The sequence below is a fragment of the Globicephala melas genome, chromosome 2, assembly GCF_963455315.2.
Source record: "Globicephala melas chromosome 2, mGloMel1.2, whole genome shotgun sequence".
Classification (NCBI taxonomy): Eukaryota; Metazoa; Chordata; class Mammalia; order Artiodactyla; family Delphinidae; genus Globicephala; species Globicephala melas.
Genome location: NC_083315.2, coordinates 85,692,665 through 86,788,877, shown reverse-complemented (window position 1 = coordinate 86,788,877; position 1,096,213 = coordinate 85,692,665). Strand labels below are relative to the sequence as shown.

Here is a 1,096,213-nt window from a genome sequence, read left to right as displayed (position 1 = left end):
GTGGCCTCTCCCGTTGCGGAGCACAGGCCCTGGACGCGCAGGCCCAGCGGCCATGGCTCACGGGCCCAGCCGCTCCGCGGCACGTGGGATCTTACCGGACCGGGGCACGAACCCGTGTCCCCTGCATCGGCAGGCGGACTCTCAACCACTGCACCACCAGGGAAGTTCATATCACACAATTTAAAGAAGAAATTGGAAATGATCTGTTGACCAGTGGGAGGGGCTGCACCACCTCACCCCTGGTCCAGGGAAGCTAGAGGGCAGCACCTAAAGGCGGTATTTCCAAGACCACGTGATTGGGAGAAGGGGAAAAAAATGCACCTTCTGCCATTCTATCTGGCACAGAGTCAGAATGCCACAATACTTTCATAAGCGCCAGTGGAGACACATTCCATGTTCAGCACATCAGTCGGTTTGTACTACAGAGCCCATTTGTGGTTTGGTGTTATAGATCAGAGGCAGCGATCACAGCTCTCCTGTCTCAGGGTTCAGAGGGGGCACATGCATTTTGTATCCTAGGCAACGCCAGAGCTATAGGAAAAATTTAGAAGTGTGAATTGGGAATTCTGTTACTTTCGGTAAAGAGCCTTTTTCGACCCAGGCACCAAACTCAGAATCAATAAAAGCTAATGACTTAGACGGGCCTTAGAAATGGTCGATGTTGTAGCCCATCCCTTCATTTATAGATGAGGAAGCTGAAGCCAGAGCAGGTGCGGCCTCTTGGCTGCTAGAGTAGAATCTAGATTGCTCAGTCCCCTGTTATCGCTAGGTGTGTTTGATATGTTTGACGTCTGGGGTGAAATTAGCATCCCCATAAGGAGAGGCGAGAATAAACGTAGATAAGGGTAGTATAACCTTTGAGGCATAATTATCTCCAGCAATAGCATGGAGCACGCAGCCCTTCCTCAAGGTGGTGCCGCCGTCAGCCTTGCACTGGCTTCCTGGCACTCACCTGATCACAGAACATGATCACAGGAGCTCAGGGATTGCTCTTTAGGTAACTGACTCAGGCCTCACGGCACCTCTCTGAGAGGAGCTGCTAGTTATCCCCACTTCACGGGGAACTGAAGTACAGAGCAGAGCGGTTAAGCAGCTTGCCTGAAGCTGCTTCAGGGACCAAGCTTGGTCTCCTCCCTAGGCCTTCTGGCTGCAGAGTTCATGTTCGCAATCATGGTACAGCACTGCTCAGCACTCACTTGGGCTCCACCCCAGAGGAGGAAGGGCCCAACTTTTCTCATCCCCGCTCGGTGTTGAATAGATTCAGTAAAACTCAGCAGTTGGCATCGATTTACCTAGACTCCCATTTTGCCTCTGTGGACCCAGAGGTTTCAAAAGCTCATAGATATGATACATAACGGAGCCCAGACAAAGGGCAACAGGTGAGTCACAGGTGAGCTGACTCAGGCCCAGGCTGGGCCCTCACAGAGCTTTTTCTGGCCATAAAAATTCACTTGGGCCAATTTATTAGTCCAGGTCTGCTGGCTGAACCCTCACCAGGGGACCTCATTTCCATCAGTAGAACAACATGACCTTTTTATAAGTTGTTTCGAAATGGTTGTAAACTAACAGGAAGTTGCAACAATAGTAGGGTCCCATGTACTCTTCACCCAGGAAGTGGATTTTTAAAAACAAGTCAGAACTGAATTCTCTAATGGAATGCGGATAATGGTGGGGCTTTATCGGAGATCCTTCTGAACAGTTACTAATCATTCTCCACATTTGCCATAGACGAGCAGCTGTTACTGTGTTTTCAAATACAGAGGGCAAATACAAAGGCCCTGGAAACCATAGTGCTTGGACGAGGAGTTTTTGGCTTTACACATTTTTTTAAAGCCTACTTTGCTTTCTCTGGGTTGTTAAATTTAACCCTTCTGTAAACCCTTCAGCAGTTATTTGAAATCATGACATCACCTGGGAACCTCTGGTGAGGTGATTTGCAGAAGATGAAACAGGAAAACATTAGCTTCTTCATGTAGAGCAAATTCCTGTCATGGGCAGGGATGAGAAACATACATCAACAGACTCTCATGACGTCTGGCTTCTGCACCAGCTTTACCACTCTTGGACCTCGAGTCCCTTAATTTATCTCCTCATTCTCTCCTAGCAGCAGCCCATCCTCAGTCCTCCCTTGCCTGGGTATTGTTCATGTTCTTTGAAAACCTAAAACGGGCACCATACGGGATATTGAAAGCTATGGCTCCACAGTGGTGGCATCAGACAAGTCAGTAGAAACAGAATAAGCTTGCTCTACTTCTGTCATCCAAGCCCAGAGGGCAGAACCAGGCATGGGCCCAGGCCCTATTAGCCTGAACAGAATGTCTGCGCAGGCCATATGGCAGCTCCAGCAGGTGATCTAGTAGAATAAGCCAATGTTCCAAAGACAGGCTGAGTCCTTTGGCATCTCAATCATCCCTTGGAACCAGGAGCCCTTCCTTTGTCTAGAACGGTTCCTTTCCTGGAGGCCAAAGGAGAGCAGCCAAGCCTGGCGGGGAGCACGCGTGCGGAGGAGATAACACAGGAGAAGCCTTTTAATGTCTCTTGTCACTAGTTAGCCTTGAAAGCCCTGCAGTCCTCCCTGGAAAAAGGACACCATTGTATTCATTTCTGCCACAGCAACCTTCTGCTTTCTCTCTCTCTCTCTTTTTTTTTTCAATTGCAAAATATAAAATATATTTTATGTTTTCGCAAAGCTAGTGCTCATCTTGATCTCTTAAGAGGTTGATGTGTTTTGTCATCTGCCCGGGTAGCAGATTCTCTCTGCTTAGATATGGGGCTCATCCTCTCATTAGTTTCGTTTGTTATTTTCACTTTAAATGAAGATTGTTTCTAGGTCAGTTTAGCTTTAAAATGTTACCCGACATGAGTCAGGATGGACAGGCAAAATCTGGTAGGCAAGGTGTCACTAGAATTATGCTCCCTAGAGCCATGGTTCCGATCAGAGGTGGAATTCTGGGGTTCCTGTTCAGATTTGCTTAGAACTTCGCAGAGACAGGTTAGATCCTGTTTTCTGTCCCTTCCTGCTCAGTTCCTTTTCAGTGCAGCTCCTTTCTGAATTATTAATATTTGACCAGAAGCATTACTGATGGACATATTGGTGTGCTTTGCTTTAAGAACACCTAGACTTAAAATGAAAACCTGACATGAGAGCTGCTTTAATTTTCAGAAAACTTCTTTAAATAGCCAGCTTTCCTTATGCACGTAAAATATAATTAAAATAAACAAAACTGACCCAACCTTTAGGAAGACATTGATTATAAAAGCAAGGCATTAATAAAGAACACAACAGGCTTCCATACCCTGCAGTGTGCCCTTTTCTGCCTTCCATGGTGTCTACTGCCACCTTTCTTTCTTTTCTCTTCTATCAGAATCTAGCCCCAAGGAAAGATCTTACAAATGTATTCATACTGAGTTCTGGCTTATGTTACGCTCCAGCACTACATACTTTTATAACTGGAAAAAAAGTCCGTCAGCCAAAGAAAAGAATTTCCCATTGCAGAATCTCCAGCAGCAGTCAGCCATTAGGCAGTTTGGTTTTTATTTTATTTTTCCTTGTTGGGTAGTGGGGAGTCAACAGACTTCCTTCTCTGTCAGTTCCATATACCCCACTCTTTAATTTCAGGAACAGCTCAGTTTTCCTTGTTCTGGGAAAGCTGCAGAATGAGGCGGAATTTCAGTGGGGGGTGACGGAAATCACTTACTCTTTTGGCCTGTGTTGCCCACGCCTCCGATCAAAGAGCAGTTTGTTAATGATGGGAGGGTGTGAAAGGAGGCATCTGTTGCCATTTGCAAGAACCTCTTAGATTTGGAGCCCCTGGAAACGCCTGGGGCTGATGAGGGTTGTGTGCTACTGCTATTGCAGGGAACTGGTAGACCCAAGACTCCAGGTGTTTGGGGCGACGGTGACGAGGTGTTCAAGCCGTGGCACCTGTGCCACCACAGCTGCGTCAGCCACGTGTACAGCCTCCATCTACTTCTTTTTTTCTCTGTCCTTTACATAATGACTGAGGACCTCCTACATTCCAGGCCCCGTGCCTCATGCAAAGGATGAAGAGGACAAATACAACGTACTCTCTATCTGGAGCAGAGCCCAGTTTAGTAGGGAAATTGTGAAAATAAGTAACATTATGATGAGGTGGTGAGTTCTGTAATAGAAGTTTTACACAGTGTCATAGTACGATTAGTCATCCTGAGGGGAACAGAGCGCCCAGGGGAGCAGGATTTGGGGTAGTTGGAAGAATGGGAAAGGGGCAAAGGCCAGGGACATTTTGATCTGATAAATAGACAATTTCCAGGAAGGGCTTTTGAGAGAGAATAGTATGTGTAGAAGACACTGCTTTGGGATGAATATTGGGACGCATTAGTAGCTGAAACAGAGAAGCTGGCAAGAATCAAATTGTGGAGGACCTTGTAAATCCTGGAAATAAATTTGGACCTTATCATAGAGGCCTTCGGGAACCATAAAATTGTTTTTAGACAAGGAAGTAACATGATGCTATTTGTGCTTTGAAAAGATTATTCTGGTGGCTTTGTGGAGAATAAACTAAAAGTCTAAGACGGCAGAAACCAGTTCAGGGTAGATTCTAGAACAATTAAAAGAGAAATCAACAGGATGTACTGACAGGTTGGAAACAGGATGATGGACGGGGAGAGATCTAGGGTGACTCCCAGGTTTAAGTCTTCAGTGACTGAGTAGGATCTTAAAAATATTACTAACAACAATAATAATAATAATTGTAACTGTTGGATCCTTACCAGGTGCAAAGGGTTTGGCTACGTGCTTTACACAGATTATTTCATTAAATCATTGTAATATTAGTGCTTAAATTATCTTCATTTTTTGCGTGAAAACTTGAGACTTTGAGAGGTGAAGTGACAGGCCCAGGGTCACATGGCTGGTAAGTGATAGTGCATGAATTGGAACCCAAGCACTTGGAGCTCAGAGCCTGCCCTCTGTAGGGAATTTAGCAGGAGTACAAGTCAAGACAGAGTATCTGAAGTTCAGATTTGCACCTTCCAAATTTAAGTTGCCTGTATTTTATGAGCCGAAATAGCTAGCAAGAGAGTTGCAAGCTGGATCTGGAGCAGAGACGTATGATCTCTGCTGGGCATGTGGAGTGAGGATTCATCAATTAATCAGTGGTAGTGAAGAAAGTGTGTGTAATGTGGGTGAATCTTCAAAGAGCCTGAACAGAACCATGAAGGACCACATCTAAGGGTGGGCATGTTCGGACAAGTTTGGGAAGGTTGCTGACAAGGAGTAGCTGGAGAGGTGAGGAGATAACTCTGAAAGCCAAAAGTAGAGCTTCAAGATCTGAAGGAGGGACCACCATGACTGAATACTTCAGGGAGATGAAAGAAGACTTAAAATGAGGATTGAGGGAATTCCCTGGCCGTCCAGTGGTTAGGACGCCACACTTCCACTGCACGGGGGCATGGGTTCGATCCCTGGTCGGGGAATTAAGATCCCGCGTGCTGCTGCGAGGCGCGGCCAAAAAAAAAAAAAGAGGATTGAGTTGGATTTGACCGTAAGGTGATTGACGGGCAAGAGTTGAAGTTAGACTGAAGTGAGTTAAAAATTGAATAAAATGTGAGAAAATGGAGACAGTAGGCTGAGACTTCTCTTCAAAGCAGTTTGGCTGGGGAAGGGGTGAGAGACAGGGAGATAAAGGAGGCAGCCTCAGAATCAGGGAGATACTGTTTGTGATGAGAGCCACTTGAGATGCTGGTAATGTGGAGGGGAAAGAACGTGGGAGTGGTGGGTATTACACCAGGATGTTTATCTGAGCAGGCAGGGAAGTTGGATTCTGCCCTCCAGCCCTCAGAAGGAGCTCATGGACTCTGAGAAAAAGTGCTCCTACACTTTCAATTTATCTCCCTTTTATTTTATTTTTTTAATAGACTTTATTTCTTTTTTTTTTTTACATCTTTATTGGAGTATAGTTGCTTTACAATGGTGTGTTAGTTTCTGCTTTATAACAAAGTGAATCAGTTATACATATATATATGTTCCCATATCTCTTCCCTCTTGCGTCTCCCTCCCTCCCACCCTCCCTATCCCACCCCTCTAGGTGGTCACAAAGCACCAAGCTGATCTCCCTGTGCTATGCGGCTGCTTCCCACTAGCTATCTATTTTACGTTTGGTAGTGTATATATGTCCATGCCTCTCTCTCGCTTTGTCACAGCTTACCCTTCCCCCTCCCCATATCCTCAAGTCCATTCTCTAGTAGGTCTGTGTCTTTATTCCTGTTTTACCCCTAGGTTCTTCATGACATTTTTTTTTCCTTAAATTCCATATATATGTGTTAGCATACGGTATTTGTCTTTCTCTTTCTGACTTACTTCACTGTGTATGACAGACTCTAGGTCCATCCACCTCATTACAAATAGCTCAATTTCGTTTCTTATTATGGCTGAGTAATATTCCATTGTATATATGTACCACATCTTCCTTTTATCTCCCTTTTATTACATGAAGAAACTCAAGCCCAAAATGTGAGGTTTCCTGTCCATGGTCACATAGAAAGTCCATGACCCCAGATCTACTGGTGCGTGGTCCCTTCCTCTCCTGCTGCCGGTGTCAGTGGGAGAAGCAGCCCTGACATTCCTTATGCTTCCAAGTTCCCAATCCTCCAGACTGACTGTTCCCTGCTCCATCAGAATGTACATCCTTACAGATTCTGCTGTGTCAGCAGGGCTTCAGCTGTGTTGGGGGCGGGGGGTGAGTCAGAGAGCTGCTTTGTCATTTCCTCAACATGCCAGAGGGCAATGTTTTAAGTTGTTAAAGTGTCATTAACAGAACAGTGCAGGAAGCCTCTTCCTCTCACCTGGGCACCCAAGTTCCCAGAGGGAGGAGGGGTCTCAAAGTCGAGGGCCTTTCAGAAACCTCTTCCTGGCCCAGGGTCAGGGAGGATATATTTGTTCATACATGGTGCCCCAAGCCCTTGTGCAGGAGAGGATCGGGCCAAGGGGGGGACGGTGGCAGTGGGGGTGACGGTAGAGCTTCCTTAAATGAGAGAGCTGATGCTCTCCCAAGAGACTCCATCAGTCAAGAATCACTCGGTGAGCCTGGATGTAAGTAGCTACCCACACTGCTGAGAAGGGCCCAGAGTACCCTGCCCCAACTCTGCTAAGAGGTCTTCTGGAACCTGTATCATCATCTCTTCTTCTCACATTCTTATGCTCCGGAGGTTATGCTGTCAGCCTGGTTGTCACACCATTCTCATTAAACACTGATGTTGAGCACAGATTGAAATCCATAGCCCTACACAGAACGCACTGCCTAGTATCTAGAAACGTGAATGCTCTATAAACATAAACTTCTCTTTTGTAGTTGACCTTCAATGACAACCCTCCGTGTGTTGGTAAGGTTCCCAGGAATAGCAATTAACTTCCTTCTCTTTGTTCTTTTTCAATCCACTTAAACCCATTGCTCCATTTCCGTTTTGTCATGTGGGGCTGTCAGGCCGTAGACCTATAACTCCTGTAACTCCATGGGCCGTCCTTCTCATGCACTGCAGTGTAAACAGTGCCCCCTGGAATTTCATAGACTGTGGAGTGAATGGTGCCCTTTGCTGCAGCTCCAGGCCCACCCCGCTTCTCTCCTGTAGTTCATAGCACACTCAAATAAAAGAATGAATGCTATTTGGGAGCAGAACCTAGGGTGCTCATCCTCCCTGGGTCTGCTGCTCTCTGTTGTTATTGTTGTTGTTTTGTTTAACAGTAGTAAGTAAAGCTGAATCAGACAGGAATCCAAAATGCTAATCTTGCCCTGAGAGATTTAGCAGAGCTGGTAGTTTTCAGGACACATGACTAGTTCTTTTGTTTCTTCCTTCATTTACAGTTTATTCACAGTTGTATCAAGTATTGACAGCTGTGAGACCTGCTTGTCCCAAGGGACTGACTCTTCTTGGGGCTCTGAAGAACTACAGGAGGACTTAACTAGGCCAAGGATGGGAGGCAAGAAGGGTCATCCAGAGGGAAAGGAGGAGCAAAGGCTTGGTGGAAGTAGATAGCATATGACACATTCCAAGGCCAGAACCATAGCCAGGGTGGTAGAAGCATGAATAAAGAGGGAGAGAGACTCAAGATAAGGCTGGAGAGGGAGCCAGGACTCAGAACAGGAACTGCCTTAAAGCCTCATTGCAAAGATCTGGACTTTCTCCTAAGAGTAATAGGAAGTTCCTGGAGGATTATGAGATTCTATGATGGGGTTTATATTCTGAAAAGCTCATTCTTGTTGCATCTACAGAATGAACGGGAGACAAACAAGGGGCAGACAGAAAAGTAGGGAAAAGGTCAGAAGAATGTGGTAAAAGGCAAGCAAGGCTTTAAAAAGCTGTGGACAGTCAACTGCGTCTAAAGCTACTGAGGGATTACATGAGATGGGACTGGAAAGTATCCATTGCATTGAGCTACCTGGAGGTCATCAGTGTTTTTACTAAAAGATGTTATTGAGAGAGGAGCTACAACAGAGGCAGTAGAAGACTGAGTGGGAGGTGAGGAGATGACAACAGTGAGAATGAAAAACTTTTTGTCAGTGTCTGCGAATGGAAAGAAAGAGATAGGCGGTGACTAGAGGAGGATCTGGGGTGACAGGAGCTTTTTCACCTTTTTTGTTTTTGAGATGAGAGGGATGTGGGCAAATTTAAGTGCTGATGGATAATATTTAAGCAATAAAAATTTATAGAACGTGCCGGAAGAGCAGAATATAATCCATGTTTTTTTCTGTTCCAGGAAAAACAGAAGGGGTTGGGTTTAAAGCACATGGAGGGGAGTTGGGGAGTGAAATCCTCTTAAAACAGGAGAGAGGGAGGAAAAACTTCATGACGAAGCATATAGGTTGATGTTCTTGGTAATGGGAAGGGGGAAGGATTGAGGCAGTTCCTAACTTATGGCTTTATTTTCTATGTGAAGTAGCTGTGAGGAGGGAGAAGAGATGAGGGCCTTGAGGTGAATGGGGAAAGTTTAAACTTACTGATTTGGGATGTGGGCAAATCTAGTAGAGAAACATAGGATCCCCACAGTTTTATAGTGTGAGTTGTAGTTGGTGGTCAAGAATTCTGTGACATTAATACATACCAAATTGCCGCAGACTGTGGTTGTCTTCCCTACAGCAGCTCAGCTGCTCTGGGGAAGGAAGGTGCAGAAGGCTGTGTTCATCCTAGCTAGAAACTTTGCAAGAAAGTCTGACACATGGACCAGGACTGCTAAAGTCTTTGAAATGTTTTTCTTAGAGAAAGTGACTGGGAAGTTATCAGCTAAAAGGAAGGAGGAGGGGCAGAACCTCAAGTAAGCACAGGATTTTATTGTAAAAGGATGGAGGCCCAAAGTCTAGAAGAAATACTGGGAAACTGGGCAGAAGCAGCTCCACTGTCAGATCCTGAGGTGTAGGGAGAGTATGAGAGTCTAAACAGCTCCTCTTTGAGAAGTAGCATTTCCAGAAGAGAGCCAGGGATTTAAAATCAGCATGGTTCTTTCTGGGTTCTTTGGACTGGGGAGAAAATTAAGTAGGCATACTGCATTTCTGAATTCTCATTTCCTTTGAACTAATATAGCTTTAAGAGAGACAGACTATAGATCAATTTCTCTATCTGGGATTCATTAATTTCAAATTTGGCCACTATTCTGTAACCATAAAAAGAACTTGTATTAACCAACCCTATAAATTCTCTTGCTTAAAGAACTTCCTTTCAGTATTTCTTTTAGTTTGGGCCTGCTAACAATAAATCTCTCAATTTTTTCTTATCTTAAACATCTTATCTTGCTTCATTTTTGAAGAATATTTTCACTGATTATAGAATTCTAGGCTTGAAATGTAATTTCTTTCAGCACTTTAAAAATGTCATTCTGTGGTCTACTGAATTCCATCATTTCTATTGATAAGTCGTCCATCAGTATTCTTGCTTCTTTGAAGGTAACCTATCTTAGCTTTTAACATTTAAAAAATTTTTATTTTTAGCATCTTTACTATGATATATTTAAGTGTGTTTTCTCTTTGTATTTAGAAGTTCTTAGAGCTCCTTTAATGAGTGCCTTATGGTCCTTCATCAGTTTTGCAGCCATTATCTTGTCAGTTATTGTTTCTGTCCATTTTTCTCTCTCCTCACTCTCAGGAACTCCCATATGTGACATCTTTTCACGAGATCCTGTGTGTCTCTTACTCTCTGGTCTGTTTTTTCCAACCTCTTTGCTGTCCATGTTTCTGTGTGGTATTTTCTATTAACCTATCTTTCAGTTCACTAATCTTTTCTTCAGCTGTAAGAAATACGTTGCTAAACACATCTATTAAGAAGCTTTAGTTCTGTGCTTTTTAGATGTAGAATTTATATTTAATTCTTTTTTAATAGATTCTAGGTATCTGGTGAAATTCTCCATCTTGTCATCCTTTTTTCTTGGACAAAATAAACACAGTTACTTTTTTAAACTATATCTGAGAATTCTAATACCTGGGTTACCTGTGGTCCTATTTTCTATTGTCTTTTTTCTCTCTTAATCTTAGTTCTTGGAATGTCTAGTAATTGCCGCTTGAATGTTGAGCATTTTGTGTAAAAAATTTTAGTCTCTGTCACTCAAGCCCTGGCTGTCTCGGCAGCTCTGAACTCCTTTTAAGAGCTATCTTCATTATATTTAGGTTGAAAATCAAGAATGTAAGGGGGAAGCCCATACAAAAAAAAAATCCAAAATATACTTACTCAGATTCCCTGCTCTCTCACTGAAAGGAATAACCTCATATAGGTATGTTCTTTACTATAAGCTTACACGTAAGGAAGGTGGTTCCCTCCTCCTTCTTGGAGGCATCAATGTCTATGAAGCTGTACCTTATCCTCTAAGAATACCTCTATTATTGTTATGATGATGTACATAAACAGTTGTAAATAAATAGCTATACAAAATAAAAGAGTAAACATATTTCTTTTTTTTTTTTGGCCCTTTTGCACAATAAGATCTAACAATAATAGTCATGATAATATTCAGTAAGATTTACTAGAGATTTATTATAGGCCAGGTTCTGTGTTAGACGTTTTGTATAGATTATCTCATTTAATCCCCAGAAGAACCTATGAGGCAGTAAAGGTAATTATTCCTATTTTACACATGAGAAAACTGAGGTTTAAAGGGTTAATTCACCTTAAACAAGGTTCCAGAGCCAGGAAGTAAATGGCACAAGCAAGTCTGTACTCAGATCTTTCTAACCTCAAGGTCTAGGTTCTTTTCCAACATTTTGTCCTGCCTCATGTCTTGCCTTCATTCCACATAACTGGTTTGATGATTTCACCGAGCCCTGGAATCCTGGGATACTTCCTTAAATAAGGTGAGAACGAAGTAGTCTGAGGGGTTTACATGCAAATAAATCTCCTTTCTGGTACATTCTTCTTGGGTATTTCCAGATTCTTACCTCCCCTACTCAGCTTCGCTTTGATATATGTTTTTACATTAAATGCTTCCATTTATAAGTTCTGTGGCAAATCTGAAAGTAATTTTTTAAATAAAGCTTTATGCAGGGACAGGAAGTAATTAGTGGTGGGGTTTTATTTTTGGAGGATGAGATTGGTGAGGGGTGGGGTATAGGGAGAAATTGCTTTCTGCAGTGTCAGATGAATGAGTTACAGGAAATGATGGCTCAGCCAGCAGCTTGGTGCTTGCCAGTGAGTCAGCAGTGATTCCATCCTCAGTCTCAATGCTGGAATCACAGCTGTGAAAGACACTCTTCCTGGTGAGGGCCCCTCCCTGCCTTGCTGTCGGGGGCATGGAAGCTCTGCCCACATAATGTGAGCCATTCAGTTACCTGTCCTAGTGGAGAAAGATTCACAGAACTACCTTCTTGGGTTCATGCAGATATTTCTGTGTTTCTTTAGGATTCATTGGTGTTTCTGGTTTTTTCCTCTGATACCCAGCAGAAACATCCAGTTTGGGATTGATGTAATAGCAGAATTTAATTCCTAGGGCAACATGTCATATTTTTACACTGCTTCAATGTCTAGGGTCTTTTTTTATTATTATTATTGAAGTATAGTTGATTTACAAATATTGTGTTAGTTTCGGGTGAACAGCAAAGTGATTCACTTATACATACATATATATTCCTTTTCAGATTCTTTTCCTTTATAGATTATTACAAAATATTGAGTATACTTCCCTCTGCTATATGGTAGGTCCTTGTTGTTTATTTATATATAGTAGCGTGTATATGTTAATCCCAAACTCCTAATTTACCCCCCCCTTCCCGTTTGGTAACCATAAATTTGTTTTCTATGTCTGTGGGTCTATTTCTGTTTTGTAAATAAGTTCATTTGTATCTTTTTTTTATAGCTTTCGCATATAAGCAATATCATATGATATTTGTTTTTCTCTGTCTGACTTAATGATAATCTCTAGGTCCATCCATGTTGCTGCAAATGGCATTATTTCATTCTTTTTTATGGCTGAGTAATATTCCATTGTATACATATATATGTGGTATATGTATATATACCACATCTTCTTTAGGGTCTTTATAAATGGGAAAACACTGTGGAAAAGCAAGACAGGAAGGTGCTGCTTCAGGAAAAATGGTAGATTGAAAGAGGTCATTTTGTCATGATTGAAAATATGTGTGTGTGGCAAGAAGATTAGAACGAAATCATTACGGTTGTTGGGTTGAGATGGTAGGATTGTTGGTGATTGCTTTTTACTTTTTTTCTAGGTTTGATAAATAGGCTCACGTTGTAAAATTTATTCTAAGAACAGTTGTTTCGTATTTTAAACTAACTATCCACTTGTGGGAAAAAAAACTGGCCAAATAGCTTTAATATTTTAGGATATCTTTTTCCAGACTTTGCTCCTATTGTTAAGGTCAACTTGGTCATATCCATGGTGTCCTGTAGGAAGTGGGCAAGGAAGATTAACTTTGCTCAGAAGCTGTAGGTGCCAAACTTTTAGTTCTTTTAGAAATTAATGCTAAGAGAGATCGAAGAACCTTTCCCAGGTCGATTAGCTGGTAAATGGTGGAGTTCCATTCAAGCCCCAGTCCCATTGCCACCAAAGTCCACACTCTTTCAACTAGAGTATAGAATGATGCTGCCGCAGGGCCCAGTCCTCCAGGCTTTTCTGCAGGGCATTTTTATTTTTATTTTTTAATTAATTTTTATTGGAGTATAGTTGATTTACAATGTTGTGTTAGTTTCTGCTGTACAGCAAGGTGAATCAGTTATACATATACAAACATATAGCCACTCTTTTTTAGATTCTATTCCCATGTAAGTCATTAGAGTACTGAGTAGAGTTCCCTGTCCTATACAGTAGGTTCTTTTTTTTTTTTTAACATCTTTATTGGAGTATAATTGCTTTACAATGGTGTGTTAGTTTCTGCTTTATAACAAAGTGAATCAGTTATACATATACATATGTTCCCATATGTCTTCCCTACAGTAGGTTCTTATTAGTTACCTATTTTATATATAGTAGTGTGAATATGTCAATCCCAATCTCCCAGTTTAGTCCCCCTTCCCCCTTGGTAACCATAAGTTTGTTTTCTATATCTGTGACTCTATTTCTGTTTTGTAAATAGGTTCATTTGTACCATTTTTTTAGATTCCACATATAAGCGATATAGTATTTTAAGTGTGTTAACTTACCGCTGGCTTAGTTGTCCATTGAGAAAAATCGTATTGCAATATTTTTCTCTCTTCTTGAAAAACTAGGATTCTAAATTCCACGTATACATACTTGGCTTCTACTCTAGTTAGAAAGACAAATACTGAGAGTGTTGTATAGAATGCATGTGTGTGCATCTGTGTTTTTGACATTAAGATGAAAGAGGCATGGGAAGTACTTAGCTGAGTGGTTGTACTCCCCCAGAATTTGAAGTGATTCTCATGATCACACCTAAAGTTCTTAGATATATGAGATTGAGGCTAAAGCTAAATGTTTTACTGTTCAGTATAGTAGCTCTAAGTGACAGTTTCTGTTGAAGAAGGAGTGATACTGTTGCGAAGCAGAAATTTTACAGTTTCACAAAAATACCCATCGGCCCGGTAGGGCCTTAATTTATTTTTCTAATAAATTAATAACACTTAAAGATTTTTGCAGCTAATATTGTACAATTAACACTATAAGCTTTGTTGAGATACTGACATACAATATATCTGCACATATGTAATTGTACAACTTGTTAAAATTTAACATATGCCTACACCTATGAAACATCCCTTCAGTAAAGATAATGAGTGTATTCATTACCCCCCCCCAAAGATTTTTTTGGAGTGCTATATTTTCTAAGAAAAAAAAAAAAACCAGCCATTTAATTTCATTATCTAATTTGATGAAAAAGGCCTGGATGGGGACTCAGGTGATGTGAGTCTGGACTCTGATCTTGCCCTAAATAGCTCCATGAAATTCAGCCAGTCCCTTAATTTTTCCAGGTCTTAGTTTTCTTATCTAAAAAATGAGGGGGTTGAACTAGATGGTCCCTAAGGCCCTGTATGGCTCTAAAGCTTAATAAAGCTAAGAGGACAGGCATACTTAGGGTATTGGTTTGTGTCCAAATGGTTTTATGTAAAAATATAGGCTTCCCCAGTAATCTGGGGTCAGCTGTGTTGCTGCTTCCCGGCCCCTCTCTGATTGATTGATCATGAACTCATTTCATTTCTTTTAATTCTCTTTCACGCTGATTCAAGGTCATTCATGTCATTACTTTCATGTTGTTCTTTCTAAGCTTAGGGAACTGTTCTACTTAAGAATTTAGGGGTAGGGCTTAAATAATGCTGGGAATTTGGCAGGCCTCAAGGGGCTGTGAGGGGCAACAGGACTGATAGCTCCTTGGATACTCTCGAGGCAGCTTGGGCATCTTAGCGGGGAGGGGGCAGAGACGAGCTGTACTGGATTTATTTCAGGGATGGGGGAAGGGAAGCAGATTGGAGTTTAATTAAAATTCTAATCCCAACTTTGCCCATCTTCTTATCAGCCACCAACATTTCTGTTTGTGGTTCTGGTGATTTTGCTGTGATAACATATGTAGTTACCTCAAAAACTCTTGCAAATTGGCCTCAAATTTCAATATGCTCACCAGATGCTTTCATCAGACTTGGCATGGTTCCATCTTTGGCCTGTGCTTTCAGAGATACCTCCTCCACCACTGCCATCTTTCTGATGGGAGGGGGGGCATTGGAGAGCTGGTGGTGAAAATTGAGCTGATTGCAAATGACAAAACAGTTTCATCGCAGCAGAGAGATCTTTCCAAACTATTTCTGTTTTCCCGTAGCTAAGTGGGATTTCTGAGGAGGGGCTGCTCTGATTTCATCTTGGCCCACCATGAGGTTCTTCCTGCTTTGTGCCTACATGCTGCTTCTGATGATTTCCCAGCTGAGAGCAGTCAGCTTTCCTGAAGACGATGAACCCCTTAATACTGTTGACTACCACTGTAAGTAATCTAAGGAACATTCTCCTTTTCTAAGAAGGAAGCTTTTTTGGTTTTGATTTTCTAAGCATATTCATCTTTAGAAAGAGAGAGAGAGTTTTATGTCTTTATAATGTTTTACATACTAATTTATCCATAATCATTTCCTAGCGTCTGGAGAAAATGGGACAGTTTAGTTAGGTGCTTTTCTAAAGCAGCCCATATATAGGTTATATGTTTTCAGTTAAAAGAAAAAGACCATTTGCTGACATTCACTGTCCTTTATTCATTCATATTCAAGACCTTAAGAGGGGAATTTAGTTAAAACCCTTTTACAACTAGTATATACAGCTAATCAATGCTGTATATCAATTCTTCAGCTCCGTAATCCTGACTGATGGTTTAGCCCATTTTTACTTGCAGATTCAAGGCAATATCCGGTTTTTAGAGGACGCCCTTCAGGCAATGAATCACAGCATAGGCTGGACTTTCAGCTGATGTTGAAAATTCGAGACACACTTTATATTGCTGGCAGGTAATTTTCCTCTCGTTGGTTTATTAGATTAAAATTCTTTTCTCTTGTGGTGCTTGCATTAATGTGTCTAGTTCATGAAAAACTAATATGTATTGTGATCAAAAATTGCAAGTAGCCAAAAATATTCACCCGGAAGAGTCAGTGTTGTGTACCAGGAACAAAATATAGCAAAAACCTTTCGCAGTCTTATTTTATTACTGCCATCAAGAAATCATGCACCATTCTTTATTCCTAAAGCAGCAGGAGAAAAAAATCATTCTTTATTCTTTTTTTAACTTGGAATTATTCAAGCAAATATTAGAAGTATGTCTGTGCTAATACCAAGTAGCAGTTTGACCCATGCCTGAAGAGCTTTCTTTGCTCCCTAACCACAGTGATATATAAAAGCGACTCACTAATGAAAAAGCACTCTTTGTTGACTTTGTTGGAGACAGAGAAAATCCAAATGATCTCCAAAACACCATAAAAGCAGATCTGTAAAAATAAAATAAGAATCAGCTTAACGTTTTTATGTATTCACATGATATGACTTACTGCCTTGTTTCCAACAGGGATCAAGTTTATACGGTAAACTTAAATGAAATCCCCAAAACAGAAGTAATACCAAACAAGGTGAGCAAGTGGAGTTGGAAAATTTATTTGCACTCTCTCAGAACTTGGTTAATGTCCCTCTCCCCTCGATATTTAAAATATTGAACTTTGGTTTGCTTGATTGATACAGAAACTGACATGGCGGTCAAGACAACAGGATCGAGAAAACTGTGCTATGAAAGGCAAGCATAAAGTAAGTGAAACAAACAAGTGCCTACTAGACTGAGTCTCTGTGGGGGCTTGAGCCCACAGTGTAAGCATATGGAATGTCTAATGTTAATGTAATTGTTACTTTCTTTAGGATGAATGCCACAACTTTATTAAAGTGTTTGTTCCGAGAAACGACGAGATGGTTTTTGTTTGTGGCACCAATGCTTTTAATCCCATGTGTAGATACTATAGGGTAAGTATATTTTATACAATGTGCTTTTTTTAAATCAACTTTTCTTCCTTTACGGGAATGTCGTTAGCGTCAAATCCTTTCTCCTATAGACCCAGTAATTTGTTTTATCTCTAATGCTATGGAGGAATAAAGACAGAATTCTTCCCGTAGAATTTCAGTGCAAATAAAGCAGTATTGCCTTCAAACATGTACATTGAACAGATGTGACACTAGCTATTTATTTTTCTTTTGTAGTTGAATACCTTAGAGTATGATGGGGAAGAAATTAGTGGCTTGGCAAGGTGCCCATTTGATGCCAGACAAACCAATGTTGCCCTTTTTGCCGGTAAGATTCTTTAGTGTAATGAATATAAATGATTAATGACATTGAAGGGGCAAAAGGAATTTAAAGGAAGAAAAAAACTCATAACTAGGATAGCTACCTCGACACAGGTGTTTCAAAGACTAAAAGCTGGGCTTCCCTGGTGGCGCAGTGGTTGGGAGTCCGCCTGCCGATGCAGGGGACACGGGTTCGTGCCCCGGTCCACATGCCGTGGAGCGGCTGGGCCCGTGAGCCATGGCCGCTGAACCTGCACGTCCGGAGCCTGTGCTCCGCAATGGGAGAGGCCACAACAGTGAGAGGCCCGCATACCGCCAAAAAAAAAAAAAAAAAAGACTAAAAGCTATGAACAAGTTTTCAAAAAAGAGGAATTAAAAGTGAGCATAAGTATTCTGACACTTGGCTCTGTTGTTAACTAGGCCAGTGACCCTGAATAAGTCACTTAACTTTCTGGTGCTTCAATCCCTCATCCGTAAACTTAGATAATACTGTGGGTCAACCTGTCACAGGTTGATTCTGAGCATCAGGTTTAGATTTATTTGTATATGTAGCAATGATGTAGGTGAAATCACTCCAGAGGATATAATACACTATATAAGATAACACACTTAGGATAATTATGGCTGTTTTATCTAATTTATAACTTTGGTTTCAGATGGGAAGCTGTATTCTGCCACAGTGGCTGACTTCCTGGCCAGTGATGCCGTTATTTACCGAAGCATGGGCGATGGATCTGCCCTTCGTACTATAAAATATGATTCCAAATGGATCAAAGGTATCTTTGAAGAACGGCTTTGGGAGATCACCAAGGGAAGTACCATGGCCGAGTGGGAACAGGAGACCTGGGCATCAGGAAATTCAGTGCATGACTTTATATTGTTTAGTTAGAGCCAAGTACAAGCTGCCTTGGTTGTGAACGGAGCATTAATGGGGGATGAGGAGACCAGTAGCCACGTCAGGAAAGTAGATTTTTATCCTAAGTGACCTCAGAAAAAAGATCTCAATTCTGTGTGCCATTTGCCTAACTCTAAATGCATGTAATAATCCTTGCCCGCTTCCATCTACCTACCCTGGAAAGTGAACCCTGGGAATCAGTAGTTCGTATCTGCAGAGTTATTTTGATCTTTGGAGTCTAGAAATCAAGATGTTTTATTTTCAGCGTAAGAAGTTTCCTTCCCTAGTTAACTCCAAGTTAATGAATAAATCTGTTGAAACAAAGACCTTTGTTGTAGTTCATTTCCCTGTAGGCTTTTTCTAGTCCATTAGCTAACATTAAAGACTCCGGGTTCCCTGAAGCTTCAGCACACCCATACTGGGATCCACAGACTCGCTGGCATATCAGAGTTCTCCTTGGCTTGAATGTAGCAATGTGACATCTGTCAGTCATGCCTGGCAGTCAGGGTCTGATACTAATTGAATTATCCTTTAGGAACCAGTTGGTTTTCAATTTCTCTTTCAGAGCCACACTTTCTTCATGCCATAGAATATGGAAACTATGTCTATTTCTTCTTCCGAGAAATTGCTGTCGAACATAATAATTTAGGCAAGGCAAGTATATGATTGTGCACTCATACTGCATGGAATTGAGCCCACTTTGGTAAAGTCTTTGCATATTTTCCAGCACTCAAAGCATTTAGGGCCAAGTGCAGAGAGGTGAGTTGCTTATCCTGAGAATAATTGCTGTGGAATGCCTGCACAATGGCCAGAGTGGGAACAGCAGCCTTGGGCCTTGAGATTTCTTTTTTTTCTTTTTCTGTTACTACAGAGAATGTTCTGCAGGCTCCCTTGAGCTACAGATGCTTCTTTAACTCTTTAGAATCTATCGATAGCTATTCTTTCTCAGCGTCAGAAGGCAGGATGGAAAGTAAGGGCCCCTGTTCACTGTTGAATACTTCAGGACAAGCCCATATGATTCTAAAATATTGCGGCCCCTTCTATGCCAGGTTTAAGAATGGTGCATTTTGTTAACAATATGAGAACAGAGCATGGGAATGGTTTCCATTCAGCCGGGCCGTTCGATAGCTCACTTCTTATGGAGCTTGTTTGGCAGAGCAGGCAAATGGCCCTTTTTTCTCACAGATAAATCTAGTTGACATTCTTACTATACAGATCCCTAGGGAGGAGGCTGCCGGAGTCTTTTGAACCACATGTATCTTTAGCATGTTTCATCCCTCCCTCATCTGGCAGCTTTTTCTTCCCGTTCTTCCAACGTGCTCATAACCCCGTTGCTTTGCTTTTGTCCCGTGGGCAGGCTGTATATTCCCGTGTGGCCCGCATATGTAAAAACGACATGGGTGGCTCCCAGCGGGTCCTGGAGAAACACTGGACTTCATTTCTGAAGGCTCGTCTTAACTGTTCTGTCCCCGGAGATTCCTTTTTCTACTTTGATGTTCTGCAGTCTGTCACAGACATAATACAAATCAATGGCGTCCCCACTGTGGTCGGGGTGTTTACCACACAGCTCAACAGGTGAGAACAGATCCCCGGCGCTTCAAAAGGCCGAGAACAGGCCCATTGTCTCCTGACACCCTTCCTCTTTTTCAGCATTCCTGGTTCTGCTGTCTGTGCATTTAGCATGGATGACATTGAAAAAGTATTCAGAGGACGGTTTAAAGAACAGAAAACTCCAGATTCTGTTTGGACAGCAGTCCCTGAAGACAAAGTACCGAAGCCAAGGTAAGAAAAAAAAAAAAACGGAGAGGATTTTTGTCTTTGACAAAACCCTCCGGTCGTGGGAAGCATCCGTCCTCAGAGAGCAGCTGGGCCAACCTCCCACTCCAGGAAGGGTCCCTGTGCAGCGCTACAGACAGAAAGTCAGTGAATATGACTCTGAGAGCATGAATATGGAGAGCGCCCAGAGTTCAGGGAAATAGCATCGCTCCTCTGGTTTGGTTCACTCTCCTTTCTCTCTTGACCTCGTCTTCCACGACGGACACTTAATCCCTAGATACAGATTGTGAGGGGGGACCAAACACACTATGTTCCTTTCAGGCCCGGCTGTTGTGCAAAGCACGGGCTTGCTGAAGCTTATAAAACCTCCATCGATTTCCCGGATGAAACCCTGTCGTTCATTAAATCCCACCCCCTGATGGACTCTGCCGTCCCACCCATTGCCGACGAGCCCTGGTTCACAAAGACTCGGATCAGGTAAGACTGTGCAGAAACACGGGCCCTCTCCCATCCAGTGGCTTCCCTTCCTGTTGGCCGCCCCCCTGACCTGGCTCCCCTCCTCCGGCAGGTACAGACTGACGGCCATCGCCGTCGACCATTCTGCGGGACCCCACCAAAACTACACAGTCATCTTTGTTGGCTCGGAAGCTGGCATGGTACTTAAAGTTTTGGCAAAAACCAGTCCTTTCTCTTTGAATGACAGCGTGTTACTGGAAGAGATTGAAGCGTACAACCATGCAAAGTAGGTATATTATACGAGAACACTTTCTAGTACTTCCAGTGTGTGTTTCATCTAGTCATTTCCTTCCAGCCCTCTAAATTAGCAGTGGTTTGGCATATCAGTGTTTTGTTTTGTTTTTTTCCTCACTGAAATAAAACCCAGGTTTGTTGTTTTCCTGAGTCCGCTAGGGCTTGGAGGGTAGACAGTGATGAGTTTAAAAATAATTCAGCCCTTGTTTGTCACCTATGGAAAATGAGAATATTTTATCACCACCCTCTTACCTTGAAGATATATTTCAGGATGCTACGTGGAGCAGACAGCTGATTGCAAACACACACACACAGTACACCATAATTCTTCTAACCACTGATATAAAAAATTATGTGGACCATTAAAACAAACAAGAAATAGATGAGAGAAATGGAGCAAAGAAGACTAAGGAGAGATCCAGAAATATCTAGCACAGGAAGATTTAAATGCATTAAAACATTATCCTTTTTCTTCCCTATAGTCTAACATGCTGTTCACAAATGCAATTCCCTTCGATCATCAGAACGGGAAGCCAATCTTTAAAAAACCCTTTGTCCAGCTTGAAATTAAACCAGCCATGCAGAGCAGTAGAAGATGAATCACATCATTATTACTTCCTAAACTACGTGCTTGCCTGGTTTGCTACTGAGAATATTCCTTAACGCCTCCCCGGCTCTCAATAATTGCAAAAACCAAAGCTCACTTGCCTCATGTAGTTCCTGTAGCTTTTGACTTACTAAACGTCTATCTTCAAAATGTCTCCCACAATATAGGTGCAATGCTGAGAATGAGGAGGACAGAAGGGTCATCTCACTCCAGTTGGATAAAGTTCATCATGCTTTATACGTGGCGTTCTCTAGCTGTGTTATCCGCATCCCCCTCAGTCGCTGTGAGCGTTACGCATCATGTAAAAAGTAGGCTGATGTTTCTTTCCTTATCCCGGGTCTTACAGCATCATTACCTTTGATGATGAGAAAATTCAAGTTACGTTCTGTTTGGTTTTATACAGGTCTTGTATTGCATCTCGAGACCCGTACTGTGGCTGGTTAAGCCCAGGGGCCTGTGGTCAAGTGACCCCAGGGATGCTGTAAGTATACTTTGTCACATTAGCTGAGATCTTCTCCAGATGTGCTTCTATCTCTAAAGCTAGAAATTTTAGAAAACTTCCAATAGCACTACTTTTCTTTTTTGCTTTACTTTTCTTTCTTTCTTTCCTTTTTTCTGTTTTTTGTTTTTTGTTTGTTTGTTTTGTATGGGAGAAGGAAAAAAAGAAAATCTGGAGCTGTGAGAGGGAAAGGAGATTGTAGACAGTGAAATACCTACGGGAAATGGATGGAGAGAAAGAACCAATTCTCTTCTGCTCTCTTAAACATTCTAGTTGCCAAATGTTTACTAGAAATACTCATTTTAGCAAGCTATGTTGAAATGTCCTGTCTGCTCATTCTTACTAATCCATCTGTGTTCTTGGTTCTGCTCTGGTTGTCACTTGTGTTCCTATGAAGGCTGTTAACTGAAGACTTCTTTGCTTTCCATAACCACAGCGCTGGAGGATTTGAACAGGACACGGAATATGGCAACACAGCCCATCTAGGGGACTGCCATGGTAAGACCGAATCTTCCTTTCCCTCCTGGTGCTTCTTTTTGACCACATTTGCACGTGAACATTATTTTACAATCAGCCTTTTATAATGACTCAGGACACATGCCACCTAGCATTTAACTTAAACGTCACAAAAGCTGAGCTGTTTGGTCATGGGGATACATTAGAGAAGAATCTTACTTTTTTTTTTTCCTTCACCATTTACAATCTTGTAGGAAATCTAGAGAAAGGTAGTCTAAGCAGTAGGTTACTCTTTTAATTTATAGTCCTTTCTTTTGACTTTTTGAGTTAATTGGAATTCGTAAATTTTTGCTTTCTTTTGGTTACTTTTTACTGATTACTTGTTCCTTTAATTCTTTTAGAAATTTTGCCTACTTCAACTACACCAGATTACAAAATATTTGGCGGTCCAACATCTGGTTAGTTTTTTTTCATTTTTTTGAATTAACAACCTTTTCTTTCCTTCAGTTCAGCATTTTCAGCCCCTTCTCCCTTCCTTTTGCACAGTTTGGCAGCCCTTCATTTTTCTGCTTTGACTCATAACCCCCCTGATGGTCCGAAAGACTTTTTCTTATTCAGCACTTCACCCTGTGTAGCATGTTAACAGCCCATCATTGACCAAGGCACATCCTTTAAGAAAAATCCAATGGATTAACATAGGCTGCATTCCAGCTGCACGCCCGTCCACCCAAGCTTCCTTCTCTCTCACCCCTGTGCATTGTGAATGTTCCCTCTGGTCATCTATATTCAATGGATGGCAGAATTTCATTATTTACCCCTTCTCTCCTCACCTGTCCTAAGACCTAGTAAACAAATACACATTTCCCCAAAATGTGTATTTATAAATTTGAGAGATCTTTTCTGAATGGTTTGTGGTGATCCTAGAAACCTTTGAATGTTGTGGTCTCAGTGGTGTGAAAAAGGTTCCCATCGAATGAAGCTGGTTTCTGATGTGTTAAGATGGTCGCTGGGCTCCCTGTGCCCCTCTTGTCTGCATCCGTTTTGGAGTCTTCATCTGTGACCGTTGCACCAGTCTGAATTGGGGTCTCCAGGGGTTTAACCCAAGATCATATGCTTACATTTTGAGGGAAAATCTGCTTGGCAGAAATCAGTAATAGACACACAAAGAGGTTAAGTTACTCCCGATCCTGTTGCTGTTTCTAAACCTTACCAGCAGTTTCATTCCTCAGAGGGGAGAAAAGGATGGAAGATCTTGTGTATCAGAACATCCTTATTCAGCTTGTGAATGCCATTTCTTTTGCATGAGTTGCTGCTAACTCTTTGGAAGAAACTCCCCGGGCATTTTGGAAGGCACGGACAAGGTTCATCCCTGCTTCAGTGCTTTACCGTGGATGGCGAGCCCTCAGTGCAGTCAGTAATCTACAGATAGACAAGATGTCTGTGGTAAAGCAGGACAGCCTCTTTGTCAGTTCTAAAATCAAGTGTTTATGCAGACCTAATCAGGTGTTTTCTGATGACGTTACACTGTAGGTTCCCCAGTGAAGGCAATACAGTTTCCAACCATCTATGAAAATGCTTTAAATAAATATACACAAAAGAAGTGATGTTGTCTCACAAAAGGATGAGAAGCTAGCAATTAGTCTTTGGGATTCATCGTACCTTTTCCATGAGTGTCATTAATCACCGCAGAGGCTTCGTAGAGGAGTATTTTCAGTGTCTTCAAGTTCGAAATCTGCTTAATATGTCTTTATTGTTCATTTTTAGCTTATATTTTTCCCTTGCAAGAAAAGGATTTGGTATAATCTCCTTGGATGTGTTTTTATGAAATCCTAGAACAGGCTTTCTCATAAAATTTGCTTAAACTTTACTTGAAAATACAACAGACCAGTCAGAAGCCATCCGCTGTCACTACCCATGTTAATAAAAATCTGTTTGCCACCACAGACATGGAGGTATCTTCATCTTCTGTTACCACAATGGCAAGTATCCCAGAAATTACACCTAAAGTGATTGATACCTGGAGACCTAAACTGACCAGCTCCCGGAAATTTGTAGTTCAAGATGACCCAAACACTTCTGATTTTACTGATCCTTTATCAGGTATCCCAAAGGGTAAGGCCTCACCAGGGAACTCATCTCTCACTGAGTGGAAACCTGATTCCTAATATCTCTGAGGAACGTGTGGAGGTGAAGCCGGACGGAGCTGCCTCTGTTGTTACCATCGCCGCCGCTGGCCACACTCACACCGGTTTTCTGTGGTTACGTGGAGTGTGCATTCCTTAGCCGATGAAAGAGGTGGAAAGCTGTTGAAGAAGGAGTTGGTTAAACAGCCACTCAGACAATCGAATCCGTGTCGGCTTCTGTCTGAAAAAGATACACTCTGCTGGGTATCAGAGAATTCCGAGGGTCACCCCAGCGATATCCAAAAGCAAAACTCATTAATTGCAAATATCCTGATATCGGATGTTTTGTGGAGGAGCCTTTCCCAGACTTTTGTTTAGCTGCAATTTACAATGCAATCTGAAAAGTACGGGAGGCGCGAAGTTGTTTGAATGCCACAAGCACTGAAACCTAACAGAGTGCTCGTCCGTAACTATCATTTTCAGCCCATAATAGAAGCATTTATCAGAGAGCTGTCTGCTGAGTTACCTTGTTAGACAGATCACTATGGGAAAAAATCTATTCTTTAGTGCTTCCCAAACTGTGGTATCAGGTTTCCAATCAGTTTTTATAGCAGTGCATTGTCATTTATGATTTACATCTATTGATTTTGGTTTTATTTGTTTTCATTGTAAACAATTTTATAATCATTCTTCCTCTTTTATTTTCTTTAGTAATTCCATTTCTCTCTACGTTTCTTTCTTTGTCTTTCACAATACCACTGAATTCCATAGCCCTCGACATTGGTGAAAAACAACTAATGTTCAAAGGCCTTAGTACTAACCTAAAGCAACAGCATCTTCAAATCACTCTGACTTACCTTACTCTGGGATAGCTGTGCTTGTAGCATGTAACAGACTTGGATACCTCTTAAACTAACATGTCTAGATGTCTGTGGTTGCATTAAAAATCCCAATAATTATAAACTAATTCACTCTTCTATTTCTAGTCTAATTTAGATATTTCTTAAATATCTTAAGATAATTGGATAATATTACTTAACATAGTATATTTCCTTAGACTGTCTGGATTTCTTTCATAGCAGGCAATTCAAGAGTGCTTCACTCCAAGATGGAATGAAAAAAAAAAAAATCAAAGTAAACATGAGAGGCTATATTTGTAGCTAACAGTGACCAAGCAGATGCTTTTAGTTGGTGAACGAACTATATACTTTCATTCTAATTAAGATGACATAATTGCATTAGCATAATTATTTTAGCAAAATATATATTTATACCCATCATACATTTCCCTAATCCCAGTAGCTGCCCTTTAATCCTGATTTATGAATTAAGAGAAAATCATGAGAAAAAAACATTTTATGAGTTTAAAATGGGCCACTTAGAAAATATATACCTTCTAGCTCTAATTTTTAGGTAGAAACCCTTAAAATTTTGAATGTTATGTAACAACTATTTAAGAGGGATTGGAGGGGAAAAGACAAATACAGATCAGTGGAAGATTAACGTTGTCCTGGTATTTGTAGCGATCATAAATGTCTCTGGGGATCCTATTGGGATTAAAGGAAAAAATATGGAATTTTGGAGTCCACCTCACCCTCCAAGCTAAGCATACGGACCATGTGAAGGTAGTGTTGGTTCAGTGGAAGCCACTTGCTGGCTAATATTGTTTTAAAGAAGCTCCTCACTCAGACTCTTCTCCTGTGTGTCTGTTGCAGGTGTACGATGGGAAGTCCAGTCTGGAGAGTCCAACCAGATGGTCCACATGAATGTCCTCATCACCTGTGTCTTTGCGGCTTTTGTCTTGGGTGCATTCATTGCAGGTGTGGCAGTGTACTGCTATCGTGACATGTTTGTTCGGAGAAACAGAAAGATCCATAAAGATGCAGAATCTGCCCAGTCGTGCACGGACTCCAGTGGAAGTTTTGCCAAGCTGAATGGTCTCTTTGACAGCCCAGTCAAGGAATATCAACAGAATATAGATTCTCCCAAATTGTATAGTAACCTGCTGACCAGTCGGAAAGAGCTGCCACCCAGTGGAGATACGAAATCCATGGTCATGGACCAGCGAGGCCAACCTCCCGAGCTGGCTGCTCTCCCGACACCTGAGTCTACACCTGTGCTTCACCAGAAGACCCTGCAGGCCATGAAGAGCCACTCAGACAAGGCCCACGGCCATGGGGCTTCAAGGAAGGAAACGCCCCAGTTTTTTCCTTCTAGTCCTCCACCGCATTCCCCACTAAGTCATGGACATATCCCCAGTGCCATTGTCCTTCCTAATGCTACCCATGACTACAACACATCTTTCTCAAACTCCAACGCTCACAAAGCTGAAAAGAAACTTCAGAACATTGACCACCCTCTTACAAAGTCATCCAGTAAAAGGGATCACCGGCGTTCTGTGGATTCCAGAAACACCCTCAACGATCTCCTGAAGCATCTAAATGACCCAAATAGTAACCCCAAAGCCATCATGGGAGACATCCAAATGGCCCACCAGACCCTAATGCTGGATCCCGTGGGACCTATGTCTGAGGTCCCGCCCAAGGTCCCTAACCGCGAGGCATCACTCTACTCTCCTCCCTCGACTCTCCCCAGAAATAGCCCAACCAAGCGAGTGGACGTCCCCACCACTCCTGGCGTCCCAATGACTTCTCTGGAAAGACAAAGGGGTTATCATAAAAATTCCTCCCAGAGGCACTCTATATCTGCTATGCCTAAAAACTTAAGTTCACCAAATGGTGTTTTGTTATCTAGACAGCCTAGTATGAACCGTGGAGGCTACATGCCCACCCCCGCAGGGGCGAAGGTGGACTATATTCAGGGAACGCCGGTGAGTGTTCATCTGCAGCCTTCCCTCTCCAGACAGAGCAGCTACACCAGTAATGGCACCCTTCCCAGGACGGGACTAAAGAGGACACCGTCATTAAAACCTGATGTACCACCAAAGCCTTCATTTGTTCCCCAAACCCCATCTGTCAGACCACTGAACAAATATACTTACTAGGCCTCAAGTGTGCTCTTCCCCATGTGGCTTTATCCTGTCCATGTTGTTGAGAGGATGATGTTGTAAGGGTACATTAAGACAAGAGACTCGCTTGTATTTTAAGAGAACCAAGTGGCCAAAGAAACGCTTCCTAACTTTGGCAACATCAGAACTTGCCATACGTAGCTACTGCAGCAAGGCTTCTGTGTACTTGCCTGAAAACAAAGGAAGGTGCTGGTCATTCCATTTCTTTTGTTTGAAACTAAAGAGAAATGTGGCTCCGAGGGGCTACCTGTAACCAGTATAAAGAGCTGATACAGTGCTCAGAAGAATCTGTCTGTGAGCAAATACTTGAAAATGGGTTCAACTTAGACTGCCATTCTGTGTGGTCTTCCCATTAAATGTGAACATTTTAATGTATGCATTCACCTTGCCTCTTGCACAAATGTCAAAAAACAATGGTAATGTCTCAAAGAAAAGAAGTTGTAGATTACCAAACAATTTGCTAAAAATTCAGTCTTTGACCCAAACTGTAGCATTTTTTTACGTGTGGCATTTTTTTTCATGCCACCAAGGAACTGTGTTGCGTGTGCATGTGTGTGTGCGTGTGTGTGTGTGTGTGTGTGTGTGTTCTGTCCCCACTAGGATTTGTTTAGGTGCCCATTGCATCTTTTAGTGCTATGGAGTTATTTACATCGCACATTACTGAACAAGAGACAGTAACTTCTTCCCACAGCAGTCCATTGGGTTCAGCTTTGAGAAAGAAAGAAAACCGAGGCTGATTTTGACGGTCAAAATGATTAACTTGACTGACGTGTTACCCAGTGCCAGAATGTAAGAGTTCTAAGTAATTTTGTGCTGCTATTCACTAAAACTTCTATAACAGTCTTGCCAGCTTAAGGAGATGGAGATGATAAGAGGTATCCTTGATTCATCCACCAGTATTCAGTAGTAAAATTCACCTGTCCACTGAGAATCCGAGCCGGAATCACTCTCCTCAACCTTGGACACACTAACGAGGTTTTATTTTGATGGTGTTTGGTTTCTCCCATGTAGTAAAATTCCTCTTCTTTTAATTCCCCCTAACCCCAAGGTAAAACAAACACACACACACACACAAAACAGAAGACAAAAGAAGGGGATGTGAGAGGGTTGTAATTGGCTTAGCAGAAACAGTCTGTGAAAACCTAACAGTGGTGCAATCATGTTGTCTATGTTGTGTGATGTGAGAATTTTCTCCTAAGTCATGCAGGTAATGACAGTATACTGTACATATTACATGTGAGTTTACCTAAATCTGTGCATTTTGTGCCTTATTCATGAGAATGATAGAAGTACTCAAATATGTCAAGTGTTTTCAGTATAGCACGTCATTTACTGAGTGCCAGTTGTAAATGTTTTTCAACCAGCACCTGAAAAGACTTTTAAAAAATCCTAACAATCTAGAACAGTTAATTGTAAAACAATCTATCCAAATAGCTGCATTACATCCTTTGCCACGATAAACATTCCACTCCTACTTTCTTAAGGATGAAACAGTGATAATGTGAAGTCAAATGAGGTTTCCTGGGTAATGTGACACCTGCGGAAACCGTACAGTCATTTATTTGTAGTTTTGCAGAAGCCACTTAGAGTTGATTATGTGCAACCCTGATGACGATTTCGGTTCATATGCTGCACACCACGGTTTATTGAACCTCATCTAGAAAGTATCAAGGCAGAGGAATGCTCCTGACTTAGTCAGACAAATAAGTTCAACTGTTTTCCTGTGATGCTATCTATTACTTGGGGGAGATGGGTTGCAGAAGACCAGAGCATTTTGATGCAGAATGTAGAATACGGATGCAGTCATTCTTTTCCTTTGAGAATATTGTTTAATAAAGAACACAATTCCCTGAGGTCTCTGGAAGCTCAAAAGCTAAAACTTCTGTTCTTGAAACACTTCAGCTTTGAAACTAAAGTATTACAGATTGATAATAAATTAAACCAACCAACGATAAACACTACTCAGTCCATCGCTGACAAACCTGTTTGAATTCACCTTACCAATATTAATCCCAGCGTGCGGAAAGTGGAACAGTAACTCTATGTGAACCCGGATAACATTTTGTAACATTGTGCTGCCTTGTAGTTTGTAATGTGAGTTCTATCAGTATTTATGTTGAAATTCCTAACATAAAATCTAGTCTGTATCCTGTTAATTTAATTTTAAAATGCTTTATCCATTTGTGCAAAGGTAAACACAGATTGTATCTTTTTTAATGGTACGGCATAAAAAGTAACCCTAAAGTGAAGTGGCTCTATACTGTTTTATAGAGTACTTTAACATGTATAGATATCTTGTAAACTTGTATTGTGGATGTGTAAATAATATGTACTTTGGGTTTTTAACACCGCATGTAAAGTCAAAATAAAATATACAAATCATTATATCCTGCCTCTTGATGTTGAAGAGGTCTGGAAGGTATCGTGTTTTTAAACTATTTTTAAGTCAGTCAACATCCTTGAGAGCTTCTTTTAAAATATACCAAAATATTCTTACCTGGAATACTTGCCGTCAGGTCGTGGTTACACCACCATTCTCATCTTGGAAGGCTGGGCAGAGCCCCTGAAAAACGTATAATTCAGAAAACCAGATGAACTGTACTACAGCAACAGTCAAATGCTTCAGGCCAACATCCCAGTGGCTCACCTTGTCCACGTATCGCTAGTTCAACAGGCATTTTTAAAATTCATGATATGTGTTCTCGTGTGAAATTTTTAATAGTTTAAAATTATAGCTGGTAAATCAGGTTCCTGTGAACATCTCTTGCTATTTGGTATAGGGCATTTCTCAATTCCATTGTTTCAATTGAATCAGAATGTAGTAAGAGATAACGTTCCTCAAATATGGAAATGGGAGGTAAAGTAATGATTCCACTTAGTTCTTTCCTTAGCATGGCATGAGTTAGTGGCTGCTGTCATTGGGCTTAGACAGATGAATGAAGGAAGAGACAATTCAGGGAAATGTATCTTCAGCCTTGCTTCTCCCTGGGTTTCTTGAGCATTGTATTCTCTTTCATTTCTATGGTCTCTTTCTATTAAGTTGCTGTTTATTATACCTTCTGGCCATTTTACAAATTTTCCTGGGTTCAGTGATTTTCTTTTTCTTCTAAAAAGCGCATCTTTCTCTTCTTCCTTTATAGCAAATTTTAGCCTTTTTCAATCATGGACATCTTTGATAATTTAATGAATGGTACGGACTGAGAGCTGAATTTCATTTTCCATTTTCAGGGGATTTACAGACCCCTAAAACCACATCTACAAATCCTCGAGATAAATGCTTAGATGCCATTTGAGAGAAATGGAGTTAGAGAACTTGGAGCTTTTCATAAGGAAAGCATTGTAAAGAAAATGAATTAACCAAGACACACCACCCATACTCTGGTTCCAGAGATCCCATTGGTTGGCATTTAGGTTACTCTGGGAAATGGCAACACAAGAGATGCTGGTTCAGGCTAAGAAGAAAGGGTGTCTCACATGCAAAGTAGTGGGCCTTGTGTGGCCTAGGTGCTGGCCAGGTACCAGGAGGACTCGCCTTTCTGCCATCTGAGAGAAGCCAACTTTCTCCCTTCTCCTCCCCTCCCAGCTCATCTCCTTCATCCTCCTTATCAGAGGAGGGCAAAGAACAAGGGGTCCAAAATAGCCCTGCGTCCAGGTCTGGGACCTGGGTTCACATCCCGACTCCACTACCCATCAAGTAACTGCAGCACTATACCTCTCTTTTTTTTTTAACTTTTATTTCATATTGGAGTATAGTTGATTAACAATGTTGCATTAGTTTCAGATGTACAGCAAAGGGATTCAGTTACACATATACATGTATTCTTTTTCAAATTCTTGTCCCATTTAAGTTGTTACATAATACTGAGCAGAGTTCCCTGTACTATACAGTAGGTCCTTGTTGTTTATCCATTTAAAATATAGCAATGTGTACATCAATTGGGTACATCAATCCCAAACTGCTTAACTATCCCTCCCCCCCAACCCTTCTCTCCCCACTGTAACCAAAAGTTCATTCTCTAAGTCTGTGAATCTGTTTCTGTTTTGTAAATAAGTTCATTTGTATCATTTCTTTTTAGAATATCATGTGATATTTCTCTTTCTCTTTCTGACTTACTTCATTCAGTATGATGATCTCTAGGTCCATCCATGTTGCCACAAATGGCATTATTTCATTCTTTTTAACGGCTGAGTAATACTCCATTGTGTATATGTACCACACCTTCTTTACTAATTCCTCTGTTGATGAACATTTAGGTTGCTTCCATGTCTTGGCTTTTATGAACATTGGGGTGCATGTATCCTTTTGGACCATGTTTTTCTCTAGATATATGTCCAGTAGTGGGATTGCAGGATCATATGGTACCTTTATTTTTAGTTTTTTAAGGAACCTCCATACTGTTCTCCACAGTGGCTGTATCAATTTACATTCCCACCAACAGTGTAAGAGGGTTCCCTCTCTTGATTTCAGTTTTCTCATTTTTGAAAGGAGATGGTTCAACATCCATTTCTCTGACACTTCTATGGTATCTGTCAACTCTATAGCACCATTAGCTATTTTATGAATGCTATGCTTAAATGTTACTCTTTCAATAGCTTGGTCTGTAAGCTTTTTATGGATGTGTGAGCCCTGTTCCCTGTTAGATGTGAGGTATATATGAGATTGGCAATAAGATAAGGCATGAAAACAATGCATTTTAAGCCATTTAGCTTGTGTCTATATTTGATGTTTACCCTTTTTGCATATATAGCATGCAAAACACTTAAATCTCTGCTAACGTTGCCTTCTTTATCAAATAGATGTGATACCATAAACAAGGAGGAAATGGACGGATAATAAAATCAATCTTTAATTCACAGAGGAATCGGGGGGTGAGAGGTTGGGGGAGGGCAGTCAAACCCTGGATATTCAGACCATGAATCAACTGGGACTCACATATTAAGGAAAATAGACTATTTCTAGACCCTGTCCCGTGATATAATTCTTTTTAGAATTAGGTATTGATTATTGGTTGATAAATCTCTGTGTAGCATACACTTTGGCTTATCTTAGCCTCTTGTGCTGGGTTCGGGTGAAGGAAAGTATGAAAATATGGCATTTGTTTCATATGCACTGTTAATTCAGACTGTTGTTCATTTGTGTGAGATGGACTCACCTGAAGCTACTGTAAAGATTGACTTAGGGCCAGTTGGAGAAGTTGTGAGAGGGAAGATTTGTCAGTGTCAGACAGCCCTGTCCAGTGGAAGTTTCTATGCTGGTGGAGACTCTGTGCTGTCCAATATGGTAGCCACTAGCATATATGGCTTCTGAGCAGTTAGAATGTAGCCAATGTACTTCAGTAGCCAATGCCACTGAAGTACTATATTGGACAGCACTGATCTGGAAAGCCACCACTGCTGCTGCCACAACCGTCAGAGGTCAAACTGCTGCTCTGAATGTAACAACTCCAAGGGACACTTGATCTGCCTTGTACATTTTGTATATCTACCCTTGTGTCTCATAAACACTGAGCTCACAGTTGATCAACCGATCAATCACAGTTCTAGTCTGAGGGTCTTTGGGTTTTTTTCTTTCTTGTTTAGAAACAATGATGGGCACATCCATTGGGACCTGAGAGAGGGTCAGCACTTGGCTTTGGTGAACGGTTTCCTCTTACATTTTCCTGGTGCTTTTGAGCTCTGTGAGTTAATTCTCAACATGCTTTTTGTTGGAAAGGAATAACATTTGTCATTCCCATTTTCCAGGTGCAGAAATTGAGATCAGCGGGGCTGTGACAGCTATGGAAATATAGATGACAGCCAATTCACAAATCAGGGCTAATTCACATATTCTCACACTCAGGCCCTGTGCAGAAACCAACCCTCTCCATGAAAGGGCTGAAAGAGAATATCAGTGTTCAATCAGAAAGGATGGCCTCTCTCCAGTGTTTCACGTATAACGAGGAGAGACAAAAAGGGTAGAATAATTACAGTATCCAGGGGTATGTGCCAAATACCAAGTGAAAAATGAAACATTTAGTGAATCCGTCACATGCTTGGCTATCATAAAGAACATGCCAAATCAATTATTCGGAAAAACAAAAAATCCCTGGATGGAGCTGATGCAGTACTGTAGGCTGAAAGCAACCAGAGAGGATGAATTTAGAGATGTTAAAAGAAACTAACCTGATGTGTCCAAATTGTACCCATCTAAGTTTCTGGGCATTCTGCCAGATCTACATCTGTGGCCTGTCAGAGTCTTTGGGGGCGAATTCACTTTATTTCTTATTTTGGAATTTCTTCATGTTGAGCTGGGGTTGTATATGGGGAGTTAAACACGGTTATAATTTTTCCACTTTTCCCTATGGTTGGGAGACCTATAGGAATCACACTTTATCTTCACGGAAGATGTTTTCTGATGATCTGAGCTGCCTAGCCTTCTGTGAGGTTTGGAATAAGAACATAGAAAATGTCTGTTGAAGGAGCAAATGTGATCACTGCCTCAGGGTTTTATTCTAAGTCAAGTGGCAGAGACTGACCAGACAATTGCAAACGTTAATGCTGCTAAACATAGCAGAAGCATATACCACTTAGCATTTGCAAATCAGGTTCCCAAATAAGAGGATTAGAGAATTCTTTAACATTCTGAATGGAGCATGCCATAGGTTTGGGAGAGCTTTAGAAAGTGTAAGAAGGAAATGGAAACGGGGTACTTTTGCAAACTTGAAAGCCTCAGGCGTTAGTGTGCATTTGGAATTTGAGTTAGGCTTCAAAATTCAAGGACATCTCAGGTTGAGAGACAGGACCATTAGCTGATCTAAGCAATCTGGATTGTTTGTTGGTCAGTTACATACCTACAGCAACTCATAAAATTGAAGTCAAACCTTAAGATTCAACCTGACTTGATGACAGCCTCTCAGACTGACCAAGTGAAGGCTGCCCCCTAAATAAGCCCATCTGAATTCTGGGACTTATTAAGCTATTATTTCCAATTACCTATGCAACCCATCTCCAGAGAGGTAGAAACAGTTGAACTCTTGAAGCTGGCATAATTTACATAAATATTTACCATAAATTTATTTAATGAAAATGGTAAAAAATTTAACTGAAGAAAACAATGGAATTCAAATTATTTTAAATGTAAGTATACATGTAGAAGGGAGTCTGGAAAGAAACACACAAAATCCTAAAAACTGGCTGTAACCATTAAAACTAACATTTTGAAATGTGCCCCATTCAAACATATATTTTGGAGAAATGTCTTTAATTTAGATTCTTCTAAATTTGTTTTAAAAAAGGAGAAAAAAAACCTCCTGGAGACAGCCCCTGACTTTGATTAGTTTTCTAGTCTCAAGAAAAGGTGACATCGGTCCACCACTGGAAACAAACTCCGGGAAGGTTTGATTTAGCTGGGAGAGAGATGTCCCAGTGGTTATTGACCTTGGTGTCCTTTGGTTTCCAAGGTGTTTAAACAGTGTATTTCATTTTCAGCTGGAGATCCTAGGACTGACGTGGTGAAATATGAAAATTGTGAAAATCCCAAAAGGCAGAAAAGAGGTTTCCGAGGAAAGAACTAAGACTCAGGCAGAGCGGCCTGGGCAGCAGCTGAGCAGGGCATGAGTAGATGCTAAGTCCAGAGCAGGACCTCAGAATGGAGAAGCTGCGTCAGCCTTGGTCTTATTCTCAAAGGGCACAGACACAGAAACCTGTAAAGACCCATTTTCTCCTTTGTCTTCTCTTCCCTGGATTCCAGAATAACAGAAAGCTAGGAAGCGCGTGAATAGAGAACAGGTAGCTCTGGGGACAATGAGATTGTTACGGCAATGACAAGTCGTGAAAACACAAAATAATTAGTAGAGCAAAATCCTCTCCTCTGTGACAGCATGCCAATTAAGGCTGTCAGAAAAGCCACACCCCTTTCCAAAATTCCCTGTGGTTCCTCCCCTCGCCCCTCCCACTGACCCCCTCCCTTTTTTTAAAGTGAATTTTCTGAATTGAACAAGTTCTCCCTTTGAAGAAGTGACTTTGTCCCCTCCTCTCTATTGTAGCATGGACCACCTTAAAGGGATTAAAGAAGTTTTTTGGGTAATCTTAACCAGTGTAGCCAGACTAAAATGGAATTCAATCTCTAACATGGCATTTAAGGTCTTAGCTGTATGTCATATTTTTTATTGGCATTTCTGCTGTTCTAACTTATATAGAGTATCGATAGCCAAGACAATTCAGTGGGAAGTTCTTTTTCTCTGATAATAAGCTTACAATGCAAAAGGGAGAATGAAACCACTAAAGAGAAAATTACCCCCATTGTTGAAAAAATGTAAATTAATCATATAACTGGACTTGCGTCTTTTGGTTTTAGATTGGTCACCTAATGCCAGGCGATGAAAAGCTATTTGTAAAGGAAGAGTACTTTCCTCATCTTTACATATGAAATCACCTCAATTGAATCATTTTAATTTCTAAATCTAAAATGGGTGGCCTGGGCACACTGAAAACACATTGGTTACAACGTTTTGAAACCCTGGCTGCTCTAGGCGTTATTCACATTTTATTAGACTCTGATCAGGCCCTGGTCTGACAAAGTTGTTGCCCTGTGCCTGAATTGAAGGTGACCAGGAGTCACAATTCTGTTGTAATCTTTTTTGAATGGTTTTGTGTCTTTTCCGATGATCAGATCTTTTGCTTCTTTTCTTCTCTCCTTTACTCAGACATCAGTATATTTAGGGAGTTGTTTAGACAGAAAGGACTCAGGTTTACTATGTATATAAATTTGTTTAACAACGCTTTGGTTTTGTTCACATCTAATTAAAAGATAACTTTCCCTGGTGGCGCAGTGGTTGAGAATCTGCCTGCTAATGCAGGGGACACGGGTTTGAGCCCTGGTCTGGGAGGATCCCACATGCTGCAGAGCAACTAGGCCCGTGAGCCACAACTACTGAGCCTGCGCGTCTGGAGCCTGTGCTCCACAACAAGAGAGGCCGCGACAGTGAGAGGCCCGTGCACCACGATGAAGAGTGACCCCCGCTCGCCGCAACTAGAGAAAGCCCTCGCACAGAAACGAAGACCCAACACAGCAAAAATAAATTAATTAATTAATAATAATTTTAAAAAGATAACAGAAAAGGCCATACCTACTAAAAACAACCAACAACATAACAAAGCAAAACAAAACTCTTTGGCAGAATGGTTGTATTTTAGAGCTTTGTGAAGAAACTCCTTTCCATGTTGCAGTAGACATGGGAAAAGAAGAGAGTCTGGAAAGAATGAATTCCTCTCTGTCCTGCATTAGGGAACTTCTACCATTTGGGTAGCAAAAGTCATGGGGAAATATGGCATCTTTGGAAATGCAAAACATCATCCCAAGGTCTTACATTCCCCTAGGAGAGAATGCATCTTCCAGCAGCTTAGGAGGGACAAAATTAATTACTGGCTTTCATTGGGAAAGTAGAAAGAGAATAAAGGATCTTAAAAGCTACATGGGAATATCAGGAGACCCAGAAAACTTTTCTTTCTTTTTTTAAATATATATACTTTTAATTGGGGTATAGTTGTTTTACAATGCTGTGTTAATTTCTACTGTACAGTGGAGTTCCCTGTGCTATACAGCAGGTTCTTATTAGTTCTTATCCATTTTATACACATCAGTGTATACATGTCAATCCCAATCTCCCAATTCATCCCACCAACACCCTGCCATTTTCCCCCCTTGGTGTCCATACATTTGTTCTCTACATCTGTGTCTCTATTTCTGCCTTGCAAACTGGTTCATCTGTACCATTTTTCTAGACTCCACATATATGTATTAATACACATTATTTGTTTTTCTCTTTCTGACTTACTTCACTCTGTATGACAGTCTCTAGGTCCATCCACGTCTCTGCAAATGACCCAATTTCATTCCTTTTTATGGCTGAGTAATATCCCATTGTATATATGTACCACATATATACACAACTTCTTTATCCATTCATCTGTTGATGGGCATTTAGGTTGCTTCCATGACCTGGCTATTGTAAATAGTGCTGCAATGAACATTGGGGTGCATGTGTCTTTTTGAATTATGGTTTTATCTGGATATATGGCCAGTAGTGGGATTGCTGGGTCAATTACCAAATATGATAATTCTATTTTTAGTTTTTTAAGGAACCTCCATACTGTTCTCTATAGTGGCTGTATCAGTTTACATTCCCACCAACAGTGCAAGAGGGTTCCCTTTTCTCCACACCCTCTCCAGCATTTTCTGATGATGCCTGTTCTAACCAGTGTGAGGTGATACCTCATTGTAATTTTGATTTGCATTTCTCTAATAATTAGTGATGTTGAGCAGCTTTTCATGTGCTTCTTGGCCATCTGTATGTGTTCTTTGGAGAAATGCCTATTTAGGTCTTCTGCCCATTTTTTGATTGGGTTTTTTGGTTTTTTTGATATTGAGCTGCATGAACTGTTTATATATTTTGGAGATTAATCCTTTGTCCATTGATTCGTTTGCAAATATCCAGAAAACTTTTCTAAGTGCAAGCGACTAGTTGAAAGATAGAGGAGTAGTTAGAAAATATTTTGCTTCATAACTATGTTGCCCTCACATCCCAAACAACAAAGTATGAGGTAAGCTACTTTGTACTGTTTTAATTGGACTCTGGTAAAAGTTGAAGGAGTGGAAAGGAGAGATGAATGAGAGGGAAAACTGAGAAAAGTTGGGCAGTAATAGATAATATTTAGAGATTAGTAAGAAAAATACCTGTGTTTTGCATGTATTTGGCTTGAAAGAACTGCTGTAATATACAATATGATCCTCTTTTGGTAAATAAACCATGACACCCCCTCTCCACCACATAAGTATATGCATTTTCTTAAAATTTACTTTATTTTTTATTTAGTTATTTTTGGCTGTGTTGGGTCTTCGTTGCTGTGCACAGGCCTTCTCTAGTTGCAGTGAGCAGGGGCTACTCTTCGTTGCGGTGCGCGGGCTTCCCATTGCGGTGGCTTCTCTTGTTGTGGAGCACGGGCTCTAGGCTCACAGGCTTCAGTAGTTGTGGCACGCAGGCTTCAGTAGTTGCGGCTCGTGGGCTCTAGAGCACAGGCTCAGTAGTTGTGGTGCATAGGCTCTAGAGTGCACGTTTAGTAGCTGTGGCACGTGGGCTTAGTTGCTCCGCAGCATGTGGAATCTTCCGGGACCAGGGATCGAACCTGTGTCCTCTGCACTGGCAGGTGGACTATTAACCACTGCGCCACCAGGGAAGTCCTAGTATATGCATTTTTGATGATTTATGTATGCATTGAGAACATTACTAAAGGATAAACACCAGGTGTGAACATTTGTTATTGGATTAAAACAGAATAAGTTAAAACTATTATAATAACAATACTAGAATGTGAGAGGGAGAATGACCACAGTAAAGACGATCTATGATGTAATTCTATTCATGTGTGTACATGTATATAGAGATACATAAACATGTATCTTTATATGAGCATAAGGGTGTGCATGAAAGAATCAAGGTGGTTGGTAGTCTACCCAGTAACCTTCCACCCTTCTTCTCCTGCTGCGAACTTGCTAGGAGAGCCCACCTCCCACTACAGAGGCTTAACATGCCAAGTACTTCTTTTCCAGTCTCTTTGACAGTGAGGACATGGAAATGTAACCCATTTCTGGCCAGCAGAAGTCTGGGAAGGCTTTGAGAAAGTTTTCCTTCCCTAATAGAAGGGAATACATGAGGAGAAGCTCCCCTCCTTTGGATGGTGGCAAGTGATATATGGTGCATGAATCAGCAGGTACCTTCTTGGTACCGTGAAGTAAACTGGGAGAAAAGCCCACATGCTGAAGGAGGCAGAGGAAAGATGGTTATATAGAGCTTCTGAACTCACCAACTTTGAAGCCCCTCATACCTGAATTTCCTATGAAGGGAGAGATTAATATTCTTGTTGTCCCATGGCTGATGGGATATTGTTTCTTCCAGTTGAAAGCACCCTAACTGATAGAGTCACCAACAGGCTGAAGGCAGTTATCTCACAGTGGAGGGGTGATGAGGTGGAAATCTCTCTCATTTATCTATTTGCCCATACAGAATTTGTTTTCTATCAGTGGTTTTCAATTTTGGCTGCATATTAGAATCACCTGGGGAGCTTTTCAAACCTACCAATGCTTGGGCCACATTCCAGAACAATTAAATCAATTAAGTCAGCATCTCTGGGGTAGGCCCAGGCATTGGTATGTTCAAAGTGCTCTCCACAAGATTTTGATGTGCAGCCAGAATTAAAATTCACTGCTCTATGTTATGTCTTTCTTGTGTGTCATGAAAATGTTAGTATGCGTATCCGTCATCTGAAATAAATTACTTGTATTAATTTTCTATTGCTGCAGAACAAATTAGCACAAACTAGATGCTTATTAGCACATGATTCTATAGGTCAGTGTTGTGGGTATGCTGGACTGGGTTCTCTGCTCAGGGTCTCACGAGGCTGTAAGAAGTTCTCGGCTGAGTTGGGCACTTACCTGGAGGCTCTAAGAAAGAATCTGCTTCCAACTCTTTCAGACCGTTGGCAGAATTCAGTTTTGGTTATACAACTGAGGCCCCAGCTCCCTTGCTGGCTGGAGCCACTCTTCGAAATGCTGTCAGTAATTCCTTGTCAGGAAAGAAAGAAAACCTTTAAGAAAAACTAAAGAAAACTCGCTGCTTTTAAAGTGCTCGCTTCAGCACTTTAAATGATTGCATCAGGACCCTATCACAATGTCAGCTACTTGGGGCTTTAATTATATTTGAAAAATCCCTTCACAGCAGTACCTATATTAGTATTTGATTAAATAAGAAGGGAATGAGAATCTTGGCGGGGCAGGGGGCCCTCTTTAAAATTCTGTCTACCACAACATCCCAAATTTAATGGCTGACAACAATGATTATTTTCCACAATTCTATAGGTTGGCAATTTGGGGAGGGCTCAGTTGGGACAGCTCACCTCTGCTCCACATGGTGTTGGCTGGGGTTTCTCATGCACCTGCAATCCATCAGCTGGTAGAGCTGTCCGTGAGGCTGGCTGGTCTTTGATGGCCTCACATACCTTGGGCCTCAGTTGGGACGTCTGGGATGACTGGACCTCTACTGTAACAGAATCTCTGTCTTTCTCCCTGTCTCTCCCTCAAAGAGGCTATCTTAGGCTAGCTTCAAGGTGTAGAGTCCCAAGAATGTGAGAGTGGAAGCTCCAAGGCCGCTTCAAGCAGAGGCGTGGAAATCACACAGAATCATGTCTGTCACATCCTTTGGTCAGAGCAAGTCAAAGGGCCAGCCCAGATCCAGCAGGGAGGGGAGAAAAGACCTCCACTGCTTGATGGAAGGAGCTGTAAAAATTTCACAGCCATATATTGTCATAGTGAGCAATCAATATTTATGATGCTATGTAACAAAGAGGTGTTTGTATGTTTTAGAGGTGCAAAAAGCACAGGTTGATGGACCTGAAGTAGCCTCAGCTATAGGCCAACACATTTCAGCTAACTCTGATGGAGAAAATCCCAAGTGGTTGACTGAAACTGTATGTTAAGTTGTGACCATCAGGGGCCCACAACGCAGACGGCAGAAAGAAACAAAACAATCTGCTTCTGTAAGTCCAACCCTTCGAATCTTAGAGTGGCTACAAAATCAAGCAATTGGATGTCCAACACTTTAAAGGACCGTAGGAATCAAAGAACTCTCTTTCCCAAAGTGATGTTAAAAACTCAGAAGGGGAGCATTTCTTATTCTTTTTTTGTTTGTTTGTTTTTGTTTTTGTTTTTTTTTTTTTGCGGTACGCGGGCCTCTCACTGTTGTGGCCTCTCCCGTTGCGGAGCACAGGCTCCGGACGCGCAGGCTCAGCGGCCATGGCTCACGGACCCAGCCGCTCCGCAGCATGTGGGATCTTCCCGGACCGGGGCACGAACCCGTGTCCCCTGCATCAGCAGGCAGACTCTCAACCACTGCGCCACCCAGGAAGCCCACATTTCTTACTCTTAGTCTCAGGATACTCTTGGTGGCCATTAAGGATCTAGAAGTTCCTTGTTACTTTATATTTACTGAAATGATAGATAATTGAATACATTAAATGTGTTTACACTAATTTCATAGGGACTTGTCTTCTAAAACTATACAGCACTCTTAGACTGTGTAAGGTCGGTAAAGTTAATACAAAAAAGAGTTAAGGCAGCCACATCTATGTCTGGTCTGAAAAGCCCTTTGGTCATTAAAGTTTTCATTATCACTTTTTGAAAGCAACAAAAGCTTAGGTGCATGTCTGTCTTTTCACCCCCCAACTGATCTTCTATGTGACCATCAGCGTGATTTTCTAAAACAGCTTTTGGTTACTAAATTACTCCCTGATTGCTTAAAAAGCTTCAGTCATTTCCTATAACAAAAAGAATAAGTAATAAATCCCAACTTCCTTATTTGTATACCAGGCCCTTCCCAACATGGCTTCAGTGATGGGTCCTCATTATCTCCTATCATTTCCCTAAGTCATACTTAGAAGCCAATACTGTTCATTCAGTAATCTAGTTATTCATTCATTCAAATAAGAATTCATTGAGGGCCTATTACGGACCATATACAGTCTTCCAGTTGTTGGAGATTCAAATAGGAACGAAGTATTTTCCCCCCTCCCCCACTTCCCACCATTGGATTCAAGGCTTACTTAGGGCCAGGAATAAAAATTAAAATGGCAATTAGAGGACTTCCCTGGTGGCGCAGTGATTAAGAATCCACTTGCCAATGCAGGGGACGTGGGTTCAATCCCTGCTCCAGGAAGATCTCACATGCTGCGGAGCAGCTAAGCCCATGTGCCACAACTACTGAGCCCGCATGCCACAACTACTGAGGCCCGCGTGCCTAGAGCCTGTGCTCTGCAACAAGAGAAGCCACTGCAATGAGAAGCCCACACACCACAACCAGAGAAAGCCCGCATGCAGCAACAAAGAACCAATGCAGGCAAAAATAAATAAATAAATAAACAAATAATGGCAATTAGAGTGCACACATTGTAATAATTATGATAGTTCTCTAACCCAGGTACCCTTTTGCAAACATGCATTCATTCATTCAATGGACATTTAGTGAGTGTCTACTGCTGAGCAGTATGGAAACACCTAGAGAAACTGGTGGGAATGCACTGAGCTTAAATTTCCCAATTTAAGTGGGGTTCCATAGTGTTCCTGTAGTGTTGCTTTCTTTCCACAGAAAAGAAGTTATTGTTCTGTTAGAAGTCTCTGTAATTTTTTTTTTTTTGGTACGCGGGCCTCTCACTGTTGCAGCCTCTCCTGTTGCGGAGCACAGGCTCCGGACGCGCAGGCTCAGCGGCCATGGCTCACGGGCCCAGCCGCTCCGCGGCATGTGGGATCTTCCCGGACCGGGGCACGAACCCGTGTCCCCTGCATCGGCAGGCGGACTCCCAACCACTGTGCCACCAGGGAAGCCCAAAGTCTCCGTAATTTTGCTGCCATGTTCACTGGGTAGATATGAGGACGCTTTGCTCCTTACAAACTGTTCCTGAGTGAATGCAAAAGGAGTCTTAAAGCAAGCCCCTAGAATCAGCATGGACAAGCATAGATGACTGGAGGAAAATATCAGAGACTAAAATGAGAAGAATGCTGCACAGATGACAACGTGGGTCAGGAACAGGCCTGAGCACTCCCATTTCTGGCCATTTATAACTGGAGCAATGACACCAATCACCACTGAGATGGACCACGGGAAAAGAAGAAAACCTGCACCTATATATAAGGCGCTGCTTCAGCAAACCTAGCTAATTTATATAAAGTGTTGTTATTCTTGTCAGATAGGTTTTCTTGTGTGTGTGTGTGTATGTGTGTGTGTGTGTGTCTAAAATCCTTGTAAATTCCATAGAGACATTTTCCTAGCAGAAATCCTTGCAATCGCTGTGGTGTCTCCTGAACACACTATCATTTTTGGAGAAGAAAATCCATGCAGCGTATGTCCCAGAGCTGAACCCTGATGTGATAACTGCCCATCACCATGACTATGAGGACACAAACTGAGAAGGACCACATCCTGCTGAGGTTAACTTGACTTTCAGTGAGTCTCTGGGCTTAGCACACGTGTGTCTGCAGCTCTGTGGCCAAGCCAGTTCTCCAAGGGTGGTTTTCAATGGCACAGTTTCACATAATCTGCATAGAAATTGTAAACTATCAGTGATCTGCAATTCCCTGAATCAACCTCACATCCCTGTTTGGACTAATACAATTTAAATTTCTTCCTTAAGAAAAATAAACACTGTGGTATGTTTTGGGCTGTCCTCTTATACATTCTTCCAAACAAATTCTATCATCACCTTGAGATAAATGAGTTTGAAAACCCAGTTGCTGATCCAAACAACAATTACAGAAAGGGAGGCAGGAAGGAGTGTTAAATAGAACATCTAACTCAAGGGGTTTTGTTGTTGTTTTGGTTTCGTAACTATTTTGTTGTTTTTAAACAATGCAGCATAGTTTAGGTCAGAGTGCACAAGATTGGAGGTCAGGAACTAGACCCTTCTCTGCTGTGTAAGGCTGAACCCTCAATTTCCTGAGTAACAAGAGGTTGCATCAACTAAGCTCTAACATTCATTTCACGTCTTGCTTTTGTGAGTTTATGCAGTGGAACCAGTTGACCTGGGGTTGCTTCACAATCTCTGCCATTTATTAGCCTATAAGCTGTGCAAATTTGTCCTTCTCAAAAAAATAAATTATCCTCTGTCTCCTCATTTGTCAAATGGGTACAATAACAGTATATATCCCTCTTAGGGAGTTTGTGGAGATTAAATGAGTTTCTATATGTAAAGTGTTTAGGCAGCTCTGGCACTAGGAAGTACTCTATGCATATTAGCTATTGGTATTTACATTTTTATTATTATTCAGTCTTCATTGAGGAAAGCTAAACCAACATTTCTCACTGTAAGGGGAAAATGCAAGCTGAAGACTGGGTGAAGATTCATGTAGGCATGGGCTTGAGTAGCAAGGTTTGGGGGAGGGGCTTAAGTTTTATGATACTTGAATGATGGAGAAATGAATGCCCTTGAAACTCTGCAAAAGCTTTTGCCCCTTGACCCTCTTCCCAGTGAAGTCACTTCTTTCTGGATAAACAAGTCAGGTTCCATCCAGGGGAAGCACTCCAAGTGAAGCCTCCTTCTTTGTGTGTGACAGGAGTCTGAAATAAGCATTTCAATTAGATTCATTAAGACAGTTATTACTTGGTAATTGAATAGCGACAGATTGTAAAGGAACACTTATTGAGGTCTAATAAGTATGTAGGAGAGAAACCTTCCATAATTCCATCAGCTATTAACCAGTGTAATTAGATTCTTACTAACACATTCAAATTGAAGGGAATGTTGAGGCATATAATTGGCACTTAGGAAGACACCTGCATTATGTTAGGGTGCTTCCATATACATACTTATTAAGTGTTAGTTTAAGTTGTTAAATAATTGAGAATAGTGGACAGTAGTAGGTCAAGTGGTTAAGTAAGAATTAAATTCTTAAATGTATAAATTAGGACCAGATCTATTTTAAAATATAAAATGCAACTTTACTGTGTCCATAAGTTTGCATCAATACACATAATATTGCAATGCTTCTCATTAAAATATTCAGGACTATGAATTGATTTTCTGAAGTATGACAGATTCATTCATTTGCAATCATTTTTTGAGCAACTACTGTTTGTAAAAAAGTATGTTTTTTTGATAATGGAGAGTTTGATAATGGAGATAAGGTAAGTACTATATATGAAAAATCCATAGTTTGTGACACAAGCAAAGCATGTTGGGAGAACCAAAAAGGAAGAAAAAAAATTCTTTTCATAGTCTCTCCTTTTCGTGGAACACAATCCTCTTTGGGATTTCAATTTTCTACCAATTACATGACTAGATAGTTCTATTTACAAATCAAAGTACACACTTCAGAGGCAAGTCCTTATTCTTTATTATTTTTGATGTAAAATCATGACCAGATGCTAGTGTATAGCAAGTTAAATTAAGTACTTAAAAAAACCTCAGATAATTTCTTGTAATGAAAATGTATTTAATTTTTTGAGAAATTACATTTAATGCAATTATATTAATAACCAAAATTCGGATAACCTAGTTTATCTTTCACTGAAACCATTCATAAGAAAGACTCATATCCCAGAAAATCTATAGGGAAACAAAATCTAAAATGACTGCACATGCGTGAACAATTCAGACCGTATTTATAAGGCAGGAGGCTCGCTTGACTGTTGACTGGTGCAAAAATGTATCACTTTTTTTACCAAAGTCACTGAGAAGCAAAGAAAAGCCACCAACCCCAGAGGACCTTCAATATGGCGGAGGAGTAAGACGTGGAGATCACCTTCCTCCCCACAAATATGTCAAAAATACATCTGCATGTGGAACAACTCCTACAGAACACATACTGAACGCTGGCAGAAGACCTCAGATCTCCCAAAAGGCAAGAAACTCCCCACGTACCTGGGTAGAGCAAAAGAAAAGAGACAAACGAATAGGAATGGGACCTGCACCTCTGGGAGGGAGCCATGAAGGAAGAAAAGTTTCCACACACCAGGAAGCCCCTTCACTAGCAGAGGGAGGAAAACTCCCAAACTCATTCTACGAGGCCACCATCACCCTGATACCAAAACCAGACAAAGATGTCACAGAGAAAGAAAACTACAGACCAATATCACTGATGAACATAGATGCAAAAATCCTCAAGAGAATACTAGCAAACAGAATCCAACAGCACATTAAAAGGATCATACACCATGATCGAGTGGGGTTTATCCCAGGAATGCAAGTATTCTTCAATATATGCAAATCAATCAATGTGATATACCATATTAACCAAATGAACAATAAAAACCATATGATAATCTCAATAGATGCAGAAGAAGCTTTCAACACCCATGTATGATAAATACCCTCCAGAAAGTAGGCATAGAGGGAACTTACCTCAACATAAAAAAGGTCATAGATGACAAACCCACAGCCAACATCATTCTCAATGGTGAAAAATTGAAACCATTTCCACTAAGATCAGGAACAAGACAAGGTTGCTTACTCTTGCCACTATTATTCAACATAGTTTTGGAGAGTTTTAGCCACAGCAATCAGAGAAGAAAACAAAATAAAAGGAATCCAGATTGGAAAAGAAGAAGTAAAACTGTCAGTGTTTGCAGATGACATGCTGCATAGAGAATCCTAAAGATGCTTCCAGGAAACTACTAGAGCCAATCAATGATTTGGATAAAGTAGCAGGATACAAAATTAATGCACAGAAATCTCTTGCATTCCTATACAGTAATGATGAAAAATCTGAAAGAGAAATGAAGGAAACACTCCCATTTACCACTACAACAAAAAGATAAAATACCTAGGAATAAACCTATCTAAGGTGACAAAAGACCTGCATGCAGAAAACTGTAAGACACTGATGAAATATATTAAAGATGATACAGACAGATGGAGAGAAATACCACGTTCTTGGACTGGAAGAATCAACATTGTCAAAATGACTATATTACCCCAAGCAATCTACAGATTCAATGCAATCCCTATCAAACCACCAATGGCATTTTTCACAGAACTAGAACAAAAAATTTCACAATATGTATGGAAATACCAAAGACCCCGAATAGCCAAAGCAAGCTTGAGAGAGAAAAATGGAACTGGAGGAATCAGGCTCCTGGACTTCAGACTATACTACAAAGCTACAGTAGTCAAGACAGTATGGTACTGGCACGAAAACAGAAATATAGATCAATGGAACAGGACAGAAATCTCAGAGATAAACCCACACACATATGGTCACCTTATCTTTGATAAAGGAGGCAAGAATATACAATGGGGAAAAGACAACCTCTTCAATAAGTAGTGCTGGGAAAACAGGATAGGTACATGTAAAACTACATGGAAAACTCCTTAACACCATACACAAAAATAAACTCAAAATGGATTAAAGACCTAAATGTAAGGCCAGAAACTGTAAAACTCTTAGAGGAAAACATAGGCAGAACACTGTATGACATAAATCACAGCAAGGTCCTTTTTGACCCACCTCCTAGAGAAAGGGAAATAAAAACAAAAACAAATGGGACCTAATGAAACTTAAAAGCTTTTGCACAACAAAGGAAACCATAAACAAGACGAAAAGACAACCCTCAGAATGAGAGAAAATATTTGCAAACGAAGCAACTGACAAAGGATTTATCTCCAAAGTATACAAGCAGCTCATGCAGCTCAACATCAAAAAAACAAACAATCCAATCCAAAAATGGGCAGAAGACCTAAATACATTTCTCCAAAGAAGATATACAGATTGCCAACAAACACATGAAAGAATGCTCAATATTACAAATCATGAGAGAAATGCAAATCAAAACTACAATGAAATATCACCACATACTGGTCAGAATGGCCATCATCAAAAAGTCTACAAACAATAAATGCTGGAGAGGGTGTGGAGAAAAGGGAATGCTCTTGCACTGTTGCTGGGAATGTAAATTGATAGAGCCACTATTGAGAACAGTATGGAGGTTCCTTAAAAAACTACAGTATCGCCCAGCAATGCCACTACTAGTCATATACCCGGAGAAAACCATAATTCAAAAAGAGTCATGTGCCACAATGTTCACTGCAGCACTATTTACAATAGCCAGGACATGGAAACCACCTATGTGTCCATCGACAGAAGAATGTATAAAGAAGATGTAGCACATATATACAATGGAATATTAGCCATAAAAAGAAATGAAATTGAGTTATTTGTAGTGAGGTGGATGGACCTAGAGTCTGTCATACAGAGTGAAGAAAGTCAGAAAGAGAAAAATAATACCATATATTAACACATATATATGAATTTTAAAAAAATGGTTGTGAAGTACCTAGGGGCAGGACAGTAATAAATACGCAGATATAGAGAATGGACTTGAGGACACGGGGAGGGGGAAGGGTAAGCTGGGACGAAGTGAGAGAGTGGCATGGACATATATACACTACCAAATGTAAAATAGATAGCTAGGGGGAAGCAGCTGCATAGCACAGGGAGATCAGCTCGGTGCTTTGTGACCCCCTAGGTGGGTGGGATAGGGAGGGTGGGAGGGAGACACAAGAGGGAGGAGATATGTGGTATATGTATACTTATAGCTGATTCACTTTGTTATATAGCAGAAACTAACACACAATTTTAAAGCAATTTTACTCCAATAAAGATGTTAAAAATATATATACTGTGATAAACCATAATGGAAAATAATATGGAAAAGTATATATATATATATGTATAACTGAGTCATTTTGCTGTCCAGCAGAAATTAACATACCATTTTAAATCAACTGTACTTCAATAAAATTTTTAAAAAATAAATTAAAAAAATGAAAAGCCACCAATCCCCCCTCCACTCCCCCTATGCCAAAAAGTAGGATTTGACAATATCCATTTTTGATGATTCCTAATTTATAAACCTTGCCAGGATGTGTACAGATTGCTAAAAGTTCTCACTGTTGACAACATTTTCCCTTCTCCTCTCTGTTTTAACTACCTATTTATCTAGCAAGGGACAGAAAGGAAAAAAAAATGTCTTCTTTACTATTCTGGCACCATTTTGTTTTTACTCTCAAAGCCTTTGTAATACCACAATCTTTTATTTATAAATCCAACTCCTTATCTAGCAGACCAACCTCTCCCTGTTCCCTCTTTGTCACAGATACCATTGTCTCCCTCATCTTTCATGCTCACCATTACAGGCCTGCTTCTGACACTATCCTTTTCTCCCTGTCACTAAAAAATGGATGTCACTAAGCCTTGTCACTTTTCTCTACAACATCTCTTAACTTCATCTTAGCTCTCCATGTCTGTTAAATCTTTACCCAAGTTTTATCCTGTGTAAAGACGTAAAACGGGCTTATGTGACAACCGGAAGGATTTATCTTGAATATAAGGGAGAATTTCTTGACCATGAATCATTGTAAAAGGCTTTTATAAGAGTCTATTGTAATGTTTAAGGATGACAGACTCACCTTGGATGGGAACCAGTTAAAATTTTCTGAAACCCGACTTTATTCCTCTGCTTATTTGTGGTCCTGCTTCCCTCTCCCATATGCAGCCCTCACTCTGCTACTTCCTCTGGCTCCTATTGCTGCCTTTATTATTTCTTCCTCGGCCAACTGAATGGATTTCTCTATTGCTGATGCCTTAGGATTTCTTTACAAATTCCCATGAACATTCCTCTGAAGTCACTTAAATGACCTTTACAATAGACGCTAACCTTTATTAAGCACTTACTGTGTGCCAGACAAGGTCGTAAGCACTTTGGTTATATTATCTTATTTAACCCCATAACAACCATAGAAGTCAGATACTATTATTAGCTTATTTTCCAAGTTGGGAAAATGAGATTTAAGTAAAACAACTTGTCCAAGATCACACAGGTAGTAAGTGGTAAAACCTGGGTTTACACCTGGGAACTCTCCCTCTTAACTACCCACAGCCTAAAATTATTAAATTTTAGGTTTGTTTCCAATAGGGCTGACGTTTACTGCTATATTCCAGTATGCCTCCCCTCTCCTTTCTTCATACCCCCCAGATTTTAATGAAAAACAAAAAAGCCACTCATCCCCAAAGGACCCCAGTATTTGTGAGAAACTGACCCACTCACAGTTCCAAATGGTGGACCCTTGTTGATGAAAACCAATCAAGGCATTCCATTTCCTGAGCCATGTCATTTGTCAGCAGTGGGCACGTGACCTAAGTGTCTGAACCTCAAAATCCTTGCTTGTAAGGCCGGGATAGAAGTGCTCTCCCCGTTGCCAGATGTGAAAGCAGCAGCGTGGAGCTCCATTTCCTCCTGGCGCCCGCCCTATGACCACAGAAGAACCAGCCTTAGGATAAAGCTATCATCTAGAAGGCAGAGTGGACACATTAGAAGAAACTGGATGGACAGCTTCAAAGCCTACCTGACCTCTGGAGTTCTTGTTTTGCGGGCCAGATTGCTCAAGACAACTTCGATTGGGGTATTTTAAGGGTGGGAAGGTGACCCGTTTGCCCAGGACAGTCCTGGTTTATACCCGTTGCCCTGGACTAATTATTGGCAGTGCCTCCTTTCGCTCTCAAAGTGTCCTCGTTTGGATAATAAATCATATGGTCACCCTAGTTTTTCTATAACTTGAAACAACAAGTCCTAACTAGCCCATTCGGTTCTCCCTCAGACTGGATTTCTTTCTACACGTTTCACAAATACTCCAAAACTTGATGTGAGAGGATCAGAAAATAAAGATCCCCTGATAAATGGGACATGGTAATTTTGACACGTTAAATTCCTGAACCCTCCTTGCTTCTAGCCAGCTAAGAAAAGGCCTCTTCAGGCCCAAATCTAATGAAAAGGCCATTTGGGGATCCAGTAAGTTACTGCTGCTCTAAGCTGCACCCAAACTCAGCTGATCACTGATCCTGAGGTCAGTGACATGAATCTAGAAGCACCTCCCCCCCATTCATTTGTCAGCAGGTAAAGATTAGGCTGTGTCTTGCTGCTCTATAAACAGTCAAACGTAGCCTCTTAGAATAGAAAGAACTATGCATCTCTGTGCATCACACTGATGCCCTGGCATAGCACATCAATGCCAACACCCTGGGAACCAGATTGCAAAGGTGTTCTTGGCACGTGACTCAGAGCTAGAGCAACATACTGAGTGAGCTACGGATTCCAGCTACGAATGCTAATTTTAGCATTTTCTCTTTAGTGAAAGAGAAAATGAGGAGAAAATCGCTCTAACGGAGAATAATAATTGGGAACATTTGGATTTATATCATGAAATGCAGTGCAGGCCTCAGGACCTGAGGTTTGGTGAAGAGAAAACATAATGATTACAAAGTAAAAATAAGGAAGGATTCAAGCACCCTAATTATTCATGCACTTGACACCCTTGAACATTTTCTTTCCTCTCAAATACTAAGAAGAAAAATTTTGAAAATATTTACTTTTTTTCTCGTTTCATGTCCACCTCGGACAGAGGATGGGTCTCCAATTCTTTGAGGATCTCTCTTTGCATATAGTAGTTGTAACTAGTAGAAGAAAAGGCGAAACTCTTCTAATGACCCTGGTTGGTCCCATTATGTCTATGTATCTGAGGGTCCCAGAGGGTCTGCAGCCAGTGGAAAGGAGTCTAGTGAGGAGGGACAGACAAGGGACAGGGCCAAGGTCTTGAAAGGTAATGGAGTTCTGAACACAGCTCAGATGCTCCTATAGAATTTGTCCTTATCCAGGGATCCAGGAATCTATTGCTGCATAACAGAACATTCCCCATCTTAAAAACAATCACCAGGGGCTTCCCTGGTGGCACAGTGGTTAAGAATCTGTCTGCCAATGCAGGGGACACGGGTTTGATCTGGTCCAGGAAGATCCCACATGCCGCGGAGCAGCTAAGCCCGTGCGCCACAACTACTGAGCCCGTGTGCCACAACTACTGAAGCCTGCGCTCCTAGAGCCCGAGCTCTGCAACAAGAGAAGCCACCGCAGTGAGAAGCCCGTACATCACAACGAAGAGTAGCCCCCGCTCGCCGCAACTAGAGAAAGCCCACGCGCAGGAACGAAGACCCAAGGCAGCCATAAATAAATAAATTTCTAAAAATAAACAATGACCATTTTTATATAGGTCAGGAACTGGTCAGTTCCTCTGCCATGTGTCGAGTTGACTGGGGTCACTTCATGGCATTCAGCTGGTGACTGGCTTCCCCTGGAGGGGCCAGAGGCTTCGGCTGCATGCCTGGGGCCTTGGCCGGCATGGCTGGAAGGCTGGACTCGGCTGGACCCTTTCCCTTTCCGTGGAGTCTTAGGGCCTCTGCACATAGTTTCTCAAGCAAGGTAGTCAGATTTCTTATACGCTGGGGCCAGGTTCCAAGAGGTCAAGGCAGAGGCTGCCAGCCCTCGTAAAAGCCAGGGGCAGATCCAGCGTAGATTCACTTCCATGGTACTCATTCTCCTAGTCACACATGGGCCAGCCAGAGTCACGGGGACGGGTGGGGAGAGAACAGATAGGTCCCACTTCTCCTTGGGAAGCCTGTCAAAGAATTTGCCCCCATCTCAATTTAGTCATATCCAGTTACACTAGCAGTGTGTGTGTGTGTGTGTGTGTGTGTGTGTGTGTGTGTGTGTGTTTATACTTTGAAAGAGTATATCCCTAAGTCCTTGAGGGCTGCTCGTGTAATCTCCTCTGGGAACCTTACTCCCTTTCAAACGGAAAATGAAGTCATTTTCTACCTTTGACTTCAAAAGTAAGCACGTCTGGCACCCACTTCAACCTCAGACAGGTGAAGGCAATACTCACTGCTGTAGGGATGCAGGCAGATTTCCACCTTCAGAGCCGTGTCTCTGAGGAATGGCTAGCCTGGGGGGCTCCTGATCTAGGCTCACACCCACCAGGCTGGGAGGAGGAAAGAGCTGGATCACTAATTGCTGTGATATTTTGAGGCTCCAGCTGAAGTTCTGCAGGAAATCCTGTCTTCCACCCTCAACTTTCCCAGCCCCACCCTCAGCTTCTGACTTTGCAGGAGCAGTGATAAGGATCTCTGGCACCCGGTCAGGAGTTCCACCTTCCCTGACATGGAGAACAGTTGATTTTCAATTCCTGCAGGATTCAGGCAATAGCAACAGAGACAGCAGCTGTATTCTAGAATCAGAATGGTCCCTCCCCAGAAACAAGGCAGGGTTGCAGAGTGTCCATGCAACAGAGTAGAAGTTTAGAAAGCAGCAGTGATGAGCCATAACAAGACCAATTACCTTGGGGGTAGAGTGGCTTGGGGTGTGCCGTTAAATATGAAAGGGGCTTGGAGCCATTACGATTCGTGTATTAAAACTCAATTCGTGCTTATTGGCTGGTGAAGCCTGAGATGGGCACATTATATAGCTAGGATTTTTCTTTTTTAATGAAGAAACAGTTAAAATAAAACATCGGTTAGCTACTGACAGCCGACTTAGCAAAAGGAAAGGTGAAAACAATGGAAGAGTGATGCAGAATAATCTTCTTTATTCTGCTCCATCTACCTTACTTCTGCACTTACAGAGTTTGTATTTCAGTCCCAGTGGGAAGAGGTGAGTAGTACGTACTCTCGAGCTCCAGTTACAGGCTTTTGTAGAGGTCCTCAAGGCATCCACAAAATAGTCCTGTTTCAGTCTGGAAGCTGAGACTGAGCATCCCCATCTTTTTTCCCTTTGGGTTATAAGTGCTTAAACTGTAAACCGGAATCTTGAGAGGCATGGACATCCTTAGTGGAAGCATCATTTGTAATCATCTTGTACAAGTTCCTTCCTTCAACTTATTTCTCAGCAATGTGAATACCGCATTTCACCATAAATGGTACTATTAAGAAGGGAAGAAATTATTAAAGCAAAAGAAGCTATTCGATGATCTTACTTAAACTCCAGTTTGAATTGTAGTGTAACTCAGCATCCCTTAATGAGGTGAAAACTTTTAATAATAGTCATAGATTCCAGTGTGTTTAAAGCAATGCTATGTTTAATTTTTTCTTTTCTTTCCTTTCTACTTTTCAAAATGATTTTTTTCATACATGTAAAAATAATCTGTAATATTTAGATCTACTATTTAAGGACAACAACTATAGCACTGAGAAGAGAATAAATTGTTTAAATTAAAAGTGATCTTAAAAAAATGATATTATTGATTAAATGTTCCACGGTAAGAAAGGACACGTTGAGAAACTGCAAGTATGTGTTGCTGTGTGTATCTGTATACAATGTGTGTGTAAATATATGTATCTATATTTTATATGTGAAAGAAAAATATTAATAATCAATTTAACCACTTCTTTTATGAGACTAAATCTCTCAGATAACATGATGAAAAGTTAAACCATCTTTTGGAAAGAAAGTAAAAACTAAGGAAAATAAAAGACCATGAGTCATTGTGTAGATAGAAGTTGAACATACAGACCATCCCTAAATCAGTAAATAAATTTACCACCTTTACCAGATATAATTGACATACAACATTGTGTAAGTTTAAGGTTTACAATGTGATGATTTGATACACGTATATATTGTGAAATGATTACCACATTAAGGTTAGTTAACACATCCATCACCTCACATAATTACCATTTTTGTGTGTGTGTGGTGAGAACATTCTACAAAACCTTCCATAAAATATGCCATATCCACCTGATGTGGCTTTAGAACCATCCATCCTCCTGAATGACATGAGATCCACCGGAGCTGGAGCTTATCCCAGCCACGGGTACAGCGAGACACCGAGACCAGCTTCATAGGTAAGTTCTTCCACCGCCACGTGCAGGTGGGCTGAGGGACTCCCACTGTGAAACAGTGCACCCCTTTTGCAGCTGTAAACCCCAGGTAACTCTCTGCAGGGCTGCTGCCTGGAGGGACTTAATGAACCTCCCCTGCGCTCCCCCTGGGCTCAAGTGCAGGGCGTTGGCAGGAGAAGTGGGGAGTGGGTGTAAGGTCATAGGATAGAAATCAGTGTCATCTACCCGGCCACAGCACTGAGACTGGAGGCTGGGAGAGTGCTGGAATGAGAAGTGGGAAAGACACGTGTGTTAGGACCCAGCCACGGAAGCAGAGTCCACAGACCAGAGGGTTTGGCATCACCTGGGAGTTGGTTCAGAGCTGCAGACTGAGGACAAATCACCTGGGGGTCTGGTTCAAAATGAGCTCTGATTGGGTAGGTGTGGGGTGAGCCCTGAGATACTGCACTTCTCCTGGAGACACTACTAATACTGCTGCTCCTTCAACAAGAGTGGTTCTGGGGCACCTGGTAATTTCAGTGCAGTTCCTCTCTGTTTTCAAGCAAGTGCTTTTAAAATTGGAAAATATATGGGCTTCCCTGGTGACACAGTGGTTGAGAGTCCGCCTGCTGATGCAGGGGACACGGGTTCGTGCCCCGGTCCGGGAAGATCCCACGTGCCGCGGAGTAGCTGGGCCCGTGAGCCATGGACGCGGAACCTGCGCGTCCGGAGCCTGTGCTCCGCAACGGGAGAGGCCACAACAGTGAGAGGCCTGCTTACCGCAAAAATAAATAAATAAATAAATTTTAAAAATTGGAAAATATGATTAGGTATTCCCATGAAATCGATCTTGTTATTCTAGGGACTAAAAATATTGGAATCAATGAGGGGAGGGGGCTGATAGTCGAGCGAGCGGTAGGTGGAGAGGAGAGACTTAGAAACAGTTACTCTAGATCCAGCAGTTTGTACATAAATATTTGGGCACCTGTTTCTAGTCGCCAAGTCTATGCATCTCTCAGGTGCTCTTTGTGTTTATATTGTTCTTATTATTTATTATCATTATTATAGCAGCACAGTAATTAAGAGAATGTGGAGGGTAGTTTAGAAAGATGACTCCCCTGTTTGCTATTTGCATGACCTTGGACAACTCTCTTACCCTCTCTGAGCTTCAGTTTTTTCATCCGTAAAATGGCAATAATAATTATGCCTCTCTCACTGACTTGTGAGAATGAACTGGAGTTAAAGACATTATGAGTTAAAGAATAATGACCTATTCAAATGTTAATTGTCGATACTGCTCTTATCAGCGATTACACTGCATGGACCCAGTTGTCCTGGAGTGTGCTTAGGTGCCTTTTCCTTGGGCAACAATGGGAAATTAAATCCCTTCTGTTAAAATATGAATGCTACAAACCAGTCAGAACAGGGGAATTATTGGAATAAACTAAGCAATTTGCCTGAGTCAAAGAGGGAACTACTTCTAAGGACTCAGAGTGCTTCTGAGAATAAATATCTATGCCCTTGGGGCTCTGTGGAAGGGTCTGCCTGGGTTTGAGTGATGGCCATGCTTTTTGTCCCTCATCAACCAATGAGGCCACAGGCAGACTCTCCTTCATTGGCCTAATAGCTGGAGCCCAGTTCATGAAACTTGCCTGATGGTGAAGTCCCATGCTGTGTTGCTGGTTCAGGTGAAAATAAATGATGCAGTCAGAAGAGGATAGGAAAGAATATTTAGGAACTGGTGAGAAAGTGAAGACTCCCAGCTCAGAGAGATTTCATCACTTTTTCCTATTGCTCATTAAACTTTGGAATGGAAGGGAGGAAGGGCAGGGAACTCAGATCTGAATAAAAGTATTCTATGAGTCAGTTCTAGATGTTGTTAGCCTGTTTAATTTTCACAACATTATGGGTTAGATAAAATTTCCACTGTTTCAGAGTTGAGTAGACTAAAGCTCAGAGAGGTTAAACTGCATGTTTGTCTAAGCTCACACAGCTCACAAAGGATGGAGTTGAGACACAAACCCAGGTCTGGCCAGACTCCAAAGCCCATAGTTTTTCCATCCGATCTCGCTACTTCTTGAAAAAGACAATTTGGGAGATGTTAATGTTACTGCACAAATGGTGTCAACACAGTTTGTCTAAAGGATTTCTTTACTTAAGACAATTGTTCTCAAACTTTAGCAGGCATCAGAATCTCCTACAGATCTTATTAAAACACAAGTTGCTGGGCTCACCCCCAGTTTCTGCATCAGTCTGACGGAGGTGAGGCCAGAGAGTTTGCCTTTCTAACAAGCTCCCAAGGGATCCCGATGCTGCTGGTCTGAGGACCACGCTTTGAGAACTGCTGACTTACGGCAGTGGTTCTCAAACTTAGCTGCACATCAAAATCACCTAGGGGGTTTAAGAATCCCAGTGCCCAACCTGCACCCCATACCAACTACATCAGAATTTCGGGCATGGGGGGTTGGGACCAAGGCATCAGTGTTTTTAAAAAAACCCTCCAGGTGATTCAAATGCCCAGGCAAGTTTGAGAGCTTGTATCTAAAGGTACTGATATTATGAGCCAGTCAGGGATGTGGCTGTGGCATGGGCAGCCCTGAGCATTTGTGGAATGCCAGTGGGTTGCTGTTCTTACAGTTACAGGATAGGGAGGGGAAGAGGAACTGGATTGTTGGTTTTTTGTTCTGTTTTGTTTTTTCCCAGCGTTGGTGGGGAACTCCTTGGTGGAGAAACCCACTGAACATCCACAAATGGGAAGGTCAATAAGGAAAGTTTCCACTCTTGTCATGTTTTCTGTTTTCTATTCCATGTCAGAGAAGACCAGTAGCCTGCTTATTCTCTCCAGCCTCTGTGAGTTCCTTCTTTGCTCTCCTGCTTTCAGGACTAGAGCCTGTGATTTAGAAGAAACAGAATGCAAATCAAACCTAACTACGGGCTACAACTCTTAAAATAAAAGTAAGCTAATCTGATTATGCTGATGCCACGCAGTGCAGTGTGACAACACCCTGAACCTTGTGGTATATTTAGAATCATAAATGTATGGGGTTTTTTTTCCTAGTCCCCCAAGCATTCATGGCTACACTGTTTCCCTGCTTTTTTTTTTTTTTTTTTTGCGGTACGCAGGCCTCTCACTGTTGTGGCCTCTCCCATTGCGGAGCACAGGCTCCAGACGTGCAGGCTCAGCGGCCATAGCTCACAGGCCTAGCCGCTTCGCGGCATGTGGGATCTTCCCGGACCAGGGCATGAACCTGTGTCCCCTGCCTTGGCAGGCGGACTCTCAACCACTGCGCCACCAGGGAAGCCCCTATCTCCCCTGCTTTTTGACCCTTGTATTAGAAGCTTATGGGTTCTTAATTTTGAATAAATGAGATATTGATTTGTTTTGCAAAATACTCTAGCAGGTAAACCTTAATTGACTGTTCCTAAAGACGCAGGTTATAAAAAAGCCATCAGACTCCACAATTACACTCTGATTTTTTTTCCTTCTAACTTCAGGAGACATTAAAAAGCATTCCTGCCAACATGGCCTCCTTCAGAATTGTTCAGAATCCTGAAGAACAGAAGCAGGTGCAAACTTTTGTATATAAGATGGATAAACAACAAGGTCCTACTGTATAGCACAGGGAACTATATTCAATATCCCATGATAAACCATACTGGAAAAGAATATGACAAAGAATATATATATATATATATATATATATATATATATAAAACTGTACAGCAGAAATTTACACAATACTGTAAACCAACTATACTTCAATAAAATAAATTAAAAAGAAAAAAAGAACAGAAGTTTCCCTTACTCTCAGAGGAGCTGTCCCATGGAACTCTGACCTCTGGAATCCTGTCATCTACAGAGTGAATCTTCATCTCAGGCATTCAGCTTGGCTTGGGGGTCTCAGGTCTGTTCAGGAGCACACATCGGGGAAGGGGGAAAAGCAGCAATTTTCTAGGGAATGTAGGAGTCAAGTGCTTCCTGCTGATCAAGGAAAAGGTGAGGTTTCTGAATGTAAAGGGATTACTAGTGTCTTGGGGCCAGCCCACTTGAGCAGGATGTCTATGAGATAACTAATCACATCCTTGCTGTGCAGCTGACTGAACTGGCTTGCTGGTTGACAGCACAGAAGGGAGATGGAGGAGGGGGCAGGGTCGGAAGGTAGGAAGAATCATCTGAACATTATATTCCAGAGTGTGCAACTGTATCTTTCTGCCAGATAATTAAACATTAACCTGTGTCACTAAAATTTAAACATGTGACTAATAAACTAATGCATGAGGCCAACAGGCTAAACAGAAAAGCCAATTCGTAGTTGCATCCTTCATCCTGGGGCTATACTTTCGGGTTTTGAGGCATGGACCGAAATGTTCATTTTTCAAAATACGGCAAAACTCAGGACTTAATGCCACCAATAAGGACTAAACAGATTATGAGTAAGAACCTTCAGGAGGTCTCACATTCACACTGCAGTAATGTTCTAAGTGGCCCTCAAGCCATTCCCAACCAAGTGCTCTCTAGATATCCTGAACAGATAAGTGCCGGCATTTGGTGGTGGGGTAAACCTAATTGTATAATTACTGCTTCCTTAATTTGATTACAGTTTTCCCCCAGTTTGGCCTACCTGCTGTAATAGTGGTTTTCCTGTCAAAAGGAATTATTTCATACCGTGCAAAGATTCAGTCTGAGCAGCATATGGTGCTATATGCAAATCAGCAAGGATGTTGCACATCACCTCAAGCAGAATCTAAATGAGGTGACATAGGCTGATCTCATCAAGCCAGCGGACCCCAATTCAACAAATCACCAAGTAATTACCGTGCCATGGTAGGCAAAGCTAATCTGATTGTCTTTGTTTTCTCTAAACACATATATACACATGCCGTTTTATTTATTTATTTTGGGGGAAAATGATAGCTGCTGGTGGGGAAAAGAAAAAGCAAGCATACAGTGTACAAAGAGCTAAGTAAGAAATAGCCTCTAACAGAGGCAGCAGGGAATTTTAGGGACCATAACTCCAGAGATTCACATACAGATAGAAGGAGGTTGGGAGACAAGTTTCACAAAAATGAAATTACTATACTATAATATATATGTATTAAATGTTTTAAGTTTAATTTTTATAAATGTTAGCAGAATAGAACCAAATATAATACAACAAAACATTGATCTTTAGATAAAATTTTTTAACATTTAAAAAATGTTAAATTTTTTTAACATTTAACATAAGATAAAATTTTAACATTTAAAATTTTTTTTAATTTTTTAACATTTTTGTTAACATTTAACAAAAAAATTTGTTAACATTTTAACATCTAAAAGATGCCTAAAATTTGAAAGTGAAGATTATGGATAACATGAAGAGACAAAATCATTTAAAAGGGAAAAAAAACTCCCTTAACTTTAAACAGTGTTTATTGATGTTTTATTATAAATTATAAGGAAATTAGCATCCTACTCTTTCTCTCCATCTCATGATTATTATTATTATGTTATTCAGTTTGGTGAGGTCTGTGGCGACAGTAAAACAAAAACTCACTTACCCTGTGCCTAAATATTTGTTATAAATGCTAACTGTTAAATGAAATTCTTTTTATCTTCCTACCCTGATAAATATACCTTCATAATACCAAACTGAAAAGTATGTAAAACTATAGTTTTTTTATATGGCTAAAAGTTGGGAACTATCACAGACAAGTGAATATAATTATTTTTGCTCCTACTGATGTGTTTTGATGTATAAATGAGTAATAAGAGACATACGTAACTTACAAAGTATTATGTATTTATTTTTTGTACTTAAGCCAAATCACATTATATTTATATAGTTGAGATTTTCATATAAGTTGTATTATATTGACTGTAGTGAGACAAAGAATTAAACATAAAATATAGTTTCATATAATGTGTGAATATGTTTGGACCAAAAGTGTAAATTAAGGTAAACATAAACATAAAATAATCAAAATTATTTTTCATGTGGATTTTTCACATGAGTGCTCAACTGTAGTTTATCATTAAATGTTGTTATGGAGAAGTTTAAGGTCACTTAGATTTTTTTTTTCTTGTGATTATGATTTGCTTGGATGCCACAAGATTCTTTTTTTAAAGTTTGTCACTAGTTAGTTTGATGTAGATCACTTTCTATCAGTTTTTCTGCTGACACAGTGTGCTATTTTGTACAGCCTGACACACAGTAAATGCCGTCTTTTACTATTACTGCTAACATTTCAATAAAATTTTTTAAATTATATCTCTGAATATTTTAAGACTCCATTTGTTTTGTATCACATATGAGAGGCTGTATAGCATAGCAGTTGAGAACATTTGAGACTTCAGGTGTCAAATCTCAGCTCTGCTGCCTACCTTCTAAGTGACCTTGGATAAGTTACTGAACCTCTTTGGGCCTTGTCGTCCTCACCTATTGTGTTAGTCTGTTTGGGCTGCCATAACAAAAACCATAGACTAGGCGGCTTGGACAACAGAAATTCACAGTTCTGGAGACTGCAAGTCTGAGATCAGAGTGCCAGCGAGGTTGGGTTCTCATCAGCATCTTCTTTCTGGCTTTCAGATGGCTGTCTTCTCACTGTGTACTCACATGGTGGAGAGAGAGAGAGAGCTCTCTGGGTCTCTCCTTAATGGATAGTAATCCATTAAGGGCCTCAGCCTCATGACCTCATTTAACCTGAATTAATCCCTTACAGGCTTCATCTCCAAATACAGCCACACTAGGTGCAGGTGGGGGTAGGCTTTCAACATGTAAATTTGGTGAGGGGGGCACAGGTGTTCAGTCCATAACACCCATGAACTGGAGACCTACTTTATACAGCTTTTATAAAGATTAAATGAGGTAATAAAAGCCTTAGAAAATGCCTGGCGTTTAGTAAGTACTATATAAATATTAGCTATTATTATTATTCAGGAACACCAGCCATATATATTAATATATATAATAAACAGCTATCTTATACATATGCATGTATATCTATATACATATATATGATTACCTTTTGTTTGCATTTCGTATTTTTCATTTTATTGATAACACTTTGTCTTTTTAAACTATATTGTGATTCTAAAGTGATAATTCCCTCAGGCTTGTTATCCATGCCTCTGACAATGTTTGCATTCAATTTCCTTTCGCTGTTTGTATTTTCTTTATGTGACTTTCTTCTTTGCAATAGTTTGACTTTCTCTTCCATTTCTTTTCTGCGCTCGGCCAGGTCACTTTTCAACTTTTCAGCTGTCTTACCATCTTTTCTTTGATCTTCCTTTTTTTTTGCAGGTTTTCTTTTTCTTCCAGAAGAACTATGCCATCTTATATTTCTCTAAGACTCTAAGAGACTATCTTGTGAACTCCTCTGTTTCCTGTAGTAATGAATTGATTTGTACTTACTGGTTGCAAATGATAGACACTCAACTCAAACTAGCTTAGTGTAAAAATGGATTTATTTGTTCATATCACTGAAAAGTCCAAAGGCAATGCAGTTTTAGGATCATCTAGGATCTCACCTGGTGTCTTCAAGTCTCCATCTATTGGTTAAGCTCTCTACAAGTGATTGCCCTGACAGCTGCTGTCAACTCAAGACATATTCTACTGTTTAGCAACACAGCTAAGAAAAGAGCTTTTTTTTTCCCGAGCACTGGCAAAGAAGTTCCAGGAAAGACTGATTGGCCCAGATTCAACCACATGCCCATCCTTGAAGCTATCAGTCCTGTCTCATAAATATTTATTCTGACTGGCCAGGTTTGGATCACATATCTCTGGCAGGAAAAGTGAGAGAGAATGATTGGTAATCACACCAGAGCACATGAAAAGGGTATTCTGATTAAATTTAGAAGGAATGTTGACCATCTGCCTTTGTTTGTGTTCCTCCCTCCCTTTCGCACCATGAGAATCAACGCATGAGATCTATGCTCTTTCTCTTCTAAGGATACTCTAAATGGAGCTGTCTCTATTGCGGTCAGCTGGAATATTACCTAGAGGGGCAGGAGGAGTGAATTAGCCAAATTCATGGTTTTAGTTAGGGTGAGGGTGTGCTATCTTTTTTTTTTTTTTTTTTTCCCCTCGGTACGCAGGCCTCTCACTGTCGTGGCCCCTCCCGCCACGGAGCACAGGCTCCGGACGCGCAGGCTCAGCGGCCAAGGCTCACGGGCCCAGCCGCTCCGCGGCATGTGGGATCCTCCCGGACCGGGGCACGAACTTGTATCCCCCGCGTCGGCAGGCGGACCCTCAACCACTGCGCCACCAGGGAAGCCCCAAGGGTGTGCTCTCTTAATCATGCTCTCACTAAATCTGCTACATCTCCCTAGGAGTAATTCACCCCCCAGCTTTCATTTCATTTCCCATTTTCGGGGAAAGCAAGAAGTCAGGTTCACAGCAATACCACTTAAGTCCCTAGATTCTCCACGGGACTATTGCTTCCCTTCATTTTTCATCTGAGTGTAACTCCAATAGTTTTCCTTGCATATCAGACCTACAGTGCCTGTCTGAACAGGTTTGCCTTTATATCTACCTGTCATTTTGATGAGGAATAAATCTACAGGACATTCCCCTGTTATTTTGCTGGCCCATCCAGGCCACTAGATCATTGGATAGACCTTTTAGGAATGGGACAAACTTAAAGAAATCCATATCCTTCCTATAGTCTAAAGTAATATGTATTGGTTCTCAGGGTCCTCCTACGTTTTATCCCAACTTTCATTGTATTAGGCAATACATTAGATGTCTGCTGCTGTGTAACAAATTACCCCCAAACTTTGAGGCTTAAAACAATAAACATTTATCATCCATAGTATTTTGGGGTCAGGAATTTGAGAGTGGCTGAGGGTGTCTCGTGAGGTGGCAGTCAAGATATCTGCTGGGAGTGCAGTCATTTGAAGGCCTGATGGAGCCAGAGGATACACTACCAAGATGATTTACTCACATGGGCGTTGGCAGGAGATGTTAGGTCTTAACCACACTGGTCTAGCCTAGGCTGCCTGAATCCTTGTGATACAACAGCTGGCTTCCCACAGTGCCAGTGATCCAAGAACACACGCTGGAAACCACACTGTCTTTTATGACCCAGCCTCAGAAATCACACTCCATCCTTTCTGCAGTATCCTAATGGTGACATAGGTCAGCCCTATTCTTTGTGGGAGGGGTCCCTAACACAGACATGAATACTGGTGCCATCTTGGGGTTGGCTACTACTGGTAGATATTACTCATGGTTTAATAACAGAAATGGCTTCAGGGCTTTGCTCTGCCACTTAATAGTCATGTGACATTCTCGTTACTATCGAATGGGCAGACAATATCATCCAAATTTGGAGATAAGTGCAATTGCATATCATGGAGATGACTGAAGCAAGTTTAATGTCGATGCTGTACCAGTTTGCAGATTCCCAACAGAGTCTAAGAATATCCAAATTTGGAGTTACATTCATCACGTTTCCCTGTAAGCAGAAGGGAAACTAGAGTCTTACGTGAGCCAGCATTCCCTCTTTCCTCCTGCAAACCAAATCAGGTGGGCGTATTGAGAAGCTGCACTCTCATTCCCTAAGCCACTGGCTGAAGGGACACATTCCTGTCTACACGGGTTACTTCCCCTTCAGAACTGGGGTTTTGGGCACCACCCGTCAGTCTCAAGTTCAGATAAAGTTCACTTTGTCCCCATATCTGGCCTGCATATACCATTCTCAGGAAGGGTCAGCCACAGGCACAATTTTGAATCCTCCTTTCTCAGCACCTTCTCCTCTCTCATCACCCAACTCCCTCCCAGCATGTGCCTCTTCTGTTTTCTTTCCTCCAGGTCTTGTTTTCAGCTAGCTGTCATTTAGTTGTCAACAAATTTCTGGAGGTATTACCTGACGGATTATTCTTATCTCGTTCGGGGGCATGACATTTTAATAGGGCTTACTTAAGGCAAAGACATCTTCAATACCCAAAGGAATACATCCTAACAGTGACTTTTAAGCACGGTGACTAAAAAGGGTGCTGGATAGGATCAGAGAGAGATTTTGTGGTTAAGAGGTCCTAATATTGGCTCTTCAAATCACTGCTCATAGGGCAAGTGTGCTTTGGGAGTTTAGTCTTCATTCCCTTCTCTCCTACCTCACCTTCTGGGCTTAATTTCTACACCTGGGGCCCCCACACCATTTCTTGCCTGGAGTCCCTTCCAGCGCTCCCATGCAGCTACTCAGATTCACTTGTGCCTTCAGCTGAAAAGTGCCATTCCTTCCCCTCTCTCTGCCTTCATTCAGGCTGTGCATATGGTGGGGGATGTCTTCTTTACCCTTCTTTGTTGTCCCTTTCATGAATTTCAAAATCTGACTCAGCCTCTAAGTTCCAACATAAATATCCCCTCCTCTGAAAAGACTTCCCCTAAATTCCCCAGGTTGATCTTATGGTATCTGATTCCCAGGATCCCCCTGGAACCTCTGTGTACTTCAAATGGAGCACATGCTGTAAAGTGCTTAGTGCATTGTGCCTTCCTGGAGGGAACAACTGAGTCCTAGTCAACTTGGTATGTTTGGCTCCCAGCACAAGCTTTGGCATTTTGGTGCCCAATAGAAGCCTCACTGGTTTGTCGTCGCTGTTGTCTGTTTGTTTTTTTAAATGCTGCTTACAGTTTCTGCCATGAACTAACCCTGTGCTTTTGGTTAAATCATTTCCATTTCTCTGGGCCTCAGTTTCCTCCACTTTAAAATGAAGAAGCTGGGCAAGAATTACCCTAAAGCTTTTCCCATCAATAAAACATTATACCACCGCATCATGGCTCAAGCTCTCCAAAACAAAGAATTAATATTTTCTTCACAGTATGATAAGAATGTGTTTGTTTTTTAGAGACCTTCTGACAAATAAATTTTAGAGACCTTTGTGCAAATAAATGAACACTGCCATCTCATTTGTCCTGGAACCACAAGTTCACATACCAAAGAGAACGGAGATGGGGCACGAGAAAAACACCTCCAATTTATCAAAGTAGGAGTGTACCACTCCCCATGTTTATTCCATGAGTACTAGCCATTGTTGTCCTGTCACTCTGCAGAATGGGAAAGTTCTGGATGGCTTCTCTGAGGAGCATGAGGGTCAAGGATGGCTGCCAAGGCATCAAGAGATATCATCACACCTGTCCTTCTTCTTGTTGACTTTGCTTAGATCATTACAATCGAAATGCAGGAGAAAGCCTAAAGGAAACGTGAAGCTGAGAGGGACCTAGCTCTCTGACCATGACCACAGAAAGAAACAAAGAAAAACACATTCCTCTGATAGTTTCACTTGATTGCCTCTTCTGTCCAGCCTTGAAGGGTCTGAGCAAACGCCCATGTCCAAGGGAATGACAATAGACCAGACTTTTTCTCTCTGCCCTGTTAAACCTTCTCTCTCCCGCATCCACACTCTGCTCCTGCAGTAGATGCTATGGGGTGGGAGTGGGGGGCAGGGGCCTGGGCCCAGATCCCCTTAACCAGCTGGTGCCCCGATCCCACTTACTGTGCTAATGACCCATAGCTTCCCTCTTCTCCAGAAAACCACCCTCAGAGGACAGGAGCTGCATTGCCCAGGAAGATACGCACCCTCCCTAGAGGCCCACTGCCGGTGCCTGATATACACGGGCATAGAGAAAGCCGACCTCCTTGCCTAAAAGGGGACAATTGTTCTGTGCGCATGTGCTCCAGAACCTTTCTCCCATAGATCAGACCAAGGCAGGGCCTTACCAAACCACACCCTCGCTAAGCTTCTCTGCCTGCCCTACCCTGTGTCAGGCTCCGCTTCTAAGGAACCCAGCATGATTCGGCCCATCTCTCCTAGGACTTTCCACATAAGTCTCTTCTAGAAAAGCCAGTTTAAATGGTAGGTAGACTGCTTTGCTGCATGGCTGCTCTTTGGAGGTTTTATGCAATCCTAGCAAATGTGTCCTGTGGTTCATTTATATTTAAACGCTAGTGGGTCTCCAGTAGTCATGTTTCCAGATCACTGGGGAGGAAGAAATGAGGCTTGTGGTGTCATGGTGTCGTGGCAGAGGACTGGCTTGGGATGAGGGGAACTGTCCAGCTCCGCCCCGCAACCGTCATCTTGACCGGGATTGGCTGGTGTAGTTCTTGGGTCTCAATTTACTGTTCTGTCAAGCGGAGAGAGGAAAAGATGAGCCCCAGATTTCCTTCCTGTTCTGCCATTCTAGGGTTTATGATTCACACTCTCTTCTTTCCATTTCTACCCAGAAGGAACATACAGGAAGATATGCATATGCAGGAAGAGATATGTGATGGGGTGGACCCTGAACTCAATTATTCATTTCCTAGCTCCAAAGCAGGGAATCCACACACGTATTTTGGTGATATTTATTCAGCACTTAGTGCCTTCAAAGAACTGGTTTTGGATAATATGGTCTAAGCACCTACATTTTTGGGGGGAAGCTGGCAGCGGGCCTTCCTCATTTCACTCTGGCAACCACTCAACATCTGCTCTTCTTGGCTCTGCACTCAGCTCTGTGAGAGCCTGTTGGCAAAGGCCAAATCTGCTCAGATCAGCACAGGAGTCATTTGTAAAAAAAGGAGGGTTCTTACTGAATCCATCGTGGAGAACAACGTTCAGGAGTAGAGCGTTCCCTTGTTTTCTCTTTCCTTTCGATTTTCCAAAACACAACCATTCCTTCATCTGGTCTCCCTGCTGACCTTGTAACATCCTGCCTTGTTACTACATATTACCTTGTAACATACCTCTATTTGAAAAGCAAGGAAACTGAGGAAGGGTGTGGTTATGTGACTCGATTTTCTTGTCACAGTGCATTAATGTCAAAAGCAGTCCTAGGGCACAGTTCTCAGGCTCTCAGCCACCTGAATTGCTACCAAACCACACTGCCTTTCTTAAAAGAGTTTTAAAAAGTGTTCTCCAAGGATTTCAAGTTTCTTGGAAGGTGGATAATTGTTAACGCAAAAAGGAGTGGCGTGTGATGAAATAAGTATAGGAAAGGCTAGGTTACACAGGCTGCTTTACCGTAAGACATCCTGGAGCCTTCACGCTACTTAAGTGTTCCAAGACAAGGCAATGCACGTAGCAGTTCCAAACGTACTTGACCGTACAGACCTTTACTCCCAGATCATCTTGCATCTTGGAAAGCACTCTAAGAAGTCATACTCATTGCTGTATATGATACCCACAGTTTGGATATTTGGAAGATTTCTGGTATCAAGTAGGCATAACCTACTACTCAAGTTATTTCAGTGCCCAGTAACCTAATGCCTTGGTTTTGTGTGTTTATTTGAGTGTGTGCATGCGTGTGTGCTAGCAAGCCCCACTTGGTTGTAGTATGATGAGTGCCCTCTCTGGCCCTCTGTCTTTGAAAAGTTTGCCACCGGGGACTTAGTGACCACTCTTGCAGAACTGACTCGGATCTCACCTTCTCAAAGTTTCCAGTAGCCTAACTGGGCCTCATGATTTCCAGCAATCCGGACATTCGAGGTATACTAGTTCTGACACAGCTTGTAATACCTTAATCTTAAACCTTATCCAAGCTGCTTTCTGCTGAGAAGGTCCACAGCCCTCCAAAACAAGTTGACAATCACCTATAATTACAAGGATTCAACGGCCCACATATAAGAAAATTTCAAGGACTCTAATCATGGTCTCCACATAGACATATACTTCTTTTACTTAGATACGAAGTACCACTGATGGACTCAGTTTATTCATCTCCCCAGTTCGAATAAATGTCCCCAGGTCTTGGATTTTGCTCAGTGGAGAGCCCTGGCTGCTGCCGCCCTCTTTCCTATCACCACTGGCAGCAGCTCAGGCCCTATACAGACCTTGTTAGAGGCATAAAGGCTCAGGTCCTCCCCATTCTGGGGCACTAACGAAACTCCAGGGCACGAGGCTAGGAATTGGCCCTCTCCCAGAAGGGCTGAGTGACACAGCCTGGCAGTGTGTATTTGGGGGGTGAGGGATGGGGTGATACCCAGAGAGACCACACCTGACCAGTAAGTGGCAGAGGAGGCAGAAAGAAACCACCAGGAAAACACTACTCCTGTTCTCCCCTCAACAGAACGTTCTGAGGTCCAGGGGCTCCTCACAGCACCTCCAGAGCCCTTGGAACAACCAACTGTGCTTTCTCATGAAGCTGTGGCTGCCTCAGAAACCACTGTCTTTGTCTTTGACTGGCTTTGTCTGCTCCCCTTGCCTTACTCTCTGTGCCCTGGAATTGTATACCCCCAGTGAAGCCTTAGCATTTAAACCCTGCCTTAAGCTCTGCTCTAGGAAACTCAGGCTGACAATTCCGTGAATATCCAAGGGTTTTGCCTATTTTTAAAGCAATCATATCTTGTATACGGAACCTCATTATACAGACTCCACACACACTGTACTTCCTACCTCTCATTGGATGAGAATAAAATTGTGATAGGCCACTTCCTGCAACACTTTGTTTAGTCTTAAGGGTCCTAAAGTAGATCTTTTCCAAAGTATTTCCTGCAGAGGACAGATGTAAGAGTTCATTAAGAACATAATTATGCTCTAGACAAGAGTGCTGCCAGGTTTCATCATTGTTGAAGCAATGATCTTCCAACCCAATCCTGTTCAAGGGATAAAATACATTCAGATAAAAAGCGGGAATAGCATATGTATATATATTATAGGGGTTATAGGTTGCCCACAGGCCTAGGAAGAAAGGCAGATCAGTTTCATCATAAACTTTAATAAAGCACTGGAAAACATTGGTTAATTCTCTATTCTCCCACAATAAAATCATATATAGCTAAAGTTTTATGGAAACTTGGTTCTTTCCTACGTCCTCGATAATATATATTTCCCTGGACTGGAAGTGAGAAGGACTTTTTCAAACCCTCATCTAGAGAGGTGTTTCTATAAGCTATGAACACAGATTGTTTCCAGCTAGAAGCTCCCCTCTTCCCAGAAGGGATCGTGAGAGTCCAGCAGAACAGCGCAGGCTGTGCTGCATTAACAAGCAAGGCAATTATCTTAGTAGCTTATGACAGTAAACGCTTGCTTCTCACTCCCCTTATATGTCCATCAACGGCCGACAGGGGCTCTGCTCCAAGTCATCTCCATTTTCGAAGCCACCATCACCTGACCATTGCCAGTCACCTTGTCAGGTAAATAGGAGGTGCTGAATTAGGTAGTAACTCTTAAAGCTTCAACAGGAGATGGTACAATTATTTCCATTTCCATTTCCAAGTCAGAGGGCCACAGCTTGCTTCCAAGTGGGTGGGGCAAAAGAGTTCTACTAAATGCCCTAAAGAAGCAAGTGAATATCTGCTTTCAGCCCTAAGGACTATGGCTCTTCAGCCCTAATTACTGTGCTTCTACGCACCATCACCAAAAGAAGAAATTACATCCTGGGAAAGGAAAGTCAACAAAGCATTTTGTTCCAAGTACAGCCGGATTTTTCTGAGGTCGTAGATATCCAGGAGTTCTCAGATATTTGAAAGTGGTGTTACTATACGGGCACAACATACTACCACACACACACACACACACACACACACACCCCTCCCCAGACTGCCTAGTGTAAATGTTTACTTAAACCTCCCACATTAGAGAAGGGAGAATTGGACTCCCCCTGTGTCGAGCAGCTGGGTAGGGGGTAGGGGGAGTAGAATTTTGCCAGCCCCATTCTGGAGCAGAATGAGATTCAGAAATCACCCTACCCCAACTGTCCTCCACAGTGCCGAGGGCTTCCTTCTCCTCTTTCTGCAGACTTAGCCTTGGCAATTGAATGGAGTCCCTAATGATCTGACAGCCGGTGTACATTGCATCCAGATGCAACAGTCTGCTCTGGAGAGCTTTGCAAATGCAATCCCCAAGTTCTCTGCAGACGGCATCCTGTCAACCTGGGAGCTAGCTTGTTTTCTGTGGTGCTGTCTTAGCATAAAGCCATTTTCCGGAGGGTTCCTTTGAATGGTTCCTATAAACCAGAGTTGAAAGACATCACGGCCAGAAGCCTTTTAAAGAAATTTCTGTTCTTTCTTCTCCAGCCTTTTAAAAGACCACATTTTCAGAAGCCATTTTCTTTATCTATCCGGGGCTAAGTAGAGAATTCTATAGATCAGAGACAGAAGAAGAATTTTCTTTATTTAAAAAAAAAAAAAGAAAGAAAGGAAAGAACAAATCATAAAGAGTTTTTAGGTACACGGACCTAGAAACTTTGATACTGGGTGTATTTTTATCACTCGATAAAAATGTCTTTGTTTCTTCTTCTACCTCATTAAAGGGGACAAAGGAGAAAAGCACATTTCTCGTTTTCCCCTCTGAGGTTATTCCCCTTTACGCGGCCCATGTGCCCAGAGCTTAGCACATTAGCATCACCAAGCCCCACAAAGGTCTCGCCTCTCTGCTCACCACCTCTCAGATCCTCTCTGGCTGCTTGGCAAGCAAGCAGCAGTTTAATGAGACAAGTCCCCCTTGGAGACTCCTCTTCCCTCTAGGAATTCGGTAAGTGCTTTACATAAAACAGTAATAGGATGGTTCAGCCAGACTCTCTGGCTCACATACACTAACTGGTATTCCCGTTGGGAAGGAAGAGCAGGTAGCCGAGTGATAAGGCCATTACGACTGACTGCACTGTGTGAGCTGCTGGTCCCTGGAGTCACTTTGCTTGCCTGTTGTAAGTATGAAAGGAAGTCAGTGAATGGCTGATCAGGACAGATTTCCTGGTGGGATGTGAAGATGTCCATGGGCAGAGTCTGGATAATAATGGGCAAAGAGTGATGTGGTACCATGATTATTCCTCAACAGAGGCTGGAAGCATTGCCCCCAGGAAGCTCAGAGGAGCTGCAGAAGGAGAGATGAGTGAGAAAGCAGATACGCTGACCCCACAGAGGTTGCCTGCTCTTGTCATTAGAAGGAACGAAGGGAATCCTCTGGGAGGCCTTAGCGAAGCCTCGCAGAACACTAGGAGACATCAGGTAAGAGAAGATCACAAACGTGGGAGAACTGGAGAATTTCTCTCCTTACGTATCACATTACCTTGTCCTCTGAATTCATAGATTTTCAGCTCTCCAATGACTCTAGGCATCAAGGGTACCTGGTGCTCTGCCTATGCTGGGCCCTTTTTCCTAAGAAGTTAAGAATGTTGTAATATCTCAACGATTGTAAGATCAACAGTTGGAGTTAGGGAGAAGTTAGTTAAAGCCGTGAGCAATGTCAGAATGGCTTAAGGGATGGGGATGGGGTTTCAGATGGAAGTGAATGGCAGGATAAAGAGTGACAGGAATAGAGTTATGCTTTTCTTTTTTTTTCTTCCTTTTCTTCTTCATTTTAATGCATGGTGTTTGTTGATATCTCCCTAACAACTGCACAAATTAGAAATTCTACTCAACCAGTGAAGTGATTTTAAGAGAAGTCCACAAATTCTTTGCTACTCCACCCTTTTAGAAATGGAGACTAATTCCCCTTAGGTGTGGCCTGGACTCTGCTATTTGTTTCCAACAAATAAAATAAAGCACATAGTCTGTGACTTCGGAGACTAGACTGTAGAGTCTGTGGCTTCATGCTTGTTCTCTTTCCCTCTCTCACTTGAAGCTTTCATTCCGGGGGGAGCCAGCTGCCATGGCATGAGGACTCTCAGGCAGCCTGTGGAGAATTCCACAGGGTAAGGAACCGAGGCCTCCTGCCAGCAACCACGTGAGTGCGCCATCTTGGAAGAAAATCTCCAGCCCAAGTCAAACCTTCACTCCCTGCAGCTACAGTCAACATCCTGACTGCCACCTCACAAGAGATCCTGAGCCAGACCACCCAGCTAAGCCACTCCCAAATTCCTGACCAGCAGAAATTGTGAGATAACGGGTTTGTTGTTTTAAGCCACTGCATTTTGGGGTGATGTTATGCAGCGGTAGATAACTATGACAACTGGGATTATAGTCACCGTGATAATGACAGTGGTCCAAAGTAACAGATCACTAACACAAAGTCTGCACCGCTGTTCCTCTACTCAGTGCCACCGTTCATTAGCACCTCAAAAATCTGGGGAGGAAGAAAAAGAAAATAAGCTAAAAGCTTTCCATTCAGTGCTTGTCCCGGCAAAATGAATTCGTTATTTTAAAGCATCCCAAGCTTTGTTCCTGTGAACCTTTCCTTGGTCCAAGTGAACAAGACCTCAAGCGGAAGCTACGTTCAAAGTTGTGGTTATGTATTCATGTGATCATCCTTTTGGAGTCATTTAGAGAATACATTTTCCTATTCTAGGTTTAGACATCCTTAGACTGGAAAAATTAGAGCAGAAATGAAGGCGAGAAGGAGGAAAAGAAAAGGAGAGGAGAAATGAGTAAAAGTGAGATCGACAGTTTATATTAGCTCGTCTGGAAGCATCAAAAATAAGGACATTTCATATCTGAGCAGCTAGAGAAACTCCTGCAGTTCGAGTTTTTATGAATTTTGTCCCTAAGCTTTTCATACCTATCTTGATTTATTAGCCTTTCTCAGCATTATATCTTGTAGACCTGCCAGAAGAACACAGTAGAATGAAACATCTGTCAAATTTTCCCAGATCTTATTATGAAATATCTTCAATTTTCAATTCAGTGAAAAGTAAACAAGTCATTGTCTCCCCCAGAAGTGAGTGATTCACTTTGCTGTCAGAACCCATGGGTTGTAGGGGATGGAGGTTCCTGAGTCCTTCCTCGGGCTGATGGGCGCATGGAGCCCTGTCTTTGGCGGTCTGGGTCAGCTGGAAGGGTCACAGGACTCTCGGATACTTCACCTAAGTAAATACATCTGCTTGCTCAGTGAGGTGGTGATGTTTTAATTTCCAAGTGATGTGCTTTGATGCTATTAAGGGGTCACTTATAAATTGACATTATATCAGTGAATAGTAATTGCTTAATTTCTGCAGAAATGTCTAGTTTCATTTCCATTCCAACTTTCCAACCCATCCCCCCCACACACACACTTAAAAGAGACAACATGAATACCATGGCCATCTACAGCTGCTTGTAGTATCACATAGCCAGATTCCTTTTCAAAGGGAAGAATTCTAGCAGATCTTTCTGACGTCAGTCTGCTCTGAACTTGAATTAAAATGCACACTATTTCTTAAAGCTTTGTATTCATTCAACGTAAAACAAAGCCAAATAACTGGAAGAGACTGACTACTATGCTGGTGAGTATACCCAGGGATTTTTTTTTTCAACATGGCATCTTTAGAGATATAACATATAGAGATACTAAGCAGATACCCTGGACTGACAGACAGGGAGTCCTGAACCAGAAGGACTTGAAACAAGCACGTACTAGCTTTCAACTGCCCTGGGCCTCTGCCAAGAGAGTCTGAGTGACTTAGAACCAGATGATTCTATAACAACACATACGGAGACACGGAGCTCGAATGTGGGAAACAAATTTGCTTAGCGTTCTACGTAAGTGATGCCAGTGTGGTGTAAACAATTCAGATGTAGGATGTCGGGGAAGAAAAGGCAAAGATAAACAACTCCAAAATTAGACAGGGTCAACTGGATTCTAAAATCATTGCTACCCCATTGCAGAGACTCAGAAATGACCCACAACAGGACCTTTTAACTGTTGGTAGGGTCCGATGCATGTGAATCGTCCCAGACTGTCTCAGCAGTCCAGAAAGTGGAAAGCCTTCTTTGACAAGGAGCTCTGGTTCATCTTTACAGAGATTAAGTTATAAAGACGTTAAGTGCAGAATCTATGATTGTCTATTTTTTTAAATTTTTAGTGAAATATAGTTGATTTACAAACGGTCTGTTAGCTTCAGGTGTACAGCAAAGTGATTCAGTTTTATTTATATATATATATATATATATATATGTTCTTTTTTTAGATTCTTTTCCATTATAGGTTATTACAAGATATTGAGTATAGTTCCCCAGGCTATACAGTAGGTCCCTGTTGATTATCTATTGTATATATAGTAGTGTATACATTTCAATCCCAAACTCCTACTTTATCCCTCACCCCTCCTTTCCCCTTTGGTAACCATAAGTTTGTCTTCTATGTCTGTAAGTCTATTTCTGTTTTGTAAATAAGTCCATTTGTATCATTATTTCTTTAGATTCCACATATAAATGATACCATATGATAGTTTCCTTCTCTGTCTGACTTACTTCACTTCGTATAATAATCTCTATATCTATCCATGTTGCTGCGAATGGCATTATTTCATTCTTTTTTATGGCTGAGTAATATTCCATTGATTAAGTCTTTAATGGTTCCCATTTCAAGCATGGTGCTGGGTATGTAATAAGCATTCAATAAATGCTTGTTGAATCCCACTACTGGGCATATACCCAGAGAAAACCATAATTCAAAAAGACACATGCACCCCAATGTTCATTGCAGTGCTATTTACAATAGCCAGGTCATGGAAGCAACCTAAATGCCCATCGACAGACGAATGGATAAAGAAGATGTGGTACATATATACAATGGAATATTACTCAGCCATAAAAAGGAATGAAATTGGGTCATTTGTAGAGATGTGGATGGATCTAGAGATCCATCTGTCACACAGACAGAAGTAAGTCAGAAAGAGAAAAACACATATCATATATTAACACATATATGTGGAACCTAGAAAAATGGTACAGATGAACCGGTTTGCAGGGCAGAAATAGAGACACAGATGTAGAGAACAAACGTATGGACACCAAGGGGGGAAAGTGGCAGGGGGGTGGTGGTGGTGGTGTGATGAACTGGGAGATTGGAATTGACATGTATACACTAAGATGTATAAAATGGATAACTAATAAGAATATGCTGTCTAAAAAAATAAATAAAATAAAATTCAAAAAAATAAGTAAAATAAATGCTTGTTGAAGTGAAAAATGGAACAGTTTCCATCATTTTGGATCACACCTTCTACATTTCTTGCTTTTCTTCTTCCTTTTAAAGCTGAATGAAGGTAGAAAGGGGCTCCAGCACTCCTTAAATTTCCTTCTTGAAATAAATGAGCCAGCTGGAAACTCTCAAACTTTGAGTTTCTAGTAATCTTGTTCAGGCAGTTCCTCTGTCTTTCTCTCTTTTTGATTTCACCTTAATAAGCTCTAAGCCTATTAACGCTTCCACCCAGGGCCCCAAGCAAGGGAGAGAAGAGGGAACAGCGCCTGCATTTTACCTTTCCTTTTCTCAGGGAGCCAAATTATGTTATTTTTGTGAAAGCATCTTCCTCTATTCCTATCATCTGTTCCAGTCATATCTTGCATCTGACTGTGGAGCGTCTCAGCACGGGGCCTGCTTATCTTGGTGGGGATCTGGTGGTAGGCTTTAAAAGTTGCCTTAAGCTGAGCTAGATGTCTGCAATTCTCAGCCCTATTTACTTGGGGGGAAAAAAAGTGGGGGAAAAGTCATCGCTGATGCGCTGGTGTAGAAAATGTTAGCGAACATTTTTATTTTCAGCTCCAGTTTCTTAATTCCTTACAGTGGAAGAAAGAAAGACAGTAGGCTAGTAAACTTGGAAATTCACAGGCCCGTGCTCATGCCTGGCATTTTTGTAACCATTGTACTAAGGCTCAGGAATGAAAGACAAAGACATGGGAGAATGGCTAAAGGCAAAATGCTCCAATCAGTACTATTTTCTTCTATCACAAACATTTATTCTTTTCGCTAAGCCTGTTTGAAACCGCTAATCCAGGTTTGCTTATGGTTGGCCTCAGCCTGTAAGCTTGCAGGCTGGCCAAGCCAGACAGCCACGAGGAAGCCCATTCCCATTTCCTGTCCCAGCTTCACCTACGCGTCACAAGCCTCGTGGAGGATGAATATACCGCAGTGTCAACAAGGGCGGTTGAAGCTGGAGTGAAGAGAAACCGGCCTCGACGTTTTCCTATTTTACATGAAAAAAATTGGCAAAGCTTATTCCAAACCTGCTTTGGGAAACCAGGGTTCAGAAAACAGTGGACAGGAAGCGTTTGATGAGTTAAGGAAAATCTTGATTCCTCCACCGGGACCCTCACCTTGGATGGGACAGGAGAGCTGGTGTGAAAACGATAGACCAGCTGAAAAGCATTTAATACAAATGGGTGGGCCGCTCGTGGGCTGCTGAGTGGTGGCATCTCAGCGGCCCAGAGCTGATGCCCCTCTGCTTGGTTCGTATGCATGGGCCCCGCTGGCCTGGAGGAAAGGCCCTGAGTGCCAGAAGCAGACACTAGCTCATCTACTGTCAGCGTCCATAAAATAGAGAAATTAAAGTCAGGCCTGAAAAATAAGAAGGCAAAGAATGGCTCCAGAACCAGGCAAGAGGACACGCAGGCAGCGCACGAATTAGCTGTATCCTCTCCTACCAGTTCATTTAACCCGGGTTACACTGTGTTCCAGTGTAACCCAGGCCCAGAGAAGGCTGGGCTTCCACAAATATCTAGCCCAAATGGCACCAGGAAAATCAACTCAAAGTGTATAATAAATGAATTAAAGAGAAGAAAATAATGCTATTTTATGAAACTGAAGGCTGCTTTTCACTCTAACGGGTAGGGGCGATTATTTGTGCAGAAGTCATGAGTGAGGACAGGCCGGTGCCGCTCTTTTGTTTAAAGGGGTATCGGTTAGGGAGGCAAGAACGTGGTCTGGAATGGGGTTGTCAAGACAAAGGGACTTAACGTACTGTACACAGTAAGGCAATTCTGAGACTGAGAGCTTGTTCTCATGTGAAATGAGGTTTTCATTTCCTCTGTGGCAGCCTCTGTCACAGAGAGAGGAGAGCAGAGGCGGGGCAGGGATTCAATAAGGTAAACATAGGTCCCAGGGATAAGATGAGGAAGCCAGGTCTGAGGAAAGGGCTCCATGATGATGGGGAGGCCAACGCCAGGTGTTCAGCGACTCTGCTGTTCCACAGCCAGTGTGGTTCTGTGTCCAGGATGTGCTACAATCCCTCTCCGTGCTTCCCCACCTTCAAGACAGCTTGATGAACCATTTAGTTTAGGGTGCACCTGGTGACAACCCTGCTTTGGGTGGGCTGTGCCCACATTGCAGGTCCCAGGACCCCAGATGCCAGAGGGCACTGAGAAGGTGAGCCAGGTTTGGAGAGGGTGCTCACAGGTAACTCAAGGACACATGGGGACCATCCAGGCATTTTCAGACATGTCCAGGAAGGTACTAGGGGTGTGACAGTCAAAATGAGGGATGGGCTGGAGCTTTCTTCTTTTTTTTTTTTATTTTCACTGAACAGAGTTTATTCAACTACATCCTCAAGGAAAAGGTTGAGTAATACTTATTTCAGGCAACTCCATTTCGGAGCAGGCAACTATCCCCTTGTGTGCACCTGTTCAAGTAGGAGGTCTGAGCCTAAAAAACGAGACTGGGTTTGAAGGGAGAGACAAGCCTCAGCTCTGAGTGGGTCAGAAGCCTGCATGATGCTGGGATGTGGGTGGGATCAGAACGAGGCAGCGGCTATAGGTGGTTTCTGAAGCGAGAGTCCAGAACCAGGCAGACTGCAGCCAAGAGCCCGGAGCTATCTTACTTGAATAGTAAAATCAAAGCTAACCCAGAAGTCTAGGGCTGGAGGATACCACGTCCCATGACCACTAAATCCTGCTTCTGCTGATGGGGGCACGGCAGGGAGGACTAACCACATCTAGTTTAAGCAATGCTGATTTAGCTGCCTCTGCCATCCCTGTGATTCCTAGGCAGACTTCCTCAACTCCCTGGCTCCTCTCCTCTCTTCTCTTCAAAGCTACTTGGGTTGTGCAGCAATTAGCAGGCCTGGTGGTGTAGGGCTTGCCAAGCCTGGTGGCTACACCGTCGGTCAACAGCCTAATGGCAGCCAAGGAGCGTGGGAGGCTGCGATGATTGATTAGATTTATTATTTCCACCAACAGGAGTAAACAGGCCAAACTGCTTTTCTTTTCTTTTCTTTTTTTAAGGCCAGGAATTAAACTACTACTCCTGAGTTACCATTAAGCTGAAATAAAATGATTGGTGGAAAGCTTTAGTGTACCATCATGCTAAACGTGTAATGGTATAAGGTTAAATTGCTTTCTGTTCTCTGTTCTTTTTGTCTTAAGGTCTGACGCTCTGTGTGATATCATCTGATGATATGTATTTTCCATCACTAAACCAGGTAAAATGTTACTTCTTCATTGTCCTGAGACTTGATGAGATTGCTTCATTTTGGTTGCCTTCTTTGAGTTACTATTTGGGGAGAGGGTTTTTTTCTGTTCTTTTTATATCTTGTTATTGAGTTGATTTACACACAGATAATGAGTTTTTATAAATGTATACACCTGTGTAATCACTTCCCTAAACAAGACATAGACCACCTCCATTATTCCAGAAAGTTGCCTTCTGTCCTCTTCCAGTGACTCCCAACTACCTCTATCCCCTGAAAGGTAACCACTGTTCTTCTTTCAAAGGGTAGCTTTGTCTGTTCTTGAACTTCATATAAATAGAAGCATACTGTACATATCCTTTTGGTGTCTGATTCTCTTGCTCAACAAGTCACTGTGTGCACAAATGACTTGTTCATTTTTATTGCTGAGTCGTATTCCATTATATAAACGTATTTGTGTACCCTTTCTCCTGTTGATGGACATTTGAGTAGTTTCCAGTTGGGGCTATTGCGAATAAAGCTGCTATAAAAGTTCTTGTGTAGGCCTTTTTGAGGGTATGTTATCATTTCTCTTGCATAGCAGTAGAATGGCATGATCAAAAGGTAGATGTATGTTTAACATTATATAGAACTGCCAACTAGTTTTCCAAAGTGGTTACAACATTTTTCATTTCCACCAACAGAGTATGAGAGCTCTGGTTGTTCCACATCCTGGACACATTCTTTGATTTCAGCTATTCTAGTAAATGTGAAATGGCATTTCATTGTGGTTTTAATTTTCATTTCCCTGATGATAATGATGTCGAGCCTTTCTTCATGTGATTATTGGCCATTTGCAGATCTTTTATTGAGAAATGTCTATTCCAATATTTTCCCCATTTCATTATTGAATTGCTTGTCTTTTTAAATTCATTTATTTGTAGAAGCTTTTATATATTCTAGATAATATGTTCTGTAGTCTGTGGCATATCTTTTCATTTTCTTAACAGTATTTTTTAATAAGAAGTTTTAAATTTTGGTAGTTTAGTTTATCAACTCTTTCCCTTTACGTTTAGCATTTTTTGTTTCCTCTAGAAAATCTTTACGTGTTTGGGTGACTTTTTGACTGAAACTTTTAAAGAACATTTTCTAAGTGTTCTCAAGAATAAAAATTTCCTGATTATCCATGTTCACAAAAATACTTCTTTATTTTCATTATTTTCATTTTAATTACCCAAATGCAGTGTTGTGCTGGTAAACTGGCTTTCTGGGAGGCGAGGGAAGCCCTGGTTTATAGTATTTGCCAATCTCCATGGTATAAATGCTCCCACCATGACTAATTTCAAGCTGCAACTAGTTTAACAACTAGATGACAAAATTCCTGAATATTTAACAATCAACTCTCACTAGCTATTATGATTCTGTCTAGTACACGATTGCAAATGCCATATGAAAGCAAGTGGCAAGAGGTAAACCCTTGGGGAAGGCTGATCCCAGGGACATTATAAAGATGCCATGTTTTTTTTTTTTTTTGCGGTACGTGGGCCTCTCACTGCTGTGGCCTCTCCCGTTGCGGAGCACAGGCTCCGGACGCGCAGGCCCAGCAGCCATGGCTCGCGGGCCCAGCCACTCCGCGGCATGTGGGATCCTCCCGGACCGGGGCACGAACCCGCGTCTCCTGCGTTGGCAGGCGGACTCTCAACCACTGCGCCACCAGGGAAGCCCAAGATGCCATGTTTTGAGGGACACTTGGAGACCCAAATTGAAGAGTCAGGGACCATGACTGAGAACAGAGCCTGACCTGACTTCCTACTGTGGCTAACATTAACAGAAGTGCAGAGATGAGTGATGAGAGAGTTAAAAAATAAACACTTAAAATGGGAAACCCACTGTTCTGACAAGTTAGTGTAAAAGCAGAGGTTCTGTGATATTCCAGTTATTGGTGAGATCAAGAGGCAACTGCCTCCTGAAAATACAAAAGGGGACTGGATGGGAGGCTGGATGACCTTGTAGGGCTGGGGGGTGGACATTTAGATTATAAACAAAGGGAGCAGAATAGAAACCAAGATGAAGTGATCATGGAGAGACCCAGGACACATCTTGCCTAGTGAGTTCACTTGGAATAGGAATTATTAAACAGCAAAAGCCTAGTGATATGGTAAATGAACATATTTCATCCACAGCTGCTATGACCAAGTGGTGTGCGTGACGATTTGGTCCAGCAAATGATCATGGAACCAAGACCTTCAAGGCATAAGAAAGAGTCTCACAGACGACTCTCTATTTTTTTTCCTTTTTTTGGCCGCGCTGCGCGGCTTGCGGGATGTAGTCCCCAGCTGGGGATTGAACCTGCGCCCTTGACAGTGAAGGCGCAGAGTCCTAACCACTGGACCTCCAGGGAAGGAGGTTGACTTTCTTTGACTTTCTTTTCATCAAAAGGTAAGAAAATTTATAGTAACCTCCTACCACAGCAGTAAGCAGAAGGAGGCATTTCATAGCAATCATTCTACAAAGAATTTGCATATTAGAGTAGAAAAAACCTGGAGATTTGCAACTGTGTATGGTTTTCTGTAGCAGCAATAACAGAAATAGAACAAGGGAAATACATTTTAAAATCGTTATTCTTTCAAAACTAAGCTTTGGCCAGTTATGAACTGAGATTTAGAAGTATTTCCAGTTTATACCTACATAATTTTATTTACTTCATTAAACATATCATACATGCAAATAAACATACCTATTTAATTTAGTTTAAATAATAGTAATAAAATGAATGCACTTATACTCACCACCAAGCTTATGTAATAAAAGATCACCAATGCCCATATCTATACATCTCTTGAGCCATTTCCCTCACTCCTCCCATTCATAGAGGAATTTTTTTCTTCATTTCATATCCCAGTGGTTTTCCTAACTTTACTGCCGGCTCAGCCATGAACTAAAAAGATGTTGTTGTTGTTTTATAATTTATCCTGCAGTTTTAGGTGTCCTGTGTTAGGAGACGTTTCTCTGTAGCACTGATACGCCACATCACCAGAAACAGAAAGTCCATGTGGCTTTTAGGATCACTAAGTAATAGGCTTGAGGACATGCTAGTCAAGGGGCCAGCCCCTCTCATGGCCTTTCTCAGAGAATCGGTGCTCCCCTAACCCCAGCTGAGTAAGCAGCAGAGCGTGTGACCTTGTCCACACCCCACTCCTGCTAACAGATGATTGCATGAGGTTTCGGCACCTGAAACAAGCAAGGCTTGATAATAAGAAATGGAGAAACAGAGATCTACTTAGCTCATGTTGACCACTGGGTTGGGGAAGATGGGTAGAACTGGGGCTGTGGGTACCACTTCCTCTGAGGTACTCTGTTTATTCTGTTCTGTGGTGTCTGTTTACTCTGTTCTGCAGAGAGAAAAGATGAAGGAGGGCAGTTTTGAATTGTACTTCCTTGTGATTCCCGGCTGTAATTCTTGCTTATGGGTAATGTGTGCTTCTCGTTTGTTCTTCCAATGGCTGCCTCTTTTATGTGCGTTTGTTTGAACTAGTTTTAATAGGTTTGTTTCTTGAGTTTAAATAGTCCATAATCACAAGCTGGGATTGGGCAGAAGGAAAATGTGACGGTAACTGTAATGTCCCAGTGTGGGAATAAATGAAAGTCTAGACAGGATAACACCAACCTCTTCAAGTATTTCCAATACAGAGAATTTAATGCTGGAATCCGTGATGCAAGCTCCAATCTGGAGATGCTGTGGTAACCCAGAGATTAGCAACAGCAGGAAGCCACTGTCATACCTGGGCAAGAGAGACAGGAGGAGGAGGGTGTTACTGGAGCCAAGGGCTTGCATCATGTAGAGGGAGCCTGTCTGGTGAGAGGGGAGCTGAGGAAAAGGCGTGGCTGCTGCTGAGAAAGCACCCAAGGGAGAGTGGAAAGAGAGAAACAGCTGGGCTTTTTCCTTCCCCGGTCCTGCAATCTCCTGTTAGTAGTGCCTTCACTAGGTGAATTCAGCCAGCAGCCAACTGACCCTGAGACCTGTAATACGGAGCAAAACAGAGGAAGAATGAGGAGTGAATTTGAGGCCCAGGACTGGTATAGTGAAAGCAAGGAATTCTCTCCTCTTCAGCAGAGTTAAATAACCACGAATATTGTGAATGTGAAAACCACCTAAATGCCCAGGCATAGATAAATGTTTAATTAATTAGAAAACAGTAAGTGGGCTTTGAAAAAACATATTAAAAAGAATTTATAACTATATGAAAATATTTAAAGGTTAAGGTTAAGTAAACATATAGGAAAATATTGAGCATCTGTTACTTTTATAATAAAAAAAAAAAGAATGTTCTCATCATCCCCTGAAATATAGAATCCACTGAGTTACACAGCTCCCAGGGAGATTATCTGCCATTTGTGGACATTACTATTAGAAATGGTAGTTTTGATGCTCTCATGCATTCTTATAGTATTGTATTTTGTAAAGGGCTTTTATTATTTTTTTTATAATAACCACATGAGCTAGGTTTTTCTGCCCTGCAGATAAAGAAATGGAAACAACACAAGATCAGGCTGGTAGCAAAAGGCAAAGCCAAAGTCGGAGCACTGGCCTTGATGTCCCTTGTCAAACGACACTGTGGGGGACAATCCAACTGCTTCATATGTTCCTCTTTCAAGACACGTGGTAGCGATGCCTTCTCCAGCTCCTGGAAGCATGGTCATGTGATTTTCTATGGCTAAAGAAAAATGAGCAGAAATGATGTGTTTAACTTCCCGGTAGAAACTTTCAAAGCAGGGTGCAGTTAGTCATTGTCTTTTCCAGAGAATGGGAAATCTACCGAAATCCTGGGAATCCATTTAAAAATGAAGCCTCGGGCTTCCCTGATGGCGCAGTGGTTGAGAGTCCGCCTGCCGATGCAGGGGACACGGGTTCGTGCCCCAGTCCAGGAAGATCCCACATGCCGCGGAGCGGCTGAGCCCGTGAGCCATGGCCGCTGAGCCTGCGCGTCCAGAGCCTGTGCTCCACAAAGAGAGAGGCCGCGATAGTGAGAGGCCCGCGCACCGCGATGAAGAGTGGCCCCCGCTTGCCACAACTAGGGAAAGCCCTCACACAGAAACGAAGACCCAACGCAGCAAAAATAAATAAATTAATTAATAAACTCCTACCCCCAACATCTTAAAAAAAAAAAAAGCCATTAAGGTGGACCCAAATATGCAGGTGATCTGAAGGAGGCAGGCCCAAGCAAGGGTAACCAGGGGGGTAGTGCCAGGTGAGGAGAATGGAGATGCTGGGATCCAGGTTTCTCACATTCAGAGACAGGAAGTACACATATAGGACGGGAGAAGGTGGAATGAACCTGTAATGCTGGAGTGGAATTGGAAGTATCAGTGAGCACTCATGGTTTTCTATCTAGTTAGAAAGATAGAGAATAAACAAATAAATATATATATAAATTATTGATTCCCCAGGACTGGGTCAAACAAAAAACAAGATGAGTCTAGAACACCTTTTTGTGACAGTAAGTAAAGAAATGGTCAAAGAATGATGGGGACATGCCAAAAGTTCACATACATAGGGGCTCCCATTGGCTGAACTTGGACAATGTGAGCATCAAAATAAATAATAATCTGAGAATGAATTACAACACGTTGAATAACATAGGAAGCCATGAGACCACACTGATATAAATAAATGAATAAATAAATTAATGAATGGAAAGAGAAAGTTCTTTCCGAGGATAGGAAACCAACTAATAAATGTAGAAGGAACCAAGATATTGGAAAAAACACCATTTCCATCATAGTAGTGAGTAATTCAGGCAAGAAATGTGCTGAAGTGTGCTAAAACTTGTGGGTAAAAACTGGATGAGGAATAAGATTTTACATAGCCTCAAAATGTCACCCACAGTATATTGATTAATTAGAAAGAAAAAAAAAGTTACCTTGCAATAGAGAAACCTGGCAGACACCATCTCAATCACATTATCAAAATTCACACCAGTTACAAGACAAATAGACATCATGTGCCACTGGATAGGAAGTATTGGAAAGAACTCCAGCATCTGTGATATTCCCTCCACAAAATACATAACTGGGGCCTAATCATGAGGAAACACTGGAAACCCCAGACTGAGGAACATTCCACAAAATGACTGGTTGACAATCTTCAAAAATGTCAAGGTCACGGAGGTTAGAGAAGACTAAGGAACTAGCTGGTTGAAAGAACAGAGAGGCTGACAACAGGCTTAATGGTTGATCCTGTGTAGACCTTCTGCTATAAGGGATGTTGCAGAGACATTGAGCAAAATTTGAATGGGGTTCTGGGTCAAGATTCTATAGGAGGTTTTTCTACTATTCTTATGACTTTTCTGTAAGGTTGGAAGTATCAAAATAAAATATTACACGAATCTCTTTGCATGGCACAATAGTTTCCCAGGAGCTAAAAAAGAGAAGGTGGGGAGCAGGGAATGGAGAGGAAACACTGAGCCTGGCAGAGGCCAGAGGCATCACAAATATTTCTCAGTCCTGTCCAGCAAATCAGCCCTTCCAGTGCTTCACTGCAATGAGGGGGTCACAGGGACAGATGATGGGGTGGGGCAGGTAAAGAGGCTTTCCAGCTTCTGGAAATTCTGCTTTGCACAGTCAGGTCGGGGAAGAGTACTTTGGGGAGCACAGGCAAGAGGGGGAGGAGGGGGAGGGCCCAGAGGTAGAACAAGCCCCGGAGGAGATGGGACCCAGGCAGTTAGGCAGATAGCAGACCCTGGTGACAAAGTCAGGAGCCGTGAGCCATGAACATGAGCCTGGGGGTGGAAGAGCCTCTGCAAAGGAACAGAAGGGGAAGGTGTGGGTCTGAGAAGTCAAAAGTAGGTGGCCAGGGTACAACGCTGGTCAAAAGGAAGCCAGGCCAGAGAAATGAAGCAAAGATATGTTAAAAACTAAAGACAAAAAATAAAAATACGTCAAGTTGATAAGTAGCAAAGGTCAGCAGGGCCTCACAGAGATAGGTGGATTTTTTATTGGTGTTAGAAGGCGAGATTACAGAAAATTGAAATAAATTCTGAGAGTTCATGGGAAAGGCTGGCAGACGGGGAACAGAAAATCTAAATTTCAAGAGGGGAGAAAGCACAGTCAGAAAAAGTAAGGGAGCATACATAGGTGATGGTATAAAGATTATACTACCTGGATCGTGTTAAAGCATAAAGTTGGGAATGACCACAGCCTAGTATTCAAAAGTGGCAGGGGAAAAAACAGTGATACTTCTCTTTAAAATCATCTCCTCGTAGCAAGAAAGGAACCTGTTCAATATCTTATTCAGTAACTAGATGAACGTCTAGTGCTCAAAACACCATTGTGCCATCAGAGGGGGCAGAAGAAAAGTGGGAAAGGCTCACCCAGCATTCCTAGTCAGGACCCCCAGGCTTCTGATGGGAGCGACAGGAAGACACACAAATGTTCCTTGCACAACCTGAGGGCATTCATCTTTGGATCCTCAGTACCAGTCGCCTAGCAGTTGCTCAATGAATGTTGTTTTAACTGTCTGAAGAATAAAGCTTTCTCTCAAATGATAAGGACAAGTAGAGAAGAACAGAGAGGTCTGTGTAATTTGGTAAAATCTCTGGGAAATTATTAGGAATAAATAATTATAGATAAAATTTTACATTAAGTCTACCTTTCATTTCATTTCCAAACATTCTGAAACAAACCCTTGTAAAGATGTTAGCCGGTAATGTATCACTCTAAATAGTGGGTTTAGTAACCATGTCCGCCGGTCTTAAAAGTACTATATAAAATTTCACATAGACTCTGACTACGGAAAAGCAAAGAAAAGAAATGATTTGGAGAGGGAGAAATGTTTTCCTATTTTAAAAGGCAACGTGGAAAACTGTCCTCTTCTGATAGGAAAGACTAAATTTCAGGGAAAACTCAAATTCAGGAAAGATAGAATCTTGAAAGTCATAGAGAATAGTAGACCATCCTGAAAAGTAAGAAGGCAGGCAGGGCTATGGATTTAATTATTTGTGTTGACCGCTGCTGATGCAGAAGTGCTGACAGTTGAGAATAAGTAGCCAGAAGGGACCAGACAGCAGCAATGGTGCAAGACCTAATCTGATGACAGAAGACCAGTGCGCAGCTCAAGCAGTCAGACAGCGAGAGAGAGTGAAAGAGAGGAGAGAATTCTCCCTTCTTTCACTTTTTTGTTCTGTTCAGGCCCTCCAAGGGTTGGGTGAGGTCTACACTGACCGTGATAATCTAGTTTACTCAGTCTACAGATCCAATGCTAATCTCATCTGGAAACACTCTCACAGACACACCTAGAAATAATTCTTAGCCAAATATCTGGGCATCCAATGGTCCAGCCAAATTGACACATAAAATTAACCATTGCAGGGGCTAATTTAAAAAAATAATTCCGGGAGAATCTGTGTTGTACACTGAGACTAAAAACGTATTAACCTATGACTAACAGTAAAGGGCACAGAATCATAGATTAAAAAAGCCTTCTCTAAAACTGTTCTTTGGGCGAAAGGAAAAACAGTCTCCCCTTTCTCAGTGATATGACTGGGGAATTAAACCAAACCAGGAGAACCACGAGGACATATACTGATTATAAAAGACCTTCTTTACTACTGAGTTCCACAAACCTAGAGCTCAAATAAATGGCAACAGGAAGAGTCATATGAGAAGAAGTTTCATTAAAAACCTGAAATATTAATTGAATTCCATTCTGGAGAGTGAAGAGCTTTGGAGAAGGACGAAAAATCAATATCATATGCTAACACATATATGTGGAATCTAAAAAAAAAAGTTCTGAAGAAACTAGGGGCAGGACAGGAATAAAGACACAGACGTAGAGAATGGACTTGAGGACATGTGGAGGGGGAAGGGTAAGCTGGGACGAAGTGAGAGAGTGGCATGGACATATGTACACTACCGAATGTAAAATAGCTAGCTAGTGGGAAGCAGCCACATAGCACAGGGAGATCAGCTTGGGGCTTTGTGACCACCTAGAGGGGCGGGATAGGGAGGGTGGGGGGAGACGCAAGAGGGAGGAGATATGGGGATATATGTATACATATAGCTGATTTACTTTGTTATAAAGTAGAAAAAACGCACCATTGTAAAACAATTATACTCCAATAAATATGTTAAAAGAAAAGGATGAATCAATAGAGAATCTATCTTCTCCTTCTCTTCAGAGCAGAACTCACTCCTCTCCCCTCTTCTCCCACTAGATTGGCTTTATCTTCCTAAAATACAACTCTGGACAAAAACTTGAGTGGAAGATGCTGAGTGGATGGGAACTCAATTTCCACTGACCATCTGAGGTGGTCTGACTTCCTCGGGAGCAATGTTTCAGGAAGGAAGACAAGAAAGACATCAGAGAAGCCAGAAAACGCTCAATTCGCTAGGACCAGGAGACACTCAGGTGGAAGGAATCTCCTACATCTATGTGTTCAACAAGCAGAACTGAGCACCTACTATGTGCGGAGCACTGTTCTTGGCACTCGGGCGCTGTTCCCTACTGGGGATGCTAAGCAAAAGTCATTGTCACCAATGGAAAGGTGTGGTTGAATCACAGTGAGAAGAGGAAGGTAGACAGTGGAGGCTAAGGTGAAAATGGGAAGTGGCTGTTCTCTGTCTGCTAAGAAATTGGAAGATTAAAGCTGGAGTGTCAGGGTGCATGGACGGTGCATTATTTGCAACAGGCATTCATTGCGGGAGGAACTTCTCTGCATTTTGAGACAATTGTGTTATTGGCTTTCCATTTAGAGCAGCTTACACTCTACTACAGGACAGGATGACGGAGTTAACTTTTGAGGTCAGTCCACATTTTAAATTCTGGGTGCTTATGCTTTCTATCTCGCCTTATTTGTACACTGTTTCTATTCTTAAACATGCCTAATGCTTTAAAGGGGCAAGTCACTGAATTAAGCAACTTGAGACCTAAAGAATAAAGGAGACATGGCCTCTGACTTTAAGGGACTCATAAAAGGTGATAAAGCAGGTGCCCAAATTATATTCTGTTTTTAAATTTCTATCAAAACAGTAAAATTAAACCACAAGCAAAACCACTTCAAACCAGGCAATCAAAAATGTTGTGGTCGACGGACTGCAAAAATTTCCCAAACCCTTCATTCCTCCTAAGCACGCCCGATAAAATGTGATTTTGCAGTTCCTTCAGTAAGGGGTTGAGTCTAGTTCCCCACTCTTGAAACCAAGTTGTCCTTGTGATGTTCTTTGGCCAGTAGAAAGGAGCAGAAGGGATAGCACGCCAGTTCTAAGCCCAGGCCTCAAACGGCCTTGCACACTGCCTCTTTCTCTCAGAACCCTGTCACCACCATGAGACCAAGCCCAAGCTAACCTGCTGGAGGATGAGAGACCATGTGGAGGAAAGCACAGTTGTCTCGCCTAAGGCCATCCTAGACTACCTCACAGCCAGCCACCCCCCTTACACGTGAGAGCCCAGCCAAGAAGAGCAGAACTTTCTGCCATCACAGAGCGGTCTGCGGATACGTGGGTGAACCCAGCTGAGACCTGTAGACTTGTGAGGACAAATAAATGTTTACTGCACTTTGCTATCACAGTTTGGATATTTGTTACTCAGCTTCATTGTGACAATTCATAACTGATACCAAAGGCTTCACGAGGTAGTCATCTTTCAACAAAGCCATGAAGAACGAGGAGAATTGTGACAGGCAGTATAAACATGGAGGATTTCAGGCCAAAGGAATAGCATGAATAAAACCATGGAGTCAGAAAGCCCAAGATACGTTCACAGGATGGCAATAACTCAGTTCAATAAAAAAAGGCTCAGAGTTTCAAAATGACCCCTATCATGATATCAGCAACAAGAATGGATTTGGAAGGGTGGTTGTTCTCTAGACAAGCAGCCCTCTTGAAAGAGGGTTCATTCTGATACAAGCCTCCTTAGACATTGGGGCTGTGGAATACAGTTTGCACTCCTCACTGGGCTGAGACAAAGAGGTGCAAGACATGGAAAGAGTCAAACCTTGTAGTTTCACCTGTTTTAACACATGCATCTGAGCAGGGCAAGGAAGCAAATACTTTCTTGAAATAAAGACAGCATGACTGGATGGTGGAACGGGGAGCTGGAACAAGTGAATACAGACATTGTTGCTGAGACACATTTTTTATTTCACTGGAACTCAGAAGCACTCAGGTTAGACATTTGTATTGGCTTGTTGTTGTTATTTTGCCGAGAAACTCAATTTAGGAGCACGCGGGTGTTACTGAGATGCTATCACATTGGACTGCCTCAAAAATCTTTGGGGAAGTAGGTGGCATATGAATAATCAATAAATAACTAATCCCTTTCTAGAGAAACTGGAAGAAAAACAGAAACGCAGTGTTGACTTCCTCATATTGATGGTTTGCTTTTACTTTACTTTCCCCCCTCCCACTTCCTGAAATTGCCAGGATGCTAGGTGACCTTTGTGTGTTTAATTACCCAAAAGAAGCATGCAAGAAATGAATGCCAGAGGAAGAGGGAGGTCCCTATTCCTGAGTGTCTTGTCAAAATAACCACCTTCAAGCTCTTTTCTCTTTCTGCGGGGAATGCGATGCTTCTTCGAAATGAACAGAAAATTAAATGGATGAAGCATATGGCTGTGAGGCCAGAGAAGGTAGCATCGGGTGGGGAATAGCTAAATAAAAACATGTCTCTGCAAGGAAGCGTCTCAGTGTCATTCTTGGGAATCCGTGGCTCCTAAATTTCCCATTCTTGGGAACTCTTCAAACAGAGTTGTCAACTCAGACACTTCTATCGTGGAGCTTTCCGTCATTAGATCCAGTTATCTTGCCCGACCTGATCATTTCCAACCTGGCTATTGAATAGACAGAGCCTCTCGCGTAAACAGTGCTGAAGAGAATAAGGAAGATGTTTCAGAGATATTGCTACTCAGTCAAGGGTCACACGCCACTTTCTCCAACGAGCACAGAGAAAATAATATTAATTTCCTCTCTCATCACTGTATTTGCATCTGATGCCTTAGGTGCCTAATAAAAGCTACTTTACTGCCCTGGATTATTTCCTGACTTAGTGACTCTTTTATTTCACTATTATGGGGCTTAATAAGAGGTGCAGGGAGTAACACAGGAGAACTTCAATTTGAATTGTAAGATTTCTAATTTGCAGTTTGGGCACTGAGACAGAACGGCTCAACTCCATTTCACAGACTCCAGCCAGAGTCCACACTGGCAGGGAAGCAACTCAGAGTCCTTGAGCACGTGCTTGTCAGGGGGTATTTTTTAGGTCTATAGAGAGACAACTTGGAAGTTAAGTATCTTTAGTGAGAGTTAAGAGAACAAGGTAGTGCGGGGAGGAGGTAAAGGGGACAAAGGAAGGAATCATGTCCGTGTTAAGAAGTCCAGTGCTTGTTTGTTCAGGCTGGAGACTATGGCTTTGCTCAGTATCTACTCAATGAGCGCCAGAGCTAGATGTGTGTCAGGGATTATAACCTCCAAACTACTCATTCCATCAAGAGGAAACTGAGATCAATAAAAAAAAAAAAAAAGATGTTTGCCACACATAGATCCCCACCTCCCCATTCTGGGTACTACTACACCATGAGCTTATCTGGAGTCATACGTGCTGCAGCCTAAGGACCTGCTGCCCTTCACACCCACCCCCATATACACACAGAAGGACTTCTGAGCACTGAGATAGTCATCTCTATCATGCTGTCCCCACAGACAACAGCAACTCAGAAGGGCACACATCAGTATGTGGGCTTGATGTGTCTCAGGGATGAATCCAGATGGATGAGCCCCACCAAACGGATGCCCGTCATGGTCTGGCTTCCCAGACAACACTGTTAAACTCAGACCCAAAGACCATGTTGACCTACTTCAGATTACCTTCCCTTTATCTCAGCAGATTGTCTGTTGATAAAAAGGGAATGAACATCCCCATCCTTCCTGAACTGGACCCCTTTTTAGGCTACCAGCTACTGCAGGAATGATGGCAATGGAGTTTCTCCAGGAGACTAATCATCCCAGCTGTCCGATCACAAGACCTGAAGGTCTAGTCCTCAGGAGCTCGCCTGAAAAGGAACGACTGCCAAGACTGACTGTGAAATGTGACTTCTTCTCTTGCCCGCAGAAAGGTATGGAAAAGCTGGTAAACAAATGGATTTAAAGGGCTGAGATAGCGATTCTTCACCTGTGCCAAGGGAGCAACTACTTTGCCCCAGATCCTTTTTCTGTAAGTAATCATATTACTTTGCCTATGAATGACAGATTCATCAGCATACTAGCACCATCTTTAGACACCTAGAAGCAGCATTGGGAATACACTTCATAGAGTCTACCTTCTCATCATTGCCTCTTCAACAAATGCCTCTTCATCTCCAGTTCCCATGTGCAAGAATATTGGTTTTCATGTTTCAGCTTGAGATCCTGGATTTAAATACTGGATTTGTTTTTTACTCACCTCCCAGGGTCGGTGTGGGAGAGTTCAGACATGTTTTCACATGCACTGAGATGTCAGAGAAATTAAAGAAGAGGAAGAATTTTCGTATCAGTCAAAGACTAATTATAACTGTGCTTTCCAGCAAACCAGTGATTGTAGGCTAATTTTCAGTTATGAAACAGAAACTGAGGTTAATGAGGCTAATTGTGTTTACCAGCATTTTCAAAAAAAAAAAAAAGGAGAGAAGAAGCCAACTCAATTTTGAAGAGAGTTCTTTGTCAAGAACAAATTGGGAAAAATTGCTACAGTTGTATCAGCATTTCCTAAAACTGCTCAGTGCCATTCTCAGGAAATGAATATCCTTGAATACAAGCTAGCAGTCCAGAAAATCAAGTCCTTAGACAGTGAGGCTTTCCTGATCCAAAGGGCATTGCTGCATGACATAACAGCTGAATCTTGGAGCCAATGAGGAGACGTTGCAGTGGCCAGCCCTCAATTCTGGCCCATTGTGCAAGGCGAGTAGCAGAAAGAATCATCATATACTGATATCTAATAAACCAAGATCTGGCTCTGCTGACTTCTAAAGACTGAGAGAGGCAAGGAGCCTCCTGAGAAGAAAACTTCATGTAGCTGGAGATTAATACGGCCTTGGCACTCCAGTGTGAGGTGACTACAGTACTGACATCCTCCTGCCTGAGATTGCCCGTGAATGGTTCATCCATCCTTTCCAACAATTTCATCAAGCTAGAAGATTGGCTATAACAACTCCTAGGAAAAATCATCAGTCAAGAGGCCAGAGTTTCCTGAGGCCACAAACAGCTTACCACGTAACAGAACAAGCATCGACTGAATACCAAGTACCTAGAATAGAGAAAAATGCTTCTGTGATCATGTACAGCCTCAGTCTGGAATTAGAGGTAACAGGGACTGCTCGTAGATCCCACGTGGGCTCTGCCCATTTGCTATAAAAGATCCTCCCCTTTGATTACACGAGACCACAGGGCAGAGTTAGCTGGGCTCTGAAAGAGGTTGATTTAAGGCCACCAACATCAGGTTACTCTGGTTCTAGATTTAGGTTCCAAGATCTCAATGTCTCTAAAGAGGCTTCTGCAGAGAGTCCTCTGGGGGCATTAGGCAGACTCTAGTGGTTCAATAGCTTTAAAGAGAACCGGTAGTATCTTGAAATGCACCACATTATCTATTATGATTCTCAACGACACTCCCTATTTTAAAGGAAGTCTTGGGTTCTTCCACTTGAGATTGTTTGAAGGAACCAAATCTGTTGATACTCATGATGATGATGATGATGATAATGTACCCGTGACCCAACCAGGGTTAATTGAGCACATGCTGTGTACCTGAGGAATACAAGAGAAAAAGATGACAGGGCTTGCACTAAAGGAGTTTATTCTCTGCCAGGGAGACCAGACTTCCCCCCCGCCCCCCACTCTACCATGGCTGGCAAAATTGGGCATGAAACAAATCATACATTTTGAAAGACTGTCACATTGTATTTAATTAAATGCTGCCATGCAAGAATAACAAGTGCTGAAAACCATCAGAAATGAAATATCATTCACATTCACCAAGGCTTGATTCAAAGGCAAACTCTTCAGTCTCTCTCATCTCTCTAGTCACTGTCAGCCCCATTTTCCTTAGGGTCCCAAAAAACAGGGTTTCAACTTTGATTCAGCACTTATTTCACCGTGCCTTATTGGTATACTTGTCTATTTCACTAACTTCTTTAAATTATACATTCTTTAGGACAGGGGTCCCAACCTACCTTTATATTCTTCACAACGCATAATGCTGACATAAAGTAGGCTCTTGATAAATATTTGAAAAAATGAAAATGAAAGAGAAGAGGAGTTATTTGTATTTTCTAGAAATTGTTAGGGAAAGAGTTCTAGATAATATGAAAAAGAAGCCAAAGCCACAAGAGCTAGAGGGATAAGGATTTAGGTAAGAGAAGAAGAGTTTGACATTTTAAGAAAGGGAGAGCAGACTGGGCAAATAGAAAGTAACAAACTTTGTGGGTGACTGGTGGGGGCAGGGTAGGGATCAAAAATAGGAGATCTGATATAGATCATAGGTGGAGAAAAGCTGAGACAGATTGGGAGATTTTGAAGAAATTAGTTTTAAGTGTAAGAAGCTTAAGTTTGCCAAAACTCAATTCATTGACCTCTTACATCCCTTTCTGAAATGCATGAAGGTGAGTCCTGGATGGGCTTATGTGAGCTCAGAAAAATGTTTATGGCTGTGAGCTTGCAAAAGTCCGGATGCCTGCTACCCTGGTCTTTTAAAAGCTGGAGGAGTGGGCTTCCCTGGTGGCGCAGTTGTTGAGAGTCCGCCTGCCGATGCAGGGGACACGGGTTCGTGCCCCGGTCCGGGAAGATCCCACATGCCACGGAGCGGCTGGGCCCGTGAGCCATGGCCGCTGAGCCTGTGCGTCCGGAGCCTGTGCTCCGTAACGGGAGAGGCCACAACAGTGAGAGGCCCACATACCGCAAAAAAAAAAAAAAAAAAAAAAAAAAGCTGGAGGAGTAAGGTGCTTAGGTTGGCAACAAAGTTTCAGAATAAACCCTATGTACAAGGCAGTGATTCACCAAAACTCAGGCCCAGAGTCTACTTATTGTGGGGATCCAGACTGTGTCGGGATGCGTGACATAGCTTGGCCACTCTGATTAGTCTAGCCTGACTGGCGTACTAATGTGGTCTTGGCACTTAAGACCTGAGTGCCAGCTCCTCAGGGTCAACAGGATTCATCGGTCATTTTCCATTGCGGTGGCTTTTCAGATATCGCAACCGGTGCAGGGCACAGATATCACGTTAGATTTTCCTACTTTCCCATGGGATCATAGCCTCAGTTCAGGAGAAAACAGGCCCAAGACCATGCTAGTTTGCAAAGACTCCATAATCATCTAAGGTTGGTGGGTCAGCTCCTTTTCCTGTGGTCACAGGCCTGAGTGTGAACCTCCCCATTCATGCCAAGGGACACTTTGTCACAATAGGGCTTTGAGGTCACTTGAATTCTGACATTCTACTCAGCAATCTCCAGAGCTCTCTATGGCAGAGCTGGACCATGGGTGGTTCCCAGTGGGCACAGAGGCTCAGCTCATTAACATTTTATGCCTATGAGATAACGGCATTTTGTTTTTGAATAGAAAACTAGTACAGAGTGGCACCCGAATTTCCCCATGTCTAGGCCTTCTATGCACTCTTGTTGGCAAAATTATTACAAAAAGATGCTTTCTTGCTATTTTGTAGGGAAAAGAGGAGGAAGAGGAGGGAGAGGGGCAGGAGGAGGAGGAAGGAGAATAATCTCCACCAAGGCCACTGCCACCAAAATGTGACCTGATTATTTCTCATATTTTCCAATCCAGCATTCTAGAAGACTCTCTAGTCTCCATTGTCAGACTTCGAATTTTAAAACATTCTGGAGGTCAAGGGAGAAGAATGAAAGTTCCCAGGGCAGATCCAGCGCCTATGCTCTTCAGAACCTGCCCACTCTTGGCTTTTGCAGCCTTGACTCCAATGATCCAGTCACTTCACGCCACCCGTCGCTCCCTGCGTATGCCCTGTGTTTTCTCGATCTGTCCACCCTGCCCAGGCTGCAGGCTCCCACCCGCTGCCACGTGCCAGAAGTGCACAGCATTCTTGCAAGCCTGGTTCACATCCCACCTCTTCAGAGAGGCGGGCGGAGCGTGTCACTCCCTCCCCAGCAGCCCCATGACACGAAACTTTGCACACTTGCCCGTTCTGTGATCTGTGATGTTGTAGTAAATGTAGTATGTTGATGAAAGTGTCCCCTGCTTACTTGCAATCTAAGTAAGGGTATGGAATGGGTTTGCTCTCCTCATGCAGTAGTTGGCATGAAGTAGGTGTTCAGAAATAATGTTTACTAAGTGAACGACTGAATGAGTGAATGAATAGATAGGTGAGTTAAACAGTAAACTTAAAGGAGGAAAGAGCTCTCCATTTTTACCTGAGTGAAGTACTTTCTAAACAGGACAAGGATACCATCTAGCACTCTGTAGATTTTTCTGCAGCCTAAACTACTCTTGGAGCATAGAACTAAAGGCTTTGAACTTTGTCTTAGGGAATCTGGTAACTGACAGGACACAAAGAGGCTGGGAGGAAATTAAGAGAACCAAAGGCACAGTTATCTCTCCTGGGAGCATAGAGGGCAAATGGGCTGCCTTAACAGAGTGAACTCCTCTGCTGCTCTGTGTGTGTGTGTGTGTGTGTGTGTGTGTGTGCGCGCGCGCATAAGGCCACACTTGCATGTGTGAGGGCACTGTGAGTGTCTGGGGGAGGAGGGGGAGGCAGGGATGGGGGTGTGGACCACACGGACACTGGATTTGAGTAGAGTTAATAACAAACCATCCACAAACACAGAAAGCACTTTCACGTTGGAAATAACCATGATGAAAATACCGAAATTAAAGAAAAATTGCAGATTTCCAGAAACAATCCAAACCTTAGTCATTTAAAAAAACAAATAAAAATGAACATTTGTTATTGCAAAATACACTGTATCATTTTTCTCTATATTATCAATTTTATTTCTTTATATTCTTCCATTGAAAAAAGTTAATTTTTTATTTTGTCTTCCAGGTTAAAAGCAGGGAGAATCCCTACCAGTCTGGGCTGAGTTCTGTCTTCCCAGCATTAGGGAGGCCGGTGCTCGACACTGACCTGACCCAGGCGTCACTAAGGCTATTCCTGGCAACCCTCAGGAAGCATGATGTATTGATCTAAATTTTGAGAGAAGTGACTAAAATCAGTCAGCATTTCCCAGGCCTACTGAGTTCCATAGTTTAGAAAATCTGTCTATTTGTAAATATTATTTAATTTCACATACAAATATGTAGTTAGAATTTCACTTATAAAACGGGCTGCCATCACTAACATACAACATTCAGTCAAATTAGATTGTGGATGAGTCCAACATGCTGTGTAGGGTAAAACTTCATTTAGGCCTAATTTATACTAATAAAACTGGTCAATAAATAAGGGTTAAAGTGATTATCTCTTCTTTACCCCTCCAAAAAGCTTTTCATAATTTTTTCCCTAAAATTATTCAAGTAGTTGCCTAAATTCTCATATTCTCTTTGTATGTGTAGCTATAGATGATAACTTGTTTTCTCTAAAAATAAAATGCTTTCAAAAGCATTTTCTAATGGCTAAATGAAAGCCAAAAGAAAGACAAAAATAATACTATGTTTTGTTGGAAGAATGTTTCAAGTTTAATTCAATTACAGAATCTCATGATTCAAAGGAACTTGAGAGATCATCTGATAGGCGCCTTCACTGAATTATTGAATCCTAGCCCAAGTGGGCATCAGCCTCTACTTGTCTCTTCTAATCACAAGAAGTACAAGACAGGGCATCTCATTTGTTTCCTGAAAGTTCTCATTGTTTAAAGTTCTGAATACAATCTGCCTCCTTGAAATTCAGTTCCAGTTCTGTATACTGGAGCTACACAAAAGCTTCCTCTTTGACATGTCAGCTTTACCCACCAACTTCAGCCTTGAGTGGAATTACAGTTGTCAGGAGTGTGTCACTCAAAGAGTCGCATCCTACTTGAGTGATCATATCCCATTGTGAGAAAGTTAGGACGAGTTCATGGTCAGCACCGATAAGCCTTTAGGAACCTATAAGGCTCGCTCGTCCAGTATGCTAACCATTAGCCATATGTGATTACTGAGTGCTAGAAATACGGCTGGTCTGAACTGAGATATGTTCTGTGTGTAAAGTACACAGCAGAGTTTGGAGACTTGTAAGAATGTAAAGAAATCTCACTAATTTTCTATACTGATCGCAGGTTGAAAAGTAATATTTTAGATATACTGGATAAATAAAAACATTTTTATTAAAATTAATTTCACCATTTGAACCTTTTTAAATATAGTTACTAGAAATTCTAAAATCATAGATCCTCCAGTCATACTATTTTCACCATAGAATTGATCACAACTTGTACCAATGTTATTTTATGTGCACATGTGTGTCAGGGGAGGAGATGTGTGTGTGTGTGTGTGTGTGTGCGCGTGTGTGTGTATTTGCCTAATACCTGTCTCTCTAGTCAAGTATGAGCTCCAGGCAGGAGGACATTTCACCTCACTCACTTTCTATTCCCAGTACTTAGCACAGTATCTAGCATGTAGTAGCTCTACAAATTTTTGTTGAATGTTTGAATGAATGGAGCTTACTATATCAAGGACCAATTTCTGCATCATTAGAGAGTCCTCAAACATGAGGTTCTGAGCGCTGCATATTCAAATGAGGAGTCATATAAAAGTTGGCAATTTGGCCGGACATTAGTGAGGACAGGGCCAAGACATTCTACAAAATGCAGAAGGCAAGGGACATGGGCCGGTAGATTTGGGGAAAGGCAGAAATAGGCAAAGATAAAGCATGGGCTAGGCTAGCCTTGCATTTGTCACATCTGTAAGTACCTACTTACCCTTAGAGCAATGCTGTCCTATAAAAATACAGTGTTAGCCACATATGTGTTTATAGAGAGTTGTAGACAGCGTCTTTAAGGAAGTGATATTGAAGGAAAGATCCGGAAGGTAGAAGACAGTCATCCAGGTGAAGACTGGAAGAAAGAACTTTTCAGCTGTGTGAAAGCCTCAAGGTGAGAAAGAGCTTGGCCACATTCAACTAAATGAAAAAAGGCCAATGTAATCGAATTGTGGGAAGCAGGAAGAGAATGGGCCAAGATGAGGTTGGAGAAGGAGTCAGGGGTCACTCGTCTTAAGAAATCTGGACTTTAAGTATACTGACCACCACCAGTGACATGATGAAATCTATTGGTTTTGGTTTTTTTAAGATCATTCTAACAGCCATGTGTGAAAAGGGACTGCCAAGGACCAAGAAAGGAAGCAGGAAGACTAGTGAGACTATTGTTGTCCAGGAAAGAGATATGAATGTTTAAACTTGAGGGAATGGGAATGGAGACAGTAGACGAATTCAAAACAAAATCTGTAGAACTTGGACTAGATTGGATAGAGTGCATGGTGAAGAAACTAGGGATTGAGGAGTGCTCATGGTTTCTGGCTTCAGCACTTGGAAGGAGGAACATTTGCTCACCGAGTGGAAGAAGGCAGATGAAAGAGCAGTGGAGAGAAAGTCAAGAACTACATTCAGCAAGTGTTTGGCAAGTTGCACCCACTATGATGAAAAAGTGTTGAGGATGGGGTAGAGGTCAAGGGAATGTGAGGAGTAGCTAGTAACCATCATGACCCTCTGCACAGATGAGAATGAACAGTCTTCTGCACCAATCCTGCAATTCCGAGGAGGTCTGCCTACCTTTATGACCAAGGGAATGTGTGCTCACCTGTGTGCAACAGGATTCAATCTGGAGGCTCTGAGACCATCCAGCAAGCTTTGAATTTGCCTGCAGAGCTTCTTCTCGACTGTTTATAAAAAAGGTTAAGAATTTTGAACGTAATATTGAAGAGGAAACATTAGGTAAAAGTGAGAATACTAGAATGCATCTTACTCGTAAGTGTGAACCTCCTGGGAAGCTTCTAAAAACTGGGTTATTTCGTGCTTTCTAGCTGGTAAGAAGAGTAAATCCCTCCCCAGACAGACTTAGAGTCCTTCCTAAATCTCTCACACTGTGGTACATAAAGGAGGTTCCATGTAAATAGAACTCGCCTGCTGACTTGCCAGGAAATAAAATACCTAAGCCTGCTGTGTCTTTCTCAGAGCCACAAAGAATGTTCCGCGGGAAGAAGGAAGCAGCGCAAGAACCCAATCCGATGGCGTTCCACAGAGGACCTTTGATGATTAAAAAGGCAAGTTCACCCAGCATGCATAAGGAGGCCCCCTTTGTGAGCCTATTACATTGCCTGCCACGTCGGAAGTTCTTATTGCAAAGGTGCCCCAACACATCACTTTGGTTCCTCTCTGCTTTTGTCCTTCATCAAATTCTTAAGTGAGATACTAACCCCAAACCCTGATTTTCATGTCTTCTGGAGACAGAACGCTGCTCCACCCCATACTTTCAGCAGACCTGCCCTCCTTTCCACACCCTCCTCCTGCCAACTACCTCATATTCTGGCGGTAGGTATTATTCCAAAATCTCAGAATATTTAAGGTGTTGTGTTTCCTGCACTGTCTTAACACTTCAGGTTAATGATGCTATCCATGCTCTGCACATTCACATCTCTTAAGTAAATATTTTTTTATACATTAAGATTCTAAATTGCCTATGAACAATTTACAAAACGTGTCAAGACACAATAAGGACTAGTCAAGTACGAAATAGTACCGAGGAAAAGTGTTTCAAAGCAGACAAACTGACCTAAATTCACAGTCAATTGTTCTGTATCTTTAGGATTTCACTAATGATTGTATTTGTTCCCTCTTGTCTAGGTTGATCTGCCATTTATGCAACCCATTGAGTTACAGACGAGAATTAATTGCAGAACTCAACAACTTCTGTCAAAGTAAGGGACTTAGTTTGAAAATATAGTTTTCTGTTGCAGATCTTTGCTGTTGATTATTTCTAAAATTGAAATTCAGGAGGTAACAACACCAAAAAAAGAAAAAGAAAATAGCTCTATGGAATCGAGACTTGCCAAAAGGAATTTGAAAACCTGTTGTATATTCTACATTGAGCTCACATATAATACACATTTCAAACGTTTCTTAAACATCTTTATTGGAATAATTTCCAGGAAAATTAAAATAAATCATTGCTTTATAGTTGTATACATGACAAAAATAAAGACGGGAAATGTAACACACTAATTTTTTTTTTAACATCTTTATTGGAGTATAACTGCTTTACAACGGTGTGTTAGTTTCTGCTTTATAACAAAGTGAATCAGTTATACATATACGTATGTTCCCATATCTCTTCCCTCTTGCATCTCCCTCCCTCCCACACTCCCTATCCCACCTCTCTAGGTGGTCACAAAGCACTGAGCTGATCTCCCTGTGCTATGTGGCTGCTTCCCACTAGCTATCTATTTTACATTTGGTAGTGTATATATGGCCATGCCACTCTCTCACTGTGTCCCAGCTTACCCTTCCCCCTCCCGTATCCTCAGGTCCATTCTCTAGTAGGTCTGTGTCTTTGTTCCCATCTTGCCCCTAGTTTCTTCATGAGCTTTTTTTTTTTTCTTAGATTTCATATATATGTGTTAGCATACGGTATTTGTTTTTCTCTTTCTGACTTACTTCACTCTGTATGACAGACTCTAGGTCCATCCACCTCACACAAATAACTCAATTTCATTCATTTTTGTGGCTGAGTAATATTCCATTGTATATATGTGTCACACCTTTTTTATCCATTCAACTGTTGATGGACACTTAGGTGGCTTCCATGTCCTGGCTATTGTAAATAGAGCTGCAATGAACATTGTGGTACATGACTCTTTTTGAATTATGGTTTTCTCAGGGTATATGTCCAGTAGTGGTATTGCTGGGTCGTATGGTAGTTCCATTTTTAGTTTTGTAAGGAACCTCCATACTGTTCTCCATAGTGGTTGTATCAATTTACATTTCCACCAACAGTGCAAGAGGGTTCCCTTTTCTCCACACCCTCTCCAGCATTTATTGTTTGTAGATTTTTTGATGATGGCCATTCTGACCGGTGTGAGATGATATCTCATTGTAGTTTTGATTTGCATTTCTCTAATGATTAATGTTGTTGAACATCCTTTCATCTGTAACAAACTAATTTTTTTTTTTTTTTTTTTTGCAGTACGCAGGCCTCTCACCGCTGCGGCCTCTCCCGCCACGGAGCACAGGCTCCGGACGCGCAGGCCCAGCGGCCATGGCTCACGGGCCCAGCCGCTCCATGGCATGTGGGATCCCCCCAGACCGGGGCACGAACCCGCGTCCCCTGCATCAGCAGGCAGACTCTCAACCACTGCGCCACCAGGGAAGCCCACAAACTAATTTTTAAATAATCCTGGCTCCTAATCTGTTTTTAATTTCACAAGTCCACTTTTTCTTCTATTCATACAAGAAAGGAAATAAATAAGTACATTTTGGTTATTTTTCAATCAAAGATGCTTGTTTACTTTTAATTTAATGTTTATCGAAGTTATATATATGCATAATAACAACTCAAGAGATAAGCATGAAAATCTTTCATCCCTTTACTCTATTCCCACTCCTCAAAAGCAATCTCAACGCTAGTCAGTTTTCAGTTGTTCTGAAGTTATCGCTATGCCTCTTCAGAGATGCTTGTAACACCATGTCTTGATTTCTTTAATTTAGAAGATTTTCTACTGACTTTCAAAAATGAAAGATGAAGATCTGGGTCACTTACACTACCCCCCTTCTCCTCTTCTGCTCCCAGCATTTGATACGTAAATGTCTAATGTTTCTCTTTGCAGCTGTATAGAAAGTCCCATTGACTTTCAATATATTTCTTGATACCCTATTTGTAAAATAAAGATATTAGTGTCCTACTTTTTCCTCTGCTTTTGCTCCTCTTCCCTACATCCCCCCTTCCGTCTCCTCCACGTTGGCATTGCCAGTGTGTTTTGCATTTACATTCATTCCAGCAACCACAAGCAAATGCACTTAGTTCACAGATTGATAGTAAACATCTAATAAAACAACAAAACCTGTTTACATTATTAGGACTGTGTAAATTGTGTTCATTGCTCTATTGAACAGCATGCCAGGACTGTGTTTCTTTCTTTGCAGGTCTAGCCTCATGATCCCTCAGTCATTGGTAGGAAAATTTCTAGCATCAGAGTTTAAAAACCCTTTATACCATTATACTCAATCAATTACATAAAATCAAACAATATCTTACTCTGCTTCTTAGTGGGGCCATTCTGCTCCTTTTCTTTTGTTTATTTTTCTTGGAGTTTCTAATTTTATTTTTCATTTTAGTTTGCATTTTGGCCTTTATGATATCGCCAAGTATGCCCAAGTTATCTTATGAAGACATTTGAAAATTTTTCTCCTCAGAATCTAAACTCTCTTTTTCTGTGTGGGGAATTTTGGGTCAAAGCCCAAGTTCCTCTACTGGAATCTACAATCCTCTTTCCTAATCTCTTTTGCATCCATGGCCATGAACAAGTTACGTAGGGTTTGCCCATCAGATTTCCCTACTCAGGACTTTGAGTTGAGAACTAGTGACTCAAAGAAACAAGGACCATAGAGTATTTGCTCTGGTTGGGATGGTGGTGTTGGTGGCATCAGCCAGGGTGTTGAGTTTCTGTGACCCCAAGACAGTGGTGTGAGGGTCCAGTGTCCAGGGCCAGCTTCAGCAGTGAAACAGGGTATGCAGTCAGTATTCTATGGAAGTGGGAATGGTTAACTCAGTTGTGACCTAATTTTGGCAACTCTCTGGTTGCTGTTCAGCCATGCCTTCTCTCCCATGTTCTCAAACTGATGCTTCAACCTTGCCAGTCATGAGATGTACATTTTCTGAGTCTCTGATATCTAAAAAGGTTTCTATTCTGACCTCCCACTTGAGTGAGCAAAAATTCTAGGTTGAACTTTATTTTCCTCACAACTTTAAAATTGCTTGCTCTGTTGTCTTCTAGCATCGTAAGTTGCTTTTGAGAAGATTGATGTCAGTTGTATTCTTTTTGCAAATTTAAATTTGCAAGGCTTTCCTACTTGCTGGCTATGAGAAGCCTCTAAAACGACCATTTATGTGTGATCGAAGTGAGATGCTCTCTGGACAAATCTTTTTCATAAGAAACTCAACACCGAATGGTGATATGAAGCCTATTGTAAAGTCAGAACACAGGCACAAAACCAGAATACATTCCATCTGGGCCAGGCACCAGGCCCACGGTTATAATGTTCATACTTCCGAAAGGTTGAGAATCACCTTCTCTTACTCTTGACAGATCTTCCCTTAGCTTCTCTCTCTAGTTACAATTGACCTTTAACGTCTATCGGTCACCTATCAGCTACCAGAGTTAAGGAAACTTTGTCTAGATCGGCGGTTTTTAACATGCTCTAGGTTACTGGCTGCTTTGGGAATCTGGTAAAGAATAACAGCTCTTTCCCTGAGAAGAAAGGTACATATTCAAAATTGCTTGCGTATAATTATAAGGATTTCAACCCATTCATAGACCTTGTGACCCAGAATTAAACACCCTTTTCTATGGTCCTGTAAAGTCCAAGTTTTATAAACTGGAAGACTAAGCAACAAGCAATACAAATATTTAACTATGTCAGAAAGGGTACTGTTACCAGCATTACTCTGAGAAAAGTGTGTAAAGAATTCTGATAATAGCACTCTGTCAAAAGATCTTCTGCTGACAACTTGACTTTAAAAACAAACCAAAGGCCTAGGGCACAAGAGTTAGGAATTCCAGACCCCTCCCTGACAAGTAAATCTAAGCTACGTGAAAATGTGCTTCAAAATTAGTTTCCAGGGCTTCCCTGGTGGCGCAGTGGTTGAGAGTCCGCCTGCCGATGCAGGGGACACGGGTTCGTGTCCCGGTCCGGGAAGATCCCACGTGCCGCGGAGCGGCTGGGCCCGTGAGCTGTGGCCGCTGAGCCTGCGCGTGCGGAGCCTGTGCTCCGGAACGGGAGAGGCCACAACAGTAAGAGGCCCGCATACCGCAAAAAAAAAAAAAAAAAAAAAAAAAATTAGTTTCCAGCCTCTGGAAACTTGTGCTTCTGGCTTGAGAATAAACCGGTTATCCCGTCCAGTGACACAAAGGACATCTCTCTGGAATTGGGTGAATACAGGGCTGGATCTGGCTCATAGAAGAAGCCATGCAGTGGGAAGCCTATTCCACAGAATCGCTGTGGGCCTGACCCTGCTTACTGTTCTCTCTGAACTCTTCTCCCTTGTCTTGTCCGTCCGAGGAGAATGTTTAGCCTGGTCTGTCTTCTACTCCTTGGGTGCAGGGAGATGGAATCCTACAGTCCACAAAGATGGAGCTTCATGACAGGGAATTGCATCTAGGTCCAGAGTCATTATTATCCTTACAGTAATGTCAGGAGATATAATTTCTCTTATTGGAGTTTGTGTCAAGGCAGCAAGATGAAAAATAGGAACTTGATACAGAACGTCTTTACCCACTTTCCCTTCTACTGGAGGAATGAGTTCTCTAACAGCTACCTAACATTGTCCTACTATACCTTAACTTTTGCATGGAGAAATACATGACCCTCAGAACTGATTCATTTAAGAGTAACCACTAACTAGCTATGGAAACCCATTTTGAATTGTTAATGAAAAAGCCCACACAACTTACTTATATTAAGACGTAAGTGTTAATTTTCCAGCCCACACCTTGCATATCAGAGCTACTTAACCACTATGTTCCAAAGGTGTCTGACAGTCTCAAGTCACGGCTGCATGTCGGAGACAAAGAGCCTCCATGGGGTTATTTGACTGTTTTACCACCTAGCTCAGAACTTGCTTGTGCCAGAACCAGGAGATACTGACCTTTTATAATTGAAGCAATCTCCTCAAAGGTCAACCCCGACAGAAAACGCTGTGATTGGTGCAGCTGGAATTGCTGAATCCCTGGGCTATGACAACTCAGCGGAGTGTCTGCTGTTTCCTTTCACTGCTCTCCAGACAGCAGCCCAACTCAGGCCACATGGACGTTTTTTTGGTTTTTGTTTTGGTTTTTTTTGCGGTACGCGGGCCTCTCACTGTTGTGACCTCTCCCGCTGCGGAGCACAGGCTCGGGACGTGCAGGCTCAGCGGCCATGGTTCACGGGCCCAGCTGCTCTGTGGCATGTGGGATCTTCCCAGACCAGGGTACAAACCCGTGTTCCCTGCATCGGCAGGCGGACTCCCAACCACTGCGCCACCAGGGAAGCCCCAGATGGGGTTTTTATGTCACCAACTGGGGGGAAGAAATCAAGCAAACACAACCATCACCACTCCCCGAGGGCAGGGATTTTGTCCTTTTCCATCATGGTGTCTGTAGTATTTAGCCCCGTGCCCAAAGTTTACTAAATGCTAGCATTTTCCTGGAGTTTCCTAAAGGGATACACCCAATTTTACCGTATCCTAGAAACACCAAGGGCTCCAAGTTACATGTACTCGAGCAAAACAGAGAGAGAAAGATTCCCATGGTCTTACGCCGAGCTCCCCTCTAAGTGGGCGAGTGTGTGGTATGATCTTTGTGTCTCATAACCACCCCTCTGAAATCCATGTCGTGATTTTTATTTTACGGAAGGGGAAACTGAGATTTAGAAAGATGAGAGAACTTTCCAAGATCGTCTGGATAAGTACATGGGGATCTGGGATTGAAATTCCAGTCTGTCAGAACATGATATCTAAAGATATCTCCATCCCACAGCACTGAGGTAGCTTTGAGTGGTTCTTCTGGTCACCAAATGCCTCTAACTTTATCTGAAGCTCGCATCACCTACAAAGAGGAGAATAAGGCCTCCCTTAAGCTCCAGTTCAGATGCAGCACAACACTGATTGAAATGTGGGCCTGTAGCCCTTTACTGCTAGCTTTTCCTTTTTTTTAATATATATTTTTTATTGGAGTATAATTGCTTTACAATGTTGTGTGAGTTTCTGCTGTACAACAAAGTGAATCAGCTATACATACACGTATATCCCCATATCCCCTCCCTCTTGCATCTCCCTCCCTCCCACCCTCCCTATCCCACCCCTCTAGGTGGTCACAAAGCACTGAGCTGATCTCCCTGTGCTATGCAGCAACTTCCCACTTTTTACATTGAGTCAAATTTCAGTTAGGATGAACTGAAGTCTGACATGCTCTGATTAGCACTAAGGCTGAGGGTGTAGAGTATGAAATAAATGCCTGAACTCCTGGACAGCTTCTTCGGTATATGACTCTGCACAGAATCTCCCATGGCCAGGGGACAGTGGGAGACCTCAGTCTAGTGCATTTTCCATGGCCCAATCCTAAATGTATCCGATATTCTTCAGAGGGAGAGGTCCTGGGTAATGGCGAACACTCCTGACCCTACCTACAGAATTCCACAAACACCCTTGGAGAAGGTCAGCAGCTAGGATCATCAAGACGCCAAGGAGTGAGTACTGGACCCAGCTGCTCACCCAGGAGCCTGCATAGCTCCAAGGGAAGTGGCACCCCCAGGTCAGCTGGGGGTGCTGAAGGCTGCTGAGTGGCCCAGAGACTCAGCGCACTGTCTTGCTTCTGAGGTGTGGGTTCAGATGTCTCACTCAGAGGGAACTCTTATCTCCCCACCCCGCATTCTGCAAGGTATAACAGGAAGTCAGGTGCTTCCGGGAATATGACTCATTAGCTCTCATCCCACCAGACAGGGATGATTTGGTCTGGTTCTTGTTCTACCCAAATGCACTTCAACAAACAGTGTTTTTTTCCCTGAAGGTTGCCTACTCCTGTCTTTTACCTCCTTCGCACGTGGCAAGGAGAAATAAGATAATATATGTGCAATGTTTTGAGCTCCTTGGGAAAGCAGAACTCTCTAAGTGCATGAGATTAATAACAGCAATATTTCTGTTACCATGAAGACAGGCTGAGTCCGTCTTTCTCGTGTCCTTTTAAGTCATCTTCCCTGCGGCTGCCTCCTCTGGTGAAATGGTTCTGAGCGAGCCACACATCTCTAGTTTTAAAACACTCATTGAGGAAGACACTAGTTGGTCTCCATATTACTTAGAAGGTGAATATTCCGATGTTTGTTTCTTGAAATGATGGTGCTTTGGTAGGTCAAGAATGGGAGAGCAATCTTCAGGTGACAGAGCTGTGAAAGAGGCAATTGGTATGCAAAATGGAAATCCATGGAAGCCCTGCCTGCCATGTTCAGAATTCTGGACCTGCTCCCTGAAGAGCAATGTGGCTGAAGGACAAGAAACTCCTTTCTTGGGAGTCATGAAACACAAGTATTCTTGCCTTAAGAAAACAGACCAATACTGGGGCGGGCGGGGGGGGGGGGGGGGGGGCGGGGACGATGGATAAATTGGGAGTTTGGGATTGACATGTACACACTGCTATACTTAAAATAGATAACCAACAAGGACCTACTGTTAAATAAACAAACAAACAAACATACAAACAAACAAAAAAGGAAACAGACCAAGGTTCCTGCAGTCAGGCAGCCAAGAGCCTCCCTTGATTAGAAACAGACCATACTGATAATACCATACCCAACACTGGCAAAATACCATGATGATGATGATGTTGATGACGATGAGAACCACCGTTTCTCAAAAGCCTGTCCCATCCAGAGACCAAGCTAAAGTCTTCATATTCCTTGTCTCGTTTTATTTGATCCTCTAAACAAACCTAGCTGTTGATACTATTATTTTTAAAACTCAGGGATATTTAGCATTTTGCCCAATGTCACACAGCAACAATTGAAAATTTGAGGTTCCAGCTGAAAATAATACGCTGTGGCTACTTAAAAACAAGTGGGGCCTGCTCCTTGGCTGTGATCCCCCATCTCCCCCGTCACCTCCTCTCCATCCATTCCAACGCATTTGGTGTTTTTTGTGTCTGAGTTAGACACTGTTAGGTTCTGGGAATACAGTGATGGATAAATAAATGTTTCCATCCTGGAAGAGCAGAAACACACTCCAAGTGGTAATGTGGGGACTCCAGCAGAGGAGTGAGGTCTATTTCCTTGTTTGCTGCTGGGACAATCACCCGATGGGCAGGCTGTGAGCCTGTGGTTTCCATGCCTTTAGCCTCTGTGCCTGGGTTCCCTCTCTCTCCTTAGGAGGGCGCAAACATGTCATAAATAAAACCAAAACAGGGTGGAGCCTTGGGCAGTAAAGAGCACAGACTTCAGTGTAAATTAAAGCTGGGTTTTATTTCTGGATTTCCCACCTACTTGCTGCGTGACCAGGAACAAGTCACAACCTCTCCTTCAGAGCCTCAGTTGCTCATATTTTATTTATTTATTTATTTACTTTTGCGGTACGCGGGCCTCTCACTGTTGTGGCCTCTCCCCGCTGTGGAGCACAGGCTCCGGACGCGCAAGCTCAGCGGCCATGGCTCACGGGCCCAGCCGCTCCGCGGCATGTGGGATCTTCGCGGACCGGGGCACGAATCCGTGTCCCCTTCATCGGCAGGCGGACTCTCAACCACCGCGCCACCAGGGAAGCCCATTTGCTCATATTTTAAATGGAGCTAACACCACACATTGTGAAGGGCGGTTGAGAGTATGAAATGAGCTATTGCATTTAAAGGGCCCGCTATAGGGCTTGGCGGCTATATGACCCTGAATTGTGGTAAACGCTCTTTCTGTCGTAAAATCCAAGAAGAATGCTCCAAAACAGCCAGGCTTGAGGAGTAAAATCTACTGGAGACCGGTGAAGTGCCACCACGGCCATTCTGAAGCCTGTGAAATCTGTAATATAACCTCCTTCCAGCACCCACACGTGTCCAAAACTCCTCTGCCTGGGAAGATTGCTAATAAAATGGGAACAAAAGAAATCGTGCAGGAACCATCCATTCGGTAATCAAATAATGCCAGTGCAAAACCAGCCACTGCCCCCTTAGCGCAACAGACTGGCTGGCCACAAGGCAGGGGACCCAGGGCGGCTGGAGAGCCCCCTTAGTACATGGAGCTCGGAAGAGAGGGTCGCCATTCGCTGGCTGCAGCCCCCTGGACGCTAAGGATTGTCCGCCCTTTCCTAACAAACACTGGTGTCGTCAATAGAGGATTGACACAGCCCTGGGCGTAATTAACTGCCTTCTAATTCATTCCCCTGCTGGTCCTTGTTCTTAGGAGACTGAGAATGAACTTGGCATTTTGCCTTAATGAAGGAAAACAAGCCTATGTGTAAAGAAACCTCCAGCTTTCTTGTGCGACTGGCAAGGGTATCTGGCTTTTCTCTTTCACACCAGCCACACACTCTATTTTTCTTTCCTTGCTGAAGACTGTCATTGTGAGACAGGCCGAATATGACAATTTAAATGTGTACCCCACGGCTTAAGTCCCACAGTGCCAGAAATTCTAGTGATCCTGGTTGATACAGACCATCTGACCTCCAGCTGCAGTCCTTGGAAAAGCAAGCTGTGCTGCCCAAACACAAAACAAATAAGACCATTTTTTATATAAAGGATTCTGTCCAGTGTCTTTTTTATTTATTTTGCCTTTTGTCACACTCAGTCAGAAGTCTGTATATGAAAATTCTTTCTTGCTGTTCTCGGTCCTCATCTTACTAAAAATTTTCTTCACTTCATTTGTAAAAACAAGTACGTATAAACAAATACAGTTAATTATTTTAAGGTAGAGCTTTAAAATAACAACTAATTCAAAAGAAATGGAGCACACAGACATAAATACTGGCATAAAGATTAGCAATCTTAGGAAGTCCCACAAATACATCAAAGATGCTATAGCTAATCCCTGGGTGTCAGTGACCTTTCTTCCTTGCTGCCAAGGCCCTGATTGGGTTTTAGCATTCACTCCTTCCCGTTATGAGTCACAGATACATCCTGAATTGCCCAGGCCAGTGACGGAGATACCATTTTTCCTGGTTTAGAGGTGGGCATGGACACTAGTCCTTGTCAATGAAATGTGAGGGAAGGCCCACTGGGAGTTTTCACGGAACGGTTTTAAAAAGAACCAACAAGCCCAAGAGCTATGCTACTTTGTAACATTTCGTTATGTAAGGTAATATTTTTTTCCCTTATTCTTTAAGCCTGTGGAGTTGAAGATTTCTTACTTGTCACTGAAAACATTCAAACTGATAAATGATAACTGCTCGACTCATTTTGTAATCTCCTTGATGGAAAATGCTGTCAGAATCAATTTAACACCATCACAAGGAAATCTGTGTAGCAGTCAACTGTTGCTACTGCCCAGCATCCGTTCTCCTTTCTTAGTAGAGCAGTCAGTGCTCCTCAGACTCGAATGTGCAGATGAACCATCTGGGGGGCCTTGTGCAAACACAGATTTCGATTCTGTAGGTGTAGGGTGGGACCTGACACTCTGTCTGACCTGTATTTCTCCTTGGTGGTACAGAGCTTGCTGTTCCATGGACCACTCCTTACTTAGCAAGGGTCTATATTTCCACTGGCATAACCAAATGCTCTCCCATTTGCTATAATGTTTAGGTGAAATTAGCTTGAGATAGCAAGAGAAGTCTATTCCTGGACTACAGTTATTGGTTCATTGATGGGCATGTCACCCAATATGAGCCAATGAGATGTGAGATATTTGCTGGGAGCTGTTCATAAAGAAGCTTTCTCACTCTCCAAGAAAGCTACTGGAACAGTTTTCTTTGGATGGTGTGGTACAAGGATATGATGATTGGAATCGTGCATTTCTGCTGCAACGAGTGGAGCCACTTGGGAACGAAGCCCACCCACTGAAAAGTCAGAGCTGAGAGAAGCACAGAGATATAGAGTCCCTGGGGATGAAGTTGCAAACCTCTGCATCAACAGAGGTTTAGAGATTAGAGACATTAGAGATTTTCTGACATTAGAGATTTTCCTGGAGTTTCCAATGATATGATCCAGTAAAGTCCTTTTTTCCTTTGCTTAAAGCACTTTTGTCTAGGTTTTCTATTACTTGTAATTAAAATAGTCTTAAGTAATGCAGTTAGAATCAATGCTTTAGGTTAGAGCAGGGGTTGGCAAACTATAGTCAGAAATCTGTTTTTGTATGGCTCTGCAGCAAAAAATGGTGTTTACCTTTTTAACGAATTGTAAAAGGAAGGATGAATGGAAAGAAGGAAAAGAAAGAAAGAAGGAAGGAAGAAAAGGAACAACGGCCATGCGGATAGTATGTGGCTCCAAAGAAGGGATTTGTAAGACTTTTCTGCAAACAACCAGATAGTAAATATCCTAGGCTCTAAAGGCCATACAGTTACTGTTGCAACTACTCACCTCTGCTGTACTAGCTGAAAGCAGCCATAGATAATATGTAAATGAATGAGCTTGGCTGTGTACCAATAAAACTTTATTTGTAAAAGCAAGCAGCTGGTCATATTTGGCCCATGGGCCACAGTTTTCCTACCCCTGCTTTAAAGCCACACTTCCTTTTGACAAAAAAGAAAAAAAGAAAAAGAATCTGATCAAATGCTTTATTCAGTAAACTTGTTTTGAAACAGTTTTGGATGTTTTAAAATAAATCAATTCCTCTCTTAAGGAGTGATAAACATTTGTGATCAATGGAGATATTATAAAGGATGAGCCAAAGATCTTGAAGACGCTCCCAAGAAGGAGTGACCAAAGTGTTAAGCTGTGGCTGCATCTGGGTCATCAGCAGTCTTGCAGATGTCTACTTTGAGCCGTCTCCATAGACACATGAGCTCTGGCATGTTTGTATAACCCACCTTCCCAGGCCCACCAGTCACCAGATGTGAATGGCTGACAGGAACTCAACCCAGGATTCTTCTGGCTCGACCTCATATCACACTTACTCTGTGGGAAATCTGTCCCCCTTCAAATCCTCAAATGGTTCTTATAGCTATAATCTTTGTCAGCTGTGAATATTGTCCTCGTGCTACATTTCCAAAAGTTCTTGTCTTTTCTGCTCCAGATTTCTTTGGTAATAACAAAGGCAAGAGCTAGAGCAAGCCAAAGGACCACCACAAAGGCACATGATTCTACTACTGTCCTCTCAGCTCAGGTAATGAGTCCAAGGCCAAGGGCACTGATATTTGAGCCAATAGTGCTTATATTGTGGGCGTCAGTGGCTCCAATGAATGACCCTGAGGGCCCACTAGTGCTTCTGTTCTGCCTTTGCTCCTGGTCACTTATGGTAGTCTGTGGCCATCTAGACTTGGATGAAGTAGATTTTTTCAGTGTACTTTCCCCTTGACAGTCTTATCACAGCTTCCTTAACCTCAGGTTTAGGCATGCACTCTTTCAGAGGGGCCTCATTGTAGGTCAAATAATGACCTCCCCCCCATCCAAGATAACCCCAGACCCTAATTCCTGGATCCTGTGAAGTTACCATGTGTGGCAAAAGAGACTTTCAGGTATGATTAAGTTAAGGATTTGAGATGGGGAAATTATTCTGGATTATTTTCGCAGACCCTAAATGTAATCACAAGTGTCCTTGTAAGATTGGGTTGGAGGGGGAGATGGCGTGGGGCAGAGGGAGATTTGACGTCAAGAGAGCATAAGGTGATGTGACCATGGAAGCAGACATTGGAGGGATGTAGCCACAAACCAAGGAATGCTGGCAGCCACCAGAAGCTGGAAGAGGCAAAAAATGAATTTTCCCTGGAATCTCTGGAAGGAAACAGCCCTATCTACATCTTGATTTTAGCCACATAAGACTAATTTCAGATTTCTGGCCTCCAGAACAGTTTGTGGCAATTTGCTACCACAGCAAAAAAAGAACAAAAACAAGCAAACAAAAACAAACAAACAATAAAAACCAAACAAAAACCAATACAAGCCTAGAGATGATCATCCTTATCTTCAGAATCTTCCATTCCTTCTGAAGTTCTTGAGTCACCTACATTTCCTTAGGTACCTCTTATTAAGATACCCTTGGCACACATACCCTACCAGTCCTCTGAACATAACCAAATATGCCTAAATCCAAGCTTAGGCTAAAGCAAGAAATCCTGATACTTATTTCTTCATAACCTAGTCATTCACTTTTGTAAATGACCCTGGAATGGCAGGGAATTGATTTATTTTAAATCTTGAAATTTTCCTGTCACTACTTTTCTCTTCACTTCATTCACTCCCAGGTTAAATTGTATTAGTTATAATAGGGAGAGAGATGATCTATCCAGCTTCTGAAGTTCTTTCCAGGTCAATGTTGCTATGGTTTTATCTTGTAAAGAGAACTCAAAACAGTGAATATAACTCTTCCCAAGGATGAACACCATGAATATCACTACCATGCAATGCAGAGTGGTCTTCTAGGAGGAGGCACTGTGGTGCTAGAGAGGAGGAATCCTAGCCAATTTAGCAGAAGGTATCAAAAGACTTTAATAAACACATATACATTTTCACCCAAAAATGTACTCCTAGGACTGAACGCCTATAAATTTAAAATTTATAATCAAATTAACCCAGATGTGCATGAAGATATATCTGCAAGGATGTTTATCACAATTTAGTTTATAGCTGTAAAAGGGAAAAATGAAAAGAAATAGACAAAGGATAACAGGAGATCTATTAAATAAATCATGGTACCTCTTTATGATTGCATGATATGCAACCATTAAGTGGTGTTATAAAAAATTAATGACATGGGAAATCTCATGAAATTATGTAGAAGAAAAAACAGGCTATAAAACAATGTTTATTTTAGGTTACCATGCGTATATACACAAAGATAAAAGATTGAAAAGAGCTACATCAAAATGTTAACAATGGTTATTCCTTGGTCATGGAATTAAAGATGATCTTTATTTTCTTGTACATGTCTGTATTTTTTAGATTTTCTACAGTGAGTGTGCTATTCATGTGATATAAATGAAAAATGTTAATTTTAAAAGTAGGATAGCCCTAATCTGAGAGTCAGAATCCAGGGTCCCATTCTCACCTCCATCAAAAACCGGTTGGGTGGCTTTGGGTAAATCATTTCAAATCTCTGGGACTCAATGTCCTCCTCATCAAAAAGATCCCCAGGGCTGCACACAGGTGCCCAATGAATGAGTAGACACATGAACCCCCTACCCCTGCTTCAGTCAAATCAGCTATGCTTTTTTTTTTTTTTTTTTTGCGGTACGCGGGCCTCTCACTGTTGTGGCCTCTCCCGTTGCAGAGCACAGGCTCCGGACGCGCAGCCTCAGCGGCCATGGCCCACGGGCCCAGCCGCTCCACGGCATGTGGGATCTTCCCGGACCGGGGCATGAACCTGTGTCCCCTGCATCGGCAGGCGGACTCTCAACCACTGCGCCACCAGGGGAGCCCCAGCTATGCTTTTATCTGCTCTGAACATGGGGCTTGAACCTTATGTTGTGTTTGAAAAAATGTTTTGTTTTTAATTATTAAAAATTACTGATTTAGATAGTTTCCAAAATTCCTTCCAGCAATAACATACTTTGATCTAGTGGCTCTAATTTCATATCCATTCTCATAACAATTTCTAAAGCATTCAGACCATTTCCTGCTTGAATCGGAGGCTGCTACCAAGTAGACCTGAGAAAAGATGGGAACCCCAGAAGGGAAACAAGAAAGTTCATCTGTCAGGTTTTGGTACAAGGATGCAGCATGTCAAAGCCATTTGGAGTCTGGATTCAATCATCCATCCTCCTAGCCTGCCCTCTCTTTGGTGCTTTCCATGAACGAGGTCCTTAGCTCCCTCTTGGTCCACTCTGCCATCAGTCTACGTGTCCTACAGATGGATGATCATCTGGGTCTCTTTTGTCCTCTTTTAGGACAGCCAGATCTGTGAGTGAAGGCACTTCCGGATGATTTCAGCCCCCAGCATAGAGTCACCATCAACCTTTGACTCTTCCCAGCTGAGGCCCCAGACATAATGGAACAGGGGCAAGCTGTCTCTGCTGCACCCTCCCTGAATTCCTGACCCACGGAATATATAAGAAAAATAAATCGCTCGTTTTATGTCCCTAAGTTTTAGGATAATGTGTTACCCAGCAAAAGTAACTAGTGTGACCCCAGGCCTCAACGGCTACAGATTCGAAAGAAATCGAATTAACTTTAATAAACCAGTTGTGTTCCCCTTACACCCACCTGTTCACACAGCCACTCTAACACCTGTCAAATTGTCTTGGAGGCTCCAGAAGAGTCTCAGGTGCCTTTCGCTGAGCTCTCCCCCAACCCCCCGGCCTCTGCTGATGACCAATCTTGTCCACTGGGCATTCACAGGGCCTGATAAGTACCCCATCTCCTCCAGGGTTCCTGCCGCCGCTGCTCCCTCATCAGATGAATGCTGCCCTGTCCTGGGTGCTCTCTTATCATCTGCATAAGAACTAAGAAGCTACTCCTGGAACGAAGAGTTCCAGAGGGGGTTATAACAGCTGGGCAGATGAGAAGGCCATGAACTGGTATGGGTCAACAGCAATAGCAATTAGGGGATAGGGCACTGCCTGCTAAAGGGAATCTGGGTGGGGCACCAAAAGCCTCTGCTTCAGAGAGAGAAGGAGAAAGAGAGAAGAGGGAATGTAATTAAGGACATGGACTTTAGAATCAAAATGCCTGGGTTCACATCACAGCTCCCGTACTTACTTGCTGTATCACCTTGGGGAGTTACTGAACTTTTTTGTGCCACAGTTTCTTCATTTGTCAAAAGGGGATGCTAGTAATACCTGCCTAATGAGAAAATATATATCAAGCACATAGGCCAGTGCTTGCCACTTAGAACAGCGCTGTATCCCTGCAGTAGGGAAAGGCAGACCCTAAGACAGCTGGTTCCCAGGACTCTGGTGAACTCATAACAGGCCTCGGAGCCTGCCCTTCTCCTCCTATACATGGGAAGTGAGGAAAGAAGTAAACAACAAAAATATCCAGGAGTCTCATGCATTACTGGGGCTTAACATTACCAGAAACAAGTGTCCCTAGAGAGGAGCTTTTCCAATGACACTTAGCGGGGATGGGGGTGGGGAATGGGGAGAAGAAAGCTGAATTGCTCATTGGGCATTCCCTTAAGTGATTTCTGAAGGTTCATTTCTAAAGGCAAATACAGTAAACTGTCCCCCTAAGGAGTGACCCAGTGTACCAGAGGCTCCGAAAATATGCAGATGGAATTTCTGGGATTCGCAATGTTGCAATCAGTTGTTTTCCCTTTTTTTCAAGAGGCAGCCCCGAGGGAGCTAGCAGCAAAGCTCTTCTCAATGCCATAGATAAGCAAAGAGCAACTGAAAGAGACTCTCTTGCAGTCCCCAAGGTACAGACAGGCAGGGGCTGCAGCAGAGCTCACAAAGGGACGCAATTGGCATTTACGCTAAGATGATGTGCAGCTCTAATCCTGTGCCCTTTGCCCCGCACTATATTCCAATAGGTCAGAGCATCCTTGCTTGGTTTGCCTAATGCATATTTTCCTCTCTGGTCAATAAAACTCCCCTCTGTCTCCACACTGACAATAGATGTGAAGGTCAGCTCGCCCCCTCCAGCTGCAACAGTGTCTGAGCTGTCAGTGGGAATTTAAATTAAGGATATAGGTAATCATTTCATTGCTTTTAGGCAAAAATGGGAGAGTCTGTTGCTTTGGCTGCAATCAGATTCTCGGAAGAGAAGTGAAAAGATCTCTGGGCTCCCAGAGGAAAATATTTTAAAGTGCCTGAGAGGGCCTAAAGCACATACACACTGCCTTAAGTGGTTCATTTCCTAAGAGAGAGACTCTCTCTGTTACATTTTTCCTGGTGCAAGCTACCTTCTTTCTCAGCTTTCATTGCCAACAATGTCACCTCCAGCAGAGCAATCGCGATTAGAGTGAAATGAATTCTGTACTGAAGAGGTGACAAGAAAAGGAAGACAAGAGGAAATGAAGAGATCGGTAGAGACCTAGGTGGGAGGGAAACTGCATATGGATTTGTGGGCCTGAGCCCTGGGCCGGCTCTGCTACTGACCCGTCGGTCGTGTGATCTTGTGTAGATCCATTAACCTCCCTGGGACTCAGTGTCCTTATCAGCAAAATGATTTGATTGAGGTTAAAAGTTCTCGAAGATACTTTCAGGTGGGTTCCAGTATTTCCTGAGCTTAAAAGTCATTTCAGCTTAGAGTAGTTTAGTGTGCACTAGTCTCATTTTAGAAAAACTGGATGAGAGTGGTGTTTTGCCCTCGATCCTCAAATTCTATAAAGTTGAGCTGGAACAGAGCTCCACAGATTATCCTGTCCAACCTGCTCATTTAGAAGATGGAGAAACTAAAGTGGCTTTTCTACTTGGCTTTTTCAACCACAATTTCCCCCTCGATCTCCCTTTTTTTTCTTCCCTCTCTTTCTAGCTCTCTTTTCCTGATCTCTGTTGATGGAAGATCTTCTAATGCAGTTCAGATTTTCTGAAGAAGTCAGTGAGAAATAGAACAGAGTCAGAGAGAGAAGGAAATTGGTTCATACTTCTTTAAAAAGAACCAGACTCCTATTGCACACTGTATACACAAATAATTATGGAATGATTAAAGATTTAATTGCAAAAATCCAAACAACAAAGTACTAGATAAAAATACAGAAAAATATATATATTTGACCTTGCTATGTGTGAGAATTTCTGAACATGATCCTAAAGGCGGAAACCAAAAATGAATAGATCAATATATTGTAGTGGCATAAAAACTAAAAGAATTGCACACCCAAAATACCTACACACAATTGAATGTCAAAAGAAGGTCCTGGAAGAAATGGGCAATTCATGTGGCTCATAGAGTTAGTCTTCTCAATATATAAAGGTTTCTTTCAATTTAAAAAGAAAAATATGAGCAGATAGTAAAAGGGAAAAAAGGTGTGAATTGCAAGTCCCAGAAATATGAATGCTCATTAAAACATATAAAAATACCCTACCTCGGGCTTCCCTGGTGGCGCAGTGGTTGAGAGTCCGCCTGCCGATGCAGGGGACACGGGTTCGTGCCCCGGTCCGGGAAGATCCCACATGCCGTGGAGCGGCTGGGCCCGTGAGCCATGACCCCTGGGCCTGCGTGTCCGGGGCCTCTGCTCTGCAACGGGAGAGGCCACAACAGTGAGAGGCCCACATACCGCAAAAAAAAAACCTTACCTCAATAATTATTTCCAAATAAATACAAATTGTAAAATCTATCAGATGTGCTTTGCTTATGAAGTTAAAAAACTTTGCTTTACTTTTGTTTTTTATAGTAACAACAGCCAGCATTGGTAAATGAATATTTTTAAAAACTCTTAGTAGAAGTGTAAATGTATAGCTGGTAATCGGACAACACATAACAATCTTTAAAACTGAATATGCTCTTCTGTGCTCTAGAGCCCACGAGCCACAACGACTGAGCCCACGTGCCACAACGACTGAAGCCCACATGCCTAGAGCCGGTGCTCCCAACAAGAGAAGCCACTGCAATGAGAAGCCCGCACTCGCCACAACTAGACCCGTGCACAGTAACGAAGACCCAACACAGACAAAACTAAATTAATTAATTTATAAAAAAAACCCCATACATTTCCCAAGAGTCCTTAATGATACTGGCATTTAGAGTTTTAGAACTAAGCCTCAACTATATATGTGTGTGTGTATATATATATGTATATACACATGTATACATATAATATATGGATGCATTATTAGAGCCCCTTTTGGCACCTACTGCAGGGGGAAGTCACGTCTGAGCGGGGATAAATGGGTTCTCGCCTATGCAAAACCACAGGGGTCCCCAGGATAGGCAAGAAAAACAAGCATTTTTTTTTTCTTCATCTCCTTACTGTAACCTCCCTAAGAATATCATTGAAGAGAGACCCCCTGTATGAGTCTGCTCGGGCTGCCATGACAAAATACTATAGACCGAATGACTTAAACAACAAAAATTTATATTCTCATAGTTCTAGAGGCTGGAAGTCCAAGATCAAGGTGCCAGAGTTGGTCTCTGGTGAAAGCTTTCTTCCTAGATTGCAGCGGGCAACCTTCTTACCATGTCCTCCCATGAAATTTCCTCTGTGTGTGAGTGCAAAGAGAGAGGAGAGAGATCTCTAGCTTTCCTCTTCTTAGAAGGACACTAGTCGTATCAGATTAGGAACCCACCTTTATGACCTCGCTTAACTTTACACCCTTGAAGACCCAATCATGTTGGGGGTTAAGGCTTCAATGTATGAATTTGGGGAGGACAAAATTCAGTCTATGACACCCCCAAGTGAACCAGTTTATTGGTTCATCTGGTTGTTCATTTAACCGATATTTACCAAACAACTACAATTGCCCATCAGTGTGCTGCATCTGGGATGTGTGGTTATTATGCTTGCTTTTCTTCCTTGACTTATGGAGTACATGAATTTGGGCTAAGGTGGTATCTAACCCAAATTCTCAAAGTCTCATACTAAAAAATAGGAAGGCAGAAAATTGTGTCGACACAAAAACCTGCACACAAATGTTTATAGCAATTTGTTCATAATGGTCCAAAATTGGAAGCAACCCAGAGGTCCTTTACTAGGTGAATGGATAAACAAACTGGAAAATTCATGCAGTGGAATATTATTTAGCAATAGAAAGAAATGAGCTATCAAACTATGAAAAGACATGGAGGAACCTTAAATGCATGTTATTAAATGAAAGAACTGATCTGAATAGGCTACATTCTATGATTTCAAGTATAACACATTCTGGAAAGGCAAAACTATGGAGACAGTGAAAAGATCAGTGGTTGCCAGGACTTGGGGGTTGGAAGGGGTGAATAGACATAGTGTAGGAAATTTTTAGGGCAGTGGAACTATTCTGTGTGATACTATGGTGATGGATACAAGTTGTTGTACCTTTGTCCAAACCCAAAGAATGCATATCTCCAAGAGTAAACCCTAAAGTCAACTATGGACTTTCATGCATAATTATGCATCAGTATTGGCTCATTAATTGTAACAAATACACTACACTAATGCGAGATGTTAATAATAGAGAAAAATGGGGGGAGAAAGTGAGGGCATATATGGGAACTCTTCATTCTTTCCATTATTTTTCTGTAAATCTAAAACACATCTAAGAAACTAAACTCTATTCATGTATTTTTTAAACAGGGAAAAAATAGAAAGGCAGAAAGCATTCTTCTCCACTCCCTCCCCTCCCCTCCCTACACACATACACCCTCAGTCAGTGTTCACTGAAAGGGCTGCTGAGAAGCTGACAATCTGATTAATGTAATATTTGGGACCCTGTCCCAAGCTGCCCCTCTGGGATTATTCTTCCTTCTATTCTGTCCAGCACTGCTTAGACTCAGCGTGCTTGCCATGATAACACTTGTCAAACACGTGGGACAGTTTCAGCCACAGCTACCAGGTTTACTGCTATCGAAGTTCAGTACGGGACTGATAAAAAGACTCCATGAGACCCCTGTTAGCCCAGGAAACACCTTTGAAAAAGATGACCCACCTCCCTACTGTTATCTTTTGATTATTCTTGAAATCACTTACAGGCAGGAGAGTTCTGTCAAGTCACAGTGGACTTAAGCTTGGAGGTTAGTGGTAAAAAGGGGAAAAAAATTGAAAAGGAAATTGTTGAGGATTTCAGGTTAGCTGATCTTGGGGTTTTCTTGTGCAACTCATGTTATAGAGGCCTGTTGTCTTTAAGAATAGTGAAATCTGAGTCTTAACTTTGATGCTCTATGAATGGGGTCAGGAATCTGTTACATAATACAAATTAAAATTTCAAAGAATCTTCTATTCATTTCCAACGTCAGCCTCTCTGCCTGGTCACCAGACCTTCCCATGGATATTTCAATGCATGATTCATTCTTCATGTCCAGTTGGCAGCAGTGGGCACTGGGCTGACCCTGGCTGTTACCTACCCCATCTCCCATGCTCTATGGATGGTCCTCTAGACACTGTGCAAGGAAACTATTAGTCTGATCTGAAAAGACACAGGACAAGGGACACAGTCCCACTTCTACATCTCTCTTCCTCAGACAGATTAAGGGTATTTGATTGCCAATGCAATTCTGGTCTTAAAGGGAAAGAAAGAGACCCATTGACAAGCAAACATAACAAGTGATGCTTTCAGATACTATGTCCAAACTGTTTTGGGGGTATTAGAAATTTACTGTCAGTATTTGGGCCTTTAAAAAATACTATAAAAGGGACTTCCCTGGTGGCGCAGTGGTTAAGAATCCGCCTGCCAACACAGGGAACACGGGTTTGATCCCTGGTATGGGAAGATCCCACATTACCACAGAGCAACTAAGCCCGTGCACCACAACTACTGAGCTTGTGCTCTAGAGCCCACCAGCCACAACTACTGAAGCCCACGTGCCTAGAGCCCATGCTCCGCAACAAGAGAAGCCACCGCAATGAGAAGCCTGTGCACTGCAACGAAGAGTAGTCCCCGCTCGTCACAACTAGAGAAAGCCGGCACACAGCAAAGAAAACCCAACGCGGTCAAAAAAAGGAAAAGAAAAATAAATACTATAAGAGACCAACTTTATGTCTTAGCTAAGTTCAAGTCCCCCTCCCCTGCCCTATAACTGATAAAAATATACGGGTCCACTCTCCTCAGAAATAGCATGACTGATGGTGGTTAGGAGGAGGTCAGAGGTCAAGCCAAAGTGGCATTTCTCCATCTCTTACAGAAATGGCCATTTTGCTCCCTTGCAAAGGTAAGAGTGCATTGCTGTAGCAATAATGCAGTAAATGGTATTCTAATTGACCTTAAATAGATACTAGAGCTCTCTAAGCACCTAACTTTCTACTGAGGAGGGATTCAGACACATGGAATAATGGGGGTTTTGCTTATTAGCTGTACCACACAAGCTTCAGATAACCAAAGAGAGCTCGCTTTTTAGCCCCATAATAACCTCACTGCAAATTGGAATGCATCGAGCATCTCCATCTGTAAACTAGTCAAAACTGAAGCTGTGTCTAATCAGATGGAACGAAAAGACCATGGAGCAGTAGAACGCGTCACTGTGGATCACCACGGCCTGTCTCCTAAGTCCGGATGGATGTGCCACGTGTGCCCTGACCCCTCGGAGAGTGCTGCCCTATTAAGATGGCATGGCAGCTGGCTCAGTGATGCGTCAGGCTGGTCATTTTATTGCGTAGAGGCACGACCTGAATCAAGTCATTCATTCTTCATGTCTGGCAAACAGTGTTCCAAGATTTAAGTATTTGAGTTTTTAAACCGATGGCTCTTTTCCCGTCTATATTATATCCCAAGAAAAAAAGAATTATGTCTGAAAAATAACGTTCATCTGTCCCAAGCGCTGCTAAGTTAATGCCTTTATGTGAAGGTTTGCTTAGGGTAGAGAAAGGGAAGTGCTTTGGGTCCATTCCACAGACTCATACAGCCCTGCTGAAGAAACTGGCCCTAAATGACCCCCTCCAGAGCCATGACCTTTTTTTCCCCCAAGTCTCCATTATCCATTGTCCATTTGTCCAGTTGTGCTAGTGGGTGACAGACTGGAAGGAGAGTGAGGTTTTTCAGGGACTGGAAGCCTTACGTTCTGCTCAGTGTCCTGGTTTTACTGGTTTGCGTCTTGTGCCAGTTGATTTTATTGACAAAATTGTTTGTCCCAGTTTCAGTATATAATTGGCTAATTTTTTATCTGTGACTGTGAGTCTCTTATTTCTCTTTGATGTTAATTGTATGGAAAGCAGTTGAAAGGAGAGTTCTATGTTTCTCCTCTAATAGGAAGCATGGTTGAAAGTCAGAATACAGGAAAATGAGAGAAGCTGATTAGTCAAATTCCTTCGGGAAGATAAATGGCAGTCATTGATTGTGTTAGGAGATTCGATTTCCAAATAATCCCCACTACTCAGAAGTGCAGCACAGCACTAACTCCATTCAGCGTCACAGTTCGGATCAGCCATTGATCAGCTTTCGAGCAAAAACAAACTCTAGAGTCTAATCAGAATATTTGCAGAAAAGGTGACTCAAATTACGTCCTCCTTTAACCAAACACTAGCTCTTATTTTGTGTTCACTGAAGTCTGTTCTGATTTGGGAACTAGCCAGATGAGGAATGCCAAGTGTACAGAACATGTGGCATTTTCCACTTTACATTCAGATGAGCTGGTGTCACTGAAAACCAGTGTTTCAGAAACGAAATGGAAAGGCCTAGAGGAACTTGCAGTTAACAGTGCTTGAAAGACACTTGTCTTTGTTAATATGTTTGCCTTAAAAATTTTTTCAGAGTCAAGAGAATACAACTCTTCAACTTTTAAATATTTGCTATAATTCCTTGCTTCTCAATTATATAGTATATCTTTCCCTGCAGTCTGCCTCCCAATACCCTAAGAGGAATCCTGCAAAGGATTCTCTGCAACCACGTCAGGAAATTTTCAGCAGAAAAGTTGTGATTGGAAATTGAAACCAGTAAGACTATGTTTTTTTTTTTAAATCTAAACCCAACTCAGAGTATTTTTGATGGCTCAGATGTAGAATTCAATGTGAATTCAAGCATGTATTAATGCTTTAGAGGGAATCTTAAAGCAATGGAATAATTATTAGTACAGTACACGAGGATGCAGAGGGTCACACAAAACCACAAAACTGATAGAAGCCTATGTTCATTTTCATGTAATGATCACACTCTCACCTAATTATCACATCTAGCCTATTTTTGTTAGAGCTCACACAGTATACTGAGTGCTCGATTGACTAATCACTTACACTATACACTTGCTAAAGATCATGATAGTAGCAATTTAGAAGCATATCAGTGCAATTTGTTTGTTGTGCTGAGTCAATCAAAATATTGTTCCCAGTTTCCCTTTAATGGTTTTACTGAAGCAATTTAAATATTCTGTCCTTACCATCCATCTTTGACACTTTCCTTTTTGAAACTATGAAAGAATTCTAAATTTAGGGTGTGGGTAGAGATGTATGGAGCCACACACATAGAAATCTGTTCTTATTTTCAATTAAAGCATTTCTATTGACTTTGTTCTATAGACAATTTATAGACAGTATTGCTTTGAAATGGGAAGTGACTTGATGAAGTATACCAGGGTGTTTAGCTAGGCTGGACTTAGGACTCAGATATTTCTGATCAATAACTTGGTAAATAACAATTTTACCCCCTAAAATGTACATATTATATTTACTTCCTGAATTATACAGGGGCTAGGGAGACTCCTAGGGGAATGATGAGCAAAAACACAGTGTGGAAACACATTAATCAAAGTCACAAAAATGAATTTATTACGAACTATAATTAATGCCATTACAGAGAGAACACACTAAAGGGGGTCAAGAAAGACTTTCTGGGTAGTGATGTTTGTGTTGACATCTAAAGAAGTTGGTTGGCTTGCAGAGTCCTGGGAGGGTATTTATGACTGGGGTAAAAGAAGTGAGGAGAAGCCAGCGCAGGCACAGCCTTTTCAAGGATGCTGGTCCTTAAGAGCAATGGGAAGGCACTAAAAGGGTCCTTTAAGCATGCTCACATTTGCATCTGGACTTTTCTGGTTCAACATAGGAATGAACTGGAGGAAGCCAGTTAACAAACTGTCTTAAGTTGTCCAGGTGATAAATAATGGTAACTGAGACCAGTAGGGGATGACATAGATGGAAACAAGTAGTCAGATTCAAGGCATTTGGGATGCAGAATGTCCAAGTTTGGTGATGGTTATTTATTTTGTGGGGAGGTGAGTGAGGCAGATGATTTCCAGTTTTTTCACTTGCTCAACTGAATGGCTGTAATATTTACTAGGTAGATAACCCTGGAAGAGGACCAATCTTGGTGGGAGATATGCATTTGTAAAAATTAAACTTGAGATACCCTTGAGACATCCAAGTAAAGATGTCATGTAGACAATGACTTACATGGTCTAGAACACAAAGAAAAAATATGGACTATAAATATATATTTTGATATCACTGGCCTATGAGTAGCAGTTAAAGTTGAGGACAAGAATATGTTTCTTAGGAAGAACATATAGAAGAAGAAGAAAAGAAGACCAGGACTCAGCCTTGAAGAACTCAAATATTAATGATCGGGTGGAGAGAAATATGCAAGGGAAAGCTTTGGACAGAGAGAAGCCAGGTAGGCAGTAGGAATATATGAAGAGTGTGGTATCACATTGACTAAAGAATAAGAGAACTTCAGGCAAAAGGGAGCATGGTAAATAGTGCAAGGATTGCCAAGAGACTGGATACAAAGAGCACTGAAAAAATATCCATTGCATTTGGTGACCTGGAAGGATTATCTGAACTGTTCTCTAGCACAATGGGATCAGATACCAGCCTGGAGCAGGTCAAGGAGAAAGTGGGACATGGGGAAATAGAGATCTCGGGTAGAAAAAGCCTTGTCAACTTGTAGCCCCTGGGTGGATTCCTAGAACTCATTAAGGAGGGAGACTGTACAAGCGTCACGCTGGTAGAGCCTCAGACCAATGAAAACTAGGCATTAATGTATATATTAGTTTTATTTGTACTGGCTTCAGGTTGAAGTTTACTTAGTATTAAGGCCATTAAGCCTTAAACAATTAACCGATATATGATCAGATCACATTTTTCCACCTTAAGTTAGATCATAGAGCACAGCAAACCAATTGATTACTTGGCAGTTGGCCTATAAATGATCGATCCAGGCAAACATAGCGTCTTTGGTTCTGAACAGCCTCCACCATAAGCACAGTCATGCATCCATCAACGGAGGCAGCTAGTTCTGACTAATGTCAAAGGAGATAAGGGAATGGTGTCTCTGTGAGAAGGGTGTCCACAGAGGACAGGCAGATAATATAAATGATCAAGTGATTGAAATGCAACTGCAGAAAACTAGAGGAAGTATACCCCCTTTAAAGGGGCAGCTGCCACTTCGTTCAAGCTGATTATAGCCGTGGGAAATGCCAGACATCCAAAGTTTTATGTGAAATCTGCCAATAGGCCATTACGTCAAAATTTAAAGATGTTTCTAGCCTATGACCTGCCAGTTTGTGACTTCTGTTGTAGGACTACAAACTTTAATTTAGGGGATGTTTCATGAGCACTTGCTATCTGTAAACTGTGATAGAAGCTTATGGGTAAGCACAGATGACATGGCCCCTGCTCCCTGAAAGGCCATTAACTAGTGAGGAGACGTGAAACAGCTATCATGTAAGGCAGAGGGACGAAATGCTAAAAAGAGGTACAATTACGAAGTTCCAAAATGCAGAGGAAGGAGCTGTTAATTTTGGTTGGAGAGAGGGCCATCAGAAGACTTTATAAAGGTGACATTTGCACTGGATTTGAAGGATGGCAATGGGGAAGAAGTAAATGGGAGGAATTCAATACTTCTCAGCAGTACCTAAAATCTTTAGAATATGAAATGTAACTTTCAGAATCAAAACAAATGCAAACAAACAAGTACAAAGTATAACTTTTCTGGGTTAAAAAAGCTTTGTTTTGACATGCTAAGAGTTCCTCCAACGAAAGAGATGATTAATTAGCAAATGACATCACCTTGTAATTTGCTGATTTCTGTTAATGATAAGAGTAACAACTAACACATGTACTGCTTTATAGTTTTCCTATAGCTTTCACTCACTTTTTCTCAGTGAAGGCTGCCATCTAGCCAAGACTGTCCCAAGCCAGGACGGCTACCTCAGAACTTACCAGAGTTGTCTGTGGCCAGAGTACTTGGTCCTCTGGTTATGCTCCAGGGAAGGGTGCAGGTTGCAGTGCCAGACAAGGGCTCATCTCCTTGTAAACAGTCGCCGGTGCTAGTTCGGTTCTGTTCTTTGGGCGCTCTCCAGGTCCTTTTCCATGGGAGGGCTCAGGCATTTTTTTTTTACCTATTGAACATAATCATTCTCTGTTCAAGTAAAATATAGTGTGAAAGTAGGGATGGAGTGGGGAGGGCTGACCCACATTCAGGTTCTTAGAAAAAACGTATTCTTATTGGCCACGAATCTCTGAGCTTCCATGTCACTCCTGGGGAAGGATTTTAGTCTATGGATTCTCTGACTTGAGCAGGAGGTAGAGTGTGCAGGGTAGGGCCACTATGGGATGGTAAAGTACTACCTGGCCAACCCTCCTTCACCTCCCTGGTGGACTCTTGCCCCAGGGTAATGGGTGAGGCATGGTAGTACATAGGAATTTTTCATGGTTCTCTAGAACCTCCATGGTGCTGTCTGCAAGACCACACTAGTAAGAATACTGCAGGAGCTCCTTGAGCCCAGGGTGCTTGTGTTTCATCACAAGAACAGAACTAGGTTGGTAAAAAAAAAAAAATGGATTTTAAGACTGGCCAGCTCAAACTATTCCCAGTGGTTCCCAATCCACTGGAGTGATTTAGGTGGCCCCAATGATAGGAGGTAAGCAAAAAAAATAGGGCTGCCATAAGGTGTCACTTCCATCCAGAATGTGAGCAGAGTAGTGTTTCTGGGTTGCAACTTTAGTCTCATCTAAAATCAGGCTTTATTACCTTCAATCCCCATAGCTTAGTGGTTCTCAAACATTTCTGCCCTCCCAGACCACCTAAGCATTGTAATAAATGCAAATTCCTAAGATTCACCCCAAAATACTGACTCAAAAGTTTCAGAGTGGGGACCAAGAATGTAAATTTCTAATGGAAAGCCCAGATGATTCTGAAGCAGGTGACAGTCCATGGACTTGCCTTTGAAAACCAATGGTAAGAATCACTTATTTCCTCAAATCACTTCCCACTCCCATAACTTACTTACCATCATGAACGAGGAGAATGAAGTAAGTGATGGCCTATCAAGAGTGTGAAAGGCGCAAAGGTCCTGTGGTCAGGGTCTCCCATTCAATTACTGCCTAAATTTTAGATTTCTGACATTATATCCAAATAATGTTATTAATATATTTAATTACCAAAGTGAACCAACAGGATTGGAAGAAGATGATGTTCATCAAATAATTTTAAACTTTGTCCCATTACCAGATTATAGGTGATACTATAGGTGATACTTATAGGTGATATAATTTAAATTTTAAAATAAATCCTCCAATTACATTTTGAATGGCAAAATTTTATTAAATTGTACTTTCTGAATTGAAGGTAAAAATATCTTTTTTTTTTTTTTTGGCTGCGTTGGGTCTTCATTGCTGCGCGTGGGCATTTTCTCTAGTTGCAGCGAGCAGGGGTTATTCTTCGTTGTGGTGTGCGTGCTTCTTATTGTGGTGGTTTCCCTTGCTGTGGAGCACAGGTTCCAGGCCCTCAGGCTTCAGTAGTTGCAGCGTGGGGACTCAGTAGTTGTGGCTCGCGGGCTCTAGAGTACAGGCTCAGTAGTTGTGGCGCACGGGCTTAGTTGCTCTGCGGCATGTGGGATCTTCCCGGACCAGGGATCGAACCCATGTTCGCTGCACTGGCAGGCGATTCTTAACCACTGTACCAACAGGAAAGTCCCAAGTAAGAGTATCTTAAATGCAAATATTGAACTTGTATAAGCTTCTGTAATTTTTATTTTGGCACTTGTTTTTATTTTATAGTGTACAAAGGGCCCCACCCCATCTCACTCCAACCCTACTCCCAAATACAGAAGTGACCTGGACCTCTCTCAATGTCTGTAGAGAAGGCACCTTAGGAGAGCAGAAAATAAAAGATAAACTTTCAGAAATGTTGCTTGTGGGCTTCCCTGGTGGCGCAGTGGTTGAGAGTCCGCCTGCCGATGCAGGGGACACGGCTTTGTGGCCCCGTCCGGTTAGATCCCACATGTCGCGGAGCAGCTGGGCCCGTGAGCCATGGCCGCTGAGCCCGCGCATCCGGAGCCTGTGCTCCGCAACGGGAGAGGCCACAGCAGTGAGAGGCCTGCGAACCGCAAAAAAAAAAAAAAAAAGTGTTGCTTGCTAGGATTTTAAATATGCACCACTAAACTAGGGTCTCAGGCTTTGCATGGCTGAATTCCTTTCCAATTGTACCATAGTACAATAGGAAGTTATCTACATTAAGATGAAGAAAATGACTTTTCACTCCCAAAAACTGAACCAGAAGAAAGGCCTTTCAGATGAAGAAAATAACTTTTCACTTCCAAAAACTGAACCAGAAAAAAAACCTTTCTCTAGCCGTTACTAAGCTGAGCTATCCCTGGACAGATTGTAATAAAACATTCATTCACAGTTAGAAGATCCAGAACATTTACTGCATGTTTACCATCTATTTATGCCCTCTCTTTCTCTCTCTCTCCCCCTCAATCACAAGCGTGCAAACACACACACACACACACACACGCACGCGCGCGCACACACACACACACACACACCCCACACACCCAAACATGACAACCAGTACTTCAACTGATGACAGTACATCAGTGGTATAAGCCATTTCCTGCTACTTCTTTCATGATTTCCAGATGTCTGGTAGGAAACTCACTCCATTCTCTGTTTCCTTAGCAAATTCCACAGAGGGATGCTCCTGGTGGATTTTTAGCAGAGCTGTATACTTAATGGGCTGCTGGGCAATTTTGTCAAACTAGTTGTTTTCTGGTGACTTATCTATAATACTGAGGGAGCTACACAATGTTATCTGTTTGTAAATAATTGTAAATCCTTCCTGAGCTTGCAGGGAGAAATGCTTTATGGCTAAATGGAGTTGATTCCCCTGGTAGTTTAAGTTTCTTACATGAATCTCCTTCGTGACCTCAAAACAATACCTACATTTTTTCATCCTTTTTTCTCCCTGGAGAAGGAAAAAGAAATAAACAAAACCAGACTTGTTAGAATATAATAGTTTGTTAAGAGCGAGCTAGATTAGTTGGTGATTAGTGTTGTTTTAATTAAATAGGAAACAAAGATGGAGCCCATGGGAGGTTATTTACCTTTGGTGGAAATAAATTTAGGGATTCTAAATTCTAAATTCTACAATGGGAGCACGTTTTGTTTTGCAGTTTGGTGATCGCTGTTTTTCAAGATTTCACTCAATCTGAAGACCAAGGACATTTAGACAATTGTTAAACATATAATTCCTCAGGGCCAATTAAATAACAATACATTTGTGCTGGGTTTTCCAATTTATAGGATGCCTGAGATAGTTAAATTTTTTTCTCTTTACTCTGTCTTAAAGCATCAAACTGGGTGGCCTTTTTCCCATCCATAGCAATTACATCAAATAATAGTCCCTAGTTGAAACCTTAAAGTTCTTTGAAATGAGTTTCAACAGAGAATGGTAATCTTGAAAAATATTAAAAATTTTTAAAATGCTTTCTTTATTTTAGTGTACACTTTCCGTTATGCGATTTTTAAAAAAATCTGCCACCTGAAAACTATATCTGGCTATGTTCCGGGCACAACCCAGTGGGGATAGAAATAAAGCCAGCCTTTTCAGAAGTCCTCTACTTCCAATCGCAGGCAGTTGGAAACTGTGGGGACATGGATAATTTTCAGTCAGAAATAAGCGGATTGGTACTAGAAAATGCATCCGTTAAACATCAAATGGACTCCACTCACAGTGTTAAATAACAGCTAGAAAGAGGAACCTCCTGCAATGGCCCCAGACTGCCAAAGGGCTAATCCATGTGTGTCATGGTGACAGAGCTGTCTTCCTGATGGAGGCCATTGGAGGATTCCAGCGTCCCATGCTGTCACGTCAGGGAGTGAAGTAGCTCAGAGGCCCACTGGCTTCTCCTGCCTTGAAGAAAGCCTAGGAACCCAATCAAGAGTTTGTCTTCCATAAAGGAGATTATTTCAGAGAAAAATGAAAATTAATGAAAGACTTTTCAAAAATTCAAAATAGCCCAGAAGAAGCAAATACACTAGGACTGGAGTCACAGAAGAAGAAACCAGACTTAGAAATAGTGCATTTTGCTGAGGTCACCCAGGAAGTAAATACTCTTCCCTTGGAGAAAATTAACTTGAAAATCACAATATCAAGAACTCATCAGAATCCATTTCCCAGTGCCCTCCTCCCATGTTTCTCTGCCTCATCCTGCTACCAGAGGTTGGCAGTCAACCCAAGGCCAGCAGTCACAGTTGTAGACACATTCCAGATGGAAAGATCATTTTGTTTCTAGACACCGTAACAAAGGACTTGGCAGTTGGTGCGTAACCCTCCTGCCGGGAGCAGGTGTCTTCACTTTGACAAGATTGTATTTTACACCGAATGACTCGAAATGGACTGTAACTTGTAGTAGGTCAAACAAGTTGGGGTTTTCGAAAAGAGTTGGCTAACCAGCTTGAGGTGAGGAACAATGACATGGGAAATGAATTACCTGTTTACTAATGTCACAGTCATCTAGCCATTCATTTTGACTGCAGCAGGCTCCTTAGCGCAGCCTGAGGTTCTAGCCTCTGAAAGGCTCAATGGAAACTGCTGGTTGGGAAGACAGTAAGTTAAAATGTACACACACATGCAGAGAAAAACAAACTAGATTTTGGAAAATAATTCCGTAGTGTGAGCTAGTATTTTCCTTTAGTGGAATATACCACTCTTTTAAAGGTGAATGTATTGCCTTTGAGACAATGTTTTCTACAAACAATTCAACACAATAAAAAATCTTTACGATAAATACCTAAACACCCAACAAGAGTCGATTGGTTAAGTAAGCTGTAATATAGTTGCACCGTGGATGAACAATTAGAAATACATGCAACAATACGGATGATTCCCACAAACACAAGACTAAGCAAAAGAAATCACACCCCAAAAAGTACATACTACATCATTCCATTTATAAGTACAAAACAGGAGATACTAGCATGTGGTTAGAAAGCAGCAGCGTGATTACTGGGGGGGGGTTTGTTAGTGACTGACAGAGGGCCAGAGGGCATACTAGTAATGTGCTGTTTCCTGATCTAGGTGTTGCTTATGTGAATGTGTTCAGTCTGTGATGATTCAGCAAAAGAAACACTTATATGCACTGTTCTGCATGTAGATTTTACCTTAATTCAAAATGAAAACATTAAATTCCCCTAGCACATAGATGTTCTTAAAAGAAGCCCTGATTTATACATTTTTTAAACTGGGAAGACAATCTACTGAACTGCTGTAGAAAAATAAATTAGGCTTCAGATTTTATTCTTGATGAGTGATGGCTATGTCTATGGTTTAGAGAGCTGGATCATGAATGGACTTGAGACATGAGGCGTCTGAAATAAGCAGTGAGTGTCTTCTAGGTTACTTCAAACACATGTTTTCCATTCCCTTCCCAATAAAATTCTACCCATGACCTACCTTGGATTAACCTTCGATTGGAAACGCACCCTACTTCCGTCTCATGTTGAATGTAAAATTGTACCTGGTATATAAAAATAAATTATTTGAGAAAAGTATATTGTGAGCTTGGGGAACAAAGTTAGACTGAACTTTTTTCCCCCTAGATTCTTCTCCTTCCTCTTGCATGGATATTTATCCACCAAACCTTTTTCCCATTCAGTGGATTGGAAGTTGCTACTATAACTTGATTTTTATTTAAGTGGTGAATTGTATCACTGGGCATGGGGTGGTAATGAACTCAAATAAGTATTGAGAATGTTGACATCTAATCTCAGGTTTTCCTCTCTCTCACACTGGAATCTTAGCTAAGTCACTTCCTCTCTCAGACAGCTCAGTTTCTTCTTCTGTAGAATGAACCAGTTGACTTGGGCCACCTCTGAAAGAGTCGAGAAGCAACACAAATATATAGACAAAAGTCTGACAAAGTTAGATATACCACAGTATGAATATCCCACCAGAAGTGCTTCTCAGCTTCTTGCACTGGGTGATTTTTAGCAGGTGAGGGGAAGAAAAAACCCCTAAGATTGACTGGATTACGGCAGAGTTTTCTCACCTGTCCTAGAATAGAAATTATATTTCAGATTGCATTAAGATGGTGGTAGAAGGTTCAGAAGTTATGATTAGGTTTTTCTTTGACCTCAGTTCTACCTTTATCCTTGGTCATTACTCATTGTTGTCCTCATTTAAAACACGACAGTTCTGGGCTTCCCTGGTCGCGCAGTGGTTGAGAGTTCGCCTGCCGATGCAGGGGACACGGGTTCGCGCCCGGGTCCAAGAGGATCCCACATACTGCGGAGCGGCTGGGCCCATGAGCCATGGCTGCTGAGCTAGCGCGTCCGCAGCCTGTGCTCCGCAACGGGAGAGGCTGCAGCAGTGAGAGGCCCGTGTACCGTAAAACACCGCAGTTCTAATAGAGAAGAAAATGCCCCCCCCCCCAGAATGGAATATGTCAAACCAGAGTGACCTTTGTCCTTTAAATTTATTTATTTAGGGCTGTGTTGGGTCTTCATTTCTGTGCGAGGGCGGCGAGCGGGGGCCACTCTTCATCGCGTTACTCGGGTCTCTCACTGTCGCAGTCTCTCTTGTTGCGGAGCACAGGCTCCAGACGCGCAGGCTCAGTAGTTGTGGCTCATGGGCCCAGTTGCTCCGCGGCATGTGGGATCTTCCCAGACCAGGGCTCGAACCCGTGTCCGCTGCATTGGCAGGCAGATTCTCAACCACTGCGCCACCAGGGAAGCCCCCTTTGTCCTTTACAGTCAAGGAAGTAAGTCTTAACCTGAAGCTCAGGAATCCACCCCATTGGCTTGTAACTGGGATTAGAGTATTGAGCTGGGCCGTACTTCCATCCTCTAGAGGAGAAGTGGTTTACGAAGGACTGGCACGTTTGAGGTTAAGGGAATGCTCTCAACCTGAGTAGGTATCAAACTGAGGGATACTGTTGTCACAAAGGGACCATTTTCAACACTGTAAGTTTTCCTTATTTCTTCTAAAACTCAGAGTTGATATAAGCTACAAGGCTATCAGAGAAGAGGACTTAAATTCTCCTGGGCATATAATTCAGGCACAACATGGAAAATGTAAAGACTTGGGAGGTGAGAAGAGCTGCCACATCAGATGTGTTCAATCCTGTCTCCCCCCCACCCCCCCGCCGCCCCGCAACTTTGACAATCGGCAGATGCTGGTCCCCTATTCATGGAGAACTGGAGACAAACAAAACCAGACTTTCCAAATTAAATGCCCCAAGCTTGGGACCATTTTAATAAGAGAAAAATGGAGTTTTCACACTTTCATCACGCTGGAGTTTGATCCTCCAAGGCAATTTCAAGGTATGCCATTAGGCCTGTTTATTACAGTTTTTTTTAAAAAAAGAGAGGGTGAGGCTCTGAAGCTTCTCCAGGTGATAGCACATCCAAGAGATTTGCCTCCTTCCTTCCTTAAAGCTGTCTTCTCTGAATTAGAAATAATTCCAGAAGAATTGCCTCTGAGACCCTGGGAACTAACCCAGAATCCTGCCTGCTTCAGGACCTTGCAGAATCTCCTTAATGCATCTTTTCTGATAGGTGAAGGGGAAGCAACTGAAAACCACTTTGACTGCCCTGGATGGTTGTGACGGTTGTTTTTTAACTCTTGAACTGCCTACTAGTGAAACTTACAAGGCATAAAAAGGAGGTGTTTTACCTTGTCCAGGTTACAATAGCAAACTCAGAATTTGGTGGGGGAGGGGAAAGGCTGTTTTTGGCTTATATTTGATGAAGTCAGTCAATTCCTCCACTAGTATAATACGGACCTTGTGTGTGAAAGATGATTACAACATTGGACTTGAAATCACAATTTGTTTTCAATGGGTGTTACTCCTAAAACAGTTTTTCTCTTAGAGTGTGTTATTTGCATTCAGTAACATATTTAAGTCAGCACACGTGTTTAAAGTACTGGGTGGTAATTTTAGCTTTACACCAGTATATGCCTTCTTCATTCTTTCAAGGCTTGCTAATCTCATTAAATGAAGTCTTTTTATAAATGAGTTCTAAATATATTTGACTCTTTCCTAATTTCACTTGGGCTCAACTTAGCTAGAACTACTGCATTGTTAACCAGACCTGTACCTTTTAAATGCAAAAGGAGATGCCGTCTGGTCCTCAGAACATAGTTTTCCCTTATAATAATCATCTTAGGAAATGAGTTATACATGTGAACTTTGCTATCTGAACTAATCTCATATGAACTAACATATGAACTAATTTTGGATACAGAGTCCAAAATTACACATGTAGATATTGTTTGATTCTGAAATAAATTGTTCATTACCAATTGTTCATTACTGGTTACTGAAACAGGAGAATGCATGTGTTGGAGGGAAGGTGGTATAACCGGTGCCTTTATTTTTGCCTAAAGGAAAAGGGACTTTCAATCAAGGAGAACTAAGCTGCATTTGAGTCCTGTAAGTGTGCATACGTGTTCAGAGGGCTGTACGTGCCGCTGGGGACGGCCCATAATTAAAATATCAAAATACTTCCTCCTTACCAATTGGAAAACAGCCTCTCCCTCCAGCCCTAAAACGGCTACACCAGCACTTCCCTGAGGATCCTGGAACTTCCCCAGGATCCAGCAATCAAAGAAATGTAACCAGCAGAGCAAGGGGCCTCTAGGACCCAGTGGAGCATTATTCACCTTCATCAGCCTCCCTGACTGAATCGGGGATCCCCAATAAGCCTTGGCCAGCATGCATGTTTGAATGAGCTGTCAATTAATAGCATGGGCCCTACGCCAGCATTCTGGCTCCTCCAAGGTTACTGGGTGACCTTGGGCAAGTAGCTTAACCTTGCTGTGCCTAACTTCCTTATCTGTAAAATGAGGATAATGGTAGTGTTTATGTCGGGTGTTTGGTACATAATGGTGAAAACTAACCTGATCATATCCTCTCTCCTGGGAATTATGATTACTGATTTGCACTGAGACAATTCCTTCTTTGAGTCTGAGCAATATTCCAAACAGTGGGCATTCTTATTCTCCATGAGGGCAAGTGATATACCACAGGGATTGCAATAAACTCCCGTTATTAAAGTTATTCTAGGCTTAGGTCCTTCATGTTGCCTGAGAGACCATCATGGTACAACTAGATGAAGGAAACTTTTGACCCATGAATCATATATGTATGCAAAATATTCATTATTGGAATCTTTCAAGAGAACATCAATTCCTAGAGCAGTGGTTCTTGCCCTTAAGAAGAATGTCTGCTGGTTCCCTAGAGTTTTCCAGACGACTGCAGACCAGTATACAGTGTGGCACTTTTGGTCTGGGTGAATCCATGGCCAGTTTAAGGTTGGAAAAAGAAGAGCAAAGAATAAATTTTAAAACTGTGACCCAAAAAAGAGGAAAAGAAAAGAAGAGAGAACGTTTTGTGCTTAGAGCAACTTTTCCCAATAGAGCATGAGTGCTCAGGATGGATTCAAAGTGATGTTGTCCCTATTATCACTCGTTTAAATGGAAAGTACACCATCTTTAGAGATTAATGCAAAGGAATACTGTCCTTGGATAGCTGTAAGGAGAATGAGAAATTGTCGGTGAAAGAAAGTATATCTGATCGGCCGGCCTGGGCTCCTCCCCTGCATCCCACTTTCTCTCTCAGTGTACTTCCTGAGGGCACAAAAACAAAGTCACAGGGCATGACCTCAATAACCATGATTGGAGTGGATCAGAGGGCACTACCCTTGGGATTGAAGATGACTGAAGAAACCGCCTGCCTGGTGACTGTGTCTATGGCTTCAGTCCATTTCCCCTACTGTGACAAGCAGGTTCACAAAAGAATGCAGGAGCTTTGTCCCAAAGAAGTTCACGTAGTCCAAAAACTGAAGAAGGACCATTCTAGAACATCCAGTGCATTTCATGGCTCTGTGCCATCACAGAGAGCCAGACAGGGGAAAAAAGACAACACGTGAGTGTCATTCAGACATTCTACCTGCATTGCGTTCCCTTCTCTAGTCATATTCTTCATATGCAGTAAGATTATATCTGAAAAATGGAAAACAGTGGTCTCAATGCACTCAGAATATTAATAGCATCTTTGGGCCTCTTTCTGCACAAGCGTTCTTCACCAAATTGTCAGGGAGCACGGGACTCTGTCATCTATCTTGCTAATGTTTTTTAAGATTTCTTAACCTACAGCCCTACAAGGAGAAAATAACTTTATTTTTGGTGTGAACAAGAATTATATTTACTAAATTGTCTAAAAGTACAAGTTCAAATGGGGAAAAAAATGCAGGTGCACTGGGGGAATTCCGATCAAGAGAATCTTGCTGCGGCACACAGCTTCCCTCATTTATCAGAGCCGAGCGAGAAAGCCATTTTCTTATTTTCCTAAATCCCCAAATATGTCAAGGACAGGGAACCCACCTTACCTCTGATCTGCGCAGAAAATGCTGACAGGAACGGAGCAGTATGTGTGGGGAAGGAAATACAGTTAGCAATTTTTTTCCAATTCAATATGCACCCCTGAGCACCCTGAACAGACTATTGACTCTTGGCCACCAAGCTCGGAGCTCTGAAAAGCTGCAGTACTGAGGGATCCTTACCCCTGAATGCTTTGTCCACCGTAGTGTTTTTGCTTCATCAAGGGGGAATGAGGCAAAGCTGTCAAGAGGACATAAAGACTACCCCCAACTGCTGACAGCAGATGGTGGCTAATGGCAAGTGTTTTTAACAGAGCTTTATTGTTCCAGGTTGAGGCATTAACATGTCTCTGTGGGGGTTTTCTGGCTTTATTTATTTATTTGCTATTTTAAAAAGTCACTTTGGAAAATGACAGTGTGACACGCATTGTAATTTTTGCCTACACTGGGCTCCCATGGCATATCTGTCTTCTCATTTTCCTGATGTGAGGGTGGCATTTGGGATCCAACCAAAAGCAAGTTTGTATTATTTTGAGCCTTGACAGTTAACAGGGAAAGCATCAGTTCTTCTAAATCAGAGCAAGGAGTTGTTGCCCCATTTTCTGAGCGATTGCAAGAACTTTAAAATCAAAGTAAATACAGCCTGTTTCCACATGCAAGGTGGGTTTCACATCACTCAATGCAAACAGCCCCAAACCTGTTTGTGCCAGCTACAACTGTTCAGTAGCCTTAGAAGAAAAAGCTTCTTACCACTTTTATTTCCTTAACAAAGCAACTTTAGTCACTGCAGATTTAAATCTGATTTCTGGGTGATTCTCCTTTTGTTTGATTTCTAAATCCCAAGTATTTCTCTGGACTGCAGCAAGCTGTGACTAAAGCATCGGGCAGTTGATTAACGCAGACACAAAGGAAAGCTGGAAACAGGAAGAGTCCAAGACCCTTTTTTACACTTTCCTCCCCATCAGAGTCCATCTCAATTATCGACAGAGGAAAATCATAACAGGTGAGAAGCTAGCCTCCCTCTCACCTGCCTTGCTCTAGTCCAGGGACCCAGGGAGTCTTGGAGACGCGGAAGCCTAGCTGCAGACGTGAACACCAGAGGAAAGTGAGAGACAGCAGGGCTAGGAAGAGAGCACTGCATTTTCTGAATCTCCTTTAATAATTCCTGGGCACAGTCTGAAACATATTGCTAGGAGCTAGAATATTTCTTCCCCACTACCCTTCCCCTCCCCCCAAAATTAAGACATGTCTTCATGTCTCTGTAAAGCTAGCTGCAGTAGAGTGGTGATAACAGTGCACATCAGGATCCAACTTGCCATCAGCCTTCCGTGGTTGGATGGAGTGGGGAGCAGGGTGCAGGGATGGGTATCTGTTGCTCTGGGTATTTTCCTAGTTTGGCAGGACCTTGCAGAGCATGGCCTTCCTAGGAATGAAATTCTGGAGCAAGTCCTTCTGTCTGTCTTGGGTAGACATCTCCCCTCCTGCACTGGAATTCATGGCAGCCCCAAGACCTACCTCAGTGTGTCCAGCACAGCCTCGCAGTTGGAAGCCTCAGAGCCTTCCTTAGCCACCAGCTCTTTCCAATGTTAAGAGAAACTAACAAATAAGCAAACAAAACAAAACAAAAGATCAGGTTCTTTTGTTCTTTGGCAGTTATCAGCTGCTTGGGACTGTTGTATTCACTCAGGAAAAGCTGTAGAAAGTCTCCCACCCTTTTTAAATTGCAAAACAAGCAGCTCAACCTCTGAGACTCCAATATTGCTGCAGGGTGGGTGGTGCTGTGTCACGCATCTTGGACAGTGTTTGTACCTCAGGAGAAAAGAAAAAACAGTGAATTTTGTACTTTTGATGCAGGAAAGAGCCCCATTGCTAATTAAACCACAGTAGCCGGAACCTGGAATCATCAGCCAGTAGGCACCTCCAGCAGTGTTAGAAGGTTCTCTTGAAATGGGTAATGGCGATTTTGCACCTCAGATAGATTTCTAGAAATAGCCTTGATGTCACACCTCACGGCCTCCTCGTTTCACATTTATCATCCCTCCTCCCACTAGGCTGTTTGGGAAGTTGAATTTCTCAAATCCTTTCTGCCCCCGGCCTCCAAATCTTACAAGGGCCAGTTGAGTGGTTTTAAGCCAAGACCCTTAAAGATTGCTATTGTATCAAGTAGGATGACTTGGGCTGTAAATAACAGAAAAGGCTACCTCACCTTGCATAAACAGTAAGGGCAATTACAACTTACGTAACAATATTTCCTGGCATAGGTTGGCTCTAGCGTGGCTCAATGACACAGCTCAAGGGCATCAGGACCTTGGTTTATTCTTCATTCCACTATGCCAACCTCAGCATGTTGGCCTTGTTCTTATCAAGCTCCCCTCAAATTCGTGAGATGATTTCCCAAACTGCAAACATCATTGGCAAATGTAGATGTGCAGTCAAATAAGAGACAAATTGCTTATCATTTGTCTTTTTTAAAGAAGAATTTCTTTGCTAGAAAATGCCCACCAGATCTCCTCTTAATTCTCATTGGTTCTCATGCCCACCCCCATACCCAATTATAGGCTAGAAAATTGGAACTCCGGTGATTGACTAAGATGAATCAGGAGTTACACCAGAGCCAAAGGGGGAAACCCCAGTGAAATCAGGATTTGTGAGCAAAGAAGAATAAATGGTTGTTGGGTACGAAACCAACATACCTGGCCCAGTTTCAAAAGCCAAATAACCTCCTGAATGCCATTTATCCAATATTCAATGAAATCTTTCAGGAGTAAAGCCCCCTCTGCCAGCAGTAGGGATAAAAGTAAGAAACGCTTACTTATTCACATTTTCTGGTGCTATAGTGCTCAGAAGTTCAAGATACAAGAATATGTAGGATCATTAAGACTAGAACAAAAATATATACATAGTATTTACTTCTCTAGGTTAATTTTTTTTATGTTGAAAGCTTGGGGTTTCAGAGACATTATTTTAGTGAGCTTATCTTATTTTCAAGATTTTGTTTGTCCTTTCTACAAAATTTCTAGAAAAGTAATATGCTCTTTTTTCACTGAATAACTCTAGTTACTGTGTGGATGGGAGCCTCCAACTTAATCTCCCCTAGGATGTGTGGATCTGGCCCAGCAGAGGGGCTTTTCTACACCATTACGGTTCACAGATTTCACATCCACCTTTTCTTCTAGGGGGTCACCTTCTCCTGAACCAACAATTCAGGAAGGGGCACAGCATTGGCACTGCCACAGCCAGTTCTCACAGAGATGGAGACGAAATAGATTCGGTACTGGAGAGCTGATCGATATCAGGGTTTTTAAAAAACAAATCCCCATTTGTTTATCTACCCCATGTCAAACTGTTGGGAATTTTTTTTTCTACAGATGCCATAAAGAAGAATTTCTTGTGTCTGTTTCACTAAACCATAATTATATTTTCTACTGCACAGCACAGTTTTAGAAATAATTTATAGAAAGAGTGAATCACATTATGATGGTTAATTTTTTGTGTCAACTTGACTGGGCTAAGGGTTGCCCAGATAACTGGTAAAACATTATTTCTGGGTGTGTCTGTGGGGGTGTTTCCAGAAGAGATTAGCTTTTGACTTGGTAGACTGAGTTTAAAAGATTGCCCTCACCAATGTGGCTAGGCAGCATCCAATCTCTTGAGGGCCTGCATAGAACAAAAAGGCAGAGAAAGGGTACGTTTGCTCTCTTTGCTTGAGCTGGGCCATCTATCTTCTCCTGCTCAGACAGGTTCTTGGGTCTTTGGACTCTAACCAGCACTTACACCATTGGTCCCTGATTCTCAGGCCTTTGGACTTGGACTGAATTACACCATGGGCTTTCCTGGATCTCCAGCTCACAGACATCAGATCATGGGACTTATTGGCCTCCATAATTGTGTGAGCCAATTCCTATAATAAATCTCCTCTTGAATATATCTCTGTATGTCCTATTGGTTCTGCTTCTCTGGTGAACCCTCACTAATACACAAAAATTATCCAGTGTCTGTTGTTTGGCAAACCCATGTGTTCTATCAACTGGAATCATTTAAAACTTGCTGTATTTTATGGATTTTATAGGCTATGTTGCTGCGGGGCCAGGCAGGCTGGTAAAAATTTGTTATGGGAAGAGCTCTGCTCTTGGCAAGATGGCAGATGAGATAACATGACAATCCTCTAGCTATGAAGACTTAGAAAATGCTGCAAAAATAAAATAAAATGTTTAAATGCACAATGAACTCACAAGCAAGAAGAGGAACACCCAGTTGCCTGAGACAAAGGTGGAATTAAAACAAGTTGAAAGCACATGAGCTAATGGATAAGGAGTCTCAGAGTGGGGCTGGCATAGGGGCATCCTAATACTCTGTGCGGGTACCGGAGACAGGACCTTTGAACCGAGTGAGAGGGGAGTAGGAACCAAGATTCTGGAATAAAGCGAGGAGCTCCCAAGGGTGGCAGCCTCATTGGCTGAAAGTATTATCCTTGTCAGGGACATGATATAGAAGCTTGTCCATCTCTGCCTGAGATTTGCGTGGGAAAACAATTCTTCTCTGAGTGAAAGTAATTGAAAGTAGGCCTGTACTTAAGGCGATCAGTGGTCAGAGTTTGCCCAAGACTGTCCTGGTTTTAAATCTGAGAGTCCTGGATCCTGGGAACCCCCTCAGGCTTAGGCAAATGAGGACAGCTGGTCACCCTATCTGCACCTTGTGTAGTGCAGGCATCCAAATTCACACTAGCCTACCTTTAGGAACTCCCACACCAAAGAGTGAACCAATTATGGCCTCAAAACTGGTGAGGAGGGCTCCCCTGGTGGTGCAGTGGTTGAGAGTCCGCCTGCCGATGCAGGGGACACAGGTTCGTGCGCCGGTCTGGGAAGATCCCACATGCCACGGAGCAGCTGGACCCGTGAGCCATGGCCGCTGAGCCTGTGCATCCGGAACCTGTGCTCCGCAACGGGAGAGGCCACAACAGTGAGAGGCCCACGTACCGCAAAACAAAAACAAAAACAAAAATGAAAACAAACAAACAAAAACTGGTGAGGTAATTGGCAGAAGCAAATGCAAATCCTCTCAGTTCTCACAGCCCTGGGATGGGTTAAGAGCCGGGGAGAAGTGTTTATTTAAAATGAGCCTACAATGAAAATGATCATAAATACATGAGGAGTCAATCCACCAGGTGCAAGGGTCAGCAGAGAAAGAGGGATTAAAGCTCCAGAACCTGGAAAAACAGGACAGGAACATGGATGATACAGTGAGAATGTTAAAAAAAAATACTACATATATATATGGACCTGTGCGTGCATACCCTAAGAAAATCACTAGGCACTAAGTAAAAGCACAGGCAGATTTGAAAAGGAAAAATACGGTTGTCTGTCATTTTCTCCTTGTAATTCTGTCAATTTCTTTTGTATATTTGGATGCCACCTTGAGGTTACAAGTTGGTTACACGTAACATATATATTACTCCTGGTAAATATTTCCTTTTGTCATTAAATTATGATTTTCCTTATTCTTAGTAAGGCATTATACCTTGCAGTCTTTTGCTAATATTAATATAGCTATAACAGGTCGGGGTTTTTTCATTCAATTTTTTAATTTTTGCTTTGGGGGGTGGGTAATGTACAAATCTAGGCCCCCCAGTGCCTCCAAGATGGCATTAAACATGCAAGAAATTCATTTTTGTCAGAGAAAATGTTGAAGGAGCTGGGAGAGGCTGAGAGAGCCATCAGACTGCACTGCAAGCCTGGCCCTGAGTGAAGGAGAGAGGAAGGAAGGAAGGAAGGAAGGAAGGAAGGAAGGAAGGAAGGAAGGAAGGAAGGAAGGAAGGGAGGGAGGGAGGGAGGGAGGGAAGGAAGGGAGGGAGGGAGGGAGGGAGGGAGGGAAGGAAGGTTGGGTGGAAGCATCTTAGATTGCAGTCCAGCCTAAAAGAAGTTCAACGAGGTCATTAGAGAGTCCTCAAGCCAGAGTCATCTGTCAGAGGAGTCCTAAGTCTCCCAGGAACCTGCACACCTGCCACATGGAGCCAGTGGCTGGGAATAGCCCTGGGGAAGCTTGGATCCAGGGCACAGTGGCTTGCTTTCTTGGTCATCTATGCTCCCTTCATCAGAGATCTGAGAGGTGTGTTCTCATGACTGCCACAGTTAGTATCAGACTAGTATTTTTTATATCATCCCTTTACTTTTATTTTTTCATATAATTTGGAATGTATCAGTTGTAAACAGTTTGTAGCTGGACTTTCAAACGTCCAGCCTGAGGGTATACATTTTGTAACTGGTGAGTTTAGTTCATTGATAATAATTACGGTTACTGATATAATTGACTTTGTTTCTCTTATAACATTTGTTCTTCTAATTTACCATATTTTTCTTTGCCTCTTTTTTTCTCATTAACTGCATTCTAATGATGATTTGTAGGGTCTGTAAAATGAAGGTGCTAGTAAAACAGTAAACACAATGACACGTAAAAAGACAGTATATGACAAAGATGTCAATTTACTAGACCATTTTTTATTTCCTTTTTTCTTTGTACTGATTTGGAAGTTATATATTCCATTTCTATTTTTTAATGGTTACTCTTTGAATTTTAGATTGTATACTTATCTCAGCGGAGTCTAAACTTAATCAACTTTTTCCAAATTAATTTAAATTCAACACAGTTACAAGAAAAACACCAGCAGGTTTTTTTTTTTGGAACTTAGCAAGTGTGCATTAACAATTGTGATATGATTCTAAAATATATATGGAACAGCAAAAGATCATGAATAGCCTAGATAATTTTGAAGATGAAGAAGAAAGAGGAGGGGGAAGAGGAAGGATTCACCTTCTCAGATAACAAGACTTTCTATAGAGCTAAAGTAAATTAAGGGGAATTAGCACCATGATAGACAAACACAGCAGAATAGAGAGCCCAGAAATAACCTCTCCCTTCCCTCCTTCCTTTCTTTTTCTCTCCCTCCCTCTCCTTTCCCCTACTTGCTCATTCTTTCATGTTCTCTCTCTCTTTCTCTCTCTCTCTCTCTCTCTCTCTCACACACACACACACACACACACACACACACACATACACACACACACACATAATATGGGTGTATAACAAAAGTGGCATCTCAAGACAATGAAGAAAGGATAGTCTGTTTAATAAAAGATCTTAAGACAATTAGATATCTAAAGGAGACTATTAGAGAATTTTAGAGAGAAAGGAGAAATTAGATTTTCCATTCATTCCATGAAAACACACACACAGAATTCCGAATGAATTACAGACTTAAATTTGAAAAAAGCAAAACCTAGCATTTCAGAAAAAAGTAGAGAGAACATAAGATTATGATAAGAGAGAATTTTAAAACTAGAACACAAAATTCATAGGTTATAAAGGAAAACACTGATAAATTTGATATTAAAAACTAAAACCAACGTATGATTAAAAAGCATTCTAAAACTTGGGAAACACTTGCAACAAAATGATGGACCTTGAGGGCATTATGGTAAATAAAATAAGTCAGACAGAAAAAGGCAAATATTGTATTCTATCCCTTGTATGTGAGAACCTAAAAAGCTTAACTCATAGAAACAGAGATGAATGGTGGTTATCAGGGGTTGGGGGTTGCAGGAAGTGGAGAGACGTCAGTCAGAGGATACAAACTTCCAGTTATAAGATGAATAAGTTCTGGGGATCTAATGTACAGCATGGTGATTAGAGTTAAATTGTATAATATACTTGAAAGTTGCCAAGAGAGTAGATCTTAAATGTTCTCACCACAAAAAAAGAGAAAGAAAATTATGTGAGGTGATTGATGTATTAACTAACTAACCCTGTTGTGGTAATTATTTTGTGATGTATTAGTGTATCAGATCAGCATATTGTACACCTTAAACTTACACAACGTTATACGTCAATTATATCTCAATAAAGCTGGAAAAAATTTTTAATTTTTTTGAATTTGGGGAAAACACTTTAGACCAGAAGATGACCTTGCATCTTTGCAATCTCTTTTTAATAGACATAAAATGAATATCTAAAAGGCATCTTACAAATTAATAAGAGAAAAACTATATAACCCAATGGAAAACAGACAAAAATTAAGAAAGAAATTAACTGCAGAGGAAATGAAAATGATCAATAAAGATGAGAATTTGCTCAACTTCACTATTAAACAGAGAAATGAATATAAAAGTGAACTAATGAAACACCAAGTCAGAGCCATCACACTGGCAAAAAAAATAGTTGTCAGATAACACTGAGTTTTGGGAAAATGTAGAGAAATAAGAATGTTTATACCTTGATGCTAAATGTGAACATGTTTGCAGCAATGTTGGCAAGAAGTTTGGCAAAAAGTAGAAAGTTCCAGATGTGCTCACCCTCCATTTGTGAAGGTCATCTTTTGGAAAGTCCCTGTTTACACATAAGGAGGTACATATAAGGACATCACTGCAGCACTGTGAGCAGAAGACAAAAAAACAAACCAACTTGTCCGTTAGCAGGAGAGAGAAATAAAACGAGGCTTATTAACACAATGCAGTATCATACGGCAGTTACAATGAATTAAATCTATGTGTATCAAAAACCAACGCTGTGTCCTGGGAATTTACTCAAGAGAAATGAAAACATCTGTCCACACAACAACATGTACACGAATGTTTATAGCAGCATTGTTCACAATAGCCGAAAGGTGGAAACAACCCATATGTCTGTCAACTGATGAACAGATAAACAAATTGTTGTATGTCCATATAATGGAATATTACAACATGGACAAACCTTGAAAACATTACGCTAAGTGAAAGTAGCCATTCACAAAAGACCACATATGATATGCTTCCATTAATATAAAATGTCTAGGATAGGCAATCTACAGAGACAGAAAGTAGATTAGTGGCTGCTTACAACAGGGGTTGGGGGAGGATTGACAGAAGAATGGGGGATGATAGCTAAAGATACAGGATTTCTTTTTGAGGTGATTAAAATGTTATAAAACTCACTGTGATGATGGTTGCCAATATCTATGAATATAATAAAAACCATTAAATTGTACACTTTAAATCAGCAGTGACCAACCTCCTTGGCACCAGGGACCAGCTTCATGGAAGACAATTTTTCCATGGACAGGGTTGGGGGGAATGGTTTCGGGATGATTCAAGAGAAATATATTTATTGTGCCCTTTATTTCTATATTTTTACATTGTAATATATAATGAGATAATTGTACAGCTCACCATAATGCAGAATCAGTGGGAGTCCTGAGTTTGTTTTCCTGCAACTGGATGGTCCCATCTGGGGGTGATGGGAAACAGTGACACCCGAAGTGTGTTGCTTATGTCCCTGGTGCAAACTTCTATTCTATAATCTCGTTTTGGTCACTGTCCCTACAGAAAACCCTGCTTCACAAAGATAGGATGTTGGAAACGGAAGCAGGCTTTCAGTGCTTTTGTGGCAATCTCAGGATACTCCGCCTTGACTTTCGTCCAGACATATGGAGGTTTGAAGTTGTCTCAAACATACTTTTAAGGCCACCGTCATTTGCGATCTCAAGCAGTTGATCCTCTTCTAGCAAGGACAAAATCAATTCACCTGGCTTATTCACAAATGGGTCACAGATCCATTCCTTCCCGGTTCAGGGGCCTTTTGTGGTTGGGAAGTAATGCTCAAACTCTTTTGAAAGCTGAGATAGGTGATCATGCCCCAGCTGGGAGAAAGAAGGCCCTGACTCAGTCTCTTTCAAAATCTCTGCTAATGTTTGAAACGTGTCAGAAATCCCAATGTTCACTCGTCGCCCCCATAATTCCAGTTTGGCTTTGAATGCGACCACTTTATCTGCTGACTTGAACACAGTTATTGTTCTCCCCTGAAGTGACAGATCGAGTTCATTGAGCAGGTTGAATATGTCACACAAGTAAGCAAGTTTTGAGACCCATTCTGTGTCACTGAAATATGCTGCCAGTGGTGACTGTTTTTCTAAAAGAAATCTCTGGAGTGGCTCTCACAACTCAAAAACCCTGGCCAGTGATCTACCTTTAGAAAGCCATCTCACTTCTGTGTATAAGAGAAGACGTGTGCTCTGTGTCCATCACCTCACAGAGCTGCGCAAACATACGTGAGTTAAGGGCATGTACTTTAATGTGATTGATAATTTTAATCACATCCTGCAAAACGCTGTTAAGTTCAGGTGACATTTTTCAGCTAGCCAGCATTTCTCTATTGATGACACAGGGCATAGACTCACATTCAGAAGTGACCTCTTTGACCTGAGTAGTGAAACCAGAAAGCTGTCCAGTCAGGGCAGCCACTGTGTCCGTGCATATACCGACAGAAAATGACCACATGAGTCTGCAAGCAATTGATTTATTATGGTCTCTGTGCAGTCAGACCTCTCTGCTAATGATAATCTGTATTTGCAGCCGCTCCCCAGCACTAGCATCACCACCTCAGCTCCACCTCAGATCATCAGGCATTAGATTCTCATAAGGAGCATGCAACCTAGATCCTTCACACACATGGTTCACAGTAGGGTTCGCGGTCCTGTGAGAATCTAGTGCCGCCGCTGATCTGACAGAAGGCGGAGATCAGGCGGTAATGCGAGTGATGGGGAGCGTCTGTAAATACAGATGAAGCTTCACTCACTCACCCACTGCTCACCTCCTGCTGCACAGCCCCATTACCTAACAGGCCATGAACTCGTACCAGTCCGTGGCCCGAGGGTGGCAGACCCTTGCTTTAAATGGATGAATTGCATGTTATGTGAACTGTATCTCAATAAATTTGTTTGAAAAAAAATGTAGACTAATACAACATTTAGGTAAGTAAGAAAACAAAAGTAGATTTTGTTTGGGGACATGTATACATACATGTGTCAAGTGTCAAAATAGGCATTGCAGTGATGCACACTGAATTCAAGAAAGAGATTGCTGTTGTAGAGGGAAGAAGGGGGACAAATGGGAGAACACTTGAGTGTACTATAACATAGTATCTCTTTTAAAAAGGCATATCCGAAGAAATATAGAAAAATGTTAACATAAGTTTACTCTTCATAATTCATGCACAGATACTGTTGTATTATTTCCTGGGTTTGAAATCTTCCAAAATTATTTTTTTAATTTTAAACAAAAAATTCTTATAGTCTGTTAAATTCATAGAAATGAAAATTTAACCTTCAAGGGAGGAAATAAAAATTTTTTCCCTTGCTCCGATCTTGTAGACAATAAAGCCATCCTCTCTTTCTCCCTTTGACTGTGTTTTACAATTACTGAGGATGGTCTCAGGTGATAGGTATTTGAGTCCATAAAGTGTGTTTTGCATGAATCACACACGTTTCAAATGAATGTGGTATAATTCCAGCAACAGAGAACTACAAAGTGGTGCTCTTTGTCAGTTTAGGACGGATTTTTAAAACAATTTTTTCTAAGAACAAAGATATTCACTAATTTATTTTCAGTATAATTATCAAAATCAGGAGATATAACAGTAATATGATTCACTATTCTAGGTACAGCACATTCAGCCCCTCTGGTCCAAGATTCAAACTAGAACAGATTTTTGTTATCCCTTCAGGAAGGATATGAATTAAATCACTCTTCCGCCATGATAACATGTTAGCATATTTTAGCCTCAGTTTCTAAATGGATCACATCGTTGTTCCAAAATGAAGATTAGATGGCAATGGTGGTGGTAAGAGAAAAGTCAGGAATTTGGACATTTTTGAGAACAGAAAAAGAGCTGGGGGTCTCTTTACAGTCAGACTGTCAAAATGGGAACTTGCTGGTTGTGAAAAATGTAAATATTTTGTAGTTCAACTAAATCCAAGTTTGAAATATGAAAGGCACATAAAAATCAGTATTGTGCTCTCATCTCAGAAAGGACCTCTTTTATTGCAAATTGTAAAATAGATTCAGCTACTCTAGTCCTTCTGAAATGGCATATTAAACTGATACCTACAATGTTCTAAGGATATCACGAGCACAGCAAAGTAAATGACATAAATCTGTGCTGTACAATAAAAGAAAACTAATTGCAAAATGTACACCATCCTGGGATTATTTTTGTCAGAAAATAGTAGGAGTCACTGGGTAGATCTTGTTTGGGGAGGTATTTATGGCCAGTCCCTGGTGTGTCTGACATCACAGATCTAAGATGCTGGCAAAATCCACTATGCTTACTGGCTTAGCTGACCATCACACCCAAGAGGAAAGATTTTCATGGAGAAAAGTCTTTTAAATATGTGGCTGACTGCTAATAGATGGAACCAATTACCCAAGAAATAAAACGAATAAATGGTTCGTCATCACTGCTTAGACTACTGTAATAACCTGGTTGTGATTAGGACTTCTTTCTGTACAATGACATCCCCTTGGAGAACGAATACCCAAGTTCTAAAGATCATTGATAACTCATTATTTCTTTCACCAGAATTTACCCTTGGTGGACGCTTGTACACCTCTGTAACCCACCAAAGTGGTGGTTTATAATGAACTTTAGCATATTCTGTATATGTCCCTTGAATCAAACAGTATGAAGTCGATTCTTGTTTCCTGGACCATTTTCAAAAGGAGTTTTGAGCAATCTGTTTGGCCATTAAATCAATCTGATGTGTTCTTAAAACAGCCTAAAACATCGGATTGAGTAGATTTGGAGCTAATGTTTAAATGACATAAACATTCCCCTGCTCAGTGAATTAATAGAGCAGTCCCAAAGGCCTGAATAATTCGTTTCAGATGCAGTACATGAAGGTATTGGACTCATTCGTGCTTTTATGATCGACATCAAATTCATATTATGTCCATAAAAATCCTGAGAGAAATGGAATTTTTAATGCCTACAGGAAGTTTCTGGCAATGTGCTCCAGGTTGGCAACTTGATAAGTGGAATCCAATATCCTTTCAAAAGGGTTTCAAAATAACTATTAGTTAAAATTTAGATATTATTTGGACCATTGTTTCTTAAAATGTGTTCAATCTCATACAGGTCCCGGGAAACGTTACTAAAGTGGGGGTAGGGTTGAAGGAGAGGGGTCCTGTGATCAAAGTTTTTCTGGAAACAGTATATTCTAGCCTGTTTTTGGAGAGTCCCAGTGTATATTAGCATAAGGACACTGAGAAGTCCGACGACAAAGAAAACTAACCCTAACTCAGCATTATCCCTATTCATTTGATCAATAAATCCTATTTTTGCCCAACACTTATTCTACACGATGCACATGGGAAAACACTGACAGACACTAATCTCTTATGAATAATGACCTAGAAAGTTTAAACTATTTACCCAAGATCACACAAGCACTTAGTTAAAGAGTCACAAATCCTGGCTCCCTACCAGGCCTACTTCCTGGGATGATCCAATTAAGGGTAAGGTGGTCTAAATGATACTCTCAAATTATAAGAATTCTTAAAATAATAAAAAATGGAGTAATTTAGGAATTATCAAGAAACCTTTAGGCACTGCTCTTCTCTCTGGTTTAGAAGTAGCTGGATACGGGTAGGACAAATCAGGTAGAGATCCTCCACTCTACAACAGGTAATATAATCTCACTCCAAAGCCCCTCCCTGCTTTTCTTCACTTTCTCGCTATCCATATTAATACTGCAGCTCCAAGCCCGGCTCTCCACTGGAAAAAATATCTTTTTAAATAAAAGAGTGGGCTCAGATCACAGAAACAGTGGTGGGACCAAGACCTTGATAACCCAGAGGCCAAGAATGTCTCGAGGTCTCTTCCTTACATCATGCTTCCAGTTATACATCAGTTCTTGTAGGGAGACCCTCAGGAAAATCCCCATCTGTGCCTGAGAGCCTCTGACTTCACCATGTAACCATTTTTCCTTCCCGTCAGAAGCAGATGGAATTAATAAACTGTGACAATTGTCTATTGTTCTAAGCAAGTTGCTCCATGATCTGTACGCCTCTTTCCCAGAAGATGGACAGCAGAGCGCAATAAGGAATGAGAATGTGTAATGTCTGTGACTCTCTTGTTAAAAGTCCCTCTTTGTTTGGAAGTCATGCTAGCTTGACTTTCTGTGTTCTACTAGATAATATAAGAATCTTGATCCTCAGTGTCTCTGATGAAATTAAACTCATGATCGGGGGTCACCAGGGTCTCGAGGTTTTCTGTCTTGAGGAAGCATAAAACAGGGGTCAGAATGTCTCTTCCTTTGGAAAGGAAGTTCTTCAGGCCTGCAGGACCCTCCCCCCTCCCCCCCACTAGAGAGCCAGGCACCCACCTGTCACCTTTCCACCCACCACAGAGACAGCCAAGTCAGCCGGGACTCAGACTCATTCTGATGAAGAACCCACCTTCAGGCAGAGGCTAGGAGCTGTGTGGTGATATCTGACTTTTCTTACTTTAGTCTTTGATAGCATAATCTTTGATGGGGAATAAAGACTGGTGAGGCCTTTGCCTTTGGGTTTCTCTGAAATCTTGATCTTACTTTAGGTGGCTTGGACTCAAAAGGATGTCACCCTGCAATTCGTATAGTTTCTAAGTCGGTATGATTGCACTTTTTCACAGCAATTAATTGTATAGTTCACTTCTATTTCAATAACTAGTGCATTTATTAATGGGCAAATGTCTGGTTTGTGGATACCTGTTGATATCAATTATTAATGCTTGTTTACCCCTTGCACTTACAAAAGTTGCCTGCCTAGAGCTCCATAGAGAATCTAGGAAGATGGAATGAACTAAACTAATATTTATTTGGCATCTACTGTGTGTCAGGCACTGTGCTAGGTCTTCCATATATTACTATTAAATTTAATTTTCAACCTGACCTTGGAAAAGTAGCCTTCATTGTCATCTCTATTACAGATGATAAAACTAAGAATCAGAAAGGATCATTCAGTCTATCCAAGCAGCATTTATTACCTATTAACTTTAAGGAGGAGGAGAAATTAAAGAAGCAGAGAGGCTAAGTGAGTTTGCATCCTTGCTCCTCAGAGCGTGGCACACACGGATATCACATAGACCCTTGTTAGAAATGCAGATTCTTGGACCACTCCTGAGCTACGTGTCAGAATCTGTTAAACAAGAGCCCAGGTGTACTTTAAAGTCTGAGAGGCAGTGTCTACCCAGTTAAAAGCTGACCCAGAAGGAAGGGAAGAGAGAGGAAAAAGAAAGTCTCTATGGGTAAGACTGAAAGACGGGGTTGTGAGAAATGTGAGAACAAAGATGTTTAAGACCTTGGGTTGTGTCTAGGGAGACCTAGAGGGCAGTCGGGGAAGAAGCATTTTAACGTTTCCTTTTATACGTGGCTTTTAAATTATTTCCCCCTTTAACGTTTTTCAGGAGAATACAGTACAACTTCGAATTTCATGTTCAATTATTCTTCATTTCTGGTCTGACCCTGGCCTTTCTCTGCACCATGAAGCTGCTGGGCTTTCAAATAAGTTGGTTCTTAATCAAGCTTGTTGAGCTTCACTGAATTGAAAAGTCAGATGTGGTTCCCTGATTCTCCAGGAGGAGAACCGGGCTTGTGGTGCTCCTGTCTTCCCCTCTCTCCCCTCAGGTTATTAGGGGTGGGATATTTGGTCCTAACAAGCTTGCTTTCACCTAGGAGTCAAATTTGGGGCAGCGAATTGGGGTCCATGAGATGCTCAGACTCTATAGGGAGCCACGTCACCGAGCACGTCCTGTTGCCGCCACAGAGTCCGGGAGAGCCTTGTTACTCAATGTGTGAGTCAACTGACAGGCAGTACTGGCAGCACCGAGGAACCTGTTAGAAGCGCAGCCTCAAAGCCTCTTTCTTAGACCTACTAAATCAGAATCAGACACTCGAGCAATTCACGTGCAGTTCAGAGTCTGACAACAGTCCCGTGGCAGTATTCACATTATTTTTTATAACTTCTTCCCTCAAATTGACACCCCCTCCTGTCTGAGTCTGCTCAGGCAGGATACTATCACAAAATACCATAGACTGGGTGGCTCATAAAAAAACAGACATTTATTTCTCACAATTCTGGAGGCTGGAAATCTAAGTCAGGTGCTGCAGGGTTGGCTGAGGGCCCTGGTCTAGGTCACAGACCTCCTTGTATCCCCACGTGGTGAAAGAGGGGCCAGACAGCTTTCTAGAGCATCTTTTATGAGAACACTAATTCCATTCATGAGGGCTCTGTCTTCACAATCTAGTCACCTCCCAAGGGCCCCACCTACTAATACCGCCACCTGAGTACATTTCAACACATGAATAGGGGGTAGAGATACACTTAGACCACAGCATCTCCCAAAACTCTCCCTCCCAAATCTGTCCTAGGTACACACACAGAGAGGCGGCTAATTTTTGGCCCGTTTTTCTACAAATATGTCCCAGGCCAGACCTCCCAAAGTGCCTCCGGAGAGAGTGTGATGCTCAACAGATGCCAAATGCAATTTTTGGCAGAAGTAGAGCAAAAATCCTGGATTATCTACTCTGTGCTGGAGGGCAGAGGGATGTTAACCTTTTCTGGGTCTTGTTTACTTAATTAGAGAGCCATTGATGCCATGGCTGTTTCAGCAAATCTGACCCCAAGTTTTGAACCCACATATAAAAGATTTCACTACTATCTAATCTGGAGCCTTAGGGATTTTCATATTCAATATCTAGTTTGGTTTTAGTGATGCTGAGAGCAGGGTCTTCTTTTTTGTAGGTATGTAGAAAAACGACTGGCTTTACCATATGACCCCTCAATTCCACTCCTAGGTATATATCCAAGACAAATGAAAACACAGAGCCACACAAAACCTCGTGCTTGAATGTTCATAGTGGCGTTATTCATAATAGCCCCCAAACGAACACAACCCAAATGTCCATCAACTGGTGAATGGATAAATAAATGAGGTACGTCCGTACAATGGAATGTTATTTAGCCATAAAAAGAAATGAAGTCCTGATGCATACTATGAAGTGGATGACCCTTAAAAACATTATGCTAAGTAAAATAAGCCAGACACTAAAGGACAAATATTGTATGGTTCCATCTATGTGAAATACCTGTAATAGACAAACTCATAGAGACAGAAGGTATATCAGTAGTTGCCAGGGGCTGAGTGAGGGGTGGGGGAGGAGCGGAGAATGACTGCTGATGGGTATGGGATTTCCCGCAGGCGTGTTGAAAAAGTGACTATGGTGATGATCGCCCAACTCTGTGAATATACTGAAAAAAAAAAGCACTGAATTGTAGACATTAGATGTTACAGTATATGAATTATATCGTAATAAAGTTGTTTTAGGAAATGACTGACTCCGAAACAAGAGCAGCTCCACGTTTGAGGTGAAAGTTGGCTGAAGGAGGGTGTGCAGCCCCCGCTCAGGACAAGAGACACAGAGAAGCTCAGCCCCCAGGGGGATCAGCTTTCATCTTACAGCATGGGCAGCTGAGCATGGGAGACGCTTCTTAGTATCCAAGATCCTAGAAATGGGGGTGATCTCAGTATTAACTCCCTCCTCCCTGGTTGGGGCAGATATTTCCGACACTCATCAGTTGTTTTTTTCCCCCACTAACCTCACTTAGTTTTTCACCAAGTCACTTTGCCAGGATATGTGTCTGATGTGGTAATAGTAAAGGAAATAATCTTTACTGGAAATATGCTCTTAATTCTCCTCTGTTCTAAGTTTAGCTTAACCCCCTGTGGGGAGTTACTAGTCCCTGAGAAGTTGCTCCCCAAGTGAATCAACTCTACCTTGTAAGGAGGTGCCATTACAGACTGATGATTGGTGCTGCGTAATTTGTAGGGCAAATTTCTAGTGCATAGTGAAAAATGCACACACCCTGGTTCATAAATTATTAAGAATTTCAAAACAGTGACTGCAGAGCGAGCACGGAGATTTTCCAAGTGTGAGACCCTGTGTGGTTGTACAAGTCCATCATGAAGCTGGGTAGATATATAGACCAGAGAGAGAGAGAGGGAGAAGTTCCCATTCTTATGTACTTGAAAATAATTTCATGTCCTTTATTGGACATGCTATTTCTTGTTAATAAAAGCTACTTCAAAATGGTATATTTTTAGGGAGTGTATAGGGGTAATAGTATAAAATATAATCTGATTTTCAAGGAACTCTCTGAGTGTTTCATTCAAATAGTCTATTTCAAGGGCTTTACTTTGCAAATTATTTTATCTTACCTCCCAACATTATTGTGATGCTGAAAGAGACAAAATTTTAGCATCCATTTTACATATAGAGAAATTGTCAAGTAATGCATTTTAAAGGAACATCCAAAGACAAGGGAGCACAGTGGGAGAAGCACCATTTTACATACATTTCTCCTGTTTCTTTTCATAGTAAGCTACGGTGTCTATGACAGTAGTATAGAGACTGCATATTAATTCATAATATTGACATATGCATTATTAATGTAATAATTACAAAATAACATTATCAAATGTTTACAATATACCAGGCACTGTGATAATCCCTTCATATATCTTATGTTTCATTTTTACTCTAAAACTCTTGCCCAAGTTGACAATTTGCACACTGAGAGGTAAGTACTTGTCTGTGTCAGATTGTGTGTATGTATTTGTGTTGGCAGAGTGCAAGCCTAAATTAGCTTTAGTTAGCAGTAATTCTCTTTTAGCAGAAATATTTTATGTAAGCAGTTCCAAAAGTATCCCAAAAGTTGACCACTGATTATATTGTGAACCTAAAGTGGCCTCCTGCTTCAGAGAGGTAGCATGGCATGATGGTGAAGCATGCAGGCACAGGGGTCAGGATGTCTGGGATTCAATCTCAGTCATACTGCTCACCAGCTGTGTAAACTTGAGCAAGTCAATTACCCTCTTTGTGACTTGGCTTCCCTTCTTATAAAATGGAGATTACAGGAGTACTCGCCATGGGATTATTGTGAGGACCAAATGAGTATATATCTAAAGTATTGTATTATACTAGTGTTAACTGTTGTTACTGTTATTATTATTACATAAAAAATCAGATCTTAACATCACAGGCCATCAGTTGAGGTTGTCCACTAGTGTCGTTCCTATGTACACAGCATGTCTTTTTTTTTTTTTTAACACTGATGCTCAAGCCCGACCCCTAGAAACTCGGATTTAATTAGACTGGACTGGAGCTTGGGCAGGGGCAGTTTTATTTATTTATTTATTTGTTTATTTATTTATTTTTGGCTGCATCGGGTCTTCATTGCTGCTCACGGGGTTTCTCTAGTTGCAGCTAGCAGGGGATACTCTGTTGTGGTGCGCGGGCTTCTCACTGCAGTGGCTTCTCTTGTTGTGGAGAAGGGGCTCTAGGCGCACAGGCTTCAGTAGCTGTGGCACGTGAGCTCAGTAATTGTGGCTCACGGGCTCTTGAGCACAGGCTCAGTAGTTGTGGCGCACGGGCTTAGTTGCTCCGTGGCATGCGGGATCTTCCTGGACCAGGGCTCGAACCCATGTTCCCTGTATTGGCAGGCGGATTCTTAACCACTGCGCCACCAGGGAAGTCCCCAGCATGTCTTGATAATAGATTAAACTGTATTTAAGTACAATGCACGGTGTTTTTCCAAGAAGCAGGATAACAAGCTACCAGGTCCTAATAAGTGGTGGGAAAATAATGGGGATGCAGAGGCTGACTCCTGGACCAGGAAGAACAGGTAAAGAACAGTGCTAAGCTCTTTTAAACAGTGTTTAAATCAACATCAATCTTAGTCATGATTCAGATGACAGTTGGCTGCCAACTGGGGCTCCCAATCAGGCCAGCAAGGGACATTGGCCCAAACTCCAGAAAGCAGAGCATGAGGGAGACAGATAATCATCTTGAAAAGCTCTTCCTGGGGAAGCAAAATCCCAACAACTGGGCTGGGGTCAGAGGTAAAACTTCCCATCCCACATAGGAGAAAAGGTCATCAAGAATAAGGCAGAGCCAGAAAGCCCCAAGCCCTGGGGCCTGGAAATAGCAGGACTCTAGACCTAGGAGGGCTGGGAGCTGGCAGGAAGTAACCTGTCATCTGGGGAAATCTGATTCCAGGCATCACTCCAGGGGCACCAATTTGTCTGCATCTGATTAGTGGATGAAGAGCAATGCTGGCAGTCCTGCAGGTGTGGCTGGGCCAGGTCTGTAATGGTGACGTAAGTCGGAGTGTGCAACTCCTGGTAGAGAAACAGGGTATGGCTGTGGACACCCTTTCAGTCTCCATGAGGACTGGCAGAGAACAGGACCAAGATGGAGACTACAAGTGGGGGAATCAGTGGTTCAGCTGTGAGAAAATAGGGACCCAGAGGCAGAGAAAACAAGATGGCGGCAGCCCCACTAGCCCAGCTTCCTTTGTCACCTGCGCCCACCTGACCTCTAGTCTCCACTCACACACTTGTGACCCTGTGAGTCCCGTGTGTTGTGATCCCTCTGGACAAGAATGGCCTCTCCATTCCTCTCCACTAAGATGAACTTCACTTGCTTTCAAGGCCAACCTGAGACTCCACACACATTATGTTCTGACCTTCCTTGCTCTGCCCCTTCTTTGGGGGAGTACTGCTGAGTACCTGGCAGTGACTTAGAGAGGGTACAGGTGAGGGAAGAGGTGGAGCTGATGCCAAATACTCTTGAGTTTTATCGGTCCTCCTGGAACCTCCCTTCCATTGCTCCCCATAAAACCTAAAGCAACATGTTGAGTGACCTGAGTCTGTCCTGCCCCATTGTCACACTTGCTTTGAGTCTGTAGGTTGTCTCTATGCAACTCTTTTTACATTTCAAGCTTGAAATTAATTTTAGCCTAATATTGCTTAAATAAAATTTTTGGAAGAAAAACACAAATTATATTGTGTTTGGAAGAAAACACAATATAATTTGCCTTGGACCTGAATCTCTGAAATGGCCTTAGCTAGATCTTTGTACATCAGTCACAGAGTAGGAAAAAGAATTCTTGTTAATATTCTGAGTTTGTTGTGGGCTGTCTAGTGTCTAAGGGCTCTGTTGAACAAGAGAAGAATCAGTGTATTAGGGTAATACATTTACATAATGAGGTTTAAAAAATGTTTAGTACATCTTTGAGCAGAAATCATCACCTTTTTCTTGGATGCTGTTTCATTGTGCCCATGCACCAATCTCAGCCTAAAGGAGGAGGCAGAGGGGAGAAGATTGAAGGCCCTGATCTAGGATGGAATCAGGGGAATGGGAGCCCTTGGGAAAGGCCCATCCGCGGTATATAAATGTATAGTTTTAATTCCCCAAATTGCTTAGACAGTTTGCCCACATGTATCATGCTAGCTTAAAGTTCACGGCCCACACCACAGGGGGCAGACAATGCTGAGCACATCCACTAACTTCACAGGGACAAAAATGAAAAGCGACAGCAGCTTCCTGAGAGCTCTGAGAGCTGACACATTAAAACCTGCCTACTGGCAACAGCTGAAGTGGTGGAGTGGCGATAAGCACTCCGAGTGTGATGTTTTGCGAGCAACAGTTTTAGCAGCCTGCTTCTCAGAAGTGGAATGTGCTAAAAACGCCCAGGCCTGAGGTTTACCTCAAAGAGCCAAACTTGAGGTCATGAAGAATAACTTTCAGAAAAGTTAGATAACTTCTGCAATACCAGCAATTTAACCTTTTAGCCTCAGAATTAGCAATGAACATGTGGGGTTCAATAAATTGATGACATAAAGAAAAACACACGTATTGTTTTTAATGAACTATGGTCAGCCTGGGGTGGATATCCGTCAGTCAATAGGTCAGAAATGATATTGGCTCCCTCTCTCCAAGGGAAAGATTTGAGAATTTTATGAGATGCGGAGAAGACGCTATTTGATGTATAATGAACCCAGATGGAAATTAAACAGGTATGAGTTGAAATCTACTGTTAAAGTCCAGCTGGATCTCTCTTTTGCTGACGCCCATAATTATGGTCCTAATGGTTTCTGTTTTCTTTTCATCTCCTAAAGTACAGTTTTGTTGACGTGTTCCATTACTGTCAGAGGTGAGGGCTTTGAGTTAGCCAATATCATCACCCTCCATGCATGCTGCTAAGATATTAGGAATTACACAGAAATGAACTATTCACGATTTCCCCCTAAGTCTTTTTTTTTTTTTTTTTTTTTTTTTGCGGTACGCGGGCCTCTCACTGCCGTGGCCTCTCCTGTTGCGGAGCACAGGCTCCGGACGCGCAGGCCCAGAGGCCATGGCTCACGGGCCCAGCCGCTCTGTGGCACGTGGGATCCTCCCGGACCGCGGCACGAACCCGTGTCCCCTGCATCGGCAGGCAGACTCTCAACCACTGCGCCACCAGGGAAGCCCTCCCCCTAAGTCTTTTGATGTATGTAATTTAGTGTGATTTTCCAGGGATAATAGTTAAGAATCATTTTTGTGTTCCAGAAGGGTAAAGGTGTAACTTAATGAATGACTCCAATGTCTCCCATGAAACTATTATATCATTGACAATGGAGATGTTTTTGCCTAAGAATATACAATGTGTTAATTAATCTAGTCAATAAATATCTAGTCATTAAGAGAGGCATAATGAAATCCCCAAGTTTTAAATCCCTAGACACATCTGTGCAAAACCAGAATATATAAACATCATCTTAAATGCTCACCAGCAAACACCGAACACCCACATGTGTGAAGGCAAGGTGAACAGAGCTCTATCAGTGAACAAAAAGTCTATAAAAACTGTAGAAGTAGAGTAGATATGCCAAAGAATAGCCCAGTTTCCCTGATCAAGGCAATTCCAGGTGGATTCACCTCGACTTTTGCTGGGAAAATCCCAGCTAATACCAGCAGTCACATTTTCATCATCTTTTTTTTTTGCAGGGGGGTGATACGCAGGCCTCTCACTGTTGTGGCCTCTCCCGTTGCGGAGCACAGGCTCCGGACGTGCAGGCTCAGCAGCCATGGCTCACGGGCCCAGCCACTCCGCGGCACGTGGGATCTTCCCGGACCGGGGCACGAACCCGTGTCCCCTGCATCGGCAGGCTGACTCCCAACCACTGCACCACCAGGGAAGCCCCATCATCTTTTTTTGCAGCAGCACTGGTCATGCTTGCTAGTCAATGACATCAGCCTTGGCCAGATCTGCTGGCATGGAAATCCCTCTTTTATACAATACACAGCAAGCACTCACAAGCCTTGTAACATAATTTGAAGAAGACAACTGGTCTACTACTCTCTTGTTACGCTTCAACCTTACAACCTTGATTCTCTCTCCAGACGTTCAAAATGAATCAGGATGTTCCCATATGCAAGTGTACACTAAGGCTTAGAGTTTCACAATCCCCTGGTAGTTTTATAAAAAAGAAGCAGACCCAAGTGAATTTTCTAGGCTAACAGTACTTTGACCCTTCTCTTCTGGAGGTATTCCACATCTGGATCACTTGTAGCTGGACCTGGGTGGCCAGCTGTGGATGGAAGAGGCTTAGAAATTCACTCTAGAACTACTTTCCTGTGGGTGTACATTCATGTCATCTAATACCTTAGCCAGGGACCCTTTCATTGCACCAAACAGAACTCCACTCAGGATAGGCTAAACCAAGTAGGCAATTTCATTTACAGTAGCCGCTCTCAGGGATGAAAAGGTGTAGGTTAAGAACTGAGGCTGCTTGTTTGTCTCTAAGTGGACCCCATGGACTTTGACTTCTCTACTCTTCTCTTTGCAGACTGAGAAGTTTCTCTGCTTCCCCAGACTTTCGGCTTGCGTGAGATTTTGATTGGCCCCAAATCTGCATGACTTCAGTCCATATTTCTTCCATTACATAACTCCATTACATAACTCCTCAGATTGTGCCCATAGACCAGTCCTGCTTCCTTCATCCTCTATTCACAAATGTTGACCCTGAATAAATATCTTGTAACCCAAACTCTGCCTCCAGCGACTCAAACCCTCACTGTGCCATTTTAGCCTGACATATATGTAAGTCCAAAGCAAGGGAACTAACCCAAATGTGAACCAGGGCTGCTCAGAAAAGACTCTCCGGAAAGGAATGACATTTCAGTTGAATCTGGGAGAATGCATATAAAATTGAGGCAGGAAGCAGAGTAAGGTAAGCACATTTCCTCCAGGTGCAGGCAATGGATTGTGCAAAAAGAAGGAGGCAGGTTCTGGGCATAGTGAGCGCTTGTCATCTGGGTCTCAGTTCAACCATCTCCTCCTCCAGAAGACCTCTTGGACCTTCTAATTTAGAGTAGCCACCTCTATGCTTGCCCAAGTCACTCTCACATCCCTTGGAAATGTTAAGAAATGCAGCTGGAAATGTAGATGGGGAATAGACCAGAAAGGGCTGAGTAGTCCGGGCTTAATTCTGAAAGCCACAGGAAGGCTTGGGGAGGTTGGATGTGCACTTCCTGTATCGTTGGAGTTGTGCCTTGGCAGCTGCATGAAGGCACTAATGAAGTGGGGTAAGAGCGGTGACAGGAGGATCTGTTTAGCGTCCTTTGCCCTGATACAGATTTAAAAGATAATGACCAAAGGGAGATGCGAAACACTGTGTAAAGCAATGGTTTTCAAATGTTAAAGTGCATTTGAATCACCTGGGAATCTCATTAAAATGCACATTCTGATGCAGGAGGTCTGAGATGGGGTTCAAGACTGCATTTCCAACAAGCCTCCCAATGATGAGAGAACTGCTAGTCTCCTGGGACATCAAGAACCTCTTTGGGAAGCTATTAACCAGCAGGTGATGTGTACTGACCTAATATGAGAGGGCTACAGGTGTTCATAATTCTGTAAGGCATAGCCACACTAGGATAGCAAATGACTGGGATAGATATGCATAAGTCTTTGATGCATAGATAGTTGGAGACATGCCAGTCACAGAGATGGCTATCTCATCTCAAATGACCATAAACCTCTCCAAGTACGATATTAGGGTACGTGGTTCATTTAACGATGGCTTCATGTCGCCTGCTATTGACCAGGAACTAGATAATTTAACTACAGATGGATTGAGTAGCTTTGGGCTTCTGCTAGAGCTCTAGATTCATCACAATTTCAGCTGTTGTTAGTTCATCCAAAACGTGGTTTTCACAGGAAAAAATCCACAGCTAGCCAAATTCTTCTCTCGGTTACTATTATGCAAACTTATTATTAAAGCCAATTATCAAATATACCTTCAACTGGCAAATATGGATGGGCACATCTGAGCACTTAATTATCCCACTGAAGTCAGCTATAAAACACACTTTTATTAGGGTCACACATGAGAACATGTACACCAGCCTTAAGCAGCATTGCTCACTTTCAGCCTAGGTGGTTGCTGTCTTTTTCTCTCCCCCTCCTTTACTTCCTCTCACTTCCCTCTCAGACATTAGACATTTGTTACATAGCAGAATATGGAATTCCTGGCACCTGACATTGAACCTTAAATGTTTGGAAACTGAGGTTTTTTTCTTCTGTGCCTTTAAATCTGGTCGGAGAAAACTTGGAAAAGCTACAAATTGTTAGTAAATTTTATCCTCGTATTAGGTCTTCACGCATATTGATATACTGCTGTCAAACAAAATGGACATTACCTTGCACACTGATCTACAAAATTTCCTGGTGCTTTAAAACTCCATTCTACACCCACTAGTGTGTTCCCATGCACAGGTATTGCTATACTAGAATTCGGGTTCACACACATCAACATATTTTAACTTTAAAAATACGGTTCTTTAAACTAGGGACTTTGCGGGGGAGGATCCATATATTTACATACAATTATACAGTAAGAGTTTGGCTTTTAGTTTTTAATTGTCTCTTCAGGAAAAATGAAAAGCGTGGTCTTGCTATTCTCGGTTCACATTTGGTAACATACACTCTGTAAAGAATAAATACTTGCAAATACTGTGAAATGCCACGGGGACAGACAATCTCACACAGGGAGGGAGGACAGGAAATATTAATTATAAGGTTGTGATTCCATTTGGAAGACTCTAAGGGTAGCGTCTACATTTAGAGTGAATGTGCCGTAGGGTGTTAGTAATCTGCCCCTCACTGCTAGTCACTTCCGCTTGGATCCTGAACTTGGTTTAATTAAGATTGAACCTTGCGAACTGAACAACATATAACGTTGCTAAAAGAGCAAAATGAAAGGATCGCAGGGTTTCAGAATGAAATTAGAAATTCTATAGAAGGCTGATAGCCATTTCTGAGGCAAAAAAATACCGCAAGTGGGTTAATATATGTGAAACTGCATTGGAAATATAAAGTATTATAAATGTAGGGGATTATTACTATTATTATTTAAAAGAATGCTGCAAGAGGGAGAGAGGCCTCTTGGTGGGAGAGTCATAAATCTTCAGGATGGGAAAATAAGATAAGTGCGTATCTCTGGCAGAGGAAACAATACAAATGTGGAGAGCAAACAGGAGCCAAGTAAAACCTGTTCACCTGTCCGTCGCTGGAGTGTTTTCATGTGCACCAGTGGTATGTTAGAGGCCACTGGAGCTCAGCCGCGCTGTGGTTCACCGGGGGATTTTTTTCATTCCCACAAAATGTTTCCAGAAGACCCAGAACAAGGGCACAGAGTGTTATCATAACATTATTGCACAGTCGTCTGGGATTTGCATACTGTAATTAGTGGTAGGTTTAATACGGGGTTAAGAAAGCTGAAACTTCAAGGCTCCCGTGAATGCGGGGAGTTGCGGGAATTGCAGGGTGTTACAGGTGGTGAGTGGAAGGCAGGTGGCACTAGGAACCATTTCTGTGTAAGGCTTTCTGGCAAATTGCCCGAAGAGATCACAGAAGAACGGGTCCTGAATTGCCAGGGCTTCAGGCAATTGTTGTGATTTTTCTTTTCACTTGAAATAAATATGTACCTCCATACCTATTTTCGTGTTTGAAACAAAGATAAGACTGGATTTCTTTCCTTTGATTCATCTATTTTCATACAACATGAAGTTTACTAAAATTTGACCTGTCAGCCTTTCAGTAGAAACTAAAATGCCCACAATTCGAATTTACCAATCAGTCATCAAATCCTTAGACAGCAAATACATTAGTCAATAGACCACTTAGAATGGTCTAGATGCGTTGCTCACAGCACCTGGTGCAATACCCTGGGGGGTGGGGGGGCATCACCCTGACATCACTGCAGGGCTTGGTTCTCGGGTCACATACTCAGTCAAGGCTTATTCGTTTTCCCTCCATTTCTCCTCACACATCCAACATCTACCTATTTGCCAGCCCTGCTATCAGTGTTTTTTAGATACACTTTCACGACAACCCTAAAAGATAGGTATTAATATCACTGCCATGTTAGCGAGCCCAGGAGCAACCACATAGCTGGTGTTTGGTCTTGATGTAAAGCAGGCGGTCTGCCTCCTGAAGCAGACATCTGAAACCACTGGCTGCACCACCTCAGTGAACTGAAACTCTAGTAACCTCCTACTGGCTTCCTTTCTCCAGGGCGCCTTGGTTCCAATCCATGCATTAAACCAGTGGTTCTCAACTAGGGGTGATTTTTTACCCCAGCGGATATTTGGCAAGGTTGGAGACATTTTTGAGAGTCAAGACTGGGGAGGTGCTATTGCATCTAATGGATAGAGGCCAGGGATGCAGCTAAACAGCCTACAGTGCACTAGGCAGCCCTCGCAATAAAGAATTATCCAGTCCCAGGTAGCAGTAATAACAGTTGAGAAACCCTGTGTTAAATCAATGCCATAAACCATCTCAAATACATCATCCCTCTGTAGTGACTCCTTATTCATTGCTAGATCAAATTGACAAGCTTTGGACTTGAATTCTCTGCCTCCTTTAAGAGGGCCTTTTCTATTTTTCCACTTTTATTTTTTAAATTCTGCCACCACCATCTCCACCCCAATACAGCCTGTAGTCTGTACACTGACCCAAGAGACTAAAAACCTGGGCTTTGCTCCTGGCTCTGTCACCACCGGTACATCAAGTAGCCTCTCTAGGCTGCGGCTTCTCATCTGTGAAATGATGGAATTGGGCTAAAGGATCTCTTGGACCCCTTCCAGCAGAGATACTTGCTCTGGTTTCCCTCAACGGGAAGAGGCATTCAAAGAGGAAGGCCAATCTCTTTGCCTAGCATGTGACTGATAACCAGGTTTGTTCCTAGAGCAATCAGGACCAGAAATACAGCAAAGACAGAGACTAAGGCTGCAGGCAGGAGTGGCAAGAGGTCCAGAGCCACAGGGATGAGGCAGAATGTGAACCAGAACAAGACAAAAAATTTTGCAGTGAAGGTCATAAGCAAAGAAAGAATGAGTCAAGTAAGAATGATGGAGGCTCCTTCTGAGCAGGTGTTAGACCTGCATTGCCCACCATGAGTCAAGGTTGAAGGTGGCCTCTGTGGGGTCTGCACTGCACGTGGCACTGCCAAGGTGACAAGGATGGGGGAGCTCTTCTCAGAGGTACTGGGATGTGATGAGTGGTGACAACAGGACCTTGGTTTAGTGATTAAAACACTCGCTGACGCCCCCACCAGAGTCAGACTCAGTGGGTCTAACCAGCAGTAAATCCTAGCCCCACGCACTGTCCAGTTCTGTGCTGTATTATCCTTTCAGAGACCCCTACTGAGGCCCCCTGAATGGAGGCCTCCATGTTGGCTTCTGGCCACTTCACTGCCATTACCCAAGGATGAAGAAATTCTTCTCTTTATTTCTCTGTGCCTCCGTGACCCTGTGCCTTCCTTGGTACCTTTCCTTCTTTGAGAGTCTAGATCACGATACTCTAAACAACTGGGGTTTGTTTGTTTGTTTATTTTTGTGTACGTGTGAAACAACCTCGGATGTTCAGAAAAAGTTCAAGAACAGCACAAGAATGGTTTTTTCTGAACCACTGAAGAGTAACTTGTTAACATGATGCCCCATCACTCCTGAATGCTTTAGGATCTAATTCTTACAAATAAGGACCTTCTCCTATGTGACTCGATACAACCATCAAAACCAGGAAAGTAAAAAAAAAAGGAAAGTAACATTGATACCTAGCACCATCTTATTCTCAGATCCATTCCAGTCTCACCTGCTGTCACAGTAATGTCCTTTATAGCAAAATAAACCAGCCTGAAATCACAAGTTGCATTTAGTTATCATGTGTCATTAGTGTTCTTTAATTTGAAACATCTGTTCAGTCTTTTATAACTTGGACATTTAAAATTACAGACCAGTTATTTTGTAGACCGGCCCTCAATTTGGGGTTGTTAGAGGATTCTGTATGATTAGATTCCGATTATGCATCTTTGGTTTTGACAGGAATGACAACACAGTGATGCTAGGTTCTTTTCACTGCATCCTATTAGGTGGCACATGATTTCAATTAGGGAGCAACATGATTTAACATCACATTACTGATGGTCAAGTGATAATCAGCTGATCAGTTGTCTGCCAGTTCCAGTGTCTGCCAGCTTCTCCACTGCAAATTTACCTTTTTCCTTTGTATTTAGTAAGTATTTTGTAGGAAGTTACTTTGAGCCTTGATTTCTACTCTTCATCAAACTTTCAACCTGTTCATTGGCTTACTGATATCAGCATGGACTCACAGATGCCTCTTCTATTCAGCGGTTTATATTCCATTATAATCATAATTTATTGAGATGCTCAAATTGTCCTAGCTTTGTTCAATGGGAGTCCCTCAGGCTATGTTCTGTGTCCTTTGACATGTCCCCATCATTCATCGGGCACATCAGTACTTTCTGGCACAATGCAGTGTTCCAGGATTACTTATACTTTCTCTGTCCCATTTCTGGGGCTTCTTCAGGGATCCTTTTGAGTGGAGAATGGCATTTAGTTTCCAAGATCTAGACATCTGCTGTGTTTATTGCTATTGGGCTGCTCTCAGACTCTCTTTGTGACTAGAGCTAGAGAATATCTGCATGTCACACCTTTACATCCAATTTGTATATATATCTATCAAAAACTATGATTTCACATCAATATCTCCAATTCCAATCTAACACCATCGGGTTCATTCTAATTTTTTTCTCTTTTCGTATTTGCAACTACCTTCTCTGACAATGAGAAATCTTGCTCCTATCATCTTTAAAACATTTAGTTATTTGCTCAATCCCCCTGTCTGTATCTAACATCCTGTTGCTGCTGGATTAACTCCCCTCTGCTGCGTGGATGCCTTCTTTATCCCATTCAGGCTCTGACTCCACGTGCTGGGCTGTACCCGCCTCTTCCCCCTCACACACCCCTCACTCACACAGATGTCCTCCTCCTGTCTCAGGCTCCAACAACCCCGTATCAGGCCACCGCTGATGCTGCCGCCCTGCAGATGCTCTTCTCACTCTGTCCAACCACCAGTACTGGCTCGTCCTGTCCCAGCCATGCACACACATAGACAGTGTCCTTACTCTTTTCAGGCTCTGACATCCGGCACCACACACACCCAAAAGCATGACTTCCTCACCTCACTGAGTCTCTGATACCTCTGCACAGGAAACTCCCTATCCTGCTGTGGCTTTGATGGCCTACACCACCGCTTCCGCCACCCTCCCATTGGATGCCCTCCTCACCCTAAATGGGCTACAATGCCACACTAGGACTCCTCCTACCCTGTGGGATGCTTATAATGGCTTTTGGATTGAAGTGTTTAGAAAGAGAAGGGATGTGAAGGGAGGGGGCAGAGAGGAAAGAGGAAGAGAATCACTGCTCCTTTTATTATTTAAAAATGGCACAGGGCGGGGCTGGGGCGTTGTGTGCACTCCCGGGTCAGCCAGCGCTCAGTGTATAAAGCAAACCACTCCAGGTATTTTAAACAGTGGGTATTTAGGTAATTGGATACTTACAGGTTCGTTGGAGGATGCAGCAGCAGATTCTAGCCTGAGCCTTTGGGAATGATTTCTGGAGACATGCAGGACTGGGGCTGCTGTGGGATCGCGCTGCTTGGAGCCCAGAGCTGCCACCCTTTCCACAGCAGTGTCTAGGCACCTTGAAACCTTGAAAGGACACCTAAAAACGTTATCCACATATCAGGGAGTCAAAACAAGAGAGTTGCTGCTACCACCACTGTTTCTCAACAGCCAGGAAGCTGGAGAATAAATTCCAGAAATTGCCACAGATAGACCACAATCTTCCTAACCGATGGCAACAACCTGAAGCTGATCCTGTGTTTCTTACTTCTGTTTTCTAAGTCACACAAGTGCATCTCTTGGGCAGAAACTCATTCATCCAGGGCTCTAGCTTGAAAAGTTTTGGTAGATGTTTTTGGTTCATGTAAATGTGTTTTGTTTTGTTCCTTAGAGTTTGTTTGCTTTTTAGATTTCCAATCTATTCAAATAGAAGGAGGGTGAAATGGAGATTGAGTGGCCAATCCCAGGAAATTCCCTCTCTCTTATTATATCCAGTTATTTATCATGTTAGTGGATCTATGTTTTGCATAAACCTAATGAAATATTAACATTTTAATACACAAAATATTCAAATCTTTTTGTGAATGTTCCAAATATATACATTATTTAATTTCTTAAGTCAATATCTATATTTTCTTTTCAAGTCAAACAGAAAATATTACCAAGAAACTCCAAACCCTGCTGTGGCCACCGGGATATAGCCTGTGTCCACTCCTTATTTGGCTCCCTTTCCAGGTTTGCTTTTGGCCACCCAGCCTCCTAATTCATTTCCCAATCAGTGGCCTTCAGATCCCACTTCTCTTTTTACCATCAGTTTTCTTTTTTCTTTCACATTTTCCCTCCATCCTCTTAGACTCTTCTTCCACTGGGTTTCTTTTTTCAAGTTACCCACCCACTCATCAAGCAACACACACAAACAGGAACAAGATTTTACTTTACTGTTTCTTCTCCACATTTTATGGCTCACCATTGGCAGGAAAACATAGGTCCATTTAGGTTTAACAAACTGTAATTGACTTTGCCTAAGGCAGTCAAGTAAGTTATTCTCCATAACAGTATTTAGTCCCAGGATGCCCGGGGTTGAAGATGCTATCCTGTGTTCCTCCCTGATACCCTCAAATCCCTCTTACCATTTTGTGCACCACTGCCTTCCCGTGTGTTTTCACTTCCAGTAGCCAGCATCTCTTTGCTGCATCTCTTTGACAGAGGGCTGCCCTCAGGCTGCTGGAACCCACACTGCCTAAAGGCATGGAGGGTGGAGAGTCAGTAGTGCCTGGAAAAGTCTATGTTCTTTCCCTGAGCACCTTCAACAACGACTGAGAATGGGGAGGAATAAATAAATACTCCAGCTCCTTAGGCCCCTGATTGGGTGGCTGTGAGGTATGGCTGCAGAGCAAGCCCATCTATACTATAGTTACCTTCCATTCGACTTTGCTTGATATCTCGCATCTGTTTGGCCTCTTTTCTGTCCCAGGCCCACTTCCCTGTTGCCTTGTTGTCTTTTATTGGAAATACTTCTTAATAAATCATTTTCACATGAACCCTCAGGGGCTGATTCTGAAGAATCCAATCTAAGACACTTGGAGAGACTGAATCCAGTCTTTTAGTTCCCTTCCAAAACAGGGTGTTGTGTAAGCATACATACTGCTAATGGCTCTACTTCTATCAGCATGGGCTTATTTAACAGTTACCATTTCTATTTGGAGGACCTTTGTATCATCCATTGAAACTATTATCAACACTTGCAAAACAATAAGAGAGGTTAACAAGAGTCTCAATTTGCACATGATTTTCTTTTTTAAAAAAATCTTATTTTCTAATGAGCTTATAAAAATGAAAAACCTTCAACTTCTCTAGAAATAAAGTAATACAAAGTATAGCCAAGAAAGAATGCTATTTCTTACTTATCCAATTAACAAAGATTTTGAAAATTATCTTATTCTGGCAAAGGTGAGGTGAGATACAGTCATACGCTCCTGGTGGGAGTGTAAATTGATACCACCTCCCGGAAAAGCAATTTGTCAAAATATGTCAAGAGTCTTACAGATGTTCCAGCACTCTGGCTCAATTTATTCACCTTCAGGAATCTATCCTAAAAAAAAACAAGTTTGAAATTTTGGATAAAGATTTATGCACAAAGATGCTAGCTTTCTTTCTTAATTTCTTTCTCCTTTCTTTCTTTCTCCTTTCTTTCTTTCTTTCTTTCTTTTCTTTCTTTCTTTCTTTCTTTCTTTCTTTCTTTTCTTTCTTTCTTTCCTTCCTTCCTTCCTTCCTTCCTTCCCTCCCTCCTTCCTTCCTTCCTTCCTTCCTTCTTTCTTTCTTTCTTTCGTCTCAACATTCTCTACAATAACCATGTATTAGTTTTCTCATGAAAAAACATATGCTTTAAATCATCACAAGTTGTCTACTCCTTGAACATTTCCAGGACACACACTCTTGAACCATGCTTGGTTTTATCTTTTTTTTTTTTCTTTATCCTCATAACACCAATTTTAAGGTCTACTTCAAGAGGAAGCTTTCCTATAAACAATTCATTGAAAGGCAGGTGATATTCTATATTAAGCTCTAAGGAAATGTCTTAGATACCCTCTGGGTACACAGTCCTCTTTGTGTATGAGTCTCTCTATTGCTCTTTCTTCATTATACATTTATATGGAAAGAAAATTTGTGGAATTTTTAAAGTGTTCCCCCATTCTGAGTGCCTATCCTGTCACAAAAACCATAGGAGATATCATGTAAGTCACACAATCCACCCAGAATGTTCTCTCAACCTTCACATCTGCCAAGAAGAAAGCAAGGGAGGAGAGACAATGAACCAGGAAACACAAAACTTGAGTTAAAAAAAAAAACAGTAATGAAACAATAAATACGGTAAAAAATAACACATAAAAAATAAAATCAAAACCCTATTCCATTATGGGGTTCATCAAATTTTCTTATGGAGTATGAACATTGTAAGGAAATCTATGTTTTGTTCCTATTTAACACTTAATAATCATCAATTAAATAATATCTGTATATGATGGAAAACAGATTTTTCTATACTATAATTCTCAGGCTTCTAGTCTAAGTAAGCTCCCTGGTTCCACACCCTCCTACGCCATCTCAGAAAAGGATCAAATAGTACAATATAAACCTTAAAAAATAATAAAAGATTATAATGAAAATTGCCTTCTTTTCCAATTCAATATTCATTGCATACGTACTCTGATTCTCTGGGTAGATAGAAACAGTTGACTATAACGTTTTAGACATGATTATTAATAGATACAATGTGTCATCAATGATTGAGACAAGAGGACAATAAGAGAGGAAATAGCAATGTCAGGTAGTGAGTCCCTGAAGTGGGAGAGATGCTTAAAAGAAAGGATCAGGGAACAGGATGAGATAAATGCAGGAAAATGAGCTACAGCGGGTGGCCAGGAAGTCAGCAGCTGATGTTTAAGTGTGGCCAAGAGAGGGGAGAGGAGAGAAAGTACTGAAGGGGGACTTGAGAGATCGAGAGGGCCTAGGGAGAAAACTGTGTTCAAAACGTCCTGGGAAGTAATCCAAGGAACTGTACACTAGTTTAACAAGGTCCCAGTGGTTGCTAAGAGCGGGGATTTGGCCGGAGTTGAGGGTTGAGCTTGGAACCCTATAGAAAAGAACAAATAATCTCAGTAAAGGCCAGTGCTAAGATTCAATTGTCTGACCCAGAGGAGAGACAGGGAGAAAAGAGAGAGAGAGAGAGAAAGAGAGAGAAGAGAGGTTGCTCACAAGTTTAACCTGAATCAGTCTAAAGGCTGGGTCCGTGTGATTTGCCTTTTCTCTAGGAGCCTTTGGTGGCCAATATCAATATTTCTTTGGCCTCTTTGGTTTGGGGGCATCTATGAAAAATAGGCGATGCATGATGAAAAGTAGAAGTGACAGTGAAGTTTTCTGGAACTCTGAAACCCAACATCACAGGGAGAGTGATGAGTTTTCTTGTGCAATGCCCTGGGATGGTGCCCAGAAACTGTATAAATGATCACTTTCAGCCAGCGGTGTGTTAGCAGGGCAGGAAGGGGCCTTGAGAGAACGGGTGTGTGATGATGCTCAGAGCCGCCTGGGTTGCCTTTCCCAGGCCACTCAAGGGGCCTCATCTATAAGCTGGAAACAATTTTTTCCTGATGGGAGCGTTGAAGCCAAGACTTTTTGTTCTTCTGGTTATAATTAGAAATGAAGAAAATGCTCTATGCCCTTGAGCAATGCCTGTTTGAGAGGGCCTTACCAACTCTCCTTTCACAGTCTTACATCCCAGGAAAAGGAAGCAGAACTTAAGAGCTGCGAGCAGAAATGTACCCACTTTCAGCTCTCAACTGGCTTTGCTGTCAGCATATTTAAATGAACATTTAGAGCTGGTCCTCTATCTCCTTGACCAGGCCCCTCAGTAATCTCCCTGCTTTCTCCATCAATCAAAGGGAATTAGAACATTTGCCCTAGAGACAGGGAGTGCAAAGAAATTCATTCAAGCCTTTGCAAGTACGGTGTTGTAACTCCAGTGGAGTTTGATGCTAAGGCCTAGCAGTGGTTTGCCAAACGGAGGTGTCAAGCTGTGTAAAGATGAAAAGAGATAGGCCCTAGGAGATCTGTGAAGAGAGTGAGAAAACACAGAAGTTGAGATTCTTCTATTTTTACCTGGCAGTCAGGTGGCTCATCCTGGGGCAAGCTCCCAGGCAGGCAGAGGCCCAGGTCTCTCGCCAGGAATCCCATTTGTAGCTTCCTGGTATCATTATCTATTACAGAGGCAGCTATTGAGGGTGCCTTGCTGAGAAGACCTGCTGTGGGATTAACTTTGCATGGGGAGTCACAAAAGGGAGAGAGCGGTTTCGACATTTTCTCTCTGAATTTGTGCTTGGCTTCTTCCACAAATTTCAAGGCAAGTTTGCCATCAGTATTTTCCTAATTTCTCCTTTCTTCTCCCCGTCCGGTCCTGCCCATGCCACCTGGAACTCCCATGCTGGCTTGGCTGCCCAGGAACTCTTCATGCATTGTCCCCTCATTTGTCATTCACACATGTGTTGAATACTCAATGGAATCCAAGCTTTGTGGCCAATCACTAGACATATGGAGCTGAATAAGAAGCAACCCATGCCACTTGGGAGCTCAGAGTCTTGTGGAGAGACAAACATAGAGAAAAAAAAGTGTGCCAGGCTGTAAATTGAAGAATAAAGGTATAGGTATGCTGTGGGTACCACATGGAAGGGGAACCAAAGTTTGAGAGTTAAAGCTTAGGGTTGGGAGGTGTATAGAGTCCAGGTGGGTCTTTTCAAATGAGATGACATTTCCATCAGGGAAGGAACAGACCCAGGGAACAGAATGAGCAAAGGTCTAGGGTTAGGACAGGGTAGAAGGCACTCCGGGAAGACAGAAGGCAGCCAAGAAGGTTAAAGTGTAGGGTAAATGAGACTGGGAGGGGGCAGAGGGGCCAGGAGGAAGCCGAATTGGGAGGTTTGAGTGTTCTGAAGGCCATATTAAAAAGTATGGCCTCTCTAGACAGTGGCGGGTCTCTGAATACTTTAAAGCAGGACAATGTTGTTTTTAAGAAAGAGCACTATGACAGCAGGATGGAAAACAGGAGGAGGAGAAATCTGGATATGTGGTTAGTTCAATAGATTGGGCATGGGATGACGAGAATCTGAAGTAGGGAAGTGGCAGTGAAGGGAAGAGAGTAAAGGGGCTGCTTGGAGAGATGGTTCAGGAAGAATTAACAGGATTGGTTGATCATGAAATAAGAGTGCCGAGAGAGATTGGAATGCAAGATAACTCTGAGTTTTCTGACTTGGGCAGTGGCTAGAGTGATATGTCCACGGACTGAGAAAGGTTTGGTGGCAATGCACACGGGAACTGATGAGCTCAGACAGATGGGGACCTGTGTAGGTGCCTATAAGATGGCCAGATGCGTTGAAGTCCAAAGCTTAGGAGAGGGCCAGGCCTGCAGACATCAGTTGGAGAGTCATGCGTACGTTGTTGAGAGATGAGTGAAGGAAACAGAGAAAATCAACCACAGAGGGCCTTTAAGTCTTACTTTGGGTGATACCTTATATTTCAAAATGACTTCTATCTCCCCTATGAATTAAAACTTTCAATCACTTTCAATCCTTCCATGCCATGATCTCAACATACTCTTAAGAAAGCAGATGTCTATGTTATTTTTAACTAAAGGGTAAATGATGGATTGCTAGCTTGTTGAGGAGGACTTGACTTTGAGGTCAAATCTAAAATCCTATGGATAAGGGTGAAAAAAGGTGCAGAAAGAGAAACAGTGTGCATGCTACCGGAACTGACGTCACCACCCTGGGAGGCAGATGGAACCGATATTATTAGCTTTGTTACATAGATGAGTAATCTGAGGTTTAATAAGTTAATGCCTTAATCTAAGGTTTCACATAATTTAATCACTTGATTGAGTTGATATATAACTGAGTTGGGATTTGGACACTATTTTCCTAAATCCTACTCTAGTGGTTTTCTCCCTTATACTAGTCTGCTTTTCAAAGGCAATAGGTAGAAAGGCTAGTATTTTTTTTTTAAGTTGGGGTATAGCTGCTTTACAATGTTGTGTTAGTTTCTGCTGTACAACGAAGTGAATCAGTTATACGTATACATATATCCCCATATCTCCTCCCTCTTGCGTCTCCCTCCCTCCTACCCCCTCATTCCCACCCATCTAGGTCACTGTTGGGAATTAAGAAGCACCTTTCGTCCTTAGTGTGAAGGAAGAAGGAGGGCAGTGGAAAGTTTATGATGGAAAAATGCCCAAGAAGCCACATTTTGGTAGTATTTCTCCAGATCTGCTTTCTCATAGGATTTCAAAGGTAGATGTTTATTTGCCCAAAGGCATGCATTTCTATTGTTGGCTTGAGTGGGACCCCTCAGGTCACAATACCCAGGTGCCCATTTTGTAGCTTTCTCTCTAAAATCTGCCCTTTCAATTTGCAAATGAACTGCAATATATCTATGCATATTTTCAACCCAAATCACTCAGATATCAATGCTGAAAAGAAAGACTAGCACTTTTAGAGTTATGTGTGTTGTCAATATTTCATAGCTTTCAATCCCAGAGTAAAGAGCATAATCTTAATAGTTTTTCATTCTAATGCCCTGCTATTTACCCAACATGATTGGAAAAAAAGAGAAAGACCTTGACCTTTTGTAGACTTTTAAAATGCATTTTATAGTCTGCATAACAAGGCAGTGGTTGCTTAGGCTATATTTTGCCCTGTAACTGATGTTAGAGGTAGCTTCACCAGAGACTTGTAATGGGATTTTTATTTGATTTACATTTTTACATTTACAATGCAATTTTCTCTGGCATGTTATTTTTCTTGTAAGTTGCACTAAAACATGATGTAAATAAGTAGATTACACTGCTAAATAAAGAACAGAAAGAGCATAATTTAAAAAACTAGAATCAGAAAAATTAATTTTTTTAAAGATTGCATCAATCTACACACTTGATTATGTTCAGAAACTAGAAAAGTTAAAAAGATAAAATACTAAGAATTCTGAAATGGCTTTTTAAACTGGCAAGACACAATTATAGGAAGTGTACACCAGTTTCACCCCAATTTCATTGGTGTTTGTACAGTCAAGAGATTAATATCTGTTAATACTAAGTTAAAAACACTGAGCTGAGTATTTGGGATAAGGTAGTCAATCACACAAAATAGTTTTATCCCTCGTAGAACTTTTAACCTAACAGAGCAGAAAGAAAGAGAGAGAGAGAGAGAGAGAGAGAGAGAGAGAGAGAGAGAGAAAGGACATACATGTGTATATACATGCTTATATTTATACAGGTACATCATATATACATGTATGTACATAGTTACACCTATATTCTACTAATTTAGTATTTTAACGGGGAGATTACATCATTACAATTTTAACTGACATTTCATTTCTAGCAAGCTTGAATAATCTTTTACGATTTTTGCCAGTTATATTTCTTCTTTAAAAATTGGCTATCATATGTGTTACTTAGTTTTGGCTTAGCGACTTTCTTATTAATTTGAATGATGTATTTATATAATCATGTCACATTTACTGAAAGTGCTTCACAGCTTCATATACGTATATATGAAACTTCTATCTATATGAACATAAAGAAGCTATTATATAATCAACCAAATCAATCTTGTTTTTTCTGATCTGTGTTCTTATTTCTGAACTTAGAAAGTCTCACCCAGCACCCCTACTTCTCCTCCTTCCACCAGTCTGAGTCCAATAGGGAAGAAGCAAGGAAATAATACCACGTTTTGAGACCACTACTTCTCTGTGGACTGATTCATTTGTATATGCTATTTAATATGTATTATTTCATAAACAATAAAAATGGGATAATAATATACCTACTATCTTATAACCTGGGATTTTTTTTACCTTTCTTGAAATAACACATTTTTCCATGTCAGTAACTACTTATCTAATCGTGTTTTTGAGTATATATATAAATATATATAATTTATATACCCTCCAATTAATGAATATTTAGATTTGTTTCAAATTAAAATTTCTATGTTAAGATTCAAATTAAAATTGTCTTTGCATATATTTTTCCTCAGATTCTCCCCTTAAGATATATTTTTATAAATAGAATCTTATAAATAAAATGTATTAAAAATTTTTCAAAAAATATTTTTAGTTCTCTTTATATATGTTGCCAAAATGCTCTCCAAAAAGGTTATGTGTCTGGTAAGAGATGAGGGTCTAACAACATACAAAACTGGGAGAATATGAGGTCATGGACTCTGAGATGGAGCAAGTTGGCAGGTGGTGGCTGAAGGTGAGTCAAGTGACAGCCATGGAGTTCAAGAGACCCAGGCAAAGCCAGGAATGGGCCAGCTAGATGTATATTGAATTCACCCAGGAGGATTCAATTATTCACTCATTTGTTTCTTTGTTAAACAAATATAGGAGGGCTTACCATGAGCTAGGTACTGTTTTAAAGAAACAAAACAGACAAAAATAAGGTAAAAGTTGTACTATGTCAGATGGAAGAAGAGCTTTGAATAAACACAAAGCAGTGCTTATTGAGAGGCTTATATTTTAAAAAGGATGTCATGGAAAGCCTCACTGAGAAGATGAAAATTACCTGGCAGCCATGTGGAAATCTGGGTGGAGAGTGATTCAGGAAAAGGGAATAGCATAAGCAAAGGTCCTGAGGCAGTTATTCCAGTGTATTGGGAAATAAGCAAGATGATCCCTCAAAGGAGAGTTTGGTGCCAGTGAAGGAGGTTGAGAGAGCTGGAGGAGGGTAGAAAGTAATACAGAGAGTGGTGAGGCCAGACAGAAGGAACTTCAAAGGAAGCTCCTTCCATTTTACCTATGAATGGAAAAGCAGTGGTTTGAAAGCAGCAAACACAAAGTGAAAGAATGCTAGTTATTCCCTCCCCATCCTGAAGTACACAGGGTGTAGAAAAAGAGCTACAAATATATTTATATATTCAGAGGAGAGCCAGATTTAAGTTAGGGCTGAAAGAAAAAGGAGTCTTCTGTGACAACACTGAAAGTGAATCTCTGAAAAAAAAAACAATAGGAAAGGCCATTACTGAAGTCACAAAGTGACTTGCTGGCTGACGGTGGGAAAAATGCAGTGGAGGAGGGTTAAGAACAATCAGGGAATAATAGTTTGAAAGTTATGATGCGATGGTGGGAGAGGGAAAATGGAAACTGAAGAGGAACTGGCCAGTGAGCTAACTAGTTAAGTAGGATGAAAACCTACCTCAGTGGTTTCCAAGAACAAAGTCTGGTATTCAGGAAGCCAAGAGGCGGGGGAAAAAGCACTTTAAGAAAGAGTAATCAGCTATGGCAAATGAGGTTGAGAGGTTGAGTAATTCACTGCTGAGAACTGACCATTGGATTTGGCAAGATGTAAGTTGTTAGTGGTCTTGACAGAGTAGTTTTTTCGTGGTATGTTGGGATTGAAAGTCTGAAGAGGTAAGAGGAGGTAAGGACAAGTTGACAGAGAGTTAGAGCAAATTTCTTGGGGTGTTTGGCTTTTTTTTTTTTTTTTTTTAATTTTTGGCTGCGTTGGGTCTTCATGGCTGCATTGCAGGCTTTCTCTAGCTGCGAGCGGGGGCTACTCTTCATTGTGGTGTGTGGGCTACTCATTTCAGTGGCTTTTCTTGTTGCTGAGCACAGGCTCTAGGCATGCGGGCTTCAGTAGTTGTGGCATGTGGGGTCAGTAGTTGTGGCTCACAGGCTCTAGAGCGCAGGCTCTAGAGCACAGGCTCAGTAGTTGTGGCACACAGGCTTAGTTGCTCTGCGGCATGTGGGATCTTCCCAGACCAGGGATCGAATCCGTGTCCCCTGGATTGGCAGGCAGATTCTTAACCACCGTGCCACCAGGGAAGTCCTGGGGTGCTTGGCTTTAATGGAGGGCATTTCTAATAATCAGGTGAGAGATGGAGAAAGACAAGCTCTAGGGAATATTTTATAAGATGGGAGATGTTGGAGTTTCAGAGAACCCAAAAGAAAACATCCCTTTCATATCTGCCCAAATTCTGAATCTATGAAATATAGGAAACAGGCAGTCAAAGATAAGAATACTACTTTCATTACTGACAAAACTGTTAGGGCACGTGGATTAAGTCAATCAGCCAAATGCAATTGATAATATTTTACACAAAATTAGGCAGAATTACCTGCCCAGTTCCTGGCAGCACTGAACAACTGTAGACCTTCCCCACTGGAGTCTGCCCTTGTAAAACATAACTTTAAGGAAAGGAATAAAATGTGGGCTTTCTTTAGGCAGGTGGAGCCTAAAGAGGAAAGAGAGAAGAAGGAGCTGAGCTGAGCTCCTCTATTCACCAATCAGATAATTGCCTCATTCCCTGGAGGATGAATGAGGGGTTCTTTTCTAACAAGAGATTTCCCACCATGTCTGCTTACTGATAGAAAAGGGGAAACTGAAGATTCAGGAGATAAGTAGAAGACCGGAGTTCTTGAGTAGGTTACAGGAGATGAGATCCAGTACAAAAACATTGATAGGAACTAGGGAAGTTTATCCCATTTACCAGGAGAAGAGCATTTTTCTCTTCTAATTGTTCTTATTTCTCAGTGAAATAGGAAGTGAGATCATCAGTTATGAGTGAAAAGAGAACAGGTTCAAAGAGACAGAAGGTGTGAAATAATCTTCTCAAAGAGTGGGAAAGAAAATTGACTAGAGAGATGAAGATTGGCTGAGCAGTGCTAAGGGTCCACTTGAGTTTTGTGGTTGTAAATTTAGGGTGAGTTCTTGCAGTAATAGATTTTCCCTACCCTGGCCACAGGAAAAGAGGAGGCAGAGAGCTGTATTTGACCTGGGCTGTGGTTTTGCCAGGTGACTCTTAGAAAGGGGAAAGGGTGTTTAGGTTGTATGCAAGGGAGTGATGAAGCATGGAACTTAGTCTAGTTAAAGAGAATATAAAGGATGAGAGGTACAATATAAAAGCAAAAGGGCAACGGCAATGAACTGAAGTTCCCAGTGGGGTCAAAGAAATGTTGTGGTTAGAGTATTGGGATAACTATGCTGGAAAGCCAGGAGTGATTGTTAAAGAATAGAGCACTTGAAAATGAGATTTGAAGATGTTAAAGGCAATGACAAGGTCTAGAGTTTAACTCTGAGAGTAAGTGGCTGAGGTGGGTTGGTTGAAGACATCATTCTAAGTAAAGAGGTCAAGGCTGTGAGAGGACAGGTTGTGGAATGGACCATCTACATAATTGTTGAAGTCACCAAGACAATGACAGAAATAGTGACAGAGAGAAAACTATGAGCCAAGTGCTAAAAGCTTCAATGAGTCGTAGGACTGAAAGATCAGAGAATGATTGCAGGAAGGGGGCGTGGAAAGTAGTTTTGTCTACTTTTGGGTTTTGGGAGAAGATAGAAGAGAAAAAATATCTGGGAAAACAATGGCAAATAAGGAGGGCACCAATCACCTCTTGGGTCCGGAGACTGGGTGAGAAAAAGCAGGTAACACCTGTGAGGGCTTCAACTACTTTCCTTGACTTTTTTTAGATAGATCATAAGATAAAGGGAGGAGTCAGGTTTTAGATAGATCATAAGATAAAGAGATGAAGATTCAGAGGAGAGACCAGGGATGTGGAAGATGATGCCAAAAAAAGAACATAAGTGACAGAAAAGCAGAGTGGAAGGATTTAGATTATTAGGGGATGCAGATCCTTATATGTGGTGATATTTCTGTGTGTTCTTTGATGACCTGGGTTCTTGGACTTCTGGAAGAGATAGAGGTAAATGAGGCATAATGGCATTAGTCCTGATGGTTTCTCAGGAGAAGGGCAGGCCACTGATTCCATTTGCAGCCTTTTTCTTGGGTATAATAGCAGAGAAGTGCGCTGTCATGGTGAGAGTGCTGGTCTTACCTTGGGCTTATAGAAATCTGGAAAGTTCCTTAAATCCGGCTGAGGGTAGCATTATAATATATTGAGCTACCCACTATTCTGTCCAGAATTTTCTTTGATAGTCTGGTCTGTTTATTCTATTGCATGTAATGTAATATTATACTGCAAAATTTCCAAAAAAAAAAAAATCCCTCTGGGTTTTTGATGTCGATTAATTCTTAAGATCGATTTGGAGCTTAGTAGAAAAATATCAGAATCTTCCTCTTCCTTCCACTCAGAAATAAATTCTCTCCCTCCTCTGAAATTCCCACAACCCTTTACTTGAATCTCTCTTGTAACATTTTATCACAATTATTTTTGTGAATGTCTTACATCTATGATATATACAACTTTCTATCACACTACAGTGCCCCAAACTGTACCTTAAATGTAGTGGTTCTTAAATAAATATATGTGGAATGTATGAATAAAAAAGCAATGAACAAGCTGGGAATCAGAAAGTCTGCATTTGAGAATCATTCTGCCTCTCCTTATGTATGTAACCTTGAGCAAGTTATTTAACTTCTCATATTTGCATCTGAAAGGTGGGAATAATAATGGTCCTATCTACCTACAGGCTGCGGAAGTAAGTGTGAGAACTAGATGCAGCACTTGAAAATGCCTTGAAAACTCATTCAAAAGAAGCTATTTCAAAAATGACATTCAAAAAAATATTATCATTCATTACAAGACAATTTGATAATTTGCAGGAAGCACTTCATTATATGTCCAACAATTATTTTTTGGCTCAGACATATCTGGAAGGAAAAAACCTGGCTAGGACTCAGATGATAATTAGGCCCTTTCATTCTGCCATCTTTAGCACAGAAATACTGCTGAAGGTGGCAGCTGTGAGCTGCTTTCAACTCCAACTCAACAAAAATGTTCCATTGCTTCATACCATACTGAAACCCCAACATTACTAATTTATTCCCTGGAGTTAAACATTGTCTTTATTCTTTAAGTTCTATTTCAAAGAAAATAGAGGAATAGTTTAGTACAGTGGCTTGGATTTGAATCCCAGTTTTGTGACTTAGTGGCTCTATAACTTTAACAGAGTTTCCTAATATGTAAGACATATGACAGTATCTTCCTCCTAAAGTTATCCTGAGGACAAAATATGATAATGTTTAAGATATGTATGTGAGTATTTTGATATGGTACCTGGCCAATGTCAACTGCTCAAAAAATGTTAGGCATTTTAAAATTCATCATAAAATCTCTAATAACATACTGAGGATGATAGATGAAATAGAAAACGAAGATCTAATACAGAGAATCAACAAATCCAAAAGACTGTTCTTGGAAAAAGATTAATAGAATAACCAAACCTAGGCAGAAATTGAACAAGAAAGAAATAGAGCAAAAATGCTAGAAATGAAACAGGAATATAACTGCAGATACAGCATAGGTTAAAATTTAATAAGACAATATTGTTAATACTTAATGCCTATAAATTTGAAAACTTAGACAAAATAGATACATTTTCTAGAAAAAAATTATAAATTACCAAGCTTGGGAAGAAACAGAAAGTTAGACTATTCCTACAACCCTTAAAGAAATTGAATTAGTAGTTTCAAACCTTCTCATACAGGTCCAGATAATTTTATAAATGAGTTATACCAAAGTTTTAGGGAGCAGATAACACTCATCTTATTCAATCTAGAGAATAGAGAAAGAGGTAATGCACCTCCAACTCATGTTGCAAGATAAGTATAACTCTGGTGGCAGAACCAGCAAGAAGAATATGAGAAACTAAAATTGCAGGTTAATCTAATAAACATAGATTCAGTGTCCTACCTAAACCAGAACTTAGAAAACAAAGTCCATCAAAATATTATATGTAGGAATATGTATAAAATATATATTTATCCAAGAAATAAAACGTTAGAACATTATGAATCTACTGATAAAATGTTCGCAATTAGGGCTTCCCTGGTGGCGCAGTGGTTGAGGGTCCGCCTGCCGATGCAGGGGACACGGGTTCATGACCTGGTCCGGGAAGATCCCACATGCCGCGGAGCAGCTGGGCCCATGAGCCATGGCCGCTGAGCCTGTGCGTCCGGAGCCTGTGCTCCGCAACGGGAGAGGCCACAACAGTGAGAGGCCCGCGTAACGCAAAAAAAAAAAAAAGTTCACAATTAATATTTAAAGAAGAAAAATCATATAGTCATCTTAATAGATGCAGATAAGGCAGTTGATAAAATTCAACAACCTTAGCAAAAAAAAAAGAATTGAAGGCATTTTCCTTAACTTGTTAACGTGTCTACCAAAAATACATAGCAAGCATTGTGATAATGGTGAAAAATTAGAATCATTCCATTTAAATTCAGGAATACAGTGAGGATACCCACTATTACTACTTTGATTCAACAACATACTAGAGACCTAGCTGTAAGGCAAGATAAAAGAAGATATAAATATAAGGAAAGGAAGTGTATTAGCCTGCTTGGGCTGCTATAACAACATATTATAAATTGGGTGGCTTAAACAACAGACCAAGGTTCTGGCCAATTCGATTCCTGCTGTGGCCTTGTTTCCTGGCTTGCAAAGGGCCAGCTTCTTGCTGTGTCCTCACATGGCAAGCACAAGAACAAACTCCTGATGTCTTCTTGTAAGGCTACTAATCCCATCATGAGGTCCCCATCCTCATAACCTAATCTAAACCTACTTACCTCTCAAAGGCCCCATCTTCAAATACCATCACATTGGGAGTTAGGGCTTCAACATAAGAATTTGGGGGTGTGAGGGCAACAATTCCATCTGTAACAAGAAGATATCAAAACATCGCAATGATTGATTTTCTGCATAGGAAACTAGAATGGATCTACGGAAAATATTGTTAATAACTGTGATTAGCAAAATGACTGAAATGGGATCAATATACAAAAATCAGTCACATTTTTGCCACCAGGAACAAATTGGCAATAAATATTTTGAAATATAAAATTTACAATAGCAATTAAAAAACCATAAAATACCTAAGAAAAATCTTAGAAAGAATGTGTAAGTATTCATAGAGAAAATTAGAAAACTTTATTAAAAAACATTAAGGAAGATCCAAATAAATGGAGAGAAGAAAAATGGACCAACTATACAGAGAGCCCAGTATATAAGAAAACTTTACATATACTGTATGACAAAGTGGCACCATAAATTAATGGGGAAAGAATATATAACTTAGTAGATGGTGTTGGGAAAACTGACTTACTTTAGGAAAAAAATAAATGTGGACCTCTCTATAACACTGCTTACAAAAGTGAACTAAATGAATGAATTAAAAATCTAACTGTGAGAAGCAAAGGAAACCATCCACAAAAAGAAAAGGCAGCTTATGGAAGGCAAGAAAATATTGCAAACAACATATCTGATAAACGGTTTATAGCCAAAATAGACCAAGAACTCTCACAACACAATCTTTAAAAAACAAACAACCAAATTAAAAATGGGCAGGAGACCTGAAAAGGCATTTTTCTAAAAATACATACAGATGACCAACAGACACAAGAAAAGATGCCCAACATCACTTATTATCAGGGAAATGCCATCAAAACCACAATGAGATTATCATCCCACACCTGACAGAAAGACTGTCATCCAAAAGACAACAAATAATAAGAATTGGCCAGGATGTGGAAAACAGTACAGAGGTTGCTCAAAAAATTAAAAATAGAACTAACATATGAAAAAAAATCTAACTGTGAGAGTTACATTATAAAATTCTTAAAAAGAAACACAGGAAAATAATTTTGTAACTTAGTATATTGGTTTCCTATTGGTGCTAAAAAAAAATTACCACAAACTTAGTGGCTTAAACAATACAAATTTATTGTCAGAAGTTTTAAAAATAAGCTTCCTGTAAAGTTGTGTTCCTTCTGGATGCTCTAGGGAAGAATCCCTTTTCTTATCTTTCCCAGCTTTTAGAGGCCACCTACATTCCTTGGGCTGTGTTCCCTTCTTCCATCAAAAAAGCCAAGAGCACAGCATCTTCAAATCTCTGTCTCTTTCTGACCTCTGCTTCTTTCACTCTCCTGCTTCCTGCCTTCCTTATAAGTACCCTCATGATTATATTGGGCCCTCCCAGATAATCAAGGATAATCTTCCCATCTCAAGATCCTTAACTTAATCATACCTATAAAGTCTCTTTTTCTATGTAAGGTTATATATTCATATGTTCCAGGGATTAGGGTACAGATGTCTTTGGGGGCCATTATTCTGTCTACTATACTTAGGAACAGGAAAGGACATCCTGGGAAATATTTCAAAAAGTCAAACCATAAGAAAAAAAAAAAAAGATTGATTGAATTACGTCAAGATAAAGAACTTCTGAAAGTAACCACAGAAGACACAAATAAGTGGAAAGATATTCCATGCTCATGGATTGGAAGAATTAATATTGTTAAAATATCCATACTACCCAAAGTGATCTATAGATTCAATAAAGTCCATATCAAAATTCTGATGGCATTTTTCACAGAAATAGAACAAATAGTCTTGAAATTTGTATGAAACACAACTCAAAAGACTCCAAATAGCTACAGCAATCTTGAGAAAGAAGAACAAAGCTAGAGGTTTCACACTTCCTGATTGCAAACTATATTACAAAACTATAGTAATCGAAACAGTATGGTGTTCATATAAGACAGACACTTAGACCAATAGAACAGAATAAACCCACACATATATAGTCAATTAGTTTTTTACATGGGAGCCAAGAATATACAATGGAGAGAGAATAGTCTCTTTAATAAATGTTGTTGGGAAAACTGGATAGCCACATGCAAAAGAATGAAATTGGACCACTATTTTACATCATATACAAAAATCAACTCAAAATGAATTAAAGGCTTGAACTTAAGACCTGAAATCATAAGACTCCTAAAAGAAAACATAGGAGGTAAGCTCCTGTCAAGGATTTTTTGGATTTGACATCGAATGTAAAGTCAACAAAAGCAAAAATAAACAAGTGGGACTATATCAGACTAGTAACTTCTGTACAGCAAAGGAAACAATCAACAAAATTAAAAGACAATCCATGTAATGGGAACAAATATTTTCAAATTCTGTATCTGGTGAGCTGTCAAAAGTTCAAAAATGACAGAAGTAAAACCAATTAATTGCTGAGGTAGTAATCAGTAAAAGTTTATTATGCACACACTAAAAATACAGTTTGCAAACCAGGAACACTCAAACCAAAACATGGAATGAGGTTTGGGGGTATATTGATATAAAGCAGTTATTTGCAGTGTCTAAAACAGACAAGGGATTAATATCTAGAATATATAAGAATGTCTCTTAAATCAGTAAGAAAAAACGCAGCAGTCCTAATAGGAAAATGTTCATTCCATCACATCACAGGAAAATGACAGAAAAGGAAATCCAAAAGGCAAAAAAGCATGTCAAGAGACTCTCAAAGTCAGGAAAATAAACGTTAAATAAAGTTATAGTCCCTTATACCTATAAGATTAGAGAGTTAGATAATGCAGCAGGAAGGCAGGGACTGGGAAATACACACTGCAGCCATTCTGGAGAGAAATCTGTCAAGACGTAGTCATGTTTAGTGTATGCATCCTCCATGACACAGCATTTTTCTAGCCCCAAAGAAATTTACCTACACACACCTATACCAGGTTGTTCATGGAACTATTATTTGTGTGTATGTAAGAAGGGCGGGATGAGTTGGAGTTAATCTGGGTGCCCATAACTGGGGGAGTGGACAGGTAAAATAAGGTAGCTTCACGTGTAGGCATACTATGCAGCCGTTAGCAAGAACTATCTAAATAGGGATATAAGCGCTTAAATGTATCTGAAAAACAGGACTGAGAAAAAAAGAGAAATAAATGATATTACACAATAGCATTTACAGAAATTAAAATACACACAAAAGCATATCTTACAAAAATGCAGACCGTAAGATTCACATAAAACAAATTAGAATGTTTGCCTATGATGGGGGAGGGAGGGAGGGGAGGGGGGGACGGGAGGAAGGAAGGGAGGAAGTGAGGAAAAGAGAGAGGAAGGGAGGGACAGAGGAATGAAGGATGTTCAAGTATCTAAATATTGAATATTGTAAATACATCTATTCTCTCCAAACTGATTTATAAATTCAATAAAATTCTAATATAAATTCCTATAGGGTTCTAAGTGAAATCTGACAAGTTGATTCTAAAATTTATGTAGAAGAACAAAAGGTTAAGAATGGTTACTATACTCCTCAGGAAGAATAACAAGACAAGGAGACTACAAAAATCAAGACTTATTGCAAAGCTTTAAGAGTAAAGAACATGATCTTGGCAAGTGCAGCAGACAGACCCATGGAATATAATATAGAACCCCACATATATGGAAAGCTGATAGATGATAGGAGGATGGTATATAGACTATGCAATAAACAGTAACGTGGTGAGGCACTTGGTTATCCATTTGAAAGAAGAAAATGGATTCTTTCCCATGCCAAGTATAAAAACCAGTTACATGTATTAAAGACAAGTGTGAAAACAAAACTTGAAGATATTCTATTTAGGGACAAAACAGAATATCTTTATGATCTTGATGTCAGACATGATTCCTTAAAGAAGATGAAAAAGGTAACTATAACAAAATATTGGTAATTTTGACTGTGTTAAAATTTAGAACTCCTGTTTATCAAAGGGCTTCATAAAGAAAGTAAAAGGGCATTTATCACATGTAAAAACAAAGTGTTAGTATCTGGAATATAGGGTTTTTTTTTTTAAAGTATTATATTTCAACAAGACCAAAAAAAAAAAAAAAACCAGAAGAAAAATAGCCAAAAAGACATGAATTCAAAATAGGAGTATGAATGACCGATAAACATATGAAAAGGTGTTCAGGCTCCTTAGTATTCAGAGAAGCCCAAATTAAAATTCTAATGATGTACCAATTCATACACATCAGACTGGCACATATTCCAAAGTCTGACAACACCGAACATTGGCGAGGATGTAGGACAGCCTGAGCTTTCATATTTGGCTGGTGGGAATGTACATTTGTACAAAGCCAGAGCAATCTGGCATTAGGCAGTAAAATTGATGGTGAACCTACCCCGTGACCTTGTTCTTTTACACATATTTTGTGCCCTAGAGAAACTTTTGCATGTGTATACCAGGAGTCAGGCAGGAGAATGTTCCCAGAAGTGCTGCTCCTGTTAGCAAAATGAACCAGAAAGAGCACGATGCCCATAGTGAGCAGCATGGGTCATATATTGGGATTTAGTCATAACATAAAATTCCCTACAGTGCCTAGAATGAATGAACAACATTCATTCATTCATATTGCATTCAACTGCACTCACAACACATACTACATAGATTACCATGGATGAAGCTCAAAATTCAGATTGAGTGGAAAAAGCAAGTTGTAGACAACCACATTATATATCCTACTCAGGTAAATTCTGAAACCATAAATGTAATAATTCTTGTTTGGCGATACTTACATATGTAATAAAGTCCAACAAAATGAAAGAGAATTATAAACAGTAGAAAGAAAGGAGAAGAATTCAATTGGGGCCATGTCAATAGAGAACCTTTTCCTTTTTTTCTTTTATTTATTAAGATACGTGCTGTGTATTTTTCTTTTTGCTATATATTATATACATATGGACACACATATATATAGACACACATACATATTATATATGTATATATATCTGTTATGTTCATTCACATATTTATATTCATTATATATTCTTTTGTACGTAATATTTCATAGTAAAACTGCGAACAACGAAAGAAAAAAGTGAAGCTTCCAGTTAGCATATAAAAGGTTTCCAATATAAGCTATGACCTTTGATGCTCAGGCTCTATTTCTTCCCCAAGCCTAGAATTCATCCTACCCTGTGGCTTTATGCAAAAGTAATTCCATAAAGCCTGTGGCTGGGAACACACACAACTTACATAGGTCCACAGACACACACACACACACAGATTGCAGCCACAGTTGTCACACTTCTTTCCCCTTCTCTAGCTCCAGTGCTGACATTGGCAAATTAGCAGCCCTCTATCATGGATGGAAGAGGGGACCGCGGTGAACAAAGCCAGCCAAAATGCTGACCATCTGTATTTCCTTCTAGACCTGAAGGAGGAGAGGGCTCAGGCACTGGGAGGGGAAACCTGGCAGAGCCTAGAGGGTTTTCATGCAGGAGGGAGCTATTTGAAGAGCTCTGGGGAATGCTGGTCTGTGGGAAGGGCATGCGTGGAGTTGACCTTCTGAGAGCAGTATTAGGCATATCGAATGTACTCACCGTCCAGAGATTCCTTCTTCCCTTTGACATTGCTAAAAATGGAATCAGCTGCAAACAGTATGTGACTGTGTATGGTAATTTGGGTAAAGCTTGTCAAGTGTAACATTTAGCCAGAAACATGGTATGGTCTGGGATCAAAATAATTTTTTTTTTTTTTTTTTTGGTACGCGGGCCTCTCACTGTTGCGGTCTCTCCCGCAGCGGAGCACAGGCGCCGGACACGGCCCACAGGCCCAGCCACTCCGCGGCACGTGGGATCCTCCCGGACCGGGGCACGAACCCGTGCCCCCCGCATCGGCAGGCAGACTCCCAACCACTGCACCACCAGGGAAGCCCCGAAAATAATATTTTTAAGGTGACGTTAGTTCTCAAACTTCCTCTGGAACCTCCCGGGTGTAATCTGAAACGCAGCCCCCAACCAGTAGGTGGAGGGCAGGGTGAGATTTAAGAAAGAGGCAGATTACTCCAGATTGGTAGGTGGAAGGTTTAAGAAGCAAGGGAACTTAACTTTAGAGTCTTGTCTTTTGTGGCCGCAAGACAAGTAGATTTCCACGCCTGCCTGCCAGAACCTTAAAAATCTATACAGAAGCCTTAACTGGGTTCAGTCCAGATAGTCTCATCACCACCACATTATTCACTCAAGGCTGTGTCCTTGGGAAGCTTCTGGGAGCAAAGAGCAGGGAAGGCAAGCGAAGGCACATTGCAAAAACAGGGCAAGGGGTGAGGAGCCTTCCAGTGCCCCGGTCCAGCTTTTGGGTCAAACCAGGGGGTAGTCAGGGCGGTCAGATGACCTCCCTTCACAGATGAAATGGTATAGCTTTCTTGGCAGCCAGGAAAGACTGCAATCTCAGAAGACTACTCAACCCTTTTAAAACGTTGCTTTCTCCCCAAATACCTCTCCAAACGCTCACAGTAGTTAAGCAGCCCTTTCCAGTAGCTTGCCACGCTGGAGGGAAAAATCATCACTCACTCAGCTGTAGGCAACCCAGGGGACTACCTCTTACTAACAAAACCATGTCAGGCCTGAAGCAGAGTCCCGTGATATCCGGGAGAACTGGGTAGATTTTTAGAGTGATTACAGCTTGTGAAAGCACGATGTTCTTTCTATAACATTTTTTTTGTGTGTGTGAATTGAGACCACACGGCAAGTTACACCTAGGCCTTTTACTAAAACATAATTTTTGACGTGATTTTTCTGCCTTTGGCTCACCGTTAAGCCTACCTCTGCTAACAAACACACTGTAGATGGTCTGAATTACAGGAACTGTAAAACCGAGGAGTCCCGCACACCAGCTATAATAAATTGGTATTAATTCTAGGAACTGGGAAGCTTTTAAAGAAAGAAGAGCTCTTTGGTTTTCTCTGAGCTATTCATGTGTGTCACCGGATGTAATAAAATCATACCACAACGTGTTTTATTTTGTCACAATGAATGCTGACCTGGAGGGACACAGCATGATGTGCCTAAGTAATGGAATTAACTTGAATAGACTGTTTTTAATGCAAACCCGGTAAATGGTTAGAATGGCCTGGATCTCAAGTTGGCTTGATGTCCTAGTCCATTCAGGCTACTATTAAACAATACCACAAACTGGGTAGCTTAGAAACGACATAAATTTATTTCTCATACTTCTGAAGGCTAGAAGTTCAAGATCAGGGTGCCAGCATGGTTGGGTGAGAGCCCTCTTCTGGGTTGCAGACTTCTTATGCGCCATATCCTTACGTGGGGGAAGAGGGGTAACCTAGCTCTCTGGAGCCTCTTTTGTAAGAACACTAATCCCACTCATGAGGGCTCTACTCTCATGACCTAATCACTTCCCCAAAGGTGCCACCTCCTAACCCCATTACTTTGGGCATTAGGTTTTCAACATATGAACTTTGGGGGAGGGACACAAACATGCAGATCATAGCACTTGGGTTATGCCCCCAACTTCTTAGTTGCTTCCCCTGGATACATAATACAAATTAGGGAATCCTTCAAAAGTAAGGAAAGAGAGAAAGGAAAAAAATGGAATAGAAAAAGGAAGGAAGGAAAAAGAAGAGAAGGAAAAAAGAGAAGGCAAAGATGAAATGAAGAAAGGAAAGTCTGAAAGAGGGAAAAAAGGAGACGAGAGACGCAGGAGAGGAGAACAGGAAGTGAAGCATCCATTTAACACCCTGAACTGAGCAAGTTCCCGCAAGGCTCAAGGAGGCTCCGTGTGACACTGCCTCTTCCCTTCCGTAGAAGCATCAGGTCGAGGGTTTCACTGCACATTATGTTTACTTTTTCCCTAAGAGAAAACACTCTATTAGATTAACTAGTAATTGGAGCTTGGGGCCTTCCTGGACTAGTCTAATTAAGATCTAGTTCCCAACAAGTAAGGCGAAGGGTGCTCTGTATCCTGAGCCCATCTGCTCCTGTTTGACCCTTGACCTGTTCAGCAACTCTCAGAACAGCACCAAGTGGACAGCTCACAACCCAGGTTTGCAGAAACAGAATTTAATCTGGAAGGTGTATATTTTTTGCCCACTGAGTTTTATTTAATTTAACCACACGCACGTGTGTCCATGCACACGCGCACACACACACATACATACACACACACCAAATGCTTGGATTTAAGGCTTTTCAAATAATTAAGCAGAGGCTTGTTACACATCATTGTGTCTTTCTGTAGCACAATAACATACCAGTGTTTTCAGGCCGGTGGTGACATCTGCTCAATGATTTCTGTAACAGGACCAACCCTCCACATAATCAATGGCTGGTTGGCTTTTGTGCCCCTTCCTTTCTTTGTGTTGGCAGCCCTGAATGACAATGTCACTCTTGGCATCCCTGAAGGACAATGTCACTCTTTCTTACGGTTCTGAGGACACTCCGGGAGTTTGTTATTTATTGGCTTAACAAAAAGAAGAGTCCATTTCAAAAGCACACAGTGAAGAGGCGCTGGGCTGTACCAGCGAAATCTTACTTTTGTATTTGATGAGCTTTATTGAGGATTTGCATACTCAGTAAGGAAAACTGACAGACACTCAGTCTGCTCCATGTTATTATTTCACATCCTATCACTGCCTCTCTTTTGTCCAGTTTGAACCTCTGGAATATTCCTCTTAATTTTTAAAGTTTTGTCATTCCTACAAGGATACAACCCTAGCACTATGTTGCCAGAACGAAATGGTGAGAGACAGATGATGTCCTTTGCAAATGACATTGGAAAGAAGAAAAAAATTCATAGTTCCACGGCTAGTAATCTAACATTTTCTTACTATTAGATTATTGGAACATTGTTAGAGTGTTATTCAAAGGAGAAGAATATAGAATGTAGCACAGTGTCTCTCACACTTACATTGTGCCAGTCACATTACTACACATCTTTATACATTGTCTCTTTTAGTCTTCACCACAAACCCAACAGGCAAATATTGTTATCCCCATTTTACAGATGAATAGACTGAAGCTTAACAAAGTGAAGTGACTTGCCGAGGTCATTGGCTAGTAAGCGGAAGAGCAGGGATTCCAACCTTGTCGGATGGACTTCTCTGCCTAACCCATGTCCTGGATTAGACTGTCTGGTTCAAATCCTGGCTCAGCTATGCTGTGTGTATATATTACTGATGTATGACTACGAGCTGGTCACTAAATCTCTTTGTACTCAGTTCCTTACCATAAACTGCAAATAATACCAAGAGCTACCATCATAGAGTTGTGAGAATTAAATGAAATGACACAAGTGCTAAAACAGTGCACTTAACCACATGCATGATACGCTTCCATAAATGTAGCTATTATCTAAAATGTTTGTAATTAATAGATATAATCACCCTTCATTCTACGGCACTTGTTCCTTTATCTTGGTTCTAACAGACCTATTGCACTTGTGTCTTTTATTGAAAGCTTACTCAAATCTGTTTTGGAAGCAAAATGGGTATAAGGAACAAATGCTTGAATTAATTTCAGATTTTGCTCCACTGAAGGACCTATTGCAGAAATGTTTCCCCTGTCCCCTTTCAGAGGACCTAAGCAGCAACTGTCCATCTACATGATGACACCATCTGGTGACACTGAAATGGTGCCCTCACTGCATTTCATCACTGGGAAGGCAGGCAACACATGATCAGTGAAAATAAAATTTTAGTTGGAAACTATTTGGGAATGGTTCTACTCTCACATATGGATGCAGCCTGACTGGAACTGGGGAGATCTTTCCTGTCTGGTTTCTTTTCAAGGTCTTAAGAGGAGCTCTGAAAAACATCTCTGGCTATCTGGCCTATTTTTTCATATTTGTGACTCCTACAAGTAAACGTGGTCATATGCGGAAACTTCCAGGTATCTTCCTTAAAAGACAGCAGGGACTTGCCCTGCGCACCTTTTGGCTCCATCCTCCTTCATTGTCTGGCTGTGCTCTGAACAAGAGGCAGATGGCCATACCTTAGGGACAACTAGAAGAAACCCCAAAATGCCAAGGCCAGGATTCAAGCAGATACCAGTTTGAATCTAAGTCCAAAGCTCTTTCCACAGAGCCATTTTATCAAGGCCTTATACACAAAAGTTTAAAGTAAAAGACATAAGACAAGTGTAGAAAGAGCAGAATGAAGTCTGAGCCAGGTCAGCACTGACTCTGTGAATTTGGAGTGAAAAGCTCCCCTATGCTGTAAATGTAACCACTGGCAAGTAAATAAACCTTTCTGAGCCGCAGTTGCCACATCTATAAAGTGAATAATGATATTGCAAAGATTTAATGAAATAGTCAATGTAAAGTACCTAGCACAGTCCCTGTCACAAAAATTGTAGCTACCCTCCTCCCTCATCTCCTTCCTCTTCCTCCAAGTTAGAATAAGTACCAGAAGAAAAGCACTAAGTATTTTAAAGAGAGATGTTCGTTTGAGCTGGATCTTAAGATATTTCACTTTTTTGAGATAATCAGTTCCTATCCCTAGAAATCTGGGGCTAGGTCTAGAAATCTGCATTTTATTTTTTATTTATTTATTTTTTTTGGTACGTGGGCCTCTCACTGCTGCGGCCTCTCCCGTTGCGGAGCACAGGCTCCGGACGCACAGGCCCAGCGGCCATGGCTCACGGGCCCTGCCGCTCCGCGGCATGTGGGATCTTCCCGGACCGGGGCACGAACCCGTGTCCCCTGCATCGGCAGGCGGACTCTCAACCACTGCGCCACCAGGGAAGCCCAGAAATCTGCATTTTAAAACGTACCTTTGTTGATTCCTTTTCAGGTGAACCATGGACCACATTTTGAGAAATACTTGGTTAGGAGATAACATTGGAGAAACAGGGGGAAGGAAGGAAGGACAAAGAAAGAGGGAAAAACACAGGCTATGAAGGCGAATATTGGAAAACCCTAAATGCTGAGCTACAAAATCTGAAATCAATAGTGAAGCCATTTCATGTTGTTCAATAGAATTTTTAATCCAACCTTTGATTTAGCAAGAGTAATTTGGTAATTGTATGTTGGAAGATTTGAAGGAAGATAATTGAATTAGGCACCTCATGTGTGTGCTATTGCAAGTCGAGGTAACAGAAAGAACTAATAAAAATTGGAAAGATTTAAAAACTGCTGTGTGGGAGGTGAATGATGATGAACTTGGACTTGAACATGTCTTATTGAACATGCCGTCAGGACACACAGCAGCCGGTGAAACGGCAGATCCATAGTTGTTAAAGAAGTCAGTGAAATCTATGTCATTTCCCGAGTTTGGGAACTTTTTTCTTTTATAAATATTAACAACCAGCGCCACCAACAATAACAGTTTGCGCAGAAAGTGACTATGGTTATTTCTACGTAGCACATTCAACCATGTTGGGGTCATATGGTTGGTTTGAACTGTCATCACTGTCAGTTAGCAAGTAACTGAGCTGCCTTCCAGCAGCTGAAGAGCAGAATGAAGTGGACTGTGTGTAACCCAACGCCACCAGTGGCGCCAACCCACAGAGCGCATACAGTTGCCTGGAGCTGAGGCTACATGCCGAAGCCTGTAACTCAATAATCTCGTCAAAGTAATTGGCCACAGGTGGGCCACACAGCTGGGTGAACAGCTGAGCCTGTTCACTATTTTTGAAGCTGTCTTAACAAGTTGCTTGAAGTTGGGTGTGTTGATCTCTCTACTCCAACTGGTTCTCACCCTGGAGTGACTTTTGCCCATCAGGCAATGTTTGGCAGTATCTGAACACATTTTTTATTGCCATTACTTGGGGAGGTGTTGCTGCTGGCATCTAGAGGGTAGAGGCTGGGAACGCTGCTAAATATCCTATAATGCTCAGGACAGCCCCCACAGAACAAATAATTACTCAGCCCAAAATGTCAATAGAACGAAATTGGAGAAATCAGGCTCTATTAAAACACAGACCTGGGCTCCTCCTCTAGTAATTTATTTTGTTTAGCAGAACACAACGGCTGGGTGATGATCAGGAACCAAAATGAAGAAGACTTATCCCTGAACTTTCCAAGAGCCCCGAACTTGGAAAAGGTATTAATGGGTCCTGAACTTTGCAATGGAAAAATGTGTTTAATCTCATCTCTGTGTGTGTGTGTGTGTGTGTGTGTGTGTGTGTGTGTGTGTGTGACAGAGAGAGAGAGAGAGAGAGAGAGAGAGAAGAGGAGGGGGAGGGAAAGGATGGGAGGGGTGGGGAGGGGAGGGGAAGAGGAGAGGAGAGAAGGGAGGGAAGGGGAGGGGAGAGGAGGAGAGGGGAGGGGAGGGGAAGAAAGGGGAGGGGAAGAGAGGGGAGGGGAGAGGAGGATAGTGGAGGAGAGGGGAGGGGAGAGGAGGAGAGGGGATGGGAGGGGAAGGGAGGGGAGGGGAGAGGAGGAGAGGGGAGGAGAGGGGAGGAGGGGAGGGGAGGGGAAGAGAGGGAAGGGGAGGGGAGGGGAGGAGAGGGGAGGGGAGAGGAGGAGAGGGGAGGGGAGGGGAGGGGAGGGGAGAGGAGGAGAGGAAAGGAGAGGGAGGGAGGGGAGGGGACGGGAGGGGAAGAGAAGGGAGGGGAGGGGATTCTTGGTGAAAAATAATTTGCAAGCAGAGACAGCAATCCAAATCTGAACAAAGAAAATTGTTTAATGCTAAGCCCCGACAGCACATGCATAGCAATGCCAGGATAGTGAGTGCGTGGGATGAATCTAACTCAGTACCCTCCAATAAAATGCATACAAATTGCTTATAAAAGTCAGAATCCCTCCACCCACAACAACAAACAACAAAAAACAAGTTATGCAAATTCAGTCCTTCACAAAACTTTATCCTGTAATTTTCTACAGATTGGCAGTGATCGCAGGGGTGGCATAAGAATATTGAAAGGGCAGGGAAGAAATGGCATTCCCACAGACAATCAGTGTTGGCCGCACTTCACCTCCAAGATGGGCATTGGGGATTTCCTGTTGGGTTGTAGAGGATCTGCCCAGCAGGTGGTCCTGGACAGTGGCGAAACAGGGAGCGCTCAGTGGGACACGAAATGATAACAGGAACAGTAGTGTGTAGCACAACTCTTGTTCTGGCCTAACCCCCATGAAGTCTGTAGGTATGAAAGGTCTGGTTTGGAAAGAGCAGGAAGATAAGCAAGTTTGGAGGCAATGTGACTGGGTTACGTAGGGAAACAATTGTCCTTCCCCACTTTAAGTGGTTCCCTACCCACAATCTTACCCCTTAAATCAGTGTCAAGAAAATGACAGCCCCTTTAAAAAAGGAAAGGGTATATAAGCAATCAGCTCTAGAATCGGTCACCTTAGGATTGATGACTACGAGTGAAGAAAATTTTCTTAAGAAATTCAAATAGGAGTTGCTGGTGAACTTTCCTTTTCAGAAGAAACATTGGCTTTTCCTAGGACATTTTCTGTTCCTCTTATTGCTGTGATTTTGGGGTGCCTTCCTGTCCCACTGCCTTGGTATCTGTATTAGTTTCCTATGGCTGCCATAATATATTGCTACAAACTTAGTGGCTCAAAATAACACAAATGTATTATCTTGCAGTTCTGGAGGTCAGAAGTCCAGCATGGATCTCACTGGGCTAAAATCAAGGTGTCAGGAGAACTGTAGTCCTTGTAGAGGATCTATGGGAGAATCTGTTTCTTTGCCTTTTCCGGGTTCTAGAGGTCACTTGTATTTTTTTTTTTTGCAGTACGCGGACCTCTCACTGTTGTGGCCTCTCCCGTTGTGGAGCACAGGCTCCGGACGCACAGGCTCAGCGGCCATGGCTCACGGGACCAGCCGCTCCGCGGCATGTGGACGAACCCGTGTCCCCTGCATCGGCAGGCGGACTTTCAACCACTGCGCCACCAGGGAAGCCCCTCTTGTATTCTTTGGCTCATGCCCTCTTCCATCTTCAAAGCCAGCAGCGGAAAGTTGAGTCTTTCTCATTTGGCATCACTCTGACATTGGCTCTTCTGCCTCACTTTTCCATCTTTTAGGAAGCGTGATGATTACCTTGAGCCCACACAGATAATCCAGGATAATATGCCTATTTTAAGATCACCTGATCAGCAACCTAAGTTCCATTTGCAGATCGTAATCTCCCCCTTGCCATGCAACATAACATATATATGTAGGTTCTGGGGAGTAAGATGTAGGTAGCTTTGGAGGGGCCATTATTCTATCTACCCCAGTTTCCCTATTTGATCACCCCATTGCAGCTTTGGGTTAGCAGCTCACTGAGGGCACGTGCAGTGCCAACAAGTGTCTATATATGTGCCAAATGAATGAATTCAGCTTCCTGACTTAACTATAAATCCTAAAAATAAATGTAATTACTAGAGAATCTCACCTCTCACCCACATGACTGATAAAAACCCTTCAGAGACCAGGCACTCCATACAGCTCAGCCATACTTCCAGCTTCACTTATGACTTTGGTGACTCTCCCTCTTGGCCTTTTCAGGATTTAGTAGTTCAAGACCAGAATAGCAAGATTTCTTTCCCATCTCCCCCCCTCCACGTAATCAAGATACTCGATTATGCAAAACTTGTCCTCTCTCAGTTCTACCCTTTATCCGTTTGGTGTTGTTTTAATCACCTCGATTCAAGGTGTTTCCTTAAAAAAAAAAAAAAAAAAACCCATGAATTTTTTTCCAACTAATTAACCTCTTTCCCATTCACTCTAGAGTTGGGCTCGGGAGGTCTGACTTGAATGAGGTCAGTCAGTCACTGTGAAGTTTTTATTTACTGGACTCCTCTGGAAAGTATTGAGTCAGTCTGGACTCAAGATTTATTTTCCTGTTAGGTTGTGTGAAATTCTGACAGCTGCAAAAATAATTATGATGCTAAAATAGAACATAGATACATGTGTAGAGCAAAAACATTTTATTCTTTCTCAATTAAAAGAAATGATTTGCCCTTTTATACTACAGGCTAATAAAGACACATTTAACTCTCTCTGCTCTGCAGGGGAGGATTTAATTGACGAAGGTTTTGCTGGAAACATGCACTCCTATGCCGGGTTCGCTCTGCCAGTCACTGTGTCCAAAAACTGCCTCATTTAGATTACTGGTTTACGGATGTGAATTTTTAATATTAGCCTCATCAAAATACATTCCCAAAATACTGTACTTAATTTGCCTAATTCTATCATTTAACCCTTTTCCTCTGATATGTTTGCTTTAAAACAGAGGGAATTATGTAAACATCTGGCTACCAGCTGTGACAGTCATTAATCATAATATGTTTTGCACCCCCATTCATTAAAGAATAGCATTTGGTCCAAAGTTATCCAACAATCAGTGACAAAGTTAATGGGAAGCTACATCTTCCTGCAACCTCCTTCCTCAGTCTCTGACAATTACGTTTACCAGCATCCACGTACTCCCATCAGTGACACTGACTGTGGGTAGTAAAAGCTACCATTGATTGAGCTTGAGTCCTTTCTGGAGATCAAGCCCTCTGTGATACACTGAGTACATTTTCATGTTATTTCTTACTCTCATAGGAGGTATATATTATTGTCCCCATTTTATAGATAAGGAAATTAGAGTTTAGAGATAGGCATTAAGTAATTTGCCCAAAGTCATACCACTAAAAAGTGGCAGAGCTAGAAACTTAATTTTTTAGAGCTCAGTAATTCCCGAAGCCCAGAGTCTTAACCTTTTATCTAACTCTTAAAGATATGTTTACTATTCTAAATTGAAAAAAGGAAGATAATAAAGATACATTAGGGATTTTTGTTCATAATGGAATGGGAATATATATTTATGGGATAAAATTTGTAAAATTATTTAAAATGTCCTTCGGATAATTCCTTGCTTTGTATTATCTATAGTCGTTTTGCTGTTAGAATGGCTGGTTAGGATATGCTCCGTGTGATTCGCCTTCATCTTGGAACTCTCAACTCAATGCCCTCACTTCACAGGGTTGCTCTGTGCTGACTAGACCTAAACTTTCATTATTGGGGGACAGGGGCTCCCCTCTACATTTTTCAGTGGTCTTCATCTATCATGGTGGCGTCATCAGTTCTGGCTCTCTGCCCCACGCCCCACTTCCCAGGTATGCCCTGCTTCTTGCTCACCTGTTCCCCATCTGCAGCTTCCTTTGCCACTCCTATCTCTCCTACCTTAGTAGTCAAGTCTCTGCCAGCTGTGACCCTCTACTCTCTCCTGTTTTAATTCAGCAAGTGTCCATTAACTCTTAAGTTCCACACATTCTAATCTTTCTTCTTCTTCTTCTTCTTTTTTTACTTTTCTGTCATTGCATCATTCTTTTCTATCATGCTCCAATAAGTAGCAAGTGGGGGTGAGGGGCCAGGCCTATGTGTGTATGTATGTGTACGTGTGGGAGGGGAGGTCACAGGAATTGTGGTCCATGACTGCTTAGGCATTTGCATGACTTGTGGGTTACTCGAGGGCCCTCTCCATCCCTCTGTTCTTTCTCCCTCAAGTTCATAGTATATTTCTCGGAAAAGGGCCCCGGATTATTGCCAATGCCTTTTAGCTCCACCCAAGACACCAACCCACAGTAATGTTCTCACAGACCACATCATCACTTAGAGTCAAAGATGTTAATATCCGCAGGAAGTTTAAAGATAAAGTGGGCAGTAATTTTTTTCCCTCAAACAAGAAAATCCACAGTATCTCATAAGGTAGACAAATCTTACGTAATTCTATGCAGACCTTTCTTTCGCAAACTTCAAGAGTACCTGTCCATAACTTGTTCAGAGATTGTGTTATGTCATAGAAGAACTGCAATTTTTGAATATTGCTCTTTCATAAAAACATAATGGTTCTAAAACAAGATGATCTATCAATTCATTAATCTGTCCAACAGATACTTACGCTCTTTTTATGTACAAGACAAGGTGTTAGGCATTATGGGTAAGACAGGAAGTATAGTCTACCTTGCTCCTGCCCTAAAAGACTTTACAGCAGCGGGGACAGGGAAATAAATACACAAAGCAAAGACACATGTCGCAACTCAGGCATTCTGATGCAGACCGGATGTTGACAAGGGTTGCCCCCCCAGTGTAGTATTTTTAAACTGGTTTATCTGAACATGCAAGTGGCCACAGTCATTTCTGGGGTTCCTCAAAGAGGATGGTCAAGTGTAGGTATGTAGGTTGGGTTCTTGTGTCACTTCAGGCCTCATGTCAATGTGACACTTGACAAGGACAAGGCCTTCTCCCTGTGGCTACAGACAGCTTTGAATGGGGACCGGGCACCAGGGCGTCTCCAGGCCTCACTGACTGTTCTGAGGGAGGTCCCTTCTGGTTCCATTAGGTTTATTCTGTTATCCAAGTGCTGGGAACGATGGCATCCTCTACCAAGGGCCTAGATACTGAGGAGAGGATTAAAAAGGAGAAGTAAATATTCTCTAGCAAGGCTGCCCAAGTGAGCGGGACCAAGAAAACCATATACTGAAAGGAGGAACACCCTACCTCCTCTTTGTGCCCACGCCGGGTACCAAGTCTAATTAGGACTTCTTTTCCAGGAGCCCAGAGCTGCCCTTGACCCTTTTCTTGCTTGGAATTATGGCCAGGCTGACATACTGAAGACAGGAACCTCATCCTTCCCTTCCTTCTGCAAGATTTTGATTTCTATTAAAATGCAAGGTACCCCACGAAGTTTTCTCTTGAGGTTGTGATAATAATTTACATGTGAATTTTCTGTGAGAAAAATTATTCTGTGACAGAGCTGCTAAGGCAAGGGGTACTTACGTGGTAGGTGGAAGAAAGCCCCTTAGTGGGGGAAACACCCAGATAGGAGACCACAGAAGGAAGTAGGAAGTCACCTACTTCCCTGTTTTGCTTAGAAGCAGTTTTACCTGTAAAACCCACTAAGAGGTAGATAATCTAAGTGTTTGCCCAATATTACTGTAGATATTCCATTTTGTTACTGGCTGGTCCTTTCTTCTTCACATTTACCTTTGGTTCAGAGTAATCTAAGCGGCCATCTATTACTTGAGAGTGACTCCACTCCCATAAAGTGACTTTTTCCCTAAAGTAGGGGTAGCAACTAATACAAACATTCCCCGCAACCTCACAAAACTGACCCATAAAATAAATGAAGGCCAACTGAGCTGGATGGAGCTCTTGAGGGTGTTCTCCAGGATAAGAGCAGGAACCATTTCAGAAAGTCAAAAGGGTGCTAACAATGTAGGAAGAAGAGGCCTTTGTGAGACTAAATGGAGGTGGAAAAGGATAGAATACAGCTACTCCACAAATCATGTGGAAGCCTCCTTTCTTTGGTGAATGGCCCACTCAGGGAACCCTTGAGCTTGTAACAAACCACAGGCAGGAACCTACTGACTCCAAACCTCTCTGCTCCCAGGGGCCAAGACTTCTGGGAAGAGATAAAAAGCCCTTCTTCTCATACCTTCAGCTTCTTCATTGGCAAGTATCATTGTCATAGCAATTCTGAAAGCCAAAACCAGCTCTCTTCTCCCCTCCGCTCAAGCACAGCCCCCTGTTCCTTGGTCTCTACTCTGCCCTGATTTTTCTTTTTCCTGAGCCGCTTCAGCATTCATAATCCACTACTCACTAATAAACAATTAAAAATGGCCTTATTCATCATCTCAAATCCTTTTGGGGAATAATTCAGGGTATTATTTAATGTTTCATATTGTCCTTTGTTTCATATGTGATAATCTCATTTGTCCAGATTAGTAACTCTGCAAAGGCGGGACAAATACCCTACAAGTCACAAAAGCTGGTGGGAATCTTATTTCCTAAATTAAAATTCAGCTCATATGGGTCTGCAAGTACAAGTTCATGTCTGAGAATAATAGGACAGAATAGTCTAAATTTAGGATGTCTCTGAACATCCATGTGGTCACCATGCTCATGTTTCCTGGGGTCATATTCTCACACTGGAGCCGGCACACTGTCGGGGCCTATAATGGCCTGCTGGCAGGATGCAAAGTATGTAAAAAAATATCTCCATGAATTTCTAGTTCCAGTTCCACACATAAGGAGCTTAGAAGTCACCAATCTATTCTAACAACAAGTAACAGCATGAACAGACCGAAAAATGAACAACTCCTGTTGAATCTGTAGCAGAGAGGAGGACATAGGGTAAACCACTGCCCCCAAGATTGGAGTGACAGACAGGCAAATACAAGGAGCCAAAGTTTACCAGAGCAGTGACTTGTGAGCAGAAACAACCACAGGAGCCAGGGCTGGGGTGGGAAAATCTGAACTGTAATTGACCAATAGCTGGACGCTCAGTGTGAACAACACTGAGAGTTAAAAACTCCAAAGGGACCCAGTCTTTTGTGGGTTTTATGGCCAGGAGCCCAAGCAATTTCTCACAATAAATATTGGAGAAAAACTCCCTCATGTTTCAGGAAGGGCGAGAGGAAAAGGAATGATTTTGAAATACGCTAGAGCACACTGTTCTTAACAGGGCCTGCCCTCAGGAGAGACTAGTTAACTAGAGCCTAACTTGCTGGAGTGTTATCAGAGCTTGACTGACCTGGCGGGAGGAAAGTACCTAACTCCAGTGAGCTAGTTTTCCATGTGAGAGAAGTGAAATAATCAACCGTGGTCCACTCTAGCCATCCTGTCCCACCTAAGGGAGGAGAAGAAAAAACTGAGAAATGCTCTGTGAAGTTCACAGTCCAGAGGCTCACTAAAAGAATTAGACCTGGGCTTCCCTGGTGGCACAGTGGTTGAGAGTCCGCGTGCCGATGCAGGGGACGCGGGTTCGTGCCCTGGTCTGGGAAGATCCCACATGCCGCAGAGCGGCTGGGCCCGTGAGCCATGGCCGCTGAGCCTGCGTGTCCGGAGCCTGTGCTCCGCAACAGGAGAGGCCACAACAGTGAGAAGCCCGCGCACAGCAAAAAAAAAAAAAAAAAAAAGAATTAGACCTAATCATAGACAATAGAACTTTTCCCTCTCTTCTCCCACTGACCACCACATTATTGAAGGTCTGTGTACAGCAGCTCCTTTTATGGGTACATCATGTCTGGCTAACAATAAGAAATTACAAGGCATACTAAAAGGCAATAAACACAGTTTGAAGAGACAGAGGCAAACACAGAACCAGACATGGCAGGGATGTTGGAATTATCAAATTGGGACTATAAACAACTGTAATTAATATGCTAAGGGCTGTGAATGGCTAAAGCAGACAGTATGCAAGAACAGATGGGCAATATAGGTGGAGAGGTGGAAATCCTAAGAAAGAACCAAAAAGAAATGCTAGAGATCAAAAACATTGTACCACAAATGAAGAATGCCTTTGATGGGCTTATAGTAGACTAGACACAGCTGCAGAAAGAATCTCTTACCTCGAGGATATATCAATAGAAACCTCCAAAACTGAAAAGCAAAAAGAACAAGGAGTGAAAAAAAAAAAAAGCAGAACAGAATATCCAAGGACTGTGGGACAACTACAAAAGGTGTAACATGTTTAATGGGAACATTAGAAGGAGATGAAAGAGAGAAAGGAACAAAAGAAATATCTGAAACAATAATGACTGAGAATTTCCCCAAATTAATGTCAGACACAAATCACCAGACCCAGGAACCTCAAAGGACACTAAGCAGGATAAATACTCCCCCTAAAATTACACCTAGGCATATCATTTTCAAACTACAGAAAACAACTTGTCCTTAGAAATCATGCAAGCAAGAAGATAGTGGAGTGAAATATTTAAGGTATTGAGAGAAAAAACCCTGCCAACACAGAATTCTGTACCTTATTAAATTATTCTTCAGAAGTGAAGGAAAAATAAGAACCTTCTCAGACAAACAAAACTTGAAGAAGATTTTTGCCAGTAGACTTGTCTTGCAAGAAATGTTGAAAAGTTTAACATTTAGAGAGAAGGAAAATGGTATAAGGTCAGAAACTTGGATCTACATAAAGAAAGGAAAAGTATCAAGAATGAATAAGGAAAGGTAAAATAGAAACGTTTATTTTTCTTATTCTTAATCTAACAGATAAGAGTTTGTCAAAGTAATAATAGCAACAGTGTATTTGATTATGTGTGCCTATATATGTATATACCTATGTATGCTTATATATAAGTGAACTGCATGACAGCAATGATACAAGGGATGGGAGGAATTAGGATTATTTGGTTATTAGAAGGTACTCACACTCCATATAAAGTGGTATAGTGTTATTTGACAGTGGACATGGATTAGCTGTAAATGGGTATTGCAAATTCTAACTACTTAAAAAAGTAAAAACAAAACAAAACAAAAACTATAAGTAATATGCTAAGGGGGAAACTGGAATCATATAAAATTAAATCAAGCCACAATTAAAACCACAAAAGGCAGAAAAACAGTGGAAGACAAAAATAGGAATAAAGAACAAGGGTAACAAGTAGAAAACAGTAACAAATATGGTAGATATAATCCAACTATATCAATAATCATTGTGAATTGTCAATGGTCTAAACGCACCAATGAAAAGACAGAGTTTGTCAGGGTGGATCAAAAAGCAAGATCCAACTGTATGTTGTCTACAGGAAACCCAGTTTAAAGTGGCATGGACATATATACACTACCAAATGTAAAAGAGATAGCTAGTGGGAAGCAGCCACATAGCACAGGGAGATCAGCTCTGTGTTTTATGACCACCTAGAGGGGTGGGATAGGGAGGGTGGGAGGGAGATGAATGAGGTAGGAGCTATGGGGATATATGTATATGTATAGCTGATTCACTTTGTTATAAAGCAGAAACTAACACACCATTGTAAGGCAATTATATTCCAATAAAGATGTTAAAAAAATAAAAAATAAATGTATAGAGAAAAATATACCATGCTAACTTGTTAATCAAAAGAAAGTGAGAGGGGGCTTCCCTGGTGGCGCAGTGGTTGAGAGTCCGCCTGCCGATGCAGGGGACACGGGTTCGTGCCCGGGTCTGGGAAGATGCCACATACCGCGGAGCGGCTGGGCCCGTGAGCCATGGCCGCTGAGCCTGCGCGTCCGGAGCCTGTGCTCCGCAACGGGAGGGGCCACAGCAGTGAGAGGCCCGCGTACCGCGAAAAAAAAAAAAGAAGAAGAAAGTGGGAGTAGGTACATTCATCTCAGACACAGCAGACATCAAAGCAAAGAAAGTTATGAGGGATAAAGAAGGGCATTACATAATCATAAAGGGGTCAATTCTCTAAGAAGACATAACAATCCTAAACATGTATGTACCTAACAACAGAGCATCAAACTATATGAGGCAAAAACTGCTAAAACTGCAAGAAGAAATGGACAAATCCACTATCGTGGTTGGAGACTTCAACACCCCTCTATCGGAAATGGATAAATCCAGCAGGCAGAAAATCAGTAAGCATATAGTTGAACTGAACAACAGTATTAATCAACTGATATAATCATTTTCTTATGTACCAGAAATGAACAAGTAAAATTTGGAATTCAAACCACAATACCATTTACATTGGTAACCCCAAATTAAATACTTAGGTATAAATCTAATATGATATGTAGAAGATGTATATGAGGGAAGCTACAAAACTTTGATGAACAAAATTAAAGGAGAACTAAATAAATGGAGAGATATTTCATCTTCATGGATAAGAAGACAATATTGTCACAATGTCAGTTCTTTCCAGCTTGATCTATAGATTCAGTGCAATCCCGATCAAAATCTCAGCAAGTTATTTTGAGGATATTGACGAAGTGATTCTAAAGTTTATGTGGAAAGGCAACAGACCTCGAATAACCAACACAATATTCAAGAGAGAAGAACAAAATTGGAGGGCTGACACTACTTGATGTTAAGACTCACTATAAAGCTATAATAATCAAGACAGTATGGTATTGGTGAAAAAATAGATCAGTGAAAGTGAATAGAGAACTCAGAAATAGACTTACATAAATATAATCAATTAACTGATCTTTGGCAAAGGCAACAAATGAAGCAAAGATAGTCTTTTTAACAAGTGCTGTTGGAATAATTGGACATCCATATGCAAAAAAATGAATCTAGACACAGACAAAATTAACTCTTCACAAAAATTAACTCAAAATGTATCATAAACCTAAATGTAAAATGCAAAACTATAAACCTCTCAGAAGATAATAACACAGGAGAAAACCTAGATAACCTTGGTTATGGCAATGACATTTTAGATATAACACCAAAGAGATAATCCATGAAAGAAACAATTGATTAGCTGTACTTCATTAAAATTAAAAACATCTGCTCTGCAAAAGGCACTGTGAAGAAAATGAGAAGACAAGCCACAGACTGGTAGAAAATATTTGCAAAACATATATCTGAGAAAGGACTGTTATCCAAAATACACAAAAAACCTTAAAAACGCAACAATAAGAAAACAAACAACCCAAATAAAAAATGGGCCAAAGACCTTAACAAACACCACATCTTAACAGATTATTTAAAGATGATAAATAATCATATAAAAAGATGCTTTACATCCTATTTGATCAGGGAAATGCAAATTAAAACAGCAAAAAGATACCATTGGGCTTCCCTGGTAGCGCAGTGGTTGAGAGTCCGCCTGCCGATGCAGGGGACACGGGTTCGTGCCCCAGACCGGGAAGATCCCACGGGAGAGGCCACAACAATGAGAGGCCCACGTACCGCAAAAAAAAAAAAAAAAAAAAAGATACCGTTACTCATCAAAATCTGGAACACTGATAATACCAAATGCTAGCCAGGATGTGAAGCAACAGGAATTTTCATTCATTGCTGGTGGGAATGCAAAATGGTACAGCCACTTTGGAAGACAGTTTGGCACTTTCTTACAAAACATATCATTATACATTTGTCCACACCCATAGAATGACCAAGAGTGAGCCCTAAGGTAAACTCTAGACTTTGGGTGATGATGTTGTGTCAATGCAGATTCATGAATTGTAACAAATGTGAGGGAGGCTCTGCAGGTGTGGGAACAGGAGTATATGAGAAACCTTATCTTCCTCTTCATTTTGCTGGGAAGGTAAACTCTTTGAAATAAGTACATAGAAAAAAAATCTTCTAGGAGCATTGGTTTTATTCCACGGTAAATAATCTAAACATTATTTATACATGAACACAAACACATATTTTTAAAAGTAGAGTGGGAAATTTACACTATTCTCTAAGATCAAACTTGATTTGAATGAAATTTCATCTTCACAGCAGGCCTGTCAGGTTATGCCAACTCCCGCTCCCTCCCCCAAGCTTGCACCAAACTCTTCCTGGAGTCTAAGTCCACACTCCTCTGCTTTTACGGTCCTTGTGTTCATGTTTGAGAAGCTCTGCTCTTACACTCCCATGACAGGATGGAAGAAAGTAAACATTTGATAAATATTTATTGACAAACTGATTCATTGTTTCTTCAAAATTCAGAGCAGCTACAGGGAGTTGAAACCAACTTTTAGGAGGAAGTGGAAAGGACAATAATGGCCTTTTTGGCACTGGAGAAGCATCCTGCTAGAGAAGTGTTCTAGCTGGCTACCGTATGATGGTTCCCTCATCAATGAAATGGTGATGAGACTGAGAACACTGTTCAGGGAAGAAGAAACTTTGGAGAGGTGGAACAGGAGGCATGGCGAGACATGTGTGACAGAAAAGAAATGGGCAGAGCAGAGCTCAGAGCTCAGAGACACAAGTCTCAGGAGAGGCAAATGCACTCAAGCAAAGCAACGGGCAAGTCTTGTTTTCCCTCCAAACTCAAATCTTCAAGAAATAAACAGTTGGTTTTTGTTTACTTGGGGCTTTCGTTTTGTTTTGCTTTTGTGCCTTGGAAAGGACTACCAACATACAGTGGCTCAGGTGAAACCTTTTATGTCAGCAGGAAAGACAAAACCCAGATTCACCACCGTGGTGGTGTTTCCCTCAGCTGCTCTCAACCACAGAGCAAGCACCCTCTCTTGTTTCGAGAAACCCCAGCCAAAACCAAAATTGCTTAGCCAACTTTGCCAAGTGGAACTTAACACAATTTTTCTAAACCTCCTAATGTGATAATTTGCAAGTTACCACGACTTCATTTGGGCCCGGTGACTAAAAGTCTTCGCTTCACTTGCTGTATGAAGAAAGACTTGTTGTTGAACACCTGTTTGTGCAACACAAGCCCTTGGCTCCCTACATCGTCTCTATGCAGGATTATAATGTCTCGGGAAAGGGGTGTATCCTAGCCAGGTTCTCTATATTCGCTGCCAAGCTTGCCCAGTGGAGCCCTCTCCTCAGATCTGGCATCCTGGGTGTGTTAGTATTTCTGATGGCTATGGAATTCCCTCAGCTTGTCAACTGCCTGGCAGAAATTGGTTGCCAGGCCTTGGTTTTATTTTATTTTATTATTATTTTTTTTTTGCGTTATGTGGGCCTCTCACTGTCGTGGCCTCTCTCGTTGCGGAGCACAGGCTCCGGACATGCTGGCTCAGCGGCCATGGCTTATGGGCCCAGCCGCTCTGCGGCATGTGGGATCTTCCCGGACCAGGGCACGAACCCGTGTCCCCTGCATCGGCAGGCGGACTCCCAACCACTGCGCCACCAGGGAAGCCCAGGCCTTGGTTTTAGAGAGATGTGGCAGAGGGCTATGGGTAGTGGTCTGAGAATCATGAGGGTGGGATGGAGTGAGGGTGAGTGCAGTGAGGCAGCAGCCGTTCCTATGTGCACTCTGCTTGCATGCTAGGGTATTTAACAGTCACACCCTGGGAAGGTCTCAGGGATCATCTAGCACCTGATTCATTATATAGAAGTGAAAGCTGAGTCTCCAAGAGGTTGAATGATACACTGAAGGTTAAACAGCAACCTACTTGTGGGGAGGAGGGTAGAAATTTACACTACTTTTGCTTTGGGAGGGGAATACTCTCAAAATGCCAGGCATTTGTCTAGATGCTTTGCATAATCTACCTTTTTTAACTTCACAAACGTGTATGGCAGAGAAGCTCACCTCTTTATGGCCCTATTTTATAAAGAAGGATAGGGGTTCTGAGAAGTCAGTTAAGTTTGAATCCACATCTGTCCACTAAGCCCATGCCTTTTCCTCTGTGCACCTGATGCCCATCCCCTACTCGGCAGAATCCATAACACTCTCCCCAGAACCTAACCCAGGATCTGAGGACTGGGCTCCTGCTGTCCCGTAGAGGATGGTGAATGGGGGAGAATGGCTATTCCTAGGGTTGTAAGTGGCACCTAAGAACATATTCATGCACAGAAATGATGATATAAATTGATGTTTAGGTTTGCACTGTGATGACTAGAACCATCATGTGTTGAATAACCTTTTCAACCCTGTTGTTTGGGTGTAAGGACATGCTCTGAGTTCCTAGTAAATGATTTTCTTTAATGTGTCTACTGGGGATGTTATTAAAAGACGGATTTCATTTCAGTAGATCTGAGTGGGGTCAGAGATTCTGCATTTCTACAAGCTCCCAGGTGATACCGATTGGACCCGGCCATGGACCATACTTTGAGTAGCAAAGTTTTGGACCAAACTCAATTCATGAATTGGAGACTCACTCCAGATCAAAACTAGCTAATTAAGTTGGAGTGGCTTGTTTGTTTGTTTGTTTAATGGGGCTGACCCCTAAGTCAGCCATGGTTTCCTAACCATTTGTTTGGAAAATCTTCCCATTTCCCATGCAGTAAACCACTGCTCACACCTAGTATTTCACCTTCTCCAACACACATCCAGGCTCTGCTAAAAATTATCTTCTAAAGTTCTACAAGGAAATGCCGTTCCTGTGTTCTCAGGCACACACACATGTACCAGCTGGCAGCAACTCTGCTGCTCTTTCCAACAAGCAAACCAAAGGTTAACAAGTTCCATCATCAAAGTCTCTGGATGAGCAGTGCATCCCCTTCTGGAAGCTGCCCCGTTCTCCTCCCACACTAGGAGGGCCTTTCAGCCCTATCTCCTCAAGGAACCCTTCAGTTGAACATTTCAAAGCCACCACCCTCCTTCCAATTGGTGTGTGCCTTACACATTCGGCCTATAAGATCCTTTTACCGAGTCATCTTTTTTGGTTTGCGTGTCTTGTCTTCTTAACCAAATCTTCAGCTCTTTGAAGGCAGAAGCTCCATCTATTGTCTCATTGCATCTTCCCATAATGCTTAGCCCAACGTTTTGCTCTAATTATAGGATAAATAATTCTCTCTTAATTTCCTGAAAGCTTTTTTTCCTATTGTGTGAGAATAAAAGCTCCTATTGGGCCTGCAAAGAGTGTCTGTGAAGATCACAGGATGGAATCTTCAAATATTACTAGGATGGAATCTTCAAATATTACTAAGTCAATAAATTAACTTCTTACCTACGGCAGGGATGGAATTGTATAAATTCATGCCAGAATTCACATCAATAGTGTACAAGAATCATATGAGATAATGCATGGGAAAACATTTGATAAAGTATAAAGCCCTCTGTAAATGTAAGATATTACCTTGTTATTATTATTTAATACATATGTTTCCACCAGAAGTGAACAACCACGAGCTCACCAAGAAATGAGACAGGCTTTAACTCTGCCCTAAACCCACTCCATCTGAAAAGGGACTTTTTTTTCATTCATTCATCCTTGAATTATAAGTCAATAAACTAAGACTCTCTCCTGGGCCAGGAAATGGAGGAAAGAGGAAAACATTAGGATGGATCTGCAAACCTAATGCTAGTATCACATGGCAGCTCCCATGTCCTGAAGCTCAGGGGTAGCCAGGTACAATTTAATATGACCAGGGGAGCTATTTCATGGGCTGCAAGAGGCAGTGAGAATGAATGTCGTTCACAGTAGGACAGCATAATAACATCCATGTGTTTGTCTGCATGTACAGAGGCACTCCATATGGCCTACTCTTTCATCTTATTGGATAAGTCGTGCTACCTCTCACTTTCCTCCTGCCTGTCCAGACTTTCTTCCACCCTGCCCCTACTTTCCTTCTCACTACAGTTTCTTCATTATCAATGCCTTGGAGTGGTCCTGGACCCTGTATCCTAGGCACCACTCTCCTGGAACTACAGCAGCTTCTTCCAGCTTCTCTCCCTTTGAAGACCCATGTATACTTCCAGATGTACTTCCTTTCTGGTTCCATCTGGCTGTTATGACAAACATTCCACCCTGGATTTACCAGTTCCCTTAAACTCAACACACCTTAAACAGAACCATATTTTCTGCCAGGCCTTCTCCACGCCTAGCATTTTCCATCTCAGAGAATGGTACCACCAGCCACCCAGAGAACTAGAGTGACCGAGACAGACCAACACCGATGGCCCTCCAAAGAAGCATTTGTTAAATATGGATCTGACATGTTTACAGGAGTCCGTATGAGCTGCCTGTGGGAAGACTGAGCCCCACTGGTGGCTGTGCTCACTGCTCTCTCCTGTCCTAAGTAACTCAGCTCTGGCCTCACACCTACAAGCTGCAGTTAAGCAGACCCACTCCCTTAGGATGACCAATTCATCCCAATTTACCCAGTAATTCCTTGACTTTACCATTGAAAATCCCATTCTTTGGAACCCCCTGGTCCTGAGCAAATCTGGACAGTTGGTTGCTCTCTCTCTCTCTCTCTCTCTCTCTCTCTCTCCCCTTAGAAGGCAGTTTAGAGACCACCTGTGGTTACTTGCTGCACTAGCTTCCTTGGGCAGCTGTAACAAAGCATCAACTGGGTGGCTTCTACAACAGAAATTTATTGTTTTATAGTTCCGGGGACTGAGAGTCCGAAGTCAAGACGTTGGCAGGTTCGGTTCCTTCTGGGGGCTGTGAGAAAGAATCTGCTCCGTATCTCTCCCATAGCTTCTGGTGGTTTGCTGCAATCTTTGGAATTCTTCAGCTTGTAGAGACAACACCCTGATCCCTGGCTTCATCTTCACGTGGCTTTGTCCCTGTGCATGCGTCTGTGTCCCAATTTTCCCTTTATAGAAGGACACCACTCATACTGGAATAAAAGCCCACCCTACTCCAGTATGACCTCATCCTAACTTAAGTAATTACATCTGCAATGACCCTATTTCCAAATTAGGTCACATTCTGAAGTACTGGGGATTAGGACTTCAACAAATGAATTTTAGGGGGACACAAGTCAACCCACAACACTTGGTGTTGGTTACTTGGGAATCTCAACCTCCCAGGCCCACTTCAACTACCTCATGTAGTATATGGAGATCATGAACCATCAGCTACAGTCAGGAGTCTCCCTAAGTTAAACTGGGCAATATCATTTTTACTACCTCATTTCATTTTCTGGGTTGTTTTACTGACCTTTCTAGATTGGATCCCAGGCAGCTGACAAGCCAGGCCCCAGGCTTTGCCCAGGAGTCTCCTAGACTCTCCTATGCACTCCTACCATTCTTTGATTTTATCCCTTAAATATCTCTCAAATCAATCTCCACCTCCAGTGTTTTAACTCAGGCTCTCATCACAACAATAGCCTAACTCACTTTCCTCTTTGCTCTGGTCCAGGGGGCCCCCCTTCTAGCTTTCCCTGCACCTTACTTTCTACAATGCACATCCCCACACTTAAAAGCCCCCAATGGCTCTTCACAGAGCAGGTAGAGTTCGAATGCCTTTCCTTCACACCCAGGGGCCTAGGTGACCTGACTCCTGCCTGACTTCTCAGCCTCATTCTCTGCTGCCTTGTCCTCATGCACAGCAAATCCCAGTGACACTCAACTCTGTGGTTCACCAGATCGTGCTACTGTCTCTGGTTCCTGCCTTGGCACATGCTCTTCCCTCTACCCTTGATGCACTTCTCCCCACTGCTGTTGTCTGTGCTCCTGTTTATCCTTTAAACTCTGCTCAAGTATGACTTCTTCTGGGAAGCTTTCCCTGATCCTGCAGAACGATATATGCTGTTCCCACAGAACTTCTCACTGCACTTACCACAAATCAGTACACTTTTTTTTTTTTTTTTTTTGCGGTACGCATGCCTCTCACTGTTGTGGCCTCTCCTGTTGTGGAGCACAGGCTCCGGACGCGCAGGCTCAGCAGCCATGGCTCACGGGCCCAGCCGCTCCGCGGCATGTGGGATCTTCCCGGACCAGGGCACAAACCCGTGTCCCTTGCATCAGCAGGCGGACTCTCAACCACTGCGCCACCAGGGAAGCCCTCAGTACACTTTTTATCTGTCTCTTCCTCTTGGTCAGAGGACAAGAAGTTCATGAACCATCTAAAACTGTATCAAAAATGCACTTTGTACCTCATCTCCCCTCACTATTAGATGTGTACCTTGGGGCAAATTATTTAACCATTTTAAGCCAAGAGGTTCTCCACTAAAATATACAGATAATGAAAGTATCCACTCATGACGTTGGGGTTAGTACTAGATGAGATAAAGTAGAGAGCTTGACACATTGCCTGGTGCATGGCACTGATTCTCAAAAACTGTTGCTGTTGTCATCATGTTTGTTGTTCTTCTTGTGGTTGATTTCAGTAACACAGCAGTCTCAGATGCGGCACATGGACTCTAGATTTGCACTGCCTGGGAGTAAATTCTGGTGCTCACCACTTATTAGCTGTGTGTCCTTGTGCTTGCATCTCTATTTTATCATCTGTATGTGCAGATAATAATAACTACTTCATAGATATTTGAAGATTAAAATATGCTACTTTTGAAGCATTTGGAACAGAACCTGGCATGTAGTAAGTGCTCAATAAATAATAGCCTCTAATATAATGGGCTTTTATCAGATTCCCAAAGGGTTCCAAGACTGCAGAAGAGATGGAGAATCAATTTTCTAGTCTGTGAACACCTTGAGGGAGGCACTGTGTATTAATCTTTGTATTCCAACCATATACTACAGCACTGCACACACAGTAGATGCTCGATGATTTTTTCAATGAATGGATGAATTGTAAATTGAGCAATAAATGCCAAGTTAAATAACGTCACTTTTCAAGATGTCACAAACAGAGCAGCCTCATCCCTTGAGAACATGGCTGAGAATCAGGAAGTGGGAAAAGTATACGTTCCAAAAACGGTGCATAAAAGCTCCCATACTTTATTCAGAGGAATCATAAAATGTTAGAGCTGGACTGGACTTTAGCAATGATCTATTACAGCTCCCTCATTTCGTAGATGAGGAAAATGAGCTGACTCTCAGATTCGATTTCCTCTCCCTTTATATATAATTCTAAGGTTCGTTATCTGGCTTCCTGGCCAAGGCACATTAAGGAGAGCAAATCTGGAGAGGAAAAAGCAGTGAGAGCTATGTATATCCACGATAAGTATCAAGAAGTGAAAGCTGGGCTGGGGATAGGGATGCTATATAAAAAGCAGAAAGAAAAACTGAAAAATCACCACAGCCTGCAACACTGGCAGGCGGGTAAAAGTGTTCCCTTCTCAACACACACTCAGGACCTTGACTGTGAGCCAGTCCCAGCCATGGAGAAGATTGCCTGATGCTTCACAAAAGCAAGGTTTGCAAGAAATTTAACGTTCTTTAGTTCACACTCATTTCTATTGAGAGCCCCTATCCCACGGAGTGGTTTAGGAATTCAAACTTCAAGGTTTCATAGCACCTTCACTCCTAGCCTCCATAACTCTGAGGTTATGTCAAAGGTTCCAAGAGATTCCAATAATGTTGAAACACTGGTGAGCTGGGCACTGGGTCCCTGAGTCACCTGCACACACAGGTGAGCTCACTGTTGCCCTCAGCACTCTTATTCCTCACCCAGCCTGGGCTCACTGCTGCTTCTCATCCAGTCCTGGAGAGTAAAGATCTTCCTGCAAAGCTCTGCCTGGCTCTTCTTCCTGGAGTCACCACTCAGGCAGTCCTGTCTAGGCTCTGGAGGTCTGCATCTCTGTCTCTCTACCTCTCCCCTCTCCTGCCACTCCCCCCATTCTCTCCAACCCCTCCCCTTCTCTGTGGTTCTTCCCTTCTCCTCCTTCTGCCCCGGGGTGCATTTATTTTTAGTCTGGAGGATTATCCTTCTTCATGCATGTTTCCACACCCCAAGTCCTCTCTCTTTCACCCCCTCTGCGAATCCACTGAATTGTTCTAAGAACCTGGGCCTTTGAAACATAAAAGCCAGACAGATGTACAGTCTGCTTCTACCTTCTGCTCCATCATACTCCTTCTCTGAGACAATGAACCAAAGATAGCTGACCCTGCTTGGATGGCGGAAAGGAAAAAAGAGAAAGGCAGAGAGGGAAAAACATAGGGAATATCTCAAAACGTTATCCCATCACGTATGTAATATGTTCCAGAAATACTGCTGCCCAAATGATATTCAAAACAGAGTTAACAGCCATGAAGGAGAATGAAATTTTGCCATTTGCAGCAACGTGGATGGACTTGGATGGCATTATGCTTAGTGAAATAAGTCAGACAGAGAAACCAAATACTGTATGATCTCACTTGTATGAGAAATCTTAAAAATACAACAAACTAGTGAATATAACAAAAAAGAAGCAGACTCACAGATATAGAGAACAAAACAGTGGTTACCAGTAGGGAGAGGGAAGGGGGGAGGGACGAGGAAGGGGGAGGGGCTTAAGAGGTACAAACTATTAGGTAGAAAATAAGCTACAAAGATATATTGTACCACATGGGGAATATAGCCAATATTTTATAGTAACTATAAATGGAGTATAACCTTTAAAAATTGTGAATCACTCTATTGTACACCTGTAACATATATTATACAGCAACTATACCTCAGTTTAAAAAGGGGAGGATTTAAAAAAGAAAAACAAAACAAACAAAAAAAGAGAGTTGATCTTCAGTTCTCCAGAAAATTCATAGCTGGTCAATATCTCGTTCTCGTGAACGCTAAGTAAATAAATGTCCTGTTACTGGATGCCCATAAGAGCAGTGAGCAGCATTTCCTAAAACCTTTTGGAAAGATCTGGCTGATATTTTGTACTGATGACCAGTTCAAGGTGAAGAAAGGCAGAACTTTTCCACGATGTGTGTGCTGAGGACAGAGATGGGATTGGGTAAGTCACTGCTTACAGGGAGGGAAAAAACCAGCAACAACCCCTAGAGCAGGGAGCCTTTATTTTCACCCTCAGCCTGAAGGGTTTTGTAGCCCAAGGCTGAACCTGCCAAAGCTGTCAGGTCCACTGTTCAGTGAGTGACACGGGGAATGCTGAGCACAGAGCTCCAGGGTCAGTGCATGGGCCCCTGGCTTCACGCTGCCCTCTCCCCACCCAGGATGATAACTATTTAGATCTTCAAAGCCATTAAGCACACACCCATTTGGATGCACAAGAAATCAAGAGACAAAGAATTATTTGAGACGTTGGTGTCTCTGGCATTATTTCCAAACAGAACAAGCTGTTACTTGAATTACATCATCTTCTCCTTGTACAGGGAGGAAAAGGCTCAAGCTAGACAAGAAATGGCAGAATTGTTTTCTGAAAAATTGGAAGGCACAGAAACTATGTAATAATAGGTCAAGAAAGGTGCTAAAAGACTCTGGCTGCTAAAACAGTGAGCTCATCAGAAAGGCACGGATTCAGGAATTTCCTGACTCACATTCTGTATACTTGTAAAGTAGTTTCAGTTCGAGAAAGAGTGTTTGGACGTCTCAGAAGTGTTATCATTTTGCTAGACACTATTGGGATCTTAAAATGTAAAATTAAAACTTTTTCATCTATCATAGAAGACTCTTTACAATATAGCCACTGTCTAAGGAGCTTCGAACCACATCTCCAGGTGTCCCTCCGTATAGCCTACATTCCAGGCTTAGAAGTATTTTTGCAGCTCTTTTTTTCTTTTTTTTTTTTTTTTTTTTTGGCTTCGTTGGGTTTTCGTTGCTGCCTGAGGGCTTTCTCTAGTTGCGGGGAGCAGGGACTACTCTTCGTTGAAAGGCGTGGGCTTCTTTTTGCAGTGGCTTCTCTTGTTGCGGAGCATGGGCCCTAGAGCGCGTGGGCTTCAGTAGTTGTGGTGCACAGGCTTAGTTGCTCCGCAGCATGTTGGATCTTCCCAGACCAGGGATCGAACCCGTGTCCCCTGCATTGGCAGGTGGATTCTTAACCACTGCACCACCAGGAAAGTCCTGTATTTTTGCAGTTCTTAATCTAATCATTTTTATTTTCACTGTTTTATGTCCTGCTGTTTCTGCTCACCCTCCAGTCCACTGGACAAATGTCTATTTCTCCTCCAAGCCACAGATCAAGTGTTAGCATCATTGCAAAGCCTTTGCAAAACAGCTCTCACCTCCCAGAGATTTGGTTCCTCTGCCTCTGGGTTCCCATTTCTTCTTAGAGAGATGTCTGCAGTAGCTAGCATAGCAGAATTAAAAGGGAAAATGGACTTGGAGTTCCTGTTCTTGCATTTAGCTGTATAATCTTCAGGGAGTTACCTAACCTCTCTCTATGCTTCAGTTGCCTCATCTTTAAATTGTGAATAATGGCTCCTTCGTTTAAATGATATAAGAATGGGTTTTGCACAGTGCCTATTACACATGGGTGTTCCACCAAAATATTACTTACTATGTTACAATTAGTGGGTTTCTACTTTTCATCTATGCAAGTCTCAGTTTCCAGGGCTGCCATATTTGTTTTGTATTCTTTTTTTTTTTTTTTTTTTTTTTTGTGGTACGTGGGCCTCTCACTGCTGTGGCCTCTCCCATTGCAGAGCAAAGGCTCTGGACGCGCAGGCTCAGCAGCCATGGCTCATGGGCCTAGCCGCTCCACGGCATGTGGGATCTTCCCGGACCGGGGCACGAACCCGTGTCCCCTGCATCGGCAGGCGGACTCTCAACCACTGCACCACCAGGGAATCCCTGTTTTGTATTCTTAATTCACAGTGCTGACACACAGTAGACACTCAATAAACAACTTTAATGAAACCATTTATTAGCTAATTAATCGATGGAGAGATGAATGGGCTCTGTTTCTAAGGGGCCATAATCTCTAGAAGATGAGGCAGGAATAAGTAATCAGCATGCTGAGACAGTAGGTCCTGAATGCCAATAGGACTGAGTTCAGCACATGGGCCATGGGAGCCCAGAGTCAGGAAATGCAAGACAAGCTATGGAGCTCAGAGACGGCACCTGAGGAGGTCCCAATGGCACCCGAAGAAAGGACACAATTTTAAGTAGACAAGCAGGTAAAGCCTTCTAGGCCCACTATACAGGAGGGCTCAGAGCTCTCTCAGGATGAGGGAGACCAGAGCATATTTGAAGGCTTTGGAAGGAAAGATGTACTGGGGAGGAGGATTTGAAGATCTTGGCAATAAGCTGTGAATGGAGGAGAGCAAAACCTGAGAGAAAAGAACCTCTTAGAAAGAGGTGGGGGGGGAGGGACTTCCCTGGTGGTGCAGTGGTTAAGAATCCGCCTGCCAATGCAGGGGACACAGGTTCAATCCCTGGTCCGGGAAGTCCAGGAAGATCCCACATGCCATGGAACAACTAAGCCTGTGTGCCACAACTACTAAGCCTGCACTCTAGAGCCCATGCACTGTAATTACTGAGCCCACATGCCACACCTACTGAAGCCTGCACACTCTATGGCCCATGTGCTACAACTACTGAGCCCACATGCTGCAACTACTGAAGCCCAGAACCCGTGCTCTGCAACAAAAGAAGCCACCGCAATGAGAAGCCTGCATGCCACAACGAAGTGTAGTCCCTGCTTGCCTCAACTAAAGAAAACCCATGCGCAGCAACGAAGACCCAAGGCAGCCAAAAGAATAAATAAATAAATAAATAATTTAAAACAACAACAACAACAAAAAAGAAAGAGGTGGGGCCAAGAACACTGCAGGGGGGCCTGCCTCCTCTGATAGGTAAATACTATTTTCTGAGTCTGAAATAAGGGGGAGAGAATGGCTTTGGAGACCCCAAAAAACATAATATGCACAACTGAATACCAAGTGTTATGGACTGAATGTGCCTCCCCAAAATTCATATGTTGAAGCTCTAACCCCCAAAGAGATAGTATTTGGAAACAAGGTCTTCGGGAGGTAATTACGATTAGATGAGGTCATGAGGGTGGGGCCCTGGTCTGATAGGATTAGTACCCTTCTAAGAATAGACTACAGAGAGCTTGCCCCCTCTCCCTATGCATGCACAAAAAATAGGTCATGTGAGCACACAGTGAGAAGACGGCCATCTGCAAGCCAGAAAAAGAGTCCTCACCAGAATCCAACTATGCCAAGACTCTTACCTCAGACTTCTCACCTCCAGATCTGTGAGGAAATTAATTTCTATTGTTTAAACAAACAAACAAACAAAAAACATAATATAAAAGGAGAAAATGTGGACTTTCTCAGTGATGTAGGAAGCAAAATTGTCTCCTGAGAGAGAGGGGATGGGAATATAAAGAAGTGATCCAGCAAAGTGGTCAAGAAAAAGACTCTAGACCACCCATTGTCAAATTCTGGCACCATCACTGACCCCCTGGATGGTCCTAGGAAAGTTCCTTAAACTCCTTGTGCCTCAGTTTTCTCATCTGTAAAATGGGAAATATAATAATACCTACCTCTTTTATAGAGTTACTAGGAGTATTCAATGACTTAATAATTGTTAAACACTTATAGAATAGCCCGAAATAGAATAAGTACTATAGTAGTATTTGCTGTTACTATTGTTTTTATTATTGTTACTGTTGATGTTGTTATTATTATTATCAGAGAAGGAGGAACTTTGTGGATTTTCGAACACATTTCGACCAGCCATTACAGGAAGTGGTCAGGAAAATCAACAGGATATTGATATTGTGTAGCACATGAGTTGCAGTGGGCATAGCCAGTGTGGTCCTGTGTCCTTCTTCAGCAAGCAGGGAATAGAAGCAAGGAGCAGAGAAAGTAGGAATTTACCCCTGAAGGTGGGAGGCAAAGCAAACTGACAGAATAGAAAGTTAAGATGACAAGATTCTAGATTAGTGATGAGGACAAGATTAAAGATGTCAAATATGGAGGCCCAGCCAGGCAAGGAATCAAGGGAAGCTAGGCAGGGGCTAATGGACAAATTATGGGCCCAGAGAGTAACCTTTATCCACTTATTAAGGCTAGAGTTAATGGCTTTCAAGCTATAGTATAAGTCATTCTCTACTGAGTGTCTATTAAATTTGGCAGTGAGAACCAAAAGGTTATTTGGCCTGCAGTAGGTGTGAGATAGTCTGAGTAAAAGAACATCTCTAGAAATATGACATAGTTATTCCAGACTTCCTTCTCATCTGCGCTCTGTCCCCTCCTTCTCAGCACTACCCTGGACACAGATAAACACTGAAAGAAAGACAAGAGCATTCAGGGGAGTGGAAAACCCAGAAATGCAGAAGGACAAATTCAGTCCCTGAGGGGGCAGAGAGAGGAGCCAATCAGGAGCCTCTGTTGGGAGGGAGGGGACATCAGGTTGGAGGTTTCACTCACTGTCACCTCAGTTCCATTTGGCTGTTTTTTTTGAAGTATCTTTTTTTTAAGATTTATTATTTATTTATTTATATTTGCCTGCAACACGTGGGATCTTAGTTCCCTGACCAGGGATCGAACCCGCGTCCCCTGCATTGTAAGGCAGATTCTTTATCACTGGACCACCAGGGAAGTCCCCATTCGGCTGTTTTTTTTAATTGTCAATTTCTTACATGAAAATAGTATTTTCTTATCATTTTATTTTGCATTTCTTTGATCGCTAGTGAAATTGAATATTTGTTCATATGTGCATTATCTTCATTTTTAATCATTTTCAAACGGAGGTCTTAGAGATCTTTATATTGATTTGGAAAAGCTCTTTATACATTTATGATATCAGACTCTTGCCATATTTATTATAACTTCCCCCAATTTGACATTTATCATTAATAGTGTTTATAATCGGTTCTGACAAACTGAATTCTTAAATTATTATGTAATCAAATCTACTTTTTTTCCTTCATATTTTCTTCCATTGCTTTAGAGGCCTTTCTGGCCTGGAATAAGTAAACATTTATTTATATCCTTCTTGCATTTTAAGGATTTGTGTTTTTTTCTTTTTACATTTAAGTATTACACTAAAGTGGGAATTATTTTGGTTTTTGGTTTATGGAGTTACTAAGGGAGAATTATATTATTTTCCAAATATCTAAATAATTCTGAATAATCCTTTTTTTTTTTTGTCTTGTGTATGTGACACTACCTTTTAACTAAAGACTTCAGGAAACAAGATATCTTTGAGATACCTTCAAAAGACCTAACATGCAATTTCAGGTTCTGAAATTGTGGTGGGTGAAATAGTGGTGGGTTAGATTTCATGTTTTGAAGGGTATGGAAGGAAGGATCAGGGAAAATTTCTCAGCGTCTCTCAGATCATCCCAGGGAAGCTCTAAATAAGGTTCCTGAGGTTGGACAATCACTTCATCATTATTGCATTTAAGATCAAGCAACATGAAGGAGAATGAGGCATGAGCTGTGATATCTTAAAGTAAGAACTCTATAGAGAGGGTCTAGAGGATGCTGGTTTAGGAAAGCACGTGTGGATCCTGAATAAATACATAATAAATAGACAAATATATCCTGCGTCCATAAGAGTGTAAGCTCTCCAAAGAAAGAAATTTCCTCTTCTATTTCCACCCTCCAGCTCCTCTTACCTAGTCCTCTATCCCCCCGGTTTGCCCTCTTGACTAGTGGAGGGATCAGAGAACTGGTATCCAAACCTGAACACTACTCCTTGGCTCCAGACCCAACTGCCTCAATCTCTTGTTTCAATTCCTTACACTTTCTTTGTTCCTTTGAGTCCAGTTCCCGATACCCTCCCTCCATCTGGAAGAAGGAGGTGCATTTACGAGTGTTTTTCTTTCGAGGAATAGCCTCCAAGGCTCAGATGAGAGAGTGGGCAGAGGAAAGAACAGCTAAGCCCATGGGTCAAGTAGCCAGGATGTGGCTGCAGGATGAAAGCCCAGCTCTGACCTCATCGGGGCAAGATGGCCACTGCTGGTCTTGTGGCTGCCAGCAGAGAACAAAGCAGAGGGAAAGCTGGCTTCTCCCCAGTCATTTCCCTGGGTGGCAGTTGTGATTTCTCAGACATCAGTGCTCTGAGGTAGCTGTTGAAAGCATTGCCTTTCACAGTGATGTAACTAGGCTTGGGGTATGATAGAAAGGTTTGGGGTGGAAGGAAGGAAAAAGGAATGACCCAAAGCCAGAGCTGGACCCCTGAAGCGGAAGTCCTTACTTGCTGCCTAGGAGGGAGCCCATGTATGCAGAAACTTGGCTGCATCTCCAAGCCAGGAGCCTGCCCTGCCCTACCTCACCCCCACAGAGTGATTGGTACTCACTCTCTCAGGGAAACAGAGAACCAGGCACGTCTGACCAGAGTTGCCATCCAGACCAGGATCAGCAAAGAAGGGTGGGAGACAGAGCCCCACATCGCGTTCTGTCACAGGCCAGAAGATTCTGAAGACGGAGGCTGGGTGTGCGTGATGGACGCACCACAGACAGAAGAGCACCTCTTCCAGCGCCTATGCAGGGTTTTCACCTGTGCTTTCAGGTGCACTTTATTTCCCAGCTTCAGCATGTGTTTCTCCTTGGAGTGATACCACACTCTTACTTGGGTGGAGAACAGGACTGAAATGAGGCCAGCCAAGGAGCCATAAGAAATGTCCTCCCCTCCATCCTCTCTTATTTGGCAGCTTGAAAGTGGGGCTGCAACTGAGGGCAGAGTTCCCATGGCAACAAGTTCCCATGGCAACAGGTCCAGTCCAACAGAAGGGGCAGGCTCCAGAGCTTTGGAGTACATTTGGGAGGGAATCAGAAAGACTTCCATTGATCCTATCCAGGTTTTTTTAAGTTATGTTTCTCTTCAGTTAAGCCAATAGAATGGCCTTCTATATTCACTATGATCATCCTGAAAATTTTAGAATTAGTTCATCAAATAAAAAGAACTTTAAAAAAAACATTTTACTTGTGTGAGACTCTCTGTATAATATACAAAAATATGTAAGATTCAAACTCTAAATTCAAGGAGTTTTTGTAGCAGAGGAACCAGGATGTTAAGTTTTAAAGAGCTGAATATAAGTTCTAAATGATGATGGAAGACAGCAATAGAAAAACGGTAATAAAGCAGCAAATGATTAATTGTCGATGCATAGTAGAAACAACAATCTACTGAGGGATTCGTGTTAGCGAAGTTTTGGAAGGCTTTACAAAGTCTGCAGGATTTGAGCTGAGCTCAAGATGGGTAGGACTTGCCTGGCTAGAAAGAATGGAAGAGAAGGGGCAGTCCAGGAGAGAGCTAATGCATAGAGCAGAAAGTAGAAGTGGTCAGGGAACAATGAATAAACGCCTCTGGCTGAAGTCTGGGGTACACGTAGGGCCTATGTGGGAGATGAGTTTATTGTAATAGCTCCATTCTGAAGGGACAGATGCAGAATGAAACCCATTTGATAGCAGGAAGGGGTGTGAGCATGGAAACTAGAGTGAGGGTGATCAGGACCATTAGGGAGAAGCATATGGGCACTGAGTCCCCAAGGGATGGGGCACCAAATGAGTCAGTGAGCGCTGAAGATAAACGTATGCAATTTTGTAGCTTTGCTGCAGACCACTCCTGGGGATGAGAATCCAGTAACTCATTCATTCCAGAGCAGTTAAGGAATTGCTTAACTGTCTTGGAAGCCTAATTGGTTCTTAGTGAAGCCTAAATGCTGCCTTTAATGATACTACAAACACAAAACATGTGACTTGTCTACAAAGAAGCACAGAAAATATCCTGGCTGGTAATAAGATCATATGTAAGAGGGCATGTGCACATACATGTTCCATGGATGCAGGAGCGATCTCAACTTCCAAATGTATGTGCATACATAATACTGAGCTCCAACAGCAACTTAAAACCACTGTTTGTTGGTTAAGCACCTTCATACATTTTTTTCAGAAGCCGTTTCAAGCATCTTAAAATGCATGAATCCACAGAAGTTTCAAAACTCAAACCACTTTTTTTCTCCAGTGAGAGATGTGGCATGCCTGAGCCTGCTTTGTCTCCTTACCAACAGTAGAAAGGAATATCAAGGTGAATCCTGTCCATCTTTCATGGCCACGAAAACTTCTCCCATGCTCTGGCCCACAATGATCTTTCCAATTTTCCATATATTTGGATACTTAATGATATCTAGTTTTTCCTGATCTCTGCCTCTAATATGTATGACTTTTCTGTAAGGATCTTGTCACCCGTAGCATCAGCATCACTTAGGGGGGTATTAGAAATGCACAATGTCTTCCTTGGAAAGGTCTTTGTGTACTTTTGCCCAAGATTCATTTCCTCTTCCTGTTCCACTGCTCCAGTGCTCTGATCTGCCCACTGCAGTGTTCCAGCCTTAACTCTCCTCCATACCCATGGACGCTCCAGTTCCTAACCTATGCCCTATATTCCCCTCTGGCTTTCAATGGCCCTGTTCCCCTGACCAAACTCCAAATGACCACATTTTCATGGTGCTCCTGGTTGGTAGTGGACTTGAATCCTCTTGATTCCAAGTGTTCTGATGGTTTACCAAGTCTGGATTTCTGTAGGTAACCTAATTAACAGAGGTGGTGTGTTTTTCCTCCTCAAAGACCTGGATATCTAATTAATGACAACTCCAAACAGAGAAGTAATTTCAATAAACAAGTGCTATAATGCTAAATTAAAAGAAAAGCAGAATCCCAGGCTTCACCCCAGACAAACTGAATCAGAAATTGTCATTTAACAACACCCTGGGAGATCTGTGTGCACATTAATGTTTGAGAGGCATTTCTCTAGGAGACAGGGACCTTATTCTGTATTTCATTTGTATTCCCATCCCTCCATAATTACATGGAATCATGGCAGCCATGAAATAGATTGAACATATTCTTATTGAATTTAGTTGAAACAGTCCTCAGTGGCCAACCACTCTTACAAAGGAAAAGGTGCCCTCACCAATCTATCTGATTCAAACAACCACCCACGGAGACAGGCAAAACAATTTTTCATTCCTTTTTATAAATAAGGAAATGGAGGCTAAGAAGGGCTTCAGAATTTCTTAAGGTCAAACAACTGAAATTTAGGAAATACCAAGGACTTTCAAAGGAAACTGAGTAAAGTTTAATCTTAATTTCAAATTTTTAATCTCCTTTGCATGATACTCACACTCAAAAGAATGCTGAAGAGATGGTGTGGAATCGCCTAATACACCTTTCGTAGACAAACTCCTGGGCCCTGGACTAGGCACACAAACACTCATGGCATATCCAAATTATTTTTGGTCAAGCATGGACTCGAAAAACTTATAAACTTTGTTGGTGTTTCTAACTGCCTTGCCCCAGAATAACCTTACCTAAAAAGTAAAACATCTTTTGTTCAAGACATTGTTTAGGAAGGAAAAGGAAAACCTAATATTTTTCTCATTTTATTTTTTTCCAGGATGAATGGAGACTATTTTCAAAACAAGGATGTCTTTTTTTTAACCTACTTTTTAAAACATAGCACTAGAAATGCTGGTGATATTTGAGAAAAATACAATAAATTTTCTCAAAATGTTGATAATAATTTTTTGGAAAAAATAAACATAACAATGAAATATATTCTTTTAGGCCCATTACAAACAGCTAGAAACAAAATAAAAAAAGATTATATTACAACCGAAACCATTAAATGCATCTTTATTTAATTCAAGACATAAATGATTTAATTATTCAAATAAAAATTAAAACTCACAGTGGGAGAAATAAAAGATGAGAGGAATAATTGGAGATATATATACTGTTCCTTACTGGAAAGACCAAATACAGTAGTAATAACAATTAAGTCCTAAGCAAATATTTATAGATTTTATGCAAAACTAAGATCCCAAATGAATACTTTATAAACTCTGACAAACTCACAGTGTAATTCATCTAGCAGAATAAACTATCAAGAATATTGAAGTGTTCTTTTAAAAAGAATAATTACAATGGCTTGCTATACCAGATTTTAAAACATGATTTATAGCAACAATTATCAAAACAATCAGTTATTGGCTTAAAAATAAGAAAAGCTAACCAGTGTTTAGAATCTCAGAACAGTGATTCTAAACTAAGTACTTAATATCCAAATAACCAAAGCAACAGCCATACTACACTAATAACTTATATTGAATTTATTGTCAACTAAGACTTCAAATCTTTTGCACATATTGTATTATCTACCCAAGTTTTTTCCCATTCTCTATTTTGTTAAAGAATAACTTTCAGAATAAGATAAAATCATGATTCTCATATAAATATAAAATGAACACATGTTAAAGATTTTATTTAACTCATTATCTAATGAGGGAACCAAGCAGATGTCACTTTTCATTCAAAGGAGAATCCAAAGAACAGACACATTTATAGATTAGAAATATTGAAATTAAAAAATTTGCAAATAGATACAAAACTGGCAAATCCACAGTGTCAACTGAAATTCTACTAGACGAAATTTATTTGTAAGTCTATAGACAAGAATTATTTCAAACTGCTATAGGTTATCTACAATCCACATAACTAAAATAGCTCAAAGGCAATGAAAGATGCAGAATCTGCATAGAATCAGAATTCCATAATTCTGAATACTGCGTCCTAAATAATGCACAGTTTGCCATTGAAGCACAATTTTTTTCTCTACCATTTGCAGTTGTTTCTTTTCTGTACCCAGCTTAACCGTTTTGCATTTATGTTTATTAGATCCCGCATGGATAGATTCAGCCAATCATAATCCCCATCCCTCCAAGCTTTACGTGTGGGCGTCTTTGATCAGGATGTTATCAATACTATTGTCCAAGCCATTGATTTTTTTTGTAAACAAGTTGAACATAACATAAAATCAAAGCACAGATATCTCAACCATAGAGATGACAAATTTTTCTTTAAACTGAAAAAGTAGAGGTGATTATCTGAGATAATGTAGAGAAGCATCATCTTTTCAAACAGCAAAAACAGATAACAAACAGAGAACAGAAAGAAGCAGGCTGAGTAAAATAAATGTGCTATTTCATCTATGTAACAAGTGCTTTTTTTGAGGACGACTGGGTGCTAGGCACTGTGCTAGGTGCTGAGGGCACCACAACAGATGAAGACAAACCCCTGTACCATGGAGATTACAGTCTGGGGTGGAGTGGGGGAAACAGACATTAAACAAACAATTTACACTTTGGAATAATGGTAAGTGCTGTGTTTAATGTGGTAAGTGAAATCAAGAACTATAGGCTGTTAAGTGTAATAGTACATATGAACGTATTAATCATCATCGTTTGTTTCAATCTCGCAGATACTAGGTCTCTATCTTTTATTTTCTCTGTCTTTGGGAGAATGTAAGGATGTTGAAGTGGACACAAAAAAAGTCAAGAGTTGAGAGAGAACTGCTACTCACCAGTGGCTTGCTTGATCTTCTCCTCTTTCAGGACAATAAATAGTACCAAGCGTTTCCTTTAGGTAGGACGGACATGCATGATGAAGACAAAGCCTTAGCCATTCAGATTCTATTATAACCAAATATGTAAAACACTGTTACTACAAGCCAGATATTAGGATATAAAACAGCTTTATTATACTGCAATGGAAATTTACTTTTTCTATGCAAATAGAGCTAACTCTGCATATGCATGTAACAAATGGTGAAAATATTACCATAATTTTATGGAGAAGTTAAAGTTTAACTTACAACTAGTAGAAGACACTTGCCACACATTATAATTGACAAAGGATTGGATACTGGATATTTAAATACTCTACAAAATTAACAAACAATCCCATAAAAATTGGGTATTTCATGAAAGAAAAAAGACTTATGGCCAGAAAGCATATGAAAATATGTTCAACCTCATTGAAAGGGAGAATATAAATTAAAACCACAAGTATTTTGCTCCCACCAGACTGGCAAAAATGTAGAAGTCTGGCAATAGCAAGTGTTGAAGAGAATATATATAGAACAACCAGAATTCCTATATACTGCTGGCTGAGAGTAAACCACACTGGTAGGAAAACAATTTTTCATTACCTAATCAAGTAGAAGTTGTGTGTTTCCTACTACATCACTATTTGGATCTTGGGAGACACTTGCACATGCGCTCCAGAAAACATGGACAAGAATGTAAGCATTCTTACATGTAAGCATTTGGGGGAACTGTAATACCTAGAAAGAGCCTAAATGTCCATTGACAAAAATCTGGATAAATAAACTGTGGTGTATTCTTACAAGAGATGCCACACAGCAGTAAAACAGAATTCTCAAAGCACAAAGATGAGAGGGGGGAAAGTTCCAGAAGAATATACACGGCATTATCTTCCACTTGTATAAAGTTTAAAAGTAAACAATTTAGGGATATAAATTTGGTAAACACTAAAGAAAAACAAGAGAATAAGAAAAATAATTCTAACTCTAGGAGGTAGGCCGAGGGATCAGAGCAGGGTAAACACACAGGGGCCTTAGATGTATCTTAAGCTTGTTGGTGAGTCCATTTCATTATTACTCTTTAAACTTTACACATAAATTTTAATTAATACATATATATATATAATTTTGCATTGTTATGTTTAATAAAAATAAATGGGAATATATATATATAATATGTATTATATATATATAAAATACACAAATATTTGTCAGTGCAGTTACCAATGCTTTGAGGTCAGCCTTCAAAGAAAGTGGGGTTTATTTATTTGTTTGTTTGTTTTTAATGTGTTTCTCTTGCTCTAGGTATTTTGGTTACTATTTGCTACTTCATAGATATGCAAAGCTGAAATTCTCTAGGTTTATTTTACTCCAACGTGAAAATGTTTCTGCAAAATAACTGCTCTAAAATGCCTTCTCTTCTGCCTTGCTATGGTGGGAAGGTGTTATAAATTATCTTAACTTGTGGATGGAAAGAAAATAATTTCTCACATGAGTGCTATCTGGAAAGTTCTTCCTGCACACTCTGAAGTTCTTTTTTTAAATTTATTTATTTTTGGCTGTGTTGGGTCTTCATTTCTGTGCGAGGGCTTTCTCTAGTTGCGGCAAGCAGGGACCACTCTTCATCGCGGTGCGTGGGCCTCTCACTATCGCGGCCCGTTGCGGAGCACAGGCTCCAGACACGCAGGCTCAGTAGTTGTGGCTCACGGGCCTAGTTGCTCCGCGGCATGTGGGATCTTCCCAGACCAGGGCTCAAACCCGTGTCCCCTGCATTAGCAGGCAGATTCTCAACCACTGCGCCACCAGGGAAGCCCTGAAGTTCTTTATAGTGATTTCTTGTGTAACACTATTAAATATACCACCTGGCTGCAGCATCTGTGGATAAAATCTGTCCACTTGCTTTCTCACAGGGCTTGTGCTATTTAATATTTTAATTCCTACTCCAAATGGATCTTACTGGGAAAAGTCATGTGCGTGGGTCCAGGGTCTCTCCTTGAATCACTGTTGAGATCTCCTCCTGCCCTCTCTCTCTAGTCGGAGGGCTCATCTTCCAGCCTAACAAGTCCTGCAGGCTGCCTTGTGGGGTTCGCTGCTCCCTTATAATCTCCATCTGGAAATTTTAGGAGGAATTAATCTCCTGATTTCCCAAACAAGTGGAATCTCTGCTTGCCTGCTAAATGCCAGAGCAATGGGCTCCTTCTTTAAAGATAATCTTCTGCTTCTACACTACTTATTTCTATGTGCCCAGGTGCACTAACCACAGTGAGAGGCCATGTCAGGCTCTGCCAGTCATTGTCACTGACTCTCTAAATTGGGTCACCAATCCTCACCCATATTTGACAGCTTTCCAGCTTTCCTAACATGGAGCTGGACAGCCCTTTTCTAAAGGACTGCCTCCTGTTTCCTCCAGTTTTCTCCCATTTTGTCCCCATTATCACGGAAAACACAAGGACATGTCACTGGGTATTATCAAGGATGTGCTTCTGGAGATCGTAAGAGATTTTCCAGCATAATCTCAGGTCTACATGTTTTCAGCCCCATGTTCTGCCCTGTTTGCGTTACATAATGAAAGAATTGACCACTCTTACAGATTGATGCCAAATGTATAAGCAGAGCCAAATTTCTCACATTAAAACATAGGGCATGTTCAAAAAGTTCACTTTTAGGTCAGTTGCTGAAATGTGACATTCATTTTCTTCTAAAAAACAATGTTTGCAGTGTTGGTGCTGACCACACACTTGGCCCCAATACTCTATCTAAAAAAGTATCACAAAAAGCATACTATTGCAGTGAAAATAAGCAGAACACAACATTGTTTCACAACTGATAATAAAATATAATGCCCAACAGTTGCAAATAAATCATTTTTATTTATTTGAATTCAGGTGATTAAGGAAAGGTTAATTCATCTAGCAGAAAAAAAGGTAGATGAAAACTTCTGTGAATATTCTGAAGGGGGATTCAGGCAACTTTCAAAGATTTGCAGATACTAACGAGGCTGCTTTTTAGTAGCAGTAGTAGTAGTGGAAGAAGAAGAAGGAGGAGAAGAAGAAGAAGAAGAAGGAGAAGAAGAAGGAGAAGAAGGAGAAGGAGAAGGAGGAGAAGAAGAAGGAGGAGAAGAAGGAGAAGGAGAAGGAGGAGAAGGAGGAGGAGGAGAAGGAGAAGGAGAAGGAGAAGAAGAAGAAGAAAAGAAGAAGATGAAGAAGAAGAAGGAGGAGGAGGAGGAGGAGGAGGAGAAAAAGAGGGAGGGGGAGGAAGACAAGAACTGTCATCATTACGCAAGCTTTTCACTGCAACATTTCTGTCTTTTCATTGATACAACCCTACCACTTGTAGAACTCAAGTTATTGGTTGGTTCGCAATGAAATAATAGAGAATTGAAAGGCAAAAGGTTGAAACTGAGAAAAGAGGGGCTTTCCTGAGTAAACAAAAGAAAGAAGCATCTTGAATAGGATTCATTGATTAAAAACCCACATATGTTTATTCAGCATCCACTATCTGCCCAGCTCTATGCTAGGTCTTAGGGATATAACAAAGAAGAATAAGACAGTTGCTACCATTTCGGCACCAACCTATTGCAGTGGGTGGTAGAATAAAATAAGGCAGGGGGCCTAGGAGTAAGAACTGACACATAAACATATAAATTACACCATAATGTGCTAAAAGCTGTTTTAAAAGAGGATCTAGCTGCTGTTTGTGGGAGTCTGGAAACACTTCCCCTAAATGACAGTTAATCTTCAAAAATGAATACGAATTTTTTAGAAGGAACAGAATGTACAAAAGCACAGGCATAAAATCATTTTGGAAATGATGTGATGTTCAGAGTAAGTGCAGGGAGGAGAATAGGACATAGAGAGAGATGAAGCTGAAGAATTAAGGTGGAAACTAACCCTACATCCTTGAACGCAAAGAGAGTTTAAACTCAATTCCGTAGGTAACTTGGAGACAATAGCTTCAACTGGTAATAAGATGTTGGAACAACCAATGAAATTAACTGAGATGGAATTAATTGATCTTTGCATGACTTAAAAGAGAGAAGACAGCATCAGGAAATCATAGCTCTCTCTGTGGAGAGAGAAGGGAGGGAATGGTCAAAAGGCATAAGATCAGAACTTTTCTCTGCCCTGGTGGCTGCTGAGACAGTTCAGTGGCTTTTCGAGGGGAAGTGAAATTGGGAAAGGGAACGAGCCTTGGGGTCTTTGGGAGGCAGAGTGAACAAGTATGTATCAGTGCTGGATGTTTGCAAGCGCACCCCTCAGCCTTTTACAATACCATTTCATCTTAAGATTGAACGTAGAGTGAATTTTGTCAGTGACTGCTGAAGAAATGGAAATGGAAATCATGCATCTTCAAGTCCTGGGTCATATGTAAATGGAGAATTCATATTTAATCATTGACAGGAGCTAATGAACACTCACTTACTTGTTTGAACCTCCCTTTGGCATTTCTGCAATGTGGTTCCTAGAATCATACTTTTCTTTTTCTTCCTTTCTGCCCCGGACTTTCACCAGTGAAAGAGTGCTTTGGCAGTGATAAACCTCTCCAGTGAAGAATGCTCTCTTACAGTAAATTCATGGCATTTTAATAGGTCCACTTTGCTATGTCTCTGGTTTCTGGCTTTTCACAAGTCTTAAGTTTTAGAACCTTGGGCAAGAATAAGAATGTAACTAGTTAAACAAGAAAATGATAAGATTAAAACATTAGAAATTAATAAAACCTCACACGTTAATCAGGGACAGTTCAGGTCTCAGAATGCTAAACCCTGCTATCTGATTCTGCCGTCCCTGGCAGAGCTGTCCTGGGCCGGGCCGGGGTAGATGGCCTCATCTCTAATACCGTATACACTGTAGCCTTCCCAGCTCCTCAGAAAATGAACCGGCTCAGGCCTCTAGCTGCATCTAGAGAAGGAAGGCACTGCCACCTACAGGTTGTAAAATCAGGGACATAATAAATTAATATTTAATTTGTAGAAAAAAAGTTATTTTATTAATGTAACATTTTCATAGACCCAAAAGCCTCAAAGTTAGCTGGTTCATCCTCCTGCCTTTCGGAAGATCTGTCCCTAAATATACACAAATTTTCACTGAGATTAAAGAAGCTCAGCTCTCAGACAATTAAAATCTAAGTCAGACTTGCCCTGTAGGAATTGGGAATTAGGCTGGACTTGGCACGGGGTGAGTAGTGAAGGGGTAGTGGGTAATTGCCTTCTTAAGCACTCTTTAAACTCAGAGCTTTCTGGGCCCCAGTTTCTTCATTTGTAAACTGAGATAATGGATTAAATTGGGGGTTTTCAAAGTGTGGTCCCTGGACCAGCATCACCAACCTCACTGGGGATTTGTTAAATATGAAAGTTTCTCTGGCCCTGTCCCAGACCCCAGACTTATTGAACTGAAAACCCTGCGGGTAGGACCCAGCAATCTGGGATTTAACAAGCCCTCCAAGTGATTGTAATATACATAAAAATGAGAGAATCACTGGGTTAGATGATCTAGAAATATCCAGTAAATATGCTATTCCACATCACAAGAGTGATATCGCCTGCAGTTCAAACACCCGTCCGTGGAGGAGCTGAATCCCTGGGAAAATTGACCCTGGGGGAGGAGAGGGCAATTGAGGGAAAGCTGGAACTGAAGAAGCAGGTTCACCACTCTACTAAGCGGACATGTGGCCATCGATGCACCATCTCAATGGTCAACTGGAAGTCTAAAAACTAAAAAGTTTTTCGCCCTAGTTCATCAACACAAAAATGTACCAGGCATCCCTCTGCTCTGTCTGACTTTGTCTAAATTAATACCTCTCCCCTGGCTGAACTCCAACTATCAAATATAATCCTTCAAGACCCAGGTTTTCTTTCCTCCTTCACAAAGCCTTCTGTGAACAGCAATACATCCGTATTTTTCAATTACCCTGAATGCCTTTGACCCCTGAAGTCTGTAGCAGAAACTTTAGTACTTAACGACCTACCATCCTGGAGTATTCTCAAATTGTTTCTCGTGATTACCTCATCTCGCTGCCCAGATCTCCCCAAGGATTTTTGCTTAGATGGCTCATATACTTATCCCTATGCTTCTGGCAAGTTCCCAGCATAGCTCTGGCACAAACTGGTGTTTAACAAATTGCTGGTAATGGGTTTTATATGGTTCTCTGAAAATACAGATTTGAGTCTGTGAATAGATTTTAAGCCATCACAAGTTTCCCCCTCCTTCCTTCATTGTGCTCATGAAGAATTCTGCAAAAGGGTCATGTTGACTTCAAAAATAGCTAAAACACACCCAAAGTAGCTGAAATTAAAGGGTGAGGGTTTCTAGGCATTGCCTTAGACCCACATGTATAGATCAAGGGAATAAACACAACTCAAAACTTCCTCTGTTACGGGGCATTTACTTGGGCAGTTAGAAAAATAAAATCTAAACCATACTCAATAAAAATTTAAATCAACCGTTTGAAGAGAACTTAATGAAAGTTGTGCTTAGATTTAATTAGCCCTTGAAAAGAAACCCAAATACCAGTAATAATTTCTGGTATTGTGACTATAAGGTCATTTATGCAAATAATTACTAAAAACCTCCATGAATTTGTTCTGGGTTTCCTTTCAATAGTAAGAAGGAAACTGAGGGCAAGATGAGATGGCCTTTGGCTGTTAGAGCTGTTCTAGTTGGGTGCTCTGCTAAGAGAGGCCCATATGTCGTGAAGAAAAAAGAGTCAGGGGTCTGAAATTACCCCCAAGCCCTTTCCTTTTATGCAGGGTATGTGAACGTCTGAATGTGCTTGACACTGAGGCCAGAAACTGTCCAATTCACGTTCGCCTCCCAGCTCCTAACCCAGCTCTGTCACATAACAGACCCTTTGTTACATTGAGTTAGGCAAAAACAGACTAATATATCCATAGTTATTTGGGGACAAGACCAAATAAAGTTTATTCTACCACTCTCAAATTTTATTCATACAACTTCCATTTTAAGAGGCCTAATTGTTTAGAGTAAAGAGGCCACTTCGAATGGGACAAAAATGGACAGGGTCAAAGTTTGGATCTTCATTGCAAAGCAAACCAACATCATTCTGATAGAGTCAGTCTAGTTTTCTTAGGATTGGTTGGGAGACTGGTTTGGGTTTGCTGTGTGCATTTTACGAAAATCCAGATTTTCTCTCCATAACTTGCACGCCGCGGTGCTATCCTCCTGAACTCTCATCAGCGTATGACATTCTAAATGACCTGGAATTGAGAGGTGTTTTCTGCTCAGCCCAGAACAGCTATCTGGCAGCTGCACAGTGGAGGTGGTGGCATTTCAACAGGGCCAGTTAGTGAAAGACCCTTTATTGTCTTGTGGCAGAGGACCAGGCTGTGAAGTGTATTGTGTGCTTGGGAATGCTTTGAGATAAAAGGTGCAGAAGAAGTAGAATGGACTCTATTCAGCTTCGTGGAGGGCAGAACAGAGACTGTCTTCATGGGTTTGGATTCTATGCTTTGCGCAGAAGAGCGCACTGGCAGCAGAGTCTCGTGGGCGCAGAGGGGTGAGGCACCCTCTCATGGCTCCTCTGGGTGACTCTGAGTCCAGGCGTACAAAAGCATTGCTAAAGAATCACTGCCCTGTTGCGAGAAGCTTATGTGGTCCCCCTTAAAGACATTCTCTGTGCTCCCATGTGGGAGGGGAGCAGTAGACTTCTCCCCGAGGGGACAAGCAGTGGGGACCACACAGTTGGAGGGATCATGCGGAATGCCCAGCCTCCACCTTTGCACAGCACTTTCCAGGTTACAGGCTACTTTCAGAGGGAGACCTCATGTAAGTCTTGCAACACCTCCAGGAAACATGCAGGGCAGGTATTAATACTCCCATTTAATAGATGAGGAGAATGAAGTCCAAGAGCTTCAGTGACTTGCCCAAACTTATGTGGCAAATGAATCAGGAGATCTAGGACCAGAAACCTTTATCTTTGCATCCTAGTTAAAGATTCATCCTCCACCACGAGGCAGCTTCTCAGAGCCTGCCTCTCAGATATAACCCAGAACCAGAAGCCACATGGTCCCACAGTCTGGTGAGGGTGGCCGCACCTTCCTGCCCACTCTCAGTCGTGCCTGCTCTCCACTCCTGGTCAAATATGCACTTATCACAGGACGCTCTCAGGGCTCTGGAAATGGGGGCAGGACATTAACTTGGCAGGATACTGGGCTACTGGTCTGGACTACCATGGCAGTAGCCAAGACACTCTAATGTCCTCAAAGGGCTGGTAGCTCTCCTCTTAAAGTAGAGCTCCCAGCCCCGAACCCCAAACCCCAGTGGCTTGTGGAGCCTCTCAAATTTCAATCAAAGGCAAATGAGAAGGCAGATTCAGGGTGCTGAACCCCTTTCTTTGGAAGGAACTGGAGATGCACTAGCTCTACTGAGCCATGTTAAAAAGGAACTTTACAAATAAAGCAAAAACTAGTCAAAGATTTCCCACACCTTCAGTCATTCCAAAGGGCCTCCAAAAAGACCACAGAACTTCAGATGGCATGAGAGAAAATAGCCTCATTGATGGGGAGGTATCTCTTCCTTGAGGAGACTTTACAGAATTTCTGCATTGAATGTTTCCTGAAAACACAAAACCCAAATAGACCTGGCTCCTGGGAATCAAACATCTGACTGGTTGGGGACAGTTTCCTTGTCTGTTAAGACAGAGAATGGGGGTTGGACAGCTGCCCTATCTGCTTCACAAAGAGGGGTGTGTGTGTGTGTGTGTGTGTGTGTGTGTGTGTGTGTGTGTGTGTGTGTGTGTGTGTGTGTGTGTGTGTGTGTGTGTGTGTGTGTGTGTACAGGGAACACTACTTGCAAAAGTCCTTTTTAAAAGCACTTGACTTTTTTTTCCTTAGTGGCCATAGTACAGAAATACAATGGCCGTCCAAGAAGAAAATCGACATTTCTATCCCCTAGAAAGCTGGCCAAAGGAGATTTGTTTCATTTCCATTTAAGTTTTTTAAAAGACATAGGGCATTGAGTCTCAAATTTAGCTGGCATCAGAAACTCCTGGGGGCTTGTTTCTGATCGCTGGGCCCCACCCCCATAGTTTCTGATTCAGTAGGTCTGGGGTGGGACCTGAGAAATTTACATTTCTAACAAGTTCCCAGATACTGAGGCTACTGGTCTGGGCATCACGCTTTGAGAACCACTAACATAGGGAATTAAAAAAAAAACAACTGGGGCTTCCCTGGTGGCGCAGTGGTTGAGAGTCCACCTGCCGATGCAGAGGACACGGGTTCGTGCCCCGGTCTGGGAAGATCCCACATGTCGCAGAGTGGCTGGGCCCGTGAGCCATGGCCGCTGATCCTGCGCGTCCTGAGCCTGTGCTCCGCAACGGGAGAGGCCACAACAGTGAGAGGCCCGCGTACCGGAAAAAAAATACTGAAGAAGAGGACTTATTTAGAAAGTTACTCTATGAGGGCCTGAAAGTCCAACCAGAGTGGCCTGGGGTTGTTAGAGTCCACTTTCACTGTGGGTGACTTTGGAGATGGAACAAGACGGTTGCCACCTTCTCAATGACACTGCCTACAGCGCTTCAATCTGTTTCCAATTTAAAGGAAGAGGACAAGTGCTCTGCACACGCTGAGCTCAATAAACCTGTCGTCGACAGGCAGCTCTGCACCTGGAGCTGAGCTGACATGACACTTATGGGCTTCAGAGAACTTTGTGAAGACTGTTACTGCTGCCTCTACCTTGCAAGGGATTCTGTCATGAGTCACTTTCTCAACACCACTCAAAAGCCAGCTTTAGGTAAAATTATGTTAGGCCTTCATTCTTCTTCCACCTTCTCAGTGCCTCAGCTTTCTCCCGCCCATAAAACTGATCTCCGGCTCTCTCTCTCTCCCTCTCCTGCCTTCAGCCAGTACTTCTCAAAATGTAATGCTCACCCAAATTACCTGGGGATCTTATTAAAATGCAGATTCTGATTTAGGAGGTCTGGGTTAGTGAAGCCCGATACTCTGCATTTCTACCAAGCTCCCAAGGGATGCTGATACTTCTGGTTTCCAGACTATGCTCTTGGCAGCAAGGCATGAAATAAGTTGAGGCTTATTATCTATAAATCTCATCTTTCATTCCCTAGTTACCCTTCTGCTACGGGAGACTAGAGGCTAATGGAAAATTATATCTACTACTGTTAGCATGTGAACTTAACATCTACTTCCTCTCCCGGTAATAACGTGCTAGAATGTGTAGGATTTCGGAAGTCCCCTCAGGGAATGACACAGTAGGGACTTCCAGCCCAGGGACTGGCCACTGAGGTGAAATTTTGGAGTTAGGGCCAGTTCTCATCTTTCTCCTTGTACGGCTCTGACCTCCATTTGCTGAGCAAAGAGTCAATCCCTAAGGTGGATGAGCTGACCTGATTATTTATTTATTTGCAATTTATATCCTATCTCCTTCTAAAATAGATTTAAAGCAAGGAGATGTGATTAAGGATCAGGCTATCTGACCAGTAAGGTCAGTGTAAAATTGTCCCCTATGTTTTCAGTTGTCCTCTTTTTATAAAGAAGGAGTGCAGGGTGTGTGTGTGTGTGTGTGTGTGTGTGTGTGTGCTGAATTTTTCCCCGGCTTCCCTGTGTACATGCTCTCAGCCATTCTTTTGCTTCTCGGAAAATTCATTGTATCAGATCAAATTCTCAATTCTTCTCTTTCTGTTATTTTATCTGAAAAAATGCCGGCTCAAACCAAAATAACCCAATGCCAAGAACCAAGTGAGAAAGGTGATTTATCAATAATTTATGGAGTCTTCTTTGACCCTTCATTCTCCCGTCCCCTTTACCCTTCATATCTGTCACAATGTCCTGTCGTCCTGCCTTTCACATCTTTCTCAAATTCACTCTCCCTCCCTCACTTCCATGCCTACCAAACAGCCCAGCCCTCATGACCCCATGTCAGAATATCACTATTAATTCCTAGCATTTAGTGGCGACCTGATTTGGAGAGCACTCTGCTGAGAGTTTCTTATGCATTAACTCACTGTATACTATGGGTGTTATCATTTCCCCCTTTTTACAGGTGACTAGTTTGACACTTAGAGGTGAATTAACCTACCAAGCTTCCATACTTAGCAAGTAATCTAGTAGTAAAATGCAAGCACACTCTTCCACAACTAGACAATACCACCTCCTGTGCTCTGGATGCATCTGTCTGTCTGTGCATCTGTCCATGTGCCTATTGGTCTACCTATCTCAGCTTATTCTTCTCCCCAAATGGGGGTGCTTAGAAATTATTTTCTATATTAGAATTCTCTTCCTTTCATGAGACACGATAAGGTAATCAGATCTACTGCTCTAAGCATGTGAGATCAGCATAGTATTTCTACACCACTCACCAGGGGTTGCCTATGGTTTAAGTCTCTCTCATAAAATCTATCCTTAAACTGCCAAACCAACTTCCCTAAAACACGTCTTTGTCAGTTCAGGCAAGATGCCACAGACTGGGTGGTTTAAACAACAGACATTTATTTCTCACATAGAGGCTGGGAAATACAAGACCAAGGTGTGGCAGATTCAGTTTTTGGTGAGGGCTCGCTTGCTGGCTTGCAGATTGCTGTCTTCTGCTTGTGTCCTCATATGGAGAGCAGAGAGAGAAGAAAACTCTCATGTCTCTTCTTATAAGGGCACTAATCCCATTGTGAGGGCTTCACCCTTATGGCCTAATCACCTCAAAAAGGCCTCATCTCCAAATACCATCGTATTGGGGACAAGAGTTTCAATATATGAATTTGGGGTAGGACACAAACATGTAGTTCATAGCATACTGTTTTCCTCACATTTTTCCCTTGTTCTAAGAATGGACAAAGCCTCAGAAGAGGATCCTTATCATTTACTTTACTGCTCAGTATCTGAACTCCATTTCCATGCTTGGGGAATCCTCTCCCTTAATAAGCAGAGCCCACCATTGAAAGTTGCATCACTAGCCTTCCTTGCAGCTAGGGCCTTGGTGTATAACCTAGGACCCACCCTCAGACAACAGCACCCCAAATTTTAAATTGGAAAAAGCCTGGGCCTTGGAGAGCTCATTCTGTCAGAGGCTAGTGGTAGCTCTGCCTGCTTTCCAGAAGCAAGAGTGGCTGCAGTTTTAGCAGCAGAGTCCAGGACTGTGGTGCCACGGAGCAAGCTGAGCCCGGATGCCCAGCAACAGTAAGAGAGGGGTCTTCAATGACCAAGCAGGTTTTACCTGGTGGCACAGCTTCCAAACCCCCCGGGAGAATCTCAGAAGTTCCTGAGACTGTCTGTTCATACCTTTTTCTGCACTCGATCAGCCAGAGTTGGGTTTTGGCTTTGCGACAAAGCGTACTACCTGCTTTAAACTCCTCGCCTCATCAACGGGAGGGGCAGCCACTGCTTCCTACAGCACTCACACCTCAGAAGTGGAACAACAGAGGGAGGCCCGTGAGAGACAAACCTTGGCTTCTCTTTTGCTTTGTCATTTTCAGTGAGATGCTCATTTACACTGAGTTGTCATGCCCTGACCTAGAACAGGCTACCCTTGTGGACTCTGGCACGGGCATATGATACGACTACCGCAGGATGGGCAGGAAGATGCCAGGGCCTCCCATGATCACCACCTCCAGTACCGGGACGCCCAGAGGCCCCACACTCGCACCCAGCAGAGAGCCTGGGGAAACTAATGAGTGCAAGAACCTGGAGAAATGTGCCACTCAGAAGCTTGCTCTGCCACAGCCCCTGCAAACCACACGGGCCCGAGACCCCTCACCTCTCCCAGAGGGGCCACAGCTGTGATTCGGAGGCACTGAGTCACCAGTGGCCCACACTTTTATTGTGCTGATGGCATCTTGGGTGTTTGCATATGCCCAAACTCATCACACTGTCTCCATTAACTATGGGTAAATTCTTCGTGTATCCATTATACCTCACTGAAGCTGTTTTTTGTTTTTTTAATGAAAATGACATGGTACAAAATAAAATGAGTTGGTGGAGTCAGAGTTTTCTCTTTCGGGAGCTGAAGTTGGAAAAAATAAATAAAACAGATATAAGCGGGCAATTTGCAATAAAAAAACAAAGCCATATTGAAAGACAGGAGCAGGGGCCATTATGGGCCACAGGGATGCCAAATCATGAGGAGGCAGGAACCCTGAGCGTGCAAAGCCTTAGGGCTGACGGGGCACAAGGTGGAGAGAGGAGCAAGGAAGCACTTGGGAGGCCGAGGGGGCCCGCTGACGGGGGCAGCTAGAGTGAGCACCCCAGAACTGCAGTGGGGCCTGTGGCCACCTTACGCTGGAGGCCTCCCCATCCTGCTCCTCCTCCACCAGGCTGCTTGCTCTCCTGCGGTCCCCAGAGCCCGGCATCGGACCACACAGCACCCAGGACGTGAGGTCGCTTGAAGTCAGCTATGTTCTTTTGACCAGAACAGCCTCCCTGAACATATGGACACACATTTCTGCCAACAGAAGGCTCTGCTTCTTAAGCACCCTGACTTCAAGGATGCCTTCTTCCCCTCAAAGCACAGAAAGCACCCAGAGGCTGGTCTTTCTGAATGTAGTTCAGGCACCTGGAAGCATAAACATGGCAGTGTGAAATTAAGAGATGCTCGCTCCTAGGAAAACGGTAATGGTAAGAAAAAAAAGTTAGCACAGTAGAAAAATAGCATAGAATTGCATTCTCCTCACATCTATAGTTACATTTTGCTTTTTTCTAATTACTTCTCTTTTACTTCCTTTCCATGACCCTGTACGATGGTCTGGTGACTGTACCCTCAGCTTTCCTGTGTAAACTAACTGTTGGGACATTGAAGTACAGCAATGACCTGTGACTAAATGGAGGTTGGGTCCATGCCTTTGACACTGTTACTCATCCCTGGGCTTCCTGAGTCAAGTCTAACCTCTTCTGCTGCTTTTCAAAGTCCTTCCTAGCCAGGACCCACCCTCCTTATCCAACTAGATTTCCCTTGCCAATAATAACCCATTAACTCCATTTTTTATAAAAGGGTCCATGTAGCTTTGCCACAAGCAGCTAATTTGTCATAACGGCACATTATATCCCCGGGACAAGGCTGGAAAAATAACGTCTGGGCCCTTGAAGATATGTCTTTGCCTTGCTGTTGTCACAGCTAAATGGAGTGATTCATTAGCCCTTGTGAGAAATGTCTGACTGTCATTCTTAGAAGATATTACAGTTACTATGCAGTAGCAAGTCAATAGTCAAAGAAAATTGAAATCTCTCCCTTCTCTGAACTCCCTCAGTACTTTGGGGTTACAATTCTCACAGCCCGTATCAGGCAGAGCTCTGTGCTGTGGCACACACACAGCACACACACAGCTCAGTCCCCTACCAGACCCCACTCTGATAGCTGGGACAGGTGTAGCTCCCTGTCTCTAACTGGGCTTGGAACTATGAAGGTAATCTGTAATTGTTTTTACTGAAATGAAACCACTCCTGAAACATAATTTTTCTTTCTCCTTTTTAAAGAAACTATATTTACTGACCACCTTCCTTGTTCCAGACAAGGAACTAAAATGATTTATGTTGATTTATCCTGTTGAATTACCTCCCTGAACCCCTGGAAGAAGCTTATGAGGTAAGCATCCCTCCTGTGTCTGTGATCTTGGTTAGCATGAGCACTTCTTTGCTGGTAAACTCACCTCCTGCTCGTCTGTTCTTCTGATGGCTAAGAAAGTAGCCTTTAAAAGGCCTTTAAAATGAGAGCAAAACACAATTTAAACAGCAAGCAATCTAAATTAATGCCTTCAGCTGGCCTTCAAGTGTTTCTCCATGTGTGGCCCTCAGGAAGTAGCAGATTCACAGATATATTGAACTAGAATGTGGGTGATTTAATATACAATTAAAACGCAGATTCCTGGGCCCCGCCTCTGATCTACATGATCGGAAACTTTGGGATGAGTTGTAAAGCACTTAAGGTGGTTTTGACACACACATAAGACTGAATCTATGTATCAGTCAAAATGCGCTAGTCACGCTGCAAATCATACCACAATTTCACTGACTTAATGCAAGCACAATGCAAGAAAAGTTAAAATCTCACTCACACCAACTGCTGTGGGAATGAGTAACTCTCCAGGGGGTAGTTCCATGTCGTGGCTCAGTGATCCACGAGGTACTGATCTTGAGGCACCTTCCTTTCAACATAAGGCTTGAAGAAGGATTCACTGTGTTGGAAGAAGGGAACTTGCCTACAGAGGGAGTCATAAAACAATATTCCATGTTCATAATTTTCAGAAAGGAGAGAACTGGAAATGCTAGTGATCACCGGTAAAATGTACCTTAGGTAAGGTTGTCTTTACATCCCCGTGAGCACACGCCACCCTTCCAGGACTCCCTAATTTATTCTCTAGTTTAATGACATCCTAGAGAGGCAGGAGAGAAGGCTGTGTAAATTAACATTTTCCTCTTCCAGCTCAATTCCAGGAGCACTTCAGACCTCAGGAGAGGAGAGCCAGAGCAGAAGGCAATGGTCTTTTGCCTCACTGTCTTCCCTTCTTTGTGTTTGTATGTGAAGAAAAGGAACTAGGGGTAGAATTTTCCTCAGGGAATGTTCACAATGAGGGAAAGAAGCTAGTGTTGCTAAGAAACACCAAAGGAAGCCTCCTGATGCTGCGTACTTACTGGGAACCACGTCTAGACCCTGGAGATGACTCAAGGATGGTTCCCTTGCAGGACTCGGGGATTGGACCAACCATTCACCCACATCCTTTGCTCTTTTCCCTCCCCACCTCAGAGTTTTCACACTCTTTGGTTTACCAGGGAACAAGCAACTCTACACAGTTTTTCTGTCTCTCCCACCTTTCTGAAGAAAGCACATAAGCCCTCTTGTCAGATGGTTACAAAAGGGAAATAGCCACAGGTCAAAAAAATAATGAGGAGAGAAAGTGTAAGAAAAGTTCTGCCTCAGGAGAAAGCCCAGTAAAATGGAGGTCACATAAAGGCATATGTTGATTTGCCTGAATTGTCTTCTCTCTCCTCCAGGAGGAAGGGACCACATGCCCTTTGGCTAAGCAGAGGCTGGATGGAGGAGAGGATCAGTGAACAGAAGACAGAGGCCAACTGTGTTTCCAATTACATCTCAAGAGGAAGCCAGAGACTCCAGAAGAGTGACTACAAGAACCTTGAAAGGACCTCTGTAAGTTTGCTCTTTTCTCTCCTCTCCAGATAAGAAATGGCCTCCCATGCTTCAGCCAGACTTGGAGGTATCAACACTATGTGTGTATGGAGGTATGTACATACTAGAACATTCTATGAGAAAGGAAGGAGGGTGCTGGGAACCAGTGTGGTCTGAAAAGGTGGCCTGGTTGTAACCCTGAGACAGGCTCCGTGGCAGTTCCAATAGGAAGTGACAAAGCCATAGAATTTTTTTTTTTTAATTTCAAAAACTTTCTGCAATAACCACCCAAAGTCTAAATTTCAATATAACTGATGCTAGACTTGACCTTAACAGTGCTTTTTTTCCTTCCCTGAAGGGCCCTGAATTTGTCTTTAGGGCATCAGTGTTGCCCAGGCCCTCTGTAAGCACCAGGTATGAGGGCTGTAACGGACCTTAGAGACTGAGACCAGAAGCCTCATTTTGCAGACAAGGAAACTGAGACGCAGAGCTGTGACACAGCCGGACGTGAGATGAGAAGAAGCCAGATCCTTCAGCCCAGGGCTCTTTCCCAACAAATCACTGCCGTTCAATCCCGGGGAGGCTGTCAAACAAGATGGAATTTTAACAAACTCTCCCCTCCGTTCTGAGGATGGGGTTTTTTCTCTTCATTGCGCATATCTTATCCTTTTCCCTGTGATGTAGTAGAAAGTAAGGTTTGATGGTGGACAGTTAGCTTGGTCCCAGACTCAGGTGTTCATGGACTATCTTTCAGGGTCTGGCAGGAAAGCCATCTTCATTGAGTCACCAACAAGGAAGCACAGTGGGAGGCCAGGCACAGGGTCTACATTTACCTTCTCGAGACCTCCCCACCAGCCTTTCTCCAGTCCTTTTAATGCTGCACCAGCCAGTGTAAGCCTGAGCACATGGGGGAAATTAGGTAAAAACAGTCTCCTCTCCCTGTGGTTCCTCCTCTTCACAAGACATAATGGCATTCAATTCCATCCTTTTAAGAAAAAGCCTAGGCAGATAACCACCTGCCTCCCTGTTTCCAGGTTGTCAAGGTGAAGCAGGCTTACCATGCCTTCAGAGTCTCTTAAACCTTTTGTCTCACCCATAGGAGCCCATGGTACCTTCAGCTTCATGCATCCAGCGGGCCTGCTCCTTGTGATCAGAGCAGACCTGCACATGAGTCAGCCTGGAAACAGGGAGAGACTTCTCTGAAAATGGATACTTTGTTCATGGAAACCATTGCCACTATTTGTGGACTTCCTGAGTTTGCTGCTCAGCTACTGGAAAAACTTGCTTCTCACCCCAAATAGTTTAATATGTTGAAACTGATGCTGGTAGAGAAAATTATGCAGGAATGAAACAAATATAATATTCTTGGGATATTTTTTAGCACTAGAGTATTTAATCACTCTTTACCCCAAACCTGACACCAGATCACACCTAAGATTTCATTCCACCTTTACTGACATGTAGCTTAATGTCTATCATCAGATACGTTCCAAATTCCTTCATGCAGAAGCAAGGCTATTGTCAGTCCTGGGTTCTGCCCTGTCTATATCTGCTAAGGAAAGCTGAGCAACTCAGCTTTTGGTGGGAGGAAGTTCACCACATACTAGTTGTGTGAACCTCTAAGACTTAGTTTCTTCATCTGTAAGCTGAAGGCAATCCTAGAACAAACTCATGGGTTGATTAAATGCATGTGAATGTGAATTAAATGAACATTGATTAAATAAAAGTGATGATTAAATGAAATGATATATGAGAAATGCTCAAAAAAGTGCTGAATAACCTTAGCTACTGTGATTATATTATCATGTGATACTGCTCCTTCCCCAAGGCATAGCCAATCAAACCAGTAGTGTGTACCTCAGTCTAGAACAGCAATTCAAATCATATATTGGATAGCAATCCAGTCTATGATGCTATGGTCCATCAGAAAACATCTTTTGGTCCATTCAGCTCATCCTGAGAATCTGAAATCAGACATGCTGAGAGAAGGAGGTGGGTAGAAATAGAAGCAGAAGTTAAAAGAGAAGATAGAGGGCTTCCCTGGTGGCGCAGTGGTTGAGAGTCCGCCTGCCGATGCAGGGGACACGGGTTCATGCCCCGGTCTGGGAAGATCCCACATGCTACAGAGTGGCTGGGCCCGTGAGCCATGGCCGCTGAGCCTGCGCGTCCGGAGCCTGTGCTCCGCAACAGGAGAGGCCACAACAGTGAGAGGCCCACGTACCACAAAAAAAAAAAAAAAAAAACCGTAAAAGAGAAGATAGAGAAAAGCTTGGGTTATAGAAAAGGCCATGACAGCTAAGGCAAGTTAGAAAAACAAGGAGGTAGAAACATGAGTTAGCAGAAACCAAGACAGGAAAAAAGGTATATAGTGTGCATCAGTGTTGGGAGTAGGGTAGATTAGAGCAGCACATGAAGCCATGGCTTTGACTGAGCACCAGGGCAAAAATCCCTGCTTGTTCTGGAGTTCTAGTTTCTTGAGATCTGCTCTTCCTGGGGCCAGGCCTTTCCTAGGTTCCTGAGCACAGGTATCCTTACAATAAGCCAGTTTTAATTTGAAATACCCCAAGTGGATCTCTTTTTCCCACAACCAGTTTTTTTTAAGTTCATAATCTGACTCCAGCCCACCTTTCTGAGCTTATCTTTCAGCTTCTTACTTCTTACCAGATATAAGGCAATACAGCCACACCACCTTCTCATCTCTAAACACATCCTATGTCATCATGCTTCAGGGTCTTTGCTCAGGTTATAATTTATGCCAGCAATGACCTTCCTACCTACTTCAAATCATCCTCATAGATCTCAGGTGGAGTGGACACTGCTGGTGCTTTACCTAGATTCCTATTATTTTTCTATACACCTGACCTCAGACTTCTGTGTACTTTTGTTTCTAATGACCCGCACCTTCAACAACCTTCAGAGGCCCACCCTCTGACTACCGGAGTCTTAGGACCAAAAGTCCAAAAGTCGACTCTGGGGGTCAACATATTTTCCCAGCCCCACCCATCATGACCCTTAGCCACTGACCAACTAATGTGAGACTATGAAGGCCCAGTTCCTTTGTCTGGAAGCCAAGAGCAAACTCAGAGGAGCACATTATTTCCCAGAGTCCTCCCACAGGACGCGGCTAACCTACTTTCCATGGGACCTGACCAGTAATCTCATCCTTGCTTTTGTCTTCTCCTGACCCTCTCTTCCTGTCTATACTCCCTCTCTAGGTTTTCCCAGGAGAACTTCCTTAATGAATCACTTGCCCAGTCACCTCAGTGTCTCCTTCTGAGGAACCCAAGCTAAGACAGAGTGTAAACACCATCTCTTTTCAATGCTTCCCTCGGCAGTTCTCTTCTGCCTCTATAATCCCCCCACAGCATGAGTATGACTAATAGCACACCTACTGGTTTCCATATCTGTCTAGACTGAGTTCCTCAAAGGCAGGAGGAGGGCGGAGATGGAGCAGGGGTGGGGGTGGGAATTATCTTGTTAATGTTTATTTCCCCAGCGCTTAGCTCAGTCCTTGAAAAATACATTTTAAAAATGTATTTGTTGTACATCTATCTACAATAGCCCTAGAGCTATAGAAGGGAGAAGTTATATAAAGTCACCGACTTCAAAGAGCTTCTGGGCTTCAGTTTCCTCATATTTGAGAAGAAAGTGGTTATCTCTAAGTTCCTCCCAATCCGTGCTCTTATATTCGAGCAGGATGAAGACAATTTCTCATCATCAGCCCTGCCAGTTACTGTCCCATATGCAAGAAAGGCTTGAAAGTCCGACAAGTTATCTTTTACCTCTGAATCAAGAGATCTGATTATCCAGGAACAACTTATAAATTCTCGATTTTATAAATGTCTATAAATGACTCAGAGGGGTGCAAAAACATTTTGAAAACCCAGACTCACAAATTCATTCATTAATTTGTTATCCAACAAATGCTGATTGAATGAGTACTCTGCCCAAGGCACTGTGAGCAACAGGGTGAAAAAACAGGCTTGGGTATACAGCCATTTAAATACGCCTAACGATTTACAGTCATGCTTTCATACACATTAACTCAACTCATAATAAACTGTGAGGTGATGAAAATGATTCCCATTTCATCTACGCCCCACAGCCAGGTAAAGTGGCTCCCCCAAGATCATACAGTCAGTAAATGGAGAGCTTGAGCCTGCTAGGTCCCTGGCTTCCAACCTCCTGTCACTTCCACTCTACCACTCTGCCTTCCTTTGCAAAACATCCACAAATAGCAGCGCTTTACCACATTTTCTCATTTGTTTTGGCTCTAGGGCTACAGGTGACCTTGAAATGTCTCAGAACATTGTCCTTGAACATGGGACTTTTTAATGATAAATGTTGAAAGTATCTAGTTAAGGTAAATACTGCTTATACTCATTTAAGCTCTACTAAGGCTTTACAAATAATGTGATTTTATTCCTAAGGAAAAATAACACATTCTTTGTTGGGCACAAGTACCAACTGAATAGAAATATAGAAGCTTAATAGATCTCACCTGTAAATAAAGGTATATCTTTATAGATGAATTCCGTTACAATAATAAGTAATAATCATAAGGATACATTTAGTTATAGAAATCTAAACATATGTTTAGATCAGATGCCAACATATTTCTAGATAATGGCACCTGGCAAGAGTACAAGAAGCTTTAAAGCACTTGTTATTTATTCCCAGGAAAACAGGATCAGGTTCAGAGCATTCAAAGAGTAAGGTGGAGAAAAATGGCATAAAACACAAGAAACACAAAAAACACCAACACAGTAAAAATACCGGTAAAATTGCTAAACTAGCGTCAAACAATATACAATGGGAATTAGCTCTGTCAGCCCCCATGAAGCAGATCCAAGCTTCAATCTATGCAGAATAAAACTGAACGAACCAACCCCACACTTGGAAGACGGGGTGGAGAGTGGGGTGGGGTATGGAGGAAGACGGCCAGCTTTGTAAAGGAGGAGGCCAAAATTTTTAAAGGAATAAGGACTAAGGCATTTGCAATTAGAAGGTCATCAAATTCAAATATTAAGTTTGCAGTGATGTCTCAATAGCAATCAAGTTGCTTGCTTGATAATGAAGAAAGACCCAGTTTAATCCAATACCACAGCTTAATGCTTTCTAAAGTGAGGTGCTTTACCACTGAATGGATGGTCCGTGTGCAGGGGTAGTGCTGATGTATCACAGGCTTCTACTGGAAAATGCCCAAAATATCCAAATATTTAGGCCTTTTCTCTTAGTTTCACTCGAGAAAAATTTTTCAATCTCCTACCTGGGGTGCTGGGCAGAGGCTTGGCTTCCAGAAATCCAGGAGCCAATCAGAAGAATGGGGTTGGTGGAATCTCATTCAGTGTGCAAACTTTAATTGAAGCCCCTGATTCCACTAGTGTCTCTCCCCAGGCTCTGACTCTACCTGGCATGTCTGAATCCAGAGCGCTACAGAGTATACTGTACTCAGTTTGCTGAGGTCAGAGAGGAGAGGTCATACAGCTGAGCTGGGAGGTAGAAAGGATCTAGGTGGTCTCACATCTTCCTCTGCCATCCCTGCACCCCACTCTACTCCCACCCCACCCTACCCCACCCCCAGACGTTTGGGTCTCAGATTTCTCTGGTATGCCAGGACATTTATTGTCCATCCATCTAGTTTCCATCTTCCAAATTCTGGTTGAGATCCTCACTCTCCTTTTCTTTGTCCTTGTAGATTTATCCTTCTTTATTCCTCTGCTTTTGTTTTTTTAAAGAGAAATAAATATGTTTGTGCAATTTGCCATGTTAAGTCAGAAGTACAATGATTTAAGGCAGCTCAGCTGCAGATATGTAAGGAGAGATTTGCAAAAACATAATCAAGTCAATCACGGCAAGATCTTAAGCACCAGCCACAAAAGCAGCAGGAATTTGAGTTCAAGGATAGTTTTCATCATGACAATGCCAACTCACAGGGACTTTTTAAAACGGGAGTTGGGGGTAGAAGGCTTTCCCATTCTGCTAGTGACAGGACATACAGGGGGCATAGCAGGTATGGACAGATTCTGCCCCCAGCACAGGCTCCCAACTAGATTTGTGATGGCCTAGTCGCTGACCCCTTCAGTTGCTTCTTTGGAAAAACAGATGTGATTGCCCCTCCCTCGTTGGGTTATGAAGATTAAAGGAGATCATGCGTGTGAAAGAGCCCAGCACAGGGCCAGGCACACGGGCAGGTAGTCAATGGCAGCCCAGGCTGATTCTCCCACAGCCCTTGAAATCAAGTGTGGGCTCAGAGGGCAACCATTTGTCTCTGCTTACAGTTCTTTGCCCCATTGGAAAGGGGGTTATAGGGAAAGAAAAATACAGCAATAAATCATACATGCTGTAACCTTCAAAGTCTAAAGAACACTGCCCCAGGCAACTGGTGCACCATGCAGGGAAACGTGCTGGTCCTCCCGTCTCACCCACCTCACACCCCAGAAGCCTGCCCGGCTCTGCCTGCCGAAGAGGGGGACTTAGGGGGGAAAGGATGTTTTCTAAACCTCTCAAGCATGATCCTACCCCCGAGGATATGGGTCAAATGACCTCTGAGGAGAGGAGAAAGGGAAGGGAAAGGCATTCCATATTCATGTGACTCTTGACCCACTTAAAGGTCACTCCCCAAGCTGCATCACCCCTTCCTAGGAACACTTAGCACCTGACTCCTGAAGGAGTGGTTGGCCTCTTCCTTGTGATTTAATTAGTTACCCAGAGGGTGGTTGGCCGAAAGCCCACATTCCATACAATGTTGTAACTGGAAGGAAACTTCAAGATCACCCATTCGGAGCTTCCATCTCCTCTACAACATCCTCAACAAGTGGCCGTTTGCCTTGTTTGGACTCACCCAGTGATAGGAAATTAAATAAACTTGGGGGGAAACTATGCTGTGGACAGCTGTGAGAGCTGCAAAGTTCTTGTTTAGATCATTCATCTCTTCACTCATTTTTTATAACTGAAAAATGAGGACCAGCAAAGAACATCAGAATCCACCCCTGCCATCAGGGAGCGGACCGAGGAGGAGACAGATGTCAGACAAGCATGGAGAACTCTGGAGGTGTGAGCAATGTGATGGGTGCTACAAGAGTGAAAGTACAGGGTGCTGTGGGCACACTGGCCTAGAGTGCTGGCTCTCAACTGGATTGGGGGAGGAGAGGGTGATTTTAACCCCCGAGGGACAACGGGCAATATCTGGAGACATTTTTGATTGTCTCAACTGAAAGGATACTACCAGCATCCAGTGGGTAGAGGCCAGGGATGCTGCTAAACATCCTAACAAGGCACAGGGCAGGCCCCACAACAGAGAGTTATCCCGCCCCAAAAGGGTCACTTAGAGAAACCTGATCTAGAGGATTTAAGAGAGGCCCCTTGCTCTGGGGAGATGAAGTTGAAGCTGTTTCCCAAAGGAGGAGTCAAGGTTATCCAGGGAGATTGTTGCACCAAAGGGAACTGCATGCATGTAGAACCAGAGGCCATTTAGCATGGCCAGAGCCTAGACAAGGAAGGTGATTTAGGGATTGGATGTATGACTCAGCCAGCCTGGTTCTACCCATCAGGATCTCAAAGGGCAAGCTCAGTCCTCCTTCCTCAGGAAGATCCTCCAAGAGTCTAAGGACAGCTGTGTTGGCCTTGCTGATTTTCTCTTCTCTAAATCCTTCAGTGTTTCTCCAGCAGAGAGCTTTGTGACTCTCCCAATCTCAAATACATCTTGTTTGCCTATCCTCCAGATTCAGGGCCATGCTGAAAGCCAGGCATCCCACTAAGTGTGAGATGATGGACAGGGAGACGTGTGGGCCCATCACCACTTCCGGAGGTGCAGACAAGATCACGAGGCTATTCCCTATGGCTGCTTTTCTGGGTGGAAGGAATCAGCTCTGTAGGTACATAAAGTTTGTCATGCTTGTATGGAAGATGAACCCTGGCTAGAGTTGACCTTGAGTGTTCCTGGCCCTGGTCTGAAAAACTTGGCTAGAAAAGCTATGCAGGAAGAGTTAGCCAGCCAGATGCAGGTCTTCAAACTTGACTCTGGAGGCAGGAAGGAGGAGGGAGAGACAAAAGAGAGAAGGGAGGGCTCTCTCCTAACACCAGACCTGACCTTCAGCCTTTCCAAGCCAGGGTGCACACCCACCTAGACCAACCACCTCCGGGCCGCATTTCTGCCAAATACTTTGTCAACCCCTTTCCTGTCCAGGGCCAGCCTCTGCAGGCTCCAGGACAAGATAGAAGGACGAGAAGGGGCCGGGTAGGGGAGGAGACCATCAAGAATAGGTTTTTCCTCCTGATGGGGAGGAGGCTGGGCCAAGGTCAGCCCTAGGGTACAGGGAGAGTAGCATGCAGGGCTGCCTTAGCAGTAACAAGGTGGCTGTGTGGCACAATAAGTGATCCCCAGATAACTCTAACATTTCATTACATCCGCGATCCGAGTTAGCTTACCAGTGGCCAAGGCGGATTCATCATTGAAACCAGCAATTATTCTCCAAGTATTCTGAGTTAAATGTGTTTTGCTTTTCTTTTTTAAAAAATTGTTTTAAACTGTCAAAGTATAGAAGTTGGTGGTGGGGATATGTGTTCTAAGTTTGAACTGATACATTCATTAATTACTTTTGAGTAGACTCAGAAGTAGTTACAGTTCAGTAAGTCAATTTAACTCAACCAACAAATACTGGTCACCTCCACTGTGCCAGGTTCTGTGTTGGCTGCTAGGAGCGACAAAGATGAACAGAGAATCAATCCTCAAGGCAGAAATATGCCCTTGTATACAATGGCTAAGTAAAAACCATAGAGGTACAAAGTGCTGAAGGGCATAGAGGAAGGAGAGAGTCCCTTTGAGAGGGGAAATCAAAGATGTCAGGGGAAAGGTTGCAGGTGAGCTGGGCCTTGAAGGATGAGTAGGGTTTTGATGGAGGAAGGGAATTTTGAGTATGGATAAGGAAGCGAGGGAGCAATGAAGAGGAGAAAAGTAGGAGAGAAAGACCCAGTGTGGGCAAAGGGGGTAGGCTTTCTTTTTCCAGCCTGTTATGCTGACCTGGCTTAAGCCAGGAGAGTTTCATCCAGGACACACTGGTATGTTTCCTTAGAGCAGAGACGGTGCCTGCCTCTATATGGGCTCTGAGGCACTCCTGCTGACACCTGTACCTCTACAAATCTCCAGGCTGATTGGGTTCCAATGCTGGGTCTCCTAGTTCTACTTCACCTGTGTGTGTGTGTGTGTGTGTGTGTGTGTGTGCGCGCACGCAATCCGGGGTGAGATAAAAGCCTAGTTCTCTGGCTTACACTCTGACTGGTCATCTGATTCACCTCAAAAACTTTTGAAAAGGTACATGCTGAGGCATATCCCAGACTTAGGAAAACCCCAGGCTGGGGCCCAGGCAACTGTGCCTTTAAATGAGCTTCCCAGATGTTTCTGATACCTATCAAGACTTCAGAAGCACTGCTGTGGCTGGAAGGCTGAGGTGCATCGAAGACACCTGTTCACTCACGGCTGTTCTATCCGTCCCCAGAGGGCCCAATCGTAGTTGGCACATTAAAATAGTTCTTGAATGAACACATCTGGGCATAACTGAACGTGGGGAGCAGACAGGTTAGCACAGGAGGTAGCTCACCTATATTCTAGTCCTGTTTCTCACTTTTCTCTACGAGTCTGGGCAAACCCCTAAGTTCTCTCTCCCTCGGTTTTCTCATCTGACAAATGGAGTGAGTTTGCCATACATTGTGTGAAAGGGGGATGGAATGGTTTGAAATAAGTGCATTGAAAAGCAAAGGTATTCCACACACATTTTGTTATAGGGCATTACTATTAACTCACCTGATTCTAGCTCTCAGCGGGCAGGAGGCACCCTCTCATTCTTCGAGAAGGACCCATCCAGTAGGGTTCCGCACACAGTAGGCCACAGTGGGCGCTGCAACAAAAGAGAATCCACTGAGCTGAGGAAATCCTCTGCCAGGACACTAAAATATCCCCTTCGTCAGAGGGTAAGAACTGCAGTTACTATTTAATTAAGAAAGGCTTCTAAGGAAGAGCAATCAATTTGCAAATTACATTGGAAAAAGCAGATAAGGAATTGCTTAGCCATCCTGGTAGTCGATGCGTACTAAGTGAGGGGAGAGTTGTAGCACACAGGCCTGCCTGCCCCCTCTCTGCCTTTGCAGATTTACAGTTTCCAGAGTTCATCCCAGCTGTTAGCTCAGCGAATTCTGATGCATCAGTATATTTCTTAGGTCAGGGGCCAAACCCACTGGGTAGAACACTGTCCCGTTATCAGTGGGATAAATGATCAGTCTGAAAAAGAATATATAATTCATGACCAAACAGAGCAAAGCATTAAATCAGGAAGCCGACACCAGCCCAATTTATGACAGTGCTTTACTAAGTGTATTCCCCACTGTGTCATCCAATAGCCCATCTTGATCTAGAAACACCTGCTCTGGAGAATGGGTCTCTCTTCGGCACTGGGGGAGAAAGAAAATTGCTTCAACCTGCAGCCATTTCTGTTGATGGAAAACCTTGTGGCCCTAAGCCAGCCACATGTAAAAGTAAATAAAAATTGAAGTGCAGGTCTGAAAGAAACAGCGACACGGTATGGCTACATTAAAATATTTATGTCCTCAGACTTTTTAGACATCCATTATCTTCAGCATGTTAATAGGAACGCTAAACTGACCTTGGCTGGGACACAAAAGTTCCAGAGCCCTGCAAAACAACTCTGGCCTCCCACATGCCTTCAGTTATGGAGAAATACTCAAGGGAGAAAGGAACAGAGAGACCCTGACGTAGGTCAAAACTCCCAGCCTGGGCTGGTGGGGCAGCTCGTGACTGGGGAGCAGAAGGACTGTGTTTGACCCAGTTCTGCCAATAATTAGCGGGTGACATTGGGGAAATGGCTTCACCTCTCTAGGCCTCCATCTCTTCCCTGTGCCCCATGATAGGATCGCAGAAGATCAGCCCGTCTCAAACCTGGCTAAGTGCTTTCAGATCTGAAATGAAATATTTGCACATACAGATGGCCAGGCCACACCCCAGACCTGATCAGAATTAGAAGTGGGTGGGCTGCCCCACACCCACCCCATGTCTCAGGTGGTTGGAGAGAGAGGGGAATCCTGGGATCCATGCCCTCTGAACCGCCCTCCCCTCTAAGAGTCCATGCACAGCTGAGTCCTGCTCCGTGATATTCCTAGGTCAGCAACCCACCTGAGGAAAACTTAAGATACTTCCCCTTGCCTATGGAATCAACGGCTCTGGATTTGGTTCAGACTCTTGGTGTGACATTCAGCGTCCTTTTCAATCTACTCTCCTAGCTCCTTCCTTCTCGACAAACTGTGCTCTTGCAATTTATTCCCTAAATGAGTCGTTTTATTTCAGATCTCCGCACACTTGCATAAGCAACTCTCATTTCCTAGAATGCATGCCCCACCCCTCAAAATACATAATCCTTTCTTCAAGACAATGTTTTAATGGTTTTAATGCCTGCTTCCATGATTGCCTCTCTTCTCCATTGTACTGTCATCATTTGTATGTGTGACAGCGGACATGGAGCTCTCTCACTCATCTTTCTTGTGATACTGTGGTCTCGGGGTGCACAGGTATATGTCAAGGGGCTTGGGACAGGCAGGATGCACAAAACTGGGGCAACAGTTTTCTTTTTAGGTTGGGAGACATTTTTAATATTAAACACACATGGATACATTATAGAACCAAATGCAAAATGTGCACAAAATTTCAAACTAAAACTAAAGCCCTCAAACAAATTTCAAGGGAGATTATGGCAAGACGATTCAGGTTATGCTGTCCCAACCACCAGCAGCAGTGTCCCAATCCAAGACTGATGTCTCTATTCTCCTGCAGTCTCCTTGACCATTGGAATACTTCAAGGAAAAGCTTGAGAAGCACTGCCGGGACTGACTGTATTCATCACAAACATTCCCCCATTTCTCATCACTACTTCTGGCACTGCAGAAATGGCCCAATACATTTGTATTTGTTGGTTAACTGGATAGACAAATGGACATACAAGTTAGGAGCAGAGAAGTTTATTTTAAAAAAAGCAAGTTTCTTCATACCAAATGTCGAGATATCTTTATCCCTCTAATACCAACCTCTCTGTAATACAAGAAGAGTAATAGGTACTGTCATTGTAGGCAACTTGGCACTAAATGACAATCTGAAACTTCCTGGGATGGGGGTGGGACGCCGTTACACATCAGCTGGATTAAGAAAAAAAAAAAAAAGAAAGCTGCCTTCGGTCCATTCCCCACCCTCACAATCCCTGAAGCACCTGCAGGGTCAGGTGAGACCATTCAGCCAGGAACACTGCCTGAGGGGAGAATGACCACTGAGCTGAAAACAAGAACCAGAAAAGCTTTAAGCAAACTCAGGCTAACTAAACTTGCTCGGTCATCAGTGAAAGTTAGCGAGGAGAAAGGGGGGATGGGGGGTGGAGACTGCATAGGGCCAGGAAAGCCACATTCCAGAAGCGGGGGGAGGTGGGGACTCAGAGCTGAAGGACCAAATATCCATGTCCCCTCTCACGCCCCGACTCACACTCATAAACATGCAGACCTGATAAACAAACCGAAAACTGAACCCAGGACTTGAATGACCCCTCACAGTTAACCTCCAGAGCAAAATTGCTTAAAGCTGAAACCAAATTGGACACATAAGGCTTACAGCAGCGTTGATAAGCAGAAGGAAGAAAACTAACCAGAAGCCTTCCTGCCACTCTCTCCCTGCCACCTCCCAACTCTGCTTCCCCAACCCTGACTCTTGCTTTCATTTCTGGCCTTCCTGGCCCACCTGAGCACCCCTCTGCTTGATGACTTGCCTCCTCTCTCTCTCCCCTCGTGAGCAAACCTTTTCCAAGGCCTTGACCCCTCAATGTCTCTCAGTACCTCCACCTCCCAGCCTCCATGGCCACCACCCTAGTCCAAGGCTGCTACCCGCTCTCTCCTAGATGAAGACAACAGCCCACCTGGAGTCCCTGCACCTAATCTCAGGTCCCCCTGCAATCCTTCACCAACAAGCAGCAAGAGTAGGCTTCAACAAAATGCAAATCTGGGCTTCCCTGGTGGCGCAGTGGTTGAGAGTCCACCTGTCGATGCAGGGGACGCAGGTTCGTGCCCCGGTCCGGGAAGATCCCACATGCTGCGGAGTGGCTGGGCCCGTGAGCCATGGCCGCTGAGCCTGCGCGTCCAGAGCCTGTGCTCCGCAACGGGAGAGGCTGCAACAGTGAGAGGCCCCTGTACCGCAAAAAAAAAAAAAAAAAAAAAAAAGCAAATCTGACCCTGTCATCTGCTTGTCCAAAACCCTTTTGTCTTTTCCTCGCTGACAGGTTTAACATCTAAAACCCTGACCCTACCTACAAAGGGCCCTTCCTTCCCTCCTTAATCATATCTCACCTTTGCTTCTCTTCACTCTCAGTATTCCAGACACTGGCTGCTTTCACATCTCCAGAGAGGGGGGCCATGACGTGTAGTATTCCCTCTGCTCGGAAAGCTCTCCCAGGCCCGTTTTGCTTGTTTTCCTCCACTCCTCCTTTAGCTCTTCCCTGATCTCTCCTTCTAGGACTAGTTCCTCTCCTTCATAGCACTTATCACAGGTGTACATGCTCACTGTAGGGATAACTTTCATCCACGTATTTCTTTCACAAACTGTAAACTCCATGAAAATAAAGATGTGCGGTTTTGCTCACCATTTTGCCACCAGTATTTTGAACAGTCCCATAGTAGACATTCAATAAACATTTATTGAATGAATGAATGAGTGAATGATTGAATGAGCAAGCTGAAAGCATCCACGGGCCCATGGCAATAGCAGCTATTACTACAGCCTCATCGGGAGCTGAGCCTGACGTTTCCATAAATGGTGGTGTCAGAGGCCATGATGGAGAGGAGTCCCCAGTCTGCAAGCAGCTGTTGAGGCCAGAACTCATGACTGCATAGACTTTCACACAAGAATGATCACTGATCCCAAAACTGTCCTGCTTTCCACCAATTGTCCCCAAGCCAATGAACCCAGTACATGTTATCATTTGTCCTGAATGTACCAACTACAGATCTCAATCCTTTGTAGGTCCAGCCTTTGGGTAGCCAGACCTGCTTCCTGGTGGGTCAGAGGCTAGAAGCAGAGGAACTCTGTCTTGAAGGAGCTCATAGACACAATCCCCTTCCAGTGTAGGCTTAAACGGGATACCGATTTAGACAGAGATAGATGTAGATAACAGAGAGGCAGCACCAAAGACTGGACTAACAAGATTGCTGACTCCTGAGGACACAAATGCACGAGTTCTATAATGTTTGTATCTTGCATAGCACCTGGGCTTCTACTTCTCTCAGTATCTGTTCAGCTAGATTGACACAAAAGGCCTAAGGAGAGGATGGAATGATCCTCAGTCAACTGAAACCACCAAGCAAGTGTTATCTGTCAAGCCCTTGGCACGGTGTCATCTGTTTCCTAACTGTTCTCTCTGTGATGTGAATGAGCAGGACAGTGTCTGAGTTCCATGAGTTTCTTAGACTTATTCCAATTGTTAGTGCTAGAATATGATCATAACAAGATGTGAGGATTGGAGGGATTTTAGAAAGGCTTTATCCAGCTGAGTGTAAATTTCTTCCTCAAGGAACACTTCTCTTCCTCCTCTTCCTTATCAAACAATGGCACCATTGAAAAAGTTGGTGTGAAGCACTGATAATTTGCACCATCCTCTGAAATTACAAGAGCAGGGATCATATGAAATCTATTGGCCAAACCCAAGAAAATCAAAATGGACCTTCCGCAAGAGGGAAGAGATATGGGAACATATGTATATGTGTAACTGATTCACTTTGTTATAAAGCAGAAACTAACACACCATTGTAAAGCAATTATACTCCAATAAAATTGTAAAATAAATAAAATAAAATAAAATAAATTATCAAATGAACTAAAAAAAAAAAAGAAAGAAATACCTGAGTACAGGAGATGAAGGTTGACTGTATGGTTCAGTGCTTTCTGGTGAACCAACTCTTTTCTTTAAATGAGTCATTGGTTGTCAGTAAGTCTACTTTGGTATTAATACACCATTTGTTATATTTCTATTTCAGTATTTGTATTAGCAAAGTATAATATTAAAACCCTTGTTTTTCCAAGAAAAATAAAAAAATAAAAAAAATTTAAAAATGTACCTTCCAACTCCCAGCAGTTATAAGGATAAAGATTCAGTGATGATAATCTTCCACTTACGTATCACTCTATAATCATGTGTATTAGCACATTTGAAATCTCAACAATCTTTATTATCCCCCCCTTCACAAAGAAAGAAATTAAGACTTACAAAGGTTCAGTGTTTTACCCAAGGTCATCTAGCTAATTAGTAGAATAGCCAGGATTCAAGCTCAGATCTTCTCATTCCAGAACTGGGGCTCTTACTACAACACTGTTTCTCAGCAGGAGAGAATCATGTTCATCTCGTTAATATTATGAAATTAAGACCTGATTTGTAACCAACACCCTAAAATTTTAGTATTAAGAAAAATAACATCCATGTGCCTCACACAGTAGCTACTCTCCTGCAAAGCAAAAATATGAGTTATGTCCCACCTGCTGCAATGTTTGCCGGCTGGCACTACCCAAAAGAGAAGAAAACATGTCGGCAATGCATCATAAGTATTGGAAGAGGTCAGTGTTCCCCAGGTGAGTGAAAACTCCTGGCCATATAAGGACAGATTTTCTCCAGATAGCGAGACACCACACTAAATGCCAACTCCATCTCACTTAAAATGCTGGTCAAATACAGCCTGCACCTGCCTTGTGTACTTGAACTAATAATGGACCACGTTGGGTCCTAAGGAAGAAGCAGAGGGAGAAGAAGCGTATCTTGTGACTGGCTAACAGAAGCTGCATTTCAAAGCAGACGTGAAAGGAATTTAGGCCAGCCTGGAGAAAAGCTCACACTTTAAAGAAAACAAATGTTTTTGTTCGGGTTCAGGGGACTTTTAAACTACAGTATTTAGGCTCAAAAGATGACACTCATGCTACTGTGGCCGTGAAGAAAATTGACTACCAGGTGGGATGAAGGAAAAGTGCCCTGAAAATCTTTATGAGTAATCTGAAATGAAATGCTTTAAATCAACTCACTTCTCAACCATAGCCCTGCAGACGCTACACAGATGACATCTTTCTCATCATAAAAATGATGGAAAGCGCACAATGGAGGTATTCAAAACCAAAGATAACAAGGGATCACCTTCATGAGAAGTACAGTATAGACCTTGGGCTCCATCATGGGATATCACACTTCTTGTCTCTTCACGGTCACTTGGTCTAAAAAGCCATTGCAGATTTGAAAGTTTATGACTATTGAATCAGCAAGCAGAACTCAGGAGGGGGTTGTACGCATATAACCTAGATGCAGAGCTGTGCAGAAAGACCAGTCAGACTTCCCCTGAGGGACAGGTGTGGACAGCAGGAGAGAAAATAGGTAGCTCACACGCTTTATACTCAGACAGGAACATCCATTCAGCACTCTCAGCTCCATTGTCATGCATTCTGTCTTCCCCACATCCTGGGCAGTGGTGAGGTGGAGACTTTCCAACAAATAGACAGTGACAGAGTCAGGACTTGGGCTCAGCTCTTCTTACTTAAGATTCCTTTTGTTTCGACTACCACAAGCGGCCTCTGTGAACTACAATAATACGGCACGCATAGCACTTGTCTTTAGCACTTTATAATTCACAAGCCCTTTTCATTGCACTACCTCATTTATTACCTTCTCAAAGCCACAGAGTACAGAAGTGTATCTCCACCTGCATGACCTCCAGTCTCCAAAAAAAGGATGACTAAGAGTGAAACCAATTTTTCCAGGTAGAGTGAATTGGTAGGGTGGTAACTAGGACTCCATCCTGAATGGTTACCAGAATATTCATACCTCTACCCTGTGCAGACCATGGACTAGGTTAGGAAGCATCATAAGAATTTATAAAGCAGGAAGATTTGCATTTTTTTAAACTAAGCCCTCCAATATCTACCACCACATCACAACAGGAGACCCCAAGGTCTTCCACTAAGCCAGCTTGTTGACGTAGTCCAAGATACTATGAAGTGGGAAGTCATTAACGTGCACTCCTTTAACGACACTGTGGTTGCCGACCAGCCTCTGGTCTGCTCCATGTGAATAATGAGAGTCAGTGGTATGCAATATCTTACATCAGATAGTGCTTACAGTTTACAAAGTGCTTTCACATGCACATCTCCTTTGATCCCTGCAATAATATCATTGCTGGATATTATTATTAGTGAATGCTTATACTTGAGGCAATTGCAGTTCAAGGATGCTACACGACTTGCCCATGTTTACATAACTAGGAAATATCAGAGCAAGAAGCAGGATTAGACCCTGAGCCCAGGATTCCTTCCAGCTGCCTCCTGAGCAGTATCCATGAAGTCAACCATGGATTAAACTTCTCACCCCTCTCCTTCGGTCTGTCATTGACCAAATCTATAGGTGCCTGACCTATCCTAACTCTCTTGCACCACTCTTTCTGCTTCCTTTTTCAGTTACACACATTACTTTTCTTTAATAGTTTTAAATCCCTTTAGTCCTCAATCCATGCTATATACTTCCACCTTGTATGCCCTCCATACGTCCTTCCTCACCTTCTCAAGAAACTTTTCCAAACCCTAACTCTCCTTTCCAATGGCCTCTCTGATGCAGAAGCAGCAAGATGTTTGCCTGAACACAAGCACCTACAGACACGGGAAACAACTGAAAACAGAAACAGTGAGCAAAAGGGACCCTTGACAGGTTTTCAGCGTCCGACCAAAGGCATTGCCTGTGATCTTGTCTGTTGGAGTCAGTGTCTCGAAGCCTTGCTGAGTATAATTCCCCTCCAGTGTGTTCTTCCTCATTAGTGCTCTCTTGTCCTTGTCCTCAAGGCCCAAGGACTCTGCGAGCAAAGTGAGCCAGCCTGGAGGAGCAAGGGAGGAGCCCACACTGCCAGGAGAGCACCTCCCACTGCCAACAGCTGCGTGACTTTTCAGAGGACACACTGTGCCCTAAGCGATGGAGCCCCGTGGTGAGCGGGGAGAGCAGAGGCTGGAAGGCTACACAGGGAATTCTCTCACATCTCCACCCTGTGTGTTCACACACTCTCTGGAAGTCTACTACACGGCACCTTTTCCCTTACCTTTTTGAAAACCATATATATATTTTTTAATTTTATTTATTTATTTTTGGCTGTGTTGGGTCTTCGTTGCTGCACGTGGGCTTTTCTCTAGTTGCGGCGAGCTGGGGCTACTCTCTGTTGTGGTGTGCGGGCTTCTCATTGCAGTGGCTTCTCTTGTTGCAGAGCACAGGCTCTAGGTGCCCAGGCTTCAGTAGTTGTGGCTCGCGGGCTCTAGAGCGCAGGCTCAGTAGTTGTGGTGCACGGGCTTAGTTGCTCCAAGGCATATGGGATCTTTCTGGACCAGGGCTCGAACCCGTGTCCCCTGCATTGGCAGGCCGATTCGAGCCTGTAAAGACCCTTCACTAATCTCTTGCCCCCGATGGTGCAGCAGGCTCACCAAGAAACAGAACGAGCTCCACCGAGCTGCGGTCTGAGCCTTCCTATTTCTGAGCCTTTACTCATTTCATTCTTTCTACCCAAAGTATTCTTCCCCTGCATATCTGCACGTTCAAAACCACCTGGTCTTTACAACCCCACTGTCACGCAACTGGCACCACGAGACATTTCCCAATTCGCTCTCATACCCCAAGTCCACTCAGACTATGAAATCCTGTGGGAATTTTAAGAGAAGTGTTAGAACACCACCCCTGCCCTTAGGAAGTCTACAATCTACCCGGAGAGACAATAAACTAACAAAGAAGAGGACAAGCCCATTTGGGATTCAATGCCAGGAAGAACTGTGGAGGTCGTAGTTATTGCTGTTTATTGAGCACTCCCCGTGTGCCAGGTTCTATGCCAAGAGCTGTCTGCAGGTTACCTTAGTTAATCCGCACCACAGCTCTAGCAGATATTAATCCCACCCTATATGCGAGGAAGCAGAAGCTCAGAGATGTTAAAACTTTATCTAAGATGCAGAGCTGGTAAGTCAGAGCCTGAGCTCTTAGAAACCTATGACATTGCCATCTCACTCTCTCATTTTCACAAAAACTCATTTAAAAATACATGGAGTTTGAATAACAACGTTTTAAATGTAGAAGACTCTGAATAAACATTTCTCCAAGGAATATAAACAGATGGCCAATAAGCACTTTGTAAATATGCCCAACATCATCAGTCACCGGGGAAATGCAAATCAAAACCACTATGAAATCCAACTTCACACCACTGGGATGGCGATAATCAAAAAAGACACACAATAGCAACTGCTGAAAAGGATGTGGAGAAATGGGGACCCTCACTCCTTGCTGGTGGGAATGTAAAATCATGCAGCTGCTTTCTGAAACAGTGTGGCAGTTCCTCAAAATTTGAAACGGAGTTTCCATGTGACCCAGCAATTCCATGCCTAGGTGTATACACAAGAGAAATGAAAACATGATTTCACACAAAAACTTGTGCACGATGGCTCATAGCAATATTATTCCTTATAGCCCCAATTGGAGACAACCTAAATATCCATCAGTAAATGAGTGGATAAGTAAGTGTGGTATATTCATACGATGGACTATTCCCCAGCCGCAGGAATGAAGTGCTGATGTATGCTACAACGCGGATGAACCTCGAAAACGTTACACTAAGTGAAAGAATCCAGACATAAAAGACCACATATTATATGACACCCTTATATGAAACGTCCAGAATAGGCAAATCCGTAGAGACAGAAAATAGACTAGGGGTTTCCTTAGAGTAAGAGGGGTGTGAGGATGGAGGTATGGGGAGTGACAGTTAACGGGTATAAGGTTTCTTCTTGGGGTAATAAAAATGTTCCCAAATTAGACTGCAGTGGTTGCAGAAGTCTGTGAACTATTGAATGGTACACTTTAAATGGATGAACTGTATGGTATATGAATTATATTTCAATAAAGTTGTCAAAATATATTGAGTTTTAGGGAAAAAAATGTGTTACAACAGATCTTTTTTAAACTGCCTTTAGAAGTCTCATTCTCTACTGGGGAATCTGTGGAAAATGCTCTCAAGGGGCTCGAGAGCTCTTCGAGAATGTATTTTAAGTTGGTATCCTCATTTGATGAAATGCTAAACAAAATTTAAAGCCCACAGTGAATCAGGCAGTTGCCCATAACTAAGTACTGCCCCATAATTTAAGTACCTGCATCTGTGGCATAATGATGTCTCCTCATGCTGCAGAAACAAAGCTTTCACAGCAAGGCGACAAAGAGGAAGGAGAGCTGTCAGCCGTCACAAGGCACATGGTGGTACAAGCACACCCAACCCAAAGTGCCTGCTCAGAGCTGCACACACTGTTCACACTGGTAAAGTGCACACCCTTGTCTTGGCTGTGTAATACTTTGGGAGCCATTAATGGAGTAAACCATAAAATGTAGGTGATAAGTTTTTTTGGTAAAAGGTGTATTTTTTATTTTATTTTATTTTGAGGTGCACTATTAAATTGATTGGTCCATCAAACACATGAATAAAATTCAGTCATTGTTAAAAATTATCATGATCGTGACTCAAATATCCTCATCCTCAAAATCAAGGTCAATTCAAGAAATATTAGATACACATTTCATCTTTTATTATTATTATTTTTTTTTGCGGTACGCGAGCCTCTCACTGCTGTGGCCTCTCCCGTTGCGGAGCACAGGCTCCGGACGCGCAGGCTCAGCGGCCATGGCTCACGGGCCCAGCCGCTCCGCGGTATGTGGGATCTTCCTGGACCGGGGCACGAACCCGTGTCCCCTGCATCGGACCCGTGTCCCCTGCATTGGCAGGCAGACTCTCAACCACTGCGCCACCAGGGAAGCCCCATCATCTTTTTTATCATAGTAAAACATTTTATTCATATTAAATTATGTTCATGTGAATGTGGTGGATTTTATAGATTCGTTTGAATTCAATTTGTAAATTATTTTTGATTTCACAGCTATAAAAAAGGTATGGAGGCACAAGGATTTGTACTTAACTTTATGTTGAAACATAATAATTTATGTTCATAATACTAGGAACACTGGAAATTCTTTTCCTTTTGCACAAGGTTGAGAAATGTTACACTAGAATATTTCCTATTTTCCTTTCATGTCCATAAAAAGTAGAAAAGCATCCCTGTATACACCCCTAGATTCTCAGGCACCAAAGGGTGATATTCTCAGTTTACTCCTAGGTTTTCCACACATCTGATTTTAAATCAGCTGAAAAGTAAAATTATTCCCCAGTAGCCAAGAACTCTGCTGACTCTAAGACTTTCCTTCACTGCTTTGAAAGTGGTGTGGGAGAACTGGGTACAGAGGACCACAGAGCAGGCCATGCCCGCCACTCCCAAAGCCACTTTGCCCAGACTGGCACCAACTCCTCCAGGGCTCTGAGGCCCTGAGCATTTAATCCACGACTCCCTCTGGCTGCAGAACAGGAAGACCTTCCCCACAACCTCTCCTCACTGTCAGGATCCAAAGCTCTTCCCCTGACACACCCTGAGCTCCTCAGAAACAAGGGGAGCACGTTGCAAATCCCATCCAGTCTAACATTCTGTCACGTTCAGCCAGCTTATTTACTACAGGAAGGGGTTTATTGCATTCAAATAAATTGGTGTTATGGTGAAGTGCTGTGCACATCTTTCTAGTATTTCCTATAACCATCTTCGACTGGAACTATCTTCTAAATAAGTGTAGTAATTTGCCATTAAGTGGGATTATTACAATGGAATTAGGATAATTCAAATAAAATCTGAAATTCACTTTAAAAAAGGAAATAAATCTTGTTATGGGCTGAAATGTTGAAATTGTAACCCTCGGTACTTCAGAATGTGACTGTATTTGGAGATAGGGACTTTAAAGAGGTAATTAAGGTTAAATGAGGTCATTAGGATGAGCCCCAATCCTTTGTGATTGGCATCCTTATAAGAAGGGGAGATGAGGACACAGACAGACACAGAGGGAAGACCATGTGAAGACACTTGAAGAAGACAGCCATCTACGAGCCAAGAAGAGGGGCATCAGAAGAAACCAACCCTGTTAACACCTTGACCTTGGGCTTTCAGCCTCCAGATCATGAGGAAATAAATTTCTGTTGTTTGTCCATGGTATATGTTACGGTAGGCCTACAAAATGAATACAAGGCTATATCAAATGAATCCCTGAATTTATGAACTGCTTCTTAGTTACAAAGAAATTCCAACTACTTTACCTTGTTCAATCCTAACAACTACCCACATTTTCCCATTTTTTTTCTGATGAGAAAACAGACTCAGATTTGCCCAAATTCATAGAGTAAATCAGTGCCAAAGCTAAGATTCAAAGCCAGATCTCTTTATCTCTACATCAGTGCACTTACTATGGGGCCTTTAGGACTTTGGGCTATGAATCTGAAGTAACAAGTTGGCAAATAATATTTTAAATATGAAAGACATCAAACTATTTTAAAGGTACCCACAGAAATGACAGATTTTGTCAGTACACCCCTTAGGCTGAGGCAAAGAGGCCTGTGCTCTACTTTATAGAGGGCCCCGTATGGATTAGAGAACGTGCAAATGATAGTAATAATAGTAATATGTTGAAGCATACGTGGGCACCCTTGTCACTCAAGATCTGGCTCTTAGCACTGACACAGCCTGATCTAGAACTTTAAACATCTGCCCTGGTAACTAACACTGTTCAGGTCCCAGACCAACACCGCTTTGCATCTCTTGCCCTAAGTCCTCAAAACAAAGGGCAACTGAATGATAACTAGACTTACTGTGGTGATCATTTTGCAACATCAATGTGCAAATATCAAATCATTATGTTGCACACTTGAAATTAATGTTAGATGCCAATTATACATGTCAAATATATAGAAACACAAAAACAGAAGGCAACTGTACCTGAATGCCATGAAGGTTTGAGAATTTTGCCACTTGTCCAACACAGATTCTGGGGGTGTAAGGGTTTGTGCTTAGGTAAGAGAAAAGACTAACATGTCAAATCCTCTCTCTAAGGTGGCATGAATTCAGTGGAATGTGCATAATGAAGGACTATTTCCCAGTAGAACCGAGAGTCCTCTTTGCTGCTTTTCCTTGTATTCCTGTTTGTAGTTCTACATGGACTTGTGAATTACCAAGGTATTCACAACAGGTGCATGTGACAATTAAGGAATATTCTGCAATATTAAATAATTCATATTGCACTTAAATATATATATATCATGCATGAAGTATGATACTGAGCTTTTACATTAGCACTTGGATATTGAATGCTAGAAATGCAAATCGTTTTATTTTACAAAACACCTAATAAGGTTTATTTATCTTTTCAAAAATTAAATTTTAGGGCTTCCCTGGTGGCGCAGTGGTTGAGAGTCCGCCTGCCGATGCAGGGGACACGGGTTCGTGCCCCGGTCCGGGAAGATCTCACATGCCGCGTAGCGGCTGGGCTCGTGAGCCATGGCCGCTGAGCCTGCGCGTCCGGAGCCTGTGCTCCGCAACGGGGGAGGCCACAACAGTGAGAGGCCCGCGTACTGCAAAAAAAAAAAAAAAAAAAAAAAAAAATTAAATTAAATTTTAAAATGTTAGCTTTATTTAAGTGATATTATTTTAAATTTTTGAAAATATATGTGAAAAATAATTTTATATTTTGACTTTGGAGTTAATTTATCTTTTTATGAAAATATATTTAAACTTTGTATATCTTGAATACAATTACAATTTTCATCCTTTAGATGATCACTATGAATAGAACACAAATTATGTGAAAATCACATAATTAGTGATTTTTGCTGAAGTTAAGGGAAGAGAAAAAATTTAATGGAATAAATATATGGTACTTTATGAATTATGTATGTCTTCATTTTATTCTCATGCAAATGTCACCAACTCATCAAGAGAGCTCTCAGACATGTGCATTAATAATTAAATTCAGTCATCTTTGGTATTTTGCTGACTTTCAGTCATTAAAAACACAGAGCTTTACATGTATTTGGTATTGTCGTGATGAGGGAATATTTATTAAGGTAGGAAGAGGTTTTTAAGCAAGGGAATAAAAATAATATACTTGAACTGAGAAAAGAATACACTAGAAGTTCTGTGAAAAATAGATTGTGCAGAGGAGAGGTTGGAATCAGGAAGACCAACGAGGAGGTTTGGACAGTAATCCAAGGAAGAGAGGAGGGGCCCAGGCATAGGGCAGCAGTGGAGACAGACTGAACTGACAGGCTTTGACAGACACTTTATCTTTCCAAGTTTCATTTGTAATCAAAGTACAATTTCTTAAATATGTGTGTGTGTGTGTGTGTGTGCACGCACATGCGTGTGCCTGGCCAAGTTGTTCACTTGATTCAGAAATCCTCCCTACAGCATCCCAAATGGCCTGGCATTCAGGTGCAGTTTAAAGGCCTGTAGTATAAGATGATAAAACTATTTCCAGAGGTCAGCCATCCTACCATCAGACCACTCTGGTTTCTAGAAAGTGATCTTCTATGATGAGTAGAAACCTACCTCTATAAAATTTTACATGTTGGTCTAGTTCTATCTTTTGTCATAACAGAATTCTAGCCACTAGAAATTAGAATTATGCCTTTTGTATAATTCAGGTAGCTATTGTAGCTCCTCTTCATAGTCTATTTCCAGGCTAACCCCTTCCAGTCCCTTATTTCTCTCAAATTATTTTTAGGGACCTCCAGCCCACGCTAAGCACACCCTCTTCCCACCGCGAGCAGCGGCACTTTGCCAGCAGCCTGGTCACACAACCTCAGATACATTCTGGTTTAACAGTGTCTCTCTTAACATTCAGCACCTAGAAATATTTTGTAATTCATATCTTTCCCTATTCACACTGTCCTTTCTCATCATTAATATAGATGGCTGAGGTCTGAATGCAATTTTTCAACTCCAGGGCACATTTTTATGAGATTTACCACAAAGGTTTCATTTCTCTATTCAGAATATAGGAAGATTTTAAATTTATGCCACCAACAGGGGATAGAAAGGGTGTCTCCTTTGTCATAGATCTAGGATTACAATTTACACGGAGCTCCCTAAAGGAAGTTAGTTGCCAACAATGAAGTAGTTGCCGACAATCTTCAGAAACCATGAGTCTTGCTAATTGCCTTCTCTTTCCTTGCACTAAAGCTTCCATTAAATTGTTTCAAAATGTCCCAAGGTGGAATTGCTTCCCTTGCTTCATTTTTTTCCTTTTCTAGGGTTCCAGTGTGTAGGCTCTGCCTGGGTTCTTAGCCTGGCTCCATCACTCACCAGCTATGGGACCCTGGGAAAGTCTTTTCACCTCTTTGAGTCTCAGCTTCTTACCTAAAACTACAAAGGACATTAGCCCTTGTTTGATAGGAGTTTTGTGCAGTTTAAATGAGATTATACATGGAAATGCTTAGCCTTTTGCCTGGAACATGGTTGGGATTGCCATATAAAATACAGGGCACCCAGTTATATTTGAATTTCTGATGAACAATGAATAACTTTTTAGTGTAAGTATGTCCCGAATATGACATCATTGTCATTTTCCTCTTCTCCTCCTCCTCCTTTGTCATCCTCTCCTCTCCTTGTTTTCCTTCTCTTCCTCTTCCTTTTCCTTTCTTTATTCTTTCTTCTTCCCCATCACCTAGCTCTAATCTTAAAAACATGTCAGTAGTAACATGATTCCTCTACATTCTAAGTTTTCTTTTTTCAGAACAACTATCATCCGTTATTAGTGGTGTGTATGGTCCAGCAGCCTCAGAGGAAGCCACGGAGATGTAAGATGGTGCTTGGCTGTATACGTGGCACGTGGGCTGGAGGGTTGTTTCCACCTTCTCCTCTTTTTTGGAAAGTCTTACTTCGTAACTGAAAATTCAAGTTTGCCCACCTGAGCAGATCACCCCTGCCTGCTCAAGTCTTAACCAGAAATGGAGACTTTTGTCTCTATCATCAGCACACTTTAAAAAATCAAGGTATTATGAAATATCTTTTTGTTTTTCCTGCCTTCCCTCATCCTTTTAGTTTGCTTCTTCATTCAATCCCCAAACAAAGGCTATGAGGAATACTCATAAGCACAAAAGTCATGCCTAACTCACCCCCCACACACTACATTCTCCTGCTCTGACCAAGAATAACTAAGTCTAATCACTCCAAACTCAGAGGGATCTGGTATATTCATAGGAACCCCCAAGGATGATGATATGATAATTTTACAACTCTTTTTTCCAGACTTTAAATACACCTACATGCATAAAATATCATGGGCTTCCTGATATATAATCAAGAGTATTTGTCCATATTCTAACGAAACACAAACACACATGCACACACGGAGAGAGATGCTTTTCCTCTTGTCCTCTTTCAAACAGAAGGAAAGGGTCACCCAGGTTTTCACTTTTATGAAAACATCAAGACTTTCTTCCATTCCCAGGATTCCCACTTTTTTATCTGAGCATCCCATGACCAAAAGGGGATTCTCTACATGCAGGTATATGGCAAACCGCAAAACGCCAGCTGCCAGGAGGACCACGCATCCCTATATTGATTCTCCTTCCATTACTCAAGAGACCTACAACACTCTCCTTGAAGGGAGAAAAAACATTAAAATGCTTCATTTCTTTCCCAGGATATACAAATTAGTATCGTTATTCTCTCAGAATAAAAACGTGTTTAGATGGATTCAGGATACTCCATTTAAAATATCCGTTACCCTCAAATCAAATTTTCACTGCCATTGAGTGGCAAGGGGCAATGGCCCGGGATCAGTGAGCTGCTAAGACTCCTTCTACTGGAGTGTTTAATTTCATTTTACTTTCCACAAATAAGCATGCTTGGAGCCGCTGCCTTTCCTTCCTCTGGAGTAATCGAAAAATTTAATTCACATTAAGCCAGAAAGGATGGTGTTTTTCCCTAAGTTCACCCAAGGCAAACATTTTAAACCTCTAACAGCTCATCAGTCAGAGATGCATGTCTCATCCTTTCCTGATGAGGTGCCTCCTAGAACCAAACAAAGCCTTCCGCCCAGCCTCACTCCATCCTCCACCCACCACACTCAGCCCCTGAGCAAAAGATCACCCAGAGAAGCCGGTGGGTGCATCTCCAGATGCCCACTGTGATTCTTAAGATGCCTGCAGTATACATGCCAGGAACCCCCTCCATGTGGAGATGTATGAGTTTCTAGGCATCACTTCTGCTTAAAAGATTAATGTGTGGGGGGACCAAATGCCTCTTTGCTACTGCAATTTGAACTGCAAGCAGCTTACCTGAGATTGAGTATTTCACTAGGGCTAGGTTATGCTTCAAATCTTATCATGCCTTCCCTAAAAACTAATAACATTTTGCACTTATATGGTGCCTTTCATCAGCCCCAGGTAATATACGACACAATGCTGAACTCAGATATGAGTAAATCATTAATTGTTCGTAATGCCTCACATAAGCACTTTCAGATCGTCATGCATAAGGATTCAATCAAGCACAATGACATCCATGCATATTTCTCTTTTATTCAGGTATAAAATGTGTGCAGTGACTTATAAATGACAAATTTCTCATGAACACAATCAAAAGCATATCATCACCAAGATGACCTGGTACTACAAAGGTGGTAGATATTCTGCTCACAGATCACAGGACTTTTTATCAGAAAGACCAAGGAGTTCCAAGGAAGAAGAAAAGAATAAGAAGCATCTAAATATTCGTATTTAGAAAAACACCTAAAACGCTAGATTTTCCCCTTCTGTCAGTCTAGCATAGCGTTTCTCAGGCACTTCTGCTTGCAAAGATAATACATTTCTTTCTTTCTTTTTTTTTTTTTTTTGCGGTACACGGTCCTCTCACTGTCGTGGCCTCTCCCGTTGTGGAGCACAGGCTCCGGACGCGCAGGCTCAGAGGCCATGGCTCACGAGCCCAGCCGCTCCGCGGCATGTGGGATCTTCCAGGACCGGGGCACGAACCCGTGTCCCCTGAATCAGCAGGCTGACTCTCAACCACTGCGCCACCAAGGAAGCCCCATTTCTTTTTTTTTAAAGAAGGAAAGTAATGTAGTAAAACAGAGTGGCATCTTGTAAGAAGTCCACCTCATTCGGTTCCTGGATTTTTGTTTACTTCAATTATAGAGTTAGAATTCATGCAGCAGAGAAGTATGTGGCCACAGGGGCTGACTCAGAGAGTATCGAGGTGACTTGGCCTGGAAGGAGCGTGGAGGGACATTTAGAAAGGACAGGGGTGTGTCTGTTTCAGCGTGGGCCATAGTTATTTTCCTTGGTCTCATGCCTCTGGCTTCGGTAGAGAGAAGCTACAAGCAGAAAGACAATGCTCTACATTCAAAAAGCCATCTCGGCCAAATTTGAGTCTGGTAAGTTAGTTGGCTTTGCTAGTTATCCTCCCTTTGAGCCCAGATTCATTCCTGCCCTTCCCAGCTTGGGTAAGGTTCATTGCTTCACACCACATTAGCCCTGGAAGTGCTGTAGCATCTCAACAACAGTACCATCATAGCACATCCTCCACAGGCCCTCCCACAGATCAAAGAAACCCCAAATCCCTCCCTGCAGGTTTCTCATAGGGTATGGCCCTCCTGGGGCCCACCGTCTCCCCCACGGTTCCAACTGTGGGCTCCCGGGCAGCATCGGCTACTGCTCCACTGCTACTCCGGGCCTCCTGCCCATCGCCACCCCCTCTTCCATTCTGCTGCAGCAGGCACTGTGGAGGGAGCAGTGGGTGAGCTTTCCTCCCTCCACCCATGGGGAATTCCATTATTGGACTGTAAATACCACTACCCTGCATCCTCAGTTTTTCAGGATTTGATAGAGACTCTACAGGGATGCAGTTGTTTTCCTTGGCTTCTTGTTTATTACAGCCATCCTCCCGCCACACCTCCTCCCCTACCGATTCAGGGCTGTCCTCTAACCTGGGGCTGAGCCTTAAACGCTCCAAACTAAGACCGCTTATTCTGCCAATGACAGAAATCCACTTAATTAATTTAAACAAAAATAGAAATTTGCCATATTGTATTTCATTGTTCATACATGGTCTCACTGAACCCCAGGGCAGGGACACAGCAGAGCCTCAGGAATAGACCAAAACTTGTAACTGGAATGCCTTTGTGGCTGCTTCTCTTTCCTCTCCGTGCTTTTAAATATGTCCACATCACTCTTTCTCACTACCGGCCAGCTTTCTCAGCTTCCCAGGTCACCTACAGCTCCTGCTAAGGCTGGAAGCTCTGAGTCCCAATTCCAAATTTTCAGAGAAGGAACCATGACCAACCCAGGTTGTCTAAGGGGCCCAACCCTGGACTAATCAGCTGTGACCAGCAGATCAAGACCACTTTATATAACCTGGTTATATGGGAGCCAGCAGAGTAGAGAGATAGTTTCTAGAAAGAATCTGAAAAAGAACATACATATATATGTGTATATATATACACACATAAACTGAATCACTTTGCTGTACACCCGAAACTAAGACAACATTGTAAGTGAATTATATTTCAATTTTTAAAAATGGTTTAAAAAAAAGACAGCTTGCCACAGAAGTGGGTGCAGCATCTTTTAATACCTACTTAAAAAAAAAAAAAAAAAAGCAGAAACTAAGCAAACAGCTCTATCAGTGTGTAAAACTAGGTTGGCCTCCAACCAACTTTCGTATTTCAACTTTTCCTCCCTGCAGATAGAGCTCCTTCCCCACGTTATACTTACAATGGCATAGAGGCCATTGCGACCAGCGGACGCAGGAGGCTTGATCCAGGAGAGGAAGACTTCAGCCCCAGTCCAGTCACTACCGTTCCATCAAGGTACCCTTGCCCCCGTCCCCAATTCTGTCAGCTGCCTGCATGCTTAGAGTACAGTTATTCCTTGACAGGCTCACACCCTGCTACACACAGCCCTTTGTAGACAGCCTGTGCTGCACAGCACTTTGAGGTCAGGCCAATCTGCTGCTGCTTCTTCTTTTTTTTTAATTGCCTTTTATTTTAGAATTATCTTATGCTTACAGAAGAGTTACACACATAGTATAGAGAGTTCTGGTATACCCGATACCCACTTTCCCCTACTATTAACATTTGCACATTTGTCACAATTATGAACCAATATTGATGTATTACCATTAACTAAAATCCATACTTTATTTGTATTTCCTTATTTTTTTTAAGATTTTTTTGATGTGGACCATTTTTAAAGTCTTGATTGAATCTGTTACAATATCACCTCTGTTTTATGTTTTGGTTTTTTTTTTTTTTTTTTTGGCTGCGAGGCATGTGGAATCTTAGCTCCCCAACCAGGGATCAAACCCATACCTCCTGAATTGGAAGGCAAAGTCTTAACCACTGGACCGCCAGGGAAGTCCCCAGTCTGCTTCTGACATTGGTTTCATCACTTACCAGCTGAGGGTCATCATGATTTCGGACGCACACAGCAGTGATAGGTAGCTTGCAGTAAGCAGCAGCCGTGAACAGTAGCTGGAAGCAAGACCTTTATCCCCTGACCAGGAGTCCTAACTGCTAGACCACAGAGACCAGTGGCTAGGGCCTAAATCCCCAGTCCTTGCCTGCCTGACAAGAAAGAATTCTGACAAGGAGGCGGAAGGTAAAGAGAAAAGTAAAACATTTACTGGAAAAGCAGAGTACATGGGGAAAGACAGACGGGCGAACTCTGCGAGAGAGTCTTGAGAGTCGTGCCTTTGGGAAGTTTAAATCCTTTATAAGGGGGCAGTGTTCCGGGTCTTTGTCTTCCCTCTGGCCAATCATCTTTTGTCCCCCTGGCTAATCTGTCTCAGTACCCTCCCCTAGGTGCACATGCACCCCTCAGCCAAGGTGGATTTCAAAGCAAAGGCGTCTGGGAGGAAAGAAGCAACACTTACTATGGCCTGGCGTCCCCTGACTTTTGACCCCCAGGGAGCCTTTCTGTGTCTGTGTAGTGTCTCCCTTGCCCCAAGAGGGGGGATATGTGATCTCTTGATCCTTTACTCAAACAAGGTTTAGCCCCTCTTCATTCCTGCCATGACTGTTATTTTAAGGTGTCCACAAGAGACAAAGCCTGGCTACTTACCCTGTTTCTGTTGTTACTTCCATTCTGGAAAACAAACAGGAGGCTGATTGTAAATGCCTAACCTGGAGCCCACCTATCTCCTGTCTCAGGAAATGCAAACAGTAGGCTAGTTGTAAGGGTCAGGCCTGAAGCCCACTTTTTCTCACCCCAGGAAACGTAAACAGGAGGCCAGTTGTAAATGCCTGGCCTGGAGCCCATCTATCTCCTGCCTCAGTCAAGCCAGCTTATCTATCCTCTCTAAACCTCAGTTTCCTCATCTACAAATGGACACAAAAATGTCCATCTCAAAGGGTTGAATTGAACTAACCTGTGCCATGCAGTCAAAACAGTGCCTGGTGAACTTTAGGTGCTCAACAGAACGTTCCTCTTGTTATTTATTATTGTTCTTGTTAATATTAACCTTTATAATAAAACATACAAATGTCATTTTAAATAGGCAAACCATCTTCAGGTTGATTTCATAACTACAGACCCTATGCCATGTTCCAAAATCATTGGATAGCACATTCTAATAAAGGAAATGGCTAAAAAACAAAACAAAAGCACGTGGTAAATTTAAGGCCTTTTTGTTTTGTTTTTTGTTTGTATTTTCTGACACCTGTAGAAATCTCTTACTCAGAATTGTAAGAATGAAATAATAAAAAGCACATAAAGCACTAAGCACCGCACCTAGATGTAGAACGTATTCAACAAGTGATGATTGTTGTTTTTATTACCATACCTAGTATGATTTTGATTACTATCATTATTATTAGTCCTAAGGGGAAAAGTGCTTAAACGTTCACTGACAAATCCTTTAAAGTGATCATTTCATTGAATACTATGCAAAGCTATGAAACCTCCTTTCCTAGTTAAGTTTGAAACTTAATGTATATGTGTGACATTAGATTTCAATCAATATGGAAAGCTCAAAGTAATTTTTTTTTCTTTCTTTATTTATTTAGGGCTGTGTTGGGTCTTCGTTTCTGTGCGAGGGCTTTCTCTAGTTGTGGCAAGCGGGGGCCACTCTTCATCACGTGCGCGGGCCTCTCACTATCGCGGCCTCTCTTGTTGCGGAGCACAGGCTCCAGACACGCAGGCTCGGTAGTTGTGGCTCACAGGCCCAGTTGCTCCGCGGCATGTGGGATCTTCCCAGACCAGGGCACGAACCCGTGTCCCCTGCATTAGCAGGCAGATTCTCAACCACTGCGCCACCAGGGAAGCCCCTCAAAGTAATTTTTAAAAAATTTTTGAATGGAAGGGGAATCACTGATTGACACAGCAAAGAGAAGAGTAGTTTCCCGGGGAAGCAGCAGCTTTTTTGGTGGTTATTGCTCGCTGTAGCTCCTGCTAACTTTCACACTGCTTTCTTGCTCAGAGAACTTTCTAAGCTTCTGTTAGAAATAAGTGCCTTAAAACCTCAAGACAAAATATATCACTTCCCACCACACCTTGAGCAGCCTATCTTGGGTGTCTGTGACCTAGATTCACCATAACATGAGAGCCAAGAGGGAATGTTGGCTTTTAAAACATGGGACGCCTGCCCCCACTCTGGGCTTCAACCTGGATCTCTAGGCTGATTTGGAATGAGTTCTAAGGTGATCCACTGGGAAGGGGTTCTGGTTCAAGAAAAAGGTGGGAGCATGGCAAGAAGGGAGGAGGAAAGAGGGAGTACCTAGTATGGACCCTACTGCAAAAATAATCCCCTCTGCACAGAAAATCCACAAGCTGGTGGCAGTCATTACAGTTCTCGGCCAGAGCCTGCAAGAGATATCTTCTTTAGTCAGGCATGAGGGAAACACTGCCTCTTGGGTTCTGCTAGATTTGTTCTCTGGGTTAGATATTGATTTTTCCTTCAGCGGAATAGCAAAGGCATGAGAGCATGAAGGATTAGAGGTGGGTTCCCTTCCCCCATCCAGGGCTCAGAGTGATGAGTCAAAGCAACCATGAGCCACTCCTTATCTTTCACATGCAAGGAGACACTGAGCCCTGGACTCAGCGCTGGTTAGAGATAGCTGTGCGAATGAGTGTGCTATGAGGCTCTCAGAGAAATAGGCTTTTCCCCTTCTCTTATCATTCTGTCCCCAGTCACATACTGTCTATTTAGGGTGTTGATAACCATATTAAAATCATCCCCATACAATTTCAATATAGATGAAAGCACAGCTATATTTGGATGCGATTTTCCTTCCCAAGCAGAAAATTGTTGTCTTCTTCATTTCCTTAAGTTTCTCAAGAATTCTGTAAATTGTTAAGCATATTTATTAAAAGTTTTTTTTCCTATCAGAGAGACTCATCTATACAAAGCAAAGGTTTGGGCTGGGCAATCCAGTGATTTGGCCTCTTCGATGGGGAGAAATTGCTTCTGTGTAAGAGCTAATAGCCACCTGGTTTCAAACCTCAGATTTTTACAGTAGTTTGAAACAAGTGTGGTTATTGGTCGGTGTGATAAGCAATAAAAGTAAACATTGCAAAATGAAACAGTGAAGAACCTTCATAAACCTCTACATTTGTCTTTTTTAATGAAAAATATTCATACCAAAAGTAAGATGTAAACATCCATGCAAGAAAAATGAATCTGGACACAGACCTTACATCATTCACAAAAATTAACTCAAAACAGACCACAGACCTAAATGTAAAATGCAAAACTGTAAAACTCCTAGAAGACATAGGAAAAAGTCTAGACAGCCTTGGGTATGGCAATGACTTTTTAGATACAACACCAAAAGCACAGCCCATGAAAGAAATAATTGATAAGCTGGACTTCATTAAAATTAAAAACTTCTGCTCTGCACCAGACACTGTCAAGAGGATGAGAAGACAAGCCACAGACTGGGAGAAAATATCTGCAAAAGATACATCTGATAAAGGACTGTTATCTAAAAAATAAAAAGAACTCTTAAAACTGAACAATAAGAAAACAAACAATCCAATTTAAAAATAGGCAAAAGTCCTGAACAGACACCTCCCCAAAGAAGATATACAGATGGCAAATAAGCATATGAAAAGATGTTCCATATCATATGTCATCAGGGAAATGCAAATTAAAACAGCAACAGGATGCCACTACACACCAAAATCCAGAACACCGACGGCACTAAATACTGGCAAGGGTGTGGAGCAACAGGAACCCTCATTCATTGCTTATGGGAAGGCAAAATGGTACAGCCACTGTGGAAGACAGCTTGGCAATTTCATACAAAACTAAGCATATTTTTACCATATGATACAGCAATTGTGCTTCTTGGTATTTACCTAAATGAGTTGAAAGCTTATGCGCACACAAAAACCTACACACAATTGTTTATAGCAGCTTTATTTATAACTGCCAAAATTTGGAAGCAACCAAGAGGTCCTTCAAGCGGATAAACTGTGGTGGTACATCCAGACAATGGGATATGATTCAGCGCTAAAAAGAAATGAGCTATCAAAACACAAAAAGACATGGAGGAACCTTAAATGCATATTACTAAGTGAAAGAAGCCAATCTGAAAGGGTTACATACTGTATGATTCTAACTATATAACTTTCTGGAAAGGCAAAACTACAGAAACTATAAAAAAGATCAGTGGTTTCCAGGGGTTAGGGTGAAAGGAGGGATGAATAGACAGAGCACAGAAGAGTATTAGGGCAGTGAAACTACTCTGCATGATTCTATAAAAGTGGATACATGCCATCATATTTGGGCATCATATACCCAAACCCCTAGAATGCAAAATACTGAGAGTGAACCCTAGGATAAACTATGGACTCTGGATGATAATGATGTTGTCAATGTAGGTATATCTGTTGTTACAAATGTACCACTCTGTGTGGGATGCCAATAGCAGGGGAGGCTGGGTGTACTGCGCCAGCCCCACTTCGGTACCCACAGTTCTGCTTCAGGTCCAAGAGCCATGTGCAGGACGTACCTTCTCTCTCTCAGGTCCTCCTTTACAATAAAGAAACAATAATTCCCACCCCATCCACTGTCCGCCTTCCCTTTACAGGCATTTTAAAAAGATAAGTTATGGAATACAATCGGTTACATTGTATATTATAAAAGTTAAGCGCATTAACGTAAACCCATCTGTGAAATACTGTTCCATAAGAACTTAGCCTTATATTCCAAATCAAGTTGCTTTGGGTGAAGCTCATTCTTTAATGCCCTTTTCTTGCTAATAGTACATAATCGCAGGTTTTTATCTCCCAAACTGCCTTCTCATGTGTGCCTCCATGGCCAATACTTCAGGCTGCTGATGTTGTTATTGTTGTTATAAATTGGTAAAAAATTATTGAGCACTTGTTACCTGGCAAGCAGTGTGCGACACAGTTATATACATTATCTCGTTAGTTCTTACAACACCATCACAATGTTCAATGTTGCAGAGACTGAACCTCCAAACTGTTAATTAAAAGACCTAAGGTCCCAAGTGCTGAGTAAATGCAGCAGCCAGAATTTACACCAGTTTGTCTGAATTCCCTAATCATTAGGCTGTACTTGAATCAAATGGGGAATCGCTGACTTCCAAACTGCCCAAGGAGAACGTCACTTCATTGGCTAAGACCTAAAAGGCTGTGGTAGGTTTTCCTTTTTCCTACAGTTGCCTAAAGTCTCTGCTTAGAAATAGATAGAACACAGAGGCAGAGAGGCAACATGTTTCAAAGAGCCCTCAGACATGCTGTGCGTCTTTTAGATGGTGCAATTTCTGTTTTTAAGGACACCTTCATCTAAAACTTCCTCCAGTGCTCGGATTTCTCTCTGTGTGTGTTTATGCGTGCACACACACAGTGAAATACTATTCCCAAAATTTTATCTGCAAAGAGCTGCCGTGTAATGCAAGCTGACAGGCGAGGGAAGGAGGCATAATCATCAGCTATCTATGCATTTTTTTAACCATCCAAATAGGGCTATCATAAGAACTGAGATTAATCCTGGCATCCAAATCTACAGAGGGAACTTTCTTTCCTCAGGAGATACCTTAAACTCAGGGCACTGTCCAACGTCAGAAGGAAATCTCCCCCAGAATATTAGAAAACCATTGCAGTGTGGAGCCTCAGTTTGATCAAATGTAGTGCCCCTCTATTCCCAGCTCCCCTTTTGAAAAGTGGCATTTGTCTGATTTTCTTTCCCCTTCAATTTGTTTTCCTGTCAAAGGGATCACTCTCCGCTCCCCTACTCCACAGCACCACCTGATTGAATTCCACTCAGGGCTCCTGGTGGTCCTGTTCTCCAAGCCAACTTGAGGGATCCCTTTTGCCTGTTTCATACCATTCATCTCTCTGGGCAACTGAAATTGTGCTGCAAAACGTAGCGCTACTTCTTGGGACCTCATTAACACCAGCTCCAAGGGAACAGGCTTCAACAGAGGAGACATTAAGCATCTAAATAGCACACTGAGACAGCAAAGACTTCAAAAGCATGGCAGACAAGTGATAGAAATCAAGTAACTGATCTAAAAAGCCAGGCAGTACACAAAGAGCCAAGGGAAGCTTTTCAATTTATATTTCATGTTGATATTACGTTTGTTTCCACATAGCAAGGAAAGGCCCCCAAAATAGAGAGATGGCAGAGAGTTTGTGTGCCCCCTGGGGTCCCTAGATTCAGCTGAACTGAAGCCAGAAATAATATCATAAAACTAATTTAGCCATCACACCAATAGGGCTCCTGAGCCATGAGACAGACTAGATAATTGTATGTTTCCTACAATTTCTGACACGCGCCAGACTTTGGAATCCAAGGTTCAGCCTTGCTTTTATCTTAGCCACATCAGCTGTTCTGCCAAATGAGAACTCTTGGTTTCACTGTTGTTTGTAATGTGTGTGAATAGATGTGTGATCCGAAATTTATTTCGGAAGACACTTGAGAAAATTGGGTATCTCTCCATAAGGACTCAGGGGAGCCAATGGACAGACAGCATAAGAGGTTGGGGAAATCTTTCTGCCTTAACGACAGACGAGAGAGAAACACAAACAATTGGATGGGATGGGGTAAGGCTAACACAGCATCAGTGACTACACAAGGCAGAACTGCAGAGGATCTTTAGTCCAACCTCCTCACTTACAGGTAAAGTCCCAGGGTAAAGCAATTGCCCTGAGATGGTACCACTGGCATAGACTGTAAGAACCTGTGGCTTGATCACTTTGTATCCTTGATCACCAAGAACATTTGACTTTGGGGTCCATTAATTAATTTAGATTGTTCTGATAAAATGACTTAGGTTTTCTATCTCCACAATTAACTTTCTGCTCAGTTTCTTTTGCTTGAAGAAAAAATGAGGTAGACAGGTAGCTGTGACAAAGCAATGTGTATTGAGAAGTGCCACTTGCTGAAACTTAGGATCTTAGTACCACAATGTTTATTTTGCTTATGAGTCTGCGATAGGGGCAGGACTTGGCAGGGTCAGCTTATCTCTGCTCCATTAGGCATAAGCTGGGATGATGGCTTGAGGCTGGGGGCTAGAATCATTAGAAGGCTTGGCAATTGGTGCTGGTTGTCAGCTGGGACCTTAGCCAAAGCTATTTGCTGGAACATCTACATATGGCCTCTCCATGTGGCCTGAGCTTTCTCACAACGTGACAGCTGGGTTCCGATGGTAACTATTCCTAAAGAGAGAGAAAGAGCTAGACAGAAAAATGTCACCTTGCGTGGGCCGAACCTAAGAAGTCATGCGGCATCATTTCTACAACATTCTACGTGTTGAGGCAATCACAAAGGCTTAAAAATTTAAAGGGGAGAGAAAATGGACTTTTCTGGATTGGGGAGTGGCAAGATTCTGGACAGGCCATTTCTAGACAAGGAAATACTGCTGTAGCCATAGTCTGAAACTACAATCTGCCGTACTTGGTTAGGTTACTCGACTCTTTTGAGCCTCAGTTTCTTTACCTGCAGACTCAGGATAATAACACTTCACAGAGTTCTCAGAAAGGTTAGAGGTAGCATATGCTGTGTGCGTACATGCAGTAGATGCTCAATACCAGTGCTCAGTCCAGGTTAGGGGTCAGATGTAGAGAAGCAGAAATGGTCTATTGCTCCTTCAGTGATTGCTGACACACCTGCACCTGGACAAGGAATGATGCTTGTTATAACTAGGATAAGCTAAAGGCCAAATCGACCATCCTTCAGGCTCTTCCCACTTATCCTGAGAAGATTTCAAGAGCATCTCATCTTGAGAAGGTATCAGCTCAGTTCTGGAATGAAGACAGTTAATTTCTCCCACGTTACTGCATCTGTGTTAGACCTTTTAGACTGAGTGTAAACAAGTAACTAAAAATGATGAGTTAAATGCTGCGGCTTAGAAGGAATCTTAATCGCATTTTCAAATGTTTACTTATGTGAGGAAAAAAAGCTCTTTACAAAAGCTCTGACAGAAGGGCTGGCTGCTGGGATTATTCCCAGAATCCAACATGCTCTCTAAATAAGTTTGAGCCTGGGGTATTGTTGTGGTTCACAGGAAACCAGTTTAAAACATTTAAAACACAAAAATCTGATGCAATAAACCTAATGCAGATTCACAAATATCACATAAGAAAATCCATAGATTTTAAAGACAAGTCCATAATCTTTGGGGGGGGTCACATGAGTCACCTATAAGGTGCGAATGAAATCTGAACAGATGAGGTCTTCTGAATAAGACAACGGGTGTGACAAACCTGCCCTTCAGGGAAATCACCTCATTTCTAACCCAACTTAGTGGTGCAGTTTCATGGGAGGCTCCCTCAGCTGCAGCAGGAGTTTTCTCTCAGAGTCCAACTCCCCACTCCTTCCATAAGGAATGAGAAAGAAAAGCGAGACAAATGGGTGAAAATGCACTCTATCTCACGATAGTACTCATGAGGAGACCCCCCACAAAGAAGCTCTTCAAAAGGGAGAGATGAAAGGGGGTCCAGCTTTACGCTAGCATTTGAGCTGGCATTTGCAGCATTGCCGTGTGACTCGGAGCAGGGCATGAGAAGCCCTTTGATTGCCAAAGAACAGTTGCACCTCTGTTGGAGCGGTCCTCATGACTCACGTGGCTTAGCAGCAAAGGAGGGATAAGAACAGATGTGAGGGGGAAGATCACAGCAGAGGGAAAGTTACTTGACTATGAACCAAAAAGAGAAAAAAAAGAACACAAAAGGAGGGGGAGCATGAGGAAAAAGGAGAAGAAAAAAGTGTTTGGTATACTCTGGCAGAGCACCTGTTGTCTTTACAGGCAATAGCACATCCAGGAGGGAATGAATCATTCCTTCTTAATCATGAAACTGAACAACGTTGCCCAGAAAATGTCTCAATGGCAGCAAATGCCTTCCTTCTCTGCCAGCTTCATGCAGTGGAAGTTTGATCTATATTGGAGAGTGTGGGAAACTTATGTATTTCTCTTTAAAACATGAACACTTTAGGGCTTCCCTGGTGGCGCAGTGGTTGAGAGTCCGCCTGCTGATGCAGGGGACGCGGGTTCGTGCTCTGGTCCAGGAAGATCCCACATGCCACGGAGCAACTAGGCCCGTGAGCCATGGCCGCTGAGCCTGCGTGTCCGGAGCCTGTGCTCTGCAACAGGAGAGGCCACAACAGTGAGAGGCCCACGTACCGCAAAAGCAAAACAAAACAAAACAAAACATGAACACTTTAATAGCAATTACAGTGTACCAGGTATTCTGCTAACTCCTTTACAAACATTAACTCACTTAATCCTCCACAGTCTAAGAGGCCGATAAGGAAACTGACATCCCTGTTTCTTTCAGTTAACCATCATGGTTGTCATCATCTCCATCCATCACCACCACATTAACAACTATTATCTTTTTAGCCCTTGCTGTGTGTCAGGTGCTTCTTACATAATCTTACATACCTCATCATTTCAGTCCTTTCAACAACACTGTACTAGGGGCACTATTTTTATTCCCGTTTTTCAATGAAACGAAAATATTAAGATTTTACGATGTCTTAGAACTGTTCACATACATAGAGTGATAAGGCTAATGGGCAGCAGGTCTGAGGAAAGAACCCAGTTCAGCCTATCCTCAAAGCCAGTGCCCAAACCACCATGGCTCTCAGCCCGGAACCCACGAAGCAATAAACACCCCTTGCCATTTCTCACACGTTAGGTGCTGTGAGGCACTCTGGTCTCAAGTAATTCAGTCAGAGCCATAAAGTTCCTGCTATTTCCACTCTCTGGTGGGTGGGTTACCAGAAACCAGACATTGAGTCATAAAACATTAGAGCGTCCCCTCTCCACTCCACCCGTATTATACCCACACAGAAACTGAGGTCCACGGCATTAAAATCAGAATCAAAATTCAAATCTTGTGACTTCAATCTACCACCGCCTTTCAAGAAACTCAGAAAACTGGAACTATACTTATCGAGTCAATTTTTTGCCAGATCTTTTCATTTTAACCAGATGAAGAAGCACAGGACATAGGTCTGGAACATGAATTTATCTGTACTTTCATTGCTAACATGACTAGGGACCTTCTTCTGTCCCATTTTCTGAATGGTATGGAAAGAGAGTCTTAGTCTATCCTCTTTGGATAAAACCCACATGCTGAAATGCCTTCGGTAAACTCCAGAAGTGTACTTAATGTCATTAAAATTAATTCAGAATTATAAGAAAAGTCTGCTTGAAAAGGTTTGTCAATTATTTTGTTTTCAGATAACAGATAACCGCAAAGCAAATCCAAGAAGTATGTTGAAATTTTTTAGTAGCAATCCCAAATCTGGCCACAATCAATTCACTAGTTCCTCTGCAGTTTTATTCATTTGTTTATTAAAAAGAAAACAAAACACTTACTTTGTACTACTGATACCCTGTGTAGTGACAGGCAGTGAGAGACACACAAGGACAAGACAGATTTCTAGCCTATAGGAGCTCTCCATATCACAGAGGGAACAGACATGTCTACAAAGAAAATTCAACAGAGCACCCTTACAGCAAGTTAATCAAAGACCTTTATACACAGAAACCCTAAGAACAGGGATGTAAACAAAGATGGAGTTCAAAGATTTCTTTATCATTCCATCAGTTGGATAATAATCAAATGACCATTTACCAAAATGATTTGAAATTGCAGAATCCCCTGATCTGCCTTCAGAATTAATGCTCAGATAATGAATGCTCAGTTCCTTCAGATGTTTAATTACTGAGGGGCCTTACTTTCCAAAAGAGAGCCTATACAAACTTGGGAAGTGACATGGAATATTAATGAGATGTGATCTTGAGAGGTCATATAATTCAGACTCCGTCCTCAGGCAAGACTCTTATATTTAAAAACCTCAGGGAGAGAAGCTTGACAATCTTCTTTATTGACAGTTTTGACAACCCTCAGATAGGTCTGCAGTGGTAGCTCTTAAAGCATGTCCCCCCATCATGGCCTCTAGGGTCCCTCGTGGAAACTTGATCAGAGAAAGGCCTGTATTTATCCTTCATCTGGGACTGAGGTTCTTGGTCCCCTCAGGTCCAGAGGATTATCTGACTGCAACTGGAAGGCCTGGAGACTGTGAGGCCAAAACCAGGTCTAAGGAAACATCGTATGTGTTCCATGGGGGAGGGGAGATGGAGCTGGGTCCCTGGGGCCGGTGACAGGAGATGAATCGTAACATTCAGTAACAACTAACATCTGGATAAAGCTTACACATTTACAAATTTCTTTGACATACACCATCATCTGGTTTCCAAAGGAAGGTGCAATAACAGTCATGTCACGTGGATTACCATCCCATTTTACTGAATGGAAAATGAGACTCAGAGGATTTAGGTTACCAAGAGGTAGATATGAGAATATTATTACTACTCTACTGCTATTCCTGATGATAGTAATAATGCTGACAATACTAATAAACATGTATATGTTCCAGCCACTTTGCCTGAAACATTTCATCTAATCTTCATAATGGCCCAGCAAAGTAGATAGTACAGAAGTGAAACTGGGATTTTAAAAGATTAAGTGATTTGCCTGTGGTGAAATGAAATTCAAACCCAGGTAATTTGACACCTAAGCCCATGTTTCTGCTACATTCATGAGCATTTTAGAAAATAACCACCATTTCTACCAGAAGAGGGATTCAAAACCCTAATAAATCCCTCCTGCCCAAGAATTCCTGACTTGTGTTTTAACCCACTCTGACAGTGATAAAACCCACATCTCCCTGTGTCTGGGACATTGCCATCTCTACTCACCCATCTTTCCCTCCCCTCTGAGAATCCCAGCATTGCCCTTACCTCCTCATGCATTAACAGTGAGCTGCGCTGATATTACCCCTTCCCACCAGCAGGACACAAAGAATTGAGCTGAGAGAGTGGCTGCAATTCTCTTGCCTTGAGCAGCAGGCAAGACCCTCAATGAATAATACAAGTCCATTGGTAATTTTCCTTACAAAACACTTCCTCATCTAGGATTCTTTTACATTTTGAGTTTTATAGAGGAGATGTCTGATGAGATATAGACATGAAGAGGCTAAACACTTGCCCAGAGTCACAAAGAAGAACAGGGACTTAAACTTAGGTCTCTTGGGTTTAACTGGCGAACAAGTTTATTCAATAAGTATTCATGGAAGGGCCACTATGACCCAGGCCTTGCATTCAGTTCCCTAAAGCTCACAAGGAGATTCATTCATTTATTTAAAAAAAACCTTTCTGAGTAGCTAGAAGATGCTAGGGCCACTGAAGATATAACAGGAGACAAAACAGGGCTGCTGCTTTCCTGAAGTTAACATGCTAATGGGGGAAGTAAGACAACAAACATATAAACAATGAAATAAATGCATGTCATATGCCCATAAGCACAGGGAGGAAAGCAAAGCACGGTAGTGTGGATAGGGAGTATGAGGGGGATGGGGGAACTGACTGCCTCATGCAGGGTAATGGCCTAAATACAGGCAGGACCTGAGAGAAAGGAGGCTATGAGCTATGCAGGGATCTGCAGGAGGGGTGTCCCAGGCAGAGGGAAGATTGAGTGCAAAGGCCTAGAGGCGAGTGTGTGTCGGCCTTTCCAAGAAAGAGCACAAAGGCTACTCTGATGGGAGTGGAGTGAGAAAGGAGAATATCTGTAGAAGATGAAGTCAGGTGTGGAGGCCAGACTAGGAGGAACCTTGTAGGCTCTTGCAAGGACTCTGGCTTTCCTCTCAATAACCAGAGTAGCCAAAGGAAGGTGGAGCAGAGAAGGCACGTGGCCTAATTTACATCCTAAGTTCTGGACGCACAGAGTCAAGGGTGGCTGATGGCCTGCCACTCCCTTTCTCCTCTCCCCGTCCCTTTCTCCTCTCATCCAAACTTCTCATTGCCCAGAGCACAGGATAGCCTGGATTCCCTAATCAAGACCAAGCCCCAGGACATGATGGAGAAAGAAAAGGATCATTTCTAGTCCTAGCCTGAACAACTCTGACTCTTCATCATAAGGGCCAACACAGAAGGTGATATTCTAGTCAAGGTTTAACCATGCTTTAGAATTTCTAGATATACCCAGTATCATGCTAGCATTTTTTGACAAAGAGATTTGGTCAGATTACATTCCATGCCTTTTGTCCATTAATTATCTTTAGCTCTTTTTTTTTTTTTAATGTAGTCACAATGGAGTGACCCATCTTGTATTTATAGCCTGTCCCTATTAAATTTTATTGTTCATTTATGGCCACTTGTACAACTAGCCAAGGTCTTGGTCTAAGCTGACTGATTTCAAAAATTGCATCTGAAACTCCTAGCCTGAAGTCATCTGTGCAGTCAATGGGCGTATAGGCCTTATAAATCAGCATAAAAATTCCCATGGATTTTTTTAATCTATGGTGGATGAAAGATGACCACAAATTTTTCCCTGCTCCTCTCAATGAAAGGTGAGCCTACTTCTCTCTCCTTGAACCTGCACTGGCCCTGTGTCTTGCTCTGACAGTAGAATGCATGGAATGAGGGCTTCCCTGGTGGCACAGTGGTTGAGAGTCCAGCTACTGATGCAGGGGACGCAGGTTCGTGCCCCGGTCCGGGAAGATCCCACATGCCGCGGGAAGTCAGCTGCAAAAGTGGTAAAGAGGCCTGGGCTAGATTACTGAATCATGAGAGAGCATGTGGAGAGGGACTCTCAGAGGATGACACACCATCCTGGACATTATGGCCTCAGTGGAGCTCCCAGCTAAATGCTGCCCCCTGAGTCACCTCAGCTACACCCTGTGGAACAGAAGAACCACCCAGCTGATCTCAATCAACCCACAGAATTGTGAAAAATAAGAAATTGTTGTTGTTGTAAGGCACTAAGTTTGGGGGGCAGCTTGTTACACAGCAACAGGAAACCAAAAAGCCATTCTTGACTTGGATGCTCACAGGAGGAGAAATGGTAGGAAGGAGAGGATAGAGGAAGAACTGGCTGGCCTGACAATTACACTGCAATTCAGTTCTTAATTTTTTTTTTCTTTCTTGAAAAATGAAATGAACTCTTACTAGTGGTTTCCTAACTTTGGTCCTCAAGCCAGTGCTAACAGAACAGAATTATCTGGGAAAGTTGGTTAAAACACCAATTTCTGAAACTTTCCCTTGGGAAGTTAGATTCAGAAGGTCTGAGATGGGGCTCAGAAGTCCATATTCTTCCAAAAGTCTTCAAGTGATTTTGAGCATACAGATTCGGGAATCTTGGCTCTAGACTGTGCACTACTTGAGGGCTGGAAGTAGGCTTATCCATCTACCCCATTGGCCTGGTAGAGTGTCTGACATATATAGGAACTACATTCATGTTTAGGGAATGGATGAATAAATGAAAGAAAGAATGAATGAATGAATCAGAAGAGAACAGGAATATCTATAGGTATCTTGACATCCCAACAGAACATAGATATTCTTTTGCACCCCGTGTTCATGACGGCACTACTGCCTGTATCTCATTCTTCCCTCCTCTTTGTTATGACCGCTACCTAATTAGGAATCTTGTCAGAATGAGAAGAGTGTGTAGCCAGTTTGGCAGTGGGGTGGTAGGTGACTGATGTAAAAGAGATATGGCATTAGGGCAGTGCATGTATGCACAAAAACAAAACAAAGCACCACACACACACACACACACACACACACACACACACACTTGCCACAGGCCTTGAGCTATCTGTCCCACTAAAAATGCCCCTGAAAACTGGAAAATAAATTCTCATTTTCTCTCCTTACTTCCCTAGGCAATTCTACTTTCTTTGGGAAGATGTCCAAATTCAAGGACACTGGCAGTTTAGGGAGCTTGGAGGAAAAAGAAGTAGAGAAAAGGCAGAGGGGTGTTTGACAGAGAAGAGCACAGAAAACCCAGGACACTTGGGGAGATGGAGGGACCACAGGGATAATATCTCGGCCAACGTGATTTGCTTGCTTTTTCTACCAAATTCTGTTCCTGTCATGCTGAGGAAACTCAATCTCAGGCCTTCGGGACCTGCATTTAAAAAAACCTGAGAACCTGAAAGCCTTCCTCTCCCACTTAGGCTTTCAATCTTCTCTGAATACAAAAGACTAAAAAAAAAAAAGTAAGGATCTTGAAAAACAGTCCCAAACAATGTCCTGTAGCCTAATTCATTCTGATCCACACCTACTCAAATTACATTGGTAACTTTGTTCTCTGACTGCTTTACTTATCAAATGAAAGGGCAAGTTTTCTAGGTACAGGGAGCAAACAAACACAAAGGACCCATGCAAAAAATGATCCACCTTGAAATTTTTTAAATGAACCAAACTGAAACCAAAAAAATGAAGCAAGTTGAAACACATTTTATAGAATTTTAAATGTCCAGCAAGGAATGTGACTGCTGTTTTCTATTTTCAAGACTTTGGATTTAAGAAAATCTACTCAAAACTTTGACATCAAGTAACAAAATTTATATTACACAAGATATACACATTTATAGTAGAAAAATAAGAATATAAAGATAAGCAAACAGAGAAAAACTTCCATGATCCTACCACCTAAAAATAAGTATTGCTAACATTCTAGATTTATCTAGATATTTATTATATCTATAGCTATATTTACAAAAATGTGACACTATACTTACCTTTTTTCAGTCAACAAAAAACCTTAACAACTTTCTAGGCTAATTTAGATATGCATTATCATCATTAATGACAGTATAGTATAGTAGTTGAAATATATATATATATATATATGTATGTATTTTTATAAACTCTTATTTATACTTACAGCACCAGAGTAAAAAAGTATATATATCATATATATTTTTTCATGTTTTCTAAAGATAAATTGCTATCAATAGCATTATTGGGCCAAAGCTTTTGATAAATATTGCCAAATAGCGCCTTGAAAAATTTGTGCTTCTCAACCCTCTCACTAGCTATATGACAGTGGCCATGTCCTCACTCTCACCATTCCAGGACAGCAGCCTTCTTATTCTTGGCTTAAGGGTCAAAAGAAAAATGTTTTCTCCTTGTTTGAATTCTTTGTTTTTTCCTCACTTGTGAGATTGTGAAGTTGAAGCTCTTCTCATATGTTTATTAGTCATCCTTCTTCATCTTTACCTTGGACTCTTGAATGTTCCATTGGAGTATTCACATATTCAATATTGATTCATAACAAACCTTTTTAAAGTAGGGATAGTCACCTTTTGCCTTTGATGACACAGATGTTTTTCCTAGGTTGTCATTGTTTTTTACATTTGTTTCTAGCACAGCGAGTTTGAACACACTGGGTTGGGTTCAAATCTTGGCTTTTCTGTGTCCTCATTTTGTGAACTTGGGTACATTTCTTGACTTTTCTAGTTCTCAGTTTCCTCATCTATAAGACAGGGGACATAATAGTGCCCTATGATAGGGCTAGATGGCAATTCGTATCAAGTCCCGATAACAGTAACTGGTACATAATAAGCTTTCAGTCAATACTAGATTTGTGAATTATAGTAGGTTTATTACCATGAAATGTTAATCTTACTTGGAGTTCATATTTTTCTTTTATAGATTCTGCCTTTGAGATCATGCTTAGAAAGTCCTTCTCCACCTTCACTGTTACATTTTTTTCTAGTACTATTAAGTTTTCTTTTTCACATTGAGATGGACTTGAATCCATTTAACATTAACTTTAGTGTAAGGTATGAGTTAGGGAATCTAACTTCATTTTTGTCCCAATACCATTTACTGAGTAATCATTCATTCCTAATAGAGCGAGAAGCCACATTTTATGAACAAAAGGTCTGGTTCTGGTCCTGTATTTTTGCTCCACTGACTAATCTATCTATGCCTACGCTGATAATTTGCTCTTTTCACAATTGTAGGTTGCGTTGTAGTACTGTGTACTGTATCTTATGGGGCAAGACTTCCCACATAACTCTTCTTTGTTAAAATTGTATGAAGTCTTCTATCACATTTATTATTTCAGATAAACTTTACAGACAGGAGTTTTGTCCAATTTCCTCCATGTGGTGGATGCTGTAACGAGCCACTCAGATCCTCCTTCAGAAATACTTATTCTTCCAGCTTCTGGGAGGGCTGCCAGAAGATGGCCCTCAGCTGTGAGCCCTGAGCTGAAGAAAACTGTCACATCTTTGATGAGGCCTCCTTCCAGAAGTAGCATGCACTTGATGACTGACTGACTGGGGGTGAGGAGTGCACTATAAATGCCAGCCACCTAGTCCCAACTTGGTATAACTGAGGATTCAAGCTAGTGCCAGGGCTCCCCATGGCGACAGGGGAAACCTTCTTTGGGACTGCTCTGCAGACCAACTTCTCCCCCTGTCCAGCCCTGCTTCTCCGCCCCCCCATCTTTTCAGAGTCCACAAGCACCCCCAAACAAATGCCCTGCATGCTAACCTCAGGCTCAGTCAGCTTCCTGGAAAGCCCCATCTGCAAAACATCCCCTGTGAAATGTAAAATTACTGGGGTTTGAATGAGAATGATATTACATCTCATGATTAATTTGACAGAATTAACATTTTTACAATATTGTCTTCTCATTGTATACTTCTCCATTTGTTTCCATTTTTCTTATATTCTCAAAAAATGGTTTGAAGGTTTCTTCACACAGGTCTTGGAATCTCTTTTGAAGTTTATTCCTATGGTTTTTTTGTATTTGCCATTGATATTAGTGAGACTTAGTATTTTTTTCTTCTTTGTAGTAGGAAATGAATTTGCAATCGCAGACACTCTTATAGAAGAAATTACATTTATTTTGTATGACTTCAAAGGCCAGAACAATTGGATTTTGACCTATCCCTCACACCTTATACAAAAATAACTCAAAATGGATCAAAGATACAAATGTAAAACTATATAGCCTTTAGAAGGAAACACAGGAAAAAATCTTTAGGCAAAAAATTCATGGCTATGACTCCAAAAGCACTATCCATTAGGAAAAAAAGATAAATTGGGCTTTATCAAAATTGTAAAATTTTGCTCTACAAAAGACACTGTTAAGATAATGGAAAGACAAGTTGTAGACTGGAGGAAATATTTGTAATATATAACATCAAAGGACTTGTACCCAGAATGAATAAAAAACTCTCAAAACTCAACAGTAATAATATAAACAACACAGTTTTAAAATGGGCAGGGCTTCCCTGGTGGCACAGTGGTTAAGAATCTGCCTGCCAATGCAGGAGACACGGGTTCAAGCCCCGGTCCAGAAAGATCCCACATGCCACAGAGCAACTAAGCCCCTGTGCCACAACTATTGAGCCTGCGTTCTCGAGCCTGCGTTCTCGGGCCCGTGCTCTGCAACAAGAGAAGCCACTGCAATGAGAAGCCCACACACGGCAACGAAGAGTAGCCCCACCTCACCACAACTAGAGAAAGCCCGCATGCAGCAGGGAAGACCCATCGCAGCCAAAAAATAAGATAAATAAATTTATTTGAAAAAAAAAAATGGGCAAAAGAACTGAATAGACACTTCAACAAAGAGAACATATGGAAAACAAATAAGCAATATGAAAACATGTTCAATATCATTAACCATTAGGGAAAAACAAATTAAAACCATATGAGATACCATTACACATCTATTAAAATAATTCCAAAAAAATACTGACAATATCAAGTGTTGGAAAAGATTCACAGGAAACTAAACTTCTGATGTATTACTGTGGGAAAGTAAAATGATATGGTACTTTGGAAAATAATTTGCTGTTCTTTATAAAGTTAAACATATATATACCATATAATGCAGAAATACCACTCTAAGGTATTTGGCCTACAGAAATGAAAACTTCTGCTCACCCAAAAACCTGTTTAGATGAATTTTTACCACAGTTCTATTCATAATCACTGAAAAGTAGTTTTATGTTGGTTTGCAAACTGGCATTATACAAAGAGGGCAGGTATAGACGGAAGAAAGAGGCAGATCACTCCAAATTGGTAGATGACAGGCCTAATAATCAAGGAAACTCAAATACAAGGCTTGTCTTGGGTGGCCACAAGACAAGCAGATCTCCACACCCACCTGCCAGCATCTTAAAAGTTTATAGAGAGGCCTTAATTGGATTCAGTCACACCTACTGTCCAGATGGTCTCAGCAGCTCCCACTGTGGGAACGGTTGGCAAAACATACATTCCAAGGACAGGAGAGGGGGTGAGGAGCTGCTGATTACCCAGGTCCAGCTCTTGGGTTAACTAGTGGTCACATCCTCTCGATTACCTCCTCCAGCAAATTAACCCAGTGCCTTCCAATGGGTGAATGGATAAACAAACAGGGGTATATCCATATAATAGAATACTACTCAGCAATAAAATGTCATCAACTATTGAAATACACAGCAATTCTGATGAATCTTAAAGGCATCATACTGAGCAAAAGAAATCAGTCTCAAAAGGCCACATACTGTACCATCCCACTTATATGACATCAGGAAAAGGCAAAACTGTAGGGACAGAGACTAGATTGGTGGTTGCCAGGGTTTGGGGGTGGAAGAAGGGCTAGCACAAAGAAATACGATGGGATGGTGAAACTGTTTGGGATCCTGATTGTGATGATAGTTACATGAATGTATACACTTACCATATATTCATATAAAAATTAATTTTTAATGTATTCAATTTATTCAGGAAATATTTAAATGCCTTCTCCCTTTCAGACACTAATTTGGATTCCAGCCCTCAAGGTGCTGAAAAACAACAGACAAGAGACTGGAACATAAATAATTCCAATACACTGTGTTCATTTGGATGACAGGAGGCTGAGGGAACGTGTGGCAGAAGACTGTAACTCCACACTGAGCATGATTTGGGCAAGGAATGTACCCTGGAAAAAAATGAGTGGAAAATTAATTACGAGTTTTCTAGTTTGGAAAAGCAAGTGGGTGAAATATATTAGAGGACATTCCAAACGAAGTAAGCAAGATAATGAAACTGAGGCTTGGAGAGGATGAGTACCCCGCCCAAATTTCTGTAAATCCGGAACTATTCTAAAATTAAAAGTTTATTTAAAAAAAAGGAAAAAAAAAAAAGGAAGGATGACTCAAAAAAAAAGGAACCTAAAAGCCCAGACAGCAGACCTGAGACCCATGGAGAGTTATTCCCAGGCCTTTATACTGAATCAAGGAATAGCTGACATATGACCAGCTGGATTCCAGAATTGCTATTTATGAAATACAAGTGACTTTCTGTGCCATCCAATTCCCCCTCTTTTGGGCAGGAACGTCCATAGCAGTCACCCTATGCCTTTCTCCCCATTGTATGTTGGCTGCGGGAAGCAGACAAGTTGTTTCCTTAGTTTCATAAGCGAAGAGGAACTGAACTTCAGTTGAGGCTTTAGTTGTGGCATGCTGGATCTTTTAGTTGCAGCATGCAGGCTGTAAAGATCCCGCATGATGCAACTAAAGATCCCACGTGCCACAACTAAAACCCGGCGCAGTCAAATAAACAAATGAATGGAAAAAAAAAAGAGGAAGGAGAGCTTCAAGATGGCGGAAGAGTAAGACTCGGGGATCACCTTCCTCACCACAAATACATCAGAAATACATCTACAGGGGAGAAAGAACCAAGATGGTGGACTAGAAGGACATCCTCTCACTCCCTCTTGCGAGAACACCAGAATCACAACTAGCTGCTGGACAATCATCAACAGGAAGACACTGGAACTCACCAAAAAAGATACCCCACATCCAAAGAAAAAGGAGAAGCCACAATGAGATGGTAGGAGGGGCGCAATCACAGTAAAATCAAATCCCATAACTGCTGGGTGGGTGACTCACAGACTGGTGAACACTTATACTACAGAAGTTCACCCACTGGAGTGAAGGTTCTGAGCCCCTTGTCAGGCTTCCCAACCTGGGGGTCTGGCAACGGGAGGAGGAATTCCTAGAGAATCAGACTATGAAGGATAGTGGGAATTGATTGCAGGACTTTGACAGGACTGTGGGAAAGAGAGACCCCACTTTTGGAGGGAACACATAAAGTATTGTGTGCATCCGGAGTCAGGGGAAGGAGCAGTGACCCCAGGGGAGACTGAACCAGACCTACCTGCTAGTGTTGGAGGGTCTCCTACAGAGGCAGGGCGTGGCTCTGTTTCACCATGGGGACAAGGACACTGGCAGCAGAAGTTCTGGGAAGTACTCCTTGGCGTGAGTCCTCCCAGGGTCTGTCATTAGCTCCACCAAAGAGCCCAGGTAGGCTCAGGCCAAACAACCAACAGGGAGGGAACCCAGCCCCACCCATTAACAGTCAAGTGGATTAAAGTTTTACTGAGTTCTGCCCACCAGAGCAACAGTCAGCTCTACCCACCACCAGTCCCTCCCATCAAGCCTCTTAGATAGCCTCATCCACCAGAGGGCAGACAGCAGAAACAAGAAGAACTACAATCCTGCAGCCTGTGGAACAAAAGCCACATTCACAGAAAGATAGACACAATGAAAAGGCAGAGAGCTATATACCATATGAAGGAACAAGATAAAAGCCCAGAAAAACAACTAAATGAAGTGGAGATAGACAACCTTCCAGAAAAAGCATTCAGAATAATGATAGTGAAGATGATCCAGGACCTTGGAAAAAGAATGGAGGCAAAGATCGAGAAGATGCAAGAAATGTTTAACAAAAACCTAGAAGAATTAAAGAACAAACAAACAGAGATGAACAATACAAAAACCGAAATGAAAACTACACTACAAGGAATGAATAGCAGAATAACTGAGGCAGAAGAACGGATAAGTGACCTGGAAGACAGAATGGTGGAATTCACTGCTGCGGAACAGACTAAAGAAAAAAGACTGAAAAGAATTGAAGACAGCCTAAGAGACCTCTGGGACAACATTAAACACAACAACATTTGAATTATAGGGGTCCCAGAAGGACAAGAGAGAGAGAAAGGACCAGAAAAATATTTGAAGAGATTATAGTCGAAAAGTTCCCTAACATGGGAAAGGAAATAGCCACCCAAGTCCAGGAAGCGCAGCGAGTCCCATACAGCATAAACCCAAGAAGAAACATGCCGAGATACATAGTAATCAAATTGGCAAAAATTAAAGACAAAGAAAAATTATTGAAAGCAGAAAGGGAAAAATGACAAATAACATACAAGGGAACTCCATGAGGTTAACATCTGATGTCTCACCAGAAACTCTACAAGCCACAAGGGAGTGGCATGATATACTTAAAGTGATGAAAGGGAAGAACCTACAACCAAGATTACTCTACCCGGCAAGGATCTCATTCAGATTCGATGGAGAAATCAAAAGCTCTACAGACAAGCAAAAGCTAACAGAATTCAGCACCACCAAACCAGCTCTACGACAAATGCTAAAGGAATTTCTCTAAGTGGGAAACACAAGAGAAGAAAAGGACCTACAAAAACAAACCCAAAACAATTTAAAAAATGGTCATAGGAACATACATATCGATAATTACCTTAAACGTGAATGGATTAAATGCTCCAACCAAAAGACACAGGCTCGCTGAATTGATACAAAAACAAGACCCATATATATGCTGCCTACAAGAGACCCACTTCAGACCTAGGGACACATACAGACTGAAAGTGAGGGGATGGAAAAAGATATTCCATGCAAATGGAAATAAAAAGAAAGCTGGAGTAGCTATACTCATATCAGATAAAATAGACTTTAAAATAAAGACTGTTACAAGAGACAAGGAAGGACACTACATAATGATCAAGGGATCAATCCAAGAAGATGATATAACAATTTTAAATATATATGCACCCAACATAGCACCTCATTACATAAGGCAACTGCTAACAGCTATAAAAGAGGAAATCAACAGTAACACAATAATAGTGGGGGACTTCAAAACCTCACTTACACCAATGGACAGATCATCCAAACAGAAAATTAATAAGGAAACAGAAGCTTTAAATGACACAATAGACCAGATAGATTTAACTGATATTTATAGGACATTCCATCCAAAAACAGCAGATTACACTTTCTTCTCAAGTGCACATGGAACATTCTCCAGGATAGATCACATCTTGGGTCACAAATCAAGCCTCAGTAACTTTAAGAAAATTCAAATCATACCAAGCATCTTTTCTGACCACAACGCTATGAGATTAGAAATGAATTACAGGGGAAAAAAACATAAAAAGCACAAACACATGGAGGCTAAACAATACGTTACTAAATAACCAAGAGATCAGTGAAGAAATCAAAGAGGAAATCAAAAAATACCTGGAGACAAATGACAATGAAAACATGACGATCCAAAACCTATGGGATGCAGCAAAAGCAGTTCTAAGAGGGAAGTTTATAGCTATACAAGCCTACCTCAAGAAATAAGAAAAATCTCAAGTAAACAATCTAACCTTACACCTAAAGGAACTAGAGAAAGAAGAACAAACAAAACCCAAAGTTGAAGAAGGAAAGAAATCATAAAGATCAGATCAGAAATAAATGAAATAGAAACAAAGAAAACAATAGCAAAGATCAATAAAACTAAAAGCTGGTTCTTTGAGAAGACAAACAAAATTGATAAACCATTAGCCAGACTCATCAAGAAAAAGAGGGAGAGGACTCAAATCAATAAAATTAGAAGTGAAAAAGGAAAAGTTACAACAGACACCGCAGAAATACAAAGCATCCTAAGAGACTACTATAAGCAACTCTATGCCAATAAAATGGACGACTTGGAAGAAATGGACAAATTCTTAGAAAGCTATAACCTTCCAAGACTGAACCAGGAAGAAACAGAAAATATGTACAGACCAATCACAAGTAATGAAATTGGAACTGTGATTAAAAATCTTCCAACAAACAAAAGTCCAAGACCAGATGGCTTCACAGGTGAATTCTATCGAACATTTAGAAGAGCTAACACCCATCCTTCTCAAACTCTTCCAAAAAATTGCAGAGAAAGGAACATTCCCAAACTCATTCTATGAGGCCACCATCACCCTGATACCAAAACCAGACAAAGATACTACAAAAAAAGAAAATTACAGACCAATATCACTGATGAATATAGATGCAAAAATCCTCAACAAAATACTAGCAAACAGAATCCAGCAAAACATTAAAAGGATCATACACCACGATCAAGTGGGATTTATCCCAGGGATGCAAGGATTCTTCAATATATGCAAATCAATCTATGTGATACACCATATTAACAAACTGAAGAATAAAAATCATATGATCATCTCAATAGATGCAGAAAAAGCTTTTGACAAAATTCAACACCCAATCATGATAAAAACTCTCCAGAAAGTGGGCAGAGGGAACCTACCTCAACATAATAAAGGCCATATACGACAAACCCACAGCAAACATCATTCTCAATGGTGAAAAACTGAAAGCATTTCCTCTAAGATCAGGAACAAGACAAGGACCACCACTCTTACCTCTATTATTCAAGATAGCTTTGGAAGTCCTAGCCATGGCAATCAGAGAAGAAAAAGAAAGAAAAGGAATACAAAGTGGAAAAGAAGAAGTAAAACTGTCACTGTTTGCAGATGACATGATACTATACATAGAGAATCCTAAAGATCCCACCAGGAAACTACTAGAGCTAATCAACGAATTTGGTAAAGTCGCAGGATACATAATTCACGCACAGAAATCTCTTGCATTCCTATACACTAATGATGAAAAATCTGAAAGAGAAATTATGGAAACACTCCCATTTACTATTGCAACAAAAAGAATAAAATATCTAGGAATAAACCTATCTACAGAGACAAAAGACCTGTATGCAGAAAACTATAAGACACTGATGAAAGAAATTAAAGATGATACCAACAGATGGAGAGATATACCATGATCTTGGATTGGAAGAATCAATATTGTGAAAATGACTATACTACCCAAAGCAATCTACAGATTCAGTGCAATCACTATCACATTACCAATGGCATTTTTTAGGGAACTAGAACAAATCATCTTAAAATTTGTATGGAGACACAAAAGACCCCGAATAGCCAAAGCAGTCTTGAGGGAATAAAATGGAGCTGGAGGAATCAGACTCCCTGACTTCAGACTATACTACAAAGCTACAGTAATAAAGACAATATGGCCCTGGCACAAAAACAGAAACATAGATCAATGGAACAAGATAGAAAGCCCAGAGAGAAACCCACGCACCTATGGTCAACTAATCTATGACAAAGGAGGCAAAGATATACAATGAAGAAAAGACAGTCTCTTCAATAAGTGGTGCTGGGAAAACTGGAGAGCTACATGTAAAGGAATGAAATTAGAACACTCCCTAACGCCATACACAAAAATAAACTCAAAATGGATTCGAGACCTAAATGTAAGACCGGACACTATAAAACTCTTAGAGGAAAACATAGGAAGAACACTCTTTGACATAAATCACAGCAAGATCTTTTTTGATCCACCTCCTAGAGTAATGGAAATAAAAACAAAAATAAACAAATGGGGCCTAATGAAACTTCAAAGCTTTTGCACAGAAAAGGAAACCATAAATAAGACCAAAAGACAATCCTCAGAATGGGAGAAAATATTTGCAAACGAATCAACAGACAAAGGATTAATCTCCAAAATATATAAACAGCTCATGCAGCTCAGTATTAAAGAAACAAACACCCCAATCCAAAAATGGGCAGAAGACCTAAATAGACATTTCTCCAAAGAAGATATACAGATTGCCAACAAACACATGAAAGAATACTCAACATCATTAATCATTAGAGAAATGCCAATCAAAACTACAAAGAGATATCATCTCACACCGGTCAGAATGGCCATCATCAAAAAAATCTAGAAACAATAAATGCTGGAGAGGGTGTGGAGAAAAGGGATCACTCTTGCACTGTTGGTGGGAATATAAATTGATACAGGCACTATGGAGAACAGTATGGAGGTTCCTTACAAAAGTACAAATAGAACCACCATACGACCCAGCAATCCCACTGCTGGGCATATACCTTGAGAAAAGCATAATTCAAAAAGAGTCATGTACCAAAATGTTCGTTGCAGCTCTATTTACAATAGCCAGGACATGGAAGCAACCTAAGTGTCCATCAACAGATGAATGGATAAAGAAGATGTGGCACATATATACAATGGCATATTACTCAGCCATAAAAAGGAACGAAACTGAGTTATCTGTAGTGAGATGGATGGACCTAGAGATTGTCATACAGAGTGAAGTAAGTCAGAAAGAGAAAAACAAATACCACATGCTAACACATATATATGGAATCTAAAAGAAAAAAAATGGTCATGAAGAACCTAGGGGCAAAATGGGAATAAAGATGTAGACCTACTAGAGAATGGACTTGAGCATACGGGGAGGGGGAAGGGTAAGCTGGGACAAAATGAGAGAGAGGCATGGACACATATACACTACCAAATGTAAAATAGATAGCTAGTGGGGAGCAGCCGCATAACACAGGGAGATCAGCTCGGTGCTTTGTGACCGCCTGGAGGGGTGGGATAGGGAGGGTGGGAGGGAGGGAGATGCAAGAGGGAGGAGATATGGGGACATATGTATACGTATAACTGATTCACTTTGTTATACAGCAGAAACTAACACACCACTGTAAAGCAATTATACTCCAATAAAGATGTTAAAAAAAAAAAAAAGAGGAACTGAACTTGAGGAGTTGCATTTAAGGAACTACACCTGAAGAGACTCTTCTTCTCCTGGACCTGATTTCAATGACAAGATTTTGGATTTCAAGCTGGTGCTTTAAAGAGATACTTGGGGGGAACTTGTGCAGGAATGAATGTATTCATGGGAGAATCATGTGCATCATTAGGGGCCAGAGGTTCAGAATATGGTGGTCAACCTCCCCACGTTCTGCTATTAAGACTCTTGTGTAGGGGCTTCCCTGGTGGCGCAGTGGTTGAGAATCTGCCTGCTAATGCAGGGGACATGGGTTCGAGCCCTGGTCTGGGAGGATCCCACATGCCGCGGAGCGGCTAGGCCTGTGAGTCACAACTACTGAGCCTGCGCATCTGGAGCCTGTGCTCCACAACAAGAGAGGCCGCGATAGTGAGAGGCCCACGCACCGCGATGAAGAGTGGACCCCGCTTGCCACAACTAGAGAAAGCCCTCACACAGAAACGAAGACCCAACACAGCAAAAATAAATAAATTAATTAATAAACTCCTACCCCCAACATCTTCTTAAAAAAAAAAAAAAAAAGTAACAGTCTCCCCAGCTGTAAACCAGGGACAATAGCGCCTACCTCATAAAGTCACTGCACTCAATAAAAACTAAAACAAAAGAAGACTCTTGTGTAGACCCCTCCTATATTATATCAGTGTTGATCTGTATGTCCAGTGTTACACAGAAAACAATTAATATGCCACCTCCAATATTAGGTTATAAAAGCTGTGGCTTCTACCTGCGGCATTCTTTTGCTCATTCACGTGGCTCACTTCCTCTGGAGGAAGCCAGTTTCTATCCTGTATGAGCAGCTTTGTGGAGAGGACAACATGGCAAAGAACTGAAGCCCCCAGCCAGTAGCCACATTCATGATCTTGGAAGCAGATCCTCCAACCCAGTCAAGTGTTGGCTGACACCTTGACTGCAGCATCATGAGTGATCCTGAGCCATAAAACCGAACCAAGCCACTCCTAGCTTCCTGGCCCACTGAAACTGTGAGATAATAAATGTTTGTTGTTTCAAGCTACTAAGTTTGGAGGTAATTTCTTACATAGAAATAGATAACTAAAACACTCACTCATCCTCTGTTACAATCTTAAATCAGCCCTTGGCAAGCATCTCTGAAACTCAGAGATGAGCAGCTAAGTGCAAGGAAAGGGAGGAAGCTGACTCAGCAGAAAACTAGTTGGGAACAGATAAGGAGCCTAGTAAGGATACAATTAAAGCAAGACACCCAGGAAATTGTGGGTAAGGATCACCCGCCTAAAGGATCATAACACGTACCCTGAATAAATCAGGAGCCAGAGATTCCAAACTCTGCTTTCCAGAGCAAAACGTTCAGGCAGAAGATACCAGGTAGTTAAATGTAAATAAATGGATACCTGTCCAGTTCTCAAGCTCTAGGCTAATTTAAAGCAGCAATAAATTTTTGAGAATGGGATCTTCATCACTGTCAGAACAAGAATAGAATTCAATTCGGTCCAGCAAATATGTACTGGTCACCTTCTCTGCTGCGAAGGAAAGGACTGATGCTTTAAAACCGAAAACGGGTCATCAATGGTATTGCTCTAGAGTATTTAATCACTCCACTGGGCTCCCCCTCACATGGATAATAAAAGTTAGTGCCTGGGCATATATGCTAGGTTGCTATAGTCAGGATTAACAAGACTGAAGTAAGACAAAAAGAGAATCGACAATGGAAGAGGTCAGAATCCAGGGGGAGGACCTTAGGAGAAAAAAGAGAGCAACAGAAAGAGACAAAGCTTCCCCCTGTGAAGATACAGTTGCAGGAAACATTTCGACAGCCATAATAGTGTTAAGGGTTAACTCTGAATGGGAATCTCCAAGAGAGTAAAGTAATAGGAATTATCATCATCATCATCGTCGTCATCATCGTGGCAAGTGTTAAGGACTCACCCATGTGCCAGGCACTGTTCTAAACGGTTTTCATGGATGAGTTTATTTAATCCTCACTAATCCTGGGAGATGGCTGTTATTAGTTTCCTCATTTAGAAAGCACTGAAGCATAGAAGCTAAGTGAATTTCTCAAAGCCACAAAGCTGCCGAACGGCAGAGCTAGGATTCAAATCCAGGTATCCGAACCCCACCACCAGTGCCACGTTGCCCCTCAGTACAAGGCAGTGTGGACCACTGGCCTGTGTGCTTGACCACCGGCCATTAGATCATGAGCTTCTACTGTCCCTGGAGGAAGCCAAAAGGGAGAGAGTCAAATGGGAATCAAAAGCCCCAGATCTTCTTTTTTTCTCCTCTGCTCTCCTGGGACAGGTATGGATGAGGTCCTATTTAAAAATGCCTCTGAGGCAGCCATGCTAACCGCCACGGTTGGTATACCCCTGTCCTGCTAGCTTGAAGGTTCACCCCTCCCCATCCTAGGAAGACCAATCCATTCTAAAGGCGTCACTCAGAGGGCACCCCTGTCTCAGGCCGAACCGGGAGACGTGCCATTTGAACTTTGTGCAGAGAACCAGCCCTGCCAAGCTGCTCCAGGCCACTGCTTTCAGACTACTTAAAAATTAAAGAATCTTTATTTTTTAAACTCCATTCTATACAGCATCTCTTGAACAAATAATGTTTTAATAATACATATAAGACAACTGGTAATAAAGCAAAATTTATACCTGTGTGTATAAACTGGTATTAAGACAAAGCTGAAATATTGTTACTACTAATAATAAAATAAGTAAAGAAAAGAATAGTTAAGCTGGAAATATAATACTTTTTTTGGTTGTTATTCCTTTGGCTCCTTAAGTACCAGAAAACAAACAAATCTAAAATTCTCTTTGATTGGGTATACATTTGTTCTAGTGACCTTAAAGAAACTGAAAACTGTGCCTCTTTCTAATCCCCTCCTCGGGACTCTGAGTATCCTTGGATACATCTTTACCTCCATACTCTCCCCTAAGTCATGCACTTTTGTCTGTGCAACGCCCTCTTGTCAGATCAGGGGTGGGTAAATATTTCAGGCTTCATGGCTCCTAAGGTCTCTGTGGCAAGTTCTCGACTCTGCCGTTGTAGCAGGAAACCAGCCACAGACGATACGTGAACAAGCGAGCATGACTGTGTTCCAGTAACACTTCATATACATTGAAATTGGAATTCTTATAGTTTTCATGTGTCAGGAATATTACTCTTTTGATTTTTTTTTCCTGACAAAAATGTAAATCCATTGTTAGTTTGCAGGCTATACAAAAAGGAAGTTCACTGGATTTGTCCCAAGAGCCATACTTTTCTGACTCTTGTCTTAGACTCTAAGCTGCTTAAAGGCAAGGGAAGGACTCATCCTTAACTCCCCATCACCTACTGCAGAGTCTGCCTCAGAGGAGAGCTCAGTATCCATATCTTGAATGGCAGAATAAATGTAAGTAATAATTTCCCCTTGTGAAGATCCAAGTGTAGTTCATTAAGATTTTGCTAATTTAATTTAATCGTAAGTGCAAATTCCCATGTTTCTAATCATTGCACCCTAATTTCAACCTCGATTCTGGGTATGGGGCTCATACCTAAATGTGTTTATTGCCTTAGTAATTGATTCCTGGTTCATCTTCCTAACTGTTTATTTCCATAGAACACTAGCTTTTCTACCATGAACTTTGTGGTATTCAGTTTTGGCCTTGTGGCTCTATTCCTTAAATCCACCTGCCCAAGATTTTTTCCAGCCATCTTGTTTTCAAAGATGCATGTGAGTGTAACAGGATGTCTTGGCCTGGTGGGGTCCATGAGTGGAGGAGGTACCTCCAATGCTCCTTAGAGACACTAACATCCTAGATTTACATGGGGCTGAGGAAATGGGTACAGACGTGTCAGGTGGGATGCAAGATTGCAGTGGAGTCTCTGCTTGGGAAAGATCATTGAAAGAACTGCCTGGCTAAACACGGCAGCAATGCGGGCTGCAAGCAACCTGAGCTCAGTGTGCTGGAGAGGAGCACATTCACAGTCATGACAAGATCACCGGGGCACATGGCTCTCTTCCAGGGGTACCAACATCACACCCAGATTTCCAGCTCTACCACCACTGAGGCTACAGACGTGAAGGCGGCCACATAAATGGGAGTAACATTTCGGCTCACGACAGCTACTCTGTTCATTGAGGCCCAAGTCCACGGAGCTCTAGCTTGGCTAGTAGGCAATGGTCAAGAGTACCCAGCCGACGCACAGGAGTCACCTAGGTACTCCCAGGAATTCTTAGGGTCAGAGAATCGGTAGCACTTCATTTCCCAAGTATATATGATCACAAATGTATATGATTGTGAACTGACAGAATAGAAGCCGTAGCACATGCCTGGCATGCAGCAGCCACTCAATAAACGTTTGTGGACAGAATGACAGAATACAGTATTTTGTCTGTTTAGTCTACATCATATCCAGCACCTAAAACTGTGCCCAGCATACAAATGGCACTCAATAAGTATCTGTTGAATGAATAAAAGTTGAGTGTGTGCCTTTTCAGTTTATTTTATTGTTTTCTATAAATGAAATTTATTACTGAGAATACCTTTTAAAGATGTAAATAAATTAACAAATCAGGGAAAAGTCTTTGGTCCTATGTCCCGATTTATGTGTTAAAATAAGCTATCACTCTGCCTTATATCATTCCTATGATTCACTTTCCTTTGAACCTGCAGCTACCATTATCCCCTTGTACAGGAGATAAATTATAAATTAGGCCAGCCCGCTGTGGCTAACAGTGCTGATGATATTTGAATATCCATTTAGTAGCAACTACTGCTGGCGTTTTCTTAATGTGGTTTCTCTTGTAATTCTGACAGCTTTATGAATGCTCCAGTAACTTTCAGCTAAATCATCACAGAGTTTCAATTTCCATCTTTAAGCCCTGCAGATAGATCTTATCCATATTATGCTAATAAATAACTGCATCTCAGGTGGATGGTGGGAAATGATCTAAAGGAACATACAAGGCAATATTGGTGGTCCTTGGGCTTAAGCTAGCCCTCATTCACTTATTCCCCTTCAGTGATCAAAGGCACATTAACCAATTAAAAATTAAATTGGTAAATGTTGCTGACGTGATTTCATTCTTGCTGTTTACTTTAGAAAGGAGAATCTTTCCAGTGAGTCAGTGCTCTCCCAGCAATTTTCCAGTACCATCGCAAAGCACTGGGGGACAGTGGCAGGCATATGTACGTGGCTATGTTTCTCAGCTAGTAGAAGAGAAAAGGAACTTTGCAGTTATTGTTTAGGGAGCTGACTTTGCATTTATGGCCCTGGCTTCTCTACATCTTAGTACATCCATACGAAAAACAAGGAACTCTGATCCTTATGGGGTATCATTAATTACACTTGAAAATTTCTTAGATGTGTACAATTACTGGGCTGTCTTCCATTTATTTAAGGGAGACTTTCTTTAAAATGTACTTTTTTATTCCATAACATTTCAGTGCTTTAGAGCTCTCAGAGTTTCAGATGTCCAACTGGATGAACTCAAAGTTTTCTATTTTTAAAAGAGAAGAAAAATATCAAGAAACAACAAAATATCTTCTGAATGACAAAATGTACCGTGTAAATGACTTTCTTTGGAAGATCTCTAATTCTCAGCCTTGGAGTCTATCAGAAAAGTTGGTATGGTTCCAGAATACACTCCGGTTAGTAAAATGAATTTGTAATATCTGTCCATAGGTAAATCACATGACTCCTTTTGTTCCAAGTGCAGTTTACTCAGACTGGCTACAACTTCAATTCTTCTTGCACTGAATCCAGTCCAACCCTGCTCGGCTGTCCTAACCATGGCCATCAACAAGGATTTGTTGAACATCTAGGGGCACATTCTTGTGCCAGCAGAGAATGCATTTTCAGTGTCATAGGATGAATGATGGCCCCCAAAGAGATATGTCTATTTCTTAATCCCTGGAACCTGTGAATGTGGCCTTATTTGGGAAATGGTCTTTGCAGGTGGAATTAAGCTAAGGATCTCAGAGATCATCCTAGACTTAGGGTGGGCCCTAAATCCAATGATAGATGGCCTTATAAGATAAACACAGAGTGAGATTTCAGACATAGAGACATACAGAGAAGAAAGCCATGTGAAGCTGGAGGCAGAGATTAGAGTTTGCAGCATCGAGCTATGCAACACCTGGAGCCACCAGAAGCTGGAAGAGGCAAGGAAGGGCTCTCCCTGAGAGACTTCAGAGGGAATGCAGCCCTGGAAACACCCTGATTTCAAACTTTTGGTCTCCAAAACTGTGAGAATATTAATTTCTGTTGTTTTGGGTACATCAAAACATTGTATTGCTTTCCATTGCCCTAGGAAAGCAATACAATCAGGTACCAGGTTCAATTTTTCATGCTTGAAGACATGTCTAGGATTTGGTTCTAATGGATTTATTAGAATCCTTTCTGTTTTGGCAAGCAACTCCCCAACTCCAAACACCATCCCCCTACCAGGCCCTGCCAAAAAGACAAAAAATCTACTCTTGTGTTTACTTTAGTCATACCAGCACATAATGTTACCAAAAGAACATAGTTAAGAATTATTGACAATTTGTTGCTGATTATTAAGTTGGTTAATTATGCCTCTTACCCTTGGGTGGTCCTTCTTGTCCTCTTACTTAGAATGAGAAAGATACCGCTGTCATAATATTTCTAGTTGCTCTTTGATGAATCAACAACTCTGAGACAGAAGGAAGATCCAGAATGATGAAATAAGAGCGTATTAAAGACCAATTTCAGCCTGGTCCTGGCCTTGAGCATTTCAGTTTCCCTGAATATGTTTATGCAACTTGGTGATTTCCATATATGTCCTGTTACCCACACTAAACAGACTTGAAAGCAGCATGATTTCCACCCCTTGGATAGTGAGTAATCAGAGTCTCCTTCTCAAAGATACATTAATTCCAAAAATAAAAGCTCCACAGAAATACCTTCGGGCTGGAATGGAGAAATCACCGAATCAAAGAACTCTTGACAGCTGGCTAACAAACAAGGATGTCTTCTAGGGCAGCAAGAAGCCCAGCACGTTGTATAACTGGAAACAACTAAACCACAACTTCTAAACCACTTAACTGGATTTCCAACTGTTATTCTTGATGTCATTATCAGAACAAAACAAAACAAAATCCTAGTATAAACAAAGCTATGCTCAGCCTATAAGCTTTTTGAACAAGACAATATAACATTCCCCAAACATGCCCCATGTTGTCTGTTTCCTTGCCCTTGTTCTCCATGAGTCTCTCACCAGGAAAACCACTCTCACTTCCCCTATGTCTGCCTATTGAATTCCCACGCCATCCTAAGTCTGGCTTAAATGTCATTTCTCCCACAAAGATTCCCCCCAGCTCCTTTCCCTAACGGAGGCATAAGACCTGCCTTTCAATCTCATACTAATCGCTTGTGTCTTCTTCCTCACTCCAGCCCTGTAGTTCTGTGTGTGCTCCTCTGATCATCCTCCAAAACTAGGAGACCCTAGGGGAGTTCTCAACATTGTGACTCAACACATATCCCATGTTAGAGTCAAAGGAAAGAGCTACTGAATGAAACAAAGCCAAACAAAATCACTGAACTATATAGGAAAGTAGTGGACCTGGATCCCTTTTCCCTCATCCACACTTCACAGAAGATACTAAAGAAAACATTCAATCATCTCTGACTCTTTCCAAAGAGAACAGTACAGGCTGACCTGGCCTGTTCTCTAAGTCCTCTTTCCAGTTGGAGTAAGGACTATGCTTTGTTCACCTTCATTGTTCCTATATTGCTTATTCTCACACAAGACACATGGTAAGCGCTAGAAAATGTTTGTGAATATTGATCTCAGAAGCTTTCTGGCCAACTGGAATCCATATAGAAGCACATGGTTTCCTGGTCCCTCAGCTCTCTTTGATCCCCCCCAAATCTTGCTCAGTCTCCCTTAGGACCACTCTCAGTATCTCTTTTCCTTTCTATTCACATTGCCATCACCCTTTTCCTCCCAAGCTGTTTTGCTGATGGTCTTCCTGGTCTAGAAGGCAAGATTTGGCTTCTTAAAGCCTTATTTGTTGTCACTGTCAATCATTTATCTATGAGAGAACAGCCTATGTTGCCATTGTCGTTCATTTATCTCTGAGAGAATATCTGACCAAATCAAGTCAGAATCCCTAGTCTTGGCTCTAAGGTCTTCCATAGGCTTGATCTGGTCAACTTTTCTAGACTTTTCACTCACTATTTCCCTTAAGAAACCCGAGGTTTTTTGCCAAGCTAAACATTATTCACTTCCCAAGCATACCAGAACCTTTCAATCTCCATATATCTCCTCAGGCTGATTCCTCCACCTGGGGTGCTCACCTCACCTGTCTGGTTACACACACCCACTGTCTTTCAAGTCCAATCCAAGTGCTACTTCTAACTTGACACCTCCCCCAGACACTGCAGCTGAGAAAGATCTTCTGACCCTTTCATATTTTATTCATAGCACCTTCATCAGGGTTGCCTGATTCCATCTAAGCGCCATTCTCTGAGGCTACTCAACCCCAGGTACTGTGTCAGCCACAGGCTTGTCTCACCTACTGCACAAGCCTTCTTCCCACACCTCTACCCCAAGGACCCAGGCAGTGAGTTATCAGTGAAGATCTGCTGAATGAAAGAATAAATTAAAGGGTAAGTCATGTATCTGTTCTTGCAAACAGTCAGCTTTGATTATTGGAGAAGGAATAGAATCTGTACAAAAAGGAGTTAATAAATAGTCCTGGAGGGCTTCCCTGGTGGTGCAGTGGTTGAGAGTCCGCCTGCTGATGCAGGGGACACAGGTCGTGCCCCGGTCCAGGAAGATCCCACATGCCGAGGAGCGGCTGGGCCCGTGAGCCATGGCTGCTGAGCCTGCACATCCGGAGCCTGTGCTCCGCAATGGGAGAGGCCACAACAGTGAGAGGCCCGCGTACCGCAAAAAAAAAAAAAAAGTCCTGGGCCATAGCACCACCACTCGCACCTTCTCACTGCCCTCAGAGAAATGACAATGTGGGAAGATAGAGAACGTTTCGCAGCTGCAGCTCCAAGCCTTGAGGGCTTCCCTGCACCGTGATGGGGTACTGAAGATCACACCCCAAAGTGCATCTCTCCCCACCCCACTGCCAGGTTCTCCACTCTCACCCCCTTTGTGGCAGAGGACAGAGTAAAGGGAGGGCTGGGAGGAGGGGAACAGGATCTGATAACAAAGCAGGTCAAACCACAGACCTAAAAGAGCACGTGGTAAGCCCCAGAGAGTGGCACAGGCAGCGGCTGAAACACCAGGACTGCCTGCCCCTCGGCTGCCCCTTGGCTAGCTCCTGTATCTCCAGGGAGGTCTGCCATTTGGGGCTGGGCTGCAGTCCCAAGCCTCCTCTCTGACCTCCTTATCATGGTGGGCATCACAATCCAGGACCCAGAATTCTCTCCCACTGGCAGCGAGGCCACAGTGCCTGGAAAGGAGGGCTGCACTCAGCTGTCCAGGTCAGGGCAGGCCAGACCGAGGTGGTGTACATTGGGCTGTTTCAAACCCTGAGCAAGGGCAGTGGGGAGGGCACCCACATACTCTGTGGGCAGTGATGGTGGACAATGTGGCAACAGAGCAGTTCTGGGAAACTGGGCCAAACACAAGGAAAAGGGCTTAAACAGGGTGTGGAGGGACCAAGGGTTTGCCATGTGATGCAGGCCCAGTACCAGCGAGTGTAAGAATAAGTGCAGGATCTGACTCCTGAGAGAAGAAGGTAATCTCACCTGCACCCCACCATCACTGGGTGAAGAGCCAGCAGCTGGTAACACAGGATCACGGCTCCTTAGCTTCTCATGATCCAATTTCCAGCGTACAAGGGATTGTAGATGAGCTGGGAGACAGGTCTCTGGAGGAGACAACCACCGCTGGCTCTGCTGCATGAGGACTTCTGCTGGACCAGGGGAAGAGGCAGAGAAGAAAAAATGCTTAAAGTGACATCCTACACTGGGAAGTGACAACTGGGGAAGGCTTGGCAACAGGAGTGGCAATGGGAGTTTTTCAGGCAGTGGGGATAGCTGAGCACAGCCAGGATGCAGGAACGTCCATGTGTACCTGAAGGAGAAGAGCAATTCCTCACACGAGGATGAGAGAATAGAACGCTTCATGGTCCCAGAGGAAGACAGCCAGTGGGCAGAGTAGCTGAGGAGAGGCAAGGTGGGCCTAAGTGATGGAAGCTTGATCCGAAATTGGTTCCAGGGCCCAGATGAGGAATTTGCTCAGCAGACCAGTATTTTCCAGACTTGCCTGGGACATTGGTTAAAATACAGATTCCTAGTCTCCTACCACTGAGATTCTGATTCTGTAGATTGGCAGTTGGGTCCAGGAACCATAAACAGCGAGGAGCTATTGAAACGGAAGAGTCTGGATAAATGAAATCTGGTTGGAGGCTGTCACAGAAAATATAGCAGTAGCTGTAATCATAATAATAGCTATAACACTTACTGTGTGCCAAGCACTGCTGTAAACAAAGGTTACTCATTTGATCACGTGCACATCAGCTTTATTATTCCCATTTTACAGGAAAGGAAACCGAGGCACAGAGAGGTTAAGGCCCTTGCCCAAGTTAGAGCAGCACCATCAGATGTGACCCCAGAAAATCTGTCTCAGATGCCTGTGCTCTGAAGCACTCTGTTATTCTGCTCCTTGAGGGTGAAGATGAGTCCCCTGACCTATAAGGAAGTTATGCCCTCCCCTTGCAGTGCCTTCTGGGTTCATGGTGCTCTCACTCTCTTCACCTCAGTTCACCTCCTCCTTCCTCTCACCCAACCCAGTGGGGAGAGGTGAGTGGACCCAGGCTCCGGAAGTCAGAGGGATCTGTCCAGTTAGGTGGAATGTGGTGGAACCCTCAGGCGTTTCCTCTTTGTCCTACCTTCCCTGCCTGTCAGCTAAGAAAAACTGACACTTCCACCAGAGAATGTGCTATTTTTTTCTTTCCGACGTTCATCTAAACAGGTCCCCTATCTCCGTAGGCCAATTAATTGTGCAGACCTGACAGCAAACAGTCTGGGAATTAATCAACCAGAATCTAGAGATCAAACCAAACCTTACATATCAGGGTCAGACACGTCTCCAGTTTTCTCGGCGGCAAGTTGTGTGGTTCTCCCCCACTGGAGTGTCTTTAGGATCCCTTCCCATTCAAGCGCATTCTGCTGAAATCCTTGGTTTTCCCTCATGTTTCTTCCCCGTGTCTCTAATCTGAATGTTCTCTTCTGTTGGCCTTCCTTCCCACATGACTGTAAGGAATTTAAATGTGGACGAAATTCCCTTGGGAATTCATAATGCTCCTCAGTTTATTTTTAGAGCAGCTTTGGCATGAGGCGAACAACACTGAACTTGGGAACAAAAGCCCAGTGTTCAGAGCCTGTAAAGTGGAAAAGTCACTTCTGGATTCCTCAGGGGCAAAACGGGAACACTACTGTGAAGGTTGAATAACGCAGTGAGTATATCCCTTCTTTATAAGCAGCAAAGACCATCATTTCCTATAGTCCAGTAGATCCTCTCTAAGGCCAGGTCAGTTTGTCTAAAAATCAAACTCTCCTGGCTCTGGGTGTGGTATGTACATTATCTCACCACCTTGCACCTGCAAAAAGCAGGTCACTGGAGTCCAGACTTAAAGACCTCAGCAGGGCTTGGCTGTGAGTCAGAGGCCAGAAGACTCTCAAGCACCTTTCTTCAGGGTTAGCCTGTCCTTGATCAGTCAGGGGAGGCTGGGAGAAGTGTCATTCTGACCACAAATATGGAAAGCCAGAATACATATATTACTAGGAAGATCCTGGAGACCCTGTACCCTCCAACAAAGAGGCAGGACAAATCAGCCCATCTCATTCCAGCAGCATGTGGGATGCGAAACCAGAGCACCAGTTATGATGCTGCTTAGAGCTCTGGCCCACTAAACATCAGTACAGGCGGCAACTGGAGAACACCCGTGCCTGATGTGGATGATGTTTTGAATGTTTATTAGGCTGGTCTGAGGCTGTTGTTTGTTTCCTAGAAGCAAAATTATCTCATGAAATTCTCTGTCATTGTGTATATGAGTTTGGAATATGAATATTAATGAAATAAAATGATACACCTTCCACTGAAACTTTATTTGTAGATTTTATTTTCTGCTTACAGGAACATTGATGTTAGTGCTTAGGTCTTTGCTGCATTTAAAGTGCCTCTGTAAAATCTCATTTGGAGTGAATATTCCATTAATATTTTGTAGTTTGGGGCATTGTTCCTTTTGTGTTTTGGTTGTTTGCTTCCCCACTTCAAGGGAGGGGTGGGAAAATGGAAAGAGGAAGGCAGAATTCAAGCTACTGAGAAGGAGCTGTGTACATCATCAGGCAACAGAACAGGGTGACATGGACAGAGCCCTACAAGGTCAATTCTTGTTACAGCGAAGGCACGTCTTGTGGAAATTTTTCATTCTCTCCATGGTTCCCTACCACCAACCACCAGTTCTTTATTTTGATTATTTTCTGTATTTATAACCTCACCTTGTTCAAGAATGGATTTAGGTAGCTTCAAGAAGTTCCTGTGGTTAATTTATTTTAACAATTGAGGAAACAATCCCGAATCTTTGAACAAATGACTCAAGCTCCCTGGGAATAGATAGGATACGGAGCTACCTTCCCAAACTAGCTCTGATGACCAGGTCAGAACTGTTCAAGGACTCCCAAAAATGAAACTGACAACTTGGCTGGAGTCATCCCAGGGTTTGGGTGAAATACTCCATCACACAGACCCCTGAGGGAAACCCAAACACTGACGTGTCAGCTCCTATCATCAGAGCTTTTTGGAGGGTTGGGTAGTATCTCACTATACACATTCCTACAGCCCAAGAAGGCAAGGAGCCTTGGTGGCGGGGCCGGGCTGTGCCCCACCTTCCCCACAAGCTCTTTGCAGGAACCCAAGGCAGGGGTGGCAAGAGCTCACTGCTCCATGAGGCCGAGCATCCTCACAGAGCTCCTGGAGCAGAGTAAAGCCTTGCTCTACCATGACTCTAGAAGGAGTCCTTAAGAGTCCCAAGTGCACAGCTGAGACCTGGAGCTTAACAGGTTTTATACTACTCGGCTCCACAGAGAGAAGAAAAGGTTCACACCAGAGCAGTTTGAGGACAAGATAGCAAATGCTGTCTCTTAGTCTCAACCCAAATAGTTTCAATGAATATCAGACTCAACTTATGCTGCACAGCTCCTACCAAGAGACAGGGAAAAGGTGCAAGGGCGGTGCAGGCACAGGCTGGGAGGCAGTCATGGCTGGGAGCAGTTCCTTCTACCCTACAGGGCCACCTGCACCTGCAGCCCAGTCCTCTGGCTAATCAGAATGTAAAGAATCCTAAAGACCATATAAAAACAAGGTGAACTAGCCTAAATTTGATGAGAGTGAGGTTGTTGATGTCACCTCTGCTACTTACCCGAAGTCAGCAGACATGCTCCTGTTCCCTTTCCTACTGCAAAACCTGCCCTGGGATGGGATGGCAGGTGAAGCCCAGTCACGGCAGAGCCCACTTCACTGGGGCCCTTCTCCCAGTCACTAACATTCAAGATCCCTAAGAAGAGGCACTAGTCTGTAATGTTCAGGGCTGGATCTTCAGTAATAGCAGTGGGCCTGGCATCTGGTAAGTCATCAATAATATCTACTGAATAAATGAGTGAATGGAGTTTATCCTCAAGAGAAACCTAAAAAACTTCTTCAGTGTACTTTCTGTGGATTTATTTATGTTTTGGAAAGGAAAACTCCAAGGACTGGATCATAGAAATCAAGTGATGCTGGAGTTTCCAGGGGCTGAAATGAACGTCCTGAGAGAGCCCAGCCAGGCTACAGAGGAGGGTGGCAATGAGCAAGGTGGTGTCACGAGAAGAACCCTGATGAGTCCACATATTCTAGAATCTTGGCAATGCCATCTTCTCCAACCTCCTTCTCAGTAAAAGGACTCCTTTTCTATAGGATCCTTCCAAGCAGGGTAAGAACCCACAGTCGTTGATCAGGGCAGTTTTTAGGTTGCAAATAGATGGTAAATGAGTATCTTCCCTGTCCCCACCCCACATCCAAATCTTTGCATATAATCAGACGGAGTAATATCAGAAAAGTATTATCTGTAGACTATTTGACTCATTTGTTCAACAAATGTTTAAGAAGTCTAGGCCCTCTGAGGATATAACAGTGGTCCAGATCCAAGGTACTACAGGACCTTATAAGGTACCACCTGCCTTTGTAATGCCTATCACAGTTTACAAAGAACTGTTAGTTGATTGTATGGCCGCATTAGAACTGCTGGCAAAACTGCTTTGGGGTCCAGTCTGTTGAATAAACTTCTTCTTGGTGGAGGTGGGGAGAGAGTAGCCTCCACCTGGGATCCTAAAACTTAATCACCCATCATGCCTCGAAGTTTCCAGCCAAAGGGCAAAAATCATTAGTCATAGCCTATCCCCAAGTTCCCCTTCTTCCCATTTAGCCTTCAAATCAATAAGATAATTACTGCTGTAGTCTGAAGGTTTTACATTTTCTATTATTCTTGTTGACTGCCATTCAATTTTTAAAGTTTATTTTTAACTTAATGATTTTTGTGGAGAGATTTTCTGGTTCATTGGAGGTTTTTGGTTTTATGGTAGAATTAAAGAAACATAAGAATATAATTTAGTCTGATTTTCTTTTCTGGCCTAAATCTGAATTTGACAATGTTTTCCAAGGCTGAGTTTTTGTGTGTGTCTGTTCCAGTGACCACTATTTCTGTGGAGGTATTAGAGTTAGCTACGAGGAACAGAATGCTGTTTTGTGAAATGACAATTGGGGAGTCTGAGGAAATGAGAACAACTTCAGGAGTGAGTGTGGAGAAGGACTTAATTGGGGGGAATAAGGTAGAGTAGGAAAAACACAGTCTGGTTTGACCCCCAGCTCTATGACCTTGGGCAGGCCACTTACCTTTCCTGAACTCTGAACTTCTCATCTGCTAAATAAGAAAATGACTCTGGGTAGTGTGTGCTAACATTGATAGCAGTGGCCATGACAAAGGGGCATTCTGTGGCGTGTAGGGCCGACACACAGGGTTGGCGCATCAGGCCCCGAAGTCTGGAGACTGGCTTTCCGTGCAGAGTGACTGGGGCGCCTCTGTTGGGATGACATTAATACGGACAAGACTCCGGCACTTCGTGAAGACCGGACTGAGGGTATTAAGTAAAGGGGAGTGAGGGTGAGGTCTGCCTCAGTCTCAGAGAACTGAAAAGAGGCTTCAAAACCAAGGGGCCCATTCAGTAAACAAGACCAGCTGCCTGTGGAAGGGCTATAGCCACCATCTAACTCATCCATCCAACCCAGTGTGTTTTCACTCCGTGACAGAACTCCTTGCATCTTTCCCCTTGTCTTCCTCAGCTTCGAAACCAGGTGGTAAAACAGGATTCCTGTCCAGCTCCACATCCTTCTCAGATAATTTAAGCCCCACGTGGGCCCTCAGATCACACAGCTCACGCGAAAACCTCCTTAGCACATGTTGGGAGAGTCCAGGGTGCAGGCTCTGGACTGACAGCCACACAGGGGTTTCACCAAGTCCCACATCGTGCTTGGCTCAGCCAGGTGTGGAGGTCAGTTTGTAGAGCGACCCTACTTCGCTGGCTGCTCCTTGTGTCCCACGTGACTAAAGCAATGCTTTTCTGGCCAAGCTCTGAGTACAGACAATGTTCCTTCCCACTCCCACATCAAAAACCTCATCTCCATGGTATTCTCACTCTAAGGTACCCATCTGCTGCCCTGGATTCTCCAAACAGAATCTCTCCCACTTTTCCCAGGTCCTACACATCTGAATGTATTTGGGGAAGCAGTTTATTTTCTTTCTTTCTTTCTTTTTTACTTTGCCCCCAACCTTCTCTTTGGACATCCAGGAACGCAGTTACTCCCCTTTTGAAGACGCCTAAGTCAGTCTAGGACTCACCCATCTCTTTGCAGCCTCACTCTCTGCTGTCACTTAAAAAAAAATTTTTTTTTCATGTTTCCTGCCCTAGCCTTGCAGCCCATAATCCATCTCACCCTCTAAGACAAAGCAGGTCTAGGGTATTCCAAGTAGAAGGTCTTTCTTATTTTGAACACCACCTTGGGCCTTCCACGTTCCCCATCACTTCTCTTCAGCATCTCTCCACCCTGGGACCTTGCAGTACAACCTGAGGCCAGACAGTCAGGCTCAGTGAGGCACAAAGCAAATCCACTTTACTACAGGGGGTAGACTCTCTAAAGGGCAAACTCTACTCAACTACATAAAAGTAGATAAATCACAGCTATCCAGGACCTAAAAGCACAGGCTTGGAGCCTGTTTCATTCTCGTGTGCTACTATTATCCCCACCCTCTTTCCACCTGTTCCCTGTCCCCAGCCCCAGAGCCTGGCCCTCCACTCCACCCCAGCCAAAACATAACATCTGTCATCACTGTGTGGCTGGTGGGATGCACCACCCTCCCTGTCTGGCTTCTCTGCGACTTATCATTGCATTGAGGACAGGCTGTGCTCCAAGTCACCCTGACGTTCAGAGAAGGGCTCCTCCCCAGCCTCCTGAAGACTTCTCCCTGGATTCCTCTCCCCACTAGACTCTCAGCCTCCTCTCTACTCTCCTAGACTGTATTGCCTACTGCAGACTTCTCCTGTCTTTTGGGCACTCGTGACCATTCTGCAAGCATAGGCACATCACGGGGCTTTCAGGTCCCAGTCTCTCAAAGATGTCTCCCTTTTTCTTCATCTCTGCCCCAATTCCAGGAGGGCCTTTGTTCAGGCCCATTACCAAGGCCTCAGCAATTCACCCTCTCTGGGCAGGCAGAGTCTTGGCAAGGGGAGCAGAGACTGGATTTTAAACCCAACTTGTCCCCAGAATGGGCTTCTAACTGTGAGTTTAGCGCACTGAACTCACATTTATATTAACAGAGGTTTCTGCCTCAGTCAGATTCAAGTACACTTAGCAGCAGAAGTTGGGGGGAGGTGAAATTTCCAAGATTCCCATTTACGAATTACATCTACCATAGCGCTGATTCCAGCCTACCTGAGCCCTGTGGAATAATTAAGAGGAGGAACGTTTTACTGTATTGGAGGAAGAGAGGAAAATGAAGAAAGAAAAGGGGAAATGGAGGAGTAGAAAAAACTAGATTTTCATTTATCTGCCTTTTTTGGTTAATTTCGATGTAAATATAGAAGGTCTTTCGATTTATTTTAACACAATTAAGTACCTACTTGCTGTTAGGAAAACAAATTTCTAAACTGTCATCCCCTTATGCTCTTTTCCTAAGTCACAACATCTGTCTTTGTTTTGGGGCTTGGATTTTTCTTCCTTTTCTTCCTATTTTTACAGTCCTCAAGACAGCTACCCCAACGCCACAGTGTCATTAACACAGTTGCAGCTTTGATTCTGCTGGCTCTTTACCGTGGTTCCCGCAGCCGTCGCTAGCCCATTGTCCTACCCTGCAGAGAGGTCAGCAGACGCTGTAACTCATGGGCTGAGGCATTCGAAGAGATATCAGGGAGCCATCATCTGGGCATCAAAATAAGCAAGAAATCTAAGTGCTGAGAACTTTGATGCAGCAAAGAATCAGGAAAAGCGAGGCTCCTGCTGTCCCTGCTGCTCAAGGCATCCCCCTCCAATGGCCTGAGAGAAGGTGAAGCCTCAGGTGTCCTGACAGCTGGAAGCAGCCTTAGCTTCTCCTAAGACGAACAACAGGGGCACCTACTAGGTGCCCAGTACTGTACTGGTTGCTCTACCCACATTATCTTTCATTATTTTCCTTATATTTTCCAGATGAGAAAACTGAGGCTAAGAGAGACACAATGACTTTTCTAGAGGTCACATTATCACCAAGAGATCAGTTCATATAAGGGGAACTTGCTCTAGGTAAATTAAGGATGAGCAGGGCTCAGGAAGCAGGGTGAAGCCATTAGAAATTAAAGAGGGGAGGAAAAGAGGGGCACTGACCCCACTCATCATTAGGCCAGAATTTAGGTGCCAGGACACAAGCCTTCTAATAACTTGAACGGGACCCCACCTTGTGCCCTGGTGCTCAGTTGATATTCAAACGTTCCAGGGCTCCACTCCTAACCCAACTCTGAGTGAGGCAGCAGGTGATGTGAAGCTAAACAGCTACGTTCCCAGCCACCTCTAATCTCATTTGCTCACCTGGGTGCACATGGCTTGCTCCTTAGGACTAAGATTGTTTACACCTACTTTGTCCAGTGTTGCTCTAGCCTCTCAACTCCTCTCTTCTCTCTCTTCAGGGAAGAGAGAAAACGTCCCATTTGGGGGCTGTTGGCTTCTAGCCCAAAAGCTTTATTCCAGATGGATCTGCCTCTGGCTGGCCACCCAGAATAGACAGGTGATATCCATATTCTCAGCTCATCCAGACCATCTGTTCGTTTTTCCATAACACTGTCCTCTGGGTCCATGCTAACGGCCCATTTAAGAAAATGCTGCTCCAGTAACTAAGCCCTTTGGTGGGAATTTAAGATGGAGCCTTATTATAATTTACTTCAACTGGTAGCCCGTAAAATTATGGTGGGTTTCCAATAGAGTCCTAATGTTCTCCATAAAATGAAAACAAGGAAGAATTAGAAAAGTAAATAGTCTTTATTACCTCCTAGAAGTCACTGCATAAATCCACTATCAGAGCAGCAATGTGGCCCAATTCATTGATTCCCACAAGCACTGACTGACTCTCTGTCATGCCCAAAGTTTTCTGATTAAAAAAAAAAAAATCAAGGGACACAGTTGTGATAAGATGAACCCTAAGTTTGAAGAAAAATACGTGGTGCTTATTAGGCTAACTTGGAGAGCTTTATTTTGCTGACTAGACTTTTTTTTTTTTACGGTACGCAGGCCTCTCACTGTTGTGGCCTCTCCCGTTGCGGAGCACAGGCTCCAGACCCGCAGGCTCAGCGGCCACGGCTCACAGGCCCAGCCTTTCCGCGGCATGTGGGATCTTCCCGGACCGGGGCACAAACCCGCGTCCCCTGCATCGGCAAGCGGACTCTCAACCACTGCGCCACCAGGGAAGCCCAACGGACTAGACTTTTTACTCTCACTAGAGAGAAGTTGTAGAGCAAGGGGAGAGAAATGCTGCCTGGTGTAGAAATTTGATTGTCCTGCTGTATGATTTATCATGGACTCTTACTTCCAATAAATGCCTCACAAAACTGTTGAGAAAAACCTACATTTTCATCAATGTGTTTCGAGTTTCTGTTTTCTTCATGGAAGTAGATGCACTAAAATGCTATGTTGGCAGAGTCCGCTGAGGAGGGCCCAGTCACAGATGTATTACACAAAATGAGACAAACGTGGTTCCTGCCCTCAAGGAACTCATGATCTGGTAGGATTGGTAAGACAATTACAGAATAGCATTGACACGGGTGAGGCTTTGGTCAGGACCCAAGTTAGGTGCAACAAAGAAATTCAGAGCAGAGCAAGACATTATGACATCTTCATTTTGACACTGCTGATTTTATATCATAAGTGCCACCTAAGTACTGATTTTTATTGCCCATCTAGTGAAATTGAGGCTGGAGAGAATAAGGAATAGGGTTAGGATGTACGTTTTGCATCTTATTTGATATAACTTGACAATGTATGGTTGACAGAAGATAACTCACAGAAATAGTTCTATCTGTTGGGATGGAGGGACTTTTAAGCATTATACCAAAGGCAGAAATAATAAAGGAAAAGATTGATTTGACTGTGATTTCACACATAAACAGACATATACACAAACACACAAACCAAGTTAAAAAAAACTGGAAAAATATTTGCAACATATATCACAGACTGTCATCTTCTTTCTTTTAAGTTGGTTTAAGTTTGCCTTGATTATGCACTTAGATTCTTACCAAGCTCTGCCCTGCATCAGTGTAACAATGGTTTATTCAAATGATTAATAAAAATATACACCTGAGAAACTGTCACTGACCAGAGGAAACAAGGGGGAAATGATAACTAAGTGCAATGTGGGATCCTGGACTGGATCCTGGAACCGAAGAAGAAAATGGACAAAAGTATATGTTCAGATAACTCAAAAGAAGAAATGAATAAAAATGAATATGGCCAATGAAAAAGGAAAAGAAGTCCAACCTTACTTTCCAATCAAAGGAAAATTATATACATAATCCATATTATAAATTGTATCTACAATCCATATTATATATAATTTATACTCTACACACACCCCTTGGATTGGCAAAGACAAAAATGATCAATGATATTCAGTCTAATAGTGGTATTAACTGGTAAAAATCATAAAAGCATCCATTTTCCTGTATTTCTGCCTTGATTTCTTATTATTATCTATACTTCAAACTAGTTTAAGGTGTTATCACCTGTCACTTGGACAACCATAATAGCCCCCTAACTTGTCAACCTCTGTTCATTCTTGCCTCTGTTCATCAGTTCTTTCTATTCAGCCAAAGTTATCTTTTTAAAACACAGAGAATCCCCAGTCATTGCTTTTATCTCTCCTTGCTGTTGGAATAACAATAAAATCTTTAACAAGACCTGTGAAGCCACCTGTGGCATGCTCCCTACCCATTTTTCCAGCCTCATTTTGCCCGGTGATTCCCCTCTCTTTCCACTTCAGCCAAACAAGCCTTCTTCAACTCCCCCAGCAGCCACATTTGCACAGGCTGAGGCCAAAACGCTCTTATCTCCCCTATTAGTCTAGTTATCTCCTACTTAAGCTTCAGGCCTTATCTGAAATGTCACTTCCCCCAGGAAGTCATCCTTGAACTCTCCAACTAGAAGGAATTCACGTGACTGTACTTTCTAACAGTATAAGTGTCTTCTCCTAGTAATACTTACACAGAGTCCACAAGGGCAGGGACCACACTTGGTGGGGACCACACCTGGTGTTGCTCACCGTTGTACCCTAAATAGTACACAGTACTTGGCACACACTAGGATCTCAATAAATGTTGAATGAATCATGAATCTTTCTGGAGATCAGTTTGGCAACACATGTTAACATTTTAAACGTGTATATTCTTTGACTCAGTAATTTATTTCGGGAAATTTATTTTTCTTTTATTCCATTATACACATACACAGAGCACAGCACACACACACGGGAGTGAGTCCTAAGGTTTTCCACATTTCTAAGTACAGTTGACCCTTGAACAATTTGGGGGGTTAAGGGTGCCGACCCGCTGCGCAGAGAACCCAGTAGGGCACTCTGCCTATGTGGCTCCGCCATTATCCGGGGTTCCTCTCTATGCCTGGTTCCGAATTCTCAGATTCAACTAACTGCAACTCCTGTGGTACTGTAGTAGTTGCTACTGAAAAAGAAATCCATGTATAAGTGGACCACGCAGTTCAAACCCACGTTGTTCAAGGGTCAACTGTACGTGCATGTTATATAATCAGAAACAGAAGATACTTTCATTTGGGGGGAGGATGTACATTAATTGTCTTCCATAGGTTGTATCAACATATCCCCAGATTAAAACAGTCGCATCAAAGGGAGGACATCAAAATATCACTGTCATTCCAGTTCCAGAGCCGGTCCCAACTTGCTGTGACAAAAGGGTCACATGTCAAAAGTCAGAGCAGGGGAGCACCCAGGGGCGCAGAGGAGGAAGGCGGCCCCTCCCCCCAGCCGCTGCCGCCCAGCTCGCCCCAGGTGCTGCTGCTGGGGGAGCCGGTGGAGGGCTTCGGATGACCCTGGTGGACAAGGGTGACCTGAAATGGGAGGCGGCCATCTTCGGGCCCCCCAACACCTACTCCGAGGGCAGCTACTTGAAGGCATGTCTCAAGATAGCCATCGACTACCCTTACTTCCCGCCGGCCTTTCTGTTCCTGACCAAGATGCAGGGCCCCAACGTCTACGAGGCTGCGGACGTATGCATCTCCACCCTCCATCCCCCGCTCGACTACCTCCTACCCCCTGAGCGGGGAGCTGCCCTCAGAGCGGCAGAACCCACCCAGAACACAGTACCATCTCCTGAGCATCACCTCCCTCCTCAGCGAACCCAACACTGTTTCCACCTGCCAACGTGGACGCTTCCGTGATGCACACGAAGCCGGAAGAGAGCGAAGGCAGAACCGGGAGCACGCGGACGTGAACCGGAGGCAGGTCCTGGGGACCAAGGCGGACGCGGAGCGGGACGGCGGGAAGGTCCCACCGCGCTGGCCCAGTGCTGCGGGAAGACCCAGGCCCGGTGCCCGACCAGGGCTCGGACCTCTTCTACCAGCACGACTACAGGGCGGCGAGGCCCAGGCCGAGGCCCGCAGCTGGGGCGGGGACGACGAGGACGACTCGGGCCACGAGGAGTCCCGACAGCGCATCCCCACCCACAAGCTTACAAATTTTACCTCAGCCGGCCGGACCGTACGGACTCTCGGCCGCCTCTGCCGCCTCGACTACCTCGGGTAGGCGTGCGCTGCCGGCCCCCAGGTCCCGCCCTGGGTTTCCTCTGCTTTGGAGCGAGGCCCCGCCCCGCCCGCTGTCGCATCCTGCGGGCGGCTAGCGTGCTGAGCGCAGGCGCGGCGTGGAGGCGGTGCCTGGGGGCCACGGACCCCGGCCCCGTCTGCACCTCCAGCTGGCTGGAGCTGGAGACTTGGGGACCCAGCTCGCGAGTGGACGGATTAACTTGGGGTCACCTCTTCTCTCTGCTTTGGTTTGTTTGGAATCTAAAGCGATTTTATGAGAAGCCAAATAAATTAAAAAGTCAGAGCAGGTAGAAATTTTCAACTAAGGATAGGGCATTGTAGAGGATCCAAGGTCCAAGGACATCTTCAGGAAAAGGTAGCACGTGAGTGAGGTTATAAAGGATAATTAGGATTCACATAGATGAGGAAGATAGGAGAGGCTGGGAACTGCATGTCAGGCAACAGAAAACAGGATCAGCCCAAAGAGAGGTACGGAGATGGGAGTGTGCAGGGCAAACAACGTGCTTGCTCATTTGGCCCAGTGTAAGGGGTGTAGAGAGAAGCAAGAGACAAGAGAGCACAGGTAGGCTGGAGCCAGATCACAAGAATCTCAATAGCTGATGGAAAACAATGACGGGATTAAAGTAGACGGTAAACATGGCAGGCTCCATGCTTTACTATTTTTTCTTCTTTTTTGAGATGGTAAAATACGCTATTATGCTCAGTGCTGCAGTGAATATACTTATATATTTCCCCAGCCACAAGCTTAAATGTAATTGTAGGAGAAATTCCTAAACATGGAGTTGATGTGTGCAAGGATATGCACATTTTAAATGTTGATAAATATTCTGAGATTGCCCTCTTTAGAGGTTGTATCAATTTACATACCTCAAAAATGTACAGATGTCTGTTTTCCTACAACCTTGTCAAAAATAGGTTGTCAAAAATACATTTTAAGGAACTTTGGATATTAAGTGAAAAATATAGTTTTTGCTTATATTTGTTTATTGTGTGGGAACCTAGGTATCTTTTCAACTATCTTAGCACCATTTGTATTTCCTTTTGTGATAGATTTGTTCATGTTGTTTGCCAGTTTTTTTTATTAGAGTGTTGATCTTTTTCTTATAGATTTGTAGGAGTTCATATTTTAACAAATTTAGCCCTTCTTCTGACAAGTTTGTTACAAATATTTTTCCCTGTTTATAACTTGTATTTTGACTTGATTTGTAGAGTTTCCTACCTTGCAGAAATGTTTGATCTTTAGAGTCAAACTTATCAATATTTTTTTATGTCTCCTGAATTTTATCATGCTTAGTTCTTCTCTATTCCAAGATTATTAATTTTTTTTTCCATTTTTCCCTAGAACCTTGGTAGTTTAATTTTCATGTTGGTAGTACATCTGGCACTTATTTTGGTATAAAACTTGGGAGAAATACAGATTTATTATTTGCCAGATGGCTACCCAATTGTCCCAACACCATTTATTTAATTGTAAATTTTCCCCACTGATTAAAATATGCAACTTGATCAAATCCTAAATTCTTATAAAAGCATTTGGGTCAATTTCTGATTCTATTCTGTATATTCTGTTATTTCCACTATTTTATCTTCCAGGTCACTTATCCATTCTTCTGCCTCAGTTATTCTGCTATTCTAGAGAATTTTTAATTTCATTTATTGTGCTTTCATCATTATTTGTTTGCTCTTTAGTTCTTCTAGGTCCTTGTTAAACGTTTCTTGTATTTTCTCCATTCCATTTCCAAGATTTTGGATCATCTTTACTATCATTACTCTGAATTCTTTTCCAGGTAGACTGCCTATTTCCTCTTCATGTGTTTGGTCTGGTGGGTTTTTATCTTGCTCCTTCATCTGCTATGTGTTTCTCTGTCTTCTCATTTTGCTTCACTTACTGTGTTTGGGGTCTCCTTTTTGCAGGCTGCAGGGGCGTAGTTCCCGTTGTTTTTGGTGTCTGCTCCCAGTGGGTAAGGTTGATTTAGTGGGTTGTGTAGGCTTCCTGGTGGAGGGGACTAGTGCCTGTGTTCTGGTGGATGAGGCTGGACCTTGTCTTTCTGGTGGGCAGGACCGCACCCAGTGGTATGTTTTGGGGTACCTGTGACCTTATTATGATTTTAGGCAGCCTCTCTGCTGATGGGTGGGGTTGTGTTCTGTCTTGCTAGTTGTCTGGCATAGGGTGTCCAGTACTGTAGCTTGCTGGTCGTTGAGTGGAGCTGGGTCTTAGTGTTGAGATGGAGATCTCTGGGAGATTTTCGCCATTTGATATTACATGGAGCTGGGAGGTCTCTGGTGGACCAATGTCCTGAACTCAGCTCTCCCACCTCAGAGGCTCAGGCCTGACACCCGGCCAGAGCACCAAGACCCTTCAGCCACATGGCTCAGAAGAAAAGGGGGAGAGAGAGAGAGAGAGAGAGAGGGAGGGAGGGGGAGGGAGGGAGGAAGGGAGGGAGGGAAAGAAAAGGAAAGAAAGGAAGAAAGGAAAGAAAGGAAAATAAGGAAAGAAAGGAAAATAAGGAAAGAAAGGAAAATAAAGTTATTAAAATAAATATTATTAAAAATTAAAAAGTAATAAAAAAAGAAAGAAGAGAGCAACCAAACCAAAAAATAAATCCACCAATGATCCAATGATAACAAGCACTAAAACTATACTAAAACAAACAAACAAAAAATATGGACAGACAGAACCCTAGGACAAATGGTAAGAGCAAAGCTATACAGACAAAATCACACAAAGAAGCATACACGTACACACTCACAAAAAGAGAAAAAGGAAAAAAAAAGTATGTATCTTTTGGGAGGTCTGAGGTCTTCTGCCAGCGTTCAGTAGGTGTTCTGTAGGAGTAGTTCCACGTGTAGATGTATTTCTGATGTATCTGTGGGAAGGAAGGTGATCTCCACGTCTTACTCCTCCACCATCTTGAAGGTCTCTCTACACCTATGTTTTAGGGTCAGCTCTCCAAGATCTCTGCATTACCAGGTTGAGAAAGGAAGGTAAAATTTTACATTGTCCTTTTCTTTCCAAATCCAGACTCTTGTGAATATGGTTTTGAGGTGCCCATGAGTTGTCATGCTCCTTCTCCCAAGGACAACTATTTCCTTCTTTATGAAGTCTTTTTATGTGTGTGTGTCTCTCATTAGCATTTGAAAGTTTCCCTCACATAGGTCTTTTGGGTGTCATACTATAGGAAGATCATTTGTCAGATAGTTAGCTAGTTAGGAGAGGAACAAAACTGGAAGTGGGATGGTCAGGTGAAAGAGCACTCCTCAGGCAAGATTTAATGCAGGACTGAGTTTTATGAAGGCAGTCGAAGTAAAAACAGCAGACTTTTTTCCTTATTAGAAACTGGACGCCAGGGAGAAAAAAAAGAATCAAAGACTTCTCTAAGGTTTTGAGCTTAAGGAATGATGAGGTTGGGGATAGTATTCTCAGAAAAGGATAAGAAGGAGAAGAATCAGATTGTGAACAGAAAGATTATATATATGGTTTGGGAAATACTGGCCCTTGGGGTCCAGCAAGATGTCCAGGTGGAAACGTCCATCAAGCAAGTGGAAATAAATGTCTGGAAGGTGAACCCATAGGGTGAGAGTCAAAACTCTTCTGGGAAGTGGGATTAGCTAGAGAGAGGAAGATGAGGGCAGGACCTTGGAGACAATCTTGTTTGAGGAGAAGAAGAAAGAAGAGCCAGCAAAGGAATCGGGAAATGAGGAGCAGCTAGAGTGAAAGAAATAGTCCAGAGAGTCGGAGAGAAGAGAAGACAGTGGTGAAGGAAAGCACTGCTGTACCTGCCTTCACAAAGTGCTCTCATAAGCTTGTATTAGAGGCTAGTCATCTGAGGTTCAAATCTTGACTCCATCACCTAGGAGTTATATGGCTTGAGGCAAGTCAGTTAAGCTCTCTGAGCCTCAATTTCCTTATCTGTGAAATGGAGATAATATTATAATAGTGCCTACCTCATAATGCCATTGTAATGATTAAAGAAAGATACTTCTTTTAAAAGATAGCCAGCACTCAGAAATACTAGCTGCCTCCTTCTTTCCTCTGTGTATCTGCTGAGGTTCATAAAGGTTGAGTGGCATTCCCATGCACACAAATCTAAGGAGTGGCAGAATCTCTGCTTCAACTACACTGGAGTTACTTCGTTCTGGAAGAGTGGGCAGTGACATCAAGGAGGTTGAGAGTTTGGCATTTAGGACATTATAGGGGAGTCAGTAAGGAAAATGTCCTTCAGAACAGTGGATACAAAAGCCAGATTCCAAGAGATTAAGAAGTGAGTGGCTGCTGGTTATATATACCCAGAAGAAATGAAAACAGGATTTCAAAGAGATATATGCACTTTCATGTCTATTGCAACATTTTTCACGATAGCCAAGATATGGAAACAACCGAAATGCTTATCAATGGATGGATGGATAAAAAAGATGTGAGATATATATAAAATGGAATATTATTAAGCCACGAGAGAGGAGGATATCCTGCCATTTCGACCCTGAGCACATTATGCTACGTGAGGTGAGTTAGAGAAAGACAAGTACTGTACGGTATAGCTTAGATGCAGAATCTAATAGTCAAACTCATGAAAAATAGAGAGTAAAGTGGTGGTTACTGGAGAGTAGGGGGATAAGATTGATGTTGCTTAAGGGTACAAACTTGCAAGGAGTAGTAGATAAGCCATAGTTATCTAATGTACTGTAGAATGAATACAGACAACAATAGTGTCCTATAATTATGTATTGTGATAACTATCGATACAATGACAACCATATTACAATATATTAATGTATCAAAGCAACATTTTGTACACTTTAAAGTTACACAATGTTATATGTCAAATATATTCAATTAAAATAAATAAATGAGTGAGTGGTTTATTCCCTCCTATGAGCTCTGTTCTCGCTCTCCCAGTAGCCTACTTTCTCATGTATTCTTCTAAACTTTCTTTACGCATATACAAATATTACATGGATTAAAATGCAGTTCACTTTGTACACTGTATTCTGTATCTGACTTTTCCTAGCAAGCGTCCTGGAGTTCTTTCCATCTCTGTATGTACAGAGTATCTTCGTTCTTTTATACAGCTGCATTCCAGTGTGTGGATATATTATAATTTAATCTGTTCACCAGTTATGAACATTTGGGTTGTTTCCAATCTCCCACTTCCATAAATAATGCTAGGATGGTTAACCATGTACACATGTTGTTTCACACAGCGGTTCTTTCTGTAGAATAAATTCCCCAAAGTGAAGTTCCTACAGGACAACGTCTTAATCAGACGTAAAAAGAGAATCAACCTATAAACACAGAAATCAAGGCTATAATTCTTCTGTTAGGTGTCCAGTTTAGCACAGGAACAGATAACTAAAAATCCCTATAGGAAAGCTATTTCTTACTTCCTCTCTCTGTAAAAGTAGAAAACAAATCCAAACACCCATGATGAATGTGCATTTTACTCCCCATTTAATGTGCTTTGCTCCAGATGTTATAGAAATCATTGAGTTTGATGTAGTCTGTTATAATTTTTATTCACAGTGCTATTCAAAGTCTCTCAAATAACATTAGGGAGGTGGCTGAGTTTTGCAGGAATTAATATAGAGACCTGAGTTGGAGTTCATTAGAGTGACAACTATAGAGCCATTTTATGGTCGTACAGCTTCAGCAATCTTATGTTCCTAAATGGAGTTATTGGGTTAGTGGGTGGCAGTCATGGAAGTTTAAATTGGTATTGTTCTCCCACTCCTTTCCTGTCAGTTTCCAGCACCCTGACCCCACAAACAACTGTATAACCCTCAACTTAAAACAAGGAGCCTCTTCTTCCGTGAGGCTTCAAGCACTAAGCCAGCTTGGCATGTCCACGGCTGGCAGTAGAGACTTGGCACTTCCACTGCATGGGGTAGAAGACCCAGAGAGGTGGCCTGTTCTCCTTATTCCTGCTATCCATCATTTCCTTCTAGATGATTCTGACAGTAAGAGAGCTGAATTTTTGCAGAGAAGCTCCATCCCCGGTCATGTCCTCATAAATCAGAACGAGCTGCCCTCCCACAGTCTACTCCAAGGACTAGCCCTGCAGCCTCAGCGGATGACCAGCCTAGGCACTCCAAAAGAGAACGCGATGGGCCCTGTAACCAGAGGGACTTGAGAAAAGAAGAGAAACGGCCAAGCAGGCAGAAGTATAAAAATACTTGAGTCTTGTAGCATTTTCTTAGGAAATTAAAAAAATAATCATCATCACAAAAAAGTCAGAAAACTGCCCGCAAGGAAGGAAGAGCAGTGGGATACACCAGCTAAGCTGGATGCAGCCAACAGCATAGCTCCGAAGGTGGTGCTACCTGGTGAAGATTCAGAGCGCTCGCGCAGGGTTAAGGAAAGTAGCTCAAGAAACTCCAGTGAGCTGGGGAAGCCTGGAGGAAAGGCATCAGAAATCAAAGTGCAGCTGCTCTTTCTGCTGTTTAAATCATTATATATTAGCTGCAAATTTAGTTTGTTGGCCAACACTCAGAAGTGACATATGGCCAATAAAAGGTTCGGTGGAGTTTTCCATCTGCTGTTCAACTTTACCGTGGCTTCCCTGCGGGCTGCTCCGTGTCAGAGCAGGCTGCACTTCGGAATCTGCAGTTCATGAACTGCACGCAGGCCATTAAATGGGCACGGTTCTATGCCAGAGTATGCCACCAACCCAGCAGAACATCTGACAAGTTGATGTGCATGGTCCCTGGAATTTGTTCCACACTCAGATCTAACAGTCTTCCAGGAGCCACTGAACGAAAAGCGTCTGAGTGGACACGCTCTCTGGAATGTTGCAGGTGGGGACGCCGTAGGTTTTACAAGGGGAGTTCTCCTGAGGCATCGTCTGGATACCCTGCATAAAGCTTGTGAGAGACAACTACACTCTGGTGCCCATTAAAACCCCTGCCAAACGCAAAGGAATTGGCAAGGGCCAGTGGCTCAGGTTCGGAAACCGTATTCACTGGTTTTAAGATACAAAGAGAAGAGATTTATTTTCCTGGCTCTAGGTTGTTCATTTCACCCACCTTGGAACTAGAATTGCCTGCAATTGAGTAAACTGTGTCCACTCTGTGCTGTGTTCACAGCGATCAGCTGGTGTGCTCCTTCTAAAAGCGGTCCCGCTACCCTCTGTGGCTAATATTCAGGGACACCTCGATGGACTTCCCGCCCTGTCACTTCTGTAGCCACCCTACAGTAGGGGATACATTGTTACCCCAAACCTTGGAATGGAAGGAATATAGTCAGTCAAAATCATTCTGATCCTTTTCTAATTTTTGTGTTCTTAAACGTGGAATTGGGGGATGAATGATGTCCACAGTGACTCCTTTGTTTCAGTAAAAGAACAAAAATTGTCCCAATAGGTGATTTCATGGTAACCCAAAGGGACACCAGCAGAAAATATGATGATGCACAGTACTGTGTTCGCTTGCATTCTGCATGATGCTGTCATTTCTCTTGCCTGCTGTGCACCTGTCAGAAATATACGGCCAAAGGCAAAGTGAGATTCGGGGTTAGACTCAAAGAAAGCCCTGTCGTGAACTCCTGTTTTGAATCTGCTGGCAGAGAGATGGTGGAGGCACAAGAGGGAGGCAGGGGAGAAAAAGGGACTTGTTGAAATACTACACAGGAATTGATGTAAAAAATGAAAAGTCCCGGGCTTCCCTGGTGGCGCAGTGGCTGAGAGTCTGCCTGCCGATGCAGGGGACACGGGTTCATGCCCCGGTCTGGGACGATCCCACATGCCGCGGAGTGGCTGGGCTCGTGAACCATGGCTGCTGAGCCTGTGCGTCCGGAGCCTGTGCTCCGCAACGGGAGAGGCCACGACAGTGAGAGGCCCGCGTACGGTAAAAAAAAAAAAAGAAAAAGAAAAAAAAAAAAGAAAAGTCCCTGAGTCTGTGAAGAGGTGGCACAAGTTATAACAATGAATCATTTGCACAGAAATGGGCTCTCGGTTGTGACAGACAGTGAGGATTTAGGAAGATGAACTCCTCCTGGGTTCAGCACGTAGCTAAGGCAAGGAGGCCAGTGGCGCTTGGGGTTTGCAGAGAGTCACAAACTCTTTCCTGAATGTGCTGACTTGGCAAAAGCTCAGTCCTCAAGGAGCCAGCCTCTCTGGAGACTATAATTTTTTTTAACCCCTGTGTATTTGAGGGGAAAGTTAATCTCTCTGCCTCTGACTTATTTACACTTAAATCATCAAAAAAGTTGTTTTGTTTTGTGCTATTTGCTGGCCAGTAAGTTAGAGTCTAATTTAGAAACAGCCTCTGGTCTTGGAAAAGGAACCAAACCCAGACACAAGACTCAGACCAGCTTCTGCTTTGATTGCAAAGAGTGAGAGGTTATTTCTTTGGGTAACACTGTGGGGAAGGCGGTCTCTACATTTTAACCCCCAGCTCCCACGCTCCCACCACCCAATGTGCGCACGCACGCACACACACACACACACTCACACACTCAACTAAGGAACTGAGTCTGGTAGGAGGTCAATGGAACAGGATACCTGAATGGCTCTGTCCCCTAAAATTAAATTGGGTAAACCTGCAAAAAGTAATGGTTAAGACGCATCATCCTTAACCATTAACAGGGACAGGCTCTGGAGGCAGATTGCCTCGGCTTTCAGTCCTGCCTTTGCCCTTTTCTCGCTGAGTTACCTTAGGCACTTTACTTCATCCTGCTGAGCTTGTTCTCTCATTCGTAAAATGTGGGCAACGATAACGGGGCCTGCTTCCCAACGGTGAGCCTTAAGTGCACGACCCTCAGGCAGTGCTCAGTGCGGTCTCTACACACAGTAAATACCCAGGGCCTGCTTCAAATCAATGAACTGTAACCCACCTTGCCAGATGGCACGTGCCCATTGGACACCTGTTGCTCCACCTCAGATCCTCTTGGCCTCCCCTGACTCCCGCCCCAGCTGTCACTGCAGCTGGAGCACTCGCCCAGGTGCAGTAGAGCAGCCCCGGCCGCGTGCCCATGTCCCGGGCCTCTCACCTCCTTGAGCGCCTCTCTGTGGTCTTCTGCTGGGTTCTCCTAGAAGCCGACTCTTAGATAAGGACACAGAGATGCTCCTTGGAACACTGAAAGGGGAGTCAGGGAGTGAGATGGGAGGAGAAGAAAGCCAATAAAGGGTGTGGTAATGAGCAGGTGATTGCAGTGGTAATTGAGGCTCGACCACTGGAAGCCTCTGGAATAACATGCAGCACAGCCTTCATCATGGGTTCACACAAGGACAAGGATGCTAGCGTATTTAGCCACCAGCGACTCTCAGGCTCTCTGGGACGTTAACTCCCTGGTGTGTGGGCGGGGCCTGCTCCTCAACCCAAGAAAGCAGAGAGCTACAGGTGGTGCTCGCCTAGAAAGCCAGGGTGTGCAGGGAAATCGGGGGCACTAAGGGGCATGGCAGGGCCTGACCAAGTGGCTACGCCCATGACCAGGAGCCCTGGGACTTCTCAGGGCCCTACTCAGGACCCACGCATGCAGCCAGGATGCACAGGGGCATTAAGAACCCATGGAGTGGGCTTCCCTGGTGGCGCAGTGGTTGGGAATCTGCCTGCCAACGCAGGGGACACGGATTCGAGCCCTGGTCTGGGAAGATCCCACGTGCCGCGGAGCAACTAAGCCTGTGAGCCACAACTACTGAGCCTGCGCGTCCGGAGCCTGTGCTCCACAACGGAAGAGGCCACAACAGTGAGAGGCCCGCGCACCGCCCGCGCGCCGCAACTGGAGAAAGCCCACGCACAGAAACGAAGACCCAACACAGCCAAAAATAAATAAATAAATAAATAATAATAAAAAAAGAACTCATGGAGTAAACCTTTTAGGCAGGCACTGGTGGGGAAGACAGAAGCTGGCGGATCAATTCTTTGCTCTCTCTCGCCTCAGGGTCAACTGTTCCGAGATCCAATTTATACCTCTTCTTAGAAAATGACCTCATGAGATGAAGCGACTTAGGGGAGGCTGGCTCTACAGTCCATCCCCACCTCACCCCTCCTGCCTCACTGCCCTCTGCCCTCACTCCTGCTCCCTGGAATTATGTTGTTCCAGTAAGCCTGGGCTTCTGGGGAAGCCAGGCTAAGACAATAGGGTACATTTCATATTAATTCCAATCTCCATCACTCTACGAACCTCACAGAGACTATATCTTACTGAGTGCTGAGAGGCACGATGGAGAATATCTAATCATGTGTGACCTGTTAAGAAGGTAAGACCTTCTAAGTTATCCAGGAGAAAGTATTAGGTCCAGGTACATGGGTATCCCTAGAATGGGAAATACAGCTCCTGGAGACAATGGTCCACAAATGCAAAAACCCCACTTCCATGGAGGCAACCTAAGTGTCCATCGACAGATGAATGGATAAAGAAGATGTGACACATATATACAATGGAATATTACTCAGCCATAAAAAGAAATGAAATTGAATTATTTGTAGTGAGGTGGATGGACCTAGAGTCTGTCCTACAGAGTGAAGTCAGTCAGAAAGAGAAAAACAAATACCGTATGCTAACACATATATATGGAATCTAAAAAAAAAAAAAAAAAAAAAGGTTCTGAAGAACCTAGGGGTAGGACAGGAATAAAGACACAGACATAGAGAATGACTTGAGGACACGGGGATGGGGAAGGGTAAGCTGGGACGAAGTGAGAGAGTGGCATGGACACATATACAACCACCAAATGTAAAATAGATGGCTAGTGGGAAGCAGCTGCATAGCACGGGGAGATCAGCTCCGTGCTTTGTGACCACCTAGAGGGGTGGGATAGGGAGGGTGGGAGGGAGACGCAAGAGGGAAGAGATATGGGGATATATGTATATGTATAGCTGATTCACTTTGTTATGAAGCAGAAACTAACACACCATTGTAAAGCAATTACACTCCAATAAAGATGTTAAAAAAAAAAACCAATTCCCCAAATTAAAGAAATTAGAATTCATGGAGAAACTGGGAGATTGAATTTAATGGCTTCCTGGACTGGAGCTAGAAGCAGTATCTGTGCAGCCTGGCCATTTGATACTGTCTACAACAACTCCGGGCCACCCTTGCCGCTAACCAGTGGAAAACAAGGATTGCATGATGGAAAGTGGTCCTTAAAAAGTATATATATATATATATAAGGAAGCAGACAAGCCATTAACTTGAAGTGTTTCAAGACTAATTTCAGTTTTTGAGATTTTAAACACAATCTGAAAGAGAAAATAACTGTCTTCTTTTATCTGGTAAGGCAGCAGCTATCAGGACACATAACTGTCCTGTATCTGTGGCGCTGAGGCATCAATCCCGTAGTCCAGCTCACTGGTCCTGGCACTGAGATGACGCTCCTGATCTCAGTCTGCTTCCACCCCAGCTGGGGCTTTCCTGCTGCTTGCTCTCCAGGAAACACTCTCTAAAGAATGAATAATACATCATTTTGTTTCTGTGAGGACGCTTGTCACTCTTTCACTTGCTAAAGTACAGATGAATATTCAGTGAGGATTGTGGCCTCTAATGCCTGTCACGAATGGGCAGGGGCAGCAGTGACCCATGTGAATGTGATTTCAGAATACTCCTCCTGCCCCGAATTCACCAGAGGAAGACACCAGAAACCTGCGGAAGAGGAAATTGCCATTTATAAAACGTCTATGCACCATGCTCTGCAGGTAGAGCCTTCCCATAGTGTCCCTGGGGTGGGCAAAGTTTCTCTAGAAGGCCCAGAGAGCAAATATTTTAGGCTGTCCTAATACCCTAACCTTGCCACTGTAGCGCCAAAGCAGCCACAGATACTAAATACACGAAGGGGCGCAGCTGTGTTCCCATAAAACTTTATTTACCAAAACAGGATCTGGCCAGCAGGCTGTGGGTTCTGTCCCCTGGGCTAGCTTACATCATTGCTTAGTTTCATAAGCACTCACGGATGGTAAGCACTGTCCTCCTGGTGGAGTTTCTCTTCAAGTGCAATCACTCTTGATAGAAATTACTCAGCAAATCTCAAATGTCTTAGCATGATTTAATTTATCATCCACTCTTCTGGAGATAAGTGGGTGGAGGAGAAACAGCTCTCCAGAATAAATGCAAGTACCAGGAGGGGGAAAAAGAAAGAGGGAGAAGAAAGGGCAAGGTGACAAATCGTGAGACCTATGGTGAGGTGGGAAGGAGGGGAGAGAAGGAATTTAAGGACAAATTGTTACAGGGTTCCATCATCCCAACTTTGCAGGACACCTGTAGGCAGTATCACACCATGGTTAAAAGCATGGTCTGGAATTCAACTGCTTTGACATAACTGGCTCTGCTTCTGAGAGGTGGTGGGACCTTGGGTAAATTATTAATCCTGGGCATTAGATTTCTCATCTGTCAAGGGGGGATTCATAAGATTGAAGGGAGGATTAAATGAGATAATTCATGGAAAGGGCTTGGCAAAGTCCCTGGCGTGATGTAAGCACTCAAAAAAGGCCGGCTGTTACCATCATTAATTACCTAGAAGGAGTCCAAGGAAGTAATGGCTATCAGAACAGAACGGCACTGTAAGTTCACAAATGCTCTTAGTGAATATTCCATACAGCGCCTGTCTCAGAAACTTATCAGAGAGTCCACTGGAGTGTCTGGACTAATAATAATCATCAGTATTGGCATACACTCAGACATAAGTTCCTGCATAAGCCAGGAATCCATCAAACCTTGCCCCAAAGAAGTCTCCCTTCCCCAATTTTGCACACTTAAACGTGTTATGTCTTAGCAGTTGATTGCTAACACTATACGGAGTGCGTCTGTGATCCAACCTAAATGCTGAGGCTTGTTTTTCCAGTCATTTATTATAAGCATGCTTTCTTGAGGGCTTACTGAGGCTTGAGCAGAAATACAAGAGAGTACAAATTAGATAAAATATAGTGTTTAAGGTACACAAGACTAATTGCTTTTTAATGCCATTTGCGTGAAACCCAGTGAGACCCTGTTCACAGCTCTCAAACCTAAGGGGTCAACACGTGACAAGAGCATTTAAGATGGGAAATCAAGTTTCTAAGCAAAAGTGTAGCCACCACCAGAAAAACAGAAAAATGAGAATTGGAAATCGAATGTTTCCTGGGCTTGAAATGCTCATTTATAGTGGAGCCCCGCTGGCCTCATCAACCCCTCCCAGCCTTTAAGAATCCATACATGTTCCACCTTCTCAGGGAAGTTTGTACCCACAACTCCAGTCTGTACTGGTTTCTGGCTCCTCTCACTGCCCACAGGACAAATAGCAATGGTTCTCCAACCTGGACGCACATGAGAATAATCCAGGGAGCTTTTAAAGAATACTAACGCCCAGGCCCTCCTCTAAGGAATCTGATTTAATCAGTCTAGGTAGGCTCGGCATAGCTTTTAACATTTTATTGATATAAAATATTACATACAGAAAGTGCACATGAGTGTTTAGCTTGATACATATTCACAGTGGAACACGCCCATGTAACCAACACACGGATCAAGACACAGAACGTTACCACCACCCCAATGTCCCCTCGTGTACCCTTCCAGACACACTCTTCCTAGGGTAAGCACTTTCCTGACTTCTAATAGCTTAGGCGGAATTTTGTTTGTCTTTGGCATTAACAGAACCACAGAGTATGACTTTTATATTTAAATAAACTTCTAAATTTCGGAACAGTTCCGATTTGCAAAAAAAAAAAAAAAAAAAAAGAAGCGTAGACAGTACAGTGTTCGAGTGTACCCCACACCTAGTTTCTTCTATTGTTAGCAACTTACATTGCAATGGTCCACTTAACCGTGACACTTTTTTATCTGGTTGCTTTCACTCAACATTATACTAAAGAGATTTATCCACATTGTTGCATGTAGTTGTCGATCTTTCATTCTCATTGCTAAGCAGTACTCTATTACTCGAATAATCCATATTTATTTATCCATACTGCTGATATGCATTTGGAGAGTCTCCAGTTTGGAGCTCTTACAAGCAGTGCTGCTATGAACATTCCAGTAGGCAACTGTATTTTTAAAAAGCTCTCCAGGGATTCTAATGTGCGGCCAGAACTGGAAACAACTCACATAATCTAGGCCAAAGAATTCATTCCTCCTGGGGTTTGTTGTCCTGTTATTTCTTATCCCTCAGTCTTTTCTCCTCCGTGGTGGGGTGGGGGGTTGGGGCAAAGCGTGGTATTCTCGTGCTCCCCACAAGACACAGGACAGTGCTGGAGCCAAACAGGTTTTCAACAAATGCTTGTGTGTTGATCCATCAATTGATGATGCTTTCCTATTTCACAACACCCTTTGCTCCAGGTTTGCAACCATTTCTGTGCTGCAGCGTCTCTCCTGCTGATGCAGCAAGCTGTGCAGTGCCCACCTTTACTTCATCTGGCCTGAAATAAGCCTTCTCTCTGGTCTTCACGAGCCGGGTCCTGAACGTGCATCTTTGGGACACACTTGAAAGAGCAAATCTTGAGTACCAGTTTAAGAGGAGGCAGGATGTACAATGAGCCCAGGTCATCCAGGTGGTGATACATTAGTCATTTGCCATTTTTCCTTTGTATATTGATTGTTTCTCAACTTTCCTGACTTTTCTAAAGGGTATTTATCTTTTCCTCATTGATTTTTTGATAGCAGCTTTTCATATAAGGAAATCAACCCTTATTTTCCTACCATATATGTTGCACTTATTTTCAATGTGCTGTTTGCCATTGAATTCTGTATGTGGTGTCCCCTTGGAAGCCTCACATCGAAGGCTTTTTTCCCCTTCTCTGGCCCTCCACAGGGCCCATGCATGCAAAGCTGTTATGTGCCTGGCATCGCGAACATTCCAACCTTTTCTCAGTGGGATATCAGACCCTGATTTCTACTGGGAAATGAGGCTGTGCCACTGCTGAGTTTATCTATAGATTAGTTTCCTGTGGTAACAAATTACCATAAAGTAGGTGCTCAAAACAACAGAAATTTATTGTCTCAAAGTTCAGGAGGCCAGAAGTCCCAAGTCAAGGTGTTGGTGGAAGCTCTGAGGGAGAAACCATCTCATGTATCCACCACCTCTTCTGTTTCCCCCTAAGATGGAGAGATGCTTGAGGGCAGAAAGCATATCTTACTCTCCCCCATCTCTGCCTTGTGTACCGAGCACACAGTGGGTCATCCGGAGATGTTTGTGGTTAGTTTGATGGGCCACACTGAGTGCTGCGAGCTGGCTTACTGTGCTCTTATAGCTTCTCGCTCATCATCTTTTATTTGTGTTGCTCCTCTTGAAATTCTTCTGGAGCATATGTTCTCCTAGCATTTCTCCTCATCACTCCATATCACCCACCTGTACTCACCATTAAGGAACCACTCAGACATGTCCATGGCCCACCGTCCTCACACGCCCTGCTGGGTGGGGCTGGGTCACACGAGCACAGCTCTGAAGGAGTGAGTCAGCTATGCTGCAAAGCTCCAACACTGGAAATCTCACCTTGGTCCTTGCCATTGCTGTTGTGCCTACATTATTGCACAAGCATGTTTCCCGCCTATTTGGGACATGGTACATCTACCTGAAAACTGACAATCTTGACCTGCCCAATCACAGAGATGAACTTAAGTTCTTAACTCAGGGATCTAAAAAAACATAAACAACTGAGACATGATGGAGAAGGCCAAAGTATCCCAGTTCCAACCCCCAAACAGATGGTAATGAAACCAGCTAGTGTCCAAAGAGTGAGCCAGATGGCTGGATACACTTCTCGCAAAGCCTGATATATAAGATGACAATTGGCTTTCAGATTCCTCATGTCTCTGGTGAGATATGATGAAGGATTTGCTTTAAGCATATTCCTGCATTCTTGGTACAGTAGCATTTAGGACTGCTAGCCAGTATGCATGGTAAAAACTGACAACTCTGGTTTCTCTCTCCAAGCCACCCTCCCTGCTGTGACCAAAGAGGTCATTCTGAACTGTGACCATTCTGTGAATTCAAATGGCCCAAGGCTCCTCATGTCATACAAGGCCGTGCAGAATGCAGCCCAAGCTTCCTCTAGAGAAATGAGTCACTCTGTGCTCCTCACCCACACTCTAGCCACAGCCTCCACTGCCCATCACCCAAACACAGGGGCTGTCACTGCTCCATGCCTTGGTTCATGCTATCCCCTACCTATATTCCACCTTCTCTTAGCCTGCTGGAAAATGCAACGAGCTATATATATATATACATATATATGTGTGTATATGTATATATATACACACACATATTCACACACATAGGTTAGGGCTAGGGTTAAAGTTATGGTTACGGTTATATATATATAAAAATATATATATTTATTTCCTCTATGCTACATTGTAATGAATCAGAACTAGAAGTGATGGTAAACTGTTTTGGGGTGTTTTTTTTTTGGATGGGGAGGATAAGAGCAAGTGTTACAAAAATATTCATAGCCTGTGGGCATGGAAGAGCTTCAGGGAATTCTGGGAACACATCCGACCACAGCCTCCTACCTCCCCCGTTCATGCTGCTTAAAGTGTGGGTGCAGCCCGAGCCCACTGGTGACAGAGGCTGGGACGAGTATAACACCTGCCTACTCACCATCAGGGCTACGTCACGAACTCCTGTTGTGTTAACTAACCAAATATCCCAAAATCAGGCTCCAAGCTCACCTGAGGGCTGTCACTAAAGCTTTACTTACCTAAAGTACAACATTATGAACCAGCCGATGTGAGTTTTAAAAGGTGAATTTTAAAAGTTAATCTGCACCACACACAGTCCGGGTTCTTACTCCATCTCTCATCCTACCTGGATTTGACTCCCCATCGCCCTTGCCCCTCCCTGAGCCTCACAGTATCCCTTACGCCCTCCTTTGCCCTTATCTCACCCTTCATGGGGTGAGCAGTAGAGTTGTGGTAAAGAAAGAACTGGTTTTAAGGGAGGAGGCGAGGAGTGCAATGATGCTTTGTGCATGACTATTATTTGGTAGTTTCTTTAAAGATAGAAGTTTAATTGTTTTTCAATCAAGTCAAACTATTCTCATATCAAATTATCTGAATCAAGATGTCATGTGACACGAGAAAGGAAAACAGTAATTTCTGTGGCCAGGGGATGGGGCTGGGGGACGCTTAATTTTCAAGCTACATGATTAACACCTTTTGTATTTTGTGCTGGGTGCATGCGTTACCTTTTCACCAAAACATAAATAAGGGTTTTTTTGTTTTGTTTTGTTTTTTTAAGGTTATATATGCCCTTAACAGATCCACTACACCCAGGTCCTAGAAAATAGTGTATGCCAACTCCAGGAGGGCATAAGGTTAAATATCCAATTAATTCCAATGTATTTGTGCCACAACTTCTTTTTTTTTTTTTTTTTTCGGTACGCGGGCCTCTCACTGCTGCGGCCCCTGCTGTTGCGGAGCACAGGCTCCGGACGCGCAGGCTCAGTGGCCATGGCTCACAGGCCCAGCTGCTCTGTGGCATGTGGGATCTTCCAGGACCGGGGCACGAACCCGTGTCCCCTGCATCAGCAGGCGGACTCTCAACCACTGTGCCACCAGGGAAGCCCTGTGCCACAACTTTGTTGGAGATGCAAATTTGAAAGTTCTCTTAGAAATGTGTCCTCTTTTCTAGTATTAGAGGTAGAGTCTAGAACTGGTTGTGAACTTGTAAATAACAATTGAACGTAAGAGGTAGGTTCAACATCACTTCCTACAGGAAGCCAAGAAATTATACAAATATGTGTCTGAGAAGCAAAGCCATGTTTAGGAATGCAAACTCACATTTCCTGATTGGTGAATAATTATTACAGTCCTGTAACTCGACATACACAGCCAGCAATCTTCAATAGTAGAGTTTATTGGCTTATTTATTTTTCAGAAACGAAACGAGCAAAATATAACATGCTGCAAATTTGTTTCATTTGCTCTCTTCAATCAACTCCAGATGAGCTGTTAAGAGTGTTGCTCTTTTATAGGCTATCAATAGTTTTTCCATCAAAAAGCTATTTTAATTCATTATTGACGCTTTTCAAAAACGCCACTATCTAGCCACCACCCGATCGATGGCAGAGGATAAAAGAGAAAACATCTGAGGAAATGGGAGACATGAAGTCTGTGAGTACAACCATTGCTTTTGTTTTAATAAGGTCCGTTAAATGATCTCTGATGATGCAAGTAAAGTCAGCAACACCTCTACTACCCATCAGCACACTGGGATCACCAGCAGAAATTCTCTCTACACACACCGTCTTTGCTCTCCTGAAACCAGACAGTCAATGTGGCTAAGAATTATGCTTTAAGGCTCAAGAGCCAGACTGAAATGCTCCACTCGCTCCTAGCTAATCACCTTAGCCAACTGTCTTAACTTTTCTGCCTCAGTTTCCTCATCTGTAAAATGGGAAGAACAGTTGTATCTCTCTTATGGGATAGTTATGTGGGGTAAATGGGACAATGCATGTCAAGAGCTTGGCAGCAAGTGAGCGCTCAGTAAATATTACCTATTATAATTATATTGCAATACAACAACTGGACTTGGCACTATTATATCTGAAAACTTTCCTATCTAGGTGCTTCTCCATTTCGCCACGGCCTCATCGATGATCCGATCTGTGCGTGGAAAGCACATTTCTGTTGATCCCTGTTCCCCACGTTTCGCTGGCTCATTCTGCCTCAGGTCTTTCCCATGTTTGGTATCCAGAAATTTACATCTGAACAACCTGGAGACATGGACTCTTTAATATCTCCTCCTCTGCTCTACTCCGATACTGCTCTTAAGCACAGGCAGAATAGCGAGGGCCAGGGCGGGCTAAAGGAGGTCCCAAACCTCCCCTCGTCCCTAGTCATCCCTCATCTCTGGAGAATGCCTGAATGGACACCATTGGCTCCGTTAAATCTTCAGTTAAAAGGAGAGAAAAGGAAAAAGGAAGTGGAATTAAAGCTCTCCTAAAAGGAAATGAAACATGATTTTACCTTGTTCCTTCCAATCTACCCCAAACTCAAGTTTAAGACATGGTTGAAAAATATGGCATATGGCGGATTGTGTAGCCTGTGACTTAAGAACCAAATCCACAGAGTTTACTTGCAATACTTCACCAAAAACAGACATACGAATTACCTTTTCCCTTCTGCCTACACAAATCCTACACATCATTCAAAACTGTTCTACAAATACTTCATCCAGGAACAAACGCTCCCTTCTTTTTTAAATGCCCATAATGCCTTGTAACTTGATTCTGGCCTTTCTTAATTCCTGCCTTGTTTTAGGTTATTTGTGTGTTACAGGTCTTGGTGACTATGCTCTAACTTTTCCACTGGGCTGTCAGAAACCTGAGGTCAGGGCTGCCGCCTCTATTGCTCGTCCGCAGCTCGTCATCCATGTTCATTTTCATGTTGTGTCATCCTTATTGCTCCAGCCTGCATCAACAGTGACTTTATATCAGCACAGCCTCAGAAACCATGACACAAACCAAGAAATAATCAATGGCATAGTTTTGAATAGTGCAACTAAAATGGATTACCCGCTCCTAAGCACAGAGAAACAATTACAGCTGGAGCTGCTATGCAGGAGAGGGCTGATGTTCAATAAGGTGAAATAGGAAATCTCATGAAGCTACAGAAATTGGTTATCTATTCTTAGCTCCAACCTGGAAGTGACTTTTTCACACAAAGGGATGCAAACCTCATTACTAACCACAGTCCTTAGAAATTCAGCTTCTGGCCCCCAAGCTGCTCCTCCTTACAAAGGGAATGCAGCAGTCTAATCCATCTCTTCTTAGAGCCACAAAACTCAGAAATCTTATGACCCATAGGCAGCATGTTGGAGAAATATCGAAGGGAAACAAGGTCTTCTAAAAAGTACATCTGATGGACTCAGAGCCAGTGACAGCACAGCCAGAAAGAGCATTTTCTTCTCATCAGCTTAAGTATACCTCAAAGCACATGTCATTCAGGGCTGTAGAGACAATGTCTCTCAGACTTTATTCCAGCTTCTTTCCCCTGCAGTATTTGGAAGATTTACAAGGGACCCAGAAAGTAGGGGCAAGTCCTTATTTCTCTAATGACTTCCTCTGTCATATTTAAGATTTATGTCCACCTGATCCCTTGAAGTCTGACTGCTCAAAGCAGAGAGCCCATGCCCATCCTGCTCAGGTGCTCCAGTGACCTTTACCTCAGAAGTCTTGCCCGTCCCAGAGCTCTGCTGGGAGCAGGGCATGGGTCCCAACTGCTCTCCAGATTAAACAGCCTCCAGACCTTCTTAATAATTGGGATGTCCCTGCTCTCACCTTGTCCTTGAGACGCTCCCTCTGCATCTCTCTTCTCCAGAACACCCAACACCACTTCTGTGACGAGCTCAAGATTTTAAAACACGTTTGAAGAGTTTTGGACCTCAAGCAGCTTCTTCTCTCCGCCTATGCAAAAGTTTCCAAGGTAAAGAAATAAGAACAACCTTGTTTCCCGTCTGAAACAGGGAAGGAGGAGAAAAAATTGGAAAACTCACACCAGTTGATACATCAGTCCTTTATTCTGCCATAAATAAAGACTGTAATAAAGGCAAGAGCAAGATGCAGATATCCCAGGGCAGGTGGGAGCTTTTCAGATAAGAGCAACATGAGACAGGCGGAAAAGAAACCAGCTTGGACCAGAGCTAGTCTAGTAAAAAGTTATCTCCAAGTTCCTTAGGGAGGAGGGAAAAGAGAAAAGGGCAGAATCTGCTATATATCTTTCCTTTGCAGCTTGCAGTCTATACATAAGAACAATGAGCGGTGGTTCAATTCATTCTCCACAATACATTTACCATCTTCATAAAACCCAAGGTACAGAATCCTTTCTAAAAGTGTTAGAAACAGACATAGATTTGGACGATGCACACTTGAACACCAGAGTCCAAATAAGTGGACAAAACCAAATAAGCAATGCCCCCTAAGAGGACTGGCTTAACCCCAGATTATTTCCATCTCTATGTGCAGAATATGAAAAATCACAGTTTTTGAAAGGGGATCCAGGTGACCGGGTGAGACTTTTGCATGGCATAGACAATTTGAAAAATATCAGATGCATTTATCCAATTTATCACGCTACTCAGTTACTAAGGAAATGGATTCTGGAAGTCGGCCAGCCGTGCTTAACCTAAAGATTTGTGCTTTCCAAAAAGGAGTGAAGATAAACCTAGTTTATCTTTCCCATCTCAGACACAACCTACACAGGCAGAAGTTTTCGAGCCATAATATACTGTCCCCAAGCTTCTTTTTCATTTTCCCTAACTGTTGGGCAAACGGTCCTGGATGAAACAACCAAAGAATCTTAAACAGGTGTGGTAAACAGGCAAACAGTCTGCACACACGTGGGGAAATAATGTATAACTTTTTATTATGCAAGTAATCATGTAATGCTTGTTTGTTGTTAAACCAAAAAACCTAGAAGTTATATGGGTAAGCCAATAGTAGAAATTAAGAATTGCCTATTATCCTACCACCCAGTAATAACCACTATTAACATCTTGGTATAAATTTTTCCAGACTTTTTTTCATATGTACACATAAGTAGACTATATATCTAATTTTTACAAGATTAGGGTCATTGTACATGCTATTCTGTAACCTATTTTTTCATTTAGGAGTATACTTTTATGTAAACAAGTTTCTATTTAATCATTTTAATACTGACGGAGCACTCCATTGTACCATAATTTATTAGAAAATGTAGGTTACCTCCAGTTTTTTGACATTATAAACAATGCTACAATGAATGAATATACTCTAGACGCATTTCTGGCCAGTCCCTTCGGAGAAATTCTTTAAAAAGGAATTTGAGGTCATGCTGTTCAGATTTCATAGTTGTTTTGATGTACAAAACTGCGCTTCAGAAGAGCTGTTCCAATTTATACTCCCACCTGCATGGTGTGGGTGAGTGTCCAAAGCATTAATCTTAATGCTGTGCAGTAAATGCACTGACAGACCCAACTTCTTACGGCTGTCAGGATCTGAAGCCCTAACAACACATTGTCCATCATTTGCAAAGGAGCATACCTGAGAAACAAAATATGATGATAAGTAATATACATGTGTTCAATCAAAACAAAAATCTTCAGGAGATTCTCATTTGGAAATGAACTCTTAAATCACATTCTATTTTTAAGTACGTAGTTTAATCTAGTCACCGTGTGAGTCTCAGTTTCTTTATCAACTAGATGTTCTCTAAGGTCCCTTCTGTTCCAAAATACACGGTTCCATGCCACAACGGGAGAGAAAAAGGCCCCGGACCCCTGGCTGGGAACCAAAGGCCCTTCATGTGGCCCAGCTTCCTCTCTAGCCATCCCTCCACCGGTTCCTGCAGGAGCATCTTCCTGCCCGCTTGCTGTTTCCCAAGGGAGCCAGGTCACTTCTGAATTCCGTGTCTTTGGACACGCTATCCCCTCTACCTTAGAATATCACCCTCCTTTTCTATCTCCTGTGGCAAATTCTTCCGTCCTTCAAGGTCCAACCCCAATAGCACTTTCTCTGTGAATCTTTTTTGGGATCCCCCCACCAAAGTCAGTCTTTGTTTTTCCTACGTCACCCCGTTTCTGCCTGTCTTACACCATCATGCGACGATCTTCTTATGTCTGTCCCTCCCATGAGACTGTGTGCTCTCTGTATTTCCTGGATTAAGAACTGTGATGTGCATATCCAATGTGCTTTTAATAAGTACTTGATAAATGTGCAAATGAGCGCACAGGTTACAATTCTTCTGAGTCCATCTGTGACATCGCCAAAAACTTCAGAGATTTACTCAAATCTACATCAACTTGAAGACTGTTATTTTGCACATCTAGGTGTCAGGGTTTCTTCCGGGATTTATCCCAGATCCAGGCTCCTCTCAAGAGTATGCTCTTCCGTCCTTCTTAAGAACAAGCACCTACTACTAGCTCCCATTCTTGGACTGGGAAAGAGAGGGATTAAACCCAGCCCATACACACAGTGCCATAGGACCAGCCAGGGACTCTCTGCCATCCACGCAGAGGGTTCCAGGGAGAAAAGGGAGGTTTGCAGCGATTCTAGTTGAGCAAAGCTGGTCTGGTAAGTGTAATGGGACGGAGTCTTTGCACGCCCTTCCAGCAGCGACTATAGCATGACAGGGAAAATAAATGAGAGGGGATTAAAGGGGGAAATGTATTTCTACTCCTATCAACTGTATCTCACAGGACTCAGGCAAGGGCCCAATGTGAATTGCCCTCAAGCCGTGTGAACATCTGCAGGTACATCAGGTAACGCTTTAGAAGTGCTAACACTGCACACGCAGTTCCCAAGGACACTCCCCTCCTGCTAATTTTCACACAGCAAAACTATGTGAAAATTAGATTCCCAGCTGTTCTTCGATAGATTTTAATCAAAGATCTGTTTCTCTTTTTGCCATGAAACTGTAGCCTCACCAAACGGCTGTGGCCAGAGCGGGGCTGCCACTGAGCCTCGGGGAGCGGCAAACCCTGATGTGGGAAGCTGGCCTTCCAGGAGTTGAGATCCTACCTTCAAAACTGCCCTCGAGGCCTGCAGTGAGATTAGCCCAGAACTCTGAGGCATGAGGTATGACGGTTGAAGGCGAAGCTTCCAGTGTTTGATACCCCAGGCTTGAAATCAGCTCAGCCATTTTCTGTGTGACCTTTGACAAGTTACTTAGCCTTTTTTGAGTTTTTGATACCTCTTTTATAAAATGACTCACTCTCTCACTGTATACAAGTCTCTTCTCAAATATCTGCTCCTGAGAGAAGCCCTTCTAGACCACTCAAAAATGGTACTTCCTGCCACTCTCCATCCCCTCGGCTAGCTTTAGATGCCTCCTGGCATTTGTTACTCTCTATATTCTGTTAGTATTTGTTCATTGTCCTCCATTAGTAGGGAAGCTCCAAGAAAACAAGGTCTTTGTCTCACTCTAGAAAAGTTGCCGGCACATATTAGGAACTCAGTAAATACTTGCTGAATGCCTGAATGGGAATAGTGATTGTACCCATCATCAGATTGCTATGGGGATTAAACGCACAAAAATTGTTTAGCATAAGGGCTTCCCTGGTGACGCAGTGGTTGAGAGTCCTCCTGCCGATGCAGGGGATATGGGCTTGTGCCCCGGTCCGGGAAGATCCCACATGCCGCGGAGCGGCTGGGCCCGTGAGCCATGGCCGCTGAGCCTGCGCTCCGCAACGGGAGAGGCCACAGCAGGGAGAGGCCCGCGTACCGCAAAAAAAAAAAAAAGAAAAAAAATTGTTTAGCATATCGCTTAGCATATTAGAAGCTCACAGTGTATGATAACTCTAAGTTTTAATAACACTAATAATAAACATTCCATCCCTAGAGTCATTTTTTAAAATCAGTAGTGGCAATATGACTTCATGTAGTCCTGTTGTATATTCTTTAATGAATAACCCAGCTTCTCCAAAAAAAAGGATTTTAGGTAGTTTACAAAAATATGTAAAACTAGCTGTACCAACATAAGTTACATTATTCTGGAATATTTTTACAGTTGTCAATACATTTTTAATGTGTTTTACTTGCTTACTCATATATTTCACGGCAAACACAATTAACAATCTCATTCTTCTCATACACAACACTTAATGAGACTAGCGATCAAACTTTAGAGAAAGAAGCATTCAGCTGTCCCCAACAAATTGGTCTCTTGCCCCACTGTGTGAGCACCCTTGCTGAGCTGGGCTCATTCTCTGTCCTGCCAGCTTCGCATCTCCATCTGAGGAAAGCAGCTCTTATAAAATACAATAGGTGTCAACGAGTGTTCTGGAATACAGTTTCCCACAATGACAGTATTTAATGGGCTTAATGTATTTAATGACTCTCCACTATGGTGTACTGCAAAGCTCACAGCTGTAACCTGTTTCCTGTTTTTCCCTTTCATTCCCTTTACAGTGTGTAGATCTTTGTGTTCAGTGTTCCCATGTGGTTAGTTCTATAGAGTTTCACTCGTCTTCTCATTTCCATTTATTCTTCTCATCCCACAGTGGCCTCTGTCCATATGTGTCATCTTGATCTCTGCTTTACTACCACATTTGCCTTTCTTATCAGGCTCCCAGAGTCTTTAGATGCGATTTAGTTCTTTTTTACACTTCTTAAATTATTAGATTAAGCAAATATATGTCAAAAATTCATAAAATTCCTTAATTAAATTAATAAAGGCTCAGATAGGAACCTTTGATTTAACTGATAAATCTTCAGAAATGTGTTTACTTTTTTGTAAACAATTTTGTACCTGGTATTGTCCAAGACAGATGACACGTTGAATATTATATATTGTAGAAATTCTAAGCTTAACTCAAATTAGCTCAATAAAGCCTCAGAAATGCGTATTGTTTATAAATGGACCTAATCTGAATCTTCACTATGATAGTTTATAACAGGCTTGCTTTCTACATGATCACCAGAAGTTTGCACCAGTTGAAGTGGTCAAGAGAAAACTTCATCTGGCTGAACCTTGGGAAAACACTCTAGCATTAAATATTCAAGAAAGATTCCAGAATAGAAACAAAAACACGAGAAGAAATCACCAAGATGAGGAAATCAGGAAAAGCTAATCAGATAAAGCAAAGGGTAACATAATTCATAACAAACAGATACCGTATTTTTCTGCGTACTTGCTAAAGTCGAGCCTCAGCCACACATCTGGCTGTAATGGGCAGAGCAAAAAGGAAAACATATTTGCTTATGAGACTCACAAACTGTTCACTCAGGAGAGTCACAGGTCTTCCTAGCAATGAAATCTTAGAAAAAATTTCCCTTGTGGGTCTTAATGGAGGGGATAATGTGTAAGGGAGTGAATTACTTCCTCAGCAAGCCCCTATACTAAATACCATGGAGAATTAAACAGGAGTGCTTCTCACAGCATCCACAGCAGCAGTAAATGTCATTACCCACAAGGCCGCTCACAAAAAGTGGTCCATGAGGAGTCGAGACAGTGGTGTCCCAGGATGCACCTCTCAATTCAGGAATAACTTTTAGAATTTTTTAAAATAATAGACTTATTTGTTCATTCAGTAAATATTTATTGAGTATTTTATGGGTCAGGTACCATGCTGGGCATTAGGGAGGAAGTACTGACAAGACAAACATCGTCCCTTCCTTCAGAGAATAACATACTTGTTGGAAAGATAGACCAACAACTACAAAACGTTGAGATGTGTGCAAGATGAGAGGACATCCAAACTCTGGATTTTCAGCTCCTTGACCTTCTCATCTCCAGTTGCTTTTTCCTCCACTTTACTACAGCCGATCTAGTCTTATTACCACACACTACCTGGTTATTACTGCATTGAGCACCACCTCCAAATCTGCTTCTGAAAACCCGATCTCTAACTCACAACTCCTCATGATTTTTTAATCTAACTGACATCCCCAAACCATCAGCCATGTTCTCATTACCCACCAGTCAGTCCCCTCTTTTTATTTTCTTTCTTATTCATTTAGATCACATAGTCTATAATTTATAATCACCTCCTTGAAAATTTCCTCTCCTCCTTTATACCTCTCTCGTCTGTCAACACTTGCTTGGAACAAAACATGCCTGATGGAGTCCAGTTTATCCACACCTGCATTTTAAAACTAGAATATTACTGGAGGATAAACACACACACAAAATATAGGTGACCAGTTTCACTTTAAATTCATGATCAAAAACCCAAATAAAACACTCAACACTCCTCTTATGTTTGCCTGGTAAATTAGCTTTTCCAATATCATGAAGATTATTTCATATCATCTATCGTTTGTCTTCTCAAACCTTCCTCAAATATGAATTAAACATGATTTTTAAAATGTTCTTTATGACTAAAAAATAGAAACCATCAGATAAGAATTTATGTATCCTCTTCCCCACCTCATCTGTGAATCTATATCCATCTTCTCCATTTCTCTTGTTTCAACGGAGGAAGCAGAGCTTCTCCAACAAAAGCCCTTCTACCCTCTGGAGCTCTGGAACCCTAACCCCAGCACCTTCTCAAGGGTTCCCTTCTTTTTGTTGCATTTTCAATTCGTGCTTGTTTTTGGATCATCCCCATCAATGCACAAACATGCTAAAGAATGTCCCATGGTAAAAACAGACAAACAAAACCCCAATTCCCTCATCCAATATTCCCGTCCAGCTCCTCAATTTCTCTTTCACACACAGTAAAACAAACAAACAAAAACCCTGGGCTTTTTTCCTTCTCATGGTTTATTCCAGCTTTACTTCTACCCATAGGACTCCAGGGAAACTTCCCTCTTAAAATCACCCATGATCTCTCTGCTCTGTGTTTTGTATTTCACCTTAACCTCTAACCAGTCCTCAATGAAAACTGCCCATCTTCTGCTCTGGGAATACCACATTCCTTTGGTTTTCCCTCTTGCCTCAGTGACCCTCTTTCTGAAACTCACCTGCTGGCTCCTCTTCCTCTGCCAGGCTGCACCTCTGAGCTATGCACTCCTATATTCAACTGCCCACTTGACACACAGGTGTTGGAAGGACAGCTGGTGGCGAGAGAGATGATACCCTTGTCAGGAGGCTACTTATAGAAGTCTGGGCAACAGATGATGGTAGCAATGGATATGGAAAGGAGTGTGTTGACCCAAGAGATGTTCAGGAGAAAGAGTTATCTGGACTTGGTGATTGATAGAGGCGGCAGGGGATGGGAGAAGTAGGAATCATGGATGACAACCAGGGCAGTATCTTTCACTAAGATTAAGTTGGAAGGAAAATGGGCTGCATACAATGCAACCTTTAGAAATTTTCCAAAAACCTGCCCATGGTATCAGTGGCATTCATTGCTTCAAGAAAAGGGTACACACAGTCTAAAACAAAGGAGTTATTCCTTTACTTTGAGTTTCAAATTCAACCTGTTTTTTTCTTACCCACAGACGACGACATTTTTGAAAGCCAAGATACGTTGAAGGAGAAAGGCATTTTCTCAAATCTAAAACTCACTGTTCACATATCAAGGGTAAAGTTTGGAGTTCTGAGCATAAAACTCTACCAAGCTATCAGGAAAGCTAGGGCCTGTCACAGGTAGGGTTCTTTGAAGCTGTCATTTAGATGGAGTTTGGGGTATAAGACATTTACTGGGGCTCAGCACCCGTGAGAGGAAAGGGAGGAAGCAGGATTTGGAAGTTATAGAAGTTGAACTTCAAGGCAGGTCCAATGAAGCCTTGGTCCAACCAGTGGGGAGCTCTGAAATGAGCACTGCCTGTCAGAGTGGTCTGCTTGGGACTCAAATGGCTGGGCTTCTACACCCCTGCCTTACTTAGACGTGGGCTGCCCTGGGAACGGTGTGATCTCAGGTGAGGAGACTCTGCAGCTCAGGCAGTCCCTGAAGGGACTAAGCTGGAGGCCATTTGCTGACAGCACCCCCCATGCTGGGGCAACAAGTCCTCCCTTGAGGGGTATCTGGGAGGTACACATCCATGTCTCCTACAGGGAACTTCCGGTTTGGGGAAGAACGGGAAAAAGCGGGAGAGAAGGGCAAGAGGTGAAATATGTGTGCCCTTAGGTTCTAGAAAAAAGTAACATAGTTCTAGTTCTTTGGGAATATCCAGCCAAAGACACAGCAGACTGAGTAGCCCCGCAGTCTGGAGAGCAAGCGTCCTTTTCACAGAGACTTATGCCAACCATGCCTGCAGGTCTTAACAAAGAATGACCACAGTCACAGTACCAACAACAACCCTGGCCTGCATGGGCATGGAGTACAAGCTACTCGTATGACAGTGGTCAATCCTCTTGGTCAACTCCCCTGCTTCTCCTCTAGCTCCACACCCTCCACGACAACAACAGTGGCAGAGCTGTGACCACTTCCACCTCTACTTGCTAAGGAAGGACTTTGACGCACACGAGGTGATGTGTATAGCCTATCCCAGTATGGAGAGAAATACAGAGCACTCACTGGAGTTCCCTCTTTAAGACCAGATTCTCTTATGTTCCGTCCTTATGAGCTCTAGGGCTCTTGAGTTCCAAGCCTAGGGGAGAAACTCTAAGCCCAGCAAATTGGGAAGAATCCCTGATGAATGCCTTTAAACCAATTATTTAGAGTAAAGGAGGCATCCATCTCCCTACATAGGGGTGGCAGCCTTCACAGAGCAGACTAAGGAAAAATGATGATGCTAGCTCAAACCCTGAGGGGGTTTATTATATTAAAGTGAAGAAACTAAAGCTCCTCACTCCAGCACGTTTGAGTCAGGGTCCCCCCTCCTCTTGTCTCACTTGCCACCCCCTCAGAACACCCCAATGAAATAGAGCTAGAAGAGAAAACGACAAAGCCGGGCTGAGGCAGGCCCTTTTCCAGATCACTCATTAAACCACCAAGTACTGAAACACTTCGGAAGGCTTTTCTATCTAAACTCTGAGAACAAAGACAGAGTAAGGCTAGCACAAATGAAGTGGGTGGAACAAGGATCAAAATGCAGGCTAAAAGCAAAATTCCATTTTTTGGTAAATATAGCTAATGAAAATCCCCTATCTATTTATTTTTTCCGCAGCTCATGGCCTGCCCAGTGCATTCAATTTCACTGGGCACTAAACACTCTGCCAAGTTCTGGTGACATAGAACGTGCTCTCATGGAGTTACAGTGCAAAGGGAAAGGGGATGAATATTTATGTCCTATGTCTGTAATCCCACAGCCTAAAAAGCATGTGGTATCATCCCCATTTATTGAGTTTCAAAAAGAATGGAGGAGGGAGCTTTAACCCAGGTTTAGCTAATTCTAAAATTATTTCCACTCTAAAACGTTTTTTATTTTAAATCATATTTGATCTGCAAAACGCGAACCCCCCCATTAGTATTCAAAGAATTGGAATACGCCCTCCAGGAAAAGAAAAAAAAATACAATTTTTGAGAAAACTTTGAAGGCCTTCTAGGAATTCAAAATGTTTTAAATAACTTTCACCGAGTTGGACCCACACAGCAGTGAATAAGACCAATCTGAACTGGGTTGGAAACTGGAAATGTTCAGTCATACTCTCAGCCAGTGCTTGACCCTGGGCTTTTGCTGATAAACCCACTAAGGATGAGGATGTGAGAAAACTGGCAGGTACCTTTGGAATATGTGAACCACTGAGCAGACTGCTGCTCACTCACAGCCATGGCTATGGCCCCAGCTAGCAACTTCTATGATGGTTAGAGATAAAAAATGAGGGAGCTCAGTAGGCTGAGCTGAAAGCTCCTTGTCATGAGGATTCCCAGGCTACTCTCTTAGGAAAGCAGCCTGAGGGAGAGCCACTCATGGGCCAGCAGCAACTGAGACACAGAGGGCTCCCTATGACCATGCGCTTACAGGCAACACTCACTGCACCCCAGCTCTCTCAGGCTGTGCTCAACATGGTGACAATCAATCACTCATCTCATTAAGGGGTGCCCATGGGGCTTGACTCTGCCTGTTTAAATAGGAAAAAGCAACGGCAAAGTATGTGCCCTCTTCTGTAGGTATATTATATATTTTAACAAAAAGTTAAAAAATAAAAAGGTAATAATGACAAGCTGGAGTCAGAGCCTGGGACCAGCCTTAGCCACCTGCTTCCTTTCCCTTCCTCTGTCTTCACAGTAGTTGGGGCAGCCTACAAAAACCTTCATTTCAGGGTTGGGGTGCGGATAATAAAAGGCAGGGGCTGACCACCATTCCTAGCTCTCATTCCATGAAGGAAAGTTGAAATCTCTTTTCAACTGACTGATTTCACAGAGTTCCTCATTGTAGATTTTCCATATTCCCTCCAAGAGGAAGTTGGAAAGCTCAAACGTGTTTGGAGCACCAGCAGGTGGAGCTGGAGAGAGGACTGAGCCCCCTTGGTTAGGGGACACTTTAGACAAATGCTTGGGGAACTGAGCAGACAGCACTTGGATGGGACAAAAGGATCAACTTATAGAAGATGCTGTGTATTCTTATCCTGTGGACGTTGTCACGGAAAAATCATTGTGGAATTACTTATTTCATTCATTCATTCATTCATTCATTCATTCATTCATTCAACAATAGTTAGTAGATGCCCATCACATGCCCAACACTGTGTTGAACACTGGAAATGCAGGACGAAATTAGATAGGCACAGTTTCGCCCTCACGGAAATTACATTCTGAAGAACTGGCTTAGCTTAGCAGGTAAGGACATTCCTGCACCTGAGCATTAGACAGACCTTTGTCTGCATGCTGGCTCTGACATTTAGTTGGAACTATGTAACCTCAGATCTTAGGCAATTGACTCAATCTATCATCCATAAAACAGGGGTAGAAATATCCATCCCAGTAGTTCTCAACAATCCTAGAATCACCTGGGAAATTTTTTAAAATATCCCTGCCTAAGCCACTCCCTAGATTTTGATTCAATTGATCTGGGTAAGCATCAAATCATCAATAATTTTAAAAGCCACAGATGCTTCTACTGAGCAGCCAGTGAAAACTACTCCTCTATCCTTTAGGGTTAGTGGGAGAGTTACACTGAATAGTGCACATGAATACCTCATGCTTAGTAAACATAACTTTACTGTTAGCTTTGATTCCAAACATAAAAGATGCCAACTCAGCAGAGGTCCACGTATCTGGGAGAAGACTGTGAAGGTGAAGCTGGTCAGTGAGCAAGGAAGAGCTGAAGAAGATGATTTTGACGGTTTTACTCCTCAGAAGAAAAAAACGACTACCAGTCTATACCTTGACCTCAACTCAATAACCATCTCCACACTGATTTTAACAGGTTAGCTTACTTGGCTATTTCAACAGATGGCTTGTTCTGGGCTTCTTTGTTTATTTATTTTAATTGTCGTTGTGAGTACAAACCACAGTTCAGAGTTTAATAATGTTATCAACATGAAAGAACTCAGGGAATATTGTTCCCATGAACCCTTCCAAAGAATCTACTAGAATATAAGATTTGGGCATCAAAATATCTAGAGAAACATCAACCTAAGAATGCTGGCAAGCATTAAAAATGTAGTTACTTGTAGTACCAAGACTAGATGAGGGTTAAAGGGAGAAAGAATATATTTAATGACTATATGCTCAGGCAATGCAGATAGGCTATAGCTCTTAGAATAGAAAGCGAATGGAAAGAGCATAAGCAAAATCTTAAAACTCTTTTCAGCAATTATATGAGTAGTGGTGGTATCAATACCATTATTTTGAGACTCATATATGTAAATAGCACCAGTAAATGAGTAATTATGAAGCACTGGATATTCTATTGTCCCCTAAGTACTGGGACCCTTGAGAACTGGGACCCTTGAATGAGAAGTACCAGTATGAACTCATGATGTATTCTATCAAGAGGTGTGTGTGTGTACGTGTGTGTGTGTGTGTGTCTGTGAGACAGACAGAGAGAGACAATGAGCATGCCTAGCAACCCAGATTCTTAGGTCATGGTCTTGATGTACTTTGCATTTAAAAAAATAAAGAGGCATTTTGGAGAAATGGTTGGTTTGAGGTATAAGATGAGCCTAGAACATCTTTTTATATCAGGTAGTAAGAAAGCTACCAAAACTATTAAGATCATGTCAAAGGCTCTCAGAAGTCAATTTGAAGAGGCTCCCACTGGCTAAAGATGAAACAATTTGAACTTCAGAAAGGATAATAATTACAATTGGAACCCATCAAATGTAGTTAAATACCCTAATTCATAATAATTGTTTAAATAGAATTGGTTATTTGGGAAGGAAAAGAGAGCGCCAAACATCTTGAGAAGTGATAAATAAAGAAGAGTCAAGCATATACATTGTCATTGCTACCTAAACTGAGTACCCCTGGGTACCCGCAAAGTGGATGATAGAAATCACCTTCTTTTTTTTTTTTTGAAATCACCTTCTTGTAAAATATTCCAAGTAATAAATGAAGAAGAAATTGTAGAATAAGAATGTCATTCTTTTGCAAGCTCTAAAGAATTAACAGATTTAGGTAATGAGCATGAATGGCTGCTAAAATCACCACAAAAGAGAGAAGCAGATACTGTGTGCTTTATGAGGGAAAGACCTCACCACCACCTTAGTGGTGCCAAAGGGTAGCCCAGTAGCAGAGCAGATTCTGAGCATGCAGAGCTAGTCTTGCCAAAGGGGCAGTACTGAGTCTGAACAACTTCTGCATCCAGCTGTCCATCAACAAAAATATAGAAAACGGAGGAACACATTGAGCTATATCATAGGACGCAATCAATAAATCAGGACTGTGGGAAACTCTACAGATCAAATGTCCTGGGGTTTTCCAACAGATAAATTATAGGGAAAAGAAAAAGAAGTAGGGGAAACCTATAAACTAAAAGAGACTTAAACGACTTCTTTTACGGCTAAGCTATAGTATCCTTAGCATGCCCCCAATTAGGGATGAGCGATAAACTATTAGAAATATACACACAAGGAGGTGACTGCTATAGAAGCCAGGAGCCTGGTTACTCCCAGAGAAAAGGATAAGTTGGGATTGGAGCACGTGAAAGGATTTCTGGGATGGCTGGCAAACTTTTATTTCTTGACTTGGGGAGTTTATAAGGAAGTCCATCTTATAAAAATAAATAACAACAATAGTAATATAATAACTATACATTTATTTTATGTGGCTTTTTTAATGTTTTATTTTACAATAAAGCTTTTTCAGATTCTTTTGCAAAATGAAGAATAAATGTATAAAGCAAATCTAATTAGCCTCCTAAATTCTCTTTTCTTGGTAAACCTATATTTTATTGGATAGTTTGTTCAGAACAAGTATACTGTGTGTCCTGGGAATGTGTTTTCAAGAATCATTACAGTCTAATCAACCAATGTTTATTAAGTACCTACTATGAGCAAGATTCCACTGGAATTGTTTCACTGTAATTGGCTTATATATTCAGATACTTGCTCTGTTTCCTGGATTAACAACATATATCATATAAGTATTCACTTTCACTGTGGGTTTGAGTTTTCCTGTCATTTTGTTTGTTTATAATGTTTAGTTCTATTAATTGATTGAACTGCTGCAGTTTGGAGAGGAAAGTTTCACGAGACACTTCCACTTACACAAAGGTAAGTGGACTCTTCCCTGGGGCTTAGCACTGCTGGCATTGAGGCCAAAGGCCAGTGGTCCAGGGCACCACCTCCTGCAGGTGTCAGCAGCCAGAACTCTGCTTGCTGGGAATCTGCTCTGTTACTGGGCTACACTTTGGTGACTCATCATCCCAGCCTCACAACCACACCACGTATCTGGATAGTCAGTTCCTGGAAATGACGGTTTCAGAGAGGCTTATAATGGGTAGCAATTCCCAGCAAAGCAAAAGAGTGTTTGAGAATTTTTACCAACTCAACATCACAAACTGACTCCTTTCCACCAGAAAAACGCAGTTTCTAAATTTAAAACTTAGCAAGCACATCAATTTTTATGTTTTTTCTGCAAAGGAACCATGAGAGTTGCAAAACTAAAAAATTCCTCTATGGCCAAGAAGCTTCTATCTTAATCAAAAGTAATACATTAATAATAATAATATAGATGATAGACAGCAGATAGATAACATTGACCATGGGGCAGAGGCTGTTTTAAGCAGATTGCATGCATTCATTTATGTAATCTTCACACAACCCAAATAGAGGGCACTAAAACCTTCCCATTTTACAGAGAGTGAAACAGAGGAGCAGAGAGGTTAAATAACGTGCCCAAGGTCATATAGGTACTAAACAGCAATGCTAGGACTCAAGCCACGTGGTCTGGCTACAGAGCCTGTGCTATTCGCCACATGTTTCTATACTGCCAGAAGTTCTTAACATCTTGGCAAGCCCAGTAAATGCTAGGGTAGGGAGGATAGTAGTTTATACTTGAACACTCCCTGGCTTCTCCAATTTGCATTTTAGAACCTCTGGCAGAGAGCACAGCTAAGCAATGATCAAATAGCCTCCATCCACTACGACTCTTACTAGTTCTTGAAGCTGCCCACTTCTCTCCATCCCCATTGCCACTGCTCCGGTTCAAGCCACCATTTCTCCACTAGATTATTGCAGGAGTCTCCTAATTGGAGAGAGGACGAGAGGCCAAAACAGAAATATAAAAGGGTGACAGCCTAGCCAAAGAATGCACATACACGAGCTCCAGCAAATTCTAGAAGCAAGGGCTGGAGAGAGAGGTGGAAGCAGTTATAAACTCAGGTCCTTAAAAATCTAGAGAGAGTCAAAAGCAGAGCCAGTATGAAGACAATAAATAAAATCACTCTGTAAAGAGCAAGCCGCCTGGATCTGCCCTCGGGGACTGTGGGCCACAGGACTGTCTGCTTCCTCCCTACCTCCTCCAGCCTCTCTGGGGCTTAGGGCTCCTGATCAGAGTAGCTTGGCTGGCTCCAATCACCCTCCCTTGTCCACTGGCCTTGCTTTGATGTGCCCTGGGCAGGGCACTGGGCAGGAAGGAGACTCCTCACATGATCCAGCTTAATCCTCCTCTTCTCCCTTCCCAAGGCTGCACGTTGCAGAAAGACCGCTGCAGCAATGCAGACCAAAGGGGGCCCACGGTGGGCAAGAAGGGCCCTGCTCCTCGGCATCCTCTGGGCTACTGCACACTTGCCTCCCCCAGGTGCCTCCCTGCCCCAACGTCTTCCAAGGGCTACAGGTAGGTGGACGCTGGGTTCAGCTACCCCTGCTGCTGCTGCCACATATGGATAAACAGACAAAGAGAGGGAAATTCTTACTTGACTCACTTTTGCTTATGCTTCCTGCTGTATTTGCTCTGAGTTTTAGCATTTGGTAGGCTATCAAACACTTCTGATCCTTCGAATAAGTTCTCAAAGATAGCTCTGAAATCATTCACAGACGTCATGAAGCAGGAGAGTCTTCAGTTTTTATTGCTGGAGACTTCATCATGGAAAAAGAAACCTTTCATCCTAGCAATTCTCTCTGCAACAGTGGATGATTCTTTGTGGGCCTTGGGCTTTGCGGACAACTTGGGCTCTGAAATGGGAAAATGAAATTGTACAGATATTAGGAATCTTTATCTTCAAAAAACAGTTTCTAATTGAGGAGGAAAAGGGGCTCAGAATTCCCTTTTATTAATGAAGCAGACAAGGAAGACTGATTTCGTTATTTCCTCTTTTTAATTCACCTGCTATCATTATCTTATTTCATTTAAAGCACCTCTTTCAGGTCCCAAAGACTAATTTTTTTTTTAAGGATCTACAATTACATCATATTCAAAAGTGATTTAATCCCACACTTCCTGTTTTTTTAAGGAATTTCTCTTTGTGGGCTTGGAATGTGTGACTCGAACATCCTTCAAATTTTCACCTCCTTTTCCTTACCAGGAAATAGCACCCAATGTGTTATGTCCCCATCTTCGGAGTTTCCTGAAGGGTTTTTCACAAAACAGGAGCGTGCAGATGGAGGCATCATAATCTACTTCCTAATTATCCTTTACATGTTCATGGCCATGTCTATTGTCTGTGATGAGTACTTCCTACCCTCCTTGGAAATCATCAGTGAATGTAAGTAGCTGGAAATCTTCTCTACAACTTTCCAGAACAGTAGTGCCACACACATATACAGCTGTCTTTGGAGTAGCTCTGCAGCAATCCTGTCCACCTCAACTGGCTGCAGAACACTGACTCCTGTGTCGTGGTGTCCTGTACCTTGAGGGACTGGCGTGAGTATGGTTTTTCTTGGTAGTTCATGTGCAGCAGAACATCTTTAAATGAGTACAGAGCAACTATTGTTATACTGCCTATCTCCAGAAACTTGCAGTTTGTCTATCGTACTGCCTAGCTGTTTGTTAGTAAGCTGTTCCACGTTTCATACACATGCACTTGGTACATACTCCTAATGCACTGGACTTCTAATACTTGCCATCAAATACTTCAAAAATTTTTTTCATTTTTACTCTAAAATCTCTGTAACTTTTTTAAAAGTAGATGATAAACAAATACCTTTAAGGACCGCCCTCCTCCCTCTTCCTTTCCCAGCCTCCTACCAGTAAGGAAACTAATTCATGTTTATGAACCAATAAATAAATAAATAAGTCCTGCATTTTCTGTAAAGTGCCCTTCGGCATCAGGTAATTAAACATTAAGCTCAGTTACTGGTTTCTGGAAATAAGATCTGCCAAGCCCCTCAGTTCTACCCCTTCAATCACGTATATCGCCCAGAATTCTGAGCACAGACCTTACATTAGCACACTGGTCCCTAAAATCAGGATATCAGTGATGTTTTATGCCAAATAAGCGAAAGTGCCAGCGTTTCCAGTCTCTGTCTCCTGCTTAATTAGTTTAATTGGTTGAGCATGCTCACTTCAGGGAAGGTCAAAGTTAAGGGTTAGATTTCCCACTGCGTACTCCGAGGACTGCACAGAAATAGCATCCCCCCGCCACACACACACACACACACACACACACACACACACACACACACACACACACACACACACACACACACACACACACACACACACACACACACACACACACACACACACACACACACACACACACACACACACACACACACCTAGCATTTCTTCACAGGGAAAGAGCATGAATGTAAACTCTCCCTTCCTCCCTTTTCTCATGGTCCCATCCCCCACCCCTGCTGAAATACAAGTCATTTTCTCTCTTGTTCAGTGCAGTACAGCAGTATCCTTAGGACTTAAAACAGGATCTGGCAATAGCAGAGGCACTCAACACCTATTTCTCTAATGAAAAATAATTATAGAACAGGTCAGTGTAAGTTTATTATAATTATTATTTAACTTATACATATAGTTTCACATTGATACATTTGACATTGACATTGATAGTTTTCCTTAACAGAAATTAAATTACTTTAACATAATACTTTTACTTAGACTGATGAAATGCAAGCAGAATAGAAGAAAAAACAAATTCCTCTACATTTCTATCACCCAGAGACCCCCACAGTTATCATTTGGTGTATTTCCTTTCAGTCTTTTAGATCTTGCTACATATACAATTTGAGGTCGTTTCCTTTTCCTAAGATAATATTTGATCATGTACATTTCCCTATATTATTGAATACCCTTCAAAAACATGACTTTTCATGGCAGCACAATAGTTCCTGATTCTGGAAACGATTTGAGCACCTAACACTGGCTTTTATACATAATAAGCACCCAGTAGAAATTTATCACAATTTTTAAAATTATTAATCTTATTAGACATTTGAGTTTTAATTTTTTGTTCTAAATGATGTTATGCCCATACTTGTACCAAATCTTTGCAAACTTCTCTGATCATTTCCTGGTAAAGATACAGAGCTATGCATATTTTAAGCTTTATATTATACATTTCCAAAAGCATTTCACAGAGGGTGTGCCAACGAAAACCTCCACAATGTGTGGTAGCTTCCATTCCAGAAAACCATGAATAATACCTTTTTTAAAAATAATTCTTATTGGGATCATTTTAAATGTCTTTGTTAATTGCTTTCAAATGGAAGTTATTTTATAAAATTTGTATTTATCTTACTATTTGTAAGGTTGAAAATTTTATATGTGTATTAAAATTTCTGGTTTTTGCTTTTGTGTTTTTTGCCCATGTTCTAATACGGGAGTATTTGTCTTTTACTTACTGATTTCCAAGATTTTTTTTAACATAAGGGTATTAACTCTTTCTAATATAATTTTTATATGATATACTTTTTATGGTTTGTTTGGTTTTGTATTTTATGTGTTTATCACATTGAAGTGTACTTTTTAATTTTTTTTGAAGTGTACATATTTTTAAGTAAATTTACAAATATTTTCCTTATGACTCCCCTTTTGGTTTTATACCTTTTTATCCCTAGGTCAGAAAAATTGTCATCTTTTCTTCTACTTATAGTTTCTTTTTTTTTTTACATTTATTTATTTATTTATATTTAATATTTTTATTTCTTCCACTAAGAATTTGTTTTGCTATAGGATACAATGCTATTTTTTCCAAAAGTTGATCCATTTTCTATACTCTCAACTCTATACTCTATTCTAATGATCTATTTGTTCATGTTTGTGCCAGTACCACACTTCTCATTAGAAAAACTAAATCATATTAATTATATAAAATTAAGAAATTAAAAATTCAAGGTACCATATCCCCACTTAGAATCCTTCTCTTCCTGGAAAACAAACAAACAAAAAAATCACTTTTTTTTTGCTTGTTTTTCGTTTTCACATTTCCAAACAATGACTTGACTGAAAGAATAAATCCATCAAGAATTTTTAAAATAAAAACCTGTCTTGGGAGTGGTAAATAAACAGATAACTTTCTAGCCCTGCAGAAGAAACTACTGCATTAAAATTTAGATTGCTACTTCAAAATAATCTTCATTAAGCAACTTCATAAAATATCTATAATAATGATTTCCACCATGCCATTTGTGGAATTACTTTGGAACATCATCAGCAAACATTCATTTCTCAAGTGAATAGCTCTTTGCTCTGAAGTGTAACACAGTAGCTATTATGGATGTGTGATTGATGGATGCCCACATCACTGCCAAATCTTCAGCTGCTAAGAATTGACCCCGGTCTTCAGCATTGAAAATGCTGGCAACGAAATGAAATGGAAATAGTGCTAGCTGGATTCATTTTTTAAATGCTCTAAATTAATTCTGTCGTTTCTCTTTCCAAGGTCTTAGTATGGTCTTGTCCAAATTAGGACATCAACAATAAAAAACAATTTCTCTGGAATTTCTTTACATCCACAGAAACTAACTTCAGAAAGCCTGCAAATGCTTTACATTTCCCCATAGTTCTTTGACAAGCTATAATAGTCCCACCCAACTAATAAGTATTAATATAATCCTCTAAACAATTTACAGAGCATTCTACAATGTACTGGAATGCTATTAACTATTTATATACTTATTATAGTTATTTATCATAAAACAATTATAGAAGACCAAGCATGGTTCTAAATTAAACATATATGATTATATTTAGTCTTCACAGAAACCCTATAAAGTAGGGACTATTAGATTGGTTTTACTAATGAAAAAACCGAGGCTGAGAGAATATATAATTTCTCAAGACTACACAGCCAGTACACAGGAGAGCCCTGGTTTCTCTAATGCCAAAACCCAAGAATGTTTTCAATTGCTGTGTGATATAATTTTACACGTCCTTGTTTGAGATTAGCTGCCGTAATATGGTTGTTTCAGAAGAACTGTTCTTTCTGAACAATTTTAAAAGGTATTTTTCCTCCCAAGGGCACTGGAAATTTTGACCACAAAAATACATCAAATACTCATTGTAACTACAGATAATGAGAATCCACCAAGTCACTTAAAAAAATCAGTTAAGAATTTTAGCAACCTACTGGGGGCTGTAAATTAATGTTATAAATGGTAACCTGCAATAATGAGACTCTGAGAACTGAGCATTTTGTCTATGATGTACATGAAATCATAGTGCAGTACTGTGGAACCAAACCATCATGTATAACGCAATGACTTTCTATGGAGTACATGTCTGAGTCCCAACCTAGGATACAATGGTTGAATTGGCACACCCCCGGCCCACCCCATCACCCCAGGAACCCCTCCTCCAATCACTAACAGTGGTTCATTTGGTTAGCACAAGGGTCCTCAGCAAGGTGAAGACTAGAAAAGGCTCAGGACTGGAGTCTCCATGCAGGGGATAAGTTGGAAGTGGTGGAGGGCAGAGCCTCTTGCTGACGCCCTGGCCAGGGCCAATTCAGCCAAGTGTAGCTGTCTCTGTCTGTAGCTATATATGCTGGTCTGTCAATTACCATTAGAACCACCACCACTTGAGGCTTTCAACAAGGATCCTTCCCTTTCTTGCTCAACTCATGACCATCAAAGTCACACAACTCTCCTCCCCACCACAAAACTGGAAAAGCAAGCACATACCCTGAGACATTTTGCTGTCATCTTAACTATGTAGAACCAATACAAGAAAATGTTGTTGCTATACCCCCTTCCTCTAATCCTATTTTCTCTTTTATCCATTTAAGTTCTAAAGGAAAAGAGACTAAAGATGATTCTTTGAACACATTTATATATAATATAAACTATATTAACTTGCAGCCCAAATAGTAGGACTATTACCTCGCATCTTTATAAGCAGTTCATTTTTAGAAACACAAAAGTTCAGTATAAAGTCAAAACAAATCCTTTTTATGTATTGTTTTAACATGTAATGGGGATCTCCTAGAGTTATTTAACCACTGTTTAAATCACCTTTCTTTAACTTTTCCTAAGCTAACTAGAGAGAAGCATGAGAACCCCTAGTGACTGGTCACTTGATATAGCCCAAAGTCCACAATGAGCTAGTTATGAAACTTTTCTTTTTAAATGTTACAGTAATACGCTATTCAGTTAGTAGTTCTAATCCCTCCACCATGTTGATCCTTTGAAGTATAACATGTCTTAAGTGAAAATGATCTTAGTAAGGTTTTCAGAAACATACTTAAATAAAATATTTACTTTTTTATTAAAAATTTATTCTTATTCACTCTGCTTTGAGCTAATATTTGCCCATGTTCTACTTTGTGTTTCAGAAATAGACAGTAAGAAAGAAAGGAAAGTTTTAATTCCAGGTAGAATTAATTCTAAATTGATAAAATTGAAAGGGAGTGGAATAATTCTGTGAGTATGGCATTTGGATAGCCGACAGTTTCAGGGGATTGTTTGATTCTTAATCCTTATGAAATTTACAGAGGCAAAGCCTTTCCAAAGAACAAAGAATCTAAGAATAGCACTTCCTCCCGCCACACAGGCACTCATTCTCCTCTTAAGAGCATTTTCATCCTCTCTGTTTTTCTTCTCCCTCTGATCTAAACTAATCTAAATTTAAAATATAAATAAATACATTGTGGTCACCTTGGATTGCATCTAAATCTACCCCAGGTATATGGATCTAAATAAGTGCTAAGTGGTCTGGATATTACCAAGATGCTATTCAGGAACAGGCAATGATGATGATGATGATAATAATAAAGCTATGTATTAATCTCTTCACTTACATGGGTAACAGAAAGAGCAGCTTTTTAAATTCAAAAAGGTCTAGCTGCGCATCCCATCTCTGCAACTACTACCTATGTGACTTTGGGCAAGTTATGGAGACAAAACTCAGGTAATTGTGAGCTTTGGAGATAAAATGTCTTACATATGCTTTATATGATAGACTTAGGGCAAGTGGAAATTAATTAATGTTAAAGCTGTTAGATTAGGCCATGGGGGAGTCTTTCTTTTTCAGTGGAATCAGGCCTTTCAAAACATTATACAGAGTTTCAGAATTTATTCCGTTATAGCTCAGACAAAATATGAGATGATAACTCTAAAGTACTTCAAATGTTTTTATTTCCTGTTAAAAGCACCACAGAGATATACATGCAGTTGTACATTGAGGGGCTAGGCATTTATTTCAATGATGCTGACTTCACTCAAAACATTTCTAGAATATATTTGGAATTAGTATCAGAACCAATTTTGCAAATCATAAAAGACATTGGTTTGCTGTCATACTTCATTTTGAATAGAATTACTCAGCATGCCTACCCACCCTAGTCACTAGAGTTGGGTCTGAATGACTTTTAATTGCTTCCAAAATTCAAATCCATTCACAAGGCATGAAAATTTGCTATCACTGAGGACTTTACAAAATTGTGCCAGAAGACACCAAATTGCTTATAGCCTTCTCTTGTAACTCTATTAAACGCACATTGTGAAAAGAACTGGAAATACATAAAGAACGGTAGCGGTGGTTAAAATACAATGTTAAAATTATAAATGATCCTCCCCATTGTTTTCTCCTCCATTTTCTAAATTTTCAGCAACAAAGGGGATTTTTATTTATAAAAGGAATTGATTTAACAGTAAGAAGCAGTACAGAGGCTTAAGGCATAGAATTTATATTTTTTGTAAAAATTGATAATATTAGAAGATACCTAAATATTGTGTAGTCCAACCCTCCATTTTACAGATGGCAAAATACAAGACTTGTCTGAATGACTTATCTAAAGTCTCACATCAAGGTAGTGGCAAGGCCAGAAGCCAGGTCTCTATTTTAGTTTAAAACTCTTTCTACTGTATTTCCAGAAGAGGATTTTCAAAAACCGTTACAAACTTTCCAACATGGTACCAGAGAAGAGAACATGCTTAAGAAAAAGTCTGATGAGTTCCAGTAATCAGTTCATTATCATAAAGTTGCACTTTATATAAACAATGTAATATCTAAACCTATAAAGAAAACTCACCTTGAACATTTCTACTATATCCTGAAGGAAATATGATTATTCCTTTAGAGTAATAGAGAGGGAAAAAAGTAATAGCTCTTGGGAGAGGGGGGAAACCAGAACAATTTATCTTTAATAATAAACTATAGCAGAGAGAAATGCTACCCAAGGGTCAGTGAAGACAAAGCCAGTCGATTCTAAAGTTCAAAGGTATAAACCATTTTATAAAATATGCTCAGAACCTTAAGATATAACTTGTTAAAATATCTTTGAAGTTTTTACACATCCATCTGTACAGAACCTTTCTTTTCATAACTCAAATAGAGCCCAGTGAATAGCAACAAGCTTTATTGTTACTGCCTTTTGAGAGTGAAAGTGCTCAAAAGGGCCACCTATTTTCCTACCTTGCAACAGCCGGATGGATCACCCTTTCTCTCTCAAGACTGAATTTTTCTAATGAAGCATTCTTCAGCCAGCATTAAATGAAGATTGGCCATTCACACTTCAGCTGCCCTGAGTTTAGACAGTTACTTCAAGATGAAGCACTCTGTTCTTTTTCAATTTCCTCCACATATTATCGAGCCCTGGTTTGATTTGAGAAGAGAATTCATGGTAATATCACTAAATTTATACATTCTCTGGAATATGCTGGAAAACGTCCAAATTATTCCTGACTCCCATTAGCTATTTTCCCCCTAGCAAGGAATGGAACAGTGGTAGTTATGTACCAGTGCCGTGAGGCAGGAAAGAAAATGACTCAATTGTCCCCCATAATTGGCCTAAGTGCCATTCTTATATTATATTGAGTTTCTGTGATGAAACAGAAATAGCACTGGGTTTAGAAGCAACAGACTTGTGGTTTATGCCCTAATTCCTCACATTTAAGATCCTTGCTCTCCATGTAACTTTTAGTTACTTAACCTTCTGGACCGGTTTCTTTATCTGTAAAATGGAAATACCACCACTCACATCTGAGGATAGCTGAGATGATTAAATTATGTACATGATCGTGAACTGTATACCATGAATGTAAGATATTATTTACTTCATACATAAAATGAAAAAGTTAAGAACAAAACAACATGCTTCATCTTGTTCTATTTTAAGTTTCATGGCCAATTGGTCCTACTACATATCAGAGTTGTAGTAAGAGTATAAATACAATATACTATATATATACTACATATTTATATGTAAAATTACTCTAACCAGTAAAAGAAATGCTATGAAATGTCACTTACATAAATGATTACTTCTCTCCCTTCATTAGTCACCACAAGTAGATGTTCATCAAGCAAGGTGACCAAAGGAAAATAGTAAGGAATAGGATAGAGAGCCTGGATTAGATAATTCCGACTATCCTGAGAGGATTTTTCACAATGGAGGCTTAACAGGTGGCCCAACAAGCTGGTTGGGCCTCTGAGACCAGATAATCTCATGGGGATAAAAAAGATGACTGTGGCTGGTATTACCAGCAAGCAACGCTGTGGATGTCTTTCCAAGCACTTCCCATACTCTTCACAATAAAAGCCCAAGTCCTTGCTAGGATCCACAAGGCCTTACATGATCTAGCCACCTATTACCTTTGACCTCATCATCTACAGCTCTCCTTCACGCACTTTATTCCAGACACTCCAGTCTTTTTCTGTTTCTTGAACACACAGGCTAGCTTCTACCTCAAATCCTTTGCACTCACTCCATCTGCCTAGAACACTCCTGGGTCTATGTGAGGTTAGCTCCCTCACTTTGAAGTCTTTGTTAAGTTACCATCTCAGTGAAGTCCTTTCTGGTTACCCAATCTAAAATTACAATCTTTCCTCCATGACATTTTATATCCCCCCACCCTGCTTTTGCTCCTAACATGATGCATAGTTTTCTTATCCTGTCTGTTCTCACTATAATTAAATTCCAGAAGATGAGAAACATCTGTTTTGTTGCTGCCACATTCCTAGCACATAAAAAAAGCATCTGGCATACTAGGTAGTCAATAGATAAATAACAAATAAATGAACAATAGTCAGGTGTTCCACTTATCTACGGCTGCTTAACAAATCACCCCAAAACTATTAGCTTAAAAGAACAATCATTTCATACCTCTCACAGCTTTGGGGGTTTACTGGCCTCAGCTGAGTGGTTCTTGCTTGAGGTCTCTCATGCAGTTATAGTAAGAAGAGAGGACTAGAATTATCTGAAAATTCCCTCCTTCACATGTCTGGTGCCTGGGATGGGAAGATTCAAAACTGGGGGGCTGCACCAGCCGGGGTTCCTCAGGGATCTCTATTTCTATGTGGGCTCTTCACAAGGTCTTTCCAGTATGGTAGCCAGGGTTTTTATGCGATCACTTAGGGCTCTGAAGCAAATGTTCCTAGAGAGAGAAAACCATGAGAAAGTTTTGTCACCTTTTATGCCCTAGCTTCAGAAATATTACGGCTCTGCCATACTGTTAGTCAAAGCAGTCACAAAGGCTCATCTAGGCTCAGATGATGTAAACATAAACTCCACCTTGTTTTTTGTTTTGGTTTGGTTTTTTGATAGGGAATGGAGAAGTTCTGGAAAATCATGTGGGCAGAAATATCGTAGCTATTTTTGTTTTGTTGTCACACCGCCAACAACAAAAGGAATCAGTAATGTCAAAGGTAGATGTCTCAGCAGAGAAGTAGAACCTGATGTGGACCTGAGAGTGAGCGACAGGTAACGGTCCCCACAGGCAAGAATAAGGAAATACTGACCACAGGTGAACGGGACTCAACAAAGCACACCAGAGTTTGAGAGTCTGGAAAGACTGAGTGTCAAATATCAGTAGAGATAGCAAACAATAAACATCAACAAAGGATTGCTATCAAAGCCTTGGAAACCTGAGTTTTAGTTCTAACTTTGACACTAACTTTCTGACCTAGGGTAAATAATGCCTAGCACGCTGCCTCTATTGGCTATTTTCCAGCTAAAGTTAATATTAGTGATTTTCTGTGAAGGTGTAGCTTTGATATATATATATCTATTTAGTTATAAAGACATACTTTCATTTGTCACTTTACCAGGCATAACATAATCTCATTTGTCTTCAGCCTTTGGATTGTCCCAGAATGTTGCAGGTGCAACTTTTATGGCAGCCGGTAGTTCAGCTCCTGAATTGGTTACTGCTTTCCTAGGTAAATATTGCTCCTTATATTTTTTCTTACTCCATGTGATTTGATCTTCTCCAAGTCAATACTAACTGAGCTACTATCTTGCTTATAGGTGTATTTATCACAGAGGGCGATATTGGCATCAGCACCATTCTTGGATCTGCAATTTATAATCTCCTTGGCATCTGTGCAGCCTGTGGCTTACTATCTAACGTGGTATGTAAAACAACTTTATTCAACAAAATTTATTGCCTTGACAAATTATAAGAACCGTTCACAGTCTAGAACAAACAAGGCACTAGTAATGCGTTCAATTAAATTTATTAATCGGTAGAAAAACAACATGTATTCAATTTTAAGTTAACCCACAAATACCTCTTGGTCAAATTTATGAAAATCAGACTAGGTTTAGAAACACAATTTTTCTTAAAATTCCTTTCTCTATGCAATATGCAAAAGGCAACAATATTTAGCTACAAATATACAAACAATTTTATTATTGCACTAAGCAAGTACTTGAAGAAGTTACAGTGTAATGGAAAACATTAATTATTTTATAGGTTTCAACGCTATCATGTTGGCCCCTATTCAGAGACTGTGCAGCATACATGATTAGTGTAGCAGCAGTTCTTGCCATAATATTTGACAACCAAGTTTACTGGTAAGCTTGAATAATCATTATTCTTAATGTAAAACAGTTACAGAGAGGATTTTTATAAAATTCTGATGGTTTAGTAACATTTCTTTTTTTTTCAAAAATGTTATTTCAATCACTTCTCAATTATCCGCCACTTCCGTACATTTTCCCTGTAGGTCTCTGAGCTAACCCCCTCACAACCATTGCTAGTTGGGTTCTTCTCCCTTCTTTGCAATTCTTTAGTCAAGTCAGTCTTTTTTCTATCTAACCACTGGATCTTACCACCCTTCTTTCTCTCCACTGACTTTCTGTTGAGAAGATTTCCCAACTTTTGTTGTCCGTTAAAGCCCTAACAGGTGGCTTCTTCATCTATTGGGTGGTTTACCTTGCTTCCGTTAAAAGTGACCATGGTCACAAGATTGGAGAAGATGACAAAGGAAGTAAAAGAAGTTCCTTTAAATTCCTCCAACTTTCTCCCTGATGTTCATTTAGTAAGAGGAACTATAGCCTTCTTCCTCTAAAAATCAAAAACGTTTAGGTTTCAATATTAAAACCTGTTTGCTTTATAATCTCCCCATGCCTTGCTGTCCCAAGAAAATGAAAACGGGGGTGACTTAGTGAACAGATAGTAATCGTTTCAGCTAACGAGTAGGTGTTTATCACTACACTAGGAATCTTAACGGATAAAGAAATGTGAAACACAGCCATACGGATTGTACATTGCCCAATGCCAGAGATCACCAGAAAAATAGAAAACACTGTAAACGGCACCCCTCTGGAATACTACAATTTGGCAGTGCTGCATCAATACCTGCTATCAAAACACTTTAAACCTCGCAGGGAGCAAATTTTTTAAATGAATCATCCTGAAATCTAGCCTGTCTCCCAAGGAAAGACTGTTGGTTACAATGGGGATGCTTCTGGGACTTAGCAGTTGTCTGTAAGGGGACAATGACTGTGAGAGCATCCAAGCTAATGCTCCCCCCCATTAGGGAAATCAAGAACTCCGTGCTTTCAAGCTGTAGCAGAGACTCAATGGCTATAAAATAAAAGGTAAATGCAAGGTTCAAATGTGATGGTGTTAGCTAATGAAAATCCTTTAAACAGCAAACCAGAGTACAGGAAAACGGTTCTCAGTGCCTTAGGTATAATTTTATTTTTGAGAACATCCTTGCTTTCTTGTGAATGCAAGCCAAACTCATTTACATTAAAATCTTCGAAAAATCTCTGTATAGCAAACTGAAAGGCTCCAGCCAAAGTCTAATATATTCTGAATATTTTACACAAAATTCCTATACAATTGAAATGAACAGATACTATATGTTCTTATAATTATTATATTCTTCCAATGACCTGAGGTGGAGAATGCCCATCACTATTCATTAGTTTCACTTTTATTTTGAAAGTCTATAATTACTATTATGTTTAAAGAACTTTTTATGCCTGCCATTAGGAAGGATTCTACAAATTAAGACAATGAATTTATAATCTTTGTTTTTGAAATACAGAAAGGACAGTGTCAAGCTTTCAATACATTTTTATTAATGCTGTAACCAAAGGTGGACACATCTGCAAAACCAAAATATATGTAGAACATTTCTGTTCTATTGCTGCATTAGAAAATTAAGCAGATACTGCCCCAAAGCTACTAACTCTAAAATAACTTTCACATTTTTAATTGAAAAACACACAAATTTCTCTAATTTATAGGTATGAAGGAACTTCACTGCTTCTGATATACGGATTGTATGTTTTGGTGCTGTGTTTTGACATTAAAATTAACCAATATATTATAAAGAAATGCAGTCCTTGCTGCACCTGCCTTGCCAAAGCAATGGAAGAGAGAAGTGAACAACAGCCACTGATGGGATGGGAAGATGAGGATCAACCATTCATTCGTAGGCAATCAAGAACTGACAGTGGAGTATTTCATGAAGATTCTGGCTACTCCCAGCTTTCCATAAGTTTACATGGTCTTAGTCAGGTTTCTGAAGGTAATAACCACATCCTGGCCACTATTAAGTCTATTCACTAGCAAAACTTAATTTCATTTCAATTCATTAAGTACTATATACTATGTAAAAAACACTACGGGGATTAAGGGATGATCAAGAGGCAGACCTATCCCTAAAGAAGCTTCCAATACTACAGGGGGGAAAAAAAAAACCCAAATAGCTAAAATGTGAACATTTAAGTACTGTAAAGAGAAACAAATAATGCATAACTGTGGTTCCTAAACGGGACAGATGGTATAAAATTTGATGAAGATGGTTAGATAGGAAAGATTATCACGGAGAAGGGAGCATTAAAACTAAGCCTTGTAGAATAGTAAGATTTTAACTAACAACCTGATTTCTGAATAATAAGTAACAGCTATTGAAGTCTAGACTTCAATAGCTGTTACTTATTAGTCATAAGTAAATGATGCAGAGATAAGAGTAAAGAGTATTCCATGGACTGACAAGGAAATAACATGAGCAAAAGGCCTGCTCAAGTACTAACATAACTGGAGCACTGCATGTGCAGAATGGAAGCAGAAGAAAGGTGGATAGAAAGGAAGAGGATAGAGTCTTAAATGCTAAATTAAGAGTGTTTGCAGGTTTGTGAGCAGAGAAATTATCAGAACTGAAATATGGGATAAAAGACATGGAGGTCTTTAAGAGGCTACAAAACCAACTGATGTGTTTAACAGATGTCTAGACAAAGTGAAGGCAGGGGGGATACAAGAGAACAGATGTGAGACATTGCAAAGGGAGCATCACCAAGACCAGGCCACTGAAGGGCTACTTGGGAGCAGAGATAATTCTGAGGCTTTTGATCATGACTGATTAAGAAGATGAGAACACCACTTACAAAAACTAGGAATTAAGGAAGAAAAGCTGGTGTGGGAAAAAAGAAAGCAGGAAGGAAACAGTTGAATTTTAAACATGTCATTTGAAGCAGTAGCAAAACACTTAAGTAAATATATTTAGTAGGAAGTCGAATTCAGCTATGGCCAGAAATACAAATTTGGTGGTTATTTTTATTATAAAGTGGTTGTAAGAAACAGTTTCTAAATTTTATTTAGTAGACAGGGAACTTATTCTAATTTATTACCTTAAAAAGTTAAAGTATGACTTTTACCCTTCTTACAAAAATTATAGTTTCTAGTCTTTCAGGCGCAAGAGGTACACACGTCTAAGTTAAATTTTGTAACAAGAAACTCAAAAGAACCAGTCCAAACATTTTTTATCACACTAAAATTATATCTGTTACTTTCTGGCCCATTGGCTGAGGCTTGGCAAAAAATTTTTTATGAGTTATTTTACTAGCATTCGTTGTAATGTGACCTAATATGGGTATAGTATTTTATAAATGCCATACAAATTTTAAACAATTTTAAAGTGAATTCCCCTTTTTATCGAATATATTATTGTCTTCCACTAAGTATTAATTTAAAAAACATACTCAAGTCTTATAAGTTACATTGTAGATTCTATACTAGTGCCTATTTTCTTAAGGTTCTTTCTAAGAATTGTGGTCAATTCTGTGTTTGGTAAATTAATCAAAGAAAATAATGAAACAAGTCCCCTAAAGACACTTACAATGAGAATTAGAAATATTCAACTTAATAAAAAGATTATGCTATAATTATCTTATACTCCCTAAGTATACATTATGTGATACATAGGGCAGGCTGGAGGTACCATCAATACTGGGAAATGGAAACAACGGGGATAGCTAAGGTAAGACAGCCAGTTAATCCCATAAGCAAAAGTTACTAAAGACCATCCACACTGTAGAAAACCAAGAGATGTTGAACTGACACTTCATAAACATTATGTCTCTAACATACTTAGTGAATGATCCAAGACATTTTGATGGATTTAAGGCCCCAAATCAAGAAACGCTGAGTATCACATTTTACACCGTCAGCCCTGAAGTCTCAATTAGTTTCTTTGCCAGCAATATCAGTAATGAGGTATTCGAATGTTTTAAATAGCCTCTTAAAAACTGATACAGCTAATTTATTTCAATACAGCTCTCTAAATGAACATTTCTAACTTAATTGGCCACTTGAGAAAACTCAAAATCGTTTAATTTTTCCTTAACAGATCCACCAAGTGTTTTCAACATGCCTGAAGCAGACTTGAAAAGAATTTTTTGGGTACTATCCCTTCCCATTATTATACTACTTTTTCTAACCACACCAGATTGTAGAAGAAAGTTTTGGAAAAATTACTTTGTGATAACCTTTTTCATGTCAGCACTGTGGATATCTGCATTTACATATATCCTGGTTTGGATGGTCACAATAACTGGTATGTATCTTAAGCATAAGAGCACAATTTAAAAATAAAATAATCAGTTTTATATAAGAACAAAGCATATATTCACTAAGTGTAGTCTAGTTAAAGAGCAAAATTTTTTTCAGTAAAGACTAAAGATTAGTGCTATTTACAGAAAGATTAAATATTAATACACCAACAAGCTCATTCAGGTTTTGTGAGTTGTATATCACATGTCAACTATATTCTCACTGTTATATACAGCCCAGGGGTACAAGTCAAAGGAATGTACATGTTATAAATGAAATCAAATTCACAGAATGTCTTTCTATTATGCTAATAATTAAATCACATTGCATGGGTGCACAATATAGTCTTTATATTGAATTCCATTCCATAATAAAAAATATAGCAAGGTGCCAGTGTTTTGAGAAAACGATGGGTACTCACTGTTTAACTGGATTACATTTTATTTTGCTTTTTAATATGGGAATATAAACGTAGTATGAAATGAATAAAAAGGGTACAAAATAAAGTTTCATTTTAGGTTTCTACTACCTTCATGATTAAGATTTAACTATTACTGCTTGGTCATAAGTAGCTCTAGTCCCACAGAACTCCTAGTCCAGAAGGAAAAACTGAATATAAACAATGAACAAAAAAATCAGGAATTTCTCCCAGAAAGGTTAAGCTGAATGGACTTATATCATAGGTGAGCAAACCACCACCTGTGTGCCCAAATCACTGAGTCTCCTTTTGAGAGTTAAGTTTTACTGGACACAGTCATGCCCATCAATTTATATATTATCTATGGATGCTTTCACATTACACTGGCAGAGCTGAATAACTGCAACAGAGATCATATAGCCTGCAAAGCCTAAAATAATTACTATCTCACCCTTTCGAAAAAAATTTGCTGACCTCTGACTTTTCTCAAATTAATATATGACTTAGAATAGTATGCTATTCTATTTCTTTTTCTTTTACTTTTTTTTAAGAGTAAGATGAAAAAGTCCAATAGCTTGCATATTAAAACTCTAAATTTTCTCAGACAGATCACATTTGACATTAGGAAAGCAAGAAAAGAACAAAATGAAGTACTAGATCATAGAACAGTCCCCAAGATGATAAATATTAGCGTTATTTATGTACATATGAACTCTGGCAAACCAGTAACAAAATTAACAACCAATTACAATTCCAGTATCAATATATAAGCATGCAATAAATATGCTACTTGAAGTTCTTCTAATTAACATTTTAAGAAAAAAAAATTCTAAAGTAAGTTTTCAATTACAATATTAAGAGCAGTTACAATTACTTTTTTTTTTAAAACTTCCCTCTAGTTCTGTTTCCCAAAATGAATACATTTATGAAAAATGTTGAACTGACATCAGACTTAACACAAGTATTAAACTGGGACCATAAAGTTAGAAAGACTCAAGCCGAATCCTATTCTGTTTTCCTCAGATTTATGATTTCCCAAAGAAAACACTAAACTAAGGTCTGTCACTAAAGTAGGAATTTAAAAACGCATACCGTGTTAACACATGTACAGCTTAAAAACAGCCACAAATAATTTGCTTAAATCTGACCTCTTTAGCAAATGTTTTTAAAAGGGAAAAGAGAAAATGACCAATCTCGTTAGCATATTTTAAGCAACAGCCTTGACAACAGTGGACAGCCAAAACTTCTGTAAGCATACCAGGCAAGGAAATTACTCCTTGGTAGAATTTTGTGTATTAAATATCGATATCTGTCATTAAAAATCTGTGCTACCTGGGTTACCAATTCACCAATATTATTCAAATATTTTGGTAGCTAAAATCTAAGTAAATACATATTGGTTCTGAAATCTAAATATGCCTATTTTCTTTTTCAGGAAAGAAATATCTGAAATATCTGCAGAGAACAGTTAGCGAATCTATAAGATTTGTAACTTGTAATATCTATGTTTATTTCAGGGGAAACATTAGAAATTCCAGATACAGTAATGGGCCTTACTTTATTAGCAGCAGGAACAAGCATACCAGACACGATTGCAAGTGTGTTGGTTGCAAGAAAAGGTAAGAAGTAGGTCCCTCAAGCTGCAGTGCCCTTCTTAAAAGCCTGGCTGAAATACACTGAGCAAAGGTAACTTTAAAATATTTATTTCCTCAGTAACATACTTTGAAGAAAAAAAAAGGAGTGACTCAGAGGAAGGATTTACTATTTAATAGCAGATTAATTTCACTAAATCTAATCGCCCAAGTAATATTCATCTGAAATGTGCATTAAATCATAACCATGTTAGAATGAAAAGCAACAAGTAATCTACATACCTTATTGAAAAATGGTTTAATAAATAAAGATAATTATTATTAGATAAATAAATGTTAAGACTTTAAATACTAACCCCCCAAAATTTAAAAATACAAATTCATTAAGACTTTTCCTCTAATACAACAATTTTCCAAAACAAACAGAGAAAGTATCCAGTGTTTTTTCTTATGAAGCTTATTAATAAAATACAGTATTGGTGTGCATATTTTAACAACATGCTTTTTTTTTTTTACAGGCAAAGGAGATATGGCTATGTCTAACATCGTGGGATCCAATGTGTTCGATATGTTGTGCCTAGGAGTTCCATGGTTTATTAAAACTGCATTTATAAATGCATCTGCTCCTGTAGAAGTGAACAGTAGAGGACTAACTTACATAACCATCTTTCTCAACATTTCAATTATTTTTCTTCTCTTAGCAGTTCACCTTAATGGCTGGAAACTAGACAGAAAGTTGGGACTAGTCTGCCTATTATTATACTTGGGGCTTGCAACATTATCAGTTCTGTATGAACTTGGAATTATTGGAAATAATAAAATAAGGGGCTGTGGTGGTTAATGTTATGTGGAAAATGTGAATGATGGGGAAGGGCAGAGAAGGAAAACTCCATTTCTCCATTTAAGTCAAATAAAAAATATTCTGAACTTTAGAATCTAAAACTTACTTACAGTAATTCTTTATCACCAAGAAAAATTTAAAACCAACCAAAATCATATCCTAATTTGTCTGAGCCCTTTCTTTTCAAGGACAATTACATGTATTAAACAGAAGTTTTGAAAAAACCATCTATGTTTTACCTTACAATAAGTTGATAAAAGCTGGGGACACTTGAACAAACAAATCCCACTATGCAGAACTGAAAATAACAAGAAAATGGCTTATTTCATTAAAAATAGTATAACCATTCATTTAAACTGAATGACCAGACTTGCTGTCTTTAAAAATCCAAACTTGAGATTAACAAAAATCACAGTATATTAACACTATACTGTTAAAAGCTGGTGGGAGTTTTAAAAGTTCATCTTTACAACTTTTGTAAGCATACAGTATTACTTAAAAAAATGACTTTTACTAGGAGATTCAGCAAAACAGATGTAAGAATGTTCCAACCGTGGTTTCAAATTATGCATTACGATCCAAGCGAACATCAATTTCTCTGCCACTGATTTTTATGCCATTCATTATTCTGCAGGCTTTTTCAGCTGATTCTGGGGAGTCAAATCTGACCGTTCCACAGCCTTTTGACTTTCCATTCTCCATTTTTATTTCTGCAAACATTACATGACCTATAAAATAAAAATTATAGAATTACTAGTCTGTTTAAACAGGTTCCATTTCACTACACAGGTTTGAAATTTCTCGTAGCCAATGAAATGATAACTTGGCTAAAAACATCAATGATTTTAAAACAGCGCATCATATAAGCATTATTCTCATCATTTTATATTCTGAATATAATGCAATTCATATAAAGTAATGAATATATACAGGTTATAATATACAAAATTGAAATCAAAATAAATTTGCTTAGGTTTAATATTTTATTAAAATAAAAATTTTTAATGTTAAATCCTTACTTCTAAAGTGAATTTTATAGCAAGATAAGGTAAGCTAGCACAAAATGACACCAAGTCACCATGCCTAATAACAAATTTACAAATTCAAACAAAATTATTTTTAGAAAAACAATTGCTCTTTTATGCCCAGTCCCCTAATCTCTCTTCCCTCCCTTTTATCCTCCATTTCACTCTTTTATCCCTGAAAACAGTAGCAACTGCCCAGAAATTTAATTTTTACCAGGCCACAAAGAGCTCCGCTAATTCTGCTTTTCAACCACAGTGCCAAAGTCATTTATTCAATATGACAATTTGAACTCCACATGTAAGAGTGGCACCAAGTATATTACAGAAACAGGCATGGACGAGATACTGTAGATTTAAATCAATAAAAGTAGAAAACAGTGATGATAAGAGCACAAAGAAGAACCTCAGAGAAACTTCCAGGAGGAGGAAAACCAGACAATGGTTCTGTTTATAGTTAATATCATTACTGACTCTATACAGACTGGTATTTGAAATAAATGAATATCATTTATCAAAACACGTAGCCATAAAAATCCATCATCCAAACCAGAAACTTCAGAGAGTAAAAGAGAGAGTTAATAATAATTACACACAAATAACAGATGTAAACATTGAGACTATCCCCAGGCATCCAAGGATGTATGATAACCCAGTTCACACAGATCTAGATGTGAGGTGACTACTTGCCATGTTTCCCTCCCGTTGAATATTATAGTTGCCAGATCACTAATGGGCTAATTTTAGTCTGGCAATAAAATCAAACAGTCAGACATATTTAGTTCTATAAAGGGACAAAAAAAGGAAAAGGGGGGAAGGTAAAAGAAAAGGGCTTGGGCTTCCCTGGTGGCGCAGTGGTTAAGAACCCACCTGCTAATACAGGGGACACAGGTTCGAGCCCTGGTCTAGGAAGATCCCACAGTCCGCGGAGCAACTAAGCCCGTGCACCACAACTACTGAGCCTGCACTCTAGAGACCGCGAGCCACAACTACTAAGCCCACGTGCCACAACTACTGAAGCCCGCACGCCTAGAGCCTGTGCTCTGCAACAAGAGAAGCCACTGCAATGAGAAGCCTGCGCACTGCAACGAAGAGTAGCCCCCGCTCGCCGCAACTAGAGAAAGCCCACGCGCAAAGACCCAATGCAACCCAAAATAATAAATAAATTAATTAATTTAAAAAAGGGCTTATCAAAAAATTGCATAAGCCCTTTCCAGGCGATGGGATGAACTTTTAATCCCAATGCATGAGTAAGATTTTTTTTTCCTGTTTAAATTTTGATCTGAATGATTTCTACAACATCCTAGGCTACTTTTCTTCTTTCGTTTATTCATCCATCCCTGCCCTGCCCCATTACTGCGCTTTTTAAAAACCAACTGATAGGTAATCACTCACCCACTCAATACTAATTAAATGGTTCAAGTTAATAAATATCACACTGAACCAAAACCATGATCTGTAACCCAAGCCAGGCAGTCTTTAACTGTGTTCTAAAAGTTATAAAACAGACTAATTCCCAGAGAAATTATTATAATGGTTAAAGTAGATCCAAAAACTTTTTAACCTACAACAGGTAAAAAACCAAACACACCCCTGTGCACCATTAGTGGGAATGTAAACTGGTGTTGCCACTACAGAAAACTGTATGGCAATTCCTCAAGAAATTAAAAATAGAACTACCATAAGATCCAGCAATTCCCCTCCTGGGTACTTATCCGAAGAAAATAAAAACACTAATTAAAAAAAGATACATGCACCCCTATGTTCACTGCAGCGCTATTTACAACAGCCAAGATATGGAAGCCACCCAAGCATGCACTACTCAGCCATAAAAAAGAATGAAATCTTGCCATTTGCAACAACATGGATGAACCCAGAGGGTATTATATGCTAAGTAAATAAGTCACAGAAAGATAAATACTGTATAATTTCACTTATATGTGGACTCTAAAAACCAAAAGAAATGAACGTAACAAAACAGAAACAGTTATACAGAGAACAAACAGGTGGCTGTCTGAGTGGAGGGGGCTGGAGAGAAGGAAGAAATAGTAAAGGAAGATTAAGAGGTACAAACTTCCAATTGCAAAATAAATGAGTCACGGGTATGGAAAGTACAATGTGAAGAATATAGTCAGTAACTATGTAATATCTTTTTATGGTGATATATTGTAACTGGACTTATCGTGACGATCATTTGAAAAGTACGGAAATGTCGAATCACTATATTGTGTAACAGGAACTAACATAGGGTTGTAGGTCAATTATACTTCAAAAGCAAAGAAACAAACTCATAGAAAAAAAAAAGAGATCATTTTGTAGTTACCAGAGGTGGCAGGTGGAGTGGAGAGGGGAAACTGGAGGAAGGGAGTCAAAAGGTACAAACTTCGAGTTATAAGATAAATAAGTACTAGGGATGTAATGTACAACATGATAAGTGCTGAGTGTTACATATTAAAGTTGTTAAGAGAGTAAATCCTAAGAGCTCTCATCACAAGGAAAATCTTTTTTTCTATCTCTTTAATTTTGTATCTATGGGATGATGGACGTTCACTGAACTCTTGTGATAACCATTTTATATGTGTAAGTCAAATCATTATGCTGTACACCTTAAAATTATACAGTGCTATATGTCAATTCTATCTCAAGGAAACTGGAAGAAAAAAATTTAAAAAAAATACAGAAATCACATTTTCTAACAAACATCATAAAATGAAACTGGAGACTATATATATATTTTTTTAAAGCTTTAAAGACAAATGCAGAGCAATTTCCAGAGTCACAGTCCTCTTAGTATCTCAAATGCTGGGACCTGAAAAAAAAGGAAGTTTAATTAAAGAAGCATACCTTGGTAAATGGGAGCACTTTACAGTGATTTTGAAGAGGACTGTGGAGAAAAGCTCTTTTCAAGAGCTTTTAAGGTTAAATGTTCTTCATTATCCTAAATTTATCGGTTTTTCTTAACATAAGTATCCCACCATAGGTTTATTAGCAATACTAAGGTTCACTCAAGCAAGAAATCTTCAAAACTTCAAAGGAAAATATGTAATAATCTCTTGCAAAATCCGTTAATCTCCCAGGACAAGTTTCTCTTTTTTTCTCTTAAATTTCCTCTCTTTTTAGGAATCATGACTCAAACCCCCAAATTCCTGACCTCACAGTGATCTCAAGGCTTTTCTAGCTGACAAGGTCTATCAGCTAAGATACTTGAACCTTCTTACAGTTTGGACACTCAGGTTTATAGAGAAAGTAACTTATAGATACTTGTTTCACGGTTAGATTGCCCCAAAAAACCCCTAGGTATAGAACTAGAAAGTTCTGTTTTCTAACTTTCTTCTTAATCCCATAAAAACACCAACTGAGATATATGCTTTTCTAAAGATAAATAATTGAGGAGAAAAAAATTTAGTTTTAATTAATTAAAATCAGACTTCTCTGGTTTTGTACATGCTCCGAGGACTCTTAAATGACTGAAGTATCTACTGATCTTGTGTGATTCCAAGAAAACAAAATAGGGCTGCTATTTTAGCAACAGTATAAAAGAGTATGCAATGAGAAATCAGTATTACAGTAATCAAAAATACTGCTGTTACATATACTAACTACAAAAAATGACTCTCCTGCAATAAAAGAAACCTTTCTGCTTTATTTAACTCAGCCTATTAAGTAATCTTGTGGGGTATACTCTGGAAAATGATGATGTAAAAGCATATCTAAAAACTGACCAAATTAAAGCATAAATAAATAAATAAATGGTTTAATAAAACCTACTTCCAAAGTACAGCTGTAACATAACCACAGGACAAGAAAGCAAAATCAGATATTCTACAAGAAACTATAATTATGATATGGGGGACAAAAAACAAAGTTTGAGTGTTTCTTTACAAACAAAAGAAAGTGACTATCTATGAATATTCTTCATATATTGTTTTTACTCTTACTGCATTATTTTTACTGTTATTTTAATCTAGAGTCCACTAGCCATGCTTGAAGCACCATGTGTTTTAGTAAATAAAATCCACCACAAGTCTCCATTCTCCATGCAGGTAACAGGTAGCATACTGATGTAAAAAATGAAAATAATGGAAACCTGTGGAACAACGTTATATTTGGTATGGTTTATAGCAGGAATAATTAAGAATGGGCTTTCCTTGCTCTGCAGTTCTAAAACACACTAAGCCAGAGTATAGTTAAAGTGTACAGACAATATGGAAGTTTGAAAAACTACACCTATTTGACTTCATTAACACAACCTTCATTAACACAACATTAACTAATGCGGGGTCCAACTCTGAATGGGTTAGTTATTTATACTCAGTCTTCTTAAAAATGTGTATTGAGGAATTACATATAGCAAAATAAAAGAAGATCTACTTTACTATACTCACTTCCTTCTCATCTTGTTATATTTGGGGATATATGAATACATTTTTTCCTGAATTATACCTGCTAAGGAAATGTTGTATAGAGGGTTATTTAACTCATACTCCAACATTTTCTTGATCTTTGTAATTGCCCCACCAAGGACAATTAACCACTCTAGACATCTAATAATCAGAGGGCTTGCTGATGGGCCATTTACTAGCAGTTACTGTCTAGAGGAGAGCATGGAGTACCACTAGACTCCTACTAAGAAGTAATCAAGAGAATATACTTACTCACCTTGGGCTCAGGGGGTTAAAAAAATAGCAAAAAACTGACTTCTACTGTGAAAAGGGGCACTACTGGCTTGGAGCAGGTTAAAAAGAAACTTTCCATTCTAAGAAAGAAAAGCTAAGATTTGAAAATAAATAAAGTGATATGTGGCAGAAAAACAGATGGTTCAGTTCATACAAGCCAGATAATTTCCATAGTTGTCAATAGCTGGACACTTAATTCTATAAATTATTACTGTAACTTATCTTCCTTTCCATCAATGTAAGTTCAAGGTTAAAAACAGGAAGATGGTAGGAAATTATTTACTATGGTATTACCTTAATATAAATCTGAAAGTCAAAAGCTTTTACAATTAGAATTGAGAAAACAAAACCAAAAAGCATTACTCTCATGATATAATACAGACTGATCAAAAAGGGACATAAAAATAGAGCTAAAATAACAGAGTTAAGCACTTTATTTTATTGGCTAAAATGTTGTACAGATTTTTTAAATGTAGATTTGGGGACTAGTTTTTCCTTTTAAAAAATGTTTTTGAATTTTTGATGTCCTTCTGTCAAAACAATGCCAGCAACAAGCATAGAAGCCCACCAAAAGACCTCAAATTTGCTGCAAGCCTTGCTCATATCTAATCTTGAAAGGAAATCTGCCTACGTACAAGGAAACAGTCAACTCAGTTTTGGTCACATTTCCACTAATGTCATTTGTTTGCCCCACTTTGTTCTTTATCTTGTTTCATTTCTACTTTTTAAAATAAAGTCATATGTCATCTGGAGATTCTTCTTCACTGAAACTACAACAGCAGGGATTATCTATACTTGCTGCCACCGCTCCTCATTTGATGGATCTCACTAAGGCCGTAATATGCTCATTTCCCCTGTAGCCTATGGGATTCACGGGTAGATGCTGCTTACTCATCCTGGTAGATCTCCTTACTCCTACAAAGACTACCAACACCTCAAAACAACTTGATAATTCTGCTTTCTCTTAGTAGCAACTATTTACTAGTTGACTTGTTTACAACAACTTTTTTATCAATAAAAATTATCTTTCTCTTCTTTGAATAAAATGTAAATAAATATAAATTAAAAGATGATCAACAAAAAGGAGCCACTAGAACACTGTAGACAGATCCACACTGTATGTTCTTTGAGGGCAGGGGTAATATCTTACTTTCTTCCCTTTCTAATCCTAATGATGAGCAGACTACCAAAAATACAATATTTGTAGATTTACTTAATAAATAACCAAATAAATGAATGAAGATCTTTTCAGAATGCTTAACTCATTCATAACATTTAATAAACTCCTACTATACGTGCAGAGGCAACGAAATGTGCTAGAATAAATAGATGATGGTTCTTGCCCTCAAGAGCCTCCATCTGGGAGGGAAGAAAACGTGTGAACAGATTACCACAAGAAATGTTAGGTATAAAGTACTATGAGAACACATTAGAGAACAGTTTCCAGAAGGATCACTTTGATCCCCTGTGACAGTGGCTACAAAGGTTACTTTTGTGGGAGAACACTAAACTTATCCCCTTCATGATCTCCAGAAATTAAAGATATATTCCAAATACTCTTAACTTTCCATTAACTCTCAAAGGTTGAATATACCACTTTTACTTAGCTATTTTTCATCATTATATCCCACCGACATAGTTGTACTATTAATACTCTCTGGGTTACCATGCAATAGCAAAAAAAAACGAGCAGGAAATCTGTTACTTTGTTCTACTCACACTAAATCTCTCATCATTACAAAAAAAAGGCCCTCTTTTAAAATTAATAAACCACCTTTTAAAAGTAATAAACCGCCAGAATGTACCTGTCTAAGGCATTCTAGGCAGTGGGTTCTACGCTATCAGCTAAGTTTCCTTTATTGTATAGATGACAGAGTGCGCAGAACGGGTCTCATCTATTAACTCCATATCACTTGGATGTCAGCATTTCATTGGGTCATGTTGGCAAAGCACTGTACTACATTATAAACAAAGAAATACATATACCATTCATTAGTATTTCCCACATAAAAAACATCCTTTTAAATTCAAGCAATGATGATATAGTAACCATTTAAAAATCAGGTAATAAAATAAGCCCTTTCTTTATCCACAGGAGACAATGACAGACTGTACTCTAAATCTTGTTATTTAGTAGTAATTTGCACTGCTGTACGTCAGAGGATAGCAAAATAATTCATTTCTTTGAAGTGGAATTAAACCTGTCATACTACCCAGGAATAAGCATCTGGGCAGGTAAAGGTCTAAGCAGTATTTAAAAGTTTAAAATCAATTTTTCCTCCATAATCAATATCAATATATCTACAGTCATTGGCATACTTACCACACTGACTGAATTTCTCTTTTAGTTTCTGCCAAGTCAAGTCAAAAGGCAGCTAGAATGAAAAAAGGTATTAGTAACAGATATACAAGGAAAAAAATAATTTTAAGTGTATTTTACATTTAGTTGCTTACATTTCTGACAAATATCTGGTTGCCTTTGGAGCCTATTCTGTCTCTCATTCCGCTTCCCATAGGACCTGATAAAAATCCTCGATCCATATCGATGCTCCTTTCCAGTATAGCTCCTATACCTGGTCCCATTCTATCAAAGCTGGAACTCATCCGATCCAGTCCCATCCCCATTCCTCCAGTCACACTGTTCATGCCACCCATTCCACCACCTGGATTTTCAAGAAGGGAAGGGAGGATTTGGGAGTTTGGTGTTTTTGTTTTAAGAACAGAAGGAAAAGGAGAAGGAAGAGGAAGAAGGAGAGAAAGAGGAGGGAGAGAATCATTTTTGAGAAAGAAAGAGAGAAAAATTAATTCATTTATGTAATTAGACAATATATAAATAAAATTATTTTTATACACACAATATAACAATCTTCCAAGGAACAGATTTTAATTTTGTATATATTCAGTTAGTTGAATGTTAATGGCTAACTGAATCTGTTCATACTATTATACATATACATTTCTAAAAAATTATATCCTGATCATAAAACATAAGTTATATAAATTTTCTATCAATGACTTTATTCATTAATGTTATAGTAGTTTGTATCCTCACTTTTATCTTTTAATAATACCAAGCTTAGTAATTGTTAGAACGAAGACATATGGGGTAAATTCAAATAATTACAACTACAACATATCAACTGTTGCTCTCATACTGTCCTACATAATATTCTTTTCCTAGCTTACCTTTCACCTCAGTATCTTGTTTTGTATACAATTGCTCTTTTCATATCAATTCAATTTTCAATAACCACAGAAAAAGCTAACTTTTAGTCTCTATGTTATACAGAACTTGTGGAGATAACAACAAAAACTGGAATCACAGTCTTTTAGCCAGAGCTTAAAAATCTAGCTTGTAGCTCGTACCCACTTGATTCTTATACATTGAGTCCCCTTTAACTATTCCAATCCTACTCTTTCTCAATCGTATCCTTTTTTCTCGTACCTAATATCCCCACTCTAAAAATTAACATCACCCTCAAATTGGCTTTCTGTGAATAACATATATAAAATTAGGGGAACAGAAGTATAAACACTGAGGTGAAAAAGGAAGGTAAGGAAGTTATGATTAACAGGAAAATGGCCAAGGCCGAAAAGATGATGAAAAGAAGGAATAAAATGAGAAGCAAGGTACAATGGAAGTATCTTCAACTGACAAGATTTTTTTAACTCACTCTTAGAAGAGTTCAAGTAGACTTTGTTTCCTATTTGTGAGATTTCAATCAATTAAAGGAAGTCGGTAACTATGGAGAGCTCACATAGACATGGTTCAGTAAGCAACATGGGTCAAAACTAAGCCTTGTGTTAAGGGTTAATATAAGGCCTAAAATGTACTAGTGGAAACAGAGGGAAGAAATTTGGCATTCCCCAGTTTTGCAACAATAGTACTCTTGGTTCTATCAAAGAAAAGGTTTAAGAAGCAAGGAAATAAGCATTTCTTTTAACCTTGCCCTCAACCTCAGGAGGTCTCCAGAAGTGTTAGATCTGAGGCGATTCACCCGCGTTTACCAAAAGACACAATATTTTTTCACAAATGAAATAAGCTAGTCTCCAACAGCAGTTATAGAGAATAAGCAAAGAAACAGAGTTGGTGCTAAAGCTAATGTTGTTCGTGACATATGATCAGAAAAAGCCCCAGATTCTTTAGTTGGAATAAAGGTTCTTGAATTGGGTGACAGTTAACACATATTCTGGTGTTAGTTTAGAAATGTCAAAGAAGTAAAATTCAAAGTTAGTTAAGAAATTTCCAACAGCAATAAAACAGTAAAGCTCAATAAATATCAAAGTTTCTCTAAATTATGACAAGTCATATCAACATATAAGAACAAAGTATTACAATACTACAGTAACTACTCTTGCAAAGTTTTTTGCAAGTATTCAAATATTACTGTAAAATTCTAGTAAAATTTAAACCTACTTATTCCAGATCCTACTGGACCCATGTTAGAAGCTCCTATTCTTCCTGCAAACCCTCCAATCATTGCACTGCCTAAACAAGGATGGAAAGATAATATACTAATTAATTTAAATAATCATACTTTAAAATTCCCAAGGTATTATGCTCTCAGAAGATGTACAATAACTGAAAAGTATAAAGTCTTCTACAAATAGGGTTCAAATATGTAAGACACTGAAAAAGAGAGCTAGTACATTAAAACCTCTGAAGTATTTTTCTTCAAGTAATAAATTGCACAAAACATTATAAATTTCTAATTTTTCATACAAAAAAAGACAGCCAAACTTTGAAAAAATACAACCTGCAAAAAGAAAAGAAGTAAACAGCCAGCCCTACCAAGTCTACCAAAGGAATCTCCAAAGCCTCGATTTATTCCAATATCACCACGTCCAAAATCTCTCTCCATGCTACTAGTCATCGCACCACGGTATAGCTCTGAAAAGATTATGCAACAAATTAACCCTTTTTCAAGTATTATCAATAAACAGTAATCCATTTAGGAACTTATTGAAACTAAACTGTAATGACAGCAAAAGCCACAATACAAGAAGTCCATGATTTACCCAACCTACTTCACATGCCACAGATATCCCAGTTCCGCTCTGCCTGTCCCTACCCCTGGTGCCCATACATCCTCTGAAAACATCTACAGTATCCATTCCTAAGTAAAGGGGGGACATTTTTAATAATGGAGAAAATGAAATGTAGTATACACATCCCACTATATACATTTACCTACCTCCCATTCGACCAACTCCTCCAAATCCTCCCATGCTACTCATTGCTTCCAGACCACCAAACCCAATTCCTATGGAATAAAGGTTAAGTTTGAGATCTGTCAGTTATATAGCTGAAAGGTATATTTTGTAAATATTAAGTCTCATCAGTAAGCTCTTCATCCACCCTACCTTGTGCAACTGCTTCTTAACACATCACCTTCCATATCCCTTAAGTATGTACCAGGCTCAATTTCTGCTAGCAGCCTTTAGGATGTGAGCCAACAATAAACCATGACTTTTGTTTCCCTTGGAATTCTCAACATAGTTTCTAACTTACTAAACATGGTGATGGGTACATACAAGAAAACAAATGCTTATACATACCTCCTCCAATTCTATTCATTCCTCCAAAACCTGGACCATCCATTCCCATACCTCAAATAAAATACACAGTATGTACTTTCAGTAAATCTTATTTTAATGACTAAAGAATGACATAATGCAACACAGCAAAATAGATACCAATGGTCTAGTCACAGTGGAATACTAGAGAAGCAGCAGGGCACAGATGGGACGGTTTAAAGTGCTATGCCACAGCAGGTGTCTAATCACGAGTCTTCAAAAAGGCCTCTTTGAATATTTATTAGACAAGAAAACAAAATTCACTGGTCATACTCACATTCAGTTAGAGAATATCTAGGACTAGGTAATCGTTCATTTTTTTTTTCAGCTCAGACACACAAATATCACTACAGCAGATTGAGAGATCAGGTCAGAAAGTAAGGACTCCTTTAAACATGGCAGCTAAGGGAGCAGTAAAAAATGAAAGAATAAAAATAGTATGTGTTTAGGAGGGTAGAGGGCCTAAGAGTAAGGGAGAAGATTTCCATCTGTTTAGACCATAATGATTACCATAACTACCCTCACAATTTAAAATGTAACTATAGCATCTCAACAAAAATAGAAACCAGATAGCATTAATTAGTCCATCAATTAAAACAGCAATTCTCAAAATATGGTCTAAGGACCTTTGAGGGTTCAATAGGTCAAAACTCCTTCATTATCCAAATAACACTAAGATATTGACTGTTTTACTCTCATTTTCTCATGAGTATAAGGTGGAATTTTCCAGAAACTACATGATAGATGACACTGTAACAAACTGAATGCAAAAGCAGATACAAGAGCATGACTGTCTTGCATTAAGCCAAACATTAAAGAGATGTACAAAAAGGTGAAATAATATCACTCTTCTCACTAATTTTTGTATTGGAAAATACAATTTATTTTCTTAAAAATTACATTTAACACATAATGTGTTTATCATTGTTATCTTAAATAAATATGTAAATTTTTTTAAATTTCTAAGTTTTAATTTCAAATACAGTAAATATTGACAAATATAACCACATAAGCAAAAGCACTTTGGGGTCCTCAACAAATTTTAAGAGTATAAAAGGGTTCTGAAATCAAAAAGTTTAAAAATCAATCTTCAAACATAAACTGTAGGTTAGTCTACGTGAATAGCCAAACAGCTATCTGAAAAGCTACCCTCCCAACTAGATATTCAAATTTAAATTGCTTATATGGTAGTATTTCAGCCATTCCACAAATACTGTATATCCATGATACACAAGGCATAGACTATGTTGAATATTCTCCTTCTACCTTAAAGACAATTCAAAATCTAAAAGGCTAAAGGCTAGCTAAAAGTGCTAAAAGGCTAGCTGTAACGTGGCTGCCCTCAGAGGAACCCTCCTGACCTTCTGTTCAACCTCTTTTCACGTTCTCTGCTCTCAAAGGTTTCATTCCTTTTTCAGACTAAAGTAACATCTTAAATATTCAACTATAAACTACAGTCCTTTAAATATTATTACAAACTAGTAAATATAAGCTTTACAATGTAGCAAATGTATCATTTAAAAAGAAACAATAAAGTTAGAATACTCACCACTTGGACCTAAATTCCCCATTACACCACCTATGTTCAACTGGCTGGCACTAATAGGCTGTCCACCTGGACCAAGTCCCATTCCAATGCCTCCAAGACCACCTAAAACACAAATAAGAATATTACCAACTCTTATATGATCAACTAACTGGCACTGAAAAAATTTTTAAAGCTATATGCCTGTAGTAGTATTTCTAAAATTTCGCAAATTTGTAAATAAGAGCACCACAGTTCTTGTTTTCATTGGAATGCAGCACATTGAAGCCTCACTATAATATCATTTACTAATGAGAAGTGTTTTATGAAGCAGATCCATCTTATATCCCAGTTAAAGGCATACTGAAAAAGAGTAATGAAATACCAAGACGATTTTGAACCACCTTATAAATGACATACATATCTGAAAATAAGAATCTTGCTTGAATCTGTAGACCCTCTTAAAACCTAGGAATTACTTTTCAGATGGTTCAAATCAAACTAAAAAGTCAACAAACATGAAAACATTGAATAAAGCAAACATTATATTACCTAGTTTTATCACTGAAATATTTATATAAACAAATATATTTATTTATATTTATATGGTATTTTAATTTATTTATATACTATGGTATACAGTGTTTTCACATCTATTATCCACAGATGAGGTAATTTTTGAGACCGTTAAGTTACTTGTACAATGCCATTTAACTACGTGATTAAGCTAAGACTAGAATTCAAGTTTTTCTGTCTCTAAATCCAGTATTCTTTTTACTTTCTCTGTTAAACTAAGTTCACTGAAAAGAGACTGTAAGAAGACAATCTGATGACTTAAAGACAGTAGGAACTGTTTTATTCTACTAAATCTGAGTTTGACTTAAAAGTTCTTGCTAGTCAATGTAGCAATTAGTAAGTGGTAAGGGCTGAGAAAACCATATACTATATATATATTTTTAAAAAGAGTACAGAAGCATGTCGTGTTAAATTGGAGAAAGATCAATGTGACCTGGTAAAAGAAATATCTTTTTTAGCTCAGTCCCTAAAAATGGTTCAAAGCAATAGCACACTTCACTATCAACAATGCTCATGTCTACACCTAAAACTCTTATTTTCTTCTCTGATATCATTCTTCACTAAAAGGAACCAGGCCTCTTTGAAAGTAGGCCAATCTCATGTCTTTGAACAAGAAAAATCTTCATGGATCTGGGAAATCCCATTCTCACCAGAAAGTAATAGCAGAGGCATAGAAAATGAGAGGTCCCCTATTGCCAAGTTATAATAATTTGAGAAAAAGAAGTGGGGGGGTTGGGGAGAAAGGCAAAAAATAGGGAGGTTAATAATAATTAACTTAACTAAAACAACAAACTGATTCTGTTAAAGTCTATGAGTTCATATTACATCTCAATAGAAAAGAGTACATAAAACCATAAATCTTTAAAAGAACAGATATAAAAGTATGAATGTAATTTTTAAATCTAAATAAATTGAAAAGTACTAACAGTGGACAATAAATCGAAAGCCCCTACTTTATAAAACCAGGATATTAAAAGATGACACCCAGAGTGATAAGGAAGGGCAGGAAAGGACTGCCCTACAAAGGGAGAACAGGTAATATTCAAAGACATGTAAGCTGAGAATTTATTTTAAAAAACTGAATTCTCAATTGTGAAAGCCCAATAAACAGTAATCCACATCCACACTGTAGTAAAACTGCATGCCAAAGATAAAGATCTTAAAATCAGCTACATGAAGAGCACAGCTTATCTATAAAGAAAGGACAGTTCAACTGATAGCTGACTCGATAGCAAATATAGAAGCCAGTAGACTGGAATATTTTTAAAGTGTTGAGAGAAAATAAGTACCTTAAACTATATAACCAGTGAAACTATCTTTGAAGACATTTATAGACAAACCAAAATTAAGAGAATTTACTAACAACAGATACTCACTGAAAGAGCTTTTAAAATATATGCTTCAGGGGGAAAAAATAGTGCCAGGGTCTGTGAAAGCAGATGATAAGTAATAATAATGCCTAATTTGTGGGATTGGAAGCAAAGCAATATATAACTAAAACATTGAGCAATAATAGCATATAATTCGGTAGGAAAGTGATTAGAATTAGAGCATTCAAAGGTCATTCTACTATTGAGAATAACTATATTAACTTCAGACTTTATATAGGCATATTAAAATATCCAGGATAACCACCAAAAGAGAAAGATAGGAAAAAAATAAATATAAACATTTGTAAAACACAGAAAAATAAAACACATAATAAGATAATGGGAATTAATCCAAATAAATCTACAAATGTGAATAAACAAAACAAAGCTGTTGTATCTCCATTACTATTAGACAAATGACTTAAAGGTAGTTACTAAGTATGAAATCACTCTATAATGATAAAATCTTGATTCACTAAGAAAATATATCAGTTTTAAACCTGCATGCACCTACTGAATTAGTTTCAAAATAGTTCAAGTAAAAACAAGAAAAAATATGCAAATTCACCATTATAGCAGGGGATTTTACCATAAACTTATCTCAGTAATTGATAGCACAAGCAGACAAAATTACTAGCAGAGATATAATTTAAATGATCAACAAACTTGATTTAATGGACATATACAGAACAGTATACTGCACACCTGAAGTATTTATTAAAATGTATCACATATTAGGCCACAATGCAAAGTCCAAATTAATTGATTGATTCCAAGGAATCACAGAGACCATCTTCTATGACCACACTGTTAAGTTAGAAGTTAGTAAGAAAAAAGTATACATTTGGAAATTCAAAAATATATGACTTAGGAAGAAATCATAATGGCAATTTAATAAAAATTAAATCACAATAAAGACACTCTATAGCAAAACTTGTATATAGTGGCCAAATTTATAGTCATAACTACTTGTATTAAAAAAAAGGCTGCAAATTAGTGAAGTACACATTCAACTTAAGGAGTTAGGACAAAAATAAGAGACTAAACCCATAGAAATAGAGAAGGAAATAAAACTAAGAGAATAAATTAAAATATAAAAAATGGAATTCACTTCTTTGAAAGCACTAATAAAACTGACAAATCTCTAAGAAAACTGACTAAGGGGGCTTCCCTGGTGGCACAGTGGTTAAGAATCCGCCTGCCAATGTAGGGGACACGCCCTCGAGCCCTGGTCCAGGAAGATCCCACGTGCTGCGGAGCAACGAAGTCCATGCACCACAACTACTGGGCCTGTGCTCTAGAGCCCGCGAGCCACAACTACTGAGCCCACGCACCACGACTACTGAAGTCTGCGCGCCTATAGCCTGTGCTCTGCAACAAGAGAAGACACGGCAATGAGAAGCCCACGCACCGCAATGAAGAGTAGCCCCCCCGCTCACCGCAACTAGAGAAAGCCCATGCGCAGCAGTGAAGACCCAACGCAGCAAAAAAAAAATAAATTTAAAAAAAAAAGAAAAAAAGAGAAATTGCAAACCACTGGAATTTAAAAAAGAACTATGGATGTGGCAAAAATTTAGAGACTATTTTATGCCAATAAATCTGAAGATGAGGAAAAACGGTAAAATTCTCAGAAAAGTAGAAATTACAATTGAGTCAAGAAGCAATAGGAAATATGAACAATAAATAGTTAAAAATCTTCCCACAAACAATAAAACAAGGCCAGACAGTTTTACAAATAATTTCTAGCAAACATTGAGAACGTATTATTCTAAGAGAAAAAGAACAAAACACTCCTCAACTTAGTATTGTTTCTAATAACAGAAAATTAGAATAACCTAAAAAATATATATGTAAAATGTGGTATTAGCAGTTAAAATAAAGGAACTAGAGCTACAATCTATCAAACATAAATGAATCTCAGAAACAATGTTAAACCAAAACCAGCAAGTTGCAGAATAATAGGCACAATATAATTTCACTCACACCAAATTTTAAATCCAGCAAAACAATTTCATATAATGTTTATGGATGTATAAATGTGTGATCAAATTATTAAAACCTAAATGATAAACACTGTATTCATAAGTTGTTTCCTCTAGGTAAGGTATCTAGTGGGAGGTGGTAGGGGAGAAGAATCTTTATCTGTAAAATTTTATTTTAAAGAAAAATCACCTAAAACAAATATGGTCTACACAGCTACACGAGTGATTTTATATTTGTATATTTTAAATATTTTATGGAAAAAAAACTTTAATAATAACCAGAGAAAATACAACAAAAAGTAAGAACACGAGGTAGTATTTACTGAGTGCTTACATTATGCCAGAACTGTTCTAAGTGCTTTACATATACTATATATTAATTCATGTAATGCTCATGCCAACCCCATGAAGTAGGTACTATCAAGCATCCTCATTTTGAACATGGGGTATTGAGACACAGATGTTAAGTACATCATATTGCTGTTTTATAATCCTCTGGAAAACAATTTGATAATACTGATCAATAAGCATACCTGAAAACCTGTAAATCTACATCAAGATATCTATCTTAAGGAAATAACCAAAAACATACCAAAGATTTGTATACAAAAAGAAAGAAAAAGAAAAAACTCTATTGGTGATTAAAGGGAAAATGTTAAAATACCTACAATATACATAACAGTGAAATAGTTACGGAGCATCCATATGATAGATTATCAACAGCCAATAAATTTTGGAAAGAATTTTTAACATAGAATAATGTTTTTGTTAAACAAAAAAATAGAAAATTATTTATATGGTAGTTCTCAACTGTGTAAAAAAATACACCTAGAAGGAAAGACCGGAAGGAAATGCACAAAAATGTTATAATGGAGGTTACTTATGGGTGGTAAAATCACAACGGTTTTTTTTCCCCCTCACATATGAGCTTAACAAATTTTTTAGTATATATTGCTTTTATAATCAGGAAAAACTACAAAAAGAAAGAAAAGTGTCTGTCACATAGAATCAATTATGTCAAACTAGCTCCATAACTCCAAACACCAAACTGTGGGCAACTTGGGAAGCAGGCACAAAAATAAAGTTTTGCTTAGCATATCATGAAATTGAAAAAGAATAGTCTGTATTACTTCTAATAATAGCTTTTACTTACGTGGTAATTGTGGTGTTTTACTATCATGTGAACGGAAGTCTTCATGAGGGACAGACTTGTCATCCTAATTGCAAAAAAGTTTATTATATGGTTAATATATAATTAAAAAGATCTGTAACATAGAAGAGAGCAGATAAAACATTTGAAGAGGTTGGAGAGTTGAAGTGATATACAGGAACTCACCATTTTCACATGCATAGGTCTATCAAACAAAAACTGCCCATTGAACATAGCTGTTGGTTCAGTCAAGGAAAGCCAGTTAGGCAACTATGAAATTATACTTGAACACAAACACATTTTTAATAATCATATTTAGCATCAGACTATCTCTAATATTTTAAAAAACACCCTTAGTATTTTACTTATTTGTATTAGTCTCTTCCGCATACTCAAAAATCTTCAGTTCTTTGCTTTATAGTTTTATTTTATAAATATCTTTAATTCAACCACTGCAAAAAGAAAATTAACAAGGCTTCATTTAAAGCAACTGTATTAACGTACAATGAATTACATTACTGTCAACAGCATGTACACAATTAGTTGTGGTAGGAAGAGAAAGTAGAAAAAAGTTCATACCAGGCCTATACAATATGGCTAATTCAAGTTTTAAGAGTGACTTTAGTACTTGGACATAGTAAAGGTTTTATGTGCTGGAGACCAAATTCTAATACATATTTCTAAGCCAGGCAACCTTAAATTCCATAATCCCCACAAAACGGTATCAAACTTCTTCAACCTTATTAAATAATGCTAAAGTGTAAATCAGGATACAAATTGCTTGAACTGCTTCAATTGCTTGTTCAAAAGTGACTGTGCCCATTCCTCTGCTCTTGCCATCTTTGTCTTCTTTAATATCTGCCCGCTTTACAGTTCCAGCTATGCTGAACACTTCCTTTAGCTTCTTCCAACCAACTTTGAAGTCAAGCTTAATATAAAATTATATAAAGTTACACACCTATTAACTCCTCTCCCCACTTATAAATAATACAAGTCTTTTCTAAACTCTCAAAAAGATAAAGAACTATAATTCTTGTTAAACAGTATATCAATAGTATTCACGTAGAAACATCTTAAATTATTAAAGATCGGTTAAGCTACATCTACATTGTTCCTTACCCTTATTTTTTTTAATTCCCAAAACAGTCTCTCAGAGCTGCTCAATCCTGTTTTGTACATTTGAAACTTTCATATCTATTTTTACTGACAGAAATTCAGATTTTGGAAAGTATGGTTGATATCACTGACTTCCAAAAGCTTAGAACAAATGACAAACCAACTACAACATGTACATTCACAAATATCAAGTATCAAAGCTAAAGAAAGAAATCCATTTACCAATATGAACAAAAATCACACATAATGTAAGTACATAATTTCAAGAACTGCTTAAGTGTTTATAAATTCCACAGTTCCGTTTTAAAAAATCCTAAATACTTGTATTTACACTCTGACCTTATATTTATGGACTTAAATTGGGTTTGAGTTTACAATAATTACTGTTTTGCTTAGTCAAAAACAAGCAAAATGTTCTATAAACCTATGACCCATTCATCTAATTAAATAATCTCATGATTAGAACTAAATATCTGAATGGCAAATTTTTAGAGTAAAGCTTAAACTTACATTAGCAACAAAAATTGTGGAACCAAGTCTACCAGCCTGCAAATTACTGATAACCTCAGGAGGAATGTTTGGATTATTGAGAATGGAAGGTGGTAAATTCATCAATCCCGATCCCATGTCGGGTACATGTCCTCCTGGAAATGATCCTCCTGTTCGTTGCAGTGCCCTACGAGCATTTTCTCCATCAGGATCCTATAACACACAGTGAATGTTAAATGCCACCAGATACATCAGTAAGTCTATATCACTAAAATAACAACTTCAAATTCTACAGCAGCTATCCCAACTGGCTCAAATTAGTGGCCCTCTTGAAGAGTGAGCTTTTTTCTCATCCAGAGAATTCAGTCCCATAAAAACCTGTGGATAGACAAGAGATTTCAGTCTCCAGGGATGTCAATTAAATATCTCTTTCCAATCACTAAAGTCACTTAAGAACTTGAAATTAGTTTAATTTTGCCCTCATACAGGTATACAAGTATATGGCACACACACATAAATCCACATAACTCAAAGAGGAACAAAATACTTACTGTGACTCTTATTCCCACCACTATATGCCCAATGTAATGACAAATTCATACTAACTCAAAGCTTTCAACAGAAGAACAGCCTGTTATAAAACCCAGGAATACTGGGGTAGAGGGGAACTGTTATAATGTGGAAATTTCATTCCCGAACAAAATACAATTATCCACTTTCCAACCTCTTTCCATCCTCAACAATGATTATGATCTGAGATGGAAGGAGAAGGGACATAAAGAAAGGCATGAAGAATGGTACTAAACATTGTTTGGTTTTTGTTTTCTTAAGTTCGTTCACTTTTAAGAGAAATATGCTGCCTTTAAACAAAGCAAAAAAGGCAAGCTTAAACATACTTCTCACTCATCTCAGTAAGTAGAGTACAAAAAACAAACAAAAACCAAATAAACACACAGATAGACTATCATCTGCAATACCAAATGATTATGATATATGTAACCATCAACTCTACTCTGCTGGCCTCCATCTGGGAATACTAATAAAAAGAAAGTTGGATGACTTTAATAAATTTTCTAGGAAGGCTGGAAAATAGAAGGTGAAGTGAATGTAAGAATAAAGGTATTCTGGCATCCAATGTATTCCATCACCATGAAGAAATAAAAAGAAATACAAAAGCAAAGAAATTAATGTTTTGAAGAATGCTATAAAACTCTTTTAAGTTAACAAATAAATGCTTCAGGTCTAAGGTTTCAAAATCTTGCACAAATACAAAACTTAGAATAGTGGTTACCTATGGGGGAAGGAGGAGGACATAGCAGGGAAGATGCTTCATGAACCATTACGATAGTCAGATTGTTTGTCCTTCACATCTTAACATTAATAAAACATTGTTATATTTTGATTTTTTAGGTATGATATATATATAAACATATATACACACAAAAATATGAACACACATGTAAAACATATATAAAATACAAATTATGTAAAACCACCTACTATGTAGCATGATTTTCATTCCTCTTTTCTCCTTAGATGTCAGCCTGCCAGTCACTGCCTGCTACTGCTATGAGAGGGCCTCTAATAAGTTTACAACTGCTACTAAACCTCACTTAATTAAATTTAAAAATGCAATTCTAATATCTGTTAATGAATATCGGAAATATACTTTTCCCTAGACTCGAACTAGTATTTCTCAGCACTGACCCCAGCCCCCCACGTGAAAATCAGATAATTCCAAGAAAGGGACCTTTAGAGATACTAATCCGAAAAAGTTAACTGAATAAAGAACACCTCATCATTTAGCCAGGCCAAACTCAACCATTTTTCTCTTTAGGAAGTAAAAACTGGGAGTATCCTATATCAACTTGGATCACATAACTCTATTATAGGGTCTCTGAAATATTACTGAGGATCTACAATGTGTTAAAACTTAAAAGAACACAAACAATACGGGCTTGGCCTTTAGCATCCAATAAACTTTGTTTCCAGTTAAAAAAAGACACAGAATCTATAATACTTGTCTTTTTTTTTTTTTTTTTGGCCACACTGTGAGCCTCGTGGGATCTTAGTTCCCCGACTAGGAACTGAACCCCAGCCCTCGGCAGTGAGACCATGGAGTCCTAACCACTGGACTGCCAGGAAATTCCATATAACACTGGTCATTTGAAGAGGAATAGGAAACATCATAAAAAAGCAAGTGATAATTCTCAAAATAATAATTTCCCAAATGATGGCTATTCTACAAATGTCACCCTTATGGGAAATTATTAGGGTATCAGCACATTTCTGGAAAACTGGTCCTGGCTTATGCATAAAAATTACCAAATAAATGGCTGGCACAGATTACAACAGTCTAAACTTTCTCTACCAATTTTCTACATCTCAGTCAAAATATTTAAAAAGAAAGGAAAGAATAAGCCCCTAGGCTCAAATAGAATTAGAGAAATTCAGAAGCTGACTCCAATAAAGGGATATGGGATACCTGTATTTGTTGGCAGCATGGCCTTTAATTTTCAGCTATTATCATCTCATATCCAGGAACAAGAGACCAAGGACCAGTAACACTCCCACCTTGGGCAGGAATAACAACAATCAAAATTATTATTACAGGGACTTCCCTGGTGGCACAGTGATTAAGAATCCATCTGCTAATGCAGGGGACACAGGTTTGAGCCCTGGTCCAGGAAGATCCCACATGCCGCAGAGCAACTAAGCCGTTGCGCCACAACTACTGAGCCTGTGCACTAGAGCCCGCGAGCCACAACTACTGAGCCCAAGTGCCACAACAACTGAAGCCCGTGCACCTAGAGCCTGTGCTCCACAAGAGAAGCCTCTGCAATAAGAAGCCCGTGCACTGCAATGAAGAGAACCCCCCACTAGCCGCAACTAGAGAAAGCCCACGCAAAGCAACAAAAACCCAATGCAGCCAAAATAAATTAATTTTTTTAAGTTAAAAAAAATTATTATTACAGCTAACATTTATTATGTAGTTACAATATTTTCAGCACTGTGCTAAGTGCTTTATATAATTATAACAAATATGTAACATTTATTGTTTTATATATATTAACTCTTTGAGTCCTCATAACACTATCAGATAGATTCTAGTATCATACCCATTTTAGTGATAAGAAAACAGAGGAGTTAAGTAATTTGCCCTGGGTCAGATTCTCTGATGCCAGAGCCTGAGTTTTTTTAATCCTCATAAATGTATCTCCATTTAATCCTCATAAAAACCCTAACTAGGTAAGTATTATCTGTATACTATTATAATTACTAAGGTTTAGACAATAACTCAACTAAGTACACAGCTAGAAAGTGATAGATCTGGGACTCAAACCAATACCATACTAAATTAAATTGTGACTGACAGTACTGCTCTACAATGATTTGCATCCATGTTGGTGGAAACTCTTCAGGGACCCAAAGTTACATCCTCTATCATTTTTTACTATAGACTTTAGCAAGGATATATACCTATGTGGTCTGTGATCAACTATTCAGTAAGATCAACAATATGAACTAAAGAAAGACATGAAAATGACTTCTATTCAAGTTAATCATTTCCAAGGTAAATTACACCTAACTGTAAACAGGTTTTCATGTATCGTCCAATCATTCTTTTTGTCAACATATTTATACACTGTTTCATACAACGGGAACATCTCCACTTTAAAGGTTTCCAAGTTCCAGTTATAAATTTCACTAACCGATTTATAACTTTTCTTAAATTTTAATCTGGGATAGTTTCAGGTTAATTTTATTAAAAGTGAGTATCAATTTTATTCAAATCCATAAGGTATTTGCATTATTAAGCAAACTTTAATTATCAACTAGAATATCTACAATATTTCTTAAATCTAATAATACAGTCTAAAAACTGAAAATGTTTATACCAAGTATAAACTTGGTATAAAAAAGTCAGCACCTTAAGTTTGTCATCTTTAAATTTCTGTGTCCTGTAATTTTTTAAAATCATACACCCCTGCTTATAATAACTTGGAACAAATCATATACATAGGATACTGCTTAAGGGCAAATAGGAAAATCATGTACAAGCAAAACTATCATCAATTATATAATGCTTTAGTAAGCATCTACTCTTTAAAAAAAATGCTGTAATCAGATAAATAACCTTACTAGATGAAAATCCAAACAAGACATGTCCTTATAATTCAAATGTTTAAATTATTCCAAATATAAGAAATCTTACCTCTTTGATATTCAAGGGTCTTCCGCTAAGATCATATTTGTTCATAGTTTCTAGTGCTTTCTTGACAAATTCTTCATCTTTGAATTCAACCACACTTAATGGGGAAAAAATTTATAGGAAATGTTTATGTACTAAGATTTTTTTCCAATCATAAGTTTAAATTTGACTTAAGATACATAAAAAAAGAAAATTCTTACCCACAACCCTATATCCAGGTAGATTTGTCAATATATGCAAAAGAAAAAAAGTTCTGGATCAGTAGACGAAGTTAATGGCAGATTCTAACATTTAAATCATTAAAAATCAATAATACAATCATTCTTTGTCTTTTAGACCTCCAGAATATAACAGGCACGTGACCACAAATTTTCTGTAAATTTTCAGATCTATCTATTTAAGATTGTAGAATCTAGCATCTAACAAGTTTGGAGCACATTTTTACTTTTAGATGATTCTTCTTTAAAACTAATGTCATCCCACAAATTCAATCAAAAGTAACTCAAGGAAGTAACTGAAGGCTCTCAAATACCTATCTTTACATTGTTATGAATATTTTTGAAAGATATATGGTACACAAATAATTTTTAATGTAAAATTTTCAATTTTATTAAAATCAAAATAGGAAATATTAATCTAATGTTAAAGTTCTCAAAACTGGCTGCACACAATTTAATAGCATCCAGTTGTAAGTATATTAAAAAAAGAACTATGCTAAAGAAACAAATTAGTAGAATCATTTTTTATATAATTCCTTGTCAATATTACTGTTCAAAGTGCCATTTGAATGTGATGACAAAGTTTTTATTTCTCATGCACCCAACTGGTTTTTGCTAGTATAATTAAACATTGTTAAAAAGCTTTCCATTATATTCCTCAATATATTGCTTTCTTGCTAAAATTCAAAATCTACTATCAACCAATTCCTTCTATGTCAATTTAATCATCAATGTTATTCATACCAATTGGTCAGAGCACTGCCTTTTATGTAGTCCTGCAGGCTACCAAATTAGGCTCTTCAGTGCAAGTTTCAAATGTACATTCTGAATTAACACCTTTAAGCTATAGGCCTCTCATAGAACTCTTAGGAAATATTATCAATTCAGTGATTTTTAAAATATCCTTAAAGACATCAAAACACAACAAAAAATATCCTATATTAAAATCTATTGGCTAAGAAGCATTACCTTAGAGCATTAGAAAAGTGAACGCCCTTTATGAGCATTTACAAAACCCATCCCTTCAAGGCAGCTAGTTTGGTTTGTATAAGTGTCAGACTTGCTAGTATAAAGCCTCAAATCTTTCATAATAAAGTAAAGCAAAATGAAACTTAAGTTTCCAAAAACTGGTACAAGTATTATACAAAAAGTAAACTGCTGAGGAACTTTTAAACCTCAAGCAGATGATTGCCCACAGCACTTACCCTTGATTTTCCTTCCGCATCCTTAAAGAGCTCCACGTATGTAACCTCACCAACTACATAAGACATACAAAAGGAAGATACCAAGAAACAATACATTTAAACACCAATATCTTGCTTTACTGCACACCTGTGCACAACTCTACAGAAAAGCACCTATTATTCACCAACAATCAAAACCAGACCAACATACCTCCTGTCAATGGCTATGTAAATTTAACTAATTTTCAGAAATGTACATCATCCACATTCTCTAAAAAAGCTAACAACCATATTAACCTAATTCATGCTACAGATCATATTTTGGCCAGCATGATATAGTTGGTGAACAAATGCACATATACATACAAATGGTCCCTTAGCCTATCATATTAAAAACATCAACATTAGCACTTTTCAAATAACTTTGGTCGCCTACACACAACAGCTGTTTTAAGGTGACTTTCTACCTGAATGTCTTCAATCTTGTTTGCCGTCAGTAAACTAAATTTACAAGTCATGCTTCACAGCAAGCCACACACTTTCTAAATAAAGTCAATGAATAAAACCAATCAAATAGTTGTCACCTTACAACAGATACACCAATGCAAAATTTTTTTTATTTATTAGAAGAGATCAGCCTCAAAACCAAGTAAGTAGTTTGCAGGACTGTTGAAACTCAATTTTTCAAGAGATAACAAAACTAACTTTTACAAGATCAAGTATTAAAAATATTTTTCCCCAAAATCAACCGTGTATATAAAATGAAGGTTTTCAGGTTATTCTGAAAACAAAACTGCAACAGCAGTAACACAATTTTAATATAGAACTGCAGAGACAGCATCATGGCATTCATGACAATGCAAACAAAATGAATTCCACAGCCAGATTCCAGACTCCACCAAGATAATAACAAAACAGCTTTTGGAAAAAAAAATAATCAGACCTTATTATTCATACGTTAACACGCTAAATATATTGCTTACCTAATGCAATAGGCCTTTAAAAATCTATAAAAACTTCAACTAGACAAAGCAATCACTTTAACAAAATTCTTGGTGGCATGCATATGCTGGTTCGCTACTACCCCACTAAAATGGCAAAAAAAAAAAAAAACTTCATTTATCCGTACTACCTTGTAATGAAATTGTGTCAAGTGAAAGAAGAGGAAAAGATTAATTTATGTGTCAAAAAAATCAATTTTTTGAGTCTGTGTGGCTAAGAGGAATAAAAAAAAGTTTGCTTAGCTCCCTCTCATTCTATATGAAAATTATCCAACAATGGGTTTCTCAAAAATAGTTACCTTTTTCTCTCATTAGATCTTTAATGGCTTGCCATTTCATGTCATATGGGATGTTGCTAATAAAAACTCTGTTACGATTTGGACCCTTCTTTTCTCCAGTGCCTGAGTTCTTATCTTTTGAATAAGGATGAAATCTGTTGGCTTTCTTATTTCCTGTAGATTTTTCTTTTAATTCAGATTTCTCTTCTTTGACCGATTCATCATTCTCCCTGTGAATTAAAAATAAAACAAAAAACAGAACAACAAAAAGAAAACCTCAGCAGGGCTTCCATAATGTAAGTCTACGTTAAATAAATATTTCATATTTATCACTTCACTTCACAAAATTCTCCCCTAAGTTAGACCTCAGCAAAGCAGCTGGAGAGTCAGCCTACTGGCTTTGAAATTACTCAATGTCTTTTCAAAGCAATGATTTGGGCATATTACCAAAGTTCTCATTTAACAACCCTCCTTTTATTCTGTATTAAATAGCTGCAGCATTCAAACAAACCTAGTTTTTCCCATCTTACTACTTAATAAACGTTGTTAGAACCTGACAAGAGGGTAAAATGGGTGATTTTATTCCTAGAGTATATTAAAACTTCCACCTTTAATGGAGAATTAACTTTCTGGGCCTCATTCAGAACTCTACAAAAATTAATTTGCAAAATGAGACCCAGAAAAAGTTTCTCTCTTAAAGGTTAATGGTTTCCTCCCAAAACTTTCCTCTTCCACTGCTTTAAGAACATAATTAAAACATAATTTTATCTATATACTCCCATACGACTCTCATAATTTTTGTCTCTTCCCAAATTGGTCAACATAGAAAAATGATAAGGTATCCTATTTTCATGCCCAATATTTTCTGTGTTTTAATCTATAAACTAGGATAGCATACTTCATAGAATCATGCCATTTTTATTAGTAGTATCACCTAAAATGGTGGGATGGGATGGAGAAGGGAAGCAGTACTTAAATGCAACATGAACCAGAATTTTATAAATCTACTTTTTTTTTTTTTTTTTTTTTTGTGGTACGCGGGCCTCTCACTGTTGTGGCCTCTCCCGTTGTGGAGCACAGGCTCCGGACGCACAGGCCCAGCGGCCATGGCTCAGGGGCCCAGCCGCTCCGCGGCATGTGGGATCTTCCCGGACCGGGGCACAAACCCGTGTCCCCTGAATCGGCAGGAGGACTCTCAACCACTGCGCCACCAGGCAAGCCCTACAAATCTACTTCTTAATGAGGTCCTAACTGGAAAAATATTTAATTTATAAGATTGCAATCACATTACAACTATATGATGCTATCCACCAAGCACCTATAACATGTTAAGTATACACTTAAAGCAAACCCTAAAGATAAAAATCTGGAGATACATTTTAAAAATGCAATTTACTTCTCAAAAGTAATTTTTTTTTTACAGAAGAAATATATTTCTTTTAAGGCACTAATTACCCTAGTGAATTTAAAACTATTTAATTAAAACTTCGATTTTAAAGCAATTTTTCACAAACATATACTAAGAAAAATCTCTGCGAATGACATCCAGGAATCTAAATCTTTTAAAGCTTTCTGGATTATTCTGACAACCAATCAGGTTTCATAATCCAGGCTCTATATTATCTTCTAAGCCAAGCGACTGTGGGAATCTATACATTGCAGTGCTCCACACACACCTCTTACTGTAGTCATTTGTTCCACAATATAGTGAAGTTTTCAGACACTGTTTTTCTGAGCAGGTAACAACGCAGCCATAAATATAGTATGTAAAACTCTACGAGAACAAAAACTATCTGCATTGGTGTCAGCAGCATCTAGCGTGGTAACATGTGTTTGATAAATATTAATTTTTGAATGAATAGTCAATTAAGAACCCATAGATGATGCTACTGTCTGCCAGAAAAACTGCTAAAATCAAGGAAGACACATTAGGGCCAAACATGCTTTGCTACCTCTTTAGACCTTGACAGGGACACCTTCACTATCAAACATCTTCCCTCATCAGAAACAGCATGCCTGGAAGCAGTCTTCTCAACTGTCCAACTCTAGCAAGTACCTACCTGTCTGAACAGAGTGGCACTCCTATAAATGGCAGCAAGCAGTCAAAAAGCCACAGAGCACTTTTCTCTGGTTTCTGAGTACAGTGGATACAAGAACAAACCCTTCTTTTTAATCCCCCAAAGAACCTATTTACATAACAGGCTGAATTCAATGAAGGTTTTTTAAAATAAACTAAGTCTCTGTTCAGGTGAGCAGACATCTATACAGTCCCTATCCAAATACACCTTCCCCTGCCTATTTTATTCCTAGATGAAACCAACTGTGAAAACTGAACAAAGTTCTGAATCACTCGCTATGTTCTTTTATTCTTACATGGATGTTGTAAGCTTACAACAATCTAACAATTTCATTAAGAGGTAAAGTTATTATATAGGATATGTTCTTTATTACTCAAGGGATGACCAGAGGGAGAGATTTCTTCAAGCTTTCCCCAATTAGTGGCATCTTAAAGATACTGTTAAACTGCTCATCTACAATGCATAAATTAAGATTACTATGGAAGGTAGATCAGTTTAGTTGCTAGAGGTGTAGTCTGATTATTAAGAAAGTGAACTGTAATTACTCAATTTCTGAACTCATTTCTAAGTCATAAATACACTATGGGAAAGACAGTAAAGATATATGTGAAAACTCGTAGGAAAATGATACTACATAATATCAAAATATTGGCACTATATCCAGAATTCCATGTAATAATTCCAGAACTATTCATCTAAGCAATCTCCCTTGTAATGTACTTGAAATAAAGACTGTGATGATTCTAAGTCACAAAAACATTATCTACTCTTAAGACTAAATTATGTCTACCCGAATTAACATCAATTTCTGAAAAATCAGTATCCAACATCAAATGAGGACACACAGTTTCAATATGTGACTTAAAAAGCATAATGCTATGAGATCCAAAATCAAGCCCGGTTCCATTCTTTACTCCTAATATAATAAAAAATACTACTCTACTTCAAACACTACACCTTGCACCAATACTTAATATTTTATACAACCACTGTAATGTAACTCTGAATCTCCATATGCTCCAAGGTGTTACTTAGTCACACATGAATAATAAAGAGTTATAACAATACTGCTATTTTTCTCTCTATTCACTTAAGGAGAGCTAGTATACCATTTTGGCATAAAGAAAAAGACGAGACCTACGGAAACATCTTTAATTTCTTGTCAAAAGATGTGAACATGCCAAATAAATCCTCTGTACATGAGTTTCATGATCATATAAGTTCACTTCTGCATTTCTTAAATGTTTATTGCACCTTTTTAAATATAAGGACTTGGGAAATACAAACAGGAGTAAGACATAGCTGTCTCTGACATAGCTGCCTCCATCCTTAATTACTATGAATTAACCTCAGTAAAAATCATTTCAGTCTTGATGACAAACAGCATTCTGTCCACTTCTAAGCAACATATATTTTAAGGCAATATTTGGTAATTTTTAATCACCTCTATGAATTCTTATCATTAAAAATATATGGTGAATCAACTCAAGGTTTATGTGTTGGGTTGTAAACTACTCCAGTTGGTGCCCAGAGTCGAAACAAAAAAAGGCTGTTAGACTGATGCAGGTAAATGTCCCTAGTTATTCAGTGTGAGTGACCCATGATAGACCATTATATGTTCTTAAGGAATAAGCAGTACAAGAAACCTCTGACAGTAAATTGGCTTCTTTACTCAACTGGGAAAAGAGGGAGAGAGATGAATTATAAGCAATATGAAAAGAATCTGCATTTGTATTTACTGGTAACATTGCTTCACCTTATGTTTTCCTCTTCCTCAATCAGAAGTGAAAGGGATTCTTTTCCCACCTCTGTCCTCTTCTGTCTAGCTAAACCCCAGTGAGACTTTAAAAGGGATTAGAGCCTTTTAGATCTAATGGAGGTTTAGATACCAACTTTATCTGTACCAAGACTATTAAACTAATCATACCCAAGTATAGCACGGCTTCTCTCCATAATTCAAGGCTGTACTTTTTGTTCAGGAGGTGGCAGGCCCATATTTAGGTATAAACAAAATGCTTTTATCATTCTACTAGTTTTCATTTGTATTTATGATGCCAAATTCCTGAAAGCCCACATTTTGGCAGGCAGGGTAGAAAGTGCTTCATTCACTTTCTGGGTCTTCAGTTACTAAGTGCACCAGGTTCCACCTCTATTTTGCCTGGAAGATACTGCCTATCCTATTCAAATCCAGTTGAGAGCAAGAGTACATAACAGAGCTGGGAAACCTACCTTATCTATCTGCAGTCAACCCTTAAACAGACTGGTCCAGGTCTGTTCTTATACAAAAGAAAAGTAAGAACATTTACCTTTCCTATTTTTGTGTGAACCTTATGTTCACTTTCACTTTCTACTAAATTTAGTGTTTTCACTAAATTATTAACATACTTTCAACTTCAGGTTTAAAGAGCTGGGCATGTGCAAATCAAATGCCTGACTTCATATTCCCCCTATATAACAAGAACAAAGGGGAGCACAGCATTATTATGGATTCGAATCGACTACATTCTTTATCGGTACTGATGACAGCTGCAATCTTAAAAAAGTAGTGGGGTTTTTTCAACTAAAAAAGATCTTATTTTACCATTTTACCAAAATTAATATCCTACCATCCCGCACTGAGTTTTTTTTTAAAATAGCCTGCGTGGCTGACAAACAGGGGGAGGGAGTTGAGGGGGGGCGGAGCAAGGCACCACGCACAGTTCCCTTTTTAAAGTACCTCTTACCAATTCAAGGGTAACAATGGATTCAGTCTCACAGCATATTACTAAACTTCCTTTTGCTATATATCAGTTAAGAAATGAATACATACTTTAGAAAACAACAGTGAACTTATAAAGCTCAGAATGAGGACGGGGAGATGGGGGGATATTCCTTTTACAAACGTCTTCGGTGGTTAAGAGAAAATGTCCGATGATGTCATCCCTAGTTACTCCCTAGTGATGAACACTAACTACTGGCCTTTAAAAGGGGGACCATTTTTCTGCAAACTGTGGCGGCCGCCGACCTCTGCTGAAAGGTTTTCCAGCCGAAGTCAGGGAAGAAGGGGTGACTCACGGTCTTGGGCCAGAAGCAGGGAAGGAGCGCCAGACCCCAGGCCCACACCCGGGATCCCCCGCTTCGGGGCGGACGGGGAGGGCCGGCTGCACCTGCACCTCCCGCCGCCCACGGCCCAAGGCTCAGCCCTGCGTGGGGCCCCCCGGTCGACTTCCCGCCCCCCCCCCACCTCGTCCCAGTCCCCGGAGGAAAAGACAATACATTTTAACGCCATTGGAGCTGCTGCTGTGCTGCGGCGGTTGCTTCTCCTGCTCGGGCGGGTGAGGTTCTCGCCGGGGCTCGCCGGGCGGCTCCGCGGGCTGCCGATGCGGGCTGTCGTTGCCAGCTGCCCTAAGCACCTCGGGCTTGTCGGCGTCGGCCATCCCGCCGCCACGGCCTCCGCCTGCGCCGCCTGCGTTGAGGGGCTCCGAGCGCCACAATGGCGGCGGCTGGGAAAGCGGTAACGGATCCCGATTTGAAAAGGCCCCGAGCGCTCAGTTGCCCGGATCTCGCGAGAACCGGTCGGGGCTTGGAGACTGGGAGATGGTGTGAGCTGATGGGGGGGAGGGGAGGGGAGGGGAGGGGAGGGATGGGATGGGATGGCGTGGCGGGCCATGACCGACGCGGCAGCAATCGGCCCTGCTTCAGCCCGGGGAGGGCTTGATTTGTCCAGAAGCCCCTGGTGGGGCCGTGTTCTCACCACCAGCCCCATCTGTCGTTTGGCACCCAATGGGGTCTTCGCTTAAAAAAGTCGGCTCTGGGTGTTTGAAATCCCTAGAGTTCTCAAACCCAGACTATTCTAACCATTCCGTGTAGGGGCAGTTTAAATTAGAGTAGCACACACAGCTTTGCATCTTTAAAAACGTCTTCAAATCTTCGGACTTCCCTTAGAAATCCTTTGAATCATGCAAATAAATCACTTGCCACTTCAATGCCTATGCACCCTGTGGACATTCAATAAATAGTTATTGATGACAGGTTGCAATTCACCAAATGAATGGCTTTGAATTTCTTTGAGTTCAGGTTGTTCTTGAGAATGACGCCATGAGCTTACAAAAAGACTAAAGTTTTTAATTCTCCAAGTAGCAATCAATGAGGAGAAACTATACTTTTCATAAGAAATCTTCTACTAGATTGGCCAATAATGGACATTTTGGTTTTGGGTTGTGTTTATTATATACTGATGGAAATTATATTTGAAGCAGTTATAGGTTCTCAAACAAATTTAATTACCGTATGGAATTTTAAAATATAGTCAGAGAGTTTTTCCTCTAAGTATGAAAAAGAAACCCATTAAACTTAATTCCTAACTTGGGAGTACTATAATAATATTTCATGTTGAAATAAACGTTTGCAGCTGAAAAGTTCAAAGACTTTACCAAATCTTTCTTTTCATAAAGAGACAAACATGTATGATTTACATGCTTTGCAGAATATCATGCACACATTAGCAGTAAAGCTGTATTAGAAACTAACACTCAGGTAATACATAATTTCTTCACTTTCCCCCATTCTTTGACATTTCAATGTGTAGGTTTTTTCCCTGGACTAAAAAATGCCATAAAACATCCAACACTATGCCAGAAGAGTTGAGCTACTTCATCAAACACACACACGTAAGAATCAGGACAATTTTAATCATGATGAGTACAACTGGTAAAATACTGCTGTTTAGGGTGCTACTGACATTGTTTCATACATACAACACAGGCTATTATAGTTGCTGAATGAATTGTTTCTCCTCAGTCAATCCCCTAAGATTTAGCTTTCCGAGTACAGAAAGGGCATTGGATTTTGACACAAAAAACCTGGGTTAGAACCCCAGCTCTGACACTTTTTGCCTGTAACTCCTTGGGCAAATCACTTAACTTCTCAATCTTTCCATAATAAATAAGGATAATAATACCTACTTAGCAAGATTAAGATGAGGATTAAAAGAAAACACTTTATGTAGGGCAGAGTGCTATATGAATATAAAGTAGTATTACAATTCCCTTTCTCCAGGCTGAGCAGGGTTTTAGTCAAAGAGAAGTCAGGTGATATTCATAGAACTGAATTGTAGGTACTTTGAAAACATTCATCACTCGTTATTCTTTGGCTATTGTTGAATTGAGATAAAAACTTAACCCTGCAGTCTCTAATATAGTATATTCTTGCAAAATCCTTCAGTAGATTCAATTTAATATTTTTAGGAGGTCTTTATGCTTAAAATAGAGTAGTAGGCACATGAGGAATACAAAAATGAGTACAGCCTATTCTGTTGGGAGAGAACATTTATAAAAAGCACTGTTTGAGTGCTGTAATAGAGATAAATGTGAAGTGTAATTAAAAATTTATTTAGAAAAAGAGGAAACTGGCTTGCATGCTGTAGTGTGGTAATTAAAATATTTCATTAAAATATTTATCTTGATTACTGAGCTTTCTGGCACCCCTTAAATGGTGTGCCTAAGACAAACACCTCCCTCACTGTACTTTAGCCCTACTCCTGATAAATGCATAAACAGCAGAGGTTAATTTCTATAGGCGGGCTGTGAGAACTTCATAGAAGAGCTGAATCTCAAAAGATGGAGAGAATTGGGGCAGCTTCTGAAGAGAAAATGATTAATACCTACTATTCCGTCTGAGGGCTCTGTAGATTGATCTCGCCTCCCTCGCTTGCTATTAATATTGTACTTTCCTTAAACCTGAAAAAAAGAAAAAAAGAAAAAATTTACTAACATCCTATCGCTACATTCCATTTCTATATTTTCCTTCCTTCCTTATTTACTTTTTTTTAGTCCATATACACATACTGAAAAATCCTCGAGTTAATGCTTTTAGCTTTTATCTTCTCACAATTCCTACTGCAAAATCTTTCCTCTGCAATTGCACAAAATGTATTACCGATACAACCTCACATAGTTTTATCTCACAAATTGAAATGTGTGTGTTTACAGTTGTTTGTAATAGAGTAGCAGAAGGAAGACGGAAAGGAGAGAGAGGGAGAACCATTATACATATCTGGAAACTTAACCCTAAAATTCCAAAATATTTTCAAATAATACTTTAATATGTGTATCATTTAGGAATTGTGTTCACCTGCTGGTAACAGAGCCTAGAAATAACAGTGTCTTAAACAAGATAGAACTTATTACCCTTTTAAGTAAAAACAGTGCAGAGGGAGGCATTCCAGAGCAGATACAGTAGCTCCACAATGACCATGAACTCAGGTTTCTACTATCTTAACCTTTCACCATCCTAGTGTGTGGCTAACATTTTTAAGGTCACCCTATGGCCCAAGATGGCTACAGGAGATCTAGGCATCTTGTCACATTGGAGACCAGAAGCAGTTCAGAAAGGAAGAATTCTATCCAGAAATCTCACCCAACACTTCGACTCACGGGTTAGAACTTGGTGACACGACACACCCAGCTGTAAGGGAGGTGGGCAAATAATTTTTCAGCTGGGCTCACTGCCTAGGGTTCTGCTACCAAAGAAGAGAATAGAGTAGCAACTAGCATCCTTTTAATTTGCCTTAAAGAACTGAAGGCAAAGATCAATAATATGAAGTCAAAGAAAAAGTATGCTAAGATTTTTAAGTCAGTTTACTTGGCTTTACAAAATGAAAAGGCTGGATTTGAAGCCACTGTTTCCAAACTTTAGAGAATTGGAACTTAGAAAGGAATTTATAACTTTAAAAAATACAACAGGTTATACTGAAATCCATATATAATTTACCTTTTCACCATAGAATTCTATGGTGAAAAAGTGGATGTTGGTTATTGTCACTGGAAAGAACAGGTCTATTCTGACAATTAACTACTTATTGTCTCTCTCTTCCTTTCTCTCCCTTTCTCTCTCTCTCGTTCTATTACTCTGCTTAACTTAGGAGTCTATTTTTTAGCATTTACCATTCGAAAATTACATACTGAAGAACGTTCTCTACTAGCCAAGAGAAGTTTAGAATTAAGCAATTATCTGAATAATCCAGGCAGAAATTCCACTTTCACCTCAATTATTCAAATAATTCAGATAATACCAAGAGTTTTGCTTGAATTCCTTAGATAATTGTTTCATTTTTCCACTTTACAATGCTATGGTCATTGCCCATTAACAGATTTTCTATTGATTTTTGTAAGCAATATTGGGACAGTTTTTTTCTTTGGAGACTAAAGACTGCTGTAATTCCTGGTAACTTACTTGAGTCTCAATTTTTATTCACGTTCTAATTTCTTAACTTAAATCACCCTGCCTTTTCCTCAATCTCACCCCAGTAACTCCATTAAAAGGAAGATCAGAAGAGCAAATTTCCAACAGCTCTGCCCTACCTCCCTTCCTATAGGCATAGTTACTCCCTCCTCTTGAGTAATTCCATGAATTAGGCTTCATTTGCCCAAAGCCATGGATATTGTACGGTAATATTTTTAACTATTCCAAATTTGGTAACCTAACTCAAAGAGTATTAATGAAAATGGTTACTTTATAGCAAATATTGTTTTTAACTTAAATAATTGCCCCATTTAGCAATATCATTCTCAATTTTCAATGACAACATTTAGAAGGGAAAATACATTTCTTGGAGTGTTGAATAATAAAGTTCAATCCACACACTGTCCTGCATATTTGAATATAATCCTATAAATGGTGACGATAGACTTCATAACTAACATAATCCAATTCCTCTTTTTATTTGATAATAGAAATTTATTTTAGATGACTGTGAATACTGCCAAAAGTCCACATTTCCTAGCCTCACTTGCCACTGTGCATGGCCACGTGACTATGTTCTGGCCATTAAGGTATGAGCAGAAACGTTGTGAGGACTGAGTAGGAGGTTCCTTAGAAGGAACTGACTTAACTGGAAGAATGGCCTTTTTGTCCTCTCTTGCTTCCTTCTGCTGCTGGCTTGGAATGGAGAAATGATGTCTGCACCAATAGCAACCGTGATGGACCATGAAGTGACCTTATGACTGAAAGCTAAGTACTGAGGATGGCAGAACAGGAAAATAGAATTAGGGTCTCCAATGACACCATGAAGCCACAGTAGCAACGCTCACATTCCTACCTCAAACTTGTTTCCAACAGGAGGAAAATTTCTATCCTGATTAATTTGCTACTATTTGGAGTCTTTCTATTATGCACAGTTGAACTTAATCCTGATGGTCATAATTTTTTATTGTAATAACCAATTTGCTTGAATAGTTTCCTCTACAGTGTGGTCACACAAATACTGCTTTAAACTTATTTTCTCTGAGGACATCATTTACATTTGTTTTTATTTGTTCCTTTCCTGTATGCTGTAGAACACTACAAGTTTCCTGCCTGATATCCATTCTCCCTTTTTTTTCTTACTGACAGAATCACAATTTTGTCTAGTAGCAATATGCCCAGCTAAAATACTGGGAGTGGCCATAGGACACAACTCTATCTAAGAAGTTGTAAGGATAAATACACTTGGATTCTAGAAGGATCTTTCCTAATAAGTTCTTTGCATTCCTTGTTTCCTGTGAGGCTAGAGGGTGAAGTATCCCTCTGAATCCATGAGGTAACAGGTTTGAGGACAAGAGCCACAAGCTAAGGATGACAAATTAGAAAAATAGGAGTCTGAAACACTGATGACCTCACAGAGCCATTGTGTAAGCCCTAGACTGCCTATATCCAAACTTCTTGTTTGGGGAGAGAAAGAACCTCCATTGCCTTTAGGCATTGCATTTGATTTCTGTTACCTGTTTCATGAAACTGAACAGAATCCAAAAATTCTACCCTTTTGCAACCGTTTAAAACAAGGGTTACACCATTCCTGATGGCTGCGTATGAGCCTACTTTGTTGGAAACAATATTTTTTCAGTAGTATACAAATGTGATATATTTTTTTCATGGTGTACTGTAGAATGGTAGGCTGAAGTGATTTCATGTCATTATATTTCAATTCACAAACTGTTTAAACATGCTAAAAATATATACGTATATACACACAACTATAAACATACAGATGTTTATAAACAAAGTTGACTAGGTATATTTTCATGATTTTCATTTCTTGCTTTGTTCGGTAGTCAGTCAGGAAAAGAATTAAAGCTTTCGATCCAGCCGTAGATATTTCATGTAGGAGCTAATGCACAAAGACAGAGGTTTACACAATAATTAGTAGGATTGATGGAGCAAAGGTCTAGGAGCTATTGCTAGGGTTTGAAAAATTAGGAAAGGAAGGAATCATGGGAACCATCACCAATTATCTTTGTTTCATGTGGCAGCAGATAAGTTTCAGAACTTCCTTATGCCCAGAAGCTGCTGGCATAAATCTCATCTGCCATTTGCTGATGCGTACAAGGTTGCTTCTGCTGAGATTGGTGGTTTCTCCTCTCCCTCCCCTTAAATTTTATACCAGTGCCTCTCATTAGTAGAATTTAGGTTGGAATACCGCTGGCAACAGAGTCTGAGAAATGTCATACAAGGGAGAGATTAGAAGCGTGAGGATGAGGCTGAGTATCAGTAAGTAATATTTGGTACAGTGTTTAAGCCATTTGGTATATATTCTGAGGGAGGTATCCCAAAACAAAGGAGAGAATAACTATATTTATTTGTTCATCCATCCATTCATTTATGGTGTCTGTTAGACGCAGGAATCCCTGCATCTCTAAATAAGGTTAAATATGTAAAAACATTTGTAATTTATATTATTCTTTTGAGTCCATTAACAAATCTCAATTGTGAATTTCCCAAAGTATCCTTCAGATTATGCATGGTATTTCTGTCTGACAGTCCCAAGGTCATTAAGGAAATATAGGCTTGCATAAGTGTCCATTTACTTCAACCTTGATTTCTGCATCTGGACTCCTAGTATTTCTGGAAACTAGTGCCAAAAACATTTCTGAAAAATCATATCTTACTCTTCCCAACTGTTTATTGCTTTGAGCATCACCTAAAGTCTTAGGGGCAGTCATATAAGAATTACTGTGTATACAGAATACTATGTAAAAAATATTGAAATTAATCAGTCCCCAAAATATCAGGTTTATAATCTGTCCTTAAAATCTTCATAGTTTTAAGTACTGTTTTATACAATAGCCACTAGCTTCAACTTATTTTATACCAACTTTTATGTAGTATTGAGATAAGGTCCCTTTGTAGACTCTTTCCAATCTCACTAAAAACTCACTCATCTTAGCTTTGCTTATGAGAGGTGTGAGCTCAGTTTAGCTGGTTTAGTTTTAGAAATCTGATATCAAGTATACAAGTGTTTCTTCTTTAACAATGCATGCATTTCTGAAAACAAAAACAACTCATGTCCTACAAAACCATTCCCTAAAAATATCTGGCAACTTAAGAAAATGAATAGACAAACTCAGACTGGGATAAAATCTTTGCAAAACATGTATCTGATAAAGGCCATATTTGCAAACTATACAAAGAACTCTTAAAACTCAACGATAAGAAAACAAGCCACGCAATTAAAAAGTGGGAAACCATCTGAACAGACACCTCATCAGAGAAGATATACAGATGAAAAATCAGCATGAGATATTCAACATCTTTTGCCATGAGAGAATCGAAAATGAAAATGGCAGTTAGATACCACTGCATACCTATTAAAATGGCTAAAATCTGAAACACTGACAACACCAAATGCTGATGAGGAATGTGAAGCAACAGGAACTCTAATTTATTGCTGGTGGTAATACAAAATGGTACAGCTACTTTGAAAGTTAGCATGGTAGCTTCTTACAAAGACAAATATACCCTTACTTATTTACCAAAATGAGTTGAAAACTTATGTTCATACAAAAACCTGCATGTGATGTTTATAACCTCTTTATTTTTAATTCCCCCAAATTCAAAGCAACTAAGATGTCCTTCAATAGGTGAATGGCTAAACGAACTATGGTATATCCATGCAATGGAATGTTATTAAGTGATAAAAAGAAATGAGCTATCAAGCCATGAAACATCATGGAGGAAACTTAAATGCTTATTGTTAAATGAAGAAAAGCCAGTCTGAAAAAGGTAAGAGTCTGTATGACTCCATACATACATTCTGGAAAAGACAAATAATAGAGACAATGGCTTCCAGGGGTTAACATGGTGGGTTAGGGGGAAGAGGAGGAATGAGTAAGTGGAGCACAAGGAATACTTAGAGAAGTGAAACTATACTATAATGCTGGATACATGACATGCATTTGGCAAAACATATAGAACTGTAAAACACAAAGAGTTAACCCTAATGTAAACTATGGACCTTAGTTAGTAATAATATATCAATATTGGTTCATCAATTGTAACAAATGTACCGCACTAATGCAAGATGTTAATAATAGATGAAACTGTTGGGTAAGGGGGAAAGAGATACATGGGAACTTTCTATACTTTTTTTTTTTACTTATGATATGTCAGGTGATTTTTTTAACTTATTTTTTTATTGGAGTATAGTTAGTTGCTTTACAATGCTGTGTTCGTTTCTGCTGTACAGCAAAGTAATCAGTTATATATATACATATATCCACTATTTTTTAGATTTCCTTCCCATTTAGGCCACCACAGAGCACTGAGTAGAGTTCTCTGTGCTATACAGTAGGTTCTCATTAGTTATCTATTTTATATATAGTATATATATGTCAATCCCAATCTCCCAATTCCGCCTCCCACCTCCTGGTAACCATAAGTTTGTTTTCTAATCTGTGACTCTACTTTTGCTTTGCAAATAAGTTCATCTGAACAATTTTTCTAGATCCCACATATAAGCAATATTATATGATATTTGTCTTTCTCTTTCTGACTTACTTCACTCTGTATGACAATCTCCAGGTCCATCCATCTCACTGCAAATGGCATTATTTCATTCCTTTTTATGGCTGAGTAATATTCCATTGTATATATGTACTACATCTTCTTTATCCATTCCTTTGTTGATGGACATTTAGGTTGTTTCCATGTCCTGGCTATTGTAAATAGTGCTGCAGTGAACATTGGTGTACATGCATCCTTTCGAATTATGGTTTTCTCTGGATCTATGCCCAGGGGTGGGATTGCTGGGTCATATGGTAGCTCTATTTTTAGTTTTTTAAGGAACCTCCATATTGTTCTCCATAGTGGCTGTACCAATTTACATTCCCACCAATGGTGAAGGAAAGTTACCGGACTTTCTGTACTTTCTGCTTGATTTTTATATAATCCTGAAACTATCTAAAAAATAAAGTTCATTCAATTTAAAAAACAACTGGCAATATTTAGGGAAAAATTCATGTTGGGGAAAAACCAATGTAAAACCCATGAAACTTCACAAAAACACTACAAAAACATTTATAAACCTAATGAAAATACAAGTTAAAATATACATTACAATATATCTAGAACTCCACAAAATTTTTTTAAATTAAGAATGATGAAAAAGTGTAAGTAAAGGGTGAATTATGAAAACAAGGGCAAATGCACAAAGATCAGGAATAATTACTCAATATGCATTTTCAAGACAGAGCATATGGCCAAATTGAGCCAAGAGGAAGAAGGAGGAGTGAACGAGCAGTGTGTATAGGACTGCTTTCCTCCACAACTTGCTGCATTCAGCTTTGTTAGTGGACTTAGAGTTAAACTGCTTTTATTTGGTAGTCAAAACACTAATGTATTGGGGAAAGTCGTGTATAAACCAACCAATTTTCTCATTCTTTTGACATCCCCATTCTTTTGTCAATTACATATTAACTGATTCATATTACAGAAACATACACTGTAGCAGAATAAACTGATTCTATTTCTCTGTTTCTTTAACCCAGCAAAATAACTTACGCCAATTAAATATTATACTGTGGTTATGGCTCACACATTCATGGAGATTGTGCCCACGGTACCCTATCATACTCATTATACTCAACAGTAAATATAGAGAGGACTTGAAGTACAGTCTAAATGAAAGGCTTATGGGCAGTAAAATTAAAATCAATTAAATGAAACTTCATTTAAATAGTTCATTCTGAACTGACACATTTAGTGCATTTTTCTTTGCAGAAAAGTTTACCACCAAAACATAACATCTCATTTTCAATGGGACTCATCAAATAGACTTGCATTAGATCATTATCTACACTGAAGTGTCATATGCTCAATTCACTTATGAGTCCACTTAGATAATTTCTTCACTGTTGACAAAAATCCCACCGTTATTTCATAATCAAATTTAATCATCTTATTACAGTACTCTCTAATCCTATTTCAGCATATTCAGCATTGGCTACTCTCTAGAGATGGTAAAATAACCTAGAGGAAGAACTCCAAAGAAAGAAAAAAGAAAACTAATAGGGTGGTTTAAAAAATACAGGACTTTCTTCCAATCCAAGAATCAACATTGTGAAAATGACTATACTACCCGAAGCAATCTACAGATTCAATGCAATCCCAATCAAACTACCACTGGCATTTTTTACAGAACAAGAACAAAAAATTTCACAATTTGTATGGAAACACAAAGACCCCAAATAGCCAAAGCAATCTTGAGAACGAAAAATGGAGCTGGAGGAATCAGGCTCCTTGACTTCAGACTATACTACAAAGCTACAGTAATCAAGACAGTATGGTACTGGCACAAAAACAGAAATATAGATCAATGGAACAGGATAGAAAGCCCAGAGATAAACCCACGCACATATGGTCACCTTATCTTTGATAAAGGAGGCAACAATATACAGTGGAGAAAAGACAGCCTCTTCAATAAGTAGTGGTGGGAAAACTGGACAGGTACACGTAAAAGTATGAAATTAGAACACTCCCTAACACCACACACAAAAATAAACTCAAAATGGATTAAAGACCTAAATGTAAGGCCAGACACTATAAAACTCTTAGAGGAAAACATAGGCAGAACACTCTATGACATAAATCACAGCAAGATCCTTTTTGACCCACCTCCTACAGAAATGGAAATAAAAACAAAAATAAACAAATGGGACCTAGTGAAACTTCAAAGCTTTTGCACAGCAAAGGAAACCATAAACAAGACCAAAAGACAACCCTCAGAATGGGAGAAAATATTTGCAAATGAAGCAACTGACAGAGGATTAATCTCCAAAATTTACAAGCAGCTCATGCAGCTCAATAACAAAAAAACAAACAATCCCATCCAATAATGGGTAGAAGACATAAATAGACATTTCTCCAAAGAAGATATACAGATTGCCAACAAACACATGAAAGAATGCTCAACATCATTAATCATTAGAGAAATGCAAATCAAAACTACAATGAGATATCATCTCACACTGGTCAGAATGGCCACCATCAAAAAATCTAGAAACAATAAATGCTGGAGAGGGTGTGGAGAAAAGGGAACACTCTTGCACTGCTGGTGGGAATGTGAATTGGTACAGCCACTATGGAGAACAGTATGGAGGTTCCTTAAAAAACTACAAATAGAACTACCATACGACCCAGCAATCCCACTACTGGGCATATACCCTGAGAAAACCATAATTCATAAAGAGTCATGTACCAAAATGTTCATTGCAGCTCTATTTACAATAGCCCGAAGATGGAAAAAACCTAAGTGTCCATAATCAGATGAATGGATAAAGAAGATGTGGCACATATATACAATGGAATATTACTGAGCCATAAAAAGAAACGAAATTGAGCTATTTGTAATGAGGTGGATAGAGCTAGATTCTGTCATACAGAGTGAAGTAAGTCAGAAAGAGAAAGACAAATACTGTATGCTAACACATATATATGGAATTTAAGAAAAAAAAATGTCATGAAGAACCTAGGGGTAAGACAGGAATAAAGACACAGACCTACTAGAGAATGGACTTGAGGATATGGGGAGGGGGAAGGGTAAGATGTGACAAAGCGAGAGAGAGGCATGGACACATATACACTACCAAATGTAAGGTAGATAGCTAGTGGGAAGCAGCTGCATAGCACAGGGAGATCAGCTTGGTGCTTTGTGACCACCTGGAGGGGTGGGATAGGGAGGGTGAGAGGGAGGGAGATGCAAGAGGGAAGAGATATGGGAACATATGTATATGTATAACTGATTCACTTTGTTATACAGCAGAAACTAACACACCATTGTAAAGCAATTATACTCTAATAAAGATGTAAAAAAAAAAAAAAGTCATGTACCAAAATGTTTATTGCAGCTCTGTTTACAATAGCCAGGACATGGAAGCAACCTAAGTGTCCATCAACAGAAAAATGGATAAAGATGTGGCACATATATACAATGGAATATTACTCAGCCATAAAAAGAAACAAAATTGAGTTATTTGTAGTGAGGTGGATGGACCTTGCGTCTGTCATACAGAGTGAAGTAAGTCAGAAAGAGAAAAACAAATACCGTATGCTAACACATATATATGGAATCTAAAAAAAAAAAAATGTCATGAAGAGCCTAGGGGTAGGACGGGAATAAAGACACAGACCTACTAGAGAATGGACTTGAGGATATGGGGAGGGGGAAGGGTAAGCTGTGACAAAGTGAGAGAGTGGCATGGACATATATACACTACGAAACGTAGGGTGGATAGCTAGTGGGAAGCAGCCGCATAGCACAGGGAGATCAGCTCGGTGCTTTGTGACCACCTAGAGGGGTGGGATAGGGAGGGTGGGAGGGAGGGAGATGCAAGAGGGAAGAGATATGGAAACATATGTATATGTATAACTGATTCACTTTGTTGTAAAGCAGAAACTAACACAGCATTGTAAAGCAATTATACTCCAATAAAGATGTTAAAAAAAAATACAGGACTTTAAGACAGTCAATACTTAGTTGCGAAACTGAGAATGAGACCATGGACCATTCATTTATAGCAGAAATTTTTAAAGCATTCCTTGGATTACTCTGGGATTACAAAAATGGACATCCAAGTGGCCATGAATGCTCTGAATTGTGAGTGAAATTATCTGCATGTGTATATTTTTAGGGAAAGGGCATATATTTCCTATTGAAATTTCAAAATCATTCTTAATCCTCCAAAATGATTAAAACCATTTATGTAGAAAATAAGGCATAAGTACCTAGAAATTCCAAAACAGGAATGTATTTTTAGAAAGCAAACAGGTGACTTTTGGACATAGCTAATTATCTAATACCACTTAAAGCTAAATAAGCATTGGATTAATTTTTTAATGTTTATAACAAAAGTAATTCAAATTTGTCTTTAATATATTTTTTAAGTTGTGCATTTGTAAGTTGTAGTAGCCAATATTTGAGTAAATAACAATATTTTTCAAATAGAAAAGCAGAGCTACTCTCAAACATTTTAGCTCAGAAAGAATAAACAAACTTAAGCCAGACAAGATATAGATTTCCATGAAAAGCTGGAGGTAACATGTTGGCCTAATAAGTTCAAGAGAGGATCCCACTATAGAAAACTTGAGAGCAAGAAGTCAGCTGGAATCAAGGTGAGTAGAATTCATAGCAAGGAAAATTTTCCTCTGAAAAGAATTCTGAGCTGACTTGTTGGAGGAAATTCTTGCTTTCGGTTCCTTTGTGACACCCTTATACTATAGTATATTCATTAGAATGGGGATGTCATGTTCTTTAAATTTCTATAGTTACCACATCTTCTAACAAGGTAGATAAAATACTTCTGCCCGTTGACATAAGAAAAAGTCCTAGTCATACAAGGGACACTATTTAGTGTATAGAAGGAGAAACAGGGAAACGATGTGTTTTGAAATAAAGTTGATCTGTAGTTATATAAAGTGAAATTTTCTTCTACTAGCTTAACATTTATTATTTAGTCACAATAAGTTAGATTTTTATCTTCATAGCTAACTAATCATTTCTTCTATACTTAATATCTTGTTAAAAACGAATTTATAAAACAACCATATATATTCACCCAGTAATCAACATTTTTTTGCCAAAAAGTAGAGAAAAAAATTTACTTATTTACTTTTTTATTTATTTACTCCATTTCTGATTCCATGAGGACATTTATATGAGGACACACATTAAAACAGATAATTAAAAGAAAATAATATACCAATACCTGAGCAAAAAAAAATTTCAGTATTCAAGGCAATAAAGAAAGGACACACATATAGAGGCCTGAAGAGCTTATATAGTTACTAATTTTTAGCTGTTAATTTGACCCTGACATCCCTGGTAACTAAAAGAAAAGGCACATGTGATCAGCTACAGGATATATATTGTATATAAGAAGAGAACACAACACTTACCTTGGGATGATTTAAGTGAAGAGGAGGGGTATGAAAGTTCAATTCATGAAATTGGTATGGAAAAAAATGTTTTTTGAGGGATGTCATATTAGGAATAGTAAAGGATGTGTTGGGCAAGTCTTTAGTAACAATCCCATAGCAGACATAGAGCAGGCTGTGTAAGCTAAGGATTGCTTTATATAAAATACTTGCATATAAGCTGAAAGTGTAAAGTCAATGCATAGTAAAGGCAATTAATTTGGAGGAGGTCTGAACAATGCCACCCATATATTTACCTTTCTAATAATTTGGATTCCTCTGAAAATAAATCATAGACAATCCAGAAGTACAGGTTAACCATGTGTGCTTTAGAAAAGCGTTCATATATATCATATCTTTCAACAATTTGAAATTAAAAGTTGGGCAGCAGACATTGGCAATGACCTGAAATACATCTGTATTTTAAATACACCTGGGTTTTTCTACTTTGCTATTCTTCATCACTTCTTTGGTAATGGAGAATAAAACATACATTATTAATCTCTGTGCTTCTATAGAACTTTGTAGAATCTGCCATGTTGTTTTGCAAAATACCTCGTCAAGGGCAGAGACCAAACCTCATTCATCTTTGTATCCCACCATATAACAAAGGAAGTGGAACATAATTGATGTTTAATCCATTACACTTTCCTGAATGAACCACTTTGCAGACTTTTCAGAACATCACCACTGTTCATATAGCTTGAAAAAGGTCAAGGTCATGCACCAACTAACACCAAGGAAGGAACCTAATTTATAGTCAAAACTTTCCTTTGGCATCAACTCAAAAGCATTAACTGAAAGCACTGTACAACTGATGTAGGTATGGATTTTTTTAAAAATCAGAAAATCATCCAGAGGACGATTTCTTCAAAATCTAAGTATAAATGTATTATGCCAATGATATGACAGATCAGATTTCATTCAAAAGGTCTGTGAAACAATGGTCCTCTTCCACTTTCTAAACTGGGTGAGAATTAGATCTATAATGTCTAAATTTTAAAAATCAGTATCATGAGCATTTACTACAGAACCATATTTAAAGTCATAAAATGACAAGTTTAAGTCTTCAATCATGATAACAAATTCTTGGAGTGGGGCCCATATACCAGTAGTAGAATCATGTAACTTGGTTCTGCTTCCTTAAGCTTGGCTTGCAAAGAGAATGGGTGATTGCAGATCATAGTATGGAAATATAGAGTGGAGCAGACTGTAGCATGTGTCTAGACAATGTCAAAATCAATCAAATGATAAATTCATAAACAGTTTGTTAATATTGTGCAAATAAAATGCTTAATCTCTGAACTTATTTGAATAGAATATTTTTGCAACAGTCTAGAAACATACAGAGAATAGATGAAAGATAATGACTGCCTTTTGCATACTCCGTGGGTGACTGCATGGCCAGAACACAGTATCTCTAGAACCTTGTTATTTTAAGTTTAGTCCTGAGACTAGCAACCTCTGGAATCACCTGGGATGTTGTTAGAAATTCAGAATCTGAGACCCAATCGCACACTTACTGAATGAGAACCTGCATGTTAACAAGATCCCCAGGGGATTCACATTCAATTTCAAGAAGCACTGCTCTAGTATATAGTACCAAAAATGGATGTGGCCCTTAGCAAGCTTAAAAAAGAGTCAATAAAACCATGGCAATGAACATGTTCCCAGAAGAAGACACTTCTTCCACTCTCTTCCTTGGTGGGCCTATATTATAGGGTGTTTAATAGTTTTAAATGAAAAAGAATAACTTTTTTTGAGTATAGTCTTGTATGAACTCACAGTCATACATTGCGCATTTTTTGTAAGACCATGAAATTTCCTAATTTAGTAAATGCTCTAAATGAACATAAAGTTTGTCTTCACTTTATTATTGAACTATAACACACTTTTACTTGTTTTCAGCATTTTTTCACATGAATAATGACCTAATTCCACATCTACACTTTTCCCAATCTCTGAATAGTTAATAATTCATAAAGTCAATAATTAAGTTTTAAAGGAATCTACAAGTGTTTGCAACTCGTAGGTTCTGGATATAGTATCCAAAGATGAACAGAACTGGAACCTTACAACTGAGTTTGTTTGCCTGTCTTTGTTTTGTTTTGTTTTGCTTTCAATGCGGTTTAGGTTTGGTTTCTATATGTTCAACACCGTTCAGAAAACGTGTCTCACAACTTCCTGTAGGCTTTGTCGGAGCGTTCCTCGCTTGCTGTCTTATAGCTCGTCTGTGGGAGGTAGGTCATACTACGCAACATTTCAGCACTACGGACAGCGCCTAGGCACCTACTCCTAAGAAGAGGAGGGGATCCTGTTGGGTTTGCATAGGCAAGGCGAAGGGCAGGGAAAAATAACTCCAAATGACGCATGCGGTCCCCAGTTAAACCAATACACCCGTCATCCACGTCTTTCCTTTATAGGATGAGAAGACATAGGAATTGATTGCCTACTCCTCGACTGAGACTGCAGTCACCGAGCACAACAAAATGCCCGCGGCACAGCTACTGACGCAGACAGAAGAGGAAAACAAGTATTTTAACAATACATTAATTAACACCTCCACTGCCTTAGAAAGACAAATTGGTGATGAACTCCGATTGCTAACCTCCAAGTGTGATATGAGTGAAAATAAGCCTTCTTATTTTTTTTTGCAGAGCTGAGGACTATATGAAGCCTGTTGCTGCCGTGGCCGATTCCCTACCCCCTCTCACTGTCCACCGCTTTTCTCTCACAGACACACACGGGCAGACGCCCTCACATACGCACACGCGCGCGCAAATATTTACACACTGCCACATGGAAGAAATTCGTGCACATTTTCCTGCAAATATGCTCACGCGCGCACACGTCTTCTGCCCCTCACCGACAGATACAGACATTTACACACGTAGGCCAGTAAAGCGATAACCGCGGTACTGGGACTCCACGCAGGTTCCCAGGACACGTCTTTTACATTGCTACCGAACCGATCAGCGAACACAGACAAACCTGCCAACACTTAAATCTACTGGCTGGATTTCATCTCCATGGCAACAAGCATGGAAGGTGAGACGTCTCTCCCTGCGGAGTAACTTTCTCCCCCTACCCTTCGCATTAACTGACAGGATTCTAATGCAGGTCCAGATGAAAAGCATGTCTCCTTTTCTGGTATTTCTGAAGCTAGGGAGCAGGAAAGGAGGTGGGGAGGGAGGAGAGGGGAAGGAGTCTGTAGGTCTGCTGAGTTCAAATTCTAAAGAAGAAAGAGCTCTAATGTTTCTGCTGATGCTGCTGACAAAAGGAAAAAAAAAAAGTGGATTTGTTGGGTGCTTGCTGATGTTTCTTCCATAATGTTTGGTAGGTGATTTCTATGCTTCTTAAGTTTAATATGTCCAAAGAGAACTGGAGACAAACAAGGCAGAATGATAATGACAGTCCAGGTTTCTCTAGTGAGACATTTTGAGAATTTTCAGACCAGGTTTCCAGTGCTTCTGGAAAAAAAAAAAAAGGAATGTCAGAGTCCTTGAGGAGCCATTCAAAGATTCTCTTAAGAGGGAAATTCTCTAAAGGTTGAAATCTGAAAGGTTGGGGGGAGGCTGATTTTGGCATATCTCAAGGTTTTGGATTCCTGGGGAGGCCTGAAATTTATGCACTTCATCATGATGAAGACATCTGGGTTTGTTATTTAAGGTTTTCCTTTGATTACAACATATTCCATTCCAAATTACTAACTAGCTCTGTGCAGATGTGGCCTCAATAATGCTTCTTTTCCCTCTTTTAATGGGATTTAATAATCTTGATATTTGAAGGGGTGTATATATGGGAGAATTCATTATTTTTTAAGCTTGGGTTTTCCTATATGTCTCATTTCATTAAATTATGAATGTTCATATCATTAGCATTAGAGATTATTATATCTAATGACCAGTATCATAATAGTTTTCATCTAGAACACCATATTCCACTATAATAGTTATTTTAGATATATTGTTTGGAATATTATTAATAGATGAATAAACCGGAGGAAAAAAACCTGTTGATTAAAATAAAATACAGGAATTTCTTTTTTTAATAGGCACATTCTTTTCAATATTGGTTTCTGCAGTTACACATTGTTGCATGATTAAATGACTATATGTTTCTGAAAAGTGAATTTTGATATCGCCAATCAATGAACTTATTTCACAGAAAAAAAATCGCACATAACATTCATGTATATGAAAGTCTATAAATCAGGTGTAAAAATACTGTTATCTTTGCTTGACTACTTACAATAGTATGATTTGTATGACTGGTCATAGAAAGACTGTGTTTGCTTATTTATTGGTTACTAACTACAAAGCAGCTCCATGAGATTTGGGCCTACTGGTATCTACAGGTATACCCTTGGCCCAATCCTATGACTCATCAGAACTTAGAAATCCCATTTCCTGACAATTGCCATGAAGGAAATACTGTGCTTCCAACTCATTTTCTCATTTCTAGAATACTTAAACATTGATTCCAGTTAACACGGCTTGAGGCAATATTTTATCATTTGCAGTAGTACTACGGAAATATACTTAAATACTTTAATCATAAAACACATAGACACTGATATTTAAACTGTACAATGTTGATAATTTTACCCATTTTTTGTGGCAGCGCATATTAAAAATAACTTTTACCACATACTTTTACACTCTAATTTTGAAAATTCATTTCTTTATTCTCAAGTTTTTTTTTCTCATAAGGGTTTATTTATTTAGTTTTGTAACTTCATGGTCTAAATTCTCACATATTTCTTTCATTTTCTATTTCCCTATAAACAGGATATTAAGATATTTTCCCTTTGAGGTAGGCATTAAAATGTCTGTTTTGCAGAACATGCTAATTTTTTTTTTGCTTCTGTTCCAGAGATTAGAGAAAGTGAAAGAAATGTATCTTTTATCCACAGTTGTCCAGTAATTTTGGATACCTTATTAATTAACGAAGAAATCAGTGTTGCATCTGAAGACCTCTATTGATTCTTAATATTTTGTTATTACTCTTATATATTATGCTCTATATTTATTGAAAGGTACAAAGCTCAGCACACTTCGCAGTATATTCTCAAAAACATTAGACTTGGGGTTGAAATGAGACAAGTCGTTCATTTAATAGAGCAAGCAAAATGGAAAGTTTGAGCAAATATTTGAAAAATTTAGGCCTGAAAATACTGGTATTTTAACCACTACATATATGGCTTAAATTCCCAAGGGTATCTATCTTCTGAACATGTTGTTAGGCAATTGCTTAGCTTTTCACTTATTTGCTTGTGTGGACACAATGCCTGCAGCAATGGGCAGACCTTTTCTTTTCAACATTTGAGTACGACCCTTTCAGGTGTTCTCCTTGGCTTCTATTTTGTTTTCACCTTTGGTGTAAGGTAGAATTTTAAGATGAATATAAAAGTCAAAGTTCTTCCTTTTAAGATATTAAGAAAACATCTGTTCACACGAACTTCCAGGTCAAGTGTCCCCCATCTAAGTTTGGTGTATCTCCCTCCCTCCCTCTTAAATATGGGACTTGAGAAGTGTTTCTATTAAATTCTTTTTATTAAATTTTATGTTCAGGTTTCAATCCAGAATTCCAGTCATCAGAATTGTCTTGAATCTTGATTCTGTGAGCTAACTTATAGTTTTCAGCCCCGCCTTGTGTCAAATTTAATAATCATCACTTCAATGTCTTCAACCTAGTTACTGTTCAAAAACACTGAAGAGGATGTAGATAGAGTTAGACCTTTGTGATACTACATTAGAGAGCTGTCTCTATGAGTACAGAGCCCAATTTTTATTAGGATACTTCAGTGAATATGACTCTACATAAAAATAATGTTATCCAGGCATATCTCACCATCTTCCCCAAAAATGATATCATGGGAGATGGTTAAATGCATTGCTGTGCTATTTGCATCGACTAAACCATGTCGATGTTATTTCCCTGATATTCCATGTTAGTAGTAAACTTTCCAAAAAAGAAGTGAATTTGGCATTACTTCTTATTAACCTAATCTTAACTTTTAGTGAGTGCTAACAAATTAGCATTTAAATTAATTTTAATTAATTAAAATAATTAATTACGGATTTGTAACAAAGATTAATTCCAAGTTACCAATATATAATTTTCACAATTTCCCATTGCTCTTTCTGAAAATTGAGACATTCGCCTGTCCAAGTCCATACTTCTGGCAGCACTCTCATGGTCAGGTATTTCTCAAAGGTTTTTGCTCATCAAGTTATAAATCATCTTATCCTGGGAGTTTTAACTCATCTAATGCAGCTAAACATTATTCTACTACTTTCTTGTCTCCTTTTACTGTTTGATTTTGGGGTCATTTCTAAAGAGCATTCTACATAGGTTAAAAAGACAGAAGTATATAAAGTACTTCTGCCTTTCCTTTGTCAACTGATAACCATTAAACCATCTTGTACAAGTAGGGAGTTTAATGTGTTATTGGTCAATTTCTTTATCTGAACATATTGTGTATGAAATCCTCTCACCTCAAAGCCTTTGCAATGACTGTTTCCTCAAACTTCAATGCTCTTCCTCCAGATATTTTCACAGCTCCCTTCTTGACATCATTCAGACTTCAGGTCAAATGTCATCTCCCTAGGAAAGCCTTTGCTGATTTCTTCAATTAAAGAAGTGCCCTTTATTCATTATCATTCTCTTTCCTCTTAACTTGCTTGCTTTCTTTTGTAGCATTTATGACTACCTGATATATAATAGATAGATAGACAATTTTAAAAATAACTGAGCCTGTCTCCTCCTCCACTCATGGCAGGCGCACGTTGTTCTGTAGTTCATCATTATAATCCAGGACCAAAAACAGTGCTGACATGGAGCAGACATTCAATATATATACTGGTTGAATGAATAACTAAAATGTAATTGCCATATTCATTATTATATAGTACCTTATCATTCAGCTCCCAGTTTTTGTCCTGCATTTCATTTATATTGGTACCAACAATAGATAGCCAAAGAGGGCTTATAAACTATGTATAAAGCCATGAGACAACCATTTATCTGTTCTTCCAAGACAGTATAAAACATGGTGACTTTATTCATTTACTAACAGTGGCTCTATATATCCATTCATTGTTCGTACTCCTACCCAATTCCAAAAGCTCTTGAAGTATCTTAGCTAAGTATCCTTGAAGTATCTTACTCTTCTTAGCTAAGGGTAACCAGAGCAGCCAAGTAATAAAGAAGGCAAAGTCAGGGGAAGAAGGGGTAATTATACCAGAAGTCTTAAGCTAACAAAGGCATTCTGACTGAGTACAAAATTTAACTATCTACTTCCTGGTAGTTAACGCCAAAATAATATGATGGCTACATACCTTTCCATAGATAATGAAAGGGAACTAACAAGGCTGATAGAAAAGATCTACTTTCCCTACCTTTGAATATTACAAATCATGTGAGTCTTTCTGGGAATGCCATATTAATGAATTATTTTAAAAAACCAGAAACATTGAACTCTGAATGAGCTGCTGAATTTTAATGTGTATCTTCAAAGCTGATTTTTTTGTTGTTGTTGGTACGCGGGCCTCTCACTGTTGTGGCCTCTCCCGTTGCGGAGCACAGGCTCCGGACGCGCAGGCTCAGCGGCCATGGCTCACGGGCCTAGCTGCTCCGCGGCATGTGGGATCTTCCCGGACCGGGGCACGAAGCCGTGTCCCGTGCATTAGCAGGCGGACTCTCAACCTCTGCGCCACCAGGGAAGCCCAAAGTTGATATTTTTTAAATCAAAGTTTTCTTGTTCATTGCATTTAAAATATGTTTTCTGAATTTAAAAATTAGATTTTTTAAAACCAGAACTTTATTCATCAAAAATTATATTTTTCAATACATTTAGTTTAATTCAATTCAAATATTTATTAAATACCTACAACATGGCAGAAACGGTGGTAACTGCTTGAGAAGTAGTTATTTTTCCATTAAAATAAGTAATTCAATTCACAGATTGCCTAAGACTCTAAGAACAAAACATTATGCTGTGTTTTAACGTATGACAGACATATAACGTATGTCTGCCATACGTTAGACAAATAGTAATAAAAAAGTTAAGGGATTTTGTATCTCTAACTAGGAAAATACCTTGTTTTAATTTAATGGTGAAAAATGAGTTGCGTGTTTTATTGCCACAGGTAGAAAATGTCTCTTTTGGTTTGTTTGGTCAGTTGGTGGGTTTTTTTTTTTTTTTTTTTTTGCTGTACGCGGGCCTCTCACTGTTGTGGCCTCTCCCGCTGCGGAGCACAGGCTCCGGACGCGCAGGCTCAGCGGCCATGGCTCACGGGCCCAGCCGCTCCGCGGCATGTGGGATCCTCCCGGACCGGGGCACGAACCCGCGTCCCCTGCATCGGCAGGCGGACTCTCAACCACTGCGCCACCAGGGAAGCCCAGTTGGTGGGTTTTTATAAGAATAACAGAGTCTAGTGGATTAATCACAAGCTAAGAGCCAACTGACTTAAGTCTTCTAATGATCAGTTATGACCCTGTGTACATGTCTACTTCATGATTTTTAAAAACATGTAAATAAATTTAGCTAACGTCATAACTATACTCAGTTTAGGCTATTTCTGCATGGTGGCAAAATGAACTAGCTGAAAAATGCACAGATCATTAAAACTGCCCAGATGTTTTAATTATAGTGATACCAATTGTTGCAGGTTAGGTTCCTCAGAAACCAGACTCTGAGACAGAGAGTAGTGTGCAGGATGTTTACTGAGTAGTGCCCTTGGGCTCAACACCTGTGGAAGAGTGGGGAGTTAAGCAGGAGTGGGCAGAATTTGAACTGTGATGAAAGAAGAGCCTTGGTTTTCCCTGTGATGAACTCTAGAGCTAGAATGGTTCACATTTTTATTTATTTTTAACATCTTTATTGGAGTATAATTTCTTTACAATGGTGTGTTAGTTTCTGCTTTATAACAAAGTGAATCAGTTATACCTATACATATATCCCCATATCTCCTCCCTCTTGCATCTCCCTCCCTAGAATGGTTCTTCAGAGTTCAAGATGGCCAGGCCTTTTTATTTTCACATTAATCAGTCATTGAAAACTGTCTGCTGTTGGAAGCGAAGTAACCTTGGGTTAACCTTGGGTTACAGAGAGGCAGTTCTCTGCTATTGAGGCAATCCATGGAAGGAGCTAGCAGCTGAAGATTATCTGCTGGTAGCCCTCCCATGTGCTGGGCAACAAGTCCTTCACTGAAGGGAGTTTGTATACTGTGTCCACCAGTAAACCAGGCTTATTGCCTCTTCTTACCTACATGTCCGAGGAAACGGTCAAATGGTATAGCCTAGCAAGGTCATGGCTCTTGTGAAAAAAAAAAATTCAACAAGTTACTTGGCTGAATCAGTCAAATGGTTGATCCAGCATCTCCATGTAGAAACATCCTTCTTTTCAGTTTGTCCACCCATTAAAAAAATGAATCAGAGGGTGTATGAATCTCAACAAAAGATCTTTAAATGACAAAGCAATAAAATTAAAGATTTGGTCAGAAAAAAAAAGTTCTAGTTAAGTCCCAAGGTCATTATTCAGTCCAGTCTCCCCTACTTTCTACAGAATAAATTGTACAACAAGAGCTCAATCTTCAGAAAAATCACTCTGAAACACTTAAGTGATCTGACATTTTTAAAAATTAAAATATATTCAGTATACCATATTTATTAGGGTAGAAAAATGATTTGGTGTAAAGAAATTCAACAAATTGGGTTGAAACAACATTTTTTCCTTGTATTAAACAAAAAAGTCAAATAACCAGCATATCCCACAATGTATTGAATATTTCTAACACTTAAGGTTTGAAGACAGAGCTCTTTTGTAATCCAAGCCAGTATAAAATAAATATTGTTTGATATTAACTCGTGTATAAGTTGGTGAAGCATTTTGAAAGCTACAAGGCTTGTTCTTATTAATCACTCCCTTTCTCCACTCCTTACCTCCCATTCCTTGTTCTGTCTCAGTTGTTTTCTGAAAATTGAACCCCAAAGAACCTGAAGGGTCAGTCATTTTAATAAACACAATTCTTAAAATTATCAAAAGAAGCAACAACAAAGACAAAAACACCAGCAGTCTATTATTCTCAGTTATTAGATGAGAAGCTTTTTGGTGACAGTCCTCTCAAGAAGGGCAGCTGTGGGTTAGTAACCATTTGATTTAATTAACTAATCTTGATTTTTCATTAGTTAATTTAATTAACTTTAAGACAGCAAGTGGAAAAATCTATTTTGCTTCAATTCAACACACACTTTTGGAACACTTTTGCTGTAGTTTTAGACTCTCAACATAGTAGGAGCTTAGAGATAGTGGGAATCTGGTAGGCAACGGGTCTGGGGAGCTTGACTTGCAGCTGAATTTCATAGAAAACATGCTGTTTAACTTGGATTTTATGTCTATTTAGGGTGTGAGAGCCAGTGGAGACGGTGGTGAGATGGTTAATGGTCCACAGCTACCGCGGCTTGTTACTTGCAAGCTACTATGTTGGGTACTGCTCTTTTTAACGTAATTTTAAAAACACAATTTCTCTTTTTAAGAAATTAGCATTTAGTGTATGAAGTGGTAGTGGAAAAGAAAATACAAGAACATAAGTCTAAAAGCTAAGGAGGGGGGTGAAAAAGAAAGAAGGTATTACACCTATTTGAAAGGATCAGAACCCATCAGACAAAATGGCATTGGAGATAGACCTTAAAACATAGACTTTAGAGAGCTTGACCAGCTTACACCCTATAATTATTTATGGTTTTTTTGATACATGCAAAAATGAAATGAAAATTAGATGACAACCTGGGTCAAAGAAGCAATGACTTAATGAATCAAATGAATCACTTAACTTAATGAGTCAACTCAATGACTTAACTTAATGAATCAAATGCTTTTAGGGTTAATTATTTGACTATTCCCCTTCATACTTGATTTTATATTTAGTGTACAGAGGTACAGTTTTGTGTGTCCACAAAGGCAATTCTGTAATTACTACAATAGAAGTAGCATCTCCAATACTAACTTGATCCTGATCCATATCTGATAATGTTTTCCTATATCTTTTGTGAGTTAATTCAAGAGAGTTTGAAAAATGCCAGATGTTACAAAACAATTACCTACCTAATACCATGTATGGATAAAACTAAACTGAGTCCAATTTTGTATCTAGGCCAAGAGGTGACTCCAGCAGGAATTCTGAAGAGCCAAAATGATGTGACAGTGAATAATGAGTAGTACCAACTGTGGCAACTCTTCAGCTAAGATGAGTGTCAACGAAGTGTCAGCTTTCTCGTTGACTCTGGAGCAAAAAACTGGCTTTGCTTTTGTTGGGATTTTGTGTATCTTCTTGGGACTTCTTATCATCAGATGCTTCAAAATCCTGTTAGATCCATATAGTAGCATGCCTTCCTCTACATGGGAAGGTGAAATTGAAGAGTTTGATAAAGGGACATTTGAATATGCACTTGCCTGAGCGTTTCAGCTTTATAGTTTTTAGGGTTATACCACTGGGGCACATGGTGGACACAATTGTAATTTCCTTCAGTGTGCTGGAGGAAGATCATTTCATTCACTGAATTCAATAAAGGTGTATGGTTAATTTATCCACCATGCTGTGTAAGTGATAAACCATTGTTGGGGTTCCTCACTTTCCTCTGTCCTCACATTGAGGTTTCTAACGAATAGAGCATAAGGATAACTCCAGCCACATATAATATCTTTATTCTTTCTGCATCTGCCCCTATGCAATACCCAGACACTCTCTCCATATTCCTGACTCCGCCCCCCTTGCTCTAGAGAATTAGGTGTCAAAGATAAGGACCCCTCAGTCCAAACAATAAATAGAATATGATTTTCCTAATAAGAGCCATAGGTCCACAATGTTCGTACAAACCCTACAAGCAACCATAGGCCATAAAGTTCCCCACATGTCACAATTTGACCCTTCTATTTCTTCTCCTTCTAGGATCTCTTGCAATAAAATCCCCTAGCTTGGGATCATACTGACACTCCCTCCTCTTCCTCTTTTATAAATAGCATTAAAAAGGGAGTTTTCATCATGACCTGGTGGAAACAAGAAACAAGAAGTCCAGTCTCCACTCTGCCACCGATAGAGCTATCAACCTTGGCCAAGTCATCTTATCTCTGTAGACTTCATTGAGGAAGCTAACCAGAGGATTTTTAACAACATCCCTTTTAATTCTAGTGCCCTATGAGCTCTACAAATATACCTGGAAACCCAGGGATCTGAGATGAATGAGGATTTTTAAGACGTCATGAAAAGTTTTTCAGTTTAGGAGCCTAAACTCTGAGATTTGAATTCTAATGTTGCCTAGCCAAGAACAAGCAATATGACCTAGAAAGTTACCTAATGGGAACTTAAGTTCCATATCTGCAAAACAAGGATAAAGAAACCTATCCTACATGTTTTACAAAAATGTTGGGAGGACCAAGTTACATATAATGAGTGGGAAAGTAATTTGAAAACCAGAAAACTCTGTTTAGGGATTTCCCTGGTGGTGCAGTGGTTGGGAATCTGCCTGCTGATGCGGGGGACACGGGTTCGAGCCCTGGTCTGGGAAGATCCCACATGCCACAGAGCAGCTAAGCCTGTGCGCCACAACTACTGAAGCCCATGCACCTACAGCCTGTGCTCCACAACAGGAGAAGCCACCGCAATGAGAATACTGTGCACCGCAACCAAGAGTAGCCCCCGCTCGCCGCAACTAGAGAAAGCCCACACGCAGCAACGAAGACCCAATGTAGCCAAAAATAAATAAATATATATTTTTTTTAAAAAAAGAAAACACTGTTTAAACATAACTTTTATCATTATTTATTATCCTTGCTGGCAATTGTTAAAGAGATTATCAAACCTTAAGAAGTAATGGCTCAGTGTAAGTTATTCAGCCTCTCCAGTTTTCATTCTCTTCATTTGATAAATTAAAAAAAATAGAATTACATAATTTAAAAATTTTTTCCAACTACAAAATTCTGACTCTCTGTAAGTGAATGGAGGAATATACCAGGAGATAAATAAATACAAAAATATTTGTGTCACTTGAGAACACAGAACTGCCTAACACACCAAAAAAAAAAAAAAAGGATTAAAATGTACTGAGAGTTAGCACTAAATTAGGTGCTTTCCATTTATTATGAAATTTGATACTCTTATCAATCCTTTGAGTTTGGTACTATTTCCATTCTATTAGCTCAATTTCACAGATAAAGAACTGAAGCTGAGAGAGATTAAGTAACTTCCCAAGGTCACCAAATTAGGGCGTGATTGTATTAGAAATTACACTCTCATCAAAATCATAGTCATTGTTTGTAAATATCATGCTATACTCCCACACACTGTCCACAACATTTCTACATATCTTACAAATATGATCATTGCTCAGGTCTAAGGCACTCCACAGCCAGCTGTCTCAGTGAGAGTCCCTGACACTTTTCATCTCGTAGTAGATTTAGAACACATCTGTGTTGGCTACGGATCTTCTGGACCAAACTCACACCTTAAGGAGACTCTTTGAACCCCAGTAGGTACTGGAGTGTCAGCCTGGGATACCTTGTAGCCAATTTGTAATTTGGTCCAAGAACAGCTCATTGAACCAAGTCAACGGGACACACTGAAAGCTGTAAATGTCCATGATGCTAGTCATCTCCTTTGTGACCCAGGCTTTTGAAGTACTCACTAAGATATATGCCCAGGTACCAGATGCTCCCATTTGTCTCCCAAGGAAGACACCCAACAAGACCTTCCATTTTGGTGACTAGACCTGTGATGTTAACAAGGCCCCATCTTTATCTCAAAAAGAAAAAAAGACCCCAAAAACCAAAGATAAGAAAACTTTGTGAAGTATGAGCATTGTTTCTGAAAGTTCAACACCCATAAGCTTTTCAGATACCATCAACTCCATCTTAGTATTATTTCTAATCCTACTAAAGAGAAATTCTTTTAACCAAAAGTGTCTCCATTCATGGCATTTATTCATGGCCTATTGTGTACCTTAGACTTTCTGGGGGAAAGGGGAGGGGACAGAGAGGTTAGAATCGGTATTTTTAGAGCTAGAAAAAATGTGAGATATAAAGGATAGTTATAGCATGGAGAACATGGAAATTTCATGAAATGCTAACCCTTTCTAGGAATAGATGTCCAATGTCATAGCCAGATTATCCCCTAGCTGCCTTTTCCCAAGAGCTCTGTCAAGGAGGACAAGAGAAAAGACAGACAGTACCTCCAGACAGTTTCCCCCTGTTACCTTACCCACCTGTCTGAAAGGCCTTTCAGGGTTGGTTTGTGGATAGTGTAATTTCATCCATATACCCCAAACCACCTCCCATCTGCTCCAGAATGTCTGAATCCCCTTAATAGAGAACAAAGACTTTCACTTCACAGTTAGAGATAAAAAGCTTAGAGAGAAAATGTCTAGTTGATATAAGACTAAGACCAAAACCAATTCACCCTACATTGTAGTCAAGCAGTCAGTCAGCAAGGAAAGAGGAAATTGATGGCTATCAGAGGCATTCATAGTCTTTGGGAGAGGGAAAAGGTTGAGGAATAAATAGATGGGCTCCTGAAAGAGGACCAGAGTTGAGGGAACAGTTGAAGGAAAGGGAGACCAGAAGTGTCAGAAATAACTGCAAGTAAGTTCACAGTTCCTCTACAAGGCCGGTGAATAAGACTTGTTTTGAGTCCCAGCGTCATCTTAGCTGATCTAAATAACCAGCACCACCCAGCTGAGTCTGAAATGAGACTACTCCCTACACCTACCATATGGAAAGGCAGAACCCTTTGTTGAACAGATAAATGCCTTGCACCAGTGGCCTTTAAGGGCAAAATGAGTTATAGGTACCTGTAATTCTGTCTCAATTTCTGATACAGCCTCATGACATGAGCCTGACTGATTAGCATGACAGTTACCTGACTAAGAGCCTCTAAGGGGTTGTACTGAGGTATCTCCAGACTCCTTTCTATAATCTGCTATCTGTTTACCAACCTACCTTTCCCCTGTTTTAATAGGCATAGTACCTATCCCAATCACTAATGATTCACCCCAGAATCTTGGATGCAGAAGTTATCAGTAACTTGTCAATATTGCCGATATAGTAAAGGCAAGCACTAAGTACAAACTAGTGCTTTCTAAAATTAGCACATTAACCCTTTATACAAATTAACTCATTTAACCCTCACAATGAGTCTACAGCACAGCGTTATTCACAACTGCTTTTACAGATGAGAAAGTTAAAGGCACAAAGAGACTGAGTAACTTACCAGTGTTCACACAGATAGGAAGTGGCAGGGCCAGGATGTGAATCAAGCATGCCGACCCCAGAGACTTGTTCCTCATCTCTGTGTTACACCACAACTCTGCTGCTCGGGCAACTGGAAGTCACTTGAATAGTTTCTAATAAAACACGAGGAGGACTCTTTCAGTCATCCCGATTGAAAACCAATAACAGAACCTGCACAGAGGAATTGTTTGTGCTGTCTTAATAATCACCACCTCACAGATTTGAGCCAAACCTTACCCTCAACAAAACTCAAAAACCAGTTTTGATGAAAACGTTTTGCCGGGTGGAGGCAAAAAGGTCATTTAGCAGTGCCGCTGGAAAACTTACCCATAGTTTGATTTCTGCTTGAAAGAGTTTTCCCATTAAGTAGAAATATTTCCAATACATCATTGATCATACTCCCAGTCTGCTCACTTCCTGTGCAGAGAAGAATCAAGATAATATCTGCTATAAGCAAGATAAAGTAATCTCAAATACCACTGTCTAGTTACGAAGTATAGAAATTGTCTCTGGAGGCCTATATTTTGCTGCGTACCCTGAACAATAGGAGGTCACTAGGAATCGTGTGCAATGAGATGGCAAGATTCAATTTATTTAGCCTCAGACTGAAGCACTGCTCATACTTTCTTGGATGATGGCTGTTGAGCAATCCAACTCCCCTCAGGCATTAAAGAAACTTTGTCTTCCTGCCTAAAAGGATTAATGGTTTACTCCTGGTTACTAGCTGATGTAGTACTTAAGGTTCTTCTGCGCTAATGGCTGGGTGGGGCCTACAGTATTAATCCAGGCCAATCATTTCTTGTCATCTTTTTCAAGGAAGATTTTAACCAATAAGAAGAAGCCTAAGGTTTGGGGGTGAAAGCTAAGTGCTGCATATATGCCTGGGTGATGCTGAAGTAGGTTATGCTTCCTGAGAAGGCTCCTGGGTGGTAAGTTAAACATTTCTGGGCAGGGTAAAAATCATACTTAACATTATGTCATAAAGTAGATTCTGAGGAGTGGAGTAAAGGTGAGGATGTCAAGGGTAATGAAGAGAAGTGAGAGGTTCCATAAAAACTAAAGAGGTAATAGTTTCACTTATAATTTCTCCAGGAATGATTATTTGAGAGTTGAAGTTGAGATTTTTTTGTTTTTAATTCAAAGAAATAGCTTTAATAACTGCTGGTGAGAAACAAGGTTTTCCGGGGTTTTTTGTTAATTTTTTGTATTTATCTATCTTTGTAGAACTTTCTTTGAAAAGCCAAATTTTAAGGTATCAATAAAGAGATATTATTCTGATGAAAGAATGTTCTAAGATGGGCTTATATCGTGGATTGTGAAAATGATTATGTAGTCTATCTCACAGTCAAATAAAAACCTCTTGAAGACTAGAATATTTCTTGAAAGGGAATCCGTAGAACATAATTATTCTACCTAAATATAGGTAGAATTATTAAGGACTGAGATTTATTTCCTTACCCAGAATACTCCTATTTTTTTTAAAGGTTCCATAATAGCATTTGTTAAACAAACAAATGTATGAGCAAATGAAACATTTTGAAGGCTAGTAAAAGACCCAAGAATTCACAGAGACATCTTGACAGGATGTATATTTATAACCTGACAAGAATGTATTTTTAAGAAGTTTTAAAAATATTTTTAAATGTATTCATTATATAATATATATTAATATCAATCACAAAATACTTGGTGGTTTCCACATTTAGCACTGTCAATGAACTCTGTTTCAGGCTGAGAATACTCTCATCAGCTCTTACTCTATTCAGTTGGTAGAGTTATATCTTTTCTAAAGTCATATTGAATCCAATCGCACTGAGTACAAGCAAATACTACAAACGCAGGTAACATTTTAATGACTCCATTGGAAATTCTGTTTGCCGAAGCAGGTCCCCAGTTATTTATTATGGGATTTAATTGCCCAGGTAACTAAGGTTCCTGGACAGGTAATTTTTAAGGAAATGAATTTAAAATCGTATGTCTTATGAAAGAAAACTGTTCCCTCATACCCCCAACCCTACTTAAACATATTTATATTATCTGGAACAAGTCTAATTTTCTTTTCCAATGACAGCTTTGAAGAACATTCTGAAGCTTGTATGGGAGACAATATATCAAGAATCTATTTATTGAGTTCTTCTAGAACAAAAGCCAGGAGCTCCCTAATGTAAACACATTAGTGTTTGTTTTGAGGAGGAAATCTATAGACTTTTTTTAAGCAACCGTAAAGCAGACAGCTTAGTTCAAAACATCCGTTTCGGAAGATGTCACTGAACAACTCTTCCAATGTATTTCTGGATTCCGCACCCAGTAATGCCAATCGCTTTCAAGTTAATGTCATAAATGAGAGCCATGAGAGCAGTGTGGCTGCGAATGACAACACTGACCCTCCACATTATGAGGAAACCTCTTTTGGGGATGAAGGCCAGAACAGATTCAGAATCAGCTTTAGACCTGGGAATCAGGACCGCTATGACAACTTCCTCCAAACTGGAGAAACTGCTAAAACAGATGCCAGTTTTCATGCTTATGATTCTCACACAAACACATACTACCTACAAACCTTTGGCCACAACACCATGGATGCTGTTCCCAAGATCGAGTACTATCGCAACACTGGCAGCATCAGTGGGCCCAAGGTCAACCGACCCAGCCTGCTTGAGATTCACGAGCAACTGGCAAAGGTAAGCTTAAAGGTACGGGAAAGTATCCTCCTTACTCCTTCAGGTGATCTCCTGCTTCTTACGAACACTATAAATAGAAAAGTGTCCAGTGAAGAGGTCTATTGCAAACCATCCATCTTACTTACACAGCTGTCCCTAGTTCCCAATAAACAGAAGATATACAAAAGTGCTTCACAAATGTTTACTGACTGAGGACAGAGAACTAAAAACTTAATTCTGAAAGTCAGGCAATATGTGGTATCTTGTTTACAGTTATAGGCTATTCAATTCACACTTGGTTAAACATGTCAAACGGAATACTAAGCTGGTTTCACCTTAGTATTAACGCCTCCACAACTATTGTTAAAAAAAAAAAGTCACTAGTGTTTGCTGTAGTTAACACTGTTGTACCAGCCTTTAGTGCACGTGGGTATTTTTTTATACTCTTTAAAGAGAGAGAAGAGATTTATAAGATTCAGCATTTTATCCCTTCTTCTTCAAAACCTTGCCTGAGGCTCCTGAAGGCACTTAAGCATATAAAAGTAACTAAATTAAAGTACAGAAGCAGCAGAAGTGGCTAAACTTTTCATTGTTTAAGGAATATAGCCAGGGTTCCTAATCTGCTAGAAGCGTGAGGCAGCACTTTCTCTAATCTTGTAGCAAATCATTTATAAGCTTAGTAGATTTCTTCTTCGGTTACTTGCTCTAAAATATGTTGATGCATTTTATTTTCCTGCTCTTCTGGACCGCAGTTTGGAATGAATAGCATTCTTTATGGAATATAATTACTTGCTAAGAAGAATAATTAGTTGTCTCATATCTAAATGCAGTCTACTCTTGCCCAGGTTTTAAGGTAAGGAAAAAAAATGAGTGGAACAATTCCTTTCATATTTATTCATTCATTCAACAATTTTTTAATTAAATGATTGCCCACTCTGGGAATTCTCGGAATACTCCTCTCATGAAAGATGCTAATAAAGGTGAAAAGCTCCCTTTAGTTTCTGCTCATCCTTCTTTCCACAAGAAAACTTCTCTCCATAAGCTGTTCCCCTTGGCTGCTCTGGGTCCTACCACTGAAGACTGAGCGACTTCCAGAGAGGGAGCCATGCCCTGTTTCTTTACCCCTCTCTACAGCCAAGCCTTATTTGTGCCGTGTACTGTATTAGCAGCACTCTGCCAAATGGCTGCTTTCTTTATAGACGTAGATTTAGATTTTATCTGGGATACCTGCTGCTTTAATCAAAAGAAGTTAGCAATGTAGTGATTTCAGACAAAAAGGCCAGCCCCCAGGAAGATTGTTGAGAAGCCGGGCAATTTGAAGTTCCTGGAGTTAAAGTGTCACTTTCCTTTTCTACATGAGAAAAGGGGAAGGGAGAAGGAAAAGAGGGAAAAGAAGGTTAAGAGAAGAAGGCACAAGGAGTTTCCAAGATATCAAGATATGGGAAGGGCAGAAAGAGAAATTTACATTATGAAGAGACTTCAATTTATTCTGAAGAAGTAAAATGAGCCAAAGTCTTCATAGACCTGAAATTTTATTCCACTGTACCCTACCTCATTAATTTTTAAAGCTGCATCGTTTGTTAAAATTGCGATCAAAATTTAAATATTCTCACTTCCTTCCCCAATTTACAACAAAAGAAAATAAAATTTTAATTCTATTAAAAAGGAAATGGTGTCAACTCACATTGTTGTTAGGACTGATATTCTAGAGAGAGGAAAGTAGCTGATTTATAATTTCTAAAGCCACGGTTTATGTAAATCTTTATATAAGTGCAGAAAAGCTCTGAGGACACTGCTGTTAGAAAACCATCTGAATGACTAAACGGGAGGAAAGCAATAGCTGCGTTTGACAGTTTTGATGGCTGTTTGGGATATCATATTATTTTTGAAAACATAAAATGAGACTAAGGACTTAACATTAACTTACAGTATTTTTTTTTCTCTCAGATATGAAGGAATGGCAAATTAAATACATTAAAAATTAGGTTTAGTCTCAATGCCCTGAATTGAGAACAAGTATAGTTTGAACAAGTATAGTTATTCTGAACAAGTAATTCTGAACAAGTATAGTTATTCTTTCTGTGTAGTTCACCTTGATTAAATCATGCAGAACTATCCACATAACCAATTTGGGAGCAGAATCAGTATATAACCATGGAATCTGCAATAGGCACATTCCCACAGCCAGGACCATTCTAGTGTCGCTGAGCCTGTGAGCACTTATTCCACATGTTCTACTTCTGTACTCTCCTTCAGACATGAACAGTCTGGGCCTTCTTCAATTCATTTCTTCCTTGCTAGTGAATTTGATTCTGCTATTCCCCCTGCTTTCCCTCCCATCTCCCAAATAAAAGATGAAGACCGGCCGTATAATGTAGCTATGCTGCCACCTCCTTGTGGCCCTTGACAATTTTATGGTAGTTCCTCAAAACACAACTGGAAATGATCAATAGAACAAACATTGTACAATAATACTCAGACATGTCGCTGATTTTGTATACAAAAACATGATAGTGTTTACTTAAATAATGTAAGAGTAGGAAAAACTTGACATAGTATAAGTTAGGAGATATTTTTTTGTATCCCTAATTATAATGCTTTAAAAGCCATGTAGGAATGGTACATTCATACTAAATGGCAGAACAAATTTAGTCAGAAATCAGTTGAATTTTGTGAAAATCCTGGTTATAGCTTCCAAGTTGGAAAAAAATTATATGACAAGTTTGTCCTAATAGGTAAAATGAAAACTCGGTTTGAAAGACATTATTTAAGACATTTATTTAAGTCTCTACCTTAAATAAAACTCTAGGAGTGATAGATACTGACAGAATTTGTAATCTCAATGATTTGAGATCATAGTGGAGAAATCCCTTTCATTTTCTATGTAGTAAAGAGCTAAATGCCTATACTGGTGGCCATGAATTACAGATTTCTGGAAACTGGTTAAAATCAGAAAAAAATGACTCCATCCCTTACTTGCAGTACTGTACAAGCTACATAACTTTGACTGATCTTGCAGGATGCTTGTGAATATTAGTTTATATGCAGACGAAGTCTAGCACGTTGCCTATAATGGGTAGAAACTCAATAAATGATTATTGATGATGGTCATGGTAATTTTTGTACCAGATAACTTTTATTTAAAATTTTATTTACAAAGGAAAATACACACTGAAAAAATATTTAACAAGTACTAAAAAATATATACTGAAATGTCTCTTATCTAAAGTAAACCTTCTCTCAAAGGCAATTATTACTGAGAGTTTCTTATAAATCCTTCCAGAAATTTTCTATGCCTATACAAGCGTATAGGCCTATCTGTCTAACTTTCTGTCTGTATTTTTTTCAAACAAGTATTGGGACTTATTTTACAATGTTGTCCTGCACTCTGCTGTTTTCATTATACCACAGACTTTGGAGATCGTTCCACATCAAAACATGCATAAAGATTATTAGACATCTGGCAAAAAAAAATCTAGTATTTCTACTTTGTAAAAATAATTCTTTTAGTATCCAACCTAATTCTTGTGCCCACCTTTTTATACACAATTCCTAACTACCGGGATAACCAAAAGGGAACTTTTTTAAGCCTTACTACCACCATTGTTGTTGGCATTTCAGAAAAATACAATTACAAAGGATTGAGGAAAATATAAAGCCTTTCAATTAAAGTCATTGTTCTCATGTCATTGAAATAAACTGTCTGTGAAAAGTATAAAATACTATGAAAATTAAGATGTAAATATTATTATTTTTAATAAGCCAATTGCATAGAAACTGAATTAAAACAAAAACAAAGGAATGACTTCACATTTGGGTCTTTAGGCCGTTAGCAACTAAAAATAATTTGTAAATAAAAGCATTAAGAGTGACTCGGGGAATTCCCTGGTGGTCCAGTGGTTAGGACTCGGCAGTTTCACTGCCTCCGGTTCAATCCCTGGTTGCGGAACTAATAACCCACAATCTGCGAGGCCAAAAAAAAAGAGTGACTCGGTATAATAACAAAAATTTTATTGAGATATTTTTATGTGTCAGACATTGTACTCTTGACGAATTCTCACTCAATCCCATGACAACCCTTCAAGGTAGGTACTATTATTATTGCTATTTTAAAGTTGGGGAAGGTTTTATAAAATCCTAAGGATCTTTAAGAAGAGAAAATAAAGACTTAAAGAAGTCAGTAAATTTCCAAGGTCAGGAAGCCAAGGTCACATGGGTAATAAGGTGAACCCCTGGCTGCATGACTCCAGAGTTCAAGCTTTTTGTCACTATTTTCCATCCCCAGCCTACTCTCCCACAGCACTTTGCCTCAGCTCATTCGACAGCTATAGAAAATGGTGGAACTCATGCACAAGGAAGAAATCTCAACTCAGTCATGATGGGCTGGGCAGGAGATCCTAATTTCTTCCCTGTTGGAGGCACTGTGGCAAGAGACCATGCTGCTTCTCTCACAGAATTAATTGTAGGTCTCAGTCATTTTCATTGTCATTATCAAAAGCATTTACTAGCCACTTATTTACAAGAGCTACTCTATAAAATGAGTTAAAGAGATTTCATCTCCACTCTCTAGAATTTTATTTTATAAGTCAAAAGCCATAGTTATGGATAGAAGTAAAGGACATATAATCAAGTTAACAAACATTAAACCACATAAATCAATGTATAAGTGCTTATCTTCTGTAAAAGAACAAACAAAAATCTACAAATGCTTTCTCTAGAAAATAATCTTTTCTAAAGCGATTCAAAGCTCAAATTTGGAACTTTTGCATTAAAATTGGGGATATCCAAATTTATAAATAATCACTAATTTAATGACAGCCAGATAAAATAGGCAATAAATGCTCTGAAGGCCAGTGAAGACCAGAAGGCACCCTTAAAATATTTGTTAGAATGAAACTCTGCAGCTAAAGATTCATTTTAATACTTGTTAGAGTTTCTTAGTACCCAAGACCAGTTCCCCTGGGAGCTTGCACTATTAAACTAATCTGTGGAAACAAAACAAAAAATGATTAATTTCACATTATAACTAGTTCAGTGATAGGTGGTGAATAGAATGGGAGTTCCCTTAAACGTACACTTGGAAAATGTTAAGAATATTTTAATTTTACTTTCTCATGCTGGTTTATTATACATAGCTACCTTTTGGCTTAAGTTTTCAAAAATACAAGTCAATTTGCGTGTGAGCTATGTGTTTTCAGATATAATAAAAATACTGTGATTATAAAGTGTGACCACTGGTGGCATAGTGTATAGTAACTTTAAAAACAAGAAAAAAAATCCCTCTCATTTTCATAATTTAAAATACTCCCCTTTACCACAAGGGATAGCAATGTATAAACATAATAATATTGATCAATAAGATATACAAATTATTATTAGAATTACATATTTTTCATTCTGAAATGAACCTTAGGAATTATCTGGTCCTTACTGGGATTGGTTTTAAAATTATTCAGTGGCAGGGGTGTGAGAAGTTTAAGTGGAATAATATTGGCAATATGTCAATAATTGTTGAAGCTGAATGATGGATACATGAGATATATTATTCTCCCTACTATCGCATATGTTTAAATATTTCAATAGTAAAAGAAACTTTAAAACAATGGGGAGGGAATCACCTAGGCCTAAATATTTATGGAACTATTCGTCTTTGATGGTCTAAGATTTCCACCATCCTGAGATTAAAGGCTGAAAAGTTGAAAACATATATCATAGCAAATATTATCTCTTTAGAACTTAAAGAATAAAGATATGTATGTTTTTCTTCTTTGATGAGAGCCTAGAAAGGCATTTGTTATTTTTCTGGCGTCTGAAAAATCACATATTTTATACTAAATAAAATAATTTAATCTTTCATCTTCTAGAAAAATCCATTAGGAATTTACTTAAACTGCATGTGATTGAATCTTTACTAGTTTAACAATACTGGAGGGGGGAAAGTCCTTTATCAAACTTTTCTTTCTTTCTAACATACTTTATTTTACTTTCTCTGAATACTTAATGCACAGGTAAAACTCTTGGTAAATAAATAATCAGTCCCTACAGCTATGCAATTTAAAATGCGTTTATGAAAGGTTGTGGGTCATCATATATGGTAATGGAGTGTGAACAAACAAATTAATTCAAAGTATGAAGGAAAAAACTGGTTTCAGGTAGCAGTCATAAAACTTTTAGTCTTTATGACTTTGGTCCCAAGAACGTGCACCAGCCAGGAGTCTGCCAGCCACCGGTTATAGCTCACAGCCATGAAGTCCCCACAAACCCTCGACCTGAAGTCTCCCTCCGTACTTCGATGATAAGTTAACTTTATAGTTGCTGTTTGGGTTTACACAGGAGACATTTATTAAAGAGTGAAACCAAGTTTTGCTTGGACATGTTAGAAGAGGGAGATGGCAAGCATAGAGAAATGATTTTGCCTTAGAGTAAACTACTTCAAAGTAAGATTTTCAGAAAACCCACTGGATTTATCCTCACTGGCAGTATCCAGGAAAGGTGAAGTAACTTGCTGGAGGACAAGCACTGAATTAATTGCATTGCCAAAACTAGATTCCAAGTCTCCTAGTCTATATGTTGCAGGGATTTTTCAGCTCCCACATGAGAGCAAGGAACGGGAATGGATTCTGTACTTATAAATTTACCATCAGACCTTTATTGTCAATGGAAGAAATATACATTCGAGGGATTATTCCCCTCTGTGTTATAAATATATTTAAAACTTTGAAACTCTAGCAGGTTGAACATACTTACTACGAGAGAGTTGAAGATCCTACAGTGACTCTGTTTTTTAATAATTTAGAAAATTATTGCCTTACTAATTTCTATATATAATGATTTCCTTGACACGCCCTCATAGAATATTATTTTTGCTTCACATTGTGATGTCCCAGTGATAAACTGAAGAACTGTTAAACTGTAACCAGAAGGGTATCCATCAGATAGAAATGTTCACTTAAGGAGAAATTTAAAATATCCCATTTATTCTTTAGCCTACATTGTAAGATATTGTTTTGTTCGTTTGTTTTTTTTACAATCATTGGTATTCTCATCAATCCAGATCTAAGGGTCAAAGTTACCATCAGAATTCATCAGAGAGAAGAGCAGTTTCCTGAACCAAACCCTCAAGTTCAGGTTTAATCAGGAAACATGGGTTTTATTGCCAAGATTGCCTTTAAAAAGAGAGTGACTAAAGTTCTGTCTCATGGACTCCCCAATTAACCCAGAAAGAGGAAATTGCCTTCTCCTTGACTGAGTAACCGCTGATGGTCCGGCCATGGGATCTTTTTTTAAATTTATTTAATCTATTTATTTTTGGCTGTGTTGGGTCTTCGTCGCTGCACGCGGGCTTTCTGTAGTTGCAGCAAGCGGGGCCTACTCTTGGTTGTGGTGCGTGGGATTCTCATTGCAGTGGCTTCTCTTGTTACAGAGCACGGGCTCTAGGCGCGCAGGTTTCAGTAGTTGTGGTGCATGGGCTTAGTTGCTCCGCAACATGTGGGATCTTCCCGGACCAGGGCTCGAACCCGTGTCCCCTGGACTGGCAGGCGGATTCTTAACCACTACGCCACCAGGGAAGCCCTGGCGATGGGATCTCGATTAACTAGAATACTGACAATTTAAAACGTTTTTCTCAAATCAAATCAAATAAATGAATCTCCTGACCAAGTAATCTCTTTAACATTCATGAGTATTTTAACACATTCCTCAATTCCTTGCTCTCATTGATTTTTCCAGTTATGCAAAATAAAAGTTACATTTGAACTACTCAGCTGCCTTATGAATATAGAATCCTTTCAGAGAAAAATATAACTTTTAATTGACTGGAGAACAACCTCAAATATTTCATCCATCTGTAATTGACTGTATTGTATAGACATGTGAGGATCCAATATGATAGCTCTAGCCACATGTGGCTATTGAGCGCTTGAAATATGGTTAGTAAAAATTGAGAGGTACTATCAGTGTAAAACACACACTGGACTCCAAAGACACAGTATGGAAAAAAAGAATGTACAATATCTCATCAATATTTTTACAATGACCATATGCTGACATAATATTTTATACAGATCTATTAAGTAAAGTATATTATTAAAATAGTCTGTAATTCAGGTCCCTCCTACAAGGTGGGGTGCCCCTACTGCTAATGAATATTTATATTACAAATATGGGAAGTACGATATTCTGCAAAAATGAAATGTATTTTTTAATGTAAGGATCCATATCTGACCCCAAGTTATTTCACTAATTTCTTTTCACTGTTTTTGAAGTACCTACTGAAACATTTTGAATTACATGCATGACTTGCATTTGTGGCTGCTATAAATCACCAGTTTCTGCCCAGTTCAGCCTCAGTTTCTATGGACTTTGTTTATCCATATCTTACATTGATATGACTATATGATGTCAGCTTTCAATTATTTGTGTAAATAGGGACTGAGGATGCTTAAGATTAAGATATTTCTCAGGTAATGCAAAACTAAATTTTAACCTTTAATTTCAGTTTTCTATGCCATTCAAATTTTTCCTAATGCTGTCAGAAAATAGTAAGATGATCTGACTTGGGATTCACTCAGTTTCTGTCTCTTATTTAATGTGGCCTGCACAGAGGAAACAGTGAGAAATGGAATACCCAATAGGGAAGGAAGAAAAAGAAATAGGAGGCAAGAATGGATAAAAAGAAGCTAGGTCATCTGCTTTTAAGTGGTAGAGATCGGGTGGCCTTCAATTCAATACTGTTTATTGATGGCCTGCTGAATGGCAGGCCCTTGGTTGGTATTGAGAAGTAACACATACCACCATCTTCCTCCAATTCAGTTCACATACAATAACTCTCATCACATTATATTACATTGGTTACCCAAGTGTCACACTAGTATCATGAAAAGAGTCTTACGGGAGAACAAAACTGGGAGAAATCCTTGCTTAGAGGACTTGCTGGAAGAAGGAGACAAGGAATCAAAATCACCTTGGAGTAAACAGCCCAGATTAGGGTCATCTTACAGTGGGTATGCTAATGGTACATCAAAGCCCAAAGAAGTAAGAACTCTTGATCATGGCAAGAGAAAGAACTTCAGTCGTCCCCAAATAAAGTCCTTATAATAAACACTGAATATTTACATCATACCAGTCCCATTTTAGAGGGAAAATATGCCCTTGTCTAAGGCCTCTTAGCTAGTAATGTCAGAACACGTCATCCTAGACTTACACAAGTTTAGACCACTTAAACAAGGTAAAGTTGTTCTTTAATAATGATAATCAACTGCTGAATCTAAAAGAATTCCCTAATAATTTCAAAATCCTTACTGGAGAAGGTTGCTTTCGGGGAGCTTAACAGAGTGTAGTCTAACCACTAAAGAGTCAGGTAAGTGCTAGATAGGCTAAACTAAGTGGATGGCATCTGAAATTATTCAGTCACACCTAAAAGAAAAGCTAGAGAGTTGTTTGTTCTTAACTTGAGAGAAACATAGCTATTTCCTTCCCCATTAAATTCAGAGACTATCCTACTGACAAGGAAGATCGTTTTCAAAATAAGGCCACAGGAAAAAAAAAACCCTCAGTAAAGGTTTCGACCTTTTCTATAGTACTTACTTCTTATTTCTACTCAGCTTACCTTTCTAGTCGTCAGTATGGAGGCTTCTTACCTTCCGTACAATACTATTGGACATCCAACAATTCTCAGGCAACGTATATCAAATCTGAAAGAAAATTCCCCTACAGGAGTATCATTCTTGTAGCCATACAGAGCCTTTACAACTTTAGAGTATTTTAAGAATACTCTAAACTATTTTTTTTTTTTTTAAAGAAAACACTTCTATGTGTTACTTCTATTGAATCTTCTTAAAGATACTCTGACGTGAGTGGAGAAGTTTTGTTATTTTTTTTAGATGGATAAAATGAAGCCCAGGGAGGTGAATGGAAAGAAGGCCAAACACTGCATTAGTGAGGAAGGTTAACTGTCTGGCCCTCGTACCTTGCCTTCTAAAAGACCCTCATTCACTCTTGATAAGCTTTCCTCCCCACCTTGCATTCCCCCTTCTCTCTTTTGATCCTTTTGTATTCTAAATTTATCCAAATTCCATCGTTTTCCCCTAAGGTAATATTCTCACCAGTAGAAGAACTGCCCCGTTTCCTTTACCACCCTTGCAGTCTCAGTGGTGCCTAAAATCACCCACAAAATGAACGCATAAACTCCCAGGGCAAAAAATAATCATCTTATTAAAATGACTGGAATATGTTTATTTTCCTCACGTTTCACGTCAATTGTTTTTATTTGCCTCTGGAAGTTTTACGGAACCATGTGTTGACCAAATACCATGTTTTGCTCTCTGTAAAAATGCAGAATGTATCAGTGGCCCCGGGTTCAGCTGACGTGGTTGCCAATGGGGATGGGATGTCTGGCGATGAACAAGCTGAAAACAAGGAAGAAGACCAAGCCGGTGCCGTGAAGTTTGGATGGGTGAAAGGTGTGCTGGTGAGAAAGCTTCTGTGTTTACAAATGAAAACTATCTGTTCAATGTCCTAGTGGACTAAGTGTTAATAAGCCTGAACACCAGAGTTACAAAGATGGCTGGGTGCTGCCCCACTGTCACTTCTCATGTCCTTTTCCATGCTCCCTCAACCCACAGGTAAGATGTATGCTGAATATCTGGGGTGTCATGCTCTTCATTCGCCTCTCCTGGATTGTTGGAGAAGCTGGGATCGGTAAGCACTTTTTCCCTCCTATGTAGTTTTCAGTGTAAATTAAAAACTCAATAAGCAACTTGTTTTCACCATTAACACTGAATGTGAGATGAAGATCGCAGAATTAATCTGCACTTGGGCTCTTTTACTTTGCCTCTTTGACAATGTCTGTCAGAGAAGACAGGTAAAGTGTTATCTCCTGGGAGCCTGGAATTTTCCAGCTTGCCAACCAGATAAACGCTCAAGTAAATATTTCATCATTTCATAGAGTTTTAGGTGTCCAAGTATATAGAGATACATTCATTTTAAATAATAGTATTCATATTTTGGGACATACTGACATTCATCAGAGTATCCCCCTCACAATTATTAGCAAAACATCACTGAACAAAAATAACTTGTGGGAAAACTGGTGAAACTGTGACTTGACTAATAAAAATGCTGAATTGTTGAACATTTTCCAGAGAAAACAGTGTTACTTGCAGGTACAAGTAGTAAGAAAACAAAGGTTAATAAACTATTGCCAGATAGAAGCTTAAAAAGATAGGTAAAAAGACCAAGATAATGTATATAAGTATTGATAATTTTGCTAAATGGAAATGGATGATGTTGAAATTATTTTGAGTGCTTATTTAATGTTTTTAAATATTGTATTTTATTTAAAGTATTGTTTCCTCTGGCAAATATTTTTATTGTGAGTATACTACTAAAATTTATATAAAAATTTATTTGAATTATATAAAAGTTTCTGATTCAATGTGATAAAAATTAATGATGTTCTACTCTCTATATGGAAAACACATTATAGGTTCACTTTGTGGGGGGCACACCTATAAATCATTAGTATCAAGAACACAGAAGTTCAGATGTGCTTTCAGATTCTACTCCAAAATGTGTCTCAATTCACATTTAAAAGGTACTTGGTCATTATTTATTGCCTTCGCTCCTCAAAACAGATTCCGAATCACCAGAAGACTTAATGCGAAAAAGAGCTGGAACCAGTTCCCATAGTTTTTCCTCTTTGTGTGTTTGGCAACTGCTGGGCTCCTGACAAAGGGCTTCTTGCTGGCTTTATGATGCATATCAAATGAACACTTACAGCCTCAGGGTCCAAAATAAGTATATGCTATTCCATGAAAAATCTGCATCTTAATATTGCCAAACTGTTGCTCCAGGGTTTCATGCAAAATTAGTTTTTTAAGGGCAGTTTAGTAACTTATTGAGATCATCAGGAAACATTACTTTGTTTGGAGGTGTGAGTGTAGCCCAGGGCAGGGGTGATTCTTTTTAATGCAACTTATTTAAAATCCGTATGTTTGGGTAATAATCTGAACTTTAATCAGATCTTACATTATTCTTCACAGTCAACCCAGTTTCATGTTTATTGCAAAATTGTAGAATATGAAGAATTCTATCTTCTGCTAAACTGTTTATTATACTTTCAGACATCAGTATTGTTTTAATAAGGATCTTTTATTTAAATTGTCAAATCCAGCTTCAGAAGAGAGTAGAGTTCTACCTAAATGGGTGTCCAGTGGGTTTTCCTTTGAATGGAGGTTTTTTTTGTTTTTTTTTAATTCTGAGAAAATAGACTTTAGTGAGTAGTAGAAACTTACTATCAACCTTACTCAGTTTTACTGGACTTTGTCACGAACTCAAAGCTGAAGGAGTTGATTAAGTCACCATCTGGGTCCAAATTGGGTCCCCTTTACTGGGAAAGAAGACAAATAAGTACAAGCAGTACCCCCTTCTGGCTTTGAGGGTAGCCTGGGAAGAAACCTGAATATACTTTCAAGCTCAGACCCTGGGGAAAAAGCCAGAAGGAAGCTGTAGCCAGGAGTAATGGTAGCTACAGTCCTTGGGTAACCATCTGGGGCTATAAGTTCTGGCTGCCTTGTCCCCAAAAGCAATTGGAAGAATGAGCTGATAATGCCATCTAGTTGTTCTCTGTCTTGACCATCTTGGCTGGGGCATGATGGTATCCAATAAACTTAAACATCAAGCAAGGAAGAAGGGCATTAAAAGCAAGTACGACCTGAAGCAAGTCATTTATATTTGGTGTGTTTCACTGTCTCATCTGAAAATTAGGGAGCTGGATTAATTGTTTCCCAATCAATTCTTTGAAGAACGTTGCTGAACAGGCAGACACAAATTGAGATTGGCTGAGGGTAGCTCAACAATAATCTTCAGACTGTGGGGTTCATAACAATTACCTGGGAAGATAGTTACAAAACTGCAGAATCCTGGGATTCACTTGGAAAGATCCAAAGTCAGTAAGTCTGGGCATTTTTAATAAGCACCCCAGGCATTTCCTGAAGCAGGTGGTTCAAGGACTGAAGTTTGAGAAAACTATGAACTGAATGTTTTCTAAGCTGCTTTTGCCCTGGGATTTTATGTTTGATTGTGAGAGGGAAGCAAATCCCTTGCTGTTTAAATGCATACAACTTTGTTCCAGGATTTTAAATGGTTTACAGAAATATATATGATGCCAAAGGATAAATTAAGAATTGTTTGGAAAATAAAGGCAAAGGGAATATAAGAGGTAGGGAAATAACAAAAGTCAGAGTAGGTTTAATGTCATGAAATGCAAACTATTTGGTTCTCTACTGTTGCTGGGGTGAGCTAAACATTTGGTATCAAACTTCCTCAAAATAAAGTCAAGAGTTAAAATAAAGTGCAAAAAAAAAAAAAGAAGTCACCTTTACTGGCACACAGTCTTGAAACTGCACAGTGATGTAGAGGCGACGCTCACTACAGGATCCCTGCAAAAGATACAAAGAATTTAGTGCAAGCATTTCTTATAACACCAAATGTGCAAGAATCTATAGGGGCCAAACCAGTATAGTCTAAGTTTGCATCTCATACCCATGGTTAGCCTCTTCCTACTGCACTTTAACTGTAAAAGAGCCTAGAAACTTCTGCTAGAGCCAGGATATAACTGGAGGCATCAAAAGAGTCAGCTTCCAATACCTCATTCCCATTTTTGTCCTTAACTTCCTTCCACTTCCCCTTGTTCTAGGGCATGGCCAGAGAGATCACAGCCTCTCTTGGCTAAGTGCCCTTTTTATCATCCTTGGAACAAGCGAGGCTATCTACAATTATGAAGCATTCACTTTATGTCAAGGAACACACCAAACAGACCTAGGCAAGCACATTCTGGCTGGAGCCAGGGTGATTTCAGTGCCTACAAGTTCTCCCTGAATTTAAGGTTGATCTCCACTGAGCAGGGTAATGTAGGGGAGGAAAAACTGTTTTCCCTCTACTCATCTTAGGCTCATTGGCTAGGGCCCTGTAAAGTAGACTGACAACATACAGATTAACAAGAGAAAAACAATCAGAAGTTTAGTAATATGTGCATCGTGCATGTACATGGGAATCTTCAGCACTGAGTAACTCAAAGGGGTGGTTACAACTTGGGCTTATACAAGCATCTTAACAGAAAAACACATTTTTAGAGAAGTAACAAGACAAAGGAAAAGACTGAGTTTCTAGAGTGGCACATTGTGGGAAGGCAAATACATGGCGGAACTAACGGAAGATAAGGGCTAGTTAGTAAAGTCTATGTAGATTCCTCTAGTACCATCTCCAGCTGTCTCCAGTCTCTAGCTGATAACTGTCCCCAGTATAGAGGAAAGAGGAGACACCATTACAAATCTATGTCCTGCCTTTAGGCAAATAAGAGGTATCTTCTTCTTTTCAGCTGTCTTTAGCTCAAAATAATCCTTACGCTAAAGTGGCAAATTTTGGGACGGCATATTCTGCTACCCTTCAGTGTCCTCCTAGCTGTGTATTTCCTGAAACTGAAAGCAGCCTTGCCTTCCTCTGAGTTCTGGTCTACTTTCTCCCTCTCATAATAAATGATTCTGAACCATAAGATCCTTGAGGGCAGCTTTTTTCATTTTTATTTTTCCTTGCATTTCACATACCGCCTAGCACAGCTGGATATATAGTTGGCTTTTAATAAACAATAGCTGTTACGACTATTGTGGATTTGATCAAAAAGCAGTGCCATTGATTGTGTACTGTGTTCTATGCACTATGCTACTTTACTTTACACGTGCATTCTGTCTTTATACACGCCACTACTTTCTTTATACACGGCCACTCTACACGCGCATTCTTTCTAATTTCATTGTCATTTCTGGCTCAGAAAATAGGTAACTTGCCAGAGTTCACATAGCCAGTAAGTAAATGTAGTTTGATTTGATTCTTTCTACTTTACTCATCTGCCAGATGAACAATTTTCTATACTATATGTAATTTTCCACTCCTACACAGTCGAATATACATAAAAAGATACTTCCCTGGAAGGATGAACATCTACACTCTAGTAATATTAACAGCTTGGGATTGTTCAGACCAATTATTATGTTTATGGGTGTCTGGAACTTCATAAACAGTGAGGTTCATGTTGAATTTTGACCAGCCATAGTTGTTCGGTTATGTGAAACTTTGCACTGCACAGCTTAGGTCTTGAGTTTCTTGGATCTGTGCTACTTCAGGCAGAAAACTTCAATGCTGGGCATTTCCTCTGTGGTGATGTCCAGACCAACTTGTTAAACTCAAATGTGGTCCTTTGGTGACTACTCTAGACTTGCTGGCTTTTATGTAAATGATCTAATGGATTATTCCACCATTTAATTGCCTTTATTTTTCCTCTCTCAACTGAGGTCTTGGTGTGATTATCATCGGCTTAGCCGTGACAGTGACTGCTATCACTGGTTTATCCACCTCTGCTATTGCTACAAATGGATATGTCAGAGGAGGTAATTAAACCTGTGACCCGCATGATCATTTGTAAGGTAAAGGCAACACAGGCCCAAATAGTTCACCACTGACTTTTCTGGAGTGTTTTCAAAGGTAATCCAAGTTGGTTCATTTTTTTTACCCCCTGCCAGGCAAAAGAGATGCAAGAAAAATGGAGAAGGATTTAACCTTTGTCAAACCCCCAACTTTCTCATTCAGGTTCCTCTCCAGCAAGAGAGAAGGTCAAATGTTATGTTTTCTCTTTTCGCAGCCAGGGTATTTTCTCTCCCAGGACACCAGCGTAAGTCAGCTTTTCCTTTCCAGGGCTGCATTTTAGATTGTGTTTGCTTTTGGAAACCATCCTTCATCATAATGAGCAGTTCTCCAACTTGGCCTTTACTCCAGGCAAACCCGTTTCTCCTTAGCACGAAGGAACTCCACTGGGGCCCAAGGCTTGGATGTGAACACTTAAATTCAAAGCAGTATAGTTTGCAGCAATAGGGAATCCAAGGAAGAAAAGTAAAATGTAATATCTTCTGTCTTTCATTGCTAACAGGTCTTGGAGTTCTCATAATTCTTCTTTCCACCATGGTAACTTCTATTACTGGGTTGTCAACTTCTGCAATAGCAACTAACGGGTTTGTTCGTGGAGGTAAAATTTCTAAGATATCTAAATGCTCTCATCACTTGCTACGGGTAGGCAAAAACTTTTTATTCTACTTCTTTTTGGTGGGAACAAGAAAGTAGCCCAACGTTCTTGAAGCCTGGCTAACTGTGTGGATGAGCTGGACACAGAAGGAAACACAAGGTACTGTGCGTATAGTCCTGGTCTACTCTTGTCAGCTGTGGTCTCTTTTCTAATGGTCCTCTCTGGCACGTTGCAGGTCATGATTTCCAGATGCTCAAATTCCTTGGGTAAATGCTTTATTTTTCAGGCTACTGCACACCTCTCGCTGGTGTTTCTTGGGAAATGACTTCTCGACACAGCTTCAGTTTTAAAGTTTAGTACATTTCAGGTGCTTCCTAGACCTTCCTAGACCTAGATGGAATGGGATCTTTTAGAACGTTTCAGGTTTTCCATAGGGAGACTGTTCCTTCCTTGACAAGATTCAGACTGCTGCCTCCTGAAGTACTGGTGACTTCTTGAAGTACTGGAGCCAAACACCTTTCTTGGGGGATTTTTCAGGTCTTGGAGTCATCATCATTGGCCTGAGTGTGGTAGTGACAACACTCACAGGTATTTCTATGTCTGCTATTTGCACAAATGGAGTAGTAAGAGGAGGTAAGCCAATTCATGTACTTATGGCTATAAGCTTTCACTATGTAGTAATGTCTAGAGTTGGTTTAATGTTGGAAGTAAAATTTGTACATTGATACTTAGTCCCCAGAAGCCCTAAAACAAAACAAAATAATCCAAAATTTAAACAGCAAGGCATGATTCTTTTCCACTAAAATTAAGAGATCTCCAGAAAAGGTTTTTTTGGCCCACTTCCTGTGATTAAACATGTTTATAAAGTAGAGAATGACCAGGTGTCTAGAAAGAAAGCATAGAGTATTAGAATGAAATAAACGGTTTCTTTGTGCCTTGGACGGACCCCACTGCCTCTCTCCCAGGGCCCCTCAGAAGGGGTCTTCTCCAGCACCCCAGCTGACACTGCTGACACTTCCCACTCAGTGAGCCTTCAGAGTTCACCCCAACACTATGCTCCCAATGGCCAATAAGCTTGAGAAGATTCTTAAAAAGAAAATAAAAACAAATAAAACAAAGAGTTACTTTCAAATCATCCAGGAACAAGCAGGCCTGGGCAGAGAATGAGGGGTTGAATTTGTCTTATTGTTCTTCTAGCTTCCTTTCTTCCCCCTCCAATTCTGTTTTGGCTCCTGGGGTCTCTACTTGGGTACCTTATCCAGATCTCCCTACCCAGGGCCTTCTAAAACACCATCCTACCTACAAAACAGCTCCTCTCACAGCTCCTGCCTGTCTCTCATTTTGACCAAGCCCAGTAACTTGCTGCTAACTTATTTAATGTAATCAGGACAAAGAAAGTCATGGGGATTTGCCCCACCCAAATAAAAGTTTACATTTTTAGAGAGGATGTTGTCGTCTTAACCCAAAGGAGTCACTATAGTGGAGGAAACAGTGAAAACTTTTCAGTGAAGGATAATTTTGGCTGTAGATATGTGTGTCCAGTGTCATTCCTTTACCAATTCTGTCTACTTCTAAGGCTAGCTCAGTATAGGAAGTCACTGATTCACTATGGTCTGTGATAACACCTAGTTATCTAGGCCTTTCAACATCTAGTCATTTTAACCTTCAGTAACATGCTCTCAGAACTCTTGAGGTAGTTAACTATTCTGGCTCAGTCCTTCCTGTGCCCAGAAGTATACAGCCATGAGCAGAACCTTCTTTTCAAGGTCCAAGGGAGAAGCAATCGTTCCAGGCCCTCCCTACCTTACTTCCCATTTGCCACACCCATACACATACGGGTATTTGGCAATAACCATGCCTTCTTGAGCTAAAACCATCGAAACTAAGTCTGATTTATAGAGCAGATAATCCATAGCACTGTACAGGTACCTTTTTAATGTAGTAAATGTGTACCAGAAATTATACCAGAAAGGAAGTTAGAATGACAATGATAAACTATCCACTTCATTCTCTGCCTGGGCCTGCCTGTTCCTGGAAATTTCAGATATGAAATTTTACTTCAGTTACATTATTAACTTGAACTCTCCAATGAAGTTTTTTAAAAGACAAAGAATTTGTGGGGTAAAGTTTGCTGTATTCTTATTAGTAGCATTTGTGTATTATAGGTTTCAATAAATTGGATTTTATTTAGTCAGAGTAGTTCTAGTGTAGATTATATACAGAATATAAGACAGGGCTAAGTTATTCATTACAGTGAACAAGATTTCTAAAATTACTAGGATTTATAATATTTTTATTAGAATAATTAGTATTTTAAATGTTCTCAGACATTCAAAATTATTTGGTCATATAAACTAAATCCTCTAAAAGTTCCTCAATGTAAAGCATGTTCACTTCTTGTTTCAGGTGGGGCCTACTACCTTATTTCCAGAAGCTTAGGGCCCGAGTTTGGTGGGTCTATAGGCTTGATCTTTGCTTTTGCCAATGCAGTGGCTGTTGCTATGTATGTGGTGGGATTTGCTGAGACTGTGGTAGATCTTCTTAAGGTAATTAAAAGCTTTTCTTTTCTTCACCCAAGCAAGATAATTTGGTTTATTTTGCTTTTTCAGGGCACTAGGGGATATCATTATGGCAAGATGAGAGGAAACAGATTTATTCTGCAGAATATTGACGCTGAATATAGTTGAAGGAGCCCTAGGCTTGGCATCAGAACTGGCTCAGAGTCCTGGCTCTCAAACTTACCAGCTGAGAGATTCTGGACCAGTCCCTCTGTTCATCTGAACCTTGTTTTTCAAATCTATAGTATGGGCTAATAATATTGTTTATGTCTTTCACAGAAATGTGGTACAGATCAAATGAAATAATGTACATGAAATACAGTGTAAAATATGAAAGAAAAGATAATGGGAATTATTGTCAGCAGCAATATTACTATTATGGTTATAGATTTCCAAAGGGAAAGAAAGTTCAAACATTAGAAGAACTCACTGCAGGAAACTGGGCCTTTTTTAGTTTAGGTGCCCCATCTGGATGGTATATATGTGAACACATTAATTAGCTAGTATATGAGCTAACTTCTAGTCCTCCTTTTATGGTAATGATAGCAGACACTGAATTCAATTGATAGCAGACACTGAATTCAACCTCTACTTGAAAATTAGATGAATAAATGAGTGGATTATAGTTCATAGTTTGTTCTTTAATTGAGTAGCATTTATTTTTTTTTGATATTCACATTGGAAACCACTCATTTTTATTCTTCTAAGATTCCCCTTGACACATAAAAATAACTAGTCATTCTTCTGGAACAAAACACGACATCGGTATGTACCCATAATTTTACTTAGTGCTACAGTAGATTTAAAAGCTGTGCCTAGAATGAATCCCTAAAATTTGTAACTCCTAACCTTGACTATCAAAGGCCTATTATCACAGGAAAAAATAAATTTAGATTATCTTCTCCAATTTATAAGCATTTCATTTTTCCATTATCCTGTGTAGCCCCAGACATTAGTGCATGGCATCTCTTCTCACTGTTAAATTCTACAATAAGACATATAGGCAAAAAAAGCTTCTAACCATTTTAGTGATTTTTTTTTTTGTTCCAGGAGAGTGATTCGATGATGGTGGATCCAACCAATGACATCCGGATAATAGGCTCCATCACAGTGGTGATTCTTTTGGGAATTTCAGTAGCTGGAATGGAATGGGAAGCAAAGGTGAATTTCTCAAAATGATATTACCAAAAACTGCTAGTGAATTTCTCAAAATGATATTACCAACAACTGCTAGTCAGCTTCCCGAACAAATTGCAGGAATAGAAGGAACTCCATATTCAAAAAGAATTGCTGTTATTACTTTCTATGATAAAAGGAGCCAGGTCAGTGCTTGGTGGAACACCAAGCCCTCAAAGCACGAAGTCCAGGCAGTCCAGCTCATGTGATCAGGCCTGTGCTTTGTCCTTGATGCTACAGTAACAGTAATGGAGCCAACAAGATTACTGCCATCTTCACACCCTGGTATCCCCTTCCAAGCTGGCTGTGAGTGCTGAAGCCCACAAGAAATGGCAAGTGTGTTGGGAGAAAAAAAAAAGGCAGAAACTATCATTCCCCTCTGAAATCCAGTACTCCAGCAGCAAGAGGGCATCAGAAGCCCTGGAACTAGAGAATATCTGGATTCAACTATTAGTAAATCAGTTAGTAAATTTCGGAATGATGGAGAGCACGTCTTTTGCTTGCTTTGTAACTCTTGACAGTGACTAGTACAATTGAAACTCCTATGTTCCTATGTGCCTGGAGGTGCAATAACGAGACATCAAGTGGTCACCAGAAATGAAAAGATAGCCAAAGCCTCCCACTTACATAAGACAATAGGAAACATTCCCACCTGGCATTTATTTCCAGATTATGCATTCATACATCAAACAAAAATTGACGAAGTGCTTATCATGTGCTGGGCATTCTGCTAGGCACTGTATATTCAGTTGTGACCCACACAGGCACAATCCCTGCCATAGTTGAGCATATGGTCTACGGGGAGCTGAGTAATTAACAAGTAAATATAGAATGGTAAATTGTGAAAGTGCTCTAAAGTAAATAAACAGGGCACTGAGATAGAACTTAACAGGGGGAACATAGGTCAGATTATTCCCTGAGGGAGGCAATGTAGTTTCATAACAGTAGAAGGTAGAATTTAAAGCTCCAGCTCTGTAGTTAGAGTGGAGTTGAACCTGGTTTATGTCTATATGACCTTTAGTAAATTACTTCACCTCTCTGTTTCTCAGTTTCTTTATCTTTAAAATGATGATAGCAGTATTACCTACTTCATACAGTTGTGGGTGGTATTATTTACCTGAAAGAATATTGGTAAAGTTAGATGTGCATCTGTTGTATTGTAAGCCCTCTGTGAACATTAGCTGTTATTGTTTAGATTCAGTGATCAAGAAAGGCCTCTCTGTGGAGGTAACTAACACATAATGGATGAGAGGAAAGATACAGTTTTGCAAAGTATAGGGAAAAGTGTGTTTCCAGCAGAGGGAACAGCATATGGGAATGCCAAGCCAATAACCTCTATGAAATGTCAGATGGACTAAAGAACAGTGATTTGGCTGGTCAACCTTGCAGACTGCTTATGCTGGGCGCACACTGGTATGGTAGCCCAACGTCAAGTGCACTAGGCATCATGGGAATTCTATGCATCATTCTGTGTTCTCATACTCCTTCTGCAGTTATTACTGTGAAGGGGAGGAATCCATAGGTGCTCTGCCTAGGAAAGAAACCAACTCTATCAGTGTTCAATCTTTTGGCTCCATTTATTCTTAGGAACACTGCACTAAGTTACCCACTTAGTACTTGAAATGCTCTTGAAATGTCACCTTCAAGTGCCCAAGCACATGCACCCACTGAAAATGTAACATCTATACTCGGGCCAAATAAGGCGCATTAAGATGCCATTTTATGAGAACACACTTATTACCTACTTTGGATAGTAGAATCTTAACTGGAATTATTAGATAGGGTCTTTCTTCAGTGGGCACTTATAACTTTTATAATTATGTAAAAAGTCATTGAACAAATCTAATTTGACCTCCTGTTACTTTGTCATTCCAGGCTCAAGTGATTCTTCTGATCATTCTTCTCATTGCTATTGCAAACTTCTTCATTGGAACTGTCATTCCATCCAACAATGAGAAAAAGTCCAGAGGTTTCTTTAATTACCAAGGTACATATGACAAATAACTTGCTCTGCAATAAATGGTTCTCCATTGCCTGCCCCCATCACCATCCCCATGATTCCTACCCCGGCCACTGGAATCCCAGTGTGATCCAGGGAAGAGCATGGGGTTGGAGTCAGGAGAACCAGAGTGAGTCTCAATCCTGCTGCAAATTGACATGATTGCTTCTCAGATTTTCCTGCCAAGGTGGGGGTGATGATAACAACTTCCTAAAGGGATTTTGAAAAGCAAGTAAGATAGCAGATGTTAAAGTGATTTGGACACATTGTTGTCTCTGTCAAGTAGTAGAAGTAGAAGTAGAGTGTATGTACAAGAAAGAGAACATAGCTCAGACAATGTGTCCAACCACTGAGAGCACTGAAGTCAAACACATTTTTTCTTCCTGCTAGAATTTTGTACCTTGCTTTCTTATAGCATTACCTAGTTGAGCATCACTGTCAGGTTTGCAAGCATAAAAGATTGTAGGACTTATTAATATAGCATCTGTGATAATGGCATGACACTGGGCATAAATTTTGACTTCTCTCTTCTATTCTACTCTGCCTATCCACTCTTTCCTATCTTTCCACTCTAGTTTACTCAAGAATCCACTGCTGAGGGTTTTTTACATTTCCCTTCATTATTTACTCGGCTGTCAGTATTTGTTCCCTTTTTATATCACATCACTTCTTTCTTCCTGATTCTTTTTCTTTGTAAAATTGTCTTGTTTGCTTTGCAAATCCTTTTCCTTTTGATTCTTTTCCCTTCTTCCAGCTCCTGCTGTAATTTTTATGTTTTAAATTTTCTTTCCTTGTTTTTGCATCATCCTAGATTCTTTTGTTCATATTTTTCTTCCTTCCTTTTCTTTCTTTGTTTTTCTTCTACATTGTTCCTTTTCTTTTTTTTAAGTTTTTTTCTTTTTTTTTTAAACTAAGTAATTTTTTGGCTGCATTGGGTCATTGTTGCTGCACGCGGGCTTTCTCTAGTTGCAGCAAGCAGGAGCTACTCTTCATTGCAGTGTGCAGGCTTCTCACTGCGGTGGCTTCTCTTGTTGCTGAGCACAGGCCCTAGAGCGCACGGCCTTCAGTACTTGTGGCATGTGGGCTCAGTAGTTGTGGCTTGCGGGCTCTAGAGCACAGGCCCGGTAGTGCTTGTGGTGCACAAGCTTAGTTGCTCCGTGGCATGTGGGATCTTCCCAGACCAGGGCTCGAACCCATGTCCCCTGCATTGGCAGGCGGATTCTTAACCACTGTGCCACCAGGGAAGTTCCTGTTTCCTTTTCATTTAAATAATTTGGTGACAACCTGTGGGATGTTATTATTTTATGACCAAAGCTCCTCTCTCTCTCTCTCTCTCTCTCCATATATATGTATTATATATAAAGAGAGAAAAAAATATATATATATAGTCTCCTATACATGAGAATTTGGTATAAGGATCTAAGATCCAACTCTAGACACAGGGGCAGGGAGGTTAGTACATTAGTAAAAAAAAACTCTAAGATAGCCTCACCCATAAGTTTCTCCTACAATGTTTTTTAAAAAGGCATAGAAAAGCAGTGTGCTGATTAAGGTGCATATATAAGTGAGAATGTAGCTGTATGTGTAGGGCAATGTTGTGTGGTATATTTGTGAGTATGCCAGTAGGGTCATGAGAGAATTTTCCATTTCCTTCTTTTTCAATCTTCTAGATTCAAAGAAGGTAGACAGCATGGGTCTCTGTTTGCATGAAAATTATTGATTTTTCAGGGTATGTCCTAGAGATCTAAAACCTTCTGACATGTACTTTGACTCTTGGCAAATATTCACATGAGGTTCATCAGCAGTACACCAATATCTTCAAGCTCATTCCATTTAGATTATAGGGACACTTTGCATTTAGGGCTATAGAAGCCAAATGTAACTTTATCTCCTACCTGTGAAGAAAGTCTACATGATAATTTTCTCATTATTTGTGTTGCAGCATCAATATTTGCAGAAAACTTTGGGCCAAGCTTCACAAAAGGTGAAGGCTTCTTCTCTGTCTTTGCCATTTTTTTCCCAGCAGCAACTGGGATTCTTGCTGGTGCCAATATCTCGGGAGATTTGGAGGTATGTTGTTTCCTCTGCTTTGTAATTCTGCGAGGTCATGGTGCACTTGGGCAGGACAAGGAGCTATAGACATCAGCAGTGACCATGTCTCTCTATAGATTTCAAAACTGTAAGATTTCTGCAAGGTTTCCTATTTATTTAAAAGTTCTCTCTTTAATGACACATTTTACTGCCAAACTATCCTATTCCAGATAGTTCTTCCAAGTCTTATTCAGTGATATCAGAAGGACAGAGTATATTGACAGTGTGTCATATTTCCAACAAAATGAATATAATTCAGTGAAAAAAGAAATATCAGAACCGGGCTTCCCTGGTGGCACAGTGGTTAAGAATCCTCCTGCCAATGTAGGGGATATGAGTTCGAGCCCTGGTCTTTGAGATCCACATGCCACGGAGCAACTAAGCCTGTGAGCCACAACTACTGAGCCTGTGCTCTAGAGCCCATGAGCCACAACTACTGAAGCCCACATGCCTAGAGCCCATGCTCAGCAACAAGAGAAGCCACTGCAAAGAGAAGCCTGCGCACCGCAACGAAGAGTAGCCCCCGTTCGCTGCAACCAGAGAAAGCCCTCGCACAGTAACAAAGACCCAATGCAGCCAAAAATAAATAAATTTATTTTAAAAATATATCAGAACCACCCTTTCTCTTTTAAACACATAATGAATGGAATATTCAAGAAAAAACAAAACCAAATCACTTTATTACTGAATACTTATGTCATTAAATTCAGAGGTACATTCACTCATTTAATAGGTATTTATTTAGGAGTCTACTCATAATATTCTATGTTAAGTACTGTAAGGAGCATTGTATTAGTTAGGATATTAGTTTCAATGTTTTATAAAAGGCCAAGAACAGTGACCTAAATAAGACAGAAGTTTGTTTTCCTAGTGCGTAAAAATTCAAGGCCATAGGCCATCTACTGGAATAAGAAAGGTCTGCTCCAAAAGGTAGCCCAGAAAACCCAGAAGACCTCTCTAGTATTACCATTACCTTGGGGTTTGCCCTCATCTTCAAGGTCCAAGATGACTGATCACTTCCAAAATCACATTCCAGTCCATAGGAAGGGGGTTAAGGAAGTAGAGAGCAAACAATCACTTCCGTTGACATTCCATTGACCGGAATTTAGTCTCTGTGACCTTACCTAGTTACAAAGAAGACTGGGAAATGTAATCTCTAGTATGTCACCAGATAAAATTTTAGGGGGTTCTAGTATTAAAAGGAGGAAGGTGAAAATGTATATTAGAGGACAATAAATAGTCTCTACCACACGTGAAAAAAAGTAGAAGACACAGGTTTTACCTCAATAAGTTTATAATCAACTTTGGAAGACAAGAAATATTTGCAAGAGTCATCAGGAGATAGGTATAAATGAAAACTGAAGGCATTTTCCAAGTTCATTATGAAATAAAAATAATGAAGAAATAATTACATTAGGGATGATTTTCTCAACAAAGTAACTTTTGAGCAGGAACTAAAAGCAAAGGCTGGATACTGACAACCGGTCAGAAAATATAAGGGTATTCCAGGCAGAAAAAACAAAAGAACAGACAGGAATGGGAAAACTGTGGGACAGTAAGGAGTCTCTCACAATTCAACTGGAGAAGTCTTGACAGGCTGAGTAACCTTATAAGTTAAGGAGAAAGGCTGTTGAAGGGACCTGAGCGAGAGAGGCTTACCCTAGAATATAATCCCATGAAAGTGGGGACTTTGCCTTTGGATTTGTGCACTGCTGTGTCCTTGGAGCTAGGAAAGCTTCAAAAAATATTTATTGAGTGAATGAATAAAGCCATTTAGATTTGTTATATTAAAGACCGCAGTGCCATGGTAAATTCTTTTTGTTTTTTTTAACATCTTTATTAGAATATAATTGCTTTACAACGGTGTGTTAGTTTCTGCTTTATAACAAAGTGAATCAGCTATACATATACATATATCTCCATATCTCCTCCCTCTTGCATCTCCCTCCCACCCTCCCTATCCCACCCCTCTACGTGGTCACAAAACACCTAGCTGATCTCCCTGTGCTATGCGGCTGCTTCCCCCTAGCTATCTATTTTACATTTGGTAGTGTATATATGTCCATGCCACTCTCTCACTTCATCCCAGCTTACCCTTCCCCCTCCCTGTGTCCTCAAGTCCATTCTCTATGTCTGTGTCTATTCTTGTCCTGCCGCTAGGTTCTTCAGAACCATTATTATTGTTATTATTTTTAGATTCCATATTATGTGTTAGCATACAGTATTTGTTTTTCTATTTCTGAATTAACTTCACTCTGTATGACAGACTCTAGGTCCATCCACCTCACTACAAATAACTCAATTTCGTTTCTTTTTATGGCTAGGTAATATTCCATTGTATATATGTGTCACATCTTCTTCAACCATTCATCTGACAATGGACACTTACGTTGCTTCCATGTCCTGGGTATTGTAAATAGAGCTGCAATGAACATTGTGGTACATGACTCTTTTTGAATTATGGTTTTCTCAGGGTATATGCCCAGTAGTGGGATTGCTGGGTCGTATGGTAGTTCTATTTTTAGGTTTCTAAGGAACCTCCATACTGTTCTCCATAGTGGCTGTCTCAATATACATTCCCGCCAACAGTGCAAGAGGGTTCCATTTTCTCCACACCCTCTCCAGCATTTATTGTTTGTAGACCTTTTGATGATGGCCATTCGACTGGAGTGAGGTGATACCTAATTGTAGTTTTGATTTGCATTTCTCTAATGATTAGTGATGTTGAGCATCCTTTCATGTGTTTGTTGGCAATCTGTATAACTTCTTTGGAGAAATGTCTATTTAGGTCTTCGGCCCATTTTTTGGAGTAGGTTGTTTGTTTTTTTGATATTGAGCTGCATGAGCTGCTTGTAAATTTTGGAGATTAATCCTTTTTCAGTTGCTTCATTTGCAAATATTTTCTCCCATTTTGAGGGTTGTCTTTTCATCTTGTTTATGATTTCCCTTGCTGTGCAAAGCTTTTCAGTTTCATTAGGTCCCATTTGTTTATTTTTGTTTCTATTTCCATTTCTCTAGGAGGTGGGTCAAAAAGGATCTTGCTGTGATTTATGTCATAGACTATTCTGCCTATGTTTTCCTCTAAGAGTTTTATAGTGTCTGGCCTTACATTTAGGTCTTTAATCCATTTTGAGTTTATTTTCTGTGTATGGTGTTAGGGAGTGCTCTACTTTCATTCTTTTGCATATAGCTGTCCAGTTTTCCCAGCACCACTTATTGAAAAGGCTGTCTTTTCTGCATTGTATACTCTTGCCTCCTTTATCAAAGATAAGGTGACCATATGTGTGTGGGTTTATCTCTGGGCTCTCTATCCTGTTCCATTGATCTATATTTTTGTTTTTGTGCCAGTACCATACTGTCTTGATGACTGTAGCTTTATAAGAGTCGGAAGTCCAGAAGCCTGATTCCTCCAGCTCCGTTTTTCTTTCTCAAGATCACTTTGGCTATTCGGGGTCTTCTGGTTTCCATACTAATTGTGAAATTTTTTCTTCTAGTTCTGTGAAAAATGCCAGTGGTAGTTTGATAAGTATTGCACTGAATCTGTAGATTGCTTTGGGTGGTATAGTCATTTTCACAATGTTGATTCTTCCAATCCAAGAACATGGCATATCTCTTCATCTGTTTGTATCATCTTTAATTTTTTTCATCAGTGTCTTATAGTTTTCTGCATACAGATCTTTTGTCTCCTTGGTAGGTTTATTCCTAAGTATTTTATTCTTTTTGTTACAATGGTAAATGGGAGTGTTTCCTTAATTTCTCTTTCAGATTTTTCATCATTAGTGTATAGGAATGCAAGAGATTTCTGTGCATTAATTTTGTATCCTGCTACTTTACCAAATTCATTGATTAACTCTAGTAGTTTTCTGGAAGCATCTTTAGGATTCTCTACGTATAGTATCATGTCATCTGCAAACAGTGACAGCTTTACTTCTTCTTTTCTGATTTGGATTCCTTTTATTTCTTTTTCTTCTCTGATTGCTGTAGCTAAAACTTCCAAAACTATGTTGAATAATAGTGGTGAGAGTGGACAACTTTGTCTTGTTCCTGATCTTGGAGGAAATGATTTCAGTTTTTCACCATTGAGAATGATGTTGGCTGTGGGTTTGTCACAGATGGCCTTTATTATGTTGAGGTGAATTCCCTCTATGCCTACTTTCTGGAGGGTTTCTATCATGAATGGGTGTTGAATTTTGTCGAAATCTTTTTCTGTATCTATTGAGATGATCATGTGGTTTTTCTGCTTCACATTGATTGATTTGTGTATATTGAAGAATCCTTGCATTCCTGGGATAAACCCCACTTGATCAAGGTGTATGATCCTTTTAATGTGCTGTTGGATTCTGTTTGCTAACATTTTGTTGAGGATTTTTGCATCTATTTTCATCAGTGATATTGGCCTGTAGTTTTCTTTCTTTGTGACACCTTTGTCTGGTTTTGGTATCAGGGTGATGGTGGCCTCATAGAATGAGTTTGGAGGTGGTCCTCCCTCTGCTATATTTTGGAAGAGTTTGAGAAGGATAGTTGCTAGTTCTTCTCTAAATGTTTGATAGAATTCGCCTGTGAAGCCATCTGGTCCTGGGCTTTTATTTGTTGGAAGATTTTTAATCGCAGTCTCAATTACAGAGCTTGTGATTGGTCTGTTTATATATTCTACTTCTTCCTGGTTCAGTCTCGGAAGGTTGTGCTTTTCTAAGAATGTGTCCATTTCTTCCAAGTTGTCCATTTAATTGGCATAGAGTTGCTTGTAGTAATCTCTCATGCTCCTTTGTATTTCTGCAGTGTCAGTTGTTACTTCTCCTTTTTCATTTCTAATTCCATTGATTTGAGTATTCTCCCTTTTTATCTTGAGTCTGGCTAATGGTTTATAAATTTTGTTTATCTTCTCAAAGAACCAGCTTTTAGTTTTATTGATCTTTGCTATCGTTTCCTTCATCTCTTTTTCATTTATTTCTGATCTGATCTTTATGATTTCTTTCCTTCTGCTAACTTTGGGGTTTTTTTGTTCTTTCTCCAATTGCTTTAGGTGTAAGTTTAGGTTGTTTATTTGAGATGTTTCTTGCTTCTTGAGGTTGGATTGTATTGCTATAAACTTCACTCTTGGAAATGCTTTTGCTGCATCCCATAGGTTTGGGTCATCGTGTTTTATTGTCATTTGTTTCTGGGTAGTTTTTGATTTCCTCTTTGATTTCTTCAGTGATCTCTTGGTTATTTAGTAGCATATTGTGTAGCCTCCATGTGTTTGTATTTTTTTTTTACTGTAATTGATATCTAGTCTCATAGCATTGTGGTCAGAAAAGATAATTGATATGATTTCAATTTTCTTAAATTTACCCAGGCTTGATTTGTGACCCAAGATATGATCTAACCTGGAGAATGTTCCTTAAGCAGTTGAGAAGAAAGTGTATTCTGTTGTTTTTGGATGGAATGTCCTATAAATATCAATTAAGTTCATCTTGTTTAATGTATCATTTAAAGCTTGTGTTTCCTTATTTATTTTCATTTTGGATGATCTGTCCAATGGTGAAAGTGGGGTGTTAAAGTCCCCTACTATGGCTGTGTTACTGTCGATTTTCCCTTTTATAGCTGTTAGCATTTGCCTTATGTATTGAGGTGCTCCTATGTTGGATGCATAAATATTTACAATTGTTATATCTTCTACTTGGATTGATCCCTTGATCATTATGTTGTGTCCGTCTTTGTCTATTGTAATACTATTTATTTTAAAGTCTATTTTGCCTGATATGAGAATTGCTACTCCAGCTTACTTTTGATTTCCTTTTGCATGGAATATCTTTTTCCATCCCCTCACTTTCAGTCTGCATGTCCCTAGGTCTGAAGTGGGTCTCTTGTAGGCAGCATATATATGGGTCTTGTTTTTCTATCCATTCAGCCCATCTATGTCTTTTGGTTGGAGCATGTAATCCATTTACTTTATAGCTAGTTATCAATATGTATGTTCCTATTACCATTTTCTTAATTGTTTTGGGTTTGTTATTGTAGGTCTTTTCCTTCTCTTGTGTTTCCTGCCTAGAGAAGTTCCTTTAGCATTCGTTGTAAATCTGGTTTGGTGGTGCTGAATTCTCTTAGCTTTTGCTTGTCTGTAAAGGTTTTAATTTCTCTGTTGAATCTGAATGAGATCCTTGCTGGGTAGAGAAATCTTGGTTGTAGGATTTTCCCTTTCATCACTTTAAATATGTCCTGCCACTCCCTTCTGGCTTGCAGAATTTCTGCTGAAAGATCAGCTGTTAACCTTATGGGGATTCCCTTGTATGTTATTTGTTGTTTTTCCCTTTCTGCTTTTAATATTTCTTCTTTGTATTTAATTTTTGATAGTTTGGTTAATATGTGTCCTCGTGTGTTTCTCTTTGGATTTATCCTGTATGAGACTCTCTTTGCTTCCTGGACTTGATTAACCATTTCCTTTCCCACATTAGGGAAGTTTTCATCTATAATCTCTTCAAATATTTTCTCAGTCCCTTTCTTTTTCTCTTCTTCTTCTGGGAGTCCTATAATTCGAATGTTGGTGCGTTTAATGTTGTCTCAGAAGTCTCTGAGACTGTCCTCAATTCTTTTCATTCTTTCTTCTTTATTCTGCTCTGCGGTAGTTATTTCCACTATTTTATCTTCCAGGTCACTTATCCGTTCTTCTGCCTCAGTTATTCTGCTATTGATTCCTTCTAGAGAATTTTTAATTTCATTTATTGTGTTGTTTATCATTGTTTGTTTGCTCTTTAGTTCTTCTAGGTCCTGTTAAACATTTCTTGTGTTTTCTCCATTCTATTTCCAAGATTTGGATCATCTTTACTATCATTATTCTGAATTCTTTTTCAGGTAGACTGCCTATTTCCTCTTCATTTGTTTGGTCTGGTGGTTTTTACCTTGCTCCTTCATCTGCTGTGTGTTTCTCTGTCTTCTCATTTTGCTTATCTTACTGTGTTTGGGGTCTCCTTTTTGTAGGCTGCAGGTTCATAATTCCCGTTGTTTTTGGTGTCTGTCCCCAGTGGCTAAAGTTGCTTCAGTGGGTTGTGTAGGCTTCCTGGTGAAGGGGACTAGTGCCTGTGTTCTGGTGGATGAGGCTGGATCTTTTCTTTCTGGTGGGCAGGTCCACGTCTGGCGGTGTGTTTTGGCATGTCTGTCGACTTATTATGATTTTAGGCAGTCTCTCTGTTAATGGGTGGGGTTGTATTCCTGTCTTGCTAGTTGTTTGGAATAGGGTGTCCAGCACTATAACTTGCTGGTTGTTCAGTGGAGCTGGGTCTTAGCATTGAGATGGAGCTCTCTGCGAGAGCTTTCGCCGTTTGATATTACATGGAGCCAGGAGGTCTCTGGTGGACCAATGTCCTGAACTGGGCTCTCCCACCTCAGAGGCACAGGCCTGACACCCGGCCGGAGCACCAAGTCCCTGTCAGCCACACTGCTCAGAAGATAAGGGAGAGAAAAAGAAAGGAAGGAAGGAAGGAAGGAAGGAAGGAAGGAAGGAAGGAAGGAAGGAAGGAAGGAAGGAAGGGAGAAGGAGAGAAGGTGAGAAGGAAAGAAGGAAAGAAGGAAAGGAAAGAAGGAAAGAAGGAAAAGAAAGAAGGAAAGAAAGAAAGAAGGAAGGAAGGAAGGAAGAAAGAAAGGAAGGAAAATAAAGTTATTGAAATAAAAAATTTTAAAAATTAAAAATAAAAAAATTTTTTTTAAGTAATAAAGAAAAAAGTAATGAACAGACAGAACCCTAGGACAAGTGGTAAAAGCAAAGCTGTACAGACAAACTCACACAAAGAAGCATACACATACACACTCACAAAAAGAGAAAAAGGAAAAAAAAATCTATATATATATATAAAAAAGGGAGGGAGCAACCAAATCAATAAACAAATCTACCAATGATAATAAGCTCTAAATACTAAACTAAGATAAACATAAAACCAGAAACAAATTAGGTACAGAAAGCAAACCCCACGTGTACAGTTGCTCCCAATGTCCAACGCCTCAATTTTGGGATGATTCATTGTCTATTCAGGTATTCCAGAGATGCAAGGTACATCAGGTTGATTGTGGAGATTTAATCTGCTGCTCCTGAGGCTGCTGGGAGAGATTTCCCTTTCTCTTCTTTGTTCCCACAGCTCCTGGGATTCAGCTTTGGATTTGAACCTGCCTCTGTGTGTAGGTCACCTGAGAGTGTCTGTTTTTCACCCAGAGAGGACAGGGTTAAAGGAGCAGCTGATTAGGGGGCTCTGGCTCACTCAGGCCAGGGGTGGGTGTGTGTGTGGGGGGGAGGGGGGTGGGTATGGAATGCAGGGTGAGCCTGCAGCGGCAGAGGCCAGTGTGACGTTGCAACAGCGTGAGGAATGCCGTGCTTTCTCCCGGGGAAGTTGTCCCTGGATCACGGGACCCTGGAAGTGGCGGGCTGTACAGGCTCCCAGGAGGGGAGGTGTGGAGAGTGACCTGTGCTTGCACATAGGCCTCTTGGTGGCTGCAGCAGCAGCCTTAGCGTCTCACACGCATCTCTGGTGTCCGTGCTGATAGCCGCGGTTCGCGCCCGTCTCTGGAGTTCGTTTAGGCGGTGCTCTGAATCCCCTCTCCTCCCGCACCCCGAAACAATGGTCTCTTGCCTCTTCAGCAGCTCCACACTTTTCCCGGGACTGCCTCCCAGCTAGCTGTGGCGCACTAACCCCCTTCAGGCAGTGTTCACACAGCCAACCCCAGTCCTTTCCCTGGGATCCTATCAAAGCCCGAGCCTCAGCTCCCAGACCCTGCCCACCCCGGCGGGTGAGCAGCGAAGACTCTCGGGCTGCTGAGTGCTGGCAGGCACCAGTCCTCTGGACGGGAATCTCTCCTCTGCACCCCTGTTGCTGTGCTCTCCCTCCGTGGCTCCCAAGCTTCCCTCCCACCCCACCCCCAGTGAAGGGACTTCCTAGTGTGTGGAAACTTTTCCTCCTTCACAGCTCCCTCCCCAAGGTGCAGGTCCTGTCCCTATTCTTTTGTCTTTGTTTTTTCTTTTGGCCTACCCAGGTACGTGGGGAGTTTCTTTCTTTTTTTTTTTTTAACATCTTTATTGGAGTATAATTGCTTTACAATGGTGTGTTAGTTTCTGCTTTATAACAAAGTGAATCAGTTACACCTATACATATGTTCCCATATCTCTTCCCTCTTGTGTCTCCCTCCCTCCCACCCTCTCTATCCCACCCCTCTAGGTGGTCAGGTCTGAGGTCTTCTGCCAGCGTTCCGTAGGTGTTCTGTAGGAGCTGTTCCGCATGTAGATGTATTTCTGATGTATTTGTGGGGAGGAAGGTGATCTCCATGTCTTACTCCTCCGCCATCTTGAAGGTCTCTCCATGGGAAATTCTTGAGCAGAGATATGGCATAAAAAAATAGTATGCTAAGGCTCAGAAAAATTAAGTAACTTGTTCAAAATGATTCAAGTTGTAAGCAGTACTGCTTAGCCAAATTTAGCTCTGGACGTTGAGCTTCTGGTTTCTCCGATTTGGAAAAGTATCAGAGGTCACTGATATACATTTCTGTAAACTGTAAGACCACATTTAAATGAAAAAATATTGTGCTTTCTTTAGACGTCTCAGAAACAAGTTTTTATTATTAGATGCTTAGTAGTCAGTTCACCTCAACCAACACGTATTACTTATACCAGGCACCAGAGAAGCGAAGAAGAGCTTGCTTGATCCTTCTCTCAAGGAGCTCATGGTCTAAGAGAGAGACAGGTTAACTCTATGTGAGTCATAAAAAAACAAGAACAAAATCTTGTGCAAGGGAAAGATGAAACAGTAACTGCCTGTCCCCAAAGAAGTAAGGGAAGTCTTTCAGAGGAGGGGACACTCAATCCAGATTTGAAGGGATGAATAGGAGTTCATCAATAGGACAAAGAAGGGAGGGACATTTGGAACAGTAAACAAGGACCGTAAAAAGGCTCAGAGAAAGATGCTGCTGATGGAAATCATTTTATGTGTGGAGTGGGGTATGCAAGTAAAATCTTTTCATCAATATATTAATAAACATATTTATAAAGGAACTTCTATGTGTCCTAGGCACTCTGGGAGTAAGCAAAGAACTACAGGATATCCCAATCTAAAAAAAAGGCAAGGCTTAGAATTTCCTTTATCCCAAGATAAGTGTTAACTTGATTTAGGATTGCTGTATTAGTAAAGAATTTTATTTATCTATCAATCTGTACTGAGAAACCTCTGACTCTGAGTTTACATTGTAAAGAAAATGAGTTTACATGTAAAGATGTCCTATCATGATTTTTAGGGCACATGTGGTCATAATATTGTTGTAAAAAGTTGCATTTTTTCTATTTAAAAATACTTTGGTGATTTTACAATTAAGTTTAACTTTTAGCACATACGTTACTGTATACTGTCATGTAGAACTCAGAAATCCTTTAAACTACTGACAGTGGAGTTTGGCTATTATCCCACAACTAGCTAGAGACACTAAGTAAGTTAGATCAGAGAGTACCATGATTAGATACTCATTTTAAAGAGTTTGTGAGGGATGGATTAGAGGGTGGGGGGTGATAGGTAGGGAGACCAGAGGCAGAAGATCAGTTAGAGGATATCACAGTAGTCTGGAGAAGAGATGACATGAGCCTGAATTAAGGCCATGGCAGGGAAAATGGATCAAAGTGGTCAGCTTTTGTTAGAGTTAGGAGAGGAACTGGAAAGGATTTTTTTTTTTTTTTTTTTTTACTATGATCTGCTGCAGGAAAACATTATATATCACAACCAAGTGCCTACATGCAAAAATTTCTCCGAACAGTTCAATACTTTATTACAAATGATGTCTCCTGATATTTTCACATCAGTTCCTTTCTACTGTATTCTTTTCATGCTGGTTGTAACCTAGTGAATTGATTCCATGGTGAATAGAAGCTCAGATTTGGCCATTGGGGTTGAAATGGCGGAAGGACATCAGAGATGAGATGTCTAATGGGCAGCTACATTTACGAGTCTAGAGCTCTGGAAAGAAATTAGGCCAGGACTGGAAGCCATGGCATGGATGAGTCCATTCAGATCTGGGTAAGAAGGAGGAGAGAAGCAGACCAAGGTAGCACCCAGGGGATATTCAAAATATAAATGGTAGAAAAGGAGTCCACAGAGAAGAAAAAGAAAGAGGTAAGAGGTAGGTGAACTCAAGAGAAAGTCAAGAGAGGAGAATGCTATGAGAAGTAATAATTAACATGATCAAAAGCCAGAGTGGTCAAGCATGTTAAGGACTGAGAGGTGACCACGTGTTGGGAAGTGGCAAGGAAACTTCAGAACTTATAGATAATGTTTCTTTCTGAGAGTGAAACTAGAACATATTAGATTCAGTTCAACTTAGTAAACATGTATTGTTTATACACTATGAGGGTATGCAAGACTCTACCTCTGCTCACAGCCTCAGAATCCTTCTCAAGATGGCTCTTCAGGCTGCCAGTGACAGTTAACAAGCATTAGCACAAGGGGATGCTACAAGGTTCCCATCCTGAACCTTCTATTTGTTAACACAGTATTGATGATCTGTAAATATGTGCCTGGGAGAGGATTTGGGAGGTACCCAGGTCTAATCAGGACAGTTAAGATGCAGTTTCAGAGATGTAAGATTAGGATATGGTTGACACTCAACCAGCAGCAATCTAGTAGACTGCACTCTGTCCTAAGGAAAAAAATAAAATATTAAATAAAGAAAGGTGAAGGAAGGTGAGCTTTTGGGTTACTGCTTGAGGGATGAAAATTAACATTTAGAGTGAAAACTAAGAATCTATGTCCTGAGCCCTGTCTAGGGGAAATGTATCCAGAGCAGACAACGTGAGTATATGACCAGACATTAAGATATTGGCATCCCGATTTAGATCAGGTCAAGTTTGACCCTCGTGTTAAGTCCTAAATAAGTAAATTTAGAGCTTGTAGCAGATAGTTCTAAATATAAACTAAGTGTTCGTATTTTAGGTATAAGACTGCTGTCCATCTTCATACCTCTTTTCCTTTCTTCCCACTTAACATCAATTCTTCACATTTCACTCAGATCCCAAGAAATCCTTAATCAATAAAATAAAAATTGAACATACCATGAATGAGATTGAGTGGGGTCACTTTCAGCCATGGTTGCCTTCTTCTTCCTTCTATGTGCTACTCAGTTACACACACTTGCCACATTCTCTTTTTGAGACAGTAGTTTGGAATGAAGAGGTTGGATACGTCTGTATCAGAACAAACCAAGTGTGCAGATATTCCTACAAGGATGGGAAGGAATGAGTAATTACAGAGTGGCTCCATAGGGCTGGCTTACTCCCCTGTGGGGGTAGATTTGCTTGGTTTAGTTAACATTTCCAGCTGTCAGGCTGTGTCTGCATTCACCATGAGTTGATTTTTCTGATGGATTTGATCAGCAGACTTAAGTTAACAAAACACAAAACTCAGACTTTGACTGCATTGATTGCTCACTTGTATCGATGAGTCTCATGACCTGTGGTGGGGGAACTGATGTCTACTGAGATTGTGCTTTCTTCAATTTGGTATTTATTGACTCCTGCTATATGCCAGCACTGTCTTTTATAAGCAGTGAATACACTAAAATCTCTATTTAATAATCCCTGTTAAGTTGAATTCTATTATTTGGAATTTTGCTGCTTGGAAATTGATTATTATATGATTTAGCCCCCAAAATAGGACATAAAGTGGTATATTATATAGGATGTGAGCTCAGCTCAGTGAATTTATATATATTTATGGGCAAGAGAAAAGCCCATTTTCTGGTAAAAGCTTAAATTTGCCTCTTTCTTTATGCCTGCTTATGGAAATTAATATCTCCCATTGTAGTTATTCCTGAACTAGATTCCAAATGGGAGATTTGAGGGATTGGAGAATTTAGCAGATCACCTTTTTGCTCAGTCAAAAGTAATTTTTTTTAAAGTAAGCCTAAGCTTAGTACAAAATAAATACACACACAGATATCGTCAATGTGCCGGGTATGTTTGTGTGTCCCCCCCTAATACTTTAAGGTCTGATACATCTGCATGAAATTCACAGGAGATAAAGGGGAGGGGAAGGCAGTGGTGAACCAACCAGTCCACTTTTCTATAGAAACTCCCTCCTGGACGGTTATAAATCTCTTCTGTTCAGCACAAAGTTATACAGATTTCTTTATTCTCTTTAAACACCCTGCCTTTGTCCAAAAAGAACTGGAGCTCACCACTTTGCCATTTGCTTGATTTTTTCTTTAGACCTCGCCTCAGGAAGGGTAGCCTAAAATTTTCAAAATACAGAACTAACTCCAAGTGATGTCTGTTTCTTATTCCACTCTATCTCCTCATTCCTCCACATTATTTTTTCAAAGGATCCCCAAGATGCTATCCCCAGAGGGACCATGCTGGCCATCTTCATCACCACTGTCGCCTACATAGGAGTTGCTATTTGTGTCGGTAAGTTGTGTGTCTCTGGTGTCAGAATGCCAGAATTACAAGGGGTCCAGCTGTTTTTCATGTCAAGTGGGCTTTCCATGGAACATAAGTTGACATTTTTTAAATAGGCAACAATTTTAATTCCCTTCTTGGATGCTCTAGGAGTTTGAATGCAATTAAGCTGTAACACAGGTGTCTCTGGGTCAGGGATAGAGTAGAGGTAATCAGATTGTCATTCTACCCGAACACAGAAAGGATCCCATTTTGCTGCTCTAGGTGATGTTTCCACTGCCAAGGAAGCCACCATCTCCAGCACCCTCCTCCCTTGCCTTTAGGAGGCAGGTGAGGAACAGAGTAAGAGAAAAGAAGCCCAAAATACAAAACAACAATGACAAAAGCCTTAGGAAAGTACACAAGATACAGAATTGATGACTGTGTCTCCTTGCACTGCTGTCCCTAATATGGAAATGTCACTGTCACCAATTGGCAGGCAATCAGACTAGACCCAGCTGCCAGCAGTGTGGGCAGCCAGCCCCCACATCGCTCAGTGAGCATAACATATGTGGATTTGCCTGCTGTTCTTTTTTTTTTAAATTTATTTATTTTAAACATCTTTATTGAAGTATAACTGCTTTACAATGGTGTGTTAGTTTCTGCTGTATAACAAAGTGAATCAGCTATACATATACATATATCCCCATATCCCCTCCCTCTTGCATCTCCCTCCCACCCTCCCTATCCCACCCCTCTAGGTCATCACAAAGCACCGAGCTGATCTCCCTCTGCTATATGCAGCTGCTTCCCCCTAGCTATCTATTTTACATTTGGTAGTGTATATATGTCCATGCCACTCTCTCACTTGGTCCCAGCTTACCCTTCTCCCTCCCCGTGTCCTTAAGTCCATTCTCTATGTCTTCATCTTGACTCCTGTCCTGCCCCTAGGTTCTTCAGAACCTTTTTTACTTTCCATATATATGTGTTAGCATACAGTATTTGTTTTTCTCTTTCTGACTCACTTCACTCTGTATGACAGTCTTATTACTCAGCCATAAAAAGAAACAAAATTGAGCTATCTGTAGTGAAGTGGATGGACCTAGAGACTGTCATGCCTGCTCTTAAGCTGACTTTTGTTCCACGTGCTGCCTGCAGCCACACCTCCTCCTGGTTGGGGGTCACCTCAAGCTTATGCCATTATTGGAGAGGAAGGAATGTGGAACATTCAGAGAAGAAAACTTTTCTGTGCACACTCAGGAATACAGCTCCAGGCTGGACCACTATGGAAGCCCAGATGGCCATTTAAAAGGGCACATCCTGATTGTCCTCTGCTTACTATAAAGGAAATTGATAAAGTACATATATCTGGAGTTGGATTCTTCAGAAAAAAACAAAACAATTAACTTAGGTTCTTTCTTCTCTCACTGTCTCTTATTTCAAGAAATTGGATAATGTTGTTAATTGTATTGCTGTGACATTTCCAAGTTTAGTTACATGCAAAGAGATTTTATTCCAGTGCTTTAGGAAATTGACACATTTTTTAATGACCTTGAAATCACCTAAATTTCCCAAATGGTTTTACTTTCTCACACAAAGTAAGGAGGAAGAAATGAGTAAAGGAATAGACCTGACTTCAGAGATTCTTCTCCTTTATTGCTTCTTATGGGTAGAAAAATCTGTGTTCCTATACTTTTTCCAGGGTAAGAAGAGGATAGTCATGGGGTCCTGGGCCTATCATTAGAGCAAATAATGGCTCATGGCTTGGCTTCATAGGAATTTGGGGAGTTCTACTATGCAGAAGTTAAAACACATGATTTTAAAAAGTCAGCTCAACATAAATGAACATGCAAAAAGGTAAAATCTGAAATGGATCGTTTTGCTTGGTAACCAACATCCATACTTTCAAGTATTTAAGCAGAGGCTGGCAGGCCACTTCTCAGGGCTATATAAAAAGGATTCCTGCACTGATTATTTTAAATGGCTCTTTCAACTAAAAGATTCTACAAGCTTTAAGTCTTTCCCAGATTCAAAGAGCAGGAATTCCATGCCTATAATTGAGGGTTCCTATTAGTATCTGTTGCTGAGACGTCTCTTAAAATAATTAGTAAGGAATGAGAACTCACTCTGCCTGGAGACTGAAAAGCAAAATGAACAGTTTCATTGACTGGCATTTAGTTTGCAAAGTATTTATCCTTCAGGTAGTTCACAAAAGTTTATATATCACACCTATGTTCATATCTTTCAATAATCCTATCAAATACATAATGGCGAGATAACAGAAAAATTAATAATAACAGTCAGTGATTAATATATATATCAAGAATCTTTAAAAAGTTCATAACTCATTTTAGGGAATCTATCCTAGAGAAATGCTTCGAATTACAGAAGAAAGATTTTATGTGCAAAGATGTTCATAGGATTGTTTGTAATGGAAAATAACAGAAATACCCAAATGTATAAAAATAATAGAATAGACTGAGATAAATATTTGATAGGATGTTATTTGACCATGAATATTACCCAGGAAATCTTAATATTTTATCTCAAAATATTTTCTGTATCATTTAAACCATTAAAATTGTATAAGTAAAATTATAATGGTTTAAAAAAGTTATGCAAAGGGCTTCCCTGGTGGCACAGTGGTTGAGAGTCTGCCTGCCGATGCAGGGGACACGGGTTCGTGCCGCGGTCTGGGAAGATCCCACATGCCGCGGAGCGGCCGGGCCCGTGAGTCATGACTGCTGAGCCTGCGCGTCCAGAGCCTGTGCTCCGCAAAGGGAGAGGCCACATCAGTGAGAGGCCCGCGTACCGCAAAAAAAAAAAAAAAAAAAAGTTATGCAAGGAAAATCATTAGTTGAAAATAAGAGCTCAGTTCTCCTAATCACTAGAATTCAGTAATGTCATCCCTTGGGTCTCTCACAGATGAGAAAATAAATTCTTCTATCTGAAAAACTCCCAATCAGTAGCACTAACCCAGAAATTTGAATTGAATCAATATTATGTGCAAAGCACTGCTGAAAGGAAGGGAGTCTCAATCCCAAGTGTCTTCCAGAGGCAGGCAAAAAGCTAGGACTTAAACTACCCAAGGCAGCGGAAGCGGCAACCTCTTAGAGATAGGGGTCACTCCCAGGCCTCAGAGGATGGGAACTTCCACGTACCAGTCAGAGGAAGTGTTGACAATGAAGACAGGATAGGTCAAAGTAAACTAAGTATGTTTTCAGAAGAAAAACCTTAAGGGAGCAGAACCCTTCATATAAAGAAATGACAAGGCTTCGTTGTTTTCCCAGGGGCCTGTGTGGTCCGAGATGCCACCGGGAGCGTGAATGACACCATCATTTCTGGGATGAACTGCAATGGTTCAGCAGCCTGTGGGTTAGGCTACGACTTCTCAAGATGTCGACATGAACCATGTCAGTATGGGCTGATGAACAATTTCCAGGTTCGAACCTCAAAAAATAATAATGTTTATTGCTACTGCTTCCATTTTTAGAACATCATGTATAATGAAACTTCTGACTCCCGCAACACATTGGTTATTGACTATTTCGAGTTCAGCAAGGAACAATTCGTGTGGGAGGAAAGGGAGTCATACAGGCATTCATTATGTGGTTACACTCACTGTGGTGGGGAGAGAACAGGCAGTTGTATGAATTGCGTCACCAGGGAAAGATTACCACCGCCATTATGCATCTTCCAATCAATTGTGTAAGATTTCCTGGTGAGGAGATGGAGAGACTTTGAGACTTTGATTAGCTAGCACTAGGAATGCATTTCATGCCTGGGCTTCAGCTCAGGAAAAGCCTCTGTTGTGGTCCTGGAGTGTGTGGAGGACAAAGCCAAGAGGGAAATTGTGAGTGGCAGTTGTGGGGAGGTAAGTGAGGGGGAAGGAACAAGGGAAGTTGGGGAAACTGTGGAACTTAAAACATATTAATTTGTCCGAATGATTGGTGAGCAGAGGGAGAAGCAAATTTGTCGTGAAGGCTTCATTCATCTAGTTTAACAACCAACAAAGAGAAATTAACTCAGCTGAAGTCATTATTCCAAAATATAACTTAAATTGATAGAATCTCATATGTCTCAGATCTAAAATTATGTTTAATGAGCACAGAAAAAGCAAAGGTTTGAAAAGCCTCTATGTGCAGGAAGAACAAGAAAGGTTAATGCCTTTAAAAAGATTGGTAAACAGCTGGGTCCCTCCTCAAACCTTATTAAAATACCACTTTCTGCTGAATAGAATTTCCCATTGTCCAAGAAACAGATGCCCAGAAAGGACAGAGGGGGAAAATGTTGTCAAAATCCTTGAAATCATTTCCCTGTTTATTCTTTACAGTATCTTCTGGATGTATTGTGGTGAGCATTTATTATTTTTATTTAAAAAAACAGAACAAACAATAACAAAGCCATTTCCATTTTGAAAAAACAATTATTAAGAACTTGAGAATGAAGCAGGGGAAAAAATATATGATTAGAAGCAATTAGCTTATTAAAGAGATTCCAAATCACAGAAAGTGGAAACGGAAGCATCTGCATAAAATTTGGCTTAAATTTTTTTTTTTTTTTAACTCTCTGTTGGATGAGTCTACTTACTTGAACCTCTCTCCTCAAGGTCATGAGCATGGTGTCAGGGTTTGGCCCCCTCATCACTGCTGGCATCTTTTCTGCAACACTCTCCTCAGCCCTGGCCTCCCTCGTCAGCGCACCCAAAGTTTTCCAGGTGACAAAGACACAAGAGCATGTGCTTCTCCCCCTCCTTCTGTTGCCACTGAACACGGATCAAGCTGAAATATCCATTCTCACCGGCAATCATTTTCTATCGCTTTCTGAAGCAGTTTAATGTTTGCATCTGGCTCCAACGCTGTGTCTGCCACATAGTCAAGACCAATACAAATAATATAAAGAATGATAAACTGCAGTGTTAACTTGTGCTTCATATTACGTATCACTTCGTCTTTCCCCAAATCTTGTTAGAATCACCCAGGGAAAATGACTGTGCATAGATATAAATGACGAATTTCTCCTCTTCTTTTCCATTAGGCTCTGTGCAAGGACAACATCTACAAAGCCCTGCAGTTCTTTGCAAAGGGATATGGGAAAAACAATGAGCCCCTGAGAGGATACTTTCTCACTTTTGTTATAGCCATGGCGTTCATTCTTATTGGTTTGTAGTTTTCTCGTTCTTATTGAAAGCCAAAGAATTCTGATTACTCATAGGGTTTTCCTTTGAGCTTGAGACATTACCTGTTTTATGTTTAATACCCCATTTGGGAATACTGGAGTCTGTCTAAGAAGGAAATGAGAAATCCTGTGTGTGGAGGGCCTTTGAGGACTTGAGGTGGGCTTTGGACTTTAATCTCTTCTTTGAATCTGAATGTGGGAAATCCATCCAACCAAATGCAACCGAAGCCTTCCTCCAACCCACTCAATACTGTCTAATCCCACTGTGTCCCCCAGCTGCCACCTGTCTTTACATCTCCTGACAGCCAGCAGGAGAGTTGAAGTGTCTGCTCTCAAAATGTGGTCTGTTGACCCCCTGTGTCAGAATGAAAATCACCTGTGGGTTTGATAAAGTGCAGATTCGTTAGGCCCAAGGCCAGAGTTAGAATCTCTGGTGACGAGGAATCTGATTCTTACAAGTTTCTGAAGTTCACAGACCACTAAGGTTTGAGAACCACTTACCTCAGCTCTTTCTCCTTAAGCAATAATCTCGGCTCCTTCTCCCTAAGCAATATAGAAACAGCTACACAATCTTGGAGAGGCACATGCGTCATGGTTAGCCTGCACATTCCTCACTCCTCCCTAGGGTGCCACGATTGTGCGTGAGCATATTAGAGGAAAAGAGGCAAAAGGGAAGGATGATGGTAACTATGCATAGACAGAGCCGGATTCAGCAGTGGTGCCAAACGATGGGGGCTCCGCCTCACCACATAAACTCAGGAAGTGACTCTCTGTATCTACACATAATCAGTCTTTTGTGTATTTTTTTTTAAATCTATGTTTGTTACATTTGTAAAAATTAAGTAAAAAAGTGATGATGTGTAGATATGTTTCAATTGTGTAACTTAAACTTTAAGACTTCAAATTATTGTCCTAGACTGCATTTAAGTGATCAAATAGCCCAAAGTTTTAAAAATCGTATAAATCAAATAATACTCTCAAAGGTCACTCTTTCAGAACGCTGTAGATTAGCTTCGTGGCGCCAGCTTCGTGGCAGCTACTTTTGCCTACTTTCTTGCTGGCATCCGTGTTCTAGAGTCATACCCAGCTGCCACCTACGTTTGCATCACTGAGGTTGATAGCTGTCTGATCTTCAGATAAATGAGAATGTCTCTAAATTATTTTATATATCATACAGTAAACAACCCAGCTAGGATTCAAACATATTGGACATTTAGATACTGAGGTAAAACTTTTTTTGGCAAACCATGAGAGGTAGAATTCTCTAGAGATGTAGAAAAGTACAAATGACTAACAAAGATTCTGAAAGTCAGAGAGAGCAAGCTGGGTATATGCAGAGGTGTATCCAGTTAGATGGTTCTGGTGCACTGGTATTTACCTAACCTGTCACCCTGCGGAACCTTTTGATTGTATACAAAGCCGATAAAGAACCCTATGTTTGGTACCTCTGATATAGCTACAGGGGAGTTTGTCATCTGCCTGGTCTCCAAATACTCTATCCACTTCCACTCGAATCTTCTGTAGGTAGAGGTCTTGATTGTCTATATTTTTTGATTGGTAAGTTTTCTCGTTTCTTACTTTATAGAAACCCTGGCTGAAAATATATTTGTAAATGAGTGCAGCCCCAAAGAAAAATCACTAACTTCTTAAACTTTGACGGATGCTAGCTATGCTTTCAATTTCCAAATAAAGTCAAGCTTCCAGCAGGCTATAACAGCTGTTCAGCCCCTGGTCTCATCACTCATATGTACATACTCAATTCTGCTTCGTTCACAGCGGAACTGAATACCATTGCTCCCATCATCTCCAACTTTTTCCTGGCCTCATATGCACTCATTAATTTCTCCTGCTTTCATGCCTCTTATGCCAAATCTCCAGGTAAGTTGACTTTTCAAAACTAAAATAAACCTAAGCAAACAGTTTGTCTCAATAAAATGAAATAAGTCAGTGAAAAGTGCCTGATCTGTGTTTATATGTTTCCTTATATCCTAGTGGGTGGTGTAATTCACTTTATTTTGGTAAGTTGGGGGATGACTTCTGAAATAGAAAAAGAATCATTTGAGCAATGGCCTTTTTGACCAACCATAAAGTCAATTTTCTCCTGCAGCAATAAATTATTCACTGCAAGAGAAACCACATTTATTTCAGCAATAGAAAACCACCACTATTTATTTCCAGGGTGAAAGTGACCACAGAAGTGGAATGAATGTATATATTTGCAACTTCCTTACTATCAATTTGTTTCCTGCCCATGGTGCAGAAGAGAAGGATGAGTAGTTCCCACAATTACCTGCTGAGTGCAGTCAGTGCAGATTCACACTGAAGCTGGTGACATCCCTGCACTCCTCACACTGGTGTTTACAGTGGTGCAAAATTTCACACCAAAGAACCTTCCCCTATCTTTGTCACCCCTCACCTCTTCTTTGCTTCCACTGGCCAGTCAGAAGAAATTCTCATTTTCTTCTGCCTTTCCACCAGAATAGAGACTTGTCTTTATCAACCCTCAGAAAGTTCTTCACTACAAGGACTTTTATCAAGGATATAAACACATCTTCACTTTATTAGGGTCTACCAGGAACTCAAACCTCCTTTGGAAAACCTGCTGCAAATATGACAAAATATAGATGGAAGGAGAGCCTCATCCACTCAAGGCCACTAGGCTCCAGAAGATAACTGAAGAATTTTTGTTTCTGTTTTGTTGCCTTGTTTTAAATAGAGAACAAAAGGTTCTGGTCAGTGAATACAGCAGATCATAGAAATGTGTGCTGCCATACCATGTTGTGTTCATTTTTAAAAAACAAAGTGAAGTAACTGAGGTTGGCAGGGGTAAGAGTGGAAAGGAAGGAGGAGAAGAGGAAGAGAGAAAAAGAGGAATAATAGAAAAGCACAGAAACATACACACACACACACAGTCAGACTGAGAAAAATAAAGGCATTTCCAGTGATGTTCTTGAAGTGCTATTTCCATCTTGTGGCCAATTTGGAAATTGCTCTTGAAGACAGAAAGTTCTGTTGTGTTTTGGCAACTCCAAATTTAAAATATGCTTTACCCATAAACCAAATGTGCCGTTCAAATCGGAGCTTCTTTATCCTGACCATACTGTCTCCCAGCTTCTTTCATTTCAGGGAACTAATAGAACACGGAAACCCTCATGCATATATGAATGGTGAGAAATATTTTCTTTGCAAAATGCATGATAAATTAATGCATCAGGTTTAAGAAGCCATTACAGAAAAATTTCTCCCTCTTTTGCCATAGATTATTATTTCTGAAAGGGCAGGCACGATCCTCTTAGAGTAAAAGCAGAGCTAGCACGAAGTCAGTGGATTGACTTTTGATGACTGCTCTGCCTTCCCCATGGGAACAATAAGCCTATTGTCTTAACCTTCTGTTTCTTGAGCCACCAAGGTGTTCATCCCACAAGCACCGCGCCCCCCCCACCCCACCCCCGCCGTTACTCCCCACTCTTTCCATCTCTCCTGCCTCCTTTCAACTCTTGATGGCATAGATATCAGATGCTTAGGAATTCGTTGTTTGGGAAGACATCCTGGCATGCAGGAAGTGCGGAGGGGCTATGATTGACACATTTTCTACATTTCACAGCTTTCTTATTTGGTGTAATTACACCTTCATAGGCCAGGGACCAAGATCACAGAAAGCAAATAATAGAGTTAGGAACTTGACCTAAAAGTTCTGATTTTTATGCTAGGAAAGAACACATGTTACCTACAGTCTAATAATACACAGTGGTATGATGGTGATAGTGTGGAAGGTTTTCTTGGGCACACAGATTTTTTTTTAAATTTCAGGATGGAGACCTGCATACGGTATTTACAACATGTGGGTATCTCTTTTTGGAGCTATTCTGTGCTGTGCAGTCATGTTTGTCATCAACTGGTGGGCAGCTGTCATCACCTATGTCATTGAGTTCTTCCTCTATATCTATGTGACTTACAAGAAGCCAGGTAAGATAAGATGGATTTGTATTGCAGGGGGTTTCCTAAGAACTCTCTAACTATCCATTCACTCAACAGATGTTTATTTGGCAGCCTCTATGTGTTTAGGTGTGCCATGTGTATGGTGGATATTAATAATATAATGTAATATGATACAATAGTTAAACTCATTGAGCACCTTAAATGTACTCATTTAATCCTCACAATAGTGCTGTATATTAGGTACTGTTAGTCCCATTTTACAGATGAAGAAACTGGAGTTCAAAGAGATGACCACTCGCTGAGGTAACCGTCAGGATGGGATGGAGCTGATATTTTAACTAGAGTGTGTATGATACCAAGCCCCACAAGCTGTCCACTGTATCACCTTCTAAAGTCCTGATAAACGAGATATAGTCCCTGTCCTCAAGAAGCACAGTCTTACACATAAGCACTTAACTATACTACAATATAGCAAGCATCGTGAGAGTGACATGAACAAGTTACTGAGAAAAGGAGAAGAAATGACTAACTGTGAGTAGAGATGTACAAGAAAACTTCCCTGGGCTTCCCCGGTGGTGCAGCGGTTAAGAATCCGCCTGACAATGCAGGTGAAACGGGTTCCAGCCCTGGTCCGGGAAGATCCCACAGGCCGTGGAGCAACTAAGCCCGTATACTACAACTACTGAGCCTGCACTCTAGAGCCCACGAGCCACAACTACTGAGCCTGCGAGCCACAACTACTGAGCCCGTGAGCCACAACTATGGAAGCCCGAGCACCTAGAGCCCGTGCTCCGCAACAAGAGAAGCCACCACAATGAGAAGCCTGCGCACTGCAACAAACAGCAGCCCCCGCTCGCCACAACTAGAGAAAGCCCACGTGCAGCAACGAAGACCCAACATAGCCAAGAAAAAAAAAAAGAAAGAAAATAAATTTATAAAAGAAAAGAAAACTTCCCTGGTTCATGGCTTTTGTTCCCAGGGTCAAGCACTCAGTAGGTACTTATAAATATTTGTTGAATGAACACATAAGCTACTTTAAAAAAAAAAAAAAGGCAAGAGACTAGGATTGGTTAATCAGATAGAGCCAGGGAAGGTTATTCTAGGCAGAAGAAAAAGTGTGAGTGAAGTTAGGAAGCATGCAAGTATGTGGCATATTTAGGAAGCTCCAAGGCCTTTAGCACGATGGAGTCCTTGGGTGCTGAGGAGAAGGGGCCTGAGGTGAGCCTGGAAGGGTAGGTTGGGCCAGATGAACAAGCTTAAGTGTCGTGCTAAAGAATCTGGAGCAGCAAGAAGCTGCCACAGATCATTCAGTTGGATCTGAACTTTGGATGTTACCTCTAGAACCAGTGAGAAGGATGGATTGAAGCTGGGAGAGGCTAGAGATTAAGGAGTGCAGCACTCAGAGGTCCAGTCTCAGGGGCCAGACAGGCCCTGAGCCATCCTCACACTCTCCTTACCATTACTCCACAAGTAAGATAGAGAAGGTAGTAACTACTTTGGAGGGTGTGCTTTTGTTGCTTTTCTATATCACTTTATCCATTTTTAACATCAGGTATAATTTATGTATGGTAATATTAACCCCCTTTAGATGTACAGTCTGTAAGTTGTAACAAACTTACCCAGTCTTGTAACCAACACCACAATCAAGACAGAGGACATTTCCGTCATCGCTAAAAGATTCTGTGCGATCTCTTCCCCCCAACTTAGCCCCTAGCAACAACTTTTCTGATTTCTGTTCCTATAGCTTTGTCTTTTCCAGAGTATTATGCAGAACCATATAAAATAGTGTGTAGCCTGTGTGTATGCTTTCTTTCACTTAACATGAGGTTTTTAGACTCATCCATGTTGTTGCAGGTAAAAGTAGTTTGTTCCTTTTTGTTGTTGAGCAGTATTCCATTGTACGACTAGATCTCAAATTTTAAAAAAATGTATTCACCTTTGATGGACCTTTGGGTTGTTTCCAGCTCGGGGTGATTATATCTAAAACTGCTATAAACATTCACACACAGGGCTTTATGTGGGCACATGTTTTCATTTCTCTAGGAGGGGGATTTATGATTATGTAATAAGTGTACACATAACTTTATAAGAAACTGCCAAGCTGTTTTCCAAAGTCACAGTATCGTTTTCCATTCCTAACAGCAGTGAATGGAAGTCCTAGTTGCTCTGCATCCTTGGCAGCACTTATTACTGTCAGTTGATTTTTTAAAAAAAACATTCTAATTGGTGTGGTTTGGTCTGCATTTTCCCGATGACTAATTATGTCAAACATCTTATTTGCCATCCACATATCTTCTTTTGGCAAGCATCTGTTTAAATCTTTTGCCCATTTTTTGAGTTGTTTATTTTCTTATTATTCAGTTGTAAGACCTCTTTATATATTCTAGATGCAAATCCTTTAGCAGTACATGTTTTGCAAATGTTTTCTGCAGGTCTGTGGCTTGTTTCTTCATTTTCCTTACAGTTTTTTTTGAAGAGCAGACATTCTTAATACTTATAAAGTCTAATTTATCATGTTTTTCTTTTATGGTTGGGCTTTTTGCTTCTTATCTATCTTTCCCTAATCCAAGGTTACAAACTTCTTCTGAAAGTTTTAATGCTTTAAATTTTTGATTTATGTCTCATCCATTTTGAGTTAATTTTTGTATATGATGTGAGGAATGGCTCAAGGCTGATTTTTTGCATATAAATATCCAATTGATTAATATGGTTTTTAGGAGAATGAAATAACCTAAGGTATGCTAAATGCCCAGTGCATAGTCAACACAATCAATATTAATCTTCTTTATCTCCAGATAATTATATCTCATCATTTTCCTGGCTATTCTGAGCAAGACTGGGGAGGTGGCTCTGTCTGCCATCTGGGATGAATCTGTACATTCCCATCAGGGACTTCTTATAAAATTTAGAGGATCCATCTAATATTTATTTTTTTAAATTTAAGTCAGGACATGGCAGTGCTTACCTCCCTTATTACGAAGATTAGGTCCTAAAAAATCAAATTAAAATGCTTGCTAAAGACTGACCCTCTTCATGGACATCTGGAAGTAAGAATTCCCAAGCTATTCAGTTTTATTATTCCAATATAAAGATTGCTGCACACTGTCTATGTATGCAGAAATGCCTCTTTTCTTTTCAGCTTAAGAATTGTGAAGACCTCTTGAATTTATTCAGGGGCTGACCATTTTCCCAAATCTATCTGCCTGCAATGTGGTTATAACACAGCCTATCCCACCGAGTAAGGTTTCTTAGGCTGCAGCTCTAAAGTCTGATCCTTAGCTGGAAAGAGAGGTCTCACTTCTAAGAATTCACAAAGTGTTCATAGAAGGACACACGGCTCTTTCTAGGAAATACTACATTATGTTTTCTCTTATTTGGGCGTTCGTCACTGCTGACGTAGCCAAGGAAAATCATAGAAGGGAATGGCTTATAAAAATATTCACAGTATACAGAGGGAAGCTGGGTGCTTTTATGCCAGATTTCTCCTTCGTCCACAGATGTGAACTGGGGCTCCTCCACGCAGGCTCTTTCCTACGTGAGTGCTTTAGACAATGCTCTGGAACTAACTACAGTGGAAGACCATGTGAAAAATTTCAGGTAAAACTGGCTTCTCAGGCATCCTGGTGTCATTTCACATTAGAAGTAGCTTTCCTCTATGGGAGACCAATGCACTAGTCACACGCTTTATGGATATATTCTAAGATAGGCAGTCTTACAAAACTGCCACATTTTCATGACAGCACCTCCTATGAATGAGTGCTTCTTTTCTTCTACTCTGAGCTGTGCCCACCCCCAGCTATAATCTCTCATAGTGCTGGCTGTCACCTTCCATGAACAGATAGAGAGGGGATCTCAGTGACATGATTTCAGAGAGATGTCCCCAAATCCCTACACACATTAATCATTGTTGCTGTCTCCATTCAGCTTACGGCTTTGTGGCTTACTGAATTCCCTTAGGAGAAGTTACACTCTAAGTTCTTCATTAGTTATATCTTATTTTGAATGGAACCTCAAACCACAAGCTTTGAGAGGAGGGTGAAGGAAAATAACATGAAAATACTGGTTGGAGAAGGACTGGTTGTATTGGGGATTTGGGATAGGGTATTGTCCAGAGGAAAAAGGCAGGGGGAACCGAAGACCACCTTTTCCTTACTTTACATTTTTACTGTCACTAACTAAACTAAGAATACAAAGATGGCAAGATTCGCAGGAAGTCATGATGATTCAAGACTTCTAGTGAGAAACCCAAGAAACAGGAGAGCAGTTGTCCCATTTTGCCGGCTTCTGTACCAGCCCATTCCATTGGGGTGGTTCTGGGCTCACAGGCTTCTTGCCATGGCCAGTTCTCACATCTTTTCTTCTCCACTTCCAGGCCCCAGTGCATTGTCTTAACAGGGGGACCCATGACAAGACCTGCTCTCTTGGATATAACTCATGCCTTCACCAAGAACAGTGGCCTTTGCATCTGCTGTGAAGTCTTTGTGGTAAGAGCCACTTCATCCCCTGAAGGTGCTTTTTCCTCCCTGCTCACTTGTGTGCTTTTACATGAGCCTAACAGGTACACACAGTGATAGGAGAATGGCAAGGCAGTTTGGACAAGGACGCTTTTCCTTGATTCATATAGCAAGGACTAGCAGGGGCCCATGATCCTGAATTTAAATGAGTGGATGAAATGTGTTTCAGATTTCACAAGAGACCAACTAAAAGTGATAAATATTTCTAAATGATGGCCTTTGAGTCAAGAAAAAGAGAACTGGCTCAGAAATAAAATGAAAATATTTGGGGTGATAACTGTCCCCAGAAATATGAAAGGATAGAATGAGCCAGAGAGCACTATTATATAGATTAACTGATGAGGAGAGAGTCAGACAGAATGGCCTTAAATGAAAGCAAGTAGAATTTAGATTAAATATTTGGGGCTTCCCTGGTGGCGCAGTGGTTGAGAGTCCGCCTGCCGATGCAGGGGACACGGGTTCATGCCCCGGTCCAGGAAGATCGCACGTGCCGCGGAGCGGCTGGGCCCGTGAGCCATGGCCACTGAGCCTGCGCGTACGGAGCCTGCGCGTACGGAGCCTGTGCTCCGCAACGGGAGAGGCCACAACAGTGAGAGGCCCGTGTACCGCAAAAAAAAAAAAAAAAAGATTAAATATTTGGATAAACTTGATGACACTACAGATATCTAGGGAGTTAAACCAAGTTTTCCATGCCTTAGATAAATATTCAGAGCTGAATGAGTTCCTTTTTTGTTCAGGAAGTATGTGGTAGACTAATGATAACTTATTCATGGTTTTCCCAGGAGGTATTCAAAGTAGATGCTAGACATTTAACCATAATTATTGACCAATCATCAATCTATAAAGTGAGGAGAAAGCATTAAAATTATAACAAAATAATAAGTCTAAATTCTCCAAACCAGCTACTTCTACTTGTTTTTGCAGTGTGCTCTCACGTGCTCTCTCTCTCTCTCTGTGTATGTCTCCCTGTTTCTCTCTCTCTCTCATGCTCGCATACCACTCAAAATCCTCAACAGTGCCAGTGTATTATTATTGTACTTACCTATTCTTCAAAGTATTTTCCTACAGTTTTTCTTATTTCAATCTACATAACAGTCTAGTGAGGCAGAGAGGAAAAGAAGCCCTGTTCTCACTATACTGATTAGAAAAGCGAGATTCAGGAAAATTAAATTATGCACAGGGTCACATGACAAGAAAGTGACAGAGCCAGCATATCGGTCCAAGTCAACCAATTGTGCTCTGTGTTACAGCATAAGGAGAAAGCCTTAGCAGACTTGTATCCCTGAGAGTGCTGTTAGAATCAGATACCACTCCCTAAACTTCCAATACTTGACAGGGGAATAGGGCTGTCAGGAGGCTACGTAACCCTGGGGCCAGCCGACTGTGCAATGATGCAGGGGTTAATTCACCACATGTCATCATGACCAGCACTTAAGCATCTTTTTACACTTGGCAATACTCTAAATGCAATATGAAGCAAGATGGTCATATTCTCTTTCCTCTAAGTGCTTATATGATAGTAACTCAAACAATATAACTCAATGTAATAATCCCGTAGGCGGTAGAGGGAATCCTACTGACTACATAAGATTGACAGGTTAAGTAATGACCAACAGTGACTCCAGAGGATTTTTTAAAATCTTATCAAGCACCCTTCTCTCAGCTTTGGTGCCCTGGATTAATGGATTTCATTTTGGCCAATAAAATACAGGAGCCAGTTTTGATGGAATAAGCAGTTTGGGGGTTTTTTCTTCTCTAGCAATTTAGAGAAAACTTAGTTTAGCAGGCAATAAAATATCTTTAGGACAGGAGAAATGAACTTGGAGTATAAACAGTCATATATTAGCAAGGGAGAAAAGGTCTTTTTATAGAGATGAGATATTACTTTAAATTAACCCTTTGCTGCTTTAACTGTAATAAAAAACAGTATGATTCTGAAATACCATTTCATGTGAAATAGGTACTTAGGTCTGTATCTCTAATGGCCCTGGTTGTTTGACATGTATATTGGACCACTTTATACATCACTGTGCTGGTCCCTCTGAGTAAGGCCCAAGAGCCTTGCTCCCAGGTGCTGAGGTTCTCTTGGGGACAGAAAATAGTTACTGTGTCAGTTAATGACTTTCCAGTTAGCTACTCTCTGTGAGCTCCTGGGGCTGCAGATGCTGTCAGCAGTTTTCAACTCCATGCTCAGTTGTCAATCATCTTTGCAAAGAAACAGATGGAAGGGGATGTAGTGGAAGTTGACCTACCATTAAATTTTTTTTCCCAAAAGCACAGTGGTTGGTGGTTAGGCCAACCTTGTGGCAAAGGTTAAACGGTAACAATGATGTTGAGAGATAACAATTTAATTTTTAACTCTAGGAAGCTCATGCTTATGGACTTCTGAGACACACAGTCAAGTTCTGAATCACTGTTTTGCCACCTATTAGCTGTGAGTCCCTTGGGCCCATAATTTATTCTCCCTATGCCTCAATTTTCTCAGGTATAAGATGGGCATAATAATGATGCTGCTGCTGATGATATGATGATGATAGCACCTACGTTTGTTACAGAGTTGTGAGAAATCTGTAAGATAAGCTTTCTAGTAGTCAGCTCAGTGTCTGTCAAACAGTAAATGCTCAATTAATTTTAGTTGTTACTGTTGATAGTTATTATTATGGTATATTTTCGATATACCACGGTTAAACATTTTCATTCTGAAAATATATCCCCTTCAACAGAAACCTAAAACACCCTCTCTTAGAGAAACCAGGTCCAAACTTTGGATCTTGGACTCTTAGGTATCCAGTGGCTTGATCAGGACAGAATAGTGAGATATGCACTCCCACCCAAATAATCACCGAACACCAGGCTCTGTGCTCCATCCCTCTGGTGAACTCCAGTTACTTGAAGTGCTGACATGAAGTGCCATACACTACAAGGAAGAAGCAAGACTCAGAGCTCAATGGCATTTCGATGCTGGCGCGTAGACAGAAAACATATGCCCCCAGCTGCCATTTCCTGCAAAGGGGCATTTTTAAAGGACTAGACATTGTAGCCCTGGAAGCTGCTGAAGTTGAAATTAAGAATTATTCTTTTGCTGGGCCCCAAGCCCGCACTGTAGCCTTCCAACTATTCAACTAACTCTTACACTCACCCATTAGAGCCTTTTCCTACCTCTTGCTTTATTCTACTAAGCCTAAAGATTTCAAATGAGGGACCCCTCATCAGGACAAATTGGGGGATACTTTTTAAGGAATCCAGCTTGGTAACTTAAAATAATGTCTATTCTTCTCCTGTAAATTACCTTATAATAAGTCAGTGATACACTTATATCCCAGAAGCCTTTATATTCAACACGTAATTTTCTTTTTCTCGTGTGCCTCACTCCTCTCACCATATGAAGACTACGAATAGGATTCCACCTTCTAGCACCCCTTCGCATTTCTGAGTATAGCCAAGTTCAGTGGGTTCAGCAACAGGCAAATATTAAGTCAAGGGTTGTGATCTCCACCAATTCTACCCTGTGTACCATGGCTTAAAAAACACTGCCTTTCTTTGTCAGTTAGTTTCCTCACTTATTCATAGTAGCTGGAGAGATAGTAAAACCAATCATTGCAGATTACTTAGTTTGGACTTATGTACCCTTAATTCTTCGGGTACACTACATTCAGTTCTAAAAATATTACACTGTCAGCTCATCAAGTGAAAAGGCATCGTGCTTCAGCAGTCACTCACCCATATACTTCTCAGTGTTGCATTTAAAGGAAGGTTGTTTTTTTTTTTAAATTAAAACAAATATACTTTAAAGACGGAAAGGTGGCCCAACTGATCTGGGATTTAAAATGCCAATCAGATAAAGTCATTATTGCCAGAAAGTGCAACACTTACTTCTTTTCTAAATTTTGTCTTAAAACTGCAAAAGGCTTTCAAGTTTACAGTGGCATCTTTTATTAAGTACATTGTGTTGCGTTGGCTGAAAAATAAAGATTTGTTTTTTAGATTGCTTCTATTTTTTATTTGGAAGCGTTAAGAAAAATATTAGGTTGAATCATGTGAAATTTACATTTTTGGATGTCAAAAGCTGTTGAATATTGGCAATTTCATATGACGAAACTATAGTCTATAAAACAACACCCATATTCTACTTCTCCTAATTAACAACAGTTAGCATTTTTCTTAGATGCTTCCACTCACTTTTTAAATGAAATAAACCACTGCACATCAAGCTAACGTCCCCTTTATAGCTGCTCAGCCCCAGGGATCTGTCTCCAAAGGCAATGTTATCTGAGTTTGACTGATTTTCTTCTAGTCATTTCACCTATGTGTACCAAGATGTAGATCTATTTTGATTAATGTTTTCCTACTCATTAATATTCTTTAAACCTTGGTTGTCCTGAATAACTTTTGAATAACTATTCAATAACCTTGAATAACTTTTGACCAGCTTCCTCATATAGATCCCCTTTTAACAAGATATCATCCTGTTACCCTTTCTCTCTCTCTCTCTCTTTTTTTTTGTTGGAAAATTTACAAAATATCTTAATAAAACCTAAAACTCTCTTTGAATTCGAAGAATCTCTTAAGAAAATTAGAAAATTCAGGTAAGACAACCAACTTTTAACTCTACGGCTTATGGAGGGCAGTTCAAGCATAGATAACCCAGGGAAAACAAAAATTTTCATTTTTTTTTTTTTCTATTGTCATCCTTCTTTTAATCTCAACTTTCACCTCCATCTAGAAGAAAATGCTTTTTTTAGATGAATTTATTCTCTTATAGTCATTAAGTCTCTGTCATGATGTTAATAAAATAATGCCATGACAAAACATGGGAAGAATGAGGTGACCTATGACTGGGCACTAGGATGCATGGTGAGATGAAATAGGCACCAAATCAGAAAAGGAAAAACTTTTTTCCCACAGTTCCAACCAGAGAGGCAAGGAAAGCAAAGACAGAGCAATAAGACTCTTAACGTTTTAAAATATAAGAGTTGGAAGGAACACTGCATTTGGCCCAAATTCCTCTATTTGATCCCAATAATACTGGAAATCCTTTGCAAGTTCTTTTTCATAATATTCATTTATTTGAAGTAGTGTCACGTCAGTTTCTTCTCCAGACTAAATAATTAGAATTCCTTTACCCCTTTCTCAATCGATGTCAAAGTTATAATACATACAAAAATTTTACAGCTTCTTTGTTCAAATCCTGAATTAATTTATATACACATATTTTGGATCCTAACTGAGCTAATCTCTATAATATTTTAATTGGGTGGTTAAATTCATTTTTGTGACTATGACGTATTTGAATGTTGAATAATTATATTCCAGTGTGTCTTCCCTTTCTGTTAGTTTGCTTTTTCCATACTACATTTGTATTGTAGCCTTGCCTCACATTAATAAGTGTGCTACAAGGATATTATAATTGCTTTTAGCCAAGAGAGATTCTACGTGAAATATTTTTATGACTTCTCAATATGGCAAATTTAGGCATTAAAGTAAATCTCTCTGTCACAATTAATGTTTAATTTGGATTTTTGTAATATTAATAGATATATATTAGACTATATTTATTGAAATAAATGCCAGTTTTCCCAGGGGTTCAAAGTCATTGTGGTACAACTCAATATACTCATAGTCTGATACCTTTCCTAGCTGTTGGTTATTCTTCTATGTCATGGTTGTTGTTACCATTCGGCTTCGTTGAATAAAATATTTCTTCTTTCCTTTGCAGTTGATGGTGTCTAGGATGACCAAGAAGGACTAGTGGTTGAAATGCACTGACAGTTAGAACCCTGAGCAAAATTTGATCTATAATGACATGTTTCCTCAGGCTAGGTCTTCTGGTTTAATAACTATCCTTCCTATGCCTTTACCTTCTCCATCTTCATTGGAGATTCTTATTTTTTAACTGTAATGTAAGTTATCCAAACTGTTTTGATATGTTGGTAAGTTCTAGAAAATGTTCTGGTAAAAATAAGTACAAAAGGGTTTCCCTGGTGGCGCAGTGGTTGAGAGTCCACCTGCCGATGCAGGGGACACGGGTTCGTGCCCCGGTCCGGGAAGATCCCACATGCCACGGAGCAACTAGGCCCGTGAGCCATGGCCGCTGAGCCTGCGCGTCCGGAGCATGTGCTCCGCAACGGGAGAGGCCACAACAGTGAGAGGGCCACGTACCGCAAAAAAAAAAGTACAAAGAAGAATCTGACCCAATTTAAACAGAATGTTAAAATGGAAGTGACCCCAGAGAATACTAGTGTTGTATAATAGACATATAATATGTGCCACAAATGTAATTTAAAATTTTCTAGTAGCCAATTAAAAAAAGTAAAAACAGGTAAATGCAATGCATCCAGAGTATTATCATTTCAATATACAATCAGTATAAAAGTATTAATGAGATATTTCACATTCTTTTTTCATACTAAGGCTTCAAAGCCCAGTGTATGTTTTACATTTCCAGTGCCTCTCTGTATGGACTAGCCACACTTCAGATGCTCACTATCAACATGCACATAAGGGCTAATCATACTGGACAGTGATGGCCTAGATAATTTTCTTATTGTTATAAATGTAGAGCCCACATTGAGAGAAAACAAATGGCATACCCAGGGTATCAGCTAGACGTGCCAAGAGCCAGATCTAAACCCTACACTCTAGCTCCCAGTTGAGCACTCTTTCAGCTCTGTTGTAGAACAGACACAGTGGTGGAATAAGGTCTGGGACTTCAACAAGATTGTGAACACTCTTTCATTATAATAAAAATCAACTTTGGATGAGCACTTACTATATTCCAGACATCATACTAGGTAGTTTATCATGACTGCTTGAGATGACCTTGCAGGATAGCTATTTGATCCCTGTTTCCAGAATAACTTATCAAAGCTCAGACATCATTAACTACCTCCAAAGTGGCCAAACTTAGAAGCCAGTTCTGTCTGACCACAAAACCTGGTATCTTTTTCATACACACCACTCTCCAGTCCAAGACCCTCTAAGACTACAACTCCAAGCATGATCTGAGGACGAGCAGCACCTGTGGCATCTGGGAGTCTGTTAGAAATGCAGAATCTTAAGCCCCATTCCAGCCCTGCTCACTGCCTTTCACCAAGATCTGAGATGGTTAGTAAGAAATCTAAGACAATTCAGTAGAATACCAAATCTCTCTATGAATTGAAAGAACTTCCCAGGAAAATAGTACATTTGTACCTTTGTCAGGCACATGGTAGATAATCAGAAATACCTTTGGGATTGATTTGAACAGCGCTAGCTTGGACATTTAAGGAAGAAGAAACAGGAACAGAAATTTTAATTAAAATGAGTTTCCAGAGCTCAAATCTTGAAATTATAAAATGCTTCATCTACCGCTGCAACACCTGCCTCCTTCTCTCTTAATCTGTTCTTCCTATGCCATAGGTATGTGAATTTCTAATCCCACCAACTTCATTGAGTAGTGGGAAATGTTAATTCGAACAGGAGTATGTCAACATTACACAGGGAAAAGTGGTACAAAGGCGTCTTCACCATACACGAAAAGCAATGAATGGGCCTAACAGAATTGTCAAGATGTGGTAGTTCCTGCCAGGATTTGCAGCTCACCATATTTTGGCTCCCAAGAGTGCTGTCGCATTTCTTGAAACTGGGCTCTAGCTGAGATTTCCTTGGTGTTCCTAAATGTGGCTCTTGCTTTTGAGTCGAAGGTTGATTGTGAATTTATCCTGAACTTCTTCAATCACATTTTCAGTATTTTTCTCACGTGCCATGATGCCCTCAGCTCTTTCTTTTGACATGAGGCAGTTAATTAAGTAGGTGCTAATACATCTAGACATTCTGCATGGAAACTGGAAACTGTGAGCAACCCAGGTCCTCTCCAGAAGGTTGAATTTCTGTGAGTCCTGTTTAGTGAGGTGTTTCCCCCTCTTTCCCATTTCTTAAGTCAATGGGGGCATTGCTGGCTATTTTTGTCCTTTAGAAAACAACAGCAGCGTGATGTATAATAGCAGGGCTTCTAACCAATATTTGATTGTGTCATGCAGGGACCGCGCAAGCTGTGTGTTAAAGAGATGAACAGCGGCATGGCAAAAAAGCAGGCCTGGCTTATAAAAAACAAAATCAAGGCTTTTTATGCAGCAGTGGCAGCATATTGTTTCAGGGATGGTGTCCGAAGTCTCCTTCAGGTAAGGCTGGCACTGAGGGAATGAGTACAGAGGCAAAAGACAATTAGCACTCCGTTTTAATGAAGTTCCCAAATGGAATGGCTCCAGTTGGGCAGACTAGCATCAGAGATCAATGCAGATGGTGAAGGAATTCATTTTGAATTCCTGGGGATAGGCAAAGCTAAAACAGAAGCAGAGAGGTTCTATTACAATGAACTATGAGTGATTCACTGGAAATGGAAAATGAGGTTGCCTTTGGCCAACAGCATATATTCTGTCCCCATACTTATTGAAATGCAAATTTGTTCTGATCGTTGACATTCAAGATCCTATTAAAACTTCAAACTATTTTTACATCTCACACTGAATATAGCAATGCTCAAGTCAGGCATTCTTTTCCTTTTTTCTTTTGCAAATGGTGCGAGGGCAGCTGCAAGACTGGACTAAATAAATTCCTGGTGATCCCAGGCATAAAATCTCCCTTTCCTCCTAAATTATTTCCAGAATGTTAAATAAAATGTAATAATATCTGTGGTTCAACACTAAAGCCCACAGTCCTTCCATCTTTTCTCCCTTATTCTTCCCTTTTTTCCTCACCTTCTATAATAAATATATAGAGTCCTTCCCTAGTTCTGATTTTCATAATTTAGAATGCCAGGGAATCCTAAAACAATCCAAGAGAAACTCAGAATTATAGGGCTTGGTTTTCTAATAATTTGGGCTTTAGTATCGTTGGAAAAACCTGATTCTACATATACTAAATGATGTATTTAGCTTTTAGAATTGCCACCTACAGGAGTGTCAAAATTCAGGATTGCTTCCAAGTAACTCTGATGGCTTATACAGGCAAGAAAGAAAACATGTTGATTAAATTGTAATATTTTGGAGAGTAAGAGTATTTGATGCATTTCTGTCCGCAGAGAAACCATTTCTGAAAGATCCAGTACCCCCATGAGTCTCTTTTCATCTGTTTTTAATTTGATAAACCACAGAAATAGGTGTCATTGCAAGATGCTGATTTTTCTTTCAGTAGTGAGTTACTTTTCAGTAGCTCTTTGGTTAAATACGTTGGGAAGGTTACACATTTAATGTAAAATTATCATGTAAGATTAGTAAAATAATAAATTTCAACTAGGAATGAGAGGACAGACACAAAATAAGAAGAGGGAGTGAAAGGACGTTGGTATGGAAAACAATTCGTATGCTAATCCAGAAGAAATTGTAAAAAATTTCGACAGTGCATAAAGCTTGTTCACCTGAAATTCTTCAAAGAAAAATGGTGGAGCACAGAGGGGTCATGACAAAAAGGGCAGGACAGAGTGGCATTAAAGGGAAGCAACGACAACTACAGCATTTTGAATAAAGAAATTATGGCATGAATGACCACATTCCCAAACTGTAGTCATGGAAAAGACTATATCTATACTGCCGTGCACCTGCCAGGGGCCAGATGACAGCTCTAAGAGGAGCTGTTCTGCTACCTGTACATTTCTAAGGGCAATACACCAAATGTGGTGGAGGCAAAGTTTATTTCAGGAACCCTCCATCAATGCCGATCTCTTTCCACTTGCTACTGTCCCCTCTAAAATACCCCCCTCTGATCATTTGTTTCACTCTTAACATAACCCAGAATATCCTTCCTTCACTTCCACTGCTCTCCTTACCTTTACTTGTCAATATCTAACCAACCTGCAAGATCCAAAACAAATGCCACCTCTCCCATGAAACCATTCATGAATCCTTAGCTGGACTTCAAATTTTCTTCCTTTATGCTTCCATATGATTTCCTACTGCATTTGCACTTGAATTATAATTATTATATATCTCATCACCTCAACCTTATTCTAAGCTCCTTCAGGCCCAAGAATATGCCTCACTACTCTCTCACAGCACCTAACACAGGACTGTGCAATTAATAGGTGTTCAGTAATATTGCCGGATTAAATTTAATTAACTGGAAGCCGTACTCTGTCATCTAATGGGGGGAATGAAACTTCTGATATGGAAGATGGCTATTCATGTTACTGTCATGTAAGAGATTTAGGTTCTGGAAACATAGTTCAGTTATTCTTCAATAAATAATGTAAGTAGAAGTTCCAGCGATCCTTCTATATAAGAATTTTCCAAACATGCATTTTATTGCTAATGACATTATGGATATAGCAGGTGGAAATGAGCTTTGAACCACTAAGTTACAACACGCATACCAACAGATAAGCCGATCCTCACTTGACTTTAAATTATTGAACCATTTTAATGAGTGTATCAGAAGAAATGCAAATGACTGCTAATTTAGAAAAGCTTCATTTCTGTCATCTAAAATCCATTTATGGCTGAGATGATTTAGAACTAATCTTTCTATTTTATGCTTGAGTACAGGCATGAAGGACATGCACTAAAATGTAATCTAATCTTCAGAATCTTCAGAACATTACATCAGTGCTCTTTTGGACATTATTTTTCACTTGCAGTGGTAGTTTCCTGGCCTGGTAAGGATTGCCCATGTGTTTATCTCCTCTGTTTAGGCCTCAGGCTTAGGAAGAATGAAACCAAACACTCTGGTGATTGGATATAAAAAAAACTGGAGGAAGGCTCCCCTGACAGAGATTGAAAACTACGTGGGAATCATACAGTAAGTGATGGCTTTCAAGACGTGCTCTTGCTTATAAAGCACTAACCAGGGCAGTACATAACTGACACTGTTGTACAGAATAAATTGCCTGAGAAGAAGACATTCCCCTGGTACTCTGAATTCTTTACCAAAGTGAGAAAACACTGCCAATATAATAGAACTTGAGGGGATCAACGGAATTCAAAGTTTAAACTAATGATCCCAATGCTACGCGACCTCCAAAAGTATATAAATACACAAAGTATTACCTGGCTTGGTTCCTTCTTTTGAGTAAGAGAAAACAAATTCTACACATACAGAGAAGCTCAGGGTGTCCTCAGTGACCATTCTAGAAAATTGAGCCTTTCTTCCAGGCCTGAACATACTTAACCAGCTTTGTCTCAAGGGGGTCAATGTTAGCTACCCCTAACAGCCATCTTTTGTGTCAACAGCTCTGAAAATGGAAGATTTCCTCTGTCTGGGTTCTGACTTCGCTCTGATTTCATACCACAGGGCGGAGAACGTGCTGAGAGGTCTGGCTGCACTTAAAAGTCCATAATACACAGGAAAAAAATCCTCATCCCTGCAAAGCAAGCATATACACAGTGCTCCTTATACTAGGATCTGTCCTCCGGCCCCTGCTAGAATGAGCATCACATTTACCATTATTTGGGGGAGATTTAGGGAACATAACAAAAGTATTCTAATATTAGTCCTATCAAAAAGAAGCATAAGAAAATAATTTTCATCTTCTGAAATTATATGCATTACTGACCAAACAAACATTCACTTAACAGTCCTCTTAACCTGGGGAACCCATGTATTAAATGTATCCTCCTGAATTGTGTTCCCTAAACATATAAAGGCTGGATGCCACGTGCTGCTATCTGGCTCCTGCTGGTGCTCTAAGTTCAGTAGGTTAAGGCTAAACCAGGTGATCAGGGACAGCATTTTGCCAGGCTTAGCAAACAGCATTTTGATATATTTTAAATCACAGTCAGTTGCTGACTAGACATTCTTAGAAATGGATTAGATCCACACTCTGTCATCCAGATTCTTCAGTAAAATGTTGTCCTCACCTTTGGGAACAAAAAAGGGTGGAGCAAATAGGAAGAAATATGTGAATCTTCAGTCAAAGAGTCCATCAGTTGATACAAAATTATTTGAGTTCGTCTTCCAAACTCCCTACCATCCAAAACATTCTAAAAATTCAAAGGACCAAAATAATCAAACCCAGTAATACCAAGCTGAGGAGACTTCTGGCTTTTGTACCAAATTAATGATTGGTCTTCTTGGTAATAAAGTTCAGTGTTAAGGTGGCTCAAATTTGTAATAGTATAAAACTTAGCTGGTTTGGTGAAGTTAAATGACTTTATTATGACAGCACTGGGGTCAATACAGAAGGAAGACAATCAGACATCCATGTTGTATTTCCCTTTCTAACTTTTTCGTTCTGTTCTGTTTTATGATGTAAAGCACAGTATTAGTATTAACGTAAAGGGGTATCACTACAATAGTACAATATTTTACCATTTTTCTTTAGTAGATTTTAAATTTCTGTAATATTCTTAAGTATGGTTTAATTTTAATTAAAATAATTTTAATGACTTAAAACAACACAAATTGTTAGCTTACAAATACATAGGTTGAAAGTCTGAGACTCAGAAAGAGAAAGACAAATACCATATGATATCACCTATATGTGGAATCTAAAATATGATACAAATGAATGTATTTACAAAACAGACAGACTCATGGACTTAGAAAACAAACTTAGGTTTACCAAAGGGGAAAGGGGGTGAGGGAGGGATAAATTAGGAGTTTGGTACTAGTGGATACAGACTACTATTTATAAAATAGATAAACAACAAGGTCCCGCTGGATAGCACAGGGAACTATATTCAATATCCTCTAATAAACCATAATGGAAAAGAATATGAAAAAGAATATATATATATATATATATATATATATATATATAAAACTGAATCACTTTGCTGTACACACCAGAAACAAATAAAGCATCGTAAATCAACTATACTTCAATTTTAAAAAAAAGCTCAGACACTAACTTCCTGAGCTGGAATCAAGGTGTGGGCTGAGCTGTTTTCCCTTCTGGAGGCTCTAGGAGAGAGTTCCTGGGCTTGCCTTTTCTAGGTTCTAGAGGCTGCCCACTGCTCACGGCCCCTGCCTCTATCTGCAAAGCTCTTGACGGGTCAAGTCCTTCTCACACCACATTATTCTGACCTCCTCTTCTGCCTCCCAATTTCACTTTTAAGGACCCTTGTGATTACACTGGGCCCATCCACATTATCCAGGATAGTCTCCCCATCTCATGGTCCCTAACCTAATCGCACCTGCAAAGTCCTTTTTGCCATGTAAAGTAACATATTCATAGGTTCCAGGGATTAGAATGTGGATGCCTTTGGGGATCCACAATTATTCTGCCTAATGCAGAACCCAGATATTTTTTGTGGAACACACTGTCTATTTTTTATAATCAAGGACACCTCAAACAAGATTTATCCAAAATTTACCTTGTGGCACTTTTGCTAGAATGGATCTATTTTTTTAAGTGAAGTTCACTTACGGTTCAAATTTTGAATGGATATTCATATTATACTGAACTTATATCACTATTTGAAAATTCAGGTCTACTTTGGCTAGAGACTTGTTTGCATATTGTGAGGCAATCACAAACTGCACCGTTTCTGGGAAAGGACAACCGAACGGAAAGTTTCCTTGGGCTTCGTTCAATCCATAAACGATTGAACAAAGGAACTCCCAAGGAGAATATTTCAAATGAACTCAAAGTACTAATCAGTTTGCCCAATATTTAAGGGCAAAGAAAAAATGTTCTGCGAGAACACAGTTAAAAGAGCAAGGCTTTCTTTCCTCCTAGATAATCTAATTCCATTGGGTTGGGTTTAGAGAAGGCACAACTGCCAATTTCAACAGGATAGAGTTGCCATGAAAAAGTGTTGCTTTAAATGGTCTCTCCAAAGTCAATGATAATAGTTCCCTAGAGGGACTGGAGACATTTTAAACTGGGAACTTGATGTCCAAAACGTTGTAGGATTCCTCCTCAATGGGTAAGAGGTTTGACTGATAAATTTCAAAGGCTCTGTGCAGCCTTGAAACTTCTGTACTAAATATTTCAGCAATTGTTTTGTTTACGGTAGAAAAGAATCAAGTATTTTAAATAATCAAAATTCTAATCTTAATCAAAATTCTAGTTGACAGTATTGTTTGAATAAGAGTTAGTTACCTTTACTCAAAATACATTTTTAAAAGACATCGAGGGAAAACAAACAGAAAAGGCTATCAGCTCCTGGCTATGTTTGAAGGTGAATTTTTGGAGTTTAATTACATTAAAATCCTAGAAGCAAGTTCAGTATTAGTCCAAATCTTGAGGATTAAAGGAGTCATTTAAATCACTAACCATTTTGCTTCCACTTGCAGTGATGCGTTTGATTTTGAGATTGGTGTTGTCATAGTCAGAATCAGCCAAGGGTTTGACATCTCCCAGGTTCTTCAGGTGCAAGGTATGTATTTTCTTTATTCAACCAATAGGCATTCATTGAGCACCTACTCCCTGCCTGGCATTGTTCTAGGTTCTGGGGATAGCACAGTACCCAATACAGACAAAACCCCCAACAGTGCAGCTCACGTTCTTGTGCTGACACGAGGTGTGTACACTTTCCCCGTGTTTTCCTCATTGCTAATGCAAGTGGCCTTTGTCCTGCTAACCAAAAATACAGAATAATTCAGGGCAGATATCAATTATTCTTCTCGTCACAAAACCACAAAGCTAGTATCACTAAAAATAAATACCTTTGGTAAAATAAACTGCCAAATTGATTTTTGCAAGATGTTTCAGAAAATGAAGATTGTTTCCTCAGAAAACCATGTATTTTGCTTTTAAGAGTCTATGATCTGGTTTGTAGCTAACATGGAAATGAGCCTGAATGTATCATGCTGTGAATCACCAATCTAAGTCAGAGGCAGAAACGCTAATTCAGTTTAGGGATTCTGCTTTTTTCCCTGTAGAGGATTCCATATATTACTTGTTTAGTCTTAGAGTTTAAACACATCCTCTTGTGTATGGAGTGAAGGACACACCTAAAGAGTCGCTAAAATATTAAGATAGACCTCTAATCCATTACTTATCTCTTTAGCTAAACTTCACAATAGAGTCCACTGACAACATGACACTAAAACAGAAGGTACCTCTTGTGTACCAGGCATGGTGTATATGTCAGTGCTGGGTAGACTAAGACTAATAAGAGTCTGTAATCTCAAGACACTCACAGCCCCATGATGAAAATGGGTGTACTGTTAGTGTGATAATAGGGTATTATGGGAAAGAGAAAAGTGGCACTTAACTCCAAAAGGCTTCCTGGAGGAAATTACCTTTGATTTTAGATCTAGTGTATGAGAAGGAGTTAACCAGGCAATGTTGGGAGAGAGAAAAATGAGAGTTTGAGCAACAGCATTCCTGGCAAAGAGGACAGCATTAGCAAAGATGTGAAGACACAGGAATATGGAGGTGGGGTATATGGGCAACCGAAAGCAGATTTGTGTAACTGAAGTGAAAAGTATGGGGCTTCCCTGGTGGCGCAGTGGTTAAGAATCCGCCTGCCAATGCAGGGGACACGGGTTCCAGCCCTGGTCCGGGAAGCCCCCTTAAAAAAAAAAAAGTATGAAGCAGACAACAGTGAAATATGAAGCTGCTGATATAAGATCCTGATTTTAAAAGGCTCATTTGTCATATTAAAAATTGTGGGCCATATTCTACAGACAATGAGGAACTGCTGAAGAGATTTAAGTGAGGGAATAATATGGTGAAATTTGAGTTTTAGAGCTCATACTCTTTCAGTTACAAGAGGTACGGACGTGAAGAGGACTAGAATAGAGACAGAAACACAAATCAAAAAGATTTTTGTAATAATCAAAGCCAGAGAAGGTGACAGCCTGGACTAGAGCAGCCTCTCTCAGGGGATGGAGAAAAAAAGACAGAGTACGTTGGAGGTACAAAGAGCAGCATTTTAGGTTTGATAGGATGTGTGGGATATGGGAGAGGGAGGAGTGAAAAAACATCCTTTGGCTGACAATGAACGGTGGTGCTACCAATGGAAATGGGAAACACAAGAGGAAGAGCAGGTTTAATGAAGAGATGTCTGGTTCAGTTTTAAACAAGGTCCTGTGGGAAATCCTACCAGAACTGTCCAATAGGCATTTAGACAGTCCTGGTCTTGAAGGAGAAATCTGAGCTGGAGATGTCGATTTAGATGTTTTGGGTCAAACTGTGTCCTCCAGGATTCGTATGTTGTGGTCCTAACCTCAGAATGTGACTGCATTTAGAGACAGGGCCTTTAAAGAAGTAAGTAAGGTAAAATGAGATCAGTAGGTTTGGTCCTAATCCCATATGAATGGAGTCCTTATGAAAAGAGGAGATAGGACACAGACAAGCACAGAGGAAAGATCATGTGAAGACAAAGGGAGAAGATGGCCATCTACAAACCAAGGAGAGAGGCCTCAGAATGAAACCAACCCTGCCAACACCTTGACATTGGACTTCTAGTCTCCAGAACTGCAAGAAAATAAATTTCGGTTGTGTTCTGTCCAGTCTATGGTATGTGTTATGACAGCCCCACCAAAATTAATACAAGAGACATCATAATTAAGGTGAAAATTGAAACTGTGACACTGGAAAATATAACCCCAAAAGTGTGTATAGTCAAGAGCCCCAAGGCACAGGAAAAGGGTCCCCAAGGAGGAGCAGGGAAGGAGTGGCCAGAAAAGTAAAGGAACCAGGAGTCTGTGTTGTCACGGAAGTCTTGGGAGCAGAGTGCTCAGAATGACAAGAATCATCAGCACTGTCAAATACAGCAAAAAATACCAGTAAAAGTGCAAATGAAATATAGTTGACATGGCACAGATAATCTTAGAACAATTTCTGTAGAGCAGTGTTGATAGAATCCCGAATGCAGTAGGTTTAGGAGAGAATATGCGATGATGAGGCAGAGAATGTGGATGTGGCCCACCATATGAGAAGTCTGGAAGTTAAGGAGAGGAATGAGGTCGAGGAGGGTTACTACAGGAAGACCTATAGACCTTAGAATGGGAGAAAGGCTTGTTTCCAGGCTGAAAAAGATGGGCTCAAGAGAGTAGGAGAGATTGAAGATGAGGGTAAAGAAAGATGACTATGGAGTAAGATCCTGGAGGAACAGGAAGAATTCAGGGAAGGGCATGAATGAAAGAGTTGGCCTAACACAGAAGAAAAATGCTTCATCTTCTAAAATTAGAGTAAAGAGGGGAGGATTGATGAAGAGGTATGTGGATTTGTAAGAGTGGTAAATTGAGGAAGATCATGCACAATAGTCTCAGTTCTATGTAGTTGGAGCAATTTTGCTAGCTGTCTGCTTTTTCTCTAGCGACAGTTGGTCTCCAGGGTAAAGGGTACCAGGGTTTTGCCGGATAGGTTCACAGAAAGGAAAAGCCTGCAAGAGATTTGAGAGTGCAGGTGCCTAATGGGTTCAGATTCTATTTGGGCATTTCACGATTGTCTCCATCCTAACAGAAGGGAACATGAGTGAATTAGGTGAATTTTTTGATGCAACAATTCTTTTCTTGCAAGGGAAGAGAAGAAAGAAGAAGAAATTAGAAATCAAGCACTGGTAAACGATGGAGAACCACTATCTGATATGTATACTCTGTGATTTTGTATGAAGAGCTTTAAAAAATAAAACTGAGAGTAGAATCCATCCTATGCAAAACTGCAATATAAAGGTTATCTTTGGTGCCTTTGGCCTTCCTTTTTTATGCCCCTTTTCTTTTTCATGGACCCTTCATATCTCCAGGTCAGATATACTAATTCTACATGGTGTTCATGATTCATTTATATTCCTTCCTAGTAGAACTTAATACATTGTAGCAACAGTAGCTCAAATTTTTGAGCACTTATTATGTGCCATGTGTTATGCTTCATGTTCACATGTAACAGTTATCATCCCAACTACCCCATAAGGAAAATACATTGTCCCCATTTTACAGCTAATAAAATTGAGGCTTCCCTAAGATTCACAGTGCTAGTAATTAGTAGAGCTAATATTAAAACCTATGTCTGTTTGAAGCCTCTATTCTACCTTGCTAAAAGGAGAGCTAGAGAGGAAATGACTTACATAATGAGAAGCACTGGTAAAATCCGAGATGGAAATGGAACAAGGCTATTCCTTCAAAAATGCAGCATACAGGCTGCCTGACTGTGGTAAGACAGACATGATGTTGAGGACAATCACAAGAACCTAATATGAAGAGACCTGTTCTGTTAACCTTCTACATTTTACTTTAATTTTTCGGCCTTTTGTGCTACACTGTTTTTCCATCTAAAAAAATGAGAATGCAAAATACAATTTGTATTAAATTATACATTTGCATTTGTTTTGTATGTTGATCTCTTCAAGCTGACAGATGTGATGTAGCTCCCACCCCTCGCTGCTCCATCTGCCAAAATGCACTGTCAATTTAGTTCTATAAAGCAATACAGCAAGCAAATCCTGTAAGTTTCTGAAAGAATCCTGGCAGTGAACTGCATCCCCTTCTAATTTCCCAAGGGATGTATCTAATTTATATCAACTTTGATGTTTGAAATATTTTTGCTTCTTAGTCAAGAAAGGGAAAATGCAGTAGGATGCTAATAAAATAATTATAAGTACCAATTATCTAGAGTAAATGAAAAAACAGCGTTACACAAATACATGAACATGCAGAAAAACAACAGCATAATGATAGAAATTAACTTTACCCCACATTTCCATGCATTGTTTTGAAGTTACGTAATTTATGACACAACCCTCATGTTAGATTTTGAATTGGAAGAAATAAGCTTGCATTTCATTGTATTATGCTGTAATACAGGGCTTAATAAGAGCCTGATAAATCTTAAGTATTGCATTATAATATGTTAATGATAATCATCATAGCTTCTCCAAAACAGACACCACAGTGTCATCACAGATTATAATTTAAAGGAAATATTAGCAATTCAGAGTGCCCATATACTGTAGTTAATAAAGCAGTGAATAGAAATCAACTTTATAGGTAATTTACCAGCTAATGACAATTATTTCTATACTGTGTCTCAGGCTTATGTGAGAATAACTTTTTATGTAAATAAGATTGATGCTCATAGCATTATTACTTGTATAGTGCAGCAACTCATCCAGTACTGATGGCTGATAGTTTCTCTTAAGAAATCAATTTATCGCCTGACAACAGAAAAAAAATGCAGTATTTCATATTGTTCACTTCCCACGGGTATTTAGCAAGTTTGCCAACTACAACATAGAGTCCAAATTGTACTGGTAAGAAATAACGTGATGAAACATGGTTCACAATACACTGCAGTCAAGTGTTCCATGTAAGTACTGCACGATTTATGACCATCTCAGAGCACGAGGGTTCTGCTGTGTCTGATAGAGTGGCTTAGCAAAATAAAGACAGATGGCAGTGTAGTAAATAATTACTTGATTGGAAGGCAACCACTGCAGGATTCCTTCCTGCCTTCAATTCAACTAGGCTTCACCTGGGGTACAGCACATTGATTCATGTGAGCATTTACAGCTTTGAGCTGATTGATCAAGAAAGAATCATAATTTCATAATTAATAAAGAAAAAGGATGCTGTGAAGTTGGAGGATATGCGATTCCTCAGTGGGTTTCCTTGCTCTCTCTTTTGCTGTCAGATATCTGACTATTCTCTATCTTTCAGATTCAGACTGCACTGCAATGTGTAGACTCCTGCCTATTTCTAAAAGACATTGCTAAACAAAGAAAAAAAGAAAGACTGGAAATAGACCATTCGAGGCAATCTTGACAACTAAACTGAATTTCAAAATAGTCACTCCAGTTGGTTACCATGCAATCAGTTTATAAAGGACTAGAAAATAAACTACTGTTCAAGTGGTTTTGGCATTTGCATGAGGATACACCTCGGGATTCACTCTTTGTTTTTCCTATGAGAACTGTTTTGGGGAACGTATGACGACTCAGAAACTCACTCTCAACTGATAGATCCTAAAAGTCTAAGCTTTTCCTTCCATCATTAGAACCTCTGGGATCCTCTTAATCTTGGCATGAGAGAAGGGCAGGCTTTTATTCTCTCTCCCTAGCTATGTGGCTTTGTAAATGTGATATAATATGAAACTAATATGCAAGATTCAGAGTCCCACCAGATGCCCAGGTGGTGGCCCTTTCCAGGGTAAGGAGCCCTTTCCTTCCTGCTCATTCTTCGGATTAATCCCACCTGTCCTACCTTCTGTCCCATTCCAGCCTGGTTTGTACCATCAGCTGCTATCGGCCCCTCTTTTTATAACTCTGTATATAGCATTAACTCTACTTCTTTCAAACATTGTCTTTTGTACCAACCCCCCTTACATACACACATACTGTACACACTCCCACCCCTGACAAGAGTTCACATGTTTTTCTTCCTTTACAGAGATAATGCTGTCAAATGTTTTGAACTGTACTGAACAGAATTGAGCTGTTCTTTTATTTCAACAAACTATTCTTGAGTGATTATGGCGGTGAGCACTAGCAAGGCAGGGGCACAACTAAGAATGTGAGAGGGAGTCTGGGAAGCCTAAGCATGGGTTTTGGAATCAGACAGGCCTGGGTTCAAACTCAGCTATCCAAATGGGAATAATTACAGTACCTACCTCACAGATTTGTTGCTTGGATGAAAGGATATGATGGCTGCAAAGTATTTGGAATTGTACTTCCCACAAAATAAACTTTCAGTAAATGGTGGTAATGAAATATGACATAAGCTACCCTCCAGGAGTTTGCAGACTAGTGGGGTTATAATAGACATGTATCTTAAAACTCTATTCTATGTCACATAGTTATAGTTAGTGGAATAAAGGTTGAGGAAGAATATTATGGAAATATGGAGTATTACAGAAATTTCTCTGACAGAAATTTGAGGATGGTTTTTTCAAAAAATGCATAGTGGGTATTTTTTCAATAGACAGATATTGGCAGTCAGAGCATATCACTGATGAACGACGGTAGAAGGATGAACACTAGAATTGGAAACAGAAGACCTGAGTCACTAGCTATGCAACCTTGGACAAATCGCTTGAATAGTGTGAACCCAAGTTTCCTTCACAGCAAAATGGGGAGAATGAGGAGAATGCTACTAGCTCTGCCTGCATCCCAGTATTGGTGCTGGGATGAAATAAAATGCTATTGGAAAGGGCACTGTGAATCCTGAACATCACAGTGTATGGTGGTGGTGGTGGAAACAGTAAAGAAATGAGTAGTTTTCAGTCAGCCTCGTGGAAATCAGTTTACGTCTATCTATTCCTACTCCCTTGCTTTATCTCTCCTGTGATTAATGGTACACTTTTGCAAGTCAGCTAGCCAGTACTTCAGTTGAAAGAAATGTTTGGACAAAGTCTACTGGTGATTTTGCATGCAAACAGAGGCAAACAGTAGGCCAGATAGATTAATTCAGGAGAACAGATAATCAAAATGTCACTTCTACCTAGCACTGAAAAGAGAAAAGCAGGGAGTGCACAGAAGGAGGCCTTAGATCATCTACAAAGTGAATAATTAAGAATTAACTTTAATAAGAATTTGCAAAATCACTGTGAGTGGTCATACCACTGTGTGGATCTGAAAATCCAAGATGTCCAAGCAGGCAGATTTTAGCCTTTAGAATTGACTCTGTCACCCTCTGTCTCTGTCGTCTCTGAGGGAACTGCTGAATCTGACTCATTCACACAAAGTCTAGTTTTGTCTCTCAGGCCTGGGATTTTGCAGTTTGCTCTGTCCAGGATAGGCTTTGTATATACCTTTGAGCAAATTATTGGAGCAGCTCCCAGTTCACTCAGCCAGCTGAATCCTTACAAAGGAGGATTTATTTACTTTTCCTCCTTTGTCCAAATTAGAGGACAAAGAACATGGCAAGTAGTGGCTAATCACAGGGTATGCTGGAGCCTGCTAAAAGAAGAAAAGTAAAAGAACCCCCTCCCCAGTGTAACCCTTGCAGTTGCCCCCAAAGCAGCTCACAAATTACGTGCCTTCCAGATGACTCCAAAGAACAGGTTACCCCATAGCTGACCCCTGCAACAACCCACAGAATGGGTAATAGCTAGAGACCCATCACCCAGGACAATGATGCTGCTTTTCTGGGGCAGCCTGTCCTATGTACCCATATCCTTAGAGTCTTCTCTTTAAAATGACAATTTTGAGGGGACCATAGTTTTGGGGAATTAACTTGGCATTACACCATGTGCCTGAGTGTTTAGGTTCATCTGAGGATAAAGAGTCGGAGGTTAATAAAAACAACCCTGAAATAATAGCAATAAGCCAACAGCAGAAGGTCTCCATAGAGGAGAGCATACAGAACTTGGAGTCAAGCAGACTTCTTGCACTGGAACCCTGTTATTTACTGGGTGACATCAGACAAATTATTTAAACTTTCTGAGCCTCAGTTTCTTCATCTACAAAATGAGGATAATAATAGTAACTTTCTCAGAGTTGTTTGGGAATGAATAATATGCAGCACAGTCCCTGGCACCCAAGAGTGTACAATAAATATTAAATTCTAAAATAACTCCCAGCCTTCTCAAAATACTTGATTTGCTTTGCATGACTAAGCCGATTTCCAGAAGTTGCATCAATACACTGCCTATAGAAATGCACTCATTGCTTTGTTCTCTAAGGAGCAACAAAGCACTGTTCAGGAGCTGTTTATTCTTTTTACAAAGCTAGGAGGGTGGGAAAGGCAAAAGGCTACAGTTTTCCATTTCACAGATAGGAAATCAGAGGCATAGGAAAAGTAAATGACTTGCCCAATGTCACACAAAGCCAGGAGCAGAGCTGTAATTGGTTATGACCCCCAGTGCAATGCAGCTTGTGTTCACCTTTTGAAAGTCAGGGGTAAGCAACTCCTGTCTAAGCTTTAATACCATCTATCTGATTTCTTAGATTTTTCTATAGCTGCTTGCTGGTCTTGAGAACCTTTGAAGCTTTGGGGAAATCACATGGGTGATTTGACCTTAAGTCTCATGCCACCGGCAAAAGATTAATTGCTAGCACCTGGAAAGGGGCCAGACAATTCTGTGTAGCTGAATAACAGCACCATCTAGGGATGTGACTGTCCTGACAGATTTAGTTAGTACAAAATTGATAAATCTAGAGTTTGTATAGCTTCACTTCCCAGATAGACAAGGCAACAGGCTCCGAGGGTTGACATTTACAGTAGCCCTACCAGTGTTTCATAACACTGAATCTAGGTTTTCTACTCTCTTCCTCGGAACCTGGCTCATTTTCTAAGGCTCTGTCTTTAGTAGGCAAGAAGATGAGGGAATCTGACAAGAGTGCCACCTTACGACTGTAAGCAAGAATGCCCATCATTCTTTAACACAGCCATATGATTGCCTTTAAAGTCTTATTTATTTACCCCGATTCAGTGCAGGTTAAGGTCAGAGAGGGATGCAATGATTACATAGCAGCTAGGAATTTTCCGTCATAATCAGACTCCAAAAAAGATAAAAGGCAGCTAAATGCAACATAAAAGCTTGGATAGTAGGTCTAAACCCTGGACAGGACATTTTGCACAGCTTGACTCTTATTCCAGACTCCAGTGTCATGAGGCCCTTTTTAGCAATGTGGACTCCGACAGGCACACAGAAACCTCAGCTTTTCTTTCTTTTGCTTTGGTCACTCACTCCAGAAAGTATCTTTGCTTCTTGGAAAGAACTGTTGGTGGTGGATATTTTTCACTGTAATTTGTATTTGGAGCCCACAGGGTTTATTATTAGATATGGTTCTCTTTCCTTAATTCTTGTTCTCTAGTTTTATGTTTCAATTCAGGAGGCATTGCTCTGTGCCTGATATACACCCAGTATACTTCTGTAATTTTTGTCACTCCCAGTTGTAAAATATCTAGCCCAGCAGCTTCGGTCAGTAAATCAGTAGCTTTCAGTGTACAAGATCTTATTACAGTGTATCTGGTATTTTGTGTTGCCAGTAGTAAATAAAGATGGCATTAGACAGCCCCCTTTGCCCTCACACATAAAAAACCCAGTGTCTTCATGTATTATAACAACACATAGAGTCATTTTTCTGAGCTAGTCGTTACTTTCTGAATACAATTTAGTGATATACGTTATTTTAATAATCATTCAGAAAAAGCATATATGTATAAATAATCATTTAATTGCATAGACACCATTTTTAATATTAAAATCGTTAATAAGATTGTTCCTAGAAACTTTGCTGCTCTGAGCAGAGTAAGTGATTTTGTCTTCTTTCATCAGATGAATTAGAGAAATTAGAACAGGAGAGACTGGCTTTGGAAGCCACTATCAAAGATAATGAATGCGAAGAAGAAAGTGGAGGCCTACGAGGCTTGTTTAAAAAAGCTGGCAAGCTGAACATTACTAAGCCAACTCCCAAAAAAGGTAAGTGCCTTTAAAATTTACAGGAAAGATTACAAGACGAGCCACGACTTGAGTGTCTATGGGGGTCAGTAGTGAGCATCTAAAACGTTGGGGACATTGAGTGTAGGTAAGGACTGAAAGATATTTCCTTAAGAGAAGACAGTAAGGCTGGGCTTCCTTGGTGGCACAGTGGTTGCGAGTCCGTCTGCCGATGCAGGGGACACGGGTTCGTGCCCCGGTCCGGGAAGATCCCACATGCCGCGGAGCGGCTGGGCCCATGAGGCCACAACAGTGAGAGGCCCGCGTACCGCAAAAAAAAAAAAAAAAAGAGAAGATAGTATGGCTAAAAGGTAGAAGCTATTGTAACTTATCAACAACATTCACCCCTTTGTACCATCTTACTGTAAAAACTTTGCTTTAAAATAATATTTGGTTTGGGAGTCATACAGTGCTTTAGCAGATGGAACGTCATAAAACAGAAAATTCTTAGTTAAGATGTAGAGGGGATAGAAATTAGTGACCCAGCCCCCAAACTGGTTTATCTACACCCACACACCTCACACACACCTTGCAGACATTTCAGGAGACTGAAAGTCGACTGGTATAGGTAAATAAGGGATCCAGATAGAATTCTAATTTCAAAAATGCATCTCTATCACAAACCAGAATTTCAGACTTGGAACTTCATTGACTCTAATTACCTGCAGATTTTGGCTGAATGGTACACTTATCTCTGAATGTTCAGTATACATCCCAGAAATGGAGGACCACAGAATGAGACCTTGTTATAAGTTTAATAAACAGGTGATTCAAATAACTGATTTTTTTGAAAATTGCTTTCTTTCCAGAAACACTGCCGGTTTCAGTTTAATGAGGTCCACAGCGACCTCTGCTGGTAGAAAATTAGAATGTTAACATTTCTTTCTTTCATGCACAAATAATCCTATATAGTTACTGAAGTCATTCACTGGTGTAACGCCCGGGAAAGATCATGTCTCTGGCAGGGTCTCCAAGTCAAGTAGCAAGATCCAAACTGAGACTTAGCTGCTGGTCTAGGTTAATAAGAGCCAACCTTTCAAAGAGGCCCTTCAAAGAGGTTGTCTCCTACCCTGGAAAAGGTTTGGTTCTGTTTGCTTATTTTCCTACTGTGACACAAGGACTAAATTTAACCTGTAATACAACTTTTTTTTTTTTTTTTTTTTGCGGTATGCGGGCCTCTTACTGCTGTGGCCTCTCCCGTTGCGGAGCACAGGCTCCGGACTCGCAGGCTCAGCGGCCATGGCTCACGGTCCCAGCCGCTCCGCGCAATGTGGGATCTTCCCGGACCGGGGCACGAACCCGTGTCCCCTGCATCGGCAGGCAGACTCTCAACCACTGCGCGACCAGGGAAGCCCTACAACATTTTTATATATTTACACAGAATTATAGGAAATCCAAACATTTCCCTTCTTCAAACACTAGAGGTACCCTTGGGTGCCAGGAACATTCCATGGGCTAGGGGAGAACCTACTGTGCCTTTGTCCCCTTAAAAGGACATTTTCTAGAAAAATGATGTGTTTGAATCTAAAGTTGGAGTTACATCAGGTCTTTCAGGGTGTAAATATTAGAATAAGACCATCTGGATACTAACTACTATCTTCTTTCCTTTTCAATTATTTCGTGTACCCATGAGAAGAATTAACTATCCGTTGAATCTGCACTATGCAATGGTACAATCTGAAAAGCAATGGAAAATTCAGAAGTCATAACCCATACTGCTCTCTAGCTGCTGGGGAGGAGGGAAGCATTAAGGTCCTTATTAGTGAAAGTGGGACTTAGTTTTTCTGGAACGCTGTTTCTGCGTCGCAATACTTTTGGCAAAAATGTACACCTCTGAAAGTCAACATGTCTCACCGTTCAGAAAAGCAAGATTATGTTATGTTTTATTTCCAACACCTACATTTTCAAACACAGCTCTGAAGTAGGCCCCTTCACTGCTCCAGGCCTTTGTTAGCTGACCACTCTTCTGACTTAGGACCAACTCCGCCTCCAGGCACTCATACACGGTCCTCTGGATGCTTTGATTTGCATGTAAGTGGCGGCAGAGTTTGGTCCGGTTTGTAAAGATATTTAACTTTCTCCCTTAGCGGTCCTAGGGAGATACAAACTATATGAGATAATTGCTTCAGAACCGACAGGCCCAAACATGAAAACAACAAAAGACAGAACAAAGCATCCTCAGAACCTCTTAGATCAGAGAGGAAGCTCTGAAGAGGCTGTCAGCTCTACTCTAAGCACTATGCTGACACCCCCGCTTTGAAACAGAGCAATGAAGTCACAACTTTCAAAGATGTGGAAATGAGAAATAACATATATGGAGTAGGAAGGAAACCCCTACTGGGAAATAGGAGCAACGGTTCTGAGCAAACACTGCCCTAGTTCCCTGGTACACTTTTGCTGTGTCCATGTTAGGGTGGAAATTGCATTAAAATTTTTTTTTAAGTACTTTATGTACACTCTTAACTATAACTCAAGAAAAGGTGTTTTTAATCATAGTTCCTGGCTTTTTCATCTCATTCACAGAGATTCAAATAGCTCAAATGGCTTTACCTTAGATTCACAGATTCCTTGAAGAGAAAACAAAAGAGTAAGCCAGGTCCACATTAGGACCAAAGGGTCACAAAAGAGTAAGCCAGGTCCACATTAGGACCAAAGGGTCATAGAGAGTCAAGATGGTCATGGTCCCTGGCAACGTTTATAATCCAGGCATTGATGGAGTTTACACCAAAATTGCGCTCAAATGAACAAACTGTCTAGTGAAGGAGTACTTCTGATACTTCTGCTTATCTCTAGAAAACCAATAACCACATGTTCTACTTCTAGGTACATCTGAAAATATAAGTTGAGTTATACCTGAAATTTAGAAAAATCGGGATATTTTGGCTTTTGTATCAGATAATTTAGCATTGGTACCTGCCTAAATAATAGTTCTGCTCTGAGAGAGATTACTAAGGATCTGAAAAAAAAAATCTGCTGCTTTATAATGAAAACTGCAATCATAAGATCAATATCAAGTTTTTCTGAACTGTTGAAGGTGATCTAAATTATTGTGGAATTTGACCTTTGTCTCTCCTCTTCCGGAGAAGAGGACTCACTATTTACCCATAAGTATAAAAAACACTTACAAATTCATGACCCTTCCTCTATTCTCCTGAAGAGATTTATTAGAAAGTTATTTTGCTTCTTTCCTCAAAAGACAAATGGATGTACTACTTTCTCTTTCATTACAGACAGCAGCATTAACACAATCCAGTCGATGCATGTGGGGGAGATCAACCAGAAACTGGTGGAAGCCAGCACCCAATTTAAAAAGAAGCAAGGAAAAGGCACAATTGATGTTTGGTGGCTGTTTGATGATGGAGGTAAAAAATTCCAGAATATACACTAGGGAGCAGAATTTCTATGTTGATAAATTTAACAAACTGCATGGGAACGTATATGAAACGATATCAGTTAAAGAACAACATTTCCGTGTTCTCCAAAGATTTAAATTAGGTAGGAGCTATGAATGTGGGAAAGAATAAAGATATGAAGCTACTCATTTCCTTTCAGTTGGATATGCTCATTCTTTTGTCATAATCTACTCTCTTTTTGTTGTTAGGGTTAACACTCCTTATCCCCTATATCTTGACTCTCAGAAAAAAATGGAAAGACTGTAAATTAAGAATCTATGTCGGAGGGAAGATCAATCGCATTGAAGAAGAAAAAATTACGTAAGTAATTTATCACTCCTGTGTTTGGATGTTTGCTGTTTTAATGCTTTAATTTTAAGAACGGTAAGCATCTTTGAGGCACAATAAATTTAAAGACAAAGTCACCATGATAGGCCTCAAGCTTACGTGTCTCTGGTCAGTAAATTATCTGTGTAATTTTTCTAATCATTGTCTTCAGTCCTTTTATCCCCTTCCACAAATGCTTCCAACAAGCATTTGGCACAGAAGCCTCATCTCAAGTCTTGAATGAGAGTATCATTATCTTGTATAATGTTTATTTTGTTCTGACTGGTAAATGCATCCAAGAAAGGAAGAGCCTGAAGGCATCTGTGTCCAATAGTTTCTTCTGGGAGATTCAAACCTGTTAATTCACAGCAGTCACTCTAGCACAGCACACTTAGAAGAGAACAGAGAGACTACATCTGGTCCGAGCCACAGCTCTGCCACCAACAAGCTGCAGGACTTTGCAACAGTCACTGCACATATCTGGGTCCCCAGTTTTTCACTTGTAGTATGAAAGTGTTTAAATGGATGACTGTTGATGGCTCTTCTAATTAAAAAAATAAATAAGTCCCACGGTGTTAAGTCTGTGTCTCTCTTATTACTTTAGTCATGGCGAGTTGATCTGTAGTTTTGAGAGCAACAAGCATGCCGAGAGTGTGGTGTATCCAAAGGTCTCGGGCGGGAATCTGGAGAATGCCCTTTGGCGGCATTTGGTCCCTCATGACATGCCTAAGTCCTAGCCCTTCCTGGAACTGCTACTTCCAGAAATCACAAAATAATGACTGGCTCTTATGCAGTAGTTTTCCACATTTTCTCCCCACTCTTAGAAAGATATTATAAATATTTAATTCCTTGTAAAGAGAGTCATACTAAAATGGAAACTAACATGAGGTCTACAAAGCCTCTAGTACCTTATTGGGACAAGTGATAAAATCTGAAAATGGTGGTGGATTAGATGGTAGTAGGGCATCGGTGTTAAATTTCCTGACGTCAAAAACTGTACTCTGTTTATAAAAGAGAATGTCCTTGTTCTTAGGAAATACCCACTAAAGTATTTACAGGTAAAGGGGCCTGATATCTGCAACTTACTTTAAAATGGAAAATAGGTAGAAGGTAGAAAGCCAGCAAGCAAAAAATATATGGATAGACAGATGTAGATAGAAAAAGAGAAAAGGAGAATGACAGATCAAATGGGGCAAAATATAAACAGTTGGTGAATCTGAGCTTTCTTTGCACTATTCTATTCTTGTAACTTTTTTGTAACTTTGAAATTATATCAAAATTTTCAGTTTCTAGGGGAAAAAACCTTTAATCTATAATGATGTAATAATATATAATAATTATTAGTTTGTCAGTAGTTTGTCAGTAACTCTATAAAAATTATCCGTAATAGTCAATAAGTATTGGAACTTGCTCTCTTTTTTCCAAATGATAAGGAAGAGTGGACAGCTCCACAATATCTTCCCTGAAACATGAAGGCAGAGCTGGGTTTGCTGTTTCCAGTGACTGCACCTACAGAAATTTCTCCTTGCCTTCAATGGAATAACTTGGTCCACATTTATCTGTATTCATCAAGTACTGTAATGAAAATCAAACACTAACCAAAGCCTTTGTCCAAAATCTAAGCTGAAATAAGACATGAAATCAAAACTCTCTGATTGAAAATAGCTAAATATGCAATGATGAAGTGTTTCTCTCTTATATTTTCAGAATGGCTTCCCTCCTGAGCAAATTTAGGATAAAATTTGCAGACATCCATGTCATTGGTGACATCAACATCAAGCCAAACAAAGAAAGGTATGAAACACTGAACAAGATCCATTGTTTATTCGTGGTACTCTCGCCTTCTCTTCTGTGTTAATTATCAGAAGGTAAAAATGTTATGGATTTACTGCAGTGACTCCTGATAGGGTATAATAAAAAGGGATTTCAAATAATCATGACACAGAGCTATCACGTTCTAATGGAAGGAAAAGGTTTTAAGGTGAAGATGAACTTGAGAGGAAGAATTGTTGAAACACCATTTAGTTAACATTTTAAAATTGCCCTTCATGTTACTGGTTTCTATGGTGGCAAGATTAACAGGAAGCACAAGCTCAGACAATTCTGACCTGAGCAGTCAGGGTTAAGTTTTCATTATTGAACATTACTGGTGGGGCATCCTGAATGGGAAGCCTATGAGAGCCCCTAAAGGCGGTCTCTAAAACTATCTGAAGCCTGGCAAGAAAATGTATTGCTTCCAAAATTTTTAAATGAAAAACATTGAAATAATTGTTTAAATGTCTTCAAAACAACATCATTTTAACTTCATTGATTGTTAAATTTGTCAAGTCCATGATATTTGAAAACAATTTGTAGGTAGATCTTAAAAGGAGTTCCCAGAGGTGTAAGAAGATTGTCTGAAAATCATAGCCAATTATAAATTAAAGTACTTAGAGCAATGACTTAGCAATTATAAAATATTTTCAATTGTTTACAGTCCAAAATCATATTTACTGTTGCATCTAGATGCAGTTTAATACATTTGATTTGGTGTGGAATGGGGTCTCCAAGGGTTAGAGTAGAGGGAGACACGAAGGTCTCAGTATGGCTTAGGTCCTTGCTGGACTCTTGGACCTCTTCTCATTTCTGTTGACCATCATTTCTCCTTCCTCCTGCAGTTCTTGATGGATTGCAATTCCATATTCCTTGAGCCTTCTTGCTCTTACCTTCTTTTGATTCACTGTTATCCCAGATGAGCTTAATAACTAACTGAAAATCATCCAGATTTATGATGCATTCTTATTGACCAAATGGCAACCTCGAACTTCATATAGTTTGAGGGTGTTCATGATTCCTCCAGTGTTATAGGTCAGTTAAAACAGCTTTACGGAACATCTTAACTGTGATAAGAAAGCTATAATTGACAGGGTTAACCTGGATTATTACTATGTAGTATTTCCTTATATCATATATACCACTAATGCCTTTCATTCCTGTATTTCTACAGTTATAAACAGTTAAAAAAAATTAAGAACAGATTTATCATCCTCCTTGGTAAATGGAATTAACATTCTGATATGAAGTGAACTGTCATGTGGTAACCTCTGGTAGCCTTCCACATTTCACTTGAAGAATTTTAATTCCTAAGTCGCTGCCTCTTGGCTTTTGCAGTGATGTGATCAAACGGGCTCATCTTATAGCTCTAATTGGTGGGAATGCATTCTCTTTCATAACACAGCAGGTCCAGTGATTCCCTAGTATGTGCCACTTAGCAACAGGCCAGAGCCTGCCAGCACTCTGCAAGTACAGGGCCATTTACTGTTGTCTAGAGCACAGTCACAGTGTCCCCTACTGACTTTGGATTTTCTATAAGCCCTGGCTCAATGCTGGGCACAGATCAGTCACCTACTTCTCGTAGGTGAATTCTTCTTGCTGTTGTTTGTCTTATCAGCAGCTAAGGACTGTCTGTGCTTGCTGATTAATTTGTTTCTATATCCTTTGCCTCTTTACCCATCAACATGGTTTTCTCTACCCAAGTCCCTGTTTCCTTCCCTCTCTTTTATGCTAGTCTCTGCCCAGCTGCCATGGTCACCTGCTGCATACCCATCCTTTCTGTCCTATCACTGAAGATGTTGATGTATCTCTTTTACTAACCATGCCTCTTCCTTCTTTGAGTGTCCATCACAGGCTAGACGCTCTTCATCTTCCTACCCCTGACCTTTGTTCCATGGTTTCCTCTTCTCAAGGAGAAAACTCTATGCACAGTCGTAAGAAACAAAGGACCCAGGCATTTGTGCTTTTGTCCTGGTATCTAAATTTGACTTTAGACACCATTCTGATTTGGTGTTTCTTACATATCCTCCACATCCTGCAGTGAAGCGTTCTATTCCCCTTTCTCAGGAAAAAAAAAAAATGAATTAGTTTTCACAATTGTGGAGATTCTCTATGTGATATTTCAAGGTCTTGAGGAAGATGCAGGAAAAAAAGTCCATTCTTACTAGAATAACTGCAGTGAATGTACCCTGGTGTGAAGACAAAAGGCCACCAAGAAGAGGTGTGCTGGAAGTGCCATCCTTCTGTCTTCAGTCTTCAGCTATAACTGATGACGTATTACTTTATAAAACCACCACATGTCCAATGCTGGCAATGCCTTTTCCAATATTTGAAGGTAAATTCTAGAACAGAGAATGGTCATTCAGTAAATCTCACAAATGGCCACTGGTAGCACACCTAGCACCTTTGTGATAATTTTTAAAAGGCAACTCCTCTGAGTGGTTTAATAAGAGAAAGAGAACTCTTCCTCTGGGCTGATGCAGCCCCAGGCCCAGGGCCCAAAGCTTACAGCACTGTCTCAACTTCGGCTTTCACATGGGCCTTGTTGGTCAGGCAGCCCTTGTCTACCATTAACAGCTATCCCCTGATCACTGTTCTTTCTTGGTCACTATTTTCACACAATGTTGAAAATAGTTTGTCAGTGATTTCCGTGTTGGAGGCTAATGTTAACTGTCCTTCAATTACCTTTAATAGATCTTTCAACTACCCGTAAAACATGAGCAAGTCTTGATGGAGACATTCTATCATAAAAGTATTATCTATAAATATGGTAGAGCAAGGGTGAAAGGGAGTACAAAAGCAAAGTTAATGAGAAAATAATTGGGAAAACTGAAAAGCTCTTGTGGCTAAATTTCATTTTTTATTGTATAGACTGAATTAAAAGTAATAGGCCAATAGAACAGCAATCTTTAAACAGAAATCAGAGAGACACCAGAAGCAATTCACTAGATAATTTAGTTGAAAGATGCTAGTGTGATCACAAAAACAACAAATACATTAAATTGTGAAAAGAAATCTTATATGAACCTAGGGGGAAATTTTTATGCAGTCAAAAAATGTTTTTAACTTTGTTATTATGAGGAACAAGGATAGGGAAGGCAGGGCAGCTATAAGTTAATTTTTTAAATTAAATTAATTCTCACTTATATTTAATAGTATGTAATACTTGACCTATTCTAGAATCAATTAAAAAATAATTATAAGAAAGATCAGATTTAATAAGAATCAAATAGAAATCCTGAGCTACCTTTGGATCACCAAGCTAGGAGAATGGAAAATGGCCAAATCAGGGATGAATCTTAGGATGAAGAAATCAAAGATAAACATAGATAAGGAGCAGTAAGAGTTTAGAGAAAATAAATGGACAAATACAGCCCCATTATAACCTACTGTGTCACTTAGCATGCTTCAATTGCAAGTAAAAGAAAACTCAACTCATAGTGACTTAAATAATGGAAATTATTATCAAACTTAACTGAAAAATCCAAGGGTATTTTGGCTTACAGGTGAAGCTTGATCTAGAAGGTTAATTTTACAATTAAGGACTAATTCTCCTTCATTCTCTCTACTCTGCCTTATATTATGAACTCATCAATCAAAGTTGACTTAGCTTATAAAACCAAGATGAATGCCCATAGCAGCCAGAACTACATATTTGCTCATTTGTGTTCAGTGGGAGAAAAAGTTTGTCTCTTCCCCAGTTGTTGAACTCAGGTCATTGGCTGCATTCAGGTAGCACCAACCCAAGCCACTGAGCCACGTGCTGTGGTCAGTAAAATGCAAGGTGCCTGTTGGTCAAGATTTCCTGGGTTATGTGCCCACCCTGGCCAATCAGTCTGGCAGAAGAAATAGAATTGTATTGACTGTCTGATGCTGGGGATAGAGTCGTTCCCACCCAAACTACAATGGAGAAACACAGTGTGCATGCTGGGGGGACAACCAGCAATCTCCTTTCCACTTTCCATTTCTTAGGAAACTATTTTTGAACTGCTCTTTCTAATAAGCGCCTGGGCTGAGATGCAAAGAAAACTCTTATCCTGATCAAAATAATTATATGTAGAGCTTAAACAGAGAAGCTGTCAATTGCTAACCTCAGTCCTATGGCTGCTGAGTAAAATGAATGCCTTGCTTTTACAGGGCACTTCATACTTTTCAGAGCACTGTCACCCAAATCATCATATTAACACTCACAACAACCACGTGCCAGCTTTGAGCAGCCATTATTACCCCCTATTATAGGCAAGGTTATCCAGGTCAAGGAGGACAATGGAAGAGCTGGAGCAAGAATCCAGGCTCTTTTCTCCTAGGCCAGCAACTTTGCGCTGATTACCGCGAAGGTCTCTGAAAGCACAGCACTGTTGGGAGGAAGAGCAAATAAAAGTATTGTGTGGCTGAAAGAATAATAGGGCATATCAGTCTTATTCCTTCCCTGTCACTGTCTACCATTCTAAATAAGTCAAAGCACCAGAAATCTACTGCATTAAGTATCTCTTTAATCCCTTAAAAAAAGCACACTGGTAGAGACAACCTACTCCTTTGTAATCTCTGTACTTTGTACAAATCCTAAATCAGGACAACTGATGAGATCACTGAACTCATTGCTTCATATTTTAATTTCTTAACCTAACATCACATTGATTCTAATTATCACTCATTCCAAAGTTACTAAATTATAAGTAAGCCACATTATATAAAACCAGAGAAAACTTTATATTTGAGATCATCTTACAGTAGCATAGTAAAGACAACTACTCCTACAAATTATAAACTTTGTTTTGTGCTATTTTAAAAATAAGTCTTGCGGCTTTGCTGGTGGTGCAGTGGTTGAGAATCCGCCTGCCAATGCAGGGGACACGGGTTCGAGCCCTGGTCCGGGAAGATCCCACATGCCGCGGAGCAGCTAAGCCCATGTGCCACAGCTGTGAGCCTGCGTGCCACAGCTACTGAAGCCCGCGTGCCTAGAGCTTGTGCTCCGCAACAGGAGAAGCCACCGCAGTAAGAAGACCACGCACCACAATGAAGAGTAGCCCCCACTCACCACAACTAGAGAAAGCCCACGCACAGCAACGAAGACCCAACACAACCAAAAATAAATAAATTAAATAAATTAATTAAAAAAAAGAAAGTCTTATGAGATTCTTATGAAAGACAAGAATGAGATTTTTCAGCAAATTTTAAAATGTTCCACAGCTCTGAGATACTGCTCCTCCTTTTCTATTCAATGATTTCTTCTTAATCGCTCTAAAATGCCCTCAGATTTTAAAATATTGATTTTTGTTCTTTCCTCTAACATGCACCTGAACAATAGCCATTTGAAAATCTCAGGCAGCAACATCAGATACCAGAAGGACAAAGGCTACATTATTTACAGCAAACATTCAAATTGTTCTATAGCCATTGAACTCACTTCCTTGCTCCTCTTAGTTACTATTCTCCTACCTGCCTGCAGCCTCCTGCCATGAGTGCGAGTTGCCATGTGGACTAAAGGTGAGGAGGGCAACCCTATCCAACTCTCAGGGATGCTAGTTCATCTCCTACATTAATTCATGAATGTCTCCCATAGAATCTATAAAATAAGCAGAAGCAAATTCATTTATGGGCTGAAGTGTCTACGTTACAACTGTGTCTTTGACTCTATTATGTAGAACATGTATTTGCAGAATAATTACTATCTGTGTGTTTGCCTAGTAGGCTATTAAGGCCTCACACACGTTAAGGCCTTTCCCTGGATAGGGAGGCACTACTAGAGCCATATGGTTTTACTCACAGAAAGTCCCCTGCAAAGATAATTCTTAAAAGATTTGCATGACATTCAGCTCTGATTCTGTAGCCAGCAGGGATAGTCATACCTAGAGTATCTGTGAAATAATGAGTTGGTTTCCCACTGTGAGGCCTCTTTTATAATTCCAATTTCAGCTGGAAATTCTTTGAAGAAATGATTGAACCATATCGTCTCCATGAAAGCTGCAAAGATTTAACAACTGCTGAGAAATTAAAGAGAGAAACTCCGTGGAAAATTACAGATGCAGAACTGGAAGCAGTCAAGGAAAAGGTAAGGACTTGTCTCCCTTAATCTTTACTTTGCTATCTAACTAGCTGAAAAAGAAAACAGCGGTTGATTTAAAGATCAAGAAGTAATGTATCTATTATAGGATTTCATTATTCAAGATCCAGGGTATCTCCGTATTTCAAGTGCTTTTTCAATCATATTATTGAATATGAGGATTTAGAAAATTGTTTTCATTTTTTAGTATAAAATCAATTTTTAAGTTAAAAACAGGTTATTGATACACACTGTGAGGTCTTCTTTCCAATTTAATTTTATAGAACAGGAGACAGACCCATCAGTCTAAAATAATTTAAGTCAATACATATGAAAAGTAAATATAGATTGACTCACAGTTTGAGACAATAACAAAGAATTTTAACCTGATAAAGTTAGCTATAAAAACTAACATAGGGATCTGAGAAAATATGTAATTGAAGCAATGAATATGAAAGTTGGATCCAGCACACCTTGTAGGACAGATGTAAAATGGTGGGCTCTTCTAGAGAACCCAATAAAATGGGAGTTACCCTAATGGCCTGAGCTGAATGAAGTTGCAATAGTGAGGATGATGAAAAGGGCAGGGACATAAAAATAAGGCAGAAGAATTGACATCTGAATTGGATTAGACATTCAAGGAAAAGGACCACAAGAACCTCTAAAGTACAAAATTTAAATAAATTATATTAGGAGCTGAAGTTGGAACAAATTAGAGCAGGAGATACTACAAGCCTTTCAAATTTAGTGGAAAAATACTGAGCTAAGAATCATAAGCTCTGTGTGTGATAAACTTCCCAGTTCTAACAAAAAGTTTTCATATAATTGAGCAAATCACTTATCTAAACCTTGTTTTCTGAACCAGTGAAATGTAATAATAAATATTATTCTCATCACTGCAAAATAGTTAATGTAGTTATTTTTCCAAATGTGTCTTTTGGTGACTCTTTCATTGAAACCAGTCCCCTGTGCCGGTAAAAATCAAAGAGCTTAAATAAAGATAGACTAGGGTATAACCTATGTCCTTAGGATATCAAATTAGTATCAAGATTAGGTTAGTTTTCTTCAGCTGCAAACCTGTTCCCCAGCACTGGCCATTCTTATCTTCTTTTTACCGTTATCCATGTGGCTTGCTTGTTTTTTTTCTTCTAGAATTTAATAAGCCACTATAGCACAATGGTCTTATTCTTTATGTTTCTAAAGTTTCCCATGAGTTTTAAAAACACTGTTAAGTTTCCAAACCTGAATGAAATAACTGTAATTTTTTTAAATGAGGTTTTTCTACTTGTCCATAATTTGAGGTAAGAAGATAAATTCTCATTCATAATTCTGGGAAAACTGCCCTCAACAAAATCTGAATGTTGTCCACAGAGTTACCGCCAAGTTCGACTGAACGAACTCTTACAGGAGCACTCAAGAGCTGCTAATCTCATAGTCCTGTAAGTATCATTGCAGACATTTAAGATTGTTACAGAGAAACCTTAGTTGTGAATTTAAAAGCTCACAACTATTCAGGTGGAAAGTTAAATTTGGAACATGTGGGATTTTAGGCAGCGAGGGAAAATAAAGGCCACCCTGAGACACTGACAAATGAGGCCCATGGGCTCATTAGGGCTCCATTTGGACTTCCCACCAGGTGTTCCCTACCCAAAGGGCCAGGGGCATAGTGCATGCCCATCTAGAACCCTGGCTCCTCCCAGGTTCCAGGGAACCTGACCCTGGAATTCCCTGCCTAATTAGCCCCAAGCTGGCTACCAAGGTTCCCAGGCCCCTTCCCTAGATAGCTGCTCCTGAGGTATGGAGTCCATAGTATGTTTGCAAGACTCTTTACCATGGGCAGGAGAAAAAGGAGTGGGCTTTTCCATTTCCACTCTTTGCCCTCCACTCCACAAATGTTAGGGGTGTACCTGCTGAAAATATGAATGTTTACCTAAAGATTCATTGCTAAACATGAAAACCAACAATTTCACATTTATACCTCATGAACTGACTCCTATGTACAAAGTTAACTATGTCTTCAAACAAGGTCTACACTGGAGGACTATCCATTTAAGACATAGATTGTTCTCCTGAATTGGGTGGTAGGACTCAAACAGCTGTTTCTCCCAAATATAAGAGCTTTAAACCATTAGGAAAAGTCATTTTTTCCAAAAATGGGGAGAAGTATTGGTTGATCACATTTTCTATTTAAAGAGTGAAAATTTATTATATTTATGCTTTGCCTCTACCCTACAATGCCCAAGCCTATTTTTCTGGTTTGTAGATATTTATATTATCCGAGAAGTATATCAATTTAATATCTATATTCAAAATAATTTCCATGCTTTCATTTTGTCGGGGAGGCACATAAAAGGTTCAGGCCACTTGTTATTACATAGCTCAGATAACTAGTGATGTTACTGCCTGTACTAATTGTCATGTTTGTTCTTTATTTTTCTTCCATGCTGTCAGGAGCCTTCCAGTGGCAAGAAAAGGATCTATATCAGATTGGTTGTACATGGCTTGGCTGGAAATCCTCACGAAGAACCTCCCTCCTGTCTTACTAGTTAGAGGAAATCACAAAAATGTCCTGACGTTTTATTCCTAAAAGATAAAGGATTAGAACACATTTTACCTTAATGTATGAGTAAGTAGGAGACATGTTCCAGTACTTCATGTTATAAATCTGATCTGTGGATATGCAAACCTCTGGAGACCAAGTAAACTTTGTCATTTTTTAAATTATTACTTAATAGGAGCTATTTTTTTTTTTCTATCAGCTTAAGGGGGTGTCAAAGCCAATGCTACCCCTAGAAAAACATCTTGTCATTGCTGTTGAAAAACAAGAAAATTAAGCAAACCCATGCTGGCTTATGCCCATGAAAACCACCAACTTATTGTAAGCTTTTCCAGGCACACCTAATCTTCTGTGTGCTTCTAGGCCCTGGTAGAGGCTTCAGCCACCAGCAGTTTCTCATTAAATGCCTATTGACAGGCTGGTATAGTAACCATGGGTGGTTATCAAAGGAAAAGACCAACTGGGCAGGAAACGTGATTATGCTTGGCCTTCTGAGAAGCTTATACCTACAAAGAAGATTTGAAAATCAGTAACTGAAACCTTTAAGGAGTACTTGCTTCTACACAGTGTTTAAAGCAGTTACCTAAATGAGGTTATTTAATATAACACAGATCATATACTTAGAGTGATCTGAGGATCGCTGATAACATATGGCTTCAATTTGGGGCTGATTGAAAAATATATTAGCTGGATTAGGAGGCAAGGTATATTCCAATTAAGTGAAATATATTCCATCCTTAATATATAAATTTCAGTTGTTTCCCCTATTTAGACATTTCCAGCATGGTATAACTTTGCATATTTTTTTTCTAATTAAGTGGGTAGCACAGATGAAGTCTTCATAGATGTTTAATTGAAAACCAAATACCACACATTTTCTAACTGTTATAAAGAAGTATATCTTGAATCATATATTTAGTTACTTTATACAGTGATTGTATAGATTTAAAAGAATAATTAAAACGTGAAGTGGAGAAACTTGCAAATTTGGAATATACAAGTATCGATTTTGTTTCATTTGTTAGTGTTCCTATAATACTTAATCATATTAAAAAACAACCAAAAACTTTTTTCTGATGGATGGCTTGCTTATTTTTTTTCCTGACATATTATGACTGTTTATTCTAACTGATAAAATGTGAGGGGAAAAAAATCAACCTGAAATAAAACCACTCAAATTCGTTTGCTCTGGCCTAGGTCATGCTTTTACCTTTCAGTCACTAAAATCACTGGTGGCACAGTGGTTGAGAATCTGCCTGCTAATGCAGGGGACACGGGTTCGAGCCCTGGTCTGGGAGTATCCCACATGCCGCAGAGCGACTGGGCCCGTGAGCCACAACTACTGAGTCTGTGCGTCTGGAGCCTGTGCTCCGCCACGAGAGGCCACGATAATGAGAGGCCCGCACACCGCAATGAAGAGTGGCCCCCGCTTGCCACGACTAGAGAAAGCCCTCGCACAGAAATGAAGACCCAACACAACAAAAATAAATTAATTAATAAACTCCTACCCCCAACATCTTCTTTAAAAATCACTGCAATGGTGTATCAGATTTGAGCCTGAAATTTTCAGTCGGTTGCCTCATCTGCAGGTTGTTTAAAGCTGGGACTCAAGATTAGTCTTCCAGGCCAGACTCTGGCCTCAGAAGGATGACTAGGGAGGGAAAAGGGAAATAGCAAAGCTTAAGAAGCAGCATATCCCTATTCCAAATCTGACACCATTGGACTTAACTCAGGCCTGGATTAGCCCTCTCTCTTGAGCCCTATGTACCTGAAATCCAAATGGCTAGGTGCCATCATGGTGACCAGAGCAAGGAGCACCCGGCTTCATCTGGATCTGACACTTCCCTAAAACACTTGATAGGGTCTCTGGAAAAGGTGAAAAGTCATATGACTTCTATAACATGAAATTCTGGCTCTCGTTTCTTGAAGAAGCTGTTATGTTAGGTCCGTTAGGAAACAGACTTGGAGAGAGTTTAGCGTGGAGCATGTTTATTAAGGAGTGCCCTTGGGATCAACACCTGTGGAAGGATGAGGGAAAGGTGAGGTGTGATGCAGTCCCAAGGACAGTCTCAGTGACCTCACAGGGAGCTCTGGAGATAGAATGTCCCTTCAGAGTAGTCCCAAGAAGGGCTGAGAGGGCCAGGACTTTATACTCCCACATTTATCAGTCATTGGAGGTGGGTGGCCCAGGAAAGAGTGTGAACTTGGATGAGGCAACTCTGCAGGTGAGGCATACCAAAGGGCCTGACAGCTGAAGTCTGTCTGCTGACAGCACTCCCAGATGCTGCGGCAATAAGTCCTTCATTAAACAGGGTGTGGGTGGGGTATCACCATGCCAACTGCAGGGGTCATATAAAGTACTGGTCCAAAAACAAACAAACAAACAAACACTCAGACTGGCCTAAGTTCAAGTCTCACCATTTATTAGTGGTATTACCTTAAACTAGTTATTTAATATTTTGAGGGTTACTGTCAAAAGAGTGACTGAAGGGATGTCCCCTGGGTTCCAGGTTAAGAAAGGAGGAGAACATGGACCAAGAAAAACGGGGATGGGTGGTAGTAAGGGACTGGTGATGATGAGGTCAAGAGCAGCTGTATTGGGAATAGGTTAGGGTAGCAGAAAAGTGAAAGGATGGGGGCTATGGTCAAATGCCAACAGATTTTTGTAGTCCTCAGTGTCCTGTCCTTGTCCTTTGATTTACCCAACTCTATTAACCCAACCTCCTACTATCTCCATGTCTATACTCAGGTTGCTGAGCAAGGAGGAGGTTACACATTCATGTTCACTGATGTCCAGCTTTCTCTGTCCCCTCACTTTGTACATGTGTCTCATCAGCATCCCTACCCTTTTCTCACAATGACTTTTCAAAGTCTTCATCACTTTTTCAGTTGGTGACCCTGCCACCATCCCTACAACATAGCCAGGTGCATAGAGACATAAAACTTTCTTATGTAAGGAAGACCACACTGGGAGTGTGGTCTTCTCTCAGTACTCAAGTTTAGAGCTCTTTCAATGGAAGCTTAAAAAAAGAAAAAGATGATAGATTCTTGAGGACAATCATAAGCCTACTAAATTAGACTCTACGGGAGAAGCACCAAGGAATCTGTATATTCTGGTGATCCGCAAGATTTTGGAACTCCTGCTTCAGGCAGTCTTCCCTGTTCCTGTGACTTGACTCCCACCGTGGGCTGATGCCTCCCAAATTTATAGTTCTAACACAGAGCTCCCCTAAGTCTCAGATCCATATATTCAATCACTAATTTTCATGGTGTTTCTCTTTGTATATCCTGCAGACACTCTAAATGCAAGATGACCAGATTTCTGTTAAAAACGAACACACAACTAGAGCAAAGGCATCTACTTCTCTTTCTCCCTTGCCTATCAGATCCTTTCTGAAATGACCAAAAAGACATACAAATAGGAAAGTTCTGCATCATGGCAGGAAACTAAGGAAGGATGCCATTCACATGATAACATTTTTAGAAATACCATCAAGCTGGAGTTTACATGGGATGAGATTGATGAAAGCTAGAAAAGGTCAGCTTGCAACAAATGCTCCTGAGAAAAATCCAACATGTCACAGGAAATAGTTGCAAGAGACCCTGGGAGAAGTCCACTAACTCCTCCCCCAAGTGTGCAGGTGAAGGTTAGAAGCTGAAGGTACGACAGACAGAGTACAGCACTGGGTGGGATCCCTTTTGTTGGATCCTGAGAATATTCAGAAATGGCTGCCCGGAGAGGCCAGATGGTATGCTTGGTGAACACTCAAAGCAGACATGGGTATCGCAGTGGAGCATCTCATAGGTGTCCTTGAAAGGCACCAGAAAGATATGTGCCACCAATACAGGCTGAGCCAAAGAGAAAATCAGCCCTTGATGCACAATTCTCCTAATACTGTACAGAGAAGAAAACTCAGAGATGGATGATCTTGTCCCTGGGTCTCACTGTTCTTAGGCTGCTGGGTTCCTAAACTGGCACTGGAAGTCGATATCAACCAGGCCTTATTAATTAAATTAAGTAGGAGGATTGTAACGATAACCAGGTGATGTGGTGAAGGTCCCTGTGTCATTCACAGAAGATCAGCACATCTGCTGGTTGTCAAACTTAGCATCCACAGGATCCTTGCTGGCTGGATACTGCTGCACAGGTCACCTGGAGCCAGTCCACCTAGATATTGCTAATGTTTTCCTCCACAGAGATGTAGGGGACGTGTTGACATAAGGATGAAATCTGTCTGGACTCCCAGGGGCAGAACAGGAGAAACTCCTCTTTGGGTGTGACTCAGATGTCCCAGTTGCTGACAGATCAGGGCAGCCCCATGAGTTGCAGTAAGAGCCAAGAGGTCAAGCCAAGAGTGCTCAGGGCCCAGCATCTGACCCAGGCATTCCCACGGGGCCACCAGCTGCCCCAGAGCATGGCAGCCCTGGTCTACAGGCAAAATCTCCTCTCCATAGAAGGTGTGTGGGTCAGTCTTACCTCTTTAGGATTTCTGATGCTGAAAAGAACCATCTCAGTCTCCCTTTTTTTAATGCAGAAAAGCGTTTTCAAAAAGAATATATAATATTTCATCTCATCTATGACACCATTCTAAACACACTGTTTTAGGTCCCACTAAGGAAGAAAAATTTCTGCTATTTAAATTATGACATAGACATATGGGAACATATGTTTATGTATGACTGATTCACTTTGTTATAAAGCAGAAACTAACACACCATTGTAAAGCAATTATACCCCAATAAAGATGTTAAAAAAAAAAAGAAAAAAAAAATTATGACATAATACCCTATCACTTGGCATTTTGTTATATTAATTGAGATGCCTTTTTTAGGCTTATGTAGGTATAGAATTTTAAATCACATACCATTCTTGTGCATGTAAAAAAAGGAAAAGATAAGTGAAATAAATTTGGTTCCACTTCCAAGTCCCACTCTTCTTTTCACCTTTCCATTCTTTTTATGTCTGTTTTTTCACAGGACAGATCCTCAGTGCCAGGAGGAGCACTAGCGGCTCAGCATTTCTCACAAGAGAAAGCCAGTGGACACTATTTTGTCATTGGCTTTAATAATTTTGATAATTCTAGGTTTGAGTAGTTTTTTAATAGCTTAAATTTGTCTCCTAACAGAATTTAAAACATTGTATATAAATGCTGATGCATACAGAACATAAAAACAAGGAAAAAATAATCCTAAAAAGTCAGAAAAAAATTATCATTAAAAAAAAGAGAAATCATACAATAGAATAAAAGACAGATCAAACATACAAGAAATAAACAGAAAATATAAATGTGTTTATCTTTTTTAACAGACTCTCAAATTTAATAAAAAATAGATAAAATCAAACTCTATTTGATCTGCTAGCATAATATCCTAAATTATATATCCAAAAGGCTAAAAACAAAAGAATAAAAAAATATATAGAAACATTCAAACAAAAAGAATAGAGTTGGCAATTTTAATTTCAAAGTTTAAGATTAAAAGAATTAGGAGGGATAAGAGAGCATCATTTTTTACATTTATAAAAGATATATAGCCATAATATAGCTATGATAATAATGGAGCTTTATCTAAATAAATAACATCATATTGACATAAATAACACAAGAATCGTTGGAAGCGAGGAGAGAGTCACTAAGAAAGTCAATTTTCTTAGGAAACAGCTCACCTATATCTCTAACTTTGACAGATCAAGTACAGGAGAATTCAAACTACATTTTAAAAAAAATGGATTTAATAGGTACCATAGTGCTCACAAACACTACACTGTCTTTTAGAGATCTATAGAATGTTTTTGAAAACAAATTATATATTAGATAACTCAGTAAATTCTAAAATGTAGAAATAGGAAATATTACGCTTTTATTACAATACAATAAAACTAATATTGTTTACAAATATATAAACAACAACATGAGAAATCTTACTCACTGGGAAAATAAAATTCTAAATATCTCATGTCAAAAGAGAAAGAAATAAATATTTAGCAAAAATGACATTGAGAATTCCACATAACAAAACATAGTTTATGCTGATAAAGCAGGCTCAGAGGTAGATTTATATCTATAAATGGATTTATTAATAAATACGAAAAATGAAAGTTAATGGTCAACTCAAGAAGTTAGAAACTGTGCAAGATAATTAAAGGAAAGCATGAAGAAGACATTAAGGAAGAAAAGCAGGGAAGTAAAATTAAAAGCTGAGGTTCTGGAGTCAGAAAGAGAGGGGCTGAGTCTCAGTTTTCCCCCTTACTAGTGGAAGGCTCATTACCTGGCCTCCTGCAGAATCCATTTTCTCATACGTAAAATGAGCATTATTAAAAGATCTACCCTGGAGGGTTATTGCAGGGAAATGAGATCGTGGTTTTTTTTTTTCTTTTTTCTCGGTACGCAGGGCTCTCACTGTTGCGGCCTCTCCCGTTGCGGAGCACAGGCTCTGGACGCGCAGGCTCAGAGGCCATGGCTCATGGGCACAGCCGCTCCGTGGCATGTGGGATCTTCCCGGACCGGGGCACGAACCCGTGTCCCCTGCATCAGCAGGCGGACTCTCAACCACTGCACCACCAGGGAAGCCCTGAGAGATCGTGTGTATTAAAAGCAGAGCACAGTACCTGGCTGAGCACTTTGTGGTAAGTACTTAACTGTTAGACCAGGACAGACAAAAACAGTACAACTGATAAGCTCAAGTGCTGTTTGTTGCTATTGCTTAAAAAAAAAAGGAATGTCGAAGGATAAAGTATAAATATACAAATTTACAAATGAGCAAGGAACTATGAGTACAACTATGGAGAAGAACACTCTTTAAAACTTTATTCCGGGGCTTCCCTGGTGGCGCAGTGGTTGAGAGTCCGCCTGCCGATGCAGGGGACACTGGTTCGTGCCCCGGTCCAGGAAGATCCCACATGCCATGGAGCAGCTGGGCCCGTGAGCCATGGCTGCTGAGCCTGCGCGTCCGGAGCCTGTGCTCTGCAATGGGAGAGGCCACAACAGTGAGAGGCCCACGTACCAAAAAAAAAAAAAAAAAACTTTATTCCTGTAAATTATTAAATTCCAGTGACATATATCAATTTCTAGTAAAATATAAATTACTAAAATTAACACATCATGTTTGAATATTTATTTGTAACTGCAGAGAATACCTCTAGAAAAATGCACAAGAAACCAGTAAGAGTTGACTCTGGAGAGGAAAACAAGATTAATGAAGGTGGCTGTGAAAGAGAGATTTAATTTTTACTATGCACCAATAATAATTACTCAAAAACAATATTTAAAAAATTGAATATATAAATAAATTACTAGCCTGCTAGGCTGTGTTTAGTTCTTAATTCGTGTTTGAAGTGACATATATTGTGAAGGTCATATGAAATAAACTTTTTAAAGTTTTATAAAATGCTCAAAAATATAAGATATTATATACCATCATGATATTTTTTTTGCACTTATTTATAACATAGGTAACTAAAATATCATGTAGAAAAAGTTGATCCCACCACACAGCCACTGATAAGTTTAGTTTTGTTCCATTTGAGTTTTGTTTTTAAACATGAGACCTTTTTTTTTTTCTAATTTATGATTCTCTCCTGGATAGAAAAATTAGTAGAGAAGAGAAATATTGAGTTAGATTTCCACTACAGCCCTGCATATTTTATTTGCTGAAGCTCAGGAATGGACAAGCATAATCTTAATAGGTTCTGGAGTTTTATTTCCTGAGCTGAATGAAACTCAGAATTGCTATTATGCATAGTAGGATGGGGTAATTATAATAATGTGATTTAGTTTGTATGAACCCATGCATTGCAAGTGCAGTATGCTTTTACCCTTTTAAATACAAAATCCAAATAGGATACTGTATTAATTTTCTATTGCTTCATAATAAATTATCACAAACGTATCAGCATAAAACAATACCCATTTATTATCTCACAGTTTCCATGGGTTGAGGGTATAGACATAGCTTAAGCTGGATTTTCTGCTCAGGGTTTCACAGCACTGCAGTCAAGGTGTTGCTCAGGCCTGTGTTCTTATCTGAGGCTCAGGGTCCTCTTCCAAGCTCATGTGGTTTTTGGCCAAATTAATCTTCTTGCTGCTATAGAATCCATGGTAGTTTACTTCTTCAAAGCCAACAGGAGAGAAAACCTCTGAACCTCTAGATCATCTTTTAAAGGGCTTGCCTGCTTACGTCAGGCCCACCTGGGTCAATCTTCCTTCTGATTAACTTAAAGTCAAATGATTATGAGACTTTACATAATCAAAGTCCCTTCACCTTTGCCAAACATATAGGTAACCTAATCACTGGAGTGGCCATCCCATCATACTCATAAGTCCTGATCAGATTCAAGGGGAGGAGATTACACAGGGTTGTGAACAGGAAGGGGCCACCTTACAATTCTGTCCACCACAAATGCTATCTTGCATTTCTGAAGATCATATTTTACCTACTAAGACCCAAGCTTGGAATCAGATAATAAGTTAAAAATGGCCTGTGAAGCACCCAAATAATCAAGCAGTAACTAGCAATGACAGCAGGGATGATGCAGCAAAACAACAAAAACATTTTAAAAAAGAAAGTACAAGCCTCGAGTACACAGCAGTTTGAGGTTGTAAGTGTAGTAGGCACAGATTCTACATACCTCACTAGAGCCTGAGGGCACCATCAAGTTGTGAGGAGACAGCCTAACGTCAGAAAAGTTCAGTTTTGTTCTAGGTGCCCTGGTTAAGAAAGCAAGAATGTTTACAGTTCAGCCTCAGAACAATTTTCCTTCATATGGTTGACATCAAAGGACAGCTAAGCTTCAGTTACCTGGAAAATTAGTTTACATGGAATGACCCTGCAGTGAAGCAGAGTGTATGGAGCTCTTGTGTGGGACTTAAAGAGTGTATTTTCAGGTTGGGCAGTTCAAGATGAGGGCTGCAGGAGAACTCAGAGGTTAAGGCCAAGATCTAGGTTATGAGTGTCATCACTTCAGAGCAGGTGACAAGCAATGACATCTGGAGCAAGGAGCCTGGGCTCTCTTTCTCTGCCTGGAAGATCTCTCAGCACAGGGTTGCCTGAGGCCAAAGCTAGGCAGTCAGCTTTTTAGAGAAAGGCATGGTAACTGCCAAGCTGTGGACTCAGCTGCAGAGCCCTGGGAGCCAAAGCTGGGCCTCTGTTCTGATGCAGCTGTTTCCCCAAAGCTGGTGGCTTTCTTCAACTTCCAAATTCAATTCATCTGCTCTTTTGGGTGCCCAAGAGATCAGGAAAAGGAGATACTTCACATATAGACTTTTCTGTTGTTATTTCCAAAGCAGTTATATACTTAGATTTTCTAATTTTCCTGTTGTACTTCTCCCAACAAAGACGTGGTAGAAATATTCTCCGGGAAGGTGAGAAGTTCAGAGAAGTAATTTCCTAATGTTCACAGGAACATTTTCAAATGAGTTCTATTTTAAAATAGAACTTGTGCACCTTGGAGTTAATGTGTCCCAAACTGAGCTCTTGATCTTCCTTCCCAAAGCTGCTCTTTTAGTATTCTTCCAAATATCAGTAAATGGTAACCCCATCCTTGCCGTAAATCTTGCAGTCACCCTTGACTTCTCTCCCTCACTTCTCATCTGAGACATCAGCAAATTCTAGTGGCTTCAGAGTACATCCAGAATCTAACCATTTCTCATCATTTCCACTGCTACCTCCCTGATACGTGCTACTTCCATCATCTCTCACCTGGATCACAGAGTAGCCTCCTAGAGGGTCTTCCTGCATTGGGCCTTGATCCTCTTCTGTCTCATTCCAGAATAGCAGCCCAAGCAATCCTGTTAAATGAAATAGAGCATGTCAATCCTCTTATCAAAACATTCCAATGGTTTCCCATTTCACTCAGTGGAAAAGCCACTGTCCTTACAAAAGCTTATAAGGCCCTACAACTGCAACCCTCACCCCTTGCCTCTGTGGCCGCATCTCCTACAACTGTGCACCCCTCTCTGTCACTCTGTTTAGACCACACCAGCCTTCTTACAGGTGAGTTTGCACCTCAGGACCTGAGTGCTTGCTGTGGCCTCTGCCTGGAATGCCTTTCTCCCAAATATCACTTCTTTCAAGTTTGGTTACATGCCCTCCATCCCCAATCCCACACCTGGCAGATAGCATATTCTCACTGAGGCCTTCCCTGGCCACTCTCCCTAAATTGCAAGCCTACATTCCACATTTCACTTTTCTGCTCTGCTTCTCTCTTTAACATTCAGCACTATTTATTTTAATGACTTCTTCTATTTACTGTCAGACTAATTTTTGTCTGGTCTGTTCTCTGTTATGTCCCCAAAGTCTAGACCAGTGCCTGGCAAACTGAACACATTCAAAAATATTTGTTGAAAGGATGAATGAATGCAGGCACTGAGGGGAATAGAAAGTATAGAGCCCCACCTCCTTTGAGGTTTGGTCTTTGACTCACTGTGGAGCCTCAGCCTGCCAGGCTCAGGTCCCATCTCACACCAGCCATGCCCCACATTCCACACACACCACTGTGTGTCTCTGAACATGTGGGTCCTGCTGCCTACGATGTCTGACTCTCTTTTGTTTACCTCACTGTTATTTTTATCCTTATTTATTTCACTACCAATGAGGTAATTACTAGACAGTTTATCATGAGTTTATTGGCCAGCTGGTATTGCTTCTTTTGTCAATTCAACAAAAATGTGCCAGGCTGTAAAGATATAAAGATACATTGTTCTAAGCTCTTAAGATAAGACAACCATTTTCCATGTCCTCAAAAAGTTCATGGTCTAGAGAGACAAGCAAAGAAATATACAAAATAATTATGGATTGTGAAAAATATTGTGAAGGAAATAAAGAGGAAACTACGACACAGAATAATGCGGAGGGCAGTACTTACATAGGGTGTTCAGGGAGGGCATCTATGAAAATATGTTTCAGGATGAGAGAGTGATGACAGTGTTGAACTTTACCTGACTTCTATGCTCCCAGAAAACAGTGATGGTTAAGAAATCTCCCCAGTCTTTTTTTCCCCAAATCCCCCACCCCTTTGTGTTCTAGAAGATGAGTGACTGCAATGAACCACCATTCCCCACATGGCTTAGGTAGACTTGCTGTCCACCCTTTCTCATGACTCCAAGATTTGTAGATGGCTCCCATTTTTACTGGCGACAAGGTTAGACCCAGACCATTCCTCTTTTGCCTGAATCTGTTGACCTGGTCAGACAGAGACCCTCTTTCTTCCTTGTCTCATGAATAATTAGCCAAGATTAGAATTGTTTGTTCCCCTGAACCCAGCTAAGCATTTCCTGTTCCACTGAAACTTCCTCTGATTGAAAAAACAATCCCAACTATGAATAACCCCACCTGTAACTTGTCTACTCCTCCCCATAAAAATCTAAGGCAAACCCCCTCTGCTGAGACACGCTGTAGTAGGCTGGAAAATGGCCCTCCAAGATACCCGGGTCCTAATCCCTGGAATCTTATGCGGAAAAAGAGCTTTTGCAGATCTGATTAATGAGCTTGAGTCGGGACAATTATCCTGGATTACCTGGTTGGACCCTAAACAGAATCACAAGTATCCTTGTAAGAGGGGAGCAGGAGACTCGACCACAGGTAAAAGAGAAGACAGCCATGTGATGGAAGCAGAGAGAAGCGGAGTCAGAGAAAAGATGCTCCATCACTGGTTTTGAAGATAGGGGAAGGGACCAGGAGACAAGGAATTCAGCTCTAGATGTGGGAAAAAGAAAGGGAACATATTCTCCCCTGGACCCTCCAGAGGCAGCACGGCCCTGCCAACACCTCGATTTTAGCCACGTAAGATTCATTTTGGATTTCTGGCCCACACAACAATAATAGGATAACTTTCTATTGTTTAAAGCCGCTAATTTGCAATGATTTGTTACAGCAACCACAGGAAACTTAATACGTACTCTAATCTTCAGATCTGAGGTGTTTCCCTATTGCAATAGCCTGAATAAAATCCATCTCCTCACTTACGCACGTTTTTGTCTTTAACAGTGCTAACCATACGACGAACTGGGGAGCCGAACACTCCAGGCAGAGTGACCAACATGGACAAAGGTCCTCAGGCAAAAGAGAAGTTGGTGGGTCCTAGAACCTGGGAGATGAGTGTGACTCAAGATGAAGTTGAATGTTAACAGTCTGACAGGGCCCTGGGCCATGGTAGGGAATTTGGACTTTATTATATTTGTGATGAGAAACTTTTAGAAGATTTCGAGCCATAAAGAGTAGAAGTAGAAAGGTCAGTTAGTCGTCCTGGTAAGAAATGATGGTGGCCCCAGGATGTGGGAAGAATTTAGATACAGGGCTGGATGAGGCAGATTCTGTCTCTGTAAGGGTTGAAATATGAAACAGAGCTCAGTCAAATTAGAATAATTTGAGGAGTGTTTACTAAAGAGGGTATTTATAAAGGTTTGGCAAGATATGGGAAACCAAAACAACAAAGGAGAGTACAGTACCCTGAAGCTTATAACAAACAGTGCCAAGCCTGAAGGGAAAGGGGGAGAAAGCAGTTTCCAGAGCCTGGAAGAAAGGGCAACCGTGACAAGAGCTGTGGTCTTCAGCGGAGAGACACAGCCATCCGGAGGGAACTCTGACCTTACCCTCCCCTCTCCCTCTGACCTCTTGCTGGGGCTCTCTATTGCCAAACCCAAACGCAAGCCAGAGAGCAAGAGAGCTCATTGGTTAAGTCCCTACAGGTCAGCCTTCCCAGGCAGGAAACAGGGTAGAAAGGGACAAGAGTCCCTTTGGAAGGAAGGAAAAAAGAAAGATAGGTGGTAGAGAGTTTAAATTAGCCCAATTTGTTAAAAGAAAATGTGGAGACCTGAATTTTCTACACTGTTTCCTTAATACTCAGTTTCACCTACCCCATGCCAATAGGCACAAAAACAATGGCTTTCACCTTCCTGATTTTTCTTTGAACGTTTACAACTGCTCTTTTGTCCTAAAGGCAATCAAGAAAGACCGTGATTAGAACACTTGCAAGGACTAATAATGTTATCTTCAAAGTTCAGTGAAAAACCTCTTTTGATAAAAGTGTAGAACTTAAGGAAATGTTGCTACTTGAAAACTGGAGAATATTCACTTTATACTGAAGAGAATTGAGTTTATGCAGCCTGGTAAGTCAAGGTTGTTTCAGAGGAGTGGAATATTGAATCACCATCAAACCAAACCACAGAAAGCCTAATTCACACATCTCTCTGCATGGGTACCCATATCTTACCATTGTTTTGGTTTCCTTCTTTTTTTTTTATTACTCTGGAAGATAATTCAATTTGCATTGCACATTTCCTCACAGAAATTTTGAATCTTATGAATATAAAAATCATGGACTTGGCCCAATGTTATTTTAATCAGTTTTTCTGTTTCCTAATTCAGGATTAACTTCCCAGGATATAGGCAGAGATTTAGTAGCAAGAGCGACAGTGTGCACATTAAAATATGGAGAGCTTCAGCAGCAATTTGAGTTACGGTAATTACTGGGTTTGTTTACACAGACACAGAATGAAAAGCATAACCTTTTTGTTCCTGTCTTTTTTTTTCTTTTAATTTGGAAAAATTGTGTGCTACCAACAGAAAAATCATACAACAGTTGTTTAATGTCATGGAGGAAATCAGGCGCAACCAATGAGACTGAGAAATAAAGATATCAAAGCTCTCAGAGGTAGTGTCTTAGCTAGGCATCCTTTTTCCTGGAGCCACTCCCAGTGGTACAGAAAGGCTCTGGTGCTCACATGCTGCTCAGAATGACTGCCACATATTTGCCTGCACCCAGATCAACTACCCAGCGGGTCTCCACTAGCATACCAGTTCCATGTGGCCCCGCCCCAACACTGACTTCTGCTTCCACAGTCTTTCTCCACATCCTGCTCCCTGGTCCCATTTGCTCCCTCCAAGAAGTAAGCCTGACTGAGATGGGGCCCATGTGAGTGAAGAGGAGGAGAAGAAGGCAGATGGTTTCCAGCAACTGGGAGCCAACAGGAGAGGCACCAGTGCTCTCAGGGAATGTGAGAAAATAAGCCCATCCCTGGGAACATTTGGGAAAAAAACCAGGCCTGCTTTTGTAAGGCTTATTGGTTACAAATCTGGAAGCTTCCCCTAGACACTGTGCTTTCGCGAGAACCCTCTTAGAGGCAGGCTGTTCCTCTTAGAGGCAGTAGGCAGACAGACTTTCACCCATCTTAGAATGGTTGAAAGGGGTGAAATTACCCGAATGACTAGGCTTGATCTCAATATCTTCTTTTACCTCTTCTACCCCATTTCCATACCAAATTGACTATGGGCCATCAACCCAGCTAAAAGAGAAGGCCTATTGATTGCCTAAAATATCTGTTCTAGGTGTTTTATGGTACACATAGTAATGGCACCCAAAGATATCTACACTTTGATCCCTGGAAAATGTGATTATGTTACTTTATATGGCAAAAGGGACTTTGCAGATGTCAGTAAGATTACTGACCTTGAGATAGAGGGATCAACCTGGATTATCTGGGTGGGCCAAATCTAATAACATGATTCCTTAAAAGTGGAGAAACTTTCCCAGCTATGATCAGAGAACCAGAAAGATGGCAGCATAAGGACTCAATCTGCTGTTGCTGTTTCTGAAGACAGAGGATGGTGGTCACAAGGCAGGGAATGTGGTCAGCTTCTGGAAGCTAGAAAAGGCAAGGAAATGGGTTCCCTCTTAGAGCTTCTAGAAAGGATTGCAGCCTTGCCAACACCTTGATTTTAGCCCTGTGAGACCCATGACAGACTTCTGACCTAAAGAACTGAAGATAATAAATTTGTATTGTTTAAGCTACTAAGGTTATTTGCTGTGGTCATTTGTTACAGCAGCAATGTAAAAACTGATACAGTCTCCCTCACCTCAAGCTTGGATTAGCACAATAGAAAATTTTTAATTTCTCCAGGCTCTCAAGTCTCTAGGTCATCTTAGAAACTGTTACTCACCGAACTCTTGTCCACTATCACACTACTCATTCGACTTCCCTGTTCAAGAGCCTACAAATGGCAATGTTTTCAAACTAAGCTCCTGTAAATATCAGAAGGTCTGAAGTGCCTCTTCTGGACCTGCCAAAGTTCAAAGTGGAAGGTTAATGAATACTGCTGAAAATGCCCTGAAAAGAGTCCTTGGAGAGACCGGTCAACAGGATTTTCCAGGGGCTTCATCACCAAACATGTTGAACAATAGGAATACACTGGTTGGTTTATAAAGTCTTGCAGCGTTTACCAGTTACACAGCCCTACTGATAAAATCAGTCAGTGTGCTGGGGTGAAACCATTTCTACTACTCTGGCTAGAGTGGACAATGCAACTAATCTTGAACCGGGGGCTAGTCAGTAGGGATGGTTACATGACAATATATTATATAGCTAATTTTCCAGTCCAATCAAATGCTCTTCGAAGGTGAAAGAGGGAGACATGATTTGAAAGAGATCATGTGAGCCAAGAAAGACAGTAGAAGTATAGAGCTGACTTAGTTCTCAGACAACTTTCCAGTTTAATCCATATAATCCTCCTTCCCCTAACCCTTTCCTCTTTTCCTAGTCTTGCAATTAAAATTGTCAAATGTATCATTTCTTATTGCTCAAACTTTCACTTCACGTTCTATAGTAAATTTCAGCCTTTTAGTCTTATTTAACTGTTGGTAGAGCACCTTTTGTGACCTGCTTTGATGGCCTCCCTTTGGCTTAACCAAGAAACTAGGAGATATTCTGAATGATGCTTGGTCTGCAATTATTCTTGGTAAAATTATAGCTGCAAATTTATTGTTAAGAACAAAGGCCTTGGACCTGCCTCTATTTTTAAGGTAATGGAATCTCTATCAAAATGATCCTGAGTACAATGATTTTGGTATAAAATTCATAATATTGGTTAAATGTGAAGAAATTCTTTCTAACAAGTCTTGACCCCAGCAGATTCTCTAGAAATAAATTCCCTAAAGCGGTGGTCCTTAACTAAGTGTGGGCAACAAGAATCACCCTGTAGATCAAGAGTAGTCAGTTTGTAGTACGGTTTGGACATGTGCATTTGACCAGTCTTTCTAGATGATTCTCACGTGTACCCTGCTCTTAAGCCATCTGCTTTTATTTTCTTCCTGAAAAGTTGATGATGCTTTAAAATGAAATAACAATAGTCCTTCTCTGGGCTGTTATTTACAGAACTTTCACTTTCTGGTACTCCTATACAGAATGGCATAATTCAGAGGCAGCTTTTCATGATTATGTTAAGAGATTGGGTACTCAGTGCATAGTGAGAACTATAGTTCTGGAGTTTGTATGTTAATTATTCTGATCCCCTTGAACTTTTCTGGCTGTAATTTGTGAGTTAGTCGAAAGTAGTTTTGTAGCAATAAATACCTGTTTTGTTGACTATCGGCTAGTTCCTTGTTTTTTAACAGCTGCTCACCTTAGTGTCAACCTTCTGAGCTACTTATATGGTTAAGATCCATGTGCTGATTTTATGAAATTGAAAGGCTACATATATTTATCTGATCTCTGTGTTCTTCCCAAGAGCCTTGTAGGAACATTCTTGTGGGTTTCACAAGTCATATGCTAGTTTAGTGTTTTAAAATTGGGCTATAGATACTCCTGGGGGAACAAGACATCCCAGGAGGTATCTTGATGGCATTCTGGACCAAACAATTTTAAAAGAATGAACTCCTAGATAGTGACACATATGTACCTTATACTGAAATTGATCTGCCTATATACTAGTTCTTTCCCATCTCCTTTATTATACCTGCCCTTTTACAAAAGCTAGGCATATGACTCACCAACTTCAGGCTAACTGCTGCTTTTCCCTGGTGTAAAAAACGCTGGGCTTGAAACACAGGAGAACTTCTAAATTTTTGGAACCAGAACCCAAAGTATGGCTTCTGTCATTTTGGGGCTTGCACATGTTTCTAGCCAACATGAAGTGTGGCATGATAAATGAGCTATTTGTGCCCATGTTGGGATGTTCTAAATTCAGCTACAGGATTGTACAGTTATGGGGAATTATGATATTTTCCCATTAATATTCTCACTGCTTCCATCCCTGAATGATTGTCAAAGAATGAACTACCCCTGAAGAAGAGTTCAAGAGTTCTGTTTAAACCAGCGGTCCCCAACCTTTTTGGCAAAAGGGACCGGGTTCGTGGAAGACAATTTTTCCACAGACCGGGGTGGGGGGAGGGATTGTTTTGGGATGATTCAAGCGCATTACATTTATTGTGCACTTTATTTGTATTCTTAGTACATTGTAATATATAATGAAATAATTATACAACTCACTATAATGCAGAATCAGTGGGAGCCCTGAGTTTGTTTTCACTTGCCACTCACTGATAGGGTTTTGCTGTGAGCCTGCAAGCAATTGATTTATCATGGTCTCTGTGCAGTCAAACGTCTCTGCTAATCTGTATTTGTAGCCACTCCCCAGCCCTAGCATCACTGCCTCAGCTCCACCTCAGATCATCAGGCATTAGATTCTCATAGGAGTGCGCAGCCTAGATCCCTCGCATGAGCAGTTCACAGTAGGGTTCATGCTCCTATAAGAATCTAAGAATCTAAAGCCACCGCTGATCTGACAGGAGGCAGAGCTCAGGCGTTAATGCGAGTGATGGGGAGCAGCTGTAAATACAGATGAAGCTTCGCTCACTCGCCCACCGCTCACCTCCTGCTCTGCGGCCCAGTTCCTAACAGGCCACAGACAGATAACAGTCTGTGGCCTGGGGGTTGGGGACCCCTAGTTTAAACTGACAAAAACTGAGAAAGTTCACCTACTGAAGAACCTCTCCATAGGAAGTCTGAGCAAAAGGACACTAATCTGAGATGGAGGTTTGAGGTGCAGAAAGAAAAACAAAGAAAATGATAAAAGTCTGGGCAAACATTTTTTTAAATGACTGAAAAAATTAGTAATAATAATGCTTATTGGGATTCAAGAAAAGATATGTTTAAAATACCAGGAGGAGGAACCAAGATGGCAGAGTAGAAGGAAGTGCTCTCACTCCCTCTTGCAAGAACACCAGAATCACAACTAGCTGCTGGACAATCATCGACAGGAAGACACTGGAACTCACCAAAAAAGATACCCCACATCCAAAGACAAAGGAGAAGCCACAATGAGATGGTAGGAGGGGCGCAATCACAGCAAAATCAAATCCCATGACTGCTGGGTGGGTGACTCACAGACTGGCGAACACTTATACAACAGAAGTCCACCCACTGGAGTGAAGTTTCTGAGCCCCACATCAGGCTTCCCAACCTGCGGGTCCAGCAACAGGAGGAGGAATTCCTAGAGAGTCAGACTTTGAAGCCTAGTGGGAATTGATTGCAGGACTTCGACAGCACTGGAGGAAACAGAGACTCCACTCTTGGAGGGAACACACAAAGTAGTGTGCGCATCGGGACCCAGAGGAATGAGCAGTGACCCCAGGGGAGACTGAACCAGACCTACCTGCTAGTGTTGGAGGGTCTCCTGCAGAGGCGGGGGGTGGCTCTGTTTCACGGTGGGGACAAGGACACTGGCAGCAGAAGTTCTGGGAAGTACTCCTTGGCACGAGCCCTCCCAGACTCTGTCATTAGCCCCACCAAAGAGCCCAGGTAGGCTTCAGTGTTGGGTTGCCTCAGGCCAAACAACCAACAGGGAAGGAACCCAGCCCCACCCATCAACAGTCTAGTGGATTAAACTTTTACTGAGCTCCGCCCACCAGAGTAACAGTCAGCTCTACCCACCACCAGTCCCACCCATCAAGCCTCTTAGATAGCCTCATCCACCAGAGGGCAGACAGCAGAAGCAAGAACTACAATCCTGCAGCCTGTGGAACAAAAACCACATTCATAGAAAGATAGACACGATGAAAGGACAGAGGGCTATACACTATATGAAGGAAAAGATAAAACCCCAGATAAACAACTACATGAAGTGGAGATAGGCAACCTTCCAGAAAAAGAATTCAGAATAATGATAGTGAAGATGATCCAGGACCTCGGAAAAAGAATGGAGGCAGAGATCGAGAAGATGCAAGAAATGTTTAACAAAGACCTAGAAGAATTAAAGAACAAACAGAGATGAACAATACAATACCTGAAATGAAAACTACAAAACAAGGAATCAATAGCAGAATAACTGAGGCAGAAGAACTGATAAGTGACCTGGAAGACAGAATGGTGAAATGCACTGCTGCGGAACAGACTAAAGACAAAAGAATGAAAAGAAATGAAGACAGCCTAAGAGACCTCTGGGACAACATTAAATGCAACAACATTCATATTATAGGGGTCCCAGAAGGAGAAGAGAGAGAGAAAGGACCAGAGAAAATATTTGAAGAGATTATAGTTGAAAACTTCCCTAACATGGGAAAGGAAATAGCCACCCAAGTCCAGGAAGCACAGAGAGTCCCATACAGGATAAACCCAAGGAGAAACACACAAAGACACATAATAATCAAACTGGCAAAAATTAAACACAAAGAAAAATTATTGAAAGCAGCAAGGGAAAAACAACAAATAACATACAAGAGAACTCCCATAAGGTTAACAGCTGATTTCTCAGCAGAAACTACAAGCCAGAAGGGAGAAGCATGATATACCTAAAAGTGATGAAAGGGAAGAACCTACAACCAAGATTACTCTACCTGGCAAGGAGCTCATTCAGATTCGATGGAGAAATCAAAAGCTTTACAGACAAGCATAAGCTAAGAGAATTCAGCACCACCAAACCAGCTCTACAACAAATGCTAAAGGAACTTCTCTAAATGGGAAACACAAAAGAAAGAGGACCTACAAAAACAAACCCAAAACAATTAAGAAAATGGTCATAGGAACATACATATCAATAATTACCTTAAATGTGAATGGATTAAATGCTCCAACCAAAAGACACAGGCTTGCTGAATGGATACAAAACCAGACCCATATACATGCTGTCTACAAGAGACCCACTTCAGACCTAGGGACACATACAGACTGAGAGTGAGGGGATGGAAAAAGATATTCCATGCAAATGGAAATCAAAACAAAGCTGGAGTAGCTATACTCATATCAGATAAAATAGACTTTAAAATAAAGGATGTTACGAGAGACAAGGAAGGACACTACATAATGATCAAGGGATCAATCCAAGAAGAAGATATAACAATTATAAATATATATGCACCCAACAGAGGAGCACCTCAATATATAAGGCAACTGCTAACAGCTATAAAAGAAGAAATCAACAGTAACACAATAATAGTGGGGACTTTAACACCTCACTTACACCAATGGACAGATCATGCAAAATGAAAATAAATAAGGAAAGAGAAGCTTTAAATGACACAAAAGACCAGATAAATTTAATTGATATTTATAGGATATTCCATCCAAAACCAGCAGATTACACTTTCTTCTCAAGTGCGCACAGAACATTCTCCAGGATAGATCACATCTTGGATCTATCAGGATAGATCACAAATCAAGCCTCAGTAAGTTTAAGAAAACTGAAGTCATATCAGGCATCTTTTCTGACCACAAAGCTATGAGATTAGAAATGAATTACAGGAAAAAAACCGTAAAAAACACAAACACATGGAGGCTAAACAATACATTACTAAATAACCAAGAGATCAGTGAAGAAATCAAAAGGAAATCAAAACATACCTAGAGACAAATTACAATGAAAACACGACGACCCAAAACCTATGGGATGCAGCAAAAGCAGTTCTAAGAGGGAAGTTTATAGCTATACACACAAGCCCACCTTAAGAAACAAGAAAAATCTCAAGTAAACAATCTACACCTAAAGGATACACCTAAAGGAACTAGAGAAAGAAGAACAAACAAACCCAAAAGTTAGCAGAAGGAAAGAAATCATAAAGATAAGAGCAGAAATAAATGAAATAGAAACAAAACAGTAGCAAAGATCAATAAAACTAAAAGCTGGTTCTTTAAGGAGATAAACAAAATTGATAAACCATTAGCCAGACTCATCAAGAAAAAGAGGAAGAGGACTCAAATCAATAAAATTAGAAATGAAAAAGGAGAAGTTACAACAGACACCGCAGAAATACAAAGCATCCTAAGAGACTACTACAAGTAACTCTATGCCAATAAAAAGGACAACCTGGAAGAAATGGACAAATTCTTAGAAAAGTATAACCTTCCAAGACTGAACCAGAGAGAAACAGAAAATATGAACAGACCAATCACAAGTAATGAAATTGAAACTGTGATTAAAAGTCTTCCAAGAAACAAAAGTTGAGGACCAGATGGCTTGACAGGTGAATTATATCAAACATTTTAGAGAAGAGCTAACATCCATTCTTCTCAAACTCTTCCAAAAAATTGCAGAGGAAGGAACACTCCCAAACTCATTCTATGAGGCCACCATCACCCTGATACCGAAACCAGACAAAGATACTACAAAAAAAGAAAATTACAGACCTATATCACTGATGAATATAGATGCAAAAATTCTCAACAAAATACTAGCAAACAGAATCCAACAACACATTAAAAGGATCATACACCACGATCAAGTGGAATTTATCCCAGGGATGCAAGGATTCTTCAATATATGTAAATCAATCAGTGTGATACACCATATATACAAATAGAAAAATAAAACCATATGATCATCTCAATAGATGCAGAAAAAGCTTTTGACAAAATTCAACACCCATTTATGATAAAAAGTTTCCAGAAAGTGGGCATAGAGGGAACCTACCTCAACATAATAAAGGCCATATATGACAAACCCACAGCAAACATCATTCTCAATGGTGAAAAACTGAAACCATTTCCTCTAAGATCAGGAACGAGACAAGGATGTCCACTCTCACCACTATTATTCAACATAGTTTTGGAAGTCCTAGCCATGGCAATCAGAGAAGAAAAAGAAATAAAAGGAATACAAATTAGAAAAGAAGAAGTAAAACTGTCACTGTTTGCAGATGACATGATACTATACATAGAGAATCCTAAAAATGCCACCAAAAAATTACTAGAGCTAATCAATGAATTTGGTAAATTTGCAGGATACAAAATTAATGCACAGAAATCTCTTGCATTCCTATACAGTAACGATGAAAAATCTGAAAGAGAAATTACGGAAACACTCCCATTTACCATTGCAACAAAAAGAATAAAACACCTAGGAATAAACCTACCTAAGAAGACAAAAGACCTGTATGCAGAAAACTGTAAGACACTGATGAAAGAAATTAAAGATGATAACAACAGATGGAGAGATATACCATGTTCTTGGATTGGAAGAATCAATATTGTGAAAATGACTATACTACCCAAAGCAACCTACAGATTCAATGCAATCCCTATCAAGTTACCAATGGCATTTTTTACAGAACTAGAACAAATCATCTTAAAACTTGTATGGAGACACAAAAGACCCCGGATAGCCAAAGCCGTCTTGAGTGAAGAAAATGGAGTTGGAGGAATCAGACTCCCTGACTTCAGACTATACTACAAAGCTACAGTAATCAAGACAATATGGTACTGGAACAAAACAGAAACAGAGCTCAATGGAACAAGATAGAAAGCCCAGAGAGAAACACACACACCTATGGTCAACTAATCTATGACAAAGGAGGCAAAGATATACAATGGAGAAAAGACAGTCTCTTCAATAAGTGGTGCTCGGAAAACTGGACAGCTACATGTAAAAGAATGAAATTAGAACACTCCCTAACACCTTACACAAAAATAAACTCAAAATGTATTCGAGACCTAAATGTAAGACCAGACACTATAAAACTCTGAGAGGAAAACATAGGAAGAACACTCTTTGACATAATTCACAGCAAGATCTTTTGATCCACTTTCTAGAGTAATGGAAATAAAAACAAAAATAAACAAATGGGACCTAATGAAACTTCAAAGCTTTTGCACAGCAAAGGAAACCATAAACAAGACAAAAAGACAACCCTCAGAATGGGAGAAAATATTTGCAAATGAATCAACGGACAAAGGATTAATCTCCAAAATATATAAACAGCTCATGCAGCTCAATATTAAAGAAACAAACAACCCAATCCAAAAATGGGCAGAAGACTAAATAGACATTTCTCCAAAGAAGACAAACAGATGGCCAAGAAGCACATGAAAAGCTGCTCAACATCACTAATTATTAGAGAAATGCAAATCAAAACTACAATGAGGTATCACCTCACACCAGTTAGAATGGGCATCATCAGAAAATCTACAAACAACAAATGCTGGAGAGGGTGTGGAGAAAAGGGAACCCTCTTGCACTGTTGGTGGGAATGTAAATTGATACAGCCACTATGGAGAACAGTATGGAGGTTCCTTAAAAATCTAAAAATAGAATTACCATATGATCCAGCAATCCCACTACTGGGCATACACCCAGAGAAAACCATAATTCAAAAAGACACATGCACCCCAATGTTCACTGCAGCAGTATTGACAATAGCCAGGTCATGGAAGCAACCTAAATGCCCATCAACAGACGAATGGATAAAGAAGTTGAGGTACATATATACAATGGAATATTACTCAGCCATAAAAAAGGAACGAAATTGAGTCATTTGTTGAGACGTGGATGGATCTACAGACTGTCATACAGAGTGAAGTAAGTCAGAAAGAGAAAAACAAATATCGTATATTAACGCATGTATGTGGAACCTAGAAAAATGGTACAGATGAACCAGTTTGCAGAGCAGAAGCTGAGACACAGATGTAGAGAACAAACGTATGGACACCAAGGGGGAAAACCGCGGTGGGGTGGGGATGGTGGTGTGCTGCACTGGGCAACTGGGATTGACATGTATACACTGATGTGTGTAAAATTGATAACTAATAAGAACCTGCAGTATAAAACAAACAAACAAAAAAAAAAACAAGTAGTACTAAATTTTCTTTGGGTTATTTGTATGGAAATACGTTAATATAAATGTTTCAGACATTACATGAAATTTCTAAAAATCTTATATGTTCTGGTATAATGTTATAAGTCATAATTGTAGTTATTATTTTAAAATGTATATGTCAGAAATAACAAAAGAAATGTTTAAAATACCAGACAATAATAGTATATATGCCAAAAGAAAAATTAATGGAGTCAAAGCATTCTAAGGTCCTTATGTTATCCAGAAGAAAGATAATAATTTTGTTTTAGATCTTTGAAACTCATGAATTAAGCATGTGTGTTTTAATTTATCTGAAACAACAGAATCACAGAGTAAAACTTCTAAATTAATAGAGGGAAAAGTGAAACAATAAAATAATTAAATTAATTTAAATAAAATAATAAAATTTAAAAGGCACAAGGGGTAAAAACAAACAGAGAACATATGATAGGAGCCCAAATTAGGATAGATTTAAATCCAGTATGGAGTTTACATGCTAGTGGAAGAAACATACAAGTGAAATGAATAAATATGTACATAATTTCATGTAGTATTGTGCTATGAAGAAAAATCAAATAGGGTAAAGCATTAGGTGGTGCTTAGAAGAAGACTATTTTTAGATAAGGGAAGATCTGGGAGAAAAGGGGAGGAAGCAAGATTCTAAGGCTTTTTATTTTGAGCAAGAGAAAAGGTTGAAAAGAGAAGAGGAGACAGAAAAGAGACTGAGAAGAGACAGGTGATGTGGGAGGAAAACCAGAGTATGTCCCAGTGAAGAGATGTTTGAATAAGGAGGCCACGGTCAACTGTGAAACGAAGAATGTCTGGTTAATTTTCTACACACATCTTTCCCAGACCTGGAGAACAAGGGCCAGGTTCAGTATTAAGAAGAGTTGTCATAGTCTCATTAGGCATATATAAACCCAGAGAGTGGCTAAGTGCAAGGACTCTGAAGCCAGACTACCTGAAGTTGACTCTTGGCTCCATCTCTTTCTGGTTGTGAGCTGTGTGGTCTTAGGCAAATTATATGACCTCTCTGTGCTTTGGTTTCCCCATCTGTATGATGGGGATAGTAATAGCACTTGTTTTCTCTGTTTGTTGTGATTAAATGAGTTAATATTTATAAAGCACTTAGAATATACCTGGACTATAAAGTAATCACCATGTATGTTCTTGTTAAAAAGAGAAAAATCCCCCCCCCCCAAAAAAAAGAGAGAAAAATCCCTAAAATGGCAAAGATAGGAAGGACAACTTTGCTTGAAAGTACAGACTTGCATTCTCAGTAGGTTCACTCTGGCACAAGATTTAAGTAATTAAATTATCAGCATGACTGATAGGATAATTATATTCTGATCAATATACAGCACGAAATAAACATGTCTGGTTCTTCTTTACTGTAGTATCTTGAATTTAAGGTGTATTTTCATATAAAATTATATTTCAGTGTCATAAGGAATATTCTTTAAACGCTTAGTGGTTCAGACCCCTAACCTGTTACTCTTTTCCAGCTGGATTATTCCCTTTTCTCTTTTCAATCTAAAATAAACTCAGATGAAAAGTGACAACAATATAATTTTCAGTCTCCACATTAATAGAAGAAATAGCTTAATACTTTCTTGGTGTTAGCTATTATAAGGAGCCAAACAAAACATTTCCAGTGTAAAATACTGAAGTAGGTGCTTCAAAGCATTCATAAAAGTTTATGACTTTTACTAATGTGAAAGATAAATGCATGTAGTTGAGATGATTACACAAGGGGAGTATATAGCTAATGAATGATATGGTAAGTGTTATAAAAGATAAGGCAGATCTCACTACTGGTTCTAAGAAGTTTCACGAATGACGCTCACTTCATTCGTGGGTCTGGGTAAAGGAGTCATTACAGTCACTACATTTTAGGATATGCAAGGACTCAAACTATCTTTAATGCAAACTTCCTTAGGAAATTACTAGAGAAAGTACTTCAGCAAAATGAGGAAGTAAACTAAAAGGAAGATACTAGATCCATAAAACCAGGGCTCCAACATAAGATAGGGGCAAAGGGAAGTCCCAGGATAACAGTTATTCAGCAGGACTAGAGGGTCACTTGCACAGACCAGAGCAAAAGAATAGAGGAGTGAGGGAGGGAAAATCTGAACTGATCGGGGATTTAAGTTTCAGTGTTTCATTTGATGTGATAGATGTTTAAGGTACAGGATCCCTGGAACATTTGGAGAAAACAAGCAATGGGTGAATGAAAAACACCATCACCAATTAAAATAGGAAAATAAGGCAGTTATAAACTTGAGGGGGACAGGTGTAAAAAAACGAAATACTCCTATCATATTACTCGTCTCTGAAGTCGATATTTAACAGTCATGATAAAGTAAATACTAACTGCTAACTTACACAAAAAATTGTTACAAAACTATTGGCAGAATGGGGTGGAGAGGGGGTTAAGAGACTTAATCCTCAACTACTCTAATTCAGAAGGCCATTTCTATACCATTAAAAAAATAAATAGCAACATATAATTTAGAAACAGGGAGGCAGATTCCAATAGAAAGAGCCAAAAAAAGTTGGAAGTATTGCCCCTGAGGAGTGAGAGTTGAGGAAGGGTGTTTGTGGAGGGGTTAGGAAGGGATTGATGTTTTTCAGTGTAGACCTTGAAAAAGCATTATATGGAACAAACTTTTGATTAAACATTAAAGGAATGGACGGAAAAATCAGAAGACTTTGAGATCATATGCAGGGTCCCGATGGAAGAGCAATGAGATCTCTTATCATTCATTCATTCATACAACAAATAGTTATCAAGCACATTCTGAGCCAGGCACTAAGCTAGGCCCCAGGAGTACAATGGTGAACGAAGACACATTTGGTCCCTGCCCTCATGGAGCTTCTGTCTACTAGAGCAAATAGACAATGAACGAGAAAATAAATACATAGAAGAGATACAGATTGTAGTAACAAGTGGTGTGAATAGAAAAAAGCTGATTGTGTGCTAGAAAATGGTGGTGAGGGAAACAAAGGGCAGCTACTTCAGTTGTTTGTCAGAAAAGTTCTTTCAGAGATGAGCGAGACTTGAAACACATGGAGCATAAATCAAGGAAGGATGTGTATAGACTCCCAGGCAGGAAAGGCTGGTGGGTCTAGAAACTGTTAGAATGCCACTGTGGCCAGGAGCAACAGGCGTGAGCCAGAAGGCTCTAGAGAAGGTTGAAGAGGAGGGCCCAGATCACCTTGCTATAGGTATAAATTTGGGGAGTCCTCTGAGTACAGATATTTAAAGCCATGGGTGAAGAGTGTAAATAGAGTATTCCTCGCCCAGAGGAATTCCAGCATTTAAGAGGAAGAGCCAGTAAAGGAGACCGAAAAGGTGGGGCCTGTAAGGAAAGGCACAGCCTGGAAGTCTGAAAACTTCCCCAACAATTCCCTAACATTTTTATTTGTCATTTTCCTAAAACTGCCCTACAGTTTGTATTTCTGTTGACAAAATGCATTACAATTTAGTTTTGAGATTTTAGCGTCAGTTCCAGAGGTAAGTGGAGATAGTCGTATCCTAGAAAAATCAATTTATAATTACCTGAAAAGTTATTTACTCATCCCCACTGTAAATTATACCAGTGTGGCCCGGAACCTTTGTTCGAATCAGTTACAGGGGTCCTCCTCTGTACGCTTGTGGGGTCATCCGAAAGAGTGCTAGGATTTCAACCGAGATGTCCCTGTGGTTTATCCTCAAGACTGTGTCCCCCGCCCCCTTTGAGAATAAACAACACTCCACAACACTCCAGCTTGCACTCTTCAGTGTTGGAAGGAAATCGAACTCGCTGCCTTGCCCACCGCCTAGGGCGCAGCACTGAGCGGTGACCGTCACGGGCATCGTGATGCGGTTCCGTCGCTTTGGGGGCCCCTGAGATTAGAAGCCAGCGAGTCATGGCCGCGAGCTGCACCGCCCCAGGTAAATCGACAGAGCGCTGGGCCCGGACCTCGGAAAACCAGCGCCAGATGAAAGGTGAGAGTCGACAGAGGGAGGCAGAGGCAGCCGCAGGCAGCAGCGAGATTCAGGACGCCGAGTGCACAGCTTTCCGGGAGGACCCGGGCCTACGCCCGCCCGAGGGCTGTTGATGCGCCGCCTCCGTGCGCCCCTCGTCAAACGGCGGCGGTTACTGCTTCCGAGGTCATTTAACTGGGACGCGTCTTTCGGTGCAGACTTGGCGCGCGCCTGCAGTAGCGGCACCAACCTGCGCCCAAACCCGGGCAAATGACTTACCTCTGCCCTCGCCCAGTGCTCAGCTACCATTTCCTTCCGTCTTTGCTCCGCTCTGTGTTTAACGGCGCGCGCCAGGCAAGACCGAGAACGGAGGCCGCAGGGCCCTCCAGGCCAGGTTCGTCCCTCGATCCCACCCCGCGGGGGGGACGTGTAGCTCCCGGCGCTCCGGCCGCTGACCAGCGCCCGCAGTCTTAGCCGAGGTTGCCGCAGCGCCAGTAATGTCGGGGCCCAGGCTGGAAGGACACGGCGTGGGGAGGCTGGGTGCCGGCCGGCTGACCCCGCGCCCGTCCCCTGGCCGCAGATGGGGCGGGCCAACAGGCAGGGCCCGAGGAAGCCCTTGGGCTTTGGGCGTTGGGGGGGAGTGGGAGGGACCGCAGCCCCAGCGGCGCGGGAGCGAGTTCATTCGCGTCCCCTCATGGGGAAGGGAAGTGGTTTTCTATTTTGGGGTGAGGGCAAGGCCAGAGAAGCTGCCACTAACTTTGGATCCATGCATTGAGTTTGGAAAGCTTGAAAAGGCTCAGTACTTTCTGTTCCCAGATCTTTTCCGAGGAGGATTTCCAGCCCCAAATTTGAGACCCATCTCCCCTCTCAGCCAGAACCGTGGGCTCGTCCGGAGGGGTAAGGGGGGCGGGGCGGGGAGTTTTCGGCGGGAAGTTTAGAACTGGTGCGCTGCGCTCATCCTGCTGTCTCTTGTTCCGCCTGATCCTTTGTGCTCACGTTCTGCCCTGCCATGCCCTGCTCTCAAGAGGCACAAGTCATCTCCCCCAGCAAACGGGCCCGGCCTGCGGAGAAGGGCGGCATGCGGCTCCGCTTTGTCCGGCTTTCGGAGCACGCCACCGCTCCGACCAAGGGGTCCGAGCGCGCCGCGGGCTATGACCTATACAGGTGAGTGGGCACCCTGTCCGCCCGCGTCCCCGAGGAAGGCCGGCCCGGGCGAAGAGGCTGAGAGGGCCGCCTTCTGTCCCGTCATCCTTACCTCTCGCGGAGAAGTCCCAGTTTCCGAAGTATAGCGCTCTCAGCTTAGCTTACATTCCAGCCCGCTGCTGCCAAAACTTGAAACAGACGCTTAAAAGTACAGAAACAAACGCTTTTTGCATTATATAGGGTTTCTGCCTTTTTTTAATGTTGAAAATTTTAGCTTTCCTCTTTAGCATAAATTAAATACGGATTTGGGCAGAGTGTGGAGTGGTAAATACCAGTGAATGTCCGCCCAGGTGTTATTTATTTTGCAACATTTATTGCACCCTTTCAAAGTGGAGAGTAGAGATGAAGAAGGCCCACTTTGGCCTTCAAGGAGTGGCCTGAGAATGATGCTGTGCACAGTAGAAAGAAAAGCCACGGTAGGAGCCTAGGTTCTTAGGTAATAAGGTAGCTAAGAAAGATTAATGAAAGTTGCTTCTACCTTTAAGGGTTAACCCTTTAAGGGTTAGTAACATTTCTCTATATGTCCACATTTAGGTTCACTCCAAGGACTGGAAATTTCCAAAAGGGTCCAAATATGAAAAGCAGGGATGTTAGTAATACTACCATCTTCTCTCTTGTACAGCACTTTTTAACTGTACTAAAAACTGGCACATGTGCTAATGTATTTAATACTCAACAACAATCCTGAAGTAGATGAGTGGTACTTTTTACAGATGTGGGAGTTTGTGAAGAGATGAATTAATTGCCCAAGGGCTTGAATATAATAGAATTTTTGACCCTGAATTCAGTGCTTTTTTTTCCCCACTTGACTACTGTCCCCAGTTCTTAGAACCATTAAGGTAGGTCAAAAGTGATATTGGGGAGGAGGGGGTGTTGATTACATGACTAAATCCCAAGCCTTAGGATTTATTTTAAAGCATCCCAGATAATTCTAATGTGAGAACCACTGGTCTAAGTCATAAGTACCACAGAAGGGAAGAAAGGAGTATGTGATGATAGTGGGAGAAAAGAAGGAAAAAGAAAAGTGAGGTATCGACTGTTGTGGCTGAAGCTGTAGCCCTTTATTTTCATGAATAAAAGTAGAGTGATATACATTGACTACACCATATCTGGACGCTGTTGTGAGTCTTAGGAGAGACTTCGATTTAAGATACTTTGTAAGCATCCTCCTAACACAGGTGACTTTCTGTATACTGAAATAGACATGGAAATATCTCTTCGATAAATTAGAGTTTTAACTATTTCAAGAGAGGAAATTCCAATGAAAGAAGTAAAAATATAGCACCACTTTACCAGTCTTAATTAAGGGCTCAAAAGTAACTTCCAGTTCTGCTTATTGTAAAATCTCTTAAATTTCTATCAAGGAGAGGGCTACAGTAGTAACAAAGTAGCAGTATTTGGTGGGTGGACCTTAGAGAATCAGTTCCTCAGTAGTGTCCATCTCCAGGGCCTGTTCACAGTGGTCAGCTCTCTCCGTCAGCCAGTGAAGTTCATGGCCACCGCTTGGTAAGCTTGGTAAACTACCAAGACCAGAACAGATGCAACACAGCTGAACCAATGCCCCCCCCCCCCACCATTTATGTTGGCCATCTATTTTCTCCTTTCCTTCTACATGTTTTCCCTAACGATTAGAGGATTGTTGTGAGAATAAAATGAGTTATACAAAGCAATTAGAACTGTGCCTGGCACACAGTAAGGGCTTAATAAATGTTAGCTATTATTTGCTATTATCTACCCTTCTTTCTTGGTTCTTTATTTTCCTCTTTTCATACCATGTTAGTGAAGCATATACCTTTTAAAGTCTGCCTTTCAGCCCCCTCCTGCTAAATAATTACCTCAATTTGCCAACAAAATTTTGTTCAGGGGAGAATACATTTACATGTCATCTCTTTCACCAAAAAATGCACAGAGAATTACTATATCTAAATACCAGTTATCTTTGATTATTTTCCTAGTGCCTATGATTACACAGTACCACCTATGGAGAAAGCCCTTGTGAAAACAGACATTCAGATAGCTCTTCCATCTGGGTGCTATGGGAGAGTAGGTAAGTGATATGAGACACAGGTAACTCTTTGTCAGGCTCTTCCTTTGTGATATGTTCTTTCATCTTAGTTTCATTTGGGGTATAAATGAGGGAAGGGATATTGCTCGGCCTGTGTCCTAAAATAAAGACGTGCCACCTGTGATGGCAACTGCAGTCATTTGAAAACTTTCCTTTACGTATCTACTTTTGCCTCTATCGCTTTGCTTTTTTTTTTTCTTTCAATTCCTTACTTAAGCTTTTAGGACACTCACATTGGCCCAGGAGGTTGTTTTCACAACTACTCACTGTGAGAAAAACTGAAAGTATAGGTGATTTTTAACTGGTGCTTTTTCCAGTCTTATACCAACTCCCCCTTCAAGGATCAGATTGCATATGAAGTCAGATTTCTTTGTGAAGGTGGTATTTGTTTTATAAGAAAAAAGAGGCAGGTTCAGGATAATGGCACATGGCATCTTATGAGAGTAAAGTTTCTAACCCCTGAAAACATCAGGCCCCTTAGCCTTTCCCCCTTTGGGTATCCTCTCATGGGGTGTGCTAGGTAAGGGATGCACTTCAGTGCACTAGAGGGAAATGCCTCACAGTGGGAGGAGAGAGGACAAAATGCAGGTCAAGTCAACAGGTTTGACTTTTCTGCCCCGAGTCAGTTGTCACTATAGAAAGAGTTTAAAACTTCTTTTCAAGAGCATAATTACTTGCTGACTAACTTCAGAGTAAACATAAAGGAGCAAATGGAACTGTGATCCCTGGGGGAGTCTTGTTAGCCACGAGTCAGAGAACTGCTAATACTTCAGCCTTTAAAAGAAAAATGAGATGAGCGCTCTCTTCATCTCTTTTTGCCAGCACTGACTGCATTTTTAGTGTATTTTGAGGGGGGCAGTTAGGAGATGGGGTGAAATAACAGTGAAGGCAGGAAGGTGTAGCATTTATTGACAAAGTGCCTGATACAGGTTATTCTGGAATAAAATACTAGAAGTTAGGGTAATTAATGGTAGGCCTGATGTTCAAGTCAGCAAGAATAGGGTATAAACTTAGCTTCTTACTCTGGTTCATTTGTTTCATACAAACATGTCTTTTGGCATCTGAATTATGAGTAGGAGTTCGAAGTTCTAGGCTAAGCTCTGCTACTCTGTGGTTGCGTTTATGCCTCTCTCTCTCTGCCTTCTTCCCAGTATGATGTTCCCATCCTGCATGGTCCCATGTATGTCTGTTCCCATACTGCAACATGCTCTGATTTCCTACCTTAAAATAAAAGTCCTCTTCCTCTGCCCCATGTCCCTGCCAGCTACCATCCTCCCTTTGTGACCAGACGTCTGGACAGAGTTGTTTACAGTTTTCCCCACTTGTTCACCTCCCAGTTCATTCCAGCAGTCCACAGCTTCACCACCATAGATCCTCAGTTGCCTAAAGACATGCTGGAGTGGTTTAACTTGGTTTTGAATTAAACCTTGTCAACATTTTCTAAACTGTTCTTTTCTACTTTGGTAATACAATGTGATAAATACATTTTTAATTCAGAGCCATCTGCTAAGGTTAAGATTAAGATATGGATGTTATAGGAGATGAGATTGACATGCTTGAATTGTGTCAGTTATATTAAGTATTGCCCTTCCCTCTTAAGACAGTCAATTTCTCCTTTTTTGTTTTGTAGCTCCACGTTCTGGCTTGGCTGCAAAACACTTCATAGATGTAGGAGGTAATATATTTACATTTTTATTCTGTAAATATTTGCAAGTGTTTACTTTGTCTTTGCTTAAGAGGCAGTAATCAAATGACAAATTTTATTTTTATCAAGAAAAGAAAATGATTTTTGTTGTGTCTTTCCTTTTAGAAATTTCTGTCTCTGAAGTTACAACTATGATATAGTTTTAAATGCTATTTGAGTATGTCTAATTTTTTAATGACCATTATGTGAAATGCATGTTATTTTCCTAATAAGCTAGACACTATCTGACAGATAGGATTTTGCCTTGGTTTAGTGATAATCCGCATTTAGTCCAAAAATGACTCTATTCATAGACGGAAGTTTGTTATTATAAGGAAAGGAAAAGCTTTTATATCATTATTTAAGCAACTGTAGTGAGTGCTTCTCTAACAAGACATCCTGGCCCTCGGATAAGTGGGTATGCTAAATTCTCCACCTCTTGCCGTTTTTACAAAGCTACTTTTTTTTTTTTTTTTTTTTTTTTTTGCGTTACGCGGGCCTCTCACTGTTGTGGCCTCTCCCCTTGCGGAGCACAGGCTCCGGACGCGCAGGCTCAGCGGCCATGGCTCACGGGCCTAGCCGCTCCGTGGCATGTGGGATCTTCCCGGACCGGGACACAAACCCGTGTCCCCTGCATCGGCAGGTGGACTCTCAACCACTGCCCCACCAGGGAAGCCCTACAAAGCTACTTTTTAACAGACCAGGAAACTGGCTCAGAAATGAGCCCAAGTTGGGACTTCCCTGGTGGCACAGTGGTTAAGAATCTGCCTGCCAATGCAGGGGATAGGGGTTCGAGCCCTGGTCCGGGAAGATCCCACATGCCGCAGAGCAACTAAGCCCGTGCGCCACAACTACTGAGCCTGTACTCTAGAGACCGTGAGCCACAACTGCTGAGCCCACATGCCACAACTACTGAAGCCCATGCGCTCTAGGGCCCATGCTCTGCAACAAGAGAAGCCACCACAATGAGAAGCCCGCACACCGCAATGAAGAGTAACCCCCGCTCACTGCAGCTAGAGAAAAGCCTGCACGCACCAACGATGACCCAGCACAGCCAAAAATAAATAAATGAAAAAATTTATTTAAAAAAAATGAGCCCAAGTTGATACGTTAAAAACTGGAATCCATCCATATTATTCCAGTCCCCTTGTTCTTTCCACTGCAGTTAAATACTGTGAGTCACCCTGCCCCTTCCCTCCACCAGCGGAGCCCTGCCCTGAATTAGCTCACTGTTACCTGCACTTCAGGGGTTAACATGTGGCTGAAGCCTGTCCCTGGGCTGTCTCCCCATGGCGTCACTAGATGGTGCTGTGGGGCAAGTCGGGAGCCTAAAAGTAGGTCTTAGGGACTGAAGAGGAGCAGAGTTTGACTGAGATGGAGGGACCTCGGGGGCTGAGGATTGCCTGGGTTCAGTTATGCTTGACTTTCAAATATACTTTTACAAGGTCAGTATGGTCACTTAGGCCTATAACTTAAGGATGTAAAAGATTGTATATATTTTTAAATAAATTTCAAAGGGTTGTGAAAGCAACATGGGCTTTGGAATAACAACAGGATTTGGGCCCCAGCTTTGTCACTAACAAGCTAGTTATTACTTAACTTTTCTGAGCCTCAGTTTCCGTATCTGTAACAATGAAAATTAGTGTGCTTGTCCCTGAATGATGGGAAGATTGAATGATAATGTATCTGATATTTCCTGTCCCTTAGGGACTTATCAGACCTTTTTTTTTTTAAATGGAAACTTTTTCCGACTTTGTTACTAATTTTTGCTCTGTTTAAAACAATCCTTTGAAAAAATTTCATGTAAAAGAAGTGGAAAGTTAGTTTGCCTGGTGGTTGGTGTGGTATTATTCACACAATCACATTGTGGTGTGTTCTTGGATGCATAGTATCTTGGAAATGTCTCTTAGGCACAAGTTTATCATAGTTGGCCACAGTTTTTATTTCAGAAGAGGGATGTTGTTAGAATTCCCAGGCTGTAAATAAGGGTCAAAGGGAAAAGTTGAGTATGCAGGATTCCGTTCAGAATTCACATCTGGTAGGTGGGGATAGTTTTCACTAAAGAGGGTTTCCAACAAATGACATGCCAAAGTCTTGACACAGTAAAACTTTTGCCTGAAGTCAGTTAATCACTCTGCCAGTTCCAATGCATGATTTTTCCAGTGATAACTTCAAAATACTTTCTGCTTTCTCATGAAGAGCAATATCCCTGATGTTTATGTCCCTTACGTAGAAAAGGAATAAGTCTTGTGTTTTTCTTAAAGGTCAGTTTGCCTTTGAGTAATAAGTAATAAATGAACTTAGAACTATTAGATTTTTTTAATACTATTGGCATTCATACTTAAAAAAAAAGAAGGGCCTTTTTTTTGTTATACATTTAAATTGGCTTCAAATTACTTCATTTCTTTTAGTTAAGGACTTTTCAAACTTCTGTGTGCCAAGCATAAAATCTAGGTAGATAATCTGGCTTTGCAGAATTCAAGACACCCAAACATATAAGTGTGATAGGACTGCTTTACAGATACATAGCAAAGGCCTTTACAAAAAGGAGTGTTTTTGTATTGTAGAAGATACCATAAAGTAAACAAATAAATACTTGCAAGTCAAATGAGAAAGAGTTAAATACCCAAACAGATAAGAAAAAAACAAAACTGATCATAAAATGTACAAGAGGACGAGGTGCAATGCACGTAAGGAGGAAAAAAGCCAAGCCTCACTAGTCATCAGGGAAATGTAAATAAAGCCATGAGATACCATTTTTTACTCACCACATTGGCCAGAATTTAAAAGATTGCTATTATCTGGTACTGTCAGAGAGTTTGGAAATGGGCATTCTTCAGTGTCACTGATAGAAATTTGAATTGCTATACCTTTTTTGCAAAGTTATCTAGTGATATCCATTAAAATTTTAAATATACACACCCTTCAACCCAGGAAAGTGCTTTTTTGAAACTATTTGATGAAAATAAAAAACACTAACACTCAAGAACGTATGTAAAGGACTGCCTTGATTATTATGGGGAAAATGTGAAAACGACCTGAATATCTGATGTTACGTAAGAGAATAGTTACATAGAAATAATGGTGCTGTATTTCCATATCTTGGATCTAAAAGAATGACTTTTAGCTATATTACTGCCCAAGGATATCAATAATATTTTAAGTGGAAGAAAATGTGTAAAATATATTATTGTAACATTGGCTACCTGAGGGAGGATTGGGGAACATTATTGGCCTTTACTTCATATGTATTTGTACTATTTGTGTAATGAAACAAGAGTTCAGAAGTCAGCCCACACTGCCTTCATCCAATGCATTCTAGGTGAATTAGTGCTAGCCTGTACTTCAGCACTCCCACATCGAGATGCCAAGGCCTTGTGTGGTCATTTGTTCCGGCATGGGAGGCATGGAATGACCTGCTACTGAGGGGTTCCTTCATTAACTCTGATCTAAACTGTTCCTGCAGCTGAAACTTTCTACATCTAGATAATATAGAAAACAGCTGGTCTCATTTTTATATCCATTCTTTCAATAAATATCAAGGACTAATTTAATGATCAACTGGCAGTGGGGAAAGATGCCAGGCTTCAGTATTTTTTGAATTGGTCAAAGTTTTATTGCTGTAGAACCAGAAAAGAATACTGTTTCCTTCAGTCTAGACATGATATGAACCACTTTCAGCCACTTTTATACTCACCCTTCTCACTGTTAAAAATATGTTTATCTTTAATTCAAACTCTTAAAAGTGTTGTATCAGGAACCTTTTAAGAAGTGCTTAAGTTCAGTTTCACTTACCCCTAGTAATTCATGCATAAACCACAGGGGTTCATTTAAACTACTCTAATCCACTGGAAAAATCTAAAATGTTGGTTTTCTGAATATTTTTCCCCATGGTGGAACTTTTTAAAATTTTGCTTTTTTTTTCCCCCTACATGAGAAAATTGAAAGGGGATGCTTACCCTTGTTCTAAAAAAGAAAAAAAAAATTTTTTCAGTTGACCTTCAAATAATTACGAGTCTGACCAACCATTATTAGTACCCATTGAGCTAAATTCCTGATTCTTTTTATTTCCTTTTTTCTTCTTTGATAAGAGTTTTGTTTTGTTTTTTAAAGAAGTGAGGTGTTAATGAGAAGCTGTAAGATGTGACATGGAGCTACGTTTAATTAGATTCACATGAATCCTATCCAGCATTTTACAAACTGGGGGGAAAGAATTATCATGTATAAAAGGAGACAGGCACTGAGGGGGATGAAGCGGGTAGGAGAGTGACTGCTAACAGGCAGGGGGTTTCTTTTTGCAGTAATAAAAATGTTCTAAAATTGATTGTGGTCGTGTTTGCACAACTTTGAATATGCTAAGAGCCATTGAATTGTGAATTATTTCTCAATATTAGAAAAGGAAGTGAGAAGGCCTGGTGCACCTATATTATCTGTGCTTGTGTTTATGGAAATGTTTTGGATTCTTGGCCCAAAGATAAATGCTAGCAAGTCTGGTAAATGTACTTCTCTGGCTCAAGTTTCTCTCCTGCAAAGATTTGCTGCCTTTGTGTTTATAATCTCAAACAGGTACTAATTACACACGGTTCTGTGTAAAAGTGTACTCATTATTAAGCTTATGTGCTAATGTCTTCTGACAGATGATGCTCTGAGAAAGGCTGGTCGCTTAAATTAAAAGGAGAAGAAGAATGTGAACTGAATGATTCAGCTCCATTTTCATTATAAAAATGGAATGTTCTGATATTTGCTAGACTGCTGCTTAACGTTGACTTATTCTACTGCAGATCTTTAGGCTTTTTGACATTTTTATTTATGACTCAATCATATTTCAATCTGGATGTTAGTGGGAAGTTGCTGCCAGGAGAAGCCTTTAAAACCCAAATCATAATTTTCTCTTAGTCTTTTGGACAGGTGTGCCACAAATAGACAGTAGGATTGGAGAGAGCAATTCAGGATGACTTGTCTGAGATGCTAAGTGCCTACTCCCAATTTAGAGTAGGTAGTGGTCACCATTTGTAAGGATGACAGGTTGGAAAATTAGGACCACTTTCTTAATTCTTATTTGCATTTTAGTAATTTCTTAGTTTTGAGGCTTTACATAGTACCAGAGCAAGATTCACATATTCGTTGTAAGGATAAAACTCTCAGAGCTACTTAGGAATGATTCTGAGGTAATCATATACCCTTAATCTTTCGGTACCATAAACCAAGCTAATATTTTTTTTCTTTTTTCCAGCTGGTGTCATAGATGAAGATTATAGAGGAAATGTTGGTGTTGTACTGTTTAATTTTGGCAAAGAAAAGTTCGAAGGTATGTCAAATACATGCAGTCACATAAGTGCAATGAGTTTTCCAAGTTACGTATGTCTAAGTAACACATGCTACTCTAATTCTCATTGTACTGTACAAGGCAGGATACAGAGAATGCATCAGTATCAGTAATAAATTGTTTTGTGTTTTTCCTTTGAAGTCAAAAAGGGTGATCGCATTGCACAGCTCATTTGTGAACGGATATTTTACCCAGAAATAGAGGAAGTTCAAGTAAGTATCCTAAAAGCTGAATAGGGAATACATGATGTAACATCTTCAGTGAAGGAGAAATAAAATTTTGAGGAATTTAGTATGCTATTTGTAACTAAATACAGATCTTCCTCGACTTCACAATGGGATTACATCCCAATAAATCCATCATAAGTTGAAAATATCTTAAGTTGAGAATGCACTTAATACGTCTAACCTACCGAACATCATAGCTTAGCCTAGCCTAACTTCAACATGCTCAGAATGCTTACATTAACCTACAGTTGGACAAAAGCATCCAACACAAAGCCTGTTTTATAAGGAAGTGTTGAATATCTCATGTAATTTGTTGACTACCATGCTGAAAGTGAAAAATAGCATGGTTGTATGAGTACAGAACAGTTGTGTTATCAGTGGTTCACCCTTGTGATGGCATGGCTGGCTGGTGGCTGCAGCTTGCTCCCGTTGCCCAGCATCACGAGAATATCACACCGTATATCACTAGTCCATGAAAAGGTCAGAATTCAATATTTGGGGCACAGTTTTTACCGAATGCAAATCACTTTAGCACCATCATAAAGTCAAAAAATCATAAGTCAAACCATCCTAAGTTGGGGACCATCTGAGGTAGAATATGTGACTAGTCCTATTTTAGGCAAAATTTAAATCTTAGAATTTCTTGAAATTGTTTTCCATAGCTATTATACAGCATTACTTTGGATAATAAACCACTTAAATAATAGTCTGTGAAATTCTACTGTTCCCTTAGCTTTTTTGGAACTTATTCAATATTTTAATTTATGAAACTTTAAAAATTTAATTTTCTGTAATCTTTTTGAAACAATGCTATAGCAAGAATAAAAGTCTTACAAATTTGGAGCTGGAGAGAACTGAAAGAGCATCTGAAATTAACTACATGGCTTACTACCTTTATGTCTTTTCAGGTTTTAGATGACACTGAAAGGGGTTCAGGAGGTTTTGGTTCCACTGGAAATAATTAAAATTTATGACAAGAACAGAAAATGAGAAAATATACTTTTTTCCTTGAAAATAAAGGCTTTGCTTAAAGTGTTTTGGTGTTTTGCACTTCTGTAAACAGTTTTAGCTTCTAAAAATACTTGGATTCTCAGGGTTCTCTTATGATCAAGGAAAGGATACCTCTGTTGGGATCACATAGAAACTTACTTTCTTGTGTTTTTCTGCATTTAACTGTTATATAAATCTGTGTGGTGACCTCACACAGTTTCTTTTAAATTAAATGCACATCAATTACCCCAAAACCTGTATTATTTAATTCGCTATATATTACCCCTTCAGTAACTTATTTTTTAATTGCTTTATATATCATAAGCAATGCCTTTCATTCAATAAATTTGAATTCTTTCACAGATACAAATTACTGTATAAACTGAACTGAAGGACAATAAAAAGAAGTTAAAATTATTCCTAATTCGTCCCTTCTCTTCAGTGATCTAAAAGATGTCTTTTTAAACTTAAGATTCTTTGTGTGGGTGGGAAGAAGAGAATCCTCAGTTTATTTTTTTTATTTTTAGGTTTATCCTTTTTTTTTTTTTTTTTTTAACCTCCCTTTTTTGTAGACCCCAGGTTAACTTGGTAGAGGTGTGTTTGTGAAAGGAAATGTAACTTGGGAATTTCCAGTTGGTTTGTTCTTCTGAATTTCATTCTGTCAAGTAAACTGTAGTTATGTGACCTTCCCTCACGAAAGTAGCAGTAAGAGGCTGCACCCAAGAAAATATACAATTTAATAGGGACCAATAGATATAAAGAGGGATGCTTAGGCCACTGGGTTTGTCCAAACCAAGTACCTTTGAGTAAGTCTCGGCAGCATGAATTAGCTTGATTAACATCTATTGCAGCCTTCTTGGAGTGCTTTCCTTTTCTGCATTTCCCAAACCCCTTTACACCAGGACTTTTTCAATCAGGTGCACTAGTGTGAGACTCAAAAGGCATCATTTTGCAGGTGTGGGTCACACAGATGGAATGCTTCTGGAGCTGGCAGCTCTCTTGGCCACCCAGTTCCTGGAAACACAGGTTAGAGTTTTTTTCTCTGTCCTTCTAGTGATTCTCTAGATTCTTCTAGGCCATTTAATACCCTGCAGTGTAGTGTTTTCCATTACTTCGGAAATGTAACTATGGGTCACGATTCATTAGTGAGTCATGAAATCAACTCAGTGGGTCATAACTAGCATTAAAAAAAAAATGAATAGAAAAACAGAGGACAACATGTCAGATGGGTAAATATTGTGAAGATTATTTGAATTATATATTTATGTGTGCATGTGTGTACTGGGTCACGGTATAAATTATTTCTGAAGTCAGTAAAATTTAAATAAATTCTTTTCTGCTAAACTAACCAGTCAGGGTTCTCTGAACCCTGACCAATACATAGTAACAGTTGAGTAAGAACAAAGAGTATGATGTGACTACCAAGAGATATGGTCTGAGCTTACACTGTTAACATTAAGTCCACTATATTAAGCACTTACAAACTGCTCATTTCTTTCTCATAACATGGCTGTGGGAGAACAGATGAAACAAAAATAGATAACAAAAATCGGCACAGACATTTCAGCTAATGATGACCACTATTGAAATTCAGGTCCTATGGCTTCAAAGCTCATGTTCTTTGCAGTATCTTCAGTCTTTCAAGTGGTAAAGAGAATATCGAATGGAAGAGATGGTTGATGAAAATCTTCCTCTAGTTTGTTCATACCTGGAATATGTTTCCATCTTGGTACCATATTTAAAGGAAGATGCTCAGATCTGAAGCTACTCTAAAGTTAGAGACCAGAATGATATCCATGGGGGATAGATGAGAGACCTGGTATGGAGTTTTTTTGGTCTTAAGTTTTGGTTTTTGTCTGGAGAAGTGTATTTGTTGGGATGGGAGGAATGGGGTGGGGGGTGGCAGAAGGTCCCAGGGATATAATAGATGTTCTTACAGTCTAAAGACTCAGGGAATTAGGCTTGTCATATGTGACCTGAGGGACTGAAGCTAGGATCAGTGAATTTAATCTATAGAAGAGAGTGGCTGTGAGATAATAGAAAATAGATATTGGTCTCTGAACACTGGGAACATCTCTTGTTCTATATTGGTCTTTGACCTGTGTTCCTGACACGGAGCTCCTGAAACCCTTGTAATTTTGTGGGTGGTAGGAGTGTCTTGTTCTAATGGGGTGACTCTGGGTGGGCTCCTGGATGGCTCCTGAATGAGGGCTGGTCACTGGAAAGATGGACTGAGACATGATCAGAAGCTTAGAATTTTCAGTGCCCCCCCGTTCCCCCCCACTTCTCATGAAGGGAGAAGGGCTGAAATTGGAAGTAATCATGGATCGTTCCTATGTGATGAAGCCTCCATAAAATCCCAAAAAGAACAGGGCTCAGAGAGCTCACAGGTTGGGCTGGGAGAGTGGTGCGCCTGGACAGGTTATGGAAGCTCCGTGCCCTTTCCCACGTATCTTGCCCTCTGCACCTCTCCCATCTGTATTTTCACCTGTATCTTTTATCATGTCCTTTTATAATAAACTAGTAAACATAAGTGTTTTCCTGAGTTCTGTGAACTGCTCTAGAAAATTAATCAACCCCAAGGAGAGGAGGTCTTTGGAACTTCTATAGCTGGTCAGAAGCACGGGTGAAAACCTGAGCTTGTAGCTGGTGTCTGAAGTGGTGGTGGGAGGGATGGCTGGGGGAGAGTGGTCAGTCTTATGGGACTGAGCCCTTAACCTGCAGTATCTGAGGCTATCTCCAAGTACACAGTGTCAGAATTGAGAAATTGTAGAACATGCAGCTGGTGTCACAGAATTGCTTGTTGTGGGAAAAAGCTTGCACACGTTTGGTGCCCAGAAGTGAAGTGTTTTCTGTGAGTAGTAAAGGAGACTCACAGGGAGGGAAGACATGTTAGGAAAGAACTAAGTTCTTCCCTACACAGGAAGGAAAAAAGCTGTTTTTCCTTAACAGTGGCATAGGGCAGACTCATGGAACTTGCCTAAAACAGTGAAAAAAGCAAAGAAAGTGCAAATGCCATATGGAAAAAGCAAGAAAAGGAAATGCCATGTGAAAGAGTACAATACAGTCTGTTGGGTTGGGGTTATTGGAGACATTTTCTCTTATGTATGTAAAGTTCAAATATTTTATAATATTTTTACTCTGTTTTATTATGAAATACAACGTTTAGAAAAGACTATGAAACAAAAGTGGATGGAATAGTGAATAACTGCAGAATAGGAACACCTAAATAGTAGTCTGGACCAGTTTTCTAGGAAGTGAAACCCTATGTTAATAAGGCTTCGTTCCTGAGCTCATTTCATCTTTGCCTTATTTCAATCAGCTAGATTCAGTTGGCAGCAAAGGAAAACCAGGAAGCAGCACTTTATTAGGGCAAGTCTTCCTTTCTGCTACAAAGGAAACCAGTTTTTTACTGATGACCAAAGAGAAGCATCATTTTCACATGTAGGGCTGCACTTTGATTATCAATTAACTACAAATTGCTTAGCAATTGCCATTCAGTTTCTTTCCAGGCAGAAACCAGGCAGTTTTCCTCTCCCTTGACAGTTCTACCTCACTAATGATGCCCACTATCCACTCCTGTCCTTGGTGCTGTATACATCAGAAGAGAAATAATCAGGGAGACTCCTACAAACTAATCTGATGCTCCTTCAGTTAATTTCCCTTGGTGGCTATCTGTAGAGGAAGCTACATACTAATATTTAAACAGGGAGCCTAAATGAATGGGGGGGATGGAGGTGGGGGAAGCCCCAAGATTTAGATTTCAAAGCACCTTCCCTACACAGTACAGTAAGTCCCCTACATACGAACCTTCAAGTTGCGAGCTTTCAAAGACACAAACATGCGTTTGCATGTCCAGTCACGTAAGTTAGTTCATGTGTCTGGCGTACATTGTTACGTATGTGCGTCCTCTACATGTGGTTTGCTTTTGTGTACTTTACAGTACTGTATAGAGTACAGTAGTACAGTATGTTTATTTCAAGCCCAGCATGTCTGGAAACAAGCATAAAAGCAGCGGTGATATAGCTGGTACTGCTAAGAAGTGCCAGGTATTGGAGGCCCAGAGAAAGGATGAAGAGAGACAAGAGGAAGAAGTAACTGAAGAACTGAAGAGATTCATGACGCAGGAAATGGCAGGGGATTTTCTTTATTTGAGGAGGCACTGTTAGTTTTTGAGACACAGGACCTGAACACAGAACGGTACACAAAGGTTGCAGCAGCTGTTCAGAATGCAATCCAGTGCTACCGTATCATCTATGACGAGAAAAAAAGAGCTACTACCCAGACATCACTGGATCGTTTTTTCAAGAGGGTAGATAGAATTGAATCCAGCAAGGAACCAGAACCTGTGCCGTCAACGTCAGGCATGAGTGAAATTGCATCTTGCCCTCCGTCTCCTATTGCTGACGATCCTTCTGCTCTACCGTCTCCCACCTCCTCTCCCTCCTCCAATCAGTAACTCTTCTTACCTGTTCACTTGATGCCAGCCCCTGTATGCCAGGTATTGTGCTATACTACTGTATTTTTCAAGGTACTGTACTGTAAGATTAAAAATTTTATTTTTTGTGTTTTTTATGTATTATTTGTGTGAAAAGTATTATAAACCTATTACAATCCTGTGCTATATAGCTGATTGTTAGTTAGTTGGGTATCTAGGCTAACTTTGTTGGACATAGGAACAAATTGGACTTACGAACGCGCTCTCAGAACGGAACTCGTGCATATGTAGGGAACGTACTGTATTTCTTGCCACATGACCATCTCCATCCCACCTGGCAGGAGATGTCAAATGATTACTTCCTCAAATTCACTTTCCATCTTATCAGTAAAAGAATGGTAGAAGACTAGAGGGCTGAGATATGTAGGTACTTGGAGTTTTGTGTTTGGGGTTAATGGACCTTGGACATATTAACATAATTACATGAGTACTGAGTCCAAGTTGTCATGCAGACCATTCTCAGCAGGGCTCCTACCTACCCCGATCCTCTTGCTCTGACCATCCCCAAACCACACTTGATCCAACTTCTCATTTGCTCTTCTTTCCCCACTTCAACTCCAGCAGTGGTCCTTGTTAGGAAAGCACCAACACACACACACCCCAACCCCACCCCTCACAACTTTCTTTTCCTACTGCTAACCTCTACTGCATATACCCTTAAGGTAATGGTGATAGATTGACAGTTGCATATACCCTTAAGGTAATGGTGATAGATTGACAGTTACAAGAATTGACGATTACAGAAGACAGAAATCATCTGGACCAAAATTCAATGATAATTTTTGTAGTAATATTTATAGATTCAGAGAGCATCCCTGGATGTAGAGAAAGCTTTACATGCAAAATCCATGCTAAGAGGCATGTAATCACTCAAGTAAAGGTAATACTGTGATCTTTGATTAGGCATTTGGAGCCATTTTATCTTCTGTTCATTAGTGTAAAATATACTATTTTGTAACTGACCGGATCCTTTTAGCTGAGAAATACCCTCTAGTATTGTATCATCATCCTGAGAAGAGAGGTGAGATGGGGAGGAACAATTTCTCAAAAGTGAAAGTAAAATGCCTTTTGCTGAAAAAACATCTCCATTTGGATGGATTGTGTACACAGCGTTTTGACATTGCTCTTTTTTTAAAAAAATTATTTATGTTTGGCTGTGTTGGGTCTTCATTGCTGCACACAGGGTTTCCCTAGTTGCGGTGAGCAGGGGCTACTCTTTGTTGCGGTGCATGGGTTTCTCATTGCGGTGGCTTCACTTTTTGTGGAGCACTGGCTCTAAGCACATGGGCTTCAGTAGTTGCAGCACACGGGATCGTAGTTGTGGCTCACAGGCTCTAGAGCACAGGCTCAGTAGTTGGAGCGCACGGGGCTTAGTTGCTCAGCGGCATGTGGGATCTTCCAGACCAGAGAGGAAACCCGTGTCCCCGCATCTGCAGGAGGATTCTCAACTACTGCGCCACCAGGGAAGCCCTGACATTGCTCTTTTACTTACTGAAAAGAGAAAGAGAAAAGGGAAAAATATAAATGAAACTGAAATTTTCACTGAGGGGATCTTCTCAAGAAGTATATGAAGAAAAATATATTAAAAATGGTCGGACCTTCAAGATGGCGGAAGAGTAAGACGTGGAGATCACCTTCCTCCCCACAAATACATCAAAAATACATATACATGTGGAACAACTACAGAACACCTACTGAATGCTGGCAGAAGACCTGACTTCCCAAAAGGCAAGAAACTCCCCACATACCTGGGTAAGGCAAAAGAAAAAAAGACAAAATAATAGGGACAGGACCTGCACCTCTGGGAGGGAGCTATGAAGGAGGAAAAGTTTCCACATACTAGGAAGCCCCTTCACTGGAGGAGACAGTGGTAGCGGGGGGGAAGCTTCAGAGCCATGGAGGAGAGCACGGCAACAGGGGTGCACAGGGCAAGGTGGAGAGATTCACACACAGAGGATCGGTGCTGACCAGCACTCACCAGCCTGAGAGGCTCATCTGCTCACCCGCCAGGGCGGGCGGAGGCTTGAGCTTCGGTCGGATCCCAGGGAGAGGACTGGGGTTGGGTGCGTGAACACAGCCTGAAGGGGGCTAGTGCGACACAGCTAGCCAGGAGGGAATCCAGGAAAAAGTCTGGAACTGCCTAAGAGGCAAGAGACCACTGTTTTTGGGTGCACGAGGAGAGGGAATTCAGAGCACTGCCTAAACGAGCTCCAGAGATAAGTACGAGCCATGGCTATCAGTGCGGACACCAGAGACGGGCATGAAACGTTAAGGCTGCTGCTGCAGCCACCAAGAAGCCTGTGTGCAAGCACAGGTCACTGTCCACACCTCCCGTCCCAGAAACCTGTGCAGTCCGCCACTGCCAGGGTCCCGTGATCCAGGGACAACTTCCCTGGGAGAACGCACGCGTGCCTCAGGCTGCTGCAACGTCATAATGGCCTCTGCCACCGCAGGCTCGCCCCGCATTCCATGCCCCTCCCTCCCCCTTGCCTGAGTGAGCCAAAGCCCCCTAATCAGCTGCTACTTTAACCCCATCCTGTCTGGGTGAAGAACAGATGCCCACAGGTGACCTACATGCAGAGGCAGGGCCAAATCCAAAGCTGAACACCAGGAGCTGTGCAAACAAAGAATAGAAAGGGAAATCTCTCCCAGCAGCCTCAGGAGCAGCAAATTAAATCGCCACAATCAACTTGATGTACCCTGCATCTGTGGAATACCTGAGTAGACAATGAACCATCCCAAAATTGAGGTGGTGGACTTGGGAGCAATGATATATATTTTTTTCTCCATTTTCCCTTTTTGTGAGTGTGTATTTTGTGAGTATTTTTACAGCACCATAAGTGAAATTGAAAATTCTCTACAAGGAATCAATAGCACAATGACTGAGGCAGAAGAACGGATAAGTGATCTGGAAGATAAAATACTGGAAATAACTACTGCAGAGCAGAATGAGGAAAAAGAATGGAAGAATTGAGGACAGTCTCAGAGACCTCTGGGAGAACATTAAACACACCAACATTCGAATTATAGGGGTCCCAGAGGAAGAGAAAAGGAAAGGGACTCAGAAAATATTTGAAGAGATTATAGTTGAAAACTTCCCTAATGTGGGAAAGGAAATGGTTAATCAAGTCCAGGAAGCGCAGAAAGTCCCATACAGGATAATTCCAAAGAGAAACACACGAAGACACATATTAACCAAACTATCAAAAATTAAATACAAAGAAAAAATATTAAAAGCAGAAAGGGAAAAACAACAAATAACATACAAGGGAATCCCCATAAGGTTAACAGCTGATCTTTCAGCAGACATTCTGCAAGCCAGAAAGGAGTGGCAGGACATATTTAAAGTGATGAAAGGGAAAAACCTACAACCAAGATTACTCTACCCATCAAGGATCTCATGCAGATTTGATGGAGAAATTAAAACATTTACAGACAAGCAAAAGCTAAGAGAATTCAGCACCACCAAACCAGCTTTAAAACAAATGCTAAAGGAACTTCTCTACGCAGGAAACATAAGAGAAGGAAAAGACCTACAATAACAAACCCAAAACAATTTAAAAAATGGTAATAGGAACATACATATTGACAACTACCTTAAATGTAAACGGCTTAAATGCTCCCACCAAAAGACAGACTGGCTGAATGGATACAAAAACAAGACCCATATATATGCTGTCTACAAGAGACTCACTTCAGACCTAGGGACACATACAGACAAAGTGAGGGGATGGAAAAAGATATTTCATGCAAATAGAAATCAAAACAAAGCTGTAGTAGCAATTCTCATATCAGACAAAATAGACTTTAAAATAAAGACTATTATAAGAGGCAAAGAAGGACACTACATAATGATCAAGGGATCAATCCAAGAAGATATAACAATTGTAAATAAGTATGCACCCAACATAGGAGCACCTCAATACATACAGCAAATGCTAACAGCCATACAATTGGAAATCGACAGTAACACAACCATAGTAGGGGACTTTAACACCCTACTTTCACCAATGGACAGATCATCCAAAATGAAAATAAATAAGGAAACACAAGCTTTAAATGATACATTAAACAAGATGGACTTAATTGATATTTATAGGACATTCCATCCAAAAACAACAGAATACACTTTCTTCTCAAGTGCTCATGGAACATTCTCCAGGATAGATCATATCTAGGGTCACAAATCAAGCATTGGTAAATTTGAGAAAATTGAAATCGTATCAAGTATCTTTTCCAACCACAATGCTATGAGACAAGATATCAATTAAAGGAAAAAAATCCGTAAAAAATACAAATACATGGAGGCTAAACAATACACTACTTAATAACCAAGAGATCGCTGAAGAAATCAAAGAGGAAATCAAAAAGTACCTAGAAACAAATGACAAAAAAACCCACGATGACCCAAAACGGATGGGATGCAGCAAAAGCACTTCTAAGAGGGAAGTTTACAGCAATAAAATCCTACCTCAAGAGACAAGAAACATCTCAAGTAAATAACCTAACCTTACACCTATAGCAATTAGAAAAAGGAGAACAAAAGAAACCCCAAAGTTAGCAGAGGGAAAGAAATCATAAAGATCAGATCAGAAATAAAGGAAAAAGAAATGAAGGAAACGTTAGCAAAGATCAAGATAACCAAAAGCTAGTTCTTTGAGCAGGTAAACAAAATTGATAAACCATTAGCCAGACTCCTCAAGAAAAAAAGGGAGAAGACTCAAATCGATAGAATTAGAAATGAAAAAGAAGTAACAACTGACACTGCAGATATACAAAGGATCATGAGAGATTACTACAAACAACTATATGCCAATAAAATGGACAACCTGGAAGAAATGGGCAAATTCTTAGAAAAGCACAACCTTCCAAGACTGAACCAGGAAGAAATAGAAAATATAAACAGACCAATCACAAGCACTGAAATTGAAACTGTGATTAAAAATCTTCCAACAAACAAAGCCCAGGACCAGATGGCTTCACAGGTGAATTCTATCAAGCGTTCAGAGAAGAGCTAACACCTATCCTCCTTAAAATCCTTCAAAATATAGCAGAGGGAGGAACACTCGGAAACTCTTTCTATGAGGCCACCATCACCCTGATACCAAAACCAGACAAAGATGTCACAAAGATAGAAAACTACAGGCCAATATCACTGATGAACATAGGTGCAAAAATCCTCAACAAAATACTAGCAAACAGAATCCAACAACACATTAAAAGGATCATACACCATGATCAAGTGGGGTTTATCCCAGGAATGCAAGGATTCTTCAATATACGGAAATCAACCAATGTGATACACCATATTAACAAATTGAAGGATAAAAACCATATGATCATCTCAATAGATGCAGAAAAGCTTTCAACACCCATTTATGATAAAAACCCTACAGAAAGTAGGCATAGAGGGAACTTAACTCAACATAATAAAGGCCATATATGACAAGCCCACAGCCAACATCGTTCTCAATGGTGAAAAACTGAAACCATTTCCTCTAAGATCAGGAACAAGACAAGGTTGTCCACTCTCACCACTATTATTCAACATAGTTTTCAAAGTTTTAGCCACAGCAATCAGAGAAGAAATAGAAATAAAAGGAATCCAAATCTGAAAAGAAGAAATAAAGCTGTCACTGTTTGCAGATGACATGATACTATACATAGAGAATCCTAAAGATGCTACCAGAATACTACTAGAGCTAATCAATGAATTTGGTAAAGTAGCAGGATACAAAATTAATGCACAGAAATCTCTGGCATTCCTATACACTAATGATGAAAAATCTGAAAGAGAAATTTAGGAAACACTCCCATTTACCACTGCAACAAAAAGAATAAAATACCTAGGAATAAACTTACATAAGGAGACAAAAGACCTGTATGCAGAAAACTAAGACACTGATGAAAGAAATTAAAGGTGATACAAACAGATGGAAAGATATACCATGTTCTTGGGTTGGAAGAATCAACATTGTGAAAATGACTATACTACCCAAAGCAATCTACAGATTCAATGCAATCCCTATCAAACTACCATTTGCATTTTTTACAGAACTAGAACAAAAAACTTCACAACTTGTATGGAAACACAAAAGACTCCGAATAGCCAAAGCAATCTTGAGAAAGAAAAATGGAGCTGGAGGAATTCGGCTCTTGGATTTCAGACTACACTACAAAGCTACAGTCATCAAGGTAGTATGGTACTGGCACAAAAACAGAAATATAGTTTAATGGAACAGGATAGATAGGCCAGAGAGAAACCCATGCACTTATGGTCACCTTATCGTTGATAAAGGAGGCAAGAATATACAATGGAGAAAAGACAGCCTCTTCAATAAGTGGTGCTGGGAAAAGTGGACAGCTACATGGAAAAGAATGAAATTAGAACACTCCCTAACACCATACACAAAAATAAACTCAAAATGGATTAAAGACCTAAATGTAAGGTCGACACTATTAAACTCTTAGGAAGAGGAAAACATAGGCAGAGCACTCTATGACATACATCACAGCAAGATCCTTTTTGCCACACCTGCCAGAGACATGGAAATAAAAACAAAAATAAACAAATGGGACCTAATGAAACTTAAAAGCTTTTGCGCAGCAAAGGAAACCATAATCAAGACAAAAAGACAACCCTCAGAATGGGAGAAAATATTTGCAAACGAAGCCACTGACAAAGGATTAATCTCCAAAATTTACAAACAGCTCATGCAGCTCAATATCAGAAAAACAAACAACCCAATCCAAAAATGGGCAGAAGACCCAATAGACATTTCACCAAAGCAGATATACAGATGGCCAACAAACACATGAAAGGATGCTCAACATCACTAATCATTAGAGAAATGCAAATCAAAACTACAATGAGGTATCACCTCACAGTAGTCAGAATGGCCATCATCAAAATATCTACAAACAATAAATGCTGGAGAGGGTGTGGAGAAAAGGGAACCCTCCTACACTGTTGGTGGGAATGTAAATTGATACAGCCACTGTGGAGAACAGTATGGAGGTTCCTTAAAAAACTAAAAATAGAACTACCATACAACCCAGCAATCCCACTACTGGCCATATACCTTGAGCAATCCATAATTCAAAAAGAGTCATATACCACAATGTTCCTTGCAGCTCTATTTACAATAGCCAGGACATGGAAGCAACCTAAGTGTCCATCAACAGACGAATGGATAAAGAAGATGTGGCACTTATATACAATGGAATATTGCCCAGCCATAAAAAGAAATGCATTTGAGTTATTTCTAGTGAGGTGGATGGACCTAGAGTCTGTCATACAGAGTGAAGTTAAGTCAGAAGGAGAAAAATAAATACCGTATGCTAACACATATATATGGAATCCAAAGAAAAAATAATGGTTCTGAAGAACCTCGGGGCGGGACAAGAATAAAGACACAGACAGAGAATGGACTTGAGGACACGGGGAGGGGGAAGGGTAAGTTGGGCGAAGTGAGAGAGTGGCATGGACATATATACACTACCAAATGTAAAATAGCTAGCTAGAGGGAAGCAGCTGCATAGCACAGGGAGATCAGCTGGGTGTTTTTGTGACCACGTAGAGTGGTGGGATAGGGAGGGTGGGAGGGAGATGCAAGAGGGAGGAGATATGGGGATATATGTATATGTAAATCTGATTCATTTTGTTATAAAGCTGAAACTAACGCACCATTGTAAAGCAGTTATACTCCAATAAAGATGTTAAATAAATAAATTCATAAATACATAAATATAAAAATGGTCTCCGTTTACTAGCAACTAAACGTGGTTAATTTGGGAGAATTTTTAAGATCCAGGAGGTCTCCTAAAGATAATGTCAAGTAACTATTTATGAAAGTCAGATTGTAGAGAGAAATTAAAGTTAACAAATTACTAAATTATGTCTTGGTTTGATCCTAATTTTCAAAAGTGGGTTTTACAGATGAGTAAGAATCCTCTGGGAGAATATATTCTAAAATAATGATTATCTCTGGCTGTTGGAATTGGTGGTATTTTTCCTTTTTGCATTATCTATATCATAACATCTTTTAACATGAAAACTATATTACTTGGTTAAGGGAAACACTTAAAACTTTATGATAAAATATATTTGTTTAGTTTTGATTACATTTACTATTTTACTGAATATTTTAATACTCAATGGGAAAATTATTACTATAAATTATAAGTTTTGAAGAAAAAATATACAAGTTGGTCTAATGGTAAAACAGTGGCTTTGGGAATTTTAGACCTAAGTTTAAGTCCGCTCTTTCACTAACTAAAAGATGTTGAGTAAATAAAATAACTTTACGGATTCTCAATTTTCTTAGCATAAAATAGGGCAAACGCGTCAGATAATCTCCAGGGTCCCTTCCAGCTCTCTTATTCCATTTAGTGAATCTTGCGACCAGTCTGTATGGCTGTGGAGAACTACTGCCACCTGGTGGCAATTATCTAAAGTTAGGGGGCTAATTTAAGGTATAAAATCCCGTCGTTCATTCATTTATTCACATTTGTAATTGCCTAGCATCTGTGTGCTGAACAAGTGCCGGCATCATCATTCATTCAGTTTAGTATTTTTCTAGATGATATACGTGAAACAACTAAGACATGAGCTGTCACATGCTAGCTACATGACCTTGAGGACATCATCTAACCACTATCTTCCCATCTGAAAAATCAAGATAGTAATATCCACCTTACATTATTAGAAAATCTAGAGTTGATGGATGTAAAGTATCTCACACAGTCCATAGCAAAGAATATTTGGTCAATAAATGGTCACAATTATCTTCAGGAATGTTACCATCTAGCAGGGGAAGTCAGATAAATATAGAAATCTCTGCAGTAAGCGATATACCTTGAAAATACAAAGAAGACACAAGGCATATTCATAAAATGGCAAAACGAAAGTTCAGATAGACTGGTGTGTAAAGGACATATAGAAAATCGCTGGTAAGCATCCTGGAATTGTAGGTTGCAGGTTCACTCTGGAGGGTCCTAAACACCAGGGAAGCAATGGCCAGCCGTGGAAGAGTTTGGGGCAAAGAGTGACATCACCAGAGCTGAGCTTCAGGAGTTGATATTAATCTGATGTCTGTGACAATGAGGTTAAGAAGCCATCACCAAAATAGCCAGCTAATGAGCACAGAGGATGGAAATGACAGTGAGAAACTGTAAGAACAAAATAGGGACTGCATCTTTCAAGCTGACCTAAGACATTGTTAGATAACACATGGATTGCCTGAGCCTAAAGGAGGCTATGTGTTTGGGGTCATGAAACCAACCAAACCACAGCAGTTGTAGGGCTAGTTTCCAAGTTCCTGATCAAGGGTCTCATACCCCTTCTCCATTCAGGAAAGACGTTAACCCAACTTTCCACTCAGGTATGAACACTGAACCACATATGAGGTTGGCCCTGTCATCACACATTGTACAAGTAGATAAAAAAGAAGCAACCTTTTTGTGGCTATTTTCTGATGTGCCAGGGGCTAGAGGGGAAATATGACAAAAATACTCTTCAAGTCCGATCACTTTGACTATTAGAAAGCGCATTATACTTAAAGAAAAATAAAATCCCAAGGGTGGCCCCATTTAGAAACCTCTGTGGGATTTATAATGACTTAATTTTTAGTTGACATGAAATATTTTTTTTCTGGCATCTTAGGGAAGCAGGCAATTTCAGAGGTGATGTTTTGACAAACAGTAGCATAGATCAGGACAAATGACAGGAAGCTCTCATAAAATAGACCTTGACTAGGGCAAAGGCAAATAATGATATGATCCCTGCAGCTATATGTTTGGAATGTAAACATTATATTGTTGGGCATGACAAGGAAAATAACATTAGAAAGAGACTGATGCTGTATGGGGGTCCTGTCAGATAGGGAGTGTAGGATAATTCCATGATATGTGCAATAATACGGTTCAGAAAAAAGAAGGTGCCCGCTGGCTGAAACTGTGTTTGATTATCATAGAAGAGATGAAACGCTTTTTCATAGTCAGAAAAATCAATGTACAGCCAAAGAAGAGAAGCCGTTTGATGATAAGGCAATAAAAACTTCAAAGGGTAACTTAGAAATGCTTCCTAATTCATGTCAGCCTAAACTTAGCCCCGTGCTGTCTCACGCTGTCTGCCAGCTCTTTCACTGGAATATGTTACCCAGTCTCCTTGGAGTCATTACCGGGTCTCCTCGGAATGGAAACTGTGTCAGACTCCAGGGGTGCGGAGGAGGGAAAATGGTGCTGGCAGAAGGAGAGGAAGTGTTTTTTCTATTTAGAGCCAGAAGTGAGCGCTGACATTGTCTCGCATATGTTTGGGGACAATGGCACATGCCAATGGTAACACGTCCACTTTTTTCACTTTTTTGAGTCCCTTGCTCAGAGGCCTTTGGCAAGTGGCTCCCTCCTCGTCCCCACATCTCTGAATCCCTTTCCTTCCTCTTGGGAATATTAAAAGGGGACAACAGGCACAGTTTCCACCTTTGCATTATTAGCATAATCATCCAGAGTGAATTCTCTTATTCTTCCTGTACATGTATTTTGTGAAAAGTGTGAAAAGTCTTTTTCCTTACATGACTTCATTTCCTCTTCTTGTTAGCACACGTTTTGGGAGGGTTTGAACATTAATCTCAGCTGACTTCAGACCTGCACTAAGCAAAGCTTTCATTTTCTAGGCCAAAGTAGACAAAGCGAAAGGAGCAGTTGCTAATTGATGCTACGATAGGAGAGAGACTGGGTTAATCACCATCAGGAACCGGGAGCCAGTGGTGCACCTCTCTCTCCCCCTCACCAAGTTCATGGTTGGGGGCAGGGTTCAGACTCCTCGGGCCTCCCATGCACCTCTGATGAGCCTACTGTGATAGCTGCCTAGCACTTGGCTACTGCAGTATAATTGAGTAGCAAAATATATATATATATTTTTAAAGATAGTTTTATTTATGTATGACACAACGTCTGCACTGAACATCTTTTGTTAAAAGGCAAAAATAATTACCCTTTTGCCACAGTTTACTTATTTCTCCCCAAGACGTGTTTGTAGGTATAGAATATCATCTTTTAGCTGCTTTGTCCTGATATACTATCTATATTAACTTTTGTTAGAATCAATTGTCAGGACTTCAATTAAAATACAAATAGTAAGAGGAAGAGAACTAACTTTTTAAAAAATTCTATACACTCCAGGTGTTATGCTAGTTTTACCTGATGTTATTTTGTAAAGCTAGGGCAAAATTCCTCTTAGGGTAAAAACTGGTTTCTTGAATTTTTAGGGAGTCAGCAAACCATTCTGCTGGGCTCCCCCAGTATTAGAGTGTGTCCAGAGCTCAAGGCTTGCTTGGGCAACCTGAGAAGGAGGAGAGGCAGTGAGACTCAGAAGTTCTGGGAGGGGGTCCCGAAATGTGGTAGGAGGCTAATTGGAGAAGAGACTGGAAGCCAGAGAAATTTCCTGCATCAGGGATGACCAAGGAACTTACTCTCTCAAATAGCTATTAAACAAATTTCAATCATTTACAAAAGTAGAATTTGTAGTATGAGGAATCCCATGTACTCATCACTCAACTTCAACAATTATCAGCTCTTAGCTGATTTTGTTTCTTCTGTGTCTCCACCTATTCCCCCATCCCCAACCCCAATGAATTATTTTGAAACAAAGCCCAGACATAGTATCACTGCATAGATTACTTTTAATCTGTTTACTGAGCTGTCTGTGCTTTAACTTCCCTCCTATTACCCAAACTTCAGTAAAGTGGACTACACACATTGCTTAAGTGTCACTTTGGAGTGGGGGCAAAAAGCAAAAAATAGTTTGCATTTGGGCTGAAGTGGATAAAGAATAAGACAGTAGTATTAAGCTTGATGCAGAGCTGAGATTAAGAATAAGCAGAGCTCCCAAGAATTCTTGAAATTATTGGGGGAATGCAGGCGGGAAAGGGATGATAGATTTCCTGCAGGAAGTCAGAGAAGGGCTTCACGCAGGGCTGTGTGTGTGTGTGTGTGTGTGTGTGTGTGTGTGTGTTTTATTATTAAAATGAAGAGCAACTCTAAAAGACTGGAAGACTTGGGGACAACCAGACAGCTGGCATTTGGGTTACAGTTGCATATTCCAAGTTTCCTTTCATTGAAAGGAAAGAAAATACTAAATTTAAACACCATCTTTCAATTTCTCAGTCAATAATTTCCCTTTCTGTCTCTTTTACAAATGCAGTCTCTAGACATCAGTGCAAGGGATTTATTCTCCATGAAGCCTTTCAGACACATGAAATCTCTGGAGAGGAACTGTTCAGCAATCCCAATCAATTAAGTTTTCAACAGCTTTGTGTGTGACTCTGATTAAGTCACTGTTTTCAGTAACTTGTGGTGAACCAGCAAAAATTACCAAAGGTTATGGAAAGTGGACCTAAATACTTGAATAATTCTCCCACAGCATTCTCAAGGAGAATAGGGACAATATTTGGACTAAATATAGAATTGCTAGATTTATAGTGCTCTTTAAGATTATAGATAAAAAGAGGAATTTGAGACTCGAAGTGCCATCTTCTCTTAAGAACCATCTACACAGTTGATAATTGCTCAGAAATGTCCGATGTTGGATATACTGTAACCTTTTTTTCACACTTATAGCATGAGTTACAGATGAGTTATTTCCAGGGTGCTTTATCCTGAGAATTATTATTGACATACTAATGGAAAGAGAAATTTTCTTTGAGAAAAGAAAATGACAACTTTTCTATCTGATAACTTGTCTTTCTGTCTTAGGAAAAGACAGAGGCTCTAGCTGAGAAACATAAATTATAAGCAATATTAAGATAATATATTGTTGAGAATATTGCTATTCAGAGTCCTTAGAAAATGATATTCAAACATCCACTAGATGTCACTTGATGTTTGCTTTTTGTAAAGGTAGCATGTTTCTTTTTTAAAAAAAGGTTTATCTGCAATTACGAATCAACGACTCCCAGTGGGTCCAAACTGGCAGAAAACAAGATGCAGCAATATTTGAGTGAAAGCAGGCGAAAGTCATTAAATGAGAACAATGATTATAACTTTAAATAAGATTTGGGTGGTTGTAGGGTTTGCATAATCCCTCCTGGCATTTGCAAGGATGAAGAGAAGCCAGCAGCTTTGCCCTCCTGCTGTGTTTAAACAAAAAATGGAAAATTGTAATGAACAGCTAGATTTTTCCTATCTTCCATTTTCTTTTTTCTTTCTCTTCCCCTCCCCATTTTTAGGAGAATGCAACTTTTAAAATGATTGCCCTTTAATGAAGTTATTTTGCAGCATGTTAAGATCAATTTTTCTTTGTTCAAATTTCTACCCACAAATTAAAACTACTTTAATACACATTGTCTCAGTGAAGCGCATGTGACAAAAGTAAATGGGGAAGATGTCTAGAATTTTGTGAGGGTTCTCTGGGGTTATCCACTTCCTGTATTTGCTAAAAATCTAATAATCAGTTCCAGTAGAGACCATGTATCCTGGGGTTTTGTTTTGTGTAACAGCTATTTGTTTATTTTTTTTAAACTGTCATTGTATTTTGGCTTCATGATGGTTAAATAAGACCCGGTATTAAGTAAACTTCTCTGACCCTGCCTATTTCCTGTCTTGTCAAACCTTTCCTTGTAAGAATAACAGTGTTCTTTTATTTGGTAGTGTGCAGCATGATATTTTTGGCATGCTCAACATTTTTGACTTGCAAAAATTTGTGACCTCAAGTGTGAGAGAAGTGAATGCTTGCTTTAGTACCTCATAGGGTCCCAATCTTAAAAACGGTCCTGCTGCTACATGTCAGAGTTGAAAAAGAATTATCAGCGTATTTATTCCCCAAATTTCAAAAATAATAATTAAGAAGACATTTTTTACTAAATTACTAAAATTATTAAACCAGTGAATACTTGGTGAACATTCTGCTACTAAACTTACACAGTTCCTCAAATTGACCTGGATATACAAATACGTAGTGATTTTATTTACTGTGTTCTGTCTAAATAATTCATACTTTTAAAAACATCTTTTCAAACCAACATACATTAAATGGCAGAGGAGGTATTGCTATTCCAAGTAATAAAAGAGAAGGAATATCTTAGTTGCCTAATCTTTATATATCCAGATCTAAATGGCTGTCCAATGGATTCTATAACATAAGAACCACCAAAATCAAAAGTCTTAACCAAAGGTCTCCCCCACCTTTTTTTTAAGGGTGGCTATTTGATAGCATTTTCTCTGTCTTTTAGTTTATCTTTTATTTTTCAATAATGTACCTATTATGAGAATAAAAACCATGGTGAACATCTCCTAGTTTTAAAGACTGACAACTGCTAAATATTTGTCTTGAAATGTTGAGAAGTAATTGGGACATGAAGATAGTAGATTGGGTTGATTTGAAAATGTCATAGAATAAGTTTTTATAATCATATGGCAGTAATTCTGGTTATTTTCTGAAAGTCTTAGCTAAAAAAATTTTCCTAAATATCTGAAGTAGAAGGAATTTGATAAAAATACTGCCATCAAGCAGTTCTGTTTTTCATCTGTAGTATAGAAATGTTGTTCTAATAAAGAGCCTGAGGTAGGCAGTAACAAAGAAAAAACGGAGGACTGAAAAGACACATGCATCATCCTGACCTGGAATACTTTAAAGGTCTGAGACACAGAGCTATAAACTCAATTTAAGATTGTCTTAAACTTGTCATCAAACTTCCCTCTATTGTTCATTGTCATTAGGCATTCCTTTTTTTCCAGAGCTGAATCTAAAGAGTTAAATAGTATTACCAAGATTTATTGCATTTATACCACACACATATGCTTTCCTATACTGTAGTCCAAAACACTATTTTATTGTCTTCCTTTTATAGAAATAAAAAAGTACAGTACTAGAAATTGATTTATCATCTTTTCCACTTTTTAATATAAAGCTTTAATATGACATAAAATGAAAAGTATTTAAAAAATTAAAAACCAACATGTTTTAAAGAAACATCCTTCAAGTAAAAAAGATGAAAATCTAGAATAAACCCATAAGTTCTTAGCAGTCTTAGCTCTACTGGAAAGTAGTTGTGGCTATGGGCTTTGAAACCAAACTACCTGGGTTCAAACCTTAGCTCCACCACTTACTAGCTGTGGATTTCGGCAAGTTAATTAGCCTCTCTGTGCTTCAGTATCCTCTTCTGGTAAAATGGGGGAAATTATACTGACTATGTTACATTTTTGTGGAAGAGTAAATAAACCCTATTGGCAAAATGCTTAGATAGGACCTAGTCCCTAGTAAGTGTTTAATAGGATCTATTATCATAATCATTATTATGAAGCCAGACAATTATGTCTTTACAAACTTTGGCCATTTTTGTTTTTGTTTTTTTGCGGTACGCGGGCCTCTCACTGCTGTGGCCTCTCCCGCCGCGGAGCACAGGCTCCGGACGTGCAGGCTCAGCGGCCATGGCTCACGGGCCCAGCTGCTCCGCGGCATGTGGGATCCTCCCGGACCGGGGCACGAACCTGTGTCCCCTGCATCGGTAGGCGGACTCTCAACCACTGCGCCACCAGGGAAGCCCACTTTGGCCATTTTTATATCATCCGTCATATTTGTCTGATGAGAACCTTGTAAAGAATTGAGTGTTCAAGGTCAAATTTGCTATGCCACTGAAGCACCTGAAAATACATCTTGAATTTGGTTTCCGATTAGTTCTATCATTTTAAATACAAACACAAAAGTCAATGAACTTGGGGGAGACGTTCAAGATGGCGGAAGAGTAAGACATGGAGATCACCTTCCTCCCTACAAATACATCAGAAGTACATCTACATGTGGAACAACTCTTACAGAACACCTACTGAACGCTGGCAGAAGACCTCAGACTTCCCAAAAGGCAAGAAACTCCCCACATACCTGGGTAGGGAGAAAGAAAAAAGAAAAAACAGAGAAAAAAGAATAGGGACGGGACCTGCACCACTGGGAGGCAGCTGTGAAGGAGGAAAGGTTTCCACACACTAGAAGCCCCTTCGTGAGCGGAGACTGCGGGTGGCGGAGGGGAAAAGCTTCAGAGCCACGGAGGAGAGCGCAGCAACAGGGGTGCGGAGGGCAAAGCGGAGAGATTCCCGCACGGAGGATCGGTGCCGACCGGCACTCACCAGTCCGAGAGGCTTGTCTGCTCACCCGCCGGGGCGGGTGGGGGCTGGGAGCTGAGGCTCGGGCTTCGGAGGTCGGCTCCCAGGGAGAGGACTGGGGTTGGCTGTGTGAACACAGCCTGAAGGGGGCTAGTGCACCACAGCTAGCTGGGAAGGAGTCAGGGAAAAAGTCTGGAACTGCCTAAGAGGCAAGAGACCATTGTTTCGGGGTGCACGAGAAGAGGGGATTTGGAGCACCGCCTAAACGAGCTCCAGAGATGGGCATGAGCCGCAGGTATCAGCGCAGACACCAGAAATGGGCATGAAATGCTAAGACTGCTGCTGCAGCCACCAAGAAGCCCATGTGCAAGCACAGGTCACTATCCACACCTCCTCTCCCAGGAGCCTGTGCAGCCCGCCACTGCCAGGGTCTGGTGATCCAGGGACAACACACTCTCTCTTCCCTGAGAGAACACACGGCGGCCTCAGGCTGGTGCAACGTCACTCTGGCCTCTGCTGCCGCTGCCTTGCCCTGCATTCTCTACCCCTCCCTCCCTGCATTCTGAGTGAGCCACAGCCCGCTAATCAGCTGCTACTTTAACCTCGTCCTGTCTGGGTGAAGAAGAGACGCCCTCAGGCGACCTACACGCAGAGGCAAGGCCAAATCCAAAGCTGAACCCCAGGAGCTGTGCGAACAAAGAAGAGAAAGGGAAATCTCTCCCAGCAGCCTCAGGACACAGCAACGGAACACAGCACCAGTCCCCTCCACCAGGAAGCCTAGAAAACCCACTGAACCAACCTTACCCACTGGGTGCAGACACCAAAAACAATGGGAACTATGAACCTGCAGCCTGCGAAAGGAGACCCCAAACACAATAAGTTAAGCAAAATGAGAAAACAGACAAACACAGCACATGAAGGAGCAAGGTAAAAACCCACCAGACCAAACAAATGAAGAGGAAATAGGCAGTCTACCTGAAAAAGAATTCAGAGTAATGATACTAAATATGATCCAAAATCTTGGAAATAGAATGGAGAAAATACAAGAAACATTTAACAAGGACCTAGAAGAACTAAAGAGCAAACAAACAACGATGAACAACACAATAAATGAAATTTAAAATTCTCCAGAAGGAATCAATAGCAGATAACTGAGGGAGAAGAACAGATAAGTGACCTGAAAGCTAAAGTAGTGGAAATAACTACTGCAAAGCAGAATAAAGAAAAAAGAATGAAAAGAATTGAGGACAGTCTCAGAGACCTCTAGGACATTAAACGCACCAACATTTGAATTATATGGCTCCCAGAAGAAAAACAGAAAAAGAAAGGGACTGAGAAAATATTTGAAGAGATTATAGTTGAAAACTTCCCTAATATGGGAAAGGAAATAGTCAATCAAGTCCAGGAAATGCAGAGAGTCCCATACAGGATTAATTTAAGGAGAAACATGCCAAGACACATATTTATCAAACTATCAAAACTTAAATACAAAGAAAAAACAACAAGGGGAAAACAACAAATAACATACAAGGGAATCCCCATAAAGTTAACAGCCAATCTTTCAGCAGAAACTCTGCAAGCCAGAAGGAAGTGGCAGGGCATATTTAAAGTGATGAAAGGGAAGAACCTACAACCAAGATTACTCTACCCAGCAAGGATCTCATTCAGTTTCGACAGAGAAATTAAAACATTTACAGACAAGCAAAAGCCAAGAGAATTCAGCACCACCAAACCAGCTTTACAACAAATGCTAAAGGAACTTCTCTAGGCAGGAAACACAAGAGAAGGAAAAAGCCTACAATAACAAACCCAAAACAATTTAAAAAATTGTGGAATATACATAGCGATAACTACCTTAAATGTAAACTGATTAAATGCTCCCACCAAAAGACATAGGCTGGCTGAATGGATACAAAAACAACACCCGTATATATGGTGTGAACAAGAGACCCACTTCAGACCTAGGGACACATATAGACTGAAAGTGAGGGGATGGAAAAGATATTCCATGCAAATGGAAATCAAAACAAAGCTGGAGTAGCAATTCTCATATCAGACAAAATAGACTTTAAAATAAAGACTATTACAAGAGACAAAGAAGGACACTACATAATGATCAAGGGATCAATCCAAGAAGAAAATATAACAATTGTAAATATTTATGCACCCAACATAGGAGCACCTCAATACATAAGGCAAATGCTAACAGCCATAAAAGGGGAAATCAACAGTAACACAATCATAGTAGGGGACTTTAACACCCCACTTTCACTACTGGACAGATCATCCAAAATGAAAATAAATAAGGAAACACAAGCTTTAAATGATACATTAAAAAAGATGGACTTAATTGATATTTATAGGACATTCCATCCAAAACCAACAGAATACACTTTCTTCTCAAGTGCTCATGGAACATTCTCCAGGATAGATCATATCTTGGGTCACAAATCAAGCCTTGGTAAATTTTAAAAAATTGAAATCGTATCAAGTATCTTTTCTGAAAACAATGGTTTGAGACTAGATATCAATTACAGGAAAAAAATCTGTAAAAAATACAAACACATAGAGGCTAAACAATACACTACTTAGTAACCAAGAGATGACTGAAGAAATCAAAGAGGAAATCAAAAAATACCTAGAAACAATTGACAATGAAAACTCGACGACCCAAATCCTATGGGATGCAGGAAAAGCAGTTCTAAGTGGGAAGCTTATAGCAATACAATCCTACGTCAAGAAACAAGAAAAATCTCAAATAAACAACCTCACCTTACACCTAAAGCAATTAGAGAAAGAAGAACAGAAGAACCCAAAGTTAGCAGAAGGAAAGCTATCATAAAGATCAGATCAGAAATAAATGAAAAAGAAATAAGGAAACGATAGCAAAGATCAAGAAAACTAAAAGCTTGTTCTTTGAGAAGATAAACAAAATTGATAAACCATTAGCCAGACTCATCATGAAAAAAAGGGAGAAAACTCAAATCAATAGAATTGGAAGTGAAAAAGGAGAAGTAACCAGTGACACTGCAGAAATACAAAGGATCATAAGAGATTACTACAAGCAACTGTATGCCAATAAAATGGACAATTTGGAAGTAACGGACAAATTCTTAGAAAAGCACAACGTTCTGAGACTGAACCAGGAAGAAATAGAAAATATAAACAGACCAATCACAAGCACTGATGTTGAGACTGTGATTAAAAATCTTCCAACAAACAAAAGCCCAGGACCAGATGGCTTCACAGGAGAATTCTACCAAACATTTAGAGAAGAGCTAATACCTATCCTTCTCAAACTCTTCCAAAATATAGCAGAGGGAGGAACACCTCCAAACTCATTCTATGAGGCCACCATTGCTCTGATACCAAAACCAGACAAAGATGTCACAAAAATAGAAAACTACAGGCCAATATCACTGATGAACATAGATGCAAAAATCCTCAAGAAAATACTAGCAAACAGAATCCAACAGCACAACAAAAGAATCATACCCCACGGTCAAGTGAGGTTTATCCCAGGAATGCAAGGATTCTTCAATATATGCAAATCAATCAATGTGATACACCATTTTAACAAATTGAAGGATAAAAACCATATGATCATCTCAATAGATGCAGAAAAAGCTTTCAACAAAATTCAACACCCATTTATGATAAAAACCCTCCAGAAAGTAGGCATAGAAGGAACTTACCTCAACATAATAAAGGACATATATGAGAAACCTGCAGCCAAAATCATTCTCAATGGTGGAAAACTGAAACCATTTCCTCTAAGATCAGGAACAAGACAAGGTTGTCCACTCTCACCATTATTATTCAACACAGTTTTTGAAGTTTTAGCCACAGCAATCAGAAAAGAAAAAGAAATAAAAGGAATCCAAATTGGAAAAGAAGAAATAAAGCTGTCATTGTTTGCAGATGACATGATACTATACATAGAGAATCCTAAAGACAGTACCAGAAAACTACTAGAGCTAATCAATGAATTTGGTAAAGTAGGAGGATACAAAATTAATGCACAGAAACCTCTTGCATTCCTATACACTAAGGATGAAAAATCTGGGAGAGAAATTAAGGAAACACTCCCCTTTACCATTGCAACAAAAAGAATAAAATACCTAGGAATAAACCTACCTAAGGAGACAAAAGACGTGCATACAGAAAACTATAAGACACTGATGAAAGAAATTAAAGATGATATAAACAGATGGAGAGATATACCATGTTCTTGGGTTGGAAGAACCAACACTGTTAAAATGACTATACTACCCAAAGCAATCTACAGATTCAGTGCAATCCCTATCAAACAACCAATGGCATTTGTTACAGAAGTAGAACCAAAAATTTCAAAATTTGTATGGAAACACATAAGACCTTGAATAGCCAAAGCAACCTTGAGAAAGAAAAAGGGAACTGGAGGAATCAGGCTCCCTGACTTTAGACTATACTACAAAGCTACAATCATCAAGACAGTATTGTACTGGCACAAAAACAGAAATATAGATCAGTGGAACAGGATACAAAGCACAGAGATAAACCCTCATACATATGGTCACCTGATCTTTGATAAAGGAGGCAACAATATACAATGGAGAAAAGACAGCTTCTTCAAGAAGTGGTACTGGGAAGACTGGACAGCTACATGTAAAAGAATGAAATTAGAACAGTCCCTAACACCATACACAAAAATAAGCTCAAAATGGATTAGAGACCTAAATGTAAGGCCAGAGACTATAAAACTCTTAAAAAAAAAATAGGCAGAACACTCTATGACATACATCACAGCAAGATCCTTTTAGACCCACCTCCTAGAGAAATGGAAATAAAAACAAAAATAAACAAATGGGACCTAATGAAACTTAGTAGCTTTTGCACAGCAAAGGAAACCATAAACAAGATGAAAAGACAACCCTCAGAATGGGAGAAAATATTTGCAAATGAAGCAACTGACAAAGGATTAATCTCCAAAATTTACAAGCAGCTCATACACCTCAATATCAAAAACACAAACAACCCAATCCAAAAATGGGCAGAAGACCTAAATAGACATTTCTCCAAAGAAGACATACAGATTGCCAACAAACACATGAAAGGATGCTCAACATCACTAATCATTAGAGAAATGCAAATCAAAACTACAATGAAATATCACCTCACACCAGTCAGAATGGCCACCATCAAAAAATCTACAAACTATAAATGCTGGAGAGGGTGTGGAGAAAAGGGAACCCTCCTACACTGTTGGTGGGAATGTAAATTGATACAGCCACTATGGAGAATAGTAGGGAGGTTCCTTAAAAAACTAAAAATAGAACTACCATATGACCTAGCAATCCCACTACTGGGCATATACCCTGAGAAAACCGTAACTCAAAAAGAGTCATGTACCACAATGTTCATTGAAGCTCTATTTACATTAGCTAGGGCATGGAAGCAACCTAAGTGTCCATCGACAGATGAATGGATAAAGAAGATGTGGCACATATATACAATGGAATATTACTGAGCCATAAAAAGAAACGAAATTGTGTTATTTGTAGTGATGTGGATGGACCTAGAGTCTGTCATACAGCGTGAAGTAAGTCAGAAAGAGAAAGACAAATACCGTATACTAACACATATATATATGGAATCTAAATAAATAAATAACCGTTCTGAAGAACCTAGGGACAGGACAGGAATAAAGGTGTAGACATAGAGGGGCTTCCCTGGTGGCGCAGTGGTTGAGAGTCCGCCTGCCGATGCAGGGGACGTGGGTTCGTGCCCCAGTCCGGGAAGATCCCACATGCTGCGGAGTGACTGGGCCTGTGAGCCATGGCCGCTGAGCCTGCGCGTCCGGAGCCTGAGCTCCGCAACGGGAGAGACCAGAACAGTGAGGCCCGCGTACTGCAAAAAAAAAAAAAAAAAAAAAAGATGTAGACATAATGGACTTGAGGACATGGGGAGGGGGAAGGGTAGGCTGGGACGAAGTGAGAGAGTAGCATGGACATATATACACTACCAAATATAAAATAGATAGCTAGTGGGAAGCATCCGCATAGCACAGGGAGATCAACTGGGTGTTTTGTGACCACCTAGAGCGGTGGGATAGGGAGGGTGCGAGGGAGACGCAAGAGGGCGGAGATATGGGGATATATGTATATGTATAGCTGATTCACTTTGTTATAAAGCAGAAACTAACACACCATTCTAAAGCAATTATACTCCAATAAAGATGTTTAAAAAAAAAGCCAATGAACTTGCTTGTTATAAATTTTTCATATGTCTAATAGGTAAAAAATATATATTTAAAAATTGCTTTAGGATATCTATTAAAGGCTATTTTGCAAAACAATTGTTAAATATTTGCTCATTTAAGAGAGAACACAATGAGATATTAGGCAAAATGAAATATATTCGCTTGCCATTTATTGTCTTTTTAAAAATCAGTCTAGAATATCCCCAATATTTTATAAATATTAACTAGTGTAAATACAATCCATACTCACAGAACAGTCTTGTTCATTACTACCACGTTTGAGCTTGTTTAGTGGTCTTAATGCCAATAGGCTAAAAGATCACATGATTAATATAAATACTCTGAATAATAGTAGAGAAAATTAAGTACTATGGTTCTACTGTGGCAGCAGTGTAGCTTAAACAACAAGAGTTCTCATCAAATATTCTGTAGCAGCATTCACCACAAACATATTGACCAATGTAATGAGAACAGAATAAAAGTGATGAAATTCAGATATCTTAAAATGATCACTCAGTCTCTCTTGGACTCATATGCATACCAGAACAGTGTTTTTTTCATGTGTGGAAATGGAATCTTTCTGTGTTTTTCTGCCACTGTGTGACATTTTCCATCACCCACTTTTAGATTACATGGCCAGCATTATACATGTGACTTTATTCCCTCCTGGGACTAGGGTTGCAATTCCAATGGGCCTCCGATAGATGCGATGGTGCCCCTTAAAATAGCATGGCAGTGTCCCCACAGGCAGGCCTGCCTCACAAGTGATAAAAGAAGTCAAAGGTAGTGTAATTTTCCACCCAACTATACAATTTTCCATTTTAAGTGCCTTATACTTACAGCTAAGTGTAACATTTATCAGACTTCCTCTGGCTCCAACCATGACTCTCCAGCCTATTGTACAGCTGCCTTCCTAGGACTCATCATCTTCTTAGGAATTCCCTTCATCTCTGTCCTCTGGGGGACTTCCTATTGCCTGGATCCCATGCTTTCCTACTTTTGGCTTATGTCCTCATTTCAGTGAATTATGGCCTCCAGTAGTTTAAATTTTTTTTTTAACTGAGGAACAAACATATAGTAAAGTGTACTAAACTTAAATGTCCAGCCCAAAAAATTTTTGTCTCTCTCTCTCTCTCTCTTTCTCTCTCTCTCTCTATATATATACATTCATATAACCACCATCCAGATCAAGATATTGAATATCTGCAGTGCTTTCAGGGCTCCCTCATGCCTCTTCCCAGTGTCCACCACCATCAGTTAGTATTACCTGTCGTTGAACTTCATGTAAAAGAATCATCAAGTGTATACTTTTTTTTTTTTTTTTTTTTGCGGTACGGGGGCCTCTCACCGTTGTGGCCTCTCCCGTCGCGGAGCACAGGCTCCGGACGCGCAAGCTCAGTGGCCATGGCTCACGGGCCCAACCGCTCCGCGGAGTGTGGGATCTTCCCAGACCGGGACACGAACCCGCGTCCCCTGCATCGGCAGGCAGACTCTCAACCGCTGCGCCACCAGGGAAGCCCAAGTGTATACTCTTTTATATCTCACTTTCTTTTACTCTTCATTATGCTTGGGAGAGTCATCCATGTTGTTGCATGTAGCAGTAGTTTATTCTTTTGTGTTTTGCTATGGTATGTAGTATGTATACACTCATTTCTTTTTGGTTTATCACCTAGGAGTGGAATTGCTGGATCATAGGGTAGCCGTTAATTTCTTGAGAAATGGTTCATTTAGAAATAAAGATCTTAAATTATGAACTGAGGCTGCTTTTTCAATCTTTTACAGTTATTCATATTCTCCTCAAACTGTCTCATACTTATGTCTCACACATACTTAAATATTTGTTTTAATCCTTATGACCACTGTGTAAGAGGGACATTATTGTCCCTTTTTTAATATAAATAATTCAACCTAGGAATCTCAGGAGAATCCAATCCTACATCTTTTGATCTTTTGGACAAACCCTTTTAAGTTACAGCTTGATGTGCTGGTTTTCCCCCAGGCTGGAGTCGACTTAGGGACTTTCTCAGGGTTTGCCTATTATTCTGAGATCCCTTGATTTAGTCAGAAAACCTAAAGCCTTTGTTTCACCATACATTTATGTATGTTACCCTAGTCATTGTTCTAGCAGGAGAGACATGCTTTTTCCTACATATAACTTATGGAAAAGTCCCCATTTGTTCTTCCAAATATTCTGCTCTTCTTGACTTTCTTTCTCTCTTCAAGTTTCAACAGGAATTAAGGAAATAAGTATTTTCAGGTCCCATATATGGACTGTGTGACAATCTTAAGATGGTCCATTTGCAACTGCCAACACATTCTGAGCTTCCTTTGAACAAAAGATGTTTCTCCGTCTGTCTCGGCTCCTCCTCTCCCAATGGCTTTTTGCTTTCCATTTAAGTATCAATGTGGTTCTAGAGAGGTTGAACCCACTTGAAATGCTCCAGTGCATTTCATCTCCTGGCCAACAATTAGTTCAACGGTAGGCATGCGACCTAAGCCTGTCCATTGCAAACAAATTTGAGACTTTTGCTTGGCATTATCTGTCACAGATGCCAACTGTTTCCCAAAGGACTTGAACGAGGAAACATTAGTGCTGGCAAAGAGTAGCAGCAATCTTAAAACCAAAAGAGGTGTCAGCCTTAGGATAGAGCTGACACCATCGCATGTGAAGCAGAAAGCAACAGAAGGAAACTAGATACTTGGTGACATCCTTGATGTAACCTTGCCTGGTATCTCTCTACCTCTGAGCATTTTTGGATGAGTAAATTTCCCCCCCCCCTTTCTTTTTAATTGTTTAAACCACTTTGAGTTGAGTGTTTTGGTTACTTGCTACTCTTAGCATCTTAACTAGCACTGTAGCTATTATTTTTGCCTACACTGGTGGCTCTTAAGCTGCAGGACTAGGCCCTTCTAGGTACAGATTGCCTTGTTTTAATGGGACCATGCTCTCTTTAACAGAACCTAACTTTTTAAAAGCACATTTAAATCACACAATCAGGACTTAAAATAGTGACAAAAAATGATTACACCTAAAAATTCGGGTACAATATTATCATGCTATTAGCTGTGATAGAATTGATAGCTGATAGAATTTTTTTTCCTCATGACACTGTTTTCTTTGAAGTAAGCCCCTGAGGTTGACAAGGTTGACAAGGTTTGATGTCTCAGCTTTTTGGATCCCCCAGAGGATTACAGCATGATTTTACATCATCTCACAAACCTCCTCTACCAATAAAAATTACTAGGTACTATAAACGGGTCTTTAAACAACGTTAATTAGATCAAAATATGCTTTGAAATGAGTTACTTTCTTTTATTTTAGATTTCTTAGAGTTTTCAGAGCTGTCTTTTAATTGCTTCAGCATGGTGCGGAAATACTTTATATTGTAGCTTTAAAAGTCAATGATATAACAAGGTATATAATGAAAAATAGCAATCCTCTGCCTACCCTTCTCCATCTCGAGTCAAAATATTTTCAACTGTTTTTTATTTTCTTTGCTTTCAATTTGCTAAATAATATGCATGTGCAGCTATTTCCTTTTTTTTTTTTCTAATTTAGGCACTCTTTTCTGGTTTTCCTCTGCACCTAATGAGAATTCAGCTTTCTTACCATAACCCTTTGCTGCATACTCCTCCCACCCTACTTTCCTTCTTTCCATCCTCCCAATGTAATTGTATAACAACATTTTGGTTCAGTTTACAGCTAAGCCATAGTTAATATGGTAACATGTTTATGTATGTAACCTTTTTCATTAATAATAGCGTTTTTTGTGTTTTTGCTTAGTTTTTCATGTGTTTATCATTAATTCCTCCCCAAATTCTTTGATAGAATAGTAACATTCCCTTGAATAGAGCTGAGCACTAAGATAGTCTACAGTTTCTTTTTTTTTTTTTTTTTCTCCTTTTCTCTAGATGATTCTCTTTGATCCCTCTGCCTCTGGCTCCAACCGTGACTCTCCAGCCTATTTCCATCCTATGGCTCGCCATCTTCTTAGGAATTCCCTTCATCTCTTTCCTCTGGGGGATTTCCTATCGCCTGGATCCCATACTTTCCTACTTTTGGCTTATGTCCTCATTTGGGTGAGTCACAGTTTCCACTAGTTTCTTTTAAAAAACTTTTTCATTGAGGTACAACAAACATATAGTAAAGTGTACTAAACTTAAAAATGTCCAGCCCAATAAATCTGTGTGTATGTGTGTGTATGTATATATATATATATACATACACACACATGCACGTAACCACCATCCAGATCATGATATTTAATATCTCCAGTGCTTTCAGGGCTCCCTCATGCCTCTTCCCAATGTCCTCCACCATCACTCCATCCCCAACAAGGTAATCGCTATTCTGACTTATATCACCATCTATCAATTTTACCTGTTCTTGAACTTCATGTAAAAGAATCATCAAGTATATACTCTTCTTTTATTTTAAAAATTTATTTATTTTATTTTATTTATTTTATTTTTGGCCATGTTGGGGCTTCGTTGCTGCACGTGGGCTTTTTTCTGGTTGCGAAGAGTGGGGACAACTCCTCGTTGTGGTGCACGGGCTTCTCATTGCGGGGGCTTCTCTTGTTACGGATCACATGCTCTAGGCACGTGGGCTTCAGTAGTTGTGGCACACAGGCTCAGTAGGTGTGGCTCGCAGGCTCTAGAGCCCCGGCTCAGTAGTTGTGGTGCACGGGCTTAGTTGCTCCATGGCATGTGGGATCTTCCTGGACCAGGGCTCGAACCCGTGTCCCCTGCATTGGCAGGAGGATTCTTAACCACTGCACCACCAGGGAAGCCCAAGTATATATGTTTATATCTCACTTTCTTTTACTTTTCATTATGCTTGGGAGAGTCATCCATGTTGTTTCATGTACCAATAGTTTATTATTTTGTTTTTTGCTATGGTATGTAGTATGTATGTACTCATTTCTTTTTGGTTTATCACCTAGGAGTGGAATTGCTGGGTTGTAGGGTAGCCATTAATTTCTTGAGCTATGGTGCATTTAGAAATATTTTTGGTAGGTTGTGTGTTAGGTTAGGCTAGACTATGTTGTAGAAACAAATAAGACTTGCATCTTAATGCTTTAATATATTATGTCCCTTCTGGCTTACAAAAGTCTGCTGGAGGTCAGGTAGCTCTCCAGGGCAGCTGTCTTTCATGTGGTGATTCAGTGTTCCAAACTGCTTCAATCTTGTGGGTCCACCATCTCAACATGATGGAGCTCATACCTCTTTCTTCAATCCTTTGTCCAAGAAGTGGCACATGTCACTTCAGCTCACAGCCACTTGATCAGAGCACATGGCCCTGCCTAACTTGGAGAGATTTGGGAAGTATAGTTTTCTGTGTACCAGGAAGGAAAGGAGAAACAAATATAGGTGACCATAAATGTGTACCACACTTCACATATCTGACAATACCTCTGTTCTAACGTTATACTGAAACAAAAAGTTTGGCCAGGTGTTAAAGTCTAGGTAGAAAGTAATTATTTTCCTTGGAATCATGAAGTCATTTCTCCATTATCTTTTAGCTTCTGGTATTACTTTTAAGAACTCCAATGCCATTGTGATTCTTTATGTAGGAACTGTTTTTCTCTTTGGAAGTTTTTAGGGTTTTCTCTTTATCCCTAGTATTCAGATATTTCACAATGATATGCCTTGGTGCGAGTGTTTCACTTTCTTATATTTCATCATTACCTTTTTCTATTACTTTCTAGAATATTTTCTCAACTTTATCTTCCAATTCTTTTATTGATTTTAAAAAATAGTTCTTTTATATTTGTAATTTTCCAGAGGTTTTTTCTTGTTCACTCATTATTCCCTTTTTATTTCATCCTGTTGTTTCACAGATGTAATAACTGTTAGTAAAAGTTTTTTTCTCTTGCACTGCCTCTCTTTTCTCCATGGTTTATTTTTTTCCCATTCATGTATAGTTGCTTTTGATTTTTTTTTTTTTTTTTTTTTTTTTGTAGTACGCGGGCCTCTCACTGTTGTGGCCTCTCCCATTGCGGAGCTCAGGCTCCGAACGCGCAGGCTCAGCGGCCATGGCTCACGGGCCCAGCTGCTCCGCGGCATGTGGGATCTTCCCAGACCGGGGCATGAACCCGTGTCCTCTGCGTCGGCAGGAGGTTGCTTTTGAGTTTTAAATCTATCTTTCATATTAGAGAATTTCCTTTTATATCTGGAGATCTTTGGCTGCCTGTTTTCATTTAGGTGTCAAGGAATAAAAAGCTGATTGGAAGCCCTCTGTATAGGGGTAGGACTTACTGACTGGTGAGCTTTCTTGTAGAGTCATGAGATGGAACCCAGGCATTTTGTTGGGTAACTCCCATGTCAGTACTGGTAGTTTCTTTTTTTTTGGGGGGGGGGGTTGGTCACTTTCTCCAAAGAAGGAGTTACCAGTCACCTCAATGGGGAGTATAAGCTTCAGGTCAACATTCAGGGAGTTAAGGGAAGGTTTCCAAGTCTCACCCTTCAGAATGTGGACTTCCACTTCAACCTAATTCTATCTAGCTCCCTGGTATCACTGAGACCAGAATCTTGCTGGTTCAGCATCTCCAGAGAGCAAATGTCTTGCTTTCTGCCAGGGCAAGGGCGGGTTGCTCACTTGGCTGTGGGGCATACAGAAGGGACTATAACTTATGCAGACCTTCAACAAATTCTTTGATTTTGCCCCACCCATTCCCTTCATCTTCATAAGGAACAGGGACCATCCATTCCTGACCTTTCCAAAATTCTTTAGAGCAGCTCAACTTGCTTCTTCTTGGCTTCCTTTTCTTAGTTTTTATTAGGCTTTTAGCTTTTATTAGCTTTCTCTACTCCGTTCAATCAGCTGTTCCTCTTCTCTTGGCTAACCATCATTCAAAATGCAGTTGACAATTCTTGTCTGATGTCTCCTCTACAGATCCTTGGAGTTTACACCTTTATTAATTCCTTCACCATCAGTTGTAGAGAGAGTTTATATACATGCTTATTTTTAATTTTTCATGTTTAATTTGAATCACGATTATTTTCTAAAGCTATAATCATAGCACTCCCCTTTCTAAAATCTGTTTATAGAATTGCGACACCTACCGCATTAATTCTAACCTTATGTTAGCACACAAAATTTTTCATGATTTGACTCTTTGTAACTTTTCTAATCTTTACTCACCAATCAATCAGCATACGGGGTTATTTGCTATTTTCCAGACATGCTTGCTCTTTCTTGTTTTCAAAGCCACGCATAGACTGTTTCTGTTACTTTTCTTCTTCCCATGAAACATCTACTTATTCTTTGCTTCCCCTGTGAAGCATTCTTTGACTCCTCCAGACCAAAGTAGTTCTCTCCCTATGTGTTCACATAGTACTTAATATACTTATATAAAATCATTTCTATTTTCCCAATCCTACAATGGAGAATTTAGATGTAATATTTCTCAGTCCCACGATGGAGGACTGGTCCACATATCAGACCTCAAGGGCTAAGATTTTGTCTTCTTTGAATTTTCTAGCTCTTGGCAAAGTGACTTTCATATCTCAGACATATATCTCAATATATATATGACCAGTGAATAAATAAGCAAGAGATAACGCAAGGCTCCTTGGGTGTTACGAAACAGTGACACCAAAGTGCAAAACCTGCACCTGGGAGTCAGAATTTCCATGTCCCAATTTTTGCCTGACTTAGCTTGCAGTATATAATCTAGCATAATTCATTCCTGTCTTTCTGCTCTTAAATGTGCTTCCTTATAGAATAGGGATATCTCACAGAATGTCATATTTTGGAGAGGGGTTAAAAATCTGCTTTGAGTTCAAAGCCTCTTGAGACAGCTATAATAAAGTCATGGGGACGTCGGTTTCAAACACTGTAGCCGAGTTATTTTTTTAATTGTTCCAAATAAGGTCTTTCCTTCCAATGCCTGGAAAGCAAGGATACCCTCAATGGTCAATGTCCTACATTGTAGGACACTGACACTGATCTAGACACTGTAAACTGTCCACCACCGAGGCTGTGCTGTTCTCATTGGCAGTTTCCTCCTTCAGTAAATAACACCAAGGCTTTTTACAAGATGCACCCTTTTTGCCTAATCTTGTTTGCCCAATACTGACCTCAGATGAGGCTACACACAAGTCCCACCCTACAGCTGTCTCTCTCAGTAATCATGTCTCAGGCCAGGATTTGTTTTGTAAAAGATCCATTTGTACAGAAAATCCCAACCATTGCAAACACTTGATAGAACAAAATCTTCAATGCTTTGCCGCTGAGACTTTCAGGTGGGAAAACCTGCTGAAGATTAGTCCCTCTCAGAGCACTTCATCTCAGCACCAGTGAGCCTTTTCTGACAGCTGCCTGATCAGAGCCTCTGGGACAAACATGTTTTTCCTTCAGATTGTTCCTTTACAGCGTCAGCTCTAGAGCCATCCAGACATGGAATTTTGCTCTTTTTTGCTTTCTAAATTTGGCAGGTTAACTATTTTGAAGTTGTTTGTGCTCCTGTAAAATAGAGCTGGTTGTGAGAATCCAACAAGATAATGTGTAAAGCCATTAACACATAGTAGGTATCCCCTTCTGGCATTTCTCCTTTCAGAAAGCATGTCAGAGTGCTCTCTAGTTTTTTCTTTTACTGTTTGCTCTTTTTTTAAAGTTTCAGTCTTTTCCTGTTCTACTCAATGTTGTCTTCTTTCATTCTTCCTTTTTATCATGGTGTACATTTTTTTAACTTAAATGTAACTTTAAAAGTTTAAATTGAACAAAATTTAGTTAAATTTTTGTCAGATCTCATATCCAGTTTGTGATTCCTTCCTTCTTTTTTTACTTATACTTGCTTTCTTCTTTTTTGGCACTTTGTATTTCTCTTGGTTTGGTGGCTTTAAAGGAAATCCCAGATAGAGTTTGAGAGATTTTTTGCAGGCATTCATCTTCATGGTTGGAAGGAATAAAGAACCAGGCACGCCCACTTGTAGAGGTGGTGGGAGTTGGGAATGGGAGTTGTCATTGGGAGTGATGGTAGGGAGTGTGATGGTTAGGAAGCCAAGGAGAGTCACAGGGTTGCAAAAACAAGAAATGAAGCACCACGGGAACTCATGGGACCTGGAATGTTGCCGGGAATCAAAACCACTCTTTTTAGGGGCATTCTCTACTCCTCTCTTTCCCCTCCCCTTCTCTTTCTCTGTATCTGTTCTAGTCTCTTCTCATTTAGCATGTCCCATGATGGCCATCCCAGCCCCCAAGTCTACATGACCTTCTCACAGCTAAGTCAATATCTCAGTTTCCCAAATCCAAACATTTTCAAGAAAGGAATCTAATTGAGTCAGTTCCTCTTTTCTCACCAGACCATAGGTCACTGGCCTTCCTATGGTTGAGCTGTCCTTAACGGGAGTCCACTCTGGTCAAAGTGGACAATGTCAGGGAGTACAGCACAACTTGGAACTTCTGTGGCTTCCTGGGCCTGCCCCTTCCAGCTGAAAGAAGTCTCTTAGGACACAGTGGGGCCACGATTTACAACTCTAAGCATAGCAGGGTGCTGGATTTGATTAAAAACATAAGTATTGGGATGCTGATCTTAAATGAGAAAATTTTTTAAATCCAACTAACGTCATAAAAAGACAACATGCTCTGATATAAAGTGTTTTGGGGAATTTCCTCTAGTAAAATTTTAGATACCTGAGTGATTGTTCTCCTTCCTTTGGAAATTTTCTTTTATGTGAAAGCTGTTAGCAAATAATTCTGAACTGCTATCATCCCAAACATTAAAATCTTACCTCTGGAAGCACCTAAGATATGGCATCACTTATCCCACATCATATGGTTGTTTCCCTAGCTCATTTAAGAGGGAGTGCCAAAGGGCACATGTCACAGCTGAGCTAGCTTATCTGTATAGTGTTTGATGGGAAACAAGCCTTCAGGTATGTCACCAGCAACCATCCTACACACAGGTGCAGTCATGCTTGACGAGGGAGCTCCCGAGGGAAGTAGGCCAAAAAGGGCCTTCCTTGCCCACTATGCCAGGAACCTGGCACTTACTCATTGGTGTGACCAAGCCAAATTGTTGACACAAACGTTAAACATATGGTCCAAAATTCTCTTTTCTCAGATTGCGTGTCTAAGTTTCACAGCATGCCTAAGGTTCTCCTTCATATATCAGAGAGATGTGGTGAAATCTCATAAGCTTTGCTGAGTTCTTCCCCTCCTCTCCTACAGTCCTCTCAGCAATCTTCTCTCTCCATCTCTCCACCCTCCTTTCCTCCTCTTCCCTGAGCTCCCACTTCCACCTGCTCACGGTAAATCCATGTTCTCCAGGTCCCCCAACACGGCTCTAGAAGGAAGCTTTAAGGATATCTGATTAGCGGAGCCAAATCCCCATAAATCATCCGGATCTCCACTCTGAGACATGGGAGTACAGCTTGTACGGCTCACATTGGCCAGTGGTTGCTGCCACTGGAACGCGACATCCAATTTCCCTTTTTCTTCTCTTCCTAAGTACCTAACTCAAGTCCCTCAGGTTGAATACTTAAGATGCTCTACTTTGCTTCTTCTCCTTGTTTTCCTATTTTCTTGAAGCCAGCTTTTGTAAGGGGTGGATGACTAGGCACAGGGAATTTGGTTCTTATTATAAGTAAGAAAACTGGGACTTGAACCCTCATTACTTTTCCCCACACATTTTCATTTATTAAATCTGAAATGTTACACGGACTTACCCAAAAGGACAGTATTTAAAGAAACTAGGTAATGTCAGACAGAGGAGGAAGTTATTTATTGTTTTTAGCAACCTTTTCCTTTTTGACAAGATCTTTTGAAAGAGATGGTGGATTAACTTGATGCTGTTATTAAAAAACATCCTAAAGATGGTGTTAGTGTTTTAGTCTGTTTTCTACATAAAGAGTGTTCGTGAAAGACACACCCAAACAGCATAAGACCAGAGCTTGGGAACCTCAATCTGTTCCAGAAACCAGAGTTCCCACATAACTACATAATGTGCTGCTATCAGGTTACCAGCTTGCCACAATTGCCTAATGCAACAGTGCTTTCGGGGCACTGCCTTGGGGAGGTGTAATTACCAGGGATGACTTAGGCTGAGTGGCTGCAGTACTCAGGAATTAACATGCACGACTCATGGGCAGACCAGTGCTCCACCTTGATATTTAACCCCAGGACAAGGATATCCAGGATTAAACTTTCCAAGGTCTTTTCCTCCTCTCCAAAGTAATATTGTATATCAGCTATTGTTTCTATGATACGAGGGGTCAAGGAAAGGATAGGATTTCATTGCACTGTTAGTCTTGTTTTCATGCCTCTGAAATGTCTTTATTTCAGAGTCCCCAAAATGATTTCTGACAAGATCCCTGATTTTTCCTTTGCAGTAAAAAAAAAAAAAAAAAAAAAAGTTTGTTGACTTTCTGTAACAGGTTCAGGATGCTATTGCTGATGGCTTGTGATCAAATTTCAACCTGTATCCATTCTAACTCCTAATTCTTTACCCAGTCCTAAATCCTGACCTGAAATGAGTCAGGCTTGCTAGTAGAATTTATGGAGTTCAGCAAGTCTAGCCAGATGACAGGGTTGGATATTGATTTTACACATTTATGCAAGTGGCAGGTAAAAATAGAAGACAGGACCCAGTTCTATTTAATGTTGGTGGTGGTGTTTCCAGTTGAACTTAGTGCATCAAGGCTCTTGGGAGTGAAGCCCAACCTGGATCACCAGAAATGAGTAGAGCTCTGGTGTAGGTATGAGAAAAACCTGAAATGTGATCCCCTACATCCATTTCAGTTCCTATTAGCACCACACTTTCCTGGATGAGGTCCTGCTCAACTCATAGTACCCACCATCATGGACTTGGTGGGCCACCTCCTCTGACCCTGGATGACCAAGTTCCTGTGGCTTCTAAATCCTATGTCTTAAGCCTGATGATTACTTCAGATCCTAGCTCCCTCTGTGTCAGTATAGGTCATGGCTTACTTCTTTTACTGGCAAATTTCTTGGCTGAAAATTATCTAGATGTCCTGGAGAACTAAATGGACAAGAGATTAAATATTCATGATGATTTTCAAAGATTTTTCCTAAGTAGAGGCATGATTTTTTTCTTCAAATTGAGTCATATGCAGATACCCAGTATCCAAAGCAGATGAAAATGGCACTGCAGAGTTGTTCCACCATGCTGTCATGTTAACCCTGAGGAACCTTCACAAACTCCAAGGCTCCTTAGGACATGGATTGGAAACCACTTACAGGCTCTGACAGGGAAGGGGAAACGAAAATGTTTGCTGCTCATTTCAACAGCTCTTTCACTTAATTATAGCTTTGTTCCCATGACCTGCCTCTGAACCCAAGCTTCCTGGATCCTATTCAGAGCAAGGGATGGGGGTGACCTATAGTGAGTGAAACTAGCTGCCCATCCCCTTACTCAATTTATTCTCCAAGTTTTTCACCAACTTCTTGCTCTTGTAAATTCTGTGGGCCTCTAGTCAAAGGATCTAGATTCCAGATCAGTTCTGCTTCTTTCTAGCTGTGTGTGAGGACTCCCTAAGACTTGATTTCTTCCTGGGTTGATAGAGATAATCATACCCACTTTGTTGCAAGGATGCAAATATTGAGTTGGCCAAAAGGTTCATTTGGGTTTTTCTGTAACATCTTATAGAAAAACCAGAATGAACCTTTTGGCCAACCCAATAAAAATAAGCTAATTGTATACAAGAATTGTGTAAACCATGCATCTTATATACTTTCAAAGTTATCATTAATATATACGCTAGAGTGCTGGAGACAAGAAGTAATCATCATTCCTAAAACTTTGATGGCTCTGAAGGCACACCTGAAAGATAAAAATTTAGGAGGGGGCTTCCCTGGTGGCGCAGTGGTTGAGAGTCCGCCTGCCGATTCAGGGGACACGGGTTTGTGCCCCGGTCGGGGAGGGTCCCACATGGCGCGGAGCGGCTGGGCCCGCGAGCCATGGCCGCTGAGCCTGTGCTCCGCAATGGGAGAGGCCACAACGGTGAGAGAACCCCCGTACCGGAAAAAAAAAAAAAAAATTTAGGAGGAAAATGACCTGCCTTTTTTCAGCATCCTCCCAGTGCTATGGATACAGAGTTGACCTATAATCTATGGTCATGAATCTCAGTATGCGCCGGAAGGAACCTTAAGGAATATGGACATCTCCATCAGTAATGTGCCACAGAGCAGAGGATGGTCACCAAACTCAGGTCTTGGGCAACACTGGGAAAATAGTGAATTTCTGAACAACCAGTAGAACATGTTTGACTGAGCACCTATGTGAGGTCGAAGAAAGAGCAAGGTAAGTTTCAGCGTCTCTCCTGGGTCTGCTGTGTGAAAGTTGCCATGGAGGCCGTGACTGCTTCCATGAATTAAAGCAGAAGCTCTTAGGATCCTGGAAAGAAGGGTGATGAGGACAGGCAGTGGCAAAAAGGGATACCTGTTAGGACAGTAATCTAAGACAGATCACTGCTGTAATCACTCATCCATTATTCGAGTATTCAAAGAAAAAGGAAATTTTAGAGATTATTTGGTGCAGAAGTCAAAAATGCATAGCACCCATCCTGCCTCTTATCTTTCTCAAGATCGTGGCAGACACCACTAATCAAGTCTCTCTACAATTATCCCTATCTATAAAATGGGACAATAATGAGATAATTAGTTTAAATCACTTAGAACACTGACTTTCACAGAATACTCAAAAAACTGCTATCATTTCTGCTGAGCCTTGATAGCCCTTTCCCACTTAGCCGTGATACAGTCTCAGAATCCCTTTCACCACAGCATCATAGGAAAATACTTCCAAGAAGCAAGAAGAAACTTATGAGCCATTTCTGATCTAGTTCAACCCTGACTCCCATCCTTACCCCACCGTCATTCTGTGCTTATGACACTGGAACTGAGGGACAGGGAGACGCTGCCTGTCCCCTGAACTGTGGTGCCATTGCAGACTTGTCACAGCTGGACACAATGATGACATCTACTTTCCAGAGTGTTAACCGTATAGCATCTCACCTCCCTTTTAAATAGTCCTTTGAAGGCAGAGATACCGTCTTCTAAGATTTTGGTAAACTCCTACCCTTTGTGCTAATGTCACTGACCACTTAGTCAAATTACTAAGAGATGAGGTGAGGGGAGGCTCTAGTTTCACAGAGAGAAATGTTAAGGAAAGGAAGCCACAGGGCATTAAAAGGGAAGAAGCAAAGCATGGCTTAAGGGACTGAGTTGTCAACAAGATGGACTTCACAGGGCTGAAAAGTGACAGTTACAACAATAGCTGGCTCTCCCCTTAATGGTTTTTGATAACTTCTTAATGTGCTAAGCTTCTTGATGATTTCAAGTGGTTGTACAACCCAGGGGCTGTGCAACAGCTTGTGCAACGGTTGTGAGTCAGTGCTCAGAATCCCCGTGTGAGGCTGTCTGGACCCGGGCCATCCTTCCTCCTCTCCTCAACCTCTCTCTTCCTCCCAGCCTCTCCCCAGAGAGACTGTAAAGTCCCTTGGCTTGGTCTGCTCCCACCCAGCCTGTCTTCTCTCCTGTGATTGCTTCAGCTTCCCCCAGGCTGCCATTATCTGTCTGGACCGCCCTTTGGGCATCTCTTCCCCTCCCCACACAGCACTTCCCTTCACAGGGCTCTCTGCTCTCACTCCCACCTCCCTTTTCCATAGTAATCCTTTGCTTTCCATTCTCCTACTCTTCATTTCCTGAGTTCCACCCTTCCATAGATATCCCAGTTCTCGTTTTATTGATTTATTTCTCCAGCCACTTTTCTCTTTTTAAATATCACAATGCTGAGGTTTAAACAGAGGAAGGTGTCTTTTTTTTCGTATACTGCTCTTCAGAGCAGATCTTCTCAAGGGGTTGGCATTTGTCATCATGATCCACAGTCCAACACTCAATCTCTTTCGTCCACTGATAGACTTTCTTCAATATCATGTAGCACACGGATCTAGAAAGTGTTTTACTGGATGATCTCTATCATCCCCATGAGCGCTACAGTTCTGGAGGGGCAATTTAATTAACCATTTGAATTCATGTCTCTCCACATTATTTCTAAGAATGTACTTACTCCTTTACATATAGAAAACCTGTTTTGGAGTAGGGAGAGAGTGGTTTCCCTATTGAAAATCTTGGGCAAATTGCTATTTGTTGATGACGTTAGAGGAAGTAAAGGGGTGGGGTTAAAAAGAGGAGAAATAGTATTCTCTCTCTCTCTCTCCTCCCCTCCCTCCCTCTTCTACCAATCTGCAAAAGGAGGAGTTGGAAGCTGAAATAGGAAAGTCGGACCAGCTTAATCTGGTTTCCAAAGACTGAGTTGGATTGGGTTTCTTGGTGGCAGACAACGTGTTAGTGGGGAGGGCCCTTTAAAAATTATACAGCGGCACTTTGTTTTCTCTGCCTTGTCAACTTGACTTCACAAATCCATAGCTGTCACCAAGCTGCAGGTACAGAGCGGAGCTAACCGTCATGACTTATATTTCAAGGGTCTGTGCCCCCTGTGCATGAAGCGGGACCTCAGCCTCCCCCAGGTTTTCCTGGGCATCTCCAGGGGGCCCTCACCTGTGCTCACACCTAGTTCTGACGGTCAGCCATCCATTCCAGCCTCCTCACTCACTGGATGGGTGAACTTGCCCCATCCCTGGCCCCTGTGAGAAGCCCTCTATAGGGGGTCAGTTCCCTCTCCACGGTGCTGTTTCCTGGTGCTCCCAAAGCTGGAACCCTGAAGGCGCTAACGTGACAGCAGGCTCCTCTGGATCCTGGCTGCACTGGGGCATTTTCTGTTCCCTGTAGGTAGGTGGAAGGTTCTGGTACCTGTCACATCTGTCATACAGGCCCAGAAGCCTCTCTATGGAGCACAGAGAGAGAACGGAAGCCCCCCAAGATCTCAATTCCCTTGGCCTGCCCTCAGGCACCCTCGCACAGACCGGTGGGTGTGCTCTTTTGAGTGTTCCCTTCCCCTCTCACCCACACCCTCCTTCTGAAAATCAGCATGTTTATGGCCCTGATGGTCGTCACGGTTTCATGGGTGTATATTTATCCCCAAACACATCAGACTGTGCACATTAAATATGTACAGCTTTTTACATGTTAATCATACTTCAATAAAGTGATTTAAAAAATATTAGCCCAGGGCTTCCCTGGTGGCGCAGTGGTTGAGAGTCCGCCTGCCGATGCAGGGGACGCGGGTTCGTGCCCTGGTCCGGGAAGATCCCACATGCCGCAGAGCGGCTGGGCCTGTGAGCCATGGCCACTAAGCCTGCGCGTCCGGAGTCTGTGCTCCGCAACGGGAGAGGCCACAACAGTGAGAGGCCGGCGTACCGCAAAAATAAATAAATAAATAATAATAAAAAATATTAGCCCAATCAACTCACAGATAGGCCAAACCCTCTGCTTTTCTTTCTGAATACTGATGTGATTCTCTCTGAATAGGGATGTAACTACGTTACTTAAGTCACAAAGGTAGCCGGTGGAAGAGCCAAAAGTAGTAATCTAGCTATTACAGATCTGGAGGGTAAGGGGGAGGGAAAGAAAATATTCTTTCTGAATATTTCCCCTCATCCGCCGCTCACTTCTTCCCTCTCTCCTTTCACGCACCCAGTGCTACTGCCCCTCCTCTGACCCGCACTGAGCTCTCGGCTCTTGTTCTCTTGCTCTCCCTCTCCTCGCCCATCCCAGTCAGAATCCTCAATTCCCAAGTGCTTGCAGTTCCTGCCTGTCAAAATTACCTGCATTCCAGGTCAAGGAGCAGGTTCAGGGATGGTCACCACCACTAGACCTGAAGGCGGAAACTAGCTTGTTAGATGGGGCAGTTACCTGTGATCTCTGAGCAATCCGTTTCCATGGATGGTCAGGAGCAGAGTCAGAAACGCAAGGAGATATTTTTGAAATTGCACTTTTTCTTTCTTTTTTCTTTCTTTTTTTTTGGCTGCGCCGCATGGCATGTGGGATCCTAGTTCCCCAACCAGGCATGCAAACCAGGCCTCCAGAAATGGAAGCGCAGAGTCCTAACCGATGGATCGCTGGGTAATTCTCTGCACTTTTTCATTTTTAAATTTTTGTTGGTAGGAGTTTATTCATTTATTTATTTTTGCTGTGCTGGGTCTTCGTTTCTGTGCGAGGGCTTTCTCTAGTTGTGGCAAGCAGGGGCCACTCTTCATCGCGGTGCGCAGGCCTCTCACTATCGCGGCCTCTCTTGTTGCGGAGCACAGGCTCCAGACGCGCAGGCTCAGTAGTTGTGGCTCACGGGCCTAGTTGCCCCGCGGCATGTGGGATCTTCCCAGACCAGGGCTCGAACCCATGTCCCCTGCATTAGCAGGCAGATTCTCAACCACTGCGCCACCAGGGAAGCCCACTTTTTTCATTTTTGATGAAACTTTGGGAAAATAGGTTTATGGAAGTGTACTCATAACTCAGCCTATGAAAATTGTTTTGAGGCTTAGCGTGAGGCTAAGGATTTTGAGTCTTGAATTCAGAAAAACTATTCAGCAAGTCGGAGGTCAAAATAAAGATCTTTCCAGACAAGCAAGGGCATCCTGGCTTGAAATTACTTAAGGATGCATGTTAGAAAAAAATGAGAAAGAAAACTAAGAAAGACAAAACATGGGGTTCAGGAAACGTAGGCCCAACCCAAGAGTGCAGTAAAGGGATGTCTCAGAGGTCAGTCATGAATCCAGAGAGTGCATTGCTTGGAGAGGCAGCCTTGCAAGCGTGACTGATGGATGAAGAAACTTGAGGAAAGTGTAAAAGCACATTATTCTTTTGTCGATAGAAAAAAGGCAAAAGCCATTAGAAAATCTAGGGAAAACAAAAACCTACACAAGAGAGTCGTGCCCAAACATGACAAAAGTAATGAAGAGGTATGATTTTAAACAATTAATAATGTGTAAGAAAGAATCCTTTTGGCCTTCATACTAAAACTATTTCCCCCTACACAGCCCAGGAGATCTGTTGAAAATAAAATAATCTTAGTATGCTACGTGGTTCCGCAGTGAGCAATATTTACTCACTCACGATATAAATGCTGTGTATTCACTTTTTTTCACACTTCACATCTTTTATTATTATTTTTTAACATCTTTATTGGAGTATAATTGCTTTAAATTGTTGTGTTAGTTGCTGCTGTATAACGAGGTGAATCAGCTATACATATACATATATCCCCGTAGCTCCTCCCTCTTGCGTCTCCCTCCCACCCTCCCTATCCCACCCTTCTAGGTGGGCGCAAAGCACCAAGCTGATCTCCCTGTGCTATGCAGCTATCTATTTTACATTTGGTAGTGTATATATGTCCATGCCACTCTCTCACTTCGTCCCAGCTTACCCTTCCCACTCCCCGTCTCCTTAAGTCCACTCTCTACATCTGCGTCTTTATTCCTCTCCTGCCCCTAGGTTCTTCAGAACCATTTTTGTTTGTTTTTTTTAGATTCCATATATATGTGTTAGCATACGGTATTTGCTTTTCTCTTTCTAACTTACTTCACTATGTATGACAGACTCTAGGTCCATCTACCTCACTAAAAATAACTCAATTTTGTTTCTTTTGTGGATGAGTAATATTCATTGTACGTATGTGCCACATCTTCTTTATCCATTCATCTGTCAATGGACACTCAGATTGCTTCCATGACCTAGCTATTGTAAACAGAGCTTCAATGAACATTGTGGTACATGACTCTTTTTGAATTATGGTTTTCTCAGGGTATATGCCCAGGAGGGGGATTGCTGGGTCATATGGTAGTTCTATTTTTAGTTTTTTAAGGAACCTCCATACTGTTCTCCATAGTGGTTGTATCAATTTACATTCCCACCAACAGTGTAGGAGGGTTCCCTTTTCTCCACACCCTCTCCATCATTTATTGTTTGTAGACTTTTTGTTGATGGCCATTCTGACCAGTGTGAGCTGATACCTCATTGTAGTTTTGATTTGCATTTCTCTAATGATAAGTGATGCTGAGCATCCTTTCATGTGTGTGTTGGCAATCTGTATATCTTCTTTGGAGAAATGTCTATTTAGGTCTTCTGCCCATTTTTGGAGAAAATTGATATTGAGCTGCATGAGCTGCCTGTAAATTTTGGAGATTAATCCTTTGTCAGCTGCTTCGTTGGCAAATATTTTCTCCCATTCTGAGGGTTGTCTTTTCATCTTGTTTATGGTTTCCTTTGCTGTGCAAAAGCTACTAAGTTTCATTCGGTCCCATTTGTTTATTTTTGTTTTTATTTCCATTTCTCTGGGAGGTGGGTCAAAAAGGATCTTGCTGTGATGTATGTCATAGAGTGTTCTGCCTATATTTGCCTCTAACACTTTTATAGTGTCTGGCCTTACATTTAGGTCTTTAATCCATCTGGAGTTTATTTTTGTGTATGGTGTTAGGGAGTGTTCTCATTTCATTCTTTTACGTGTAACTGTCCAGTTTTCCCAGCACCACTTATCGAAAAGGCTGTCTTTTCTCCATTGTGTATTTTTGCCTCCTTTATCAAAGATAAGGTGACCGTATGTATGTGGGTTTATCTCAAGGCTTTCTATCTTGTTCCATTTAACTATATTTCTGTTTTTGTGCCAGTACCATACTGTTCTGATTACTGTAGCTTTGTAGTATTATCTGAAGTCAGGGAGCCTGATTCCACCAGCTCCTTTTTTCTTTCTCAAGATTGCTTTGGCTATTCGGGGTCTTTTGTGTTTCCATACAAATTGTGAAATTTTTTGTTCTAGTTCTGTGAAGAATGCCATTGGTAGTTTGATAGGGATTGCATTGAATCTGTAGATTGTTTTGGGTAGTAGAGTCATTTTCACAATTTGATTCTTCCAACCCAAGAACATGGTATATCTCTCCATCTGTTTGTATCATCTTTAATTGCTTTCATCAGTATCTTATAGTTTTCAGCATACAGGTCTTTTGTCTCCCTAGGTAGGTTTATTCCTAGGTATTTTATTCTTTTTGTTGCAATGGTAAATGGGAGTGTCTCCTTAATTTCTCTTTCAGATTTTTCATCATTAGTGTATAGGAATGCAAGAGATTTCTGTGCATTAATTTTGTATCCTCCTACTTTACCAAATTCATTGATTAGCTCTAGTAGTTTTCTGGTAGCATCTTTAGGATACTCTATATATAGTATCATGTCAACTGCTTACAGTGACAGCTTTATTTCTTCTTTTCCGATTTGGATTCCTTTTATTTCTTTTCCTTCTCTGATTGCTGTGGCTAAAACTTCGAAAACTATGGTGAATAATAGTGGTGAGAGTGGACAACTTTGTCTTGTTCCTGATCTTAGAGGAAATGTTTTCAGTTTTTCACCATTGAGAATGATGTTGGCTGTGGATTTGTCATATATGGCCTTTATTATGTTGAGGTAAGTTCCCACTACGCCTACTTTCTGTAGGGTTTTTATCATAAATGGGTGTTGAATTTTGTTGAAAGCTTTTTCTGCATCTATTGAGATGATCATATGGTTTTCATCCTTCAATTTGTTAATATGGTGTATCGCATTGATTGATTTTCGTATATTGAAGAATCCTTGCATTCCTGGGATAAACCCCACTTGTTCATGGTGTATGATCCTTTTAATGTGCTGTTGGATTCTGTTTGTTAGTATTTTGTTGAGGATTTTTACATCTATGTTCACCAGTGATATTGGCATGTAGTTTTCTTTTTTGTGACATAGTTGTCTTGTTTTGGTATAAGGGTGATGGTGGCCTCATAGAATGAGTTTGGGAGTGTTCCTCCCTCTGCTGTATTTTGGAAGAGTTTGAGAAGGATAGGTGTTAGCTCTTCTCTAAATGTTTGATAGAACTCACCTGTGAATCCATCTGGTCTGGGGTTTTGCTTGCTGGATGATTTTTAATCACAGTTTCAATTTCAGTGCTTGTGATGGGTCTGTTTATATTTTCTATTTCTTCCTGGTTCAGTTTCGGAAGGTTGTGCTTTTCTAAGAATTTGTCCATTTCTTCCAGGTTGTCCATTTTATTGGCATAGGGTTGCTTGTAGCAATCTCTCATAATCCTTTGTATTTCTGCAGTGTCAGTTGTTACTTCTCCTTTTTCATTTCTAATTCTATTGATTTTGTCTTCTCTCTGTTTCCTTTATGAGTCTGGCTAATGGTTTATCAATTTTGATTATCTTCTGAAAGAACCAGCTTTTAGTTTTATTGATCTTTGCTATCATTTCCTTCATTTCTTTTTCATTTATTTCTGATCTTTATTATTTCTTTCCTTCTGCTAACTTTGGTGTTTTTTGTTATTCTTTCTCTAATTGCTTTAGGTGTAAGGTTAGGTTGTTTGAGATGTTTCTTGTTTCTTGAGGTAGGACTGTATTACTATATACTTCTGTCTTAGAACTGCCTTTGCTGCATCCCATAGGTTTTGGGTCGTTGTGTTTTCATTGTCATTTGTTTCTAGGTATTTTTTTATTTCCTCTGATTTCTTCAGTGATCTCTTGGTTATTTAGTAGCATATTGTTTAGCCTCCATGTGTTTGTATTTTTTACAGTTTTTTTCCTGTAATTGATATCTAGTCTCAGTGTTGTGGTCGGAAAAGATACTTCATAAAATTTCATTATTCTTAAATTTACCAAGGCTATGATCTATCCTGGAGAATGTTCCATGAGCACTTGAGAAGCAAGTGTATTCTGTTGTTTTTGGATGGAATGTCCTATAAATATTAATTAAATCCATCTTTTTTTAATGTGTCATTTAAAGCTTGTTTTTCCTTATTTATTTTTATTTTGGTTGATCTGTCCAGTAGTGAAAGTGGGGTGTTAAAGTCCTCTATTATGATTGTGTTACTGTCGATTTCCCCTTTTATGGCTGTTAGCATTTGCCGTATGTATTGAGGTGTTCCTATGTTGGGTGCATAAATATTTACAATTGTTATATTTTCTTCTTGGATTGATCCCTTGATCATTATGTAGTGTCCTTCTTTGTCTCTTGTAATAGTCTTTATTTTAAGGTCTATTTTGTCTGATATAAGAATTGCTACTCCAGCTTTGTTTTGATTTCCATTTGCATGGAATATCTTTTTCCATCCCCTCACTTTCAGTCTGTATGTGTCCCTAGGTCTGCAGTGGGTCTCTTGTACACACCATATATACGAGTGTTGTTTTTGTATCCATTCAGTCAGTCTATGTCTTTTGGTGGGAGCATTTAATCCATTTACATTTAAGCTAATTATTGCTATGTATGTTCCTATTACCATTTTCTTAATTGTTTTGGGTTTGTTATTGTAGGTCTTTTCCTTCTCTTGTGTTTCCTGCCTAGAGAAGTTCCTTTAGCATTTGTTGTAAAGCTAGTTTGATGGTGCTGAATTTTCTTAGCTTTTGCTTGTCTGTAAATATTTTAATTTCTCCGTCGCATCTGAATCAGATCCTTGCTGGGTAGAGTAATCTTGGTTGTAGGTTTTTCCCTTTCATCACTTTAAATATGTCCTGCCACTCCCTTCTGGCTTGCAGAATATCTGCTGAAAGATCGGCTGTTAACCTTATGGGGATTCCCTTATGTGTTATTTGTTGTTTTCCCCTTGCTGCTTTTAATATTTTTTCCTTGTGTTTAATTTTTGATCGTTTGATTAATATGTGTCTTGGCATGTTTCTCCTTGGATTTATCCTGTATGGGAGTCTTTGCACTTCTTGGACTTGATTGACTATTTCCTTTCCCACATTAGGGAAGTTTTCAACTATAATCTCTTCAAATATTTTCTCAGTCCCTTTCTTTTTCTCTTCTTCTTCTGAGACCCCTATAATTCAAATGTTGGTGCATTTAATGTTGTCCCAGAGGTCTCTGAGACTGTCCTCAATTCTTTTCATTCTTTTTTCTTTATTCTGCTCTGTGGTAGTTATTTCCTCTCTTTTATCTTCCAGGTCACTAATCCGTTCTGGTTTTCTTCCTCAGTTATTCTGCTATTGGTTCCTCCTAGAGAGTTTTTAATTTCATTTATTGTGTTATTCATCATTATTTGTTTGCTCTTGTTCTTCTAGATCCTTGTTAAACATTTTTTGTATTTTCTCCATTCTATTTCCAAGATTTTGGATCATCTTTACTATCATTACTCTGAATTCTTCTTCAGGTAGACTGCCTATTTCCTCTTCATTTGTTTGGTCTGGTGGGTTTTTGCCTTGCTCCTTCATCTGCTGCCTATTTCTCTGCCTTCTCATTTTGCTTAAGTTACTGTGTTTGGGGTCTCCTTTTCGCAGACTGCACATTTGTAGTTCCTGTTGTTTTTGGTGTCTGCCCCCAGTGGGTAAGTTCTGTTCATTGGGTTGTGTAGGCTTCCTGGTGGAGGGGACTGGTGCCTGTGTTCTGGTGGATAAGGCTGGATCTTGTCTTTTTGATGGGCAGGACTTTGTCCAGTGGTGTGTTTTGGCATGTCTGTGGACTTATTATGATTTTAGGCAGCCTCTCTGCTAATGGGTGGGGTTGTGTTCCTCTCTTGCTAGTTGTTTGGCATGGGGGGCCCAGCTCTGGACCTTGCTGGTCATTGAGTGAGACAGAGACCTCTGGGAGAGCTTAGCATTGAGACAGATCTCTGGGAGAACTCTTGCTGATTGATATTATGTGGGGCCAGTAGGTGTCTGGTGGTCCAATGTCCTGAACTTGGCTCTCCAACCTCAGAGGCTCATTCCTGACAGCTGGCCAGAGCACCAAGACCCTTTCAGCCACATGGCTTTTGGGAAGTCTGAGGTCTCCTGCCAGCGTTCAGTAGGTGTTCTGTAGGAGGTGTTCCACATGTAGATGTATTTTTGATGTATTTGTGGGGTGGAAGGTGATCTCGACATCTTACTCCTCCACCATCTTGAAGGTCATCTCTCTTCACAGTATTCAGTTCTGAAGCGTTCCATACTCACAGATCAATCAATGAAAAGCTTGAGGGCAGATTTAGGGATATCGTCCATTGCTCCTGTTGCTAGAGGATCCACATTTCATCTGAAAAGTTCATATATCTGGCAATCTTACTACAGGCCTAGCCCATCCACCTTTTTTCCCTTTGTGCTTAGTCTGTTTCACTTGCTCATAGCGGGCTCCGTGCAGAGGCCTTGCCCCCTGCCCTTCAGACCAGAGTTCCTCGTGAAATGGCTGAGCCAACACCTCAGCTCGGGACGTGTGCTGAAGCTCCTCACAGGACACTCAACTCAAGATGTGTGTATTCACTTTTATCTTTTAAAATTAATAAATACACAGCACACATGCCTGGCCCTGGAGCATAAAGAAACGTTAACAGCTTTGGTAACGCAAAGATTATGTGTATAGTCATAGTTTATCCTATGAGAAAAAGGGACTGAAACATTGACTAAGGTTGATGGAGGATGAAATAGTGATATAAATGTGTTATTTAAAGGCACAAAGGTAGCCAATGGAAAAACTGAAAGTAGTGATGTAATTATTAAAGATCAGGAGGATAAGGGGGAGGGAAGGTGAAGGATAATATAAAGGAGCTAAATCATCACTTTAAGAGAAAATTGGTATCATTTGGAGTTGATAGATCAAGAAATAGAAATTTATGCTTATTATCCAGGATTATGGATGTTAGAGTACTTGCCTCTGGGGCATGACATGGGGGTAGGGTGGGAAGGGTACAAGGAAAAACTATCACTTTAAAGCTCTTCCCTATGTTTTTTAAACCATATTTATTCTTACTTTAATTAAATATAAAATGAAAATTAAATCAGGCCCCACTTTATGTTTTTGTGTCTATTTATGACAGAGCATACTCAGCAACCACCAGGGATTAATTTTTTTGTTTACATTTACCACACACTACATGTTCATTTTCCTTTTTCTAACCCCCACTTCCCTCAGAATAAAATGGCTGAGGTGGTGACTTCTGGCACTAGAATATCTTTTCTTAGAAAACAAACATGACCATTTCCAAGCTGGGATTTTATGACCAATTAGAAGAGCAATTTATTTATTGGGTCTAGTGCAGCTGGAATTGGACAAGAGGGCCAGGAAGCATCATCCCAAATGCCCACATGCCTTTGTTTTCTTTTCTTGGGTGATGACACTGAGAATGTTCTGTTTTTACAGATGGCCTCCTTGCTGAAATGTGGAAGGAAAACTGTAAACAGAAATTTTCATCCTGTTTACTCGTGTTTTTATGTGCCATAGTTCCCTGGTAGCCCTGTGTGCCTGGAGGGGAATACAGGAAGAAGCAGTGTTGGGTTCCCTCTTCCTACCAGGGACTAACTTAGGAAGGTGTGAGTTAAAACTCTCACACTGGCCAGAAACCATTAAGGCCATTAAGAACCTGTATTGCTGTTGTACCCCATCTTTCTCCATCAAGCACCAGAAGCAGCAGATCCTAGTGTGGCGACAACCCAATGACAGCACCAGTGGAATGCAGAAAGGGCGGCATTGTACCTTCTCTGTGAATAGACTGAGACCACCATGGTAACTACAACACAATGTCCTGGTTTCTTTGAATGTCAGGGTCTAGGTAAAAAAGAGCACAGGAGACAGAGCAGAGTAACATGGTAATCCAGAATGTATGAGATATGGTCCTGAATTAGAAGAGTAAAGGAAAAAACTGTCTAAAATGATTCTCATAGTGCCTCATACAAAGTAGGTCCTCATAACTGTAAAAGAGTATTATCATTTCTACTATTACTGCTACTACTACTGCTGCTTTCCTCATCCTCCTATTATGATTCTACTTTTTATAAAACAGCATAATGATGTTATAATAAAATACATCTTAATGATAATATCAATCAGGATGCTTTTGACAGCAAGTGACAAAAGACCTACCCGACTCAAAATGGCTTAAGTAATAAAGAGATGTATTATCTCACATAAGAAATCTATTGGTGAGGCAGTTCCTGAACTTGTTAATTCAGCACCTCAGCCATGTCATAAAGAACCTAGTTCTTTCCACCTTTTCTGACTTGCTTGGCTAACTCTGTTCGTTTTTACCCTCATGCTTATCCTCTAATGATGAGAGATGCCTGGGGAAGCTCAAGGAACCATGTTCTCACACACTCATATTTAAGGCTGGAAGAGAGAACACTATTTCTCTCTGTCCCTTTTTAAGAAAAATTAAAAAAAATTCTCAGATACTTCTCTGCAGACTCCACCTTCATCTCAGTGGCCAAAACTGTATTACATGACCATTGTATTACATGACCAATGACTGGCAAAAGAAAATACAATTCCCATAACTGCTCTGGGGGGAAGGGGCCTATATTTCCTAAGGCCTGTGTACTCCTGATACCTGAGAAAAGTCAAGGTTTGGTTAACCTTGGAGTTAACCAAAGGAGGAAGGAATGGGGGGGTTGGCCACTGGGTGCACAACCAGCAGTGTCAGCCACAGTGATCTTGCTGGAGCTCTTTCTCAATGTAAGCAACCTGATTTCAGCCTAAATTTTTCACAAGTCTATGCTTTAGACTCCTTGAGAATAGTAAAAGTCTTATTTATCATTAGATTCCCCCAAAAGTACTCAAAATAGAATGATTTTGTAGTTGAATAAAGTGAATCATTTATATACTTTTCCCATAGTTATATCTTGCCTACATTACTGAGATCTTATCAAGCTAATAAACTAAGACTCCAGTGATTACTGGTCCCCCAGGGACTTTTTTTTTTTTAACCTCTATGCTGAGTTAAGAAAGCCTGGAACTGTCTTTATTAAGGCTGAACATTACTGTGAGAATAGAGAGCTAAGAAAAGTAAGTCATCATAAATGTCTTCTTTCCAGTCCTGAAGTATTTATTATCAGAGTTTCAAATGCAAGGGAGGTAGTAGGAAGAGTGAATACCCTTGTTTGATGGAATCAAATACAAAAAAACTTTTTAATAGAACTGTCCATTGGACTAACATGATTAAAACTAATTTTTATGAGAAAAACAAATATAAGTCCCTGAATCAGAATATTAATATATCACTATTAATATATTGATATTAAAATATAAAAAGGTGGTATAGAGAGATGTGTAGAGTGGGAAATCTGATTCTACTTATGAAAAAAACTTATACATTGAGTCAGGAAAGTTTAGTTTATACTGCAATAACAAATAATCCCCAAATCTTGCACAAAATGCAACAAAAGTTTTTTTACTCAAGCAAAGTATTTGGCATGTCCAGGCAGTGCACCAGTGCATCTGTCCTCCATGTGTTGGCAGTGCATGTCCAGGCAGTGCACCAGTGCATCTGTCCAGGCAGTGCACCAGTGCATCTGTCCTCCATGTGTTGGCTCAACATTCCAGCTTGATTCAATCCGTGACACTTCCTAATCAACACATGCATTGACAGTTGCTGTGATGGGGAAAAGTGGGCTGGAAAGTTGAGAATGAGTACTTAAATGCCTCTACCCTGAATTGACATAGGAGACCTTTGCTCATTTTTCATTGGCCAAAGCTGGTCACATGACCACAGGTAATTTCAAGGCGTTGGGACATGTGCTCCTCCCATGTGCCTGGGGAGTACAGCAGAATTGGTGATTAATGATCAGAAGTATTATTAATTTGCCTATCACATACATTTTAGTGGGAAGTAAATTCATTGAGTCCAGAATACCATAAAGCTGTTAGAAACATTTAAATATGAGGCTACGTAAACAAAAGTAAAATCTCAGAATGATGGATCTAATAATGGTGTTACTCCCCTTCCCTGGACAGTCTGACTATTCATTGGGTATTGTGCTCGTTTGAGGGACTATACTTTAGGAGGTCCCCTGGAGGTGTTCAGAAGAGCTAAATGCAGGATGATCAAGAACTCTTTATGGTTAGACTGGAGAAGTCCTCTGAGGAAAAAATATCCATTCATCCTCAAATGTATGAATATTTGACTTGCTTTACGGGGCTGTGAGTGGTAATTTACAGGGAGAAAGATGTCTACTCAATTTGAGTCTTTTGCAGTCAAAACTATACGGATTGCCCCAAGGTGAGAAGAGTTCCTTCCCAAGGGTGGGGTCTGAGCATGGCACAAAGTTTAGGGGAAAAGGAAAATTCAAGCATCGTATGGCTCATTGGACTAGATGACCAATGAGATGCTTCCAGCCCCAAATTTGATAATTGGATGGTTCCTAAGTTGCCCACAACTCCCATGTGGGTGATTGCTCCCAGACCTCCAAAACCGCTAGCACTTGCTTGACTCCCTTTCAGGGTCCTGGAGCAATGCATTGCTGGCATCTGGCTACCCAAATAAGAAACGGATGACATATCCCAAAGGTGAAGAGGATGGGGTGTGGTTCTGAACTCTGAGATGCTGTACTTTATCCACAATTGTATTCACAAGGCAGCTCCAAGTCATTCCAGAGCTAGCTGTGGAAACACATGAAAAGCCACACACCCTATTGTCTTCCTGTAATGAAGCTGGGCTGAACTAATTCAAACCAAATTTGATTTAAACCAAAAAAAAAAAAAAAAAAAAACCAAGAAATTCTTGTTAGGCAGAGCCTTTTTTACGTCATTTTATCCTTGAGTGAATTTTTACAGCTGAGTTAGAAAGTCTATCAAATAGGAATTAGAACTTCTCTGCCAACTCCTGATGTACATGTCAGCCACAGTGTGTACTCGGGCGATCCAGAGCCGCCCTCTTAGCCACCAGGGGTTAACTGCTTTCTTCACTCAGTAACCATTTCCTGACATCCTCCCGATGACACACTCATACACACACTTGCTTTTTCTTTTTTCGATTCATGAGTTGCACTTTCTTTGTTACTATGGCTGCGAATTGTTGATACTGGATTCATAGTCAGGTTTTTATTCCTTTCTGTCATTTTTTCCCATGAACTAATAAACCACAGTGGAGTTAACAGTGCGAGTCAATGTGAACCTTACACAAAGCATTTTTATATTCTATTGCCATTCTCTTCCTACCCTTAATCTTTTAGAGTTGTTAACATAAGAAAATGAAAATGTACAGCCTCCTTCCTTCCCTCCTCCTCTTCCCTCTCATTTCCCAAGCTCAGAGGGGAAGAACTATCAGCCATTTCCCATCAGTACTGTTTGCAGAGTAACACATGTCCTCAATTACTGGGATCAGAAACTGAAGGCAACTTTTGGGTTGGTGATGGATGACTGGCTGGCCCTGCTCTCTGTTGAATATGCACCACGGTTGCCACAGTGGGAATGGTTTAGCAGAGTAACATTTTCTCTCCTGTGATCCAGACAGCTTTTGTCCTGGGCAATGGACCCCGTTCTCAGTGGGTGTGAGCCCAGTCTCAAGCTTGTGTGTGAGCCACTCCACAGCAGAAACCAAGCTCAGAGCTCATCTCACAGGGAAAAGATCTCAAACTGAATCAAGAGGAGAAATGCACGAAGAGTAATCTTTTATGTGGCAAAGGAGCAGGTTTGAGAGTAGAATCATCTGGATTTGAAACTTGCATCTACCACTTACCAGCTGCATGACTTTTTGCCAAACCATGTAACTTCTCTCAGTCTCCCTTTTTTCATCTGGGATAAGAAGATTAAAAATAATACTCCCTATTTGTCATAGTGATCATTTCATAATGTGTTTGATTGTCAGAAAACTATGTTTTTCACCTGAAGCTAACCTAATATCGTATGTCAAATATACCTCAATAAGATAATAATAATAATAGTCCCTATCTCACAGAGTTGTCATGAGGGTTAAATGAAGTAATCCACGGCAAGGCACTCCATGTCATTGAGAATGTGATCAATAAACGTTAGCAACTGTACTAGTCAAGAACATTTTGGTAGCCCAGAACTCAAGTACAGAAAGGTATTTATTGATTCATAAAAGGCATGGATATTCTAGGGACTCAAGCAGTGTCAATAAGACTCAGTCTCCCCTTCCCTCTCTTGATTCTGTTATTGTGGTAGCTAGTCTCTCAGATGGCCCCCAGTGATCTCTGCCTTCTGGTTATATGCTTGTGTGTTTCCCTCCCACACTGTACCAGAGTTGGTCTGTGTGACCAATAGAATATGGCAGAAGAGATAGTATGTTGCTTCCAAATTTAGGTCATAAAAGACACATAAGTGGTTTCCCTCTTAGTGTCTTTGTCTGTCGGTCTGTCTCTTTCTCCCCCTTTCTCCAACCATTCACGCTAGGGGAAGCCAGCTGCCATGTTGTGGACAGCATTGTGGAGAGGCCCACCTGGTAATGAATTGAAGTCTCCTGACAACAGCCACATGAGTGTGCCATTCTGGAAGTGGATCCTCCAGCCCCAGCCAAGCCTTTGGTTGACTGCAGCCCCTAGCGACAATTTAACTGCATGAGAGATCCTGAGCCAGAGCTGCCCAGCTAAGCCACTCCTGCATGCCTGATCCTCAGAAACTGTGTAAGATAATGTGTTGTGTTAAGCTGCTAAGTTCTGAGTTTTAATTTTTAATGCAGCAATAGATACCTAATGCAACTGATGTTAGATACCAAATACACTGATACCTTCACTTGTAGGTAGGCCTCTCAGATGCAGCTCTTTGCAGTCTGTCTTATACCATCCTCCCAACTAATAATTCTAATAGAGACCCTCCCTATCCCCAAAATGACAACAAACTCGCTGGGCTGAGTCTCGTTAGATGGACTTGGCTAAGTGTCCTTTCCTTAACTAATATTTTCCACAAAAGAAAAAAAAACGTTGTTACCAGAATAAGGAGGATTTTGTTTGCAGGGGCGGGGGGACAGCAAACATGATATATATCTGCTCTTGCTATTATTACTAACCACAATACAATTATTTATTTTGTGTCAGCAAATATGTTTGATAGTAATAATACTGGCTAATCTTTATTGAGTGTTTGCTGTGTGTCAGGCACTGTTCTGAGAATCTTATATGTTTCATTCATTTAATTTTTCTACATGCCTATGAAATGGGTACTATTATTATTTCTATTTTATGAGTAGGAGAGGCACTGAAAATTTAAGTAACTCTCCCAAAGTCACACAGCTAGTAAGTGGTCAAGCTGGGATTTGAACCAAAACAGTTTAGTTTTAGGGTTTATGCTCATAAACCACTCTGCTAAAACCATGCATAAAGTGTTAAGTTTTGATTTCAGGTGTTTGTTCTCTTAGGTCTCGGTTGTTCATATATAGAATATGTCTCCACTGACATAGAAATGGAGCTGACTCAGTCTTAACCCCAAAGTAACAGACACAGTTAAATACCTGATCACGTGGTGGTGGAGGGGGCTGTATAAACACTTTCAAGTTACATGCATTCAGTGTTCTGCTGCAACTACCTCCCAACTGATAAACATTCATATATAAAGGCACCCTCTCTTTTCTAATTCTTATACCATTGACAGAGAGTAAGTTGTTGTTGTTGTTTTTTAAGGATCTTTTGAGTGAATAGTTGGGTATAGAGGTAAGTATGAAAAATGTCACTAGCATGACTCATTTAACCAATTTCGGTACATATCTGGCCCCTAATAGGAACATTTTTATTTGTTCCAATTAATTGTTGGACAACCTTTTCCACCTGCCCATATCAGCAGGAAATTTGGTGTTTCCTCTTGAAGACTTTGCCCACAACTTGAATTGTACAGAAACCTGAGGGTCTTGTTCAGTCTGAATAGTTGATCCAGCTTTTTTTTTTTTTTTTTTTGTGGTACGCGGGCCTCTCACCGCTGTGGCCTCTCCCGTCACGGAGCATGGGCTCTGGACGCGCAGGCCCAGCGGCCATGGCCCACAGCCCCAGCCGCTCCGCGGCATGCGGGATCCCCCCGGACCGGGGCACGAACCCGTGTCCCCTGCATCAGCAGGCGGACTCTCAACCACTGCGCCACCAGGGAAGCCCCTGATCCAGCTTTTAAGCTCCAGAATATTTGTGCTGCTAATGTCCTGGTGTAGATAGTAGAATCCATTGCATTCTTGTCCACTGTGGTGAGAACTCGTGAGCCCTGTACTGGCTCTGAATACACCTCACCACTGGGCTCCAAGGTTTAGGCTGTCTTTGGTTATATGCCAAGGATCAGCAATTGCTTCCCAAACACAGCAACCTCACCAGCTTGGCTGCTCTGAGATGAACAAGTAAGATTGTAACATCAGCTGTGCTCCTGGAACTAGCTTTTCCCACCAAACAGTATCCCTGTGCACTGATCCAGACTCCTCCTTCCTGCATAAGGAGGTCCTCTTTGGGGCTCTTCATACCCCAGTGAACCTCCATCAGGGTCATCTTGATTCATTGGAAGGGTTTTAATTCTGCTGAACTCCACAAGCATCCCTATGGTTCTGAGACTGGAGTGTATGAGCATACCCTTCTCCCCGGAGAGCATCCAAGACTGCTCAACTGAGACCACTCAAGTGTTACAGGGAAACATCAAAGATAATCTTTCCCAGAGTGATTTTCTGCACCAACTTGGCACAAAAGCTGTATGCATGTAAATACAGTAAAATGTATTCAACTTACATAAGATTTTAAATACATAAAAATGTTTTTAAGTTATGCTTCACTGGACATCCTGCTAGAGAAATATGACAACTTCTCAGGGTATAAGAACCTTGGGCAGACTCTCAGGTGGAGCAAGCCTTTCTGCCCCAGTAAGATCTACTTGATTAGAGAAGTGTTGAGGTTGTTTCCCAGAGAGAGGACAATTGCTATTCCCAGAACAAGAGAGGGCAAATGAAAGGTGACCAATACATTTGAAAGTGTGTCTGTGGCTGGTTAAGCCTGGGCTTGTGAGAGGGGAAAACAGTCATCTTTTCAACTCCATCTGGTCCTGTTCTCACTGCAGAGAACTAGGTATTGCCCCCCATTTATGTCATTTTTGTAGGAAAACTTAATTTTGAGCTGAATGAAATTTGAGACAACCACATGGATTCAGAGTTAGGAGGAACATAAGGACCTACTAAACAGATTGGTGTCATTGCCTGAGGACCTAGAAACTCAAGTATTCAGTCTCTTAGGCCAACCCCATTGGGAATAGAAGGCATTAATTCTACCAGTTAAGAATAGATGGGTAATTTACATAGTGGACGGTGTCATCTCAGAAATAAGAGGGCACCAGATAGAGCACCAGGAAACGGCAACATTATTTGGATGACCAGAGCTCAAAGGAGGGAACTCATGATTGCTTCTCCTCTATTTTCTCCTCTTTGCCTTCCCCACATCCCTTTGAGTAAACACATCACTAAAGATTAAGAATGCTTGGCAAAAGCATTTTCCTTTAGAGCAAGAGGGAAATTAATATTTTTTCTGGGGGCAGTATTAGGGGAGGTGTAAACAGGAAGCCAGGTATCGATGACTTCTCTGCAAATATGAGAATTTCTAATTAAAAGCTGGCAGCTGCACCAAACAGCTTGCACCCTGTGGGAATGCAAGGACCGAAAGGTTGGGTGGAATGAAGAGGACTGATGTAATCACATTCCACTGAATACAAATCCTTTCCTGTGGGTAAATATTGTCCTGGGAATATCATGCTCTGTTCCTAATAAATTTCAGCAGGCAAAGACATAGACATATCACCTAAAATGTCTGCAAATAACAATAGTTCCTGCAAGCCAGGAAATAGAGCTGATTTCCCATTAAAGTAGGTCTGTCTGTTCAGCAGGGTTCCCAGGTTGCTGTCAGGAAGTTATTTGCTGACTCATCTTGATATTGGGGAATTTTCAATTTTCCATTGAAAATTCCATTCTGTCTCTTTCCAGAGGAAATCTCTTTAAAAAAACAATTTTATGTAACATATGTGAACTATGTTTCACTGTTTTACATTCTAATAAGAAATGTCAGTTGTCCCTAATTCCAACAAATGGGGAAAAACTCAGTTTTTTGAATACTTCTCAACTCAGAGTGTAAGAAGAGCATGAGCCATGGACAGTTACTGGCCTAGTTTTATGAGACAAATGATTTAAAAAATGCATCTTGGGCTTCCCTGGTGGTGCAGTGGTTGAGAGTCCGCCTGCCGATGCAGGGGACACAGGTTCGTGCCCCGGTCCGGGAAGATCCCCCATGCTGCAGAGTGGCTGGGCCCGTGAGCCATGGCTGCAGAGCCTGTGCGTCTGGAGCCTGTGCTCCGCAACAGGAAGAGGCCACAACAGTGAGAGGCCCACGTACCGCAAAAAAAATAATAAATAAAAGAAAATGCATCTTTTATTTAAGCATTGCCAAATTTTAGTAATACTTTTTTTTTTGCCCCTAGGACATTTAGATTCCATTTTTTGTCATTCCCTTGACACTCATTTACTTGTGCAATTAGTTTCCAAAAAATTCCTTTTTTGTTTTTCTTTTTTTTTTTTTTCAGTAAGAAAATGGCTTCCAGTAACTCATCAGTTAGTTTTAAACAACTTCTTTCTGTTCAGATACAAAGTTCTACTCTTCCTGTCTTGAGTCCTGGCTCTGACAAGGTGACTGATCCCAGGATTTGGGAAAGGACCTTAGATACCAGGATTTGGCAAAAGATCTTAGAGACCTCTATTCCAAATCACAAACAGTGAAGGGATTCTGTCCACACCCTCATCCTTCCCAGTTGGTCATGTGGCCTCTGCTGGACACCCAGTGGTATCTCTATTTTGTGAGGCTATTATCTGGAGGAAATGGACTCATTTTCAAAGATGGACAGGACAGATAGACTGGATACAAAGTAATTTGGTCATTCATGTATTCACTCATTCTTTTGACAAATATTTATTGAACATCTTCTTTATGCCAGGCAGGTTCTATGCTGGCTCTAAGGACAGACGTCAACAGAGTAGATGTGGTCTCTGCCCTCACGGAGTTTCCAGTAGGGGAGATAGAAATTAAAAACTAAGTAAACCGATAACTAATTACAATATTTACAATGATCATAAATGGCATGAAGGACAAGTGGAAAGGGTGACAAGGGCTAATCTAGGGAGACATACCCAGACTGGGGGTCAGTTGGAGCTTTAATTAAGACTCTTTTCATTTTTCTCCCATTGCATAAATGAAGCCAAGGTATGAAAGTATGGGTTAGAATTCTTAAAATAGCTACTCATTAGAAGAGGTAAGAAGTGTCATAAATGAGAGAGTACTGATACAATGTAGATGTTCTCAATCAGGAATAGTTAGGTATTTATAATATATATTATTTGGCAATATTATATAGCCTTAACATTAACTTGGAAAAGAGTTTTTATGGATTTCATAAAAGCTTTATGTTCTATTGTTGTTTAGTGAGAAAAGTTGCAAGTGCAGAAATGTTAAATATTTTACATATGTGTGTGTGTATATATGTATATGTATATGCCCAGAAAATATGTGAAAATTATACCACAGTGTTTTCCTTTTTGTTAACTGAATTATAACTATGCAGATAAAATATATTTTTAGTGAATATGTATCAAGCAAACATCTGTGCAACCACAGCCAGATCAAGGACTAGAACACTGACAGCACCCAAAGGACTTCCTCTCCCCAACCTCCTCCCCTTGTACAGCATTTATCATAAATAATCCTCTCTCTTCCCTAGAAAAAAACACTATCCTGACCTTTATGATAATCATTACATATATGTCCTGTTTGTATTCCCAAGCAATATAAATTAGCTTTGACAATTTTGAACTCTATATACATGGAATCATACTTTTCGTGTTTCTTTTGCTCCACGTTATGTGTGTGGAGTTCATCACTTCATTGCTTCAGTGTTCCTTTGTGTGAATAGACACAGCACAGCTCACTTGTCCATTTTAGCATGAATGGGCATTTGGGTCATCTCCAGTTTGGGTCTACTACACGCAATGGTGCTACCACCATCCTTGTACACGCATACTGTACACAGTGTATTGAGCTTCTTTACTGTTTAAAACCTCTGAGTGCACTTGCTGGTCGTGGGAGGTGCTGGTTTTATTCTGTCTCTACCTTCTCATCCTGATCCATTCTTCATTTTTCTCTGCCTTGCTCTGTGTCTTTTTAAGAACTATATCGGGCTTCCCTGTGGCGCAGTGGTTGGGAGTCCGCCTGCCGATGTAGGGGACACGGGTTCGTGCCCCAGTCCGGGAAGATCCCACATGCCATGGAGCGGCTGGGCCCGTGAGCCATGGCCACTGAGCCTGCACGTCCAGAGCCTGCGCTCTACAATGGGAGAGGCCACCAACAGTGAGAGGCCCGTGTACCGCATTAAAAAAAAAAAAAAAAGAACTATATCACCAGACTGCCTGGCCTCCAGCTTTTATTTACATTTGGCCAATGGGAGGCAGCAGCATGAGCCTGGAGGGTGAGAAGGACAATGCTTGGAGTATGAATTCCCCCGACTTCCTCTCTGCCTTCCCACCGTTCTGGAAGCAGCTGCACTGCATTTCTTCAGTTCTAGCTCTCACAAGGCTCTGGTAAGACTCTTTCCTCCTCCTGCTATTTCAGGCCCAGCAGTGTAAAGACCTCCCATTGTTAGTCCCCGGTGGTTTGCCATCCTAGTGGTTCCTTTAACCCTGCTCACACCTCTATAAACAATCCTGTGTTAAACTCTCTTCATTCAGAACTTTTTGAGCATGCCATGTCATTCCTCCCATTTAAGGTATACAGTTTAATGGCTTTCAGTATAGTCCCATAATTGTGCATCCATTCCCACAATCAATTTTAGAATATTTTCACTACCCTAAAAAGAAACACTGCAGCACTTAGCTGTCACTCCCAGGTCCCCCACATTCCCCCAGCCCAAGTCAACTACTATATAATCTACTTTCTATCTCTATAGATTTTCCTATTCTGGATATTTCATATAAATTTCATATATATGTATATATATACATTTCTTACATATATTTCATATGTGTGTATATATATATATATTTCTATGACTTATGTAGCTTAGATTTAGATCTTTAGGCCACCCAGAAATTTTTTGATGATGATGATGGTGAAAGAGATCTTTCAAAAGAAAAGATTCCATTTCTCTTGCCAAATGGACATCTGATTATCCCATCACCATTTGTGGAAAAATATGTTTTTCTCTGTTGATCTACAGTGTGACCTTTATTATAAGATTAATTCCCGTAGAGATGAGTCTCAGAGAGATTACCATTTTCTTCTTTATACCTTTTTTCAAATTTTCCACAGTGAGAATATATCATTTACACAATTGGAAAAAAGTTTCTAGAGAATAAAATTAAAAGTGTTTTTTTAAATTAAAAAGATTAGAAGCTAAAGATCAATAGCAAAGCACACTTAGAGATCTTCAGACTCCAGAGGAAGACCTCTCTTTTGCTGCTTTTCCTACCTATTTGCCACTATTCTATTATCAGTGGCAGATAACCAAGAACCTTCTTGTATCTGCAGTATGCAACAGAGACAGAACCTCCTGCACAGCCTCCAGGAAACCTGAGTCCTCAGCTAAGTTCTCATGCCCTGTTTCTCCAGGTTTGGGCTGAGGGTACCTTCCCTATCTACTAGAGCTTTTCTTTTCTGAGCTTTGCTCTGATCCAGGTCCAGAGTCTATGACTCTAGGAGAAAATCAGCCTCTTCATGAAATAGATCATTCTCTCTCAATACCCAGATTCTGTTGACCATTTAATAACCTCTCAGTCTCTCTCATCTCCTCTCCCCTTCCTCCACCTTCTGCTTCTCACACAGATAGTCCAGGTACTCATGTAGCTCTTCTTCACTCTCTCTGGTGATGTTGGGCTCCAGATAGGGGATCAAGGCAGGTACTAGTGGGAAGTGAAGGTCTGGAGTCAGAATGCCTGAGCTTAAATCCCACTCCTGTTATTTATTAGCTGTGTACCCTTGGAGAAGTTACTTTACCACTCAGTCTGTTAATAGAGAGTTTCCTGTCCTCTAAAATGATGATGGTTGTTTGGATAAAATGAATTATTCCTTATAAATTTCTTGATAGTGCCTGGCACATGGTACATTCTCAATAAATGTGAGCTATACTCATGGTTATTATCTGATGCTTATACTATGAAATCCATTCACCCAAGGTCATGAAAGAGATATCATATTTTGGCACATGTAGTAATAAAGTGTTCACTCCATGAAAAAGTGCAAAGCAAGCAGATATAATAAGAATAAAACACTGTCATCTATAACAATTGCTGTACATCACCACGATGAATCCTCTCCTCCATTTCCCCTCAAACCAAAATCCTTTAAAGTCTACTTTGGAAGTAGGGGAGAGGGCACAGGTGTGCAGAAATTGGAGGGAGGTCACTGTGTTTGATATCTGGGTCAATATGATGCACAACAGACACAACATTCTGGAAAGTAGAAGCTTAAGTAGCAGAGGATACAGTGATAATATAAGTCCTTAGGAATTCATAGAAATCCGAGGGAGAGTGTTGAATTTCCAAAATCTAAGTAGGGGTGAGGGTGGGGATAGGATTCAAGCCTCTTGTTCCCGGATCTAAGGGACAGAAACACCCCCATCTGAGTTACTCAAGAGGTAGAGCCCGGAATGCGCTGCTGGTGCCACTTCACCCCCAGTTGTTGGCTGCTAAGCAAGATGCTGGTGAATCTTCAACTCCTCTCTTCCCTGCTGGGCTCATTCTTGGCAACATTCCTTATGGACAGGTCATACAGGCAGCTTTGGATCCTGTAGTTGCTTTGGCTTGGCGGTTCGCCACTTACTTCCGGTTAACATTCCTCCACCCTCACCCTAGACTATGGGTCTCTCTCAGAGGCACCTGCTCCTTCTCTCCTCTGTACCCATCCATAGTCTCGATCTCTGATTTCACCATCAGCTACTTGGCTCTTGTCTGGGACTCAAATATAACTTCTGTTCAAATATTTTCCATCTGAACTTCTTGTTTGGAGCACATTATGTTTCACTGTGGGCCTTTATTGGGATAGAAGAGGGTGATCAGGCGTGATACTTGAAAAGTCAAGTTTATATATCCAAATAACTGTAAGTGAGACCAAATAAAGCCCTTCTTCCCATGGTTTCTGTCCAAAAATCCTCAGGCTCAGTGCAGAGACAGTTATGGCCAAGGAGGCTAGTGCTGAGTTGGAGGCCAAAAGCCAGCCTAGGAATGGACTGAGGCTCATGGCTGGCACAAATGCCTTTAGATTCTCTCCCATTTACCCTCCCGGGTCTTCTGAGCCTAGGTCGTTGGTCTAATAAAAGTGCCGGGCCAGGCCACAGTTCAACATCAACATGTGTGCTCAACCACCACACCCCACGTGCAGCATGACATGTCTGGCTACTCACAAGCCACTGGAGGGTCCGTCTCCTCCAGTGGAGTTCAGATAAGGGCTTTCAGCTGGGCTACCTCCACATGATCTCCCCCAGGTCCAGGGGCTCCACAGAGAAACACATTTACCTACTTAAGGAGCCTCTTCTCTTGACTTTGAGCTGGATGGACGTCCCAGCCAAGAACACGTCAGTAAGATGGAACAGTGCTGTGTTGTGAACCAGGGGTGAGTTTAAATCCCAGTTCTACCCCTTATTAGCTGGGTGGCCTTGCAAAAGTTCCTTCACATCAATCTACCTGTCTCCTCATTTGTAAAATGGAGCTAAGGATGCAAAGGGGGTGTGGGAATTTATAAAAAGATAACCCACAAATAATAAGGTTGGTGATTCCCTGAAAAATAGGCTAGTCCTACTGGACAGGAAATAGGGTTGATGTTACATATGGAGAGGTGGTCCCTTCTTCAGTATTTAAGGGATGATATCAATAGCTTAATAGGAAGCATGACGGGAAGCTGAGCTGGGAAGAGTAACTGTGTGTGTAAGCCCAGAATGCTGTGTATAAAATTCGGAGCTGTGCCCTGGCACTTGTTTGTTGCCTAATAGTTCCTAAGTTGAGGTGACATAGACAAAGGACAGTGGACCTTAGCAGGTGCATGTTCTAACATGCACAGTGATTTTGGACTTGTTACCATTGCTGGAAACGCCTGTTTGAAGGGGTCTGGCCCCTGAAATGGGAAGTGGCCACCTCAGATGCCGGGTCATTGATTTGAGGGAATTTTGTGGAATCTCAATAGTGGCCGCTAGCAGTGGCAACCGCAGCCCAAAAGAATGAGGTTCCTTGGCAGACTAGGCGAGGTTTGGGTTTAATGCCTTAAGGCCGTACTAATCTGGACTGACCTTTGGACAGAAGAATTCTTCTCAGGGCCTTGGAGCTCCTGCACAGACATAATGCGGATGCAGGGGCATTTAATGTTTGAGTTTGAGAGAATGTGATTTCATTTCATGTCCCAAGCTGGCAAGCTGGTCCCATCTGTAAAGTGGTGAGCATGCTGCCTGGCACATGTTAAGGGCCCCATAAATGATGTTCATTATTATTAAGCATGCGTGCTGCAGCAGCCACAGGGCAAGGCAGTGCTCCTTGGCAACTGGAGCTCCCTAAGGGGAGGGCGGTGGCTTAGGAGCTGAGAGAAGAGAGTGGAATCATTTAGCGGCTGACACATACCCAGTCACTCCAAGGAATCTCCCATCCCAGCACAGAAGTCTGACCCAATTTTCTTGGCCTCCAGAGACTCTCTGGTTCCAGTCACAGATCCGAGCTGGGAGCATCCTTCCTCTTAGCTGGCTGTGGTTGGGAGACAGAGTGGGTGAACCAGAGCTCACCCGGATTTGGGAGCCTTGAGCACTAGCTCATCTCCTCCAGCCCTCTCTGAGGGTTGAAAGGCTGTGGGAAAGGGAGTAGAGAGGGTGTGGGGCACCTCATGTGGTCAGGAAGGCCTCCCCTCCCTTGGAGCACACAGCAGCCAGAACATGGGCTCATAGGGTTGTTTACCTTCCTCAGTCTGGGAGAGATCATGCCCACATGACAGGACTTTGCGAGTTGGAAAGTACTTTCCAGATGTACAAGACCTCGGCCTGGGGTTCAGCTGTAGGACTTTTCAACCTTGGAGCACAGGATCCTGTGTCAATGCTCTCAAAAGGGGATTCGCATCACTTAAGTCACATTGGGGTGGAGGTACCACATTAGTCACTGCAGTTTGCAAGACCTGGGATCCATATTCTTGCCTGGACCCTTTCTGTATCTCTAAAGAAATAAGAAAACTAGACAGAGACTTGGGCTGGGCCATTCCAGGCAACAATTCTTATGGCACCTGAGAGCTGGGAGCAGAGAGCGTTGGCTCAGAGGAGGGAGATAGGGAAGTAGGTGGGTATGGGAAGTCATCAGGGCAGCTTTCAGGAAGAACCATATAATTTCCTTTTACAGATGTACCAGCTAAAGCATAGAAGGGCTCACCTATTCACCCAGATCCACCACTGAAGCTGCTGCCTCCTCTTGCTGCACTGGATCCCCTATGTCCTTTTGCCCCGGTGGCCTTTTATAAGCTTAAAACTGTTTTATTTCTTATATGTAACTGTTTTTTCCAGCCACCAAAGCAAAACCACCTTCTATAGTCACTCACTTCCAATATACATGATGGAATCGGGTATTTGTTTTCACGTCTCCCGCTTCCCCACAGGGCTCTGCATTCCACAGCCGCCACGACACCCACCACCTGAAGATGTCACCCAGCCCCAAAACTTTGAGATCCCAGTCACGCTCGCTTCACTTTTCCTTTAACAAGCTCTTATACAAGCCCTTTTACTTTCAGTCGTCCATAACCTCTTCTATAATCCTATCTCCTCAGTGTTCACGTGTAGGGAACCAGGTAAAGGTGAAAAAACAGAGACGAGGAGAGAGTTGACTCTCCCTAGGTCATGCAACAGAACAGCAGAGCAAGGGGAAGGACCTCTCACCTCACTGGTGCTCCTGAATCCATTCCCTCCCTTCCACTCCCCAAATAATTACCTTACTGAGGCCTCCTGCCTGGACTCCAACAGAATTTCATTCTTTCAACAAATGACTGAGACAGAAGCCCTTGCCCTCATGCCTAAATGCCCAGTGAGATAGGGGGGCATTAGCCAAATGATCGCAAATGAGCAATGAAAAAAGGGAAGCCAGAGGCTTCCTGATTTATTCCACCACCTCAGTCTTTCAACTTCTCAATGGTCCTGTGCAATCCTGCTGGATTAATATTCCGAGTATTCCCAAAACAACCCACTGTATTCCAAATTACTCTAGATGAGCATTCTAGCCCTTCCAGACCACAACCTCAGGGCTCTACTTCCCTACACACTGTCCGTGCCAGCTGGCATTGCTGCCCACCCTGTCCTTGCCCACTTCAGTGCCTGTACGCAGGGTATTCTCTCTATGCAAAAGCCCAGCTTGGCTGCCACATCTCCAGGAAGCTTTCACCAGCACCTCTGATGGAAATGATCTTTCACCACCTCCACTGTATGCTCCCTTACCAACTTTTAGGACTTCTTTTGTGGAAAAGATACATAATACAAGATTCCAGGAATTTACAACTTCTCTTAGGTAATGAAAAGCCCAATAGTGGACAATGAAAATGGAAGACCTTGGATTATCCATCTCTCAGCACACATTGTGAAAGCCTACCCTTGTCCATGGAACATTCACAACTCATCTTTTCTGAACCATTGCCAAGTTCTGGGTGCTGAATAGCAAAATACAACATGAAAAACAAAAACAAAAACAAAAACAAAAAAACATGGTCCCTGGCCTCTGAGTTTACATTTTGAGAAGTCCCTGGGAAGGCTGCAGTCTGCATCAGCTGAAAAGCATTTACTAAGCCCTATTTTTTCAGAGAGCTGCCCTCGCCTGGGAGCTTAGCCTGTGATTACATATCACTGCATGTGATACACCTCATAAATATATTTTGTAACATGACTGTGAGCACCATTATCTTTCCTACTTTGCGTGTTCACTCTGTTTCTTCTCAGACAGAAAGGTCTTCCTCATACCCACTTTTCAGCACCCTACTCAGGTTCCTTTCTTTCTGCTCCAACCCTGTGATCTCCCACTGCTTTGAACTTCTTTCAGGAGCTTGTAATTTAGCAACAAATAATTTAGCTCTTCCTCATATGGTTCAGAAGTGTGACGTTTAGTGGCTTTGGAGTTTGTAGCAGGGAGAGCTAGCTGACTGCCAAAGATATGTGCTATCCTTCCATTAGGTCAAGTTGTATCTGGGACACAGCTACCCAGCCACTCCATTTCCCAACCCTTTTACATCTTACTGGGGCTTTGAAACTAATTATGGTCAATGAAATAAAAGTGATTTATATTGGTTTTGGGCGAGGGTTGTTACAGTATCTCATGTGCCATTCGTTGCTCACTCTTCCTCTTCATGGACAATTCTGGATGCCAGAAGTTGGAAATAGCAGGGCTTCAGGATGGAAGGGGCTAGATTCCTGAGTCACCATCTGGAGAATAACCTTCCAGAAAAGCTCAACCAACCAGGAATATCTTCAGACTCCGGGCCACAAAAAAGCTCTTATTAGGTTAAACCACTGAGATCAAAACAAAGTTTGATAAATCTAGGACTGAATCCTATCTCTGCCTCTTGATAGCTGTGTGATGTTGGGGAGATTATTTACCCTTCCTGGGCCTCAGATTCTCCATCAATAAGAGGGGATCAGTAGTTCCTAACTTTGCAGGATTATTATGAGGAATAAATAAGATATTTCTGAAGTACTTGAGATACCGAAGAAATCAAATATTTTCTGTATCTTTGTGTTTGTGTACGTGTTCTCATGCAGTGGCTTCATGTGTGTTAATCTTAACCCTAGATTGTAAATCCCTTGAGTAGTGGTTCAACGATGTAGACCCCCTCTGAGTTTTCCATAAAGTCCAGCACAGGGCAAAGTCCATAGAAGATCTCAATAAATATTTACTAAGAGGCAAAAACTATCTTGGTTTAAAGCATAGGCAAAACTATCCTCCTGTGCTACCTCTCTGATCATCTCCCCTCCTAGGCCACCCATCACCCACCCCATCACACAGGTTCCTTTATTCTCTTCCACCTACGACCCTCTCCCACTGGTCCAGTTCCCTTGACTTCCCACCAACCCACAACCTTTAAAGTGTATTTTTGTATAAACTTGTTGCTCAGTATGTGAGTTAATGGGTGTATCTATTTGGATAAAGTGTTTTTGTGGTTTGTGACCAATGCAGCAGAAGCCAGACAGGGAAGGGAGAGGCCGATTATTGAGCTCTTTGGAAACAGATAGTGAGGAAACCTTGCTGGAGGTGACCTTTTTTCATAGTTTTATAAATGAGCTGTAGACACAAGTTTTATGATGAAATCTCTGAGTTGGAAGATGTTGCTAAACACTTCTGCTCAGTATAAAATATCAAGTTGATGAAGAACAACCATCTCATCAGACTGGTATGTTGAGACTTTGGAAATTGTGTCAATGTGTTTTTAAAAGGAGGACGCATATTTAAAGAATAAGAGCAATGAAGAAATGATGGATTATCTGAACTCATTTTAAGCCAACCTAGTTTAGCTTATCTTAACTCTGTCCCCCACTGTTGAAGAGGCAATTAAAGCTCCTTTTAAGTCTCCCCATGTTTGACATGCTTTTTACATGTGAACATATTTCCTACTCTGCTGATGAAAGCTCTATAAGAAAAGGAGAGTAACTCCAGAGTATTCTGATCATATTAGATAGAGAACAAATGCCCAACCAGTGGAGGCAAACTTTTCGTGAGGCCCCATTCAAGAAAAATTTTTAAATGTTTGGACTTCATTTTAAAAAGAGTATATATATACACACATACACATGTGCCCATACACACACCATCAGGAAATGTAGCATCTACAACTGTAGTAAAGCATTTTAAAAATTATTTCCCTGAAATAGGAATTTCATCTAGGGAAAGATAAAATTTCAGAAACTATACAGATATAGATATAGATATATAGATATAGATATAGATAGACATAAATAATTAGAACACGTTCCAGTATCTTCTTGAAAAGTTGGGCTTTTGAACATATTTTACATGAGATGAGCACTGGTGGGGTGAAGTGGAGGCAGGCTGGATGGCATAACAGATGGATTTGAAAGTGAAGTGCACGTGAATCGGTCTCAGGCCAGGAACAATAAACAAAGAGGCAGTCCACCAGGACGTCACTACTGGAAGTGTGGTCTGCAGGCTGCAAAGGGAGCCCGGACCAGGGGAAGGCAAATGAGGCACTCTACTTGAATGCACCAAAAACACTCAGTAACAAGATAAGTAATATTTAAAAAATTCAAACTGCAAACTGTCACCAGCAAAGCCCATTAACAATTCCCCGGAAATAAAAACAGAATCTGGGTAATAAAATAATGATGTTGTAATTTAGAGACCCATTGATGGGCCAAATTTCTCCATCTCCCAGCTGGTATTGGGGCCAGGGTGTATTACATAGGAAGATTAAATATTTTCGGGTTGGGGATGATACCCAGAAAACTTCCAGTCCTGCAGAATGAGCCCTGATGGGTTACCCCAAACAAGAGGGACACTGGAAGGGAGAATCCCTCACAGTCCCCACAGCGGGATGGAAATGACAGATCCTGGCCACTACCCTCCAGGGCACATGGTTTGAACAGCTGTTGAATTATGGGGCCAAGGGGCTCCTAAGCTGGCACTCCAACTGACCCTGAAGGAGCCCTGGCTGACACTGGACATAGGGGGAAACCTGTTGAATTCTTAGGCAACACTGATGCCACTTATTCACTTCTGAACACCAGATCAGGCAAACTCAGTCACAAGAGTTGTAAAATAATGGGGGTAACAGGGAAGGCCCAAGAATGAGCATTCATAGTCATTAGAATGCAAATTGAAGAAACATACTCTTACCCATTCCTTCCTATACGTTCCCAAATGCCCTATACCCCTGCTAGCAAGGGATATCTTACATAAATTGGGAGCTACTATCCACCTAATGGGATACAAACTGGAGACTGGGGTTCCCCTAGACAGGGGGCACAAGGTAATAAAGGTAATGGCTGAGGACAAACCTCCCCAGACAGGGCCAGTCAACCTCCCTGGAGCAGATCCCAAGGTCTGGGCCCAGGGACGGGTAGGACAAGCTTCAGGAGCCATTCCCGTGATAGTCTACCTAAAGCCCAGACATACATGGCCCAGTAGAAAATGTACGCTCTCTGTCAGGAGGCCTTGTTGGGCACTGCTCCTGTTACACAGGGCCCAATTGATGAGGCCCTTTTTAGGTCATGCCGATCAGCCTGTAACACTCCCATTCTCCCAATAAAGAAAGCTAACGGGGAGTACCGGATGGTACAGGACCTCGGGGCAGTTAATGAAGCCACTGAGGATATACATGAGGAGTCTCTAATCCCTACACCCTGCTGGCCACTCTACCATCCACCAGTACCTGGTATGCTGTATGAGATGTAAAAGATGCCTTTTTCTGTATCCATTAGCCCCAGAGTCACAAGAAATTTTTGCTTTTGCATGGCAGGACCCAAACACACGACAAAAACAATACTGCTAAACAGGCCTGCCCAAGTGTTCAAAAATTTCCCCACCATCTTTGGGGAAACTTTAGCTAAAGACCTAAAAGATCCACCCTCCTCCAGTATGTGGATGACGTTCTGATTGCCAACCCTACTAAGGATGCCTCTGACAAAAATACTGTAACGACCTTGAACCACCTAGATGATAAAGGATATAAGGTGTCCAAGAAAAAGGCTCAAATATCACAAACTAGGGTGACCGACCTAGGTTGCATTCTCACAGAAGGTCAGAGAAGCCTACCCCAGGAAAGAAAAGAAGCCATTTGCAGACAGCTTAGGGGTTTCCTGGGGATGGCCGAGTTTTGCCATATCTGGATACCTCCACATTCATGAGAGAAGGGGAATCACCCTTGGGGTATTAGCTCAAAAACTGGGACCCCTTATTCAGGTGGCTGTTGGTTTCTCTAAACACTTAGATCAAACTTCTGAGGGGTGGCCTCCTTGCCTATGGGCAGTAGCAGCTACTACAACCCCACTAAAGGAGGCTGAAAAGTGAACATTTGGTCAGCCAGTCACTCTATGGAATCCACACCAGTTTCAGACTTCAGTAAGTTCTAAAGGAACAGAATGGCTATCACCCAGAAAGTTGACTCAAGTTCAGGCTATGCTTTCAGACCCAGTGGCTACCATAAAAACCTGTCACATGCTAAATCCTGCTACCCTGCTACCCACAGAAATGGGGTTCTTGGAGCATGACTGTATAGAAAGCATAGACAAGATCTATTCTAGTCACTTTGACCTAGGAACTAAGCCTCTCCCAAACACCCAGGAGGAGTGGTTCACGGATGGGAAAGTTTTATGAAAGAGGGAAAAAGGCTGGGATATGCAGTGATCTCACAGACCTAAGTCATAGAGGCACGAAGCCCACCCCTAGGGACTTCAGCCCAAAAGGCGGAACTGATAGCCCTTACCCGAGCCTCAGAGCTTGGGACAGGGAAGGTCTTGAAAGTTTACAGAGACTCTCTCAGTATGCGTATGCCACCCTACATGCACACAGGGCTATTTGGAAAGCAAGGGGGTAAGCTTACTGCAGAGAATAAGCAGGTAAAACGTGGCTTAAACATATTGAGACTCCTAGAAGCGGTGTAGCTTCCAAAAAGAGTGGCAGTGATTCACTATAGGGGTCATCAAAAAGGGAATGCGGAGGTAATAAACAACAAAGAGGGCACAACTGCCAAAATGGCAACCCTAGAACCAGTAATTTGTCAACTAGGCCTCATACCTAAGAGGCCAGATCCATCCAAATACTCCTCAATCTACACAAAGTAAGAATTAGACAAAGCCCAGAAATGAGTGGCTAGTTAATAAACATGGGCAATACTTCTTTCCCAAGCTGCAGCTTGTCAAGCCATCCGGGAGGTCCATCAAGGAACTCACTATGGGAGAGAAGCCCTATATAATTGGTTATGTTAGTTGAGGTCATGGTAACTCATGGCATGAAAAATATAATCAGTCAGATAGTTGAGATATGCCCCACTAGCACAATGAACCCCCCTAACACCAGACCCCCAGAGGGCCCGAGATAAGGCCCATTCAGACCAGAAGAACATATCTTGGAGAAGATTGTCAGGTTCACTGTGATGCCAAGAGCGCTGGGCAACTTCAGGCACCTCTTGGTGCTAGTGGACATATTTTCAGGGCAGGTAGAAGAATTTCCCGCTAGAACCAAAATGGCAGCCAGCCAGAGTGGTTAAACTATTCCTAAAAGAGATAATCCCCAGGTTTGGGATCCCAGGATCCCTATAAAGTGATAATGGCCCAGCATTCATGTCTCAAATGACAAAAGGGATAACAGGTACGCTGGGCATAAAATGGACCGTGCAGGGCTTCCCTGGTGACGCAGTGGTTGAGAGTCCGCCTGCCGATGTAGGGGACACAGGTTCGTGCCCCGGTCCGGGAAGATCCCGCCTGCCGCGGAGTGGCTGGGCCCCGTGAGCCATGGCCTCTGAGCCTGCGCGTCCGGAGCCTGTGCTCTGCAACGGGAGAGGCCACAACAGTGAGCGGCCCGCGTACCGCAAAAAAAAAAAAAAAAAAAAAAAATGGACCGTGCACTCAGCCTAGAGACCCCAATCATCAGGGAAAGTAGAGAGATCCAATCACTTAAAATGAACCTTAGCCAAGCTATGCCAGGAGACTCAAGAAAATTGGATTACATTATCCCAGTTGCCCTGGTCTGCATGCTGTTAGCCTCAAGAGATAAAGTTAAATGCGTTTGAACTTATGTATGGTAGCCCCATTCTGCAAGCCCAAGCGAAGGGATACCTTAACCCCTTTGAAATGGAACAACTCAAGTATGCCCTCCGGATAGGAGAAACCATGAAAGCCCTCATGGAACACAGTAACCAGGTGCTGCCTGCACCCGCCGATCTGGCCCTCCACACCTTCCTGACAGGAGACTGAGTGTATCTAAAAACCTGGAAAACTGGCAGCCCACAAGATCAGCTTACTCCTAAGTGGAACAGACCCCACTTGGGGACTCTAACTACACATTCTGCCCTGGAACAATGGACCGCCTGGACTACTCTGTGAACGCCTCTCTGACCAGAAAAGCTTCTCTTCCAAAAAACAATAGTGTGACCAGGGATATTCAGCCCACAGCATTGAGCCTCGATATCAGGGCACACCTTTGCTATAGGCAAAAGACCTAGATACCTTAATTTTTAGGAAAAATTTGACATGTGACTGTCATTCTCTTGCTAATACTTGGGCCATGCCTCCTAAATTGTCTTGTGTCCTTTGTCTCCAAAAGGTTAGAATTTATAAAATTCTAAATGGTGGTCACTCAGGGATATGAACAGTTAGGACTAAATCCTGGTGCCAATCAAACACATCTAAAGGCAGCTGGGGAGGAGCTCTGCTCCTCCACCTGGGGTTATGATGATGACCCAAACCAGCAGGAATGTTACAGAAGATGGACCTTCACTTCTAATCGGCCCCCAAGAATGAAGAGCAAGACAAAAGCCCGAGGAGGGGGTTGGCACCAGCAAAGCCCATTAACAGTTCCTGGGAAATAGAACCTGGGTAATAAAATCTAACCTTTTTTCCTTCATGCTTAGTCTAGTTTCACTTGCTCATAGGGTACCGCGGCCTTCCTAGCAATTCAAACAAGAGTTCCTACCGTGAATTGGCTGCACCTGATACTTGAGCTTGGCGGGCTGCGTGCAGAAGCTCTGCGCATGACACCTTGGCTCAGCGAGGCCGTGCGCAGAGACGCTGTGATCTGGGGCTTTGAGCAGCGCTAGCAGCGCGCAGCTGCGCGGGCCCACAAGAGCTCCGCCCCCTTCCCGCTGACGAGGACCCTATAAAGCCTCCCTGCAGTAGGCCGCTGCCCAGGGCCTTTCCTGAGAGCTTGCGGTTTACAGTGAAAGCTCGCACTTCGCCATCTTTTGACGAAGAGCAAAGCTTTCTTTGGCTTCTGAACCGATCTTGGTCTCCTTCTATTGGCGTAAGTGACCCGGGGCAGAAGGACTCTTGCTGGAATCTGACGCAGGAGGGTTGGTAACAAAACTGTAAACTGTGGGCTGGCTACCTGTTTTTGTAAATAAGGGTTTTCTTTTGTTTTTTTGTGTGTGTTTTTTTTGTGGTACGCGGGCCTCTCACTGTTGTGGTCGCTCCCGTTGCGGAGCACAGGCTCCAGACGCGCAGGCTCAGCGGCCATGGCTCACGGGCCCAGCCGCTCCGCAGCACGTGGGATTTTCCCGGACCGGGGCACGAACCCGAGCCCCCTGCATCGGCAGGCGGACCCCCAACCGCTGCGCCACCAGGGAAGCCCGTAAATAAGGTTTTATTGGAGCATTATTGGCATCATATGGGTGTTTGATAGAAATGCAGACTCTCAGGCCCCACCCCAGAACTTTGAACTCATAATGTGCATTGTAATAAGATCTGTGGCTAATGTATGTGTTCATTAAAGTCTGAACTGCTCTAGAGGAAAACTGTTAGAGTTTTCAGGGAAGGCTAAACAGGCCTGTGGCTGCTCTAGGCAGGCTAATAATTTGGTGCCTTCAAGTAGATATTGTTTAAGTATTTCTTAATATTTACTTAGTAGAGACAGGAAGAAATTGATTTTTTAAAATTAAAATGGATCTCTTCATATTCAATGCACAGAATTTATTACATGCATCAAATGTAACATAACATTTAAACTTATTTGGAATGATTTGTTATTTCACATCTTTTCTGTGATAATTGGATAATTGGATCATCCTTCACACGTGAAGTACATGGGAATATAAATTGGATCATCCTTCACGTGAAGTACATGGGAATATACCTGAGAATTCTTATTCAAAACATTTTAAACTTCCTTTTTCTGACTCATATTGGCAATCACATCCCATTTTTTCTGTCGTTCTTCTGTCTTTAGTTTTTCTTTTGTGGTTTTCTGAACCAGAAAACTTCTTGGGAGGCATATTAGAGGTTTATAGTTGAGGTAACAGAATGCATCACCCGTTCCTGGTAAGTGGCACCATGTTGCCATTTCAGCATTTCAGAGTTGGGTGGTGTGAGCCTGGAGGCAGGTCAGCTGGCTTGGCGGTGGCCTGGTCCCATATTCCACCATGTAACTTGCATGCTCTTAGTAGAAAATTGTTTCTTGAAATGAGTTTCCATTTTCACTACCAGATAACTGTCTGCTTCAAAAGAACTAATTTGTATTTTCCAGTTTTGTAAAGACCAGATGAGGAAACTTGAGCTAACTGGACCATGTTTCTGATTTAGATATTTTTAGGGGTTTCCTTGACATTTTGCTATGAACATACTGCACATTGGAGATGTTGACTCCCTGGGAACTACCCAGTATGGAGGCAACAATTGCAATCTTGCAGCAAGGCTAGGTCAGGTGACTATCATGGGGTAGGTTAATGAGTCCAGGCAACCACTGGGCAACACCCACACCTCACTGCCACTTGATTGTTCCCTTCTGAGGCTGCACCCCAAACGCCAGGGAAAAGATGCAGTTTCCAGAATCAGGAGGTGTTCAGGTTAACATTATTAGGTGATGACACTGCTGGCCTTTTTTCCTTCATGCTTAGTCTAGTTTCACTTGCTCATAGGGTACCGCGTTCAGTGGCTTTCCTAGCAATTCAGACAAGAGTTCCTAGCGTGAATTGGCTGCACCTGATACTTGAGCTTGGCGGGCTGCGTGCAGAAGCTCTGCGCATGACACCTTGGCTCAGCGAGGCCGTGCGCAGAGACGCTGCGCCTGGGGCTGTGATCTGGAGCCTTGAGCAGCGCTAGCAGCGCGTAGGTGCGCGGGCCCACAAGAGCTCCGCCCCCTTCCCGCTGACGAGGACCCTATAAAGCCTCCCTGCAGTAGGCCGCTGCCCAGGGCCTTTCCTGAGAGCTTGCGGTTTACAGTGAAAGCTCGCACTTCGCCATCTTTTGACGAAGAACAAAGCTTTCTTTGGCTTCTGAACCGATCTTGATCTCCTTCTACTGGCGTAAGTGACCCGGGGCAGAAGGACTCTTGCTGGAATCTGACGCAGGAGGGTTGGTAACAAAACTGTAAACTGTGGGCTGGCTACCTGTTTTTGTAAATAAGGGGGGTTTTTTTTGTTTTTTTGTGTGTGTTTTTTTTGTGGTACGCGGGCCTCTCACTGTTGTGGTCGCTCCCGTTGCGGAGCACAGGCTCCGGACGCGCAGGCTCAGCGGCCATGGCTCACGGGCCCAGCCGCTCCGCGGCATGTGGGATCTTCCCAGACCGGGGCACGAACCCGAGCCCCCTGCATCGGCAGGCGGACCCCCAACCGCTGCGCCACCAGGGAAGCCCGTAAATAAGGTTTTATTGGAGCATTATTGGCATCATATGGGTGTTTGATAGAAATGCAGACTCTCAGGCCCCACCCCAGAACTTTGAACTCATAATGTGCATTGTAATAAGATCTGTGGCTAATGTATGTGTTCATTAAAGTCTGAACTGCTCTAGAGGAAAACTGTTAGAGTTTTCAGGGAAGGCTAAACAGGCCTGTGGCTGCTCTAGGCAGGCTAATAATTTGGTGCCTTCAAGTAGATATTGTTTAAGTATTTCTTAATATTTACTTAGTAGAGACAGGAAGAAATTGATTTTTTAAAATTAAAATGGATCTCTTCATATTCAATGCACAGAATTTATTACATGCATCAAATGTAACGTAACATTTAAACTTATTTGGAATGATTTGTTATTTCACATCTTTTCTGTGATAATTGTATAATTGGATCATCCTTCACACGTGAAGTACATGGGAATATAAATTGGATCATCCTTCACGTGAAGTACATGGGAATATACCTGAGAATTCTTATTCAAAACATTTTAAACTTTTTCTGACTCATATTGGCAATCACATCCCATTTTTTCTGTAGTTCTTCTGTCTTTAGTTTTTCTTTTGTGGTTTTCTGAACCAGAATACTTCTTGGGAGGCATATTAGAGGTTTATAGTTGAGGCAACAGAATGCATCACCCGTTCCTGGTAAGTGGCACCATGTTGTCATTTCAGCATTTCAGAGTTGGGTGGTGTGAGCCTGGAGGCAGGTCAGCTGGCTTGGCGGTGGCCTGGTCCCATATTCCACCATGTAACTTGCATGCTCTTAGTAGAAAATTGTTTCTTGAAATGAGTTTCCATTTTCACTACCAGATAACTGTCTGCTTCAAAAGAACTAATTTGTATTTTCCAGTTTTGTAAAGACCAGATGAGGAAACTTGAGCTAACTGGACCATGTTTCTGATTTAGATATTTTTAGGGGTTTCCTTGACATTTTGCTATGAACATACTGCACATTGGAGATGTTGACTCCCTGGGAACTACCCAGTATGGAGGCAACAATTGCAATCTTGCAGCAAGGCTAGGTCAGGTGACTATCATGGGGTAGGTTAATGAGTCCAGGCAACCACTGGGCAACACCCACACCTCACTGCCACTTGATTGTTCCCTTCTGAGGCTGCACCCCAAACTCCAGGGAAAAGATGCAGTTTGCAGAATCAGGAGGTGTTCAGGTTAACATTATCAGGTGATGACGCTGCTGGCCTTCAAGATGTTGTGTTAACAGTGGATGGGATGCATATCACAATTACCTGGTGGATTTTCCCAAGTTGCCTGGCTTTCCCAATGAGCCTAATGATTTAGAGCACTGGTTCTCAGTCCTGATTGCAAATTGGCATCACCTGGCGTTTTAAAACTGATAATGGCTGCATCTCAGCTCCAGGGATTCTGAATTGATGGATCTGGGATGCTTCCTGGACACCGAGGTTTTTTAAGAACTACTTGAGTCATTCTAACATGCAGCTAAGGTTAAGAACCGCTGATGTGGATTCTTTGTAGGGAAAAAAGTGGAGATATACATTTAAAAATATAGAAAATAAATTACGATGACTAATACAAATATAAATTATCCTGACTAATGCAATTACATGTATATACATGTATATACAACTCTAGACAGCCTAGACAAATATACATATGTACAAATATGCATGTTTATAAATATAAAAAACATGTAACTGATAATCCCCAAATGTCAGTTGAATGCAATAAAGTTTATTTCTTTTGAGTGTGGAGGATTGTGTACGTACGATTGTGTTTTAGGCTTGACCTGGATCTGGCCTATAGTACTTCTCCTGACATCTCAGCGGTTAGAATCCATCATCCGACCTCACCTAACTGCAGAGGAAGTTAGGAGATGCAGCCATTCTGAGGGCCCAGGAGGGAAAATCAGAGTTGGTAAGCATCTAGTCAGTTTCTGCCGTATGTAAATACTATAAAAATGTTTATAATGCCCTTATTAAAGAACAATGGGCTGAGCTTAAACATCAGCATTTAAAATTAAGTTTATATTTGTCTTACATTTGTAAAATCAATAAGACTCTAAAGGACCTTTCAGTTATAAGTTTCTATAAGAATTATCTTGGAGGCAGTGAGTAGAGAGACCCCAGGCTTTCTAACTCTGTTTTAACCCAAGCAGCTCTGCCTATATTTTATGTGTTAGATTTCAGGGTAAGTTTCATTTAAACTTAAGACTCTAAAAGTGAACTCGCCACTGAAAATCACTACTTTTCAGTATTACGAGGGGGAGATATGTTAGAATGTTGTTTCTGATTTCTAATGGTGTTTCTTTATGATCTAATCCAGATCATAAAGATCTAGGCATGGGCCTTGTAGATGTCAAAGGTGAATTTACTATAGACCCATATCTTGTCCTCTGTCTCGTAGGACTGTGAGAAGTGAGGACCCCTACACCCTGTTACTTCCTTCGGGAGGCTGCAAAGTCTAACCATGTCTTCACCAAAGATACAACTGGGAAAGAGCTGCTCTGTCTGGAAACCTGGCTTCGTTCATCTTTGTCCGTAGTGCTTCCTGCAGGTGGCAAAAGGCAAGTGCTCAAAAAATATTTGCTGAGAAACACAAAAGGAAGGAGAGGAAGAGGCGGAGAGACAGGAAGTGGATTAATCTTCTACATGGGTGTTTCCTGTTCTCGCTTGTACTTCTTCCACTCTGTCATTGATCTATTCAATGCATGTTAAGTGCCTACTGTGTGCAAGTGTATGGTCAGGGCACTCAAGATGGCTGTTATCTTGCTCTCTGTACCTCCCCTGCTCGACCAGTCCCTGCTTCACCTACACCCTGCTCACGTGGATGTGCTTGCTCGCTGCCCCAGCTCGTGATTGTTCTAGTCCTTAGGCTAGAATTAAAGAGAAACAGCTGCCCAGGTGATGGTTGTTAACTTGAGGAGCTGTGAGGTTCCTGCCCCAGTCCTGGTTTCTATGGTAACTAATGAGCCAACCTGACATCAATTCCCCCTATAAATGGTAGCCTCCTTCTCCCCTGAGTAGCAAACCATCCATCCATCAGCCATACGCGGTGGGGCGTCACTCCAGGACATTTTGCTGTGGACCTGTAAGATCCTCTATCCAGTAAACCGTTCATGTTGTGATTGAACGCAAGTTCCCATGCAAGACGCACAGTGAGGCCAAACAGTACCAAAATGTAGGAGCTTGGAGCAGAGAGATTTTCACTGCAGGGCCATGCCAGGGGACAGGTGTCTCATGCCCCCCAAAACCCCAAACTCCCCAAAGGGTTTCAGCAAAGCATTTTTAAAGGCCAGGTGAGGTGGAGGGGGAGTGGAGGGTATGTACTCAGCTCCTGCACAACGCTGATTGGTTGATGTTGAGATAATAGGGCAGTTAACTTTATTAATCCTTAGGCGCCTGTAGGTCTAGGGGCTACATGTTCATGATCATCAAGTAGTTAATTTCTATCATTTGTTGGTGGTTTAAAGCACCTGAAAAACTCAGGAAATATGCCTGAGATACTTTTATCTGGGTACTTCAGAGAGGAGCTAAAGCAGAGGATATGGGGGAGGGGTCTTTCCCAGGCAGACCCTCTAGGGTCCTACGCGGTTACAATGTCTCTCGCTGTTTCTGGGCTCGCTCTTCAGGCTTGAGGCTGGGCAACTATAAGGATTGCAGGCTTCTGGGTACAGCACAACAATTGGCAAGACAGCTAAGAGGCCGAGGAAACTCCCATGAGTGACATGTCGGCAAATGGAAAGTTGGTGATAATCCCGAGGTGGCTGTCCGCTAGCATTTGGGGCCCCATAGCAGCTGAGTCCCATGAAAAGCATCTTTCTCGTCCATTATATTGCTGCTATCCTGCTAACCTCAGAGTCTCTTTCCAGTTTAAAAGTAGCCATCCCGTGCTCTTTGGACTGCATAGGTATGGCTGGTGAATACAGACAAAATGCAAGGACCTGGATTATCTACAAAATACAAGCATACTCCCAACCCACCACCCCTCACCAATTACAGAAACAGGCTTTAGGGATGTTAACTCGTGTACAGGCTTGTGAATTGAATGTGGCTAGTTACCTGGAAGGGTTTGCTTGGGGCCTGCGGGAAGGGCAAAATAATCAGAGTACCCATGGGCTTCTGGCTCCAGCTATGCAAGCCGGCAGAGCAACAATACGGTGTGGTGGAACAATGGCTATATGCAGTTGACGGTGCTTTACAGCAGGTAGAACGCATTAAAAAAGGCCTACCCGAATCATTGAGCAATGCAAAAACCCCCCACTATCCAGGTTCTAGAACAGTTGTGTGTGATTTACAGAACCCACCTGGGCATTGAGAGTAACCAAGGAATCCACGTTACCAGACATGAAGTTCAGGAATGAGCTGACAAAAATGACACATGCTAGCATTTCCACCTGCCCTACAACCCCGCTGCTGCTGGGCTAATGGAAAGGATGAATGGAGTATTTAAACAACAGCTGAGTCAGAAAGCCACTCTGTCCTTTGTGGATCAGAGGCTAACTCAAGCCCTAAGAACCATAGCTGAACATCCCAGGAGCAGTCATCTCAGTGCCTACGCCATGTTCACCCAGAAGCAACTAGTCAACACCATCTGAGTTCAGCTGTTGACCGTGGAAGGACCATTGCCAACTATTGGTCAGGACAATAACTCACTTTTGCCCTTGCCAAAGGGCAAAAGGATTTACCCCCAGGGGAACACATTTGTAAAATGACCCTGGGACTGGCAGGTAAGTCCCCAGTGGTGTGGGTTTGCTGCCCTGTGGGGAACAGGATTAGAAAGGGACTAACAGATTTTACCTGTCTTTTACCCAGCCCCACCTAAGACCACTAAGGTCGTTAATCCGGGCCCCCAACTGGAGAAAGGCACCATTATATTAACTCTGTGGTCTGTTGTCACACTGCCTCTCCAGATACCAGCACAGCTATGGGGACTGAGGATGTACAGGCAGGTCGGTACTGCACGCCAGGGCAAAACCCACGGGCAGGGGTGGTATTATCTCACAATACTGTTACTGCTTGTATTTTGCTTAGTGGTCATGATGTTCCCTGTATTGTGCGTATTAAACGTCTTTTACTTTGTACTGAGTCTGAGTGGAGGGAATCTGTTCTTGGACCGGGTGACAATGGGGGCCTCTTTGAAAAATGAGCCTGATACCTGGGTCTACAGTGAAGTGCCATTGTCGTCGTCCTCTGGGCTTTCATGAAAAGTTGACCCAATAAGTGCCTGGCTTTCTTTTGATGCTCTTTAGCGGCTGTTTCTGTATTGCCTTTGTGGTATCTGGTTGCAGTGTACCTGTACATACTCAACACAGGATTATGGCAGAAGAGGGTGGACCAAGATGGTAAGGGTCATGCAGAGCATGTAGGGGTGGAGTGTAGGGTCAGGCTACTCAGGATGGCTGTTCTCTTGCTCTCTGTTCATCCCCTGCTGCACCTACACCCTGCTCACATGAAGATGCTTGCCCTCAGCCCCAGCTCCTGATTATTCTAATCCTTAGGCCAGAATGGCTCCACCTGCTAGTCTATTAAAGGGAAACATCTGCCCTCGTGATGGTCGTTAACCTGAGGGGCTGTGAGGGTCATGCCCCAGTCCTGGTTTCCGTGGTAACTGATGAGCCAACCTGACATCAATTCCCCCTCTAAATTGTAGCCTCCATCTCCCCTGAGTGGCGAAGATTGCCAGGTTCTGCTTGTCGACAGCCTTAACACTGTGGGGTGTCGCTCTAGGACCTTTTGCTTCCGACTTGGATAGGGAATCTTAATGATAAACGGTTGATGTCTCTGTTGCTGTTTCTGGAGTCCTCAGTCTCAAGGCTGAGCAACCACAAGGCTTGCAGGCCTGTGTGGTACAGCCCAGCAGCAAAGTACTGAGCTGGGCAGTGGAGCTCCAAAGACAAGGCAGACTCTTTGCCATCAGACGTCTCACGTGACACAGGGGAGGCAGCAGTGGGTTACAGGGTCATGATGAACATTTACTGAGGGTGGAGGGAGGTCGGGGAAGGAGAAGCAGGAGGGTTGAGCAAGGGGTGTCTCATTCTTTTGGTCTTCAGTTAGTTGCTGAGAGAGAAGACAGGAGGCTAGATCTTGAATGACAAATGTAATTTGTAGCTTTGCAGGTCCCTGTTTTGCTTTCACATATTCTGTTCATTCTTCTTTTGGCATATACAAAGAGTTGAGTACGATTTTTTTTTTTTTTTTTTTTTTTTTGCGGTACGCGGGCCTCTCACTGTTGTGGCCTCTCCCGTTGCGGAGCACAGGCTCCGGACGCGCAGGCTCAGTGGCCACGGCTCGTGGGCCCAGCCGCTCCGTGGCATGTGGGATCTTCCCGGACCAGGGCACGAACCCGTGTCCCCTGCATCGGCAGGCTGACTCCCAACCACTGCGCCACCAGGGAAGCCCTGAGTACAATCTTTGTTGTCAGAAGGTATGGGGTTTTAATCTCAGTTCTACCTCTCTAAGGTGAGAGACCTTGGGCGAGACGCCTTTAGTCCTGCACTATGAGAAGAATTTCTGAGGATTGGGATGAGGTTCAGAGGTACACTGTTCACAAGTGCTTCTTAAGCTAGGGGTGTTAGATTTAAAATATATTGGGCAATACTGATTCTGTGAGGGCATAGGGAAGGTGTTATTAACCCCCAAATATTGATGAGGGAAACAAAACTCAGACACTGAGTTGCCCTGGCTAAATAACTTAGAAAGGGAACTAAGACCTGAACACAGTTTTTTGTTTTAACTTTTTTCATTGCGATATGGTTGACGTAAATATTATATGTTACAGGTGTACAACATAGTGATTTGCAATTTTTAAGAGCTACACGTTTATAACTATTATAAGATATTGGTTATATTCCCTGTGCTGTACAACGAATCCTTGTAGCTTGCTTATCTTACATGTAATAGTTTGTACCTCTTAAATCATTACCCCTACCCTTTTATTGCCCCTCTCTCGTTCCCTCTTCCCACTGGTAACCACTACTTGTTCTCTCTATCTGCATGTCTGTTTCTGTCTCATCGTATTCATTTTATTTTTTACATTCCACATATAAGTGATAACAGAGTATATGCCTCTAATTTATTTCACTCAGCATAATATACTCCAGGTCCATCCATGTTGTTGCAAATGGCAAAATTTCATTTTTTGTGTGTGGCTGAGTAGTATTCTATTACACACATCATCTTTATCCACTCATCTGTGGATGAATAATTGGGTTGCTTCCATATCTTGGCAATTGCAAACAATGCTGCTGTGAACATTGGGGTACGTGTATTTCTTCAAATTGGTGGGGGTTTTTTTGGATATGTACACGGGAGTGGAACTGCTGGGTCATATTGTGGTTCTGTTTTTAGTTTTTTGTTTTCCACAGTGGATGCACCAATTTACGTTCCTATCAACAGTGTACCAGGGTTCCGTTTTTTCAACATCCATGTAAACATTTGTTGTGTTCTTTTTGATGATAGCCATTCTAACAGGTGTGATGTGATATCTCATTGTGCTTTTAATTTGTATTTCTCTGATTAGCAGTGTTCACTTTTCATGTGCCTGTTGGCCATCTGTATGTCTTCTTTGGAAAAAAATGTCTATTCAGGTCTTCTGCCCATTTTAAAAGTTAGGCTTTTTTTTTATGTTGAGCTGTATGAACTGTTTATACATGTTGCATATTAACCCCTGTTGACTTTAAAACATTATTCACAACCTAAAAGTTGAGAGTTATGTTTTATTCAGTGGGAATTTTTAGGGCTTCAAGCCTGGGAGGCAGCATCTCAAGTAACCCTGAGAGAACTGCTTCAGGGAGGTGAGTGGCGGGGGAACCAGGTTATATAGAAGTTTTGCAACAAAGGGCAGATAGTCAGGAACATCAAGAGATTATTGCGAACTCGGATATCTGGTTTTCTTTAAGGAATTTAGCGCTTTTCTGTGTGTGGGAAAATGCAAGAGTCTGGGCTCACTGAACTCATTCCTTTGATATGCACCTCAGCTTTATGGGGCCAGTATCCTGTATTTTCACATCCTGAGTTTCCTCAGGGCCCACCATAGGGAATGGCTGCAGTCTGATAGCTGCTAGATGGCAGGTATTCTTTTCCTTCCTGAGTTCCCTCAGGGCTCACGTTAGAGGGCTGCAATTGTTGATGACGTGACATCCTTTGTTTACTGATATGGCAGGAAATATTCCATTTCTCACCCCTTATTGGTCATATCATTAGCAAATGTTCTCCCATTCAATAGGTTTCTTTTCATTTTGTCAGTGGTTTCCTTTATTGTGCAAAAGTTTTTAAGTTGAATTAGGTTCTATTTATTTTGCTTTTATTTCCTTTGGTTTAGGAGACAAATCTAAAACCATATTGCTACAATTTATGTCAAAGACTGCTGTGCCTATGTTTTCATCTAAAGGTTTTATGGTTTCCACTATTATATTTAGGTCTTTAATCTATTTTGAGTTTACTTTTGCTTGTAGATAATGTTCTAATTTCATTCTTTCACATGTAGCTGTCCAGTTTTCCCAGCACCACTTATTGAAGAGACTGTTTTTTCCCCATTATATACTCTGGACTCCTTTGTCAGAGATTAATTGAACATAAGTGTGTGGGTTTATTTCTGGGCTCTCTATTCCATTGATCTCTGTGTCTGTTTTTGTGCCAGTACTATACTCTTTTAAAATGACTGTAGCTTTATAATATAGTCTGAAGTGAGGAAGCATGATTCCTACAGCTCTGTTCTTCTTTCTCAAGGTTATTTTGGCTCTGGGGGGTCTTTGTGTCTCCATACAGATTTAAAAATTTTTCTGTGAAAATTGTCATCGGTATTTTGATTGCATTGAATCTGTAGATTGCCTTGGGTAGTATGGTCATTTTAACAGTATTAAATCTGGCAATCGAAGAACACAGTATATCTTTCCATCTGTGTTGTCATCAATTTCTTTCCTCAGTGTCTTATAGTTTTCCAAGTATGATGTCTTTTACCTCCTTAGGTAGATTGATTACTAGGTATCTTATTCGTTTTGATGCAATGGTAAATGAGATTGTTTCCTTAATTTCTCTTTATGATAGTTGTTGTTAGTGTTTAGAAATGCAACCAATTTCTGTGTATTAGTTTTGTATACTGAAACTTTACCAAATGCATTGAGCTCTAGTAGTTTTCTGGTACATTATTCTCTATATTCCTTGTTTCTTCTTTGTTCAGTCTTGGGATATAGTACATTTCTAAGAATCTATCCATTTCTTAGAGGATATCCATTTTATTGGCATACAGTAGTTTGTAGTAGTCTCTTATGATCCTTTGTATTTCTGTGGTATCAGGTGTAACTTTTCTGTTTTCATTTCTTTTTTTTTAAACATCTTTATTGGAGTATAACTGCTTTACAATGGTGTGTTAGTTTCTCCTTCATAACAAAGTGAGTCAGCTATACATATATCCCCATATCTCCTCCCTCTTGCATCTCCCTCCCACTCTTCCTATCCCACTCCTCTAGGTGGGCGCAAAGCACCAGGCTGATCTCCCTATGCTATGTGGCTGCTTCCAACTAGCTAGCTATTTTACATTTGGTAGTGTATATATGTCCATGCCACTCTCACTTCGTCCCACTTAACCGTCCCCCTCCCTGTGTCCTCAAGTCCATTCTCTATGTCTGCATCTCTATTCCTGTCCTGCCCCTAGGTTCTTAAGAACCATTTTTTTTAATATATTCCACATATATGTGTTAGCATACAGAATTTGTTTTTCTCTTTCTGACTTACTTCACTCTGTAGGAAAGACTCTAGCTCCATCCACTTCACTACAAATAACTCAGTTTCTTTTCTTTTTTTTTTTTCAGCATCTTTATTGGAGTATAATTGCTTTACACTGTTGTGTTAGTTTCTGCTTTATAACAAAGTGAGTCAGCTGTACATATACATATATCCCCATATCTCCTCCCTCTTGCGTCTCCCTCCCATCCTCCCTATCCCACCCCTCTAGGTGGTCACATAGCACTGAGCTGATCTCCCTGTGCTATGGGGCTGCTTCCCACTAGCTATCAGTTTCACATTTGGTAATGTATATGTGTACATGCCAACTTCTCACTTTGTCCCTGCTTACCCTTCCTCCTCCCTGTGTCCTCAAGTCCATTATCTAGTAGGTCTGCGTCTTTATTCCCATCCTGCCCCTAGGTCCTTCATGACCATTTTTTTTTAGAGTCCGTATATATGTGTTAGCATATGGTACTTGTTTTTCTCGTTCTGTCTTACTTCACGCTGTATGACAGACTCTACGCCCATCCACCTCACGACAAATAACTCAATTTCGTTTCTTTTTATGGCTCAGTAATATTCCATTGTATATATGTGCCACATCTTCTTTATCCATTCCTCTGTTGATGGACACTTAGGTTGCTTCCATGTCCTGGCTATTGTAAATGGAGCTTCAGTGAACATTGTGGTACATGACTCTTTTTGAGTTATGGTTTTCTCAGGGTATATGCCCAGTAGTGGGATTGCTGGGTCATATGGTAGTTCTATTTTTAGTTTTTTAAGGAACCTCCATACTGTTCTCCATAGTGACTGTATCAATTTACATTCCCACCAACAGTGCAAGACGGTTCCCTTTTCTCCACACCCTCTCCAGCATTTATTGTTTGTAGATTTTTTTGATGATGGCCATTGTGACTGGTGTAAGGTGATACCTCATTGTAGTTTTGATTTGCATTTCTCTAATGATCAATAATGTTGAGCATTCTTTCATTTGTTTCTTGGCAATCTGTATATCTTCTTTGGAGAAATGTCTTTTTAGGTCTTCTGCCCATTTCTGGATTGGGTTGTTTGTTTTTTTGATATTGAGGTGCATGAGCTGCTTGTAAATTTTGGAGATTAATCCTTTGTCAGTTGCTTCATTTGCAAATATTTTCCCCCATTCTGAGGGATGTCTTTTTGTCTTGATTATGGTTTCCTTTGCTGTGCAAAAGCTTTTAAGTTTCATTGGGTTCCATTTGTTTATTTTTGTTTTTATTTACATTTCTCTAGGAGGTGAGTGAAAAAGGATCTTGCTGTGATGCATGTCATAGAGTGTTCTGCCTATGTTTGCCTATAAGAGTTTTATAGTGTCTGGCCTTAAATTTAGGTCTTTAATCCATTTGGAGTTTATTTTTGTGTATGGTGTTAGGGAGTGTTCTAATTTTATTATTTTACATGTAGCTGTCCAGTTTTCCCAACACCAATTACTGAAGAAGCTGTCTTTTCTCCACTGTATATTCTTGCCTCCTTTATGAAAGATAAGGTGACCATATGTGCGTGGGTTTATCTCAAGGCTTTGTATCTTGTTCCGTTTTACGGTATTTCTGTTTTTGTGCCAGTACCATACTGTCTTGAGTACAGCAGCTTTGTAGTATAGTCTGAAGTCAGGGAGCCTGATTGCTCCAGCTCCATTTTTCATTCTCAAAATTGCTTTGGCTATTCGGGGTCTTTTGTGTTTCCATACAAATTGTGAAACTTTTTATTCTAGTTCTGTGAAAAATGCTATTGGTAGTTTGATAGGGATTGCATTGAATCTGTAGAGTGCTTTGGGTAGTATAGTCATTTTCACAATGTTGGTTCTTCCAGTCCAAGAACATGGTATGTCTCTCCATCTGTTTATATCTTTAATTTCTTTCATCAGTGTCTTATAGTTTTCTGCATACATGTCTTTTGTCTCCTTAGGTAGGTTTATTCCTAGGTATTTTATTCTTTTTGTTGCAGTGGTAAATGGGAGTGTTTCCTTAATTTCCCTTTCAGATTTTTCATCATTAGTTTATAGGCATGCAGGAGATTTCTGTGCATTAATTTTGTATCCAGCTACTTTACCAAATTCATTGATTAGCTCTAGTAGTTTTCTGGTAACATGTTTAGGATTCTCTATGTATAGTATCTTGTCATCTGCAAACAGTGACATCTTTACTTCTTTATTTCTGATTTGGATTCCTTTTATTTACTCTTCTTCTCTGATTGCTGTAGCTACAACTTCCAAAACTATGTTGAATAATAGTGGTGAGGGTGGACAGCCTTTTCTTGTTCCTGATCTTAGAGGAAATGGTTTCAGTTTTTCACCATTGAGAACGATGTTGGCTCTGGGTTTGTCATATATGGCCTTCATTATGTTGAGGTAAGTTCCCACTATGCCTACTTTCTGGAGGGCTTTTATCATAAAAGGGTTTTGAATTTTGTTGAAAGCTTTTTCTGCATCTATTGAGATGATCACATGGTTTTCATCCCTCCATTTTTTAATATGGTGTATCACATGGATTGATTTCCATATATTGAAGAATCCTTGCATTCCTAGGATAAACCCCACTTGATCATGGTGTATGATACATTTGCTGGGCTGTGGATTCTGTTTGCTAGTATTTTGTTGAGGATTTTTGCATCTATGCTCATCAGTGATATTGGCCTGTAGTTTTCTTTCTTTGTGACATTTTTGTCTGGTCTCGGTGTCAAGGCAATGGTGGCCTTGTAGGATGAGTTTGGGAGTGTTCCTCCCTCCGCTGTATTTTGGAAGAGTTTGAGATGGTTAGGTGTTAGCTCTTCTGCAAATGTTTGATGGAATTTGCCTGTGAAGCCATGTGGTCCTTGGCTTTTGTTTGTTGGAAAATTTTTAATCACAGTTTCAATTTCAGTGCTTGTGATTGGTCTGTTTATATTTTCTATTTCTTCCTGGTTCGGTCTCAGAACATTGTGGTTTTCTAAGAATTTGTCCATTTCTTCCAGGTTGTCCGTTATTATTGGCATATATTTGTTTGTAGTAATCTCTCATGATCCTTTGTATTTCTGCAGTGTCAGTTGTTACTTCTCCTTTTTCATTTCTAATTCTATTGATTTAAGTCTTCTCCCTTTTTTTGATTAGTCTGGCTAATGGTTTATCCATTTTGTTTACCTTCTCAAAGAACCAGCTTTTGGTTTTCTTGATCTTTGCTATCGTTTCCTTCATTTCCTTTTCATTTATTTCTGATCTGATCTTTATGATTTCTTTCCTTCTGCTTACCTTGGGGATACTTTGTTCTTCTTTCTCTAATTGCTTTAGGTCCAAGATTAGGTTGTTTTTTCGAGATGTTTCTTGTTTCTTGAGGTACAATTTTATTGCTGTAAACTTCCCTCTTGGAACTGCTTTTGCTGCATCCCATAGGTTTTGAGTCATCGTGTTTTCATTGTCATTTGTGTCTAGGGTATTTTTAATTTCCTCTTTGATTTCTTCAGTCATCTCTTCGTTATTTAGTAGCAAATTGTTTAGCCTCCATGTGTTTATTTTTTACAGATTTTTTCCTGTAATTGACATGTCATCTCATAGCATTGTGGTTGGAAAAGGAATTTGATATGATTTCAATTTTCTTAAATTTACCAAGGCTTGATTTGTGACCCAAGATATGATCTATCTTGGAGAATGTTCCATGAGCACTTGAGAAGAAAGTGTATTCTGTTGGTTTTGGATGGAATGTCATACAAATATCAATTAAGTCCATCTTAATGTATCATTTAAAGCTGTGTTTCCTTATTTATTTTCATTTTGGGTCATCGGTCCATTGGTGAAAGTGGGGTGTTTAAGTGCTCTGCTATGATTGTGTTACTGTCGATTTCCCCTCTTATGGCTGTTAGCATTAGCCTTGTGTATTGAGGTGCTCCTGTGTTGGGTGCTTAAATATTTACAATTGTTATATCTTCTTCTTGGATTGATCCCTTGATCATATGTTCACTTCTGATTTTATTGATTTGGGCCCTCTCCTGTTTGATGAGTCTGGCTAAAGGTTTATGAGTTTTCTTTATCTTTTCAAAGAACCAACTCTTAGACTAAAAAAAGTAGAAAAGATCAAGGAAACTATTTCATTTACTTTGCTGTGATCTTTATGATTTTTCTTTCCTTTGGTTGTTCTCTTTCTAGTTCCGTTTAGGTGTAAGGTTAGGTTGTTTGAGATATTGTTTCCTGTGGTAAGCTTGTATCACTAGCTATAAAATTCCCTCTTAGAACTGCTTTTGCTGGGTCCCCAAGATTTTGGATCAACGTGTTTTCATTTTCACTTCTGTCCATTTAAGTTTTTCAAAGTTAATTAATTTAGTTTTGGCTGTGTTGGGTCTTCGTTGTTGTGGCAGGCTTTCCCTAGTTGCGGTGAGCAGGGGCTACTCTTCGTTGCAATGCGTGCGCTTCTCATTGCGTGGCATCTCTTGTTGCAGAGCACGGGCTCTAAGCAAGTGGGCTTCAGTAGTTGTGGCACACGGGCTCAGTATTTGTGGCACATGGGCTTAGTTGCTCCGTGGCATGTGGGATCTTCCCAGACCAGGGCTCAAACCCATGTCCCTTGCATTAGCAGGCAGACTCTTAACCACTGCACCACCAGGGAAGTCCTCCCTTCATTTATTTTTTAGTTTCCTCTTGGACTTCTTAAGTGATACATTGATTGATTTAGTAGCATATTGTTTAGCTTCCATGTGTTTGTGTAAGTCTTTTCCTTGCAGTTGATTTCTACTCTCAGAGTGTTGTGCTTGGAAAAGATGCTTGATATGATTTCAGTTTTCTTAACCTTACCGAGGCTTCTTTTTTGGGCCTAGAATGTGATCTATCCTGGAGAATCTTCTATGTGCACTTGAAAAGAATGTGTATTCTGTTGCTTTCAGATGGAACGTTCTATATGTGAATTAAGTCAATTTGACCTAATGTGTCATTTAAGGCCAGTGTTTCCTTATTGATTATATCGGGATTATCTCTCCATTGATGTACGTAGGGTGTTAAAATCCCTTACTGTTGTGTTACTGTCAATTTCTCCTTTTTTTGTCCATTAATACTTGCTTTATGTATTTAGCTTCTCCTGTGTTGGGCATATATACTTAAAATTGTTATAGTTTCTTGGATTGATCCCCTGATCACTATATAATGTCCTCCTTTGTCTCTTGTAACAGTCTTGAAAGTCTATTTTGTCTAAGTACTGCTACCCTGGATTTCCCATTTGCATGGAATACCTTTTTACATTCCCTCACTTTCAGTCTGTGTGTGTTTTTAGATCTGAAGTGAGTCTCTTTTAGGCAGCATATATATGGGTTTTGGTTTTGAATCCATTCAGCCACCCTGTCTTTTGATTGGAGCATTTAAGCCATTTATGTTTATGGTAGTTATTGATACTTATGTTCTTTTGCCACTTTATTAATTGTTTGGGGGTTGTTTTTTCATAGGTATCTCTTCTTCTCTTGTGATTTGTTGTCTTTGGACTCCTTTTGGTTTTTTGCATGTATCTATTATAGATTTTTGTTTTGTTTTAAATAATTCTTTTTTCTATTAGAATACCATTGAGGTTCCATGTTGTGTTGCTTTCAGGTGTACAGCAAAGTGATTCCGTTGTAATATACTTACATGCATGCTTTTTCAGAATATTTTCCCCTATAGGTTATTACAGAATATTGAATAGAGTTCCCTGTGATATACAGGAGGTCCTTAGTGATTATGTATTTTATATATAGTAGTGTGTATATGTAAATCCCAAATTCCTAATTTATCCCTCCCCCTACCTTTCCCCTTTGATAACCATAAAGATGTTTTTGAAGTCTGAGTCTGTTTCTGTTTTGTAAATAAGTTCATTAGTATCATTTTTTAGATTCCACATAGAAGTGATATCATATGATGTTTGTCTGTTTTCTGTGTGACTTCAACTTGTATGATGATCTCTAGGTCCATCCATGTTGCAGCAAATGGCATTATTTTATTCTTTTTAATGGCTTAATAATATTCCTTGTATATATGTACCACATCTTCTTTATCCATTCCTCTGTTGATGGACATTTAGGTTGCTTCCATGTCTTGGCTATTGTAAATAGTGCTGCATTGAACATTGAGGTTCATGTATCTTTTAGAATTATGGTTTCCTCTGGATAGATGCCCAGGAGTGGGATTGCTGGATCATAAGGTAGTTCTATTTTTAGTTTTTTTTTTTAAGAGACCTCCATACTGTTCTGCACAATGGTTGTACCAATTTACATTCTCAACAACAGTGTAGGAAGAGGGTTCTCTTTTCTCCACACACTCTCCAGCATTTATTGTTTGTAGACTTTTTAATGATGGCCGTTCTGACTGGCATGAAGTGATATCTCACTGTAGTTTTGACTTACATTTCTCTAATAATATGTGATGTTGAGCATCTTTTCATATGGCTCTGGGCCATCTGTATGTCTTCGTTGGAGAAATGTCTATTTAGATCTTCTGCCCATTTTTGTATTGGGTTGTTTCGGGTTTTTTTTTTTTTTTTTTTTGATATTCAGCAGTATGAGCTTTTTGTATATTTTGGAGATTAATCCCTTGTCGGGCACATCATTTGCAAATATTTCCTCCCATTCTATGGATTGTCTCTTCATTTTGTTTATGGTTTCCTTTGCTGTGCAACAGATTTTGAGTATAATTCGGTCCTCTTTTTTAATTTTTGATTTTATTTCCATTATTCTAGGTGACTGATCCAAAAAGATACTGCTGCCATTTATGTCAAAGAGTGTTCTGCATATGTTTTCCTCTAGGAGTTTTATAGAATCCAGTCTTACATTTAGTTCTTTAATCCTTTTGAGTTTAGTTTTGTGTGTGGTGTTACAGAATATTCTAGTTTCATTTCTTTACATGTAGTTATCCAGTTTTCCCAGCACCACTTATTGAAGAGACTGTCCTTTCTCCCTTGTACAGTCTTGCCTCCTTTGCCGTAGATTAATTGACCATAGGTGTGTGGGTTTATTTCTGGGCTTTCTACCCTCTTCCTTTGATCTATATGTTCTTTTTTAATGCCAGTAGCATACTGTTTGGATGATTGTAGCTTCGTAGTGTAATCTGAATTCAGGGGGTCTGATTCTTCCAGCTCTGTTTTCCTTTCTCAAGATTATTTTGGCTACTTGGGGTCTTTCGGGTTTCCATACAAATTTAAAACATCTGTGTTCTAGTTCTGTGCAAAATGACATTGGTAATTCGATAGGGATTGCATTGAGTCTTTAGATTGCCTTGGGTAGTATAGTCATTTTGACAATATTGATTCTCCCAATCCAAGAACATGGTATATCTTTCCATTTGTGTGTGTCATCTTTGATTTCTTTCATCAGCGTCTTACAGTTTTTGGAGTACAGGTCTTTTGCCTCCTTAGGTAGGTTTATTCCTAAGTATTTTATTCTTTTTGATGTGATGGTAAATGGGTTGTTCCCTTAATTTCTCTTTCTGGTCTTTCGTCGTTAGTGTATAGAAATGCAACAGATTTTGGTGTATTAATTTTGTATCCTGCAACATTACCAAATTCATTGATGTGCTCTAGTAGTTTTCTGGTAGCATCTTTAGGATATTTTATGTAGAGTATCATGTCATCTGCTAACAATGACAGTTTTACGTCTTTTCCAATTTGGATTTCTTTTGTCCCCTCCATGGCTAGGACTTTTACAACCACATTGAATAAAAGTGGCAAGAGAGAACATCCTTGTCTTGTTCCTGATCTTACATGAAAAGCTTTCAGCTTTTCCCCTATGAGTGTGATGTTAGCTGTGGCTTTGTCATATGTGGCTTTTATGATGTTGAGGTAGTTTCGCTCTGTACCCACTTTCTGGAGAGGTTTTATCATAAATGTGCGCTGAATTTTGCTAAAGCTTTTCCTGCATCTACGGAGATGATCGTATGTTTTTTATTCAGTTTGTTAATGTGGTGTGTCACAGTGATTGACTTGCAGAGATTGCCAAATCCTTGCATCCCTGGGATAAATCCCACGTGATCATGGTCTATGATCCTTTTAATGTATTATGGGATTCAGTTTGCTAGTAGTTTGTTGAGAACTTTTGCATCTATGTTCATCAGTGATATTGGCCTGTAATATTCTTTTTTGGGAGTATCTTTGGTTTTGGTGTCAGGGTGATCGTGGCCTCATAGAATGAGTTTGGGAGTGTTCCTTCCTCTGCAATTTTTTTGTAACAGTTTCAGAAGGTTTGGTGTTAACTCTTCTCTAAATGTTTGATAGAATTCACCTGTGAAGCCATTTGGTCCTGGACTTTTGTTTGTTGGGGGTTTTTAAATCTCAGTTTCAATTTCAGTGCTTGTGATAGGCCTGTTCATATTTTCTATCAATATTTCTTCTGCTTCAGTCTTGGGAGATTGTACCTTTCAAAGAATTTGTCCATTTTTTCTGGGTTGTCTTTTTTTTTTTTTTTTTTTGCGGTACGTGGGCCTCTCACTTCTGTGGCCTCTCCCGTTGCAGAGCACAGGCTCCGGACGCGCAGGCTCAGCGGCCATGGCTCACGGTCCTAGCCGTTCCGCGGCATGCGGGATCTTCCCGGTCCCCTGCATCGGCAGGCGGACTCTCAACCACTGCGCCACCAGGGAAGCCCTGGGTTGTCCATTTTATTGGCCTATAGTTGCCTATAGTAGTCTCTTATGATCCTTTGTCTTTCTGTGGTGTCTGTTGTACCTTTTCCTTTTCCATTTCTAATTTTATTGATTTGAGTCCTCTCCCTTTTTTTATTGATGAGTCTGGTTAAAGTTTATCAATTTTGTTTATCTTTTCAGAGAACCGGCTTTTCGTTTCATTGATCTTTTCTATCGTTTTCTATGTCTCTGTTCATTTATTATTCCTGTGATCTTTATGATTTCTTTCCTTCTACTAACTTTGGGTTTTATTTGTTCTTCTTTCTCTAGTTTCTTTAGGTGTAAGTTTAGGTTATTTAGTTGAGATTTTTCTTGCTTCCTGATGTAAGGTTGTATTGCTGTGTACTTCCCTCTTAGAAAAGTTTTTGCTGTGTCCCATAGGTGGTGGATCATCGTGGTTTCATCTTCATTTGCCTCTAGGTATTTTTTGATTTCCTCTTTGATTTCTTCAGTGATCCGTTGGTTATTTAGTAGCATATTACTTAGCTTCCACGTGTTTGTGATTTTTACAGTTTTTTTTTTTCCTAGTAGTTGATTTCTAATGTCATAGCGTTGTTCTTGGAGAAGATGCTTGATTTGACTTCAGTGTTCTTAAGTTTACTGAGGCTTGCTTTGTGGCCCAGCACATGATCAATTCTGGAGAATGTTCCATGTGCACATAAGAAGAATGTGTATTCCGCTTTTGGCAAATGTTCTATAAATATCAATTAAGTCCATCTTGTCCAGTGTGTCATTTAAAGCCTGTGTTTCCTTATTGATTTTCTGTCTCAACAGTCTCTCCGTTGATGAAAGTGGGGTGTTAAGGGCCTCCACTATTATCGCGTTACTGTCAATTTCTCCCCTTACGGCAGTTAACATCTGCCTTATGTATCGAGGTGCTCCTTTCTTGGGTGCGTGTATATTTATAACTGTTACATATTTTTCTTGGATTGATCCCTTAATCATTAAGTAGTGTCCTCCTTTGTCTTTGTCTCTTGTGACAGTCTGTATTTTGTCTGATATGAGTATTGCTACCCCAGCTTTCTGTTGATTTTACATTTGCATGGAATACCTTTTCCCAAGCCCTGACTTTCCGTCTTTATTTGTCCCCTAGAGCTGAAGAGGGCCTCTTGTACAGAGCATATCTATGGGTCTTGTTTTTGTATCCATTCAGCCAGTCTATGTCTTTTGGTTGGAGCATTTAATCCATTTACACTTAAGGTAATTATCAATATGTATGTTTTTATTGCCATCTTGTTAATTGTTTTGGATTTGTTTTTGTACGTCTCCTTTCCTGCCTTCCTCTTTTGTTCTATTTTCTTGCGATTTGATGACTATCTTTAAGTGTTGTTTTGATGCCTGTTTCTTTTTTGTGTGTGTATCTAGTGTAGAGTTTTGGTTTGCAGTTACCATGAGGTTTTCATACAGTAGTCTCTATATATACATGACTGTTTTAAGTTGCTGGTCTCTTAATTTCAAATGCATTTCCAATATCCTGCATTTGTAGTCTCCTCACCATTATTGGTTTTCATACCGCATTTTGTATGTGGATGATTTCCAACCTTTGCTGTATGTTTGTGTTTACCAATGAGCAGTCCCATTCATAATTTTCTTTTTTCTAGTTGTGGCCTTTTCTTTTTCCCCAGTAGCAGTGTTCCTTTAGCATTTGTTGTAAATCTGGTTTGGATATGCTGAATTCTCTTAGCTTTTGCTTGTCTGTAAAGCTTTTGATTTCTCTGTTGAATCTGAACAAGAGCCTTGCTAGGGAGAGTATTCTTGGTTGTAGGGTTTTCCCTTTCATCACTTTAAATATATTGTGCCCTCCCTTCTGGCCTGCAGAGGTTCTGATGAAAAATCAGGTGATAACCTTATGGGGATTCACTTGTATGTGTGTGTTGCTTTGCTTTGTTGCTTTTAATATCTTCCTTTTGTCTTTAATTTTTGTCAATTTGATTAATGTGTTTCAGTGTGTTCCTCCATGGGTTTATCATGTATGTGACTCTCTGTGCTTCCTGGACTTGAGTGTTTCCTTTCCCATGTTAGGGAATTTTCCAGCTATTATCTCTTCAAATATATTCTCAGGCCCTTTCTCTCTCTTCTCCTTCTGGGACCCCTATAATGCAAATGTCAGTGTTTTTAATGTTGTCCTAGAAGTCTCTGAGACTCTACTCATTTTTTTTTCATTTTTTTCTTCATTCTGTTCAGTAGCAGTGTTTTCCACCAACTTGTCTTCCAGCTCACTTATTCGTTCTTGTGCCTCAGTTATTCTGCTATGGACTCCTTCTAGTCTGTTTTTCATTTCAGTTATTGTATTGTTCATTTGCTTGTAGCTCTTGATTAAACATTTCTTTTATCCTTCTGTTCTGTGCCTCCAGTCTTTTTTCGAGATCTTGGATCATCTCTTACCATCATTACTTTAAATTATTTTTCAGGTAGATAGCCTGTCTTCACTTCCCTTAGTTGTTCTTCTGGGGTTTTATCTTTTTCCTTTGCCTGGAACATATTTCTCTGCCATCTCATTTTGTGTAACTTTCTGTGTTGGTGGTCTCGATTCCTCAGGCTGCAGGTTTGTATTTCCTCTTGGTCCTGGTGTCTACCCCTTGGTGGGTGAAGTTGGTCCAGGTGTTTGTGCAGGCTTCCTGGTGTGAGGGTCTGGTGCCTTGCCCACTGATGGGTGGAGCTGGGTCTTGTCCCTCTGGAGGACAGGGTCATCTCAAGTGGTGTATTTAACAGGCGGCTGTTGGCTCAGGAGGCTTTTAGGCAGCTTGTCTGCTTATGGGTGGGGCTGTGTTCCCACCCTGTTGGTAGTTTGGCCTGAGGCATCCCAGCATCAGAGCCTGCAGGCTTTTGGGTGGGGCTAGGTCTTGTTGCCAAAATGGCAACCTCCAGGAAAGCTCATGCAGATGAGTATTTCATGGGATGTCTGCTGCCAGTGTCTTTGCCCCCACAGTGAGCCACAGCTGACCCACTGACTCCCTAGGAGGCCCTCTGAGACCCACAGTTATGTCTGGCTCAGGCTCCTATGGAGTCAGTGCTTTGCTGTGGGTCCCAGTGCACATGAAAACTTGTGTGTGCCTCCAAGAGTGGAGTCTCTGTTTCTCCCAGTCCTGTGGAGGTCCTGCACTCAAGACCCACTGGCCTTCAAAGCCAAATGCTCTGGGGGCTCCTCCTCCTGATGCCAGACCCCCTGGCTGGGGAGCCTGATGTAGGGCTCAGAAATTTCTCTCCTGTGGGAGAACCTCTGTGATAAATTATTTTCAAGTAATTTATGCCCACCTGATGGGTATGGGATTTAATTATATCTTGAAAGCCCCCCCTCTTGCTGTCTCACTGTGGCTTCTTCGTTTTCGGGTGTAGATTATAATTTTTGGTAGGTTTGAGTCTCTTTGTTGATGGTTATTCAGCAGTTAGTTGTGATTTTTGGTGTTTTTGTGAGAGGAGGTGAGCTCAAGTCCTTCTACTCCTCCATCTTGTGTCCCACGCCTGGCATCCATGTTTTATTATTTATTTATTTATTTAACATGTTTATTGGAGTATAGTTGCTTTAAAATGGTGTGTTAGTTTCTGCTTTATGACAAAGTGAGTCAGCTGTACATATACATATATCGCCCTATCTCCTCCCTCTTGCGTCTCCCTCCCACCCTCCCTATCCCACCCCTCTAGGTGGTCACATAGCACTGAGCTGATCTCCCTGTGCTATGGGGCTGCTTCCCACTAGCTATCAGTTTCACATTTGGTAATGTATATATGTACATGCCAATTTTCACTTTGTCCCTGCTTACTCTTCCTCCTCCCCGTGTCCTCAAGTCCATTATCTAGTAGGTCTGCGTCTTTATTCCCATCCTGCCGCTAGGTCCTTCATGACTTTTTTTTTTTTTTTTAGGGTCCATATATATGTGTTAGCATACGGTATTTGTTTTTCTCGTTCTGACTTACTTCATGCTGTATGACAGACTCTTCGTCCATCCACCTCACTACAAATAACTCAATTTCGTTTCTTTTTATGGCTCAGTAATATTCCATTGTATATATGTGCCACATCTTCTTTATCCATTCCACTGTTGATGGACACTTAGGTTGCTTCTATGTCCTGGCTATAGTAAATGGAGCTTCAGTGAACATTGTGGTACATGACTCTTTTTGAGTTATGGTTTTCTCAGGGTATATGCCCAGTAGTGGGATTGCTGGGTCATATGGTAGTTCTATTTTTAGTTTTTTAAGGAACGTCCGTACTGTTCTCCATAGTGGCTGTATCAATTTACATTCCCACCAACGGTGCAGGAGGGTTCCCTTTTCCCCACACCCTCTCTAGCATTTATTGTTTGTAGATTTTTTTGATGATGGCCATTGTGACTGGTGTAAGGTGATACCTCCTTGTAGTTTTGATTTGCATTTCTCTAATGTTTAATGATGTTGAGCATTCTTTCATGTGTTTGTTGGCAATCTGTATATCTTCTTTGGAGAAATGTCTTTTTAGGTCTTCTGCCCATTTTTGGATTGGGTTGTTTGTGTTTTTGTTATTGAGGTGCATGAGCTGCTTGTAAATTTTGGAGATGAATCCTTTGTCAGTTGCTTCATTTGCAAATGTTTTCCCCCATTCTCTGGGATGTCTTTTTGTCTTGATTATGGTTTCCTTGGCTGTGCAAAAGCTTTTAAGTTTCATTGGGTCCCATTTGTTTATTTTTGTTTTTATTTACATTTCTCTAGGAGGTGAGTCAAAAAGGATCTTGCTGTGTTATATGTCGTAGAGTGTTCTGCCTATGTTTGCCTCTAAGAGTTTTATAGTGTCTGGCCTTAAATTTAGGTCTTTAATCCATTTGGAGTTTATTTTTGTGTATGGTGTTAGGGAGTGTTCTAATTTTATTATTTTACATGTAGCTGTCCAGTTCTCCCAGCACCAATTATTGAAGAGGCTGTCTCTTCTCCACTGTATATTCTTGCCTCCTTTATGAATGATAAGGTGACTATATGTGCGTGGGATTATCTCAAGGCTTTGTATCTTGTTCCGTTTTACGGTATTTCTGTTTTTGTGCCAGTACCATACTGTCTTGAGTACAGTAGCTTTGTAGTATACTCTGAAGTCAGGGAGCCTGATTCCTCCAGCTCCATTTTTGTTTCTCAAGATGGCTTTGGCTATTCGGGGTCTTTTGTGTTTCCATACAAATTGTGAAATTCTTTATTCTAGTTCTGTGAAAAGTGCTATTAGTAGTTTGATTGGGATTGCCTTGAATCTGTAGATTGCTTTGGGTAGTATAGTCATTTTCACAATGTTGGTTCTTCCAGTCCAAGAACATGGTATGTCTCTCCATCTGTTTGTCTCTCCATCTGTTTGTATCTTTAATTTCTTTCATCAGTGTCTTATAGTTTTCTGCATACATGTCTTTTGTCTCCTTAGGTAGGTTTATTCCTAGGTACTTTATTCTTTTTGTTGCAGTGGTAAATGGGAATGTGTCCTTAATGTCCCTTTCAGATTTTTCATCATTAGTGTATAGGAATGCAGGAGATTTCTGTGCATTAATTTTGTATCCAGCTACTTTACCAAATTCATTGATTAGCTCTCGTAGTTTTCTGGTAACATGTTTAGGATTCTCTATGTATAGTATCTTGTCATCTGCAAACAGTGACATCTTTACTTCTTTTTTTCTGATTTGGATTCCTTTTATTTACTCTTCTTCTCTGATTGCTGTAGCTACACCTTCCAAAACTATGTTGAATAATAGTGGTGAGAGTGGACAACCTTGTCTTGTTCCTGATCTTGGAGGAAATGGTTTGTTTTTCACCATTGAGAATGATGTTGGCTGTGTGTGTCATATATGGCCTTTATTATGTTGAGGTAAGTTCCCACTATGCCTACTTTCTGGAGGGTTTTTATCATAAACGAGTGTTGAATTTTGTTGAAAGCTTTTTCTGCATCTATTGAGATGATCATATGGATTTTATCCTTCCATTTTGTAATATGGTGTATCACATTGATTGATTTCCATATATTGAAGAATCCTTGCACTCCTAGGATAAACCCCACTTGACCACGGTGTATGATCCTTTTGCCGTGCTGTTGGATTCTGTTTGCTAATATCTTGTTGAGGATTTTTGCATCTATGTTCATCCGTGATAGTGGCCTTTAGTTTTCTTTCTTTGTGACATCTCTGTCTGGTCTTGGTGTCAGGGCAATGGTGGCCTCATAGAATGAGTTTGGGAGTGTTCCTCCCTCTGCTGTATTTTGGAAGAGTTTGAGATGGTTAGGTGTTAGCTCTTCTGTAAATGTTTGATGGAATTTGCCTGTGAAGCCATGTGGTCCTTGGCTTTTGTTTGTTAGAAGATTTTTAATCACAGATTCAATTTCAGTGCTTGTGATTGGTCTGTTCATACTTTCTATTTCTTCCTGGTTCAGTCTCGGAACGTTGTGGTTTTCTAAGAATTTGTCCATTTCTTCCAGGTTGTCCGTTATTATTGGCATAGAGTTGCTTGTAGTAATCTCTCATGATCCTTTGTATTTCTGCAGTGTCAGTTGTTACTTCTTTTTCATTTCTAATTCTATTGATTTAAGTCTTCTCCCTTTTTTTGATTAGTCTGGCTAATGGTTTATCCATTTTGTTTACCTTCTCAAAGAACCAGCTTTTGGTTTTCTTGATCTTTGCTATCGTTTCCTTCATTTCCTTTTCATTTATTTCTGATCTGATCTTTATGATTTCTTTCCTTCTGCTTACTTTGGGGATATTTTGTTCTTCTTTCTCTAGTTGCTTTTGGTGCAAGGTTAGGTTGTTTATTTGAGACGTTTCTTGTTTCTTGAGGTACGATTTTATCGCTGTAAACTTCCCTCTTAGAACTGCTTTAGCTTCATCCCATAGGTTTTGGGTCATCGTGTTTTCATTGTCATTTGTGTCTAGGTAATTTTTAATTTCCTCTTTGATTTCTTCAGTCACCTCTTGGTTATTTAGTAGCATATTGTTCAGCCTCCATGTGTTTATTTTTTACAGATTTTTTCCTGTAATTGACATGTCGTCTCATAGCATTGTGGTTGGAAAAGGAATTTGATATGATTTCAATTTTCTTAAATTTACCAAGGCTTGATTTGTGACCCAAGATATGATCTGTCTTGGAGAATGTTCCATGAGCACTTGAGAAGAAAGTGTATTCTGTTGTTTTTGGATGGAATGTCATATAAATATCAATTAAGTCCATCTTAATGTATCATTTAAAGCTCGTGTATCCTTATTTATTTTCATTTTTGGTCATTGGTCCATTGGTGAAAGTGGGGTGTTAAAGTCCTCTACTATGATTGTGTTACTGTCGATTTCCCCTCTTATGGCTGTTAGCATTAGTCTTGTGTATTGAGGTGCTCCTGTGTTGGGTGCATAAATATTTACAATTGTTATATCTTCTTCTTGGATTGATCCCTTGATCATATGTTCACTTCTGATTTTATTGATTTGGGCCCTCTCCTGTTTGATGAGTCTGGCTAAAGGTTGATCAGTTTTCTTTATCTTTTCAAAGAACCAACTCTTAGACTAAAAAAGTAGAAAAGATCAAGGAAACTATTTCATTTACTTCGCTGTGATCTTTATGATTTCTTTCCTTTGGTTGTTCTCTTTCTAGTTCCGTTTAGGTGTAAGGTTAGGTTGTTTGAGATTTTTCTTGTTTCCTGTGGTAAGCTTGTATCACTAGCTATAAAATTCCCTCTTAGAACTGCTTTTGCTGGGTCCCCAAGATTTTGGATCAATGTGTTGTCATTTTCACTTCTGTCCATTTAAGTTTTTTAAGGTTAATGAATTTAGTTTTGGCTATGTTGGGTCTTCATGGTTGCGGCAGGCTTTCCCTGGTTGCATTGAGCAGGGGCTACTCTTCGTTGCAATGCGTGCGCTTCTCATTGCGTGGCATCTCTTGTTGCATAGCACGGGCTCTGGGCAAGTGGGCTTCAGTAGTTGTGGCACACGGGCTCAGTAGTTGTGGCACATGGGCTTAGTTGCTCCGTGGCATGTGGGATCTTCCCAGACCAGGGCTGAAACCCATGTCCCTTGCATTAGCAGGCAGACTCTTAACCACTGCACCACCAGGGAAGTCCTCCCTCCATTTATTTTTTATTTTCCTCTTTGATTTCTTCAGTGATCCATTGATTGATTTAGTAGCATATTGTTTAGCTTCCATATGTTTGTGTAAGTCTTTTCCTTGCAGTTGATTTCTACTCTCAGAATGTTGTGCTTGGAAAAGATGCTTGATATGATTTCAGTTTTCTTAACCTTACCGAGGCTTCTTTTTTGGGCCTAGAATGTGATCTGTCCTGGAGAATGTTCTATGTGTGCTTGAAAAGAATGTGTATTCTGTTGCTTTCAGATGGAACATTCTATATATGTATTAAGTCCATTTGACCTAATGTGTCATTTAAGGCCAGTGTTTCCTTATTGATTATATCGGGATTATCTCTCCATTGATGTAGGTAGGGTGTTAAAATCCCTTACTGTTGTGTTACTGTCAATTTCTCCTTTTTTTGTCTATTAATACTTGCTTTATGTATTTAGCTTCTCCTGTGTTGGGCATATATACTTAAAATTGTTATAGTTTCTTGGATTGATCCCCTGATCACTATATAATGTCCTCCTTTGTCTCTTGTAACAGTCTTGAAAGTCTATTTTGTCTAAGTACTGCTACCCTGGATTTCCCATTTGCATGGAATACCTTTTTACATTCCCTCACTTTCAGTCTGTGTGTGTTTTTAGATCTGAAGTGAGTCTCTTTTAGGCAGCATATATATGGGTCTTGTTTTTGAATCCATTCAGCCACCCTGTCTTTTGATTGGAGCATTTAAGCCATTTATGTTTATGGTAGTTATTGATACTTATGTTCTTTTGCCACTTTATTAATTGTTTGCGGGTTGTTTCTTCATAGGTATCTTTTGTTCTCTTGTGATTTGTTGTCTTTGGACTCCTTTTGCTTTTTTGCATGTATCTATTATAGATTTTTGTTTTTGTTTTAAATAATTCTTTTCTATATTAGAATACCATTGAGGTACCATGTTGTGTTACTTTCAGGTGTACAGCAAAGTGATTCCGTTGTAATATAAATACATGCATGCTTTTTCAGATTATTTTCCCATATAGGTTATTACAGAATACTGAATAGAGTTCCCTGTGATATACAGGAGGTCCTTAGTGATTATGTATTTTATATATGGTAGTGTGTATATGTAAATCCCAAATTCCTAATTTATCCCTCCCCCTACCTTTCCCCTTTGATAACCATAAAGATGTTTTTGAAGTCTGAGTCTGTTTCTGTTTTGTAAATAAGTTCATTAGTATCATTTTTTAGATTCCACATAGAAGTGATATCATATGATGTTTGTCTGTTTTCTGTGTGACTTCAACTTGTATGATGATCTCTAGGTCCATCCATGTTGCAGCAAATGGCATTATTTTATTCTTTTTAATGGCTTAATAATATTCCTTGTATATATGTACCACATCTTCTTTATCCATTCCTCTGTTGATGGACATTTAGGTTGCTTCCATGTCTTGGCTATTGTAAATAGTGCTGCATTGAACATTGAGGTTCATGTATCTTTTAGAATTATGGTTTCCTCTGGATAGATGCCCAGGAGTGGGATTGCTGGATCATATGGTAGTTCTATTTTTAGTTTTTTTTTAAGAGATCTCCATACTGTTCTGCACAATGGTTGTACCAATTTACATTCTCAACAACAGTGTAGGAAGAGGGTTCTCTTTTCTCCACACACTCTCCAGCATTTATTGTTTGTAGACTTTTTAATGGTGGCCGTTCTGACTGGCATGAAGTGATACCTCACTGTAGTTTTGACTTACATTTCTCTAATAATATGTGATGTTGAGCATCTTTTCATATGCCACTGGGCCATCTGTATGTCTTCGTTGGAGAAATGTCTATTTAGATCTTCTGCCCATTTTTGTACTGGGTTGTTTCGGTTTTTTTTTTTTTTTTGATATTCAGCAGTATGAGCTTTTTGTATATTTTGGAGATTAATCCCTTGTCGGGCACATCATTTGCAAATATTTCCTCCCATTCTATGGATTGTCTCTTCATTTTGTTTGTGGTTTCCTTTGCTGCGCAAAAGATTTTGAATATAATTCGGTCCTGTTTTTTAATTTTTGATTTTATTTCCATTATTCTAGGTGACTGATCCAAAAAGATATGCCATTTATGTCAAAGAGTGTTCTGCATATGTTTTCCTCTAGGAGTTTTATAGAATCCAGTCTTACATTTAGTTCTTTAATCCTTTTGAGTTTAGTTTTGTGTGTTGTGTTACGGAATATTCTAGTTTCATGTCTTTGCATGTAGTTATCCAGTTTTCCCAGCACCACTTATTGAAGAGACTGTCCTTTCTTCCTTGTACAGTCTTGCCTCCTTTGCCATAGATTAATTGACCACAGGTGTGTGGGTTTATTTCTGGGCTTTCTACCCTCTTCCATTGATCTATATGTCCTTTTTTAATGTTTGGATGACTGTAGCTTTGTAGTGTAATCTGAATTCAGGAGGTCTGATTCTTCCAGCTCTGTTTTCCTTTCTCAAGATTATTTTGGCTACTTGGGGTCTTTCGGGTTTCCATACAAATTTAAAACATTTGTGTTCTAGTTCTGTGCAAAATGACATTGGTAATTGGATAGGGATTGCATCGAGTCTTTAGATTGCCTTGGGTAGTATAGTCATTTTGACAATATTGATTCTCCCAATCCAAGAATATGGTATATCTTTCCATTTGTGTGTGTCATCTTTGATTTCTTTCATCAGCATCTTACAGTTTTTGGAGTACAGGTCTTTTGCCTCCTTAGGTAGGTTTATTCCTAAGTATTTTATTCTTTTTGATGTGATGGTAAATGGGTTGTTCCCTTACTTTCTGTTTCTGGTCTTTCATCGTTAGTGTATAGAAATGCAACAGATTTTGGTGTATTAATTTTGTATCCTGCAACATTACCAAATTCATTGATGTGCTCTAGTAGTTTTCTGGTAGCATCTTTAGGATATTTTATGTAGAGTATCATGTCATCTGCTAACAATGACAGTTTTACGTCTTTTCCAATTTGGATTTCTTTTGTCCCCTCCATGGCTAGGACTTTTACAACCACATTGAATAAAAGTGGCAAGAGAGAACATCCTTGTCTTGTTCCTGATCTTACATGAAAAGCTTTCAGCTTTTCCCCTATGAGTGTGATGTTAGCTGTGGCTTTGTCATATGTGGCTTTTATGATGTTGAGGTAGTTTCGCTCTGTACCCACTTTCTGGAGAGGTTTTATCATAAATGTGCGCTGAATTTTGCTAAAGCTTTTCCTGCATCTACGGAGATGATCGTATGTTTTTTATTCAGTTTGTTAATGTGGTGTGTCACAGTGATTGACTTGCAGAGATTGCCAAATCCTTGCATCCCTGGGATAAATCCCATGTGATCATGGTCTATGATCCTTTTAATGTATTATGGGATTCAGTTTGCTAGTAGTTTGTTGAGGACTTTTGCATCTATGTTCATCAGTGATATTGGCCTGTAATATTCTTTTTTGGGAGTATCTTTGGTTTTGGTGTCAGGGTGATCGTGGCCTCATAGAATGAGTTTGGGAGTGTCCCTTCCTCTGCAATTTTTTTGTAACAGTTTCAGAAGGTTAGGTGTTAACTCTTCTCTAAATGTTTGATAGAATTCACCTGTGAAGCCATTTGGTCCTGGACTTTTGTTTGTTGGGGGGTTTTTAAATCTCAGTTTCAATTTCAGTGCTTGTGATAGGCCTGTTCATATTTTCTATCAATATTTCTTCTGCTTCAGTCTTGGGAGATTGTACCTTTCAAAGAATTTGTCCATTTTTTCTGGGTTGTCTTTTTTTTTTTTTTTTTTTTGCGGTACATGGGCCTCTCACTTCTGTGGCCTCTCCCGTTGCAGAGCACAGGCTCCGGACGCGCAGGCTCAGCGGCCATGGCTCACGGTCCTAGCCGTTCTGCGGCATGCGGGATCTTCCCGGTCCCCTGCATCGGCAGGCGGACTCTCAACCACTGCGCCACCAGGGAAGCCCTGGGTTGTCCATTTTATTGGCCTATAGTTGCCTATAGTAGTCTCTTATGATCCTTTGTCTTTCTGTGGTGTCTGTTGTACCTTTTCCTTTTCCATTTCTAATTTTATTGATTTGAGTCCTCTCCCTTTTTTTATTGATGAGTCTGGTTAAAGTTTATCAATTTTGTTTATCTTTTCAGAGAACCGGCTTTTCGTTTCGTTGATCTTTTCTATCGTTTTCTTTGTCTCTGTTCATTTATTATTCCTCTGATCTTTATGATTTCTTTCCTTCTACGAACTTTGGGTTTTATTTGTTCTTCTTTCTCTAGTTTCTTTAGGTGTAAGGTTAGGTTATTTAGTTGAGATTTTTCTTGCTTCCTCATGTAAGACTGTATTGCTGTGTACCACCCTCTTAGAAAAGCTTTTGCTGTGCCCCGTAGGTGGTGGATCATCGTGTTTTCATCTTCATTTGTCTCTAGGTATTTTTTGATTTCCTCTTTGATTTCTTCAGTGAGCCGTGGGTTATTTAGTAGCATATTACTTAGCTTCCATGTGTTTGTGATTTTTACAGTTTTTTTTACTAGTAGTTGTTTCTAATCTCATAGTGTCGTTCTTGGAGAAGATGCTTGATATGACTTCAGTGTTCTTAAGTTTGCTGAGGCTTGCTTTTTTGCCCAGCACATGATCAATTCTGGAGCATGTTCCATGTGCACATAAGAAGAATGTGTATTCCGCTTTTGGCAAATGTTCTATAAATATCAATTAAGTCCATCTTGTCCAGTGTGTCATTTAAAGCCTGTGTTTCTTTATTGATTTTCTGTCTCAACAGTCTCTCCACTGTTGAAAGTGGGGTGTTAAAGGCCTCCACTATTATCGCGTTACTGTCAATTTCTCCCCTTACGGCAGTTAACATCTGCCTTATGTATCGAGGTGCTCCTTTCTTGGGTGCATATATATTTACAATTGTTACATATTTTTCTTGGATTGATCGCTTAATCATTAAGTAGTGTCCTCCTTTGTCTTTGTCTCTTGTGACAGTCTGTATTTTGTCTGATATGAGTATTGCTACCCCAGCTTTCTGTTGGTTTTACATTTGCATGGAATACCTTTTCCCAAGCCCTGACTTTCAGTCTTTATTTGTCCCCTAGAGCTGAAGAGGGCCTCTTGTACAGAGCATATCTATGGGTCTTGTTTTTGTATCCATTCAGCCAGTCTATGTCTTTTGGTTGGAGCATTTAATCCATTTACACTTAAGATAATTATCAATATGTATGTGCTTATTGCCATCTTGTTAATTGTTTTGCATTTGTTTTTGTACGTCTCTTTTCCTGCCTTCCTCTTTTGTTCTATTTTCTTGCGATTTGATGACTATCTTTAAGTGTTGTTTTGATGCCTGTTTCTTTTTTGTGTGTGTATGTAGTGTAGAGTTTTGGTTTGCAGTTACCATGAGGTTTTCATACAGTAGTCTCTATATATACATGACTGTTTTAAGTTGCTGGTCTCTTAATTTCAAATGCATTTCCAATATCCTGCATTTGTAGTCTCCTCACCATTATTGGTTTTGATATCGCATTTGTATGTGGATGATTTCCAACCTTTGCTGTATGTTTGTGTTTACCAATGAGCTGTCCCATTCATAATTTTCTTGTTTCTAGTTGTGGCCTTTTGTTTTTCGCCAAGAGCAGTGTTCCTTTAGCATTTGTTGTAAATCTGGTTTGGATATGCTGAATTCTCTTAGCTTTTGCTTGTCTGTAAAGCTTTTGATTTCTCTGTTGAATCTGAACAAGAGCCTTGCTGGGTAGAGTATTCTTGGTCGTAGGTTTTTCCCTTTCATCACTTTAAATATATTGTGCCCCTCCCTTCTGGCCTGCAGAGTTTCTGATGAAAAATCAGGTGATAAGCTTATGGGGATTCACTTGTATGTTGTGTGTTGCTTTGCTTTGTTGCTTTTAATATCTTCCTTTTGTCTTTAATTTTTGTCAATTTGATTAATGTGTTTCAGTGTGTTCCTCCATGGGTTTATCATGTATGTGACTCTCTGTGCTTCCTGGACTTGAGTGAGTGTTTCCTTTCCCATGTTAGGGAATTTTCCAGCTATTATCTCTTCATATATATTCTCAGGCCCCTTCTCTGTCTCTCCTCCTTCTGGGACCCCTATAATGCAAATGTCAGTGTTTTTAATGTAGTCCTAGAAGTCTCTGAGACTGTACGCATTTTTTTTCATTTTTTTTCTTTATTCTGTTCCGCAGCAGTGTTTTCCACCAACTTGTCTTCCAGCTCACTTATTCGTTCTTGTGCCTCAGTTATTCTGCTATGAACTCCTTCTAGTCTGTTTTTCATTTCAGTTATTGTATTGTTCATTTGCTTGTAGCTCTTGATTAATCATTTCTTTTATCCTTCTGTTCTGTGCCTCCATTCTTTTTTCGAGATCTTGGATCATCTTTTACCATCATTACTTTAAATTATTTTTCAGGTAGATAGCCTGTCTTCACTTCCCTTAGTTGTTCTTCTGGGGTTTTATCTTTTTCCTTTGCCTGGAACATATTTCTCTGCCATCTCATTTTGTGTAACTTTCTGTGTTGGTGGTCTCGATTCCTCAGGCTGCAGGTTTGTATTTCCTCTTGGTTCTGGTGTCTTCCCCTTGGTGGGTGAAGTTGGTCCAGGTGTTTGTGCAGGCTTCCTGGTGTGAGGGTCTGGTGCCTTGCCCACTGATGGGTGGAGCTGGGTCTTGTCCCTCTGGAGGACAGGGTCATCTCAAGTGGTGTATTTAACAGGCGGCTGTTGGCTCAGGAGGCTTTTAGGCAGCTTGTCTGCTTATGGGTGGGGCTGTGTTCCCACCCTGTTGGTAGTTTGGCCTGAGGCATCCCAGCATCAGAGCCTGCAGGCTTTTGGGTGGGGCTAGGTCTTGTTGCCAAAATGGCAACCTCCAGGAAAGCTCATGCAGATGAGTATTTCATGGGATGTCTGCTGCCAGTGTCTTTGCCCCCACAGTGAGCCACAGCTGACCCACTGACTCCCTAGGAGGCCCTCTGAGACCCACAGTTATGTCTGGCTCAGGCTCCTATGGAGTCAGTGCTTTGCTGTGGGTCCCAGTGCACATGAAAACTTGTGTGTGCCTCCAAGAGTGGAGTCTCTGTTTCTCCCAGTCCTGTGGAGGTCCTGCACTCAAGACCCACTGGCCTTCAAAGCCAAATGCTCTGGGGGCTCCTCCTCCTGATGCCAGACCCCCTGGCTGGGGAGCCTGATGTAGGGCTCAGAAATTTCTCTCCTGTGGGAGAACCTCTGTGATAAATTATTTTCAAGTAATTTATGCCCACCTGATGGGTATGGGATTTAATTATATCTTGAAAGCCCCCCCTCTTGCTGTCTCACTGTGGCTTCTTCGTTTTCGGGTGTAGATTATAATTTTTGGTAGGTTTGAGTCTCTTTGTTGATGGTTATTCAGCAGTTAGTTGTGATTTTTGGTGTTTTTGTGAGAGGAGGTGAGCTCAAGTCCTTCTACTCCTCCATCTTGTGTCCCACGCCTGGCATCCACGTTTTATTATTTATTTATTTATTTAACATGTTTATTGGAGTATAGTTGCTTTAAAATGGTGTGTTAGTTTCTGCTTTATGACAAAGTGAGTCAGCTGTACATATACATATATCGCCCTATCTCCTCCCTCTTGCGTCTCCCTCCCACCCTCCCTATCCCACCCCTCTAGGTGGTCACATAGCACTGAGCTGATCTCCCTGTGCTATGGGGCTGCTTCCCACTAGCTATCAGTTTCACATTTGGTAATGTATATATGTACATGCCAATTTTCACTTTGTCCCTGCTTACTCTTCCTCCTCCCCGTGTCCTCAAGTCCATTATCTAGTAGGTCTGCGTCTTTATTCCCATCCTGCCGCTAGGTCCTTCATGACTTTTTTTTTTTTTTTTAGGGTCCATATATATGTGTTAGCATACGGTATTTGTTTTTCTCGTTCTGACTTACTTCATGCTGTATGACAGACTCTTCGTCCATCCACCTCACTACAAATAACTCAATTTCGTTTCTTTTTATGGCTCAGTAATATTCCATTGTATATATGTGCCACATCTTCTTTATCCATTCCACTGTTGATGGACACTTAGGTTGCTTCTATGTCCTGGCTATAGTAAATGGAGCTTCAGTGAACATTGTGGTACATGACTCTTTTTGAGTTATGGTTTTCTCAGGGTATATGCCCAGTAGTGGGATTGCTGGGTCATATGGTAGTTCTATTTTTAGTTTTTTAAGGAACGTCCGTACTGTTCTCCATAGTGGCTGTATCAATTTACATTCCCACCAACGGTGCAGGAGGGTTCCCTTTTCCCCACACCCTCTCTAGCATTTATTGTTTGTAGATTTTTTTGATGATGGCCATTGTGACTGGTGTAAGGTGATACCTCCTTGTAGTTTTGATTTGCATTTCTCTAATGTTTAATGATGTTGAGCATTCTTTCATGTGTTTGTTGGCAATCTGTATATCTTCTTTGGAGAAATGTCTTTTTAGGTCTTCTGCCCATTTTTGGATTGGGTTGTTTGTGTTTTTGTTATTGAGGTGCATGAGCTGCTTGTAAATTTTGGAGATGAATCCTTTGTCAGTTGCTTCATTTGCAAATGTTTTCCCCCATTCTCTGGGATGTCTTTTTGTCTTGATTATGGTTTCCTTGGCTGTGCAAAAGCTTTTAAGTTTCATTGGGTCCCATTTGTTTATTTTTGTTTTTATTTACATTTCTCTAGGAGGTGAGTCAAAAAGGATCTTGCTGTGTTATATGTCGTAGAGTGTTCTGCCTATGTTTGCCTCTAAGAGTTTTATAGTGTCTGGCCTTAAATTTAGGTCTTTAATCCATTTGGAGTTTATTTTTGTGTATGGTGTTAGGGAGTGTTCTAATTTTATTATTTTACATGTAGCTGTCCAGTTCTCCCAGCACCAATTATTGAAGAGGCTGTCTCTTCTCCACTGTATATTCTTGCCTCCTTTATGAATGATAAGGTGACTATATGTGCGTGGGATTATCTCAAGGCTTTGTATCTTGTTCCGTTTTACGGTATTTCTGTTTTTGTGCCAGTACCATACTGTCTTGAGTACAGTAGCTTTGTAGTATACTCTGAAGTCAGGGAGCCTGATTCCTCCAGCTCCATTTTTGTTTCTCAAGATGGCTTTGGCTATTCGGGGTCTTTTGTGTTTCCATACAAATTGTGAAATTCTTTATTCTAGTTCTGTGAAAAGTGCTATTAGTAGTTTGATTGGGATTGCCTTGAATCTGTAGATTGCTTTGGGTAGTATAGTCATTTTCACAATGTTGGTTCTTCCAGTCCAAGAACATGGTATGTCTCTCCATCTGTTTGTCTCTCCATCTGTTTGTATCTTTAATTTCTTTCATCAGTGTCTTATAGTTTTCTGCATACATGTCTTTTGTCTCCTTAGGTAGGTTTATTCCTAGGTACTTTATTCTTTTTGTTGCAGTGGTAAATGGGAATGTGTCCTTAATGTCCCTTTCAGATTTTTCATCATTAGTGTATAGGAATGCAGGAGATTTCTGTGCATTAATTTTGTATCCAGCTACTTTACCAAATTCATTGATTAGCTCTCGTAGTTTTCTGGTAACATGTTTAGGATTCTCTATGTATAGTATCTTGTCATCTGCAAACAGTGACATCTTTACTTCTTTTTTTCTGATTTGGATTCCTTTTATTTACTCTTCTTCTCTGATTGCTGTAGCTACACCTTCCAAAACTATGTTGAATAATAGTGGTGAGAGTGGACAACCTTGTCTTGTTCCTGATCTTGGAGGAAATGGTTTGTTTTTCACCATTGAGAATGATGTTGGCTGTGTGTGTCATATATGGCCTTTATTATGTTGAGGTAAGTTCCCACTATGCCTACTTTCTGGAGGGTTTTTATCATAAACGAGTGTTGAATTTTGTTGAAAGCTTTTTCTGCATCTATTGAGATGATCATATGGATTTTATCCTTCCATTTTGTAATATGGTGTATCACATTGATTGATTTCCATATATTGAAGAATCCTTGCACTCCTAGGATAAACCCCACTTGACCACGGTGTATGATCCTTTTGCCGTGCTGTTGGATTCTGTTTGCTAATATCTTGTTGAGGATTTTTGCATCTATGTTCATCCGTGATAGTGGCCTTTAGTTTTCTTTCTTTGTGACATCTCTGTCTGGTCTTGGTGTCAGGGCAATGGTGGCCTCATAGAATGAGTTTGGGAGTGTTCCTCCCTCTGCTGTATTTTGGAAGAGTTTGAGATGGTTAGGTGTTAGCTCTTCTGTAAATGTTTGATGGAATTTGCCTGTGAAGCCATGTGGTCCTTGGCTTTTGTTTGTTAGAAGATTTTTAATCACAGATTCAATTTCAGTGCTTGTGATTGGTCTGTTCATACTTTCTATTTCTTCCTGGTTCAGTCTCGGAACGTTGTGGTTTTCTAAGAATTTGTCCATTTCTTCCAGGTTGTCCGTTATTATTGGCATAGAGTTGCTTGTAGTAATCTCTCATGATCCTTTGTATTTCTGCAGTGTCAGTTGTTACTTCTCCTTTTTCATTTCTAATTCTATTGATTTAAGTCTTCTCCCTTTTTTTGATTAGTCTGGCTAATGGTTTATCCATTTTGTTTACCTTCTCAAAGAACCAGCTTTTGGTTTTCTTGATCTTTGCTATCGTTTCCTTCATTTCCTTTTCATTTATTTCTGATCTGATCTTTATGATTTCTTTCCTTCTGCTTACTTTGGGGATATTTTGTTCTTCTTTCTCTAGTTGCTTTTGGTGCAAGGTTAGGTTGTTTATTTGAGACGTTTCTTGTTTCTTGAGGTACGATTTTATCGCTGTAAACTTCCCTCTTAGAACTGCTTTAGCTTCATCCCATAGGTTTTGGGTCATCGTGTTTTCATTGTCATTTGTGTCTAGGTAATTTTTAATTTCCTCTTTGATTTCTTCAGTCACCTCTTGGTTATTTAGTAGCATATTGTTCAGCCTCCATGTGTTTATTTTTTACAGATTTTTTCCTGTAATTGACATGTCGTCTCATAGCATTGTGGTTGGAAAAGGAATTTGATATGATTTCAATTTTCTTAAATTTACCAAGGCTTGATTTGTGACCCAAGATATGATCTGTCTTGGAGAATGTTCCATGAGCACTTGAGAAGAAAGTGTATTCTGTTGTTTTTGGATGGAATGTCATATAAATATCAATTAAGTCCATCTTAATGTATCATTTAAAGCTCGTGTATCCTTATTTATTTTCATTTTTGGTCATTGGTCCATTGGTGAAAGTGGGGTGTTAAAGTCCTCTACTATGATTGTGTTACTGTCGATTTCCCCTCTTATGGCTGTTAGCATTAGTCTTGTGTATTGAGGTGCTCCTGTGTTGGGTGCATAAATATTTACAATTGTTATATCTTCTTCTTGGATTGATCCCTTGATCATATGTTCACTTCTGATTTTATTGATTTGGGCCCTCTCCTGTTTGATGAGTCTGGCTAAAGGTTGATCAGTTTTCTTTATCTTTTCAAAGAACCAACTCTTAGACTAAAAAAGTAGAAAAGATCAAGGAAACTATTTCATTTACTTCGCTGTGATCTTTATGATTTCTTTCCTTTGGTTGTTCTCTTTCTAGTTCCGTTTAGGTGTAAGGTTAGGTTGTTTGAGATTTTTCTTGTTTCCTGTGGTAAGCTTGTATCACTAGCTATAAAATTCCCTCTTAGAACTGCTTTTGCTGGGTCCCCAAGATTTTGGATCAATGTGTTGTCATTTTCACTTCTGTCCATTTAAGTTTTTTAAGGTTAATGAATTTAGTTTTGGCTATGTTGGGTCTTCATGGTTGCGGCAGGCTTTCCCTGGTTGCATTGAGCAGGGGCTACTCTTCGTTGCAATGCGTGCGCTTCTCATTGCGTGGCATCTCTTGTTGCATAGCACGGGCTCTGGGCAAGTGGGCTTCAGTAGTTGTGGCACACGGGCTCAGTAGTTGTGGCACATGGGCTTAGTTGCTCCGTGGCATGTGGGATCTTCCCAGACCAGGGCTGAAACCCATGTCCCTTGCATTAGCAGGCAGACTCTTAACCACTGCACCACCAGGGAAGTCCTCCCTCCATTTATTTTTTATTTTCCTCTTTGATTTCTTCAGTGATCCATTGATTGATTTAGTAGCATATTGTTTAGCTTCCATATGTTTGTGTAAGTCTTTTCCTTGCAGTTGATTTCTACTCTCAGAATGTTGTGCTTGGAAAAGATGCTTGATATGATTTCAGTTTTCTTAACCTTACCGAGGCTTCTTTTTTGGGCCTAGAATGTGATCTGTCCTGGAGAATGTTCTATGTGTGCTTGAAAAGAATGTGTATTCTGTTGCTTTCAGATGGAACATTCTATATATGTATTAAGTCCATTTGACCTAATGTGTCATTTAAGGCCAGTGTTTCCTTATTGATTATATCGGGATTATCTCTCCATTGATGTAGGTAGGGTGTTAAAATCCCTTACTGTTGTGTTACTGTCAATTTCTCCTTTTTTTGTCTATTAATACTTGCTTTATGTATTTAGCTTCTCCTGTGTTGGGCATATATACTTAAAATTGTTATAGTTTCTTGGATTGATCCCCTGATCACTATATAATGTCCTCCTTTGTCTCTTGTAACAGTCTTGAAAGTCTATTTTGTCTAAGTACTGCTACCCTGGATTTCCCATTTGCATGGAATACCTTTTTACATTCCCTCACTTTCAGTCTGTGTGTGTTTTTAGATCTGAAGTGAGTCTCTTTTAGGCAGCATATATATGGGTCTTGTTTTTGAATCCATTCAGCCACCCTGTCTTTTGATTGGAGCATTTAAGCCATTTATGTTTATGGTAGTTATTGATACTTATGTTCTTTTGCCACTTTATTAATTGTTTGCGGGTTGTTTCTTCATAGGTATCTTTTGTTCTCTTGTGATTTGTTGTCTTTGGACTCCTTTTGCTTTTTTGCATGTATCTATTATAGATTTTTGTTTTTGTTTTAAATAATTCTTTTCTATATTAGAATACCATTGAGGTACCATGTTGTGTTACTTTCAGGTGTACAGCAAAGTGATTCCGTTGTAATATAAATACATGCATGCTTTTTCAGATTATTTTCCCATATAGGTTATTACAGAATACTGAATAGAGTTCCCTGTGATATACAGGAGGTCCTTAGTGATTATGTATTTTATATATGGTAGTGTGTATATGTAAATCCCAAATTCCTAATTTATCCCTCCCCCTACCTTTCCCCTTTGATAACCATAAAGATGTTTTTGAAGTCTGAGTCTGTTTCTGTTTTGTAAATAAGTTCATTAGTATCATTTTTTAGATTCCACATAGAAGTGATATCATATGATGTTTGTCTGTTTTCTGTGTGACTTCAACTTGTATGATGATCTCTAGGTCCATCCATGTTGCAGCAAATGGCATTATTTTATTCTTTTTAATGGCTTAATAATATTCCTTGTATATATGTACCACATCTTCTTTATCCATTCCTCTGTTGATGGACATTTAGGTTGCTTCCATGTCTTGGCTATTGTAAATAGTGCTGCATTGAACATTGAGGTTCATGTATCTTTTAGAATTATGGTTTCCTCTGGATAGATGCCCAGGAGTGGGATTGCTGGATCATATGGTAGTTCTATTTTTAGTTTTTTTTTAAGAGATCTCCATACTGTTCTGCACAATGGTTGTACCAATTTACATTCTCAACAACAGTGTAGGAAGAGGGTTCTCTTTTCTCCACACACTCTCCAGCATTTATTGTTTGTAGACTTTTTAATGGTGGCCGTTCTGACTGGCATGAAGTGATACCTCACTGTAGTTTTGACTTACATTTCTCTAATAATATGTGATGTTGAGCATCTTTTCATATGCCACTGGGCCATCTGTATGTTTTCGTTGGAGAAATGTCTATTTAGATCTTCTGCCCATTTTTGTACTGGGTTGTTTCGGTTTTTTTTTTTTTTTTTGATATTCAGCAGTATGAGCTTTTTGTATATTTTGGAGATTAATCCCTTGTCGGGCACATCATTTGCAAATATTTCCTCCCATTCTATGGATTGTCTCTTCATTTTGTTTGTGGTTTCCTTTGCTGCGCAAAAGATTTTGAATATAATTCGGTCCTGTTTTTTAATTTTTGATTTTATTTCCATTATTCTAGGTGACTGATCCAAAAAGATATGCCATTTATGTCAAAGAGTGTTCTGCATATGTTTTCCTCTAGGAGTTTTATAGAATCCAGTCTTACATTTAGTTCTTTAATCCTTTTGAGTTTAGTTTTGTGTGTTGTGTTACGGAATATTCTAGTTTCATGTCTTTGCATGTAGTTATCCAGTTTTTCCAGCACCACTTATTGAAGAGACTGTCCTTTCTTCCTTGTACAGTCTTGCCTCCTTTGCCATAGATTAATTGACCACAGGTGTGTGGGTTTATTTCTGGGCTTTCTACCCTCTTCCATTGATCTATATGTCCTTTTTTAATGTTTGGATGACTGTAGCTTTGTAGTGTAATCTGAATTCAGGAGGTCTGATTCTTCCAGCTCTGTTTTCCTTTCTCAAGATTATTTTGGCTACTTGGGGTCTTTCGGGTTTCCATACAAATTTAAAACATTTGTGTTCTAGTTCTGTGCAAAATGACATTGGTAATTGGATAGGGATTGCATCGAGTCTTTAGATTGCCTTGGGTAGTATAGTCATTTTGACAATATTGATTCTCCCAATCCAAGAACATGGTATATCTTTCCATTTGTGTGTGTCATCTTTGATTTCTTTCATCAGCATCTTACAGTTTTTGGAGTACAGGTCTTTTGCCTCCTTAGGTAGGTTTATTCCTAAGTATTTTATTCTTTTTGATGTGATGGTAAATGGGTTGTTCCCTTACTTTCTGTTTCTGGTCTTTCATCGTTAGTGTATAGAAATGCAACAGATTTTGGTGTATTAATTTTGTATCCTGCAACATTACCAAATTCATTGATGTGCTCTAGTAGTTTTCTGGTAGCATCTTTAGGATATTTTATGTAGAGTATCATGTCATCTGCTAACAATGACAGTTTTACTTCTTTTCCAATTTGGATTTCTTTTGTCCCCTCCATGGCTAGGACTTTTACAACCACATTGAATAAAAGTGGCAAGAGAGAACATCCTTGTCTTGTTCCTGATCTTACATGAAAAGCTTTCAGCTTTTCCCCTATGAGTGTGATGTTAGCTGTGGCTTTGTCATATGTGGCTTTTATGATGTTGAGGTAGTTTCGCTCTGTACCCACTTTCTGGAGAGGTTTTATCATAAATGTGCGCTGAATTTTGCTAAAGCTTTTCCTGCATCTACGGAGATGATCGTATGTTTTTTATTCAGTTTGTTAATGTGGTGTGTCACAGTGATTGACTTGCAGAGATTGCCAAATCCTTGCATCCCTGGGATAAATCCCATGTGATCATGGTCTATGATCCTTTTAATGTATTATGGGATTCAGTTTGCTAGTATTTTGTTGAGAACTTTTGCATCTATGTTCATCAGTGATATTGGCCTGTAATATTCTTTTTTGGGAGTATCTTTGGTTTTGGTGTCAGGGTGATCGTGGCCTCATAGAATGAGTTTGGGAGTGTTCCTTCCTCTGCAATTTTTTTGTAACAGTTTCAGAAGGTTTGGTGTTAACTCTTCTCTAAATGTTTGATAGAATTCACCTGTGAAGCCATTTGGTCCTGGACTTTTGTTTGTTGGGGGTTTTTAAATCTCAGTTTCAATTTCAGTGCTTGTGATAGGCCTGTTCATATTTTCTATCAATATTTCTTCTGCTTCAGTCTTGGGAGATTGTGCCTTTCAAGGAATTTGTCCATTTTTTCTGGGTTGTCTTTTTTTTTTTTTTTTTTTGCGGTACGTGGGCCTCTCACTTCTGTGGCCTCTCCCGTTGCAGAGCACAGGCTCCGGACGCGCAGGCTCAGCGGCCATGGCTCACGGTCCTAGCCGTTCTGCGGCATGCGGGATCTTCCCGGTCCCCTGCATCGGCAGGCGGACTCTCAACCACTGCGCCACCAGGGAAGCCCTGGGTTGTCCATTTTATTGGCCTATAGTTGCCTATAGTAGTCTCTTATGATCCTTTGTCTTTCTGTGGTGTCTGTTGTACCTTTTCCTTTTCCATTTCTAATTTTATTGATTTGAGTCCTCTCCCTTTTTTTATTGATGAGTCTGGTTAAAGTTTATCAATTTTGTTTATCTTTTCAGAGAACCGGCTTTTCGTTTCATTGATCTTTTCTATCGTTTTCTATGTCTCTGTTCATTTATTATTCCTGTGATCTTTATGATTTCTTTCCTTCTACTAACTTTGGGTTTTATTTGTTCTTCTTTCTCTAGTTTCTTTAGGTGTAAGTTTAGGTTATTTAGTTGAGATTTTTCTTGCTTCCTGATGTAAGGTTGTATTGCTGTGTACTTCCCTCTTAGAAAAGTTTTTGCTGTGTCCCATAGGTGGTGGATCATCGTGGTTTCATCTTCATTTGCCTCTAGGTATTTTTTGATTTCCTCTTTGATTTCTTCAGTGATCCGTTGGTTATTTAGTAGCATATTACTTAGCTTCCACGTGTTTGTGATTTTTACAGTTTTTTTTTTTCCTAGTAGTTGATTTCTAATGTCATAGCGTTGTTCTTGGAGAAGATGCTTGATTTGACTTCAGTGTTCTTAAGTTTACTGAGGCTTGCTTTGTGGCCCAGCACATGATCAATTCTGGAGAATGTTCCATGTGCACATAAGAAGAATGTGTATTCCGCTTTTGGCAAATGTTCTATAAATATCAATTAAGTCCATCTTGTCCAGTGTGTCATTTAAAGCCTGTGTTTCCTTATTGATTTTCTGTCTCAACAGTCTCTCCGTTGATGAAAGTGGGGTGTTAAGGGCCTCCACTATTATCGCGTTACTGTCAATTTCTCCCCTTACGGCAGTTAACATCTGCCTTATGTATCGAGGTGCTCCTTTCTTGGGTGCGTGTATATTTATAACTGTTACATATTTTTCTTGGATTGATCCCTTAATCATTAAGTAGTGTCCTCCTTTGTCTTTGTCTCTTGTGACAGTCTGTATTTTGTCTGATATGAGTATTGCTACCCCAGCTTTCTGTTGATTTTACATTTGCATGGAATACCTTTTCCCAAGCCCTGACTTTCCGTCTTTATTTGTCCCCTAGAGCTGAAGAGGGCCTCTTGTACAGAGCATATCTATGGGTCTTGTTTTTGTATCCATTCAGCCAGTCTATGTCTTTTGGTTGGAGCATTTAATCCATTTACACTTAAGATAATTATCAATATGTATGTTTTTATTGCCATCTTGTTAATTGTTTTGGATTTGTTTTTGTACGTCTCCTTTCCTGCCTTCCTCTTTTGTTCTATTTTCTTGCGATTTGATGACTATCTTTAAGTGTTGTTTTGATGCCTGTTTCTTTTTTGTGTGTGTATCTAGAGTAGAGTTTTGGTTTGCAGTTACCATGAGGTTTTCATACAGTAGTCTCTATATATACATGACTGTTTTAAGTTGCTGGTCTCTTAATTTCAAATGCATTTCCAATATCCTGCATTTGTAGTCTCCTCACCATTATTTGTTTTCATACCGCATTTTGTATGTGGATGATTTCCAACCTTTGCTGTATGTTTGTGTTTACCAATGAGCAGTCCCATTCATAATTTTCTTTTTTCTAGTTGTGGCCTTTTCTTTTTCCCCAGTAGCAGTGTTCCTTTAGCATTTGTTGTAAATCTGGTTTGGATATGCTGAATTCTCTTAGCTTTTGCTTGTCTGTAAAGCTTTTGATTTCTCTGTTGAATCTGAACAAGAGCCTTGCTAGGGAGAGTATTCTTGGTTGTAGGGTTTTCCCTTTCATCACTTTAAATATATTGTGCCCTCCCTTCTGGCCTGCAGAGGTTCTGATGAAAAATCAGGTGATAACCTTATGGGGATTCACTTGTATGTGTGTGTTGCTTTGCTTTGTTGCTTTTAATATCTTCCTTTTGTCTTTAATTTTTGTCAATTTGATTAATGTGTTTCAGTGTGTTCCTCCATGGGTTTATCATGTATGTGACTCTCTGTGCTTCCTGGACTTGAGTGTTTCCTTTCCCATGTTAGGGAATTTTCCAGCTATTATCTCTTCAAATATATTCTCAGGCCCTTTCTCTCTCTTCTCCTTCTGGGACCCCTATAATGCAAATGTCAGTGTTTTTAATGTTGTCCTAGAAGTCTCTGAGACTCTACTCATTTTTTTTTCATTTTTTTCTTCATTCTGTTCAGTAGCAGTGTTTTCCACCAACTTGTCTTCCAGCTCACTTATTCGTTCTTGTGCCTCAGTTATTCTGCTATGGACTCCTTCTAGTCTGTTTTTCATTTCAGTTATTGTATTGTTCATTTGCTTGTAGCTCTTGATTAAACATTTCTTTTATCCTTCTGTTCTGTGCCTCCAGTCTTTTTTCGAGATCTTGGATCATCTCTTACCATCATTACTTTAAATTATTTTTCAGGTAGATAGCCTGTCTTCACTTCCCTTAGTTGTTCTTCTGGGGTTTTATCTTTTTCCTTTGCCTGGAACATATTTCTCTGCCATCTCATTTTGTGTAACTTTCTGTGTTGGTGGTCTCGATTCCTCAGGCTGCAGGTTTGTATTTCCTCTTGGTCCTGGTGTCTACCCCTTGGTGGGTGAAGTTGGTCCAGGTGTTTGTGCAGGCTTCCTGGTGTGAGGTTCTGGTGCCTTGCCCACTGATGGGTGGAGCTGGGTCTTGTCCCTCTGGTGGACAGGGTCATCTCAAGTGGTGTATTTAAAAGGCGGCTGTTGGCTCAGGAGGCCTTTAGGCAGCTTGTCTGCTTATGGGTGGGGCTGTGTTCCCACCCTGTAGGTAGTTTGGCCTGAGGCATCCCAGCATCAGAGCTTGCAGGCTTTTGGGTGGGGCTAGGTCTTGTTGCCAAAATGGCAACCTCCAGGAAAGCTCATGCAGATGAGTATTTCGTGGGATGTCTGCTGCCAGTGTCTTTGGCCCCACAGTGAGCCACAGCTGACCCACTGACTCCCTGGGAGGCCCTCTGAGACCCACAGTTATGTCTGACTCAGGCTTCTGTGGAGTCACTGCTTTGCTGTGGGTCCCAGTGCACATGAAAACTTGTGTGTGCCTCCAAGAGTGGAGTCTCTGTTCCTCCCAGTCCTGTGGAGGTCCTGCACTCAAGACCCACTGGCCTTCAAAGCCAAATGCTCTGGGGGCTCCTCCTCCTGATGCCAGACCCCCTGGCTGGGGAGCCTGATGTAGGGCTCAGAATTGTCTCTCCTGTGGGAGAACCTCTGTGATAAATTATTTTCAAGTAATTTATGCCCACCTGATGGGTATGGGATTTAATTATATCTTGAAAGCCCCCCTCCTGCTGTCTCACTGTGGCTTCTTCATTTTCGGGTGTAGATTATCGTTTTTGGTAGGTTTGAGTCTGTTTGTTGATGGTTATTCAGCAGTTAGTTGTGATTTTTGGTGTTTTTGTGAGAGGAGGTGAGCTCAAGTCCTTCTACTCTGCCATCTTGTGTCCCACGCCTGGCATCCACATTTTATTATTTATTTATTAATTTATTTAATATGTTTGTTGGAGTATAGTTGATTTAAAATGGTGTGTTAGTTTCTGCTTTATAACAAAGTGAATCAGCTATACATATACATATATCCCCATATCTCCTCCTTCTTGTGTCTCCCTCCCACCCTCTCTATCCCACCCTCTCTATCCCACCCTCTCTATCCCACCCTCTAGGTGGTCACAAAGCACTGAGCTGATCTCTCTGTGCTATGTTGCTGCTTCCTCCTATCTATCTCTTTTACATTTGGTAGTGTATATATGTCCATGCCGCTCTCTCTCATCGTCCTAGCTTACCCTTCCCCCTCCCCATGTCCTCATGTCCATTCTCTATGTCTGTGTCTTTATTCCTGTCCTGCCCGTTGTAACTTCAGAAGCATTTTTTTTAGAGTCCATATATATGTGTTAGCATATGGTATTTGTTTTTCTCTTTCTGACTTACTTCACTCTGTATGACAGTCTTTAGGTCCATCCAGCTCACTACAAAGAACTCAATTTTGTTTCTTTTTTTGGGTGAGTAATATTCCATTGTATATATGTGGAATCCACATTTTAAATTTGTATTATAAATTTTTAGTTTTTGGTTACCATGAAGGTTTAATATATTTAGAAATATTTATATGTGATTTAAGTTGCTTTTCATACTTTCAAGTGCATTTTAGCAATCCTGCATTTGTACACTCCTCCTCTCTCTATAACTGTGTTCGACAACATATTTTGCAGCTAATTGTTTTCTGTATCCCTTAACTGCTTATTGTGGGTATAGATGATTTTACTACTGTTTTACTACTGTATGTGGATGATTTTCTCCCTTTACTGTATGTTTGCCTTTATTGATGAGCTTTTTCATTTTGTAATTTTCATTTTCCTAGTTGTTGACTTTTTTCATCTAGAGAAGTTCCTGTAATATTTCTTGCAAAGCTGTTTTGATGGTGCTGAACTCTTATCTTTTGCTTGTCGGGAAATCTTTTGATCTCTTCATCAAATTTAAGCAAGAGCCTTGCTGAGTAGAGTATTCATTGTTGTAGGTTTTTCCCTTTCACCATTTTTAATATATCATGCACTCCCTTCCAGCCTGCAGTTTCTGCTGAAAAGTCATCTGATAGCCTTTTGGGAATTCCCTTGTATATAACTTATTTCTTTTCCCTTGCTGCTTTTAATATTCTCTCTATATTTAATTTTTGCCCTTTTAATTGTCATGTGTCTCAGTGTGTTCCTATTTGTGTTAACCTGTATGGGACTCTGTGTGCTTCCTGAATTTGGATATCTGTTCCCTTTCCCAGGGTAAGGAAGTGTTCAGCTACTGTCTTCAAACATGCTTTCAACACCTTTCTTTCTCTCTTCTCCTTCTGGGACTTCTAAAATGCAAACATTAGTATGCTTATGTTGTCCCAAAGATCTCTTAAATGGTCCTTATTTCTTTTCATTTCCTCCTGTTCAGCATCAGTGATTTCCACTTGCTGACCCCTTCCTTTGTATCATTTCAGCTTGTCGACCCATTCCTTTGTATCATGTAGTGTATTTTTCATTTCAGTTATTGTATCCTTTATATGGTTGTCCTTTATATTTTCTAACTCTGTTAAAAACTTCTAACTTCTCGCTCTATGCATTCATTCGTCTCCTGAGTTCTTTGAACTCTTTATCGGGTAGATTGCCTCTCTCCATTTCACTTAGTTCTTCTGGGGTTTTCTGTTGTTCATTCGTCTGGAATATGTTCCTCTGTTGCCTCATTTTGCATAAGTTGCTGTTTTTATTTTTGTGTCTGGTAGGTTGGTTAGGTTTCCCAAGCTTGAAGAAGCGGCCTTTTGTTGGAGAGGTCATATGTGTCTCAGCAGCCCACTCCCCTCTTGTTACCGGGCTATATGCTTTACAGGCTCCCCTGTGAGGACTGTGTGGGTCCTTCTGTTGTGGTAGGCTGACTCTGTGGGCAATCTGGTAGGCTTGGTTCGACCCTGGTCCGGTTGGTTGCCAGGCCCTGCCTTCTGTAGAGGCTGCTGGCCGCTGGTTGGCGGGAGGGAGTGGGCCATGAGGTGGCTGACTGCAGAACCCCAGGGGGCCCCAGGCCTTATGCTGGCTCACTGGTGGGTGGAGTCCTGGTCCAGAAGACTCGGGCTATTGCCTGCCCACTGGTGGGTGAAGCCGGGTCCTGGAGTTAGGATCAGCCTACTGGTGGGTAGAGCCAGTTCCTGGAGTCTGGTTGTAAGACTCAGAGGTCGCAGAGCTGGTGTTGGATCTCTGGTGGTGGGAGGTGGTTCCTGACTTGGTTGGGTATGGGGCCCAGTGTGTCTCAAAGCTTGTGTGAGCCTGCTAGTGTGCAGGGCTGGGTCCAGCTGGTCGCAAGGCAGGGTGTGGCCTGCTGATGGGCTATGGGATGGTGGTTTTCATGAGTCTAGTGCCTGCCCTTTGGTGGATGAGGCTGGTCCAGAGGCTAGAGCAGGCTCTGTGGTGGGCAGGGCTAGGCCCCAGGGCATTCTGGGACTGGTACCTGCCCACTGGTGGGTAGAACTGGGTCCTGGGCCCTCTGGTGGGCAGGGCCACGTCCTGAAGTGGCTATGGGCTCAGGGGGGTCTTAGGGCAGCATGTCTGCTGATGAGTGGGGCTGTGTCCCTACCCAGTTAGTTCCTTGGCTTGAGGCATCTCAGCACTGGCTCCTACAGGCTGTTGGGTGGGACCAGGTCTTAGCACTAATGAGCTAGAGGGAGGACTCCCCATTGGCACTGGAAGTAGCAGTGTCCACATGGTAGAAGGAGCTCCCCAAAATGGCTCCTGCCAGTGTCCATATTTCCGGGGTGAACTGTAGTTACCTCCTGCCTCTCCTGGAGACTCTCCAAAATCAGCAGGTATGTCTGACCCAGGCTCCTCTCAAATTACTGCTTCTGCCCTGGGTCCTAGAGCATGTGAGATTTTGTGTACACCCCTTAACAGTGAAATCTGTATTTCTCTCAGCCCTCTGTGACTCCCAGAAGAAAGCCCTGCTGGCCTTCAAAGCTATATGCTCTGTGGGCTTGTCTTCCTGGTTCAGGACCCCTGGACTGGGGAGCCTGACAAGGGGCTTGAACCTCTCCTTTGGGGGAACCTCTGCAATGTAATTCTCCAGTTTGTGGGTCTCCCACCCAGGGGCATGGGACTTGACTGTATTGTGAATTTGCCCCTCCTACCTGTCTCTTCTTTATGTCTTTTTTTGTAGACCTTTTTTGGCAGGTTCTGGTCTTTTTCATCAGTGGTTGTTCTGCAGATGGTTGTGATTTTGGTGTTTCAGTGAGAGGAGGTGAGCTCAGGGTCTTTCTACTTGGCCATCTTGGCCAATCTCCTGAACACAGTTTTCTGACCCCAGATTGCCTACAGTGTCAGGACTCTGGATCCGGTGCTCCCGAGGACCTCAGGACTGAACTGAACTCTCAGCAAACTTTCTTGATATGATAAGGAAAGGTCAGAACTCTGTGAATTAAGAATCGCAGACCCTGAGGGAAAGAAACCTTGAGATGGAGAGCCCTTAGGAATGGTGTCCCAGCTTCCATGCCCTCTCCTGGTGGGTGAGAGGCCTGTGAGAGTGGGTGTGGATGAGTGGGCATGATCAAGAGCAGTTTTCTCCTAGGGAGCTGGTTCTACAGTAGACTGACTCCTGGGCTCAGTGCTTGTGGTGAATGACCCACAAGAGAGCCTGCTGTGGTCAGTTTACAAGTGTGTAGGAAGCAGCAGGCCTCAGAGGAACTTGCAACCTTCCTGAGACACAGGATCACTGGAGTTGGATCACAGAACTGCTGTAGACAGGTGCAGTGAACACACTGAAGGGGGATAATCTTGGTGCAGCTGGAGGCAGAAAGACTGAATAGCATATCATGTTGATTTCATGTAGCAACAAAAATACATGGACACAAACCCAATCCAGCCTGTCATGCTTTTGAAATTCTGATATATCAGGGTCCTGTTAATCTTTCCTGATAGGTCTGGTCATAGCAGAGCTGTTGGGGAAACCCAGAACAGAGCTTGCCATGCAGATACAACTATACAGGACTGTGACCTTTTTATGTAAATGGCTGGTGGGGTTGATGGGATGTGTGTTTATCATCGGGATTTTTTCACGTCTCCATTTCCAGGAAAAGAAAAAGCAAAATCATTCAGGTTTGATGTAATTCTCCACCAGAGAGAATTTTACATTAAAAAGGGAACAGACCTCTTCTGATTTCTCCAAGTCTCAGTACAGCTTCAAAAAACACATCATGTGGGGTATGAAAGTTACCCAGAAAAGCAGCTGCTTTCTGCTAACCGTCTCTACCACAGTGTTGCTTAACTTTGAACTCAAGCTAAGGATTCTAGAAATATACTGAATGTGATGCCTCATAGCTGACACTACAACCAACCCTTGAGGGGCAAAAGGGAACTAGAGAGGGTAATGCTGCATTGATTTATGAAATGGGAGTAGCTGCAAAGACCAAAAATGACAGTGAATATTTGTGTGGAATGGATAGAGAGCAGAGAGTTGAGCTAGTGGGAAATCATAGCCACTTACCTGCTATGGACTTCGTTCAGTTAAAAAGAAGGCACCTTCCACTGTCCAATAGTAAAAATGAAACTGACCTCTATTTGTAGAGGTCGTAATTCCAGCTTACATCAAGGATGCAAAACAGCCTATGTCCTGAAAAGAGGTTATGACGTTGCCAGAAAAACATTTTGGATTCATTAGCAGTTAGTTGAAATAACAGATTTGGTGACATTGCCAGGTCCTGCCAAATGTATGTCAGGTGTCAAATGTACAAGACCCTTATGTTTATAAAAACATTTGTGAGAATGTTAGAACCTTTCATTGAGACCCAATCTTGTAAGTGAACCCAGTCTTGGATACACATGGGAATTTGCAAAATCAAATTCAGAGACACCTTGTTTCTCTCTAACCCTAAACTCGTAATACTGAGAATCCTTTTCTAACAGTACATAATGTTAGGCTCATACTGGGTATCAAAATGCTTAAAAAAGTAAATCGGTTTGCCTTTTTTTTTTTTGACAAAGTGTTTAAAATTGGTAAGGGGGAAATAATTTTGTCTTCAGCAATGTATGTGAAAACTAATCTTTCTCCCGGTAATCTACTAGCATTAAAAACAGTGTCTTCAAACCATTTAATAATTATGTTTGTAACCTATCTCTAGGAACTACAGTTAAAGTCAGAATATAGTACATTCTGTGGACAAAGCTGACTTTTAAAGAAAAACTAACAATTTACAGGTATGTAATTTTTAAGTATGCTAATATAATATCAACCTAACTGTCCTTTATTTTGGCTTATCTAATTTACAAACATGATTTCTGAAGTTGAACAGTATTTGTAATGGCAATGTCCAAAGCAATTTTGGCTGAGTGAAGTGCTATTTGTTGAACAAAAATGTCGTTGTTTGTGCAAGTTTAAACATTTCATAAGGCCAGCTGAGTTCATTTCAACCCTACTTACAAAATGATTATTGGCAAGTGAAATGGGCTTGAGGGGTAGAGACAAGACTTTTCAAGCTTCTGAGATTTATAAAACCAAATTCTTGAACCATTGAAAGTAAAATCAAAAGGTCACAGACAATTGAAAAGTACAGGTTTAAATCTCAGAATTAAAAAAAAGTTCCGGCAAGAGGAATATTTACAATGGAACAGTGAGAAAAATGTTTTGTTACAGTCAGAAACACGGAAAATATGCTGTTGAGAATTGTTGGCTCTTAAATAAATAAAATCCGCACTGAGACTATTAAAAGTATCAAAGTGATCTACTCTGTGCCAACTCTATTTTGTTCTGTTGTTATAAAGAAAATCCATTATTGAATATAATGCAGTTCAGGTTAAATTATCAAAGACATTTTCCATTTGCAAGCTGTTGTTTACCATATGCTATATATTCTTCTCTAACAATTTTAGTACACCTCCATCAGAGAACCACAGGCGCAGAGAGTCATTTTAACTTCCTAACCAAGGTACAAATCCCTTCCAAACTAGTCATTCGACTCGCTCATAACTGATGCTCAATAGAGATGAAAAGTTTTTGGATGGCAAAATAATAAATTAAAAAAAAATACTTTGAGATGTTCATGGCCTGTTAGTGGAAGAAAGCATCCTTGTCCACTGGCTGCCTAGACTGAAACACTCTAGTGACAAGGGAGCTCACCACATTGCAAGGAAACACATTCTCTCAATGGGTAGCTTGACAATTAGGAAGGTTAAGTGCTAAACTGAGCTTTACGCCAACTGACCCTGGTTTTGTCTTCTAGAATATACCTACTCCATCTTCATTAGCCTAGTTTTCTGAATATTTTTTTTCTGTACGTGAGCCTCTCACCGTTGCGGCCTCTCCCATTGCGGAGCACAGGCTTGGAACGCGCAGGCTCAGCGGCCATGGCTCACGGGCCCAGCCGCTCCGCGGCATGTGGGATCTTCCCGGACCGGGGCACGAACCCGTGTACCCTGCATTGGCAGGCAGACTCTCAACCACTGCGCCACCAGGGAAGCCCTTTGAAGATTTTTGAGAGGACTATTCTTTGTACTGTATGGTTTCTTCTCCATGCGGCAACCTCATTTCACTTTTATTTTCACTAGCCTTAAATGCCCTAAGGGCTTTTAAAAATTCATTATCAATTGAACAAGCTTAACTGTTAAATATTCAATATTGCTCTTAAAATAAAACAGCATTTTCAAATTATGACATTCAGAAAACAAGAGTTATAGCATTCAATTGGATTCAATTTGGGATTATCCCTTTGTAATTAGGCGAGCACTGACTAACAACAGATGTTTAGGGGAGAAAAAAAGGATGGAACGCCTAAGCTTGCCAGCGCTGTGTATATTTGAGGGGAGGGGGCATGATAAATTTTTATAATGGAACGCATGTGCTCTAAGACAATGAACTTGATGTTTTTAAGTACTGAAATCTAGTAGTTTAAAAGTCACAGGATTAATTAGGTCACGTTTTAGAAATAATGCTACAGTCTTAAATATCTTGTTGGTGAGAAATAACTCCGCTGTCTTGAATGAATAAAACAAAGGACTGACTCAAATATGTTAAATTTTCTTCTAGTGGTTATATATTTGGCACCTTTAGATGCTGTAACTAACAGATCCAGGATAGTTTAATTTCAGGAGACTTTATTTAGTCTCCAGAATGGCCCCTCCAATCCCACATCCATGCAAGAACACAAAGCCAAGGGGTACACTAAAAAAGAGACTGTTTTATTGTGTCATTTATGACATGGACCCCTTGTTGACAGGAATGGCCGAGGGTAATCTTGGCATATTGCACAGGTGTGATGAAGGATGCACTGGTGATCCTCTGGCTGCTGAGGCTGTTTCCTGGTCCTCCCAGACCTCCATGCATGTGTGGGCCAGTCACAGAAATTTCATTACCACTTGGTGTATACATTTAACAAGTCTTTGGTCTTAATAAGCACCATTACAAACCCTCACATTAAGGGCATTATTATTCTAGTTTATAAATGTTTCAATGATAAAAAATAGCACGATTACAGTATACACACACTTAATTTACATGTAATGTATTATACTCATAACTGAGATAAGCTACTGGACTAACTTTGGTTGATTGAAATTAATGAAGTATTTGAACTGAATACTTGTAATTTGGTTTCTAAGTTGTGTAAATATTACAGTGCATTTATAAATCTAGTTTGAGAATTTACTAGCACCAAATAGATATTATAAATGGCCAACCTAATACTTGTATTTGGAGAAGCAAAGTTTTACAATTTGAAAAAATAGAACAGTCCATAAATTGAAAGCACATTCCTGTACGTCTGCTAGAAGGATGGCACGTCAGCATGAATGGCCAACCCCCAGTGGAAATACATGTCCCAGTTTTCAAAAATAAACACATATGACAAGGTAGCTTAGCTACATACATGAGAAGCCTGAGAAAGTGGTTGTTTTGAACTAGGGTAGTCACCTGTACCTTGCTTTTGTAATACAAGAATAGTGCTTATTTATAGCAATTTACGTGGTGAAAGACTGTACCTATAATATGAAGATTCTGATTGGGGGAAAAATTCAGTTCTACCTATCTATCTTTGTTTTTTAATTATTTGGTCTCTGGATGGTGAATTAATGAAGCAAAATCTGAATTTTCATCTTCAGATTATCACCCAGTTCACCACTGAGGTAGTCTTTGTCATATTTATCTTCTAGCTGATTAAGTTCTTTCTTTTTATAAAGTGGACTACTACTGATTTGTAATGAATAGGTTCCAACCACTGGCTTCTTCTTTGTGAAGTGGAGGTAGCTGATCCCTTCCTTTTGGTTGATTTTAAAGAAGCCGTTTTCATTTCCAGATTCAATCAAGTATCTGTTGTGATTCGTCAGAGTCGTAAGGGCTGGAAGGAGTTCTAGGATTCGGACCTTGTTATTGATGTGGGAAATATTGAAAGCAAACACGGCTGTCTTCTCAACATCCCAGCTTGCAAGACTCACATTGGCTTCTATCTCAGGCTGATCCTGGAAAGACATATGGCAATGTGTTAAATAAAAGGTAAATATGCCACTTACTAAAGAAAAAGTGACTCAAATCTCACACTAACACAACTTTCTTCTCATGATGTATATACTATATTGAAAGTGAGTATTCATAAAATACTGCTTAAACCACAAATGTTAAATTGGCACATTTTTATAATATTAAAAAATAAACATGTCAAGGAGAAAGTTGAAATCACTTGTATTTGGCGGCCTTCTATTGCAGTGGGTCTCAAAGTATGGTCCCCTACCAACAGCATCAGTATCACCTGGGCATCTGTTAGAAATGCAAGCTCTTGGTGTCACCTGAGACCTAGTGAATCAGAAACCCTTCGGATGTTTTCCAGAAATCCGTTTTCTTTTCTTTTTTTTTTTTTTTTTTTGCGCGGTACGCGGGCCTCTCACTCTTGTGGCCTCTCCCGTTGCGGAGCACAGGCTCCGGACGCGCAGGCTCAGCTGCCATGGCTCACGGGCCTAGCCGCTCCGCGTTATGTGGGATCTTCCCGGACCGGGACACGAACCCGTGTCTCCTTCATTGGCAGGCGGACTCTCAACCACTGCGCCACCAGGGAAGCCCCAGAAATCCATTTTAACAAGCCTTCCAGATGATTCAGATGTACACTCGAGTTTTTTTTTTTTTTTTTTTCTTCTTGGATATCTGCACATGATCTGCTTGCTTTTTTTTTTTTAACATCTTTATTGGAGTATAATTGCTTTACAATGGTGTGTTAGTTTCTGCTTTATAACAAAGTGAATCAGTTATACATATACACGTTCCCATATCTCTTCCCTCTTGCATCTCCCTCTCTCCCACCCTCCCTATCCCACCCCTCTAGGTGGTCACAAACCACCGAGCTGATCTCTCTGTGCTATGCGGCTGCTTCCCACTAGCTATCTGTTTTACGTTTGGCAGTGTATATATGTCCATGCCACTCTCTCACTTTGTCACAGCTTACCCTTCCCCCTCCCCATATCCTCAAGTCCGTCATTTCCCAAACCACAGCAGATGCGTTGCAGCACTGATGCTAAGAAAGAACCAGTTTATTTCAATTTGATTCAGTGACGCAAAACCATCCCCACCGAAAGACACACCTATGAACCTACTTCCTGGCTCTGATGATCTGCTAATATTCAATGCTTTTCACTGGCTTCTTGCTTGCCTCTCTGGGACCACATGTGCTGGATTCTCCGGGCCTGTAGCCAGAGGTCTGGGTGAGTATCTGCATTTCTGAGTTGACGGAAAGGCTGCAGCAGCCGTAGGCAAAGAAAACCAGGCTGCTTGAGCTCCATGTTGTTTTTGTCTAGAATCCAAGTTCCCTCACACTCCACATGGCTGTTTTCAGTAGAGGAGTCTCTAGCTTTCAGAACTTGTCATCCCTGTGTAGGGAGAACTATGTCACTTCACTATTCTGCCCACTTGCTGTCCTGGATCTCAGACCTTGTCCTTTCAGCAGACTTTGGGTGGGTGTTTGACTTTCTTTTCGGCGAGACAGAGGAAATGAGCAAGTATGTGAAAACCTTCGAACGGCCACTCCCTAAAAGCAGCAAGAAACTCCAGAGAGCCCCACAGACCCTTGTAAAATACAGCCTAGAGCTCAGGGAATGTCTGGATTTTCTCCTCAGGGAGATTTTTCCCACTTTGGGGCACCCTTGGAGGAAACCATAGGAATCTGGAGGACCTTTCTGCAATAGGAGACATCAGGAGAAACCACCTTCTGACCTACCTCAATGTTGGAGGCCTCTGTTTCATTTGCGCTTCTCCGCTTCCTGCCCCGTTTGGGGTAGCCGTTGATCTTACACTCATAACACGCCTCTGGGGAGAGGGAATTGTCATCCATTTCACCACTGACAGGTGGCTCTGGGTTTCCTCGGCCCATGCCCATTCCAGAAACACAGTGCCTATGGTGGAAGGGAAACATGTTTTTCGTTAGAATTGGGAGATGGAGGAGGGAGAGTTCTGGTGAAGCCTGGACCCCTCCCTAGTGACATTCAGTCCTTGATTATTTGTCCACTGGATGATCGGCGGTTCTGAGAACAACACTGAAGCCCTCGGTGTTTGGCCTCAAATTCTCAGTTCCCTGGGTTGACTTGATTTCTTTTTACTGTTTCTCAAGGCCCCGTTTTGCATATTTATTTGTCCCTTCACTTCCCAAATGAAATGTGGCAGGTGTTTTGCTGTACTGCTGGGGAGGAAACGGGGAGTGGAAACAAGAGAAGAACAGAGGATGAGGGAGACCATGTGACTCGGAAGGTTCAATAAAAATGCCTTCTTTTTATGAAACAGGCTCCACATGAGTGAGAAAGGGATGAGACATCACTGTTCAGTTCCTTGCCCTCTTGCTGCTTAACTGATACTATCACTGCCACCTCCACTTCCACCACCACCGCTGTCACCAGCCTTCACCACTCCAGCTTCTGAGCAGTCTCTCCTCTCACTTATCCTCTCACTTATCAGACCTCTCACTTTGGCTGAAGCTCCTCCTGGAGATAAGAAGAAAGCGCTAGGTGACACCTGAGGTTGATTTAGATATAAATTGAGGGTATGCAATGTATAAAATACATGTATCAAAGCTTGCCCAACTGTGGGAAATTGCTTCAAATCATTCAAAACCACTAGGTCCACTGGCTCTGACTCATGTGAGGCTGGATAAACAAACCCATGCCCAAGAGAAAACTAGTTCAGCTGTTTTTCTTTGCCTTTCAGTTTTTAAAGCCAAGTTATGGAGGGAGGCTTGCATGTTTCACAAGTACCTTGTTTTGTTATTCTGCTTACTATTTCATAGGCCACTTGGAATGTATTTACCAGGCTCCTCTTTGAAAATGTGTTGAAATATTTGAATGATCCTAAAAGAATCTTTGCATTGGGGTAGGGTCCACCCTAGTGACTCACGGAGGAGCCCAAACTGTTATAAATGGGTAGATCTCTACTACTGGGTCCACTACTGGGTCCATAATGTAGAACAAATACCGTTTTCTCTTTCTGTATTAGTTGATCTATTCTTTATAACCCATGTTCCTTTATGCCTTTAAGATTCAAAATATAATGCCAATAAGAAGAAACTTTGTATTTTGCAGCAATTTCCAGGTTTCTAATATCTTCTGTAATCCTGCTGAGCCCGACACATTTCCTTGTCCTTTAATCTTGCACCATGAAATGTGCAGAAACAATAAAATGGACGAAATGATAAATGCTCATCCTGTATGTGAGTGCATTCACATAATGATTAAATTATTGGAAGGCAAACCCCAAATTCACAGGCTTTTGGCTCCTTTCTCAGAACTTCCTTCCAGTATTTTCATATCCCTGGAACACCACTTACAAGAAGTGTGACTATAAAGTCCCACTGGCCAGAAGCCAGTTTGAAGTGTCACAGTTTTTGCTGGGAAAATGGTTCTGGCATTAAACTTATAAAGAATGAGTCTACTGAGAGCCAGACACAAACATCTGGAAATTTGAGTCCTATTGCTGGCATTCTGTGTGCTTCCCATGAAACATTCTTTTACCTTCTACACACCCCAAAATGAATCACTTGATGTTTGTGTGTCAAGAAATCAAAGAACACAAAATTAACAATTGGATATATACACGTAAGTGTGTGTTGTGGAATATGTGACTTTGTGTGTGGGGGGGAGTATATATAAGTGTGTGTGTTGGTGTGTATATATATATGTGTATGTATATTTAATGTCTGTGTTCCTAATTAAAAAGTTAAAATTTGAGCTCCTACACAGAGTAGCCAGAACCGAGACAACCAAGTCCAGATGAATTCAGTGGGGAAGAAGACCTAAACTTTGAAAACTTAACACTAACTCTTAAATTACTGAGTAGAATAAAAACGCATCTTTCCTGCCCCAGCTCTCACACGTACAATGTGGTGAAGTATTCTACCTGGAAAATACAGTAATTCTCTTGACTCTTATATGTAATGCTCTTTTGGCAATTTTGAATGTACATTTAAGTCTGAAATGTAAAATACACTTTAAAACTGTAAAGGACTCCACAAAAGGTATCTTTTTGGTTTATCCTAACAGGAGCTAGATGAGAAGGCATTTTAAGTCGAGACAGAATCCTGCTTGCCCCAGGAGAAGGCTGCATCAGCAAAGTGCAGCCTGAGTCCAGTTCTGTCACGGGTCGCAGCCCCTGTATTTCCTGAGAGATGAATCGCTTTCCACCAAGATGTGAAGAGCAAGAGAATGAGACAGGTAAGCCATAGAGCGAGGTATTTACAATGTCATTTCATTATTTTGTTTGACATTCTGTGAATTTCCAGAAACCTAGATGTCCCCTTTCAAATAAAATAACCTAAAACCTTTGCAGCACTAATTGAAATTAACTCAAGAATCATAAAAAGTATGGTTCTACTCTACTAGGACAGGTCATTTTGAATTAAATATACTTAATTATGTTATGAATGAGAAAGCCTCCAACCACGACCATGGCTAGCAGTGCTTACCCTTGGCCTATTCGGAAGTAGCCAGGTGGACAGGCACAGAGGTAGCCGCCCTCGGTATTGGAACAGCCGTAACTGCAGGGGGCCTGAGAAGAGCCACATTCGTTGATGTCTTGGCACCCACCACTGAACTGTTCGTACTGGAAGCCAGCAGGACACATGCACTTGTAGCTCCCCAGCGTGTTGTGGCAGGAGGCTCCTCCGCAAATGTGAGCACTGAGGCATTCATTTTCATCTGCAGAAAAAACCAGAAGACACCGCACATGTGATACCAGCCAGAGGTTGCTATGGAGGTGTCTGGATCAGGCCACCTGCTGCCGGCCAGCTGGCCCTCCCCTAGGCTCTTGGGAAGGTAACACAGGCAGAGGTGGCTGCGGTGGGAAAGGGAACAAGAGACAAAGATGTGGAAACAGGTGTGGTCTCTTGCCATATGGTGAGCGAACGTGGTTTCTGAGGTCAAGTGCACCAGGCAGAATACATTAGGGAGTGGCATTCTGAGGACCAGCAGACTCCAGTTCTCATCTGAAGCCAATACTTGTATGTTCTGCTCTACGGGAGCATCCCGTGTAGAACGTGGGGATGGTTCATGGCTAAGGTTCAGGGTTCAGGGTGGGAGGGCAGGAATCAGTTCTTTGCACCTTTGCTTCACAAGTGCCCACTAATAGGATGATTATCTCCACAGCAGAGATGAACCATATTCCTGGATGCTGCTTTCTCAGTCTTCCTTTTTCAGGATGAGTAGGGCTGGCAAGGGCTGACACCCTGCAGGAAGTGTCGGCCCACTAGGACTTCATTTTCAAAAGTCCATAAAAGCCTCCAGGTGCTTGCCCTGGGGATGAGTAGTGTCTTCTGGTATGTCTGCTCCCATCTCTGAATGGGCCCCTTTATCCAAACCACCTCCTGCCCAGAGTCTGGGCCATGTCTAAAGCTAAGTATGGCTGGAACAGATTCAGTGCAGACTTCACAGGCAATAATTGGGGAAAACCTACAAGAGACACAGATGCTGCAGAACTAGCTACAGATAGGGACCGGCCAAGTCTGATGGCAATAAGTAGGAAAAAGAAATCTAACTTTAACAAATCAATTCAAAGGGAAGAAACCCCTCAAGTTTCTCATCATGTCTGATGTATACTTTTTTGAAATTTCCAATATATTTTTGTAGACCTGCCTTTGTAGGGCAGCACGGATGTTTGCTGGTAAGACATTTCTTAACTGCTAGAGCCCATTTTCAGGCATATGTTCATATGAATGCATGTGACTGACCTTCTCCTCACTTAGCAAATACCTAATTCCAATGGAAGAGAGGAGGAGAAAGGCAACTAAAACTTACTAGATGCCTACTGTATGACAGTTGGGATACTAGGTACTTCACTCCATCTACTTAACCTGCCTAACAGTCACAGAGGTAGGTATTAAAATCCCTATTTTCCAGGTGAAGAAAGCAAGACTCAGAAAGCCCCACCAAGATCTCCCAGCAGCAGCCGCAGGGCAGAGATGCACACCCAGGTCTGTCTGACTACAAAACTCACGTGCTTTCCTTCATATCACAGTGTCTCTCAAAAGACTCACCCACACTTAAACTGGTCCTTTCTCTTTTACTTTTTCATTGGCTGAGGTAGATTCATTTTTCAAGAACAAAATTGTTTCTAAGGAAATACCTTTTTTTTTTAAATTAGGAGAACAGGTGGGTAAAAACAGTGAGGGCGGGATACTTGCATATATATACATACATACACACACACAATTCAGACTGCCTTCCACCCTTCCTTCCTCTCTTCCTTCTCTTCCTCCCCCTTCCTTTCTCGACCTGCCCCCCCCCCCACTTCTTGCCTGTATGTAGTTACAGAGAGAAGAAGGAGTAGATATACAATAAGAAAGCTATTGGTTGAGCTGCCTACTATGGCTCAGTGCCTAGCTATGCATCTGTTTGAGATCCTTTATATCCAAGGACTCTCAAGTACCCACCCAAGGTCACTTAGGTTCTAAGGTTCCTAAAACAAAATGATTCAATATGCCATCATCTGTGTTCTTTTTCCCCTTATTTTAAATTAGAGGTGAGCTGTGTGATAGAAACTAATGGAGACCATGGGCATCCAGGATGAATGAAGAACCGAGGGTAGTTGCTTTGGTGAAGGGAATATCTCTGGGCTGAATGTCTTCTCCTTGCCTTGCTTATCCACTTCCAGACTTCTCGCCTGCCCTCGGCTCTACAAGGCTGATCGGAATGGAGCATCCACAAGCTCCTCTCCTGTATCCTGAGCTTTTGGTTGGGCTCAGCCATCTGTTACCTGCTGAGACTCTGGCTGATAAAACCTCTAAGGTAAGGCATGGGTATATGTGGGGAAGACCTGTTAATACAGAGCTTAGATTTATTCTGTTTTGTTCCAAGGAGCAGAAACAGGACCAGTGGTTAGGAGTTAGTGGGAGAAGAGCTTCATCCTTTATGAAAAAGATATTTCTAAAAATTAAAGTTTTCTATGCATAGATTGGGCTGTCTTGGGAGAAGGTGAGTACCTTTCTAGGTTGGAGAGGGATTGATATGTTAGGAAACAGATCAGACTAGATCATTGCTAAGGTTCTTTCTAAATTTGAGTATCTCTCTTTTTAACTTGGAGTATCTATTCCTGTCAAGAACTCTCCCTGTCCCCTTTTCACATTCTTTTCTACTTTATTTTACATTTTTTCCTCCCTGAGAATCTAATAAGTTTAAATTAAACTTGCTTATCTGGGTTGGAGAGATGGGGTAGAGTGGAGCACGGATTAAGATAAGAAATTGGCAAATGTTCAATGTTTACAGCTTGAAAACAATCTGTTTGTGCACTCACCCTTTCTATCAATATACAAATACCATGATTTGTTTAACATGTTTTGCACTTTTCCTGACCTTTTTCATCCTGTGTGTGCACCCTGGAGCAAATGGCTCCACAAGGAATTTTTCTACACGCCCAAATCTTTGTTTTATTCTTTCAGTTGTTACTTAAATTGGTGAGGGTTTTGCTCTTTTCATAAAAGGAGACAATTCTAATTTGAATGAAATAGCATTAGAGTCTCTGAAAGACACTCCTTAAAAGCAGATGGAAACCTACTTACTCTGTCCTCTAAACTCAAAGTTTCCAGCATCAGGCTCGCATAGTGTGTCTTAGCTGTGGTGTTAAGGGAGAGCCACTGGGAGAACTCCAAATGTAGAACAGCCTTTCCTTTACTAATTTCCTATAGGTCATGATGGGTCAGCTCCAACTTCAAGCTGCAAGTTTGATATTTTCTAGAAAGCAATGATATCCGTGGCCCTTTACCCTATAAACCCATCCATCTTCCAAGAGGGAACTTCTGGCTGCCTAGGAGCAAGGATCCAGGGAGGGCTGGTCCAAGAGATCTGCTCTGCATGGCTCTGGGGAAGCCATTCTGGCCCAAGGCAATGCAGTGCTCATTCTGGGTAAGTATAATTCCCAAGAAATATGAGACCAGTTTGAACTGGTATCTTCTGGGCATCAAAACCCCCAAACCTCTTCCCACTTTTTAAAAACTGAAATTTAGTTGATTTCCAATAGTGTTAGTTTCACGTGTACAGCAAAGTGATTCACTTATATATATTATATAGGTCCATCCATGTTGCTGCAAATGGCAATATTACATTTTTTATGGCTGAGTAATATTCCAGTGTGTGTGTGTGTGTGTGTGTGTGTGTGTGTGTGTGTGTGTGTATGTATCTTCCTAAACCAATCATCTGTTGATGGGCACTTGCGTTGTTTCCACATTTTGGCTATTGTAAATAGTGCTGTTATGAACACTGGGGTGCATGTATCCTTCTGAATTAGAGTTTTCATCTTTTGGGGATATATGCCCAGGAGTGGGATTGCTGGATCATATGGTAGCTGTATTTTTAGTTTATTAAATAACCTCCACACTGTTCTCCATAGTGGCTACACCAATTTACATTCCTACCAACAGTGCAGGAGGGTTCCCTTTTCTCCACACATTCTCCAGATGTAGACTTTTTGATGATAGTAGACTTTTTTGGAGATAGTAGACTTTTTGATGATAGTCATTCTGACCAGTGTAAGGTGATGATACCTCATAGTGGTATTGATTTGCATTTCTTTAATAATTAACAATGTTGAGCCTCTTTTCATGTGCTGATTGGTCATCTGTTTGTCTTCTTTGGAGAAATGACTATTTAGGTCTTCTGTCCACTTTTTGATTGGGTTGTTTGTTTTTTTGATACTGAGTTGTATGAGCTGTTTGTGTATTTTGGATATTAACCCCTTGTCGGTTTCATCATTTGCAAATATTTTCTCCCATTCCATAAGTTGTCTTTTCATTTTGTTGATGGTTTCCTTTGCTGTACAAAAGCTTTTAAGTTTGATTAGATACCATTTGTTTATTTTTGCTTTTATTTCTTTTGCTTTGGGAGACTGATCTAAGAAAATATTGCTACGATTTATGTCCAAGAATGTTTTGCCTATGTTCTCTTCTAGGAATTTCATGGTGTCATGTCTCATATTTAGGTCTTTAAACCATCTTGAGTTTATTTTTGTATATGGTGTGACGGAGTGTTCTAACTTCACTGATTTACATGTGGTTGTCCAGCTTTCCCAGAACCATTTGCTGAAGAGATTGTCTTTTCTCCATTGTATATTCTTGCTTCCTTTGTTGCAGATTAATTGACTGTAGGTGCGTGGGTTTATTTCTGGGCTCTCTATCTGTTCCGCTGATTTATATGTATGTTTTTGTGCCAGTACCGTGCTGTTTTGATTATTTCAGCTTTGTATTATAGTCTGAATTCTGGAAGGTTTATGCCTGCAGCTTTGTTCTTTTTCCTTGGAATTGCTTTGAAAATTCTGGGTCTTCGGTGGTTCCATATAAATTTTGGGATTTCTTTCTAGTTCTGTGAAAAATGTCACAGGAAATTTGATAGGGATCACATTAAATCTATACATTGCTTTGAGTAGTATGTCCATTTTAACAACATTAATTTTTCTAATCCAAGAGCATGAGATATCTTTCCATTTCTCTGAATCATCCTTTATTAATCCTTTATTAATGTTTTATAGTTTTCAGCATATAGGTTTTTCACTTCCTTGGTAAAGTTTATTCCTAGGTATTTCATTTTATTGATGTGATTTTAAACAGGATTTTTTTTTTTTTTTTACTTATATTGTTGGTGTAAGGAAATGGAACAGATTTCTATATATTAATCTTGTATCCTGCTACCTTGCTGAATTCATTTATTAGTTCCAACAGTTTTTGTCTGGAGTCTTTAGGGTTCTCCATATAGAGTATCATGTCATCTGCAAATAGTGACAGTTTTACCTCTTTGCTTCCAATTTGGATACCTTTTATTTCTTCTATGATTGCTGTGGCTAGGATTTCCAATACTATGTTGAATAGAAATGGTGAGAGAGTGGGCATCCTTGTCTTTTTCCAGATTTTAGTGGGAAGGCTTTCAGCTTTTCACCATTTAACATTATATTGGCTGTTGGTTTGTCGTAATGGCTTTTATGATGTTGGGATATGTTCCCTCTTTACCCACTTTGGTGAGAGTTTTTATCATGAATGGATGTTGAATTTTATCAAATGCTTCTTCTGCATCTGTTGAGATGATCATGTGGTTTTTGTCTTTCCCTTTGTTGATGTGGTGTAACACATTGATTTTGCATGTGAGCCACCTTTGTGACCTAGGAATGAATCCAACTTGATCATGGTGTATGATCCTTTTTATGTATTGTTGGATTCAGTTTGCTAAAATTTTATTGAGGATTTTTGCATCTATATTCATCAAAGATATTGGGCTGTAATTTTCTTTTTGTGTAGTGTCTTTGTCTGGTTTTGGCATCAGGGTGATGGTGGCTTCATATAATGACTTTGGGAGTGTTACCTCCTCTTAAATCTTTTGGAATAGTTTGAGAAGGCTAGTATAAGTTCTTCTTTGTATATTTGGTAGAATTCCCCAGTGAAGCAGTCCGGTTCTGGACTTTTGTTTGCAAGGAGTTTTTTTCATTACAGATTCTATTTTACTTCTAGTGATTGGTCTGTTCAAATTATCTGGTCTGTTCAAATTATCTGTTTCTTCTTGATTCAGTTTTGGCAGGCTGTATGTTTCTAAAAACGTGTCCATTTCTTCTACGTTGTCCAATTTGTTGGCATATAACTGTTCATAGTATTCTCTTTTGATTTTTTGTATTTCTGTGGTATCAGTTGTTATTTCTCCTCTTTCATTTCTTATTTTGTTTCTTTGGGTCCTCTCTTTTCTTCTTGGTGAGCCTGGCTAGTGGTTTGTCAATTTGGGTTATCTTTTCAAAAAACTGGTTCTTGGTTTTATTGATCTTTTCTGGGTTTTTAAAAAATCTCTATTCCCTCTCTGATCTTTCTTATTTCCTTCTGCTGACTTTAGGTTTTGCTTGTTGTTTTTCTAATTCTTTTAGGTGGTAGGTTAGGTTGTTTGAGATTTTTCTTGTTTTTGAGGAAGGCCTGTATTGCTGTGAACTTCCCTCTTGAAACTGTTTTTGCTGCATCCCATAGATTGTGTAAGTTTGTGTTTCCATTGTTGTTTGTCTCGAGGTATTTTCTGATTTCTTCTTTGATTTCATTGTTAACCCATTGGGTTTTTTAGTAGCATGTTGTTTAGTCTCCATGTGTTCATTTTTTTCCCCATTTTTCTTTCTGTGGTTGATTTCTCGTTTCATACTATTGTGGTCAGAAAAGATGATTGAAATAATTTATATTCTCTTAAAGTTCTTAATGCTTGTTTTGTAACCTGGGAAGCGGTCTATCCTAGAGAATGTTCCATGTGCGTTTGAAAAGAAGGTGTATTCTGGTGTTTTTATTTTGGATGTAGTGTCCTGTAGATATCAATTAAGTCCAACTGGTCTGTTGTGTCATTTAGGACCTCTGCTGCCTCACTGAGGAAGATCTGTCCATTGGTGTCATTAGGGTGTAAGTCTCTTACTATCATTGTATTCCTGTCAATTTCACCCTTTATGTCTGTTAGTATTTGTTTTATATATTTAGGTGCTCCTATATTGGGTGCATGTATTATTGAGCGTAATATACTCTTCTTGTAGTGATCCCTTTATCATTATATAATGTCCTTCTTTTTCTTTATGGACTTTGTTTTAAAGTCTATTTTGCCTGATATGAGTATTCCTACCCCTGTTTTCTCGTCATTTCCATTTGCATGAAATATCTTTTTCCATCCCCTCACTTTCAATCTGTGTGTCTTTCTCCCTGAAGTGAGTGTCTTGTAGGCTGCATATTATAGGTTCTTGTTTTTTTTTTTTTTTTTGTGGTATGCAGGCCTCTCACTGTTGTGGCCTCTCCCATTGCGGAGCACAGGCTCTGGACGCACAGGCTCAGTGGCCATGGCTCACGGGCCCAGCCACTCTGCGGCATGTGGGATCTTCCCAGACCGGGGCATGAACCTGTGTCCCCTGCATTGGCAGGTGGACTCTCAACCACTGCGCCACCAGGGAAGCCCTAGGTTCTTGTTTTTTATCCAATCTGCCACTGTGTCTTTCAATCAGAGCATTTAGTCCATTGACATTTAAAGTAATTATTGAGAGGTATGTACTTATTGTCATTTTAAACCTTGTTCTCCAGTTGATTTTGTAGTTCTTCTTTGTTCATGTCTTCTTTTTTGTTTTTCCTTTTGTGGTTTGATGGTTTTTTAAATATTATGTTTGAGTTTCCTTCTTTTTGGTTTTTATGAATCTATTTTATGTTTTTAATTTGTGGTTACCCTGGTTTTCAAGTATGTTGACCCATAACTATATCTACTTACTTTAAACTGATAGTCATATAAGCTCAAACACATTCTAAACAATCTACAATTTTTAGTCCCCTCCTCCAAATTTTGTGATTTTGATGTCCTATTTTACACCTTCATGTTTGCTTTTGCTATTAATTGTAGATATAATCACCTTTACAACAATTTTTTGATTGTTTTTTAATCTATGTACTGGCTTAAGTGATCTGCAATCCTTTTATATATTTGCCTTTCCTATTGGGATTATCCCTTTCCTATAGATTCTTGCTTTTCTATTTAGAGAAGACCTTTCAATATTTCTTTTGTTTTTCTTTTTTTTTCCTGGCTGCACCACATGGCACGTGGGAGCTTAGTTCCCTGACCAGGGATAACACTCATGCCCTCTGCAGTGGAAGCGTGGAGTCCCATAACTGGACTACCAGGGAATTCCCTCAATATTTCTTTTAAGGTAGGTTTAGTATTGCTGAATTCTTTTTGTTTATCTGAGAAATTTTTTCTCTCTCCTTGTATTCTAAATGATAATGTTGCCAAGTGTAGAGTATCTTAGGTTGCAGGTTTTTCCCTTTCAAGACTTTGATTATATCATGACACTCCCTCTGGCCTGCAAAGTTTCTGCAGAGAAATAAGCTGAATCTTTCTCTTGCTACCTTTAGAATCCTCTCTTTAACTCTTGCCATTTTAATTATGATATGTCTTAGTGTGGGTCTGTTTAGTTTCATCTTGTTTGGGACCCTTTGTGCTTCCTGTACCTGGATATCTGTTTTCTTCTTTAGGGTTGGGAAGTTTTCAGCCATAATTTCTTCAAATACACTTTAGATCCCCTTCCCTCTCTCTTCTCCTTCTGGAACCCCTGTTATGTGTAGATTGGCACACTTTGTATTATCTCATAGGCCCCATATGTTGCTTTCATTTTTTTCACTTTTCTTTCTGTCTGCTGTTGTGATTGGGTTATTTCCATTATTCTGTCTTCCAGATCACTTATTTGTTCTTCTGTGTTATTTACTGTGCTATTCATTGCTTCTAGATTGGTTTTTATCTCAGCCGTTGAGTTGTCTAATTTTGCCTGGTTCCTCTTTATAGTTTCTAGTTCATTGTTTAATCTTCATTTCTATTGATAATCTTTATTAATTCTTTAGCATTTTTCTTACCTCCTTTTTGAACTTGGGTTTAGTAGACTGGTGAGGTCTATTACATTATCTGTTTTTTTCAGGGGGGTTTCTCTTATTCTTTTAACTGGGAAGAGTTCCTATGCTTTTTCATTTTACTTAACTGTTTCTCCTAAATTCATAGAGACAGAGAAAGTGATCTACTCTGGTCTTGAAGGGGTGTTTTCTGTGGGAGCATCCCTTTGTAGACTGTGTGATTCCAATACTTTTGGTGAGAAGGCTATTTATGGTATGGATGCCAGCCACGTCTTTCCTCAGAGTGTGCTGGCCATTCTTCCTTAGACAGAGGATGTGATTGGTGTTGTGCCTCCATAGCCTGCACTGGATGTTGGGTGGGGCCTCCCTTCTGCTCTGTGGCTGTCACAGCCCCGTCAGGGTGGTGTCTGCTCCACAGCTGTTGGAGTAGAAGCCCTGAGGGTCACGTTTGGTCAGGCTCCATTGCCCTTGAGGGTGTGCTCTGTCCCAAAGGAGGTGACTGCCGAAGCAAGTAAGGCCCGTGTGGTCACAGCAAACCTAAGTGCCACCCATGCGGGTGTCCATGGTTCTGCTGAGAAGCAGCCCAAGGTTGTGTCCCTTTCTGTTGTGTTCGTCCCAGACCTAGTGCCAGGCTGTGGTGTGGAGTGGGCTGCTGCTGGAGGCCAGGGTGCTGTGGCTGCAGGAATCAAGGTGGTTGTGCTACTGTGTGGAACCTGGACTGCCTCTGTGACAGGCCACTCTGAGGATCTGCCCACCCCAGATCCGGCTGCAGGCTGTGGGGTGGAATGGGTGGAGATGAGTGCTCTTGCCAGAAACCACCTCTGCATACTCCTTTCCAGGGCCTGTCCACCCAAGCCACGCGTTTCTGTGGCACCACCTGGCGTGTGTGCTGACAAAATCCACTGTGGCCAGACCCTCCCCTGCCTGAGATTCAGCACTTAGTCACTGCTTATACTGGCAGCCCAGCCCCACACTGAGTTTCAGACTGAGGAGTGTGGCAAGCTGGCAGCTGTCAGCGCTGGTCTCTCTCCACCCTGACTGCTAGCAAGCCGGCACGTGTGCACTCCTCACAAGCAGAGTCCAGTTCCCTCCATCTGTCCCAGCAGACCTCCCAGCAGGCAAGGAAGCTCCTCAGGGTGAGGGCTGTCCACGTGGACCTTCCCTTCTTCACAGATCGTCCCAGGGGTTCCAGTTGCATCCCAATGCCTTCTTTTTTATTTTATTTTTTCCACCCTACCCAGCTTCATGGAGATCTTTCCTGCCACTTCAGTTGAATAAGAAGTCTTCTGCCAGTTTCCAGTTGGTTTTCCGTGAGAGTTGCTCCACATGTAGACGTATTTTTGATGTGTTTGTGGGGGGGAGGTGAGCTCCACATTCCTCCTATTCTGCCATCTTCATCCTCCCCTCTCTTCCCACTTCCTAATAGACTCATTCTTCTACAAGTCCCAGGCAGGAGATGATCTTCATGGGGCCAAAATAGAATCTCCAGGCAACGAGGACATGACCTGGCTATCTCTACTATTTCTGGACTGAGTGTAGGAAGAGGAGGGTTAAGGCCCAGCAGTGACAGACCTCACCTCTTTTATACTCTTCTCCACAGCTCCAGTTTCATTCAAGGGACCTACGTAATAAGGGCAGATAGGCTCATATGCTGGGTATTGAATCAACAAAGCTCATGCTGGAAGTTCTGTGAACAATGTCAGAAACTGGTGATTAAAATCCAAGACCTTCCTGAGCTGATAACAAAGGGCTTTTGATTAAAACCAGACAGCTCATCAGCAAGCTGTGCAGCCTAAACTCTAGCACTGTGGTCATTTTAGCCAAGACTACTCACCTCTGCAAAACTGCATCTTGTAAAGAATCAAACCAGATGAGAGAGACACGCGTTTGATAAATGAGCACGTACCAAATGTGTCTTCATTTGGAGTAAAGTCAAGCGTTGCAATGTGGAGCAGCCACCCAGAAGGCAGTTGCCCTTTGTTTTTGCTAAGTAGGGCTCTGTAGCCAACAGAGTGGCAGCCAAAACAGGTCACCAGAGCACAAAGCTTGCAGTGCTACTTGCTGAATGAAAAAAACAAGCAAACAAGTGAAGGTGACGCTAGAAAGGCAGCCCTAAAACATGAAGTTAAGAGCCTTGGGTTCTAGCTCTGGTCCTGCCACCAAAGAACTGGTAAGGACAGACTACCTTTCCTTCCTGGGCTTCTAAGCCTTCATCAGTAAAACAAAGGGCTTGGGCTAGATGGCTTGGGGTCCCTCTAAATTTGCAATGTTGGGATTCTCTGATGTGCATTAAGAGTTATTTTCCTATGATACTGTGGAATCAAAAATGACAGCTTCAATTTAATGGGAGATTCTAGGGGACTCCCTTATTATTCAAAGCAAATTAGCAATCCTGAAAAAAACTTTCTGTGTTTGTTGCTTGCACTCTGCCCCAAAGATGTATAGCACTCAATGGAACCACTTCTGCATCTTCTGGCCAAAAGTTGCTCATAACAGCCTGTCGCTGGCTGATAAACTACAGTCAGAAGCAGGATTTTGTTGGCCTCTAAGGTGAAGAGAACTCCATGTGGGCTGATGACTAGCAATGAAGCAGGAGAGCAAGGGGATATTGGGAGTCAAGGAATTCTGGGGACATTTCATTTCAAACGCCCTCAAAATACCCTTTATCATTATTTTTTTTTTTCTTAGTTTGCTACTTTGCAAAGGCTGTGACTTCCTTCTGGATTCAACAGGTACGGACAGTTTGAAATGGTATTTGTTGCTTCAATGACAAGTTGAAAGTTTTTAGAAAGAAAGCAGTTTTCTGACTCATAGGAGCTGATAGCAATTCATCTTGTGAACAAGGGAAAACTACTTGCCGACACACTGGTTCCATTGGTAGTGCTGGAGATAGCCCTGGGGGCAGCTGCACCTGTAGCCGCCGATGATGTTCTGGCAGCCATGCTGGCAGCGATGGTTTCCTTCGCACTCGTCCACATCTGAAAAGGAAGGCAGAGTCGCCTTTAAGTCACATCAATGCTTGTCTCAGAGGTGTTCTCTGAAGCAACATTTATAAGCATATGAAAGTGAAAGGCAATTTTAGTAAGAAATCTGATCCTTAAAAAATTATTCTACCACCAAAAACTTCAAGAATATCTACTCTGGAGCTTTTGATAAGTCCAAGGAAAAAACCATTCATCTATCCCTGGTAAAGTCCACAGATAAAAATGACGAAGAAACTAATGCAAGGCACAAGAGCACTGTGAGACAGCCGTGTAAATTACTTATATTTCCTTATTTGTGCCAGAATTAGAAACCAAAATGTCAGTACAGAAACAAAATCCTAAAAAATATAAGTAAAACATTTAATCCTATACTAGCAGAAGAGCTATTCCTCATATACTTAATCCACATTGAGGGAATCCTTCTAAGACTCTGGATCCAGTGACTAGAAAATTAGTGAAATTCAGGAATCTAGCTATTTTTCTTGACTGGGTCATTCCCTATTAGACGAAATGAACAACTGAGTGGAAAAAGTCTTGTTATATTCAGGAGAAGCATGTGTTATGGACACAGTCAAGCATGAGACAAAAGATGGATCTCTTAAGATATGGGACCCGTGCAAACTAGAGAAAACACTTCCCATCTTCAGCTGGCTATCTCCCCTGTGCTCAGTTCTGATGTCTCATAGAGGATGATGCTGCAGGTGTTTATAGGCCCCCTCCACAAGGACCGACCAGCTGGATCAAGCTAAGGGCTCCACGCACCTTCACAGCTGGCACCGCTCTGATCAAGTGAGAATCCCCGCTGGCATTCACAGGTGAAGCTTCCAGGAGTATTCTGGCAAATGCCCTTAGACCCACACAGGTTGATGTCAGAGGTGCATTCATTGTTATCTGTAAGAAGCAGTGGGGGAAAGGAGAGGGTGAAACTTCCCCGAAGCTGTCTTTGTGTTGTTTAAAAGAAAGAAAGAAGGGTGATTTGCTGAGAAAACGCCAATAACTTTTCACATACACGCATGCACACAGAGACACACATACATGTACTCACATATTTTTTTGAGTTTTATCTTCTTATTCCAACAGCAGAAGTGCTCGAAAACAATCCCTTAGAGGAATAGTTGCACTCCATATAGGATTTTTCCCCTCCCACTTACCAATGCAGGCAGTATGGTGTTGGGTAAATCCAGGAGGACATTTACATGTGAAGCTGCCAATGGTGTTAACACACAGGAACTGGCAGTTGTGCTGCTTAGTTGCACACTCATCAAGATCTATAAGAAAATGCAAGATGGGCATTGGAATTGAGCTGAAGCCCAGGTACCTGGAAGCTGCCCTAGGGAGCAGCTCTGAGTTTTCTTTTCTACATCGCAAATGACCTGGTCAGAAGAGAGCCACAGCAAATGGCTAGGAGGAACCCAGGAGATAAGGGTTTGAAAGATAAAGCATGGTTTCAGTTCAGACCAAAAATGCATTTCTTTGGGGATCCAAGAAAAACCCATTCCCTTTAGTTATAGGAATGCAGAAATTTCTCAGCAAAGAAATGTCCAATAAATTATAAAATTTAAATGAATTACAAAATGAAATAAAAGATTAAGGATTCTCAAAAATTTCCAAAGCACTGAAAAGATCTATTCAAGTTAAAATATAAAAAGAAATGTTGGGCTTCCATGGTGGCACAGTGGTTAAGAATCTGCCTGCCAGTGCTGGGGACATTGGGACACCAGGGTTTGAGCCCTGGTCTGGGAAGATCCCACATGCAACGGAGCAACTAAGCCTGTGTACCACAACTACTGAAGCCCGTGAGCCACAACTACTGAGCCCACAAGCCACAACTACTGAAGCCCACGCGCCTAGAGCCTGTGCTCCACAACAAGAGAAGCCACCACAATGAGAAGCCTGCACACCGCAACAAAGAGTAGCCCCCGCTCGCCGCAACTAGAGAAAGCCCGCCTGCAGCAATGAAGACCCAACACAGCCAAAAATTAATTAATTTTAAAAAAAATTAATTAATTAATTAATTAAAAAAAAGAAATGTTGAGGGTGGAAATGAATTTCTCTGCTTGGTTCTTTCCTGTTTGCTGTTTTTAATCTTCTCAAATGAGCTGGTCAACCAGGTCAAACCAAACCAATCTAACTTTTTTGTTTAGATTCTCCTTTGGATAAAACAAAATTGAGTAATCAGGAAGGAAACAAAGGAAAGAAAAAAAAATCATTCTGATAAGCCAATAGCATTTTTTTAAAGACTGCCTACGGTATTTATCCAACATTATTTTCCACTTCTCAATAAAATCCTCCGCTTTGACCAGGCCTCTTTCCTCACTGCCAGAGCTTCTGGCTCTTTCTGAACTCCATAGCTATTTTAAACCTTTAAGAGATACAAAGTGTGTTCTAGCTTTTAGTAGAATTTTAATTAAAAAAAAAAGAAACTGCAGAGAATTTAGAAATCTATCGGCCTACCTTCCTTCCTGCTTGGCTCTCTGCCTGCCTCCCTCCCTTTCTTGTGATCTTCTTTTATCACTGTATACAGAGCTGTACTTGGAGCTGCAAATCAGTGCCAGTTCCTGGCTAGACTAATATCTGGAGTGGACCTGAACTAAAGAACTGCCCATATTTCTCCCGGTGCTGACATCTCTTAAAAAGGAGCCAATCCTGTGCTCTTTCCATTGCTGGGGAGTTGCTGTTTCTGCTTTTCTGGTTTCTGCATGATTGGCAGCTGTATGTCTCCTGCCAGCAGGTGGCCTCCCCTCTCTATGACCCCAGGGGACTTGCTAGAGCACCATCACACGGTTACTGAAGCTTATCTGCAAACATGTGAGGGGGACAATTCAGTGATTTAAAAAAAATTTTTATTTCATATTGGGGTATAGTTGATTAACAACGTTGTGTTACTTTCAGGTGTACAGCAGAGTGATTCAGTTATACATATACATGTATCCTTTTTCAGATTCTTTTCCCATTTAAGTTATTGTGGAATATTGAGCAGAGTTCCCTGTGCTATAGAGTAAGTCCTTGTTGGTTGTCTATTTTAAATACAGTAGTGTATATATATCAATCCCAAACTCCCAATATCAATCCCATACTCCCAATTTGTCCCTCCCACCCACCTTTCCCCTTTGGTAACCATAAGTTTGTTTTCTAAGTTTGTCTGTTTCTGTTTTGTAAATAAGTTCATTTGTATGTTTTTTTTAGATTCCACATATAAGCAATATCATATTGCTTATATTGATAAGCAATTGATCATATTGAAATATTTGTCTTTTTCTGTCTGACTTACTTCACTTAGTATGATAATCTCCAGGTCTATCCATGTTGCAGCAAATGGCATTATTTCATTCTTGTTAATGGCTAAGTAATATTCAATTGTATATATGTACCACATCTTCTTTATCCATTCCTCTATTGATGGACACTTAGTTGTTTCCATGTCTTGGCTATTGTAAACAGCGTTGCAATGAACATTGGGGTGCATGTATCCTTTTGAACCATGGTTTTCTCCAGATATATGCCCAGGAGTGGGATCGCTGGATCATATGGTAGCTCTATTTTTAGTTTTTTAAGGAACCTCCATACTGTTCTCCATAATGGCTGTACCAATTTACATTCCCACCAACAGTGTAGGAGGGTTACTCTCCAGCATTTACTATTTGTAGACTTTTTGATGATGGCCATTCTGACTGGTGTGAGATGATATCTCACTGTAGTTTTGATTTGCATTTCTCTAATAATTAGTGATGTTGAGCATCTTTTCATGTGCCTCTTGGCCATGTGTGTGGCCAAGGGGTACATTTCTCCATTTCTCTTTGGAGAAATGTCTATTTAGATTTTTTGTCCATATTTTGATTGGGTAGTTTGTTTGTTTGATATAGAGCTGCATGAGGTGTTTGTAGATTTTGGAGATTAATCCCCTGTTGGTTGCATCATTTGCAAATATTTTCTCCCATTCTGTGGGTTGTCTTTTCGTTTTGTTTATGGTTTTTCCTTTGCTGTGCAAGAGCTTTTTGAGTTTAATTAGGTCCCATTTGTTTATTTTTATTTTTACTTCCATTACTCTAGGAGATGGATTGAAAATTATGTCAAAGTGTTCTGCCTATGGTTTCCCTTAAGAGTTTTAAGGTATCAAGTCTTACATTTAGGTGTTTAATCCATTTTGAATTTATTTTTGTGTATGGTGTTCAAGACTGTTCTAATTTCATTCTTTTACATGTAGCTGTCCAGTTTTCCAGGTACCATTTATTGAAGAGACTGTCTTTTCTCCATTGTATAGCCTTGCCTCTTTTATCATAGATTAATTGACCATCAGTGCATGGGTTTATTTCTGGGCTTTCTATCCTGTTCCATTGATCTATAGTTCTGTTTTTGTGCCAGTACCATACTGTTTTGATGACTGTAGCATTGTATAGTCTGAAGTGAGACGATACTTGATTCCTCCTGATTCCTCCAGCTCCGTTTTTCTTTCTCAAGATTGCTTTGTCTATTTGGGATCTTTTGTGTCTCCATACAAATGTTAAAATATTTTGTTGTAGTTGTGGAAAATGCCATTGGTAATTTGATAGGGATTGCAATGAATCTGTAGATTGCCTTGGGTAGTACAGTCATTTAGACAATATTGATTCTTCCAATCCAAGAACATGGTATATCTTTCCATCTGTGTGTGTCATCTTCGATTTCTTTCATCAGTGTCTTTTAGTTTTTGGAGTACGGTTCTTTTGCCTCTTTAGGTAGGTTTATTCCTAGGTGTATTATTCTTTTTGATGCGATGATAAATGGGATTGTTTCTTTCATTTCTCTTTCTGATCTTTTGTTGTTGATGTATAGAAATGCAACAGATTTCTGTGTACTAATTTTGTATCCTGCAAATTAACAAATTCACTGATGTGCTCTAGTAGTTTTCTGGAAGCATCTTTAGGATTTTCTATGTATAGCATAATGTTATCTGCAAACAGTGACAGTTTTACTTCTTTTCCAATTTGGATTCCTTTTCTTTCTTTTTTTTCTCTGATTGTTATGGCTAGGACTTCCACAACTATATTGAATAGAAGTGGCGAGAGTGGACATTCTTGTTTGGTTCCTAATCTTAGAGGAAATGCTTTCAGCTTTTCACCATTGAATATGATGTTAGCTGTAGGTTCATCATATATGGGCTTTATTATGTTGAGGTATGTTCCCTCTATGCCCAATTCCTGGAGAGTTCTTTTTTTTTAAATCATAAATGGGTTTTGCATTTTGTCCAAAGATTTTTATGCAAATCTATTGAGATGATTATATGATTTTTATTCTTCAATTTGTTGATGTAGTGTATCACACTGATTGATTTGCAGATATTGAAAAATCCTTGCATCCCTGGGATAAATCCCACTTGATCATGGTGTATGATCCTTTTAATGTATTGTTGGATTTGGTTTGCTAGTATTTTGTTAAGGATGTTTACATCTAAGTTCATCAGTGATATTGGCCTGTAATTTTCTTTTTTGGAGGTATCTTTGTCTGGTTTTGGTACCAGGGTGATGGTGGCCTCATAGAATGAGTTTGGGAGTGTTCCTTCCTCTGCAGTTTTTTTCTAACAGTTTCAGGATAGGTGTTAACTCTTCTCTAAATGTTTGATAGAATTCACCTGTGAAGCCATTTGGTCCTGAACTTTTGTTTGTTGGGGGTTCTTTAATCAGTTTCAATTTCAGTACTTGTGATTGGTCTGTTCATATTTTCTGTTTCTTCCTGGTTCTGTCTTTAGAGATTGTACCTTTCTAAGAATTTGTCTATTTCTTCTAGGTTGTCCATTTTATTGGCATACAGTTTCTTGTAGCAGTCTCTTATGATACTTTGTATTTCTGTGGTGTCAGTTGTAACTTCTCCTTTTTCATTTCTAATTTTATTGATTTGAGCCCTCTCCCTTTTTTTCTTGATGAGTCTGGCTAAAGATTTATCAATTTTGTTTATCTTTTCAAAGAACCAGCTTTTAGTTTCATTGATCTTTTCTATTGTTTCTTCATCTCTATTTCATTATTTCTGCTCTGATCTTTTTGATTTCTTTCCTTCTACTAACTTTGGGTTTTGTTTGTTCATCTTTCTCTAGTTGCATTAGGTGTAAGGTTAGGTTGTTTACTTGAGATTTTTCTTGTTTCCTGAGGTAAGACTGTATTGCTATAAACTTCCCTCGTAGAAGTGCTTTTGTTGCATCCCATAGAGGTGTTGGACTGTCGTGTTTTCATTTTCATTTTCATTCGTCTCTAGGTATTTTTTGATTTCCTCTTTGATTTCTTCAATGATCCATAGGTTTTTCAGTAGCATATTGTTAAATATTTATTTGGGTGTGCCGTGTCTTAGTTGTGGCACATGGGATCTTTGTTGCTACTTGCGGGATCTTTTAGTTGTGGCATGCAGGATCTTCAGTTGCACCATGTGGGATCTAGTTCCCTGACCAGGGATTGAACCTGGGCCCCCTGCATTGGGAGTGCAGAGCCTTAGCCACTGGACTACCAGGAAAGTCCCTAGTAGCATATTGTTTAGCCTCCACATTCTTTTAGTTGATTTCTAATCTCATAGTGTTGTGGTTGGAAAAGATGTTTTACATGATTTCAATTTTCTTAACTTTACTAAGGCTCACTTTGTGGCCCAGCATGTGATCTATCCTGGAGAATGTTCCATGTGCACTTGAGAAGAATGTGTATTCCGTTGCTTTCAGATGAAATGCTTTGTAACTATCAGTTAAGTCCATCTGGTCTGATGTGTCATTTAAGACCTATGTTTTCTTACTGATTTCCTGTCTGGATTCTCTCTCCATTGATGAAAATGGGGTGTTAAAGTCCCCCACTAGTATTGTGTTACTGTCAATTTCTCTTTTTATGGCTGTAAGTATTTGCCTTATATACTGAGGTGCTCCTATGTTGGGTGCATATATATTTACAACTGTTATATCTTCTTTGATTGATCCCTTGATCATTATGTAGTGTCCTCCTTTGTCTTTGTCTCTTGTAACAGTCTTTAAAGTGTATCTTGTCTGAAATGAGTATTACTACCAGCTTTCTTCTGATTTCCATTTGCATGGAATACCTTTTCCAACCCCTCATTTTCAGTCTGTATGTGTCCCTAGATATGAAGTGGGTGTCTTGTGGACAGCATATATACGGGTCTTGTTTTTCTATCCATTCAGCCAGTTTACCAGTTGGAGAATTTAATCCATTTACACTTAAGGTAATCATCAATATGTATGTTCTTACTGCTGTTTTAAAAATTGTTTTGGCTTTGTTTTTGAGGGTCTTTTGTCTTCTCTTCCTCTTTTGTTCTCTTGGATTCCTCTTTCTTTTTTGTGTGTGTATCTATTGCAGATTTTTAGTTTGCGGTTACCATGAGGTTTTCATATAGCAGTCTGTATATAAACAAGATTGTTTTAAGTTGCTGGTCTTTTAATTTCAAAAGCATTTCCAATATCCTGCATTTGTACTCTCCTCTTCTCACCATTGCTCGTTTTGATATCCTCTTTGGGTGTAGGTGATTTCCTACCTTTACTGTATGTTTGCCTTTACCAGTGAGCTTTTCCATTCATAATTTTCTTGTTTCTAGTTGTGGCCTTTTCTTTTCAGCCTAGAGAAGTTCCTTTTGCATTTTTTGCAAAGCTGGTTTGGTGGTGCTGAATTCTCTTAACTTTTGCTTGTCTGTAAAGCTTCTGATTTCTCTGAATATGAATGACAGCCTTGCTGGGCAGAGTGTTCTTAGTTGTAGGTTTTTCCCTTTCATCACTTTAAATATATTGTGCCACTCCCTTCTGGCCTGCAGAGTGTCTGCTGAGAAATTAGCTGAGAGTTTCCTTGTATGTTGTTTCTTTTCTCTTCTTGCTTTTAGTATTTTTCTTTGTGTTTAATTTTTGTCAGTTTGATTACTATGTGTCTCGGTGTGTTCCTCCTTGGGTTTATCCTGCCTGGGACTCTCTGTGCTTCCTGGACGTGGGTGACTGTTTCCTTTCCCATGTTAGGGAAGTTTTCAGCTATTTATCTCCTCAAATATTTTCTCAGGTCCTTTCTCTCTCTTTTATCCTTCTAGGACCCCTATAATGCAAATGTTGGTGCATTTAATGTTGTCCCAGAGGTCTCTTAGACTGTCTTCATTTCTTTTCATTCTTTTTCCTTTATTGTGTTCCATGGCAGTGATTTCCACCATTCTGTCTTCCAGCTCACTCATCCATTCTTCTGCCTCACTTATTCTGCTATTGATCCCTTCTAGTGTATTTTTTATTTCAGTTATTGTATTGTTCATCTCTGCTTGTTATTTAGTTCTTCCAGGTCTTTGTTAAACATTTCTTGTATCTTCACAATATATGCCTCCACTCTTTCCAAGATCTTAGATCATCTTTACTATCATTACTCTGAATTCTTTTTCAGAGTAATTGCCTATCTCCACTTCATTTAGTTCTTCTGGGATTTTATCTTGTTCATTCATCTGGGACATATTCCTCTGCTGTCTCATGTTGTCTAACTTTTTGTGATCGATGGTGGTTTCCATTCTGCAGGCTGCAGGGTTGTAGTTCTTCTTCTGCTGTCTGCCCCCTGGTGGATGAGACCTAAGAGGCTTGTGCAGGCTTCCTGATGGGAGGGACTGGTTCCTGCCCACTGGTGGGTGGAGGTGTGTCTTATCCCTCTGGTGGGCAGTGCTGTGTCAGGGGGTGTGTTTAGTGGGCAGTTACTCAGGAAGACTTTATGCAGCCTGTCTGTTGATGGCTGGGGCTGTGTTTCTGCCCTGTTCGTTGTTTGGCCGGAGGTGTCCCAGCACTGGAGCCTACAGGCTGTTGGGTGGGGCCAGGTCTTGGTGAGATAAAGGCAGTGTCCAGGAGGGCTCATGCCAATCAGTACTCTTCAGAACCACCACCTCCAGTGTTTGTCCCCACTGTGAACCACAGTCACCCCTACCTCTGCAGGAGACCCCTCCAGTTACCAGCAGGTAGGTCTGGCCCAGGTTCTTATGAGGTCACTGCTTTTTTCCCTGGGTCCTGGTGCGCATGAGATCTTGTGTGCACCTCCAAGAGCAGATTTTCTGTTTTCCCCAGTCCTGTAGAATTCCTGCAGTCAAACCCCACTGGCCTTCAAAGCCAGTTTCTCTGGGGATCCTCTTTGCATTGCCAGACCCCCAGGCTGGGGAGCCAGTGTCAGGCTCAGAACTTTCACTCCTGTGGGAGAACTTCTGTGATATAATTATTTTCCAGTTTGTGGGTCACCTACCCAGTGTGTGTGTGATTTGATTTCATTGCGATTGCGCTCCTCCTACCACCTCATTCTGGCTTCTTCTTTGTCTTTGGATGTAGGATACAGTAAGTCGCCTACATAGGAACCTTCAAGTTGCGAACTTTCAAAGATGCAAATGTGCATTCACATGTCCAATCAATCATGTAAGTTAGTTCATGTGTCTGGTGTACATTGCCGTGTGTGCATCCCCTACAAGTGGTTGTGCTTTTGTGTACTTTACTGTACAGTACTGTATAGAATACAGTACTGTACAGTATCTTTATTTCAAGACCAGGATGTCTGGAAGCAAGTGTAAAAACAGCACTAGTGTAGCTGGTACTACTGTACTTTTCAAGGTTCTATACTGTAGGATTAAAAATGTTTTATTTTTTGTGTTTGTTTTGTTGTGTATTATTTGTGTGCAAAGTATTATAAAACTATTACAGTACAGTACTATATAGCTGATTGTGTTAGTTGTGTACCTAGGCTAACTTTGTTGGACTTATGGACAAATTAGACTTACAAATGCACTCTCGGAATGGAAATCATTCATATGTAGGGGACTTACTGTATATTTTTTGGTAGGTTCCAGTGGGTTTTTTTTGTGAATAGTTGTTCAGCAGGCAGTTGTGATTTTGGTGTTTTCGTAAGAAGAGGTGAGGTCACATCCTTCTAACCCACCATCTTGTCTCTGCCTCCAACCTTACAATACTATCTTTACACCATTAAGAACAGCAACACTTGCTGTTTTCACATCCAAGAATCCCCTTCTTTCCTCTTACTGGGTTCCTACCCATCTCTCATGGGGTAAGTGCTGGTCCTTCATTTCCCCTGGGGTCATCCTTCTAGCCTCTTTCCTCTGTTTCAATAATACATGTATCTGCACCACTCATTTTGATATTTAGTCATATATGCCAAGTATGTAGAAGAATTTAGACCTTATGAGAAAAATAGGAGAAAGAATCTTATATTGTAAGTAGATCTGTAAAACTTTTTTGTATTCCTAAAATTAGAGTATTACAGATGTTTTTCATATTAATACATTGTAAAAGAACATAACTACTACTATACATTTAATTTATTTTCATTTTCCATCTCTTAATTGCTAGAAATTTTTAGGATTTTCTGCCCCCACAAGTTAGAAAGATGCTGTAAATTTGTTTTGATTCATACAGTTAGTATACACACTGAGAGACATTTTTCCCCTGAAGTTGGTTTTTCATTTAGACAAATAAGTTTGTGGCTGTGAGCTGTAGCCTCACGCTCCCCAGAACTCACTGTGATCCACAGATGTAGAATAAGTTCTATGTTTTAAGGCAGAATTTTTGAGTAGCTCTCAACTTCCTCTCCCCATACTGCAGGATTGTATAGGACTTGTGCTGCACAGGAAAATTTCAAGCATTGTCCATATGTTATCCTGTATTACCTGCCTCTTAACTCTCCCCCTTTCAGCAGACAGAGGAAAAGGGTTGCTGGCTCTACTTCTGTTTGCTCTCCTCTTCCACTCCATCCTACCATTTAACTTCCTTTACTTCCTTTTTCCTCCCCCCAGTCTTCATGGCAGAACACACTAACTCTTATTCTGCCATCTGGTCTACCTTTCCTTCTTCAAATTATCCTTGAGTCTGACTCAGTTGTGCTGTTCACTCAATATGTGAAGTTCTTATTATTAAAAGAACAAATTTATACCAATATAATTTTGCAAAGGGTAACTTCTGGTTGATCAGGAATTTCTGCAGAGAGTTTTGATGTATCTTAATTCTTTGTAATAACTGTGTCTCGAATAAGCTGCTGGGGGTCAGGAATGGCCCTATTTTGCAGAACAAAAACCTAGACAAAGTGTTTACTTAATTAGGCACAGTGTTCTCTAGGATCATGGCACTGATTAACCTGAGGTAGGCAGGACCATACTGGGCTATATAGTTACTGAATAGACTGATTACATCCTTTCTGTTTTCTATTTATTGCATTAATGTGATCAGGTATCTGATTCACTTGAGCCTTGGAGAGCTGGCCCTGCTGTCTGAGATGCTCATGGACATCCCCCATGGATGCCCATGGGGCAGGCAGTGAGGATGGCTGCTGCCACTGGTCCTCTGCAATCTCCCTTGGCCTCAGCCTCCCTCCAACTAGAATAGGAGGTGGGTCACAGGGAGGCACTTACCCCAGGGAAGCACTTCTTGCCTGCAGAGAGGGTCTTTCAGCTTTGGATCCCTCAAAGGCACAAGGAATGCGACCATGTGCCCAGGAGACAGATGAGTGGGTGGAGGCAAATTCTACTTTACCTTTGCAGCTCCTTCCATCCTCCTGCAGAATGTAGCCTTTCGGGCATGAACACTGGTAACTCCCTTCTGTGTTCTTGCAGATAAAATTGCAGGGTTTGGGGGCCTGGTTGCACTCATTCAGATCTACGATCAAAGAGATACAATGTGACCGCCCATCTAAAAAGATGCCTAAATGCTCAATACCCACAGCATCTAACAAAGAATCCTAGTTTTGAGGAAGGAAAAAGTAAATTCTGTGTAGTCTTTGATCACTGTCTTACATTTCCTTAAGAAATTACACAGGCTTTTTAGATTTTTAGTTTGAGGGTGGTTTTTTTTTTTTCACCATAATGTACAATTTCCACCTGGGAGTAAACCTGAGCATCAGAAATAGAGCACTTACCTACGCAGGCAGTTCCGGTTATATCTGGAGTATAGCCAGTTTTACAAATGCAGTGATATGATCCTCTGTCATTGATGCATTCCCCATTCCGGCAAACATCATGAATAACCTTGCACTCATCAATATCTATAATTTAATGAGTAGAAAGTAAAATGAGAAAGACATTGTAAAATGGACAACATTCATACATAGGGGTCACTTCACGATAAATATTAAAACTGTGTGACTATATTATGGACCTAAGGAATTAAACCAAAGGGATGACAGCATACGTTTCATATGTAATGGTAACTGTATTGAAAGGGAAATGAATAACTTTATTAGACTATAGGGGAAAACTTAATAATTGCTCTTCTAAATTTATATTGTTTTTCTCCATTGGGTCCAGAGAACAACATCTAGACATATTTAACTCCTTGCTCCATCTCATGCCATCAAGCTTGCCTCCTCCAGACATCTCATAAATGAATCACAGCAGAAGATCCTTTTGGTAAGGAAATCCCATTTTCTTCTAATAGTGTATGTCCAAAATAAGGAAAGTTTTCTTTCTATTCTTTTTGTTGTGTTTAAAGTTAATCCTGAAAAATAACAGATTGCACACTACTGGGGAAATGGGACCAAACTTCCCTCCTTTGGTTGAGGGAGGCATCAGTGGATCACTGGGCTGAGTTTTTGCAACCTGCTAGGGAAGAGAGACCCTTAGTCACAGCTCCACCACAGGGAGAAAGATTTGGTCAATATGTACTATTGGGCATTAAAGACACTGTCCCCCATATCTTGACCCATCTATTTCCTTACTGCTTGGCGGGATGCCAATACCAAGGGAGTTCTTAGCCTTTGATTGCCAAGTAACCATTTTCTATCAACAGCTCTTATTTTTCCTGATTTTTTCAAGTTTACTCTGAAATGCAATTTAGCATACCCGCATTGGTCTCAAGAAAAGTCTTTCCACCATCTCATTTTCATATCCTCCAAAGAATCATAAACTGCTTTTGGTCATTCCATCTTATCTATTCTGTCTTTTACGACATCCAGTTCTGTTATTCCACGTTAGCCACATCTTTCTAACATGAACACAAATCCTCTTCAATCTCTTCTCCTCTCACTTCTAATTTCCTCCCAAGGAGCTCAAAAAGTCTTTCTCCTTTCTCTTTCATGAGACTAAAAACAATTTCAGTTGATAAACATAATCCTGAAATTTTTTTTCAGAGTTGCCTCAGACACCTCAACAGCCTCCTCCTCATCCCTCGCAAGTTCAAGCAACTTGCAGTTTCCCAGAGGCAATTGTCTTAATTGCCAATACAATCGCCCCTCCATATCCAGGGCATTGGTTCCAGGACCCCCTCACTGATACCAAAATCCACGGACGCTCAAGTCCCTTGTATAAAATGGCATAGTATAGTTGGCACTGTAGGTTCAATCAGCCTCGAATGGATATCAATCTAGGGTTGGTTGGATCTACGGATGTGGAACCTACAGATGTGGAAGGCTGACTGTGTATCAGCGTTGTTTATACTTCTTTCATGCAGTATATTTCAGCCAATTTTATGAGATAAAATACACATTGGCGGACTAGTTTAGGAGTTTAGTGATCATTTATTCCAAAGTTTATCTAAAAAATTATATTCTGAGTAACCAGTAACTGACTTACAACAAACTTCGGCTTGAAAAGTTGAGGACTTGTAATGCAGAGGCAGGGACTCAAGCACACACAATTTAATCAGACCAAGGACACTTCGGCAACATGAACTTGAATATCTAAAATACCATAATGAAGCCTCTTTTTGTCAACTTATACTATGCAACTCAGCCTAGGCCCATATTATAGATTCTGTATTCTCTTCTCATCTGTTCTTCATTAAACAAATTCCCTGAAAGTATTTTCGGACCATAAATGAAGTACCTGCTCTGTTGGTCAAAAATCAGAACAAAATAAAGTACCTGCTCCGTTGGTCATAAACCCTCGGCCATGGGGGCAGAGTTTTTTGAAAGCCACAGTGCCCTGGAAAGGGCAGATCTCACAGTGGGGACCCCAGCCTCTCCCTCCGTCGCAGCAGCATTCAGACTTGGTGACTGGGTTCCTGTTGCTTGAGCCGATCTGACACATGTTTTGGAGCACCTCTGTGAAGCAGTACCCTTCCCGGTTGTCTGGATGGGACATGATATTGCAAAGAGAATTGGGGGGAATTTTAGGAGCATAACAAGGTATTCAGAATTTGGTCAGATATAAAACCCAAGAAGGATGTTAACACTTTACCCTGGGTGAGAAGGAGCAAGAAGGGAAAGCTGGAAGCGGCAGTAAGAGAGAAAGGATGACATCTGGGGAAAAGAAGAAAGACAAGAAATTCAGTAAGTGGGCAGAAAGGCCTTGGCCTCAACAAGATTATCACTCTATCTGCTCCCAGAAATATGGGGGAATAGTCATTCTCTAGCGAGGGGCAGAGAAACACTTGGAAACTGATCCTGAGCATCAAGGGCTTAAAAAGGGAGCTGAGAAAGAAATTCCAAGCAAGTAATTCAATGATACAATTAGCAAAGGAAGAAGTTAGCGGCAGGGTGGTGCTAAACCCAGTGGACAATCACGGTCATTGAGTCATCTCCAAAATATGAACATTTTTAACAGTTTCTATCATTTCAAATAAGAGATCTGGTTTCAAGTGTCCCAGTGGGGGGTTACAAAAGCATCCTGTCATCTGTACTCACCCAGGCACTCATCCTGGGTGGGGCTGGCTGTGAAGCCATCATTGCACTCGCAGGTATAGCTCCCCCTGGTGTTGAGGCAGCGCCCGTTCTCACAGATCCCAGGCTTGGTCTGACATTCATTCTCATCTGTGTGGTTTAATTGAAGGGCCAAAAACAAGAGGAGTCATCTGTCTGCTTTGTACAAAGATGGATTCTTTTTCTTTTAAAAATTTAGTTTGTGAATAGGTAACCTATTCACATTGTTCCAAATCCAAAAGGTACAAAAGAATATTCAGCAAATGTGCCCCTCCCTCCCCTTTCCCCAGCCACCAAACTCCCCTCCTGGGAAGCAACCAGTGCTACCGCCAGTTTCTAAAGTATCCTTCTAGAGATGAATTATGCCCATACAAACAAATACAACCATTCATGCATGTACCTCCACCCTTTTAAAAACGTAATTGATAGCATTTTTATATACTTAAACAGATGATAGCATTTTAGGTACATTTACATTTTTCACTTAATAAAATTTAAAACTTCTCTTATCTGTACATGTAGAGGATTCTCAAAAGATTATTTTAAATGAAGGAAAAAGAACCTTAAGATCAATCTGTTAAAGAAATATTACAGTACTTCACTAGAATAATGTCTGTGATGGTCAGTTTTGACCTGAGGGAGTTTATCTATACTAATCTTCTGATTCAGTGTAGATTATGCTTATTATAATACTTCAATAATATTAAGGAATCATAATTCAGTCTCCCAGGTTTAAAAAAAGCCTTAAAATAGCTGGAGAGTCTTATGATTGTTTAGAAAGACCATAAAGTAATTTGCCTAGGCGCTTCCAACTGAGAATAGTTTCAAGCCCCTGAGGCAGAGATCTCCTTAGGAGAGGCAGAGGCTAGGAAGGTGACATTCAGAACAGCGTTAAAACAGCTCAAAATTCCCAATGCCAAGGCCACCCTGATACCAATTAAATCAGAATATCTGAGGTGGGACCTGAGCTCTCCGAGTGATTCCAGTGTGCACCTGAGGCTGAAAATCACTGATCCCAGAAGATCCAGTGTATGATCATAAATCCACATGCTTTTTCTGTGCTTTGGAAGTCTGCTCTTCAACTTCCGTTTAATTCTGTATCTTACAGAGTAAGAGGACAATGAGGTTCTTAAGCTTCTTGACCAACATAAAATATACTTTCCTGATATGATTGAATATTAAAAAGGAAAAGGATACATGTGGGAATTTTCTAGTATTTTTTTCCTATATTTACTGACTAAAGCAGAGGTCAGGAAATTTTTTCTGTAAGTAACAGGAATGGTATAGTATTACCATATAATATACAGTCAACAGTTTAGGCTTTGCAGGCCATGTGACCTCTTGTTGCAACTGCTGCACTCTGCTCTGCTGTTGTGGCATGAAGACAGCCATGGAAAATAACGAATGGTTACAGCTGGGTTCCAATGAGTCTATTTACAAAGACAGCTGGCGGACTGCCAGGCTGAATTCGGCCCTAGAGCTGTGGTTTGCCAATCCCTGGTCTACTATGGTTTTCAAGGCTGAAGCCACATTAGAATCACCTGGGGAGCTTTAAAAACTACCAGCGCCTGGGCCTCAATCTAGATAAGAGCAGTTTCTCTGGATGTAGATCCCCATGGTCTAGTGATGCTCCCGGGCCACAGGGACCAGGCATCTGGACTCAATGTCAGGGTGGTGGTAGAAAGTCAAGTCAACAGAGAGGTATTCCAATGTGGTGGAAAGAACTGACCCCAAAACAACAAAGGAGTATAAAAACAGCAAAGGAAGGGGCTAGAGGAAATACCTCGTCTTCTAATCCTGGCAGCAAAATGGGCCTAGAAAGCAGGCAAAGGCCAGCTCAGAGGAAGAGAATGATGTTGCTGGTAGAATTCATAGATAATCGAGAGGCAAGGGGACCTCTACAGGAAGTCATGAGATGAGGTAAGAGAGGCAAGAAGAACACAGTGTCCACAAAGACTCAGAGCCCACGTCTCTTCTGTCCTTTGTCATTTCCCACTCATTCAAAGCTCCTCTGGTGGGGATGCCCTTACCTACGCAGCCTTCTCCATCGGGTCTTCGCTGATACCCAGGTCCACAGATGCAGATGTATGTGCCAATGAGGTTCTTGCATTCCATCTGTTTTTCAGCACAATCATGTTTACCCTCTTCACACTCATCCTCGTCTGGAAAGAATGTACAACCACAAATTCATAAAAGGAGCTGCCTTAACTTCCTGCCTTTTAAACACAAAATGGTATTCAGTAACTAATTTTCATTGACACTATTTCAGCATTAACCTACTTCCTTTTGCACTGTTGGGAAGTGGTCTCTTAAGATGGGAAGGAGTCTTCTAACCCCCTCTGAACTTAATGAAGAGATTTCTCTCTGATAAATTCTTCAAAGGCAGGAAGTGTGATTTCCAATTCTCTTTGACAAATTGAACTAAAAAGGCCTTATAAAAGGCTTTCATAATATGATAATTATAACAACAGCATTATCATACGGATATAATAATAAACCAAAGCTTCCATTATACAATACTTATAACAATATAATAGGTTATATCTTAATATCAAAATATTAGAATCATTGTGAAATATAATAATGAAAGTTTTGGTTTTTATACTTTGAGGAAAAGACAAGCATCCACAAATATCTTCTTCTCTACCGGTTCTTCCCTCCATTTCCTTTTTTTCTGGAAGTGTGGCTCTTCTTCATTCATTACTTTCTGTCCTATGGCATTTCCCTCTCTTTATCTTTCCCCGTTATATTATCTGAGCTGAAAAATTTGGACTTTAGCCTGCATGTGACGTGGAGCTCTCACTTAGGGAGTTTTCCTACCTTTAAGAAAAAATCTATTTAAGCCATTTGAGGAGAACAGATATCTGCTCATTTAAGACTTTGGGAGGAGCAAATCAGAGCTCTTCAAGGATCCCCAGGATTTACCCATCTTTGTATAACAGAGCTTAGTCCAGTGCTTTGGAAATTGCAGGTGTTCAGTAAGCACTGTTTAAAGTAGATTCCAGGTGTTACCCCATTCTTGGACTATAATATCCCTTAGTGATGGGGATTATTTTTTAGTATTCATATTCCTTCTTTTGTGTTCTCATTTATCATACTGGGATATGATTATATCTGTCTCAGCCTCTTCATATTGAGCTTCTTGCATGTGGGGAAATGTCTTTTTTTCCTTTATATCTTCACACCTTGCAGAATGGCTGGCATGTCACAGGCATGCAATGCATGGTGAACTAAAAAGGATCTGTAGTGCAGCCTTCGACTCAGCCTTAAGCTACAATTTAGGAGAAAAGGTAGCAATGACAACCCCAATATTATCCATGGACTACAGCAGTGCTCCCCAATTCCCAGCCTTCCTCCTAATTGGAAGCTTTGGAGGGACACCTCCCATCATAGACAAAGTGAGGGCTCCCTGGCTTAGGTGACCTTGAACATGAGTGTCTCACCTCTGCACATTCTTCTGTCTTCTCTCAGAACATATCCAGTGGGACATTTGCATTCATATGAGCCGTAAGTGTTCACACATCGGAAAGCACAGAGCAGAGGATTCTGGGCACACTCGTTTATATCTGTGGCAGAATGTAGTAAGAGAATAATGGATCATAGGCACCAACCAAAAACAGGAATATACTTTTAGCAAAAGTGGTAATGCTTCATTGTCATAAACATGGATAGGCCAAGCAGTCTCTGATGTTCAAAGAATTATAAAATTGAGTTGGTTATTTTATAATTGGTATGAGTAGGGTGATCATACACCTTGCTTCTTCCAGTACAAACTCAGTTTATGCCTATTGTGCTGGTATAACTATTAACTGCTATTTAGGTGGAAGAGAAATTACAGGTCACCCTACATATAGGGAGCTTTTCTGAAATCCTGGCTTTGAAGTCTCAAGTTGACCAGTTGCCTCTCCCTAAAGGCACACGGAGTGGGGATCAGTTTCACCCCATTCAGCCAAAATAACTGCCAAGTCAACTGCTGTCAGTCAGAAAAGAAGCAACCCATCCAATATCATTAACCACCTCCCCTTCCCCAAATAAGAGAGGCTCCTGTGAAGTAACAGTGATTCTTATGCCCAAGAAAATGGTGTTCTGAATAATTTCACACCGATGCCCAAGTTCTAGCCTTAAATAGCTAGGAATAATAATAATGATAGATTAATAGATAGAAGTGGTTTCTGTAGATTGCATAGTTTGGAACCATCAGAATATGTTTTGGAAAAGCAGGGTTAAAACAGACCATCTTGATTATCATGTTTCTCCCTAAGGGCCATGATCCTGCCTGAGAATATCAGTGAGACCCTAGATCATGATTTAAAAATTCACCAACAACTTTGACTATGAGTATTGATGGGTCATATTTCTAATGAAGAGCTCACTTTAATACCCACTTTACTGTCTCCTCCCCTTCATTCTTTTATTAAACCAGTGGTTCTCAACTTGAGAGTGCATCAGAATTACCTGGAGGGCTGCTAGGCCCCACTCTTAGAGTTTCTGATTCAGGAGGTCTGGGACGGGGCCTGAAAATCTGCATTTCTAGCAAGTTCCCAGGTGATGCTGATGTGGCTGATCCAGGGACCACCCTTTGAGAACCACTATTCTAGACACTCCCTCCCTTTCCTTATATCCTACCAGGCATACTGACAGTTGCTTAGAGCGTATGGACAGCCTCTTTTGCTGTGATTGCTCCCAGACGGTTAAAGGATATTGGTGGTTATCTCAGTGTGTAGATGTTTCTATGAGTAGAAAAGAAAAAGAAAGGGTGCACGGGATACAAAGAAAAAAGGTTGCAGAGGGGGGGAATGGAAAATAAGAAAGAGGGTAGTAGACAAGGCAGGTGTTGTATCTAAATATTAGTAGTAGAGGACTTCCCTGGTGGCACAGTGGTTAAGAATTCCCCTACCAATGCAGGGGACACGGGTTCGAGCCCTGGTCCGGGAAGATCCCACATGCCGTGGAGCAACTAAGCCTGTGCGCCACAACTACCGAGCCTGAGCTCTAGAGCCCATGAGCCACAACTACTGAGCCTATGAGCCACAACTACTGAGCCCATGTGCCACAACTACTGAAGCCCGCACGCTTAGAGCCCATGCTCGGCAACAAAGAGAAGCCACTGCAACCGCAATGAGAAGCCTGTGCACCGCAACAAAGAGTAGTCCCCGCTCGCCGCAACTAGGGAAAGTCTGTGTGCAGCAACGAAGACCCAACACAGCCAAAAATAAATAAATTTAATAAAATAAAAAATAAATATTAGTAGTAGAGACACCAACAAGAACTCTGCATGAGATGCGGCATAACTTGTGCCATGAACCACTTACATCTTTTTCAGATACTCTCTGCAGATAGGAGGCCACATAGAGAAGAAATGATAGCATGGCCCACCAGGCCCAGATTTTCCTTATTTTATATACCCTGCGTGGTATTTAATATTCAGAATTGTAATCAACCACGTACTGTCCCTGTGATCAGAACATGTAACCAACTATTCTGTGTTTAAGAGGCTTACCTTCACAAGTCATCATTGGACCAGGCTCAAATCCCTCCTCACAGGTGCATTCAAAACCTCCGATCACGTTCTTGCAGGTTCCATTTCCACAAGGATTGCCCACCGAACACTCATCCGTATCTGCAGGTGATCAGAAGTGTAGTCAAAACATGATGCATTGGGAGAAAAATGGACTTGGACTCAGAGAATACCTTTCCTTCTATCGGAATATTTTGATCTCTAACATCTTGTTTTATTCTCATTCTGTCCTTGAGAAAGGAGTGCATGGGTCTTATTACCACAGATTTATAGCTGTGAAATTTGACTTGCTAAGTGGCAGTGGCAGTGGCAGTGACAGTTATGGTACCTGGGCTTCTTAGCCCTTACAGTGCTCTTCACCATGAGTGTCCCCAGCCTCCTGCATTATGAAGTACATCTACTGGGAATAGATACTCAAAGGGTTAAAACAAGGCGTCTCTCACAAGTCAAAAGTTTTCGCTTACTTAAAGCTAGAAATACATCTCCAGTTTGGCCTTACATTACATCATTCTCCAAGAAGTCTTAAACATGATGCATTTTTGCCAGATATAAAATAGAAGACTAAACATACGCAAAATAAGAGACCAGAGGTTAAGCAAAATTAATACACAAGATAAAGTCAAGATTCAAGTAGATTTTGTTGATTTTGTTGAAACCAGATGGTTTACATTAGGCAGAAGAAAGGCTAGGAAAAATGTGTTTAGGGTATGATCTCTCTAAACAACTGTGGAGAGAGAACAAATCTTACCAAGGAAGGCCAAAAAATATGTATGTCTCCTAACCCATCCACCTAGAATACTGACTGTTCTTATTCTGACACAGCTCTTGGGGGAGAGGGCCTTCCTTTGGGAAAGGAACATTTCAGAGAAATAACATTGCGATCTCAGCTGTCTAGAGCACAGAAGAGTGATGGGTTATTACCAAGGACTATGTCTCACGTTAGGTTCTGAAATCAGCAAGTGAGGCCAGGAGGGTATGGCAGAGAGGCCCTGGGTGAGGATGCTTATTTCTCACATTCATCGTAGCACTAACTGAAGATACTGAATAGAAAACATTGACAACTTTGCTTTTGTTCTGCTGTGAAACTGCATTTCGCTCTCAAGAATATTACATCTCTTTCAAGTTCATAAAAATCACAATATCATTGGTTTTTAGAGCTGTAAGGTAATTAGAAATATTTTAATCCATCTGCATGATATTACATTCTGAGGCTTAGAAAGGCAGTTAAAACCTCCTACCCTGATTCCCTATATGGAAAGAACATCTTTTAATGGACACAGACAAACCCTCGGCATTTATGCCATTATTAATTTAGGTTACATTGAATGGCTTTGGATTTCTTAGATAAAAGAGGTCAAAGATCAGCCGTAGGAACCATTCTTTGACATTTTAATAAGGGGGTTAAAACAAGAGGAATGTACACTGGGTACACAGCCTTTCATAGTACTAACTGTAACAAAATCTGGGTAAATTCTGTGTTTTACATACTAAGAGAATAAGATTATGACCATTAACAATTTTTTACCTTTAAATTTCACAAAGGCTTTCGCGATATATGCTGTCCTTCCTACTATCTCTTCAAACGTGTTCAGTGTCCTCCTCGTCAGACTGTAAGGTCCATGCGAGGAAGGACCATGTTGGCTTGGTTCACTACTGTAGCCATAGAACCTAGCACAGTGCCTGGTGCATGGTGGGGACTCAGCTAGTATTGCTAGATGAATGATACGTGAACAAGTGTCTAAAACTTATTTCTGTCCCATCTTGGTACTTATTCTTCCTAGTGTGAATGCTGAATAGCTGAATTTCTGATTTGTAAAATCCCAGTAACAGAAACCGCTTTATTACTCACCCACACATTCATTCCCTTCCAGAATGTAGCCAAAGGGACACTCGCAGCGATAGGAGCCATCGGTATTGATGCACTGCCCGTGTTTACAGACATCAGGTTCTTTGCACTCATCCATATCTTAAGCAGAGGAGGAAAAAAGAGTGAATAACAATGTATTTTTGGAAACACAAAGGTAAATTATGATCATTTCAGTGCCTAATCGATGAAATATCTAGTATTACAATATTAACATGCAATACCATAATACAATTGGTATCTAAATGAAAAGACCAAAAAAAAAAAAAAGAGCTTCATTTTCCAAGATAAATGTGGAGAAATAACAGCTAGAGAAAGGACAAAGAAGAGGCTGGTTGAAAATGTTAAGAAATGCTGAGAATGCAGCACAAGCCACTCACCAACCGCTGAATCATCGGGTCCCACAATGATTCCACTTCCATAGGGACAGATCTGGCGGAAGGCCTCTGTGGTGGAGATGAACTCTCGTTAATAGGTGGGCCAAAGGCAATTAACTACAGGCTCCTCCCCAAGTATGGTGTGGAAGCTGCACACATTGGAACATGATGAACAAGCCAAGCCCAGAAACCAGAGGGAGATAACAAGGCTCCCAGAGCTGGTGTACCTACGACTTGGGCAGCTTTGAGGCATAACATAGTTCAGAGAAAATAACTACCTAGCTCCTGAGATAAAATCATTTTAGTGAACATTTTAGTTGGACTTAAAATTCAACTGCCTTACGTTTTGAAGGTCTACAATCTTATAGCCTGTACCTTGAATGGCCAAAGAGAAACGCAGATAGTAGACATACCATCGGGTTCAGTGGGGCACAGCTCACAGGGATCTCCCCAGCCTTCTCCCTTCAAGGCACAGCAGCATTCCTGTTTGGAGTGATTTCTGGATTTGGGTGACGAACACTTGCCTCCTTCAAACTTCGCGTAACAGTAGCTCATTCGCAAATCTGCAGCACAAATTCAAGAGGCCCCTCAGTTGCTTTCCTACTAAGTCATCACTGTATACTACTGAGTAAGAAACAATCCACCCTGTTAAATGTGATCTCTTCTCATTACTAAAGTCACACTTTTTAAGTGATTATAATAGTAACTGAGCTGAGATCTTTAAAGTAGTAAGTAACTTTTGTAGTGAGAGCTAATGAACAAATCTGGTGGCTCTTACCTTATTATTTCTCATTTTATCCAGTGTTCCAAAATAACCTGATGTGAATAATAAAAACCAACACTGCCACATTTCAATGCTGACGTCATCAGTGACTTCAGGACGGAGACGTTGAGATGGTGTAACATTTAGCAAGCACGCTAAGCTAAGGTAGTTAAGGTAGACCTCCCAGCTCTAGCACTCACTGTGATATCACACTATGCTGTTTATTCTGTGTCCCCTAAGCCCTGGAGCCAAAATAAAACCCCAGATTCCAGGCATAGAGCAAATAAAGATGTGGCAATTTTGTGGACTGGCGAAAATACAACTCAATGGTATTTCACTGAAGCAGCTACTCACGCAGCTTCTGTCTACAAAATATATGTGAGGTTTTCTGCAGATTTGACACACGTGTGTGTACACACTTGCACACACACAGAAGCTTATTTAGCTCCACAGAGAGAGGGAGGGTAAAGAGGAGGACGGGGAGATGGGTGGATGTGAAGGAGAATAATTGTTCTTCCAAAGAATATATTTCTTTAATATCAGTTATTTCTTGGTAACTCCAACATGGAACACGGGGCTGGGATCTAGTTCCTACAGAATTCTCCAAAATTGCTTGACAGTTTTGGTAACTGACTTTTCCATTTCTTATAGAGCAAACTGGGTGACTCTAAAAAGTGAGCTCATCCAAGAGCCTGGAGTATGTTTTCCCTCAAATTTGACCTCCAAAGCTTTGCAAACTCCTCTGAGTTACACAGAGGCTAAAATCTGCAGGGTTTAAGGAAATGCTTTCATATCCATTTTGCACAATCCCCCTTTCTTTATGTATGACCAGGTCTGCCCTCTCCTGTCATTTTTTTCAATTCCCGGTAGCATATTATTATAGCCATTTATGATTTCAGTTAAGACAATTTCACCATCTTTTATTTCAACGAAAAGGAGACAAGGTAAGAATAACTGAGCTGCCAAAGATCATAGCAGAAAAATTTTTATGAATTAAAGTAAAAATATCAGTCAACCACATTTACCAGGCTCCAATAAGTCAAATTCTGGTGACCTCGCCAATGAACTTGTTGAACTCTTCATGGCTACCAACTCTTTTAGAGAAACTGTCTCTCTAGTTTCTACTCCATTTTCACATCCATCATGGCTGGGACCTAAAAGGCACCTTTCAGCAAACTACTCTTCTGAAGGTGAAGAGCAATAAAAGCCTATCCTTGTCCTGCAGCATCTCTGCTATTTAAATGGTCGCTTTGCTGAAAAGTGTCAAGATTTAACAAATTGTAGTTTCTTGAAGGACACCTTTTGATGTGCTTTGTTCTTCAAGTTCATCGTCACATACAGTGTTTTGTGTTTATTGGTCCAGTTTTTTTTTTTTAATTTTTTTTTTTTTTGCGGTATGCGGGCCTCTCACTGTTGTGGCCTCTCCTGCTGCAGAGCACAGGCTCTGGACGCGCAGGCTCAGCGGCCATGGCTCACGGGCCCAGCCGCTCCGCGGCACGTGGGATCCCCCCGGACCGGGGCACGAACCCGTGTCCCCTGCATCGGCAGGCGGACTCTCAACCACTGTGCCACCAGGGAAGCCCTATTGGTCGAGTTTTTATTATTTATGCCTACAACTGTCTGAAGATATAATTTAATGACTACTCACAAAAATGTCTCAACAATTATATCAAAACTCAGTTCTCTCCTTTGTCTTTCAGCTTGTAATGTTTCTTTTAAACCTAGATACATGCATGTGCTAATATTGGTCTGTTAATTTTCTCATTCTCTTCTCCTTTCATTACGGACCCTATTCCATACCCCAGCCCAGCTCCCCAACACCGCTCTATCACCTCACCCCGGGGGGGAAAAAAAAATCTAGGTATGAAGTTTAGAGTGAGCCTAAGTGACAAATTCCCTTCACTGAACTTCATAAGTGGGAGTAGCTCATTTACATCTGTGGCCTTTAGGTGCCAGGGTCTGTTCACCTGAGTCCTATATCACATTTGTTCCTTCAAAAACATTATCTGTGGTTCTGTGGAATTTTCTCATTTTATGGACAACAGAAGCCTGACTCCTAATTTGTCATCTTACAGTAAAAACCCAGCTCTTTATGCCCTGGCTCTAGCAAAATCTGTGCTCCTTGGGAGATTTACATTTGCTTGTGATGATCCTCTAGAATTGGTTTTGTTTTTTAATTAAAGGTGCCTTGCATCAGGAAAGAGAGTTGTGTATGCCCACATCCTTTAACGTGGGCTTGCTAGGATGCCTGCTTACAGGTCTATCTGCAGAGAGCCTTAATGACCTTTGAAATTTCATCAGAGCTACGAAAGTCACTTTCCCTGCTTGCATTCCTCAATTCTGGCTCTGCCTCTTGGAGCTGAGCATGTGGCAGGGCTGCTCACAGCTGGGCTGATTCTTCCTGCAGCGTTAGCTTGCTCTGTGACAGGCCAGTGCAAATTGAATTAATAGCCTATGAATTTCCTCTGGCCTGCCACATCGGCAGATTCACACCTGGTTTCTCACTGCTTTCTTTCCAAACTCCGGCCAAGCCAAAGGCACACAAAGACAAGGGAGTAGGAGTAAGAATTTATCTGGCTGGTCTGTACCATACAGACAGAATATTTGCTTGAATCAAGCACCATCCCACCCATAACCCAGAAATCCACATGGGCCTCTGACAGCTACCTACAGGACCAAACCAACAGAGAATTCTCAACTCTCCCCCTTCACACCCCTAAATATTAGGTGACCAAATGACCCGTTGAAAAGTAAAAAGTTAATCAGTTTGAACAACAATAGCAAGAACCTATGAAGGACTCAGAAATGAACAAAGCTTTTTCACGTATTCAACAAGACTGGTTGGGCGAGTATCCTTATTGTTGTTTAAAAATAAGAAATATGATAACTGAGCTTCCAAAAGATTAAATGACTTGCCCTAGGCTATAAATGGCAAGGCTGAGACCCCTAAGCCCAATATTTGGAATCTTAAATGATATTCATTGCCTCTTACTTGGTAATATGGAAGCAAAAGACAAAACAAAACAACCAAGGAGAAAAAAAACTGAACAAAAGAATATAACAACAACAAACAACAAAAAAACCACCGGAAGGGGGTGGGACGGGGGTGTGTGGGGGGGATATGTCTGTTTGCGTGTGTTTTTTTGTCCTGAATTCACTAAACTAGTCTGTATAAGTAGACAGACACACACAATTGTTTAGTAAAATCTGAATAGTTTGCTGAGACATAATAAACTGTGTTATGCTTAAGTTCAGGCTCCCCTTTTGATTTTTTTTTTTTAAGCTCACAAGTATCATTCCTGAAAACAGACTGTGGGCCAGCAAGAATCCTGGTCAGTTCACATTTATTTCTCTGTTTTCTTAGAAAACTTGTGATGTAAGAGATAGGCATTATAACCCGGGAGCACATGAGTTAATCTGCACTTTTCTGTCTGAAAGTCTAGGTTTTGGCCCATATTTACAGAGGTTACCTTTTCAGAGGCAGAGAACTTGTAACTGAACTTGCCCCAGGCTTTGCCACGTTCAGTGGCTCATGGCTGATCCCCTGCTGACTGACCTATGAGCATCTGTGTTCTCAGGGGGAGAGACAGGTTTAAAGTGCCAGGACAGTTGTTGTACAAGCAACCATAATTTGATGGATGAGTTTTTAACCTTAAAAGTAAAAATGAACTTTCTGACATATGGTAATCATTAGACGTCTGGATGAATGAAAACACTCCATCTTCTCTTTCACAAAGAACCAAAACTTCGCCATGTTTAAAAAATAAAACCACAACAAATAAACACAGAGTAATGAAAGTCTAAAGCCAAAAGTCAAAAGCACTTACCTTGGCACCTTCTTCCAGTGGAGGACAAGGAAAACCCATCTGGACACAGACATTTGAAGCTGCCTTCAGTGTTGCTGCACGTGCCCAAGGCACAAATTTCTGGTTCTTCAACACATTCATCGATATCTAAAAGAAGTACATGTGTCAAACAAGGTCAAAACATGATGGAGACACCATCGGATACTAAATGCACAATGTAAAAGTACAAAGTGTAACCGAGTTTCAAAACTCTTCAAACAATGAAGATTTTTCCTGTATCATGATGCTGTGAGTGGTCTTCTAGGCTGTGATGACTTTATTTATTTTTTCTTTTTTTTTTTTAAAGATTTTTTTGATGTGGACCATTTTTTTAAAGTCTTTACTGAATTTGTTTCAATACTGCTTCTGTTTTACGTTTTGGTTTTCTGGCCACGAGGATGTTGGGATCTTAGCTCCCTGACCAGGGATCGAACCTGCACCCCCTGCATTGGAAGGTGAAGTTTTAACCACTGGACCGCCAGGGAAGTCCCTGTGATGACTTTTAAAAAACTAGTTTTGATGGTTCTTATTGTAAAAATGGACTCTGCAAGTGCCTTCTTAGGGATGCAGTGAGAAACTTGTTTTACCCAGACTGAATTTCTTGGATAATTAGAAAAGTTGGAGTAATTTCATACCACCCTAAACTAGGAAAGAAGCAAGAAACTCTAGAGTCTGACTTCACCACTACACAGTAAGCAGACGCTCTGAAATTTTAATTGTGTTGCCAATGAGTTACCCCGTGAGAGATGTAGGTCTTTGAACCAAATTTGTTCCCCTCCACCCGTCTGTCCACAGTGCTTTCCCCAATATCCCATGCTACAATATCCTAAAACTATGACTTTTACAAGGACACCAGTACTCATGAAAATAATCCTATGCAATACAAACTAAAGATATCACAAGAGATGAGGCTCCTCTCTCTCATTTGCAGTTTAATTTGTCTGAAGACACAAAAATATCTTCTGTGTATAGACTATAGTTTTTCTTTTATCATATAGATGATAGGAATTTGACACACATAATTGTGACATGTTTCCTTTAGCATATTAATATACCTGATCTACTGTAAAGGAGTAATTAAGGATGGTTTGCAGGGAAGTTTCAGTGGCTTGAGTATGTTCTAGTTTGCCTGGGAGAGTACTAGTTTATGCCTGTTGACCTGGACTTGTTATTAATAGTGCCCTCCTCAGAATTGTCTTGGTTTGGTCAGTAAAGTACATGATGACCCTACTTGTGGAAAAAGTATGACCACTCTTTCCAAGAGACGCACCCATCATTTCCCCTGACTTTCAGCAGGAATTTGTAGTGAAAAAGAGGTAAGTCTTGATTCTGAGCCATGCTATTTTTACGGACAATTTTTTTCAACGAAACAGATATCCCTTGTATCTTGCGACTCTTTATTTTCAGGTTTGTGCAACGAGTTCTACCCACACCAAAATGTATTCGCGTTACACAGCTTTATTCCCACGAGGTCCAACGAAAGGGAAGTTAGGATATTAACTTTGTTATCTTGACTTAATTTTGTAAATACCACACAATAGATTTTCTAGAAATGTGCAGTGCAAGGTATCTTCCTGTACAGGGCCAAACTAGCTTCTTCATCATTTCATGTTCTTATGTTGCATTTATAGTTGCATCATGTTTCCTGTGGCTTATTATCTGAACTGCTGCTGCTGATTGAATTGCTCCATTCCTACACTCCCTCCACCCCGACATCCAACCTTTGCTTAGAAGTCAACTTTCGTAAAAATGCTCGGATGTCTCCTTTTTGTTTTTGTTGTTGTTACGGTAGAAATCAGACTGTAGGTGCCAGCTTCATAAGGGTAGGGACAAAGATTTAGAATGAACACATTTATGAACTATTCTGGAAGTCGTTTTCCTTTCTATACATTTTCATTCTGTTCATTCTAGGGTAATTTTGCATTAATCATGGAGTGAATAGAGCTGATCTCTAATAGAAGTAAAATAACACTTAATAATTTGCATTTAGGTCTAATTTTGATAAAGCGTTTTCATTTAGAATATTATCTCTTGACTGAGAGTTAAATTAGATATATAATAAACATTTGTCATTGATGCTATTAAAAGTGGACAGTTCTTACTCATTATGGATTAGATGCAGACTTGTTTAAAGGTGGGAGCATGGACTAGGTGACTTCTTAAAAGTCCTTTCCACCCCATTCATTGATGAAGTTCTGGCAATTAACGTCCTGCATTTAATGCAATGATATACGTACGTATTGAGGAATACGGTACTATAAAATTTGCTGAGAATTTATTTGTAGTTACACATTTCTACCATTCTACAAGTCAAAATAACATAGACAAATTATATAGCCACATTCCTCCAACCTTGACTGTGGTCACTTAAAGATTTTAACTGGAATCAGGAAGCTATGTTTAGTTGCAACCCATTGGCACTTAAAAACATGTAATCCAGAACTTTCTACCAGCTGCATAAAAGTACATTGGGAAGGTGTCAGGGTTATGTGACCACCCATATACACAGAGCAAAATAGCTTCATCAGAGATTAGCGTGAGAATTGATATTCCTGTCTCACCATCTAATTTTGAGCCCATAAGTCACACCCTACCCTTGGATTTGTTTCTGATAAAGTATTCCAAAATGAAGACACCATCACACCATCTCAAAAATTGGATAATGTCAATGCAGTAACCAATACTGCTAATTTCCAAATATTGATAGCCCTCCTACCTTCACACTTGTCGTTCTGGAGACTGTATCCAGGTGGACAGATACATCTGTAGGACCCATCCAAGTTCTGACAGGTGCCTGGTGCACATTTTCCAGGTTCTAGGAGACATTCGTTGATATCTGCAAAGCAAAGGGAAAAAGAAGAAAGAGGTTCCCACTGGCATGATTTCCATCAAGCAACTAAAATCGAAAGAAACTGGAATAAAATCTAAGAAATACATAAATCTAAAGTCCACAAACTCTACCCTGGAGAAAAACTAACAGCTCAATAAAAATCAGCTTTATTAGCTTTCAGAAGTGTGCAATGTATTTAACAACCATATTTTATTTGATCTACTTTCCAGGAAAGCATAGCACGTGAAAAGTCAATGGGTATGAAGATCTTTGAGGACACCCAAAGGACTGTATAAGAGCTTACCACAAAGCTCTGTGGAAGAAAAAGAATAAAAGAAAGGGAATTACAGTTGTTTATAGAACAATTTAACAGTTACATTGAACGTTGTAACTGTTTCTGTAATTACAAACACTTAATTTTAAAAGATAAAGGGGAAGAGTGGTATATATACCATACACACATTCAGACAGGATTAGTGTACTTTCTACTCTGATCTTTTTCCTCCAGGCTTCTGAAGGAAGGATCGTGATAGAGACTGCGTGATTCCTGGAGTGGCCTCTGGGATGACCTTTGGAGGGTGTTTCTGAAGCAGCACTCACCCACACAGGTTCTTCCATCTGGAGCCACCTCGTAGCCTTCGTTGCACTGACACTGGAAGGACCCCACTGTATTGATGCATTGGCCATTTCTGCAAAGGTTCCCATTTCCAGTTGCGCATTCATCAACATCTGCCAAAAAAATACCCTTTGATATGTTCCAAAGAAAATATCCTAATCCCATCAATGATCAAAACTTTTAAAGGGAAAAATATTTATACTGAATTTCAGTGGCCTTTGCTGGCTCAGGCAGACTTAAGAAATTCCAACGTGATCTAGTTTATAACAACAGACCTGGCTTTATTCACCTATCAGAACCTAACAAGATGACATAATTCTACTAATTAGAGATTGATCATTTATATTAGGATTTTGTATGAGTTTCACCTTGATCATCCTTTAGGTTTCATGTTTAAAGGTTAAAACTGAATTACTAATACACAGTACAGCTGAGGGTACTGTTAAGTATTCTTGTAATCAGAAGTATATAAAAGTAGCCTCTAGCACAATACAAAATTTGGTTCCTTACCCTTGCTTGTGAATAATGTAGCATATTTTATAAGAAGAATTTTAACTTCTTTGAAGGGAGGCTATAGTGCAACATCTAGACAGGTCCACACTGCTCCTGAACTACGTAATTTCTATACAAAGGATAGCTTTTGTATGTTTTAAAACATATTCGATTTATTTTGAAATGCATTTAATTTGCAGCATAGTAGACATAAAAATTATAGCTGCTAATGAGTATATTAATAAAAGTAATAGATGTAGTAACTATATTTGACACTTACTTAGCACATTGTATTTAACAACTCTTTTTAACCACCTGTCACGCATAAGATGGCATATATTAAAAAAGATTGCCAGCACGCTGGAGATGATGCTAATTACAAAGAACACACATAAAACTGCCTTCCTTTGGTGGCTGACTGTTTTGCACACGCACCTATGCAGTCATTGTTGTGGGAAAGGATGAAACCGTGATTGCAGCGGCAGTTGAAGGAACCAATTGTGTTTCGGCAAGTTCCATTCCCACAGGCATCTCTTTCACACTCATTTATGTCTAGCAGGAACAAAGGACATAGAAAAACATGATTATTAACAGAAGAGGAGGGTATATGGTTACCTGCGGTTAAAAGGCATTTTAAGAGTTCACAAAATGTCGTACGTAGGTTGAGAACTTCTAGATTTGATGTTGGTATTAGTTCCAGCAGCGGCAGCTCCCTGTGAGAAACCAGCAAAAGGCAAGGTTCTAAGCCTTGGGAGAAAATCCTTTCCTTGGTTGGCATGTGAAAGGAGGCAAGCTAAGGACATGAGAACTGGACAAGAACTATTTTATTCTATTTACTTCTAGAATTCTCCACCCTTGCCACTTTTCTCAAATACTTTCACTTGGAAATGGAAAATTCTGTGCACATCTGGGTCTTGATTCACTGCCACCTTTGGCAAACTTCAGCCTTTAAGATTCTCACTCCAGTTTACCAAAAGGCAGTGAGTCACCTGATATTACCCCAAAATCAGCAACAAAATAAATTAGCTTTCTAACTCACCTGGAATCTTAGACATGTTTCTTTTTCCCAATCCACCCCTAAAAACCCACGACCACTCCCATGAAATGGTGACTTATCTCCCTTCTAAACGATCCCAATGGCATGGCCCCTAATGTGGGTCTCCTCTCTTGCAGTGTATTCTGTCTTTTTATTGGTCTATGACTTTTCACTCTATTTGTAAAGCTGTTTTGGCATCTTATGTGTCTTTGCATCTTGTGACAGCGGCCATCACCTTTCTCATAAAGAGTAGGTGTACATTATATTAAGGAGGAAATAAGAAATTAAAATGAAAAACGTTGATATTGTTGGCTTGTTATATCAACAGGCAGAATGAGGAGGGCAAGGACAAAGAGATGGGGAAGGAGTGGAAGGCAACACCTCAGATTAGCAAAATGTAGTGTTTAGAGTTAGGATTTCCTTTCCTTTCAAATTTTGGACATAAAGATAAGTTATCTGTGATCTTAAATCAAGAAGCTATTGCTGGGCTTCCCTGGTGGCGCAGTGGTTGAGAGTCCGCCTGCTGATGCAGGGGACGCGGGTTCGTGTCCCGGTCTGGGAGGATCCCACATGCCGCGGAGCGGCTGGGCCCGTGAGCCATGGCCGCTGGGCCTGCGCGTCCGGAGCCTGTGCTCCGCAACGGGAGAGGCCACAACAGTGAGAGGCCCGCGTACTGCAAAAAAAAAAAAAAAAAAAAAAAAAGAAGCTATTGCTGAGCCCAGTGTGACTCCAACACATGTGTCTGTGGTTGACGACTGCACCCAGATGAGTCACCCTGCCAGCAGTCAGAAACTTCTGCCTTGATTCATTTTTAGCCAAGCAAGTGAAGTTCTTTAGCTGGGCAGGTCCTTTGGTAGAGGGTTCTACATAATTCAGATGGAAGAGGGAGAAGGAAAGTTGGGCCGGGCTTCATTAGTATGTAGGGATTATCTCGCCAGTGATGAGCAGGGCCTATTATAATCTTTAACTTAAAACTTATCTGCTCTGAAGATGACCAGATTTTATGAGAATGTTCCCTAATGGATAAATCCAATTACAGCCAAAGGCAAGCACTTTAAACATCACCCTATAGATTGTTCTTTTTCCAGCTGTGAAACTGATTGAAGTCCCCAGAAGACTTAATGGATGTTGCTTTAAAGTAGAAACAGAAAGGAGGGAAAGAGAGAAATTGACTGATTACACATTTGAAGTTTATTCTAAATCAACATTCTGATTCAGTACTAAGACCAAGGAAGAGATTTAAAATCTTGAGCTCTTTTCCCCTAGGAAAATGATCTGTAAATCTGTCTTTAAGGATCTGATACAAACTACAGACACGTCTCAAAAAATGCTCATACTCAAACAATCAAAAGCTGCACCCTTTCCAATAAGGCAAACTCACATAAATACTATAAAAGAATAATAGGCTTTTAACATTAATAAATAGTAATTTTTTGTCGTAATATCTTTCTCAATTGATCTCTTAGTCAAGAGTTTTTCTGAACTGACAGCCAAATGATTATCAAGAAAGAGATTTATGATGTTCAGATTACTAAAGATTAAATACCAAAGGATATTAATGCTACACACGTGCTTCTGTTTTTACTTTATAAATAACAAAACAACTACTGAAAGGTTTAGTGTTAACTTTAAATATATTCAGATACAAATGAATTTTTCAGTAGGTTATGAAGAAAAAAAATGAAATGATAGTCACATACTCACCCAAACACATGGTTTGATCAGCGTTTGTTTTAAAACCAGTGTGGCAAAGACAATAAAAGCTTCCAACTGTGTCAATACACTGTCCGTGGCTGCATATATTGGGGATTTCTTGACATTCATTGCGATCTGTAGATAGAAATTAAGTGAAAACTTAGAAGACAAAATCACATCAAATAACTTACTTCTGGGTATTGCTCTCAGGATTAATCCTAGCTCTAAACTAAGCCAGTAAAACAGATGCTGACATATTTATTTTTGACTCAAAATTGGTTAACACTTACTCTGATTTACTGGGCACATTCAGACCATATTAACAATACACAAGCAATGAAAAACAGGGGCGGTATCCAAAAAAAATCTTCTAAAAGAAGAGAAAACTTAGAAGTAGAATGGGGAAGAAAAATCCAAACTGGTAGGTAATCCATTTGATTCTCTGCCTAAGCAGTATCCTAGACTGTGTAACCGACTGAAGTATTTGTCTAGTCAAGATTTGGTGCCTCAAATCATGGAAGCTTCATGGCTTCCTCTAGAAATTTAAATCAAACAAATCCCATTGCTAAGATAGGTTTTCATGATGGACAGCCTGCATCGTCCCTTGTTCCACTTACACATCATTATTTTGTCTCACTCCTGTAACCTTTTGTTCCATCTGAACCAAGTCTTCCTGTCTACACATGGCTCCTTTCAGCACTTGACGATCCTAATGATGTTTCTTTCTTTTTTATCCATATTCTTTCAAAAGGAAGCCCTCTCATCTTGCTTCTGCCAGTCTTTAGGCTTTAAATTATATTTGTCATCAAGTGATGCTCTCCCGAAATCTGATTATCTGAGGGGCCAGATTTGTTGCAGGAATCCACAGATGACATAATTACATGCCTACTCATGTCTCTAATTTTCTAAAGCTCTCAAGATTCTACGTTTAGGGAAAATGTAACTCAAAAGGCACTGCGTTATCCTGATTTTCCTGTTGTCACAAAAGAAAGCAAATAGCAGAATACCGCCTTGGGTGTAGATGTTGTAGAGCACCGCAGCACCCCGCTCTCAGCTGAATAATCCAGACTTGCTGTTTGCCTGCCCTATCTGCTGAGAAGACAGCAGCTGGGAACAGGCACTTTTTGCTGCACAGAGCAGCTGTGCCCATGCCAGGAGAGAGTATATTCCCTCCATTTCACGTGCTCAGGCTGCCATTTTTAGAACTACTTCCTTCCAATACGCAAAACATTTAGAGTTGATGAATCACCATATCCTTTAAAAGTCTCAGGTGGGGTTGAGTATATCATAAAGAGGGGACATTGGGATAGAGTAGCTTAGGAGCTACGGCTAGCCTATGCAGAAATGCTAGTGAACAAATTATGATTGTTCCCATCAGAGAAAACGGATTTAAAATGAGCAACCTTCTCCCTGAGATAGGCAGAGGAAATTGATTTCCATTGCCAAGCTCTGTGGAGGGAGCTGATTTTGAGAAGGGTTGGCCCAAACCTTGGGTAACCTCTGGTAATATGGATCTGGGAGAATGCAAGGACCAGGTCTGTCTTATCTCTGGGACCCACAGAAAATGGAGAGCATTAAGAATCTTATTAGAAAGGGATCCTCAGTTAGGAATTTTCTTTCCTACGTTGCCTACTTCATGATGAGTTTTAACAAATGAAACATGGATTACTTTGCAGTTCTACTGCTGAAACAGAAAGTTACAATTCTAGAGAACTTAATTGTGAAGTTCACTTTGTATTGAGACCAGAAAACTCGGTTTCTACAGGCACCAAGATTTAAACTCCGAGAAGGTGCTGCCTGAGGTTGAGATAGGAGATTTAAACAGGGTACTGGGGGAAAACACCCACACAGTCAGCAGAAAGAGAGGAGACCGTGAGGAAATGGCTGGGAAGAATATGTCTTTAGCTCGGCAATCCATTTCAGAAGGGGGCTGCATTTGCTCTAATGCCACAGCTCCTCAGGTGAGACCAGCATCCTCGGCTTCGATACCTAACTGTTCTCTAAAAATCTCTCAGCAACAATGCGGGTATAACGGCCAGCTGTTGAAATGATGTCCTTATGGATTCAAATAAAAGTCTTATTACGATAAGGAAATTTTAGTTCTTTTCATCTTAAACACAGGAAGACAGGAGTATTTTACAATATGTCTGAAAAATGCCATGTATAGGACAGTATTTAAAGACATTTTAAAAGATTTTAAAAGTAAGATGTAAGTGAAGACATTTCCAGAGTGAAGTCTTCAGCCCTAGAGGCTGAATAGCTGCAAAACTCAAATTCAAGTACATTCCCTTTCTTGTGAGGATTTCGATGAACGAGGGAGATGAAGATTTGGCTACAGACAACACTCCTTCACAGTACTTATCGCTGGTTAACGCCGGATGGGCTTTATTTATGTTAATATTCTACAAGAAAACATGACAGGGCTTAAGCCCCAGCAGGCCCTGGTTGGACGTCTTGTCTTGATGTATAAAATAGTTCTTCCCTCATCTTGCCTGAGCATGAAATGGTGTGAAATGACATGTTCTGTATTATCAGCAATTCCTTATTTTGATTGGAATTATTTCACGCAGTTTCAAATAAATATAAATTACAAGCAAAATGCAGGGAAGTGGTATGAATGCCAAGTTTCATGAGAGCATTGTGACTCATATCAGAGACGTCCTCACTTTTCCTGTCCTGTTTTGTTTTTTTTTTTTCAGTACGTGGATAACAACTGCTCTGCTGACAAAATGCTAAATACTTGCACATGTTCCTTTAAACCCCCAAAAAACAAGTCTTGATTCTCAAAATGAGTTTTTGTTCTGGTATTACACCCTCTTCCCACCAAAGTCTCATAAAACAATGCAAAATACCCTACGGAAAGCAGCGCACTTCCCACCACTTAATCACTGGTGGGCAAGGAGACCCAAGGAAAATCTGACCACGTTCCTTGGTGTTGTTTCATTCACAAATGCATAAAATATCCAGGAAATTCCTTGTGAAATGAGCCAGAAGCAAAATAACACATTCTTCCTGACCTCCTTGCTAAATATACAGTGATTTATAATTACTAAAAAACTCAGATGAAAATCATTCTGAGGTATTACTTTCCTTCTGGGCTGAAACACCAGTGTTTTTATTTTGATACCACTGGCTATAAGATACCATCAGACACCTAATAATTTTACCATCAATTTAAGTTGGTAACACGCTCATCCTTCTTATTTCTACCACATCCCTGACAAACGGGAACAACAAAAAAATTTAACCTCTGGCGGATGGTTTCTCATTTTACTGTAGGTGACATAGCAAATAAAAGGCTTTCAACATTTGCTGCCCTCAGCTGTGTAAGCTGTTTAGGAGAAAAAGTGATACTGTTGGTTCTTTTTCCTTAGTTTGTGCAGTTTAATCTGGCCCAGCTCAGGGGAGCTTTGCCATCTAGACTTGGGGTATGTGGCCAGAATGGTGACAACCTCCCCCACTCCAAGGGGATTATGGGAAAGGACAAAAAAGTATTTGGTCCTGAATACCAGTTAGGGAGTGTGTGTGTGCGCGCACATTTGTGGGAGTGGGTGTTTGCAGCAGGGCAGCAGAGAGGCAAATTTGGAAACGTCACACCTCCAAAGGGAGAAAAAAGCTAAGTGTGAAGACATTTCAACAGTTTTCCCTTTTCCCAGTTTAGTTACTACAACTCAGAAGTCATGTATTCTTCAACCTAACCATCTCAAGGAAATCCAGGTATCTGCAGCTCAGTGGGGCTGGCCCGTCGGGTGGGCGCTGGGCGGTGGGGACTACTTGCCATTGCACTGCCCCGTGGAGGTGAAGCGGTAGCCGGGCTTGCAGTCGCAGCGGTAGCTGCCCGCCGTGTTGATGCATTCCGCGTTGCGCTGGCACACCGGGCCGTTCTGACACTCGTCGATATCTACAAGCAGGAGAGAACTGAATTACGGGGAGGGCAGAATCTGGTGTCAAGTTGATGAAGCCTCTCACACAACATGGATTTATATTTTCTTGTTTTGATCGGTTCTACTGAACAAACCATGGAAGATGGAAATTTTGTTTTCTAATTTTTCTGTTTTACAAATATTTTTCAGAAATGCAAATACTTGATTTATCACCACATACGGGTTCTAACGCTGCTAATGTCTAGAAAAAGTTGTGAAACTCAGCTTCAAGGGCCAGGACTTGATACGGGTATAGACCAAGATCCTAGGAAATCTTGTATTTGCTCAAAGCCTGGGGGTTTTAGGATTCATTTGGGTTGCTTTTGTCTGGAAGGTTGTGAGGTCTGCAGAGCAGAGCATCTCAAACCTGAATGCGTGTATGAATCACTTAGGATTTTTTTGAAAGGCACATCTGATTCAGCGTGTCTGGGGAGAGGCTTGAGATTCTGTGCTTCCATTAAGCTCCCAAGTGATGCTGGTACTCCTGGTCTACAGACAGTGCTTTGAACTGCAGGGCTGCACAGGCTCTTGCTTAAATTTCTGCCACATGGCAGTCAAGTCAAGGAGACTTAACATGAGAGATTGCACATAAAACCACTGAAAAGAACCAAACGCTTACTATCAAAGGAAAGAATAAAATGGATATTGTGTGCTCCAGGGCTTTGACTGTGCTCAGGGAGTTGTTTGTCTATCTTTTAAAAAATTTAACAGCTACCTAATACAGTTCAAATTCGTGGCATTGCAAAAGTTACTGCACAGTCCAGGCTATAGCGTGGGGCAAAATACATATTCCCTTCCCCTGCTCTTATGAGACATTCTAATTCAGTCTAAATCCAGTAAAGGGAATAGCCTGGAACACAGGTGGGAGTCAGCTCAGCACCAGTACCGGGGTTGCATGCAGAAGTCGGCTCAGCCAGAGAAGTTCCCACAAGGGGGCGGCAAATACATCAACCAAGGCCTCCTAGGTGTGTGCTTCTGTGGTGGGAAAACCTCAGTGCTATTGGCAGTCAGTGGGAGTTTCCGTCTCATACGGGGTGTGCCTCTCTGTACAACAGATACAGAAGCAGAATACGCCTACCTTGGGTTACAGTGGACCCAGGACCCAGCAGCACCTCACCACCAGGACTGCCCTGCTCTTAGTTAAGGGTGTGCAGAAACACAGAGGGTACCTTGCGTAGCTGGAGAAGCCAGTCGGCGTCACAGACAAGCATTTCTGTAATGCATCAGACGCCTAACATCCGATTCTATACATACTTGGGGAGGGCAGACGCATGGATGCTCCCTAAATCACTTCTGGAATCCATCCCAATTTCAGTCTGGCTGAGGCATGTACTAAGTCAACCTTCCTTTTCTGATTCTGCGAGCTAAGAGTGTGCTGGGAAGCAGCGGACCCTGGATTAAACATTCACCCTGAAGATGGATATCCTACGGAACGGAAACCAAGAGTTGGAGTGCTTTGTAATCTCCACATCCACTGAATGCTACCCTGACAGCAAAGTGCCTTACGCTGGGGCAGCTGTAGGTTTTCAGTCTCATGTGTGTAGCAAGGTCTAGGTTGACGTGGTGGTCCTGGATGGCCTTACCTCTGGTTTCTGGCCACCGGCTGCTGCTTCAGCAGATATAAGTGCCAAAGAGGCACCTGGGTCAAGTAACCAGCTCTGAATGGAAGAGAAGGGGAGATGCCACAGAAGGCGGCGGACATCCTGACGCATGTACGACAGGTGTCATACGGTGGCTATGAGCAGGCAGCCACCTCTCGCACTATAAGGTCACCTGCTGTGGGCTTTCTTCTCCATTCCCACATCATGCCTCCTCCCCACACCTGATCCTTGATGACCTGAAGCCCAGGGCCCGAACCAAAGCCCGAAATGACTATCTCCTTAGGAAGGTTAGGAATGGCTGTCACCCCGTTCCCACTCCCCCGCAGAGCAGGCAGAGGAAGGGACGTGGGCCAACTTGGCCACAGGAACAGAAAGCCTGGTGAGGAGAATTTAACAAGCATGCGCTTGGGGCTGTAACTTGACTCATGGTCTATAAGTTGTCCCCAGTTTAGGAGAAAAAGATTTTTACATATTAAAATGTTGACCTATGTGCTCTAATACATGCTCTAACATGAACAAAAACTCTGCTAGAGACTCCAAGTTTAAGTATTAAATAGAAAATTATTCTAGCTGTCCTAGGGCCCATGGTATATTTAATAACCAGGAACGTCCCTTTTACTAAAATGTAAAAGAACACTATCTTCCCCAGATGTTGGAAAAATATGAAGTGCGGTAAGGAATGTGCAGAATCACAGCACAAACACATGGCAAGCGGAGGTAATTTGAAAATGAAAAAAGTACCATTTGCACTCATGCCAACATTCTTCATATAAAATCGAATTTGCTGTTCTTGCCATTTGGGATTCTCTCATGCATTTGAAATATTTGCATTAACCTTGTTTTCACTTGGGAGGAGCAAAGGCTCCGTTTGGAAGAGAACACTGATTTTGAGGTTCAGCTCAAGACGACTGCCCACCACTCATGCTCACTTTCAAGCAGTGTGAAACAACAGCCATCTATTGGACACACCCGGGATCTCAAGGCTTTTCCGTATCAGCTGGGAAATCTAATACATTGTGTGTGTGGGGAGAGAGGGCCGGGGAATGGACATCCTGCTTTTCCCGCTGCGTGTTAGGGAATTTTTACATGAAATGTCTGTCGATCCACATGTTGCCCTTCAGTACTGCTAGAGTTAGATGGATTTCTGAAATTCCAACGTTGTGAACTTGGCCACATGTGTGTGTGTGGGTATGCAGCTCATCGGTTGGCTCATTTCTGGGTGTGACATAGCGACAGCCTCTCTTACCTTCACAAACCAGCAACTTGTCATTATAGAAGAAGCCCACTGGACATTCACATCGGAAGCTGCCAACCATGTTGATACACACGCCATTTTCACAGACCCCTGGGATCTCCCGACATTCATCGATATCTAGAAACAGAGCAGGTACGTATGAGTGACGGAACGGCACGCGGTCCCTCTGCAGGGTAAACTGGAATGGAGAGTCAGCTGCTTCTAATTCATTCTATGTAAGGTCTAAAGCCAGAGAAGAGAAAGTGCGTGTGTATGCGTGTGTATGTGCTTGCGTGTGTGCACGTGTGCTGGGGTGGTGATGGAAGCGGGGACGTCAGTGAAGGGCAAACTGAGATAACTGGACTGCTTGTCAGACGCTCATGCGTCTGTCTGACTGACTATCTGTTTTTCTGGTTTTGTTTTATAACATCGGCTTTGTCCAGGCGGGAGCCATCTTTGTACCCACCGGGCCCTGCGCACCAGATGAGCAGAATAAAAGTGACTGCCAAGAGAAAGTGGTCTCTCTACCCCAAGTGTGTGGTGGTGTTCGTCTAGAACGGGAGAGGAGAGCTGGTGAGGAACAGAGGAGGAGCCCATGGTCACGGCCAGCTCTGATCTTCCAAATTCCACCTCAACGCCCCCTTTCTCCTTCACATGGCTTTTGAATGGAGGTAAGTCAGGTCTGGGGATGTGAGCTGGGCCTGAGCTGACCATGGAGAGAGAGGGGGCACCAGGAAGGACTGTCACAGTAGACTGTGGCTTCCCAAGCCCAGGCACCGGGGCTGGCTTCTACGCTACAGTGTTGCCGGCCCCTGGTACACGGTCTGACAAACGTTAAGTGCCAATTAAAATGTATTCAATTAAGAACCAGTACCTGGAAGTGGGGTTGGTGAGCATTAAAACAGGACCGAAGTAGGAGTGAGAGCAGAGCCAGGACCCAGGCTGCTAAAGCCGGCTGGCCAGCTGGTGAGGGAGCCATGTGGGCAAGTCTGGTCTCCTCACCAGCCTGGTGGGTCCACTCGCTGTTTGACCTGCTCTGAACTCCTGACCATTCAGTGTCCTCTAGGATAATAACGGTAACAGTGACAGTAACAGTAGTGTCTCCCTTGCTATATGCCTGGTATATTTCTCAAGCATTTAACCTGAATTTAGTTACCAAATCATCAGGGCCACCCTATGAGATGGTCTCTAGGTACTCTGACCGTCATCATGATGCAGATGATGGAACTAAGGAAGTCAGAGCATGGAACTTGCCAAAGACTGTACAGCCAACAGGAGGCAAAGTTGGGATTCGATACCAGGAATCCGCTAACAGGCTGTCCTGTCACCCGTATGCTTTTCCACAGTCAAACAATCTTCTCAAAGCCATTAGCGAAGTGCTTGTTATCCCAGAGGACCCCTCTACCAGCCCTCTGGCAGAGTTTCACAAAACACTTCAGAAGCAGGGAGGGAATGTAAAGCTTTGGTCTTTCCAATCCATTAGGTTTCTGTTATTGTTGTTGAGATACTTTCCTTTACATATCATAGTCCGGAGCCTCTGCAAGATACTTTGTTTGCATAAGTTGTAAGAAGATGGCTATAGACTTAAGTGGAACTCACAAGAGCTTTCAGAAGAATCACACCCTAAAGCCAGTCTGTTTTAAAGGAGAAATTCGACAGGACATGGATTTATGTTGGACCTTTTTCTAAAGGGCCTGACTTTGTTTGAAGACAAATTGATCTCTTTAATGGAAAAAAAACAGCTTAGAATATCAAAGGGTGTATTTCCATTTTGAATACAACAAGTCATTATGTTTTAGATTTTTCACACATTTGTCATTCATGTTCTTAAAAAGTTAGGCAAAGATATATCACAGCGATGCACTATCAGCAAAAAGAAAAAAAAAATTCAGACATTCTTGAACTACGTACGGGTTAAAACATGAAATGTTATGTTCACATTCATTTGTTTTAAATATAAGAGACGTATTTTCAAGTTTAACAATAACAGGCTGGGTCAAATTTCTAGCCATTGTTAGGCATAAAAGAGCAAAAGCATATATTAAAAATTATATTTTCTTTTCCTGTCTGGATTCCATTTGAACTTCAACTTGGAAAAGTTTATGTTTAAAGACAAGATTAACAAACTTGCTATAGTTTTAACCCCACACGAATGGGTTCTATATGCCAACAATCTTCAGACCTTTCAGAAGAAGAGTATAAAGCTTAAATAAAACAAAGTTTCTCAGTCATCTAAATATTTTGTCATGCTGGAATTTGCTAACAATAAGTATACTGCTAACTATCACATTTCCAGTTTTCAAGAGCTAGAGGCAAAGCAAGCTGTGAGTCAGGACTGGATTCTGGTCTCAGCTCTGTTATTAATTAGCCAGGTGACCTCAGCTGAGTCCCCTCCCCTGTCTAGGCCTCTGTCCCCTCAACTGTAAGGCAAGGCCTAGCTGATGTGGACTAGATGATGTCTGAAGCCTTTCCAGTTTTATTAGTGGATGATGTTAATGCTGTTTTGAGTCTCTGCCTGCTACCAACATTAGAAGGTAGGCCTTGCTGGGGTACACGCCCGGTCCATCCACGGAGAACGATGGATTCTACTATTAAAGACCACTTATCCTCAGATCAGAGATTCTAAGGAGATGAAAAGATCTGTTTTGGGAAGGGGAAAAACAAAGCAGCTAGAGCCGGGCGTTTCAGGCCAATGCCATTTAACAGGTTTTCTTTCCAAATCATGACGTTTCTTTGGACGTTGACTATGGAGCCATATGTATTTGGCACTAAGAGAGCCAGGCTGATTGCTGGACCAGACCCTTGTTTTCTTAAACAAGGTCATTGGAAAGGCTGATGTGGATTTCAGTTTACTTATTGGGAATAAGGTGGAACAGACAAAGTGGTGATGTTTGCTACTGGACACAACTGCTCAGAGTTAAGAGGGGCATCTAAGGACCCACAGAAATCACACTGGGGAAAGACTGAGGAGGCAATAGCTTTCCATCTACTTTTACGTTACTTGGCTTTAAACCACAAAGGCATCACTTCCATTGGCTGAACGCTGTGCGTTACTTCTGAATCTTGCGTAAGCTTCACTAGCACTGCAGTGGCCTCTGCTCCAGTTACCAGACAGGGCCTCAGATGGGAAAGATTTTTTTTTTTTTTTTTAACTTCACATCTAAAAATCCCAAAGCAGATAACCTGAGGAGATTCTATGTGAGATAAAATTGATCCACCTACACATAAGTATTAGTTTGAACAGTCGTATTAAACTCAGGTCTTAGTCAGATGGAAGGATTGGGAATTGTAGTCAAATCAAACGTCAACTGGCCCTACTCCCAGAATCTCTCTTTGTTGATGCCTAGGGTTGGTTTAACTAAGCTTGATTGTAATTCTGTGAAAAGCTTTCCAGTCCCCTTAATCATGACCGACAAATGCTGCTGCCAATTAGGTGGAGCTACACAGGGTGTCTGTACTGTTTGTTTCAAACTAAGAATCAGAGTTTCAATAAAGCTAAATGGCACTGTTTAATTTGTTCCTTCTAAGAAAAAAAAAGCAAACTGAGAAAATAACAATGTGTACTTCCTTTTCTTAACACAAAGGCAGAGACAAAAAGTTCCAACAAAGGCATCATAAACTCACCAACAGGTAAACCAGTGTAAATGTCGATGACGAAGCCTGGCCTTTGACTTCCACAGAGCGTAGCAAATTCATCTGCAGTGATTGAACGAAGGTGGGGTGAGCGGGGTGGGAATAGGGGTCAGCAGAGAGCAATAATTAGGCTGAACAAAATTACTTTGTATACATTCTTGAAAGGTATTTACCTGTATTTTGAAAAATTTAAAATAAAAAATTAATCTGAAAATTCCTACAGATGGTGTAAACTTCTCCTTAAGACAGGCATTGAAGGAAAAGTGACCTCATGTTGATGTAATAGTGAGGCAGAAGCAGAGGTCTCTATATCATATGCCACTCATTTGTATGATCCTGCCTGTAGGAATCTGGGTTTCTATAAGGATGTTGTTCAGCTCTGAACCCAGGGACTGGCATGAGTGCCTCTTTCCACTCTGCATTAAGGGATCTAGGATTTAATGAATGTATACAAAAGCCATTTCCTCGACAGACTGGGGGAGACCACGGCAAATCTAGCTAAGTTCTTGATAGGAGGTCTATTAATGACTAATTCACGTCAAACAACCAACTTACCTCATTACTTCAAGTTTTGGAGCTGGATTTCTTTTGATGCAGCTCTCTTGTTCTCTCTCGCTCCCTCCCCCCGACCCTTTATCTTTCTCTCCTTCACCTGAATTCATCAAAGTTGATAATAAAGGATGCACTAAATGTCATCTGTGGTCCCTTGTAACTCTGCGATTCTGTAATTGCAGATCATGAGTGTACCCAGTATAGCATGGTATCAATTTAAGCTCAAGAAGGCCACTGCCTTATGGGTCAAACCTACTGAAAATTAGTAAAAGGTTTCCAAAAGTATTTTAATCAAAATGTAACATGTTCTTTTCATAGTGCTTTTATTTCCTTATAAAAAAAGAAGTTAGGGTCCACTTCCAACAAGTGTCACGCCAGCTCCACTGACCATCCGGACAAATTTCAGGGACTCCTAAACTGTGTGCAGACTGCATAGCTAATGAACAGCCATGCCTGGATTTGGCCAGTATTCAACATGAAGACGAAACCTTGCCTGTTGTATTAAGAGTATGCAGATTCTTAAAACTCAGACAGATATTTCTGAAAGTAAATGGTAGTCTTTATCAGAGATCTCCAAAGTGGTCTGCAGGGGAATGTACAATGAACCATCAATGTAAAAAAGAAAATACTAGGATGTCTAGCTTTGTAAAATCCAATTTTAAAATTAATTTTGTGTATATTTTATAATAGAACAGTTTGTGAAAATAATCAATGCATCTCTCAATAGAATTGAAAACAAATATATAGAGACATATACACATTTACTTGTAAATACACACAGCAGGTGCGTGTAACCTCCAGGTTTTTTAACGATAGGTATGTACGATCAAAAGACTTGAAGGCCACTGGTCAAGATCAGGGGTCAGCAAATTTTTTCTTAGAGGGCGAAGAAGTAAATATTTTAGGTTTTGCAAGCCGTGCAGTCTCTGTTAAAAGTACTCAACTATTTCACGAAAGCAACCATAGATAATATGGAAATAAATTAGTGGGGCTGAATTGTAGTAAAATTTTATTTACTAAAATTTGAAGTTCATAAAATTTTCAGGTCATGACATATCATTCCTTTGACTTTTTTTCCAACCATTTAAAAATGTCAAAATTATTTTTAGCTTGTGGGCCATACAAAAATAGGAGGAGGGCTGGATCTGGCCTGTATGGGCTCGTTTGTCAACCCCTGGTCTAACAACATCTTGCAGAGTGGGGACAACTCGTAATTCTAAGTAATGGTTATTACATTATTTCCAGAGTAAACAATGGATGAAATGGTATATTTTACTAAAAAAGAATCTTCTGTTTTATGCACTGTCAGGTAGCACCAGACAATAGGTTTAGGATTTTACTTATCGCTGTGGGGAATGGAGTAGGTACCACACAATTCTCAGATCAATACTCTGCATGGTAGTTCAATTCAATCTAAATCACAAAGATAATCTAGATCGTCATTAGTAAATGATGTCATCACGATATATAGGACATATATCATCTACCGTATAAGAACACTGCACCAAAGTTTTTGCTTCATTTACTGCTAAGATGTAAATTAGACTTTTTTTTCCAAACAGGTAACATTATTTGGATTTTTCTGTATGAGGATATAAGAAGAAATTTCTCTAAGATCTCAATATCAAGGAGTTGATCTTTTCTGCTTTTCTTTAGTGTTGATTTTGCTTTGTGGTCATTGAGACTCTTAGATTCGATCACATCTCTCTCTATGTGAGCTGCTAGAAGGTTTAGAGCCCAAGTTATTGCTCGTTGCTGGCAAGTGTGTAGGAATTCCCAGCTTGGATCTTGTGTATTACCCTTGTTCCTTGCTCTGAGTTTCTTACCCTTGCTTTCCATTTGCATTAGGCCTTCTTATTTTACATTTGCATCTTTGTGGGCCACCTTGAATTCTTTCTGGAACAAGATTAGTTATAAATAAGTAAAATTGATAGGACTATGGTTTACTTATTTGTCATACTGCTTTGCCCAATGTTTCCAGACTTTTAGTTATATGGCAGACTCCATAACAATGGTAACAATGTTTATATTTTTGTGATATACTGAGTCTACGCGTCTGGTGAACGAACCTGGGTATAAATTAGAAAGCATATTCTGTGACTCAGTTTTCACCTGCAAGTACTAAGATCAACTGTGACTTTAACTATTTGCCCTTGTGAGCTAATCCTTTCTTATGAAGATCAACGATGCACCCTTTTCTTCCCTTGCTGAGATTCATTTCCCCAACCATTTGTGGGTAATGTACCGAGCTATCTTTCTGGTAACGGTGAAACTAAAACTCACCTGTGCTTGGGATGGGACACTGTTCACAGGGCTTATTCCAGGCCCGGCCAATGTTGTAGGAACAACAGCACATCTTCTTGGTCATATTGAACAACAGTTCTCCGTCGCAGGTCTGGTTGTCAGCGTAATAGTTCCTGTAGCACAAGCTTCTCCTCATATCTAGAAGAAAGGAGGAAGTTAAGGGACTGGTGATGCCATGGGGAAATCACGACAGGGAGATTCTAAGGGGATACTTAAGGCGTGAATCTCTTTTGAAGTGTATTGTAACTTGACTTCAATCAGGGCAGGAAAAGCCTGCTCTCACACAGCTCTCCGTCGTCCTATGCTGCTACAAGAAAAAGGACTTTGAGAAATATATTCCCTGTTGTTTTGTGCCACAGAACTTAGTCATTATGTAGCTGCGGTGTTAATAAACTTTACGTGACTCTCCACCCAGTCTCCTGGTAACAATTCTCCACTGCTATCTGGCAGTGATTTTCTCATTTCCGACTCATGATGTTTTAATACTGTAGGTCAGTGCTGTAAATATAGTTGTATAAAGATACACCCAAAGTCAAACAAAAGAAGTACTATTAAACCTTTGTTTGGGATTTTCCAACATTACATTTTAAAGAAAACTCCCAACCACCCACACGAGATGGTGAGAAAAGGCCCAGCTTATGCTTTACAGGAGAGGAGGCTCTCTCAGTGAAAGGGTGGCAGTACTCGCTCTTACGAGTAATGTTAACGCTGAGGACTAACTGCTGGCTCGGAAGCTCTTTTTCTCTTTGCAGATGAGGACCAAACATGCACTATAAAGAAAAGCTAGGACTTACCCATGCAATTATTCCCCCCATTCACTTGCATGTAGTCTGGAGGGCAAATACAGGTGTAGTTGCCCACGGTGTTATAACACGTCCCTGGACCACAGATTCCGGGAGTTTCACATTCATTCACATCTATAATCCAAAGAGAAAGTGGTATGTGAATATGGAAGTTTCACTCTTTGGAATGGTCTGGTACTCAGGGTCACTATAAATGTTGATGGTCTTGGAGAAAATCCACAGGGCACTTCGCAACCTGGATAAGGAACATGGATGTTTCATTCTTCAGTGTCCTTAGTCTGTGCTAATGTGTGCATTTTCAGGAGAGGAGTTTTAGAAAAGGAAATTTTACCTTCTGATATGAGTTCTTAATAAACGATTCCAAAACATCCTCAAACACGTGCAGTGATGGTAATGTGGAGAAATTATCATTCTCAAGTATCTTTCAGGAAGATAGCTAGGTACTGCATATGTTCACAAAATCTCAGGAAGGATATGATATATCCTGAAGCCATCAAAACCTGGCTTCATGAATCTGCACTGGTAAGACAGCACAGAAGTAGGTATATCACGCCTCCTTCCCCATTTTCAAACACAGGGGCTGATTCTAATTTTTGTTAACTCCATGGGTCTTAAGATGTGTCATGTGTATTGTGATGCCTGACTGATACTCAACAAGGTTGTCACTGCCGAGATCACCTAATAAGCCTTTTGGAGAAGCAGAGGAATATTTCCCCTCCAGGACACAGGGAGGTCTTCTCCTCCCAAATCCGTTGTGTGACTCCTGTATAGAGATGAAAACCATTTCCCCACGCGGGTCAATGGTCCACGTACTCTGAAAGCTAACAGTGGTCGATAGTCTCCACCTTCCCAGTAACACAGGATGAACAGGAGTCATCACTTGCATCATAAAACCAAAGGGGCTGCCTCCAAAGAGAAGCTCATTTAAATGCTTAGTACAAATGAGAAGTGGTAAAGGACAAGAAGAAGAGCCCAGAACTGTCCAGAATATAGAAGCCACTGAAATGAGACCTGTGCTACTCCGATAAAAATGGCTTTTCTGAAAAGCATGGAAAACTCTGCAGGCATAAACAGGACTATGGCTCAAGATAACAAAACACCATTTCTCTCAAAAAAAAAAAAAAAAAAGAGGGCGATTTAGGGTGTATTGGACATGATATTCTGTCACTAACATGAGCGCAAGCTGCCACGTGTGGCATCGTTTCCTGGCCACGTTCGCACTTAGACTATTGTGCTGTATTGCTAGAGTCTCAGTTTCCCTGGTGGCTAACTGTATGCTGTTTTTCGAGGTCAGTTCTTAATATCTGAAAGAACCTGTCATCCTAAAAGGGCCACGTACCATCACACACTCGGGTGTCTTCATTCAGGTAGTAGCCTGTCGGACAGCGGCACTGGAAACTGCCAAAGGTGTTGATACATTTCCCGCCTTGGCACAGCCCTGGGAGCTCCTGGCACTCATCGATATCTATCAAAACGACAACGACAGCATTGTAAATAAGACCGAGGAAGTTCCAAAGGTGCGCACTTTAAGATAAGCGAAACAGAATTACCTTCCAATATAACCGTGATAGGGTTGGGTCGAAAACCTTCTCCTCCAGGACAAAGAATTTTGTACTCAGCTATGGAAACAACAACAAAAAGATCAGACTGAATTCTTCTGAATCTAAAATTTCTAGAAATAGTATCCTCAAGAGAAAAACGGACATATCCATCTTAAAATATTCATTTTCAGGCATCTTGGGCAGTTACCCCACCCACCTGAAGCAGGTTAACATCTTTGTATATACTTCTCCTTTCAAATGGCTTTTTCTATGTGTGCCAAATGTAAGGCTACTGTCCTCAGTCTCTGAACCTTCCGCCTACTCTCTGGTCTTGCGTTCTTATGAACTATTTTATTCTCTATCTCTTATATTCTTATGAACTATTTTATTCTCTGTCTCTTATGTTCTTATGAACTATTTTATTCTCTATCTCCATCATTATTTCTTTTTAAAGATTTTCTTTCCCTTTTTATTTTGCAACCATCTCCTCCATTTTTATGTTTTGTTCAGTCTTATTTCCTGGGAATCACAACTTCCCTTAATATTGTTAATCAGCTTGTCTCCAAAACCCTTTCCAAACAGAGCCTTAGGAAAAGCTCTTCTTTCTTGGTTCCCATCCCACTTCTCTCCTCAATGACTAGAGAGTTTTCTTGCCCCTCTGTTTCTACTGATGGCAACACTAATTCCCCTGGTTTCCAAAACCAACTTTTTACAGTGTCCTCTGATTCCCTCCATTAATTCTGTCATCCAAGTATTTCACTCGAAAACATTTCTTTCAGTCCCATGCACCGGCAGTGTGAGCCATACAGGAACACATGGATAAGAATGACCTGAATCTGCTGTATCATCCTGACAAGCATCTGTAAGAATCAGTTCTTTCCTAATGATCATGGTCTTTCCCAATCTGATAATCCCCCTCCTCGATTTCTGAAATTATATGTATATATGCATAAATGTATATATGTATGTATTCCAGTTCTAGCTCTGATCCAGTTTGAGGTGGGGTGGACCTCTATTGCTTGGCTAATCATTGTTACTCAATAGAACTGACTCCCCCTGCACCCCACCTAACCATCTTGCTTTGAGTCTTTCAACATCAGTGAAATTAACTATCCTCCTCTTTTATTTTTCTCTCCCCTTCCTGCAATCATCCACTCTTTTTAAGTCCCCTCTTTCATGTCACACACCCTTCCTTCAAGCCCCAATTAAAAAATGCACCAAGTTATCACCACACACTGTCAATCACAACTGACTTCCCTTTCTGAATAAAGGAGAGAAGGAGGTGCCTGCCAAGCACCCACCCCTGTGCTGAGTGTTTTACGTGAGTGATTTCATTTAATCCTATGAGGCATATTATGAATGAGGAAACAGGCTTGCTGACTCCAAAGTTACATGGGTGGCGAGTGACACAGTCCTAACTGGAACCAGGTGTGCTCTTTCTCCCACTCACGGCACTGAGTCTGCTCTTCTTTCTTCCCTTATTGAGGTCTACGTTGAATTACAGCTCTTATGTTTAGGTCATATTTTGCTAGACTGTACACTCCTGGAAGGCAGGAACTACCCATTAGACTAGAATTAGCCATCCAATTATCCATAAATTATCACCTCTGCACACACAAAGTACATCCTCTAGGTACTCAACAAATAATTTCAAAAAAAGTAAATAAGTGACCCTTCAGCAAGGAAAGAATCAATACCTATCCCAATATACCCTGTAAGCAGCAGCCACTGACCTTTGCCCCAGAAGCTACATCTGACTCTAAATCGTAATACAGCATCCGCTTAGAAAAAGGAAAGCCTTTTATGTTTTTAGAAGACATGTCCTTAAAATCACACTCTAAAGCTTTCTTTCAAGTCATACCATAAGAATGGAATGATTTTCCGTTTCATATTTGCTTAGTTAATTGCTTCTTTTTCACCCAGGGAAACTCCCATCTGTCCTAGAGCTTCTAAGATTAGCCAATAGATGACAAGAGGAGAGATCAATGTGCCCTAATATAAGTAACCTAGCCTGGAAAATCTTCTTTAAAATACTGCTATCTTCTTTTCACTCAGACAGAAATGAGGTGTTGCCTGCCCTACTTGACCTTTTAGTGCAAGCCAACTGGGGACATGTTCTGACTTCCAAATTGGGAGTGGGATTCTTCAACAGGGCTGGAAGGACTGATCTCCCCTCCCTGATTAAAGACTAGAGACCAGTGGCAGCTCCCTCCCTCTGTGGCTTCTATTCTCTGGAGCTAGAAAGGAGAACTGGACTGAGCTGGAATAATAATAATAAATAGGAGGATGTCCACTTACATGTGTTCACAGCAGGGCACAGCTCACAAGGAGTACCCCAGGCTTTACCCAGAGAGCAGCAGCAGGAAGCCTTGGAAACACCAACTCCAATTTCATTGCTACAGGCTGTGTCTCCATTGTCTCCTCGAGGTCGAACATCCAAATAGCAATTTCCAGAGCGGGTATCTATTTACCATATACAAACAAAAAGGCGTCAGGCAAATTCTTTCTACGTAAGGGTTGAAACCCACTTCCAAAAAACGGTTTAATAACCATAATTTACTAAGAAACTAAAAAGTGCCCAAACACATATACTGGGAATTTACCTAGAGACAAGGACCTGAAAGTATAAACCATATTTAGGAAATGTTTAAATTCTTATATGATTACTTTTTAAAAATTTGAGGATGCAACGTTCAATGTTGCTTTAAAAATAACAAACAGTATGTTTCTCTGAAAAGTTTTTAAGATCTTACCAACACAGCCAACTCGAGTTGGATTCAGCTCAAAATCGGGTGGACAATCACAGGTATAGCTGCCTGGGGTGTTGACACAGTTCCCACTGATACACGTGGTTGGATCCAGACATTCATTAACGTCTAAAACCAAACAGCAAGGGGCAGAGTTATCACCCGAGCCAACGCGGGGAAGGCATCACCATAAAACGGTAGCACCAAATCTAGCGCTCCCAACTAGGATTTTTAAGAGTTTCCAGTTGTAATTACCCCTAGAAATATAGTCTTCCACTTCTGAAATAAAACCCCTCAGGAAGGAAATATGTCATAGTCTTTGGTCTTTTTCCCCTGGAACACATTTAGCATTCAAATTTGTCATCAGGAGAAAATATAACTTTGGAACTAGGAAAAATATTTCAGTGAAGGTAACTGAAAGCAAAACACTACTGTGACCTCGGTCAACCAAAACTTCAGACACAGGTTTTAAGAAAATATATTTAATATGTGCAGCTTGTTATTTTATCAAATGAGAGCAAGATGTCCCAGGGAACCGTCAGTTGCAGGCGACTTCTGCTGCCTCCCCCGCTGGGCGTGCTTGCCTCGGTACAGCTGAGCGCAAGCACACACACACACACACACGGGGCTTAGCGTGTTTCTGCAGGCCTGCTAAGAGTCTCTCTCCCGTCACTGATGCTGGGTTGAATATTTCCCTTTCAGTTTCTGTTCCAAAAACATGTACAGAATTCCAGATATTTAAGACAGGGGTTTTGGCGAATTCCACCCCTGTGCAATCCTTTTGTCTATTTTGAATACTTGTAAAATATTCAAGAACAGACACGCTGATTCAGAGAGAAGAGACTGGGAAATGAGGATGATACTTTCTGCTCCGGTCCTCCTGTTCGGACCTGGTAACCCTCTTGGAGGTTCCACTGTGGAAAATTCTTTTGCTCAAATCGCATGTGACCTTAGAGGGACAGGATAGACTAACAGGAATCAGGGTGGGTAGAATGATGCTGGTGGTGATTTGGAGAACTGAGGAGGAGGCGTGGCAGCGGAGAGGTGACTTCCTGCTGTGTGCTAGAGGCCGGCTTGGTGTCATAATAGTTTTTTTGAAAAACCAAGAGAAGTAGGTGTGCTTGGGCAAGAATACCTCAGTCCTGAGCAATTTCAGGGAGGTGGTCATAACTGGAGAGCCACTGAGTCATGGCTTGTTTAGGCAGCTGGAAAAATTAGGGTTTTCTTGAAATCCTGAGCCCGTACAGAATGGAACTTATTTCCTTAGTATCCTTGAATCGAAGGGGACGCTAGGGTGGAGAACTGAAAATGGCTCTCAAAGTCTTAACTCAGTGCCGAGATCAACCAATGAGGATCTACAGAGTGCCCGCTACGGCTTTTCTAATTTTTTTTTTTAATGTTCCTGAAGAGTTCTTTGCTCTACAAGAAAACGATCGACACACTAGAAATGGGCGGTTGACTTCTAGGTACCGCGTTCTCTGGTGACCACCAACAGGCCAGGGCTCGGAAGGAGTGGGTGTCTCAGCAGAGAAGTTCAAGGCAAAACCCATGATCCCAGGGCACAGCCTTCAAAAGGAAACTCTCCAAAAATGTGCCCAAGGAGAAAAGGAACGGCAAGCCCGGAACATGCCTCTGTAACCATGAGCTCGATTCTAGGCTACTAACTCTGCACCTTCAACTCTCTTCAAGTTTTTCCCTCTGCATGCTCATATCTAATCAGTTCCAGGTCTGAAGAAATTTATTCTGTGATTCCTAATGCTTCTTCATCCCTGCTTTTCTTTTGTGACTCTGCGAATATCCCTGTGTGATCCTGCAAGGCCCCAACAGCTGGGTCCCCTGGGACGCCTGGGAGCAGATTTCCATGCAAATAGATGCCTTACCTGTGCAGTTCCCCCCACTTCTGTCCAGTTCGTAGCCGATCTCACACTCACAGCGGAAGAGGCCAGGGAGATTGTGGCAGGTTCCAAAAACACAAATGTTTGGAAGAGAGCACTCGTCAATATCTTGGGAAAGGAGGAAAGGGGGGAGAAATTAAATTATTTTTTTGCTAAAGAAACTGCCTGATGTAATTAGGCAAATGATGTTACTATTAAGAAAATGAAGACTATGTGACATTGACCTAGGTCCTTCTCCTGTAGACTTTCAGATATCTGTCATCTGTAAGGAAGTCTCCTAGGTGAGAACTTCCCTTTTCTCAGCCCCTATTACATGCCAAGCAGCGGGCTAAGCATTTTATGTATAATCTCATTATGGTGCTTTACGTAGCTCCACATCGATAAGAGCCAAACAAGCCAACTTAGACTAAATTCTTTGGTTGTTCTTATCTATACGTTCACTGTTTTTGTTGTGAGTTAAAATTTTAAGAACCACAAAGGCTTTGTGGTAACTTTTATCGCCAGTTTTTGTAGTCCTCTGTGTTCCTAGTACCGTGGTGTGTGTTTGCAGTTGTTGACGGAGATCTAAAAACTGCGGAGGCTTTTTCCAGGCCTCTGTCCCTGCCTCCCATTAACATGCTGCTTGTGTAATTGGCAGGCAGGCACATCTGCAGCCTTGAGACTGGCTTTTAATAGCCATGAACACTCTGCCAGTGATGATTTATATTAAGAACAAACAAACAAACAAAACATTCCCTTATAGCATTAAGGGAAGCAAAACTTTCACTGTGCCTATCTCTGCTCCCAGAGGTGGCACAGTACCTGTTTTCCTTGGATGTTCACAGTAACAGAAGTAAACAAGGCATTAGGCACATGATCAAGAGCATTATTAGTTTCTTGCCTCGGAGGAATTTTATATCAAACTCTGCCTGTTTCATATAAACTGTATAAAGAACATCCAATGGTTCCATAACAAAGAAAAGTATTTACATAGAACTATATGAGGGAATTAGTATACATGTCACAGCTAACGACTGACTTTGAGTTAATGTCCTAGTAACAAGCAACAACGATTAGTTAAGACATTAATCAGGGTCTTGTTTAAACCTCTACTGTCAATCGTTACCATGTGTTTATTTCTACTGAAATTTTTTCAGTTCACTGTGGTCACTAATTCTTCTCAATGAGGGATAATGTGCTTCAATTTGACAAGTGTGGGTAAAGAGAAGAATCCTGTGTTTCTTAGTGGGATCCATCCTCAGCCAACAGGCTCTCAGGAAGGACTCTTCCTGTCTGACCAACACTTCTCAGGAAGATGGAGCCTTACGCTGAGAGACATCTTGACGTATGGTATCATCCCTAGGGGTTCCTTACTAAGTGGATTTGCAAAAGACTGTTCCACGTTCATACGTATTAGATATTTGGAGACCATGTGAGACATAGCCAGGACATTGTTCTACCTACAGACAAGACTATCCACTCTGCTGTTACTTTAAAGCCTTTATTTCTAGAAACAAAACCACAGCAGAGATTAAAAACTGTGTTTCCATATTTGAATATGGAAACTATCACTATCAGGGCACCAGCACTTTGAGCTCTTTCCACCAGCAATGGGGATGAATACGTTGCGTTGACTTGGTTATCCCCATTCTCCTATGACTGATGGGTGTACTCTTGCAAATCATCTGGCCAAGGCTGCATGTGCAGCTTATGGCCAAATAGCTGAGATTTTCTCTACACAAAGAGCAATGGTCCAGCTGGAGACCCAATCTCTCCACAAACTGAACTGACCAGGTTAGATGGGAAGCCAAAACACAACTTGGTGTAAAAAACAAACAAATGAAAGGCATCAGGAATGTTTAAATAAGCTGATCTCATCAGGCCCCGCAAGGCCCCCCCGGCCGCTTGCCCATCACTTACCTTCACAGGCTTTCCCGTCAGCACTGGGCACAAAGCCCATGTCACATTCACAGCGATATCCTCCCGGGGCGTTGAGGCACTGGCCATTGCCACACAGATTCAGATTCTCAGAGCACTCATCAAGATCTACAGCCAGAAAGAAACACAAGTTACTCTTCCTTAGTTAGTTTTCTGATTCCTCAGGTCCAACAACTTTTATAATTGTCAGCTTCCTGAGGGTAGCGGTATTTCATCATAATTTCTACTTGACACATTAAACTCAATTTTCTCTTCTGAATACTAATATTGAATATATAGTCAACATGGGGTTCAGATACAGAATCCTGAATGCTCAATTATCGCTAATGGGTAGTAAGTCAAACAGATCGTTCACACTAAGACTTTTGCAAGCAGGATCATCGATGTGAGGACACATCCATGACAGGAAATAACACGTCATGGTTGTGCCTGATTCTCAAGCTTCAGGCTCTGCTCAGATGGGCAGCAAAAGCCCTAGGATAGCAACTATAGAGGAGACCAAAACTTCCTGCTTAATCTCTTCTGAGTTTTGCTACTAAGCACAGGTGTTAAATATCAAACACATGAACCATACATGCCTGGTACATGAAACTTGGAATATTTTCTGAAAAGCAATGGGAAGTTTATGATGACAGAACTTCACTGGGTTAAGCAAAAACAATTTCAAGTATGATAAAACTTTTAGTGAGCTAAAACAAAATCCAGATACATCACTTACTGGCCCTCAGCCCCTTTTACGTTTAAATGACTTCTCGTGAGCAGAGTACTCAGGAAAAACTGATGCTTCAGGTCCTATGAGCTTCTATGCTACCTAACGGCCAATGAAAAATGTACCTCAATATCTTATTTAATACCAATGCCCTGACTTAAAAAGTGCTGTCTGTATATACATGGTCATGATAAGTGTATATATCATTTCTTTATAATCATGTTTCTAATCATACATATTTAAATGTATGTAATAGTTCACATTAATTCTATGACTGTTCATTAGCACTGAGAAGAAAATGTCATTAACATATTGTAAAACTGGAAGTGAATGAATTCCTTTCAAAGCAGTTATGAAATTCTCACTTATACTAATGTGGAATGATAACAACGATGGCAAGTGGAAGAAAAATATATGCTGTTGATCTGATCCAGAATGTCTAATTTCTTTTCCTCACGTAGGTTCCTCCAGCAAGTTCACACTTGGTTTTAATATGGAAAACAAGTCAGCAGTGAGAAACAGGCACAAAAATATAAAGGCTAAGGGTTATGAAAGGAAGTGTGATTTATTTTAAACTCATGACATCATTACATACAGTGACACATATATCAACTATATAACTATATATACATCTATGTAAATATATATTTAGTTTCTGAGGTCTCCCTAATTGCGTCGGCTACAAATTTCCATTCCACAGGAATGTCGTTTCAAATAACCAATATTTTCTGTTCCAAGTTGTCTATAACTGACCCAGCCTTCAGAAAAGAATTGATGGCTTGAAAGACGTCGAGCACCTTGCTTTTCCGACTGCCGTTTACACAGCTGTTTCCAACACGAGCCTACCTGTACAAGTGAAGCCATCGCCTGTGTATCCTTCCTTGCAGAGGCAGCGGTAAGAGCCCATGGTATTCTTGCAGTCTGCATGTTGGCTGCACATGTGGGTCCCATTGGAGCATTCGTCCAGATCTTAAGGAAAGAGGTCACACATCATTATGAACAGAAAATGTGACATTTAAAATCAGTAAAACACAAATTAAATTTTTCTTTACAGAGCTGATATTTTCATATTTATAATCCATGCAGTTCATGAGAAGCAGTTTGTTACTTTCCAACCCACCAGTGCACTTAATGCCATCTCCAATCCACCCGGGGCTGCAGCTACATTTGAAGCTTCCTGCCGTGTTGGTACATACAGCATGTCTGTCGCAGTTGTGTGCTCCAATTTCACATTCATTGATGTCTGGAAAAATAACCAGTGGTTTAAACAAAGTTTAGCAAAGATGCCTTTTGGGTCTTTTAAATAACTTAGCAATATTCAAAAGTTGACTTGCTTTCACATTTCTCACAGTATAACATAGATTGGTTTAGCATCCACATGTGTAAGCTACATAAATTGAACAGATTTAAATGTCAATTTATAAAGAACAACATACTGCTACTTGTTGTTGTTAACTCTAATTATTTTCCATTATTTTAATGTAAGTGTCCAGCCACTGCAAAACAAAATGAAGCTCCTTCCAGTTGAAGATCTTAAAAAGTGAGTCGCCTAACATTCTATCCTATTAATGCTCATGGTCATTTGTTTCTATTCCCAATATTTTTATTAAATCAACTATAGAGAAATGATGCACATTGCTTTCATATCTCATATAAAGGAATACAATGTTGTTGGCATGTTAGAAAGCTTTTTCAATCATATTCTATACACTAAGTATATTTTATTCTTAAATGTAAAACACCGTATTATTTAATCACGCTTTATTTCTATAAAAGTTTTACTTTAGGTATCTCTAATTCAAGCATTTGCAGAGAATATTCCTTAAGGCAGTGTGTGAACTATCTTTTCTCTAGCCAGCGCTTTGGGACCCAAGCCTTCTTGCGTATTTCCTGTAAAACTCAAGTCAATTCAAGAGAGATTTTTCAGTAAAGGGAGAACCAGATTAGGGCCACATTGCTAAAAGACTTCAAATTCTCAAAAATTCTCCATTCTTCAAAATTCCATTTCCAAATTTAGCCAAGATAGATTCTATAATATAAAAGCATTATAGAAGAGAATGTATGTAGAGAACAAATGTATGGATACCAAGGGGGAAAGGGGCAGGGTTGGAGGAAATTGGGAGATTGGGATTGACACATATACACTACTGATACTATGTGTAAAATAGGTACCTGAGGGGAACATACTGTATAGCACAGGGAACTCTACTTAATGCACTGTGGTGTCCTAAATGGGAGGGAAATCCAAAAGGGAGGGGATATATGTATATGTATGGCTGATTCATTTTGCTGTGCAGTAGAAGCTAACACAACGCTGTGAAGCAACTATACTCCAATAAAATTTAATTTTAAAAAAAAGAGACTATAAATTATAAAGTAAAATATGTTTTGTTTCCTGTGATATTGTGATTTATAACAAGAAGTGTATATTTGGTCTTTGTCCTGTTTCTGGCACAGAACTCCTAAAACCCTTGGGATTTCCTAAGTGCTAAGAGCGGAAAAAGGTGTCTTTTGTTATGTTAATGAGGTGACGTTTGGAAAGCACTTAAGGATGGGGGCTGGTTGCCAAGAGAACCAAAGGCATGATTAGAGAGGTGAAATTTTCAGTCCCACCCCCTACCTCTAGGGAGAGCAGAGAGGCTATAGGTTGAATCAGTCACCAAAGGTCAATGATTTAATCAATCGTGCCTCTGTCATAAAGCCTCTAGAAAAGCCCCAAAAGATAGGGTTTGGACAGCTTCCAGGTTGGTGAACAGTGAGGATCTGGGGAGAATGGCTTGCTCAGAGGTGGCATGGAAGCTCTGTGCCATCTCCCCATACCTTGCCCTATGCATCTCTTCCATCTGGCTGTTCTGAGTTATACTCTTTTATAGTAAACTGATACATCTAACGAGTAAACTGGTTTCTTGAGTTCTGTGAGCCACTCTAGCAAATTAATCAAATTCAAGGAGGTGGTGGGAACCTTTGGTTTATAGCCAACTGTCAGAAGCACTCATAACAGACAACCTAGACTTGCGACTGGCATCTGAAGTGTGGACAATTTTATGGGACTGAGTCCTTAACCTGTGGAATCTGACACTATCTTCAGGTAGGTGGTTGTCAGAATTGAGTTGAACTGTAAGACAGGGAGTTGGTGATCATTATTGGAATTGGTGCCAGAATCTTATTTCCCGAAATTGATCTATCTCATAATGAAAGACAGGCACTTAACCTCATAACCAACTTTTTCATCAACTAAGAACAAGAACTCCCAAGTATGGATACGATGATTCTGTATGGAAACCAATGTCTAACGTAAAACTTAGGTTAAGAAGGTAAATCTTGGCATATGAAATGTTGCAAGAATTTTCAGTGATCGCTTGAATAGTGACATGAAAACTAAACTGGGCAAGCAACTTATGTTTACCCTTTTGTTTACTTAAGAAGCCCAATTAACTGATTTGAAAGTGTTTGGAAACATGGTGTTGGCCAAATGTTCCATCTGAAGTTCTGAAATGGTCCTGAGATCTTTGGCTTTGTTATAACTTCTAGAGCAAACACAAAATAAAATAATGTTATTTTTCCTACAAGAATATTTTGCAATATCACTAATAAGTATAACATGAAAACACGCCTAGAAGAATGTTCTTACAGTTACAACGTATTGTGTAGGTGAATTTTAATGTAACCTTGGCAGCCACATGAACCTACTGAGTTATTAAGGCAGGTCAAGGGAAGCACATACCGGGCAGCTTTAAACTTGTGACTGGGAGCTTTAATCAACGGACTAATTGAGCACGGCACATTCCAAGGAAATGAGGAGGAAGGCCAGCCCAGGGATAATAGTGGTAAATAGGCAGGGAATTCAAGAAAGGAAGCCTGACCTAAGGGCTCCCAGGCAGGGCCACAGACACTTCTTTCTTCCTCAGATAATCACTCCCCTCGGAGTTAATGATGCAAAGCGCTGCTCTTGCAGTGTGCTGCCGTAACGTCCCTCCTTTATTTGTCCTGATCTCTGAGTTAGGTAGAAACAATGACTTTCGATTGCCTAAGGGATGAAACCTCTAGATGTTCAAGAATCAAGGAATTTTCTAAGTGCAGAGACCTTGGAATTTGACTTTCCTAACCTTCGGTTTCTCAGAGAAGGAAACAGAGGTCCCCAAAGGCATGGGAACTTGTCAGGGCCCCCAGGTCAGTGAGGGGAAGAGCCAGAAGCACCTGGAACCCAGTTTCCCATCCCGTTTGGGGCTCTCTGTCTTGAGCCACAGCTGCCTAATCAAACTGATTTCTTTAGTCACATCAGGACTTTATTCTAAGTCCTGATTAAAGGTCTGCTTTCAAAATCTTGGCGGTATTAACAGACTTATAGAAATATTCACTAATCTTTTCTACTAAGTACAGTTTTCAGAGGTGATCGTAGCCTGTCAATCTAGTAATCCTGTCATCTTTTTCTTTTCAATTTTCTAATGTCCAAAGATACTCTTATTTTCATGTGGGTTTTTTACCTTCCATATTTAATCTCGCAATTAAGAAGATAACTATTGTTTTTTAAAAGGAGAGTCTCCCTCCTTTTTGTCATCATGAATAATATATGAACATAAATTTCTAATTCAAGAAAATATTTGCCGTTTTACCACAATGTTTTCAGGGTGAAAATAAATTATATTTGCAAGAGGCCGTGTATCGTGGGCTTTGGAATAGGAGGGAAGAGTAACTCAGGTGCCCATATTCAATTTTCCATTTTGTGAATCTTTGTATAAGTCATTATCTCAATGGCTTACACTACCGGTATGTCACAAGTGAATTAGAAAGACTTGGTCATAATGTCTAAAGGCATCGCTGAATAAAAGGTTTCTTCACGTGTGTGTGTGCGTGTACACACCATTATTCATTAATTGTTTCCACGGCAGACTTGGGCCTAAGACTGTACTTCGTTATAAAAGCAAACAGAAGGGGAAACTGAGCCATAAGGGAAACAACCAAACAAAAACACCATATTCAAACACTCCACTCTTCAATAATGTGAGGGAAACATAGCACACGCTTGCCAAGAACATCTCTTTCTGTACAAATGTTCTCTTTCCCCCACAAGTTTGCTCCAGACAGAAAATTCCTTTTTAAGATTAAGCACACGCCAAGAAAAGCAAAGAAATTCAAATTTAGGGCTGACACTGCAACCTCCTTCACCCCACCGAAGCTCCCTCACAGAGACTCAAAGGTCCTACTTGCATGGCTCTCGTGAAGGGCAAGGGTGTGGTCTGAGCAGACCCCACGCACAGGTTCTGGGTGTGTTCCACTTGAATCTGACATTCGAGAAAGAGATTGTGCTCTGAGCTGCTCTGGCTTCCTCTGACAGTCATGGCGGGAGAGGCTGTGTCACCCACACAAACGCCTGCCTTCCTGCCATCTGGGCACCAGTCACGAGAACCCTAGTCCAGCAGGGCTGGCACACTGTGGCATCTCCTTGGTGAGGCGTTGGGGAAGAGGGCGTTAGGGTGAATGGAGAGGCCAAACGTGAAGGCTACTTGGAGTTTTCAGTTTGGACCCAAATTTGAGCCACGACTATTTAACTGAACACCCACAGAGTTTTCACAGGCTGACAGCCAGTGGAGAACAATTAGCAATGATAAGGGGCTGGAAGGAAATGAGGGCAAATTTTCACTGAGTGCTGGTGGTTTTGAAGTACGTGATTCTCTCTCATGGACTATACCCACAGCAACATGTCTTGTATGAAAAGCTGAACGATTGAGAAATGGAGTTGCCCAGCAATCCTGCTGTTTTAAATGAAAACAATCCTGATTTTCATCGTATGCCTTACTCACTGACTGAGCGAGCGAGCACGTGATGGTAGGTGCATTCTCACAGATCAGCATGAGAAAGCCAGGACGCACCAAGGATGGCACCTGGCGGCAACCTAGTTTTTCTTCTTTCAATTTGTTGTCTGATGACAATTATGTAGAATGGGCATCAGAAGCCTTGTATGTGTGGGCCACAGAAAAACTGTAATCCAGCCCCCTTAAGCCAGGGATAGAAGAGATGTGTTCTAGGTTACAGGAAAATGTCCATTCTCCCTTCATTCAATTGAACGTTCCCCTCAGCCATGTCCACGATTTGAACAAAGCTTAAGGAGAAAAAAGAAACACTTAACATCTGTGTGGGCTGGGAATGTAAGTCAGTGGGTGGATTCTGAACACTGCTAAAGTGATTGGGGGGAAAAAAACATGTTTATTTGTTAAAATGGAAACAATCAGTAATGACAAGGGAGCTGAAATATTTAGACAAAGCTGTAACGGAACCCAGAGGACATTTTTTAAGTTCTTGTGAAACAAAGTTCCTCCCTATGAAATAGCATACATATTTTTCTAATTCCTTTACAAGGTACTCATTAAAATATATGTGTACATATGATATGTATGTATACATATTATATATGTACGGAAATAGAAGTAGATCTATTTCTCTTGTCTGTCATTAAAACATATTTCCAGGTCTGTTCTTCACTGTTATTTGTTATAAGCCTTGCTTATCCCATTAAGCAAGATACATATCTCTATTTACATTAGTTGCCTGGGACATTATAAACACTTGTCTTTAACATACTATCACCAAGGTAACCTGATGGCATTCTAAGTTGTGAGTGACACAAATTTTAAACGAAAAGCAGGCTAAAAGAGCCCTAGTTACATGGGATTCAAAAAACATTTTGGCTCAGATTTTGTAAAACTTGTTTTTGAGTATACCAAACTTGCTGCCAATTCCTGTTTGTGTAAGTCATTTCCAATCAAATGTGATACCCTTGGTTGTTAATAGCAGGATTTACAGAGAACCTCTTTTTCTTCCTGCCCTAATACACCCTCTCCTTCCATACTTCACTGCAGGGCTGCTTACCCAAGGGGAACACTTGCATAACTATGGAGCACCCTGGTGATTTCTTCAAGCTCATGAACCAGTAAAAGGACTAGGAATAAAATCCAGAGGTCTACTCCTTTACATGAGAATATCACATACCATGCTACCATGATATCAAAAGGACCATGAAATTCAATTCTTCTTCCTACAGTACTAGCTGAATTTTATGCAATTGAAAAATCATTTTAGGCTGTAATTTAAAAGTGGGAAGGGGGATGTCGGCCTTTGGGGAAAGCTACAGAATATTTCTTGGACTTCAAATCCATGTTTCTGTTCATGTAATTTACTAAAAGACTGCTGTTCTTAATGTAAAACTGGTGTCATCTCATCTAATGTGGAGTACACAGCTCTCGTCACTATAGTCTTAGTATCTGTGCAAACTCAATTATGAAAAACAAGCCTTTTCATATACAGAGTAAGATTTTCCTTCTCTAAACTGATTTCAAGCATATCAGTAAATAGAAGTACAGAATTTTGCTAGACTAGAAGTTATGGTTTTAATTAAAATGGCTTCTAGACACTGTGTCTATGTGTCTCATTTTATAAGGACAACAATAGCTACTATTTACTGACCAGCTACTGTATGCCAAGCACTGTGCCAAGGGCGTTACATGCATTATTCCTCATGTACCTAAAATGATATTAATGTTGCATGAAAATTTAAGCTTTCTTCATGATAAGAGGCCTAAAACAGTCAGCCTCTGCACATGCCTCTGTTAGCGGGAATCTGGAGCATGAAATTCTAGAGATCTTTTTCTTATAGGGAATGAAGACTGTCCCATTAGATTAACTTCTCCCTTCATAAGAATCACGGTTCTCTGGGTTGACTTGCAGTGAGTTCAACCTTGCCAAACAACGGTATTAGCCTCTATTAGGTAAAATGCAATATAGAACTGTCCTACTTTTCCCCTGCATTACTACCAGACTAACACCCCTTATACCCTAAGTCCTATATTTTTAATGAAAGCTAAAAATAAATCTTGAACCACAGATATGCTGATATAAGCATCATTTGTACCCCAGAGACCACATGAGGACTGGAGATTTTAAACTCTGTGCCATTTATCAGAATGGACCTCTAGACATGCTTCATATGAAGACTAATATAGTGAGCATGAAAGCATTCTAGCTACATGCTTTTTATAATTTGGCTAGAATCTGTCATTTTTGAACTAATAGTAATTTATTGGTGATGTCTATATCTGTATTTGAAACTTTGCATAACTGAACAGTTTAAAATGATAATGCATATATTGGGAACTTTCTTGAAAAACGCTGATATAATTAAGAAAAGGATCTGTACCTGTACCACACTGCCAATCTTCAAATATTTTAACGTTTGTTTTAAGTCACAATGGCTTGCCAAACTGGCTTTTGAAATTAAAGTCTATTATTTGTAAAGAAATGATGCAGTTACCTAATTCAAGCCCACCATGGTCTCCATTATGTTTTAAATTATGTTATAGGCCATAATCTGTTTTATTACTATAGGTAACTACAGTAAAACTTTATTGTTCCATGTACTAAGCATCACTGCCTCAAGTATGAAAACATCAATTAAACACTTAGAAAGAACAACATTCACTCAGAGTGACTGCTTCCATTTGATGTTTAACAGAATAATCTCCTACAAATATTGTGAAAAGACCTTCTTATGTGCTATTGGTATTAAACAAGCAAAATTAATGGTGTAATTCTCACTTCATGAGATTTGCTAAGTCCCACGAATAAAGACTAATTAGGGCTAAAGCAACTTAATTGAACAAAAGCACATTAATTTAAGAAACTAGAAGACTGATGAGACTTGATGAAACATATGAATTGTAGGATGTGTTGGGTTTGTTTTTCCACATCTTTATTGGAGTATAATTGCTTTACAATAGGATGTGTTTCTTTAAAAAGTAATTTCACTTATAAAACCTTAAATGAAAGGGGTGGCAGTGGAGGCTATTGGGAAAGGTCTGCTTTAATAAAGGGATATGTTTGGTAGTTAGCACGTTAACTACTTTGATATAAAAATGTTACTTTAACCTCATAAAATGTTGATATTTATAGTGTTATTTATGGTGGTAATTTATCTCATATGCCTTTTTTTCACAGGTAAAGGGAAAAAAACCTCACCTTAGATCCAATCTAAAGTATGACAAATTTCAGAGAAGTGCAGGCTAAGTTAATGAAAAAATACTATACAAAATGCTTTATAATGCAATTAAAATATTAATAGTTTTCAAACTTATGTTAATCTATAATTATGGTAGCAATCTCTTAGCCACTTATGGTTTTATTGTTCAATTTGAAAAAACATACCTGTACAGCCAGTTTTTCCTTTCTTGCCTGAATATCCCATATCACAGTGGCAGATAAATGAGCCTTTAGTGTTTTCACAGGTTCCACTTAGGCAGATATTTGGATTCAGATCACATTCATTGACATCTGTAAAATACAGATATTATTAATACATATAACCATTTGTTTGATATCACTGAAAATTCTCCCCTGAGATAAAGCAACTATTACAAACAAATAGAAAAGATGAAATGTTTTCACTCAAAAAAAAAAGTATATTTACATAGCCCAATTCACATTTGCGTCCTACATTGAAGGCTAACCCTGCAGACCTGCTTTTTATCTGGGCCACAAGCAGGAGGTCAAGTAATCAAATAAACTGACTGACTCGAGGTTGGGGATAGAGCCTGTTTATGTGACAGTCTAGAAAACTTTTTCAAACAGCATATTCTGTTGCAAGATGAAAATTTTAATTCAGACTGCATGATGCCAACATTTTAGTTCCATATCTTAAAAGAAAAGATAGATAAACTAGTAGTCTTAGTGCAGAGAGTTACAAACTTCACTTCTTTCCCAAATTAAAAATTATCTTTTTTTATGACATTCACTTTAATTTCTAGGACTTCACAAATATTCGGTAAGCGTTTTTGAAAGACACAAATGGGATGTGATTTTAAAATTTCAATTCTAGACTCTTGCTTCTGGCCAAGATGGAGTAATAGGAACCAAATTTACCTTCTCACCTAAAATACCAACAACAAGAAAGGACGATGTAGGCAACAAAAAACAATGATCCCTGAGAGAAAAAACAAACTAGATGGGTTCTACAAATGCCCCAGATTACTGTGTAGGGAGAGTTTTAAGGCAATGGCATAGGGAGGGGGATGACAGATGGAACCAGGAAATGTCCATGAGTCGAAGAGGTGAGGGGGAAGGCCAAGGTAGCTAGAGTTCATAGGGCTGAGTAAAGGACAGAAAAGAGATGTACAGAGAGAGAGAAGGAGAGACAACTCCAGAGATCTGCAGAGGGTCCCAGTCAAGCACCCAGATGAGTAGTGATCAGTATATTCATGTAAGGAAACTCTCGATTCTGGAGTAAGCACCATCCAAAAGAATTAGAGGGAACAATCATCAGAGTTCCCAGAAGGCGTAGAATTGTGCCTTCTCCTACCAGCCAGACTGGAAAACCTTGTAATTCACAGGGAAGTGAGTAGAGTGTCCAGAAGGATCCTGCCTCAGCAACAGAGAAAATTAGCCCTACCCTAACTGCTGCTTAAAAGCTTCAAAGCAAGACTTTGAAAGAACCGATCTGTTTCCAAATAACTATGTTCCAAAATAAAGCTTTGGAATAGAAAAATATTCAGAACCTAGTAAGGCAAAATTTATAATGTCTGGCATCCAAGCAAAAATTACCAGGCATTCAATGATGGAGGAAAATATAGCCCATAATGAAGAGGAAAGTCAATTTAGTGAAATGATCCAGAATTGACACAGGTGATAGAATTAGTAGACAAGGACATTAAAACAGTTATTATAACTGTATTCCCGTATTTAAAAAGCTAGAGAAATTATTGGATATATTAAGTAGAGACACAGAAGATATCAAAAAAAAGACCCAAATCAAACTTTTAGAGGTGAAAACTGCAATGTCTGAGATTAAAAATACACTAAATGGGATTAAAGGCAGATTAGATATTACATTAAAAAGTCTGATAGATTTGAAGACAGCAATAGAAACTCTCCAAAACAATCCATTCTAGGATTTATTGCATTCTTGTCAGAAAAAAGTTTTGCTTGCCTTAAGCAAACTAAACTCTAGTCACAGCAAAAGGAGGGTTAAGTGGACAGAAATAATGCATAGACATAAAAGAAATGTCTTTTGGTCACTGGAGTTGACCAATGGTTAGCTCAGTCCATACAACATATCTGACAAGAGCATCATATCACAGTCACAAGAGAGTTGCTTTTTGGAGTGCTAGCTTTGGATTATTATTAGTATTATGCTCCTAAATATTCTTACTTTTCCCTTAGGATCTATTCACTACCCAAACAAATCTTTATGTAATTTAACAGTGCTTGTGAATAACTAGCAAATTGGAAAATTCTGTCTTTTTTGCTTACCTACACAAGTCTTCATGTCTTCAGATGCCATGAATCCATCATAACACAAGCACCTGTACTCTCCAGGTATGTTTGTACACTGACCACCATCACAGATATTGGGGTTATCTTCACACTCATCAATGTCTGCAGAGAATAAAACCAACAATGGCATGTTGTTGATAGGGTTCCATTAATCATTGATGAAAAAGTTAAGTGACCCAAGTCAAGTAACTTCAGCCTGCTCGCATAAGACTGTTAGCTCTGAAATCCAAATGACACTTTACATAAACTACCCCATCAGGTTATCTTGGGTAAACAAGGGGAGAACCATTTTCAAGATTTATAACATACAGTTCAGGATGGAGGCCCACATGCACTTAAAAGACCATCATTAAAAAAAAAAAAAAATGCATATCAGTACTTGTGAACACAAGTACTTGAACACATACTAAGTGTTCAATAAATTAGCTACTACTAGTACTACATATGTAATAAAATTTTAATAAAATGTAATAAACATTTAGGTAAAGTCCAAACTCAAGAAAAAAAAAAAAAGACCACAATTTAATTGACACTTTTATCTCTGATACAAATTTATCATTCAAAAATGATTATGAATCTTATTTTTCTAATTGTCAAATTTAAATGCCTAATGTCCATTATTTGCTGTTTTACAGATATTTTAAGATAAAAAATGCTTGAAATAAGCATATCTGCTTAGATTTTCAAAATTTAATTTTTATAGCTGAATTTATATCTAGGGCTTTTAACGTAGATTTTACTAGGTCCAATAAAATAACTTTGGTTCCTAAACCTAAGTTTTCTTCTTAACCTGAGCCAAAATTAAAATCTACATTACCCACTTCATTTCCCATCTCCGGCTGATCACATGGCTCTTCTAGCCCATGTGATACAACAGGCAGTGTAAATGAGACCAGCAGTTCTCACATTTTAGCACAAATCCAAAATCACTTGGAAGACTTGTGCAAACAGACTACTGAGATGCCCCCGTAGGAGTTTCGGATTCAGTAGGTCTGGGGTGGGGCCTGAGATGTTGCATTTCTAACACTTTCTCAGGTGGTACTGAGGCTGCCCGTCCAAGGAACACACCCTGAGTAGCACTGAAATAGGCCATGAGATCAGATTCTTCAAAACTCTGATCAATCAAGACAATGTATTTTATATTCCACGTATTGAGCATGCGCCAGGTCCTGTGCTGAGTGCTGGACATACTCTTCCACACGGGCAGTCTGAGCCCCCTTTTATAGATGAGGGATCAGATGCCAAAGATCTTCATCGAGGACGCACAGCCAAAAAAGTGACAAAACAAAGCTTTGAATTCAGGACTGTCTGACTCCAAAGCCCAGGCCCTGAACCGCTCCATGTAGGGACCTGTTAGTGAGAGAGTTCCCAGGAAGCTAAAACTGACTTACCAGTGCAGGACCTCTGGTCAGGCATTAGTGCGAATCCTGGCTGACAGCTGCATTCATAGCTACCTTCAGAGTTTGTGCAGAAGGTCTCACAGCCACCGTTCATTATGCTGCATTCATCGATGTCTAAGAAAAAGGAAAATAATATCACCTTCCTCTGTGTTTGTGATGATGGCACATGTCTGAAGTTTCCAGGTACGTGTGGGTCAAATAAACAAAACAAAATACAAAATTATACAAGCATCCCAGGGCAACTGCAAGTCACTGAATTGTTTGGTTCCTTCCACAAATATTAACTACACCTACTATGTGCTACAGATGAGAATCTAACAGTGAATGAGATGGACACTCTCCCTGCCTTCATAATATTTATACTGCAGTTGGGGAGTTAGATGAACACAACATATGGTGTGCCACACACAATGCAGGAGAAGTGCTGGGCGCTAGAACGTATCTTAGTGACAACAGTGGGCATGTGGGTGAAATTCTCTGGGTCACAGATTCCGTTACAAACTTGACATTCAGTTTGGCTGAGGTTCCAGTCCTTTTCAAGGACCTGAGCTGGAGTTCTGAGTTGTCCTGAGCCATGCTTCGGAAGAATTTGGGCTGATTTATGATTCTGGGTAGAAACCATGTGAGACTTGGCAGTTCCACATGGGGTATACCTCAAACCAGGCAAAAACTGGCTGTTTCTACAAAGTTTCACTTTGACTCTAAAGCCATGGGACTTTCTGTGCCGCTCTTCCCAGCACAACTAAACCTCCTAAGGGCCAGCCACAAAGCAAAACGCTTGTCCCACAAAACCTCATTTTTAAGGACTGCCAGACTTGGCCTCTAGTGCATTGTAAGCTATAAACATGCTATGGTCTTCTTCCCAATAATTATTCTTTGGAATCTCTGAGCCGCTCCAAACCACCTAAGGGTGGAGATCACACCCTAAGCTTTCTGTCTTCCTCCCAGCACTCACCAGGCTGCGTTTATTTCAGGCGGTACTTAGTAATCACTGGCTGGTGTGCCTGGGTGTGCATAGGCAGAAACAAAGCGTGTGCTACCGTTCACTAGTCAAAGCAGCATGGGTCAAATTATACTTGCTAGAGCTAAAACACTGTACAGCCTTCGCTGAATTGGTTCTTTAAACAGATGGGGGAGGTGAGATCTAAAGATCGTGAGCCACCATGAGAAGACCTTTCCCTCCAGAGAAACAGGAAAGATTAAGTAAAAGTAACTAGCGATGGAAACAGAACTCGAAAGAGACTAAAGAAAATAAATAACATACCATACAGAACTTACCAACACAAAACAGCCTGTCGGGGGTGGAGTGGTAGCCGGGGTTGCAGGCACACTGGTACTTCCCTATGAGGTTCACGCAGCGGCCGTGGGGGCAGAGGTGCGCGCTCAGTTCACACTCGTTGATGTCTGTATAGAAGATGAGAATACCAAGCACCCCGCCGTAAGCCTCGGACTCTGGCAGGGGTGTGGGCCGAACGACTGCCGGCAGGTAAGTGGTCTTCCTCCTTACCTATACATGCTGAGATGTTGGGGGACAGCTGATGGCCAGGAGGACATTCACAGCGGTAACTTCCCTCGGTGTTTAGGCACACGCCTCCTCGGCACAGCAGAGGATCTCTCTGACACTCGTCAATATCTGCAAAGTGGAAATGACCCCTGTTGAAGCTGTGGGTGGTCGTCCTGCCAGGGCCCCATGACCAGGCCAGTGCACTCATTGCCCAGTTGCTGGGAGTTCTGGCTGCTAATGGCTCACAGGTGTCCTTGTTGGAGAACCGCTATCCACCTCACTCAGAAATGCCCGGGAGGTGAGAAATTACACCCCGCTCCCATGCTGGGGGCTGCCCATGGCCAATAACTGCTTGAACTGACGTGGGAGTATAAAATCTCAGCCTCCTGGCCTCGAGGTGGGACAGCCCTCGGGTATTATTCACACTCCAAGGCCCCTGTGGGATCAGGTTAAAGCTAAAACCCAGTCGAACAACTTGCTTCTCTTCTTCCCCTGCCCTAAGCTGCTTCCCTCACTTCCTTACAGGTTCCTCCTAAGAGCACCCCCTCAAAAAATACCCCCATCTCAGTCCTGTTGCTAGGGAACCTGATCTAATGAAACTATCTTAATCAATCTCCTTTGCTAAAAATGATGAACAGAAACCCTAGAACGTGACCCCTAATATAGCTTATGTTTGAATTGTTCTCTCTTCCCTGGGGTGTCTATTCCAGGTGTTAAACTCACTTCTCAGGGACCCATACCTGGTGTCCGAGGCCACCCGCTGCCCCAGAGCATGAATTCCCTCATTCCTCCCACACGTCAGTCTCCCTCTGCCACAGTCCAATGCGTGACTCACTGGTCAGGAGACCAGCGCACTGGGGGAGCAGGAAGAACCGACATAGGCGATGAGTCACCAAAGCTTCTTGGAATGTTTCTTCCCTGGGCTGATCAAATGGTCACGCACTCACCCATGCAGTTCTTCATCATCATGAATCCACTTTCGTAGCCTTCATCGCACTTGCACTCAAAGTCCCCGGGGGTGTTCACGCACTGGCCTCGGCCACAGAGGTCGGGAGAGATGCGGCATTCATCGATGTCTGCACAAAAGCAGCAAGTGGCAGCAGATGAGCCTCAGGATAGCTTTACTTCTTGTGGCAACATGTTTAAGACCAAGAGTTCCAAAGGGTATCCCTCCAGGGTGAGCCCCTTCACTGACCTGTGCAGTTCCTTTCTTCAGAATCCAGAGCAAAGCCACTGTCACACCTGCACTTGAAGCTGCCGATGGTGTTTCTGCACTTGCCATGGGTGCAGAGGGTGGGAATCATCTTGCACTCATTGATGTCTTCAAGGAAAATTAAATGTGGGAAAAGTCCGTAAGTGACCAATTAGGAGATCTCAACACCCCATTTTAAACCCAGGAAGTTAGGGGGTCTTGGTCATACTCATTTTAAAAAATGTGTGATGATCCATGAGAAATAGGACTTTGTAAACAGATCTAGACTTTTAAACTTCTACATTTTAGAAAGTATTATTGAAGAAGTAAAGAGTGGGTTTATTTGGACTTCTAAAAGCCCAGCACACACCAAACGCTGAACTATTTTCCGAATGAAAGAATAAGAAATTCTAAACCACTAGTGTCTATATGTAAGGCAGGTGGAAGATTTTCAAATATATTGTCCTACAGCAAGCAATTGAGTATGTAGTGGAATGAGATATTCACTTAGCTTTCTGATGCTTTTTTTTAATACCTAAAAATAAGAATTTCAAAGGAGATGCCATTTATAATTTTAACTCCTTACAAGTGACGTATACTATTTAAAACATGTTCTCAAATAATGTGTACTAATTTAAAATATTTTCTCAATTAATATGAAGTTTGCGTTAATATAATTAATATGTACAAGAGTTTCTTGAAGACTGCATATGTAACATGTAATTTGAGTAATCTGAGTTTCCCCTTTTAGGGGCCTTTCTAAAGCAAGACCTAGAGCTCAAGAAATACAAGTTCATTTCTACCTAATGTCATGAGATACAGAACTGGCAGATTAAATCTCAAGAACATCTAGTCCTTCTGCGGTAATGGATTGCCACAGCTTTTGTAAGCAAATCATCCAAGTTCCTTTGAATTTACTTAAGAGACATTTTAGAGGGCCGTCTAGAAACTGTCTCTCTAGACAGTACAATTTTAACCCCAGGACTTCTTGAACCAAATGCTCAGTAGAAAAAAAGTCTACACTTTTTAATATAAGGATAATTAAGTGATATTTATATACTCATTTCCCACTTTTAGAAATTCATTTAGTTATGAAGTATAATAAGTAGGTCCAGACACAATGGGCAACCGACACAAAACTCTATACTGAGAACATAAGCTGGGCCTCCCTGAATAATCGGAATTCTGAGAAACCAATTATGATTTTTCCATATGCTGAAGTAAACAGGGTCTGTATCATTGTGCATAAGAAGTTAACTCAATTTTGGAATTAGATTAAATCTGTAACTTCCTTTTTTTTTTACATGGGTTTTATATTATAGCATAAGAAAATAAAATTTGAACTATAAGTCACTGGAGTGTTTGGCATAGGAATGAATTTTGCTGTATTTGGACAAAGAGGACCTGTCACTGGGTCTCTCACACCATTATCTATAGTCAGGTGGACCACAGTGACTTGGATGCTTCAAACCAGCAGATAAAGGTTACCTCTAGGGCTTTAGTAGATGGCATAAACATCTCCCAAGAAGATTTTTCTTTCGTTTATGCTTAGCTTTAGGATAGTATTAAAATCTATTTAACGCTTAACAGTGACTACACGGGAGAGGCAAGTGACTCAGGAAGTCCTGAGATGTAGAAAAAGAAAATCCGTGACAGAGTGAACATTTTGCCATATAAAATTCAGAAATCAAAGAAGGCACGCTGAAATGATCCAGGGATGACCGCATTGATGACATTCATTGTAATTCTGTCAGTGGAACTCTGTGCTCCTGAAAATGCATCCTTTTGACCTAACAGAAGAGTAATCAACCACTGAAACCACTGTACCTTTGAAGAAAGGCTTTCCATTTGTAATTTCTTTTGTGGCGAATCCGGGTCCTCTGGGACAGAGTTCCTCGTACTCAGGTGTGTTCCTCAGGGGACACTCCTCGCACTCCTCGGTCCCCCAGGCTGCCCCGACGGAGCAGCAGCAGGCGTCCATGCGGTGGCGGCCAACCACGGGCAAGGTGCACTCCTCATCCTCGTACCCCAGGAAGCAGGTTTCCAGGCGGATATCTGCCAGAGGGAACGAACGGAGGGAAGCTGAGGAGAGCTGCTGTGTTCTCACTGCCGCAAACTGCCAATGTTGTGTTAGGCAAAGCACAGGACACATAACGATTTACTACAAACTTATTGACTGCAATTAATTTTTTTCCCTCCAAGGAACCTAGGCTTGGTGGTGGGTTTTCCTTCTTTTTTTTTTACGGTACGCAGGCCTCTCACTGTTGTGGCCTCTCCCGTTGCGGAGCACAGGCTCTGGACGTGCAGGCTCAGTGGCCATGGCTCACAGGCCCAGCCGCTCTGTGGCACGTGGGATCTTCCCGGACCGGGGCACGAACCTGCGTCCCCTGCATCGGCAGGCGGACTCTCAACCACTGCGCCACCAGGGAAGCCCGGTTTTCCTTCTTAATAAAGACTCTTAGCTGGCAGCTCTTACTTATGTGCACCTCTTCTTGTGGCAAGTATCCTTTGAACTCTAGTTATTTTCTGATAATTCTACATAAGGAGCAGTATTCAAAGAAATCCTGCAATGCTCTTTTGGGAGATGGTTTCTCCCTGTACCTATTTTCTCCCTATGCCTATTACCAGTGCATGCACTTCATGATGTCTTGACGTCTCTCTAGCTGAAAGCCAACTGCAGTCTTTATTGTTGGAGAACATCTCAGCTAGCACCAGCACCTTTTTCTCAGATCCACTTCATTTTTGGAGAGGTGGAATAGTAAACTCTGAAATGAGGACTGCCCTACTTGTGATTAAAGAGGAAAAAACAGCAAAGAAAAGCCATCCACTCCTCTTCTCAAGTATTTCTTTCACCTCAACATGTGCTTTTGTGCACATTCTTCTGGTTACTTGTGGGAGTGTGAGCTTCCTTTAATGTTAGAAAGCTACTGAAGCCTTCTGAGCAACTTCACATCTGGGTTGCCTCTATTAATTAAGATGGTTAATTTCAAAATGAATCCTAAACTAAACACTGGAGCATGTTTCAACTGAAGAACCTGGAAAAGCGTTCTCATTACATGCTGATACCTCCTAAACAAAGAAGCTGAGACTCAGAATAGGATTAACTGACATCCATAGTTATGAAAAGACTCTAGCCTCTGAATTCCAGCTTTTCTATTCTGTATTGCTTACATTATAAACCATAAAGTTTTATATTTAAAGGCTGATTAATCCTAATTCATAAAGGATGCAAATCCCTTAACTGCATGCCACTCTTTCAACCACCTACAGTGGTCCTTCACTAAAGATGCTCTTCAGAGTGGTTTCAGATATACAACATAGCTGAGCATCACTTCCAGAGTCACGGACTCTGAAACCGGTGATCCAAAGGACATATTCCTGGCAGTCAGAAGCCATAGTAGTAACACCAGAATAAGCCTAAGACCCCGCAAGCATGACTGTGGGATCTCAAATCTGCTGCCACTGTGAGTCCACAGGGCGGCTTTCTAAGAATTCAGGGTTTGGTGTAAAGTCTCTTCCACATCATTGTCACTTGGGTTCTAGCAGTCGTCATGGAGAATCTCATCATGGCTGATATTGACAACAGCTTTCGTTCCCTCAGGTTCACTCCTCAGGCTGTTACACTCTTCACTCCTGATACCCACAAGAGTTTCCTGCAAAGACCTGTCCTTCTGGCTTACAACAGCCCTGCCTAGCAGGCTAAGGCTACAGTTTCCAATTAAGCAAAAGTGTTCTACTTACCAGTCACCTAGAATTCTCTGTCCATGGCCCATGGAGGGCAGATTTAAGAGCTCTATTGTTATCCATCACAGTTATTGTTCTAAAGAACTAAAGTTCCTCTTCACTGACATGTTCTCTACTCTTTTTATAAAGAATTAATAAAGAGCTGAGTCAGGAAGGCTATTTGCCAAGGAAACCACAATGCATCCTAAGAGAAATGCTGAATTTGGGATGTGTGTGTGTCTGTACTTAGAACCAAATATTCAGCTCTATCTTGTTAACTGAGTTTTTAACAATCATTAAGAAATATTCATTAGAAAAATAATGAACAGTATTTACCTAGGCAAATCCTCCCTGTGGCATCCAAAGTCATCCCACTGGGACACTGACACTTAAATGATCCCTTAGAGTTAACACATAAGCCATTTTTGCATACTCCTGGGAACACTTCACATTCATCTATATCTATGAAGGAAAAAAAAGCATGAAGTTAATATATCTGTATAACATCATTCTACTTCATTCCATTCATGGAGTCATATTATTACCACAACTGAAAATATCATTTTAAACCTGATAAGTTTACAAAACTAGTTTGCCTCCAAATAATTCATGTAGAATTTCTGGGATGTTTGAAAAGCAACCAGACTGAACCCACCTATTACCAAAGATATAACAGTTTCTCCATCAGTCTCAGGGAGTAATTTTTGAGTTGTAAAGACACGGAGCTGGTGGGAGTTCTTGGGGACAGGTCTGGGTACTATAGACATCTCAGGTAAGGCTCCCAGGGGCCGTACAATTAGCTTTATGAGACCAGAGGGCTGCAAGTGAGTAGAGAAGCCTGGTCTTCCAAACTAGCAAAGAAGAAGTAGCTTGAAGATGAGCATAGAAAACAAATCCATCATCGAGGAATATGTGGGGCCAGTCAAGAGTCTCCTTTGAGAAGTGCTGAGACATCCCAAGAAAGTGTGTATCTAGTTCTAACTCAGCAATGGTCTCAGGCTGTTCTGTCAAAGCCTTGGTGGTCCCAGCTTGAGTGGTGGAAGATGCTCATGTTCATTCATTCATCATTCATTGCATCTGTCTCAAATGTACTAGTCCTTCCCAGTCTGCTTAATGGAGAGCATTATGTTCTCTGCACATTTTTGGGGGAAAAATATTCACCATCAAGTTAACCCAAAGAAAGGCACTTACTTGCCAATGCCAAAAAAGGGGAGCGTTAGTCAAGAAACTCACACACACTGTGTCTTTATTTAGAAGAAATAACTTTCCAAGCCAGGGATGTTGAAAAAGATATTCTAAATCTTTCCTCATAAGAGAAATAAATTGGGAGGGGGAAATTTACCTTCTTTGGATTGTTTTCTTTTGTTTTGTTCTGACCACTTGTGTACCAGAATGTGCTGCTGAGGTCAGATAACTTATTAACAGTGGGTCTGGACCAGAGACAGGCCAAAGGATTCAGTCATCATTTGGAAAGCAAGACCTTGGGTGGGGGATGTAGTGTTCCTCTTTATTTTAACTGAGAAAAAAAGTTCATTTCATTCCACATATGGGACTAATTGCTGTTTTAAAAATTTTTCAGCTGCTGTGTCATGTCAGGTTGTGTTAGTCACCCTGACCTATGTCTATCTGGGACTCCATGAGAAAAAAATCACAGGAAACTGGAGAGAATCCATATAGACTTTCAAAAACGAGGCAATAGAGTATGTCCTTCTCATCATCTGTGACCATGAAACAAACAACAACAACGACGAAAAACCAGGACAAACCAAAAAAATTGCAAATTTTATAGCCTCATCAAAAACTTCCTTTTCTGTCTTCCTCATAGGTAGCAGTTTGAAATTGTAGTCACTCAAAACTATGGTCAACCTAAAGCATTTTCAGCCACCCTGCCCTTTGGCCACAGTGATCTGACGCTGGCAATAGCATATATGCTTGTGAAATTCACGTCTGTTACGTTCGGCAGTTCTCATTATTTTTTTTCCCCTGCTACACATTTCTCACTGGGAAGTTATATGACAGCTTTATCCAGTCCAAGTTAACACAAGCATTCTTCATGCACACAGAAATTTATGATTTATAAATAATCATACATACCTTCACACTGTGTTCCTTTAATTCTTGAATAGCCTTTACCACATATGGGATCTGTACCAAAAAACAAACAAAAAGCAAAAAACAAATCTGAGATAATATCCAGACTTTGTATGACACGGTATAAGAAACACGAAAGAGGACCTTTAACACGAAATCGATTTTATTGCTATGAATAAGTCTGAGACGACAAAGTGTCTCTGAGATTGCATAGGTGAAGGAGAAGAATGAAATGTCTCCTTGAATAAAGCTCAATTCATCTGAGATATCCTAAAAGACCCAAAGGTACCCTAAAGATCAAACTCAGGTGATGACTAAGAAGGAAATTGACTCGATTTCTCTCTTGCTATTAGCCCTAAAATATGAATCACACTATAGGATTACTGTAACATGGATGTGGAAAACAAAGTCTAGAACTGGAAGATCTCATGCCCTGCAGCATTCCCACTATATAAATGCACACATCTATATATCTAAACATTGAATCAGCAAGGCTCTCAAACCTCAGCTTTGCAACAACTTTAGTTTAGTGATGAACAGTGGTGCATTTACATCAATCATGCTGCGGGGAAGAAAATCTGAGCCTGTAAAAAGTTCAGGACCCCTAATCATGAGGTTCCTGAGAGAGCCAATAGGAACTGCTGATCTAGGAAAGCAACTCCAGATAAGTACATTACAGTGTGGTGACGGAAAACAATAAATTAACCAAATCACATAAAATTCTTGTCCTTGACACTTCTCTTAGTTTCCTATTCAGCCACATGTTTCATTGAGGTCATCAGAATGAAATCTTCTAAAATGCTTGTGTGAACCTAAATGAACAAAGTTCTCGGCTTCCCCTTTCCAAGCAAAGTGCCCAGTGGGCACAGGAGCTGCAGCACCTGCTTCTCTTACCAACTTGGCATGGGGTGCACGGACTCCCCCAGGCAGCACCAAGGGACGAACAACACTGGGACTTTAACGTGGCTCCATTGATGTTGATCTCACATCGCCCATCAATGACAGTCTGCCAACAAGTGCCCTTGATGGTTTCTGCAGGGGCAAAGGTGTGATGATATTTAATAGACCATAGAATCTATATCAAAAATTCAAACATGTACATTGGAATTACAGCAAGAATAGCATCATGAAACAAGGAATAATGATCGTTTAAAGCTTTGTTCTTCCATACTGAAACCCTTTTGCAATAAAAGCAGACATTAAATACAGCAGCACTGATAAACATAGGAAAATCATTCTCAGAAAGACAAATACCTATGCAGATGGTTTTTGTTGGATCCAAAGTACTTTCGGAAGAACATTCGCAAATAAAAGAGCCTGGGCTGTTCTTGCAGACTCCATTAATGCAAGGACTTGATTCACATTCATCGATGTCTGAAACAAAAACAGGTCTACATTACTGCTAAAAACTAGTCTTGGGCACAAATGAATATTTAAACTTTGGTCTCATTTGCTACCACATATTCTTCATTAGATAGTAAAGCTGACCTAGATAGATTGTTTTTTCTAGGCCAGATGGAATGCCAAAAATAATAACCGAGCACATCTCTACGTTCAGCACATGGCTGAATCTTTTTATTCAGAAAACCTGGAGCAAATGTAGGTGTGATTTCTGAATTACTAACTCAAATAGCACATATCTAATATTTTCTTCATCTATTAAATGACGGCAAATAAAATGCCAGTTGTAGGCAAATACAAAGTGAATACTTTTAAATGGCATTTGAATGCAAAATAAATGGCAAATAAAATACCAGTTGCAGGTAAGTACCATCAGCAGCTTACAAAGTGCATAGGAGTGTCATTTAGGATCACAGAATCTCAACAAAGTGACACAACTGTCTAAAATAGAAGTGACTCATTTACCTTCGTGGTTTTCCAGTGGCATTCCAAAAGGCAGCAAAGTACATGGTATAAGAACAAAAATACATCTTACCTTCACAAGTTTTTAGGTCAGGTTTGTATATAAATCCCTTGGGGCAGGTACAGACAAAACTTCCAGGAGTATTTCTACATTGTCCATTGTCACAGAGTAGACTATTCAATACACATTCATTAATATCTGGAAAACCAAAAAACATAAACTTTTAAAAGATCCCATCCTTTGCATGCAATTTCTTTGCATTTTTAGGCTAAGTTTTTAAGGTCATAATGATATGATTAATTCAAGGAAAGAGGCAAAGCTCCTCTACCATTGATCTTTGCTGAAATTACCTATTTTAGGAAAATAGGGGCTTGAGCTGATTATCTATACTAGGTATCTACAAAGTCTAAAGTCACCAGACACTATTGAATTCTCTTCTTTCTTTGGCAGGAAGAAAACCTAGATTTGCTGGAAATCATTAATATTTATATAATTGTTTCACTATGCCAGAATTAAAAGGACTAATCCTATTGTTTTAAGGAACTAAATAAATATTTAGAGAGTATGGTCCATTTTTGATAAGTATTAGTTCCAGGATGGGTGTCTCTTCTTTAGAATAATTTAAGTGGTCTCCAGTTATGTTTATAAAGTATGAAGCAATCTGCAGAGTTTGTAATTGTCATGAGGAATTTAGACTCGAGATTCAGAGAGCTGAGGAAAATTCCTTGCTTTCAGCTGAATCATAGGCAAGTCTGATGCAAAACCAAACTTTCGATATGTATAACTTAGATAATTTAGGAAATGTAGAACTTAAACAGTTTGTTACACCTCTTTGAGCTAAAGTACATCACTCAGCCCACAAAATAGACTGCATATTCACAAGAGACGTTTTATACATTGAGAGATTCTGCTTAGATTACCATTTGACAAGCCAGTAGCCCTTACATAAAGGATACATAAATTCAGCACTGGAGAGCTGCATAGGTTCACAGCAGTAAATATACTTAAATCAGCAACTAACAGTTGTTCCTCGGTATCTGCAGGGGATTGGTTCCAGGACACCCCCCGCACCAGGTTACCAAAATCTGTGGATGCTCAAGCCCCTTATATAAAATGGCATAGTGTTGGCATCTAACCTATGCACATCCTCCCATATACTTTAAATCATCTCTAGATTACTTATAATACCTGACACAATGTAAATGCTATGTAAATAGTTGCTGGTGTATGGCAAATTCAAGTTTTGCTTTGGGGAACTTTCTGGAATTTTTTTTCAAATATTTTCAATCTGAGGTTGGTTAGACACGTGAATGCAAAACCCGCAGATATGGAGGGCTGTGTTTACAAAGTTCTTAAAATATGGGAAAATCAAGTATAAAGTTATGTATTGTCTGAGCAAATAGCATGCTGAGAATTCTTTCAAAATCATATAAGGAATGCTACTACTTCCCAAAAAGGTCACTATGGCAATTCTTAAACTTTGATGATGTCAGAAGAATCTGGAACTTTAATCTGAGGAACTGAAGATTAAGATATAAAATAGCCAGTCCCTGGAACTCTGTGGGAAGTGGCTGGAGCGGATCTTTGATTCCTAGCTTCACACCTCTGAACATAATCTGAAACATGAACATACTTCTGACCTGATGATAATGGGTCCAACTTTGGAGTAGACACTAAAGCACTGAAGGAAGAATCCCTTCTGCCTCCCAAACTCTCCCTTTTGCGTGATTTTTGGATGAAGCTAAAACATCTCTGTGCCTTTCTGGCCTGCCCAGATAAATAATGATTTTTCACGTCTGCCAATGTAGAGAGGCTCCTACAGGAAAATGAAATAGTAAAACTTTTTTTTGAGTTGAGTCTAGTTTGAAAGTCCCATGTATGCTCACATAACAACTGTACCCCCAAAAAAGGGGCCCTAAAATTAAGGGTGTGAGAGAGAAAGAAATCATTTTTCAAAATTCAACTGTAGACCATAAAGAAGGAAGGGCCAGGTTTAGGCCAGCAATAAAAGTTAGGGAGAGAAAAAGAAACCTGCAGTCGAAAGAAGAGGGTTTTGTGATAAACCTGTGGGCTCCCATGACCTGCTTCCATCCTCCATTTTTTTAGGTACTTGCTTAGCCTGAAACTCAGGTGAAAGCTGATTTAAATGGGGGGGGAGAGAAGATACTTTGATTTACTGTGAGTTCTTTTTATGTGAGTACAAATGCCACATAGTTAGAAGGAAAGCAGGTGAAAATGCTCAAAGTAAGATTTCTGCTGTTTTGAAAATAACTGCTACATCTACTTTGTGCATAATGACAATTAGCAGCGCCCTAATAACAAAGGCATCTAGTAGGGGCAGCACTCGGCTTCAACCTGTGCAATTAGGGAACTGCACGCTGTATGAGAGGGACAGTTGCCATGTTCCATCCTTTACATAGTTAAACAAAAGATATAACTTGTCAGGATTCAGCTATGCTGACACCCAAAGTGTAGCGCATCCATTTATCCAGTCCTTTAAGCTACTCAAGAGCAGTTTCCCTCAAGCAACAAAAGAAAGAATGCATGATGCATGAAATGTCTTAGAAAACAGGTGAAACGTCTTACCAACACAATTTTTCCCAGATGAATCCACTTCATATCCTGAATTGCAAATACATTTGTAGGTCCCACGGAGATTTTCACAAATTCCATTTGGGCAGATATCAGGGTCTAATGCACATTCATTTATATCTACACCACAAAAAAATTCAAAATCATTAACATTCTAAAGTAAACATCAAATGAGCTATCAAAAAATAACATTACAATAACTGTAAAGACCTTAGGACCTCATGAAAATAAAGTTTCTCCTTGATGAGAAAGTTGATCCCTTTTTCTCACTACAAGGTAGTCTGACTCAAGTCTTCCTTCCACCAGTCCCTGAGAGGAACTTGGCATCTGAGCTAGCACTACAAGATTACCAATCCTTAATCAAGAGGAGAACTCCTGGACTTCTTCTTGTACAAACATCAAGGTGGAAAGGTTGATCAAATACAGAGCCCAGGTTCCTACAACTGCTCTCCCTGCCATCAGCCTGTCCTTCTTCAGTCTACATTCTACACTGCCACCAGACTTAACGGCCTCAAAACAAGGTGACTGTGTCATTCTCATGGTTCAGACTTTCGTAGGTTCGACAGTATTCTCAAGATTAAATTAAACTATGAACTCTTTATTCACTTTAAATCTCTTACTCTGCCATAAACACATCATGCCCTCTTCACTCTGCATGGGGAATGTCTGGAGCAAACCTACACGTTGGTCCGAAGCTTGCTCAACCACCACCTGCTCTGGAAAAGCCTCTGCTACTCTGTCCAGATGAGGCTGGGTCCTCCTCTTCCGTTTGCTGACAGCCTGAGGAGAGCTCTAATAGTCAAGGGTGATGCCGAGTGACAGTCAGTGAGTGGCTAGTCTCAAATCTTGTTGCCCGACTCTTCTATAAATCAAGGTTGACCTTTTTTTTTTTTCCTTATCCAGGTACCTATCACAACTTATTTATTCCCCACTAACTCCTTATTCATTATACATTTCCTTACTTGTCCTCTTTTCTCCTCCAAATATCCACCTCGCCCTTTCTTTATCCACACATAATAATGAAATCAATCAAGAGAATGAACTGACAATCAATTGAGTCAGTCTATTTTTTCCCAGAACTCTCTTGAATCAAATCATTTAGTTTTTTATTAGTAAAGTAATCCCTTCCTCTTACTTGTCACCCATTTTTACACTTGTTCCAATTCTCCCGTTTAATTTCTTTTATGGTACCAGTATTTCTCTACTTCTAACTTCTACACTTAAACATTTCATTTTCTTCCAACTCAGTTCATTGCTATCACCACCTGCTACAAAACACAAGATGGCTCGCTACTGCCATCTGAGAATGACTGAGCACTTGACCATTAAGAAAGTGTTCAAAATGTGCATAGGTTCAGTTGAGCTCGTAACCCTGAATTGTACTCGATAGTGGTAGATCCACAGGAGGGCCGGGCTGCCCCTTCTCAGGAACGAGCCACCATGGTCACTGTATCTCGTTCACATCAGTGACCCTGGGAGAGCACCCAACCCTTCAGTAATGAGTGCCACACCCACACCCAGCAATCCCAGGACCCGCTGTGCCACAGCTGTTCTGCCACTGGGGGCTTCTAAGTGTCCCAGGTAGATCAACGCGGTGATGGCCAGAGAGGGGGGTCGGACCAGATTGGTGTAAAGGGACCAAGTGGAAACCCACAGGAAGGCCCAGTGCTGCCTCTGCACATGCTTAGTAAATTTCAAAACAAGTCCTTACCACTGCCTGCTGACGTCATTCCTGGCCCACTGCTGCAGAGCGCCTGATATTCCGCTGCAATAAATTAACAGATAGTAAATGATTCCCTTGTTTGCAGAACAGGTCGATCCTGCCCTTGGCTTTGCGCACATCATTTCCTCCAAAGTGAGTGGAACTGAAATAAAGTGGTAAAGGAAAAGGAGGCATCTCCTAGGGGAGTCACACCAGGCTCCTATTTTAAAGGCTCCGCAATCACCGTGGAAAACGACTTATAAGGATATAGGCGAGTTCCAGCAATTCCTCGTGCAAGCACTTTCGGAAAAGGTGTTTTTCCTATGGCTTGATTTTTTTCACCAGGGAACACTTTACACTTACAGTGAAATGTGTCTGTTAAAATGTGGTTTCTTAACTGTTAATAAAACTCTCTCCCACCATCTTGGAAATAAATTCTTTTCTTAGTTCGAGCTATTTTTTTCAGTACAATCAAGTTCTTAACGTGTTCTCATTTCTCTCTGCAAATTCTCTAGCCTCCCCTCACAAGAATAACACGGGATCTACACTTGCATTTACGTGTATTTTTAAAGTTAATATTTATCAGGATGCCAGATTCATTCTATTATATAAATCCATAGGAAATGTATTGCATAATGTTAAAACTGGATCTTACTGAAGAAATGGAGGTATAGAGAATATGTTCCCAAATTTGTGATGGAATCAGATTTCTATTTCTTAAAATTGATGCAATGCTTTATACGCAATTCCAACAATATTTAGATAAACCTAAGAGTGAATGATGGAAATGGAGAACTAATAGGAACCACACTTAATCCCAGGAAAAGAAACGAAGTTTCCCTTAGTTGCCCATGGTTTCTGGCAACTACAGAATCTCATGGTCAAATGCAGATCAGTTGTGCTTAGGTGGCAGGAGAAATGAATATTAGGGATGCGGCTTTTTTACATAGGCCACCTGTACCTCGGTGCTGAAGCAGATAGTTCCTATACCTCCACATTCTAGAAAATTGCATTCCTGATGACAGGGGATGCAAAGGAGTTATAATTGTTTATAGATTAAAAGATGAAGGTTGACTCCTTCAGAGCCTCTGTCTTCTACCAAACATAAATTTGAGAAAAGAGGTGAAATCCCTTAATTTTTAAATCATCTTAAAAGGATCCAAAAAGGGAAAAAATGGGAAGGTGGCTGCCACTGTGTTTGAAAGCCAGGGACTGGCAGCAGAAAGAAATACATCCTCTTTATTCTCTCACATCAGCAATAAATTAAAGCACTTGGGAAACAGTGTAAGTAATAAATCAGGAAAAACAAAATCATGCCAGTTTTGCTGAAAGCAATTTTATAATTGGTGTTAAATTAGCTGATGCTTAGCCTACACGGAAGCAAATTATTGTCATTATTCTTTTCCATTTGGGCAGGATCCGGTACTAGACTCTGTAGTGAATTCAGATCAGCATGGGTTTGAATGCTGATGACAATGCTTATTGCTGAGGGTCTTGGGAGCAAGCCCTTTCCCTCTTCTAGTTCCCTCTTATATAAGTGTAGACAATGATACCCAACTCACATGGTAGTGCTGTAGATTTCCTGAGAGAACATGTAAAGTGCTCAGCCCAACTCAAGCACTTAATAAATGGTAGGTGTTGCTAAGCTAACTCAGTGTTGTGCCATGGAGACAGGGGAATGAGGACAGAAGAGAAAATTCCTAATCATTACTCTCCTGGAGCTTTAACTGACGGATTTCTACAAGGAGTAACTGCTCAGCAGCCAGTGAGATGTATCCGGAAATATAGTTTATTTGACTTCCAGAGCACAAAGATGAACTTTAGATGTTAAGTGGTTAGAATTTCTCATTAAATTGACTAAAGATATTCCTTCTGGATATTTCCAGTCCCCTTTAAAATCCCTCCTCTCTCCTGAAATAAGGGACATCCTACATTTCAATCCTTCATGATTTGGCATTTTCATCTCTCAGAGAGGTGGAGAAACCAAACGGGATGGAACTATTTCCACATGTGGACCACTTTTGTGTAAACTGATTCAAATATAAAACAGAAGGTAGTAGAACTGAGCTTCAAAATGTAACTCTCTTTAAGCTTTACTGCTTAAAGAAATTTGGTTTCTTTGGGTCATCTTTTTAATTTCATTTTCCTATGTAGCATAAGAATTCTCTGGAGATGTAATTGGGGGCCAGAGGAAAATGTAAAAACAAAAAACTATATGCACCAAGGATCCTGGATTCTAAGCTTTGGCTATTCTACTCATTCAAGACACGGACAAATCACCTATATCCTTGTACCAGTTTTTAGGATACCCATCTATCTTGTAAATTCAAAGTATGCAAGGAAAGTACTTTGAAAAATTAAAGTAACAAACTTTACTTTAAAAGGATGATATTAATAATATACAACTATAAAGTTGTGTGGAAGTATCTTTTTAGATAGAATTATATTTGTATACTATATAATCGAAGTATTATTGCAAACATATATTTAATTGTTAGTAATCATATATGAAATGACTGGGTGAAGCAGTCATCCAGAATAAAGCTTTCTTTCTTTAACTGGCATTCCCCCATTTTAAAGACTTTTAAAGTCTTCTACTTAACTTTCTCTAACTTCTCATAATACATTTTAATTTCTGTCTGATTGCAAATATTATCATTTTCAAAATGGCAAATGTTTAAAAATTGTGAGCTCGTGTTTAATAGATAGTATCTAGGCCAGAAATGAACTAACTGAATCTTAGAGGTAAACCAACCAATCAGAGCTACACGTTTTCAATATTAGGACTTATTCTATTTTAGGACATTAGAAGTCAACTGTCAAGCTACCTTAAAATTACATTCAAATGTTGACAGTCTATTGCTTTCATTTCAATAAACTATTCTTGCCTTACAAACAGAAATAATTTACAACTGGAGAGGATCTTCTGGATTACCTAAGACAATTCATTTTGTAGATGAAAAAAATGAAGATCCCTTTTCCATATTATTCTATTCCATAATTGTTTACTAATGGAAGCCATCTCAAATCCTTTTGAAATTCGGTGAGAAAAATTCCTAAATAAACAAAAATCCACAAAAAACTGAACCTCCAATTAAGTAATGTGTCTGCCTGCGGCTGGGGAGCAGAATTCTGACTCACTGACAAGTTTTCTTTTCACTATGCCATGTCACTCAAATTGAGAAAAACACTTTTTCCCTAGAGTTGAATAAAATCATTTAGGAAAAGCACACCCTCAAGCAGCCCGAAGGATGTGAACAAAATTCACAAATGGCCTTTTGGAAAAAAGTTGGAAACCTTCAGGTCATCTGAAAATTATTGACTTTTACACTCGGTAGCATCCTGCTTTTATAATAGTTCCTACAAAATGTAAACACTGTGAAGCTACTGTAGAAAACAAGGCAAGTCGCACACACCCTAAAGAGCATGACTATTACGGAGGTGGAGGGGTTCAGATGGGAGGCATGAATGTGCTGCCTAATCCAAGTGATGGCTGGGCCTGTGAGGAACAGCTGAGCAGAGGCTGAGCAGCGCCTGCCAAGACCCCAGCAAGGTACATGGCGCACCTGGAGAGCAGACGCAATCTTCCCCCGTGACTTCCAAAAATGCAAAGACTGCAGATGGTGGCGGAAGGCTGGGAGTACTAGGGCATCCCCGTGACACCACATACCTGAATTCTGTGAAGGACACGGTTGGCAAGGTTCCCCAAAAGCATACTCGGTGCTGGCGCAACAGCACTCAGATTTGGTAACAGCACCAAACAAGGGTTTGACACACTGGCCTCTCTTGTATCCACCGTAGCATGTGCTCCGCATGTGTGTGTCTACACAGGAAGAAGCATCTGTCATCATACTATCGCTTCAAACAGATGGGAACCCCCCAGGTCAAAGTTGAAGCTGGTTTTATTTAGCCATTGTCCCTGTTCTAACTCACAGAGAATGCCTCTGGTATTAGGTCCCAATAGAAAACAAAACGAAACAAATCATTCTGCATTCAGCTTCCAAGCACTGGAAACCAATTACTAGCCTCTTCCGGTTCTCTAGGGACTATTATGGTTTACCCAACTGTGAGGTCCTTAAGGGCTAGGATTATACCTCACTCATTTTTTTCTTCCCCAGGAGTGTACAGAGAAGGCACTTAATAAATGTTGAATGAATGATGGATGACCATTCAATCTCACCTTATGATAAATAAGATCTTTATTAGAAATACAGATGACCTCAAAATAAACATGCAATTATTGAATATCTGAATTAGATGTACTTTCAAAAAGGAGGATGTTTAATCTGTAAAAGGTTCATTTATACAAATCTGCAGATATTGGTCTAACTAAGCAGTATCATCTTTACCACCAGGAGGGGATTTCCAGCTATGTCCAATCCTCTCCCAATTCAAAGGGTCTACCGACTACCTTTCTTAAAAGTAATTTGGAAAAACTTTGTATCTATTTATCAACAAATCTCAAACTCTTTATAAAGCCACATAAAACTATTATCATATAAGTTTCTTACTTATCCATATCCTCCTTTGCATTCTATACCTCCCTTGGAACATTTAATTCCCTAGATGAAAATGAAATGTTCACCATGAGATAATGGGCACATACAGGTCAATTTCAAAGACCATTATCAACAAAGGAGGGTTGGAGAAAATTGAGGACAGTTAGGTGATTAGGAAAGACAAGGGAGAAGGAGAGGTGGGGATTCCCTTGGTTTTCATTGATCTCAGCTCATCTTTCTATGCCTTAAACTAATATCCATGTCATACAAGAAAAGAACTGACCCTGTTGGTTTGTTGCCCCACAAATATTAATTGTATCATATCTGCTACAGTCAAGTACATTTATTATTGACGGATTTTATTGACTGATAGAGGGTGGATCTCTATCGTACATCTAGTTACGGCTTTAACCTTACCAACACACACACGTCCATCCAGACCAACGGCCAGTCCAGGAAAGCATTCACATCGGTAGGAGCCGTCAGTGTTGACACAACGCCCATTCATGCAGATCCCAGGTGTTTCACACTCGTTAATATCTGTGGTGGGGAAAAGCACTTATTAAAAATAAAGCGACTTCACACAACGTTGTAAAGAAATTATACTCCAATAAAGATGTTAAAAAAAAAGAGAAAAAAAAATAAAGTGACTTTATCTAAAGACATAACATATTTACAGTTCTAAGACTTGAAAATAGGGAAGATTTACAATAATATGCAGCGTCAACAATAAAAGCTCAGTGAGATGCATTTCATTTTCCTTTGAGAGAAAAGGAACAAAAATGGAGAGAGATAAACTGTCTGAGTTTATTTCTTTTCCATAGAAAGCTATTTCAATAACATTCTCCTGAGATTTTTTTTTTTTTTTTTATCCAATGTAAGAATCACAAAGGCAAAAACAGAATTGGAAGAAGAAGGAAAGTGACAGCTAAAAGACAAAGGGTCTTGTGTAATGTTTCACATGGCAATTTTTCCAGGACTGTCAGAAATCTAGCTTGATAATAAACTACATCTTTGGCCTGGGCAGGAAGCTTCTCCTTTTGGCATCCAACACCCAGACTGGTGTCCATTCCAGTATCACTCATGCCTTAACTCTCTGGGAAAATTAGAATGGCATGAGGAGACACAGAACTAAAGCCTGGATGGAACACCATAAAAAAGGAACAGAAAATGAATATAGATGATTTTGATGACAACTCCTAGCCAACAACAGCACTGTAAGCAATTGGAACCCAGCAAAGAAAAGTCTCTCTTAAGCATTACAAATATTTTATAGTATCGTATGTGTAAGCTTAGGGAGGCCTGGTAAAAGATTTTATTGGGCACATACTAATAATAGCAGATACTTTTCCCCCTGAACATGGTACCAAACATGTTCTATTTCCAACATGGAAACAGAAATGGTACCAAAACTGTTTTGGAAAACATATAACACTTAGGAACAAGTCGTTTTATAACAACTCCTTTTATAATATACAACTGGTGTAGGTGAATATTTCCTTTCTTCTGACCTTAAAAAGGCAAATTGAGACTGAAACACCTCTGCGTTTTACATAGCTTGTGTTATCTGGCACAAAATATATTCAGATGGTCCAAGATTCCGTGTACAGATTGTATTTTAAAACAGCAGTTACATTTAAATACGTGAACTCAAACTGGTTCAGTTATTCAGGTCACCTTTTTGTTCAAATCGAGATCTACAGTAAAACAGTGGTGACTACAGCCTGAAATGTAATCCAAAGGTTTTTTACTGGGGACAGCGATGGAACATAGATCCAGAGGGCGTTGCTCAAAGTGAGTGGCCTCCACCTTCAGAGAGTGATCAGGGAGACCAGGCTGTTCATCAGATTAGTTAACTGTAGCGATTAAATTAGCATTGTTCATTCAGCTTTGAACAGTTACATCTTTGTGGGATCAGAACCAAGTGTTCAGCATGAAGAGAAAATCTTATCCCATGATATCAAGAGAAAAATGATGGAAAAGAAATTCAGCATACAAGAAATGTTTTTCTTTTTTCTTCCTTTATTCTTACTACAAGTGTGTGTATTCCGTCTTCTCTATACATCAGAATAAAGACGACACAGGTAAGAATATGGAGCATTTCCCCCCTCTCTTTCTCTCCAGCTCTGATTCTTAAGCCAGAATGTTAAAGTCAGAGCAGACTTTTAATCATCAGGCACTTTCAAATGACTGGAACAATCCATTTATCAATAAGATACTAGTTCACTGATTGCGAACAGTTGCAAAACCGGGCTTCACCTATGAGGTCATAATATCTTCTGAAATAGTTACAACAGCATTATCTATTGGCCACCCTTAAGAGTCTGTGGCCTGGGTCACTGGCAGCCTATAGGTACTGAAAGTGAATCTTAGCATGCTCTGTGCATAGGTAAGAGAGAGGAGTGTGTGTTCTCAGAAAAGTTCTGTTCACAAAGGGACTTTCACATTTCCTTCTGTTATTTTGTTTGGAAGCCTAGTTCCAAATATTCCAGCAATCATTCCCTTCCCCTTTCTTTTTCACTTGTACAGCACTTAATCTGCACAATTTGGTGCTTTGTTGTATGCTGTCTTAACATTTCCATGCGTTAATCTTGTCTCCCCAACTATAAGTTCCTCCCAACACATAGCTCAAGAGCATGGAAACCAATTTCCTACTTCAAATTTGAAAACAAAAAACAAACAAACAAAAAAACCTTTCTCTTGCTGTGAAGGCAGATTTCCATGATATTAAGAGCTATTTATGTGAAGGTCATAGAGAATGTAGGTAAACAACCAAGGGCTAGAAGCTCTTTTAAGCCTAGAGAAAATACACATCACGCTGAAGACTTAATACAAGGACTTAATACAAGGGCACCCAGAGAAGAGGCACCATAGGACTTTTTCTTGCCTTCTCCATCTTGAAGAGCCTGATGCTCTCTCTACCTTCTACATCTGAAACTATGGTTTTGAGTGTCATATTTTAGCAGATTCCCTGGATCTATTTTGAGTATGAGGTTCCTTGAGAAGTCTGGTTGCAGCTCAGATCTTGGACACAAGGGCAATAATTACTCATCCTTGACCGCATGAGGCAGAGACACTAAGCACAAATTTAACTTCTTCTCCTGATAACTCCAGTTATCTCCCGATAACTCTTCTCAGGACCCCAATTCTCAACAGCACAAATAAAAATCTTCATTTTGCTTCACTACTTGGAGCAATAAGATTATTTCAAAAGTCACAAAGCTAAATAATGGCTCCTGGTTCCTGTATTTCTTCTGCTTAATCCTGTTTCTCTTTTTTGCTTCTGTGATTTGATAAAGCTTAAATAAATTGTGTTTCTTAAGGTATCTGGAGGAAATTATGAAGAAGAGATCACCGCAATAAGAGTCTACAATATTTTGTCCAGGTGGAGATGTAAGAGGTGGCAAATGACAGCCGTCAAGAAGCCAACTGTCATTATTCCTCAACTGCAAGGAAGAGGCAGAACTCAGCTTATTTAAAAAGATGCTCACAGCTGTTGGTAGTCCAAATGGTAGTTCAGCTTCTCATTCATTTGCTATGGAGCCTATCAGGCTCCTTTGAGAAGACACCAAACACTCTTTCTGAAGTAAGAACAGCCTTCTGGGCATAAATCGTAGCTCTCTGGATGGCTGGACTTAAGAAGGAGTTCCAGTCAGGTTTCTTAGTACAGAGTTAGGGGTACTTTAAATAGGGAGAATCAATAAGGAAAGGTGGTAGCTCTAAGCAATGTAGAGAGGAGAAAAAACGGGTGAAGAATATGATTTAGAGTTTTATAGCACAAACCTTTACAATAACGCCCATCTGATGCCAGCTGAAATCCAGGTTTGCAAATACATTTAAAACTGCCATCTTCATTGATACACATTCCATTAAGGCACATATTCCTTATGCTGCATTCATCCATATCTGAAAAATACAAAGGATATATTTTCTTATGGCCAGAGGAGTAAGCTTACAAAGGAAGCCAACCTGGATCAATATAATTCTGTTTCGTCACATTTCTTTACTTTTTTGTTATTATTGTCTAAGGTTAATTTTCATCCAAATTATAGCTTACAAAGAGAAGAGTGGCCATATGAAATACGTATCTCAAGTTCTCAATTTTTGACATGTGCATGCAAACTATAGGGCTAAATTTATTTTAGGACATGTGTGTATATATATACATATATACTTACACAAGCATATACGTATATTTGTAATCTGTATATGCACGTATATGTGTATATGTATATACACATGTATATGTATTAGACTCAATATATATCTATGAAATTTCATATAAATATATTTTTCATATAAATATATATATGAAATTTAACTCAATAAAAGCTACCAAGGCTCTTTTTAGGAAGAGCAGTTTACAAACTGAAAGGTGTGTAAACAGCCTGATGGTTATATTTACAGATCCACATTACTTCTAATATACTGAAAATAAAAACAAAATCGAAACTAAGAATGAGGAAATGTATTTAGGCTACTTCTTGATTCTTTAAAAAGTAGAAGCCAGAGAACTGCTTGCAGTTTGAAGCAATTTTAAATAAGGATAGGAAAAATGTATTTGTAAAATGCAAGACTTGACTATAGAGTATAGCCATGACAGCTAACCTTTAGGATCCCTTGAGCATACAGGTATTTCTTTAAATTCATCAGCTATTTTATTTAATATTACAGCTGTCTTAGGAGGCACTTGCTCTTCTAGACACAGTGTGTTTTCACTTACGGGCTTTAGTCAGACCGAAGTAATTTATGATTTTTTTCTTTTTTAAACAAGACTCTATCCCAACTGGGAATTTTGGCATTAAGTCTTTGAATTGAATCACTGAGATAATATTCTGCCAAAAATGTTTCTAAGAACAATTTTGAAATTCCTTTAATGTATGAATAGATTCTTGGGATCTTTCCCGAAGACTTTGGGAAAGATGATAAGGAGCATTCTTCATTTTTTGCTAAAGGTCTGAGAAGTGGAAACTCATCAATAATTGTCACATTTTCAATTTAGGGGAGAAAAGGCAGGGAAAAAGACAAAATGAAACACAGCCCAATTCAAAGTGAGGTGATTAATTCAAGAGGCAATATAAAGGGCTGACTCTCGCCAACATTTCTCTCAAATTTTACATTTTCAGATACTCCTTAGTAATATTTCATTACTACAGACACTTGAAACAAAAGGATTATAAGTGACTGAAGAATATATGAGATTAGGTGTGTCCTATTTTTTTTTAATGTACAAATTCTGACTGCATAAAATTTGGAAGTAATGATTTATGCTACAAAAGTTTCGTCACCAGGAATATTTAAATAGCAAGCTCTGCTCCTATATTTACAATGTTATTTGACTCACACAAATGTGAATTAAAGGAACTAATACTGTTGAAAGTTAGGCATCCTCCCAGATAACAATAGGTGAATATACATTTGATACTTTGACCTTTCACTCAATGTTTGACTTGGCCTTGTTAAAGACTTTTGATACTGAAACTGCAATGGAATAGGGGAATGACACGATTATACTGTAATTATTATTACACTGTATTACCTTCACAGTTCTTCCCATCACGCGTAACATGAAATCCTGCATTACACACACAGTGGAAACTGCCATCTGTGTTGATGCAACGTCCGTTATTGCAGATACGGCCATTCTGTAAACATTCATCAATGTCTAAAATCGAAGTCGAAAAGGAAGAAATAGCTTTATTTAGGGGATTTTAAATTATTTTATTTCTTCCTCTCACCATCTCTAAACTCATGATCTTAGTCTTGGGTTTTGATTACTAAATAATATTCTTCAACATAAACTCAGTATTAAATAATATAAAATTTAGGGTTACTAATAAAAGTTTGAAAGACATGTGAAAGAAAAAAATGCCAACATAATAGCATTCGGTTTAACTTTACTTTCTAAGAAGACTCCCTAAATCTCAGTTCTGTAAACAAAATAGGTTCTTTTTCACCATTTTCCTAGGTAATTCAATGAGCCAGTATATATCATTATTTACAATGAACTTTGGCTGGTGTCTTTTAAGACATGATCAAAAGGCAGATCTGATGTTCACTGTATCAGAACAGTTAAACAGAAATGCCATTAAAAAAAAAACAATTTAAAAACCTAATTCCATCTGAAAACCGTCAATCATTTTGACTCTGAAATGTCTACCTTCCTTATGGCAGTTCTGGTGCAAATACAGTTTTATTTGTTTATATATTCTTAGTCTCTTTTATAACTTTATGAGTATTCTAACAAACAAAATATTGGTACTATGGGGGCATTTCCCCTTTTTTCTTTCATGTTTAATAGTATGCCAAAGTAAACAACAGAGCATGATATGGAAGTATTAAAAATGACAATAACTCAAATAACCCGCATCTGATCTCTCATTTAAAGATGAGTAATTAACCTAAAGTGCACAACGAGTTACCCTGGATTATCTATTCCCCTCAGTTTCTAGGCTACATGCCTGGATGAACATCAAAAAGGATGAACACAAACCACCTTGTCTACAGAGCGTACAACCTTTGCCAGGGCTTATTCCCCAGGAGATAGAGGCCAGGGCACTGAGCAGAGTTGGATGGGAGCAGACCTACCCATGCAGAGTTGAGGCCATGTGCCTGGGTATAAGAGCCCTAAACATCCTTTGGACGACAAGAATGTGCATTCATGGCATACTGGTTATTCTGTCTACCCTGTGTCTGCACGGTGTCTTGTGGTTGACCCTCAGACGCACTTTCTTTCTGGGCAGATCCAGCAGTGGTTTCCACACGAGTCATTGGACTAGCTGAAGCAGTCTGGGCTTTTCTTCTGTCTGATCTTTGTGCCAACAACCTACAATCTTTTTCTCTCTCATTTATTTCTTAATCCTTACTAAAATCTGACCTGCTCCACACTCCAAAAAATAGTAAAAGCTGCATATTCTTCTGCAGACTTTTTTTTTTTTAAGATTTTATAATCTACTATTTTTTTTTAGCATTCTATAATCTATGGAGGCCCAAGGATAAAATCAACAGGATAAAGAGTTCAGCTTTTTCTCTCCTCACTAATTTGAAAATGCCATTCGGGCTCCTGCTGCCTTACAAAAAGAAATGAAAAGCTTGCCATTCAACGTCTCTACCGTGTTTCTGTATGTTTCTTCTGTCCCCTCTGTTCAGTTTCTCGTGTCCTTCTCAGCTAAGTATACAGCCTTTCTGACCATTCTGTGGCGACTTTCGTCTACCCACAAATGTGATCACGTTATCAACTTCTTGTGCTTGGGCTAAACTTCGCACTAGCTCTTAAAGAAGACAGTGCTTGAGGCTTTTAGGTAACCTTCAGTCTCTAATAAACTAAGTCTCAGAGTGATGGCAATAACATGCACCTACACTGACGGGCCCTTGCCGCAGCTGAGTACTCTCAAGAATGTCTTCTATTTGCTTATTTAGTAGTGCTGTCTTCTGAAACACTGGTTTCGGTTTATCTTCCACGATTGCAAAATGCCTCGTATACTGTTTGTACGTGCTGATTATTTTAAACAGTAGTTATAAAGCAGGTTCTAAACTCAGTTAAAAACTCAAACTATATTTGTAATTCAGTAAGTAGGCCATTAATAGAAATATTAACAGATTGAAATGCTGTGCTCCAGGTTTTTCTGCTCAAAATTGCCATTTATAAGCGGTGTACTCAAATACACTGATGGCAAGAAATCCCTAAGTCAGAACCAAATTCAAAGATTTTGAAAACAGTCACTAATAAAAAATAAAAACATCTGTATGCCTTCAACTAATATGAAGGACTTTTGCTAAAAGAGGCAAATAAAATTAACTCATTAATGGCTGACAAATTTTTAAAGTGATACAAACCTCCCTATCTTCCCTTGTATTTAATTTCAACAGAGTTCTGTTGCTTTTATCTGGCTTTACTGATCAATTATAACACATCATTCTGTGCCCAACTTATAGAGATTTAGATATTTGAGTCCCCTGAGGTGGGGCGCATATCTTAATTATTTCTATCTCAGAAACTCAGTATATCAAAGTCATCCAATAAGAGGTATATTGGGTGGCTTAATAAGTCAATTAATAAACAAATCGGAAGGGAAATTTTTGTGAGGAAACTTTATAGCAGTGCTTCTCAAACTTTCACATGCGTAAGGGTCCCTGGAAGATCTTGTTAAAATGCTGATTTTGATTCAGCAGGTCTCAAGTGGGACCTGAGATGCTGCATTTCCAACTGGCTCCCAGGTGATGCTGCCGCTGACTCCACGAAATAAGCAGCAAGAACTTACAGGCACTTCTTATCCTTCAGGCCTTTCCATGAAGCAATTAATTGCGTAAAATTTCACCTGAAACATTTCTCAGTTTCTGTGTCAACAAAGGACAACCCCATTCCCTAGCTCTCAGATTAAAAGTTAAGACAATATAGTGATGAGGCAAAAAAAAAAAAGGAAGTGAAAAGAAGATATTCCCACAGGCACAGAAACATCTTTTAAAATAACTTGAATGTTTGCCAGATCGTATGATGCTATCCTTCAGAGTAACAATTTCTGGAATTAAGTGCAAAAAAGCAATGGGACCATATTAGCCTCTCCCGACAAGGGTTATTCAGACTCCACGGAATTCCTTCAGAGCCAACTCCTTACTTAGCATACATGTCCGACGTGCCAAGCTAGGACCACACGTACCTCGGCATTCTGTCCGGGTGAGTGTGCTCTGATAGCCAGGTCGGCACTGACAGGTGTAGGAGCCCTGGGTATTAATACACTCGCCACCAGCACAAGGGTTTTTCTCACATTCATCAACATCTGCAAAACACAGTATATTTCAGTAAGACATTAGATCGCAGTAACTCATAACTCCAAGACCATTTTACTGGTTTCCTTTACACGCTAAAACACTTTCCTTTTAAGAAATAAATAGCATAATGAAAAGATCTTTTTTCTTTCCACTACAATAACGGTGTCACCGGCCACTTTAACTGGTTGAGCAGTTAGAATGTATTATTTTCCTGTGTCATTTTTCAGAGAAAAATGCCAAATACACAGCAACTCAACACTCCAAGCCAATAAACATTTTCTCTTCCTTGGGTCTGACATAAGGGAATCAAACAGACTAATATTTCAGAAGTGGCTTCTGGACAGAATTCTGAGTGTCTCTTGAAGCTCAATTTTTCAATGAAAAGAAGACCTAACCATATCTAAGCATTCCTTTCTCAGTTCCGCGATGAATATTACAACAAACCGTGAAGCTGTTGTTGTTTAAAGGGCAATTCTCACCCACCATCAAGGCTGCTACCACCTCCAGTCCGCCCCTAGACAGGCTCCCACTAGTTTTACACTCATTTAGAGCTATCAGTTTACTTACAGGTAAACTGGTTTTTATTCCTCTGTTTGTGAAGATGAAGAAGCTAAAGCTTATGGAAGATAACCCACTTGTCCGAAGTCACATGCTTCTTGTGGCAGATGCAAGTCTGATCTCACAACCCTGAGCGAGACGTTCCTTTCGCCTTTCCTACCCAGCTCTGGATGACCTCTCAGGATTGAAGCTACTTGAACAAGCTACTTGAACAAGCTCTTAACAAGCTATTTGAAGGGGCTTTCATATCACCTGGAAACTATATAGCATGAGAAACCAAGAACTACTTATTTCTGCCTGATTCATAACTGGAATTGAGATTTATAATAGACCTAAGAGAGCAGTTTATTTTAAAAAAATTAGATGGCAACTGGGTGTTCTTATCCAATCCAACAAATTATCCTTGTGTTACATTTCCTTCCTTCACTAGCTTAACTGCCTTATCAACGACTTAAAGTTCCTTGCTTTAGTTCCTTGCTCACTAGAGACTGTTGGTAAGTTATCCACTCAAATTAGTAAACCATGCAAAGTTTCATAATTTGGGGATATTTCTAATGCTTTATTTTAATGGTCAGGCTTCGATAGGATGGCTTAAGTTAGAGTTACCAGCAATGCCTTGAATGTGTTTTACAATGAAAGTTAAAAGTCACTACAGTAGGCATAATAATGCCCCTCCCCCAATACGTTCATGTCCTAACCACCAGAACCTGTGAACACGCTACACGGCAAGGGCAATTAAGTTGCTAATCAGCGGAATCCGTCCCTCCTGGATTATATACAGATGGGCCCAATGTAATCACAAAGATCCTTAAACGTGTTGGAAGGAATGCAAAGAGAGAACCAGAGAGTTCGAGATTTGAAGATGCTACACTGCTGGCTTTGAAGATGAAGAAACAGGCCCTCAGCCAGGGAATACACACGGCTTCTAGATGCCGGAAAAGGCAAAGAAATGGATGCTCTCCAAGAGCCTCGGAGAGGAACGCAGCCCTGCCGACACCTTGATTTGAGCCCAGAAAGACCCGTGTTGGACTTTTAACCTATAGAAATATAAGATAATAAATCTGTGTTGTTTTAAGCCGCTACGTTTGAGACAATGTGTTATAGCAGCCATAGAAAACCTCTACAGTCATGAAACAGCACTGCAGTAGCCTCTTGGTGCCAAGCCAGTGGTCTATCACGTACCAATGCACTCCCCACGGAGGTCCAGCTGGAATCCTTTGTTGCACTCACACCGGTAGCTCCCAGGAGTTGGGATGCAGCGTCCATTTTGACAGAGATAGCGAAACAGCTGGCAGTAATCAGTGACGTTGACGGGCAACACCCCTGAAGGAATAACACAAAACCCCATTAAAATTATGTCTAACTAGGGCATCTTCCACCAGCACTGAATCCAGTGATAATGGGCAAGATGCTGAATCATAAAGGAAGGAGGACACTCTGGGCAAAGGTTGCCTGGCGTCAACAGAGCTTGTTTCCATGCTCGCCTACAGAGAGCACCTGTGCACCGTGGCGCACGCTGCCAGGTACCGCGGCCTCGCTGTAGCCTGCTCCTCTGCCTGCTTCTCCCCACCGCTCCCTCCGCCTCACACTCAGGCCTCGAGCGCAGGGAAGCAACAAAGGCAGTGAGTTACTGGCATTTAACTATTTGCAAAACTGCTTTGCATGATATTTAACCCAAAGAGTAATCTAATGCCTCCTCTATGAATTCATCCTGTGAATCAGATTTAAATTTCTCCCACAACATCAATAGCAAAAGGACATTAATCTCTGGAGAATATGAAACTGCCCATTTTCCTTTATGCAATAGGCCAGTTGAGAAAGTTATACACTACACTCTGTAAATGAAATCTTTAAGGATTGGTTAAACTTACTTAATGACTTAAACAGCATAAACAACAACAAAAAAGTTAACCTGATTAATGCAAGAAATGTAATTAGATGACTTTTGAGCTCTTACTTGGCGGTTCCCGAGATGGATATGGATATTCCACTGGTGGTCGAGGGACTGTAATTTGAGGTCCAGGAGGAAAGCCAGGAGGAACAGGGTGAACTGGAGGAATGGGGCCAAGGGGTGGGGAAGGATATCCTGGCCTCTCGGGAATTACGATAGGGACAGAGCACAGCTTGTTGAAATCCTCTGGAAAAAAAAAACACAACACAACAGCTGAGGGGTAGCATATGCCATAGGCCCATGGAAGTCATCCTTACTTTGTAAAGAAATTTTGAATAGAACTGATCATCAAACCACGTAGGTCAATTGGAGAAAAGGAAAAAAGCCAACTGACTTGGCTTTTTTCCCTCAAGTCAGCATTCCTAAAACCTACAGCAGCAACCAGACTGGAACAATAATTCAAAACTGGAAACAAACTCCCCAGAGTGTGTACCACATGTCCCTCCTAAAACCTAGGAAGTCTTTACCTATGTCAAAATTCACCTCAAGGAAGAATAGAATAAAATGCCATGATCTCCACCCAGTCTTCCCACCTGTGGATCCCACAGGACTCTGAAGAGCACACTTTTTAGTGCTTGGATTTTATTTTATATGCCTTGGGAAGTCACTGGTAGTCTTCTGCAGGGGTGGGACACGATCAGATGAACATTTTCAGAAGATCATTCTCTCTGGCATTTGGAGACTGTACTGGAGGGAGGTAAGACTGCTGCAGAAGACCAAGGGCAAGACAAGGATGGCTGGACAAGGGAGCCAGTGATGGAACTGGACAGAAGTAAACACATTTGAAGATTATTTTAGAGATGAATGGGCTATGTTTGGGGAAGGAGTAAATGTCAGAGCTGAGGGAATAGGAAATCAAGAATGACTTCTAGTTTTCCAGTGGAGCAACAGGGTAGACATTGGTGCCGTTTGCTGAGATGGGAAAAACTGTGATGGGAGCAGGTTTGGTGGGTAAAAGCTATACGTTGAGCATATGAATTTTGAGATATCAGACATCCACATGGAGATGTCACAAAGCAGTTTTAAAAGAGAGTTTGAAGCCTAGAGAAGAAGTCAGGGCTGCTGCTAAGTTTTGGAGTTATCAGTAGATAGGCGTCATTTAAAGCCACTCATTTTCATGTTTCCTACAAATAGCCATATTTTGTCACAGTTCCATTCTATAAAGTAAACTATATAATTTTTAAAATTTCTTTTTCCCCTCTTTCCAGAATGTTGATTATTTTATTACCTCTGTCACACAGGGATTCTCCCATAGGTACTTTCTATACTAGCTTCATCCATTAATAGCAATTAGGCTAGTATTTTTATTTTCCTTGTGGACTAGAATCTGACTTATTCTATGACACAGTGATATGTCGTACTGAAATGTAGTCATATTTCAACCTCATGGGACCTTCTGTCCATTTACATTTGGCTAAACATACCTAGCTACCACGTACCTTGTTGTGTTTTTCTGGTCCATTACTAAAACTTTTTCAATCATACTTGACATTTCCAACTCAGGTTAAGTTTATGTTTTCAGAGAATTCTCCTACTGCATTGTTTCTCTGGAATTTCAACCCACAAAGATTCTGTAGTACTTGACTGTATTTGGAAAGGATTTATATATTGTTTCTGCTTCCCTGAATCAGGATGCTACAATCCCTGTTGTCAAACCACAGTGATCTTCCTTATAGAATTATCACCTGGACGTGCCATATCCAACATTTCCTGGCTACCTGCTTTCTACCAACTCTCTACCACTAAGACTGTGCAGTCTCTGAAGTCAAGGATCGTGTCTAACTCATGACGAAATCCCACTCTCAGCCTCACCTGGAAAACTGCACAGAAGAGGAATTTATTAACTATATTGGATTTAATTGAATGGCATTTGTACTTATTAGCTTCCAAACACCAATCAACCTTTTTTTTTTTTAGTCTTTTAGGATTTCTATAAAAGAAGTTGGATAGCTTATCAGCATTTCTGCTAACTAGGTGGGTATATTATTTTAAGCATGCCATTAAATTCATCTCAACCTCTTCATGAAAGTGTATCGGGCTGGGTTCTGTACTTTTTCCTACTTTCTTCGGCTTAATAACTTTCTGTTGAGCCCCTTTACATTCAGAATCAGCAACCTGGGGCTGATTTTGTTCAACTGATGTCCAACTTTCCTACCTCCATTTAACCCGGAGATGATACTGATTTTTTTTTAAAGTGAAAAGCTGACCAATCTGAAATAATTCTTCCTATGTCATCACTCTCCATAAGTTAAGAACCCAGAGGTCTGTAGTACTGGTACTGGAACATTTGAACAAACAAACACACCTACCTGCAAATTAGTTTGCTCTATCCATCTGCTCTGCTCTGGGCCTGTCTCAGGGTTGTGCATCTTTCAGTGGTACCCTTTGGGAGAGCAGCTCCCTGCAAAGTTACATAGGGGGACCGGGCCTTCTGCTCCATGAGTCCCAAAGTAGGTCTTCAGCAACTAAGCCTACTCTAGTCCTCCCTCTTCTATTCAAGGTCTCAACATAGGAAAGAATCCACATCAATGCTGCTGATTCCTAAGTTAACATATACATTTAAAAAGTGATTCTCCTGGTATCCCAGCAGTAGGTCTTAGTAGAAAGTCATGTGCTTCTAAACAGTGACCTACTAAATGGTCCCCCTAGTGAACTAAGAAGGGTGCCTTATATTTTTAGGCCAGAGACAGTCAAAATATATGGCAAAATATATGACCTGTTATATGTTAAAATTTATTGAAAGATTTTCTTGCTTCTTTAGTCCACACACATAATTCTCAGTAATAAATAGAAATTCAAAAATAACATCTGTGAGCACGTCTATAACCCATGATAATGGGGCATTCATATTCTGTGAGTAGCACACTCTGAAGTATTTCATTAGCTCTACAATCATCCATCTGCATCCTGATTTTCTCCCCTAAAATTTCCTGATTTAAACATACTTTTCAGGAACCAGATTGAGAAGAAGTTATTACCCCAATTTTTACTTAGAACTGGTGGGAAAGACGTCACCTAGTAAGTTGTACAGTCTACGTGAATGCCTCCCATCAGCAAGTTCTCGCTAAGTACCAGAGAAGCGTTAAAAAATTAGAAGGAATAAGGCACTATAATGATGACTGAAACCCCCTAATGAGATTTAGTAACTAGTAAAAAAGCTATATATGAACACACACAGGCACAGACCTGAGCAGATGGGATCTGTGTCACAGCAACAGTACAAACCTAGAGCACTGAGCATTTTCAGCAGTGGTGGTCTTGGGATGTGCAGGGATTAGGTCCTATCTGAGAGGAATCTCAACCAACAAGAGGGTGTATAACAGGCAGAGGTAGCAGGGGTGGGGAGTAGGGAGTAAGGACCTGAACTGGGGAGAAGTTTGGAGAAAAAAGAATATTTGAGTTTAGAAGTGCTCAGACTGGGTTCAAGGAAAGCTGGATTGCATCATTTAATTAGAAAATAAAGCTTCTATAAAGAACAAGAATTAAAAGATGAACGGGAATCAGATTTAGGGACTCTAAATGCCCTGCTAAGTAGTAAAATTTTATTTTCAAGAAATGGAGTGACTTGGACCACTGGATATTGCCTGAGTTCATCCTGCGAAAAATTTTCTGGACACCTTTCTCTACTTCTTCCCCAGACACAATTTTTTAAAACTGAATTTCAGATGAGGTAGGCTTTGGGAAATGTTACGTGGCAGCTGTGGATTTCACTAAGACCAGTTAGGAGGCTACTGCAATAGTGCAGATGAGAGAAAATGAGCTTTATGTGGAAATGAATATGACAGAAAAGAGAAATTGGAAAGAAAAAAACATCAACAGGACTTGGCAACCAAGAAGAGGAGAGTGTCAAACGTTAGGGAAGGAGGAAGTGTGTATCCCGAATAACTCACCTGAAAGGCTCTGAGGGAGTTGAGTTTTATTCTGCTGAGCTTTTGAGGATACAAAAGAAATACAGGAGACTAGGAAGGAACCAGTTCTTCTGACTGGTCAGGTTGCTACCCAGTGTTAATACGCAAGCTAAGTAAGATACAGTACCTGCGAACAGTGTCACCCTGGGCTCGCAGGGGGTTGAGCAGAGATACTCTGTGGATAAATGGAAGGGCTCTTACCCGTTGCTCTGATGGGACACATTTCGGGGGCGACAGTGACCCCCGGAGACCAGCACCGGCCGACGTCACAGCAGCACTGCATCTTGGTGATAGACTGCGGCAGCTGGTTAGAACAGCGCCCGTTTGCCAGAGCCGTGTAACAGTATCCTGGGCGAACATCTGAGAGGACAAAGAAACCCCCATACAAGTCACTGAGATCAAACGTAAAACGACTCTCTTTTGCCCCAGCACCTCCACATTTCCCAGTGGGGCTCGGGCAGGATGAGCTGACACTCAGCCCTAAGCTGTGAGCGCTCAGTCAGAGATCCCTCCATCTCACACCTTTTGCCCCTGTGAGCTGGTACACTTGACCCAAGTCCCACATTCCATCCCCAAGGTGGGAACAAATGATTACAACCATATGGGTCATAGGAAAAGAGAGAAGAAGAAAATCACTGGCGGTGATGGTTAATTAGGTATAGAGACATGTCTCTATACTGAAGGGAGACTGTGTTGTCCTTGGTTTCCAACGACTTAATTTGAGCCACTTTAGACAAATATTGATATAAATCTATTTTAAAACAACATGAAGTCTGCACTGTAGGTTACATCTCTAAAAGAACTTTCTTATTTTTCAGTCTGAAACCGTGAGTCAGACGTGTGAGATATTTTTTTTTTTAAAGGAACGAGCCATTTTGCAGTCAGATCCACTGCTCGTTAAGTGAGGTTTCCTTTTGTCCTGGGGCCCTAACAGATTTGATAAGGCACTAATTATTTACAAGTTCAAAATGTACATGATTGCAAGTTCTTAGTGCTATAGGATACAATACTTCTTGAAGGAACTTTGTTTTGGTGGCAGAACGGTATCTTCTCAAAGCAACAGGGGAAGACATTTCTATATATCACTTTTATTGGGTTACATCATGTCTGATTGACGTGACAACATTGACACACTGAAGTACACCTCTGGGTTACCAGAAAAGAGCCCATGACAAAGGAGAAACCTAAGTGCTTCATGAGCCTTTGAGGTCATGTGGTGGAATAGAGGAGGTAGGTAGCCAAGTGCAGAACCCCTTGATCTAACTATCATATGTTACGGGTGTATCTCTCTTTAAGTAAAATGTATTTCTGTACAGTTCCTATAAAATAAGTTTTGAAATGTAACTAGTATTTTGAATATGCTTGTCATTTGAAGGAATATAACTGGGAAATCCTTTTGTAAGGTGAAGAATTTGTTTGTAGTCAAAAATCTGTCCTCATGTTTCCTGTAAGTCTGCATATTAACCATCATTTGATCAGACAGGGTCATCCCTATCATTGTTTTCACTTACATCATTCTCAAAAACACAAAGCCTTAACATCTTGAAGGTTGCAATAAATTAATAAAATGAAATAAAATGAAAATACCAAGGCTGACTTAGAAACATTTCAATTGTTAATGTCGAGTGAAGATGGCTACATCAAACCTAGACAAACCATAAAAGAAAATTACGGGTCAGCTTTAAAGGATACGAGATTATTTCTAAAAAGTACTTTAAACCACTAGCAAGTGTAAGTGTGCTTTCCAGAAATTTTCTGTGGTCCCAGTTCCTGCACCTCTGGTCAGACTAATAGCCTCAGCAAAGAGGCAGAACAAGTTTTACTCCAGCCTGGTCCAGGGTAAATGGCTGGAGAGGGGAGTGCAGACAAAGAATGCTCTGTGGAGACATGGGTGGCACCTCCCCTGTGCACAAGGGGGAGAAATAGAACTTCCTGCTTCCTAATTTGCTTTGCCTTAAAGACACTAATACTTCATATACCCCAGGATTAATATTGGGGCATGGAAACCAAAGGCCGTTAAGAATGGGAAGAGGGGGCTTCCCTGCTGGCGTGGTGGTTGAGAGTCTGCCTGCCGATGCAGGGGACACGGGTTCGTGCCCCGGTCCGGGAGGATCCCACGTGCCGCGGAGCGGCTGGGCCCGTGAGCCATGGCCGCTGGGCCTGAGCGTCTGGAGCCTGTGCTCTGCAACGGGAGAGGCCACAGCAGTGAGAGGCCCACATACCGCAAAAAAAAGAATGGGAAGAGATGTTCAAAACTGGCTTATATCCCAGCTTCAAATGAATCTGGTGGTCAAAACCCAGTATAAACACTTGACCAAAATTTGTATGTACAATTTTCAGTGTGGGCCATCTTTCAGAGCAAAACTGGGACCCACAGCTGCCAACAGCAAGCTCCTAATGGGCTTATATCTATTATTTTGCAAATTATCTATGACATTATTTTACTGCCCAGCTGGCTGACTTATATGATAAATCAATGGGTCGGAGATTCTGGAACAAAATGGTGAGTGGTGGGACTGGAAGAATTACCAGCCACATTTGGGCTGCTGGCAGTTCCTGATTTATAAATGGCACCTGCATATACAATAATCATTTTACAATTTTTTTTTTTTTTTTGGCAGGAGAGCTTTTGTTAAGAATACACACATTTACACAACTTATAATTGTAAAGAAAACCAGTGGGAAGAGTTGTGAAAAGCAGGAACCATTCAGGGGAATTGACCCTTGGTCATGCCAGCCTGAAGTCTTCCATGTCATCAGATGGTAGTGCCAAAGGAAGTGGAAAGGAAATCATCTGGTGCTGGATCGCTTTGCATAGAGGGTAAGGGGTGGCTTTAAAGTAATCTGAAGATCTACGGGAGCTGAGGGAGAAGCATGGTACGACTTAGAGGAGGTAAATGAAGGTTGGAGAAACCTTAGACACCTTCATCTATTTTAAATCTGTCCTGACCAAGACATCTGGCAGAAAAGGAGTAAGAAACTTTCTTCCTTTCTCCACTTCTGAATCACTTGGCCTTACTCTCAGGACCCAGAAATCACATCACATCAAAACAAATATATGACGGATTAAATATCAATAGGTGTTTGCAGGTCATCCTAGCCTGTCAGCAGCTCTCCCCTAACCAATCACTAACATTGTTGGGGCCAACCAGCAGCTAGGAGCTGTGAGGCCCAATCTAGGTGCCAGACATCTCTAAGAGTCCTGGGAATTGATGAGACAGAACACACTAATATGAAAAGACAGCCTTACACAAAGTATTATAAAGTGCCAAACAAAGATCACAAAACCAAAAATAAAATGCAATAATTCTACCAGCACTTACACGACAAAGGCGGTGTTAGAACTGGTGAGATCTGAGAGTCGCAGAATGCGGTAACAGAAGGTAACAGTTTGAATATCATGGTTAAAAGAGATGTATAAGGAAGATACCACATACCACTATCTACACGTGGGGTTTCCTATTGGTTAGATTCACTAATTCCAAATAACCAACTTGCCAACAAACCTTGGATTTGTTTAAAAGTTGGAGACTATACATATTTTCTTGCCACTGGGGATAATTTTGGGGGTCTCTGTGGTTTACCATGGCAGGCAGTAGGGAAGGCAGAAATGTCATTGGGATCACTTTATGTAAGTTGCTAATTATGGGTCTCATAAAGTTCCAAGGAAGGAGGAACAGTGCTTGCCTAGGGGTATGGCAAGCAAACGATGGTCACTGGGAGGAAGCAATGGGCGGAGTCCGGACTGTAGACTCAGCCCAAGTTGGAATCCCAGCTCCCTCACTTATTAACTGCTTAAACAACTGGAGTAAATTATTTATCTAAACTTCCCAAAGCTCAGCTTCTTCCCATCTACAGTACTGTTTTGAACCTTAAGTCAAATAATTTCCATAAAATACCTCACACCGAGGAGGTGACCCAGGAATCTTAGTTCCCTTCTTTTGTAAAAGTTAGCGTGGGTATATTAGGTAAAAAGGAAAGAACTTTAAAAATGTCAACTTTCTGATATGTAAATGTGTTAAAAGGATTAATCATTTTAATGCTGTTTGGGGCTCTCTTTGAAGGTTAAAAAAAAAAATCTACCTATTATCTGGCCAGGAAAGGACTTCTGCTAGGCATATCCACTGGAGGTCATGTGTTAATTGGGACAGTTTGGGGAGAAAAAGGAGCTACATGAACTGCACTTGCCATCCTTTCACTGCAGTTCCAAGATCTATGGATAGATTCTGGAAAATCAGGCAATCTGGGTGCCACCAACCATTGCTTCTAAGGAAAAGTCCAGATATGTTTCCCTCATGAGTTGTACTTATTCAAATGTCAACGGAGAGACTGCCCTCAGCTTTTATTATGTGTGACTAACTAAAAAGGAATTCAGAATTTCAAGTGCAATTCTGTTTTGGTCTGAAATTCATGGCCTGTGGTGAGGATGTGAAGCTGCGTGTCTTTGAAACTATGGGCCAGAAACAAACATCAAAAGATAGCCTTCACTTTCCTCTGAGGCCTTCTGCCATAGGCTCCTCAGCTTGGCCCTATTAATAAGGGATTAGTTATTTTGATAGTCAACATGCTTACTGAGTGCCTACTACATGCAAGGAATTGTGCTGAGAACCACCAGGAATATAAGGCTAGCAGTTATTGTTCTCTAAGGAGAATTACAACTTAATTAGGGAGACAAAAACATACAGAAACACAGAATTTCCCTATAAAGCCATTTCTAATAAGATATCCTTAGGTTCGGGGGGGAAACTGCTTTCAGGTAAGCTGATCTGGGACAACTTCAAAGATAGAGAACCTGAGTAAGAGGGTGAAAGGAGGCTTGCACTGGGGAACGTGTTCTGAGTGGTGCAACATGAATGAAGCAATTGCTGTGAATGGCCTGTTTGGGGGTGAGAAGCAGTGACTGTGCTAAGTCAGCAAGGTTGGGAGGGGTCACAGAGTGAAGCTCCTTCTCTATCGGGCTGTCCATTTTTGAACTTGAACTTTATTCTAGAATACTGGACTTTGAAGGAACTCTTAGCAACCATTAAATCCAGCTATTGTCAGATCTATATTTTTGAACAACAGAACCACTTATTTAATTGATATTTTGTAATAGCAAAATATGGATAGCCTAACACCCACCCAGATGTAAGCCTAACACCCACCCAGATAAAAGCAAAATTGCCTGGCGTGTGTATATGAAGCGGGAGGGGAAGGCAGGAACCCTTTCCACTCAGCCTCCCCCTTTGCCCTGTCCCCCTCTCCAACCCTAGCATCCCTAGAGGGCTTTGCAGCACCTGAAGATTCCATGGGATATAGACTGAAAACCACTAATTTCCAAATCCTAATGGAAAACTACCAGAGGTTTTTGAGCAGGAGAGTTATTTAATCAAAGCACCATTTTAGGAAGATAAATCTGACAAGACGTAATGTAGGGAAGCCAGGAAGCAGGGAGAGCAATTAAAAGATTATTGCAAAATTTCAGATCTAAATTAACATAGGTCCTGGGAAATGACTGAAGGTGGAGGTGAAGAGCGAGAAGAGTCAAAGATGGCTTCAAGGTCTGACGGTCACATAACTGCAAAGTTAATTTTAGACTGAGTTTATCTGTAGGGTCTCCTGGATCATCTCTTTATGGGAGGCAAAAATCCCAAAACAAGACCACAGTTGCCTCTGTTCTTCAAGAGGGTGGTCAACTATTTAACAGACTTCCATAAAAGCACATTTTACCTCAAGTGAGAAACTATATGTCTCCCTTAACAAATTTTGTCTCCCTTAGACTGATGTCTATTATGGAACTGATTTACATAAACTGTGCATGATGTTTATAATTACACCTACCTATGCATCTGGTACCATCGGGAGAGGTGTAAAAACCGGGGGGACATTTGCAAAAGTAACTGCTGACTGTGTTTGTACATTCGCCCCCCTCACAGATTCCAGGAATAGTGCTGCATTCATCAATATCTGGAATGAAAAGAATAGTTTCAGTATTTGTAGAACACAGTATAAAACCGTCCATCATTACAAGAATTCAGAGGTAACACTCATCAAATCATGTTCCCAGAAACAGCAATCTTTAGAGAATAAAAGCTGCCTATAAAATAGTTAATTCAAAGAATGGGTGTTTCTTCTCTCAAGACAGGTTTACCCAAGGAATTTACCAAATTTGAAAGATTAGAGCAAAATGAAATGAATTCTGCCTTTAAAATCTAAAACGGTACTGTCGTTTCAAGTCCCTACAGCATGCTAATATTCCAAATATTTTGTTTAAAATTTTGTTTTCCCTTTTCTCTTCGTGTTTTGCACATCGAGTTAAGCTCCCTTTCTAGCCACTGTATATTCTGCATCACTTCCTGCATTTGTTTTTGATCTGATTTTCCACAGATACTGAAATCCTACAGAGGAGACCACGTGGTCTGACTGCTGACCAAGACGTGGCTAACTTGGTATTCTCAGGGGCTCCCAAACTGCCACTACAATGGTTTTCTCTGGGTTCAGAGAGTGAATTGTGGTGGACGCTGAGATGCTTCATCCAAATCCTCTGTCAGGAAATGACTTGTTGTCCCAGATCTGGGAGTGCTGTCAGGAGATGGCCTCCAGCTCTCAGCTCCTTCAGGGACCCCTTGAGCAGCCTGAGCAACCTCACCCGGGGTTACAACCTTCCCAGGCGCCCACATCCACCGATTGATTGTGGAGGAAGGACAATGGTCTGGTCATCTCGCCCCAAAGGGTGCAACTCTGAAAACCACTCCAATTCCCCAATTCCCTGTGGGGTCGGCTGAGGTCAGAGTTGTGGTTAGTCCTCAGGGCCTGAGGCCACTGGGTCTCCTTAAGGAAGCAGTCAAAGTCACTTAGACAAATCAGACCACTTCCTTCAAGGAGAGCTTTTCAAGAGCCCCAATCAGACACTGGCAGTTGTCGACAGATGTGGCACCAGTGTGGGGAGAGAAGAAACTGAGAATGTCCTGCTTAGGTTAAAAGTGAACTCAGGGCCCAAGGTATCTACGTGGCCTCTTCCCTAAGACAAGTGGGGCTTTCTGCACTGACCTAGGGAGAGGGACGGTCTGACCCAAGCCTCCTGGAACCGTTGCAATGGCCAGACTGCCAGTGTGGGTAGTTTAAAAATAAGAACTTTTCTTCTCTAGTTAAAGTACTGCTCTTCACTGGTAAAACAAAATAGAGTTCTAAGTGGACCAAAATAGAGTGCAAGTGTCTTCTGACTCAAGTTCACCCTGTTAGTCAAAAAGACAGCAGTGACACTGTTTCCATGCAGTTTAACCTTTTAAAAAGCAAAACCCCCATTCTTCTAGGCTAGGCTAGAGGCTAACCCAAGCAATATGTCACTGCTTATGTTGGGGTCAGTGCTAACCCAGACAGATCATCCTTGTGAAGTTGTATAAGGGAAAGGTGCATATTCTACTCCGACAGATACAAACGTCACTGTGGAGTCAGTGAAAGTCAGGCAGAGAAACAGCCAAGGACAGAGCCTAAGGGTCTAGAACTTAATCTAACCATACTCTCAAGGCTCATTTTAAGGCAGTTCTTTAACATCGATCCTTCTGTATTTACCAGCCACACTACTACCTAAAACCAACAAAAAGCCAAACAAGTATAGCAAAGAGCCTAGAGGATCTGACAACCTCATCTAACGAGAGAGGAGGTTATAACCATAACACAAAGGTATTAACACAAAGGCACCTTTCTCAAAAGGTCCCTAAAAATTAATGTCTAAGTCACATGATGCCTATCAAAAATCATGTGAGCAGATAGAGTCTACTGAAAGAAACATTTTTCTACTTGTTTGTATAAATGACTGCTGTCATCCTTTTTAAGGACACTTAGTAGACATCAATATCCAAAGAGGTTAAGTGACAGCATATATCAGAAAAAAAGTTATTTAAAAACAAGAATCTGGGACTTCCCTGGTGGCGCAGTGGTTAAGAATCCGCCTGCCAATGCAGGGGACACGGGGTTGGTGCCCTGGTCCGGGAAGATCCCACGTGCCGCGGAGCAACTAAGCCTGCGAGCCACAACTACTGAAGCCTGTGCACATAGAGCCCGTGCTCCGCAACAAGAGAAGCCACCACAAGGAGAAGCACGCACACCACCACGAAGAGTAGCCCCTGCTCGCCGCAACTAGAGAAATCCCGCACGTAACAACAAAGACCCAACACAGCCAAAAATAATTAATTAAAAAAAAATAAAAATAAAAACAAGGATTAACTTGGGCAGGGTGGAGGAAACATCTTCTTTCACATGCTGGCTATGTTAGATTTGGACCCTTTACTGAGGATAAGGAGAAGAAGAAGAATTAATATGTACTGAGTGCCAGGCATTGTCTAAATGCTTTATGGGTGTCAACTCATCTAACCCTCACACTGTAGCTACGATCATAGAACCTGATTTCTATAATTCTGGTGCCTAGGCACAGCTCTTGCATTCCACTGAGGCCTTCAGAAAACTGGCACATGTAAAACCTGAAACAAGAGCAAAGAGGTTCGTGTATAAAGTGATGTTAAATCCAAGTCTTCAACCGCCACAGGCTGGGCAGGAGGAAGGGGCAGGGTTTCCACTTAGGGTGCACACCTTCAAAGGTCAGCAGGTCAGGAAACACAACGTAGAGTGTACGTCCCTACTTGTCACACAGATAAAGCTAAAAGCACCAGGCCAAATTGTTCAATTTGAAGGAACTTATTAAATGGCCCCTTCAGTGTCCTCTCCTCAGTGACACACCCTTTCCCTTTTCATGTCTAGGGCCTTTCTAGTTTCCTGAACCACCCTGCTTCTCAGTCCCATCACTTCCTAGCAAGGGAAGTGAGTTCTGATTGCACGAGCAGGCCATGGTGGGAGTCCCTGACAATAAAAGTCTGTAATAAAGCATTTCAATCACAAAATCACTTACACTCTGAAACTCATTCATACTAATCTATTATTTTTCCAGGCTCTTAGCACACTGTGTTTGTCACCTTTTACTAGAATGTCAGGGATCCTACACAGGAGAGAATTTGAGATCAGTGGATTTCTCAGCGTCTCTGTAAGTCAGTCTGTATCAAATGCCACTGTCAAAGTAAATCCGTTTGAGGAGCCTGGTGGGGAGTAGAACTTGGCTGGGAAGAGCTACTTCTGCGCTCTGAACACTTCCCCCTGTTTCCTTGGGGCAGGACAGAGCTGCTGGCAGTAGCTATGCCCATGGCCTCACTGGCTTCTTGCTGTGGACCTAAGAAGATACACAAATGGTAGGTCCCTTCCCTCCTGATTTGCTGCCCTGTCCTTTGTTCTTCTTCTTCCTTCTTGTCCCTCTGTCTCATCTGCTCTCTCCAGGCATTCTTCCCATCCCTTGGCCTCTTCCCTAACCTGGGGCTCCTCTAGCGGGAGGGGAGGAAGGACTGTGGAGGGCCGATGGGATAGAGCTGGGTCCCAGTTCTGGGACAGGCATCCCTGGGACACCCAGCTCTCCAGGAGCTCCATCCAAGATCATGGATGTTGACATGACTGAGAGACGGGGGAACCAGTTAACCTGACTGTCTAGATCGCTAACAAAGTGAGAAAAAAATCAACTGAAAATTGTGGCAGCTGTTAAAAAGCAATACGTGATACTAATAATTATAAATGCCACCGAGCCTGTGAGACTCTTATTATTGCTTTATTAGACACCTGAAATCCAATGTAAAATATGTGACTAAAAAACAAACAAGCTGATACTTCAAGTCAGGTTGAAAAAAAATCAGCCTTATTACCAGTTTATAGTCACACCACGCATGCCAGTTTGCATGGTTTCTTATTCATGTAGCCCCAGCTGTCCGATCCCGACTGAGAAACAGTGAGAAATGTGGAGATGGAGGCCTGATGGCAGAACTGGAAAGAACTCCCAGATATAATCGTGTTCAATCTCCTCATTTGAAAGTTGATGTAACTCAGAGCTGGTAACTGACTTATCCAAGATCACACAGAGGATGAGGGACATTGCCAGGATTCGGCCCAGGTCTACCTGATTCCCAGGGCTCTTGTGCCTATACCACAGACATTCTGTTCAGCAGTTGGATAGGAGCCGGTGACCTTGAACAGTGAATCAGGGCCTGCACCAAACCTGCAGAGGATGGAGCCCCAAGATAGCAATGGGTTAAGTAGCCCCAGGAATGCTCCTTGGTGTCTGGCAGGATAAGAGTCCCTGATAGCAAGTAGCCATCAGATAAACAGGCCATTATTTTAGAAAAGGGAAGTCTTAAAGTTTTTTGGCTTCCATAGGAGGGAGAGATTAGATTTAAGAGTTACATTTTTAAAAAGTCCTTTGCATCACACAGTATTGTAATTGCCAAAGGCTGGGCTGGTGTTAATCTAAATCCCAAAATATTAGTGGTTAATTAGGAATCCAAGGGACTTCTTCCAGAAATAAAACTTAATCCTTTAATTACGCGTTTTATTTGTTAATTTCCTTCCACAGTAACCTATGCAAATATGGACTTGGTTTCCAAAAAGAAAAGGCTCGTGTGTTCTTCCAGGGGGCACACTCCAGAGTCACTGGGAAAATCAACAACGAAGGCGGGCGTGAACTCTGCTTCCCTTTTTCTCAAGTCACAACTATAAATCTCAATCTTTTTCTTCTTAAATTTATGAAAATTTAATAATTTTTATTTAATCGCTTCAGCTCGCTAATTTACATTTCAAAGGTGCCTAAATTGCATGTGTTTATATAAAACTAGGTACATGATATTTTCAAAAAGTTTTGGGAAAAGGGGGACATTTTAAGAAGTAAGGGAGAATTCTGCAAAAGGACGATCTCACACAAAGCTGCTTTCACCATCACTGACGGCGTGAAGGTAAGCATCTTGTAAATTGGCTGAAACCAATTTTTGATTGAATTTTTAAAAATTATTCTGGGCTTCCAGGTACCCAGTTCCTTCCTCTCCAAGTCAAGAGGAAGATACATTTAAAAGGCCATTCAGTGAATTGGGAGATTGGGATTGACATATATACACTGCTATGTATAAATAGACGACTAATAAGAACCTACTGTATAGCACAGGGAACTCTACTCAAGGCTCTGTGGTGACCTAAATGAGAAGGAAATCTAAAAAAGAGGGGATATATGTATATGTATAGCTGATTCACTTTGCTGTACAGCAGAAACTAACACAACACTGTAAAGCAACTATACTCTAATGAAAATTTCAAAACAATTGTAAATCACCAAACAAAATAAAATAGTCTATTTCAAGTTAAAAATAAAGCCACTCAAAGTAATGGCAAGGGTGCCAGAACCACTTTCACAAGGGCACAGAACCCCACCGTGGCCTGACCATCTTCCTAGGGCATATATGGGCTCTTGATCTTCTTTGTGGTGGGGGTCAGATTTTCTGGAATTCCTTCTATTGACCGCCTGGAGATCACCCCAGGCCCAAAGTCATGCCATTCCCATGGTGCGGTGGTGGAACTGGAGAAGGGCCAGGAAGTCGAAGGAGGGGACCCACTCACCAAGCATTCTCAGGGGACTTTCCGACTGCTTTCCTACCAGAGTAAGGCAGGGCAACAATGCCCAAACCAGTCTCCAGGCCAGAATAAATGCAGTACTATAACAAGACATTCTCTTCCAATATCAATTTTGCATAGAAAAATTAAAGGGAAGGGGAAAAACCCATCATCTGAATTTAATATAACAGGAGATGGGAAAGAGAAAAAAAAAAAGAGGTCTAGCCAAAAGTATTCTGTTTTTATCTTGCTACTGACTTCAATATGTAGCCGGAAAAAAAAAAAATTGTGGAAAATGATTAAGTAATTTTCAGCCTGAATTTCTGGTCCATTGGTCACACTACTATAATAGGTTTCTTAGCACTAATAAAAGGATTTTGAATCACTTTTCTTTCAGTCCGAGCATTAATTCTGTGCATCTTCTATCTAGTTCACAACGAGAGAAGGTGAGAAATCCTGACTGATGTTAATTGACTGGTCTGAATGAAAGAAAGTGTCACAGGAAAACAACTCTAGTTGAAACTAGAAGCTATCATAATTCCAGAAAACACAACACAGACTGGACAAGCCATAGGAAGTATATTGCCCTAAATCTTGAAGCTGACTACATCTCTTGAAACTGAATATAGTAAGCTGAGAAAGCCTAAAAATGACCCATTGTTGATGTGGATTTTACATGCAATAAACCTTAAGAGCTCATTAATGTCATAAAAGATATATATGATAATACCTGGAAATCTATACCATAATATTTTAAATATTTCAAAATATAGAGTTATTAAAGTAGAGGTAATGGCTTGCATCCAGGAAAGCAGACAATATAATATGGTACAACAAGCACCAGAGTGTGAATCAAAAGAAGTAAATTTTATGTCGTATGATATTGCTTACATGTGGAACCTAAAAAAGGATACAAATGAGCTTATTTACAAAATGGAAATAGAGTCACAGATGCAGAAAACAAATATGGTTACCAAGGGGGAAGGGGGGAGGGATAAATTGGGAGATTGGGATTGACATATACGTACTACTATATATAAAATAGATAACTAATAGGGACCTACTGTATAGCACAGGGAACTCCACTCAATACTCTGTAATGACCTATACGGGAAAAGAATCTAAAAGAGTGGATATATGTATATGTATAACTGATTCACTTTGCTGTACAGCATAAACTAACACAATATTGTAAATCAACTATACTCCAATAAAAATTAATTTAAAAAAAGGAAGTAAATTTTAGCACTGTCTGATGACCTCGGTCAGGGTGCTTAACACACCCAAGACAGTTCCTTAATATATAACGTAAAAGGGTGAAACCAGGTAAGTTCTTTGCCCTTTCAGTATCAACATTCTCTACTTCTAACTTAATCCACAGTATAACTTCTAAATTACATTGGCCTATAGAGAGTCAATTTTATTGTTCATTGAAACTTAAGAAGCCCTACATCTTTGGAAAGAACTTAAGTATTTTTCACAGCTACCTCAACTGTTTATAACATGTTCAAGAACATATCATTATAAATTATAGGATGATTAATAACTTAAAAACAACTCTAACCCACAAAGATAATTTTAACACAGTTACTCAGTTTCAGGGCAAGTAGATGTTAAACTTCTTAAATGTAATTCAGATTTAAAGCTGCCTTTTGCATGTATGATATACCCTGGAGATCAACAAAGAAGATTAATGAGCCAATTCCTGACAAATGACTTAGAATGAAGTATTCCTCAGTGCTAGCGTTTAGGAATATAGATACAACAGCAACTGCTTTCAACAAAAGTGCTTGCATCTAAATGAAATCTTATATCACCCCAAAGACAATCAGTTGAGAATGAAGGAAAAAGTTTTCACTGCTAAGCTTGATGAGAGATGTTGCCTTAAGAATGCTGTTACATTATTTTCAGACATTACATATATAAGGTACATGAACTCACTAAAGAAAAGAATTCAATGCTGCCTAGTTACTTCCTGGATGTTTCCCTCTCATGAAACCAATATTTATTACACGTGGAAGCCAGGGCTCTTTTTGGCAAATAGCAGAAGTGGTGAATAGGAACACATTCTCTGTACACACATTTTTAGAAGCTCAATCTATAAACTAAATGCAAATATATAAATTTACCTCAAGTTATTTTTCTGTTTGATTAACATTAAAAGGTTTCCATTTGATAGGCAGAAAAGGAAATCCTAAACTTGTACTAGGAGCATAAATATAAGGGTTAACAGATCTCTCCAAAGGAAAAAAAAAATCGAACATACATTTTGACTAGAAAAACAACAGAAGATATGTCATTCTGAATGATATGTAATGATCAAATTTAAATTCGTGTCTCTAGAACTATACAAAAACATGTATCTTGAACATCTTAACCCAAATATTGGTTCAAAAATATTTCATGTTTTAATATTTAATTTGATTCAGATGGATCTCCTATTTTGGGTCTATAAAAATGGAAAAAGCTGCAGGCTTTTTCTGGTTCAATAGCAGAAAGGCATATTATTCCCGGTAAGGATATTATATGTACACATTCACAGGAATGACAAAGACAGAAGGATTTAGGAACAATTTGTAAAAAAGCTTGTCACTGATTTGGGTTTTGCCCGCCCCTCCACCCCTGAACTGCAAAGCATGATATTTCTTACCTTCACATTTTTGTGACACTTCATTAAATTTGTGTCCAGCAGGGCATTTGCACTCAAAAGACCCAACAGTATTAATGCAATTTCCTCCTTGACAGAGCCCAGGGATGGCCTGGCATTCATCCACATCTGTTAGATTTTAGAAGCAAGGGATGGGGCAGGGGGTGGGGGAGGAGAGATTAATATGAAATTCATTGCAGAAGAAAACATGATAGTTTGCCCACAATTATATTATCACATTTATATCAATGAGCAATTTGTCCATCACAATATTTGGAACATGATGAGAGACACTGTTTCTCACAATTACATAATGCGAAATAAACTGAGTAACATAACTTGGTCAATAGTGTTCTATTGGAAGTCACAAGTATTCTTTATTTTCCTACCTTCCATCTTCCCTCATGCAGAGGAGAATGTTGGTACTAACTTTTGTGAGTTTTATTACGCATGCTGCAAAGTACAAGGATACTATGATAAAATGATTGACAGTAATAACTAGAGGTATTCAAGAAATGCTTACAATCAAAACGTAACACATTTCTATAATAACACTGTCTTTAAGAGTTGTATGGAGTGATTCAGTTCAAACAGAATTTATTTGAATGAGATCACTCAGACTACACGAGACAGCTAATGCTTTTACACAAATGAGATGGAAAATGTTCAACATAGATTCTGGAGAATTGTCGTGCACAATAAAAATTAAACAACACAGGAAATTAGGCCAAGAAGTGAGAGCAGAGCAGCCGCCAGAGGGAACATTTTTAAAGGTAAGTCGGATCCTGTTCCAGCTCAGCTTAACACTTAAGGCCATGCTAAGTCCTAGAGGAGTCTACCTGACCCCTCTACTCTCTGAACTCATCTCCTATCCTACGCCCTCTCTCACTCCTCTCCATCCACAATAGTTTCCTTGCCATTCCTCAAATACAACAAGGTCGCTCCTGCCTCAGGGTTTTGCAGTGATGGCCCCCTGCCTGGACTACTCTTTGTAGAGCTCATGGTTCACCCTGTCCGACCCGTCAGATCTCTGCTCCACTGCAGCAGGGGACCCTCCCAATGCCAGTCTAATAGGAACGCCTCCCTCGCCCCCCATCACTCACCACCCTTCTTTACTCTGCTCATTTTGCCCCATAGGACCAATCACTAGCTGACCTAATAAATATCTGTTTGCTTTGCTTTGTTCTATAAATCAAATGTTTTCAATACAAGATTCCAGGGAGCAGGTTCTTTGTCTGTTTTGTTCACTGCTGAATCCCCAGCACCTAGGAAATAACTATGGTCCTACCTGGAACCCCAAATATTAACCTTCCAGGAACAAAAGTAATCATTCCAGGCTCATTAGGAAGATGTTTATAAAAGTACATGTATTCTCTCCATCTCTTCATCCATAACACACAAAATTCTGGTTTAATAAGAAACCCCAGGGAGGCAGTTTAACTTTTCTTCCTCTGGGTATTTTTTAGAAATCGTACCCTTTCGTTTTACTCTTCATTGTGTGAAGTGAGAGAGCAATTGCCAACTGTAAAATCTCTAATAATCTGTGTTTTTGAAACAAGCTGCCATGCAGGAAAAGGGGTACTAATTTAACAACAAAAAGTATCACTTTTGATACTTTGGTACAAAAGTATCACTTACTGTTTTACATAAAATGTCCTGGCTCACAGATGAACGACAATATGTGAGTATAATTAGATTATGTTTTACAGCTGATCTCTATTTTGTCTTACACCAGAATTTTCCATTCTTGCTATGTTGAATATGTTTATTAAAATGTTATTTGAAATTACAATTGGACATAGAAGCAAAACTAGACAGTCTTGTTGATCATGATTTTTGGCCAACAGGAAATATACATGAGGGCACTTCTCCACTGGTCATACATTCCAAGGCTGAAGACAGACTAAGTTCCTTTTTGAACCCATTGCTCACAGCCCCTCACATGTGGCCAAAAGACTAAAAACACCAGCAAGGAGAGAGCACCCCAAGCTGATAACAGACCTTCTCTGAAAAAAACCAACCAAACAAGAAGAATTTCATTCTCACAGTGGCAATATAACTGCCACTTTGATTCCATGGGTTTTCACAAATTTTCTTCATATAAAAAAACTCTTTTTCCGTTGGATGTTGAAGAAGAGTCAGGAAAGAACAGGAAGAAAATGCTGGAAAAGTCCAGGTTGTATGAAATGAATATCAAAGCTAAAGAGAAGCAGCTTTTCCCTCTCTCCCTCTTCATCTCTTCCCTTGAATTCTCTCAGCACCTCAGCCTCTGACTAGGACTCACAGGCGTCAGTGGAGTACCCAAAATCTGGCTTTCTGGTCACTCTCTGTGAGTTCATGGGTATTAGCTGACTTCAAAACACCATGGCTAAGAATTTTTTCAGAACTCCTTGAGACTTTCCAAGGATGAGAAAAATAAGAAGGCACCAAAGAAAAAGGGGGGACAAAACTTACTCTTGATTTTATGAAATTGTACCGTTTACCCTTTTGTAATTCTAGGATTTCAAAGTGACTTCTTGCTGCTCCTAACGTTCGGAAAGATACATTCAAGGGCATACAAAAGAGCTGCATGTTGTACATAGAAGCCAGGGACCAGGATCAACCAGTGTTTATCAGATATGAAATTTATTGAAGTATAATTTAATGGAGATCCACAGAACTGGGTGATTAAGCTCAAGTTCTGCTTTATTGCATATTATCCTTAGAATTAACATACAGAACAAAATCGAACTAGTATCTATTTGCCTCAGAAAAGCATACCTTGAATTTTCTCTAAACACTGCAACTTGCTAAAAAAGCACTGAAGATGTCTAAAGGAAACAGATACAGCCTGGGAGTTTTCAGTCCCATCAGTTTAGTGTGGAGCTGCCTCTGTTCACTTCCTCCTATTTCCTGCCAGACATCCAGACAATAAAAGAATTTGTACAGCTGGAAGGACAGGAGTAAAAGCCAAAAACAGAGTAAGGGCTTCCATGGGAGGCAGGAGAAGAAGCAAGCAGGCAACATCTGGGGATATTTAAAACTGTGAAACAAATCCTAATTTATTTCTGACTTGTAAAAAAAAAAAAACAGAAAAAACTCCATAATGTAGCATGTAAAATGGAGAGAGGAACAATTTTCCTCAGGTCAACTAAGTACAATCCATGAGACAGAGGAACTCCAGCAATTTCAAATGAAGGGGGAAAAAATTAAGAAAAACAAACTACCTTATTCACAAATTTTGCTTTGTGTTTGTACACAGCATTGCTCTAACATACAGCATTGCTCTAAACAGAATCATACCACCCCCGGGAAACACGTTTGGGGACGGAGGGGGAAACCACTGGCAAGGAAAAATCCAGGGGGACCAGCTGCTGTCTCCGGAGCCACGCTCCTAATGCCTAAGTTGGATATCATGCCGTCAGCGAAATCGTGAAGCTATGCCTCTGACACTGCTTTTCCATTCTCTCCAACTTCACTGGAGAATGGCTCTCCAGAGCAAATAAGATGAATCCATTAATAACTCCATCGGCCCGGGGTTTACCTTGACAAGCTCCTGTGCGGATATTTGGAATGAAGCCGCGCCGACAGGGGTGGGGCTGGGCTGGGCACATCTCACAGGGGTGGCCCCAGGCGCGGCCGACCGTGGCACAGCAGAGTGTTTTTGTACAGACAATCCCGCTGAGCTGTCCCTGGCACATCTGGTTGCTGATCACAGTAAAACACGGGCCTGTCCTGTAATCTGAAAATAAAGAAGGAGAATTCCATGAAAGTCCAGAAAAGCAGGAACTATCATGCGGAAGAACAGCTGGGCCTGTCTTCCTGGACTCCAAGTTGCGAAATGGTCTTCAGGAATAGAACCGCACATCACCGACTCCGTGTGGAGCCTCGGGCAGACCCTTCCGCCTCTGAGCCCCATTTACCTCACCTACGAAAATGAGGATAAAAACACTAGTTCCTATCCACTTTGAAGATACTGTTGTCAGGATCAGATGAGCTAATGGAAAATACTTTACAACCGTGACATGCTATCCAAACATGACATAATCATATTATTTACACATTCATTCACTTAAGAAACTGTATCAGTGACTATTATGAATCAGCCCCTATGCTTGATATAGGTGCTTCAGTGATTCAAAGATCCCAAATCCCTGCCCTCATAGAGTTTACAGTCTATTATTATTTAGGTTGGAGAAAGCAAAGAATTTCAAAACTTGCAACGAGGCAAGTCATGGCACCTTCTTCTCTGCAGTTTCTTGAAAAAGGGAAATGGTTACTTGTTTCTTTTGGATTGGGTCCACCTTATTTCAAATACAACAAACCAAGCAAACCAAAAACAAACAAACCAACCCCATTCAAAACAAAAAACCACAAGCAGAAATGTTAGATATGCAAAAGACATCAGGTATTTAAAGAGTGAGGGCACTGATCTGAAATCACTGTACCCCTTGGGCAAAAGGATCATCTTCAAGCAAACAGGGATAAGCTAAGACCACCACAGGAGAAGTTCCATGTCCAAGTAGTCTCACCAGTACAAAATCTGTCTCCTTTTTTTTTTTTTTTTTTGTAAAGGGAGAAAGTCAATCTGGATTCGGCAGCCAGCAAACAAGAAAGATTAAGATGTAGTGAGGACCAAAGCCAAGCTGTCCCCAGCCTCCCCGTGGGAGAAATCTGGGCCATAATAACCCTTTCTGTTCTACAGCGGCCTTGGCTGATAAGGGAGGCTGGGCCGTGGCAAGACTCGTGGGCTCCTATCCACCACCAGCACCGCACGCTTCCTCGTGTCATTTCTGGAAGTGCACAGATAAGAGTGCTTCCTATGAGTCTAGGGATGGACTAAATGACCCCGGTAAGTTCCTTTCACCACTGAATTCTACAGGTTTATGAAAATCACTGGGTGTGCTAATGAAACCACCGGGCTATACTTTCATTTTGATGTTCTTCTTTCTTTCTCCAAGTACCTCATGAGTCAGGATATGCAATTCGCTAAGGACAACTCTTTATCACAGCACCCACAAGAGTGAACAGGCTGAACCATGACAACATTTGGGCAATAGCTGACTCTTCCCAGCTTGTGTCCCACTATCCTGCGTATCCCCTCCTCCTGTCTCTCTGTTGCAATTACGATCCCATCTGCTCCCCATCACTAAATGTTCTTCCTCACTCTCCCTTCCTCCTTGCTGGAATGAGTCAGCCACCTGTGGTCAATGGCACTGCCCTAATGCCTGTGCTGGAAGATGAGCCTTCCAAGAAATTCCAAAGACAAAGCTTCACCCAGTCAAGCACAGCAAGAGGATTAGGCCCAAATTACGGCAGCACTTGAGAGATGGACACAATGGTCCAAACATGAAGTCCTCATCTCCACATCTCCCTCTCTCCATGCCAGTGCTTACCAAAGTGTGCTATGATGGGATGCAAGACGACCTTAGATTGTCTTCTTTTAATAGTCATGTATTAATTTCAATTTGAATTATTATTAAAAAGTACAAACCTGACAGACTCATAATTTCATAGATGTTTGCTATGATGAGAATGAATAAAAAAAACCTTTTAATTCAATTTAAAGAAAAATAGGGCCTCCCTGGTGGCGCAGTGGTTGAGAGTCCGCCTGCTGATGCAGGGGACATGGGTTCGTGCCCCAGTCCGGGAAGATCCCACATGCCGTGGAGCGGCTGGGCCCGTGAGCCATGGCCACTGAGCCTGCGCGTCCGGAGCCTGTGCTCCGCAACGGGAGAGGCCACAACAGTGAGAGGCCCGCGTACCACAAAAAAAAGAAAAATATTAAGTAAATACTAGTACAGAATATGCAAGTAGGCCAAAAATTGTGTAACCGGTACAGAAACACAAACAGCATTATCTTTCCAGAAAACCAACCTTAGACCTTTGCTCTCCTGGTGTCTCTACATTCTCTGGCCCAACTTTCCAGCCCTATCTCCTGATACTTCTTTAGTTTATTATTGTCTTTTTACTTGGTTTCTGCATTTTTTTACGCTGATTGCATTTTACTTTTATATTATCAAATTCTAAGTGTATTTTAATATTCTTCATAATATGCCAGATCTATTCAAAATCTGCTATCGTCTTCCATAGTTACTGTATTCAAACAAGGATACAAAAATTAAATGCTTGAGCTGTTGAGTAAAATCTCTGCCCTCATTTCAGTCTGTCAATAAAGAAAAAGTCACTCGGCACCATGGTGGTGTGCAACCAAGTCGCTCCTAAACACAGTAACTGCCTGAACAAAGTCAAATGCTGTAGCCATCATTCTTTCTTTGGCTCAGTTCTTCCAAATAGTACTTAGGGGCATTTATTAAATACTTCTCTGATAGATGGTTTCTTTCATATTATAATTTTTTTAACATCTTTATCGGAGTATAATTGCTTTACAATGGTGTGTTAGTTTCTGCTTTAAAACAAAGTGAATCAGCTATACCTATACATATATCCCCATAGCTCCTCCCTCTTGCGTCTCCCCATCCCACCCCTCTCTCTGATTGGAAAATAACTATTTCAGACAATTAGGAAAAGGCAGTACCATATAAATAAGAAAATAAAAATCACATGTAATTGCACTTAAAGAAAGTCTGATAACATATCAGTTATATTATCCTACATAATTATACATGTGTGTTTTATTTTTATCACTAAATGGGAATTATATCAAATATTCAATTTTGAATCCTGCTGTTTTTTTTACTTAACATCGCCGAAAGCATTTTCCCATGTAAATACTATTCTAACACACGGCTTTAATTGCTGCATAATTTCCCATCAAGTTATATCATAAATTATTCAATCATTTAATCTCATGCAACAGCCATCAAGATTTTTATGACTATATACATCTTATATTTGAGACTAGAAAGATCACAGCAACATAATCTTTCATTCAAAAAATAAATAAAACCTTCCATGTTAGGTAACGAGGAAGTAAATTTAGGTTTATTTCCTATTTTCCTCTTGACTTACTGAGACAAATGCAAATACTTTAATCAAATAGACTCTTGTTGGTATGCCATTTTTCAATCTTTAAAAAACATAATGGAACATGAATTTTAGTTTGCAGTTTTCAACACTGCTTGGATTTGTTTTTCCTCTTCATTTTGCCAAGATACTCCATGGAATTATCTTACATACGAGGATTGCAAAGATTCCAGGTACATGCAAATACAGTGTTTTGTGAGTGACACCAGCAAAATCAAGGTCCCCTAGAAAACGCTAGGAAAATCTGAGTCAGTCCTATCTAACACTGATTCATGACTTCAGACATGAATTCCTCATTGGAAGGTTTGCTTCAGAAGAAAAAATAACCCTAAGACTTTTCCAGGGTCAACAACTTTTTGCCCTCATTTCAATATGAAACACATGGAATAGAAAGAGCACTTGTTAATTCTGACAATATTCATTAGGCATCTCTGGAGCCCATAGGGATCCATCTTTACTACATACACTAAATATCTGGCAAATAGTTTGAGCATGTGTAACAGAATCTACGGACTTAACACATTTCCACACTAGATCCTTATCACTACAGACAAAGGGAAGAACCAGCTCATTTGATCATGCAGCTTAGTAAGTGGACATAAGTGGATTTGTAGAGTCAAATTTTCAACAAAAATGGCTGATTGCAGAGGGAGAGGCCTAATCTGGATGAAACAGAATTGGATCTAAAAATGCTTTGGAAGGTAAATGCTGTATTAACGTGGTTTTCAAATGTCATTCCGATTCGGCAGCATGTGCTTTTCGTCCTGTGCTTCATTTAGATTGCCAGAGTTATGCTGTTTTTAGTCCAATACTCCAACCACAGAAAAAATCTGCCCACACTCCCAATTCCTTACTAATAATCCAATTATTTACAATTATTCCCATAGCACTTACGTGATACTAGGCTAAATTTACATACTCTTTTTCAGACAGTCCCAGCTCTAGACAGGGAATGTGCTTAATTCAATGCTTGGATAATATCTGACTCATTCCCTCAACGTAAATCATTATTCCTCATGCAAATAAAGTATCGTATTAAAAACACTTTTTGTTCACAAGTTGCTCTACAATCACTTCCTTATAAGACCTCCATGAACTAGGGCAATAGGCCAAGACTTTCTAACATTAAAATGCAATTTTAATTGTTTTTAACTGGCTTACTCTAGTGTGGCTGGTTCATGGGAAATTCTGCATCTACATGTTCCCATTATGAGTGGTTAGGCTCAAGGATTGTTCCCCAGTCCCAACAGATTTGGCCTCAAGGCTTGGGATCTAACCAATGTATATCTGCAGCCTCTAATCCTCAGCTCCTTCCCAGCCCTGCAGCTCAGAATGCTGTGACCTGTGGTGTTACTTCACTTTCATTTGCAATCAGACTTCCCCCTGAAGCAAATGCATCATTCGCAGAAAAAGAACTGTAGTACAATGAATTCTTGTCACTCCTACCCAGTCACTAAACCACAAACTGCAGGGAAGGCACAAGGATATAATTTTGGGCACTAGGCTCCAATTATTTTAAATCCCTCTTTTCATAAAAATTACAAACAAAACAATGAGATATCAACTTATCCATGATAGAGAGGGTCACAGCATGCTTCTTCCTTCCAGGTAGTTTAGCCTGGGACACATTAAGCTCCTAACGTGTGGAATTTCAATACAACCTTTTGAGGAAGGAGGTCAGAGAACTTTTGGTCTGAGCAAAATGAAAGCAAAGAAGTTCCACGATCGTAATCAGTCTCATAATTGCTGCTGTTTCTTCTTACTCCAATCATTCTTACCCTTAGGACATAACCAAATCACCTAGGGATGTTGTGCAAAATACTGATGCCTGGTCTCACCCCTGTCCTCCCATATGCCTCCCTCTTGGAATGTGATTCAGTAGATGTGGCATGGTGGCGGGGCATCCATATTTTGTAAAAGCCCCCAAAGTGAGTTTGCAAAGTGTTTGCAAGGTAGCTGAATGCTCACCTGAAAGTCTAACCTTAGAAATGTGAGACAGCCCATAAGCTGGGATCATTGCCACTCAACAGAACTCAGTATCTTTCAACCAGGATAGACATTCTAATCACAGCAAAGTAGTATTCGTTTCCATAGTGTTGATTGACTATGAGGCACTTTATCATATTCTTTATTAATTATTTTGACCACAAGCTCACTAAACCAAACAACGAATCAAAATTTAAGAAGGCTAAACACCAACTACTCCACTGTCCTAATAGTCAACGGAATTCACGTTTCCAAGCTCTCCCTTCCCAGTGTCACAAAGCACATTTACATACATGGCATCACTCCACTACCACGATCTCCCCCTTCCAGCTTCCCTGTCCAGTGTGGGAGCTGGTACTTGAGTAAAATTCCAGGGGGATTCTCCAAGCAGGATCCAAAGACATTGATCAAACTTACCATCAGTAACGCCAAAAGTTAACTCTTAATTTCCTCCAGAATTGCACTACTGCAGACCACGCTGAAATCTTTCCACACAGCTGCTGATATGATGAAATACACAGTACTAAACATTATCTAAGAAGTTTAGGCCAAAAATAGTCAAAGCTTATATCAAGCTTCTTGACCAAGCTTCCAGTCAAGAGGGCATACGGGGATAGAAGAACAAGATAAATAACACCACAAGGAAGCAATCAGAAAACTCAGCCTGTGTGATTTTCAAAGGCAACTGGCCTGAACTTTTCCAAAAGTAAATGACCCCTCATACACAAAAAAAGAAGGTAGAGTTATTATTTTAGATTAAAAAGATATAATAACCAAAACTCAGTTGGACACTGTTTCAAAAAGAGACACCTAGGGAAGTTCTATATGGGCTGGATATTAGACGATATTGTGGAATTATTGTTCTCTTAGACATGATCATGGTATTACAGTTATATAAGAGATAGCCTTATTGTTTAGAGGTGGAGTGCCATGATGTATTCAATTTAATTTTCAAATCATTTAGCGAAACAGACCATAAATATATATATACAAATATATACACAATATATAATTACCATACATATATAATAATACATACTTATGTAATATGTATTATAAATTATATTGTACATTATATATTATATATAATTAAATATATAATGTATATTAAACATATACAAATTAAATATACATAAATTATATATAACATATAACATGTAGATAACTAGACATATAATATATACATATATTAGTATATTATACACAAATATATATATACACATATATACATACAGAGTATTATGTGTGTAAAAGTGGGAAAATGTTAAATATTTAGCATAGGTAGAAGGTATGTGGGTATACTTTATATTATTATTTCAACTTTAATGTAGGTTTGAAATTTTTCGTAGTAAAAGTTCTTGGGGAGGGATGGGAATTCCTTTCAGGGCTACTTGTACTATGCAATAGTGCGTCTCCTATTTCATTCAAGCTGTTTTTTTTTTTTTTAATGACACAATAAATTTTGAATCTAATTTCCAATCCATATGTTTCTATGAAATACTGCATGCAAGACTGCCTGTTAAACATGGTCTACACAATGTTATTTAAAGAATATGACCTTTTGGCAAATTTTTCTAAACTACACTATGCAAAATGTTTACTTTAAGCAACTGTATCTGCGATACAGCTTAATTGTATATAACTAATTTTTTTAAAGCACTTTAGAAATAAAGCATAGGAATAAGCACAACACTATTTCTGTGTTAATGTTTTCCTCTGTCTTTCAACTTCTCTAATTCATAAGTTAAAAGTATTGCCATACAAACTTTAATATAAATATCATTCAAAACTGCAGAAACAGGGACTTCCCTGGTGGCGCGGTAGTTAGGAATCCACCTGCCAATGCAGGGGACATGGGTTCTAGTCCTGGTCGGGGAAGATCCCACGTGCCACAGGGCAGCTAAGACCGTGAGCCACAACTACTGAGCCTACACTCTACAGCCTACGCGCCACAACTACTAGAGCCCGCGCGCCTAGAGCCCGTGCTCCACAAGAGAAGCCACCGCAATGAGAAGCCCACACACCGCAACGAAGAGTGGCCCCCGCTCACTGTAACTAGAGAAAGCCTGTGCGTGGCAACAAAGACAAAATGCAGCCAAAAATCAATCAATCAATCAATCAATCAATCACTTAATTAATTTTTTAAAAAACTGCAGAAACAAGGTGATTTGTTGTATAGCATTTAATCTAATAGACTAATAGACACAGACTAAGCAATTCACCAAAATCCAAGCCATAGTTCTGCGGACCCGATTTTGTGTGTCAGCAATTCAACTACAGAAAATTATTACCACATTTTATTCTGCTCCATGATGAAGAAAACAGTAAGCAATCTTGTTCAGGGAAGAGAATATCTCATTTCCAAATAATCACTTACCTGACATTATCCATCCCCTCACTGTACATCCTACAAGTCATTACTGATTGCCATTTTCCCCCAGAGTTATCTCTAAACTACTTTTACTAGAAAAAAACAAAATAGTTAGGGGATGGATAAAAGTCACATTCTGTTTTAGGTGATATATTTACCATCAAGATAATAAAATCACAGAGAGTGTCTTCATTTTTAATGGTCTGCAAATTCAACTTGAAAGAACCAGCTGGCTCTGATTTATTCACTTTTAAAACGGCTTGTATGAGTGCCACATTAAACCAAACTGCAGTTTCACCACAGAGCATCAGCTATCGAACAGCAAGACAAAAACAATAGTATTATATAACAATTTGATTTATTTGTTCTTTTATATTTTCTTCAAAGCCATGAAGTAGAAAACATTCTCTACCATCCAAAAGCAAGATTAACAACATAAGAGTAAAGGGCCCTATGATCAATGATATTCAATATAAAAATTTCCAGGACCAACATCTTCTTAGATCAACTCATATATCTCAAAAGTGCCCTGTAATACTGCTTAAGTTCCAAATATAAGTTCTACGAACAATGAATTAAATTTCCGAAGTATCCTAATAGAATAGAATAGAACCACATGGAGTTTAAAACCTGCTTGGGGGAGGAAGTCAACAAATACAGGTAAATACATTAAAAAGAATTATAGATTTCAGGTTGTGATTTAGTCTACAAATGAAATAAGCATGCTGCCATGATAAAAAGTAATTGCGGATACCTGACTTGGTAAAGGTTATCAGTGAAGACTTCTTGGAGGAGGTGACATTTAAACTGAGGCCTAAAGGCTGAGAGCAGACAAGCTGTGAAAATGAGAGTAAGCGCTTTCCAGGTTTCAGAGACAGCTGGGAGGTAGCCTGGCTTCTCTAGAAATGAGAGAAGGCCGCTGTGCACAGAGTTGAGAGAGGAAGGGGAATGGGGCACACGGTGAAACTGGAACATTAGGCAGGGACTGGATTACACAGCACAGTCTAGGCCACGGTAAGGAGTTTGGATTTGGCTCTAAACTCAACAGGAAGCCACTGAAAACACAATGTGTTAGTTTTAAAGAACTCTGATTAGGAGGTTCAAGAGTGGAAATGAGAAGAAACGTAGTAGTGGCTAAAGGAAGGTGGTGGTGTAGAAATGGAGAGAAGCCAACAGGTGGGGGATGTCCTTTAGTCACCCCGCGGGGGTGGCGGGGGAGAGGCGGGGGCAGGACCAACAGAGCTGAAAGATGGATTGGATGTGAAGGGTGAGGGAAACTGAAAAGACAAGGATGTCTCCTGGGTTTCTGGCTTCAGTAGCTGGATATACGGCCAGTCACTTACTGAAATGGAGAATCTGAGGGAAGACTAGGCTCTAACTACCAATAACTAGTATAAAAGTTCTTCACATTTTCACAATCAAGTCCCCAGTGAAGGACAGGTGATTTGAATCGATGAGGCTGGCTCTGCATAAAACTGTATTCTCTGTCAATCTTAATGCTATCAAAACAAAACCTATGTATAATGAAATTATGTCTTGGTCTGTGTATTTTAGCTTTTTCGTGAAATTTCTCATCCTTTTCTTCCTCTTTGTGAGCAAGCATTTAGTCGTATCACATTCAGATAGTTATATATATAAATTTTATGGTTGAAATTCATACTTCGAACACGTTTGGCCAAGTCTCACAGAAACCTGAGTGTAAAGTACACACGGCTCAGACCAACAATATGTGACGGAATCCTGGCGTGGTGGGTAGGATTTCCTCCAGGGGAACTTCACTGCTGCTTCTATGAAATGACAGGGCAAGGGAATCCAAGACCACTAGCATTCTAGCTGCCAGCCCTAAGTTCATTCTACAGGAAACAGATACATACCACATTCCAGTGATATTATCAATTCTCAGAGATCTGGTGAAAAACTTAAAGCAAGGACAAAAGTTCAGCCACTTAACCACAACTGAGAAGTGCCTCATATAAATATGGGCTTTCTGTAATACCAAGACAGAAAAACGACAGTGAGATAGTTTAGATATACTGGCTGGGAAGTGTTATTTCTAAATTGGCTTTTTACCAAATGTTCATTTGCTTATGGGTACGTGATACCTAGGTTGCTTCTCTCCCTCTCCCACCCCTACACTCTCACACACATACACACACACACACACACACACACACACACACACAGCACAGAACTATGCTAATATACAATACTATCAAGTAGTTCTCAAGGTGACCCTCCTATTCTCAGAATTTTTCTTTGGAAGAAAATGTCTGATGAATGAAAAATTCCTGAGACTGTTTCCAGCTCGAGGTCTGGCGCTGAACTCAACTGAAGACAGACAAGTTGGAAGAAAGAACAAGCATTACTCAGAACACGTGAGTGAACCGTGTAGAAGACAGGCACCGAAGCTGAGAGGATGGGCGGGGCCGCAGTACCAAAACCCACTCAGTAGGTTTAATTAACCAACAAAAGGAGATTCCTGAGGAAAATCTGTGCGTGCTCAGATATCCAAATATGGCAGAGACCAAAGACTTAAAAGCATTAGAGCCTCAGAACTGCATTTTTGCTGTTACTTTACAGTCATCCATTTTTAAGATCTATCCCACGGACTGAGAATGTGTCACTAACTGGACGATCATGGTGGCCTCTTGGCAGCGTCACTGGTAACATACAAGTTTTGATGTTCTGGGACATTTATATGTTTGTACGTGATAACTGTTTTTACAGCACAGGATAGCAATTCTACAAATATTGCATCATGCTCTTTGGAAGCATTATAATAATTATGTCCCAGACATCCCAGGTTCATGATCTGAAGAGCTGAATGTTAATACTATAATATATAGGCAGATAGGCCAATCTAGTTGTAGCTAAGTTCTGCCTAGTGCAGCCAGTGGGAGAATGCTGTATGGCTCAGAAATGTCCACTCTATAGAACTGGTAAAAAAATCTAACGTTGTGCCTGAGACTACGAAGTCTACAACTATTCAGTCGTGTCCTGTCTGAACATTAAAGAGGCACTGTGTTACTCTGCTCTCTTACCACTTACTAAAGATTTACATCAGCCTGGCCAGACATTGGGGTTTCATCTCAGGCTGTTAGTTAGATACGTGTGGAAAGTGTATATGGTTAGAAAATAATAAGAGACAGCATTAAAAGTGGTTTAACATGCCCCAAGAGGCAAGCCGAACACCACAATTTTCTCCAACTGTGGAAGAAAAAACAACTTGAGCCAGATTTTGGCTCTCTGGATGTATGAACAGGTCTATATTGTATTCCCCTGGATATTTACGAAGCATGTTAACAATAATTAAAATTGAATTTCCAAACCTTTCAGGGTAAAAGTTAGGGATATAATATCCACGACCTTGGAGAGTGTTATAATTCAATCTACATCGTATTCACCATCCTGGGATTTAACTACTGATATTCAAAATTCACAACTCCTGCACACAGCAAGTGCTCTTAAGCTCTATGCCTGTGCAAATACCTTCTACTCCAATGCATGGTCCACTTCCGACAATAGTTTTACAGCTAAAACGTAGTGCTGCTGGGCTGTTAGCATTCGAATTTCCTTAGTCTGGGGTTCTTAACTTGAAGATCACACTTGGGACTCAGGAGACCCAAAGGTGCCCTGAAGTTGGATGTAAATCACACGTAGCAACATGGTAGACCTGGAGACATGGCAAAGTGAACCTGGTATCTGAGTGCCAGGTCCAAGCAGGCCAATCATATGTTCTCTTCCAGAAATTTGGAAATGGGATGGAGGAGCGCTGGTCTTAATCTTTACAGTGGCTGGAACCTCAGGTGATGCTACTCGAGAGCTGTGGGCCAGTATGTACTGGAAGCAGCACGGAGCAGACCTTTTACATGGAGTAGGGACCAGGTCTGCAGGGAGGACCAAGGACAGAGACCACGTGGCACCAGGGAGAGGTGAGAGAGGATTTGGCCCCTGCTCCCAGCCCTCAAAAAAGCCCTGCTGCACCACTGCCCTTGAGTTCCTGGGACACCCTCGTTCCTCATAACAAATCTCCCTTTCTGCCTCGTAAGCTAGTTTTGTTGCTTCACCAACCGACTTCACCCAACACAGTGTGTGCATTTGTACCTTTTTCACCAGATTCTTAAAAGTATCAAAAAAGGTAATGAGCCTCTGCACTATTTAATAAAAAGGCATTCATAAGAGTGTGCCACTACTTTGATAACTTGTCCAGATTTATCTGAGTTTTATAAAATATATAACTTTACATTCTCAAAGAAAAGTGAAAATACAAAACCCCTCCCAACACAAGCCCAAACCAAAACCACTTCAGCAAGATGTCCTTGTCAGCAAGGGGGCCACAGAGAAACAGAGAAACTTGAAGGAAAATTATCACAGACATACATAAATCGGTAGCTAACTCCTCATAACACACAAAGCTCTAGCTGACTATCCCCAAATGGCAGCAGGCAACTGTTGATGATTTTTTTTTTTTTACATCTTTATTGGAGTATAATTGCTTTACAATGGTGTGTTAGTTTCTGCTTTATAACAAAGTGAATCGGTTATACATATGCATATGTTCCCATATCTCTTCCCTCTTGCGTCTCCCTCCCACCTCTCCCGGCGGTCACAAAGGTCACAAAGCACCGAGCTGATCTCCCTGTGCTATGCGGCTGCTTCCCACTAGCTATCTACCTTACGTTTGTTAGTGTATATATGTCCATGCCTCTCTCTCGCTTTGTCACGGCTCACCCTTCCCCCTCTCCATATCCTCAAGTCCGTTCTCCAGTAGGTCTGTGTCTTTATTCCTGTCTTACCCCTAGGTTCTTCATGACATTTTTTCCCCTTAAATTCCATATATATGTGTTAGCATACGGTATTTGTCTTTCTCTTTCTGACTTACGTCACTCTGTATGACAGACTCTAGGTCTATCCACCTCATCACAAATAGCTCAGTTTCGTTTCTTTTTATGGCTGAGTAATATTCCATTGTATGTATGTGCCACATCTTCTTTATCCATTCATCCGATGATGGACACTTAGGTTGTTTCTATCTCCGGGCTATTGTAAATAGAGCTGCAATGAACATTTTGGTAAATGACTCTTTCTGAAATATGGTTTTCTCAGGGTATATGCCCAGTAGTGGGATTGCTGGGTCATATGGTAGTTCTATTTGTAGTTTTTTAAGGAACCTCCATACTGTTCTCCATAGTGGCTGTACCAATTCACATTCCCACCAGCAGTGCAAGAGTGATTTTCTCTCACCTGTTTAGGCAGACTACAACACGGGGGTAGAACTGAAAAGGCAGTAAGCCTCAACAGTCAGGAGGCCTGCCTTTCAGTCTCAGCTCAGCAACTAATCTCCTGGGACTCTTGAGTCAGACCCTCCACCTGTCTGATGGACTTCAAGTGGCTGAGCCATGGACCACTCAGATGCCCTGGTGGCCTTTCAGCTGGCCTGAGTCAGGACGGCAGCAACCAGGTTGGGGAGGGAAGATTGTTTCCATCACCCAAGAAGAGCAGAGTGTTGAGTAGAAAGATGTGTCTGACAGGAACTCATTCTTCTACCAGACTTGCTCCTCCTATACTTGTTATTTTGGTGAAGGGTGTCATCATAGCCCAGATCACCCAGTCCACAAACCTGGGGGTGGGAGTGTCACAGAAGCCCTCGTACCCCGTACTCAACCATCCCCACAAACCCTGCAGACTTTACCATCCCAACAGCTTCTGAATTTGCCTCTCCTCTGTAGCCCAGCTGTCATTGCCTTGCTCTAGATCCCCTTTTCTTCTAACCTGCAGGAGTGAACTTAACTGAAGTTGGAACCTAAGGTGCTTTGCAAAACGGTCCCTACCCAGTTTTGTCTCTTGCCACTCCCCTATGTGCAGTCCCTCTCTAGTGACACTGAGCGAAATGTAGTTCCTCAACTCATGGTGCTGTTTCCAATACATATGCCTTTGCAAATGCTGTTCCCTCTGCCTGGAATGCCCTGTCTCCCCTATTTTTCCAGCTAACTGCCCTTCTGGAAGTCTTCCCTGACCACTTTCCTCTTCCTCCCTCTGTGGCACTAATTAAACTCCATAGTAATTGCTGACTTATATAACTACCTCTTATCAGACTGTGAGCCTTAAGGACAAATATTTTATCTCATTAAACTTTGCATCCCCAGGGCCTAGACTAGTTTCTGGGTACATAACAAGCAGGCGAGTACTTTTAAATGGATAAATATGGAAAATTCCATATCTTCCAAGTTATTCCAAATCCATAATCATTTACACTTTCACCCCCTTTGCCCAAGCTATAATTTGCTATGTGTGATTCCCTGAATCTATCATATTTGATTTATACCCTAAGTCTCAAATCATCAATGGACAGTCAGCCTTTAGATCAGTTTCTTCTACCGCCTGGGGTTGCATGAGTAATAAATCAAACCATGTACACAAAATACCTACCAAAGGTCCTAGTTCTTCTACTTTTCCCTTTCTCCCACACAGAACATGGTTACAGACTGCTAATCTCTTCAGCTACTCTTAAAAACAGATAATGAGGGCTTCCCTTGTGGCACAGTGGTTGAGAGTCCGCCTGCCGATGCAGGGGACCCAGGTTCGTGCCCCGATCTGGGAAGATCCCACATGCCACGGAGCGGCTGGGCCCGTGAGCCATGGCCGCTGAGCGTGCGCGTCCGGAGCCTGTGCTCCACAACGGGAGAGGCCACAACAGTGAGAGGTCCGCATACCGCAAAAAAAAAAAAATAATGCTGCTGATGCCCAGATGACAGGACATATACCTTTTAATCTGTTTCTGTTTTGAAGAGCTGATAGATTTGTTTTAAGTCATCTCTACTCTCTTGCTTGGCCCCCTCTCTTGAACAATTGCTGGGATTTGCAAAATAGAGCAAAAGGAAAGGCTGACGTGCAGATCAGGTCCAAGCCTGGATTCGTGAAGCCCTGCCCTGTGCATGTTAAAAGGCACAGGTGGACAGCTGATCCAGCCCCATCCACAATCACTTTCTCCTTAGCCACCTTCTAGCTAGTAGTGAACACGTGCCCAGGTCTGGTCAAGAAGATGCAAGAGGAGACCTACAGGGTGGAGTGTCAAAGAAAGCTTTTCATTCTCTGATAAAATGAGACACACTCATCTGGACTGCCCCCTTGTCCCTTATCCTTTTCACCCTTTTAGAAAGATGTGATGCCTGTAAGTCCATCAGCCAGCTTGCAATCATGAGGACAAAAGTCCATGCACTAAGGGTGGTAAAGCAGAAAGAAAAAAAGAGCCTTTGATGACATTTTTGATACCTCCAAATCCATTTGTGACATAAGAAAAATTAACCCCTAATTTGTTTAAGCCACCTTGGTTAGGTTTTCTATTACTTCATACAAACTCATTTCTAACTGAGACACCAAGTACATAAATTTTGTTGTCATTCAACATATATATAAGCGAATGATCCAAGAATAAGATATTGCATTCCTCGAATTTTTATGTAGCACGTATTTTAAAGATGGAGAGCAAAAATGACTAAGCAAAGCAGGTCAAGTGCGTAAATAAATTTCACCCAAATTCAAAAGAGAATTCCAGATATTATTCCTTCATGAACTCATATGCTAAAAATCAACTTAATTTTCCTTCCTGGCAACTGGATAAGGTGTCTAGCGTTGGGACATGAGTAGCCTCTGCTAACCCGCCTTAATACTCTGCTCTCTGATGTACACACATTTTAAATTAATCAACAGAGAAATGGTCATATGTATCATCACCATCACAAGAGTTACTGGCAACTCTCATTGGTAAAATACATTCCATTTTTTTTTATATAAGCTCACTGATACCTCTGTTTGAATAGACCATGATTCTCTATCCTATTTTCCTAACAGTTGAGGTATTTTTAAAGTGATGTCCCCCATATACATCCCTTAACTGGAAATAAAGACCACTATCCCCTCCCCCAGGTTCCCAATTGATATATGTATTCAATTTGTTACCATAACAATCATAAACAAATACAGTGGACATCTGGAACGAATGGAATTCTGGAGCTATTCCCAAACAGTGGCAATTTCAAACTATATGTCAATAAGAATGTACTGAACAGAAAGCAAAGAACTATGTAAATGCCGAGGAGGTTGGTGGGTCCAGAGAGGCTGGAAGGTAGTTATTGCCTTTGTATTAACACGGGGAATTAGCCTTGAAATAGGGTAACAGTGCTAATACTTTACGCAGACACAGATGGTCTATACAACCAATAAAAACGAATTCTTAGCTTCATACTCTGTTGTTTTGTCTCAGAGTAGGGGAAGGGAAAGGGTGGTACATAAACTTTTATCACACTTTCTTTTCCACTCCCCTCCCCTCATTCCTTTGTGAGTAGAACTGGTTTTTGCCTGTTTGTTTGTTTGTTTGTTCTTAATCCCAGTTGTTAATTTGAAAAGATTTATCCAGACCTTGGAAAGCTTCCTAATGACAAGTCTGATTTGAGAGAAATGCTTAGCCCTTTAACACAGGAAATTCCATAATTATGAGCTTGTGTGCTTCAAAAATTTATGTATAAGATGAGTACTGGAACCTCTCATTTTAGAATTGGAAAGAAACTTATAGAAGAAGGAAAAGAAATCAAACATTTAAAGAGCATTGTGCTGGCTACTTTTACATGCGGTCTCACCCAATTCTCACAAGTCTCTGAAAGAGATTCCTGCCCCATTTTATAGAAGAGGAAACTGAGGCTCAGAGTAAAGAAAATTGCCCAAGGCTATACAAATGTTAAGTGGCAGAATGAAAATCCTAATTTTGGTATTTCTGATTCTAAAATCTGTGCTTTTCTCACTATACTACTTTGCCTTTCTCAAAGAGATAATATAATTTATACAAGGGTAAATGAAAACTCAGAGAGGTGAAGTAATTTTTCAATGTCATAAAGTAAATTGATGGCAGATGGAATTAGAACTTCGATCTCTCATATCTTAGATCAGGCCCTGTCTGTTACTTCATACCTCCTCTTAGGTCTCATTTTTTTTTTTGTCTTCATGTACCCCAGGATTAAATCACAACCCTTGAGATTAAAGCAGTGTTTGTATCAGTGTCTGTATCTCACTTCCCATACTCTTAAATCTTGAGTTATATTTAAACCCTCAGGGTGGTGTTGAGGTGTTTGCATGAAATGCAAATTATTCCAATTTTGTTTTTATTAACATTTTCACCTTAAACCAGGATAGCACAGAAGCAATTTTGGTGTCAGTTGAAAAATATATGCATTAAAATTGATGACAGAGGTAGTTATCTCTGTGGAATGAAGCCATCGATGGGATGGGGAAGCTCAAATAGGTATTGGCATTGTCCGACTGCTTATGTTGGGTGGTGTGTATTCTTTTATTAGCTTTGTAACTAACATATATATGACATATATTTTTAAATGTGTCATATGTTACATTGAAAAAGTATTAGAAAGAGAGAAGGTTAATCCACATACACATTGTATCTGCAAACTAAGGTATAAGTGACTAATACAGCTATGTGACCCTGGGCAAATTATTTACTCTCTCATCTTCACTTTTCTTAATTATAAATAAGGATAACAATAGCCAGCGTGCTTGTAAGAATAATATGAGATAAAGGATGTAAAATAATTAATCTTGTATAGTATTAGCTCTTTTTATTCTATGACAATGATACTGTGATGCCTCATTTGATTGGTTTCTTTTTCACATAAGATGCCTCTTTAGATAGGTTTCTTCTGCATCAGATAGAACTGACCCTCATTTGTGCACTATTCAAACATAAGACCATGTATAATGTACATTAATTTCATCTATATATGTTATGTATGTCCATATCTATGTAAATTTCACACACTGTTCCTTTGTGTCTTGTTTCCTTCCTTGTTCTCCTTGACCCAAGACTAAAGGTTCCCAGCACTGAGAATCTGTGCCCAGTTAAAGGCTGTCAGGCTGATCCCAGCTACTCGTTACTGAGGAATGTACACAGTACCTGTTAACCCAGCTTGAGCTTCAGAGCTCTGATCCACCTGTGCAGACTCACCCCACCCCACGTCTACACACAGCACAGAGATCTGGGAAAACTATTTGGCATGGTCTGTATTATCCAAGAACATGGCTGGTTGTCTCATCCCAGAATGCCCTTCCCCCCTTCAAAAGCCTTCTCATCTTTCAAGCCTAAACTTAAACATTTCATCTTGGGGGAAGCCCAAGGAACACACACCATCCCTGTTTCAATCGAAATGAACATCTTCATCTTCTGAGCTCTCCTGGCGCATTGCCTTTACACTGCCTATTTGGCATTCACACCATCTGGCCTTGTGGCATAGATAGAAGCATACAGGTATAGCCTACTGAATGGTAAATTCCCTAGTAGGAGGGATAGTCTCTCGTGTGTCTCTGACTTCTCATCCCCTATCCCCAAATGCCAGGAACAGAAGATGCTTAATATATATGTTGGTTGAACCAAGCTGTTAACCGGATACAAAAATTGTTCTTGCTTTCCTTTGGGTCATGCACAACCACTAGCAATTATACACATTCCTTAGATGAGCTCATGTGAAGTTAATTAATTCTCCAACTCAGCAGGTTATCAGAACTGAATGTACCCAGCTCATCTACATGGTAAGATAATAAACAAGTTTTTGCCTGCTAAATTTCTAATGGTGGTCTCTGAAAGAATCTTTCCATCAGCTGTATAACTCAAGTCTCTCCCAAATAGAGGATTTAAGTGAAAGGGCTTTTTAAAGGTAGTAATGTACCTAATCACCACAAATACCTTATCTCTCAAAGACAATTTTGCTCTACATCGTTTCAGGAGAAAATGCGACATCTATGAATTTAATTTTTACCCTCACAGATTATAACCATGCATAGGTTAACAGCTTAATGGGGGTAAGGTTTTAGGTGAGTACAGCAAACCTCAAAGGTTAGTGGCTCTCTTTCTGTATCAGTGGAATCTTGGCACAGTTTTGGAAGAGTCTTTATGACTCACCTTCAATTTCCATCTACTCACGGAATAAAACCACCATGAAATAGGGGTTGGAAAGAAAGATTTAAAATCAAGCTTCATCCATGGCAGATTCTAAATCCAGCCAATGCCAGCCAAGTATGAGCTTGAAAGTGCTCATAAGAAGAGGCAAGGTTTTACAAAACAATCCTCTCTGATGAGTTAAGTACAAGTGAATCAGAAACATATGGGTTAAATTCCCCTTGAAATACCCATGGATTTAAAATTAAGTGGAAAAGTGCTTGGCACAGCATAAATTCCAAGCATCTGAAATGCAGTTAACAATCATTTTCTTTGAGACCTTAACAAGAGAGTCTCCCTCCAATTTCTTGCACAAAAGGCCAGGTAGGACTTTTTATGTCAGCGGCAGGTACATCTCACAGCGAAGATAGCGGCTGTCCACACAAGGAGTCTGATTTGAATTCCAGCCATGCCCACTGTGCCGCTCAATACCTTCATGCATCAAGTGGAGATAAGGACAGCTCCTCATATGGTGGTTAAGGTTTAGGTGAAATATTATATGTCAAATACCTAGAAGGGTCCCAAATACACAGTTTTTATTAGTAATACTTTTGAAATCATCACCCAGAAAGGGGCTGATAACACAGTGATTTCACTTAAGAAAAAGCTTCTTAAAGATACATTACTAAGCAGAATCACCTGCCCCAACTCACAGATTTTTTAGGATGCCCTTCTTTGTGGCAGACTGTATCGGTGTAGGAAGGGATCTGAGGTTCCCCAGCTCAAGACTAAGAGGAGTGTTGAGTGCACACGACAGAGCTGCAACAGAAAGAGTCTGTGCTTTGTGGAAAGAAGCAGTGTGGCAGGTGGAAGGATGAGCACTTAGAATCAAAATCTCCATTTATTCAAGAGTTTGTTAACATTATGTGAATCCCTGGCTTCTAGGATCAAAAAGGTCCTAACTTTTCATTACAGATGAAAAAACAGATGAGGGCAGAGAAATGACTTGCCCAAGATCACATGGCTATTGAAAAGCAGAGCCAGCACTAGAACTTGTTTCCTGCCTCCTAGTCCAGTACTATTCTCACTAAATCATGTTACTACTCTGGATGTGAGCCTGATAAACTCCGGTTCCAAGTGGCAATTGGTTTCCCCTCCAGGGGAGTGATGGAAGGGGCAGCAGAGTCCTTTTTAACTTTGTAACATGCCAGAGATGGCGTCAAGAAAGCCAGGTTTAAACCAGGTCAGCCAGAAGGGTTTGTCTAAAGCACAGCTGAGCAAGCTCCATTTAAGCCAGTATTCCATCAGTACGACGGGTGTGTCAGCGACAAAGTTGAGTGAACTAAGTTCACGCCAAGTATTCATTGAGAAGGCTAGGCAAGATGGGTCCAGGTTGGGGAAGGGAAAAGAAAGGGATGAGGTGAAGGTTTCAGGAAAGGTACTAGGCAACTACTGGGTTTTTCTCTATGGCATCTTTCCTCCACTGGGGCTGCTCTGAGCATACTTAGCTGTTTGCGGAGGGGACCTATGACGTTGGCCATCACTTGATAGGTTTGCATTTGCAAGGTTCTCACTGAACACAACATTGTAAATCAACTACACTTCACATAAATAAATAAATAAATAATAAATAAACTTAACACTCACCTTAAACACTATGCCTAAAACATAATTAAGGTACCACCAGGAGATGAATTTGCTGGGATTAAGGCTTTGAGGTCTGAATAACTAGGCTTCCCTTTGGTGGCTAAGTCACAAGTTAGAGTGGCTTTATTCTCCACTCAAATATGTTTTCCTGTAAAAGAACAACCCACACAGGCTGGTCATAAATAATAATTCACACCCCACGTCCTCTTAGTCAAGTCAAGCTACCACCCAACCCCATTTTCCATCTCCCTACTTGAATTCTCTTTACTCCATCTAAACTGCTCAATCTTTGATCCTATAACAAATTTTATAAATTTCTAGGCATATACATTTGTTTCCCTCAACTATTCCCCATCCCAGAATACCTTCCCCCAGTTTATTTAAGTAGTATAGTTCACGATATAAAGAATTATAAATACTTGGGTATCATTTTGAACAACATTTCAACATTATTACGATGAGGCTTAGTTTTTTGATATCTTGGTAATTTCAGAAGGGAGGGTTTAAATTATTAGAGCTATTCCAAGCCAGGATATAAAACCCTTTCTAAGCAGGTATTCCCTAAAGTGTGGTAAAGAGAAGCATAAATTATCTAACTCATCTTATAGCCCAGTCAAGCAAAGCATGAAGTTATTTTGCTAAAGTAAAGGCCATTTTGGCACATTGACAACTAGCTTTGGAAATTCTACACATATGAAGTTGGGCAGAATTATGAAAAGGCCCCCAAAATCATATAAAATATCTGGCTACAGTATGTACTGATACAAAAACAGAGATAAATGAAGAGCAGAGAGCTCAGATTCAGAGAGAAAATTAAGTGGGAATGGACATCAAATGTGTTTTCAAAGAAGCAAAGCCTCTTTGGGGTGATACGGCTGGGTCTGTTTTTCTGATAGCTAATTTTTATAAAGCCACGTGATCTCTGAAGTCATGTAAGAGTAGCTATAGGTGCTGTATAGCTCCAACTTTCTTGTTAGAGCTTACTCAGGGAGCTGTGGAGCACTGCATATTCAGCCATATACACATCCTTATAGCGGAGCCCTGCTTACCTGGTTTTCCACAAAGAAAGCTGTTTCAGAGCCCTTGGAATTCACACGGGGAACAAGAAGTGCTATTATTCAGACTAAGAAGCAGGTGAATAAAAAGCCCTGCCCTCACTCAACATACGCCCCAAGGGTTTTGGTAAATGCAGAGCAGAAACCAGGGGTCTGCTTAGAAATAAGCTTTACTTAAAGTTACTGGAAATATTGAATGCAGAACACCAGAAAAGGGAGTAAGAGGACTGTGCACTGCAAACCATTTTCTCTATCTTAGGTATGTGTTCCTTCGACAATTTATTGGCTAGAACAGCCTGGTTCCTTTCTTAACAAATTGTAGCCACAAATATATTATGTCTAAGGAATTTTGAGACCCCTTCGAAAGGCAGCTCGATCCAATCCTCAAGGCTCCAGGCACTTTCAGCATCGGCAGAGAGCTCTCCAGGAAGTCTGGTGGGTGGAGGCTGGGTTCCCCCAGACTGAAACCCAAGAACTCTCTCATTAGAGGTGTCTGACTCAAGCAAAAGGCCTGCCGAGGACACAGACCAAGGATAGGCAGGCAGACCTCGTCAAGGAGCCAGGGACCCGAGCAAAGCACAGTTTTTACAATCCTCAAAAACTGTCTGCCAACCCAGGCAAGCTATGAACCTTGCCTGTGTCCATGTGAACTAAGGAAACAATGTAAACTGTCCTCAATTCCCAGAATGACTGGGTAAACGCTAAGACTTTGAACTGTCGAGAGGTTTCCGCAGCGTTCAATTGCAGAATGGATTCACTCTGGCAGTGGGGAAAAGACTGAAAGAGATGATGGCATATAAAAAGATGAGGGTGATAGAGCAACGTTTTCCTCTCTGGTAGCAGAAAAGCAATGAACAAATTATACTGAAGAGAAAGACTAAAAGTACTTTATCTGCAAAACCCTTTTTTCACAGAGACAAAGCCTGTCAAATTGTTGAGTGCGCCCATCATTTGCTGTCGGTCATCAGTTATCTGCAAGGGGGAGTTTGTCTGTTTCTACTTCATATATGAGGGAGGCAAAATGAGGTAACGGATTACAAAATGAGGTAACACAGGAGAAGCCAGGCTGATAGAATAAACAGTTTTGAGGCACGAATGCAGAATTCACAGGCCCATCTTTTACTAATGAACACAGTAAAGGTGACTTAAATTGAAACCAAACTTGCCCTTGGTGTTGGCAGGGATTGGTTAAATTTTCTCGACAACACACCCTTATCTAAAACCATACTATGCATTCTTAAACATGAAGACAAAACAGGCCTGTGGTGAAGCTCACACATTGAAAACCAGTATTGGATTCTGGTTAGTAACCTGGCTCCACCACCTACAATACAATTATTCAAATCACTTGATCTCTAAGCTTCTGTTTCCTTATCTATAAAAGCAGGATAGTATTTTTCTCAGAGGGGTGTGGTGAGCTTTAAATGAGATGATGCATAACAAGTGCTTACCCCAGTGGGCGCTCAAAGAGAGTTCCTATTATCATTTATGGAGGAGAATGTTATTCGCTGGGAATTGGAATTCCCCACCCTCTTGGTAGTTAGGTGCATGGTTTGTGCTATGCAATACAAGAACTTCTAGTATATTTATAATGTGCATTTGGAATGTACTGAACTTGTATGTTCTCCTTGGTCTTCTTCATATACGCATGTTCTGATACTATAATTACAATGCGAGCTCCTAAAATTAAGGACCCATGGCTTCAATTTCTTTTGGACTTCTCCAAAGACTAACAAAAGTTGACTGAGCGCTGAATAGCTCATACACTCAAGGACTTTAATTCTGGAAGGAGCCTTGGAAATTGTCCAATCCATGCCACTTCATGTCACAGTGGAAAGAATCTGGTTGTGGAAGTTAGACGCCCCACACCTATGTGACCCTCCCTAAACAGACTAAGCTCTCTGGGCCATAACTTCCTCATCTGAACAATAGAGATGGTACCATACTATTCGCCCCCTCAGGGTTATTGTGAAGGTTAAATAAAATAATGGCGAATTGAAAAGGAGTGAGCTTTCATCATTATTATTACAGACTAGAAAACTACGTCTCAAGAGGGCTGAGTGATTTGCCCAAGGTCACCTGAATTCCCAGTGATGAGTGGTCTGTCAGGGAGGGCTTTACGATCATGGGTGTATGTGCACAATCACAGTGACTTATCTTTTCAAGCCAATTACTGATTTCCTTAAAACTAACTGAATCGGCAATCTTTCCCTTCCTGGCCTTGACCTTTGGAAATGTTCATTGCCTTCTGCTACGGAGAGATCTAGATTCCAGAGCATGTGTTCACGTAGCCTGGGCAGAGGCAGAGCAATCACCTGCTAAGGTCCTATAGTGAATATCAACACTTTAAACCTTTATATGATTCTAAAATTCAACATGGGCAATACACTCACAGGGTTCAAAACTCGAGAAGCATAGAAAGTATTCACTGAAAAATCTCTTCCCCCCTCATTTACCCTCTTCCCAGTTCCTCTCACCAAACAGGTAACCACTTTATTAGTGCCCTCAATAGTCATCCATAAAGGTATTTATGAAAACACAAGCAGATGTGAATATATTAAATGTCAACTCAAGCTTCATTAGACTCAGTTCAAACTTTTAAAGAATCACACTTATCTTTTCAGACTTTATCAACAATTTCCAGTTAAGCCAATGAATCAACAAGCTTCAAATGAAAAATTTCCTACTGTTACACTACGGAAAAATAATCTCTCTCTCAACTAGGGGCTTTACCTCTCAGACTAGAGTAATATGTACATAAGGAAAACTGAGGGGCTTATTAAAATGCAAATTTCTACACTGGACTCCCAACAGTTCTGATTCTCGTGAGGAACAGGAATCACATTTTTACTGAGCAGCCTTGGCAATCAGGATGCAAGTGGTCGACAGACCACATGTTAGGAGACATCAGGCTGGAAGTTAGGAGAATGGATTCGAGTCGGGACTCCCATCAATTAGCTCTGTGATCTCTGGTTAGTAACTTCAGTTCACTGGATCTTCACAGCATCCTCTAAAAAAGGCAGAGACCGGGCCAGATGGTTGTAAGGTTCCTCTCCGGAGGTCCATGCTGTGAAGCTGTGACATCTTCGACAACTTTGATGCACAGTAGGCTCCAAAGAGACCATGGGTTACTATGATGTGTCTACTTCAGAGAAACTTTACATATTCTAAAACAACATAGTAACTTATGGTTTTTCTTTGCTTTCATAAACTTTTTTTTTTTTTTTTTTGCCAAATGGTGGCCAGGTTGTGTATTACAAATGGGGAATTGAGTCAATGTCAGGAGACTGTAAATGGAACAGCCCTTCATGCATGGGCATGAAAGTTTTGTTTTCTGCCATCAGCAAAGGGAAATATGCATGCCTTTAAACAAATCCAAGCCTTGGATTCATTAGAAACAGAAACATATTTTTAAAACCAAAGCATTTTCATTTTCAAGGATAAAGCTCTGCTATTTTTAGAGATAGCACTTAGTGATGGCCCACTGGTGGATCACCACTCAAACACTGACATGCTGACTTGCAAACAGGAAGAAAAGCTCTGCTCATGGTATGGGGAAAGCACCTTACCTACAAGTGTGGGCCCCCAGTCTAAATCAGGCAAAGAGAGCAGCCCACACAAACCCTTTGCTCATAATCTCTTTGATCAGAGCCCTTAAGTTAGAAGGAAAAATTTTGTTGTTGTTTTAATAAATATTTTGAAAGACTAAAACTTTTAACGAAACATTTTAAACCCAGTGTTCATTGCTCTGTCCTTTCTTTAATGAAGAGGCTGTACTGCATTATAGTTAGATGTGTTTGTATCTATTTATAAGTTCCTTTAGAGCAAGATTTACCTAGTAACTAGCACTCCAGTTCTTGGCAAATACCAAGTCCTCAGTAAATGCTTGAGGAATGAATGAAAGAATGAATAAGTGAACAAACGAACCAAGATGATGTTTTCCTCATAATCCTGGCTGGTGTTCCTTGAAGGACCAAGTTTTATCATCAATACGTATTGAAAACCTACTGTATGCCAGGCACAGTTTTAGGCACTGAAGACATAGCAGAAAACAGGCAGCCAGCTCCTGCTTTCCTGATGCTGACTCTCTACAGGGTGAGATATCATTTTAGGTAAAAAGAATTTTTAATATAGTAACATGATAAACAGGGACTGGGGAAACATTTGGATGATGAGATAAAATACAGGGGTTAGTATAAGTAAATTAATTCATGATTCTCATAGGAAAAGATTCCTTCTTATAATCACCTGTCCTGAATGGAGTGTTTGGGAGGGGTCACATCCATTAAATCTGCTTTGAACAAACCATTGCAAAGCCATAGACCACAAGTCAAACCACTGCAAAGCCGCCAAGTGGCCTAAGTTCCAAATATACACTCATTCCCAAAACGTGTATAAAATGAAGCATTTTTAAAACTTGCAAGCAATTAGGCATTAAACTATCATAAGTCATCTGTATTTAGCCAGTTATCCTCTCCCATTTTGCAAATGGATACCCCACACGTATCTGGTACTCTTTTCTCATGGTTATCACTCTCTTACGCATACTCTCCACTCTGCATGTCCCATCTATCTTTAGAGCTCAGTGTGTGTGCACATCCCACAATCTGTTTCTCCTCTGTCCTCTAGGGAATAGTGAAGAGAGGTGCAAAGTTGGAAAGGCAAAGGGACCCTTGAATCAAGTACAGTCTTAAAATGCATATTTTTGGTGGTAAATTTAATCCTGGTATACATTTTAAACACTCTGGAAAGGAGACTTGGAGATGAAGTTTGACCTCTCTAGTGAGCCAGCTCTGTAAAAACCGTGCTCAAAATCGAGAAGGACAAATGAGAAGGTATCACGCGTGCTCTGCACTTCACCCGTTCTCTTTCCGAGCATCTGGATCCTTTTATATACTATATTGTTACAGTGGGTGGTCTGGAAATTTTAGGGGAAGGCTGTAATGCTTGGTATGGGAGGCAGGCATTCGGAAAGCTCGAGAGTGACGCTGTGGCAGCTTAACTGTACAACAATAAACCTGTGATTAGCTGACCTTTGCTCACCCATTGTCCTCGTCATCACACAGACACCAACATCACCCTGACTATGAAATGATCCCCCAAGAAGGCTTTTGATTGTATAGGATTATTTGTTGGACAGTGCCCCCTGCAACCAGATCAATAAAGCATATGTATTAGAATCATCTGCTGGGACAGGGAAGCATTTCTGTGATATAAAGCCAGTGGGGTTTTATGTGTGCTTTGCTGTGAGGTCAGAGAAAAGACATTCTGGAGGGAATTGAATTGAAGTTCCTGGACTCAGTGTCTTCATCTGAACTGCTTTAGATGACCCAGCACATATTTTCTCCCTGTTATATCTTTGCCTTCTCAAATGCTTATTTTCTGTTAATAACATAAAACCAATTTAGTTAGTTACAAGGCCAAAACCCCAGGTGGCCCTCATCGATCTACAGCATCACTATCCCTCCTGATACAAACAGGGATGCCTCGCTATCCCTCCTGATGCAAACAGGGATGCATTCTCAGAAAAATCCCGACTGCAACATGGCTTAGGAGTAACTAAGGTAATAGCCCAGAGTGCTAGGAGTGGTATTTAAAGTGATGCCGTGTGCAAGAGCAAGCAACCGCAGGAATGAGGGAGGTGCCTCAGAGACCTAAATCACCTGAGGAATATGGTCTCACTCTCTCCCAGAGCTGGCCAGGCCTAGATTGGGCTGCCTCTGGAGGTAATGACTTCCGCATCACTATGAATGTCCAAAGCACAATAATAATGAACAAAGTTTCCTATGTGTCCACTATTAGACCAAGCACTTTTCATACACAATCTCAATTAATCCTCTTTAAACCCCCATGGCAGAGGCATGAAATGATCAGTTCACAGGTAATAATAATTCACTGGGGGTACCGTTTATTGGTCCCCACCGACCATACTTTGGTGAGATGATCACTAGAGGCTGAGCTCATCCAGGATAACAGCTGAGTCTAACCTGCCTTAATCACCCCAGACCCACCAAAATGCCTGGCATATAGTAGGTGTATCATATATGTTAAATACATACATGGAAAGTTCTCTTACTACAGAAATAAAGTTAGAAATTCCTAGATTTTGTTAATTTTTATAGTTGTGGTTGTTCTAATTTAAACAAAAATATGGCCTTTATAGAATATTCAAAAAATACAAAAAAAATTACAAAACGGAAAATCAAGTTCAACTGTAATCTCACCCAGAAAGAACCACTGTAAAATGTTTTGATCCATGTCCTTCCTAACAGTAATGGATGTGTCTTAGCACATAACATAATAAAGAGTTAGTCAATTAAAAATAAAAGGTCTGCTGAGCTGACCCTATTATTACTAAATGAATAAAAGGAAATCCACCAAAAATCTTGCAGAAGAGCCAAGAATAACAGAAATACAGTAAGTGTATAATTCAAGTGATGTTCAATGCGTTAAATGAAGAAAGAAAAAGACAATTCTAACTTTCCACTAATCTCCTCAGCAAATTAAAACTCATGTATATTTTGGAGACTTCAAATCTCTTCACCAAGGGGAACAATTGCTTAACGATATATAAAACTAAAATAAAGTTGTTTTACTGTGTGAGGCCACTGCAAATGTAAATGTAACAAAACTGATACTACTTCTCTTCAAAATTCTAAACAATTCATTTAAGAAAATCCTGGAAGCAGGAGTCTGGTCTTGAATTGCATAGTGGCATCGAATGCATGATCTGAATTTGAGACTGAAGAATTAAAGATTTAATAAAGCAGCTGACTATCTTAAATCTTCTGGAAGAACTGAAAAGAGGGATATGAACTCTCACACACCCTGTAAACCATATTTTTTCTTACCCAGAGAATATGTTATTCATGTGCTCTGTACATTAGGTCAATTATTAGTCACTTTCTTTGGAGGCTAACCAACGGCCTCCACCCTGCATTGCAGGGTGTGCTGTAATCATCTGTAGTAAGAACAGCAGAATCACGCTAATATACACTGAAGATTGAGGATGTGGCCCCTGGAGGTTTTGACAGCACATTTCTACCACTGATTTACCACCCTTTTCATTTGCTTTTAAGCAACGGGGGAAAACGTTTTAAGTAACGGGGGAAAACGTTTTAAGTATCTCAGTAAATAAAATGAAATATAAAGGAAAATGAGATCATTTCAACTTGGCTGAAATGAAAGCCTTTCAGCTATTTTGTGTCAACTTGAATTTCATAATATAAACACCTATTTTACTTGTCTCTCCACAGTTTAGGCAAGTCAATTATTTTTTAATTAGATTTCCAACTATAAGTTTAAACAAGACGCCCACCCACTTTTTTAAGAATTCAACATGGAAAAATCCTTGAACGTTGATATTCATCTTTCTGTATCATCCAAAATTTAGTAAAGCGTGTTTATTGTTAATTTTTAACATCTTGTTAAGAACTGTTGTAACACAGACTTTGGGTTCTTGTTTTCTTAGGTTTATATAAAAAGAAAATGCAGATGCAGCCGTAATTCTCCTTTGACACGGATGCTTAAAATCACAGACTGTGAGATCTGGAAGAGACTTCAGAGATCTCCTAGTCCAGCGCCCTTTGTTTACGGATGAGCAGTTGGAGGCCCAGGAAAGTTGGAGGCCAAGAAAAACAACTGGTATCTAGACAATCGTGACTGTTGAGCAACAACCCAACAATCTTTGAAAAACCAAAATATGTCCCAAAGCAATTTACGACAGGGTTATAAAAAATATCACATTTATTTTATTATCTGCATTTTATTTCATAGTCTTAGTACCCAAAGTATGGTCTGTGGACCAGCATCATCAGCATTACCCGGGAGCTTGACGGAAATGCAGAACCTCAGTCCCCGTCCCAGAGGTGTTCTTTTTTTTTTTTTTTTTGCGGTAGGCGGGCCTCTCACTGTTGTGGCCTCTCCCGTTGCGGAGCACAGGCTCCGGACGCGCAGGCTCAGCGGCCATGGCTCACGGGCCCAGCCGCTCCGCAGCATGTGGAATCTTCCCGGACCGGGGTGCGAACCGTGTCCCCTGCATCGGCAGGCGGACTCGCAACCACTGCGCCACCAGGGAAGCTCCCCAGACTTACTAAATCAAAATCCATTTGAACAGAATCCCCAGGTGACTTCTACGCACCCTAAAGGTTGAGAAGCATGAGTCTACACCAGCACTACTCAAAGTCGGTTCTCATGAAGATCTGTGAGGACTGTTTGTATCCAGTCTCTGATGAGGTAAGTACAGAGACTAAGAGTGATAAGCCTTTCAAAAGCTGCTAAGAGAGTAAATTTTAAAAGTTCTCATCACAAGAAAAAAAAAGTTGGAACTGTGTTTAGGGAGGGACGTTAACTAGACTTATTATGGTGATCATTTCACAATATATACAGACACCAATCATTATGTTGTACACCTGAAACTAATATAATATTATGCCAACTGTATCACAATTTTTAAAAGCGTAATAAGCCTCTAGAAACTTTTGTATTAATTTAACAGAGTAATTTTATATAAGTGAATCTATTTTATAAATGAAGCTTGTAATTGTATGTTTTTGTATAATTTTTCTACTGATTTATTGTTTACAATTGATTAAAAATGAGTTTTAAATGGAATTTCACCATAGATAAACACTATTCTACAACATCCTTCCCTCCTCTCTAATTGAAAAAAAAAAAAAATCAATTGGCTCTCTTCTCAACTTATTCCGTGAACCAGTATTAACCTGATACCAAAGCCAGACAAAAATAATCACAAGAAAAGAACACTACAGACCAACATCCCTTATGAACAGAGACACAAAAACCTTCAACACAATACTAGAAAACTGAATCCAACATCTAGAAAAAAGATTATCCACCATGACCAAGTAGGATTTATCCCAGGAATGCAAAGTTGGCTTAACATCTGAAAATCAACAAATATAGTACCCCATACTAGTAAAATGAAGGACAAAAACCACATGATCATCTCAATAAATTCAGGAAAAGCATGTGACAAAATTCTACACCCATTCATGATAAAACTCTCAACAAAATATAAATATAAGTATAAATGAACTTCCTCAACCTACAGCCAACATCAAAAATAATAGTGAAATAATAAATACTTTCTTTCCAAGATTAGAAACAAGCTCTTGCAGCTCAATAACAAAAAAACAAACAACCCAATACAAAAATGGGCAGAAGACCTAAATAGACATTTCTCCAAAGAAGATATACAGACTGCCAACAAACACATGAAAGAATGCTCAACATCACTAATCATTAGAGAAATGCAAATCAAAACTACAATGAGATATCATCTCACACCGGTCAGAATGGCCATCATCAAAAAATCTAGAAACAATAAATGTTGGAGAGGGTGTGGAGAAAAGGGAACACTCTTGCACTGCTGGTGGGAATGTGAATTGGTTCAGCCACTATGGAGAACAGTATGGAGGTTCCTTAAAAAACTAAAAATAGAACTACCATATGACCCAGCAATCCCACTACTGGGCATATACCCTGAGAAAACCATAATTCAAAAAGAGTCATGTACCAAAATGTTCATTGCAGCTCTATTTACAATAGCCAGGACATGGAAGTAACCTAAGTGTCCATCATCGGATGAATGGATAAAGAAGATGTGGCACATATATACAATGGAATATTACTCAGCCATAAAAAGAAACGAAATTGAGTTATTTGTAGTGAGGTGGATGGACCTAGAGTCTGTCATACAGAGTGAAGTAAGTCAGAAAGAGAAAAATACCGTATGCTAACACATATATATGGAATCTAAGGAAAAAAAAAAAGGTCATGAAGAACCTAGGGGTAAGATGGGAATAAAGGCACAGACCTACTAGAGAATGGACTTGAGGATATGGGGAGGGGGAAGGGTAAGCTGGGACAAAGTGAGAGAGGGCATGGACATATATACACTACCAAACATAAAATAGATAGCTAGTGGGAAGCAGCTGCATAGCAAAGGGAGATCAGCTTGGTGGTTTGTGACCACCTAGAAGGGTGGGATAGGGAGGGTGGGAGGGAGGGAGATGCAAGAGGGAAGAGTTATGGGAACATATGTATATGTATAACTGATTCACTTTGTTATAAAGCAGAAAATAACACACCATTGTGAAGCAATTATAGTCCAGTAAAGATGTTAAAAAAAAAGAAAAGATTAGAAACAAGGCAAGGATGTCTGCTCTTGCCTCTTCTCTTGAACATTGTATCGGGGGTTCTAGCCAGTGCAATAACGCAAAGAAGAGAAAATAAAAGCATACACTTTGGAAAGAAAGAAAGAAAACTATCTTTATTCACAGACAACACAATCTTGTACGTAGGAAATCCTAAGGAATCTACAAAAAAATGACTATAACTAATAAAAAAGTTCAACAAGGTCATAGAATATAATATCAGTATATAAAGAGCAATCGTATTTCTATATACTAACAAATGAACACTCTGAAAATGAAACTTAAAAAGCAATTCCATTCACAAGTACATCAAAAAGAGTAAAATTTATAAGAATAAATTTAACAACATAAGTGTAAAATCTGCACACTGAAAACTACAAAACATTTCTGAGAAAACTGAAGAAACTAAGTAACTGGAGAGACATTCCATGTCCATGGAATGGAAAACTCCGTATTGTTGATATAACATTCCCCAACAGGCTGGTCTGTAGATTCAATGCAACTATTGAAGTCCCAGTGGGATTTTTTGAAGAAATTGACAAGCTGAAGCTAAAATGTATATGGAAATACAAAGGACCCAGAATAGCCAAAACAATTTGTAAAAGACGCTGGAAGACTTCAAAACTTACTATAAAGCTACAGTAATCAACAGACTATGGTACTGGAGTAGGGGGAGAGATATAGATATATGGAACAGCGTAGAGAGGCCAGAAATAAACCCTTCCAATCATGGCCAGTTAATTTCAACAAAATTGTCCAGGAGATTCAACAAGAGTTTTTTTTTCAACAAATTGTACCAAAAAATATGGATATCCACATGCAAAAAAAGAAAAATGACCCTTACTTCACCCCCTTGACAAAAATTAATTCAAAAATATACTTATACAAAATCTAAAACTATACAACTCCTAGAAGAAAACATAAAAGAGAAATTTATAAGACCTTGCGTTAGGCAAGGAGTTCTTAGGTACAATTCCAAAAAGCATAATTCATTAAAAAAAAGACATAAACTGGACATAGTCAAAATCAAAAGCTTTTATACTTCAAAAGACACCATTAAAAAATAAAGACAGGTAACAAACTGGGAGAAAATATTTGCAATATCTGATAAGGAACTTGCATCAAAAACCATAGGGAACTCTTAGAACTCAGTAAGAAGAAAAATAACCCAATTTTAAAAGTGGCAAAAGATCTGAATAGGCATTTTACCAAATAAGGTATATTGAAAAGCAAGTGAAAAGATGCTCCACATCCTCAGTCATGAGGAAAATATAAATTAAAACCATGAGACACCATTTCACACCCCCTAGAATGGCTACAATGTGAATGACAGACAAGTGGTGGTGAGGATATGGAGAAACTAGAATCCTCACATTGCTAAGGGGAGTGTAAAATGGTACAACTACCTTGGAAAACAATTTGGCAGTTTCTTAAAAAGTGAAACCTAAATTTAGCATATAATTCAGCAATTCCATACCTAGGTATCTACCCAGGAGAAATGAATACATATCGCCAAGATTTGTACGTGAATGTTCACAGCGGGGTATTAGCCCCAAACGGGAACAATCCAAATGTCTATCAATTGGTGAATGGATGAACAAAATGGGATATATTCATACAATGGAATAGTATTCAGCAATAAAAAGGAACAAACTACTGATATATATTACACATACTACAATGTTATGCAAAATAAAGAAGCCAGATACAAGACTATATATTATAAGATTCCATTTGTATGAAAGGTCCAGAAAAGGCAAATCTATAGAGACATAAAGTAGCTTAGTGGTTGCTGGGCTGGGGCTGGGGGCAGGGACTGTGTGCAAATAGGCACAAGGGATCTTCTGGGGGGTTTGAAAACTGGATTTTGGCAATGGTGCAAAACTCTAAAATTACTAAAAAGTATTGAATTGTACACTAAGAATGGGCCAATTTTATGGTATACAAATTAAACTTCCATAAATCTGTCTTAAAAAATCAACTGGCTCATCAATTCTTATATCTACCTAAAAGATGCACATATTGTCAACTGATAGAGCCATACACTAAACCCTACAAGTCTGAAGTTAGACGTCCTAGTTCTAGCTTAGCTACAAAGACTTACTACTCTTTTTGTTTGGTGTGTTTCACTCATTGGATGAGTAAGCTTTGTATTTCTAACTACTTGGGGCAGATAACTAACCCATTTTCCAATCGTATTTTTCCTATAGTTTTTAGAATTCATTTTTTCCAAACTGACCCTAGAAGTTAAAAATTTGTTTGGGACCTCTGCTACTATAAATGTTGGAACAACTTTGAGAAAAACAAAGGAGGTAGGAAGTGAGAGGTTCATATAACGTTAGAACCTTAGAGTGAAGAGGTTATCCTCATGAAATGACACCCCTGTACACCATTTCTTAAAATGTTTTCCCATCTCTGTTGAATGCTTTGGGTGAAAGGGAGCTCACTACATTTAAACTGGGTAGTTCTAAAAGCTGTTTTAACTACAAAGTCTTGCTTATTTTAAAGTCAATTCTTGATCAGTTATTGAATCACTTGCCCCATACTCATTCCTTTAAAACAGAAAAACAATGTTGTTGCTATAAACAGAATTTTTGTTTATTCTGGAGCAGGGGAGCTAGGAAAAAAAGGTTTTCAGCCAGCTAAGGAGGGAGAGCTGGCCTGGATGTGCTGGCCAAGCCAGGCGAACTGGCCTCTGCTGGCCAGGCCGCAGGAGATGGGTAAGCAGGTCCCAGAGGAAAGGTGATTGGAAGGCATCCTGCCTGCAGATGAATGACCCTGTGTTTTAGACCTTCCAGAGCCTAAGGAAAATGGGTTTGTTGACTAATGCTGAGTGTGAATTGTCTGCTGGAAGGCAGAGATCATAATTCCAAGAGAAAGGCCAAAGACCAGCGTGAATTAGCTGGAGAGCAACCAGAAAACAACAGCAATACACCCTTCAGGGACAAATGTCAGATTCCCACTGAGCCACAGAGGGGCGTCATGAGTATGGGAGGTCCTAGGTTAGCCCAACATTTTAGTAACATCCATCTGTCTGATTTAAATAACACTTCGTATACGAGTCAGGTACAAAGAAATGTAAGATAAATCCTGGAATTTATCTACCCACCACCATATACATCACTGGTTTAAACTAGGTGTGGCAAAACAATGGTACTTTAGTACTGTCTCAAGACCACAACAAATTCAAACTGGATAAAGCATCAAATATATTTAAAAATCAAACCGCAAAAAATAAATCTGAAAGAAAATACATCAAAATAATTGTCAAATCTTTGGAAGCAGAAGAACTCTTTAAATCTCAAAAGCCATAGATGAAATCATAAGGAAAAGATGCATATGTAACATTAACAAAAATATCTATATACCAATAAAAACAAAAACATCTTGAAAAAATATTTGAAGTTGATAAGATAAAGATTTAAGAACTTAATTCTATAAGGAGCTGATGGCTATTAATAGGAATGAGCAAAGATTTATTTTCTTTTGATTACTTAAAAAATTCATATGTTGGTAACAAAGAGGAAACCAAGACTCAGAAGCACATATAGCCACACTGGCAGTATGTATCAAGAGCTTTAAGGTGCCCATAGTCATGCCCCGATAATTTCACTTTATTGTGAATATAGAAAAAGCTCTATGTACAAAGATGTTACACATATATGGTGATATAACAGGAAAAAATAAAAATTAAAGGTACAGCCCAAATGTGCAACAAAATGGGAACAAGGGGTTATGTAATATTTTTAAACGTGTATGTGTGGATAAACATAATACAAACTACATTTATATCCTGGTTGCAAAGTAAATGACTATGTAAAGATAAATAAAAACTAAAAGTAAATAAAGGCAAGGAAATATTAACTGTGATTACAGTAGTATGTTAGGTAGTTTTTGCCCCTTTTCCAAATTGTCTCAAATGAACATATTAAATATTAATAGTAGTTGTCCAGGAGCCTGTGAGCATTTCTTCCAACTGCTTTGCACTTTTCTGACTTTTTAAAGATACTTTTCACATTGTCTATTATAAACATGTATTACTTTGATATCAGGATATTTTTAAAGTAAAAAGCTGAAATTTTAAAAGGGTTTCAAGAAAAAACTCTGAACGTTATAAATGAAAGGTTCTCACTGCTACAACTACCAAGTTCATGAAAAGATAATATGATTTCTGTAAAAAGAAATAGTTGCCTCAGGAGAGAAAAAGGCAAAGGAACTAGGAAGGAAAAAAAAAGGGAAAGACACCAGCTTTCTTTGATATGTTACGGTTTGTTTATTTCACGTAGAGGCAAATACATAAAATGCTAACATCTGTTAATCCCAGGTGGAAAGTTTACATACAGCTGTCCTATTATTCTCTGTATTTTTCCATGTTTCAAAAAAAATTTTAAAACAATAGGCAAAGGGCATTGAAAGTAGACAAAGCCAACCAGTGCTGGGAAAACCTGTAAGTGTGAAACAGCAGAACAAAAAGAAGAAGTGGGTGTGGTTCCTCAGACAAATGAAAGGTACCTGCTGGCAGGGAGCCCTGGAGGAGGAGCTGGGGAGGTAGGCAAGGACCAGATCATAAGAGGTCTTGTTTGCCAAGCTTAGGAGTTTGAACATTATCTGAAAATAGGAAGGTAATAAAGCATTTCAATTAGGAAAGAAATCTTTCTTTGAGATCTATCTTTTGGAATTGTCTCAAATAATTTTTGAAAGTTTGTATTTTTGCACATATATTTATATCTACATAGTCTGAATTATGTGACAATAATGGCCCAGAATACACAACACAAAATTCAAATTATACGTTGGAACTGGCATATCTGTAGCTCGTGTGATGAAGCACATTTGTCTCACATGGCACAATGAATGACATCTAATCACATTGCTGTACTAAACACCACCATTACTCATTATACCCTAACAGAATCTAATAAATCATGAATTAAACAATGTGGCTTATTATATAATAAAAATATAAAGCACAATGCCTATTATTATAAAATAGTAAGCTTTTACAAAGCTAACTGGATGGGCAGTTGGGTATTAAATAAGCTTCAACAAACATAAAATCATAGTTCTAAGGAAAATAATCTCTATTACGCTCCTAAAACATGGCTCTCAATTACAATTTGTGGCCCGGCAAGGAGACCTCGGATTCTCATCAGTCCCTTGAAGCCTGTCGTATTTCCTTTAACCAGATGCCTGGCAAACAACTAAAGAAACGCTGCAAATGAGACTTCAGGCCTTGGACTGAGCCTGATCTCTCGGGACAGACTTTGTTGGCAAGAAACCAAGGGCGGCACCATTCAAGGACTCTTCTCTGAAGAGGGCCAGCTGGGCAGACAGGCCAGGTCCCCATGGATTTCTAGAAGCTGGCCATGGTCACTCCTCCCTGCAGATGCCCTGGCATCTTTGGCCTGCTCATCCTGTCTGCTTGTCCTGAGTTTAGGGCTCCTGTCCTTATGACGTAGAGCAGGTGCCATAAGACTGGGTGATCTTCAGGCCCTGGCACTGGCCTAGTTATTCATTCAAAACACATTGCTGAGTCCTAGCTCTGGTCAGGAGCACAATATCAGACCCTAACACACAAAGGTTAATAAGACAGAACTTCTGTCTTGGGTGTACAACCTAGATGAGGAGATAGGTACATAAAGTGAAATGATGAGATGGGCTAACATTATCATGGACGTACATACAAGATGTTTTAGAAATAGTGAAGAAGTCATTCTTCCGCAGTAGGGCTAAGGGGAAGAAGCTTTCACATCTGGCAGGTCAGTAAGAATTTGCCAGACAGCTGGGTAAAAGCATGGAGCTGTGAACATGTATTGCAGAATGTGAATTGTTGGTTGTGAAAACAAGAGACAAGAACAGAAAGGTTTATAAGTTTCAGACTGCAAATGGTCTGGTGGCTCTTGCAAAGGAGTCTGGACTTTGTCCTAAAGAAGTGGGACAGTGTATGTTTTCTGTTTGTTTGTTTTGTTTTTGTTTTGCTTAGCTATTATAAACCTGTAGGGCTCAAGCACTATCTACATGATAGGCATTAAGGCTCTAGGATTTGGTCTGGGGAATTTTTCTAAAAATAAATGGAATTACAGGCACCACATTTTTTTTTTTAATTGGAGTATAATTGCTTTGCAATGTTGTGTTAGTTTTTGCTGTCATACAGAGTGAAGTAAGTCAGAAAGAGAAAAACAAATATCGTATATTAATGCATATGTATGGAATCTAGAAAAATGGTGCAGATGAATGAGGTATATGTTTTAAAAATATCTCATATCATCCCATTCAACAAACACGTACTAAGCATCTACTTTGTGCAGGCATCATGTACAGATACATCCACACCCTAAACACCTCCCATTCTTCTTATCATTATAAAAAAAGAAAAATATAAATAATGAGCTAGAAAATAATCCAAGAACTGTTAAAATGACCAAAAACACGGGAAAGGTCAAGAGTATGCAGTGGCTTGCAGATGACATGAGATCAGGACAGCTAGGAGTCTCCCGTTTGGAAACTCAAGACACAAAACAGCACCCAATTTTATGAAAATCACTGTTGCTTTGTTCCTTTAATTTAATTTTTTTTGGTTGGAGATGGGATGCTATTTTATTTTATTTTTTTAATTTTTATTTCATATTGGAGTACAGTTAACAATGTGTTAGTGACAGATGTTCAGCAAAGTGATTCAGTTATACATATATGTCTCTATTCTTTCTCAAACTCTTTTCCCATTTAATTTTAAATATCAATTTAAATGAACAAATATGGATGACAAATCCATCATATAAAAAGATAATCATACTAAAATTTGGAGGTTATATTAGATCCAATTAACACAGAACTACCACTTTACCCAACAGCTGGGCATTCCTACCGGCTAAACATAAACCGGTCGGGAAGAGAACACTTGCAGATTACAGATTGGAAACAGTTCATGTGCAAATAACATGGAAGGCAAGAGTATTCTCTCAGAGATAACCCCTGCCCACAGTCACAGACGACAAAATTAGGCTGAAAGGACTGTCCTAACATAGCCTCTACAGCCTTGCAATCAGTTACCATAAGCTAAAACGAACGTCTCCACATTCCAAATAATGTGGTGGCAGGGAAATGGCAGCCCTGCTTTAGAGCTCTGCTTAAACCTTAGCCTAGGATATCAAGCTGGGAATCAGCAGCTAGGGAGCTGGGAAGTGAAAAGGTTGGATGATCATAGTGAGCGGTCTTGCCTATTTGTCTAAGGCATTATGGAGTCTTAGTATATTTGACTCACCCAATGAAAACACTGAAACACCTTGTAAAGTCAATGATTTTTAAATGACTCTCCATTTTGCTTCTCTGCAAACTCCATTTGCTCTGGCATCTCTCCATTCACAATGAGCTACCTACAGTTTCCCTGATAATGCTGTTTTGTTCTTCCAGGCCAGGTCTTTTTCTTCATCAGCTCATACAAATCCTTCTAGGTTCCATAAACCCTTAATTTTCCATTCCTCCAAGAAAAATCTTCCTTGACCTCTCAGTCTGATTTAAATGCTTTTGTTTCTAGATTCCCATGGCTCCTGTGCACATGTCTGTCCCAGCACTATCACCCTGCCCTGGACTCCCTCATTTACATGATTAGGTTTGGCCCAATGGACTGCAAGCTCCAGGAGTACAGGAATCTTATTTTATTGGACTTTGTGGCCTGGTATATCCTGGTAAGTACTTGCTAGAGGAAGGAAGGGCAGGAGGGAGGGAGGAAGTGATCAAGAAGAAAGACAGACTAAAATGAATTTCTGGATCATTCTTTCATTCATTCAGCAAACTTTCATTGAGAGCCAACTATGTGTCAAACACTACTCTGGCAGTGAGGATACAGAAAAGTAGCTGAGGGTGGTGGTCAAAAACGTAACCCCTGTCCTCAGAAAGTTTAATAATGTAGTGGAAGAGCTAGATCATCAATAAGCTATACAGTGTGTTAGGTGGAAGACGTGGCAGGGAGAACTACGAAGCACAGAGGTGGATAAGGTGTCTTAGAGGAGGGGGATGCTGTGAAAAACAAACTACTATGCTTCCCATTCAATGTCTCACCATCAATCTTTATTATTTTTATTTCCCTTCATATAAGGAATTCATGCTTTCCTTCTTCAGCCTCCCTTCCAATGGCAATTCTTTTAAAGCTCATAATTCTCCAGTCATTTTTTTTTTAACCTCAGCCTTTTTTTCTGATGCCCAGCATCAATTGGGCTATAAATCTGTCATATACTACTACTAGTTTAGGCCTCTCCAAGTTATAACCCATGTGGTCCAGCCAAGATACAGAGATTCCCAAAAATGCTTTCATCATATCCCAGCTGGAATCTCTTAATTCATTATTTGCAGGTCTAGCCAGTACCTCCCATGAGCCCTTGCAGTACAGGAATAACTAGGTCACAATCATGTTCTCAAGATTCTCGATCCCTAATTACAATTCTCCATGATAAAGGAATCTGTGCATAAATTTATGTGAACCGAGGTTCTTCCTTTCTCAAGCCAACTAATATTTTCTCCTATGTATCTTGAGTCAGAAACTCAGTTCTCGAGATAAAGTATTTCAGGTTTATGAACCACTGATTAACTCCAAGGGAACATTCAAACATCTACTACCACTCTTTCCTGGCCCACTTAAATTATACTTTATTTTTTCCCCATTTTATCCATTGTAATACACTCTGGCATTTGCACAATAAGAATGCAATCAGGAAACAGACAAATGCGCCTCTTAAATAAACAAAGCCTGTTCGTTCTGGAATTAAGTTGTCCAAAGAATGCTCACTGCCCCTCCTTCCCTGAAGATTCTATAGTCAACAGCTTGTGATTACTCAACAGTGTCATTTTTACTTTTCTATTTCGTGTGTTGGTGATTCTCCATAATGCATGAATTAATTAGTGAAAGTTAGGAAGTGAGCTAGCTAATACAACATGATCATCCTATTTGCAACCCCTTCCCATAAGGTCTGAGATGGCATACAAATTAAGATTAGCATATTTACGATATATATTTTGTTGTAAAAGCAATCTTCAGTTGGCACAAAAAAATGATTGCTTTGTGCAGCTTAACAATTCAATTCAAAAAGAAATTAAGGTGTTATTACTTAGTTGTTGCTAAAATAATGTTGCTTTTTATACCAACAAACAATCTTGGAATAGGCTGTCCACAAGAAGAAGTTGAAGGTTTGAATATGTATTTTTGTTCAAATATTTGAGAAGAAAAAAATAAAGTTGGCAAATGGTTCAGATTCATTTTTAGCTCATTCATTTAAAGAGAAAAATAAGGAAGAGGATTCAAATCTCCACGGTAAGAAGCACAGGGTACCTCCCTCCACATGTATGTTCAAAAAGTATGTTCGCAGGGATAGTGACTGAATGTTATAGACAAGACAATACTTTTGCTGCTGATAATGTTATTTTTTCAGTCTGTGTGGCAACACTGTGAACTCGACTGACTAGACATGTTTGTGGTTTGACTATCCTCTGTTAATGTTCCATTTCTAGACCTGTGCTCTCCAAAGTGCATCCTGTGATTAATTTTTAAGTAAAAAATGTCAGCCTGAAAAACACATCTCCAACTTGGTGAAGCTTGTAGACACTTTCAGTGACCATATACCCAAGTGGTGAATACAGCTTTGAAAGGAGGGCAGGCAGTGCAAATGCAATGTGAGGACCAGAGATGCCACCAGGAGCAATGAAACATCTTATGGGATGACATGATAAATGTCTGAATGTAGCAATTATCGTAGAGAATGATAAGAAGTTATTCTTTATGTGCTTGTAATGGATAATTCCCTGGCAAAAATCAATTCTTAAAAATGTTCTAATTGAATTTAGGACTAATTTCAAGTATGAAACAAAATAGTTACATGAGTACCGGTATGTCTGTGGCTTAGTTTTGATAATGGCCCTTCTTTTTTCTTTTTGCAATGTGGTTTCAACTACATACAGTTGAACATATATCTCTACCACCCTCTCAAAAAAGCAGGGAAGGAAGAGAATTGTTACTTTCGTTTTTTATCTTCTATAAAGTCTCGGGCTTCCCTGGTGGCACAGTGGTTGAGAGTCCGCCTGCCGATGCAGGGGACACGGGTTCGTGTCCTGGTCCGGGAGGATCCCACATGCCGCGGAGCGGCTGGGCCCGTAAGCCATGGCTGCTGAGCCTGCGCGTCCGGAGCCTGTGCTCCACAACGGGAGAGGCCACAACAGTGAGAGACCCGCGTACCGCGTACCAACTTTATATATATAAAGTCTCAACTTCCCGGAAGCTAACCTTCTGAAACCTATGGATGTTTGGAATAGCTCAGGACTCTGAAGAACAATGAGGAGAAAACTTGGAGCAATCTTCTAACTTAGAGGTCAAGTTCTTTGAACTAAACTATAAGTCTCACCTCAGTCCACATTGATCCAGAGAAGAACTACGTAAGAAAAGAGCATTCTATGTCCTATCCCTTCACAAAATGTTAAGGAAAGAAAAATTAAGTTATAAATCAGGGACTTTCAGGAGCCATGTCCTAGGAAGTGCAAATACCTCTTCCATATTTAATCAAACCTAGGCATACTTAGATTTGATTTGTCCAAATTCCCCTAAATGTGGTAGGGCGCACATCCTTTTTAGCAACCATTTGGACTAATAGAGTTATCATTAGTATTAACTTCCTGAAGTTAGAAAGGGAGTCCATTAAACAACTTATTTATTCTAAAATCAGTTAATCCTATATTAATACGAATGTTATCTTAAGATGGAACAAATTAATGAAAGATAACACGGGAAAAGAGCCCAAACAGTGAGTCTAAGAATAAATTTGTGATGGATAAAGGAACAAGTTCTTCCTTGTTTCTCAAGACAGTAATTGGCCTTCCCTGTAGTTTCTTTGAAATATTTTGGATGAGAATACTTGCTGTGATAGCATAACCTCATGTTAACATTTTATACTTACTTAGTGAAGAAGTTTCTGAAGTACATTTAATATTGTATAATTAGAGTTTAAAGAAGAAATAGGAGTCAGTGGATAGCTACAAAATGTAAATGTTGAAAGTGAAGGGATAGATGAAAACATTTGTGCTTCTTCTTCTTCTTTTTTTTTTTTTTGCTGTTACTGAAGTTAAAAAAGAAAGGCTGAAATATCCGCCCTTCTTATTTCTCAATCCAACATCTTATTTTAATTTTCTTTTTCTTCCTCTCCAGTTTTCCCAGTTGCTTTTCAGCTGACAGATCTTCGTACCTACCCAGACCGTGACACTATCAAAGAACATACGGCCACTATGCACACACCATGGCTAAAAGAAAACACAGGGTCTTTTGGACCATTAGTTCCTGAAAATCTAACAAATGTGACATTTGTATTTCTTGGGGCAACTAAAAAGCATCTGTTAAAAATCTTCAGTTTCCTAGCACTACGAAATATGAAATATATTCCCTGCCCTTTGGAGATCAATCAATCAATCGATCAATTGGTCTCTTTCTCTCTCAGCCTCTCCTTGGAAATTCCACATTATATCCCCTCTGATATTACCTTTTTAGGCTTTCTGAGATGCCTCACATAGTATTATATACTGCCCCAAGTACACTTCATAAATTGGCTTTTCAATGGGACTTGGCAAGATAGTGCTCAGCTTACAGATGACAGATAACTTTACGGTCAAGAGATGAGATTGGGTCTTTTTGAGCAACCATGGTAAGGGCATGGGAAAAAAAGAAACAAAATCTACTTCAACCATTCCAGTGGTGCTAGACTATACCAAAAGCCACACACCCAAATTTGAAGGTCCTCTGAAAGAAGGACATCCTTGTGACCACATGTTTCTCAGGAGAAGAAAATTCATAGCATATTAATCCTTGTCACTTCAGGCTACCCAAAGCAATTAATTTTAATTCTTTTCATTCATACCCCCCTATTTTCAGCCACAGATTAGCTATAGTTACTATTCTGTCCTACAGGGTTAAATTAAAGCTAATTATAACTTCATAATCAAGTAGAGTAAGTCAGAGGGGTAGGAAGCTACCCATTGAAACGGTGAATAGAACTGCACGCACTGGTACAGAGGGGCAGACAAGAATCAAACACCAACTCCAACTCGGCCTGAGCTGACTGTCTTTGAGTAAGTGAGGCAGAGTTAGCTCATACATAATTATAGTCACACACATCATTATAGTCACATCATTATAGTCACACATAAATTATTTGGTCAACTCTGAACCCAGTCCTGTTGCTAAAAGTGACAGGCTGGGTGTATGTCAGGTCTATTCTTTTATTCAATACTTACTGAGCATCTACTATGCATTAGGCATTATTCTAGGTGCTGTGACAAAAAGGCAAAAATCCCTGTTCTCATGGAACTCGTGCTCTAGATGAGACTATTCTGCTACTCTAAATTCCCAGTCAGTTTTATAAGAACAAAACTGCAAACCTCCTGGCATGTGCATCAAGTAAACAAACTCATCATAAAAAGAAACCAAGCCCTTCACTGAACACAGACTCCAATATAGCTGGTCTAACTTCATGCTTATGGAAATTATACCAGAGCAGAGTGACACAGCAGCAGTACATTCATTCATACAGCTAGACTCTCCATGCCTGTGTGTACTCAGGTTCCACTGGGACTACATTCTCTTATTCTATTCACAGTTCAATTTCAGCTAAACTCCCACATCCATCATTATATTTGTCTTTTGCCTAGGGAAAAGTGTTTTCATCATACAACATCTACTTACATTAAAACCAAGCTCTTCCCAACCAATTCAATCCAAGAGACTTGCCTAGTCACCTAAAATTATTTTAAAACTTCGTCTAGAGACTGAGAGAATGGAAATAACCAAGTATCAGCAACCCAAAGAGGTGTGTGACAAAAGACCTTAAATAGCAAAAATAATCTTGAGAATAAAGAACAAAGCTTGAGGTATCATGCGCCCTGACTTCAGACTGTACTATAAAGCTACAGTAATCAAAACAGCACAGTACTGACACAAAAACAGACACAAAGATCAATGGAACAGAATAGAGAGCCCAGAAATAAACCCATGCACTTATGGTCAATTAATCTACAACAAAGGAAGCAAGAATATACAATGGAAAAACTACTGTCTCTTCAAGGAGTGGTGCTGGGAAAACTGGACAGCTACATGTAAAAGAATGAAATTAGAACATTTTCTCACACCATATACAAAAATTAACTCAAAATGGATTAAAGACCTAAATGTAAGACTGTAAACCCTAAAACTCCTGGAAGAAAACACAGGCAGAACATTCTTTGACATAAATCGTAGCAGTATTTTTTTGGCTTTGTCTACTAAGACCAGGAAACAAAAGCAGAAGTAAACAAATGGGACCTAATTAAACTTAAAAGCTTTTGTACAGCAAAGGAAACCAATGACAAAATGAAAAAAAAAACCAAGCCTACCAAATGGGAGAAAATACTTGCAAATGATACGACAAATAAGGGGTTAATATCCAAATTATATAAACTGCTCATACAACTCAATATCCAGAAAACAAACAACCAGATTTAAAAATGGGTAGAAGACGTGAATAGACATTTTTCCAAAGAAGACATACATAAGGCCAACAGGCACATGGAAAGATGCTCAACATCGCTAATCGAAAGAGAAATGCAAATCAGAACCACAATGAGATATGACCTAACACCTGTCAGAATGGCTACCATCAAAAAGACCACAAATAACAAATGCTGGTGAGAATGTGAAGAACAGGAAACCTTTGTACACTGTTGGTAGGAATGTAAATTGGTGTAGCCACTGTGGAAAACGGTATGAAGATTGCTCAAAAAAACTAAAAATAGAACTACCATATGATCCAGCAATTCCACTCTTGGGTATATATCCAAAGAAAATGAAAACACTAATTCAAAAAGATACATGCACCCCAATGTTCATAGTAGCAATTTGTACAATAGCCAAGATATGGAAGCAATTTAAATGTCTATCGACAGATGAATGGATAAAGAAGATGTGATACACACACACACACACACACACACACACACACACAATGGAATACTACTCAGCCATAAAAAAGAATGGAATTTTGCCATTTGCAACAATATGGATGGACCTGGAGGGGATTATGCTTAGTAAAATATATCAGACAGAGAAAGACAAATACTCTATGTTATCACTTATATGTGGAATCTAAAAAATAAAACAAACTCAGGAATATAAAAAACAGAAACAGACTCACAGATATAGAGAACAAACAAGTGGTTACCAGTAGGGAGAGGGAAGGGGGAACGGGCAAGATAGGGATAGGGGACTAAGAGGTACAAACTACTATGTATAAAACAAATAAGCTACAAGGATATACTGTACAGCACAGGGAATATAGCCAATATTTTACCTTAACTATAAATGAAATATAGTCTATAAAAATTTCATATCACTATGCTGTACACCTGAGACTAATATAATATTGTAAGTCAACTATACCTCAATAAAAAAAATAATAAAATAAACTAAAAACCAAAGAGGTGCATGAAATGGAGAGGAAAGAAGAAAGATAGAGCTAAGATAAAAAGATAATTATTGATAGCTAAAAGCAATCCTAGAGATTATTGTAGGTCTAAGAGCCAGGCAAATATTTGTTGGAGAATATCGATGCACACAGTATGGGCTGAGTTAGAAAACAGAGCCCTCATTCCTACACACCTGCCTTAGACGAGACACAATGTGTTTTCCTTACTGTACAATATGAACAGTCTTGCAAGATTGCTCCAAGGACCAAATGAGGTTGTATGTACATCTATAAAGCACAGCGTAGATGGAAGGGATCACCTAACTTTGGCTTCTCTGAAATATTAACTCTTTGCAGAATTCACTTGGCTATATTTGACACTCCTCATGGCTTAAAAATGGCAAGGCGAAAACCATCCATTAAAAGCAGAGATGTTAGATCACTCATTTCTTAAGTTGAGTTCTAAGGAATTCAAGAAATAAACTTTTCCTAAAAACTATTCACTTATCCATTCATCTATTCAACAAATACTTATCAAGCTACTAGGTGACCAAAATTAGAGATAAAATGGTAAACAAGATAGATACAGTCCTTCCCTCATGGAACAGAAAAGTACTAAAAAAACTAGCAAAAAACACCCACATGTTATTCTTATATAAAGTCACACACCATGCAGCATGATTTCATGTATTGTGTACAGTGGGCCTCCACCAATATTGGCTGTTCAATTTTCAAGATATATTAGACACAGTTTATCCATCCAAAGCCCACAAGTCATATAAAAATGACATGACCAAAACAGTATGTTGCTAGGTGGTTGTTGTTATTGTTCACAGAAACCATTACAAATGTATCTAGTGACTGAGGTGGTGGCCATGACTTGTCCAAATAGTGAATGATTTATTGATACCAGAATCGCTATTATGACATCCAAAGGCATACCCTGGGGACAAGTCTGCATGCGTCCACTCAAAAGCATGCATTATCTCAAAATACTTGATGCCTGAACAAGCCGTTTTCATGATGTACTTGTTTTATGTATTTTAAGGGCATCTGAGTTCCAGTTTAATTACTTCCCTGGGGGAAAGCTAGGGGTCAGAGTCTCTATAAAAGCACAAGGATAATAGGAAAAGCAATACAAGTAACACAAAACTCAAGATCCCTCTGTCTTGAAAGGCATAGGAAATCTACAAGAACTCTCCCGGCCCTGAGTCAGTACTGGGGGGCTCTTTAGGGCAGATTCTCGTGGACAACCTGAACATCAGGCTTCTAGTGTCTGTAGAAAAGTCTACAGTGCTCTTATTATTCCTGAGCATGGTGTCACAGCACCACTGCACTTGTCTTAATGTGCTGTGTGAGGTGCTCCCCTACAACATTCCCCTGACCACTGCTTCCATCTCATCTCCCATCACTCACTCTCACTGTCTGGACTCTGTCCATAAAGCTTTCTTTCACCTCCTCAAACACACAGATGTTTGCCATCTTAGGACCTTTACGCATATTCTTCCTTCTATCTAGAAAGCTTCCCTTCACTCTGCACATGGCTGGAGACTTCTCATCCTTCAGAGAGGCCTCCCTGACCACCAGTTCATATGTGTCACTATTCTCTGCTCTCATCCCCTCTATATTCCTGCATGGCCTTCACCACACTGATACTTAGGTGTTTCTGTGTTTGTTTAATCTCTGCTTCCTCCACCTGAATGTAACTCCAGAGGACAGGGGTAAGTGTGTTTCATGTACTATTATACATCTCCAGCCATTAGCATAGTGCCTGGGATATAATTCCTACATGATGAATAAACTCACATCTCTTCTTCCTAGAACATTTTCTTTTTAGATTACTGTCATATCTTTTTATGGATACATTTGACAAAACTGAACTCTAATGAGTGAGGTTTGAAATTTATAGGTTTAAAATATCCCAGTGTTTTGGCTTTTCTAGCTTTAGTCCTCTGGGACTAACACTTTTAGTCGTCTGCAACTAAAGAATGGCATGTGGGTTCTACAAGTAAAAGCACCTCGCCACACACTTAAACTGACTATGCCATATTTATAGACTCAAGTTCTCATATCCACCTAGACAGGTGAATATATACTTTACATGGGTGTTCAGTTTATTTGGTGATGGATAATTTTCTATGACCTCTCACTGACTTTACAACGCCACGTTTCTAAAATAGCTAAGTATCTCTTATATTTCATGGCTGGCCTTTTACAGGGACAAGTTCATTCTCCTTCTGTATCTGTGCATATAAGTAAGCAAAATCTTTTAGTAACCCTTTAGTAACCCTTGTTGTGAAAACTGATGTTTTTCAGGGCTGCAGTCACCATTACATTTCATGGAAATGGTTGTCACTCACCCCTTCGCTTTCTCCTCCCTTTGTTAATATTTGCACTACTGGGGTCTTAGCCTTTGCTACAACTGCAACAATTGGGGTCTTAGCCTTTGCTACAACAAAAAGCATATGGTTGATATGATATCAAAATAAGAATGTGGGGCTTCACCTGTATAGAAGATCCAAAAAACATGCTGTTTCAGCAAGAAAACAAAACTTCTAAGTGGAAAACATAGTTACATTGGGGCCTCTACATTTAGGTTAACTGTAGTAGCAGCTGAAAGTTTCATGGTACCTTTTCTGAAACAACATTTTCAACAAAGATTACTCTCACTTTCATGAGAATGAGAATGTTAATAGCAAATACCTTATTAAACATGTATTAAGTATGTGCCAGGCCCCATGCTAAGTACTTTGTATATTATCTCATTTAATCTTCCTAACAATCTCATGAGATAGGTACTATTATTATTCCCATGATACAGATTAGGAAACCGTGGCTGAGAGACAAGACTTCACAGCCAAGAAATGGCAGGATTTTCTTCAGACTCTGAGTTCTTAACCAGTTTTCCAGGAATGGTGGGGTAATTTATAAAGCACAATGTCTCCTAATTAGGTATCTTAAAGACATTAAAAATTATTGTCATGTGATATTGACAAGTTGGAATGAGGACTCCTTTGGAATAAAATTTAGTTTTGAAAACAATTTCCCTATCATTTCTTCTCATTCAGGAAAAAAAAAAAGAATAACAACTCAGGAGGCATGAGAACAGAGGAGGCCTGTGCACACTTCAGGCTGACTCAGTAAAGGGCTGCAATGACTTCTCAGAGTCATCACCTTCTGTTTGGTTTTGTGATAGCTCGCTCTGTTTGGCACTGTGGAAAAATGTAGAAAGAAGTAAATACTAAATAAGGTCTGAAAAGAGATAGCTCTATCCAATTCCACATAATGCTATTTTTTAAAACTTAGAGACTATTCTACAGTATTTAAAGGTTGTTTTCCTCAAAGAGGGCAATTCTAACTTCTATTACACACTGTTTTCCAAAACCAGCTTTATATTATTAAGATGGATGTATGCCTCTGCTCTTTTATGTTTCTCAGAGCAACAAGAAAGTTCTAAAATATTCCCCACTCTACAAGTGAAGCTTACAAACCATTATACAGAGAATGAATCAAAATTTGTTTCTGGAGGGTCATGGCTTTGCCTTTGTCTTTTAAAGTTCACTAGTTTTCATTTAAAGCCTACTTCACCAGAATCCCTAACAGAATATAAGCTTTTCCACTGGGATGTTAGGAAAGAAATGATCCTTAAGAGCTAATACATATTTAAAAGAACATTTTCAATGTAGGTAAAATCTGCCCCCAAACCAGCAAGTCTTCTCTTTTCACCTAGTTGAGTGTCCAACAGTGAAAGTCAACAATGTTTCCTAAGGCAGGCAGGAGGATAAGGGCTCTCCAGGGAGAGAGATAGAAATGGGCCTATTTTATGAAGTGCACCTTTAGAACGTTCTTTATTTCCGGAGGAAATAAATATTCCAACCTCTTGTTTACTTATAAAGTTCTTCTGAAACAGTTCAGAGGAAAGGGATTGCTGCAGAGGGAATATGGTAGGAAAGTTGGAGAACATTTCCTTTCATGTGTCCTACAGAATTCACTTCCCACATACTTCAATTATCAATAGCTATACTAATATTTCCATAGGATACAGATGTATTTGTAGGTACTGTTTTCAGAGTACTTTTTAAAAAATGTTGTATTAAGCAGATATAAAATTGTATTAAAGTATATTTCACATTTAAATACTCTCTCTCATCAACCTTGAGATCCCACAGTTAAATTAAGTAAATTAACACCTACTCTCTTCATAGCACTGGGCTTGGTACTCAGTGAGATAGCAAGAAGTATCAGATACAGTTTTTGTTCTTTGGTCTATGGGAGGGATCATAGCCTGGCTGGAAGACTATATATAAATCAGCATATTGTTAGCTCCCAAACTAGAACTAGATTAGCACATTTTGTAATTCCCAAATTGTGGGGTCTAATAGGCTGAATTTAACTTTTAAAGAAAATACTGAATATATATAAAATATTCACATATATTCATCTTTCTGTATATACATATTTCTATATTTTAAGTTAATGTCATTTGTGTTTCATTTAGTGAAGAAAATATTTTTAACTTGCTTATAAGCCTTCTTAAAAGCCATGAAATAGGATTCTAGATATTTTTATGCTGATGTAAGTATTTCAACACAAAAATCAATGTCACGGAAAAAAGTTTTTTGACAAGATGAATACACTCATTCCTCGCCTCTTAGTGAACAACATTGAAACCCATCAGTATATAACCCCAAAGATAAGGACTAGATCACCCAATTATTTAAAAATGTAATAAAATGCAAGAAAAACAAGAATTAATTAGAGAAGTAAAAATACTAACGTGGCTGATTTGGCTTAAAGTGTATGACAAATACCAAAAGTTTAATACATGCGTTAACTATCAAATAGAAATGTGAATGGGGTCCAGGCAGACAGAGGTGGTGATGTCAGTCAAATTGCAACGACATAGATGGGGTTGGTGATGGAGCTCCCTATGGTCAGGAAAGGATTGGGGAAGGAATACATCTTAATCTTGACTTTGAAAGAAGAGAAGTTAACCAATCTATAAAAGGAAGCTCTAGCTACAAGAATATCTGATACTGCTAGTTCTGGTAAGTAGTACTCCCAAGGACTGAAAAGAACCAGATGGTATGCATGCCAACCGCATCAAACCTTTCAGAACCAGGAACTTATCACTATTTAATGGAAGAGTTCACTTTGCCTAAGTCATACTGTATTTTTTTAAATTGAAGTATAGTTGATTTACAATATTATATTAGTTTCAGGTATACAACATAGTGATTCAATACTTTTATAGATTATACTCCATTTAAAGTTATTATAAAATAACAGTTATATTCCCCAGTGCTGTATGATATATATCCTTGTTGCTTAACTCTTTTATACATAGTAGTTTGTATCTCTTAATCCCATACCCCATCTCATCCCTCACCCCCTTCCCTCTCCCCAGTGATAACCACTCATTTGTTCTCTATATCTGTGAACCTGTTTCTGTTTTGTTATATAAGTTTATTTACTTTGTTTTTTAGATTTCACATATAAGTGATAACATAGAGTATTTGTCTTTCTCTGTCTGACTTATTTCACTGAGCATGATACTCTCTGAGTCCATCCCTGTTGTTGCAAATGGCATAATTTCATTCTTTTACGGCTGAGTAATATTCCATTGTATTTATACACCACATCTTATCCATTCATCATCATACTTTAGAATATTTAAGAACCAAACCCCAGGGATTACATTTAATTTATAAATTAAATTAATTAATTCTAAAATTAATAGATTTGAAAGTGTGGGTTAAACTATGTAAAAAGAGTTACCTTCTTACAGGACTCCCAAGAGCTAATATGCTAACACACCCAGTGCCTCTTCAAGAAGAGGACATGGTATATAGTTTCCAAAATCCTTCTGACCATGGAAACTTCATTTCATGGAACCCCCATGGGACTAATGTTCTGCAAAAAGTACTTTGGCACATCATCTGGACCACAAAGTCCCATATATTTGTTTAATATACATTTATAAACCAAAAGCAGCACAGATTCTCTAGAGGCTATAACTGCTAAGGAATGTAAACACTAAGCATAGGATTCTCAATTGAGCATATAAAACTGGTAGGGTCTCCAGACTCCTATCCATAGGATTAAGCTAAAACAGTTTCAGAAATAGACCAGTCCACCCACTAAGTTATATATACAAAGGAGAATTTTTTTAAATCCCAGTACCATGCCTCATATAGAAATTGTGCAGAGGCACAGTTCAGTAGAATAGAAGGGCACCACAGAGAGACTTGAAATAGGCCTTTCCTTCTTTGGAGTTAAGCAAGTTGACATCATGCCCCCCTCCTCTTCTCTCCTAGGAGGTCTCCAAACACTGAGAGTCTGGCATAGCAGGGACTTCCTAAGGGTGACTGTTTCCTCCCTTTTCCCCTGGTCAATTGCAGCCTCTGCATCTTTGTACTGTCTCTTCCCTTCATCTGTAGCACTTTCCCTCATCTACTCTGCCTAACTAAATAAATCTTTGCCCTGCTTTTTAAACTCTTTCATAGATGTATTTCTATCTTTCCAAAAAATAGTTTTAAGTTCCTGATGACAAGAACTGTATACTCCCTTCTGATTCCATCTTAGTGCCTAGCTTAGGGCTGAGCCTTTATGAAATATTTGCTACAGTTGTTATATCTAATGGACATGACTACAAGAGATTTCATTTATCACTTATATTTGAACAAAACTCCACTTAGACAAATATCCCAAGAAATTAGACTCTAATCTGAGGTCCCTAGCTCTGTGTTTTTTTTTAAATTGGTTTACTTTTACATATCAACATAGGCTATGATTCTCTAAGATGCTGCTTTCTTAAAAGTTAAATAAACAGCAGCAGGAAGAGACCTGATAGAGGCCTTAGGTGAGTGATGATGTGACTAGAAACAAAGCTCTAGAACTGTGCTATCCAATATGGTAGCCACTAGCCACATGTGGCTATTAGCTGGCCTAAATTGAGACGTGGCATAATACAGGCATTAGAGTCCAAAGACTTATTATGGAAAAAAGAATGCAAAATATCTCAGTAATTTTTAATATTGGGTACCTATTAAAATAAAACTTTTGGATATACTGGGTTAAATAAGATATATTATTAAAATTAATTTTACCTGTTTCCCTTTACTTTTTCATGTGGCTACTAGAAAAGTTAAAATTACATATGTGGCTCACATTATATTTCTATTAGTCAGTGCTGCTCTAGTGTTCTGAGTATCCAAAAACGGAAACGTGGTCCAAATATTAAATGTGGCTACTGATAAAAACTAGTTTCATCTTTTTTTAAGTTCACAAGAGCAAAAAGAAAAGAAAAAACCTCCAATAAAGTTAAAAAACTGTCCCTGAAGATTAAACCATGATACCAAATTTAACACCAAATTTAATAGCTTATTCAATTATTCACTTTGATAATATTAGAGGATGTTACAATGGATACTTGAACTGGAGCACAAGACAACAGATGCCATATTCTAAGTCAAGGGTGACACTATTATGCAGAATTTGCGAAGGATGTGATGACGATCTGGTCACAGGGCTCTTAAACACTCATGCCTATCAAGAATATCAAAACATCTGAGGTAATAAGAGATGGGACGGGAGTTACTTGGGAGAGGGCTGAAACGTCACGAGCTCTCTGTAGGAAACTGGTGGAAGACCACATGTGATGACAAGTCATGAAAGGGGCTTCAAGGAGAATGCTCAGACTGCACGATGTGTGTTATGTATCCACAACAGGTTGGAGGACGCTGTGGACTGCAGAGGGTCTCACGGTTGGAAACTGGCTGGCCAGATGCTCAGACATGGTTCATGGGAGAGGCTGTTACCACGTCAAAGTTGGTTTGCACTCTGGCCATTTATTGTGGCCGAAAAAAATGTATGAGTGTTTCCTGCTAACTAGTTGTGGGCCACTGTAGGAGAAAGCTGATGTGGAGTGAGCTTAGATCCTTTCTCAGAGGGCTCCGAGAGCAGCAGAGGCCTCAGATGGCTGGAGGTACCAGGGGTCACCCCGGGTTGAGGAAGGAAATGTAAGCAACCAATAAGAACATAGATGCCATATGTGGAATCTGAAATACGATACAAATCAACATATTTATGAAACAAAAACAGACTCACAGATATAGAGAACAGACTTGTGGGAGGGAGGGGAAGAGAGGGAAGGAATGGGAGTTTGGGATTAGTAGATGCAAACTGTTACATGTAGGATGGATAAACAACAAGGTCCTACTGTATAGCACAGGGAACTATAGTCAATATCCTGTGACAAACCATAATGAAAAAGAATATGAAAAAGTGTATAGGGCTTCCCTGGTGGCGCAGTGGTTGAGAGTCCGCCTGCCAATGCAGGGGACACGGGTTCGTGCCCCGGTCCGGGAAGATCCCACATGTCGCGGAGCGGCTGGGCCCGTGAGCCATGGCCGCTGAGCCTGCGCATCCGGAGCCTGTGTTCCACAACGGGACAGGCCACACAGTGAGAGGACCGCGTACCACAAAAAAAAAAAAAAAAAAAAAGTGTATATATACATATACACATATATATATATATATATAAAAAACTGAGTCACTTTGCTGTACAGAAGAAATTAACACAACATTGTAAGTCAACTATAGATGCCTTTGCTCACGTGAGAGACCCGCAGGGGAGAAAGTCTGAAAAGGACCAGAAAATTTCATCCCCCAGCAGGGGAAAAAGTAGCCCACTGAGTGGACTGAGAGAGACAGTGAGTGCGAGACAAAAATTAAACTGCTTTATGATTGCATCCCACCAGTCCTGCTGGTGTGCATGGTATGGTAGCATACGTCCCCTGCTTGCACACAGCTCCTCAACCACAGAAACTGAACGACTATGTCATCAGATGTATTTCCTCGAACTATTTTAGGAAAATCAAGTTTACTCAATGATCCACCAACTGAGAAATGTTGCAATACCACTTTAGATGCATAGAAACACTTAAGGCATTCTGCCTCTGCTATCTACACATTAGTATTTACTTTCCATTTAGACTAAATACCAAAAGCTAGGCTCACAGAGGGCTTCAACATTTTTTTAGAAACAACAGTTTATTACTTGTTACCTTTTTAGAGAGAAGAAAATAAGCATTGGGCTTCCCTGGTGGCGCAGTGGTTGAGAGTCCGCCTGCCGATGCAGGGGACACGGGTTTGTGACCCGGTCCGGGGGGATCCCACGTGCCGCGGTGCGGCTGGGCCCGTGAGCCCGTGGGTTCGGAGCCTGTGCTCCGCAACGGGAGAGGCCACAGCAGTGAGAGGCCCGCATACCAAAAAAAAAAAAAAAGAAAATAAGCATAGTTCTCAGAGCTCTGCCTTCCAAAGACACTGTGAGAATGGGAGTTAGCCTACGGCATTTATTCTGGGAACTTTAATAATAGCTGCCTAAAGTATAAAATTATGTTAAATTAGCGTCATAAATGCAGCGCTGTAAAATTTATTTCCAAACATTTCATTAACACCTTCCAGAAAAACGGCAAGGAAAAAAAGCACAAGAAAATCAGCACTTGATTCCATGAAGCTTTCTAGACAGCCCTTTGAGAGCAGGCCATGATTCTACTTTCTTTTAATGAGGCAAATGTATCTGAAATGCACCACCTGGTTATTTATATATTTGGATCATTATATGTTAGTCTTTTCCATTCATTAGACACAACGCAGACACTGCTTTTTTGGCTTTACAAAATAAATGCTTATCAACTGCTTTCAGGATAGCTTTTTGAACTCTCTTCTATGAAATCATTAAAAAAGATCCCTGTGCAAAACCATCATTAGTGAATCATCAGGGAAGCTAAGTTATGAAGATAACAGAGTTGCGCATATATCAACTGCACATAAGAGAATGAAGGAGAATTACAACCAACCTACCTGTCCTCTGTTCTATTCTTCAATTGCTGGAGAAAAACAAAAAACAAAATGCCTTTTCCAGCTCCATTAATACTGGAATCCCTTAAGAGGGCAAGTATGATGACCAGACTTAGTTCATCTTCATTGTCATGCTTCTCTGATGGACTATGAATTATTGCTGTTCTTTGATTTTTATTCTACTCCATATTTGCCCCCCATTGTTCCTTTTTCTTAAAGCTATCAGTTCAGTAATGCTTTCCCCTATACTTTTTATAATAGCCAGCAGAACAGCCAACAGACTTTCTTGATTTGGGGAAAATCCAAGTATTGTCTTCACAGTTTAGACTTGGGTAGGAATTTAACATTGAACAAATGATTCAGGATTTCGAAGAATTCGTGTCCATGCTTACATTCAGACGGTACATAATGAAGACCTCCAGATGGAGTAATGATAGAAAACTTCTTGTTATTAGCACTTATGCTTCCAAAAGGCTTCATACTCTGGCTCACATAAAGTTTGACATTAAAATATTAATCTAATTCCATGTGCTTTAAGAACCATGCAAGACAATTCTTTTCACTGCTTTTTAATCTAAGTCAATTTTCGACCCCAAACGACTAACGTGTTTGATTATTGACTGTCGTCACTAGAACCGACACTATTTTAGGCTGTTTCTAAAAACCCAAATGACTCCCATAAAGGGAAAAAAATGGTCACATGCTCATTTGAATGAATTGCTGACTCTGTAAAGGTAATTACAAAAAAGAGTTTCCAAATATGGCTCGAAGAATTGTAATATTGTAGGAAAACTATATAACCTTCCATGGTAACTGCACTAAACGACAATATTCATTTTCTATGGCTACATTTTAGAATGTTGGTTCAGTCATTTGGAGTCAATTTATATGTACTGCAAACAGACAGGAATCATCCTCTCTCCAAGAATGGATTATTATATTTAAAATATCAGAATCAATCAAACAGAGAAATATCCCCAAACCCTGCATTACATACACCCAAGCAATACTCAAGACTCCTTTCTCTTGGCTTTTAAAATGATTTAAAAGCAACTTAGCTCAACTCTTCCTCCAGAGAGGAAAACTACCTACCTTGCCAAATTTCTTGAAAGGATTTTCCCCCCACTCCATAACTTTCACTCTAAAACTCTTTGTTCTAGATTTCTTCTTATAATTTCTCAGAAAAGTTTCTATAGTTACTAATGACCTCCTTCCAAGTGAAACCCAAGTACGGCACAGTGGTCATGTACACAGGCTTATGAGCCAGACCGGCTGGGTTCAGTTGTTGATTGTACCACTTACAAGCTATCTGACCTTGGGCAAGCTCTTTGACTTCTCTTTGCCTCTGTTTGCTCCTCTATAAAATGGGACTCATTAAAGGACTTTTCTCATAAGGTTGTTGCAAATCACCAAAGTCAAGTGTTCCGCATACTGTCTGGCCCCCTCTAAGTACCCAGTCCATGTCACCTGTTATCACATCAAAGGGCCTTTTGTTATTCTCATTCTTTCTTGATCCTTGAAGAGTCTAACAACTGCCAAGCTATTTCTTGAAGTCCTTCTTGCTTTTAGTTTCTTTGGCTCAGTGCTCCCCTAGTTCTCTTGCCTCTCTCCATGTTTTCTCAGTGTCTATCTTTTGTTCTCTTCTTCCTCAGGCCTGTTCATCAGTAACCCCACCCTGTCTCCAAGTTCAGGTCTATCTCCATCATTCTTCTCTCTTTTTTCATTACCTTGAGAAGTCTCATCCACTCACATGATTCACTGTGTTTAATATAAGAGCATTTAACAAGATTTTAAATAGTCTGCATTCTGAGGCAAGATGGCAAGAGAAAGTGTGCTTCCAATAGTCTCGTTGGCAGTAACTATGGCAATACCCAACTAGCTTATGTTATCATTGCCAAAACAGGCACTGACCTCATTTCAATATTCTAATAACAAATGCGAAAATACCATACCACTGAGCTTAGGCAGTGATAAGTTTTACTGGTTGCTCAAGACCCAAGCAGAGAGAAGGCAAAAGTGAGGGGGAGGGGGCAATCAGGAAAACCATAAATGTAAATTTACAGGAAAAAAATATATAAGAGGAAGAACAATGAAAGAAACTTGGCATGTGAAACAAAACACAAAGAGATGCAATCTTTGATACAGAAAGTAGCAGGAGGTGGCAAACTCAAGTGCCCACAGGGGCTAAAAAGTAAGCTTAATGAATAAAGGGAGCAGGATATAAGACAATAGGGAGTAGTAGGGATTGTGGCAAGCTAGAGACTATAACTAAAGGTACTCACATTCAGTTTTTAAAAAGTAAACATTACAGGCCAAACAAGTCACAGGCCTCTTCTTTTCTTCCTCTGAACATAGCAGGCAATAGTATCATTGTCACCTTCCCAATGAGGCTGACTAGCCCCAAAATTTTTTTAAAACATATTTTACTGGCTAAAAGCTACAAGTGAGACAAATTTGCTTCATAGTCTGACTGCATTTGTTGAATGAAAGTTATGATTCGTAATTCAACCATGGATCCACTGCTTGTCTCCATCACAAACCAAAACACTATGTTCATGGGTTATTAAGATTCACTTACTAGCTTAAAGTGATCCAAATCCTGCCAGTATCACCCCCCAAAGGATAGTCTACACTTGTACTGGCTCTCTGATGTAGCTGCAGACATATAGTTGCAAGACCTCTCAGGGACAAAGATGATTATCCTGAGAGGTACTTGTAACACATTTGAAATGTCCCTTTCCATGTGTATTACATCGTGATAGGAGGTTGTTTGTTTGTTTGTTTATTGTCACCTGGCTTAAGTCAAAACATACCTTCTTTTCTGCATCCTTGCCAACTGAAAAATGACAGTCATGTGGCCCTGAAAGATGGGGCCAAATTCAATTAGGACTCAACACTGCAAGCTCTGTTTAAAATGAAACAATGAGAAATATCCAGAATTGTCCACAAGTAGGTAAGCAGCAATTACTTCCAGGAGATACTTTTTGTTCATCTGATAATCATATCTCAAGATTTTCTGGTGCTTCAAAATAAATTCAGTTCAACATTTATTGGCCATATGCTGTGCATCACGCATTAAGCCTGGCTTAGGAATTTAAAAGATGATGAAACCACAGTTGCTGCTGAAGAGCTTACACTCTAATGGGGGAGATGGACATGGAAACCTGCTATTTCAATACAATGTGATAGGTGCTATCAAAAGATATGTGGAGAGAGTGCTCAGAGAGAATGCAGAAGAGGCCCTGGGCTCAGCCTCCTAGAAGAAGGAAAGAAAATTAGTAAAGACTTCCTGGAAGTTCATTTTTAAAAATAAAAAGCCAGGGCTTCCGTGATGGCGCAGTGGTTAAGAATCTACCTGCCAATGCGGGGGACATGGGTTCAATCCCTGGTCCGGGAAGATCCCACATGCCGCGGAGCAACTACTGAGCCTGCGTGCCACAGCTACTGAGCCTGTGAGCCACAACTACTGAAGCTCATGTGCCTAGAGCCCACGCTCCGCAACCAGAGAAGCCACCTCATTGAGAAGCCTGCACACTGCAACGAAGAGTAGCCCCCGCTCGCTGCAACTAGAGAAAGCCCGCACGCAGCAACGAAGACCCAATGCAGCCAAAAATAAATTTATTTTAAATAAATAAATAAATAAAAAGTCACATTCCATTTAAAACATAATGCAACTGGCCTACACAGTTGAACAACTTAGTAAGTATACTAACCCACCATCAGAAGTGACACTGAATACTTCCCTATGCTTCAGGATGGATTTGTCCTGACTCAGTCCTATGTTTTTATTAATCACTCTTGAAATCACAAGCATTCGTCTGAGTAGTAGGATATCTTGCCTCTAATTCTTTAAAGAGGTAAGCAGATGACTTCCACAAGAGCAGAAAACAGTGAAGACTAAAAATGGAAATACAATCCTGGAATCAAAGAGCCTCCCCTCTCCCGTGTGGTGAGAGAAACCACACTCATGTTTCCCTTCTCCCACTGAAGGTTTGGTTCTGTATTCCCAGGTAGAAGAGGCAAAGGACAATGATTAAAGAGAGCCTGCTTCCTCCCGACTCTCCACAACCACAAATGCCTGAAAATCTGCCATTTGGGGATTAATTTTATTTAGATAATCACTATTGTGAAGATTCTATGGGGCCAAAATATATTTACACCTAAGTGCAAATTTTAGGATACCCGTACCACGGAGGAAAGCAGTTAAAGACACTCCAAAATTTGGAGAAATCCCTAAGTAATATGCCAGTTTTGATTAGCAGTTTAGTAACTTAACCCATTCACATCATTTCTTAATCTTGGTCAAAGATCAAGTCTTTGAAGAAATAAGTGTGGAATGGTTAAATATCATGCCCTCTTTATTTTAGACTGTTTTATCAATATCTGTAACTATGGGTATCAATATTCTTTGCAGCAAATTATTAACCAGATTCTTAGAGGTAAAATGCTCTATAACTTCATTCTATTAGTGATTTTTCTAAAACAAATTAAGCCCACTATTATCACTTCCAGAATTATTTTCACACTGTTCAAGTTACACGTTAACAACTTTAATCTCAACAATTTAAATCCTATATCATCATCACTGAGTAAATACTAAGGCCACAGAATGATACTACCTAATCAAAACAGTTGTCTTTATTACTCTTGAGACCATTAGATATACATTAGCTCCAAGTCAATAAAAATACATCAAGTTGTAAAGAGAAACAGTTTTAAAGAGGGACTCCAAAATGATGCCAAGTACAATGTAACGGCCAAGAGTCCATGATGCGTCGCATATCCATACCGTGCAGTGGCCTTGTGAACAGAGATACAATATAATCTATCCAGTAATAATAGAGTTACTTGCTAAAATAGTTATTGTTGCTTTATCAGCAAAGAACTGAATTTAGACGAACTCATAAAACTACAAACAGACGACAATTTCTCACATACCACTCTGTGCACTTTGCTTTTAAATAACATATATTCAACACTTGCTACTGAATCTTTACTTTCCATCTTAGAATAAAATGATCTCTATACGACTTTGGATAAAGGTGATGACTGAAGTTTAAAAAGTTCATGAGTATTTTTCAATGGGTATTTTTCATGAGTATTTTTGCAGTTCTGTATGAAAGGAACCTCCTAAATCTTCACGATAAAATCTTCACTATAAAACTAGGAACAATGAAAACATGGCTATGAATGTAAAGACAAGATGATCGACAAAGCAAAGGTCAGGGCGGTGGGTATTTAAGAATATTGCACATTGACATATATCTCAATATCCTATTTGTATGCATAGGCAAATCAGGTAGAAATCTCTTTTAATTAAGAGCAGCAGTATACATTAGACTTGAAAACTGAAAACCCACATTCGGATTAATGCTGCTTATTATGTGTGTGACCTTAGGCAGCTCCCTTGACCTCCCCGAGCCTTGATCTTCTCAGACGGAGAAGTGATGATGATTATACACATGTCAGTGGGCCGCAGTGAGTACTGAATAAACTACAGGTGTGAAAGCACTGTTTCTCAGCAATCAGTATGTCTAGTGAACTTTAAATGCTGAGCTTGTATACCACTACAGCCAATAGGTCCTAATAGACCTTTAGGTGCAATTTTTGTTTCGTTCTGGATTTTTCCCCTTGCCATACAGATGTTTTATTCGGAGCCACCTCCCTAATTTACTAGGATAATAATGAGCTCAATCCTTACTCTATGGAAAATTTTCCTCTTTTTATCTCGATGCCAACTGGTACTTATGCATAGGCTCACTATTGAGTCCTGCAGTCCACTGGCAAGAATTACTGAATAACATGCATAGACTTAGGGCCATTGTCTTGTCATCCTAGGAACCTTCCCAGTGACAATTCAGAAACACCCTCAAAGCTCAGCAAAATTTAAGAAGCAGCCGCAAGAACCCAATGCATGTTGACATCAATCATAGCTTTAGCCACTACAACATCTTTACACCGATACATTAAAAGAAATTACCTCTTTCACACTGGGGTCCAGTAAAGCCGTAAGTGCATGCACATCGATTTGGGGCCACGCACCTGCCTCCGTTGAGACAGCCACTTTCACAGACAGCTGTAAAATAAGGAGACAGGAGCTGAGAGGCTGATGGGCTTCATCTGATAGTAGATGCTAATAAAGTAACATTTACTGTCCTCTGAAAGGACAACAATAAAAACACTAAATAATCACCCTGGTATTTGTTTTAAACAGTTACTGTACAATTCCAGTTCCCCGGATGTTCCTCAGTCAACTCAGGTAAAACTACCTGGAATAGGTGAGTATGTACCTGTGTTAATGCTGACGGTTTCATCCTGGGAAGCATGTGAGCAATGCTTTCAGTTCTGCACCTAAAATGGTGGTTTATAAGAGATACCCCTGATGAGAACTGCATTTTGGCAACCTGACTCTTTTCTTATGATTTATGTTTAATTTCCAGAGGGTTCTCATGAGGGAAAACATTGGCCTCTCTACTGTCATCCTTACAGAAATGCAGCATGTTAAATCACTCTATTAATTGTCAATGACAACACATGAATACTGACATTCAGTAATTTATGTACCATAATAAAGACCCAATTAAATGTTATAAGAGAATCTCTGGAAAATATTGGTAAGATAAGTCCAGAGATCCTTGAGGGAGGGACTTTTTTACTTGTCAAGAAAGGCATTAAGGGCTTCCCTGGTGGCATAGTGGTTGAGAGTCCGCCTGCCGATACAGGGGACACGGGTCCGTGCCCCGGTCCGGGAAGATCCCACATGCTGCGGAGCGGCTAGGCCCGTGAGCCACGGCCGCTGAGCCTGTGCGTCCGGAGCCTGTGCTCTGCAACGGGAGAGGCCACAACAGTGAGAGGCCCGTGTACCGCAAAAAAAAAAAAAAAAAAAGAAAGGCATTAAAATAAGATCTGACAGCTCATGCCCTGAACAACTCTTCTCCGTACAACTTCCTGCAACTCACTTATGCATGGCCTCTTTCTAGGCATCTTAATCCACAGGTGGTAGGCTGCCCCTGCCAAATTTGCCAGTCCCTCCCACTCTTCAAAGCCCAGCTCAAACCTCACTCCTCCATGAGGCTTCCCTAACACCTCCATTTAAATTAATTCCTCCTTCATATATTTCCCACACATTTTTCCTGTACCCCTGTGGCAGTCATGGAGTTGAGCCACTCAGATCTCCCTCCAAGAAAACCTACAGTGAGCAGCTTAGTTGGCCGACAGCCTGAAGCTGCTACACCTTCAGATCCGCTACTCTGTTCATGCCAAGGGCACACTCTCCTGGCTGCTACCACCCAATGACTAAGCATGGTGGAGACTGGACATTTCTGCCCATCATGAAACTATTTTGAGGGGCAATCTTTATTCTAGGCTCCCTATCAGCCTGACCAAGGCTTTCATGAAGTTGCACTATAGTCTGAGGCTCCTTCTATACAATCGTGATAGTCTTTCCTTCCCTCTCTCCTTGCCCAGGGGTGTGACCTGCATCAGGGTCTGAAGGTCCTCTGTCCTGACTCCTGCTTTCTTTCCCTTTGATTCTTTTTTTTTTTTTTTGTGGTACGCGGGCGTCTCACTGTTGTGGCCTCTCCCGTTGCGGAGCACAGGCTCCGGACGCGCAGGCTCAGTGGCCATGGCTCACAGGCCTAGCCGCTCCGCGGCACGTGGGATCTTCCCGGACGGGGGCACGAACCCGTGTCCCCTGCATCAGCAGGCGGACTCTCAACCACTGCGCCACCAGGGAAGTCCCCCTTTGATTCTTCATAGGCTTTTTCCCCAATAAATCTCTTGTGCATCTAATTCTGTCTCAGCATCCACTGGGATCAGTGCACTTGAACTAAGACAACCCCTTATAGCTAAAAATTATAGCAGTAGTCCATTGATCGTCACAAAATTAGAGAAGTTTATGTATATTCATTGTTCTAATTTGCTTCTTAATTTACAGTTAGGAGAGAATGAAGAGGTTTAAGCAGAAAAGAAATTTTGAGATTGCCTAAGCCAACCCTCCCATTTTACAGATTAGGAAACTGAAGTCTAGGAAAGGTTTTCTAATTCTACTGGTGTTACCTGAGTGCCTGTAATGCACTGGGCTTTGGGCTCTACTCCCTCTGGAAGCATCAAAGGAAACAGAAGATGCACAGCAGCTCCTTCTGATTCCCTTTCTGAAAATGCCTTTGAATCCATCCCCATCCCACCATCTCTCTAGCCATAGCCTTAGTACTATTCTTCCTGCTTCTGTTTCTTCCTACTCTACTCTGGCCTCAGTGGTCTTTCTCATTGTAAACCACTGTAAGTGAAGTGTATAGGCCAGTATTTCATAGCATTAAATGCATGGGCTGTGAAGTTAGACTGTTTGGGTTCAAATCCCAACTCTGCTGATTACTCCCTGTACAGCCTTAGACAAGTTACTGCCCCAGGTTTTTCATTTCGTAGAAGGTAAAAAAGGCCTCTACCTCAAAGGGCTGTTGTTATGAGTTATGAGTTAATACCTGTAAAGAGTCTGAACATGTGCCTAGCATATAGTAAACAGAGTAAATACTCAACAGATGAATGTTGTTGGTCGTTGTCTTCTCACTCCCCTTCCCTGGCTCTACTTTGAGTGAAAAAACGGTATGTGTAAAGGCACTCCAATGGCCCATGACTTCCATTCTGACCTTAGCTTCCTTCCCATCACTTCCCTCAGCACTTAAGTTCTAGCAACGCCAAAGTCTGACCTCCCATGCTATGGATGTCATGTTCTGCTGCTTTGGCGTATACTGTGCCGGCTGCCTAAAAGGCCCACCTCCCATCATCTGACAAGGGAACTCCTACCCACCCCTTAAGACTCAGCTCAAGGGTCTCCCACATTGGGGAGGCTGTCCTACCTCTCCTCCCTCCATGCTACTGCTGTGGGCTGCCGAAGACTCAATCATCATTCTTACTATATTGCAGTGTATAGACAGTCAGGAGGGTATTACATAAACTTTGATTTACTTATAATACCATTATTCATCATAGCAAATACATATACAATGGCAAAAATTGGAAACAACATGAATAAATGCTGATCATTAACAATTCACTAAATAAACAGTAAAACCTATATATAATGGAGTATTATGCAACTATTAAAATGTATTTTTAAATGTTCAAGAAATGAAATGTACTTCTAATAAAATATTAAGTAAAAAATTTATATGAAAAATTATGCATACAATGGATCTCACGTACCAAATATGCATTAAAGGACTAAAAGGTAATATCTGGAATGGCGGGATTGTAGAAAATTTTATTTTTTATATTTTTAAACTATTCTAAATTTTCTGCAGGGTATATATATTCTTCTTAGTGTCATAAAAAGTGAGCTCTTTTAGAGAAATTTTCATCTCAGCAAAGCACAGGGGCTGATACACAGTAGACACACAATCAACAGTGTTCATGAATGAACAAACACACTGGCCAGCAGTGTGATAAATATTATAAGAGCAGAATCTAGATTGGGAAACTAGAGAGATACAGACATCAATAGTCAAGAAAAAAGAACATGTTTGGGGAGAAAGATGAAGTTGAGTTTTGAAATACTTTATTGGAGGTGCTTATTGAAAATCCAAGAGATGGTGGAGATGTTGAGCAGTCAAACGGAAGGCATACATCTGGAGTGAACAAGAATTCTCTGGGTGTAAATCAGAGATGAGGTAAGCAGTGTAGTGGAGGTAAATGAAAGAAAAATGAATAAAACCACCCATTTCCAAGGTTCCAGTCAGAAATTTGGTACTATGTGTGTTGGGTAAGTGATCTGTTCATCTGTAAGAGTCACTGCACATCTCTAAAAATGCCATGTCCCAGGAAATCAAAGAAAATCCACCAGCACTTATCTCTGTATTCTCTTTGTCTCTATAGATTAACATCTAGAATACTTATAACTATGGTTTACTTACGTTGTCCACAGTGAGTCCCTATGTATCCTTTCTGGCACAGACAGTGATCATCACTGCAGCTACCTCCATTCATGCAGCGAATGTTACAGTGTTGGACTTGAAAAGGAAAAAAAAAAAGACTGATTTATTTTTGCAATTTAAGCACATAGATAGCAACAGTTCACACGAGTTCATCTGCAGTGAAGAGAAAATAAAATGGTTTATGAAGATTCATATATTTATGCAGAAATAACCTAATTGACAATGCTAAACGTGTCATTTTGTGCGCATAAAATCATTTACAATGCAACGTAATTGTTTCTTCAATACTTACTTTAATAATGCTCAATGACTTCTCTAATTTAGCAGAACTTATCACTCAATGTCATTTCTGTAATTTATACTAACAAGAAAATAGTGCCTTGAGGGACCAGACGAGACAAGATTACGACGGCAATAATTTTCTTGTTAAAAGATGCAGAGTCCCAGGTAGGTGGGCAGGAAAACATTCAGGGTGACAAATTGCAAGAAATGTTGGTAAAAGAAAATTTGGAGGCAGCAAAAAGAAGGGAAAAAATTACCTACAACGGCATTTAATAACAAGACTGCTTGATAACGGAGACAGCTGGACTCGGCTCAGAAAGAGCTGCTGGTTTAAACTGTAACGTTAAACCAACTAAGATCCACAGTGTTTGAAACGCACTCTTTATCACACTGTCACCTACAAAAGTGTGAGAGCTTCAGCACCCAGAGCAGGAAGACCACGGGCAGGCGGGCTGACTTAGACTGAGATGATGAGGCGCTAGAAGGAGCTGGAGTGAAAGACGCCTGGGAGAGAGAATGACAGCGTGGTGCGGGCTCCGGCACCTTCAGGGCTCTGCTGCCTCTGCTTCAGTAATTCAGGCACTCTCAAAATCCCAGGCTGTTCCTTAGTCCTCTAGAAACAGTCAACTACCTTACTTGGAGAAGACGAAAGGCTTGATTGAATTAATCATTGTTGACACATCCCTATACGAGGAGGCCAGGATTGGGCATGGAAATTTGGCTCACTCTGCCCTGCCCTCCAAGCTGGGGGAGTAAATCCCTAGAGAAAAAGGCTCAACAATTTCACATCAGGGAACGAAAAGCCCTTCTTCTGTGTAAGAGCAGAAATCAGCTGCTTATGCTTGCTCTTATGCAAAGCCTTCTTGGAGCACAGGGTCCAAATCTTCTCCCAAGAGCAGAGAGGAGACTCCTCCCAGCAGCCACCTTCTTCAGTACCCCTTGTTAGGATGCTCAGTTCAGAATCCCAAAGAGGCTGCTGACTTCAGGAGAAGGGGCCATTTGCATCAAGTGCTACACAAATCTCAGCATGACAACAGGGAGAAGGAAGGAGCCAGAACCCAAGACTTACTATGCCCTCAGACAGTACTGAAAGCTAAGTCAGGTTGAAAGTGAGGCACCTTTTCGAGAACATGTCACATACTTCCTGAAACACCATCAAAGACTCCCTACGTCCGCTCTATTAAGAACCCCTCCATCTCACATGCAAAGCCCTCCCGTGAGCCTATCAGGGCTGCTTTGCCTGCTCCTAATACATTCTATGACTCAGTCCCCAATGTACTTTATCAGTCACTCACTCACTCAACAAATACTTCTGAGTGCCGTACCAAATGCCCGGCACTTTGTGCTAGTCTCTTCACGAATCTCCTCTTTAACCTGTCACTTTGTCCCTTTGCCCCAACCCCTAACATATAACACACACACAGTTCTCACCAAATACTGAAATCCTCCTACCTATCTCCTAGACCCACTGCAAACGTCTGTTCTTTCCTTTGATCTTTTCTGATTTCTGTTCTCTCCTCCCTCCCCCACTAGATACTAGCCCTCTTTGTTCTGACTCCAGAGTACTTAATAATTCTCTCTGGAAATATATGTTATATAATCAAACTTTTTTTTTAAGTTATTTCTCCTATCCCCAGCACATTTGTCTAAAGGCATCATGAGAGTGGGGAGTGGGAAGAATCATGATTATTAATTATATCCCCATAAGTGCTCAGAGCATCCCTTGCCTGTATACAGGTGCTGTATACAACTTTGCTAAATTAATTTCTGTTTACTTAATTCATGCTCCATGATAATGACACCAAAAGCTATGCTCAAACACTGAGACTGTGTAGTTGCCTAAGCACTTATACAACACTCAATAGGTTGCTATTAAAAATATTTTTATCACAGGGCTTCCCTGGTGGTGCAGTGGTTGAGAGTCCACCTGCCGATGCAGCGGACGCGGGTTCATGCCCCGGTCCGGGAAGATCCCACGTGCCACGGAGCGGCTGGGCCTGTGAGCCATGGCCACTGAGCCTGCGCCCAGAGCCTGTGCTCCGCAACGGGAGAGGCCACAACAGTGAGAGGCCCACGTACCGCAAAAAAAAAAAAAATATATATATATATATATATATATTTATCTTTGTTTCCCCATATATAAAAGCAGAAATAACTCCTTTATTATAAAGCAGAAACTAACACACCATTGTAAAGCAATTATACTCCAATAAAGATGTAAAAAAAAAAAAATCAACCAACCCAGAAAACTGATTAAAACAGTTATTTTAGGCTCCTATGATTTCTATTAAAACGTCTCAGCCAAAATGCTTTTTTAACTAAAAAACTATTTACAAGTAAACAAAAGAAATGATTTGATGAAAAATTTGGATAATGTTCTAAGTAGGTCAGGAAAAGGTGTACAGTTGCTTTAAAATCTGAAGTTAAACTTAGCTTCATCCTATCTTAGCAAAACAGTGAGGGTTGGGAAAAGCACAGGAAATGATGTCATCTGTCAAGCAGCATAGGAACTCAACCCACAAACTGATTTCAATTAAAGTGGTTCATGCCAAGAGCTAATTTCCATTCCCACATGAGCAACAAAGCCATTTAGCTACTTTGAGATAAAAAAGCTAACAGTAGTTTAAATAGTGACTTTACATTATTTGTTCAAATTGAAAAAGAGAATGAATTCTTCTTTCTGGGAAGAATGGTAAGCTTACATTTAAATGTAATATCATAAAAACCTCCCTGATATGCTGTTACACTTTTTCCTACACTGTCTTTCAGGTGAACTTTTTCCAGCATAAACTATTCTTTCTCCTTTAGAAAATAAAAGCACTTGGTCAGACTTATGAAACAGTAAGGCATGGTTAGTCCAGTGGTCGAAATAAACCAATGTACCATGTCTCCTTGGGCCAGAGGTGGAAAGCTCATCGACAGATAACAGCATCTTAATCTCCTGCTTTGCCACGAACATGTTTACCAAATTCGCATTCTTTGTGAGTCTTAGATCTGCAGGGGAAAGAGTATTTCCTTAAAGGTGGGAGTGATCACTCAGGATTTCTGTGGGGAAATAAAAGAACTAGATCTGTAGCTTCACTACACAGCAGAAACAGTTTAGAGAGTATATATATACACACTAGTTTTATTGTTGATTGAGTCCTGCCATTGATGCATATTCTAAATTTACTCTGATGTGACAAAGAATTCCAGATGTCTGGCAATTAGGAGACCATGTTCTGTGTCGCTAGAAAAAGCCAACTGAAAAAATAAGGGCTTCACTTGAACCCATATGATGCTCTAAATACTTCAAGTTACAATAGATTCCTAAACTCAATCTGTGTTAAGATTTTACCAGAAACTGAAAATACTAGGGGAGTTTAAGTGTCAGTGTACAGGTCTATGCTGCCACGTGCAGTTGGCCCTGAGGAGAACTTCCTCTCCAAGATGGGCAGACAGCCTCAAAGGGTTTCAAGGAAGGCTTAACATCCTAGAACTAACAGAAAATGTTGCCATTAACCTGTATCCACATAGAGTCCCAAACAAATTTTATGTTCATTCCAGAAGATGTCAGTCAGTCATTTCAATCATTCAACAAATATTTACTGAATGCCCTCCATTTGCCAGGTATCAGAAAGAGCAGAAGAAACTTTCTTTAGATTATAGCCCAGCACAAGTTAATTCTTAAAATAACCAACCAAAAGAGAGTGACGTAAACACGCTACTGGAACAAGAGAGATGCAGGGCTGGCACTTGGGTCTAAATACCTCTCAGGTAATGATTTTCTTTGGGATGCATTAGCTTGGGACTGATTCTAAAAACTTCCATTATCTTGGCAGGCACAAGGGGCAGAAAGAACACTGGGAGCAATTTGCAAATAAGTATCTGTATGGCAACATGTGATTTTAATGTAGGCACTAGGAAAAGTGCAAGGCAAATTAAACAGCTAGACTAACTTCTGGACTTGACACCTGAGACAACAGTCCATAGGGGCAACCAGAGTCACTGCAGGATAGAAATAATTTTCACTGGGAGAGATAACAGCAATGACATTTTCCTTAAGTGCATAAATAATCTATGGTGCCTTAGAAGAGCAACTTCACTAAAGTGTCTCAAAACAAAACAAAAAACCTAGCAGAGCTGCAAATGGTCCAGAGAAAGACAAGTTACATGATAGCAGTGATAAAGGCACTTCCATAGAGGGCTAACTAGAAAGCAAAGAGCTCATTCCTCTTCTTCCTGTTCATAGAAATCCCACACCACCCTGAAAAATCTTTCCAAGGTCACTTCTTCCAGACTAGCTACAGTACCACCTTCCCATCCTTTGAGTGTTCTTATACTTTCAGCATGTGTTTGCAGCACACTCACTCAAACTCACTAACACACTGCTCTACAATTGTTCCCCTGGCCTTCTTACACCCTTAGAGTTTGGATTCACGTTGGGAGTCCCAGCACCCCAAATTCTAACTAAACTGAAGTGAATTAAAAATGATAAAATTTTATCCAACTAAAAGGGGTTCCAAATTGTAAAGATGCCAATACTCACCAAACTGACACACAGGTTTAAAGCAATTCCTATCGAAATCCTAGAAAGATTTTTTTTGTAGATACAGACAAGGCAAAGGAACTAGAATCACAATTTTGAAAAAGAAGAATAAAGTGGGAGGAAATTAGTCTACTCAATTTTCAAAACTTACCACATTGCTGCAGTAATCAAGACTGTATCGTACAGGAGAAGGGACAGACAAATGGATCAACGGAATAGAACAGAGAACCCAGAAGTAGATCTACACAAATATGCCCAACTGATTTTTGACAAAAATGCAGAAGTAATTCAATGGACAAAGGATAGCCTTTTCAGAAATAAATGGTGTTGGAGCAATTAGACATCCACAGGTATCAACTACACCTAGACCTCAATCTCACACCTCATACAAAAAGTACCTCAACATGGATCACAGATGTAAATGTAAAACTCTGTAACTTTTAGAAAAAAGGGAGAAAATGTTCAGGATCTAGGGCTAGGCAAAGAGTTCCTGGACTTGAAACCAAAAGCGTGATTTTTTTCCATTAAAGGAAAAATTGATAAATTGGACTTAATTTTTAAAAGCTTTGCTCTGTTAGAAGATGAGAAGGCAAGCTACAGAGTGGGAGAAAATGTTTGCAAATCACATATCTGACAAAGAGCTAGTATTTAAATTATATAAACAGTAAAATAGTTAAGAATCCAATTAGGCAAAAGATGTGAAGAGACATTTCACTTAAGAAGATATATACAGGTGAAAAAATGGTACAGATGAACTGGTTTGCAGGGCAGAAATAGAGACACAGATGTAGAGAACAAACGTATGGACACCAAGGGGGGAAAGTGGCGGGAGGGGGGTGGTGGTGGGATGAATTGGGAGATTGGGATTGACATGTATACACTAATATGTATAAAATGGATAACTAATAAGAGCCTGCTGTATAAAAAAATAAAATAAAATTCAAAACAACAACAAAAAGAAGATATATACAGGTGACAAATAAACACAGGAAAAGATGTTAAACATCATAAGCCAGTAGAAAAATGCAAATTAAAACTACAATGATGTAATTACTATATATCTATCAGAATAGCTAAAATTTAAAATAGTGGCAACCCCAAAAGCTGGTAAAAATGCAGAGAAACTGGGTCATTCATGTACTGCTGGTGAGAATGTAAAATGGTACAGTCACTCCAAAAACAGCTGGCAGTTTCTAGAAAAGCTAAATATGCAACTACAGTACGACCCAGCAATTACAGTTCTGGACGTTTATCCCAGAGAAATAAAGACTTACATTCACACAAAGACCTGTACATAAATGCTCATAGCAGCTTTGTTTGAAAATCAAAAAAACTAGAAAGAACTCATATGTCTTTCAATGGGTGAGTGGCTAAACAAACTGTGTTACATCCATAGTGTGTAATACTACTCAGCAATAAAAGGGAACGAACTACTGATATATACAACAACAACAATAGGATGAATTTCCAGAGAATTATGCTGAGTGAAAAAAGCCAGTCCCAAAAGGTTACATACTGTGTGATTCCATTTATACAACATTCTTGAAATGACAAAATTATAGAAATAGACAACAGGTTAGTGGTGGTCACGATTAAGGAGAAGTAGGAGGAAATGAATATGAGAGTAACATGAAGGATCTGGTGGTGATGGTAATGTTCTGTAGCTAGACTGTATCCGTGTCAATATCCTGGCTGTGATATTGCACGATAGTCTCACAAGATGTTAACATGGGGACAACTGGATAGAAGGTACCCAGGATCTCTACACAGTACTTCTTACGACTGAATGTGAATCTACAATTATCTCAAAATAATAAGTTTAATTTTTAAATCCTTTTTAAAAACATAAAGAATAAAACAGGATGAGCATAAAATTGATCTCCAAAGTCTAAAATGTGAAATTTAGGGAGCACCTTTTATAACAACATACTGTATATTATTTAAGAAGATAATCTATTGTATATTTCTATATATTTAAGGAGAGTTTGAGTGAATTCATGGATCACCAATGACAGGTCTTTATGAGAATTAGCGTTGCTCAGGATCTATCTCTGGCCTCAGAGACTGAGAGAGTAGAGAGCAGTCCTAATAGACCTGGAGTTAAAGTCTAGAAAACTCGCTCTGACCCTGCCTAGCCAATCCCGTTTTTGCCCTGGTGCCTCAATGACTGGCAGCAAGACTCCCGATAGGTTAAGGGAAGCCACGACTTCCCGGTGTCCAAAGGAATTGCTGGCTGGCAACTTGGACTTTCTGGAAATGCAATCTCTCATTCAGGCCACTAAGAGATCATTTCCTATTTTACAAGTCACAGGACACAAGTTGAAAATAACCTGAAAGAAAAACCCTCCTTTCATTCTTTGTATTTTCAAATGAGAAGGCTGTGGCCTCAGAGGTCCTACAACTTGCCCAGACCTCCTTGACTCCATCACATAACAAGTATAAAGTTTCTTATAGGAAATACTGATAAAATGATATTGACTCCCTCTTAGCAGAACCACAGGTAGTGAATGCAAACATTTCACTGAGTTGGATTATTCTTCTGTTAGCAGGGCAGTTAGCAAAGGGATCCATCCAAATGTGTCTACCACATCACAGGCAGGAAGTTCTATAGGACGGCAGAGCTGTTCCCTAGAACATCACTTAAAAAGATCAGAAATGAATTCTGAACATCCCCAGCTACCCTTCATTTAAAACATTCTGCCATCTTTAGTTGTGCAAGCTGTCTGGACATTATTAGTTCAGGTAGAGTCCAAGCCAACAATTTTAAAGGCTCCAAATGCCTGAAAAACCCTGATGAAACCATATCTTCCCTCTCACACCACTCTCAACCACCAGCTACTTGGGGGCTTTGTCCAATGTCCAAGTACCGTAGATGAACCCAAACCATCTCAGAGAGCACCACCCACAGGTCTTGAACTTCAGCCTCTACCCTAACCTGGCCCACAAAACCATACCACTATATTCCTCCCACCTCACTGCTAGCTTAAAGTCTACTAGGACCACAGCTTTTCCCTCTGATCTTGTTAACATCCTTTCTCCACATCTCATGATTTTTACTTGATTAAATCATTAGCAGCTCACACTATCATTGAAGACCTTTCCAGCTGGATACCCGGTTTTGCCATCCGGCAATATTTTCTTCCCCCAGTGGAGTACAGTGTTGTTGGTTGGTTCAAGAACCAGTCTGAGAGATGGTTCTATTCCCAACTTGATATGTAGACTCCTTCCCCACCCTGAGGCTCTCACTCCTCAGAGGCAGCCTGGAGGTCATCCTGATGGAGATGGAGACATCCGACATGTTCCCCAAAGTGCTTCCAGCTGAGCTCTCTACCTCTTGATATTCCTCCAGCTCAAGTGCTCCTGATATGTAGAACTAACCTACCCTTGCTTGGAGGACACACATTGAAAACCAAGCTGAGATCAAGTAAGAACATGCTACACCCATTGCAATAAGTTAATGAGTCCCAGCCCAAGGGGGAGTTTCTATCTCAACCTACAACTGTCTGTATTTAGTGCTAGACTATCTCTGTTTGGTTTCCACCAGAAGCAAGTTTTGAGACAATAATTCAAATGTGAGTAGTTTATTTCAGAAGTAATTTCAGGAAACACTGGTAAGAGACTGGGAAAGTGAAAGAAAGCCTATAAAGTACATTATCAAGCCTATTCCTACTGTGGGCAACTAGGGCTCAATCCCACTAGGGAACTTCAGAAGACAGTGCATAACACACTTCGCAGTTATGCAAAAGGAGAGGCAAGGAAGCATGGGTACCTATCCAACACTCTCCGTTTGTCATTGGTTAAAAGGTGCTTCTAATTAATCCCCTCAGCCTTCCAGCTTGTCCTACATGCTCCGTGGCCAGAAAGATGTTACAGAGCTCCCAGGCCGAGTCACTTGTGTCACCCATGAATGCCAAGGTATGCGCGTGGGCACCAAGAGGGTCTGCTACCCTGCACTACTTGCCCCGTCCTGTTAATTGGTTCATGAGAGCCACGGTTAAATGTGAGGACTCTTAACAGGTAATGAATCTTGACCCCGCGGAAGTCTCTACTTGCAATCGATGAAAGAGAATGCGCTTATTCCACAATACTCTCCTTAAAACCTTGTCAAAACCAGAACACACTGTAAGAGGAGTGTATTTTCCCATCAGAAATGGGAAATGGAAAAGGAACCTAAAAGGTGATGGTCAAGGTGTTGAGGGGCTATTTATATAGACATGAACTTCAACTTTTTTAACAACCAATGACTCACCTCCTTCCCAAGCCCTACATTTCCCCTAATTCACTGCTGAGCACCCTGCATTTCAAAACAAAAACCAATAGAACAAGCAAGCAAAGTCTCTGAATAATGAACAGAATGAACAAAGTGGTAAAATTCTGAAAGGGAAAATATGTTTGTGCTTCATGATAAATCATCCCCAATAAACTGCCATGATGACTCCTTCCATTTTCTTCTTGCAAAAGCAGGGGTCTCAAGTTGTAAAAAGTGTTTAATCAGATTCATATTTCAGTACCACAAGGAAGAATGCTTAGTTTTCTTGAGCCAAAAAATGTTCATTAAACAATCATTTCATTGAGCATCTTTTATGGTGTTTACACTGGAGATACAAAAATGAATAAGGTGACACCTACACAGAAGGAAGCCATAATCTTTATATTATTCACAGTAACTACTTCCCATAGGTAATTTCCCTATAAAAAGTGAAGAAGGGAAATGAGAGCCCAGATTGAGGAAAGCCATTCCAAGTATTTTGGGCAGAACAGAGAAGGCAGATGTTCTAGTGAAAAAAAATGTATTGCAGGCAAGAGAAAAGCCAAAAGCAAATTTAGGAGAAAATCGGGCATAACCACATAAAATAATATTATATATAATGACATGTTATACTCACTGGATCTGGAACCACAGGAAGGAGCTATCTGACCAGATGGGCAAGTGCACATATTTGGCCTAGAACAAAATCCATCCCCACAGGAATGCCGGCAAATGGCTGTGAACAAAACCAGAGGTCTGTTAGCACATGGCTTCAGAGCACGGTGATTTACAGGGCCCCAATCCTCCAGTGAGGAAACCTGGCCTATCAGGTTCCTTGTTAACTTTGCCATCATGACCTATGGGACCTTAGGCTTCAGATTCATTCATTTATAAAACAAATCTGTTGGACTAAATAAACTCTGGCTATAAGATTCTTATCCGTATCAGTGGTTCTCCATTCTCTCTTTGCTTATTCCACAGCTCTCAATCTGTCAAAAACCCAAGATATCCTATAAAGGGAAAATAAAATAAACAAAAATCCTGTGTGTGTGTGTGTGTGTGTGTGTGTGTGTGTGTGTGTACACACACACACACATACACACACATACACATTGTTTTTATGCTAAGTTTAAGATGTAATAATATAAAAATTATAGCAGTATTCTTGGGAGCCTATTTTATTATAAATGCTTAAAGTTTACTAATTTTTATAAAAATACTGTGCCCTGCTAAGACTACTTCCCTAGATAAGACCCTGCCAGTCGAGAACATATGATCTATGGAGGAACTTGTATCCTACATTTAGTCCTGTTGTGAATTACATCCAAAGTCTGAGAGAAGACGTGTGAATCCACTTTGGTAGTACTGATCCTACAGTCAGGAAGCCATTCATCTTTTAGAGAATTATTAACATTTTCACGCCACCCAGAAACTAATATCATACTTGTACCAAATGCTCTGCTATTGGACTAAAGAATAAGTTCAAATGGTAAATGATTTATATTTAACGGAAGACCAAGATTTGGTCACTACTTTTTATACTCATAAGGCTTGATCCTTTACTTCAAACTCCTGAACAAACTTGCAAGGGCAAATGAAATGTACAAGGCCAAAAATAATACCCTTGATAGACAGTGCACTGAAACATCAGAAGAGCCTAGGATGGAGGTTGAAAACTATTAAGAAATAAGCTGTCAAAGGATCCTACAAACATTTATTTAATACCTGAAGTCAGCATTTCTCAGAGATTCTATAGAACACTAGGGAAAGGGTTTTGTTGTCAAGTTCATTTAGAAAACTCCAAATACCATTATATCCCTCTCTTAGTGAGTCAGGTTTGATCTTGAAGTAAACCACAATGTGCCAAATGAATAAATTGCTTTTAGTTAAAAGCAAGAATTGGGAAAGGGATTAACTTTTTCAGGTCACCAAGAGAATGCTGGTTGAAATAATCTCTTCTTCTCCACAGACCACTCTTGGCCAAATAAGAAGGGGGGGTGAAGTAACTCCTTAAGTGTCCTTTCAGCTCTAAATTTCCCATTATACAAATGGAGTTTTCTAAAAACAAAAATTATTTCACAGGTAGGATAACTGTAAAAGTTCATGGAGGACAGATGCCGTAACTAACTTGACTTAGTATCGCCATTAAATAGCACCTTGTCTTGCATGTAATTTGTCGCTCAACATTTGTGGGGTATGATGAGAATCTGGGGCTTTCCCACAGAAGCAGAGTCGGTAGAGGAATCTCTGGTACCATCTGAGTTCTTCCCCTAGTCTTTTCACTCATCCTCACATGATGCTCTATCTGCTTCCTCTCCCCTTTGTCTAAGAGTTAGGTCTGCTTTTAGCCTCGATCACCGAAATTCAACATACAAGGTTTGGGTGGGCTTGTGGGTGGCCAACACAGTTAGAAATTACAGTAAGGAAAGCAGAAATGATAAACTGTTTTTCAAAACTCCATCAAAGTGATTACATAGTCTATGCAGCCAGGCACAAGGTATGCCATGACATGAAACCTTGATCAAAGTATCCCTGTGGCTCTATTCCCTCTATCTCAGAAACATTCTAAAGGAAGTCATTGAGTTAAAGTATAACAGTGGTTTCACCAAGTTAATATATTTCCCAAGCTGGATTCAGAGAAAGTAGGAAAATCTTAGAGCTGGAAGGCTCTGCTATAGACATATTAATGGTATGCAGTTACAAAAGACCGAATACGAAGAATCACCATGCAACCAAAACAACAAAACAAGAACATGAAAAATGACAGACTATTTACTTACGGACAATACACTGATTTCCACCAGGTAAGGTCTTCCATCCAGGGCAACAGTAAGCATTGTAACGTGATCCACAGACATTAGGTCTGAAACAAAAACAAAAAAAATTCAATCACGAGAATTCCATACTTTAAAAAAAAAAAAAAGAATATATGACCAAATAAAAGGAAAAAATTCCTGAGTTATTAGAACAGTATGAATCTTTGCAGACAAGAAAAGTAAACTCATGGGACTCAATGCTGGCTTGGTAGTTTGGGACATTTTAACACAAGATACCAATACAGATATGCTTAATATCACCTATGCATACAGCACATCAGGAAAATAAAAACCACAGGAACAAAATGCAGTGCTTTCTATCATAATGCACATATATAAAAAGTTATGGAGCCATATGAGACTAGTTTAAACAATAAATGTACCAATCTAGTTAAGAAAAGTCATCATAAAATCTACTGAATGTAAGGTTTTATATTTCTATTCATTGAAGTTGTGTATATTTTTTCCTATGGCCCAGCTACCCTGTAAAATGTGACCACATTCTTCCTTTCACCAGAATTACAGGAATGCACACCCTGACATTAGAAAAAAAAAAAAGCCAAAACACGTAAATATTTCTTTAGCCAAAATTTGGAAACATAGTTGATACCAGCAGTTACAGGAAAATAAAGCCAATGTCACTCTGGCTTCCTTGTTTACAGTTCATCACATGTCTTGGAGCAAAGCCTCCATTCAGGATACATTCAGGATCCAAATGATCCTATTTAACAATTTAAGGGAGCAACTGGGTAAAGATCTAACAAATTTTACACTGGAAACTAAGGCAGAGGGTATAACACACAGAGACCCCAAAGAAACCATTCATTCATTTCATTTTGCCACGTCTGAGGGCCTAAACCTTGATGCCAGTTCCTCGAGTTCAGGGGCTGATAAGGCAGGTCAAAGGTTTTGCAATCAGTTTCACAAACTAGGAGCTATTCCAAGGCTTGCTGGTATAAATACTGCAGTCCCATAAGTATAAGACTTTAAGAACAACTGCAGAGCTAAAATGCATACCTGTATATGCACAGAACCCTCCTGCATTTCCTCTGAACTCACTACTTTAACCAAATGCAGGATTGGGAAGTGAGGTAAAGTCTTTGCTCTGTCCTGTACTCTCTTTACAGCCCCAGAGAACCTGGAATACTCTGCAGGGAAAAATGTACACTTCAGACCAACTGATGCTGAGGTCAGAAAAAGAAATAGGAAGAAGGATGGAGGAGCCAGGGAGAGGGTCCCAAATCCATACCCAAAAGCCCACGGCTTCTCCAAGGCTAGACAGAAAATGATTGGATAGAGGCTTAATATGTGCATGACGTTAGGACCTCTCTGAGCCTTATTTTATTTCTCTACAACTGGGATAATGAAATGTCTGCCTTGTCCACATTGTGTGTGTGTGTGTGTGTGTGTGTGTATCAGATGAAATAATGAACATGAAAAGCTTACATATGAAAAGGACAATGAAAACACACAGCAGCATTGTGGTGGAATCATCTTCTGACCTAAATTAGCTACTCAGCCAAAGGAACCATAAGAGATTAAGGAAGAGAGAAAGACTTTATTAGGAATTCTAAGCCAAAGGCTCTCAATTCTTTTTCCCTCCTGTGACAAAGTAGTGCCCCAAGCTTCAGTTCAGAGTGCCCAGAACTTCCTAGGGCTACTCAGAATCTTAGAAAGGGGAGTGAGAGGAAAAGATAGGGTAGAAGGCTGGGGCAGGAGGACACCCAAGCTTCGTAAAAGTTCCCTCAATCTAAAATGACAATCCAGGCCAAAGTCAACCACCTCAAACCTTCCCCACCAACAGCCCATTACAACAACTCCACTGGATTCAGTCCAACCCCAAATCAAACCCTGGAATAACTTCAGAGGATCCCTAAGCCTTTGTAGGGTGTCTGCTGTTGGAGTAACTATGTTTTTCAGACAAAAATCAGGATATATTGTCTGACAAGGAGTGTATTTATGGAGTAACAACACATATAACAGGGTAAAAAAGCTAAGAAAAAAAGAGTCCAGGATCAGTCCTAACAGTCCTGCAAAGCAAGATATTCAAAATATTTTCCAAGGTACATGAAAAATCACAATAATATAGACATTCTTTACTGTTTCCTCAAACTTTAGAATCAACCTACAGACAAAACATGAAAGATGTTACAATTTACAATGGTTACAAAACAAAACGTAAATATTTTAAACCTTTGTGTATCATAAATCAAGAAACGAGTTGGAAAGAAAGGTGTGGAGAGAAATAAAGCAATTGATCCAAGAAATAGAGGTTTAGATATATAATGTTTATAAGTACCAAATGATTATAGAATGGCTAAAAGTCATTCTATAATTATTTTAAAAATATGAAGAAGAAGAGAGAGTAAAAGGTATAGATCTAAGTGAGCTATGTCCCCATCTTTCATGGCAAGAAGCCAATAGGTACTATTTAAATCTAGACATAGAAGCACAAACACGGAACATGGTGTCATGGGGATAAATGTGAGAAGAACTAAAAACAGAAATGGTTAAAACTGGTTGCCTTAAGAGATGAGGATCTGGGGAAGTAGAGAGTTCTTTTGCTTTCTCAATTAATGCCCATCTATAACTGTTAATTTCTTAAACATGTGCTGTTATACTTTGATCATCATCCTTTATTTATTTATTTTTCTTTAATTTTATTTTACCAATTTTTTTATACGGGAGATCCTTATTAGTCATCAATTTTATACATATCAGTGTATACATGTCAATCCCAATCGCCCAATGCAGCACACCACCATTCCCACCCCACCGCGGTTTTCCCCCCTTGGTGTCCATACTTTTGTTCCCTACATCTGTGTCTCAATTTCTGCCCTGCAAACCGGTTCATCTGTACCATTTTTCTAGGTTCCACATGTATGTGTTAATATATGATATTCGTTTTTCTCTTTCTGACTTAACTTCACTCTGTATGACAGTCTCTAGATCCATCCACGTCTCTACAAATTACCAGATTTCATTCTTTTTTATGGCTGAGTAATATTCCATAGTATATATGTACCACATCTTCTTTATCCATTCGTCTGTCGGTAGCATTTAGGTTGCTTCCATGTCCTAGCTATTGTAAATAGTACTGCAATGAACATTCCGGTGGATGTGTCTTTTTGAACTATGGTTTTCTCTGGGTATATGCGAAGTACTGGGATTGCTGGGTAATATGCTAATTCTATTTTTAGTTTTTAATGGAACCTCCACACTGTTCTCCATAGTGGCTGTATCAATTTACATTCCCACCAACAGTGCAAGATGGTTCCCTTTTCTCCACACCCTGTCCAACATTTGTTGTTTTATAGATTTTCTGATGATGCCCATTCGGACTGGTATGAGGCGATACCTCATTGTAGTTTTGATTTGCATTTCTCTAATAATTAGTGATGTTGAGCAGCTTTTCATGTGCTTCTTGGCCATCTGTATCTCTTCTTTGGAGAAATGTCTATTTAGGTCTTCTGCCCAATTTTGGACAGGGTTGTTTGTTTTCTTAATACTGAGCTCCATGAGCTGTTTATATATTTTGGAGATTAATCCTTTGTCCGTTGATTCGTTTGCAAATATTTTCTCCCATTCTGAGTGCTGTCTTTTCATCTTGTTTATGGTTTCCTTTGCTGTGCAAGAGCTCTGAAGTTTCATTAGGTCCCAATTGTTTATTTTTGTTTTTATTTCCATTACTCTAGGAGGTGGATCAAAAAGGATCTTGTTGTGATTTATGTCAAAGAGCGTTCTTCCTATGTTTTCCTCTAAGAGTTTTACAGTGTCCGGTCTTACATTTATGTCTCAAATCCATCTTGAGTTTATTTTTGTGTATGGTGTTAGGGAGTGTTCTAATTTCATTCTTTTACATGTAGCTGTCCAGTGTTCCCAGCACCACTTATTGAAGAGACTGTCTTTTCTCCATTGTATATCCTTGCTTCCCTTGTCATAGATTAGTTGACCATAGGTCCGTGGGTTTATCTCTGGGCTTTCTATCTTGTTCCATTGATCTATGTTTCTGTTTTTGTGACAGTACCATATTGTCTTGATTACTGTAGTTTTGTAGTATAGTCTGAAGTCAGGGAGTCTGATTCCTCCAGCTCCGTTTTTTTCCCTCAAGACTACTTTGGCTATTCAGGGTCTTTTGTGTCTCCATACAAATTTTAAGATTTTTTGTTTTAGTTCCGTACAAAATGCCATTGGTAATTTGATAGGGATTGTGTTGAATCTGTACGTTGCTTTGGGTAGTACAGTCATTTTCACAATCTTTATTCCTCCAATCGAAGAACATGGTATATCTCTCCATCTGTTGGTATCATCTTTAATTTCTTTCATCAGTGTCTTATAGTTTTCTGCATAGAGGTCTTTTGTCTCCCTAGGTAGGTTTATTCCTAGGTATTTTATTCTTTTTGTTGCAATGGTAAGTAGGAGTGTTTCCTTAATTTCTCTTTCAGATTTTTCATCATTAGTGTATAGGAATGCAAGAGATTTCTGTGCATTAGTTTTGTATCCTGCAACTTTACCAAATTCATAGATTAGCTCTAGTAGTTTTTTGGTGTCATCTTTAGGATTCTCTATGTATAGTATCATGTCACCTGCAAACAGTGACAGTGTTACTTATTTTCCAATTTGTATTCCCTTTGTTTCTTTTTCTTCTCTGATTGCCGTAGCTAGGACTTCCAAAACTATGCTGAATAATAGTGGTGAGAGTGGACATCCTTGTCTCGTTCCTGATCTTAGTGGAAATGCTTTCAGTTTTTCACCATTGAGAATGATGTTTGCTGTGGGTTTGTCGTATATGGCCTTCATTATGTTGAGGTAGGTTCCCTCTATGCTTTCTGGAGAGTTTTTATCATAAATGAGTGTTGAATTTTGTCAAAAGCTTTTTCTGCATCTGTTGGGATGATCATATGGTTTTTATTCTTCAATCTGTTAATATGGTTTATCACATTGATTAACGTATATTGAAGAATCCTTGCATCCCTGGGATAAATCCCACTTGATCATGGTGTATGATCCTTTTAATGTGTTGTTGGATTCTGTTTGCTAGTATTTTGTTGAGGATTTTTGCATCTATATTCATCAGTGATATTTGTCTGTAAGTTTCTTTCTTTGTAGTATCTTTGTCTGGTTTTGGTATCAGGGTGATGGTGGCCTCATAGAATGAGTTTGGGAGTGTTCCTTCCTCTGCAATTTTTTGGAAGAGTTTGAGAAGAGTGGGTGTTAGCTCTCCTCTAAATGTTTGAGAGAATTCACCTGTGAAGCCAGCTGGTTCTGGACTTTTGTTTGTTGGAAGATTTTTAATCACAGTTTCAATTTCATTACTTGTGATTGGTCTGTTCATATTTTCAATTTCTTCCTGGTTCAGTCTTGGAAGGTTATACCTTTCTAAGAATCTGTCAATTTCTTCCAGGATGTCCATTTTATTGGCATAGAGTTGCTTGCAGTAGTCTCTTAGGATACTTGATATTTCTGCAGTGTCTGTTGTAACTTCTCCTTTTTCATTTCTAATTTTATTGATTTGAGTCCTCTCCCTCTTTTTGTTGATGAGTCTGGCTAATGGTTTATCAATTTTGTTTATCTTCTCAAAGAACCAGCTTTTTGTTTTATTGATCTTTGCTATTGTTTTCTTTGTTTCTATTTCATTTATTTCTGATCTGATCTTTATGATTTCTTTCCTTCTGCTAACTTTGGGTTTTGTTTGTTCTTCTTTCTCTTATTCCTTTAGGTGTAAGCTTAGATTGTTTATTTGAGATTTTTCTTGTTTCTTGTGGTAGGCTTGTATAGCTATAAACTTCCCTCTTAAAACTGCTTTTGCTGCATCCCATAGGTTTTGGATCATCATGTTTTCATTGTCATTTGTCTCTAGGTATCTTTTGATTTCCTCTTTGATTTCTTCAGTGATCTCTTGGTTATTTAGTAACGTATTGTTTAACCTCCATGTGTTTGTGTTTTTTACGTTTTTTTCCCCTGTAATTCATTTCTAATTTCATAGCATTGTGGTCAGAAAACATGCTTGATATGATTTCAATTTTCTTAAATATACTGTGGCTTGACTTGTGACCCAAGATATGATCTACCCTGGAGAATGTTCCATGCACACTTAAGAAGTGTAATCTGCTGTTTTTGGATGGAATGTCCTATAAATATCAATTAAATCTATCTGGTCTATTGTGTCATTTAAAGCTTCTGTTTCCTTATGTATTTTCATTTTGGATGATCTGTCCATTGGTGTAAGTGAGGTGTTAAAGTCCCCCACTATTATTGTGTTATTGTCGATTTCCTCTTTTATAGCTGTTAGCAGTTGCCTTATGTATTGAGGTACTCCTATGTTGGGTACATATATATTTATAATTGTTATATCATCTTCTTGGATTGATCCCTTGATCATTATGTAGTGTCCTTCCTTGTCTCTTGTAACAGTCTTTATTTTAAAGTCTATTTTATCTGATATCAGTATTGCTACTCCAGCTTTCCTTTGATTTCCATTTTCATGGAATATCTTTTTCCATCCCCTCACTTTCAGTACAAACGTGTCCCTAGGTCTGATGTGGGTCTCTTGTAGACAGCATATAGATGGGTCTTGTGTTTGTATCCACTCTGCAAGCCTGTGTCTTTTGGTTGGAGCATTTAATCCATTCATGTTTAAGGTAATTATCGATATGTATGTTCCAATGACCATTTTCTTAATTGTTTTGGGTTTATTTTTGTAGGTCCTTTTCTTCTCTTGTGTTTCCCACTTAGAGAAGTTCCTTTAGCATTTGTTGTAGAGCTGATTTGGTGGTGCTGAATTCTCTTAGCTTTTGCTTGTCTGTAAAGCTTTTGATTTCTCCATCGAATATGAATGAGATCCTTGCCGGGTAGAGTAATCTTGGTTGTAGGTTCTTCCCTTTCATCATTTTAAGTATATCATGCCACTCCCTTCTGGCTTGTAGAGTTTCTGCTGAGAAATCAGCTGTTAACCTTATGGGAGTTCCCTTGTATGTTATTTGTCATTTTTCCCTTACTTCTTTCAATAATTTTTCTTTGTCTTTAATTTTTGCCAGTTTGATTACTATGTGTCTCGGCATGTTTCTCCTTGGGTTTATCCTGTATGGGACTCTCTGCACTTCCTGGACTTTGGTGGCTATTTCCTTTCCCATGTTAGGGAAGTTTTTGACTATAATCTCTTCAAATATTTTCTTGGGTCCTTTCTCTCACTCTTCTCCTTCTGGGACCCCTATAACACACATGTTGTTGCATTTAATGTTGTCCCAGAGGTCTCTTGGGCTGTCTTCATTTCTTTTCATTCCTTTTTCTTTAGTTTGTTCCACAGCAGTGAATTCCACCATTCTGTCTTCCAGGTCACTTATCCATTTTTCTGCCTCAGTTATTCTGCTATTGATTCCTTGTAGTGTAGTTTTCATTTCAGTTATTGTATTGTTCATCTCTGTTTGTTTGTTCTTTAATTCTTCTAGGTCTCTGTTAAACATTTCTTGCATTTTCTCGATCTTCGCCTCCATTCTTTTTCCAAGGTCCTGGATCATCTTCACTATCATTATTCTGAATTATTTTTCTGGAAGGTTGCCTATCTCCACTTCATTTAGTTGTTTTTCTGGGGTTTTATCTTGTTCCTTCATCTGGTACATAGCCCTCTGCCTTTTGTCTATCTTTCTGTGAATGTGGTTTTTGTTCCACAGGCTGCAGGACTGTAGTTTTTCTTGCTTCTGTTGTCTGCCCTCTGGTGGATGAGGCCATCTAAGAGGCTTGTGCAAGTTTCCTGATGGGAGGGACTGGTGGTGGGTACAGCTGACTGTTGCTCTGGTGAGCAGAGCTCAGTAAAACTTTAATCTGCTTGACTGCTGATGGGTGGGGCTGGGTTCCCTCCCTGTTGGTTGTTTGGCCTGAGGCAAGCCAACACTGGAGCCTACCTGGGCTCTTTGGTGGGGCTAATGGTGGACTCTGGGAGAGCTCACGCCAAGGAGTGCTTCCCTGAACTTCTGCTGCCAGTGTCCCTGTCCCCAGGGTGAGCCACAGCCACCACCCGCCTCTGCAGGAGATCCTCCAACACTAGTATGTAGGTCTGGTTCAGTCTTCCTGGGGTCACTGCTCCCTCCCCCGGGTCCCGAAGCGCACACTACCTTGTGTGTGCCCTCCAAGATTGGAGTATCTGTTTCCCCCAGTCCTGTCGAAGTCCTGCAGTCAAATCCCACTAGCCTTCAAAGTCTGATTCTCTAGGAATTCCTCCTCCCATTGCCAGACCTCCAGGTTGGGAACCTGATGTGGGGCTCAGAACCTTCACTCCAGTGGGTGGACTTCTGTGGTATAAGTGTTCTCCAGTCTGTGAGTCACCCACCCAGAAGTTATGGGATTTGCTTTTACTGTGATTGCAGCCCTCCTACCATCTCATTGCGGCTTCTCCTTTGTCTTTGCATGTGGGGTGTCTTTCTATGTGAGTTCCAGTGTCTTCCTGTCGATGATTGTCCAGCAGCTAGTTGTGATTCTGGTGTTCTCACAAGAGAGAGAGCACGTCCTTCTACTCCGCCATCTTGTTTCCTAATCCTCGCACCTTCTTTTCTAGGAAGATTTTCCAATCTTACCTTCACCTTTGGGAGCTCCTCTTCTGAGTTTCTAAAACACCCTCTATCATCACTTTTCATAGTACACTGTAATTTTTAGTTAACTTTCCTGTAGATTTTTAGTGCTTTGGGAGCAGGCATTTTATTTTTACATCTCTGTCTCCTGATACACAGTAGATTCTGGATTCATTCATTGAGTGAATCATCATCTTTTATTTAAAGTAACAATTTTACTTTAAAAGTATGAACTTCTTATCTCATAAACAGGTGCTTTCTGCTTCATTAGAATGAGGCATTCACAGCTCCCTTTCATTAGTTATCACATTTTCATTTCACTGAATTTCTTAAAATTCTCTATAATGCTGAATTATGATTTATTTTGTTTGCATGCTCTGACTTTTTTGAGTTTAATAACTTTTCCCTTTTTAATAAGTAATATATATATATATTTTTAATTAATTAATTTTATTTTTGGCTGCATTGGATCTTCGTTGCTGTGTGAGGGTTTTCTCCAGTTGCGGTGAGCGGGGGCTACTCTTCACTGCGGTGCACGGAGTTCTCTTTGAGGTGGCTTCTCCTGTTGCGGAGCACGGGCTTCTGACACACGGGCTTCCGTAGTTGTGGCTCGCAGGCTGTAGAGTGCAGGCTCAGTAGTTGTGGCGCAAGGGCTTAGTTGCTCTGAGGCATGTGGAATCTTCCTGGACCAGGGCTCGATCCCCTGCATTGGCAGGTGGATTCTTGACCACTGCGCCACCAGGGAAAGCCTAATATATTATTTAATTTCAACCAACATCGTCAAATGACAATTGCTTTAATCTCGTTACCATTCATTCTTCAACAACACTAAATACTACTACGTCTTGTGGCTTAATGCAAAGTATTAGAAAGATGTAAGATTTCTCCTCTGCTGACTTTGGTTTTCAGAACTGCAAACTAACAGAACATGTTCAAAGAAGCTGGGTGGCATTTGTTCTACTTACACACAGAAAAAAACACCTTTAATTCTAGAAATAAATGAATGTCTTATTTAAGTTGGAAAGTTCTAAGATATGTAAAGTCTAAAGTAGACGAGTTGGATGATTTCCATTCTAAAAGATTTTACTCTAAAGTTTCAGCATGAAAATCATTAACAAAGAAGACAAATCATTAATGGAGTTACTTTTTTGTGTAAATCAAAGTGTAGCAATCATACCTCTTCTTCTTCCTTTTCACTTCATCCGCCATACCTACCAACCCACCACCAAAAAAGAGTCAGAGATAAAGCTCCATGCAAGTGGCAGTGGCATTCTTCAAATTAAAGGTAAAATTCAAAGGGAAAAGATATAGTAAGTGCTAAAGATACGCTATTTCATCTTCATAGAAACTCTTTGAGCTAAACCTTACTATTACCGTTTTAACAGTAAGGTTTAACAAACTAGCCAAGGTCCCATAGCTTGGAAGTAGAGAATGGAGTTTGAACTCATGAAGTCTTATTCTAGAGTACACTGTCTTAGTCCCTAGGTTAAGGCAAAGATGTATTTAGGGGAGATGATGATATTCGCCCAGTAGCATTCCTGGTGGCATAGATAACAAAAATCACAAAATGTCCATCAACTGACCAAAGATTAAGCATAAACGGTTTTTACCTGTATCTTAATAGTTTATGGGGGGAGGGCGAAAATATGTTTAGATTTCACTTTACTGCTATACGTTCCATTTTTTTCAATTACTAAGTCTTTGTCTGTAACTTTTCTTACCAGTTGCTTTGAATGTTGTGCTCTGTAATAAGCCAGCTCCAATCACTCTGGGGGCTGGGTGAGCCTCAGCAGGCTGGATATTTGGATCCAGTTCAGACACAGAACTCAGAGATTGTGTGGGCTAGCTAAAGCCCCTCTCGATGGAGCAAACAGCTGGGCTCTACCATGTATGACCACATCATTGCAAGAATTAGCCTCAGTGCAAGATGTCTGCAGTGTGTCCACATTCCTTAGCCAACCCACTTCTGCAAGTCTGGCCTGTCTTTCAGCAAGAGAGCCTTTCTGCTTCCTATCCCAAGTGCAAACTCCTTTTCAAACATGACCAGGGTAATAAAGACAAATTCAAGGAGCTCTTATTTCATATACATGAGTTTCTCAGCTTGTGAAGTGATAAAACCTTGGGCAAGGAGAATAACAAGCATTAGGTAAAGGTTAATGAGATGGACCCTGCTCTGTGAGTTGCCTGCTTTTTTGACCTTTAGGCAGAAAAGTTATGATTTAGCCCTCTTGAGTATAAGCGTGGAGGGGTATCAAAAAGCATATGCCTCCCACATAATGATGGGTGCCCAAATGCCCATGTAACATGTCTCAAGGTAAACATCCTAATATCCCACTGTTCCAGAGTTTAAAAATGATCATAACTTTCACTGTCAAAAATGAGATACATAATGAAAAAACTATAAAACACAAATGAGCTACATATATTGTGAACCACACATCGTTATTTTATTAGTTCTTTGACAAATTTTATCAAGGTAAAAAGAAAAACCATGAGTGCTATCTGATAAAGGGATCCACTGCTTCAATAAACTTTGCAAACACTACCCCCTTATTTTATTTCCTGTATTCTGGCCCTCTTCACAGCCGAAGGCAGAGGTCACATCTCCCAGCAGTGATCTGAATATCACATGTGACTGTTCCAGCCCATCTGCCCGTCACAACAAGTCAAGTAATGAAACTTCAAACCCCGGTAGTGAAGACAGCTTCCAGGGCCTCCTCAAGCTTCAGCCGGGCTCTCCAGAGCCAGGGACTCATTTGTGGATTGTCTGAGTCAACACTGGCTGGGACACAGACAATCCTGGTTTTCTCCTTTGAAGACTCAAGCCAGCCAGCCAACCTCTCTAACCTACCTCATGTAGTTTTTCTTAATTAAAATGATCTCAAAAGGAACAAGAAGAAGAACCATTCGTATTGTGGTTTGCAGGAGCTTTACCCCCTTCTTGCTCTCTCCCATCTCTGGTAGATTGGTGACTCCATTATCCTTTCCTCCAAAGTCAATGTCTGCTCTCAAGACTTCCTTCCCTCCCTCCCTCCTCTTCTCTTCCCTCCTTCCTTCCCTTTCTTCCTCCCCCTCTCTTCCTCTCTTCAGTTCCTACCATCAGGACATCTAGAATCAAATGTTCTGTGACTACCTCAAACTCAAGGTATCCAAGATCACATAACTCATCTTCCTGTGTAGTCAGTAAGTTCACTGCTGAGCACACAACAGGGCACATGAATAATCATCTTGTCCACCAACACAAAGCCACTCAACAATATTTAGTGAGAATCTATTATGTGTTAGGCAGTGTGTTAGATAAATAAAAGTGACTAAGACAAGTATATCTAACACCCAGACCTAACACTCGGTTTCTAATACCATTCTCCAATAAAAGGAACCAGGGCTCCTGGGAAACATGGCTGACTCCAGGACTGGGCAAGAAATGTACAAGGTGAGTGTGGAGCATCTTGTGGTGACAGAAAGTAAAGAAAGTAAGAAAGTGCCAAACAAAGAAACAAATACCCACAATGATGGGGACATGTCAGGGATATAGGAGCCAAACCAAGAGCTCCCAGTGGCCAAAGCTAGAACCATTCAAGTAACAAAATAACAAAAGTAGTATTGGATTATAATCCAAAGTATAAAATTAATGTCCATGAGTCCAGACTGATAAATAAATAATTGAGTAAATAAATAAATGGTAGAAAAGAGAGAAATCTCTTGTGCTGGCAAATTCCAAATGATTAGATACTCTGCCTTCAAGAAGGTGATGCATAACTCCCTACGCCTTAAGTGTGAGCTGTGCATAGTGACTTCCTTCCAAAAGAATCCCAATTAAGGGATAATCTACAAAATTCCTGACCAACAGTCTTCAAAACTGTCAAGGTCATCACAAATAGGGTAAGTCTGAGAAACTGGCACAGCCTAAGAAGATATGATAACTAAATGTAATGTGGTATCCTGGATGGGATCCTGAACATAAAAAAGGACATTCAGTTAAAAAATCAGTTAAGCTGAATAAAGAATGGACTTTAGTTAACAAAAATATATCAATATTGGTTCATTAACTCTAATAAATGTATCAAACTAGTATAAGAGGCTAACAGCAGAGGAATTTGTGTCCAGGATATATGGGAACTCTCTGTATTATCCTCGTGATTTTTCTGTAAATCTAAAACTGTTCTAAAATTAAAAGTTTACTAAAAAGTAAAATAACAATAATATTTTTACCATGCAATTATAAACAAACTGTTACATTCCCCCCAAATTGACTAAGACATAGTCCTTGCTCTCAAAAGAAGATGGACCCGTACGCAAAGCCTGTCAACATGACAGGTAAAACACTGACATCAAGGTCTGCCTGGGGAGCTAACAGAGCACAGAACAAGGGTGTTTAGCCTCATCATCCAGGGTAAGCATGGAAGGGGACTCTCTGAATCATAACTTGATGCTTCCCAGTTGCTAAGAGGGGTCACTAGTTTTATTTCATCCCACTGCTGGGATGAAATACTCTTAAATTCCCTGACTCCATAAGTAAATCCCTTGTCCAAATCCTGGTGTTTCACTGTTGGACTAATACTACATTCTGCTTTTCCTGGCTTCCTAGTTCCTCTCTACTCCGTTAGGACAATGGAGCTAAGCATGTTTTCATGTTCACCATGCTTAATTCTGTTCTCCTCTGATCCAGAGATGGATCTTTACTCTCTGTAAAATGTGAAACATCTCACTATTAGCTTCAGATCCCCACCAGGTAGGCCTGTCTTACCTGCCCACTCTCATCACCATCAACTTCCACCCTCCCGCCCTGCTTCTTCTCTTCACCGACTCAGTGGTCTGTCAGGCACAAGCCCCCTCCTCCAACACACACACACTAAATCTAAACTCTTCTTCCATCTTTATGCTAGCTCTTCTATCTTTCCCGTTTAATGTATAATTCCATCCCCCCTCCCCCCGCAGAGTGTTAATCCCTCCTCCCTGATTAATCCCACCATGTTTCAACCTACCAACACAATTCCAGACACACGTCTCATAAACCTACACATGCTATATTACAATTATATACTTTAAATAATTTTATGTCTAGAGTCTCATCTGTGAAACCTGCCCCCAGCCCCTCTGATCCCAGTCTAACAGTTTTTCAAGCAGAGAAACCATGCTTGTTATGCCTAGAATATCTTGGAGTCCATTTAGAAGCACACAAGATAACACTGACTAAATGCCTTAGTAAGTACAAAGCACAATTAACAAAGATGAACTTTGGTGTCATAAGTAGGCCATCTGTAAATGCCACCAACATGGAGAACTAATAGAACTATTTGTTATAAGCGAAACTATTTAAGGGAAGAATATTTCCTACTTATTTGAAAGGTTAAAGACAGTTAAATAGTAATGCATAATGGTTTCATGCCTTGATTATTTTGCTGATCTTCTGATCATTAATTTATTCTAAACAGTGAAGTTATCAATGTTTATAACTCAGGGATCAATATATTTCCTTCGAGAAAATACAAAACCAATGTAGAGAAAACATTCATATATAAATATCTGATTCTACTTATTTATTTAGCAAAAGAAAATCAAAAATCCCGAAGGCAACTCAACTCAACAAAAGTTTTAAGTGTATTTTCTTAGGGCAGGTTGTTGCGACTGATCAAAGTCATCGATGGAGCCAGAGAATGTGATGTGTGGCCAATTCCAAAAGACAGCCATCACAAAGCTCACCAGGCAGCCTTGAGAGGTTCCTCCAGATGTGCTGCTTGAACGGAGGCTTTTCCCACGGTGATCAGGGTGACTCAGCCCCGGACAGCACAGAGAGGGTGTGGCCTCCACAGTTTCATTTGCTATATACCCTAAGTTGTGTTTTTGTGGGAATTTTGTGTTGATCAGAAGAAACAGCTCAAGAACTTAAGAGCCAAAGAATTTAGGTCACCATATTGGGGACACACACACACACACACACACACACCCTCAGCCTTTCTTAGCTAAGGAAACAGAGAGCTGCCAAGGCAGTTCCCCAAATTCGGGAGGTCATTTTGGAGTGGCGGCCAACTTAAATCCAGTTGGAATCTTTTATAGGTGACTGGAACATGCGCATGTGTGTGCTTTTCTTTGAAATAAAAAAGGAAGAATTTAAGGCCACAGGGTGCACTGGAACAGGAAACTAGAGATTGAACCGTGAAGACCAGAAGCACATGGATGCGTGCAGCAAGTCCTAATTCCACTGATACATGGGGCACTTTCCGCCTCTGGTACTGTGGATTGCACAATACTGAGAACACAAAAGTCTGCACAGACTACTAAATAACCTGTGCGGCCTCGTAAGCTTCTAAAGGCAATGGTTTGACTAACTTGCTGTCATAGTAAACTTGCACTAGACCTACTTCTCTCTAAAGCAAGGGATCTTTGTCTGGCCCTCTGGCATCACACCCCTCGTTGGGTGTACAAAAGGGACTGCCATCTAAACATGGGGAGAGGTGTTATTTGTTTATGAAGTTGAAACTTTACTATTTGATTCTATAAGGATGAGGAGGGATTTCCTCAAGACAGATAAAAAAAAAAAAAAAAAAGTGTGTCTCAAAATTGCATCTCTCCAGCCTCTACGAGGATTTAACCAGTGGTATCACATAAACACGTGATGCCTCTAAGGAACTGCTTCCCAGAACTCTGCAATCCCTTCGATTTACCTATGAGTTCAAGACCAGAAATGATGTTGTCTTAGACTGGGATATTTGCTCCATTTACTCAAGTCAAAGCTATACTGTACTTTTGTAAAGGGTGGGCAAAATTCTAGAGATGATTGAAATACAAACAAGTAAAGTAAGCAGGTGATCCAGAACAGGCAGGCCCAGCATGGTGTCTATGGAATTCGCTGCTCCCAAGTTCCAACTGGTCCCTTTCCACCTCTTTACCACCCACAGAAGAAACAGGGAATTGAAACCATGACTCTCACCACTTCCCAGAAGTTCTCAGACCAAGAGCTCTGTCCAGGGAGATAATATCTTCTGAATGTACTGGCAGCGCCAGTAAGAGACAGGAAAACGGGCCAATGGGGTCAGGCTTAGGCGAAAGAATGGCATACTTCAGGAGTCGGGAGTGCAGGGTGATTCAAAACTCCAGTTCCAAGTACTGGCAGCTCCCAACTGACAAACAGGTAGGGCTCCAAAATGTCACTTCTATACTGGTATTTAGAACTTGGAATGGCTTTTCCAATAGAAACAATGTTAATAGGTGGTGGTTTGGTCCCCAGTCTAGCCAAATAGCAGCCTCTCAGCTACATTATCAGCTAAATAGGCTATTGTAGGCTGGTCTGGGAACCCGACCACAGACTTAAAATGCTGTTTTTATGGGAAAACACATTCCACGGCAGGCAACCAGAGGAAAAATTGGCCACTCAAACCCATGGTCCCTGCAGCTACAGCAAGTTGCCCGGTGAGCTGTGAGAATCAACCACCTTCAACTCAGGCCACTCCACACAGTCCTTAGAGGGCAGCCAGAATGGAAGCCTTCCCAGCCCCAGGCCCAGTGCCATCCCCCACCCCCAGCAGGAGTCCATTAGGGCCAATATGGGATAGCCCTAAGTCTATAAGTCAGGAACTTAAAAAACGGGGAGTAATTGGATATTCTAATCTTCAACGTACCTGAATTATTTTACAAACCAGAAGATCCTACCTCACCAGGAACTATGATATAAAATCAGGACCCAGGACTAGTTCACAGACCAAAGGGTTCAATGAGCCATTTCCAAAAAGAGTAGCTTCCAAATGAAGCAAGGGAGCAGGTCAGTTTTGAACTGTATTTAGTGGCTTCCCTCTTGTATTCAAGTTATGTGAGCGTTTCAGATCCCCTGGAACTGAGTAATTACCCTCTCTTTTAGAATGTGAGCTCTTTAAAGACAGAAAGTTCAGATTTATCTTTACAAGCCCAGTACCTCACACAATACCTGCATCTTAAATGGTAAATGAAGGTTTAGGATTTCAAATGTACTTCCAATTAAGACAACCTAAGTTAGACAGAATTCTGTCAGAGTGGTGAGGATTTCATTTAACAAAAAGATAAATATGTTTATAAGAAATTAAATAATAAAATAAAGGGATGAAAAAGATAATTTCTAATAAGAAATCAATGTCATTTCATCCACGTTTTTAAGTTTAAAAAATTAAAATGAAAAATCAAATACATAATAAAAGACACACATAAATGGAATTCATGGGGTATGACAGTAAAATTTTTCCATGTTTCTGATGGATCATTTAGAAATATTTTACAGTTTCAAAAGCTTTGGAGATCTTGTATCTCAAACTCTTATTTCACAAGTGTCAACCGGCAATGGGTCTTTTAAAAACATTTCTCTAGGAAACCTTATCATCAGAACAGAGGCAACATTGTTGCTAAGGAACAACAAAAAAAAAAAGGACAATAAATCATTGATAGAGTTTAAGTTTCTAAAAAGGCAGAGGAAGCTAATTAATGGCATGCCATAGTTGAGATTATTTCATAGAAATTAACAATTCACAATATTAGGAATTAAGAACTTGACGAAGTTTTTTTTTTTAAGCTTTTCAATTGAGGTAAGGTTGTAAGCATTTATGTTTAAACTTTTGGATATTGGAACAATTTTAATAAAAACAGTCTAATTTAAATTTGAGGGAACGTGACTGAATCAGGAATTTATCTAGTCCATATGAAATCACCATGTAGAATAAAAATAATAATTAGCAATGTTTAGAGAGCTTTATAATTTACAAAATGATTGTGTGACTCTTCCCCAAAATCCTATCAAGAATATGCATTGCTGTGCTCATTTTCAGATGAGGAACCTAAGAGTCAGGGAAGTGAAGTAATTATTCAAAGGCTACACAGTGGAAACATGTCATAAATCACTAATTAAAAACCAAAAGAATTTATTAATAAAACATTCCAAGGCTAGTACTAAAGATTTTTAGAGATTGGAAAAGATGTTTCCATAAATACCCCAAAGAGAATGTGTTCCTTTATATAAACTCATTTGTGCATAATTTTTTGTGCTCTGGTTTTCTTTTCTTAAGTCTGCAAAAACAAAAATTTTAAGCAGAACTCACAAAGTATATTGGAAAAGGAAAGCAATGGTAAAAGGAATATATTTTTTGTTTTTTGCGGTACGCGGGCCTCTCACTGTTGTGGCCTCTCACTGTTGTGGCCTCTCCCGTTGCGAAGCACAGGTCCTGGACGCGCAGGCCCAGCAGTCATGGCTCACGGGCCCAGCCGCTCCGCGGCATGTGGGATCTTCCCGGACCGGGGCACAAACCCTGCATCGGCAGGTGGACTCTCAACCACTGTGCCACCAGGGAAGCCCAGGAATACATTTTTAGGAACATTCACTCCTACAGACTGGTACTTCTGTTTCTGAAAGTTTCTACATGGTGAATATCCTGCCCTGTTCCCTCTGGTAAAAAATATCTCTCAGCTCTTAACATGTGCAGTGTTTGGGGGGAGTGGTGGATGGGGAGCAATGTAGAGATTCAAAATGTGGATAATTCAACACTTACTCATAGCTGCTACTGGAATGTGTTCTGTGTATACACTTGAACACAGCTACATCTTGTCTTTTGAAAAGTAGCTTCAAGCAAAACCATCAGGTCATGCAGGCACTATCTGACCTGGCTTAGGAAGACAATAAGCGGCACAAAGGCCAGGGTGACCCAGATGATGTTCTAAAAAACTCTCCAGATTCACATCTCTATGACTTAATTCAGAGGCTGCTGGCACGCTGTCCATTACATGGAGAAAGTGGCAACTCTCATCCCAAACACCAGCACAGCTCTTCCCTGAAATCCGATCTGAAAGATATCCCTCTCCGCCTGAGTGATGCCAGCAGTGTCTTCTCAATACCTTTTGGGCTCTGGAGAAGGTGTGACAGCATTGGTGTTTCATCAACAAGCAGAGTGGGTGCTAAATACTAGCCGACACTTGCACATAGTGACAACCTCTGAGAAGGAGCTGCTGCTGGCACATCCATCCCATTCTACCTCCTAACATACCTAAACGGTTTCCAGATCTTCTCTACAGCAGCTCCCAAAGACAAAGCTTCTGTTTTAAAATCAGTTTCCCAGGGAGTTTGACACCAGGTAGTAGAAATATGTCAGGCCCCGAAGAATGGCATACATCTTTCACTGACATGAAACACACGGGAAGTGCAGCTTGTATGCTAGTGCGAGCACGCGCACGTGCGTGCGCGCGCGCACACACACACACACACTATCCCCCACAAACACTCAGAGTGAAGCTACTGGAGCAGCTCTAATCCCTTTATACCTTTCCCAAGGGGATCTGGGTATACCAGTGTTTTTCAGAATCTTTCATTTGAATCACTAAAGCTTATTAGTATTAGCTCCTATCTATTTTTGATTGCTTTTTCCAGTTTTATTGAGATATAATTGACATACGGCACTGCATAAGCTTAAAGTATATAGTATAATTATCTGACTTACATATATTATAAAATGATTGCCACAATAAGTATAGTTAAAAGCTCCTATTTCTTAAATAAAAAGAGCATTCCTGAGAAAACAATGCTGAAATGAGGGTACAAACATTCCCTTCTGAATGTTAAAATATCTGCAAACATCTTCTTTCCACTCATTGTCCAAAATCTCACCAACTTTTTATAACCCCTTGCCTGAAACTCCTACTCAATGCAGCGCAAACTCCTACTCAATACTTGAGTCATGGAGACTCAAGTCTCCGTCTTGACTCGCACAAAAGATCATGGGCTGACAGGAGAGGAATGAACCCTTGCAGAATTATATCCTTCCTTGTCCGCCCTCTCAAGTGCCTGGCTCCTTCTGTGTAAATTTTCCACAGTGTTACACCTCATAATTGCTATGCCTAGCATTAGATATTGAATAATCCTTCCACAACTGTCAAAGTCATGGGTCAGTTTAGACAAGTGCAGAAAAAGTATGTCTGACAGCATTGCAGACATTGCTGGCTGTGAGGCATCGAGCATAAGTTTAAAACTAGATGTAAAACTTTCCAGTACTAATAAACCAATAAGAAATGACAGAATTCAAATATTCCCATTCTGCTACCCTAATAAATTAATGGACCTCGACAATGATCCTCAATGGCTGCTAACGTCACAAAAAGAGAGACTAGCAGACATGATATGCCTCCGAATGGAAGTACAAACACCACTTATAAAGTCTTCTTGCCAAAAAGTTGATTCTGAATTGAATCAAGCTTCTAGCTCTGGCTAGCAAGTCACAGCAAATACAGGGAACAGAGGAACACAATAAGCACCACCACCACTGGGAAGCAGTTATCAACAGACTGTAAGAAACCCTGCAGCTGTGTACCCCAAGTGTGGTCCAAGGACAGGCCAGTGCCGGTCCACACACTATACATTACTAATCTATAATGAGATAAGGAGCTTAAGCTTGAATCTAAGTCATCTCACTGCTTCCTTCATCTAGAAAGTCTTGCTATGAAAAAATATCAGCTCAGCTAAATAGCGTGCTTAATGACATACTGCATTTATATTCTGACACATGCTCCTCATCTCATCACAGACTGAAAACAAGCATCTAATGGACTGGCATTTTAAGTAACACTGCCCTACAGGTCATGAACCAATTTCTTTTTATTTTTTTCCCCAGCTTTATTAGATATAATTGACACATAATATTGTATAAGTTTAAAGTATACAACATGACAATTTGATACATTTATATATTGCAAAATGATTACCACCAAAGCATTAGCTAACACCTGCACTTGGTTACATAATTACTAGTGTGTGTGTGTGTGTGTGTGTGTGTGTGTGTGTGTGTGTGGTGAGAACATTTAAGATCTCCTCTCTTAGCAACTTCCAAGTATTTAATACAATATTGCTAGCTATACTCAACATGCTGCACCTTAGATGCTCAAAGCTTTTTCATCTTATAACTAGAAGTTTGTAACCCTCTGACCAATCTCTCCCCATTTCCCCCACCCTCCAGACCCTGGAAACCACCACTCTACTCTTTGTTTCTAAGTTCAGCTTTTTTACATTCCGCATAGAAGTGATATACAGCATGAACCAATTTCTTCAATAAATAAATTACAAGGAAAAAAATCACAGAGGGACAATCTATATATTTTAAAATATTTAGGAGATTTATCAACCAATTACAAAATATGCACTTAATTTGGATCCTGATTTGAATGAACTATAAAAAAATACATTTATAACCTAATCAGGGAAATCTGATAATACTAATCAAATTTATATATTAGCAAATATCAAAATAATATTATCAAATACTCACTAGATATTTGATATTTTTTAAAGTAATGCTAATTTTAAATGTGATAGTATTATGTTTGTTTCTTTTTTTTGAATTTTATTTTATTTACTTTTTTATACAGCAGGTTCTTATTAGTTATCATTATATTTGTTTCTTAAAGAGTCCTTGCCATTTACAGATGCATAATGAAATGTTTGCTAATTAAATTATTTTTCAGGGATTTACTTTAAAATAATCTGTGGCAGGGAAGAGAAGTAGGTAAAATAAGATTGACCATTCATTGATAACTGCTGAAGTTGGAGCTTCATTGTAGTACTCTCTCTAGTTTTGTATATATTTGAAATTTTCCATATTAAAAAGTTAGAAAACAACAACTTTGCAGCAGCATCTGGCCTAGTTCATCCTATAGCCATACTCTCCTACATATCATGACACCACACTTCTGCTTTTTTTTTTTCATTCATATAACAACCGTTTCTATCTGCTATACCACTCAACATTCTTGAGCAGGATGGGGATCCCCATTTAGATATAATAACAGTCCAATCCCACCATGTTTACCATCTTAAGCAAGTGGTAAGAACTAACCAAAATGCTTCTGTGAATCTCACATATGCGGCTACTCAAATAAGGTTCATGTTCATTAGATGAGGAATCCAAGAACAAATGACTTAATCACCCTTGTGCAAATAGTTAAGCGGATCAGCCCAGGGAATGGGTTCCCTTGGGCATTGAACTGCTTTCTGACATGATTCATTTTCATAAGGACACCGTATCTTTCTTTATGACAAACATACATCTATCAGTTAATAAAAGATTTGAGGGGAAAGGTACTGATTTGTATCCGGTCCATAAGAGGGCTGACATGTTCACAAATGCAAGAATTCTTATAGTCATGGGAAATAGGAAACAAAAGGAGGAAATAATTTAGCAAGGAAGCCTGTTATGTTTTCTGATTCTTCGATGTGTGACAATGTGTCAACTTATTTTCAAGGAGGGGCCCCAAATGCATATGAGCAGTTGGGTCAATCCAAGGTCAAATTAGACATGTTGCCTAGAATTCTGCCAAATGTTCAACAATATAATAAGTCAGAATTGCTGACAAAAAAAAAAAAAAAAGAAGAAGAAGAAGTAGGAAAACCTGGCGTGCATATTCTTGTAAAATTCTTAAAAGGTTTTCAAAAGTTTAAAAAGGAAAGCTTATTTTGTTATTTGAGGTTTATTTATTTCCTGGGAAGTTGGCAGAGTAGAGAAAGTACCTGGTATTTGTTTGTTTGTTTGTATCTATATTTTTGCTTTTTTATAAACTTCGATGGTATTGGTGGTTGTGCGATTTACCCCAAGGGAATGAGAGATATTAGGTAATTTGAACATGTTTAATGACAAGCAGAAAAATAACTATTATCTGTTTAAACTATTCCTTATTTAAAGCAGTCTTATTTTTATAGGCTGTGAATAAATACGAAGCAACCGCAACTTCTTAGAGCTTATTGCCAATCAGTTAAACAGAGGTTGGTGTATAAGGGTGCAGGGTATAGGAATTCTATCAAAGCTTTGTCTAAATTAAGAAATGTATGTTTTGGTCCACTTTCCCAGATGTTCAACAGTTTAAGATCTCTTCAAAGCCAACTCTCATTAAAATCAAAATGGGAATCATTAAAAGAAAATGAAAAAACTGAAAAGATTTTCAATTTCTCAAAAGAAATAGGGCACAGAAGAAAAACAACAAATAAGAATCCCTTTGTACTGACTGAGCATTACGTTGCTACAAGGCATGAAGCCAAAGGAAGGGAATGCTCAGTTGGAAAGTGAAGGCCATGGCTCTTCTCAGGGGCGGCTAATCTGAGTCAGCCTGGCCCCAAATCACACAAGAAAGGCCTGTCCACAAGGCGCCTAGAGAGAACAGCAACGACGGAGCGAGATGGAGTACTGGGTCTGTGGAAAAGGGAGCTTTCTTGGTCCAGAGGCAGATGTGTCGTGTTTCCCACTCAGCATCCTTCCTCTTTTTTGCTACCTGAACTCCTCTTTCCTAAGAGGAACCCATTCCACATCCCTCAGTCCTGGACAGCCCAAGTGCCCAATTTCTTTGGTCACAGTGATGGGCACGTGACAGGAGCAGTGCCAGAGTTCTCAGTGAGATCTGATGTGTGAACGCTGGGAAAGAGTTTCTCTCTTTATCTCTGAGATCATAAGCTGAAAGGTAGTATGACTTGGAATTACCAGTGGTCATCTTGTCTACCCAATCATAACCAAATCTTTACTCTGATAAGGCAATTAAAGCACATTTCCAAAACGGCCAACCATGTGACCACAAAACAGTCCCAACTCTCAGGGCATCTCTTTGCAATACTGCCAAAGAAAGTGGTTTTCAGGCCAGTGCTTCCATTTCCTAAAATCTAAATTCCTTTCACAAATGTTCTTGAAAAAGAAAGTGTTCATCAGGAAGGAGACAAGACCGTTTGCCAGATCTGCCAGTAAAAAAATGCAAACTTGTTTGAGAGCATTGGTGGGGCAGTGGGGGGGGGCAATATTAATAAGGAATAATTTGGGGGAAGGGGAAATTGAAAAAATAAAAACCTTATCCATACGTCGCCTTTAGGTATGTATAACCAGATCTCCACAGACAAAGGAAGTTTCCATTAAGATTATAATTTAAAAATTTTTGAAGTTCAAGTTCGCTTCCTATGCTTCTGAAAGTAATTAGCTCCAAGATGAGAAAGTGGAGACTGTGGTATCCAGATATTAATGATCATCTAATTTTAGATAAATGCATCAGGCCCTGTACCAGGAACTTGAAATGTATTATCTCATTAAATCTTGGGACAACTCAGAGGGGTGAGTATTATAATCTCATTTTACAACTGAGGAAACTGAGGCTCAGACAGGTCAAGGCACTTGTCTGAGATTCCTTCCTAGTAGGTGGTGGAGCCAGGATTTGACCCCAGGCATTTCTGTATCCACACTTCCAAGCCTCCCTGAAAACACAGCCAATGGTTATTAGTGTTCACTGAAAATGACTCCTTGGTCCTTTCAAATATAATCCCACAAGCAATACCACTCTACCCAGCTACCCACAACCAGGCTCAAATAGGAAACAGTGTGAGGTAATTATAACATATACCCCAGCCACTAGCTCTGGGTTTTTATGGCTGAACTACCAAATCACTCCTAGCCAACTCTTCAGGGAATGTGCAGACACTTTCTCAGATTCCAGCTAAAACATCAACTATGTGGCCCTGGGGGATACAGAGCTCACAGGGTGGTAATGGGATATAAAATTTGCAAACTTGAGGTCAGTGGCCTAAACTCTGGGGTGTGAAGCAGCAGCAGTCCATGAAAGACTAAAAACTAGGTGCCGACTTGAAGGTTGTATATCAAATCCTTCCCGGAAAGGCACTTGTTCACATCAGCTCAGACATTAACCCCATCAGTAAAGGGAGAGAAAGAGAGTCCACATGTAGTTCTGCCTAGAATCCGTGGAAGAAGATAATAATATCAACAGGCTTGAGACAGGGTGTTCATTCTGAGAATTCAGCATTAGGTCCAATTCAAACATAGCTGATGCTCAATAAATAGTTGTCACTTGAAGTAGGCAAGTGTTCTATAAAATTGGTGGGATAGATGATACAGAAGACAAGAATTTAAGATTTTTTTTCTTCACTGGCATGCTTCTTGCTTGGAATCTAAATTTATAAATTGGTAGTGTAGACAGCTGAGTCAGCAACTTATAAGATAAAGAGTCTGAGCTTACAGACCTAGAACTGCCATGGTTCATCCTAGGACATCTGATGCTTTAATTGCTAATTATTAGTGTGAGTGTGGGGATGGAGGGAGTTACCCATAAGACTCCCAGAGAAGACTCCCACTTCTCTTTCTCCCACCCCCTCCCTACCCCGCTCCCTAGCAATCACCTCCCTTAAAAAGCCCCATCCCACTCAACCCCACCTAATCTGGAGGCTTCCGCTGACAGCAAGGTAGAACTGTGGAGCTAAAACTCCAGTGCGCAGCCTGCCATCAGGGTTGCCCACTGAGAGACTGATCGCACTGCCTAAGGCCAGATAAACAAGAACAAGAAAAATGTTCATGCCCACATGACGTAGGGAGTTTGCTTATTGGCAGCACAGCTGAGGACTTGCAGATATCCGTCACCCTTTCTAGGGGAAGAAGACAACTAGGAGGCGTGATCTCCTACCCGATAACACACTTCTACTTAAATCTGCCTTTGCCACCGTGTGGCTCAGCTTCCACACCTAGGAAGTGGAGAAGAAAATAAGAACCCTGAGCACTTTCTAACGAACTTTCTCTGGGCCTCAGTTTCAGCATCTATAAATTTCTAAAGTCTTTGCCACTATAACCATTTTGTAATAGTTTTATAAAGATGGATGGCCTGACTATGGAGGTAGACTGGAGTCATGAAAAAACAACATCTACAAACAAGAAGCGTCTTTAAAAGTTACTCATCAAAGGCACCAACCTATGAGGGTCTGACTACACGATTTCATAAATTGGCACCAAATGGACAGGGGAAATGGTAGGAAAAAACCATTATCCATGAGGAGAGGGGATGTGCCCAACAACATGGCACCATATACGCAGGTTCATAATAAATGGTGGATTAACCTGCTTTTCCATTATATTCCTCTAAATGTTTTTATAGGAATCTTTTCTGACATCCAAGCATCCTTCTTTCATATCCTGCCTCTCCTCCATAAGCCCCTGGTCTCCTGAAGAGCCTGGTACCAACGTGGCCAGGAATGAGGTGGTTTTCATCAGTATCTGTCAGACACCAGCATCTTCTCTGTCCAGCCCAGGTCCACTGGCTGATGGGACTCCACTCTAGAACTTTCTCCAAACTCTCTCCTCCTGCCTCCCTCAATCTTTCTCCTTCCCTCCCCTAACAAAAACCTTACCTCTGGTTTTCTTTTTGAATACCCCAAGACCCCCAAGTAAAAACGAACATTTTATTTAGAATTTCTTTTTCTTAATGTTTAACCCTTATTTGATATTCTTATTATCCCTATTTTATTTGTAGCTCAGCTTAGGAAGTTAAAGAAGAAAAAGAAGATGAGATGACAATGATGAAAAAGAAAAAGAAAAAGGAGGAGAAAATGGCAACGAGAAAGAAGAAGAAAAAGAGGAAGAGGACGAAGGAAAAGGAGAAGAAACAGAAAAACAAAACAAAACAAAACAAAAGCCTGTCTCTGGAATACATCTCTTTATTAACAGAGATTTTACTACACTTCAGTTCAAAACCATGAACTTAACAGCAGACATAATGCGTCCATAGAGCCGACATAAATCTTGCCTCCCAACACCAACATCATAGAATGGTTGTACTATATTTGGACTTAGATGTGTTTGGATACTTATATTTGAATGTAAGTATGACTGATGGTCTAGGAATTCACAACCCTCCAAAACACTGAACCAAATCACTTGTCTAACGGCACAGTTCCCCCGCTCTGAGCCTGCTTGCCGTCTGGAATACATCTTTGGCTGGGAATGGTGGAGATAGCGAATTTTCCTCTCTCCCTTCCGCTCTGAGGAGGCTGAATAAATAGACTCAGTGATAACTTCAACCAAAAAAAAAGCCACTTGAGAAAGTGGTAAGTCACAAGAACTTAAAACTAGGATTTGATGTAATAGAGCTTTGGGTCTACAATCCAAACGACTGTATTCCTAACCCAATTTTATTCTATTAACAATGTGGCTACTCCATTTACGCAAAAAATAATCTAGTTCGGCTCACTACAATACCAGTTCTAATGACAATTGCACATCTATCTTTATTTACTAATTATAATCCCTGATTGCAGAAAAAAAATGTTTCTGAGGTATACTATACCGACAGATATATAGAAATGGGGCTATTGATAGAAATTGAAAGTCAAATCCCACGTAGAAGGAATGTAAAACATGTCAGATACCTAAATTAATAAAATTAAGTGACTGTGCATTAAATTTGTCCCTGAGTTTCTTAGAGGCTAAAGGAAATGGGCGGAAAGTTAGGAGTTTTATAATTCTTTTATTTGGAAAAACAAAATTTGCCAGTTTTTTAGGAACTATGATTTTATTCCTGGGGTTTGTGAGTTCTTTAAATGCAAACTAAGGACAATGCCCCTAACATTAATCTAAAAGATCACAGAGATACATTATTCATGTAGCGTTTTGCATTCTGAGGTTGCAGTAAGCAAAATACAATGAAGCCTCTTCAATGGGAAACTAAGTCAATCAGACTCGATCAAGTTAGAATTGAAACATCTTATTATCCTTCTCAAACACCCGCTGCCTCACTGTGGTAGCTAATCTCCAAAGAGGCTGCCCCAAATTCCTCCCCTCCCTGCAGACATAGGCTACTCCTCACCTGCATCAAGAGGCAGAGCTCGTTAGTCCATGCCCTTGAACCTGAGCAAGGTCTGTGACTTGCATGGAATTTCGGACCAAGCTGTCTGAAGAAAGTCTGGTAGCTTCCACTTTTGTTTTCTTGGTATCCTGAGCTGCCTTGTAAAAAGTCTGGCTATGCTGCTGGATGGTCCATATGGAAAGGGAGACAATCTGAGACTATATGCAGGAGAACCAAGAAACCCAGCCAACCCTGATAACACGTGAACCCACTTAAGCCCTTCCAGCCAGCTCTTAGCCATTCAACTCAGTCTGTGGACAACAGATGGGGTTAAAACATGTGACCAGAGATGAAGAGGCTATTGTTCAAGATCCAGCCCTAACAGACACTTACCCTGAACAAGGCCTGGTAGCTGCACCTGGGGCTCAGTTTCCCCATTTGCAAAAACACACTCAGTGGCCCCATCCCCAGGGGCAGGCCTAGGCAGGAGATCACATAGGAGATAGCTTTAAAACCTGTAAGACCCCCAGCAGAGCCAGACAAGTGGCTCTTTGCTTCCTTTAGTCCCTTCCTCTGTCCATCCATTTGGATCAACCACACCAAAGTAAACAGGGCTGCAGGTGCCAGTCCATGATCACAGAACAAGAAACACACGTGGAGAAGTCATCTTACTCATTCTAGACCCAACAGACATTGTGGAAAGCAGAGACAAGATTCCCCACTGTGTCCTGTCCAAATTCCTGCCCTCCAGAATCATAAGAAATAATAAAATTATTGTTGCTTTAAGCCACTAAATTTGGGGTAATTTGTTACATAGCAATAAGATAACCAAAACACTCACAAACAAAAATAGCTTGTTTCCTTGTAGCAGAGGGACTAGGAATGACTTTGTCTCTCTTCAGTTTCTCATTAATGATGCTATAATGTTTTTACATATAATAAGTTTCAATGTAGATGGACGTGGGAGTACCCAGGTGCCTCCTCGCCTTTGCCTGTCACAACCAAGTGGTCAAGTACTGCTCATGCTGCCACTCGAGCCTCCTCTTCACCCCCTCCACTGCTGTTGCTCTGGCCATCACCCACTCTCGCCATGACTCGACTCCTATATTAGCCTCACAAATCTCCCTGCCTCTAGTCTCCCTACTCACTAAACCATATTCCTTTGACACGTTGGCCAGCGTGGCAGAGATCGGATCATGTTCCCATCTTAGAATCCTTTACTAGCTCACCATCCTCAGCTTTCACAACAATCGGATAGTAGCATCATGTGTCCTTTAGTCCCTCTCCCACCCCAACCTATGGACAGACACACATGGTTGCATGCTGCACACCTTCAGGGGGCACTACTTGCATAGGCTACACTATGAACACTATGAACCCCCGAAGCCATGCAGTGCAAACCCTGCCCATCATACTCAATGTCCCTCAATCCCAAACACCTTATATCCTTTTTGTTTCATGCTTTTTTCACTCAAATTTTTCCTTATTTCTCTCCTATACTTCCTCCAAGCTCTAATATATATATAATTTACCTTACCCAGTCAATCAATCAAATTGGTCAGACATTCAAAAATTGTCTACTGAATTCTTACCATGTGCCCAGTTCCTAGGTATACCTAGTGATAAAACAAACAAAAACTGAGCCTTCAGGAAGTTCTCAGTACTACTAAGTAGTCACTTATTTATCACATAGACCAGAGATTAGCAAACCTTTTCTGTAAAGGGCCAAGCAGCAAATAATTCAGTTTTGCGGTGCCCTACTGTCTGTCACAACTACTCTCACTCTGCAACTATGTGTGAAAGCAGACATAGGTAAAGCATAAACAAATGGGCATGGCTTTGTTTCAATACAATTTTTCTTACAAAACAGGCAGTCTGGTCCACGGTTTGCTAACCCCTGACAGACTTTCACTGTGAAGTCTTTTCTGAAAAATCTCATTCCCACAATGATGCGTCCCTAGTCATAGGACTGCATCTGCCTTTGATAAACATTGAGTCTTTCTCCACAGCAATGGTAGAACATGCTGGCAAAGTGAAGGTATCAGGAATGTGGAAGAAAGAAAGTTACCACATATAGGATTTATTGTAATTGAGAATCATTAAAATATATTGGTTAAGAGCACTCACTAGGAAGCCAGATTCCCCAACTCTATCTCTTACTAGTTTATGTCCCTGGAGGAATAACTAAAATTACTGAAAAACTGCATCCCTCAGTTTCCTCACCTGTTAAATGGGCAAGTAGGTAGAATGTTCCTCATAAAGGAGCTGTGTATTAAATGAATAATATATGTACAGTGCAATAGTGAGTGATATATATAGCAGAGCTTGCTATTCTTTCCCATAGGATACAACCAAGGTGAAAAATGACACAGAAAGAATTAAATAGCTCATCATATTGATGAGAACTTAAGACACATACCAGTTTCCCCTGGAAAGAGAAACATCTCTTGCAACTCTATTCTGAAAGAAGTTCCTCACGTGGAACATGAGAGCAAGAGATTCTGAATGACATAATGAGGAATGTCTCCAGCTCGGAACCATGGGCAATGCAGACGGAGGGTGCCTGTGATGGTTACCTACCACACTCAATAGAAGTTCAAGGTATAACACAAAAATACACGTGCTACCCAAAGACCCCACAGCTCAGACATTCTGTAAGTCCTTCTGTGTTTTATCAGTGCCTTTGCAGAAATATCAAAGTTTCTTGTGTGACAAAATATTATATTACTACATTATTAACTATACCTGGGATTTGTGAACTAGCATGAAGGAATATTAGGAATTCTAAGTGGAATTTTACCAAAGTCTTAGTACTGCATTTTTGTCCAGAGGAATGAAAACCAAACCCATAACTAAAATTAATGGAGAAAGAAAATTTAATATTAAGAATTTGTCTTTAAAACTTAACCTTTGCATATCTCAGCTCTCACAGCTGTAAAGGGAAGGTAATAAAAGGACTCACCCTATAGAGATGTTATGAGCATAGAATGAGCTATAATATGTAAAACACTAAGACAAGTGCCTGGTACCTAAATGTCATCTAATCGTCACCTACCACTGCTACAAATGTTATTATTATTTATTTTTTACTTACTCCTATACCCCATGCCCTTTCCTACCTTTCTGCTGCCTCCTGATTTTTGTAATGCATCTGATTCTCCTACCAAATATTAAGCCTCTCCAGGCTGTGGGTGCTATATGTCTCTGGCATTCCACAAAGCAAGGCAGCATTCAATCAAGGCTTCTTGAATTAATGAATTCTTTGAATCCCAGCTTCCACAAGTTAGTGTGAAAATGCTTATGACGGGATTCTTGCTTTTGATGATTTTACAATCTAATGGGAAAATCAAGCTTAACAAACCTGAAATATTAAACTCTCATGTGCCTGCCATATAACTCAGGCCTGATACGTTACTGATTTCAGTTTTCTTAAAAAATTTCATGGAACAAAATTCTAAGGTTCTAGAATAGGCCTATTTGTTGGGTTAGTTTCTAGACACAAAGAAATTGTTAATACAGTTTATTTCTCTTTCAAGAAAACAGTTTTTAAATCTTATTTTCACCTTGAAAATTAAGGCTAAAATTCAGAAATTGGTTAGGCTTATTGCTTGGTTTATTGCAGGAAAAAGCAAACAAATTATGTGTGAGTATCCTAATAATTTGTCCAGCATGTGGCCTGACTAGAGTCAGTAGCATAATACTATAATCTTTTAAAGTACCTGCTATACAAGAAGACGGAGGAATGTTTCACTATTTTTTTAAAAAATTCCAAATAAGCTTGTAGGGATGTCTGTACTGCCATTTCCATCATCCCTAACCTCGTTTCACTATAACTTGATGTATCAATATGTTTAAATTAATTTGTGATACCAACAACTTATGCATGTTTATAAATAATCTCTATGTCTTAAATGTTACAAAATAAATCCCATAAATAATATTTTGTCTCCATCTTCTTGTTTAAAATGTGGAATTGCTGAAACCTTTTATTTAAGAATATCTTTTTTTAATGCTTTCGCAATATTTTAGCTTAATCTATTTAGTAAATGAAATGACAAACCATACCACTGCAGGAGTTTTTCCCCATATTTAATTATTAGCCTATCTGACTTCGGATGAAGTCTTAAAGTCTTCTTTATAAAGTAAAATGGACTTTATGAAGTCTACAGAACTTTTTCTGTGTGCCCTGCTAAAGGTCTTTATTTTAATAACAGACGTCTGTGTAATTAATCCCTCTGAGTTTGTCATCACATAATCTATCCTGTGTATGAACTGTTCCATGTATATTTTTCTGGTAACAAGACCCCTGGAAAAAAATAAACAAATAAACAAAGACCAAAAGGAACCACACACAAGGGGACAAATTGTGTGAAATACAACCAGTCTCATACACTTATAAGCCAGGCAATAAGCATAGAAGTTCTCAGTCCATCTTATCAGAGATTTGGGAAAAGGAGGTTTCACTCTAAAGAATTTTTCCCTTTGATGGGAAACTGTAATATTTCCTTATTTAGGAGCTAAAGCAATAAGGCAAACATAAATAAATGGTGCATAAGTACTGCTATTCAAGTAGAGTTATGTGTTTTTTTAAAATTAGATCGTCTCCCACACTTTTTGCCTAATCACAGAAGTTAAGAATTTAGCTGAGAAAAATTCTTCTGAACTAAAATTCAAACAAGCTAGGATTTTATTATTTCTCATAAAGTCATTTCACACATGTTAAGCAGTGCCCAGGCAAACAAAAACTACTATACATTTATTACTTGAAAACGTTTTTGAAACTTGCAAAAGTCTCATTTCAAAACACAGAGAAATGTAATTTTTTCAGAGTGACTGGGGACCACACTCATTCCATTAAAAAAAGGATTTCCTGTAAAAACAGAAATTGGCGATTTACTCTAAGAAAACACAGCGAAAGCTGGGAAGAAACTTGAGGATGCTTAAATTTCCACTGTGGAACAACTTCTGCTGCCCAGTGAGAAGGGAAAAAAAAAAAAGAACACCTGCAACAGGATGGGAAGAGAGAAAGACAGGCTAGGACTACACACCCAAAGAGGGAAAAACCACGCAGGTTCCTGTCTGGGACACAAAGGAGCTGACAGGAAAGGAATACATATCCGAAGAAGAATACCCAGACAAATTCTGTGGTCACCTGTCACATCAGAGAAAGAGAAGAAGGCAGTAATTTGTAGGAGAGCCCAGATCAATGCATGGAAGACACTGATGAGTTTAAAGTACCTTTTACCTAGAGGAAATATTAGTGAGGTGCTGAAAGTTGCTGCCACCAACAGGGCATCAGGCGGACTTAGGGGTTACAAATCACTTTCACTTCATAAACTGTGCATCAAAATGGTAAACAGGTTTTACTGTAGTCAGAGAGGTTAGTTCTGAAGCTGGTAATATTTTAACTCGCAAAAATAGAAGTTTTAAGCAATAACTGGAAAAATGGAACACACAACTGCTCTTCCTGATGATTTATACAGCACAGTGTGGTTAAAAAACTTATTCATGTGAGACTGTAATAGCAATAAGCAGAGAGAATACATCTCAAATGCTATTCAGATTTAAGATCAAAATTGGCATTTGTTTAAAACTTATGGGTAAACCTTTGATCCAGCAATTCTATTTTCCTTTATTAATTTATATTACATATAAATATTCACATGTACACAAACATGCAAGTAGAAGAATGTTGGTAACAGCAAAAAATTTCATATAATCTAAAGAGCCATCATTAGGGAAATGTTCCAGCCACATTATGGGATTCTATACGCCAAGAGAATGCACGAAATAGATCCCTATGAGTTGATAGATGGATGCACTGAAGATATATAAAAGTAAGCAAGGTTCGAACAGTATGTATGGTATATTCTATGCATTAAAAAGGATACACACACATATCTATCTGTGTGTGTGTATATACATATATATTATATATATATTTGGATATGTATTATACTATTTCTAGAAAAATACGTAAGACAATGGTATCTGAGAGGTATGTACAATTAAATATTTTTGATTGTATATCCTTTTAAATTTTTATTTTTTACCCCAAGTATATGTATATAATACATATATTATATACATATAACATTTTAGATAACATAAGAACTATAAAAATAAAGACCTTTATATTATAAAGGTTCATTATTACAGCATATTAATATACATTGTTATGCTATAAAGGTTAATTATATTTGTTAAACTTTTCATATGTATGCAAAATCTCATAGATAACATGAGAATTAGGAACACGCATAATTACTGATCTATTAATACCATGTTTGGGGGAAGGCTTTATGAAGAGTTTGCAATAAGGTAACGTCCACGTTAGTGACCAAATACTGTAACACAGAGAAGTGTTTCTTTATAATCTTAAAAAAATGTAAAACCCAGAAGAACTAAGTGCTGGTGTGAGTAAAAGCATGGGACAGCCTGTTAAGCAACAAAGTAAGGCTTAGTTTCTGTTTTCACATTGAGTTAGGGCCTCCCGAGGAAACACGCTGGTTGGTGATAGCACATAGAGACGAGACAAATGTCTGGCTAGGCCTAATATCTCCCTGCAGACCTTCATCCACAGAATTAAACCCCTACTTCCTCTCTCTCTGTGGGAGCAATGCCATCAGGCTTAGCTATGAAGCTAATATATATGGCAGAAATATATTTTTTGAAGTTAAAATGCTAGGCTAAATCAGGTCCTTTTGAGAAAGGGTGAAAATCAGTTTCAGTCCATCTACTGAACTGGCCATGGGCCGTGCACACAGGGCAAGGCATGTCTGCTGCCTGATCGGTATCAGGCTTAACATGATAAGCAAATTTCCTTTCCAGCACTGTTGGAATCCGTGATTTATTTTCCACAAAGGCCAAGATGGAACTAAGTTAATCATAACTATTTTTTAGGGTCAGAAAACCATGCATATTCCACCACGGCCTAAGTGCTTGGCTCTGAAAACCATGTCGTCCCAGATCTAGAGCAGGGCTCAAACACTGGTCCGTTCAGTTTACTGTACTTTTTCCTTCCCGTACCTGGGCCATACAAACACAAATTTCACTACATATATATAATAAAAACAGCCCATAACAAAAAAGAATACGTGAAATGTCCAGCCACATATCCAAGTGGACACCATCACTTGGTCACTCAGGGTCATATAATCAAACTACACCACTACTCAAAAAAGAGCAGCAATGAGAATCATAAGAACTTGATAGAAACCTCTGTGTATTTACTGTCTAGGCTCATTACAGGATCCTCCAAGGAGACAAAATGGATCATATATAATCCATCCTGCTGCTTCTCCGGAGGCTTGAACTTAAACACTCTCAGAAAGAGATACTTCATTTTCAATTTGAACAATTTTAAGGGAAGTGTACTCCCACCCTTCTTCAATTCAGGGAACTGGCAATCCTTATAGAGCCAACCTGCCTGATTTAAATATTTTCTGCTAAAACATTTTCTGTAATAGGGGCATAAGAAGGTGGTGAAATGCTCAGTTGCATCTGAGTAACACACACGACAGGTTAAAAACACTCCTTCAAGGCCAGCCACAGCAGCATTACTGCCCGGATGAAATAAAGAGCTTCTAACAACCGCAAAACAACTTCTCAGAAACACTTGCCCTGCTCTGCTTCCAGTGTAGACATCTGAAAGGAAAATTCAGTCCCTAATTTTAATAAGCATAACTTAGAGGAGAACCAACCATTAACTATTTGTCTTCTCTGACTGTCTGTCCCTGAAATCCCTTTCTTTCCTTGCTCCCTTACAAACAGAGCATCTACAAAGATGCCCACAAGGCAAGTACTTTCCCTAAACACAACCGGAATTGGTATGAAGAGAAAGGATGGGCTGCTCCTCTTCTCAGTCGCAGCTCCTCCCCTTCTTCCTCAAAGAACCCTTCTCGCCTCCCAAAATCAGCCTCGACAATGGCCCAAGATTCCTTTTAGCCATGACCTCTCCTCTGGGGCAGAAATCCTTAAAGCGTAGAGGCAAGGTGGTTTAGCCACAAACGCGGCGAGAACTGGATAACCCTTGCATCTCTAAGGTGCCCCCAGGAGGTCTTGTCAAGGATCCTTCTACTGTCGAGAATCGACCCTGTCAGTTCCTCTGGATCTTGATACTCGGGAGAAGAGGGAGGGGACACCCACACCAAAGGAGCTGGCCCGTTCCATTACCCTTTAAGCGCGTCGTGTCCTCCACCGCCTCTTCTCTTGGCCCGGCTGGCTCTGGTTTCCTTCACGTTCCCAGCCTCCAAATTGGCGTCCGCCCCATGGCTCGTGTAGGAAGCTAAGAGCACGGTAAATCCCAGGGCGACCTCCAGCAGCCCCCCTCGCCGCATGATGTCGAGCGGCCGCCGGCTCCCGCCGCCTCTCGCCGCGCCCCGGGCTCGGTCCGGGGCCGCCGCTGCGCCCTGGAGCGCGCCGCGCCGCCGGGGTCCCGCTCTCCCGCCGCCCGTCCCCTGGGCCGGGCTCCTCCCGCCTTCTCCAGGCGCTGCTCCCACTTCAGGCGGCCCCTGCCAGCTGCAACAGACAAATCGCCGAAGCGGGGGAGACATTCAGGGCTTCGGGATGCTTAAGCCTCGGGGTCCCCATTCCCGAGCCCAACCCGCGCGCCGCCTGCGCGTGGCGCAGTTACTTTGGGTACGTGAAGACCGTTTGGTCCACAGCTGGCTGAAAAGCCCAGGCCCCGGCGGCAGCGGCTCCAGCCAGCCCCTCGGCCTCCCGGGCGCCGCCTGAAAAAAGCGCCGCAAAGTACCCATGTCCCGAGCCGTTCTAAACCCTGGGGCAAGCTCGCTGGGTTTATTTTTTACTAGCACGAATTGCGCGCGATGCGCGCTCTGACACCCCAGCTCCCCAGCCTGTCCTCTCCGCCAAGCCGCGGGGCTGGAAGCCCGCCGCGCCGTCCCCGGCCGGCTCCGGGCACTGCCACCGCCCCCCGAGCATCTGACGCCGAGCCCGGCACCGGGAGCCCCGGGCCAGGAAGCTGTCAGGCAGGGGAGGGCCAGCGCCAGCTCTGGACGTTCCGGGACAGCCCCTCACCCCAGTCCCTGTCCCTGCCCTCAGCGCGGCGCAAACGCAAAAGCCTCCGTGGCTGAAGCGCCAGCCCCGGTGGCCGCCCGACCCCAGTCGGGACCCCAGCTGCACCCACTGGAGAAGTGGCGGCTCCGGTTCCCGAGGCGGCGGCAGCTGTTCCTCGGTCCTGGCCGCGGCAGCCCTTGCCCCGCTCTGTCCGCAGCTGTCCCAGCTGTGGCCGCCTGTCCGCCTGCGGCACCCACAGTCTCTGCCGCGGCTCCCGCGGCCCCCTCCTTTCCCCACCTCTTCAAGTATCGTCTGCGCAGCGGTTTCTCGCGAGAGAAATACTTTTTTTAAAAAAAGAAAGGAAAAAGAAAATGACACCCCCTCCTACATCCCCCTCATCACCACCCCACCCCTCGGCCCCATCCATCCTTCCTTTCCACTCCCCTTTGCCAGCCACCGCCTCGGCTCTGGGGCCTCCCTCGCTCGCAGGATTAGCGCAGTGGGAGGAGGCAGAGGTGATCGGGTCCTGCCCGGCCTGGGATTTCGCGTTTTGGGGTGAGGAGTTGAGGGAAGAAGTCGAGTAGCGGTTTCACCCGCAGTGCGGCTGGGAGGTCTGGACCCGAGATTAGCCTCCCCCGCGACCTGGGAAGCCCTGCGGGCGCGGAAGGCTGTGCCACCTGTACCTAGAACGCGCGCTGGAGACGGCGGCCCCGGCGAGAGAGGAGACGCGTCCCGGTTGCCCGCGTCTCCCCGGCGCCGCCTCACTGCGTCTCTCGGGTTGGGCACAGAGCGGAGGCCGGAGGCCCGGAGGCCGGGGCAGGGCGCGGCGGGGGCGCAGCGGCGGCCGGGGCTGCTGTGCGAACGGGGGAGGGGGCTCCGCCGCTGCCACCGGCGTCGAGAGCCCGCTCGAGGCGCGGTTCTGAGCCTTGGTTCAAGTCACCCAGGCTGAACCCAAGATGCTCCAAGAGTCTGAGTGGGATTCCGACCCAGAGGCCTGTGAATATTGGAACCTGGCGTTTGGGATGGAGGCAGCGAAGGGGCGGTCCTTTTCCCCAGCCCACAGCTAAGATTGGGCTTCTCCTGGACGACCCTAGACCCTAGACCCTAGACCCTATTTCACCTCCCCAAACATTCATATTCTCTGTCTCCCTCTCGCTCTCCCTCTCCCTCTCCCTCACACACACACACACACACACACACACACACACACACACACACACACACGGCTGCCTCTCCAGGACAAGCAGGGCACAGTGACTTGGAAGAATATAGTATTTATGGTATCCTTATATAGATAAGGCCCCGTGTTGCCTGCACCCTATAATGGTGTTGGAGGGCAGGAAACCACACTCTGGGCCCTAGGCACTGGTACTGGAGACCCCCCAGAAAATCCCCCTGTAGTAGCCACCAGCTGTCAAGCCAGAAATAAGAGCGCAGCACAAACAGGAATCCTGTTGAAAGGGGTTTTCCTTATTTGTGATTATTTGTGCCCAGACAATAGTGTATAGGGACCTGGGCAAGTTATTTAACTTCTTTCCAGTTGCAAGACAGGAATAGTAATGACCACACAGGGTTGCAATGGTGATGACGAGTCTGCTGAACTGTTATGACACCATGATCTCGAAGATAAAAACAGTGAAACTCTCAAAAATATGAGCCCACGTAAAGTCACAGCCCTATAAGTATGCGGTCTAGTTTGAGTCCTCACCTGCAAAAATTCTCTTACCAGATTCATGAATTGGAGCCTTGATCACACACCCATGGTTGAGTAAAGGCAAGCCTCTGTTCAAGAGGCATTTACTGAACATAAACTGTGTACCAGTTGGTGTGTGGTTGAACCAAGTTACTGGGTGAGCAAGGCAGAAATGTTTCTCCCCTCACATAAGAGTCTACAGGGAAAGGCAGACTTGAGACAAACGATGACTCAAATTTTAAATGCCAAGAAGGAGAAGTCCTGGTTGTTTGCTTGGAGGATATATAATGGAGTACTTGACCTAGGTTGTGGCTGACCAGAGAAGGCTTTCCTGAGGAAGTGTTGTTTAACTTAAATCCAAACACATGACTAGACTTTACTTAGGGCAGTGGTTCTCAACCCAGGCTATACAGTAGAATGACCTGGGAACTTGAAAAAAAAATCTGACACCAGGACTCAATACCTGGAGGTTCTGATTTAAATAGTCTCGAGTGGAGCCTTGACACAGGCATTTTTAAAAGCTCCCCAGGTAGGGAGAGGTAAGGGTGGTGTTCAGACTGGGAAAAGAATCTGGACAGAGGGACCATGGCTCAGGAGAAGCAGGGCTTTGTTGGAGATCCACAAAGGCCTTGCCCTGCCCACCAGTTTTCTGGAAAGTTCTGCACCCTCTGGGGAATCTGGAAACTGCCTGCTTTCTCTACACTCCAGCAGCATGTGAGACACTCTGTACTCTCTCTTAGAGTCCTCCCTCAGTGACGTGTTGGACAGCAGCAGCTGAACATAGGGCTTTTCTAAGGCTTTTGCCCACGAAGCAAAGAGTGAACACTGGTGCCCTGCAAGTCCCCCCTTCCAACATTTCTGAACATCTCTATTACCTCCTAACCTTACCCTAAACTGCCTTCCAGGGTTTCACCTCTAAAGGAGATTTAGATTAAATGCTTGCTTCAGGCCTTGGCCCTTTTTTTTCTCCTTTTTTCTCCTTGACCCCTTCCTCAAGTAGAGGAGAGACTTTCTAGTTCCTCTTCATATTGGGTGGGAGTCCTAGGCCATATATTCCCCTCTTTAGGCAATAAGTCTCATGGTTTAACTATAGTGTTGGAGCGAGAAGGGGTTGAAAACATAACTACTGAAAGAGATTTCTTTCAAATATGTAAGAAATACACCCATTGTCTAGGCAATCGACATATATTAGAGCAGTGTGCTACCAGTACCAAAATTCAGTAGCAAATAAAGAAAATTATGTATTTGCAATAAGATTTTCTTGATGTCAGATGATTCAGGAGCCACCTCTCTTTAAACTTATCATACTCCTTGCAAAATAAGTCCATGGGGCTAGAATTCCCTTATTTCTCCTCTTCATTTCAAAAAACTCCACCCATCCTAAGAGAATCTGCTCAAATCCCTCCTTGTTCCTGAGGACTTTTTGCTTATGATATCTCTCTCTTGTTCAAACTTCATTGTACTTATTACCTGAATCACTGATTTAATAATATATTAATTGTAATACACAATTGTAGTATGCTTACTCTGTGCCAAGCATTATGCTGGGCACTGATAATTGGCATATGTATTATATTGTTGTGCTAAACTCTTTTTTTAATCACTGTACTTATTCTTCCTAGATGGACTATGGATCCTTAAGGCCAAGGTCACATTCCTTATTCAAGGAAATGTGTACAGTGTCCTAAAAACTGTTACAAAACATAACTCGTTTGTTGGCTGTTGTTTTATCAGTTGGAATCTTCTGATATTTTAGCTTCAAGACCATTCTCATCACTTTATATCCCCTGAATAAATACATGTGTCAGCAGGGTTCTCTATCTACAAGCAAGAAAACTAACTCTAGACAATTTAAGGAAAAAAACTGCTTCAAGTATTATCAGGTTAGAAGGGGGCTCATTGACCCTGACGTTGGAATTATATGGGGACTAGTGCAGGCAGGTCTGGGTAGAGGCAGCAGAAACACATGGAGACCTTCTTCAGGGTGATACTATTGGGGTGAATTGATTCCAATCATTTGGTCCTTCTGCCACCCCACTCAGGGTTCAGATTCAAAGGCTAGGGTCCAACTGGCCTAGCTAGCATAAGGAAGCTGCCCCCAGTCCTGGCCAGAGAATGATGGAGCATCCTGATGGATGGTCCCAATAAGAATGCATGTCATGGGAAAGGGGTTACTCTATAAAGAATGACTGAAATACTGTTACCAAAAACCGGGAGCATATATGTTTGTCAGATACACACACACACAAAAATGTCCATGTGTTCCCTATACCATCTCAAGAACTTTTGAAGATATTTATAATTTATTGAGATAAACCATTTCCAAGAGCATAAGAAGCATACTCTAAAATCAGATACTAAGCCATTCACCACAAACTAAACCATTTCTTTATGAAATGAGTTAACTTGACTCTCATGTAGTCCTAATTCCCTCCATTGATCCATTGATGGTGGTAAATAGATCATTTATAATACAACCAGCTATATCATCAAAAACTAGCTTTTGACTGAGTGTTGTAGAATTTTGCAGTTACAAAAGTATAATGCGTATATGACACTACCAAAAACCATATATACGTATAGCAGAAAAACAATACCCTCACATAGATAATCTCATTTAATCCTCACCAGCACTTTATAGGAGGTTGAAAAATAAGGCCAAAGTATTTATCATCTTTCATCAAGAACTGGAGTCTACTTCCCAACCTTTTGAATCTGAGCTTGTGGCTTCCTGTGACCAATAGAAATATGATAGAAGTGACATTGTGTGACTTCCAAGGCTAGGACTTAAGAGACCTTGCAGCTTCCTCCTTCACCTTCTTAGATGCTGCCCTGAAATGGCCATGGCTTGCAGAAGTTCAGGATGAAAAAGTATGTCCCAGCTACTCTGAGACCCTCACCAAGCCACCAACTAAATGCAGCCACATGTGTGATCCTAGCATATCAGCAGAAAAATTGCCCAGCGAATTCACAGAATAAATATACAGTATCACTATACTTTTAAGCCACTTAATTATTAGGATAGTCTGTTACACAGGAATAGATAACTAATAAAACTTCTAAGGGAAAATATTTCTGTCTCCGTTTTATAGATTTATAAACTCACATTCGGAAACACTGAGAAACTTGTTTAAATTCATAGGACTAGAACTGGAGTCAGGGCTGGATTCAAAACCATGCTTTTGACAACAAGTTAAAAGTACTTTTCATTTCATCACCTCATCCATCTGCCATAAAATCTCACTCAAGATCTTGGTTTGCAGTACACTGGAGCCATTCCCTGTATCCATAACACTTCCCTGGTGTCTTCTGGGAAGCTAAGGTTTCACCCCTGGAGCTTCATTACAATCCGAACCTACATTGCATCCTATTTGAGAGCTCCATTTATTCTATGCTGCAGTCACTAAGATCTCCCAGGAAACAAAGGGATCATAAAAGCTGCTGTAGTCAACTTCTCTGCCTCTCTGCTTCAGTTTCTAGCCCCTCTCACATCCCCAACACATAGAAGAATTCCTTGTGAATAACAGAAGCTCAAAGAATATTTGTTGAATGAACAGATAAATGCATTAACTTTCTTTCAAGATGGTGATATGACGGCAACTTTAAAACCTCACCCCAGTCTTTCTTATCACTCTGTGTGTTAAGGAAAGACCTAAACCTCTCCAGCCATAGACAGAGCCCTAGTGTGTTACATTGCCTGGTTGTGCTTCTGTGTCCATCACTCCCTCTTGGGATGTGATATGAATGAAAGGGACTTGGCTTTGAAAAAGAACTAAAGGTAGAATTAAGTTGCCTTCTCCTATCTATGAAACAAAAACTATAATCACGGACATAGAGAATAGACTGGCGGTTGCCAAGGGGAAGGGGGGTGGGAGAGGGATGGATTGGGAGTTTGGGATTAGCAGATGCAAACTGGCATATATAGAATGGATAAACAAGGTCCTACTGTATAACACAGGGAACTATATTCAATATCCTGTGAAACCATAAAGGAAAAGAATATGGTGAGACCTGCAAGATGGCAGAGGTGTAAGACATGAAGATCATCTTTCTCCCCACAAATACATCAGAAATACATCTACATGTGGAACAACTCCTACAGAACACCTACTGAACACTGGCAGAAGACCTCAGACTTTCCAAAAGGGAACAGACGCCCTCAGGAGATGTACATGAAGAGGCAGGGCCAAATCCAAAGCTGAACCCCAGGAGCTATGCAAACAAAGAAGAGAGGGAAATCTCTCCATGCAGCCTCAGGAGCAGTGGATTAAATCTCCACAACCAACTTGACGTACCCTGCATCTCTGGAATACCTGGATAGACAATGAATCATCCCAAAATTGAGGCGGTGGACTTTGGGAGCAACTGTAGACTTGGGGTTAGCTTTTTCTGCATCTAATTTGTTTCTGTTTTTTGTTTATCTTAGTTTAGTATTTAGAGGTTATTATCATTGGTAGATTTGTTTATTGACTTCGTTGCTCTGTTCCTTTTCTTTGTTTAATATATATATATTTTTTCCTTTTTCTCTTTTTGTGAGTGTGTATCTGTATGTGTCTTTGCATGATTTTGTCTGTATAGCTTTGCTTTTACCATTTCTCCTAGGGTTCTGCCTGTCCGTTTTGTTTTGTTTTGTTTTTTTGGTTTTTTAGTATATATTTTAGCACTTCTTATCATTGGTGGGTTTGTTTGTTGGTTTGGTTGCTCTCTACTTTCTTTCTTCAAATTACTATTTGATTTTTTTTATTTTTAATATTTTTTTATTTTAATAACAATATTTAATTTTTATTATTTTTCTTTTTTTTCTCCCTTTTCTTCTAAGCTGCGTGGCTGACAGGGTTTTCATGATCCGGCCAGTGTCAGGCCTGTGCCTCTGAGGTGGGAGAGCTGAGTTCAGGACATTGGTCCACCAGACACCTAGCGGCTCCATGTAATATCACACAGTGAAAGCGCTCCCAGAGATCTCCATCTCAACGCTAAGGCCCAGCTCCACTCAACGAGCAGCAAGCTACAGTTCTGGACACCCTATGCCAAAAAAGTAGCAAGACAGAAACAAAACCCCACCCACTAGCAGAGAGGCTGCCTAAAATCATAGTAAGGTCACAGACACCCAAAAAACACACCACCAGACACGGTCTGGCCCACGAGAAAGACAAGATCCAGCCTCATCCACCAGAAGACAGGCACCAGTCCCCTCCACGAGGAAGTTTACACAACGCAGTGAACCAACCTTAGCCACTGGGGGCAGACTTCAAAAAACAATGGGAACTATGAACCTGCAACCTGCAAAAAGAAGACCCTAAGCACGGTAAGTGAAGGAAATGGAGAAGACAGAGAAACACACAGCAGATAAAAGAGCAAGGTAAAAACCCACCAGACCAAACAAATGAGGAGGAAATAGGCAGTCTACCTGAAAAACAATTCAGAGTAATGATAGTAAAGATCATCCAAATTCTTGGCAATAGAATGGAGAAAACACAAGAAACATTTAACAAGGACCTAGAAGAACTGAAGAGCAAAAAAACAATGATGAACAACACAATAAATGAAATTAAAAAATTCTCTAGAAGGAATCAATAGCAGAATAACTGAGGCAAAAGAACGGAGAAGTGAACTGGAAGATAAAATAGTGGAAATAACTACCACAGAGCAGAATAAATAAAAAAGAATGAAAAGAATTGAGGACAGTCTCAGAGACCTCAGGGACAACATTAAGCGCACCAATATTCGAATTGTAGGTCTCCCAGAAGAATAAGAGAAAAAGAGAGGGACTGAGAAAATATTTGAAGAGATTATAGTTGAAAACTTCCCTAATGTGGGAAAGGAAATAGTCAATCAAGTCCAGGAAGTGGAGAGAGTCCCATACAGGATAAAAGCAAGGAGAAACACACCAAGACACATGTTAATCAAACTATCAAAAATTAAATACAGAGAAAAAAATATTAAGAGCAGAAAGGGAAAAACAACAAATAACATACAAGGGAACTCCCATAAATTTAACAACAGATCTTTCAGCAGAAACTCTGCAAGCCAGAAGGGAGTGGCAGGACATATTTAAAGTGATGAAAGGGAAAAACCTACAACCAAGATTACTCTACCCAGCAAGGATCTCATTCACATTCAACAGAGAAATTAAAACCATTACAGACAAGCAAAAGCTAAGAGAATTCAGCACCACCAAACCAGCTTTACAACAAATGCTAAAGGAACTTCTCTAGGCAGGAGACACAAGAGAAGGAAAAGATCTATAATAACAAATCGAAAACAATTAAGAAAATGGTAATAGGAACATACATATCAATAACTACCTTAAATGTAAATGGATTAAATGTTCCAATCAAGACTTAGGCTGGCTGAATGGATACAAAAACAAGACCCATATATATGCTGTCTACAACAGACCCACTTCAGACCTAGGGACACATACAGACTGAAAGTGAGGGGATGGAAAAGATATTCCATGGAAATGGAAATGAAAAGAAAGCTGGAGTAGCAATTCTCATATCAGACAAAATAGCCTTTAAAATAAAGACCATTACAAGAGACAAAGAAGGACACTGCATAATGATCAAGGGATCAATCCAAGAAGAAGGCATATAAATTGTAAACATTTATGCACCCAACATAGGAGCACCTCAATACATAAGGCAAATGCTAACAGCCATAAAATGGGAAATCGACAGTAACCCAATCACAGTAGGGGACTTTAACACCCCACTTTCACCAATGGACAGATCATCCAAAATGAAAATAAATAAGAAAACACAAGCTTTAAATGATACATTAAACAAGATGGACTTAATTGATATTTATAGGACATTCCATCCCAAAACAACAGAATACACTTTCTTCTCAAGTACTCATGGAACATTCTTCAGTGTAGATCATATCTTGGGTCATAAATCAAGGCTTGGTAAATTTAAGAAAATTGAAATTGCATCAAGTATCTTTTCCGACCACAAAGCTATGAGACTAGGCATCAATTACAGGAAAAAATCCGTAAAACCTACAGACACGTAGAGGTTAAACAATACACTACTAAATAACCAAGAGATCACTTAAGGAATCAAAAAGGAAAAAAATACCTAGAAACAAATAACAATGAAAACACAACAACCCAAAACCGATGTGATGCAGCAAAAGCAGTTCTAAGAGGGAAGTTTATAGCAATACAATCCTACCTCAAGAAACAAGAAACATCTCAAATAAACAGCAAAGGATTACACCGAAAGCAGTTAGAGAAACAAAAACAAAAAAACCTCAAAGTTAGTAGAAGGAAAGAAATCAGAAAGATCAGATCAGAAATAAATGAAAAAGAAAAGTGGGAAACAATTGCAAAGATCAATAAAACTAAAAGCTGGTTCTTTGAGAAGATAACAAAATTGATAAACCATTAGCCAGACTCATCAAGAAAAAAAAGGGAGGAGACTCAAAGCAATAGAATTAGAAATGAAGAAGTAGAAGTTACAACTGACACTGCAGAAATACAACGGACGATTAGAGATTACTACAAGCAACTATATGCCAATAAAATGAACAACCTGGAAGAAATGGACAAATTCTTAGAAGAGCACAACCTTCCGAGACTAAACCAGGAAGAAACAGAAAATATAAACAGACCAATCACAAGCACTGAAATTGAGACTGTAATTAAAAATCTTCCAACAAACAAAAGCCAAAGGCCAGATGGCTTCACAGGCGAATTCTAGCAAACATTTAGAGAAGAGCTAACACCTATCCTTCTCAAATTCTTCCAAAATATAGCAGAGGGAGGAGCACTCCCTAACTCATTCTACGAGGCCACCATCACCCTGATACTAAAAACAGACAAAGATGTCACAAAGAGAGAAAACCACAGGCCAATATCACTGATGAACATAGATGCAAAATTCCTCAACAAAATACTAGCAAACAGAATCCAACAGCACATTAAAAGGATCATACACTATGATCAAGTGGGGTTTATTCCAGGAATGCAAGGATTCTTCAACATACTGAAAGCAATCAATGTGATAAACCATATTAACAAACTGAAGGTGAAAAACTATATGATTATCTCAATAGATGCAGAAAAACCTTTTGACAAAATTCAACACCCATTTATGATAAAAACCCTCCAGAAAGTAGGCATAGAGGGAACTAACCTCAACATAATGAAGGCCATATATGACGATCCCACAGCCAACATCATTCTCAATGGTGAAAAACTGAAATCATTTCCCCTAAGATCAGGAAAAAGACAGGGTTGTCCACTCTCACCACTATTATTCAACATAGTTTTGGAAGTTTTAGCCACAGCAATCAGAGAAGAAAAAGAAATAAAAGGAATCCAAATCGGAAAAGAAGAAGTAAAGCTGTCACTGTTGGCAGATGACGTGATACTACACATAGAGAATCCTAATGATGCTACCAGAAAACTACTAGAGCTAATCCATGAATTTGGTAAAGTAGCAGGATACAAAATTAATGCACAGAAATCTCTTGCATTCCTATAGACTAATGATGAAAATCGGAAAGAGAAATTAAGGAAACGCTCCCATTTACCACTGCAGCAGAAAGAATAAAATACCTAGGAATAAACATACTTAAGGAGACAAAACACCTGTATGCAGAAAACTATAAGATACTGATGAAAGAAATTAAAGATGATACAAACAGATGGAGAGATATACCAGGTTCTGGGATTGGAAGAATCAAAATTGTGAAAATGACTATACTACCCAAAGCAATCTACAGATTCAGTGCAATCTCTATCAAACTACCAATGGCATTTTTCACAGAACTAGAACAAAAAATTGCACAATTTGTATGGAAACACAAAAGAACCCAAATAGCCAAAGCAATCTTGAGAAAGAAAAATGGAGCTGGAGGAATCAGGCTCCCTGACTTCAGACTATACTACAAAGCTACAGTAATCAAGACAGTATGGTACTGTCACAAAAACAGAAATATAGATCAATGGAACAGGATAGAAAGCCCAGAGATAAATCCACACACATATGGTCATCTTATTTCTGATAAAAGAGGCAAGAATATACAGTGGAGAAAAGACAGTGTCTTCAATAAGTGATGCTGGGAAATTGGACAGCTACATGTAAAAGAATGAAATTAGAACACTCCCTAACACCATACGCAAAAATAAACTCAAAATGGATTAAAGACCTAAATGTAAAGCCAGACACTATAAAACTCTTAGAGGAAAACATAGGCAGGACACTCTATGACATAAATCACAGCAAGGTTCTTTTTGACCCACCTCCCAGAGAAATGGAAATAAAAATAAAAATAAACAAATGGGAACTAATGAAACAAAAGCTTTTGAAGTGCAAAGGAAAACATAAACAAGACGAGAAGACAACTCTCAGAATGGGAGAAAGTGTTTGCAAACGAAGCAACTAACAAATGATTAATCTCCAAAATTCACAAGCAGCTCAATATCAAAACAAACAACCCAATCCAAAAATGGGCAGAAGACCTAAACAAACATTTCTCCAAAGAAGATATACAAGTTGCCAACAAACCCATGAAAGGATGCTCAACATCACTAATCATTAGAGAAATGCAAATCAAAACTACCATGAGATATCACCTCACACCAGTTAGAATGGCCATCATCAAAAAATCTACAAAGAGTAATTGCTGGAGAGGGTGTGGAGAAAAAGGGAACCCTCTTGCACTGTTGGTGGGAATGTAAATTGATACAGCCACTATGGAGAACAGTATGGAGGTTCCTTAAAAAACTAAAAATAGAACTACCATACAACCCAGCAATTCCATTACCTGGCATACACCCTGAGAAAACCATAGTTCAAAAGGAGTCATGTACCACAATGTTCATTCCAGCTCTATTTACAATAGACAGGACATGGAAGCAAACTAAGTGTCCAACAACAGACGAATGGATAAAGAAGATGTGGCACATATATACAATGGAATATTACTCAGCCATAAAATGAAAGGTGAGGTGGATGGACCTAGAGTCTGTCATACAGAGTGAAGTAAGTCAGAAAGGGAAGAACAAATACCGTATGCTAACACATACATATGGAATCTAAAAAAAAAAAAAAGTTCTGAAGAACCTAGGGGCAGGACAGGAATAAAGACGCAGACGTAGAGAATGAACTTGAGGACATGGGGAGGGGGAAGGGTAAGCTGGGATGAAGTGAGAGAGTGGCATGGACATATATACAGCACCAAATGTAAAATAGCTAGCTAGTGGGAAGCAGCCCCATAGCACAGGGAGATCAGCTCGGTGCTTTGTGACCACCTAGATGGGTGGGATAGGGAGGGTGGAGGGAGACGCAGGAGGGAGGAGACATGGGGATATATGTATATGCATAGCTGATTCAGTTTGTTATAAAGCAGAAACTAACACACCATTGTAAAGCAATTATACTCCAATAAATATGTTTAAAAAAAAGGAAAAGCAAAAAGATATTAAATACAATGAAGACATCTATATAAATAAACAGTACATAGATGTAAAAAACAGAATACGAAAAAGAATGTATATGTATAACTGAGTCACTTTGCTATACAGCAGTAATTAACACAACATTGGAAATCAACTATACTTCAATAAAAAATAATAAATTTTTTTAAAAAAAAGAATTAAGTTGCCTTCTTGCTAGCAGAGTACCTCCACATATGTTCCCTCCCTTTTTAAAAATTATTGCTTAGTTTCTTTATTCACTTAAACATTTTAATTGAAAGCCAGGCACTATGTGTCAGACACTGTGTCAGAAACTCAGGATTCAACCATGAAGGAGATTCCATTTCTGCCTAGAAGAATCACAAGGTCTAGGGCATTGGAAGAGGGCCTTACAGTTACAATTACCATTGATTAAGCCTTGGTTGTGCAGGTACTGTGTTAAGTGAGTGGTTAGTAATGTTCTTCCCATTTAATGTTTTAGTGAGATTAAGGTTTAATGGAGAACAGTCTAAAATGACATAAATATATATTTCTTTTAGGGAAAATTTGTACATGTGTGTCTGTATTCATGCTCAGGATCCTAAGAAGTTCCCACTTCACTGTAAAATTCTGTCTTTGTGAGGGGGAAAGGTGAAAAAGAGAAAAAAAGAAACAGGTAAAAATTTTTACATGCAGAGAAGGAATAGAATTTTTCATTTTAATTGTATACCTCAAACTAACATAATTTGTAAATCAACTATGCTTCAATTAAAAAAGGATAAATTTTTTAAAAGAAGTTTTTTCATTTTAATCATTTTCAGAAGCTTTGTTTATTATAGAAATATTTTAGCGACTAAAGAAAAGTTTTTTTTTAAGTATTTTCCCATAATCCTACCACCCTAACACGATTCGTATTTTTTCAGTTCCCTCCAGTCTTTGACCATATGGTATATTTTACATAGTCTAACCAAGGTGTGTGTATAGTTTTGTGTTCTGCTGAACAGTTAGGGGAACTCATTCAGTGTTTAACCTTTGCATTTTGCAGTTGGGGTCCCTGGGTGAGGTTTGCCCAGCTGTACTTCTGGCAGAAATCATGTACAACTGTTAAATTATGTTATTGAAATAACTTTCATTACCTCAATCCCCCAAAGCAAACAGTTCCTCTCCACCCAAAACAAAAGCTCTGGTTCCCAGACCTCACTTCATTTGTGTTTTCCATGAGTTTTGTGACCCACCCTGGTATTCTCTGTCATTTTTTCTACCAGACATAACAGATACCAACCCAACAGCAGAGGGGAATAAAGAAAAGGCCTGGATAGCAAGAAAGGACATAACATTGTATCCAACGCAAATTAAAAACACATTCCCTCTCAGCTCCATTCAACAGCATTTACCAAACACCAGCTCTATGCTCCAGACCACGGTAGACCCGGCAGAAGCACCGAGAAAGTGTCAGAATGGTAACCTCCCTGAAGCGCAACACCCTCTCTCAGGAGGGAGGAACTGAGTGCCTGTAGCAGGGGTCAGCAAACTTCCTATAAAATGACAGAGACTAAATATTTTAGGTATTGTGGGCCGAAACGCAAAAGAAAGCAAATTTCTGCAAGCATTTTATTGACCAAAATAAAACTTTACAGACATTGAATTTGAATTTCATATAATTTTCACATGTAACAAAATAGTACTATTCTTCAACAATTTGAAAATGCAATAACCATTCTTAGCCTGCAGGCCTGCATAAAAACAGACAGTGGGGGCAGATTTGCTGCACAGGCCATAGTTTGCCAACCCCTGATGAATAAGATAAAAGCAAGCACAGAAAATGTCCCCGGCCATCAGTATCCAAAAGTGAGTGGCACCACAACAGAAGTCCAGAGAGGAGGGACGTGGGGTGGTCCAGTCAGGAAGTCTTAATGGAAGAGATGGAATTTGAGCAGAGCCTTGAAGGGACGGTAGGATTTGGCTGCATAGAACAGTCTGGGTAGAACATTCCAGGAGGAAGCGATGAGTGTGAGGCAAAGGCACAGAGGGAAGAAAGATCAAGGGCCAAAGGGGTCATATGAGGTGTTTCCCCATCCTTCACTATGACATAGTTCTAGCTCTCCAATGTTTCCGTGACACGCCCTGGGCTGGGTGTTTATGAACAGGAGGTGTATTGTGGGAGTGTGGGAGTAGGCCTTTAAATTACAATTAATCATATTTATAATATTCACCACCCCAAACTTGGAAACTCTGAGATCCATCAGATCTGTAGTTTAAAACTGATGGAGAACAAGCCAGACTATTTTTCTTCATCAGGAGACTTTCCAGGTTTCATTTAGTCACCTATGTTATGGAATTTTTGTGGGGAATGAGCTTTTCCTCAGAATCTTAATAATATTCTAATCCTCACAGGAAATGCCAAATGCCCTAACCCAAATTTTCATGGCCAATCTGAAAGTTTTAATCACATTAGGAGTGACAAGTAGCTTTGGTTAGTGACATTTATCTTTTCCTACATGTTTTTGTTTTTACTTTCAGTATGAAGTCTCTAAGAAGTCAACAATTTGTGGATAATAGTAATTACTGGATACCTTAAAAAAAAATGTTCTTCTTGGCTGACTTTATCTATTCCCATGATTTCACCTCCTGCTCATAAAATGCTTCTAACTCCCAGATCTGTATCTGCAGCCCAGATATCTCCCTAGAGCTTCAAATTCAGATGTCCATGTTCCTGCTGGGGATCTCCACCTAGTTCTCCCACAGGCGTGGTGGGCAGCCTTCAAGATGGCCCCCAACGTGCCCCACCTCTTGGTACTCACACCCTTGGGTGATCCCCTCCCCTTGAGTGTGGGCTGGACCTACTGAGTGGGGCTTATGGGACGTAATTTCCAATATTAAATTACAAAAACACTCCAGATTCCATCTTATTTACCCTTTCTGGCTCTCCAGCTTGCTCCAGCTGCTGGAAACCAGCCACCATGTTCTGAGCTGCCCTATGAGAGGCCTCGTGGCAAGCACCTGATGGAGGACTCAGGTCAACAGCCATTAAGGACCTAAGGGCCTCAGTCCAGCAGCCCTGGATGAACTAAATTCTGCTAACACTCACGTGGGTGAGTTTGGAAGTCTTCAGCGGAGACTGCAACCCCAGCCATCACCTTGCTAGCAGCTGTGAGAGACACTGAGTCTGAGGCACTTAGCTAAGCAGTGCCCAACTGGTGACCCACAGAAACTATGAGATAATAAAATGTGTGGTGTTTAAAGCCACTAAATTTGGAGGTAATTTGTTCTACAGAAATAGATAACTAATGTATCAGCAAACTCCCCAAACCTGTTCCTTCCTCTAAATTCTCTAACTGCTAGGACTATGTATCTAGTCCACCTATGCTGACAATAGGTTTGCTAGAGGTCCTCCCTTTGTGTTCCTTACAAAAGCTCACATGCTTTTATATTTTCTAATCCCAATCATCATGACTTCGTAGGTTTAAAATTTGCCCCCTGTGAGTTCCATCTGGAAACTAAGTCATTTGTGCAACATAACATGCTTCAGCTTGAACTTTCTCGGTTTGTGCATGAGTCTGTGAGCAATGATATTAATGACATCACTCTGGATATCTTTCCACAAATAATAAACCCCTGGGAAGTATCCAGAGTGATAGAATGGGAGAAGGGAGAGTCTGGGAAACGCTAGGAAACTATGCCTATAGCTTGAAAATGAACCACATTTTATGTGAGATGGAACAAGCACAGGATTAGAACACAGAAGACATGGGTCTAGACTCTGCTACTAATCGGCTGTGTCCTCAGCAAGTCATTTTATTTCTTCAACAGTCGCTTTTCTCTTCAGGAAAATGAGGGTGTTAGATTACAGTGGGAAACAGAGCCATGAGGGGGTTGCCTCGGGATGAACTAGGGAGTTTATTAAACTTCATATTCCTGTTCCTAACACTCACCCCAGGCTGAGGCAGCAGGACTGAGATGGGCCATAGGCATCTGTATTTCTAAAGTGACCAGCTCCCTGAAGTAAATCCAGGAATGGAAATCCTGAACTACATCCTCTCAAAGGAGATTTCAAGTCTAATACTGTAATTACCAAGAAGTTTTCTTTATATGCCTATTCTGCTTTGCATGTACATTATAAAATATACTCCAAATTAAAATTCTAAAGGATGATTTAGTGTGTGTGCATATATGTATCTGTTTTCATTTTCTTTTCTTCCCAAACCCTGATGTGTCTCCTTGCATAGTCACTGGGACCCACGTACTTCATTGGGAGACCCCGTGAAGACCATGACAGATATATTGGAACTCGGTGAAGAGGGGCACAAAGGTCCAGGATTACCAAAGACAAACCAACAAGTCGGGGTAGCAAGGGGGACTCTTGCAGTCACGGTATTGCTTGGCATTGTATGAGATACTGAGAAATAAAAGATATTGTTCCAAAAGAACTTACAAACTGGATGAGAATGTGTGTGTGTGTGTGTGTGTGTGTGTGTGTGTGTGTGTGTCTGTGTACAGAGTTAGCCCTTCTTGTCCTCACCTGAAAGCCTATAACAGCACAGTGTCACATTTTATTAGTCTGTTCATGCTGCCGTTAACAAAGTACCACAGACTGGGTGGCTTACACAACAGACAGTTGTGTTTCTCATAGTTTTTGTGGCCAGAAGTCCAAGATCAAAGTGTTGGCTGATTCAGTTCCTAGTAAGGGCCATCTTCCTGGTTTGCAAATGACAGTCTTCCCTCTGAGTCCTCACATGGTAGAGAGCGAGCAATCTCTCACTCTTCCTCTTCTTATAAAGCCACCAATCCTAACATGGGTGCTCTGCCCTCATGACCTCATGTAACCCTAATTACTTCCCAAGGACCCCATCTCTAAATAATCACACTGGAGATTAGGGCTTCAACATAATGAATTTGAGGAGGACATATTCAGTCCATAGCACACATAAAAAAGAAACAGAATCTGACTTCATGAGAAAACATCTCATACAATCTTCAGTAAAAAGTACTATAAGTCTTTACTAAAGGTCTCTTGAGGAGGTGTAAAGGGAATTTTGTTCCATGCTGCACACAGCAAGACTTTATTGCCAAAACCCTCCCTCAAACCCTATTTCACTTTCACCAAATCTCTCAGACCAACAATTCCACCTGTCCTCACCCCGGTTCTCTTCCTCTCCTCCCCGACCCTCTCTCCTAGGATTCTGCAACCTACACTCCCAGCCCACAGACCTTGGGTAGGCAGAGTTTTTCCCTTTCTCAGCTTCTCCTACGTGTTCCACAAAAGAAAAGAATCAGCCTGGGATCCACCTTCAGTTGAAGGGAGACACAGGTTCACAGATATGTCTAATATAATATTTTAAACCCTGTACACTAAGAAAGTGGAACTAACAAAATTAAGTAATATATACTTAAATACTATGTAGACAGAGAATCAGAATTCTAGATGTTCAGAGGAGAGAGAGAGTAGAACCAGAGAGGCCATGGAGAAAAGAGGAGATTAGCCAGGGATTGAAAACTGGAAAAATCTTTTGCAGGAGAGCAGTGGAGCCCTCCTCTCATATGGGAGGGGGAATTCTTGTACAAGGGAAGGCCAAACAAAACGGGGAAGTATACAACCTGTGTAGAAGGTGGACAAAACTAGGTGGGCTGTATAAAGTGGAAGGAGGGCGAGAGACAAGATTAGAAAATTTGTTGCGCCCAGAAGACTGAGGACTGTAAGAAAATACACCTTATTAAAGAACGTAAAGCATGGGAGTGACATAACTTAGAAAATTACTATTTGTCACCATGCTGGAAGGACCGAAGAACAGATATCTTTAAGAAAGGAGGTCAGTAGGCTAATGCAGCCTCTGGGTCTTGGTGATGAGAGTGTGCTCCAAGGAGGTGGGAGCACACATGAAACAGAATAGAAAAATGACTGTGTGATTTTGGTAGAACCATCATGGCTGTGTGAATGACTGAATATGAAAAGCAATGCAGAAGGAAAGCCAGATGACACTAAGACTTGAAGATGGTTGGATGGGGGATGAACAAAATTGAGAAATGGAGGAGGAGAGAAATTGGGAATGCAGAAGGGAGAAGATGGTGAGTTTGATTCTTTTTTTTACGTGGCAATTCTGAAGGCAGCTCAACCAAGGTGGAGTAGCCAGTAGGCAAGGAGATGCAAGGGCTGCTTTGGAGAGATTTGGGGTTTAGATTTTGAGCATCTATAAGAAATCACATTCATCAGCTAATTAAAACTGCATTCTCCTGGAAGACTCAAATCAATAGAATTAGAAATGAAAAAGGAGAAGTAACAACTTACACTGCAGAAATACAAGCGATCATGAGAGATCACTACAAGCAACTCTATGCCAATAAAATGGACAACCTGGAAGAAATGGACAAATTCTTAGAAAACCACAACCTGCCAAGACTAAATCAGGAAGAAATAGAAAACATGAACAGACCAATCACAAGCACTGAAATTGAAACTGTGATTAAAAATCTTCCAACAAACAAAAGCCCAGGACCAGATGGCTTCACAGGTGAATTCTATCAAACATTTAGAGAAGAGCTAATACCTGTCCCTCTCAAACTCTTCCAAAATATAGCAGAGGGAGGAACACTCCCAAACTCATTCTAGGAGGCCACCATCACCCTGATACCAAAACCAGACAAGGATGTCACAAAGACAGAAAACTACAGGCCAATATCACTGATGAATATAGATGCAAAAATCCTCAACAAAATACTAGCAAACAGAATCCAACAGCACATTAAAAGAATCATACAATATGATCAAGTGGGATTTATTCCAGGAATGCAAGGATTCTTCAATATACGCAAGTCAATCGATGTGATAAACCATATTAACAAACTGAAGGAGAAAAACCATATGGTCATCTCAATAGATGCAGAGAAAGCTTTCGACAAAATTCAACGCCCATTTATGATAAAAACCCTGCAGAAAGTAGGCATAGAGGGAACTTTCCTCAACATGATAAAGGCCATATATGACAAGCCCACAGCCAACATTGTCCTCAATGGTGAAAAACTGAAAGCATTTCCACTAAGATCAGGAACAAGACAAGGTTGCCAACTCTCACCACTCTTATTCAACATAGTTTTGGAAGTTTTAGCCATAGCAATCAGAGAAGAAAAGGAAATAAAAGGAATCCAAATCCGAAAAGAAGAAGTAAAGCTGTCACTATTTGCAGATGACATGATACTATACATAGAGAATCCTAATGATGCTACCAGAAAACTACTAGAGCTAATCCATGAATTTGCAAAAGTAGCAGGATACAAAATTAATGCACAGAAATCTCTGGCATTCCTAGACACTAATGATGAAAAATCTGAAAGTGAAATCAAGAAAACACTCCCATTTACCATTGCAACAAAAAGAATAAAATATCTAGGAATAAACCTACTTAAGGAGATAAAAGATCTGTATGCAGAAAATCATAAGACACTGATGAAAGAAATTAAAGATGATACAAACAGATGGAGAGATATACCATGTTCTTGGATTGGAAGAATCAACATTGTGAAAATGACTCTACTACCCAAAGCAATCTACAGATTCAGTGCAATCCCTATCAAACTACCACTGGCATTTTTCACAGAACTAGAACAAAAACTTTCACAATTTGTATGGAAACACCAAAGACCCCAAATAGCCAAAGCAATCTTGAGAATGAAAAGCGGAGCTGGAGGAATCAGGCTCCCTGACTTTAGACTATACTACAAAGCTACAGTAATCAAGACAGTATGATACTGGCACAAAAACAGAAATATAGATCAATGGAACAGGATAGAAAGCCCAGAGATAAACCCATGCACATATGGTCATCTTATCTTTGATAAACGAGGCAGGAATGTACAGTGGAGAAAGGACAGCCTCTTCAATAAGTGGTGCTGGGAAAACTGGACAGGTACATGTAAAAGTATGAGATTAGATCACTCCCTAACACCATACACAAAAATAAGCTCAAAGTGGATTAAAGACCTAAATGTAAGGCCAGACACTATAAAACTCTTAGAGGCAAACATAGGCAGAACACTCTATGACATAAATCACAGCAAGATCCTTTTTGACCCACCTCCTAGAGAAATGGAAATAAAAACAAAAATAAACAAATGGCACCTAATGAAACTGCAAAGCTTTTGCACAGCAAAGGAAACCATAAACAGGACCAAAAGACAACTCTCAGAATGGGAGAAAATATTTGCAAATGAAGCAACTGACAAAGGATTCATCTCCAAAATTTACAAGCAGCTCATGCAGCTCAATAGCAAAAAACAAACAGCCCAATCCAAAAATGGGCAGAAGACCTAAATAGACATTTCTCCAAAGAAGATATACAGACTGCCAATAAACACATGAAAGAATGCTCAACATCACTAATCATTAGAGAAATGCAAATCAAAACTACAATGAGATATCATCTCACACCAGTGAGAATGGCCATTATCAAAAAAATCTAGAAACAATAAATGCTGGAGAGGGTGTGGAGAAAAGGGAACACTCTTGCACTGCTGGTGGGAATGTGAATTGGTAGAGCCACTATGGAGAACAGTATGGAGGTTCCTGAAAAAACTACAAATAGAACTACCATATGACCCAGCAATCCCCCTACTGGGCATATACCCTGAGAAATCCATAATTCAAAAAGAGTCATGTACCAAAATGTTCATTGCAGCTCTATTTACAATAGCCCAGAGATGGAAACAACCTAAGTGTCCATCATCAGATGAATGGATAAAGAAGATGTGGCACATATATACAATGGAATATTACTCAGCCATAAAAAGAAACAAAATTCAGCTATTTGTAATGAGGTGGATGGACCTAGAGTCTGTCATACAGAGTGAAGTAAGTCAGAAAGAGAAAGACAAATACTGTATGCTAACACATATATATGGAATTTAAGAAAAAAAAATGTCATGAAGAACCTAGGGGTAAGACAGGAATAAAGACACAGACCTACTAGAGAATGGACTTGAGGATATGGGGAGGGGGAAGGGTAACCTGTGACTAAGTGAGAGAGTGGCATGGACATATATACACTACCAAACGTAAAATAGATAGCTAGTGGGAAGCAGCCACATAGCACAGGGAGATCAGCTTGGTGCTTTGTGACCACCTAGAAGGGTGGGATAGGGAGGGTGGGTGGAGGGAGACGCAAGAGGGAAGAGATATGGCAACATATGTATATGTATATGTATAACTGATTCACTTTGTTATAAAGCAGAGACTAACACAGCATTGTAAAGCAATTATACTCCAATAAAGATGTTAAAAAAAAATGCATTCTCCTGGAGTTTAGAGTTTTGATTCCTGATAAGCCTGCAAATTGATCTCGAACAGATAACCCTGTTGTTAACCAGCATTTGTTCTTTGAGTTTCAGACATATTCTTAGGAAGAGATTCTGAAGGCAAGCAGGGTAATAATTTTGAGTAATTAAAGAGGAAAAGTGGGACACCAGAAATGAACTCTGCTCCTAGGAAACACCAGGATAAAAAAGAACTACACACCTCCATTTGGAACAGTGGTTGGAATTTGGGGAGATGGTTAAGAAACTACATTCATGTATCACACTCACTTCTGGATGATCTGTGAATGATAAATATTATAATTGCATGTAGATACTCAAATGACATCAATTAAAGAAAGCTTTACACATGTGTTTTATTCTTTTAAGAGAAGAGAATTCTTTGTTTAAAACCTGTCTACAATATGCAAAAACAAATTTACTTAAGATTTGAGAGTACGTTAGAATTACCCACTTGGTCAGAAACCTAGAAGTATATTCCTGCTGCAGATTTTAAGCCAAAAGGCTTTCACCTGAAGCTCCAGGCCAAAGACCTCCAACTTTTTACCACCAAAGGCTTCCTTTATTAAGTTTTCACTGAAGATCCACGTTTTGAAATATTTTATAATGTACTGAGTAAAAATAAATATCCATTTCCATTAGTCTAGGTGCCCTGCAGCACAAGATAACCATGAGCATTAGAAAGCAAAGTTGATAGTTGGGCAGACTTACCATTGTGTCTAGGTTAGACATTACTAATTTCCTTGGTCCCTAAGGGCCCAGGGAACCCAAGTTTCTGGGCATTGTTTTGGGCCCTCTCCACATTTACCTCTCTGCCCCTTGGCCGTCACCAAGCCAAATTTAATATTGTCTCTGCAAATATCTTGCTATTTAACACCCTGCTTTTGCTCAAAGTTATCTCACACTCAAAATGTGTTTTCTCTTCCAAAGTGGATAATATACTGTTCTCTGCCAAGATCTCTTCTTCTGGACCAATGTGCCCATCCCCCAGTTGCTGGGAATATTAACTGTTAACAGCTCACAGCTGTTTCCCTAACTGAACACTGCCCTTGGCCACAGGGAACTGCCTAGCCCAAGGTGACACCTCCTAGGGTGCGGTCTAATATTTTCAACATTCCTAAAAGCTTGTTATGGATAATATAAGTTCAACACTCTTCAAGATAAAGTGAGAGAAGATACAAATTACCATTATCAGGAATATAAAAAAGGGGGCATTATTAAAAATTCTAGACATTAAAAGGTTAAGGAATAGTATGATGGTATGTTCAAAATTTAGAACGATGGTGTATATAGAACACACTAAGAATCTACAAAAATGTGACTAGAAATATAAATTCAGCAAGGATACAGCACACGTATCTTCAGAAGTCCATTATAATTCTATCTGCTAGCATAAAAAATAATGTAAAATGGATTTTTTAAAACTTTTAAACACTACCATTGGGTAGTCTACTTTTAGTTTGGCTGAATAGGCTCCTACTAGCCTGACCCTTCCACAGATAATAACAATAAATCCTGGAAAAAATATGAAAAACAAAACAATAAAAATAACAACCACCACCACAAAATTATCTAAAAGACTGCAGTGTGAAGAAAAGCAGTCAGATTACGGAGGGGAGTTCACACCTAAAGGAAGCATATGGCACAGGGTGCGGTGCGTATCCCGTTTTTATGGCATTAAGTCTGATGACAGGCTGTAATCAGCACTCTGCAGGGTGCCTAAAACTTGAGAGACAATCCACAGACTTTCTGGACCAAAGAAACAGTACAAAGTTTGGGGCAACATAGCTGCTGGAAAGTGAGGGTGTAACCCCAAAAAGGAGAACACCACAGAGGGGGAGCCACAAATTTTGTGTATACATTCATCCCAAATATCTGCCTAACCCTTAAATTTGTATAGGTAGACAGACTGCAACAAACCCATTTAAGGATATGAGAAGTGAACTGTAATTTGAACTATTGTCAAAGAGACTGAGTTCATAGTTTGAGTCCAACAAGTTACTTGCCTCCTAAGAAAACAAAATCACAACTCTCTTTGGAGAAATACAACAAAATCAAAAGTCTATACAACTTAAATTCACAATGCCTAGTATACAATCCAAAATACTAAACATACAAAGAAACAGAAAAATGCAAGTAATTTTCAGGAGAAAAGACAATTAATGGAGACAAACCCTAAAGTGATCCAGTTGTTGGAATTAGCAGACAAGAATTTTTAAGGCAGGTATTATAATTCTGATCAATGAAGTTAAGGAAATAGAAATAGAAATGAAATAAAAGAACAAAAGGGAAATTCCAGAATTGATAAATATCTGAAATTAAAAATATACTGGATGAGCTTAACAATAGAATTGAGATGATAGAGAAAAGAGTCAGAGAATTTGAATATCAATCAAAAGAAAGTATCCAATATGAAGAACACAGGAATAAAAGACTGAGAAAAAATTAACAGAATCTCAAGGACTTATGGAAACACAGTAGGGTTAAACATGCATGTATTTGACATTATAGAAGGAAAGGAGAGGAGAGAGAGAGAGCAGAGAGCATAAAAACTTTTGAGTAATAGTGACCTCAAATTTTCCTATTTTGGAGAAAATTATATTTATATATTGAAGGTGCTCAGCAAACCCCAAGAAGAATAAACATGAAGAAAAGTATGCTGATACCACTGGAAATCAAAGAGAAAGAAAAAATCCTGAAAGGAGACAATGAAATTACACACTATATACAGGGGAACAATGACAAAAATGAATATTGATTGCTCATCAGAAACTATGGAGGAAAGAAAAATATGGAACAATGCCTTCAGAATTGAAACAAAACAAAATAAAATGTTAGTCCCAAATTCTATATCTAGCAAAAATATAGTGGGCAACCTTGTCTTCTTCCTGATCTTAGAGGAAATACTTTCAGTTTTTCACCATTGAGAACAACGTTGCCTGTGGGTTTGTCATATATGGCCTTTATTCTGCTGAAGTTATTTCCCTCTATGCCTACTTTCTGGAGGGTATTTATCATAAATGGGTGTTGAATTTTGTCAAAAGGTTTTTCTGCATCTATTGAGATGATCATATGGTTTTTCTCCTTCAATTTGTTAATATGGTGTATCACATTGATTGATTTCCATATATTGAAGAATCCTTGCATTCCTGGGATAAACTCCACTTGATCATGGTGTATGATCCTTTTAATGTGCTGTTGGATTCTGTGTGCTAGTACTTTGTTGAGGATTTTTGCATCTATGTTCATCAATGATATTGGCCTGTAGTTTTCTGTTTTTGTGACATCTTTGTCTGGTTTTGGTGTCAGGGTGATGTTGGCCTTGTAGAATGAGTTTGGGAATGTTCCTCCCTCTGCTATATTTTGGAAGAGTTTGAGAAGGATAGGTGGTAGCTCTTCTCTAAATGATTGATAGAATTCGCCTGTGAAGTCATCTGGTCCTGGGCTTTTGTTTGTTGGAAAATTTTTAATCACAGTCTCAATTTCAGAGCTTGTGATTGGTCTGTTTATATTTTCTATTTCTTCTTGATTCACTCTCGGAAGGTTGTGCTTTTCTAAGAATTTGTCCATTTCTTCCAGGTTGTCCATTTTATTGGCATATAGTTGCTTATAGTAATCTCTCATGATCCATTGTATTTCTGCAGTGCCAGTTGTTACTTCTCCGTTTTCATTTCTAATTCTGTTGAGTCTTCTCCCTTTTTTTCTTGATGAGTCTGGCTCATGGTTTATCAATTTTGTTTCTCTTCTCAAAGAACCAGCTTTTAGTTTTATTGATCTTTGCAATTGTTTCCTTCTTTTCTTTTTCATTTATTTCTGATGTGATATTTATGATTTCTTTCTTTCTGCTAACTTTGGGGTTTTTTTGCTGTTCTTTCTCTATTGCTTTAGGTGTAAGGTTAGGTTGTTTATTTGAGATGTCTCTTGTTTCTTGAGGTAGGATTGTATTGCTATAAACTTCCCTCTTAAAACTGCTTTTGCTGCATCCCATCGGTTTGGGGTTGTCGTGTTTTCATTGTCATTTGTTTCTAGGTATTTTTTGATTTCCTCTTTGATTCCTTAAGTGATCGCTTGGTTATTTAGTAGTGTACTGTTTAGCCTCCATGTGTTTGTATTTTTTACAGATTTTTTTCCTGTAACTGTTATCTAGTTTCATAGCACTGTGTTTGGAAAAGGTACTTGATATGAGTTCAATTTTCTTAAATTTACCAAGGCTTAATTTGTGACCCAAGATATAATTTATCCTGGAGAATGTTCCATGAGTACTTGAGAAGAAAGTGTATTCTGTTGTTTTTGGATGGAATGTCCTATAAATATCAATTAAGTCCATCTTGTTTAATGTATCATTTAAAGCTTGTGTTTCCTTATTTATTTTCAATTTGGATGATCTGTCCATTGGTGAAAGTGGGGTGTTAAAGTCCCCTACTGTGATTGGGTTACTGTTGATTTCACATTTTATGGCTGTTAGCATTTGCCTTATGTATTGAGGTGCTCCTATGTCAGGTGCACAAATGTTTACAATTTATATGCCTTCCTCTTGGATTGATTCCTTGATCATTATGTAGTGTCCTTCTTTGTCTCTTGTAATGGTCTTTATTTTAAAGGCTATTTTGTCTGATATGAGAATTGCTACTCCAGCTTTCTTTTCATTTCCATTTCCATGGAATATCTTTTCCATCCCCTCACTTTCAGTCTGTATGTGTCCCTAGGTCTGAAGTGGGTCTGTTGTAGACAGCATATATATGGGTCTTGTTTTTGTATCCATTCAGCCAGCCTAAGTCTTGGTTGGAACATTTAATACACTTACATTTAAGGTAGTTATCCATATGTATGTTCCTATTACCATTTTCTTAATTGTTTTCGGTTTGTTATTGTAGGTCTTTTCCTTCTCTTGTGTTTTCTGCCTAGAAAAGTTCCTTTAGCATTTGTTGTAAAGCTTGTTTGGTGGTGCTGCATTCTCTTAACTTTTCTTGTCTGTAATGATTTTAATTTCTCCATCAAATCTGAATGAGATCCTTGCTGGGTAGAGTCATCTTGGTTGTAGGTTTTTCCCTTTCATCACTTTAAATATGTCCTGCCACTCCCTTCTGGCTTGCAGAGTTTCTGCTGAAAGATCTGTTGTTAAATTTATGGGAGTTCCCTTGTATGTTATTTGTTGTTTTTCCCTTTCTGCTTTTAATATTTTTTCTTTGTATTTAATTTTTGATAGTTTTATTAACATGTGTCTTGGCGTGTTTCTTCTTGGAGTTGATTGTGGAGATATAATCCACTGCTCCTGAGGCTGCTGGGAGAAATTTCCCTTTGTCTTCTTTGTTCACACAGCTCCTGGTGTTTAGATTTGGATTTGGCTCCGCCTCTGAGTGTAGGTCGCCTGAGGGCATTTGTTCTTCACTCCAACAGGATGGGGTTAAAGTAGCAGCTGATTAGGGAGCTCTGGCTCACCGAAGCCAGGGTGAAGGAGGGGTATGGAATGTGGCGTGAGTCTGCAGCATCAGAGGCTGGCATGATGTTCCAACAGCCTCAGGCATACCATGTGTTCTCCTGGGGAAGTTGTCCCTGGATCACGGGACACTGGCAGTGGCGGGCTGCACAGGATCCTGGGACGGGAGGTGTGGATAGTGACCTGTGCTTGCACACAGGCTTCTTGATTGCTGCAGCAGCAGCCTTAGAGTTTCATGCCCATCTCTGGTGTCCGTGCTGATAGCTGCAGCTTGCACCTGTCTCCAGAGCTCGTTTAGGCAGTGTTCTGAATCCCCTCTCCTCGCGCACCCCGAAACGATGGTCTCTTGCCTCTTAGGCAGGTCCAGAGTTTTTCCCGACTCCTTCTCGGCTAGCTGTGGTGCACTAGCCCCCTTCAGGCTGTGTTCACCTAGCCAACCCCAGTCCCCTCCCTGGGACCTGACCTCCGAAGCCAGAGCCTCAGCTCCCAGCCCCAACTGTCCCAGCAGGTAAGCAGCCAACCCTCTTGGGCTGGTGAGTGCTGCTCAGCACTGATCCTCTGTGTGGGAATTCCTCAGCTTTTCCCTCTCTACTCCTGTTGCTGTGCTCTCCTCCATGGCTCTGAAGCTTCTCCCTGCCACCCAGCTCCCATCTCCGCCAGTGAAAGGGCTTCCTAGTGTGTGGAAACTTTTCCTCCTTCACAGCTCACTCCCCGAGGTGCAGGTCCCATCCCTATTATTTTGACTGTTTTTCCTTTTTGCTTTTGACCTTCTCAGGTATGTGTGGAGTTTCTTGCCTTTTGGGAAGTCTGAGATATTCTTCCAGCGTTCAGTAGGTGTTCTGTAGGAGTTGTTTCACATGTAGATGTATTTCTGATGTATGTGTGGGGAGGAGGGTGATCTCCACATCTTACTCTTCCACAATATTGAAGGTCTCCCTTCTACTTTTTGATCCATTGATTTTTATACAAGTGCCAAGGTAAGTCAGTGAAGAAAGGATAGTCTTGTCAATAAATGATGCTGGAAAACTGAGAGTCACATGGATAAAAATGAGCCTTGAGCTTTATCTCACATAATACAAAAAACTTAACTCAGAAAAGATTTATGTGAAAAACAAAAATTTTTAATTTTTAGATAAAAATATAGGGCATAATATCTTTGTGAACTTTGGGTAGGCAAAGATTTTTTAGACAGGAAAAACAAAAGCACTAATCATAAAAGGAAAAATTTGATAAATTGAAATTCATCAAAATTAAAACCTTTTGCTTATCAAAGATACTGTTAAGAAAATAAAAAGGCAAAAGGAGAAATGGTTGTTTCAGACCTATCTATCTATCTTATTTATGTGTTTCATATATACATATTATATATATATATATCTGACATAGGACTTATATCAGAATATGTAATGAACTCCTACAATTCAATAATAAGAAGGCAACGTATTTTTAAATGTTCAAAATATTTAAATTTCACAAAAGAAGATATGCAAATAGTACATAGTGTGGTGTTCGATAATATTAGGTATCAGAGAAATGCAAATTAAAACCGCAATGATATCAATACACAATGGAGGAACTAATTCATTTCATTGATAAGTAGGTCTGTGAGACAGGGCTGGTCCTGCACTCAATATGGTAAAGAAACACATATTTATAATCTGAAACTTCCAAGACAACAAGGTCCTGAGGTTCCAAGGAATATAGCAGAAATCCCTAAGAGTAACTTCAATCCCAGAAGCCACATACCCCATTCCTTGGTCCCTTTATATAAGCTGCTAGTTATGAGATGTATATAATTCAGCAGCTGAGAAGATACAAGAAATAAATTGTGCATTTTAGGTTCTCCATACCCCATGGGTACCAGAACATAATGCCCTTTTCATTTCACCTCAGTTCTTTTGGCTGCTTCTCAGGAACCAGTCAGTAAATGAACATGAAAAAGAAAGTATTTTTCATGTATAGAAATGTGAGTCTCAAGAGGATGAAAACACAAGCCTCAGACTGGGAGAAAATATTTCCAGAAGACATAGCTGATAAAGAACTGTTGTTCAAAATATACAAAGAACTCTTAAAACTTCACAGTAAGACAATGTACTCCACAATTAAAAAATGGGCAAAAGTCCTGAACAGATATCCCACCAAAGAATATATACAGATGGCTAATAAGCATCTGGAAAGATGCGCCACATCATATGTAATTAAGGAATTATAAGGTAAAACAACAATGAGATACCACTATACACCTATTAAAGTGGCCAAAATCCAATATACTGACAACACCAAATGCTGACAAGAAAGTAGAGCAACAGAAACTCTCATTTACTGCTGGTGGGAATGCAAAATTGTACAGCCACTTTGGAAGACATTTTGGCAGTTTCTTACAAAATTAAACATACTGTTACCATACAATCCAACAATCACACTCTCCTTAAAACTTATTCCACATAAACACCTACACCTGGCTCTTAGATAGCCTCAACCACCATAGGGCAGACAGCAAAAGTAAGAACTACAATCCTGCAGCCTGTGGAATGAAAACCACAGTCTCAGAAAGACAGACAAAATGAAAAGGCAGAGGACTATGTACCAGATTAATGAACAAAATAAAACCCCATAAAAACAACTAAATGAAGTGGAGATAGGCAACCTTCCAGAAAAATAATTCAGAATAATGATAGTGAAGATGATCCAGGACCTCGGAAAAAGAATGGAGGCAAAGATCGAGATGATGCAAGAAATGTTTAACAAAGACCTAGAAGAATTAAAGAACAAATTACTCGAAGAAATAAAGAACAAACAAACAGAGATGAACCATACAACCACTGAAATGAAAAACATACTAGACGGAATCAATACCAGAATAGCTGAGACAGAAGAACAGATAAGTGACCTGGAAGACAGAATGGTGAAATTCACTACCATGGAACAGAATAAAGAAAAAAGAATGAAAAGAAATGAAGACAGCTTAAGAGACCTCTGGGACAACATTAAATGCACCAACATTTGCATTAGAGGGGTGCCAGAAGGAGAAGAGAGAGAAAGGACCTGAGAAAATATTTGAAGAGATTATAGTCGAAAATTTCCCTAACTTGGGAAAGGAAATAGGCACCCAAGTCCAGGAAGCACAGAGCGTCACAGGCAGGATAAACCCAAGGAGAAACATACCAAGACACATAGTAATCAAACGGACAAAAATTAAAGACAAAGAAAAATTATTAAAAGCAACAAGAGAAAAATGACAAATAACATACAAGGGAACTCCCATAAGGTTAACAGCTGATTTCTCAGCAGAAACTCTACAAGCCTGAAGGGAGTGGCAAGATATATTTCACTGAAGAAATCAAAGAGGAAATTAAATAACACCTAGAGACCAATGACAAGGAAAACACAATGATCTGAAACCTATGGGATGTAGCAAAAGCAGCTCTAAGGGGAAAGTTTATAGCAATACAATCCTACTTCAAGAAACAAGAAAAATCTCAAATAACCATCTAACCTTACACCTAAAGGAACTAGGGAAAGAAAATCAAACAAAGCCCAAAGGTAGTAGCAGGAAAGAAATCATAAAGATCAGAGCAGAAATAAATGAAATACAAACAAAGAAAACAATAGCAAAGATCAATAAAACTAAAAGCTAGTTCTTTGAGACGATAAACAAAATTGATAAACCTTTAGCCACACTCATGAAGAAAAAGAGAGAGAGGACTCAAATTAATAAAATTCGAAATGAAAAAGGAAAAGTTACAACAGATACTGCAGAAATACAAAGCATCATAAGAGACTACTACAAGCAAATCTATGGCAATAAAATGGACAACCTGGAAGAAATGGACAAATTCTTAGAAAGGTATAAGCTTCCAAGACTGAACCAGGAAGAAATAGAAAATATGAACAGACCAATCACAAGTAATCAAATTGAAAATGAGATTAAAAATCTTCCAACAAACAAAAGCCCAGGACCAGATGGCTTCACAGGTGAACGCTATCAAACATTTAGAGAAGAGCTAACATCCATCCTTCTCAAACTCTTCCAAAAAATTGCAGAGGAAGGAACACTCCCAAACTCATTCTACAAGGCCATCATCACCCTGATACCAAAACCAGACAAAGATACAGGAAAAAAAGAAAAGAAAATTACAGACCAATATCACTGATGAATATAGATGCAAAAATCCTCAACAAAATACTAGCAAACAGAATCCAACAGCACATTAAAAGGATCATACACCATGATCAAGTGGGATTTATCCCAGGGATGCAAGGATTCTTCAGTATACACAAATCAATCAATGTGATATGCCATATTAACAAATTAAAGGATAAAAACCATATGATAATCGCAATAGATGCAGAAAAAGCTTTTGATAAAATTGAACAGAGATATATGATAAAAACTCTTCAGAAAGTGGGCACAGAGGGAACCTACCTCAACATATATGACAAACCCACAGCAAGCATCATGCTCAATGGTGAAAAACTGAAAGCATTTCCTCTAAGATCAGGAACAAGACAAGGATATCCACTCTCACCACTATTATTCAACATAGTTTTGGAAGTCCTAGCCACAACAATCAGAGAAGAAAAAGAAATAAGGAATACAAACTGGAAAAGAAGTAAAACTGTCATTGTTTGCAGATGGCATGATACTATACATAGATAATCCTAAAGATGCCATCAGAAAACTACTAGAGCTAATCAATAAATCTGATAAAGTTGCAAGATACAAAATTAATGCCCAGAAATCTCTTGCATTCCTATATACTAACAACAAAAGATCAGAAAGATAAATTAATGGAACAATTACATTCACCACTGCAACAAAAAGAATAAAATATCTAGGAATAAACCTACCTAAGGAGGTAAAAGATCTGTACTCAGAAAACTATAAGACACTGATGAAAGAAAGCAAAGATGACACAAACAGAAGGAGAGGTATACCATGTTATTGGACTGGAAGAATCAATATTGTGAAAATGACTATACTACCCAAAGCAATCTACAGATTCAATGCAATTCCTAACAAATTACCAATGGCATTTTTTCACAGAACTTGAATAAAAGATCTTAAAATTTGTATGGAGACACAAAAGACCCCGAATAGTCAAAGAAATCTTGAGGAAAAAAAAAAGAAAAACAAAAAATGGATCAGACTCTCTGACCTCAGACTATACTACAAAGCTACAGTCATCAAGACTATGGTACTGGAAAAAAAACAGAAATATAGATCAATGCAACAGGATAGAAAGCCCAGGGATAATCCCACACACCTATGGTCAACTAATCTATGACAAAGGAGGCAAGGATATACAATGGAGAAGACAGCCTCTTCAATAAGTGGTGCTGGGAAAAGTGGACAGCTACATGTAAAAGAATGAAATTAGAACACTCCCTAACACCATACACAAAAATAAACTCAAAATGGATTAGAGACCTAAATGTAAGACCAGACACTATAAAACTCTTAGAGGAAAACATAGGAAGAACAGTTTTTGACATAAATCACAGCAAGATCTTTTTTGACCCACATTCTAGAGTATTGGAAATGAAAACAAAAATAAACAAATGGGACCTAGTGAAACTTAAAAGCTTTTGCACAGCAAAGGAAACTATGAACATGACGAAAAGACAACCCTCAGAATGGGAGAAAATATTTGCAAACAAATCAATGGTCAAAGGAATCATCTCCAAAATATATAAACAGCCCATGCACCTCAATATTAAAAAACAAACAACCCAATCAAAAAATGGGCAGAAGACCTAAAGAGGCATTTCTCCAAAGAAGACCTACAGATGGCCAAGAGGCACATGAAAAGTCACTCAACATCACTAATTATTAGAGAAATGCAAGTCAAAACTCCAATGAGGTATCGCCTCACACAAGTTAGAATGGGCATCATCAGGAAATCTACAAACAATAAATGCTGGGGAGGGTGTGGAGAAAAGGGAACCCTCTTGCACTGTTGGTGGGAATGTAAATTGATACAGCCACTATGGAGAACAGTATGGAGGTTCCTTAAAAAACTAAAAATAGAATTACCATATGACCCAGCAATCCCATTACTGGGCATATACCCAGAGAAAACCATAATTCAAAAAGACACATGTACCCCAATGTTCATTGCAGCACTATTTACAATAGCCAGGTCATGAAAGCAACCTAAATGCCCATCGACAGATGAATGGATAAAGAAGATGTGGTACATATATACAGTTGAATATTACTCAGCCATAAAAAGGAACGAAATTGGGTCATTTGTAGAGACGTGGATGAACCTAGTGATTGTCATACAGAGTGAGGTAAGTCAGAAAGGGAAAAACAAATATCGTATATTAATGCATATATGTGGAATCTAGAAAAACGTTATAGAAGAACTAGTTTGCAGGGAAGAAATAGAGACACAGATGTAGAGAACAAATGTATGGACACCAAGGGGGGAAAGCGGTGGTGGGGCGGTGGTGGGATGAGCTGGGAGATTGAGATTGACATATATACACTAATATGTATAAAATAGATAACTAATAAGAACCTGCTGTATAAAAAATGAATAACACTGCACTTTTTTGAATGTTAATTAATCCTCAATAAAGATGTTAAAAAATACAATGAACACTGAAATGTTTGCTTTTTCTTTATTAATTTTGTATGGTAAGCCTACATATGTATGTATTAATTTTGTATTATATACATGTAGAAAAAATAATGCTGATGGCCTCCTACTTAAAAAAAAAAACAAAAAACCTGCACTTGGATGTTTACAGCAGCTTTACTCATAATTGTCAAAACTTGGAAGGAGCCAATGTCCTTCAGTAGGTAAACTAGATGTATAAACTGTGATACCTCTTGACAATGGAATATTATTCATCACTAAAAAGGAGTGGGCTATCAAGCTGCAAAAAGATATGGAAGAACCTTATTATTACCAAGTGAGGGAAGCCAATCTGAAAGGTTACATACTGTATGATTCCAACTATATTACCTTCGGGAGAAGGCAAAACTACGGAGACAGTTAAAAGATCAGTGATTGCCAGGGGTTGGTGGAGGGACAGGTTAATAGGCAGAACACAGAGAATTTTTAGGACAGTAGAACTATTCTGCATGATACTATAATGGTGGACACATGTCATTATATATTTGCCCAGATGCATATAACGTATAAGACCAAGAATGAACCTTAATGTATACTATTGGAGGTAATGGCGATTTATCAGTGTAGGTTCATCAGTTGTAACAAATGTCCCACTCTGGTGCAAGATGTTGACAGTGGAAGAGGCTGCGGGTGGGGACAGTTAGGGGATACTTGGAAACTCTGTGTACTTTCTCTTCATTTTTGTTGTGAACCTAAAACTGATTTTAAAAATATAGTCTATTTTTTTAAATGTGAAAGCCTGAGCCAAGTAGGATAACTATTCCTGATGTAGTCTCCTAGGGGCATCCTGCTTGTCACTGCAAGGCATATTCCAACCACAGAAGTAAGTGGAACTTACATGGTAAGCTCCAAGAACCAAGAAAAGAAATTTTTTCCAAACTTCTTTCCCTACTCTTCACCTCAGTTCACCAATTCTCTATCCCAGCTTTTGGAGTTCCCATATTCCACAATTAGAGACTCACTTATTTATAATTCTTAGGGATAAGTAGTAACTTAAACACTAATAAATAATTCTCTTATACGAGGGTACAGATTTCATCTCTTTTGCCTAGACCATGTTTTGATAAGGGATCATTTGTTGAAACATCACAGGTAGGCAGAGATAGGAAAAAGAGGGAAGGTGGAAAAGAAATGGAAAACTGGACATACTGAAGATAAATTTTGAGGACTTCACCAAAAGTCATCCCCAATTTAAATTAAAAAAACCTTTCAAATATACTTATTTCAAAACAGTATAATTGTTAAAATGAATAATTTCTGCATATAGGAGAATGTTATAAGGTTCTCTGCCATTCCCCTCAATTTCTGATCTTGGATAAATTATTTAACTTCTCTATGAACCAGTTTTTCCCAGTTGTGAAATAAAGACACTACTTGCTCACTGCCAAGGCCATTCCTGGGAGAGGGTGGAACCTGGAATAAACCACAGTAGTATGGTCCCACCCTAAATATTCTGACATAAATGAAACTTAATTCAAATGCATATCAAGTGTAGCTTTGAAGGAGACAAGAAATCACAGAAAGGCAACTTGCAGTCTTAGGGGAACACATAAGAGGATGATACTGCACGGCCTGCACTTCTTATGGTGAAATCTCATGGGAAATGTAGGCTGATCATAATACAGTTGTGCTTGTTGTTAAAGCAAGCTAATAGCACACCCTCCACTCTGTCTACATTGTCCTCAAGTCACTGCCACCTGGTCCTGCATTGATTTGCCCCTCTCCTGAATTCCCCAGGGTACTAGGCTTTTACCATAACCTTTTATATTGCAAAAATATTATCAACCAAATAAAGGGTGATGTAAAACTTAATTAGAAATATCTAAGGGGTTTTCATAAAAGGTATCTTTATCAATTCTATAAGTCACTATCATTTGGAGCTGGTAATGAAAATAACTAACTTAGCTGAAAACTGAATCAGAAATGTGAAAAACCAACATGAGAATGTACTTCAGGATGCAAAGGAAAAGTGACAGAGAGAAAGAGAGAGAGAGAGAGAGAGAGAGAGAATGAATAATAGTAAGGGAAGGAAGATGCATGGCAAAAACTTATAAGCGTTCCCAAGGGAGAAATGAGAAAACCCGGTACAGAAACAACAGCCAAAACACCACTATCCTGAGGAAAACTATCCTGAGCTGAGAAAAGAGAGGAGAGAGCAGATCAAAAGGATCTACCTTATTCTAGGGTAAATAAATAAATAAATAAATAGGTTTGCATGGAACATAAAGAATGAGCTAAAGAACAAATAAACACCAGAGAACATGAAGACAATATGTCTTAGCCAAGTTTCCTCAGAAAGCACAGCATGAGACAAAACCTATATGTGAGCACTTTGCTGTGGAGCGTGATCCCAGGGAGCAGGAATGAAGGATAGGGGTGATACAGGGTGTAGGATGCATTCATTGTCTATTGCTGTGCTACAAATGCATTCCCCAAAACACAGCTGTTTAAAACAATGCATTTATTATCTCATAGTTTCTGCGGGTCGGAAATCCAGGAGCAACTTAGGTGAGTGCCTGTCACTCAGGGTCTTTCACCAGGCTGCAGTTAAGGCATCTGCTGGGGCTGTGGTCACCTCAAGGCTGGACTGGTATAGGATCTGCTCCCAAATCACTCAGGTGGGGGTTGGCAGCCTTTACAGCCTCGTTGGTTGTTGGTCGATGATATCTGTTCCCTGCCATATGGGCCTCTACACAAGGCTCACAACATGGCAGGTGGCCTTCCCCAAAAGCTGAGTTCCAAGAGGAAGAGAGAGAGCAAGAGAGGGCAAACGAGATGGAAGTCACAGTCTTTATACAACTTAATCTCAGAAGTGACTTCCTCCCACTGTTGTCATATTCTGTTTTTAGAAGAATCACGAGGTCCAGCCCACACTCAAGGAGAGAGGATTACCCAAAGGCATGAACATCATGAGGTAGGACACTGGGGGCCCTTTAGAGACTGCCTACTACAGGAGGGGGGCTGGGCACAGCACAGGGAAAGATGGAGAGTCAGTACAAGATGTGTTAGAAGGAGACAAAGAGCACTACAAAATGCTTCATAGAACTGTATCAAGGCAAAGAAAGGAAGTAACGTTTATCCATTTATGTTTTACCCCACAAGGCATTAACTCCGTCATTCTTCCAAGCATGGGCTTAGAATAGGCTTTCCTGGGAAGTGTATGTGTGCAGAAGGTGAGAGGCATGTGAAGTAGCCATGGGGCCATCTTGAGGAAGTGGCTATACCACTGCACTTGAATGAAGCTGGAAGAACTCTGCATAGAGCTGGTTGCCAAACAGACTGGTGAGACAAAGGGATCAGAAGTATTTCATAAGAGCTGCCTGAGGCTCTTGATCGAGATGGTAGATAGAAGTAGGAAGATCTGATTTCACCTCCTCCTTCAAACACACCAAAACTACAACTACATATAGAACAACTACCTCAGAGGATAACCTAAAGACTAGCAGAACAGATTTTCTACCACTAAAAGTATAAAGAAAAAGACACATCAAGATGGGGAGGAGGGGCAGAGACAGTCTAGTCAGAACCTACACCCTGGGTACCGTGACCCACAAGCAGGAGGGATGTCACAGTCTCAGAGTTTTCCCCCTAAGGAGCGAGGGGTCTGAGCCCTACTTCAGGCTCCCAGACCACGAGACCTGCATCGGGAACATAAGATCCCATAACGTGTTTTTTTCAAAATCAACAGGGCTTACGTCCAGGAGAGCTGGAGGGCTATGGGAAATCAAGTTCATGCACAGACTCACTTTCTCCAAATCACTATGCAGAGGCAGGAGCTTGAAAAGTACCTGGGTCATATAAGAGATAGATTCATTGACTAATTTTCAGAGTGTGTGCTGGAGAGGCAGAGATCTGGTGCGACTTTCTCTGGAGATGGAAGCACTGACAGGCACCATACCCTGTTTACTCTCCTTCCATCTAACTGGCCCAGTGCTAGAGGGTGTCATTTCTGTCACTATGAATCAACAGAGCGAATACCATGCTCCCTGCCCCAGTGTTCTTCTGAGGACCAGCCTTGTCCAACCTACCTGCCTGGGCCAGAACTTCCCCCACCACTCCAAAGAAGCTCCCACCCTGCCCCACCTGGTGGGCACCCCTAGCTGGCATCAGAACTCCTCCAAAGCAGCTTCCCCTCCAGGGGGCCAGCCCTGCACATCATGACACCCATAGCAGTTGCAGCCAAACATCTCAGCCAGTCAGGGTGGGGGTCAGCCCCACCCACCAGACAACTGCAGCAGTCGCTGCCAGGACTCCCAGCTAGTTGGCCTGGGGGCCAACCACCCATACTAGTGCATCCATAGCAATTGTGGCCCAACAACAACAGGAGGGCACATGCAGCCCACACAGGGGATACCCCTGGAGCACCCAGCTCTGGTGATGAGGGGGATTGTCTCACCAGGCCACACAGGACACATTCTACATAAGGCCACGCTTTCAAGACTGGGAGACGTAGCTGATATTTCTAATACATAGAAACAAACATAGAGAGTTAGGCATAATAGGGAGACAGATGAATACATTCCAAATTAAAGAACAAGACAAAACCTCAGAAAAAAGAACTAAATGAAGTAGAGATAAGCAATTTACCATATAAAAAGTTGAAAGTAGAGTCAGAAAGATGCTCACTGAACTCAGGAGAAGAATGGATGAACTCCGTGAGAACTTCAACAAAGAGATAGAAAATATAAAAAGAAACCAATCAGAACTTAATAACTGAAATAAAAAATACACTAGACAGGGCTTCCCTGGTGGTGCAGTGGTTGAGTCTGCCTGCTGATGCAGGGAACATGGGTTTGTGCCCCGGTCCGGGAAGATCCCACATGCCGCGGAACGGCTAGGCTCGTGAGCCATGGCCACTGGGCCTGCGTGTCTGGAGCCTGTGCTCCGCAACGGGAAAGGCCACAACAGTGACAGGCCCACGTACCACAAAAAAAAAAAAAAAAAAAAACACTAGACAGAATCAACTATAGATTAGGGTATGCAGTAGAACCATCAGCGAACTGAAAAACAAGGTAATGGAAATCATTCAATCAAAACAGCAAAGCAAAAAATAAAAAAGAATATTTAAAAATGAGGATAGGGGCTTCCCTGGTGGCACAGTGGTTGAGAATTTGCCTGCCAATGCAGGGGACACGGGTTCGAGCCCTGATTGGGGAAGATCCCACATGCTGCGGAGCAACTAAGCCCGCACGCCACAGCTACTGAGCCTGTGCTCTAGAGCCTGCGAGCCACAACTACTGAAGTCCACGTGCCTAGAGCCCATGCCCTGCAACAAGAGAAGCCACTGCAATGAGAAGCCTGTGCGCCACAATGAAGAGTAGCCCCCACTCGCCGCAACTAGAGAAAGCCCACATGCAGCAACAAAGACCCAATGCAGCCAAAAATAAATAAAAATAAAATAAAATGAAATAAAAAATAAAAATGAGGATAGTTTAAGGGACCTCTGGGGCAACATCAATCATACTAATATTTGCATTATAGAGGTACCAAAGGAGACAAGACAGAGAAAGGAACAGAAAACCTATTTGAAAAAATAATGGCTGAAAACTTCCCTAACCTAGTGAAGGAAACAGACATCCAAGTCCAAGAAGCACAGAAAGTCTCAAATGAAATGAACCCAAAGAGACCCACATCAAGATACGTTATAATTACAATGTCAAAAGTTAAAGAGAGGGACTTCCCTGGTGGTCCAGTGGTTAAGAATCTACCTTCTGATGCAGGGGATGCAGATTCGATCCCTGGTCAGGGAACTAGGATCGCACATGCTGTGGGGAAACTAAGCCCGCGTGCTGCAACTACTGAGCATGCGAGCCACAACTAGAGAGCCCACGTGCTGCGACTACAGAGCCCACACACTCTGGAGCCTGCACGCCACTACTAGAGAGCCCGTGTGTGGCACAACGAAGAGCACACACCACAACGAAGATCCTGCATGCTGCAACTCAGACCCAACGCAGCCAAAAATCAAATCACTCAATCAATAAATTTTTTTTTAAAGTTAGAGATAATCTTAAAGCAGCAAAATAAAAACAACTAGTATGTACAAGGGAACTCCCATAAGACTATAAGCTGATATTTCAGCAAAAACTTTACAGGCCAGCAGTGACTTGTATAATATATTCAAAGGAATGAAAGGAAAAACCTTACAGTCAAGAATACTGTATCCAGCAAGATTATCACTCAGAACTGAAGGAGAGATAAAGAGTTTCCAAGATAAGCAAAAGCTAAAAGAGTTCATCAATGCTAAACTGGCCCTACAAGAAATGTTAAAGGGACTTCTTTAAATAAAAAAGAAAAGGACATAACTAGAAACAAGAAAACTATGGGGGAAAAAAACTCACTGGTAAAGGCAAACATACAGTAAAGGTAGTAGATCAACCACCTATAAAGCTAATACGAAGATTAAAGGCAAAAAAGTAGCAAAATCATCTATATATAAAATAATTAGTTAAATGATACACAAAATAAAAGATGTAAAATATGACATCCACAACATAACATGGGGGGGGGTTTGTAGAAATGTAACACTCTTAGAATGTGCTCAATCTTAAGTGACCATCAAGTTAAATAAACTGCTATATGCATAGGTTGTTATATATGAACTTCATGCTAACCACAAAACAAAAATCTGTAACACTTACACATAAATAAGGAATATAAAAGTAACACTAAAGAAAGTCTTCAAATCAGAGGAGAGAACAAGAGAAGGAAGGAACAGGTAAGAGTTACAAAACAACCAGAAAACAATTAACAAAATGGCAATAAGTACATACCTATCAATAATCAGTTTAAATGTAAATGGACCAAATGCTCCAATAAAAAGACAGTGTGGCTGAATGGATAAAAAAAACAAGACCCATACATATGCACCTACAAGAGACTCACTTCAGATCTAAAACACACACTAATAGTGTAGGGATGGAAAAAGATATTCCATGCAAATGGAAATGAAAAGAAAGCTGGGGTAGCAATATCTACATCAGACAAAGCAGACTTTAAAACAAAGACTGTAACAAGAAACAAAGAAGGGCATTACATAATAATAAAGGGATCAATCCAGCAAGAGGATATAACACATATAAATATCTATGCACCCAACGTAGAAGCACCCAAATACATAAAGCAAATATTAACAGATATAAAAGGAGCTATTGACAGTAATACAATAATAGTAGGGGACTTTTACACCCCACTTACATCAATGGATAGATAATCCAGATAGTAAATCAATAAGGAAACATTGAATTTAAATGAGACATTAGATAAGATGAACTTAATAGATATAAATAAAGAACATTCCATCCAAAAGATGCAGATTACACATTCTTCTCAAGTGCACATGGAACACTCTCCAGCATAGATCACATGATAGGCCACAAAACAAGTCTCAATAAATTTAAGACTTGAAATCATATCAAGTATCTTTTCCTACCACAACCATATGAAACTAGAAATCAATTATAAGAAAATTGGAAAAAACAAAAACACATGGAGTCTAAACAACATGCTACTAAACAAGCCAATGAGTCAACAAATAAAGAGTATAACAAAAAATACCTTGAGATGAATGAAAATGGAAACACAACATCCCAAAATCTATGGGATGAAGAAAAAGCAGTTCTAAGAGGGAAGTTTACAGCAATATAGACCTATCTCAAAAAACAAGAAAAATCTCAAATAAATGTTCTAACCTTACAATTAAAGGAACTAGAAAAAGAACAATCAAGGCCCAAAGTTAGTAGAAGAAAGGATATAATAAAGATCAGAGCAGAAATAAATGAAATAGAGGCTTAAAATGCAATAGAAAAGATCAATGAAACTAAGAGCAGTTTCCTTGAAAAGACAACAAAATTGATAAATCTTTAGCCAGATTCATCAACAGAGTGGGTCCAAATAAACAAAATCAGAAACAAAAGAGGAGAGGTTACAAACACCACCACAGAAGTAAAAAGGACTATTAAGAGATTATTAAGAACAATTATACACCAATAAAATAAAATAGACAACTTGGAAGAATTGGATAAATTCCTAGATCCATACAATCTCCCAGCACTGAATCAGAAAGAAATACAAAATATAAACAGATCAGTTACCAGTAATAAAATGAATTAGAAATTTTTTAAAATTCCCAACAAACAAAAGTCCAGGACCAGACAGTTTCACAGGTGTTTCTACCAAACATTTAAAGAAGAATTAACACCTATCCTTCTCAAACTATCCCAAAAATCTGAAAAGGAAGGAACACTTCTGAACTCATTCTACAAGGACAGTATCACCCTGATACCAAAAACAGACAAAGATACCACAAAAAAAGAAAATTACAGGCCAATATCACTGATGAACATACATGCAAAAACCCTCAACAAAATATTAGCAAACGCAACTCAAGAATACAATAAAAGGCACACACAGCATGATCAAGTGGAATTTATTCCAGGATGCAAGGACAGTTCAATATCTGCAAATCAATCGAGGTAATGTACCACATTAACAAAACAAAGAATAAAAGTCACGTCATTATCTCAATAGATGGAGAAAAGGCATTTGACAAAATTTAAAACCCATTTACGATAAAAAAAAAACTCTCAACATAGTGGGTATAGAGGGAACATACCTCAACATAATAAAGGTCATATATGACGAACTTACAGCTAACGTAATACTCAACAGTGAGAAGCTGAAAACTTTTCCTCTAAGATCAGGAGAAAGACAAGGATGCCCACTCTTCCTACTCTTTTTTTTTAAAATAAATTTATTTATTTTATTTATTTATTTTTGGCTGCACTGGGTCTTCATTGCTGCATGCGGGATTTTCTCTACTTGCTGAGAGCAGGGGATACTCTTCATTGCAGTGCGCAGGCTTATCATTGCAGTGGCTTCTCTTGTTGCAGAGCACAGGCTCCAGGCACACAGGCTTCAGTAGTTGTGGCTCATGGGCTCCAGAGCACAGGCTCAGTAGTTGGGGCACATGGGCTTAGTTTTTCCACGGCATGTGGGATCTTCCTGAGCCAGGGCTTGAACCTATGTCCCCTGCATTGGCAGGTGGGTTCTTAACCACTGTGCAACCAGTGAAGCCCACTCTTGCTACTTTTATTCAACATAGTTTTGGAAGTACTAGCCCCAGCAATCAAACAAGAAAAAGACATCCCAATGGAAAGGAAAGATTAAAACTCTTACTGTTTACAGATGACATGATACTATATATAGAAAATCCTAAAGACACTACCAAAAAACTATTAGAACTAATAAATGAATTGGTTGCAGGATACAAAATTAGTACTCAGAAATATGTTGTGTTTATATAAAGTAACAATGAATTATCAGGAGAAATGAAGAAAAAATACAATTGTATAAAAAAGAATAAAGCACTTATGAATAAATTTAACCAAGGGTGTGAAAGACCTGTACTCTGAAAACTCTAATACACTGATGAAAGAAGTTGAAGACGACACAAATAAGTGGAAAAATATACCACGCTCATGAATTAAAAGAGTTAATATTGTTAAAATGTCCATACTACCCAAAACAATCTGCAGAGTCAATTGCAATCCCTATCAAAATATCAAAGGCATTTTTTGCAGAACTGGAACAAATAATCCTAAAATTTTTATGGAACCACAAAAGATCACAAATAGCCAAAGCAATCACAAGAAAGAACAAAGCTGGAGGTGTTAAGCTCCTTGATTTCAAACCACACTACAAAGCTATAATAATCAAAACTGTATATCGTCCTGGCACAAAAACAGATACATAAATCAATGGAACAAAAAGAGAGCTCAGAAACAAACTCACACTTATATGGGCAATTAATCCATAATAAATTAATAATTAATCTATAATAAAATAGGCAAAAATATACAACGGGGAAAAGACAGTCCCTTCAATAAATGGGGTTGGGATAACTGGATAGCTACATGCAAAAGAATCAAATTGGACCACTTTCTTACACCTTATACAAAAACAAACTCAAAATGGATTCAAGAGTTAAATGAAACACCTGAAACCATAAAACACCTAGAAGAAAACATAGGCAGTATGCTCTTTGACATTGGTCTTAGCAATATTTTTTTAGATATGTCTCTGCAAGCAAGGGCAACAAAAGCAAAAATAAACAAATGGGACTACATCAAACTAAAATGTTTTGTACAGCAAAGGAAACCATCAACAAAATGAAAAGGCAACCTACTGAATAGGAGAAGATATTTGCAAATATTTGACACGGGGTCAATAACCAAAATATATAAAGAACTCACACAGCTCAGTATTTAAAAAATAAACAATTCAAAAATGGCAGAGGACCTGAGTAGACATTTTTTTCAAGAACATGGCCAAAAGACATATGAAAAGATGCTTAACATCAGTAATCATCAGGGAAATGCAAATCAAAACCACAATGAGATATCACCTCACACCTGTCAGAATGGCTATTATTAAACAGACATCAAAAATCAAGTGTTGGCAAGGATGTAGAGAAAAGGGAACCCTTAGGTACTATTGGTGAGAATACAAATTGGTGCAGCCACTATGGAAAATAGTATGGAGGTTCTTCAAAAAATTAAAAATAGAACTACCATATGATTTGGTAATCCCACTTTTGAGTATTTTTCCAAAGAAAACAAAAACAATAATTTGAAAAGGTACATGCACCTCTATGTTCATTGCAGCATTGTTTTACAATAGCCAAAATATTGAAGCAACCTAAGTATCCATCAATAGATGAGAATAAAGAAGATGTGGTACATATACAGAATGGAATATTATTCAGCCATTTAAAAAAAAAGAATGAAATCTTGCCATTTACAAAACATGGATAGACCTAGAAGGTATTATCTCCTTCAAAACACCCAGGGTTGTGGGTGGGGGTGTGGGTGGGAGTGTGGGTAGTGATGAAGAAGCGAGATTGTTTGTAAGTTGATCTTTGTTGAGGCTGACTGATGGGTACATGGGTTTCACTTTACTCTTCTTTCATTTTCTTTATGCTTTAAATTGTATATAATAAAAATGTCTTAAAATGTCAATATATATTTACCTAGTAATTTCAATTCCAGAAATCAACTCTAAGGAAACACTCAGAACTAAAAACAGATTTTTCATAGGGAGGGTGGGAAGGAGACGCAAGAAGGAGGAGATATGGGGATATATGTATATGTATAGCTGATTCACTTTGTTATAAAACAGAAAGTTACACAGCATTGTAAAGCAATTATACTCCAATAAAGATGTTAAAAAAAATAAAAACATATTTTTGTATAAGGTTGGTCACAGCATGCTTATTTCAATATTTATAGGACTGAAATATTAGAAATAATCCTGTTGACTAACAAAAGGGCAATAGTTAAATATATTATGATGTATTCATATGAATATGGCATATGATATTACATGATATTCCTATTAAAAATCATGCCATTAATGATTTGGGAAAATGCTCACAATATAATGGAAAATTTTAAAAATAGGAAATCAAATAGTTAAGAAATAAACAAGTGTTGTGAGGATGTGGAGAAAAGGGAACCCTCATACACTGTTGGTGGGAATGTAAATTGGTGCAGCCACTATGGAAACCAGTATGGAAGTTCCTCAAAAAATTAGGACTAGAACTACCATATGATCCAGCAATCCCACTTCTGGGTATTTACCCAAAGAAAACAAAAACAGTAATTCAAACAGATATATGTAACCCTATAGTCATCACGGCATTATTTACAATTGCCAAGATATAGAAACAACCTAAGTGTCCATCAACAGATGAATGCATAAAGAAGCCATGGTACGTATGCTTATATATATGTATACATATGTGTGTGTGTCTATATATACATATATATATATAGACACACAGACATACACACAATGTGTATATACACATATATATACACAATATATATGTGTGTGTGTGTGTATACACACACACACACACATACACACAATGGAATACTACTCAGCCTAAAAAAGTGAAAAAGATGAAATCTTGCCATTTACGACAACATGGATGGACCTGGAGGGTATTATGTTAAGTGAAATAAGTCAGACAAAGAAAAACAAATACTATATGATTTCACTCATATGTGGAATATAAAAAAACAAACAAAATAAATGAACAAACCAAACCAAACAAAAATAAACACATAGATATAGAGAAGAGAGTAGTGGTTACCAGAGGGGAAGGGTTTGGGGAGAATGAAATAGGTAAAGGGAATCAACAGTATGGTAATGGATGGAAACTAAATTTTTGGTGGTTAGCATGCTGTAGGGTACACAGAAGCAGAAATTTAATGTTGTACACATGAAACTTATATAATGTTATAAACCAATGTTACCTCAATAAAATCTCTCTTTGTATGTATGAGTGTATATGTATGTATTTTATATATATAAAATACAAAAAATACACATCAAAATATTATCATTGTAATGAGGCAATTATGGGTGATTTTTCACTATCTCATTTATACTATATATAATTTACTATAAATATGCATTAGCAAGAAGTCAACATTATTTTAAAGGGCAGGAAAAGAATGATTTGTTGGAATTCACCTCTCCTAAGCATGACAGTTAAAACCACAGTTGAATTTCTTTCATTCTGGAACAATTTATTGACTACTTATTATTTGTAAATCCCTGTTCCACATAGTTATCCTATGTCATTCACCAGGAAAAATAATTCACATTTCAGATTAGTTTAAAAGAGAAGAGATAAAGTTGGAATGAGCAAAAGAAAGGAATTTGGTATTTAGGGAGCTCAGAATAAATTTATAGAAAGATAATGTGTTCAATTTGTGAGAACTCAAGTTCAATAGAGTCAGTAACAATTCTCCACCCATTTCCTTTATTGCTGCTGCCTCAAGATGGTCTCAAACCACAGAAAAAAATACTTCATATGTCCCACATCAATGAATTCTAACTTCATAATGAAAACTAGGAGAAAAGTAGGTATCGTTCAATGACAGCTGCTACAAAAATGTGTCAGCATTACTTGTAAAACCCTGGGAGGCAGAGATGCACCCTTTTCTGGGAAAAAAAAATTGGAAAAATGAGTAAACGTTACAAGAATTTGTCATAAAAGTGCTGAAATTACAATCCAAGCTGGCAAGATTTCTTAGAGTTTTCCTTTCCTTTGCGGTCTTCTGGGAAAGCTCAGGCTTCCTCCACCCCGAGATTGGGGTTCTTCCTAGCAGACTTACCAGGATGAACGTGGAGACAGCCAGCTGCCTCAGGGTAGATGGTTGGTGAACCCTGATACTCAGCCACTGATTCTTGACTGGCAACAAGTGTCTGAGTATGCTTCTAAACTTCAGACATTTTAACCCTTGGCCTGAGGGTTTTGTTTCAAGAGGCACAAGGTCCTGCTTTTTAAAGTAGGAATGGGTGAGGGCTTCTAAGGAGTAAGGATTGCTTCTTTTTCTTACTTCTTTTTGTTTAAAAGCAGCAAGTTTTCTTGAGAGGAAGAATTTCTATTTCTTCCAAAGCAAGGAGCACATAACTGTTTTTTTTTCTTGTTGCTTATTTATTTTTAATTAACTTTTATTGGAGTATGCCTGATTTACAATGTTGTGTTAGTTTCTGCTATACAGTAAAGTGAATCAGTTATACATATACATATAGCCACTCTTTTTTAGATTCTGTTCCCATATAGGTCATTACAGAGTACTGAGTAGAGTTCCCGGTGATATACAATAGCTCCTTACCAGCTATCTATTTTATATATAGTAGTGTGTATATGTCAATCTCTATCTCCCAATTTATCCCTCCCCCCTTTTCCCCCCTGGTAACCATAAGTTTGTTTTCTACATCTGTGACTCTATTTCTGTTCTGTAAATAGGTTCATTTGTACCATTTTTTTAAGGTTCTGCATATAAGTGATATTATATGATATTTGTCTTTCTCTGTCTGACTTTCTTCACTGGGTATGACAATATCTAGGATGATCTATGTCACTGCAAATGGCATTTCATTCTTTTTTATAGCGGAGTAATAAATCATTGTATATATGTACCACATCTCCTTCATCCACTCCTCTGTCAATGGACATTTAGGTTGCTTCCATGACCTGGCTATTGTAAATAGTGCTGCAATGAACATTGGGGTACATGTATCTTCTCGAATTATGGTTTTCTCCAGATATATGCCCAGGAGTGGGATCGCTAGGTCATATGGTAGTTCTATTTTTAGTTTTTTAAGGAACCTCCATACTGTTCTCCATAGCGGCTGTACCAATTTACATTCCCACCAACAGTGTAGGTGGGTTCCCTTTTCTCCACACCCTCTCCAGGATTTATTACTTGTAGACTTTTTGATGATGGCCATTCTAACCAGTGTGAGGTGAGGGGAGCAAATAACTGTTCTTGACACAGAGTCTCCCCAACCTGCGTGGCCTGTGTTACCCTTATGTTGTTCCAGACACTGATGCACATGGGAAAAGTAGAGGGTACATGAGGCAGCTGTCAGAAGAAGAGGGGAATGGAGTGGGGATGGAGGAGTATGTTTATAAGGTTTGTGCCCTTGGTGAGTAAGGGACATGCACAAAGTCATGGACCAGAGCTCATATTCTCTATGTCGGAGCTCTGTGGACACAATCACCCTGCACTGAAAAGACAATGGAGGCCAAGCCACACCATGCATTTTTCCTTCTGTGGCCTCCAAGTTCTGGGTGTTATCTTCCACTGAGGTAGTACAGATCCCAAACTGCTAGAAACCTCAACATGTCCATGAGATTTGTGAAGAAAATCAGCTCCATTCTCTTCTGCAGATTTTTCTATCCCCTATGGACTCTCCTGAATTAAAAGGAGTATAAGTTTTTCTCTGCAACGAAGCAAGATAGAGTCTTTTAACTCTGGAAAAACCTACGGTGCATTAAAATGGTGACCGACCCGCAGGCAATAATTCACAGTTCATGAGCCTATTCAATATGAAAAGGAGTTTCTGTTTGTGTCATCTTTTAAACTGCTCCAAAGTATTAAAAAACAAGAAGTACACTTGAAAGAAATCCAGACTAAACGTACAGATAACCGAAGAGTGGCAAACTTAAGATATTACAACTTACTACAATCGGCTATTCAAACATTTAGACTGACTTCTGATATCTGATGTTTTATATCTGGGGCAAGAACTAGAAACAGTCTGTAAATAAGTTAATTATACTTGGATGGCTTTGATATCTGGTGAGACATTCATGATGTATTTTATGTATCTTGCATGTGACACGTGATGATTACGGCATATGAGGTAATGTTATACAATATATGGTGTGCATGAATTAAGAGAGAAATATGCAGCACATAATCATTTGGTACACAGATTCCTGACAGTCAATTTATATTCTGAAAGGAACAGATTTTTAGCTCATTGAGTTTGAAGTTGCATATATTGCCAAAGGAGAAATAACCATATTCCCGTTTCTTCTAAGCAAATTATTTTTCACGTTGACAGGCATAAAGTGATTTTTCTTCGATGTAAATGATTGTAAAACCTTAGCCCTCTGACAAGAAAACACCCATATTGAAGATGCGTGAACCTCTCTAATAGTCTTTTAAAATTATTTTCCTCCTTTGGTATCAGGTGACTAGAAGTTTTAAAAAAAGTGAGGGGTTTAATTAATTCTTATTTGATTAGTATTTTCAAACAAATTTAAAAAGATATGACGAAGAACACCAGAATAAACCATGTGCCTGAAAATTCATAATGTATCTGTGTGCATAAATAAGGATTCTAAAAGATGGGATAAACATGGCTAGTTATATACACTTTTTTCTTAATAAAAATAAACTTGTATTTATCTCTGACGTGGTGGAGTTATGAGTGGACGATGAAGTGCAATAGTGTTCTATTTCATGGGGAAATGTGGATTGGGACAGAGTCTACCTAAATACAATCAACCAAAGTGCTTAGACTCAAAAACTTAGGTATGAAATTGTATAGTATGGTGCAGTGCAGTGTTCCTGGCCAAAGAGCTTGGACTCATTTGGGGAGATATGATTAATATGTGAAACAATGGACAAACCATTAAAGACTAATGTAAATGATCACTAAACACCGTGGTTGAACTGCAGACCTGTGGAAGATCATAGGAAGGGGGTTCTGAGTTGGTCAATGAAGGATTCACGGAGGAGGTGACACTGGAGTTATACTCCAAACGATAGGTATGTGATCTGTTTAGGCTAAAGGAAGAAGAGGAGGCTGCCCAGGCTGGGGAGAAAAAGCATGAACATAAATGGAATGAGTTTTGTGTGTTTGAGGAACATTAAGAGACCCACCTGACTAACAGCAGAGAGCACGTGTAGAGGAAAATGGAAAAAGCTATTGGATCGGTAAAGGGGAGTCAGACCATGAAGGGCCTCAGAAACCTGACAAGGGATTTACATTTGATGGGGGTAGGGAGTGGTGAGATGAAAGCAATGTTTAAGGAACAGTCGTCTGGGGTCCACGTGCAGGACAGACTGGAGTGGGGACGGGGTGGGGGGCTGAAGTCAGGGAGGTTCCCTGCGAGGCTAATGTTCTGATCCAAGAATGAGCTGGAGAAGAGCTGGGGGAGGCAGTGACAACAGAGGCAGGAACAGACACAAGCAACAAGATGAAGGCAGGCAGTAGATTAGCTGATTGAGTATCAGAGGTATCAGAAGTGACTGAAGACAAAGTTTCAAACCTGGAAAATGAGACGGGGAAAACAAAAACAAAAACTGGTGCTGATGACAGAGATATCAAAACCAGGATGGATACCTGCTTGTGGAGAGACCAGTTCATTTACAGGCAGCTTGAGTTTTCACATGGACATCGGAGAAGTGCCTTTAAACTCTAGGTATAAACCAGGGGGCTTAAAAAGCCCCTTTTGGGCATTCAGAAGGCTAGGGAGGGAGCTGAGGCTAGGATAATTAAGCCTTGAGGCTTTCTACTGGTTATAAAATTGGAGGAAGAAAAAGAGGTGTAGAATCTGGGAAATCATATTTTTGCTTCCCCACAGTCACTGCGGGTGTAAGGAGAAAAGTGAGTGAATAGAACGTGTGTTAGACCCTTCGTATCCCTTAAAATGCCATCAAAGAGACTGCCGGGTAGCCAAAAAAGATACCCATAAAAACTCTAGACCTTTTTAGGAAACATACGGAATAACTACCTATTGCACAGATAGAATGTAAGCACAAGAATTTTTTTTCTTGATTAGTTCACTCATGTATCCCAAGAACTAGAATCATGTCTGGTACCTAGGAAGCACTCATAGCAGGCATTAATTATGGAATAAATGAGTAAAGGAACGGGTAAAGAGATCAGGAAGATGAGGTAAAATGGCATCGACGTTGTGTCACTCAGGCTACACGGGTCCTTTGAGGGAGCAAGCCACGCAGCAATTTGCATTTCGACTGCAGAGAGATGTGAGGTAAGATCCCCCTTAAATCTGAGGCCAGTGTTCTGTGGGTAGGGACACAGCAGGGGTGGAGAAGGAGTTTCACTTTGTGGGGCAGGGGAAAGGCTCACTGCCTTTTCTAACTCTGCTGTTATAGATAACAGGCTGTGTGAAGAGAGCCCAGCACAGCCGGGGTGATCTCATAGTAAAATTCCCTGAAGCATGCATAGTCATTGTTTCATTCAAAGCCAATGTCTGCAGCCAACATCACTCCTCCCAGCACTAAACTTCAGATTGGATCCACTGGGACGCTGCCATCCCAGAAAACATGGTGTTCCAGCCTCACATACTTTCTGCATGTGTGATGCAGGGGTCTCCCCGAAAGGGTGGAGTTTTAGCTATAAGGGGCCCTTTATTCCTAAGCCCGAAGGAGCTCGCCTCCTTGATCTTGCCCGGTGGTTTTCTACAAGTTAAACTTAATAAGTTGAGGCTGTCTTTAGTCAGATTTTGGCCTCCCTGGGTTGAGATGACTAAACTTTTGTAATTTCTCACTCCTCTCTGATTTGATGGGTGGTATTTTTGCCAGAAAGGGACAAAGTCAGTCCAAAGGATTCTCTTATCCCATCAGAAATCCTGTCTGCTGTCTAAAAACGTGAAGGGAGAAGACTCGGGATCAGACACATTCAAGGTTAGAAGGGATCTTAGGGATCCTCTGGTCCAGGGTCCTAACGTCTTGCAAACGAGGGCTGGGCAGAGGACAGAATGGTGAGAGGGAGTCACCAGGTCTGTGTCAAACTGGAGACTCGATGACCTACCCCGAGGACTCCCATTGAAGGACTTTTACAACCCCATGCTGGCTGGATAAAGCACATCTGTGCACTGTTCAGGCCCATGAGTCAAGTCAGTCCCTTCCTTTTACAGATGAGGTACCTGAGGCCCAGATAAGGGGCAAAATCATTTTATGACAGAAAGAACACCACTCTGGAAATCATGAGACCTGAGGGTCTAGGCCTGACTGCACGCACCAAATGACCTTGAATTAAGGTCGACCTCTTGGAATCTCATTTCCTTCTCTGTAAAATAAAGAATTTCCCTAAGATCTTTTTGTGCTCCAAAATTTTAGGACTCTCCAAGGCCAGTCAACTAGTTAGTGACAAATCTCTAACTGGAGCTCAGGCCTCCTAGTGAAGAGTTCTTTTTACAAAAGCAAACCGCCTGCCAAGGCAAGGCAGAAGGAGGAAACAGCATAATCGCGTGGAAGCCAATGTTTGCTTCTTATGACATTTGCTCACAGCTTAGGCTGGTTGTGAGAAGCAAGGGGGAGGGAGACCAGAATATTTCAGAGCCACACCCGGGGCTTTCTTGTCCCTACCTGAGCATCTGTTCAGGGTCCCAGGGCAGGTCTTCTGAAGATGGGGTCTCAGAAGATCTGAGCATGTCTGCTCCTTCCCACTGAGTACGGTCAGCCGACACCAAAAGGATGGATCCAACTGCGAAGAGCTGTGGATCTCCTTGGGGCTTTTTAAAATTTGTTTCTCTAGAGAATTCTTCATCCTGTTGGAAGGTGAAAGGGTAAAGAGCTATTCATGAGCCTCTGCTATAACCCGAGGTAAATCCTCATTTGAGGCTTCTCACTTCCAGACTGATCTTACTCATTTTATTTTCTTTTTGTGTGTGTGGTGGTCCTTATTAGTAGAAATTACCTTGTTTATCTATCTACTTTTTATTCTCCGTATCACCCTTTCAGTGAGAGCAGGGACTCTGTCTGCCTTGTTCACCATTATATTCCCAGTGCACAAACCAGTGCCTGGTCCACAGTGAGGTAGAATAAATATTTGATGGAAAAATACACAATTGCTCAAAGTTCCACAGCTAATTAGTGGAGGAGTCAGGTTTTGTTACTCAACCTTCAGTTCTTTTCTGCAGACTACTGGGCCTCAGAGAAGTAACTTTGTCAGTGAATTGTGTGAGGAAGGGGATACTAGGTCTGGGCATCAGGATAGCATGGGTTAGAAGAAAGGGCCAGTTGACCTGAATTCTAATCCAAGCTCTGCCCACTCATGGGCATAAGACCTTGGCCAAATTACACAATGTTAATTTTAGACAAGATCTTAGAGATCAACTGGTCTGAAGACTTTGAATATATTTATAGCATCAGAAACCCTTATTCAAACACAACCTTACACCGACCCAAATATACAAATCAGATAAAACAGTGCTAACTCTGGTAAAAGAAGAGGAGGGTTCAGAGCTTGCCCTTTAAGCCTATACTTCAGACTCCATTCAGGTCACCTCTGAAGCAGCTCTGAAAAACACAGTTGGAAAACCATCAAGTTAGTCCAATTGCCCACCTTGTTCAAGAATCCATAGAGTCAGGGCATTCACTCCATCAGGGCAGCCTATTCTATTGTTGTGACAGTTATGAGGAAGCCCAACCTCATCTTGGTCCCAAAGAACTGGAGAGCCTCCCCTCTCCAGTTCTGTGCCAGTTGTCAAAAGACAAATAACAGTAAGATATGGCCTTTGTCTTGAACTAGACAGACCTGGGTTCAAAAATCAGCTCTAAGCTACTCATCTTCTCTAGCCCTTAAATACCTCTTTTTCGGTTAGGGACGTGATAGCACTTATCCCATGGTAAAGACTGTGGTAACGATTAAGGGCAGCAATATGAAGGGCTTAGTACAATGCCTGACACAAAGTAAGTGATCAATAAATTTTAGCTATTATTCTCAGGATTGACATCTACGTCGTTACTTATTACCACCTCACCCTCTTAACATCAACACCAACACCACTGCTATTACTTCTCTTCAAGGAACCTACAGGTCGCTAGAGGAAGCAGCTCAGTCTTCAGTAAGATACAATTCATCATGGTAAGTTCTATTATGGAGGTCTGCACTAAATACTTTAACTATTAGCCAGTAGCATCAGGGTAAAACTTACTCAAGCAAACATATGATGTCCATTGATTTCTCCACTATGCCTTGAAACTTTCTGACTTTTCCTGGTCAGACCAAATGGAATCATTCATGCCCTGTAAGATCTTACCACACACACCAGCATCAGTATCATCTGGACATTTGTTAGAAATGCAAAATTTCAGGCTCCACTCTAGACCTACAGTAGCAGAATCTGCATTTTAATAGAAGCTCCAGTTGCTTCTTATGTGCATTAAAATTTTAAAGGTGCCACAGGTTCAATTTATCTGTGAGATGGGGAGACAACTATTTGCTCTGTCCACCTCACTAAGATTCATGAGAGAACTGGATGGGATGCATAAAACCACCTCAGAGCCAATCCGCTGTGAATTCCTCAGTGCCTTCCAGATTCCTTTACACACAGAACTTGTCCAACACTGATTGACACGTGGCAGAACTATCCCAGCAGGCCATCCTACTTGACCTCTGCATCAGTTATTGAATGTCTGGACCTTCACACTATCCTTGTCTTATAAACTATATATGTTCTCTGTGGACCTCAGGAAATTCTGCTAAAATGATTTCTGCCTCAGAGTATATTCACGTTCTTGAGCCTGTCGAGTCCCTGTGTGGTCATCTTTCAGAATTCAATTTGACCTACAGTTATTACTCCCACTCTATTTTATGGAACATTTTCAGCTAGCTACATGATTTAATGGGTTTAAACACATCATTATTGCCATTATTTCATAGTTCACATGCCTAAAATAATACATGACACATTTTTAAATGCTTCTCAAGACTTATTTTTAAATTCTATTATGTAGGAATTAATAAAATCTACTCATTAAATCTTACCACCCAGGACATCTAAGTCAGTTCTAGCTGGCAGTTGGGTGATCAAAACAAATGTAAAGGGGATATACTCTGAGGTATCACCAGAAGGTTGGAGCCAGACACCACAGGGGAAAGGAAAAACTTAGATAGCAGTATAGCCAATGCCCTCTTAGGTGGCCCAACATAAAAACAAATGATCCAATAGTGCAAAGCCCCCAACTGATTTCACACAGGTGAACAATGCAGGCACTTAGTATAAAATATTCCTCAGACTCTCTAGAGGGCCAGCTGTGAGTCAGATATCATTAGGGGAATATGTGAACCAGGAGGGATTAGGAGGTAGCAGAGGAAGCCAAAACTGACAAGGAGCCAAAGCAAGGACTCACAAAGTCAGAAGTAAGAAGTCATCCCTGTGGGCGTGAGACTGGTACTCCCCACCCCATTCAGCCCTCAATTTATTAGTCAGTGCTACAGAAAAATAAGCAGTAACATAAATACCAGAAAGCCATGGGGAACTGTCCTAGGTTAGGCGCACCAACATGACCATCTTCTCCACTGTTTCAGGATGCCTTGTTCCATTACAAGATTGCCTCCGCTCACTTCCTAGTATGGCTCACTCCACATACAGTTTCCCAGCCAGCCCTGCCCAGGGAGCCTTTGGCCACCCTGTTTAAGGCATGTTGGGGTTGACGTCAGCAGCAACTTATCTCTATGGAGACACAGAAAATACTCTGGCTCTATTGTGACCAGAAGTGGTGCCTAGTTCTTTGTGGTCTGGTATTCTTGAGATGAAAACCAAGACTTGAACTGGGGATCAAGCTGGCCTATTGTCTTCTCTCCTTGAGCTGCTCCATCTGTTATCTTATGGTCCCTATAGCTGGATAGGTATAGAGTTTATTTAGTTCAAACTCCATTCACATATAGCCTACTCTCTGGGGACCACAAAATTGTCAAGTCTACCATCTTTAGTCTCTGAGTTACCTGCTTTGTAACCACACAGAAAGCTCAGAATTCTCCTCATAGTCAGCCACTATGCAAATTCTGAATGGTCAAAACCATCCTACCTGGACATAAAAGCTTCCTTTGCCTCTGGGTTTGCTGATAATTCTATTTTAATTAGAATAGTTTACATTATTTTTAATATTATGGTACATCAAGAAACCAATGATGGAATGAGAATATAATATGAATTGTCCAGTTCGATGGAGGGTATGACAACGCTTTTGATGCAAATTATAAATCCCATCGCTGCAGAAACCACAATAAAGTCTCTTGCCAACAGTTTCTCCCTTTTCCTCTGCCTCTTAAACACGCTGATACTTCCCCATGTGTCCCCACAACCACACCCTTGCCATGGCATGGTTTACCCCGTCCTCTTGGGAACTGTGAATAATAAACCATCTTTCCAATGGCAATTGCTTCCTGATACGTTGGTCTTACTAGATCCCAAATTTTCTATTAATCACTATATTTTAAAGCACTGGTCAAATCTGAGCCCAGGTTTGATTGTCAGTCAATGGACTTGCCTTAAGAAAGGAAGTAGTCCTGCCTAAAGCTCCCTGGACAGGGTGCTGAGGGGATGTGGACAGTGAGAATATCTATATTGCCCATCAGGCCGCCTGCTGCTGTGCTGCCATCACACTCCTTGTATTGTGCCCAGGCTCCAGCATCAGGGCTGCTGCAACATGTGTTCCCTTCTGCGCACAGGCTGATTCACGCTCCTGAGTGAAGTTTTGTGTCTACTCAGAATATAAGGACCTGAGCCACGTTGGTGTGGAATCCCCCAGAGCCAGAAATCATTCCTAAAAGAAAAGCATGGTAGGGATGAGGGAGACAGGCAGGGAAAGTGAGCAAAGTGAGCACTGGGACTATGAACTAAGAGAATGAAGCTCCATAGTTTTCTCTTTTCCAAAATACCATGTTTTGATGTTTTAAAACCATGTTGCTTCTTAGTCTCTAAAGTTTCTCACTTGAAATAACTTGGGGGCCTCTTGTTTTAGTTTTAATCAGAGCTTAATTAAAGATATCTGGAGCTTTTAAAGTGTATTCATATAAGTGGCTTCTATGTGCAAAATTCTCTTCTAGACATCTTAGTATGTCCTGAATAAGCAGACACCATCCCCATTTTAGAAATGAAAAAAAAAAAAAAAACCACAGATTTAGGAAGGTTAAGTAACTTGTCCCAAATCACACTACTTGTGAGCGACAGCCTATATGGGGACGAAGATTTTTTTACTCCAAACTCACTATTTTCTGCTACATGCCTTTCAGCTCCCTTCTGTGGAGTGCAACCACTTGATAAACCATCATGTGGTTTGTCTGTGTCTCCTGAGGTAACGTAACTCATTCCACGTTAACCTGCAAAAGGACACAGCAGCAACTTGGGTTAGCACAGGCCATCTTGTTTTGGAAATATAATCCAGGAGAAATGCATTCTTCCCTATTCACCAGGTACGGGCTCTCTCTGGCCACCTCCATTCTTCTCAGCAAGGAGTCTATGCCAACTGCCGTGGATATGTCTCTTCTTCCTCAGGTTAGGATAATAGGATTCCATAAACTGCCAACAATTGAGAAGGCTCCTTAATATTCTGGAGGAAGAAGTGGATGCTACTGCTTCATTTCTGGATGTTCTCTCTACAGATCCAGCTACAGATCCAGTACACAGATCCAGATCAGATACAAAAGATCTGATCTTTTGTATCGCTTTGGGGAAGTCAGTTCATTTCTTTTCTTCCTTTCACCAGCCCCTTGACCTACTTCCAACTTCCAAGTTCTTTATCAGGAATCTCCCCCCACCTATCCCCACCTCCTGCTTCCTACTCTAAGTATTTGATCTGTCCTAAGAATCTTTTCATCTCTTCTAATCAGCCAGAATATTGGTTCTATCATAAACTTTATCATCTTATCTTCAAGCCAAGTTGCTACATGATTAGTGATTGCCTCATGCACAAAAACAAACACAACACAAACAAGGTTACTAAGGTATTTTGTGAGTTTGGACTTCTTGAATTTTAATATATTACCATAGTTTCCCTTGAAAATGTCTACTAAAAATTAATAATAAAACTGCCTGTTAACTGATAACTCGTCATGCAGGGACTTCTAAAAACTGTCCTATTAAACACTGTCCAAGTATTTAACAATATACCCCTTTCTAGAAATTTATTATGTATATTAGTATATTATACTTTTAAAGTTAGTTTAGTACAATTTCTCAAAAATATTTCAGCAAAAAACTTTTGTGGCAAGCTATTAACATCTGTGGAACATCAATTTAGGAAATTTTGGTCTAATTATTTGAAAGCATCTGAATGCATTAAAATATGGGAAACATTTTAAATGCCCTCTTGGGAGCTTGAAGCTGTAGTAATTTACAATGATAATTTACAATGATTAATATTTGATGGACCTCTGAAGGCAAATAAACTGACCAGTATTTGTTGAGTGTAGAAAATAAAGGCAGATTCTATTTTTTTCCTAACAGACATTCTTGGAATCCCTAGGAAAAACTGAAGAGTGAGAACTGGATCTTTTGTCACTCCAGAATGTCATAACTCTAGGCAATTGTTTCTCAGTACTTAAAAACACATTTATCATGATCAAGTTAAATGTTAATTCTATATAGGGTATGAAGAATGGACTCAATTCAGTGACAAATAAATATGACAGTGAATCATTTGTATATTTTTTACTGCGACAAAATGAGCCTATGTTAATTCTACAGTAAAAATAAAGATTAAAAATAGAATTTTAATAGAGGAAGAAGAGGTAGAAAGGCACCATGGGAAGGAGGTGCTTGAGGAGAAAAAACATGGAAATATTTCTGAAGGTCCTGCATTGGCAAGAGCCCTTTTACTTACTCCATATGAATCCCAAAATTGAACATTATGTCAATTGACAATATTTATCGAATGATTACTCATTGGATCAATATCAACTCTTGAAGCTTTATGGTATATGACTTATAGCAAAACTAACATTTGATAAATGCACCTGGAAATTAGACTATTCCAGTGGGGGAAGCACAGAGCCAGAACTTGCTTATTATTCTCATGGGTCGATGGCGTCATGGAATTCCAGGATATGAATTGTATGGTTATTTCCCCAAGGGTTTATTGTCATTCCTACCCACATTAGCTTATCAGAAAATTCTGAGTGAGACATCTTTCCTGAGGGCTCTGTGGGGCAGAGAAATGAGCAGAACAGTCAACATCTCCCTTTGGCATAAACAATTTTTCCCCAACATTGGTCAAGGGTTTTCCCTCTGGTCTAAGACTCCCCGGGTTCCATTCAAGTCAACTGCACAAAGGAGGGGGCAAAGGCAAAAGAGGCCCAGGAATAGGCAAAGGAACCCAAACTGAGGGCACTGTTGTTCTGTGTTCTTACAGATGTGGGAACTGTGGGAACTGTTCCCACAAATGCAGCGGGTACACTCACACCTGATCTGTTTGGAACTGAGAGATGGAAGGTAATGAAAAAGTCCCTTAAAACAAGCAATGGTATATGCAAAGATATATAATGTAAGCTTATTTACCATCTTTGTAACTGTTTTCTATTCATTGTATTTATTCCTTCTTTTTTTCTTTTTCTTTTTTTTTTTTTTTTGCCTTCTCTGGTATTAATGGAACATTTTATATAATTCCATTTTCTCTCTTATCAATGATACTTCTTTTAAAAGAAATTTGAATGGTTGACTTAGAGTTGGCAATACACATTTATAATCAATCTAAGTCCACCTTCAAATAACACTGTTCCACTTCACGTGCAGTGCAGGCACCTGCATCTCCCTGTGCCTTATGACATCACTGCCCTTCACTTCACTTATCTGTATGACATTATCACCCAATGCATCGCTATTACCATTAATTAAAACAAACAGCTATCTTTTGGATTAAGAATAAGAAAAATAAATGATTTTATACATCATCATTTATTTCTTCTCTGATGCTTCTCCCTGCTTTATATAGATCCAAGTTTCTAACAATATGAATTTCCTTCTCCCTAAAGAACTTCTTTCAATATTTCTTGCAGGACAGGTCTTTTGGCAATGAATTTTCCGTTTTATCTCCCTGAGAAAAATCTTCTTTTTCCTTCACTTTGAAGGATAATTTAATTGGATACAGAATCTAAGTTGGTAGGGGTTTTTTTTTCTTTCATCACTTTAAGTACTTGGCTTCCTTCTTACATGATGAGGAGTCTTGTTGCTATTCTTTCATTCTTTCTTTATTTAGGCTGCACCACAGCAAGGCAGAACTTCCCCAATGAGGGATCAAACCTGCACCTCCTGCAGTGGAAGCATGAAGTCTTAACCACTGGACCACCAGGGAAGTTCTGTTGTAACTCTTTTTTTTTTTTGCGGTACGCGGGCCTCTCACTGTTGTGGAACAGGCTCCGGATGTGCAGGCTCACCGGCCACGGCTCACCGGCCCAGCAGCTCCGTGGCATGTGGGATCTTCCCAGACCGGGACACGAAACCCGTGTCCCCTGCAACGGCAGGCGGACTCTCAACCACTGCGCCACCAGGGAAGCCCTGTGTTGTAATTCTTATCCTTGTTCCTCTATAGGTAAGAGTTCTTTTCCTCTGTCTTCTTTCAAAATCTTCTCTTTGTCTGCAGTTTGAATATAATGTGTGTAAGGGTAGTCTTTTTGTACTTATCCTGCCTATTGTTATCTGGGTTTCTGATTCTGTGATTTGGTGTCTGTAATTAATTTTGGAAAATTCCTGGTCATTATTACTTCAAATAATTCTTCTGCTTTATTTCTGGTATTGTACTTACATGTATATTACACCTTTTGAAATTATCCTGCAGGTTTTGGACGTTCTGTTCTGATTTTTTTTTTTTTTTTTTCCTGTGGTATGCGGGCCTCTCACTGTTGTGGCCTCTCCCGTTGTGGAGCACAGGCTCCGGACGCGCAGGCTCAGCGGCCATGGCTCACAGGCCCAGCCGCTCCGCGGCATGTGGGATCTTCCTGGACCGGGGCACGAACCCGTGTCCCCTGCATCGGCAAGCGGACTCTTAACCACTGTGCCACCAGGGAAGCCCGGTTTGTTTTTTTGTAATTTATTATTCTTTTTCCTCTGCATTTAGTTTGAGAAATTTTTTTTTTGCTATCTCTTCAAGTTCATTGAATCTCTCCTGCTATCTCAACACCCTCTTCTCATTTGTTCTATGCCACTACTCCCCTAAACAGCTCTTATCAAAACTGTCAACAGGTTCAATGTTGTCGAAGCCAACGGGAAATCCTCAATCATCTAAAACCCGTCCTACTCAAACCTCTCAGCAGCATCTGATGTAGTTGATCCCTCACTTCATGAACCACTTTCTTTACTTGGCTCTGGCCAGAATGCCACACTTTTTGGTTTCCCTTGTCCGTCACTGTCCACTCCTTCTCAGTCATTTTGGTCAGCCCCTCCTTATCTTTCTGACCTCTGAACACTGGTGTCCCGGAGTTCAATCCTAGGTACTCTTCTTCCCTCTCTCTACCTTCCTTCTTCAAATGTCTCATTCAGTCCCATCTCTATGCTGACAACTCCCCTGAAATATCTCCAGCCCCATCCACTCACCTGAACTCTGTATCCCATAAGTTTCTCTTCAGATTATATTCAGGTTCTCACCTCTTTCCTCCAGCTCCACCACTGCCGTGTGAGTCCAATCCTTGTTACACCTGGGGTACTCCCATAGCCTCCTCTTTTGCCTGGCTTTCAGTCTCCATCGTTGCCTCCCTTATTATAGCCTCCCTCCATCAACAGGAGTGATCCTTCGGAAAAGTAATTCAGATCATGCTACTCCCCTGATAAATGTTCTATAATGTCTCACTGTGAGTAAAGCCAGAGTCCTGACCAGAGCCTATAAGACCAAATATTATCTTACATTTATCTCTACCATTTCCTCCTCACTTAACTACAGTGAAATCCGCCTCCTTGCTGTTTCTCAGACTAGCCAAATGCACTTCTACCCCAGGGCTTTACCCTGGTTGGTCCTCTGCCTTGAAAGTGCTACCCCACATATCCACAGGACTCTCTCATTTTTTTATATCCTTTCTCAAATGTCATCTTATCACAAAAGCCTACCCTGACCATTCCAGAAAACATACATTACACACTCACACACATATACAGCTGCCACTATCTCTCAATACTGGTTTTATTAGTACTTATTACCACTTTTTTAATTGAAGTATAGTTGATGCACAATATTATATAAGTTACAGGTGTACAATATAGTGATTCACCAATTTTAAAGATTATAGTCCATTTAGAGTTATTATAAAATATTGGCTGTAGTCTCTGTGTTGTACAATATATCCTTGTAGCTTATTTTATACATAATATTTAGTTTATATCACTTAATCCCCTACCACTGTATTGCCCGTCTCCGTACCACCTTTTATATTACAGACATCAAATTGAAATTTAATTATCTATCTCCTCCAGTAAGATAATGTCGATATGAGAATGTAAACTTTGTCAAAGAAGGGACTTGGTCAGTATTTCCAATGCCTAGAATTCTGCCTGACACGTAGGAAGTATTCAACAAATTTGTTTTTAAATAAATGAACAAGCAGAATAACTCGGAATGCTTATGCATTCTAACCGTAAATCCAAGCTCAGAGAGTAAAGGCAAGTGTTTCCAAGTGATTGCAATCTGAAGGGGAAGTTTTTCTTGGCCATCCACATAAGCTTTTTGCAATTATAGTATATGAATGTGGAATCTTATACCATGGGTCATCAACCACAGGAAAAATTAAAATAGATCTTGGGCCACAAAGAAGCAGAAGGCAATACTTAAGGGCTAGAAAACGGATTAGACAATTAGTCACCACTTGATTTGCCAGAGTGGTTGAGAGCATAGATACGGGAGTGAGATGGATCTGGGTTTGAGTCCTCACTGCCAGGCCTTTGCTCCACCACCTTGAGCAAGTTAGTTTCTCTCTCTGAATCTGAGTTTTCTGACCTGTAAAATATGGCTAAAACCTTCCAGAGTTGTAAGAATTACATGACATAACATTCTTAGCACAGTCACTGGCACATAATAAACATTTAATATATGCTGACTTTATTAATTTATTATTTTTAATATATTGTTGTACTATGATTCAACTCACCATCAGTACATTTCATTAGGTAACATGGCAGTTGCATATACCCACCCTCCAGAAGAATTCTCCAAGGGGTAAGAGACTGTTTACTGGCTTTACTCACAAGAATCTTCACTCTGGTTAGGCAGGAACACCTAACCCTTAATGGAATGATATGACCTACATATCATTCCATTAAGGGTTCGTTGATTCAGGACTTCCTAGGGAATACATAAAGACTTTTTGAGAATAATGGAACCCACACTCAGATGAGAACTTTAGTCAATAAATTACACAAACCCATTTGGAATGTGTTTTTCACATGCTTCCTATTCCCCTGCACTAAGGACCTGGTGACTAGCTTTTGCTGTGAGGCTAGAGGAGGAGTCTCTATGCTGATCTGGTCAGAGTTTCTCCTCTGTGAAGAGGAACCATGATGCTTTTGCTCTATATTACTGGTTGATCTGTGCTGGGATATCCTTTCAGTTCTCTTGTTACTAATCTTATTTCTAGCTTATGTACTTCTTCAAAGTCTTCTCTGAGTCTTGAGTCTTCTTACGAATCCTAGGAGTAGCTAAATGGTACAAGGGTCCAAAACAAACCCTTTTTCCTTTATTCATTCAACAGATGTAAAAAGCTACTATGTGACAGACCTCATGCCAAGGTAACAGAAAGCAAGACAAACACAGTATCTGACCTCTCCTCTGGGAGCTGGAGTCTAATGAGAAGCAGTGAATGTGTGTGTGGTGTGTGTGGTATGTGTGTGTGTGTGTGTGTGTGTGTGTGTGTGTGTGTAATAAGAACTGTCATGAGTGAATCAGAGTTCCCTGCAATACACAGGAGAGGTACCACACCCAGATTTAAAATACCATGGAATTGAGGGAGTTACATTTAACAGACTGTTTTTCAAGCCTTTTGACCATGATCCACACTAAGAAATATAATCTAGAGTGCAACCCACTTATTCACACAAAACCAAAACAGACATCTCATGAAACAATACAATTTTTCTATTCTATTTTATTTAATTCTATACTTTTTCTCTTGCTAAAAAATACCTACTACACCTACTACAGTAATTTTATGACCCTTTAATTAGTGATAACCTGCAGTTTGAAAAACACTGATGTAAAGCAAACACTAAAGATGAGTACCAATTAGCCAGCTCTGGGGTAGAGTAGGAATTGAGAGTAGCAGACACATGTCCCAGGCAAAACACATTACACACAAGGTCTCTGAAGTTAATGAATGTTGATTCATTTCCTGTCATCCCTAGTGTTGTGATTATGATCAATTAGCTACCAGTTACTGTTTCTACTTACTTTTAGGGTGTCTTCCTGTACTGCGGAAACTGACTCCCTTGCAGCTAGGTTCTACATTTAAAATAGGCTCTGCAAGTTAGCTGCAGTATCATGAGTAGGAAGTTGGAACTGAGTCAGACCCAATGTGTTCTAGATTTTAGATAGTTCCAGCTGGAAGCAACATCTTAAAGACATGGCATCTACATGACAGTAGCCAGGCACAGTATTCTGATGTCTAGTCACCAGCTTTAGCTGCTGAGAAGTAGTTGCGCCCATGGTGGCAGCAGCTTCCCTTGGATTATAACTATGGCAGTATATTCTTTAATTTTATTTATTTATTTATTCATTCATTCATTCATTTATTTTTTGGCCAGGCCATGAAGCTTGCATGTGAAATCTTAGTTCCCCAACCAGGGATCAAACCGGCATCCCCTGCATTGGAAGAGTAGAGTCTTAACCAATGGACCTCCAAGGAAGTCCCCTGTGGCAGTATATTCTTAAAATTAAGGGTGCCCTCTGATTTCTGCTCTCTTTCAGTGATTTTGAAAGTACCTACTTCCCTGTATTAAATCCCTTCTTAAAATACTTAAGTTGTGTCTTGGGTCATGTTTTCCAGAAGCAGGTCTGAGATGAGCATTTGTACACAAGTAATTTATTAATGAAGTGCTTCTAGGAGAAATCATTAAGGGGTTGGGGGAGTGGGACTGGGAAAGGGAAGAAGCCAAGTGAGGGTAAAACTGTAGGCATAGTTCCAGTCTCAGCCAGATCTCAAAGAAGTGCTCTGGTGATAAATTATATCTCAGAGGTTGACCTAAGTTGAGGCAAGGTAGCTAGCTGGGCTTGCAGACACTCACACCATCTGTCACTGGCTATGGGCCACACTGTGGGTGCAGGGGGACACACTGTGCTTGCAGAGAAAGTGACTCCAGGGACACAAGGTCAGTCCTCGGAGAAGTGTGGGTGGCTAAAAGCAAAGCCCTATAGAAGCTGGGGGAATGACACAAAGAAACATTAAACAAGGGCCTAGGAGGTACATGGAGGACAGGGTCCTCTATAGGGTGATTTCTAAAACTTGTCCCAAACCCTGACAGATACAATCACCAACAAAGTCACAAGTTACTGCTTACTCATTTATATTCATTGTCTTGTAGGTTATAATTACCCCCACTAAAAATGCTACTGAAGTTGAACCTGCAACTACTGATAAAATAGACTTGTTTTCAGAATTGTCCTCATACATGGAATAATTATCAAGCAAAGGCCTAGATTCAGCCCTTTGGACTTTAGATTTTCTACCTCAGGTATAGAATTTTGTTTAAATGTGTTGGGGTTTTTTCATTTTCATAAACATCTAGCAAGAAAAAAGAAAAACAGAAATACTCCCTGATATCTGCAGTTGCTAAGGGCTCTTAGCAACTTAACACAGGGTGGAAGGATGCAGCCATATTAACCTCGAACTTCAACTTACCAAGTCTGTACACTCCTAGGCCCCCTGGTAGTTTCCTTCCTGATGTGCAAAGAAGCATTTCTTCCCCTAAAAAAGAAATTGAATAATTTTACTCTCTGTTTATCTATTTCAGAGTCTAGTCAAGATTTACTGTTACACAATATTTATTTCTTTCAAAGTACTTTACCTCCTTCAAATCATCCATTTGACAAGCATGGTTTGACCCAGCTGATTAACAAGCCATAACTAATTCCCTTCTCTTCTCCTATTCTTTAATATTAAAAACTAACAAAACTGGATAAAATTGTATTTTTTTAAATGTCAGAGATAAAAAGAAGAAAGTATTGTATTTTTGATAGTGAAGAGATCTGAAATTCCTTTTGATTTTCTGGTAAAAATTTATATCCAGTCTTTCATTGACAAAGATGTGAAGAGCAGCAAAATTATCAGCTGGGATCATATCAATATATATTAAGAATATAGCTTGTATATAACACAGTAGTTTGAGTTTAGATATGGATATCTTATTTACTGTTGGTAAAAGTCATTTGCAAGGGTTGGTGGGTTTCTTGTATCTAGGCATCCTAGACCATTACTGCCTGGCTGTTCTCATTATGAACCATGTCTTCCTAGTTAGCCACCCAGGTGGGGAACCCCATAGCTTTCTCCCCAGGGCAGGCTAGGTGACAGAACCTACATGCAGGTCCACACCATGACTGTTATACCTAGTGGTACTTGCTGGCAAATTTGCTGTTTTTCCCCAAATGATAAAAGTTATATTCCCATGGACTAGGATGAGTGGGTGTAGGATGGGGGATGGGACAACATTCAGGGTGTCTTGACTTACACAATCCTTAACTAAACTAAAACATTAAGGCAACATTATCAAACAAGACCAGTGCTAACAAGAATTTCTTTTCCCTTTCTGCTTATCCTGGCAATTCCATCAACATTTCTTGTGCCCATTTTCTATTACCTCCTTCTTGTTTGTTTTATAATTCTCTTCTATAATATTATATTAACTACCCAATGTATTATTGAACACCCGACCTATAAAGAGTCTCACCTTTCACTAATAAGCAAAATCAAGGGGTTTGTTTTGGTTGAAAATTGAGGGGTTTATTTTCAGAAAGTAACACTCTCCCCAGCCACCCAAAAATTCTCACGTTCTCAAAATTGTAATGACCATATTTTCTGATCATAGTGACATAAACTTGGGAGTTTATAACTAAAGGATAAGTAGAAAACTTCAGAGACACTTAAAAACCAAAAATTCATTTTCTATATAATTTTATAGTGAAACAATAAAAGTGATTATAATTATAATTTATATATAATAAGACATAACAAAGATGACAATATTGTACCTTAAAACATGAGATTCTGCCAAAGCTGAATTGAGAGGAAAATTCATAGTCTTAATGCATTTTTTTTTTTATTAAATAAAAAATAACAAAAATGAAGTCAGAATTTAACTGAAAAAATTTAGAAAAATAGCAACAGAATAAATTCCAGGAAAATACAAAAAAGAAAATATGAGAAGAAATAAGAGAATTATATACTGGAGCATATTACAGTTAAGTATATTTTAGAAGTGTATTATTTGAAAAGACCAATAAAATAGAACATTGGCAAAACTAAAGACATAGTTACACACAAAAGGAAATGAATAAAAACATTAAGAAAGAAGGTATTACTACCAATATGAAGGAAATACAGAAAATTCATAAGAGAAAGCCATATAAAACTATTGCAATAAATTTTAAACTATCATCATAAAGGATAATTTTCTAAGGAAATATAACTATTAGTTAACAATAGCTGCATAATAAAGTCAGTATTTTAAGACAATAAGCATTTATTACTGCTCATGAGTCTGTGTGTCAGCTGTGCGGTTCTTCTGATCTTGTTGGGCTCACTCATTAGTTTGCAGTCAGCTGCAGATTGATTAGGCAGCTCTGCTAATCTTCCTGGGATCTTGCACATGTTTAGCAGATGACTGTCTTCAGGCGGTCTAGGATGGTCTTGGATGGGACACTGCAGTTTCCTCCATGTGCTCTCTCATTCTCCAGCAGGCTAGTTTAGGTTTATTCACATAGAGGTGGCAGGGTTCCAAGAGCAAGAGCAGAATTACACAAGACTACTTGAGGCCCAAGCTTGGAAATGAAACATTGTCACTTCCATCAGATTTTACTGACTAAAGCAAGTTACAAGATCAGCCAAGATTTAAGGTGCTGAGAAAGGAAATTCATATTTTGATGGGAAGAGCTGCAAAGCCACACTGCAAAGAACATGGATACAAGGATATCATTAATTGGGTCCTTTGATGCACTCAACCTGCCACAAAAACTGACCAAAGAGAAAATCTGGATATACCATGAAAGACTCTGAAAAGGCTGTCAAAGAACTACTTCCAAAATATGCATCAGACCCTATGTGCTCCACCAGCAACTTCTTTAAAATATTTGAGAAACAGAGAATTTTTATGCTACAATACTGGTCTGGGGTACACAGAAATTCATTTTATAAAGCTGACTTAAGGCTGGTAACAACATGTTAAAGAAAACTAGAGATTAATACCATTTGTGAGAGTAAATCCAAAAATATTAAATAAAATATTAGCAAATAAGAAGAATACCAAAGATATGAAAACCCATGGTCATGGAATGGTTCAGTTTTGGAATTCAAAGATAGTTTAATATAAAAAATCTATTAATATGAATTACCACACTGATCAAAGGAAAATGCATTTAAATCATCTTAAGTAAATACTAAAATGTATTTTGTAAGGGCTGTCATTCAATTACTAGTAAAATAGGAATCAAAGGAATTTATGTAAAGTAGGCTTAAAATTGTTTAAAACCAAATCCAATAACACACTTAAACATGTAGAGCACTAGTTGAATAAGACTGTAGTTCTTGTGTTAAAAAAATAAGAGATGAGGAGTTTATAGTTCATTATTAAATACTATTAGAAAGTGGCAAGCATATATTAAACAAATTTAAACAAGTATATTTACTACAGATACTTCAGAGCCTTAAATATATTAATATGTGTCTCCAAAATATATTTGACTATTGAACTCTTTTTTTAAAGAATATGAGATGGGACTTTGAGAACCAGCGCTACAAAGACATTCTCTTTTCAAGTAGATATAAGGCAAGAATGGATCCTTTTACCACTATGATTTAAAATCATTCTAGAAGTGCTAACCAACACAAGCAGAGAAGCTAACAAAACAAGGGATGTATATTTTTTGAAAAGAAAAAGGCAAAATCATTATCATTTACTGCTGATGTTTGCCATCTTAGACCAACGGTAAAACAACTGGAAACACTATTAAAACTAGTAAGAAACCAGCTTTTTACTAATTAATACTTAAAAATCAATAGTTTCCTTATATTCCAATATTAGTCCATTAGAAATTATAAAACAAAACAACAAAAAATATAAAATATCTAGGAATAAACTTAAGGAATATGCAGGACTTGCATAAAGAAAGCAAAGGCAATACAAGTAGAAAAATTTTCTGAAAAACAAAAAATTAAAAGGACAGATGTGCTCTATTTCAAATAGATAACCAACAAGGACCAACAGTATACCACAAGGAACTCTGCTCAATATTCTGTAATAACCTAAAGGGGAAAAGAATTAGAAAACGAATAGATATAAGTATATGTATAATTGAATCACCTTGCTGCACACCTGAAACTGACACAACATTGTAAATCACCTATAGTCCAATATAAAATTTAACAAAATAATTAAAAAATAAAAGGACAGATGTAATATGTCTCAAATTGAAAAATTCAAGACCACAAAAATGTCAATTTTACCTAAATTAATCAAATTCACAGAATTTCACTGCCATTAAAAAAACTTAGCCAAATGATTAAAAATTTCACCTGGAAAAATGTGAATAACAGCCAGGCACTAAAGATGAAAATCATAAAAGAAAAGAATATGTCTATATGTCAAAAAACAAAAGCCACCATAAACATTAAAAAAGGACACAATAAATGGAAGAAAATATTTCCGATATCTATGACACAGGGAAAATACATGAGATATAAAAAAAAGTATAAATAAAATAATTCAAACCTCCATCTTGGGTAATTGTAAGAAATCTAGTCTCCTATTTGATATTTCTTGAAATATCGAGACCTAATCTTTTGCATGGTTGCTCACAAACTCCACTCCAAACTCCCACCTGTGTTTTCTCCTAGATGGCCTCTCCCATTTCAGAACAACTGCCTGATGTCCATGTGTTTACAGAAAATTCCACCTCTTATATACAAATCTCCACCCTCAGCCCCACCCCACCCCACCCCAGGATAATAACTGCTAGGCTTCAGTAATTTCTAGAAGTACTATACCCCTACAAGGAAGGATTTAGGAAAACAGTATAACAGTATCATTGCACGAAATCCCATCTCCTCCAGAGTGAACTTTCCACCAATGTGAGTTCAAGGTATGCTTCATGCTCCTCATTCTTCCTGAGGCCCTCCAGTCTCAACTCACACACAGATACACTTCTCCCAAAAAGAAATAATTTTCAAAGCATTCAATCTGAAAATGGTGTCCATGCACATATAAATATATTTTTTAATGCAAATTAAAACTACAGTAGGGAGATTGGTTCAAGATGGCAGAGTAAAACGAGGGGTCTCACTCCCTCTTGCAAGACCACTGAAATCACAACTAACTGCTGAACAATCATTAACAAGAAGACACTGGAACTCACCAAAAAAGATATCCCACATGCAAAGACAAAGGAGAAGCCACAATGATATGGTAGGAGGGGTGCAATCACAATAAAATCAAATCCCATAACTGGTGGGTGGGTAACTCACAAACTGGAGAACACTTATACCACAGAAGCCCACCCACTGGAGTGAAGGTTCTGAGCCCCACGTCAGGCTTCCCAACCTGGGGATCCGGAAATGGGAGGAGGAATTCCTAGAGAATCAGACTTTGAAGGCTAGTGGGATTTGATTGCAGGACTTCTTGGAGGGCACACACAAAGTAGTGTGTGCATCGGGACAAATGGGAAGGATCAGTGACTACATAGGAGACTGAACCAGACCTACGGACTAGTGTTGGAAGGTCTCCTGCAGAGGCGGGGGGTGGCTGTGTCTCACCATGAGGACAAGGATACTGGCAGCAGAAGTTCTGGTAAGTACTCCTTGGCGTGAGCCCTCCCAGAGTGTGCCATTAGCCCCACCAAAAAGGCTAGGTAGGCTCCAGTGTTGGGTCACCTCAGGCCAAATAACCGAGTGGGAGGGAACCCAGCCCCACCCATCAGCAGACAAGCAGATTAAAGTTTTACTGAGCTCTGTTCACCAGAGCAACAGCCAGCTCTACCCACCACCAGTCCCTCCCATCAGGAAACTTGCACAAGCCTCTTAGATAGCCTCATCCACCAGAGGGCAGACAGCAGAAGCAAGAAGAACTACAATCCTGCAGCCTGTGGAATAAAAAACACATTCACAGAAAGATAGACAAGATGAAAACGCAGAGGGCTATGTACCAGATGAAGGAAGAAGATAAAACCTCAGAAAAACAACTAAATGAGGTGGAGATAGGCAACCTTCCAGAAAAAGAATTCAGAATAATGACAGTGAAGATAATCCAGGACCTGGGAAAAAGAATGGAGGCAAAAATCGAGAAGATGTAAGAAATGCTTAACAAAGATCAAGGAGAATTAAAGAACAAAAAAACAGAGATGAACAATACAGTAACTGAAATGAAAAATACACTAGAAGGAATCAATAGCAGAATAACTGAGGCAGAAGAACGGATAAGTGACCTGGAAGACAAAATGGTGGAATTCACTGCTGTGGAACAGAATAAAGAAAAAAGAATGAAAAGAAATGAAGACAGCCTAAGAGACCTCTGGGACAACATTAAACACAACATTCACATTACAGGGGTCCCAGAAGGACAAGAGAGAAAAAAAGGACCGAAGAAAATATTTAAAGAGATTGTAGTCGAAAACTTCCCTAACATGGGAAAGGAAATAGCCACCCAAGTCCAGGAAGCATAGAGAGTCTCACACAGGAAAAATCCAAGGAGAAACATGCTGAGACACATAGTAATCAAACTGGCAAAAATTAAAGACAAAGAAAAATCACTGAAAGCAGTAAGGGAAAAACGACAAATAACATACAAGGGAATTCCCATAAGGTTAACAGCTGATTGCTCAGCAGAAACTCTACAAGCCAGAAGGGAGTGGCATGATATACTTAATGTGATGAAAGGGAAGAAGCTACAACCAAGATTACTCTACCTGGAAAGGATCTCATCCAGATTTGATGGAGAAATCAAAACCTTTACAGACAAGCAAAAGCTAAGAGAATTCAGCACCACCAAACCACCTCTACAACAAACGATAAAGGAACTTCTCAAAGTGGGAAACACAAGAGAAGAAAAGGATCTACAAAAACAAACCCAAAACAATTAAGAAAATGGTAATAGGAACCTACATATCGATAACTACCTTAAACGTGAATGGATTAAATGCTCCAACCAAAATACACAGGCATGCTGAATGGATACAAAAACAAGACCCATATACATGCTGTCTACAAGAGACCCACTTCAGACCTAGGGACACATACAGACTGAAAGTGAGGGGATGGAAAAAGATATTCAATGCAAAGGGAAATCAAAAGAAGCTGGAGTAGCTATACTCATATCAGATAAAATAGACTTTAAAGAATGTTACAAGAGACAAGGAAAGACACTACATAATGATTAAGGGATCAATCCAAGAAGATATAACAATTACAAATATATATTCACCCAACATAGGAGCATCTCAACACATTAGGCAACTTGTAACAGCTATAAAAGAGGAAATCGACAGAAATGCAATAATAATGGGGGAGTTTAACACCTCACTTACACCAGTGGACAGATTATCCAAACCAAAAATTAATAAGGAAACACAAGCTCTGTCACAATAGACCAGATAGATTTAATTGATATTTATAGGACATTCCATCCAAAAACAGATTACACTTTCTTCTCAAGTGTGCATGGAACATTCTCCAGGATAAATCACATCCTAGGTCACAAATCAAGCCTCAGTAAATTTAAGAAAACTGAAATCATATATAGCATCTTTTCCGACCACAACATTATGACATTAGATATCAATTACAGGGAGAAAAACGTAAAAAAACACAAACACATGCAGGTTAAACAATACGGTTAAACAATAACCAAGAGATCACTGAAGAAATCAAAGAGGAAATCAAAAAATACTTAGAGAAAAATGACAATGAAAACATGACGATCCAAAACCTATGGGATGCAGCAAAAGCAGTTTTAAGAGGTAAGTTTATAGCCATACAATTCTACCTCAAGAAACAAGAAAAATCTCAAATACCAACCTAACCTTACACCTAAAGGAACGAGAGGAAGAAGAAACAAAACCCAATGTTAGCAGAGGGAAAGAAATTATAAAGATCAGAGCAGAAATAAATGAAATAGAAACAAGGAAAACAATAGCAAAGATCAATAAAGCTAAAAGCTTGTTCTTTGAGAAGATAAACAAAAGTGATAAACCATTAGCCAGACTCATCAAGGAAAGAGGGAGAAGACTCAAATCAATAAAATTAGAAATGAAAAAGAAGTTACAACAGAAACCACAGAAATACCAGGCATCCTAAGAGACTACTACAAGCAACTCTGTGCCAATGAAATGGACAACCTGGAAAAAATGGACAAACTCTTAGACAGGTATAACCTTCCAAGACTGAACCAGGAAGAAATAGAAAATACGAACAGACCCATCACAAGTAATGAAATGGAAACTGTGATTAAAACTCTTCCAACAAACAAAAGTCCAGGACCAGATGGCTTCACAGGTGAATTCTATCAAACATTTAGAGAAGAGCTAACACCCATCCTTCTCAAACTCTTCCAAAAATTGCAGAGGAAGGAGAACTCCCAAACTCATTCTATGAGGCCACCATCACCCTGATACCAAAACCAGACAAAGATACTACAAAAAAAGAAAATTACAGACCAATATCACTGATGAATATAGATGCAAAAATCCTCAACAAAATACTACCAAACAGAATCCAACAACACATTAAAAGGATCATACACCACCATCAAGTGGGGTTTATCCCCGGGATGCAAGGATTCTTCAATATATGCAAATCAATCAATGTGATACACCATATTAACAAATTGAAGAATAATAACCATATGACCAACTCAATAGATGCAGAAAAAGCTTTTGACAAAATTCAACACTGATTTATGATAAAAACTCTCCAAAAAGTAGACAGAGAAGGAACCTACCTTAACATAATAAAGGCCATATATGACAAACCCACAGCAAACATCATTCTCAATGGTGAAAAACTGAAAGCATTTCCTCTAAGATCAGGAAAAAGACAAGGATGTCCACTTTCACCACTATTATTCAACATAGTTTGGGAGGTGCTAGCTACGGCAATCAGAGAAGAAAAAGAAATAAAAGGAATACGAATTGGAAAAGAAGAAGTAAAACTGTCATTCTTTGCAGATGACATGATACTATACATAGAGAATCCTAAAGATGCCACCAGAAAACTACTAGAGCTAATCTATGAATTTGGTAAAGTAGCAGGATACAAAATTAATGCACAGATATCTCTTGCATTCCTATATACTAATGATGAAAAATCTGAAAGAGAAATTATGGAAACACTCCCATTTACCATTGCAACAAAAAGAATAAAATACCTAGGAATAAACCTACTTAGGGAGACAAAAGACCTGTATGCAGAAAAGTATAAGACACTGATGAAAGAAATTAAAGATGATACCAACAGATGGAGAGATATACCATGTTCTTCGATTGGAATAATCAACATTGTGAAAATGACTATACTACCCAAAGCAATCTACAGATTCAATGCAATCCCTATCAAATTACCAATGGCACTTTTTATGAAGTAGAACAAAAATTCTTAAAATCTGTATGGAGACACAAAAGACCCCGAATAGCCAAAGCAGTCTTGAGGGAAAAAAACTGAGCTGCAGGAATCAGAGTCCCTGACTTCAGACTATACTACAAAGCTACAGTAATCAAGACATTTTAGAACTGGCACAAAAACAGAAATATAGATCAATGGAATAGGATACAAAGCCCAGAGATAAATCCACGGACCTATGGTCAACTAATCAATGACAAAGGAGGCAAAGATATACCATGGAGAAAAAACAGTCTCTTCAATAAGTGGTGCTGGGAAAACTGGACAGATACATGTAAAAGAATGAAATTAGAACACTCCCTAACACCATATACAAAAAATAAACTCAATATGGATTAGAGACCTAAATGTAAGACTGGGCACTATAAAACTCTTAGAGAAAAACATAGGAAGAACACTCTTTGACATAAATCACAGCAAGATTTTTTTTTGATCCACCTCCTAGAGTAATGGGAATAAAAACAAAAATAAACAAATGGGACCTAATGAAACTTCAAATCTTTTGCACAGCAAAGGAAACCATAAACAAGACAAAAAGACAACCCTCAGAATGGGAGAAAATATTTGCAAACAAATCAACGGACAAAGGATTAATGTCCAAAATATATAAACAGCTCATGCAGCTCAAATATTAAAGAAAGAAACAGCCCAATCCAAAAATGGGCAGAACACCTAAATAGACATTTCTCCAAAGAAGACATACAGATGGCCAAGAGGCACATGAAAAGCTGCTCAACATCACTAATTATTAGAGAAATGCAAATCAAAACTACAATGAGGTATCATCTCACACCAGTTAGAATGGGCATCATCAGAAAATCTACAAATAACAAATGCTAGAGAGGGTGTGGAGAAAAGGGAACCCTCTTGCACTGTTGGTGGGGATGTAAATTGATACAGCCACTATGGAGAACAGTATGGAGTTTCCTTAAAAAACTAAAAATAGAATTACCATATGATCCAGCAATCCCACTACTGGGCATATACCCAGAGAAAACCATAATTCAAAAAGACACATGCATCTCACTGTTCATTGCAGCAGTGTTTACAATACCCAGGTCATGGAAGCAATCTAAATGCTCATCGACAGATGAATGGATAATGAAGATGTGGTACATATATACAATGGATATTACTCAGCCATAAAAAGGAATGAAATTGGGTCATTTGTCGAGTTGTGGATGGATCTAGAGACTGTCATACAGGGTGAAGTAGGTCAGAAAGAGAAAAACAAATATCGTATATTAACACATATATGTGGAACCTAAATGTTACAGAAGAACCAGTTTGCAGTGCAGAAATTGAGACACAGATGTAAAGAACAAACGTATGGACACCAAGGGGGGAAAGCAGCGGCGGGGTGGTGGTGTGATGAATTGGGAGATTGGGATTGACGTGTGTACATTGATATGTATAAAATGGATGACTAATAAGAACCTGCTGTATAAAAAAATAAATAAAATTTTTTTAAAAGTACAGTAAAATAGTCTTTATACAATGAGCAAAGATTAAATAGAATGCCCAGAATTGGGAAGGATGTAGGTACTGGGTATTCTCATACAATAACAAAGGGGAGTGTTAAATCATTCTAGAGGACCAATAGACACTAGGCATCAAAATTCATAAAAATATGCACACTCTGACTCAGAAAATTTATTTCTAGGCATTGATTTTAAGTAAATAATTGGACAAATGCCTATGGGTCAGTAATATTTGTTATAATATTGTTTGTAATAGCAATAAAATATATACACATAGAATAGATATTATACAGCCATTAAATATCGTGATATAGCTCTATATTAACTGGTTGAAGGGGAGGTTTCCAAAAAGATGTATTCTCGGACTTCTCCTTAGAGTCTGATTAAGTAGGTCTGGAATGTGCCTGGGAATCAGATTTTTTCAGAAATTTCTAGGGAATTCTGATGCAGAAGAATTCCCCTTTATGATATGAAAGTTTATTTTAAAGTTAGCTGAATTTAAACAGTATATAATATTGGTGCCAGAACTATGGACACTAATGGAACAGGATAAAAGGTCAGAAACACTTATATTTAAGAAATTACTCTGGGAACCAAGTGGGATTTTATACATTTGAAGAAAGGATGGATTATTCAATATAAAGTATTGTGACCACTATCTGACTACTTAGAAATATGTAATACTGACCAAAAATATTTCCAAGGACTAAATATTAAATGTAAATATGAACCCATAAGAGTGCTACAAGGATACACACACACACACACACACACACACACACAGAGGGAAATAGTTATATATGAAAATAGTTATATAATCTTGAAGGATGATCCCTACTCAGGGCCTTCTCTGGTGAAAAATTCTTCTTTTAAATATCTGAATTCTCAGAGACAAAACTTTATATTCATAATTTTTAAACTATGAAATAAAATATTATACAATTTCTTCATTTGTTCCCTTTAAAATATCCAAGTAACTCTCAAATTTTATTTTTTGACTTAAAATGCAAATGATCAGCCTTCCTTGGGTTAGAGTTGGAAAAGACTCCCTTTTCCAAGCTAAAATATTCCAACCTGAATGATCACCATAGTAGATAATAATTTATAGCAGATACATATAGTATCATACGCTATTGATTTACCTACTTTCCTTGTACCTTCTGAGGGAAAGTAAGCTGGTTAATTCCAGACTAAGTCTATCTGTTCAGTATACCTTCTTCCATTTCTTCATAATCATCATAAAGAAGCAGAACCCATACTGAAATAAACACTATTTAATGGTAAAAATGTAAAGATGACGTCGAGTACTAGTTTGATGAAGGAATACCTTTCAAGTTCCAAGAATGAAAACAGATCTTTCTCTCTTGAATGGTCTTTTATTCAGAGAAATAGACTTTTTACATATAGGTGAAACACCAGCAAGCAGTAAAGTCAGCTCCATCTTCCTGAGGCTCAGAGAGAAAGAAAAAAGGAGAAACCCTAGCCAAGAGTGGTCGAAATTGTCACAGTTCCCAGCACTTCTTACAGAAGTGAGACATGTGCTGATGGCGGAGGTGGTGGTAGAGTTGGTTTGATAGCCTATGGGTCCCTAAGTAAATCAACCCCCTCCAAGTTTATCAAGGGTATTAAATAAGCTAACAAATGTAAAAGCACTTAAAATGTTCCTGACAAATACAAAGAAATCGCTATGCAAATGTTAGCATCAGCAGGTGAGGAGGAAGTATCATGTACCAGGTTCAGGTTTTGGGGCTTCCTGTATCTATTGGACCAGCTGGGTATAACCTTGACCCTTCTCAGCAGTAGCCAGGATTCTAAAGTATTTAAGGAATTTGCTTTACAATGCTCCAGAAAATAAAGGTGTTTACTGACGAAGGAAAAAATAAACAACACACCAGTATACAGTTAAACACTAATTATATTTCAAACATTCCCAAAGTCAAACTAGTGTATTCCAATCTAGTTGCATCAGCCAGCTTTACATTCACAAACCGGAGGCCTCATTTAGTGGACAGGGTGACTACTAATTTCTCTTAGGGAAATCCCAAGCCCCCAAAAGGAGACTGTCCAAGTCCCCCAACAAAAACATATCTTAGAACCTGCAGTAAGGTTTAGCCTTGTGACTTTATTCCAGTATCAACTTAGGACTTTTTGTATAGTGGGAGGTATTTACAGTTACATAACCAGCTAGTAATCCACAAAAACTCCAGTCTTATTAACTTCAAACCCATCTAGATTATCTTTCAATTCCAGTGAGTAAGCAATCTCTCTCAGACTACTCTAAGAGGCAAAGTCAATCACCACAGCCTGTTTTCTACCAGCCAAGACACTGATAAGAGTACTTAAAAATTGGAACTTATCCCTGTTTTCTCCACTTAGTAAATATATTTTCCAGTGTTGCTAACCAACAAGTCGTGAACCCACCTAATGGGATGTTTGAGATCATTAAGGCCATGTCATTACTATTATGAGACTTCCATGAGTTTCATTTTCTAAGTGGCTATTAAGTGGAAAATATGCTAAGACCAAAAGTCTCCAAATTACTATCTTTATTTCCTTTTACTCTAATTTAAACCAGAGGTCATTCTCATTAAAAAGCCTCTGGGGTCTCTGATAAATGTAAATTTTATACTCCCTGAGAGATCCTTGGCCCTTTGCTGTGGCTGCACTCATGCCAGTCATCCAGCTGCTATCAATTAACATTCCATTGATTTCTCTGTCAGTTTGAGTTAGGCTTGACTGAGTCACAGGTACAGTCTACTTGGCCACATTTCGATTTCACAATGTGCTTACCATAGTAGACTTGGAACTTTTAATAAAGTTTTATTCAAAAACAAAGATTTATTGAGCACTTATTATAAATTTGAAAGGCACTATAAATTTGATCTTATTCCAGTGACATAGAAACTTTGTCCTAATTAGTGATGGGTAAGCTAATTTTCTAAAAAGAGACTATTAAAGTATTATTCTGTGTTAAACCAAGAATCATTCTTTGGCCTTTGGTGAAAAATTACATGAATGATAGAAGGAAAAAGAAGAGGAAAAAGGAAAGGAAAGGAATAAAAGGGCAAGAAGGATAACACAGAAAGAAAAGAAACATAAGAGTAAAGAGAAAAAAATAGCAAGGACAACGGAAAATAAAAATGACAAAAAGAAAAATGAAATAATGAAAAAGGATTAAAAAAACAATAAAAGCAACAGAGAAGAAAGAGGGGGGGGGGAAAGAAAAAGTCAAAAAAGAAAGAATGAAAGGAAGCAAGGTATTTATATTTTCTTCAATATGCTAAACTAAATATTTAACAGATTTTTCTCCTAGTACAATACACTTTAAAATACTGGATAAAAGATATATGCATTTTTAAAAATCCACAAGTCATTAAATGAATAGTTGATACGGAAAGCAAGTTAGGAAAATCTTCAGAGGCCCAAAATCACAAGACATGAATTGAGAGGGTGAGCCAAAAATGAAGCCAAATGTTGCACTAAAACCATCTGTCAATCCCTGGTGGCCTATGGTAAAAGGGGTATAGAAGAAAGTGAGACCTCTGGAAGATAACCCTTAGTGGGCAAAATAGAAAAACAAGAAATAAAAGCTGCGAAGAGGTCAATTATAAGAAAACTTTGTTAATTCATACTTGCCTCAGGTTGAAGGAAATAAAAATTATTTCCTGAAATTTCTAACCAAAGTCATAGTTTGCAGTTGAAATTCTACTGGGTGCAAAAAACAAACAAAAATACCATTATTTTTTATTTATTTATTTATTTTTAACATCTTTATTGGAGTATAATTGCTTTACAATGGTGTGCTAGTTTCTGCTTTATAACAAAGTGAATCAGCTATACATATACATATACCTCCATACCTCTTCCCTCTTGTGTCTCCCCCCAACCCCACCCTCCCTATCCCACGCCTCTAGGTGGTCACAAAGCACCGAGCTGATCTCCCTGTGCTATGCAGCTGCTTCCCACTAGCTATCTATTTTACATTTTGTAGTGTATACATGTCCATGCCACTCTCTCACTTTGTCTGATTACCCTTCCCCCTCCCCGTGTCCTCAAGTCCATTCTCTAGTAGGTCTGTGGCTTTATTCCCATCCTGCCCCTAAGTTCTTCATGATAATTTTTTTTTTTAGATTCCATATATATGTTAGCATATGATATTTTTCTCTTTTTGACTTACTTCACTCTGTATGGCAGACTCTGGGTCTATCCACCTCACTACAAATAACTCAATTTCATTTCATTTTATGGCTGAATAATATTCCATTGTATATATGTGCCACATCTTCTTTATCCATTCATCTGTCAATGGACACTTAGGTTGCTTCCATGTCCTGGCTATTGTAAATAGAGCTGCAATGAACATTGTGGTACATGACTCTTTTTGAATTATGGTTTTCTCAGGGTATATGCCCAGTAGTGGGATAGCTGGGTCATATGGCAGTTCTATTTTTAGTTTATTAAGGAATCTCCATACTGTTCTCCATAGTGGCTGTATCAATTTACATTCCCACCAGCAGCGCAAGAGAGTTCCCTTTTCTCCACACCCTCTCCAGCATTTATTGTTTGTAGAATTTTTGATGATGGCCATTCTGACTGGTGTGAGATGATATCACATAGTACTTTTTTTTTTTTTTTTTTGTGGTACGCGGGCCTCTCACTGTTGTGGCCTCTCCTGCTGTGGAGCACAGGCTCCGGACGCGCAGGCTCAGCGGCCATGGCTCATGGGCCCAGCCGCTCTGCGGCATGTGGGATCTTCCTGGACCGGGGCATGAACCCATGTCCCCTGCCTCGGCAGGCGGACTCTCAACCACTGTGCCACCAGGGAAGCCCCGCATAGTAGTTTTGATTTGCATTTCTCTAATGATTAATGATGTTGAGCATTCTTTCATGTGTTTGTTGGTAATCTGTATACCTTCTTTGGAGAAATGTCTATTTAGGTCTTCTGCCCATTTTTGGATTGGGTTGTTTGTTTTCTTGATATTGAGCTGCATGAGCTGCTTGTAAATTTTGCAGATTAATCCTTTGTCTCCTCCATTATTTTCATTCATTTTTCTTTATTCTGCTCTGCAGTAGTTATTTTCACTATTTTATCTTCCAGGTCACTTATCCGTTCTGCCTCAGTTATTCTATTAATTCCTTCTAGAGAATTTTTAATTTCATCTATAGTGCTGTTCATCATTGTTTGTTTGCTCTTTAGTTCTTCTAGATCCTTGTTAAACATTTCTTGTATTTTCTCGTCTATTTCCAAGATTTTGGATCATCTTTACTTTTGCTATCATTATTCTCAATTCTTTTTCAGGTAGACTGCCTATTTCCTCTTCATTTGTTAGGTCTGGTGGGATTTTACCTTGCTCCTTCATCTGTTGTGTGTTTCCCTGTCTTCTCATTTTGCTTCACTTACTGTGTTTGGGGTCTCCTTTTTGCAGGCTGCAGGTTCGTAGTTCCTGTTGTTTTTGGTGTCTGCTCCCAGTGGCTAAGATTGGTTCAGTGGGTTGTGTAGGCTTCCTGGTGGAGGGGACTGGTGCCTGTGTTCTGGTGGATAAGGCTGGATCTTGTCTTTCTGGTGGGCAGGACCACGTGCGGTGGTGTGTTTTGGGGTGTCTGTGACCTCATTATGATTTTAGGCAGCCTCTCTGCTAATCGGTGGGGTTGTGGTCCTGTCTTGCTAGTTGTTTCACATAGGGTGTCCAGCACTGTAGCTTGCTGGTCGTTGAGTGAAGCTGGGTGTTGGTGTTGAGATGGAGATCTCTGGGAGTATTTCACCGTTTGATATTACATGGAGCTGGGAGGTCTCTTGTGGACCAGTGTCCTGAAGTTGGCTCTCCCACCTCAGAGGCATAGCCCTGATGCCCGGCCAGAACACCAAGACCCTGTCATCCACACAGCTCAGAATAAAAGGGAGAAAAAAAGAAAGAAAGAAGAGAGCAACCAAACCAAAAAACAAATCTACCAATGATAACAAGCGCTAAAAACTATACTAAAAAAAACCAAAAACGGACAGACAGAACACTAGGACAAATGGGAAAAGCTAAGCTATACAGACAAAATCACACACAGAAACATACACATACACACTCACAAAAAGAGAAAAAGGGAAATAAATGTATATATCATTGCTCCCAAAATCCACCGCCTCAATTTGGGATGATTCGTTGTCTATTCAGGTATTCCAGAGATGGAGGGTACATCAAGTTGATTGTGGAGATTTCATCCACTGCTTCTGAGGCTGCTGGGAGAGATTTCCCTTTCTCTTCTTTGTTCACACAGCTCCTGGGGTTCAGCTTTAGATTTGGTCCGTCTGTGTGCAGGTCGCCTGAGGGCATCTGATCCCACTCAGACAGGATGGGGTTAAAGAAGCAGCTGATTTGTGGGCTCTGCTCACTCAGGCTGCGGGGAGGGAGGGGTACGGAATGCAGGGCAAGCCCATGGCGTCAGAGGCCGAGTGATGTTGCAGAAGCCTGAGGCGCGCCGTGTGTTCTCCCAGGGAAGTTGTCCCTGGATCACGGGAGCCTGGCAGAGGTGGGCTGCACAGCCTCCCCGGAAGGTAGGTGTGGATAGTGACCTGTGCTCGCACACAGGCTTCTTGGTGGCTGCAGCAGCAGCTTTAGCATCTCATGCCCGTCTCTGGTGTCCACGCTGATAGCCACAGCTCACGCCCATCTCTGGAGCTCATTTAGGTGGTGCTCTGAATCCCCTCTCCTCCACGTACCATGAAACAAAGAGGCAAGAAAAAGTCTCTTCCCTCTTTGGCAGCTCCAGACCTTTTCCCAGACTCCCTCCCATTAACTGTGGTGCACTAGCCCCCTTCAGGCTGTGTTCACACAGCCAAGCCCAGTCCTCTCCCTGGGATCCAACCTCCAAAGCTGAAGCCTCAGCTCCCAGCCCTCGCCCACCCCAGCGGGGGAGCAAACAAGCCTCTTGGGCTGGTGAGTGCTGGTTGGCACCGATCCTCCATGTGGGAATCTCTCCACTTTGCCCTCTGTACCCCTGTTGCTCCGCTCTCCTCCATGGCTCCGAAGCTACCCCTTCCGCCACCTCCAGTCTCCGCCCAGGAAGAGTCTTCCTAGTGTGTGGAAACCTTTCCTCCTTCACAGCTGCCTCCCACTGGTGCAGGTCCTGACCCTACTTTTTGTCTCTGTTTTTTCTTTTGCCCTACCCAGGTACGTGGAGAGTTTCTTGCCTTTTGGGAGATCTGAGGTCTTCTGCCAGCGATCATCAGGTGTTCTGTAGGGGTTGTTCCACGTGTAGATGTATTTCTGGTATATCTGTGGGGAGGAAGGTGATCTCCACGTCTTACTCTTCTACCATTTTGAAGTTCCTCCCCTATTTTTTATTTTAACTGTTCTCAAGTTGGAAAGGCCCCATAGATATGTTGAGAAGCAAACATTATTCCTTGCAGAGTAGCACACCTTAATTAAACCCAGGCTTTGGTAAATTCCTAAGGATAAAGTCCCTAGGCACTTAAGCTCTCATTAAAAAACATCACCAAACTCATAAAGAAACAAAACACCATGAGTCAGAAGCAGAAGAAACAACAAACTTCAGAATTGCATCTATAAAGATTGGATATGTTAGAAAAATCAAAAACAAAAATAACTTTAATATGCTTAAGCAAAAATGGAGGCAATTAAAAATATGGCAAGGAATAAGAGTTTATCAAAAATAGCTAGAAATCAGTTTTTGAAAATCACAAAATGTTCAGAAACTAGAATTAGAAATTCAATGACAGGTTAAACAGCAGATTAAACACAGCTGAAAAAAGACTTTGTGTAGTGAATAATAGGGCTGAAGGAATTAACTAGAATGTAACTCAAGAGATACAGCAATAGAAAACATGAAAAAGAAGTCAAGAGTCTTAGATCATGGATTTAGAAGTTTGAATAACAACTAATCTGGAACTCTGAAATACTGAATATTGAAATATAAAATAAAAAGGAATAAAGTTTCATACAAACAAACTGAAGGAATTAACTCTCAACTTATCTTTACTAAAGAACTACTGAAGTAAGTAAATCAGGAAGAAAATAATCTCAAAAGAAAGGTCTGAAATAGAATAAAATACTATGAAATAGAAGACATACTATTAATAATAAGAAAAATAATAAGAATGTGGACAAATCTCAACAAGCAATAGCTAATGGTAATAATAATATCTAACTTGTGGGATTGCCTTGTAAGTGAACTAAAATCCTGCACAAGGAAAGCATTAAACAGAAAAGTTAAAAGCCAAAGGATGAAAAAGACAGACCAGGAAAATGCTAATGAAAAAATCTGGTATAGCTATATTCATTTTAAATGGAGGGGGAAAAATTACTAAAGATAATGGAGGCCACTAGGTAGTTTAAAAAGTTTTAAAAGGGGAGTGGCCAAGATGGCAGAGTAGGAAGAAGCTGAGCTCACCTCCTCCCTTAGGCACACCAAAATGACAACTGTTAACAATGGTAATGACTTGAAGATTAGCAGAAAAGATTTTCCACAATGAAAGCTTTAAAGAAGTAACCACTGCAACACAGGTAGGCAGGGGCAGAGATGCAGAATAGTTAAGATCCACACCCCTGGGTAGGGGACTCATAAATGGGAGGATAATCACAATTTCAGAGGTTCTCCTCCAGGAGTGAAGGTTCCAAGGCCCACGTTAGGCTCCACAGCTTGGGGTTTCTGCACTGGGAAGACAATCCCCCAGAATGTCTGGCTCTGAAGGCCAGCAGGGCATGCATACAGGAGAGCCTGAGGGCTGTAAGGAATGGAGACTCTGCTCTTAAAGGGCATGTAAAATCTCACACTCCAAGATGCAGAGAGGTAGTAATTTGAAAGGAGCTTGGGTCAGAACCACTTGCTGATCTTAGAGAAGGTTCCAAGAAAGGCAGGAGGCCACTGGGACTCCTCCTGGACACAAGAGATGCTCGTGGGAGCCATGCTGGGGATCTTGTTTTACCATGAGAACACTTGGTGTTGGCAAGCACCAAGCTGAAGTCCTCTCTCTAGGCTATTAGTGCTGGGCCCTGGCCTCATCTACCAGCTGGTCGGCATCAGTCCCCAGACACCCTCCAAGTATGCAGCCAGTTGCATGAAGACAGAGCCCTGCACACCAGCAGGCTGGCATCAGTCCTGGACTCCCCCAAGGTCTCCAGTAAGCTATCCTGGGACTTAGCACCACACACCAGCAGGACAGGAACAGCCCCTGAGCCCCTTGGGCTCACAATTGGCTGAGCCAGGACTCAGCACTGGCCACCAGCTGGAACCCCTAGGCTGTGCAGCCAGCCTAGCCAGGACCTGGCCTTGCCCACCAGTGGCTGGCAGCCTCCACATGAAGCAAGGCCTGGCAGCCAATCAGGCTGAGGATCAGTCCAACCTACCAGTGTGCCCACAGTAGTCATCCCTGCCAGAATGGAAGGGCCCACTTAGCCCACACAGGGGTCACCCCTACATCATACAGCCCTGGTGACAAGAGGGGAATGTGCTGCTGGACCCCACAGGACGCTCCTACAAAAGGCCAGTTCTCCAAGCTAGGAAATATAACTGACCCACCTAATACATGCAAATAAACACAGAGAGGATAAAACCCTAGAAACAAGAACTAAGCAAAGTGGAGATAAGCAATCTATGCAATAAAGAGTTCAAGGTAATGATCATAAAGATGCTCAGTGAACTCCGGAGAAGAATGGATGAACACAGTGAGAAGTTTGACAAAGAGTTAGAAGATATAAAGAAAAACCAAATAGAGCTGAAGAATACAATAACTGAAATTTAAAAATATATATACTGGAAAGAATCAACAGTAGATTAGATGATACAGAGGAACAGATCAGCAAACGAAAACAGAATAGTGAAAATCACATAAGCTGAACAGAAAAAAGAATTTTTAGAAATGAGGAAAATTTAAGAAAGAGACCTCTGGGACAGCATTCATTATACTAACATTTTCATTATAGGGGTCTCAGAAACAGGAAAGAGAAAGAAAGGGGTAGAGGATTTACTTAAAGTGATAGAGGACTTACTTAAAGTGATAATAGCTGGAAACTTCCCTAACCCTTGAAAGGAAACAAACGGCCAGGTCCAGGAAGCACAGAGAGTCTCAAACAAAAAGAACCCAAAAAGGTTGACACAATGCAATAAAAATGGCAAAAATCAAAGAGAAAAAGAGAACATTAAAAGCAGAAAGGAAAAGCAGCTAGTTTATACAAGGGAACTATCGTAAGATTATCAGCTGACTTTTCACCAGAAACTTTGCAGGCCAGAAGGGAGTGGCACAATATAGTTAAAGTGTGAAAGAAAAAACCTACAATTAAGAATACTCTACCCAGCAAGGCTATCATTCATATTTGAAGGAGAGATAAAGAGTTTCACAAGAAAGCCAAAGTGAAAAGAGTTCAGCACCACTAAACCAGCTTTACAAAAAATGTTAAAGGGACTTCTTTAAGTGAAAAAGAAAAGCCTACAACTAGAAATATGAAAATTATGAAAATAAAAATCTCATTGGTAAAGGCAAATATACAGTAAAGGTAGTAGATTAACCATTTATGAAGCTAGTGGGAAGGTTTAAAGATAAAAGTAGCAAAATAATCTATATCCACAATAAGTAGTCAAGGGACACACGAAAGAAAAAGATGTAAAATGTGATGTAAAAATACATTAAACAGGTGCGGAGGGGGAACGCAAGGTTGTTAGAATGTATTAGAACTTAAGATATCCTAAACTTAAAATATCTATTTATCTATCTATCTATCTATCAACTCATGGTAACCACAAACCAAAAACTATGATATATACACATCAAAAAAAGAGAAAAGAATCCAAACATAACAATTAACAAAATGGCAATAAATACATACCTATCAATAATTACTTTAAAGGTGAATGTAGTAATTGCTCAAATCTAAAGACAAAGGCTGAATAGATTTTGTTTAAAAGGCCCATATATATGCTGCCTACAAGAGATTCACTTCAGTTCTAAAGACACACATTAAAATGAGGGGACAGAAAAAGGTATTCCATGCCAACAGAAATAAAAAGAAAGCCGGAATACCAATCCTTGTATCAGACAAAATGGAGTTTAAAACAAAGACTGTAACAAGAGGACAAAAATAAAATATTACATAGTGACAAATGGATCAAACCAAAAAGAAAATATAACAATTGTAAATATATATGCACCCAACATAGGAGCACCAAAATACATAAAGCAAATATTAACAAAATAAAGGGAGAAATTGACAGTAACATAGTAATAGTAGGGGACTTTAACACCCCACATACATCACTGTACAGAAAATCAATAAGAAAACACTGACCTTAAATGACAGATAATATAGACTTAATAGTTTTATGTAGAATATTCCATCCAAAAGCAGCAGAATACACATTCTTTTGAAATGCACATGGAACATTCTCTGGTATAGGTCACATGATAGAACCCAAAACAAGTCTCAGTAAATTTAAGAAGATTGAAATCATCTTTTCCAGCAACATTATGAGACTAGAAATCAATTATAAGAAAAAAAACTGAAAAAAAAAATGTGGAGGCTAAACAATATGCTAGCAAACAACTAATGGATCACTGAAGTAATCAAAAGGGAAATCAAAAAATACCTCGAGTCAAATGAAAATGGAAGCACAACAATCCAAAGTATAAAGAATACAGCAAAAGCAGTTCTAAGAGGGAATAAGAAAAATGTCAAATAAACAACCTAATCTTACACCTAAAGAAACTAGGAAAAGAAGAACAAATGAAACCCAAAGTCAGTAGAAGAAAAGAAATAATAAAGATCAGAGCAGAAATAAATGAAATAAAGACTTAAAAAACAATAGAAAAGATCAATGAAACTAAGACCTGGCTCTTTAAAAAGATAAAGACTCGTCAAGAAAAAAGAGAGAGGCCCCAAATAAATAAAATAAAATAAAAAGGAGAAGTTACAACCAACACCACAGAAATACAAAGGAATCATAAGAGATGACTAAGGACAATTTTATGCCAATAAAATGGACAACCTGGAAGAAATGGATAAATTCCTAAAAACATACAATCTCCCAAGACTTAGTCAGGAATACAAAATATGAACAGACCAATTACCAGTAATGAAACTGAATCAGTTAAAACAAAAAAACAAACCTCCCAACAAACAAATGTCCACAACCAGACAGCTTCAGAGGTGAATTCTACCAAATATTTAAAGAAGAATTAATGCTTATCTTTATCAAACTATTCTAAAAAATTGAAGAGGAAGGAATGCTTCTGAACTCATGCCACAAAGAAAGAAGCACCCTGATAATCAAAACCAGACAAAGAAACCACATACACAAAAAATTACAGGCCAATGTCATTGATGAACATAGATAACGTAGATGAAAAAATCCTCTACAAAATACTAGCAAACTCAATTCAACAGTACCTCAAACGAAACATACACCATGATCAAGTGGGATTTATCCCAGAGATGCAAGGATGGCTCAATATCCACAAATCAATCAATGTGATACACAACGTTAACACACTGAAGAATAAAAATTATATAATCATTTCAATAGATGCAAAAAAATTTTTAACAAAATTCAGCATCCATTTGTGATTAAAAAACTCTCCACAAAGTGAGAATAGAGGACACATAACTCAATATAATAAATGCCATATATGACAAGCCTACAGCTAACACACTCAATGTTGAAAAGCTGAAATATTCTCCTCTAACATCAGGAACAAGACAAGGATGCCCACTCTCACCACTTTTATTCAACATAGTATCGGAAGTCCTAGCCACAACAATCAAACAAGAAAGAGAAGAAAGGCATCCACATTATAAAGGAAGAAGTAAAATTGTCACTATTTGCAAACAACACGATAATATGCACAGAAAATCCTAAGCACACCACCATGAAAAAAACAAAAACAAAAAAACAAAAAAACCCTACTAGAATGCATTAATGAATTCAGTAAAGTTTCTGGTTACAAAATTAATACACAGAAATCAGTTGCATGTCTATATACTAATAATAAACTATCAGAAAGAGAAATTAAGAAAAAAATCCCATTTACAAGTGCAACAAAAAGAACAAATACCTAGGAATATATCTAACTAAGGAGGTAAAAGAACTGTACTCAGAAAACTATAAGACAGATAAAAGAAATTGAAGATGACACAACAGATGGAAAGATATCTCTGCGCATGGATTGGAAGAATTAATGTTGTTAAAAGGACAATACTCCCTGAGGAAATCTATAGATTCAGTGAAATCCCTATCAAAATATTGAAGGTATTTTTCACAGACTATAACAAACAATTCTAAAAATGTCATGGACACACCAAAGATCCTGAATAGCCCAAACAATTTTAAGAAATAATAAAGCTGGAGGTATCACACTCCCTGATTTCAAACTATACCACAAAGCAACAGTATTCAAAACAATATGGTACGGGCACAAAAACAGACACATAGATCAATGGAACAGAATAGAGAGCCCAGAAATGAACCTACAATTTTATGGGCAATTAATCTAGGACAAAGGAGGCAAAAATATACAATGGGGAAAAGATAGCCTCTTCAATAAATGGTGTTGGGAAAATTGCACAGCTACATGCAAAAGAATGAAACTGGACTACTTTCTCACACCAAACACAAAAATAAACTCTAAATGGATTAAAGACTTAAATATAAGACATGAAACCCTAAAATTCCTAGAAGAAAACATAGACAGTACACTCTTTGACATCAGTCTTAGCAATATTTTTTTAATATGGCTCCTCAGGCAAAAGAAACAAAAGTAAAAATAAACAAATGGGACTACATCAAACTAAAACACTTCTGTACAGCAAAGGAAACCATCAAAAAAACGAAAACGCTGACTACTGAATTGGAGAAGATATTTGCAAATGATATATCTGATAAGGGGTTAATATCCAAAATACACAAAGAACTCATACAACTCACAATGAAAAAACAAACAACCTGATTAAAAATTGGGCAGACCTGAATAGACATTGTTCCAATGAAGACATCCAGATGGCCAACAAACACATGAAAAGGTACTCAAGATTACTAATCATTAGGGAAATGCAAATCAAAACCACAATGAAATATCACTTCACACTTGTCAGAATGGCTATTATCAAAAAGACAACAAATAACAAGTGTTGGCAAGGATGTGGCAAAAAAGGAAACCTCGTGCACTGTTGGTGGGAATGTAAATTGGTGCAGCCACTATAGAAAACAATAAGGAAGTTCCTCAAGAAATTAAAAATAGGGCTTCCCTGATGGCGCAGTGGTTAAGAATCTGCCTGCCAATGCAGGGGACACGGGTTCAAGCCCTGGTCCAGGAAGATCCCACATGCTGCGGAGCAACTAAGCTGTGTGCCACAACTACTGAGCCTGCGCTCTGGAGCCTGAGATCCACAACTACTGAAGCCTGCGTGCCACAGCTATTGAAGCCCTCATGCCTAGAGCCCATGCTCTGCAACAAGAGAAGCCACCACAGTGAAAAACCCATGCACTGCAATGAAGAGTAGCTCCCACTCTCCGCAACTAGAGAAAGCCCGTGTGCAGCAATGAAGACCCAACACAGCCAAAAATAAATAAAATTAAAATAAATAATAAACAAATTTTTTAAAAAAGAAATTAAAAATAGAACTACCACACAATCCAACAATTCTAATTCTGGGTATTTTCCCTCCAAAAAACCAAAACACTAATTCAAAAAGATATGTGCACCCCTTACATTCCCTGCAGCTTTGTTCACTATAGTCCAAATATGGAACCAATCTAACTGTCCATCAATGGAAAAATAAAGGAGAAGTGGTATGTGTGTGTCTATATATATATAAGCATACACACACACACACACACACACACACACACACACAATGGAATAATACTCAGCCATAAAAAAGATGAAATCTTGCCATTTGTGCAACAAGAATGGACCTAGAGGGTATTATGCTAAGAGAAATAAGTTAGAGAAAGACAAATATTATGATTTCATTTATACGTGGAATCTGAAACACAAATTAAACAGAAACAGTGTCATAGACACAGAGAACAAACTGGTGGTTGACAGAGGGCTGGGGGTGAGAGGGATACCTGAAATAGGTGAGGGAAATTAAGAGGTATAAACTTTCAGTTACAAAATGAATGAGCTATGGGGATGAAAAGTACAGAGTGGGGAATATAGTCAAAAATAATGTAATACCTTTGTATGGTGACAGATGGTAATGACTTGTGGTGATCATTTTGCAATTTATAGAAATATCAAATCTTATGTTGTATATCAAGAACTAACATAGTGTTATAGGTTAATTATACTTCAAAAAGCAAACAGACAAACTCATAGGAAAAAGAACAGATTTGTAGTTACCTGAGGCAGTGGAGGTGTGGGTGGGGATTGGATGAAGGTAGTGAAAAGGTACAAACTTCCAGTTACAAGATATGTAAGTTCTAGGAATGTAACATGATTAATATAATTAACACTGCTGTATGTTATAAAGTTAAGACAGTAAATCCTGAGTTCTCATCACAAGTAAAAAATATTTTCTCTTTTTATTTGGTATCTATATAACACGATGGATGTTCACTAAACTAATTGCGGCAATCATTTCATGATTATGTAAGTCAAGTCATTATGCTATACACCTTAAACTTATACAGTGCTGTATGTCACTTATATCTCAATAAAACTGGAAGAAAAAAAAGGTTTTATAAACGAGGAAGGAATAAGAATTCTAAATGTGTATGGACGTAGTAGGATAGCTTCAAAATATATAAGAAAAATTGAGATGACTACATGGAGAAATTAATGAATTCACTGTCTTAGAGATTTCACATTCCTATAATAGTTCACAGATTGAGTGAACAAAAAACTGTAGGACATAGAAAATTTAAACAAACATATTTGTCAAGCTAATCAAATGATCACATATGGAACATGGACTTCTGAAATGGATAATATACATTCTTTTAAAACACACATGGAACATTGACAGAAAATGACAAGATATTGAGTGTAAGTTAATGCTGATAGAAAAAGAAGTAAAGAGGTAATTAACACCTCTTCCTGGGTTCTAATCCTTGTCCCAAATACTAACTAGGAGCCATTCTAAATAAGAATAAAGCTCCACAGAATCTCAGGGTGGAAGTACTTCACAGTTGCCTACTCCAACTCTATACCGAATACAAAAGTCACCGTAACATTCCCCTAAGCTTGAATCTAGCTTTTGTTTAAACCTCTCCATGATAGGGAGCTGTGGGTTCCCTGGGCAACCCTACCATGTCTAGCGCCCTCCCAGCCTTTAACCAGTTGGCATGCCTGCAAGTGAGTCATTCTTTCACAGCAGCAATTCAACTGTACCTCTGAGATAACTAGTCATTATCTTAGTGTGTGGACAATGTCATAGGATGGGTCTGGTGATGATGGAAGAAATTCTACCCAGAACCCCGATGTTACATGTAGGGGATAGGGACTACTAAAAGCAGTTGTATAAGCATGCAAGGCAATTATGTGGAGTTTCAGGATAACATGGTTAGGCTTTGTAAGCCCCCCTCAGAGCTTCTTGCAACCTGGAACACAAGGAACTCAATTTTTAGACTAGCAGAATACATACACATCTCCCATTAAGAGTTTTTGAAACTTATAAAGAAAAACATGTATAATGAAAAACAGCAAAATCATGCCCCATCCTTTTCTACTCCCAGTTACTGTTCTCCAGGGACAATTTTCGGTTCCTTTATCTGTGTCTTCTAGTATTTACCTCCAAATTTCTAAATAACATGATTATACTGATTCTTAATTTTTTTTAGTTTTATAGTTTATTTCCAACTATAGAAAATAAAGTTTTAGCTCATACATACCCTGCCTGCCCCGATGTATATATACTTTTCCTCCCTGATAATCTCAATATAACTACTTAAGCTTCTTGCTTAAATCAGTATGAAGTGTTTATTATAATAAATTAAATATTATTCAGGAATGAGCCTATAGTATACAGTAAGATTTCTTTCCACATGCAACTTTTTGTTTTCTCTAAAGGAAATACAGCTCTTTTATATTTCCTTAATTTTTTAAACGTACCTCTCCTACTTCATCCACAATTCTTCAACGGAATTAAAAATACTGTCTCAAGTTCAACTCATAAGATATTCTTTACATTTCATTTTTCTTTAAGAACTCTCTGTCTTGGCTATCTCCATCCTTTCCCCTTATTCCAGACTGATTCCACGCTAGGCTTGCTGTACCATTGGAACTTCCCTTCACAAACATCCTGGGAATGTCCTGCCTTCTCCACGGTGTTGCACTGGCTCTTTCTTCTCTGGATCCTGTGTCTTTCACTTTGTTTGCCAACTTGTTTTGGTGAAGCACATCCCATAGTGTTTTTTTGAGGTAAATCTGTATTATTCATTTTATTGACAGGCTGACTATTGAATTATGAATTGAAAATCATTTTTCCATTGGAATTTTGAAGGCACTGTTCCAGTCTTCGAATTTTACTCATTGCAACTGAGAAGTCTCTTGTCCTCTGATTCTTGACTCTCATTCTGTGATCTCTTTTTATGTGACATTTATGTGAAAATTCAAAAATAATTTACATGTCAAATAATAGGAAAAATATTAATTTAATTTGATAACTTCATATAATTTACCCATTAAAATCATATTTTAGAGAAATATTTAATGTCATAATAAAATTACCTTGATGAAAGGGAGATTAAATTAACATTTTAAAATACTGAAAGTATTCACCAAAATAATAAAAGTGGCACTGTTGTATGATAAAATCTGTGGAGCTTGCTATTTTAGTACCTTCTTGTTTTGGACTGAATGTTTGTGTTCCCCACAAGTTAATATGTTGAAGCTCGGACACCCCCCTCTCACCCACTCCGCCATGTGATGGTATAGAGAGTTGGGTCTTTGGGAAGTAATTAGGTTTAGATGAGATCATGAAGGTGGGCCCCCATAATGGGATTAACTCTTTATAAGAATTGGAAGGGAAACTAGAGCTTTCTCTCATCAACATGTGAGAACACAGAGATGGCAGCAGTCTGAAAACCAGGAACCAAGGTTCTTAACAGGAACCAAACCTGCCAACACCTTAATCTTGGGCTTCCCAGTCTCCAGAACAATAAGAAATAAACGTTTGTTGTTTAAGCTACCCAGTCTGTGGTATTTTGTTATAGCAGCCCAAGCTAATATACTTCTATATTAAATATATTTCTGGAACCTATGTTTATTTTTATGCTTGGGTTTAAAAAACTGTCCTTATGCCATGTTAAAAGTCATCTTTAAACCAGTAATAAATATCATCATTACATTACAAAAATCAACAAAGGAGCATATTAATATAAATCTTTATAAATGTCACGTTAATCTCATATTTCCAAAATTTTTAATAAATATTTTAAACATATAGCAAAGTTAAAGAAATTTCACAGTGAACAACTGTATATCTACTACTTCGGTTATACCAATAATATTTACTATACTTGCTTTATCAAATACCTATCCATTTATATATTCCTCTAACTATACATTAATCTCTCGCAATTTTTTATGTACTTCAAAATAAATAGCAGACATTAGTACACATCTCTTTAAATGTTGCAGCTTGCATATTATAAACTAGAGTTTAATATTGTTTGTAGTACTTTTGAAGTAAAATTCACATACTGTAAAATGTACAAATTTAAAATGTACTTTCATTGAGCTTTGAAAAGCGCATGCACCTGTGCAACGCAAACTGCTATCAAGATGTAATATCACTGTAACATTTCATGTAAAATATACAACGCTTGCAACCATATAGGTCTACCTATCAGTCACTTCCATCCTTTATGCTATAATTGTCACAAGTATTACACCTAAATACAGTTGACCCTTGAACAGCTTATGCAGCCTACACAGCCCTATGACCCCCTATGCAGCCAAACATCTGTATATAACTTCTGACACCCCCAAAACTTTACTAATAGCATGTTGTTGACCACAAGCCTCACCGATAACATAAACAGTAGATTAACAGATAATTTTGTATGTTATACTGCATTATATATTGTATTCCTAGAATAAATATAGAGAAAAGAAAATATTATTAAGAAAATATAAGGAAGACAAAATACACTTATAGTACTGCACTATATTTATCAATACTGTAAGCTTATATCATCTGTTTACAAGACAAGTTATCTGTCAGTACCTATATCAATACTGTCTTGTATAATACAAAACACTGTACATGTTACATGTATTCCTAACTAGACATCAAAAATGAAAAGATAATGTGAAAAATAAATTCATATTTATTTATAGGTATAACAATTCATACATTGATAACAAAGAAGCAGCAATTATTTTTTAACATCTTTATTGGAGTATAATTGCATTACAATGGTGTGTTAGTTTCTGCTTTATAACAAAGTGAATCAGTTATACATATACATATATCCCCATATCTCTTCCCTCTTGCATCTCCCTCCCTCCCACCCTCACTATCCCACCCCTCTAGGTGGTCACAAATCACCGAGCTGATCTCCCTGTGCTATGCAGCTGCTTCCCACTATCTGTTTTACATTTCGTAGTATATATATGTCCATGCCACTCTCTCACTTCGTCCCAGATTACCCTTTACCCTCCCCATGTTTTCAAGTCCATTCTCTACGTCTGTGTCTTTATTCCTATCCTGCCCCTAGATTCTTCAGAACCTTTCTTTTTTTTTTTTGCTTTAGATCCCATATATATGTGTTAGCATACAGTATTTGTTTTTCTCTTTCTGAATTACTTCACTCTGTATGACAGACTCTAGGTCCATCCACCTCACTACAAATAACCCAATTTCGTTTCATTTTATGGCTGGGTAATATTCCATTGTATATATGTGCCACATCTTCTTTATCTTATCCATTCATCTGTCGATGGACACTTAGGTTGCTTCCATGTCCTGGCTATTGTAAATAGAGCTCCAATGAACATTGTGGTACATGACTATTTTTGAATTATGGTTTTCTCAGGGTATTTGCCCAGTAGTGGGATTGCTGGGTCATATGGTAGTTCTATTTGTAGTTTTTTAAGGAACCTCCATACTGTTCTCCATAGTGGCTGTATCAATTTACATTCCCACCAGCAGTGCAAGGGGGTTCCCTTTTATCCACACCCTCTCCAGCATTTATTGTTTGTAGATTTTTTGATGATGGCCATTCTGACCACTGTGAGGTGATACCACATTGTAGTTTTGATTTGCATTTCTCTAATAATTAATGATGTTGAGCTTCCTTTCACGTGTTTGTCAGCAATCTGTATATCTTCTTTGTAGAAATATCTATTTAGGTCTCCTGCCCATTTTTGGATTGGATTTTTTGTATTTTGACATTGAGCTGCATGAGCTGCCTTTAAATTTTGGAGATTGATCCTTTGTCAGTTGCTTCATTTGCAAATATTTTCTCCCATTCTGAGGGTTGTATTTTCATCCTGTTTACGGTTTCCTTGGCTGTGCCAAAGCGTTTAAGTTTCATTAGGTCCCATTTGTTTATTTTTGTTTTTATTTCCATTTTTCTAGGGGATGGGTCAAAAAGGACCTTGCTGTGATTTATGTCATAGAGTGTTCTGCCTATGTTTTCCTCTAAGAGTTTTATAGTGTCTGGCCTTACATTTAGGTCTTTAAACCATTTTTGAGTTTAATTTTGTATATGGTATCACAAAAATATGTGATGTACCGCATTGGTGATACATAAATATGGTGTATCACATTGATTGATTTCCATATATTGAAGAATCCTTGCATTCCTGGGATAAACTCCACTTGATCATGGTGTATGATCTTTTAATGTGCTGTTGGATTCTGTTTGCTAGTATTTTGTTGAGGGTTTTTGCATCTATGTTCATCAGTGATATTGGCCTGTAGTTTTCTTTCTTTGTGACATCTTTGTCTGGTTTTGGTATCAGCGTGATGGTGGCTTTGTAGAATGAGTTTGAGAGTGTTCCTCCCTCTGCTATATTCTGGAAGAGTTTGAGAAGGATAGGTGTTAGCTCTTCTCTGAATTTTGGATAGAATTCGCCTCTGAAGTCATCTGGTCCTGGCCTTTTGTTTGCTGAAAGATTTTTAATCACAGTCTCAATTTCAGTGCTTGTGATTGGTCTGTTTATATATTCTATTTCTTCCTGGTTTAGTCTCGGAAGGTTGTGCTTTTCTAAGAAAGTGTCCATTTCTTCCAGGTTGTCCATTTTATTGGCATAGAGTTGCTTGTAGCAATCTCTCATGATCCTTTGTATTTCTGCAGTGTCATTTGTTACTTCTCCTTTTTCATTTCTAATTCTACTGATTTGAGTCTTCTCCCTTTTTTTCTTGATGAGTCTGGCTAATGGTTTATCAATTTTGTTTATCTTCTCAAAGGACCAGATTTTAGTCTTATTGATCTTTGCTACTGTTTTCTTTGTTTCTATTTCATTTATTTGTGCTCTGATCTTTATGATTTCTTTCCTTCTGCTAACTTTGGGTTTTTTGGCTCTCATTTCTCTAATAGTTTTAGGCATAGGCTTAGGTTGTTTATTTGAGATGTTTCTTGTTTCTTGAGGTAGGATTGTATTGCTATAAACATCCCTCTTAGAACTGCTTTTGCTGCATCCCATAGGTTTTGGGTTGTCGTGTTTTCATTGTCATTTGTTTCCAGATATTTTTTGATTTCCTCTTTGATTTCTTCAGTGATCCCTTGGTTATTTAGTAGTGTATTGTTTAGCCTCCATGTGTTTGTATTTTTTACAGATTTTTTCCTGTAACTGTTATCTAGTTTCATAGCACTGTGTTTGGAAAAGGTACTTGATATGAGTTTAATTTTCTTAAATTTACCAAGGCTTAATTTGTGACCCAAGATATAATTTATCCTGGAGAATGTTCCATGAGTACTTGAGAAGAAAGTGTATTCTGTTGTTTGGGGATGGAATGTCCTATAAATATCAATTAAGTCCATCTTGTTTAATGTATCATTTAAAGCTTGTGTTTCCTTATTTATTTTCAATTTGGATGATCTGTCCATTGGTGAAAGTGGGGTGTTAAAGTCCCCTACTATGATTGGGTTACTGTTGATTTCCCATTTTATGGCTGTTAGCATTTGCCTTATTATTGAGGTGCTCCTATGTTGGGTGCATAAATATTTACAACTGCTGTATCTTCTTTTTGGATTGCTCCCTTGATCATTATGTAGTGTCCTTCTTTATCTCTTGTAATAGTCTTTATTTTAAAGTCTATTTTGTCTGATATGAGAAATGCTACTCCAGCTTCCTTTTGATTTCCATTTGCATGGAACATCTTTTTCCATGCCCTCACTTTCAGTCCGTATGTGTCCCCAGGTCTGAAGTGGGTCTCTTGTAGACAGCATATATATGGGTCTTGTTTTTGTATCCATTCAGCCAGTCTATGTCTTTTGGTTGGAGCATTTAATCCATTTACATTTAAGGTAGTTATCGCTATGTATGTTCCTATTACCATTTTCTTAATTGTTTTGGGTTTGTTACTGTAGGTCTTTTCCTTCTCTTGCGTTCACTGCCTAGAGAATTTCCTTTAGCATTTGTTGTAAAGCTGGTTTGGTGGTACTGAATAATCTTAGCTTTTGCTTGTCTGAAAAGATTTTAATTTCTCTGTCAAATTTGAATGAGATCCTTGCTGGGTAGAGTAATCTTGGTTGTAGGTTTTTCCCTTTCATCACTTTAAATATATCCTGCCACTCCCTTCTGGCTTGCAGAGTTTCTGCTGAAAGATCAGCTGTTAACCTTATGAGGATTCACTTGTATATTATTTGTTCTTTTTCCCTTGCTGCTTTTAATATTTTTTCTTTGTATTTAATTTTTGATACTTTGATTAATATGTATCTTGGAGTGTTTCTCTTTGGATTTATCCTGTATGGGACTCTCTGCAATTCCTGGAGTTGGTCGACTATTTCCTTTCCCATATTAGGGAAGTTTTCAACTATAATCTCTTCAAATATTTCCTCAGTCCGTTTCTTTTTCTTTTCTTCTTCTGGGACCCCTATAATTCAAATCTTCATGCATTTAATGTTGTCCCAGAGCTCTCTGAGACTGTCCTCAATTCTTTTCATTCTTTTTTCTTTATTCTGCTCTGCAGTAGTTATTTCCACTATTTTATCTTCCAGGTCACTTATCCGTTCTTCTGCCTCAGTTATTCTGCTATTGATTCCTTCTAGAGAATTTTAAATTTCATTTACTGCATTGTTCATCATTGTTTGTTTGCTCTTTAGTTCTTCTAGGTCCTTGTTTAACATTTCCTGTATTTTCCCCATTCTATTTAGAAGATTTTGGATCATTTTTACTATCATTACTCTGAATTCTCTTTCATGTAGACTGCGTATTTCCTCTTCATTTGTTAGGTCTGGTGGGTTTTTACCTTGCTCATTCATCTGTTGTGTATTTCTCTGTATTCTCATTTTGCTTCACTTACTGTGTTTGGGGTCTCCTTTTTGCAGGCTGCAGGTTTGTAGGTCCCGTTGTTTTTGGTGTCTGCCCCCAGTGGTTAAGATTGGTTCAGTGGGCTGTGAAGGCTTCCTGGTGGAGGGGACTGGTGCCTGTGTTCTGGTGGATGATGCTGGATCATGTCTTTCTGGTGGGCAGGACCACGTGCGGTGGTGTGTTTTGGGGTGTCTGTGACCTTATTATGATTTTAGGCAGCCTCTCTGCTAATGGGTGGGGTTGTGTTCCTGTTTTGCTAGATTTTTGGCATAGGGTATCCAGCACTGTAGCTTGCTGGTCGTTGAGTGGAGTTGGGTCTTAGCTTTGAGATGGAGATCTCTGGGAGAGCTTTCTCTGTTTGATATAACATGGAGCCAGTAGATCTCTGGTGGACAAATGTCCTGAACTCAGCTCTCCCACCTCAGAAGCACAGGCCTGACACCTGGCCAGAGCACTAAGAACCTGTCAGCCACATTGCTCAGCAGAAAAGAGAGGGAAAAAAAAAAGAAAGAAAAATAATAAAAAATATAACAAAGTTATTAAAATTTAAAAAATTATTAAAAATAAAAATGGTAAAATCAAAGCTATACAGACAAAATCATACAAAGAAGCATATACATACACACTCACAAAAAAAGGAAAATAGTATATATATCTATATATAAAAAAAGGAAGAGAGCAACCAAATCAATAAACAAATCTACCAATGATAATAAACTCTAAATACTAAACTAAGATAAACATAAAACCAGAAACAAATTAGATGCAGAAAGTAAACCCCAAGTCTACAGTTGCTCCCCAAGTCCACCGCCTCAATTTTGGGATGATTCGTTGTCTATTCAGGTATTACAGAGATGCAGGGTACATCAAGTTGATTGTGGAGACTTAATCTGCTGCTCCTGAGGCTTCTGGGAGAAAGTTCCCTTTCTCTCTCTGTTTGCACAGCTCCTGGGGTTCAGCTTTGGATTTGGCCCCGCCTCTGCATGTTGGTCGCCTGAGGGCATCTGATCCTCACTCAGACAGGATGGGGTTAAATTAGCAGCCTATTCCGGGGCTCTGACTCACTCAGGCCACGGGGAGGGAGAGGTACGGAATGCAGGGTGAGTCTGTTGTGACAGAGGCTGGTGTGACGTTGCAACAGCCTGAGGCATGCTGTGTGTTCTCCCAGAGAAGTTGTCCCTGGATTACGGTACCCTAGCAGTGGCAGTCTGCACAGGCTCCCAGGAGGGGAGGTATGGATAGTGACCTGTGCTTGCACACAGGCTTCTTGGTAGCTCCAGCAGCAGCCTTAGCATTTCATGCCCATCTCTAGTGTCCTTGCTGATAGCCATGGCTCACGCCTGTCTCTGGAGTTGTTTAGGCGGTGCTCTGAATCATCTCTCCTCGTGCACCCTGAAACAATGGTCTCTTGCCCCTTAGGCAGTTCCAGACTTTTTCCCAACTCCCTCCCAGCTACCTGTCACGCACTAGCCCCCTTCAGGCTGTGTTCACGTCGCCAGTCGCCTCCCTGCAATCTGACCTCCAAAGCCCAAGCCTCAGCTCCCAGCCCCCACCCGCCCCGGTGGGTGAGCAGACAAGCCTCTCAGGCTGGTGAATGCTGGTTGGCACTGATCCTCTGTGTGGGAATCTCTCCACTTTGCCCTCTGCACCTCTATTGCTGCACTCTCCTCTGTGGCTCCGAAGCTTTCCCCCCTCCACCCCCCATCTCCTCCAGTGTAGGGGCTTCCTAGTGTGTCAGCAGCAATATAATTTATAGTAGCTTTATAGTAGCTGAGTGTAATTGATACACTTGCTTCACAGTAGCCTAATCTATACATTAATGAATACATCATTATAAAATTTTATAGAAGACAGTTTTAGTCATATTCATAATACAGAATCAGAAACATTGTTACTTTTAAAAAACCACTTACCTTAATGATAGGCTGATACACAGTTTCACCAATTAGAAGAGAGAGGCATCACTCACCCTATGCTTTTGTAAGGATAGACTAGTATCTACATATATTTTATGCATTCATGACATACCCAAATTTTTCTTAAATTTTTTTGATATTTCTAGGCTGTGCGGTTCATCTGTGAGTTTTTCAAATTGGCTCAAAAATCTCCAAAAATTTTCCAATGTATTTATTAAAAACAACCTGCTTCTAAGTGGACCCACATAGTTCAAAACCATGTTTTTTCAGGGGTCAACCCTATATTGTCAACCCATGAGACAGTGTTATAAGTTTTGCTTAAAACTGTCATGTATTTTAAACAAATTAGGAGAAAAATTATTTTATATTGACCAGTTCTGATGTTTTTCCCTGCTTTCCTTCCTTCCTTTCTGAGGAACTAGATTTCCATCTGCTCTTATTTCCCTACAGCCCACAGAACTTCTTTTAGCATTTCTTTAGTGCAGTTATGATCACAAGTTCTCTGAATTTCCTTAGCTTTCTTTCATCTGAAATGTCTTTATTTACCTTCATTTATTGAAGAATATTTTTGTCAATATAGAATTTGGGGATGACAGGTTGTTTTTTCCCTTGAATTTCTTTAAAGATGTTGGTTAACTGTCTTCCGTCCTCATTGTTTCTGAGATTTTAGTAGTCATTCAAATCATTGTTCCCCTGTATGTAATGTATTGTTTTTCTCTGGCTGCTTTCAGGATTTTCTCTTTCTCCTTAGTTTTCAGCTGTTTGTGCTTTGACTTGGGGTTTGCTTTACATTTTTTTTAAAATGTAAATTTATAGTTTACACAAAATTAGGGGTATTTTGGCCACTATTTCTTAAAATGTTTCTTTGTGTCCCATTTACTTTTTCTTCTCTCTTCTAGGCCTGCAAATATATATATATGTTAACCTTTTGATATTGTACCACAAATCCTATTTGTGGTCCTATTTCTTTTTTTTAAGTGTTTTTTGCTCACTGTAATTCAGATTAGATATTCATTGATCTGTCTTCAAGTTCAGTGGTTCTTTCCTCTGGCATCTCCTTCTGATGTTAAGCTCATCAAGTAAATTTTACAGTTCAGGTAATTTTTCAATTAAGAATATATTTTGTTATTTCCACGGTTTATTTCCTTACTGAAATTTTGTATCTTTTCATTCATTGTAAGTATATTTTCCTTTATATCATTGTGTATGGTTATAATAGCTGCTTTAAAATCCTTGCCTGCTATTTCCAACAACTGAATCATATTCGGTATTATCTTTGTTTACTGTCATTTTTCTCAAGAATAGATCATATTTTTGTTTGTTTGTTTCTATTATGTTAAGTAATTTAGGGTTGTATTCTGGACATTTGTGAACATTATCTGGGGAAACTATATTCTGTTATATTCCTCAGAAGAGCATTACTTTTTATTTGTTTGTTTGTTTTGGTTTAGCAGGTAAGTAACTTAGATGGACTTAAACTGCAGACATTCTATTCTTATTTAAGCTACTTAGAATCTGGTCCATTAATGCAGCATTTGGCATCAGCAGAGATTTTAGCACAATTTTTACACAGAATTTTTAGTTCCCCTCTCTGACTTTCTCATTGCTAGGATTCTTCCCTAACTTTCTAATGGCTGAGGTTGCCTTAAACTCTGTTCTCTGATTCTTCAGGCCAGAAAGACTATTGGTTTTGTATAGGCATTTTAACTGCTCCATGTGGTGAAATGTAATCTGCCTTGAGGCTAAAAGCTGTAAAAACAAAGAAAACTACCCTTTGCTATTTCCTTCTTCCAAATGTTAATTTGTCACCATAATCTGTTTAATTTTGTTCAGGTATTTTTTTTAATTTGTTTGTTTTATTTTGTCCAGAGTTTACAGTTGCTATCTGTGGGAGGACTCGTCTATTAGGATCTTAGTCAGACATTCTTGAAGTGAACCACCGTTGTGAGAGAATATTAAAATTTTAATATATTGTCCATATTGAATGAGAATGTAATAGGAAGTTTTAAAAATTATATTAGTATTGTATCTCAAATGGAAACTTCCAATACAAAAAAAAAAAAGAAACTTTACATTTATATGGCGAGCAGAGGGAAGCAGAAATTCTTTGGAGAATGATAGTGAAAGTTTAGGAGAATAAAGCAGAGCTGAAAACTACGGTCAGATTCAGACTATAAAATAGAAATGTCTCTAAGCCAAAGGACACCTCTGAGCAGGTACTTTACCCATTAGCACTAGCAAAGAGGATGCCAAACAGGCTTACCTGGTCAGTATTTTCATCTCTAGGTATCCCTGTTAACATTTAACCTTCCCTTACCAGTGCAAGCCCCCCTCCCCTCCAGAGTGCTCAGAGCCCATAATACACTTACTGAACTTGATTTCCAATTTCCTCCAAGACAATATTCTTTCCCCAGTTTACTACCATCTGAATGGACATGTGCAGGCTTTCTATTTCCATGGAAACCACAGGTTTATACGTTCCATACTGCCGTTAGTGATGCCATTAGTGACCAACAATGTGATCTTGGGTGAGTCATTTCCCCTTTCTGGATCTTGGTTTCTTCACCTGCAAAATGAGGAGCATGAACTAACAGAACTCTAAATTTAATTTTTTTTTATCTTTGAAATTCTACAGAATTGCACAGAAATTCTATAGAACATGAACTGCTTTAAATACATAAAAAATTTTTTTTCCTTTAAAATCTGCTATCCTATACCATACTTATGGTATCATGTGCTATATAAAAATCCACTAGAGGGGAGTAAAACATTAGATGAAAGCATACCACAACTCAATTTGGGTATCCTGCATAAATTATATTTGCAACTGTTGCCTAATATCTATTGTTTCTGATCAATCCCAGTTAATTGCTTTAAAATACAAAGATGTGAGGGAATCACAATTTCCATATGGAAATCTTCTGCTCTGTGGAATATAGCCCCAAGCCAGGGGCTAGGGATTCTTTGTACGTTTGCTAATGAAACAGGAACAGTTCCTTAGAACTAGGGTACCTATTTTTCTTCTAGTTTTCTTTTTATTTACAACTGAGTTACAGTGGCCAAAAGATACGCTAATCCTTAATTCAGAAGATACTTCACCTGAACAACTAATTCTTAATGAAAGGTTGCAGCAACTCCAGTGTTCCCAACACTTGACTAGTTCAATATTTAAAGAGACCTCAGAACCTTATCTGTGTTCATAGTTCTTTGCACTCCAAATGCTGAAGGAAAGATTCCTTAGCTGGGGAGGTCTCCACACATTAAGATGATTAGAGACCCCTGACCTATTGGTTTAATATTTTTACTTTAAGAACTATAATTTTAATATAATTAGTTCATCTTCTCTTTCAGAGTAGTTTTAGGAAACCTGGGCCTCTCGTTCTTATTATCAGGGAACCAGTTTCAATGGACAGGAAGGACAGAGGCAGGAGAAAGAAGTACCTTAGTGGGGGCTCCACTGGAGACTCAACTCAGAGGACCAGGTATTAGAAGAATTCAGTCACACGGTGTTCTCTATTTCTTCAGGGTTTCATAATTTTTTTAGTTTCCTAGTAGTTAGAGAATGATAAAGTAGAGAAAGCATTAACTTTGGAGTCAGACAAACCCTAGAAAGATGAAGTGACTTCTAACTGTGTGATGTGGAGCTATTTATGTAATCTTTCCGGAGTCACAAAATATGAAGCAAGACTCTTCAGTTACAAGGGATAGAAATCCAACTCAAATTATGTTGTGTACAATGTCACCAGGTCTGCCTCTCTCTGTCTGTCATTTTATTCTAGAGTCCCTGTACTATATTCGAACAGTGTACCGTTTCCTTCATTTGGCTGGCTAATGGAGGAGGATCTCAAAACTGACTTCATTCCAGCAAGACAGTGTCTCTTTCTTTCAACAACCAGAATAATAAAATGCTAGAGGGAGAATGACTGCTTGAGTCTTATGAAGAGCCCCATCCAGGCCTAAGTCATGTGCCTACATTTATGGCCAAGGAGAGAAGATTAATGATTAAGGTTGCCAGTTAAAATACAGGATGCCCCACTAAATACGAATTTCTGGTGAACAAGTAATTTTTTAGTGTGAGTCCCATGCAGTATTGGGGATATACCTATACTAAACAAGTATTTGTTACCTGAAATTCAAATTTAAATTCTAATTGTCCCCATGCGCTAATTGGGGCACACTTATCTGACCTGCATGTGAGCAAATGTAGGAAGTCCAGAAACTCGCACATATGTCAGATAAGTTTCTATATGATGTTCTGATGCCTACAGTTTGTACCACATCCACAGAACACTGCAGACATCCCTGGAATCAACACCTCTGCCAGCAACTTACTATCTCCTTTGCTTTACATATTGTTAGAGGGAGTAGTTAGGTAATGCTATCTTGTACTGTCGATTTTTTAAAAGATTTTCATGAACCAGCTTTCGGTGATTAAATACAACTGCACTGTCATCCAAAGGCCTCAGGCATTAGCCCACAGACTAATCTGAGAGGCAAACACCAAGCCATATTCAGAATTTCTCTCTCATTATGAGAACTCCCTCTTCTATCAGGATAAGTTATCTCCTCAGAGGTACTTAGGTCCCTCTTGCAAACAGCTTTCAGGAAAGCCACTAATCCTCCAGAGAGAGCTCAGACTCAACTTAGTATACCATATGACTCAAATCTTCTAGATTCAAAGCATAGTCTTAGTATTCCAAAGTTTATGATCTAAATAACTCAATGATAATGCATAAGTTAAGAAAATTATAACAAAATTTTAATGAGCCATGTCAGTTAAATATTAAATGAAAAACAAGTTGAACTGATAAATTAGTAAATGATGGTAAAAGTACTGACCATTTCATATGCTTTAAAAAACAGAGTAGTGTAAAAGGAAACATATAATAATCAAAATAGGATGATTTGAGAATGGCTTATTTACAAAGATGTAGATGCAGGGTAACCATAAGAGTTAATGAAGGAACCCTAGGGCTAGTAACAACTGGATTGATGCTACCCCCAAGTTCTACGAGATGAGAGGAGGGAGAGATTACTCTGACCCAGAGAGAGTGAGTCATGGAAAGCAGTGCTACTCAAAGTGTGGCCTGTGAACGGGTTCCAGTTTGCAAAATTAGTGGTCTACAACGAGATGAGAGCATAAAAATTGAGAGAATGTAGTTAAAAACTTTTATAACAATTTAACATCGCTGAGACAACCAAGCCTGTAATATCTTATTATAAGAGAAAAACAAGATCAGTCCATGATGAAATAAAAATGGAAACAACCAAACCTGGTCCTTCACCATGTATGGCTTGAGAAGTGCTGGTGTAGAGAAGGATGCCTTGAGGTAAGCATTCCATTTAGTTAAGGGACACAAGCATCCTGAGATAATCCAAGGGCTGGAGCCAGGGAATTAAACACTTTTGGACTTCATTCTTCTTTCCTCCTATCTCCTGCCAGCACCACCATTGGCCAAACCCAACTGGAAGCTAGACAGGGTAAAGAATGTCCTACTTTTGTCTATGCCATTCCTTTAGGACACTACAAAAGCAGAAGTAAAGCAAAAATAAAGCTGCAAGTTCTTCTAGGATGCATCTGGCTTGGTGAGGACTGGGACATTTATCTAGCAACTGCCCAGCATGTTAACTATTTATGAGGATTTCATAGTGTTTCAATTTGTTTGGGTTAAACTGTGTGACCCAGAATTCCCTTTCTCATATGTTTCTGGATACAGTGGGCTATAAAAGATATTCTCTTGCAAGAGTTGGAAGATGGAAGGAAAAGTGGCAGACATTTTGTTGCGTTCACATACCTTCTTCCAGTTATTCAATCAAAAACTCATTTAGGTGCTGCTATAAAGGGAGTTTGCAGATTTAAGTGGTTTTAAGTCACACAACATCATATGATTTTAAATTAGGGAGATTATCCTGGGTGGGCCTGATTTAACAGGTTGGAAGGTCTTATAAGAAAGAGAGACCCTGCCTATGGACAATGGCTAAAGCTGCATTCTTCCCTTCTTTACTACCCATCCTATAGATTTTGGACTAGCTTATCCAGCTATCACAATTGCATAAGCAAATTCTTTGTATAAATCCCTTAATATCTATCTATCTATCTATCTATCTATTATCTCTCTACCTACCTACCTTCCTCTCTATCCCTCCTACTGGTTATGCCTCTCTGGTTGAACCCTGGCAGATAATACTACTTCTTACAGTTGAGCAGGCAGGGAAGGCAGTGGAAGGCAGTCCTGATTCCAGCCCCTGAAGCCCTTTCTTCACACCAGCTCAATGTCACCCTCTTCAGACCCAGCCTGCTGTGACCCTTAATATCACAGGCAGCTCCTGCCTTCCAACTAAAGAAGGAAGACCTCAAAAGCAATGAAGGAGCAATCTTGAGAACGAAAAACAGAGCTGGAGGAAACAGGCTCCCTGACTTCAGACTATACTACAAAGCTACAGTAATCAAGACAGTATGGTACTGGCACAAAAACAGAAAGATAGATCAATGGAACAGGATAGCAAGCCCAGAGATAAACCCACGCACATATTGTCACCTTATCAGAGAAAGGACAGCCTCTTCAATAAGTGGTGCTGGGAAAACTGGAAAGGTACTTGTAAAAGTATGAAATTAGATCACTCCCTAACACCATACATAAAAATAAGCTCAAAATGGATTAAAGACCTAAATGTAAGGCCAGAAACTACCAAACTCTTAGAGGAAAACATAGGCAGAACACTCTATGACATAAATCACAGCAAGATCCTTTTTGACCCACCTCCTAGAGAAATGGAAATAAAAACAAAAATAAACAAATGGGACCTAATGAAACTTCAAAGCTTTTGCACAGCAAAGGAAACCATAAACAAGACCAAAAGACAACCCTCAGAATGGGAGAAAATATTTGCAAATGAAGCAACTGACAAAGGATTAATCTCCAAAATTTACAAGCAGCTCACGCATCTCAATAACAAAAAAACAAACAACCCAATCCAAAAATGGGCAGAAGACCTAAATAGACATTTCTCCAAAGAATATATACAGACTGCCAACAAACACATGAAAGAATGCTCAACATCATTAATCATTAGAGAAATGCAAATCAAAACTACAATGAGATATCATCTCACACCAGTCAGAATGGCCATCATCAAAAAATCTAGAAACAATAAATGCTGGAGAGGGTGTGGAGAAAAGGGAACACTCTTGCACTGCTGGTGGGAATGTGAATTGGTACAGCCACTATGGAGAACAGTATGGAGGTTCCTTTAAAAAACTACAAATAGAACTACCATATGACCCAGCAATCCCACTACTGGGCATGTACCCTGAGAAAACCATAATTCATAAAGAGTCATGTACCAAAATGTTCATTGCAGCTCAATTTACAATAGCCTGGAGATGGAAACAACCTAAGCATCCATCATTGGATGAATGGATAAAGAAGATGTGGCACATATATACAATGGAATATTACTCAGCCATAAAAAGAAACAAAATTCAGCTATTTGTAATGAGGTGGATGGACCTAGAGTCTGTCATACAGAGTGAAGTAAGTCAGAAAGAAAGACAAATACCATATGCTAACATATATATGGAATTTAAGAAAAAAAAATGTCATGAAGAACCTAGGGGTTAAGACAGGAATAAAGACACAGACCTACTAGAGAACGGACTTGAGGATATGGGGAGGGGGAAGGGTAAGCTGTCACAAAGCGAGAGAGAGGCATGGACATATATACTCTACCAAACGTAAGGTAGATAGCTAGTGGGAAGCAGCCGCATAGTGCAGGGAGATCAGCTCCGTGCTTTGTGACCGCCTGGAGGGGTGGAATAGGGAGGTTGGGAGGAAGGGAGACGCAAGAGGGAAGAGATATGGGAACATATGTATAACTGATTCACTTTGTTATAAAGCAGAAACTAACACACCATTGTAAAGCAATTATACTCCAATAAAGATGTAAAAAAAAAAAAAAGAAGAAGAAAATAATAATAAATAAATAAATAAGGAATGAAGGGCACTAGTCAAGGGATCCAGAAGAATGGCCTGGTGGAAGAGATGGGGGTAGCAAAGAGTGGATGAAAAGAACTGAGTGATCTGCAGAAGAGGGGTGGGCAAGCAGGATGGATGGTGCAAAAGGCACAGAGAGGAAGGTCTGGAGGAAGGGACAGAGTAGGACAGTAGGAGGAAAAGAAGGCTAGCAGGGGACACCTATGTTTAGCTTTGTCCTCCTTTGCCAGGTTGCTCCCATCCAATCTTGGGGTAAGGATGGCTGTCCCTACTGGAAAGTCACCCTACACTCCAGTCATAAATTATCTGTGAAGAACCACCCCATACTTATGTGACTGATTTTTTAATCCACTTTTCACTATTTTCAGGTTTTCATTATTTTTGAACATTAAAAAAAATGACAATTTGTTGTTCATGCACTTGCTTTAAATTTTTTGATATAAAAGGAAGGTACAAGACAGTGAATATAATATGCTACCACTTATGTAAAATAAGGGCTATATATGCACATACACCTGTGTACATAGACTGCAGAGTAACAGATTCTGCTTCAAGGTGAACTAGGGAACTGGGGTCAGAGCTGGAAAGGAGGCTTTTCACTATACATCTTGTAGCATTCAACCTACCATTTGTGTATATTAGTATTTTTAATACAATATGAACTCGCTTATGAACAAATTCTCACCATATATATTGATCATTCTATCTACTACAACTGCAACACATCTGTGGATACAGGTAAAATACACAGAGCAGACAGGTACTGCAATCCTTATCTCTTTCCTAAGCCTCTCCAAAGCTTAACCTGTTATGACAGCGACGCGCTACTCCCCGTAGAGGTATTTCCGTTTATGATTCTATTCCTCCTCAGGACTTGTGCCAGTTAACTTAATGAGCTGCAGCGATTGTGCTCACCATTGGCACAACCATCTATCCCACGTGTTTTGTTGGAAAAGGAAAAACTCCAATAACATATAGAGCCAAGTTTTCTGGACTAGCTTTAGTGAGCACTCCAGAACAAAGGGAACACATTTTGTAGCCATTTAAATAGAAACCAGACATCTCTGCTTAGGATGTGCATCTCAATCAAGAAAACAAAGCTGCACCCACGGCAGAGAAGGCAATACATATGAGAGACATCAGGGAGGGACTCTCTCTTTCTCTGGTTTTTCTCCAGTAGAAATGTACGTTATGGGTTTGGGCTTAAATGATTATCTATGGTCTCTAGAATCATGGCAGCACAGGGGAATGAGAGCACATCAAGTTATTTTCTATTTTAAAAAACCCACAGAGAAGCTTTGTGTGATTACGAAGTAATGGATCCGAAAGAGAGTGAGATTTGCCAGCTGGAAGCATTGGGAAAGGGCTCTTGGTGTAAAGCAACTACGTGTCTTGAGAAAATGACTAGTACGTGTTGCAGGCTCAATGGAATTTGCTTAATAAGTTGCACATTTGTCATTGTAGGTCAGTTCTTTGGGTGCCAGGAGACATAACTTCTTCATTATATAATCAAATATTTGTCCTTGCTGGAAAATGAGCACAAAAGAATGAAGAATGTTAGCCACTCTGCTGTTTCCAAAACCCTTTCTCTGGCCAAGGGGTTGTTCTGAATTGAGCATTCATCACGTGGAACATTTTGAAAGCTAAGTCTGGCGCTAGGCTTTGGCCCCTCTGCCACTTATCTCTGCACCTTCTCTGGGAGTCTGACTCTAAGCAGGCTTACGGGAAGGAGGAAGAGAGCAGCTGTTTGCCCATGGTCTTACGCAGAGGTGGGAAGTCAGAGGATTCCAAATTTTTCAACTTGCAAGTTTCTATCTATTTGGCCATAGATTTTGTCAGTTACAGCAACATGTTAATTACTCTGAGGAGCTTAGAGACCAAACATATTCATTTTTCTGAGATCTTTTTTTATCTTATGGTGCCCATACCCACATGTGTTTGGTTCTATAATCCTTGAAGACTTTTTCCAAGAACAATAGAACTTTTAATTTCTCCTAAGGAAGCCTCTTGGGTTAATCTTACATGTTTTGATTTTGAGCAAGTTCGGAATTTCTACTGGTGTTCGTTTTTTGCTTCAGAGTGGGCAAATATATGTAAATAATTCGATTTGCTCCATGGAAAAGAACTTTAAACGTAAACTTCCTACCACATTTATTCAGGAGGCAACTGTAAGATGACAATTTGCTTTCAGTAGGTGAGATATCTACAAAGTGGCTCTCACCACTGATCTAGAAGTTGCACATTTGTCATTGTAGGTCAGTTCTCCTTTCCAGTATGGAAAGGGCACGATCTAAGCAGAAACATTTTCCAGAAGCCCTCTAGCCCTTCCCTTATATCACAGTGTCCAGAACTGAATCGTAGGTCCACCCCTAAACCAATCAGAGAAAACAGGAATTGGGACCACTATGATTAGCTTACACCAAACAGGAGTCGACTCTAGAACTAAGACTAAGTCATAAGGACTTAGTCTCAGTTATCATATTAAGCTTCCTTGCTGCTAACAAGGAAGAGGTAGGTAGTAATATTGGCTTGGCCTTACAATCAAGTGTCAGCTAATATACCCATGTTCAGATGTGATATCTAAGTTCAATGATCAGTGATAGAATAAAGATTCGAACCATTTTTGATTCCAAAGTCTGATCCTAATCACTACCTCAGTCTCCTAACCTGAGAAAAGTCTGTTGGACTAACTGGATTTGAGCTATTCAGTGCAGACCTAATCTGGTTTTAAGAAAGCATTTTTAGGACACTGCAGCAACTCCTAACCGTTTTTAGTATGGAGGCCTCTAATTTATGATACAGTAACTTCTCCATATATTCAGGGAGAAGAAGGAGTATCGATGTTAGAGATATATGGTTTGGGTTTATAGACAATGCTTGGTAAGCATATGGGTTCATAGCCACCTTGCTGTAACTCTGTGGCCACTCTGGATACCTGCTCAGCCACAGGACGAGAGTCCTTGCATAAGTCCCTTCATGTCTTTCAATCTCCCTTCTCATCTGTAAAATGAGGATGATAAAACCTACTTGGAAAGGCTGGTGGAAGGACTGTGACAACATTGAAGCATGGAGGTTAATATGGTAACTGGTCCATTAAAGGTAACCCCAAAGCATATGCTATTACTTTGTGTTTATACATGAGCCAAGCCTTAAGAAACCCAGCAGGTAAGAATTTTGAAAAACTTTAGCCAGTTAAAATAGAAGTTTGAAATCATTCATGGGAAGGTTATAAAACTAATATGTGAATACTTCAGCATCCAAGAATCAAAGTAACTGTTTAATGAATAATCAAAGTCTTGGAGACTTTGCAGAGTAGATTGTGAAACTGTACCACATTTAAAAAAAAATCTCTGGAAAGACTCACCAGCAGCCAATGAACCCCATTAATATCTTTAGGGCCATTGTGTTAAGGCATGAACTAGGTTCACCCTATGTTCTTATATTTACAAATGAACTGAATTTCTAGGGTTCATAAGGTCAGAGAAGTATAAGAAGCAGAATCTGTTCCAGTACATAATGTATGCAACATGATTAATAAAATTGCAAAATCAAATTTCTTGTGAGCAAACAAAATCTCTCAGGCAAGGACTATGTCTGAATCAAAACAAAACAATTTTTAAAACCACTGTTTTTGTTAGTTCTATTCAACTTACTCATTAGATAACATTTTCAAGAGCACAAGATTTAATTTGATCACAAAGTTTCCATATTATTCCTGAACTTTATGGAAGAAGCCATTCCATTTATGTTACTTTTAAAAATAAAGAAGTTTCTCTTCAATGCCATTCACCATTTTGATTTCTAATTAATTTCCTGTTCTGGTCCTTAAGGAAAAATGTTGTTATAATAATATCAAGAAGTTTTCAAATGGCATATTTACTGCTAAGAAATTTCTAATTGTCTTTTAATTTTTCTTTTTAGATGAATCACTACTGGTTGACTTTTAAAATTACAAAAGATGATTCACTGTATTATGGGTTTTCCAGTTGTGTTGGTAATTCAGAGTTGCAACATGACCTCTATATAATGTCCTAGTCCATAAATCTGCACTAAAGACCTTATTTTATTCTATGTCCTACCAAGAAAGCAAGTTAAATTTTACATGTGGAGAAGCCTGCTGAACTCATTTTCTTTCATGGGAGCATGGGGGGAAAAGTGGAAGGAGAGGAAAGAGGAAAGAACTCCCCTTTAAAATGAATTCCAACTCACCTGTAAACCAAGCCAAATAAAGACAGTATAGCGATTAAGACCATGGGCCCTGGAGTAAATCAAAAAAGAGGAAAAAAAGGCAAGATGAAATTGGTTCCTTCGTTGTGGCAAATACATCATGCTGGATGTTGTTAACAACAGGGGGATCGGGTGAGAGGTACATGAGACTCTGTACTCTCGTTACAACCTTTTTGTAAATCTAAAACTATTTTAAGTGAAAAGTTTATTATAAAGAAAAAAAAACCTGGCTGTGACTTCTAGCTCTGCAATGTGTTAGCTGTGTTAACCTTGAGCAAATTACTTAACCTCTCTAAGTCTCAATTTCATTTACCCAAAAAGTAATACACAACAGTGAAAAGCTGAAAGCCTTCCCACTAAATTCAGGAACAAGACAAGGATGCCCACTCTCACGGCTTCTATTTAACATAGTATTGAAAGTCCTAGTGACAGAAATCAGACAAGAAAAAGAAATGAGGTATCTAAATTTCATAAGCTGTAACAGCATAGCTTTTTTTTTTTTTTTTTTTTTTTTTTGCGGTATGCAGGCCTCTCACTGTTGTGGCCTCTCCCGTTGCGGAGCACAGGATCCGGACACGCAGGCTCAGCAGCCATGGCTCACGGGCCCAGCTGCTCCGTGGCATGTGGGATCCTCCCAGACCAGGGCACGAACCCGTGTCCCCTGCATCGGCAGGCGGACTCTCAACCACTGCGCCACCAGGGAAGCCCGAGGTATCCAAATTGGAAGGGAAGAGGTATAACTGTCACCATTTGCAGATAACGTGATATTCTATATAGAGGACCCTAAAGTCTGCACCCAGCAACTATTAGAACTAATAAATGAATTCAGCATGTTTGCAGGATATAAGATTAATATACAGAAATCTGTTGCATTTTATACACTAACAATGAAATATCAGAAAGAGACAGTAAAAAAAATACTGTGTAAAATCACATTAAAAAAAAACCCAAAAACCTAGTAATAAACTTAACCAAGGAGGTGAAAGACCTATATTCTGAAAACTATAAAACGTTGATTAAGAAAACTGATGGTGATTCAAAGAAATGGAAAGATATCCTATGTTCTTGGATTGGAAGACTTATTATTAAAATGGCCATACTACTCAAAGCAATCTACAGATTTAATACAATCCTTATCAAAATACTGATGACATTTTTTCATAGAACTAGAACAAATAATCCTAAAATTTATATGAATCCACAGAAATTCTATAATTGCCAAAGCAAATTTGAGGAAAAAGAACAAAATGGAGGCATAACCCTTCCAGACTTCAGACTATTCTACAAAACTACAGTAATCAAAACAGTGTGGTACTGGCACAAGAACAGACATATAGATCAATGGAACAGAATAGAGAGCCCAGAAATAAATGCATGCAACTGTGGTCAATTAATCTGTGACAAAAGAGGCAAGAATAAATAATGGAGAAAAGACAGTCTCTTCAACAAGTGGTGTTGGGAAAGCTGGACAGCTACATGTCAATCACTGAAATTAGAACACTCCCTCACAACACATACAAAAATAAACTCAAAATGGTTTGAAGAACTACATGTAAGTCATGACACCATAAAACTCCTAGAAGAGAACACAAGCAAAACACTCTGACATAAATCACAGCAATATTTTGTTAGATAAGTTTTCCAGGCAAAAGAAATAAAAGCAAAAGTAAACAAATGGGACCTAATCAAACTTAAAAGCTTTTACACAGCAAAAGAAACCAAAACAAAAAGACAACCCACAGAACTGGAGAAAAATTTGCAAATGATAAAATATCCAAAATATATAACACCTCATGCAACTCAATATCAAAACACAAACAAACAATTGAGTTAAAAAATGGGCAGAAAACCTGAATACACATTTGTCCAAAGAAGATATACAGGTGACCAACAGGCACATGAAAAGACGTTCAACATAGCTAATTGACTAGAGAAATGCAAATGAAAACCACAATAAGGCATCACCCTCACACCTGTCAGAATGGCTATCATCAAAGTCTACAAATAACAAATGCTGGAGAGAATGCAGAGAGAAGGGAACCCTCATACACTTTTGGTGGGAATGTAAATTGGTGCAGCCGCTATGGAAAACGTTAGGAAGGTTCCTTAAAAAACTAAAAATAGAACTACCTTATAATCCAGCAATTCCACTCCTAGGTATACATTTGGAAAAAAACAAAAACACTAATAAAAAGGATACATGCTCCCCAATGTTCATAGCAGCACTATTTACAATAGCCAAGACATGGGAGCAACCCAAGTGCCCATCAGTAGATGACTGGCTTAAGAAGATGTGGTATTGGACTTCCCCAGTGGCGCAGTGGTTGAGAATCTGCCTGCCAATGCAGGGGACACGGGTTCAAGCCCTGGTCTGGGAAGATCCCACATGCCGCAGAGCAACTGGGCCCGTGAGCCAAAATTACTGAGCCTGCGCGTCTGGAGCCTGTGCTCCAAAACAAGAGAGGCAGCGACAGTGAGAGGCCCGCGCACCGTGATGAAGAGTGGCCCCCACTTACCACAACTAGAGAAAGCCCTCGCACAGAAACGAAGACCAAACACAGCCATAAATAAATAAATAAATTTAAAAAGAAGATGTGGTATGAACATATAATGGAATATTACTCAGCTATAAACAAAAGAATGAAATATTGCCATTGGCAGCAATGTGGATGGACCTAGAGAATATTATGCTTAGTGAAACAAATCAGAGAAAGACAAATAGTATATGATATCACTTATATGTGGAATCTAAAAAATAATACAAATGTATGTATATACAAAACAAACAGATTCACAGAAACAGAATAAACTTATGGTTACCATAGGGAAGGGGTGGGAAGGAAAATTAGGGGTATGGGATTAACAGATACAAACTATTATACATAAAATAGATAAGCAACAAGGATTTACTGTATAGCATAAAAATTATACCCAATATCTTATATTAACCTATAATGGAATTTAATCTGAAAAAAATTGAATCACTATAATGTACAGCTGAAACTAACACCATATTGTACATCAACTATACTTCAATATAAAAAAAAAAAGTGCCCATATGGAGCCTACTTCAAACGACTGATGTAAGGATTAGATGAGCTAACAAAGTGCTTGGCACAGTGCTCAGCATGAAGTTAGAGTCTGTATAGTTTTGCTATCATTAGTGTACCCACCAAAGGACCAGCCACTGCAGTATTCAATGGAAGGCACAGACACTAAAACTCACCATGTCCTGATTTCCCAATACTTGTTGATGGCACAATAATCTTCACAGTCACCCAGGCTCTAAACCCCTTTTGGTGCTTTTCTTTCCCTTGACCTTGTATTCAGTCAGGCAGCAGATCTTGTCAAACCTGTTGCTGTAATATTCTCAATCTTGTCACCTCTTCCTCACAACTATTTCTACCCTGGCTTTGTCCTTGTTCCTACCTAAACATACCAGGATATTGTCCTCCTGTCCTTCCCTATGTCCTCTACTCCTCGCAAGCCCCCCTACAGCATGGCCGCACTAATCTCTCTAAATCATGCTACCTAACCTTCAACAACTCTCCATTTTTTATGAACTACATTTCTCATTCTTTGGCTTTGGGATTCAAGACCACTCATGATCTAGCTTCAATTTACCTTTCCAGCTGTATTTCCTACTACTCTCCTTCATGTACTCTTAGATGTAATTTACCTGAATCATTAGCGAGTTGTGAGATATACCTAAACCTTAATGAGAGCGGCCACTGAGGCCCAGAGATGCTAAGAAAATAGCCAAAGGTCACAGAGTTTATGGCAAAGCAGACTTTAGGTCATCGATGGCATTGTAAGTTAATACTGGGGGAGTACCCAACATCTGCCAGCATAGCAGTGCTAGAAAAAAATAGAGAAAAAAGACATTAAAAAAAAAACAAACAAACAAGATATCTCTGAGGACTTCAAAGTAATGTACTACCTCCTCCAGATCCAAAAGCAGTAGAGGTGGCCAGGAGTTCCTCAGAATAGCAAGGACAAAAAGCCTCCTACTTGAAGGGGACAAAGGACAAGATAACTGTTTAAACTAGTAACCCAAGTAGAGCTCCCAAGTAGAGATTGAAAAACTACAATCACTACCTGAGACCACAGTTTATATAAAAGCTGTGCACCTAGAGAACCTGGAGGATACAGACAGAGCCTTGCAGCCAGGACCTGGGCCAAACTGCCTGCTGGCTCACTGAATAGATTTAGAATAACCCTAATGGATCATAAACCACCTATATAAGACCTGAACTTAGACTGGGGACCCAAGGGTCCAGGTGGAAGCAACCACAAAAATCTAGACAGGATGGAGAGAGACAACTCAGAAGGAGTTAGACTGCAAGCTAGAATTCCATACACATGGGGAAACTAATTCTACAAAAGGCAACAAAAGCAACAATTTGGTTACAACTTCACTCCCAAGTGATATCAATAATTACTCTAGAAGTAACTTTAAAGTATTTTAAGTCTCTAAAAACATAAGGAAATAGAATATTTTTAAAAAACAAGATTACTGGGCTTCCCTGGTGGCGCAGTGGTTGAGGGTCCGCCTGCCAATGCAGGGGACATGGGTTCGTGCCCCGGTCTGGGAAGATCCCACATGCCGTGGAGTGACTGGGCCCGTGAGCCATGGCTGTTGAGCCCGCACTCCGTAACAGGAGAGGCCACAACAGTGAGAGGCCCACATACCACAAAAAAAAAAAAAAAAAAAAACAAGATTACTAAACAAAAGAAGCAACAGGTGTAGGTATACACACACCAACTAGAAATCTTGGAAGTGAAATGAAAAACCCAACAAATGTAATAAACAAAGACAGAACTAGCAAACTGGAAGATGACACTGAGGATTCCATAACGCAGCACAGGAAGAGATAAAAATACACAAAATAACAGTTAAGAGAGACAGAGGATGGGATTATATGTAATAACAACTTCAGAAGTAGACAATCTAAAAATGGTGAAGCTATATTTATCTCCTTCAAATCTTTACCCAAACATTACCATATCACTGTAACCTAACCCCTCTATTCCATTTAAAATTGTGATTACCTCTACCCTCCCATTCTTTCTTCCCCTTATTTGGCCTTATTTTTCTCCATAGCACTTCCAGCTTCTAAAGTATTACATAAATTATGCATATATATTGTCTCCTCTAACTAGAATGTAAGAATTAATGAGGATAGAAACACATCCGTTTCAGTAACTGTTGAATCCCTCTAGAACATCAACAAGCAATTGTTACGTTTCATAAATATTTGGTGAGTGAAAATTAATGGCTGAGCATTTTTCATAAAGGAAGAAAAGCAATGAGTCCTCAGTTTGAAGGCAAACAGCAAAGATCTAAAAAAAAAAATTATAACCCATTATTGTGATATGTGGCACAATCTGAATATAGACTGCATATATGTTTATCAATATTCAATTTCCTAAATATGATTGTATTTATGTAAAAAAATGCTTTTGTTCTTAGGAGATGCGTGCTGAAGTATTTAAGAATGAATTGTCATGGTGTCTGCAACTAACTTTCATGGTTAAGGAAAAAATTATATATTACATATATGCATATATATGTATATTGACAAATAAATATAAAGCAAATGTAGAAATTTAACAATTGGTAAATCTAAATGAAAAGTACACAGGTGTTTATTTTCTATAGATTGTGAAGTTTTTCAAGATAAAATACTGAACAAAATAGAGGAAAAATACGTATTTTGAGATTGAACACCAATACTTATAATAAAAATAAGAGAACTTCTGGTAGAGTGAAGAGGTCAGCAGTCCCTCTACTGCCCCTAAAATCACTATAACACTGGAAAAAAATCGTCAAAAACAACCATTTCAGGGCTCTGGAAATAAACCAAAGGGAAAAATAAATTGAGAAGCTACTGAACTTTGGAAGATGAGTGGGACTCTGAGGCATTCTTACCTGAGCTACTCCCATTCTCCTCCCCAGCCTGATGGGTGCAGAAGTGCTAACAGGGTAGGGGTGGCAGTGAAAACCAACAACAGAGTGAGCAGACTTGATCTGGAGTGGAAGGCAAAGAGTCCATGCCCAGTGGTAATCGTGAGAAAAAACAGCAAAATTAGAGGGACAAAAACAAGGAAAGTCTACAATTCTGCTTGCCTGAAACTGTGGTCTAATTTGGGACAAGATATAGGCAGACTGATTTTAAAATTTGCAGGGAGAAAGCCTGCAAATGAGTGGAAGGCTGTGCACATATACCAGTATCTCCTGATTTTTCGAAAAGTTTGCTTTACACCACTTCATTTTACAAAAGACTTGGTTAGTACCTGTTTTCATTTAACCGAAAGAAATCCAGAGGACTTTCACTTTTATGAAAATAGGTGAAAAGCAAAAACAGCATTCAGCATTTGTTTTGCAGTAAGCCCTTACAGAGGCAGCAAACACCCCAAGTAGCGAGAATGATACTGCCAAGCTCCTTCCATAGCAACTACACTCAGTACCTGAGCCTCAAACGGCCATAGCTCTGAATGGTGTCTCTGAACATCTGTGCTTGATCTCAGTTTATCTTGTGCGCTCACTGGCAAGATGGTAAGGTAATTGCTTCCTCATTTCATGCCATTTGGCTTAAGAAAGGTTTCATAGAAACACTCTACTTTTGGTAGCGGGGAAAACCTATAGAGGGAAACTTAAGAGGGCCCAAGCTCTTCACATATCCCTGGGCTGACAGAGAGGATGAGCACCCTGGAAAGGCTCAGGGGGAAGTAAAAGTGAGAGAAGACTAGAAAATTGCCTGAACTTTGAATACATGCTCCACACACCAACTGATAAATCATCCGAGGGTGAAAGACCTACTGACTCAAGGTTTTTGAGCAGAATCTCTTATCAATCGTTGGATGACCACTAAACTACATAGATGCAGAGGCATCCTCTAAAAAGCCACACTTAAAAACTAAAAATTCAAATTAAAATAACTGAGCAGAAAAATCAGCAGACACATACTTCAGGGAAAAGATTTTTCAGATTAAGTCCAGGCAAATTACAAAGCTAAAAAAAACAGCAACAACCACCAAATAGTGGCAACAACCCTCAAAGGAACAAATGTCAAATCCACAGATGCTACAATATGCTACATAAAATCTCCATTTTACAGCAAATTTATGAGGTATATAAGAAATAGGAAAGTGTGACACATACTCAAGAAAAAAGAGGTCAAGAGAAACTATGTGTGTGCTCAGATGTTGAATTTAATAAACAAAGACTACAACTAACAGAAGGACAAATATTGCATGATTCTCCTTATATATCTAAAATAGTCAAACTCATAGAAACACAGAGTAGAATGGTAGTTTCTAGGGGGAGGAGGAAATGGGGAGTTGGGTCAAAAGGGTATACAATTTTAGCTATGCAAGATGAATTACTTCTAGAGATCTGCTGTACAATAGTGTGCCTATAGTTAACAGTACTGATTATGCACTTAAAAATGTTTTTTTAAAGAGTAAATCTCATGTTAAGTGTTCATACCACAATTTTAATAATAAAAGACTACAAAGCAGCTATTGTAAATTTGTTTTAAAAAATTAAAGGATACAATGATTAAAGAATTAAAGAGAATTATGACAATGACTCAATGACTCAAACAGGGAATCTCAAAATAAAAATAGCAACTATAAAAAAGAATCATGAAAATTCTAGAATCAAAAAGTATAATAATTGGGCTTCCCTGGTGGCGCAGCGGTTGAGAGTCTGCCTGCCAATGCAGGGGACACGGGTTTGTGCCCTGGTCCGGGAAGATCCCACATGCCGCGGAGCGGCTGGGCCCGTGAGCCATGGCCGCTGGGCCTGCACATCCGGAGCCTGCGCTCCGCAACAGGAGAGGCCACAACAGTGAGAGGCCTGCATACCGCAAAAAAAAAAAAAAAAAAAAGTATAATAACTGAAATGAAAATTCCTGGATAGGTTCAACAGGAGAATTGATATGGCAGAAAAACCAACAAACTTGAAGACAGATTAATAAAAATTATCTAATTTGAAAAACAAGATATTAAGATTGAAGAAAAATTTACAGAGCCTGAGAGACCTGTGGCACAACAGCAAGAGTATCAATATACATGAGATCTTCAGAAGGAGAAGAGAACAAAAAAAGGGCAGAAAAAAATAATGGAAGGAATAATGACCTTGCTAAAAATATTAATCTACAAATCCCAGAAGCTCAACAAACCTTGAGTAAGATAAACACAAACAAATGCACACCTAGACACAGCATGCTCAAATGGTTGAAAGCCAAAGGGAAAATCTTAAAAGCAGTAGGAGAAAAATAACTCACTTCAAATAGAAAAACAATACAATTCACAGCTAACTTCTCATCAAACACATGGTGGCCATAAGGCAGTGAAATGACATATTCAAAGGGCTGGGGGAGAAATGCCAACAGAGAATTCTAAATCCATCAAATGCTATCTTTCAAAAATGAATTTAAAATATAGTACAAAATAAGGATTGAGAGAATTTGTTTCTGGCATACTTACCTTAAACAAAAATATTAAAGGAAGTCCTTCAGATGACAGGAAATGACAACAGACTTGGTAAGTTGAATCCATGGGAAAAAAATGAAGAACAGCAGAAATGGTAAATATGTGGATAAATATAAAGGAATATATATATTTTTTCTTTTTTTCTCTTAAATTTTTAGAAGACATTGTATAAAGCAATAATTATAATGGTACTGTTGTCACATACATAAAATAATATATATAAATGTAATATATATGACAATTAATAGCACAAAGAAAGGGGAAGGAAATAAAGCTATACCAGAATAAAGTTGCTATATTCTACCAGAACTCAGTCAACTTTAATCTGAAGTAGTCCATGATAAGTTAAGATGCCTATTGTAGTATCTAGAATAACCACTTAGACAATAACATAAAAAATAGTAAAAACTCAAGACTAATTAAAATGATACCCTAATAATTATCTGTTTAACACAAAAGAAGGCAGTAAAGGAGCAACCCAGTAATAAAAAAGGCATAAGATATAGAAGAAGAAGACATATATCACAAGGGAGAAACAGAGAAAGCAAAGAATAGAGAAAGCCAAAAGCAAAATGGTAGATGTAAGTCCAACCTTCATTTTATTAAATTTTACAGATCAAAACTCCAATCCAAAAGCAAATACTGTCTGACTGTGTAAAAACAGCAAGATCCAACAATGCACTGTATTTCAGAGACCAACTTCAAATCAAGACACAAATACGTTAAAGGAGAAAGGACAGAAAAAGATATACCATGCAAATAGTAATCATAAGACAGCTGGAGTGGCTGTAATAATATCTAACAAAGTGAATTTTAAGAAATAGTACTAGATAAAAAGAGAGATGTTATAATGATAAAAGGCCAATACATAAGAAAACTGTAACAAATATAAACACATATACATCTAAAAACAGTCTCAAAATAGGTGAAGCAAAAACTGATAGAATCAAGAGAAGAAACAGACAAATTAACAATTTGCACAAGTCTTAATTACTAACAGAACAAGTAGGCCAAAAATCAGCAAGGCTATACCAGATTTGAACAATACTATCAATCAACTTGACCTAACTGACATTTTTTAATACTCCATCAAATGAGAGCAGAATATGCATTCTTTTCAGATGCATGTAAAACATTCTCCAGGATAGTTCATATGGTAGGCCAAAAAACAAGTCTCAAATGAAGTGACATATTTCTAAACAACCCATGGGTCAAAAAAGATCACAAGGGAAATTAGAAAATATTTTGAACTAAATGAAAACAAAAATACAACATATCAAAATTTATGAAGTATGGCTTAAACAGTGCTTAGAGGGAAATTCAGCAGTTTGAATACCTATATTAGAAATGAAAGGTTTCACATCAATAATCTAAGCTTCCACTTTAAGAATAGACAAAGAAGAGTGACTTAAACCTAAAGCGAGCAGAAGGAAGGAAATAAAGATTAGAGGGGAAAAACTCATGAAAAAGGAAACAAAAACAACAGAGAAAAACCAAAGAAACCAAAAGTTCTTCGGGAAAAAAAAATCAACAAAATTGATAAACTTTTAGCTAGGCTGACTAACAGATGACACAGAAGTCTAAAGTCAGGGATGAAAGAGGGGACATTAATTACCAACCCTACAAAAATTAAAAGGATTATAAGAGAATACTATGACCAACTTTATATCAACAAATTGGGCAACTTAGATAAAACAAACAAATTTCTTAAAACCCACAAACTACCAAGACTAAGGAAGAAAAAGAAAATCTAATAGCTCTAAAATAAGAAAAAATAAATAAATGACTATTAAAAATCTGCCCCTCCCTTCCTACCACATAACACAAACACAAGCCCAAGCTAGATGGCTTTATCCAGCAAATTCTATCCAATATTTAAAGAAGAAATCATAGCAATCCTACACAAATTCTTTCATAAAACAGAGGCAGGGGAATTTTTCAACTCATTCTATAGGACCAGTGTTACCTTTTTATCAAAGCAAGACAGTTATCACAAGAAAACTAGAGACCAATATCTGCTGTGAGCATGCACATGAAATTCCATAACACAATGTTAGTAAATGAAACCCAGCAGCATATAAAAAAGACTAAAACCATGATGAAGTGGGATTTATGTGACAATGACATTTATGGGGCTCCTCCCTCCTCTCTGACATCACCCTTCAGACAGATTTACATTGTAATAGTTTGGTTTGCAGATGACATGATACTATACATAGAGAATCCTAAAGATGCTACCAGAAAACTACCAGAGCTAATCAATGAAATTGGTAAAGTAGCAGGATACAAAATTAATGCACAGAAATCTCTTGCATACCTAAACACTAATGATGAAAAATCTGAAAGAGAAGTTAAGGAAACACTCCCATTTACCACTGAAATAAAAGAAGAAAACACCTAGGAATAAACTTACCTAAGGAGACAAAAGACCTGTATGCAGAAAATCATAAGACACTGATGAAAGAAATTAAAGATGATACAAACAGATGGAGAGATATACCATGTTCTTGGATTGGAAAAATCAACATTGTGAAAATAACTATACTACCCAAAGCAATCTACAGATTCAATGCAACCCCTATCAAACTACCAATGGCATTCTTCACAGAACTAGAACAAAAAATTTCACAATTTGGATGGAAATGCAAACGACCCTGAATAGCCAAAGAACTCTTGAGAAAGAAAAACGGAGCTGGAGGAATCAGGCTCCCTGACTTCAGGCTATATTACAAAACTACAGTCATCAAGACAGTATGGTACTGGCACAAAAACAGAAATATAGATCAATGGAACAGGACAGAAAGCCCAGACATGAACCCACGCACATATGGTCACCTTATATTTGATAAAGGAGGCGAGGATATACAATGGAGTAAAGACAGCCTCTTCAATAACTGGTGCTGGAAAAACTGGACAGGTACGGGTAGAAGAATGAAATTAGAACACTACCTAACATCACACAGAAAAATAAACTCAAAATGGATTAAAGACCTAAGGGCCAGAAACTATAAAACTCTTAGAGGAAAACACAGGCAGAACACTCTATGATATAAATCACAGAAAGATCCTTTTTAATCCACCGCCTACAGTGATGCAAATAAAAACGAAAATAAACAAATGGGACCTAACGAAACTTAAAAGCTTTTGCCCAGCAAAGGAAACCATAAACAAGACGAAAAGACAACCCTCAGAATGGGAGAAAATATTTGCAAATGAAGCAACAAAGGATTAATCTCCAAACTTTACAAGCATCTCATGCAGCTGAATAACAAAGAAACAAACAACCCAATCCAAAAATGGGCAGAAGACCTAAATAGACATTTCTCCAAAGAGGATATACAGATTGCCAATAAATACATGAAAGGATGCTCAACATCATTAATCATTAGAGAAATGCAAATCAAAACTACAATGAGGTATCACGTTACACCAGTCAGAATGGCCATCATCAAAAAATCTAGAAACAATAAATGCTGGAGAGGGTGTGATGAAAATGGAACCCTCTTGCACTGTTGGTGGGAATGTGAATTGATACAGCCACTATGAAGAACAGTATGGAGGTTCCTTAAAAAACTGAAAATAGAACTACCATATGATCCAGCAATTCTACTACTAGGCATATACCAGAAGAAAACCATAATTCAAAAAGAGTCATGTACCACAATGTTCTTTGCAGCTTTATTTACAATAGCCAGGACATGGAAGCAACCTAAGTGTCCATCAACAGATGAATGGATAAAGAAGGTATGGAACATATATACAATGGAATATTACTCAGCCATAAAAAGAAATGAAACTGAGTTATTTGTAGCGAGATGGATGGACCTAGAGTCTGTCATACGGAGTGAAGTAAGTCACAAAGAGAAAAACAAACACCATATGCTAACACATATATATGGAATCTAAAAAAAAAAAAAGATTCTGACGAACCTAGGGGCAGAACAGGAATAAAGACACAGAGGTAGAGAATGGACTTGAGGACATGTGGAGGCGAAAAGGCAAGCTGGGACGAAGTGAGAGACTGGCATGGACATATATACACTACCAAATGTAAAATAGAGAGCTAGTGCAAAGCAGCCACATAGCACAGGTAGATCAGCCTGGTGCTTTGTGACCACCTAGAGGGGTGGGATAGGGAGGGTGGGAGGGAGAGAGATGCAAGAGGGAGGAGATATGGGGATATATGTATATGTATAGCTGATTCACTTTGTTATAAAGCAGAAACTAGCACACCATTGTAAAGCAATTATACTCCAATAAAGATGTTAAAAATAAATTTTTAAAAATTGTGGTAGTTTGGCTGTGTACTCCTTTCATTTACACGCTCATCAATGTAGACCTTCCTTGGTGGTTATGTGTAAGGTGTACGAAATAAAGTAATCTAATCCTATTGAAATTATGGATATCAAAAAGAGGTTAAGGATACGATAAAAGGAGCAGAAAGCAAGAAGACTTCCATTTTTAGGTTGATGGTGAGGGCTTAAATACCTGACAAGGATTTAAAACAAACAAAGATGAAGAAGTAGGAGAGCCATGAGCTTACTTCTCAGTTCAGTTATATCCAGGGCTCAAAATAATCAAGAACCAACCAGATCCATGTGGAAGATAAATTCAGCTAATTTAGGGGGTTTCCTAGAGAAATGATACCTTAATTATTGGGAAAAAGGCATTGTATCTTCAGAAATACAAGTAAGACTTTGAAGAGATGGTGTGTTCCTTTCTCCAGCTGCATGTCAACTCAAGCACTGAAATCCAGTGATAAATTTCAGGCATATCTACATCTGGTCACCAGTTAAGATGACAGAGCTTTCCAAGCCCTAGAAGTTTCACTTCTAGGTTCTTGCTTTTAGAGATGGTTATCAGAGGGTGATGATACACCTTGCCACCCATCCAACAAACCACCCAAGTTAGCCTGGTGGACAAATATACTGGATCAACCCACAAATACAGTCCAAAATATGTTTGAGGACAGAGACATGAGAGAAAGCTATGGCGTTTTCAGGAAGCACTTGCAAACATCTAACACTTTAAAACCCATCTCTAAGAACCCGAGAAAGAAGCAACCATATTTAGGTGGTCATTCATTTCTGCATGGTTTAGAATACAATCTTCAATCTACAGCATTAATAAGTTAGCCAATTCTGCACTGTAAATGAACATAAAAATCTAATAGTTTAAAATTTTTTACTATATGACAAACATTATTTCCATTTTCAAAAAGTAATGCTTCAGTTAGATAGCCTCATCCACCAGAGGGCAGACAGCAGAAACAAGAAGAACTACAATCCTGCAGCCTGTGGAACAAAAACCACATTCACAGAAACACAGACAAGATGAAAAGGCAGAGGGCTATTAACCAGAAGAAGGAACAAGATAAAACTCCAGAAAAACAATTACAGGAAGTGGAGAAAAAGAATGCAGAATAATGATAGTGAAGATGATCCAGGAACTCGGAAAAAGAATGGAGGCAAAGATCGAGAAGATGCGAGAAATGTTTAAAAAAGACCTAGAAGAATTAAAGAACAAACAAACAGAGATGAACAATACAATAACTGAAATAAAAACTACACTAGAAGGAATCAATAGCAGAATAAATGAGGCAGAAGAACGGATAAGTGACCTGGAAGCCACAATGGTGGAATTCACTGCTGTGGAACAGAATAAAGAAAAAAGAATGAAAAGAAATGAAGACAGCCTAAGAGACCTCTGGGACAACACTAAACACGAAAACATCGCATTATAGGGGTCCCAGAAGGAGAAGAGAGATATAAAGGACCTGAGAAAACCTTGAAGAGATTATAGTCGAAAACTTCCCTAACATGGGAAAGGAAGTGGCCACCCAAGTCCAGGTAGCGCAGAGAGTCTCATACAGGATAAATCCAAGGAGAAACATGCCGAAACACATAGTAATCAAATTGGCAAAAATTTAAGACAAATAAAAATTATTGAAAGCGGTAAGGGAAAAACAACAAATAACATACAAGGAAACTCCCATAAGGTTAACAGCTGATTTCTCAGCAGAAACTCTACAAGCCAGAAGGGAGTGGCATGATATACTCAAAGTGATGAAAGGGAAGAACCTACAACCAAGATTACTCTACCCGGCAAGGATATCATTCAGATTTGATGGAGAAATCAAAAGCTTTACAGACAAGCAAAAGCTAAGAGAATTCAGCACCACCAAACCAGCTCTACAACAAATGCTAAAGGAACCTCTCTAAGTGGGAAACACAAGGAAGAAAAGGACCTACAAAAACAAACCCAAAACAATTAAGAAAATGGTCATAGGAACATACATATCGATAACTACCTTAAACGTGAATGGATTAAATGCTCCAACCAAAAGACAGAGGCTTGCTGAATAGATACAAAAACAAGACCCATATACATGTTGTCCACCAGAGACCCACTTCAGACATGGGTAAACATACAGACTGAAAGTGAGGGGATGGAAAAAGATATTCCATGCAAATGGAAATCAAAAGAAAGTTGGAGTAGGGCTTCCCTGGTGGCACAGTGGTTGAAAGTCTGCCTGCCGATGCAGGGGACATGGGTTCATGCCCCTGTCCGGGAAGATTCCACATGCCGTGGAGCGGCTAGGCCCATGAGCCATGGCCGCTAAGCCTGTGCGTCCAGAGCCTGTGCTCCACAATGGGAGAGGCCACAACAGTGAGAGGCTCGTGTACCACCAAAAAAAAAAAGAAGAAAGTTGGAGTAGCAATATATGCACCCAACATAGGAGCACTTCACTACACAAGGCAACTGCTAACAGCTATAAAAGAGGAAATCGGCAGTAGCACAATAATAGTCGGGGACTTTAACACCTCACTTACACCAATGGACAGATAATCGAAAAGGAAAATAAGGAAACACAAGCTTTAAATGTCACAATAGACCAGAGAGATTTAATTGATATTTATACAACATTTCATCCAAAAATAGCAGACTGCACTTTATCCTCAAGTGCACAAGGAACATTCTCCAGGATAGATCACATCTTAAGTCACAAATCAAGCCTCAGTAAATTTAAGAAAATTGAAATTATATCTAGCATCTTTTCTGACCACAACGCTATGAGATTAGAAGTGAATTACAGGGGAAAAAAAAACGTAAAAAGCACAAACACATGAAGGCTAAACAATACGTTACTAAATAACCAAGAGATCACTGAAGAAATCAAAGAGGAAATCAAAAAGTACACAGAGACAAATGACAATGCAAACACAACGATCCAAAACCTATGGGATGCAGCAAAAGCAGTTCTAAGAGGGAAGTTTATAGCTATACAAGCCTACCTCAGGAAACAAGAAAAATCTCAAATAAACAATCTAAGCTTACACCTAAAGGAATTAGAGAAAGAAGAACAAACAAAACCCAAAGTTAGCAGAAGGAAAGAAATCATAAAGATCAGATCAGAAATAAATGAAATAGAAACAAAGAAAACAATAGCAAAGATCAATAAAACTAAAAGCTGGTTCTTTGAGGAGATAAAATTAATAAACCATTAGCCACACTCATCAAGAAAAAGAGGGAGAGGACTCAAATCAATAAAATTAGAAATGATAAAGGAGAAGTTACAACAGACACCGCAGAAATACAAAGCATCCTAAGAGACTACTACAAGCAACTCTGTGCCAATAAAATGGACATCCTGGAAGAAATTGACAGATTCTTAGAAAGGTATAAGCTTCCAAGACTGAACCAGGAAGAAATAGAAAATATGAACAGACCAATCACAAGTAATGAAATTGAAACTGTGATTAAAAATCTTCCAACAAACAAAAGTCCAGGACCAGATGGCTTCACAGGTGAATTCTACCAAACATTTAGAGAAGAGCTAACACCCATCCTTCTCAAACTCTTCCAAAAAATTGCAGAGGAAGGAACACTCTCAAACTCATTCTATGAGGCCACCATCAATCACCCTGATACCAAAACCAGACAAAGATACAATAAAAAAAGAAAATTACAGACCAATATCACTGATGAATATAGATGCAAAAATCCTCAACAAAATACTACCAAACAGAATCCAACAACACATTAAAAGGATCATACACCACCATCAAGTGGGGTTTATCCCAGGGATGCAAGGATTCTTCAATATACATAAATCAAACAATGTGGTACACCATACTAACAAATAGAAGAATAAAAACCATATGATCATCTCAATAGATGCAGAAAAAGCTTTTGACAAAATTCAACACCCATTTATGATAAAAACCCTCCAGAAAAATGGGCAAAGAGGGAACCTACCTCAACATAATAAAGGCCATATATGACAAAACATCATTCTCAATGGTGAAAAACTGAAAGCATTTCCTCTAAGATCAGGAACGAGACAAGGATGTCCACTCTCACAACTGTTATTCAATATAGTTTTGGAAGTCCTAGCCACAGTAATCAGAGAAGAAAAAGAAAAAAAGGAATACAAATTGGAAAAGAAGAAGTAAAACTGTCACTGATGCAGATGACATGATACTATACATAGAGAATCCTAAGGATGCCACCAGAAAACTACTAGAGCTAATCAATGAATTTGGTAAAGTAGCAGGATACAAAATTAATGCACAGAAATCTCTTGCATTCCTATAGACTAATGATGAAAATCTGAAAGAAAAATTATGGAAACACTTCCATTTACCATTGCAACAAAAGGAATAAAATAAGACCTGTATGCAGAAAAGTATAAGACACTGTTGAAAGAAACTAAAGATGATATGAACAGATGGAGAGATACATCATGTTCTTGGATTGGAAGAATCAACATTGTGAAAATGACTATACTACCCAAAGCAATCTACAGATTCAATGCAATCCCTATCAAATTACCAATGGCATTTTTTACGGAACTAGAACAAATCATCTTAAAATTTGTATGGAGACACAAAAGACCCCGAATAGCCAAAGCAGTCTTGAGGGAAAAAAACGGAGCTGGAGGAATCAGACTCCCTGACTTCAGGCTATACTACACAGCTACAGTAATCAAGACAATATTATACTGGCACAACAACAGAAACATAGATCAATGGAACAAGATAGAATGCCCAGAAAGAAACCCACGGACCTATGGTCAACTAATCTATGACAAAGGAGGCAAGGATATACAATGGAGAAAAGACAGTCTCTTCAGTAAGTGGTGCTCCGAAAACTGGACAGCTACATGTAAAAGAATGAAATTAGAACACTCCCTAACACCATACACAAAAATAAACTCAAAATGGATTAGAGGGCTTCCCTGGTGGCGCAGCGGTTGGGAGTCCCCCTGCCGATGCAGGGGACGCGGGTTCGTGACCCGGTCTGGGAGGATCCCACATGCCGCGGAGTGGCTGGGCCCGTGGGCCGTGGCCACTGAGCCTGCGTGTCCGGAGCCTGTGCTCCATGGTGGGAGAGGCCGTAGCAGTGAGAGATCCGCATACAGCAAAAAGAAAAAAAAAAAAAAAAAAAGGGTTAGAGACCTAAAAGTAAGACCAGGCACGATAAAACTCTTAGAGGAAAACATAGGAAGAACACTCTTTGACATAAATCACAGCAAGATCTTTTTTGATCCACCTTCTAGAGTAATGGAAATAAAAACAAAAATAAACAAATGGGACTTAATGAAACTTCAAAGCTTCTGCACAGCAAAGGAAACTATAAACAAGATGAAAAGACAACCCTCAGAATGGGAGAAAATATTTGTAAAGGAATCAACAGCCAAGGATTAATCTCCAAAATATATAAACAGCTCATGCAGCTCAATATTAAAAAAACGAACAGGGCTTCCCTGGTGGTGCAGTGGTTGAGAGTCCGCCTGCCGATGCAGGGGACGCAGGCTCGTGCCCTGGTCCAGGAAGATCCCACATGTTACAGAGCAGCTGGGCCCGTGAGCCATGGTCGCTGAGCCTGCGCGTCCGGAGCCTGTGCTCCGCAACAGGAGAGGTCACAACATTGAGAGGCCCACATACTGCAAAAACAAACAAACAAACAAACAACCCAATCCAAAAATAGGCAGAAGATCTAAATAGACATTTCTCCAAAGAAGACATACAAATGGCCAAGAAGCACATGAAAAGCTGCTCAACATCACTAATTATTAGAGAAATGCAAATCAAAACTACAATGAGGTATCACCTCACACCAGTCAGAATAGGCATCATCAGAAAATCTACAAACAACAAATGCTGGAGAGGGTGTGGAGAAAAGGAAACCCTCTTGCACTGTTGGTGGGAATATAAATTGATACAGCCACTATGGAGAACAGTATGGAGGTTCCTTAAAAATAGAGTTACCATATGATCCAGCAATCCCACTACTGGGCATATACCCAGAGAAAACCATAATTGAAAAAGATACATGCACCCCAATGTTCATTGCAGCACTATTTACAATAGCCAGGACATGGAAGCAACCTAAATGCCCCTCAACAGACGAATGGATAAAGAAGATGTGGTACATATATACAATGGAATATTACTCGGCCATAAAAAGGAATGAAATTGGGTCATTTGTACAGATGTGGATGCATCTAGAGACTGTCATACAGAGTGAAGTAAGTCAGAAAGAGAAAAACAAATACCGTACATTAACACATATATGTGGAATCTAGAAAAATGCTACTGATGAACCGGTTTGCACGGCAGAAATTGAGACACAGATGTAGAGAATAAACGTTTGGACACCTGCGGGGGGAAAACGGCGGGGGGTGGGGGTGGGATGAATTGGGCGCTTGGGATTGACATGTATACACTGATGTGTATAAAACTGATGACTAATAAGAACCTGCTGTATAGAAAAAATAAATAAAATTTAAAAATTAAAAAGAAAAAAGAATACCAGACGGTGATGAAGTACCAGAGAGCAGGGAGGTAACACGATCTGATTTTCATTTCAGAAAAAGCACTCAAAAGCTGGGTGGAGGTGGTGTGGAGGTTGTTGATGCAATTACAAGTGGAAGGACCAGTGTGGCTGCTGTTAGAGTAACCCAAGTGAGAAGGTCTTGGTGAAAAAGTCATTATGGCTATTCTAGTAGTAGTAGTAGTAGTAGTAAGTACATCATCCTTCTAAAACAGTGGGTTTTGCCTCTATAAAGCCCAACACCTTCATTAATATTAAGTATTTTGTAAAACCCATTTTAAGACAAAACTTAACAATGATATAACCTACCTACACCTTCAGGAAAAAAGAAATTTGAAAGTAAACTTTGAGTAAGATCACATGTCTTTCAAAATGCCACTGCTCAGACACAGCTAGACTAGAAGACGTAATGTAGTCAGCACCAGAACCAAAACTGACAGCTCTAAATGCTGACTGATATAAATGCGCTAAGTTAGCAACTTAAATTCCTCTACGACCTCTGCCACTGTAATGTGAGTTTCCCAAAACATTGCACCAGTCAAATTCCAAAGCAAGACAAAATGCAATCTTTTGTCCATTTTCCCAGCAGTTATATTCTTGAAAAAGTCAGTGTCTATTAAAACCATACAAAAGTATTTGGTGTTCACAAGCATAATGAAGTTAAGTTCCAAGTTCTGGTCACTATAATCAGATTTTTCATCTATGTGAATGACTGGTGTGGCATCTTGAAAGACTCCTAGGTTGGGAACCAACTTACTGAGATGCTTCACTGCCCCATGCATTGCTGGATGTCTGACCTCTCTGGACCTAGTCCATTTTCATTGTGAAGTCCAAAAATATTCCCCAATAAAGTCATGAAATACTGTATTAGACAATACCATTTTTGTCGACAATCATTAGTGTAAAGTAGGCAGAATCTAAAAAAAAAAAAAAAAAAGTAATGCTTCAGATGAAGGAAAGATTATGAAACTATAAAAGAGACAAAGAAAGTCTCTGGGTGTCACAGGAGATTTGAAATAACGCAAATGCCAACTAAAAAAATTCAGACTAATATTTGAATTAATGAAGCCAGGACACAGCTATGTATTTTGTGGCAATCTTTGCAATACTTCTTTTCCACTAACTGAAAGCAAGGATCAAAATCTTGAGTACGGATTTCCAGGAAAACTATGTGTAGAGTAAATCTATAGCCTCATTCAACATGGCTAATTTCAAAAATTAAATCTGGCTGAGCATACGTACGAATCATCAAGGTTTATATGTTTTTCTAGATGAATCTCAAATTATGTCAATATAACATTTCTACATTATGAATTTAAAAATAATTCATAACAATTCTACAGACCATATGCAAGTTTATTTAAATAACTTAACACTGCACAGAGAGCTAATTTATAAGTATAAAAATAGGTGGTTTAGCAACCAAATACAAGCACCACACAGAAGCAGATTACACATACACGATTAGCCCTTTAGAAGACTAAGGCAACCTTAGTATCTCAAGTAATTTTATGAGAATACTTTACTCATATGATAGTCAGACGTCATTAAAACATCTCAAAATATGCAGAACCCACAAATATTTTTCAGTATGAAGTCTTCTCTTCCAGTTTTCTTATCAATATATTAATGATTCTTCTTAAATACTGTATAACAGTTAGTCTAGATTGACAAATGGGCTATCAAAGCCACTATCTTGTTGGTTAGACAGAGGAGCAATTAATTTTCTTGAAGACTGTGGACACACTGCAGATGGTACTGTACTGCTCAGCTTTTTGAAATCTGACTTTAATATATCAGCCTTATGATGAGGTGGGTGTCCAAGAGTCATGCTGATCTTCCCTGGCAGGGAATACGTGGTTTCTTCTGACAGGTCTGGAGCATGACCTCTTTGACATTTCATAGGTTGATGAATCATACTGTTTTTCTCTGAATCTAAAGGAAAACTTGCTGCTGAAAACTGTTTGAAATTAACAGATTCGTCCAGCATATCCAGAGTTTCTTGTGGCCTATCATGCAAAAATGACACTTCATAATTGTTGCAGGGTAGAGCGGCACTGTTGGAATGCCAGCTTACAGAGTCACTGAGGTCCCCTCCATCCTTTACCGGAGTTTCCTTAACACCCAAACTTTGACTTTTCTCAGATGCAGCATTTTCACTTGCCATCAGTGGATTACACTTGTATACTTTTAAACCAAGTCTTTCATTAGGACTTCGAAAAGTTATATGCGTGGACTCGGATTCAGAAAGACTAGGGGTATATCTAGGTGAGGGTTTATTTCCGAAGGATCCGAGAAAGGGGTGTGCAGTTGAGTGCTGGAGTGATTCAGAGACAGTATCACCGAGGAGGTCTATCTTCTTGTGCAAACCAAAGCCTCTTTCACCTTTGCAAGGAACAAACTCAGGAGAAACATTCCTTGGCAAAGTGTCTAGGTGTTTGTGACTGTTATCCCCGAACTGAAAGCGTGGATGTGACTCTTTGGAATGCTCATGCTTTCTGTCCCCGTGCTCTGCGTCCTCTAATCGCCTTTGTAAGTTACAGGCAGCCCTCCTCTTAGGAGCTTGGTCACACATACTTCTAGGGATAGTTTTTATACTGTTTGATTTGCTTTCACTGTGACACGATATATTCTGATTCACATCATTTCTTTTTGATTTTTCAACTCCAGTCAGCATCTCTGAAGTCAGAGGCAATACTATTGTATACAAGGGAACACAAAATTAGGGGAAAACAAAATTAGGAGAAAATTAACACTGAAAGAGGAGAAAAAATATATGTTTTTATGTATTTCCAAGGGATGCATATATATTTTAATCATTCTCAAAGAAAATACATCAATGCTGGACATTTAAAAATATTCTTTTACGTATATCTATTAGATAAAGCTGAGTAATTCTGTTAATGAAATCTGTTATTATTGCTATCCACCTGCTGTATTATTTTCTGTAATAGTTGGTACAGCATTTCAAGAGCCAACTGCAACATTTCCAGTCTTGCTGCTCTGATGTCAAATATGGAGTTTCTGATGGAGAAAGTTTGGTGGAAGAACCCACCCAACCCAAGACAGACAGACACAGACACACAGACACACACACACACACACACATCCCTCTCACACACTTTCTCTCTTTTTCTCAAAGCTAAAATAGTTTCTGATTTAATTAGCTAAGACACTAAATCTGATCAGAAGCAGAACAGCCACACAGCATAGAATCAGAGGCATCATATCTCAAAGTAGGGTACCCTGGTCCTTAAAGTCTCTGAAAAGGGTTTGTTTCTGCTGGGGACATTATTCATTATTTGCAGTTGCCCCAAATCTAGAAAACTCTTTTCTTGTTATATGCCACTGCCCTTCTATAGCCAAGGTTCACATCGCCATTCCAAAATTTACACAAATAATCTCTGTGCTTTTATTTGAAGAACGTTTACCAACATCAATCTTGGGAATTCCTGAACAGTCTTTGCTTCAAGCTTTCCAGAAGTGCAAAAACCCCATTTCCTCACAGATATGTTCAAATCCTCCCAGTGTGACTGGGAATTTACTAATTTTTTTCATGTTTTTCCATCAGCTTTTGATTCATATATTCTTAAGTTATTTTATTTTGAACAGAAAGAATTCATTTATAGCTTCTTGGGAGGTTGCTCCTCTATCATTATGAACTATCACTTTGGTCGGTTTAATGCTAACTCTAATTTACCTAATATTGTATTTAACTCTATAATTTATCTAATATCAACATTGCATTGCTTGGTATATCACTTTCCAGCCCTTTATTTTGAATTTTTGACAATGTTCTTATCTGGAATAACATATGTCTAGAATATTTAAAACTGTTTGAAAATTGTGGTCTTTTAATAAGTGAGTTTAACCAATTCACATTTAGTGTGACTGCTGATGTTTCAACCTACTATTATTTTCTATTTACCCATGCTTTCTACATGTATTTTTCCTCTTTCTAGATTATTAGATTGAAACGTTTTCTTCCAAGTTTTACCCCTACTACTTTGAAAATTATATATTCTATTTCTCTATTAGTTAGCCTTAAATTTTTATACACATACTTAAACTTGTATTTTTCTAGCAATCTCTAGAGTTATCAGTATCTACATCTTCTCCTTGAAAATAGTATAAATCTTAGCATATTGTTAGTTTCCTCTATAATATCCTCCTACATCTTTCTGAGAATACTGTATTTTTCTAACATTCTCAGGTCCTGTTGTTTGTTCTATTAATTCTATCTTTTTAGGTATAAGTTCTGTTGTGGATTTTTTTTTTTTTTTGCTTTGTCTTATTTTGAGTTTGGTATCTTTCTTCATGGTGCTGGCTTTCTATAAATATGTGGTAATTCTTGGTTGAATGCTTATCTTTCAGATGTCCTGAGTACAGTATCTGCTGCTTGTTTAAAGGAGTTGGAAGTGGAGTGGGAAGGAATGAGCAGCAGGGTAGAAAGACCTGATACCTGGTACTCTGGGATTTGGGCTCTCAGTTCCTCCTCGGTGTGGCTAGCCACCGAGAGCACTGCCCAGTTCCCAGACTCTCTGTTCCTGTTGCTCTTACCTAGCGCAATCTGAGGTTCAGGAAGAAAGATAAGTAGAAATAAAGAGGGCAATCCCACCTGGTTTCAGCTGCTCTGGAACACCAGCTAATTACCCCATTGGTATCCCCTAGGCTTACTACTTCTCCTGGAACATACCACCTTCACACGTAGAACAGTTTCAATATTGCTCCCACTTGTAACTATCATCTTCTGGGAGTTTTGAACTGAGGTTTCCATCTTCAGTTTACAGTGTTTGCCTTCTTTCAGGGATTTCTCACAGCCTCTGATTTATCAGTTGTAACTTTTAAAAGCTCAGTTATAATTTCTTCCTTTTCTCCTTCTATACTGTCGTTTAAAATCTTTTCTATCATTTCTAGGGATGGAAGCAGCAGGAGGAAGCTGGTGGGTAAGCTCAGTCTGACTACCTGAACTGGAAACTCTACACGGTTTTTTGGTAAGTTTCCAGTTTAAGTAAAACATGCACACAATAGGATAACTCAGCTCTCACTCCTTACATTCTCTACTCTCATACTAAAGATATTAAATATCTAAAAAAGAAGGAGAGAAAAATCCTTCAAGTAACTCATTTTGACATACCTGACTGTGTCGTTTTGCTCTGGAATCTATTAGAAATAGGTGTTTCCAGCAATTTTGCCATCGTAACAAGTTTGCTAGCAGCATTCATAATCTTTTTCTCAGCCCTGTGGGGAATTCCAGAATATGAAATTAATACAGTATAAAGGAAAAAAGAAGTTTCCTTAGCCCCAGGATTTCTGTTTTCCTATATGCTCTGCCACCACTTAGGGCAGCACAGACATTAAGCCTCTCTTAATCCCTAATGGCTCATCATGTAGACACAGTTAATTCTGTGGCTAAGGAAAATGCTTAGAAAATGACAACATGCTGTCCTGGTACTCTCAGGACACGCTGTTCAGACAGAACTTACCCTTCCTCTTTTCCATCATCCTGCAAAATCTGCTGGAGGCAAATCAAATAATATTTGCGCATCTTTCGGGAGGTTTCTTGACGTTCTCGCAATACCTCTGCTTTTACCATTTCCGCAGCTCTTTCCTTACTCTCCTGAATATAACGAAGCATATCACCTGGGGGCGGGGGGAATCCCCACAAAATGCACGTTTATTAGCAGTTTTTCCAAAACAGGAGAGGCAGACTTCAGACCAATTTTCTGGGAGATGAAGTGACTGGATGTATAGTTTAAACATTATAGTTTTCTACAATCATTAAAATGGAATATTTCCGGTCACCATTTTGGTAGACTCAAAGCAGGAGTAATCCAAAAGTCCTTTTACAATGATGACAGACATATATGGTAACATGGCATATCCCCCAGGGAAACTGTCATATTTTGAAACACTGAAGCAAGCAGTTATCATTAATATGAGGCACAGATATTTATACATTTCAATTACATATTACGTCTAGTTAAGACAGAGAAAAAAGAAATATACAGAAAGGGTAAGGCAGAAAGGAAGAGAGAAGCAGACAAAGAAAGAGAGAAATGAGGTAATATGAGCTGGATTCATATTCTTCTGTTTATTTGTGCTCTGAAAATCCATGTTTCATTATTTATTCAATTTTCTGGCAGCACTTTTGAGTATCCAACTAAATATAATACTACAATCCATGAGAGATACGTACAAAATGCTATTGCAGGGAGAAAGATGAGACTTATGATGCCTCCTGAAATTTACATTTAAAAATAGTTCACAGCTTTCAAGTCTTCCTTTTATGTTTAACTCAGTGTGCTTTGATTGGAACTACCACTATTTAAGGTTAACATTTTGTTCTAAATCCAGGACTACATCCTCCTTCTAGAATATTATCATCCCTATTATATTAAGGATTCCAACTCATAATGGAATCTCCCTCAATATCGGTAAGCTCTTCCTGAAAATTACACATTCTATGCAAAAATGCTAAGTGGAAGACTATTTTTCATTACTTCAAGTGGGAAAAATTTTGATGGAGTACATGTCAGAACAAAACTTCCAACCAACTTCTAAAATGTAAAACAATACACATAAATACACAACAAGTTATCATGTTAGGATGAAAAAGAAAAGCTTAAAATTTCACTTTCCAATCACTATAATTGTTAACAAAAAGTAAATTTCTTTCTAGTAATATGTACTCTGTTAGTACTGGCAACAGCTAAGAAGCACATTCTCTATACTGATACTGAGTGGGCTTTTCAAAACATCTCCACCATGATTCTGATGATCCACCAATTATATTTGGAACTTGAGACCTTTCCCACTCATTCTGTTTAAAATGAATGCAATTTTAGTAGGTAAATATACATTTCTTGTACATAAACACTGGTATTGTTCTGGGACATACATACCAACTATGCAATATTGCAATTAAAAACCAGGAGGTATTCTACTGGGAAAACATAAACCACAGAAATGTTCTGCAGGATATGCGGCACCACCTAGTACTACAGGACTTGATAAATAAATTTACATCTATGATATAATCCATTATGAAAATAATAGAGACAACAGAACAATTCCTAATTACATCCATTTTTCATGGTCCTTAAAAGTTTATGGAAGAAAGTAGTAATTGCTCATTTAAACTCATATGACATTTTCTTTGGTAGTAGTTATTTAAGTTGTAAGATTATGAAATTTTTAGTTTAATATTAGTGTCCAAGAAGAAAAATCTTGGAAGCAGTTCAAGACGGCGGTACAGGAAATCCTGAACTCACATCCTCCCACGGACACACCAAATCTACAGCTACATATGGAACAACTGTCTCTGAAAAAGACCTGAGAACTAGCCCAAGAGCCACCCCACACAAAGGACAAAGGGGACACATCAAGGTGAGTAGGAGATGCAGAGACACAATCTTGCCAAAACCTTCACCCTTGGCATGACATCCCACAATCAGGAGGAATATCACAAAAACAAAGCTTCTCCCTGAGGAGCAAGGGGTTTGAGCCCCACATCAGGTGCCCCAACCCTTAGGACCTGCTCCAGAGAGATGAGTCCCCAAAACACCTGGCTTTGAAAACTAATGGGGCTTACGTCCAGAAGACACAAAGTGCTGTAGGAACCTGAGATTCCACTCCTACAGGACTCATGCACAGACTCACTCAACTCAGGAACCCAGTGCAAAAACAGCAGCATTAAAAATGCCTAGACCTTATGTTAAGGGAGATGTACTTGCTGATCTTAAAGCATCTGCCAGAAGGGCAGGATCTGTTAGAACTCTCCCAGGGAACAGCGGTGCTGGAGGGAACGATTTTTGACTCTTCTACCTTACTAGTATTGGCCCTGGCAGGCACCATTTTTACACTCTCCCTCTACCTTGCTAGAGCCACTTGCCCCACCCTTGGACTCCATGGTGGCCCCACCATGCCAAACCCAGCCTGGTGTTCCACTGAAGCCCCACCACACCAAACCCAGCAGGTGTGCACAGTTCACACAGGGGACACCCCTTGAACACCTGGCTCTGGTGGCTAGAGGGCTTGCATTTCTGGACCCCACAGGACTGAAACAACTGGAGAGATAATTCTTGGCAAGCTACAACCCCCAGGACACTGCACAGACAGCAGCCTGAAACACACCCCAGTCTTCCTGTGACCACTCCTTCAAGACTGGGAGAGGTAGCTGTTACATAGAAATAAACACAGAGAGTCAAGCATAATGAAGAAACAGAGAAATATGTTCCAAATGAAAGAACCAGACAAAACCCCAGAAAAAACCCTTAATGAAAGGGATGTAATTTACCTGATAAAGAGTTCAAAGTAATGGTCATAAAGACGCTCACCAATAAGAATGAACACAGAGGGAACTTCAACAGAAAAATAGGAAATACAAGAAAAGTTAAAGAGACTCACTTCAGATGTAAGGACATATACAGGCTAAAAGGGAAGGGATGGAAAAATGTTTCATGCAAATGGAAACCAAAAGAAAGCTGGAGTAGCTTAGCAAATTCCTAAAATTTGTGTGGAATCACAAAAGATCCCAAATAGCCAAAACAATCTTGAAAAAGAACAACAAAGGCTGGAGGCATCATGCTTCCTGGTTTCAAACTACAACACAAAGCTATAGTAATTAAAACAGTTTGGTATTGACATCACAGACAAACAGATCAATGAAACAATATACGGAGCCCAGAAATAAACCCCCTCACACATGGTCAATTAATTTACAACAAAGGAGGCAAGAATATACAATGGGGAAAGGACAATCTCTTCAAAAAATTGTGATGGGAAAACTGGGTAGCCACATGCAAAAGAATCAGACTGGACTACTTTCTTTATACCATAAACAAAATCAACTCAAAATGGATTAAGGACTTGATTGTAAGACCAGAAACTATAAAACTCCTAGAAGAAAACACTGGCAGTAAGCTCACTGACATTGGTCTTAGTGATATTTTTTTGGATCTAACTCCAAAAGCAGTGGCAATATATACAAAAATAAACAAGTGGGACTACACCAAACTGAAATGCTCTGCAGAGCAAAGGAAACCATCAACAAAATAAAAAAGGCAACCTATTGAATGGGAGAAGATATTTGCAAATTATATATCCAATAAGGATTAATTTCCAAAATATACAAAGAACTCATACAACTCAATAACAACAAAAAACAATCAATCTGATTAAAAATGGGCAGAAGAGCTGAATAGACAGGTTTCCAAAGAAAACATAGATATGGACAACAAATATATGAAAAGATGCTCAACATCACTAATCATCAGGGAAATGCAAATCAAAATCACAATAAGATATCACCTCATACCTGTTAGAATGGCTACCATCAAAAAGACTAAGAAGTGTTAGTGAGCATGTGGAGAAAAGGGAAACCCTATGCATTGTTGATGGGAATGCAAACTGGTACAGCCACTATGGGAAACAATATGGAGATTCCTCAAAAAAAGAAAAATAGTACTACTATATGATCCAGCAATTTCACTTCTGGGTATTTACCAAAAGAAAATGAAAACACTAATTCGAAAAGATACACGTGTGCCTATGTTCATTGCAGCATCATTTACAATAGCCAAGATAGCCAAACAACTTAAGCGTCCATCAATGGATGAATGGATAAAGAAGATGTGGTACATACATACAATGATACTACTTGGCCATAAAAAAGAATGAAATTGCTTGCCATTTGTGACAACCTGGGTGGATCTTGAGGGCATTATACTAAGTGAACTGTCAGACAGAGAAAGACAAATATTGTATGATTTCACTTATATGTGGAATCTAAAAAAACAAAGCAAATAGAGAACAGACTGGTGGTTGCCAGAGGGGAGAGGGTTGGAGGGTGGGAAAAATGGGAGAAGAGGGTCAATAGGTACAAATTTCCAATCATAAATAAGTCATGGGGATGTAATGTACAGCACGGTGACTATAGTGAATAATATTGTACAGTAGTCCCCCCTTTTCCGTAGGGGATACATTCCAAGACCCCTAATGGATGCCTGAAACCAAGTACTGAACCCTAAATATACTACATTTTTTCCTATAC

General features: G+C 40.2%; 8 protein-coding genes, 4 long non-coding RNA genes and 1 pseudogene across 50 annotated transcripts in view; 7 read left to right on the top strand and 6 right to left on the bottom strand.

Moving 5' to 3' along the window:
• SEMA6D (semaphorin 6D) overlaps positions 1-29,740 on the top strand; it is a 579,242-nt gene extending 549,502 nt beyond the window's left edge. For 5 of the 11 annotated variants that reach the window (XM_060294307.1, XM_060294304.1, XM_060294306.1 and 2 more), the window contains 18 exons: positions 15,240-15,398; positions 15,798-15,909; positions 16,461-16,521; positions 16,631-16,693; positions 16,802-16,903; positions 17,138-17,228; positions 17,878-17,997; positions 18,682-18,770; positions 19,474-19,691; positions 19,767-19,898; positions 20,214-20,369; positions 20,461-20,634; positions 21,417-21,557; positions 21,653-21,730; positions 22,146-22,246; positions 22,606-22,662; positions 24,149-24,316; positions 26,043-29,740. In XM_060294307.1, coding sequence (XP_060150290.1) covers positions 15,290-15,398; positions 15,798-15,909; positions 16,461-16,521; positions 16,631-16,693; positions 16,802-16,903; positions 17,138-17,228; positions 17,878-17,997; positions 18,682-18,770; positions 19,474-19,691; positions 19,767-19,898; positions 20,214-20,369; positions 20,461-20,634; positions 21,417-21,557; positions 21,653-21,730; positions 22,146-22,246; positions 22,606-22,662; positions 24,149-24,316; positions 26,043-27,331 — 3,261 coding nt within the window. In that variant the 5' untranslated portion in view covers positions 15,240-15,289 and the 3' untranslated portion in view covers positions 27,332-29,740. The remainder of the gene's footprint in view (positions 1-15,239; positions 15,399-15,797; positions 15,910-16,460; positions 16,522-16,630; positions 16,694-16,801; positions 16,904-17,137; positions 17,229-17,877; positions 17,998-18,681; positions 18,771-19,473; positions 19,692-19,766; positions 19,899-20,213; positions 20,370-20,460; positions 20,635-21,416; positions 21,558-21,652; positions 21,731-22,145; positions 22,247-22,605; positions 22,663-24,148; positions 24,317-26,042) is intronic. The other 6 variants (XM_060294309.1, XM_060294310.1, XM_060294311.1 and 3 more) reach the window with 6 other exon arrangements.
• Positions 29,741-131,564: 101,824 nt separating this feature from the next.
• LOC132596759 (uncharacterized) lies at positions 131,565-138,944 on the bottom strand. Of its 2 annotated transcripts, none has more exons than XR_011377288.1 (4): positions 137,424-138,624; positions 136,985-137,037; positions 132,487-132,550; positions 131,565-131,625 (listed from the first exon to the last, which is right to left on the bottom strand). It is a non-coding gene; the product is annotated as an uncharacterized lncRNA (long non-coding RNA). The 2 variants fall into 2 exon arrangements; XR_011377289.1 differs by lacking the exon at positions 136,985-137,037 and adding an exon at positions 138,930-138,944 and having other exon boundaries at positions 131,575-131,625; positions 137,424-137,444.
• A 29,099-nt stretch (positions 138,945-168,043) lies between these two features.
• On the bottom strand, positions 168,044-231,877 carry LOC132596758 (uncharacterized). Its single transcript, XR_009562766.1, has 5 exons — positions 231,741-231,877; positions 227,298-227,406; positions 183,143-183,230; positions 169,199-169,308; positions 168,044-168,168 (listed from the first exon to the last, which is right to left on the bottom strand). It is a non-coding gene; the product is annotated as an uncharacterized lncRNA (long non-coding RNA).
• A 38,928-nt stretch (positions 231,878-270,805) lies between these two features.
• LOC115845117 (ubiquitin-conjugating enzyme E2 R1-like) lies at positions 270,806-322,721 on the top strand (annotated as a pseudogene).
• Positions 322,722-343,395: 20,674 nt separating this feature from the next.
• Positions 343,396-376,803, top strand: SLC24A5 (solute carrier family 24 member 5). Its single transcript, XM_060293463.1, has 12 exons — positions 343,396-343,453; positions 350,105-350,254; positions 350,507-350,654; positions 354,120-354,319; positions 358,862-359,041; positions 368,809-368,892; positions 368,981-369,084; positions 369,429-369,529; positions 371,216-371,499; positions 373,600-373,806; positions 375,738-375,839; positions 376,331-376,803. The coding sequence occupies exons 1-12, from the start codon at positions 343,396-343,398 to the stop codon at positions 376,651-376,653; spliced, it is 1,941 nt and encodes a 646-aa protein (XP_060149446.1). The 3' UTR covers positions 376,654-376,803.
• MYEF2 (myelin expression factor 2) lies at positions 369,298-408,590 on the bottom strand. 2 transcript variants are annotated; one of them, XM_030842816.2, is made up of 17 exons: positions 408,364-408,590; positions 403,052-403,260; positions 401,773-401,825; positions 400,550-400,557; positions 400,353-400,446; positions 396,158-396,349; positions 395,306-395,459; positions 394,718-394,767; positions 394,535-394,598; positions 389,478-389,579; positions 387,911-387,961; positions 387,547-387,615; positions 387,144-387,242; positions 386,769-386,840; positions 384,806-385,014; positions 384,675-384,726; positions 369,298-377,381 (listed from the first exon to the last, which is right to left on the bottom strand). In XM_030842816.2, the coding sequence occupies exons 1-17, from the start codon at positions 408,522-408,524 to the stop codon at positions 377,218-377,220; spliced, it is 1,803 nt and encodes a 600-aa protein (XP_030698676.1). In that variant the 5' UTR covers positions 408,525-408,590; the 3' UTR covers positions 369,298-377,217. The 2 variants fall into 2 exon arrangements, with proteins under 2 accessions (XP_030698676.1, XP_030698679.1); XM_030842819.2 differs by lacking the exon at positions 386,769-386,840.
• Positions 408,591-422,066: 13,476 nt separating this feature from the next.
• LOC115845151 (uncharacterized) lies at positions 422,067-558,222 on the bottom strand. Of its 6 annotated transcripts, none has more exons than XR_009562998.2 (11): positions 557,613-558,222; positions 539,227-539,315; positions 538,157-538,235; positions 476,202-476,366; positions 459,908-460,024; positions 453,633-453,695; positions 449,864-449,948; positions 437,924-438,013; positions 437,577-437,709; positions 428,811-429,025; positions 422,067-425,780 (listed from the first exon to the last, which is right to left on the bottom strand). It is a non-coding gene; the product is annotated as an uncharacterized lncRNA (long non-coding RNA). The 6 variants fall into 6 exon arrangements; XR_009563001.2 differs by having other exon boundaries at positions 422,067-425,777; XR_009562999.2 differs by having other exon boundaries at positions 428,811-428,919.
• CTXN2 (cortexin 2) lies at positions 425,231-433,818 on the top strand. 4 transcript variants are annotated; one of them, XM_060294300.1, is made up of 3 exons: positions 425,250-425,358; positions 432,720-432,803; positions 433,470-433,818. In XM_060294300.1, the coding sequence occupies exon 3, from the start codon at positions 433,527-433,529 to the stop codon at positions 433,770-433,772; it is 246 nt and encodes an 81-aa protein (XP_060150283.1). In that variant the 5' UTR covers positions 425,250-425,358; positions 432,720-432,803; positions 433,470-433,526; the 3' UTR covers positions 433,773-433,818. The 4 variants fall into 4 exon arrangements, with proteins under 4 accessions (XP_030698687.1, XP_060150283.1, XP_060150285.1 ...); XM_060294302.1 differs by lacking the exon at positions 425,250-425,358 and adding an exon at positions 425,444-425,646; XM_030842827.2 differs by lacking the exon at positions 432,720-432,803 and having other exon boundaries at positions 425,231-425,358.
• SLC12A1 (solute carrier family 12 member 1) lies at positions 425,256-529,677 on the top strand. Its single transcript, XM_060294283.1, has 27 exons — positions 425,256-425,358; positions 439,668-440,277; positions 450,593-450,724; positions 450,879-450,954; positions 456,866-456,961; positions 458,735-458,874; positions 459,937-460,047; positions 461,938-462,049; positions 464,004-464,131; positions 477,470-477,554; positions 480,815-480,966; positions 482,134-482,241; positions 482,562-482,685; positions 484,479-484,580; positions 486,513-486,668; positions 490,139-490,238; positions 491,014-491,125; positions 499,174-499,314; positions 501,819-501,925; positions 505,367-505,449; positions 515,238-515,381; positions 518,630-518,761; positions 519,001-519,112; positions 520,826-520,912; positions 526,847-526,982; positions 528,345-528,412; positions 529,425-529,677. The coding sequence occupies exons 2-27, from the start codon at positions 439,858-439,860 to the stop codon at positions 529,558-529,560; spliced, it is 3,300 nt and encodes a 1,099-aa protein (XP_060150266.1). The 5' UTR covers positions 425,256-425,358; positions 439,668-439,857; the 3' UTR covers positions 529,561-529,677.
• DUT (deoxyuridine triphosphatase) lies at positions 557,192-706,139 on the top strand. Of its 18 annotated transcripts, XR_011377243.1 has the most exons (12): positions 557,362-558,230; positions 558,359-558,497; positions 560,492-560,583; positions 562,232-562,276; positions 567,519-567,593; positions 567,753-567,823; positions 569,784-569,854; positions 649,303-649,437; positions 649,927-650,086; positions 698,591-698,666; positions 701,756-701,952; positions 705,969-706,139. XR_011377243.1 is itself a non-coding variant. In XM_060294287.1 (8 exons), exons 1-8 carry the CDS (start codon positions 557,831-557,833, stop codon positions 649,306-649,308), a joined length of 996 nt encoding a protein of 331 aa, XP_060150270.1. In that variant the 5' UTR covers positions 557,362-557,830; the 3' UTR covers positions 649,309-649,323. The 18 variants fall into 18 exon arrangements, 15 of the variants coding, with proteins under 15 accessions (XP_030698686.1, XP_060150270.1, XP_060150272.1 ...); XR_009562995.2 differs by lacking the exons at positions 567,753-567,823; positions 649,303-649,437; positions 649,927-650,086; ... (1 more) ...; positions 701,756-701,952; positions 705,969-706,139 and adding exons at positions 599,575-599,742; positions 608,699-608,930; positions 620,642-620,993; XR_009562996.2 differs by lacking the exons at positions 567,753-567,823; positions 649,927-650,086; positions 698,591-698,666; positions 701,756-701,952; positions 705,969-706,139 and adding an exon at positions 625,628-625,857 and having other exon boundaries at positions 649,303-649,317.
• Positions 700,623-952,691, bottom strand: FBN1 (fibrillin 1). 2 transcript variants are annotated; one of them, XM_030842674.2, is made up of 65 exons: positions 952,528-952,691; positions 917,165-917,247; positions 915,022-915,120; positions 905,305-905,400; positions 901,377-901,472; positions 839,452-839,649; positions 835,932-836,057; positions 827,654-827,779; positions 822,035-822,193; positions 817,932-818,111; positions 817,157-817,297; positions 815,305-815,424; positions 812,187-812,312; positions 810,431-810,553; positions 807,065-807,187; positions 805,819-805,971; positions 802,158-802,211; positions 800,441-800,566; positions 797,927-798,052; positions 797,245-797,364; positions 796,885-797,022; positions 795,994-796,044; positions 794,236-794,361; positions 792,004-792,231; positions 790,180-790,305; positions 789,932-790,060; positions 788,988-789,113; positions 788,759-788,884; positions 787,472-787,594; positions 786,057-786,182; positions 783,957-784,082; positions 775,882-776,004; positions 775,608-775,730; positions 774,035-774,160; positions 772,121-772,243; positions 770,247-770,369; positions 769,792-769,956; positions 767,503-767,571; positions 767,292-767,417; positions 765,944-766,066; positions 765,129-765,287; positions 762,285-762,356; positions 758,673-758,798; positions 755,681-755,803; positions 751,912-752,037; positions 749,607-749,723; positions 748,664-748,792; positions 747,950-748,069; positions 745,216-745,341; positions 741,039-741,188; positions 740,629-740,694; positions 740,234-740,350; positions 738,367-738,486; positions 736,310-736,432; positions 734,897-735,028; positions 732,852-732,977; positions 732,090-732,296; positions 730,149-730,274; positions 729,767-729,889; positions 719,427-719,543; positions 719,038-719,166; positions 718,150-718,269; positions 706,391-706,622; positions 703,661-703,835; positions 700,623-701,918 (listed from the first exon to the last, which is right to left on the bottom strand). In XM_030842674.2, the coding sequence occupies exons 1-65, from the start codon at positions 952,689-952,691 to the stop codon at positions 701,529-701,531; spliced, it is 8,616 nt and encodes a 2,871-aa protein (XP_030698534.1). In that variant the 3' UTR covers positions 700,623-701,528. The 2 variants fall into 2 exon arrangements, with proteins under 2 accessions (XP_030698534.1, XP_060150265.1); XM_060294282.1 differs by lacking the exons at positions 700,623-701,918; positions 703,661-703,835; positions 706,391-706,622; ... (2 more) ...; positions 719,427-719,543; positions 729,767-729,889 and adding an exon at positions 732,406-732,467.
• Positions 706,522-775,646, top strand: LOC132596851 (uncharacterized). Its single transcript, XR_009563003.1, has 10 exons — positions 706,522-706,739; positions 707,820-707,893; positions 708,574-708,707; positions 709,604-709,820; positions 713,271-713,946; positions 714,503-714,597; positions 730,537-730,638; positions 758,702-758,813; positions 759,104-759,331; positions 775,500-775,646. It is a non-coding gene; the product is annotated as an uncharacterized lncRNA (long non-coding RNA).
• Positions 952,692-1,087,506: 134,815 nt separating the features above from the next.
• The window catches only part of CEP152 (centrosomal protein 152), a 96,206-nt gene continuing 87,499 nt past the window's right edge, over positions 1,087,507-1,096,213 (bottom strand). Inside the window, exons 25-27 of the mRNA XM_060293569.1 lie at positions 1,091,646-1,091,802; positions 1,091,297-1,091,400; positions 1,087,507-1,088,856 (exon numbers count right to left, since the gene is read on the bottom strand). Coding sequence (XP_060149552.1) covers positions 1,087,817-1,088,856; positions 1,091,297-1,091,400; positions 1,091,646-1,091,802 — 1,301 coding nt within the window. The 3' untranslated portion in view covers positions 1,087,507-1,087,816. The remainder of the gene's footprint in view (positions 1,088,857-1,091,296; positions 1,091,401-1,091,645; positions 1,091,803-1,096,213) is intronic.

What these genes read in the sequence shown, in the direction of transcription:
- SLC12A1 (XM_060294283.1), top strand. Translation starts at nt 439,858, where the DNA reads ATGTCACTGAACAACTCTTCCAATGTATTTCTGGATTCCGCACCCAGT. An exon ending in TTCACGAGCAACTGGCAAAG is followed by an intron (nt 440,278 to 450,592) that starts GTAAGCTTAAAG and finishes GTAAAAATGCAG; the next exon opens with AATGTATCAGTGGCCCCGGG. An exon ending in ATATCTCGGGAGATTTGGAG is followed by an intron (nt 464,132 to 477,469) that starts GTATGTTGTTTC and finishes ATTTTTTCAAAG; the next exon opens with GATCCCCAAGATGCTATCCC.
- CTXN2 (XM_030842827.2), top strand. Translation starts at nt 433,527, where the DNA reads ATGAGTAGTACCAACTGTGGCAACTCTTCAGCTAAGATGAGTGTCAAC.
- SLC24A5 (XM_060293463.1), top strand. Translation starts at nt 343,396, where the DNA reads ATGAGCGGTGGTTCAATTCATTCTCCACAATACATTTACCATCTTCAT. An exon ending in TCTTAGTCAGGTTTCTGAAG is followed by an intron (nt 371,500 to 373,599) that starts GTAATAACCACA and finishes TTTCCTTAACAG; the next exon opens with ATCCACCAAGTGTTTTCAAC. An exon ending in TGTGTTGGTTGCAAGAAAAG is followed by an intron (nt 375,840 to 376,330) that starts GTAAGAAGTAGG and finishes TTTTTTTTACAG; the next exon opens with GCAAAGGAGATATGGCTATG.
- FBN1 (XM_030842674.2), bottom strand. Translation starts at nt 952,691, where the DNA reads ATGCGGCGAGGGGGGCTGCTGGAGGTCGCCCTGGGATTTACCGTGCTC. An exon ending in GTGCACCCCATGCCAAGTTG is followed by an intron (nt 796,045 to 796,884) that starts GTAAGAGAAGCA and finishes TTTTTGGTACAG; the next exon opens with ATCCCATATGTGGTAAAGGC. An exon ending in CGACAGGCTGTTTTGTGTTG is followed by an intron (nt 787,595 to 788,758) that starts GTAAGTTCTGTA and finishes CCTTTTTCTTAG; the next exon opens with ACATCGATGAATGCAGCATA.
- MYEF2 (XM_030842816.2), bottom strand. Translation starts at nt 408,524, where the DNA reads ATGGCCGACGCCGACAAGCCCGAGGTGCTTAGGGCAGCTGGCAACGAC. An exon ending in AGATCTAATGAGAGAAAAAG is followed by an intron (nt 401,826 to 403,051) that starts GTAACTATTTTT and finishes TGTCTTATGTAG; the next exon opens with TTGGTGAGGTTACATACGTG. An exon ending in GGGGAATTTAGGTCCAAGTG is followed by an intron (nt 387,962 to 389,477) that starts GTGAGTATTCTA and finishes ATTTTATTTGAG; the next exon opens with GTATGGGAATGGATGGTCCA.
- DUT (XM_060294284.1), top strand. Translation starts at nt 557,831, where the DNA reads ATGTCGGGGCCCAGGCTGGAAGGACACGGCGTGGGGAGGCTGGGTGCC. An exon ending in TGGGTGCTATGGGAGAGTAG is followed by an intron (nt 560,584 to 562,231) that starts GTAAGTGATATG and finishes TTTGTTTTGTAG; the next exon opens with CTCCACGTTCTGGCTTGGCT. An exon ending in TGGCAAAGAAAAGTTCGAAG is followed by an intron (nt 567,594 to 567,752) that starts GTATGTCAAATA and finishes TTTCCTTTGAAG; the next exon opens with TCAAAAAGGGTGATCGCATT.